The sequence below is a fragment of the Pseudorca crassidens genome, chromosome 1 (assembly GCF_039906515.1).
Source record: "Pseudorca crassidens isolate mPseCra1 chromosome 1, mPseCra1.hap1, whole genome shotgun sequence".
Taxonomy (NCBI): domain Eukaryota; kingdom Metazoa; phylum Chordata; class Mammalia; order Artiodactyla; family Delphinidae; genus Pseudorca; species Pseudorca crassidens.
This window is the reverse complement of record NC_090296.1, coordinates 182,626,932-183,509,842: the sequence shown is the minus strand read 5'-3', so window position 1 is coordinate 183,509,842 and position 882,911 is coordinate 182,626,932. Positions and strand designations below refer to the sequence as shown.

General features: G+C 36.9%; 1 protein-coding gene across 1 annotated transcript; it reads right to left on the bottom strand.

Annotated features, from left to right (window-relative positions):
- Positions 1-102,899: 102,899 nt before the first annotated feature.
- MALRD1 (MAM and LDL receptor class A domain containing 1) lies at positions 102,900-699,682 on the bottom strand. The gene is made up of 41 exons (XM_067730697.1): positions 699,622-699,682; positions 687,542-687,877; positions 678,583-678,723; positions 661,048-661,142; positions 660,798-660,959; positions 642,111-642,207; positions 630,056-630,157; positions 629,241-629,387; positions 625,536-625,702; positions 620,363-620,455; positions 619,382-619,589; positions 610,633-610,782; positions 598,204-598,301; positions 590,204-590,377; positions 581,599-581,719; positions 542,621-542,773; positions 541,628-541,733; positions 540,782-541,149; positions 536,800-537,212; positions 500,700-500,787; positions 485,727-485,903; positions 483,082-483,244; positions 456,635-456,791; positions 453,068-453,178; positions 449,140-449,353; positions 436,003-436,250; positions 432,157-432,448; positions 373,678-373,923; positions 371,937-372,094; positions 315,713-315,896; positions 283,971-284,099; positions 275,429-275,590; positions 253,803-253,960; positions 226,944-227,145; positions 211,285-211,548; positions 202,296-202,421; positions 195,841-195,907; positions 133,631-133,710; positions 133,442-133,538; positions 105,828-105,903; positions 102,900-103,233 (listed from the first exon to the last, which is right to left on the bottom strand). The coding sequence occupies exons 1-41, from the start codon at positions 699,680-699,682 to the stop codon at positions 103,153-103,155; spliced, it is 6,672 nt and encodes a 2,223-aa protein (XP_067586798.1). The 3' UTR covers positions 102,900-103,152.
- Positions 699,683-882,911: the final 183,229 nt, after the last annotated feature.

The window sequence follows — 882,911 nt, the reverse complement described above, 5'->3', positions numbered from 1 at the left end:
GGAAGGCAGCTCGCAATTTGCCAGATCTGCCGCTGCATTCCCCCCCCCCCCCCGCTTCCCTCCCCCTTGCTCCTCCAGGCGTCTCCCACCTTCCTCCCCGAAACCGGCAGCTAGCACCGACCTGTCCAATGGCTGCACTTTCCTCGGGGCTGGCAGAGGCGTCGCCGAGAGATTAAACCCGGGGAGCAAGGCAAGGGGGAGTGAGAGGGCAACTCCGGCCCGGCGTGCCCCCTGGCAGCCGGCGGCCTGGCGCGCCGGGAGAGGAGGCGAGAAAGCCAAGCTAGGAGGGGAGCGCCGGACGGCACCTCTGCGCTGCCCGGGCGCCATGCCCGCACCCGGCTCGCACCCCTGGCGGTCGGGCCAGCGGTGCCCGCACCCACCTGGCCCTGGGCCGCCTTCGCGCCCGCCTGCGGGGAATCGCGGCCCAGCGGCCGACCCTGCGGGCGCTCGCCGCCGGTGGGGTCTTCCTGGGCGCTACAGGGTTAATTACAGTTCGCCATTCCCAGGAGGGCGTGTGCGGCGGCGGCTGGGGTGTGAAGAAAGCAAACCTGAGCCCGTATTCGCTTACTGACCCTGCGAAGCCCCTTCGGACCCCCGGCCCGCCGGGCGGGTGGAGGAAGGTGGCGCGCGGCAGCTTGGACCCGCCGCTGCGGCTTTGTAAAGTGTCAGCGGGAGCGAAAGCGAGAGTTTAAGGAAACAGGAGGCCCACTGAATTTCCTACGGGGGCTTTAACAGGCTTTCGCTGGCTGGTTTGTTTTTGTTTTTTCAGCTCGCGGAAGTGCTTCAGCGTTAACCCTTTCCAGCCCTTTCAGTAAGTTTACACCTTATTTCGCAGAGTTAACCTTATTTTAAAGGGGTAAATACAAAGAAAGGAAGGAAAACAGCATATTGGTTAAAAAAAGTGCAGCTTCTAGCACCAGACTGGGCTAGAATTCCACCTCCCCCACGAAATAGCTATATGGCTTTGAGCAATATTCTTATTAGTGCCTCAGTTCCCCATCCATCAGGGGAGAATTGTAGTTATGCCCTTATAAGGTTGTTGTATTGGATTAAATGAGTTAACACTGAATAATTAAAGAACTGAGAACAGTGCCTGGCACGAAGTACATGACTTTATGCTTCTTAAATTAAAGAGAAGAGAGGGAAAGGAAGAGAGAGGGTGTCCTAAATCCATTGGAGAATCTGCTTCAGTGTTCTAAGAGCAAAAGGTCCTGTTAGTCTATTCTTGTCCAGTCTTTTCCATGCTCTAAAAAATTTATGGGTGCCATCAATACCACCTTAACTTTGTCTCAATACCCACTGGAAGTGGGTCCAGATAATCAAACTACTCTTGCCAGTTTGATGCCGAAAGAATGCCTTTCTCATGGTTCCTTAGCTGGTGAGCAGAAGAGAAACAGGAAGTGTAGCATGTTTTCCTCAATCCAGTACTCAATTTGCTATTTATTTTGGAATATATAAACTCGTCATGGATACACACTTTTTAATGCTACTTCCTCTCTCCTGAGCTTTTCCCCAACCAGTTGATTTCTCCCTCCTCACCTTACTTAGAAAACCTGGTTCTTTTACTTATGCTCAACCAAGAGTTAAGTTCTATGTAACATTACATCCAAAGTTGAGTACCTGAGACACTTATCTATTTAACAGTAAGTTGGAAAAATGAATCTTCCTATCAAAATCTTATTGTGATTTAATTAACGTCGATTTTTTTTGTCTGTGTCCCTACTGACCTCACTTACTTCACGAATCCTTGCAGAAAGCTTCCTAAAACGTTCAGTACAGCTCCATTTCCCATTTATATGCAAAATTATGGGGACCCGGGAGGAGCCATTTCAAGAAAGCATCTCTTCTTTGGTCTGGAATATGTACCTCCCCTTTCACAGTAGAAAAACGGGTGTTTCCCGTTTCTCTGAGAAGAAACAAGTCCCTGCCTCTCCCTGGTATCATTTTCTTTCTCTTTTCCTTTATTATTATGTGTGCAAATTAGCAGTGTTTATTTTCTTGTTTGTTGTCAGCAATGCTTTGCCCTCCTGATTGAAGCTTTATACCTCAAGTGGAAATTTGATGCCAAAAATTGAAAGGGAGTCAAGTGGTAATTCAGAGTAAGTCTGAAGAGGCTTTTATGTATTTTGTCTCTCTCACTGGTCCTGTTTCATTTTACTCATATCTTAATCTTATTCTGAAGAGCTGTCCACACAGAAAATACTTTAGTATGGGAGAAGATGCAGGTAAGCAAGAATCAATCATGCACGATGATTTAGTGCTCAGAACTAAGTAAGAAAGAACAAAATAAAGTTAGGCTTTGGTACATTGCCTTAAATGTCAGCCAGTAATTATTTGTAAAAAAAAATGATTTTTCCTTTACATTATAGCAAGTAACAACTAAAATGTATGTAGGATGGTATGTTCAGAGTGAAATGGAAGGTTCATTACTCATATAAAATCCTGGCTAATTAAAAGTAGTATACTTTGTGGCCTATATGATCTAAGTTTGCCATATATGTTTCACCACAGAATAATCTATTTCACTTTCATGGAGAGAAATTAAGATGTCTCTGTGGAAAAAGTTTCATCTTCCATCTGACTAAAGAGAAGAGTTATAATGAGTGAGCTTTGTTTCTATTTACTATAGTTGTAAGAACTGAATCGCTGGGGGCTTTTTGTTTGTTTTTTACTCACTGGCTTAATTTTAGCTAACCTCTCAAGGAACAAATGAATCAGGAATCACAAAGGAGCAGCACTTGAGTTCCTTGTCCATGACAAAGGTCTGGAATTCACTGAACACCCTCCTTTACTATCTTAAGATTGTATATCAGAATCATTTTCACCAACAGAGAACTTTGGGCTGACATTAGCACCTGAGCTAAAGTCTGCACAGATTTCAAACCTGTTCGCAACCCCTTATGTACACCAACCTTCAAAGGCATTTCTACCCATTCCAAGTGCAATACTACCTGCATAAAGGTAATTACAATTATCCACCTCATCCCACCTCCAACTCTATCATCTCTCCCAAATTGAAACTTGGCTAACAGGATACTCAAGAAACCATCATGCTCATTTTGAAAAAACTGAAATGTAATACAGGCTGTGGAGTACTTAGTATTTACTGTAATCTACTATTATTTTAGGAAATAGTTTTTGTCCATTTTAATAGAATTTGTTAAAACTTTCTATAATTGCTGTCAAGTAAAGGGAAATTGCTAGTAGTGGACTGCTTTTATTCAGTCCTAATCTAATATTATGACCTTTTCCTCTAGGTCTAAGGCATTTCCTCTTCCTCATTTAATAGGGCTATTTTTTTTTACCTCTGGTACTCAATTACAAGACTCATTCCTTCATCTTGGCTGACTTCTGCTTTCAGAATCAACCAAGATTTCATTATACTATTGATGGATATTTCAGCCTTTTGCTCTTTCATAATCTTAAGTAAAAATTTTATGAATAGAGTGTTTTGAATGAAATAAGCATTAAAAAAATTACATAACAGCTAATATCACTCTGTTTACAGGGACATTTAGCATGCAAGAATACTTAATGCCTTTTATCCTCATATCAATAGTACATTTACTATTTAGATGAAATTAAAATATAATTATATTTGCCTCTTTCCTAATGAAATAACACATTGCATTAAAATAGCATACATGTTTATACTGTCTTCTTTCTGAATCTTAATAAGCTGAAGTTTTTTTGACCGGTAAATAGCAAAGTACAAAAAATGTGCAGCTCAAAATAGTAAAAACAACTTCTTCACATGGAACTGTACACTCCTGTGTGATCAGGCCGCTCAGCGCGGCTCTCCTCTTGCTCTGTGTACATCCCCGCTCAACCAGTCCCTGCCTCACCTACTCAGGTGAACAGTACTTGCCCCCCGCCGCAGCTAGTGATTGTTCTAATCCTTTGGCTCCACCTGCTATTTTATTAAAGGGAAACATCTGCCCTCATGATGGTTGTTAACCTGAGGGGCTGTGAGGGACACGCCCCAGCTGGTTTCCCTGGTAACTGATGAGCCAATCGGACATCAATTCCCCCTATAAAAGGAAGCCTCCTTCTTCCCCGAGCAGTAAAGATGGCTGCTGTGACGTGTGTGCTGTGCGTGTGGGGCATTGCACCAGGACCCTCTATTTCAGACAGGTAAGATCCCCTATCCAATATTACTGATCTCTGTCACTGTCTGAAGGCTCTTTCTTCAGTGTCCAGGCTGTGCAACTACAATACAAGGCTTGCAGGCCTGCAGAGTGCAGCACAACAGTTGGTGAGCAACTCAGGGCACCAGGGAAACTCCCATGAGCACTGAGATGTTGGGAAATAAGAACAGGGAATGGACACTTGTGGAGTTAGTACTGGGGTGGCTGTCCACTAGCATGTGGGGCCCCAAAGTTGTGAGAGGTAATCCCGAGGTGGCCATCCACTAGTGTGGACGTGCCCCGTGGCAGCTGGCTACCATGAGAGAGATCTTTCTCTTCCATTTATGTTGATAATAGCCTGTTAACCTCAGAATCTCTTTCAAGTTTAAGAGTGGCAGCCCCGTGCTCGTGGTTCATCTTGGCTGCACAGGGATGGCTGGTGAATACAGACAGAACACAAGGACCTGGATTATCTACAAAATACAGGCATACCCCTGACCCACCGCCCCTAAACAATTACAGACACAGGTTTTAGGGATAATAACTCAGGAACAGACTTGTAAATTAGACATGGCCAGTTACCCAGGTTTGGCTGGGGCCTGTGACAATGGCAAAATGATAAGACTACCCTTTTTTGGTCATAGCTATGGCCATGATCAGAGCAACGATACAGTGTGAGCGAACAGCTATATGCAGTCTACAACGCATTACAACAGGTGGAAAACATTATAAAAGGCCTACGTAAGTCATCGAGCAATGCAAAAACCCACTATTCAGGGTCTAGGAGAGCTGTGCATGACATACAGGACTCCCATCGACACTGATAGTGACCAAGGAACCCACTTTACCCACCGAAAAGTTCAGGAATGGGCCTCTAAAAATGACATATGCTGGCATTTCCACCTGCCCTACAACTCCACTGCTGCTGGGCTAACTGAAAGGATGAAAGGACTACTTAAACAACAATTGAGATGCGAAATCTATAACCAAACATTCCAGGAGCAATCATCCCAGTGCCTATGCCACGTTAGTCCAGAAACAACTAGTCAACACCATCCGAGTTCAACTGGTGACCACCAAAGGACCGCTGCCAATTATAGGTCAGGACAATGCCTCACTTTTGCCCTTGCCACAGAATCTACCCCCCGAGAAACACATTATAAAATGGGCCTGGGACTGGCAAGTAAGTCCTCAGTAGTTTGGGTTTGCCGCCCTGTGTGGGGAATAGAATTAGGGACTTAACAGATCTCACCTGTCTTCTACCCGGCCCCGCCTAAGACTACTAAGGTAATTAATCCGGGCCCCATAATGCAGAAAAGCACCATTATTTTAACCTGTGATCTGTTACTCCGCCTCTCCAGTATCTGACATCAACTGTGTGGACTGGGTGTGGACAGGTGGTGTGGCACTGCAGGCCACGACAAAAACCACAGGTAGGTACGGTATTATCTCAGAATGCTGTTACTGCTTGTATTTTGCTTAATGGTCATGATCCCTGTATTGTGCCTGTTAAATACCTTACATTTCATCTCTTATCTAAGTGGAGGGAATCTGTTCGTGGGCTAGGTAACAACGATGGCCTCACTGCCAAATGAATTTGATTGCAGGGTCTATGGCAACATGCCGTTGTCGTCCTCCTGTGGACGTCCATGAAAAATTAAGCCAGTAAGTGGCTCCAAAGTTTGCCCACCGCTTAGACTCTGTGTTGTCTCTGTGGTATTTGGTTGCAGTGCACCTCTACACACCTGACCTAGGTATACTGTGGAAGGGGGTGGACCAAGACGGTAAAGGTGGTGTGGGGTATGTAGGGTGGAGTGCATGCTCAAGCCACTCAAGATGGCTGTTCTCTTGCTTTTTCTCCATCCCCTCGTCGACCAGTCCCTACTTCACCTACACTCTACTTATACGAACTTGCTTGCCCTCTCCCCCAGCTAGTGATTGTTCTAATCCTTAGGCCAGAACGGCTCCGCCTGCTAGTTTATTAAAGAGAAACATCTGCCCTTGTGATGCTCATTAACCTGAGGGGCTGTAAAGGACATGCCCAGGCTGCTGGTTTCCCTGGTAACTGATGAACAAACCTGACGTCAATTCCCCCTATAAATGGTAGCCTCCTCCTTCCCTGAGTAGTGAAGATGGCTGGCCTTTCCTGTCTGCTGTACGCGGTGGGGTATTGCTCCAGGACCCTTTGTTTCAGACGTGCAAGATCCCCTATCCAATATCGTTCTCTGTTGCCATTTTCAGGCTCTTTCTTCAGTCTCGGGGCTGGGCAACTACAAGGTGTACAGGCCTGCAGGGTGCAGCCTAGCAACACCTGAAAAGGGTAAGGGCATTACCTGACATTTCTTTTCATGTAGCAACAATGTATACTACAAACATAGACCTTATTCCTCAATTATACTCAAAGATAAATTCAACTCCTGCATTTTGCTAAAAAGGAAAATAGGCAAGTACTCAGCAAGCACTTAGTGAATTAATAAATGAAATGTATTAAGGAATATGCTGCACAATACCTAATATGGAACACTCAGAAAAGTTGTGAAAATGCTGGTTGCTGTGGACATTGTCAACCGAGATTTTTCTGAACTGATGAAAAAATGTCTGCACCGGGCTTCCCTGGTGGCGCAGTGGTTGAGAGTCCGCCTGCCGATGCAGGGGACACGCGTTCGTGCCCCAGTCCGGGAAGATCCCACATGCCGTGGAGCGGCTGGGCCCGTGAGCCGTGGCTGCTGGGCCTGCGCGTCCGGAGCCTGTGCTCTGCAACGGGAGAGGCCACGACAGTGAGAGGCCCGCGTACCGCAAAAAAAAAAAAAAGGTCTGAACCACAGGAAATACGTTTCACAGAAGCTGTGCTTCTGCAGAGCCCCTAGTGGAGACTAGTATTCCTAGCACAGATCATGGGCCTTGTGTTAACTGCTGAAGTGCTCTGCACCACATGTCACCACGTGACTAATATTCAACCCTGATGGCTTCTACTGCATTTCCTTCCCTCACCTTGCATTCATCTTTTCTTTTTCTCTAGATTTCCTCTTCTTCATCTTCACCATATGAATTTTTTATTGATATATAATTGACATAGCGCTAGACTCACTTGTTTAAAGCATACAATTCAGTGGATTTTAGTATACTCATAGGACCATCTAATTCCAGAACCATTTTCGTCACCCCAAAAATCCTCACACCCATTAGCAGTTACTCCCCATTCCCCTCCCCCGCAGACTCTGGCAACCACTAATCTACTTTCTGTCTCTATGGATTTACCTATTCTGGATCCTTCACATGAAAAGAATCATATGACATGTGACTTTGGGTCTGACTTCTTTCATTTACCATGTTTTCAAGGTTCATCCATGCTGTAGCATGTATCAGTACCGTATTCCTTTTTATTGCCGAATAATATTCCATTGAATGGATATATACTACATTTTATATATTCAGCAGTTGGTGGACATTTGAGTTGTTCCCACATTGGGGCTATTATGAATAATGATGCTATGAACATAATGTACAACTTGCACAATATATGTGGCTACATGGATGATACAGTGACTCTATTTAACTCTGAGGAAATGACAAACTGTCTTCCATAATGGCTACACCTTTTTTGCATTCTTGTTAATGTATGAGGGGCCCAATTTCTTCTCATCTTCACTGACATTTGTTATTTCCCATTTAAAAAAAATTATAGCTATCCTGGTTGGTGTGAAGTGGTATCACATTGTGGTTTTGATTTATATTTCCCTCCTGACTATTGATATTGAACGTCTTTTCAGGTGCTTACTGGGCATTTGTGTATCTTCTCTGGAGAACTGCCTATCCAAACCCTTTGCTCCCTTTTTTTTTTTTTTTTTTTTTTTTTTTGCGGTACGCGGGCCTCTCACTGTTGTGGCCTCTCCCGTTGCGGAGCACAGGCTCCGGACGGGCAGGCTCAGCGGCCATGGCTCACGGGCCCAGCCGCTCTGCGGCATGTGGGATCTTCCTGGACCGGGGCACAAACCCGTGTCCCATGCATTGGCAGGCGGACTCTCAACCACTGCGCCACCAGGGAAGCCCCCTTTGCTCCTTTTTAACTGGGTTGTTTTTTTCATTATTGAGATGTAAATGTTCATATATTCTGAACACTAGCTCTTGTCAGATATGTGAATTGCAAACATTTTCTGCCATTGTATGCATTGCCTTTTTACTTTCTTGGTAGTCTTTTCATGCACATCTTTTAAAAATTCTGATTAAATACAATTTAAATATATTTCTTTGTTTCTGCTTTAGGTACCATATATAAGAAACCCGTGCCTAATTTAAGGTCACAAAGATTTACACCCCTGTTTTCTTCTAAGAGTTTTATAGTTTTAGCTCTTAATTTTTTTTAGGTTTCCAATTCATCTTGTTTAAATATTTGTATTCAGTGTGAGGAAGGGGACCAAAATTATTCTTTTGTATGTGGATATACAGTTGTCTCAGCCATTGTGGACAAAATTATTTTCTCACTGAATGAACTTCGCATCATTGTTGAAAATCAATTGGCCATAGACTGGTTTATATCTGGACTCTTAATTCTATCACATTGATCTATATGTGTATCCTAGTGCCAGTAGCAAGCTATTTTGGTTACTGGGCAAAAATAGTAGTTGGAATTTTGACAGGGATTAAATTTACTCTGTAGATTAACTTGGAGACTTCTGCCATCTTAACAATAAGAAATCTTGAAAACCTTGCAATCCATTTAAATGCAATGTCTTTCCATTTATCTAGGTCTTTAATTTCTTTCAGAATGGTAGTTTTCAATGTACTATCCTTGTACTACTTTTGTTACCTATATTCCTAAGTGTTTTTTATGCTATTATAAGTGAAATTTTTAAATTTCACTTCTGAATTGTTCATGGCCAGCATATTAATTTGCTGTGGCTGCCAAAACAATATCACATGCTGAGTAGCTTAAACATAAATTTTCTTAGTTTTGGAAACTGATCAAAGTGTCAGCAGGTTTGTTTTCTTCTGAGGCCTCTCTCCTTGGTTTGCGTATAGTTACCTTCTGTAAGTGTCCTCACATAATCTTGGCTCTCTGTGAGTGCATCCCTGAACTCTCTCTTTATGTCCAAATTTTCTCTTATTAAGGACACCAGTCAGATTGGATTAGTGCCTACACTAACAGCCTCACTTTAATATATCCTCTTTAAAGAACTGATCTCCAAATAACAGTAACATTCTGAGGTACTATTTATTAGGGCTTCAACATATGAATTTGGAGGGCATACAATTCAGCCAGTAACAACTGGCATAGAGAAACACAAATGATTTTTTGCTTATTAGTCATGTATTCTGCAACCTTACTGAACTCATTAATTCTAATAGTTTCTTAATATGTATGGGTTCTATAGTTTTCTATATGTAAGATCATGTTATCTGCAAATATAGTTCAACATCTTTATTTTGAATATGACTGGCCTTTTTTTTTTTTTTTTTTGCCTGATTACCCTGACTAGAACCTCCAGTACAATGTTGAATAGAAGTGTTGAGAGTGGATGTCTTGTCTTGTTCTTAGAGGGAAAGCTTTAGTTCTTTCATCATTAAGTGTAATGTTAGTTGTCAGTTTATCATTGATGCCCTTTATCAGGTTGAGCAAAGTACCTTCTGTTCCTGGATTGAGTGTTTTTTTTATCATGAAGGGATGTTGGGTCAAATTCCTTTTTCTACATCTACCAATATGAGTGTGCATTTGTTCCCTTTATTCTATTGGTATAGTATATTGATGAACAAACCTTGCGGTTATGATATAAATTCCACTTGGTAATGGGATATACTCCTTTTACTAAGCTTCTGAATTCAATTTTCTAATATTTTTGGAGAATTATAGCAACCATACTGCTAAGAGATACTGATCTGTATTTCTTGTGATATTGTCTTTTGTCTAATTTTGGTATCGGGATAAAACTAGCCTCATTAAGTTAGGAAGTATTCCCTCTTCTATTTTTTTTGAACAATTTGAAGAATTCGTATTCTTTAAACATTTGGTAGAACTCGCCAGTGAAGTCATTTGGATCTGGGTTATTCTTTGTGGAAAGCTATCTTGATCACTAATTAGTGATTTATACCACTGTGTTCAGAAAAAGATTTCAATATTTTAAAATTTACTGAGAATTGTTTGGTGAACCCATCTAGTAAATTTTTCAAGCAGTTATTATACTTTTCACCTCCAGAATTTTTATTTGGTTCCTTTTTATAATTTCTATTTCCTAATTGACATTTTCTATTTGAGATACCATTTCATAATTCATAAAAACTCATTGGGGCAGTTTCCTTTAGCTCTTTTGAACATTACTTAAAACAGCTGATTTAAAGTTTTGTTTTCATCTAGTGAAACACCCTGCACTTCCTCTGATTGTTTCTGTTGATTGCTTTTTCCCCATGCGTGGGCTATTCTTTTCTGCTTCTTGGCAAACTTCTTTTTTTGCAAACTGAACATTTCAAATAATGTGACAACTCTGTAACTCAGATGATATCCTCTACCCAGGGTTTGTTGTTGCTGTTTTCTGTAGCCACTGCTGTTTGTTTAGTGATTTTCCTGTACTAATGTGAAATCTGTATTCTTTGTCACATGTGGCCACTTAAGTCTCTACTTGGTTGGCCTCACAGTTGCTGATCAGGTTTCCTTAAAGGACTGGAACTGAATTTTCTGTCTTTGCTGAGGGGCTTGTGTGTATGTTGTATGCTTTCAACGTTCAGCCAGATTAATTTTCACCTCCACTGTAAGTTCCCACTTTCTGCTGACCATGGCCTTATGGTCAGCCAAAGATGAGGCACTGTAGTCTTCTAAGGTCTTTCCCCAGCAGGCACATAGCTCTACACATGCATGTGGCCTTCTAGATTCCCAGCAATATATGTCCGAGTTTTGAAGAGCCACTATAGGCATCTCATTCTTCAGGTTTTCCTTAAGATTTTTGGTTAATCTGTGTTCCCCAATAGTTATCAATCTTCCCAGGCAGCTGCAAAGATAAAGCACTTGACTAATTGTTTTCACTGCAACGTAAGGAAGAAGGCTTTTAGTATAGGGTGTGTTCCAAGTCAGCCTTGAAAGTGGGTCTTCCAGGGACCCTTCAGACAGGTAAAATAATGACCATACTTTGGAAATAAGGCTTTGAAAGAGATCCAGTTCTACTCGCTCACTACTGTAGATGCCATTCTGCACCAGGAATGCAGAATGTTACCTATTACAGCTACAACTGAGCTGGAGAGCAGCATAGGGCTAGAACATGATAAAATGCCCAAAAGCTCACTGTTCTTGAGAGTCAACCATTTTTCTTGCATTAATACTCCTTGGGTTGCTGCAAGCCTTTGTTTAATTTCCAGAATTCTGAAAAGATTTTTCTGATAATTTTGCCAATTGCTTTTATGGAAGAACAAATGTTCAGAGGTCCTTCCTCTACTATTTTTGCTGACATCCACCCCTGCTTTTTTAAAACCAGTCTGAAAACTTTGGGGATTAGGAGGGTAATAAGTCTGAAAGAATTAGAGAATCACAGGAAGAAAAATATGTAAAGTTTAAAATATCTAATTTAATTCTTTGAAAATGTAGAACAGTAACATTTGTATATTTTAAGAAGTTTAAGAGACTTACAAAATATACTGGTTCTCTCACTTTTAACACACTTCACTTTTAAAAATTTAACATGTCAGCATAAAGTATTCATATATTTAAACTCATTAACCTCATGAAGCTTGCTCCTACCTAAAACAGCTTTGTCATCTATTCCTCAGTGCCCCTTTGTATAATTTTTAACTAACGAGTTATTCACTTTTAATCTTTAAAATAGAAATAAACAACGTACAATGGAAGTTGACTTGTTAGGAATCTCAGCATATAATTCGACTGAACTTATTTTCTCACTTGTCTTTTTCTGAAGTTCTTTGTAAACAAATCTGTTTCAACTGATTCATGTCTGTTCAGTCTTAACAAGTAAACAGAAAGAATGCAGTATAATATTCTGCATTTCTTAAAAGTAGAATTTTCCTTAAATGTCTTTATATGCAAATGTTGACTAAAATGAGTCATTAAAATGATCAATACATTAGATAACAACTATTTTACTGCTAATTGGTATTGATCTTAGCCCACTATTTTGTGCTTCTCAACATCCTTTCTAGCTCGATTTCACCGTGTCCCTGAAGTGACACTAAGATCCCAAATGGACTCCCAAATGTTTCAAGGTCTCTAACCTCCTTTTGTAAAAAACTGTGGTATACTGGGCTTCCCTGGTGGCGCAGTGGTTGAGGGTCCACCTGCCGATGCAGGGGACACGGGTTCGTGCCCCGGTCCGGGAAGATCCCACATGCCACGGAGCGGCTGGGCCTGTGAGCCATGGCCGCTGAGCCTGCGCATCCCGAGCCTGTGCTCCGCAACGGGAGAGGCCACAACAGTGAGAGGCCCGTGTACCGCAAAAAAAAAAAAAAACCCAAATGCTGCATGAAATTTAACTTTTACCTGATTTTTTTTTCATGTTAATATACTGTATGAAAATCTCTATTCACATTAAGATTCATAACACATACCGAAGGTAATATGTCCTTTATGGCACTGATTTTTATGGCACTGGTTGTTTGCAATAAGCATGTTTTGTATCCTGTTAGTCTACTTTTAGCCTTTATTCTAACATAGACTTCGCTGTCACTTGTTTCAGAATTTCCCTGGAAATCTGGCTTGCCCCTTAAGGTCTCCTTTGCCTCCTTAAATATTACTTTTTTTTTCTAACTAGAAATTGTATTTTCATTTCTAGTTTCTTTTTTCTTCTCCCATAAGAAAATACCATATAGTGAATCAACTCTAAACACATTACTGCTAGGAGGAAAAATTAATAACACAATTACAGATAATGTACTATTTAAATTTGAGAATAGTTAATAGGTTACCACAAGTACAACTACCTTTACTAAGGAATGAAGTCCCACCCTCACATGGGATGTGGATGATTAAAATCAACATATACAAGAGGCAGGATTGCTCATGCAGTGTGATGCAAAAGCTTGAGAAGTGAAAGGGTGTGGTGAAAACTCAGCTGTACAGTCAAATGAAACTTGATGGCTCCAGCAAGTTTCCACACGCACACATAAACAGGCTAATGTCAACCACAGTCATCTCAGGGATTCTTAACTGTGCCCCTTTTTTGGTCAGAATAAACCCCAAATTCAGGAGATCATATTCACTTCACATGAACCCTCGGCAGATCTGGACTCAAATTTTTAAAGACTATTTCTGTTGCTTGTTAAATACTGTAAAAATTCTATTATATTAGAGGGATCAGTAGACAAATACATAGGAAGCTAGTTCAGAGTAATCTGAAGGGCAATCCTCATTTTAATGGAAAAGAAGTTTAAAGTAGCTTTCAAAGAGTTGATGGAAATGGTATGATCAAGTTGGATATGACTCCTTTCACAGTGTTTTAAAACCAAGTGGCTCTAGCCAGCATCTTTAAAGAGAGGAAGATGCAAATATCCCGTGTTACAAAGGACCAACTCTGCCATTTAAAATTTTAACCCTCAAATAAATATTCCTATAGCAAACATATTATGGTATTAACATTCCTTATAACATATCACAATAAGTTGCCAGGACAGTCTAACTTTAGTTCATAATTCTGAAAGTGTATTTATTTCAGAAAAAGATTGTCGAAAGAAACATAATCATTATCATTACATATTAAATGCATACCTAAAAATATCCTATTAATTAAAGTGCAAAGGACATAACATGGAAATAAATGGGATAATATTGTGTTGCTAATAATAAGACATAAACTACAAGAGCAACTAAAGTAATCTTCAAGTCATACTGTCCACTTTTAGATTTCCTGCATATGCCTGTTGAGTTTGCCAGAGTAAGGAACTTTCAGATATATATAATTTTGTTGCCATTGTACTTTTGTGGTAGAACATCAGTATTTAATTGTGGTTGATTCATTGAAATACACAATATTTAATGAAATTCTGCAGAAAAGTGAAGGGACATTCAAATTTAGGTATTCTGTGACCCACTTAAAATGACAGAAATCACAGGATAATTTGTATTAAAAAGCAAATGAATGCTTTAGAATCTTCTAGAACACCAAAAAAACTTTAATAAATGCTAATGTGCTATTGTTAATGAATGCCTTTTGTACATAACTGGAAAAGTCTATTAGTTTCTTTTGATACTTAGAGAATTTCATTTATTATTAAAGAATCCAATAATCCATTTTTTCCTAGCTCTACAGAATTTGGTCTGACATATTTTACTACCTGTGTGCATTCTCTCCTTCTGATTTAATTCTAGTTGTCCTGATTAAATCATCCATCATTTTTAGGAAGATTTTTCTCCTTCTTGACTTTTTGGTACTGCCTCAGTGGTTTTAGCTATTTGCTACTTTCTCTTCCCAATATGTCACTTTGAAAATATTACTGTTACTTTCTTATATTAAATTTTCTAATAGCATTTTAGTTTTCATTTTAGTTTCAGTTCATTTTTCTATTTCTTATCCTTCATGCTTTTCATGTCTCTGGATTTCTATATCTACTTGGGACCTTCAATTAAATGAGCATCTTCTCCAAAGAAGAAATCTTACCCCTATATTGTCAATATATAGCTTGAAAATATTCCATAACCCCTAAATCCGGTGACACCTAGAAGTACAAGTTTTCTAATGTATTAGATTTAGATGATCATTAGCTACTTTTTCTTTAATGAGCTACAAAATGTTTTGCATTGATCCTGAAAAGACCAATTAAACTTTCCATTTTGTGCAGAAATAGACACCACCAAAGAATGATTCCAGAGAGAGGACAGAGAGATAGAGAAAACATCATCAAATGACAGTCATGGAGTTAACAACCACATGATGATCTTTCTTCATTTCAAGTGATAACCCAGAGTCCTAGCATCATGAACTAGCCTCATGACTTGTGGAGTCAATCTTGTAAAGCTGTTAAGTTGGGTCATAGATTAATAATGGCAACCTGAATCAGTATCTGAACTTTCATTTGAAACATGATAGTACTTAACAGAAATGTGATTCTCAACAGAATGAGCGTGTTCATATTTCTTGCAGGGCTGTGAGGGATGTTTGGGGAAAAGGAGGCTGTGTAGAAAAAATTGATGTTATAGTTTTTTATGTGGGAAACGAAAGTCTACCTGTTAAAACACAAACTACAAAAAATAACATCTTCTCAGCTAATGGGAATATAAAAAAGTTCATGATCCTTAACTGGAGCTGAAGTGCAGAGGGCACACACTGGCAGGGGTCTTAACAATCTTCATGAGAAGTGAGATTTTTATGTTATGGAGGACATGAAATGAAGCAGAAAATATTAGTGTTGTATAATGACTAATCCAGTGTTGTCACTCAAGTGTGTGTTCAAATCAAAATTTGAGTAACTTTGGGCTACTATCAAAGCAAGAATTAGACTTAGTGATATTTAAAAATCCATAATTATTGCCATCATTATGGGAAGTCCCACAAATTACCAATCATCAATTTAAAAAGAAGTCTCACAAAATATACAATAGATGTGCATATCTGACATTAAAGTGTACTTTAAAGAAGCTGGATAGAACACATCTTAGATGTGACAATAGCCCCTAAAGCGGGGCCACTCCTTGAACTATCTCCATCAGGATCACCAACTATGCTTGTTTTGTATGCATTTCTGATCCACACCCCTGCCTGGTGATTCTCACTCAGTGAGTCTGAGTTGGGGTGGAACGTGGGAAACAAATTTAGGTGATTAAACGGCTCAAGTCATCCTAACACCATACTTTAAGAACACTGTCCTAGAGTAAAGGAATGACAGAGACGTTTCATCATACATGTATGTATAAATGCATTTTATTTTTACTATCTCTCAATTTTTCATGGTGACAGCAAAATTAAAAGGAAGTAAACCTCTACAAAATAATACATGCTTTTTTTTTTTTTTTTTTTTGCAGTACGCGGGCCTCTCTTTGTTGTGGCCTCTCCCGTTGCGGAGCACAGGCTCCGGACACGCAGGCCCAGCGGCCATGGCTCACAGGCCCAGCCACTCCACAGCATGTGGGATCTTCCCGGACCGGGGCACGAACCCGTGTCCCCTGCATCGGCAGGCAGACTCTCAACCACTGTGCCACCAGGGAAGCCCCAATACATGCTTTTTTAAAAAGTCTTCTCTAACATGTAAATTTCTGCAGTTTTATGAGATTAGAAAGTAAGATGTATTAATTAAAAATTATAAAGCACATTCCTCTATGATTAAATCAGTTTACATAATGAGGTTGTAATTCAGAATTTAGAGGGCTTCCCTGGTGGCGCAGTGGTTGAGAGTCCGCCTGCCGATGCAGGGTTCGAGCCCCGGTCCGGGAAGATCCCACATGCCACGGTGCGGCTGGGCCCGTGAGCCATGGCTGCTGAGCCTGCGCGTCCGGAGCTTGTGCTCCGCAACGGGAGAGGCCCCAACAGAGAGAGGCCTGCGTACCGCAAAAAAAAAAAAAAAAAAAAAAAAATTTAAAAGTAGTAATCAAGTTGAGGACAAGCCTGTCTCATTAAATAGTTCCTCCTTGGTTATGAGTTAATAATCAGAGCTTAAATCCTTTTGATTCTAAAACAAGTTGCACTTACAGGGCCTTTTAGAGAGATTTGTGAGAACTCCTCTCTTTGTTTCATTGATCAGAATAAGTTTAAAATATATGGGGCAGTTCATTTTTCACATGTTTTTACTATTTTAAAGAGAATTTCTATCTGGGAAAATTAGCCCTTTAATTACCAATACAACCTCTCATTGTGTGTGTATTCTACAGACAGACATCTATTTATTGCTCATTTCTACACAAAAATTATTATTGAAATTAATAAACCATGTTTGTAGCTTTATCTGAGAAGATAGAACAAGTTTTCTTGTGAGATGTAAGAAATAAAACATTTTGTTTCTAGTATTGCACAAATACTACTGTTTAGCCTTACAGACTTTTGCTTATCTAAAATACATTATAGGAATTCAAAATTACTGCCTTTTCAATGGCAATAATTTATACCTTGTGGTTCTTACATAAATTATATTATCTAAAAATTTGTGTGGAAATATTAGGATTGCCCAGAGTAAAACAATTGTGCTTCCAAAAAAATCAAAATGACTGTTTCAATGAAAACTGATAGTGTCATATATGCAAACTAGAATGTAAAAGGTATTAAAAAGTTACAGACCTTGACAAAATTTTATAGTTGAAAGTTTTTATTTGGTGAGTCTATTATGTCAAACTTCTGGATTTTTGATATCCTACAAACAGGAATGAATCTTTATACTCATAACTGAGTTATGTTCTGCTTAAGTAGAGGATTTGCCCAAATTATGACCAAGCTTGACAAAGGGATCTATTCTCAAAACTAGATTGGAAAGTTGCCACTGTGACACTCTAGTAAAACAGCAGAATTACAGTAAAAGAAACAATACCCTTTTCTTTCCATTTCACGACATGGGTCAATCTAGATAATTTGGAAATGGTGACAAAACTAGAAATGGCTTGTAAGTGCATAATTTGGAGATTCCATATGTTTAATAGTTTGTGAGATAAATGCATATGTAGAAAAGACTAATCAGTTCATTAACTCCACCTTCATGATTCTTTTTAAATGTATTTTTTAATTGAGGTATAATTTACATACATTATATTAATTTCAATTGGATGACATAATGATTCAATTATTTGCATAGATTGTGAAATGATCACCACAAAAAACTCTAGTTAACATCCATCACCATACATAAAGATTTTTTTCTTTTGAGAAGAATTTTTTTTAAACATCTTTATTGGAGTACAATTGCTTTACAATGGTGTGTTAGCTTCTGCTTTATAACAAAGTGAATCAGCTATACATATACATATATCCCCATATCTCCTCCCTCTTGTGTCTCCCTCCCACCCTCCCTATCTCACCCTTCTAGGTGGTCACAAAGCACCGAGCTGATCTCCCTGTGCTATGTGGCTGCTTCCCACTAGCTATCTTTTACATTTGGTAGTGTATATATGTCCATGCCACTCTCTCACTTCGTCCCAGCTTACCCTTCCCCCTCCCCATGTCCTCAAGTCCATTCTCTACGTCTGCATCTTTATTCTTGTCCTGCCCCTAGGCTCATCAGAACCATCTTTTTTTTAAAATTTTTAGATTCCATATATATATGTTAGCATATGGTATTTGTTTTTCTTTCTGATTTACTTCACTCCATATGAAACACTCTAGGTCCATCCACCTCAATAAAAACAACTCAATTTCGTTTCTTTTTATGGCTGAGTAATATTCCATTGTATATATGTGCCACATCTTCTTTATCCATTTATCTGTCAGTAGACACTTAGGTTGCTTCCAAGTCCTGACTATTGTAAATAGAGCTGCAATGAACACTGTGGTACATGATTCTTTTTAAATTATGGTTTTCTCAGAGTATATGCCTAATAGTGGGATTGCTGGGTCGTACGGTAGTTCTATTTTTAGTTTTTTAAGGAACCTCCATACTGTTCTCCATAGTGGCTGTATCAATTTACATTCCCACCAACCGTGCAGGAGGGTTCCCTTTTCTCCACACCCTCTCCAGCATTTATTGTTTCTAGATTTTGTGATGATGGCCAGTCTGAATGATATGAGGGGATACCTCATAGTAGTTTTGATTTGCATTTCTTTAATGATTAGTGAGGTTGAGCATTCTTTCATATGTTTGTTGGCTGTCTGTATATCTTCTTTGGAGAAATGTGTATTTAGGTCTTCTGCCCATTTTTGGATTGGGTTGTTTGTTTTGTTATTGAGCTGCATGAGCTGCTTGTAAATTTTGGAGATTAGTCCTTTGTCACTTGCTTCATTTGCAAATATTTTCTCTCATTCTGAGGGTTGTCTTTTCGCCTAGTTTATGGTTTCCTTTACTATGCAAAAGCTTTGAAGTTTCATTAGGTCCCATTTGTTTACTTTTGTTTTTATTTCCATTTCTCTAGGAGGTGGGTCAAAAGGATCTTGCTGTGATTTATGTCATAGAGTGTTCTGCCTATGTTTTCCTCTAAGAGTTTGATAGTTTCTGACCTTACATTTAGGTCTTTAATCCATTTTGAGCTTATTTTTGTGTATGGTGTTAGGGAGTGATCTAATCTCATACTTTTACATGTACCTGTCCAGTTTTCCCAGCACCACTTATGGAAGAGAATGTCTTTTCTCCATTGTATATTCTTGCCTCCTTTATCAAAGATAAGGTGACCATATGTGCATGGGTTTATCTCTGGGCTTTCTATCCTGTTCCATTGATCTATATTTCTGATTTTGTGCCAGCACCATACTGTCTTGATTACTGTAGCATTGTAGTATAGTCTGAAGTCAGGGAGCCTGATTCCTCCAGCTCTGTTTTTCATTCTCAAGATTGCTTTGGCTATTTGGTGTCTTTTGTGTTTCCATACAAATTGTGAAATTCTTTTGTTCTAGTTCTGTGAAAAATGCCTTTGGTAGTTTGATAGGGATTGCACTGAGTCTGTAGATTGCTATGGGTAGTATAGTCATTTTCACAATGTTGATTCTTCCAACCCAAGAACATGGTATATCTCTCTGTCTGTTTCTATCACCTTTAATTTCTTTCATCAGTGTCTTATAATTTTCTGCATACAGGTCTTTTGTCTCCTTAGGTAGTTTATTCCTAGATATTTTATTCTTTTTGTTGCAATGTTAAATGGGAGTATTTCCTTCATTTCCCTTTCAGATTTTTCATCATTGGTGTATAGGAATGCCAGAGATTTCTGTGCATGAATTTTGTATCCTGCTACTTTACCAAATTCATTGATTAGCTCTAGTAGTTTTCTGGTAGCATCTTTAGGATTCTCTATGTATAGTATCATGTCATCTGCAAACAGTGACAGCTTTACTTCTTTTACGATTTGGATTCCTTTTATTTCTTTTTCTTCTCTGACTGCTGTGGCTAAAACTTCCAAAACTATGTTGAAGAGTAGTGGTGAGAGTGGGCAACCTTGTCTTGTTCCTGATCTTAGTGGAAATGCTTTCAGTTTTTCACCATTGAGGGACAATGTTGGCTGTGGGTTTGTCATATATGGCCTTTATTATGTTGAGGAAAGTTCCCTCTATGCCTACTTTCTGTAGGATTTTTATCATAAATGGGTGTTGAATTCTGTCGAAAGCTTTTTCTGCATCTATGGAGATGATCATATGGTTTTTCTCCTTCAATTTGTTAATATGGTGTATTACATTGATTTGCGTATATTGAAGAATCCTTGCATTCCTCAGGTAAACCACACTTGATATGGTGTATGATCCTTTTAATGTGCTGTTGGATTCTGTTTGCTAGTATTTTGTTGAGAATATTTGCATCTATCTTCATCAGTGATATTGGCCTGTAGTTTTCCTTCGTGACATTTTTGTCTAGTTTTGGTATCAGGGTGATGGTGGCCTCGCAGACTGACTTTGGGAGTCTTCCTCTCTCTGCAATATTTTGGAAGAGTTTGAGAAGGATAGGTGTTAGCTCTTCTCTAAATGTTTGATAGAATTCACCTGTGAAGCCATCTGGTCCTGGGCTTTCCTTTGTTGGAAGATTTTTAATCACAGTCTCAATTTCTGTGCTTGTGATTGGTCTGCTTATATTTTCTATTTCTTCATGGTTCAGTCTTGGAAGGTTGTGCTTTTCTAGGAATTTATCCATTTCTTCCAGATTATCCATTTTACTGACATAGAGTTACTTGTAATCTCTCATGATCCTTTGTATTTCTGCAGTGTCAGTTGTGACTTCTCCTTTTTCATTTCTAATTCTGTTGATTTGAGTCTTCTCCCTTTTCTTCTTGATGAGTCTGGCTAATGGTTTATCAATTTTGTTTATCTTCTCAAAGAACCAGCTTTTCGTTTTATTGATCTTTGCTACTGTTTTCTTCATTTCTTTTTCATTTACTTCTAACCTTTATGATTTCTTTCCTTCTAACTTTGGGTTTTTCTTCTTCTTTCTCTAATTGCTTTAGGTGTAAGTTTAGGTTGTTTATTTGAGCTGTTTCTTGTTTCTTGAGGTAGGATTGTATTGCTATAAATTTCCCTCTTAGAACTGCTTTTGCTGCATCCCATAGGTTTTGGGTCGTCGTGTTTCCATTGTCATTTGTTTCTAGGTATTTTTTGATTTCCTCTTTGATTTCTTCACTGATCTCTTGGTTATTTAGTAGTGTATTGTTTATCCACCATGTATTTGTATTTTTTACAGATTTTTTCCTACAATTGATATCTAGTCTCATATATGGCATTGTGGTTGGCAAAGATACTTGATACAATTTCCATTTTCTTAAATTTAGCAAGCCTTGATTTGTGACCCAAGATATGATCCTGGGGAATGTTCCATGAGCACTTTAGAAGAAAGTGTAATCTGCTGTTTTTGAAAGGAATGTCCTATAAATATCAATTAAGTCCATCTTGTTTAATGTATCATTGAAAGCTTGTGTTTCCTTATTTATTTTCGTTTTGTATGATCTGTCCATTGGTGAAAGTGGGGTGTTAAAGGCCCCTACTATGATTGTGTTACTGTTGATTTCCCCTTTTATGGCTGTTAGCATTTGCCTTATGTACTGAGGTGCTCCTATGTTGGGTGCATAAATATTTATATTTGTTATATATTCTTCTTGGATTGATCCCTTGCTCATTATGTAGTGTCCTTCTTTGTCTCTTATAATAGTCTTTATTTTAAAGTCTCTTTTGTCTGATATGAGAATTGCTACTCCAGCTTTCTTTTGATTTCCATTTGCATGGTATCTCTTTTTCCATCCCCTCACTTTCAGTCTGTATGTGTCCCTAGGTCTGAAGTGGGTCTTTTGTAGACAGCATATATATGGGTCATGTTTTTGTATCCACTCAGTGAGCCTGTGTCTTTTGGTTGGAGCGTTAATTCATTCACATTTAAGGTAATTATCGATATGTATGTTTCCATTACCATTTTCTTAATTGTTTTGGGTTTGTTATTGTAGGTCTTTTCCTCCTCTTGTGTTTCCTGCGTAGAGAAGTTCCTTTAGCATTTGTTGTAAAGCTGGTTTGGTGGTGCTGAATTCTCTTAGCTTTTGCTTGTCTGTAAACCTTTTGATTTTTCCATCGAATCTGTATGAGATCCTTGCTGGGTAGAGTAACCTTGATTGTAGATTTTTCCCTTTCATCACTTTAAATATGTCCTTCCACTCCCTTCTGGCTTGCAGTGTTTCTGATGAAAGATCAGCTGTTAACCTTATGGGGATTCCCTTGTGTGTTATTTGTTGTTTTTCCCCTTGCTGCTTTTAATATTTTTTCTTTGTATTGAATTTTTGATAGTTTGATTAATATGTGTCTTGGCATGTTTCTCCTTGGATTTATCCTGTATAGGACTCTCTGTGTTTCCTGGACTTGATTAGCTATTAGCTATTTCCTTTCTCATATTAGGGAAGTTTTCAACTATAATCTGTTCAAATATTTTCTCATTCCTTGTCTTTTTCTCTTCTTCTTCTGAGACCCCTATAATTCGAATGTTGGTGCGTTTAATATTGTCCCAGAGGTCTCTGAGACTGCCCTCAATTCGTTTCACTCTTCTTTCTTTATCCTGCTCTGCAGTAGTTATTTCCACTCTTTTATCTTCCAGGTCACTTATCCGTTCTTCTGCCTCAGTTATTCTGCTATTGATTCCTTCTACAGAATTTTAAGTTTCATTTATTGTGTTGTTCATCATTGTTTGTTTGCTCTTTCGTTCTTCTAGGTCTTTGTTAAACGTTTCTTGTATTTTCTCCATTCTATTTCCAAGATTTTGGGTCATCTTTACTATCAGTACTCTGAATTCTTTTTCAGGTAGACTGCCTATTTCCTCTTCATTTGTTTGGTCTGGTGGGTTTTTACCTTGCTCCTTCCTCTGCTGTGTGTTTCTTCTCTGTCTTCTCATTTTGCTTAACTTTCCTTGTTTGGGGTTTCCTTTTCACAGGCTGCAGGTTCGTAGTTCCCATTGTTTTTGGTGTCTGCCCCCAGTGGGAAAGGTTGGTTCAAGGGGTTGTGTAGGCTTCCTGGTGGAGGGGACTGGTGCCTGTGTTCTGGGGGATGAGGCTGGATCTTGTCTTTCTGGTGGGCAGGACCACGCCCAGTGGTGTGTTTTGGGGTGTCTGTGACCTTATTATAATTTTAGGCAGCCTCTCTGCTAATGGGTGGGGTTGTGTTCCTGTCTTATTAGTTCTTTGGCATAGGGTGTCCAGCACTGTAGCTTGCTGGTTTTTGAGTGGATCTGAGTCTTAGCATTGAGATGGACATCTCTGGGAGAGCTTTCACTGTTTAATGTTACGTGGGGCTGGGATGTCTCTTGTGGACAAATGTCCTGACCTTGGCTCTCCCACCTCAGAGGCACAGGCCTGACACCCGTCCGGAGCACCAAGACCCTGTCCGCCACACAGCTCAGAAGAAAAGGGAGAATAAATAAATAAATAAAAGTTATTGAATAAAATATAATTATCAAAAATAAAAAAAAATGAGAGCAGCCAAACCAAAAAAAAAAAAAAAAAAATCCACCAAAAACGGACAGATAGAACTCTTGGGCAAATGGTAAAAGCAAAGCTATACAGAGAAAATCACACAAAGAAGCATACACATACACACTCAGAAAAAGAAAAAGGAAAACATATATATATATACATATATATATATATACATATAAATATGTATATATATATATATATGTATATATATATATATATGTATATATATATGTATATATATATATCTCGTTGCTCCCGAAGTCCACCACTTCAATTTTGGGATGATTCACTGTCTATTCAGGTATTCTGCAGTTGCAGCATACATCAAGTTGATTGTGGAGATTTAATCCGCGGCTCCTGAGGCTGCTGGGAGAGATTTCCCTTTCTCTTCTTTGTTCGCACATCTCCCGGGGTTCAGCTTTGGATATGGACCCGCCTCTGCCTGTAGGTCACCTGAGGGCGTCTGTTCTTCGCTCAGACAGGACAGGGTTAAAGTAGCAGCTGATTAGGGGGCTCTGGCTCACTCAGGCCATGGGGGAGGGAGGGAAACAGAGTATGGGGCAAGCCTGCAGTGGCAGAGGCCAGCGTGACATTGCAAAGGCCTGAGGCATGCCATGTGTTCTCCTGGGTAAGTTGTGCCTGGATCACGGGACCCTGGCAGTGGCTGGTTGCACAGGCTCCCGGGGGTGGGGGGAGGTGTGGATAGTGCCCTGTGCTTGCACACAGGTTCCTTGGTGGCTGCAGCAGCAGCCTTGGCATTTCACGCCCGTCTTTGGTGTCCGCCCTAATAGCCGTGGCTTGTGCCCATCTCTGGAGCTCGTTTAGGCAGTGCTCTCAACTCCCTCTCCTCGCGCACCCCGAGACAATAGTTTCTTGCCTCTTAGGAAGTTCCAAACTTTTTCCTGGACTCCCTCCCAGTTAGCTGTGGCGCACTAGCCCCCTTCAGGCTGTGTTCATGCAGCCAACCCCAGTCCTCTCCCTGGGTTCTGACCTCCGAAGCTCGAGCCTCAGCTCCCAGCCCCCACCTTCCCTCGCAGGTGACCAGACAAGCCTCTCGGGCTAGTGAGTGCTGGTCGGCACCAGTCCTCTGTGCGGGAATCTCTCCGCATTGCCCTCTGCATCCCTGTTGTTGTGCTCTCCTTCGTGGCTCCAAAACTTCCCACCACCACCCCCGTCTCTGCCAGTGAAGGGGCTTCCTAGTGTGTGGAAACCTTTCCTCCTTCACAGCTCCCTCCCATTGGTACAGGTCCCGTCCCTATTCTTTCATCTCTGTTTTTTCTTTTTTCTTTTGCCCTACCCAGGTACGTAGGGAGTTTCTTGCCTTTTGGGAGGTCTGAGGTCTTCTGCCAGCATTCAGTAGGTGTTCTGTAGGAGTTGTTCCACATGCAGATGTATTTCTGATGTATTTGTGGGGAGGAAGGTGATCTCCATGTCTCACTCCTCCGCCATCTTGAAGGTCCCAAGAATTTTTAAGATTTACTCTCCTACCGACTTTCAAATAATGCAAAACGATATTAGTAAGTACAGTCACCATGCTGTACATTACATCACCATATCTTATTTACTTTTAACTGGAAGTTTGTATTTTATGATTCCCTTCATCCATTTTACCCAACCATGACCCTCTGCCTATGGCAACCACAAACATATTATCTGTATTGATGAACTTGGCTAGTTGATTTCTTTTTTAGATTCTACATATAAGTGAAATCCTATGGTATTTGGCTTTCTCTGTCTGATCTGACTTATCGCACTTAGCATAATGCTCTCAATATCCATGCATGTTGTCACAAACATCAAGATTTCATTCTTTTTTATTGCTGAATAATATTCCTGTGTGTGTGTGTGTGTGTGTGTGTGTGTGTGTATTTTTCTTTATCCTTTCATATATCAACGGACACATACGTTTCCTATATTTTGGCTACTGTAATTAATGCTGTAATGAACATGGGGGTGCATGTATCTTTTTTAGTGCTTCATTTTCTTTGGATAAAGATTCAGACATGGAGTTTCTGGATCATATGCTAGTTCTGTTTTTATTTTTTTCAGGAACCTCCATACTGTTTTCCATAGAGGCTGTACCAATTTACATTCCTACCAACAGTGCACAGGGGTTCCCTTTTCTCTATATCCTTGCCAACACTTGTTATTTTTTCTCTATTTGATAATAACCATTCTAACAAGTGTGCAGTTATATCATTGCCGTGTTGATCTGCATTTCCCTGATTAGTGATGTTGAACATCTTTTCATGTATCTGTGGGACATCTGTATGTCTTCTTTGGAAAAATGTCTATTCAGATCCTCTGCCCATTTTTAACTGAATTGTTTGGGGTATTTTTTGCTCTTGAGTTGTGTAAGCTATTTATATAGTTTGGATATTAACCCTTTATTTGACATGATTTGAAAATATTTTCTCCCATTCCACAGGTTATCTTTTCATCTCTTGATGGTTTCTTTGCTATGTGGTAGCTTTTGTTTGATGTACTCCAACTTCTTTATTATATCTTTTAATGTCAAATCCAGAAAATGACTGCCAAGATTGATGTTAATGAGCTTACTGCCTATATTTCCTTCTAAAAGTTTGGTTTCAGGTCATACATTCAATCCATTTAATTTTTGTGTGTGGTGTAAGATAGTGGTCCAATTTCATTCTTTTACATGTGACTGTACAGTCTTTCCAAAACCATTTATTAAAGAGACTGTCCTTTCCCCATTGTATATTCTCTGGTAATTTGTCATAATTGACGATATACGTGTGAGTTTATTTCATGAGCTTTCTATTCTGTTCCACTGATCAATGTGTCTGTTTGTATGCCAAAAGCATACTGTTCTGATTACCATAGCTTTGTAATACAGTTTGAAATCAGGGAGCACAATGCCTCCAGCTGTAATACAGTTTGAAATCAGGGATCACAATCCCTCTTCTTTGTAAAGACTGCTTTGGCTTTTCAGGACCTTTTGTGGTTCCATACAAATTAGAGAATTGTTTTTGCTATTTCTATGAAAAATGCCATAGGAATTTTAATAGGGACTGTACTGAATCTGTTGATTGCTTTGGGTAGTATGGATATTTTAACAATATTAATTCTTCCAATCCACAAGCACAAAATGTCTACTTAATGTTTCTTCTTCAATTTCTTTTGTCAATGTCTTACAGGTTTTCAGTGTATAGGTCTTCCACTGCCTTGGTAAAATTTATTCATAGGTATCTTATTTATGTTATGAAATGGTAAATCAGACTGTTTTCTTAATTTCTTTTTCTGATAGCAGTCTCTTTCTGCTATTAGCATACAGAAATACAATAGATTTCTGTATGTTGATTTTTCATCCTGTAGCCTTAGTGAAATCCTTTACCAGATTTTAGGTGGACTCCTTAGGATTTGGGTTATATAGTACTATATCATCTGCATAGTTTTACTCCTTCCTTCCTAATTTGGATGCCTTTTATTTCTTGTCTAAATGCTCTGGCTAGGACTACCAATATTATGTTGAATAAAAGTGGCAAAAGTGGGCATACTAGTCTTGTTCCTGATCTTAGAGGAATTGTGGTTAGCATTTCCCACTGAGTATGATGTTAGCTGTGGGCTTGTCATATATGGTCTTTATTATGTTGAGGCACATTCCCTCTTCACCCACTGTCTTTTTTTTTTTTTTTTTTTTGCAGTACACGGGCCTCTCACTGCTGTGGCCTCTCCCGTTGCGGAGCACAGGCTCCAGACGCACAGGCTCAGCGGCCATGGCTCATGGGCCCAGCCGCTCCGCGGCATTTGAGATCTTCCCAGACCGGGGCACAAACCCGCGTCCTCTACATCAGCAGGCGGACTCTCAACCACTGCGCCACCAGGGAAGCCTCACCCACTTTGATATGAATTTTTATCATAAATACATGTTTAATTTTATCAGATGATTTTTCTGCATTCATCAAGATAATCATATGGTTTTTATCTTTTGTTAATGTCATGTATCACATTAATTTTTGCAAATAGTGAACCATCCTTGCATTATTGTAATAAATTCCACTTGATCACAGTGTTTTATTGTTTTAATGTACTGCTGAATTTGGCTTGCTAATGTTTTATTGAGAATGTTTGCATCTGTGTTTATTAGGGATATTGGCCTGTAATTTTCTTTTCTTGTGGTATCCTCTGGTTTTGGTACCAGGGTAATGCTGATCTCATAAAATGAGTTTGAAAGTGTTTCCTCCTCTTCTATGTTTTGGACGAGTTTGAAATGGATTGGTATTAATTCTTCTTTTAATATTTGGTAGAATTTGCTAGTGAAGTTGCCTGGTTTTTCTAGGAAGTTTTAAAATTACTGATTCAATCTCTTCACTAATAATCAGTCTATTGAGATTTTCTATTTCTTCCTGACTTAGTCTTTGAAGTCTGTTATATCTTTAGGAATTAATCCATTTATTTTAGGTTATCCAATTTGTTGTAATATAATTATTCATAGTCTCTTATGATCATTTGTATTTCTGTGGATCATTTGTAATATCTCCTGTTTCATTTCTGATTTTGAGTCCTCTCTCTTGATTTCTTACTAAGTCAAGCTGAAGGTCTGTCAATTTTATGTATCCTTTCAAAGAACAAGCTTTTGGTTTGATTGATCTTTTCGATTGTCTTTTTACTATTTCTGCTCCGATCTTTTATTTCCATACTTCTACTAGAACTTTATTTATAATTATTTCTCTAGTTCCTTGAGGTGTAAAGTTAAATTGAGATTTTTCTTTTTTCTTGTGGTAAGCATTGATTCCATCTTAGAATTGTTTTTGCTGCATCCCACAAGCTTTTGTATGGTATATTTACATTTCCTTTTGTCTAATGGAATATTTTGATTTTGCTTTTGATTTCTTCATTGAACCATTGTTCAGTAACATGTTGCTTACACTTCACATATTTGTGAATTTTACACTTTTTATAATTGATTTCTAGTTTCATACCATTGTGTTCAGAAAAGACACTTGATATGATTTCTTTTTCACTTAAGTACAGTTGGTGTACAATATTGTATAAGTTAACAGGTGTACAATACAATGACTCAGAATTTTCAAAGGTTATACTACATTTATAGTTCTTATAAAATATTGGCTATATTCCCCGTGTTTCACAATATATCCTTGTAGCTCATTTTATACATAATACTTTATACTTCTTAATCCCCTACCTCTATCTTATCCCACCCCCTTCCCTCTCCCCACCGATAACCACTAGTTTGTTCTATGTCTGGGAGTCTGCTTCTTTTTTGTTATATTCACTAGTCTGTATTTTTTAGATTCTACATTTAAGTGATATCATACAGTATTTGACATTCTCTGTCTGACTTATTTCACTTAGCATGATGCACTCCAAATCCATCCATGTTATTGCAAATGGCAAATTTTCATTCTTTGTATGGCTGAGTAGTATTCCATTGTATATACATACTGCAACTTCTTTATACATTCACCTGTTGATGGACACTTAGATTGCTTATGTATCCTGGCAATTGTAAATAATGCTGCTATGAACAGTGGGGTAGACGTATCTTTTCAAGTTACTATTTTCGGATATATACCCAGGAATGAAATTGCTGGGTCATAGGGTGGTTCTACTTTTAGGTTTTTGAGAAGACTCCAGATTATTTTTAACAGTGGGTGCACAAATTTATATTCCCAGCAACAGCAGACCAGAGTTCCCTTTTCTCCACATCCTTGGCAGCATTTCTGTGTTCTTTTTAATATATAAATTTATTTATTTACTTTTTGGCTGCCTTGGGTCTTCATTGCTGCCTGTGGGCTTTCTCCAGTTGCAGTGAGCAGGGGGGCTACTCTTCATTATAGTGCACTTGCTTCTCATTGCGATGGCTTCTCGTTGTGGAGCATTGGCTCTAGGTGAGTGAGCTTCAGTTGTGGCACATGGGCTCTGTAGTTAGGGCTCGCAGGCTCTAGAGCACAGGCTCAATAGTTGTGGCACACAGGCTTAATTGCTCTGTAGCATGTGGGATCTTCCCAGACCAGGGCTCAAACCCGTGTCCCCTGCATTGGCAGGCAGATTCTTAACCACTGAGCCACCAAGGAAGTCCTCTGTGTTCTTTTTGAGGATATCCATTCTGATAGGTGAGAGTGATATCTCGTTGTGCTTTTTATTTGCATTTCCCTGATGATTAGTAATCTTCAGCACCTTTTCATGTGCCTGTTGGCCATCTGCAAGTCCTCTTTGGAGAAATGCCTATGGAGATCTTCTGCCCATTTTTTAAGTGTTTTTTTTTTTTTAATGTGGAGTTCTATGAGTTTATATATTTAAAATATTAACCCCTTATATCATTTACAAATGTTTTCTGCCATTCAATAGGTTGTATTTTCATTGTATCAGTGGTTTCCTTTGCTGTGCAAAATCTTTAAATTTAAATAGGTCCCATTTGTTTATTTTTGCTTTTTCTTCTTTTACCTTAAGAGAGAGATCCAAAAAAATATTGCTAGGATTTCTGTCAAACAGTGTTTTCCCTATGTTCTCTTCTAGGAGTTTTATTGTTTCCAATCTTACCTTTAGGTCTTTAATCCATTTTGAGTTTAATTTTGTGTATGGTGTTAGAGATTATTCTAATTTCATTCTTTTAAATGTAGCAGTCCAGTTTACCCAGTGTCACTTATTGAAGAGACTGTGTTTCCTTCATTGTATATTCTTGCCTTCTTTGTCATATATTAATTGATGCTAAGTGCATGGGTTTATTTCTAGGCTCTTAATTCTGTTCCATTGATCTATGTATCTGTTTTTGTGCCAGAACCATACTGTTTTTGATTACTGTAACTTTGCAGTGAACTCTGAAGTCAGGGAATGTGACTCCTAAAGCTCTGTTCTTCTTTCTCAAGATTGTTTTGGCTATTCAGGGTCTTTTGTATTTCCATACAAATTTTAAAATTATTTATTCTAGTTCTGTGAAAAGTGCCATTGATATTTTGATAGGGATTGCACTGAATCTGTAGATTGCCTCGGTATTGTGGTCATCTTAACAATATTAATTCTTCCAATCCAAGAACATGGTATACCTTTCCTTCTGTTTGTGTCATCTTCAATTTCTTTCATCAGTTTCTTACAGTTTTCAGAGTACAGATCATTTACTTCCTTAGGTAGGTTTATTCCTAGGTATCTTATTCTTTTTGATGGGATGGTAAATGGGACTGTTTCCTTGATTCCTCTTTCTGACAGTTCATTGTTACTGTACAGAAATGCAACAGGATCTGTATAGTAATTTTGTATCCTGCAACTTTACTGAATACATTGATGAGCTCTAGTAGTTTTCTGGTGGAGTCTTTGTAATTTTCTATGTATAGAATCATGTCATCTGCAAACAGTGACAGTTTTACTTCTTCCTTTCCAATTTGGATTCTTTATTTTTCTTGTATGACTGCTGTGGTCAGGACTCACAATACTGTGTTGAAGAAAAGTGGTGAGTGGGCATCCTTCTCTTGTTCCTGATGTTAGAGGAAATGCTTTCAGCTTTTCACTGCTGAGTATGATGTTAGCTGTGTGTTTATCATATATGGCCTTAATTATGTTAACTAATGTTCCCTCTATGGCCACTTTCTGGAGGGTTTTCATCATAAACTGATATTGTATTTTGTCAAAAATGGTTTCTATATCTAATGAGATAATTATGTGATTTTTCTTCTTCATTTTGTTAATATGGTGTATTACATTGACTAATTCGCAAATATTGAAAAATCCTTGCATCCCTGGGATAAATCCCACTTGATTAGGGTGTATGATCCTTTTAATGTATTGTTGGATCTGGTTTGCTAATATTTTGTTGAAGATTTCTGCACCTATGTTTATCACTGATATTGGTCTGTAATTTTCTTTCCTTTTTTTTTTTAATATCTTTGTCTAATTTGGCATTAGAGTGATGCTGGCCTCACAGAATGAGTACACAAGTGTTCCTTCCTCTGCAATTTTTAGGAATAGTTTCAGAAGGACAGGTGGTAACTCTTCACTAAATGTTTGGTAGAATTCACCTGTGAAGCTCTCTGGTCCTGGACTTTTCTTTGTTGGGTGTTTTTAAATTAATGATTCAATTTCATTACTGGTCATTGGTCTCATATATTCTATTTTTTCCTGGTTCAGTCTTAGGAGAGTATACATTTTTAAGAATTTGTCCATTTCTTCTAGGTTGTCCATTTTCTTGGCATATAGTTTTTCATAGTAGTCAGGATCTTTTGCATTTCTGTGGTGTCAGCTGGAACTTTCCCTTTTCATTTCTAATTTTATTGTTTGGGGCACTCCTTTGTCTTCATGAGACTTGGTATAGGTTTATCAATTTTATTTCTTTTCAAAGAAACAGCTTTTAGTTTCATTGATCTTTTCGTATGTTTTAGTTTATAGTTTATTTCTGCTCTGATCATTATGATTTCTTTCCTTCTATCAATACTATCTTTGGATTTTGTTTGTTCTTTCTGTAGTTGCTTTAGGTGTAAGGTTAGGTTGTTTGAGGTTTTTCTTCTTTCCTGAGGTAAGCTTGTATTGCTATACACTTCCCTCTTAAAAATGTTTTGCTGAAACCCATAGGTTTTTCATCGTTCTGTTTTCGTTCTGTTTTTGTTTTTGTTTTTGTTTTTTTTGCAGTACGTGGGCCTCTCACTGTTGTGGCCTCTCCCGTTGTGGAGCACAGGCTCAGCTGCCATGGCTCACAGGCCCAGCCGCTCTGCAGCATGTGGGATCTTCCCGGACCGGGTCACAAACCCGTGTCCCCTGCATCGGCAGGCGGACTCTCAACCACTGCGCCACCAGGGAAGCCCTGTTTTCCTTTTCATTTTTCTCTAAGTATATATTTTTTATTTCCTCTTTGATTTATTCAGTGATCCATTGGTTGTTTAGTACCATATTGTTTAGCCTCCACATGTCTGTTTTTTTCTTTTACAGTTTTTTTTTTCTTGAGGTTGATTTCTTATCTCATAGTATTGTGGTCAGAAAAGATGCTTTATATGATTTCAATTTTCTTAAATTTAGTGAGGCTCACTTTGTGGCCCAGCATATGATCAATCCTGGAAAATGTTCCATGTGCACTTGAGAAGAATGTGTATTCTGCCTTCAGATGGAATGCTCTATAAATATCAGTTAAGTCCATCTTGTCTAATGTGTCATTTAAGGCCTGTGTTTCCTTATTGATTTTTTGTCTGGATAATCTGTCCATTGATGTAAGTGGGGTGTTAAAGTCCCCCACTATTACTGTGTTACTGTTGATTTCTCCTTTAATGGCTGTTAGCATTTGCCTTATATATTGAGGTGCTCCTATGCTGGGTGCATATATATTTACAATTGTTATATCTTCTTCTTGGATTGATCGCTTGATCATTATGTACTGTCCTTTTTTGTCTCTTGTAAGAGTCTTTAAAGTCTATATTGCCTGATATGAGTATTGCTTCTCCAGCTTTCTTCTGATTGCCATTTGCATGGAATACCTTTTTCCATCCCCTCACTTTCAGTCTGTATGTCTCCCTAGGTTTGAAGTGGGTCTTTTGAAGACAACATATATATGTATCTTGTTTTTTTATCCATTCAGCCAGTCTGTCTTTTGGTTGAAGCATTTAATCCATTTACATTTAAGGTAATTATTGATACGTATGTTCTTGTTGCCATTTTGTTCATTCTTTTGGATTTGTTTTTGTAGGTCTTTTTCCTTCCCTTCCTCTTTTGTTCTCTTGTAATTTGATGACTAACTTTATTTAGTGTTGTGTTTGGCTTTTTTTTTTTTTTGCGGTACACGGGCCTCTCACTGTTGTGGCCTCTCCCGTTGCAGAGCACAGGCTCCGGACGCACAGGCTCAGCGGCCATGGCTCACGGGCCCAACTGCTCCGCGGCATGTAGGATCTTCCCGGACTGGGGCATGAACCCATGTCCCCTGCATCAGCAGGCGGACTCTCAATCACTGCGCCACCAGGGAAGCCCTGGATTCCTTTTTCTTTTGTGTGTGTGTGTGTGTGTGTGTGTGCGCGCGCATGTGTGTGTATCTAGTGTAGATTTTCAGTTTGCAGTTACCATGAGATTTTGATATAATAGCCTATATATATATATACACACACAAGGTTGTTTTAAGTTGCTGGCCTTTTAATTTCAAATGCATTTCCAATATCCTGCATTTGTACTCTCCTCAGGATTGCTGGGTTTTGGTTTTTTTTCTTTGCGGTACGCGGGCCTCTCCTGTTGCGGAGCACAGGCTCCAGATGTGCAGGCTCAGCGGCCATGACTCACGGGCCCAGCCGCTCCGCGGCATATGGGATCCTCCCGGACCGGGGTACGAATCTGTGTCCCCTGCATCGGCAGGCGGACTCTCAACCACTGCGCCACCAGGGAAGCCCCGGATTGCTGGTTTTGATATCACATTTGTGTGGGGATAATTTCCTATCTTTACTGTAAATTTTGCCTTTTCCATTAGTAATTTTCTTGTTTCTATTTGTGGCCTTTTCTTTTCCACCTAGATAAGTTCCTTTAGCATTTGTTGCAAAGCTGGTCTGGTTGTGCTGAATTCCAGGCCAGGGAGCCTGATGTCGTGCTCAAAACTTTCACTCCTGTGAAGGACTTCTGTGATATAATTATTTTACAGTTTGTGTGCTGCCCATCCAGCAGATATGGGATTTGATTTTATCACAATTGCGCCCCTCCTACCGTCTCACTGTGGCTTCCCCTCTGTTTTTGGATGTAGGATATCTTTTTTAGTAGGTTCCAGCTTTCTTTTGTCAATGGTTGTCCTTCTACTCTGCCATCTTTTCTCCACCTCTGATCCTGCCTCCAGAGTGGGAAAGATGCATGACCCCTGGCCACCTCTGAGAGGTTGTCCCTGCAAACCCCTCACCTTGTCACTGGACACTACCACGGCAAGGGTCCCCTGGCTAAGGAATAAAGACCCAGGAGAATGTAGCATGCTGACTAGGTCCCCTCAACCTAAGAGCTGCCTGAACGGATCTCTCAGGTACACCACAGCAGCCCGTGTATGAGTGTGCTCTCCTGCCACGTCACTTAGCAACCTGTGAAGCCATCCAGTCTTCCCGGCACATCAACTCGTCCCGCCCCTGCAGAGTGTAATTTTTTAAAAGATTTTGTTTCCGGGTCGAACCTGCTTTATGCAGCAGAAGGTCTCTTTAGCTCCCATGTTAACCCTTGGGGGAGGATCAAGTCTCCTTTTTTTTCCCCTTAGAGAGGTTTCTTTAACATTTGTTGTGAAGCTTGTTTGGTGGTTTGAAGTCTTAGCTTTTGCTTGCCTGTAAAGCTTTTGATTTGTCCTTCAGTCTGAATGAGAGCCTTGCTGGGTAGGGTATTCTTGGTTGTAGGCTTTTCTATTTCATCGCTTTAAATATATCATGCCACTCCCTTCTGGCCTGCACGGTTTCTGCTGAAAAGTCAGCTGATAACCTTATGGGAGTCCCTTGTATGTTATTTGTTGCTTTTCCCTTGCTGCTTTTAATATTCTCCCTTTATCTTTAATTTTTTGTCATTTTAATTATAGTGTGTCTTGGTGTGTTCTTCTTTGGGTTAATACTTTATGAAACTCTCTGTGCTTCCTGGACTTGGATGACTGCTTCTTTTCCCAGTTTAGGGAAATTTCTAGCTACTATGTCTTCAATTATGTTCTCAGCCCACCCCCCCAACCCTTCTCCTTTTGGGACCACTATAATGTGAGTATTACTGCACTTGGTGTCATCCCAAACAGCTCTGTAACTGTCCTCATTCCTTTTTTTTCTTCTGTTCAGCATCACTGATTTCCACTACTCTGTCTTCTAGCTTTCTCTGTTTCACTTATCTACTGCTGATTCCTTCTAGTGTATCTTTCATTTTACTTATTGTATTCTAGCTCTCTGGTTTGTTGTTCTTTATATTTTCTAACTCTTTGTTAAAAATTTCTCTCTGTGCATCCATTCTTCTCCCAAGTTCTTTGATCATCTTTATGACAACTAACCTGAACTCCTTCTTTGGTAGACTGCCTGTCTCCACTTCACTTAGTTTTTCTTCTAGGGTTTTATCTTGTTCCTTTGTCTGGAATATATTCCTCTGTAGCCTCATTTTGACTAAGTTGCTATTATTTTTATGTATCTGGTAGGTTATGTTTCCTAACCTTGGAGAAGTGGCCTTTTGTAGGAAACATCATGTGTGTCCCTGCAGAGCACACCCCTCTCGTCACCCAAGCTATATGCTCTAGGGATTACCCCTATGAGGCCTCCATGGGTCCTTCTGTTGTGGTGGGCTGAGTGTGTGGGTAATCTGGCAGGTCTGTTTGGCCCATCTGGTTGGTTGCCAGGCCCTGCCTTTTGCAGAGGCTGCCATCTTCTGGTTGGCAGGACTAGGTGACATTGCAGCTAACTAGGGAACCCCAGGGGCCCTGGGACTTATGCTGGCTTACCGGAGGGCAGAGTCAGGATCCAGAGGACCCCGGGACTGTTCTCCGCTCACTGGTGGGTGAAGTTATGTTCTGGGCTTAGTGCTGGACTACTGGCAGGGAGAGGTGGGTCCTGGAGTCTGACTGCAGAACCCAGGGACCTCAGAGCTGGTGTCAGGTCACTGCTGGGTGGGGTGGGGGGAGCAAGTTTCCTGACACAGTTGGGTACTGAGTCTGGGGTGTCCTGAAGCATCTGCTGGCCTTCTCGTGGGCAGGGCGAGGGCTCACCTGGTCTCAGAACAGCATCTGGACAGATTGAGTTCCCAGGATGCAAGATTATCGTTCCCTCGAATCTGGTGTCTACCCCCTCATGGGTGAGGCTGGTTCAGAGCCTAGAGCAGGCTTCCTGGAGTGGAAGGCAGGGGCCCAGGGGTTTCTGAGGCTGGTGTCTTCCCACTGGTGGGTGAAGTTGGGTCCTGGGACCTCTGTTGGGCAGGGCTGTGTCTAGAGACCTGTCTAGAGGTGGCAAGGGGCTCAGGAGATCTTTAGGCAGCCTATCTACTAGTCGCTTGGCCTGAGTCTGTGCCCACCCAGTTATTAGCCTGGCCTAAGGCACCCCAGCAGTGGTGCCTATAGGCTATTGGGTGGGTCCAGGTCTTGGTACTAATGAGCTAAAGGGAGGATTCCACAATGGTACCTGCCAGCATCAGGATCCACAGAGTAGAAGCTCTCAAGAATGGCTGCCTCCAGTATCTAAGTCCCCAGGGTGAGCTGCAACCAACCCCCATCTCTCCAGGAGACTCTGCAAGATCAGCAGGCAGGTCTGGCCCATGTTACTATCAAATTACTGCTTTTGCTCTTGGGTGTCAGCATGTGAGATTTTGTGTGTGCTCTTTAAGAGAGAAGACTCTATTTCCCCAGTCTTGTGGGGTTCTGGAAAGAAGCCCACTGGTCTTCAGAGCCAAATGCTCTGGGTTCATGTCTTTCCAGTGCAGGACCTCTGGGGTTGGGGAGCCTGACATGGGGCTCAAGACTCTCACTACTGTGGAAGAAATTCTGCAGTATAATTATTCACCAGTTTGTGGGTCACCCCTGGCCCAGGGGTATGAACTTGACTATATCAGAAGTCTGCCTCTCCTACATGGCTCATTGTGGTTCCTTCTTTATGTCTTTAGTGGCAGGTCTTCTATGGTAGGTTCCGGTCTTTTTCATTGATGGTTATTCTGAAGATAGTTGTGATTTTGGTGTTTGTGAGAGGAAGTGAGCTTAAGGTCTTTCTACTCTGCCATCTTGGTCAGATCTCCTGGCTGATGTGATTTCAATATTCTTAAATTTGTTAAGACTTGTTTTGTTGCCTAATATATGATCTACCCTGGAGAATGTTCCATGTGCACTTGAAGACTGTGTATTCTATTCCTTTTGAATAATTTGTTATGTATTATTCTTTCTCTTAATGCTTGTATTTGACTTTTCCTTTTTATGAAGATTCATATTTTTTTAGTCTGTGTTGTTGACATAAACAAAGAATAACTTAACAACCTTGGTTATGTCTCAATTTTTTTTTTAAGATTAAAAGTATACTCTGGTGCTTGCTTGGTCAATATGTATACTAAAATTGGAACAGCACAGAGAAGATTAACACAGCTAAAGTGCAATGAGGGTTCACATGTTCGTGAGTCATTCCCTATTTGTCAGTCTTTGTCTTGGAAGAGATAGGGCTGGGGAAGCAGGATGGCAAAGGAGATTAAAGGGTACTTAACCTCTACCAATTGTATTTTATTTATTTTATTACATAAAACACTGGTGTTAATAAAGTAAATCTTGGTGTGTGAATGCAGTCTCTGATTTTTATATTTTAAAGTACAGAGACAGTAATCACTACAGCAGTCCTTCCATATCCAAACCTATGAAAATTATCAGAAGTGCATTCCAAGATTTATCCATAAGGATATTCTCCTCAGCATTATTTATAACAAGAAAAAACTGGCAACAATCTAAAATTTGAACAACATAGGAATGGTTAGATAAATTATAGTAGAGTCATGTGATTGTTACATATTTATTTGGACATCTTATGTTCCCTATTAGTTTCTTATTACTGCTGTAAGAAATGACCACAAACTTAGTGTCTGAAAACAAAACAAATTTATTATCTTACAGTTGTGGAGGTCAGAAATCTAAAATGGGTCTAAATGTGAAAAATCAAGATGTTGGTAGGGCTGTATTTCTTCTGGGAGATTGTTTTTCCTTGCATTTTTCAGCTTGTGGAGGTTTCTACATTCAGTGGTTCTTGGCTTTTTCCTCACATCACTCCAACCTTTTGTTTCCATCTTCACATCTTTCTACCACTGACTCTGACCCTCTGACACCCTCTTTTAAAGACCCCTGTGATTACACCATACCCTCCAGAATAATCCAGTGGAATTTACTCATCCCCACATGATTAAATTAATCACATCTGCAAAGTCTCTTTTACCATATAAAGTAACATATTCACAGGTCTAGGGACTGGGATATAGACATCTTTGGGGGACCATTATCCAGCTACCACATTACTTAAGCAAATAAAGGCATGTGAATATTTAAAGTGTTCAGAAGTGGGGAGTTCCTTGGTAGCCTAGTGGTTAGGATTCCGGGCTTTTGTGGCCCAGGTTACATCACTGGTCCAAGAACTGAGATCCCACAAGCTGCACAGCATGGCCAAAAAAAAAGAATGCCTGACACAAAACACCATCAATTATGATTTGTAAAATGAATGGGTAGATAGGCATACTTCTCACTGCTTTCACAGTCTGATCTAAACCACTATCATTTCTTACCTGGTTAATTTCCATAGTCTTGTCACAGGCCTCCCTGCTTCTATCCTTGCCCCCATCTACTCTCAGCACAGCAACCAGAGTGATGTGTTCAAAACATAAATCAGATTGTATGCTACGCTGGCCTCTTAATGTTCCTTCATAACACTAGTCGTGTTACCACCTCAGGACCTTTTCACTTGCAGTTACCTCTGCCTGGAATAGTCTTCTCCCAGATATTCATGTGTCTCATATCCACATTTATTCAAGTCTTTGCTCATATATCACCTCATTGAGCCCTACCTTATGCACTCCATTTAAAATCTCAACTGTTCCATCATTTCTATGTTCCAAATTCTTCTTAGCCTCGTTAATTTTACATAGCATATCACCTTTTAGTATTCTAAATGCTTTATTAATTATGCTTGTATTTTCTCACCCCCTACTGAAATATAGATTCCAAAGGACAAGGAATCTTACATGTTTTGCTTAATGATATATTTTCACTTCCTTGAAAAATGCATGGCAAATAGAAATCACTCAAAAAAACAGCTAATGAACAAGTGACTAATAAGATCCTACTATGTGCCAAGTTACATCCTAGGTACTAAGATCATATCAGTAAATTTGACAGAGTATCTCCTTTATTTGAACTTGCTTTCAAGTTCTCTAGTCTATCAAAATCTACTACACCCAAGTCCCCACGTTGATGAGACAGAAGAAAACACTAGATGAGAAGTAGTAAGACTGGAAATTATTAATTAGCCTTGCTTTCTTTACACATCATCCCCATCCTTACCACTCCTATACTTCTGTCCCAATTACTGCGTATTGTTTCACTGATGTTTGGGAAATTAATTCAAATGGATGTAGTCGTTAATTGTGGGTGCCGAAAAACAAACAAAACAAAACATGGGAATTTGTTTTAAGGGTCACAGAATAAACCAGTGGGAAATGAGAATGTCTCTTTAAACATTCTATCATTTCACAAATATACATATAACATATATGCAAATATTCAGATAGAACTGACTCAAAACTAATTAGCCTTTTTCAAAAATTATTTTCTTGTTGACTGTCATTTCTAAGCTGCACTGAGTATAAACCTTTGTCTTAAATGCATCCTTCAGTATGTTACATGGAATCCTGACACAATTATCAGGAGAGGTTTTTTTTGTTGTTTTTTGTTTATTTTATTTTATTTTTGGCTGTGTTGGGTCTTCGTTGCTGCATGTGGACTTTCTCTAGTTGCAGTGAGGGGGGGCTACTCTTTGTTGCGGTGTGTGGGCCTCTCATTGTGGTGGCCTCTCCTGTTGTGGAGCACGGGCTCTAGGTGCACGGGCTTCAGTAGTTGTGGCATGCAGGCTTAGTAGTTGTGGCTCGTGGGCTCTAGAGCACAGGCTCAGTAGTTGTGGCGCACAGGCTTAGTTGCTCCACGGCATGTGGGATCTTCCCGGCCCAGGGCTCGAATCCGTATCCCCTGCATTGGCAGACGGATTCTTAACCACTGCACCACCAAGGAAACCCTATCAGGAGAGTTCTGGCTGAGATTTTTCAATTTATTTTGCAGGACACCACACTACTATCTTCAGAAATTAAGCAAAGCAGGGGAATCAGTTATTTGTAAGCAAAAATTTTAATCTTTGCTTTACACTTTACCATTTTCTTTCTATGTATAAAATACTCTTAGAGTAAACATGCTGATGCTGCATCATCCCAAACGTTTTTTTTTAATCAGAGAATTCAGGGTCAAAACACGCCAAATGGTTGATATGGAACTTTCTGACCTCGATTATCAGGCTTCCCAAAGATGAGATTAACTAGATCATTTAATGTACTATCCCATACCATTTTACTTTTTTCTATTACAATGAATATTTTATCGCAATTTACAAGTGTAAACATTTAAAAAAATATATTTATTTATTTGGCTGCGCCAGGTCTTAGTTGCAACACATGGGATCTTCGTTGCCATGTGTGGGATCTTTAGTTGCGGCATGCAGAATCTTTAGTTGTGGCAAGTGGGATCTTTAGTTGCGGCATGCGGGAACTTTAGATGTGGCATGCAAACTCTAAGTTGCAGCATGTGGGATATAGTTCCCTCACAAACCTGGCCTCCCTGAATTGGGAGTGTGGAGCCTTAGCCACTGGACCACCAGGGAAGTCCCAACAACTGTAAACATTTTAAAACACAGTATTTTTAAAATTTCAAATATATGGGTACCATGACCAATCATGTCCTTTTGGTGTTTTAAAACATCCACCAAGACTTTCCTTCACATTTTGTGAGAAAAATATATGCAAGTCCAATTTCTCCTCAAAGGTTAATCAACCATTTGAAAATGATGTAATATTTCAAAAGGCATCATTTTATGATTTTTTGCTCTGTGACAATCTACTAATAATTTTTTTCATTATTTGGAGGACTTCATAAAAATAAGATCTGGGAAGACATTTATTTATATTTTTGAAATGTTAGTAAAGTCTAGCTCGCTTCATCATCAACTACAATTTTAGTTTTTTCAGGTGTAGATAACTTCTGGTTATACTCCCAACTCAGTAACACAAATGTTATTACAGTACAATTAACTACTGATTGGGTAAATTTATACTTTTTTATGTAGCAATATTTTAAAGGTTTACATGAAAACTGTGTCTTGCTTGAAGACAGAAATGTTAAACTCCACATACTTTTGAAGAAGTATTTACTAATACCTCTAAATAGCTGATAGTGATGTGTATGTGTGTTCCTTTCTTCTGTTTCTAGTTTCAACCAAAAGACCTAATTGTAACATATGTTCAGAGCAAGCTGCCCAGTACCTCGGAGCATCACTTCATCTTTGATATGCACATAGTAATTCCTGCCCAACCTCACAGAGAGGTTGTAAAAATGACAATCTGGTGGCATGCTGTACACTCTAAAGCAACTGGAGATAAAATATATTAAGTGCTTATATAAGTCTCCTCAGCTTAAGTGTAACTAAAATGTTCTCTCCCCAACTTTTTCTTCCATATTACCTCTCCTTAGAAAATAGTAGGCCATGTGACATAAAGACAAGTATTGCATGATTCTCTGAAACAGTCCAACTCATAAAACCAAAGACTAGAATGGTGGTTACCAGGGGCTCAGGGAATGGAGAAATGGGGAGATATTAACCAACAGGAGTAAAGTTTCAGTTAAGTAATAAGATGAATAAGCTATAGAAATCTGCTGTAAAACATTGTTCCTATGGTCAACAATAATGTACTGTACACTTGAAATCTGTTAAGAAGATAGAGTCATGTTAAGTGTTCCTAACACTATTTTAAAAAACTTATTTGGTTGTATGATTCCGTTGATATGAAATGTCCAGAATAGGTATATCTATAGAAATGGAGGTAGATTAGAGGTGACGAGGGGCTGCAGAGGAGAAAATGGGTAGTTAAGTGGTCAGTACAGAGTTTGTTTTGGGTGATGAAAATGTTATGGAAATAGTGATGATTGCACAACACAGTGACCATAATTAATGCCACTGAATTGTACATTTATGATAAAGTGGTAACTTTTATATTATGTATATTTTACCACAATTTTAAAAAAAAAGAAAATAGGCGGCCATGAAATTCTGTTTTCTCCCCTTCCATCAACAAATAGACCTTAAAAAATCATGGATATGCATTTATTCAACAAATATTTATTGAGTGCCAATTTTGAGCTGGCCTTGTTTTAAGGATACCCCAAATGTCTATTGTTTCCCTATGTGAGAATACAGATGTTTTAACTTAAAGGTATTCACAAATCCTTCTACCTCTAGTGTTAAGAATTTTGTAGCTTAATGTTAACTCTTTGCTTAACTTTTTAAGTTGGATATCAACACCCCCGCTTATTTCTTGCCTCACCGTCACCGTTACTGTGATTTTCACAATGAAGAAAAAACCACACTGGCTCTATGAAACTCTTGTTCACCACATAGGAAAATACGTTTAGATCATCTTTTTACCATAATTCTCCCAAGATCTACAGTTCTACCTGGTTATTCTGTTGATATCTCAACATCAGTACACCTCACACTGTACTTATCTCCCTTTCCTCACCCCTAAACTGCTCCTTCTGACTTCACTATTTCTATTAACACCAGTACCATTCGATGAGGCCCTAGTTTGAGAAGTTTTTGTGTTTCCGATCTCATATATTTTATTTCTTCTTGTTTCCATTCTACCTCTATTTTGTTCCCCAATTTAAAATTTTCATATTTCAGGCACTTACAATCTTGGGCCTGGATTTTTTTTTAACATCTTTATTGGGGTATAATTGCTTTACAATGCTGTTACTTTCTGCTTTATAACAAAGTGAATCAGTTATACATATACATATGTTCCCATATATCTTCACTCTTGCGTCTCCCTCCCTCCCACCCTCCCTATCCCACCCCTCCAGGCAGTCACAAAGCACCGAGCTGATATCCCTGTGCTATGCGGCTGATTCCCACTAGCTATCTACCTTACGTTTAGGAGTGTGTATATGTCCATGCCTCTCTCGTGCTTTGTCACAGCTCACCGTTCCCCCTCCCCATATCCTCAACTCCGTTCTCCAGTAGGTCTGTGTCTTTATTCCTGTCTTACCCCTAGGTTCTTCAGGACATTTTTTTTTCTTAAATTCCATATATACGTGTTAGCATATGGTATTTGTCTTTCGCTTTGTGACATACTTCACTCTGTATGCCAGACTCTAGGTCTATCCACCTCATTACAAATAGCTCGATTTCGTTTCTTTTTATGGATGAGTAATATTCCATTGTATATATGTGCCACATCTTCTTTATCCATTCATCCGATGATGGGCACTTAGGTTGTCTCCATCTCCGGGCTATTGTAAATAGAGCTGCAATGAACATTCTGGGACATGACTCTTTTTGAATTATGGTTTTCTCAGGGTATATGCCCAGTAGTGGGATTGCTGGGTCATATGGTAGTTCTATTTGTAGATTTTTAAGGAACCTCCATACTGTTCTCCATAGTGGCTGTACCAATTCACATTCCCACCAGCAGTGCAGGAGTGTTCCCTTTTCTCCACACCCTCTCCAGCATTTATTGTTTCTAGATTTTTTCATGATGGCCATTCTGACTGGTGTGAGACGATATCTCATTGTAGTTTTGATTTGCACTTCTCTAATGATTAATGATGTTGAGCATTCTTTCATGTGTTTGTTGGCAGTCTGTATATCTTCTTTGGAGAAATGTCTGTTTAGGTCTTCTGCCCATTTTTGGATTGGGTTGTTTTTTGTTATTGAGCTGCATGAGCTGCTTGTAAATTTTGGAAATTAATCCTTTGTCAGTTGCTTCCTTTGCAAATACTTTCTCCCATTCTGAGGGTTGTCTTTCGGTCTTGTTTATGGTTTCCTTTGCTGTGCAAAAGCTTTGAAGTTTCATTAGGTCCCATTTGTTTATTTTTGGTTTTCTTTCCATTTCTCTAGGAGGTGGGTCAAAAAGGATCTTGCTGTGATTTATGTCATAGAGTGTTCTGCCTATGTTTTCCTCTAAGAGTTTGATAGTTTCTGACCTTACATTTAGGTCTTTCATCCATTTTGAGCTTATTTTTGTGTATGGTGTTAGGGAGTGATCTAATCTCATACTTTTACATGTACCTGTCCAGTTTTCCCAGCACCACTTATTGAAGAGGCTGTCCTTTCTCCACTGTACATTCCTGCCTCATTTATCAAAGATAAGGTGACCATACGTGCATGGGTTTATCTCTGGCCTTTCTATCCTGTTCCATTGATCTTTCTGTTTTTGTGCCAGTACCATACTGTCTTAATTACTGTAGCTTTGTAGTATAGTCTGAAGTCAGGGAGCCTGTTTCCTCCAGCTCCATTTTTCGTTCTCAAGATTGCTTTGACTATTCAGGGTCTTTTGCGTTTCCATACAAATTGTGAAATTTTTTCTTCTAGTTCTGTGAAAAATGCCAGTGGTAGTTTGATAGGGATTGCATTGAATCTGTAGATTGCTTTGGGTAGTAGAGTCATTTTCACACTGTTGATTCTTGTAATCCAAGAACGTGGTATATCTCTCCATCTATTTGTATCATCTTTAATTTCTTTCATCAGTGTCTTATAATTTTCTGCATACAGGTCTTTTGTCTCCTTAGGTAAGTTTATTCCTAGATACTTTATTCTTTTTGTTGCAATGGTAAATGGGAGTGTTTTCTTGATTTCACTTTCAGATTTTTCATCATTAGCATATAGGAATGCAAGAGATTTCTGTGCATTAATTTTGTATCCTGCAACTTTACCAAATTCATTGATTAGCTCTAGTAGTTTTCTGGTAGCATCTTTAGGATTCTCTATGTATAGTATCATGTCATCTGCAAACAGTGACAGCTTTACCTCTTCTTTTCCGATTTGGACTCCTTTTATTTCCTTTTCTTCTCTGATTGCTGTAGCTAAAACTTCCAAAACTATATTGAATAAGAGTGGTGAGAGTGGACAACCTTGTCTTGTTCCTGATCATAGTGGAAATGCTTTCAGTTTTTCACCATTGAGGATGATATTGGCTGTGGGTTTGTCATATATGGCCTTTATTATCTTGAGGAAAGTTCCCTCTATGCCTACTTTCTGCAGGGTTTTTATGATAAATGGGTGTTGAATTTTGTCAAAAGCTTTCTCTGCATCTATTGAGATGATCATATGGTTTTTCTCCTTCAATTTGTTAATACGGTTTATCACATTGATTGACTTGTGTATATTGAAGAATCCTTGCATTCCTGGAATAAACCCCACTTGATCATGGTGTATGATCCTTTTTTTTTTTTTGTGATACGTGGGCCTGTCACTGCTGTGGCCTCTCCCATTGCAGAGCACAGGCTCCGGACGCACAGGTTCAGCGGCCATGACTCACGGGCCCAGCCGGTCCGCGGCATGTGGGATCCTCCCGGACTGGGGCATGAACCCATGTCCCCTGCATCGGCAGGCAGACTCTCAACCACCGCGCCACCAGGGAAGCCCTGTATGATCCTTTTAATGTGCTGCTGGATTCTGTTTGCTAGTATTTTGTTGAGGATTTTTGCATCTATGTTCATCAGTGATATTGGCCTGTAGTTTTCTTTCTTTGTGTCATCCTTGTCTGGTTTTCGTATCAAGGTGATGGTGGCCTTGTGGAATGAATTTGGGAGTGTTCCTCCCTGTGCTATATTCTGGAAGAGTTTGAGAAGGATAGGTGTTAGCTCTTCTCTAAATGTTTGATAGAATTCGCCTGTGAAGCCATCTGGTCCTGGGCTTTTGTTTGTTGGAAGATTTTTAATCACGGTTTCAATTTTAGTGCTTGTGATTGGTCTGTTCATATTTTCTATTTCTTCCTGATTCAGTCTTGGCAAGTTGTGCATTTCTAAGAATTTGTCCATTTCTTCCAGGTTGTCCATTTTATTGGCATAGAGTTGCTTGTAGTAATCTCTTATGATCATTTGTATCTCTGCAGTGTCAGTTGTTACTTCTCCTTTTTCATTTCTAATTCTACTGATTTGAGTTTTCTCCCTTTTTTTCTTGATCAGTCTGGCTAATGGTTTATCTATTTTGTTTATCTTCTCTAAGAACCAGCTTTTAGTTTTACTGATCTTTGCTATTGTTTCCATCATTTCTTTTTCATTTATTTCTGATCTGATTTTTAGGATTTCTTTCCTTCTGCTAACTTTGGGGTTTTTTTGTTCTTCTTTCTCTAATTGCTTTAGGTGCAAGGTTATGTTGTTTATTCGAGATGTTTCCTGTTTCTTAAGATCTGCTTGTATTGCTATAAACTTCCCTCTTAGAACTGCTTTTGCTGCATCCCATAGGTTTTGGGTCGTCATGTCTCCATTATCATTTGTTTCTAGGTATTTTTTGATTTCCTCTTTGATTTCTTCAGTGATCACTTCATTATTAAGCAGTGTATTGGGTCTGGATTTTTTATAATTACTAGTAAACCACACTTCTGTCTACATTGCTTCTTATTCACTCAGTTGCCAGAATAATTTCTTGGAGATGTTATGCTCTTTCCCTCTCAGAAACCTTCACTAGGGTTCAGCCTCCTTGGAATATCATTCAAAGCTATCCTCAGTATTGTCCAACTTTTTACCTCTTCTTTCAGTAGCCTTGAAAGTCAATGACTTACTATGCATGCTAAAACCTGTATTCTTTCTGTCTCTATTTGCTCATGTCATTAACTTTACCCAAAATATACAGCCAACTCCTTATTACATCTTCATTTCTTATCCTATCCATTACTGAAGACCTAACCCACCACCTTTATGACAGAAACCCTAGCAGCAAATGTGAACTTTATTCTACATGCACATTGCTTTTCAAAAGACCAACAGGGGGCTTCCCTGTTGGGGTCTGGGAAAATCCCACATGCCACGGAGCAACTAAGCCCATGCACCACAACTACTGAAATGTGCACACCTACAGCCCATGTTCCACAACAAGAGAAGCCACCGCAATGAGAAGCCTGTGCACCACAACGAAGAGTAGTCCCCACTCACCACAACTAGAGAAAGCCTGCGCACAGCAACAAAGACCCCCAATGCAGCCAAAAACAAAAAGACCCAACAGTTCCATGCCCATGATTTGCTTTTCAGAACTCATTTATTTGTTTAATTATGTTGGTACTAAGCTCAGCACATTCATAAGTTGTCCTTATATCTTACAGCATACAGTCAACAGACTACAAATGAAAAGAATCATGAGGGAGGATAAAAAGAGTGAAAAGTTTTGAGATTCTGACAAAAGAAGTTACTATATAGGATAGAGGAGGAAAAAATGATTTTGGGAGGAAGAAAGGAAACGTATTAAAAGCAATAAGTATATTAAAGAAACAAAATGATTCACGTTCTTCTCTTGGCTGTTGGTTTTTGATAGTTTTAATGGCTACTCTGTGTGCTCCCTGGAATTATTTAAAGGCCTTTACAGTGTTAGATAAGTGAAAAGAAACAGACATTCAGCACTGATTGTTGCTTCATTTTCAGGTGTAAGTTCTCTGAATTTCTCTCATTCTTGGGAGTTTTCTTGTTTCACTAACTAAAGATAATGAGGATAGTCATGACTTAGTACCATTTTGGTATCTGTGTTATAAGAAAATCTATAAATCTTGTTCATTACCTTTTTTTAAATAAAGATCTACTTTAACAATTAACTTTTTCTTTTATATTTCCATTTTTAAAAGTTTTTTTATTTTAATATTTAAAAAAATTTTTATTGGAGTACAGTTGATTCACAATGTTGTGTTAGTTTCTGCTATACAGAAAAATGAAGGTTTTACATAAACCCTTTTTTTTTTTTTAAAGATTCTTTTCCCATATAGGCCATTGCAGAGTATTGAGTAGAGTTCCCTGGGCTATACAGTAGGTCCTTACTAGTTATCTATTTTACATGTAGTAGTGTTTATGTGTCAGTCCCAGTCTCCCAATTTGTCCCTCCCCCACCTTATCCCTTGGTCACCATTAGTTTGTTTTCTACATCTGTGACTCCTATCCTGTAAATAAATACATTTATACCCTTTTTTTTTAGATTCCACATATAAGCAATATCATATGATATTTGTCTTTCTGTGTCTGACTTACTTCACTCAGTATGAGAATCTCTTGGTCCATCCATGTTGCTGCAAATGGCATTATTTTATTCTTTTTTATGGCTAAGTAATATTCCATTGTAGACATGTACGACATCTTCTTTATCCATTCCCCTGTTAATGGACATTTAGGTTGCTTCCATGTCCTGGCTATTGTAAATAGTGCTGCAATGAACACTGGGGTGCATGTATCTTTTTGAATTATGCTTTTCTCTGGATATATACCCAGGAGTGGGACTGCTGGGTCATATGGTGGTTCTATTTTTAGTTTTTTAAGGAACCCCCACACTGTTCTCCATAGTGGCTATATCAATTTTCTTTCCCACCAACAGTGTAGGAGGGTTCCCTTTTCTCCACACCCTTTGCAACACTTTTTTTTTTTTTTGCGGTACACGGGCCTCTCACTGTTGTGGCCTCTCCCATGTGGAGCACAGGCTCTGGACACTCAGGCTCAGCGGCCATGGCTCACGGGCCCAGCCGCTCCACGGCATGTGGGATCTTCCTGGACCGGGGCATGAACCCATGTCCCCTGCATCGGCAGGCGGACTCTCCACTACTGCACCACCAGGGAAGCCCCCAACACTTACTGCTTGTAGATTTTTTGATTAACTTACTCACTGTCTTAGTATCTGTCACCAATACCCAAGATTCTCATTGTTGAAAATTTAGGGATTAATGCTTTATTAAGGATCAGATAAAAATTTGGGGAGAAAGCCAATTGTGCTTTAAGCTTTAAAAAAAAATAAGGGTTTTTAAAAAATTAAAGTATACTTGATTTACAATAGTGTTAGTTTCAGGTGTACAGCTAAGTGATTCAGTTATATATAATTTTTTCAAATTGTTTTCTATTATAGGTTTATTGTAAGATACTGAATATTGTTCCTTGTTATACAGTAAATCCTTGTTGCATATATATTTTACATATAGTAGTGTATATCTGTTAATCCCATACTCATAATTTATCCCTCCCACCTCCCCTTTCCCCTTTGGTAACTCTAATTTTGTTTTCTATATCTGTGAGTCTGTTTCTATTTTGTAAATAGATTAATTTGTATTTTTTTAAATTCACATATAAGTGGTATCACATAATTACCTTTCTCTGACTGACTTCATTTAGCAGGATATTCTATAGGTCCATCCATACTGCTGCAAATGGCATTATTTTATTCTTTTTCATGGCTAAGTAGTATTCCATTGAGTATACATACCACATCTTCTTTATCCATGCGTCTCTTGATGGACACTTATGTCGCTTCCATGTCTTGGTTACTGTAAATAGTGCTATGAACAATGGGGTGCATGTATCTTTCTGACTTGGAGTTTTCATCTTTTCTGGATATATGCCCAGGAGTGAGATTACTGTATCATATGGTAGCTCTATTATTAGTTTTTAAGCAACCACCATACTGTTTTCCATAGTGGTTGCACCAATTTACATTCCTACCAACAGTGTAGGAGGGTTCCCTTTTCTCCACACCCTCTCCATTATTTATTATTTGTAGACTTTTTGATGATAGTCATTCTGACCAGTGTGAGATAATACCTCATTATGGTTTTGATTTTCACTTATCTAATAATTACCAATGTTGAGCATCTTTTCATGTGCCTGTTGGCCATCTGTATGTCTTCTTTACAGAAATGTCTCTTTAAGTGTTATGCCCATTGTTTGATTGGGTTGTTTGTTCCTTTCATATGAAGTTGTATGAGCTGCTTGTATATTTTGGAAATTAACACCTGTTGTTTGTATCATTTGAAAATACTTTCAACTAATCCATAGATTTTCTCTTTGTTTTGTTGATGGCTTCCTTTGCTGTGCAAAAGCTTTTTTTTTTTTTAAGATCCTTATTGGAGTATAATTGCTTTACAGTGTTGTTAGTTTCTGCTGTATAACAAAGTGAATCAGCTATAGTTTATGGTGTTTATGTATATCCCCATATGCCCTCCCTCTTGCATCTCCCTCCCACCATCCTTATCCCACCCCTCTAGGTGGTTGCAAAGCACTGAGCTGATCTCCCTGTGCCACACAGTTGCTTCCTACTGGCTATCTATTTTACATTTGGTAGTGTATATATGTCAATTGTGCAAAAGCTTTTAAGTTTGATTAGGTTCCATTTTTGCTTTTATTTCTTTTGCCTTGGGAGACTGATCTAAGAAAATATTGCTACAATTTATGTCAGAGAATGTTTTGCCTATGTTCTCTTCTAAGAGTTTTATGGTGTCATGTCTTACTTTTAAGTCTATACACCACTTTACATTTATTTTTGTATATAGTGGGAGGGAGTGTTCTAATTTCATTGATGTACATGAGGCTGTTCAGCTTTTCCAATCCACTTGCTGAAGACACTGTCTTTTCTTCATTGTATACTACTTTCTCCTTTGTTTAAGATTAATGGACCATAGTTGTCTGGGTTTATTTCTGAGCTCTCTATTCTGTTCCATTGATCTATATGTCTGTTTTTGTGCCAATATGATGCTGTTCTGATCACTGTAGCTTTGTAGTATTGTCTGAAGTCTGGGAGGGTAATGCCTCTAGCTTTGTTCTTTTTCCTCAGGATTGCTTTGGCAGTTATGGGTCTTTTGTGATTCCATATAAATTTTGGAATTATTTTTTGTAGTTCTATGAAAAGTGTCACAGGTAATTTGACAGAGATCACATTAAATTTGAAGACTGCTTTTGATAGTATGACCATTTTAACAATATTAATACTTCTAATCAAAGAGCATGAGCTATCTTCCCATTTCTTTGAATCACCTTCAGTTACCTTTATCAGTGTTTTATAGTTCTCATCATAGAGGTCTCTAACCTCCTTTGTTAGATTTATTCCTGGCTTTTTTGCGGTACGTGGGCCTCTCACTGTTGTAGCCTCTCCCATTGCAGAGCGCAGGCTCCAGACATGCAGGCTCAGTGGCCATGGTTCACGGGCCCAGCCGCTCCGCGGCATGTGGGATCTTCCTGGACCAGGGCACGAACCCATGTCCCCTGCATTGGCAGGCGGACTCTCAACCAGTGCGCCACCAGGGAAGCCTGGTATTTTATTTTTTTAATGCAATTTTAAACGGTATATATATTTTTTACTTTCTAATATTTGTTAGTATAAAGAAATGCATGATTTCTGAATATTAATCTTGTGCCCTGCTACCTTGCTGAATTCATTTATTAGTTCTAATAGTTTTGTGTGAAATCTTTAGGGTTTTCTATACAGAGTACCATGTCATCTGTATATAATGACGATTTTCTCTCTCTCCTCTCAACTTGGATACCTTTAATTTCTTGTGTGCTTGCTGTGGCTAAAAATGCCAATACTGTGTTGAATAGAAGTGGTGACAGTGGGCATCCTTATCTTGTTCCAGAATTTAGTGGGAAGGCTTTCAGCTTTTCACCCTTGAGTATTATGTTGGCTGTGAGATTTTCATAAATGGCTTTTATTATGTTGAGATATGTTACCACTTCAGTGGGAGTTTTTATCTTGAATGGATATTGAATGTTATCAAATGCTTTTTCCACAACTATTCAGATGATCATGTGGTTTTTGTCTTTTCTTGTTAATGTGGTGTACCACATCAATTGATTTATGTATGCTGAAACATCCTTGCAACCCTGTAATGAATCCAACTTCACCATGGTGTATAATTCGTTTTATGTATTGTTGGAGTAAGCTTGCTAAAATTTTGTTGAGGATTTTTGCTTCTTTATTCATCAAATATGTTGGACTGTAATTTTCTTTTTTGTAGTGTCTTTGGTTTTGGTATCAGAGTGATGGTGGCTTCATATGGTGACTTTAGGAGTGTTCCCTCTGCTTCAGCTTTTTGAAATAGGTTGAGACAGATAGCTATAAGTTCTTCTTTGTATGTTTGATAGAATTCCCCAGTGAAGCCATACAGTTCTGGACTTTCATTTGTGGGGAGTTTTTTTTTTTTTTTTTAATTACAGATTCTATTTCACTATTAGTGACCAGTCTGTTCAAATTATTGTTTCTTCTTGACTCAATTTTGGCAGGCTATATGTTTCTAGAAACTTCTCTGTTTCTTCTAGGTACTCCAATTTGTTGGCATGTAATTGTTCATGGTATTATCTTATGATTTTTAGTATTTCTGTGATATTGGTTGTTATTTCTCTTCTTTAATTTCTTATTTTGTTTATTTGGGTCCTCTCTCTTTCCTTCTTGGTGAGCTTGGCTAGAGGTTTGTTGATTTTGTTTCAAAATACCAGCTCTGGGGCTCCCCTGGTGGCACAGTGGTTGAGAGTCCGCCTGCTGATGCAGGGCACGTGAGTTCGTGCCCCGGTCCGGGAAGATCCCACATGACGTGGAGCAGCTGGGCCCGTGAGCCATGGCCGCTGAGCCTGCGCATCCGGAGTCTGTGCTCCACAACGGGAGAGGCCACAACAGTGAGAGGCCCGCGTACCGCAAAAAAAAAAAAAAGCTCTTCATCTTATTGATCTTTTCTATTTCTTTTTAATATCTATTTATTTCCTCTTTGATCTTTACTTCCTTCCTCTTGCTTACTTTGGGTTTTGTTCTTTTCATAATTCCTTTAGGTGGTAGGAAAAATTTGAGATTTTTTTCTCTTGAGAAATATCTGTATTGCTATGAACTTCCTTCTTAGAACTGCTTTTGCTGCATTCCATAGATGTTGTAAGGTTGTGTATTCACTGTCGTTCTTCTAGAGGTATTTTCTGATTTCTTCTTTGACTTCATCATTGACCCATTGGTTTTTTAGTAGCATGTGGTTTTGTCTCCATTTGATTGTTTTTTCTCATTTTTATTTCTGTGTCTGATTTCTAATTTCATACCATTGTGATCAGAAAAGATATCTGAAATAATTTCTATCCTAAATATATTGAGGCTTGTTTTGTCCCACAGTATGTGGTCTATACTAGAGAATGTTCTATGCGTGCTTGAAAAGAATGTATTTTTTTTGGATGTAGTGTCTTGTAGATATCAATTAAGTCCAACCGTTCTACTGTGTCATTTAGGATCTCTTTTGCCTTACTGGTTTTCTGACTAGAAGATCTGTCCATTGGTGTCAGTGGGGCATGAAAGTTTCCTACTATTATTGTATTCCTGTCAATCTCTCCCTTTGATCAGCATTTGTTTTATATATTTAGGTCCTCTTATATTGGGTGCATATATGTTAACAGGTGTACTGTTCTCTTGTATTGATTCCTTTATCATTATATAGTGGACTTCTTTGTCTTTGTTTATAGGTGTTGTTTTAAAGTCTATTTTATCTGATATAAGTATCACTAAACCATCTTTCTTGCCATCTCCATTTGCATGAAGTACTTTTTTCATCTTCTCACTTTCAATCTGTGTGTCTTTGCCCTAAAGCGAGTTTCTTGTAGGCAGCATGCTGTACGTTCTTCTTTTATTATCCATTCTACCACTCTGTGTCTTTTAATCAGAGCATTTAGTATACCGACATTTAAAGTAATTATTGATAAGTACGTAGTTGTTGCCATTTTAAACCTTCTTTTCCAGTTGATTCTATAATTCTTCTGTGTTTATTCCTTTTGTTTTTCCTTTTACGGTTTGATGGTATTCTTTTGTATTATGCTTTTGTTTCTTTTTTTGTAAATTTTTATTTTAATTTTTTTTAAAAATTTATTTTATATTGTAGTTGATTAACAACATTGTGTTAGCTGAATAGTGAAGTGATTCATTTATACATATACATGTATCTGTTCTTTTAAAAATTTGTTTCTCATTTAGGTTATTACAGAATATTGAGCAGAGTTCCCTGAGCTATATAGTAGGCCCTTGCTGGTTATCTGTTTTAAATATAGTAGTGTGTACATGTCAATCACAAACTCCCAATTTATTTGTCCCCACCCCCACCTTTCCCCTTTGGTAAACATAAGTTTGTTTTCTAAGTCTGTGAGTCTGTTTCACAGATAGGTTCATTTGTGTCATATTTTAGATTCCACATATAAGTGATATCATACGATGTGTACCTTTCTCTGTCTGACATCTTTCACTTAATATGATAATCTCCAGGCCCATCCACTTTGCTGCAAATGGCATTATTTCATTCTTTTTAATGGCTGAGTATTAATCCACTGTATATACGTACCACATCTTCTTTATCCATTCATCTGTAAGACATTTAGGTTGCTTCCATGTCTTGGCTATTGTACATAGAGCTGCAGTGAATACTGGGGTGCATGAATCATTTGAAACCATGATTTGCTCTGAATATATGCCCAGGAGTGGGACTCCTGGATAATATCATAGCTATATTTTTAGTTTTTTAAGGAATGTTGATACTGTTCTCCATAGGGGCTGTACCAATTTACATTCCCACCAACAGTGTAGGAGGGCTCCCTTTTCTCCACACCTTCTCCAGCATTTATTGTTTGTAGACTTTTAGATGATGGCCATTCTGACTGGTGTGAGGTGATATCTCATTGTGCTTTGATTTGCATTTCTCTAATTAGTGATGCTGAGCATCCGTTTTGCCTTTTTTGGAGAAACATCTATTTAGATCTTCTGCCCATTTTTTGATTGGTTTGTCTGTTTTTTTGATGTTGAGCTACATGAGCTGTTTGTAGATTTTGGAGAATAATCCCTTGTCAGTTGCTTCACTTGCAAGTATGTTCTCCCATTCTGTGGGCTGTCTTTGTATGGTTTCCTTTGCAGTGCTAAAGCTTTTGAGTTTACTTAGGTCCCATTTGTTTATTTATTTTTGTTTTTATTTCCACTACTCTAGGAGACAGATCAAAAAACATATTCCTGAGATTTATATCAAAGAGCGTTATGCCTCTGTTTTCCTACAAGATTTTTATTTTTTTATTTTATTTTATTATTATTATTTTTGCGGTACACGGGCCTCTCACTGTTGTGGCCTCTCCTGTTGCGGAGCACAGGCTCCGGACGCGCAGGCTCAGCGGCCATGGCTCACGGGCCCAGCCGCTCCGTGGCATGTGGGATCTTCCCGGACTGGGGCACGAACCCGTGTCCCCTGCATCGGCAGGTGGACTCTCAACTGCTGCGCCACTAGGGAAGCCCTCCTATAAGATTTTTAGAGTGTCAGGTCTTACAGTTAGGTCTTTAACCCTCTTTGAGTTTATTTTTGTGTATGGTGTTAAAGAATGTTCTAATTTCATTCTTTTACATGTAGCTGTCCAGTTTTCCCAGCACCATTTATTGCAGAGACTGTCTTTTCTCCATTGTATAGTGTTGCCTCATTTGTCATAAATTAATTGACTACAGGTGCTTGGGTTTATTTCTGGGTTTTCTATCCTGTTCCATTGATCTCTATTTCTGTTTCTGTGACAGTACCATATTATTTTGATGAATGTAGCTTTGTAGTATAGTCTGAAGTCAGGGAGCCTGATTCCTCTAGCTCCAATGTTCTTTCTCAAGATCGCTTTGGCTATTTGGGGTCTTTTGTTTCTCCATACAAATTTTAATATTTTTTGTTCCAGTTCTGTGAAAAATTCCATTGGTAATTTGATAGGGATTGCATTGAACCTGTAGATTGCTTTGGAAAGTATAGTTATTTTGACAATATTGATTCTTCTAATCAAACATGCTATATCTTTCCATCTGTTTCTGTCATCTTTGATTTCTTTCATTAGTATCTTATAGTTTTCAATGTATAGGTCTTTTACCTCCTTAGGTAGGTTTATTCCTAGATATTTTATTCTTTTTGATGCAATGGTAAAGGAGATTGTTTCTTTAATTTCTCTTTCTGATCTTTCATTGTTAATGTACAAAAATGCAACAGATTTCCATGTATTAATTTTGTATCCTGCAAATTTACCAAATTCATTGATGAGCTCTAGTAGTTTTCTGGTAGCATCTTTAGGATTTTTTATGTATAATGTCATGTCATCTGCAAACAGTGACAGTTTTACTTCTTTTCCAATTTTGATTCCCTGTAATTCTTTTTCTTCTCTGACTGCCATAGATAGGACTTCCAAAACTATGTTGAATAATGGTGAGAGTGGACATCCTTGTCTTTTTCCTGATGTTAGAGGAAACGCTTTCAGCTTTTCACTGTTGAGTATGATGTTAGCTGTAGGTTTATCAAATATGGCCCTTATTATGTTGAGGTATGTTCCCTCTATGCCCACTTTCTGGGGAGTTTTTATCATAAATGGCCGTGGAATTTTGTCAAAAGCCTTTTTTCTGCATCTGTTGATACAATCATATGGTTTTTATTCTTCAGTTTGTTGATGTGGTGTATCACACTGATTTGTGGATATTGAAAAATCCTTGTGTCCATGGGAAAAATCCTATGTGTTCATGGTGTATTATCCTTTCAATGCATTGTTAGATTAGGTTTGCTGGTATCTTGTTGAGGATTTTTTCGTCTATATTCATCAGTAATCTCAGCCTGTAATTTTTTTTTTTGTGGTATTTTTGTTTGGCTTTGGTACCAGAATGATGGTAGCCTCATAGAATGAATTTGGGAATGTTCCTCCCTCTGCAGATTTTTTGGGAATAGTTTCAGAAGTATAGGTGTTAACTCTTCTCTAAATGTTTGATAGAATTTGCCTGTGAAGCCATCTGGTCCTGGACTTTAGTTTGTTGGGAGTTTTTAAATCACAATTTCAATACTTGTGATTGGTCTGTTCATATTTTCTATTTCATCCTGGTTCAGTCTTGGGAGAGTGTACCTTTCTAAGAGTTTGTCCATTTCTTCCAGGTTGTCCATTTTATTGTGGACATTTAATGTGATGTCCATTTCTTCCAGGTTGTCCATTTTATTGTGGACATTTAATGTGAATTTAATGTGAATGTGGTATCTTTCATTAAATTGTATCCATGTTTTAAATATAAAAGTAATTTACTCCAATATACTAGAACAAATAATTACTGTAATTAATCCTCATGACAATAACACCATTTATTGAATGTCTACTATATACACATGCTTTATATATGTCTATACCTAATCTTCACAATAATATCAAGTGATAAATATTTTAATTTTATAAATGAAAAAATGACACATTTTATAAATGAAAAAACTGACTTTCTAAGTATATAAGTAACTAGTTCAGGGTTATGTAGCTAATTAATGATAGAGCCAAGCTTTTAATCCAGTGTTCGTACACATACACGTTTTCTACTAAGCCATGCTGTGCCAGTCAAGCAGTTCTAAGGTTAACAAGTCTCCTCAAACTCTCAGAAACATTATTTTAAAAAAAGAGGAAAAGTCCACAGGTGCCAAAAATTCCAAATATTTAAAATTCATAGGGCTTCCCTGGTGGCGCAGTAGTTGAGAGTCCACCTGCTGATGCAGGGGACACGGGTTCGTGCCCGGTCCGGGAAGATTCTCACATGCCACAGTGCAGCTGGGCCCGTAAGCCATGGCCGCTGAGCCTGCACGTCCAAAGCCTGTGCTCCTCAACGGGAGAGGCCACAACAGTGAGAGGCCCGCGTACCGCAAAAAAATAAAAAAATAAAAAATAAAAATAAAAAAAAAAATTCATAGAAGTCAACCCATTCTAGCTTCTCTAGCTCTATCATGAGGTCTGCAATGCTTGCAGGTCCATTTAAGTGTCACTAACAGGCCTAACGCAGAAGCACAGAAAATGCACATAGGAACAATAAAGGTGATAGAAGAAGAAAAGAGAAAGAAGAGGAGAAATGAAGGGGAAGGATGCTTTTGGTGAGGAGTGGGAAAACCACCACCAACTGGCTACCAGACACCCCCATTTGTGGGTACACTTTAACACTTAATGCATTTCTGATAACGTGTTAAAGTCTCATGTATAGCAGTCAAATATTAGGCAAACACAGGAAGTTTCTCTTAGAGTCTGAAGAATAAAAAAGCTATCTTTTTTTGTTAGGCCTAATCGTCAATGATGAAATTCCAACATTCCATACACGTTCTTAAATTTGGTTTTTTGTTTTAATTTGACAGTCAAATGCATAGTATACTTGCTTAAATCTAGTGAGAATCTGGTTACAATATAATTTTTTCAAACATTTTCCAGTGTTATTTAAAATAGAGTAGGCTTATAAGTCATACTTCTTGCCCTCTGAGTTGTTTTCCAGTTTTCATATTTTTCATAAAAGGATAAAGACAAAATGTAGTAGGATATTAAAATAATTACAAAAACTAGTACACATAAATGGTGATGTTACTGAAATTGAACTACAGCCTGAAAGAGTTCCTTTTTTGTGACAGCTTGAAATGTCTGTCAGCTAATCATAAAGGCCTAAATTCCGAGTAGTGTAGGGTTTTTAGGGACACTGGTGGATAGTTTGTGAAAATTAAACTGCTATGGAAGATGAACACATGAACAGAAATGCCTTTAATTACCTACGTTTTTGTCTCCTTGGTTCAAACTCTCTGAGGCCATCCAGTGTTTCCTTAATTACACTTCATCAAGGACAGAATTGCCTTTTCAAACCTGAAGGGGTCAAAAGTTCATTTCACTTTCTTTCTGTTCTACATTCATTAGCTTTTCCCTTAAAGCATCAACAGAGTAAATGCTTTCTTCTATACACCATGGAAGAACATATGAATGAATCAGGCAGAGTCTTCCCTCGAGGAAGACAAACTCTGAACTCCATGAGAATGCAAAGACTCTGTTGTTCATTGACTGTTCTTATCTTAACTGCAGAATTCCAGTAAGTGGAACAACAGCTGGTATTTTATCAGTAGGCATTCAACAAACGCTTGTTGATGACTACACCTAAAACTGGGAAAGTGTATTCATTGACCCAAAAAGGAAGGAAGGAAGGGAAAAAGAAAGGAAGATACAGAAAGACAGAGAGAAAGAATGAGATAGAACAAGAAAGAGAAAAAGGGAAGCTAGGAGAGAAAGAAAGAAAACTATAGGATTTACAGCTTGGGGAAACCTTAGCAATTATGTAGTCTATGAAAAACCAGCCAAGGTATTCCATTTAGCAAGTGACAGAGTTAAGAGTAATATTTTATTTATAATTCCCAATACAGTGTTTTCTCAACATTATAGTAAAATAAACAAATATGTATTAAATACTTAAGATGAACCCAGCCATGTTTAGGCTTTAAAAGAATATAGGAAAAATAACATTAAATCTCTCAATCTTTGCAGAGTACACCGCACAATAAATGGTATCTATAATAGTAATAATAATAATTAAGTAGTTTATATTTAGAATTCTGAGGATGCCTCATAAATAAAACTATAACTATGAATACCTCAAGAATTAGGAAAATAAAAGATAAAGGAATCATCAAACTGAACTTTAAACAGCACCATAACATTACTATATTTTACAATGCTTGCTATATTAGTCTTAGTTCTTATAAACAGCTTACTGAACATCTCTTAATGTCATGAGGCATTTATTCTTTAAGATAAACTAAGGTTATTAATATTTCCTTTTTAAATTCACTTATACCTTATCTCTAGAGCTCTTTGGAGGCGTTAAAGTTTTTCTGCTTTGATTTTCTAATGGTGCCTTTCCCTGAGGCTGTTATCCAATAAAAAAGCAGGTTAATCAGCACACTCAGAGTACACTGCTCAGTTTTTCTGAAGTAAGCTAAGTAGCATCTCTAAGGTAGGCCAAGTCCTGAAAAAAAACTTTCCTAATACCTGCATAGCAATGTCAAGTACACTCAGAAACTTGCTTCAGGGAGTGGTACTTTTTATTATTTGTTTTGTTTCTTGTTCTTTTTGTTTTGCTTTTGGAATAAGTAATAAAAATGTGAATCAGTATGGAAGAAACTTTTTGCTGTAAGAACAAGCAACAACTTGAATTTGTCTATATAACAGCTGCATGAGAGGCCATGTTTATACAGTACAGGTATGCTACCTGCACCAGCTCGGGGTGGGGCAATATATAGTAATAACTCACATCTGATTTATGTATCTTTGTTAGTACTTGCTGAAGTGTGGTTTAGCTGAAGTGTGGTTTAGAATATAAATTGCTTATTTCTTAGTTTCCATTTCTGAATTGTAAGCTTCTTGAGGTTACGAGTGCCTGATTTGTTCATTACCTGATGTTCCTAGCCCACATCTTACATATTATAAGTGCTGCTCTAAAATATTAGTAAGTTTAACTAATAATTAGTTAACTGCAGACTTAATAATTATACATTAGAAATTATACACTATAAATTATTTAATGTCACTAAAATAAACCATTTTAACATTCAAAAGGATTTCATGTTGTGGAATATTCAGAATATCTAGAATATAGTATAAGCCATAATAAGAAATAAAATTTTCATATAGCCTCACAAATAAGACACAGTTGTTCATTCAACAATATTGAACACCACCAGGACTTAGGTAGGTCTTGCTCCAGGTGTGGGTAACATGGCTGAAAAGTTCTGACAAGCTCCTCCTGACTTTACAGAGCCTATGTTCCAGCGACAGACAACAAACAAAATTCAAAACTGCTGGAAGGAGCATGCTGTGGCACAAAAGTTCTGAAATGGCAAGAACTTGATATGCATGAAGCTTTTGTTGCTGGAAAAGGTAAGCAAAGGGTGAGATGATACATGCAGGTGCTCATGCAGGCCACTGTTAAGAAGCTGAGTCTTTATGTACATAGGAAGCCACTGAAAACTCTTATGTAGGAAGCCGATGTGGCTTTATTGAAGAAAAAGCAAAAAAACAAAGGCAAAACCAAAGCAAACCACACTGGCACACTGGTTGCTGTAAAGAGAATGGGTGATGAAAACTGGAAGAAAAGAGACCTGATAGGGAGTTCACTGCAATAATACATCTACCCAGGAGATGATAACGGCTTATATTAAAGGGGTAGCAGAGGAAAGGGAGAGAAGGTGATAGGTTCAAGATGTACTTTGGAAACAAAACTAAGAAGACTGGCTGATAGATTAGATGTGGGGAGGAATCAAGAATGACCCTAGGATTTTTATCTGAATCACTAGGTAGACAATAGTTCTGTTTACTTAGATGGCAAGAACGGAAGAAGAAATAGTGTGGAAGATCCCTCTACCTACCACACAGTTCCACTTCTCTCCTCCTTTGGTAACAACATTCAGAGTTTATATTAAAGATGGAAATGGGTCCAGCTAAAACTATTTTTGCCTTCTTTTCCTTGCAGTTAGGTGTGTGCCCATTGGCTGGGTTCTGGCCAACAAAACATAATTGGAAATAACATGTGAGATTTCTGGAAGGTTTATTTCAAGCTAAGTGATGTTCCCTTTTCACTCTTTTATCTTTCCCATCTTCCTCCTGAAACCTGAACATGATGGCGGTGTCCCAAGACCACTATGGATACTGAAATGATTTGAAAGATGGGGGCACCTGCCAAGACAGTGTGATGACCAAGGAGGCTTCATAACAGCTTTGAATGAAGACCTTCAGCCCTCTCATATGAAAAAGAGAAAAAAATTATATTTTAAAGTCATTTTATTGATAGTTTCTTTTATTTGCAGCTGAATTCAATCTCCACTGATACCAACTGGCTTGAGGAGAGAGGTGAAAAATAAAGAACTATTTCTGAAATACTAAGTTGAGGTGTCTATTAGACATCCAAATGGACATGTCAAATAAACAACTGAATATAGAAATCTTGTCCTAAAATGAGAGACCAGCACTGGAGATATACATCTGGGAGCTACTGTTGAGTTAAAGCTGTGGGACTGATAAAGGTTATATAGATAGATAGAAAAGGGCCCAGTCCTGAACCCTAGGACACCCAGATTTAGGTATCTGCACAAGAGAAAGAGCTAGAGAATAAGGCTGAGAAAATGAGTCCAGTGAGATAGTAAGAAAATTCAAAGACTGTGGTTTCATAGATGCAAAGGAAGGAAAATATACTAAGATATAGGGAGTTGTCAATTGTACTGAATGCATTCAGTAAAGAATTGAATTCAATGTAGAAAGAGTACATGGGAGGGCTTTAGTTTCCTGCAATGCGGAAAAATACATATCCTGGAAAGCCTCCCAACAGAAAACTCAGAAATACTGGACAAAGTACAACAAACACCTTCTTAAATAAGTAGCTAAGCTACAAGAAACTGAGAATCCTAAAGGGTAGATAATGAAGAGGTGTTAAAGAGGGACAAGCTGAAACTAAAACTGTTTGGTTGCCCTTGGGTAATTTGCCAATCACCATTTAAATTTTTCTTAAAAGCTGAATAGATACAAAAATATTAAGTATTTGTAATATATGAAAATAATCATAATGAAATGAACACTTACAAATGCCTTTCAAGTCGCCTCTGAGCCCCTTATACTAGCCTTTCCCCTCCTTGCTAAGAGTTAACCCCTTTCCCAAGTGTTATTACAACCTTCACTTAATAGCTTCATTAAAGCTGTGGCCCCCCCAAATGTTACTATTTATAATGTGTTCATAGCAAGTTTTACTATGTTTAAATGAATTCAGTCTTTATGTTATTCTGCAACTTCATTTTTTTGGCTTAATTGTATTTTTCTGAGGTTTATCAATGCTGTTACATGAAGCCACAATTTAGTAACTGATGATAAAAGTAACACTGCAGTGCTGTGGGAAGAAGATGGTTTTGTCAATAAATGTACAGGCCAATTGGAAAATACAAATGAAACTTAGCTCCTACCTAACCCAGCTCACAAAAAATAGAATGGTGGGTTTGAGAACTAAATGTAAAAGTTAAAACAATCAAGGATCTAGAAGGTAACATCATCGAAAATCTTCATGACATCAGAGTACAAATATATTTCTTAAATTAGAGGCAAAACTTACTAGCCATAAAAAATAAAGAGGACCACATTAAAACTAGAGATTTTTGTTCATCAAAAGATTACTAAGAGCGTAAGAGTGGAGAAAGTATATGCAACAGGTATATCCAACAATGAGTTTGTAATGAAGAATATTCAAATAATTTTTACAAACTGACAAGTTTGACAACCCAATAGAAAAATTAGCAAGAAATCTGATTAAGAATTTCACAAGAGTTTAACTAAATGACCAAAAATTATAAGAAAAGGTCTTGACGTGATTAAACAGGAGGAATATGCAAGTAAAAACCATGTGAGGTACACAATAGAATGACTGCAATTTAAAAATGACAATTCCAAATGTTGGAAAAGATCTGGAACAAAAGAATCACGCTGGTGGAATAATAAATTGATAAAGAAACTTTGGAAAATTCATTGGCAGTTTGTATTAAAGGTAAGCATTCATATATCCTCATGCATGTTTCCATTCTTAGGTACATACCTAGCAAAAATGCATATATATGCATTGTTTACCCAGAGGCATGTCCAAGAATGTTCATAGCAACATTATTCATACAACTCCAAACTGTCCAAACTAGAAACAGACCAAACTGTCCATGAACAGTAGAATGGATAATTTTCAGAATACCCATAGAGCCAATACTTGACAATAATGAAAACTGTAGTAAAATGCAACAAAATGAATGAGTTTCACAAAATCAATGCTGAACAAAAAGCAAGACACAAGAGAATACTTACTATTCATTTTTCAAAAGTACAATAACACATATGGTGTGAGACATAAAAAGAGTAGTTAACCTTCGAGAAGGGAGGAGTAATGATTGGGAGAATCATGAGAAACTATGAGGGAGGTTTCTGGAGGGCTGGTGACATTTTATTTTGATCTGAGTGCTGTTTACATAGGTGGTCTTATTCATTTCTGCACTCTTAGCAACTGAGAATAGGGTTAAATATTATAGGTTTGCATTAAATGTTTGTTGACTAAGTTTTGTTGAATTTAAGATGAGAGGGAGAAGCCTTATAAATGAGATCATAGCTGTTATATTACTTCAGCACTCCATAATATATCTCTACTGAAACCAAGAAACCAAAAGTGGTTCACTTATGCTTCACAGATCCTTTTGAAAGCAAGGAAATGTTTGTCAACCATATACACTTTTATACTTTTTACATTTTTAAATATTTAAAATTAGTAAATTAATAATTTCTGGAAATTTTTTTTTGGCCACACCACACAGCTTGCAGAATCTTAGTTCCCCGACCAGGGATGGAACCCATGCTCCTGCAGTGGAGGTACAGAGTCCTAACCACTGGCCCACCAGAGAATTCCCAGGAAATTTTCTTATTCACATTATCTTTTTCCCTGACGATTACAAATAAATTAGGTAATGGGAATGAAAACGTACATCTGGTCACTAAATTGGCTTCTAGTGGGGATAAGGAAGTCCTAAATGACTTTCACTGAATTTCAGGAATGCAATGTTAAAGTTAGCTCTGGAAGTTTTAGAAGGTGCCAGGAGAGAAAAATAAGAAAGCTTAAAAATGTCCCTAAAATAATAAGGCTTCCAGCTTCACACTAACAAGAGGTTCTAATGAATAAATTGGAATGCTTAGGAACTGTTACAACATAACAAATGGAGAGTTAAAATATTTCCTTCTTCTAAATGCTCTCAGAAAAATAAACAGAAAAACACTTAAGAACTACTGAGCCATAAAAATTCAGGACATTTCAAATTTATGAAATATTAAGGACAGGAAGTATGGCACATGAAAAAAAGAGTTCTCTAATCTTTTGTCTCCACAGTAAAGAAAGGAGATGGATTTCAAAGGGAAAAGGAAAAAAAACAAATTTGCGCTTTTATGTTCTCCTTTCCCGTAATAAATAACAATTAAATTAATTTCAGGTTTTCTATTTGCAGGTAAAGAGTGGATACTCTTCATTATGACAAGGTTGAGAAGGAAGGAAATCATCTGAACCTTCAATTATACTTTGAAGCAGACTCAGACTGCAACAATACTCTATAAACATTCAAACATCCTAAAGAGGCTATTAATAAATAATGGCCTGAGAGAGATTTAACAGCAATAACAACAACAACAAAATCCCAAATGCTCCACAGCTACAGACCACTCTTCCAGCTCCAGGTAGCCACCTCCATGAGTATGCTCCTATTCAGAGGAACCAGCTTTGTAAAGGATTTAGCTCAGTGCAACCATTAAACTCACTGAAAAACAGCTCAAAGCACATGTCCTATTGATGGGTATCTATATTGCCATTTATCATTGTCAGTATTATAATGGAACACACATCTCGAGAGGCAACTAAGCCTCACAGTTCAGAACACAAGTTCTAGAGCCAGACTGAGTATGAATTCTGCCTCCACCATTTATAAGCTATGACTTTGGGCCAGTTGTTCAACCACTCTGGCCTGCAAAACCATTAACTGTGAAGAGGAAATAATGTATCTACCTCAGAGATCTATAGGGATTGTGATGGTTTATGTGTCAACTTGATTTGCCACAGGGTGCCAAGATTAAACATTATTTCTGGGTATGCCGTGAGGATATCTCGGGATGAGATTAGCATTTGGATTGGCAGACTCAGTAAAGTAGATGGTCCTCCCCAACAGGGGTGGGCATCATCCAACCCACTGAGGGCCTGAATAGAACAAAAGGAGGAGGATGGGGGAATTCATCTTCCACTGCCTCGCTACTCTAGCTGGGACATCACATTTCTTCTTCTGGCCTTGAACTGGGATTTATACCATCAGTGCCCCTATTTCTCAGGTCTTCACACTGGGTCTGGGTCTCTAGCTTGCAGACAGCAAATCATGGGGACTTCTTAGCGATCATAATTGCATGATCAAATTCCTCATAATATGAAACAAAACCAATAGAAGATATATACCTGGAGAACCCTAATACAGGGGTTAATGAGTTAATACATGTTATCTAGCACCTAGAAAGTCCTCAGTAAGTGTTAATTACCATCGTTATTTTCATTACTATTACTGTGTAACCCAAAGAGCAGGAACAGCTCAAAGACTTACGAACTTTGTTCTAAGAAAGAAGGACAGTCAGTCATAATTAAATAGATTCAAGAAATCAAAACACATCCTGGAAACCAGGGCTGCTGTGGGGGCTGAGTGCAGAAGAAAGAATCAGTATCCAGAAAGGTCTTCCCCATGATTTCCTGGTCTTTAAAGGAGATATTCTACTAGCAGTAAGGCCATCCCAACTCTTTCTTGTGCACAGTGGGAAAAGATATAGGAAACCTCAGTGAGATGTCTCTAACCACTATCCACATAAAAGGAGAGAAAAACACTGTGAGGCTGAGAGGTAACACCTTGAGGCCAGGTGGTGTGAGAGATGTATGATGATGAGTGAGCAATGGGACAGAGGACCCAGGTGAGGCCAGTGGAGGACAACCTGGCCACATAGTCGGTCTTGCTTCCCACTAACAACTTTAAGGAATTTTAACAATATTTTGTCAAACTTACGCCATCTCCTCTGTGAGCAACTCCCCACTCCCTACCCCTAGGTGATGGCAGATGCCTCAAGCCTTTCATGGGTAGCTAAGGGACGTAAGGCCAACCTCACTAACTGCTTGAGTTTCTGACTCTACTATGCAACTTCTGCCAAAGATTTCAGGGTAAGGACTCATGGTAGGGAAAAATACCGCCTCAAGAGGGAAACTGCAAGGTGTGCAGACTTAATGAAGTTTGACTTTGACTAAACGTAGTGAAAACAGGGAATTGGGGTGATGTGTTTTCAAGCGCTTAGGACACAATACTCTCCTTGGTTATATGTTACCAAAAGGACTCACAACCAATGGAAGGTGAAGGGCAGAAGTCCTGGTTCTCACCCAGCATCTGATAAAGGTCTCCCCTTTGGGCTCATAATGACAGAACATCTCGTGAATATTTAAAAGGAAACACCTTTTTGGATACAGATTCAAATAAATGACCTCATTGTACAACAATGAACTCTTCTTTGCCAGGACCCCCTCCTCCTCCTCCCTGCTTCCCATATACTTCCAGGTTCTTTTGTAGGCACTGATCCATGTCAGTTTTGAATATATATATATGTGTGTATATACATATATATATATATATATGTATATACACACATATACATACACACACACACACATATATCCAGCTTTTTCCTGAGTGGGGTTGAGAGGGTAGGCATGGGGTAAAAATAATACACCTTTATCTTTCTTTACAAATTGTAAATTAACTCAATTTTCTAAGCTTCCCCCCCAACCCCACCCCTTTTCTGTCTGTATCAACACAGAACTTGTTTAGCCAGAGGAGTCTGTTGTGGTGAGACCGTCAAATATGTGAACAGACATATTTGAAAAAAAACAAGTATTTGTTCACCATATGAAAGCACATTCACACAAACATCTCTCTACCAAATTCCTGAGCAAATATTCTTAAAATCTGTAGTGGGATGGATGTTCTACATCAAGTTTACAACAAAACAACAACAAAAAACTCAAAATGTATTATACACGAGGCACCATGCTTAGCATTGATGTGGACACAAAGGTATGCAAAACCTGTACTGTCTAGGTATGCAGTAAAGCTATGAACTTGGGCCATTTGCTTAATGCCTCCTGGTGGGCTTCAGTTTCTACCTTCTTACAACAGGACCGAATTGTCACACCTCTGTGGTTGTATCTACCCTTAAAATCGGCCTAACTAGAATGGTCAAACATATACACAGGAAATTTAGCCAATAATGTAAAAATACAAAGAATGTTAAGTGTGTGACGAGTGTTATTGCTCTTATACAAGTTCAGAGGAAAGAGTTCACTGCAGGCTGAGTGTTGCAGGGAAGGCTTCCAGGAGGAGGGAGGACCTCACCTGGATACTGAAGACAGAGTAGGCACTGGATGGCCATGAAGACAGGATAGGGAGTTCTATCAGTAACTTGGCAGAGCATTTGTGGGTGGTAAAGACTGGATGTGATAACATTAAAAGGAAGGTTTATTGAGAGTTAGCACAAGGTAGGTTTGGGGAAATGTATTGCAGTTTGACTATGATTCATCCATTCTCCACTTTTCTTTTGTATGAAAAATCTCAAACTAAGAAATATGCAGTGCTCTGTGGGATAAAATCATTCTGGCAATGCTATTAATTGTTTATTTTTGTAATTTTCTAATTGTAGTATGTATTTAATAGAATATAAAACTGAAAAATCAGCTTTCATAACATTTTCCAATCTGCATTTTTTCATACAGTAAAAAAATGCTAGCTTGATATATTAATAAACCATCTTAAAGTACTGGGCAATACTCAATATCAAATGAAAAATAACTAATAATAATTTTGTAAAATATTATTAGTCTGCCAATCAACAAATGTTCATCTGGCACCTACTACGTGCTAGGCTCCACAGTAGGAGCTGGGTCAGATACGAACAATAAATGTGTTCTGGCTGGAATAAGAATCACTGATTTGAAATGCTGAAGTGGGTGTGGAGGAAAGGGAACATTCCTGCACTGCTAGTAGGAATGCAGCTGGTGCAGCTACTGTGTAAAACAGTATGGACATTCCTGAGAAAACTAAAAATAGAATTACCATATGATCCAGCAATCCCACTCCTGGGCATATATACAGACAAAACTGCAGTTCAAAAAGATACATGCACCCCTATGTTCACAGCAGTACTATTCACAATAGCCAAGACAGGGAAACAACCTAAATGTCCATCAACAGATGAATGGATAAAGAAGATGTGGTATATACACATATACAATGAAATACTACTCAGCCATAAAAAAGAAGGAAATAGTGCCATTTGCAGCAACATGGATGGATCTAGAGATTATCATACTATGTGAAGTCAGTCAGAAAGAGAAAGACAAATACCATATGATATCACTTATATGTGGAATCTAAAATATGACACAAATGAACCTATCTATGAAACAGAAACAGAATCAGGGACATAGAGAATAGACTAGTGGTTGCCAAGGGGGAGGGGCTAAGAGAGGGATGGATTGGAAATTTGGGATTAGCAGATGCAAACTAGTATATATAAAATGCATGAAACAACAAGGTCCTACTTTATACCACAGGGAACTATATTCAACATCCTGTGATAAACCATAATGGAAAAGAATATGAAGAAAAATGTATGTATGTACAACTAAGTCACTCTGCTGCACAGCAGCAATTAACACTGTAAATCAACTATACCAACTATACTTCAACAAAATAAAATAAGGTGTACATAACAAAACATGGTGCTCTGAATCTGACCTCTTGCATTTCCTCTAGGGGAGGTCTCTAAAAGAGTGAAATGACCTTATACGTAATAGACCTTGGATATTTATGTTCCAACACATATATAATTTTCACTTGTGGGACATAATGGCTCTGTAAGAATACGTTTATTTTTTGAATCTATTTCCTCTTTTATGATGCAAACTTTGAAGTGATATTTCATAAAGTTTCTGCCTTCTCAAATTTCAAGGCATATCTCCTCATTCACATGTGCCAAAATTTGATGAAAGTTAATTATTTCTGTGTATCCATCTGGTTCATATCATTATACATCTCAATAAATAAATAACAATTAAAAAAAGAAACACTGGTTTGAAATGCTGGAGAGGGTGTGGAGAAAAGGGGATCCTCCTACACTGTTGGTGGGAATGTAACTTGGTGCAGCCACTATGGAAAACAGTAGAGAGGTTCCTTAAAAAACTAAAATTAGAGCTACCATATGATCCTGCAATCCCACTCCTGGGCATATATCCGCAAAAGATTAAAAAAACTAATTTGAAAAGATACATTCACCCCAATGTTCATAGCAGCACTATTTACAATAGGCAAGACATGGAAGCAACCTAAATGTCCATCAGCAGATGAATGCATAAAGAAGATTTGGTATATATACACAATGGAATACTACTCGGCCATAAAAAAGAATGAAATAATGTCATTTGCAGCAACATGGATGGATCTAGAGATTATCATACTAAGTGAAGTAAGTCAGAAAGAGAAAGACAAATACCATATGATATCACTTACATGTGGAATCTAAAATATGACACAAATGAACTTATTCTCAAAAATGAACTTATTCTTGAAACAGAAACAGACTCAGAAAACAAATTTATGGTTACCAAAGGGAAAAGGGGGTGGGGGAGGGATAAATTAGGAGTATGAGATTAGCAAATACAAACTACTATATATAAAATAGATAAACAACAGTGTTCTACTGTATACCACAAGGAACTATATTCAATATCCTGTAATAAACCATAATGGAAAAGAAGATGAAAAAGAATACATATATATATTCAGATACATATCTATATATATCTGAATCACTTCACTGTACACCAGAAACTAACACAACATTGTAAATCAACTACACTTCAACAACAAAAACAAAAAACCCACTGGTTTTGAAACGAAGAATAGCTCAGTCAATAAAAAAATTTAAATAGGTCTTTCTGATAACTGAAGAATGTTGCAATTTATATATACTTTATCCCAAAGAAACCTAAAAATATTTACCTTGACTTATTAATATTGAATCTGTCTTGATACATAACAGTTAACTACACTACACAAATACATTTTTATACTTGCCAATGCAGAATATTTAAATTATGTTGATTATTCCTAGTTTATAGAGGTGACCAAACTTATCATACAACTGTTTCAAAATACCCACTGATTAGAAGGAAACGAACAAAAGTCTCATAGATATCTATGAGCTCCTTTTCCCTCATCTACAAAAGAAAAAGGTGGTGAGAGAATTCTGACATTACATCCTGTGAGAAAATTTTGTATCATGAATTTCGCAAGGCATAACCCAATCCCATCAATTTTCAGTGTTTTTGGATTTTCCTTGAAAAAACAAAAACTACAGCTGCAGGCACACACAAGGCTAACTGCAATAGCTCCTTCTCAGGGAAGAATTTGTTAAAGGAAATAGATTCTAATGGAGACATGGTCCTTCTGCTTGTTCCCTACATCCCTTTCCTTCCTCGCTTCTCGAGAACTTTTCTTCTATAATTATATTCTCTCAACTGACAAAAATGTCCACTAGTTTTCTCCTATAAGTGACTAAATGTTTAAATTCTAATTATTTAACCAAGGTGTTTAAGGTCAGCATTAATAATGGTGCCTACTTGTGTGTGTGTGGAAGGAGGGGGTGGAGTGGGGGGGCTGGGGACATGGGAGAGAGGGGTGCAGACCTGGCAAATGGGGGACAGAGACGGGAGAGGGCTTCTCACTGTTTATCTTTCAAATGCTCTTTGGTCTTTGAAGCACATAAGTATACACCCTTAACAATCAATCAAGCAGTCAATCAATCAATAATACCTAATAACAGCAACAATAACAACATAACTGGAAATTTAAAAGAAATTGTTCTCCAATCTCTGTAGAATTATTAGAATGGAGTTATGTAAGAGTAGTAGCACAAGTTGCTGGTTAAATCTGTGTAAATTAGACACGAAACTTCAATTGTGGACTTCTTCCATAAAATATTTAGCATATGCATTTTTAAAATTTGTTCTTAGCATGTTTTTAAATATTCACTAATCTGCCACGTTAACAACATCGGCCATCTTTCCCCACGGGAAACACCTCAACCCTAGGGCCATCACCCTTTAAGCAAAGAGCACCAACCCAATGCCTCAGCTTCAACTATGAAGGCGGCTGCATTAGCTCAATGTATCGCAATAACTTACCGCTTTGGATACTTAACTGGTGTCCGGACGCAGGTGGAGGAGCCGGTGCGGTGCTAGGGACTCGTCGCAGCCAGAGGGGACCTGGAGGCGAAGACGGACGTGCGTGGGCAACCGGCTATGGCTCAGGCTCCTAGGACCATGGGCGTCAGGCTTTGAAGACACGAGGGTCCCTGCGTCCATGAGGAAGAGCGACTGCTCCGGCAGCCCTGCCTTTTCCATGGTACTGGAGGCCAAGCGCCTCAGGCCACCCCAGTACGCGCAGGTGACTTCAAGGGGTGGCCTGCTCCTCTCAACCGGCATCCAGGCCTTGGACGCGCCAAGAGACGGGCCCTTCTACGGCTCTGCCGGGACGGAGCGAAGGGAGAGAGCTTGCGGTTTCCGCAGGCTGCACCGGCCCACTGGGCCCAGTGCCCGAGAGCTGTTCAGAAAGGTGGTTCTCCTCGTCCACCACCAGCTACTGGAGCTCTGCCACACGGTGTTTGTGGCGGAGAAGTGGCCCAGCCCCTCACAGACGGTTTGAAGGCCCCAGGGCCTCGCACAAAGGAGCAGACGCTCTGCTGCGACCAGGAACACTTCCACCTCTTTATGCCGCTGGCCGCCATCTTGGCTGGCAGGGCGGACGCGGGGCGCGGGCTACTTCCGGCTCCACCTCCGCCTCGAGGCCAGGGGCTCACGCCTCGCCCTGGCGCTCTTCGCCGCTTGCAGCCTCTGACGCCGCTTGCAGCCTCTGACGCCGCTTGCAGCCTCTGACGCCGCTTGCAGCCTCTGACGCCAGTCTCCTTCCGCTGCCAAGCCCAGCTGTGCTCCGAGTGGAGAAAGTGCGCTGAAGAGCCCGGGTATGCATGGCTTCGAGGTACCCAGCTCAGCTCGCTGGCGTCTGGACTCCTGAGGAAGGCAGCGGAGGCGATGCCGTGAGAAGGCCGGACTGGCAGGTGCAGAGGCAGCTGGTGATGCCCCGGCGTTTGGAAGGACGGAAGCTGCATGACCCTTCCTGCGTGGCTAGAACGCTTCTTAGGCCAAACGATGCCAAGCAGAGCCTATTTTGTGACCCTGTGTGAAGATATTTTCAGATATTTTTGCGCACCGTTGTACATAAGGAGGGCAGAAGGACGTGGTCGTGAGCTTCCGACGGAGCAGGTACCCAGATCTCATTCTAAGGTCCACTTGGCCCCTTCCAGGCCAGCAGGTGTGGCCACAGGTGAGATGAGGGTGCCCATCAGGCGGGGAAGTTATACAAGCCTCTTGCGCTTTTCTGCACCGCAGGCTTGCTTTCCTGACCCCTTCGACTGTAAATTGCACCGCATTTCAAAAACCCACCCCAATGAATAAAAGGAGACCTTGCTGGGGAAAAAAAAAGTGTTCAAAGGCAAGAGCATCCATACATCAGTCAGGCATGATTCTGCATATGACAGTTCACAAAAATCAACATTTTCCAAGTGTTTTCTGTTTTAGAAAAGCTCTGTTTCAATGCTTTCTTAAAGAAGAGTCCTTTTCATCATCTTATTACATATTGTTTTTCTAGTGAAGAAAATATTTTAAGAACTTTTGCCATTTCTAAGGTCGAAGAAGAGTGCTAGATAAAAAGCACTGGGTTGGTTATTGTGCCTGCTATAATGCCTCACATCTCTAGAAAGTCTTCCATATGAAACTTCAAATACATTACATTTATAGTGCTATAGTACTATCTTTATTTGATGAATGGGGGAAAAAGGCTCAGGAGGCTAAGGGGCTCATCCACAATCACAGAGTCAATAGGAAAATAAATTCTCAGAGTGAACCCTTACTGATGCACTTTGCTTATGACATCTGACCACAGGGTAGAGAGAATGGCTTCTCCAAGTGTGGAAATGAGTTCATGTATAAAGGGTTAATCAGTGATCTTACTATTGGAGAGGCTTTCCGACTCAAATAGACATCTTTCCAGAGCCTCTGTTCAAACTGAATCCTGTGGCTTGTATGCCTTCTCCTTAGGCATCATTTTCCATTAGGCGCCACAGGAACAGTGCTTGGAGACTATGCGTTTCCCAAGAGTCTAAGAAAATGTCAATGGGAAAAATATATTATACTAAATATAAGAAAAAATAATCACAAAATTGAATTAATAAACATTTCATTTGTTGTCTACAAACTGTGGCCTTACAGCATCTTCAAATACAATCCAACTCATATGATTATGTATAAATTATAAAGTACACTTTAGTGTCTGATATGGTCACATTTTAAAAGTGTTTGATATGACATTAAGTACTTCAAAGAGTATCTAGAATTTACAGAGAACCTCTTCCCCAGGCCTACCTGGAGACAACTATTCAACTGTCAAATGCCAGCTTAAGTGCCACTTTTTGAGAGGCTGTTTATTATTCTGCATTTCTGCTTCCTCTAGGCTAAAGAGCTAAGCACTTGTTTCTCTATGCCCTGATGATAATTTGTTCATATTATTAGTAGTTTATTATAGTTTTTGATTGTTTGCTGGTTTGTTGGTTGGTTGGTGTGCTTTAACATACTGCCTGGATTCAGGAACCAGGAATTACTCATCTCTGTATTCCCAGTATCAGGAACAGCGCAGGTAGGTCCCATAGTTGTTTACTGATTTAAATTCCTTTTCTGTGCAGATGTCAGAGCATCTGAAATTCTACCGTTACAATTATACTTTTGGGGGGGGGGCAAGTATGCTTATCATAAAATGCACATAATCTTCGGACTTATATTGGAGTGTTTTCCCCATATCTTTTTGAAAACCTAATAGTTTTTCCTAGGACTGGGTAGACACAGAATGTTAGAATCATATTTGACCATTTAACTTTTCCTCAAAGGATGACAGCTAGCCTGAAATTTCCCCCAAATGCTCTTTGCCTCCATTTTCTTTTTCTGTTTCTTCTATCCATCATAATTTTTTTTTCCTCTTTACTCTTTCCATTTTGGACCTATCAACAAAGGTTTTAGCTAGAATCAATTTTCCTGAAGGTTTTATGACAACTCTGAAGACTCAAGCTTTTATTTTATATAAAACTTTTCTTAATTTATTGATACTTCCAGGAGGTTTGTTTTCTCTTTTAGTGGAAGGGGAAAAAAAACCAAGAGACAGAGCACGCTTATCCTCATACTTAATATTTTTACACTTACCCATTCTTGATTAATTACAATGATATGCTGCAGATGTCCAACATAAACTGGATCATTTAATGCATAATTATACCTTTTAGATGAATCTCAGATCTATTGCTGTTATTTTCCATGGACTGGAGCTGTTATGTGCCTGACAGAATTAAGTTCCCATCATCCTGTGCCACGGAAGATGAAAGTGAAAAAGAAACGAGCTTGAGGAGAAATTGTTCTTATAGTAGCAAAATTAGCAGTCGAGGTTCCTGAAAGACAGGAAACTGCCACATGCCACTATTAACTCATGTAAAACATAAACTGCATTTTACAGATGATGAAACTGACTGTTCACATGGTAACGAATAATGCCACTAAAAGAGTAGGTTTTCAAGAAATGTTGTATCATATACTTGGTAACAAAATACTGTTCCTGTGCTTAACTTTCTTCATATAACAGGAGTACCAATCTTTTAAACCTAAGCCAAAAATTTAGTGTTGAACGGATAAAAGGGTAAAAACAAAAAGTCTTATAGCATTTTTTTTTTTTTTTTGCTTCATTTTAAACTTTATCATATGGCATAGAGTTAACAAGATGTGTGTTTTTTTGTAAGGGTAACTTTTTTTTTTGCGGTACATGGGCCTCTCACTGTTGTGGCCTCTCCCGTCGTGGAGCACAGGCTCCGGACGCGCAGGCCCAGCGGCCATGGCTCACAGGCCTAGCCACTCCGCGGCATGTGGGATCTTCCCGGACCTGCAACAGCAGGCGGACTCTCAACCACTGCGCCACCAGGGAAGCCCAAGGGTAACTATTATTCAAGACAGCACTGAATATGTATGGCTAAATTTTTAGAGATAACAGTAACCTTTTAAAATTTTGATTGCTTTAATGCTGTAACAGCATCAGAATTTCAACACTGACTCTGAAAAAAATCAACATCACCTATATCTCTAATATATTTAATTGAATTGCGCACTTGACAGCTTAATTTGGTTGTTGTTTATGAACCTTTGTCTCCCTCTTGGAGATTTCTTAACAGGGGTGATAAACTACTGATGTGCTTTCAAGATCAAAAAGCTTGTTTATCAGGGCTGCCTTCCAAATACAGTATTTCACAGAGCTATTTTATTGAGGTCCAGGGCAAGTTCCACAGTAAGAGGATGAATGTTGAGCCACTGAGTGGCAGATCTGATGTGGGAGAGATGTAGGCGGAGAGTCAGAAGCCAGGCTTGCAAGATCAGTTTCATAACTATTCTTTGTGGCTGATCTTAGGCAGGTAAGTCATAAGCCTTATAAAGTTGAGATGATAATATCTGCTTCAAAGGATGACTTTTTTGAGTTTGATACTACACAGAAGGCACTTTGAAAAGTGCAAAATTACACAACTTTTAAGCTCTAGATTTTCTCTTGATCTGCTATCCAAAGTATCAAACTTAACCTGAAGTTGAAGTATTTTACTAACCCACAAAAGATGTACCTTGAAACACTTCTTTGGACTTAACTTCAAATACATTATGTACTCCCTCTGGATGATTTAATTCATTTCTGTTAATCCAAATAACTTCAAAAATAAATAGCAACAGATCTGTCATTTATTGAGGCACTGTGTATATCTCATTTAATTGCCCACTACAAACTTTATGAGGTAACTAGTATTATCTGCATTCTAAAAATGAAATTTAAATAACTTGTTTAAGAAAACTAGTATGTAAATTTTCTGTTTTCATCTTCACATTGTCCTGGAGCTGGAGACCCATATTACCTACTGTTTATTAGACTCTTCACTGGGATATCTAGGTTACTCAATTTAACATGTTTAAATCTAAACTCATTATTTTCTTTCCCAGATCAGTTTCTTTCTCTTGCATTCCTAATTTAGTTAATTATATCAATATCTACTTAGCTTCCCAAGTCAGAAGCCAAGGGTCATTTTACATTCCTTCATTTCCCTAACCTACTGTAGCCCAATAATCATGAACTTGCCAATTATACCATAGAAGTGAGTCTTAAAAATTTTCTATCTACAGAGCCATGTTTTTACTCCAAATCCAAATAATTGTTGGTACATATGACAGCTTTTACATTGGTCTCACTGCCCTATCCAAAACCATCTACCACACTGAAACCAGAGTTATTTTCCTAAAATAATAATTTTCGAAAAAGTGTGGTTATGCCACTTCCTTGCTAAAATAACCACCATGGGTATTCTGGCCGATATAGGCTAGAATCCAAACTCCTTATCAAGACACAATGTCCTTTATTAATTTGCCTTGACTTATGTTTCTGGTCTTATTTCCTGCCTCTGTATCGTGTATTTCATGCCTCACACTCATTCCACTCTCCTAGAAATTATACAGTGTTTTTCTATTTCTGCACTTTTGTTCTGGCTTTTACCTTACTGTACTTTCCCAGTTCTTCTTGCTTTAAAAACTCTTTTTCATTCTTCAGACTTAGCTCTTGCTGTCACCTTTATTAAGTCTTTCTTTAAGTTCTCTATCTTCTTCTGTCCAGCCCCATTCATGGAACAGAGACTCTACCTTGGTGCAGCATGCTTAAATGGGGCTCTGATCTCTCTTGCCCTCTCTTGCCCTAGTGGTTTCACACTAGAAGAGGAAGGCAAGAGGACCCCACCCACTGAACTCTGGGTTTCTAGAGCAGGATGTCATTCAGAAGATTACAATTGTCCCCAGCCCTAACTCCAGAACACTGGCTCAGAGATTTTGCCTGGGGGGAGAAACAGGCCAAAAAAACAAATCATTACTAATTTATTTCCAAGGAATTGCCTTCATTTGCAACAGAGTGAAGAAATTCTAGCCTAAAGGCACTCTCAAAAAGAGTGCGGGTTGTGGTGAAGGCAATTGGGAGAAGATTCCAGCTTCAGGCTAAACTGTAGGTCAGATAATTTGAAGGAGAGAAGTAGGGAATAATACAGCTGGGTTGAGTCCTCCGTTTCAGAACAAAAACCCAGCTGTTCATATCAGAAACTAGTCCTTCAAAAGGGCCACATTTTATCAGATTGGTTTAATAATGCCCCAAGGCATTATTTTAAAATGATAGAGCAATCAGCTGGTAATTAGTAATAATTTAATAGTTAGGGGTAGTCAGGGAAAAGAGATGAAAAGAATCCTACAAGTGCCACTGTCATCCCAGTGTTTTGTGGGCATACCCAAAGTTATACCACCCTGAGGAACAACATCAGAGGCTGACACTGAAGGTGGGGGGAAATCAACTTCAGTGAAATGAACCAATCAGTTAGTTACTAGACAAATAAACAAATAATAATAATGAGGTAGTACTGAAAGTTGCTACAATATATTATATAAAATGTCCAGTTTCCAACAAAAAAAATTGTGAGACATATAAAGAAACAGGAAAATATAACCCATACACTGGAAAAATATTCAGGTAACAGAAGTTGCATATGAGAGAGATCAAATATCAAATATATCAGAAAAAGACTATAAAGTAGCCATTACAGACATGTTCACAGAACTAAATGAAAACATGATTAAAGAAGTAAAACAAGGTATGCCACATAAACTATATAATAAAAATAGAGATAGAAATTATAAAAAAAAGCAAAAGGAAATTATGAAATTGCAAAGTACAGTAATTAGAACATTCACTGGAGGGGCTCAATATTAGATTTGCTCAACTGGCAGAAGAAAGAATAAGGAAACTAGAATATAGGTCAATAAAAGTTATGCAAGCTGAAGAACAAGAAACAAATGAAGAAAAATGATGAAAGCATCAGAGAAATGTGGGAGGCTGTTAAATATACCAACAAACCTGTAGTGGAAGTACCAGAATGAGATGAGAGAGAGAAAGGAGCAGAAAAATATATGCAAAAAAATTTAATAATAATGGATGAAAACTCCCCAACTTTACTGAAAAACAATATTATACACATTTAAGAAGGTCAATGAACACCAAGAAGGATAAACCCAAAGAGAGCCACAAACAGACATGTCATAGTAAAAATGATGAAAGTTGAAGACAAGGAGAAAATCTTGAAAGTAGCAAGAGAAAAACTACTTGCTACTTAAAAAGGAACCCCAATGAGATTAAAAACAGACTTTATGGTAGAAACAAGGGAGACCAAAGTGCAATGGCATAACATATTCAAAGTACTCAAAGAAAAAAACTGTCAACCAAGAATCCTATATCCAGAAAATCTATCTTTCAAAAATGAAGTCCAGATAAAGACTTTACCAAATAAACAAAAACTGAGAGGATCTGTTTCTGGTAAACCTACCTTCTAAGAAATACTAAGGTACTTCTTCAAGCCAAAAGCCAGTGATTCTAGGTGGTAATTTGAATACATGAGAAAAAACAAAGAGTACCAGAGAACATAAGTATGTAGTTGTAAAAGACAATAGATATACATATTTTTTCTCTTATCTTAAATGATTTCAAAAGCAATTGTATAAAATATGTGCATAATGTAATCTTGGGCTTATAACATAAAGAAATGTGCCAGTAACAGCACAAAGGAGGTGAGTGGGAGAAACAGTGTTTTGGGCTAAGGAAATGACTAGTTTGTAGAGTAATAATTGTAGCAATGTATTGTTGGGTCTGTAATATTAACAGATATAATAAGCATAAAAATAGTACCTCAAAAAAGGGAAAGAGAGCAGAGCTATATAGGAGTAATATTTAGATATATATGGTGAGCCCTGAGCAACTGCTAGAAAAACAACCAACTAAAAAATGTGAAAAAAAAAAATCATTAGAGAACTTAAAACTGCTACATTTGAAAATATTCACTTAATGTTTAAAAAAGGTCATAAAGGAGGAATAGAAGAAGAAAAAAGAGGTGAGATATATAAAAAACAAACAAAAATGGCAGATATAAATCTATCATACTAGTAATTACATTAAATGCAAATGAATTAAACTCTCCAATTAAAAGGTAGGAATTTTCAGATTTGATTTTAAAAACTGCCACAGTGAATATTCAAAAATGCAAACATATTGAAAGAGAAAAGATAAAAAAGATGTATCAAACAAACAGCAACCACAAAAAAGCTGGAGTGACTATACTGATATCAAGCATAATAGACTTTAAAATAAAAGATGATACTAGAGATAAAGAGGGATGTTTTATACTGATGAAAGGGTCAATCCATCAGGAACATATAATGATTATATATGCACTCAGTAACACTTCACTAAAATACATGAAGCAATAATGACAGAAATTAAGGGAGAAATAGGCAATTCAACAATAATCATCTGAAACTTGAATATCTGATTTTAAATAATGGATAGAAAAACTAGACAGAAGATCAGCACATAAACAGAAGCTTTGAACCACGCTATAGACCAACTAGACCTAACAGACATTTATAGAACACTCCCAAATAACACAGAATATACATTCTTCTCAAGTGTACGTGGACAGTTCTCCAGGATAGAACATATACTAGGCTATGAAACAAACCTCAATAACTTTAAAAGAACAGAAATGATACAAAGTATGTTCTTTGGCCACATGGAATGAAATTAGAAATCAGTAGCAGGAAAAATTGGGGAACTCATAAATATTTGGAAATTAAACAACACACTCCTAAATAAACAATGGGTCAGAGAAGAAATCAAAAAGGAAATAAGAACATATTTTGATATAAATAAAAATGAAGACAATGTACTGAAACTTATTGGATGGGACTAAAGCAGTGCAGAAGTAAATTTATAGTAGTAAATGCCTATAATAGGAAAAAAGATTGCAAATCAATAGCCTAAACTTTCACCTTTAGACAATGAAAAAGAAAAGCAAACTAAACCAAAAGCAAGCAGAAATAATAAAGAATAGAGCAGAAATGAATGAAATAGGGAATAGACAAACAATAGAGAATAATCAATGAAAACCAAAAGCTGGTTCTTTGAAAAGATCAATAAAATTGACAAATCTTTAGCTAGATTGACCAAGAAAAAAAGAGAGAAGACTCAAGTTACTAGAATCAGAAGTGAAAGAGGAGACACTACTATTGCCTTATAGAAATAAAAAGGATTTAAAGAGAATACTATATACACTTGTATGCCAACAAATTAGATAATTTAGATGAAATGGACAATATTTTAAAAATGTATGAACTACTGAAATTGACTCCAGAAAATAAAAGGCAATCTGACTGGACCCTATAACATAAAGAGACTGAGGAAATAGTTTACTTAAAAATCCAACAAAAAAGCCCAGACTCAGATGGCTTTGCCACTAAATTCTACCACACATTTAAAGAAAAATGGAAAACAGTTATTCACAAATTCTTCTAAAAATTAGAAGAGGAGAAAACATTTCCCAACTCTTTGTATGAGTTCAGTATTACCCTGATATCAAAATCAGACAAAAACATTGTAAGAAAAGAAAAATACAGACCAGTATCTCTTATGAACATAGGTTCAAAAACCCTCAACAAAATACTAGTAAACCAAATCCAGCAACATAAAAAATGAATTATACACCATGACCAAATGGGATTTATCCCAGGAATGCAAGGTAGGTTCAACATTTGAAAATAATACATTACATCAACGTAGTAAAAAATAAAAGTCACATAGTCATCTCATTAGGTGCCAGAAATACATTTGACAGGATCTAATACCTTTTGATAATAAAGACACTCAACAAATTAGGAATAGAAGGGATCATTCTCAACTTGACAAAGGGCATCTATTGAAAAATCACAGCTAATATCATAGTCACTGATAAAAAGCTGGATATCCCCTAAGATCAGAAAAACATAAAAATATCCTTCCTCACTGTTTCTATTCAACATTGTACTGGAGGTTTTAGTAAGGGCAACTAGTCAGGCAAAAGAAATAAAAGTCATCCAGATTGGAGAGGAAGAAGTAAAACTATCTCTATTTGTAGATGACATAACCTTATGTATAGAAAATCCTAATGAATTCACTAAAAAGAATTAGAACTAATAAATAACAAGACAAACAAGTGAACTGAAAGAAACAATTACAATAAACAAGTTCAGTTAAGTTTGCAGGATACATTATCAATATACGAACATCATTTTATTTATATTGACTTGCAATGAACAATCCAAAAATGAAATTTTAAAAATCTTTTTATGATAGTGCCAGAAAGAATTAAATACTTAGGAAGGAATTTAATAAAAGAAATATAAATCTTATACTCTGAAAATTACAAAGCAATAGTAAAATAAAGAAGATGTAATAATTGGAAAACTTCCTTGTTCATAAATCAGAATACTTAATATTTTATGATGGCAATACTTCCCAAACTTAACTTATCTACAGATGCAACACAATCCTCATAAAAATTGCAGCTGACTTCTTTATAGAAATTAACAAGCTGACTCCAAAATTCATATGGAATTTCAAGTCACCCAGAATAGCCAAAATAATTTTGAAACAGAATACTAAAGTTAGAAGATGCATTCTTCCCTATTTCAGAAGTTACTGCAAAGTTTGAGTAACCAACACAGGCATGAGACACTAAGGCTGCTGCTGCTGCCACCAGGAAACCAGTGTGCGAGCACAGGTCACTATCCACACCCCCCTTCCGGGGAGCCTGTGCAGCCCGCCACTGCCAGGATCCTGGGATCCAGGGACAACTTCCCCGGGAGAATGCCACAGGCTGGTGTAACGTCCTGCCGGTCTCTGCCGCCGCAGGCTCGCCCCGCATCCGCACCCCTCCCTCCCCCTGGCCTGAGTGAGCCAGAGTCCTCGAAGCAGCTGCTCCTTTAACCGCGTCCTGTCTGAGCGAAGAATAGACAACCTCCGGGTGACCTACAGGCAGAGGCAGGGCCAAATCCAAAGCTGAGCCCCGGGAACTCTGCGAACAAAGAAGAGAAAGGGAAATCTCTCCCAGCAGCCTCAGGAGCAGTGGATTAAAGCTCCACAATCAACTTGATATACCCTGCATCTGTGCAATACATGAATAGACAACGAATCATCCCAAATTGAGGAGGTGGACTTTGAGAGCAAGATTTATGATTTTTTCCCCCTTTTCCTCTTTTTGTGAGTGTATATGTGTATGCTTCTGTGTGAGATTTTGTCCATATAGCTTTGCTTTCACCATTTGTCCTAGGGTTCTATCCGTCTGGGGTTTTTTTTTGTTTGTTTTTTCTTAAAAAAATTGTTTTTTCTTAATAATTATTTTTTATTTTAAAAACTTTATTTTATTTTATCTTACTTTCTTTTATCTCCTTTCTTTCCTTCCTTCCTTCTTCCTTCCTTCCTTCCTTCCTTTCTTTCCTTCTGCTTTCTTTCTTTCTAATTTTTCTCCCTTTTATTCTGAGCCGTGTGGATGAAAGGTTCTTGGTGCTGCAGCCAGGAGTCAGTGCTGTGCCTCTGAGGTGGGAGAGCCAACTTCAGGACACTGGTCCACAAGGGACCTCCCAGCTCCACATAATATCAAATGGCAAAAATCTCCCACAGATCTCCATCTCAACACCAGCACCCAGTTTCACTCAACGACCAGCAAGCTACAGTGCTGGACACCCTATGACAAACAACTAGCAAGACAGGAACACAACCCCACCCATTAGCAGAGAGGCTGCCTAAAATCATAATAAGTCCACAGACACCCCAAAACACACCACCAGATGTGGACATGCCCACCAGAAAGACAAGATCCAGCCTTCTCCACCAGAACACAGGCACTAGTCCCCTCCACCAGGAAGCCTACACAACCCACTGAACCAACTTTAGCCACTGGGACAGACACCAAAAACAACGAGAACTACGAACCTGCAGCCTGCAAAAAGGAGACCCCAACACAGTAAGATAAGCAAAATAAGAAGACAGAAAAACACACAGCAGATGAACGAGCAAGATAAAAACCCACCATTCCTAAAACATGAAGAGGAAATAGGCAGTCTACATGAAAGAATTCAGAATAATGACAGTAAAGATGATCCAAAATCTTGGAAATAGAATAGACAAAATGCAAGAAACATTTAACAAGGACCTAGAAGAACTAAAGATGAAACAAACAATGATGAACAACACAATAAATAAAATTAAAAATACTCTAGATGGGATCAATAGCAGAATAACTGAGGCAGAAGAACGGCTAAGTGACCTGGAAGATAAAATAGTGGTAATAACTACTGCAGAGCAGAATAAAGAAAAAAGAATGAAAAGAACTGAGGACAGTCTCAGAGACCTCTGGGACAACATTAAAGGCAACAACATTCGAATTATAGGGGTTCCAGAAGAAGAAGAGAAAAAGAAAGGGACTGAGAAAATATTTGAAGAGATTATAGTTGAAAACTTCCCTAATATGGGCAAGGAAATAGTTAATCAAGTCCAGGAAGCACAGAGAGTCCCATACAGGATAAATCCAAGGAGAAACACGCCAAGACACATATTAATCAAACTGTCAAAAATTAAATACAAAGAAAACATATTAAAAGCAGCAAAGGAAAAACAACAAATAACACACAAGGGAATCCCCATAAGGTTAACAGCTGATCTTTCAACCGAAACTCTGCAAGCCAGAAGGGACTGGCAGGACATATTTAAAGTGATGAAGGAGAAAAACCTACAACCAAGATTACTCTACCCAGCAAGGATCTCATTCAGATTTGATGGAGAAATTAAAACGTTTACAGACAAGCAAAAGCTGAGAGAGTTCAGCACCACCAAACCAGCTTTACAACAAATGCTAAAGGAACTTCTCTAGGCAAGAAACACAAGAGAAGGGAAAGACCTACAATAACAAACCCCAAACAATTAAGAAAATGGTAATAGGAACATACATATCGATAATTACCTTAAATGTAAATGGATTAAATGCTCCCACCAAAACAAACAGACTGGCTGAATGGATACAAAAACAAGACCCATATATATGGTGTCCACTTCAGACCTAGAGACACATACAGACTGAAAGTAAGGGGATGGAAAAAGATATTCCATGCAAATGGAAACCAAAAGAAAGTTGGAGTAGCAATTCTCATATCAGACAAAATAGACTTTAAAATAAAGACTATTAGAGGAGACAAAGAAGTACACTACATAATGATCAAGGGATCGATCCAAGAAGAAGATATAACAAGTGTAAATATTTATGCACCCAACATAGGAGCACCTCAATACATAAGGCAAATACTAACAGCCATAAAAGGGGAAATTGACAGTAACACATTCATAGTAGGGAAGTTTAACACCCCACTTTCACCAATGGACAGATCATCCAAAATGAAAATAAATAAGGAAACACAAGCTTTAAATGATACATTAAACAAGATGGACTTAATTGATATTTATATGACATTCCATCCAAAAAAAATAGAATACACATTTTTCTAAAGTGCTCATGGAACATTCTCTAGGATAGATCATATCTTGGGTCACAAATCAAGCCTTGGTAAATTTAAGAAAATTGAAATTGTATCAAGTAACATTTCCGACCACAATGCTATAAGACTAGATATCAATTACAGGAAAAGATCTGTAAAAAATACAAACACATGGAGGCTAAACAATACACTACTTAATAACGAAATGATCACTGAAGAAATCAAAGAGGAAATCAAAAAATACCTAGAAACAAAGGACAATGGAGATACGATGACCCAAAACCTATGGGATGCAGCAAAAGCAGTTCTAAGAGGGAAGTTTATAGCAATACAATCCTACCTTAAGAAACAGGAAACATCTCGAAAAAACAACCTAACCTTGCACCTAAAGGAATTAGAGAAAGAAGAACCAAAAAACCCCCAAAGTTAGCAGAAGGAAAGAAATCATAAAGATCAGATCAGAAATAAATGAAAAAGAAATGAAGGAAACGATAGCAAAGATCAATAAAACTAAAAGCTGGTTCTTTGAGAAGATAAACAAAATTGATAAACCATTAGCCACACTCATCAAGAATAAAAGGGAGGGGCTTCCCTGGTGGCGCAGTGGTTGGGAGTCTGCCTGCCGATGTGGGAGACACGGGTTCGTGCCCCAGTCTGGGAGGATCCCACATGCCGCGGAGCGGCTGGGCCCGTGAGCCATGGCTGCTGAGCCTGCGCGCGTCCGGAGCCTGTGCTCCGCAGCGGGGGAGGCCACAGCAGTGAGAGGCCCACGTACCACAAAAAAAAAAAAAGAATAAAAGGGAGAAGACTCAGATCAATAGAATTAGAAATGAAAAAGGAGAAGTAAAAACTGACACTGCAGAAATACAAAAGATCATGAGAGATTACTACAAGCAACTCTACGCCAATAAAATGGACAACCTGGAAGAAATGGACAAATTCTTAGAAATGCACAACCTGTCAAGACTGAATCAGCAAGAAATAGATAATATGAACAGACCAGTCACAAGCACTGAAATTGAAACTGTGATTAAAAATCTTTCAACAAACAAAAGCCCAGGACCAGATGGCTTCACAGGCGAATTCTATCAAACATTTAGAGAAGAGCTAACACCTATCCTTCTCAAACTCTTCCAAAATATAGCAGAGGGAGGAACACTCCCAAACTCATTCTATGAGGCCACTATCACCCTGATACGAAAACCAGACAAAGATGTCACAAAGAAAGAAACCTACAGGCCAATATCACTGATGAACATAGATGCAAAAATCCTCAACAAAATACTAGCAAACAGAATCCAACAGCACATTAAACGGATCACACACCATGATCAAGTGGGGTTTATTCCAGGAATGCAAGGATTCTTCAATATACGCAACGTGATACACCATATTAACAAATTGAAGGAGAAAAACCATATGATCGTCTCAATAGATGCAGAGAAAGCTTTCGACAAAATTCAACACACATTTATGATAAAAACCCTGCAGAAAGTAGGCATAGAGGGAACTTTCCTCAACATAATAAAGGCCATATATGACAAACCCACAGCCAACATCGTCCTCAATGGTGAAAAACTGAAAGCATTTTCACTAAGATCAGGAAGAAGACAAGGTTGCCCACTCTCACCACTCTTATTCAACATAGTTTTGGAAGTTTTAGCCTCAGCAATCAGAGAAGAAAAGGAAATAAAAGGAATCCAAATTGGAAACGAAGAAGTAAAGCTGTCACTGTTTGCAGATGACATGATATTATACATATAGAGATTCCTAAAGATGCTACCAGAAAACTACTAGAGCTAATCAATGAATTTGGTAAAGTAGCAGGATACAAAATTAATGCAGAGAAATCTCTGGCATTCCTATATACTAATGATGAAAAATCTGAAAGTAAAATCAAGAAAACACTCCCATTTACCATTGCAACAAAAAGAATAAAATATCTAGGAATAAACCTACCTAAGGAGACAAAAGACCTGTATGCAGAAAATTATAAGACACTGATGAAAGAAATTAAAGATGATACAAATAGATGGAGAGATATACCATGTTCTTGGATTGGAAGAATCAACATTGTGAAAATGACTCTATTACCCAAAGCAATCTACAGATTCAATGCAATCCCTGTCAAACTACCACTGGTATTTTTCACAGAACTAGAACAAAAAATTTCACAATTTGTACAGAAAGACAAAAGACCCCGAATAGCCAAAGCAATCTTGAGAACGAAAAACGGAGCTGGAGAAAACAGGCTCCCTGACTTCAGACTATACTACAAAGCTACAGTAATCAAGACAGTATGGTACTGGCACAAAAACAGAAAGATAGATCAATGGAACAGGATAGAAAGGCCAGAGATAAACCCACGCACATATGGTCACCTTATCTTTGATAAAGGAGGTAGGAATGTACAGTGGAGAAAGGACAGCCTCTTCAATAAGTGGTGCTGGGAAAACTGGACAGGTACATATAAAAGTATGAGAATAGATCACTCTCTAACATCATACACAAAAATAAGCTCAAAATGGATTAAAGACCTAAATGTAAGGCCAGAAACTATCAAACTCTTAGAGGAAAGCATAGGCAGAACACTCTATGACATAAATCACTGCAAGATTCTTTTTGACCCACCTCCTAGAGAAATGGAAATAAAAACAAAAATAAACAAATGGGACCTAATGAAACTTCAAAGCTTTTGCACAGCAAAGGAAACCATAAACAAGACCAAAAGACAACCCTCAGAATGGGAGAAAGTATTTGCAAATGAAGCAACTGACAAAGGATTAATCTCCAATATTTACAAGCAGCTCATGCAGCTCAATAACAAACAAACAAACAACCCAATCCAAAAATGGGCAGAAGACCTAAACAGACATTTCTCCAAAGAAGATATACAGACTGCCAACAAACACATGAAAGAATGCTCAGCATCATTAATCATTAGAGAAATGCAAATCAAAACTACAATGAGATATCATCTCATACCAGTCAGAATGGCCACCATCAAAAGATCTAGAAAAAATAAATGCTGGAGATGGTGTGAAGAAAAGGGAACACTCTTGCACTGCTGGTGGGAATGTGAATTGGTACAGCCACTATGGAGATCAGTATGGATGTTTCTTAAAAAACTACAAATAGAACTACCACATGATGCAGCAATCCCACTACCGGGAATATACCCTGAGAAAACCATAATTCAAAAAGAGTAATGTACCAAAATGTTCATTGCAGCTCTATTTACAATACCCAGGAGATGGCAACAACCTAAGTGTCCATCATTGGCTGAATGGATAAAGAAGATGTGGCACATATATGCAATGGAATATTACTCAGCCATAAAAAGAAATGAAATTGATCTATTTGTAATGAGGTGGATGGACCTACAGTCTGTCATACAGAGTGAAGTAAGTCAGAAAGAGAAAGATAAATACCGTATGCTAACACATATATATGGAATTAAAAAAAAAAATGTCCTGAAGAACCTAGGGGTAAGACAGGAATAAAGACACAGACCTACTAGAGAATGGACTTGAGGATATGGGGAGAGGGAAGGGTAAGCTGTGACACAGCGAGAGAGTGGCATGGACATATACACTACCAAACGTAAAATAGCTAGTGGGAAGCAGCCACATAGCATAGGGAGATTAGCTCGGTGCTTTGTGACCACCTAGAGGGCTGGGATAGGGAGGGTGGGAGGGAGGGAGACACAAGAGGGAAGAGATATAGGAACATATGTATATGTATAACTGATTCACTTTGTTATAAAGCAGAAACTAACACACCATTGGAAAGCAATTATACTCCAATAAAGATGTAAAAAAAAAGAAAAAGAAAAATCTGGAAAGCAAACAGAAAAAACAAATAAAAAAGTACATTACATAGAGAGGAACAAAGATAATAATGTCACCGCTCTTTTCATTAGAAACTATGCAGCCTAGAAGAATATGGAATGGCATCTTCACTCTTCTTCAAAGTAATGATAGAAAAATCTCTCATCACAGACTTTGATACTCAGCAAAAATATCGTTAAAAAAGTGAATGCAAAATAGAGACTTTTTCAGGGAATCAAAAGCTGAGAGAACTTATGACCATCAGGCCTGTGTTAAAAGGAATGTTATAGAAAGTTATTTAGACAGAGAAATATGATATTGGATGGAAATTGAGACCTACCTAGAGAAATAGTGGAGTGGAAAGGGTAAAAATAATGGTAATTTACAGTAGCTTTTTTTCATAGTTTTAGTTGCTTTAAAAGATAATGCAGAAGAATTAACAGTGCATTGTGTAGTTTTGACATATATAGATGTAAAATTATGACAAAAACAGCATATAGCATTAAGAGGGAGGGAATGAAAGAATAAATACTATTGTAGGGTTCTTACACTATACATGAAATTATATTTCAAGGTTGACGTACATTCTAAACTCTACAGCAATCACAAAAATAATATAATAATTTACCTATATAATACAGGAAATCTCTAGAATAAAAAGTGCTATACTTTAAAAAAATCTTTTTAATTAATGAAGACTGATGCTCTCTTTTTATAAAGCATTTGCTGTAAATTGAAAGAACAAATATATTTTAAGTGTTTAATCCTAAAGTCAGTAAACTTCTATCTTTTTTCTCTTTACAAATACAAATATAAAATAACTGGGATTAATATAGTAAAGACAAGGACAAGGTAGACAATATTTTGTTCTATATATACTTTCAGCACTATGGAACACAGTAGTGGAAGTTTAAAAGTATTTTATTCTAAGCAACAAGCAATAAGATGAAATGTTCCACTTTCTATTGCTTAATCATAGTAGGAAAAATAATAAACTTGCATTATAAAATCACCTTCCAGGGTATAATGTTTCAAAATATACCAGACAGTGTGAAGAGCCCAAGGCAATAAGAGGAATTTTAAATGTAGAACTTTTATTGGAAATAACATTGTTTATTTGTTCCTAATACGTTTTACTTCATTTTCATTTATGCTGATATTTTGGATCCAAAAGCATAGGGAAAATAGAATATTTGTATTTTCAGTTGCCATAAAACACATTCCAGTCCAAAAAAACAAAAGAAAACAAAAACTTGAGTTTTAATCCTAATATAAGCCTTCCTATTTTTCAACTTCCAAATTATAGTTATTGCTGTAATATGATTGACAGAAACATATCAAGCACTGGCCGTTTTCTTGCATTAATTGAACTACATTCGTTCTAATCTTTGGGTTGCTAATGGTTTATGCTCTGCATCAGAACGAGCAGCCACTGGGCTAGTTTTCTGAAATTCCCATCCCCCTTTCTTTCTTTTCAGTTCTGCTTCTAGATGCTGCAGTAGATCAAAGCTTTTCAAAAGCAGCATCATGCTCATTGTCTTTCAAGTCATGGTATGATAGAGAGTGACGAAGAGGAACAAGAGTGTTTGGAACAGCTACAATAGTAACCATTATACATCAATCATAGAAGGACAAGCTGAATTGTGCGGAATTGATATGTGCCTATTGTCGAAGCTTTTTCTGTAACATCAGCTAGAAATAATCATTCTGAGGCAGGCTTTCCTGGGAAAGATATCCTCTCTCTTTTGGACGTGTATTTTCAGTATGGTAGGTGGTGCTGCGGTTAATGTAAGGCACATCAAATGAGTAATCCAGTTTCAAAGAATTGGTTTTAATTGCGGTGGCAATGCTCAATGACCAAGCATTGGAATGTATAATGCCAAGCATGGAACTGGCACTCCTTTGAATTAGAAATGATCTATTTTCATATTTATATCTGGCAAGCACCTTAAGTATGGAGAAATGCAAATGCTTCAGGGAGCTGCAAATGGGTATCTGCCCAATAGGCATCCTAATAGAGCAAAATGTCTAGCACTCTTGTGAAATTCGTTTCCAGAAATCTCTAGATCATGAAAATCCTATCTGGCACAGGCATAATTTGTCTTGTCTTTATACTTAGGGCACTGGATACTTCACACCATTTTCTCCTGCTAACATGTATCATTTTAATTGGTAATGTTCAATATTTTACTCTACTTAATTTTACAATATAATATGTCTGATTATGCTGTACTTCATGGAATGTGCTTCAAAAAGTGAAATTCCAAAGTCTTTTTCTAATAAATATTTTCCAGGGGATTCGTTTTGTAGAAAGATGTAAAAATGTATTAAAAACTAGGGGGATTTTTATAGTTTTATAGGCACTACAAAAAACCCATAAATTTTCTGATACACACATTATTAAAAATGTAAGTCAACCGATTTTAAGTTTATAGCTTCTCTGTAAGTTCCCTAATGTTTTTTACACGGAGGGGAAGATCTGCCTTCAGTCTGTTGCAGTGGGTTCTCTTGAGGAACAGAGCCCCCCTGAACCCAATAACTGTGCAGACAGAGAGGAGGTCACCACCTTAGAGGACCTTAGAGGACCTTAGTGACCTTAGAGGAGGTCACCACCTTAGAGGACCTTTGAGGACCTTAGTGACCTTAGAGGAGGTCACTAAGAATTTGACCACTAGAAACACTCCCTGTCTTGGCTCAGCTGGGCAGGTGTGGAGAGGTGACTTCTTTCCATGATGGCCATGGAAAAGTTGTCTTAGACTTGGATAAAGTAGAGAAGGTAGCAAAAGAAAGGATTAAGGCCTCAATCTTATGATTTGACACAAACCAGAATGATATGACCTCTCTCTCTCCCTCTCTCTCTCTCTCTCTCTCTCTCTCTATATATATATATACACACACACATCTATATACACCCATCTGTATTTGTATCTATAGCTATCTACATCTACCTCTACCTCTATCTCTATATTGTTCTTAAGAGCCTAACTTGCATCAATAGTTTGTTTGCTCCATCATTGCAAATCTCCCTATTGAATTGCATGTTGTCTGGACGTGAGGACGTTTCCTTTCTCTCCATACAATGAAACACTTATGTACAGACACAGGATAGAATTATTCATGGGCCGGAGTACGCTACTTACCTACCTGGACAGAATTAATCTCATTTAAATGAATACATTTCCTACTTAGTACACTGGGAAATCATTACTAAATTGTGGACACACATAAATCATTATCATCCTTGATACTAATGTCATTATAATGTCAAGTTCTATCATAAGTCTGCTTTAATTTAGCACTAAATACCCTCCACTTCTTGAAAATTGTTGCCATATGAAGATTAATAATGAATAATGTTGAGACCTTTATTTTATTTATCTTGTTTCCAAGTTTAACACAATTCAGTACTTAAAATATTTACATCTGAAATAAAAGTAAGGCCATGTAAATTGATTTCTGAGTAATAATATATTTCCTAATCTTAACCATGAAATGTTTATTAGGAAAGTCAGAGTTAAGTGGAATTGTGTTCATTGGGAACAAATACAATTTGGCAAAGTTAAGAGGACTTGTGTTCTACTAGATCAAATCTATGAAAAATTTGGCAAATAAATATTTTCTGTGATTCTTCATGACTTATTTTAAAGAATTTCAAAAATTTCACTCAGTGTTAATTAACTTTCTATGAATTTTCATTTTTAAAAGTTTCTAAAACTGAAGTTTCTAAAAGTTAACCATCCTGCTCTTAACAGTCTGATCTCATATCACAGAATGCTTTCTGAAAATCTATAAAAATAATATTTTTACATTACTTTAATGATATTTTTATTAAAACAACTTTTCATTGATATGATTAATCCCTAATAATGGACAATATACAGAATGTATCTGTAAAAAGGAATGAAGGAATTACTAGAAAGCTGAAGGGATAGATTTTGTAATCCATTCTTGCTCTACAATCACAGGTCACTGTCTAAATTAAGATCTGAACTTTACATTCTTATTCTATTATTTTCTCAGCCAATTCTTGATATGTTTCCCACACCTATGATCTATGAAAAATGTAACAAAAAACCATTGCGGGTCCCATGTAACAGCACTGTTATGGACTGAAAGTTTGTATTCTCCAAAATTCACATGTCAAAGCACTAACCATAATGTGATGGTATTTGGAGATAAGGCTTTGCGAAAGTAATTAGGTTAAGATGAGGTCATGAGGGTGGGGCCTCATGATAGGATTAATGCCTGGAAAAGAAGAGGCACAAGGAGAGTTTATTTCTCCTTGTCTCTGCCCTAACACAAGGAAGAGGTTGTGTGAGCACACAGAAGGCAGCTGCCTATAATCCAAGAGAAGAGACCTCAGAATGAAACCTACATTGCTGGCACCTTGATCTTGGATTTCCCAGACTCTAGAACTGTAAGAAATAAATTTTTGTTGTTTAAGCCACCCAGTCTAAAATATTTTTTGTTACAGCAGCTCAAGTTGACTAAGGCAAGCCCCAATTTATGCTTCAGTTGGTTTTCTTTGGTTGTTAACAACAGAAACCTACCCTGACTAACTTTAGCAAGACACAGGGATATTGCTTAATAGACTAATTCCCATCAGAAAAAAATCAATTAGCCTGCCTGAGAGTTGGTAAATTTTAATCCAGGACTTTGGTATCAATTTTTATAACTAACATGAGTCAAAATTATATTTTTCTTTGCTATTTGTGATCTCGTGAATCAATTTTTATAATTGGCATTTCCCTAGAAAATTATTAATTTTATCCAGGTTTTCAAATTCACTAATACAAATTACTTTTTATAATAATTATATTTTTTACACTTTTATTAAAATATAATTGACATAAGACATTGTATTAAAGTGTATTACATAATGATTTGCTGTGTGTGTGTACTGTGAAATGCTAACCACAATAAGTTTAGTTAGCATCTGTCACCACATATAGTTAGTTTTTCTTCTTGTGATGAGAACTTTTAAGATCTACTCTCTTAGCACCTTTCAAATATGCAATACAGTGTTATTAACTATACTCACCATGCTGTACATTATATCCTCAGAACTTACTTATAACTGGAAGTTTGTGCCTTTTGACCACTTTTACCTATTTCCCCTACCTCCCACCCCAGCCTCGCAACCATCAAACTGTTCTCTGTATCTATAAGTTCATTTTTGTTTTGTTTTATTTTGTTTTTAGATTCCACATATAAGTGAGATCATACAGTATTTGTCTTTCTCTGACTTATTTCACCTAGGTCACAAACAACCAGAGGAGAAAAAAAAAAAAAGAAGATATACAATGGCCAGTAAGCACATAAAAAGATGCCCAACATTATTAGTTATTAAGGAAATCCAAATCAAAACCATAAGATACCTCTTCATAAAAACTAGGGTAGCTATAAAAAATATATGGACAATAACAAATCTTTGTGAAAATGTGGAGATACTGGGACCCTAAACATTGCTGGTAGAAGTGTAAAATGATGCAGCAATTATAGAAAACAGTTTGGCTGTACCTGAAAAAGTAAACATAGAGTTAATTTATGATCCACAATTTCACTCTTTGGTATATACAAAAGAGAGCTGAAATCATATGTTCACATAAAAACTTGTCCATGAATGTTCATAGCAGTTCTACTCAGAAAAGCCAAAAAGTGGAAACAATCCTGATGTCCATCAATTGAGGAACAGATTTAAAAAATGTGGTATATCCATTCAATGGAATATAATTCAAAAATGAAAAGTAATGAAGTACTTATACATGCTACATGATGGATAATCTTGAAAACATTATTCTATGTGAAAGAAGTCAGACATAAAAAAGTCACATATTGTATGATTCCATTTCTATTAAGTATCCAGGTCAAATCTGCAGAGACTGAAAGTAGATAAGTGACTGCCAGGGGATTTGAGGAGCTGGGAATTGGGAATGACTGCTAAAAAGCATACAATTTCTTTTGAGGGGGCGGTGATAGAAATATTCTGGAATTAGTGAACGATGATGAATGCATAGTAGTTGAATATACTAAAGACCTTTGAATTTTACGATTTAAAATAGTAAATTTTATGGTATATGAATTATATCTCAAAAACATTTAAAAATGCATAGTTCATGAATTATCACAAAGATCATACTTGTATTACAGCACCTAAGTCAAAAAGAGTAGGGCATTGCCAATATTGCATATCTCCTTTCATGTTTTCTTTCATGGTTTTACCTTCTGGACTTTCACACCTAAATACTGTTCCTAATATGTATGATATTTTTGCATCTACCCTATTTTACTCAACATTATGCTTGTGTGATTCATCACTGTTGTTGCAAATACCTATAGTTTGTTCACTTTCATTGTTATATATTTTTCTAGCTTATTAATAGGCTACACTTTATTTAATATATGTATATACAATGGACAGATATTTGGAATTTTCCCTATTACAAATAATGCAAGAATCATTTCTTAATGCACATATGTATGCAATTTTGTTGACTGCACATTTTATTGGATGCATATATTTATTGGATTCACATATGTATGCAATTCCTGAAGAGGGTGAATTGCTGGGTTATGGGGTATGCATATGCTCAGCCTTAGTAGATAATTACAAACAAATTTACATCATCCCCAGCAAGTATGAAGGGTTCAGTTGCTTCATTTCCTTGTCATTGTCTACTTTGTATAGGCAGCATCCTTGGTATTTGCTCACTGTCTTAATTAACTCAGGCTGTCATAATGAAATACCATAGACTGGGTGGCTTAAACAATAAAGATTTATTTCTCACATTTCTGAAAGCTGAGTAGTCCAAGATCAAGGTGACAGCAAGGCAGGTTTCATTCTGAGGCCTCGTCTCTTAGCTTGTAGGCAGCCACCATTTTACTTCGTGCTCATATGGTCTCTTCTTTGTATGCTTAAGGGAGGAGAGACAGCCGGCAAGCTCTCAGGTTTCTTGTCTTAAAAAGTCACTAATCCCATCATGAGGGCCCCACACTCATGACCTCATACTAAATTGCGGGAGAGGGGCACAGATATTCAGTCCGCAACAGCAACATTTGGTATTGTCAGTCTTTTAAAATTTCAGTCATTCTATCTTGCATACAGCAATATATATTAGCCTAACATCTAGTGTTACCTACTGGCATGTTTAGTTTGGATTTTCCTGATGATTTATAAGGTTAAGGATTTATTCATATGTTTATTGACTCATCTTCTTTTGTAGATTTCCTATTCAAGTGGCTTGTCAATTTTTCTTTTTCTTTTTTTTTTTTGATTTATAATGTTTTAAAACATATTAGACATATAAGTTCTTTTTTGGGCTTATAGGTTGCAAATAACTTCTCACACGTTGTGTTTCATTCTTCACTGTCTCAATTTTGTTGAGCAGAAGTTTCTCAATATAATGTCATCCAATTTATTGTTAATTATGGTTAATTTTTTGGTTAAGAAGTCCTTCCCTTCTTGGAGATAATAATCACATTTTTCTATATTCTAGGTCAGCCTGGGAGGTTAATTGTTGTGCCTTTTACCTTTACATATACAGTAAAATCCACCTAGAGATGATTTTCATGTAAAGTTTATAGTGGGAGTCAGATTGCCCTTATTTTTCTAAATTGAAACAGAAGTTTAAGCTTATCATTGAAAATGTCCTCCTTTTTGCACTGTTCCACAACGCCACATGGGTAAGTCAGGTACCCATGTATATAGTATTTGTTTCTGGGATCTCTATCCTGTGTCATTGGTCGATTTGGTTATCTTTATGCCAACACCACAATGCACTAATTATTCTAACTTTGTATATGATATACAGTAAAGAACTCCTCAGACCAATATTCTTTCAGAGTTTCCTGGCTAAATTTGGCCCACTGTGTTTCCATATAAATTTGAGCCAGCTTCTCAGGTCTTAACCATCTGACAGGAATTTGATGGGGATTTTATTGACTTTACAGATTAATTTGGAAAAATCAAATATTGTATCTATTTATAGGCCTATTTTAATATCTCTCAATATTTTAGGCCATATATGTCTTTTGTAAGATTTATTATTCCAATGTATTTATTTTAAATTTATTATGATAGTTTCATTTAAAATAATTTGTTTTATGTTTCTTCAAGATATATATTCAATTGAGCATTATATATTATTCTTGTATCTAACAAACTTGTTATACTATCTGTAATGACAATGTATTTTTTCTTTTCCAATACTTATATATTTTTCTTTTTTTATGTCTTATTTTCTCACTAGGATCACCAGTAAAAAGTTCAAATATTTTAAAAGAAGTGGTATTAGTGGCCATTCTTGGCTCATTCCTAATACCAAATTGAAATCAACATTCCACCATTAAGAATAGTTGTGAGTATTTTTGTAGCCACTTTTTATCACATTAGAAAAATTCTTTTTAGTCTTCTAAGATATTTTTTATTATGAACAGATGTTGTAGTGACCAAATGCTTTTTATGCATATATTAAAATGATCATGTGCTTTTTTTCTCATTCTGTTAATGATTGATTTTTAAAGTTAAACTTAGATTTGTGGAATAAATATGAAAACAGTAATATATTCATAATAAAAAATATACATTTAGTACTTCACATCTGTTTTTATGAGTAACATTGACCTAAAATTTTCCTTTATTGTGATGTCTTTGTCAGAGCTTGTATCGAAATTTTGCTGTCCTCATAAAATGTGTTAGGAAGCATTATCTCTTTTCCTGTTCTCTTGAAGTGTTTATATGTCTGGCATTATTTACTTTTTTTTTTTTTTTGTGGTACGTGGGCCTCTCACCGTTGTGGCCTCTCCCGTTGCGGGCTCCGGACGCACAGGCCCAGCAGCCAAGGCTCACGGGCCCAGGCGCTCCACGGCATGTGGGATCTTCCTGGACCGGGGCACGAACCCATGTCCCCTGCATCGGCAGGCGGACTCTCAACCACTGCGCCACCAGGGAAGCCCTATTTATTTTTTTAAAGTATTATAATATTTGCTAGTGGATCTTATGAGCCTAGAGTTTCTGAAGGAAGATGAGGTATCGATCAATTACTTTAACTGGTATAGGATTACTTAGGTCTTCTATTAAGTTTTTTTTAGAAATTTGTAATTTTCCAGGAATTTGTTTATTTCCTCTAGAGTTTGATATTTTTATGTTTTTGGTTGTAAAGTTCTTTTGTCTTTTTTTTTTTTTTTTTTTTTTTACAATACTGTCATTACCTCCTATTTCTAGGATTTGTAATGATTTTATCATTTCCAGTTCTGACATTGGCTATTTGTACATTATCTTTTTTCTTTGATTTGTTTCCTAAGAGCTTTTTCATTTTATGCTTTATTTCCCCAAAGTTTCATCAGGGGGTTATTACTCTTTTTAAAGAAACAACACAGTTTTATTGTTCCACTTCATTTTATATGTTTTCTATTTTATTAATTTCTTACCTTAGATATTTGAAGAAACTTGGGTGCTAACAATGTAAAGAAGAGTTATGAGATCAGCATCGAGGGGAGGATAGAAGTCCCAGATGGGATGAATCCACATAATATAGAGTGTTTGTTACTTACCTCTCCTCTCACTGTCTCACTGCCTTGTCTCACTTCTTTCACTGTAAATATTTCTTTACAGATATTTGTTGAACAAATTAATGACAATATAGTTATCCCACAGTGACTAATTTTTTTCTTTAGCCATTAGTTTATGGTTAGTGATAGACTAATTGTCTGTTATTAAAAAAATAAAATAAAAAGCTTGATAGAGAAACAAGGTTTCTTATTCCTGATCTCTTATGCTGGCATTTCTTTTATTGGCCCCAAATTATATACTGACTGCAGATAATTATGCTAATTTCCTCAGCTGATTTCTTAGTAACACAACTCTGGGAAAATATTATAAAACTCTGAGGAAGTTGTCTTGAAAGGGGCAAGAACCAGGCCTAAATAAATAAACATTTTAAAAATTAGAAGAATAAAAAGCTTTTTATTATTGCTTCCACATTCTAGAGAAGAGAATGTGTTCTTTACTCTCTCAGAATGTTTAATGACATGTATCATGTGAATTTTAAGTGGATCTTTAAGTATCATAGTCATTCATTCATTCTTTTATTTATTTGCATGCATACTTTGATTCATAGTTAATGAGTTCTTTAATTCAAGATATGGCATGCAACCAGTTTCACTGAAATTTCACAAAGTGGGTGCTTGTAGAAAGTGGTGTCTTTTCACTTCTAACTATTTAAAGAGCAAGGTCTTGAATTTGATGTTACTTATTTTAGACATTAACCCTTGAACTGATTTTCTAGATACAATAGCAAAGAAATCCCAGGCATTCTGCCAGTTGATACAAAGAAAAGCAGAATAACTACTTCTAAGACTCACAAAGCTGTCATTGTTCAGACAGTGAAATATATACTTGAAATCTTATTTTTTAAAAGGCTTTTTGGAAAAAAATTCAGAGTCCTTTTATGGATGTTCCCTGGTTTTTATTTTTAAGAATAAAGTTTAAGACTACTTATTGCGAAAGACGTTGCCATGAATATAGTAGTTGGTTTACCTAAAGTACATGCCCTTAAATGCAAAATACAAGGCGGTTATTATTTAAAGGAGTCATGAATCTTCAGTTCTTGGTGTGATAAATGTGAAGAATGATTGACAGCCATGAAGATGAAAAGGGAAAAGCAAATTTTTACACAATTCTTTCAAAATGCCATCTAAATGTAGAAAAAAGTAGGCAAAGATGATATGGGTATAACAGAATGATATGTTATATTTATATACCAAGAAAGCACTATTAAAATATGCTTCTTTATCACATATGTTTGCTAGTTTGCTTACAGCTAAACATGGTTTATCTTATTTATAACATTACTATGCTAAAATTTGGCTGATTCTAGTTAAAATATACATACTGGGAAATATTTTTAGTGCTTATTAGATTTATAGAGATTACTGCTGTGCTCTTCACAGGAAAATATTTCAATATTGTTCTAAGCCAGTGCTCTCGGAGAAAACTTTATGTGATGGTGGAAATGTTCTCTGTGTTGTGCAATACAGTGGCCACAAGCCACATGTGGTTACTGAGCACTTGGAATGTGGCTAGTACAACTAAAGAAATGCACTTTAAAAGTTTATTTAATTTTAGCTAATTTAAATTTCATATTAAATATCCACACGTGGCTAACATACTATACAGCACATTATTTCCAGGTATGTGAGTTAAAACACATAAACTACTTAGAACAGTATTTGGCAGATAATTAGTACTTATTAGCTTGCTATTAATGTTGCTATTGTTATTAATATGCTTAAAGTATATTTTGGGAAAGAGCAGGTTGGTCACGTGAATCCAGTTAGCAATAAGATATTGTCTTAAATATTTGTGCACTCAAAGTCCTAAGAATCTGTCAGCACTACTCATTAGTATCTGTTCTCCTGACATCCACCAGCTTAAAAAAAAAAATTGTTTTCAATAGATTCTCTGTCCATTGTGAAATCTGAGATGTTTTTATGATTTAAAGCTGAGTTATATAATTTGTGGACTCCGTATACTTCCTGTTGTCCCTTCCTCTACTTTTCTTCTTCCTTTGCCTATTTTAAAAATCACAATGGTGCAAATTTGGACTTACATCAAAAAGTTTTCAGAGGAAGAAATATGCAAATAAAAATAAATTTTTTCTAAATCTTACATTAAATTATGAAAACAACATAAGCATCTACCTCTTCTACTTATTGGATAAGAAAAATCAATTTTATTCTTTTAGTTTCATAGAATTGCCATATATATTTATAAGACCTCACAAATATTTGACTTAAATATTTTAGAGCACATTTAACTTGCTCCCGAAGAAAATTTTGAACACTTTTAAGAGTATCTTAATTTTTAGGCTCTGTAGATTTTCTGTCATTAGTCTCAATCAGGAGCTACATATGTTATGAATTCCCTCAATCTTCCTATGAAACAAGTCAATTTAAGTTGGATAATCATTTTTATTATCTCTTTTGCACCTTCTCTACATTTTTCATGCATTAGCTTTGAGGTCTTTACTAAAACCATACCTGAATTTTAATTCACTGCTTCTTTAAGAAGTTAGGCAAAGATCTTGATTATATTTGTTTAGTTTTTAACAAATTTATTGGAGTATAATTGCTTTACAGTCTTGTGTTAGTTTCTGTTGTATAACAAAGTGAATCAGCTATATGTATACATATATCCCCATATCCCCTCCTTCTTGCATCTCGCTCCCACCCTCCCTATCCCACCCCTTCCCACTAGCTATCTATTTTACATTTGGTAGTGTATATACATCAATGCTGCTACTCTCTCACTTCGTCCCAGCGTACCCTTCCCCCTCCCTGTGTCCTCAAGTCCATTCTCTACATCTGAGTCTTTATTTCTGTCCTGCCCTTAGGTTCATCAGAACCTTTTTTTTTTTTTTTTTTCTTAGATTCCATATATATGTGTTAGCATGCAGTATTTGTTTTTCTCTTTCTGACTTACTTCACTCTGTATGACAGACTCTAGGTCCATGCACCTCACTACAAATAACTCAATTTCGTTCCTTTTTATGGCTGAGTAATTTTCCATTGTATGTATGTGCCACATCTTCTTTATCCATTCATCTGTCGATGGACACTTAGGTTGCTTCCAGTCCTGGCTATTGCAAACAGTGCTGCAATGAACATTGTGTACGTCTCTTTTTGAATTATGGTTTTCTCAGAGTATATGCCCAGTAGTGGTATTGCTGGGTCATATGGTAATTCTATTTTTAGTTTTTTAATGATCTTCCATACTGTTCTCCATAGTGGCTGTATCAATTTACATTCCCACCAACATGCAAGAGGGCTCCCGTTTCTCCACACTCTATCCAGCATTTATTGTTTGTAGAATTTTTGATGATGGCCATTCTGACCCGCATGAGGTGATACCTCATTGTGGTTTTGCTTTGCATTTCTCTAATGATTAGTGATGTTGAGCATCCTTTCGTGTGCCTGTTGGCCATCTGTATTATCTTCTTTGGGAAAATGTCTATTCAGGTCTTCTGCCCATTTTTTAATTGGGTTATTTTTTTGATATTGAGTGGTATGAGCTGTTTATATATTTTGGATATGGATATTAACCCCTTATTGGTCATGTCATTTGAAAATATTTTTTCCCATTCAGTAAGTTGTCTTTTCGTTGTGTGAATGGTTTCCTTTGCTGTGCAAAAGTTGTTAAGTTTAATTAGGACCCATTTGTTTACTTTTGCTTTTTGTTCCTTTTGCCTTAGGAGATAGATCCAAAAAATATTGCTACAGTTTATGTAGAGTGCTCTGCCTACATTTTCTTCTAGAAGTTTTATGGTTTCAGGTCTTACATTTAGTTCTTTAATCCATTTGGAGTTTGTTTTTGTGTATGGTGTTAGGAAGTGTTCTAATTTCATTCTTTTACATGTAGCTGTCCAGTTTTCCCAGAACCACTTACTGAAGAGAATGTCTTTTCTTCATTGTATATTTTTGCTTCCTTTGTTGTTGATTAATTGACCATAAGTGTGTGGGTTTATTTCTGGGCTCTCTATTACCTTCAGAACAACAAAGCTTCTTGACATATATTTTAGCAATATTTTTATATCTATGTAAAAATAGATGTTAAATGATTATTTGAATGAAAGGAAGTTTAGGATGATAATTTATCACATTTTTTCCAAAATGCAGAAATAAATTTTACTCATGGTTATGTTGTTAGGATTACTATGATTTGTCCACCCATTCCTGCTAGTTAGTTTGTATACTAAGTCAGTTCAACTTTGTTTCTAAGGTCAATGGCATCTAAATAAGCATCTTAAAACTTCTTTATATTCAGGATCTGAAACAATTTGATTCATCCTTTAAAAAAATGAAAGGAAAACAAGAAACTTAAGTGGAACATTTTATCAAACTATTCATATATATAATGAAGATAAGGTTCTGATTCAGATTCCATGAAAACATTCAATATATTCCATAAGACAATTTATTTGTAAATGTAATAATTAGAGTAGTATTCTGAATCCCTCCTATTTTTACTATTGCATGAGTTTCTATCAGATTTCACGGACTGGAATATAAGATCATACTTGATCTTTTTTTTGTTTGTTGGCTGGTTGGTTGGTTTTTCTTTTTCTTGCCACACCATGTAGCACGTGGGATCTTGGTTCCCCAACCAGGGATCAAACCCGCGCCCCCTGCAATGGAAGCTCAGAGTCTTAACCACTGGACCACCAGGGAAGTCCCAAGCATACTTGATCTTGAAGGTACTATTTGAGATGATTAGATTCAGTCTCCAGGCTTCCTGATGTTGTGTCATATAATGGATTTGAGAAGGAGTACATAGAACTCTATAGAAAAACAAATTGAAAAAAGTTATGATTTTAGGCATTAAAATAAGAGACTTCTTTCCAGATCATGCAGGTTGAGGTGAATTTTTAATGGATTTTCATTGCAGTAATAACTAGAGCATCACTAGCTCCTACTTCAGCACCTCCAGTCCACACCGCCTGAACCACTGACGCAAGCCTAGTCTTGGTGTATGCCCAGCGTCCTCTAGTGGCATAGGAGTCACTGCCTCATCCTCACCTCTGCATATACCTTATATGGATCATGATTTTAAAAATATAGCAACAATAACAAAGTACAAAACCCCCTACTTACTTATGAGACAATTGGGGTAGGTTGAACACTGATTGAGTATTTGATTGTGTCAAGGAATTATTATTAAATGTTTAAGCATGTTACTGTGGTTATATATTTTTTTATGTTCTTATCCTGGTACAACTGAAGTCTGTACAGGTAAAATTAAATGATATCTGGAATTTGCTTAAAAACACTCTGGTTGACACCAAGAGTGAACCATAATGTAAACTATGGACTCTGGGTGATAATGACATATCAGTGTAAGTTCATCAATTGTAAGAAATCTACCCCTCTGGTGGTGGATGTTGATAATGCGGGAGGCTATGCATGGGTGGGGGCAGGGAATATATGGAAAGTTTTAGGTTCTGCCCTGAACCTAAAACTGCTCTAAAGAAAATTAAGTCTATTTAAAAAAATATCACCACCATTCTGGTGGGTGAAGGGAATAGGTGGCAGTAGAGGTGAAACAAGAATGACCACGGGTTGATAATTGTTGACGTTGGCTGATGGGTATGTGGTTTTCATTATACTATTCTCTCATTTTCTATTTCAGAATATGAGAATTTTCTCTAAGAATGTTCAGAAGAGTATTTTCAGGTAAGTCTATTTCTCTGTTACAATGTCAGGGAAGGTGCACTTAGTTTAATTAATACAAAGTCATTTGTTTCTGAAACAACAGAAATCAAAATAGCAACAAAAGTCTAGAGCTATGACAGGATTTCTTAGCCATTCTTAATCGGAAGAAAAAAACATGAATGAGGAATGATAAATATAAAAATGTCAAATTTAAAACACATTTTAATTCCTTACATCATTTGTAACTTTCAGATACTAAAAGTTAAACTACGCTAAAGACTAAAAAGATTAAGTTTTCTTTTCTTTAGTAAAAATGAAAATAGGTTTATATTACACCTCCTACTTTGTCAAGAAGATGTATTACATTTTGTTTCTTAAATATTCATTTATTTATTTGTTTATTATCCATTAAGTAGGGCTACATTTTCTTTTTTTTTTTTTTTGCGGTACATGGGCCTCTCACTGTTGTGGCCTCTCCCGTTGCGGAGCACAGGCTCCAGACGCGCAGGCTCAGCGGCCATGGCTCACGGGCCCAGCCGCTCCGCGGCATGTGGGATCTTCCCAGCCCGGGGCACGAACCCGTGTCCCCTGCAACGGCAGGCGGACTCTCAACCACTGTGCCACCAGGGAAGCCCTACATTTTCATTTTTATTCTACGACTTGACTGACTTGGCAAATCATCCAAATTAATTCTGTGTTCTGGGAAATATCTTCCTTCTTCCTTTCATTCCTAACAAAACAATACTAAAAGTGTATATGACATCATTTTTGAAGATGCAATGCCCTTAATTTCTCCTTTCTTCTTTTTAAGTTATCAGGTAACAGAAATAAAAAAGTCAAGGGTTGTGTTAGACTTCAACCACATCACTCAAAAATACTAGAAACCACCTGATCTGAAACCTTTGCTACTTGGTTTCAGCAACAGTAACAACTGTTTTATGGAGGATTTTCATTAAAAAAATAATAGGAGAAAATGAAAGTTGGTTTTCTACGTGCTCACTTTCACAAGAGAATGAATTTGATACAATATTTCTAAAATCAGATGTAAGGAAGCTTTCATACAGAAGAAGTGATGTGTTATGGCTAATCCTGTTTTATATCCAGATGGATGCTCATATTACCTATTTAAGAAAGGGGTGAGAGAGATTTTATTATACTTGCCATTTTCTCTCTAGCCTACTTCATATTGCACTGATAAGGAGTAGCCCTAAAAAGAGGCCAAGAAAGATGTAACACACTTTTCCTTTCTCCTTTCTCTTTCTAAGTTATCAGGTAACAATCCTCACAGCCCACACCTGAATTGAAAGAGAGCATAGAACGCTATTCTCCCTTTTGTGTTTGGGAATAAAATATGAAGAACAGTCAATGAAGAGTTATTGTGAGTAGATGACTAATACTTTGTGGGTTAAACTGATATTTTCCAGATTCGTCAGCTCTATTTGGGTATGAACAGTGACCACAAAGCCATTTAACAGTGAACTGATTCTACAAGCAAATTGAAACCATCCTGAAATGGAAAATTCTCATTGCATATTTAGAGAGACTGAAACTCCTTCCCATGCCATCTCTTTAGTGGAGAAATAATTCCACTAAAACACATCTTTTAACCATGATATGGGAACATGTCCAGACAACACTGTGTGTGTGTGTGTGTGTATGTGTATGTGTGCACGTGTGCAGGCTTGTTCCCCGTTCTGAAACAATACAGTTCATTACCACTTACCTCTGTTTTCTCTGGGTTGCTCCAGTTCCCATAAATTGGATTAACAAATGCACAATTAATACTTCTTTTAGTTTTCCTTAAAGCACCCAGGGCCACAAAAAGAAAAGTAAGTATTAAAACGCACCACACGACATTTTCAGGCTATTATCTGATAGAAATCTTTGGGAGACATATTATCTAGCCAGTGTACTTATTTTTATGAATGTATTTCCATAAGTAAAGACTTTTTTGCAGGATACCAAGGCAAACACATTCTTGAAAGCAAATGTAATTTGACCTCTGAATATTTAAATCCAAAAAAACCCAAGCACATAAAAAAAGTTGTTCTTAAAACTGATTGCTTAAATATTATTCAAATAATACCAAGGTGTACGAGATTAGAAAGAACAATGTTATATAAAGTTGAATTGGTTATAAGGAAAGGCCACCTTGAAGTCCCATCGACTTCAAGAGTTGCCAAACCCACCACATCCTTTATGACAGTGTCTGCCATAAAGATTTGTATGTAGTGCCTGTCATAGTATTTAACATTTTAAACAGCAAATTTAAATATGAGCATTTTGAAGAGATCTTTATGTTACTATTTCCTTTCATGGATCATAAAGAGGCATGTCCTTGGTAATCTGACATACTGGTCTAGATCTGCATAATTTACTCTGATTAACTGAGCTCCTAAATGATCATTTCCTTTTTATACTTCAGTTACTTAAGAGTCAATAGACTTATCGGAAGACAAGTAGCCCTGCTATAGCTGGTCACAAATGATGAAGAAAAAATACTCATCACAGGAAAAAAATAAATATAACCAGATAACTAAATACACCCTATTGAAGATATAAGGAAAATCCCCAATATGCGCACACACATGCACACACACACACACACACACACACACACACACACACACATACACGTACACATACACATAGTGGAGAATGGAAGACCGATTCCAGGATGATTGCCAGTGTCTTGAGGAGGCAACCAGGAAGAAAAAATATATAATGCATGACTATTTTTGCCCAATCAGAGTATAATGACAATAAATGTTTGTCAATAATGTACCCTTAAATCCTAAAAGAAAAGATAATAAAGAGGAAGTCTTACTGATTTACTCTTTGAAAAGAAACTGTCAGAGGTATGACCTCTTATTTCATCTACCAAACCACATGGTCCTCTTCTAAAAAATAACAGTGTTAATGAGCGCAATAGCATAATCAGGGTAATTGTGTTTGACTGACAATACACTCTCCCTGTGGATTCAGTGTCTTCTAAGCTTCCTGACCTCCGCTGTTTCCATGTAATTGGCTTCAATATTCAATAGCTTAACCAGTTCACCTTCATTGCATCTACGTTTTGGTTATTGATGAAGAGGGCCACAGCAGCCATTTTTGTGAGTTATTTTGTGAAAAAAAAATCATATACTCTTAAACGGTGAGGCAACAAGTTAATTCCTTAACCACTAATTGAAAACTTATGAGTTGCTCTAATTAAATTGAATGAGTGGTGCTTGATTCTTTGCCTTTTCTCTCTCCAAGGCTAGTCGATGTTAAGTTCTCAGAGCAGTAAGCTCAATAATTGGCATAGTTAGAGCAAGAGCCTAGACAGTGCTGCTCGCAAAACAGACTGGGTGGGAAGTGAAGTGGTGTTTTGAAATATGTCAAAATGTGAAAGCAAAGGCTGGTACAGGAGAAACAACATGCAGGGAGGGAGGATTAGAACAAAATGGAAATTAGGCACTAGGTAAAGATGGGACAGCCCCAAACACCGACAGCTCAGAAAAATTATTCTTGGCTGAAATCAGGCATGAAATCAGGAAACAGGAGGAAACCCAAACCACAAAGACTAGACAGGACAGATGGTCCAAAGGCTGGGCAGGCAACCAGGAACTGGAGGGACAGGCTCGGCTGTCAGTTGGATAGAATTGAGGTACATGCAACACAAAAGATTTTGATATGAGGTGCTTATTTTTGGCTTTGAACTGCTGAGACCCCAGATGACCTAAACCAATATTGGCAGGCAGAAGTCAAGTAAATTGATCAATTTTCCAACCCTATTAATTCAGCTATTGAAGCTACTTTTCTTCTGAAGGATTTTAAGTCTTAAATAATTTTCTATTAAAATAAAGTGGCCAGCCTTTGGGGATTGGGTGACTATAAAGAAAGAAGGGTGATACATAAGTGTCAGGATATGGAGTTGTAATAAAACAAGAAAGGGTCACAGTATGAGTAGTGGAAGGTGAGCAAATTTCTTTACTTCAACTTATGTTTATTAGTAATCTCAAACTTTTATTTTTCCCAGATCAAGTGTATGTCTCCCAACATTGGAAATCTCTGAATGGTTGGGCTTAATTCTTAATGTCTTTCCTATTTAAAAGGTAAAATATTACCCACTGCCCATAGATACTTCCATTAAGAAAAATTTTAAATGTCAACTCCATATATTTACCATTTCAAGTTCTATGATATAATTTTCTACCTTCATCAATTATATACATTCAAGCGTAATTGTTTAAGTAAAACACAATTTTACTTAAAATGATGGATCCTGATATGAGGAAAACAAAATGTTTGACTGTGAAGTTTTCTGCCACTTCTAACACTGTATGGTGCAATGATAGTCTGCATTAGGATAAAAAATTCTTGTTTAACTTACTGTATCTGTCATTGAGCAGACAGCTCTTTAAGAGCTGAGGTTTCAGAGAATGGAGCGACCTCTAGGAATCAGCAAGACATTGACTTAGAAGCTTAGAGTAGAGGAAAGGAAGCTGCATGGATCACATGAGTTTTCCTCCCCTAACTTGTGATGAATTCACTTAAATTATTATTAAGCTCTGGCTACATCCAATATGTGCAGGCACTGTATAGGGTGGCATTGTGAAGGGGCTAAACAGACAAAATGTTTCTGATGCAAGTTTCCAATTTAAGTTTAGTGAGCATATGAACACCTCTAAAGGAATTGACTTCATAGCTTATTAACTAACAAAATTGTTTTAGTGTTGATTAAAAACATGAAAGTATTTACAATAGATATCTGAAATCACTGTAGATGGGCAATGAAGAAAAACAAAACAAAACTTCATCTATGTTGCATCCAGTAAACATGACTTTCACACACCATACACTTCACCCATTTAAAGAATATAATTCAAAGTTTTTTAATAAAATGAATTTTATTAATTTTAAAAAACTTTGTAAAATATATATAACAAAATTTTCCATTTTACCCACTTTTTAAAAGTGTACAATTCAGTGGCATTCACAGTGTTGTGCAACCATTACCATTACCTATTTCTAAAACATTTGCATCAGTAGAAATGGAAATTCTATAGCCATTAAACAATAAAAACTGTTCTCCTCTTCCTCCAGCCCCTGGTAACCTCTAACTTACTTTATGTCTCTATGAATTTACCTAGTCTAGGTACTTCATATGAGTGGAATAATACAATATTTATCCTTTTGTCTGACTTATTTCACTTAGCATAATGTTTTCAAGGTTAATCCATATTGTAGCATGTATAAGAACTTCAATAATTTTTATGGCTGAATAGTATTCCATTGTGTGCATATGCTACATTTTGTTTATTCATTCATCTGATGATGGACACTTGAGATGTTTCCACCTTTTGACCATTGTGAATAATGCTGCTTTGAACATTGGCGTATAAGTATCTGGGCCCCATTTCAACTCCTTTGGGTATATAACTAGGAATGGAATTGCTGGGTCATATGGTAATTCTGTTTTAGGTTATGAGGTGGCACCGAACTGTCTTCCATAGCTGTTGTACCATTTTACATTTCCACAAATAATGTATATGCAGGTTTCTATTTCTCCACATCTTCACCAACGCTTGCTATTTTCTATTTTATTATTACTATTATTGCCATCCCAAAAGGTGGGAAGTGGTATCTAATTATAGATTTGATTCACATTTCCCTAATGACTAATGATGTTGAGCATCTTTTCATATGGTTATTGGCCATTTGTATATCTTCTTTGAAGAAATGTCTGTTCAAGTATGCTTCTTTTTTTAAATTGGGTTGTCTGTCGATTTGATGAGTTGTAGGAGTTTTTATATATTCTGTATATTAAACTCTTATCATATATATGATTTCAAATATTCCCATTCTGTAGGCTTTTTCACTTTCTTAATACCCTTTGATGCATGAAAGTTTTTGATGAAGTCCAATTTATTTATTTTTTTCTTTTGTTTCTTATACTTTTGGTGTCATATATAAGAATGCATTGCCAAATCCCAGGTTATAAAGATTTACTCCTATGATTTTTTCTAAATGTTTTATGGTTTTAGCTCTTATATTGAAGTCTTTGATCTGTTTTGAGTTAATTTTTGTGTGTGGTATGAGGTAGGGGTCCAATTTCATTCTTTTGCATGTAGAAATCCAGTTGTCCCAGCAACACCTATTGAAGAGACTGTTCTTTCCTTATTGAATGGACTTGTCAAAAATCAACTGGTCATAGATGTATGGGTTTATATTTGGATTCTTAATTATAACCCATTAGTCTCTATGTATATTCATATGCCAATACCATATTGTTTTGTTTGCTGTGGCTTTGTGGTAAGTTTTGAAATCAGGAAGTGTGAGCCCTCCAACTTGATCCTTTAACAAGACTGCTTTGGCTTTTTGGTGCCCTTGAAATTCCATATGAATTTGAGGATCAATTTTCCATTTCTGCAGAAAAGGCTGTTGGAGTTTTAATTGGCACTGTGTTGAATCTGTAGATTGCTTTGGGCAGTACTGACATCGTGACAATATTGTCTTCCTATCCATAAACTGGAAATGTCTTTCCATTATTTAGGTTTTCTTTAATTTTTTTCAGTAATGCTTTGTAATTTTAAGTGTAGAAACCTTTCACCTCTCTGGTTAAATTTATTCCCAGGTATTTTATCCTTTTAGATGCTATTCTCAAAAGTGATTGCATTCTTAATTTTTTTTTCTGATTGTTTATTGCTGGTATTTAGGAGCACACCTGATTTTTGTGTGTTGATTTTGTATATTGCAACTTTGCTGAATTCATTTATTAGCTCTAGTAGCTTTTTGGTGGATTCTTTGAGATTTTCTGTATATACATGATCATGTCATTTGTAATAGATTTATTTATTCCTTTCTAATTTGCATGGCTTTTTTTGTCTTTTTCTTGTCTAATTGCTCTGGTTAAGGTTTCTTATTGGTAAACACATTTATCTCTAGCTTAGTGGAACTATAAAACCTTCATTAATATAAAACAAAATTGTAATGCTAGCGTATGAGGCAAATTATTATGGCAACATTTGGACAGTTTTGGGTAGAGTCTGATTGTCACTTAATGTGAAACCTTTAGACTGGATAAGTGAATAAACCTTTATCTAGGTTGAAAGAAAAACAAGGTGACAGTGAGCATAGGTGTCACCCTGCATGTTGAAGAATGGCTATCAGGAGGGTTACAAGGAAAGAATGACAAGACAATGCCTGAATTGTTTTCATTGACAAGTCTATACTTCAAAATAAACATCAATTTACACATATTGTAAATTCATTAATTAATAATTTTAATCAACTTTTATAATTTGTCTTACTGTGTCTTCTTATTAATTTTATTTACTAAATTAATTGTTGCTTTTGGTTATCAATCAGTGGTTTACTTTCTTTCTGTTAAGAACAGACATGTTTTTCTCCAATTTACTGGTATGTCATTTCGTATGTCTGAGAAACTACTCACACTTCTTAGTCAAATCCACCAAACACCTAGTGGTAGTCCCCACTACCATCTCATGGGAGTAAATCTGTCACAATGTATTCATATTTAAAAATAGGCTTAGAAGGGCTTCCCTGGTGGTGCAGTGATTGAGAGTTGGCCTGCCAATGCAGGGGACTTGGGTTCGTGCCCCGGTCTGGGAAGATCCCACATGCCGCGGAGCGGCTAGGCCCGTGAGCCATGGCCGCTGAGCCTGCACGTCCGGAGCCTGTGCTCTGGCAACGGGAGAGGCCACAACAGTGAGAGGCCTGCGTACCGCAAAAAAAAAAAAAAAAAAGGCCATGAGCTCAAAACTTTAGCACAAATTATAAAAGTAAGGTGGAATGCCATTTGAGATGGCCATGCATGATGATTCCTGTTACACCCAGGTGGATGGCATTATAAAACTCTACTGTAAAAACCTGTCTACTAAAAAGTATGAAGAACAACACTTTCTGAAATTGGGCAATCCTAATGCAGCTATCTAGGTGGTTTGCAGAGATAAACACGATAATTTATTTACCAAAAGATATTTGCTGTGCATGTGTGTGTGGAGGAATTTGCTCTCATGCTTCCATTAAAGAAATGATTTCTATATTTGTTTCTAAATGCTGAAGAACATTCTAAGATCCAAGAAATAACTGTCCTGAGTTAAGGGCCTGAAGGAAAATGATGTCTATAATGTGGTGACTCACTCCTTAAGGTGGTGAAATGTTAGAATGCTGATTATGTTATTTATCATCTTTCATGTTTGTTTAAATTTATCCAACATCTCTAGGACACATATTATCTAACAAACATTGTGTTAGGTCCTATACTTACAAAGTTGATCATTATTTGTTCCTGCCTCTAGAATTTCTTTTGGAGGGTGGCAGCTTGCTAGATTTCTGTCTCTTAGATTAAATTACATTTATAAAATGCCTACCACAAGTAGATGCCCACTAACTGTCCAGTGCTATTCTTTTACCTTCTTTTCTTATTCTCTCCTTTGGTCATTTATATCTTCTTTTAAACTTCCTACTTGTTTCTCCTGACCCCCAAACTTGGGACCAATGAAAGGACATTGGGATAAAGGAAAAAAAATAAGGAAGTGGCAAAATTAGTAATAATACTCACTGTAGTACTTTTAATTTTTTAAAATAAATTTATTTACTTAGAGCTAGCAAGGACCTTTGCAATCATCTTGTTTATGCCTTTTTTACAGATGGAGCAAATGAGGTTCTTCCCCCACTAGATTATAAGTCCTCTGGAGGATAAGGACCTTGTCTGGTTTACTCTTCTCTCTATCTCAGCACCTAATACAGTACCTAGTGCGGCAGGAATCAACTGAATGTTTATAGAAAGAATAACTTAATGAATGCACATAGTCCGAAGGCTTAATGATGGAAAAAAAGCCACTAACCAGCTCTCTACTCTGTTATTCCATGCCTACTCCCAGCAATATACTTCATCAATACTCAGAGAGAAAAGACATTCATTTTTACTACTGTTACCATGGAGTCACATTTGTATTTAGATTTCTGTTCCACTGAGCCCAAGACTTTAAGTGGGCCAGGAGCCTACTTTTGACCTCTGTCTCTTTCATTTTTTTTTTTTTTTTCAGCTGGTTAAGTGCCAGCTCAGAGGAGCAGCCTGGGGGTTTTCCTGAGGATGAGTAGAGTATAAGAGAATAGGGATGGTCCTTCTATCTATTTCATTACATGGGAACTGAAAAAGTCATATTATTGGAGAAAAATTAATTTGGTACAAATAACTCATTTTACAATATTTGAAAAATAAAGGTCTGTGTCCCTTATATCTCATATTCTCTGAAAAATAAGAGGTATGAAATATCTATGTATAAATATCAGGGGTTGATGTGAGTTTTCAGGCTATGAAGTATTTGATTTGTTATTGCCGGGGAAAAATGTTTTCTAACCATAAAAGTACATGTGACATATTTTTTTAAAAAAGGGTCCATCTAAATTATGAAATACAATCATTTCACTGGTGGAAATGGAATTCATTTATTCTGGGAGTCATGCCTATTATATTAAATTTTGCTTAGCCAGATTAATGGTGAATCTGGAGTGTCTCAGAGAAGTAAATCTCAATTCTACTCATTTCCACCTATGTCATTTTAAACTCTTCAATTAGGTTTTTCCAAATGTTTCCAGTCCTAAGACTTTCTATGAAGTCTTTCTGAGTGTGCTAATCTTTCAGATAAAGGGAAAATACATTATAAAATCCTAACGAAAATAAAATATTTCTGGTCCCCATTTTACTCATATCTATTTTTAATGTTCATTAAACATATTTCTGTCAAGAAGAGATCTTTTTAGAAATGTTTGTTTCTTAGGGTACTAATAATTTTTTTTCTCTGCCTCATTATAAAAATTAATGAGTAATGCTCTTATTTTTGCTTCCTGATCTTAGAACCTATAAAAATGAGGTTTTTTTTTTTTTTTTGGCTTGTTCATTTTTAACTTGTAGTAATAGGAGGAGATTGGTGCACTGCATTTCCTGTGCAATTATCGGTGCCACACGATTCACATACATCATCTTTCTTTTCTCAAAACCTTAGACAAGTTTTATTTTACACCTGGTCTCTGACTGTTTCCAATTCAAATTTTAGCCTGTCTGAATAGACCGTTTTTAAGGAGAGGTATCACACATTTTTTAATTTAGACACTACTTTGTCCTTTTTGTAATGAGAGCAACTTTATGGCAGTTTGCAAAGATAAGCATAATAGAAGAATATAAGCCAAATGAGAAGGGACTTCCCTGGTGATGCAGTGGTTAAGAATCCGCCTGCCAATGCAGGGGACATGGGTTCGAGCCCTGGTCTGGGAAGATCCTACATGCTGTGGAGCAACTAAGCCTGTGCACCACAACTGCTAAGCCTGAATTCTAGAGCCCGCACTCTGCAACAAGAGAAGCCACTGCAATAAGAAGCCTGGGTACCGCAACCGAAGAGTAGGCCCCACTTGCCGCAATTAGAGAAAGCCCACACACAGCAGTGAAGAAGCAATACAGCCAAAAATAAATAAATTAAAAAAAAAAGACAAATGAGAAACAGATAGGAAGTGGAGAAATGGATTCTTAGAACTGGAAAATAGAGTTGAGCCAGAGGGAAAGAGATGGGGACAGTATATGACATGGGTATGGTGAGTCTATTTACTTACTTAATGTAGGATACAAATTTGACTTTAAGATTCTCCAATTCAAATTTAAGCAGGACAAAAGAATCAATCACATAGGTCACACTTTCAAAAAACAAAGAAAAAAACAGTTGCTTAGAAGCACATCTTTACCAACTCAGGAGAGAAGACTTATGGTATGCATCCTGTCACTATACTCTAGGCCAACAAGGTAACAAGTGCCCACATTATTTTAGGAAGACCAGCAATGGGTTTCACGAGGTTGTTTCAACAAATATCTTTCAAAATATCAGACTGAGACTATGCCAAAATGTGTCTCAGTGAAACTATCTAGGAGAGGGTGGTAGCAAGAAGCGGGAGGGATTAAATGGAACACTTGAAGCACAACAGTGTGTTAGAGAATTAGATTTGGGGAACATTTTATTTTGGCTGCACTGTGCAGCATGTTGGGTCTTACTTCCTCGACCAGGGATGGAACCCAGCCCTTGGCAGTAAGAGGAAGGAGACCTAATGACTGGACGGCCAGGGAATTCCAATGAGGGGCATTTTAATATGGTTGTGTTTATCATAAAAAAGCCAGCACCAAGATTACAATTTGTAGTGTGTAATTATAGTGTGGCACATTAAATCTGTTATAAGAATCTATAGATAGTAAAACTGTCACTGTTTGCAGATGACATGATACTTTACATAGAGAATCCTAAAGATGCTACCAGAAAACTACTAGAGCTAATCAATGAATTTGGTAAAGTAGCAGCATACAAAATTAATGCACAGAAAGCTCTTGCATTCCTAAACACTAACGACAAAAAATCTGAAAGAGAAATTAAGGAAACACTCCCATTTACCACTGCAACAAAAAGAATAAAACACCTAGAATAAACCTACCTAAGGAGACAAAAGACCTGTATGCAGAAAACTATAAGACACTGATGAAAGAAATTAAAGATGACACAAACAGATGGAGGGATATACCATGTTCTTGGATTAGAAGAATCAACATTGTGAAAATGACTATACTACCCAAAGCAATCTACAGATTCAATGCAATCCCTATCAAACTACCAATGGCAATTTTCACAGAACTAGAACAAAATATTTTACAATTTGTATGGAAACACAAAAGACCCCGAATAGCCAAAGCAATCTTGAGAAAGAAAAACAGAGCTGGAGGAATCAGGCTCCCTGACTTCAGACTACACTACAAAGCTATGTAATCAAGACAGTATGGTACTGGCACAAAAACAGAAGTATAGATCAATGGAATAGGATAGAAAGCCCAGAGATAAACCCATGCACATATGGTCACCTTATCTTTGATAAAGGAGGCAAGAATATACAATGGAGAAAAGACAGCCTCTTCAATAAGTGGTGCTGGGAAAACTGGACAGCTACATGTAAAAGAATGAAATTAGAACACTTCCTAACACCATACACAAAAACAAACTCAAAATGGATGAAAGACCTAAATGTAAGGCCAGACACTATAAAACTCATAGAGGAAAACATAGGCAGAACACTGTATGACATAAATCACAACAAGATCCTTTTTGACCCACCTCCTATAGAAATGGAAATAAAAACAAAAATAAACAAATGGGACCGAAAGAAACTTCAAATCTTTTGCACAGCAAAGGAAACCATAAACAAGACAAAAAGACAACCCTCAGAATGGGAGAAAATATTTGCAACTGACAAAGGATTAATCTCCAAAATATACAAGCAGCTCATGCAGCTCAATATCAAAAAAACAAGCAACCCAATCCAAAAACGGGTGGAAGACCTAAATAGACATTTCTCCAAAGAAGATACAGATTGCCAACAAACACATGAAAGGATGCTCAACATCACTAACCATTAGAGAAATGCAAATCAAAACTACAATGAGGTATCACCTCACACTGGCCAGAATGGCCATCATCAAAAAGTCTACAAACAATAAATGCTGGAGAGGGTGTGGAGAAAAGGGAACTCTATTGCACTGTTGGTGGGAATGTAAATTGATACAGCCACTATGGAGAACAGTATGGAGGTTCCATAAAAAACTAAAAATAGAACTACCATACAACACAGCAATCCCACTACTGGGAATATACCCTGAGAAAACCATACTTCAAAAAGAGACATGTATCACAACGTTCATTGAAGCACTATTTACAATAGCCAGGACATGGAAGCAACCTAAATGTTCATCGACAGATGAATGGATAAAGAAGATGTGGCATATATATACAATGGAATATTACTCAGCCATAAAAAGAAACAAAATTGAGTTATTTGTAGTGAGGTGGATGGAGCTAGAGTCTGTCATACAGAGTGAAGTAAGTCAGAAAGAGAAACACAAATACCATATGCTAACACATATATATGGAATCTAAAAAAAAAAAAATGGTTCTGAAGATCCTAGAGGCAGGACAGGAATAAAGATGCAGACGTAGAGAATGGACTTAAAGACACAGGGAGGGGTAAGGGGAAGCTGGGATGAAGTGAGAGAGTGGCATTGACAAATAAACACTACCAAATGTAAAATAGATAGCTATTGGGAAGCAGCTGCATAGCACAGAGAGATCAGCTCGGTGCTTTGTGACCACCTAGAGGGGTGGGATAGGGAGGGTGGGAGGGAGATGCAAGAGGGAGTGGATATAGGGGTATATGTATGCATATAGCTGATTCACTTTGTTAAACAGCAGAGACAAACATAACATTGTAAAGCAATTATACTCCAGTAAAGATGTTAAAAAAGAAAAAAAAAAGACTATTGTACTCACTTTGAATGGTGACAGGTGGTAACTAGGCTTATTGTGGAGATCATATTTTAATGTGTAAAATTATCAAATCAGGTGCGTTTTACCCCTGACACTAATATAATACTGTGTGCCACTTATAATTAAATTAAAAGTTTAAAATAAAAAGGACAGTTAAAAAAAAGAATCTATAGGTAGAATAAAACTGCATATCATAAAGCATTATAAGAAAGAATAAACTGAGTCTATAAATCATCCTTTTCTCACTGAATGTACACTCCTGTAAAATATTGTATTACCTGACCACCGCTAAAGAAAAAAGGGAAGACATCATGAGGAGTAGTAAACAAAAATATTCACCTATATAATGGTCTCTATCTTTGGCAACATGATGACTTTAAAAAAAAAAAAAAAGAATTACAACAAACAATCTGTAACACGGGACAGAAAGAAAGAAAAGAAGCAAGTCAATTTGAAAAAGCAGGGATAATTTAGGGGGGATGTCCATGAGCTCAAGTTTTCATTTCCCAGTCTTTAAGGAAGAAGCTGAACCAGATGTTTTGGGTGAAAAAGTTCAGAAAGAATTGGGTTTGGAAATATAACCAGAAATGCCCCAAAAGGGAGAGGAAAGTATTAATCATCTGGGGTCACAAAACCAAACCACTGGGACACCAAAGTTTGCTAAACTCATTCACATGATACAGCAGCTGCCATGTTTTTCTCCTACTCTTTTGAGGCAGGAAATAAATATCACTAACCACAAAACATGTCCCTGTTTAATACGATCTTGCTGTGGCAGAGTGCTTACATGGGAACATGCCCAGGAACATGGAAGCAATTAGTATGAATAAAGCTGACCCAGGTTCCTGTAGCTTAACCCTAAGGAGACCCCATGTTGCCAATGGGAGGGCAGTCTCCACCGACTTCTAGCACATTCACAACCACCTAACATGAACCGGATGCACAGTAGAACACAGACTTTCAAGATGAAAGGTGCATGTACATGTGTGCACATTGATAAAAGTTTGGAAGAAGACACATCAAAATGGTAACAGTCTCTATATCTGGGTGGTGACATTCAATGTCATTTTTAATTCTTTTCTGGCGCTTTGCTGTACTTTCCAAATTCTATTCATTAGGCTGCTGTGTATCAGAATCTTGGGAGTGGGGTGGTGATCTTACAATTTGGAAAAGATCATGAGGTGTTTCCCCTGCAAGAGCTCCTCGCCCCCACCCTGCCCTGGCTCCTTGTAAATCATTTGCCTGAAAGGTAAGATCCCTACCGCAATCCTTCCTGCCTCCTCTCTCTTTAGCATTTCTTCTCAACGTCTACCTGCCATCCCTGCTGCACTTCTTAGGGGTTTTAAGTAGGTCATAATACCTGTTTTTGCTCTTAAATACCCTCCTCATTGGCCAGAGCCTTTGCCAGCTCTGGAGCCAGATAAACCGTTTCTCTTCTTTGTACTCCACGGTGCAGTGTGCATTTTACTATCAGGATATATGGTATTTTTGTTAATTGGAATGAAATAGTTTTCCCTGTAAATTGCTCCATATGAAAACTCACTCTAATTTCCTTATTGAATTCCCTTAGACACGCAATCTCTTTGCTTAAAAACCGATTGCAGTATTGAAGTTAATTATCAGTCTTTGTGATTTTCCCTAGTAATCACCTAGCGACTGGCTTCTTTCTAAATCTTTTGACAATTTAAAGTTGACCACGCTATGTAAGAATCTGTCTAGAAAAATGAACTTAGTTGCATTTATCTTTTTACATTCATGTCTCTCCCACTTGAATGTTAACTTCCTATGGGCAGAGATAAAATCTTTATTTTCCAATTTATCTCAGAAACGTTACTTGAGTCCCAAATATGTGCCATGTACTCTTATGGTCTTATTCTGTTTATCGTTCCGTGATGAGATAAATACAAAGATTGAGGACAGGTGTTTAGAAAGAGTAAATAATAGTAATAGGTAGTAATAATAGTAATAGGTGTTCAGACAGAGTAAATTTATGTCTGTTGAGGCTCGGAATAAGAAATTTAGACTAGTATTTTGTGTGTCTTTTAATTTCACTTTTCCAATACTTCTTACAAAAGCATTGGTATGTGATGGACTGAAAACAAAACGAAGCAAAACACAGCTGGTCCTTCATCACACATAGTTTTGCTGGCTCTGTTCTACTAACACTGGGTGTTCAAATTTGAGTAAATACACATTTGCCTGGCTAACATTTTGCTAGCTACCTCTTCTGAAAATATTTTCTCTTCCTTTCTCTTTGAATGAATGTGATACCTCAAAGTCCCACAGTTGGAAAGGGCCAAGTACTATATAACTTTCTTCGATCAGAATGAAATATTTTTTCATGTAAATTGCTCTATATGAAAACTCCCTCTAATTTTCTTATTGAATTCCCATAGACACATAATCTGTTTGATTGAAACTGATTGCAGTGTTGAAGTTAATTATCAGTCTTCATGATTTCCCTCAGCAATCACCTAGCAACTTGCTTCTTTCTAAATCATTTTAGACAATCTAAAGCTGACAACACGATATGACAATCTATCTAGAAAAACTTACTTCTTTCATTATGACTTACAAATACCTACAAATTCCTTTAAATATACCCTATTTTGGATTTATTAATACATTTACTTAAAACTCTCTTGGGTCTATGAATTAGTTCAGCTTATAATACTTAAAATTTGAAAAACGCAATAAAATTGCATTTTCTTGTAGTTATTTTAGAACAACTTATTTTTAAAACATAAAGAGAAATTATAAGTACACGAGCACATGATTAGTATTCTATGTAGATTTCTTAAAAATAGTCTATCCCTGTTGTTCTCAGTAAATTTCCTATCATTTTTCCTTACCTGACCTGTGTTTTATTCACACTAACCACACCATTCTCCATTATAGCTTGTGCTTTGACACAAGCTGTTCTGTCTGCTCTTCCTCATTTTCATCTTGGGGATTTCAAGCCATGAATTCAGACTTGAGTGATGCAGCGTATACTCACAAAATGCTTCTTCAATTTCCCCACCATATTATTTACACCTTTGAAAGAGACTTGGCCTCTCTTTTACCTGTGTTTCTCCAGACCTTTGTAGGAAGCAACTGCATGTGTTTCATATATGCTTGTTGAAGAATTGACATTATTTGCTTTTCTATATAATTTACACTTTTACAGAGTGTAAATTATCATTTACTTCTCTATTCCCAGCGACTAGCACAGTGCCCAGCACATAACAGATGCTTAATAAATGTTTGCCAACAAGTACATAAATGAATCACTGAGAGTTTCTGATATATGTGTTTCTTTTTACAAAGACAAAAATAAGCTGGTCTTTCAAGTTCTCTTGTCATTCTGTCCTTTGATTCATTAGTGAACTAGAAATTCCAACACAGTAAACAGATTGTTGAACTTGTAAGAGTGTCCCTGAGGATGCTTTTAAGGAGAAATTGTGTGAAACATAATTTGAAAGCAGAAAAGAGTCTGTCAGGAGGATGGCAAAGCAGTTAGTGAAGAAAAATGATGAAGCTGATCCCATCTTCCCCTCTTTGAAATTCCCTACCCTCTAGTAACATTAATAAAGAACAACATTCAGAATTCTGATTCTCCAGCAAAAGGAACTAAATGTATTTGCTACATGCCATAGCAGAGCTAAATGATTTGCTAACAGCACACACCTCACTTTTCTTTACTGCCTCCTGTCCTTCCTCATTTAAACAGGTTACCTCTTTCAAGGAGCAACTCTGATTTCCTACAACACATTCTTCTACTCTGATTGCGTGGATATGAGGAAACACATGCAACATTGAAATATTTCAGGACTGAAATGCTGTCTTCCTGCTAATGTAAGATTTATAGTGAACAGAGAGAAGACGCTGAATCCTGCCCTGGGGACTATTTCTGCCAAATAGTCACCTGTATGAAAATGGCAAAATAGCTATCTTCAGATCAAATAATTAGAATATGCGGCTATTATACGGTAAAGTGCTCTTTATATTTTTTACACAGAATTTATCTCTTAGACTATTTGGAGTCTGTATCCAATGACAATAGATTTAAAACAACTTGGGAGAGTTTGCAGTGACAACACACACACGTACACACCAACGAAGCTTGCATTATTCCAGACTTATATTCCTGACACATCGCATGTAAGCTGATTTTGCATAGTCAAATAATATCATAAACGACCAGGGAACTGGTTATTTAAAGAGCTAGTACTTATTTAGTAAAAACAGCAAATCATTTTGAAATTCATGTGAAATTTCTAATTTTGTTCATTTGATAAATATGAATATTACTTTAAGAGTTAATCTATGTACTCATGAAAGAAAGTAGAATGAGCGTAATAATATCCTTATAAATAAAACTGGTAATTAGATTACCAGTTAGATTGATTAGATTAGATTGTCAGATGCCAGGATGAAATCTGTCACACATACAGATATCCAAATTAAATGGTATAGTGTGAGGACGATATTGAGAGGAGTGAATATCATCACTTTTTAAAGTAAATTGAATTTCCTGCCTCCCTGAAATGCCCAGGTGTTTTGATGCTCAGTTTCTTCCATACATTATGAATGTTCATACTTGTAGGGTTTTGGTATTCTCTAATGTCCTTCATTAATATTCTAGGATGTAAGCTTCTGACTATGGGCTGATTTTGTAGCCCATCATGGACCCTGATAATGATTTTGCTAAGGGTCATACATGTAGGGCTCATTTGGGCTTCCTTTATTTGCTTTCAGCTTCTATAGAATGGCATGAATGTCAATCAAGTTAGATTGAAATTCTTCAAGAATACCGAACAATGATATCCTAACTTTAAGAGTCATCTGAGAGTTTTATAGTAGGAATAAATCCTGGAGCATTGAGGCCAAGTAAAATATTTCTTGGAATATAAAATGTTCATTTGGGCTCAAACATCCTACTGGAAACAGGCTGAGACGTTTGATTTAACAGATATTTACTACGATGAATTTCTAAGGAATATCAATATAAATAGGACAAGGACCCTACCACTAAGAGGCTCACAATCTGTTATGGGATATCTCAAACCAAAAGTCAATGTGACAAGAGAAAAACAAGGCTGAGAAGAAAGCGCTTTGGAAGCTCAGAGGTAGGAGTGCTTACTTTTTGTCCAACATGACCTGGGAAAATTCGCAGACGACACTTCTGTGGTTAGCCTTTGTGAAAGTTTTCCCTTTTTATGTTTTATTTTTATGGCAAAGGAAGAAGTAAGCCTAGCAGTTCTGAAAATTTGTTCTATCTTCCTTTGACCAACAAGTTCTTGGCCATTAGAGTCTGGTAAGATGGCAGCTGGCATCACGCATTCAATGTCTTGGGCATAATCAGCCCATAGAGCCTGAATTCCAAGACTTTGATGTATTACTGCAAATCTACAGATCCCAGCCATCTTATTTTTCATCTGCCCTACATGTTACTTATGAAATGCACACTGTGTGTTAGGCAAGGAGCAGAGTAAACAGTCACTGATGTCTCTGCTTCCCAGAGATTTTATCAGTGGATAGAATTATAACCGAGTCCCAGATATTGCTGTTCTTAACCATCAGTCAGCTGCGTGGTCAAGACCACCATACAGAAAGATTTGCCAAGTGCCTGGTTTAATATCGTAAGTTAGATACTTTAAAATTTTTTAAAAATAGGCATTAACTCTCTCAGGGAATTGTAATGCTAAGATAAAGCTAGGGGCTTCCCTGGTGGCGCAGTGGTTGAGAGTCCGCCTGCCGATGAAGGGGACACGGGTTCGTGCCCCGGTCCGGGAAGATCCCACATGCCGTGGAGCGGCTGGGCTCGTGAGCCATGGCCGCTGGGCCTGCGCTTCCGGAGCCTGTGCTCCGCAACGGGAGAGGCCACGGCAGTGAGAGGCCCGCGTGCCACAAAAAAAATAAATAAATAAATAAGTAAAGGTAGGATACTACTCAGTCAGATAAAAGGCACCCTAATGGCTGAAAGGCTTAATGCAGTTACATCACAACCAGGGAATACTCAGGGCCCAAAAGACCAAACTCTAGTCTATTTAAAGATAAGTAAATAAATAAAAAGAATAGTAAACATAATATATAGTCATGCCCTAAATTGTGGAGTGGCCTATATACATGACAGACATTTGGGAAAAATTTAGTTCAACTTCCTCATTTTATGTATAAGAAAATACAGAATATCAAAATAGTTTTCTTCCCTGTTGCCCAGCCTGTTTTTCTTCCTGGATTTTTGGATCTCTGTTAGTGGCATTACCAACTGTGCAGTTGCCTAGATATAACATCCTCGGATCAACTTTGACCCCTGTTTTTTCCTCACGTCCCATGTTAGGTCAGTCACCACTGCTCAAGTTCAAGTTCTCACTGTCTCTTATCTAACCTCTCAAACAGGCTTATGTCTCTAGACTGCAGATCGCTTTCTTAATCTTTTCCTAATCTGTTCTCATGCTCTGCATTCTTTTTTTAACCATAGATATGATCTTGTCAGTCTTCTTACATTCTTAAAACACTTCCCTGGCTTGCATCAGTTAAGGCCCTAGCAGGAAATAGCTGACATACTCAAACCAGGAAATTTGAGGAGTGTTTGATCAAGTGACAGTTTGCAAAGGTTTGGCCAGAATATGAAGAAACCAGTAGCAATGGTGCAGGAGGCTGGGCCAATGACATCATGCCTGTTACCACCCTAGGCTGGAAGGAGGCAGACTGAGAAGGGTACAGCTGTGGAATGCATAGGGGCTCCTCATGGACCTGTCACTGCCAGCAGTCAGCTGGAACCATGCTGCAGACAGGAGCCAGGGTTATGAATACCCAGCCCCCTCTCTCTTTCCTCCCTCAAGGTGCTCCACTTTGGCCAAACATATGAATTCAGATGAATATAAATTCAGCCCGTTAATGCAGTGCATAGAGGTCAGGTCTCCAGATCCACCTTCTACCCTCTCCATCCTGTTTAGTGGAGAAGTGTAGAGGGTGGACTTGGGGGCACAGACAGAAGATAGCCAGCACTTAGCCCAATTTTTAAAAATAAGTTGAAATCTCCTTAAAATAGGCATTCAAAACTTTTAACCACCTGTCTACCGTATACTTTTCTAAGTGTAATCTAATTAGTTCTCCCACCCCCATTCTATAGCTATGTCAGTCAATTTGAAAACTGTAAGTTTCCACATTCTATTTTCAGGAACCCTCTTTCTTCATCTCTGCCTGGCTTCTCCAGTCTTTATACGATTGCTACCTTCCCTGTGCAGTCCTCTTCATCCATCTGAATTGCTGGCTCCCCAGAATATACGATTGCTACCTTCAAGTCTTTATACGATTGCTACCTTCCCTGTGCAGTCCTCTTCATCCATCTGAATTGCTGGCTCCCCAGAATATATCACCTCTACGTGATATGCCAAGGCTTGCCCCGGTGCACTACTCACTCCACTCTGAATAAGAGGAGTTCTGACTTCATGAAATTCCCGGCCACAGGGTAGGGAATGGGGCTTTTCTGAGAGGAGCAGAGATGTGACCAGTTTGGGACAAAACTCTTTTTCCTTTGAGGCCTCTTTTATGGGCCTGTTCTACCATTTCAGGATAAAAAAAACAAACAAACAAAGGTGAGGATGAAGGGAAAAGTATAAAAGAACAGGCTGCATAAGATTCTTATTGAAAAAAAAAAGAGAGAAGAAAAAGAAGGAGGAGGAAGAGGAGAAATCATCATTATCACACATGGTCCAATCCCATTTTTAAGGGGAAGATTTCAAAACCCTGCCCTCCATTTGGCTTTTCTAGCCCAAAGTAAACATTTAGCAGGGTTTGGCGGAGCATGGCCAATGTTTGCACAAAGGACTGAGACTGAGGAGTTCGATTCGTGGATCTTAACAGCTGTACTTCTTGAGGGCAAATGCACATATGGAGAGAGCAAAGGTTCGCAAGTGTTATGAGACGACCTTGGTCATTGCCGCTAGTGGAATTCCAGTTTGCCAAGACTAAGTATTCATTTCAGGGACCAAGGACAGGCTCACTGGTGACATTCTAGCTGCAAGAGCAGCTGAATGCCTTGAGGCATAGAGTAAGTAAGGTTTTGATTTTGACTAAGAATAAATACCCATTGCTGGGCCCAGGTTAGGTCTATGCCAGGATCTCACACTGGAAGAGAAGTAAAACTTCTGCCTCCAAAGAGCCACATTATCATACAGGGTGTCAGCAGTGGGAAAGGGTCTGGGAGAAAGAATAATATTATAGAGATAGATATTTTATTTGCAAGTCAGGGCCACTTATTCATAAATCTCAAACAAGAACATCTGTAATCCTCATGGGCAGCTGGTATAGCTTTTGGGATCCTAATAACCTTCTTTCTTATCAGAAATATAAACAACAATCATTCTTTTTTTTTTTTTTTTTTTTGCTGTACGCGGGCCTCTCACTGTTGTGGCCTCTCCCGCTGCGGAGCACAGGCCCCGGACGCGCAGGCTCAGCGGCCATGGCTCACGGGCCCAGCCGCTCCGCGGCATGTGGGATCTTCCCGGACCGGGGCACGAACCTGCGTCCCCTGCATCGGCAGGCGGACTCTCAACCACTGCGCCACCAGGGAAGCCCCAACAATCATTCTTTTGATCCTTCTTTCCTTCCATTTTACCCCCAAAGTGTTTTGTTTTACATTTCTACCGTTACACATGCCATAGTCAAATACATATTATAATGGAGTTATGAGTCAGAAAGTATATAAGATGATAATCTTATATACCTTTGAGCTTTCTCAAGGCTAGCACATGTTTGTGGCATTGAATAATGAGGCATTCCCAAGATCACATTCAGGTCTTATAATTTCCTAATCAGCAATCTTTTTACTGTTGCACATACATACAATCCTATGAAATTATTTAGAAAATTTCTAGAAAAGACATAGACATATCTTATTTCTCAGCATAACTGAATGAAATAGGTTTGTTCATTTTTAACGTTTGTTAGTGTATTTATTAAATTAACACAATTCTTTAGGAGTAAGTGCCACAATGCAGCATAATAAACAGCAATTTATTGCATATTTTCCCCCAGGCAAAGACGACATAGTCCAAAATAGGAAAGCTGGGGGTGTTACGTGGCTTCAGCAAATTAAGAATAAATAGTCCAGTATTTTTTTTTTTTTTTTTTTTGCGGTACGTGGGCCTCTCACTGTTGCAGAGCACAGGCTCCGGACGCGCAGGCTCAGCGGCCATGGCTCGCGGGCCCAGCCGCTCCGCGGCATGTGGGATCTTCCCGGACCGGGGCACGAACCCGTGTCCCCTGCATCGGCAGGGGTACTCTCAACCACTGCGCCACCAGGGAAGCCCCAAGAGTCCACTATGTATTTGTATCCTTTAATCTAGATTTCTAGGTGTAGGCTGGATTGTCACATTTACTTTGTATGAACCGCAAACAGCTCTAGAAGGCTGCTACATTTGTTGCTTCCTCTAAAGTGTCATGAGTAAAAATTTGGTGGATTTTGGACCATGGGGACAGGTGTAGTGGATACCTTTCAGAGACCTTTCATGATGACACCCCCCCCCCCCACAGCAGCCATGTTTGTACTATTGATCCTGCCCCATAGCTCACCCACAGTTGATTTGACCAGAAATGGGATCTTGACCCAAGTGGGCTAATCAGAGGGTTATCCTTTGGAATATGGAATGGAGACGTAAAAACAAAGATATAGTCTCTCCACAGATCTGGGGACATAATGAGTAACAAACGTCCATTCTCTAGTCAACACCTTTTTGTTATATAGACAGAGAGTAAAGGAAGTGTGTTTTCAGAGAGAGAACCACCAAGAGTAAAGCAAAAAGCAGCAGAGATGAGAGGCAGATGAAGAACACTGCCGGGTCCAGGCCTTCCTGAGGTCTGATCTCTTTATTCCTACCCTTGTGCTCTGGAAGACATGTGCATTGTTACACTAAATTCTTTATTTTGATTAAGGTGCTTGAGATGCTTTCTTCCCCTGCAATCAGAGTGTCCTCACTAATACATTCAATGGCAAGTAGCTAACAGAAAGGTCAGAGAATGTATAATAAAATCCAGGAACTGCATCTCTAAAAACAACTTTCAGAGTCTCGTTGCTGTGCTTAGCATTGTCTGAGCATGCAGTGCTCCATCCTGTGTTTTTAAGAAATTAATACAAAAATGTTTCTTTCAAGTCACTGAAGGGCCTCTTATGCTACAGATTCTTTTTATAAAATCCAATGAAAAATCTTAAGGTTAAGGTTTATTTAGAGAGGATGATGAATTTCCTGCTCACATAAATTCCTGCCTATCTCAAGGTTTTGGTATTATTTTCAAGGTGAGTCACTGTTAACATTTAGCCATCTCTTGGCCAAGCATTCTAACTTGCTTTAGGGCTTAAAAGATTTCATGCAAAAAGACATTTTTTAAAAGTTAATGTGCAACATTTTAATTTATAAGTAATTAGTAGACACGAGCAATGTTTTTGTGATGGTCAGAAGTATGGATAATGTTCAATAAAGTATAGATAGCCTTAAATGGGCGTGTATTGGGTATCAGTTATTCATACAATGCTAGACACTGGGGATGTAAAGATACGAACTGGTTAATATGGAAATAGTTTAGTAGTAACACTACATAATGGAGCTATAACTGTCTTCTTTAGGATAACATTCTGACAACTCAGTGACTAACCCTGAAGGGATGCCAGGATATTTTTGCTTAGTTTCGAAAATACATCAGTTTGTATAGCTCTGCCAGGCAGAGGGTGTGAAAAGCCATGCACTTTGGGGAAATGGTGAGACTTTTCCCAAGGGTAGGGTGTATGTGGAGGGGGCAGATGGTGGAAAATTAAACTTGGTGCAGTCGTCTTTGAACCCTGCCACTTGAGTTTTCCCTAAAATAATTTAGAAAAATATGCATCTCCTCTTACATTTTCATGTTAATATCTAAAATTTTTATAAGTTTAGTGGCTGCAAAGAATATAATTTCTGAAATATTTTATATTGAGTTTTTTAAAATTATGGAATTTGCCTGCCATCTCATCTAAATGACAAAGCCAGTCCTGCTAACTATCCAATCAACCAAATCAAACTTAATTTTCAGAAAAAGACTGACTTCATTGTTAAACTCAGATGCATATGTTAAAATGTGTCCCAGGGAATCTAAAAGAAAATGGTACAAATGGACTTATTTAGAAAACAGAAAGAGACTCACAGACATAGAAAATAAACCAAAGGGGAAAGGGTGGGGGGAAGGGATAAATTAGGAGTTTGGGATTAACAGACACACACTACTGTATCTAAAATACTGTACTGTACTACTGCACTACTGTATGGTACAGGGAACTATATTTGATACCTTGTAAAAACCTATAATGGAAAGTAATCCGAAAAAGAATATATGTAATATACACATATAACTGCATCACTTTGCTGTACACCAGAAACTGACATGACGTTGTAAAACATACCTCAATTAAAAAAAAATCATGATTTCAAATTCTAAGTGGGAAAGGAGAGAAAGAGGATGAGAGACAGAGAAAGATTGGGAAACTGAGAAGATAAATTTGGCAAAGATTTATCTCCTGTTTCCCTTTCAATATTGCTTATCTCAAATCTCTTTTGCTACAGGAATCTCTTTTCGGTATGTTTCAGGATAAGTGTAAGGTAATGAGGACATCTGCGAAAGAAGAAACAGGAGAGGCAATGCCCTGGGGCCAAATGCACCCTTCTTAGAAGAGAATCTATGAAGTTTGAGCATCTGTAAATTGACTCCCTTGAAACTGTTTGTGCCACAATTCCTTGGGAAGTGTCTGAGGCCTCAGGGTAAGCCTCCCCCAATCCAAAGGACTGGCAGAGGGATCGTGGTAGCTCTGGGTTGGGTCTTCCCCACCTTTGGGCTGAGGCAGGTCCAAAGTAGGAGCTTCCTCACTGTGGCCTCTGGGGCAGGGTGTGCAGTGAACAATTCAGGAGATCACTTACAAGAGAGATACAAATATCACTGTTTTGAGTGATATTTGTTTGGGGGAGTTATAGGGAATAAAACCACTGTCTTTAGATTTTGGAAATCAGAAGAGAAGGTACTAGTGAGAGAGAAGAGGACAGGGCGGTAAGTCAGCAGTGAGGAGCAAAGAGGAAGTGAAGGTATAAAATCACAGAAGAATGACAGAAATGGAGGAGAGAAAGGAGAGGTGGCTCTGTCGGGCTGGGCTGTGGTACCACCAATGTCTGCCTGAGAGGTCTCTCCATAGCCCTGACAGTCCAGGCTGTCCAACAGGAATCTGAAGAAGGTGTGAAATTTAGGGTTGTTTCTGAGGACTCCCACTGGTTGGGTTAATATGACAACTTATTTACATACTGCAATGATTAATTTTATATGTCTACCTGGCTAGGCTATGGAGCTCAGCTGTTTGCTCAAACACTAGTCTAGATGTTGCTGAGAAGGAATTTGCAGATGTGATTAGCATTTACAGTCAGCAAACTTTAAGCAGGTTACCCTCCATAATGGGGGTGGGCCTCGTTCACTTATTTGAAGGCTGTATGAGTAAAGACTGAGATTTCTTGAAGAAGAAAGAATTCTGCCTCAAGACGGCAGCAGAAAATCCTACCTGTGTTTCCAGTCGGATAGCTTGTCTGGCAGACTTTGGACTCAAGCCTGCACCGTCAACCCTTACTTGAATTTCCGCTGCAAGTTTCATGCTTGCCAGTCCCCACTATTACAGGAGCAAATTCCTTGAAATAAATCCCTCTCTCTTAACATATTACATGATTAATTTTCTTATTAATACAATTAAAATATTGATTATTTCATTAATATTAATAAATATAACTTATGTAACTGATATTACATAAATGTAATATATGAATATCTAATTCTTTATATAGAGATATATGTTAATTTGAGATATCTTTATATATTATATACTGATATATTTAAACATGATAAGACAATATAGTAATATAACAATAGTTATATAATAATTACCAATATATTAATGATATATATTGTATAATATATTATGTTTATACATTAAATATATATTATGTATTTGATATTTAAAGATATATATATACACAGAGAGAAAGAGAAACAACAGGATATCTAACTAGCTAGCTATCTTTCTTTCTATCTATCTATCTTATCTTTCTGTTTCTCTGGAGGACGCTGACTAATACATGTATTTCCTAGCACAAAACCAGTATTTCACTTAGTAGCTTTGTTTCTGTTTTTCCCCACTACGTTAAGTCCAGACTGATTTTCATTCATATTTGTATCCACATTGTCTGACATATTTTAGGCACATAAGAAACAACTAAAGAATTAATAGGGGACTTCCCTGGTGGCGCAGTGGTTAAGAATCCGCCTGCTAATGCAGGGGACACGGGTTCAATCCCTGGTCCTGGAAGATCCCATGTGCCGTGGCGCAACTAAGCCCAGCGTGCCACAACTACTGAGCCTGCTCTCTAGAGCCCATGGGCCACAACTACTGAGCCCACATGCTGCAACTACTGAAGCCCATGCATTCTAGGGCCTGGGCTCCAAAACAAGAGAAGTCACTGCAATGAGAAGCCCACATACCACAACAAAGAGTAGCCACTGCTCACCACAACTAGAGAAAGCCCACGTGCAGCAACGAAGACCCAATGCAGCCAAAAATAAATTAAAAAAAGAATTAATAGTTGGGTAAGATCTTCTTAATAGTAATGGATTAAAATGTCATATTTTTTTTCTAACAAACACTATCATTTTATAATAAATTTGCCTTAATTGATGATATCAAGATTGGTGTCTGCTAATTAACATGATTGCAGACTGGACATCTGAGGAGAATTCAAGTGGGAGGCACATACAAGTTGGCACCAATGAAAATGCAGTTATCCAGTGCTCTATGACACAGAGATTTGCAGCAAATCTAAATCTCTGACCACAAAATCAGGTGTGCAAGAGATAATTCATTTAAAGGAGGCAAGAACATACAATGGAGAAAAAACAGCCTCTTCAATAAGTGGTGCTGGGAAAACTGGACAGCTACATGTAAAAGAATGAAATTAGAACACTACCTAACACCATACACAAAAATAAACTCCAAATGAATTAAAGACTTAATGTAAGGCCAGACACTATAAAACTCTTAGAGGAAAACATAGGTAAAACACTCTTTGACATAAACCACAGCAAGATCTTTTTTTGACCCACCTCCTAGAGTAATGGAAATAAAAACAAAAATAAACAAATGGGACCTAATGAAACTTCAAAGCTTTTGCACAGAAAAGGAAACCATAAACAAGATGAAAAGACAACCCTCAGAGTGGGAGAAAATATTTGCAAATGAAACAATGGACAAAGGATTAATCTCCAAAATATACAAAGAGCTCATGGAGCTCAATATCAAAAAAACAATTCAATTAAAAAATGGGCGGAAGACCTAAATAGACATTTCTCCAAAGAAGACATACAGATGGCCAACATGCACATGAAAAGATGCTCAACATCACTAATTATTAGAGAAATGCAAATCAAAACTACAATGAGGTATCACCTCACACCAGTCAGAATGGCCATTATCAAAAAATCTAGAAACCATAAATACTGGAAAGGGTGGGGTGAAAAAGGAACCCTCCTGCACTGTTGGTGGGAATGTAAATTGACACAAGGACTATGGAGAACAGTATGGAGTTTCCTTAAACAACTAAAAATAGAACTACCATATGACCCAGCAATCCCACTACTGGGCATATACCCTGAGAAAACCATACTTCAAAAAGAGTCATGTACCACAATGTTCACTGAAGCACTATTTCCAATATCCAGGACATGGAAACAACCTAAGTGTCCATCGACAGATGAATGGATAAAGAAGATGTGGCACATATATACAATGGAATATTACTCAGCCATAAAAAGAAATGAAATTGAGTTATTTGTAGCGAGGTGGATGGACCTAGAGTCTGCAATACAGAGTGAAGTAAGTCAGTAGGAGAAAAACAAATACCGTATGCTAACACATATATATGGAATCTAAAAAAAAAAAAAGAAAAAAAATGGTACTGATGAACCTAGGGGCAGGACAGGAATAAAGACGCAGATGTAGAGAATGAACTTGAGGACACAGGGAGGGGGAAGGGTAAGCTGGGATGAAGTGAGAGAGAGGCATGGACATATGTACACTACCAAATGTAAAATAGATAGCTAGTGGGAAGCAGCAGCATAGCACAGGGAGATCAGCTCGGTGCTTTGCAATGACCTAGAGACGTGGGATAGGGAGGGTGGGAGGGAGGCTCGAGAGGGAGGGGATATGGGGATATATGTATGCATATGGCTGATTCATTTTGTTGTACAACAGAAACTAACACAGTATTGTGAAACAGTTATACTCCAATAAAGATCCATTAAAAATTTTCATTAAATCTTATTCTGAGCCCTTACCTTGTTCAGTTTATGGGAAAGTCAATCGCTTTCATTATTGGGGTGATGTGTTTCCCACACAGGTGATGGGAAGATGGGTACTGGGTAGGAAGCCCCAGCGTCCTGAAAGGCACTGTAGGTTGTGAGGTCTTAGTTATGCATGAGCCCAGCCCACAGAGGTCCTCCAGCTGCAGCAGCTCTTGGCCTCTGTTCTGTATGTTGCCTAGAACATGGGAGTCTTGGTCTGAAACACTGGTGCTTAGAGCCAGCCTCCCTAAGCAAGTCAAGAAAGGATCCCTTTGGCAGTTGTGCTGCCTTCCCCGGGCACTACCTGAAAGTGGGACATCCAGCACCTCATGCCTTTTTAATTTGGGGAGAATGTCAGATTCTGTTTTCTGGTGTCATCAAAAATGTTCCTAACAGAATTGGAAAAGTAAACTTAATGCTTTTTATTTAAAACAAGAGGGATTATCATTAAGTAGCTCTTGCTTTCTACTCAGAAAAATAAATCCATAAAGTATGGAAAACTAAAGTTACCAGTATGTAATATGGGATGAAATGAAAATATAGCAAATGAAATGTTTCAGAAAATTGGTCTGCCACAGCAATCAAAGGCATCACTTACCTTACTGGTACTTTTCTCTTGGCAAGAAAACACAAGACCGCTACTGTTATATGAGTCGTCAGGAAAGCGAATCCAATACCCAGGAGGGTCCATATATCTGGAATTTCAAACCAATGAAAAATGTAAATATTCAGTGAAAAATATTAGAGACTCCAAAACTCAAGTGACTGTGGTCAGAATGTAACCTACTGTTCTGAGTGTCCGTGAAATCAGCAATGGGAGGGTTAACCTTGACATGGCAACGATTTCCCTTCCATCCTTGTCCACATCTGGAAATGAGATAAAATGTAATAGTTGGCAAAAAAAGAAGTAGAAACATATGTTAGCAGTATTGTCATGGAATAAAATGATGAATGTCAATAAACAATGAGATACCAGGAATGTGGGTAACTTTGATACGAAACCAAAAATGTTAAACCAAAGCAAAAACATAATTAAATTGTATTCTTTTCACATTATTGTGTAAGATGATTTTTTAAAATATTTATTCCCTTCTTAACTTTATCTGTAAGGTGGGGGCTTGATTTCTTTATCTATAAGGTGAGAACAAGGCTAATTTCTTGCTTTCAAAAATTGACTTCACTTTTCACCAGTGTCCAGTATTACTTTACTTTTTCATTTGTCTCAAACTCAAAAGCTACACATTTTTCAACAGTGAATGGATTTCAGTTCTTTCAGATACCAAGAGAATATTCAAATTATAGATTAACATAAATATAAATCAGAGAGTATTTTTATTTCTCGTTACAAGGGGATGATCCTTCAAGTTCATGGATTTGGAATCAGGTTAAGGATCAAATTGGATATACCATCAGTCCTAGAGGATTTCACTACCTCTGCTATATTTAGCGATATACGTGATGAAACTTGTAACACTAGGGACATGTCCTCTGATATGGATGGCCTTCAGAAAGTTCAGAATTGGAGACTAGTTTGTGCCTCAAAGGGAGACGAGGTTTATTTCTAAGCAGTGAATGTGCCAGAATTTCTCTGGTGGAGTGTGTTTGCATATGAGTGTGAAAGCTTAGGTATACATTCTTGTTTACCAGAAATAACAGAATACAAGTTAACAAGGGTTTGGTTGAATTTCCTGCCAAATTCATGGTACATGCTATAAAACAGGATTAAAAACTAGCTTTTGAATGTGTGTGCTTAAAAGTGGTGTGTTAGAAGCAATGCTTCTTCGGCACACAGTTAATATATTTTTTTCTCAGTCTCTCTTTTGAATTTGAAAATCTGAATGACCAATAGCAATTTCTTCAAAAAAGAAATAGTTTCTCTAAATATAAAAAGCTTAGTGTCTCCAAAGAAGATATACAGACTGCCAACAAACACATGAAAGAATACTCAACATCATTAATCATTAGGGAAATGCAAATCAAAACGACAATGAGATATCATCTCACACCAGTCAGAATGGCCATCATCAAAAAATCTAGAAACAATAAATGCTGGAGAGGGTGTGGAGAAAAGGGAACACTCTTGCACTGCTGGTGGGAATGTGAATTGGTACAGCCACTATGGAGAACAGTATGGAGGTTCCTTAAAAAACTACGAATATAACTACCATATTACCCAGCAATCCTCTACCGGGCATATACCCTGAGAAAACCATAATTCAAAAAGTCATGTACCAAAATGTTCATTGCAGCTCTATTTACAATAGCCAGGAGATGGAAACAACCTAAGTGTCCATCGACAGATGAATGGATAAAGAAGATGTGGCACATATATACAATGGAATATTACTCAGCCATAAAAAGAAATGAAATTGATCTATTTGTAATGAGGTGGATGGACCTAGAGTCTGTCATACAGAGTGAAGTTAAGTCAGAAAGAGAAAGACAAATACCATATTCTAACACACATATATGGAATTTAAGAAAAAAAATGTCATGAAGAACCTAGGGGTAGGACAGGAATAAAGAGAGAGACCTACTAGAGAATGGACTTGAGGATATGGGGAGGGGGAAGGGTAAGCTGTGACAAAGTGAGAGAGTGGCACGGACATATATACACTACCAAACGTAAAATAGATAGCTAGTGGGAAGCAGCCGCATAGCACAGGGAGATCAACTCGGTGCTTAGTGACCACCTAGAGGGGTGGTATTGGGAGGGTGGGAGGAGGGAGACGTAAGAGGGAAGAGATATGGGAACATATGTATATGTATAACTGATTCACTTTGTTATAAAGCAGAAACACACCACTGTAAAGCAATTATACTCCAATAAAGATGTAAAAAAGTAAAATAAAATAAGATTAACACGAGATCTCATTCGTTAACCAACTAAACTTTCTGTTCTCCCTTCCCTTTGTTCTTTGATAAAAAAAAAAAAGCTTAGTGGTTCAAGGAGGCCCATAAGAATGCCTTCTTTCCTTAGTAAATACTCTTTAAAAAGTAGAAATTTAAGATAATTTGATTGTTTTTGATGCCTCTGACATTCAAATTAAAATAAATTAGAATGTTTAAGATTGGAGTACTTGTTTTTTATTCTCATAAACTGTAATATGTATTCCTTATCAGTTCTCAGGTTGGCAATGTGAATCTGCATGTAAGTCCTTCACATTTTGCCTGGACTCCCTTAAAATCTTCCTGAATGGGGTGGGTCCTCAATTCTTGTCTTGGAACACGGAGACCTGTAGTGATGGTATGCTAGAATTGGCATGCTGAAGTTCCTTTTGCTTCGAGCAATGGCAGTGAAAGGAATTTCTCTGGTCCCATCTGCCTGAGGACTGCAAGCTAGAAGTGAAAATTGAGCATCCTGTCCTGTCTGCTCTACAGTTTGGGGGACTCATCTCCTCCAAGGTGACCACAGATCTCTATTAAAGATCATTAAGACGTTTTAAAAAGAAAAGGCTAGTCATCTTCTTATTACTTTTCACAGGCAATCTTGGTAGGGAAGCGTAGATATTTCACTCAACTATTTATTTCTCCTTAGCAAATCAGCAATATTAGCATACCAAAGGAAAAATAAGAGACTGACTTTTCCTGAAGAGATAATGCGAAGATTGTTGTTTTTAGTAGTAGCGTGTTGGGTAATATTATAGTTGTTGGGGGTGAAGGGCAAAGGCTTTTGTGGGGAGAAATCAGATAGGGTAAGTGGATGAGATATTGGGAAGAACTGGGTGTGCTTTGGCTAAGCGGTCGAAAGCCAACCAGAGGAGACCAGTCCCAGTGGCCATTCCAGGCACAGCTGTGTGAAAGCTGGGTGGCTGTTAGAGTCCGGAGGGTGTGGGGAGTGCTGCATAATTGGTGCCAAGAGTGAGGTCCCTAAAAGAATGTGGCAATGAGAGTCACCTTATTTGCTTGACAATTAAGGACTAGATAGCCCTTTTTAGGTAATGTTTTAGCTATTTTATGATTAAACAAGATCGAATGCAATGGTGATTCCACCTATTGTGCAATCCAAAAGGATCCATGAGAATGATAAACATTTTATAATATTTGTGCTAAAGACTAGGATACCTCAGTCTAAATTAGAATGCATGTTTGTTTTGTTTTAATGTCAAGAAGAAAGAAATGTTAGATGTGATGAAATTATGTTGGAGGTCTTCTTTTTCATAATGAGTCATAAGAATCGGTTTAATGAAAAAAAATTAACTGATAACTTGACAAAAGGGAAGAAAATGACTTGTTTTTATTCAGAAAGCACCCATAAGAAAAAGCTTTTGAGGAAAATTTGATTTATTCTGAGCTAATCTGAAGCTGTGTGTTTTATCACTTATTTCATATACCTGATGGGTGTAAGTATAGCACTGGAGAATTTCAGTCTTATTTTTAGAATGGTGGAAGTTCACACTACCACTTAATTATCCCCCAGATTCATTTAACCACCCACACTCCTTCCCTTCCCTCCACCAAATCATAAGCATGTCTATGGTTTGGTTGGGAGGGAACCACAACCTGACCTCTAGAGTTAATCTCATTTTCCTTGGTGTAGCCTTTTGCCTCAGGACCCTGTCCAATGCATTCCTAAAATCAACAGTGATTGGTTCATAGAGAGACATGGACATAAGTTTGTCCAGTAAGAATTTTGTCACCAGTGGGTACATATTGATGGATACTTGTGGTAAGAAATGTCCTCTGCCCAACTCTGATGTGAAAAAGGAAGAGTATAGCCCTGTGAAGCTACCATTTTGCTACAAAAGCAAGCCTGAGGAGAAAACAAACAGGAAGACAAGCCTAGGAAATCATGGAGAAATGGAGGAACAACCTGAATGGCATTGAAAACTTTCCAGTCCATTCCTGTTTCAAGCCTGCTCTGGGTGTAGACTTTTTAGATACATGAGTCAATAAATTCTTTATTTGTTTGAGCCAGTTTGAGTTTAGTCTTCTATTATGAGCACACACACAAAACCAGTTTTCCTACTCTTTCATTTTGATCCCTGAAGTTCTCCTCATTAAATCAATAATCCCTTATTCATAAAATATTTATTGAATGTCTACTATGTGCAAGGTGGTCTGCTAGATACAAAAAAGATGGGCAAGACATGCTTGAGAATTTATAGGAGCATAAACTTGGGAGATAAAAAACACATTTCAAAATAAATAAGAGACAAAGCAGAAAATAAAATATATGAAGTATAAGAAAGGTAAAGAAAAGTGCTAAAGAAGAAAATGAAAAAAATAGCTTTGGGCTTCCCTGGTGGCGCAGTGGTTGAGGGTCTGCCTGCCGAGGCAGGGGACACGGGTTTGTGCCCCGGTCCGGGAGGATCCCACGTGCTGTGGAGCGGCTGGGCCCGTGAGCCATGGCCACTGAGCCTGTGCGTCCTGAGCCTTTGCTCCGCAACGGGAGAGGCCACAGCAGTGAGAGGCCCGTGTACCGCAAAAAAAAAAAAAAAAAAAAAAGCTTCAAGAATCTATTTTTCCAGAGCCAGAAAGTGAAAAAATGTGCAATCTCAACTAGACATGAATGGAACAGCTGATATATTAAGTTATATTTATTCCAAAGCATTACACATTTATGTATGTTTTGTACAACAATGTTTCAGAGAAAAATGGTCATCTAAATATATAGAAATCATCTATGACTGATGGGATCTCGAGAGATATGTTTGAATTATGTTCAGATTATTAATGCGATGCTAAACTAACCTCTAGATTTCCCAATTCTTTACTGTAGTGTATTTTTTCATCCATACTTACTCTAATTTTATAGTTTTTTATGTCTTTAGAAGGAAAATCCCTTCAGAAGGAGCATGCATTTTGAATATAGTCCAGATTAGATTTAGCATTAGAGCAGTAGACTTGTTTTTCTTTTTATTAGGCATGTTTACAACAACACGTTATGATTATTAAAATCATGAATATCTTTTTTTTTGCGGTACGCGGGCCTCTCACTGTTGTGGCCTCTCCCGTTGCGGAGCACAGGCTCTGGACGCGCAGGCTCAGCGGCCATGGCTCACGGGCCCAGCCGCTCCACGGCATGTGGGATCTTCCCGGACCGGGGCACGAACCCGCGTCCCCTGCATCGGCAGGCAGACTCTCAACCACTGCGCCACCAGGGAAGCCCATGAATATCATTTATAGAAACCAATAGCATCCTACAATGACATTCATGCTTCAGAAAACTACAATATACTAAGCCCCATAGAGATTAAATTGAACACCTGCTGTGTGCTAAACAATATTCTAAATGCTTTAATGTATTACTTGTGGAACACTAATGTTACAAGATAAGAGTTATTTTCCCATTTCATAGTTGAGGAAATAAAGGCCCAGAGTGGTTGAGCAGTAAGTCACCAGAGGTACACTCTGAACTAGACTTTAAACTACATCTCTTTGGCTCTCGCGTGGCACTCTGTTCACTACATGGTTTTGCTTTCCATGGTCTTCCTAAAGTTGGAATATAGTTGTTTATAATAGCAGTCAACCTCGCAATTTTTGTATGTTAGGAGAGAAACAGTGGAGATATTCGTGATCCTCATGGTCTGAAAACTCCCATTTATCACATTAAGCTTTACCCTGGAAACATCTAGGTGTAGGGGAGGCAGATGTAGAGCTGGGAAAAGAGTAAGTAATGAGAGTCAGGGCACCTGGGTTTCAGGCTAGACTCTGCCACTTTCTAGCTATGTGGCTTTAGGAGAGTCAAATCACTTCAGTTTCCTATTTATAAACAGTAAGAATTACAACTCACCTAACAAGAGGTGTAGGAGAATTAAATAAAACAATGCATGTGAAAGTACATTGCTAACTGTAAAGTGTTATCTATGTCAGGCTCTTTGATACCCAGCCTCTTGCTTTCTGGTGTAAATCATGGTCCTGACCATTCCCTGCCCCAACATACTGGCCCTCCAGGGAGCTGGCATCTGACAACTGCCCTGTCTCCATCCCTGCCTGAGCAACAGTAAGACTTAGGGAGTGGTGAAAAGACATTGCCACAGCTTCTATTTTCATGACTTATTAATTATGCCATTTAAAAAGCATTTTTACATCTGAATATGCCTGGAGGCTCTTGAGCCAGTTATACAGGGAGGGGAAGGAAGAGCAGGTGTTTAGGATGCTCGCTGCCTGTGATGAACATTTCTAACCCCCACCCCGCCCGCCCCATCCTCTGTGGTTTCTACCCATCGGAAGTACTCCAAGGGGGAGAAAGTAGTGCCGTCCCAACTTTGCATGAAAGCATCAGCTCAGACCGAGCGCTTTCTGATCCCTAGGCTGAGCCTGTGCCAGCAGAAGGGGAGTGGGACAATTGAGGTAGCCCCTAATGGGGCTACAATTCGGGTTCTCGAAACTGCTTCACCTATGCTCTTGTCATCGCACCGTATGAATATTTATAAAATTCTTACTATATTCCATTTCCTAACAAAAAAGCAGCGTATATGTGATCAGATTTTGTCCTTAGGGGATGATTACTTGAAAATACAAATCACAGGCTCCTGTGTGGCTTTTACTGCAATGTCCACTTGGATTGGTAGTCAAGTTGCACAGAATTGCAAAGGTAGGGAGGAGGCACATTCATGTTATTTCAAATTGTTACAATAGAAACAACTTTAACTACTTCAGAGAAGAAATAAAGCAGATAAAAATTGTCCTTCTTTTCCCCTTTTGCTCATACAGATAGCTGATGTGACACTAAAAAACCCCCAGAAAACTCCCAAAATTGATGTTTTGAGCTTCTCACGTCCGCTTTTTTCCTCAACTGTTATGAAGTATTATTTCCCTGGAGTTGGATGGAAGGGGGAAAGAACAGCAAAGAAACTAAATAATTCACAAACTGGGCAACTGAAAATGGCTGCAAGTCAATAGAAACCAGTCTTGTTCTAAGATAAAGATGATAAAGGCATTAAGTTTTTGCTGTGGAGCGTAAACTAGCAAGAAATAGGTTTCTGAACTTTTTCTCCTGTCATCCTATGAAGTGTGAAAGAATTTTCCTTTAGAACACAGATTGTGACTTAATTCCAGCAAGTCTTTCTTCTTGCTTTCTCTCCTTCATTGAATATATGTGCCCTGAAGTACATACGAAAACACACAAGATGGTAAGGCTGAAAATTAGAAAGAACAAACACTGAATTGTCAGCCTCTGGAAGGAACGTCCACTAACCAGAGTACTCACAAAGCCCAGGGTGAGAATCCACGGGTGTTCAGGACCCACTTTGACCTTTTGGTGAAGTAACAAGGCCCTCTACTTGCTCAGTACAAAACAAAGAATCTTCTAATGACTTTCCAGTCCACTGAGAAAAAAGTCTAAACCCTGCACTCTTTGCTCAGTGAGTAATTATTGAACACCTTCTGTATGCTAGGCCTTCTAGGTGCATCGTAATCTATTAGACCACATGTTGTCTGGTAATGCTCTTCCCTAAACACACTAAGCTTGTTCTTGCCTCGGGGACTTCCTGTTCTCTGCTTTTCCTGACAGTTAAGTAGTGTGCCCAAATCTTGGAATAGCTTGAACTTCCATGGAATTGTGATCTTTACTCAAATTACACCTTCTCAGAGAGGCCTTAATCAGCAAGTTTATCTAAAATACATCACTGCCATCATCCCTTCCCCATCCCTTCCTAGCAACCTGCTTACCCTAATGATTTTTCTTCATTGCACTTGTTACTATTCAAATTTCATGCACACATGCACACACAAGCGTATATATTATACATGTATGTATATTTAACATATATTTGTAAGTGTAAATGTTAATATGTAAATATATATAGATTATATATAATGTATATAAAATAAATTTATTTATGTATTATATGTATATACATACATATTTATATACTAAGCTCTATAAACAGAAACTTGAAAACCTCAACGAAATGAATGATTTTGCAAGGATACTATAAATTATATAATTAATGTAAGCAGTAGAGATCTAGAGTAGTTCAATAACACATATGATACTGAAAAAGCCTTAAAAACTGCTTCAAGACCAGGCTATTCGGCTGCTTTGTCCTCTCCAAGTTTCTAGAAAAGGTAATTCTCATGCTTTATGTGCCGTTTCAGAGAATAAAAAGCTACCCAATTTACTTCAGAGATCTAACGCTTGTCTGGTAACAGAACCTCAAAAAATATCATGCACAGAAGAAAACCTGGGAGCAATGTCACTTATAGATGCCAAAATCCTACATAAATTACCAACAATCTGAATATAAGAGTACATTGTGCTGTAAGATTTTTTAACTCATGGGTAAAAGGCAAATCAATCTGTACAAGAAGCAGAGGACCCTGTGAGAGAGAAGTAAAAATAGTAGAAGAACCTATTGTTCTAAATTATCCACAGATTCCTTTCAATAGAGTTTCTATCTCTAAATCACTATACTGATGAATTTTCTCAAGTTGTTAATGAATAAATAATCCTCATGTTATATAAACTCTTCTAAACATAGAAAATGGATAATAACAATAGAACCGTTTTGTTATTAATGAAAAATCTCCTAACATATTTCCTGGTTTAGATCAATTTACTGGTGAATTCTCTCAAATGTTTAATAAACAGATAATTCCTAGCTAATTATCTCTGCCAATTACTTACCCTCAAATTTCTTTATAAGATTTGTAATTAGAAATTTATAAAATTTATAAGATTTCTAATTCCCTTCTAATTCCTTTCTAAACATATGAAAAAGAAAGGTTAACTAATTTGTTCCATAAAGTTACATATCTCTGCTACATAAATCAAGTATAGCACACCCACAAAATCACAGATCGATCTCACTCAAAGATGTGCAAAAATCCCCAAATACAATACAGAAAAAAATGATTACACAAACACATATATTTCCATTGTTTATATATCTTTGTTGTTAGAGTATGTGATGATCTCTTAAAACTTCACACCCTTAGACATAATGAAGAATGATGGTCCTTCATGTGTAACACCTGGTGAGGATGGAGCTCTGGGTGACCACCTCTGTGGGTGGACTCTCTGAATAAGAATAGGGTGGTGCAGCTGGCAACGGAAGAAAAATGACTCTGTTAGAGGCTATTTCACCTTGTGAAAATCTCATAAATTTTAAGGATAATAGGTCGTTAACCACCTGGCTTGGGATACTCTAGGTACATAGCAGGAGAAAGAAATTGGAAAAAAGAAAAAGTCAGGGCAAGAACAAGCTGGTGATGCTGACGGATTTTTACCAAAGAGACGTTGCCTCATCTCTCCTTAGGTTTCAGCAGTTTCTGTTACAATAAATCCCGATATTAGACGATTTTGTGACATCCCATCTACAGAGCAATAAGCATTTCCCGTTAAATTAAAAATATATATATATATAGTTTAAATGATTTCTGAGCACCTTACTACATTTGCAAGGAAATAAACATGCACTAAAAATGGCATTTTTAAGCAATTAGAACTGACATGTAGCATGTATTGGTTGTGATTATGTTACTAAATATTTAACTATTTTTGTAGGATGTTATATTTATATATATAATATAAACATAGATTAGTGCAAAATAATTATGTCTTTTCATTTGATTTGCATTGCATATTTGTATTAAATCAAATGTATTTTTAAAAGTATTCAAGTAATTGTCATGCTGTATGTCCAATATTGTGTACCATATATTATGCACTAAAACATCTTTTTAAAAATCATTGTGTTGTTTTGAAACAAAGATTTGATACTTAATTCATTTGTTTGAAGATATTTATTGAGGGCCAGGTGCTATGCCCAAAGTGTTGGGATAGGAGCATAAAAGCCAAAGTCCTGTCCTCACAAAGTGTACATTTTATCGAGGGAGGGGGGTGTAGAGAAAGACAATAAGCAAATACATCAGTAACTACGTTTATGGTGGAATTAGAGAGGTTGCAGTGCCAATGGAAGGACCAAGTTGGAGACACTGAGCGTGGACAACACTTTGAAGAGGATAAGATGGATTTATTGGGAGCTGGAATAGCAAGTGGGAACAAGTGAGGGCTGTGTTGTCTTCTTTATTTTAAGGGTATAGCTAGAGAGCATGTTTGTTGATAATTCAGTAGATACGGAGAGGTTGCTGTCTGATAAAGAGAGAGGGGGTGATGAAATTCTTGGGGTGCGAGAAGGAATGGGCTCCAGAGCCCATGGGGAACAGGGTCTTTTCTGAGATAGGATATGGATAAGAATGGGTCATTTGCTGATGGAAAGACTTGGGAGTTCTCTGCTAACAAATCTTATAAAGAAATTTGAGGGTAATTAATTGGCAGTGATGGTACTTTGGGGTGGGGGGCTTGAGGAAGAGAGGAAAATGCATGAAACTGGAGTAATTTCTGACTCAAAAAGCACTCAATCTAGAAGCATATAACAGCATGTTCAAGCAGTGCTGAGTGCTCATTTGAGGTCATAAATATGACCTCAAACAGGGTTACGGTTAGGGTTTGTGGGTTTGTGTGTGTGTGTGTGTGTGTGTGTGTGTGTGTGTGATCCGGGGGACTTTGTTATATTTATATTTTCATTACAGTATTGCATGCATATGGTTCAAAAACTCAAGTTGCACTAAAAGTCTTAAGCTTCTAAGACAAATACTTTCAATCTCCTTAACTGTTTCTTCTAGTGTGAACCTCTATTTTTATTAATGATACACATATGTGGTGGTTTTGATTTATCTATTTTATTGTTATAGCTAAAAATTTCATTGTGTTATAAAACCAGCAGCTCCTTACTCACTGCCTCTTAGAGCCCTCCCTCCACCATTCCATATAATTAAATCCATATTCAGAGTTTATAATATTATTACTACATAAATATTGCTGTTAACTGCTGAGCCAATAGTGTACGAAAATTAACCATCCGTTTACTTTTGTTGATTTTTTGCTTTTTTCCTGGAGCTAATTATCCAATTTATTTTAATTTGCTAAGTTTTCTAGGCTTTATGGCTGATTCTTAAACTCTCCAACAACTTCTTAATACAATTTTCCACTAGATTAAAATATCAGACAGACTATTAAGACACTATTTCTTTTGGAGACTTCCGAAGTCCCCTTTGGGTTGATTCTTTGGGCCAACCTGGACTGCTTACTCTCTAGACCTGCTTTCCAGGGACTTTTCTGGGACTTCTCTTGAACATCACCCCGGTGTCCTGGATCCCATTTCCTCCTCTTCCTCGGTTTCCTCCTTCATTTTGTTAGGGCACAGACTAGGTGGGATGTTCATTTTTTTTTTTTTTTTCCAGTACTCGGGCCTCTCACTGTTGTGGCCTCTCCCGATGCGGAGCACAGGCTCCGGACGCGCAGGCTCAGTGGCCATGGATCACGGGCCCAGCTGCTCTGGGGCATGTGGGATCTTCCCGGACCGGGGCACGAACCCGTGTCCCCTGCGTCGGCAGGCGGACTCTCAACCACTGCGCCACCAGGGAAGCCTGGGATGTTCATTTTTTGAGATCTTTTGTTTGAAATACAACACTCATATTCAATTTTTAGTTTGGAAGTCAGTTTTGAAAATCATGTTATCTAATAAATAAGCCAGAAGATGTATCGTCTTCCCTCCATTCTCTTCTAGTTTCCAGTGTTTCTCGGATTATTCCTCATTCTTTGTATGTGAACTGTTACATTCATGGAGAGTGTTGTCATTCCCAGGTTTTCTGAACTTCCCCCATGGACAGTCTTTGTAGGGTTATTTTTTCACTCACTGTACCTGACACTTCATCAGTCTGGGGAAGTTTTTGCATTATTTCTTTCACAATTCTCTTCCTACTTTATTTTCTCTGTTCTTTCTTTCTGAAGCTCTTACTTTTTAGATACTAACCTTCTGAATTGATCCTTAAATTTTCTTATTTTTTATCACATATGTTGTCTTTATATTCTATTTTTTAGGAGAATTCTCTGCCTTTATCTGCCAACATTTTTATTAATGTTTTAAAATTCTGAGAGATACTTTAGATTTCTTTAGGCTCTTTTTTCTCTATTTATTTTTTATAGACACCGGGTATAATATATTTCCTAACTCTCTGAGCACATTAAACAGAATTAAACATTTTTCTTTAGATTCCCCACACTGTTTCTGTTTCATATGAATTCCATTTTTCTACTTGAATCTTTTGATTTATTAGTTTTATCTGTCTTTTATATTAGCATCTTTCCTCTACATTTGGTTATTCTTAGCTTTCTAGGTGCTAAGAGTAAAGCCCTGAAAAGATGATCACTGGGTCTCTGGCATGGGCTGAACTGGTTGACTAATGGGCTACATTTTAAGGCAACAAGCCTCCTTTTCTTGGCACTGCCCTATTATAGAATTTGTACATCTTTATTCTGGTGTCATTTAGCCTCTCAACTGAGCGAGACTTCAGTCTTTCACTGTGTGGTGGTGGTGGAAGTTTGGCATGGGGAAGATATAAAGCTAACTGCCGGAGTTTGGGGGGCTGTGAAGGAAAAGGAAAAGAAAAACAAGGTTTTCATCATTAAAAATGCAAACTGGCAATTCTTGAAGCAGCAGCTCATGGCTGTTCTCTGCTGAACCTACTCTTCTTGCATCCAGAGTGACACAATTTCTCCAGAGAATACATCTCCTGAATGGGTGGGTACAGCTGGGGCTTGGATATCTAACAACTCCTTACGGGCTTTCAACAAGTTATTTTCCAACGTAGTGCTCCATTCTGCCATTGAGGTACTCAGTCCTCCAACTGTTGGGCCCTGTTGGGTGTCTATGGGGTGAATGCACTTATGCCTCATTGGAAGCCCCTTCTGCAGGTGCTTAGGCTTCAGCTTGTTCCACTCAGATAAGTCATCCTTCACCTATGTTTCCCTTTTAAAATGTTATCAACTTCTCTTATCTTTTGTTGTCTATTCATCACTGCCTCGTCCTTGTGGATTTTTACAATTTTTATTCTTTGTTGTTGTTATTTTGGTGAGTCTGGAAAAGAGATGGGGGTAAACATATATGCACGACCTACTAGCTTTGATAATTTTCCTCCTCTACATTTAGCTGCCCTGGTGTATTCACAGAAAGGACAGGCAGTTAGGTACATTTAGAAGTGGAGTTTTTCCCAGTAAATAGTTCAGAGAGAAATGGTGAAAAGGAGTTGACAATATTACCAAGAGAATACTTTTAATAATGGACCATAGGATTTAACTTTGGTAAGAATGCAAGTAAAGACACGAGGGAGATGAGGAAGAATGTAAAACCTAGTTTGGAGTCAATGGTTTGGGAATCTAAATAAGAACAAAGAATACTGTAGTGAATATATTAGGTAGATTATGTAGTCTGGAAGTATTAGTCAGAAACAGTGTTATTTGAAATCTAAATAATGAAGCTGTCGGTGGTGACAGTGTCCAGGATATGCCCATAAGAAGGAAGAGATCTGCAAGTGTAGAAGGAAAGCTAATTGGGGAGAAGTCAGAGAATTGAGAGGACCGAGAGTATTCTGAAGATAAACTCACTGACCTTAGGCCACTAAGAATGACTACAGGACTGGCAACCCACACAGCTGAAAGCCACGATCAAAGGTGGGAAGGCAGATGCTAGCAACAACGAGGAGCGGCAAACAGCACAGGCAGAGGGCCGAGTTCTCAAGGCACAGCCTGTTTTCCGTGGTGGCCAGGAGGTGAAGTTGTTGAGGCTACGGGACATTTTGCTGACTGTACATCTAGAGACCGGGGGACAGAAGGAAAGAGTCTGGGAAAATGGACAGAGGTGGGGGACTGAGTTAGGTTAGCAAATATATCTTACAAAATGAGATTGAAAATCCTTGGCCATAATAAATGACCTAGGAAGAAAAATGTAGAAATACTAACGTTTAAGCTAAGGCCCGAAATGCCTGAGTTTTAGTAGGGCTCAGGGTAGCTGCTCCATTCAGTAGTTTAAGAGGATGCGATGTCTTAGGAGGAAAAGAATTAACACAATCAACCCTAAATAGGTGCCTGTTTATCTACCAAGACTCTAGGTAATGGCCTTTGAATTAAGGCTAATGCTCAATGATATGTGAATAATTAATATTATTTTAAAGTAACTTTTGAAATGAAATGCAAAAATAAGTTCATAAGATGTAAAGTACAAAAGGAAGAGTTCTGATAGTACACAGTGTAATCTTTTTTTTTTTAAACTGCATCTTTTTTTTGGAATAAATTTATTTATTTTATTTATTTATTTTTGGCTGCCTTGGGTCTTTGTTGCTGCACGCGGGCTTTCTCTAGTTGCGGAGAGCAGGGGCTACTCTTTGTTGCAGTGTGCGGGCTTCTCATTGCGGTGGCTTCTCTTGTTGCAGAGCATGGGCTCTAGGCGTGTGGGCTTCAGTAGCTGTGGCACGAGGGCTCAGTAGTTGTGGCTTTCAGGCTCTAGAGCACAGGCTCGGCAGTTGTGGCTCACAGGTTTAGTTGCTCCTCTGGGTGTGGGATCTTCCCGGACCGGGGATCGAACCCATGCCCCCTGCATTGGCAGGTGGATTCTTAACCACTGCGCCACCAGGGAAGTCCATAATCTTAATTTTTAAAGCAAAGGTACATCAACCTATTAATTTTGATTATTTCTGAGGTTTTCTGTTTGATGTACTTCTCAATTTAAAATTTTTTCTATAATAAATACATTAAAATACTACTCTTTTATATGAAAGAAAAAAAGAAAAATCTTCAAAACTATACAACACTGTGCATGGAATCTTTTCTCTTACTTAGATGTGTGCTTACTTAAAAAAAAGTTATTATATAAAAACTTTAGATTAATAAACCAGTTTGCTTTGAGATACAGGAAGGCTATGACACTTCCATCCTGAAACTCAATTAACACTTAAAGCCAATGATTTCCAAATTAGACTCACCATCGGCATCCTCCTCTGAGATCCCATTAAAAGTCCTTCCTGCTCTCGGGCCCACAGAGCCCAGCCATGATCATACTCCTCTTCTGTGGGCTAACACGCCATGGAAGATGGAGAAAGGCCTCTTCTCTTGAGGGTTTTCACCTTGACTTTCTCTAGAGCAACCCAGCCATCTCCTCAGCCACTTATCTGCAAATTAAGGGCTATCACGGAGAGTTTTCAGAGTAATTTTGACTCACTTTCTTTACTCTCACTGCTTTTGTGAAGGAGGTGACTTCAGTGACAGGCAAAGCTTCACCTTGATGAACCATAATCATGAATCATGTTTTACTAAGTTTTATACAGATCTGTACAAAACAGTGCTAAAAGCTGAGCAGTTGGAAATTAAAAAACCCGACTTTTCTCTTTCCTTGGATAACTGGATGACCTTGAGTAAATCATTTAAACTCTCAAAACCTTTGTCTGCAAATACTCACAGTATACTTTTTAAATCTCAGAAATGCTGTAAAGGGACTTCCCTGGTGGTCCAGTGGTGGAGTCTTCACTTTCCAATGCAGGGGGTGTGGGTTTGATCCCTGGTCAGGGAGCTAAGATCCCACATGTCTCAGGGCCAAAAAAAAAAAACCCAAAACAAAACCATAAAACAGAAGCAGTATTGTAACAAATGCAATAAAAACTTTAAAAATGGTCCACATCAAAAGAAAAAAAAGAGTCTTTAAAAAAAAAGGGGGGGCTTCTTTGGTGGTGCAGTGGTTGAGAGTCCGCCTGCCGATGCAGGGGACACGGGTTTATGCCCCGGTCCGGGAAGATCCCACATGCCGCGGAGCGGCTGGGCCCGTGAGCCATGGCCGCCGAGCCTGAGCGTCCGGAGCCTGTGCTCCGCAACGGGAGAGGCCGCGACAGTGAGAGGCCCGCGTACCACACACACAAAAAAAGAAAACAAACGCTGTGAATATATAATTGTTTCCAGAGTCGGAAAATATTTTGAATTCTTCAAAAAGAATGATGCTATATAAACTCAACAATAATGTTTGATTTTGTTCTATAACAAGTGATGAATAAAAGGATTATTTATCTTTTTGCTTTTTTGCTCCTGCAAAGTACTGCTGCTCTGAAATGTACTTGGTGTTCTTTTTCAGTCTCCAGCAAAGAGCAGGTTAGGTAGACTCAATGAATACTTTCATCTTAAAGGTCCTTAAATTTCCATTCAAACCTTTAAATAATGTTAATCTACACGTATTCAATTATAAATACAATATAGTGCTGGTATTGAATAGTACCTAGTCAATATCTAGCAAAAATATATGACAAAACCTTGCCCAATTATTTTTTTCTTCCTAGGACTTAGTATGTGCTAATTATACTCTTTCATATTAAAGTAGTCTGTGATTGTATTAACAGATGCTACATTTTTAAGATACATTTTTTTTAAAGGAAATAATGAAGGAATGGGTGTTACATTGAATCCATCTGTAGGTTGGAAAGTTAATTCAAAACCTCAAATTTTCTATCTGAAGCAGCTATTTTGTCCATTGTGGTGTCAGCCATGGTGCCACAGCGGTATATGCACTGTTTCGCACAATAGAAAGTGAGGCTGTCTCCCTTGGTTTGCTCTCTGTGAGTACATTGTTGTTAATATCAATCTGTCATTTGTTTTCCTTTCTACCAAAGAAAAATTGTTAGTGTGTTAGGAATGATGGCATTGGAATAACTGATGTTATCTACCACCTCCTCCCACAAGGAAACAAAAGAACCTGAAGAAAGATAGTTTAACAAGAAAGTCCAATTGTAAAACAGTCCTTTAAAGAACTATGATCACTGTAGCTAATTAGTTTCCTTTTTTAGGAAAACATAGGGAAGTAGAAAAACCTTCTAGAATTAATGCCACTATTTTCATAGCATGCTATTTTGTTTGATTGGGAGCTTATGGGAGAAAATATTTGATGCTTTCAAGTGATTACAATTACTGTGAACTCTCAAAAGCAAAGCAAACCAAAGAAAAAACAGAACAGTTTTTTTCAAATGGAGAAAGGGGAAGGTAGCTTATAAAATAATTTGGGCATTTTGAAATGATACCTGACTTCGGTAAATACACCTGGTATCCTCTTCTTCCATTTTCATACTCTCATCACGAACATGTAATAACCAGTTAAGAGCAGCTTTTCCCTCCCAGCCTCCAAGGCCCAGGACGGCCGCAGTAATGACTGTCTCGTTCACCGCTTTATCTGCAGCCTGGGACGAGAGGCGCTTTGTGGCCACTCAGTGCACACATTCTCAATTAAACTAGGCTGAATGCTTATAGCTCCTTGTATGGATATCTCTGATGACCCCCTAAAAGAAGAAAACTCAGAAATCCCAAACTAAAATTGATAGTCCCCCTTTTGCCAGAGACTGGGAGAAATTTCTTCAAATAACAATTCAGGCAGATTACAACAAACATACCCAAGCTTCGACATCTTGTGCAAGCAGACTTTAATTGTAAGCTTAGTCTGTGCCTAACGGAGAACAAGGAGTCATTTTATTACTGCCAAGGTGTGCTTTCACCTCTCTATGTCTTTTCAGTGGAGGGAACCCCCAGAAAGTACCATGACCCAAAGATACTGATTTTGGGGCACATTATGTCCTGTGAGATAAAGCCCTCACAGCTCAAGTCACAGAAGGTGACGATGGAATTAGGTAGAAAATCCTCCCATAGCTCAGGCTACGCTGTGCATTGTATCTTAAACAATTCAGCATCAAGTCAGCAACACATTCATCAAGTCGGCAGATCCAAGGACCAGTTAGCACCATGAGGGAGAGCTGAAAACGGGATGGCTTGTGCCCATCACCAAACGCCCCCATTTGATTGGAGATGGGCTTCATATCACCCAGGCAGAAGGGGAGTGGGGACGTGGGCGCCTGATATACTCTGTTTACTGACCTCAGTCCACAAGGAAAAATAAATATGCCACCTTAAATATGATGTTAGGAAAAGGTGAAAGGAACATTATCCAAAGATCCAGAGAATGATCTACTGTAAGAAGAAATGGCTTCTATGAAGCAGACAAGTGGTGGAGAGAGACGAAAATGAAATAAATATGAACAGGAATAAGATAAGGAAGAGTATGTGGAAATTTAGAACAAAAGAGTTAAAAAATTAAAATTAAACTATATGTTGGAGGTAATGAATATAGAAATAGGCATTTCAAAAAATAGTTTATTGATAAAGAAAATAAATTTGAGAATCTCATCCAGTATGTAGAAGATAAAGATAATTACTTAATTTGTGCTTCAGTTTCCTCATCTGTAAAATACGTACACATAATAACACCTATACCTTAGGGCTTAATTCACTTAATATATGTCAAAGTGCTTATAATTGTACTTGATACATATTAAGCATTCTATGAATGTTAGCTCAATATTTTATTTATTGAGCTCAATAGCTCAATATTTTATCGAACTCCTAATATATGCAGTGTGCAGGGCTAATTATTAGAAATATAAAGGCTAAAGCAACTGACATATTGATGAAAAGTTAATCAAATGACTAGCAGAGCAAATATCAAAAGACTGAAATAGGTAGGAAAGAGCTCCCTATCCTAACATGACACTGAAGGCTACAGAGTAAAAACTAGGAAAATACACAGACGAGTCGTTGTTATAGTCAGTTCAGCAAACAGGCAGTTTTCTGCTTTGCCGATTAAAACACAAGATATCAAACCATTTGTCTTCCAGAGTTAGCTCAATTGATTTTTCATTTGTTCTTTAAAAAAATCATGATTGTTTTTAATGGCATTCCTCTAACAAAGCAGTGCAGCAATATGATTACTTATACAGGTAAACTACCAAGAGACATGTAGAGTTTTTTCACATGTTGTGTGGTCAACATGACAGTGAAAAATAACTGGTATGAAATTAGAGGCTGTGCCGGGTACCATGGTGGGTAAATAGGAGAGGGCGGTAAAACCTGCACTGAAAGCGCCTTTATTGCTCTTCTGGTCCAAGTTGCTGTCCCCGTTCCCATTTATATATAAGGAAATTGGAGATCAGAGAAGAGAATTAACTGCGTAGAAATGACCCAGTTGGGACTGCAGCCATCAGAGCCCACAACTCTTGACTCTCAGTATCAAGATCTCCATCTGCATTATTTTGTCCAGTTCTCAAAATAGCCCTATGAAGCAGTCAAGACAAACATTGTCATCCCATTTTAAAGATGGAGAAATGAGTGTTTATAGAAGTCTCACAAGCAATAATAGCAGAAGACAAGCGTCACCTAAACTCTTAGTGAGGGGGATCATGAAGGTTTTTAATGATTCGTGACGTGTACGTTTTGAAAGTAGTGGTATATTTAACCGATTGTTGAATAAATGTGTATGTAATCTGTAATATTGATTCCTCTCTCTTAATTGCTTTATTTCTAAAGGAAACAAACAAAAACAGCTCTCCATTTGTCCTTGCAGTCACTTCTTGGTGACTGAAATGACTAGGTATTTCAATCACCAAGGTGGGGCTTCGCGTTGACTAGGTATCTGGACCACCAGTCCAGAGGTCCCGGATGTGGACACTGGAAAATGCTTTCATTGGGTTTTCTGGAGAAGCCACCCTGAACTCTGCACTCTCAAGAAAGAGAAAAGCAAAGGTCGGAGGATTGTGTGGGAGAATGCACATTGTTAGGATGTGGAGGAAGGGAATGAATTCAATGAAAAATAAAAATCCGATTAGTGCAAAGGCCAAATCAATCAACAAAGCAAAAGTTGAAGACAGGTTAAAGAGAAAAAAGATTGGATTAGATGATCAAGGGTGGTTGAACAACTGTGCCAGCACACCAAAAGACACAGCGTAAAGGTATGAAAAGATTGGGAGGGAATGAGGATAGCAGGTTGAATGTGCAAATGGAGAAATTTGGTGACGGAAGGTAGGAGATACACAAAAACATCACTAACCATTTTGGCCAAACACTGTTTGATCCATATCTATACTAGTATTATATATTGATTCAGCAGCAACTATTCGCTTAGATCCTATAAATTAAAAAAAGTCTGAAGAGATAGTTCACAATAGCATAGAACTCCAAGTGTTTGTAAGCAGAGTGAGGAAAACCAACTGAGTGAAAAAGATTGAGGATGTCATACAAAGAAGCATCCCAAAGGAAAATGGTTCATGAGGACAAGGTCAAGAACAGTACTGGGCAATCTGATGGACAGCCCTAATGAATACATTGTTGTCTGCTGTAAAATCATCATGCTACACATAACGCAGGTATATAGCTTAGAAACATTTCCTAGAATGCCAATTTTCTATCTATTTGGGAAGCTTTTGTAAGATTACATGGAGGTTGCAGATAAACAAATGCATGAGGCTGGAGGTTAGTTTTGAGTCAGACAGAAAAAACAAAGTTCATCTGTGAAATACTGCCAGAGTTCCCTAGGTCACAAGAGCTAAAGGAATACAGAGAATGAATGGTGGCAATTCAGCAAGAAGAAATTGGCCATTAATAGTACTTTAAATTCTATTTAATAAAGAAAAACATTTATTTATAGAATAGTAAATTGGAACTTTAGGTGAATCCGTTTCATTATTGTCTCAAAAATATTAACTATAGAAGCTATATATTGGCCATTGTGGACAATACCAAATAAAGCATTCCAAAAGAGTTGATCTATTATAGATATTTTTTTCAAATATGAGATGATAAATGGTTAGCATAATTAAATGTAAAAATGACCTGGGATGCTTAGACACTCCAATATATATTAGGTTTAATATTTAGGTCAAGACATCAGATACTCTGATTTTTGATAAGCTCTGTTAAAGGACAGAGTTTTTCTTAGTGCCAATCTACCAAATAATTATAATAGCTGCAAGAATCCAGCACTACCTATGTACTTGGCATTGTTTCAGATGTTCTATCAGTATTAGCCTAGTTAACCTTTATACCTACATGATGAGGTAGGTTCTGTAACAATCTGCAATTTACACATGAAAATAGTGAAGAGAGAGTAATTAACTTGTCCAAACTCCTGCAGCCAGCTAGTATCAGAGTCAGGATATCAACTCAGACACCCTGAACCTTAAATTCTATACACTTAATGACACCGTACTGTCTCAAATCAGGTTCACACACAATTAAGGTAAGTGGCCCTCTAGTGGAGCAGAGGTGTGTGGAAAACTGTAAGAAGGGAAATCAGAAAGGTGGGAATAGGTCTTCCTACCAGAGTCACTACCTACCTTAAAAAATTGCCTTATCCTACTGGTGTTATTTTCAGCAATGGGTATGACATATGTCTAGATATATCTCACAGAGCAATCATTTTATTGCAGTTAGGTATAATGGGAATAATTGTGGATAAAACTATTGTCTTATCTCCACAAATGCACATGCCTTCTTGGGATCTGTAGGTTCTGTGATATCAAGTGTATCTTCAAATCATCAATAGTTACATTGAAGAAAGTCAGGCTCAGAGTAGTAAATATATGGAGAAATCAAGGCCATAAATGGTTTATAAAATCACTTCCCTCTTCCTGCATACAAAGGTCAAAATCCTAGAAACAGACCCTTCCAAGTCTTACTGCAGAAATTAAAAAATTCTTCAATTTGCATTTCATTTTTAGAATTAATTTGACCAGAAGACTGAGGCAGAACTGTAACAACACATCCCCAAACTGAGGCATATGTTTCTTTTTGAGCTCAGGTGCAGTTTCTGTAACTTTTGCAGCATTATTCTGTCTACAAATTCCCACTATTTGTAATTTTTATCCCACACAACAGGGCAAAATATTGGCCAACTACGTCATGTTCCTTGTTCTTTAAAATGAGTCTTTAGAGTCACATAAATTCTGTGATTATTGTAAAGTTACTACCAGCGGAGAAGGACTGATTCCTTTCTGTTAAATAAACAGGAAAAAAGTTGCAGTTCTTTACGTTCTACCAAAGCCAAATACCTCAAATCTTCATAAGACTTTCGTGTAGCAGGTGGGGCAGGAAGCTGAAACAGTCCATAAATATTCAAGCCCTCAGGCCCAGCACACACTGCTGTGTCTATCTTTTACATTTCTTTCTTGCACCTAATTCTCTTGATAGTCACTTCCTGATTTCCTCTCTGTATGAGGATATTTTCAGCTTCAATTTTCATCCTGCCTCATTTTCTCTTTTACTGTATTCAACGACAGGGAACTTTGTTCCCTAACCTCTTTTTACTTTAAGAACGTTGAATTTTAGATTCATCTGAAAGTTATTTGTTTGCAATTGGGAGTAAGTGAAAACATACAAATGTAGCCATTTATTACAACAAAGGTTTCCTTTCCAAAATATAGTGAGAACAAGAAACCCCACTGTTTAATATGATTCTCCTTTTGGGTTCATCTATGTAGAAATATGGATAATGGTCATTTGTCCCAGCCAAAGACAGCCTTTATATCTGTTTACCCTGGTGCTTACCATATAAATCAGCAAAGCACGAATAACATGAAACAGGCCTTCACTTACAGGCTTGAATGATGACTGTGTTTGGTGAGATGTGTTATGCTACACATCTTGCTAATAAGATGCATTAAAAAAAAAACTCCCCATTTTTTGATGAAATTTTTTTCCCTTTTCTTAATCTTGGTTTAGTTTTTTATCCAACAAAATTGTTTCTTCCCACCGGAGGGAGCAGGCTAGTGGAGACATTACTCCTGCCAGGTAGATGGCAGTGCATATGGGAGGTGATAAATCATTTTGTCATTTTGAGGAAATCACAAATTCATCTGCCGCACAGAAGACAATATAATGTTGGAAAGTCTACGGCTGCCTATTCTTAATGCTGTACATGTCAGGAAGCCACTCAGTATATCCATGATAACCCTGCTCATTGTTAACAAAAATATTCATTAAACTGTTAACGTGCGATTATAGTTCCGCTTGGATTTACCCATCTGGGTGACTGTTGGAATCAAGGATCATTTCTCAGCAACAAAGACATGTTCAAATCTCTCTCCATCAAGGATTCAAAAAAAAAAAAATAGAGGAAGGAGAAAAGACCTATATGATATTTTAGGTTCCTCTCTATAATCTATACAAGTCTTTCTCTGTATTTCTATTATCCTGTTTCATTCATTATAAAGTTAATTAATTAATTAATTAGCTAATTAAACCCTGGACTGTGAGAGCTGTAATGGTGAAAAAAAGCCACATTTATCTTCATGGTTAGCTGGTATATCGGTGAATTGAGAGGCACCTGGGTTTAAGGGAATGACGTTCGTAATTTCTAGAATATCCAAGGGTGCCACAGCAAACGAAACTAGCGAAAGCCTTTAGACAACTGAAAACTTTATCCTGCATACATTTGCATATATATTCATAATGATAATTAGGAGCCACAAGCAATGCTGCGGAATTCAAAAGTTTTTTATTATTAATGGAAAAACTGTGTTAAAATGGATCATAATGGACCACCAAAGAACAACCTAGATATCATTCTGAAGTTCAGACAGACTGTTCAGAAGTTGCCTTTGAATTACCTACATAGAGGTAAAGAAGAACAAAGTCTTCTTAAAGTACAAAGAAAAAGAAAAGAAATTAACAAAGGTAAACGTGAATAGAGGAGGGCAAATGGACTTTAAACTCTTTCCCAAGGATTCTTCTCTGCTATTTTTTCTTCCCCATTTTTAAACCTACAGAAAAATGCAACTTGGAGGAAAAATCATCTTTAGTAATTGTTTAGGTTTATTCTTGCTAGGGATCAGAGGATTCTTTACATTTTTAAACTGAAAGCAATTTTCATTTTTAAGAAATGTCATTAGCTTCTAATATTTACCCCATCTGTTTTATTTTTGAAACACTTGTCAGGTCTATATCTCATGTACCTTCCCAATTCACGGAGCCTGCTCTGCATAAGGTGGCTGGTAGCATTCTAGTTGTTCACAAGTGGACGATTTCTAGGCTTTATCTTACTGGGCTCTTCACCATTTGACAGTTCAGACGACACTGGTTGACATTCTCTAAGATTCTCTGGTTGAATCCTCCCTAGGACTTCATGACATCAACTCTCCCAGATATGGTCCTTACTCAGATTCTTCCTTATGTTCTTTTCTGCATTCTGCCCATCCTTTGTGTTTATGTACTGATGATTCCAAAATTAAAACCTCTAGTTCTAAGTGTTGAGAACTACCTGCACATCATGATTGATACACATTATCCTGTTCTTTATATATATGAACCCTAGAGGTAGAAACTATTCTCATTTTATAATTGAAAAACTGAGGTTCAGAGAGGGTAAGTAACTTGCCTAGGTCATACACCTAGACAATTAGTAGAGTGGTAGCATTTTTTAATTACTAGAGTGATAACTCAAACCAAAGACAGTTTGTCCAAAAGCTCCAGCCCCGGCCATCACACCACACCGCTTCTGATCAAGAATCTCATCTAAGTGCCAGACGCTCATACTGAATTCCTAGAGGATACCTCCATGTAGATATTCCACAGGTGCTTCAGAATCAGTATATCCAAGGTGGAATTCAACAACATCCTGCAAAACCTTCTAATGCACTTGCCTTTCTTAGTTCAGAGACTCTTATTCCTTGCAACCTAGTTCTAGAAATCTGAGTGTTATCTTTTTTTTTTTTTTTTTGGCCACACCACAGGCATGTGGGATCTTAGTTCCCCAACCAGGGATCGAACATGTGCCCCCTGCAGTGGAAGTGTGGAATCTTAACCACTGGACTGCCAGGGAAGTCCCCTGAGTGTTATCTTAAGCTATTCATTTTCACTCATCCCTATATCTGATCAGTTTTCAAGTCTCGCTGATTTCTCTTTTACATAGTTTTATTTTTGTAGCTTCCTGTTTGTTCTCACAGCCATAGCCATCATCCAGGCCCTCATCTTTCCTCACCTGAGTTTGATTCAGTGGCCTCCTAACTGATCCTTCTTGCTTCCGTGTACCACTGACACACACTCTATTCCCAGAGCAACCCCTATTGTGCGTAGGGATTTGTATAACATTCAGATCCAAGAATGTCCCTTCCCATTTCTCCCAGGCTTACCCTCCTATGTGGCACACAGGAACCTTTGTGATCTGCATACTGTCTGCCTTTAGAAGTTTAGCTCCCACGCCTTTCTCGCATGGGCCACGTACTTGATCAGCACATTGAGGAAATATGTCTTTACACATTTGCTCCCTTCTTCTCGGAATATGTAACTCCTTGCCTGTTTAGTAAACATCTATTTAATTTTCAAGATTCGTCTCAAAGGCACTTCATATAAGAAGTGAGAGGCACAGTGCACATCCCACATCCCCTTATAGAAATTGAACACTCCAGACTTTTGCTTTGCCAGTTTCCATGGCAGCTAAGATGTCAAATCCTGGCTTTGTTTGCTGCTAATGTTGTGACTTCTTTCAACGTTCTCATCCATAAAATGAGGATATCTATAGGATTACTCCACAGAGGAGTTTTGAGAATAAATTGAGATAATGCATAAAAAGTGCCCAGCAAAATGCCTGGCACTGAAAAACTCTAAAAAAAAAAATCATACCATCTAAATCATATGGATAACCTTCAGGAAAGCAAAAATGGGTCTGCTCTCTGAAAATAAAAACCTATATTATCAGAACTGTATTTTAAAAAAACTCATGTAGAAAGGATTCTTGTCACTCTTAATGCAGCATTAATAATAAGAGTGTTTACTCTAAATGGAAGTCTCACTATTTAGAAAGAGCTATGACAAAATCCCTGTTGGCAATAAACCAACAGAATATGTTTCCAGAATATAACTAGGAATGCACAGATATGCACCATCTACTTATATTGTTCATTTTTTTAAAAATAGAAAAGTAAATTAAACCTTAACTTTAATTAGCCTGACTAGAGGATTGTGGGTTTTATGCATCTTTGCAAAGAGCAGTCTTTTCATTGATTTTCTCTATTGTTCTGTTTTCAAATTCATTAATTTCTGCTCTAATTCTTATTATTTCTTTTCTTCTACTTACTTTGGTTTTAATTTGCTCTTCTTTTTAGTTTTCTAAGATAGAAACAGATTATTAATTTCAGATCTTCCTCTTTTCTAATATATTCATTCAATGCTATAATTCTCTCTCTAAGCACTGCTTTCACTGCATCCCGCAAATTTTGATGTTATATTTTTGTTTTCATTTAGTTCAAAATACTTTCCAATTTCCCTTGAGTTTCCTTCTTTGACCCATGTGTTATTTAGAAGCACATTGTTTACTGTCCATGTATTTTGGGATTTTCCAGTTATCTTTCTGTTACTGATTTCTGTTCTTTCAAATTGAAGGTGTGTTTTTATGACCCAGAATGTGATCTATTGTTGAATGTTCCATGTGAGCTTGAGAAGAATGTGTTCTGCTATTGTTGGATGAAGTAGTCTATAAATGTCATTTAGATCTAGTTGATTGATGGTGTTGTTGAGTTCAACTATGTCCTTCTGATTTTCCTCTTGCTATATCTGTCCATTTCTGATAGAGGGGTATTGAAGTCTCCAACTATAATAATGGATTTACCTGTTTCTCCTTGCAGCTCAATCAGTTTTTGCTTCATGTATTTTAACACTCTATTGTTAGGTGCATAATACATTAAGGATTGTTATGTCTTGGAGAATTCACCCCTTTATCAATATGAAATTCCTTTCTTTATCCCTGATAATTCTCCTTGCTCTGAATGAAGTCTGTTGTGTCAGAAATTAACATAGCTACTCCTGCTTTCTCTTGATTAGTGCTAGCATGGCATGCTCTTCTCTATTCATTTACTTTATATATATATGTGTTTTTATATTTAAAGTGGGTTTCTTGTAGAAAACATAGAGTTGGGTCTTGTTTTTGATCCACTCTGACAATCTCTATCTTTTAATTGGTGCATATAGACCATTCATGTTCAAAGTGATTATTGATAGTATTGGAATAATATCTACCATATTTGTTACTGTTTTCTATTTGTTGCCCTTATTCTTTGTTGCTCTATTTTTTCTTCTATGCTTCTGCCTTTTTAATGAAACATTTAAATAACTGCGTTTTCTCTCCTTTTTTAGCATATTGGTTATACTCTTTTTAAATTCTTTTTAGTGGTTGCCCTACAGTTGGCAGTACATATTTACAGTTAATCCAAGTCCACTTTTTTTTTTTTTTTTTTTGCGGTACGCGGGCCTCTCACTGTTGTGGCCTCTCCCGTTGCGGAGCACAGGCTCCGGACGCGCAGGCTCAGCGGCCATGGCTCACGGGCCCAGCCGCTCTGCGGCATGTGGGATCTTCCCAGACCGGGGCACGAACCCGTGTCCCCTGCATCGGCAGGTGGCCTCTCAACCACTGCGCCACCAGGGAAGCCCCCAAGTCCACTTTCGAATAACACTATGTGGTAACTTCACGAGTAGTGCGAGTATCTTTTAATAACAAAATAATCCTAATTCTCTTTCCTGTCCCTTGTATCATTGCTGTTATCTATTTCACTTATATATAAACATATATAATCAAATATATTGTTGCTATTATTTTCAACTGTCATCTGTTAGATTAAGAAAAATAAAAGTTTTTATTTTAGTTTCACTTATTCCTCCTTTGATGCTGTTCCTTATTTTGTGTAAGACCCTAACATATATTATTTTCCTTCTCTCTAAAGGACTTTTAACATTTGTTATAAGGCATGTCTTCTGGAAACAAATTCCCTCAATTTTTGTTTGTCTGAGAAAGTCAATCTTTCTCCTTCACTTTTGAAGAATAAATTCATGGGACCCAGAATTCTAGGTTGGTGATTTTTTTTCTCTCAACACTCGATTTCATTCCACTCTCTTCTTACTTGTGTGATTTCTGAGAAGTCAGATGTAATTCTTATCTTTGCTCCTCTATAAGTGTTTTTTTTTTTCCCCTGACTTCTTTCAGAATTGTTTATCTTTGATTTTCTGTAGTTTGAAAGTGATATGCCTAGGTGTAGTTCTGGGGGCATCTATTCTGCTTAGGGTTCTCTGAGCTTCCTGGATCTATGGTTTGGTGTCTGGCATTAATTTTAGGAAATTCTCAGCCATTTGTTTTTTTCAAATGTTTCTTCTGTTCCTTTCTTTGAGTATTTGAGAATTCCCATTATGCCTATGGTACACCTTTTGTAGTTGTCACATAGTCCTTGGATATTCTGTTCTGTTTTTTCTGAGTCTGTCCTCTTTGCTTTTTGGTTTTTGAGGATTCTAATGATATATATTCTAGCTCAGAGATTCTTTCCTCAGCAGTTTCCAGTCTACTAATGAGTCCATCAGAGGCATTCTCCACTTCTGTTACAGTGTTGTTTTTATTTTTTCTAGCATTTCTTTTGGTTCTTTCTTAGAATTTCCATCGCTCTACTTACACTGCCCGTCTCTTCTTGCGTATTGTTTGCTTTATGCATTAGAGCAATTAGCACATTAATCATAGTTGTTTTAAATTCCTAGTGTGATAATTCCAACATCTCTGCCATTTCTGGCTCTGATGCTTGCTAGGTCTCTTCAAATTGTGTTTTTTGCCTTTTGGTATGCCTCGTAATTTTTTTGTTGATAGCCAGGCATAATACACGGTAAAAGGAACTGCGATAAATGAGCCTTTAGTAATGTGGTAGTAAGGTGTGGGGGGATGGGAAGCATTCTATAGGTCTATGATTAGGTCTCAGTCTTTTAGTGAATCTATACCTCTGGACTGTGAACTTCACAAGTGTTTTTCAGGTTTTTTTTTTTCCCCTCCCTCAGGTAAGACAGGATAGCTAGAACTGGCTGGAGTTTTTCCCCTGAGGGCAGGCTTTATTAAGAAGGACTGAGTGCTCTGAAGTATTCAAAATAGTTCCTTTTCCCCTCCCTCTGCTGGAAGCATGTGTGGATTTTTCTCTGATATTTACTGTGGGAAACTTCTTGAGCTCCTGGAGATAAATCTCACAGTATTGTGGGGGCTCCCTATGACTGAGTCCCTCTGGAGTTTTCAACTCTCAGACCTGTCCACACTGAGTCTCTGACAATCTGTCAATTAAAGTTCAGGCTTTCCTACCCCAGCACTGGTTCCTGCAGTGGTTTCTGCTTGTGATTTCTGCTTGGTAAACCTCGACTGCCTGTATTTGCCTGTCTCTGTAATCTTGGGAGCATCAGTTTGCCTTGTCCTCCCGTCTTTTAAGCTCCAAAAAGAGTTGTTGACTTTTCAGTCTGTTGAGCATTTTACTTGTTGTTATTATCTAGTCCATCTCGAATTTTTAACTTAGTATAGGTTCCAAATGTCTGTTCTGCAGTTGTTGGGTATAGCATTCTATAAATATCATTTAGGTTAAGTCGGTTGATAGTGTAGTTCAGATAATCTTTATACTTATTAAACTTTTATCAACTTGTTCTATCATTTACGGAGTGTGAATTTATCTATTTCTCACTTTAGTTTAGCCACTGTTGGCTTCGTGAATTCTGAAGCTCTGTATTAGTTGTACATGTATTTAGATAATTAAATCTTCTTAGTTAATCCCCCTCTTATCATTATAAATGTGTTTCTTTATTATAGTATTTTTTGTCTTGAAGTCTATTTTATCTGATATTAATAGAACCAAGCTTTCTCATTCTGTCTGTATAGTACATCCTTTCCAATTCTGTTACTTTCAACCTATTTGTGTCTTTTAAATTACTGAGTATCACTTGTAGACAGGATACAGTTGGGTCTTGATTTTCCACCCAATCTGAGAATCTTCCTTCTAATTTGAATGCTTAGTCCATTTACATTTAATGTAATTTTAAAATTAATTAATTAATTTATTTTTGGCTGCATTGGGTCTTCGTTGCTGCGTGCAGGCCCTCCTTAGTTGTGGTTAGTGGGGGCCACTCACTGCGGTGGTCTCTCCTGTTGCAGAACATGGGCTCCAGGTGCACAGGTCTCAGCAGTTGCGGCATGCGGGCTCCAGAGTGCAGGCTCAGCAACCATGGCACATGGGCCCAGCTGCTCCGCGGCATGTGGGATCCTTCCGGACCAGGGCTTGAACCCACGTCCCCTGCATTGGCAGGCAGACTCTCAACCACTGTGCCACCAGGGAAGCCCCATTTAATGTAATTTAATGTGACTATTGAGAATGTTATTTGTTTCCCATTTGTTTCTTCTTTTTGTTTTGTTTTTGGTTCCTTTAATGCTTCATCCCTACTTTTGCCTTCTCTGAATTAATTGAATATTTTTTGGTAGTCCATTTTAGTTCTTCTATTGACTTTTTAGCTATACCTTAAAAAATTGTTTTAGTAGCTGCTTAGGGCTACAAATATTCATCCTTAACTTATCAATTTCTAATTAGGGATACTTCAACGTCCACTTCTCAATTAAATTTCCTATTTCCATTTCACAAATGTAATAAACTCACAACTCCGTTTACCTGCCTCACCTGGTCCTTTTGCTACTGTTATTTACCTCACTGTATATCTCTTATTTCCTAACTTATAATCTTACTGTTTTGCCTTAAGCAGTCAGTTGTCTTTTAAAGAAAAATGAGTGGGGGGGAACTTTGTCTTTTATATATACTACTTAGTTGCCACTCCTAATGTTCTTATTTTTTCCCCATAGATGCAAGTTTCCACCTCATATTATTTCTCTTCAGCCTGAATGATATTCTTTTGCATTTCTTATAGTACATAGCTGCTGATGACAGATTTTCTTAGTTTTTGTTTATCTGACAATATACTGTATTTCACCTTTGTTTTGAATGATATTTTTACTGAACTGTTTCTTTGTCTTTCATTACTTTATATTTTGGTCCATTGTCTTACTGCTTCTGTTGCTTCTGACAGGAAGTCAACCTTCATTTGTTTCTTTGTTTCTCTGTATATAATGCATACTTTTTTTTCTCTAGCAGCTTTTAAGATTTTTCTCTTTAAGTTTGATTTTCAGCAGTTTTACTATAATGTGTTTAAATGTGGGCTTCTTCATATGCATCTTGCTTGGGGTTTTCTGAGTTTCTTGAATCTATAAGTTGATGGTTTTCACTAAATTTGGCAATTTATTTGTCTTATGTCCTTAAATATTTTTATGGACAATTCTCATGCTCTTTTTCTGGGGCTCTTATTATAAATCTGTTAGATAATTTCATATGTTATACTATTTAACACATCCCTAAGGTTCTGTTCAATTTATTTGTCAATCTTTTTTTCTCCACATTTTTCAGATAGGATAATTTCTGTACTCCAGGTGACTGAATCTTTCTTATGCCACCTCTAATCTCTTAACCTTATCCAGGGAATGTTTTATTCCAGATATTGGACTTTTACATTCTATAATTTCCATTCTGTTCTTTTTTATATTCTCTACTGAGATGCCATGTCTGCTTACAAATTAAGACCATATTTTCCTTTAATTCCTTGAACCTGTTTATAATAGCTGCATTAAAGTCTTTGTTAAATGCAAAAGTCTTTGTTAAATGGAGTATTTGGGGGTTGGTTTCTGCTGACTAACTTTTCCCTTGATTGTGAGTTACCTTTTTCTTCATCTCTGCACATCTGTATACTGGATGTTGCTGATTATATATTGATGAGACTCTGGTCATCTCCCTCTGAAGAGTATTGTTTGCTTTTTTTTTTTTTCCTAGTAGACAGCTCAATTATTAATTGATTACCTTGAAACTCATTGTCTTGATTTTTTTTTTTTTTTTTTTGCAGTATGCGGGCCTCTCACTGTTGTGGCCTCTCCCGTCGCGGAGCACAGGCTCCGGATGCGCAGGCTCAGTGGCCATGGCTCATGGGCCCAGCTGCTCCGCGGCATGTGGGATCTTCCCAGACTGGGGCATGAACCCATGTCCCCTGCATCGGCAGGCGGACTCTCAACCACTGCGCCACCAGGGAAGCCTTCGTTGTCTTGATTTTAAGCTGTGTTATGTGTTATGGTTGATCTGTGGGAAACCTAAGGAGTTCCCCAAGCTCCTCTAACTTGGCATGACTCAACCTTCAACTTTCTCTCCTTGGCACATTTGTCAAGGTTTGGTTTTAGGCCCTGTTGGGATGGTTTAGATTAGGCCTTATTCTGAGATGTGGTCCTTAATCCTAAAAGGAGGCTTTATCTCATGTCTGATTTTATGTATCTCAGATGAATAACAGTGGTGTTAACAAGGTGTTAATGAGGTCTTTCCACTGTGACTGAATTGGACTCCCAACACCCCACCCTTGACTTCTAGAATTTTTTTCCATTTTTGGCCTCATAACAGTTGTTCTCTGGTAATCCTTGAGTAGTTTCACACTGTGCATGTAGAGCCCAACCTCCACAGACTTCCAGACCTCTCATCTTCATAGCTTCCTTCTAACTGGTGCCTTGCTTTGCAAATTCCAGTAGCCTCAGTTGCCCTAATCATCATGCTCTGCTTAAACTCCTGCTTTCTGTGCCACAGTTGGGAAATTATGTCCAGGCAGAGAGCCTATGAAATTGTGAGCCTTGCCTCATGAGTGTACGTTCTCTCAGGGTTTGCGGACTTGTGCTGCCTATTAGTCCCATGTTTGAAAATATTTGCATCATGTATCTTACCCAGTTTTGTTGTTGTTTACAATGAGATGGCTAGTCTGGTATCAGTTGCTCCATAATAGCTAGAAGCAAAAGTCCTAATATTTTATATTGTTGATTAAAATATTCTATTTAGTATATTTCTGCAGTATTTTTGATACATAAGATATCTATATCCCGGGCTAAATCCTCTTGCTTTACCAGTTGCCCAATTTACTTTGAATTTCCATATATATATTAGATTACTCTATGTCCTGGTGTGATACAGTAAGAAATATATATTTTGGTCTTCATCCTTAGTTTCTGACACAGAGTTTCTAAAACCTTTGGAGTTGCCTTAGTAACAGGGTTGACAGGAGCATCTTTTGATATTCATAACAACTCCTTTTGACCACATCTGAGTTTATGCTAATGAGGTGACTCCTGGTGGGCCCCTAGATAGCGTCAGCATATGGTGTAGTTGCCAGAGGAACCAACCACTGGATTAGATGGTTGGAACTTTCAGCCCTACCCCTGGACCTCAGGGAGGGGAGAGGAGCTGCAGATTTGAGTTCAAACACCAATGGCTAATGATTTAATCAACCATGCCTATGTCTTTAGAACCTTGATAAAAACCCCTAAATGATGGCGTTTGGAGAGCTTCCAGGTTGGTGAACATATGGAGGTGCTGCAAGGGTGGCATGCCCAGAGAGAGATGGAAACTCCATGTCCTTCTCCCACACCTTGTCCAAGACATGCATTCCATTTGGCTGCTCCTGAGAGGTATCCTTTGTAATAAACTGGTTCTGGTAAGTAAAGCGGTTTCCCGAGTTCTGTGAACTGCTGTAAGAAATGACTGAATTTGAGGAGGACATTGCGGGAAGCCCCAATTTATAGCTGGTTGGTCAGAAGTATGGGAGGCCCAGCACTTGTGACTGGTACCTGGAGTGGGGGCTGTCTTGTGGGACTGAGCCCTTTAACTTGTAGGATCTGGTGCTAATTCCAGGTAGATGGTATTAGAATTGAATTGAATTGTTGGACACACAGTTGGTCTCCTGAGAGTTGGAGAAGTGGTTGGTGTCAGGAAAATACAACAGCTGGTGTCAGAAGTGTTGTGAGTAAAGACAGTTCAGACCTGATTTACCTGGAACAGTCTTAGCTAATTTATCCTGCTTAAATTGCACCCACTTTCACATTCCAACATGTTCCAGTTATGAGAATACATTACATGGTCACCTTACTTACCTATACATCCCTGCTCAGGTACAGCCAATCCATAATAGTGACTTTCCTATGGGAAGTTAAATTGTCATGTACTCCTAAGGAGAATGGGCATGTGAAACTTCTTTAGGTTGGTTTTATTCGAACAGGTTGGTATAATAGTGGTGTGCTAAGGAGAACACAAAACATGATAGAAATGCTATACCTAATTTTATGGGCATCAATTACACTAAAAGAATCTTGAACAACATTATTGTATATATGGAAATAGAGATATACCATGCATGCATCTCAAAGTTTGCTAACTTTTTAAAGATAAAGCAGGAGACTATCAGAAAATGTCACATCTGCAGTAAGCTTCGACAGGTTGTACTCCCAAACTTCTCCAGGGGTATGCTTTTGTTTCTTTCTGCTACTAGGGCTTTTTTGATGAAGAATTTGAGGAACACTTACCTCTAGGTCACCTGAGGACATTTTTCAAACCTTATCCAGCTTTTAAAAATCTTCTCTGTGCCTTTCCTCTGTCTGCCCAGTATTTCTTATAGGTCTTTTATCACTCAGTGCTCAGCACGGTTCTTATAAGTTTTCTGTTAAGAACTACATATATGGGACTTCCCTGGTGGTCCAGTGGCTGGGACTCCACACTCCCAATGCAGGGGGCCAATGTTCATTCCCTGGTCAGGGAACTAAATCCCACATGCTACAACTAAGAGTTTGCATGCCACAACTGAGGATCCCGCACACTGCAACTAAAGATCCCATATGCTGCAACGAAGATTCTGCGTGCCGCAACTAAGACCCAGCTCAGCCAAATAAAATAAAATAAATAAAAAAAAGAACTACATATATATCCAGCACATTTTATGTCTTAAACAATAAAGCAGCACACACTTCTGTCCTTTTTTTACTCCTGAACCAGGACAAGTGAAAGGCGGTACATAGGTAACCCCATTCAACAAAGCAATGGCTTTATGAAAAAAATGTATTATCATTTGCTTTATTATTTTTTTAAAGTATGCACGTGCCAACAGTGCCCTGAGTGCCACGGACACAGACAAAAACAGTACTCAGCTCTGTAGCTGAGAAAATAACAGAGGGAAGCTTTAAAACCTACTTTAAACCTAAAATATTTTATATTCTACAAATATTTTGGGTCATTGGTTAACCAAAAGTTGGAAACAATGTAGTAGCCGAGATGTGGAATGAGTTTTCCTATTAATAATCCCAGCCAGCAGCCACATGCCAGCAGCCTCCCTAATGAACAGCTGAAAAAGGAAATGCTAACCTTTGGATGTGTCTCAGAGAAAATAAACAAAAGAAGAAACAGTGTCATCTTTTAAGAAGAAAAGAAAAGAAAATTGGTGAAAACTGGATCCATAATATAACTTAGCAAAACTTTGCTTTTCCTTGTTTACATGAGCTACAAAATTTGCATTTTAGTCAACAAAGAAAATGCCAATAAAGGAAAACCAGGATTTGTTTTTATAGGAAAAAAAGATACACCATTGTTTAATGTACTATTTAGGAGCTAAGAAAATAATTTGCTCCCTACCCATTTTTTAATATACTGAATTCAGAGATCATTGTTTAAGATTTTACAAGATATAATGGCACCGTTAAACAAGAAAAAAGGAAGAAAATTACCTGATAATGTCCTTCAATTAGAACTGATACATAGTTTATTCCAAGTTATAATCAGTACAAGATAATTATTTATATATCGTTATCAAAATACAGTTTTTACTTATCCCCAAAGACAACGTTTAGCTTTATAAATGGTTGCTTTTCTACATATGCACCAGAAGGCTAATTATAAGGGTTAAGGGTTAGGAGAATATTATTTATAGTCAGAATGGGCTTACTTTCTGTTGCTTGTTAGCTGCATGACTTCGGGGAAGATACTAAATGTGTTCGATCCTCACGTTCATCATCTGAAAACAACACCCTCGTGGTCTTTCTATTCTTAAAATTAAATGAGACAGTGGTACCTGACCCATAGTATTCAAAAGTGCTGCCATTTATCTTATTAAATGATAATACGTATCCACTAACACAACTGTTTTGGTCATGTCCTGAGCTCTTGTCATGAGATAAGATCTTGCTAAATGCTAATTTTTAAGGTGATCCTCACTTAAGAACTCTGTTTTATTACATAGAATCAGATGCTGTCTTGCCTATAAACACAAAGGTCATATATTTACATACAGCCACCCGCCCCCCCCATCACTGCACACGATCCAGTTGAATGAACTGCTTCCCCGAGTCCATCTCTGATGCCCACAAGCAGAGCAATTGGAAGGGTAAGTTCCCTTCCACAAAGCAGATTGATAGGCAGTTATGGTGAGCATCTCCTAAACCTTGTCTCTTTCAAATGAATAACAATGGGGTTTCTTTATTAGATCACTTACCTAAAATGAGCTCAGAAGATAGTATCCCACAGGATCCCTGGTTCGTGTACTTCCAGGATCTATAAGCCTACAGAGCACTGTAGGAGAAGACTACCTTTGAGTCTTCTTCCCCTTTAAAATCAAGATTTGGGAAGGGAAGTGTTCGGTTAGGGTTTGGCAGAAAACAGATGACATAGTCCTTTCAGTTCACTGAAGAGGGTTTAGTAAAGGGATATCTTACAAAAATGAAGGCAAGCCTAAGGCAAAGCTGCAGGGATAGAGCTGTATATCAGGACAATTAACAGTAGGAAGCTGAAGGGACCAGAGGAGAGGGCTCTTTCCTGAGCTCAGAAATAGAACTGTAGCAGAGGAGGGTTCCTGGTCAGAAGCTATGTCTTAGAAGGTACAGCCAGCCTGCAACAACCCAGGAGGTAGGGGTCCAGGAAAATAATATCATTCTCCTTCTGCTCTCTGATCTCCACCAGTGCATCCCCACAGCTGAATTCAATTAGAAGCCAAAGGGCAAGGGAGCCTGTTGACACAGTCCAGGAAGGTCGGCATCCCTGGAACAGAGCGTGGGAACAGAGAGTGGTGAATAGATATGGGGGCAAATGGAATACGTGCTGCAGCGAGGGGACAGAGTATGCAGTATTCCTGGTCTTGACACTGCATACTAATAAATACGCCTCTTTTCAAAAAATCCTAACGTCAAACATTTAATTTGATCTGTTAGTGGAGTCAGGGGCCAAAATAAGAAGAATGGGTGCTGATTTTCCCCCTCTATTAACAGAATTCATATGAGATTACATTGAAAAGTATGTTACATTTATTGGACCATTTAATCAAGTACAGTTTTGGTTAACTGAAGAAATAATATGCACAGTCTTATTCACACAAACTTACATCATTTTATCTTACCCAAATGACTAATAATTACCATACTAGCTGGTATGCAAAATTTTTCCTACAAAGGAGAGAATATACAAAAGAAATGCAAAGGCAAACTAGACTTGACCATTACCCACAAGGAGATGATAAGAAGCTATGTTCAAACTAACTACAAAATTCTTACAGCTCCTAAGTCACAATATGAATCAAGTTCAGTGAGACCCTGAAGAGACAGCTTTCTGGAGGCAATGGCAATGGCTTTGTTTGCATAACTCTGAGACCACTCCTTGAAAGCTCCCTCTAACCTCACAGCCATATCCCCTTGCTGACTAATACATGGGAGCCAATTATCCTTAGTTCTTCCACTCTAGACTCTCAAACTTGAGGCATCTAACCTAGGACTTCAAATTTTAAAAGGCCCAGATCTTCTCATAGGAACGTTGCCTAAATTGAACTTGAGGATTTCTGTGCAGATTATATATTTTTTGTTCTTAGCTCTTTCTAAATTACTCAGACTACTGCACCTAGCCTTAGAGATAGGTTTGTTCAGTTGGATTATATGTGTATTTACAGTACTGATTATTTTGATCTTTTCCCCCTGCCATTCTATTCAATAAATGTCTAGCTTGTTTTTATATTGTTTATTTTACCTTTGTTTTTTTTTTTCTTTTTTTTACTTTTACTGAAAAATTGGTAACAATGTAGGTAGGTAGAGTTTTAAATAATAATAATAAAAAAACCCTCAATATGTTTGGTTGCTTAGGTTAGCTCTTTATAAGTAATTTCTATACCTCTAAGTGGATTTCAAAAGAAGAGGCACCAAGCCCCAGTCAAAAATGTATCCATTTTGCTAACTCTGAAGATCACAGAGTTCAATATACCTTCACAGAAGAGCGAGACGATTAGCCACTGAGACAGTCCAATAGATTTTCTGAAATAGTCTGTTATCCTGTTTCTACAATGATTCAAGCCAATATAGGGAGATGCATAAATATACAAACAAAAACATTGTTTTGCTGGCCTAACCCTTAAAAACAATGTGGTAAAGTTTCAAAAAATTTAGTTTGGGGTTGAGTTTGACATATATCATTCAAAAATACCTTAAAACTGTGCCACAAATGATGAAGATTAGTTTTAATTTTAAGGAAAAGTATGCATTAACCTTTATTCACTCAAAGATAATCTCTAGTTCCTACCATTATGGACTTACTTGTTATTATCAGTAACAAAAGGACAGGGTTTAGATGTATGGACTGTAATACTACTTGGGTCATTTAATATATGTTGAATTTACAATTGAACTCAGAGGAAGTCATGTCTAGTGGTTGGGAAATATTTTGTATATATACTTGTAATAAAATTTTGTATCAGGCATTAAAAATCAACTGAGGAGCTTGCATAAGAGACAGGCAATCTCACATTAGATTGTAAGATAGCTACAATGCTCATTCTCGCCTAACAAAGTATTCTCACTCCAAGAATATAACAAATGGTTTCTATCATTCCTTAAGGGTCTTACTTTTCCCATAATTTGTCTGTTGGATCCTATATGTAATCTGTAATGGAGAATTAGAGCACCACAAACAAAAGTTCTAAACAAAGTCTAATACTGTACTGGGGAAAAAAACATTTGGTCAAAAAGTAAAACAAAACTATTAATGTCTTAAGATGATGTCTTTGCTTGTAAGGACCATACTCTTTTATAAAGTATTATCCACTGCCATTTCCTTTCTGTATTTCAGAATTCACTTTTCCTTGTGAATGTAAAGCCTTTGTCTGATGATCAAAAAGCAATGGGTGTACATATAATTATTGCTTGGTACTCCAATACATATAGTTTATTTATAATATCTTTAGTGGTATTCATTACTCACTTTAACCATTTTATCTAACAATAAGATTTTGAATGTTAATTCTAGAATGTCCTTATGTATTACTTGCTGTTTATAAGATTCATCATACTATATATGCTATCATATAAAAAGATAACCCACCATCATAGGATTTATACTACATTAAACATACCTTTGGGATGTTTAAATCTGATCATTTTCTCTTTTTTTCTCTTATTTAAACCTATTTTTATCTTCCTTTGGGACCATTAGTAAAAATGAATGTCCAAGATAAAAAACACAGATGGCATTAAGATGATAATAATATGAGTAGAAAGCAATTCCTAAATGATTTCTAGTTGGATATGAAAATAAAATGAAAACCACATAGCAGTAATTTTTTTTTCAAAGACAAAACTCCATTATTCTGACAAATTCCTTCTTCATCTTTTTTTCTTTTCATATGAAAAACAAAAAATTATTATAGAATTTCCACATCTCAGCTCTTTTGCTGTGTAATACCATGAATACAGTTATTTCTGGATTGTGTAGAAAGGGGAAAGGGGGAAACTAGATAAGTTCAAGAAACAAAATGACAGGAACTTTTTAACCACAGAGTAGCAGTGACCCAGAGAGATATAAATTAGAATTAGATGCTGTTGGATACCACATTTTCCAAAACAGTCTACTGTTATGAGAATCCATAAAGTATCAGAATATTTTAAGTATAGAATATGGTTAGGATAGAAAGGAACATTAATAATATGTTGAGTGTTAAGTTTCAATTGTGGTTTTTGAAAGACCCCATAGACGTTTATCTATTTAAAAAATTAAAACAGACTTTTTTTTTCTCCTTCTTCTTTCTCAGGATTGGAGACTGCAACAGGACTTCAGGAAATAGCAGCTGAGGAGTAGGACACAATGAAGCAGTACTCCCTGGTGGGCATCATACTCAATGGGGGAATTACTGCAATACTTTCAAGTTGAGGGGAGGGGAGTCAACTTGCGCTAGTTTCATTTAATTTGCCCAGCTCTACTGTGAAAATCACCTCCATCTCTACTACCATCACTCCTAAAAAACATCCTATATATTCTGATACATGTGATATATAGACACAAAACCACACATTGACTCTTTAGGGCAATAGCAACTCTGAGGTTTATTTAATGGTGACTCAAACTATATCCTACCCTGCTAAGCTAAGAACATACAAATCATCTGTATTCTGAAAGTAATACAGTGGTTAGCTGCTGGCCAGAGGTGTATACATTGCAAATATGATCAGAGAAAATATTAATGTTCGATTGTTGTATATTCATACTCTCTTATTTAATGCCTTCTGCCAACGAAATAATTTGTATCTGTCATTTCTCACACTGATTTTACGGTGGAAGACTAGAGATGTATGCTCAGGTTCCTGTGCACTCAAGGAATGGAACACTGAGATCTCAGTGACCCTTTCAGGTATACTGTGGAGGGTCAAACTCGATTTTGAAGTGTTATTTATTTACTTATTTTTGAGTATTTCCCAAACGTATGGTGTGAGCTGGGGAAAAGTTGCTTTAAAGGGTATGGGAACCTCCATGTGTGGTGGGCAGAGAGTTATTTTACAGGATTCTTGTGGGGATCAAAGAGATGTGCCTGTTGAATTTGAACTACTTCATTTCAGCCATTTTTCTATTCAAGGCCGTGTAAAGATGACTACATCCTGCCAGCATCCTGCAGACAAATAAGCACATGAGTTTCATCCATCTATGTAGGATTGAACTCTATTTGGTGATGCGATGGACGTTTTTTCTAAAATAAAAGCGCAGTATCAAGATTAAATGTTTTTCTCTGCTATATAATTTTTTAAAGGAGAATAACACTGCACATTTTTGACACTGTATTTGTTTCTATGTTTGAACTTCTGGATCATTCCTCACTTCGACATCCTAACTTTTACTTTCTGTATAGTTGTATACCTTATGGAGCTCTGAGCTATTTCTTTTCTTTTTTTTTTTTGTTTCCCCTCAGATAAAGCAAAGTTTAAGAAATTAGTTTTCATGAGGCTTCAATTAAGAAGAAAAAAACCCTAGCCTTCCTGTTACTCTGGTCACCCACATGACAAAAAGGAAGTTAAACTGTTTGCTGACATGTCTCTTATGGTTTGAGTCTGGGCTTCCTTCTCTAGGACACTTGCCAAACACTCAGCTTCCACAGGCAATCTTTTGTGGGAGGTGACCTCATTGGAATCTAAGAGCAAAGGCTAAAAAAAATGCCATAGTAATTGCAAACAAACCCTAGTTCTGGTGAGGATTGGTTGGTTCACATTCCTGAAGTAGCTGGAAATATACTTTCTGAAGATTTAATAGAATAGTAAGTAGGTCTCTTCTCTTGAAAACAACTCTTCTAGACTCTCAGGTTCCTGTTTACAGTACCACCACTTTCCAAGTTGTTAAAAAGGGTTAGGGTAATCTTTCATTCTTCCTTCTTCTTTATCATCTCTCTCTCATATTTAATTAATTAGTAAGTTCTAAAATGTCTTTTCCAAAATTAATTTTCTGCTACTCCCTTAATGCAGTATCACTTTACTTTCAGGTGAATGGTGTGTCTGTAACTTTTATGATTAATTTCAGTCTCTTTAAGCATTCTCTCCACTTTCATCCCCACCTAACTTTTTGTCCTGTGCCTTTAACACACTTCACATGTTTTCATAGTTCATGGAGAGAAATCAATAGGGGGAAAAAAGTGACCTTACTCACTGCCTTTGTTTAAACATTTAGCTTTAAATATCCTTGGCATTCCTTTTGTTGATCTTTAGGACTAAAACTTTTGCCTTCTCTCCTGAATTCTTTGATCTGTTATGTGATGTTGTCTTTCTAGTACTGAGTGGTTCCTCTCTGGGAAAGTGATCTCAAATTTGTTTTGGAGATTACATCTTGGCATACTAGTATTGTGACTTAACCCCACGTGCCCACCCCAGCATGTGGCTGGTATGTTTGCTGATTCATTTCTTATTTCTGTAAATAAAATGGGACATTAACCTTCCTAAAACAGAACTTTGACCGTATGACTAACGTGTTATAAACCATCAATGACTCCCCTTTGACTCTGGTTCTGGAACCAGGTAGACCCGATATCCAGTTTTGTCATTCACTAGCACAGTGGCAATCTCCTGAACCTCACTAGGAATAAGTTACTTTATCTAGTAACAATTGATAAATTCAGTTTGAGTATTTCACTTTTGATTTTTGCCTTTGTCTTTAGAAGTAAACGTGCTCGACACTTCCTTTGATTTGTCCTTATCATTGGTATCAATATTATCCTAAGTCTCATAAAGTAAATAGGATGGTTTTTCTATTTCCTTTTATTTTTCTGAAATCATCAGTATAAAACAGGGATAATTTTTCCATGAAGATTTGGTAAAGCTCATTTTAAAAACCATCAGATATGGGAATTTGCTTTGTAATTGTTTTTCAAATTAACATATGTTTTCTTCAATTTTCTAAATATATGATATATTTCACATTAAAAGAGGAAAGAAAAAAACTTGTTTGGTTTCAATGGCCACTTGACAGGAATACTTTTCGTTTATTTGACTTATCTAAGGTGATTATTTTTGTTTCTTCATAAGTCATTTTTGAAAATTTAATTTTTTGAGATAAATCTCAATTTTATGTATTTTAAAAAGGTATTAACAATGCACATAGTAATCTCATACTCTAAAAAATTAATTCAATCATGGAAATGAAGTTTCCTTGTAACTTGATCAATTTTTGCTATTATGTATTTTGATGCGGTCTTGTTATGTGCATTTAGGTTCATGAGGAATTATTCTTTTATACACCTTTATTCCTATATAATACTTTTTTTCCTTTTCATTCCTATTCTAATTTTTTGCCTCATTTTTATTTAGTTTACTTCTACATTAGCTTTATTCTTATTATTTTTTTTCCTGGGTATGTTTTACATCCCCCCTTTTTCTCTTCAAACTTTTTGTATATATCCCCTTAAGCAGCATGTAATTGGATATTTTTTAAACCAATAATATAATTGATACCATTAAACAGTCAATTTTCATCTGTTTAAATGTACTGTGATTACTGTTGTTTCAATATTTTTATTATTTTATTTTGTGCTTCCTGTTTAGTATTGCTTTTATTTTCTTATGGTTTCTGTTGGTTTTTGTTGGTTCATAGACTGCCATTTATTTTCTTCTCTCTTTTCCTTGGAAGTACACATTTTATTTTTATTCTTTGCTGGTTATCTTTATCTTTTAAAATATATTCATAGTTTGAAAGCAGGAACTCTAACAGATATTTGTATACCCATGTTAAGAGCAGTGTTATTCACAACAGCCAAAAGGTATAAGCAACCCAAGGGTCCATTGATGGATGAATGGATAAACAAAATGTGGTAGGTATATCCATATAATGGGATATTATTCAGCTTTAAAAATGAAGGGAATTGAGACACATGTTACAACATAGACGAACTTTGAGGGCATTATGCTAAGTGAAATAAGCCAGTGGACAACTACGATATGATTCCACTTATATGAGGCACCTAGGGTAGTCAAATATATAAGAGACAGAAAGTAGAATGGAGGTTGCCAAAGGATGGGGTTAGAATGGGAGTTATTGTTTAATGGGTACAGAATTTCAGTTTTATAAGATGAAAAGTGCTCTGCAGATGGATGGTAGTGATGGTTGCACAACAATGTGAATATACTTAATACTACTTAACTCTACACCTAAAAATTGGTTAAATTTTATGTTATGTATATTTACCACAATAAAACTATGAAAAAATATATTCATAACTAATATTTCTTAAGAAAATCCTAAAGTAATTTGGAATGTTTATCTTCTGAAATGAAAAAAGAATTTAGTCCATATAACTACCTTCTGAACTCTCTCTTTCCTCTTTAATGTTATTCCTTTCCAAATTTTAGTTCTGACTTTTAAAAACAGTATTATTTTTAGAGTTAATAGTTAATACATTTATAGAAGCGTTTACCAACTTCTTTAATCACCATTGTTTTGTGCATCTACACTTTCCCTTTGGGATAAAGTTTTCCCTTTGTTTAAGTACTCACCAAGGAATTGTTTCTTTTATTGGAAAGTCTATGGGTAATAAATATTCCTGATCTTCGTATGACTGACAATGTCAGTCATACGTATGACTTCGTATGACTGACAAGGCCTTATTTTAAAGAGTTTACTAGGGCATGAAATTCTAGTTTGACCGTTATGTTCCCTTGGCATTTTCCCTCTGTTGTCATTTGGCATCCTTAGTCTTGAGAGAAATCCATGGTCAATTTAATTGCTAAAGATTTATAAGTACTTTGTATCTTTTCTTCCAAATGCTTTTATCAATAAACCATTCTCTTTCCCCTGATATCCTGCAATTTTTCTATTACTCATTAAGGAGTGGATTTTGTTTTTTTGTTTTGTTTTTCATATTGTGTAGTACTTCATGTGCTAAATTTGAAGTCATAATTTTACTCAAATCAAAAATATTCTTAGCATTTTCATTCTTTCAATATTGCTTTTCTAATATTCTATTTTTCTATGTTTCTAGAAATCATAGTGGTGTATACTGAAGCTCATCAATCTATCCTCCATATATCACAACTATCCTTTCATATCTTTAATTTTTTTGTTTTTCTGTGTTGTATTGAGTTAATTTGTTAATAATATCTTCCAATTTACTTATTCTCTCTTCAACTGTGTTCAACTTAGAACTAGATTTTATTTTAAATTTCCATGAGTAGTTTTCAGTTCATTTTTTGTTGAATCATAGTTGCCTTTTTACTTGAAAAAAATTATTTTGCTTTTTTGCGGGTCATACTTCTTCCTTTAGGTGTTTGAGGCTCTTTAACATTCCTATTTAAAATTTATTTTAAATTGCTTTTTTATTTCACCAGGAGTTTATTTCCAAATTGTTGATTTTCCTTACTCTCTCTCTTATCGTTAGGTTTTCTTATTGCCTTAGAGTGTTATTTGGTGAGCTCATCATGAATTGGAGTTCTCTCTCATGATTCTCCCTTGTGTAGTGGTTTTAGGTTACCTTTCTTAGGTTGCCTTTCATTCTCCTATCAAGACTTATTGTTTCAAGGCTCCTGTGCTGTCATGATACCAGAGCTCTCAAATTTGTAGCTCTTGCTCCCATAGGTGGCTTGGCCAAGTACTAGGTGCAAGGCAATCTGTGCTCTCTACTGTGATAGGCATTCAGCTTTATAAAAGGTGCAGATCAAAACCACAATTGCAATTTTCTTTTATCCTAATTTCATGAGTGCAGAATCTTGCTTTCATATCTCATTTCATGTATTGAAATGGAAGTATTTCTACCACCAAACTGGAAGTACTTCTGGTACTGATTCTTCTTCAGGAGTTAAATGTCCAGTCAATTTTGCCCATTTTATGGTACTTTTTATTTGGCTCTCACCAAATAAGTCTCTGGAACCAAACTCTTCTTACTAAATTTTTATAGTTTACTTGCCTTTTAATAGCATATTATTTCTCATAGCTGTGCAGTCATATTTGAGGACCCTGAGTCTAGTTCATCCTGTTCAATCTGCATATGAGTTCTACGGAAGAAACTTCTGGGCACCATATCTGTTCTCTCCTCATTCTAAAGCAAACAAACAAACAAACAAAACCTTGAAAAATGCCCAACTGAAAACTAGTAAACCTGTGTATTGCACAAGCATGGCTTTTGGAATATAATAAAAATAAAATCCGTTTTGTCTTCCATGGTCTTTAAATCTAGTACAGATGAATAAAAATTCCAGTAGCCCTCATGACTTTCCTGCTCACTTTAGGTAAATCAATAATGTGATGGTCACTTTCAGTACCTTGTTTTGGTGATTTGAATGCTTAATCTTATGTAATAACCAAAAGCCCAAACTTAAACTTGTGTTTCTTTCCCTCCCTTAGCAGGGGCCAGCTTTAAGAGGGCTGCCCCATTGGAGAAAAGGTGAGCTGGCATTTTCTTTCTCCCTCAGCTGCTCCTCTCCCAGCTGCTTCTGGTCCACCTGGCCTGGGAGTCTGGGGAAGGCCAGGGGAAAACAGATAAAGTATATTCTTCCTTGAGTTGTTCCTCCAGTTCTCTGGGCCTGGCAAGTGTTGAAAGAATCTGGATTTTTCAGAAGGCTGTTTTGGAGTCCTTTCTCTTTGGGGTTCCCTCACCTTCTGGCAAAACCACCTTGAGGAAACCACTTTTAGAACCACTAGGCTGACATTACTAACATGAGTAGAACATTCTGTCTCCAGGATTTGTATACTTTTGACTTACTTGTAAGAGGAGGAATGCAGCTGTTTTCCTATGTCCCCTCTACTGCTTCACTCTGCCCTGACACTGTAGGACAACAGTCACTACCAACCACCTGTAGGTATCTCATGTGCATGACAAACTCCAGTCTGTGAGTTCTTAAATGATAGGAAACATATCAGTGCTCTCCAAGAGGTCTCTTTGAAGCCAATTTCACTGTGCTTTGCCTTGAGGGATGGAGTGGGGCTCAGCATAGCCAAGAAATCTTCATAAATCCACTCCTTCAAAATTCCCCTCTCAACAATTTTAATAGCCTCACTGTTGCACAAGGTGTCTAAAAGAGTCACAATATCTTAACAACTTGATAGTCTTACTGACCTTCACCCCTTAATCTAAACTGCCACTGAATATCTTGTCACAGGTCATTTCTTTGGAAAATGAGACAGATGTGGAAATTGTTAGGTGGGGCTTCTGGTTAAGTCTCTTTTCCCCGTCTGTCCTATCTTTTTTGAGTTGTCTGGAAAGGGCTCATGATGGAGGACCAGGCCCAGAATGTAAGGTCAGAAGAATTGTAGATTTGCTTTTGGCATCTTTGAAGAAGTGAAATAATGCCAGTAGTTATTTATCTCCAGAATTTTTATTATTAAAAAAATTTTTTTTTCCTTAGGTTTTTAAGTCACTGTAGTCAGATCGGTATCAGTAGAAACTGGATGGGCTTTCTAATTGATACATATACTATTGTTACTGAGTCTAAGCTCGTACTGCTTGCTGCATGACAGGCCAATAATCGAGAGATGAGTTGCCGGGGCAAGGAATAATGACTTTATTTGGAAAGCCAGCAAACCGAAAAAACAGTGGGCTCATGCCCGAAAGAACCATCTTGCCTGAATTAGAATTCAGGCTCCTTTTATGCTAAAAGGGGAGTAAATCAAACACTTCCTGCTTCCCATCAGCCTCCAGAGGGGATGTGTTCATTTCCTTCTCCCTGCAGTCATTCACAGGTGGGCCTGGTCAGGATGTTTCTTGTGAGCTAAACAAAGGTATTTTAGCTTAATGCTCATTACCTGGGAGTCAGGGTTCCCAGAGATGGGCCATTATGTATAATTTAAGCTTATAGGCAACTTTCCTTTAGTAATTAGCTTGTAATAGAATACTACAAAAGTTTCTCCCCTATTACACTATGATAGAGACAGGTTAAAAGATCTACCGAGGTCATTCTACAGGTCACTCCCTTCTACGCCCTTATCTGTGGTCTGGGATAAGAACCACTATGGGTTACTTCCTTATCTATGGTCCCTGGTTGGCTTTCTGTTGGGTTTAGCCAAGGGGAGACAGAAGTTGGAGTTTGAAGGGCGGGAGAAGAGAGAATTTGCATATGTTTTATCTGTTTCCTCCAGCTTCTCTGCCAAGGCAGTTGCTTCTCCAACTCCCACTCCTCCTACAAAGCCCCCTCCCCACAGTTCCAGCTCTCACCAGGAACTGGGTATCTAGGACCTACTCCTTGTTCCCTCAATGTAGCCTTTCTACTGTTGCTAGTCTCTTGGAGTCTCAACATCACTTGTCATTTCTTAAACCTTGCCTATACCTTCATTAAAGTAAATATTCTTGAAAGTTTTGTTATTTTAGCCCTCTGGAGTGAATTGTCTTTTCTGATAGACTTCTGACTAATACTGCTATATAATCATTAAATGTAGTTAAGGCAGATCTTCTAATTATAAGTCCACTCTTTCTTCTCTTACACCTCACAATATTTCACATACTTGACACTGAATAAATGACTAAGTTATGTACTGTGATGTTTTACCATAAAAATAAATTTTAAAAACAGCAAAATACTTGTCAATATGGATATATATTTGTTCCCCAGGGTGATTTATCCTAGTGAAAAATATACCATATAAAGAATATATTATATATCATCTATCAACATATACCTTTTTTTATAGAGAGCTTACGTCCCTCCATAACCAATAGGAAAAAACAATGCATTATAACTTACATTGCTACAGAGAAAATTCTCGTAATATTTTAAATTCCAACAAAATGGAAAAGAATAATATATGTAAAGCCTTGTTTCCTTTACTGAAGTCTTAATTCAAACTAAAAACATTCTCATTCTGACACTCTAACAAGAGAATAGTGTTTTTCAGTTTTATCTACAAAATGAAGCAATTATTAGAAAATATTCTTATTCCAAAATTAGAATTCCCCATGTATATTCAGAAAGCATGCCACTTTAGTCCTCTACATTGTCAGATAGTGGTGACACTAAAACGAAGGTTTTGCTGTGAAGGGATCTTCTATGTTTTCATTCTGGATCCCCAAGCAATAAATTCAAAGGGGATACATTTCTCTCTAACACCAAAATGCCTGTTCTCTCTTTTATCTTTTTTTCTTGCTACTCCTGTGGTATATACTCCAGTGTATTTGTGTGGTCAGTCATTGCCCACAGAGAATGAAAAGGCAAGAACATCTACCGACACTATCATACTTTCCATAAAATTATTTGTTCCGTATTGTGTATTACTTTTTCTAGTTTTCATATATCTGACTCTCACAAGTTTTTACGTATCAATACATAGTAAACAGAAGGATAAGATGGACCTATAGACTTACCTATAGGCTTATATAAAATCTAGCCACTGATAATGAGTAGTGATAATTTAATCCTAAACTTAGAGACATAAACAAGTTCCGTTACCTCCTTCTTCCTCCTGGCGAAAATAAGGAAAATAAACAAAGTCTTTCTCTGAAGAATACAAAGGGATGCCGTACATCTCGGAGTTACAGATGGACAGCAGATTAAGGCAATGGCAAACATAAACGAGGACTTTCAGAGGATGAGAAAAGTCCCACGGGAGTTTCAAAATTAAAATGCATTGAACTACTTAGATGTGTCAACATTTCACTACGAAGAGGGAGAAGTTCAAAAAGTTCTACCTCATTTGCTAGTTTTCGCTTCTGTAAGGCAGAGATCAGCCACCTAGCAACACCACAAAAGATTCTACTCTGACATAGTTTAACTCATGCTGGCTGAGCAGGAAGAAAAGCTATGTAGGATCAGGGCAGAACTGGATGGCCTGTAGTTCCAGTGCCACTAGGGAGTCTGGTTTGGGAAATTGTGAAATTCAGTCTGAGGAATGACTTTTTGTCAGCATTCTTCGAAGCTCAGGTCTCTGAGCACCTCTGCTGGGCTCTTTATCTCCCATTCAATAGACTGCATTGGAAACACACACACACACACACACACACACACACACACTCATCACGCACGGTGAAGAAAGAAAACATGTCATTTCCAATCAATGACTATCCCATTAAAGTTCAATTGTGCATACGCTAGGAAAAGTGATAAAGTAAAAACTGTGTCGATTAAGAGGAAACATTTTCCTATGCAGCTATTTTAGGATTGGTGAAGTACTGAGCTTTTCCAAGTTCCTGATCTTCACAATATAGACAGCTATCTCTTGTTCTCTCTTTTAAAGCCAGTCCGTTGGCATTAGATCCTGCCCCAGAAATAACCCACCACTTTTCTTCCAGGAGAAGAGAAATATCTACTTAACAGTCAGGTCATACCAGAGACTTTGGAAAATATCTGGATCACAAACCCCTGTCAGCAACAGCCAGTGTATGAAATCTGGGCCATGTCCTTCCTTGGAGGATGTCCTCCCTGGATGAGTCCACAGGTCATTCAAGAGGCACTTGCATCAGATTGTCAAAGCAATGCCGTTTTCGGCTGTGAAAGCTTACGGCTGGCATGGAAAGTCTAAAAACAATTGGACAATTAAATGTACCAACACATCACAAGGCTTCCTTTCTGGGAAAGGGTCAGAGAAGGAAAATTAGGTATTACCGTGCTTTTGATTTTCATGACTCTCTGGGCATATGTGAGCGGAGAAGAATCCAACTCTGGGAGTGAGGCGGGGAGGGAGGCTTGGGGAGAGAGGTTATTTGCTTCATCTTCAATCGCATTCCTGGCTTGTCTGACTCTGCACGAGGCACAAAGTGTGTAATGCTTTCTGACAACAGGGGAGGAAAACCGAGGGACGGGCACATTTCATCTCAGAGCTGCTGCTGAAAGCAGCCAGCTGGCCCTGCCTTTTACTGTAAGAGGTGTTGTTATTTTTTAAATATTGTAACTGTTTTTAAGATCTTTTTGGAAAAATGCATTTCTAAGCTACTAAAGCAGTTCTTGTTAAAATACAAATGCAGAAACTAAAATATGAAACTGCCCTTTCCTCCAGAGCCAGGCTCCTTCTAGACAGGTCACTGACAGCTCTGAATACTTTGATGTGTATGCTGTTACACTTGTTTTGCATTTTCACATACTTTCTGTCCCCTGCATAGTATTTTAATACGCATATTATTTTGGAATTTGCACATTTCACCTAACAACACACATTCCTACGTCAGGATTTATATTTCCATTAAAAAAATTGTTACATAGTATCCTACATTTAAATTTGTTTTCAGAATAGTACTGCACAATATCAAAATCAACACATTTATCTGCATATTTCTTATTGATATGACAGTAGGCTAGATTCCTAGGATTGAGGTTGGCTGAGTTTAAGAGTATGAATATTAAATTCTTGAACGGATATTGCCACTTTGTCTCTCCTACAAGTTTCTTTTCCTAAATGTTGTATGTTTAGTTTCCTAAATATACGGGTTATATTCCCATAATCTGTGTAAAAGAGGGTCAATGTTTCTACATTCTCACAAATAGTAGATATTACTAAACTTTTTTTTGTCACTTTGATGGGTTAAACCAAGGTTTCAAAGGTTTAACTTTGCACTTATTTATTAAACAGGGTTGCATTTTTTTTTTTTTTTTTCTTTTCTTTTCGGTATGCAGGCCTCTCACTGTTGTGGCCTCTCCCGTTGCGGAGCACAGGCTCCGGACGCGCAGGCTCAGCGGCCATGGCTCAGGGGCCCAGCCGCTCCGCGGCATGTGGGATCCTCCCAGACCGGGGCACGAACCAGTGTCCCCTGCATCGGCAGGCGGACTCTCAACCACTGCGCCACCAGGGAAGCCCCATAAAGAGGGTTGAATTATTTTAGATATGTGTTGACCATTGATATTCCTTCTTCTGTGAATAATCTTTGTCTATCATTTATTGTATAATTTTTATTGCTTTGAGGGAACACTACATATTCTAGCTAATCCCCATTTATAGTATATACAGTATATCTTTCTTGTGGCCTGTAACTGTGTTTTTTAAAAATTTTGGTTATGGTGTCTTTCACCATTACTGCAGTTTTATTTTTGTTTAGGAACCATCCATGTGGTCAAATTTCCAAAGCTATTCATCTTTTCTTTTATGGCTGCCTAGTAAGCTTATAAATGACCTCTATTCGTCAAGATTTTAAGCTATTCCCTTATTGTATATTTTCTCTAAGAATTTTTGTAAGTTTTCCCTATTTATACCTTTCATAAATCTGGGATTAATTCCCTGGGTATAATGTCAATAACAATTTATATTTTAAACAAATGGCTAACCAACTGTCCTAACACCAATTATTACGTAGTTCAACCCATCCACTTTCATCAACTTGAAATGCCACCTATTTTACATTAATTTCACATAGCTACATCAACCTATTAGTAGACTCTTTACCTGTTCCAACAGTCTATTTGTCTCTTTCTGTCCCAGCTCCACAATATTTATTACCATGACTTTATGACAAGCTTTACTATGAAGTACAGCAAATACCAATCCTTAATTTTGTCTTTAAATATTATATTTATTTTTCTGGTGAACATTAAGACCCACTGGTCTATTTCAAAAATAAATAAAAATCTAAGACACTAAAAATGTCCTCTGTTAACTGTCATTTGTACACTACTGAATATGGTTAATTCCAGAAAGTAAGTTCATTTGCTTCTTTCTTATCCATTTGATCAGGTCTTTGAGTGTCCTTCATTTGTACCTTCAGTTTTCTTTATGTGGGTCTTAAACATTTACAGTTAAGTGTAGGCCTGCATATATTATAACACAGCTAGTTCAGAATGGAGCTCTTTTCTAATTATCTTTCTCAATTATTTTTCCTACTGATGAAAAGGAAATTTACTTAGTGTTGCATATTTACCTTGTATCCATCTACCCTGCTGAACCCTTTTTATCATTCTAATAGTGTCACAGTTAATTTGCTTGAATTTCCTAGTCTGTGAATATCTGCAATAATATTTGTCTTTCTTCTTTTTCAATATGTCTCACTCTTACTTCTTTTTCCTTATTCCTTTGCTTAAAACCTCTTGAGCAAATGGAATAATCTCAGTGGCAGCAGATCCTTTTTTTCTTATTCCTGGATTTAAGGGCAGATACTTTCAGTTTTTTAAAATAGATACACAATAGGAAGAGAGGGACTACATCTTTGTCTTTTAAAATTTCTACTGTGTCACTTAAGCTACTCAACTTTAATACCTCTGCTTGGGCCAATTTTGGTAATTTATATTTTCCCATAAAATTGTTTCTTCCATGTGTTGGATATGAAAAAACTACAACCACATGACCTCTTAAGCTTACTACACAGAAGATATCTAAATGCCCTCCTCTTTAAATTGACTTCTTGAAACTTTGAAATAATTTTCATTTACAGAACATTCAAGTGTTATATAAATATATTTGTTAGTCCTTAGCACTTGAGTGCTATGTTTGAAAAACATAACAGAGGCCATGACGTTAAATTTTGATCATTTGTTCTGTGTTCCACCAGTAAAGAACTATTGTTGGTTGCTATGGAGATGATTTCAACAATGTTAAATAAGAAACTGGCAAACGGATTACTAGTGCTTCCCACTTAGATACATTTTAAAAAGTGTTCTTAAGTCAATAAAATGATTATGAATTACACATTTCAGCAGTACAAAAGCTCTTTTCAATTCACAGCTCCCTCATGGCGGAGAATGTTGGTTTCTTAGCAAATGTTCATTTTCCCCTCCTCCTTATAAAAGGTTAGGTAATTTATTCAAAGTTACGGAGTTAGTAAATGCTGGATGGAGTTCATACCCAAACCCAGGTTTACTTGGTTTTAGGGTCATATCCCTGTCCTCTTTTGTATACTACATACAGGATACGACTCATATGTGTTGGTTCAGGAAAATAGAGAGGACGTTCTACACAAGTTGGGACCTAAAAGATAAATCTGGAGTTTTTCAGGTAGTCAAGGTGAGAAAGAGTAATATGGGCAAAAAGGAACAACACGAACACTCATAAGAATACCAGAAGTGCACAGTATGCTAAAGAACAGAAAACAGCCAAATGCAGATAAAGCTTCGTTCTAGAATTTCTTCAGGCATTTGATTCAAATCTATACTCATTGAATCTTGCAATCATAGAATCACAAGCCACCTAGTCAAATCCCCAAAGAGGCAAAATACCACGATGGTTCATAACTTAGGAGTACAGACGCTGGCCAGAAGACTGAGGTTTAAACCTGAACTCCACCGCCTTTCTTGCACTTTGTCTTTGGTAAAATTACTTAATTTCACGGTCTCATCTCCTTACCTGCCAAATTAGACACCGTATCATCTGATCTGTAGGTTTATGTGAAGGCCAAAGGCATGTCAAACACTTAAGAGGTGCCTGATGTAAGCCAGTAGCATACCTCAGATTTTTAACATTTGCGTCAAATGAAAGAAAAGCCATAGGATGGTTCCAGCAACTATGACTACATATTTTCATTTTCCTTTAGCCTGCCCCAGGCAACACCTGCCCCACACCTGGTAGAATGGACACTCCTTAACTGTTCCACATTCCAATCGTACTCTGTTGTGTGGATGTACCATAGTTTATTCAGCCACTCTCCTATATGTGGGCATTTAGGTTGTTTCCAATATTTTGAAATTATAAAAATGCTTACAGCAAGTAACCTTGTGGACATTATTCTCATAGTGCTGGAATTGTACCAACAGTATAAATTCTAGAAGTGGAATCGTTAGGTTCAAAAAGTAAATGAATATGTAGTTTTTTTAGATGCTGCCGAAAACAAAATTATACCAATTTACCATAAAAATATATACCAATTTTTATACCATAAAAATTATACCAATTTGCATTTCTACTAGCCAAGTGCTTGTTTCTTTATACCCTTACCAACAGAATACGTTGCTCATCAGAGAGGTGGGGAATAGCAGCTTAGTATGGTTTTAATTTGTCTTTATCTCATGAATGAAGTTGAATTATTTTCATAGGTTTAAGCATAATTTTACATATTTTTAAACTAATCATTGTCCATTTTCTTAATGTGATGTTTGGACTTCCTCGTATTTTAAAACAGCTCATTAAGTATTAGGGATATTTTCATTTTTCTGAGATATATAATACAAGTATTTTCTCTCAGATTGCCAGCTGTCTTTTGATGTTGCATATTGTATATTTTGTGTCATGCAAAAGATTCTTTCTAACCAAAATTTATGTAGTCAAATTTATCAGTGTTATATTTGATTGCATTTGGACTTGAGTCATTGAAAAAAGCTTTATTCTTACATCCAGATTACAGAGGAATTCACCATGTATGTAAATGGTTTTAAATTCACCCTAGTATGTATAATTTCATTTTGAATTCTGATCTACCTGAAGTTTATTTTTATGTGTGTATGGCGTGAGGTGTGGTTCTAATTTTTATCTTTTTCCAAATAGCTAACTAGTTGCTCCAACACTGCTTGAAAGTCTATCCTGTTCAGTGACTTAAGATGCCATCTTTACCATTTACTAAATTTTCATGTGCAATTGGATATATTTCTAGAATTTTTACTCTATTCTGTTAGTCTGAAATGTCTATAATGCCTATTCAAGTTCCTGTACCACATTGCTTTAATAATAAGGACTTAATTCTGTTTATTCTAGGGCTACTCAGCCTCTAGTAGCTTGTCTTTTTCAGTGTTTAACCAGTTAATTCCATGTGTATTTTTCCATGGGAACTTTAGTACCAAATTGTTTACCCCAATTTGTGGGTATTTTTGTAGGGATTGTGTTAAATTTATAGATTAACCGAGGGAGAATCAAGGTCCTTAAGATGTTGCGTCAGCTACCCAGAAAAGGAAAATGTCTTTCTACTTAAACGTTTAAGACTTTTGGGATTGTTTTTAATCATACAGGTTTGCTTTTATTTTTCAAATTTATTCCTAAATATTTTATCTTTTTATTTTTGTTGTGAGTAGGGTTTCCTTTTCTACTTTTTCCTCTAGTTTTGTGTATACAGACTATTGATTTCTGAATGCTAATTTTATATCCTCCAAACTTATTGAATTGATTTTAACTTTTGAATTAATATTTATGATTATTTTATAAGGTTTTCCAGGTATACTATCATGATAATTTAACTTCTTTCCTAATTTTTATGCTTCCTTTTTTGTTTTTTTGTCTTGTTTTGTTTTTGGTCAAATTGTATTGACTACTATCTCTCATAAAAATGTTAAATATCAGTGAAGATAGTGGTCATATGTGCCTTGTTCCTAACATCTTCATGGAAATGCCTTTTGTGATTCTCTATTAAGATGCTGATTTAGGAATAAAGAATTTATTTTTTATAATTTCAAGGAAGCATCAATTGGATATCAATTCATATTATCCTTAGTGCTTTTTTTGAAAAGACTTAAGACTTTTTTTTAAAACCCTGGAGAAAATCGTAATAGATTTCTTTGGCTCTCTGCTTTCAGAAGTTTAATGCTTGACTAATCCCTTTTCCTTATTATTTGGTCTTTTCCCCTAGAGGTCATGAGGATATTTTTCTTTGGTTTAGAGCTTAATATTTTTACTAGGATATATCTTGCAGTTGCTAGGTTTGTGTCAAATTTCCCAGGTAACTGTTGACCCTTTCATTACATAAATTCAGGTTTTCTTTCATTGCTGAAAGTTTTCTTGGATTATAGTTTTAAATATTAATTCTGTTCCATTGTTTTGTTTTTCCTTTTTAGGGACTCAAACTGCAGTTGCTCTTTGAACAACTTGGGGTTTAAGAGTTCCAACTCCTGCACAGTTGGAAATCCATGCATAACTTTACGGTCAGCCCTCTGTATTTGAAGTTCCACATCCTCAGATCCAAGCATTCATGAAACGTGTTGTACTGTAGTGCATATTTTTTGGAAAAAATCTGCATGTAAGTGGACTTATAATCTGCATATAAGTTGTGTGCAGTTCAAATCCATGTTGTACAAGGGTCAACTGTACATCCATATTCTTTGTCTTCCACTTCAAATACTTTCTCTTTGATTCTTTTTACTTTATCTCATTTTCATTCCCTTGGTTATTTCCCCACCTTTGTTCACAATTCCTTAATAAATTTAATTTGAATATGTCCTCCCTTGGGAGAACTGTAATTTAGTCTTTCTTTCTTTTTTATTTAATTTTTTTCCTGAGTTCCATTGATTCTTATTCGATTCTTACTGTTTTGTTGTCCATTTGTACTTAGACTTTGAATTTCTCAATTAAGAGTTTTTTCCAATATCCCTAAATGTTTTTTCTGACAATATTTAATTTACTTTGGAGTTGGGATCTTAGAGTATTTTTTTTGCTTCATCTTTCTTTATTTCCTTCTTTCTTCCTTTTTCTCTTTCTTTCTTTTTTTGGTGGAGGAACGAGAGTGTTCCTAAGCTAAATTTTATTTTAAACAGTGGTTTTGTAGAGACGGAAATTGCATTTATTCTTCATTTCAAGCCTAGGGCTGTAATGAGGTAGTTTACAAGATTCCTAGTTTAAGAGCACCCTCTTCTGTCATTGTACAATTCCCAGAGTTTCTTTAATGGGTGACATTTTTCTTTTTTGGTATCCATGCTGTCCTACAAACTGTAGAGTAATTTCTTTTTAGTATAATGAGCACATCATAGGCTCACTCAGTATATTGGGTTGGCCAAAAGATTAGTTTGGGTTTCTCCGTAAGATGTTATGGAAAAACCCAAATGAACTTTTTGGCCAACCCAATACTCCTTGCAGCACACATAGAAAGTACCCAATAGTTCCTCTGTGGTTGACAGTTTGGGTTATGGTGAGGCCATATGCTCATATCAATAATTTAAGAACATATTTAAAAGTATTGATATTTTTTCCTTGAAACTTCAGAACTTTCTATTTGTATTCATTTGTTCATCCTTCATTCAATATATCATTCAAATGGTTCTTACAATGTCAGGTATGAATTTGGTACTAGTCATGAAAAGGTATGGGAAACATACCTTTTGAAGACAATGGTCTTCAAAATGTTTGCCCACACACCCTAAAAGAGTTTTTGAAAAAACTCTGTAGTCCCTTTAATTTAAGTCAAAGTTAAATTTTTTTCATCTTTAAGAAATTGCAAAGGATGCACTCTCCAGGCTACTCTAAATAGAACTCTTAGACCGCTCAAATGTAGACACTGAAATGTAAATACCATAGTGATTGGATACACAACATCTTCCAACAAAAAATACATGAAGACATTTGCCTTTAATATTTAGAATTTTTAATAGTTCCTTTTCCTCCTTAAACTAGTATTTTGATTTCCCTTTCCAACTGATTTTTATCCTTCATATTATAGATTATTTTTTAAAATTTTCAGTGAGCATAACTGTCTAAGAGTTTATCCTTACATATAGAACTAGTAAAAATTGGGAAAAACAAATTTTGATAGTCATAAAAAATAAAATTGCATTGGAAATATATTTCTTAATAGGATAGGTAGGGCAGGTTTTAAATAGGTAATTTCGTAAAACAAACACTTGTAAAAAAACATAATGAGGGAAGCAATAGCGGAGCCCGGAAGGAGCAATGAGCCATTCTTCCTGGTTGGTATGGGAAAGGATTCCCAGAGAAAATGCCATTTATATTGGATCTTAAGCATTAAAAGGCATCCTTTGGGAAAATAGGGTAGAAAAAGAAAACTCTAGGCAGAGGGAACAGTGTGTGCAAAGCTTGGAGAAAGAGGAGAAGACCACCTGTCAAGGCAAAAGATCTTTTTGGACATGTTAAATTTGTGATGCCCATTAGATATCCAGATGCGATCTGGTGTCTTTTTGGGGGCTGAATTTAAGAATGTGGAATTTAGTGGAATAGGTTTGGGCTGCTGATAGATTGTATTCAAAGCCAATAAATTAACCCAAGCTTAGATGAGATCATATAGTAAGTGAGGGTAGGAAGAAAAGAGAAGAATTTCAAGCACTGAGGATTGGAGTACTACAATATTGCAGGAAAGGGAAGGAACAAGTAAAGAACAGTGAGAGTGATGGCCAGTGATATCCCCCAAATCAGGTAAAGAAAAAGGGTAATTCACTCTCAAATACTCCCATGTAGAGAAGGTAAGAAATGAGAAATTACCGTTTTTATTGCCTTTTAAATCCCAGGTTAAAGTGCCTTTCTAATATAAGGGTTTCCTAGAAATGGTATTTAAAATTTCCGAAAGGTATTTTTTTTTTTGTCACCCGTCTATTTTTTATTTCTTTTGGATATCTAGGAATTTTTGCTTTCTGTATTTTGTTACTATGTCATTTGATACACAGAGAGTTTTGCCTATTGTAACTTTTTAGAGTGTATCATTTTAATTTAAAATGATATAGCCTTTTAAAAACAATATAGCCTTTAAAAAATGTGCTTATACTATAATTCTGTGGGGTTTTTGATATTAATAAGGTCATTACTGTGTATTTTTATTTTTATTAGCCAAATCATTTTTTCTTACCTTTTGTTTCAGTCCTTCTTCTAGATATATTTCTTGTTTAAAATGAAATTATGCATGAAATATAATATGTTTATGTAATAAGAATATATATGAAATAAATATATATAGTAAAATTCTATATATGTATATAATTATATATGTATTTTAAATCTGATGCTGCTTCCTATTTCTCTCTTTTAGCCTGGCTAACTTCTTTTCTTTTCTTTCTTGTAACCTCTTTCCTGCCCTCCATATTAATTTGGATTTTATATTACATAGCTCACTCTATTTTTCTAATAAACATATTGGTATAATTGAAATAATGATCGAGCCTCCTTAAGTGAGGAATAATTTACCTCTTTCAGCTCACGGTTTGTGTCTTCAGCCCTCAAACATGCCAAGTTGTTAATGTTTCTCAAGTAATGGAAAACCATGGTTCACCTAGTAGTTTCTACTCCTGTGGATAATTACAGGCTCCCAGCAACACAAATGACCTTATACATTCTCTTTCCTCTGGATTATAGATGAAACCTTAGATTTCAAGAGGAAATCCAAAGGTTTTTGTGAGAGGCTTCCTCAGGAGAGCATGAAATTCTTGTATTCACAATGGCCTGGATGAGAGGGGGGCTTTGGCCTTCTGTCCTTACTTCTTTGGGTGCCAAAGACAATGAATTCCCACTCTTGGGAATAAGAGAATAGGGCTTGACATAAAGCCAAAACCTTTCCACAGTGCCCTATAGTTACTCTAAAACTATATTCTAAAGCTGTCTTCACTTAACCTTAAATCCAAAAATGAGTACCTGTATGTGACAAATGAACTGGACACTAAATTTAATTGGAAATGAATCTGACACTAAATGCAATTAGAAATAATCTAATCATTATTTGGCATTTCATTAAGACACATTATGCTTAAAGTAAGGAATTGTGCAAGGATAAGTCAAAGGATGGGTATTGCAAGATACTGTGAAACAAAATATTCAAGAACCAAATGACCAGGACTTCCCTGGTGGCACAGTGGTTAAGAATCCCCCTGCCAATGCAGGGGACATGGGTTCCATCCCTGGTCTGTGAAGATCCCACATGCCGCAGAGTGACTAAGCCTGTGAGCCACAACTACTGAGCCTGTGCTCTAGAGCCCGCGAGCCACAACTACGGAGCCTGCGTGCTGCAACTACGAAGCCCACGAGCCTACAGCCTGTGCTCCACAACAAGAGAAGCCACCGCAGTGAGAAGCCCGCGCACCGAAACGAAGAGTAGCCCCTGCTCGCTACAACTAGAGAAAACCCGCACACAGCAACGAGGACCCAAGGCAACCAAAAAATAAATGAATAAAATAAATTTACTAAAAAAAAAATAAGAACCACATAATCTGTAGTAGGATTAATGGGGTTAATTAAATGATGACAAGCCCATATATTAAATACTATATACTACACAGCATAAAACAGTGGCATAGTAATACTGATGGCTAGCATTCCTGTAATGTCTTTTATGTGTCAGGCTCTGTGCAGAATGTCTTACATATATTAACCCCTCTAAATCTCATAACTGCTCTATGAGGTAAGTGCTGTTATTTTCTCCATCTTACCAAAGAAGAAGCAGAAACACAGTCAGATTGAGGGATTTACCCAATATTAGACAGCTGGTAAGTAGTGGATCTAGAGTCATGTTTACTGACGTGGAAGAACAGCATGATATTTCATGAAGAGATTAAAAAAAACACAGCACAAAGTATACTGCAAAGTGTAATTCACATTTCAGTAAGAAATAAATGTACGCTCGTGTGTGCATGTTTGTGAAAGGAAAGCCACATGGATATAAGCCATATACTACTCAAGAGTAGGATTTAGGTGTTGGGATTTCTACTTTTTGCCTCATACACTATTTTATGCTTTTAAAAAATTTTATTGCAATACACATGTATCACTTTTGCAGTTCACAATTTAAAGAAATAAAAATTTGAATGAAGAGACTACCATATTATACTATGAAAAAAATATTCAAAAGTCTCTTTTTTTCACCCCTACATAGCAGAAAGCACTCAGTCCAGACAGTTATTTTGATGGTAATTACAGTTATTTAGCTATTCGCAAAGTATTATTTACTATCAAAAGTAACATATTAAAATACTTCATTAGCTTTCTGGTTAGTGAATTCCTCTATACATTTTGCTGCATTAATTTCCTTTCTTTGGTCCTTCTCTCTGTCAATCCTCCTGTCACATCTCCTCCCCACATTAGAGTTTTCTCACTTGAGAGAAAGAAGTTTCGAACATCACCATCTGGATTTCAATTTTTAAAGTTTATTTAAGTACATGAGGATGTTGCCAAGAACGCAAAACTCTTTGCTTGCTCAGCTGAGACTAACTACAGCGGGGAGCTTTCCTGTCTAACCATCAGGGTTAGAGAAGACAAAAATTCAAATGTCCTTACTGTAAACAGCTGACAGCAAATAACATGACCCACTCAGTTGATGCTTAATAAACATTTACGCCATCATTCTCAATTTCTTCCAGGAGATTTTTAGAAATTAATATTACTTATTCTGTATTTCCATCAAGTTATAGTTTGTGGTAAGTTAATTTCCATGGAAACCGATACAGGGAAAAGTATAATTTTGCTAAGATGTTGTGAGATAAATTATGTAGTGCATTTGAGAGCCAAATACTTTGAGAAACCCATTAATATTTCCATTTCAACAATGTTAAAACAGTGTTATATTTCATCATAAATTTTTTTGTTGTTGTTTTACTTGGTAGAGGTTTTTGCATTTTTTAGGGATAAACAACTTTTCCTAAAATATGAGTGTTGACTCAGAAGGATATAAGAATGTAAACAACTATTAATCAGTTTTTTTTCCAGATACTCCTGCGTGCTTTGTTATGACTTGAGTATCAACCTGAAACCATTTCTCTAATAAGCAAGGCAATATATCCATCGGTCTGTTAGACTAACAAGTCATAAACACAAATATAATGGAATATGCATCATTTCCTTTAGAATTTATGAAACAGTTTGCACAATTTCCTAAAGGGTGAGCGAAAAAAAAATCAAGTCATCTTTGATATGCAGTATAAATAATTCCCAGAAGAAATCACAAGGACTGTTTTTGCCTATTTTTGCTTTAAGTATGCAAGTATGTTCCTTATCTGTACCTTAGCTACTCATAAGCATCCACTGAAAAAACCGGAAAAAGCTTCTATTTATGAATTAATTTTATCCTTGTCTTGTTAGAAAAGAAAAATATGGAATTTGAAATAAAAAGGGAGATAGGAAATACAGACACTAAGTTCATCTGAAATAGGATGATACCCATATAAAACATTTTATAACCTTACATAAATATTAAAAAAAGGAATAATGAGTACTGTTAAAGCCAACTGTCCCATACAATATAAAATGTTGAGAGACATAAAATCATGTGAAATAACTGATATTTTTCTAAAATACACTCACATCTTCCTTTCTCTTATTCAGACAGATAAGTGTAAATGGTGTCATTATCCACTATTTTTACCTTAATAACCACATGTTCATTCATTAGATCAGCCTCAAGAAAAATAAAACGACAACAATACATGTTAAAAAAAAAAAAAAGGCAATGGTTCTTACCGACACACAGGACCGTTTTTCTCCACTACACAAGTCCCACCATTTCTGCAGTAACCTCTTGGACACTCTAAAACGAAGCATCCGAAAACCCACAGTTAATTATAAATATTACTAGGAAGAAGGAGAACGTATTACTGTTAGTCGTTGCATTAAATCTAATCATGGAGAGTAAATTGCTTCTAGTTGCTAAAAGCACAGAATTCTTTCAGGTTACTTTCCTGTACCCCCCAAATTTGTTCGATGCCGCCTGCTGTCCTGGACGTGTTCATTCTCTTTACATGCGCAGTGCTTGACCACAAGAGACTTTTTTTCTCCCGTGGATTAGGTACAATCTACTTATCTAGAACGTCTGCATGACATATTTGCCATTACCCTGAAATGTTTTCTTTACTGAAACATTTCTTCAGCTCCACACTGCTGTCACTGTACCACGGCAGATAAATGCTTTGCATGGGTGACTGTCATTTTGATAAGATGTCACTTGTGTGCACGCTCTTGTCCTAGCTCCACGTCCGTGACAGATGTCAGCACAGCTCAAATGGATCCTCGATGCCCTGGCCCTGCTTATTTTGCTGCTCGTATCATTCCTGAGTTCTAGGTTAGCATGAACATTTATTTTCAAAGGTGGTTTGTTTATAGGTTAAAAAGAAGCTAAATAGTTTCACGTAGTCATGGTTGTAGAAGTGATTAGTGATTTCAACTCTTTCCTTTACACCGTCTCCTTGTACTGTCACTACAAAATCCTGATCCATTAAGACCTGTCAATTTCCTTACTTAATCCCCTAGTTACTCTTCTTGGCTTTTTTAACACCTCCTCTCTTGCAGGAGACCATTCTTCCCCGGTTGGGCTACCATAACTCTAATACTTGATGGAAACCTACACTGCCTTTAGTTTGTAATTCAACACATCTATTCTGAGTCCCTGTTCAATGTCTGGCACTCGGCTAGGCACTGGATATGGAATGATAAATAATACAGGTAGCTTACACAGCTGTTAAGGCGGCGGGCACTGGAGCCAGATCACCTGAGTTGAAATTTCAGCTCAATTTATTAGCTGTGTGATACCGAGTAAGGTAACTAGCCTCTCTGTGCCTCAGGTTTCTCTCTGTTAAACAGGGTTAAAAAACAGTTCCTGTCTCACAGGGTTGTTGAGAATGTTAGAACACTAGGCTCATAGTACGTGTTTAAGAAATGCTGATCTAAAAATGATATAGGCACAGTCTCTGCTCTCACTGAACTTCCACCTTCATGGAGGATGCAAAAAAGTGACGAGGGGATTAAAATACAGTACTAAAAGTAGTCTAATTTGGGATGAATGTAACAAGGGTAATGGGAACACCAAGAGAGCACATAAGTCAAATTTGGGGAATAAGGAAAAGCTTTCCAGAAAAACTTTTACTTGGGCAGGTGTGCGTGCATGTGTGTGTGTGTGTGTGTGTGTGTGTACCTGTGTGTAAAGGTAAGCATAGGGACACAGGCATGAGAAGACAGTGTGGTGTACTTGACAAACTGAGGGAAGTTCAGCCTGGTTGGATTGTTGGCAATATGAAGTATAGTAAGTATGAGAGAAGGTCAGAGACACACAGGGGCCAGATCATCTGGGTTCAGTGAGGAGTTTAAAGTTTATCCTAGGAGACCAGGATTTTAAGAAGGGAAGTAGTATGCTTTGTGCTTTAGAAAGATAATTCTGGCTACAGAGTTTACAGTCAACAGAAAGTCCAAGAGTAAAATCTGAGAACACAGTTAAGTCTTTTGTAGCAAATCCAGGAATGCCTGAACGAAAGGGATGGGGTGGAAGCATTCACAGCTGTGGGAATTTATAACATATTTAAATGTTGGGATTGAAACATCTTGGTGATTATTTGGGAAAGTCAAGGATGATGTTCAGATATCTGACTGGGCTCCTGGTTAATTGATGGCTTGATTCCTTGAGTTGGGGGATTTATGGGAAAAGGAAGATTTTAAAGGGAAAGATGCCGTGTTGTAGGTGCCTAAGGGACATTCGAGTGGAAGTATTCAGTGGGCAGGATTTGTAGGTCTGAAGCCAAGATGAAATATTAACACACAGAGAGAAGCCATTTACTTGGGTAGGGGAAGAATGATGATCGTGAGGCAGAGTAGGAAAGTAAAGAGGAGAAATAGAAACGTCATGTAGGCAATATTCATTGAAGGAAAACGTGGGAGGATAGGGCGTCTCGAGAGAGTCAGATTGTCATGCCAGTCTCTGAATGCTCAGAAGGGGATACAAGAGGCATTAGGAAAGAGGAAAATAGGGAAGGAGGGAGGGTGCATTTTGGGAAAAAACTTGAAATATACCATGTATTTGGTATCTTGTTTGCTTCAAAAGTTTTCAGTGTTTTGCTTTCCCAGGGGTATATTTCCCATCTTGCCTTCCTCAAATCTTCCCATTTAACTGTAAGAAGGAAGTGCAGTGCTGGAGATGGGTGTAAAGAGCTACACCCCTTAGGCTTCGGGGGCAGACTCAGCTGAACAGAGCAAATGTGAAACTTCCTTCATAAACAAGAAATTAGCTGGTCTGACTAAAAATAGCCCATCAATATGATAAAGCATAAATAGATACATACCTTGTTAGAGGAACCATTTTATGGTTATTTTGGGCCTTAGGTACAATTTTAATCTTCCTCAAATAAGAGTTGTATTTTAGCAAAAAATCAGTAGAGTGTCTGATACTGCACAACATCAAAATATACACAGCTGCACATTTTTTTCTGGGGTCATTAAAATTTGCTTTGATGCCTGCTTTACATCAGAATGATTCTGTGGGAATCTAAATATGTATTTTCTTGCACGAGATAGTGGAGCACAGTGGAAACAACACAGGCATTGGCTGCAATAAAGAGTGAATCCTGGTGTTTGGGTGGACAGAAGATTTGTAGATTATCTCTGCGAGAAGTTTTTCTAAGTTTCTGCCTTAGACCCAGGTTCTTTATCCAGAAGATGGGAAGACACAGTACAAGTATTTTCATCTTTAATCTACTCAAAACAATTTACAGCAGAGAGCAGATGAAATGGGGAAAGACATGGGTACACTAGGTAGTAATGAAGAGACTAAATATTTTTAGTAGATAATAGTTGGGACCTAGAAATCCATAAGTGTAATATTAGAATTAGCACTATTATTGTCTCACTGCCTTGTACCCTCTTGAATTGGTTATTATGACCATGTGTCTGGAAGCCAATAGGACTCACAGTTAACTACGTGGAAATATCATTCTGTAAAGGAGTTACATTCAATCCCACTCTGGTGTGTTACTTTGGACGAGCAGAAAAACACATATAAGCTGGACAAGTGAACAGTATAAAAACAAAAGTAACTTTTGAGCTTAAATCTAAATAATTTGCAGTTAGGCACACACACAAACATATATATATATATATATATATATTTTTTTTTTCCTTCTAAATTGCGTGGAGACTAGGGAAGTGATGGCTATTCCATGATGGACTGTTGGGAAGACTGATAATCATGTGAGTTCTGGTTTTTCCCTCTGTGATACTTGGTTTAGTTAATGAGTTATGTGTTGTCGTTGGGCTAGGTATTTTAGGTATAAGGTTCATCATGTTTAAAGTGAGGATGACCTTTTTTATAGGACTGTTGGGAGGATAAAATTAAATTTATTTATAACAATTTTACACCAGTGAATCGTATGCATAAAGTATTAAATGATTGTTCTCATCCATCTCTCTGTATTTGGAGGTTCTTTGAGTTTGCCATGAAACCTAATTTCTATTACCACTGCTCTCTCTCCAAATTCTTCTTTTTCTTTTCTTTTCCCTCTTCTATCATCATGATCACCATAACCACTACTGGTTACTGAAGACTTGCTCTATGTCAGAGACTGTCCCAAGAGTTTTACTGGTGTTACTTCATTTATTCCTCACAACATTATGTGGTATATCCCATACTTACCCTTTTTTTTTTTTTTTTTTACAGAGGAAGAAACTGGTCAATAATATAATGTGCTCAAGTTAATAGCAAGGGAGCACCAGATATTCATCTAAATTCTGGTCCTCTAATTCTAAAGCCTGTTAGTATAAAAATGTCAATTATTCAGTTCAGAATTTCTATCACCCCTTGTGTTTCTTGATATTATGGGATCAAGAACCCTTTTGAATTGTATGGTATTTATGCTTTGTCATGGATTAAATATATATATACACAATAAGCTACATGTAGTTTCAGGAGCTCCATGGATTATAAGAGTTCACCAGAAGCTTGTGCAGCAAACCAAATTCCTAGTGGGCACGGACTGTTTCTTTATCTTGAAATCTCAGCACAAGAACTGCAGGAGGGATTAACCATGTTTCAGAAACTTGAAGTAGCTTCACAGTACTTGTATGAGAAGTTTTGTGTTATGTTTTGGTTTGGTTTTCAAAAACTTCTGAAACTTTGTTAAGCTATATTGTTATTATTCATATATTAAGCTAATAATATCTCATCCTATAATTGTATATTTTTAGTGCCTTTCCCTAATTCTCCTTCAAACAGGTGATTATCATAATTACAGTATCACCTTAACATAACCTTTATTAACCTCTACTACTGCAAATGACTGGAAAAAGACTTTCAATTTACATTAACTCGGATGTATCCTGTTCAATAATTTGCTGTTGCCTAAGCAACCAAAAGGTGCAAATAATATGCCTTTTTAATGTAATTTGGGAATAGATAGGACTCACCGAAATATACTTAACCTGCAACACTCATGCAATGCCTGAGCTTGAGGTTTTTGTTAATGAGTTAAACCTTGAGGTGAGGGGAGACCAGATGCTCACCATCTGTTGTGTGACCACTGGGAGAATTACTGGATGCTGTAAGGACTGGCCTCATAAATGTCTATGAAATGCTGACCTTAAAAGAATATGATGCTTGAAAAGAGAGAGGAAGGTAGAATGTGCATGGGCACAGCATGGATGAGACTTAAAGGTTTTCTTAAAAACAGTGACTTTATCATATTTGATTGACAAACCAAAAAGCACAGAAAATATAAATAAGAGAATGCATAATGTAATACGGATCTTATTTCTGAGAACTGTTTCACTAGTTCTTTATTTCATTTTAACCCAATAGCTGTGGCAATATGACCTATACTTTGTAAATGAACTAAACGAATTGGTGAGTGACAGAAATGATGGACAACAAAAATGTGTTCTATATTATTACCTATAGGTTGTCTATCACGCAGGATGAATGGCAGGTCTTCTGTTTTCTGTTTCTTTGTATTTTTAAATATAGAACATGTCAAAGCAGACAATGAACTGTAACATGTTACAATATATTTGTTCTCATATAGGTCTATCCTGAAGAAAATCTCATTTTTATGTAAATACGTTTGGGTACTGGACATAAGTGCTGTGTCTTAATAGTTTCAAAGAATGGAATTATCTCATTAATATCTTTCTTACTCTGAAGAGAGTAACAGAATTTCCTTCCGGGTATCTAATCTGATGTATAAGCATGCATAGTAGAGAAGTAATGCCAAAGAGCATTCATCCTCACGTATTTTATGGAATCAGATTTGTGCCCTTCTTGATTTCCCTTTGTACTCATAAAATTCAGTGCTGCACAAGTACTCATTTTTAGTAGCATAAAAAAAGATATTTTTTGCACTATGATTTTATTTGAATTATCATGCTTTTGTCACTTATAACATTCTTCTATCTTGAAAGATACAAAAATATATTCTTTCCTAGTTTTGATATGAAATATCCCCAATTTATTTAGAAAATATGATTGAATACATCTTTTATCACCAATTTATATTATTGTTTAGTTGTGACATTTACATGGCCCCTAACTATCTTTTATTTTATATATCTCCTGCACGAAATAAAAATTCAATTACTCAGGAGAGATGTTAACAATGGACTATAATAAATTAGAGACTATTAAAGCAGTTTTGATAAAAGTATAATCACAAAAACACATTATCAGATCTTATAAATGTTCTAGGGTCAGAAGAAAGAAAATGTTTAAAAGTTAGTCTGAAGTTAAATAAATTGACTTTTAAGCATGACTAGATCATGCAAATAGGGAGCTCTTATGAAGAAGTGAGAAAAATTACAATTTAAAAAAATTAATAACATATTAGATTGTGTAGGGGTTTCCCTATTATAGAAACCAGCAATTTGCATAGAAGAGATTAAATGCTAATGATGTTAAGTTATACTATATTAAATTAAAATGGTTTGATTTTTATTTCATGAACATGGTTTATGTAGAGTACACATGAATTCATTATATTATATACTTGTACATTTTTTATAAATGTAGCAAATTAATGTTAACATTCTTCCTGCCCCCAAACCAATAATAGTAATTCAATTATTCCATGCTTGATATTATTTAGAATTTCAAGTTTTAATATTTTTATTGTGTGCAGGTTAAGTTATTGGCTTATATTACAAAGAATATTTTAATGGATATACAGTACCTAAGCAGCTGGACTCATCAGGCTGGAAATCCATGCAGTCGGCAGAACCATCACAGCGCTTGTGCACTGGGATACAGCTGTTAGAAGAGGCACACATCAAAGCTCCATCAGAACAATTTTCATTGGCTGAAAAAAAAACAATAATTATCACCGTTTTTAAAAAACAAATTTCTTCTAATAAAATAATAAGACAGTTTATTGTTTTACCCCTCATTTTGCTAGCCCTACATTTAAACTATATATTAGAGTTCTTGGTGAAGGAAACTTCAATTTATGAAATTAAAAATTTCTTCACAAAAAGTTTGTCCATAGAATCATCTCCCAGTTGTGCATTATGTAGTATTATTCGTGTATGTGTGTATAAAATGCATTGTATGTACTATATAGTCCAAACTGATTTTAGACTAGAGTCAACTTTAATAGCAAGGCAGATCTCTTTGTACTTCTGTTGCTCCCCTAACATCTCTATATTATGTGCAACTGAACTAACAGAGATTGTAATTTGTTTGAATGTTCATCCATTTCCAACTGGGTTATAAGTCACGGGTAGTCACTGGGTATCTGTTAGATCTGGGTAGTGATGTAGATCACTGCAGCCCAAGGTAATATGAGTATGTGCCTTTATAGCATTGCCAGTGCATGATGTAGGTATTTTACTAATTTCAGAGTCTCTTGTTGGCTTGATTTCAAGGGACAAGCATACATCTTGTGCATAGGACTTTGGTTGTTTCAGAAAATTGTCCTTATCAATGAACCCATCAATGATACTGACATTTCAATGGCAATCTATTTCTGCAAAGTACTTGACCTCTCTTGGATGCTACCCTTAGTCCTGTAACTGTTTTCTTGTGTTCCTTCCTCTTGCTCTCTAGTCTTTCCAGGATTATAACTTCCTGTAAGGCAGTGGACTGTTCTACACTCCTTTTACGAGTTAGGGCTAAACCAGAACCCTTCATTCCAGGCCACCATCATGCATTTCCAGTCTCCTGTTTGCTTCAGAACCTGCAAACCAGCAGGCTTGGTTCTATTCCAGTTTTGTTCCAGCCCTGTATTAATCATGTCCCTGAGCCTTTTTAGGGTCATTTCTTCTATCTAGCATTGTTATGTGCTTGGAGTAGAGGGAAAGTGTCAAAGAATGAACCTACTGCACCATCTTGTCAGGATTTCTGGATCGATTTCAAAAGCACTAAATAATAATGATATTGATCTAAGCTGCATTCCTATTCCTGTTCCTTTGAGCCCTGAGTTTCTGCAGAGATATGTGGAAGGCAGCAGTGAAGAGCCAGGGCTTTCTGGCACTTACCCCAAGTTCAACAAGAATAGCTCTGCTTCTCTCTGATGCACTTAATGGTTTCATATACAATATCTTATTTGAATATTTTAACCCAAACCTATTGCCAAAAATTTAAAAAGGATTTATCTGGAAAGTTACTTCTACTAGAATAAAGACAATTAAGTTCAAATTTCTCAAGCTAAATTGATAGTTTAGAAGACTCAGGAGTAAATATCCCCATGCATGGGTCTTGCACAGATTTTGTCAGTTCGGTCACAAATTTTTCTTTTTTTAAAGTATATTTATGGGCTGGAAGGAGTTGTCTATTTGAGTTATCATAGGTTACTGACAAAGTTCAGTTTGAGAACCGCCTATCAAAATTTATTGTCAAGTGGAACATAAAAATGTTTTTTAAGGCACCCTGATGTACATTGCAGCACTATTTACGATACCCAGGACATGAAAGCAAACTAACTAAATGTCCATCAACAGAGGAATGGATAAAGATGTGGTACATATATACAGTGGAATATTACTCAGCCGTAAAAAAGACCAAAACAATGCCATTTGCAGCAACATGGATGGACATAGAGATTGTCATACTGAGTGAAGTAAGTCAGACACAGAAAGCCAAATATCATATGATATCGCTTATATGTGGAATCTTAAAAAAGGATATAAATGAACTTATTTACAAAACAGAAGTAGAGTGACAGATATAGAAAACAAACTTATGGTTACCAGAGGACAAGGAGGGGGAGGGATAAACTGGGAGAGTGGGATGACATATACACACTACTATATATAAAACAGGTAACTAATAAGAACCTACTGTATAGCACAGGGAACTCTACTCAATACTCAGTAATGGCCTGTATGGGAAAAGAATCTAAAAAAAGAGTGGATATATGTATATGTATAACTGATTCACTTTGCTGTACACCTGAAACTAACACAACACTGTAAATCAGCTATACTCCAATAAAAAATTTAAAAAAAAGAGTATGTATTTCCATTGACTAAAAGTGCTGGGTCTGAAAAATCAAAGTGATACTCCTCACTGAGCAATTCTTCCTGCTAGAACATTAATTCACACCAATAAATATTATTGAGGTGCCACTATAAGTAAGACATTATGCTTAGCACTTCCACTGGTGAGTGCAGGAGAGAAATTTTTAAAAACAGTAACCAAAACATATACAGCAACAAAAGCAAGATAACAATATAAGAATGATTAATGGTTCAAAATAATAATAAGAGAAATGTCATACAGCCAGACTTAGAAAAGCATTGGTATAGATAAGTATGATAAAAATAAGAGATTCCTTTAGCATAGGGAAGTCTGTAAAGGGTGAAAGTAAGAATAGAGTCTTGAGATATGTTTTAAATTTTAATGTTTCCAGAGAATAGCCATTTAGCAGAGTGGGAATCAAGTCTACAGATTGGGAATCAATAAGTTTGATACTAGAACAGTGAGTAAAAGCAGTTTGCCTTGGACTGGGGAGTTTGTGTGAAGAGGTAGGACAGACAAATCTAAAAAATGAGGCTGAAACCGGATTGTAGAAATGGCTAAGGTGCCAGGAGAAGAGATGATCTTTAAGCTTTTCCAAAGGGTGACATAATTTAGGATATGTAATACATCAACAAGATAAATAATATTCCAAACCAAGTAAACTAAAAAATAGAATAATTTTCCAACTCCTATTAGATGAAGAGATGTTTGTAAAAAATGAATGTGTGAATATATACATGCCTCAATATATCCATGTATGTGTATGTATACATATTTTCTTATCATTGTTTTTCATTGCAAGGAGCTGAGGGACCATACAAGATAATAGTTTTATGATTTTAAACAATATAATGTGTTGAAATTTGTATACAAAGATGAGACATACTCACCTACTTGTAAAGCATTATTTTGGACCCTTCTTCTCTCAGAAATACTAATCCAATCCTTAACCTAATTTCCAGTGTGACTGAGAGCTTATTTTCAAGTTGACTGTACAATGAAGAGTTCTAACTTGTAAGCGGTATAAGTGCTCAACTATGGCCCAAACAGCATTGAAACACATAAAAAGTATATAAGAAAATAAATGGTTTCATTTGTAGAAAGTTTTACTTTTTCATTTTTATCGAAAGTTTAGATAGTTAAAAATTGGCCTTTCACTTTATGAAATTTGAAACAAAAATCTTAGTTTCCGTGGCATTTTAAATGGTATAACGTTAAAGTTAGTATTTATTAATTTCTTTTTAAAAGTGGGTTGAGGGCTTCCCTGGTGGCGCAGTGGTTGAGAGTCCGCCTGCCGATGCAGGGGACACGGGTTCGTGCCCCGGTCCGGGAAGATCCCACATGCCGCGGAGCGGCTAGGCCTGTGAGCCATGGCCGCTGAGCCTGCGCGTCCAGAGCCTGTGCTCCGCAACGGGAGAGGCCACAACAGTGAGAGGCCCTCGTACCGCAAAAAAAGAAAAAAAAAAAAGTGGGTTGAAAATAAATTATGTATGCAATTAATACTTACTGACACCTATACAGCAAAGGACTGAATGCAGCAAAGCAAATGGAATCATTAGTTTCTTTTTATCCTCCATTATTAACACATACACAACAAAAACATTTTCCAAAATTAGTCCAAATAAGTTATAAACAAAATTTATAGGAAGTTCAGGTTTCAAAATGTTGCCCTGGACAATACCTACTTTTGCCACATTCTCTTTCAAACATTATGGTTTAATGTCTATAAAAATACTTATTTCAATCTGTCATCATCCTAGAGGTTCATACTCTATCTAATCGAAATACACTAAGTTACACAGAGAATTTTATGGCTTTTAGCTCATTCACTCAGGTAGATGATACATTAAAGATAAACAATTCGTGAATGGCTCATCGGAGTTACTTCCATAAAGCAAAATCCCTTTTGAAGATTATAGTTGCTGCATAAGAAGTATACACAAAGTAAGGCATGTATGACTATGGGTGTATATCCATTTACTACTAAAATGAAACTCATGTATGTAGCAGATTAAGGTTTCTAACAGCAAAGAAACTATGATCTTGGCCATGGGAATAAAGGCTACAAACCCTTCAAGGCAGACACACACGTGGCACGGAGCAGGATGGATATGTGTTCTATCCCTGAACTAAAACCAATCACTACTCTTATTGAAATATCTTAGCAGCTTAAATAATTTTAATAAAACTACAAATATAATTTAAAGTGGAAAGGATAACAATGTATTACGTTTGTATTATGTACTTTACCATATTAATTCATTTAATTCTCCAATACCTCTGTAAAAAAGACTTGATCTCTATGATTTTAATGTTGAGTAAACTGAGGAACACTCTTGTTAGAAGCTGTCAGATGCAGAGGATGATCTTTACAGTGTGATGGAGAAGCACCAAAGGATGCTGAGATCCTAGCTAACGAACTGAAAGTCCAATAATAAAACTGTGGATGATGAAGGCTGATCCACAAGTCTTAGGAGCATGATCCATTCCCAATCTTCAGAAGTGACGCTCCACTTGATAAGACGTATTGACTACCATTGGAACATAAAGTTAGATAGTAGGAAAACTATGCACTTCTCCATCTGTTTTTCCCATTATCTCTATTAGTGATGGATAATGTGCCTCTCCTGAGCCATTCTCCATCTTCTCTCCCTGCTCTGAGCCCTGGGAGGTTGAACTCTAAGGATACATCAACGTGCTTCTTTGCCTTCTAGCGTTGGTTGGGTTTGGTTGATAGGTAGCACCAGCAAGACGTTGATGCAGAGAGAAGAGACTGTGAGATTCCCACTGGTTAGCGGCTCCGTAACCAAATGCCACTCCTTTTATCAGGTAGCTCTCCTTGACTCTAGATTCAGGCAACTGTTCCCTCCTCTCACATCCTTTGTTCTATGGATAAAGGCCCCGCTGTTACTATTCCTTATGGTTTCCCTATGCATATTATTTCCTTAATAAATAATCCCTTTATTAAAACAATCTCAAATTATACAATATCAACGTGCCATCTATTTCTTGTTAGGATATTGACCGATACATCTGATGAAATCAAAATCTTCTTGGTGAATAGATTGCTATCAGAGGAATATCAATGAGAAGAATGTTCCTGGTTTTGTGTTATTTTCCTATATAATTAAACCATACTTATTTTTCCATTTATTTTAGGGAAAGGAAATATTTTTGGTAAAGTATCACTTCAGTGTATAAAAAAACATGTTTCCAGTGGAAAGACAACATTAAATGTGAATTATTTTTAAATTTGGACTTATCACATGCTTTGTTTGAGCATTCTGATCACTAAACGTGTATTTTTGCAAGAATAAAAGGCTTTCAAATATCAATTGCTATCGATTTTCCAGCATAAAATTGCAAACTTCTCAGAATTCTATTCCTATAACATTTAACTATGTGCAAGCCTCACAAAACCAACAAACCAAAGAACCAAACCTCTTATTTTATCCTAGACCCCACTCGAAATGCCAACTTCTTGAAGTTTTCTGTAGCCGGTTTCCCTCTGCCATTTCCCACCTTCTCCACAAAAGACTGACATCACAATTCTGCTCCAAGACCACCAGCAACCATTTGTGCTTTTTCCCAGTCTGTATTTTTTAGTCCTAATCTTACATGATCTCTCAGACACGTGTGAACCTTTGAATACTCTCTGATACGTAGGCTTTCTACCTTTAATTGAAGATCATCACTCTCTTTTGGTTGCCCTCCTATGTCTATGACCACATCTCCGTGTCTTTCGATGTTTGGTTTTTCTTAACAGTCCTTTACGTGTTCCTTAGGATTCTGTCTGCCACCTTACCTTTTTCCTCTCTCCATTATCTCATCTATATCCGCAGCTTGAATCATCGTATGCTGATAGCTATGAATCTTTATATATCTTCCTTTAGCTCATTCCCGAGCTCCAGACATCCATTTATAAACACATCCTGAACGTTTCACATGGATGTGCCACAGATACCATAAACACAACATGTTTAAAAATGAAGCCACATTCTTACCCTAAGAGGTCCTTCCCCTCCTATTTTTCCCAGCTCAAGGAATGGCTGATTAGCCGTCTTGTTGCCCACATCAGAAACTTGGAAACTAGTTTTGATTACTTTCTCTTCCTCTTCACTTGAATGTCTCTTAAATCTATTCATAATCTTACCTCATGCCATTAATCTACTCAATCCCTTTATATTTCCACTGTAACATCTCCTAACCAGTCCCCCATCCTCACTGCAATCCATTCCATGTACTACTTAAACACTTCTTCCTGGCATGATGGGGTGGACTCTTTAAGACCTAGTCCCTGCTTATCTCTCCCAACCTATTTCTGCAAAAGTCCCTGTACCGCAAACTCTACTCTAGTTATATGAAATATGTTTCAATCAAACAACTTTTTCTCTATTCTTGGAACATTCTCCACTGGAATCAAGCATCTCTACTTGCCTAATGACTACCTGTCTTTCCAAAATTGGCTCTGCAATCATTTTTCTTGGTAAAATTTATAGACTCCCTAGCACCATAGTTAGGGAGTACCCTATGTTATTCAATAACACTGTTTTTATCTCTGTCACAGAACTTATCACATGGTATTCCAACTATCACTAATCTCCTTCACTAATATGTAATGTATCTAACAACCTGAGCTTGTACCATGTCATGTCCATCTGGATCGCCAATGTCCAATACAACATGTGGCATAAATTACATCCTTAATGAAGATCTGTGATGAATGAAGGAAGGAAGGAAGGAGAGTTTATAAAATACCATTCTAAATAAATAGGTGAGCCCAGAGGGAGGGAAAAAAACCGTTATGCTTTCAGTTGTTTGGTAAATTGTCACCATCAGATGCTTTTATTCTGTAATTTTGCTCTAGCATTTTGTCCATGGTTTATTTTCATGCAATTTTCCCTACAGAGTCCCAACTCAATAAATATTTTGGACATGGAGAGAAGCAATTCTTTTACAATGCCGTCTATTCCTAATGTGGACTTATTTCCCCTTAGAAGCAGAATTTCATATATTACTATCTCATCGAACACCAATTTTCCAACATATGTCTAAAAGTATAAGGATACAGTACCTTCCTAAGCTTCTCTTTAAATAGCATTGTTATTTGAAGTCAAATACCATATGACTATATTGAACTTAATCTGATGTCTACCAGCCAAATTCCATTACAGACTTGATGGGAACAGGGATAAGTAACTTGGCTTCCTCTTCCTCATTCACCTCCATTTGTTTAACTTGCTCTTAAGAAAATATTATAAGACCTCACAAATTGGCTTTATTATAGAAAGAATATACATGTAGGAAATAACAGGGAGATAGAAAGCCAATCTCCAAACCTAAACCAGCAAAAGAAATTCACTGATTTAAGGCAAAAACCTTCAAAAATCCAAAAGTCATCTTCCTTTTCCTTTATTCATCTTCACATTTTTTCCAGTAGTTATCATAATTCTGGATGCCCACAGAAAACAGGGCACTGAAATACTCTTCTATTTCTCCCAGTATCCCCCTCTTACAGTCACCTTCCAAACTTTACTGCTCCCCCCCCACAAAAAAGTGGCCACTAACATAGGGCTTATGGAGCTCTATCATTGCAGCCCCAAATACAGCACGTTATAATGTGAAACCAAGCAAACAAGGAATTAAATAAAATGTTAGTGATGCTTTGGCTCCACCACGATTATGTACTCACCTTAAAAATTTGTGTAATTTGTATAATTACTTAATTAACACTCTTCCTTCCCTATCTGACATAGGCTAATCATAATAAAGACAGAAGTTGACGGATGCAGGACTGGGAATTTTACACTCATTCTCTCAAATCTGCACAGCCCTGTAAGTTAGGTATTACATGGATGGTAAGACTGACTCAAATAATGTTGCCCAGATTGTACAGGTAGTTAGTGATAAGGATAAGGTCAACCCTAATGTCCCACAGATTTACTTCTACATTAACTCTTTCCGGTTTTTTTTTTTTTTTTTTTTTTTATCTTTGGCTGCGCTGGGTCTCCGCCACTGCGCGACGGCGCCCCCGACCGCGGAGAACCCCCCTGCCGTGGAGCACGGGCTCCAGGCGCACCGGCCCCAGCAGCTGTGGCACGCAGGCTCTGCAGCCGTGGCTGGCGGGCTCCAGAGCACAGGCCCAGCAGCCACGCCGCATGGGCCAAGCCGCTCTGCGGCATGCGGGACCCTCCCGGACCAGGGCCCGAACCCGCGTCCCCCGCACTGGCAGGCGGACCCCCATCTGCATTAACTCTAATGACGTAACATCTACCCAGGTCCAGGTCCTTCCCCTAGCTACATCTATTCACTACAATGGACATTTGCCCGTTTGCTCGAGCCATCTTCATGAACATTTACGGTGGGAAGAAATTATAATTACATGTCTTCAATCCATTCCCACAAACATTTGTTAAAAAGATAATGGATACATAAGAGCATCCCCTACATGAATGACCCAGTTGTAAATAAAAAAGGAAATCACACACATTTAACAGAGACTAGTGTGACTACCAACAAAATGTTTCCAGAAATGCTAAGCGAGGACAATATGCTTTGTTTAGCAATATAACACAAACAACTATGTTACTTCTGATACGATCATGGTAACACTCTAGAGAACTTTGCTTTATCTGTCATGCTCTCTCTATCATTTCCAAACAGCATTTCTCCCCTGGCACACTGAGTGAATGAAAATAACTCACAGCAGCCGGATTCGTCTTCATTAAGGTGACAGTCAGGCACTCCATCACATAGCAGGAGGGATGGGATACACTCGTTGGTAGAGCACTGGAACTTCATTTGACCACAGAGCTGAGGAGGGGGGCTGAGAGAACAATCCATTTCATCAGATCCATCTATGCAGTCTTCCTGTCCATTACATTTCCCCGAGAGGGGCACACACTGGAGTGTGTAGACACAGGAAAACTGATCAGCTTCACACGGTGACGGCTGTATTGAGACAGGACCTAAAAAGAGAGCCAGTCATTTTCACATTAGGGGAGTTGTCTCTCTGTCTAGTGTTGAAACATTATAGGATACTCTCATTCTCGCATAAACATGAAACATTTAGCTAATTTAAGTAAATCGATTTTCTATTAGGAGTAATATGAACTCTAACAAAACAGGCCAACATGATTAGAGAATACACCTTATCTTAACCTCAGAAACATTTATATAAAGGGCATCATTACTGTGAAAAAATGACACTTTCAAATTAAAGAAGAAATTTTGATTCATGCTCTTAAATTTGACCATCAGATTTTCCTTCAGGAGTAAAGATACCTTTATACAGTAAGTTAGGCACTTTGAAAAGTTGCAATCACAATTTTAAAATTTAATTGGCATTATGTCATTATATCAGTATACAGTTTAGTAACTGTTTCTTAGTGGCCTCAGCTAGGGGAATTTGACTCCTGAGAACTTGGGGAGGACTGAGTCACAGAACTGAGGTCTGCTATGGTTTTGTCACACTGCTCTTTGCCCTTGAGTCATGATCACATTTCAAAGGTCTAAAGAGTGCAGATATGTGTAGCCATATCTAAAGTGCAGATGCAATCATAGTTTAAGCTAATATATTACACTAGTGAGAATCTTCAAGATAATGTAATTCACACCTAACCAACCCATTTTATAGATGAGGATACTGAGGCTCATAAATTTTTAGCATCCAAAGACGTGATGTAAATTTAATGAGCTTTTATCATGTGAAACTGTTCCATAGCAATGGTTTAAGTCAACACTTAAAGCATGAGCAAAGAGTGTTGACTTGCTGCTGTTTCTAGAGGTCAGGGGATATCTGTGAACATAGAGGATTGCACTAATTTGCTGGAACGTTATTAGTGGAACAGTTCTTATACTTCGTATCGTCTCTGGGACAGATGCTGACGGGCTCATCAGTATTTTAAGGGAAAAGAAAATCGAAAGTAGTGGGGACCAGTTCAGGAACACCTTATTTTGTGTTTTTTACATTTTAAAACTACTATTATTTATGGATAATATAAGAATGATTTGTTTTATACATAAGGGTGGTGGTGTGAATTCATTTTAGAAATGAAATTTAAAAGTTACTCTCCCTTACCACTCACTCAGTAGTGGTGACATATCTAGAATATATTTAAATTCAAACTCTGTGATGAAAGTCATGTATATAAGACAATCTTTGTTCATGGAAATAAGCATATTTAAGTGGGAGAGGGATAAATGTATGACTTTGAGACGTTTGTGTCATGTTCTTATTTAACTACCTAAGTCATAGCAGTGCATCCAATTGCAGTGCTCCAATGGTAACGTTCTGAATTCAAACTTAGAAAGTAAATTGGATTTCAATTTTTATAAATTTATATGTATAACATATATATATCTTTTGATATTTAACTATTTAACCATGGTCAAATAAATAGTTTCTCTTCATTCTTTTTATTAATCTCACATTGAAGACAGGACAGACATCCTTACTTTCATTTCTTTCTCAAATATTTTATGGACTAAACTTTCATCTTTATACACTCACCTCAAGGTTGAACCTCAACTGTAGGTTGAAAAGGCTGAATAAACGTTTTGCATGTGACGAAAATCTAGAACCAACCTTAGTAATACACCTATTACTTAGCTAAGCTAAGGTACCAACCTTCTGTTGGGAATAACAACAAAAGGGAATAATTTTCTCTATTTCAAGACAAGTTTCTCACCTTATTCAAAATGAGTTGCATGTGTGTGTTCCTTTATATTTTTGCTTACAGCAGATATGCAAAGTAAAGTTCTCTCTTTTATTTGGAGGCAGCAATTCTGTTAAATTCTAGAATCATTTATATCAAAAGATACTCAAACTCACTTGTTCTAGGTCCTTCTTTACAAGAAAACTGGTGGGCTTTATTGTCTGTAGTGGATTCTGTCTTGAATTGTCCAGAGTTTTCTATCAAGGCCCTCATGCCCCCAGCTGCTGGGAGGTTACCAGATGACAGCTCACAGCTGAGTCTACCTCTAGGATTTTCCCTCTAAAGTCACACAGCCTCCCAGGATCGGCTCCCTTCATTGGCGAATTGGGGATAAGATGGTCCAGCCCCTATGCATCAGTTTGGGACCAGTGCAGCTCCCAAGCTCCCCATGGCATCAGCGTGAGACCCCCTATGGCACCTGTATCAGAGTTCAACCCTCCCTCTGCCCAGCCCTGCTTCCTTCACTTCACAGGGGTTGTTCCTGGGAGAATTTCCAATAAACCTTTTGCATAGGAATCAGGGCCTCAGAGTTCACTTCCCTGGGAACCTAAGATACTATCCCACCATCAAAATGCATCTTGTTTTAAATTAAACGCCCTCCTCACACTGTCGAATCACTTCTCAAATTTTCCGTGGAAATACTTTTGTTGCAAGAGGAACTTGAACTTGCACCCCTAAAGGGAGTCTAGGTAGACCCTTAGCCAGAAGTAGTTCTCCATAAGCTCAACATTTCTTTTAAGTCTCTTGTTTTATCTGATGAAAATTCTACATTCTACGACATAGGACATTCAAGCTTTTTCACTATAAAAGATTTCCTCCAGGAATTCAAATAAAATGAATACTCTTGGAAGATGTACTATGTATATCTTCTGAACTGAATGCCTTCTACTGCATACCCTCTTTGAGAAGTTAAGAAGGTTTCCCTAAAATTTTAATATTAACGTGTTTATTCTTGGGTATCAGCCATGGAGTTACCTAATTAAGACAGTTAATGTCTTTCTCATATAATTCTATGAAAAATGAACGATATTAATTGTTCTCTTTTATAACCTGAAAAACATTAGCACCACCTTAAATGCATATTACTAAGTGAAAACAGTCAATCTTAAAAGCCTACATATTGTCTGACTCCAGCTATATGATATTCTGGAAAAGGCAAACAGTGGATATTGTAAAATGGTCGTTGGTTACCCAGAGATGGTAGAAAGGAAGGGAGGAACAAGGGGGGACTTTTAGAGCTGTAAAACTCTTCTTTATGGCTCTGTAATGGTGGATGCATGCCATGGCACAGACTGAATGTTTACATCCCCCCCAAATTTCGTATGTTGAGACATAATTCCCAATGTGATGACATTTGGAGGTGGGGTTTTGGGAGCTGATTAGGTCATGAGAGTGGAGCCCTCAGGAATGCAATTAGTGCTCTTATTAAAACTGGCCCTTGCCCTTTCCACTTTGTGAGGACCCAGCAAGAAGGCACTGTTGAGGAAATAGTTTTGCACCAGACACCAAATCTGCCAGCATATTCGTCTTGGACTTCTTAGCCTCCAAAACTATGAGAAAGAAATATTTGTAGGCATCCAAGTCTATGATATTCCGTTACAGCATTCTGAACAGATTAAGACATGCCATTACACATTTGTCAAAACTAACAGAAATTATAATACCAAGAGTGAAAGCTAATGTAAACTATGGGCTTTGGGTGACAGGGATGTGTCAATGTTGATTAGTCAGCTGTAACAAACATAACATTATGGTGCTGGAAGGTTGATTATGGGGGAGGCAGGTGTACCCACACTCTGTAATTTACACCTAATTTTGCTGTGAACTGAAAACTATTTTAAAAAATAAAATGTGTGTGTGTATGAATCTCAACACCAATATCCCTCAGAATCTACATTCTAGCCCAAGCTCTTCAGTAGTGATGGAAAGGGTGGAGGAGAGACACAGGGCAGTGGATGTTGGGTTACCTGCAACATGAAGCTGTGATGGAGCTCGCTCTCTCCCCCAACACACAGAGGCTCCAGACACGAAAGAAAATCAAGAATATATTTTCCGTGCTAGGGAAAATCAAGAGCTGAAGAAGCAGAACATATTAAGAGGCCCCCAAAGAGTTATCATTGTTACTCAGCATCAATATTTGCCACAATGATAGTGAATTCCTTCCTAACTATGAATAGTGATACCACTGCAAATGTCTGAAATTGCATAAAGGAAGAATTTTCTGCCTTCATATAACCTCAAATAATCTAAAACATACATGAATGTGGAAACATATACAAAAATATGAAATGTTAGAGCAGTTGCTGGTCATTTCTTTCTTGTCATGAGGCCTGGAACCCAGAGAGACCCCAGAGGATAAGAGATACATTCCTCTTTTATCATCTCCAGATGGTCCTACACTATATTTACTGGTCTGACATATCTGTGCTGGTATGGCCTCTTTTATATGCAATGTTGGGCGAGGTTATGTACTTGACCTAATTTAACGCTATTGTTCACTGACAGCTCTATTCCATATTAACTGAACTTTATTTAATAGTCAAAGAATTCCCCAAATGTTAAACACTTAACTTCTACTTTACGGCCAATATTATTAAATAATTCCCCTTTTAATTCCTGCTTCACATTGCTTCCAAAATACATTTCCTAAAGGAAGAATCCTGTTCAAAACTGGTTCTCCAATGCCTCACAGGGTGGTCCGCTGTCCTTACCAGATTAAGGTCCACTGCCCTGTGGTTATTCAACGACCTAACTCCTGACTCAGCCTCACCTATATTCTCCCAATAAAGCCTAAAATTGCAGAGGAAATCATGACTATTTCAATTATGACTGTATTGTACTCTTTGCCGCCTGGGATGGGGCAGGAAGGAGAACGCCGTCGTCGTTCCTGTGAGTGGGAAGGTTTTCACTTACAGATATCATGAGTGGGTGTTTTGGCGTCTAAGATTACATCTTTGTCTCAGTGTAGAAGGCTTGAGATGGAGAGTGGGAAGCTGTCTCTTCATCACACACCACAAATACACACAATTGAAGGAAATCTAAGAGTCTGAGGCAATCGTCTGTGAGGGAATATTGCCGAATTTCAAGTACACTTTGGGGACACCTGTTTTACATGTCTCAGGCAGGTGAAAGGAGAGAGAGGCAGGTACTGAGATGGAGATATCGAGGTGGGCAGTAGAGAAGACCACTCAGGAGTTAGACGTGGTGGTCTCTCAGAGATCTCCCAGCTGTACTGTCTCAACTGCCTCGATGAAAGAGAAACTAGAGAAAGTGGCTGTGATACCCCATAACTTCCAGTTAACAGGGCATTGGCACTAAACACAAATACATACAACTATGTTTAACTTCACATTAACTTCTGAGGAATATGAATAAGTAGCTTTACCTAAAGTTTGGAGTGTTCTACATGATTGAATTAGTTTTACTTTTAAAACCACATAATTTTAAGACTAATTTCTGCCTTTCTAATAAAATAATTTAAAATGTACAGCTGTATAGCTGAAACTAACACAACTATACCCCAATAAAAATTGAAAAAAAAGGAAAATACACTTGAAGTCAAAAAGAACTACTAGAAATAGTAGTTCATTCATTGCTTAATAATAAACAAAAATTGATTTATTGAGAAGATAAAAAAATGATCACTTTAATGTGTGTTGGGTTATGAATGTTGCCCCATATGAAACCCTACATGAGGCATACCCAACTAACATTACCTTAATTACATTGTAATCAGAAAGAGCAGAAAGGGCAAAATGCAAGATCTGGATGTTTCAGCACCTGAACTGACCTCCTAATTGATCAATCATCTGCTCCATCGGGCAGAGAAGACCAACCATGGGCCTGTCATTCCTTTAGACCCCTTTTTATCAAAAACTGGTTATTTCTCTAAACTCATGCTTTCTATTTTGACCAAGTTTATATTAGTGAAAATGATAACTCATACATATAAACCTATTTATTTACTCTTTGTTAAGCCAACAAACTTGTTCTTTGTTTTCTATTTTCCCATTTCCAACTATTTCCACAAAGAGTGACTGGTCTTCTCTAGGTAAAATGTTCTCATATGCCAATAAGATGCTCTCAGAAAAACTGGTCATTCTGTTGAAGTCACTTGTTTTCAATGGAAAAAAAAAAAAAAACTTTTCTTAAAACAGATTTTTTTAGTGAAGCAGTGTCACTTTCTTATTTTATTTCTTAGGCAACAAACAAACAAGCTTGTTTTCATAAAGTCTGAATGTTTTCCAGATAACAACATATGTGTTCCAGGGAATCAGGAAACCCATAATAGAAGTAAACATTAATAGCCCAAGAGAACAAAACAGGCCCAGATTGACCTTGGCTATTGAAAAACTCCCAGAATCCCTCAGACACACTTGGTCTGGTAAAACACTGGCCCGCTGAATATTTCCAAATAAAAAGAAAAGAGTCAGCAAAGCTTATGATAATTTTCAAAAATGACTATATGGTAGACAAATGACTAACTCACCATACCATATTTTATTTTAAATATACATATATATTTATATACTATGGATACATAAATATATATGATTCTGTGGTAAACGTCCTTGTTCATATAAAAGCATTCACCTTTAAGACAGTGTTGGGACAGTGAACTGTGGTTTATCTTCACATTCAATATGAGGAACTTGTCAAACCCAGGCTAATGGAGGATGGTTCCTACTGGGACTGATTTTTCCATGGTTGTCATTTAGATTTCTTCCCCCTAATTCAATAAAATTCCTTCCAGCCTGAAGATCAGCAGGAAACCCGATAAGAACCACCTCACAGTATAACAGACAAGCTCCACCAGATGTAGTTAAGAGGGAATCCTGATCTTACTCCCATAAGCCTGCTTGGTATTAGCTTTTAATGCCATTTTCCAGTTTTTGTGTTTTTTCCTTCTAATCTAGTGTCCCTTCCAGGAATAAAGGGGAATTATCCCATCATTTGACAAACTGGGAGGACTTCATGGACTCTGACTGCAATAATAGATTTAAAACCTAATAATATTCTATAAGCCGATAAGTGACTCAGGATTGACTGATAATCAATTTCATTCAGCTTTTTGTACATTCATCACTATTTGTTTAAAAATTAGGCCCATGAATCACTAACTGAATCAAATTATGAAAATGACCCATGCGTTAAAACCGTGTTCTAAATCATTTATCTACAGTGCTATATCTCTTCCGATATACAATGGATATCTACTCTATATCATACACATTTCAAATTTATATTTTTATCAATCAACCTAAAGTTAAAGATACTCATACTCACTAAAATTTTCTTTAAAAGACAAGATAATGACAATGGAGATTTTTCAATGGAGAGGAACTGAAAATGACAGAAAACAAGCTACACATATCACAAAATACCATGTAAGATATATCACAGGAGAGCTGCAAACTTAAGGCCTTAACAATCTGGAACAGAGTTTGCTTTCCTGCTGGGGATATTAAGGATAAATTCATGAAGAAGGTGGCTTTTGCTCTGCCCTTGAAAGTGAAAAAGGATTTACACAAGAGGAGATAAAGGGCAGGGCATCTCCAGCCTGAGAGCAGTAAGATTAAAGTCAATGAGATGAGAGGACAGAATATGGGACATGACTAGAGAAAGGCAAGAGGTCTTACTTTAAGGGATCATTTCATAACCAGAATCAGAGAGATAAGACAGGAGCTGCGACAAAGGATAAGAAACATATTCAGTAGGCAATTGACAGCCTCTAAGCATTTTTCTTCTTTACAACTTGTATGAATTTATGTATTTTGATTAGTCTCAGTTTTATTTCATCTCTCACCATTGGAGTATAGATAGAAAATTTATTGTTTCTCGTCAGCTTTGTAAATTGGTCCAGATGGTTGCAGAATATTCAAGCTCGATTATGATTTTTTAAAAAAGAAGAGGAATGGTCGTCAGCCAGAGGTGGCTGATGTGGAAATTAGAAATGAAAGTGTAACTTACAAGACTCTGAAGTGTAGACATATGATTTGGGCTTGGTCAACAGTATGCTTCCAACCAGCTCCTTTAATTTTAAGGGAGTGACAAAGGGACGATTAGAGATTACTCATAATGGTGGCAGGAAAGTAGATAGCCCAGCTCTGAAGGAAGTATTCACAGGCAGTGGACTTAGGTAGTTTCAACCTCTGGTTTACTCAGTCTTACTCACCTCCCACTTATTTTTCTGTCTTAGATTCTTAGTTTTACATTTAATTTTTGGAGCAATCAATATTCTTTCAATAAGCTTATTTTCTGCCTTTAAGTGAGCCCGAGTAAGGTTCTGTTGCTTGCAATAAAAAATTCTTTTTGTTATCGTGATGAATAAGAAAAATGCAAGGTCTACTTTTCTGGAACTTACACTATAGTAGGGACTAGAAGATTAAGCCGGTAGTTACGAGTGTGTGTAAATTAGATAGGTCTGTTATGCAGCCATAACAGGGATTCCGATGAGTAATAAGAAGGCCTTGAAGTAGAGTTTGAGCTGTAAAATGGAACTGGGGGGGAAAAAAGAAGGCAGAATCTCTGGTTTCAAAGTGGATATTGAGAAAAGGATAAAGGCACTAAAAACTTGATGACATCTCTTTATGGTTCATAACCAAGAGGTTTTTGAGGCTTTTTTAAAAAATATAAACTCATACAAATGGTACAAATATCCTTATTATGAGATAAGTTTTCATTAGCAAACTCTTCATCCATTATGAGAAGTAAATATGCTCATTCTTTGCCCTGGACCACAGCCATAGTTTTCACTCCTCTGTCTAGCTGGGAGGAAAGGAGCATCATCACCCCTGAGGCTCCTTCCTCTGACGCGTGTGTACGGCAGCCTGTTGTACTGCTTCACCAAAGCTGACTGTGTGCTTTTCTTCTCAAATACACCTTCAGTGAGGTCATACTGGCAACCTGAAATTAACCATGCTGGGGTATTTCACCAAGGAAATAGGGAAATGCTACACATCAGGGATTTTTTCCCCCTTGAGAGCTAGTCTACCAACACACCACTGAATATTTCTTATGAATATTCATTGATGGCTCAATAAGTTACTTCCATATACTTGATGCTGCCTTCAAGTCAAATGAAATCATCTTAGAACTATAGTTTTAGAGCTGAGAGAGTTTCAAATGCACTTTATAATATTTTAGGCTTCCACGTATGCATCATTATCCCAATATGTCCTTAGTTTGTAAATTCCTGGAGAGCTGGCAATAATATTATAGGCACATATGTCCTTCCAATCTAAATCCAGGGCAGCACACAGTAGATTCTCAACTTTGACTAAATGAAGGGCAGACTTACTCAAGTTCATAAATACAGCAAGTAGCAAGAAGTCTTCTGTGTCTTCCTGCAATGACATTTCTGCCATAACCCTAGATCCCTTTGAACTGCCTCCTCATTCTCTCTGGACTCTCTTCTTTTGTATGTCATTCTCTATGCCTTCCTTCTGCCTTCCTAATCCTCTTTTACAAACTTTTATGATCATAAAACGATAGACCTGAAAGGGACTTAAGAGATTGTCTATATCATTTCCCTGATGACAAAACATGGTCTAAGGAGTTTAAATTAGTTTCTTAAAATTATACAAGTATTTAGTGATACAGTCACGATTTAGACTCATGTCTCTAAATTTTTAGTGTAGTTGTCATCTTTCTATCACTCAATATAGCCACACAGAATCTATTGGATTCTCTGTGTCTCTCTTTGTCTCTGTCTCTGTCTCTCTTAGCTCCCAAACAAGGGTTTGAAAATAAGACTGGAGGCAGAGTTCATTGGTGGTAGTGAAAGGAGGTACCATATGTCGATAAATTCAGTTGATGACTTTTACTTATTCATCTACTCATTTGACATATTTCTTTATTCATAGGACATGTTTATTGAGTAGCTCCTGTACAACAGGACTCTGCTAGGCATGCAGAATACATCACTGAAGATGATATAAATGATGAAGATGATGAAAACAGACAAATGTCTCCATCTTTAAATAATTTGCATTCAAGAGAATAGACCTGTCCTGGAAATGCTCCAGAGTAATACTTGCTGCTCAAATTCAGAGATGTGAAACAAGAATGAAAATCTCTATTCCAGAATGACGTGAGAGCCACTGTCGTTTAGCAGTGATAGTATCACAAGGAGAACTTGTGGCTGCTTACTCCCCTTGCATGCCTTATGAATTTCATTATTTGTCTGGCACCTTGCTAGTTACTCTCATTTTATACTTACCAAGTCAATTTAAAAAAGGATGCCCTAGGATAATATTTCTTTTCTTTGCATTCACTTCCTGAAGATCATTTTCTTTCAATTTAACAAAAAAATCTAGTTGGAAAGTTTGTTCATAAAGTGAATCCCTAAAACTGGAGTTTTCTTAGATTTAAAATCCACAGCAGCATCCCTTGTTATTTACTGTGTATTTACATAATGGAGCATCAGACTCAGTACATTTCATTTAGGAATGTTAATTAGCAGAAGACAAAATGTTGCAGAATTATTCTTAGGTTTTTTTTGCCTGAAATAGTTAATGCTTTACGAAACAGAAGTAAAGTCATGGATGTAGAAAACAAACTTATGGCTACCAGGGGATAAGTGGGGGGAGGGATAAATTGGGAGATTGGGATTGACATATACACACTACTATATACAAAATAGATTACTAATAAGAACCTGCTGTATAGCACAGGGAACTCTACTCAATACTCTATAATGGTCTGTGTGGGAAGAGAATCTAAAAAAAAAAAAAGAGTGGATATATGTATATGTATAACTGATTCACTTATACAGTATATGTATACTGTATACATATATATGTATACTTATGTATACTTATATGTATACTTATACTTATGTATACATATATGTATACTTATACAGTATATGTATACTGATTCACTTTGCTGTAACAGCTAACACAACACTGTTAATCAACTACACTCCAATAAAAATTTTTTAAAAAATTAGTTACTGCAACTCTTTTCAGGAAAGGCACATTTCCTAAATCTTGATGATAATCATTTCATGGATAAGAAAAATGGGGTCAAGTGGGTAGTAAGTGTTTTAATGACAATTTGAACCCAGTTCTTGGTTATAAAGTAGACATCAGTGTTCCCAGTTGTGCTCGTTTCCTAGGGATGCCATAACAAAGTACCAAAAACTGGATGGCTTAAAATGATAGACATTTATTCTCTCACAGTGCCATAGGCCAGAAGTCTGAAATTCAAGGTGCTCACAGAGACACACTATCTCTGAAGGCTCTAGGGGAGAACCCAGTCCATTCCTTTCTCTTAGCTTCTGGTTTTCCTGGCCATCCTTGTCATGCCTTTACTCAGAGATGCATCACTTCAATCTCTGCCTCCTTCATCACATGATATTCTTCCTGTGTGTCTGTTGCTGTGTCCCTTCTCCTCTCCTTAGAATGACACCAGTCATATTATATTAAGGGCCAACCCTACTCCAGTATGACCTCCTCTTAACTCGCATCTTAATTACATCTGCAAAGACCTTACTTCCAAATAAGCTCACATTTTGAGGACCTGGGAAGGCCACGGATTTGGAGGAAGACACTATTCAACCCAGAACACCAAAACAATCTGCTTCCTACCTATCATTCCCCTTCCAGCTGTGTCTACCGGTATTTGCCCCCTTATTAGACTCCTGCAAAAAATTCTGTAGATATGCACCATATCTTCAAGTATGCTACATTTTCTCACTCACTGTTGCTTCAAATACTGTACAATGTCTTGTATAGTTTTAAAGGCAGGAATGTCCTACCAGCCCTGTAAAATGTTTCTTCACCAGGGAGAAAAATGTGTTCCTTCTTGTTTCAAATTATAGAACAAAAATAGAAAACACCTTCCACCCTGGAAACTCACATGGTTAAAAAAAACAGACTCTGTGAAAATAAATGCATTTCTCTGCCGACTCAGAATTGCTGGAGGTGCTTTGTTGCATAAAGGATGTCTCCATTCAGAAAATGTTTCCCTGGGAAACCTGAAGTAATTAAAGGAAGGATAGAGAAGTAATAACATAGAAACTAAAGATCTGTGGGGTAGGGAAGGGGTCGCCATTGTAGGGCAATCTTCTAAATGGAAAGAAAACTACAGGTAACTTATGGTGACAAATGCTGCAGTTCTACATCCCTTCATATTATGGGAGAGTGCATCTTATTGAGGGTGTGTGGGGAGAATGGTCAAAACAACCAAAAAACCTAATATGAGGTTGAAATGAAGTTGAGAGTTTTTAATCTTAGGATGCTGTTTTTAATCTTAGGATGTTAATCTGGACATCAGAAAATGTAATATGCTAAATGTAAAAATCTGGATGTCTTATTATAGATTTGGAGAATATTATCTAAGTTAATTTAGCTTGCTTAGTTCACTTGAATCGAGACTGAGCTAATTAAGGAAAGATGGAAGCAGCAAGTATTCAATAGTTTTGATGGTAGAGAATTTTTCACATTCTCTGAGAGCTGAATGAAGAAGGACACACATGGATGAATATTGGAAACATTTATCTAATCTTTCTCTTGCTTTGTTCAACAAATATTCATTGTAGAAGGCCGTGTACCACCTGAATTTTAACATTTTTTTACAACTATATTCCATTGGAAAACTGTGTCCATCCTGGGCATTTTCATTCGATAAAAATAGAATATTTGGAGAGAACTTCATTGAAATTTGATCAGTTTTAAATTTTATGTGATAATAATGCTTCCTTTATACAGTATTACTAGGAAATGAAGTTTTCCTTGCTAAGTGCTAACACTTCGAAGACCATTTTTACCAAACGTTTCGGAGGCATAAATATATAATTGCTATTTTTTTCTTTTTAAAAAACCTTTAAAAATTCCATGTGAGGAGAGTGACATCAGAAAGATGGTAGAATAGGAGGTCCCTTGCTCACATCCTTCCAACCCCAAACAAAAAACTAGCAGTCACCCATGGACAAAAGTGCCTTCGTGGGAGCTTCAGGCTATCCTGGCAGGAGTTGTGAAACTCTGGTGAAGCCCAAGACCAGGGAGAGCTGCTTGGAGAAGGGAGGCCCATGCTCTGGTGGCAGGTTCACTGAAAGTGGTCCTGGATACAGACCAAGAGTAGCCCCATTTCCCAGTGGACTCAGCTACAGCCATGCTTGGCCACACTTCTACAACCAGCCCACCATGCCCAGAGGTGGGGGAGGACCCATGCCTGTCTGTGCCCCATTAAGAGGCCGCCTGACCTTGGACGTGACTGAAGATCCTGCAGCAGTCCTATGACCCAGTTCCAGCCCTGCTCTACTGCATTCCAGGAGTTAGTCCTGCCTACACACATTTGTGCCCCTGGAAGCAGGCCCGCTGACGTCAGTCCTGGCTGTGGACCCTGGAGCTGTCCTGTGACTAGTTGCAACCCTGCTCTGCCACGGTTCAGTTCCTGCTCCCTCAGCAACCAGGAGGAGCCCTGTGTGTACTCCCAGTCACAGGCCTGCTGGCTTCAATCTGACCATGGTCCCTGAGGCGGCCTAGTGACCTGGCTTGAATCCCACATCATGTGATTCCCAGAGAACAAGAGAGAAAGAGAAAAAGGCAGAAAGTTTACCTAGAGAAATAATGGCCAAAAACATCCTAAATCTTGGAAAGGATATAGAAATACAGACTCATGAAGCTCAAAAGTGCCCAAACAGGGCTTCCCTGGTGGCGCAGTGGTTGGGAGTCTGCCTGCCGATGCAGGGGACACGGGTTCGTGCCCCGGTCCGGGAAGATCCCACATGCCGCGGAGCGGCTGGGCCCGTGAGCCATGGCCGCTGAGCCTGCGCGTCTGGAGCCTGTGCTCCGCAACGGGAGAGGCCTCAGCGGTGAGAGTCCCGCGTATGGGAAAAAAAAAAAAAGTGCCCAAACAGGATCAACTCAAAGAAGTCTACCCAGGTACACATTATAATTAAATCATTAAGAGTCAAAGAAAAGAAAGAATTTTGAAAGCAGCAAGAGCAAAGTAACTTGCCACATACAAAAGAACCTCCATGAGGCTATCAGCAGATTTCTCAGCAGGATTTTTCAAGGGATTTTTTCCTGAGACGAACGGTGACAAAAATAATTTGGTTGCAGTTACAGGCACATTTGGAAGAAGGGAAGAGAAAATTAAGGAAGTTCATTATAAACGGGCTCTATTTTCTGTTCAAAGGATATAAGAACATTGGCAGAGTGAAGAAAGTTCAAGGAAGAGACGAGGATTTGAGGATTGTTGTAGAAAAGTAGCGCCAGGGAATGGTCCTAAACCTGCATCTGGGACTGTTGGGAGTCCAGCTAACGTGATAAGTTGACATTTTTAGTGGTCCCAACGAGTAGGACCAGTAGCAGTTTGGAAAATGCAAATGGCTACGGCTACTGTAAGTCAATTTCAGAGACTGATAAAGCCATTATAGGGAACATGAGCTAGATACTTGTATCTATTCTACAGGGGCGGTCTGATAAATAAATGTGTTAATACTTACAAACTACTTAGCAGAGTTCCTGGAACATAATTAGGACCCAAATTTATGTTAAAATGAAAAAAAGAGGACAGAATTCAAAGTGCTTGATTAAGAATGGAATTGAGGTGTTAGATCATTAAATCTGAGACCATTAGGGGAAAAGTATAAAAAGCTTGTTTTATGGAAAAAAACAGGAAACATTGCAAATCTAGAGTTGTATTTTTTCTTATTACTTACATTGGAAAACAGGTTTAGGAGGAGGAGAAGACATAAATGTAGAAGACATAATGATTAGATTATAGTTTTCAAAAAGTAGAAGACATAATGATTATATTATATTTTTTAACCCTAAATTTTCAGAGGGGATGATAAAGTTCAGAATATAACTATGGGAGTTGGTTAATGAGGAAAAATATTTATGAAAGTTACTAGAATTTAAGAGGCCAATGTTTCACAGTTTGATTCACCTGGAGGTTGAGATTGCCCAGGATTTAGAATCCAGTGGAAAACCATGAGAAAAAGAACCCAGATGTGTGGCTTTAAAAGAGAAGAAAAGTTTGAATAAAGGCTGTAAGAACAGAATTTTGAAAGAGGCATGGAGTAGTCTGAAAGGCAATGACCCTACTCTCTAATGTTGATAACGTGAAGAATTTATAAGAGAGCAAATAGCTACTTAAGTGGAAGCATCTTAAACATAAGAAATTCAGATTTCAGTTAAGGGGATGATTTCTAAGAAAAGGAGTTACTGACAAGATTTTTTTTTTCTTTATGCAATAGAATCAGAGTTCTAGATTGTAGTGTAGAAACAGAAGGGAAATGGCCCAGGGAAAGGGAAAAGCTAATATGGATGGAAAAGACAGTCTGGAAGATGACAGGTGAACAGAGGAATCTTTACCTCGTGCAGTTGTTGTGAACCTTTGGAAATAAAGAAAGTAGACAATAAAGCTATACTGATGGAACTAAATTTTCTCTGGGTTTCTTAAAGAATTTTAGTCTAAGCTATTCTGTTGCCTAGAGGATATGAAAATTTCATGATGAAGTTTCATGGGGAGAAAAACTTTACCTCCGGCAGTACATACTGTTCTTTCTACAATGTATGAGTAGGACTGGATGTGAAAAGAAATGCAATGCCTCAGAAATTCCCCATTCTTCTATATTCAGATATTTAAAACAATCCTTGAACATCCCATTTTCTGAAGGGATGGCTTACCTCCAAATCTACATTCTGGGGTAAAGGAGATGTCATCAAGGGCAATAAAGATGTTCTCTTTTCCGCTCAGATCAGCTTCAAATGCCACCTTAAATGGACTGTTACTGGAGAGAGGTACATGTCCATACATCCAACCGGTTCTTTTATTGCCAATCACTGACCACACCAGGATGCTTAGTCCAGATTCCTCAACAGTATACACCTAAAAATGGGGAAGAAAAAGAAACAAACAGAGAAAAATCAACTCTTCATTGTTTGGATGTTAGAGGCATATGGGCATCCAGGTTGTTGTTGAAAGAATGGAATCTAGCAGTGCGACAGCTCAATAATAATACTTTTAATCATCCTTGATGTATAATCTGTTCTATAACATAGTGGGCAAGATCCAGCTTATACTCAGGCAAGGTGTGGTTATAAAGTGAGACTACGGATGTTATATTTCCTTTGGTGAGTTAGACCTTTGTTTAGCTTTGACATATCGATTTCCGTGTACCAAATTAGACATGGCCCCAAACTGTAACTATCTCAAGTACCTAAAAAGCTGGCGGAGGTGTACAACTAGAATTTTTCACCACTTAAAAAAAACTTCATCCATCTCGACTAAGGTGTGTCACTGTAGAAAATCCTCATAGTAAATGAATATGAGAGTAAACAAGTCATTTCAGGAACCAATCTGTGGAAAATAGTTAACATTTTGACAGACAGAAAATCTATCTGAATTAACTAACGTCAATATTCAGGACTTTTTAAAGTATAAGGACTAACAGATTCAAAAGGAAGAGAAATAGAAATAGAGCTTGTTTTGAAACCAACCACCATGACAAGTTCTGATTTTTTTTAAACAATAAAAACAATTCAGAACAAAATAAAAACAGACATTTCCTAGCGCTCTTCAAAAAAATCTATTTAAACAACAAAAAATAAAGTTGAAAAGATACTTTCCTACATTTTTTTGCACCAAAATTTTATGATTACCATTTCCTTAGTTGCTATACATATGTATAATATATACATATATATTATACATATATAATGTACTTTTAAGGTACTTCAGCAATCACTTATACAATCCTTTCTTTTACACGGGAAAAATAAGACTCAGAGTAAAGAATACTCATGGATAGTAATTTTCTCTATTGCAATATTCTTTTTCTTCAATGACATTTCCCTTTACTGAAAAACCTTACTTCCTCACTTTTTTCTTAGTGTCAAAATTTATCTACAGATAATTTATCCTATAAAAATCTATCCAAAATTTATACTATTAGAAGGAGAGGACAATATCACTCATTCTGTTACACATGATATTATATTGACATTCTAGGAGTCTTACCAAAAACCACTAAATAACTCAGACCAGAAATTAAGCATACTGCCAATGTGCACTACTACAAAAAGTCTAAGGTCAAGTCAGAAATCCAACTCTTAATGGACATTAAACATAATACCAAAAATAAATCAAGATGACAGACTAAAAAAAAAAAAAAAAGAAAAGAAAAACTTGCCTGAAACTTGGAAACCTGAAAAGTGAGACTTTATCACCAACATTTTGGAAAAGCAGACAGTTCTTAAGTAAAAATTACCTTTCATATTTGATTTCTTGAAAAATAAAATAAGCTAAGATTCAATATGAAAGGAATTCGGGTCAGTTGACTGTTTTCTGTCTCACACATAAGCAAACACTCACTCCAAAGAGTCTTCAGCTCCAAGATTTAGTGAATACTTAGTTTTCAAATTCATACAAATTTTCCCCATTTTTTAAAAGTTAAAAAGAAATATGTATGAAGCTTCTGACTGACCTTGATAACAGGACACCTCTACAAAATCAAACTAAGTTGAGCCCTCCTTTTGCATTAATCCTGGATTACATCACAGAGATTTAAAAAGAAATAGCTTTATTTTTATTTATTTTATAACTCTTTTTCTGGGAAAATCATCTCAGAAAACCAAATTTCATGAAAATATAACACAACCTTTTCTGGTTTTATCCAAAACTCTAGCATACGTGTGTTTTATTTATTAATGTATCATTTTTATTGTTTTAACACTTCATTTTATTCTCTGCTTTCAGTCTTTTAAATCTTCAATCGATCCTACATGCTCTTGACAGATTCCCTTTCCTTCCATTCTCCTTTTACTCTACTTCTCAAAACCCCACCATGACATCTCCTGCCCATCCCTCTTGTACCCTCTCATCATGAGAATTAACTCTCCAATATACGTCAACCTATTTTTATCCCATTATTTCATCCTACTACAGTCCAAATTAATTCTGGTTGAGTTTACTAACTCACTACTTAATTTCAACAAAACTTTTTGACAAGTTCATTAGTTGTTTCAATAGTAATATATATTTATGGAACCACCAGTGTATTAAATTGAACAATTGCATGTCATGTAAAGTGATTTTTGTAGCCACAGTGGCCAATGGAAAAACTAGAAGAATCATTTATGGACTCCTTTTAATGCTGGATTTTATTTATGGCCAATGGGCCACCCACTAAAGACTAAAATTATGGTATGTATTTTTTGCCTTTCAACAGAAATAATACTCACTGTCTCCTGAGACTTTTTGTGTGTGTATGTATATGATAATGCTCAGCAAAGTATTTATTTTAAAAAACTTTTAAACAACTATCACTTTTTTTTTTTTGCGGTACGCGGGCCTCTCACTGTTGTGGCCTCTCCCATTGTGGAGCACAGGCTCCGGACGCGCAGGCTCAGCGGCCATGGCTCACGGGCCCAGCCGCTCCGCGGCATGCGGGATCCTCCCGGACCGCGGCACGAACCTGTGTCCCCTGCATCGGCAGGCGGACTCTCAACCACTGCGCCACCAGGGAAGCCCTAAACAACTATCACTTTGAAAAATTAAAGTGGCTAATGTCTTCAAAGCTAATTAATTCTAAATTCGTTTGTTTCTAATTTTGTATTTTAATACACACATTTTACTGAAAAGCAATTCATGTGGCAATAATAACATTATTTGAAATAGCTTTATAAAAATCAACTGCTAGATAAATAATCTGGTTACTTCTACTTTGATATTCTACATTTTGGTTGAACACTCACCATTAATATAATAATTGTTAACATTATATACTATAAAACAACCATTGTTACCATGATTTTTATTATAAAAGCAAAATGTATTCAAATAATATATAAAGATATAATGAAGTTTATGTATTGATATTATAATCAAGTTTATATTATATTCAAAGGTGATATTATAATCCAAGCTTATAATGTAGGGTAGGAAAAACTTAAAGAGAACTTGCTAAATGAAAAACATAGATAGTCAGAATAAAATAATATTATACCATTTAAATACAAATATTATAACACTAACCAGTTAAATTTATGTCAAGGATTTGAGAAAGCAACTCCTCAGCATTTGTTTAGAATGAACATTCCTCTGGAGGAGAACACTCAGCAACAGGTAATAGAAAATATGGGTGATGATGATTAAATTCCAGAAGAGTATGGCTCTTAGAGACCAGCTTCCTCAACAATATCCGTGTATCTAGGTTGTCCAGATAAAGAATTAAAAGAACTCGACCAGTAGCTTTTCCTAAAGTTCCTCTCCTGCAACTAGTCAGTCTCCAGGTTCCTGAAACACTGAAGGCAGGTCCCAGTGCCGATTTGGAGACTCTGAATGGACACTTGTGGATAATGGAAACATTTATCCATTTCATCACATACTTAGCTCATTAAAGTTAGGGTGTAAAATGCATCAGTGAGAGGAAACCTTGGCTTTACTTGGCCCTCAGTTAACTCTCAGCTGTTCTGCTAGGCGTCTGCTCTTTAATCACTACTGATAGGGCAAAGCAATGAGCTGAACTGTGCTTAATCCTTAGCAGTGCACAATTTCTCATGGTTTCATTTGAAAACACTCAAATTTTATATGAGAGGAAAGAAAATAATCAAAAGTAATGAAAAGGGAAATTTCCCTCAAAAGGGAGTTTATAGGCTTTATATTCATTTAATAAAGGATAGAAATAACAATAATATTGCCCATATTAATAAAATTTAGAACATTCACATATGTTATGTTATATGAACACTACCACATGTGTAGATGTAGGGTAAGACTATTAACTTCCCTTAACAGATCTGGGTTAGAAATCTGGGGTAGAGAGAGGTTAAACAATTCATTACACGTGTACAGCACAGACCTCTAGTCTCCAGGACAGCAATGTAAGGAGCTTGAAATTGTTACTCTAGTCCTCACGACAAGAGAAAAGCTGAATAAACTGAAAATCAACAACTCTTCTTAAATTCTTCAGTGAATTGAGGTCACAGAGCAATCATAACTGCTGCCTCCAAAATTGGAGAGAGAGACAGGCAGATGCTGAGAATCACAACTTACTAAAACAGAAACCAAGGGACAGAAACCCCTGTGGGGACCAGTAATGAGGTCGAAAAGCCTAAACTGTAGTTGATGAATTGCTGGAGACTCACTGTGGACAAGTTTGAAAGTTAAAAAATCTTGGGTGGCAGGGGTCAGTGGGGAGGATCTCCAAACTTTTGTGAGTTAGACCTCCAGGAGTCCTAACAGGTCCTCACAGGGAAAAATCACAGAAAAATTTCCCTCAATTTTTTGGCAGGAGGAGGGGAAAATATACCCAGAAATATACCTAGAGCATTCTGTTCTTCTCAGCAAGGCCTACCCGCAAGACAAATTATTTAAAAAGAGCTTAACTGACTAGGTTCATCAGAGCCTAACCGAATTGGGGAAAAGAAAATACCCAACTCCAGTGCCTGGTAGTTTTCCATGCAGGGGGAAATTACCAATTCAGCTCCCTCTAGTCTTCCTGTATTACCTAAGGAGTGAAAAAAGTAAAAATCTGAGGGGAAATTATAAAGAATAAAACCCAGGGGTAGTAAAGGACTCACTAAAAGACTGAGACCTAATTGTAGCCCTACAGAGAGCTTTCTCTCACCCCACAACTTACCAACATATATGTAGGGCTTCTATGTAAAAATACGGGAATTCAACTTAAAGAACAGTACATTGTAGACCTTATTTAGGAAGAAATCTCTCTGGAAACCCAAAGATAGCAGAGGAGACAAAAACAAGGACAAAAGGGAAAATTAGAGCCCTGATCCTACAGCTAGAGCAAACAGCAAACACAGCTTAACCTCTAGCCAGATGAACATAAAACCTCATACTAAAGGCCTAATTTTTACCCAGTATATCATGTTAGGCTGTCAAGGCACAGACTAAGCATCAGAACCAGATTTAGGTATGGTGGAGATGTTGAAATTATCAGACAGGAAATTTAATACAAGTATGATTAATAAGCTAAGGGCTCTAATGGAAAAAGTGGACAACATGGAAGAACAGATGGACATGTAAGCAGAGAACTGGAAACTCTAAGAAAGAATCAAAAGGAAATGCTAGAAATTAAAAAAAAAAAACACCCTAACAGAAATGAAGCATGCTTCTGATGGGCTCATCAACAGACTGGACACAGCAGAGGAAAGAATCAGTGAGCTTGAAAGTACATCAATAGACAATTCCAAATCTGAAATGCAAAAAACAAACAAACAAAAGAATGGAACAGACTATCCAAGAATTGTGGAATGGTTATAAAAGGTATAACATGCATAATGTGAATACCAGTAGGAGAAGAAAGAAAGAACAGAAAAAATATTTAAAGTGATAATAAATATTTTCCCAAACTTAATGACAGACAACAAACCATGGATCCTGGAAGATCTGAGAACATCAACATGATAAATACCAGCACTAAAATTTATCTACACTGAGGCACATGATATTCAAACTTCAGAGAATCAAAGGTTAGAGAGAATCTATCTAATGAAAGAAGCCAGGGGGAGAAAACAACTTATAGAGCAGCAAGGATAAGAATGACATCAGACTTCTCTTCAGAAAACATGCCAACAAGAAGACAGTGAAACAAAATATTTAGAGTGACGAAAGAAAAACTCCAACCTGGAATTCCATATCCAGCAAAATTATCCTTCAAAATAAAGGAGAAAGAAAGATTTTCTCAGACAAATAAAAACTGAGGAAATTTTTTGCTAGTAGATCTGTCTTGCAAGTAAAGTTAAAAGAAGTTCCTTAGAGAAAAGGAAAATGATGTGGTCAGAAAATCAGATTACATAAAAAAAAGAAGAGTGTTAGAGAAGGAATAAATAAAGGTAAATAAAATATTTTACTTTTCTTATTATTAATTGATGTAACAGATAATAGTTTAGTCAAAATAATAATAACAAGAATGTATTCAGTGATTTTAGCTTTTGGGCAAGTGAAATGTATGGCAGCACATTATAAGAGAAGGGAGGGAGGAATTGAGAATACTGTGTACTTGCACTACTCATGAAGTGGTATAGTGTTATTTGAAAGTGGACTTGGATTATTAGTAAATGCATGTTGCAAACTCATGGGCAAATAATAAAAAGGCTTTAAAAAGAAGACATGCTAAGAGAAGAGAAAAAAGGACTCATAAAAAATGCTCATTTAAAACAAAGGAAGCAAAAAAGAGTATAAGACACATGCACACAAAAAGAACAAAGTTAACAAATGTAAAACAGTAACAGATATGCTAGGTATTGACTCAACTATCAATAATCACTTTAAATGTCTGTTTTCTAAATATACCAATTAAAAGACAGAGATTGTCACATTGTCAGATTGTCAGATTGTCAGAGATTGTCAGAAAAAACAAGCCTCAACTATGTATTGTCTATAAGAAACTTAAGTTAAATATAAAGACACGGGTAGATTAGAATTAAGAGGATGGAGAAAAATATACCATGCTAATACTAATGAACAGAAAGCTGGAAAAGCCATATTAATTTTGGGCAAAACAGACTTCGGAGAAAGAAAACTATTATGGATGAAGAGGGCATTACACAATGAGAAAGCGGTCAATTCTCTAAGAAGACAACAATCCCGAATGTGTATGCACCCAACAACAGAACATCAAATACTTGAGACAGTACAACTCGAAAAGTGGTACAACTGCAAGGAGAAGTAGATGAATCCACTCTTACAGTTGAAGACTTCAACATCCCTCTATAAGTAACTGACAGAGCGGGAGGCATTAAATCAGTAAGGGCATAGTTGAACTGAATAATGTCAATCAACTGGATCTAATTCATTGGTAGACTACGTCATCCAGAAACAGCAGAATACACATTCTTCTCAGACTCATAGAGAACACTCACCAAGATTGAAGACATCTGGGTCATAAAACACACTATAGCAAATTTAAAAGAATAGAATCATACAATGTATCCTTTCAGATCACAGTGGAGTTTAACTAGAAATAAGTAACAGGAAAATAGCTGAAGAAAAAGGCCAAATACTTTTGAGATTATACAACACGCTTCTCAATAAAACATGGGTTAAAGAAGGAGTCACAAGAAAAACTAAAAGTATTTCAAACCGAATGAAAATGGAAATATAATCAAAGTTTGTGGGATAGTGAAGCCATGTTTACAGGGAAATTTCACAGAATTAAATTCATAAAGTAGAAATTAAGAAAGATCTAAAATCAATAATTTAAACTGGTCCTTGGAAGGGAACAATAAAACTGATAAACTTCTAGCTAGGTTACCTAAGGAAAAAAAGAGAGAAGATACAAATATAAATATCCGAAATGAAAGAGTAGCCATCATCATTGATCCCCTGAAAGAATAATAAAGGGTTATTAATTATTAACAACTCCATGCCCACAAATTTGATAATCTAGATGAAATTGATCAATTCCTTGAAAAGCACATCTATGAAAACTCACACAAGAAAAGCAGATAATGTGAATAGGCCTTTATCTATTAATGAAATTGAATCAATCATTAATAAACATTCCAAAAGAGAAAGCAATAAATCCAGATGGGTTTGATGGTGAATTCTACCAAAATTTTAAGGAAGAAATGGTATCAACTCTCTACAGTTGTATCCAGAAAATAGAAGCAGAGGAAACATTTCCAAATTCATTCTATGAGACCAGCTTTACCCTAATACCAAAATCAGACAGAGACTACTAGAAAGGAAAACTATAGGCCAATATCTTCCATGAACATAAATGCAAAAATCCTCTACAAAATATTAGCAAAATGAATCCAAAAATGTATAAATGAATTATACACAACCATGAGGTAGAATTTATTTCAGGTATGTTAAGTTGGTAAACATTAGAAAATTGATTAATGTAATCTACCGTATCAGCAAGCTAAAGAAGAAAAATCATATAATTTTATCAATAGATGCAGAGAAATCATATGACAAATTTTAACATCCATTCATGATAACAACTCTTAAGAAGCTAGGAATAGAGGGGAACTTCCTCAACTTGTAAAGAATATCCTACAAAAAACCTATAGCTAATCTCATTCTTATTTTTACGTCACCAGTTTTTATTTTTATTTTTTAATGAAGAACATAGATGTTTTATGTTCTGAGTCCTGTTTTTCATTGTCATCACACATTCATTTACCATTTCATTCATTCAGTTAATAAATATTTATTGAGTTTTGGCTAAGTACCAGGCATTGTTTCACGTACAGCAGAAAAATCTTAGCTCAGTCTTACAGTCTTACCATAGTAGTTAATTTGTGCTATTCAACTTAGATACTTATAAACTTCTTTTTCAATATATTTAAAGTTAAATATATTTTTTTTCAAGATGTGTCTGAAATTGGAGTTCTTTAAATCACTTTTGCCTGTATATGGTGAGAAACTGGAGACTTTCCTGTTCAGGTCAGGAACAAAGAAGGATGTCTGCTTTCACTGCTTCTATTAAACATTGTACTGGAAAACTGACATAATGCAATAAGAGAAGAAAAGGAAATAAGAGGTATACTGATTATAAAGAAATAAAAATGCTTCTGTTTGCAAGTGACATGACTGTCTATGTAGAAAATTTCAAAGATGCAACAACAATGAAAAAACTCCTGAAACTAATAAGCAATTATAGCAAGGTTGTAGGATACAAGGTTAATGTACAAAAGTCAGTTATTTTCTTATATTCCAGCAATGAACAGTTGGATTTGAAATTAAAAACATAATACCATTTATATTAGCACTGAAAAAAGAAATATAAATGTAAAAATGTAACAATAAAGTACATGGTCTATATGAAGAACACTACAAAACTGATGAAAAAACTATCTAAGTAAATGGATGATATTCCATGAGGAAGACTCAACATTGTCCAGATGTAAGTTCTTCCCTACTTGATGTATAGATTGAATTCAATCCCAGCCAAAATCTCAGCAAGTTATTTCAGGGCTATTGACAAATTCTTTCTAAAGTTTATAAGGAAAGTTAAAATACTTAGAATAGCCAACACAATATTGAAGGAGAAGAACAAAGTCAGAGGAGTGACACTACCTGACTGCAAGACTTTCTACAGAGGTACATTAATTAAGACAGTGTGGTACTGGTGAAAGAATAGACAAATTGATCAAAGGAACTGACTATAGAGCCCAAAACAGACCCACAAAAATATGGTCAACTGATCTTTGGCAAAGGAACAAAGGCAATTCAATGAGGAAGGTTAGTGTTTTCAACGAATGGTATTAGAACAACTAGATCCACGTGCAAAAAAGTGAATCTAGATTCAGAGCGTCCATGTTTCACCAAAATTAACTTGAAATGGTTCACAGACCTAGATGTCAACTGCAAACTATAAAACATCTAGAAGATAACATAAAAGAAACTATAGGTGATCTTGAGTTTTGCAATGACTTTTTAGATAGAAAACCAAAATCATGAACCATGAATGAAAAAATTGGTAATTGGACCTCAATGAAATTAAAAGCTTCTGCTCTGTGAAAGACACTGTTATAGGTATGAAAAGATGACCCAGAGATTGGAGAAAATATCTTAAAACACATATCTGATAAAGGACTATTACAAAATATACAAAGTACTTTTAAAGCTCAAAAATAAGAAAACAAACAACCCAATTTAAAAATACACAAAATGTCCAACAGATACCTCACTAAAGAAGCAATACAGGTGGCAAATAGGCATAGGATAAAATGTTCAACGTCATACGTCCTCAGAGAAATACAAATTAAAACAATTATAACACATATTAGAATGGCTAAAATCCAAATCACTGAAAATACCAAATTTTCTCAAGGAGCAACTGGAACTCTTTTTCATTGATGGTGGAAATGCAAACTGGTACAGCCACTCTAGAACACAGTCTGGCAGTTTCTCACAAAACTACACACATCCTTACCACATGATTCAGCAATTGCACTCCTTGATATTTACCCAAAGGATTTGAAAACTTATATCCACATAAAACCCTCCATATTAATGTGTATCGCACCTTTATTTATAATTGTCAAAACTTGGAAGCAACCAACAGGGTTTTCAACAGATGAATAGTTAAACTTTGGTACATCCATACACTAGAATCTTATTCAGTGATAAAAACAGAAGTGAGCTATCAAGCCACAAAAAAGACATGGATAAACGCATATCTCTAAGCGAAAGAAACCAATCTAAAAGGGCTACAGACTGTATGATTTTAACTATATGAATTTCTGGAAAAGATAAAACTGTGGACACAGTAAAAAATGATCAGTGGTTACCAGAAGTGTGGCAGAGGTAGGGAAGGATGAATAGATTGAGCCCAGGGGGATTTTAGGGCAGTGAAACTATTCTGTATGAAACTGTGTGTACACATCATTATACATTTGTGAAAACCCATGGAATGTACAGCATGAAGAGTGAAACTTAATGTAGACTATGGACTTTAGTTAATAATAAAGAGCTAATATTGGCTCATCGACTGTAACAAATATACTAGAGTAATGCAAGATGTTAATAATAGCGAAAACTTGGAGCTGGGGGTAATGAGAGTGGGTACTGTATACAGGAACCGTCTGGGCATTCTGCTCAGTTTTTCTGTAAACCTAAAACTGCTAAAAGAAATAAAGTCTATGAATCTAAAGAATATTTTTAAAAACCCAAAATATTCACAGTAGAGAATGACCGAGCTAGTGTGGAATTTTCCTGATTTGCTTTGATTCACTCAATTTCCTATTCTGTTGGAAAAAAACAATTGCCTCATCCATTTCAATGCCAATTACAGCAATTATTCAAATGGTCACTTGGTCTTCTAAACACATTTACTCACCCTCTCTTTCCTCCCTACCCTCTTTCCATCACACTTTCTATTTCCAATTTTGGACATTTAAAAAAGTCAAGTGGCACATCGCCTCTAAGCTTGCCAATGTCAGCTCCTTTTCCCAACTCCCTCTTTAAGACCAAGCTCCTTTGCCTGATCACAGGCAAGAATTATCAAAGTACCAGGTATATTAAGCTATCAAAGGAGGCGCTTAAGAACTCAGTAATAGCAACTTTCTAGAACTGGGTCTCACAACAAAGGTAATAAAAATGTCCTTCCAATGGTATGAGAGTTTTTTTCAAGACCTCTCCCCATTCCCCTTCCTCTGTGTCTTCTTACTCTCTCCTCCTTCCCTGTGCTCTAGCCACAAGACTCCCTTGCCCATCTCCCTAAACCCCATGAACACTCCTGACTTGGGTCTTTGTACTGTTTTTTTCTCTCTGTCTGTTCTCCCACTCCGGGCGCTGTATCTGCATGGCTCACAGCCTCACCTCCTTCAAGCGTTTGCTCTAAGCTTACACCCTTAAAGCGGCTCACTCTGCCCATACCCAGCCCGACCAATCCTCTTACACTGCTTTACTTTGTCACAGAGTCTTGAAAAAGAGTACTCAGCTTACTCACTGATCTCATTTCCTGCTGTTTAATGGGAGTTTCCCCATTATGACATAAATTCTACGGGAGCAAGGAGTTGTCTGTTTTGTTTATTTATGTATGCCTTGAACACTGCCAGGTACATAATAGGGGCTCAGTAAACATTTGCTAAAGAATGAAAGAATGAAAAAGCTAAAGATTTAAGAACTTTGGAGTTGGACAGGATCTTGGAGATCATCTAGTCAAAAACTTTACAGGGCCTAGAGACCAAGTAACTCGCTGACCAGTGGTCGAAGAAGTAGCATTCTCATTGTTTCTCACTGCACAAGTTCTACCCTGGCAAATTCATCATTTTATCTGATAAAGAAAACGTATCTACTTATAAAAATCAGGATTATTCAGGTACTGCCGTGAGAGTTAGCAATACCCTAATCGCTATTTCTTACAAATAGTTTCTTGTTCTCACTAAAACATCACCACAATTTTCTTTCTGGGTTAGGCAGTCAGTGAGTTATAAATAAGCTATGGTGTCTTAAAATTTAAAAATACACCATAGGTAAGTAGGAGAATGGATGATTAAAAAAAAAAAAACCTTAGAACGTCAGAATTTGAACTGCAGAACCATCTACATTTCAGCTCTGTCCCTGAAGGCTGAGGAAATAGATCACTCTTTTTTTCTTTGCCTTTCTCATTGGAGATGGGAAAAAGGGAATCCAGTTTGTTCTGTAACATCTCAGAGCAAATTAAATGAGTTCACTGACATGAAAACCCTGTTCAAACTATAAAGGACCAGCCAAATTGGCTGGTGAATATTTGTGGTAAAAGGAGGAATTTCTGGTCCCTCTATCATATTTAAAAAGCATATAACTTTCCTTCAGGGTTTTACCTCCCTATAAATAAGAAGGCTGAACAGTGTTATGGTCAGGGGCTAGGACGCAGATTCTAATCCTGGCTCTGCCAATACTAACTGGATGTCTTAGGCTAAATTATGTAACCTTTTCAAGCTTTGATTTCTCTTTTGTTAAATGGAAGAAATATTGATATCTTCCTGATATGTCTGTTATTAGGTTTAAATTAAAATAATGTATATAAAGTATCAAGACTAAATACATTTCCTTTTTATTATTATTTAAGAGCTTGCTATTACATATCATATATCATCCATTCAGAAAAAAAGAGTTAATATAGTAGGATGAGTCATGTTAATAAGAAAGTTAACTAGGCAATTTCACCATAACGAGCTGACACATTCACGGGATTTAAAAAAAAATGATTTCAGGGCACAATTTCAGATTTTTTACAAATGCGTCACTAGGGTGCTTGTAAACAAGGGGAACGAGAACCAGAGAGCTTTAGAAACTCTGTAAGTTTCTAGTCATTAGCAACTTAGAAAGCTGGGTCTAGGACATAGGTTTCCAGTTGATTGCCTTTCCTGAACATCACTTGTTTGCAAAAAACATCACTGGCTGTATCAGAGGAAGAAGAGCTGAGAAAAATTACAGCTACTACGCATGTGGAAATTGAAGTGGCTGACTTGTATTTAGCTCTACAACATTAACTTCACATTCTTTGAAAGAGACAGACTATTTAGGAGTAATCAGACATAAAGCACCAACCAAATATTTCTCAATAGTAGAATGACCTGTGTAGCATTCAGTGTTAGCCTGATACCTCCATGTTTTTTCTCCCAACTAATCACTGTACAGACTACCTTCAAAATGCCTTCAAAACATCTTCTCTCAAAATGAAGGAAATTTTAGACTGTAAAACAACAAACAGAAAAAAAAAAAGGAAGTTTACTTTTTTTAGTGTATTCTGCAGAATTGTAAATATTTGGAAAAATGGTTCCTGGTTCTGATGGCTAACTAAAAACATATGTTTACTTATATACCTCAAGAACGTTCCACTGCAAAGACAGGAAAAATACTGAAAGAAATCCACAGAAGCACAGGAAACTTAGGAGCACATCTACCAACATACAAAAATAGTAAGGACTTTCTGGAAGTTTTAAACCAAATGGAAACTGTTGGTTGAAATTACATAAACAAAACTGAGGAACTTGCAAACATCTACAGGTGAAAAAAAGACCAACAAAAAAGTGACTGTTCGCAGTGGAATTCTGGAATAACTCTAAGAGGTGGACAGCATAGAGAAGAAGCTATGCATGTGTCACTAGCTCATAATTAATCAAAGGACTCCATAAAAAGCCAGATCAGTCCATATGTTAGGAGTTACTGATGCAGGCATTCATACCTAGGACACACAGGTGGATAAATACTGCTGGCGTGGGAGATCTGACACGGGAGTTTTCACGAAAGGGCACTGAGACCAAAGAAGTGAGGTGGTGGCCTTGTGACTGCCACAAAGTACTTGTACTTCCCTCGACAAATAAACAAGCCAGCAGTACATCAGAAATGTAAGTCCACTAGAAAATGCATCTCCTTCTTTACACCAGAGCAATAAAACTGGAGATCTTGAATTAGAATGCATATTCACTGCTAGGAAAAGAAAATTTCTTACTTGGTCTGATACAATAAAACACACATGGTAATATTATCCAATCTAGACGCATCCACATATAGGAATAGAAAACCAATAGTAGGTAACCTGACAGTTGAGGAAAATTCTGAAAGACAGGAATTAAATTGAGACCAGTACTGAACACCATGAGAACAACTGCTAATAGGATAAATGGGGAAATATATAAAGAAATGTAATTAATTCCCTTGAGAGATTCAAGTGTCCATCATATCTATAAAATAGAACAAACTAATGTGAAAAAGAAGCATTCAGAGTTCTTGGAAATTAACGAAATGATTGCTGAAGTAAAGCCCCCAGAGATGAACGGCATAGCAGCATCGATACAGATTAAATTTCACAAAGTGAACTGGAAAGTGGAACCAAGTGATCCTCCCAAGACCACAGTGTCAGAGGACCAAGAGATGAAAACTTTGAGAATATATGGTAGGGGATAGCAAGGATAGATCCAGAAGTTTCCACATCAGTCTAATAGAGGTCTTTAGAAGGAAATAATTAAATAAATTACAGATGAAAGCCTCCCGGAGGTGAAAAATGATGAGAGCCCATCAAATTCCCAGGAGAATTTATCAACTCCAAGGATTAAAAGAATATTTTACCCACTTCCTGCGAGAAAAGTAGGACGTGTGAAAATCCTGGAGGAGAAATAATCAGTCAGACAGCTGTCTTCTACATGGCAGATAGACACTGGACATTAGAATACAATGCAGGAGTGCCTTCAATTACTTAAGGAAAAATAATTTTGAACCTAGAAGTTCATACCCAAACTATCTTTCCAGTATGGATCCATGATATGTTTCTTTCAGCCAATCAGGAACTCAAAAAGCTTACCAGCCATGCACTGTTTCTGAAATACCTATGAATAAAACGTGCTATGGGCTGCATGTGACCCTCCAAAGTTCATATGTTGAACCCTAAACCCCAGTACTTTAAAGTGTGACTGTATTTAGAGATAGAGCTTTTAAAGAGGTAATTAAATTAAAAGGAGGCCCTTAAGGTGAACCCTAATCCAATCTTGCTGGTGTCCTCATAAGAAGAGGAAATTTGTACATTGGAGGAGATATGAAAAATGCACCCACGTAGAGGAAAGACCAGGACATGATGAGAAAGCAAACATCTGCAAGCAAAGGAAAGAGGACTCAGAAGAAATCAAAACCTCCGACTCCTTGATCTTGGACCACCAGCTTCCAGAACTGTGAGAAAATAAATGTCTCCTGTTTAAGCTGCCCACTTTGTGATATTTTGTTATGGCAGCCCTGAGCAAACTGATATACATATCAAACAAAAAGAATCCAATATAGCGGACTGCAGAGGAATTAATAAAGAGTAGTGAGCAAAGGTAACTGTAAAACATATAGTCTTACTTGATAATTACATACCGGTGAGGTCTAAGGCATTTTAAAGAATACGACTACCAGGGGAGTAGATGAATTATTTACACCATGACTCTAATGTTCCAACAAACTTTAGTAAGTCATAGAGTTGTTTCGGAGGATGAGCCAGGTCAGTAAAATTTTGCCAAAGGTCTTCTTTAATTTGAGGGGTGGATAGGTTAGAAGTATGCAATTAATTTTCAATAAAAATGGATAAATATTTTGAATAGATTTACTAAAAATTAAATGTCCACTTTAGAAAAAAGATACAGCAATTAAAACTTACAAACACTGGGAATAAGGAGGAATAAAGGAAATACAATCACTCTAATTAAAGGCAGAGGTAAAGGGGAAGATAATGAAACAAGAAAAAGACTAATAGAAAACACACACGAAAAACGTTTTGTACATATGTGAAAGGACTGAATTGATTTATTAAAAAAACAGAAGCTCAGATTACGGAAAAAATAATCCAGCCATATGCTGTTTATAACTGACATAACTAAAGTCAAGAGTCATGGGATTGTTAAAAATAAAGGGATGAGTAAGATGTTAAGGCATCTATTTTTATTTTTTAATTTTTTTAACATCTTTATTGGAGTATAATTGCTTTACAATGGTGTGCTAGTTTCTGCTTTATAACAAAGTGAATCGGCTATACATATACATATAACCCCATATCTCCTCCCTCTTGCATCTCCCTCCCACCCTCCCTATCCCACCCCTCTAGGTGGTCACAAAGCACGGAGCTGATTTCCCTCAGCTATGCGGCTGCTTCCCACTAGCTATCTATTTTACATTTGGTAGTGTATATATGTCCAGGGCATTTATTTTTTAAGTGGTAAGAATGTCCATATTATTAACAGACAAAATAAGATTTCAGGAAAATATAAAGGAGGTAATTAATATTGATAAAAGTTATAATTCCTTGAGCACCTATAACTGTCTTGAATCTTCATGCATTCAACCATATGGCTTTGAAATATAAGTGCTGAGACCAATAAGAACAGAAAGACAAACTGAGACTTTATACTGGAGGAACTTAAAATACCTTTTTTCCCTAAATTGACAAATTAAGTAGATAACAGTGAGTAAGGATGTAGAGGATTATGATTTAATTTATCTCTGTGTTTCTATCATCTCTCTGTGCATCTATCTTTGCATCCAATGAAGAAACAATCATCCTTTCATACATCTGTAGAAAGTTTACAAATGCATATATGAACTTAACGTATTATGAAAGCATGTCAAATCAACGGGGAGGACACAGTACTGAATCAGTGATGTTGGAAGAACGAGCTTCCTATTTGGAAAGAAAATCATGAATTTCTAACTTCTCACCATACATATGCAAAATCAATTATAAGTGGATGAATTAGTTAAATCTAAAAAGTCAAAATTATGAGATAACTTAAAAAAATGAGAATATTTTATTTTCTGACAGGAAAGGGCTTCCTAAGCAAAGTATTAAGGCCAAAATCTATAAAGAAAATAGAGACTGACAGATTTCACAAAATAAAAAGTAGAAGAAAAGTTGCTTTAACTATGAATCTGTTAAATGTTTTTTTTTGTTTTTTTTTTTTTGTTTTTTTTTTAAGAAGCAATATTCAGCTTGGGACCCAGACTTCTACGCGAAGCTGAGTTTTGGTTCTTTCTCAAGGTGACTTTGCACCTAGCCTGCTTGTAGGCAGGGGTAAGAAATACCTTCTTTTGCAAATTCCCATGTCTCTGTCCTAAAACGGTAACTTGATTTTAATTTTTAGCAGCATAACTCTTCAACCTGAGGTCACGTTTCTTTTCCTGCTTTTATTATACTCTAAAGGGAAAGTCTAATTTGAAGGTCATACTCGATTAGCTCCTTCTGAGTGTCACCCTTTGCATTTCATGTAGTGCCATCCCAGCCTGATAATTTATACTTTAATAGAAACTTGCAGCAGCGTTTTTTTTTTACCATCCTGAGGCTTATATGTCTACTATCTACAATAAAAGATACACAGCACATGTCAGCATCGTTTCCTCTACCTGTCCTATCCAAGTATCTTTGCTGTCAAGGTCTGTGTGCCCACCTTTGCTAAGTTGTTAACGTAAGCTCATGATTCTCACTATGTGATGGATGATATGTTGTGTTTGACGCACTCTCCTCGGTGTCCCTCATCACATGGTCCTGAGGGTCATGGAAACTGCTTGACAAAATGCCTGACACATCAGATACCCCCTTACATTTCTTCTCTTCTATTCAATAAGACCTGTCAGATTAAATACAGCACACTGATATAATACAGGGAGAATCTTGAATCTATACTCAAAAAAGGGAGGAAATCACTAAAAAGTACTTGGGTTCATTTTAACTACTGTTCTTGCGTATTCCCTGTGTCACATCTTACAAATGACTGCAACACAGCAGTGTGTGAGACACGTTGAGAATTACTGCCTTAGTACATTACTAGCTATGTTTATGCTAAATTAGTATGAAATGCTCAAATGTGGGGTATAATCTCGAGCTTCGACAAGTCTGTTTAGAGGGCAGAAATGTGCTAAGCTCGCTCAGTGACTCCTACACACACTTCCAACCTTTTATGCCTGGAGATATCTGCATATATTATTGTTTCTGCTTTTAAGCACTATCGAATGTTGTTCTCAAAAGCTGCCCTTGATAAGCAGTGTACCACCACCTGTGGAAATAATGACCATGAGGTTTAGCATGTGACAGGAATGAGAGGGAACTGGTTAGTCTGGGACAGTTAAAATGCATATAAAAAAGGAATAAAATTATTGACCGAATACTGATAGTGCCTCTCAACAACTTTCACAATAACATAACATCATAAAAAATGCATTGTTAAATTAAGCACTAATAATAAAGAAAAGGATTAAACAAAAAAATCTGATGTGTAAATTGTCTGAAGCATATGCCATACAAACTAGTACCTATTTAATTTTGTATATATATTTCTATATGAATACAAGTACATATTCAACTTTTTTTTTTTTTTTTTTTTTTTTTTTTGTGGTACGCGGGCCTCACTGTTGTGGCCTCTCCCGTTGCAGAGCACAGGCTCCGGACGCGCAGGCTCAGCGGCCATGGCTAACGGGCCCAGCCGCTCCGTGGCATGTGGGATCCTCCCGGACCGGGGCACGAACCCGCGTCCCCTGCATCGGCAGGCAGACTCTCAACCACTGCGCCACCAGGGAAGCCCCACATTCAACTTTTTAAAATATATTTTTTCCTTTTCGAAACTTAACATTTTCCTCCTTTCTCTCTCTCTCTTTTTTTTTTTTTTTTGCGGTACGCGGGCCTCTCACTGTTGTGGCCTCTCCCGTTGCGGAGCACAGGCTCCGGATGCGCAGGCTCAGTGGCCATGGCTCACGGGCCCAGCCGCTCCGCGGCATGTGGGATCTTCCCGGACCGGGGCATGAACCCGTGTCCCCTGCATCGGCAGGCGGACTCTCAACCACTGCGCCACCAGGGAAGCCCCCTCCTTTCTCTTTTTACTCAACATATCACTGGAAGAATCTCTAGAGCACTAGTGATAATTAAGAAATGGGCCAGGTCCTCATCTATGTGGTAACATAACATCTCATGGTAATAACCAGAACCTTTGGGGCAAGTCATTAACACAGGTTACCGTCTTGTAAATTATTACTTCATTGCACTAAGTGGTAACCCAGTGCCCTGATTAAATGAATGTGAATCTAAAATGCATTTCCTTTGTTAACTAGAAACTGTTCATACACAATATTTCATTGATTCATTATTTAATTATTTCTGATTATATTATCATATATAGTGATAAGGGTAGTTGCTGATTGATGTATCAGAAGTCCTTTCCAGAATATCTCACAGTACCTGGCCCTCGCTGGTGCACTGTGCCTCTGCACCATCCCCCAGAGGGCCCAAGGCCATCCTGCATTTAAGAAACAAGGCTGAATTGAAGTGAGACTCTTTTCCTTCTCTGCTAAACTTCCCGTTCTGAAGTTCATGTGCCTGGAAACATCACAGGGAATAAACAGAAGTTCCTCCTGCATTTATCCTAGAAAACGGGCCCCTGAAAGGTCCAACTCTTCTAAAAGGACAGCTATAGTTCTAATGACAAACCCAAGAGGACTCCGAAACTGACCAGAGGAGGCCTGGATCAGTTTGACAAAGAGGATGTAGTCTGGTAGCTCTTATCCGTGGTGAACGGCTCATTCACAAGTTAATCATCAAAAGCAGCAGCACAGAAGGATTAAATGGTTTGTCACACAGGCAATTATAGGAAAAAGAAACACCGAAAGCGCCTCCCACACCACCTTCCACACACTACACGTTTAGGAGGACGGTTTAAATAACTGTTACACCGATTTTTTTTGTTTTTTGCTACATTTGTAATTCAAATCAAATTTATACTGAAAACTACAATACGTAGAACCGGAAATATGCAAAGCACCTTTTAAAGAACCAGATTTCAGTAACTATTGGTAGGAAATAAAAGATGATTTTGAATAATAAAATATGGAAAATAAAATACGCCATAAAAACCCCATCTAGTTCTGAGAGGCAGTAAGCATAGTAATTAAAAGCATATGCTGGAGCCATTTCGTAAATAGCTCTGTGACCTTGAACAAGTTCCTGAAGCTTTCTGTATCTCATTTTCCTCATCTGTTAAAATGTAGGTAATGTCATTACTTGCCTCACGGAAGGTGTGAGGATTAGATCAATCAATACATGTAAACGACTTCAGTGGACGGCATACAGTAACCCTCCGATATTATTCTCGGCTTTTTTCTTTTTTTTTCTCTGATCTTACTATCTTCCTAAATATCACATTAAAACAAAACAAAGCAGAATTCACAAGCATGCGGCCACCTCAATAATGGCTTCCCGAATGGAATATTTACATGCTAAATTCCATAGGTTTTAGCAGAAATCATGTAGCTCTAAAGCTCAACTTTAAAATAAAGACCACTTCAACCTGGTGGCTAACTGTTCTGATATATGAACAATAGCCTTCTAGAAGCCCATTTAGATATATTAACCCATCTGTTAACACTGAAAGAAGTTTTAGGAAATAGTTCATTTTTTTCCCCCCTGAGCAATTAGAAATTTCTATAAATTACAAAAAGTATTGATTATAAAAGTTCACTTCCTTTTTGTATCTTTAAAAAATGAGTCTGGAGTAATCAAAGGATATTAGTCATTTGCAGAGACATTCTCTTGTCCTGTGTCAAACTTTACCTCTTTCCATAGATATTAAATAACTCACCTGAGCTAGCATTAAATATCAGAACAAGCCAGAAGCTAGAAAGATGAACTACTGAAACTAAATAATCTCATGGGAAATTAATTGGGTTTCACTTAGGGCTCTTTTGGCAATGTGAATCAGAAAGAGACCAGAACCATTTTAAAGAGTGCTTTTAATTTAATAGGTAGGTAGGTAATTGAAAGACAGAAAGAAACTGACCTAGAAAATAAAGTATGTATTAGCATTGTTCCATAATTTGTGAGCCTGTGAATCAAGGGATACTGATGCCTGTATAGATATCTTATTATTCTGAATATTATTCATTCACTATCCTGAATATTATTCACTTATTATACTACCAGGCTTTCCAGTTCCCGTAAAACATTTCCTCCATCATGCAGCACTCTACTTTACAGGCTGGGATAAAACTGAATTGTTTGGCTTTTTACCCTAAAAAGTAATAGGGACGTCATAATTGAATTTCACTTTGATCTCATCAACTGTATGTCTTCTTTGACTGCCCTAGCTTTATATGATGTCCTTCACTAATACACTAATACAATTAAAGTGTGCTTTATTTAGAAAATAATCTTAATATGCCAGTGAAGGTCTAAGTCATGTTCATTATTTGTAGCAATTGTTTTCCAGTTTATCCTTATACTCCACTTTAAACCAAGCTGTATCTTCTCTGCCAGAGACCCCTGGAAATCATCTTCTAACTTGTCTCCCTGTTTCACTTCCACTTTCTGGCCTCCTCTTACCCCCAGGTCCTGTCCTTTTCCCCCTCAGCAGCAAGACAGATCTTCTAAATTTTCAAATGAGGTGTTATTATCCCTCGATTTTAAACTCTCTGCTATGGACTTAATGAGTCTCCTCAAATTCATATGTTGAAGCCCTCATTCCCAATGTTTTGGTTTGGGGAGGTAGGGTCTTTGGGAGGTTATTAGCTCATGAGGGTGAGGACCCTGTGAATGAGATTAGTGTCCTTATAAGAAGAGACACAGAGAGATGATCTCCTTCTGACAGGTGAGCACATAGTGAAAAGTCAGGGAGAGGGTTCACAACAGGATCCAAATTGGCCCATACCTTGATCTTGAACTCCTCAACCTCCAGAACTGTGAGACATAAACTTCTGTTGTTTCAGTGATCTAGTCCATGTTAATTTGTTATAGCAGGCTAAGCTAAGAGACTCTCCAATGACTTCCCATGATTCTTACAATAAAATCTAATCTCTTCACCATCCTTACAAGGCCCTGAAGGAGCTGGTTCCTACCTATCTCTTAGCGTCTCTCGCTCTCTTGCTTATTTTGTGCCAGCTATACTGGCCTTCAGATACCTCCCACTTTTGAGCTTTTCCATTAGCTTGTTTCCTCTGCCTAGAACATTCTTACTTCAGTTATTCACAAGAATGGATCTTTCTGGTTTTTCAAATCTAAATTCAAACTTCGTATTTTTCAGAGAGACTTTCTTACCATTCAATATAAAATAACTCTCTCAGCAGACCATGAGTAATTATTTATAACAGAAAACAGTTTACTTTGCTCCAGAGTATTGTATCACAAATTGAAGTTTTCCTATTTGTGTTTCTTAAATTTGTTTTCTGTCCCCCCCTACTAAACAGTAAGTTTTTAATAAGTTAATGTAAGGAGGACAAGTTTAAACTGAATGAAACTCACTCAAAATTTTTCATTGTTTTATCAGTTAATGTCTTCAAAAGATTTGTGTTTTCATTGGGGTGGGCACTTAGACAGGGCTGAGTTAGATAATATAAACTAACATATTTCAAATAGAGGACCTTTAATATAGGGAATGGGTACCAAGTTTATGGAAGATATGAGAAACTACCAAGGAAATTATGAGGCAACCTCTAGGTTAGTATGTACAGGAAGATGTCTCCAAGCCGAAAACTAGAGGGTCAAAGGGAGGGAGTAGTGAAGCTAAGTTCCTGAAAGAAGATGGCATTTGGCAGGCATCCTTGGTGGGAGCCAGAGCCAGGGAAGCAGGGACTCTCTAGGGGAACTGAGTCACAGATGAGATGCAGCAGAAACTCAGCCAGAGAGACAGAGACAGAGATATAGATATAGAGACAGAGAGACAGAGAGAAGGAGAGGGAGAGAGACAGAGAGAGGAGGAAGGCTTGTCTCCTCTTCCTGCCCTCAGATCTTTGGCCAGTACCTTCCGTTGGCCAAACTTATTCAGGAATGCAGACAGCAAAGGACTCGGGAAAGTGTAGTTCTCTGGGATACAGAACAGAGCACAGAAGGGCAAGGAATACATAGCACTTAATACAATTTCATAAAATTTGTGCTGACAAGAAAGCATTCTCTCACAATCTGCAATTTGAAATCTCTTTTAGGAATACCTTGTTATTTTTATGGCCTCATAGATGCTCTACCATGAAACTTCACTGTAGGTATTTTCCTTGTCATATCCTTTCTAAAGGATTTATGTAATCAGTGTAAGATATAGTTTCAGATTAGCACAGTTATAATCTACCATATGCTCCAGAATTATATTTGCTATTTATTAACTCAAGAAGTCACCTATTTATGGCACATCCTAGAGCAGTGTGTTTCAACCTTTTCAAACATGAAGACCCTTTAGAAATATATATTTTTCTCATTAGAAAGGTAATACATGTTTAATGTAGAAAAATTATAAAATAAATAAGAGTAAAAGTAATGAAAAAAATCTTTTCATTTCACCATCTAGAGGTAATTACTTTTACCATTGTAGTGTCTATCCTTCCATATATTTTTCATATATATATATATATATATACACACACACAGATACAGATACTTATTAAATTAATATATAGATATAGATATTCATATGTTAACATATACAAAACTAGATATATTTTTATATGGCATTTTAAAATACATATTTGTTGATTTGGTTACTTTGGTTATTAATGAATCATAAATACTTCTCTTTATCATTAATTATTCATTCATAGAATTAATTTCTCCATAGTATTTCATTTTAAGAGTGAATGTACTATATTTCACCAATTCTTAATATTTGACATACAGGTGGTTTCAAATATTTCCTACTATAAACAAGAGTGAGATGAAGAACCTTATAAATAAAACATCATGCATATCTATCTTTATTTATAAATATTTATAGATGTAGAATGTTTTGGTAGGTAGTATAAAAATTATAAAGCTTTTAATTTCCAAAATGCTCTTTATAATTGCATATTGATAGCAATGACTACCTATTTCTCCACATCCATGCCCTCAGTGGACATTATCATTTATTTTATTCTTTAAAAATTTCTTTTTAATATGAAAAAGAGGAGGTTCTTCCTCACCACAAATCCAGATAATATTAGTTGGACTTCTGGTTAATTTAGAAAATACATGCACAAAGTTGGGTTCTCAGACCTTTTGTAAGAAGCTATCTGTCCATCAGACTTGCCAACGCTGTAACTACAGGTTCTTTCAAATGAAACACATCAGTTGAAAAACCCCACCGTAGAAAATGTTGTAAAATGTGACACCGTTATACCCAAATTAGAGATTAAAAGAAAGAATAAACTTGCATGTGAACAAACAGCATGTTGCTGGAAAGCCTTGATTTAAAGGGTAAAAAGAATGGGTTTCCACTTAATTGATTCACTCACATATAAAAATACGGCATACTCGGGAAGTTTTTCAGTCTGGGAATAATTCAAGATTAAAAGCAATAGTTGAGAAAGAGACCTGCCACAGGAACTGTGATCAGTCAGAGACATAAGGATACATTATGAAAACAGTTTCTCCTTGGGTGCCTGTCATAGTTAGGAATTTTTCAGTAGCAAGTAACAAATAGAATTTTACTGGCTCAGGTAAAGCAGGCTCCAGGATTTAAACAAAACAGGCACAATTCTGTTTCCTCCTTTGTTTTTTTAGTCCTATGTCTCTCTGTGTGCTAGCTTCTTTCTCACACAATCTCTCTCCCCATATTGGGAAAGATGGCTTTCAATACCCCCAGATTTAGCCTACTTCCTTGTGACTTGCAACACAGAAGAAAGAGAAAGCCTCTTATAAACATTGCATCAAATACTGTAAATGACTATGATTGACCCCACTTGGGTCATCTATGGAGGTGGTTAAAAAAAAAAAAAGCCATGGTGACAGTCAAACCTACCAAGACAATCTGGAGTAGGGTAGGGCAGTTCCTCTACAAAACCTGGGTGTCAACCTGACTACCATTGGCCTCCACTGTTCTTTCCAGTAGACCTCTATGAAGGCAGCCCAGAGTATAAAAGCATTGCTACACTTAACTGCTGGCCTCCAGTTAGAAAAACCTGTACTCACCAAAAGCAAGCTATCAGAAATCAAGACTTGAGGCCAAAATTTCCATTTCAAAGGTTATTTGTGGAAGCATGGATTAAAGCAGTGGGCTGTTTAACTAGGTAACTGAACTAGTTGACTGTCTTAGTTCGACTTTAACATTTGAATTTTGGGAGACAAAAACATTCAGTCTATAGCACTGAATGACCAGCTGGTGAAGAGCTAAAGGATATATGGACACTGTTTTTGAATTGAGGAAGCAACATTTTGTTAGACAGTGACTGGAATCTGCATGCATTCCATTGAATGGTTCATTGGCCTTTCCATTTCTTATTTGCTTCCGTGTGTAACTAATAACCATTGACGAGTGTCCTCTTCAATTGCAGCATCGATGTTTTAAAATGTCGGTAAAAACAACATGTTAGAGAGTCTTTTTTAAGATCAGTAGTTATAAATTACCCTGGACAAAATTTAGCATAAGCAAAAGGCTAATCTACTGAATATTCACATACTGTATGTAAAAACAATGAAAAAAAAAAGCAAACTTTTCTCATGATCTACATAGACTCACATGTATTGAAACTGTTAAAAATGAATCTCTTTTTCTGTTGGTTTTACTGGCTTCTCTTTAGGAAAATGGACATTTAAATAGAATCCATATAACTCCTCCACTTTCTTTGCATGTTTTTAGTTTTACTTAATAAGAGCTCTCTTTCCTATCAATGGCTAGAATTGATAAGGCCGTTTATTCTTTCTTTCCCTCATGTTTTTCCTTAGACATCTCTGAATACTGCAGAAAATCTGAGAAACAATGCTGGATAAAGGATGTCAGACCTCTGAAATCAGATTTTTGGCTAGTTGTGTAATCATGGAAAAATTACTAAGTCACTTTGGGTTTCAGTTTCTTTACTAAAAATTTGGGAAAAAGATACTACCTCATCAGGTGAATGTGAGAATTAAAACGGATAACACATATAAAGTTAAAATGAACAGCCAGAAAGATAGGAATCACTTAATAATAGCTGTTATTATTTATAAGGGACAATGTTTGAGATAAAGACAAAAATTCCAAATTGTATTTATCCCAATAATAAATGACTGTATAATTTCAAAGCAATAACACTACATGTTGTGTTCTGATATACAATCTTTTAATTAGAAATTAAGATTTCAAAATTGGTTCCTAATGAATGAAAAGCTCATTCATTGATCTCTCATGCAATAAGAAGTATAAATGCAGCAACTTGTTTCTTTAAAGACATTTGCATTTGGTGCAGATTCTTATATTAAATTAGTTAAAAATGAAGCAGGTATGTTGTTTTTAGCCTGAGCTGATATATACTTATAATCTTAAGTGTGCTTTGCTTTTACTCTGTGGAAGAAAATTCTCTCCATTATTATCCCTCTCATCATATTTCTTCATTGTCCCTATCTAAGTTGTTATTAGAAGATATATGTAGAATCTGCCCATAATCTTTTATCTCTAGATAATCTTTTAAATAGCATGAACCATAATTGAGTTCAGGTGGCAGCAGTGAATGACATAAATCTTGAATGAGATTAAGATGAATGACAGCACTGCTTGCCAAAGTCCTATGGCCCCAGAAAGAAATGAGAAGTTAATAGAATCAGGATGGGTGTTGTCTGACTACCAAAAAAAAAAAAAAAAAGTTTAAACACATGCTCTGAATATTTCAGTGAAAGACAAATCTCTATCTTCCTTTTGTACCTTTAATACTCCCAGGCTCCTGGGATCGACCATGTAGAACCAGAACCGAACAGTACACATTCCGAGGCTTGCTGGGAAGCATTGAGAAGTAGTGATTCTTGCAGTGTATCCTTCTTTGGGGCCAGATGAGTTGACATACAGGAAGTGCTGGCCACTACCTTGTAACAGATGAATATATTTTTTATTTAGTGAAATATGTTTTATAGCATGAGGCAGAATATATTTAAATCAAGTACAGATTTCATTTTTCTCCAAACACACACACACACACACACACACACACACACACAGAAAATTAAACACAACTCATTTTCTTTTTCTCAGTTATATATTAATAATATTTAATTCTTTGAACCAATATTAAAAAGAGTGTCACTATGATTATGTGATTCATAAAATTCACCTTGGTATGCGACTTGTGCATAAAGTGGTCAAATAGTTGTGTTGACTCTGAAAGTGTATTCCTTTTCTCCTAGTTTGCTCAAACCTGTCTGTCAGTTTCAAGTACATAAAATATTTTGTGTGCTGCATGTAGAGCAGGTTCAGAGGCTGCTGGGGCTGATTGATATTGTATCTCATTTTTGGTTGTTCCGATTCCCACACTGACCAAAGTAACAGTGAATGGTAGGCAAGAACTGCAAAGTGAAATGTAATTCTTAAAGTCACCACGTTATTTTTCTGAGCAATAGATAACTACTGTTCTTCTCAACTGCATTAGTATGTGAAAGAGTTCTCCATTTAAACACAATTGGATTTTATTTTTCTGCCGACATCATCAAAATTCATCATAGTCATTATTTCCTCCGTGGCGTTTATTGGGGGAGAATGAAAAAAAAAATATATATATATATACTTTCTTATGTTAAATATTTATTTGTAGTTCTAAACTAAGGTTATTAACATATTTTCTAATTAAAAGTATTTTTTTCCTGTGGTATTTATTATTGTTACTGAGATATATGTTCTTACATCATACATTGTGAGTTAACAGTATGCCTTTTCCAGAATGTCATATAGTTGGAATCATGCAGTACATAGCCTTTTTAGATTAGCTTCTTTCAGTTAGCAATATGTATCATTTAAGGTTCTTCCATGTCTTTCTGTGGCTCGATAGCTCATTTATTTTTATCACTGAATAACATTCCCTTGTATGGATGTACCACAGTTTGCTTATCCATTCACCTATGAAGAACATCTTGGTTTCTTCTAAGCTTTAGCAAATACGAATAAAGCTTGTGTAAGCATCAGTGTGTTAAGCTTTTGTGTAGACAGAAGTTTTCAATTCATTTGTGAGTATACCAAGGTACACAACAGCTGGATCTAATAGTAAGACTATGTTTAGTTTTGTATGAAACTGACAACCTGTCTTCCAAAGTTGGCTGTCCCATTTTGCAGTTCCATCAGCAATGAATGAGAGTTCCTGTTTCTTCTCATTCTCATCCACATTTGGTGTTATCAGTGATTTGGATTTAGCTATTCCAATAGCCAATACTTATTGGTGTTCTCTCTTGAGGGCAGGTCTTATTATTAAGAACACACTGTTCTGGGTAAATTTCAAAATGGCTACTTTTCCCTTCCACCAGCTCAAAGCAGAGAGGAGGTCTCTCTATCTTCACTGTGAGAAACGGCAGGACTACTGACGTTAAAACTTACACAAGTGTAGAGCCCCCTAACACTGAATCCCCTGGGATTTTTTAATCTCTCAAATGTGTGCACATTGAGCCTGCAACAATTCATCAGTTATAGTTTAGGATTTCCTAGCCCAGTTCTGATTCCTGCAGAGGTTTCTCTTCGTGAGCTTCTGCTCCAGGAAGCTGTGATTCTGTTTCTCCTGTTTGCCTCCAATTTGGAGGCAGTGGTTTGCCTTTGACCTCAATTCTCTAACAGATCAGGAAGAGTTGTTGACTTTTAGTTTATTCAGCTTTTTGTCTTGTTATGCGGATGGGAATAATGACTTCCAAATGACTTACATGACAGATGAGAAACTGAAAGTGACTTGTATCTATTTTTTAAAAAATGTTCCTTACTGAAAATATTTCTCTTTGCTAAGAACCCTTATAAGGTCTGGCAAAATAAAGAAAAAATATCTTAATCAAGAAAAATAACCAAGGAACATGACATGTGAATTATTATAGCAAGATTTTCCTCAATATAAAAGAATGGTAGTGGAAATAATTTGAAAAGTTGAAAAGTCTCCCTATTGCATCAGTGAACAGCCTTCTATCTTCATTGTCCTATGAAATATATTTTATGTGCTAACAAATACTGGATTAGGAAAATTGTACACACTTTTAATTCAGCAATGAAATAGTTTTCTAAGTTTTCTTTCACATTTCTTTGCAAGGATGTCACTTGTTTGTTTTCTTGTTTGGAAAATGAAGACATATATGTGGCATGCACAACCAAGATACACGTACACTCCATCTGTCAAACCTACCAAGAACCATGGCTTATTCATTAAGAACATGCATTCTTTAAACCCATGCTATTTTTTAAAATTTAATTTAATTTATTTTTTATACAGCAGGTTCTTATTCGTTACCTATTTTATACATATTAGTGTATATATGTCAATCCCAATCGCCCAATTCAACACACCACTACCACCACCACCCCCGTCACCTTCCCCCCTTGTAAACCCATGCTATTTTGATTAAACAAGATCATCTAAGTTTTCCTTCATCTTATTACTTTTTACACTCTTCATGACTTCCAGTACATTTAGACTACACTTTATGGAACATGCTTCAAAGCATTACCCTGAATGAGGAAATATAATACAATTAGCTATAATAATTACTTTTTTATATAGTTAAGACTTTATTGAAAATATAGAATCTATTCAACCTATACTAGATGTAAAGAAATAGGCTTGATCTAGTTCCAAATAAGGTAAATTAATGTTAACTATGTTTGTATGAAACTATTCCACATTTAGTAGCTCAGCTCTTAAATAGTATGGCATACATAATGAGACTGATGAACTTCTAACTCAAAAGCAGATTATGTTTAATTCAGACAGCAAATATATTTCATTCTATGCTTTACTGCTAACCTGATGCTGAAGGTCAAATGTTCACGGCACTGGGAAAAAAGTAATTGTGTTCACTGACACAAATTTAATCTTTACAAAGTTAGGAATTCTCCCAATACCTTTTCCACGGCAGCCCAGGTGGGGAGCAATACTGCAGTTTTGTTTATTAAGTATTTAAGTCCAAAGAACTTAATGCTTATTGGTATTCCAACAATATTACAGGCATTTAAAAACTAAAACATACAAACTGAAAACAAATTATTTCATTCTTAATTAGCCACAGTTACTTTCTATTGGAATGTGTGCCTACTGGGCACACATTCTTAAACCTTGAAATCAGATCGAATACCCTCACCTTCATTCCCTATTTCACATTTATCTTCCCCAGTACTTACTTTTTCTTACAGCGACTACTGAAAAGCAGTTTAGCAAAGATACATCACTGAAAAGAACGTGGGACAATCTGATGTTTGTATTTTAGGGCTATATCGTGGAACTCAGCGTAGGAAAAAAACAGCAAAAAAACTATAGTTCACTGGGGATGATAATTATCCATCATTTCACTGCAGTATACTTATTTCAGTACAAGACAAACAATGTTATATGCGGCGTAACATTAAAGTCAGCAATTCCAATTATTAGTTAGGGAACTCGGGGTGAGTTTCCAAAGCACACCCCTCCTGGCCTCTTCTGATTTGCATATTCAATTTTGGTCTCACAAAATCCCACAGTCAAACACAAAAATTAGAAAGTCAATTCCTGTGTGATGTATTAGTGCGTGTAAATGTAAAGTTTTATCCATTAAAAAATTTAAGATTGCAAGACCGTGCATGGCAATTTAGAAGCCACCATTGCAAATTTGGTCTTTGGGGATTTTAAATTCTAGAACTCAAGCATCTGTAAGTCTGACTTTGTAAGTGGAATAGACTTGTTGCAATGTCATATTTTTTCTGGAGAATCATTAAGGTGAAAAGTTGCTTAGCCTCTTAAAATTATTAATAGAAATTTATGAATTATCCAGGAACTATGTACTGTATCACAAAATTATAAAACCTTACATTGAATTATATTTTCAGAAATAGACTCATTCTTTATCTAGCAAGCTCAGACTAGACCCACTGTCGAACATTTATAAACTTTTAGTTGTTTCACTGAGAATTACCTATTTATAGGTAAATTACCTATTTCTATCTAGCAAAATCCTTGGGGAAGATCAAGGGGAATCTAGCCTCCCACACAAAGTTCAGAACTTGTTAAAGCAGATAATAAAATTGAAAAGTCTCAGCTGCCACAACATAGTTAGAATTTAATGATAAATCATTAAACCAGCTTTATTTAAATGTAACTATATGGAATGATCAACAACATTCATTCGTGGGACAGATTTCTACAGAAGCGGAATTTTTTGTTTGTTGGTTTGATTTTGGACTGTTTCACAGCTTTCTACTGGGCATTTAAAATGTTACTTAACTCTCACATATTAGACAGTATGCATTCAATTAAGTTTGTAAAATCTATCATACTTTAATTAAACACTACTAGATGTAATACTCTAGAACATAGGCATTCACTAAATATTGTCTGAATTTCACCTCTCCCCATACTTTCTGCCTCCTGATATTTTCTGTAAATTTTCAGATTAATACTTCAATTTTGCTTGTACATGTGTAATGATTACAAGTTCTTAAGATTCTTAGGGTATAGCTTTTATATTTCACATCTTAGTTAAAATAAGAACTGGATAGAAATTTCTCATTAATGTTCAATTTTTTACCTTAAAAACTTTAAAGAATTGGACATGTTTTCAAAAATTGACTTAGTGTCAAATAGGGCAAATTCAGCATCGAAGTGTACTTTGTTCAAATCACTACTGTTTCTTGACGTTAGAGGCCAAAATATATTAGCCACATTCAGAATCCATCACCATGCTTCATGGACATTCTTTTTTAACTTTGGTGTCTGTAGAGAGTAAAGATTCTAATTTGTCTTTTAGATGTTATTAGCTACAATCTTGAGTTTTCAAAAATGTTTCATTGAGTTATTATGCCATAAGGTAATAAATTTGACATGTCTTTTTAAAATAGACAGTTAATACTTTTAAAAGAAAGCTGTATTTTTAAAGCTCCAGTGCCCTCAGCAGAACCATACTCGTTTGCCCTAGGGTCAAATCATAAAAGACAATTTCCCACTTCAAGTGATCTGAATTCATTCCCTGTTTTAAATTGTAGGCAATTTTCATCTTTTTTTTTTCTTGCTCATAAAATAAAGCTGCCTAATGTTTTTTTTTTTAAATGCGATGCAATATGTCTCTCAAGATAGCAAATTCTCCCTTCCTCAGAGTCAGACTTACTTAGCTGGGCTCTACATTCTCTATAATTTCTACCTGTCTCTCACTCTAAAATAGAAGGGTGCATAATGACTATCAGTTGAAATGCCCTCAATCTCTTTTTTTACTTTCATTCCCCCCGCCCCCAGATTTTCAAGGTGCCGTCTATTTGCATCTGCAAGTTTTACAGCCTGTGAAATGTAAACATACTCAGAGAACAAAAGTTTCCTCAAAGTTGTCAAAATGGCAACCACAGATACAGCGCCTCTCAAGTCAAATGAAATTTTCTCATGGTATTTGATAGACATTGTCTGTCATTATATCACTTCTATTTGCTTTTTGTAGAGCTGTGTAATGAATAGATTTGGCATTTCTTTATTTTTACCCTTGACAACAGTTTATTCTACAGACATTATTCTCTTGAGAGTCATTATTATCTATTTTTTAAAACATGTTTTTCAGCTGAATGTCTCATTTCAGTACTATTTACTATTATCAAATTTGGTGCTGCAAGTTTTTCCCCTCAGTATGCAATGTTCTGATATAAAAGTGAAGCTTCTAGTTGTGACAGGCCAACACAGGGTAGATTCATCTTATTTTGAAAGCTTCTAATTTGCTCAGAAGCAAGAATGTCTCAGTCACACGAAGATGAAATATGAATGGAATTGGCTGGTTCTTTCTGTAAGTCTAGGAATTTCGAAGGACTCTGTAGTTCTTAATCCTCATACTAAAAGAACACTGAACAACATCTTTAGTTGTCTTTTCTTGTCAAGATGCCTTTGGAAACATTACTGGCTTAACAGCATTTCTGTAATGATTTCATTTGCCAAGTTGAGATTAAAAAGTAAAATAAAAATATAAATCATAAACCCTTTTCTTTAGGTAAGTGAGATATGGTAAGAACTTTGATTTTGTTTGATCCATTGTATGGAAAGCAAATAAGAAGAGAATATTTATTTTTATGGAAACAGAAAACAGGATTATCATATTCTTTTAATAAATAAATAGCAGAAACTGTGGGCTGGATTTTCCACTAGTTAAGTCTGCAGGTACTGGAGGCTTTGATTCACATCCTGACTCTTCCACTTATTAGGTATGTGACCTTGGGCAGCCTATTTAAATTCTCCAGGACTCAGAAGCAATAAGATAATTATAGTAGACATTTTAACCTCATGGGGTTGCAGTAAAGATTAAACGATACACTACATGTAAAGTGCTTAGAACACAGCTGCAAATTATTGTTACTCTCATGAAAAATTTAAAGAATAGATATAAATATGATTTTAGCAGTGTAAATAATTTAATAATTGATTAAATAATCAATCACAAGTTACTGATTGGATAACTATTATATAGAAGACACCGTGTCTTGCATTTGGATGTTAGGGAGATGGACAAGTTATGACTGGGAAAATATGAAACATACCCAAAAGACTCTAAGAAAAAAAGCTAACAATATGTACTATTTAGTAGATAAGCTCTGGGTCAGACTAGCTGGGTTCTAATCCAAACTCTGATACTCGTGAGCTTTATGACTTTGGGTGAAACACTAAATTCCCGCTGTCTCTCATATTCATCATCTATCAAATGGGGATGATAATAATAATGATATACAGCTCACTGGGGTTACTGTGAGCATATAATACCAAGTATTGATGTGGATCATAATTGCTATGCAGTTCAACAGATAAAAGATGGCTTAAATTTGGTGGATATAGAAAGACTTCATAAAAGATAGTAGATTATATTAGTATATTAAAGAATACAGTGGAGATGACGTAGGCAAAGAAGGTTGTATAGGAGTGGGAAAAGATTATTCTAAAAAAAAAAATTGGGGGAAGACTTCTGGTTTCCAGTCCAGCATGTAAGGAGCTTCGAAAGCATCAGTTTCATCTTCACAGCAACAAAAACTCAAAAAACTCTTCTTAGATCCTTCAGAGAATAGAGATCACAGGGGAAACTGCCGCCCCAAAACTGAAGAGACAACAGGCAGATATAGACAGTGACAACTTAGCAAAGCAGAAACTTGGGGAAAGGAATGGTGGCTGGAGCCTGTACTGGGTGAGGAAAAGGTAAACTGTAATTAACAAATTGCTGGAGGCTCAGTGTGGGAAAGCTGGAGGGATATGAACTCTAGCGGGACCAGTCTTAGGGGCACCCCAACAACGTTACCTCCAGGAGCCCTACCAAGTTCTCACGGTGAAGACTGGAGAGAAAAATCTCCTCTGCTTCTTACAGGGAGGGGGAAAAAGTAGCCATTTGGAAGTGTGCCTAATCTTCTTGGCAAATTCTAGATTTCCTATCTCACCTAAGGGGTCTGGGGTGGGGTCGGGTAGGGTGAGAGTAGTCACAGTGAAAGGACGCAGACTCACTAGAAGACTGAACTCAAACCATAGGATTGTAGAAAGCTTCCATTCCCCTGACCTTACACTCAGCACCTGCCCACCCCATCATCACATCCGTAGGGCTCCTACATACTAACAGGGAACTGTACTGAAAGAGCATCATCTCTCAGACCTTATTTAAGACGTTTGGAACATGAAGATACAAGGGAGACAAAAACAAAGACACCAGAGGAAACTTTACCTTCTGTCATCTACAGCTGCAGTAACTAGTAAACACAACCTTACTCCTAGCCAGATAAACAAAAAACCTTATACTACAGGCCTGCTTACCTTGATTCCTTCAAACCAATTCATCATGTTCACCATTGACACAAAATTACAGGTCATACTAAAAAAATGATACGGCCCAAAGCTGACATTTATAATACCCAAAGCATGTTTGAGGGACAAGAACACAGTTTATAGAAGAATAATAGATGAAATCAGAAATGCAATTTGGGAAAGAACATAGGAAGACTTTAAAGCCAATGAAAAGGCAATGAAGAGCTTCTGATGATTTGGAGACCAGGCGTCATTATTTAGGGATATTAACCCTGCATCAGTGTGAAGAGTGGCCTGGTTTAGGAGAATATTTGCATGGAGATGAGTTGCCTTGACATGTGCAATAGCCCAGGAGTTAACTAAGATGACAGAGGTGGAGACGCAAAGAAAGAAAAGGATATAAGTTGAGAATGAAGAGGTGACAGTTTGCAATTCAGAGAGAATTAACTGTGTTGATGATAGTGTCAATAACTGAAATAATAAAATCAGGAGTAGGAGATTCTTTCTTTCTTTTTTTTTTTAAACATCTTTATTGGAGTATAATTGCTTTACAATGGTGTGTTAGTTTCTGCTCTATAACAAAGTGAATCAGCTATACATATACATATATCCCCATATCTCCTCCCTCCCTCCCACCCTCCCTATCCCACCCCTGTAAGTGGTCACAAAGCACTGAGCTGATCTCCCTGTGCTATGAGGCTGCTTCCCACTAGCTATCTATTTTACATTTGGTAGTGTATATATGTCCATGCCACTCTCTTACTTCATCCCAGCTTACCCTTTCCCCTCCCCATGTCCTCAAGTCCATTCTCTACTTCTGAGTCTTTATTCCTGTCCTGCCCCTAGGTTCTTCAGAACTATTTTTTTTTTTTTTTTTTTTTTTAGATTCCATATGTATGTTTGCATACGGTATTTGTTTTTCTCTTTCTGACTTACTTCACTCTGTATGACAGACTCTAGGTCCATCTACCTCACTACAAATAACTCCATTTATTTGATGGGAGATTCTTTCTTAAAGGAAGGTAAGTATGAGTCTGAATATGTGACTTGGAGATACTGGCAATTGAAAATATGGGACGAGGTTGTGGAAATAAGGGCTACATAAATGCAGGAATGAGCAAATTTTGAGCACTGAGAGAATAAAACCTCTAAGTAAGCAAAATATGTAGGAAAAGACATAAAAAGGCCGAAGTCAGAATATTGGGTGAGACTCACAATTAGGTCTTAGAAGGAGAAAGAAAAAGCACAAAATATAAATATAACGTTAGGGGAAAAATCACAGTCCTCTGTACTGAAAACACAGATGAACACTTCAAGAAGGTGTGGATTGATCAAATGCAGCATTAGAAGAATCAGGTCATTATGATTATGAAATCAATAAAGTCCTCAAAAACAGACAGAATACAAGCTCCATGAGGGTCAGGAATGTATCTGATAAACAATTATCTCTACAGTTTTACATCGGTGACCAAAAGTCAGTGACCAATAATCATATGCTGAAGAAATAATATTTTTTGCAGAAGACAGATTGTAGAGAGTCAAAGAAGATGTGTGTAGTGAGGTAGGGGATACAAACAATGTGTGGGAAATGGTAATTGGAGATTAAAACAATAAAAAACAATAATACTTAGATGGGAAACAAAGTTAAGGTTAGGTAGTTAGGTATTTCATTTTGTTTGTTTTTTATGGTAAGAGAATTGTGATGCTTGAAGGCACAAAGTAGTGATAAAGAGGCAATTTAAGGACACACAAAAAAGGACGTAAATACAAGGAGGCAAGGTTCTGAGAAGATAGAAAGGGATAAGCTTAATGGTTCATTATTTTATTGAGAAATAAAGTCTGCAAATAAATATGCATTTAGTAAATTCCTTTTAGAGAAACTATGATTCCTGGATACTTGTAAAATGATAACTAACCTGAAAGATGTTCAGATTATTTATTCAGGGTTTAATCTTGCCCTACAGGATTCTAGAAGAATTGCTTCATTCACATGCTTTTCACTGCACACCATGTCTCACAGATGATGATATCTCCTGGCATTTCAAAAAAAAGAAAGCATCATCTGGGTCCTACCAGAAACAATTATTAAGTATTCCTGGAAGTATTTTAAGTGAACACAGACAAAACTAAGACAAAGAAAAGAAAAACAGAAATTAAGATTTTGTTTCTCCCCAGAGGCAGAAAAACGTGATATAAATTGGTTGGGGTATTGATTCAAATGGTACATGTGGGGACTTCCCTGGTGGCGCCGTGGTTAAGAATCCGCCTGCCAATGAAGGGGACACAGGTTCGAGCCCTGGTCTGGGAAGATCCCACATGCCGCAGAACAACTAAGCCCGTGCGCCACAACTACTGAGCTTGTGCTCTAGAGCCCACGTGCCACAACTACTGAAGCCCGCGCGCCTAGAGCCGTGCTTCGCAACAAGAGAAGCCCACGCACCACAATGAAGAGTAGCTCCGCTCGCCGCAATTAGAGAAAGCCCACGCACAGCAACAGACCCAACGCAGCCATAAATAAAATAAATAAATAAAACACAAATGGTACATGTGGATGATTGGTAGTGGTTCAAGATTTGACACCAGCATTGCTTTTTGCCAACAAAACGGAAATCACTGTCAGATCATGAGAGCTTAAGACACACAGAGGATTTATAGATGATCTGGGCTTGTTCTTGCTGTCTAAACATCACCGAAGTCAAGTTTACCCTTTGTCTCTGAGTAAAATAAGGAAAAGAGGAATAACCCTGGCTTAACCACTCACTTCATGAAGAGAACTACCCTTGTTTTCTCACTTCATGAAGATGAAGTGAGAAAGAGAATTGCCTTTATTCTAACTCTGGTTGACAAACAAATGATGAGTGCCATTCATTGCCTTTCTGCAATGGTTTAGAGAAATCTAAACCTGCAAGACACATTCTGAGATTTATCAGCCAAAAAAGTCTCCTGTTGTTTTTCCCTTGGCATTGCTGTATATCTGGAGTGGAATGTTTGTAGTTCTAAAAAGTAACACAAGACAAAGAGAGTAGAAATGATACTGAACTGTGGTAAGAAAATGGCAACTAGAGTAAGTAAGAAATATAGAAAAAAATACTTGCTTGCTTTGAGCTATTTTATACTGATAAAATGCCATCTTCCAACATTTTTGGGTTTTAGAAGAGAAACTACTGAGTATTCTTCACTTATCTGATCATCACATTTTCCATTTCAGTAAGTTTTGAGAATGTCATGTTAAGCCTTAGAGATGAAGGGTTACAAATGTAGGCTTTTGCTTTAGACAGACATGGGTCCCAGTGCTGGATTCCACACGTGTCTTCTGTGTGGCTGGGGGCAAGTTATTTATTCTCTCTGCGTACCCATTTCCTCTGCTGTAAAACTTCAAGGTATTGTGAGGATTAAACAAGAAAGCCAGAAGAAAGCCAGGGACCTGGTGATCGGCACTCAGTGGATACCAGCTACATAGACACAATTTTTGACAAGACTTGTTCTATTTAACAATTAGCAATTTTTAGTAGTAAAAAGAAATAAATGATAACAATAAAAAACTTCTCTTCATCTTACTGTATGAAAGTAGACTCTTTAGTACTCTTCCATTCTAAAGTATATAATTACTGAATTAATACATTTTTAGAAAATATCAGAGCCAAACTACTTTTACAAGATGATATTAAAGGTTACCAAAAGTTATAATAAAGTCAGAAAAATATGTTATGCTATTTATTATTACTCATTTTATCCTAATATCCTATGTCTCCTTTTACCTAATGCTTATATGTTTTGGGGGCAACACAGGAGAAAAGTAAAGGGGAAAGGAAAAGGAGGTACAAATAGCAGGAAATGAGAAAAAAATACTAATATTCATAATTTACATACATTCTATAATGCATAACTTGAGCATAAAGAAAAAATATTGACAATGAAAGAAAGTTAGAATAACTACATATTTTGTAGTTATGCTAAACATAAAGGGACCTGTCTAGGCCAAGTCAAAGAAACAGCTCTAAAATTAAGTAGAACAGAGAAAGCTTTCAAAAGAATCTGAGATAAATTCAGAGATCCCACATGATACCAGATCCAATTATGGCGATAATGCTGTCTAATTCATTGTTAAAACAGAGCATCCAAAGGAAATCAATTTATATGACCAGTAAAGGCCCAGGTGGCCGTGCTGGCCATGCTGATGATCATAGTTGTGGTGATGGCTGTAGTGGTGGTGGTGTTTGAGATTCATGATGCAGTGATTGCCACTATTTTCAACTCAATTCTGTAGTAAGACAAAGTTCTTCCTATTCAAGAAGCTTCAGAATATGGCTGTCTAGTTGTGAAACAACTAAATATCGTAAGGAAAGCATCATTCTACCAACAAAAATTACTGCATTATATAGTACTTAAGAAAAAAATTTAAGGGCTTCCCTGGTGGCGCAGTGGTTGAGAGTCCGCCTGCCGATGCAGGGGACATGGGTTCGTGCCCCGGGCCGGGAGGATCCCACATGCCGCGGAGCGGCTGGGCCCGTGAGCCATGGCTGCTGAGCCTGCGCGTCCGGAGCCTGTGCTCTGCAATGGGAGAGGCCACAACAGTGAGAGGCCCGCATACCGCAAAAAAACAAAAACAAAACCAAAAAAATTTAAGGTGATTACTTGAAAATTTAGGTCCTGTAAGAATTAATACACAACGTATACATACAGATCTGGGATCGTTTTGTATAGTGAGTTATGTAGACAAGACCTGTCATCATAGGGATGTTATCACACAGTCATAACTCTTGTCTAACTGGTATTTCCCAACTCTGTAATTTCATAAAAACAATAGACTATCGACTTTGAACCTTAACTACATATTAGGAAAAAAAACATATAGAAGACAAATGAAAGAAAATATGGAAATAAAGAAAGACATTGTTTTTTCTCTTTGAAAGTTATGGAACAAAAACCACCATATTTGGGCAATAATACAGAAAACCACTTTCTCTTTGAAAGTTATGGAACAAAAACCACCATATTTGGGCAATAATACAGAAATACAGAAAGCAGTATTTTTTAACATAGAGACGACTGATACCACAAGAAAAACTGCATGATAAGGTTTAATTATTAGGATGTAATATACACAATATAATATTATGAAGATAATCACCCCACTTTACTTTTTATATGTTCTTTTTTTTTCAAAGTACCTTTTGCTTAAAGTAGACTTGAAGTTAAATATAGATAATTTTTGCAGTTTCTAGTGGCAAGTGTGTGAATTCATAAGCAAGAGATTGCCCATCTTCGAAGACATCCAGATAGGGATACTTTTCAGTATCTCTTTAGTCAATTCAAGTGTTTTTTTTTCACTTGAGAGACAAGAAAGCCTTCTCTATGTACGCAATGTAATACAGAACAGAACTGTCCAACAGAAACAGTGAGTCACATGTGGTTTTAGAATTTTTAGCAACACATTTAAAAAAGTAAAAGGAAATAGGTTAATCCTTAGTAATACATTTTATTTAACCCCATGTTCCCCAAATGCTATCATTTCAACATATAATCAATGCACCAATTATTAATGAGATATTTTTAAAATCCTATTTTCTTTTGTACTCCATCTTCGAAATGCAGTATGTATTTTACACTTAAAGCACATCTCAATTTGAACCAGCCATATTTCAAGGATTCAACAGTTCCGTGTCACTGGTGGCTATCATATCAGACAGTGTAGGCTATAAAAGAAAGCCTTTTAGTCAGAGAGTTCAATATTCCAATCCCCCTGCCCACTTACCCTTGTGGCTTGGTCAAGTTTTTTAACCTTTCTAAGAATTTAGTATCCTCTACATCACAATGTATTAAAAGGATTAAATAAGATAACAGATGCAAATCTTTTACTGTTTCTGACTCTTGGGAAACATTTAACATATGTTAGTTCTCTTTTTCTAAATCCCTCTGAATTTTCTCCTTATATGTTTTGAAAAAAAAAATCCTTTTGTCTGGATTTTCGTGAAGATAAGAACAACAACTATTCAACAGCCATCCACAGCCCTTTAGAAAACAGCAATGCAGGTACCCTCATTCTAGTGGCTACACAGAAAAATGTCCCTAACTGACAGCACCTTCCCACCCTTGTAGCTCCTAGGCTACTCTCCACTGGTTCCTGGTTCCTGGTTGATCCTTCTTTGAAGGTTCCACTTTCCCTTATTTTCCTCCTAGTAATTAACTTCCCAGAAACTATACAAGCTTTTTATTTATAATGCTTGATATTGATTTTCTATTCCCCTCTGCTACAGTGTCAGCCACATGACAGCAGAGATCCTTTCTTGATTTATTCAATATATATTCCAAATAACTAGAACAGCAGCTAGCAAAAAATGGGCTCAACGACTATTTGTTGAATGAATGAATGACTGAAAAAACATTTTTTCACCATGCCAACGTAATTCATTTTATTTGCGCATCACGCACCTGTAGAAACGCTTCCATTTAGTCACATGCGTTTTTAAAGGGGTGGCTGAAGCACCACACAAATCCGAGCTGTTTTCCTTTAACCCTCTTCTCAGACTTTAATGTGATGATGATGATGCTGATGACGACGAAGAGTAGTAGTATGCAGAGTAGTAGTATGTTAGTAATTAACTTCCCTTGAAGTATCCAAAAAATTTCCATTTTAAGCAGAAATTTGCTGTGAACCAGTATCATAATAAATTCCAGTGTATTGTATAAGGATCAGATAAAATAAAAGAAGTAGATATTTACCAATCATATACTTTGATTCTCTGAGTATCATCTGAAAATCTAGTGAAGAGCTTATTTTTATTATTGTTTTCATGTCTTCATTTCTACCTTGTGTACAAATCCCTTAGTGTTTTCTGAATATCCAGTTCTTATTTCATGCTAGATGTCATATTGCCAAGGCTTTTTCACTTAAGTTGCATTCATATTTTTGGGGAACTATTTTTTAAAACATCTTTATTTTGGGAAATTGCAAATTTATACTGAAGTATAAAAAACAGTATAATGAAATCCCATCTACCCAAAACCCAGCTTCAACAATTTCAACCCATGATCAGTCTTGTTTCCTCTATATTACCACCCACATCCTCAATACCACTAGATTACTTGAAAGTAACCCTAAATATCAAATTACATCATCTTTATATACTTCAGTATATATTTCTATAAGATTAGAACTCTTTTTTCATAACTATTATATCACATTTAAAGATGAACTATACTTCCTTACTATAATTAAATATTTAGTCAGTAGGAAGCATATTTTATATGTTAATACAGATATAAGTATATTTATTGGAACATATATGTATACATGGGAATATATATATATTCCCAACTTTTCATATAATGTCACCCATAGAAATGATTATACTCCTATAGCATGCTGCAATAAATGGAAGAGGGTAATTGCTGTTTGTTTCCAAAGCAAAGCCTTCCACATGGGCATCTGATTGGCAGTTTTCATCCTAAGCACATGACAAGTTGGGTGATACAGGACTCTAGAGGCTCAACAGTAAACAAACAGAGCAGTAGCTTTCTAAAGAGTGATGAGAACATATGACAAACGTCTACTACACCGAGTTATCTATTTCCTCCAGAGATAACTGTTCTCTTTTCACGTCCTTATCTTTCTCTTTCATGACATTGGTTTTCTTTAAATGCCTGGTAATTTTCTTTAGATGACAGTAGTCTGATTTTATCCTGGGAGAAAAAGCTACTTCTGTGAGCAGTTGTGTTTGAAACCCTGGTCCTGGCAGGGAAACATGAAGGGTGGGGCCAGGTTCCCAGCTCAGCCAGGTGTTCTGAGCGCTGTTCCTCAGTCAGTTACCCTCAATAATTCTTCATAACATTTCTCGGTATTTGTATTAGCTCGGGCTGACATAACAAAATACCACAGACTGGGAGCTTAAACAATAGAAAGTTATTTTCTCACTGTTCTAGAGGCTCAAAGTCCAAAATCAAGGTGCTGGCAGGGTTGGTTTCTCCTGAGGCCTCTCTCCTTGCTTGCAAACGGCCACCTTCACTGTGGGTTCTCACAGGGGCTTTACGCTGTGTAGGTGCCTCCTGGGGTCTCTTCCTCTTTTTATAAGGGCACAAGTTCTACTGGATGAAGGCCCCAAATTTATGACCTCACTTGACCTTAAAACCTCTTTAAAGGCCCTTTCTCCAAATGCAGTCACATTGGGGGTTAGGGCCTCAACATCTGAATTTGGGGGGGGACACAATTCCGTCCAGGACAGTGCTTTTGATTTTAATCTTAGAATATTTGTGTAGCTTCCTTGGGAAGATCTACAGTGAACCATGTTTCCCTAGGATGGGATTTCTGCTGTCTTTACTCCATTCATTCTGATCCTATCAGCTTTCTTTTATTCCCTTCTGGAATACCTCAAACATTTCTGGTCCAAGGATTGGAATTTTTAAAAATGTGTTACAGTACAGTTATTATCTCCTTCTGTATGTGTATGTATGTGTGCATGAGTGTGTGTGGACATGATCAAAGTGAGTGGTCTGATAAACATGTGATCGAGGGCTGGCTTTTGTGTATAACACACCATATCCCTGACCAAGCCTCCACCCTCCCTACTCTATCAGAGACCAGGGTGAGATGCTGATATAAACCTAGAAGGAATAGAGGTTAAGTGGTCCCAAATATGGATGTTAAGGAGATTCAGGCAGAGCTGTATAAGGATGAAGGAAGATAGTGATGTTCTGGGAACGGGCTTGGATGAGGCTTCAAACACCAGGGGTTCATTTCTGGCTTGGTCACTCAGTATACAGGCTCAGAGAAGACCTTTAACTTCTCTGGTTCCTCATCTCTAATGTAGGAATAATAACATCTGTCCTGTCTGCCCAATAGGAAGTACAGTTATCACCCGTTAGCCTGCAGGGCTCTGTCAACCAAGTACCAAGTAAGTTCTGTCTGTTGAACACTTAATACTTTAAACTGCTGTCATACACATTAGAGCATTAGTGTCACTAAGATTGTTTGCGGGTACTTTTTGACCTTGGGCTGTGAACACAGAATTGCACAACACTAAGCATGTGGGTTATATCAGGCAGCATATTCCATTCCAGTTACCTTCCAAACATTTACTTAATTCAGTTCCCAACACATTGTGTGTGGTGTTTAGTAGGCACTCAGGAAATATACGTTGCCTTAATTAATCCAAAATATTTGCAATAAATACAGAAGCAGATAGATCCAGGTCCCGTGAGGCCTACACAAGTATTCATCAAGTGCTACTCAAGTTTAAATGCTGGAGAGAATATAAGCATAGCAAAAGATGTGACTTCTGCCCTACCGGAGTTTACAATCTAATTCTAGAGATGGTTAACTTATTATAACATTAAAAAGAAAATAAAGTTACGAGGGAAGGGAATAAAAAAGAGACAGCAGCCTTTTGAATTTTACCTCTGTTAATTCATGTCACGCAAATGTCATTCTTGCCATTAAATCCCGTATATACTAAGCCCAAACACTATTTATTCACGTGCAGACTGGAGAGTAGATTAATGCTTGAAGTTTCTCTCTACAGCTTTGGCAATGGCTCCAAAAAGACTCATAAACAGGCCTGCGATGGGCATTGAAAATGCCCTCCTTATGTATCTAATGCTTCATCTTGGTAACAATAAGTGAAAAGATACATAAATGCAGCTTTAATTAACAACGATGTTGTGATGCTTAGAAACAGACTGTAGGCTCTTTGAATCTGCTGGCCTTCTCATAAAGAATTTTGTTTTTCCCAGAAGGTCAACATTAATTAATGTCCTTATAATCTATTTAGCAGCCCATTGTCTCAGTGATGTCTAAACAAGTTTAGTGAGCCGTAGTGGTGTAGCCAGGATGATATAATCAGAGTGCTTTGAAAAGAGCACTCTGCAAAAATATACTGTCTTGTGTAGTGATTAGCAGGGAGGATAATAAAGGATTCTGTCAGAATGATTAGTTTTCCTTATCTGTGGATGACATTACTTGTATACCATATTGCATAAATAACCAGATGGAAAACTTTTCATGTGGTCTTTAATGAACTCACACAAGCTATAAAAGTTCAAAAAAAGAAAATAAACACAACTATTAATAGTCCTTAATTGTTGCATTAAAAGGTATCCATAGATTACTTATGCTTGTCTTTTGGGACAATGTGTGGAAACTTTCTCATGTCCATCGATTATACTTCTACTTTTTCTTAAACTGAGCCTACAATACTTTTTGTCCCATTAGTAGTATTATACAAGCAGACATGCTCGGTAATTTTCAAATATTGTCTTAGGAGAAGGAAAGATTGCAAAGATTGCTGCAGATGTTATCAAAAGAACCCGCCAGCATTTGTTATCTAGATGTTACTGTCTGGATCTTAGTAGGAAATAAATATTGGTTTATTTCTTACAGTTTCTCAAGGAACAGAAACTGATATTTATCCTCAGGAACTATCGGAAAAGTAAAAAAAGTTCCATTTAAATGTATATTGATTACTGTGATGTTTAATATTAGGAAATAATTTAAGAATTTACCATTAGATAATTTTATAAATTATGGTATATCCAACAAGTAGAATACTATGATATAATAAAAACTATGTTGCTAAACATATTTCATAACATAAACTTGTTCGCACTATGTTTTTTAAATTACTAAATCAAGTAGAAACTTTCTTTTTATCGGCCAATATGTTCATTAAGGAAGAATGACAGGATACACAAATACGAAGCTTAAAGGTGGTTATATTACTCTACTGGAACAACTGGGGTTTTCTTTTTTCTGGTTATTTATATTTTTAAAATTTTAGAAAAAGATGTATTACTCAGTAATGTAAAATTGATGAAAAGAAATACTGAAGAAAAAATAAATATTAAAAGAGTGAAATACAATAGTTCAGGCTTTTTAAGGAGTAAAACTTGAAACTATCCACCACATTTTCCACACACATAAATGTGCTACCATCATGTACGTTAGAGTTTCTTTTGAGGTGTGATTCCTGGTTTCAATTATTTTCTTTTTCTTTTTGCATTTATTCCTCCTCTCCTCTACTCCAACCTTATCACCCATCCAAGTGATTCATGTTAATAAACGAGTATGTATCCTTTTTCATCCTCTTTTCCACGTTCACGTAGTTATTCTGGAAATATCTAGGTATGGAGTTATACATATGCACAGATGGGGGGGCAGTCATTGTTTGTTTTAGACATATTAGATCACACCGTATAATCATTTTGCACGTTGCTTTACTCCTTTTAGAATATCTTTTGGAAATCCCTGCAAATCAGCTGTATGGCACTAAACTCTCTTTTTAGTGGCTGCGTGATATTGTGTGTTGTGGATGTAACCAGTTATGTTGGCTGTTCCTCTAGGTTCTTAATTTTGGCCCCTTGGGGATAGTTGTCAATTTCTGAAGACATTTTTGAGTTGTCAGCACCCGGGAGAGGAGTGATGCTGGTATCAAGTGGGTAGAGGCCACGGATACTGCCAAGCATCATGCAGTGCACAGGGCAGCCGCACAACAATGAATTAGATTACCCAGAGCATCACTAGTGTCCAGGCTGAGTCACCCACCAGGCACACTCTGATCTCAGGGTGTTTGGCACTGGCGGTCCCTGGGGCTGGAACACTCTTTCCTTAGGTACCTACCTGTATCACTCTCTCACTTCCGTCAAGTCATTTTTCGAATGGCATTTTCTCAGTGCAGCCTATTCTGACCAGCTTATTTAAATTGCCATCCTCCCCCAACCCATCCCCTGGCCTTCCCGATCCTACTTCCTCTATTCTTTCTTTCCTCTACTTCTAACAGGCCATATAACTTATTTACTTATTATGTTTATTTATTATTGTTTCCCTCCGTCTAGAACGTGAACTCCACTGTGGCAGTGAATTTTGTCTGTTTTATTCACTAATGTATCCCCAGGACCTAGAACAGTGCCTGACACTTAATAAATGAATCAATAAAAGAAGAAAGGAATGAATGATTGTATGAATGATGCATGTTCATTTTATTTCTCATTTCTTTCAACTGCAAACAATGCTGACGTAAATATCCTTACACACATGTACTTATGTCTTGGTCCTTGTATTTCTATGTGGCCAGAATGCTTTCCAAAACAGAAAATTTCCCATAACCATTAATGAGTATCCTTCTGCTCCCCCCACTCCATCTCTCAATCATCTGTAAGTGGCTTTTGAAAATCTCTTCCCATCTGATTATTTTAATTTGCATTTTTCTGATGAGTTGTGAATTTGAGCATCATTTAATATATTTGTTGATTATTTGAATTTGATCATCTGTGAACTGGCTAAGCAAATCTTTCCTGGTTGTTAAAATTGCCATTTCTAATAAGTTTGTGAGAGTCATCTGTATATACAGTCTACCTGTAATACGTGAAGAAAAAAACTTCAAATCTATTATATGCCTGTTGATTTTGTTTATGAAATATTTAGATCATAGCTATAATTTTATATCTGGGCTTTTGGAAGTTTGATACTGCCTTTAAATTATACATAGTGTGCCCTATGTTTTCTTGGTAAGAGTTTTATTATTTTAATTTGTTAGATCTACATCTTTAATCCATCTGGAATAGATGTTGTATATGAAATATATAGAAGAAAAACTGGAATTTAATTTCATTTCCTTCCAGGTGGACAACCAGCTATGCCAGCATCATATTAAGTAATACAACTTCTTCCCACTGAATTGGCCTTTGTTATATACTAAATCCTCCTAATTACTTACCTAAGTGTCTTGATTCTCTGTCCTGTTCCATTAACCTATAACATGGTGTATACTAATCTCATTTTTTTTTTTTTAAGGAAAAAACACTTGATGAAAGGCAGAAAAAATACAACTTGACAGGTCGAAAGGAATAGAAATATTCAATCTGAAGCTGAATTAGGAAACAGCTTTAAAATAAGAATGAACATCTATGCTGTAATTGAACATCATGATATTTTATCCCTAAGAAAAGTTTTGTCCCTAAGAAAAGTTATCACTGAAAAAAGTTATTTTTAATTCCTAAGAAAGTTAGATTCCTAAGAAAAGTGTTGAGTATCAGGCAAGATTTCAGGGTAAAAGCAAACAAGAATACAAGCTTCCTTCTACTCTGACTCTATTAATTGGAAAACCATTTAAGATTACATTGATCTCATGTCACAGGCAGGAAGCAAAACTTGTTCAGAGTTTGCTGATGCTCATTCTTTTTATCACCACTTACCTTTTAAATCTCTGCCCCTGTACTTCAGAGGGTCTGGAATGAAATTGGTGGCAGGCTAGCGATCATCGTGGCAGCATGCCAACTATATACCTTTGTCTACTGCATGCATTAATCTGAATGTTCCCTACTTGTCCCTGCCCCAATTGGGGACTTTAAGGCCACCTTTAGGGTAGGGTAAATAAAATCTGTGAGTCTCTTAAATAGAGTCATTGATTTCCTTGTTGTGGCAATATCAGTTCTAGGTCTATTAAATAATTCAGGGGTTAAACGGAAGGAACTAACTTTCTTTTCATAAAGGCTATTGAGCTCTACCCCCACAAAGACATAAGGAAGGTGCTCTGACATTCACTCAAATAGTTAAAGCAAATTTCCAGCCCAGTGAACTACATGGCCTGACTATCTCTACTGCATTTACCTGGTGTGTGATCGAGGTCTGGACTCAGTGCTTCAGTAGGAATTCTGCTGCCAATGGCCCAATCCAAGTCATCTTGAGAGTCTTGAGTAAGACTGCAAGCTGTGGTCCAGCTTCCTGAAGTTATTTCAAAATTGCAGCTTCCCGTCGTGCTTGTATACTGGCCTAAGGAAACAAAAATATTAATGGAATGCTGTAGAAATGTATGTCACACTTGATACTATACTACATTTGCGATGATTTAAAATTAGTATTTGCATACTCTGTTTATTTAAAAATTTAAAGAACCAGGGTATTTGCACTCATTGGAAATATCAGTTGTACACCGAAACTTTTTTTATCACAGGGTCTAGAAGCAGTACATGAATACTGTCATTTAGCCATTAAGGATTTACATGGATTGACTAATAACATTTTAGATGATAGATAAAACTGTATCTACACATGAACAATGTACAAAACATTATGATAATTTGGATTATTCAGGTCAAATAAATCAGTATCTCCAGTTGTCTGGATGTTTAACTCCTTCCCTCTGTCCACTCTGGTGTTTGAACAGCATAGACCATTACAGAGGAAAAGTCATTTAACTAGAGAAGAGGTGCCTTTGGTAGAAGTAGTAAACCATATAGGATGCAAACCCTCTCAGCATTCCATACCCATCACCTACGTACAGCATTTCAGAGCCAGTCACTAAATTATTTCTCACTAAATAATGAAAGAAGTTCTCTTCTAAAAGTATTGATTCATAACTCATCAAAAAACTAAGTTGTTCACAATGAGAAAAATTACTAGATAACTGATTGTCTACTGCCTAGTCATCTGTGAAAAGTGCCTTCATAATACCCTGATACTGCTTTCATTTTTCTTTAATTTTCTTTTTGCATAGCAGTTATTATTTTTGAGCATTCACTGTAAAAACTGTGTTATAGAGACAGAATGAATTATTGGATGGTTTAATCAGTATGAATCAACTGAGATTGTCATTGACTTTTTTTTTTTAGAAAGATGAAGTTTGTATTATTTTTAACGTTTCTTCTCCAGATGGTTTCTTGTTCATAACTTTTTCTTAACATAAAACTATTATTAGCATATATAGAAACTTTGTCAGCAAGGAAAAACTTGCTGTTAAAATGGATGCCAAACATTTGGCAAAACAAAGCTTTAATATTTTTATAGAAAATTTTCTGGATCTCTAAGAGTATTTTCATAAAATCTCAGCATTTTACTTCTCTGGCATGATTGCACCTTATCCCTAAAAACTAGAATCGTTTTTAATTATATACATTTCTTTCATTCATTCTACATGACTTATGCTCCATTGGTTTTTATATACTTATTTATGGGCTCTGTATATCCTTTTTATGCCATGCTTATACATAAGTTTATACCATGCTTATATAATATGGATAAAAGTGAGGAATGTGGTTCTCCAGGTGTTTAGTTAACACAACCGCAAACATGTGGAATCTTCCAATGTTACAAACAAGACAGCCATTGTGTGTTTGTTAGAATAATGTCACACACAGGTTCTATAGTATTTCTGTGTAACTGACTCCCAGGCACATAGCCCCTACAATAATTATTCTTTTTCTATTCTCTGTGACCACTCTTGTCCTTCCTCTTCCACCGTATTTAATATATGACTTTACCATTGACTCTAAAGATATCTACACAATCAGGATTCATTCTCTTACATTTCAGCCTCCTTAACTCAAATTATATCACTTTTACTTTTCCCTTTTCTAGGGTTAACCTTGGTTTATGATCTCAACTGCTTACCAAACACTGTTATTAGCATTCCACAGCTGCATTTATTTCAAAGTTATACAACTTTTCCACATCTTTCAATCACACATTCTCTATTAATTCCTTTCTTATATTGCAGAGTTAGCTGGGGTGCCCCACTTGTTAAAAAATTACATAATTGAAAAAAAGTCTCACTCTATGTATCTTCACTCATTCTTTCCCATAGCCTTTCATACTTTTGTGCAGATGACCTACAAATCTATAGCTACAATGAAATGCAGGTGTTTATCTACAAATGTTTGTTAAACATTCCACTTGGAATATGCAATTATCATCTCAAAACCAACAAGCCTAAAATGAACTCATCATTTACCCCTCCAAATGGGTTCTTCTCTCTGAGATTATTGATTAATTTCATAGCATGAATCTTCTCTCTCTTTCTAAAGATTCAAACTATGAAGTTATCTTTGATTCTGCATTCTTTATTTCCATATCTAATCTATCACCAACAGCTATAGATTCTCCCTTCGAGAACTTGTTTGGTTCATTCCTTTCTTTGCAGCTCTATAGTTCCTGTTCCAGCTCCATTGGTTCAAGCCCCTGGTTTATGTTAAGAGCCTCTTTCTTTAGTGTAGCCTTCATCCTATCAACCTTATACACCCAAACCACATTATTAATCTTCAAGACTGCTCTCATGTTATTTCCCTTGCTCGAAATATTCAGGTGTTCACATTATTTGAAAATGCCCTCAAAACCTCTAGCCTTGAATACAATAACCTTTCTGTTGATGCAATGCTTTTTCAGGCTGAAATCTGTCTTGTCTCCAAAACTGCCTCTACTTCAATGAAATCTTTCAGAAAAATTTCTTTTGAATAAAACTGACTTTTTTCAACTTTTATGTTGAAGTACTTCTCTCTCTCTCTCTCTTTTTTGGCACATGTTCTCTAGCAATTCGATGCTCATTTGTCAGTCCTTCCTTCCCTCTCTTGTTCAGGACAGAACTGCAGTTTTATCTAGGAATTCACCTTCTTTCACTCAGATATTTGTTGGAAGAGTGAAACGGCCCCCTGTAACACCAGAGGCGGCTCATGGTTTATCTAAGCAATCATGATGCGATGTTCAAACTTCCCTTGTCTTGAGTGGTTTAAGATAGTCTTGGGATGCTTTTCTAGACAATGAGACTTACTAGGGAAAAGACACCTAGGAAAAGGTTTCTTTATTCTTAAAAATAAATCAAAAGGAAGAAAACCTATTTGTCCTTTCTCAGGATATCATTGCAAAGATGCGATGCTTGGGACTAAAGAGATTCTATGGGGAGCTGACTTTATAAGAAAATCCATTATCTGAAGATGGCAGAACATAAAGAATGAAGGAGGGCATATAGTTCTATACGTTTGATGACAAAAGTTACTAAATTAACCAACTCTAGAGCGCCCTTGCTTTTGGACTTCTTGCTATTTGAGATAATACATTTTCCATACATTTCCATATCAGTTAGAGATGCATTTAGTTTCAAGTAACTGAAAACCCAAATAATAGTAGCTTAAACAGCTACTATTCATTCATCTCAATTAACAATACGTCAGGAAGGTGTCAGTTTAAGGTTGGCACTGTGACTGTGGTTCAAATGTGTAGTTGTGAAGCACACATTTTCCATCTTTCCTTTCTGTCATCTTGCCATCCTCATGCTCATTCATGGTTGCAAGATGATGCTGCACCTTCCAGCGTTGAAAAATCCAAATATTCAAGGCATTGAAAGGAGTGGGAAGAGGAAAGAAGAAAAAAGCGTTTTCCTATTCTGGTGCTTTTTCTTTTTGAAAGGGATACCTTCCCCAAATTCCCACATGTATCTCACTGGCGGGCGAGTGCTCACGGGCGGCTACAAAGAAGTTTGGAGGAGATGGTACCTGTGGCTGGTCATAATGTTGCCCTGGATAAAACTGCAGTTCTGTTTCTAAGGAACAAAAAGAAATGGATAGGCAACAAGCAGGGACTGCTATGAGGTCTACACCTGTCAAGGTTGGAATTTCTGTTACAAGTGTATTAATTAATGTATCTTCTCCATTCCATCTAGCAAATAATACTCTTTCTTGAATGTCCAACCTCTGTACTATCTTTCTCTTTCCAGATCATGTCAGTTCTCAGGGTCTGTGTGTGTGTTTTATAACAGTAATCATAGTTATGAATATTCGTTTGGCAACTTATGACCTTTTTATTTTGCACTGCCACCTTAATTGTTGTTTACTATTGAACTACTGTAAACATTTCCATGGGATCAGGTATTATTATTGAACTGCATTATATAAGCCATGATTCCATACTAATTACTGAATGATAGATGATATGAAGACTTTGTGATATTAATATTTCTTGAAGATTAATATGTATCAATATTTTCAAAATGGCTATTGCTTTAGAAAAAATATTTTCCAAATTGTGATCTTTATTATGATCCCTTGAATGGATTCAAAGTATTACTAACATTGTTTTAAACGACTGGCACTTTTCCACTGGTACAATATTCAGCCATATTGTTGTAGGTCAGTGTAAATATTAATCAATTCAGTTATATTAAAGAGATGGCCCCATAATGAATTATTTTTAATTCTCACATCCACATAGCAACCTTATTTTGCCATACCATGATATATAACATAGAACCATTGAACAGTTTCTCCTCATTGTGAAATGCCTTTTTGGAAAGCTGCACTGAGAAGGATTTTGGAGAATCTGGGTACAGTGGGGAAGAGTGACATGACTGACTAATGATGTTTATCACTGTAAGATGCAGGAGAGAAAGTACCCATCCCATTCTGCGCATCCCTAGCCTAGAATACAAGGCACGCTTACTACGTGTTTTAGGTAATAATTTCCTCCATGAAAAAAAGAGCATGTTTTCTAACTTAACTGTTTCTTTTAAAAAGAATTGATCTTATTTGTTACCAACCATGCATTTTTGCAACAAGGGGTAGCAATGCAAAAGAAGATTTTATCTTTGCTCACAACCTAAGGTAAGAATTCAGTCATGAGGAATAGCTGCATTTATTGACTGATAAGTATAAAGGACATGTAAATAAGGCATTCACAATGACGGACAAATTTCAAGAGAATATAAAAATAATGGCATGGAAGAAGCTAACATTAATCCTGAAAGACTGAACAAATATATTCTTTACATTATTTCATTTAATTCTCAAAGCACTCTGTATGTTATTATATGTACTATATAGATAAGGAAATTGAGCCTCTGAAAATTTAAATAATTGCCCAACAAATGATGGTCAAAGTCAAAATGAAGACTTCAGTTTAATAACCCAAAGGTCAATTGTTTCCTTATATTTCTCCAAAGGTGACTTTGAAAATGTTGTAATTTATTCCATTATCCACGATAGATTCTCTGCCTGCAGGAATCCAGCCCTGATGCCTCCAATATTTCCCAAAGACCATCATATAAAATATTGATGGAGTCAATTTGCAGCATCAATAAGTCACCTGTATATCTCTGTGTGCTGTGCAATGTTCCTTTTGGAGGTGAACAAAATCTATCAAGAAGTTTTAAGAAAAGTGACTATTTCATTTGTCAACATATTGCTTTTATTTTAATAAATTCAAATACTTCTTGCAGTTGTCCATCAGAGTCATGGGTAACACTAACAGACATGGATATGTAACTGACTTCAGTTTCTGATAATCAAAACTGCCTTTGTGTGTTTTATATCAATACCTCAAATAGCTGTGGGAAAAAAATAAGAATCATATAAGGTACTCTGAGAAGAAAAATGGGTGAAGCAAAAAGAACATGGGCAGCATTCACATTTGAAAAACCAAAACACCTGTAACTCTTTCTGATGTTTTTAGGTCTATTTTTATATTTCATATACAGATGTACATACACACACACATATTTTTCTTCATATGTACTCCCCACATAAGCTGTGATAACCTTATTCCTGATAGCACTTGTTACACTTAAAAAATAATCAGAAATCTTTTCATTTTCTAACTACCTTTTCAAAAGGCAAAGAACATTATATTTAATGCATTTTTCCCTCTAGGTTTTTTCTTCCCACAGTAGAAAGTGAATTTCTGAAGCCTAACACAATGTCTTGTTCATTTTTATATACCCAATGTTTAGAAAGTTGTTCCTAGCCCTACTAGGAATAGGAATAAACACAAGAGTATAATTTTTATATAAACTTTTCAATATATGTACATTTTTACATGAGAGGAAGGTATTTACTGTCTGTAATAAGTTTTCTATATGCATGTGATAGCTGTCCTTCTCACCCCACTGGATTATGTACGTCAATGCCATCATATTCAAATTATTTTTTCTTTAGAGCCTTCATAAATCTGGCCAAGTTTTTAATGTTTTGCTGGTGATTATTAAATGCTCTATTTGTTATGTCTTGTGGGGAAAATGGTGATTTCAAAATGCTTCAGAGCATTGTTTTAGAACTCCATTGAAATCAATTCCTAACAGTCAATATAAAAAAAATATATATTTTTGGTGCACTTAAAAGAAGCTAGAAATAACACTAGAAAGTATTATTTAATGTATTATAAATTTCATTTGAGAATATATATATTATAAAGGAAATATTTTGTGAAATCAAGATTACAATACTGTAGTATTCAAAATACAGTTTAAAAAAGTGCCAATCATTTTCACTTTCTTCTTTGCTTGACTTAAAATTAAAAGATGGGATGAATGTTGAGGATAATATGCTAAGTAAAATAAGCTAGTCACAAAAAGACAAACACTGTGATTCCACTTACATGAGGCACCTAGAGTTGTCAAATGCATAGAAACAGAAAGTAGAATGGTGGTTGTCAGGGGCTGGGGGTGGGGAGAATAGAGGGTTATTGTTTAATTGGTACAGAGTTTCAATTTTTCAAGATAAAAAAAGTTCTGGATATGGGTTCTGGACTCCCTCTAAGGGAAAAACCTTTCCGATGACACTTACGCAAGCTGGCATAAGTGTGAAGCTGTGGTGTTGGCTGCACAACGATGCCAATATACTTAATGCCACCGAGCTGTACAGTTAAAAAGGTTAGAATAGTAAATTTTATGTTATGTATATTTTATGTATACTTTACCACAATTAAAAAAAATAGCGAATGCAAGAAAGAGAAATGAACACTTCAGAAGTAAACATCCCGAGGAATAAAAATAACACTGAGCTAAAAATAAACATTTAAACGTGCCTTGTGTAGTAAGCCTTCCCTGTGCATGTGTGATATTTTCCCACTGAGAAATGGAGTCTATTCCCTTCCTCTATTTGAATCTAGGCTAGACTTTGTTATTTGAATAACCATTAGGAAGAGCCAGGAGGGACATTCTGGAACTTCTGAGGCTAAGTCATACAAACTCTTTGCTATTTTTCCTCAGGCTCTTGGAATGTTTGCCCTTGGAACATTCTGTGAATGAAGAATGTTGCATGCCACCTCAGTAAACAAAGGACATTGCAGCCATCAGCCACTGCCCGCCCCCCCCCCCCCAAAGGTGCACCCTGAGGGAATTTAGGATGGGAAAAACCAGGGTGCTGGCCCTAGATAGCTAAGGTGTGTAGCAAAGGAATGACTTCACTGAACACAGTCTCTTGCATCTTCCCAAAAACAGAAAAGCACTAAATTCCTTAACTTGAGCTATCTGGTTTTCTTTAATTAACAGTTATTTTTTGATGTTTGGGCTCCCAAAACTCCTGTATATCCTGTCTCCCCCTCTACCTCTAGGGAGCAGTCCCTCAGAGGGATCTGAGAGGCTGCCTCCTGGGCTGAAGTCCTCATATTTCTTAACTTTTAGGCTGCGCATTCTTTTACAGTCGACACATGGTAAAAGCCAATCCCAGGTAAGATGTCTGACTAACTCGTGATAGCCCAAGCCACAGGGATTGCCCTGGAGGTTGATTCCATGTTGATCCAGACAGAGAAACCAAAGAGTACACATGTGCCAAACATGTAGGGGATAAAGGCATCTTGGAAGTGATCCTCCACGTCCAGCGGTACCAGTCTGAGCCATGTGGATCAGAGACAAGCTGCCTAGCCCATTCCTTCCTTCCTGAATGATCCACAAAATTGCAAGCAAAATGAAACTTGTTTAGGCCACTAACTTTTAGGGTAGTTTGTTACGCTGCAAACATTAACGGCAACAGGCAGCCTGTATGGTATCAAGATTCCATATGAATGCTCACCAATAAGATATATGAAAAAAAATTCTTTGGATTTAAATATGTGTTCATATTTTAAAATTACACACTTGGCTTTATACATGAATTTAAAAATCATTTGAATTAAAGTTTGAATAAAAAAACCACAGTGGTTCTTGTATTCCTCTTTTTCCAGGGCAATGTAATTATTAAAATTAATCATTAAACTAGTATTTATTCACAGTGTTCTTTTTTCACCTCATCTATAAAATCAGTCATTTTTGGGGGAAAAAGGAATGGAATCAGTCATGAGAACTGATGAAGAAATGTAGGCTCTGCTAGTTCAGTTTCTGACAATTTTAACCCTGACTCTGCACACAGTTCTATATAATGACATGATGGGAAATTTTTGTGACATGATTTGCTGTAGATCTGTTGCAGTTCTTAGTCTGGGGGTAAAAAGGATGGAAGGGCTGCCATTTAAATATTTGCATAGAGAAGTCGGAAAGATGTTTTGTCTATTCTAAATCGACTCTGGTGCATGAGAAGATCATTTCTTCTCAGTCATCAATGCCAATAAGGTACTCTGCTAACAAAGTGAAAATCTGTGCTGAACTGGCAGCATCAGAACCGACAAACACACTTACCACAGTGAGCTTCATCAGACCGATCAGAGCAGTCTGGTTGATAGTCACAGACCAGGTGGGATGCAATACACTTCTTGTTGTGGCACAAGAAATCAGTGGCTTCTGGGCAAATCTCAGAAGTCTCTCCAACTGGGGGGAAAACAAAATAACAAACACAAACATCATTTGGTAATTCTTTCATCAAATTTGAATACTCCTTTTAGTTGCCACACTATTAGATAAGTTAAAGATTTTAATTGTTGTCCAAGGTAGACTTGTAGACAACTCCCCATCTCTCAGTCCCACCTGGAACTGAGCAAGTAACATAGATTGTACTTCCAAAATATCTTTTAACCAGTCAAGGGCTGACCATCGTCTATTACATAAACCCAAACTCCCAATCAAGGCATTAAAAATGTTTTGGTTTTTGGCTCCAGCTTAGTTTTCCAGGCTCATTTTCTGCAACTCTTCTCTTAAGCACCTGCAAGTAAATTATATCCTAGGACTGAGGGCTTCACAAATATGCCACTTGGTCTGTATTTTACCACATGTTCACAAATGCTGCTTCCTTTACCTGTACTGACCATTCATTCCCTCTTGTGGTCTTGGTGGTCTGTTCAACCTTAGGACTCAAGGAAACAACTTCTCTCTCTACCCTTGTCTTGCCTTTCTCTTTGCCATCCAAGCCTCTGGTCGGACACTCCCCATTTCATGCTGCCTAAGGATACTTTTATTCCTATATTACATGCTTACCACCTCGTATAAGAGCTGTTTACACTTCTGGCTGTCCTCCCAGACTCTAAGCTCCCTCGACACAGGAGTTTTTGCTGTGTTTTCTTGGGCCTAACACAGCACCTAATATACAATTTGTGCTTTATAAATGCTGGTTATAATAACTGAAGGCATAATGGTTTCATCTAAAGGGGGCTTAGAAAAGCAAACTGACGTAGAATTTTCGAAGCAATTCACATGTTGGCATATCATTTCAACTGATATGAAGTCTAATGATAATATTTTACAGCTTCAAAGTGATATACATTAAAGGTCTGAAACTATCTTTATCAAATTCAACAAATTAAATAAAGCTCAGCAATTCCTTTGTTACATCGATTAGTATGGGTTCAGGATAGGGTGTCTGCGGTGGGGGTAGGTTACTCAAGGTTAGGGAGTATTTTCATGAAGGAAAATAGTAAAACTCTACAGATTTCATAAAAGTGCATTTCCAGAGTCTTTCCGTAGTCATCCCCATAATACAATAGCTAAAACCTCAATAATTTCCAGAAATAATTTACCAGTAAAATGTAGTCCCAATACGAAGATTGAGAGGAGGCATCTAAAAGAACAGCCAATATTTATTAGCTCGTGGGTATCAGTAAGGTGAAGAATGAAAGGTCGTGTTCTTTGAGTGATTTAGAAACTTTGCCACATAATTTTAATTAACACTAGTGAGAATTGACAGTTAACCCAGAGAACTATGTGGACATTGTTTAGTATGCAAGTCTATGCATTGGAGATTATTTTTCTATGCCACAGGCTGTGGAGTCATAAAATTACTCCACAGAGGATATGGGTTTTGACTTATAATCTAAATAATTGATTCTTTAGTTTAAAAAAAAAAGACTGAAATAGACTCCATCTCTAAATGAGGCTTATTACCTTAACAACATAGAATAGAAAAAACATGAAGAGGAATCAAGTCAATGCTTTGAAATATAGTAAACTGAGCATAAACCAGAGTATCTATGGTATATGGGTTGCACGGATTAAAAATAAAAAGAGACTGCAATTCTAAGAAAAGTAGATCTTCTTTAAGACAAGAATATAGTCAGTCAGACTGCTGTTAGCCAAAACAGCATGGTAAATAGAAGAGGAACATTATTTTAGTGAGAATGTCTTGCATGTGTTTAGCCATTTTCAATTTCTTCATTTAGCCAAAATGATAAAGGCAGTACCTATTAACCTGGTCAACAAATATATGAAATGAAAGATAATCTCACATATACTATAGTTAATGATATGAGAGTGGAAAGAGCATTGGTGCTCATAAGAGCGAGTTGAAGATGACCTGCTGGCAGAATACAGCACACGAAACAGACTAAATATTTATTTTAGCTTAGAAAATAAAGGTTGACGGAGTCCAAAAGACCTAAAACTAAAACATGATAAATGGAAAAATCCTAGGAAGAAGAAAATGTCTGCAAAATAATGTAGCCATAAGAATCGAATACTTAATCCACTAAAAGCACGAGGAACATAATAGGACTAATCCACTGTGGATCTGAATACACTGTCCCCAAAGTTAAAGTGACGTCCATTGAAAACTCACATTATTCTCCTTTGAAACAGAATTTACAGTAAAGAAATCCTTGCCCGTATAAATTTGTATTTGGACTAAAACAGCTTTGTGCACAGGATTCATTACATAGAATTAGATATAATCATTCTACAGATCATGTTTGTGGATACACACTTGTTTTATCATCTCCTTCAAGTGATGATATTCAGTATGCTCTGGGATTTCAGACAGTAAATTTCACGTGGGCACACATTTTTGGCACCTTTATTTCTCATGCAGAATATTACCACATGAAGGACATAAAAGACGTGATGGCAATGGCCAGACTCCCCCTCACTGAAGACCATGTTATTCAGGCTCCTTAGGCTGAAGGAGACTGAATAACCACGACCATGTCATGTCTCCTTAGGCTTCTCTTCACTGTGACAGTTTCTCAGATTTTCCTTGTCTTTGATAACTTTTACACTTTGGACAGTACTGGTCAAGTATTTTGTAGGATTTCTATTAGAATTTGATTTTTCCCCCTTATAATTTAGGTAGGATTATGGGTGTAGGGGAGGAAGACTACAGAAGTAAAGTGTTATTTTCATCACGTCATGACCAGGGCATGTACTATGACACAACTTGTCACTGTTCATGTTGACCTTGTCTACCTGGCTGATGTAGTTCTTGTCATATTTCTCCACTTTAAAGTTACTTTCTTTTTTCTATCCCTGTAAATACAATATTTCTTTGGAAGGAAGTCACTGTGTGCAGACCACATAGTGGAGAGAAGATCTATGCTTCCCTCCTTGAGGGTAGAGAATCTACGTAGATTAGTGTTCTTACATATGGGAGATTGGTCTTTTCCCTCCCATTTATATATTTATTTAGTAATTTATATCAATATGGACTCAAGGATATTTATTTTACAATTTGAGTCATAATACAATGCTACTTTATTTTTTTATTGCTCAAATTGGCAAAGGGGAGCTCTTTCAGTTGGCTTCTATGTCCCTTTGACATGCTACCATCAATGTAGCATTTTTTTTTTTTTTTTGCACACTGCTTTCTGTTCTAACACCATAAGTTGCTTCAGCCTTACCTTGTATTTTTCCCAGCCCAGTCCTAGAATCAGCCATCAGCCATTTCTCCAAGCAGCCCTGGTTCCTTTTATTGGAGAATGCTGTCGGAAACCAAAATCTGGGTACTAGGTTGCCCCCTGCTACTGGGGTGTCATTGTTTCTATGCTATGATGACTTGAGGAGTCATGCCATTTTTCAATTACAGAAAATGATCAATTTTATTTCTTCAAGTACTATCTTTCCCTAAGTCTCTGTTTTCTATTTCTGGAACTTTTTTTTTTTTTAACATCTTTATTGTAGTATAATTGCTTTACAATGGTGTGTTACTTTCTGCTTTATGACAAAGTGAATCAGCTATACATATACATATATCCCCATATCTCCTCCCTCTTGCGTCTCCCTCCCACCTTCCCTATCCCACCCCTCTAGGTGGTCACAAAGCACCGAGCTGATCTCCCTGTGCTATGCGGCTGCTATTAGAAGTGTTAGATTCACTTATTCCATCTTCAATGTCTCAATTTCTGTTCATATTTTTCTTTCTCTTTACCTTGCTGTGTTGCATTTTGGTGAGTAAGCTCACGCTTATTTGATGATTTATCCTTCAACTGTGCCTCTAATCTGTTTGTTTAACTTTTGCATTGATATTTATTTTCAGTTATAATTTCTGGAAGTGAAATTTAATTATTTTATTTAGTATCCTGCCTATTTTGTTTTATGCTTTCCTTTTTCTGTATTATGATCCCAATAGCATGTGGTCCCAACAGCATAAATTTACACTGGCTTCATGCATTATCCTTGAAGTTTCAGTGGTTCTAGAAATTTTAATATTAATGTGTTATTTTTGAGTTCTCATTCTCACAGCATGTACTATCCTACGTGTGGTATGGCACAAGTTTTAGGGTTTTGGTTTCATGCTGGTAGCTCCTGTTCTGTTCATTTATTTTTCTTTAATTTTTTCCAACTTCCTGGACAGACAACAAATTTCTCTGGGCTTTCTCTGGAAAGGACCAGGCTTTATGCAAGGGTACATGTCTAGCTCTCCTATTCTGATATAGGGTTAAAACTTCCAGTCTCCAGATACCATTTTCTATGTCCAGGTTCCCAAGTCCTTTAAGCCCCTGGGAAGTTAGCTTTCATCTATGGTCTATGTTTGAGTCCCCTCTTTGGTTCTGGAACTGGTATATTTTGTTTTCTTTTTCAAATTTCAGTTTGGAGTATTAACAAGTGCTTTCTAAAGATATTTTTATATGTTTGTAGTGAGTGGAAAGCACATCCTATGATATGATTTTGTTAATTTTTCTGTAGTCTAATTTTCAATATAAATTTAATATTTAAAAACTTAAAACCTTATATCATGAATTCTAAAAATAATCTCAAGAAAGTCCCATAAAACAAATTTCTCCAAATCATGCTCCTTATTATAAAAAGAAACCCTCTGAAATTGGCATATATCATTTTCTTTACCTTGTGTTCCTATAAAGGTAAACATATATGAACATTTGAGTGCATTCATTGAAACAGAAACATAAAGATATATTTGTAGTGGCTAGAAGAGGGAACTTTTTCATAAACATAGTTTCTTTTTGTTTGTTAATATATACATTTTCCTTGTCATTTACCTGTTTTAACTTGTTAATAAATCATCTTTGGATAGCTTTTATTGTAGGTATGCTTCAAAAGTTTTATCATTCTAAGTAAAAGTTTCCCTCTAGTTAAAGCTGGTAATACTGGACAGTAAATATTGATTGCTAGTGGAAAGTCAAAATATGTGTGGCCAATGTATTGATCTGAACCTCCATTCTCATGAAAGCTCTGTAACCTTAGGTAACTCATTTACTATCAATCTCTAAATGAAAACAATGGTAATCACTCTCTCATACAAAGTACTATACCTTTAAATCTAGTGACATCATCCATTTAGTATCTTTACTTATTCATCCTAGAAACATATATTGAACAGTTGTCAGACACCATGGTGGATAGTTCTGACCATCAAAGAATTTATAATCCGGTAGTGAAAACTTATGTGTAAAACAGGCTGTTTAGGGCTGTAATGGAAGATATTTAATGGCTTGCTGTCAGAGGACAACAAAATGTAGCCCTAGTTTGCACTGGTGTGTTAATAAATATTTAATACATTTATTCACCGCTGCCCTTTCAAAATGCATATCATCTCAGCTTGTCATGTAGCCAATTAGAAAAAGAGGCCAGACCACTCAACTGAGAAGAAGCAGGTCCTTTATAAAACCCCATTCATTTCAGTTTCCTTATCAAGTACGTTTGGCCACATGTTGCAAATACGGAAGACTCAATGTTATCTGAAGAATAACACTTGGGTTAAAAAAAAAAAAAAGGGCGAAATAGGCTCAAGAAAAAAATATTTTGGGAAAGATCACACACCTGAAATCTTCCTTCACAGATGAACTATTTCACCTGACAGCTCTCTTGTTCTAGAAATAGGATCGGGACAAGTTTGCAAATCAAAGGAAATCTCAACACTGCTGATGACTACATACCTCATGACCAGGATTTTTAAATGTCCAGAAAATAACAATAAACACCTTTCATATTTTCTATTCAGGGTGAGCGTTTAAATCTATCTTATGTTAGAAAGATTGCTAGGTTTCAAGAAGGTCACTGCACATATCAGACAACTGAGAGCAACACATCTGAATGTGTAACCTCCGTGAGCTCAGTGACAGCAAAGTTCAGTTTGTGCCCAAATTATCGAAGTGTTATCAGAGTTACTGGACCATGTCTTAGAGGATAGCAAGAGCTTAGGAAAATATAAAAAACGCAAATCCACTTGTGTTACACAGAGGCAAGGTGTATACGAAGTGGAAAATATCTTAAAGATCAACTTTTCAGCTTTTTAAGCAAAATGGTGACTTTATAAACTGATTCTATACTTGTTTGAAAGAAAATTATATATGTCAACCTCTCTTTTCAGACATGCAACTCAGATTTTTATCTTTAGCTTTTTTTAGATCTGGATGTATTTTAAATATCTAGTTTTCTAAATCATTAATTTAAAGGTTTAGACAAAAATCCTTTTTAGAAGGTTTACAATGAAGGAAAAAGGAATAATAAGAAAATAAAGCAAAATCAACAACAAAATTCAGAAGTGATGTATTTGACAATGACCAGTATGCTTTTCAGCTTGAAGAAGCATTTTTAGTGGGTTAGTGATTCAAAAGTCCTCATCCATCCCTCATCTCTTTTCAGGTCCTAATGCTCCATTAAAAGAACCCTTGCTTCATTTTCTGGTAATTTCCTAACTACCATTTTAAAAGAAATGTTGACCCTTTCCATTCTGGATTTTACTTCTGCATCTGATATACCAAAAATGTCTTCCTTTCTGTGACCCTCAACTCCTTTAGCTCCTGGCCACCGTATTCCTACTACTCCATCACAGCTTAACCTTCCTTCTCTCTCTTGGTTCTTTTTCAGTCCAGGCCTTCAATGCCAATGCAGCAAATTGTGACCCTATGTTCTTCTTTGGGCATCATATTTACTGTCATGATTTTACCTGACATCTGGGGGTTGATGACCTGATATCTACAACCCAATCTGTCCCTTCTCCTGAGTTTAGTCGCTTACAATACATTTCCCGCTGGACTTCTCTATAACATATCAGACACACTAAACGTGACCAAAAAATGCACTTTTTTCTCTCTTTTTGCCTCCTACTTTATCTTCCTCTACTTCTTGACTCACACTAAACCTCACAATGCTCATCTGTGGATGGTCCACAGAAGCATAACATCTTTTCTCACCTACTTTGGTCCTTACTCTTGTTTTTACGCCTTCTTCCTGTCTCATCCGTGGGGTGGAGATGGCTGGCTGTTTACAACATATACCTTCAAATTTCTACAGCAGACAGTTGTTGCTGGGTAGCAGCTGCTCAGCCAGGCACTTGACTTCTCAACACCATATGCAACCAGGTGGGGCCACAAGGGTGAGTTCTAGCCAGTGGAGTGTGAGTGGAGGTGATACTCACTCACTTCCAGGCAAAGCCACACAAACTTCCACGCACAGCTCGTCACGTTCTTTTCCTCTCTCCGTTGGATAGAAACAATGTGATGTTCACTAGGGTGGACCTTGAAGGTCAGAGACTAAAGATCTGCCTGGGTCCCTGAATAAATGCATGAGAAGAGTGGTCCCCCTAATCTGTTCACTTGCTAACTACTGCAAGCTGAATAAGAAATGAACTTGAACTGTGATCTAGCTGTAGCCTCCCCTGCTACAACTGGTATGCAATGAGGATGATTCTGTTGATGAATATGGTGGCTCTGACTCTTAAGGAGACTAGATTGCATGTCTCATCCTGTTTAAGCACGTTATATATATAAACTCATTTAATTCCGAAGATAGCTCCACGAAGCAGGTACTATAATTTTTTGTCTTATTAAAATTACTGAAGGTCACACAACTACATCATAGCAAAGCCAGAATTCATGCTTTGACTACAGCCTTTACTCTTTTTTTTTTTTTTTTGCGGGACGTGGGCCTCTCACTGCTGTGGCCTCTCCCATTGCGGAGCACAGGCTCTGGACGCGCAGGCTCAGCGGCCATGGCTCACGGGCCCAGCCACTCCGCGGGCCACGTGGGATCCTCCCGGACCGGGACACGAACCCGCATCCCCTGCATCGGCAGGCGGACCCTCAACCACTGTGCCACCAGGGAAGCCCAGCCTTTACTCTTAACCAATAAACCCCATTCCTCCTCTCATCCTGCTCAAATATCCAATCCCATAAGCCATAAGTTAAGTGTTACTCTTTCAAAGTCCCATTTATCCATCAGCTCTGCTCGTGCTCTGGATAATATCAATTATAGCACATGGTATTGAAATACAGTACACTGATATATTTCCTGTTGGATTTATCCACTATACAACAGAAAACTAGACATGTTTCTTCTGGGAAAAAAAGGAAAGAATCAAAGGAAGGAACTATATTGTACTCATTACTACATCCCTAATACATAGCAAAGATCCCAGGGACCTTTTGGTCATTAAGTAACATTTGCTGAACTGTGTTTAAATTTGTAAAATTGCCTGGACTTTACCACTACAATCAGAATAGGTGGTTAATTAAACATAAAATGAATTCTAAACATGCTATGAGTACTAAGGACTAAGAATTACATTGAATGAATTTAAACTATATTGGGCAAAATCATTCCTATAGAACTTCACAGTTAAAAATGGTTACAAGAAAACTGTCAACTCTTGAAAACTGTTTAGAGGATAAATAGGCTGTAGGATAACTACTGTCACTGCCTAAGATAATTTCTGAGATGTAATATATACTGTGAGCTTGATAGTCTATATAAGCACAGGTAATGATGCAATTTATTGGTTTCTACACAGAGAAGTAGGCCCATGGTGTGTGATGACATGAGACAAAGCAAAGATAATCTAAAGAAAAGTGAGGCACAGGAACCTGGAGTATTGAGACAATAAATACTCTTTGTGAGGAAGACGACTTTGGTGTGAGACATAACATTGTAAGGAAAGAAAAAAACTCACCCAAGGAAATCGTAATCATCATTCACAAGTGGCCCTTTATTAAGGATGTCTGTCTACATGCTGGATTCCAACTCTAGCTTGAAGAAGACCCATAATGGATGGAATATGTCATCTGTTTAGACCTAATTAAAATGTTCTAATTGCTGTATTAAGAGGGGAGTACACACTTTGCTCAATTTTATCTCCGTTCCACTGGAGATGAGGTGTAAGAGGAAATGTGCACATTAAAGCACATCAAAGCACCGATGTCATATGTATCTGACAGAAAATGGCACAGAAGGCAAATGCAATTGCTTATTGAGCTGTTGTCTCAAAATACTATTTGTTTTCCTTTGCTCAGGTAACTTTTGCATAGAAATTATACGGAAGTACTTGCGGATTTGCTCGAAATATTAATACATAGTAGGGATACACGCTTATTTAAATATATTTTATAATAAATAGTTGATTCATTTTGACCAAATTGAAAACAACTATTTTTACACATCTTACTACCCAAGTCAGTAATTATCATGTGTGTTTGCTTCTTGTTCTCCTACACCTACTATGGAGTGACAGAATAATCAATAAATTGAGAGGCAATGAGCTGTATTTCTGTTCCCACAGTGTCAAACCTCCAAGTAAGCTGGAATGAAATCATTCAAACACTCTGGATCCCTAAAGTCTTTCCACTCTAAAGTTCTAGGGGTTTTGAATACTATCTCAAAGACACTTTCTTAGTTAATTCACTAGAAATTCTCTGGTTGTTTTTAAAAAATATAAATGCAAGTACAAAAATGCTGTAAGAAGTAATCTAAGATTATTATTTTCAGCCACCCAAAAGCACATTTCTCTTATGAGCTAAAATGTAAGATGAAAATTCCATTAAAATTGTTGCGCATTGGGCTTCCGTGGTGGCGCAGTGGTTGAGAGTCCGCCTGCCGATGCAGGGGACGCGGGTTCGTGTCCCGGTCCGGGAAGATCCCACATGCAGCGGAGCGGCTGGGCCCGTGAGCCATGGCCGCTGAGCCTGCGCGTCCGGAGCCTGTGCTCCGCAACGGGAGAGTGAGTGGCCCGCGTACCGCAAAAAAAAAAAAAAAAAAAAAATTGTTGGGCATTAAAGAGTTAAAAGTTACTCATGTAGAATGTCTCAGCTATAGGCTGCCCCACTCCAATATCTATACTTCCACTAGAATGAAGAAATCAAGAGTTGCATAAAGCCCAAGAATTTACCAGCATTGATCCTATATAAATAAAATGTGGGAATAACTGGAAAAAACCAAAACACTAACATTTTTACATACAAAATACATAAAAATAATTAGGCAAAAAACTTAGTTTAATGAGATGGAGAATATGGGAGTGTGTGTTGAAATGTAGAGACATATTTCTGAAGTGTACATACCCCCCAAGAGCAGATTATGAATCATCTGTGTTTAATGTGTGAGAATATATCACATGGATATAAAACATGAATAGTTAGGGTCTTATAAAATATGTTATAGACTGATGTTCAAAATAAACACAAGGTGAATGAGCTTCCTGGTTCAAGGTGATGACGCAGGCTATGGCAATAGGTCCACCTTTAACATGCACAGGATCTGCTGTGGATACCCCAGTCTGTAGGTACAATCCCATCTTCATCTCCATAGTCATCTTGTAGCTAACCTTGCAGCTCAGGGTATGCATACCAGCAGTGCAGTCCCTCCATGAGAAGACAGAACTGGGGAAGACGTGAGGAAAGACCCCTGAAGCCAGCTTGGAGCTGCATGATCAGAGTAATCTGAGATTTAGAACCGGGAACATAGGCTCTGAGTGGGCACGTCCTTTTAGCTCTCAACAGACTCCTTGCCAAATAGGGTGGGGTGGGGCCTGAGGAAGAACAGAAAAGAGCCGGCTAATGTTCATCACCCAGAATCTCAGTGTGGTATTACATAGCTGATTGATCAAAGGAGAGATAACTGATTAAAGATAAGCCAACAGGATTATTGCATTTGGGATTGAATGTTGTACCAAGACACACAGAAATAGCAGTTCTGGGGGGCACAGGTGTCTAATGGGCACTTCACTGGAGCAACTTCCCACGAGCCCCTGTTACTTCGGTCCTTGGAGCTTATTCTTTTCAAGGATGGCTTCCACAATTGTTTCTTCAATTCTCTGATCCATCCCAGAATCTTTAGAAAAAATGACCTCTATTTATTTGATTGGTAAAATTGGTTTCTAGTACATGCACTAAAAAAGGACATAAACTGTTAACTGCATCTATTATTACCCTATCTTGGTCGCACTTCAGGAGTGCTGCAACCATAATCAATGATATGTGTAATAAAGGAAAACAATACCACTTCAAGGAAATATACGGCCTCCTAAAAATATAAGGTTCTAGAACCTCATTGATATTGATACCATTAATGAGTTTTAATGAAGAATAAGAGATTTTGAAGTGCTGAGCAATCTGATTCAGACTTCTGAATTAGTTTGTCTTTTCTATTATTTGTATAGTAAGGTCACTGCAGGACACTGTTAAATAATTTTCAATTTACATGCAAATTCCAGCATCAAACTGTGATCAAGTTATGTTTTTCTGCATAAAATGAATACAAATAAGTCTAATCACCACATAATATTATCTTTGACCCTTTCCTTTGAACTCTGCCATATATGTGAGATGTATAAAAATTTAATTTGCACTGTATTTTTGACATAATATTTCATTCAAATCTTCAGAATTTAATAAGTTTACTGTGGACTAAAGAAAAATATTTTGATTTACTTTTTAATTGTTTACAAAGAGTTTAGCCACAACAAAGAAACTTTATGATATTTTTAAACAAAATCTTAACATCTCCCTGAGTAATCTCTCTACCAGTTGTGTCATTTGGCTGAATTAATTAATCTCTCTGAGGCTCAGATTCCTCATCTGATGAATGGAGATACTGAAGTTCCAACATGAATAACAGAGGTGTATGAACATTAAATGAGATCATGTATGCAAAGTTTTCAGTACATGCTTGACATTTACTAATTAGTTATTTAATGTTACTTTTTCCAAATTTTTTCTTGATTCTTGAGAACCTGCCCTCTCAGAACCTTAGTTTCTTTATCTATAAAGTGGGTTCTTATAAGATTTAGTGAAAGGACTTCCCTGGTGGCGCAGTGGTTAAGAATCCGCCTGCCAATGCAAGGGACACAGGTTCGAGCCCTGGTCTGGAAAGATCCCACATGCTGCGGAGCAGCTAAGCCCGTGCACCACAACTACTGAGCCTGCATGCCACAACTACTGAAACCTGCACGCCCAGAGCCTGTGCTCCGCAACAAGAGAAGCCACCGCAATGAGAAGCCTGTGCACTGCAACGAAGAGTAGCCTCTGCTCGCTGCAACCCCGCGTGCAGCAACGAAGACCCAACGCAGCCAAAAATAAAAATAAATAAGTAAATAAATAAATTTATATGTAAAAAAAACAAGATTTAGTGAAGGTAAAGCATATAAAGTTGGTAAAACTGTCACTGATTTAGAGATATTAAAAGTTCTAATTATTTTTGTAGTCATCCTAGGTCAGCATTCTCTCTACAACAAAACGCTTCTTTGAGGAATCATTAATAACATTTTACACTATTTCTAAATAGTGTCAGGAAATGCTATCAGTATTAAGAGATATTAATTTTTCACTTACAATGGATTGGGTACTGGTTTAATCACTTTGCAAGGATTAAATCAATAGATTTCCATAATAATTCAATTGTATAGAAAAGGCATAGAGTGGTGAAGTAACTTGTCCCAGGTCACACACCTGAGAAACAGTGAAGTTAAAATTCAAACTGAGCTAATGATTCCAATGCCCATCATGTTATATAACCTCTAAGCTATTGCTTTTCCAATCAAAATGGTGATGAAAGAATATAATTTAAATTGCATATCCCATGCTTTTAAGGAAATTTGAAAATGTTTAAAAGTATTTAAAAATACAGGATTTCTTGGAATATGAGATAATCCTTAGACTAGAAACACCTGGAAGCTCACTTGATCCATTGTCAAATTCAACATAATATTTAAATTGCTTAATATGTTGCATAAGTTATTTTAAAGATAAACTCACCAAATAGTACATTATGTCCAAAATAATAAAGCAGGACATGACATCTTGAGAAAAGATGTACATTTTAAGTAGCTAAACATTAAAAAATGATATAATTTTCCATAAAATACATTATAAAACACTGCAAAATACCTTTGTGTTAGTAATGTATTTTACATTTTAAAGTATTTTAAATAATATTGATAGAAAATCTTTTTTTCACTTCCTTTTTTTGGCAGTATGAGATTTTAGTCATGGAATTAAGGCCAACTGAGAGAAAATATCTACAATCTACAATTCAGTAATAAAATACTGAAATACATTTTCAAATGCAAGACTCTTCAAAGTCAGAAATGAAATGAATTCAGCCAACTGGAATTTATATTGAAATCTGGAGATAACTTCACGGGCTAAGGACTACCCAGGGCAGGAGATTTACTGGAGGTTCCCACACAAAACTGGAATCAATAGGGTTTATATTTGCAGCTTTAGAGTAAATGAGAAAGAAACCTGCCTCTCAGAAGTGGTGGAGATATAGATATACATGAATCACCTGAATATCTATCTCTCTATCTGTCTATCTATCCATCTCTATAGATACATACCTATAGGAGATCTCCCTCCCCCCCCCCATATATATGTATGTATATATCCTGAATCTAGAATTTATACAGAATAACAAAAGGCTAACAGGAGCCAAGACACTCCTGAAAAAGAAAATCAAAATCAAGAGACTATATACTTCAGGTAACAAAACTTATTTAAACATTATAATAAAGAAGAGGTGTGGAATAGCAGAGATAGACTCATAGACCAGAGAACATAATAGAAGACCTAGAATTGAACCCCATGTGTTTAGATATTTGATTTTTGGCAGACTTGGCATGTACATCAGAAGGGAAAGAATGGACCTATCATGTATTAGCAGTCTTCAGGCTAAGTTATGGGTGCACCAGAGAGTACATAAAAATGGTTGCAAGGGAGATAAAGGCATACAATTTTAAGGAAATCAATTTCTAGATCTTCATTTCCAAATATGAAGCTTCCTGAAATTGATGTGCCAAGAATGCACCTATGATCATCTTGGTTCTACTTTACACACTCTTTCACAACCACACTCCACACTTTATAGAAGATAGAGCTTTGCATCTTTCCCTCTATTTGACATTCAAAAGTATACATGGGCAAGCTGTGATAGAAACATGATAATGTTTAGCTCATTTAAAGTCTCACTTCTTTTATTCCCTATTTTCAAAGAATGTTTCAGCCTGATGGAGTTTCATGAGATTGAAGGGAAAAAATATTAGCATGAAACAATTTTATAATACAATGCTATTTACTAACAATGCATTCATAACTAAAAATAAAGCTATCTTTTAAAATTAATAAATCTGAATATATAAGTACAAACATAAATAACTTTGATATTTTTAAGCTCCCATCGAAGTATGAAAGTTTGATACAAATTAGCATTGCTCACAGTGGAAGATAGGGAAACATGCACATCCACAGAAAAATGACTGACGTACTGTTAATAGCCAGAAGTTAAATGTTCATTTCAGCGTATCAGACAGTTGATTCCCTGTAATGACATCACTGTGCTTCATGAATGAATGTGATGGCAGAAGCCGTTGTTCAACAGAGTGCATCAAAAATCATGATAGAGGGGCTTCCCTGGTGGCGCAGCGGCTGAGAGTCCGCCTGCCGATGCAGGGGAACCGGGTTCGTGCCCTGGTCCGGGAAGATCCCACATGCAGCGGAGCGGCTGGGCCCGTGAGCCATGGCCGCGGAGCCTGCGCGTGCGGAGCCTGTGCTCCGCAATGGGAGAGGCCACAACAGTGAGAGGCCCGCGTACCGCAAAAAAAAAAAAAAAAAAAAAAAAAAAAAAAAAAAAATCATGATAGATTAAAATAATGCTATGCCTTAGAGCAAAGAAAGGTATGTTACTACTGAGATTACAACAAGCGAAGAAGAACTTGTTGAAATTTAGACACTTTTGCACAAGTATATTTGGACTTACATTGGGAATAAGGTATTTTTATAAATGTTTATATATTTGTATTTATATCTGTTTATTTTTTCTGATATAGCTGCTCAATGACTAAGCAGAAGGGTGCCCTTATTGCTCATATTCATTCCTTTACTCTTTTTTAAAGTATTTGCTTAAAATTCAACAGCAAAAACACCAAATAACATGGACACAGGACTTGAAAGATATTCCTCCAAAAAAGATATACAAATGGCCAAGAAGCACTTGAAAAGATACTCACCATCACTAATGCAAAAGAAGGATATGCAAATCAAAACCAAAATGAGGTGTGACTTTACACCCATTAGGATGGCTACTATATTTTTTAAAACCCCAAAGACAAAAAACTCCAGAAAATAACAAGTTTTGGTGAGAATGTGGAGAAACTGGAATGCTTGTGTAGTGTTGGCAGGAATGTAAAATAGTGTGGTCACCATAAATAATATTGAGTTGGCCCTCAAAAAATTAAAAAGAGAATTACAATATGATCCAGCAACTCCACTTCTGAACATATACATAAAACAATTGAAAGCAGGAACAAGAACAGATATTTGCACACCCATGTTCATAGCGGCATTATTCACTATAGCCAAAAGGTGGAAGCAAACCAAGTGTCTATCTTTTTCTTTTAAAGATTTTTTGTATGTGGACCACTTTTAAAATCTTTATTAAATCTGTTACAATGTTGCTTCTGCTTTATGTTTTGTTTTTTTTTTTGGCCGTGAGGCATGTGGGATCTTAGCTCTCTGACCAGGGATCAAACCTGCACCCCCTGCATTAGAAGGCAAAGTCTTAACCACTGGACCGCCAGGGAAATCGCCCAAGTGTCTACTGACAGATGAATGGATAAACAAAAAGTGGTATATACATATAATGGAATATTACTCAGCCTTAAAAAGGAGGAAAATTCTGATATATGGTACAACATGGATGAACTTTGAGGATATTATGCTAAGCAAAGTAAGCCAGTCACAAAAGAACAAATACTCTTAGGAGTCCACTTGTATAAGGAAACTAGAGTAGTCAAATTCACAGAGAAAGAAGGTAGAATGGTGCTTGCCAGGGGCTGAGGGCAGGGGAAAATGGGGAGTTACTGTTTAACGGGTACAGAGTTTCAGTTTTGCAAGATGAAAAGATTTCTTGGATGGACGTTGGTGATGGCTGTACAACAATGTAAATATACTTAATGTTACTGAATTGTACACTTAAAAAGGATTAAGCTGGTCAATGTTATGTTCTGTGTATATTGCCACAATGTTTTTAAAAATTAAAAATATTTGCTGATTGTCTACTGATAGGCACTGTTCTAGGAGCAGGTGTTATGGCAGAGACTGACTTTATCCTCTGCTTCAATTTGGGAACATTTTTACTGACAAACAAGCTTTGGATTGCCAAAAACATTTAACCTTGATTTACACAGAATATAGGATATTGCCATTAAAATGGAAAATACTATGGGATATTAGGATATTAAACTTTCATATTTTTAAAATAGATATATAAGGAATAAGGGATAAATTAATATTCAGCAATTATTGCATCTAGAAGTGGGACAGCTGTCGTGAGGATGTGTATTTACACACTTATGTAAATTTTAAAAATACACTCAGGCTTATTAAGATGAAAACTCGCTGGTTTGAAAATGAGAACTGTTTTGAATTTTGTCTAAAGTTTTTCTGCACCTGTTGAGATGATCGTGTGTTTTTTTCCCTTTATTTGTTAATGTGGTGTATCACATTGCTTGATTTGTGATACTGAACCATCCTGGCATCACTGGAACGAATCCCACTTGATCATGGTGTATAATCCTTTTACTGTGTTGCTGAATTCAGTTTGCTAATATTTTGTTGAGGATTTTTGTGTCTATATTCATCAGTGATATTAGACTGTAATTTTCTTTTTGTGTGATGTCTTTGTCTGGCTTTGGTATCAGGGTGATACTGGTTTCTTAAAATGAGTTTGAAAGCATTCCTTCCTCTTCAATTTTTTTTTTGAACAGTTTGAGAAGAAAAGGTGTTATGTCTTCTTAAAAGTTTGGTAGAATTCACCTGTGAAGCCATCTTTTCATGTACTTTTGTTGTTGTTGTTTTTTATTACTGATTCAACTTTATTACTGGTAACTGACCTATTCATATTTCCTTTTTCTTCCTGATTCAGTCTTGGGAGACTGTATGTTTTAAGGAATTTATCCATTTCTTCTAGGTTGTCCATTTCATTGGAGTTTAATTGTTCATAGTACTCTCTTACGATCATTTGTATTTCTATGGTGCTGGTTGTAACTTCTCTTTCATTTCTGATTTTATTTTATTTATTTATTTAAATAAATAAATATATTTATTTATTTTTGGCTGTTTTGGGTCTTCATTGCTGCGTGTGGGCTTTCTCTAGTAGTGGCAAGCGGGGGCTACTCTGCGGTGTGCAGGCTGCTCTTGTTGCAGAGCTTGGGCTCTAGGCGCGCAGGCTTCAGTAGTTGTGGCATGCAGGCTCAGTAGCTGTGGAACATGGGCTTAGATGCTCCGCAGCATGTGGGATCTTCCCAGACCAGGGCTGGAACCCATGTCCCCTGCATTGGCAGGTGGATTCTTAAACACTGCCCCACCAGGGAAGTCCCCATTTCTGATTTTATTAATTTGGGTGCTCTTTCTTTTTTCTTGATGAGTCTGGCTAAAGATTTAACAATTTTATTTATCTTTTCAAAGAACCAGCTGTTAGTTTCATTGATCTTTTTTTTTTTTAGTTCCTATTTCATCTATTTCTGATCTCTATTATTTCTACTAACTTTAGGTTTTGTTTATTCTTCTTTTTCTAGTTCTCTTAGATGTACGGTTAGCTTGTTTACTTGAGAATTTTCTTGTTTCTTGAGGTAGGTCTGTATTGTTATAAATGTCCTTCCCGGAACTGCTTTTGCTGTGTCTCATAGATCCTGGATTGTTGTGTTTCCATTTTCATTTGTCTCCAGTTTTGTTTTTTTTTTAATTTCCTCTTTGATTTTTTCAGTGACCCACTGGTTGTTTAGTAACATGTAAAGTATGCTTGAATCATGTGGTGAATAAACTTATTTTATCACAAATCATTGACAAAGGTATATTATTTGTTTCAAATTTCTCATATCTTTGAGTATATTATGTCAAAAAAGGAGCCACTAAATGGAAGAGGAAAAAGGATTACTAATAGTGTCTTTTTAAGTCTTGTTAGGTAAATCATTCTTGGATATTATTCCCAGAAATTGAGAGAATGAATAATTCTACTGACTATATTGTAAAAAATGCTTTTATAAGTCAAGTGGTTTCTAACTTGTCGCTTCCAAAAATTTGAACAGTGACTTAGTTTTCAGATGCTAGATCAAAAAATAATTTTTGATTATAAAATATTGTGATTTTTGACTTATATTTTTGGCAATCCAGTTCAAGCACTGGAAGGACGATGCTGTAACAAAATTCAATCTTAACAAACATCACAATCTTATGTGAATATGGTTTCTCAGCACTTATTTCAGTAAAAGCAAAAATTAGAAATAGAACTAAATTCTTTCTTGTTCTAGGAATAGTCATTCATAAATACATAAAATTGAGGTAATGAATGAGTCACAGTTTCATGCATAGTGAAGAATCTCAAAAAAACTTTAGCTAAAAAAGAAACAAGTCACCAAAAATACATACAATTTTACGGTATGACTCTATTTACATAAAGTATGAAACTGGACAAAATTAAATAATATGATTTAGGAATATAGTTATGCCAAAATTAAAATTAAATTCAAGAAGATGATTATCATAAAAGGCAGGGTAATGATTTCCTCTAGTGGAAAAATATATGATTGGAGAAGTGCATATAAGGATTTCTGAAGTACAGGTAATATGCATAATTTCTGTAGAGTAACTTGGGGGAATCATTTTATTTTAATATTAAGCTAAAAATACACATTTAAAATACACTTTTATATGTATAATAAGGGCTCATACAGCTGGCTGCACATTAGAATCATCTGAAGCTTTAAAAATTATGGATGCCTGGAACTCACATCCAGAGATAATGATTTAATCGGTCTGGAATGGGGCCTGGAAGAGAGATTCTTTTAAGCTCCCCAAGAGATTTTGGTGTGAGGCCAGAGTTAAGGGCCACAAACACTGATGCATTTCACAACAGAAAGCAAACATGGTTAAAAAAAAAGAAAGAAAAAGAAAAAAAGAAAGAGTGGGGGAAAAAGAGAGAGAGAGAGAGAAAGAAGTTGACCAATCCTGGAAAGTTGGAGATTCTGAATTTTTCAGATCATCTAAACACTGGGGCTGTTTTATGCCTTTTTGAAGGCCTCCATATGCTTTACTGAGCATATGTTATGTTCTCATGATCTCTTTCAGACACTGCATAACGTATTGGGCAATCGCATCCAATGCTCAAAGAAAGCTGTGTTCCACTAAATTTTATTTCAATGTGTTTATAATATTTAATATATGAGATAACTTTCAATGATTCAACCCATAAAAATATATCTAGGCATAAAATAACACACTAAAATGACCTAGAAATATATTAACAAGAGTAAAAAATCAATTAATGAATAATAAAATTATTAATTAATACTTTCATATTTTTCTTTTCTTTTTTTATTAGTTCAACCAACACATTTAGCTTTTTATAGATTAAAAGACCCTTTTAATACTTTGGGCTATGCTTATATTTAAAGCAATTAAGAAAATGAAAGCATCACCCTTCCAAATGAATTCCCATGAGTCTTTGATAATCAGGATAATCACCTAATTCCACGTTTTAATTTCCATTAGATTGGGACAATTAAGAGAATTCTAATTAACCACTAAGAACTAAAAAACTGAAATGAATGTAGGGTGTTCCCTCAGTGCAAAGTACAACAGATTAAAAAAGAAAAGAGTAGATTACAATACTAGGAAAGTAAAATGTACCAGCATGTTGCAAAGGAAAAAAGCAAACAAACAAACAAACAAACAATCTTACAGTGACTTTTCTTTTTGGTAGAACACTTGGGAAGAAGGAATAACCAAAAATATAAAGCATAATTAAAGTTAATAAAAATATATGTGGTGATGAAGTATTATGGTTCAAGAACATTTAAATATAAGCACCAAAATGTAAAGATGGAAAACAGAAAGAAACATGAAGAGTATTTAATCTGAGGGTGTTTCTTAAGCTAAACAACAAAGCAAACTTATAAAGTAAAATCTTGATTAAATTAGATTAAATAAATTGGATGAGGATGTCTTCATCAAAAGTACCATAAACAATATCAAAGGACAATAAAAAGCAAGAAAAGCATACTTAAAATATATCTTATAAAAGAATGTTTATATAATTAGTGAAGAAAAAGCATGTCCAAATCAATACAAGAAGCAAACAGCTCAACAGAAATTTTTGACGAGGAAATGAATGGGCAGTTCTCAAAAGATGAAATGTGAATGACCAACAACAGGCTTACTGGTTTAGAAAGAGATTTAACTGCATTATTAACCACATATGTAAATTAAAATGCTATATCATTTCATCTACTAAATTAGAAAAAAAAACTCCTTGCAGAAATCGAATGAAAACCAATGTTGAGCAGGATTTAAAGAAATAGATAAATTAATTTATCTAAACTAAAAAGGGAAAGCAATCTTGATGGAAGAGATGGGGGTTTAAGAAAGGTTCAAGGTGTTGAATTATGGAGACAGGCGAACATGGACAAAGGCTGAGGAGAACAAAGCAATAAGCAACCTTAACGGGTGGCATGTGAAGAAACAGCAAAAACAGTGGATGAAGGGTTGCCAGTGGAAATTTACATTTTAATAATCATTCTTTTTTTTTTTTTTGCGGTACGCGGGCCTCTCACTGCTGCGGCCCCTCCCGTTGCGGAGCACAGGCTCCGGACGCGCAGGCTCAGCGGCCATGGCTCACGGGCCCAGCCGCTCGCAGCATGTGGGATCTTCCCAGACCGGGGCATGAACCCGTGTCCCCCGCATCGACAGGTGGACTCTCAACCACTGCGCCACCAGGGAAGCCCTTAATAATCATTCTTATTGACAATATATATTAAAGTCATAATTTCGTATACCCTTAGGCTGGGATATTACCTAGTAGGAACTGGTGGTCGGCTAGTCACTCTCTAAACAAATGTTCATTTCCTTCCTCATCCTTAGTTTTGAATAAACACATTTCATAGATTTCCTTCCAGTTTGACCATGCAACAAAATTTTGGCTAATTAGTTATAGGTGGAATTGACGTGCAACAGCTTCAAGGAAACCTTTTAAAGGACACTTGGTGTGTGCCCTTTGCTGTTTTCTCCTAGCTTATTTTTTTCCTGCCAGCTGGGAGCTTGACAGGCATCCATCCTGAGCTAGAGTCTCCCCCGACTAGTTCATTCAGCCATCTTCCCCTCTCTATTTCTATTGCAATACTCTAGCACAATTTATTACTTTTTACCTACTCCATTAGACCAGCCATCTATTGGAATAACCAACTCATCTGTATACTTATTTGTGGAGGTATTGTACTTGTTGAATGAATACTATTCTAAGAATATGTGTTCAGTGAGTCTAGAGGGGACTTGTTTACCCCACTTCCTTCATCTGATGACTCCCTCTCATCCCCTCATCCATATGGTCACCAAGGTGGGAGCTCAGTAGGCATGTTGGTACATATCCCTGACATCAGACTAGTTAACTAGTCTGAAGATGGCTGTTTGACCCAAGATAGGTCAATTGTAATCACCTACCAGAGAATTTAGAAATATAACTACTGGGTTTTTGCAACAGCGTTTTGAGGCTCTTGAATCCTGCACTGTAGTCACATTTCCTGCCTATGTATGGTGAAGCATAGAAAGCTGGTTCCACAGAGAGGGGCCCGAAACAGATGTGCAGAGGGAAGCAGTTGAGAGAGACAAGAGGCACAGAAAGATCACAGCTCAAGTTCGCTCTTTTCAATCCCTGGTTTTAGAACCTTCCTGAAGCTGAACTGCACTCCTGAGCTCGGCTTTCCTGAGGTTCCTCATACCCTTAAATAAACTCTTTATGTTTGACGCTACTGGCAATTAAACTAGATATGATTAAACTAGAGGTTTCCCAGAAATGATCATGAGGATGTATAAAGACTGAAAGGCCAAAAAGTAAATGCGGGAAAGAAATCCAAACCACGCTTTTTTTTTTTTTTTTTTTTTGCTGAGCTCCTTCCTGACCTTTTAACCAACAGTTTAAAACTGTATTTCCCAGTTCCTCTGAGGCAACTTTCCAAACAATCTGTGTGACTCATTTTGCTCAAATCCCTCAAGAACCCCTTCTGTATTAAACATCTTTATTCCCTTCTTAAAAGAGATGTGCTGGGTCTAGTTTCATGATGTCACCCACAATGGTAGGTGTTCAATATATATTAGTTTCCTTCTATTGTCTTGAAGTTCACGTATGCTACGCAGGTCTGTAAAACAGTGACGTTCGTATGCAACTAATCAGCAAAGGAATTAAGTCAATACAACACAGAATTTGTGTCGATGCCTGCATGATTCTTCCCTCTACAGTAATGTCTTGTGCCTCCAAGGCATAGCAGATGAGAGGGAAGGACACTAACACAGCTGAGCCGGAGAGCCACAGAAGAATGACGGGCTGTTGAGTACGCACCTCACCCCGTCTTTCTTTTCTCTGTTTCTCCACATGCTCTCTTGGAAATGCTTATTTGTTGTATGTTTTTAAAAATTTTTCCTAGTCTTTTGTCACTCTTCCCATGTCTCCATAATTCAACAGTCTTAAACTCTTTTTTATACCACCCTTTCATCATGATTCCTTGCATCGTACCCTACCCACCTTTTTAGGTAAAGTAGCACATTTGGTGAAAAGTTCCTCTATTTATTAGGATTTTAACATGCTTTAAACTGTGCCTGTATTTTTATTATGGTTGCTTTTGTTTATGCTAGTGCTATATAACTCAGTTATCTATGCTTATAGTGGTTTGACCTAATCCTGTTTTCCCATAAGCCCTTTTATGTGATCATTCAAAATAGGAGACTTTTTAGAAACTCATGCATGCCTCTGTGTATAGGTATGTGTGTGTGTGTTTCATCAAATAGACAAAAAATTGGTTTCTGGTCCTGGCCTAATATTTGTGCATGTATAAATACCTGTGGATTTAGTTGAAACCTATTTATGTTGGAACCACCTGGATATAAATTTATTGAGTTCCACATCTACTTATTTTGAGTACCACCTGTAGCTACACACATTTGTTTCAGGACTGAAGAGTTTATCTTTCAATAGTGTAATGAAAAAAGTATATCTATATCAGTGTAAAATGGAAGTCTCATTGATAAACATTAATATTCATTTTGATTAGAAAATAATTAATAAAACATAATTCAGTAAAAATTGAAATGCCATATTGTCACAAATTTTCTATGTGATGGTCTTACCGACCTAGATATTAAGTGGGGAAATGTTCATTGTAATTGAAACAAATTCTACTTAGAAATTGCATGAACAGAGGATAATGTTAGGATTCAGCTTTACAGCAGCCTTCATTTGAACCTAGGGACATTTCAAGGGCTATTTAAGGCTTACTAAAACGTATGTTCAAGTAATTGTATTTTCTTAATATTATGAGCGAGCCAAGTTATATCACTGTGCTTGATTATAATCAAGTATAATCACATTAATTATAATATTCAGTTTATCACTATGATATGATTACAGTTACATCTTTAAATGTAGACCTTTTGACATTGAAATGCTAATTTTATCAAGCTTATTGAAAGATAAAGTAATATCTGATATTTTTTAGGTATATAATAATGATTGCCTTAAACACAACATTAATTAGATCCATTCATGGTTTTGATTTTTTAATTAAAAATAGTGATTAAAGATATAATAAACTCAATTACTTAGTTCTATTGTCTAAAATATGGTCATGGAACCAGAATAAGAATCTATTCCCTGATTTTATGAGAAGCAAATAACTTGGCTCTCAGGCTTAATGAAGAGCAACGTTGTTGGTTGACCATGACAAAGAAGTCTCTCCCCTGAGGCCTGGCTCAAATCAATTCAAGCAGTAAAGCAAAGTGAGGGCTACAGCTGTCAATGACCGGAAGGTGAGGGTTGATGCCACAAGGACTCTCTCTACTTATTGGTTTTGAATTTTGCTTAGTGTGGACTTCATTTTCTGACTATTTTCCCCATAAGACTGGAGCCAGGGATGCTGTTAGATGTTCTTTCTTAACATATTTGGAGTATTAGAAACTGAAGGGTACATATATTTTTTATATCATAGCCCTAACTGTAAATAATATTCTTCTATTTAAGGTAGGAAATTGCATGGTGTGTTAGTTAGATCTGACTAGATTATAAGACACTTGAAAGATAATCTCCATATCTCAAAAACACCACTTTTTGGGTCATTTGCTATATATGTCTAAAACAAGTTGGCAGAGGGACTTTCCTCTACAGACTCAAGGGGACCAGGCAGATGTAGACACTTCACCTGGAAAATGAGGTGTCCTCTACCACAGCAGCAGAAGGGAGACCAGGTGGGCTGTACACCAGCTTGGAAATGCTTCAACCTGGAAGTGACACACCTCACTTCCTCACAGCACTCTGGCCAGAGCTTTTTGACACAGATCCACCTACCCGAAAGGGTCTGGGACACACAGGGAAGAAAATGGATACTTTGAAAATAGTAAATATCTCTATAACGTACAATGGTAGGTTTAAAAATTTTATAGTAATTTGTTTATAAGTCAGTGAATTGAGATCACCATTCTTCCCTTTAGATAAAGAATTAAACTTTTGAATCAATAAAAATTAGTTACCTTTCTTTGACTGAAAAGTCAAAATGCTTAATTTCTGCATAATATACGGTATATACTTAGTAAAGATGCATTTCTGTATGGATGGATATCTTATTGATACTGATATGTAAGTTGGGAGAGGATATAATCAGGATATATATTTATTATAATGAAATATCTTTAAGCATGACTTTGATACTTTCTGTTAATCAAGAAAAGATATTTGCAGAAATGTAAAGTAGTTACTTCAAGTAAAGTCTACTTTTTCATCATCTTTTTCAGGACTATTTGAGAACCACTGGGCATTTCACCAGCCAACAGATAAAGTTTCACAGAAAGTATCAGGTTTAATTTAAAGATATGAATTGGCTCTGACATATAGAATATATTTAACAAATTACTTCAATTCTTGGCAGAAATTTTTAGCCTTATGTACAAAAGGTGTATAAGCAAACCTAGAACAAAAATAGTTACATATAATCAGAAAGAAACTGCTGTGAACTGGATCTCATAAGTCCTGTAACATTCGTTCATAAAGCCTGTTTTATTTTCCCTCCCTCCTCTTACTGAAAAACTTTCTGAATCCAAAATAAAACAAGTATGTAACAATGAAGACTGGCTGAACATTAAATTTTTAAAAAACAGGATTTACCACGTTTAAAATATTTCAACTAGTGTTACTAAAACACATCATTGTTAGGAGTACAAGTGATATGTCTGATATCGCCTGTTTTCTTTCAAGAGCATTTGAAACTACTGGCAAACTAGATGTGGCAGGTGTTGTCTGATTGCTTTCACGCCATAGTATTCATCATGATTTTAGTAGTATTTTATGCTGTTACGGCTAAATATGGCTGTTTCTGTGCCATTAAGCATCAGTAAAGAAATCAAGCTGGCTGGTATTGTTTAGTGTAACCTCTGGATCCCTCAATTTTCCAGAGTTGTAATGAAGATGAAATTAAACATGACAGTGAGGATTTCAATGATAATCATGTCTAACATTTACTGAGTCGTTACTACGAAGAGAGTTACTGTTCAAAGCTCTTGGCATATATTAACTTGTTAAATCCTCACAATTACCCTATAAAGCAGGTTCGATTTTTACTGCCATAAAGAAACTGAGGTAAAGAGCTGATAAGCAGTTATTCAAGGTCACACAGCAGCTAAGTGGCAGAGACAGGATTTAAACCCAGGAAGGCTGACTCGGGAGTCTGCTTGCTTACCCTCTGTGCTGTGAGATGATCGCTAGTACAGAGCAGGTGTTTCTGATGACAAAGTTCTGCATGATGAGGCCCCCTGCCATCTCCCCACCCTTACTTTCTTCTGCTTCAGCAAAACGCTCCCTCCTAGTAAGTCTGCCTTGCTGGTCCCGAGACCTGGAGTGCTTTATTCAGGGCATTTGCGTGGTTGCCTCTTAGTACATTTAAGCCTTTGCTCAGCTGTAACTTTCAGAGACTGTTTCTGACTAATCAGGGTGATAATCCTCCCTCACTTTCTCCCTATCTCATTCACAGCACCTAATACTACATGACACAGTATTACACATTACTTTGCTTACTGTCTGCATCTGCCGGCAGAACGTAACTCAATGAAGGCTCTGTTCTGAATTTTAACACATATAACAAGATTTGGATAAATGTTTTCTATTAATCCATCTGTCTGCCCATCTATTTGTCCATCTATCTATCCATCCATCCATCCACCCATTCATCCATCATTTATGTACCCTTACGTTATACGCACTACATATTATCTAGCCATTAGTTATTAAAAATAAAAGTCACTTTTAATTACTTCATTAGGGTGAGATATTTATTTTTTCTACTGACTATCATCTTCCTTTCTTTTTTCTTTTCTGACACACATTTACTTTAAAAGAAAATTGTGCGAGACCTAAATGCAGCACTTGGAACACTCACGTGTTGAGAAGAAATACAGCTTTTCATCTAAACTAAGTGAAGAAGCTAAGTTTTGAAGTCACTCTACAGGGTTCTGTGCATAGATTTATGTATTTGTGAACTCTGTATAGAGCAATCACTGCTTTGTGATCTCCCAAGTTCAGTTTAATTCAGAGTGATGCTACACCGAAATCATTATCATCAAGCCACTATTTTTCACTCCAAATCTATCACTGCTGACAGTACACTTAGAAGTCATACATACAGTTTTTAAGGGGTTACAACCAAAAGGAAAGTCTTTTCAAGTTATGTGTGAAGACAATCTACTAAACATCTGAAATTATAATGATTCTGTCTTCTCTGACTTTATCCCCAAGGTATTTCCTTCCTCTCACATTTAGGATTATCTGGGGAACATGATGTGCTTTGCTCTGTATGAATTTAGAGACAGAGAAGCTACTGTGCTACTGTCTACTTAGAAGATTTTATTGACTTCTGGAAGCATTTGCTGGTCCCTGAATTATTTCTTCCTTTTCCCCCAATGGAAAACTGGTCATCATTCAGTTGGATCTTCTAGATTTTTCAGTGGAAAAGGCAACGTCTTACAATGTTATCGGCTCCCACCCTGAGGTCCTGGGTTTACCAGTGTCTTGAAGACTGTTCACAGAGCAGTCCTGGCAGCAGAAGGCATGGTGGCGGGGGAGAGGCACACGGGGAAGAGGAGGAAATGCCGGGCGTCAAGAAAGGGGCAGTGAAAGTGGAAATGGAAAAATCAGGAAAGCCAAACGCTGTGCGACACAGGCATTTCAGCCCTGCTCCGAGGAGGTGCACACAGTTCATTGCACAGAGTTTTCTGCGGACTAGCCAAGCGATAAAGGCTTGCTGGACATGTGAACGGAACAGAACAAGCTTTTAAACGCTGATATGTTTAAAGGCGTTGTGCCTAGAACAATGTCAAGGTTTTTGCCAATGTTGTCCATCTATATTTTAGCCAAAAATATTCAGTGCTTTCTGTACACCATGCATTCTTCAAAGTACTTCGTATAAAGTAAATGATTTAATCCTTGTGAGAGTTCTATGAGGTGGAAGCAGTATTCTTACCATTTTCCGGCTGAGAAAAATAAGACAAAGGAAGATTACATAATTTACCTAAAACCATGGAGCAGGTAGCAAGTGGGTAAACCAGGATTTGCACCTAATGGTCTTGTTGCAAAGCTGACATAAATGCTATTTAGTATTAATAGTAGACTCAGCTGGATGGCTGTATGTAATAAACGATTGCACTTAATAACTAATGTTGATTGAACATGAGTAACCACTTAAATTTAGAATTGGCACTTTTATAAATTACAGTGATGGAATATTCCTTTCCTCTCTATATGAATTTTCTTTCCACTTTTCTATCCCATAGAATTGGTGGTCGCATTTTATAAGATTTTTGTACAAATCATCTTTAAATCAACTTGAATTTAAACAGAGGAAGCACTGAATTCATAATGTCACTTTTTAAAAATGAATAAGCTACTTGCTTCCAAAAAGGAGACACGCTTCTTAATGTATCTTTGGACAGGACAAAGATACGCCTATTCTTGTATTTTATTTTTCTTTTTAGAAAAATACAATAAATTTGATAGCAAATTGAAGATAGCACCATGATGTGTTCAGAATGCAAAGAAATAAAAAAGCATATATCTAGCTTTATGTTGGCCATGTACTAAATATTATCTAATAAACTGAGTTCTGTGTTTCTGAATGGAAAGTAAAAAATAACTATGAAGCTCAAGTAGCTTTCTTATTTGCAGGTAAGGTAGATAACCATCAAATATATATCTCATCTATATCCTCTACCTTCTCCACTTTCACTCTTAATCAATTTAAAACTTTGTTCTGCATTACTCTGAGGTCTAAAAAAATACGCAAAGATTACAGAGTTGTCAGAAAGTCCAAGAAAAATTTCAGAGGTGGTCTCTTAGGACCCTAAAAAGGATTATAAGTCTATAGATTCTATATAAATCTATAAAAATATGATTTGCTTTTTGAAATTTTCTGGCTCTATTCCCCTCCAACGCTTTGATGTGGGTCCTCACTATCTTTCATCTGTATTTAGTCTATTCAATTTTGATGCTACTCCCAGGGATGTTTTTATTTGTTTGTTCATTTTTTGTTTTGTTTTTGAATGCGGGCTACTGTCCTAGAAAGGAATCCTGATGGATCCATTTGAGTTTTCATGGGGTCTAGACTGCTCTAGCCCCACAGACCTAACCACAGACCCCTTGGACCCACTTATTCTAAAAGTGGATGAAACCCCTCCCGGTTTTACCTGTCATTCTCAAACCACGTGACTGCATTTTTCCAGTGAATATCTGTTGGGCCTTTCATGATTCTCCTGGCTTCTCTCTTATAGACATAAACAGCATAGAGATCCTGTTTATACTGGGTTTTATAGGGATGTATTTTCACTTAATTTTGTTGCATATGTTTTCCATAGCTTATAGGCTTTGTTAACTAGGCTTTGACTTTAAAAAAATTATTTAAAATACTTTTTAAAAATTGAAGTATCATTTACATACCATTAAGTTCACCCATATAAAGTTTACAATTTAATGGGTTTAGTATATTTATGAAATTGTATTACAATCACAATAAAAATTTAGAATATTTTCATCACCCCATAAAGAAACCCCATATTCATTAGCAGTCACTCCCTACCCCATGCTCTTTAGCCTTAAGTAACCACTAATCTACTTCTGTCTCTACACATCTGCTATCCTGGGCATTTCATATAAATGGTATCATACAGTATGTGCTCTATTGTGATTGGAAGGATGTGACAGAGAAATAAACACTGTCATTTTTTAAGTTCTTCATCTCGAATGGGGAACAGCAACAATTCCATGATAGATTTTATGGTGACCGGTTTGCATGTGATTTGAAGCTGGTTTCCTAATACGGGACAATAAAGCACCACTTGAAAATATGGCATAGTTAATAATAATGATGATGGAAAATAACAATAAAATGGAATACATAAATTTTACTATGTGCCAAGACTATTCTAAGCACTTCTCATATATCAACATATTTAACATTCACAGAAATCTATGATGGAAGTGCTATTTTTATCAACCCCATTTTATTGATGAAGAAACTGAGGCAAAGTGAAATGAAGAAACTCACCCAAGCTAGTCGGTGGCAGAGCCAGAGTCCACGTCCAGGTAGTCTGACTGGACACCTTGTTCCTAACCACTATTCTACACTGCCTCTCTGATGTTTAGGTGTTTTGTCAGATACCATTCTCTTCCAAGTTGGCAATACTAGAAAACAACATAGGGTAACTTATGCTCTAATTTGCTTTCTTGTTACTCATTTTTCACAGCACTGCTATTTTAGTGGCATATAAAAACTAGGGGGACAAAAAAAATCATTGTTTTTTAGTTCCAAACATAGTCCTTTAAACTTTTGCAAAATACTTTTTTTTCCTATCTTAACTAAAACATAATCTGAAAATCCTCGTTATTTGTAGCAGGCTGGCTATTTAAAAAATGGTTACTTCTTCCTAAAATATATTCGACATACAGTTGACCATATTCACTACGAATAACCAAAATTTGCCTTTTTATTTATAACAAAGAAAGTCTTAAAGTAGTATATCACTAAATGTATAAGACATTAAAGTATTAGTCAGTACGGTGAATGTTTGATCAACCTGAACGAAATGAGTTATAATCATGTAAATTTTCACAGGACTTTAAGAGAAGAAGGGAAAGAAATAGTCCACATTTCTACATGAAACTTGGCAGAGCTGGGATAATAGCTCTCATTTTTCTTCTGTCCTGAATCGGCCCATCCAAGAATCATTCTGCTTCCCTTGAGAGAAAAAGAATCTCTCCTGTTTAATAAGTTACTAGAAAAGAGTTTAAAAAGCATGTTCTAAGATACCTTTTCATGATTATATTTTCAGATCCCCTTTTCTGTGGTCCAGGAACCCTCTCCTAAACGTCTCCAAGCCCAAACCCTGTCTTTTGCTTGACATAGAGACCTGGAGCTCTGTGACCCCTGTGCTCACCTAGGGTGCATGAATTCTGATTTTATGTAATATGTATGTACCTATGTATATGTGTGTGTATGTATGCATGTATATATATATATATAGTAGCTGAGTATCAGCTGCCTTTGCTGGAAACATGGTGGGGTGTGTGGGAGAGACTCAAACTCCAGAAGACTGACTCCTAAGCAGAATCCTTTTCACCAGCCCTGGTCATAAAGAGAGCAAATGCTTTAACAGCACCAAAAACCAAAGTCACATTTTTGCACTGCCTTGGTGTAGTGATATTTTAATATGAAAGCAGCAACAGAATTAAACAGCATTCAGGTTTAGCTCTTGAGTCCCAGGGGCTTGCCTCTAAGTGAATCAGTGTAAGACACCACAGAAGGCATATCTTTCATGGGCAGGATATATCACACGGTACTATTTTGGAAATCAGATAGAATGACTCCTCAGAAAGCAACTGTGCCAGCTGTGAAACTGTACAAATGTATTTATAATTATTTTTGACATTTTCTGGGTAGTTTTGTAAAGAAAATCTAAGTGTAATTATACTTCACATTTAGAAGCATGATAAGTGATAGCATATTTTTTCAAGTTACTATTCACTTGCTAGGGTAGCATTTTAAATCCCTTAAGCAGAGCTCTCAATTTAAGTTCTGCTTGAATTATACTTGGTTGCATGTATTTCTTATATATCCACTAACTTCCAGCTTTCTAACCCTTTTTACTGATTCATTTAAAATTAATTAAATTACATAAATGTATGTGAGTATTAGGCTTACATTTTAAATTTTGTTGAAAATTAATTCAAAGGACAACACTGCTGCATGTTAGAAAGGGGATGATGCAGAAGGAAGAGAGGAATTACTTGTGTAATTAAAGGATGGAGAAACTATTATCTCTTAACATGTAGCTAAGTCCAACCATTATGAAATGATCTCTTTCGATTGATTTTTACGTATGTACAAAATACGTAACTGCAGAACATTTTATAAATATGAAGCAAAGATAAAATGGCTAGATTATAAATGTGCTTCCAAACGGCAGTGCTTTCCAGAAACTTACCAGTCGTGCAGTTTTCAAATTCAATGTCATCAATTGCAGCTCCTCCTCGCAGATCCCTTGTTCTGATACCTTGAAATATGACTTCAAAATTCCTTAACTTTCCTAGAAGGATGACAGCCTTTTGCCAATGATCACCAGAGTTCTGCTTACTTCCTTGCCATACTTTTGATAGTCCTTTCTCTGTCTGAAGGTAGAGAAGTCTGCATTAGGCAGATGATTAAACACAAAAGAAGGAAAAAAACACAACTACAATTATTTAGAACAGAAGCATTTGATCAATGAAAACTGATTAAAAAAACTGATAACATTCATGATATATTTTACCTCATCCAAACAGAAGCTCCTTAATCTACTAGGTACTCCCAAAAGCAATACTAGCAAGACTAGCAGTAAACTTGTTTGGCTATTTTCAGAGACATCATTATTAGAAAGTGGCCTACTCAGTTCAATCCACTTCTCCTTGCTTGCCCACAAAATTCTCAATGGATATTTGGTGGAATCTGAACAGTTTACAGGTGCCCTGGGTTTACAGCTCTAGGTACCCTTCCCACCAACTTTCTACTCACGTTCTTGAATCATTGGTATTGCACCTTCCTTTACAGAGCTTAAATAACTTACATAAGGAAAGAGAAGAGAGAGATAAGAGGAGGAATATGTGGGAGAAATCACATATCCCTGATGGATATGATAAGAAATTGTGAAGTGAATTGAGCACAGAGGGAAAGTGATCATTTCTAGGACCAGATTTCAAAAATTCTATTATATGATTTTGGATATTTATAAAATTCTACTATAATGATTATATGAGCACCAACAATAATTATTTTATACCAAATTATTCAATGGTAAAGGAAAAATTAATTTTCTAAGAAAAATTATTTAAATATCTCCTCTTGAGACAAAAGTTTCCTTCAGCAACAGAATACAAAGAAACTATAAGGGACGCATGCATGCACAGTTGGGGCAAATTATGAACAATAAGATACAAGACGACTGAAACCCAACTGCCACTTCTGAGGTGCCAGAAGCAAAAAGCAGGGGACTGTGCATGATTCCTGCGCACAGCACCACCAAGGGGGTGGGCAGACCACCTAAGCCATTCCTCCAGCCCGACCCCATACCCTCACGCCATTTAAGGGACCCCCTCCCCCACCACCCCCCCGCCTCAGGGAGCGAGCAAGGGAACCTGGCACTCGTTTTCACTCGCTTGTGCTGTAGCATGAGTCCCAATAAAGCCTTGCCTGAATTTCTTGTCTGACCTCTTCTCAATTTCTATTGATTAAAGAGTGCAAGAACCTGGGTCAGTAACACTCTGAATGTGTAAGGTTGGTCTGCTAGCAGTACAATATCCTAATATATGAACAATCCTGGTATAACATGACATGACATGGTATGACATGACATGTAGCATAACCCTAATGACACAAAAAAATGAGACCAAGAGTAAACCAGAATATAAGTCAGTCGAGCACAAGGACAAGGCTTAGACTGTATGTGTTGCTCTTTGCTATTCTGGGCATAGTCCTTATTGGGAATTAGAGGTTAACACATCATGATGATGGATATATAGGAAAGAAAGAGAAAAAATATATAGAATTATGTTTATGGTTACGCCCCCAAAATTAATATTTCAGGGTCCGGTATTGTGTTTTCATGATGAATTCACAAGTAAACTTTGTCACTGAAGCTTATAATCAAAACAGTGGAATAGAAGAGAATATTTAATGGAACGGCATCTAGAAAAGCAAGCAAGATGTTCCAACTGATTTATAGCACACAACTGTGATATACATGATTTACGGATTTCTAAAAAAATGTACACTAAAGAAAAAAGAGAAATGCTTGAAGAGGGCATCTAAAAGAGTTACACATTCATAGACCCATGCTTTAGGGGAACTAATGTTAATAAATGTGGCTGACACCTTGTTCTGTTAAAGGAGAGACAGATCAATCAAGCAGCTCTTCTGTAGAATAACAGAGAGAAAGTAGAACTCTGTATCCGTTACTCTAAAACTAACTTTGCAAAACAGCTAACAGTGCATAGACAGAGCTTTCAACATCCTCCCCAAAACAACCAACACATTTTTACACCCAGAGACACACGTAGCTTCTTCACTGAAGGGGATGGGAAAGTCACACCTTCTTAATGGAATTTCGTATCTGTTTAATGACTAAGGAAGAGAAGCTTTTTCAGCGTTAGTCTTTGACTGTCAGTGATGTCTTAGTGATTTGGAACCAAAGGAATTATTAGTTAAATTAAAGATTAAAGTAGAGGGCATCTAACACTTAGCAATATAACAGGCATAGATAAAAGTCTGTTTTAATTAACAAACTTAATTCACTTTGCTAATTTTTCCTATTAGTCGGTTTCAGCAACTCATACACTATGCCAATCCCCAAAAGGGTTTTCAACAAAGAAGGTTGTGTGATCACTTTAACCAATAAAATACAAACCATTTCTTAAATCTGACACCTGGCTTTCTAATAAATGAGATTTAAATAATATACTCATTGTCATTTTATGTGGTAGGAAAAAAATGAGGGTTAAGTCTTTAAGAAAACCAACCATGGATCAACCTAATGATGGGTTATTATAATATATCACTCTAACATATTTGCTCTCATTCAACTCTGGATATAACATACCAAATCATATTCCCACGACTATCAAAAGTATTAATCCAAATGTGCAATGGAGATTTATTTATTTATTGACTTATCCAGCCAGTCCTTTTCATCACTTATTCAGCAAATATTTGATGCTCACACAGTTGCCATATACTACGTTAGACACCAGGAATAAGAAGGTGAAAAGAGAGGAAGCCTACCCTGTGATGGTAATCATTTAATAGAGGTGAGTCATAAAAGTAAATTACCATAAAATTACTATAGAAACATAAAACAGAGCAACTTTTAAAGAAGTGGTTATATATCCATTCCCCCAATTGTTGTTCTGCACACACTGTTGCTTTATTTAGTTAAAATTCTGATAACAATTCTTTCTAAATACTTTAAGAGAAAAATCTCTCAATTCCAATCATGACTTTGCTACTGCCCAAGGATACATTTATGGCGTTCATGTGGTTGTTGCGTTCATGTGGTTGTTACGTTCAAGAACCCAAGGCAGTAAACATTTGAAAAGTGAGTAAACACACTAATAACTGTAAAAAATAGACACTAATACGATAATGGTTAAGTTATAGAAATTGAAAAAATACTTTCTTCTTACAATTCAACATTTTACACAACTTTGAATTTATTTCCCGAAAGTATTATGCATATCGATGATTTACCTTATGTATTGCATATTTGTTTTGGCAATATGCTTGTCTTCCTGCTTTATGCCAGTCTCATTCCCTTTGGGTTATGTAAAGAAAGGCAGTAAGGAATGCTAAAAAGATAGAGCCACTTCAAGTTATAGATATGTATTAATGGAGTATAGCCACTTGGAATTTGTTTCATATGTTTGAGGTAAAGATATAAATTAGCCCCAAATTATGAACCAATATTTCTAAAACCAATTGATCAAAACTCTTTCCTCCACTGACACCTTTAACATATTTTGAACCTGTTTCTACAGTTTCTAGGTGAATTTCTGATTTCTATTCCTCCATCAATGTCATACTTATTAAGCCACTAGATTTTCTTCTTCTGGGAAGATTTGAGTGGACTTCCTTTTCTATATTCCTCCTGCTATGAACAACTAAAACCCCCAGAGATCATATATAATTATGTATAAACAGAAGAAGACTCTGAAAAGTGGAGAGAAGGCAGATTAGCTAGGGACCTTGGGACTCAAGGGAGCACAAGGTGGTGTTTCCTAGCTTTTCCTTTTGCATCATATATTCCAAAATTGACACGAAAATCTGACAACCTGGAAATGAAACGTGAGCAGACTACTTTCTTTAGCCAAGGGACCAGGAAAGGGGAAGTCCAGCGAGAATGAAAATATTTAGATAATAATAGCTCTACAACAGCCAAATACCATAGAAAAATTACTATCTGACCCCCACTCCCAATAGCAAAGGCTGACCAGACAGCCTAGACTTTCACCTATATCATGCCCCAAGGGCCCCAAGACCTCTCCTCCCAAGTTTTTTTTTTTTAAATGAAGGAAAACTAAAAGAATACATCACCTTTAGACCTACCCTAAATGAATGGCTAAAGGAACATTTTAAACAGAAAGAAAATGATAAAAAAAAGAAATCTTGGAACACCAGGAAGGAAGAAAAAATAGCAAAGATATTAGTAAATACAATAAAATTTCCTTATCCTCTTTAATTTCTAAGTTATGTTTGATTGGTTAAGAAAAAATTAAAACACTGTCTAATATGATTCTAAATGTATATAAAGGAAATAATTAAGACATAAATATTATAAGTGGGTGAGAATAAAGACATGTAAAGGGAGTTAAGCTTTCTACACTTGAGTTGGTTAAACCTTAACATTAAAATTTAATAGGTCACATTTTTATCCTCAAAATTTTTTTTTATTCTTTTGGTTTTCTCATACATTCACTCTCCCAAATGAATCTTAGAATAATTTAATGCATAACTGAAATATTTAAATATCAAATTATTTTATCCTGAGATATCATTTATGTTTCAACTTGTTTAGGTCTCTTTTCATGCTACTAACTAAAATTTTAGAGTCTTTAATATAAATAGCTTAACACTTATTATAAATTTATCTCTAGATATATTACAGTGTGTGTTATAATGGTGATACTTCTCCATTACTGTTTTCTGACTACTGATAATACAAAGAAACAATCATATTGTCAGGATGGTGAGCTAACCATGGCTGGTGGCTCCATCACCCACTATCAATCCTGAAAAACTACGGAATCTATTGGGAAGGATGGATTTGGGGAACAGTAAAAGGAAAAGAAAGGGGGGAAGGAAGGAAGGAGGGAAGGAAGGAAGGGAGGGAGGGAGGGAGGGAGGGAAGGAGGGAGGAAGGAAGAAAAGAAGGAAGAAAGGAAGAAAGAGACAAAAACTGAGAAACACCTGGGAAGGCTATACGTTGTCTTGAACACGGGTGTCGAATAGTGGGGGTGGTGATGGTGGTGGTTTGCAGCAGTCTGGGGAAGAAGGGGGCTGAAAATAGCAATAAGAGTGTAGGTTGTAGTCGAGAGCTCCTGTATGGTCATGTTTTCCTTCCTCCTTGCTTGGAACAATGATTGCCAGACTCTTCAGAAAACAGTAATTCAACTTCAGGCTGTAATTTGTGAGGTATCAAAGCAGTTAAAAACCTTGCTCAAATGAAGAGGTGTTAAGTCCACTCTTCCTACACAATTCCCCTTAAAATTCTTAGGGATGTGAATTACAATCTACAGAGTTTGCCACCTACACTTCTGCTTCCAATATTTAAAGGTTCAAATGATGATAGGAGAAGAGATGCTGCCCAGTGGAAACTAATGGAAGTGATCAATAGTTGTTTTGTGGTACTTAGGTCTCTCTGCTGTAAGGCTCACCCTTCATTCACATTTCCTTAAATTCACCTGGATGGACACAGGCAAAGGGCTGGTATTCTGCTTTTTCCTAAATCACCGGAGAGCACCTCACATTACTATAGATGCAAGAGTTCACAGGCCAAAGTAACTGGACTCTAAGAGGCCAAATATCTACTAGAGGATGAGAATAAACTGAAGAACATATAACATCTAAAGCAGAATTTTAAAAACAGATGGAATCAGAGTTTTAAAAGGCTTTGTGCAAGGTTTCCTCTGCTGGGCAAAAGCTTTTAAGTTTAATTCGGTCCCATTTGTTTATTTTTGTTTTTATTTTCCTTATTCTAGGAGACGGATCCAAAAAAATATTGCTGTGATTTATGTCAAAGAGTGTTCTGCCTAGTTTTCCTCTAGTTTTATAGTATTCGGTCTTGCATTTAGGTCTTTAATCTCTTTTGAGTTTATTTTTGTATATGGTGCTAGAGAATGTTCTAATTTCTTGGATAATGATGCCTTTTAAGATACAACAAAACACCAAGGACATGATCTATGAAAAAAATAATTGTTAAACTGGAGTTCATTAAAATTAGAAACTTCTAGCCTGTGAAAGGTAAAATCAAAAGAATTAGAGACAAGTCACAAACTGGGGGAAAATATTTGTAAAAAATATTTCTGAGAAAGACTGTTATCCAAAATACACAAAAACGCCTAAAACTCAAAAATAAAACAAACAACCTGATTTAAAAATAGGGCGAAGACCTTAACAGATACCCCACCAAGGATGATATAGCAAATACACATATAAAAGGATGCCCCACATTATATGTCATTAGAGAAAAGCAAATTGAAACAGTAATGATATACTACTGCACAGAGGAGAAAGGCCAAAATCCAGATCACTGACAACACCAAACGCTGGTAAGGAAGTACAGCAACAGGAATTCTCAGATTGCTAGTGGAAATGCCAAAAGCCAAATAGTAGAGCTACTTTGGAAGACATTTTGGCAGCTTCTTACAAAACTAGTCATACTCTTATCATATGATCCAGCAATCTCACTCCTGGGTATTTATCCAAAGATTGCAAACTTATTTCCATACAAAAACTTGTACATGGATGTTTATAGCAACTTTATTCAGAATCGTCAAAACTCAGAAGAAACCAAGATGTCCTTCAGTAGGTGAATGGATAAATAAATTCACCTACATGGTGCATTCTTACAATGGGATTTTTTTTTCAGTGCTAAAACGAAATGAGCCATCAAGCCATGGAGGAAACGTAAATGCATATTACTAAGTGAAAAATGCCAATCTGGAAAAGCTACATACGATATGATTTCAACTATTGTAGGAAAGGCAAAATCATGCAGACAGTAAAAGGATCAGTGGTCACCAGGAGGAGGGGGAGAAGAGATGAAGAGACAAAGCACATAGGATTTTTAGGACAGTGAAAATATTCAGCATGGTATTACATATACCACTATATACTTTTGTCCATACCCATAGAATGTACACCACCAAGAGTGAACCCTAAAGTAATGGACTTTGGGTGATGATGACGTATCCAAGTAGGTTTAATATACTTAGTAAAAAAAAAAAAATGTACCATTTTGGTGAGTGATGTTGATCATGAGGGAGACAGGGAGTAGATGGGAAATCTCATTTGTTGTAAACCTAAAATTGTTCTTTAAAAAATAGTTTTGTTCTGTTTTTTTAAAAAGAAACTACCAGAAATCTTAAGGAAGTTTAAGAAGTAGTTGGAATGGGTAATTTGAGAACATGAAGGATTGAGGGATATTAAAAAATAATTGATTTCAGAAAAAAACTGAACTAGGATTGAAACTTCTAGAAGCCAGATATGAGATATGAAAGATGAAATGGAATTATTATCTCAAAATACAGTATGCGTCCTACTGATGTGCCTCCAGGCTCTGAAGTCAGACAGTCAGGTTGAAACCTGAGCTCTGCCCCTACTAGCAGTTATTTCACCTATAAAATGGAGAGTAAATGTGTTTACCTCACAGCATTGCTGTGAGGATTAAAATAAGTAATGTTAACAGAGAACCTACATTAGTTGTTGGTATTATACTGTAATAATATTTATTATTAACAAATGCAAAAATGCTAAATGCAAAAATAAAAAGAATTAAACATTATGAGTGAAAAGATAAGAGATGTGAGTAGATTTAGAAAGTCCACATTTGAATGCAAGAGTTCCAGGAAAAAAGAGAGAATAGATTTTGGAGAAGCAATAATCAGAAAGAACCATAAACGAAATTTCTGAGATAGGAACAGCTCAAGGTTTTAAGATCAAGGCACTTCCTGGTGAAATCTCTAAACTCAGAGTTTAAAAGAAAATGTCTCAAACTTCCAGAAATAGGAAGTAGTTGACTTACAAAAAATGAGAATTATATTGGTAATCAGGGTCCTCTCAACTAAAATACTAAGTATAGAAAACAGTGGAACAAAATTTTCAGGCTTCTGAGGAAAACAAAGCAGAAGCAAAAGAAAACAAAGGCTAAACAAAAATGGTGATCCTAGAACCTACACCTAAGCCAACAGATCTGTGTTAACTACAAAGGTAAAAGCATAAAAACTGTGTTCTTGTCCTTTTGAGGGGCTTGTCATTTATTCCTGCTGTGGAAAGGTCTAGAACAAGTCACACTCCCTTTGCCAATATTCATAGCACCTCTAATGTTAGAAGGATCATTATATTCACTCTGATATACTCCTCTAGAATACCACTGCCATGAAAATTGTCATGACATTCTGGAAAAGCCAGAACTAAGAGATGGTAAACATATCAGTGGCCGCCAGTGATTCAGGGTGTGTGAAGGGAATTGAATAGTAAAGCACGGGGGATCTTTTAAGGCCATGAAACTTTTCTGTAGAGCATTATAATGGTAAATGTGAGACACCGAGCATTTGTCAAAACCCACAGAATTTTACAGTAAGAAAGTAACCTTAATGTATGCAATTAAAAAAAAATCTTTAGGAGGTTGCAATATCCCAGGAAGGAAGGCAAAATGTGACCAAACTATATAAATGTATTACAAATGTATGAAACAAGGTCATTGAGGCTAAGACTCACGTCTATTGCAACAGAAAAATGGTATTAAGGAAAAATAGAAGATCTGAATAAAGTATGGACTTCAGTCACTAATAATGTATTACACTGGTTCATTAATTGTGACAAACGTGTCATCTTAATAATGTAAGATATTAATAATAGGGGGAACTTGGGTGTGGGGTATACAGGAACTCTCTGCGCAATCTTTGAAACAATTACATGAATCTAAAACTATTCTAAAATAAAACATTTAAATAAATGTCATTTTAAAATATATAAATGTATATATCTATATAAAAATATATAGTGTAATTTCCACGAGTAACTAAAAATTATCAAGTCAAATTTGAGAAAGTCAGAAAAAGTAAGAACTATAAGAACTATTTGATCTCTACTCATTTTTAAGATAATAGAGCACAGCTTCCAAATATTCCACTTAAATAAAACTTTCTTTTTGTGTTTGGCATGTTCATGAATTATTTTTGCTATCAATTTTTTTGAAATTTCATCAACTTTTAAAAAATTTAAAATACTTTTAAATAAACATAATGCTCACAAAACATTAAGCACATAAAAAAGATGCAATGTCGTACAGGAATCATTCTGAACCAAAGTCATTTAATACATGTTTGGTCCTAATCACTGGTATAGCAACCAAATTTTGTCTTCTGCCTCTAGATAAGACTAAAATATTGATTAATGATGCCACATGGTACTAAAACCCTTCATTGCCATAATAAAATATTTTTTAAATATCTTTTAAGAAATGGAAAGGAGTGGCTAGAATTTAGTATAATATCTGTATCTAGCAGATAAATATTGATAATTCTTTAAATCATCTAAATATTAAGTATTTGAAAAAGTAAATACTAGAAATTTATAGTCTTTAAACCTCCAAACATTTTCAAATATTTAAAGTTTATATATAGTTTAATCCTATTTTGAATTTTCAAAAATAGAATGAAATCAAGTCCAGGCTATTTTAAATGTGCATCAAATCTCTTCCACAGAAATATCTTGCAAACAGCTATTTTTCTGGGAGTAAAATCTGTGGTCAGTGGCTCTTGTGCTTACAGGAGGTTTTCTGCTCTGACAGAATGATTTTGAAGTTTTGACTAATATGCTCACTGAACAGACACGTGTGGTTTTAGACGTACATTCGCTGAAAACATTTTAAACAGTATGTCCTCATGTTTTCCTAGAATAATGCTCCTTTAAATTTAAAACATTTATTTCTTGATAGTTTTCTTTAAAATTTTAGGCAACCAATATGGGGGTCTTAGGCAAGGTACGCAGTTTAATGCAAAGCACAGAGATCAATAAAGCTGCAGTTGTATAATTTCTTACAATCACCGTTTTTTGTTTTTTTGTTTTTTTCTTACCATTCCAATCTTTCTGTTTTCCAGGGTTTCCAAGTACAGAATCATAACATCATTTACGCTGTACAAGATGGAAAGTTTAGTTTCTCTTTCATTCATACACATACACAAATTTGATATATATATTTCCCAGTATGAGTGATTATCTTTTTCCCTTCAAATGTCACCTTGGAGAAGCCTTCCCAGGACCTTCAGGGTGGGTTCCATTCTCACGCATATGGCATCACCCTGCTTTAATGTTTATGGCACTTTTACCTCTCATTTTCCAGTATCATCTCGTGTTTTAATTATTTCAATAATTCTTCATTGTCTGTCTTCACCACTACAAGTTAAAGTCCATGAGGACAAAAGCTTTCTCCATCTTATTAACCTCTGCATCTCCCATGCCTTTGGCACCGTGTAGGCACTATAAAAGCATTTGTTTAATCAATGAATACATACTTAATTCAAACTGGGGAATTAAGATGTTGCGTGGAACTGTTAGTCCTGGCTGAAAATAGCCTTCTTTATAAAAATTCTACTGGATTTCTGATTCTTTCTCTGATATAGGTAAAAACTAGTTTTAATGTGTTTAAATTGAATACCTTGTCATAACAAACATTTAAAAATCCACTAACAGGTATGTTCTCTAAACAGTGAGTTACTATATTCATAGAGGTAATTTCCTCAGACATAAACTGTAATTGCTTTAAATCTTAGTTGACACAAAAAGGAGTAAGAATTATTTATAATAAGAAATAGGCTGTGGAGCTGATTGTTCTGACAAAGTTACATTCAGAATGAGTCTTGCGAGGTCTTTACTCACTTTAAAGAAAGGGCTCGCTAACCCAGTAAAACTTCCCAATCTATGATATTCAAGGTGATTTCCTACTTAGTGGTTGATGGCTTGTTTCTACTGTCTTTCACACTACCTTTGGTTCCTGAAGGAGAAAAACATTCATATGGTTGAACATAGAAGAATAATGGGAAAAAATAAAAAATGAGGAGTATTTAGGAAGCATCTGGCAGGAAGAATAATAAGAGGTGGCAGCAAGGTCTGGAACAGAATGTCAGTCATGAATGATTGTATGGCATGCTGCCATTCATGAGGGCTGATAACCACTCGATGCAAACAGAACAGCATTTTATGACAAAATTATTGGACATAACTCAGCTCACTGTCTTCCTCCAGGGGTGGGGAATAATGAGAGAGAGAATAAAACAAACATATGTGTGTGAAACAGCAAATGTGTACAGAGCAATGACAAACCTCAAGGTAAGATCCTTGTGCAAAGTTTTCTTCCAAAAGGGACACTGGTATACAGTGTTTATACAATGTGAATAATGGTCTTTCAGTAGAGTACTTAAAAAATAAAATTCCCAATTTAAAATAGTAAATAGTAGGCACAAAATTATAGGTATAAAGGTATTACTACACAGAAAAATATATATTATGTGTGTATAAAGAATGAGAATGTCTGACTTGCATAAATCATTGGATTCACCAAAACAGGAATGCTGTTTGGTATTTAACAAAGTCAAATATATCCACACTTTTACTCTGAAAATATATTAACGAAATAAAAAGTAAATTGAATAAAGGATTACAAACCTAAAATCTGAGCATAAAGATGAAAAGATAATATTAGTATGAGAATTAAATTAATAACAAAAGAATAAGTCTAGTCATCAATTCACACGGGATAGGAATTAAGTAGGATAAACAAAGGTTTATTAATTACAGATTAGAACCCCAACATGATAAAATGAATTTATCATTTTTCTACTTACTTAACCCGTATACTGAGTATCAAGTCTAGGTTAGACACCCTTCTATTTGCTGATAAAATGTTATAATGATAGAAACACAACCTAATATTCAGCTTGTTTTAAATAATCTCAAAGTAGACATGTTTAACTTGCTCACTACATTTTAATATTCCCTATTGCAAGTAATGAAAGAAATGAATATCTATGATTCACATGAATGTTGAATTTTAATTTAAGTCAATTATTATTAGGTTCTTGTATAGGCCATTAATTGACACGGGTGTCAAGAAGAAAAGTAAGAAGCTGTTATGATTTAAGGGACTCACAAATAAATGGAAACAAAACCACCATGCAACTATTTAACTTGAATGTGAGCAAATCCTATTATATTACAGAAAAATAATATAGTACTTTGGTGGGGTTTCAGTAAACTGAAGGACCTGTGTGAAATTAGGAAGGTGTGAAAAAGAGTATAGCATTTGAACTGGGCTTTGAAACCAAACAGAATATCACCAAGTACATAAAGTATATGAGGACATTCCAAGTAAAGAAAATCACATGACTGCAGACAGTGGGATATGGAAGTACTGGAATATTTGGGGAACCCTGAATAGTCTGATATGGTTAGAATATCAAAAGTATGTTAAAGACTGAGGATGTAAGACTCAGACATAGAGACCAAGACCATACAATGGAAAGTGTCTTTAATTCCTTTGTGAGGGTTTAAGAGCTCAATCCTATAGCCAATGGAAAGCCGCCTAAAATTTTTTTTTTTAAAGTTCTCTAACTAGGGATCAAGCCTGGGGCCCAGCAGTGAGAGTGCCAAATCCCAACAACTGGACCACCAGGGAATTCCCTACAATTTTTAAATACGGGAGTAACCTGACCAGATCTGCTTTAGAAAGATCTGCTCTTTAGTAGAAAGAGCTGAAGACCCTGGGCAGGATGGATTCATGGCAACTAATCCTGGAGCGATGGAGGAAAGAAATGGATGCAATATATAAGTAGACTGGGATAGGGCAGGTGTCATCAAGAAGGTATGAAATGTGGGGAGCAAAGGCTGAGGGCTCTAAGAGTAGATATTTCTATGGAATGAATGGGAGACATATGGGGCTGCACTGAAGATCTAGTTGAAATTGGAAATCAAATTCCTAATGGAACTGATATAATACACAGCTTTCTCAGTAGTCCAAAAGCAAAAACTAGAAATCAGATAAAGATTGTGGAAAATGTGGATGTAAAGTGTGTAAAGCAGAGCTGAGAAAACTTAGGGCTACAGCATTTGTCAGAAGAAGGCACATGCTTAGAAATCAGCCTTTTCATACACAGTGACTCTGAATCTTAGCTGTGTCACTTACTAGTGGGTGACTTTGGGCAATCACTCAATTTATTCCAGCCTCTGTTTCCTTAGCTGTGAAATGGAGATGACAGCAAAACTCATTCACAACCCTTTATTTCAAACCTCTATGACAAAAAATGAGATTTTTTAATTCAGAATTTTTCAAAATTTGGGCAGATATTATGGTTCACATACTATATTTTAGGTGTATATCCAGCAAGTTTATACTATCAATTCCCTAATAAAATATATGAATACTTTGGAAGTAAAATATATGACTATTTACATTCAATGGGATAAATAAAGACTACCAATAGCCTCATGTCAGTTTGTATCAGGTTTTCATGTTGAGTGAGTTAAAACGTTTTTTAAAAAATTTCAGAGCTTTTTATATTTTGAATTTATAGGTAGGGTAGTGTGTGAACCGGTAGCATCTAATTCATAGGGCTGTGATGATTAAAAGAGTATGTAAAGGATTTTGAAGATCATCTACCACACGGGAAATGATAGCTCTTACGATGGGGATGATGGCTGTGACCATGACAAAGAAGAGGCAGAGATTAAGAGAATAAGGAGGATTGGGGGTCACCATGAGATAGAAGATAATGATTAGTAATTTGAGAAATAAAGTAACAAAAGGTAGTATTCAGAGATTAGTATTTCAGAGTTAAAGAATTCAGAATTAGAGCAATTTCAAGTAAAGAAATGTTTTCCAAGGTGTTGCTGGAAGCAGGTAAACATATTGCTTGTGCTTTATAAAGAAGGAATACCTTTGAGGAAATTAACAAAAAATGTAGCATGTAGTGAAAAGTAGGTAAAATTTTTAGAGACTGTCCATCCACTCACCTCCTAATCACCAGCACTTCATCTCCCAAAGGTTCTCTCTCCCTACCTGAAGAAGACTGAAGGTAGTAATGGAAAGTGCTATTAGGTCAAACTGTTCTTTATTCTGTCCACAAGGGGGGGACATTGACCTAGAACAGTTGACACTGGTTGGAGCTTCTCGACAGGTGGTGAGCTCCTGATGTTTCTACTTCAGGAAGTTATTGTATGTGATTTGATATGTGGCCATCTTGCACATGTATGTGTATGGGTCTATGTAGTATACATATGTATCTTTTGGGGATGAACTCATTCATGGGAAATTCCATGTCTTATTTCTCTGTGTTCCTCTATCAAAGATGCCTAGTACAATTTGTCTTATATAGAAGATGCTCAATAAATCATAAAATAACTGATCCTCTTTGGCTTTCACGCGTATGTACTGCATATAAATTATAATAATACTAATATAGGAGCTACAATTACACTGGGGTCTTAGGTACAGTCTCTATGATGCTCATAACAATCCTGAAAAGTACCTATTATGAATCCATTTTATAAATAAGAAAACTGAGGCTCAGAGTACTTAGGACTCTTGAGACTGAGAACACATACCAAGAAATGTAAGGATAGAGCAGAGGTTGGACTCAGACTTGTCTGAATCTAATGCTCATGCCACCACCTGCTACCTGGAACAGGAAAGCCACGCTAACAAGAGGCCTAATGCCGTATGGTTTAAGCCTCTGCGAAGCCAAATGGAATATTTCTCTTTAAAAAGGTAATAACAGGGCTTCCCTGGTGGCGCAGTGGTTGAGAGTCCGCCTGCCGATGCAGGGGACACGGGTTTGTGCCCTGGTCCGGGAAGATCCCACATGCCGCGGAGCAGCTAGGCCCGTGAGCCATGGCCACTGAGCCTGTGGTCTGCAACGGGAGAGGCCACAACAGTGAGAGGCCCGCGTACCACACAAAAAAATAAATAAATAAAAGGTAATAACAACACTCAGTCTACAATTTATTATCTGGACATTTTAACTGCTGAAATGCCAGGGTAAGAACTAAAAAATGAAAGTTTAATTTGGTTTAGCCTTTCAATTTATTATGCATATAAAAAATATGAGAGACATGCTCATTAAGGTTTAATATAAAGAGCTGTGCATGTCCCTTGAAGCCTCAGACAATAGTACCGAGACCCAAATGCCTATGAATGGCGGATTAATTACTCAGCAATAAATGGTAAGACGTTTACTAAGGACAATAAGAAATAATTATCGCATTTATTTATTCGTGTCCTTGTTCCAAGGATGAAAGGTGGGGATACTAGAGTATAACAAGATGAAACTAAGTGATAAAAACGTGGTTAAGGGAAAACTCATGCGGTAAAAATTGGGCAAATCCTAGTACACTGACCTAGACGTTGGCCGCAGATATTCCTCGTAGTCACACCTGTTAGTAAAAAGAAGCTGCAAACACACACACGATCTAAAAGAGGGGGTTAATTAGAAAAGGGAGAACATATTTAAAAGGATGAAAAAAACATAAAGTTCTATCCATAGATTTGAGGGGCTAGAATTTCCTCTCATCTATGAAAAGAAGTATTCCAAAACTGCTTGTGGGCTTAGCAGTAAACAATGTCACAACTTCCAAGAATGACGTTTCGATGGGAGGACAGTGCTGCTTTCTCTAGGTATTTCCTATCCCTTAAACCACATGGTAAGTGATAAATGAATTAAAATCTCTCACTATTTTCAAACTTGACTTATCTATACTTACTTTATTCTGAGCACAATGGAGTATAATGGAAATAACCCAGATCTGTACTAATTAGGTATGTTTTTCAACCACTACGAGCCTCATTTTCCTCATCTGAAAACTATCATATTAACCTTGCAGTCTTTTGTAAGGACTGGAGATCAAGTGCTTGAAGCATCTAACACAATGTCTGACATAGAAGACATTCACATTTTACCAATATATGTTCATACATGAATATTTTATTATTAAGATCTATAGTAAATTAAAAATATATTTTTAAAATATAAATCATAATTGTTTAAACAGTAACATCTCTCACCCTATTTATTTCCAGTGAGATGTTTTGGGAGTGAGATGAAGAAAAATAAAAATAAGAAAAAAAATATATATATATACATCTTCATACTCAAGAATTAGATTAGTGCCCTAGGATTTGGTGGGGAGGGGAGACTAATGAATGGGCTGGTAGCTTGTGGCTCAAAGGAGACTCTAAGGACAAACAGTTTCTCTGCAATCATCCCACTCCACAATGCCCAGGACCACAGAGTCTCCACATAAAATCCATCTGTCCTCTCAAGAAGTAGAGCCAAATACCCACTGAAGGTCTTTTCCCTCTTATTTCCCTCTCCAGTTCTAAGCAACTCAGGACAATGTATGGAGCACTTCTTACACAATAGACAGAAAAGGCGCAGAATCATTCTTTTTTTTTTTTTTTGCAGTACACGGGCCTTTCACTGCTGTGGCCTCTCCCGTTGCGGAGCACAGGCTCCGGACGCACAGGCCCAGTGGCCATGGCTCACGGGCCCAGCCGCTCTGCGGCATGTGGGATCTTCCCGGACCGGGCACGAACCCGTTTCCCCTGCATTGGCAGGCGGACTCTCAACCACTGCGCCACCAGGGAAGCCCAGAATCATTCATTTTTTGATTCACCCTTGCAGTTCACAACAACCCACCAACAACAATCACACCCTTTTTCTGATTCCACACTTGTCAACCTCTAGTTTAAAAATATATATATATATAAACACATGTAGATACGTATGTATACATATACATGTACATACACATAACACCATACTGAGTATATACACACACACATATGTATATCTACCATAACTTATTCAATGCTACTATTTCTTGAGAGTCACTAGAAGCTATTCTTTCTTTCCACAGGGGGAGGCACTAACAATAAAGGGAAGAAGGAAGAAATCATGAATAACAGGTGAAGTAAAAGCTGAGGTAAAAATCAAAATAAACAGCCAAACCTCTACTATTAGGCTAAGAATAAGGAAAAGACTGATTTTTTTCTTGACATCTTGATTGGGGTATAATTGCTTTACATTGTTGTGTTAGTTGCTGCTGTATAACAAAGTGAATCACCTATACACATACATATATCTCCATATCCCCTCTCTCTTGAGTCTCCCTCCCACCCTCCCTACCCCATCCCTCTCTGTGGTCACAAAGCACCTAGTTGATCTCCCTGTGCTATGCGACTGCTTCCCACTAGCTATCTATTTTACATTTGGTAGTGTATACATGTCAATGCCATTCTCTCACTTCATCCAAGCTTACCCTTCCCCCTCCCCGTGTTCTCAAGTCCATTTTCTACGTCTGCATCTTATTCCTGTCCTGCCCCTAGGTTCTTCAGAACCTTTTTTCCCCCCTAGATTCCATATATATGTGTTAGCATATGGTATTTGTTTTTCTCTTTCTGACGTACTTCACTCTGTATGACACACTCTACGTCCATCCACCTCACTACAAATAACTCAATTTCATTTCTTTTTAAGGCTGAGTAATATTCCATTGTATATATGTGCCACATCTTCTTTATCCATTCATCTGTCGATGGACACTTAGGTTGCTTCCATGTCCTGGCTACTGTAAATAGTGCTGCAATGAACATTGTGGTACATGACTCTTTTAGAATTATGGTTTTCTCAGGGTATATGCCCAGAAGTGGGAGGGCTGGGTCATATGGTAGTTCTATTTTTAGTTTTTTAAGGAACCCCCATAGTGTTCTCCATAGTTGCTGTATCAATTTACATTCCCACCAATAGCGCAAGAGGGTTCCCTTTCCTCCACACCCACTCCAGCATTTACTGTTTTTAGATTATTTGATGATGGCCATTCTGACCAGTGTGAGGTGATACCTCATTGTAGTTTTGATTTGCGTTTCTCTAAACATAGTGATGTTGAGCATCTTTTCATGTGTTTGTTGGCAATCTGTATATCTTCTTTGGAGAAATGTCTGTTTAGGACTTCTGACCATTTTTGGACTGGGTTGTGTGTTTCTTTGATATTGAGCTGCATACGCTGCTTCTATATTTTAGAGATTAATGTTTTGTCAGTTGCTTTGTTTGCAAATATGCTCTGCCATTCTGACGGGTGTCTTTTCATCTTGTTTATGGTTTCCTTTGCTGCGCAAAAGCTTGTAAGGTTCATTAGGTCCCATTTGTTTACTTTTGTTTTTATTTCCATTTCGCTAGGAGGTGGGTCAAAAAGGATCTTGCTGTGATTTATGTCATAGAGTGTTCCGCCTATGTTTTCCTCTAAGAGTTTTATAGTGTCTGGCCTTATATTTAGGTCTTTAATCCATTTTGAGTTTATTTTTGTGTATGGTATTAGGGAGGGTTCTAATTTCATTCTTTTACATGTAGCTGTCCAGTTTTCCCAGCACCACTTATTGAAGAGACTGTCTTTTCTCCATTGTATACTCTTGCCTCCTTTACCAATGAAAAGGTAACCATACGTGCATGGGTTTATCTCTTGCCTTTCTATCCTGTTCCATTGATCTATATTTCTGTTTTTGTGCCAGTACCATACTATCTTGATTACTGTAGCTTTGTAGTAATAGTCTGAAGTTCAGGAGCCTGATTCCTCCAGCTCAGTTTCTATTCCTGAAGATTGCTTTGGCTGTTTAGGGTCTTTTGTGTTTCCATACAAATTGTGCAATATTTTGTTCTAGTTCTATGAAAAATGCTATTGGTAGATTGATAGGGATTGCATTGAATCTGTAGATTGCTTTGGGTAATATAGTCATGTTCACATTGTTGATTCTTCCAATCCAAGAACATGGTATATCTCTCCATCTGTTGGTATCATCTTTAATTTCTTTCATCAGTGTCTTATAGTTTTCTGCATACAGGTCTTTTGTCTCCTTAGGTAGGTTTATTCCTAGGTAATTTATTCTTTCTGTTGCAATGGTAAAAGGGAGTGTTTCCTTAATTTATTTCAGATTTTCATCATTAGTGTGAAGACATGCAAAAGATTTCTGTACATTAATTCTGTATTCTGCTACTTTACCAAATTCATTGATTAGCTCTAGTAGTTTTCTGGTAGCATCTTTAGGATTCTCTATGTATAGTATCATGTCATCTGCAAATAGTGACAGTTTTACTTCTTTTCTGATTTGGATTCCTTTTATTTCTTTTTCTTCTCTGATTGCTGTAGCTAGGACTTCCAAAACTATGTTGAATAACAGTGGTGAGAGTGGGCAACCTTGTCTTCTTCCTGATCTTAGTGGAAATGGTTTCAGCTTTTCACCATTGAGAATGATGTTGGCTGTGGCTTTGTCATATATTGCCTTTCTTATGTTGAGGTAAGCTCCCTCTATGCCTACTTTCTGGAGAGTTTTTATCACAAATTGGTATGGAATTTTGTCAGAAGCTTTTTCTGCATCTGTTGAGATTATCATATTGTTTTTCACCTTCAATTTGTTAATATGGTGTATTGTAATGGTTGATTGGCATATATTGAAGAATCCTTGCCTTCCTGGGATAAACCCCACTTGATCATGGTGTATGATCCTTTTAATGTGATGCTGAATTCTGTTTGCTAGTATTTTGTTGAGGATTTTTGCATCGATGTTCATCAGTGATACTGACCTGTAGTTTTCCTTTTCTGTGACATCTTAGTCTGGTTTTGGTATCAGGGTGATGGTGGCCTCGTAGAAAGAGTTTGGGAGTGTTCCTCCCTCTGCTATATTTTGGAAGAGTTTGAGAAAGATAAGTGTTAGCTCCTCTCTAATGTTTGATAGAATTTGCATGTGAAGCCATCTGGTCCTGGGCTTTGGTTTGTTGGAAGATTTTTAATCACAGCCTCAATTTCAGTGCTTGTGATTGGTCTGTTTATATTTTCTATTTCTTCCTCGTTCAGTCTTGGAAGGTTGTGCTTTTCTAAGAATTTGTCCATTTCTTCCAGGTTGGTCATTTTACTGGCATATAGTTGCTTGTAGTAATCTCTCATGATTCTTTGCATTTCTGCAGTGTCAGTTGTTACTTCTTTTTCATTTCTAATTCTATTGATTTGAGTCTTCTCAAATCTCTTTTTCTTGATGAGTCTGGCTAATGGTTTATCAATTTTATCTATCTTCTCAAAGAACAAGCTTTTAGTTTTATTGATCATTGCTATCGTTTCCTTCATTTCTTTTTCATTTATTTCTGATCTGATCTTTATGATTTCTTTCCTTCTGCTAACTTTGGGGTTTTTTTGTTGTTCTTCTTTCTCTAATTGCTTTAGGCGTAAGGTTAGGTTGTCTACTTGAGATTTTTCTTGTTTCTTGAGGTAGGATTGTATTGCTATAAACTTCCCTCTTAGAACTGCTTTTGCTGCATCCCATAGGTTTTGGGCTGTTGTGTTTTCATTGTCATTTGTTTCTAGGTATTTTTTGATTTCCTCTTTGATTTCTTCAGTGATCTCTTGGTTATTTAGTAGCATATTGTTAGCCTCCATTTGGTTTATATTTTTTTATAGTGTTTTTCCTGAAATTGACATCTAGTGTCATAGCGTTGTGGTTGGAAAAACTAAGTGATATGATTTCAGTTTGCTTAAGTTTACCAATGCTTGATTTGTGACTCAAGATATGATCTATCCTGGAGAATGTTCCATGAGCACTTGAGAAGAAAGTGTATTCTGTTGGTTTTGGATGGAATGTCCTACAGATATCAATTAAGAACATCTTGTTTAATGTATCATTTAAAGCTTGTGTTTCCTTAGTTATTTTCATTTTGGATGATCTGTCCATTGGTGAAAGTCGGTGTTAAAGTCCCCTACAATTATTGTGTTATTCGCGTTTTCCCCTTTTATGGCTGCTAGCATTTGCTGTATATATTGAGGTGCTCCTCTGTTGGGTGCATAAATATTTACAGTTGTTATATCTTCTTCTTGGATTGACCCCTTGATCATTATGTAGTGTTCTTCTTTGTCTCTTGTAATAGTCTTAATTTAAAGTCTATTTTGTATGATATGAGAATTGCTACTCCAGCTTTCTTTTGATTTCCCTTTGCATGGAATATCTTTTTCCATCCCTTCACTTTCAGTCTTTATGCATCCCTAGGTCTGAAGTGGGTCTCTTATAGACAGCATATATACGGGTCTTGTTTTTGTATTATTCAGCCAGTGTATGTCTTCTGGTTGGAGGATTTAATCCATTTACATTTAAGGTAATTAATTACATGTATGTTCTTATTACCATTTTCTTAATTGTTTCATGTTTGTTTTTGTAGGTCTTTACCTTCTCTTGTGTTTCCTGCCTAGAGAAGTTCCTTTAGCACTTGTTGTAAAGCTGGTTTGGTGGTGCTGAATTCTCTTAACTTTTGCTTGTCTGTAAAGCTTTTGATTTCTCCATCGAATCTGAATGAGATCCTTGCTGCGTAGAGTAACCTTGATTGTAGGTTTTTCCCTTTCATCACTTTAAATATGTCCTGCCACTCTCTTCTGGCTTGCAGAGTTTCTGCTGAAAGATCAGCTGTTAACCTTATGGGGATTCCCTTGTATGTTATTTGTTTCCTTTCCCTTGCTGCTTTTAATATTTTTTCTTTGTATTTAATTTTTGATAGTTTGATTAATGTGTCTTGGCATGTTTCTCCTTGGATTTATCCTGTATGCGATTCTCTGTGCTTCCTGGACTTGATTGACTATTTCCTTTCCCATATTAGGGAAGTTCTCAACTATAATTTTTTCAAATATTTTCTCAGTCTGTTTCTTTTTCTCTTCTTCTTCTGGGACTGCTATATTTCAAATGTTGTTGCATTTAATGTTGTCTCAGAGGTCTCCTAGACTGTCCTCAACTCTTTTCATTCTTTTTTCTTTATTCTGCTCTGTGCTTGTTATTTCCACTATTTTATCTTCCAGGTCACTTATCCGTTCTTGTACCTCAGTTATTCTGCCATTGATTCCTTCTAGAGAAATGTAAATTTCATTTATTGTGTTGTTCATCATTGTTTGTTTGCTGTTTAGTTCTTCCAGGTCCTTTTTAAACGTTTCTTGTATTTTCTCCATTCTATTTCCAGGCTTTTGGATCATCTTTGCTATCATTACTCTGAATTCTTTTCCAGGTAGACTGCCTATTTCCTCTTCATTTGTTTGGTCTGGTGGGTTTTTACCTTGCTCCTTCATCTGCTGCATATTTCTCTGTCTTCTCATTTTGCTTAACTCACTGTGTTTGGGGTCCCCTTTTTGCAGGCCACAGGTTCGTAGTTCCCGTTGTTTTTGGTGTCTGCCCCCAGTGGGTAAAGTTGGTTCAGTGGGTTGTGTAGGCATCCTGGTGGAGGGGACTAGTGCCTGTGTTCTGGTGGATGAAGTTGGATCTTTTCTTTCTGGTGGGCAGGATCACGTCTGGTGGTGTGTTTTGGTGTGTCTATGAACTTAATATGATTTTAGGCAGCCTCTCTGCTAATGGGTGGGGTTGTGTTCCTGCCTTGCTAGTCATTTGGCATGGGATGTTCAGCACTGGAGCTTGCTGGTCATTGAGTGGACCTCAGTCTTAGCACTGAGACAGAGATCTCTGTGAGTGCTGTAGTCAATTGATAGTATGTGGGGCTAGGAAGTCTCTGGTAGTCCAGTGTCCTGAACTTGGCTCTCCCACCTCAGAGGCTTAGGCCTGACACCCAGCTGGAGCACCAAGGCCCTGTCAGCCACACAGCTCACAGCTCAGAAGAAAGGGGAGAACAAAAAGAAGAAAGAAAGAAAAATAAAATAAAGTTATTAAAATAAAAAAATTTAAATAATTATTAAAATTAAGTAATAAAAAAAGAAAGCAACCAAACTAATAAACAAATCCACCAATGATAACATGTGCCAAAAACTAAACTAAGATAAACATATAAATCAGAAGCTAGTCAGTCGCATACAGCAAACCCTAAGTCTACAGTTGCTCCCAAAGTCCACCTCCTCAGTTTTGGTATGATTCGTTGTCTATTCAGGTATTCCACAGACGCAGGCTACATCAAGTTGACTGTGGGGATTTAATCTGCTGCTTCTGAGGCTGCACGGAGAAAATTCCCTTTCTCTCTGTTTGCACAGCTCCTGGAGTTCAGCTTTGGATTTGGCCCTGCCTCTGCATGTAGGTCGCCCTCTGGCGTCTCTTCTTCACCCAGACAGGAGAGGGTTAAAGGAGCAACTGATTAGGGGGCTCTGGCTCACTCAGGCCAGAGGGAGGGAGGGGTACGGATGTGGGGCGAGCCTGCGGCGGCAGAGGCGGCATGACATTGCACCAGCCTGAGGCGCACCGTGCGTTCTGCCAGGGAAGTTGTCCCTGGATCACGGGACCCTGGCAGTGGTGGGCTGCACAGGCTCCTGGGAGGGGAGGTGTGGATAGTGACCTGTGCTTGAACACAGGCCTCTTGGTGGCTGCAGCAGCAGCCTTAGCATCTCATGCCCATCTCTGGGGTCCGCACTGATAGCTGCAGCTCACACCTGTCTCTGGAGCTCCTTTAGCAGCGCTCTTAATCCCCGCTCCTCGCGCACCAGGAAACAATATTCTCTTGCCTCTTAGGCAGTTCCAGACTTTTCCCTGGACTCCCTCCCGGCTAGCTGTGGCACAGTAGCACCCTTCAGGCTGTGTTCATGCAGCCAACCCCAGTCCTCTCCCTGGGATCTGACCTCTGAAGCCTGAGCCTTAGCTCTCAGCCCCCACCTGCCCGGCGGGTGAGCAGACAAACCTCTCGGACTGGTGAGTGCCGGTCGGCCCTGATCCCCTGTGCGGGAATCTCTCCGCTTTGCCCCCCGCACCCCTGTTGTTGCGCTCTACTCCACGGCCCCGAAGCTTCCCCCCTCTGCCACCAGCAGTCTCTGCCCACGAACGGGCTTCCTAGTGTGTGGAAACCTTTCCTCTTTCACAGCACCCTCCCACTGGTGCAGGTCCGTCCTTATCCTTTTGTCTCTATTTATTCTTTTTTTCTTTTCCCTACCCAGGTATGTGGGGAGTTTCTTGTCTTCTGGAAAGTCTGAGGTCTTCTGCCAGCGTTCAGTAGGTGTTCTGTAGGAGCCGTTCCACGTGTAGATGTATTTCTGGTGTATCTGTGGGGAGGAAGGTGATCTCCACGTCTTACTCCTCTGCCATCTCGAGGGTCCTCTAATTTCTTATTTATTTATTTTTCAGCTGATAGGAACTCTGAAGCTCAGATGCTCTCCTCAGAAAGTTCAAGATTCAGATTCCAACTATGGCATGGATAGCAGCCAACAGCAAGATGGCACAGAGGCAAATTCCGCACCTGTCAACTCTACTGCCTGTTGTGGGGGGGGGGGCAAGACTGATTTTTAAAGACTAATTGAAATGGCTGGTGTTTACTTCACATTGTCATTAGCTGTTTAAGGGCAGCTCACCACTGTCTTGCAAAGCCCCTCTGGCAGATGAAAAGATAGGGAGGAAATAGCCCCCAATCATTTTTTTTTAATGATGTGATTAAATATACAACTACAATATGTAAGAAGACAGAGGCGAAAATCATTCAGGTCAACCATTCCTACGCTTTTTGGAAAAGTGGTCCCCCCCCCACCCCGTTCCAATCTTATCCTCTTACCCTTTGTTGCATTATGTTTCAAATTGTATTTCTTTGAATCTCTTGACATTCAGTTTTAATGAGCCATCCTTTTAGAGACCCAGACTTCTCTGGTACCTGATGTTGATCTGGTGGCTGGTATTGGCTGCCAAGCAAACTCAGCTCAGAATTTTATCACTTTTGGATAAAGGCCATTTCAAGACTCAGAGAGCAAGAACTAATGTGATTTTTAAAGCAAATGTTAATACTTAAAGCCAGCACAATTGGGGCAGTCTCTGAGTACAAAAGTGGATTATGGTGAACTGTCCATTTCACAAAAGCAGCAAATACCTTTCTGTAATATTTTAATTGTGGCACTGAAAGTGACTTGAGCTCTGGTTTTTGAAGTGTCCCAAGTAAAGAGGCAAACCTCATGATAATGTATGTTTCTGTGTAGGACAGTCAGTGATGTCTCTTTGTTTAGTTTTATTTGAGTTGAAATCAGTTAAGATTACATTAAGGAACAATTGTCATCATTCCAGAAATATGAGCTAGATTTCCCAACTCTTGGCTCAATTGATGTAACTGACTGTATATTCTAAACAAATTGCTTTTCTTGTTTTCTTTTGGCTGTACATCAGTCTCTTCTGTGATTGGTTTCATCCATATTTTTATGTCATCCCTGTTAGATGAATGCCCAACATAAATGATTCACATGACATAATCATCTCATTTCACGCTTACTTTTCATCCTGTTCCTATGTCAAACTGTGTTCATTGTTAGAATGGTCGTCCTTATGCTGATTGCATCCTGGCCCCCATGAATGACAGAAGGAAGTGCTTCAGGGTGACATGAAGCTGCAAGGCTTTTTCAGCCTTGTTAATAGCTAGGCTCTTCGCATCACGTGCGGAAAGAACACACAGCCTTCCACCCCAGGCCTCAACCCCTGATTTCTCCTCCTTTCATTACTGACACCAAGGTTAGTTGTCTCATCTCTCTAAAAGCCTGATGACCTGCCACTAGAGTCCCTCAATACTCTGATATTCTTCCATGGACACTCAAAGTGCCACATGTACTGTACTTCTTGCAGGCAGAATGACTCAATGCTTACTGCACTTAGTTTAAACCTTAGCATCACCATTTGCATAGAGGACTTCATTGTAGGGTCATTTTTTTGTGATTTTAGTATCATATTAACTTGAAACCCTATTACTCCTAAATCATGATCATTTGAGTTAAACTACCTTAAAGATAACAAAAATAATTATTATGATATTTGTGCTTAGAGTAGTAGTAAATTTTTATCTCCCGAAGAAACAGTTTTACTTAGTAAAACTAAGTAAATTTCATTTTACTATAAAATGGTGAGAATACACAATATCTATATCTGTGCTTTGTTGGAAGAGTATAAACAATTACAACTTTATAAAATATTCTAAGCCAGATTTAGCTGAACCTCATACAGCAATTATTAGGCTTCACAAAACTTCTTCAGTTGGAATGAGTACTTTTTTTGGTCAAATCTCACTCTTTCCATTCTAAGGGGCATCTTCCAACCTGACAGCATGGCCCAGGCAGCCATGAGTGCAGAGTGAGCACTGCACGGTCTCAAGAATCTCATTATGGGCTCCACTCTCAGGAGTGGATTAGTTACAAACACGACCAGTAGGAGCATAGCCTGATTAGTGATGGAATTGCCCAAAAGTGGGACAGAAAGTGAGTGCAGACCCAAACTACTTCTCCTGGGGGCCTTTTTGGAGCACACGAGTGAAGAATGAAAATGCTAGCATTATTCTGCACTTTGCATTTTAGAAATGTCCAGCCCAATTAGTGAGGCTTCATAAACTTCCCACATGGAAAGGAAAATGGAAATCCAGATGAATAAACTTCAGGAAAGCAATCTAGAGGGAAAGTGAAATCTGGCTTAGAAGATTATATAATGCATTAACTGTTTTACATTGTTCCAATAAACCATAGATCCAGAATATGCTACATCTCATCACTAGGTATAAAAAAATGCAATTCTCATTTGGTACATTTCACTCTGAACCTGTAGCTTTGGAGCCAGAAAGTAATTACTACACTATGCACAGATATTATGGGGTAATAATTATCTTTGTCATTCTTAAATTCTTTCTAGCAGGCTGGCTCATAAGCCTTCAAGCTTTCGTTTCATGACTTCTCCAAAAATTGTAGCTATCCTATGTGTTGCTGTGTTTATTTCTTGCATATGGCGTTTTTAACATCTAAAAGATATTTATCTTGCTAATACTATTATTATTGTTTTGTCTGAAATTCATTTCTCATACATTGATTACTGTGTTCTGGAATAAGGGTATTTTATTGATCATAAAATTGCAAAGATATTGCAGAGTGACATTCCATCTCAGGGCTTCACCGTCAATTTTAATGAATATTATTAGTGCCAACATGAGGTTAGGAGAGAATGTAAATGTGACAGAGCCCACAGAGAAGCCATGAGACTTTAAAAGTTAAAGAAATGGATTTTCCTTTTCAAAATTTCTTCCTGGAAGAAATGTTATGTTTTCTGCACTAGTATCTTTATCGGTCTTCCAGAGGATCTTGTTCATGACTGGAATCATTCACTGTTCTTTGCTGTGTTTTCATTATTTTTTGTCGCATCATCAAAGGCAGTTTGCTACAGATGGGTCCAGTCATATGCTCCTTCCACCCTTCTTCTTGGCACGAGCACTCTAACCTTGGCTCTGGTCTTTGAAATCCCTGTCTCTAAGCCAAACGCTGGACATGTCTTTCAAGTTAAGGGTTTTAACCCTGTCCTGGTCCAAAAAAAAAAATGCCATAATAATCTGTCATTGAAGACTAGAGATGGATAGGATGAATTACCAAAATATTCTTTCTTACTGACAAGCTGGCACTCTGATAGTAGAAAAAGCATAAATGGTATTTTTAGCTATATTAATTTTAGTGGATTATACAGGATATTTTAACTAGAGCAGTAATTAATCATTGCTGCATTTGGTCAGATGTGCAGTCATAAAATGTGTTTCTTTCTTATACTTGTCAGTGTGCAAAGCTTTTAAACATTCTCTACTTCTGGAGTAATTACCCAGGGAAACAGTAATTATAGGACTTTGGTGTCTGTAATATCTTGTACTCATTTCACTGTGGCCTCCAATCAAGAATTAAAAGTACTCTCTTTTACGATTGCCTGTCTTGTCCTACAATGACTTCAGGTGAATTCGGTATTACTTATTATTCCCTATTTAAGTTAGTGAGTTTCTTTACACATCTCCAAAGCCAGGATTATAATGTCAGTGCTTAGCACCAGAATGCATTAGAGAGCCAGGGTTCAAATGCTGCCTCTTATTAGCAGAGTTTCTGGAATATAGTGTGTAACAAATTCTACATTTAACACACACACACACACACACACACGCAGACAGAGCCATCAGAAATGTCTATGGTGACAGGAAAAGATAACAATGAACATTAAAACTTGTATTCTTCCACTTAATAAAGGGCAGTGAAAGTAACAGATACAATTCTGATTATTGAAATTCCTACAAAATGAGGACTTGCCTTATTCTATACATTAAACACAAGCAAAAGTTTCTTTCAGAGTCACACAGAGAAGATGTCTTCTCCTCTATGTAAGAAAAAAAAAATGTATATTTATATTCCCAAAGTCATACCTAGAAGTAGTGTATTAGGCTAAAAAATATAACCTTTAACTATTTTTAGTTTAGAATCTTCTAAACCATGGCATTTATGTTTGAAAGCAATGCTACGTGTGTGTGGCAGTGAGGTGGGGCGAGTGGTGTGTATTTTATCCGTCTGCCTAGCCACCTTTCTATGTCATTTAGCTACCTAGGTTACTAGATGGCTAGCTGAATCTATCTATCTCCTAAGCTCAAATATAACAATAGCTTATCAGCACACAGTTATTTTTGGAGATCTACATTTATACTAAGATTTTGCATTCTTTATGATGAATTCACAGGAGTTCATGAACACAGAGAAAGTTGTCAAGACCTTTCATAGGTTAGTATGTTTGCCTTAAGAGAAGTGAATCCATAGTGCAGGGGGGTCTATGCATGTGTTTGCTGTTGTAACCCCAGTGCCACGCACACTACAGGTACTCAGTAACTATTTGTTGAAAGATAAGGAAATGGTATTTCCACTACATCACATATTTACATGATGTGATATGTAACATAATACATGTTACATTACGTATATACATATATCTAACATATACACACATGTATGATGTATGTACACTATATATTAGATATAAATTATATATATTACATATACATTTTATATCTGTACCTATATACAGCCACTCTGAACTGAGATCTCTACACTCTACACTGTGGTAAAGGAATGAGTAAAAATAGCACTCAGCAACTATACAAATCATACACAAAAATGAATGATGTCCGTCTAGAAAAAGCATCTTGTATTCATCTAAGGATATTTCTTAAAGCATATTCTATCCATTTAGATGCGTTATGTATGCTTACTTAAGTTACAGTGTTAGATATTTGTGCTCATGTGAATTATTACAGTAAGGTTAATTAACAACTTCACTTAGAAGTAAATTTGGTTCACTGCCTAGAATTGAGATAGCCTTTATTTTATAGGGTATACTTGTCCTGTCATATTGATATATTATTTGATTTCAATGGGTATTAAGCACCAAATAGTTCCCTCTCATTGTGTTATGTGTCATAACAAATATAAAAGTGTAAAGTGCATTTTTGAAACTCTATTTACAACCACTCTGGGAAACATAAGTCATATACACATGAAGCTATTATAAAATCAGGGAACTTAAAAGCATGCACCAAAATCAAAGTTTAATTTGTGTATGTTAAACTTATTGGAAATTCAATTCATTAAGTCATTTGATGTGAGACAAGGAACAAAACAGTCAACATTTAAAGCTATATGAAGAACAAGATAACATAAGGAGACTTGAATAATTAGAATAAGGAGGCAAAGATCCTGGAAGAAGAGTTAGGAAAAGATATGAAGAGGAAAAGATGGAGAAGTTAGAGTATAACCATGAAGGTACAGTATCCCATAAGCTAAGACAAGGAAAAGAAAGTGTTTCTAAGCAAGGATGGCCACAGATGTCAAATACTGCGGAACTGCCAAGCAATTTGGGCCTAGAAAAGTGCTAATTGGCTTTGGTGAGATGAAACTGGTAACCTTTCCAAGAGAAGATTTAGTGGAGTTTTGGGAAGGTGAATACGAGTTGGCTGAGGAGTGAATATAAGTTGAAGAAATGAGAGCAAGAATAACAACTTCTTAAGAAGTTTTACTGTGAAGGGAAAAGCCAAGTGAAGAGGTGGTAACTAAAGCAAGAAATTACATAGATAAAGGAGTTTTAAAAGATTGAAAAAGCTGATTGGATGATGCAGTGAGAGGGAGAGACTGAAAACAGAAGAAAGAGCAGCATCGTGGGAGCAAGTACAGAAGGAAGGAGGATTACAATCCAGAACATACACAGATGCTAACTGGAGAGGAACTGTATGAGTAGGGATGTCACAGTTGGTCAGTGCCAACGGCTCAGAGTAATATGCGAGCTTTACAGGTTTGAATTTTTTTTTTTTTTTCAGCTGGGAATGAGGAACTGCTGAATATATATGAGCAAATGAGAACACTTAGCATTTACATCAATGACGTTTAAGCTGGGAGTGGATATCAGGATGTCCCTGTGGCAGCCAGCCTCCAAAATGACCCCACTCTCCATCCTCTTGTATTTCCTGAGTTCTAGCCTGACAGACCTTTGTGTAGCCCTCTCTCACACTGAAGAGTGCTGGCCTATATAACCATGGGTAATTGTGGAAATGACAATGTGTGACTTCTGAGACTAGGTTGTAAAGACATTGTGACTCCTGTCTTGTTCCCTTAGGCAAATTCGTTGACTATAACCAGTGCTATCTTAGAAACATAGTTTGTTTACAGCCAGAAACAAGCCACAAAACATCCCTTACTTAGATTACATCATTTTTCCTTAAAAACCCCCTTTCATTTAGTAAGTGAATATTTGAGTACCTCTCTTTATCAAGCCCAATTCCTGATGCTTGGGATCCATCTGTGAACAAAATAGACGAAAGTCCCTCACTACTTCCAAACAAAGTTTATTGTCCAGAGATTACAAAGACCATGAGCACACCCTTTCCTATTGGCAGTATTACATAGCCAGGGTTTTTCCGCTTCTTAAAATTCTTAAACTATCCCCATAAAACATGAAAACTAAACTAGGATATTTTTAATAAATACTTCTGTGAAAGCCTACAGAAATTATCCATTCTCTAGGATCTATTTCTTAATTAAAACAAAAAATACCCTACCATTAACATGGTCTGGTAATTTGTGTATGTCCTATTAAAAAAAAAATCCTGCTTCCTTGTCTGGTCTACATGTAGAAATGGCATTTTGATTGCCATTTATCATGTTTAAATATGCTAATTAACTTAATTAGCCTGAAGACAGTGTAATAATACATTATTTATGAAAATACAAACCATCTTTAACAGATTCTCAATTAGAGGGATTATATCTTTCAATTATTGATTTTACCTAATAACTCAGAAGGGGAATCCCAATATCATTAATTATTTTTTTTGAAAAGTTTATTTAACCAACCTTCATTTAAATGAATACAAATCTTATACAGATCTGAAGGTATGATCAATGCCCAAACAGAAGAATCCTCTTACGGCTGTGTCGTATTAGGATATGTGTTTAGCTGGCTGGCAGTATGTGGGTGGCTGTTGAGGTTCTTATCACGCCCACCCAAGTTCCCCATACCCTGCCCGTTTCCTGGTGGGCATCTATTAATTTTAGCTCTTTGACTCAAAAGACTCGTGAACCACCCTTCATGCCCACAATACCTGATTTAGAAGTCTCCTTCTCATTCCAATCTACTTCTTTGGTTTTGAAGATATGATGCTATTTTTGGTAAGAGTCCATAGTGTCCCATGACCAATTCCTTAGAGCATGTCTCTAGAATCTCCATAACGGCTTAGGTCCATGGTTTAGTTTAAACCTCTGGGGTGGAGGAACCTCAACATGGGACTGGAAAGTGCCAGCAGTCTGAGTTTCTTCTAGAGGGTTACCTGCCTCAGGGAGGGACACCGTGTGAAGACCTGGGACTCAGCTCAGAATCTTGCGGCTAAAAACTGAGGTCTGGCCAGAGACACAAAATAAAACAAACAAAGAATACGTAAATGAAAAATGAGAATACTGATGTGTCAGGAAGGATCTACCACTGAGGGAGAAAATAAAAAAAATTTAAGGAAAATACAGAAAAGTAAGATAGAGAAAATCAATCCAAGGGAGAATAAAGAAGGAATTTTTAATTATGAAGGATTAGGGGAGGCGGTTAGTTAGAAAAGTTTGGTGTTTTCAAATAAAAATGTTTCCTTCAATTAAAATTCAAATAAATAAAATGAACCTAATTGTTGGTGTGGGCAATATACCAATACCAAGCGGAAAAAAATGAAAAGTGTTGAAATACAATTAAATAAACAGAAAAGTACAATAAACATTCAAGGACTTTGAGACTGCTCATGAGTTCCCTTTAGTCTCCACATCTCTCCATCTACTTTATCACTCCCAAAATAAATTTAATTTTCCTCACATGCCAACATTCAAAAGTAAATCTAATAATTAGTGATGTTGAGCATCTTTTCATGTGCCTCTTGGCCATCTGTATGTCTTCTTTGGTGAAATGTCTATTTAGGTCTTCCGCCCATTTTTTAATTGAGTTGTTTTTTTTTTTGATACTGAGCCCCATGAGTTTATACATTTTGGAGATTAATCTTTTGTCCGGTGTTTCATGTGCAAATGTTCTCTCCCATTCTGAGGGTTGTCTTTTCGTCTTGTTTATGGTTTCCTTTGCTGTGCAAAAGCTTTTAAGTTTAATTAGGTCCCACTTGTTTATTTTTGTTGTTATTTTCATTAATTCAGGAGGTGGGTCAAAAAAAATCTTGCTGTGGTTTATGTCAAAGAGTGTTTTTCCTATGTTTTCCTCTAAGAGTTTTATACTGTCTGGTCTTACATTTAGGTCTTTAATCCGTTTGGAGTTTATTTTTGTGTATGGTGTTAGGACACGGGATGGGGGAAGGGGAAGCTGGGGTGAAGTAAGAGTAGTAATGACATAAATACACTACCAAATGTAAAATAGATAGCTAGTGGGAAGCAGCAGCATAGCACAGGGAGATCAGCTCAGCGCTTTGCAACGACTTAGAGGGGTGAGGTAGAGAGAGTTGGAGATAGGATCAGGAGGGAGGGGATATGGGGATATATGTATGCATATGGCTGATTCACTCTGTTGTACAACAGAAACTTAGCACAGCATTGTGAAGCAATTATATTCCAATAAAGATGTATATATATATATATATATATATATATATATATATATATATATAAAGTAAATCTAAAAACTCATCTTATTCAGGGCATGTTTCCCACTTGGTTTAGTTATCTCTAACTCAACACATTTAAAAATCATTGTATCCACCAAAGATTATTCTGACTGCCCCATGTGCTTAATTATATTTTTGGCATTAATTATATTTTTGGCATTTAAAAGAAAAAAAGATGTTTTCTCTACCTATTATTATTATTATTTTGCGGTACGCAGGCCTCTCACCATCGAGGCCTCTCCCGTTGCGGAGCACAGGCTCCGGACGCGCAGGCTCAGCAGCCATGGCTCACGGGCCTAGCCGCTCCGCGGCATGTGGGATCTTCCCGGACCGGGACACGAACCCGTGTCCCCTGCATCGGCAGGCGGACTCTCAACCACTGCGCCACCAGGGAAGCCCTATACCTATTATTTTAATTTCAGATGTAGAGCCATATTATGGTTTCAATAGGGTTTTACAGACTAGTTTCTGAAACAAACCATGATTTACAATATTGTTTCTACAGAAAAATGTGTTGCAAGTCCCAACCAGTGGATTTACTGATGATATTTTGGAAAATAAATCATGCACACATTTGAGGCTGCCTAAGAACAATATGAGGTCTGAAGTATTTGGCCTGTAGTAAAGTATTATAGCGCATCAAGATACTCCCTGCATTTTTCATATTTATGTAGAAAACTAAGCCATGTATAAGTTTTCCAAGCAATTTCGTAACACCCCGATTGTTCAAAAAAATTGCTAGGGCTTCCCTGGTGGCGCAGTGGTTGAGAGTCCGCCTGCCGATGGAGGGGACACGGGTTCGTGCCCCTGTCTGGGAAGATCCCACATGCCGCGGAGCGGCTGAGCCCATGAGCCATGGCCGCTGAGCCTGCGCGTCCGGAGCCTGTGCTCTGCAACGGGAGAGGCCACAACAGTGAGAGTCCCGCGTACCGCAAAAAAAAGAGAAAGAAACAAAATTGCTAACCGACAGAATTCTTGGGGGGAAGAGGTGACTCAGAGGACGCTGGTTACAATACTGATTATCAATAGCTATCATTAAGTCCTTACACTTGCCCTATATACTGAAATGTAATCATTACATCCTTTCCCAGAACTTTAATATATTTCTGAGAGTAACTACCAAATTTTCACTTCCAACTCCAACATCTTTTGGCCACACGTACATAATTCAAATTACAAGCTGTGTGTCATGTAAACACTAAAACACAACCTAACACTAATTCATCAGCTTCGTCCCCCACACTAGGTTGATCTTCCTGATTTCTCTATTCTTCCTACTTATAATTTTTTACCCTAATCACTCACACTAAAAGTTAGGATTATTATACCTCTCTTTACCTGGCTTCCCAATTTCAATTCACAAACCACTTAGTTGACAATGTGTTTTCAAAAATGTACCCTATGGTTTCCATCCTATTTGTGACAAAATGGTTTATCAATTATTTCTTTATGACAGTTTTAAATTACACCTGAATGGATTTTACTCTTTCCCCCCTTATAGTGCATCCCATGTGTTAACCATGCAATAACCTGCTGGAAAAGGAGTAGAGATAATTTATCCAGGAGTCTAATTACTGAACACAGTATGCCATCATACAAAACTCTGCATGGTCTAGAACTAGGAGACCTTCACTGAAAAAAACTACTAAACGATGTACCACATTTAAAAGGAAATTGAACTCAGAGGGAAGGAGTTAGGAGCAATGATGGGGAAAGAAACTGGTAAACACACTATTTAAAAAAAAACTCGCTGGCTATGTAGTGGGGGTAGAAAAACAAGGAGAAAATAGAGAAAAATAATCTGGTAGATGGGTGGAAAAGGGTGGGGATATACATTAATGTTTCCTAACATTCTTATATTTTTCATGATTAAAAGAGAAATAGTCAAATTGTGTCCACTAAATAAACAGATATTTAACATATAATTTTCAAAGCACAGGTCAAAAATTGCAAACAAGAGAATCTCTCAAAAGCAATCTAATAGAAAGCAGGAAATTGGCAAAAGAAGCCCAGGGCAAGCATAGTAACTGAGAATTATTATTGAAGTATTTTTTTTGTGCTTTCTCTGAGAACATAAATCTATCAGTGTCTCAGACCTAAATCTGTAGTGTTGCGAAACAATAAAAAGTTAAAGCCATTTTACAAAATGTCAGTGTAAAATTATTAATAGGCCCCAAATTTCAAAACTATCTAGTAGTAGTTCATCGTTATCACGGGCTATGAAGTCAGAGAGACTTAAAAATTTTAAGCTTACGTTCCTCATTTGTAACATGGATAACTGTTTCATAATACTTTTAAGGGAATTATAGTACATCATGTATTGATATATGGTGTGCCTGCACATAGAACGAACTCCAAAATTGATGTTTATTATCACTTTTTTCCCCAAAGGTTTCAATCCATCTATAGGAGTTCAATTTATAGGAATAAAATTATCTTCTAAAATACATCATACAAGAATGACATTTTTTCCCTGTAAAATGAAATCTTTGATCTACATAGTAATAATTTTTAATGTACTCAATGCATTAAGTATCTATACTTAACATTACTATGAGAGAGAATAAATAATACACAAATCATGGATTTCCCTCAACAATGAGTAGGATTTTCATGGGAAAAATGGCAAGAGATTACTATTTTTATTGGTAAAAAGAACATGATAATTCTCTGGCTTTCTAGTGTCTGACCCATCCTCCTCATGGCTCATTTTCCTACATTGATTTGTGAGTTCATTTCATTAGGCTGTGTGTTTAGATTCTGAATGTGTCCCTATGGGGCTTTAAGTTCAACCCTACAGGTTCCAGTTGTCCTACATTTATTTTAATGCTAATTTCTTAGCTCAGCATGTCTCCATCATGCAGATAGTATACACTGGGATTTCTCATTGAAGCATTTTACAAATTGGGGTTTTCAAGTTATTTCGGAGACTTTTTAGCCCCGCACAAGACTCCTGAAAAATGGCAAACTTCCCTGTTGCTTTTCTTTGCTGGTTGACAGAGCTTTTCTAGTACTGTTTTTATTAATTATTGATTCAATTTATGCAGGGTAATTTATGTGAACCCAAACCCACTTGCCCTTCTTTAGAAGGGTAGATTCCATTCTAAGCTTTTTCTAAGACAGTCAGATATTATGCAATTTACTTACGCAATGATCAACATGAAGTAAAGAGATCTGAGAACGTGCGTGTACCGTTCTCCCACAGAGCTCATACTTTCTTTCAAATTCTTTAATATAGTTTTATAATTAAATAGCAAAATTTTCTCATACCAAACTCCAAATCACTGTTATGCTTAGAGAAGCCTAGGAAAGTACTTAGTGTCTCTTGGTTGTCTGCCTGCTAGTTGTTGAGTGAAGGCTGTGTGTGGAATTCATAAATCTCTACATCCTACAAACTGAGAGACAGCCTCATGTGATGGTTAAGAGCTTGAGTCCTCAAGCTGGACTGTCTAGATGTACACTCCAGCTCAGCCTCTTCCTCAATTTAGCAAGTTAATGAGTACTCTGTAATGTAGTTAACCCATCTTAAGAAGAGTATTACAGTAACACCCTTTTCATCGAGTTAGTGTAAAGAATAAATGAGATAATGCATTTAGTTTAAAAGGTGCTTAGTTAATAGGAAGAGAATAAGAATAGCCACCATTCATTGCTCCATTGAGCACACATTTATGCCTATTACCTGTTAGGTGGGGTTTGGATAATACTGGTATTAGAGAACCCTAGGTAAATGCTAGCAGCTGCTGCAGCTACCAGTTTTCAGAATTATCTATTCACAAACCTAAATATTTTAAATTATGATCTTCACATCTTAGCTGAAAAGGGTAAGATGATGGAGTCTAAACAATATCTCCCTATAACTCTGAATTTGATACATTCAGGGCTGGTCCCTACAACATGGTAGACAATTGCTACAGCGTACTTTAAAAACATCCTTCTTCCACTCACTGTTGCCTAAGAGGGTGACCCAATATTCAACTTCTTTCAACCCCAAAACTGTCCACCATCATACCATACTAAATCATGTACTCATTGACAATACTTTCCTGAAAATCAAATTGTAGCACATTTACCAAAAACGTTCAACTGAGAGACAGTTAATGAAACTAACCTGGAAAAAACCTTTATGGTCAAATAACATCAAGAGAGACTATGTTGCTAGGAAACATTGACACCAAGAAGGTTCTTTCTTTAATGTTCTTTTACCAAAGTTCAATTTTTGATAGAGTGGTTGTTCAGGTCTGTAACCTCTGAGCTATCACACAAGTTAAATGGAATTCTTAGAATAATAAATTAATGATCAATTTGCTGCTATCATGTAACATTTATTCCCAGCTATGGCTGGTTTAAAACAGGTCCTCACTAAACACTGGAAGGAAGGAAGGAAGGAAGGAAGGAAGGAAGGAGGGAAGGAGGGAAGGAAGGAAGGAAGGAAGGAAGGAAGGAAAGGGAGGGAAAGGACGGAAGACAGTTCACTAACTTCTATTTCCACTCTCCGCTCTCCCTGCTTTTACCACCAAGGTTATTTCCTGAAGTGTACAATGTTCACACTTAACTGAGAGATTTAATTTAGATTTCCAGAGGTCAAGAGCCAGGCTTGTACTACGCAATTCTTTTGATTTGAAATGCCTGACTACAGCTTCATCCCAAATGCAAATTTTAAAGTAGTGAGAAGAGTGTCTGTTTCCTAGACTTGACATTCACAAGGACTGCTTCAAGGTTCATTTAGAGTGATTTGAAATGAGGTTAAAAAAAATATAAACTAAACTTGGGTACAAAGTATCAAAAACTATTTACCCAACATTACTAATTTTTTAGAGAAATGAAAATCAAAACTACAATGAGGTATCATCTCATAACAGTCAGAATGGCCATCATCAAAAAGTCTACAAATAATAAATGCTGGAGAGGGTGTGGAGAAAAGGGAACCCTCCTACACTGTGGGTGGGAATGTAGGTTGGTGCAGCCACTGTGGAAAACAGTATGGGGGTTCCTTTAAAAAACTAAAAATAGAACTACCATATGATCCTGCAATCCCACTCCTGGGCATATATCCAGAGAAAACCATAATTTGAAAAGATAAATGCACCTTAATGTTCATTGCAGCACTATTTACAATAGCCAAGACATGGAAGCAACCTAAATGTCCATCGACAGATGAATAAAGAAGATGTAATACGTACACATGATGGAATATTACTCAGTCATAAAAAATAAACAAATGAAATAATGCCATTTGCAGCAACATGGATGGACCTAGAGATTATCATACTAAGTGAAGTCAGAGAAAGACAAATATCATATGATATCACTTATATGTGGCATCTAAAAAAAATGATACAAATGAACTTATTTACAAAACAGAAGCAGACTCACAGACAAAGAAAACAAATTTATGGTTACCAAAGGGAAAAGGTGGTGGGGAGGGATAAATTAGGAACTTGGAAGTAACACATATACTCTACTATATATAAAATAGATAATCAACAAAGACCTACTACATAGCACAGGGAACTGTACTCAATATTCCGTAATAACCTGTATGGGAAAAGAATCTGAAAAAGAATATATATATGCATACATATATGTAGCTGAATCACTTTGCTGTACACCTGAATCTAACAACATTGTTAATCAACTGTACTTCAATAGAAAAACTAATTAATTAAAAAGAAATATTTACCATACTATCAGCTAAAATCTAAAACCCAACATGGGATAATATAGGCAATATGAAAAGCAAAATGTGTGAAAATAATACATTTGAAAATAAGGATTGCTAAAATAAGAGTAAAGTTGAACTGTAAGTAGCCACAAATATTATCTGTGTATTAATTTCAGAACATGGCTTATAACAGACACAGAGCAAGCTACCAATTAACCAAAATCTGGAACACCATAAACTAAGATTATTACAGTGTCCATTTGTGGTAATATAATGACCTACAGATTCCACAGAGCTAAATATAATGTCATGATTATGAAGATGGAAATACTTTCACATTGTATAAATTGCAGAGAAAGTTTAGCTGTATATAAAATGAAACAAATCACCATTTGGATTTGAATCTAACATTTAATGATTATTTTAAATTAAACTTCTTATTCTGAGATAATTGTAGATTCACAGTTTTAAGAAATAATAGAGAGATACCCTTTGCTCAGTTCCCCCAGTGAAAACATCTTGTAAAACTCTAGTACAGTATCATCACCAGGATGCTGACATCGGTACACAACATTCTGTCACCACAAGGATCACTCCTATCCCTCACTGTCCTCTTGTAGCTGCACCCACTTCTCTCCTACCTCCATCCCCTCCTTAACTCTTAGCAAGTATGAATCTGTTCATTTTTTAATAAATTCATCATTTCAAAAATGTTATATAAATGGAATCATGTGGTCTACAAACTTTGGGGGTTATCTTCTTTCACTCAGCATAATTCTCTGGAGATAGATCCAGGTTCTTGCATATATCAATAATATGTTCTTTTATCACTGAGTCAGTATCCACGGATATACCATAGTTCATTTATCCACTCACCCACTGAAGGACATATGGGTTATTTCTAGTTTTTGGCTATGACAAATAATGCTGCTATAAACATTTGTGTACAAGTTTTTGTGGGAACATAAGTCTTCCTTTCTCGGGAAGGAACACCTGGGAGTTTAATGACTAGATCATATGGTACTTGCATGCTTATTTTTTTTTAATTTGTTTAAGCCAAACTGTTTTCCAGAGTGGCTGTACCATTTTGTAGTCTCCTCAGGAACATATGAGTGACCTAGTATCTCTACATCCTTCTTAGACTTTGGTGTTGACAATTATTTATTTATTTTTATTTTAACCATTCTGATAGGTGTGTAGTGATATTTCATTGTGGATTTAACTTGCATTTCCCTAATAGCTAATAATGTTGAAAACCCTTTCATAATTTTTTTGTCATCTATTATAGTCTCTTTAGTGAAATGTCTCTTCATGTCTTTTGCCTGTTATCTAATTAAATTGTTTATTTTGTTTGTTAATGTATTTCACTAATTCATGATTTTCATTGTTTGAACATACCACATGTTATTTGATGGAGTCTATATATGCATTAGGAGGATAGCATATGTGTGATTCCTTGAAAAGACTCAAAGGAGGGTCAAAACTGAAGTGAAGGAGCAAAGATGGGAACTAGAACGTGCTGAAGGAAGAGCATGTGTGAAAATTTGATATTTGCTTTTCCTTTTGTGCTATGGGAATAGTCATATTCAGTCATTCTTCTATTGACTGACATTTGGGTCAGTCCTAGCTTAGAGCTTTTATAAACTCTCTGCTTTGAATTCTTTTCATGACTCTTGGACACACAAGCAATTATTTCTCTAGAGAATATACAAACAAGAAACAGAGCTGGATAATGGGATATATGCCATCTCAATTTTACTTACTATTGCAGTTATTTTCCAAAATTGTTATACCAATTTACACTCCTACCGAGAATATACAAACATTTCATTGCTTGTTCTACTTTCTTGGCAACACTTGGTATTGCCTTTTAAATTTCTGCTCAGCAATTGCATACAGGTACTAGCTGCTTGTGTTTTGATTTGCATTATCCTGATTACTACAGTGGGGGAGCATCTCTTCATATGTTTAGTGGCCGTCTGTACCTTCTCTTAGGTGGAATACCTACTTATGTCTTTTGCCCATTGGCTATGCTTTAGCAATCTGCAGGAATTCTTTCCTTATTTATAGAGGAAATAGGGTAAGTTGGTTTAAAGTACAGATTCTGGATCTTAACGCTTGAGACTTAATCCAGGCTTATGTCCAGCCAGGTTTTAGAATGGATGGGGGTACAATCAAGACCAGAGGTGGAGGAGTTAGCCTTCATCAGCTAAGAGAGATCCCACCTCATTTAAAATAGGAAGAAAAGTTGTACATTTATTTGGAGAAAGAAGGTGGACACAAGGGTTATACATAGAAAACTAAAAAAAAAAAAAAAAAATCATATTAATTATTAGATTATCCTCCTCATATTCAGTGCTTTATTGGAGAACCGGTACTCTGATAACAAAGTGTGGGCACTGGATTTTTCCTCCGTACAGAACTACTGAATGAGTTGTCTATGGCACTACATCATGTTAACACACTTCTATCTGTGAGATATGGTGATTATTTGAACATCTGTCATGTGGGAGATGGGGAATCATGTTTTTCTAATGGACTATGTTGGCATATCTCAATGCCCTTCCTTTACTTTAAAAATGAATATCTTGGGGCTTCCCTGGTGGTGCAGTGGTTGAGAATCTGCCTGCTAATGCAGGAGACACGGGTTCGAGCCCTGGTCTGGGAGGATCCCACATGCCGCAGAGCAACTAGGCCCGTGAGCCGCAACTACTGAGCCTGCGCGTCTGGAGCCTGTGCTCCACAACAAGAGAGGCCGTGATAGTGAGAGGCCCGCGCACCGCAATGAAGAGTGGCCCCTGCTTGACGCAACTAGAGAAAGCCCTCGCACAGAAATGAAGACCCAACACAGCAAAAATAAATAAATTAATTAAAAACCTATGCTTATCAATTCAAACTACAATGACATGAAATTAAAAAAACAAAACAAAACAACGAATATCTTAGTTTTACCTAGGTATGTATCTGTCATGAATAACCCACCTCATGACAACATTCTGCTTTTCTAAACATTATCTCCTAAATGACAGACATCCTTAGCCACGTTATGGGAAGCAAACAATAGCAGCCTGTGCTCTAAGCTTAACGCCTGATGGAATCTCATCATGGCTCAGTTATCAGTGAACACAGGCACAAAGTACTATGCATCCAAACAGACAATGTGTGAAAATAAACACAGGTAATGAATTCTGGCATCAAAGAGGACACTTAAACGGAAATAATATGAAAGCTCCTGTTTAGACAAGTGACAGAACACATTTTTGGATGATACATATATTCATACAGTTTATTTTTAACAAAAGAACAAAAGTATATGTTCTAAATTTTACTTTTTTTCCCTTTCCTAAGCTCACTTTTCATTAGAAATTAATAGAAAAAAATGACCTAAAACTTGTTAAATGCTTTATAGTTTCCAAAGCACACTCTCACCTATTATTATTTGGGTTTGATGATCCTAAAACTGCTTTACCTCATATTATGACCATCATTTTATACATATACATATACATATATATATATATATATATATATATATATATATATATATATATATGGTGGCTCATAGATGCAAAGTGATTTACCCAAGGTCATGAGTAATAAGTGGCACATCTGGGATTCAAATCTAAGTCTTTCTCTCTGGCTACATGTCCAGTAATCTTCTGACATATCCTGAAGCCCACTATGAAATTCTGTCAGTTAAATACCTCACACCTTGGGAGATGAGCTGATACAAGTTGTGGTGTCTTTTATCACTCTGGCAAAAAGGGGAAAAAATGCATCCAAAGTCAAGAACAACTGCTATGTTTAGGAGTGGTGTTATCTGAAACTGGCATCTCCCTATGCATTGGAGGGACAGATCATGTGATTCCTTGAAAGGCTCAAAGGAAGGTCAAAACTGAAGCAAAAAAAAAAAAGAAAAAAAAACTGAAGCAAAGGAGTAAGACTGAGAACTAATTTTGTTTCCCTTCTTACTTTCCAAAATACTCATTAGATCCAACCCTTCTGTAAAATCTATGACATACACCTAAGTCTTGTGTTGGTGGTTTTGTTTTCAATGAATGGATAAGATCAAAGGGGAATATGGTTTTCTATGTTTAGTGAAAACAGCAAGGTAATTGTAGCAGAGCATCAAGTCAGGGGTCTCAGAGTCCCAGACAGAAACTAGAACAGAATAATCAATGGCTGAAAACATTGTTGAGAGTTTCAGGTAAAAGTACACAATGCTGAGAAGCAGCTTCCTGGTAAGCAATTCACTGGGGGATATAAAAATAAGCTCAAAAATATTAGATAATGGTTACCCTACAAAGGGGAGATGGCCCTTCTTATGAACATAAATTTCCATAAAAGTAATGATTTTGTTCACGCATCTCCTTCTACATTCTACTTGTAGTTCTTACTTCCTTCTTCAGATATAGCAAGGAAGATTTTTTTTTAAAGATTTTTTTGATGTGGACCATTTTTAAAGTCTTTATTGAATTTATTACAGTATTGCTTCTCTTTTTATATGTTTTGGTTTTTTGGCCACGAGGCATGTGGGATCTTAGCTCCCCAATCAGGGATCAAACCTGCACCTCTTGCTTTGGAAGGCGAAGTCTTAACCACTCGAACACCAAGGAAGTCCCAAGGAAGATGTTTTAAATATTCTTACCAAATTCAGAAATATTAAGAAAATTAAAGTAATGTCAATACATGCAAAAGACTACCAATGCCTCATTTCCAGTCTCTTCTCAGAAATTAAACTTTTGCAAGATTTTTTTGTTGTCATTATGAAATTCCTACTGAATAAAATGCTAATTATTTTCATGAATACATACATAGACTTTTTATTCACATAGATATATTCATAGGCCATTACAAGGAAAAAATTAGTAAGTTTCTTTCTCTTCTCTGTGTATAGAATTTCATGTATTTTCAAAGCAATTATCATACATGAGACGGTACAGATGGATGAATTGAGTATTGTGCCTTGTATAATGATTCTGATCCTAGTGATTCACTTGGAAGTTTCTAAATTTAACAGAACTTTTCAAAAGTGCTGACTTAAAAAAAGTTAATACACGTTATGTGTGTGCAAAAATATAATACGGAGCTATCACTTCCCCCCAGAGACCTAGGAAAACAAAGTGAACCTATAGTCATCCATCAGTCATTCAAAACCATGCACTGCCATTTATTTGGTTCTAGGTCACTGTCCAGCTATGCTTGCATTTATAAAATTTTCTTAGAAATTTAATAGTATCTAAGCTACTCAGAAAAATACTATATGTTTGGGGCTAAGAAAGTTTCGAGGAAAAAAATGGGAGATTTTCAAGAAAGCAGGATATCTCAGAAACTTCTAATGTGAAATAGAAAATACCACATCTTAGCTACAAATACATTATCTGGAAAAAAATTATCTGGAGCTCCAGATCAACAGTGTGCCTTCAACCATTTTATAAAGTATAAAAATATTTTTCAAGTACTGAGGTATCTGAAATATTGTATGAGTTTTTGCAAGTGATGTTTATTGCTGTGTGGATAGAGTAGTAATAAAAAAGCATAAATGCACTATAAAATAACTACTAACTGTATATCTGTAAAAATAAAAGTGTTCACAATCTTTCCTCATCTAAGTAAACAAAGTAAATTGCAAAAAAAAAAAAAAAATTCAACTATATGTCCCCATCATATTTTGTGCTCAAATGTAGAAAGAAAATGAAAAAGAAAAATATGTCCTTTAATTTTGACTATTTCTTTTTCTTAATTTATCTTCTGTTTAGACATCTTTAGGAAAAAAAAAACTTTAAAAAGAAAAAAATTGCTTGGCAAAAACTTAGCTTGTTTAGTGCCATTTGAAGTATTATTTTCTGCTTTTCAATATATGTATGTTCCCATATGTGTGTTTCTGTATGTTTTTTGACTACAAAGAAAAATTAGCTCCAATTTTAATGAAGTTAAGAAAGTTATTATTTTCATCCTAACATAATTTTCTCAAAAATAATTTAAATATCCCCCCCTTCAAAATTGAGTCCTCCTCTAAACTAAATAATTTTCTCACCATTCTGTCATAATTCAGAAGACATATGCATCTCTAACTTTGGTGAGATTTTATTTGCTGCATGACCCCAGTGAAGTCAAAAAGAGTCAAGTTAACTCATTAAAAATATGACTGCTAAAAGTCCTTAGGGCTCATGAATGCTGATGAAAAGAAATCCATAAATTCACAGAAAATATTATTTCACCCTTCCCTTTGACCTCAAGTCTCTATGTCACTTCAATTGCTAACACTCAGAATAATGATCCCTCAGCTCGTAATACTGAAGAGGTATATGCTCTCTTGCCACCAGGAGGTTAGCATAAAAGAGGACAAAGCAATGTACAATGACCATCTGTAGGATGCAGTAAATGGCGCATCTTGAATTGAAAATAATATTGATCTGTATCTGTAATCCGCAACAGTCTTCAGTGACTCAGTCATGGAAATGTGCATGTTAAAGTCTTAATATATGACTATATGATACAGGAAATAAAATGTTAAATTCTTGATCCATAAAGTAAATCCATAAATAAATGGTCTAATTCATAAAAAGAACAGTAATTCAGTCCATGCTTATCTTTCTATTTTTCCATTCTTGAGAGAATGACATCAACCACAAGATGATACAGGATTTTAAATTAGGACCACAAAGGTAGTTGTTTTGTAAAGAATAAAGACTCAGTCTAGACTGCACAGACAATTCCATCTTTATGTCCCACCCCAAATATTCCCCCAGATCTTCCATTTTGTAAATTCCTTTTATTATATCCTTACATATTGTTCTCCTTGTTTATATTTAAGTTCACTGAGATATTGGAAATCTGTCTTATTTATTCTAACAGGTACTTTATGTGCCTAAAACGAACTATTTATTATGGAGGAAACAAAAATAAATTGTACTTGTATCCTACCTTCAAGGTAGTGGTAGAAAATGACAAGGGCCAGAAGAATGTAGAAAAAGTCATAGATTTTTAAAAGTTATGGATAATGAAAAGGCATGGATAAGAGCATAGAAGATAAATGTGAATGGATAACATGTGGCACTATTTACTGGATGAGAAATATTTTAAGGGAAAAATTAAGTTTAGCAATGGTGTTAAAAGTTGGAAAGCTTGCCCTTACAAATGATGCAGAATCATGTCCCTCACAAAAGAAGGAGGGTTCCCAGAACACCACAAATGGGACTTGCAGAGAGGCGTGTAGGAGGGTATAACATACATTTTTTAATGGGGTTAAAAATTAGTTCTTGGGGAGTAAAATCTTAGACATTATAATGGTGTGTGGCCTTCCAAAGTTCAATGTTACCCAGAAAAATTTTATTCTTCAATATTTAATTAATCTTGTTGGGGTTTTTTAATATCACATGAGCAGCACTGATACGGAAAATTACATAAAATGTACGCAAGGCGAGTGCTACAAAATGCTGGTGAATAGATGGTTCTGACTGGAGAACCTTCTCTTGATTGATTGTTCAATCTTACGGTCATATCATGAGAAGTAACCACTGTGGGCCTATTGGCTGCCATTGACTGTTTTGTCAAGGCTGTTTATGTTTAACCTAAGTGATTTTGTATATAACTTGGGCTATAAGAACTAAATGAAGAATTTATATATTTTTAATTTAAATCTACAAAAGCTATTCAACCCATCATGTCAATTGCTGAAAAGAAAATAATGTCAACCACGCTTGAATGAATATCTAGCAGCTAAGCTGAAATGTGTTTTCTCATTCAAGCAGAAGTTAAAGTTAAGTTCATTAAAAATAATCTTTAAGAATTTGATTTTTCAATTGATTTTCTTCTGCTGTTCAAAAAGCAGTTTGGGATTATTTTAAATTTGATTAACGCTATGACTAGTGTTTATACAAATTGCTAATCTGCATTTATAATTTGGAACATTATTTAATATAAATGTATTACAAGTTACTCAATAAATATGGTCATAAAGTTAAAGCTAAAGATAATAAAAAGTCAGAAATGACTGAAAATGACAAACACAGTAAATGTAAGCAATACTGTATTAAATAACAAAAATAACTTCATAGTACCAGATAAACAAATGTATGCTGTAAACTTTAAAGGGTCAAATAATTGCTTACTTTATTATTATCATTAATATTATATCTTTAATCACTACCTGATAATTGGTAAATTCAGGATCCACTGAAAACATCTTAGACTTCTCTACCTTTATGCATTCTTTCATTTGAAATATTCTCCCTTCTTTCCTCTATTTATCCAAATTCTTCTTACCTTTCAAGGTCCAGTTCAAATTTCTCTTATTTCCTCTAAACACTTTCATTCCACAAATATTTTAATAGCTTTTGAATTCCTAGAATATTGGATGGTTTGTTCTCTATAGTCGGCATTTAATTATATATGGAAATCCTGTACGTTCACTCATTCATTTCAAACACCTATTATACGTTATACACGAGGCCCTATGCTACATGCTACAGATAAGACAGGAAACAAGGCAGGTACAGTCTCTGTACCATGAAAGCTCCCTAGCCATCAGACAACAGAGCTCTACACGTAGACAGTCAAGATGCAGTGTGGTGGGGTCATGAGACGTAGACTCAGTGGTATGGGAACACATACCACTCATCTAGGACCCACCCTGTGGACCTCAGAGAGCTTCCTGTTCCAGGAATATGGCACAGCAAGTCATAAGTCATCCTCTCAGAAAGAGGACAACTTCAAAAGAGGGTAATTAAATATCAAAGAACATTCAGTTTTGGTGGGAGAGCTCCAACTGTTTCTGATAGACTGAGTACCACACTGCTGCTTTTTGCCAACAGTTAAGTCCACTCTAAACTCACAAGCTCCATGAGCACAAGGCATGTATATTCAGTAGAAGTTCACGGAAGATTGATTTGAATGCATGAACGGAAGCAAGGGGTGAAAAGAGTTGGGATTGAGCTTGCAAGGAAAAGTTGTAGTCCTAAACTAGGAATATTGTTAATTAGCAGTAAACAGTCTAAGTTAGTACACAGTACATCCAAACTGCCCAGCTTTCCTTTATTTACATCTCTCACATAATGGGATCCACAGAGGTAGGATCACAGCAGAATTTGCTACACTGCTTTGTTGGCACAATTTACAGATTATTAGAAAATATTCCTGACTTCTTTAGAAGACGTGGAGAGATGCACCAATCTGGAAAAAGTAAATTAAATATTTCTTCATTGTTAAAAATAGGTTTTAAACATTTGTTGTAACTAAAATTCACCAGAGATTACAGATAGGAATGTGTTACCTATTCATCTCTTATAGAGATAAGATTGCCAACGTTATTCGGATTTTCACGTTCAGTTTGATATGAATCATAGGGTTTTTCTCTACTCCAATTCTGTGATCTATAATTGGTAAAACATATCACCAACCTTGTAGCAGCCTCTGAGTCAGGCGTGTGATTCAGTTACAGCAGTCAGCCCACAGATAAGCAATTCTAACCAATTTTAGTAGAAACGTGTGTCGCAAACTCCAAAGAAAATGAACTGAGCAGGCGTTAAAAATTAATTGATGAGAACTTATGAGTTCCAGAAAGAGTTACTCTCATGTGCTGAAGACTATTTTAATTTTTCAGGCACTGCCCTCACTCCCCCAAATGAAATAAAATGAAAAGGAATGTTTTGCCATGGTAAATTGGTTTTAAACAGTTAAGATGCAAATATTATCGGGAAGTAAGCAAAAGTTGAAAGGAAATTAACCTGCCCTCAGGATTCCTACATAGGGCAGTCCACGTACAACAATCGCACCTATGAAGTTTCTGCCGGCAGATAAGGAGTAAGCAAGTGAAGCTACTGGCCAATTATACCTTAAAATTAATTTAAAAATTAAAGTTAAATTTAAAAATGAGGTAAGTTACAATATTGTTTTTCTTCCCTTTCTTCTCCCAGATCTTATATTACACAGAAAGTCAATAGCGTGACTACTTAACGACATTTGAAAAGACACTCCTGAATCTGGGTGACAAATCTCGCATATTTTAATCCATCAGCAGTCAGTTTGGAAGTTGCTGACTCTACCTGGCTGTGAGCCTGATAACCAGCGACTGAAACAGCTCTTTGCTGTGGCAGCACCTAAGCCCATTTAAAACTACCCTGCTCTGAACTTTCAGGTTCAGATTGAATGTTATCTTCATTTTATGTTTATGTTTCAATGCCTTTATGTTTCAATTATTGGGAACTGGAGTTGCTTTTCCATGCAGAAAGCTCCTACTCAGATAAGGTATTTGATTATAAATGTTAACACTGAACATATAAGGTAGATACCCTTACAAAATAAAAAATTCTCAAGACCCCTGATATACAGAATATTGGTTTTCAAGAGGGTTGGAACATGGATGAGGGAAATACATCTTTATTTTTACTAACTTCAACTAAAATTTGGTATTTTCTTCAATCGTGAATACAGGCAACAAATCATAAGTATTAATAGTACCTGTGACTTTCTCACCAATAATAATAACAAATATTTTAATATCACTTTAAAGTGCCATGATTATCTCAAAAATATCACTTATGCTTATATCACCCTTTGAAATAGTAGCAGTTATCTCATCCTCTGCTAGATTTTGTCATTTAACACAAGTTTACTAAGTCACCATTTTGGATTTAAAAAAATATTTTAATAATTAGTGTTAATTTAACTTGTTTCTTTGTAATTCTAGTATTTTATGCATTATAACAGTATGCTGAGAAGTAATGCAGAAGTTCATCAGACTGCCAAAGAGGTCTGTAACACAGACAAACACATACACAGACTATTGATTAAGAGCCCCTGATCTTGAAGATTTCTGCTTTTAATTTAGACGTCTCAGTTTTCAAAGAGGGAAAAACAGTTATCAAGTTTGATCATACTAGAAAGCAGAGAGAAAGAGAGAGAGAGAGAGAGAGGGGAAGATTCTGAAAGAATAGATGGTTGCAAGTTTTAAAGATTTCGTGTTTGAATAAAAATTAAGAGCTTTCATCTAGCTAGTTTTGTTCTTATAAAAATCAAATTACATTGCTTCCAATTCATTCTTTCTTCACCAACATTAAAGTGTAACTATTAAACATGATTTTGAAATTTTTATTTTAGAATTTTAGAATTTTTAGAATTTTTTAGAATTTTTTTAGAATTTTATTTTAGAATTTATTTTTATTTTATTTTATTTAGATATGAGGTAGAGTGATTTAGATAAATACGGTTATTATTACTAGATGTTCACAAGCTGTTAAAAAAACAAATAAAACTACAGAAGCTGCTAAACACAAAGTAATCCCCTCCCCTCTCTAACATGTGTGGGGACAGGCCTGTGGATTTATTAATATGCAGAGATGGAAATCTCTAATCTGTATGATCTCAGAGCCACTGGAAAACTTTGATGAACAGTAATATATTTGCCTCCTGGGTATGAGAATGTTTTAAAATCTAACAGCAGAAGTTGAGTGCAGTGGTTTAGAGCATGGATTTTGGAGTTAGAATTGGCTTTAATCCTGAGAACACCACTTATTATTTATGTGACCTGGGTCTCAATTTCATGGTCTGTTACAGATTTACTCTGAAGATTAAGTGAATTAAGTGAATTACTATGTGTAAAAAAAGACTTAGCACATTGTATAGAAAAAAGAAATTGGCCACGATATGGAAGTAACCTAAGTGTCAATCGACAGATGAATGGATAAAGAAGATGTGGTGTGTGTGTATATATATATGTACATACACACATACATACATATATATATATAAAGGAATATTACTCAGCCATTAATAAACACATGAAATTTTGCCATTTGCAACAACATGGACGGACATAGAGAATATTATGCTACGTGAAATAAGTTAGAGAAAGACAAATACTGTATGTTTTCACTTATAAGTGGAACCTGAAAAATAAAACAAAACGAATGAATATAAGAAAACAAAAACAGACTCATAGATACAGACAACAAACTGGTGGTTACCAGTGGGGAGAGGGGTGGGGAGAGGGGCAAGATAGAAGAAGGGATTAAGAGGTAAAAAGTACCAGGCATAAAATAAATGACATACATGGATGAAATGTACAGCATAGTGAAAATAACCAATACTTTATGATAGCCTTGAATGGAGTATAACCTATAAAAATATTGAATCACTCTGTTGTACACCTGAAACTTACATAACACTGTAAATCAACTACACTTCAATTAATAAAAAGAAATCAGTCAATAACTAGAGGCTTGTCACAAGAGCAGTAGCAGTAGTGGGAACAGAGAGGGAAGTGAAACAGCAGTAATAGTAGTGAGAACAATCTTTAGAGCTGACCCTATGAGTCTCTTGAAAAGTAAAACTCTGGGATCAATTTAACTAAGTTGTTAGCATCTTAATAGCAATCTTAATAGAAGGGACTCCACTGGCTGCCTGTGAGTCATAGGGGGCAGCACTAGGAGGTAAAGGAAGAAGTGAGAAGTTTAGAAAAATCTCACTTAGTCAAAAATAAACCTGAAATAAACATTGCCATGTTCTCTAAGGAACATTTATTTTACATAAATCATGGCACTGTGATCTTGTGGGAACTAATTAATAAAACTCTGGGTGTGTTGATCTCTTGCAAGGCTATAGCTTGAAATGCAAAGATCAACTTTTCTCCCTTGATTTGGTCAAGGTCACTAATATAGTAGCGCCCAATCTACGCAGATTGAATTGTTAATGTGCTGAAACAATGCCAGAAAAGCAAATAAAGTTCTGGTACTAAAGTTTAGTTTAATGGATTTACAGCCCCCAATGCACGTGACAGTCTTTGAAAAATCGATTTTCCCTATCCAGCTTCCATGTATCCTCTCTACCCATATTCTCTACATCCTTTACTCTGAAATAATGAATAAAATCCCAACAATGTGACTAAAATAGCATCATATATTCAGTAGGCCGAAGAGATCAAAAGATGCGTAAATATAAAAATCTGTCTGACATACTCTTAGGCACGTTAGTATTAGCAATTAGTTGTAAACCTTCTGTGGTGAGTGTGTGTGCCGGGGACAGGGTAGTGGTGGGTTAGGATGGATGGAGAATGCCCACTTTTTCCAGTTGACTCTTAAACCCAACTGATGCTCATTGTTTGCTAGGTTGAGGGTAAAACAGAACCAGAACTTCCAGGCTTCTAAGTAGGCAAAGGAATCTGGCCTTTCCTTTGTTGATCTGACATTTTCCACTGCCTATTGAACAAAATCTGTATTTCCATATTGAATTATGATTTTTAGATAGAATTTCCAGGAAGTATGTAAGAGCTCTGAATTAGAAGTCAGAAAAATTGGATTTACATCTTAACTTTTTTCTTAAAATACCGTATGAGCTGGGACAAGAAATACAACCTCATAATCTTAATTCCTTCATCTGCAAAATGAAGAGTTTAAACATATTTCGAAGGACCCCACCAGCTCTAAAATTCTCTGAATCACTAAGCAAGATAAAGCAATAAGCTAATTTAATTACGTTCTTGCATCATAACTAGGTTGCTATAATCAGGAGGGCTCTCCTGAAATACATTATTTTTCTCCACTTCTGGCTTGAATATATTATGTTTTCTATCATGATGGCATAATGGATAGTCCTGAATGCCTTCAGTCAAATAGATTCAAATTCCCTACAGCACGCAGTCATCTTGACTAAAATATCAACAGTTTATCAAAGATGGAGTATTTCTAAAACACAATAATGCCCTTCAGGTAGCAGGTGTTCCTGCATTTTATTCACATGGCTAGTTGAAAAGATGCAAAGGTCTTTTGTTTCGTGATGAGACTAGATAGACTTTTTACCTATGAAAACACTTTATCAAACACAAGTAAATTTTAAAATTCCCCCAAAATTCTTTTTAGCATATTAAAATCAACATATTACTCATAATTAACCCCATCAGAAAACAAGTGACCAGAAAAATGTGTAAAATTAAATATAATTGTAAAAACAAGTTAATTTTTATGTGGAACTCTTACTCTACCCCTGAACATTTGTTTCATATTTTGTTTTAAATCTTAGATGGTTTGAAAAGTAATACATTTAAATGTAATGCAAAATTTAATACTGAATGTAAATGAGTTAAATGGTAGGTAAAAATGACAGATGTTTTCAAGAACAAACATACTATTTTAAAAATGAATTATTACTACATTCAGAAAAAGATATGACCCATGTATTTTAATTTAGATGATCAACTTTCAATCTTCTCTCACAGAAAGACAGAAATCAGATTGTGTAACATTCTAATCTTAATTTTTATAATACCTGAGTTCAAGTCCTAGCTCATCCACTTACTTATAACCTTGGACTTCCTACTTAGCCCATCTGAGTTTTGACTGACTCACCCATTAAATGAACACAGTGGAATGGCAGGGATCACAAGCAATTCCCATGGACTAAATCCCACTTACAAAGTGGCTTGGTCCAAGCAGTGAGGGATAGCTAATAATCCTTCTACCTGGTAGACTCTTTGTTCTCATTAAAAAAAAAAAAAAAAAAAAGCAAACTATTGTATTTAAAAAAGTAATTTCTCTTGAAAAACTGTAGCTACTTCATTTTATTGTGTGTGCTTTACATTTATAACTGAAGCAGACTTCAAGGAAAGAAAAAAATTAAGGTTAATTTCTCAATAAGATGCTCTTTCCATCTTCTCAGAATTCACCAATCACTTTAAGACACAAAGATTACATTTGATTTAATCACATCTCTTTAGTGAAAAGTCTTCACGTGACTGAAAGCAGGAAATATAGAAGGAAAATGTAATATAGACAATATGTAAAATAGTACTGCTCTTCACTGAGTGTTTCCCTGAATTCACTCCTTTGTAACAGGATAGTTTAAGAATCACACATATCCATTATAGGAATTCTTATTCATTTTTCCCCTTAAAAAATGATTCTGTGCAATGAATATAGATCTCAGGAAAACAGAATCTCTATTTCATTACGAAGAGTAGAAAACTCAGTATTATCAGTGAGGAACACTGGGGAGAAGGGTGAGGGGTGAACACATAAGTTTGGGATGTAAACATACCTGGATTCAAACTCCCACCTGTCACTGACTGGCTATGTGGCTATAGGGTGGTTAGGTTCTTTCTAGGGGACCCTCTTCAGTAAAATGGGGCTCACTTTATTTACCTCAGAGGCTTGTGCTAAGAATTACATGAAATAGTGTGTGTGGGTAAATGTAACTCTCAGTATGTATTATTCTGGTTGTGATCTGTAATCGATACTACCGTTTAAAACTAGATTGTCATTAAATTATTGGTCAGTGGTTACATGCCTTTTGCATCTGATTGCATGTATATATTTCAGACCTAGGTTTCAGATTCTCCAGATTAGACTTTAATGTCGTGCATAACAGCCATTCCTGCACAAGGATTAACTCAAACAAGGGGTGTCCTGAGCCCAGCACTGGGCTCTGGGAGGGAACTACTCCCCCCTTGCAATCCCTTCATCCAGCAGTCCCTTCTCTGAAGAACTTAGAGACATAAGGACTAAAGCCTCAAGGCTTTGCCTTAAATATTTTATAATGTATCTATTGAAATAGAATAAATATAAATGAACAGCCAGTGAGCAGGAAGAATTTCTGGAGTTGTGAGGGACACTCAGAAAAAAAGGAATAATCATGGTGGGCAAAAGTGGTCAAGGAATGTTTTGTGAAAGGCTGAATCTACCAGATTGTGCTGGACTTGGTATGGAGGGAAGAGGGGAACACAGAAGGAGGCATTCCTGAGGAAAGGCAGAGGAAACTGGGCCAGGGGCAACATATGTATAGATCGGGAACATTTTAAAAGATGAGGAATAAAGAAAGAAAGAAAAGGTAGCATCCCTGACCCTACTGTGCTTGCCATCTGGCTAGGACAATTTCCAACTAATGAGCAAGGTAAAAATCCAGCATGGTTCCACACAGAGAGAAGCCTAAGAAGTACTTTGTAATGATGATCAGAAATATGTATTGTTAATTACCAAAAATGGAACAATTGACCTAAAATTCATGAATATAAAATCAATATACATTATGAAAGATTTCTCTCCTTTGTAATAAATGTCACTGAATAACAGGCATATATATATATATATTTTTTTTTTAATACGGTAGGAAAACGGGTCTCTAAAGATGCTGTTAAATGTCCACAGGAATCAACTGGAGGAAACACGGGAGCTCAACGTGACTTGATAGGAAGACTTATATCTCAAAATAGTTTAATTTTACATTTTATACTAATATACTATAAGAGAGGAGAAATGTAAATATGAGTGAAACAAATAATAAAAGCAAAATCCAGTGTACCAAGTCCTTCAGATGGTACTGTTGAAAAAAGAGAAAAGAGGCTCAAAATGGAGTCACTTGTGCTAAGCCCCATGACAGGAAACTAACACTTAACACTTAACCTAACTGCAGTTTCAAGTTGCTTCAGGACTGTAGTCATAACCAGTCAGCACTAGGAAAGTAATCTGCCCAACAGAACCCTTCCATCCTCCTCAGAAGTGCAACCTTCCCTGAAGCAATGCATGTTTTGCTAGTAATTTCCTTTTTCTGCCCCCTTTCTGCCTTTAAAAACCTTTCCTTTTCCACATCTTGGCAGGGCTCCTTTCTATTTATTTGCTACATGGGATGCTGTCCAATTCATAAATCGTTCAATAAAGCAATTTGATCTTTAAATTTACTCAGTTGAATTTTTGTTATTGAGCAGTACAGACCATATAATCCAGTATCCCATTCAATAGAGTACTGGCAAAATAAAATACTCTTACAAGAACTTGAAGCCTTACATACATTTCAGTAAGTTTTCATATTTAAATATAAGAATAAATCACTGTGGTACTGCTGCATGTATTTTATTACGCAGGCTTTTCTGCATTATTATGGAAGAGTCCTAAAACACAAAGTTAACTCAGGTTTTAGATAAAACATGAACTATGCAGCATTAGCTATTCACATATATGAGGGCTTTGGTATTCTGGTCAGGCATTTTCTATCAGTGTCAGGACACTTCACCGAAGCCCAGTGTGTGATAAAACAGCAATGGCCTCTAGAGCATGGTTTTAGAGTAAGCTTTCTTGGAATTCTAACGAGATTCTTGAAATGAACACACGTGTGCGCGCGCGCGCACACACACACACACACACACACACGCGCGCACACACACTTATCTCCTTTTTGCTGCTGTTGTAACTTGCCAAAGAGTAAAGGTATATGAACCATGTCTCATTAATATTAATGTATACTTTGGTATTTTGGTCCCTGAACACTGTCACTCTGTTAAATGAAATTAAAGCCCTGACAGAGACATCTAATTAACCCACAGTAAGAAAATGCATTACTGTGTCATAGTTAATAAGCAGTTCAATGTAATCATACCTTCCTCATTCTCCTGATCGGTTCTGTCCTTTGCACGGTGTGTGCTTAGAACCAGAATGTCTAATATTAATTCCCTTAATGATTGCTCATACATGAGTTAAAATGGATAGCTGCTGTCCTTTCAGATGTACAAATAATCTAGTTTCTTTTACTGAGAAGGACTGGGAAAGAAATACCTAAACTTGTGTGTCTTAGACTAATTGTTACCGTAAAAGGAGTCTCTGGGATTCAGTCATAACCACAGGGTACAACGCTGGGCTCAAAGCTTGTTCCCACGCCCAGTTTACCAAACTCCGCAGAGCATCTGAACCACAAGTAGCAGCTCCCTCTGATGGGAGGAGGCTTCCCAGGGCCAGGTAAGCAAAGTTGGGATAATCTCCTTTTGGCCATGTGCCGTCTCTAGGAAACTTCACTAAGCTCAGAGGCATTGCAGGAGAAGATCCTACCTTAATGAAGACCTGAATGGACCCTGTGGCTTTTGTGGATATAAAATACCAGAAGCTCATGGTGCAGGCAGCGCTGGCTTCTTGCCACAGACCACTCTTGAGGTGTGCTTCTTCGCCCCGAAGGCCCACCGGAGTAGCCTCCAGATACAAGAAGTGCCCTGGGAACAAGATGGGATTCAGATAACGCAAAACTGACATCGAGGGCATTATGTTAGCTTTTCCATCTTCGGGTTTTTAATTACATTTCTAGGATCTGAACTGCCAAAGGTATTTCTGCTTGAAAGAGAAAGGAAATCTAATAGCGTTGCCTCTGGCTCACTGACAGAGCAATATCCAACTGTCTCTGTTTTAGCAAAGTACTTCACGGTATGCAGATTAACTGACCTGACGGGGTATTTATGCCATGGACTCAACGAGATAGTTATAGGAATTATTTCATGGACTCCCCAAACTCTCCAGTTGTTGTACAACAATGCAAAGACTGTCTATGAAATACAAATAGAGGGATATGACATACTTTCAAGAATTCAGTCATCTGTTGCGTACATAAAGGAAAGGCTGAGGATTTTAATATACAACACACAAGGAAAGATACTGAGTTTTCTGCTTGTGTATCCAAGTATCCAAAACATTTTAGGTATGTATAGCCGAGTGTCTGAATGAAACTGACACCTACCTTTCTTTGTCATGGTTGGTCTGGCTTGGAGAGCTTTGTTTTATCCCAGGCCTGTGAAATGTCACTATTTCCTACTCTGTAGCATCCAGGAATTCAGGATGCCTTCTTTATTCTCCTAATGTCTTTTGCCCCTTGACCAATGAATCTGAGACCTGACCTCAGCTCACTGTAAAAGTGAGCCATACCTAGCACCCTTCACATAGATGATCTTACAGCTACGACTGCACGCCTCTACAGCTTCCTAACTGCTTTCCCCTTCATACAGATCATCTCATTTGATCTTGACAATCCCTGTTTGGCACACAGGGCAAATTCTATTATCTCCATGGGACAGATGAGAAGTTTGAGAATCTGAAAAGTTAAATGACTCTCTAATGATCAAATGAGTGGCAGAATTCACGGTTACTGATGACAAGTATGTGTCATTTAGGAAAGGTACCTGAGAGCAGCGTATATTATCATCTATCTACAATTATCAAAGTAATATTCAATTTTAATTACTCACTGTTATACGTTAAATGGTGTCCCCCCAAAGACGTGAAAGCCCTAATTCCAGTCCCTGTGACTGTGACCTTGTTAGGAAATAGGGTCTCTGTGCTGATGATCGAGTTAAAATAAAGTCATGAGGGTGGGCCCTAGTCTAGTAAGACTGTTATAATAAAAAGGGGAAATTTGGACACAGAGATGGACATGCATAGAGGGAAGACAATGCAAAGACAGAAGGAGAGTACCACCTACAAGCCAAGTAGTGACTGAAGCTACCAGAAGCTAGGTGAGAGGCATGGAACAGATGATTCTCCTTCAAGGACCTCAAAAGGAACTAGCCCTACTGACACCTTGATTTCAGATTTCTAGGCTCCAAAACTGTGAGACAATAAACGTCTGCTGTTTACACCACCCAGTCTGTGGCAGTCTGTTATGCAGTCCCAGGAGACAAATACACTTGTTAAACGTTTGACTTAGTTGCCCTGGCACCACGGTGGTCTCTCCAGATGCTCTCAGGGAAGATAACGTGATGCTCACTGTGACTGCGATTAGAGTGACTGGAACAACCTAATAACTTACCATTTTCATTTCCAAGTGTGTGGTCTCTGGGAGGTCTTAGGCTTTGAGGAGAGCCAACCCCCAAAACCCAATCAAAGTTTTCAGCCAAAGAGTTTTGCCAACCACACCAGCCTTTTTCAAAAGTACAGGAGCTACCGCAGTCATTTTCATCAGTATAATCTCCACAGTCGTCTACAAAATTACAGCTTTGCTCCGGTTTATAACATTTGCCATTCTGACATTCCCGATAACCATATGGACAGTAACCTAAAAAACAGAAAACAAACAAAGAAAGGATGAGGAAACACTCCTAACACATTAGTGAGCTTAAAAGGTAGTAAGAGTAGATTCCCTTGAAAATGTAAAGAAACACGGTGTCCTCAGGAGTTTGGGACGTCTGACCCCTACCTCTCTCTCTCCTAATCCCCTCTAGGTTCTGGTCTATAGATCCCTCACAAGCATCATTCAAAATGGAAAAAAAAAAATTAAGCATCAATTTATTGATCTAGGAAAGTATCCCAGTCCTCCCCAAATACAGCACTTCCTGTAAGCTATACTCAAAAAATATAAAAGCCAAAGTGAGGCTTTCCATTTTTTATCCTGAAACAAAATCTTCAGGGTAATAAGAGTTTATATATTACAGGGTATTTGAAAGTACATTCCATCAGCATCCTTGCACTCCAACATTTATCAGAAGCCAAACATATATGATACTTCCTCAGAAGCAGGGACATGAATATACAAGTAATATCCAACTTTCCAACAGATTTTTTTTTTTCTCCAAAACATTTATTTGTCAGTTGTTTGGAATTTTAGGAGCAATTTCCCGACAAAGCAATGTCAACCATAAAGACCTTTCCACAGAGTTTAAGATAAAGAGCAATGCTTTTGAACAGCTGAGCTCAAACTGATTCTGCTACTTCTCAGTTATGCCACTTGGATCATACACTTGATGATCTAAAGAGAAAGAAAAACAGTAAAAACTAGACAAGTTAAGCTAATTAGAGAGACTTGTTTATATCACCAGTGCCTAGAACAGTGCCTGGCCCTTCATAGGCAATCAGTAAATATTAGTTAAATAAATGAATGAGCAAAAGTGTTTTGGAAATGATAAACCAGTTCGATATGCACAGTCAAGGTACTATTATTGTCCTGCTCCAATATTACAATAGAACATCACCACCACGGGTGAAAATATTTCAGCAGGAAAAGCTGTTCCGAGATCCAGCTTGGGACATCAGTTTCACATTTGCTTTGTGACACTATAGTATCTGAAAGTTTTTTCCTTCCCATCTTCCTTGTCTGCCAGTTAGGGGAGCTGGTAATACCACTTGCTACTTCATTTTTAGATGGTAGCTTCCATGGCCTGAGGCAGAGTGTCTGAAGATTGAGGATTGGTGTGCATTAGAGGTAGGAAGTGATTCAGGGATTTAATGGAAGGTGTTCTGGGAATTGGAAACTCCTGCTGATAAAATCTCATAGAAAAGCTTTTGTGTTCTGGATCGGTCTCACATTTCAGAAAATAGATGGCTAAGAGAGAAGAAGTGGCAGGAGAGGAATGGAAGGCCATGTAGAAACTACTGGGGAGGAGGCTGGTGTTCTGAAGCCTCCTAGCCATTTTGTGTGCTAAACCCTTCTTGGACTGCACACTCAAGATTGCCTAATTAAATGGCCTTTACACTCGCAAAGCCTTCGAAAATAAGTTTCAACCATGCATTCTGTCTCTAACAAAACTTTCTTGTCTGGGTTAATTGCTACCATTTTCTTTTCTTGCAGTGTGGGATTAAACTATTTTTATTTAGGTGCCCAGTTCAGCTAGCAGATTGGAGGTTAAGACAAAATACCTTTGATGTTTCAATTACAGAGCTTGACTCAGAATTGTAACATTAAAGCATTTTTGAGCTTTAATGGAAATGGAGATCACTTACATTAACCCTCTCATTTATAGATGAGAAAACTGAGGATTATAGATGTTAAATGACTTGCTGATTTTTCAAGAGCAGAAATGCAATTTGGACCCAGGTCTGTTGTCTTCAGAATTATTTTTTAAAAATCCATTGACCTGAAGCGCAGTGATAGGTCAACTATCGCAAACACAAGACCACCGAGGGACAGAAATGGTGGTGTTGACTACTAGATGCAGTATCTCTCATGGATCTGCTGAGAACCTGAGAAATTACTAGATCATTTGATGTTATACAATTGATATTTATATTGATTCTGTCAATTCCAATTTGTTTGGGGAGTAAAAACAAATTTACTGGTTTTAAAGATGCTTTTCTCCAAAGCAAGTGAATCAAGCTAAAATCTAATTCTTTTAAAACACACAAGAAAATAATTTGGATGTGTTTCTAAATGGAAACATAGAGCCTGATATATTCCACAATCAATATAGCTAGTATTTTAAGATAGTCACAGTGATTAAGTTTTATCGATCTAAAACATAAATACCTGCATAATTTAAAAATACAGTAATTCGAATATTACCCAAGATTAATTTTGAACAGAAAGCCCTCTATGTTAATAAAGAAAATTTCACTGCTTTAATGCATTCTATTCATAAAATAACAAAAAGCACTTTTGGTAAACATCAAGGGAAGTTATCAACTAATGTTATTTACCTATTTCTAAATTATTTTCCATGCCTGTTGTTCTGTCCAAAGAAATCAGCTACTTGAAAGTAGGGTGTATACCTTTAAATGATTCTGATATTAAGGCTCTTATGAAACTGTGTTCATTTTTACAGAAAAAAATATTGTTTCAATTAGGCAGTGACCCTGTTGAGAGGCAGTTTAATTTTGTAAGAAAGAACAAATTATAAAAGTTAAAAACCTCCCGTGTAAACCTTAGAGACATCTGAAACTTAATACGCTTAAATTCAAACTCTGATTCTTCCCCTCCAAACTTTCTCACTGAACAGTCTTTCTCATCTGTATTAATGGCAACTCCAGTTATTCAGAGAAAAAATATCTTGTAAGGAGCTCTGTATGGTAGAGTCTGACTCCACTTTTTGATGTATGACTTGATTGCTAAGAGCCCTTCCCATTGTGTTCCACATCTGGGAAAGCTGGTAAGAAAGTCCAGGTGCTCCCCCTGTTGGTAGAAGATTCAACCTACGCAAGCCCCTACCTGTGCACCGGAATCCTCAGCCAGGTCCCACCACCTAACCACCATATCCCACCACTCTATCCCAGTTTTCTTTCCTCGTTCTCTAAAACTACTTTTGGACATGCCTAGGAGCTACCTTGCTTTCCTAGAAAGCCTCACTATGTGAGTAACAGACATTTTCAAACCATCTTGGTGTGTATGTGCTGTCATCAGTCTTGATATCTGAACCAAATTTTGGATGACGGACCATCTTGTAATTGAGGATGGCCCCAAGTTCTAGGAGCTGTAATAATAATATATACAACATTTTATCTCATAACTCACATGTAATCTTTCAGTGAATTCTGTCAATTGTCAATCCTACCATTGGAATATCTCTCATTACCTCTACCGTTACTATTTTGGTTCAAGCCACTATCATTTTTTTGTGATTGCATTGCAGTGCTTTCCTTCCTGATCTCTGCACCCTACCCTTGCCCTGTATGGTCCATTAAACAATAAAGAACCATGCTGAGGTTAACAGATATAAGCTATTATATACAGAATGGATAAAAAACAAAGTCCTATTGTATAGCACATTCAATATCCTATGATAAACCATAATGGAAAAGAATAGAGAAAAGAATGTGTGTATGTGTGTATATATATACACATAAATGAATCACTTTGCTGTACAGCAGAAATTAACACATTATGCATCAACTATACATCAATAAAAATATTACAAATATTTACAAAAATATTTACATGGTGATATTTGAAATAAATTGAATGTTACTTCTCTGCCCCAAACTCTACGTTATTTAAATACTATTCCCCATTACAAGGAACTAGGTCTTCTTGGGAAAATCGTCTGTCTGGGGCTAAGGAAAAGAAAGTCCAAGATGAGCCTGGGAATTTTTGTGTGTGTGTGTCAAAAATTAATGAAGTTCTCCAAAAATTACATCATTATGATGAAAGGTTGAACTACTGGTCAGAAATAATTTCAACATCAAAATAAGTAATGAGAGGACTCTGGCTCTTAGCACACGGAGTAAGAAGGTATGAAATTACCCTCCAGCCATAAGCAACTAGAAGCCTGGGAAAAATCTATGAAACAAGTGTTCGCGGACACTGCACAACAGAAAGCACAGGACTGTGATCTCTTAGAGAAAGGGAAAAAAAAGGCAAATCCTATACAGGATCATGCCAGACTTCTTCTTGGAGGAACCTTCTAGACTGCAGCTCCAAAATGGCCAGCACAGCAGAAAGTGAGGTTGCAGTGAGTTGAGAAGACAGTGTCTCAGACAGATAGAATTTGCAAGGCAGGGTGGTGGAGAAACAGGAGGTATGCAGCTAAGGAGATCCAGAGATATGCTTAAGGCTTTGCTGAATTCTAATTTTCATGTTTGCGGGGTAAAATCCACGAAGAGAGACAGAGAAGAACTTCTAAGAAAACAATAACTAGGAGATATAAGCTGAAAAATTACCAGAATTTACAGAAGACCGGATATCTTTGAGTTACTGCCAGCCAGAGTGGAGAGTCCTTGGCAAATAAACAGGGCATTCAGTAGGAAATCCAGAAAGGGTACAATTTAGTAACAAGCAAAGAGACTCTAGCAGGAAGTAGTCTCTAGACCATGGATTGGAACTATAGTCTCAGGACCAAATCTGGTCTACCACTTGTTTAAGTAAATAACATTTTATTGGGACTTAGCCATGCCCACTTGTTTATATATTGATATTATCTATGGTTATTTTCACATTGAAATGGTAGTTGAGTAGTTTCAGTCAGGACCATATGACCTGCACAGCTGAACATATTCACTCTCTGAACATACTGTTTTCTTAACCTCAACTTGTTTTTATTTATTTATTGTTATTTTAAATTTTTTAATTTTTTGATAAGAATACTTAAGTTCAACTCTTAGCAAATTAATTTTAATTATACAACACAGTGTTATCAGCTATAGTCACCATGTTATACATTAGGTTCTTATTCATCTTTTTTTTCTTTTAATATTTATTTATTTATTTGGTTGCACTGAGTCTTAGTTGCAGCAGGCAGGCTCCTTAGTTGTGGCTCCAGGACTCCTAAGTTGCGGCTCACCAGCTCCTTAGTTGCAACACGTGGGCTCCTTAGTTGTGGCATGCGAACTCTTAGTTGCATGCATGTGGGATCTAGTTCCCTGACCAGGGATTGAACCTGGGCCCCCTGCAGTACGAGCGCAGAGTCATCCACTGCGCCACCAGGGAAGTCCCTCAACTTGTTTTTAAACTAGACTGCTTTAAAAAGAATACTAAATAAAGTTTCCTTTAAGTTAAAAAAAAAATTGACTGTAAAAATCTGCTGACTTCTATCTTAAACCTGTCTTTACAAAGACTTAAAAATAAGACTTAAATGGACCATAAAGAACTGTAAGCAACTTAAGTGTCTCTAGAACAAAGCTCAATGCTTCTTAAAGGAATTTACCAAACTTCAGCACTTAGCAACATAGAATTCACAATGTCCAGCATCAAATTAAAAATTAAAAGCATATGAGGAAGTAGGAAAATGTGATCTAAACCCAGGAGAAAAATCAGTCAATAGAAGCAAATATAGATAAAACAGAGATGACGCAATTATCAAAGAAGTTAAAGCAGCTATCATAAATGTGCTCAATGTGTTCATCTACAATTCTATAAAATTACAAGAAAGCTATTTGTACCAGCAAGTAAGTTTAGCAAGGTTACATGTCATCACTATACAAAAATAAATTACATTTCCATATGCTAGAAATAAGTAACTGGAATCTGAAATTTTAAAAAAATCCTTTAAAATGGCATCTCCAAACATGAAATTCTAGGGATAAATTTAACAAAATACATGCCCGGCCTTTACACTGATAACTACAAAATATTGATAGGAAAAGAGACCCTGAATAGATGGAGATACGTATCAGTTTTATGGATTATAAAACTCAATATTGTTAAGAACTCAATTCTCTCCAAATTTAACTATAATTTCAATATAACCCCAATCAAAATTTCAGTAGGATTTTGTATAAATTAACAAAATGATTCTAAAATGTGTATGGAAATGCAAAGCACCTACATTAGCTAAAAAGTTGGCAGATTCACAGTACCTGCTTTCTATATACACTGTAAAGCTATAAAAATTAACACTGTATGGTACTGACTTATGTACCGACAGATTGCTTAGTGGATCTGGATGTACAGTTCAGAAATAGACTCACAAACATATGATCAACTAATTTCCAAAAAAGCTGACAAGTCATTTTCACCCAAAAATGCATAAACGGAATCTAATTATGAGGAGAAATCAAAAAACACGAATTGAGGGACATTCTACAAAATAAAAGGCCTATACTTCTCAAAGATATCAATGTCAAAAAAGACAAAGAAAGGCTGAGTAACTGTTTAGATTAAAGAAATCTAGAGCTACATAAAAACTAAATGTAATGCATGATCCTTGAGTGGATCCTGAAAAAATTAGTCAACAGAAGCAAAAATAGACATGACAGAAATGACGGAATTTTCAAAGAAGTTAAAGCAGTTATCATAGATATGCTCAATGTGTTCATCTATGATTCAGGTAAAAAGCAAAAATTACATAAAGGATATTTTTGAGGCAATTGGTAAAGTCTGAATGAGGCCTGTACATTGGATAATAATATTGTATAAATATTAAATTTTCGGATTTAATCATTATACATTAAATGACTGTCCTCTATTTTAGAAAACAGACTATGAATTATTTAGAGGTAAAAGGACGTGATGATGTCTGCAATTTACTCTGAAATGACTCAGAAGAAAGTAAGTTTATATATAAAACGAATGGGCAAACTGATAATAATCTGTGAATCTGTATGTAGTATATGTTTGGGTTCTCTGTATAGTTCTTGCAGTGTCTCTCTCAATTGGAAACTACTACAAAAATTTTTTAAACATAAACTTTTGAAAGTTAAAAAAGTAAAATCTTCCAATGGCACCCCATCTCACTCAGAGTAAAAACCTCAGTCCTCGAAGTGGCCCACACATACTGTACAGTCTTGCCCCATTCTCTCTCTGGTACCACTGCCCTCCAGCAAAGGACTACAAGGCACACATCTATAGCTGAAAGTAAGTTGGGTTTATTACTCATTGTAGTGATGGAGCACAAATACCCTCGGGAACCACAAGGCAGCTCAGTAAGAGAGCATTAGAAGTGACTTATTATAGGATGAGGGCTTTGGTTAAGTTATTTTGGGGAGGCTCCAAGAAAGTGGAGTTTTGCTCCAGATTGGGTGCTGTCAGGAAGCAGGGATAACTGGGTGCTGTCAGGAAGCAGGTATCTTAATAATTCTTATATAACAAAGGGAAGACTAGAATAGGCTAAAGTTATAATTGGTTAGGAACAGGTTTCATTCATATGAGTAAAGATAGCAGAATGTTTGGTCATACTTTTTGCTGAAACAATGTCCATGTTTTTGTCTGTGTTCAAGCACAGTCACAGAGTGATCTTGTTTTCATCTTGCTCCATCATGGTACCAGAATGGCTTTGTCTGATGCTGACACCCTGTGAAACTGGTTACATTAAACAGGAGAAACACCAGCTCGTAGCAACCCCAAGCCCTAGCTGACAGTTCCAGGCCGGGTCCTGAATGTCAGGGGCTGCATTTCTTTTTCTCACTTTGTAATTCTATTTATGTGGCAAGAGAGTTCAGTGGAGCAGCAAAGCCTTCTAGGTGATATGAGGATAGAAAATAAAACCCTTCTGGCTATGGTCTTTGCAGTAGGTAAACATGGCAGACCAGGTGCTTTGGGAGATGCTGAAACATGTGAAAGCCCTTCCTATTTGTTATTTTTTAAGCATCTTGATATTTTCCCAGAGTAACTTGCAGCAAAAACTTGAAAATACCAAGTTGCTGTGGGAACTCCTTTAATATTACCATGAAGGAGAGAATACGTGGAAAGAAATTCCATAAAATAGATCATGGTAGCCTTAAAGAATTGACAAAACAAAACAAAACAGGTAGAGGATTCATGATTTGCATTAAGAAAAAGAGGAAAGCATGGAAGGAAGTCTAAACAGAAAAGAAGCCTCCAGGGTTTAAGGAGAAGGAACTAACGTGATTCCAACGGACTGTGACTGCAGTACTGCTGAGGCTTTAGTTTGGAACAGCAGCATTCCATACTTACATGTTTCCTGGGCAATGCTTACTAGCCACAGGCTCAGCCCTCAACTGGCAACAAACTGCCTATTAGCCAAAATATTGTGCCTGCAGCCTCCACCTTCTTCATTGCAAATAAAAGCAATCCAAATACTCAAAGAGCACTTTCTAACTGTCTTGCTCAGCGTGACAAAATTTATACTAACAAAGTTACCACTCATGTCCATTCAAAAAGATATCTGCAGAAAGAACAGTTTATTTCTCAACTTCCTAATGACTCATTTTTAATACTTTACATCGAAGAAATGTTAGGCTGACATTACATGCTAACATTCACCTAATTCTATTAGAAGAGCACACAAATAAGAAATACAAAGGAACCTATAAAGATAAATGTTTCTTAATAATTCTGACTTGGAGACAATTTCTAATGTCTTGGTGGTGAACAATTTGCATACCTTGAGTTCTGAGTGTATCATATTTAGTAAGGTAATGAGTTTAATCATTAAGCACCATCATTTTCTGAAGTCTTAAATTCAACTATCAGAGAAGGGACATGAAGACAGTCCAGTGGATTATTTTTGCTGTCAGGAAATGTAAACTATAATAATCCTTTGTTTTCTTTCAGTGTACCTAATAGAGGCTTTGCATATTTACAGAGAATTATTTTTATGTAAGACATCGCAAATGGAGCTGCTGCCATAACACAGAGCTAGAGCCACAAGTACGACCTAGGGCTAAATCTCAAGATAAAAATCACTTTAGGAAAATTATATTTTGTACTTTTATGCAGTTGAATTTTTCAATCCTTCCTTGAATGGTTTTTTTTTTTTTTTTTTTTTTTTTTTGCGGTACGCGGGTCTCTCACTGCTGTGGCCTCCCCCGTTGCAGAGCACAGGCTCCGGACGCGCAGGCCCAGCGGCCATGGCTCACGGGCCCAACCGCTCCGCGGCATGGGGGATCCTCCCGGACCGGGGCACGAACCCGCGTCCTCTGCATCAGCAGGCGGACTCTCAACCACTGCGCCACCAGGGAAACCCTTGAATGGTTTTTGACAATCCAACATTAAATAAAAATCTTCCATATGTTTTCTAGTGTTATACGATTACTATATGTTATATGATCCATTTTTTAAAAAGATTTTAAACCTTTGATGCACCTGAAATTTACTTTGGCTACAAATGAACAAGATTTTTAAAGTGAAAAAGAGGAATACATACACAGGCACAACATACACATGTGCCCGTGTATTTATTGAACATCTCTGGAAAGATACATAAGCAATAAACAATTCCTCTGGAATTAGAAACATAAAGACTGAAGTCAGAAGAAAATGATTTTTTTTTTAATCTATGCCCCTTTTTGGTTATACCGTGTGTGTGTGTAATGAAATAAATATTTGTTTTACTTTAAAAAGAAATAGGCTAGAACAAAGGCCTGAACACACCAAGGGCCTTATCCCAGGTTAAAGAAAGGGTTGAAGTAGTAAAGTTATACTATAATTGGGAAATCCAAAGGCTGAAGCTCCTTTGAGGAGTATTAACCTGAAATGAGTGGCAACAATGTTGACAATTTTCTGGACACCACGGTTTATGGGAATTGGAAGACTGAACCCTCCACTCCAGATGGCTATGGAAGAAATGTTGAAATTAAGGGAGAACCAAATTTCAGTTTTCAAAAGGAGATATAAGGAATGAAATGCCCTGTGAAAATATCTAAGATCTATACTAAATATAGGGTAGCTTATGAGTTGCAAAAGGTAGAGGAAGGGCTTCCCTGGTGGCGCAGTGGTTGAGAGTCCGCCTACCGATGCAGGGGACACGGGTTCGTTTCTCGGTCCGGGAAGATGCCACATGCCACGGAGCGGCAGAGCAAAAAGGGAAAGTGAGTAGTGATAAAAGAGAACCTGGGAGAAATTCAGTAGTCCCCCTTGATCCCTGTTTCTCCCTCATTTCCCATATTCAATCAGTCACTAACAGTTTCTCGTTTTACCTTCTAAATATCTCTTAAATCATCCACTTCTCTCAAGGGATACTCATCTCTCTCCTTGACTAATGAAACAGCTTCCTAATTGATTGCTCTGCATCTATTCTGGTCCTCCTGAAATTCATATCCCACGTTGCAAGTCCAGTGATGTTTTCAAAATGCACATTGGATCACCACCCTGCTTGAAAGCTTTTCATGGGTACCTATCACAGTTAGGGAAAAGACCAAATTTGCTAAGTTGATGGAGAATCAACTCAAAGTCTGTTCGCTACGCACCTTTCCAGCCTTCTCTCTGATCATGCTCTCCCCCTCAACTCCCCACCACAAACCTACTGGCCTTTTTCCAGCCCCGCCAGCCACAGACACTTTATACATGCTGGACCACCTGCCTCCTGAACTCTCTCTTTGAAAATCTTGCAGATTTCAGCTCAGTCTCTACTTCCTGCAGGAAGTCTTGGTTGTTCAAATCCGTCTACTATAACCTCTTAACATAACAGGCAGCTCTTCTTCAAAGGACTTTAATAACATCGTGTTATACTTGTCTGCATGGTTATTTGCATTATGACTTTTTCCACTGCTAGTCAGTAGGGTCCACAGGGTATAGAAACTGGCACGTATTTCAAAGGACTCACTATACATTTGCTGGCTGAACCAAAAAATGAATGAGTGAGTATGAACGAACTGAATAAAGCAAGGAGGAGGGAATATAGTGCGCGAGTGAGAGCCTCCTAGGAGATGGTTGACTGGAAGATGAGTTGATATTCTGGTTGTTGGACAAAGATGACAGGGATAGGGCTGTGTTTGGATTGATGAACTTTGAGATACCAAGACTGAGGCTATTATACAGAGTCAATCACCTTGGACCTATTTGCTGTGATGAAAATAAACATTTCTGGTTTTTTTTCCTTTTGTTTTGGAAAGTGACAGTAGCTATTCAGTTTGTTCAAAATATACATTTTTTAATACTTTAAGCAAAGATTTACCTATTATGTCTATAGATAGAATTCATTATAGTCACAATCCCAATTTAATACTACCTTTATACAATTTGATCCTATAACAAAGCAATTTCCATTTGTAAACACTGCTGACCTGGTTAATAAAAATTCTATGTAATGAAACTGAGACAATCATCTAATTCAAAGGGGAAAATAAAACAGACCATCTAAGCTAAATTCTATTAATAGGAAGCAAAACAAATCCACGGTATTTGTGTGCCTAAATGCTACTCCCATTTGTGCAGTATATTATGTTTGAATTTGTTTTGGTTTATGTATTTTTGACTTAGTATACATCATTCATAGTGAGTAGAGTGCAAAATCCTTTTAAAACAGGATTAAAATATAGGCTCCCTTTCCTTAAAATATATACCATCTAACTCGGGTAAAACTAGTTTTCAGTATTTGTGTGTATGCACCTGTGTGCATGTGTATATATGTTACATATGTGTTGCACAATTCGCACATATTACATATATACATGTGTGTATATTTTGTGTATGTACATATGAACGTATTACATACACGAATATGCATATATATTAAAATATGGTTAAAATGACTGAAGAGCAATTTTAAAGTGAATGGTAAAATTAATCATAATGATAACTACTATTTATTAATCACCTCCTACATGCTGTGCTTTGCACTAAGGATTTTATGAATATTATCTCTAATATTCATAACAACACTGTAAGATGTTATCTCCATTTTCAAATGTGGCAATTGAGGATAAGAAGGCTAAAGTACAATTTCCAATGTTGTAAAATCAACCTTGCAATATATATAACATACACATACATATGTGTCTGAAAAATTTTCCTAAATTTATCACACATGTACAAAACAAAATAATACCATATTAATAACAGGTTGTAATGGCTAATGATCGAATTATCAAATATTTAATTCTGTCTGGCTCTGTGGTAGGTGTTTGCTGTGCATAAATCATGTCATCAACAAAATCACCCGTCTGGTACACTGAACATCTATTACAGTGTTGGACTAGACAATGTATCTCATATGATCAAATACCTAATCTGATTAACCCACTCCAATCCAATATGCTCCAGAGAAAGGCTAAAAGCCCTAATCTCAGATGTCCATTTGAGCCGTGAAGTTTGGTTGCTGTGTCACCAATGACTCTCAAGAGCATAATGGGAATAGTATGACTGTTCCATTCCTTTGTGTGGGGATGACAAGAGAGAGAATATCCAAAGCCCCTTGATTAACACTGAATGGGCAGCAACAATCATCAACATGAGAGCCCTGAGTGCACTGCTTCCAGATTTGTTGGAGAATTTTCCAACAAAATGTAAGAATAAACAAATCAAGGAGCTAAAATGGTTAGGATCACCAAATATTTCATCCAGCCAACGCCAGCCTCTTGTATTGACGGCAAGTCATTTTGTCTATTACTTTAAAGCCTGTTGAGTTGATACACATGACAAAGAATGAATAAACAGAATCTCAGAGGTTGCTATAGGTACAGTCTATTAGTATTTTAATATTTTATTTCTTTTCAGTAAGAATTGAAGTGGCCAAATGGGTAAACTGATGGAATCGGACGATAAAGAGAAACTAGTACAATGAATCTAGTTACAAGCTTACAACACAAAAATCATCCTGCAGAGTTATAATAATTGGGCTACAAGAGCAGCACTCTGAGAGTATTACAAAAGGGAGGCATAAGGAATTATTAAAAAATCAGTATCTGTAAGATTAAAGTCACAATATTTGCTTAGGAGAACCACAGCATTCCCTCACACAAGGTTGTAAAGAAATTTCTCTCATGGGTCTTCATTATTGTAAAGTATATACATATTAAGAAAATAAAAAAGAAGAAGACGTAAGCTAAAGCTAAGGAGCTAAGGGAATTAATCTTTATAACAAGCTTACACTGAGACCAAAAGTATCACAAGAGTCTTCATGCATTGTTCCATTTATTCCTTTATACAATAAAGAATTAACAATCACCTCCTCTGTACCAGGCACGTTGCTTTGGCACAGGGAGTATAGCAGTGGGGAAGTCAGTGTTTGTCCTTATGGTGTTTCTCCTCCACTGGAGAAGAAAGACAATGACGGAACACACATATAGAGAGAATGATAATAAATGGAGTGTGGGTGGAAGAGGGGGTGGTCCTTTGTTGTCATCTTTAAAGAAATAATACTTAAGTAGAGAACCTGAATAGAGTGAAGGAGAAAGCCATGCAAGTTGGCTGAGGGAATCACAAGTTCAAGGTCCTATGGTGGGAAAGAGCTTAGAGTCATGGAGGGTCGTCAAGAAGGCCATATGGCTAGATCCTAATGAGCATGGTTCTGAGCTGTGGGAGGGGATTTAGACGGGGCCAGGAGGAGGGCTCTGTGTTCACAGTAAGGACCTTGGCTTTACTCTGAGATGGGAAGCCATTGGCAGCTTTTGCCTATAATTAATGCCACCCAGAAACAAATATTTAAAAAAAAATCCTTGACTGGAACATGGAAAGATTAGCATGACTACCTAAAAGGAGACCCATTAGGAGGCTATTATAGTTAGGGATGAAGTAGGTTCAGACTAGCAGGAATAAGAGTATTAAATAAGCAGCGCCTGGAACAAAATGAGTAATCAACACATGTGAGTTGTTATCATTGGCATTAGAAGGGTAGCAGCGCTGATGGGGAAAACTGGCTGAAATCGGGAAATATTTTAAAGACAGAGCCACAGAAATTTCTGATAGATTAAACCAGCACGGGAGAGGTCAAGAACTGCTTTTAGGTTTTTGGTATGAAAATCTGGCTGAATGATTTCAGCATTTACTCACGTGGGGGTTTTGAGTAAAATCTGAGGCAGAATAAACTCCTATTCCATTATTATTTGCAAAAAAAGAGAAATTAATATCATACTAGATAATAACATAAATACCTTATTTTTATAGAACATTAACATGTATTATCTCATATTACCCTCATCTCAATTCCCAGGGAGATTAGAGACCAGGATTCCTTTGTATAGATGAGAAAATTGAGCTTGAGGGAGGTGTAAATGGCTTCAAAGACTATAAATCCACCAAGACATATTATCATGGCATAGCACGCATTGGCAAATATTGACTATCTGCTGTTTTCAAGTGTTCTCTCTGGAGAATGATAATGCTGAATCTTCCTTGAAATTTACTGACAAGTAACCATCTATATGATGTATTTAAAAAGAGAAGGGGGAAGAGTCATACATTGTGTGGGATAAGTTGAGAGATGGAATGAAGGCTGAAACAATTTAAGTCATGAAGCTAATCAAAGGTAAACAAATAATTTCCTCCTGAAGTGTTTGAAAAATACAAGAAAAAACTTAAGTAACAGGCAAAGAATCAATGGGAAAAAAATCTAGATTTTTTTCAGGTTGTCTGCTGCAAAATCGAGAGGCCAAAAGATTTTGATGAATATATGTAAATGTCAGATAGTTTTAGGACTATGAATTCCAGTTTTGGTGAGAGAAGGCTAATTGCTAATAGTTAACTAAGCATAGCAGCTAAAGTCATCACATTTAGGTCAATTCATAGACCTTAGTGATTCAAAGTCTGGTCTTAATCACTTCCTTTAACTTTCCTGTACAAAATTTTCCATTACTAAAATTGTTGTTAAAACTGACTTCATTTACAAGGCTGTTTTGAAATATAAATAAATGATTGTAAGATGTTTTGGAAAAAATGGATCACTACTTAAATAACTATGTAAAACCAAATTTAGGTGAACACATGCTTTGGTTAAAAAAAATGAAAACACCATTTAATAGTCATCACTTTCATTATCATAACTAAAATTAATTGAATGCCAACCAAAGCTGGACATTTTATACATATTATCCCTAATTCTCACAACACTGAAAAATAAATATTATCTTGATTTTACACCAATATTAACTAACTTGTGCAAATTCACATTATTGGTATGTGGCAGAGCTGGGATTTAGACCCAGATGGATCTAACACTGAGGTGTGTGTTCTTTTTCATTATAGCTCATTACATAAAATCCTAGGCCAAATAGAAAAACTAACAAACAACAAGAATCAAAAGACGACATCTCTGTCCTAATAGAGTTTATAAATAACAACAATGTACACAGTTAAACTAAAGGTTCACTGAGAATACAAATCAATATATGATGGGAGAATTGAATGGCATAAGTGAATTCTATGAAAGATCAGTGACACCAGGAGACGTAGCACTGGGGTCACCAGCGATGGCTCCACAGAGGAGTGCGGTACTTAACAACCTTAAAAGGAAGAGTAGGATTCATGGAAGAAACACAGAGAACAGAAAATGCCTTTCCAGCAATCAGCAAGTGGTATGAATAATGAGAAGTATGATTCACAGCATGCTTGTGGATAAGAATTAAATCAACCTTGTTTGAGATCCAAACTAATATTTTTATACCATTTATAATTTACAAAGCACTTTCATGTGTGTATGTACCTGTAGAAGTGTATACGCACGTACATGCATGTACACATGTGTATGACGGTACTTATCCTGCATCGAACCTTAAGAGCAATCATGTAGAGAGTAAACTAGTCAATACTGGAGCCAGAACTAAAAATCTGTGTCCTCTCACTCCAAAATTCATGTATGGAATTAGGAGAGATATGATCATATAGGATTCTCAGCTGTCTGCTTGGTGGTCAAAACATTTCCTCACTCCTCTTCTTTAATGGGATTTAGTCTAAACTCCTGAGCACATCATTCAAAGACATTCACATGCCAGTCCCAGCCCATCTTCTAGCATCATTATTTCAAATCCTCACTATACCATCACCTTTTCATTCAACCAGATATCTGTCCATTCCTCTAAACACACATGGACCTTTATGTCCCTGAGTCCTTGATCATGTTCTTCCTAGTTTTAAGTATATATTTCTCTCTCTATTAAAAGGCTACTATTCCATTAGATCAAACTAATCCCACTTTACCAAATCCCTCATTCTTTAGGAAAAAAATGTAAAGAAAGAAACTGGGTGTGGTAGTCTGAACAATGACTCATCATAATGTTCCGGCCCAAATCTCTAGTACCTGTGAATATGTTACTTTGTGTGTGGGGGGTAGGGGTGGGGGGAAGGTGTGATTTTGGCAAATGTGATTAAAGGTAAGGATCTTGGGATGGGAATATTATCCTGGATTATCCAGGTGGGCCTGATCACATCACATAAGTCCTTAAAATCAAAAGAGGAAGGCAGAAGAGTGAAGTACAAAAACTGAAGAAGAGGCAGAAAAGAGTCAAATGATGAGAGGGACTTGACCCACTATTACCAGCTTTGAAGATGCAGCAAGAGGGCCACTAGCCAGGGAATGCGGGTGGCCTTGAAAAGCTGGGTATGACCTGCAACTGATAGCCAGCTAGGAAATGGGGACCTCAGCCCTACAACCACAAGGAACTGAATTCCATCAAAGACATGAATGAGCAAAGAGGCAGATTCTATCCTAGAGCCTCTGGCAGGAGTACATCCCTAAAGACACTGTGATTTTTCACTCAGTGGGACCCTTGCCAGACTTCTGACCTAAACAGCTGTAAGATAATAAATTTGTTTTCTTTTAAAGCCACTAAACTCGTGGTATTTTGTTATGGCAACCATATAAAACTAATACAGTGGGACATGGATGTTGTAATTAGGCAAATATGAGTCTGAATCTCACTTTTATTCATACGCTTTTGGGTGAGTCATGTTTTCATTGAGTTATATCATTTGTAAAAGGAAGATAATCTTACACACACACAAAAATGCATCTAAAGTGCCAAACAGTGCCCTGGTACACCATACATGGCAGACTATCAACAAATGATGGCTGTTATCATTATCACTATTACTTTATTATTTATTTATTTGGGGGTGACCCTTATAACCCTGATGTTTATCATAATACTAAAGCACACAGCAGGACTTTTAAAAGTCATTATTCATTTACAAGGATGCCTCTTCTACTAAACGCTAAGCTCCTTAGAGAAGAGCAAGAGGCCTATGATATTTATCTTTGCATCACTAGAGCCTAGAACACTTTCATATATACACTGTCCACTCAATAAACATATGTTGAATAGAACCAAAGCGGAATACCCATCTAAGAAGTCTGAACTTTAACTTTTAGCATAGGAAAGCTATTCAGTAATTCTCAGCAGAGAGTGATGTGGTCAGAGTATTGTTCTAGAAAGTTTAATCTTTTTAAACTGACCGATGAATTGAAACTGGCAGTGACTGGAGGCAGTGAGACTAGTTAGGTTTCAATTAGTTAGTCTCTTTCATTTGATACTTAACATATGAGGAAGCTGATGCAGAGAGGTGAAGGGACTTACTTAAGGCTCTATTTTTAACTCTGAGTTGACAAAGGGCTAAAACTCATTAAAAAAAAATCAAGTCCAATATTCTTCCCACTATATAGCATTGCTACTTGTGGTTCAGAGTCTGATGGTGAACTTTAATGCAGAATCCTAAAAAGCACCTGCCAGACAGTACCCACTTTTCAAAGTATAATGGGAAGTTAACCAGGGAGAGCCTCCCCTGGTCCAGCTTAATTCCCAAGGGAGCACCGATTCAGAGGACTGAAACTGGACATAAAATCATGTAAAGCTATTCCTGTGAGTATATGCCTACAGTAATTTCTGGTTACATTAAGTCTCATAAGACTAATAATATTAAGAATAATGAAGAACCAAGTATAATAATAATTACTGGAGGCAGAATTATAAATAGAGATCATTTAGCCTAATAGGATTCTTTGAATCAAAGGGAATTGTTGTGGGCCTTAGGATGGTTTTTAGAAAAACCAAACAAGGATGAAAATAAACTAGATTATATGTTGCAAATACACTGAGGAAAATATAAAATAAAAATATTCTTAAAAAATTTTAAGATTAAGTTTAAATTCAGCTATAATAAATGATAAATTCTTTTAAAATATATATCTTGAATTGGAGTCCAATTCACGTTGGACCTGGCAGGAAACGTACAATTTAAGCTATGATCCCTACCTTCTATGAGCTTAAAGTCTTCCTAGTAGAATAAGACATTCATACACGAAACATAAACAATAAAGACTTGTTTGCCTATATCTGGTCCAAGGCAAGAGTCTTTTAAAGTAGTTATTGGGGCTGGATGGCTGCTGCCACCCAGTGGACATTATCAGCTTTCAGTTTGGCCAAGCCATTGATAAACCAAGTCCACGCATACGTGAGAAATTCCTGGAAGGACTACCGGGGTGCCAAGGTAGTCAAGGCTTCCTCTGTTACTGATCGAGGGGGAGCTAAAGGTTCTAAGGATGTGCCTGTGACATTTTTACCTAAGGAAGACACAAGTGCAGAACCAGATGGGGGTGTCTCTTGGGTATACCATCTCCATCTCATAAGAGAAGATGGTTGAACCTTTCCAACTCCATGGTTAGCACCTGAATGGCCCCCCAAGCTGGTATGGGAATATCTGGACACAGTGTTACCTGGAAATCCTCTGAAAGGTACTTGGTCTCCAAAAGTTCCCATCAGCAGACCGGTGTCTATTTCTTGAATGAATGTATTGGGTAGACCTACAGAGAGGCACTGAGTCCAGTACCTAAAGAGAACATCCAGGCAGAAGCTGCCTCCAATTGCCAGAGGCTGAAATCAGTTTAGTTATCAGTAACAGACACCTGTAGTTCAGAGGGGGCCCTGGGGAATTTAGGCCCCAAGAGGAATGATGCTGAGACAGCCTGTTCCACTGTCTCTAGCGCTGTGTGCCGCTCAAGACCCCAGCTAAAAAGCTGGCACATTTTCTGGTCAACTTGTACAAAATCCTTAGATGAGGCAAACATTGTTTCTAATACCCAAACAGTTGACTTGGTGCTGGACTTCCTTTTTGCTGGTAGAGGGGGACACAGGGCAAGTACATTTATTCTTTCCCATCTTAGGGATCAATCTCTGAGCCTCAGCTTATATAGTTTCTCACAATTTGACCTGTATGTCAAGAATTGTGAAGGGTCTGAGATTTTACCTGAATTGCAAGCTAATAAGTAAGCCTGTCATTGTTTTAGTGGATGCTACTTATTAGAAAACAGAAGACTCCTGGATCAGAGATGGACAGTTTATCATTCACAGTAATAGAAGCAGACAGAGTATCATCACTTTCGCATGTGTTAGTTCTCTGAATCTCAATTTCCACAGGATGATGTGAAGAAGAATATACAGCACCTGCACAAGTAAAGGGCTGTATTACAAGAGAGAAACTCTGAGCATAAAGAACCTGAATCTTGATAATGGGCAGTAAGCATGCCTGCCCTTTGCTTCAGAAAGAGAAACTTGACATTCCAAGGCTCTTAGCAAACCTGAACTTTGCTTTGGGGGGAGACAATGCTTGTATTTTCCAAGGCCGTTTATTATACAAACATCCATATAAAGATGGCTCAAAACAAAGAACAGAAATGTGCAGGAATGCAAGACAAGCATGGAAAATTGTCTCCCAACATTGGGTGATGGGTCCCTAATATTTCACCAGTACTAATGAGTCATTTCTGGGGTCTCATGTGAGTTAGTATCCACTCTAAAGCCGTTGTCATTTATTCTTTTTGAGGCCTATCATCATTATATCATCTACATAATAGAGCCAATTAACCTGTAAGGGAGAGGGCTGTTTGTTCTATGTCTCAGTCCATCCACTGGTGAATTCAAACGCTCTTGTTGCTTGCCTGTTTCACTTAAAATAAAATAGGTGAATTCAAGCTCTGTTAGCATATTAATTATGTTTTGGAGGCCTAACCAGGTGATGTCAAATTGATCTTGATCTGGTACCAAAGGGATCAAGACAAAGGCATGAGCAACGGCCCTGGTGGCATAACAGATACTGTCAGTTGTACATTTGCTTCAGTTATAGTCACAATGTCTGTAAAGCTAGGGCTACCTTAGCCACACTAAATTCAACTGGTAACAGTCAACGGTACACTTTTCACTGGGCACACAGGGTTGATATTTTGAGATACTGCATCTTTCAGCAAAGGAGCTCTGCCGTCTTGAAGTCATTAATGAAAGCTGTGGTCTCCTTTTCTCCCCCTGGAATGCTGTATTGTTTTTAATATAACGTGGGAAGCCTATCTGGTGGTCTGTTAGGCACTGGTCCCACTACTGCCTCCCAACAAGATGCTCTTTGCAGTCAGCTAAGTCCCACCTGGACTTGAGGAGCAGGTAAAACATCACCGCCAATTATACTTTCAGAGGCCTCCATGGTGGAAGAAAACAAACGTCTGAATCATCTTCCCCAAGTGGCTGCAGTTACTGCCCTTACTGATTCTATTTCATTTCCAAATCCAGCCAAATTAATGCCTGGCTCTCACCTTTCAAGAGAACATGACATTCAAATAACATAAACGTTTGTATCCACCACTTTTTGCCTGTACCCTGTTGTACCTTCACTGGGATGTAGGGTCTTCTGTTTCACCTGGAGATGGGAAACCTGAGGCCCACCCTTGATCTCCCTTTTCCTTAAAAGCTGTCAAATCAGGATATTGGGACCTAGGGTCAGATAGTGGAGGAGCTAAAGGAGTAATTTGTTCTAAGGGCCACAACCTTGCCTTAGTTTCTCCAGTATAGGAAGATTCATCTCTATGGAAGAGTTTGGTCCTGTAGAGGCACCTTCTGTTTCAACCAGTTGCACAATTGCCTGATTGCCTTGGATTACAGATTTTGCTGGCTTAGGGGACGGTCTATCTTGATTCTGGGCATCTTTTTGCTCAAAATATAATCAACCAGGATCCTATGGGGCCTTCTGTGACAGACCCCTTCCTCCGTGTCCTCTGCCTGCCTCTTGTTTGTAGAAAGCTGTAATCACAAAAGCCTGATTCAAGAATTAATGATTGAAAGGATGTGAACATGTAGTGACAAAAGTAGCAGTTGGGCCAGGAGAACTGGTAAGAATTTAAACAGTAAATCAGCCATACGGCAGTCACAGAATCTTTAGCTCCTCCCTGAAGTACCCAGATAACAGTATCTGATGCACATTTCCTGTGTTGTTTTACAGATGCTAAAACCCCCAGCAAACAGGAGTTAACTACTTGATGACCATGAGCACATAGCTGTTAGACCTACCAAAGCCTGAGAGTTGATAATGCTGACTCCTGTGTCACTGCCCTATTACCTCACCATCAACAAATCAGAAAACTGTACAAGCTGATCACATACCTTGCGACTCCATTCTCTCACCTTGTCATTAAAATTGCTTCTCTGAAACCCATCCAGGAGTTCGGGTCTTTTGAGCACGAGCTGCTCTGCTCTCCTTGCTTGGCCCTGAAATAAAACTTTCTCGGCTCCAAAATCTGACATTCTGGTGTGTTTGGCCTCACCGTATGTTGGGCACACGAATGTAGTAAGTTCAACAACAAAAATGATCACAGCCTCCTACATAGGGTCTCCTGGTACCTACGACAAATTTAGTGGAGCCCTTCACATTGGGGAGTAGGGTGGTTGGAGCAGATCTTAAAATTTATCAGTTATTCTCTGTGTGAGGGACTCATGATCAGGGCTGTCATTCTATCAAATTATATAGGCAGAATGAAGCAGCTTTGACTAACATCCTCCACGGGATCGTATAAAATTTTACTGGCCTTGGAGAAGTATCCCTGTGTTAGTTATAATATAGTCATAGAAAGAGAAATCCAAAGTAGCGAGCTTTGTTGTGGGGCGGATTCTGTCCCCAACTGTATCCTTGTGGCTTGTAGCATGAGGTCACATGTGAGATGACCCAGGTGCTGCCATTCACCCTCTAAGAACATAACCTTTCTCATCTTCTCAGAGAGGCACCAGCAAAGGCTCAAACAGCTCTGCAGTCTATTGTCTAAAGTGGTCCTGGATTTCCCTTCCTTTTCTCTAATTATAGGTCAGCATCTCAGTATTACACAGTCACCCTGACATCCAGTCATGGCTCTACACGTGCTACCTCGGAGGCACCTAAGACCTCAGGCTCAACTATTTTTGGAACAAGCAGCAAACAAGGCAGTTCCTCTCCCCCATGGAGGAACCAGTCATACTATATATAGTCATTCTCTGGTCACTTGACCTACTTAATTGCCTTTGTGACTAGCTGCAGAGACTGCTCAACATCAAGGCACATGTTGGCCACTGAACAAGGACATGAGTAGTGCTGATGGTACTTTCTCTCCCAACAATAGATGAAAACTAAGCAGTAGTTGTTATTTGCAGAAGCAATGGCAAAATGGAGTCAACTATTATCACATGATGCATGCTATGCTAAACTCTACTTTTCTGGATTTTAATACTATATATTGTAATAAAGTTGATAAACTTTGAGATGGCAAAGTAAAGCCAATACAAATACACATCTATAAACTTGAAAAAAGTCCTAATTTTTTAGTTGATTTAAGGGACTGCTTTTTAGTAAAGGATACAAAGTTAACACAAACATTAGTCTAAGAATATATGAGTTTGTTCCTTTGCCCAAGGGGATAACCAATCACTGCATATGTGAAATGTGCTTATTTGACTCCCTCCTCCCTAAAGCCCAACCCCAACTCCTTTCTTGACAATGAGAAACAGGAAATATAAACAAAACCCAGAAAGGAACCTCCTTTGTCCCTTTCTCACATTTACTTCATAAGACAACAACTTAAACATACTCATCACCTGAGCCTCTTGTTCCTATTACCTTAAGCGATACCCACCACGTTTCATGACTACAAAGGCATCAGTAAAAAAAACCATCTGATACACAATCAAAATGGGGACTGAGTAAATACAAAATATTTTTGATGTATCATCTAAAACCAACATTCCATTTCTAGGATTGTATATGAGGAATTTGATAGCAATTACAGCTCACATGTGTCTCGCACATTGTAGGCACTCTAAATACTTAAGTTGAACTGCAAGCTGGTCCTAAGAATATTCACAATTTTGATGAGAATTGCTTGTTGGTCTTGGAGTAGTCAGAATACACGTAGAAAATGAATAAGATGAAACACAATGAATACTAGTCAAACTATCACAAAATATTTTAAGTAGCGCAGTAGATATATAGAAAACCACTTGGAGAGCTATGATTTTCATTAAATTAGCAAAGACAGCTGAGGAAATCTTATGATTTATTTTGATGTTCTTTCAATGCAATTTCCCAAGTGGGTAAAGGTCATGCTTCCAGTTTTACTATCCATAGCAAGCATGTATTATTTAAAGAGAGGATAAGAGGGCAGGATGGAAGAGGGAAAAGGGAAGAGGGGGGATGAGTTTATTTAAAAATACAAACTTATTCTTAGCTCTTTATTGCTGAAATAAATGATATTAACAAGCAAGAGTAACAATGACATGGTACACAACCACATCCTCATTAATTGTAGTCTTCCTTATTTCTGTGACTTCTGCAGTTAAGGCTCTAGTGTTTGGTGTGTTTTATGGTTCCTAGCTCTCCAGGCACATGAGGCTTAATTCTATTTCCTGTTATGTACTCACTAAATATTTCTCCTCTATAAACTTGCCCACCATTTAAGGGTTCTTGTAGAGAAGGAAATGAATGGCAGCATAACCTCAAGCAGGTATTTATCTGGTAGCCTTATACGCCGGTTTTAGTATATAAGACAAACTACTCTGTGGCTAGTTTGTAAAAAAGAGCTCTTGAGTATTCTCCATGGTACATAAAGTCAGAGTGGAGCAATGCATTTACTTCCTATTCCTTTAGTGTTATACTGGTCTCTGGGCTGTGCACTCACTTGACAGGACAGCAAAGGAAAGTGCTCTCACTCCCAGCAACAGAGTGTACAAAGGACTCAGGAAACATTTTTAGAAGAGATTGGAATTAGGAGAATATAGGTAAAATGGACACGTTTAAAACTGACTAAGAGATGCACGAGAGTGGCACCTACTGAAACCATTTTGATAGGCAGTATTTTCATGTCAATTCAGTTCAAAATGTTTTTGAGTTTCTCTTGTGATGTCTTCATTGAAAACTGATTTATTTAGAAGAGTATGACAATTTTGTGTATTTGGAATATTCCAGATACGACGATATTAATGCCTAATTAAGTTCCATTGTGTTTACAGAACATGCTCTGTATGATTTCCATTCATTTAAATTTACTGCGACTAGATTTAGGGTTCAACATCTTGCCAAATGTTCCATGCGCCCTTGAAATCAGTGTTTCTTCTACCATTGCATGTAAGTTTTCTATTCTCATGTTACAGATTTCCACAAATTTGACAGCTTACACAACACACATTTAGCTCCAAGTTCTGGTTGTTAGAAGTCTGGACAGGCTATACTGGGTTCTCTGCTTAAGGTCTCACAAGGCTGAAGTCAAGGTGTTGGTTGGGCGGGGCTCTTATCTGAAGACTTTGGGAAAAATATTCTTGGAAGGTCATTCAGGTTATTGGCAGAGTCCAGTTACTTGAAACCGTAGGTGTGAGATCCCAGTTTTCTTGCTGGTTGTCACCCAGGGACTGCTGTTCCGCTCCTACAAGCGACCTGCACTTCATTCTCAAAATCAACAATAACTTCTACCTACCACCCAGAGAAAATGCTCTGCTTTTAAAGGGCTCACCTGAGTCAAGCTCAAGGGATAAACTGACTGGAGACTTTCATCACACAGGTAAAACACCTGGATTAGTGTTTGACTGAACAAACATGGAACAGGAATTTTGGTGGGCATGGAAGGGCACCATTACAATTCTTCCAGCCACACTGGGTGAAGGGTCCCATAACTGTGAATTATGACAAAATGGTTGATAATGTTTTATAAGTCTTCAACGTCTTTACTGATTTATATCTTTTGTTCTTTCAATTACTGAGAACAGAATACTAAAATTTCATAGTACAATTGTAATTTTTCCATTTCTCCTTTCAGTTCTCTCAGTTTTCCATGTATTTTGCTGTTGAGTGCATACTCTTTTAGGAATGTATCCTTTTCTTATTAGCTGATCCTTTTGTGGTTATACAATTTCCCTTTTTATAGCTGGTAATATTTCTTGTTTGGAAATATATTTTGTGTGAAATTATTATAGCCACTCCAGCTTTCTTATTATTAGTATTTTCATGCTATATCATTTTCTATCCCTTTTTGAGATTTAAATATTTTTTACCTTTTTAAAAAAATTATTTGCTTATTTATTTATTTATATTTTTGGCTGAGTTGGGTCTTCATTGCTGCGTGCAGGTTTTCTCTAGTTGCGGCGAGTGGGGGCTACTCTTTGTTGTGGTGTGCAGGCTTCTCATTGAGGTGGCTTCTCTTATTGCAGAGCACAGGCTCTGGGTGCAGGCAGGCTCAGTAGTTGTGGCTCGTGGGCTCTAGAGCGCAGGCTCAGTAGTTGTGGTGCACGGGCTTAGTTGCTCCACTACATGTGGGATCTTCCCAGACCAGGGCTCGAACCCATGTCCCCTGCAAGGACAGGCGGATTCTTAACCACTGCGCCACCAAGGAAGCCCTGTTTCTTTGTTTTTAAAGTGAGTTTCTTGTAGCAGCATGTAGTTGGATCTTGCTTTTTAACCCAATACCCGCTTTTTGATTGTTTAAGGTATTTAAAATAATTGACGATTGTACTTAAATCTCCCTTATTATTAATTGTTTTCTATTTGCCCCATGGAATCTTTCTTGCCTGTCTTTCTCACACTTTCCTTAGCTTCTATTTTGTATTTTTTTTATTATACAAGTATTATTTTGCATTTTCTTTCTTGCATTATGTCCTTACTTTCCTTTTCTTCCTCTTTTTTAAGTTTCTTTTGAGTATTTTTTAATAATTCACTTTATCACCTCTATTGACTTATTACTTTACTATAATTTTTATTTTGGTTTAAAATTATGTACCTTTAACTTATACTAATAGTCTACTCTCAACTAATATTATCTCTGTTCAAATATAAGAATCTGACAAAAGTATGCTTTATTATCCACGCCCTCCCTTGTGCTTGTGCTCCACGTATTTTACTACTTTATTCTTTTTGTTAAATCCCACAATTCCTTGTAGATATCATCCTCTTAAACAATTATGTCTTAAAGTCTTTTTAACGAGGAAAAATATACAATAGTTATACACATATTTAGTATTTCTGGTGTTCTTTATTTCTTGTTTAGATCTGAAGATATCTAGATGATAGCATTTCCTTCCACTTGTGGAAATCCCATAAACAATTCTGTAGTGTGTCTAGGGTGTGTGAAGAATTCTCTCAGCTTTTAAAAAAGTTTCAGCTTCATTTTGATGGCTTTTACAATCCTTTCTTGGTTTGTTTCAGCATTTTTTTTACTTATGTCTTAGTGGCTTTCTTTTTATGTGACCTACTTGGTATCCACCAAGATTCTTGAATCAGTGGGTATACAGAATTCACCAAATATGTGGGTGTTGTAGACATTGTTTCAAATTATTTCCTACCCTCTGCTTCATTCTAGGGTTCAAACTACCTGTATTTTAATTCAGTTGATAATGTATTGCAGGTCACTAAAGCTCTGTTTATTTATTTTTCAACCTTTTTCTCTTTCTCTGCTTTAATTTGGATTATTCCTATTGCTCTGTCTTCAAGTTCACTGATCTTTATTTTCTGTCGTGTCTAACCTTCTGTTAATCCTACCTACTGAATTTTTATTTAGTATTATTTTCATCTCTATAAATTCCATTTATTTTTTCTATGTATCTTCCATTTTTCCTCATTATGTTCATGTTTTTCTTTAAAATTTTGATTATATTTATAACTAATGTCTTCATTTCCTTCTCTACTAGTAATTCTATTATCTCTGTCTTTTTTGAGTCTATTGATTAATTTTTCTTGTTATTGTTCCTTTTTTGGCTTTTTTTAAATCATATCTAGTAAGTTTTGATTGCATAATGGACATTGAAAATGTAACTTTATTGAGTATCTCATTGTTTCTTTCATTTAAAGAGTCTGGCCTTGAGAGTGGCATCAGCAAGATGGCAGAATAGGAAGTCCTAGCCCTTCTCACCCACAGAAACACCAATTTGATAATGAAATATGAACCAAAATACCTTTATGAGAATTCTAGAAGCCAGGTAAGTAGTTACAGTACTCCAGGCAAGCACAAAACTGACAACAGCCACATTGCAATGGATAGCAGAGCAATTTCACTTTACTTGCATCAGCCCCTCCCCACAACTGGCACAGCTCAGTACCAAGAGAGATTTCATTAGCCTTCAATTTCCTTCTTGGGGGAAAGAGAGAGTGGAGTGTGCATCCAATGTCCTAGCCTTTCCCTGCACTGCCTGAGGGATGGGTTTCTATCTCACCTCACACATAGCATTGATAAAACTGGCATAGTTTTGATGTCTGGAGGCTGCTAAGAACACATAAATGGTGCTGGCAGCTTACCGCTGCCAGCATGACTGTAAGATTGGGAGAAGATGCACACCTTGTGGCTTATGGATGTAGGGAAAGAGTGGAGCTTATCTCCAACATCCTGCCCTTTCAGTGCACTGACCTAGCGACCAGTTTCTGTCTTGCCTCACCTGGAGTGCTGAGGGAATTGGCATAGTTTGGATGTGTTGGAGCAGCTAAAATAAAGTAAAGGGCTGGAAATCTTACTGTATCCACCATGGCTCTGCAAGACTGGGAAAAGGTGCACAACCTTAGGCTTCTCCCCAGGCAGAAGGGAAAGGAGTGGAGTATGCTTACAACATCCCATCCTTTCAGTGCACAGCGCAAGGGACTGGTTTCTATCTCACCTCACCTGAAATGCTGATGGAACTAGCGTGGTTTAGTGGGGCCAAATAAAAACAAAGGAAAAGGGACTGGTAGCTTACCATGCCCAGCACAGCCTTGAAACATAGGGAGAAGGTGCAGAACTCAAGGTTCTCCACAAGTGAGGACGGAGAGCCCACACTACAGCAGTAAGACATGAGAAGGTGCAAGAGATTATGGTATCTTGTGAAAAAAGAAACCAGTACATCTTTCTATTTAGGAATTTATACTCACAAGTCCAGAAAACACAATCCATAGAAAAATTTTGAGAAGCTCCTAGACTCTCTAGCTGGGCTCACTGTTGAAGGTCTTTTCCTGTTGAAACTAGCCTATAAGACTGGGAGAGGTGAACATTTCTTCAAAGGAACCAAACAGAATTTCTGGAGCTGAAGAATATAATAATGTACTGAAAAATTCAATAGAGAGCTTCAGCAGTAGACTTGATCAAGCAGAAGAATCAGCAAACTCAGACAGAAGTCATTTAAAATTATCCAGGTGAAGGAACAAAAAGAAGGAAAACCAGAAAATTCACAGATATGTGAAATTTAACATATTCTTGAACAACCAATGGGTCAAAGAAGAAATAAAAAAAGAAACTAGGAAATATCTCAAGAAAAATGAAAACATAACATAACAAAATTTGAACTACAGCAAAAGTAGTACCAAGAGGGAATTTAGAGTGATAAATGGCTACATTAGAAAGACCAAATAATTCAAGCAACCTAACTTTACACCTCAAGGAACCAGAAAAAGAAGAACAAATTGAGCCCCAAAATAAGCAGAGGTATTAGAGTAGAAATAAATGAAATTGAGACTAGGAAGAAAATAGAAAGGATCAAAGAAACTAAGAGTTTTTTTTTAAAGATAAGCAAAGTTGACAAAGTCTTAGTCTGACAAAGAAAAAAGAAAGAAGACAAAATCTGAAATGAAAAGAGAAGACATTATAACAAACGTCACAGAAATACAAAGGATCATAAGAAACTGCTATGAACAATTATACGCCAACCAAGATAATCTAGAAGTTAATAAACTCCTAGAAACACACAACCTACCAAGACTAAATGATGAGGAAATAGAAAATCTGAACAGAGCAATTACTGGTAAGGATTCAGTTGAAAACCTCCCAACAAACAAAAGTTAAGAACCAGATCACTTCACTGGTGAATTCTACTAAATACTTAAAGAAAAAGTATCACCAATCCCTCTCAAACTCTTCCCAAAAGTTGAATAGGAGGAACATTTCCAAACTAATTTTAAGGCCAGCATTACCCTGATACCAAAACCAGACAAAGACACTAAAAGAATAAAACTACAGGCCAATGTGGTTGATAAATATATATGCAAAAATCCTCAACAAAAATACTATTATATCAAATTCAGCAGCACATTAAAAGGATCACACACAATGAACAAGTGGAGTTTATCCCTGCAATGCAACTGATGGTTTAAATTATGCAAATAAATTAATATGATATCCTGCATTAATAAAATAGAAGATAAAAATCACATAATCATCTCAGAGGAAAAAAATCATTTGACAAAATTCAAAATCCGTTCATAATAAAAGCTCTCAACAAGTTAGATATAGAAGAAAGATACTTCAACATAATATAGGGCGTATATGACAAGCCCCCAGCTAACATCATACTCAATGGTGAAAAACTGAAAGCTTTTCCTTTAAGATCAGGAACAAGGAGAGGAAGCCTGCTTTCTATCCAACATAGTACATCTCTGTTTTCAGATGGTATGATCTCACGTTTAGAAAACCTTAAAGACTCCATTAAAAACTGTTAGAATTAACAAACAAATTCAGTAAATTAGCAGGACACAAAGTAAAAAAAAATTTAGTTGTGTTTTTATACTCTAACAACAAACTACCTGAAAAGGAAATTAAGAAATAGTCTCATTTACAATAACATCAAAAAGAATTAAATACTTAGAAATAAACTTAACCAAGGAAGTGACAGACTTGTACAATGAATTATAAAACATCCATGAAGGAAATTTTAAAAGATACAAATAAATGGAAAGATATTCCTTGTTCATGGATTGGAAGAATTAAGATTGTTAAAATTACCACAAAAAGCAATCTACAGATTCAGTGAAATACTTATCAAAATCCCAATGTCATTTGTCACAAAAAAATCAGTCCTAAAATTCAAATGGAATCACAAAAGCCTCTGAATAGCTGAGTGAATGCTGATAAAGAGAAGCAAAGTTGATGGCTACATATTTTCTGATTTCAAAATATATTGCAAAGTTCCAGTAATAAAAACAGCATGGTACTGGCATAAAGACAAACATATAGACTGAAGGAACACAATGGACAGCCCAGATATAACTCAGGCATATGTGTTCAACTGATCTTCAACGTGAGTGCCAAGAATACACAATGGGAAAAGGATATCCCCTTCATCAAATGGTTTAATTGATTAAACACTCCCCTAAATTTTGCTCAGAACTTTTACAAAATCATTGTTTCTCTCAAAAATTTTGTTATAAAACAATGTGATGGTTTGTGTTCTTCCAGAAGGTGACTCGAGACAAGGATTTGCACTGGAGTAGTTTAATTGAGATAATTATTTGAGAGGTAAAGAAAACACACTAAGTGAGTAGAGAAATAAAAAGGAAAGATAGGCAAGCAATTAAGATGGATAATCAAGCTATTTGCGACTATGGATAAGAGGTTACTTCCACTCAAGAATATGGGGGCAAGCTTAGAACATGTTTTAGATATTTGCCCCCCTACACCATATGCAGGCAAGAAAACAGGGTATTTATACACCTGCTCACATCACTCATGGGCTCAGCCTGCTGGGCAGCCAGGCATTGATTTCCTGGTACTACTTACCTGACCTATTGGGTCGGCCAATAAATTCGTTCGGTTTTAAGTAACTATAAAAGACACATTTTTCATTTTCACAAAGAACTTTATTGCACGTATTCACTAACCGAATGAACTTTCTGGCCAATCCAATACTTGGCTTCTGCGGTCAGAGGATGCTCACAAGCAAAGCAATGCAAGTTCTGGCATTTGGAAGCCGGGTTTCATACTCTGAAGTCGTAAGGATAAGGGGTTATGGATAGGGGGCTGCCAGGCTCCACTCTTTTGATTCCTTAGTGCTATGTAATCATTCTGAGTGGTGGACTCTTTTTCACACATCCTTACAGCGTGTACCCTGGGGCGATTTAATTCATCTCTCCAAGATTACTTAACACTACCTACCTCATGGAGTTTATACCAAGATCAAATGAGAGAATGTTTATCTCAGAGACAGGCACATAGTAAAAAGCTGATCGTTTTTTGGCCATCTTCTAATTCTTATTGAGGGAAGTACAGGGATGCTCAGTATTGGGTGTTGTGATCGATTTGGAAATTTCATGGGTCCCTGCTTGATTTTTAATGAATGATCAAGCAACCTCAGGTGGTGACTAAGTGTCAGCAGAAGAGCAGGAAAAAGCACTATTTTTGAGGTTTTCTAGCTGAGAGCTTCATGTCTCTGCTAGAGGATTTTTGTTTTGTTTGTTGTTTGGGTCTCCTGCCACCCCCTGTTTGACACGGTAACAGAAATTATTGGCGGCCCTATATTTTGACCTGGCACAATTGTCCAAATTAATTATGAGCAGAAGTGCACAGCCTCTTGTGTCTCCATCCCCAAGTGTCCTTAAATACCTCCATTGCCTCCTCCATTCCGGCAACTGCTTATAGGAATTAGCAGCTGCCACCTGGTTTCTTCTGGAGTCTCTTCCACTGATGTCCTATAGAAGGTGTCTTTGTTCACATGTGTAGAGCATGGGATGAGCTATCCTTTTCTCCAGATGTTCCTCTCTGAAGTACACTGAGAAGAAATTCCTCAGTAAGTCTGGTCTGGACATGCTGCCTGTACCCAGTTTCCAATGCTCATGCAGATTCCTACTCGCCCCCGGCCACTATTCATATTATAGGGCCCATGGCAAGAGCATCTGAAGAAGTCTTCCTTTATAATTTTTTAGACCTACTAATTTAAAACATAGTAATCGTGCTATACCATTTTGTACCTAATTCTTCTCTACTTATTTTCATATTAGGACTTGTCTTTCCAACGTTTCTGCAAGTCCCTTGAAGACCAGTGCATAAAGTTATTTTGTTTATATCAAAGTCAACCACAGAAGTGTTTGTATAGGTACTTGTCAATGAATATTTCATTGATTATATTATATATTCTTTTTGTTATTGAGTTTAAGAGTTCAGTTACATTCTGCTTGAGGTACAATATGCTCTCTTTGTTCCTCTAGAAAATATGATTAAAATGGGCCTGATTTACCGTTAACGCTATGGTCTCCAGATAGTAGCCACTTTGACTAAAGATGCTATAAACTTGTAGGGATCTAGCAATAGATGCCTATCTAAATTGGCTTGGTATTCTAGTATGCATAATAAATAATAGATTGAATATCACTATTGCTTGATTTCAACATCTTGAAGATGCCTTGTCAAACTATTATATAAACACATTGGAAATCATCTTAAAACAAACAAAAAATAAATTTGTTCAAGATGCTCTACACCATTATTATTGAATCACATCCATACTATCAACTGTAGAAATCTTTAATGTGCTCTTATCTTAATTGAAAATATGAATATCATATTTCTTCTTCCTTTACATAACACTGAATTGAACTACCAATATGTCTCTCTTTAGGACATAAAATGTGTTAAGGAACATGTTGGATGTGTGTTAAACATGTTAAGCCTTAGATCAGTAGAATTTTTACGTATAATTAAAAGAGATGCCAATGGACACTAACATTTAGTTACCACTAAATACCACTTAAACAAAGGATTCTTCAAAAGTAAAGACTTTCCTTGGTGAGGAAAAAAAATGTATCATGCTTCTTGCCTCTCCATCCTATTTCAATACCACCATCATTAACATAAACTTGAATATTACTTTTCAAAAGAATTATGTGTAAAAATATCTGGCCCATACAATCCACCTTGGCTTGTCTACATATACCAATGCACCCAAGGCTTCTTAGCTCCTCTATCCACTTCCCAGTAAGATTAGCTTACAAGAATTAGAAATACCTACTTCTACTAAGCACAATGATTAACAAAAATTCAAACATAAAGGAACTAACCAGATATTACTTATGTGTCATGTTTTTTTCTTGTGTCTCACTTTGTATGGTGTCTTTAAGATCTTAGCACATTAATCAGTTCTTGCTTTTGCACCTATAGCAGAATGCTTATCTTTACATCTTTATATCCAATGCCCTTAGCTTTATTTTGTGCCCATTTTTCTTTACTTTCCATTTTAAGATACACTGTATTTTTATATTTATACACATTTGTCTGACAAAAGAAGTTTTAACTTTAAATTGTGACAATACTCCCACGTTCATTGAACTTAGTAAGAAGAGGAACCAGCTAAGAGTAACTTTATGCTATTGAACTCATTCTATCATCCCTGCAACAAACATTAACTTAGGTCTGTTTGTCCAGAACAATGTTAAGCACAGTGGTTAAAAATACAGAATACTCTATTGTAAAACTGGATTTCTCTAGTATCTGGAGGATTACAAGAATTGCTTGTCTCTATAATGTCTTATTTACATTCAGCTGTAAATATTTCTGACAGTTTTTTTAATCTTCCATTCCTGTTATGAGATTGAAGCCTATGACTACATTGGAACGGTCATGCTACATAGCACATGGACACAAAATATTTGCCTGATGGCCTCACTGAAAGGTTAGTCATAAAAAATAAAAGAAAATAGCTATAAAATTTGGCTGCCTCATGTTTATGTTTTGTATTAAGCGTTGGCTGTTTTCAGCTTATTCTCGTGGCCTTCATTTCAGGCCTCCTGTCAATTTTTTCTGTCCTTTCAGCTTGGCATGCCTTCGTTAGGCAAATAACCCATACAAAAACATTGTTTTGTAAGTGTGTGTATGCTTCTGTCAACTGTTAAAGGTCAACGTTTACCAAATTGTTTAATGTTTTAAAAAAAATTTTTTGCAACTTCCTATTGCATCTTGCGTCTTACATACAAAGCATGTCTGTCAGCAAGAAGCCAAACGTACATGACCATCACAAAGGTAGTGGAATTAGCAAAGGTTTTTTGTAGAATATGCTAGGAGGGGAATTGTGGTTTTGCCTCTGTCTTAGCTCTCTTAATCTGTTTAACACTCAGGAAAATGTCTTTGGTAAACGGACTAGTAAAGGTAAATTTTCTAGCAATGTCGCTGTTATAGTTACTCATGTTTTTTCTCCTCCTTCTCTCCTCACATCATTCTGTTGGGGAGGGTATGTGTCTATTATGATGTAACCAAGACTACTCCCATCTAGTTATCAAAATGCCTCCAGATTTCTGGGGTCACTGTTATGGAAAACCTAGAGATTTCTCTGGATTATAAACATGTGTAATTCATGGGTTCCTCACTCACATAAATTCTACCTATTCTCCCTTTTAGTAAAAGTAAAATACAGACTACTATGTTTCTTATGCCAGAAACCCAAGCTTTGTCTTGATTATATCCCAGATTCTACCAATCTCTATGTCCAGTTGCTTCTACAACCTAAATATCTCTTTAATCCATTTCTCACCATAGTGGGCAACAATCAATTACTCTCTGGCCTATTGCATTAGGGAAAATTATCCAATACTTGAGAATAAAACACAAAAGAGGACTGTACGTCCTTTCAGTATCATACTGGGACACTAATAAGCCCACCCAAAGATTATTTGATTTTTTAGGAGCATGTATCATTTTTGGCTTTGCTATTTACTATTGATGGATAGACTCTAGGAAATTACATAGTAACTTGTAGGCTCGTGATCAGTAGAGATACAAATAATTTCTGACCCAAAAAAACCTCACCAAAAACCAAAAAAAAAAAAAGTTCCAAAAAAGTTCTCTAGATTTTTGTCCTTTAGGAAATTAACCAAATTTGTCTCTAACCAAAACAATTTTTTTTTTTTTTTTGGTTCCTCAAATGCTGTTTGAATTCATTTTAAGATCTTGGTGAGTTCACTCATTAATTTACTGGTTAAATAATTTTGACATTTATTTCTTTTCTATTTCCATGAGAGTTATGTTTTAACTTTTGAAAATTATACTGTGATGACTGTAACAGTCTTTATTGCTCATCCTAATCTGGTCACCACACTATTGCTGGAGTGATATATCTAATAAGCAAATCTCATCATACATGTATGTGCATATATACTTCAATATAAGTATCATTTAAGTGCTTCCTCAAATCAATTATAAAATAAGATGCAACATTAGAATATGTAACTTCCTCTAAAAATGTACATAGAGCTTCAGAAAATATACTAACTAGACTTGTGACACCTTGAAGAAAACAGCCTGTACCATTTGTGCTGCTGCGCTTTATACTAATTTTCAAATCTTTAATGTGAACATTTATCATGAAGAATATTACACTGAAATTTTTTTTGAACTCCTCTGTCACCTCAACTGAGTGCTTTTTATTTTATTATTATTATTTTTTTATTGGCATATAGTTGTTTTACAATGTTGTGTTAGTTTTTACTGTACAGTGGAGTTTCCTGTGCTACACAGCAGGTTCTTATTAGTTATCTATTTTATACATATTAGTGCATATATATGTCAATCCCAATCTCCCAATTCACGCCACCACTACCCTCCTGCTTCCCCCCCTTAGTATACACTGAAATTTTTATTTTATCTGAAATAGGCTATAGTATTAATATAAATTGAAATCTGAGCTGCATACACTGGCAAGATTATGCAATATAATTTCCAGTATATTAAAATGTTCTCTGTATTATCAGAAAATGGATTTCTGCATCACTATTTTATTGTACCATGCATGCAGTCTAAGTAACTAAAGCATTGAAAGAAACAGTACTGTGTGTTTATAAATGCAGTCTAAGTCATTGAAAACATTTAAAAAGTAGCTAACGCATGCACATATTTAAGTAATCTTTCTTTGGAAAGGCAATAAAGATGCCAAAATTAAAGTCCTTTCACAAATAGCTTCTCAAACAACTTCCTGTACAAACAATAATTTATGCTAAGTGAGGAGTAAAGAACTGCAATTCATTCAGTTCAATTGCTTTTGCATTATCCAATGTGAGGGAGAAACAACCTAGTAAGAAATTGTTTTGAATTCATAAATGCATGTTCTTGTATATTCAGTACAAATCTAACCAACAGAAAGTTCCAATTTTTCAGTTTCCATGCTGACCTATATTTTCACTCTGAAGTCTGGGTCAGAGGCACAAAACCGTGTGAAAACTGCCAAAGATTCTTGGCCAACTGACATTCATAATTTTTAGAAAAACATTGTAAATAATGTCCAGCCTATAGATCCAAGGACAATTAATTCAAAGTGAGGAACAATACATATTAAAGTGTGAAGAAACTTAGAAGTCATTTCCTTAAAAAGTGTTACAGAGATGTTTTCCCTTACAGTTTACCTTGTCATTCATTTGGTGTGTGTTTAGAATATACTAAAATGCAAGAAGTAGATTTTCTGGAAAAAACTGAGATCAACTTCTGTCTTTCTTTTCTGTCTATTGAAACAACATAAATTTCAGCAATGGCTTATTTTTTTCCACAAAAGTGTAAATTCACCTTTTTAAAGAATTTTAATCTTTAAAAGTCTACTTGAGGATAAGCATTTGGCCAGGGGACTTTAATTCACAAGCATACTCCTTTTATCAACATCAATGGTCTTACTATAGATTATCTATGAAGACTATAATCACAATGAAAAATACATGGTTTGATGGTAATTCCAGTCTTGAGAAACCTAATGATTTTTTTAATAACTAGCACAGTCTTATCTATTCATCATACATAACCTCTCTTATCCTGATAAAATTTCCTTTAAATTACTTGTAATTTTTATTAAAATGATACATAAATGGAGTTTTAAACGTTGAAGACTATTTCAAGTAACCCATGTCTCGTTCCACACTCACTATATTGCCTTACTTTGCATACATTCATTTTTAACTCTTTTCTATTTTGTTTGGTATTTTCTGATGTGTCTAAATAAGATATTTATAATGTTAATTCTTGATTTTTCAATTTTAGGCATAATCTATTGCTTCTGTCCTATGGGGAATAAGGATATAAGTCATGCTACTCCCTTCCCCAACACATATATTCTCTTTCCACATATATTCATGAATTGTTATAATTTTTTTGTTAAATTCATACTTATTATATTGTGCATATATGAATATATGTTCATATTATAACTATACAAATATTGTTCTTGACTTAATCACATACGTATATTTACATTTATAATACAATAAAGTTCTTAAACAATTATTATTTTTTCCTGTACTTAACTATTTCCTATTTTTCTTTCACTTGAATATATAAATTAGATATAAAATTCCTCTAACCAGAGTCAAATCTATGAAGTAATTGTCCACTTGTATGTTTTCTGGAAGATATTGCTATTGCAATTTATGCCTCCTAACCCAATCTTAGTTGACTGCCTTGTGGACCTCCTGCATGCCCATATCTGTGGGAGTTCCCCTTGGCTTTCTTGTCAATCTATTTAGGAAATAATTACTGATCTCCTACTATGTGACAGGCAGTAAAAAATAAAGAACAAAAAACAAAAACAAAATGGGGGCAATTTAAAATATGCTTTTAAAGCAATTTAAAAAATGCAACTTAAATTTCTGTGAGAGGAAATACAAAGTAAATCTATAAATATATATGATATATATGCTATGAAAGATGAAGTCACTATAAAAAAATTACCAAAAAAGGAAGTTACAAAGCAATGTTTTTCATTAATATAAATGCAAAGATACTCAAAAACGTTATCAGCTAAAATGTAGCAATACGTAGAGAGGATAATACATTCTAATCAAGTGGGTTTAATTCTAAGAATACAAGGCTTACTCAAGATTTGAAAATCAATTAAGGTAATATCTGCAGTTAGATAATAAAGAACAAATATTATGTGATTTTATTCTTCACAGATTCAAAAAGAACATTTGACAAAATTTAATACCCAATCATGATTAAATGTCTTAGAAGATTAGGAATAGGAGGAAACGTCTTTCAACTTTAGATAAAGCTGTACATTAAGAATGCACAGGTAGCATCATACTTAATGGAAGAAAGAATGCTCCCTGCTAAAATCTGAAACAAGGCAAAATGTATCTGACCACCACTTATTCTAGATATTGTACTGGATATTCTAACCAGCAAGAAAAATAAACAAAAGCTTGAAGTTTGGAAAGAAAGAGTAACACTGTGTTTTATCACATGTTCCATGATTTGAAGTTATAAAAAACTTATGAAAAGGCTACTATTAGAATATGTCAATTCTGCAAAGATATAAATTTATCACACAAAAATTAATTATAGTTTCATAAATTAGCAATGAACCTCATAAAATAAGATAAAATAAAACATTACCAATAACAATAGCACTAAAACATTTAAAAGTTAGAGGTATTTTTTGGAGAATTTTTTGTAAGTGGACAAGATTGATACAATTAAACTACAAAGCATAGTTTAACAACCACGAATCAATCAACATGATACACATTAATGTTATCACATTAACAAAACAAAGGATAGAAATCATATGATTATCTCAGTAGACACAGAAAAAACTTTTGACAAAATTCAACATTCATTTATGATAAAAACTCTGAGCAAAGTGGGTATAGAGGGAACGTACATCAACACAATAAAGGCCATATATGACAAACCCACAATTAACCTCACACTCAGTAGTGAAAAGCAGAAAGCTTTCATCTAAAATCAGAAACAACACAAGGATGCCCACTCTTGACCACTTTTATTCAACACAGTATTGGAAGTTCTAGCCACAGCAATTAGGCAAGACAAGAAAAAGAGGCATCCAAACTGGAAAGAAGTAAAACTGTCACTATTTACAGATGACATACCATACGTAGTAAACCCCAAACACTCCAGCAAAAAACTATTAGAACTAATAAATGAATTCCGTAAAGTTGTAGAATACAAAATTAATTAATATCCAGAAATTTGTTGCATTTCTATACATTAATAATGATATATCAAAAGAGATGGAAAAAAATCCCATTTATAATTGCATCAAAAAGAATAAAATACCTAGGAAAGATCTGTATTATGGAAACTATAACACAGTCAGGAAAGAAATTGAAGATGACACAAATAAATGGAAACATATACAGTGCTCATGGATTGGAAGTATCAATATTGTTAAAATGTCCATACTATCCAAAGCAATCTACAGATTCAGTGCAACCCCTATCAAAATACCAATGAGATTTTCCAAAGAACTAGAAAAAATAAACCTAAAATTTGTATAGAACAACAAAAGACCCTGAATAATCAAAGCAATCATGATAAAGTAAAACAAAGGTGGAGGTATCACAACACCAGACTTGAAACTATACTACAAAATTCTAGTAATCAAACCTGTGTGGTTCTAGCACAAAAACAGACACATAGATCAATGAAACAGGAGAGAGAGACCAGAAATAAACCCATGCTCATATGGTCAATTAATCTATACCAAAGGAAGCAAGAATATACAATGGTGAAAGGAGAGTCTCTTCAAAAAATGGTGATGGGAAAACTGGAGAGCTAAATGCAAAAGAATAACACTGTACCACTTCCTTACACTACATATAAAAATAAACTCAAAATGGATTAAAAACTTGAATAGAACACCTTAAATTGTAAAACTCATAGAAGAAAACATTGGCAGTAATCTCTTAGACCTTGGTCTTAGCAATGTTTTTGTCGGATCTGATTCCTTAGGCAAAGGAAAGAAAAGCAAAAATAAACAAATGGGACTACATCAAACTAAAAAGCTTTTGCACAGCAAAGGAAACCACCACCAACAACAAAATGCCACCTACTGAATAGGAGAGGATATCTGCAAATGATATATTGGATAAAGGGTTGATAGCCAAAACATATAAAGAACTCATACAACTCAGTATAAAAATCAAAAACAAAGAAACCAATTAAAAAATGAGCAGAGAAGCTGAATAGACATTTTTCCAAAGAAGCATGCAGATGGCCAACAGGCACATGAAAACATGCTCAATATCACTCATCATCAGGGAAATGCAGTTAGAAAACACAAGCTATCACTTCACACCAGTCAGAATGGCTATTATCAAAAAGGCAAGAAACAACAAGTGTTGGTGAGGATGTGAAGAAAACAGAAGCCTTTTGCACAGTTGGTGAGAATGTAAACTGGTGCAGCCACTGTGTGAAACAGTATGGAGATCCCTAAAAATTTAAAAATAGAACTATCAAAGAATCCAGAAATTCCATTTCTGTGCATTTATATGAAGAAAACAAAAACACTAATTCAAAAAGATATATGTACCCCTTTATTTATTGCAGTACTACATGTACATGCAATAGCCAAAATATGGAAGCAACCTAACTGTCTATCAATAGATGAATGGATAAAGAAATTGTGAATAAGGGAATTCCCCGGCAGTCCAGTGGTTAGGACTCCACACTCTCACTGCTGAGGACCTGGGTTCAATCCCTGGTTGGGGATCTAAGATCCCACAAGCTGCATGATGTGGCCAAAAAATAAAATGAAGTGAAATGAAATGAAATGAAATGAAATAAAGTAAAATAATAAAGCTTCTTTTTTTGAAAAAGAGATTGTGAATATGACTCAGCCGTTAAAAAAAACCAAAATGAAATGTTGCCATTTGTAGCAACATGGATGGACCTGGAGGGTATTAAGTAAAATAAGTAAGACAGAGAAAAACAAATACTGTATAATTTTACTTATATGTGGAATCTAAAAAACCAAAGGAAATGAACAAACAAATAAAAACAGAAACAGAATCATAGAGAACAAATTGGTGGTTGCCAGAGGGGAGTAGGTTGGGTCGAAGGGTGAAATAGGTGAAGGGGATTAAGACATACAAACTTCCAGCCATAAAATAAGTAAGTTATGGTGATGTAATGCACAGCATAGGGAATATAGTCAATAATAGTGTTAACAACTTTGCATAGTGACAGATGGTAACTAGACAATGTGGTAATCATTTAATAATGTATAAAAATATTGAATTACGTTAGTTTCATTGTACACCTGAAACTAATATAATATTGTATGTTAATCATAATACAATTAAATAAGTAGTTGGAATAGAGTTACTTGTTCCAGTATTTTACTATTGGATTCCTATATAGAGTAGGTTTCAAAAATAATATTTTAAAATATTGTATGATTCCACCCACATCAGGTACCTAGAGCAATCGAATTCTTAGAGATAGGAAGGAAAATGGTGGTTACCAGGGGCTGGGAGCACTGGTAAATGGGGAGGTATTGTTTTATGGTTATAGCATTTCAGTTTGGGATGATAAACAGTCCTGGAGATGGATGCAGCGATGATTACACAACGTGAATGTACTTAACGTCATACAACCATACATTAAAAATAGTTAAAATGGTAAATTTTATGTTACATATTTTTTTACCACAATAAAAATTAAAACTAAAAAAATATCTAAAAGAAAACAATGGCCAAATTAAATCTGGATATCCAGTGCAACTACCTTTCAAACATTTATGTTGAAATTAAAACATTTAATCTAATTAGAATTTACTATCGAAAGATGGTCACCAAAGCATCTTCTTCTAGATATATTTCAAGGAGCAAGGAGATAATTTCAGAAGGAAAATCAGAGATCCAAATAGAAACAAATAAGGAAGAAAACTGGATCTAAAAATTTTACGCCTTTTTCCTTTACTAAAATCTTTTTAGGTAAGAAGATTTCAAAGAAATAATATGTTTATCTTGACACAAAATTTGATATCAGCAATTTGGGGCTTTTAAATGACATTTTGAATAGATAATTTTATTTTGATTATCTATCCATATGTCTGTTAAAGCAGACAATGTACAATAATAAGATCAAATATCAGTTAAAATAATAGCACCAGATATTCTAATTCCCAATATTCTTTCCACAAAGTAACAGAAATAATTTATGTAGAAAAAAATCCTAAATTGAATAAAGGACATGTTCTTGGAACAATGATATAGTTAAAAATTAAACTGCATATTCCTCCTCTACTACATTAGTAGAATAGAGCCAATTGACATTTCAAATGAAGCTGAAATTTTCCAACATATTAAGTTCATTGGGACATAAAATGTATTTGATTTCACACGATCATATTTTTCTTCCAAGAGAAATGTGATCTATGTTGTTTCACTTACATTCAACCATTAAAATAGCTTATCATACAACCTTTCTTGGTTTTCATTTAACTAGAATGTACTTCGGGGGCTCAAACAGTAAAAACAGTTTAATTTTAGCTTGATAACCAAGATAATGCCAACAACATTGTAACTTCTAAATTTGCTTATAATATAAATATTTCAGTAAGGATCAAGTTTATGAGAAACACAAACACATATATTATTTAAGAGAATGCAAATGTAGGGTTTTGTTTTAGAGTTCCTAAGAACCAAATTGTAAATGTAAAGGAACATATCTAAGATACAAAAGCATATTATTGAGAATTATGTAACAATATCACTATTACCAATCATTTAACAGGAAATGAGATAATCATTACAAGCTAGTATATCAGGTACTAAAATTTAAATCATTTCAGTAGTTATTCAACAAATACAGTGTAAGGCATTACCAGTTCAAAGTTCACAGGACACTGTCTTTAGATAATTCCATCCTTGACTTTCATTATGATCCTAACACTTTAACCAAAAAGAAGTGATTTCCAGGTCCCAGTCATTTCTTATTCTCTCATACAAACACTGGGTTTTCCTTCCTTCTCCCATGCTTTTTTTTCTTTCTGTTTCCCTTCCCAATCTTTTCCATCATGCCCTATGATTCAATTTGTAAAGAAACTCACTATATTTTCAAGGCTGGTGATCCTCCAAACTACAGTCTACAGCCAAAGTTATCCTTTCTAAATGGAAGTCAGATCATGTCACTCCTTTTAAAATGTTGCATGGCTCTTCATTTCATTCAGAGTAAAAGCCAAAGTCCTTATAATAACCCACAAAACCTACCTCTCCATTGTGTCTCTGATCTCCTATTTCACCACTTTCACTCTGAATCCTCTCCAGCTACACTGGCCTCTTTTTATACATGTCAGGCATGCCCTGCCTTGGGGACATTCGCCTTCCTATTCTTGGAATGCCCTTTGATAATCGATTGGCTAATACCCAAGCCTCCTTCAAGTCTTTGCTCAAATAACCTCATTACATTAAATTTTCATTGTCTGTTTTTATCTGTATTATTTACATGATCTGATTAGATTCAGAAGAAGTGAGGTTCTGTTACCATTAGAAGAAAGTTATTACTAGCACTCCACTCTACTCAGTTATCATTTAAATATTACCTGTAGTTACCTAGAAAGCAGTGTTCATTAAAAGCGAAACTGTACAAATCCAAGTGGTAGTTTCCGTAGGACAATGTGCAACGCATAAGAAATTCAGGCATTACTGGAGTGAGCTAGCTACACTGGGGTTTATAACCAGAGAGTTTATAAAAAGAAATTACTGGCTCAGAACTTTCAGTTCTTGGTTTAAGGCTTGGTCAGAGATTCAGGATGTTGCTGCGATGGCCCTAAAGGGATTTCTTTTTGCCTGTAGGCACGAGGTTGATGTAGGCAAAAATCAGACACAGAGTTTGACTTAACAGATTGCAGGATTATAACAGAGGGTTGAAATCAAAGCTGGCAAGCAAGGTTTTTTAAGTGACATTTGGCACACTGTCTGGGAAGAAGTTCTATCATTAGAATCAGAATGGCATGTTTAGAAAATTCATACAAACACAAGTGATCCAAACAATAAAATCAAACGTTTGGTACCAAATGCTGAGATCAGTCAGCATTTAAAAGCAGATAATACAAATCACTCTAAATATTTTAAACAGAAAGTGATTTCACAGAGAGACTTACATATCTAAAAAACTGTTGAAAGAGTTGGAGAAGCGATGTACAGTGAGTTCCCACAGGAATGACTCCTGTAATTGACTCCCCAAGAGACCAACTGCCGATACAGAGATCACAGAACATTGTTCTTGGTGACAGGTGGAAAATTAGAGATCTTCTAAGAGTAACTAGGGACAAGCCAACATCCAAATAAACATCATAATTACATATCATGTAACAACTGAAAATAATAAGTTCCTTTATTAAGAAATACATTTTGGCTGCTGTTCCAAACCACAAGATGACAGTGACAAAGTGAGAGTTTTTTCCCCTCTCACTTACTAGGGTGAGCTGAACAACCATGGGCGGATGTCCTAGCTCTTTGGTGTTTGGGAGACCAGACTCCTTCTATTTGTTGGGTGCTAAAGAGGCAATTACTCAACCTCATGAACTAAGATCACAAACATATTCCAGGCTGTGGGGAGAAGAGATGGAAAATGGAGGGAATGTCTCTTCTTTTTAATTGTACAACCTATAGGGTGCATGTAGTATCTGTTCAGATTTCACTGGCTAAAATTTAGTCACATGGTCTATACCCACTGAAAGGGAAACTGAGAAATATAGGGGTTTTTTTCCGAATTAAAGATGGGTTGATAAGAGTATATGGTCAACATATAAAAGGCAATTATATTTGCATATACCAGTAACAAAAACAAAGAGAAAATGAAATATTAAGAGACTAGTTTTGAAAATCATTTGCCTTTAGCATTTAAAATATTATATAATAATGCTCCTTCCATAAAAACTATAAAACATTACTGAGGAAAATTAAAGATTACCTAAATATATGTGTTTATCCTTACCATATACAAGGTTAATATTTTAAAAATCAATTGCTTTTCTATATTACAGCAGCAAAAAGAAAACAAAAATTTAAAGATACCACTTACAAAAATTATAATTTTCAAAAGCATAAAAAATATTAAATACCCTTACCATAAATTATAATACATTATTGAATATTTCAACCTACGGAAATAACATGTTTTTCCATTTATTGCAGCAGTGAAATGTTCAGCCATGTGCCTATCTAAATATAGGTATATCTTACATACTACAAGAAAAGAAAATGGGTATTTCAGAACAAACAGCAGACTACCACAGCTTCAGGCTTGGGTGATTCAATAAAAAATGACACCTTGTTTAGACAGCAGAACTTACTTTTATATAGTTAACTTGTATAATAATCCTACTGTAGTAAAGCTATATGAAAGAATAAACTTCAATAAAAATTCATTAGTTGCTTACCAAATAAAGAGAATTTAAAAATTGATATTATGCCAATATTAACTAATATGAATAATTAACAATATGCAACATTATTAACACTTTATTATTATGACTTTATATTAAAACATTCTAAGATTTGTAAATAAGACATAATGATGTCACTTATTTAAATTTCATTCAGCAGCTTCTCCCTCATAAGTAATGAGGGAGAGACTGCTAGACAAATATTTATAAAACACCTTATCAAAATTAATTTTATTATTTTTTTCTTTTCTTTACTGAGGTATATTTGATGTACAATATTACATAAATTTCAGGTGTACAACATAGTGATTCACAAGTTTTAAAGCTTATATTCTATTTATAGTAATTATAAGATATTGGCTATATTTTCTGTGTTGTACAATATATCCTTGTAGCTTATTCATTTTAAAAATAGTAGTTTGTACCTCTTAATCCCCATCCCTGTCTTGCCCCTTCCCCCTAACCTCTCCCCACTGATAACCACTAGTTTTTTCTCTATGTCTGTGAGTCTTTTTCTTTTTTGTTAGATTCACTAGTTTGTTTTATTTTTTAAATACACACACACACACACACACACACACACACACACACAGAGACATAACAAGATGAAATTTTGCCATTTACAATGGCATGGATGGACTTGGAGGGCATTATGCTAAGTGAAATGAGTCAGATAGAGAAAGACAAATACTGTATGACATCACTTATATGTGGAATCTTAAAAATAAAACAATAAATAAAACCATAGCTAATTTTAAATACTCTAAAAATGTTGCCTAGCATTTTCAGGAATGTTCTTTATACAAATTGTAGAGAACTTTTTACAATATCTGTTCTATTATATCTGAAATTAGAAGAAGGACAATTTATAAACTATAGTTATCACTGGCAATAGAGAGATTTGGGACATAAGAAAGAGGAAGGCTGAGCAGGCACCTTGCTACCATAGTGAGGAAATTTTAGTTCTCCTTGGAACAAATACATAAAAAAGCAGAAGGATTCCAGAAAAAAAAATGTATTGTACTAAAGGAGAAAGGAGAGGCTATAGAGTTACTTAGGCTATTATTATTACATCCATGAACACGAGATGAGTATTTTTTCAACAGACGTAGGCAGCACAAAAGAAATACAGCTTTCAGACTTTATAAGTCCCAGTCCATTTCTGCCAATTCAAATCTGAACCCTCACAAGTCCAAGAGCTGTCCAAACGTATCTACCATCATGTCCCCTTGAAAACTTCAAGTATAGCTCCTTCCTACATACCGTTAGTAATGTATTTCTAAAATTCAGACGTTCTGTTTTGAAATGTTATATCCATAGCCAATTTCCCATTATTTAAGTGTGAAAAATTATAATGTATGACACATCTACCCATCTAACCCCAACTAAGTTCTAAAAATGCAAATGAAACACAGAGGAACACCAATAAAGGTGTTATGTTTATCCCTACATTTATAAGAGCCATAAATTCTTTCAAGCCAGTGACGTCTATCATTTTGATTAGCTGGTGTTTTGAGTCTTCCTTAGACTAACATTACATGTTTACATGAACAAACTTAGTAGTGAATCCTTCAGTGAGATATTATAAGAGCTCTTTAATTATTTTTTAAATCTACGTCTTCGAAGCCAGCTCTTTTGTGAGTAAATTCTTTGAAGGGAATAGGAGGGGCAGAGGAGGTCTGAACCTTTGCTTTAAGCAATGAATGGAACATGATGAAGGAAAACTAGCAAGTATACAACATACTTTTAAGAAATTTCAACTTATGCACACTTTAATTACATAATCTCTTCAGCAGGGAAGAGGACTTGCTGAAAAAAGGGGGATAACATTTACTAAACACTGACTGTATGCCAATGGTTGTTTAAAACATACTATACATGATCTCAATTATCTTTCAAATCACTCAGATTTGATAGCCCCATTTTTATAGATAAGTAATATAGATAAGAAATAGGTAAGAGATAAGAGAGAGGTTAGTAGATCAGGTGACATTTCATGGGCAGTAAGCAGTACAAAAGTCCAAATTCATCTCTAAACCTCAAACACGTGCACTTTTCACTAAACATTGTGTACAGGGTTCACTAAATTATAAAGCTGAGTACAATCAGCCAGATTTCCCTAAATCAGGCCTCTGAGTTGCTATGTCAGCACTCTCATCAGTAGAATGGATAAATGAATAAATTACTGCCAAGTATTTCAGGGAAATCCTTGACCTCAAAGAGAAGCTAATCCATTCAGCCCCCATTGCCTTACATACTTAAACAAAAGTTGATTCCCATGTTATATCCCAAAATATGATTGCTGTATAACTCACATTTGGAAATTACTATGGGGACTTAAAATACACATGCACATGTCCCACACAAAGTAAGACTTCATCCCTGTCCTTATTATACTGAAACTTTTTATTAAATATCTGCCAATAACACAGAGAATATGATAGTGGCTGAATCTGCATATGGACATTTAGGAGAGGAATCTTGGTTATCTTTTTCTTATTAAAATTCTTTAAACAATTATTTTTATCCATCATCATTTAGCAATTAACAAAATTGCCATCAAAATACGCTCTTAAATATAACTTCTAGAGACTCAATAATAACTTAAAATTACTTTTGCTAAAAAAACTCTGGGTCTTATTTGACTGATTAGAATCACTGATTCCAGATTCAGTTCAATTGCATCTTCCTAAATATATATGTTTTGCCTCCTCTTGTCTTTTCTATTTTAACCTGTCCTTGACGATGTTGTTAGCCTACGTACACGAATATAGGTGAAAAGTGTGCATGAATTAAAGTCACTTCCAAAAGTTTAATGGATGTAGCCAATGCTTGTGGAACATAATGCCATTTAGCCTTCTTTAATCTGTGAAAGTCCCAAGTTAAGTGTTTTTGAAGTAATGAGAAACTGAGAAACATTAAACATTTCAAAGATACACACACATCAGTCACGACAAATCAAAAATACTGAATTAGAGATGTTTTCAATAAATGATAAGATTGAGTGATTACAATGTAATATAAAATAATTATATGTTTGTGATCTCTGCAAGAGAGAAAATTTTGCTAACACAAATGGTAGAAATATATCCTTAATAAAATGCAAATAATGGAGGCTTACACTCAAATGCCTACTCCGTCTAAGGAATACTGGTAAAGATGCCCAAAGTATAGGATAATGTAAAATGATATGATTCTTATTGAATAAATGCCTACCTCATACCAGACATGAGACTAGGTAAATTATGTAGGTGATTACCTCTTTTTATTTTTAAGAGTCTAAGAACCTAAGAAATAGGTCCTCTCTGCTTTATAGATGAGGAAATTGAGTCTCAGAGAAGTTGTACAACATATAGCTAGTAAGAAGAAAGTCTGAAATTAGTACCTAATCCACTAGAACATGGTACCTGTGCTTTCCCATTTAGCCTGGGAGTATATTTTTTTGCTTCTATTCAAATAAGAATACAACTGCAATTCTTGAGAATTCACAAATTTTACCCTGACTAATGGAACCCCATTGTCAGGGACAGACATGAAAGTGCCCTACAGTATTCACTTCATCTCCTGTGCTGTCCACTGGGGTAGCCACTAGCCACGAGAAGCTACTGAACAATCAAAATGTGGCTAATCCAAATTGAGATGGGTTGCAGGTATAAAATATACACTGGATTTAAAGACTTAATATGAAAACAAGAATATAAAATAACTCATTATTATCTTACATTGCTTTTGTGTTAAAATGATAATATTTTGGGTATACTGAGTTAATGCAAATATATTCTAAAAATTAACTTCACTTTTTTTAAACATAACTACTAGCAAATGTAAAATTACACATGTGGCTTACATTTGTGGCTTGTATTATACTTCTGCTAAACGTCGGTGTTACTCCTGAATTCTCTTGCACCAACTTTCATTAAGATCAATAAAAATCAGTTTGGCTTTTCCTTTTTATTTGTTCAGGATACCCCGCCAGGTATATTTAAATACATATATACTTATATACACAAGTGTATACATATATACACTTATATACATATATGTACACATACATACTGCCTTCCTTTAAAATGTCAAAGACTCCAAAAAGAGTCCTCTGAACTCACGATGCAGTCAGTTTTTCTGAATCATTTCACAGTTTGAGTCTGAAAATGCTTAGCTTTTCACTCCTACCAAGAGAAAGGCATATACTTTGAATTTCTGGAGGTACATAAAGGTACATCGAGTAGTTTTTAGGAATGTTAACTCCATAAGCATTTTTTTTATTTACTGCATTTGAATGTAAGCGTCACAGCTGAGATAGCTATGAAAACATTAAATTATTTCACCTCAATTTTCAGAATGCTCCTGATAATATAAATAATGGCAATTGGTTTTTTCAGTTCATTGTTTTTTTTTTTTTTGGCTCAGATTCTTTCTACTGCAGCCATCCCTACCAGTTATCATACCTCCGATGAATGAATACTGTATCTCTTTTGGGCTCACTTTGTATTCTTTCATTCTTTTTTGTATGCTTGTTTTCTAAGACCATTCAATATCCTTTCAGTGTATGTTCATTTTGAGGAAAAAAACTGATACTCAAGGTGGTCCCAGTGTAGTTCCCGTTTCAAACCCAGTTTAGCTTTATAAAGGAAATTATCTGAGATACTTCTACACAAGGTCCTGCTTCAGTCAAACTACCCGCCCACATCCACCTCCAAGGTTTGCATGACACAATCTCTGCTCTGCCTTGTGCCTTAGGGCCTGCCCACAGTGCTCTCCCCACCTCATTCATTATATGGTCCAACTGTGCTCACGCTTGGTCTCCCTGTGCCGCAAAGGGTTTCCCTTCTATGAGCTCCAAGTGTGTTTTCAAACTCCTGCCCATCCTGTGCAGAAGTCTCAAATTAGCTCCCTCCACTGGATGTTTTATCTTCTTTACATCCTCATAAAGTTTTATATATTTTTCCTGGCACTTTATTATATCCAACCTAATATTAGAGTTATTTGAGATGTTTTTCCCATTCTCCATTACCATGTTGAGATATTCTTAAGAGCAGAGGTTCTCCTATTTTCTATTCATCAAAATTTTTAATAAACACCTAAAATAGCAAAAGGATATACAAATTACTCTAGCAATATATTCCCTTAATTTTATAATTAATATATAATTTATACCACTTTGTATATATTTTTAAATTTTCCTTTTGGAAGCTTTTTTTGTTTAAGAAACTTTATTCCAGATTTCACAGATTTAAAAATTTTAAATTCCCAATGAGATTGGTTTGTTCCTCTGACATCCCACTTAGTAGTTGTTCGCTGAACTTTAATGTGGTTCAACATAAAACTTTTGCTCCCTCACTACTTGGATGCTATGAGATTACTTTTTATTACGATCAAAAATTTCTTATTTAAAAGGCCAGACCTGTACAAGAGCTAGCATAGCTGCCAACAAACCTCCTACACAGAATGAAAGGTGAAGGTTTTCTCAAGAAAATAGATTAGGGGTGGAGTCAAGTTGGCATACTAGGAGGATGCGGAATTCGCATCTCCTCACAACTAGGGCACCTACCAGGCACCAGTGGGGGACCACGGACACCTAAGGGGACAGGAGGAAGCCCCAGTGACCACGTAGGATGTGGGGTATGGGGGGAGTGAAGGGGGAGGAGAAGTGGAGGCAGGTGCCCCTGAGGGGTGGCTGGAGGGGAGGAAGGGATCCCATGCCCAAAGGGGTAAATTGGGGAACCGCTGGGAGAGCAGAGGATCAAAAGAGAGCGTGGCCAGGATTCCCCTGCCCACTTGGGCCCCCAGGAACCTGCTGAGATCCTGGGCCTGATCCTCTGCCCACTGAGGCCCCCTCCAGCCACGCAGGTCCTGAGGGAGTGGGAGGGAGGGAAGCGGGGAGTAAAAGTAAAGGCCGGACCTCTGGGATCAGCACGCTTGAGGGGCAGCAAGGGAGGGTAGGAGTTCCTACACCCAGCGGAACCCACCCACGGTTAGGGGTAGAAGGGTGACAGGGAGACCCTGGTGGAGACAGTGGGGGAGGGGCACAAAGGAACAGAAGGGAACGTGGCCAGTGCTTTCCTTGTCCACTTAGGCACCGGGGAGCCTGTGGGTTCCTGGGCCTAAACCTCTGCCCTTGGAGCCTCCCTCCTGCCACGTAGAGTCCAAGCCCTGACCCTACACCCCCACCTAGGGCCCCACCTCTACACTTGGAGATCCCCTCCAATGCACTGGGCCTAAACCCCACCCACATACCCTCACCCAGCGCCTTATCTCCAAACTCCAGAACTCCACACTCCAGAGGTACTCCTTTCGACATGCTGCCTCTCCCCTTCTGTACAGGTACTAAGCAGAGGACCCGCCACATACTTGAACATCGCTCCCCCACCTGCCTAGGTCCCGCCCCACCCTAAACCATGCCCCTGCCTAAGTTCCAGCCCCACTTAAACTCCGCCCCCACAGCCAAGGGTTTTTTTTTTTTTTTCCCCCCCTCTTTTAGACTGGGGTTCTGTTTTACCTTGTAGATTCATTCTTATTGATTCTTTTATATTTTTATTTTTCCTAATAAATCTTTTATTTTTCTATTTTATTTTATTCTTTATACTTCGTTATTGTCTGTCCTTTTGGCTTATTCCCCACCCCCTTTTTTGAAATTTTTAAAAATTTTTTATATTTTCTGTTGTGGATTTATTGTATGTACCTTGTTGCAGTTATTTCCATTACAGTGATATTTTTCCTAATATATTTTTTATCTTTCTAATTTTATTTTATTTTTTATTCTTTGATATTGTACTGCTCCTTTTTTTCTTTCCTCCTTCATTTTTTTTTTTTTAACTGTGCCACAAAGCTTGCAGGATTTTGGTTCCCAGGCCAGAGGTTGGACTGGAACGCCTATGGTGGGAGCTGTGAGTCCAAAATGCTGGACTAAAAGAGAACCTCAGACCCAAGGGAATATTAATCAGAGTGAGGCCTCCTGGAGGTCCTCATCTCAGCACCAAGAACAGGCTCTATCCAACTGCCTGCAAACTCCAGTGCTGGACGTCTCAGGCCAAACAACAAGTAAGAGAGGAATACAGCATCACCCAGCAAAGAAAAAAAAAAAAAAAGACAAAATAATATGTTACAGAAGAAGGAGCAAGGTAAAAATCTACAAAACCAAATAAATGAAGAAGAAATAGGCAACCTACCTGAAAAAGAATTGAGAGTAATGATAGTAAAGATGATCCAAAATTGCAGAAATAGAATGGAGAAAATAAAAGAAACATTTAAAAAAGATCTAGAAGAACTAAAGAACAAACAGTGATGAACAACACAGCTGCTGAAATTAAAAATATTCTAGAAGAAATCAATAGCAGAATAAATGAGGAAGAAGAACAGATAAGTGACCTGGAAGATAAAATAGTGGAAATAACTACCACAGAGCACAATAAAGAAAAAAGAATGAAAAGAATTGAGGACAGTCTCAGAGACATATGGGACAACATTAAATGAACCAATATTCAAATTATATGGGTCCAGAAGGAGAAGAGAAAAAGAAAGGGTATGAGAAAATATTTGAAGAGATTATAGTTGAAAACTTCCCTAACATGGGAAGAAAGGAAATAGTGAATCAAGTCCAGGAAGCACAGAGAGTCCCATATAGGATAAATCCAAAGAGAAACATGCCAAGACAGATATTAATCAAACTATCAAAAATTAAACACAAAGAAAAAATACTAAAGGCAGCAAGGGAAAAGCAACAAATAACATACAAGGGAATCCCCATAAGATTAACAACTGAACTTTCAGCAGAAACTCTGCAAGACAGAAGGGAGTGGCAGGACATATTTAAAGTGATGAAAGGGAAAAACCTACAACCAAGGTTACTCTACCCAACAAGGATCTCATTCAGATTCGATGGAGAAATTAAAACCTTTACAGACAAGCAAAAGTTAAGATAATTCAGCACCACCAAACCACCTTTATAACAAATGCTAAAGGAACTTCTCTAGGCAGGAAACACAAGGGAAGGAAAAGACCTACAAAAACAAACACAAAACAATTAAGAAAACGGTAATAGAACATAGATATTGATAATTACCTTAAATGTAAATGGATTAAATGCTCCAACCAAAAGACACAGACTGACTGAATGGATACAAAAGCAAACCCATATATGTGCTGTCTGCAAGAGATGCACTTCAGACCTAGGGACACAAAAAGACTGAAAGTGAAGGGATGGAAAAAGATTATCCATGCAAATGGAAATCAGAAGAAAGCTGGAGTAGCAATTCTCATATCAGACAAAATAGACTTTACAAGAGACAAAGAAGGACACTACATAATGATCAAGGATCAATCCAAGAAGATGATATAACAACTGTAAATATTTATGCACCCAACATAGGGGCACCTCAATACATAAGACAAATGCTAACAGCCATAAAAGAGGAAATTGACAGTAACACAGATATAGTAGGGGACTTTAACATCCCACTTTCACCAATGGACAGGTCATCCAAAATGAAAATAAATAAGGAAACACAAGCTTTAAATGACACATTAAACAAGATGGACTTAATTGATATTTATAGGACATTCCATCCAAAAAACAACAGAATACACATTCTTCTCAAGTGCTCATGGAACATTCCCCAGGATAGATCATATCTTGGGTCACAAATCAAACCTTGGTAAATTTAAGAAAATTGGAATCATAACAAGTATCTTTTCTGACCACAATGCTATGAGACTAGATATCAATTACAGGATAAAATCTGGAAAAATACAAGCACAGGGAGGCTAAACAATACACTACTAAATAACCAAAAGATCACTGAAGAAATCAATGAGGAAATCAAAAAATACCTAGAAACAAAAGACAATGAAAACACGATGGTCTAAAACCTATGGGATGCAGCAAAAGCAGTTCTAAGAGGGAAGTTTAATTCAATACAATCCTACCTCAAGTAAAAAACATCTCAAAAAACCAACATAACCTTAAACCTAAAGCAATTAGAGGAAGAAGAACAAAAAACCACAAAGTTAGCAGAAGGAAAGAAACCATAAAGGTCAGATCAGAAATAAATGAAAAAGAAATGAAGCAAATGACAGCAAAGATCATTAAAACTAAACGCTGGTTTTTTGAGATGATAAACAAAATTGATAAAACATTAGCCAGACTCATCAAGACAAAAAGGAAGAAGACTCAAATCAACAGAATTAGAAATGAAAAAGAAGAAGTAACAATTGACACGGCAGAAATACAAAGGATCATGAGAGATTACTACAAGCAACTATATGCCAATAAAATGGACAACCTGGAAGAAATGGACAAACCTTAGAAATGCACAACCTTCCGATATGGAAACAGGAAGAAATAGAAAATATGAACAGACCAATCACAAGCACTGAAATTGAAACTGTAATTAAAAATCTTCCAACAAACAAAAGCCCTGGACCAGATGGCTTCACATGCAAATTCTATCAAACATTTAGAGAAGAGCTAACACCTCTCCTTCTCAAACTCTTCCAATATATAGCAGAGGGAGGAACACACCCAAACTCATTCTATAAGGCAACCATCACTCTGATACCAAAACCAGACTAAGATGTCACAATGAAAGAAAACTACAGGCCAATATCACTGAAGAACATAGATGCAAAAATCCTCAACAAAATACTAGCAAGCAGAATCCAACAGGACATTAAAAGGATCATACACCATGATCAAGTGGGCTGATCCCAGGAATGCAAGGATTCTTCAATATACTCAAATCAATGAATGCGATATACTATATTAACAAATAGAAGGCTAAAAACCATATGATAATCTCAATAGATGCAGAAAAAGCTTTCGACAAAGATCAACACCCGTTTATGATAAAAAGTTTCTAGAAGGTAGGCATAGAGGGAACTTACCTCAACATAATAAAGGCCATATATGACAAACCCACAGCCAACATCATTCGCAATGGTGAAAAACCGAAGTCATTTCCTCTAAGATCAGAAACAAGACAAGATTGCCCGCTCTCAACACTATTATTCAACATAGTTTTGCAAGTTTTAGCAACAACAATCAGAAGAGAAAAAGAAATAAAAGGAATCCAAATTGGAAAAGAAGTTATACTGTCAGTGTTTGCAGATGATATGATACTATACATAGAGAATCCTAAAGACACCACCAGAAAACTACTAGAGCTAATCAATGAATTTGGTAGAGTAGCAAGATACAAAATTAATGCACAGAAGTCTCTTGCATTCCTATACACTAATGATGAAAAATCTGAAACAGAAATTAAGTAAACGCTCCCATTTACCACTGCAACAAAAAGAGTAAAATACCTAGGAGTAAACCTACTTAAGGAGAAAAAAGACCTGTATGTATACAGAAAACTATAAGACACTGATGAAAGAAATTAAAGATGATACAAACAGATGGAGAGATATACCATGTTCTTGGATTGGCAGAATCAACACTATGAAAATGACTATACTACCCAAAGCAATCTACAGATTCAGCACAATCGCTATCAAACTACCAATGGCATTTTTCACAGAAATAGAACAAAATCTTTCACAATTTGTATGGAAACACAAAAGACCCCTAATAGCCAAAGCAATCTTGAAAAAGAAAAATGGAGCTGGAGGTATCAGCCTCCTTGACTTCAAGCTCTACTACAAAGCTACAGTAATCAAGACAGTATGGTACTGGCACAAAAACAGAAATATAGATCAGTGGAATAGGATAGAAAGCCCAGAGATAAACCCATGCACATATGGTCACCTTATCTTTGATAAAGGAGGCAAGAGTATATACAATGGAGAAAAGAAAGCCTCTTCAATAAGTGGTACTGGGAAAACTGGACAGCTACATGTGAAAGAATGAAATTAGAACACTTCCTAACACCATACACAAAAATAAACTCAAAATGGATTAAAGACCTAAATGTAAGGCCATACACTATCAAACTCTTAGAGGAAAACATAAGCAGAACACTCCATGACATAAATCACAGCAAGATCCTTTTCGACCCACATCCTAGAGAAATAGAAATAAATACAAAAATAAACAAATGGGACCTAATGAAACTTAAAAGCTTTTGCACAACAAAGGAAACCATAAACAAGATGAAAAGACAACCCTCAGAATGGGAGAAAATATTGGCAAATGAAGCAACTGACGAAGGATTAATCTCCAAAATTCACAAGGAGCTCACGTAGCTCAATATCAAAAAACAAACAACCCAATCCAAAAATGGGCAGAAGACCTAAACAGACATTTCTCCAAAGAAGATATACAGACTGCCAACAAATACATGAAAGAATGCTCAACATCATTAATCATTAGAGAAATGCAAATCAATACTACAACAAGGTATCACCTCACACCAGTCAGAATGGCCATCATCAAAATATCTACAAACAGTAAAGGCAGGAGAGGGTGTGGAGAGAAGGGAACCCTCTTGCACTGTTGGTGGGAATGTAAATTGATACAGCCACTACAGAGAACAGTAAGGAAATTCCTTAAAAACTAAAAATAGAGCTACCATATGACCCAGCCATCCCACTACTGGGCATATACCCTGAGAAAACCATAATTCAAAAAGTGTCATGTACCACAATGTTCATTGCAGCTCTATTTACAATAGCCAGGACATGGAAGCAACCTAGGTGTCCATCGACAGATGAATGGATAAAGAAGATGTGGCACAATGGAATATTACTCAGCCATAAAAAGAAATTAAATTGAGTTATTTGTAGCGATGCGGATGGACCTAGAGTCTGTCATACAGAGTGAAGTAACTCAGAAAGAGAAAAACAAATACTGTATGCTAACACATATATATGGAGTTTTAAAAAATGGTTCTGATGAACCCAGGGGCAGTTCTGGAATAAAGACACAGATACGGAGACTGGACTTGAGGACACGGGGTGGGGGAAGGTAAGCTGGTACGAAGTGAAAGAGCAACACTGACCTTTATACATTACCAAATGTAAAATAGATAACTAGTGGGAAGCAGCCCCATAGCACAGGGAGATCAGTTCGGTGCTTTGTGACCACCTAGAGGGGTGGGATAAGGAGGGTGGGAGGGAGACTCAAAAGGGAGGGGATATGGGGATATACGTTTGCATATAACTGATTCACTTTGTTATACAGCAGAAACTAACACAACATTGTACAGCAATTATACTCCAATAAAGATGTTAAAAAAGAAAAAGAAAGTAGATTAGTCTGAGGTATCTGAAATTCTTTTACATTAAATTCACATAAGTATACTTACCCCTCAACAGAGTCTTGAAATGTTTCTTTTCCTCTGTACTATTCCATATAGTGCTGGAAACATCAGGCAAGGAGCCTGGCTTAACTATGTGTCAATGGGAAAATATTTATCTAGAAACCTACTCTTAACCAAATTAAAACACTCCCTTTAAAATGTATGAGGAAGTTATGGCAGAAATGGCAGTGTTCCCCATTCCACCCACCATGTTAAAAATCAGTACAAACAAATTAGGTCATTCTTCTTAAAGCACTTCTGTTTTTGTTAGTTACAAGATATAATTTATATACAAAATGAATGGCACTTTTATTTTCTACTCCAAACTCATGGTTTAAATATTAGTATATGCCATATTATCAACTGATAAAATTTGTTTTTTGCCACACCATGCAGCATGTGGGAGCTTAGTTTCCAGGCCAGGGATCGAACCCATGGCCCCTACATTGAGAGTGCAGAGTCTTAACCACTGGACCTCCAGGGAAGTCCCCAAATTTGTTCTTTTGTCATTGTAACACTATATACTGCATTTTCATCTCATCCTCTAATATTTTATATGAATTAATGCTACTTGCTATTTCCACTGCTTACAATACTGTCGCTGTATGTATAATATTGGACATCTACCAATAATCTAATTATTTAGACAAATTACCCCTAAATTTTTAGGTGAATGGATGGACATATTCAATCATCTAAACTATTTAAATATATAAACTCAACATTCAAATGAATAAAGTATTGGTCTAAAAAGAATAAAGTAAATAACATAATCACAGTAACATCTAATTAAAATTGAGTAAGTCTGTTCTTGATGTTCTTATATTGTATTAAGAGTGAATCAATATTTACTAAGGACTGAATTATGAATCAGACTGAAAACAAAGGAGTCTTAGTTTATTGATCTAAGAAGAAATTGACTAAACTAGGAACTGGGGAACGGGTAAATATACCAAAGCTTGGAGAAATGTTGGAAGACAAGTTTATGAGTAAAGCCTTGAAAGATAACATTTTAGGTTCAAAACGATTTTTCTTTATGAAAACAATGATTTACTAGGTGTTTATGTCACTTCTTTTCCATTTCCTTCCTTCCCACCTACCACTCTGCAAAAGCACCACAGAAACAAATTAAAATGTACCTGCTGGAAGAGGCACTTTGAGTTCTTCTTTCATGGAGTGATGGAATGATAGACAGTTCTTTGTAAGCACAATGTCATCCAGTGCAATATCTCCATGGTGGCCTTTCCCAACTCTGCCTTCAAATTTGAGTTGGAAGTCCTCATCACCAGACAGGGATAATTCTTCCCGCTGCCAGAAATTGCCTTGTTCTACAGTGAGGTTAAGTAGGACCTTCGTTTGGTTTGAGACTGACACCTGGATCAAAGTGAGCGCTCCAATGCCATGTCCATACATGTGATAATGAAAAATTATCTGTAACCAAGAATCAGAATATTATATATAATTAGTACAATTAATTTCACCTTATTTTCAATTATATCATATTGTCCTCTCCTTTCTTAACAGACTCCTGAAGGAAAATTAGATCTGTATGTTCTACTGCTCTGTGAGTGCTCTACCAATGAATGAAGTTAGGCCAGCCTTAAATCATATGTTGCAAAACATGGAAAATAGTACAATAAGGATCAAATAGAAACTTAGTTGAAAAATGAGCAGAGTTCACTTCCTTTCTGTGACTTATAAAAGTAGGATTCCTCCACAAACTCTTAAGATCCACTGTCAAAGGAATAAAAATATCATTAAAAAGTGATGTATTATATAGAAAGACTTTTCAGGATTAAGAAATATCAGGTACTAAAGAAAATCATTTCTAATCTCATGAAACTTAAATCATTTTCTTCAAAATAGCAGAGTACTTTATTGCTTATTCTACCACATCCTTGCACTTGAAACACATTTTCAGTTCTACAAGATCCTCAGGGTTGTACTATACATAGCAAAACCACCAGAATAGCGATTTCTAAATTTTACTTGAAACGCTTTAGAAGAGCAGACTTGAGAGTTGTACCCCCAAGTAAAAATTAATGTAAGTATTTCCAGGGATTAACATTTCAATGTTTCAAAGATGTAGTTTACCAGATTTTTAGTGATTGTTACACAGATGGAGAAAGTCAGGAGACATTCTAGGAGGAAGAAGAATATGAGTTAGGAACAACAGGGACTGAGAGTGTTTTTAAGCTTTTGTCTTGTCTTTTTTATGAATGAGGGAAAAGAGTAATGGTGGGTGATCTTCACACAGGAAAATCACATTTTAGAAAGACTAGCACTCATGGATATTATATTCTAGAGAAAGAAAAATGAATGTGTTTAAAGGGTAAAGAATGTGATTAGACAATATATGCAATGCATACTTCAAAGAGCACCAAGAAGAGCTAAGCCATGTAAATAACTCTATGCAAATTTCCTAGCTGATGAATAATACCTGAATTTCAGGTATTATTCTATGATCCAAAAATGTTTCTTCTATTGATTAATCCATTACTGTTGGAAAACATGAGCTCTATGACCACTTTGGCTTGTTTGGGGAGGACTGGTCAAACCTGAGTGTCACAAAGTGAGAAAGACAAAGAGTCTGAGGTCAGCCACTTGAGCAGCATCAATAGGCAAGAGAGGAAACTACCCAACAGGCATAGCACGTCTGTCTGGAGCCCTTGCAGTCATAGGTGTGGTCTTCCCAGTATTCTCCCTTGTTTTGTCTTCTTATTTGCACAGAAAGCATAAGCCATATGTTTTATGTCAGAGTAAATACTTCCTTATCTTCTTGAGGCCATTTTCTGAATGATGCCATTGGGTCAACATGCAAACAAGCATCTAAATACTCCATTTCTACAGAGAACACTTGATGACAATGTAACCTAATCACAGGGCAACATGAGTGAATGAAAATCTCTTAAGTATTAAATTCTTCTAAGGAGGCATTTTCACCGGAAATTTCAGTTACTCAGAGTTTTGATCTCTACCCTCATCAATCTATGTCTGCATCCCTTCATAGCTCTCAACCATCCCTCAAAAGGAAGAAAAATCTCCAATTCGATTTTTTCTCCCTGAAGTTTTCCACAAGGTCAAGTGACAGAAAGGATTTTCATGAAATTATGGAAGGGCACACTGCTTACCTGATAAACAAATGTTTATATATGAGAGACCCAATCATTCCCAGCATGACCTTTCCTTACTTCTTTGTATTCAATCTATATCATAAATATTCATAAAATGAACCATTCATCATTAATTTTTTGACATTTCTCCTAGGCATACTTCATTATTCTCACACAGGTGTTTAAAACAGTGGGAACTATAGTGCTGGGACCAGGGAAAAATAGAGATGAATGAGATCCTTAGTAACTACAGTATGAAAAAAAAAATCTTTTGAATATTCTTAGAGGAAGTCTGAAAAGAAAAGCTAGGGAGTCTGTTTTTGATGTCTTTCAAATTACTCAATATTTTCTTGAAAATAAACCCCAGCATACCAGATTTTATATATGTTGAGTCTATATCTATAAATCTATATACCCATATTCTGAAATTTGTAAATTAGTTCTAGTCTTAAAAGCTGATTAAAAATTAAACATGAAATATATACAATTTCAGTTTGACTTTTTTGCTTTTCTAAAACTCAGTGTTTGCCAAACTGATTAAATAAAGTTTAATATAATTGTGTATGATTCATTACATGCATTCTGGACTGCTGAGTTACGTCTTTAAAACTCTGAGAGTGTCACTTTCTTGCAGAAAATCTATGAAATTTGCCTGAAGAGAGAAGAGATATGTGATTATTCCCTGAGAATTAAACTATGAAATCAATTTAAGATGACACAGGAAAGCTCCTAACACAAACTAAAGGTTTAACATGTCTTAAGACTGGGGAAATGGTAGGATGTAAAGGATGGTCAGTATAAAACAGAGGAACAAACATCTGTGATAAGTACAGGTACAGCTGGGGAGCCTTCGAGCAAAGATTTAATATGTCCCCTTCTGGGGTTAGGGCTGTCTATTGAGGAGACAGGTACACAAGAATAATACAATTTGAAGATAATAAAGGTTTAAATCATGTTATTGTCTCCCAGCCTGTTTCTTTGATTGGCTAGCAACTTTCTGAATATAATTTGTTTTCCTTTCAGTGTTCAGACATTGGGGAATACACCAGTCAGAATACATGTGTTCAGAGCTTATGGAGATTGCATTTCTTGCTGTAAATATAAATAAATGGCAAATGTATTCACGCATTAATCTCTTATAAGCAAGATTCTGTGAAGTCATCTCTGAGTGCTTAATTTATATGTAAAGATAACTTTAGCCCCTAGCCTAGCTGACTCAAATCCTTTGGGGAATAAAAATAGACAATCATGCAAACAATAAATAGTGAAGGTCCTTGCAAATGCATAGTCATCATATGAAGATCCATACAACTCTATTTATACTTTAAACACTCTTATGTTTTCTTCAAATTTCCACAGCATAATGGCCAAACCATTTTTTCTTCCTGCCCCTAGCAATTCTACTTTTTAAAGGGTCAATTTCAGTCTTTCCTTTTCCATGAAGACGCCTTCAACCATTTTATCATGGTGCCAACTATGACGCATATTAGTTCTTGGAAATATTTAACTTTATACTATTTCTCATTGTCTAATTCTCTTTCTTATGGTGAAATTCCCATAATTCCAATAAGTTCCCTGAGTGGACACAACTGATATTTCGCTTCTTTTGTTCTACCCGTGGTTATGGATAATAAGCATGACATTTTCCAATGGTTTCCAAAATTCCTTATCTATGGAACTTATCCACAGGATAAATTCTTCCAACAGCTCTAATGGTCCTTCCCTTTCACCCTTACTTCACTTTCTACCTCCCTCACATATTCCAAGTTGAATACGTTCAAACTCATTTGTTGGTCTGGTGCTGGCCGTTTCATTTTCTGTACTTAACTCCATCAGAAGTTGTTCATAATATTTCTGTTTTTTTCCCCATACCTTGCAGTTTTTGCTTCTTCTGCTTATGACTGGGCTTGAAATTCTGGCTGCTCTCATGGGCTGCTGCGGGAACAAGCTCTTTATAAAGATGTAATGACCAGATGAATTTCGCAAGGTGTGATCAGCAGCCGGCTGTGTGCCTGAGGCAGGGATGCCGCTAGCCTTCAGATTCCAGTCAAAGTCATCATCCTGTTCCTGCTCCCAGGCACAAAGATCAAACTCAAAATCACAGCAGCCACTGCAGGTACCTGGAAAACATTTTCCAATTTATGGTGGAGAGAAAAAGGAAATTAGTAGATAAAGCATGCAATCACAAATTACAGTAATCTTATTAAACACACTCATGTTTCAGGATCTTTGAACTTGCTACTCTCTCTGCCTGGATTCTTTCCCAAATGGCCTGTCCACTCACTTCTATCAGATCTGTATTTGAGCATCACCTTCTCAGTGGGTCCTTATTTATCAGTGTACGTAAAATCTCCTATCCTCAACTCTGTCCTGCTTCACTGTTTATTTTTATTTTGGGCACTTTTCTAACACATTATATGTTTTACCGACTTATTTTTTGTCTTCCCCCACTCCTCACTCATCAGAATGCATGTGTTATGAAGGAGAGAATTTGCTCAGTTTTGTTGTTATATTCCCAGTGCCTGGCAAATAATTGCTCAATTTGCTGAATAAATAAATGAACTTTTAAAAAAGAAAAAAAATACAGTAATCTTATGTAGCTTTTTTTTTTTTTTTTGCGGTACGCGGGCCTCTCACTGTTGTGGTCTCTCCTGTTGCAGAGCACAGGCTCCCGACGCGCAGGCTCAGCGGCCATGGCTCACGGGCCTAGCTGCTCCATGGCATGCGGGATCTTCCTGGATCGGGGCACGAATCCATGTTCCCTGCATCGGCAGGCAGACTCTCAACCACTGCGCCACCAGGGAAGCCCTTATGTAACTTTTATATATAGAATGGATAAACAAGGTCTACTCTATAGCACAGAGAACTATATTCAATATCCTGTGATAAACTATAATGGAAAAGAATATAAGAAAGAATGTATATATATGTATAATGGAATCACTTTGCTGTACAGCAGTAATTAACACAACATTGTAAATCAACAATACTTCAATTAAAGAAATTGAAAAAATTGCAGTAATCCTGCCACATCATGTAATGTTAGAAACCTTACAATATTATCCTGACTGCAACATTAAAATAGAATAGTTTAGTTTGTTACACACAGCTATTTCCATGGCTCATTTAAGTTTATTTCTTCAATAGTCTGGTCCCTGTGTCAAAATCCATGAGCAATATTCCAGCATTACACACATTTCCTCCTGCAAACACCTATTTGGTCAATGTAATTTATTTCTTCTCTCTTCTCATCTTTGCTTCTCAGACCTTGGTAGGGAATTTAGGACGTTTATTATTCTGCAACACAGTTTAGCTGGGAAATACTTCCTAAAGCAAAAGTTATTAATCATTGTAATTATTTTTTAAAACATAGACTTATTTTAGAGATAAGAAAATTGTGAAACAGAAAAGGTTAAAACTGTAATGATTTAATTTATTATAATAAGTTGCAGAAATTAAATATATTGAGTTACATTAAATATCAACTATCTCCCAGGTATTTTAAAAATATTTTATTATTAACGTTGCTTAAGTTTTTCTTCCATTTCCAGGATAGTAAGAATTCTAAGTCCAACTATGCCCTTATTGATTTTCTGCTTGCTGGATCTATCCATTTCTGATAGAGGGGTGTGAAAATCTCCAACTATGATAGTGGATTCATCTCTTTTCTTTGCAGTTCTAGAAGTTTTTTATGTCACACAGGTTGACATTCTGTTGTTAGGTACATACACATTAGGGATTGTCATGTCTTCTTAGAAAAGTGACCTCTTTACTGTTGTGTAATGCCCTTATTTATCCCTGATAATGTTCATTGCTTTGAAGTCTGTTCTGTCTGAAATTAAAATAGCTGTTCCTGCTTTCTTTCCGTTCATGTAAGCATGGTATATATTTCTGCATACGTTTACCTTTAACCTATAAATATCTTTATATTCAAAGTGGGTTTCTTGTAGACAACATGTAGTTGGGTCCTATTTTCTATTCAATTGTTAATTCAGTTTCTAAATTACATTTGAAACTTCTTTTGAAAATTTACTCTGTCCTAAAATAGACTGTAATTCCTACAGCCTCTTTTAGTTCAGAATGCTAAAGTTCTCCTAAGTATCCTCTCAAAGGACTGGGAAGTAAATCTCACTAAAATAATAATGAACCCCAACTCACCATCTTGTTTATAATCTGAACTCTTATCTTGGTTAAGAATATAAAATGAAGTAACTAATTCAGTTGCCCTTATGTTGGAAAACTTAGCAGCCCATGAGGACCAGATTTCCATATAGACCAGCATCTAGAAAGGCCATTTGTATAGGAAATGATGTGTGTTGCTGAAAAACAGATTTGTTAAAAAAAAATCATACAAATACTGCTATATGAATCTCTATAGTGTAAACCATATTTTTGCTTTTGATATTTACTATAGTTTTGAAGATATATTTCCTTGGAAAGTTTAATTCTAAAATACCAGTGGAGGAAAACACAGCAAGCAGGGCCTAAGTGGTTTGAATTACACATCACTATGGTAAGAGGGAGCAACTTATAATTTCATTTTCTACTATTTCCCACAGGTGTCATGCGAGACAAGTAGCAAATAGTCTTCTGTGCAGATGCCAATTCCTGGCATTTCATGGAGCAATTAATGCCCGTGCCAGACAGGTGTGCCGTCAGGAAGAAAATGATCCCTTCGTCTACAGCTGTATCATCAATCAAACCAGTTTCTCCCTTCCAAATGCTATAATTTTTCCATCGATCAATATCTTTATAAGTATAAAAATGTTTCATTTAAAACAGACATAATTTTGAAAGAACACAACCTAATGCCTTTTAAGATCCTACCATCAAATTTTTAAAAGATATCATTCTATTCATTTATTCATTTCATATAAAATTTTTACTTATTTTTTAAATTGATATATAGTTTCTGTAAAAGAGTGTATAGGTGTAAAATATAGTGATTCACAATTTTTAAGTTATACTCCATTTATAGTTATTATAAAATATTGGCTGGGGCTTCCCTGGTGGCGCAGTGGATTTTTGCTACCACCCTTTGCAATTCCTATCATCTGGAACCTTCTTTACTATTCTTTATTTAACCAACTCCCTATTCATTCTTCATAGATATAATCAACACAAGGCTAACTAAAGAAATAAAAACTAAAGTATTAAAATTCTTAAGATGTGTGAATGTTATCTTATGCAAAAAATGACACAATATTGTGATAATTTACTCATAATTAGAGTACTGTGGTATTTGATGAATATTTAATTCCCATGTTTATGGGAAACTTTGAGAATTTAAACCATCCAATGAGAGGGATACTAGATAATAGAGGCCTTGAACTGTGCATATAAAATGCTACTAAAGGATTCTAAGAATATATATATTGACATCATAACTATGAACATGAGAAAGGGGAATGTGAAAAAACGTGCAGAATCAATGGTACCTGTTTCTAAATCTTAAAGTTGTATTATTATGAAGAACTACAAGTAGTAAGAAATATTATCATCAAAAACTCATACTGAAAAAAGATGGAAATGTAGATTCAATATTAGGAAAATCATTATATCAAGGGGTGCCTGACAGTTGAAAAGGCTTTTTATGTGAGACAGAGTATTCTCTCCTATGAAAGTGTTCAAACAGCAATCAGGTTATTTTTCCTTTCCCACCTCCATTGTCTGCCAGATCAGAGAAGTAACAGAAATGATTCTTTGATTGGTTGGTGACTCAGTTACCAATTCAATCAATAGCAATTCAGTAGATGTGATTCATCAATAAACATGTCTTAGTGGCGTTCTCTCATATATTAATAGACTGTGATAAGTGCTAGGATATAGATAAAAAATTTACGATCAATTGTAACTGAGCAAAAGTGAATCCTTCACAGAAGTCTTAGTGTTAGATCCCTGTTTCAAAGAGCATGGAGTAACTTCTTTTTTTCTCTCCAACTCTATGATTCTTTGATTTTATGGTTCAATAACTTGAACTTTATATCATATTTTGACAAGTTGTTTATATTGTATTTATAAAAAGGTTAGTAGCTAGATCTATTTCTAGATTTTTCTTCTTAATGAATTAGTATTTTCAGTCTCAAATGAATGTCAAAGAAAAGAGAAAACACAGATTACCTATGACAGGAATGAAACGGGATATCATAGACCCTATGGATATTAAAAGGATGATATAAGATTACTATTAATAACTCTAATGCACTAAATTGACAACTTCTATGAAATGGACCTATTCCTTGCAAAGAACAAACACAAAATGATTTGAGCAGCTTTATAACTTTTAAGGAAATGGAACTCATAGTTTTAAAATTCCTGAAAAAGAAATATCCAGGCTCCGATAGTCTCATTGGAGATTTCTACCAAAACTTTAAGGCACACAGATCAGAAAGGAAGACATAAAACTGTCCCAATTTTCAGATGACATGGCTGTCAACATAGAAAACCTAAGGGATGTATTATAAAAATTTGAGAATACATGACTCAGCAAGGTTGCAGAACACATGATCTACATATATAATTAATTGTGTTTTTATATATCATCATTGAATATGTAGAAACCAAAATTTAAAATATAATATCATTTATAATCCCTTAAAAAATGAAATACTTAGGTGTAAATCTTATAAAATATGTACAGGACTTGTAAGCCAAAAACTACAAAACACAGGTGAAAAGAAATCAAAGTCTAAACAATGGAGAGACAAACTGCTCATGGATTGGAAGACATCCTATTAAAGATGTTATTTCTCCCAAACTGATATATGTATTTAATAAAATTCTTGTCAAAGTTACATCACTTTTTTGGTAGATATAGCGATGATATTTTTTTAAAGTGAAAGCAAAGCCAAAGGAACCTGAATAACTAAGGCTATATAGTTGAAAAAGAAAAATAAACTAGAAGGACTCTCTCTACCTAATTTTAAGATTTATTATAAAGCTTTAATTTTCAAGACTGTGTGGTACCGATGAAGGAACAGACACTTGGATCAATGGAACAGCTTCACACAAGCACAAAACTAACATTTGACAAAGATGCAGATGCAGTTAAATGAAGGGAGGACAGCTTTGTTAACAGTGGTGAAGCAACTGGATAACTATTGACCAAAAAAAAAAAAAAAAAAAATGACCCAAACCTCACAACTTAAACAAAAATTAACAAAATGGAGCATACACTTAAATATAATACTATGCAACTTTTAGAAGGAAAAATAGAAGAAAATCTGGGACCTAGACCTCAGTGAAGTGTTTTTGACCGTGATATCAAAAGCATGATCCCTAAAAGGAATGATCAATAAACTGGACTTCATCAAAATTACTCTTTCCCTGTAAAGAGAATGTTAAGATAATCTAAATCCTATGAGAGAACATTTGTCACTCACACATCTGCCGAAGGACTTATATCTATAATATATGAAGAACTCTCAAAACTCAACAGTTTGAAAACTTCTGATTAGAAAATGGGCAGAAGACATGAAGAAACATTTCATCAAAGAGGATATACAGATAACAAAGAAACACATGATAAGATGTTCAACACCACTAACTATCAGGGAAAACGCAAATTAAGACCCTGACGAGATATTAACCTATACCTATAAGAAGAGCAATAATAAAGATAAAATAGCTACAATACCAAATGCTCACAAGGATGTGGACAAACTGGATCTCTCACACATTGTTGGTGGTAACGTAAAATGGCATAACCGCTCTGGAAAATAGTACTATGGTCTGTTACATCCATGCCATGGAACATGAGTCAGCAATAAAAAGGAACAAATGATTTACACACACATCAACTTGGATGGCTCTCAAGGAGATTATGCTGAATGAAAAAAAGACAGTCTCAAAAGGTCACAAACTGCATTTACATATTTATATAACTTTCTCAATATTACGAACTATAGGGATGGAGAACAAAATAGTGGTTTCCCAAGGTTAGGGATGGTGAGAATAAATGTAATTATAAAGGAATAGCTCAGGGGAGATTTTGGTGGATACAGGATATTTGATTGTAGTGTGATGATTACATGAGTTTTCACATATAATAAAATGCCATAGAACTATACACATACATTGAACCATATTGTTTCCTGGTTTTGATATTATACTATACTATAAAATGTAACCACTGAGGGAAGCTACATGAAGGGTACACAGAATTTCTCTGTACTATCTTTGTAACTTCCTATGAACCCACAATTATTTCAAAATTCAAAAAATTAATGTCATGTGCCAATTATTATTCGGTGACATCATCAGGAAATTGTGATACAGTGATTTCCTTTGTATTGCCTTATTCTATGAAGTAATAATAAATTCTGTAAACAATACTTTCCAAACTGTTTCACAGAACAATTGTTCTATAAGGAGTATACTTAATTCCATGTAAAAAAAAGTTTCTGGGTAATTTGGAAAAATCCTATTTATAATACCAGGTTTTCAAAAATTGTCATAATTTTTTCTTCAGTGATGACTACCTGATTTCATAATTCTGAAAATATTACCCTAATGCGTGTCACTTTACAACACTGAGTTCATGAGAAAGGGATCAGTGTTGATAATCTTGGAAAGACAGTGAAAGCTTTCTAAACCTCAGTCACTAGGCTACAGCCTGCAAATAATGAATTCCTGAAGCTTAGGACAGCAGATCCTTCACAGGAAGCCTGGTTTATTAACCTTATGATACCTGACCTACTTTTGAACATAATCTCCCAAAGAAAACAAAAGCTATTCATAGTGCATGATTAATAAAGTCTCTGAAAATACACTAGCTGTTTTCAAGGTGATGTAAAAATCCATGTTGGGATTAGTATTTAAATACCCTAACTAAATTACTTTTCCCTCACCCATCCAAAAGTGCTTTGTACTTATTCTAACTCCCATTCGCAAGGTGAATGTTTATGTACCTATTTCTCTAGCTAGACAAGAAGCTCCACAATTCTTCAGGTAATATCTTATTTTTCTTTGTTTTTGCTCCAGGGCCACTTATATTAGAGATGCCCAATGTTTAACCAAATAAATAAATGTCCAGTATGCAAGGCTAGGCCAGGATGGTGTACACTGGTGCCAGTAAAGTCCCACAGAGGCACTCTACACCTTTAAATTCATTTTTTACCACAACTGAGCACAAATTCTGATATGCTAAAAAATTTTAGATGGAGCACTGGATATGGTGTAGAAGTAACAGCTATAATATAACCTTGCTGTGAGTAAAAAGTCACATATATATCATAGCATCAAACAATAGCCCCTTCGCCCCCCAAAATTCATCAGTTTACTTGAAACAGAGAGAATTCTGCTATAACAAATGAGAAAGGGTAGTCATGATGTAAATGAGTCAACTCAAATATGTCCTGAAGGATAACTATTTAGGGGAATTACAGTTATACTTTCATAGAAATCAAAGGAAATTGTTAGTGATGTGGTGATAATATAGAAAGGACCGTGTTTTAACTATTGCTGACTTTTTAAATGTTTTTGAATTTTTAAAAAATTCATTCAAATACATCAAATATCACTTGGCTCAAATCCATTATTTGTTCCATCTTTTTTGTTTGTTTGTTTTTTAACATCTTTATTGGAGTATAATTGCTTTACAATGTTGTGTTAGTTTCTGCTGTATAACAAAGTGAATCAGCTATATGTATGCATATATCCCCATATCCCCTTCTATCTTTACTTAAATGTCAATTTCTCAGTGAGAACTTTTCCGATGGCCCTATTTAAAACTATAACCACCACTCCAAGCATCTTCTTTCTCACTTTTCCCTATTTTACTTTTTGCCAGAGCACTTGTCATTATGAAATATGCTGTTATTTTACTTACTCTGTTTTGTCTGTGTCCCCTTCCACTACCACCAAACATAAAGCAAGCTCCATGAGAGCAGGAAATTTGTCTGTACTGTTCACAGCATTATTCTTAGTAACTAGAACCCTCGCACATAGTAGATGCTCAGTAAATATTTGCTGAATAAATGCATGAACGTTCATTCTTTAAAACTTCTTAAAATCGCCAATAAATTATATCAGGCAATTAAATACATACGTAGGCATTAAATCTTGACTTAACTATAAATGGTTCAATTAAATTCATTAAGAAAATATACACAGAATCATTTTTAATATTTAAAAAGCTAATTATTGCCCCTATTAAAATCCTGATATATTTGTATATGTCAATAAGGAAACAAAGAATAAAATAATAGCTCTTCCTTCTCACCAGAAAACTTTTTCAAATGTTTGTATTGTTTAGATGAGTGCCTCTCAAATTTTAGTGCACATATACTTGTTAAAATGCAGTTTACGATTAAGTCTGGGGTGGGGCCTGACTTCCGACAAAAATGCTGTTTGTCTCTAGACCAAGATTTGAGTAACTGAGTTTAGATAACTTTTCAGCAGTGTTAAATTGCACATTGATATAACATTAAAAAATGATATTTTTAGAAACATTCATCCAATAGGAAAAAATGTGTTTAAAAATATTTGTAATGACTTTAGCAAGGTTACTATAAGTAACTGAGTATAAGAGTTTGATTTATTGTTAATCACGTGCTCTTTCACCAAGAGGGAACCCTAACGTAAACTATGGACTGTGGTGATAATGACATCTCCCGTGTAACAAATCACCACTCTGGTGGGGGACATGATAGTCTGGGGGGGGCGCGGCTGTGCATGTATGGGGATTAAGTTTTGCTGTGAACCTACAACTCCTTTAAAAAATAAATTCTATTGAAAAATTTAAAAGGCAGCCTCCAGAATGAGAGAAGATATTTGCAAATCATACATATGATAAGGGCTTAATATCCAGAATATATAAATAACTCTTACAACTCTACAATAAAAAACACACAATTCTGTAAAGAAAAGCACAAAGTACTTTGACAGTTCTCCAAAGAACATACACAAATGGCCAATAAGCACAAGAAAAGATGATTAACGTTGTAGTCATTAGGGAAGGACAAATCAAAACCACAATGAGATTCTACTTCATACACACTAAGATGGCTATAATTTAAAAAAAAAAAAAAGAAAAGAAAACAACAAGTATTGGCTAAGTCCCAGATCTCCTTCAAGAATCTGCCCAGGAGGGGGAATTAGATGAAGGGAGTCCAAAGGTACACACTTCCAGTTACAAGATAAATAAGTACTAGAGCTGTAATGTACAACACGATGACTATAGTTAGCACTGTTGTATGGTATATTTGAAAGAGATTAGATCCTAAGAGTCCTCATTTCAAGGGAAGAAACATTTTTTTCCTCTTTTTATTTTTTTGTACCTATATGAGAAAATGGATGTCAATGGATTACCACTAAACTTACTGTGGTAATCATTTCACAATATAAATAAGTCACAATGATGTATACCTTAAACTTATACAGGGCTGTATGTTAATCATATCTCAGTAAAACTGGGGGGGGGGGAATAAATAAGTAAAATGAAAAAAATTGTTTAAATATCTTTCATCAGGCCTATCCTCATCAAGCTCCCTAACATTGCTATTTTCTCTCTCTCCATTTTTCATCTCCTTTAATTTACTCTATATTTTCTCATAGAAAATGTATCACTTATCAACTTCTGACAAACTCTGTAATATACATACACACACACATGGATATTCTGTGTGTGTGTGTGTATGTGTGTGTGTGTGTGTGTGTGTGTGTAGAAGAAGAGAGAATATTTTCTGTTTAACACAGGGGAATGGGTAATATGATTTTTGTCTGTTTCATTTATGGATGTACACTAGATGTCTCAAACACTGCTTGACATATACCTTTTCAGTAAATATATGTTAAATTAATTCGATATTTTGTCTTCTCGATTTCTCTTGATCATTCTTGACAGCGTCTTGAAAATGTTATCAGTCTTTCCAAATCCTCTCTCTCTGACATTTGTGTTCTATTCTATTAATCTGTATTATTAGCTAATTACTTTCTTTGGTAAGGATTTAAGCATATAAATTTTTCACTAAGCATTTTCTTAACTAAATACCACAGGTTTTTTAATGCACTATTATTATTATTATTTATTTAAAACATTTTCTAATTTTACTGTAATTTTTTTGGTGGGGAGATGGGTTATCAAATGTGTCTTCTAACTAACAGGGAATTTTCTAGCTTTTGTCTTACAACTGATTTCCAGCCTAATTCAAAAGATGTAATCCATTTCACTTTAATCCATTTAAAATTACTGAAGTTTGCTTAGTGCTTAGTAACATATATTCTGTGTGTACTTGAAATAGATGTCTGCAGTTGGGAAATACAGTATTACATGTGCCCATTAGGTTCCGATTACTTACTAATTATTCTGGTCAAATATCCTGCATCCTTACTAATCACAGTGCAGAATTAAATTATTTTGAGCATGCCTGAGATACTCTTGTGTATCACCAATAAATATGCTAATTGGAAAGTACAGAGAAACAAAAATATGATTGTTTGCCAAAGGAGCCTCTGTACCAATGGCAAAATATGTTCAACTAAAATTTCAGATTTCTCAGATACACCAATCACTTTCTTTTTGACTATGTCCTATATTTTAGATATATTTATATTATAAAGCAAAAAAAGAAACCAGTTAATCTTTCTTCCAAATCTTGCTTTATGAGCCTATATTGGTCTACAGAAAATTAAAGCCACAGGTACTTTTGTTTTATAAAGGATTATTTTCTTTTCCTTTGTCAGAGATAGTCTATGCCTTTACAAAGAGCTCAGCAGTTTCATTCTTTCTTCTATTCCTAGGTGGTGTATTTATACCAAATGATATTTTAGACGTTTTTTTAGAGTTGTGATACATGTTCAGCCTTTACTTAGACTTCTCACCAAAAAAAAAAAAAAAAAAAAAAAAAAACCCAAAACAAACTAAAATAACCTCACACAAGTTCCAAAGATCATGAAACCTAAGCCTAAATTCTTGGTTGGTTGTCAGCCAAACTTCTGAGATCAGTTGCTATGGTGATTTTTTTTTTTAAGTTTTTCTTCCTATTCTTCTGGGTCTAATTAAGAATCAAAGTTTATAGTATATGCAGGAAAAATAACAGCACTCATATTTCATATAGCAGGTTCTAGCCACTCTATAATTAAAACATTTAAAACCATTAACGTAGGAATACAATTGAATTTTTAAATACATAATAAAATAAGCAGTGTTATATAAAAAGAAATTATATTCATGTAATAAGAACCAATATCAAAATGTGGGTTACTTTTAAGGTTTGTTCCAACTTTTTGGTTGTTTATTTGTTCTAAGGAGCTGAAAAAATTTTCTTCTTCTTATATAATATCTGGAACTAATTCATCTCTCTTGCTCCAGTATTACTGATATCACAGCCCCATTCAAATGTTACAGTGATTTGGCAATCAGTTCACCAGAAAGCACCTTCTGATAAAACTTTCCCTCCAAGGGCTTGTAATTACTTTTGTCTTTATTTTCCATACAAAAGAACCACCAAGACAATAAATTTCAGTACATTTCTCTGACCCTCTTAGTATATCAGTATACCCTCCCAAACACAGATAGAGGATTCCTAGAAATATTTGCAAAGTTATTATCTAAGTACAAAGAGTTCAAGGAAAATTTAGCCAGAAATAAAATACTTTAAACACTGAAAACATTGCATTAAATCATATCTTGGGAAAGAGATAAGTTGGCAACATGACAAATAAAATTCAAAAGCATAGTATCTGTTCTGTTCGACTGATTAGCTAATAGATTTGTGACTCAAATGAAAATGGCAATGAAGAAAATGTAAAAGCATTTGATGCAGAAAATAACAAAAAACGCAGCAAAAATATTCATAAGATAAAGGTAAAAATTAATACAGAATACAAGATTAGCCAAACAGTTTTGCTTGGTTCATATAATAGTAATAATTGATATTATAAGATATAATCCACACTTGAAGAAACAAATAGTTATTGGATATACACAGGATTTCTACATCCACAACTTTTTTGGTTTTCCTAAGATTCAGTTGTACACAGAAGTGGTATGGTGGCTTGGGCAAAGCAGTGAATCATAAATCAAAGTACCTGGAAACTAGGATCAACTCTGTCAGTACCAGTTTTATGAAATTTGACCAAATCTTAGCCACTCTTGTTCAGCAGCTTTATCCATGGAATGCACTAATAATATCTGTCCCACTTACTCGTCGGGTTTCTGTGAAGATCAAGTGGAGATCAGTAGATAGAAGGGCTTTGAAAGTTAAAAGTTCTATGTAAATGTGAGCTCTTAATATACTGACGTTGTTCTTGTGATTCCAGATTTGGTTTCAAGAGGCAAAAAAGAGATCAAACTGTAGTACGCTAGCTCAGAAATTATTATTGGTAATAGTGGAATAATTTGTCAACCTTAATTCTGACAATTTGCATTCACTTCATTTGCAGTGAAATGAGGCAACCGTGCACTGTGTTCCATGATTTTACAGACTTCCCTGAATGAGCACATATGGCCCATTTAGCTAAGGATATTTTAATAGGTGTCATTTATTATGAGTTGATCTCTTGTAACAATATTACACAGCTGATATGTGTTTCCCTTAGGAGATCACGTTGCCTATTTTATACATTACCTGGATATTGATTTTTTGTTTTTTTAGCCACTTATCCCAGCTCATAATCGACCCAAGGGAATGACAACTCCCTGAAATCCGTCAAAGCACAAAGGCATGAATTGCCGTTTATGGACGTTTTGCTTGCCTTCTTTCCAAAAATTTATTTCATATGGAAAATACTTGTTTGCATACCGTTTGTCTTTGAAGACACCTGTTTTCCAGTTAATCTCCAATTCTTCACATACAAACAGAAAGCCATTGATTAGTTTTAAATGACTTTCGGTTCTAAATTAAGTACTGAGAGGGAGAAAGGAATGTATTTAAATGGTTAAATCACCTTACCTGCCTTGGCTGCTGAGTTATATATACTCTGTATTTTTCATCGATGAACCCATTGCACAGAGGAAGGTTGTGGGAGACAAAGGCAAAAGTAAGGAGACAGAACACTTCCACTCACCACAGATGAAAGGAGTCTCATCTGAATTATCAGCACAATCGTTCACAAAATCACACAGCTTGTCCCTGGTGATGCAGTGCTTGTTAGCGCATGTGAATTCTTGAGCCGTACACGTTCTGTCTGTGCTAAGTAGGGGGGCACAATCTTGAAAGGAAATATCATCCACTGCTACATCTCCTATGTAACTGATACCACGTTTTGCCCTGAAGACAACCTTTAAAAAAAATAAAGCCAATATCAGTTGACTCGTCCATCAGGAACCCAAAACTTGGGGCAAACAGTAAATACAGTACAGAACATAAGGGCTTGAATCTGATAAAAATGACCCCGTAATCCCTACGATGAAACTGACCCAGGAAGTTTGAGGGATATCGAAGATCTCTACCACACTCACCAGGTAAGGATGTGGGAGTGGCAACACCATTCTCTCTTGTCTAGATTTTTAGGATACAGGGCCTAAGAAACTGGCAGGAGTCACCTACCACTGCAGCCTCTGCAACTCGCAGACCCAAAACAAAACCTGCTCATTTCTGACAGCCTCATCACACGTGGAAGCAGGTCAACCAGGTGACGGAATGCACCAAGAGACAGAAGATGCAAGCATATCTTTTATTTTATTTCATCCACTTCTTGCCATTCCTCTGATCTGTTCAGCTCAACTATTTGAAATCGAAAATATGTCGAACCTCAAAACTATGAATTTTTTTAATTGGCCGCATCTTTGGACTTGAAATGATTGTGATGTGCCTTTGATTAATGTATGTGATGAATGAAATCCTCCTGTGCGCCACTGCTGGACGGTGAGATCCCACTTCTACAGACTTTGATAGAACTGATGAAACTTAGTCACAGGACTCACTAAAGTTTTCAAAGTGAAACTAATTCAGACAGCTTCTATTGAATTTGTCTGCAAGTTAAATATATATTTGTGTGTTAGCATAAGAAATATTCATATATTTTAAAGTAAATTTAGGACAATTAGAGATGCATTAACAAGAAATACCTATTTACTTCCATGATTTTTATACAAAATAGTTATCGTCATCAAACTCCCAAACATCTTTTTACCAAATCTAATCAATTACTTTTCTTGAAAGAAGTAGTTTTTCCTTAAGATGTGTTATGCTTTTATACTATTGTATGAAAACCTAGTTGTTTTCCTTTTAAGATGAGAGAATAGAATAACTGAAAATCATGCCTTTCACATTATTATAAAAAAGCAAATAAATGTACAATTTTTATATAAATTCATGTATCAAATTTACATAAAAGGCATACATTTGTTTTCTTCAGAGAAGATGTGCTAGAAAAGAAAAATAAATTTGTAAGATAGATTAAGAGCTTGGATGTGATTAAGACGAGGTGAAACTAGAAAGAATAATGACTACAACTCTTTTATAAGAAAATTGAGCCCAACAAAAACATGGATACACAAATTGAAAAAGGTACTGTATTATCTGGATATATCTGAACATTTAATTTAAATCTGTGAGACAATGCTCCGTGATTAAGAAATCAGATAATCCAATGCCACATGATGTTGGTTAAGATTCCACAGACTTTAATACTGAATGTGATTAAACTTTTTTTCGAAAGCAATTATGATATATTTTTTTCTGGTAAAATAAAAGCTGGGTCAATCATTTTGTAAAATTTAGGAAGCAATAGAGCATAGCATTTGTATTATGGACTTGTAGATGACCTGCCTGTGTTTAAAGCGTATCACTGCCATTGTAGTTATATAAGTAGGGCAAGTTATCCAAGTTCTAGGTATTTCTGTGCCTAATCTATAAAATGCAGGTAATAAAGGTAGGTACCTCATACAGTTACAGGAGTAAATTTTTTGTTCATAGAATAGAACTTAGCACTTAGTAAGTGCCAGGTATGTGATTGCTCTAGTTATAAAAATTATTATAATTAAATGCTATGCTTAAATTGGGGGTTCCCAAATATAACTGTGAAAACTACCCAATGCTGTATGCTTTTACTCAAGGGTTAAAGGTGCTCATGTTTCTGAGGCTAAAGGGACTGATACTGTAAAAATGGAAGAAGCATGGATAGTATGTGTGTCTCACTACTATTTCTCCAGTGCATAGTAAGGTGCTTGCACATAGTAGGTTCTTGATATGTTTTTACTGAAGGAATGAATCACATTAAACATCAAATATTCAGAAACCATTAATATTTCATTTTAAGATTCAAACAACATGGGCGTATTTCTCTTCAAATTTCAATGTGAAAAATGAAATTTCAGAAAGACTAAATCAATAATTGATTCCTCTGCTTAAATCCCTCTTAATGTTTTTTTTTGTTTGTTTGTTTTTGTTTTGTTTTGTTTTGTTTTTTGCGGTACACGGGCCTCTCACTGTTGTGGCCTCTCCCGTTGCGGAGCACAGGCTCCGGACGCGCAGGCTCAGCGGCCATGGCTCACGGGCCTAGCCGCTCCGTGGCATGTGGGATCCTTCCGGACCGGGGCACGAACCCATGTCCCCTGCATCGGCAGGCAGACTGTCAACCACTGCCCCACCAGGGAAGCCCTTAATGTTGCTCTGAACATGATTTTACCACGCAAATATTCTACTTGCGCAGACTAGTTAAGAATTCACTGCCTGAAGTGGAAGCCGATGCCCGGCAGCAGCACAGCCTTCTGCATGTTCTTGCTGATGATTCTTCCTGCCTCAGTTAAAAGGTCTTGGAGGTTAAACAGGTGGAATCCTCTTAATGATAAATTTCATACTGTGCAAGGCCACTAAACTGCTGTCTAGTCTTTTCTTCTTCAGGTTGAACTTACTTCTTATCCATTTCCTAAATTATCTACAAATGACCCATAAGAAAACTGGGTCCCAGCAAGAGGTCAAAAATATATGGGATTTATTATAGCTAACATTCTAAGAAATTGGGGATAATGTTGTATCAATGCCTTTAAACAGCTGTATCTAGCCTGTGCTTCCAGTGGAGTTGAAAGGGGCTGGTCTATCAAATATGGCATGTGATTGTAGATACAGTTACTGAATATTCACAGCTGATTTGGTTACTCTCGCCACATATTGCACTTCCAGTCCTCTGTATAATTAGCAAAGATATTATAGCTTGTATCTATAGATAAGTGGCTCTAAATTCAAGGAATTAAGCCCTGTGCAGTTATGAGTAAGAAAAAATGTTCTCTGACATAAATGGCTCTGGATTCCCACTCTCCCTTATCTAATCTTAAATCTTAATAGCTAAGTTTTACCTTCCAATAAACAACCCTTCTGTCAAAAACAAAACAAAACAAAACAAGCAAAAACTCCAAAAGCAAAACACACACACACCCATGGAGCTCCTGTTTTCCTGATAATCCATAAAAAAATAAAATTCACACTAAATATCCTGGCATATAATTACTTTCAGTTTAAACCTTTTATTCTATGTATTACTTGTTCTTTCCCTTTATTTTTGGGTCTTATCCTCCTAATATTATTGTAATCTACATGAAGACAAATACAGCATCACCCAATTTTGTGCCTCTGAAAATATTTTTCAGTCAAGTAAATCTATTTCCTCTAATAAGGTTCAACAATATAGTATGCTTTCAAAGGTCTCTTTAATTGGGTTTGAAATAAACTAATGTAATTACTCTGCAGTCTCTGAGAATATATTTGCAAAATAGTGGGAGGTGTTCTTAACATGTAGGAGCCTGATTGTGGAGGCAGGAGATGGTTGTCACTAAAATGAGATGTTCCTAGAAAAATGGTTGCCTCTTTGGGGAAAAAAATTAGGGCATTTCAGAACCGCAAATTCCTTATGGAAAATGCTGTATGGAGTGGTGAGCGTTCATACAGTACATCAGAAAGGGAAAGAGAGACAAGAAGACAAGGGGTAGAGGAAATAAATTAAAATTAAAGAATCAACAAAACTCAATCATCACCTAAATACTTGGATTACAAACCTGTATATGCGAATGAACGCCTAAAAACACCTCTATTTTTTTCCACTGTGCACCTTGCTGTCCGCTTTGAGCCCACAGTTTAGAAGTAACATTGTCTATCTTGCTGAGTACCTGCAGAGATAAATCAAGTAAGAAGTGTTGAAATATGTTACCTTGACAAATTCTAAACATATAGAATTCTCCCAGTAATTTTTTTTCATTTTAATATCAACATGAATCCCTGAGAGAAAAGCTCAGACATTTTTCATTAGATGTCTTTGTTTTCTAGAACAGCACTGTGTCCCCAGGGTACCTCATGAGCTTTGTGTAATAAAGTTGTGCATGAATATCTGTCAGTCAAGTCTGAAGTTACCTGGCACCATTTGATTAAGAACTTTTAACTACCTTAATTTTTAAAAATCTGACAGCAAGAACAATTGGAAGTCTCAATATTAAATAATATTCATGTAGTCACATGAAAAGCACAGAATTGTTTACTAAACACAGTTTTGAGAATGACATTAGGTTCAGTGGGGATGGTGATGTTACAATGGGAGTCCATTCAATTCCAACAGCACATACGGGTGATATGAGTGGGCACCTACTCATCTAAGCCAGTAAGAGCTCCCCACCCAACAAATGGACCCTCATTCTAAAGGGAAATTGAGAATCATCTCAGCAAACAAATTATCATGGCTCTTCTTTTAGAATGACACAAAATGAGCCATGAAGAAAGTAATTAAATAGGGAAGAGCAGTAGAGTTCCACATTTTAAAATAACTGACTTAGAGGATGTATTTAATAGATGACGTATTAGATGTATTAGATGATGTACTTAGATGATGTATTTAACTGTGTTCATGCAACATAATAATGCAACATTTAATGTTATTTTACTCAGCTGTGCACAAAATAAGGATCATATGTATTACCATTTTAATTATTTTATAATTAACTACTTATAAAATTTTAAGGCTGTTTTATAATTTTTCATCTACTAACACAAAATCTTATTCTGAAAAAATGAAAGCCTATTTCAGATAATTAATCTCAACCACAAAATATACCTGGTAAGTAATTCTCATTTTTCTGATGCAAACCCTGTAGTTAGCTGTATTGATTGTTTTGTCTAAAAGCATTTTTAAAAACTCAATGAGACACAAATGGTAAATGGTCACATCAATCCACAAGACTACTTGGATGCTTTCAGATTATTAAACATGCACACATACATATACACAAACAAGTTTACTCTTAAACTGTTTTTGGTGAGAAGTCTCACCTATAATAAATAAAACTATTCTTCCAAAATTACTTTATACATTTAACATGTTTCCAATTAAAAAAAAGTAACAGCATTTTTAAAATATGTTTATCTAATTTGGGGAGGAAAATAATATTTAATATGGCCAGGAAAATCGTAGAATAAGACAGTTAAAAAATAAAAAAAAATACCTAATATTAAAATTACATCAAGCTACTAGGAAAGAAGTGGTTAAGCAGCTGATCTGCAGTCTACTTCTATTTATTGGGGAAAAATAAAGCAGGCAGCCCAAGTGTAATCTCTTTGCAAATATACTAAACATAGACTTTTTGGAAAACAAATTAATGCTATTTGACAGGGGGAGAGACCTTATCTATGGCTGCTTTTAGCGAGATATCCCTGGTCTAAAACTGCTCATGTAAACAATTCTGAAATCTGGGGATTTATTTTTCAGACATGGCTTCTTGGAAAATGTCACATAAGCTATGAAACAGAGTATAAACGGAGATGCTTCAAAATTGAGTTGGCTTCTCTGTGTAAATGATGTGTCTATACATATACTTACAAACCTTATCTATTATATAAGGCATGTCTAATAGGGGAAGACAGGATCTAGGGGATCTGCATTAAAATTGCAGAACCTCTTTCTGTTTTGTCCGTATAACTTGGTCATCTAAAAGAAACCAGGACCCCCTGGAAAAATAGTTACCTCCAAGGATGGAACAGGGTAACAAAAAGATGAGTCTGGAACATCTTCTTGGCCAGAAAGAAAGGAAATGATCAAAGAATGATTGGACTTGTCAAAGAGACATAGAAGTCAGTTTAAAGGGTCTCCTATAACTGAATCTGGGACAATGTAAGAACCAATAAATAGTAATAGTGTTGACAACAAATTGGATAAAATAGGAATCCATGAGTCCACACTGATATAAATCAATAAATGGAGAATTTTTCTAACAAGAGAAAACCAACCTACAAATGTAGACAGAATAATGGAGTTAGACACAAATAGGCAATCATCATAGTAAAATTAATGTGGCAAAAAATACTAAAGGAAGCAAAAATTAGTGGGTATAATTGAGTTGAGATCAGGATTTTACATACTCTCAAAATATCTCATCACAAAATATTTATTGATAACAAAGGGAACAAAAGTACTGAGACCAATAGACATCATGTACTAACCAATGGGATACAATAAAAATAATACAATATTGGTGATATTACAGGGAAAAACATGCTTAACATTGAACAAATCCAATTTGAAGGACGTTTCACAAAATGACTGGATTATAACCTTTAAAAATATCAAGATCATAAAGTTTAAGGGAAATGAAGGAATTACTTCAGTTTTAAAGACACTAGGGACTTCCCTGGTGGTGTGGTGGTTGAGAATCCACCTGCCAATGCAGGGGACACGGGTTCCATCCCTGGTCCGGGAAGATCCCACATGCCACGGAGCAACTAAGCCCATGTGCCACAACTACTGAGCCTGAGCTCTAGAGCCTGCGAGCCACAGCTACTGAGCCCACGTGCCACACGACTGAAGCCTGCGTGCCTAGAGCCTATGCCCCACAACAAGAAGCCACTGCAATGAGAAGCCTGTGCACCATAACGAAGAGTAGCCCCCCTGCTTGCCACAACTAGAGAAAGCCCGCATGCAACAACGAAGACCCAACGCAGCCAAAAATAAAATAAAAATAAATAAATTTATAAAAAATAAAGACACTAGAAAGAAATAACAATGGAGTGTGATAAGTAATTCTGTATTCAACTCAATTTTTCCTATAAAAGATGTTATTGGGACAATGGGCAAAAAACCAGAATCTCTGAGTGAAAGGTAGAATGCAGTTGTCTGTGAGATTCTTGCAACCTTTTGTGAGTATGAAACAATTTAATTTCTTTTTTTACAAAAAAACAATTTGAAAGAGAATATTGGAGAATGTAGCACCACTATATCAAAGACAGCAAGAAGGCACATCCGAATATCACCAAAATGTATATATTCACTTGATTGTGTTATTCTCAGAATATTGATACTGAAACCTATATGACATATTTCAAGGGTAAAACAGTATTACACAGAAGCTGCAACCTCAGAATAAAGACCATAATCATAAATAGAATAGTTTAAAGAAATCCTATTAGCCATTCAGGTCCAATTCTACTAAAGTTTTTTTTCAATCATACTGTTTTCAAACCAGTGAAGTGTTGATAACTGTCCATTTTCATTTATTAGCAGACTACATATTTTAATAACACTGAATTATACAATATAAATTTTTGTAGAAGAAATTCAGAAAATGCAATTGCCTAAGCAGTACCTGGAGAGAACCAACTGTGGCACCATTCATATGAGTCCAGAATACCAGGGTACATTTTGGTCCCGTGCGTGAAATAACAGGAGTGAGAATGTCAGCCATGTCACCAAACTTTCCATTTGAGCTATCAGCATACAGGTACCAGCCATCTGCAGTATTTCTGGGGAAGGAATGATGCATTTATCAGGTAAAAAAAGAAAATCATAAAATACAGTTTGTCATTAACCATATTTTATTGTTCTAAAATTTCTCCTAAAAGTATAACAATGTTTTTAGAACAATGGTGATGCATAAATAATTCTACTATTTTGATTTTGAATCCATGTGTCCATTGGTACAATGTACAAAAATTATGGTAAAGGTTGAAATCATTAGGTCTAATATGTAATAACTTGGTTGATTGTTTTATAATAATACTGCTGATACTCTGATCAGTTTTGTAGAGTTTTTTTATGTGGGCAAAATGAGACATTGAAGCACTGAATACATTTAGAAGAGGCATAAAAAGAACAAAAATATAAATAATTAAAGTATGAAAAAGAGAAAGGAAACTGTCTTGGAGTTCTATTCACTGGTCTAAAAGGCTTTCAGGTTCAAATTTATTTTATCTATTAATTTAGGTAAGTTTTACTTAAACATATTTTAATAAGCAGGTAGATAACCTTTTAATGTTGTTTTAAGTAAAGAAGGGTATTTATTAGTTCACACAACTGAAAAGTACAGGGGATACACCAGCTTCAGGCACAGTTGGATCCAGGGGCACAAACACTGTTATCAGGACTCAAGTCTCTCCATCATCTGGCTTAAGTGGGTAGATAATTTTTAAAGTGTGTCTTTTTTTCCCCCTAGTTCCAAACCAGAGAGGGAAAATAATGATGGAAACACTTAAATATCAATGTAATCTTGCCATAAGGGATAGAGTTTATGCCCCCACTTTAATTACCAATTCAAAAAAGAGATAATAAAACATTAAAGACATGCTATTTTTGAAATATTAAATAAGGAAGTGATTCCTCAAAATTCGGACTTTCTGGCACTCTTTAATTTCTTTGATTAATTATATTTCACACCACTTTTTCACCACATGTGATACTGGTACCATGGAGTTTAAACTTGCTACTTATTAAAACCATTTTGAAAGTTTTATCTTTTTTTTTTTTGAGGAAAGACATGAATCATTAATAGAAAATAGATGGAGAGAAAGAGAGAGGTATTCATTCAGTCACCATGTATTTACTGAGTCAGTCTTTCCAGTGTTACTTGTCCAAGGCACTGGGAATGTGCTGTGGGCAAAAGACATGGCAGGGCTGGCCTCTGACCTCAGCACTTACTAGACGGGCAACATTAGGCAGGTTATTCAACCTCTCTGAACCTATCGGTTTCTTCATTTATAAAACAGGATAGCTCCATGTTACTACTAGGAGAAATAAAATAAGTGGACTTTCTATCCCAGTACTGGCCCATCTTACATATTTAATAAATGGTAGTTGTGATTTGTGGTTATGTTTATGTCATTAGTTGCTGCTAATAAAGAATTCAGTGCCCTGTGAACTACACAGGGTATGAATTAAGACTGCTTTGAAGAGCTAGGATTATTATATTAATTTGTCTGAATTGTGTGTCAATGAATAAAAAGTTCCAGCTTTGTTCCTTGTGTGTGTTTAATATCCCAGGACCCCACAGATGCTGAGAACAAAGATGAATACATGAATTCTTCATTGGTTCACAGATTCACTGTGATCCAGCATAATTTTAGTAGATATATTTTCCCCAAAATTGACAAACTGATTCTAAGCTTAATATGGAAATCCAAAGGACTAAGAATAGCCAATTTCATCACAAAGGAGAACAAAGTTAGACAATTTACTCTATCAGATACTGATTCATTATAATGGTAGAATAATCAAGACAGGGTGGTATTGAAGTAAAGATGGAAAAATGGGCCAGAGAAATGGATAAAAGAGTCCTGAAAATTCTACATATATTTATACATCTGATTTATGAAAAGCTTAGCTCTTCAGAGCTGTGAAGGAAAGGACAATCTTTTCAATGTGGACTGAATAAATTAGGTAGCCTTGTGGGGAAAAAACAAACCTTGACCCCTATTTCACAGCATTCAAAAATAATAAACTGCAGGTAGAATGTACCTGAAATGTGAAAGGTAAGACAACAAAGCTTGCCTAAGATACATAACGATATCTTCAGATATGAGACTGAGAATTTTTAATAATATATAAGGATTACTATCCATAAGGGGAAATACAAAAAATAGGACTGTATTCAAATTAAGGATTTCAGTTTATCAGAGATACCAATATGATGATCAAGGCCAACCAGTGAATGGGAGAAAACATTTGCATCCCATTTAACGAATGTTACGCTTACTATCTACTATATGTCATGCACTATGCCAGACGTTCAGCAATGCCTGTGTGTTTGTAGTGTGTGTATGTCTTTATACATACATATCATATAACTACATACATACAAGGAAGAACAGAATGAAACGTCCCCAAATGCTAATATGTTTTTATCTTTGTTTGGGGGCCATGGCTATTTTCTTTCCTACACAGTGCCTGGTTCACAGTAGACTCTCCAAAAGTACTTGATAAACAAAACACACAAGGTAGTTTAAAATCAGTACAGCACATGTGGCAATAAATAGACCAATGGAGTGACAGAACTGTAGAGTCAGATAAAATTACACAGGAAAAGTTGATAATAATATATTCCAGGCTGGGGGAGAAAAAAACATAAAAAGACAGAACAATGTTAGAGACCATGGAAGAATTAAGTGACTAAAAGTCACAATTCTAGTAATGATAAAAGCATCTACTCAATGGTTCTTCAACTGGAGGTCCCTGTACTAATTTCCCAGAAACTACACGATGAAAACTGTTAATGTTTAATTTCCTCAATACAGTATAACTTGAGAAAATTCAGTCCCAATAATAAATTTAAAATAAATTATTGAAACAATTCTTTATAATTATATATCCTTGAAATATATATATTTCAACTGCAAGGAAAACGAAAAAAGGGAGACATGCCAGGAGATCAATTTGAAAAATGCAAATAACAAAACTACATTTGTGTTTTTACACTGCCCCACAAACACCGTACTAGTGTAAAAGTAAATCATTCGGTCGCCAGTCTTTTATGCATTAATTGGGGACACATGATGTATGCATGATTCCTAAAGGAAAAATGAAGAATTATACGAACACTGGCCTATGTCTGAGATGAGATTATCTGAGCACGTACCTGCAAAGGAAATCAACTGCCCTCCTGGGATGAATACAGCAGTAATGATCACACCTAACAGTGCTGTCACTCGTAAAGTATCAGCATCTCTCTACCAGCCTTCAAATTGTCATTTCTCAAACAGGGCTGGAAGGAGGATGTTTTATAGAAATATACCTTTCCTAACAAAACACATCATAAACCACACAGTAGTAAAGGTTTAAAGAAAGCAGTGCTTTACACTCAGGTGTTGCGAAAATAAAGATCCCAGGCGATGACGTATAAGTCATTAAAAAGTCACTTATTAAAAGAGATCTGATTTATAGTCCAAGCTATTTTAAAGAACGTTGCCTAAGCCTCATAGGATAATCAGTTTCTAAAGTCTTAATATTACACAAATTAAGCAATTTAAAAATTGACATTTTTCCCCCTTATTTGAGAATCTCCTGAGTATTCACCCTAATTAAATTAATAAGAAAAAATACCCTTGCATGGACAAATAAAAATATTCTTGAGTTAGGTCAATTGACCTTTAATACTTGTACAGTATAAGGGACATATTCTCCAGGCTTATCCTTTGGGTTGAGATATAGCCTGTGATCGATTATGATGATGTAGGCTGTTATAACATACCTGATGGGATATGAGCTACTGAAAGTTGTCATGAACTTGATTACTTTCATGAGAAACAGAAAATACAAACTGTGCAGTAAAATTGAAGCTCTGTTCTCACCCAGGAACTCCAAGGACAAAGCTAGTGGCAGAAGCTGAGCTCTGCTGAGGTAAAGAGATAAGGTGCCCATTCCTGAGGTTAAGGAAGACTTCCCTCTGCGCATGTGCAGGAAGGCTTCTTGCGGGTCAAAAAGGGAGGGGGGCACCACCCCATAATATGTGTGCACGTGCACCCACAGGCCTCTGTGGTGGGATCAAGCTTAGCAAAAAGTTGAGCACGCATGTTGGGGACGGTCCTGGAAACATTCAGGTGTGAAAAAACACGAGAAAATTGGCCAAAGGTAAACAAAGACCTGGAAGGACTGTCCTGTGTAAGTGAATTAAATCATGTCTTTCCAGCACTCTTCATTCAGGATGCCCCCAGTCCCCTCCAGGTGTGTATCCCTGCTTTGCTTCTGACTTACTGTTCTCCTTCTTAGAGAGGACACCATACCCCTTCTCTCTGGATGTGTATTTCTGCCTTGCTGCTGCCTTAAATAAACAAACTGTTTGTCTGTGTGCTCTTCCACATGTTATGCTGTGTCTCCAATAATAAACTTTGTACTGTTTTTACAGTTTTTGCCTCCTTAAACATTCTTGCTTTCAAATGGGGGAAAGAGCTAGGGCCACTTTGCTTCTAGCCCCTAGCCCCTGGTGGTCTAGTGGCTAGGATTCCTGGTTTTCATCCAGGCTACCCAGGTTCAATTCCTGGGCAAGAAACTAAGATCTCCCTTCAGGACCACTCACTGCTGTCTTCTCCGAGATCACCCAGAGTGGTCTTTCATGCTGAATTGGTATATAACCGGGATCAGAGGATATTTTTCTGTAAAGGCCATACGGTAAATATTTTAGGCTTTGTGGGCTATACGGTCTTTGTTACAATTATCAGCTCTGTCTTTGTGGCATAAAAGCATCTATGGACTGCTTAAATGAATGATTACAGCCATGTTCCCAACACAACTATATTAACAAAAACAGGCATCAGAGCAGAATTGGCCCACAGGCCATAATTTGTTCACCACCATTCTATGGATAAAATTCTCAATTCATCAGGATCTGAGAAATAACTTTCTATACTGATATCCAGCTTCATCTTTCATATATTACTTTACTCAGACACCGAGATTTATACCCATCGTATGTGTTCATGCAGTTACTTGGATACATCATGTACTTTATTTTCTCTGTCTCCCTTACACTGGTCTTTCTCCTGAGCACACATATAACCTCTACTCTTGGTCTTTCCCCTATACTACTTTGATTTACCTTCCACAACATATCTCAAGTACACTCTCATTTCCAAGCCTTCTTAAATTCCTACACTCAAAATCCCGATTCAACATCACCCCCTCACTTAAGAATTCCATAGCATTTTATACATAACTTTATTTTTATTTTATTTTATTTTATTTTTATTATTTTTTTTTTGCGGTACGCGGGCCTCTCATTGTTGTGGCCTCTCCCGTTGCGGAGCACAGGCTCCGGACGCGCAGGCTCAGCGGCCATGGCTCACGGGCCCAGCCGCTCCGCGGCATGTGGGATCCTCCCAGACCAGGGCACGAACCCACGTCCCCGGCATCAGCAGGCGGACTCTCAACCACTGCGCCACCAGGGAAGCCCTATACATAACTTTTTAGATGCATTTTTCATATTAGATTTTAATTCACTGAATATGAAGTTATATGCCCCACTAGATCATAAATATACCAAGGCACATATTTTAACTTATTAAAGTATCTAGAATACCTTATAAAATGGCTTAAACTCAATTGGTGCTTAATAAATATTTCCTGAATATGTTGCTAAATAAGCAGGAGATATTTCTTGCTTTTCTATAACAAAATTCTCCTTTACACATACAATTTGCATCTCAATTTTGAAAAAGGATTTACAATTTTAGCAGCTTTTGGATTTCTCTTTCCTAGTCTTATGAAACCAAAAATGAAGAAAAAGCATTTGTTGAAATTTTATATAACCACCTGTTTTACCAATTCAAATTCAATAACAAAGGTATTACAGTCAACTACTTTAATTAGGAGCACCCATGGTTCTTGTTTCAATATTGTACGACATTCACTGGAGAATAGCTCTTTGTGAGGCAAGAAGAAACACATTTAAAAAAAAACCAACTGATAAATTTAAAACTCTAAGAAATTACACAATGTAGTTATATTTATTTATGATCTAATTCCAAAACAGGAATTCAGAAGGCTCACTAAAATATGTATATTCTTTGTGAAATAGATTTCAGGTCAAAGAAACACTAGCTTCTACAATGTATAAAACATGGGAATTTCTAGAATCAGTCTTTAAATTAGTACGCCTTTAAATTAGGGAGTATTAAATAATAGTTTATTATTTGATACTTGCAAAAAACCTAAGAAGGTAGGATTATACATTACTATTTCATACATGAGATATCTAAAATTAAACAATGTGCCAACGGTAATTCCCTTGGTAAATACTGAAGTCAGGACTAGAGTTAGATTCATCTCCCCATATTTTATACTCTACACTAGTTGTCCTCTAAGGATGGTTCTGGACCAGCAGCAACAACATCACCTGGAAACTTATTTAAAGTGCCAATTCTTGGGCCCTATCTCAGACCTACTGAATCAGGAACTCTGGGGTAGGGCTCAGCAATCTGTTTAAAAATTGTTTCAGGGGCTTTCCTGGTGGCACAGTGGTTGAGAGTCCGCCTGCCGATGCAGGGGACGCGGGTTCGTGCTCCGGTCCAGGAAGATCCCACATGCCGCGGAGCGGCTGGGCCCGTGAGCCATGGCCGCTGAGCCTGCGCGTCCGGAGCCTGTGCTCCGCAACGGGAGAGGCCACAGCAGTGAGAGGTCCGCATACCGCAAAAAAAAAAAAAAAAAAAAAAAATTGTTTCAGCTTATTCTGCTGCATGCTAAATTTTGAGACCCACTGCTCAAAACCACTGACACTAACAGTTAAGAGTATTTACAATTCCAAGTTGTTAAATCAATGCTAATCCAAAAGGAATATGTAGAAAAACAGCTATTCAAGCTTTATTATCCTTGCTACAATAAACACTGTGGGGAAAACAACTATAAGATTAAAGAATTTTTTGACATTTGTTATTACAATACCTCATTTTCCATTACGTAATGTGTAGAAAACAGCTCCTATGTTCTAATAGTAGGAGGAGAAGAAGAAGAGGAGGAGGAAGGAAGGAGAAATGAGGAAGAAGAAAGAGAGGAAGAGAGGAGAAGGAGAAGAAGAAGGGCAAGGAGAACAAGAAGGAGAAGAAGAATTAGAAGGAGAAGAAGGAGAAGAAGAAGAAGAAGAGGAGGAAGAGGAAGAAAAGGAAGAGGAAGAAGAGGAAGCGGAAGAAGAGGAAGAAAGAGGAGGAGGAGGAGGGGGGGAGGAGGAGAGAATGGTTGGGAGAATTATGGGTTGAAATTCTTAGTCGAGTGTATTTGAGAAACACAAGGCACAACTCAAGGGTTCCATTTAAACACACACACACACACACACACACACACAGTTTGATGTAAATAGTCCTTCAGGAGTTCTGTAGACAAGAACTGTAGCCATTATATTCTTTTTTTTTTTTTTTAACTCACGGATCCCTAATGTATTTGAACAACGCCAAAAATAGTCTGGCACATGGTAAGTACTCAATAAGTATTTGTCAGCTGAGTAAATAAAAAATACTAATGACTTGTGTTTGAGAATCACTAAATACCTTTTAATAAAATTTTTTGACCTAGCTTTCAAAACAAGTTAGAATAATTTAAATTTTTGAGAATTTAAAAAAAATTTTAAAATTAAAAAACACATCAGAGTTATAAGAAATGACTCATATTTATGCAAGAATTTACTCACATGTAATTGTGAATGAAAACTCTATTTGCTCCAGACAAAACAGACTTCAAAGTAAAGAAAGTTATCAGGGATAAAGAAGGTATTACATAATGACAAAGAGTTCAATAGTTCAAGAAGACATAACAATCCTCAACATATCTGAGCCTAACAACAGAGTGTCAAAGTGAGGCAAAAACTAATAAAACAGCAAACAGAAATAAATGAATCCACTATCGTTGTTAGAGACTTCAACACCCCTTTATCAAAGATGAACACAAACAGCAGGCAAAAGAACAGTATTTGCAAAATAATGAAGTTGGACCTTTACCTTATATCATACACAAATATGAACTCAGACTAAATCACAACCCCAAACAGAAGAGCTATAAAACTCTCAGAACAAAGCCAGGGGAAAAGCCTCATGACATTGAATTTGGCAGCTATGTCTTGGATATGACCCCAAAAGCAAAGGCAACAAAAGAAAAAATAGATAAACTGAACTATATCGAAATTAAAGATGTTGTGCATCAATGAACACTATCAACAGAGTGAAAAGTCAACCCATAGAATCTGAGAAAATATCTGCAAATCATAGTCTGATAAGAGATTAATATCCAGAATATATAAAGAACTCCTACAACTCAACAACAAGAAAGCAAAAAACCCAATTCAAAGTGAGCAAAAGAACTTAACAGATATGCAAATTACCAATAAGCACATAGAAAGACGGTCAATGTCACTAGCATTAGGGAGATGCAAATCAAAACCGCAATGTGATATGACCTCACACTCATTATCTTGGCTATTGTAAAACAAAACAAAACAAAAAATAAATGTTGTCAAGAACGTGGAGGAAGAAATGCTTGTTATATATGTAAAATTTTATGTTACATATATTTTATCATAATAAAAATTTTTTTTAAGATTTATTTTAATAGGAAGCAAATTAAAGATCTTATCACCTTTCAGGAGAGAAAAAGCATTAGCTCTATTCAAATCCAATATTTAATATCTTCCAATACTTTGCTTTATTCCTCTTACCATAATTATATAAAGAAAACATAAAGACTTTTTATCTTAAGTATCATATATATAAGTATGCCCTCAAATCTCTAATTTACCCAGTGGATATTACCTGTATTATCATTTTCTATAGGTTCCATGTCATGAAAAAGATTGAGAAGCCCAGCTATATTCCAGCTTCCTTTCCTATCTATTGGCTAGTTAATTTAGTTGTAGGAATATAGGAATTGGAAGTCAAAGGAGAAATGAGAGTAAGCAGACGTATAGCACTCTCTCTCAAAAAAGTAATATCTGTAATGGAGAGATAACAACTGCTTGGAAAATCTTCCTTTGAAAAGCAGTTTGGCTTATTCCATAATCTAAAATCAGTATAAGCCTGCTAACGTCAAGGGGATAAAATCTATGTACAAGCAGTCTACGTTAACAGGTAATAGGCTTGTCAGATGTAAATGAAAATCACAAGTATGCAAATAAGTCAGGTTTTCCAGTCATATTCTGACTCCTCAACATTACCAGGGTCTGAAAAAAAGTGAGCTGTCCTATGCTCAAAATTTAAATGATTTCTGTATTTGAATACTTTTCAAGATGATTAAAGCTATGATGCCTTGAGATTAAACACTTCTCCCTTTGCAGCACTGTTTTCTAAAATGCCACACTGTACTACAGATTAAATTAGTAATAAAGCATGAGTAAGAAACAGCTATGATGTCTGAAACTACCTGCTGTCCTGTGTTACACACAGAAAGCTGACCCTCAGATTTGTGCATTTGTAGAGAGAGATGATTTGGTTCTGGTTCTTAATCTCCTTACAATCACATTTATCAAAGGGGATTCGTGTTGTGCCATTTCTTCTCTGTGAGCTGCCACCAGAGTTCAACATCAGTATTTTAACACCTGTATACTTTGTTAAGGATGGTCATGAATTACCATTCTTTGACCTTTACATTATTCTACAGCATTGCTCATCAGCAACTGTTGTTATCAGTTATTTATAGTATCACTGGTCTGTGATGGAAAGGGCAATCTAAATTCTGAATATATAAAAGATGGAGATCATGTTAGAAGCATGTGAAAATGTAAACAAACACTACCACAGTGTTTTGTGGCTGATTCTGTTTTTCTAATGACGTGAATACAGAATGTCACAACTGGAATCTATACTAAGGCAATGCTAGTAATGAAACAGAAATGGTACAAGCTATGACAGTTAAGTGCTGTTAAGAGGGAAATCTTTTTTGAATGGAACATGAATAGTGAATGGGTCTAGTCCAGGATAATTCTGGAGCAGATTTTTCCACTCTATAAAAAGCCTCTCATGTCCTTTCATTTTACACCGGACTTTGAAATACACCAATTCTATTGATTAGAACTACTGGCTGTCCATATTTATGTTTCAGAAATTTTGTTGATAAACACTGAATTACTGAATTTAATATTTAAATTAAAAAATAATTTAATAGTAAATAAAATAAAAATCATTTAATTTTTAAAACCTACGTTTTCTAATTAACTCACTAAAAGCTTTCCCAGAATACTATTTTGAGTTTATGACATCCTAACCAACAGTGTAACTGTGTTTGGTTAGAAAACTTTGTATTTAACTTAAAAGAGACTGAAAACTAATCCCTGGCAGGAAATTTAGATCCCACTTTAAAGAGAATATGAGAAAATTTTATTTTAAACTTAGTGATTTCCCCAAAGAAATTCTAGGTCAAGATATTTTTCTGTGTCTTTCTTCTCTTTTACAAGAAACTGCATTCATCTCATGTAAAATACATCCAAAGTTAATAAAAGTAATATATCCATGCATATGAGTTAAAAACATAACAGATCAGGAAATAATCCATAAAAGCACTATAATTCTATCTATAGCAGCTTAGAAAAGAGAACTAATTTTATCCTCAAAATTTTATTATTGCCACCAATCTCCTGTGGCTTTGCTTTCAGCTTCACTTTATCTTTTAAGGACTCCTACATTGGTCCAAATATTAAATGTTTCAACTGTGTTGTCTTATCTTTTCATCACTCCTCTTTTCTCACAGTCACTTGGTATGAGACCAGCACTATGGTAGGTGTTATAAAACAGTCAAATTGTCAGCACCCTTTTCCTTGAGATACTTACAGTATCATGAAGGAGTTAGACAAGTAAATTAACATTGGTGGTATTCTGGGACACGTGCTGTACTACAGCTAATGCCCAAAGAAGAACTATTTGGATTTGACTGGAGAGAGGGATCAGTGAAAGTTTCCCAGAAAAACTGACTTTCAACTAAGATTGAAAGGATGGTTAGGAGACAGTCGAATGAAAGTACCATGGCATGACAGAGAGTCACATTTAGAGAATAAATAGATTTGCTGGATGAACGGGAGAGTGGGCTGTTGATGATGAGACCAAAATAAGGAGCCTGAGTCAGACAAGAAAACATCTTAATGATGGATGTATTAACTAACCTTACTCTGGTAATCATTTTGCAACATGTATACATATGTAGAATCATTACATTGTACAACCTAAGCTTACACAATGTTATATGTCAGTTTTATCTCAATAAAGTTGGAAACAACAAAAAAATTACAATACCAAGCTAAGGCGATGAAGAACATCGACTTGGATATTTGCTAAAGAACTCAAAAACAAAATCAGGTATCTTTTTCTGTTCCCACAGAAAGTCCAACCTTGGGTTGGACTTCTGCCAACCCTGGCTTCCAAGTTAAAAACTAACAGTGCTCGTTAGCAGCTCTTTGTTTTTTGCCTTACATTTCCAATTAATCCAACTGTACTGCATTCATGTGATACATGTATTACATCAAATTATATAGCCATTCCTCTTTTTTGTCCTTCCTAATTTCACTCCTTACTCATCACTTAAGAGTATTTCAACAATGGAATAGCTATCAAGCACAAAGTGACATGCTACTCCAGTCAGTCACTGTTACCAATAATTTTAGAAAAGCAAATCCAAGCACACCTTTCCCTTCATTAACTGTCTCTTTTATCACTCTACTATTGCAGAATAGCCCCAACTCTGAAGACTGCTATACAATGAATCACCCAGGTTCCATTAGCTTCTAACTTCCAATTAGAACTGGCTGGTGTAAGACACCGGCAGAAGACTGTAGGGTGGAAGGAAAGAGCATTCAGGGTATTTATTCCCACAAACCCATCCCCTTCCCTCTCTGCCTCATCATGGTTGTGGCAGGGAGACACAAAGTGAAGAGGAGGTGGGTAGCCTACCTGAAAAAGAATTCAGAGTAATGATAGTAAAGATGATCCAAGATCTCGAAAAATGAATGGAGGCTCAGACCGAGAGGATACAAAAAATGTTTAATAAAGAGATAAAAGCTTTAAATTACAGAGATGAACAATACAGTAACTGAAATGAAAAATACACTAGAAGGAATCAATAGCACAATAAATGAGTCAGAAGAAAGAATAAGTGAGCTGGAAGACAGATGGTGGAAATCACTGCTGCAGAACAGAATAAAGGAAAATGTAAAGAAATGAGGACATGAGCTGCTTGTAAATTTTGGAGATTAATCCTTTGTCAGTTGCTTCATCTGCAAATATTTTCTGCCATTCTGAGGGTTGTCTTTTGGTCTTGTTTATCGTTTCCTTTGCTGTGCAAAAGCTTTGAAGTTTCATTAGGTCCCATTTGTTTACTTTTGTTTTTATTTCCATTTCTCTAGGAGGTGGGTCAAAAAGGATATTGCTGTGATTTATGTCATAGAGTGTTCTGCCTATGTTTTGCTCTAAGAATTTGATAGTTTCTGGCCTTACATTTAGGTCTTTAATCCATTTTGAGCTTATTTTTGGGTACAGTGTTAGGGAGTGTTCTAATCTCATACTTTTACATGTACCTGTCCAGTTTTCTCAGCACCACTTATTGAAGAGGCTGTCTTTTCTCCACTGTACATTCCTGCCTCCTTTATCAAAGATAAGGTGACCATATGTGCATGGGTTTACCTCTGGGCTTTCTATCCTGTTCCATTGATCTATATTTCTGTTTCTGTGCCAGCACCATACTGTCTTGATTACTGTAGCTCATGCAGCTCAATAACAAAAAAACAAACAACCCAATCCAAAAATGGGCAGAAGACCTAAATCGACATTTCTCCAAAGAAGATATACAGATTGCCAACAAACATATGAAAGAATGCTCAACATCATTAATCATTAGAGAAATGCAAATCAAAACTACAATGAGATATCATCTCACACTGGTCAGAATGGCCATCATCAAAAAATCTAGAAACAATAAATGCTGGAGAGGGTGTGGAGAAAAGGGAACACTTTTGCACTGCTGGTGGGAATGTGAATTAGTACAGCCACTATGAAGAACAGTACGGAGGTTCCTTAAAAAACTACAAAGAGAACTACCATATGACCCAGCAATCCTACTACTGGGATATACCCTGAGAAAACCATAATTCAAAAAGAGTCACGTCCCAAAATGTTCACTGCAGCTCTATTTACAATAGCCAGGAGATGGAAGCAACCTAAGTGTCCATCATCAGATGAGTGGATAAAGAAGATGTGGCACATATATATAATGGAATATTACTCAGCCATAAAAGGAAACAAAATTGAGTTATTTGTAGTGAGGTGGATGGACCTAGAGTCTGTCATACAGAGTGAAGTAAGTCAGAAAGAGAAAGACAAATACCGTATGCTCACACATATATATGGAATCTAAGAAAAAAAAATGTCATGAAGAACCTAGGGGTAAGATGGGAATAAAGACACAGACCTACTAGAGAATGGACTTGAGGATATGGGGTGGGGGAAGGGTAAGCTGTGACAAAGTGAGAGAGTGGCATGGACATATATACACTACCGAACGTAAAATAGATAGCTAGTGGGAAGCAGCTGCATAGCACAGGGAGATCAGCTCGGTGCTTTGTGACCACCTAGAGGGGTGGAATAGGAAGGGTGGGAGGGAGGGAGACTCAAGAGAGAAGAGATATGGGGATATATGTACATGTCTAACTGATTCACTTTATTATAAAGCAGAAATTAACACACCATTGTAAAGCAATTATTCTCCAATAAAGATGTAAAAAAAAAAAAAATGAGAACAGTCTAAGAAACCTCTGGAACAACATTAAACTCACTGACATTCACATTATAGAGGTCCCAGAAGGACCTCCCAGAAGGAGAGAGAGAAAAAGGGTCTGAGAAAATATTTGAAGAGATAATAAACTGAAAACTTCCCTAACATGGGAAAGGAAACACTCACTCAAATCCAGGAAGCGCAGAGAGTCCCAGGAAGGATAAACCGAAGGAGGAACACTTCGAGACACATATTAATCAAATTGACAAAAGTTAATGACAAAGAGAAAACTAACAGTTATTACGGCTCCATGATGGGTATAACTGCTACTTTATCTTTTCCTGGTGAATTTCTGTGCAGCTCTTTAAAGCCAGCTCAAAAATTACTTCTCGTAACAATTTTTTTCTTTGTGTACTATCAACCCTCCTTCCTCTGCACCCAAATAACACTGTACCTTCTTTATGATCCTTGTATTCTGTTTTAAATGATATTTAATATTTAAAATTTCTCTTATCTCTTAGATTTTAAAATCCTTGCATCTCCTTCTATTACTTGCATAAAGTATTTCTCATAACTGGTATGCAAAAATATCTCTTAAATTGCATTATAATGTGTCTTCAGAAGTAACCTCTTAGGGAATAAAAATGATGTTATGAATATAGTTTACACATTTATGAAGCTGTGTATGATGTCATTACAGTCATAAAAATTTGACTAGATATACAGAGACAAATCTGAAAAAAAACAATGATGATACAGTTTTTAAAATCTGGAATCTGACCCAAACATTTTCCCAGAATGTATTATTTGTACTGTTAGGCCACAAATGAAATATCTAAATATTTTTAGTTGTCTAAAGAAAACATCATGTATATATACTTGTTCTTTTAATCTTATGATTATAGAATTTAAAGAACTCTAATTATTTTATGCTGAATAGTAATAATGAGGAAAATGGAATTACTTTATAAAAATGAAAATAGTTATGTCAATAATAAATTATTCCAGTTAAAACAAAGTTCAGGGCTTCCCTTGTGGCGCAGTGGTTGAGAGTCCGCCTGCCGATGAAGGAGACACGGGTTCGTGCCCCGGTCCGGGAAGATCCCACATGCCGTGGAGAGGCTAGGCCCGTGAGCCATGGCTGCTGAGCCTGCACGTCTGGAGCCTGTGCTCCGCAACGGGAGAGGCCACAACAGTGAGAGGCCCACGTACCGCAAAAGAAAAACAAAAACAAAGTTCACAGAACTAGTGCATTTTAGTGAGATCATTAATATTACTTACACCTCCTTAACTTAATTTTTATTATTATTGTTAACTCTCACCTTGTTCTCAAAATGTACTGCTATTTACAAAATATGTGATATGGTATAATATCATGAACTAAAAGATACATATACACAAATATATATATTTTGTTCTTACCTCGTATATACATATGAGGTAAGAACGAAAGAAAATAAGGATTCAGACACTAAATGGAGCCACATGTAAAACTGGATCACAAAATGCATTCTGTAAGTTTTACAGAATCACTAATATTAGATTAAAATTTTCATTCTTTCTGTGAGTCAATATGAACAGGGAAGTATAAATAGTAAAGTAATTCAGAGCCTCAAGAAAATGCGAAGCCAACGTGATTGTATTAGCCTTTGGCATCAATGATTTCTTACAGTCACAGGGAACATACACACACTCTTGATGGTCTACCTTTCTCAATATGACAGAAAGTTGATAAAGTAAAAAAAATAAGTTAGAAACGCATTTTTGGAACCATTCATGTATGAGTACCAGGGCAAAAAAAAAATAATCCCCGGAGGTTATGTTTTGGGTTATTGGTATATTTAAGAGTGTCTCCAGGTTTAGTCCAATGTGCTGCCAATCTTGAGAACTGGAGCTTGACTAAACAAATGGGTCTTCAAAGTGTGGCTGCCAGACCAGCAGCACCAGCATCACCTGGGAACTTAAAAATGTAATATTAGGGTCGACCTCAGACCTACTTAATCAGAAATTCTGGAGTGAGCCCAAGATTCCTGTGTTTTAATAAGCTCTCCAGGTGATTCTGATGCGTGCTTGAGAACCTCTGGACTAAAACAATCCCCAGCAAAGCAGAGTAAGATTGCCTCACACCAACAAAATTTGTGTTTTGTACATTAAGAACAAAAGAAGGCAAGAATGGATTTGGGCACTGGACATTTCTTATTATTGTTTTCTCTCCAGGTTACTGTCACTAACACTTCACCTATCTTCCCTTCCTTTTTCTTCAGAATTATTTATAGAGTACCAGTTTTCTGTTTCTCCATCTCCTGTGGCATAAAACTGCAATCAAATCAGGTCAGAACCACCTAGAGGGGTGGGATAGGGAGGGTGGGAGGGAGACGCAAGAGGGAGGGGATATGGGGATATAGGTATACATATATTCACTTTGTTATACAGCAGAAACTAACACAACATTGTAAAGCAATTATGTTCCAATAAAGACGTTTAAAAAATAATCAAGTCAGAAATCTTAAAAATGTTTGGTTTTTAAGCAGGAGATATTCCCAAGATGTGGGATAGTGTTTAAGAGCACAGATTTGAGCATCTGTGATTTGGATTCAAAGGTTCCAGTTCCCAAGCTTACTAAATAGTGTGCACAAAGGCAAGCTGTTTAACATCTTTAAACCTTGGTTTGCTGACGTGTAAACAGGGATAATTATACAAGCCTGCAAAGTTCACTGGGAGGACTTAATGTGGATTATGTATGAAAGGCATCCACCTAATGCCTATCACATAATAAACACTCAATTAGTACTGCTTTCACTTCTAAGATGCTTCACTATATGAAAGCTACCACTGCTCATTTGTCAGACCTCCCCGTTAGTTTTGTGTAGTCAAAGAGGACATGCTGGGGAACACAAGCCTATTAAATATCAGAATTTATACATTTATAAACTTGGCATTTTTCCCTTTTCATTAACAGCCTCCACTTAACTGTTTAGGTATTATTCTTTGAAATAGGCAAATCAAAGGTAGATTTTAAGTATAAATTAGATATAATTTTTAATTCTATTTAAAGTTTATTAATCATAAATAAATCACCTGAAGTTTCCGGAGAAAAAATGATTTAAAGAAGATATAATTGAACTCATATAACATCCTTCCATTAGCCAATACATTATCGACGAATTGGTGAGCATATTGGCATTAGTACCTATTATGTATAAAACTATGCATGTTTTTTAATAAATATATTTAAAGTACTTTTTGTAGATACTTTTAAAATAAGCACTGTGGAGTCAATCTGTGAAGAGATATATTCATTTATTTGGGCATGAAAAGATAATAGTTATTATATATTCTTGTCATATCTCAACCTTTCGTCCTTTGGTTATTTGGCCATTAGTACAGAACAGAAATAAAACAAACATTTTTTGTAAACTATTTTTAATAAACTATTTTTAGTTGATCTGCTCCACCAGATAACTCAGGCAAAACTACACTTCTTGGATAGTAATGTTATGAAGAACTTGAAGAAAATTAGTTCCAAACAGCAAATTTACTGAGTTTTACTCAAACCATGAGATTAAGGAACTATGTTTTGAATTTCATTATGTCTGTAATTTCTAAAAGATAGACTTTGTAACCTCAATGTAAATAATTCTTTGGAGAAAGGCTGTGCCAGATAGGATTACTAAATAAAAACTACCTTTGCTTATAGTTTACGGTTGAATTTAAGTATCATATAAACTCTCAGGAACAATTTATGTTCTTAATGTCAGAGATATTTGAGTGGCTACCTTAAAGTCATATCACCTTGCAAATAAATATCTTTTTCAATATGCACACACAGGCATCACATTTAAGCAAAAACCTTCACACCATAAAGAAAATGCACTGTCTTCCCTTACTTGTATCTCTGTGTCTATTGAATGAACACACAACAAATGTAGGAGATAATAGAGACAATAAAAAAATAAATTTTTTTTATTCTAAAGTCTTATGTAGACTTTGGTAACTCTTGTTCCATTTATTTTATTATCTCAAAACTTAAAGTTTAAATTCAATTCAGTAAATTTCTTTTAAATAGACAGAAATTTAAAAACCCACTTTTATGGTAATCCTTTGTGACTGAAAACGTTAAACTAAGTTAATAATGTTTACAATGAAGTTCAAAATGTCAAATTGAAAGTAGAACTAAATCAAGCTGGTTCAGGTGAAGAAATGTTTCCTTTAGAATAAAATTACCTAAGAAGTTCAAATACAGATTACAGTAAGAGATGAATTTAGCTAAATAGGAAGGCATTTTATAAACTCAAAAGAAGCATCTTCAAAGCACTCTACTTTTTTTTTTTTAGTATATGTGCTGTCAAAGCAAGCACAAAAGCGCTTTACTGATTGCTTGTATTTAGGAAAAGGGAAAATACTAAGATGACTGGATTCTAATGAGACTTACAACCTAGTGGAAAAAGGAAAATAAACCCAGATGCATACATGCAGAAAACTCAATTGATGGAATTAATGTTAAATATTTGGAAAGTAACAATAGCCATGAAGAATATTACTGAAATAAATTACAACTCTAAACAGAAAAACGTTCTCTCATTACATCTCAACCACTTGTATCCTCTACTTGCAAATACAGTTTTCTTAACAAATATTCTGAAGTTTAAATGATACTATTTCCTTCCTGGCATCTTCATCACAGCAAAATATGTTCTCCACTACCACCATCAACTTCTGGTCAAGGTTCTCATTTGACTTAATTTTGATATCAATACTCAGTGCCCTTAAACCTTAATATAATGACATTGCTTTGGGGATTTATAATGTTATTTTCTAGACATATTCTGCACATAATACTTTTTCACACTGCTTTCCACTGCCATCAAAGATATGATGCCGACATCAGAAGCAAGTTACTGTTACTTTCTCTAGAGTGATAACTTGTTTGCATTTTTTCCTTTATTTTTGTGAATTTTTCTATTCCCTTTTAGAGAATCATCCTCCTCCCCTTATGCTTGATAGTAATTCATAGTGTATTGTGGGTGGAATGTGTTACAACATAGCAGAAAATTCTTCTCTGGTACCCTAAAGAGGCAATCACTCATCATCAATGATAAGCAAAATGGCATTACCTCTGCCCTCCTGAGCTTGTGGTCCAGGAAAGACATATAAGGTCTTTACTTTATAGAAATACTGTTTCTCTCTAGTTCATGTCAACAAAACCCCTTCACACAGTTGGGAGAAATAACTATGTACATCCTAAGAATTGTAAGATGTCAAAAATATGATAAACAGTAACAAAAGGCCAATAAAAAATTGGGGAAAATCTCTACAACATTCGTAACAGATAAAAAATAACCTCATTGCTTTAAAAGATCTTATAAATCAGTAAGAAAAAAGCAAGCACTGCAAACTGAAAACCAAGGAAAGAGCACAAACAGGAAACACACACACAGAAATAAACTTGGACAAGGTACAAAGAAAAAAAGAGGTTACCCTCTCTTTGTATTAAAGAAACGAAAAAATACAATTAGCTGCTACTTTAACCTATTAAATTGGAAAATACAAAAAAAAAATTAAACATTCAAGTGTTTGGCAAGCATACAGAAAAACACACCATCATGCACTGCTTTCAAAAATGGTACATTTTGCAAAGTAACACAAAATATAAATCAAATGTTTTAACGTATAAATAACAACAAATATAAAAATTCTACTCTGTACTCTCAGGATATAATCTACAATGTGTGTAAAGCTGCATAGTGTTCAGTGCAGATTGATTAAATCTGTGTATAATCAAAAGGAACTCAGAAATCAAATAGTGAGGAATTAAATTAGTCAATTATGGTACATCCTATTAATGGAAAACTACTGCCCCATTAAAAAAAAGTATTGGTAAATAATTGCTTATAGATTGTAAATGAAATTAAAAGCATATTAAAAAATGTGATTGATAGAACCTATTTTTTGCTAAATATATATGTATATATGCATAGTGTTTTTATCATAGTGGCAAGATTATAGTTGTTAACATTACTTCCCTTTCTTATCTATATTTAAATATTTTCCTACAGTAAAAATACATTTCTTCATTTATGGAAAAAAAGTATTTTTGTAACAATAAAAATGTCAAATTCTTAGAATAATAAGTAAATGGTCTTTACCCATAGTAGTATTTTAGTTCATTTATATTAGCCACTAAAATTCAGTTGGAGAGTCTTTTCAGGTATTATTCAATACAGAGACACAACCAAGATAGACCCACAGACCTGAGTGTCCACCGTGGGCCTCTCTTTCTGCTGGGCATTACACATCTATTCATGTGTATGCTGGTTTCATGTCTGATTAAGCTTACTATTCTCACAGACCAGATGCTCAGGAAATACATGACTAATGTAAGAATTAATTGTGTGCCTAGTCAAGGCTACTTCTCCTCCAGACCATAAGGATCTTTGAGTATTTGGTGTATCTGCATATACAAATGTCATTAGATCATATTGATGTTGGTTCATATGTGATATATACATATATCACATATATCACATATATATATCATATATATATACATAAATGGTTCATATGTGATATAGTATGTTCATATTTTCAAGTCCTTGTCTTAATATAGGAATTAAATCTAATTTATCTTTACTTAGTTGAGAAAACATATTTTTTCCTCCACATTTTGTATAACTATAACAATTTTGTGCAGGAGTTGGAATGCAAATAAATTTACTTCGTCTTAACGTGGTTAAAGGGAAGGCACATTCAAAAATTATATAATGAGGGCTTCCCTGGTGGCGCAGTGGTTGAGAGTCCACCTGCAGATGCAGCGGACACGGGTTCGTGCCCCGGTCTGGGAAGATACCATATGACGCGGAGCGGCTGGGCCCGTGAGCCATGGCCGCTGAGCCTGAGCCTGTGCTCCACAACGGGAGAGGCCACAACAGTGAGAGGCCCGCGTACCGCAAAAAAAAAAAAAAAAAAAATTATATAATGAAAATGTTAATTTCAGAATGCAATTGTAACCATGATATAAAAGTTATTATTTTATTATTAAACAGTGATCTTTGGTAACATAACATAAATCATACACTGTATTATGAATATATTCTTAAAACCTTACCATGTACAGCAAATATATATTACCTAACCTCTGTATATATATTATTTTAGGTACGGTTTACAAGTATTTTCAGCATAGATTTCTCTTAAATTCCATGTTTTCAAGTCACTGTAGTTAATTTTTTAAATTATTATCAAGCTAAAATACACTGAAATAAAATTAAAGTGATTTAAAACAAATTACTGATATGTATGCAAAAATAAAGAATAGGTGCTTAACTCAAGGTCAGTCTAAAATAAAAGCAATTTTTCCTGTGTTTTAGAGGTGCAATTATGCTTTATATTCAGTCCTGTGAAAACACTGCCGGAAATGCTATTTCCCACCAGTATTAAAACACTTAAGAGAAAATTACTACGGTTAATTTTTATTTTGCCTGTTTGTATTTTTATTTTTATTTTAGCAAAACTGTTTCTAAAGCCTGGTATTTAACCATTACTCTGGATTTATAAAACTGGATCTTTTCGAAATTATATTGGGAGAGTGTTGAGGCATCTAAATTGGCCTATTAAAAATTGGCTTACCAGAGAAGGCTCCGAGAAAGCAGTGATTCTGGCATTTAATGTCTGAGACTAAAGCTTTGAAAATTGTTACTGTTGCAGAGCAGAAAACATTCAAATATTTTCAGTTTTACTGAAGCTTTATCCACATTTATATCTAGCACTTAGATACATTACGATATGCACAGTTATGTCACAGAAACAACTTGCATTATTTATGTGGCTTTTAGTTGATAATGGTGTCAAGCCTGTACAAATGCATAATGTAGATAGGAATGTAGGTGCATCTGCAGCAGTGGGGACTATAACTCATTTCCACCTGAAAGACCATGATCAGTGTGGTGAAATGAAAAGAAAAATCTAAGAAAAAGTACTTCTACTTCATAAACAAGCAGCACAAAACTGTGTTCTATCTAGTCTGCATTTTGAATGAGATGGCTCATATTCAAATAGTTTCTCAACAATCTGTAAGCAAACCTAAAAATGCAAAATATTTAAAAATATCTATTTTTTCCAGATGATAATAAAATTGGTATGCTTGGTTTTGATCCAAAAGAAAGACTGAGATCATTTTTTAGAGGTAGAGAAGAGAACACATAGGCAAAAAGATTTGAGAGAAATGGCTGGGTGTTTTACAGTGAAAGAGGCAGCATAGAGGGTGTCTTGAGTTACATATCTTTTATTTATTTATTTTTAATGTATTTATTTATTTATTTTTGGCTGTGTTGGGTCTTCACTGCTGCGCGCAGGCTTTCCCTAGTTGTGGCGAGCAGGGGCTACTCTTCGTTGCGGTGCGCGGGCTTCTCGTTGTGGTGGCTTCTCTTGTTGTGGAGCACGGGCTCTAGGCACATGGGCTTCAGTAGTTGTGGCATGGGCTCAGTAGTTGTGGCTCGCAGGCTCTGGAGTGCAGGCTCAGTAGTTGTGGCACACGGGCCTAGTTGCTCCGCCGCATGTGGGATCTTCCCAGACCAGGGCTTGAATCCATGTCCCCTGCACTGGCAGGCGGGTTCTCAACCACTGCGCCACCAGAGAAGCCCTCATGCCTTTTAGATTAACACAGGGTAGAGTTTTCTCCCAAATGATTTCTCAATTATATGTTACTTTATAACACACAAATTTTATTTTTAAGAAAAATCATCTTAGAATATTTTTTATTGTTTTTTCCTGAAATATTTTGTACTACTTTTTTTTAATTAGTCACTGGATTTAGAGGAAAATGAGTCTGCTCTGATCAAAATTGGAATCAGTTAATAAGAAAGCCACCCTCTGTCTTTTAGCAATACCCTCCCCACTTTCTGTTATGGAGGGCCCCTAAGAATGAGGTTCTAGAACCACCTAGGAGTTACACTAAAAATACAGAGCCCCAGCTCTATTCCCAAGATTCTGGTTCAAGTGTCAGAATCTGCTTTTAAATGTATTACATATTTAAATATTAATAAACCACAAACATTTTCGGAGGTACTTGATCCACACTTTAAGAAACTTCCCTAAAGCTTCTGTGAGCACAGTTAGAAACTACAGACCCAGAATATGCATACGTACTCTACTAGGTATACTTCCATATGAACAATAAATAGCAATAAACAGGAAGAGCTTAATCTTGCTTGAGGGAATGATTTAAGACTCCTAAAAGATCTTAATATTAAACCTTATTTAACCAGTAGATGGGCATTTACTGCAGTCAAATAAAATGGATTTGAGGGCCAAGGGCTCAAAATGTTGCTCTCCTTGGCTTCCAGCTGTGAAAAGGAAGTTGGGTGAAAAAAAGGCTTTCCTATGAGTAAAAAATGATCATAAAATTTATGGTATTTAGCTACAAGCTAATTTACCAATTTGCGTACTAACGTAAAACTGCCTTGTGGCTTCCCTGGTGGCGCAGTGGTTGAGAGTCCGCCTGCCGATGCAGGGGACACGGGTTCGTGCCCCGGTCCGGGAAGATCCCACATGCCGCGGAGCGGCTGGGCCCGTGAGCCATGGCCGCTGAGCCTGCGCGTCCGGACCCCGTGCCCCGCAACGGGAGAGGCCACAACAGTGAGAGGCCCGCCTACCGCAAACAAAACAAAACAAAACTGCCTTGGCTTATTGAACTGATTATGGAGGTCAGAGTACAGGATTCTGAGATCTTATGAAATTACAAACCGTGAGGAATCATTACACAACACTTCCAAATCTTCAATGTTCTAAACATATTTAAATTTGAATTAGCTACAAAGCTCAGATGCTAGGTAATCCAAATACCTTGATTCAATAAGCAAATAATTTTTTTAAACAATTCTCAGCTGAGTAAGACTAATGTTTTTGCCAAGTTTCCTAGTAGTTCCTGGAGCACGAATGGATATAAACTCATTTTTCTTCTGTGGTGTGTGTGCGTGTGTTGTTGTTGTTGTTTAACTAGATTAGGGTGCTTTTCCCAAAATACCAAGAAAAGAAATTTTCTATTAAATATTCCCTCTCACTGCATAAGTTAGAGGAAACAGAAATTTCATCCAACTCCAATCTCAAAAGAACATGCAAATTGCAACTGATGATATTTACATTGAAGGGATTTTACTTTATTTTTTCTCTGGTTGTAGTTGAGAACAATATTTATTTCTAAATAAATATTTAGATTCCAATTCTAGGAAAAAAAATCATGCCAGGTGCCCTTAGTTGGTCCCTGCTGAGCGGGATGAAGGGAGAATCCACTCACCATGCCCCGTGTTAAGACCATGGCCACACAGAAGAAGCCCTAGAAGAAGAGATGACTATTTCTAATTCATATACAAATGCTGAATGCACCAGCTGTATGGAATGGTGTTACTCTCCCACAAACAAACAAGTAAAAAATAAAGATGCAACCCTTAATTTAGACCCAGAGTGCACTTTAGATCCTCAGGTACAAAGAATAGTCCATTGAAGTGTGAACACAAAACAATAGATTGTGGCTTAGACTATGACTTTACTTGTTTTTCATCATGGAAATGAAATGGTAAAAGCTGAGACCTTACTGAAGACTCATCTGCACAATGAAAACTTCCCTGCATATTCCTACCCCACCATGACTCTTCTAGATGTTTTATTGCTTCATTAGGTGTATGAAGTGAGAGAATATTTTGAAATATAGTAATGTGATTTTTTTTTCTTTTGCACTTGCTTATGAATATTCCTTACCAACCCAAGCCAGAAGCAATCTTTACTTAGGGTGAAGTGGAATCATAGAAAGTAAAGAGACAGAAAGAACTGGTGTTGAGCTTTTTGATTTTCAAAACTGGTCTTGAAAACTGTTTCAGACACAGTAGTCTAAAAACCTGGCTTTAAATCTCTAGAGCCAGATACCTGAGAGAGAAAAGCATTTTCTAAATGGAAAATCTCCCCTTTAAATATAAAAAACAAAACAACCCATAATTTGGACAAACTGAGCTTGGAGTTCTACTATAAGCCATAGAGTAGAATAAATGATATATAAGAACTGTTTCACAAAGTAAAAAATGTCAGACCTTCCTTGGCTGAAGAAAGGACCTAGAGAGAATGGGAGAGGAAAACTAGAGGAGAAAGCAGTTTAGGAACTGCCCCCTTCTCCAGGATTTTGTCATGTAGAGCACATCCATTCATGATTATCTGATTATTAAGTATTCCTATTTAAAATATATTTAATTTTGTGCCTTGTAGCCTTTAATTCTAAAGCAAAAATATATTGATCCTAATCATCAACTAACTCACTCAACAAATAATTACTGGGACTTAATACATAATAAGCCTTAGAAATAATGCAATAAGTGGGAATCACAGTCCTTGAAATTCCTCAAGGAATTTGCAGTCTATTGGAGGCAGAGGGTGAGGGTCAGAGACAAGTTAAAAGCCGATTATATTCCTTTGCTTATATGCTGCCATGTTTCTGTTTATACTTTTACCACCTAGAAGTGAGATTCTAGTCTGCCTTTTTCCTTACAGAAATATAGTTTATTAATGAAGTATGGCTTATTTGCACGAGCCACAGAAACTTTCTGAAATTACCCTGTGCTTTTTTACGTCAGAAGCAGCCCAAGGAAATTTTGTATTCTGAAATTTCAAAAATTACTTGCCAACTGTCAAATGTGATCAAAACAAAGCAGTATGAATATCTACTACTCTATTACTTTGGGCATCCTGGCTGCAGACGTTTAAATAAAATGATGGTAAAACTGGAACCATTTTAATAGACAAAAGGGAGCTCAGAAAACCAGGGTGAAAAAGTCAGCCCAGGGAAAGAAAAATCATTGTACACTTAAGATACCGTGGTCCCCTTGAGTACAAGGTCAAATTGGCCAGGGCAATGATGGACTGGACAGTGGATATACCTTTAGTTTTCTTTGAAGCAGCAACCTAGGAACTGGGGGTCATGAAGCTTTAATGAGGAGAAGTGTGAAGGCATAAAGGTTTGGAAAAGATTCTCTGTAATATAAATGGGGATTCCTTTGTTGTCTTCAGTAACATTTCCTTGAAATCAATAAAAGGAAAGAGGAAGAATGGGATCTTGTAGGAAGTGAGCACTCAATATATTTGTGGACAACAAAACAGGGGAAAGGTATGAGTTATTAAACCTCGAAAGAAAAGACCAAAATAAATGATGATAAAGAGCAAAGACTGGAAGAAGAGGGAAAGGGGCAAGGTGTTGGAGGAGCAGCTGAAAAAGGAAGAAAAGGAGAAAAGAAATTTGGAGGGGAAGGAAAGAATAGATAATTCTAAAACAACATATTAACAGTGCTTTTCGATGAGTGGTGATACTACAAATAATTTTTCTTTATTTACTCATGCTTTTCTCTGGTTTCTATGACTTTTATAAGAGCATTTAGTATTTTTTAATTAAAATTTTTTTTTTAATTTTGTAAGAAAGAGTACACTTAGCCCACTTATGCTCTCACTTAAACCTTCATCTTTACAAGAGCATTAACTTAGGGTAAGGTGGTGTGGCAGGAATTTGGGAACTGCCTAATAAATAGTCCCTAACAGACATGTTCCAAATGTGTGTTCACTTACGTTGTATGATCCACCGACGGCCTGTGATTTTCCTCCCCATGATGAATACTGGTTCCATTACCAAGTCCCCACCTGAATGTGTTTGAATCTTGAATTAGTTTTTCTGAGATTGGCTGGTACCATCTACACAGGCTTCCTTTTTCAAAGCTGCAAACTTCCATAGCTTGAATAGGACGGGACAGAGATAAGATGAGCTAATCACAATAAATGTATTAATAAATGGCGATTTCCATCTGCATCAGCACTTTCTTACTCTTGGGGTTTCCTTAAATTATAATCTAACTTTTAAGCATAACTGAAAGAATTAGGCGAATTGTTTACATAATCACTAGAAAAGTTTTAAAGAAATCTAGGTGTATTATATTCAAATATCTATATTAACTGAAATATGGAAATAAATGCACATACTGAAGATTCTGCTTTCATAAAGAAGTGAGATTTTAATTCGCTCTGAAAGCAGCAATTTAAGAATCGCCACTCTGTTCTGACACAACACTTACATTGCTTATATGACCTCCAAGTTCTGATAAGTCTGTTCTTTTTTCACAGTATTATCGCAAAGCTAAATCCCAAATTCCAAATTACTTAAATTCAAAGCTACAACAGCTTTTAGATTGAACCTCTTTCCTTGAAAGTTTTCAATATTCTTGTAATGACTGTATTCTAATATCAAACAAAATTAAAAGTCCAGTGATTTTTTAAATATATAAGTTGTGTGTGAAAACAAATGTTTCTTTTTCTCTCCTTCTCTCTCTGATGTGTTCATGTGTCTGTCTGTCTTAAATCCTCTACTTCTTGAATAAAAGAAAAGATTCAACTCAATGAGGTCTTGTGTATACAATGGAAAGCCTGGTGTGTACTCCAGGTTTTAAACGGCATAAACGGTGACAGCGTAGGCTACCACTACTATGGACTGTGGTAATTGGATTCACGATTTAACATAAAATTCATGATTTAACATAAAATTTGAGAAGGAAAACTCCATCAAAAAAAGTGATTTTAATCACGACATTCAGGTGTGTTATTTAATCTCTGATGTTAATACTGATCATATAATTATACTTATTTTGTGAAGAGATTTAGAATTCAATAGACTCCTGTTCATATTATTAAACAAGATTTTAAAAATTATAGATTTTTTAAAAATTAGAGGACATAGAGTTTCAGGCAACCTAAGATCTGCTGTACAACATTGTACCTACAGTCAACAATACTGTATTGTACACTTAAAAATTTATTAAGAGGGTAGATCTTATATTGTATTCTTATCACAATGAAAAAATTACAAAATATGACTGTAGATGACAAGCAGATTTATCACAATAGTTCATTTTACAAAGAGGTGGCGAAGACAAGACACAATTTGTTCAGAACTAAATGGTAATAATTCATGTTTAATCAAAATAAATAAATATCCCCATGATTTTAAAAATTTAATAGTAGACATTCATTCAGGACATTTACAGAACTTATCAAAACTTCCCATCCAATCATAAATGGCATTACTAAAATTTCAAAGTTGAACTAAGAAGAAAGTCAGTATTTACTAAAGATGCTCACTAGGTGTAATTAATTAGATTTTGTGAAAACTTTTACAAAGTCGACTTATGTGTGATCAGAAGAGCATTTTAGTGTCTTCCCATGAGGGAGTCTGAATACCACAGCATCGTCCATTATATTACCTTACATCTGTGATGCACAGTACATCCTTCTGACCAACTCGAGTTAATTACTGTCCCATCTTATTCACAGAGTGAATTAGCTTTGATTTTATGAGGTTTTTTGGCCTGGATTAGTTTATTGTGTATTTGTATTTTTTAAGTTTTAGAATTCCTTGACGAGGCTGACATAAGATAAATTAGAATTTCACTATACGCTATATTATCTGTATGTTCTAAACCGTCAGTATTATCAAGACACTTGATCAATATTATGGTAAATTCACATACAACTTAATAAAGAGCAAGGAAGGGGAAAAAAAATCACAAGTGTTTATTCCTTCTGATCCTGTGTTTTGCCCACTCAGACACAGATTAATTTTTCTCCTCTCAGTTTGTATCTTTGACTGAGAAGTTCACTTCTAAATTAAATAATTTGCCTTGATCCATTCAGGAGAAGCCATAGATTGGCAAGTGTCAATAAATGAAAACCATCTTTCAACAGTACCTAGCCGTTGAAGTGTCCACACGTATTAGGATTGGTTTTCTTATTAACTCTGCACATTTGACATAGTATTCATTTTATGTGTGCATTTTGACAATGGTAAAATTTGAGCAGATTCATCTAATTTGAGGATATTATGCTTCTTCCCTAAACATTTCTATCTAGTGATTGTGACAAGCAGAGACAAAAAGGGGGATGAATAAAAATGATAAATGATAGCTCTGGAATCAAGCTAAGTCCATGAAAACAAGTATTTTGAATTTAAATATTAATTTAAAGACACTTCTTGTTGGACATCATACAAGAATGTATGCTGATTCTTCTACCATTTTCTATACAAATAGTCCTTATGTTAAGAAACTGCTTTAAGCCAGGTTGAAATTTTCTAACTAGGACATTATGCCACGCTACTTGAGATAACACTAGTATTTTCTTATCAGTTTTATGGCTATATTTAATGCAAAATTTGGAAATTCACGTACCGCAGGATGATTCATCTGATTTGTCAGGGCAGTCATATCTAAAATCACATTTCTGGATATTTTCAACACATTGACCATCAGAGCTGCAAACAAATTCATTGTCGGTACAGTTGTGTGGAGGTAAGTTTACTGGAACTAAAGTTTCTGGTGGAGTTGGAAGGTTCACTGGCAAATTACCTTGAAATAATAGACAAGTATCATTTTGCAGATTGTTCCATTTCTTTAAAGACTTCACACAATAAACTTTATTAAGTATGCTTCACACTCAACATTATAAAGAATATTTGATAGTATTTGCTAACCTGCTGAACTTCTTTATGTAAGCATATAAGTTGGGGTTCATGGCTTTAGTAATGGCAAATAACTTTAGATATCTTTGATTATAAAAATAAGTGAAGGTGCAGATGGAAATTATTGAAAAGCTCTTCAGAGCTCACTGAACAAAGGAGGGGCTCAAGAACAGGGCTTGGAAGATCAGCAGGAAAAAGTGAATCCCAGGTGCTGGCGTTAGGAACCAGAGTCAAGGTCAGTTAAACCTTCTAGTTCACTAGGTGAATAAACTTTGTTCTTCCACTGCTACAACGAACTTAACATCTCCTCTTTGTTTCAGATATCCCCACATAGCTGGGATTCAAGGTTGCAAGATAGACCCAAACCAAAAGTATTCACCCAGAAATATTTAAATAAGCTATAATTTCTGATATTACAGAGTTTAGAAGAAATTTATAGAAGTTGATTAATTTAGACAGTAAGCTATCCAATAAGCACTTATTAATAACATCTCTGTGTCATATACATGGTAGATGTAGTGGATTTAAAGCCAAACATGCTGTCACTGCCATAAAAGAGTTTACAGACTAGTGGATAAGGCAGTCAGGAAATTCTTTCATTACAGTTCCATGGGATAAGTTTAGGATAGAGATTTTAACATGATGGAGGCAAAAATGACACCTATCCCTTAACTCCTGTATTCACATCCTCAGACCATGGTATATGGTGGGTACACTATCATTGTGAAGTGAGTGAATACATATACAGATGGATGGAAGGATGAAGGAGGGATGGAAGGATGGTAGAAGGGATAGAAGGATGGATGGATGACAGAGTGAGTGAATGAATAGATGAACAAAGGTTAAGATTGTACAGTATATTAAGAGAACACAGGAAAATTCTGTATCAGATGGGGAAGACTTCCTGGCATGGTGATGTTTAAACTAAGTTTTTAGTTTTCATTTTTTTTTAACTTTTTATTTTATATTGGAGTATAGTTGATTAACAATGTTGTATTATTTTCAGGTGTAAAGCAAAGCGATGCAGTTATACATATACACTTTTTAGTTTTAAAGGATGATGATTTGTTGCTGGGTAGATAAAGAAGAGTACAAGGTCTTTTGAGGCAAGGAGAAAAGACTCATGTGAAGACAGAGGAATGTATTTTCCTGTTGTTTTCTGGAATACTGTGAGAGTTTGACAAGAAGACTATCTTGGGATATGGTAAGAATGCATCTGATGGAGTCATCAGATACGGGACTAGAGAGGAGAGGGTTATCAGGTCACAGAGAGCTAAGAGGGACCAACCAGGATTTTGAAGTAAATATAAAAAGCTGTGGAGAAACACCAAGATATAAAATTTCCACTTCAAGAAATACTTATCAGGCATTAGCATGGAGAATGATTTGCTGGTGGCTCTGACATGGGGAAGAGAGAACAGCTGAGCTTCCAGGCAACTAATAAACCAAAGCAGAGATGTTTTGCAGGGGACAGAAAAGACCTGAGCAATATTACACATCCAGTGTCTAGAGGACTGGGGATGTGGGTGCTTTGAGGAACTTGAGGAGAGTCCAATAAATAGTACTTTATTTCTTAGCTCAGGCTTTGAAGCAATTAAGAACTAAGACTGAAGCGTAGGGCAGCTAGTAGATCAAAATATCAACCTTTTTACGGATGAAGTCGATACTGGAAAAAAATAGCCTGTATCTGTAGGCAGGTAATCTTTCAGAGTGTGAAACACAGACTAAGTTATAACCTGTGCTGGAAATTTCTATACAGAAGCTGACCATTGTGAACTACAGCAAGGAAGAGCTGAGCACATCTCAGGCTTCCTTCAGCTAACTCTCTCCACAAAAAGAGGAAACTGAGAGACCAGGTATGCATGTGCAGGCTGTCCTTGCAAACTCAACAATCCATTGTTGCTTTTCCACAGTTTACATTAGCGTTCACTGTTAGTGTTTTACATTCTGTGGGTTTTAATAAATGTATAATGACAGGCTTCCACCATTAGCGTGTCATACAGAATAGTTTCACTACACTAAAAAACCTCTAGGCTCTGCTTTTCTGTCCGTCCCTGCCCCCAATCCCTGGCAAATATTGATCCTTTTACTGTCCCCACAGTGTTTTCCAGAATGTTATATAATTAGAATCATACAGTATGTAGGCTTTTCATGTTGGTTTCTTCCACTTATTAATATGTATTTAAGTTTACTCCAAGTATTTTCAATGGCTTAATAGTACGTTTCTTTCCAGCACTGAATAGTATTCATTGTCTGGATATTAATCCAGCACTGAATAGTATATCCATTGTCTGGATATACCACAGTTTATTAATCTCCTACTGAAGGACATCTTGGTTGACTGGGCATCTTTTCATATACTCATTTGATATCGATGTATCTGCTGTGGTGAGATGTCTGCTCAGATCTTTTGCCTGTTTCTTAATCTGTTGATTTTCTCACTGTTGAGCTTACAGTGTTCCTTGTATATGCTGGATAACTCCTTCATCAGATAGGTCTTCTCCCAGTCTGTGAACTGTCTTCTCCATCCCTTAAAAATGTCGTTCACAGAGAAGTTTTCAATTTTAATCAAGTATAATTTATCAATTATTTCTTTAAATGATTGTCTTTGGTGTAGTATCTAAAAAGTCATCACTATAACCAAAGTCATCTAGATTTTCTATGTTATCTTAGGAATTTTATAGTTTTGCATTTTAGATTTAGGTCTACAATCCACTCTGAGTTCACTTTTGCGAAGGATATAAAGTCTGTGTCTAGATTCTTTTTTTTTTCACATGGATGTCTAGTTCCAGCACCAGTTTTGGAAAAGACCATCTTTTTCCCATTGAATTGCCTTTACTCCTTTGTCAAAGATTAGTTGACTATATTTACATGGGTAGATTTCTGGCTCTCTATGCTCTTCCAATGATACAGTTCTCTGTTTTTCACCAATACCACACTGTCTTGATTACTGTAGCTTTATAATAAGTCTTGAAGTTGGGTAGTGTTGGTCCTCCAACTTCGTTCTCCTTCAATATTGTGTTGGATATTCTGGGTCTTTTGCCTCTCAATATACACTTCAGAATTAGTTTTTCTATATTCACAAAATAATTTGCTGGGATTTTGATTGAGATTACATTAACTCTATAGATCAAGTTAGGAAGAATTAACATCCTGAATATAGTGCGTCTTCACGCATGTTTTTGTATCCTTATCTCAAACATACATGTTCCATTTAAAACATACACTATTTTGTGTCTTAGAAAATTTTACATAAATAATATTCATATTTCTTTTGAATTTGCAATCTTGACTCCAAACATATTTTTCAGATTTATCTCTATTGTTACATAGAGAATCAATTCATTCATTTAACTGGTTAGGGTATTCAATTAAATGAATACCTGGAGTCAAATATTTATTGTACGAATATTCTGTAGCTGGTATATCTCTTCTCAAGCAGGACAGTAACAATATCTATAAAGTGTGCTACAATGGATGTCTTTGTACATTTCTCTTTGCAAACATATGCCAGAGTATTTCCAAGGCAAGGTAACTTGAAATGAAATTTCAAAGTTATAGGGTATGTAATCAGTCAACTTAAGTAGTTTTCAAAGGTGGTTTACCCATTTCCACCCAGAAACGTGTGCATTTCTCATATTCCAGCCAACACTTGGCATCATCAGATTTTTTTTAATGTTTGCCAGGGTAACAGGTCTGAAATAATAATTCCTTGATATTTTAACTTGTATTTCCCTAATTATTGAGACTTTTTTTAGGGGCCACACAAGTATCTTACTCTCGTTTTTGACTAACTATTCACATACCCTGCTCTTTTTCTCTACTAAATCCATTGTCTTTTCCTTATTAATTTACAGGTTTAAATTAATCCCATATTCTCCATACTAATCCTCAATCATTTGTCTAAGTGACAAATATGCTCTCCTAATCTAGTCTTGCCATTTTCTATGGTGTCTTTCAGAATAAAAAAACTCTAATTTTAATATATCAATCATTGCCTTTATGGTTTGTGCTTTAAAATTTCACTAAAAGTAATCTTCCCTATTCTAATATCATAAATATGTTTTCTATAATTTCCATGAAATTTTGATAGTTTTATTTTTCATATTTAGATCTTTCCTTCCTCTGGGCTCTACTGTTATCTATTATCTGTGATGAGAAACTAAATACAATTTTTTTTCACATGAATGGCCACTTTTTGATCTATTAGTCTATTGGTGCAACTCAAACTTCTCTCATTTATCATTTTATATTTTATTATGAAATATATTATACATATATAAGAATGAACATAAAATATATGCCTGGTTTAAAGAAGAAGAAGAATAGCCATATATTTACCTTCCAGTTTATGGAAATGAAATTCACAAACAGTTTTGAACCCTCCAGTGTTTCCCCGCTGACTCCATCCCCTCATTGGCATCTCTCCTGGTTCACAGTACACTGAAATTTGTGTTTTATTTCTTTGCTTTAATTTTTGTCTACATTTTCCTCATTTGCATATATACCAAATAACGTCTTACAGTGCTTACTTATTAGCTTATGTGACTAAATAACTTATTGTGAAATTCTTAGAATAGTGACCATATACATGGAGCACCATGTAGGTCCTTTTTAAATAAATAAAATGTTGTTTAGATTCAAACTTTAGATGAATGGACTCCATTCTCTATATAATCTGCAACTTGATTTTTTTCTGAACATTGTACATTCATCCATCCAAACTAATGTGTGTTCTTGCAGTTTAGCTGTGTTGACTGCTGTATAATGTTTCACTATATGAATATGTAACATATGTTATATAGCCATTCTACCATCGGTGGTTTTTGAGTTGACTCTGAGGTTTTGTTTCTTTGTACATTTCTCCTGAGGTACCTACATGTGGAATTGCTTGGTCACAGAGGATGCACATCTAAATTTACTAGATAATGCCAAACTGCTTTCGAAAGTAATTGTATCAATTTCTATACTTCTCAGTAGTGTATAAACATTCTGGTCATACCACATGCTCATTACCCACTGGTATATCTAGAATTACCCACATTTTTTTTTTTTTTTTGCCATTTTCTTTGCTGTCTCTTCCCTTTTGCATCTCAGCCCTTGTTGAGCTCATTTTGTCTCCTTTAAATGTTCACATTTACATAGTTCATTTGGTAGGAGTCTGGTGCAGTGAAATCATTTTTTGTTTGTTTTTGGATGTCATGCTCTGAGTGCCGATTTTCACCCTCATTCCTGAAAGAATTTTGCTTTGCTCTAGACTGTTATTTTTTCTCAGAACTTTGAAAATAATTTCAACTGTCTTCCTACTTCCATTCTTGCTATTGTGAAGTCATCTATTAATCTGATTGCAGTTCTCTTTTAACTGTATTTTAATCTCTGGCTATTTTTACCATAATCTTCCCTTTCATTTATTTTTTTCTAATTCATTTCCATAAGCCTAGACCTGGATTTATTCTAATATTTTGTATGAGGATGAATAGGCTTCTTAAATCTTATGTTAATTCTTAGCCATTATATCTTTGAAAATTGCTTCTCCTCCATTTTCTTTATTCTCTCTCTGGAACTCCATTAGCTTTTATGATCTATCCTTCAAGTAAATCTATCCCTTCCATTTTCCTTTTCTATCTCTCTCTGCTGCTCCCTGAAATTTCCTCATAGTTATTCTCCAGAAGACTAATCACATTATTGATTCAGCTATTTAATTCATCTGCTGGGATTTTTATTTCATTGATTTTATTTCTCACTTCATGATGGCCAATTTGCTACTTCTTTCAAAATTTTCTGGTTTTTTTCTTTTTTTGGACAACATCATGCTATTTTCTTATGTCTTAGAGTCCTTTAATATTTTAAATTATTTATTAGTTTTCTATTTTTTGCATAACAAATTTCCACAAACCTTAGAATTTTAAACTAATAAACACTTATTATCTCACACAACTTATGTAAGTCTGAAACACAGAAGAGGCTTAGCTTGGTGGGTTCTAATTCAGGGTCTCATAAGATTACTGTCAAGATGTCAGCCAAGGCTGCAGTCATCTGAAGGCTTGACTGGGTATGGAAGACCTGCTTTCCAAGGGGGCTCATGCCTGGGAAGTTAGGCTACTGTTGGCAGGAGGTCTCAGTCCCTGGGCTTTCTCCAAAGGGCTGCTTGTGTATCCTTCAGACATGGTGTCTGACTTCCCTCAGAGTGAGTGACCCAAAGGAAGACAGCAGAAGCCTAGCTTTGGAAATCACACCCAGTCACTGCCACATGGGTCATTAGTTACCCAGGTCAGTCCTACTCATTACGGGAGGTGCCTGGTCCACAGATCATGAATACCAAGAGGTGGGGATTACTGGGGGCTATTTTGGAGGTTGGCAACCATAATTTTTTGTGCTTGATTTTTATGTGAGAATCCTTTATCATCTAGTTTGTAGAAGAGTCCTTCTAGATTAACTTTGAGTTGTTTCTAGATTAACTAGTTGTTAATTAGTTGTTAATCTAGTTGTTTCTAGATTAACTTTGAGTTGAACCCCACTGGTACCTCCACCCAGGGATGATATACCCCTTTTGGCCCTCCTCTCCCCTTTTCCTGCCTCTCATCCATCCTATATTCTCTTTACTCCCTAACTCTGGCAATCACATTATGCTTTATGTTCTATTTTTCTATTTCTCTCATGTGGGCATTTCTCTTTTGTAACCTCAGCTTAACATTTAAAAAAATGCATGTTACATTTGACATTTCTAGGTATATGTAGTGTTACAGTTTTCAGATCATCTGGTCTGCCACATTATTAAAATCAGTAGTCTTAATTGCATCTTTAGGCCTGGTTTCAATTTATACTAGGAAACAGTCCCTCACTTAAGAAGAAATCATACACATGCATGGCTATCTTAGAAAAAGGAGGTAGATGAGTCTATATTCAGGAAAAATAGAGACAACTCATTTTCTATCTCAGAAATGATCCAGGTAAAATGACCTGGATCCCAGGTAGGTAAAAATATCACTACTCTAAAAAAGAAATAGGAAAACCTTAAAATTCTTTGTCCTTTCCTCATTACTCTTTGTTATTCTACCAGAATTAGTGAATCTTAAAAGATAAGTGTAATATGTTTGTATCTGAGAGCACCAAAAGAATTATTGGAAGAAAGTGTTTCTTACTCCAAAGTCCAATTCTGGAAATGGTGGTATAACTGGAAAGATGGAGTTGCCACTGATTCCTTGGGATCTGCCATGTAGAAGTAAAACAGAGCCCAGACACATGGTTAGACCAAGACATCATGTGGAGCCTGAGGCATGGCAAGGACTGCAAGCCTCCTGACACATCTCTGACCCTCACAGATGGTTTATACTTTCATGTAAGGAACACGAAGTCAGTTTGTTTTACTTTGCTATGACTCAGAGCAGTATTTCTTATTAAAAAATCCTGCTCTTAACTCAGGTGAGAGGCCCGCGTACCGCAAAAAAATATACATATATATATAAATTGTGAACAACCTTAATAGTAAAACATACCTAGAACAAGAAGCCCATCTTAGTCAGTCTGGGCTGCCATAATAGAATCCCACAGACTGAGGGGCTTAGACAACAATTTATTTCTCACAGTTCTAGAGGCTGAAAGTCCAATATCAGGGTACCAACGTGGCTGGGTTCTGAGGGCTCTATTCCAGGTTATGTCCTTACGTGGCCTCCCTTGGTATATGCATGCAGAGAGAAAGAGATCTCACATCTTTTCCTTTTCTTATAAAAGCACTAATCCCATCATGAGGGCATCAACTTCAACAACCCAAATTACCTTCCAAAGGCCCCACCTCCAAATACCATCACATTGGGGGTTAAGGTTTCAACATATGAATATTGGAACATTCACTCCATAGCAAAACTTGTGATTTTTTTTAAACCTATGATTGTTTAGAAATGCTGAAGTTGGTAGCAATGGTAGAGTTAATGCTCTTAAAATAAAAAAAAACACTAAAAGCTTTGCAGATGAGACAAAATTGAAAGGTGAAATGCAAATAACTGAACACCAAGAAGCAGAGATTAGTCTGGTTTGATCTGATTTTCTTCCACATCCCTAAGCCAAAGGGAAACCAACTCACCTGCACAGCTGTCACCCTAGATGACTCAGGCTCCAGATGGACTCAATGTTCTAATTCCTTGCTCTGTGAATTCCTTGTAACAAATATGATATACTTCATGCTACCCTAGTATAATCTTTCCGGTAAAAATAGATTTTCCAACTTCTTTTATACTAGACTTCCCTCCCGACAGCTATTCCCACACTGGTAATTAAATAAGTAAAAATTTTAACATCCTAAGCCCTTGATAAATTATTGCCAGCTTTAGACATATCACAACTGTGTGAATTACTTGACTAATATGCATGGTTGTTCTTTATCTCCAAGTAACAATGCGTATGTTTTTCTTGTGACTTCTGATGTTAAGAAATACATTTAATTTAAAAATCTAAAAGTCTACTTGAGGTTTAAACATAATCAATCTTCAGAAAAATTAAAAATTTGAAATATCTACAGCACCAGAAGAAAAGCGTTTCCTATTGTTCCTATTGCACTTAACATAATAACCTGGGGTTATAACCACAAGCTGAAACGACTATATTTAGCATAATCATACTAAAGTGTCTGTGCTAGGTCTACTTCCTAGGATAGTAGGTTTTACTGAAACATAGCTACTCTTTGGATATGATTTATTAACAATTGTGACACAGCTCTTTGCCTCATATGATGCACTGTCTCTTTTTTTTTTCTTTCTCCAGTAGCAAATCAGCTCTTTTTTGAAATATTTTTGCTCTACCACATGGATTCAATAAAATTTTCCAGGTAGCACAAGATATTTTCCATATTTAAAGACATTCTACTATCTTTGAAAGTGACTAAAAATAAACTTAACTAGCAGTTGGACAATTTTCAAGCTAAAATTTAAGTATTTCAACAGCCTTCTCCACTTTTGGTATTTAGCATTTCCTTCAATTAAAAGATGACAAAATTTTAAAGTTTTAAATTTAAAATAGGTTAAACCAGTTATTTGTCAAATTTTATTTTCTAGAAACTTATTGGGTTGGCCAATAAGTTCATTTGGGTTTTTCATAAGATCTTATAAATAAAATACTAAGTTGCATGGACCATAGGCTTTGGGCAAAATTTTTCCCTAGGTATATGCTCAATCACTTTACGACACTACACCAAAGACAATAAAACCAGAATATTTTAGATTACAATCACTGAGTCTCAAATTTCTTCATTTTTGCCTTGAAGTGTTTTACTGAACTGCAAATATTTCCAACATTTCTAAAATTTTCTTCAGAGGCTATATTTCCTTCTGAAAAATACGGATAAAAGAGGACCTCAAAGCAAAATGCTTTCATTTAATTTACTATCCTGATAAAAATGTAATGGATACACCAAAGCTTAGTATTAGAAGGTAAAAAGCTGCAGGTGGGGCTTCCCTGGTGGCGCAGTGGTTGAGAGTCTGCCTGCTGATGCAGAGGACGCGGGTTCGTGCCCCGGTCCGGGAAGATCCCACATGCTGCGGAGCGGCTGGGCCTGTGAGTCATGGCTGCTGAGCCTGCGTGTCCAGAGTCTGTGCTCCGCAACGGGAGAGGCCACAGCAGTGAGAGGCCCGTGTACCGCAAAAAAAAAAAAACCCCAAAAAACTTGCAGATGATATCTGAAAAATGAACACAAAAGAACTCACACATTTTGCCACTAAAACAAACATCACTCTTTGCAGAAAGAAGGGAGACTTGATCAAGCACAAATAAAGCTGGTGAGATATTGAGGTGAAGGAGGAGGGATGTCAAAAATTCAATCAACTCAGCCAGTTTAGCAATAACAACAACAAAAACCATTCAGTGGGTAGGGGAGGAACATCATAAAAATTGTTAAGCATTCTCTAAAGAGTTACCATACTTTCTCAATTTTAAGGTATCATCAGTTGCAAGATATGTCACTGACTTAGTAACAACTTTCCTGGGAAAAGAAAAACACTAATTCCTTGGACAGTGATACTCATTCTAATAATTAGTAGTTCTAGTAACTAATAAATCTAATACACATGCTGAATTCTGAAATTTTAACTTTGATGAAAAGTGCGTAGGTATTTTTTTTCAGTTTGCAAACAGTGTGTTGTGATGCTATGTCGTCACAGATTTATTTTTCCAAATAACCCAGCTATCTCACCAATAATCTTGGACACAAGAAAGAAAACTCCTGTTGCATGTATTCTGCTAAAAGACACACACTCCTTGCTTTTCTGATGGAAGATGGAAGGAATAATGCAAAACAGATACTTCCTTTGGGATAATATTTTAAAATCTGAATGTCTGGCAACAGTTCTTCCTAAATCTACTCTGAAGGTCTAATTCAAGGTGAAGGGAAAGCTATTTAACTTTGCCATTATTCCACATCATTATCTACTCTGGGAACAGACAACATCATCACACACCGATGCAAAGAATCACAGGATTCTATTGCATGGTTAAGATTGTCTACTTTCCCTAGAAATGTAATTAATCTTGCATAAACAGCTGTTTCTCTATTTTCCTCCTGAATTAGATTTAAAATGATAATCTACATCATCGAAGTATTGAAACAAAGGAGATACGATCCATTATTGAGAAGGGATTTGAAAATTGTTGGAAACAACTAGAAGTTAGAAAATGAGAGACAACCTAACCTAGAGGAACAAGTAATGATGGTCTAGGACAAAGTGAAAAGAAACTAAGTTTATGGCATAAAAACTATTGAGGAAAATTAATAAAAGTTTGCAGTTAAGAAGCTCAGTCATTCGAGTCAACAGCGTTTTGAACCAAGGTCATGGCAGAGGTAATGGAAAAAGTAGAACAGATGTGAGAAATATTTTGGAGTTTAAGGGGAAACTTAAAAGTTTAAGGGGAAAGCCAAAGATGACTATAGTATTTCAATCCTGGGTTGCTCGAGGATACTGAGGTCATCAAAAGGAACAAGGGAGACGTAGGGGAAAGAGAAGTTGATTTTGAGGAAATAGGTAAAAATGAAATAATCTCCTCCTTTTTAGTCACTTTTAGTATAAAATAAAATTACAGGTTACAAATCTGCTCTTTGGACATGAGGTCAATAGTTTGTGTTTTTTTTAGTTTTTTATTTGTTTTGTTTTGTTAATCAAGGAGGAAACATGCTGTGGATAATGCTCATATTGAAAGCAAATCAATGTCTGTAAGTGAACCTACGCGGACTGATCCCACCTCAGCTAACATGATGTCATGACAAAACACTGACTGATAATCAAGAGCAATATTTCTATTAAAAACCTAATTTTTATTTTCGTTTTCATCTTACGGTAAGATCACATCAGCTTCCTTTATGAAACCTATGGCTTCAGCAGGCTTTGTGGTTTCTGTCCAGAGTTTCTTTTGCTATGAAGCCAACATGAAAACCACGCAGTTCAGTCTTTAAAATTCCATATTTTTCTTCCAAAACTTAAAGCAGAAAATTGAGACTAATAGTGTGTAACTGATATTTCACATCTCTGCCCTTGTTTCTGGCAGCTCTCTTCCCTCTACCTTGGAAACATCAGCCCCAGAATGCATGTAGCAGGATAATTAAAGCAGCAACAGTAGCAACAATGACTTGTGTTCCCTTTCTGTATTCTTTTTTGTTCCCCTCTGCCACTGGGGTCACAGCCATTCTCCCTAAGCAAAGACTGGGAGGCGATTTGGCCCTGAAATCAGACCCCTTAGGTGAAAAATCTCATTCCTACCCTCAATTGTGCATTCTTACCCAGGTCACCGATGCCCTTTAAGTTTAGTTTTTCACACCCATAAAATGGAAATTGCTTTCTCTTCCTTGGGTGGTTAACGTATTTGATGAACAATATAATAACAGTGATAAACATTATGATCCAAAGAAGCAGACATTGTACTCTGCCACTTTATAGCTAGAGAGCCTTGGGCTGGTTAGCTCCTTCTCAGTTTGCTCCATAAACTTGGGATAACAAAGGCATCCATCCTATTCAACATTCAAGATCTCTTCACCTGTGATGGACCAGGCACTATTTTGTACTCTTAAAAGAAAACAGGATTATGTGAGATGATACACAGAGTGATATATGGTATTAATGTAACCATTTATCAGCTCCCTCCCTTCTAAGGACTTTCTGTATTCTCAGCCCCTGCCAAGTTCCCTGTCTGTGGCAAATACTTCCCTGAGCCATTGTCGGGCTTGGTCACTTGACTTGCTCTGACCAATGGAAATGAAGACACATGATGCCCTAATAAAAGCTTTAAGTATGCTTTCTTTTTCCAACCCTCTGACTTAAAAACAGAATGTGTCAGACAGGGACTTGGTCCATCAGCCTGGGTCGCATATAGACAGGACCCACAGAACAGAGATACATAATTGAACTACACAGAATTATACAGAGCTATGAACAAGAATTACATGCTGCTATTCTTCTACGCCAAACCACACGCTTAAGAGTAAGAAATAAATGCTTGTGATTGTAAGCCACTGAGATTTGGCTGTCTGCAGAAGCTGACATACAACATAGTGTCTTACATATAGAAGTAATTAACATTTTAACAATAATAATAAATTAAAATATATAAACACTTAAAAAGATATAAACATCTCTCCACCTATCCACCCACCTATCCAACAGATGTTTATCGAGTATTACTATGTGTCAGATACTGTTTATGCTACTGAAGGTATGGCAGTGATCAGATAAAATCCCTGCTCTCATGCCACTAACGTTATTATGGCGGAAATAAAATTTGACTATAAGGGGATGCGTGTTGTGGAGAAAACACAGGGGAAGGAGACAGAAAATGTCAGGTAAGGAGATAAGAAGAGGGGTGTGTGTGTGTGTGTGTGTGTGTGTGTGTGTGTGTGTGTGTGTGTGTGTGTGTGTGTGTGTGTGTGTGTGTGTGAAAGAGAGAAAGAGAGAGAGAGAGAGAGAGAGAGAGAGAGAGAGAGAGAGAGAGAGAGAGAGAGATTGAGAGAAGGTTTCACTAGAGAAATTTTCCAACAGAGATCAGAAAGAAGTAAGGGGGTGAAGGGGATATTTGAGGGAAGCACATTCCAGGAAGAGAGAATAGCAGGTATAAAAGCCCTGAGGCATGAATGGGTTGGGGTGCTCAAGGACCAGCCAAGAGGTCTTGTAGTTGAGAGACATCAATTAGAGGCACATTGGCAGAAAGTAAAGTCAGAGCCGTATGAGAGGGCCGGTCATTTATTCCTTGGAAGTTATTGGAAGAAGTTTGGCTTTTGTTCTGAATGAGATGGGATGTCATAGGAAGACTCATGATAGGGTAACATGAGCTTATGTAAGTTTGAAAAGGATCATTCTGGCTGCTGTTTTGAGAAGAGATTATGTGGTTCAAGGGTAGAAGCAGATAGATCATTGACAAAGCAACCACAATAATCTGTATAGAGACGACAGTGGCTTGGACCAAGGGGAGAGTATCAAGAGCAACGAGAAGCAGTAGACTCCGGATATATGTGAAGGTAGTGGCTCATCAGATTTGTTGATGAAGAAGAAGCAACTGGAGATAAACTATCATTTACTGAGACAGGGAGGCGTGCAAGAATGATCGGATTGAGGGAGCAATGGGTCATCAAGAATTTACTTTTAGACACTGAGGGATAAAGGTAAACTTGTTGAATTCTGATTTCCTTCTGCTGGCTTTCCAGAGAAGCATTTGGCTTTCTGCAGAGTTTCATAGAAACCACTGCACAGAGAATGGTAATTAATCCTGCCAGAATGATGAGGTGGAGAATCAGAGGTATGACATTAGCTACAGCAGAAAGAACTGGAATCCAGCCCTCTGATTATGTCTGGGGAGAGGCTGGTACTCCTCTGACCAATAACGCTACACTGTGATGGACCAGGGCTGCAGGTTAAGTTTTCAGCACTTGAAAGTGCTCTCCACATGGATTATTGTGATTGATTTTTAAATTATCCAGCCTCTGATCACTCTAGGAAGGAGACTGTGCTTTCTCTTGTCATGCAATTAAAGAGTCTACAACCTCAGTCCCCGGAGTTTGAATTTCAGCCCTTTTAGATCATTATGCACTGCCTAGAATGAGTTTCCCCTGGGGTGTGTTTGTTTTAGGTTATTTTCCCTAGTTATCTTTGAGATGCCTAGTACATCTAAGTTTGGATGTTGAGTAGGTGGTTAGTATCTAAGTCAGGAGTTCAGGTGAAAGGTTGAGGATGGAGATATAAATCTGGAAGATATGTATTAGATTTTTAATGGAAAGAAGTCCATAACTTGGAAGGGAAATGGCTGGCAACAATCCTTAGGAATATTTAAAGTGCAGCCCGAGAGTAAAACATCACTGAAGGTACCTGAGAGGTTATTAAAGTCTCCAAAACAATGTGATTATAAGGCAACCAATTCTGTTCTTATAACCCCCCAAATATGATGGAATTACAGTTTAACTTCAGACACGATTTCCTAATATTTTGCATATGATAAGACACAAACACAACTGATTCAAACCTCTTTACTATGTTTGCAAAGATTTTAGACTAATTACTAGAAAAGATTCACAACCTTTTCCAGGGTTAATAGATTAGTAGAATAGAATAGAACTGAGAGTATTTTTGAATATTTCTGGAAATGAAATATTGATTTCCTTGGCAGTTGTTTCAAGTAAACAGGTTTGAAAAAACTCATATACTAAAATATCCTTCCTTACCAGGGTAGAGGGTGCAGTCCATAAATGACAAATCATCAATTGCAATGTCTCCAGTGAAGCCATCTCCCACTGAAGCTTCCACTGAAATCTAAGAACAATATAAGAAATTTGTTAATACTGTGAAGGAAATTAATTTCTGGAAACTCATGGTTGAAAAGGAATTCAGAATTTACCTAAAGAAAACTCTCTTCTGAACCATTAAAAACATAGTTTGCAAAAGTCTCCATAAGTAGGTATCTTGTCTCTACCTGAATACTTCCAGTAATAGGAAGCTCCACACCATACTGGGCCCATTAAATCCATGAAGCCCATTCTGTTTCTGGTGAGTATTGATTTTTTGAAATTTCAGCATATCAGATTGATATCTACTTCCTTTTAACTTTCAACCATTAATTCCAGACTGGTCCTGCTTTTTTCTGAGCCTTTAAGTATCTGAAGGCAAACTACGGAATCTTTTCCCACCGTTGCCCCAGTAGTTCAGCTGTTTCCAAGGTTAAACCTCTTCATCCTTCAAGAAACCAAATTTGTTGCCAGAGGTACTCCCTACAATGCACATTTTGAAGAGCTTTAAAATTTTTCTCCCGTCGACCTTATTCTGTAACATTTTATGGAACTGGCTAATCGTTATTAGATCTCCTTGAGAACCTCATTAATCACAGTGAACTCAGATGACATCGGTGCTTACAGGAGCTGCAGTTCCACTGAAACTCCAGTAAAATGTGAAATACTGACAAACCACTATAGTATACGGCAGATTGTGATTAGGGCTGAGATTTACTATAATAGAATTAATCATGATGAATTATTTTAATACTCATGCAAATATGCTGCATACTTACTAGGAATCCTGCTATAATTTAATAATGAAGAACATTAAGCAAACTCAAACTTAAAAAACACATTCCTTTTTTCCACTATTACATGAATATATGTTTCTGTTTCATTTTTCCTCACAAATGCTATATGTGGAAGTTGAAATTTTATTTCATTTTTCAAATTCTATCCTCCATTAAAAGTTGTTTCATACGTTATTTATTCCTAATTAAAGAAGATAATTAAAAGGTCAAATTACTGACCTTAAGCCTCTTGACATCTTCCACCAACTTTCTAGGTTTTCTTGAGAACTACCAGAATTTTCTCCTTTATTTGTCACTGAGGAAATGACTCAATTTGGAAAAGGTTTATTCATTTAATTAATGGGCAAATATAGTTCACCTAATACTGCCTGGGGAACAGGCAGTCTCCTATTGCTTTAAAATGGGTCACCGCAAATATAAAATGCACCCTTCTTTTCACCACCAGCATGATTAAAAGAAATAAGCAGAGAAAACAAAAACACAAAAAGAATACTCAGTACAAAATCATACAATTATTCTAATAAACAAAAAGCCAGCAGTCAGAATTTGGCAGAACATACTGTAATAAAATATCTTCTGTTTTATAGGGAAAAAAGACTGCAGTTGGGTGAACAATAGGGAAAAGGTGTAAGCAAGGACTGATTAATAACTAACACACTAATTAATTACAAATACATTCTTTGGATCAATATTTGTCTATCCCAATACAATACAGGACATGGTAATAAAAAGCTCAGAAGATGCAAGAAAAAGGAAAAACTAGGATAAATAAAAATAAACACTACCAACGTGACTACACTGCTCATGATTATCTTAGTTTATTCATGAGAAGGGATAGAAAATTGATATAAAAGAATCTCAAGTCTATGAAAAGCATACCTGTACATATAAATATCTGTAAGCTAACTTTAGGGATATATACACATACATAGCTCCATTTGAGTGTGTAGGTGGACTTAACTGTTCCAAAGCATTCCTTTTGTTGTCTTTATATGGTCACAAGTTAAAGAATTGGCCATTTGTGAAAGTTACAAATTTTCTCATTTATGGTCTACACCAGGTGAGCAGCATTTCTGAGTGGATGTTGTCTGCACAAGGAGTATTTGTATTGGAGTTTACTTCATATTACATGATAAGCATTTTGATATTGTTTCTACTAGCATTCATTGCCAAAGTGAAGACACAGAAATAATCCAGGCAGTGACAGTTGGGTCTTGCTCTAAGACACAATTTAATTACAATTTTTTACCAAAGTATCTTCAATTTTCTAGTCTCTAAATGGTAGCATTCTTGAGAAAGAGTGAACAATAATTTCAAGCTGAGATACTAAAAAAAGTCAATTTGCATATATAACTGCAATCTCAGCCTCTTTTGAATATTTAATTAAGCCAGCCATTAAAAAAAAAGCCTACCTGATAACAAATCACATCTTGAGAAAAAGTTATGAATGCTGAAGTTCAATTTTACTTCTGTCCTGTATTTAATTTAGCCTTGCAAAAAGTTTTGCAAATTACCCTAAGAAACTAGTCACAAAAAAAGAGCAAACCCAAGTGTGTCTATTCTGGAAAATCCACTTTCATTTTTGGTGTTTTTCCAATAAATGGAAGGGTATTAAAACACTAATGTTATTGTATGTGAGGCAGTATTGCCACTCTAGACATTAGGGATGCCAAATTTTACTCTTAAGTTTCATTAGCACCTTACTGAATGACTTAAAGGGCAACGGAAAATTCCAGTTTGGTCTGAATGACCTGCATTATCTGCAGAGGCCAATTCTACTTACATTAGAACTACTACTGCCGTGGAAGTTTTCTAAAGTAATCCAGCTATTCTAAGTTGTTCTCATGGGCTGGTGCATGCTCCAAATAAAGATGGAGTGGCCTTGTCAACTACCTTGGAAATATTAGTTCTAATATAACCAAAGACTATAATATAAATAAGGCTCTAAAGACTTAACAGATTTTTTTTTTCTATATTTAGGAAACTTTGAATTATTCATCAAAATATTTAAATGATATGAAAACTATTATCATACATATGTAAGACAGAATTTAATAATTTTTACCAAAATATCTTCGATTTCCTAACATATATATAATTAACACACACATATATATACACACTTATAAATAAAATAGTCTCTATTAACTCATTAGAAAGAAAAATGGAATTGACTCAGCCTGCCAACTAGTTTTACCAACCTGTGTTTGGAAAAAAATATGAAATTCCAGCATAATATACCAATTTTTAATATAACACATCTTCAGAAAGACTTGAAAGAAAGGAATTGTTTTTAGAATGTATAAAAAGCATGTATCCTATGTGGAGCAACTGGAACTCCAATGCATTACTGATGGGAATCCAAAATGGTACAGCCACTTTGGAAAATGGTTTGGCAGAGATAAACCCATGCACTTATGGTCAATTAATCTATGACAAAAGAGGTAAAGACAGTTTCTTCAATAAGTGGTACTGGAAAACTGGAGAGCTACATATAAAAGAATGAAATCACAACATTCTCTAACTCCCTATATAAACTCAAAATGGATTAAGCACCTAAATCTAAGACCAGAAACCATAAAACTCCTAGAGGAAAATATAGGCAGAACACTCTTCGACAAAAAATCGTAGCAATATTTTTTTTGGATCTGTCTCCTAAAACAAAGACAATAAAAAATAAACAAATGGAACCTAATTAAACTTAAAAGCTTTTGAAAGCAAAGGAAACCATGGACAAAATGAAAAGACAACCTACTGAATGGGAGAAAATATTTGCAAATGATGTGACCTATCACGGGTTAATATCCAATGTATATAAACAGCTCATACAACTCAACAACAGTAAAACAAATAACCCAATTAAAAAATGGGCAGAAGAACTGAATTTTTCAAAAAGGAGATGCAGATGGCCAACAGGCACATGAAAAGATGCTCAACATCACTAAGCATGAGGAAAATGCAAATCGAAACCACAATGAGATATCACCTCATACCTGTCAGAATGGCTACCATCAAAAAGAACACAAATAAATGCTGGTGAGGACGCAATGAAAAGGGAACCGTCCTACACTGTTTGTGGGAAAGTAAATTGGTGCAGTCACTGTGGGAAACAGTATGGAGATTTCTCAAAAAACTAAAAATAGAACTACCATATGACCCAGCAATTCCATTCCTGGGTATATATCTGAAAAAAAAAATACTGTATTTCTTTTTTGCTAATACCAGGCTTTACAATATATGGATTGCTAAGAATTTTTTTTCTTTGAGTGTCTACTTGGGTATTGTGCCAACTGTTTCCTTGGTTACCAAGCAAGAAAAAAGTCTGGAGTTTCTCACCATCAACGACAGAAGAGACTAAATGGTGATGACCCAATTCCCATGAGTTTAGTTTAACCCAAACAGTGCTTTCAAGTAGAATAGTTTGCCAAGTACTTTTAAAGTAGGATATTTCACAAGAAGATACTGCCTGTAGTTGCCACAATCCCCATTACTCCCTATCACACCTAACTCTAAGGCGGAGTGTCAGTTGCCATTAATTATTTTACACCTGAACTACTTCTCTTAATTCACATCCCTTGCTTCCAGGGGCACTTGGGTTTGCAATTCCTTTTGCATACTAGTTAGGTCAGAAACCACGAAGGGTCTGAGACTTTACCCTACTCGCAAGCTAACACCAGGCTGCCACTGTTTCATATACGTTTACTGACAGAAGACACAAGATCCTTGATTTACAGAGATAGCAAAACTCATCAGCCAGAGAAATATCTTCCACTGGTTCCCCACTTCCCACAGGGAAACATAAGTGCCAGATGTTTCCCTGCATGAGTAATGGGTTGCACCATAGAAGAAGAACCTCAACATTAGGAATTTCTAGCTGTTATAGGCTGCTGGCACATCTGAGGGAGAGGGAGGAGGAAAAGGAGGACGTGAAGCAAGAGGGAAGGAAGGGGAGGGGCAGTAGGTAGGTAAATTACTCCAGAATGTAAGCAAATGTCTCAGGGTAGACTCCATACAATACATCCTTTGCTCAGAAGCTGAATAATGCAGGACACAAGAAATGCATGGAGAACTGTCTCCCAATGGGGAAGCTGGACAGTGCTACACTGCTGATATATTTAATTTGCAGGAGTATGATGATCCCTTCATGTATGTGTAAATTGAAACGTTTATCTAAATTCAGCCTCCTTTCCTCTTATACCTCATTTTATACTATTCTGAACTGAATGAGTGTAACTTGTTAGAGTCTCTCAGAGATGGTCACTCAGCTGCTGTTAGCCCAGGTCCTTTTCCACCGACAAGATCTTTTCCCATCAGAGCTTCTGCTATATTAAGAGTAGAGATTGTTTTTTTTTTAAATAAATTTATTTATTTATTTTTGGCTGCGTTGGGTCTTCATTGCTGCATGTAGGCTTTTCTCTAATTTAGGCAATTGGGGGCTACTCTTTGTTGCGGTGCACAGGCTTCTCAATGCGGTGGCTTCTCTTGTTGCAGAGCATGGGCTCGAGGTGTGCGGACTCAGTAGTTGCAGCACGCAGGCTCTAGAGAGCAGGATTAAGAGCACAGGCTCAGTAGTTGTGGCACATGAGCTTAGTTGCTCCACGGCATGTGGGATCTACCCAGACCAGGGATCGAACCATTGTCCCCTACACTGGCAGGCAGATTCTTAACCACTGCACCACCAGGGAAGTCCGAGAGTAGAGATTTAAAAAAAGGGAAAAAAAATCAAGGAGGGAAGGATGTGGTTGAAGAAATAAGGTCACTGAAAATTTCATTCAGGTTTATTTAGACAGAATTTTGTTATTCATCTTGAATGAAAGAAACCTAAAAAAATTATCTCTGAGTTATTCAGGTCATATTAGATTGATTTGCTTTCCACGGTTTTACAGGGTTGGCAAGTCACAAAGATTACGTCTGCTACTTTTTTCTCTAAGCCATTTTAGATGTACAGGAAGGGCCAAAATTTGGGTGAGTTTTTTCCCCCTCTAATTCTTCACAGTGCCTTTGTGGAACTTGCCTAAGTGGATTTTAAAAGGGATAAATGTTAAAAAAAAAAAAAAAAAGGGATAAATGTTGATCAATTTGAAATTAATTTGCTACGTGAAACTCTACAAACTCACGTTATTTTAAAGCATCTTCCAAGGACTCATATAGCACATGACCCATTTCACATCTCATCTATTATGTGATGAAGACAAATAAATAGTTCTCAATTTCCCTAGTTCTAAGAATTTATACGGAACCTATTTGATTGGAGGTTACAAAGATACATTTAATTGAAAAAAGCCTGATCAATATTAGAGAGAGAAAAGGGATGCACGTTTAAAATTACTGACTTAAAAGTTTGGAAAACTGTGTTTTTATTATTTTAAAATGATGCAATATGGTATAATAGGATTTTTTTAACTTCTTTATTAGAGTATAATTGCTTTACAATGGTGTGTTACTTTCTGCTTTATAACAAAGTGAATCAGTTATACATATACATATGTCCCCATATTTCTTCCCTCTTGCATCTCCCTCCCTCCCACCCTCCCTATCTCACCTCTCTAGGTGGTCACAAAGCACTGAGCTGATCTTCCTGTGCTATGCGGCTGCTTCCCACTAGCTATCTATTTTACGTTTGGTAGTGTATATATGTCCATGCCACTCTCTCACTTGGTCCCAACTTACCCTTCCCCCTCCCCGTATCCTCAACTCCATTCTCTAGTAGGTCTGCATCCTTATTCCCATCTTGCCCCTAGGTTCTTCTGACCATTTTCTTTTCTTTCTTTTTTTTAGATTCCATATACATGTATTAGCATATGGTAGTAGTTCTTCTCTTTCTGACTTACTTCACTTTGTATGACAGCCTGTAGGTCCATCCACCTCACTACAAATAACAGTTTCGTTCTTTTCATGGATGAGTAATACTTCATTGTATATATGTGCCACATCTTTATACATTCATCTGTTGATGGACACTTAGGTTGCTTCCACGTCCTGGCTATTGTAAATAGAGCTGCAATGAACATTTTTGGACATGACTCTTTTTGAATTATGGTTTTCTCAGGGTATATGCCCAGTAGTGAGATTGCAGGGTTGTATGGTAGTTCTATTTTTAGTTTTTTAAGGAACCTCCATACTGCTTTCCATAGTGGCTGTATCAATTTAAATTCCCACCAACAGTGCAAGAGGGTTCCCTTTTCTCCACACCCTCTCCAGCATTTATTGTTTGTAAATTTTTTGATGATGGCCATTCTGACTGGTGTGAGATGATATCTCATTGTAGTTTTGATTTTCATTTCTCTAATGATTAATGATGTTCAGCATTCTTTCACGTGTTTGTCGGCAATCTATATATCTTCTTTGGAGAAACGTCTATTTAGGTCTTCTGCCCATTTTTGGATTGGGTTGTTTGTTTTTTTGATATTGAGCTGCATATGTTGCTTGTACGTTTTGGAGATCAATCCTTTGTCAGTTGCTTCATTTGCAAATATTTCCTCCCATTCTGAGGTTGTCTTTTTGTCTTGTTTATGGTTTCTTTTGCTGTGCAAAAGCTTTTAAATTTCATTAGGTCCCATTTGTTTATTTTTGTTCTTATTTCCATTTCACTAGAATGTGGGTCAAAAAGAATCTTGCTGTGATTTATATCATAGAGTGTTCTGCCTATGTTTTCCTCTAAGAGTTTGATAGTGCCTGGCTTTACATTTAGGTCTTCAATCCATTTTGAGTTTATTTTTGTATATGGTGTTAGGGAGTGTCCTAATTTCATTCTTCTATATGTAGTTATCCAGTTTTCCCCACATCACTTATTGAAGAGGCTGTCCCTTCTCCAGTGTATATTCGTGCCTCCTTTATCAAAGATAAGGTGACCATATGTGAATGGGGTTATCTCTGGGCTTTCTATCCTGTTCCATCGATCTATATTTCTATTTTTGTGCCAGTGCCATACTGTCTTGATTACTGTAGCTTTGCAATATAGTCTGAAGACAGGGAGCCTGATTCCTATAGCTCCATTTTTCTTTCTCAAGATTGCTTTGGCTATTCGAGGTCTTTTGTGTTTCCATACAAATTGTGAAATTTTTTGTTCTAGTTCCATGAAAAATGCCAGTGGTAGTTTGATAGGGATTGCATTGAATCTGCAGATTGCTTTGGGTAGTAGAGTCATTTTCACAATGTTAATTCTTCCAATCCAAGAACATGGTATATCTCTCCATCTATTTGTATCATCTTTAATTTCGATCATCAGTGTCTTATAATTTTCTGCATACAGGTCTTTTGTCTCCTTAGGTAGGTTTATTCCTAGATATTTTATTCTTTTTGTTCCAATGGTAAATGGGAGTGTTTTCTTCATTTCACTTTCAGATTTTTCATCATTAGTGTATAGGAATGCAAGAGATTTCTGTGTATTAATTTTATATCCTGCTATTTTACCAAATTCATTGATTAGCTCTAGTAGCTTTCTGGTAGCATCTTTCGAATTATCTATATATAGTATCATGTCATCTGCAAACAGTGACAGCTTTACTTCTTTTCTAATTTGGATTCCTTTTATTTCTTTTTCTTCTCAAATTGCTGTGGTTATAACTTCCAAAACATGTTGAATAATAGTGGTGTGAGTAGGCAACCTTGCCTTGCTCCTGATCTGAGTGGAAATGGTTTCAGCTGTGAAACACTGAGGACAATGTTGGCTGTGGGTTTGTCATATATGGCCTTTATTATATTGAGGAAAGTTCCATCTATGCCTGCTTTCTGGAGGGATTTTACCATAAATGGGTGTTGAATTTTGTTGAAAGCTTTCTCTGCATCTATTGAGATGATCATACGGTTTTTCTCCTTCAATTTGTTAATATGGTGTATTATGTTGATTGATTTGCGTATATTGAAGAACCCTTGCATTCCTGAGATAAGCCCCACTTGATCATAGTGTATGATCCTTTTAATGTGCTGTTAGATTCTGTTTGCTAGTATTTTGTTGAGGATTTTTGCATCTATGTTCATCAGTGATATTGGCCTGTAGTTTTCTTTCTTTGTGACATCTTTGTCTGGTTTTGGTATCAGAATGATGGTGGCCTCGTAAAATGAGTTTAGGAGTATTCCTCCCTCTGCTACATTTTGGAAGAGTTTGAGAAGGATAGGTGTTAGCTCTTCTCTAAATGTTTGATAGAATTCGTCTGTGAAGCCATCTGGTCCTGGGCTTTTGTTTGTTGGAAGATTTTTAATCACAGTTTCAATTTCAGTGCTTGTCACTGGTCTGTTCATATTTTCTATTTCTTCCTGCTTCAGTCTCGGAAGGTTGTGCCTTTCTAAGAATTTGTCCATTTCTTTCAGGTTGTCCATTTTATTGCCATATAGTTGCTTGTAGTAATCTCTCATGATCCTTTGTATTTCTGCAGTGTCAGTTGTTTGTTCTCCTTTTTCATTTCTCATTGTATTCATCTGAGTCTTCTCCATTTTTTTTTTGATAAGTCTGGCTAATGGTTTATCAATTTTATCTTCTCAAAGAACTACCTTTTAGTTTTATTGATCTTTGCTATTGTTTCCTTCATTTCTTTTTCATTTATTTCTGATCTGATCTTTATGATTTCTTTCCTTCTGCTAACTTTTGGGGTGTTTTTGTTCTTTCTCTAATTGCTTTAGGTGCAAGGTTCGGTTGTTTATTTGAGATGTTTCTCGTTTTTTTAAGGTAGGATTGTAATGCTATAAACGTCCCTCTTAGAACTGCTTTTAGAGCATCCCATAGGTTTTGGATCATTGTGCTTTCATTGTCATTTGTTTCTAAGTATTTTTTGATTTCCTCGTTGATTTCTTCAATGATCTCTTGGTTATTAAGTAGTGTGTTGTTTAGCCTCCATGTGTTCGTATTTCTTACAGATTTTTTCCTGTAATTGTTATCTAGTCTCATAGCATTGTGGTCAGAAAATATACTTGATATGATTTCAATTTTCTTAAATTTACCAATGCTTGATTTGTGACCTGAGATATGATTTATCCTCGAGAATGTTCCATGAGCACTTGAGAAGAATGTGTATTCTGTTGTTTTTGGATGGAATGTCCTATAAATATCAATTAAGTCCATCTTGTTTAACGTATCATTTAAAGCTTGTGTTTCCTTATTTATTTTCATTTTGGATTATCTGTCCATTGGTGAAAGCTGGGTGTTAAAGTCCCATACTACGATTGTATTACTGTCAATTTCCCCTTTTATGGCTGTTAGTATTTGCCTTATGTATTGAGGTGCTCCTATGTTGGGTGCATAAATATTTACAATGGTTATCTCTCCTTCTTGGATTGATCCCTTGATCATTATGTAGTGTCCTTCTTTGTCTCTTGTAATAATCTTTGTTTTACAGTCTATTTTGTCTGATATGAGAATTACTACTCCAACTTTCTTTTGATTTCCATTTGCATGGAATATCTTTTTACATCCCCTCACCTTCAGTCTGTATGTTTCCCTAGGTCTGAAGTGGGTCTCTTGTAGACAGCATATATACGGGTTTGGTTTCGTATCCATTCAGCCAGTCTATGTCTTTTGCTTGGAGCATTTAATCCATTTACATTTAAGGTAATTATCAATATGTACATTGCTATTACCATTTTCTTACTTGTTTTGGGTTTATTATTGTAGGTCTTTTCTTTCTCTTGTGTTTCCTGCCTAGAGATGTTCCCTTAGCATTTGTTATAAAGCTGGTTTGGTGGTGCTGAATTCTCTTAGCTTTTGCTTGTCTGTAAAGGTCTTAATTTCTCCATCAAATCTGAATGAGATCCTTGCTGGATAGAGTAATCTTGGTTGTAGGTTTTTCTCCTTCATCATTTTAAATACGCCCTGCCACTCCCTTCTGGCTAGGAGATTTTCTGCTGAAAGATCAGTTGTTAACCTTATGGGGATTCCCATATGTGTTGTTTTTTTTCCCTTGCTGCTTTTAATATTTGTACTTTGTTTTTAATTTTTTATAGTTTGATTAATATGTATCTTGGCATGTGTCTCCTTTGATTTATCCTGTATGGGACTCTCTGTGCTTCCTGGACTTAACTATTTCCTTTCCCATATTAGGGAAGTTTTCAACTATAATCTCTTCAAATATTTTCTCAATCCCTTTCTTTTTCTCTTCTTCTTCTGGGACCCCTATAATTGAATGTTGGTGCATTTAATGTTGTCCCAGAGATCTCTGAAACTGTCCTCAATTCTTTTCATTCTTTTTTCTTTATTCTGCTCTGCAGTAGTTATTTCCACTATTTTATCTTCCAGGTCACTTATCCGTTCTTCTGCCTCAGTTATTCTGAATTGATTCCTTCTAGAGAGCTTTTAATTTCATTTATTGTGTTGTTCATCACTGTTTGTTTGCTCTTTAGTTCTTCTAGGTCCTTGTTAAACGTTTCTTGTATTCTCTCCATTCTATTTCCAAGATTTTGGATCATCTTTACTATCATTATTCAGAATTCTTTTTCAGGTAGACTGCCTATTTCCTCCTCATTTGTTAGGTCTGGTGGGTTTTTGCCTTGCTCCTTCATCTGCTGTGTGCTGCTCTGTCTTCTCATTTTGCTTACCTTACTGTGTTAGGGGTGCCCTTTTCACAGGCTGTACTTTCATAGCTCCCATTATTTTTGGTGTCTGTCCCCAGTGGCTAAGGTTGGTTCAGTGGGTTGTGTAGGCTTCCTGGTAGAGGGGACTAGTGCATGTGTTCTGGTGGATGAGGCTGGATCTTGTCTTTCTGGTGGGCAGGTCCATGTCTGGTGGTGTGTTTTGGGGTGTCTGTGGCCTTATTATGATTTTTGGCAGCCTCTGTGCTAATGGATGGGGTTGTGTTCCTGTCTTCCGAGTTGCTTGGCATAGGGTGTCCAGCACTGTATCTTGCTGGTCGCTGAGTGGAGCTGGGTCTTGGCATTGAGATGGAGATCTCTGGGAGATTTTTGCCATTTGATATTACGTGGAGCTGGGAGGTCTCTTGTGGACCAGTGTCCTGAACTTGGCTCTCCCACCTCAGTGGCACAGCCCTGATGCCTCGCTGGAGCACCAAGAGCCTGTCCTCCACACAGCTCAGAATAAAAGGGATAACAAAAAGAAAGAAAAAAAGAAGATAAAATCAAATCAAATCAAGTTATTAAAAATAAAAGATAATTATTGGACTTCCCTGGTGGCGCAGTGGTTGAGAGTCCACCTGCCGATGCAGGGGACACAGGTTCATGCCCCGGTCCAGGAAGATCCCACATGCCGCTGAGCAGGTAGGCCCGTGAGCCATGGCCACTGAGCCTGCGCTCCGCAACAGGAGAGGCCACAACAGTGAGAGGCCCGCGTACCAAAAAAAAAAAAAAAAAAGATAATTAAGAAAAAAAATTTTTTAAGTAATTAAAAAAAAAATGGACAGAACCCTAGGACAAATGGTAAAAGCAAAGCTATACAGACAAAATCACACACAGAAGCACACACACACACACACACACACACACACTCACCAAAAGAGAAAAAGGGAAAAAATATATATATATCGTTGCTCCCAAATTCCACCTCCTCAATTTGCAATGATTCATTGTCTATTCAGGTATTCCACAGATGCAGGGTCCGTCAAGTTCATTGTGGAGCTTTAATCCGCTGCTCCTGAGGCTGCTGGGAGAGATTTCCCTTTCTCTTCTTTGTTCGCACAGCTCCTGGGGTTCAGGTTTGGATTTGGACCTGCCTCTGCGTGTAGGTCGCCTGAGGGCGTCTGTTCCCACTCAGACAGGACGGGATTAAAGGAGCAGCTGATTCCGGGGCTCTGGCTCACTCAGGCCCGGGGGGAGGGAGGGGCCCTCGCAGTGGCAGGCTGTACAGGCTCCCGGGAGGGGCGGCGTGGATAGTGACCTATGCTCGCACACGGGCTTCTTGTTGGCTGCAGCAGAGGCCTTAGCGTCTCATGCCCGTCTCTGGGGTCCGTGCTGATAGCCGCGGCTCATGCCCGTCTCTGGAGCTCCTTTAAGCAGCACTCTGAATCCCCTCTCCTCGCGCACCAGGAAACAAAGAGGGAAGAAAAAGTCTCTTGCCTCTTCGGCAGCTCCAGACCTTTTCCCGTACTCCCTCCCGGCTAGCTGTGGCGCACTAGCCCCTTTCAGGCTGTGTTCACGCCGCCAACCCCAGTCCTCTCCCTGGGATCTGACCTCTGAAGCCTGAGCCTCAGCTCGCAGCCCCGCCCGCCCCGGCGGGGGAGCAGACAAGCCTCTCGGGCTGGTGAGTGCCGGTCGGCACCAACCCTCTGTGCGGGAATCTCTCCACTTTGCCCTCCGCAGCCCTGCAGCTGCGCTCTCCTCCGCGGCTCCGAAGCTTCCCCCTCCGCCACCCACAGTCTCCACCCGCGAAGGGGCTTCTAGTGTGTGGAAACCTTTCCTCCTTCACAGCTCCCTCCCACTGGTGTGGGTCCCATCCCTATTGTTTTGTCTCTGTTTTTTCTTTTTTCTTTTGCCCTACCTGGGTACATGGGGAGTTTCTTGCCTTTTGGGATGTCTGAGGTCTTTTGCCAGTGTTCAGTAGGTGTTCTGTAGGAGTTGTTCCACACGTAGATGTATTTCTGATGTATTTGTGGGGAGGAAGGTGATCTCCACGTCTTACTCTTTCGCCATCTTGAAGCTCTTCCAATAGGATTTTAATAGAATAGCATGTAATACTTTCCGAGTGGTTGGTTCACATGTGCCAAAATTAAATTCTCATTTAAGAAACACTAAAATTCCTAAAGGTTCTCTTTCTTCAATTAACACTCATTTTTTCTACCCTCCACATCATTAAAAATAATATTTAGAGGAAAAGGAGTGGAACTGCAATGTATTATTTTAATATACAGTAAGCCTTTTTATAAAAATAATCACGTGCCCCTCATTCTCCTCATGAAAGGAAGCTCCAAATTTACCTCCACCTCTATGCAGGTGCTTCTTAAAACTGATCTCGACCCAAAGTGAGAAAATCAGATCACACATTTAAACCCAAATGATAATACACATCTGTCCTTTGTTCTAGTTCTGCATCTCATAATAGCCACCCAATGATGAGTGTGAATTAAAAATCCCATTTCAAGTCTCAGTTTAGATATTACTTCCTCAGAAAAACCTTCCTTAATCACTCAAGCTGAAGGTATTTTCCTTTAAAAACTTCTCACAATTTTTAATTATATCGGTATGTGTGCATTTCAATGTCTGTCTCTTCTTGGAGATTTTAAGGACAAGCAACATGAAGCTCACTGAGGGACACACAAAGCTGTACACACGTCACCCAGCACCCTGAGTGCGTGGTGAGCACTTGACTGTGTTAGGGAAAAACAAAACTTCTCATTTCAACTAAAACTATAGATGTTACTCTTGATGTCATACTTCACTGCCCACATTTCAAATGGCAAATGATTATTAAAGAGACAAAAAGGTGCAACATATACTGATTTGTCCCAGTATTTCATATGATACACCTAAACTGTTGACAAATCCTGATTCTTTTTTCTTTTACAATTCCCTGTGTCTTTCTCTTCTTTACACAGCCCTCTTCCTGGATTCCAACACAGTGTCTACTTGTATTTATATGGTTTTGCTAACTTCTTTCCTCTTTTTCCTAAATTTACTTCTACATTTCCAGACCCTTCTTCCCTTCAACTTCCAGCTATTCTCAAGCATAACTTTCTATCTGGAATAATACAAAGTTTATTTATTGGAGGATTTCTTCTAAGCTATCTATACACATTTGATAGCTATATCAATTATATGCACACTTATGCAACATTTTAAAAGATCTTTTAAATTATTTAAATTTACGTGCAGAATGGGTCCTTAAAGAGCATTTAGAATCCAAAACCTTTATTTTCTATTTGAATAAATGAGACCCAGAAAGTTTAAATAATTCACCCATAGTCTACAGATACGCTCAGCTGGTAAAATAATGTCCAAAATATTTTAAAAAGTCTCATTCTTGACTGGTTTAAAAATCTCAAATGCTTTAATCAAATTTTCACTTTTCATTTTTCCTTCTACTTTTATTAGGCTTTAAACTTTTTTACTAATCTGATAGTAATGATAGGAGTTAAACAATGGGGGAAGCTATGCAAATAATACAAGACCAATTCAGGTAGTTCTTTGTATTTAGATAATAATGAATCCTGATTACAAATATGTAACATCTACTAAGTGTTTAGCACTGTAATAATATTAATAATAAAATATCTTCTATATTTGTGACACTAAGTTTTTGTGGCACATTAATACTCATTATGTCATTTGTATTTCAAAGTCTTAGCATAGATGAGAACGTCCCATATAAATATTCTTCCAAAGCAAACACTTTTTTCATTTTAGATTTTTAAAAGTATCACATTAGTTAAAATAACTGCTTTTGAAACCAGTGCTTTTAATAACATTTTTTCTTTAAAAAGTTATGTCATTTGAGATTTATCTTTTAAGTATTTGCTATTGTCAGATACATGTGCATTTTCTAATTGTTCTTCAAATTTGACTTCTTGAAATAAAAATCTGATTTTATAGTTATCTTTCTTATTACTTACAGGGGGAAATGTAAGTATCCCCATGGGGGATAGTAAAATGGTGTTTGAGTGTATTTTGATTGTTAACTTTAACACAATGAGCATTATAATGTAGTTTAGGGGGGAAATATCTAGCTCATAAAAATCCATAATTTTACAGATATTTGTGCTTAGGATAAGGCTAAAGTATATAACAGACCTTATTACTGAACTGCAGAATTACAAGAACAGCATACAGGAATATCCATAAGTGTTGCAAACTCTTTAACATAGTAACTAAATATCACTCCCTAACTGCTTGGAAAGTGGATTATTTTAATTATAGAAATCTAAAGCAAAATCTACATAGTGTCTTACACCCTGGGAAGTCCTTGCAACCCGAGTTATGCTTGAATATTTAAGAAATATCTTTATTAAGTTGTATTATTTCTTACCATAAAAATATTAAGAGAATATTTTAATGAAGCTATTAAATTTTCTATCATGCTAAGGGTCATTAATTTCTTAAGTTTAAAATTTTTTTCTCAGTTTGAGAAGATGTGGCAGCTAGCACAAAAACTATGCTTTCAGTGTGAAAGCTCTTCAGCTTTTCTATGTAAAAAATCTTTATACGTCGATCTATGTGTAGGAAGAACTTTCTGGATCTTGAGTCTGTGAGATTGGGTGTGTTATCTAGTCTGGCCGGGCAAATTCAATTTTCTTGTGCGTGTGTGTGTGTGAGTACTCAAAATTTTGCCATATATTGTTCATAAAAATTTTCACCAAACGGGGTAGCAGCCCTTCTCACTACACACATTTGTATAATAGGATTCCCAATGTTGGCCAAAAGCAAAACAAAAACAAACACACACATCACTGATACAAAGCCACATCTTCACATTAAACTAAGTGATAGAGAACATCCCTCACTTCTGATGATTTTGCTCACTAACTTTTTTCTAAACTCATAAAGCATTGCATTTTTTGTACAAACAAGGATAAAAATCAAATACCAATTTCTGACAAATTAGTGTATCACTTCCCCTTGAAAACAGGGAACGTATTCTCAAAGCTCTCTCTTTGCACCCTCTGATGGCTCAGCAGGACAGCTTTCATCCCAGTTCTGCCTGAGGAAAATATCCACACTCAGTCACCTCGTCTACATCTGACAGGAGCTAAGCCTAAGTTTTCTTTTTCGTTCTTGCCTTCTGGTGTCCAGTCTCTGTCCCCGGGTTTCTTTTTAAGAGGATGAGTTAGTCTCCAGCAGTACCTCAAACCAGAACTGACTAGGGCACTGGGTCAGAAATCCCAGATCGATTTCCTACCGGGGTTTTCTCCTTCATACTGAGCCATTCTGCAGCAGAAGAAAACATGCACTAGTGTCTCAAGCCAGCCTTCTCTCAGTGTCTGCTTCCTGACACAGTCACCTTGGGTCTGGTCTTCAGTGACCCAGGCAGTTTCTCCAGAAACTGAAAATAAACTAAAAATGCCAATTTATTAATGTAATATAAAAACATAACTAGAAATGTGTCTATCTATGCCAGCTGGTCATCAAATTAAGGTCATCAAATTAAGGTCATCAGGAGAGGAAATCTTGAACAAAATCAAGATCAGAAGCATGTTTGGTGAATAGACAGTAGAGGGAAGGCAGTGTGGAATATTGTGAAGAGACAGTATCAGCAAAGCTAACACAGTCAGTTGTCTATCAGATAGAAAGGGAGAGTGTCCTTTGGCAGAATTAAAAACTGATAAAACCTTCACCAGTAAGCAAAGTTTGTGCTAGAAGTGTAAAACGTCATAATTTATTATAATTCAGCTATCTTCTATTAACTACATTTAAGTTGGTGTTTTTAAATACAGTTTAAGAGAGAAAATAGGCCTCTTGATGCCATTTAAGAGATAAGCTTGAATGAATAGTCACACTTACAGTACATCTCCAGGTATTTTAAAAATAAATTCAGACATGAAATAACTGTGACACCTAATTTAGATATCATTTAATATTTCCTAAACTTGTCTTACCATCAGAATCACCAAGGGTTTTTATTAAAAATGCAGGTTCTTAGGACTCTCCTCTGGGGCTTCTGATATAGCACATGTAAAGATTGAGAATCTGTATTTTTTTTTAAATGCTCCAGGTGGTTCTGATAATTAGGAACATTTGAGAACTACTAGTCTAATCCTAATGTTGTGTTTGAAAGGATAAAGTGGATTCCTAGAGAAATAAAATCCCTCGCTAGATAACTTAGACACTTTACACACACACACACACACACACACACACACACACACACACACACACGCTTTAGAGATAAAAAGTATTCTACCTAGTAACTGAGATAAGACATAGTATATGAATGCGTCTTAAACCAGATTCTGTCTACTCAGTGCTACCAGGAGAACGTCATTACGCACAGATTTGTTTCTCAAAAGGAAAAGTTTGCTGTCTTTTTCCTAAACTCTGGAGATCTTTAGTTTTATCTTGTAGCCTCCTGTATATCAACTGAAGCCTTGAGAGAAAATTATTTTCAATTTTGATACGCCCCCTCTTTCTACTTCCTAAGAATCTATTCCTCTAGGTGTCTACCGTCACCTCTGCTATACCTAAAAATAATACCGCATCTCACAGTGAGCTCTCAGCACTCAGGCTTATGCAGAATATAAGCCTCCTTTAACGGCAATATTTCAATGTTGAAAGAATATTAAAACTAGCACAATATGCAAGCCACTTAGTACAGACTTCATTTAAACCTGCTTCTCATCTCCAGGATTTTAAAAGGTATGCTGGGCAATGCTGCAAGTTCACGGATAGAAATCAACAGTTACCCTAATACAATGAAAATCAGTTGAGATACCATCCTCACTGCCCTGTCCTCACTGTCCTGGTTCAGTGGGGCCTCTGCAGGAGGTACAGACAGGCATGCACAGGACAGGGACAGCTGTCCTTGTTCTTAACTCACACCCAAGGACACAACGTTTTCAACAGGCGTTAAAGAGACCAAGACACAAAACCATTAGTCTACTTTTTTTCTGGTAGGTAGATGAACTTTGCAATAATTAAGTCTCAAAGTAAATCTAAAATCTAAATATACATATAAAATAGTTTGCTTTCTGAATTGCACGTTGACATATCTGCTGGTTCTGTAGAAAATGCAAGTAAGCAACAGCCTTTAAAAACAAAAGTCATGAGCCCTGAAGCCCTCCTAATTTTGAATCCCATGGAAACCGAAGTTTCACCTCTCATTAATCTCTTAAAAATTAATTTTACATAAAATTATCTAAGTAAGCAAGGGAAGGTAAGGCACCTGAGGAAGCAGTGAATAGAGGAATAAATGTAGTAAGTCATGTGTACCAATGTCATGGTGTGATGTGGTAATACAAAAATCAGTATCACCTAACATCTTAAACATTGGGTTAAAGAGACTATTCTTTAAAAACTAGACAGTTTTGGACAGAGTTTTAGATAGGAGAATGGAAAGTCATACCATACAGATTATTAAAAGTGTTTCCTTTGGCGTAATTTGAGGATAGGACATTCACTTCCACATAATTCATAAGAATCTGAGAGTTAAAAATAAGGTTGCCCTATCAAACCCTCACTTTCATGCTCTTTTGCATCTCCTCCATCCTTGTGTGAGTGACCTCTTTTCAGCCTCTTCTATTAAGCCTTCGGAAAACATATATTTTGTTTTCACCTCATCAGAAAACCATTACTTCGCATCCTAGCCTTCTGGGTCGGCAGAAGACCATTTGTATTCCAAGCTTGTTTTTAGTATGTATTCCTAAACCTAGATGATTGGGAAGAGTTGATACAATTCCCAATATAACTTTCAGTTAATAATCAGTGTGATCTGTCTACAGGGTAAGAGAAAAAAGGCCTGAAAGTGTTTTCTAATTATGCAGCCTTTTAAACAAACCTAAACAAATCATAATGCTTGGAAATATTCAAAAGTTATGTTCAAACTGGTAATTGGTAATGTGGCAACATGAGAAAAACAAAAACAAAACAAAGAATCATGTCTAAGGATGACATACAATTTCTAAGATCAACAACAACAATAATCCTATTTCTATTATAATATTGAAAGAATATAATGATCTTGTGGAATCCATAGTGGCATGTTGTAAAGATCAGGGTTCAACAAAGTCACAAAGTTTTTTTTCTTTAATTGGAAGCTTCATTAAAAAAAGTTTGTTTTCTCAATTGGAACACAGCCATACCAATTTTTTTTCTCTCAATTTTTTTTTAAGTCTCTAAGTTGCCTTTATTCTACCATGACTCTGTTGAGTAGAGCAACTCTATGGCTCATGGTGCCTAAAATATTTACTACCTTGCTCTTGACGAGAAAAGTTTGCAAACCCCTGGTATAGATTAAAACTGTTTTGACTGTCAGAATCAATAACAATCGAATGGTCCTTTCACAGCCTTTCATTTTTTAAGTAAATAATTTAAAAATATAAAAATATCTTAAATCACTTAATCCTGAATAATTGAGGCTAAACTGTTTTGAACTTGCCTTTTTTCGAAAACTTATTTCCTTTCTATCAAAGTTAAAAAGTTGTGTGTTCAATTTAGATCCAAAACCAGAAAAAAACTGTGTTAGGAATATTTGTAGATGCTCTCAATTTTAAAAGTCTTAGATAAACTTTTGAAATGCAAAATATATTTTATGTACTCTACTCTTAGGTATAACCTTGGGTGAGCCCTTCTTTTAGGTGAAGCTTACAAAAAGGAAAGGCATAACCGTGATAAGATTTTAAAGTATTTTTGAAAATTATAGCTTAACCTGTAAAGCCAGATTTTCTATATAGTAACCTTCCATTTTATGTGCTTTTGGTGGTTTTAGAGGCAGGAGTCTAGGTTTTGGAGATATAAATAGAATATCAATGTATTTTACCTAATATAAGGTTAAATACTGAAAGGACATATGTTGAGAAGTTAACTCAGGAAGAAAGAATGAGGGGCAGAGTGAAACATGGAAGGAAGCAAGGCTGCTTATAAGGATGACTTATCAACTTGGCTATCACTGTGATGCAACCTAATGGGCCTTTTGAGGAGCTCTATGGAATAGTCTAAGAACCATCAATCTGGGAGGAGGGAAGGGCTTCATCCCCTACTGGTCATGGGTGAGCCCCCAGGGCATGAACTTCCCCACACTTCGGGGCTGCACCTGCAGGAATATCCCACCTCTTAAGTGACAGAAGCCCGTGGGTTGTGGGCAGGCCCAGGCAAGTGTTGTCCTATCACACCTGCACCAAATGGTCCAAGCCCGAGGTGGAAGCCTGCACAGAACTGTTACAGCAGGAGCTAAAATAAAAGGTGGGGCTGAGAGAGTGAGAAGTGGTGCCCAGGTGCCCTTAGGTGGGAACTGGGAAATTTTTTCCTTTGTATTATAAGAGATGCAGATGTGCATCTTTCAAGAATATCTCCATACATTAAGTACTACTTAAGTACAATGATGAGTCACCTAATTCTGCTCTTTGGTTTTCCCACTTTAAACACCCTCCCTGGATGAACCAATCCTCTATTTTCAACCACTACTGATACGTTGATTATCCCAAACCTCCCTTCAATCCATACGTCCCTGAACTTCAGACTGTTTTTCTTTTTTCCCCCAACCACTGGCTGAGCCCTTCTACTTTGACGTCCCTCAAAGTTTTAAAATGTCTTTAAACAACTCATCTTTCTCCCTAAAACTCCCTCTCTCTCACCCTCTGTTCTATATTTCAACAGATGGCTCTTGTTGTTGTTCCCACCAGAATCATGAATTACTTTTGATTACTCCCCATCATTCACACCACACATGCAAGCCTCAGTGGCATTACTTTCTAAATATTTCTTGAATCCTTTTCATTCCATCTGTACTAGCTTATATTCCTAGCTTAGGCCCCGGTTGCCTCCTACCTAAACTAAACTGTATATATATATATATATATATTTTTTTTTTTTTTTAAATTTTATTATCAGTTTTTTAATGGTAAGCCCTACTTCAAACATGTTCTTCAAACATCACTAACAGAGTGATGTATCTAGAAGTCACTTAGGATTGTTTCACTTAACTGATTAAAACCTCAGTGGTGCCCATCAGCTCTAGGTCAATGTACTCATTCGTGACCATGACAAATGAGTCATTCCCTGACCTGGCTTCTGTCTACCTTTCTCTGCCTCAAACTTTATGCACCATGAATTATACATCAGCACAGCGGTTCTTCACAGCAGCATGCTGCTTCTCGTCTGTGTGTATCTGCATAGGTTCCTGTGACTCCTTACTCCTGACCCCCAGCCCCAACATGGGCTATCGCCTATAGACACTGTAAGACCTAAGTCATACAACACCTTCCTGGATATCACCATACCCGGGTCAGATGTCTTTTAAAAAAAATCATTTTTATTGTAATTATTTGCTGGAGTTTCTCACTTTGTCCCCTTTAGAATGTATGCTCCATGAGGACGATGACCATCTACTATTTGTGTCTGTATCAACACCAAGTGGCACAGGGCCTAGGGCAATGGAGGGCCTGATAGCAGTGAACAAATGATACATCAACAGACATGAACGAGCACTTTAGAAAAAAAGTTAAATTTTACAGAAGGAGATTATACTAGAAAGTTCATTCTGCTGTTTATGTTCCATTTCTATCAGGAAATTATTTCATTATTTACTTTCAGTATATAATAAAAAAGAGAGAGAGGAACGAATGGTCATCTCTAAAATATACAATAGTAGAGCTGTTGCTATCAGTAGAATTTGAATTATCTGAAAGTAAAAACATAAACTATGATCTTAAATGCGCTTTAGGGGCTCAAAAATAATTGAAATTCATGGTAGCTTAATAAAAGTTTAGGAAAGCTTTTTTAATATATGATAAAACTAAATTTTAGTTTCTTAAGAAGGATTTTTGTGACTCTCATAACATGCAAGAAGAATTGTAGAGTTCAGTCAATTGTGAAAAAGTGGAATTTATAGAATTTTATAATTAGAAACAACTTAGAGATTATTTCATTATTCTGATGAGAAATTAGGTAATTAGAAGATTAAGTAACATCCATAAAGTCACTAGGTCCCTTAATGGAAAATTTAATCTTTAGAATCCAGGTATTTTAATTCCTGGTTTGAGGTTATTTCCATTTTAACACATTGTTTCCCCAGTATTTTTAAAAATTAAAGTTGGGAAATTATATTTGTCTTACATGTACAGCAAAATATATCAAACTCAGCATAACAGCATAACTAATATGTATATCTATTCAAAACAAAACGAGAAAATTCCATATAAAAACCATCTCAAAATAATTGAACATAACTAATCGGGTAATCTAACAGGAAAAGCTCTAACAAAGGTATTTTATCCCTGAAAAGGGAACAAATTGAAGAAAATAAGATAAATTCTTTGTAAACATGATGGAATATAAGTTGATTCATTTTAATCCAAAGCTTCAATTTGAAGCAAATTGACTTTCAAGTTACTCTCATTTTTCGTTACAATCTCGTTTTTCATTACATTAGACTATGCTTCATATTAACTATAATCAATTTTTCATCCTAACACGTGATGAAAATACAAAGGGTCACCATGCTGGCAATAAGTAGGAAGAATATTTGTTTCTAGCTAAATTCTTTTAGTTTCTTGGAGAGTTTTTTTTAATAGAATGGTCTTATTCGAACACAATGATTCTTCTTCATCCTCACAGAACTGGGGTCTGTGAGGAAAAATAAGCAGCAGCTTAAAGATGACAAAGTGTTAAAGATAAGGTGCTACTAACTAAAACTGCAGGGGGACAAGCAGACTGCCTGAACCATTTAACTCTATCCTTATAACAATGAAAAAGCAAGAGGGAAGAGAGTGGGAGTCACATATTCATTCATTTGGATATTGACAAGACTGTATTCACTGAAATTCATCTTCATGCTTGCATATGTGCTTTTAATTCTGGCTGATACAGCAAAAATTACAAGAAATCCATCCCTGTTTTTCAGGTAACTATAATCTAAGGGCTAATATTAGACTGATAATTTATATAAAACTTTTATCCATAACAGAATATTTTAGCTACCTGTTGTCTGGATAAACACCCATTTCACTCTGTGCAAAAAGGCACACAATCATGTCACTTTGCTCTGGTTTGAGTCCAAGAGGACTTTTGCTTTAAAGGCAATTTATGTTAGTATTTAAGAACTTGAACTCTGGAGCCATACTGCAATCTTAAAAACCTGGTTCTACTACTCAATGTCTTCAAGTTCCTTTATTTTGACTTCATTTTAGACTTACAGAAAAGATGGAAAAATAACACAAAAAGTCCCCTTATGTCCTTCACCCTACTTCTAATGTTTACATTTTACTGAACAATCCTATTTTCTCCCGGAAAGAATAGAACCCTCCCCTTAGTGTTCTGGGGAGATTATAAAAAGATAGTATACAAAACACAGCACCTGGCACATAGAATGTTAAGTTAATATTAGCCATGGTTAATTATTTTGTTTTATATCTACATGGGTAAAGCTTTGGTAGAAATGGAGAAGCTCCACGATTTGGCTTTGGGCTTCTGTGACTAATTAGGGTTACGGCCAGAACTCATGGAAATAGGTCTCAGGGCAGATTCCCTTTAAAACAGATATGAGACAGAGATTTGGGTATAGAAATTTTCCTGGGGAACTCACGTGGAACCAACAGCTGGAGGGGAGTCAGGGAGGAAGGACCGAGTGGAGGGAGCAGTTGAGCTGCGATGCAGTCACAAGAGAGGCCTCAGCCAGCCCAACGGGGAGCCCAGGAACTGGGACAGTCCTTCAGAGTTGTCCTACATTGAGGCAAGAGTACTGAGCTTTTAGGCCCACATTGACCATACTGCAGATGCGGGCTGTCTTCAAGGGGAGGCATCCCCTTGGCAAGTCAACTCTCCTGAATGCAATTTCTAGAGAGAGAATCAGCTGAGAGGCATTAGCTGCCCGCAGTCCCAGCAGCTCGGGGAGGAGCACTTTGGTCCTGAGAAACTTTGTGTGGACAGAGCTAATTCATGGCCAGTGAATCAAAACTACATCATCTATTCTGTTCGGTGACAGATACTGAAAAGTTAAATTAAAATCTATATATTAACACTCAAAGTCTGTTTGAACATTTGCCTTTTGCTACATTTTGCTTTTGTTTTCTTTTGTTTAGGAACCTCTAGAGAGCAATCATTATTAATATAACATGGAGGTATACGGAGTTAGGGAAAAAGAGAAGCTAATTCTCTCCCCCTTCCCAGGACTCAGACTGATCAAGATGCTCAGCGTCCTACACCTTGGCAGCATTCACAGATGCCACCACCTTTGGACTGAATATAGGCAGACCTTCTGTCAGTGGGCAGTAGCAGTCCTGGGAGTATGTCAGGAGATTTTGTGAATAGTGACTATAAAGGTTGGATCTGTTACAGAGTATTGCGTAGAGTTCCCTATGCTATACAGTAGGTCCTTATTAGTAATGGCCTATATAGGGAAAGAATTTTAAAAAGAGTAGATATATGTATGTGTGTAACAGATTCACATTGCTGTACACCTGAAACTAACACAACACTGTACATCAACTATACCCCAACAAAAATTTAAAAAATAAATAATAACAATGTTTAATAATATAAAGTTAAAATAGTATTAATATTATTAAATATGCATAGTATTATTAAGTAATAGTAGATATTAAGCTCAATTTCCTGATCCTAACCTTAATGTAAATGCTTAAACTTTTCTGTACAGTTGTTAACAACGATTTAATGAAAATTAATTAATTTATGCATGAACAATTTTATTCTACAGGACACCATCATCTTGAGACTATCATGCCAATATTTTTTTGAAAATTATCAGAATTCTTTACATTTTATCCTTATTATTTCAGTACTATTTTTACCTTGACTTTCTATCATTATATTACAAGATAAGAGACAGAACAGGTAGTCTGTGCTGGCTACCAGGAGGGGAGAAATGCCTTTATTTATTTAGAAGAATTAGGCACAAAGATAGAGGAAAAGGCTTTTATCTCCTCAACCATTTAGAAAGGAGAAAAAGATCATATAATGTTATTCTAGTTCAGTGACACACTTCAGTTTTTATTTTTAAACTTAATAACTCATATTTATTATTATTACATTAAAGGTGTTGTTATTGCTAACATTTGAGTAATTACCGTATGCCTAGCTCTTTTCTAAGTGTCATATATGTATATATGAATATATGTAATCTTCAAAAAAACTATACAAGGTAGTACTAGTATTATACCTGATTACAGGTGAAGAAACTGTGGCACAGAGAGGTTACATAGATTTCCTAAGGCTACACAGCTAATAAATGACAGAGCCAGGATTTGAACTTAAGCAATTTTACTCTAAAGTCCATATTACATCTTCTTCAATAGCCTGAATTCACTTTATAACAGAGTAAAAGTTAAATTTATTGTACCAAAAATACCACTTAAATCTGAGCTACTGAAAACGCAAACTAAAATTAACTCATTTTACACCAAATAGTAGTTCCAAGTCAATGTAAAGTTCTCCAGCACCGCATAAATTGTGGCAGCAGTATAGCACTATAATTTGTAATGTACGAATAACACTAGGAATTGTAGTTCCAAATGCATAAAGTTGACTTAGATAGAATGACACGTAATACACCTACCTCGATCATTAGCAGTTATCTGAGCAAAGATAATGCCAAGAGTTCTAGAGGAAGCTGCCACTACCTATAAGAGCAGAGAAGCCAAGAAAGTAGCAAAAATAAATCTTAAAATGTAACCAAATCAAAGATCTGAAAGTCAGGGACAACAACATAGGAGGGGCAATAGAGTCCTGGAGGTCAAAACAAGTAGTTACACAACGTATTTGATAAAGAAAAATACAGCCTTATCCTAAGATAGAGCCTGGGTGCCCCCTAGCTTTTTGGACACTTCCTAGTATATTTTAATTGCTTTTGACTGTGTTATAATTAAGATGAAGTTACAGCCAGGAACACAGTCGGCGAAGGACTGCTCTGTACTGATTGAAGCAATAAACGGGGCCCTGCAGTTAAAAGGATGATCATAGTTATGATACATACAAATGAAAACCATAGTAATCCTGCTAATAATAGAAAATATATTTATATGCATTTGCCCATACATATGTGCACAGAGACACAGAAGTATGCAAAAAGCCTATACCTGATAAGGATGTATTTATATACAAGGACACACGTTCCAGATTTTCCAGAATAGTCCTCATTTCAAAGATCATAGTCTCTACAAACCTCTCAAATGTCCCGAAAATTTCAAAGTTTCCAAATGCAAATAAAATTTCCATAGACAGCAACTCACAGAGAAACTGGGAAGAAAAAAGTCCTTTGTCAGATATTCAGCGTAAAGGCTTTAGGAACTTCACAGAATTCCCCAATAGATCATAAGTTTGGGATTATGGGGACTGACTTCTATTTTTCACCATTTTTACAATTTTTCTCCATCTTCGTTCTCCACCCTTAATCCTCCTGGAGACTGGTTCAGGGATCAGTAAACATCTTTAACCTTAAACGTTTTTAAGAATTACATTTATTCATGTTTTTTTTTCTCCCCTTGGCAGAAGGCTTTATATCATAAAATGTAAAGAAGACCTTCTGCACAAGTGCAAAATGGGCCTAATCATTATTAAGTTCAATAAAAAGTTCAAGATGGTAACAATGAAATATTGTGTTCCCAACACAAATAATGACATGACAAAGCAAACCAGAATGGGTGTTTGGGTAAAAAAAAAAAAAAAAAAAAGTTACTTGGAAGATGATTTCTTGAATTCTATTTCAAGAAATTAGCTTTCAAAAGTTTACAATCAGGGCTTCCCTGGTGGCGCAGTGGTTGGGAGTCCGCCTGCCGATGCAGGGGACGCGGGTTCGTACCCCGGTCCTGGAGGATCCTACATGCCGCGGAGCGGCTGGGCCCGTGAGCCATGGCCACTGGGCCTGCGCGTCCGGAGCCTGTGCTCCACAGCGGGAGAGGCCGCAGCAGTGAGAGGCCCGCGTAACGCAAAAAAAAAAAAAAAAAAAGTTTACAATCAGATTTCAGTTTGGCCATAGCTGACAATGCTGCTTTGAAAATAATTTCCGTACACGTCCTACAGCAGTTCGAAACGGCAGGCCTGATAAAAGAGGGGGTAATTTTGCGAAGACCAAGAACACTGAGTTTCTTTTCAGACACCGAAATTCTGGGCAGCACTAGAATACAGGAACACTTTACTAAAAATTTTAATATAAAAATTTGGATTGAACCAAAATCATCAATCTGACATGTTTAAGAAGGAAGAAGGCATTGCCTCCCTAATCTGTTGTGAGCTGATACATTCTATAAACAATTCTGGAAGGAGGCTGCACTTCGAGCATAAATTGGTATATATCGCTTTGCTCTCACAGATACCGACACAATATTTTCTGCTGAATGCGAAAAAGTTTAAAGGCATAAATCAAGGTAAAGCAATCACCTGACAAAGAACTACAAAGAGGTCCCACACCTTTTTCTTGGCCAGAGCTGACACATTGATTTTTTACTGAAGATAAAAGCCAAAATCATGCATCATTAATATAAGTAAGCAAAACTATTTGGTTCAATATGTTATACTGTTAAAAAAAAAAAAAAAAAACAGTTGCAAAGAAAAGGCAATTTTGAAATGTTACACATGATTAAAATAAGTTTGTATCAGCAGAGAAAAACACGTTTGAAAGACATTTCATAGAGTTTATTCCTAGAGGGTGAACGACACATCAGAGGGGAATAAACTATTGCTTTTGTTTATCCAGATTAATACACAGACACTGTCTGAATAAGAAGACGCATATCCAGTATGCTACCTAGAGAATAGTTTTTAGCAAAATAATTCTGCCCTGATAATCGAATGCACTTTTCCTCATACTGCAGCTTCACACAAGTGTAGTTTAAAACTTTCTCGAAAAGAGACCAGCATGGCAGCTGTTAGCATAGCCAGCACTTTTGCGCAGATTCCAAAATGGCAAATAAACCTCACAACTGAGATTTCAACCCCATTCAGAGCCCCTCATCCGTACAGCCTCGCTATGGCAAAATTTGCAAAATCAGACACGGCGACACCCCCCCTGCGCGCACGCGCGCACACACACACACACACACACACACACACACACACACACACACACACACACACACACACACACACACACACACTGCGTCTATGTTTTCTCACTCCATTTTACTGCTCTAGCCAGAACGGAGGAATTGGAAGTATGCATGAGTAGAAAGGACCCAAATGGCTCATATATGCAACACCAGGGACAAAAAGAAACCAAACCAGAGACAAAAACAAACCAAAGCATAGTTACACAAAGTTTCAAATAGGCCATAGACTGAAAAGGGATAAGACACACTGGAATTAAAACATTCATAATTACCATTTTTCTAACTCTTTCTTTTTTTCTCTTTTACCAACCAATCAGCAATTTTAAAAAGTTAAACCCAACAACCCAAGTCTGTCTTTCTCTTTCTCTGTTTCTTTTCAGCATGGATTATATAAATATTTTGGATACTACTATAGCATGTATTAATTTCTATCACTTTCTAAATGACCCATAATATATATTAATAATATATATAAAGTATATTTCCAATGTTTAATGACCCATATTAATATTCTACTGTAATTTTGGAGGGTCAAAAATATTAGATGCCATTTAGTATTACGTAAGTCATAATGAGTAAGATTTAAATAATGGATTTATTAAGAAATTAGACTTGCTTTCTGAACCTTGCATTCTTGTAATACTCCTTACCTAAACTTTTCTTCCCTTCTCTACTCACGCATTCTTCACACCAGAAACCAAGCTCATCACTTTGTATCAGGATGTGCTGAAGAGCTGACACACAAAGCTATGGTTATGTTTGAATTCAGTGGAAGAACATAGCCCATGAGAAACTTAAGATTGTAAAATAAGATTTAGTATGCTGTTTAGTAAGCAACAGATCTATGAGTGTTGCTTCCACAGGCTTCAAGCCAGCAGATTCTATTCAAAACCTTTCAATGCAAATTCTAGCAAACTCTACACACTTGGAAGAAAAATGTTACATGAGGCTGCATAAATAATTTATACTTTTAGCATTTCTGTATATAATTTCCCAAAAAGTGGGATCAACTTAACATTATTAATATGGTCCTATTTTATTTGCAACATAACTTATGAAACATTTCCCCTAGAAGTACTGAAAAAGGATGCATCACCTAGGATTTAAAGGTATATCCCACATATGAAAAAGTAAATTATGATATGAATAAGATTTCTAAAATCTTTTCACAAAATCCATCAGGGAAAAATCTCTTTATTACTGAAAGATGTTACCAGAACACTACACAATTCTTTCAGATTTAGTCAGAAAGTTCTGTGGCATTAAGAGGTCTGGCCAAAGAATATTTTCTTTGAAAGCCCATGTCCTCTCCTCCTGAGGGCCTACCTCATACACAAAGATATGCTTCAGAAAACGAGGTCATGTCAGGAAAAAGTAAGCAGAAGCTTGTAAATATTGGTTCCTGTGGTGCCAAAGAATTAATAAGTTGCATTAAACAAGGTTTTTTGCAATACTTATCAGTGACTGCTGCTGACACTGAATCCATGCCAAGAAACTCAATCCTCCAAGAGAAAAGCAAAAAGGGAGACAGATTTCAATTCTGAATAAGAAAATATTTTCTGTCAATGTGTCCAAAGGTAGGATGGAAAAACCCCATGAAGTAATAAATTCTTAATACCAGAGGTTCAAGAGTACAACTCGGTCAAATACTCATTGAGAAAGTGCTTGAGCTGATTTTATTGTTAAATAATTCAAAATGGAGCATTTTATGATTCTGATATGGTGCACCACCAATAAAGGCTGCTGAAAACATCAGATAATAGGTATTTGTGTGAAACAGTTACTTCTCATTATGTACCTAAACCCTCATTTAAGTGTCAGTAAAATGTGATGTGTAGGTGAGAGCAGAAATGATGAAGAATCTCATTGTGTTCCCTTTGTTAGAAATTGTCCTTTCAGCAGGGCAGGAGTATGATCAGTATCATAAGAGTTGAAACCTCTTTAGAAGCTATCATTTGAGTTTTCTTCAAAATAGTTGTCATAAAGTGTCCCTTCTTTCTCAGTTTCATTCAGCAACCTCTACAACTGGGCATGGCTCAAATATTTTTCCTTGCTGACATGCGAATATGACCCTGCAAACAGGGTGCTCTATTAACAAGTTCTGATGTATTGATTTTTCATGGAAATTTCCTGATGATGGTATAAACTCAGAAAAAAGAGAGATGTCTCCTATCCAAAATGCATGCTGGGGAAATGAATTAGCAGGGAGTTCTAAGAAATTCTAAATAATGTTTTAAAAAACTGAAAGAAGTCTCTTTTTTTTAATTGAAGTATAGCTGATTTGCAATGTTGTGTTAGTTTCAGGTGTACAGCAAAGTAATTCAGTTATACATATAAATATGTATATATATATTCTTTTCTAGATTCTTTTCCCTGATAGGTTATTATAAAATATTGGGTATAGTTTCCTGTGCTATACAGTAGGTCCTTGTTAGTTATCTATTTTATATATAGTAGTGCGCATATGTTAATCCCAATTCCTAATTTACCCCCCCTTTCCCCTTTGGTAACCATAAGTTTGTTTTCTATGTCTGTGGGTCTATTTCTATTTTGTATATAAGTTCATTCGTATCTTCTTTTTTTAGATACCACATATAAGCAGTATCATATATTTGTCTCCCTCTGGCTTACTTCACTTAGTATGATAACTTCTAGGTCCATCCATGTTGCTGCAAATAGCATTACTTCATTCTTTTTTATGGCTAATATTCCATTATATATACATATATATATATATATATATATATATATATATATATATCTCCCATCTTCTTTATTCATTCATCTGTCGATGGACATTTGGGTAGCTTCCATGCCATTATTCTCCTACATAAGGCTATTAAAGCATAATTTTTTTTTCTGTATTATGAAAATCTGGAAGTGTCCTCTAAAATATATTTAGGAAACACGTAGGGAAAATAGGTACAATTTCACAACGTTCATATATTTTGAAAATTAGCCTTTTGGAATCAATCTTTCTCCATGGCACATAAATAAACACATTTTTCAGACCACCAGGGTAGCATTTGGAGAGTCAAAATTATTAGTTTACTAAATTGTGATCTTATTGGAAAAACAGTTTACCCAAGGAATCACTGGAATTATTCATCTTTGAGTTGTTACATATTGAATTTGAAAATCAAAACATTCAAGATAATATATTTTTCAGGTTTCCCAGTACCATTTACTAAAGAGAGACTATCCTTTCCCCATGTATTCTTGGAACCCTTAAAAAAGATTAGTTGACTATATGTTTGGGTCCACTTCTAGGTTCTCTATTCTGGGTTCTCTATGTGTATGTTTTTATGCCAGAAACAAAATGTTTTGAATATAAGTACTGTGTACTACAGTTTCAAATCAGGAACAGTGATGACTCCAGCTTTGTTCCTCTTTCTGAAGATTGCTTTGACTATTCAGGGTCTTTTGGGATTCTGTACAAATTTTAGGATTGTTTTCCTAGTTCCATAAAAAAATGAATGTCAAGAGAGATTGCACTGAATCTATAGATCCCTTTGGGTAGTATGAATACTTTAACAATATTAATGCTTCCAAATCATGAAAATAGGACATCTATCAATTTACTAGTCTTACAAATTCTTTCAATAATGTCTTATAGTTCTCAGTGTACAGATCTTTCACCTCTTTGGTTAAATTTATTCCTAAATATTTTATTCTTTTTGATGATATTGTAAATTGGATTGTTTTCTTAATTTTGTTTTCAGATCATTCACTGTTTGCACAGAAATGAAACTAATTTTTGTATGTTGATTTACTATCATACAACTATATTAAATTCATTGATTAGTTCTAAAAGTTCTTTGGTGGAGTGTTTAGAGGTTTCTATATACAAGATCATGTCATCTGAAAACACAGACAGTTTTACTACTTCCTTCCTGATTTGAATGCATTTAATTCATTTTTATTGCCTAATTGCTCTGGCTAGGACTTCCAGTACTACCTTGGATAGAAATGGTGAGAGTGAGCCTCTCATTGTCTTGTTTCTGATTTTAGAAGAAAAGCTTTCAGCTTTTCATGACTGAGTTAATGTTATCTGTGGACCTACCATATTTATTATGTTGAAGTATATTCCTTCTGTACCTAATTTGTTGAGAGATTTTTAATAAGAAAAAAATTGCTGAATTTTGTCAAATGCTCTACCTGCAAGTATTGAGATGACTGTATAGCTTTTAGTCTTCATTTTGTTAATGTGAGACAACTTCGAGCAGCTTAATTCATGTGTAATTGATGTTTCTAAAGGACAGGAGAGAGAGGAGGAGAAAGTTCTGGGGACTCTGAGTTAGTTAAAGCTTTCTTAGATACAACCCAAAAGCTTGATACATAGGATAACATATTGATAAGTTGGACTTCACCAAAATTCAAAAGAATATGCTCTTCAAAAAAATCTCTTAAAAGAATGAAAGGACAAGCTACAAACTAGGAGAAAATACTTGTAATTCTTATATAACTGATAAAAGGTTTGCATCCTGAAAATATTTTAAAAGCTCACAAGTCAATAATAAGAAAACAAAAAAACCCAATTTAAAAAGAGGGCAAAAGATTTGAACAGACAATTGAAGCTAGACATTCGTTTGGCCAATAAGCACATAAAAATACGTTCAACATACTTAATGCTTAGGTCAATGCAATCAATACCCCAATGAGATAACCACTGTACACTTGGAATGGTTAAAATTAAGAAGACTGATAATAACAAGTATTAACTAGGATGTGGAGGAACTGGAATTCTCATATTTTGCTGGGAATCAAAAATGGTATACTTTGTTGTGACCACCTAGAGGGGTGGGATAGGGAGGGTGGGAGGGAGGGAGACGCAAGAGGGAAGAGATATGGGGACATATGTATATGTATAACTGATTTACTTTTTTATAAAGCATAAACTAACATGCCATTGTAAAGCAATTATACTCTAATAAAGATGTTAAAAAAATGGTATACTTTGAAAAACAGAGGAAGAGTTTCTTAAAAAGTTAAACATACTCCTTCTATATGATCCAGCCATTCCACTCCTGGGTATTTACCCAAGAGAAATGAAAGTAGATGTTCATATAAATACTTACACACAAATATTCACAGCAGATTTATTTATAATAGCCCAAACTACAAGCAACCCATATTCTGATCAATAGGTAAATGGAGAAGCTGTGCTGTATCCATATAATGGAATACTATTCAGCAACAGAAAATGAAGTATTGATATATTCTATAATAAGAATGAATCTCAAAATAATTACACTGAATGAAATACATCAGAAAAAAAGTACATACTGTACTATTTCACTTATAGTATAGAAGTGTGGGGAGTGTACATTGATGTATACTGAGAGGAAGTTCAGTGGTTATCAGGGATGGAAGTGAGGGCCAGAAGGAGGTATTACGAAGGGATATCAGGAAAGTTTTAGAAATGCAGTCCATTTATATTTGAATTATCTTGACTGTGGTGATGGTTTCAAAACTTTCAATATGTATAGTTTATAACATATCAATTATATCTCAATAAAGCTCATAATAAAAATTAGAAGTCTGACCTGAAGTTTTATATGCAGTGACTTGCTGGCCCTGCCACACATAAAAGCAGTGGCTGTTATTTCCACTGACAATAATAAGCCAATAGTGCCTATACCTGCACGTACAATCTGGTCCTAGCCCATGTGTTTCATTTTAAATGAATGATCCTGAAAAATCTTTGAATTTTTCTTTTAAACAAATATTTAATGAGTACCTGTTATCTGCTGGGCATGATACCAGGTCATTTCACCTGCAGTATCACAGTTAATGAAAATGCTGCTTGTTGCTGCCCTTGCTCACTGGAACAGAAGCTATGTATATCCATTACCCAATGAACAAACACATCCTGTTGCTTAAATTGGACCCAGTCCTTAACTATCTTAAACAAATCATCTACACAGCATGCAGAATCTCTGATTTCATCTTTTCATACCTAAAATTCATTAAAAAAAAAAAAAAAAAAGAACCCTTGGGGGCTTCCCCGGTGGCGCAGTGGTTGAGAGTCCGCCTGCCGATGCAGGGGCCGCGGGTCTGTGCCTCGGTCCGGAAAGATCCCACATGCCACGGAGCAGCTGTGCCCGTGAGCCATGGCCGCTGAGCCTGTGCTCTGCAACGGGAGAGGCCACAACAGTGAGAGGCCTGCGTACCATTAAAAAAAAAAAAAAAGAACCCTTGGATAAAATCAAATAGAGCATTCTGTGTAAGCCAGGATGGGTTTCAAACCTCAATATTTATGTTTTAGATTCACAACCAAAGGATTCCTTGGTTAGTTCCATGGTCAACTGACTCTGAAGCTGTTCCCGTGTCAAGCTGATTTTCTTCTGGAAACCAATGCTTGACTAAATATCATAAGTAGAGTTTATCCATCAAATACTAGTTAAGCCCAAATTACAACTGACCTGATTAGACTAAGAATTAATTTGAAGTGGATAAGCCATTATTAAATAAAAGTCAAAGATCCCTCTTCAGTTTCATTTCACACGATTACATGCATCTTACCATTGTGGCTGAACTGCAAGATATCACTCTACACATGGCAGATTAGTTCTCATGATTTCCGCTTATGTCTATCTGGACAAATCACCAATCCCAATGTGTTCTCTACTGAGCACGTACAAGGTACATCCATGATGGCACTGATGTACCAGCTGGCCTGGAGCTAAGTTCTTGGCCACAAAACTGTTAACTCGAGACATTCAGATAAAGACAGTGCTTTCAATTAGGGTAATGCAAAAAAAAAAAAAAGTTTAGCCAGTAAAAGTAAGAAGTTTCTTCCAGTATATCATATGTAGATCTATTTGGCCAAAAGGAGAAAACAATCTTCAACGCTCCTACATGTTACAGGCTGTATGATATATTGGAAGCAGAAAGAACATGAATTAACTAGACACTTGTGGGTTCTCGTCCAATTCCTTGTTTTCCTGCTTACCATCTATTTGGCCAGGGATAAACAACAACCTGAGTTTTTTCCCTTATATCTATAAACTTGGCAAAAAGGATCTCTGACTTACCCACTTCAAGGAATTGCTGAATCAAATAGATAATATATGCAAAAGTCCTTCACAAAACTGTAAAAGCCACATAAGCATTTGAACTTTCTATTGCAAGTCTGACTTTCAGGAGAAGGTAGGTAAGATTTAGAGTAAAGAATATTCCACCAGGAGTACGAAACCTAGATTCAGACTCTGGTTCTGCCCCAGAATAGCTTTTCCAACAAAGCCTGCACTCTTCCTGGATGTTTTTTGCTTACCTACGAAAATGTGAAAAAGTCAAATGATAGATTCAAAATAACACATTTGAGAGTCTGAACTTTTTGGAGAAGACAAAAGATTGTGTGAAACTCTTTTCCTCCGAGTTTTTCATTTCAGCACAACAATTACTTAAAACGGGAGGAACCTGCAGCTGTGTCCAATGCCATGTGTCCAGCTTTAGAGACTTTCATCACACATTATTGTGGGTATTCAAGGAGGAAAGCAACCTAACGAGCTTTGGTACACGCTTCATTACATGACAAATATGTGTCAAAGTAACTGATCAAATTTCACTTACTTTTAATTCAAGAATATAGTGATCTTTCATATTCCTTAGACATCCTGACTCATTTCCAATACAGCTTGTGAAGCCCATTATCCATACCTGAAAAGGCCTCCTGCTGAAAATGTTGAGGTGTTTCCTTATCCAAATGTTGCCTTGATTCCCAAATATTCCCCATAGCAGCTGTCCCCTTGTGTTGTTCCAGATTCGCTGGTAGATGGCCAGCTTGTAAATGTGCTTTCCAAACATGTGGTAATAAAAGCGGAAGGTGCAGCCCACTACATCAGTGGCATTGATGATCGGGCTGAGTAACGCAGCTCGGTGTTGGAAAACCTGTGGTTCAGAAGATTCTATGTAGAGATAGTGTCCTTTAGCTGTGCCCAAAGTGTTATCCTTCATCGGCCCTGTATTAAGTGTTGACGTTGGACCCTGGTTCCAGGTCCAATCAAAATCATCTTCTGTATCTTGTTCCCAGTTACAAATTCCATTTTCAAAGTCACATTGAAGTTCAGGTACTGAAATTGGCATGAAATAAGGACAAAAATAACTATGAACGGGAATACTATCAATAGTTGATACTTTGCTCCTGCCAAGGTAAACCACTTTAATTTTTTTAATGCAACATTAAAGCAAAATGTTTAAAAGAGTAACTAAATCCTAGATAATACATCAAATAATAATATTTTATAGCCAGAGGTGGAATTACTTTGGCCATTATTTCCCAAATGCCTTTTCTACCCATCCCTTGCCCACTGTTAGTACCATAACTCTATGCAAATGATCACTACCCCATGGCTGGCTTGCTCCAACAAACTTCTGGCTCAGTGGATTTCAACTTTAGCTGAATGTTCCAATCACCAGGGAACATTAAAAAAAAAAAAATTAAAGCTCAGAATTCACCTCCAGACATGTTGATTTAATTAGTTCAAATGGTGTAGCCAAACATCAGGATACTTTACTAGCTCACCTGGTGATTCTAACATGCAGGGCTAACAAGAGTCATAACTTAACAGATCTCTATCTTTCAGCATTCCCTGGGGTGCATGGTAAAATTGCTCACTCCATGGTAAAGTCCTGCACAAATACTACTATGTTAGGTATGGAGTGAAGCCCGAGAATCCCTATTTTTAACAAGCACCCAAGATGATTCTGATGCAGGTATTTTCCAGACCTCACTTTGAAATCAAATTCTTCTCTCTGGTTCCATCCTGCCCCAGTTTCAAGCATCCCTCCACACTTGTAAAAGAATGACCATCTTTAAATGGTAGTTTATCATTTTTTCTCTATTGAGAATCCTTTAATATCGACTCATTTAATCTCAGCTTAAATCTAAACTTCTCTATCTTTCAAGCTTCACTCTTCCCAGATTAAAATAACTTCCTGTTCGTCCCCAACTGCCTTTCCCCTTGGCATGCACCAATTTACCATCGTGCCCTAAACCTCTCACCCCTCTGTCTCTATTTATGCTTATTATTATGCCTATTTTGCCATTTCTTAGCTGTGTCTCCTCGGTGGTAATCTTTTCTTCTCACTGGATTGTGGCTCCTTTGAGCTGGTGCTTTTAAACTTCTAACTCCCTTCGGTCAGTAGAAGAATTCAAAGCACTTTTAAAGAATTGACCAGTCCCTTATCAACTGAATACTCTACCTACATTTGCAGGATACAGGAATGTATGCATTTTTCAAGATGTGATGATTTTGTCGACACCAAGTACTTGTTTAGAATAAATGGGATACAATATACAAATACTGTATTTGTATACAAATGTATACAAATACATTTGAGAGTATTTGGGCAGAAGGGACAGGATTTAAAATTAAGGAGGAGTTCCACATTTTAGCTTCATTTACATAAGTTAATATTTTTGAAAGACAAACGTCAGCAGGCCTTTAACCATTCATCTTATAAGGGCACTTGGCGCCAAAGTGAACAAATATTCTGAAACAATAAATAAAAGGATATGTGAATAAATGCAGCCAGGCAAGAACAAATCATCTGTCTCTGAAAACCACAGAACAGGAGCTTAGACCTAATGAGGGGAATCAAGTGAGTAAATGGCAAATGGGAGATGAGCTTTCTTTTGATGTTTCCTCACTTGTGACTAATCAACGCAGCTGGGACGTGAACTGGACCCCACAGGTCCCCTGCAGGTGTCAGTCTTGGGTTGTGCAGAGGAAGGGGGATGTCAAGCTACTGAGGTTTTTGACATAAAATTGGCACTAAAGCCAACTTCTTCATACTGACTGCATGCTCAATCTTTATTTCAAAAGTGAAGGCACGTGGCTCCACCCTTAAATGAAAGACCACGTTCTAAACATACTTTAGAAAATAGAGCATCAATTTCTGGATGTCTAACGCATTCTGTTAATAAATCACTAGGTCTGGGGACTTCCCTGGCTGTCCAGTGGTTAAGACTATGCACTTCCACTGCATGGGGCGTGGTTCGATCCCTGGTCGGGTAACTGAGATCTTGTGTGCCGCGTGGCGCAGCCAAAAAAAAAAAAAAAAAAAGGAAAAAGGAAGTCTCCATTTAAAAAATTTACTATGTCTAGATGGAAGGCTGCGAGAGAAACTGACAGTCACTACTATTTCCTTTCATTGATAATCACAAGAAGTATTTTGATAAGCCCATTCTACTCAGTTAATGCTGAGAAGTTTGAAGGATAATTTGCTTATTTTCAGTAACAGATCAACGTTTTTAAGAAGTGGGATTTGAAGTACATGAAAAAGATGAAAAGGCTTTCTAAATTTGCAAAAATAAATTACCTTTAGGACAAGCAACACTTCTTATAACAGCCATTGTCGAAATCATCAATTTTATTTATATGCACTAAAGGTATTAGCTGTGTAACGAGCGGCATGGTAATTCTGACTTTAATGTGCCTGACTGTATTAAACACCACGTATGTGCAAAACTCTCTACAATGATTTATATGGAAATTTCTCAATGTAATGTTTCCTATGATGTATCAAGCATTTGATGGCTTTCCTTTGGTTTATGGTAAGCCTCCCAATTTAATAGGCACATAACTTGAATTTAAAGAATTGTTGCTATTTCTGGGTAACGAAAGATGCAAACTTTCTCTGACTGATGTTGATAATTAAAAAAGAAAAACGTCTCTTAGCCTCTGACTCATTTTCAGGATCAAATGCACTAGGTACTACCAGGAACCAGGTTTATTAAATTGCAAGATATACATAATCATCAGGTATGATAAACTTTTTGGTAATTTAAACCAGAAGCTCGGGGCTTATCTTTGACACCTCACTCTCCACTCCCTATAGCCAGAAGATTTTTAAACGTCCCTACTAAATATCCCTCCTCCAACTTTAGTCCATCCATCTCCACCACTTGTCACTGTTATAGAGGCTGCCAGCCCCTCTCAGGGGAACTACTGCCAACGGCCTCCTAGTAAATCTCCTGAACCTACTGTCCTCTAATCCATGCATTACATTGTATCCACAGTGACATTTTTAAATCTGCCAATTTTATTATATTACCTTCCTTCTTAAAAACCTTCAGATGAGGGAAAACTTCCTTAAGACGGTCCACAAAGATCTGCTAATCTGGCCTCCATCTCCATCCTCATGTTGCATCCTGCTTCCCCTTATTGCCTTACTCCAACCATACTGGGTATCTCGCAGCTGCCCATGCAGTCATCTATCAGGGCTTTGCATACATGTATTTACTTATTATTTTTCAGATCTCAGCTAAGTCACCACCTCTAGAAAGTCCAATGCCATAATTATAGAAAGCCATAGCACCCCCATTTGAAACGCCTGTCAAAACGGTCATTTTACATTTATTTTTTAAATATGTAAATATCTACCTCCTCAATTAGACTGTAAGCTCCCTGAGGTCAGGGACTCTGTATAACTGTCCTCATCACTATCTCTCTAGTATCCAATTCATAAATATACATAATAAATACTGATGGCTTGACTAATGCATTAATCACACATAACGTTCATTGACTTTGGAACAATGCTTAGGGCCTTTATCTTGACTGACTAGAAAACAGTAAACCAATCAAGATCACCACCATCAAAATGAGTCAGAGGGACCAGAAAGAAAAGCACTTACCACAGTTGACCTCATCAGTATTATCACCACAATCATCCACCAGATCACATAACTGAAGCTTTGTTATGCAAGCCTTCGTGTGTAGACACCAGAAATGACCTGGCCCTTTGCAGCTCTTCGAAGGGAGTGGAAGAATACAATTTTCAAATCTGACATCATCGATAGCCGAGACCCCATCATAAACACCAAGGCTGACTTTATGCAGTGACAAATAGAAGGGCTGAGTAAGGCGTCCAAGCTGAACAGTCGCCTGGGACCACTGGTTGCCCTGGTTATATAATACTCTCCAGAGTACTGTGGAGTCACTGGAATTTTCCATGTGTAGCTGTAACTCAGCTGCTCCCACTGATAGGCCATAGTTATAAAACCTGAAAGAGAACAAACAAAAGAAATGGAAATGATTTAGGCAATAGACTAAATATTTAACTTTTAGACTCTTCCACTCGGTTAACAGTCAATTAAAAATGAGTTGTCATAATAGATGCCTTTAGTTATTATTGCATAATTGTGGCCACCTGTTTGCAAGAGCGTCTCTGCCGAGGTGCATATTCTGGCTCTCAGGACCCCATGAACCTTTCTCAAGGAGTTTAGTCCAGAACACGGGAAGCAGTGTTAACTAAATTATAAACCATTGTTGGAGGGAGAGTCCCTTTCATCTTAAGTAAGAACATAACAAATACTGATAATGTGCTCCTAAGTAAAATGCTAATTGTGCGGATCTAATGCAATAGCTATTTTTAAAGCAAAGCCAGATTACAGGACAAATTACAATATCTAGTAAATGCAGGAGTATGCCTGGAACCGCCGGGCTGCTAGAGTAGTTGACCATTTTTTTTTAGTATTTACCAGAAGGAAAGTGTGCATCCAGGTCCTGTCTGGCCGAAAGTTGGGCTCTGGAGTTTAGCAATTTGTGATAAGCTGTTGCTTTTCTTCAGAATGAACATAAAGTGCCCTATTGGGATACAAACAGAAACCATTAGTTTGACCTACTAAATTCTAAAATGAGACATCTGTCTGTAAACCCTACACTGAAGACTATACGACAATTAAAAATCAATAAAAGTGACTGTTAGTCAAATTTACTCTTACAAATATTAAACTATTATCTAGAGCTAGGTCAAAATTATGCCAAAAACAACTGGTAATTTCAGTTAATTCAGCCAAAATATATCTATATTCTATCTCCAAAACCCATAAAGGAGTGGTTCTACGTTGACAACATAAGGATAATAGACAATATTCAACTATCCTACTATTTGTTGTAGTAACACAGAACTTTACTGCTTCTCTTTCTCTTTTCAGACCCGAGCAAAGGTAAACTGAACTACAGATCTTCCTTGACTTAAGATGAAGTTACATCTGATAAACCCATCATAAACTGAAAATATCAAAGTCCAAAATGCATTTAATACATCTGACCTACTGAACATCACAGCTTAGCCGAGCCTACCTTAACCAAGCTCAGAAAACTTACATTAGCCCACAGTTGGGCAAAATCATCTCAGAGCCTATTTTATACTAAAGTGTTGAATATCTCATGTAATTTATTGAATGCTGTACTGAAAGTGAAAAACAGAACGGTTGTCAGTGTATCAACTGTCCACCATGGGGATTGCGTGGCTGACTGGGAGCAGTGGTTCTGCCTCTGCCCAGAATCAGGAGAGAGTATCACAAGTATATTGCTAGCCCAGAGAAAGGTCAAATTTCAAAATGTGAAGCACAGTTTCTACTGAACACGCATCTCCTTTCACACCATCATAAAGTTGACAAATCATTAGGTCAAACCACCATAAGCTGGGGAAAGTCTGTAGGTACAGAGACACTGTGCATGCTTCTTACCTTGAGATGTGTTGTGAGTGTGATCCCAAGGTGGAGCCTGTTGCTCAAAATCAGCAGAGAGGTTACTTCTAGAGCTCCAGGTCCAGTCAAAATCATCCTCACTAGCTGCTTCAAACCAACCACAGCTATTTGCTTCAAAGTCACATTCAGCAACTGAAGAACAAAAACGTAGCTTTTAGGTTGACTCTCCAAGGTGATCACACACTTTAAGAAGGGTAGACAACCCTTCTACCCTTGGAAATCACCTTGTTACTCTTCCCTAAGTACATTAAAGCCACACTTGATGAAAAAAAGGATCCTATCTGATCCTCCCTAAAACTCAGAATTGTGCTTTTCATAATGGAAATTGATAAGGCAAAATTATCAATTTAAGAATATTTTCCAAATATTCTTTCTAATAAACAGCATCATTCAGCCATATTACTTACAGAATTGCCAAGGTCTGACTAATTTATTTTGATACTCATGTTAGTTTCTCTGCTGCTATTACATCATCTGGAAGACTTCATTGTTCCTACAGAGTATTTTACACTAAACCATGAAAAGCTACTTCTAAAAAATTTAATGTTTGAAAAATTCAGATCCATTATATTTAATATGAATGTTCACCTCTAATTTTTGTAGAGCTTACTATTTCCCAAAACATTGAATACATCACCTAATTGGCAGAAGGCAGAATAATTTGACCTATTTCTCAAGTAAATATGAAGAGAAGTAGTTAAGTTACACAAAGACATTCTGGAGGAGGAAAAGAAGAAAAGAGAGAGAAAGGGAAAGAATGGGAAGTTATAATAATAGCAGTGTCAAATTATAGCTAATATGTGATGAATACCTAATGTAATAGACCCTGTACTGAAGGTTTTATATAAATCTAGCTTTTACAATAACTCTTGGGAGAAGGTATTATTGCTGCTTTACAGAGGAAGAAAGGAAGGTTTAGGGAAGTTTTTAACTTAACCAAGGTCATATAGTTAGAAAGTTGTAGAGACTGATTGAAATCCAAATATTCTAACTCCTAGTCTAATATTCTTTCTGCAACTGTTGACAATAACTTTTAATTGTCATTAGATTGGAAAAGGGATAAACCAGAAAGGCATAATCTGAATTTGTTTACTGTGGATATTCAGGTGTTACTACAGACTCCAGTGCAAAATAAGATTTGCCCCCATGATGATTACTACACTGGGACCCTTGGCCATTGGATATTTTTATCCAAGGATATAGTAATAAACTATATAGATCTTCCCTTAAAAAAATAACTTAGGAAGTAAACAATAAATTTAGAAGATAAAAGTATAAAGTAAATCACTCAGTGAGATTAAAAAATGTTAAATTGTAAAGGCATTTTTACCTAATGATAAATCATGCTTAATTTTGAAAATGCTTCCTTCCACATGGGGAGGAATGTGAGTTGAGTAGTAACATCATAAACACTATTGATTTTTTTTAAGTCTCTAGGAAATATGTGATCTCAGAAAATATTTGTTCTCTATCAGGTCTCCTGGTCCAAAATATGGCTAGCAGAATACTTTCAAATTTTACCAAAAGTCAATGAGAATGTATGAATACATTTTAAAATAAATACTTTAAGAATGTTGCAACAACTTTAATAAGCAAGAGATAACTAGATTTCAATAGAGACAAATAGAAATCAGTAAAACGGAGAGACTACTGCTATACCTAGAATAAAGATTTCTCAAGTTTAGAAATCTGTGGTGAAGCAAAATTAAATGCTACTCAAAAGTGAAAAACAACAATAAGTTAGGAATAAATGCTAAGAATATTTAACTCTTTGTATTTTCAACAGCCATCTCTATAAATATAAATAACCCATAAATATATATAGATTCCAGTATGTAGATGCTATTTCAATCCCAGGGGAAGCAAATACTTTTGATTCCTATTTCAGACAATCCAAAAAAATAGGATACAGGAGTTTTTGTTATGCAAATAGAGAAAGAAAACAAGTTATTGCTACTATATATCTATCCCACATAGATCCCTGGAAAGGGAAACTTATCATCTGCTATCTCAGGAGATATTGCTGTGGAAATAAATGAATATTCAAATAGTAGTAAAATTTAAGGAACTACTGCAGCAATTCTGTAGTTCTCTTAGATAAGGCTCTTCAAAGATAGTGATTTTTAAGAGATGATTATGCTGTTCAAATTCAAATGTGCCTTTCTAGTATACTTTGTTCCTATATATTTAGATTTCTATACACATTTAAAACCTCACCTTGATTAATCAGAGATGTAATAATCAGATGAAATTAACCTTCTTGTTAGCCAGGAATCAAATATACACCTCATTAGAACAGTTTTTGGAAAAATATGTAATCTTTTACTTAGAAATACAAGATCCTGGGTAAGTTTTAATAATTGAGGTTGAAGGATTCTTCGCTGTTTTCTAGACCAACATCATGGACTTCCTCAATTATCATCATCATCATCAGAATCGACATTTTGCAGTAACAACTGCAGTTACCATTTATTCGAGGTTTCTTGTGTACCAAGCTTTGTGCTAGGGGCCGTTACATTCAAAACAGGTTGTCTACTGACACAGAATTTCCAAAAATTTTGCTTGTCTCTTCTATGGCTATGGATAGAAAGGCTAGTAACTCTAGCAGCTTTTAATTTTTTGAGTAAAATTACCCTGTGGCTTCTACTAGTTATGTCAGTATTATTATAGTCTCTGTCCCTGGGGAAAGCGTGCTAGGGGGTAGTTGGTAGACTAACAAATAGGTCCATCACCCTACACTATCCCTGTCATTTTTAGAGCTTTTCACTGAGGGAAAAGAAGATGAATTTCTGTAAGAGCCAAGAAAACTTGCGGGGGGGGGGGGGAACAACAGAATCAGACGCTGTCTCATTTCAGATTCACTGTTTTAGAACTTCTTTGACGGTTTCGGATGATTCCGACCGAGGTTCATGCGTAAGGAATAAACATGAAGTATACAAAGGTGAAATCTGGCTGACAATTTGGGCCTCATATAAAGACTTAAAAATGTATAGAAGAGTACTTATTGGTATTCACCCAAAGGAGTTGAAAACTTATGTCCATACAAAACTCTGCACACGGATGTTTAGAGCTGCCTTATTCACAATTGACAAAACTTGGAAGCAACGAAGATGTCCTTCTGTTGGTGAATGGTTGAATAAACTGTGGTACATCCAGACAGTGAAATATTATTCAGTGTTAAAAAGAAGTGAGCTATCAAGCCATGAAAAGACATGGAGCAACCTTAAATGCATATTACTAAGTGGCCAATCTAAAAAGGCTACATATTGTATGATTCCAACTATTTGAAATTATGGAAAACACAAAGCTATAAAGATAATAAAAAAAAGTCAGTGGTTGCCAGCAGCTGAGGGTGACGGGAAGGAGGAAGAGTTGGAGCACAAAGGATTTTTTATGTGAAAAGACTCTATGTGACGCCATAATGATAGCTGTCATTATACATTTGTCCAAACCTATAGAAAGTACACCACCAAGGGTGAACCCTAATGTAAACAATTGACTTTGAGTGATTATGATGTATCAGTGTAGGTTTGTCAATTGTAAACAAACGTCCCAGTCTGGTGGGAGATGTTGATAATGGAGGAGGCTATGGATGTCTGGGGGTGTGGGGTATATGAGAAAACTTGGTGCATTTTTCTCAATTTTTCTGTGAACCTGAAACTATTCTTTAAAATGTCTTAATAGTTAACTACTATTTAATATAAGTGCTCTAAAGAAAACACAAAATTTATAGGACGAAATATGTCCTGACACATCATGTGGTTGAACTTCAAACTCCCTTTGGTCTTAGCCACACCGGCAAAAGATGACCAAGTTTAGGGGGGAAAAAAATGGCTAAACGGGCTTCCCTGGTGGCGCAGTGGTTGAGAGTCCACCTGCCGATGAAGGGAACACGAGTTCGTGCCCCGGTCCGGGAAGATCCCACGTGCCGCGGAGCTGCTGGGCCCGTGAGCCGTGGCCGCTGAGCCTGTGCGTCCGGAGACTGTGCTCCGCAACGGGGGGGGCCACAACAGTGAAACGCCCACATACAGCAAAAAAAAAAAAAAAAAAAAAAAAAAAGGCTAAACATGCAGGTGGTAATTGTAAAAAGTTAGAAAACTGGAGCCTACCACTGTGGATTACAGAGAACAGCAAAGGCACAAAGGCAGTGTGGAAGACATGCATTCAATACGTATGTTATCTTATTTATTCCTCCTGAAATATACATAAGAATATTGTCCCCATTTTAGAGCTGGGAAACATAAGGCTGAAAGAAGAGTAACATATAATTTCTCAGGGCTCATTATTGCTGACACAATTCCTTCCCAGACCTTTGATGTCAAAGCCTGTGCTCTTAAAAAAATTATACTGTTTCTAGTAGTTTAAAAAGTAATAATAATTATATCTAACAATTTTTGGACAATTCTTATATGCCAGGCACGTACTATGTGTATTTAATGCAAGATCATATAAAATCTAAACATGCATAACCACAGGATATGCTCTGGAAGCAGATTCTAAACTATATAAAAGTCCACTAGATTGGCTCTCCCTGTTTCTTTTAAGCTTTTTTTTTTTCTCTAGCCTTTTGACCTTCCTAAAAGTTCCATGAAGGACAGAAGTTAATTGAGTATTCCAGTATGTTGGCTTCAGTTCACTGAGGTTGTACTCTGTTTGATTAAACAGAGGTTACTACAAACGTCAAATGCATTAATGCTATATATCCTATTTTAAAACATGTTCTCTACTAATTATATTGCTTTGAGCTTCAGGCTTTTCCATTCATTCAAATGGTCATATGTTTGGAAATACGATAAGGTTGAAGTAACTGAACTCTAGACTTCATCAATAGTTAATATTCATTAGTTATTTAAAACATATAATAGTAAGGGAATACTTGCAAAAGTGCCATGAAACTTAAAAAGTCTATAAAAATAAATAGCAATAATGAGATATTTTAAAGAATACTAAAGCATAAATAACTAAATAACATTTGGCATTCCAAAGTACTGCATTTGAAATAAGAATGATTAATTACATCATTCTACATATGATTTTCAGGGTCTCCTGTGATCTGACCAATAAAGACACTGTTGGAAGACAATTCCCCATAGGTCTCTCATATTTCTGCATGTGTTATAAGCTGAGTCATAAACTGTCTATTTGTTCCAAACATCTTTTCAAGGATGTTTAAACAGCAAATAATCATGAAGAATAGAGAGAGTGATTCCGTCTACCAGAGGGCAAGTTCTTATCCAATATAATATAATAAAGATAATGTTTCCCTCTAAAGCAAAGGTCAGACATTTTGTTTGAATCCCACTATAAAAGATTTGGATTCCAGAAGCTCAGGCTTTCTTACCTGTAACGCCAACCCACTTTATATGTACATCCACCTGGGCCCCTCTGTGTTGCCCTGGGACTCAGAAAGCAAGAGGAAACAAGGCAATGATGCTTATTATGCTGTTTGTTATACTATTAGTAATAAAGTCCTTTGTCTCTGACCCAGGAGTCTCACCCCTCCTGACATCCATAAAACTATGGCAGATAACTTGTTAGCTTATAACTAGGGTAAAGTTTCAGACCCTTCACAGTTGTCAACACAAACTACATTAAACTTTATATGTATAGTACCCACCATTAAGAAGCTTAAAATCTAGCATGGGAAATTTATAAGCAAATAGGCAATTGTAATAGCATAATAACTACCATGTACTCATTCATTCATTCTTCATTCATCTGACAAACATTTATTGAGTACATGCTATATGTTTGGCACAGGTATAGAGCCTAAGAACACAGCACTGAAAAAAGGCAGTGGGGCGGGAGGGAGTGGAAGAAACCAGAAAAAAAAATCTGTCCTCATGGAGATAAAATCAGAGAGGTTACTTTAATTTTTTGGCTTTAATTTTGAGTCAGATTGAAGAAAAATTGAGATGTTTTAAGCAGAGAAGTGACAAAATCTGACTTAACCTGATCACGGTGGCTGCTGTATTCAGAGGAGACAGAGTGGGTCGGGTGGGCAAGAAAAGAAGCAGGAAGATAGTACAAAAATCCAGATCTGATAATGGTCTGGGCCAGAGTGGCTGCAATGAAAATAAGGATGAGTGAGGCGTTCTGGATGGTTTTTTTTTTTTTTTTTTTTTTTTTTTTTTTGCGGTACGCGGGCCTCTCACTGTTGCGGCCTCTCGCGTTGCGCAGGCTCAGCGGCCATGGCTCACGGGCCCAGCCGCTCCGCGGCATGTGGGATCCTCCCGGACCGAGGCACGAACCCGTGTCCCCTGCCTCGGCAGGCGGACTCTCAACCACTGCGCCACCAGGGAAGCCCTGGATGTATTTTGAAGGTAGACATGATAGGATTAACTGACATGAGATATGGAGTGTGAGAAAGAGAAATGAATCAATATGATCTCAAAGTCTTTGACCTGAAACAATGGAGGTACCATTTTCTGAAGTGGAGAAGGCTGTGAATAAGCAGGTTTGCGGGGGAAGTAGAGGAAGTGGAAATACTATAGTTTCGGAAATACTAGAGTTGAGATTCCTATTAGGTATTCAAGAGATCATGTCAAGTAGAGAGCTGGATATACAAGTCTGGAGTTCAGATCAGAAGAGTGCTTCTTGATGTCATGGAATCCAAGGCAAGTAAGTGTTTTAAGGAAGCAGGTCATATTATCTCTGTCAAGTGCTGTTGACGGGTCAGATGAACAATGAGAAGAGACCACTGAATCTAGATCACTGCTAACTTTGATGAAACAGTTTATTTTGAATAGTGACAGCAAGGCTCCGATTGGTAAAAAGAAATCAGAAAAGTTGAAGACAGTAAAATACAATTAATTCTTTTGAGGTTTATACTTTGCAAAGGGGCAAAAATGATGTGATAGTTGGGGAGGAAGTGGGATCAAGAGAAGATTTTCAAATGTGAGAAATAAAAATATGTTTTTATGCTGATAGAAAAGATCTGGTAGACAGGGAAAATCGCTGGAGCAAGGTTGCTGAACAGGCAAACAGAGATGGATTCTACTTACAAGAGAAAGAGCTGACCAGTAGAAGGAGCGTGTTATTCAGGGTAAAGGAGAAAAGAGTTTAAGGTGGGTAGAAGGGATACTGGAGCTCATGAAAGTCCTTTTCTGGGTGTTCCTATTTTCTCAGTGAAATAGGTTGTAAAGGCATCAGCTCAAGCTAGGGAAAGGGAAGTAAGACAGATGTTGGAGAAGACAGGAGAAAAATGTTATTCATTGAGAAGAGGGGGAGGGGGCAGAGGGAATGGAGTGGGGAAACATAATGTGATCCCTAGGGAGTACGAGATTCCATCTAGGGTTGTGAACATCTATTTAAAGTGAGAACAGATAACACTGTTTTGTTTTCTTCTCCAGCCACACTCCGCTATGCAGATTCTGGCTCTGAGAGGGCTGAAAGCCACATTTAAACAGTTTGTGCTTTAGTGACTATGATATACCAGAAGACACCAAGGCAGTTAAAGGTCAGCGTATGGCAGTCATTACAAGATTAGACCATGGAGTTTAAACTGCGTAAGAAAGGAAGTGAGTGCATGAGGGGGTGAAGGATATAACTGCTTTACCTGGAGGGCTTTGTCTTTGGTTTCAGTTTTAACTGTTGTACTTTATTTTCTTTCCTGTGGCCTCATCTCCTTTGTGTCTAAGTGCTTGACAATGTATATAACAAAAAGTAAAATAATCTGGGGTCTAAGATGTTATCGTCCTTCGGTAAGATTTACGTTTGTTTCTGCAGGCACACAGAGTAAATAATACTCGAGGATTACATCAAACTAACTTCAGGGATTGAGAGTGTTTGGGGCTGGGTTTGAGATCCTGTGAGGAACAATAACTTCTAGCTCACACAGACCTCTTGGATTCAGACTTTTAGGTATTACAGATAAAATTCTGTGGAGTATACCAATCCATATCTATACTAAGCCTGGACTCCAATTTCCAAAGTGCTATACTCAGATTCTCAACTACTTGTTCTATGTTGGCATATGAAAGTGGTGTTAAATACCAGGTTCAGATATCAAGGTCATTATTCTTACTTGGTCACCTAATTCGTCCCTTCCTTTTTACATCTTCAATGAATTCAAGTAGATTTTTTAAAATCGTTTTGTTTAGATTTTCTAGTTGTTCTCAGTTAGAGGGTGTCCCGAATGACTCAATCCACCATAACTGGAAATAGAAGTTCTAGCATTTTTAATTTCCATTTTTTAAAATAGTACTTTAGAACAAATTTTATATAATAATAGTAGATACAGTAGTCCCGCCTTATCCATGGGGGATATGTTCCAAGACCCCCAGCGGTTGCCTGAAACCAGCAGAGAGTACCAAACCCTACATATATTTACTATGTTTTGTGCTACACATACATACCGAAAATAAAGTTTATCAGTTAGGCACAGTAAGAATAATAACTATATAGAAGAATTATAACAATATACTGTAATAAAGTTATGTGAATATGGTCTCTCTCTCTCAACATATCTTACTGTACAAATTTAATGCCTTTCCATCAAGCACTTATCATGCATTGTGGCCATGACTTTTGTAGTTTGAGATGCAACAGTAAACTAGAACTAATTTTTTTACTTCTTCACAGTTTCACACATAGAAGATTCATTCTTATTGTAGATCTTAGCATATCTGCATACACTTTTTTTCTTCCCTTATTAAGTCAAGAACTTTCACCTTTTCACTTAAAGGAAACAATTTACAGCTTCTCTTTGGCATAATCCAGATTGCCAGAAGTACTACTCTTGTGTTTTGGGGCCATCATTAAGTCAAGTAAGAGTTAGTTGAACAAAAGCACTGTAATACCATGACAGTTGACCAGATAACTGAGATGATACTAAGTGACTAAAGGGTGGAATACAGTGAACAAAGGGATGATTCACGTCCATGGCAGGACGGTGGGAGATTTCATCATGCTGTTCAGAACAGTGTGCAATTCAAAACTTATGAACGGTTTATTTCTGGAATTATCCATTTAATACTTTCAGACTGCAGTTGACCACAGGTAACTGAAACCACAGAAAGTGAAAATGCTGATAAAGGGGGACTACTGTATTAAAATATGTGTAGAGTAATTATGGGTGCATAATGCTCTGGTAGAATTATATAATATTGTGGAATGGGGAAAAGTTATTTTTCCCGATGTCAAATTGTTTATTATGAAATAAAGAAAATATATGTGTCTAGATGTGTACATAAGGTGTAAACTGATCTATATGTGATACACAAATACATAATACAAAATATTCATTTAGTAACTTTCCACTCTACTTTGTGCATATTATGTTAATAGTTAATAAATTTTTGTATTTATATAGATTCTAAAATATTTTATTAACAGGTGTTATAATGGGTTCTCTATATCCAAAATACTAATTGCTATTAAATACATTCATAAGATATTAGGTCAAAATGGATACATAGTCAAACTTAGTTATAAATGGTCTTTCATTTTTGTTTGGGAAAGGAAAAGAGTGAAAAAAGTTGGAAGAGCCAGAAAAAGCTAAATTTGAGCAATTTAGGATTCTTTTAAAGTCAGTGAATTATTAATGTCAATATGTTTTTCAATTTGAGGTCTCTCCCGAAGCTAGAGCTCCAAGAGGTACTACTTCATTTATCCATGAGGTTGGGAAATCCTTAAAAACGCACTCAGTCCCACAACGAATTCTGAAAGGCCAACAGTATTCACCACATAATAAAAATTATAATTTTAACAAGGGAACGGGATGTAGGAATAAAATAACTTATAAGATAAGCATACAAAATCAAGGAATAACAAGGCACCATTAAGAAGTGATACAGATAGGAAAATATTAGTAAGACTTGACTTGCATCTTAAAAATGGAAAAAATAATAATATAAGTGACTCAGAAGTGACTGAAGAACAGGATATCTTGGGTAATGAAAGGTCTCTATGAATTTTAATGAAATAACCCGAGCTTATTAACTCCACAGATGACTGGGCTCTTCCCAAAAAGTACAAAACATTTGAAATCATTAGGTTAGTCAGAGGAAAGAAACATATTAACTACACAAAGAAGATATGAATAAAAATCTAACAGGACAGAAAAAGAATAAACCATTTAAAAAAATTCATTAATTTCTGCCTATCTTAGGCAAAGAACAGTAAGACCTTTTACAAACCGTATTTTCTGTTCATTTATATTACTGCAGTATACATTTAAGGCGATTATTATCTCAAAAATTGTTCCTAGAAAGTTCAGGTTAGGGAGATGAACGTAATGAGTTTATTACATGCCTGTGCCATGGTTTATTCTTGTTCTGTGGTAGCAGGTACAAAACAAGAGGTTACTGGACATTTTTCCACGTAAATGTGATGCAGCAGAATCTCTGCTCTTATTCAGCAAAAGGTAGGGAGTTCTCTTTGTTTATATTTCTGAAATGGGAAGGCCTTGTGATATTCTTGAATTATTACTTAAGGCAGAGCTATTCTAACACATGGTTATCCTAATCTAAGATTCGGTTAACCTTGTTCAAGTTTTAAAGAGAGTTAAGAATAAGAGAATGAGGGGGAGTCAAGACGGCGCACTCGGACGACACAGAATTCACGTCTCCTCACAACTAGGGCACCTACCAGGCACTGGTGGGGGACCACGGACACCTAAGAGGATGGGAGGAACCCCCAGTGACCAGCTGTGGGATCTTGGTTCCCAGGCTGGAGGTAAGACCCAAGCTCCTGAGGTGGGAGCTCCGAGTCCAAACTGCTGGACTAACAGAGAACCTCAGACCCCAGGGAATATCAATAGGAGTGAGGCCTCCCAGAGGTCTTCATCTCAGCACAAAGACCCAGCTCTATCCAACCGTCTGCAAACTCCACTGCTGTACATCTCAGGCCAAACAACCAGTAAGACAGGAATACAGACCACTCATCAAAAAAATAAAAAATGAAATGACAAAAAAATTTGTTACAGATGAAGAAGCAAGGTAAAGAGCTACAAGACCAAATAAATGAAGATGAAATAGGCAACCTACCTGAAAAAGAATTCACAACAATGAGGGTAAAGATGATCCAAAATCTTGGAAACAGAATGGAGAAAATATAAGAAACATTTAAAAAGAATCTAGAAGAACTAAAGAACAAACAAACAGTGATGAACAATACAATTACTGAAATTAAAAATACACTAGAAGGAATCAATAAGAGAATAACTGAGGCAGAAGAAGGGATAAGTGAGCTGGAAGATAAAAAGGTGGAAATAACTGCCAAGGAGCAGAATAAAGAAAAAGAATGAAAAGAACTGAGGACAGTCTCAGTGATTTCTAGGACAACATGAAACACACCAACATTTGAATCATAGGGGTCCCAGAAGAAGAAGACAAAAAGAAAGGGTCTGAGAAAATATTTGAAGAGATTATAGTCGAAAACTTCCCTAACATGAGAAAGGAAATAATCAATGAAATCGAGGAAGCACAGAGAGTACCACACAGGATAAACCCAAAGAGAAACATGCTGAGACACATATTAATCAAACTATCAAAAATTAAATACAAAGAAAAAATATTAAAAGCAGCATGGGAAAAGCAACAAATAACATACAAGGGAATCCCCATAAGGTTAACAGCTGATCTTTCAGCAGAAAATCTGCAAGCCAGAAGGGAGTGGCAGGACATATTTAAAGTGATGAAAGGGAAAAACCTACAACCAAGACTGCTCTTACCTAGCAAGGATATCATTCAGATTCAAAGGAAAAATTAAAATCTTTAGAGACAAGCAAAAGCTAAGATAATTCAGCACCACCAGCCTTACAACAAATGCTAAAGGAATTTTTCTAGGCAGGAAATACGAGAGAAGGAAAAGACCTACAAACACAAAACAATTAAGAAAATGGTCACAGGAACATACATATCAATAATTACCTTAAATGTAAAAAGATTAAATGCTCCAACCAAAAGACACAGACTGGTCGAATAGATACAAAAACAAGACCCATATATATGCTGTCTACAAGAGACCCACTTCAGACCTAGGGACGCATACAGACTGAAAGTGAGGGGATGGAAAAAGATATTCCATGCAAATGGAAATCAAAAGAAAGCTGGAGTAGCAATTCTCATATCAGACAAAATAGACTTTACAAGAGACAAAGGATACTACATAATGATCAAGGTATCAATCCAAGAAGAAGGTATAACAATTGTAAATATTTATGTACCCCACATAGGAGCACCTCAATACATAAGACAAATGCTAACAGCCATAAAAGAGGAAATCGACAGTAATAGAGATATAGTAGGGGACTTTAACACCACACTTTCACCAATGGACAGATCATCCAAAATGAAAATAAATAAGGAAACACAAGCTTTAAATGATACATTAAACAAGATGGACTTAATCAATAATTATAGGACATTCCATCCAAAAACAACAGAATACACTTTCTTCTCAAGTGCACACGGAACTTTCTCCAGGATAGACCATATCTAGGGTCACAAAATAAGCCTTGGTAAATTTAAGAAAATTGAAATGGTATCAAGTATCTTTTCCGACCACAACGCTATAAGACTAGATATCAATTACAGGAAAAACTCTGTAAAAAATAAAAACACATGGAGGCTAAACAATATGCTACCAAATAACCAAGAGATCACTGAAGAAATCAAAGAGGAAATCAAAAAATACCTAGAAACAAGTGACAATGAAAACACGATGGCCCAAGATCTATGGGATGCAGCAAAAGCAGTTCTAAGAGGGAAGTTTATAGCAATACAATCCTACCTCAAGTAAAAAGAAAAATCTCAAGTAAACAACCTAACCTTACACTTAAAGCAATTAGAGAAAGAAGAACCAAAGAAACGCAAAGTTAGCAGAAGGAAAGAAATCATAAAGATCAGATCAGAAATAAATGAAAAAGAAACGAAGGGAATGATAACAAAGATCAATAAAACTAAAAGCTGGTTCTTTGAGAAGATAAACAAAATTGATAAACCATTAGCCAGACTCATAGAGACAAAAAGGGAGAAGACTCAAATCAACAGAATTAGAAATAAAAAAGAAGTAACAACTGACACTGCAGAAATATAAACGATCATGAGACATTACTACAAGCAACTATATGCCAATAAAACAGACAACCTGGAAGAAATGGATAAATTCTTAGAAATGCACAACCTTCTGAGACTGAACCAGGAAGAAACAGAAAATATAAACAGACCAATCACAAGCAGTAAAATTGAAACTGTGATTAAAAATCTTCCAACAAACAAAAGTCCAGGACCAGATGGCTTCACAGGCAAATTCTATCAAACATTTAGAGAAGAGCTAACACCTATCCTTCTCAAACTCTTCCAAAATATAGCAGAGGGAGGAACTCTCCCAAAACTCATTCTACAAGGCCACCATCACCCTGATACCAAAACAAGACAAAGATGTCACAAAAAAAGAAAACTACAGGCTAATATCTCTGATGAACATAGATGCAAAATCCTCAACAAACTATTAGTAAACAGAATCCAAGAGCACATTAAAAGGATCATACACCATGATCAAGTGGGGTTTATCCCAGGAATGCAAGGATTTTTCAATATACTCAAATCCATCAATGTGATACACCAAATTAACAAACTGAAGGATAAAAGCCATATGATCATCTCAATACATGCAGAAAAAGCTTTTGACAAAATTCAACACCGATTTATGATAAAAACTCTCCAGAAAGTAGGCATAGAGGGAACCTACCTCAACATAATAAAGGCGATATATGACAAACCCACAGCTAACATCATTCTCAACAGTGAAAAACTGAAACCATTTCCTCTAATATCAGGAATAAGACAAGGTTGCCCACCCTCACCACTATTATTCAACATAGTTTTGGAAGTTTTAGCCACAGCAATCAGAGAAGAAAAAGAAAGAAAAGGAATCCAAGTTAGAAAAGAAGGAAAACTGTCATTGTTTGCAGATGACATGATACTATACGTAGAGAATCCTAAGGATGCTACCAGAAAACTACTAGCGCTAATCAATGAATCTGGTAGAGTAGCAGGATACAAAATGAATGCACAGAAATCTCTTGCATTCCTATACACTAATGATGAAAAATCTGAAAGTGAAATCAAGAAAACACTCCCATTTACCACTGCAACAAAAAGAATAAAATACCTAGGAATAAACCTACCTAAGGAGACAAAAGGCCAGTATGCAGAAAACTGCAAGACACTGATGAAAGAAATTAAAGATATACAAACAGATGAGAGATATTCCATGTTCTTGGATTGGAAGAATCAACATTGTGAAAATGACTATACTACCCAAAGTAATCTACAGAATCAATGCAATCCCTATCAAACTAACAATGGCATTTTTCACAGAACTAGAACAAAAGACTGCACAATTTGTATGGAAACACAAAAGACCCCGAAGAGCCAAAACAATCTTGACAAAGAGAAACGGAGCTGGAGGAATCAGTCTCCTGGACTTCAGACTATACTATAAAGCTACAGTAATCAACACAGTATGGTACTGGCACAAAAACAGAAATATAGATCAACGGAACAGGATAGAAAGCCCAGAGAGAAACCCACTCACCTATGGTCACCTTATCTTTGATAAAGGAGGCAAGAATATACAATGGAGAAAAGACAGCCTCTTCAATAAGTGGTGCTGGGAGAACTGGACAGCTACATGCAAAAGAATGAAACTAGAATGCTTCCTAACACCATACACAACAATAAACTCAAAATGGATTAAAGACCTAAATTAAGGTCAGACACTATAAAAATATTAGAGGAAAAAATAGACAGAACACTCTATGACATAAATCACAGCAAGAGCCTTTTTGAGCCACCTCCTAGAGAAATGGAAATAAAACCAAAAATAAACATATGGGACCTAATGAAACTTAAAACCTTTTGCACAGCAAAGGAAACCATGAACAAGATGAAAAGACAACCCTGAGAATGGGAGAAAATATTTGCAAACGAAGCTACTGACAAAGGATTAATCTTCAAAATATATAAGCAGCTCATTCAGCTCAATATCAAAAACACAAACAACCCAGTCCAAAAATGGACAGAAGACCTAAATAGACATTTCTCCAAAGAGGATATACAGATTGCCAACAAACACATGAAAAGATGCTAAACATCACTAATCATTAGAGAAATGCAAATCAAATCTGCAATGAGGTATCACCTCACACCAGTCAGAATCACCATCATCAAAAAATCTACAAACAATAAATGCTGGAGAGGGTGTGGAGAAAAGGGAACCCTCTTGCACTGTTGGTGGAAATGTAAATTGATACAGCCACTACGGAGAACAGTATGAAGGCCCCTTAAAAATCTAAAAATTGAACTACCATATGATCCAGCCATTCCACTACTGGGCATATACCCTGAGAAAACCATAATTCAAAAAGAGTCATGTACAACAATGTTCATTGCAGCACTAATTACAATAGCCAAGACATGGAAGCAACCTAAGTGTCCACTGACAGATGAATGGATAAAGAAGTGTGGCACGTATATACAATGGAGTATATACAATGGAGTATTACTCAGCCATAAAAACAAACAAAATTGAGTTATTTGTAGTGAGGTGGATGGACCTAGAGTCTGTCATACAGAGCGAAGAAGTCAGAAATTGAAAAGCAAATGCTGTATGCTAACACATATATATGGAATCTAAAAGAAAAGAATGGTTCTGATGAACCTAGGGGCAGGAAAGGAATAAAGACACAGATATAGAGAATGGATTTGAGGACATGGGGAGGGGGAAGAGTAAACTGGGACGAAGTAAGAGAGTAGCATTGACATATATACACTACCAAAAAATAGCTAGCTAGTGGGAAGCAGCTGCATGGCACAGGGAGATCAGCTCAGTGCTTTGTGACCACTTAGAGGGGTGGGATAAGGGGTGTGGGAGGGAGACGCAAGAGGGAGGGGATATGGGGATATACGTATGCATATAGCTAATTCACTTTGTTATACAGTAGAAACTAACACAACACTGTTAAGCAATTATACTCCAATAAAGATATTTTTTTAAAAAAGATACATGCACCTCAATGTTCACAGCAGCATTTTTTACAATTGCCAAGACATGAAAACAACCTAAGTGTCCATCAACAGATGAATGAAGTTGTGGTGTATATACAGTATGTTTGTAGTTTGTGTGTGTGTGTGTGTGTGTATACACACACACACAAATTGAATATTACTCAGCCATAAAAAAGAACGAAATTTTGCCATTTGCAGCAACATGTATGGACTTTGAGGCCTTTATGCTAAGTGAAATAAGTCACACAGAGGAAGACAAATACTGTAGCATATCACTTATCTGTGGAATCTAAAAAATACAGCAAACTAGTGAAGATAACAAAAAAGAAACTGACTCACAGATATAGAGAATGAACTAGTGGCTACCAGTGGGGAGAGGGAAGGGGGGAGGGGCAATATAGGGATGGGGGAGTGGGAGGTACTAACTGTTAGGTGTAAGATAGTCTTAAGGATGTATTGTACAACATGGGGAATATAGCCAATATTTGTAATAAATATAAAGTAACCTTTTAAAATTGTATAAAAATAAAAAATTTTAAACCTTTAAAAATTATATAAACATAAAGAATTTATTTTAAATAAGTAAATAAAAAAACTATGTAAAAAAAGAATAAGAGAATGTTTTTCATAATTGACTAAAAATTTCAGTAGTAAACTAAAATTCAAAAGGAAACATGCACATTAAAAATACCCATAGACACAATAATCTAAAGATGGTAATAAAATTAAAAATTTTAAAATAATGTCATCTCAAAACCTTCTTCTCTTACTAAAATGGTTTTCTTGAAGAATATTAATGGCTCAGATACCAGCAGTATGAATAGCGGCTTCTAAAATGTATGTGTATGATTAACTGAAAACAGGTGATGAGAAAAATTTGAAGTTTGCTTTTTCTTTTAAACTGAAAACTAAACACAGAGAATATTCTCTTTATAATGGAACTTAAAGTGGTCTTTTGAGCACGAAAGATGTTTTCACTTCTAAAATGATGTACCAGAAATCTGCTCTGTATATGTATTGTCATGGATAGATATAGCATGAACTTTAGAATTAGATAAGCCAAGGTGGAATTTTATCCTTCCTATTTACTAGATTTGTGATTTTAGTTGTTAATCTCTCTGAACTTCAATTTCCTCATATGTAAAGTGACAACAGCACCAACCTCAGATAAAATACAATGATATATGACAGCATCCAGTGCACTCTCACAATATGTAAGTCCAAAAATGGTAGATATGATTATTAGTTTTCAAATATGGGCAATAAGAGAGGCCATCTCTTTACTAAATCCTCAAGTTAAAAAGACTGAGTATTTGGAGAAAATCACACTGGTGGATGGGGTGTTGGTGCTGAGGAAGAAGGGGTGATTTGTAAGAAATCTTAGAAGCCAAGCTCATGTAATTGCCTAGGGAAGTAGTGAATTGAGGCAGGAAAAAATGTAGACATAGGTAGAATCACTCAGGGAGAGGCAGAATGAGTCTAGAAGAGAGTTCCTGATCCCTTGACCTCTACTCAATAATCTTGTTGAGTACTGAAGTCATAGCAACCCTTTTAAAATCACTGAGAATCTGGCCATTCTGTGGCTCTCCTAGGCCTTCTGTTTGCTACCGTAATAATTTCCTGCTTCACATTTTCTTCTTTACTCAGTTCCCAACCATACTCTTCTCAACTCCCAACTAGTAAGTCCTTCGCTGTGTTTCACAGGACAACATTCACACCAGATTCTTACACTATCACTTTGTACCGTAATTTTAATTTCAATTATCCCTCTCTTATATATCTCCTTGATGAAGTAGACTTCCCATTACTTCATGCTAAATCCAATCTAGTCCAAGGGGGGGAATCTAGTAAGGATTAAAACAATGTCAGGTGAACAATGAAGCAAATATAACAACCGTATGTTAACGGTCCACATCACAGTCACTTATAGTTTCCTATTTTCTTTCTAGCCACACCATCTTCCATGGTTGGTGGTTACCCAGAAATTTGAGAACATAAATCCAGACACTATCATAATAATTACTGACTGAATATCAACTACATTCTAGGCCTGAAAATAGGTCCTGGGAATAAAAGGAACTATAAGTCATGCCCCTCTCCCCTACTGGTTTGCAGTCTGGCAGGTCGTAGCATTATTTCCATTGAACGTTTTCCAACTTGATTCTTCATCTCTCTAACAAAATCTTGATTATCCTACTTCTGTCTTACCTAGTCCATCTTGTAAGTCTGATAACAATGCATTACATGTTACCAGAGCACTAACACTCTTCTTATGAATATAAGCACAGTAATGATTATTATTAATTTCATTGATTCATTAATGAAATTTCACAATTCAAACATAATTATGGGTGTCCCTTAGAGACTCTGATGAGCCTGACTTAACATATATTTATTTCTAAATATAACTCAAAGAAAATAAATTTAGGTTCTTGAAAATTCTTTAAAAAATTAATACAGGTAACTGTACAGTCTTCCCCTGTCTTTTTGAAATATTTACAATAGCCTATTGACGCCTCTTCCCTTAAGGACTCTAGAGATGGAAGATCCAAATTAGGACTTATGAACCCAGTGACAACAAAAATGTTTTCTTTTTCATTATCAGAGTTTTGCTACTACTCAGTGGTATCTATTCATCATTATTCCTACAGTTTCTGAAATAAAATTTCCACAATTATCACCACCACATCTCCCCATCTTCTACCATCTGTCTCCATAGATTCCAACTTCTTTCTGTTACCCTAGATGAAGTGTCCAGGCTCTTGGCCAAGGCCGTTCTCCACTTGTGCACTAGATTCCACCTTCTCTTGTTTATTCAATAGCATCTCTCCAGAAACACACCCCCGCCTTCTGTAATCACACATTGTCCCTCTTCTACTGTATTTTCTCTATAAGCCTTTATAAACTTGTCGTTAAGCTCTCTTGACCCCATTTCATATAACAGCTACCCTCATTTCTCAATCTTCCTTTAAAAAGTCTTAGAATGAGGTTGTCAAAAGTTATCCTTTCCTCCAATTTTCTATTGAGCTCCCTCCAATCAGGCTTTTTATCCATCTTATCAAGGTCCACAATTACCTCATACTGTTATATCTGAAGTCAATTCTCAGTTCTCATTTTCTATCAGCAATATTTGACAGTTAACCATGTTTTCCACCTTCTTAAAACATTGTATACTTGGCTTCCAAGACAGTAAATACTCCAAGTTTTCCTCCTTCTTCTCTGGTTGCTCCTTCTCTATCTTCTCAACTGGTTTTTCCTTTTACTCTGACTTCTAGATCTTTAGCTCTTTTATCTTCACTAGTTTAAGAAACCCTTCTAGCTCAGGCTTTAAATGCCATCTATATGTCGATTTCTTACCAGCTGTAATCTATCCTGAACCTCTCCTTTGAACTCCAGACTCATATACCTAACTCTCTATTAGACAGCTTCACCTGGATATCTAATTGGCATCTCAAACATGTTCTAGATTTCCTGGGTCAGAAATGGCAACACCACTCTTCTAGTTTCTACAGGCAAAGACGTTGGAGTCCTCTTTAACTCCACTCTTCCTTCCTTCCCCCATATACAATTAACAAATCCTTTTACTTCTACCTACTTTCAAAATACATCCAGAATCTGCCTACTGCCTCCACTGCTTCACCCTGATTCAATCTACCATGATTTCTTCCCTCAGTTTTTAGAATATTCTAACTGGTCCCCCTGCTTCCAGCCTTGCTCCTGATGGCCATCAGATGGCGGTTTGCCTGGCACTTTCAGCTAGACCTTGGTGTTGCTAGAATCTGGAAATGACAGGAGGGCTACATTGCTCTTCTGCTGAACAAAAAGATTTTCACATACCACGAACCAAAGACGTTCTGTAGATTGAGAAAAAAGAAGATAAAAAGAGGACCACTCTGTAACATGTCTGAGTACAGGAAGAGTACTGTGCAAATTCAAACATTGCTCAAATATCCTACTCACCTGGCTGACATGAGTGACTGCTGCATCCTCACCAATTACCATGTTTGTTCTATTTCTCTCACCTCCCAAATAAAATTTATTTAGGTATGCAATCACAGAATTATCCTGTTTCTTGAAAACACCCAATCCAGAGGGAATTCTTGCTCCCTTGAACCCTCCCACAAATTACACGACACAAGCCTAAACCCAGTAATAAGTTCCTCCTAACACTCTTGCTGAGATGCCCCACAGGTCTCCGTGGTAAGCCATTTTCCTTGTTCAGCAAGTATCAATAAACACAACTTTGTTAGGCGTTTTACTGGTGTTCTTTGATTGATGGGCAATAATACCCTCCTGTCTGTTCTCAATACAGAAAGCATAGTGATTCTGTTAAGTCAGATCCCGTAAGTCCTCTCTTCAAAGTGCCACAATGGTTCCCTCTCACTCATTTAAAGCCAGTGTCCTTACACTGACCTGTAAGGTCTTAGCTGAATGGCACTCAAACTTAGTTGTATGTTAAAAATCACATGGGGAGCTTTAAAATTATTAATGCCTGGGTTCCACCTATAGTGCTTGCAATGTAACTGGCCATGGCAATTACAGCTTTAGAAGCTCTCCAGGTACTTCTCAAATGTCGCCAAGGTTGAGAACCACAGCTCTAGATGGTTTGCTTATCTCTCCGACCTCATGTCCTATTACTTTTTTCTTATAATCACTCTCCTCCAGCCACATAGATCATTTGCTGTTGCTCAGACTCACCAGGTTCCCTCCTATCTCAATCCCTTAGTTATTTCTTTCTGCCTGAAAAACTTTTCCCTGAGATATTTTCCAGGCTTATTTCCCTTACCTTCTTAAGTCTGCTTTAAATCACCTTGTCCTTGAGAGCTACTGTGGAAACCCTATTTAAAATTGCCAGGTCCCTCCCTCTATCATTACTTTATTGCCTTCACACTGCTTTATTTTTTTTTTATAACATATATCCCCTTCCAAAATACTATGCACTTTACTCATTTATCATAGTGTCAGTGTCTACCTTACTAGGAAGCAAGCTCCCAGAGGAGAGGGATGTCTGTCAGTTTTACTTACTGTGGGATCCGTATGCCTGGAACATAGTAGGCACTCAAAACGCACTTGTTAAAAGCATTACTGACCTTCCTTTTTCCAAAACTACATTTTTTCTCATTTCTTATTTTCCCCCCAATTCTTGATCTTATTACAGAGTTAGACTACTTAGTTGGTACCCCAATACAAGCCTACTTATCAGCCCATCACTCCTAATTTATTTTCACTGGGTTTCTCTTTTGGCATAGTTCCCTAATTGTGTGTTTCTCTTTAAGTTCTACTTGACCTTTTATTTTTCTTAATTATATTTGTATTTAATTGCCTCTCGAAGGAGAAGCAATTAAATATCATACTTCATCTGGAATGGAAAACTTCAAGTGGTGTCACCATTTCCAGAGTTTTAGTTTAAAATACTGGCTCTTAGTCCACTCTCTCTCCCTGGTAAACTTCATCCAATATCAAAGCTTCAATAACTATCATGTCAATAAAAAGAATCCAATAATTATTTCTCCAACTCACTCCCCTCTTGTTAGTCCCAGAACTGTCCAAACTACGGACAATAATGATCTCCTCCCTCAACCCTACTTCCCCCTCTCACTCTATATTCTGTGACTCCAGATAAAAACTGGTAAGAATTACTTAAAATACCCCTTTTCCCTTTCTTCCAAAATTCAATGAAGTTTTTTTTTTTTTTTTTTTTTGCGGTACGCGGGCCTCTCACTGTTGTGGCCTCTCCCGTCGCGGAGCACAGGCTCTGGACACGCAGGCTCAGCGGCCATGGCTCACGGGCCCAGCTGCTCTGCGGCATGTGGGATCTTCCCGGACTGGGGCACGAACCCGCGTCCCCTGCATCGGCAGGTGGACTCTCAACCACTGCGCCACCAGGGAAGCCCCAATCAAGTGTTTCTTTATTCTACCTCATAAATTTTTATTATGACATATCTCTACATGTCAGTTCAGTCTATGATAATCTCTCATATTTACTCTTAAATTCTTCCAGCTGAAACCATTACTTCCATACTCTCCCCTTCAATTCATGCTACATACTACCCCCAGAGTATAAAAATTTAAAGGCCTTAAAAATTCAAACTTGATCTTGCAACTGCTTAAAAATCCTTACATTGGTTCCCTATTATTTAGTATAATGCCCCAAATCTTTAACATTTGGCTAATTCCCAAGAATCTCTGTGCTTCTCCTGCCCTTATGCTCAAGCTACCTTTATTACTTCAGTTTCTTTAATAAATCAAAACTACTTTCCTCCTCACACATTTTAATGCCTTGTCACAGCCTAGTTTTTCTGTTTGGAATCTACTATTCACTTTCACCTAGCTATTCAAGTTCTTTCTATTACTTCCCTTTAAAAGTTAATGCAACGCACATAAATATAGTTGATTGAGCTTGACAAAGGAGAAGATAATACAATGAAGAAAAACAGTCTTTTCAACAAAGGATGCTGGAACAACTGGACATCCATGTGCAAAAATAATAAATCTAGACACAGACCTTACACCCTTCACAAAAATTAACTTAAAATGGATCACAGTCCTAAATATAAAATGTGAAACTATAAAACTCCTAGAAGATAACATAGGAGAAAACCTAAATGACCTTGGGTATGGTGATGACTTTTTAAGATACAACACCAAAGCATAATCCATGAAAGAAATAATAAGTAGGACTTCACTAAAATTAAAATTTTTTACTCTGCAAAAGACAATGTCAACATACAGTATTTGTCTTTCTCTGTCTGACTTATAAGTCACAGGGATGTAATGTACAGCACAGGGAATATATAACTTTGATGCATAATCTATACAAATATAGAATCACTATGTTGTACACCTGAAACTAATGTAATACCATAAGTCAACTATAGTTCAATTAAAAATTAAAAAGACAATGTCAAGAAAAGAATGAGAAGACAAACCACAGACTGGGAGAAAATATTTATAAAAGACACATCTGGTAAAGGACTCTTACCCCAAATAAACAATAAAATCTTAATACTCAACAATAAGAAAATAAACTACCTGATTAAAAAACAGTCCAAAGACTTGAAGACACCTCACCAAAGAAGATATACAGATGGCAAATAAGCATATGAAAATATGCTTCACATTTGTACATCATCAAGGAAATGCAAATTAAAACAATGATATACCACTGCAACCTATTAGAATGATCAAAATCGGGAACACTGACAACCAAATGCTGGCAAGGATGTGGAGCAACAGGAACTCTCGTTCATTGCTGCTGGGAATGCGAAATGGTGCAGCCACTTTGGAAGACAGTGTGGCAGTTTCTTACAAAACTAAACATAATCTTACATATAATCCAGCAATCATGTCCCTTGGTATTTACCCAAAAGGAACTGAAAACTTACGTCCACACAAAAACCTGCATATAGATGTTTACAGCAGCTTTTCTCATATGGAGTACTGGACAATGGAATATTATTCAGCACTAAAAAGTAATGCATCTAAAAGCCATGAAAAGACATGGAGAAACTAACACAACATTGTAAAGCAACTATACTCCAATAAAAATTAATTAATTAAAAAAAAGACATGGAGAAACCTTAAATGCATATTACTAAGTGAAAGAAGCCAATCTGAAATGTCTATACAGTGTATGATTCCAACTACATGACATTATAGAAAAGTCAATAAATACTATGGGGACAATGAAAAGATGAGTGGATGCCAGCAGTTGGGAGCAGGTAAGGGATGAAGAGGCAGAGCACAAAGGATTTTTAGGGCAGTGAAAATACTCTGTATGATACCTCAATGATGGATATGTGTGTTTATACATTTGTCCAAACTCATAGAATACACAACACCAAGAGTGAACCATGAGGTACACTATGGACTTTGCGTGATTATGATGCATCAATGTAGGTTCCCCAATTGTAAGAAATATCCCACTCTGGTGGGTGATGCTGTTACTAGCAGGAGCTATACATGTGTCGGGGCAGGGGTCATATAGAGAATCTCTGTACCTTCCCCTCAATTTTGCTGTTAACCTAAAATTGCTCTAAGGATTATCTTTATTTTAAAAAAAGGTTAATGTACTAAAAAAAACCCCGATATCTTCACACTAGGGCCAAAGAGTCAATCTATAACTTTCATAGGCCACTCTATAACTTTTACATACCTCTCATTAGAATTGGAATTACAGCTATATTAGTGTAATGTAGTTCTCCCCACTAGATTGTAATCTCTAGGAAGGCAGGAACTACATTATGTCTTGCTCACTCTGTAAACAGCTGTAGAGTCAGTATAGTGCTTGATAGTTATTGAATGAATGAACTAACCCCGAGGACAGCAAGTGTTATACAACACCTGCTTCCTATTATTATCTTCTCTCTCCAGACACTCTCCCAAAGCACCCACTCCTCTACCCCAGTGGTACAACACTAATGCCCCAGGTAAAAACTTTTCTAGCTAACTTTCCTCTCTTTACTTTTAGCAACAATTTGATTCTGCCGTTGCAAACTGTGCTTCTAGCCAACTTCCCCTGTGCCTTATGGAATGTCCAGCTGAAGCTGGGATTGACATATATACACTAATATGTATAATATAGATAACTATGAGAAACTGCTGTATAAAAAAATAATAAAATAAAATTCAAAAACAAGCAAAAAAAAGAAAAATGTTTATTCCCAAACTTTTCATTAAACCTTCCCCTCAAGCTTCTCTTCCCAGAATCTCATCCACGCCTATCCTAGTCCATCCTTACTGTCTATGGAGCAAAAGCAGCTTTTTCTAGTAGTTACATTTTTATGCCTATTTTCATCTAAATTTAAACTACTCACAGCAGAGCAAATATACTAACATCTTTTCATCCTCTGCACACATTTCTTTCAGCAGGTGTTAAGTAGTTGTTTATTATTATCATTATTATTATTAACTAGATTTGACTGGCAATAGATTATCATGGCTTCTTTTATGCACACATGTTTAGATTCTCTCACTAGATTGTTTTTCCCCAAAGTAAAACCTCCTTTCTGCGTCTACCATACAAAACTAACCAAGTGTGAGAAATGCTCAAACACTCTTAAAATACAAAGTCAATGGAAATACTAGCCTATTTTAAAGCCTTTCTTGTAAATGCCCATGGGGGTGAAGAGGTTTACATTCTTTGAGAACTTTACAAATTGAATTGCCCTGGAAGACTCAGTAGGCAAAATGAAAATCAACCTGAGGTCCGTTTTCCACTCCTACCTCTATCTCTATTGAACTAACTGTGTGACCGTGACCGCAGGAAGAGCCGTGACATTCATTCTCTGTGTGCCTTGCTTTTCTTATCTATAAATTAGCTAAGACATATAAATGCATTTCCAACAATGCCAGGTACAAAATAAGTGCTTTATAAGTGTGTGACAGTATTTATATTGAATATCATTATCATACAATCTTTCAGTCTGTTTTTAAATCTAACCCCAAAGATAGGGGTTTATATAAACCCTGGAAGGAAACGTAAATCTCACTATCCGCAGTGGTAAAGTTCTACAAGGCAAGGAGACAGGATTGCTAAGAAAACCTGGTGTTGAACAGGAGAGGATCATTAAGTCTCATACTTGTCATCACAAACATCACTAACCTGAAAACAGAAACGAAAGGGACAAGAGTAGCAGGTGTGAAAGAAAAGAGAAGGACTGACGTAGTTTGGGTATACAAGCAAAACAGAAATGCCACTTATACTTCTAGTTTATAATTTTCAAAACGAAGAAGAACAATGATCTTGCTGACAAATAAAATCCGAATGAGCTCAAAGTAATAACACACACAAAACCTTTCCACAGATACTGTTAATAATGTAATTTATTGAAATTTAATCTTAAATGATCATAGAAAAAGACTCTCTTATTAAATACATAGATTTTTATTCTCAATAGAGTTTTCAACTGAGAGATTTATTACCTACTTTATTGACTATTTTATTATTTTCCCTCTACCGTCCTGATTTCTCAAACAACATAATTATCTACAGCAAAGATTGATCAAAATATCATGGATTATTTACCAGATTTTACTTGTCTACAAAAATCATTTCTATTTTTTTTTCCCCTCAGTGATCAATGGCTCCACAAATGGGAATGAATGGACTTTTTCTCCACTTCTCAGTTTTATGTCACAGAAATGATGAGCCTTCACCAGAACAAACTTCCCATTCCAGTCTTACAATTACCCCTGTCTAGGGAGTTTTTTATTTTTTTATTTTTTTGGACTGGCAAACAGTATCTAAATTGTTGAGGACAATATGAAGAAGAGAAAGAGAATCCAGTTCACTAAGAAAAAATAGCAAGATAGCCTTCTTTCTACAAGAATGGGCACACTGATGTGCATTTAATGAAAAAGCAAAATGCTAAATAATTAGCAAATTTAGGTTTATTTTGAGACACTTTTTTTTCCCTGGAAGTTAGGCCTATGGAAAACAGCATAAGATAGAAAATAGAAAATAGCAGCTTATTTTCCTATCTTTTATTAAAATAAAAAGCAATTTATGGTTATACAGAGAGGTGCATTTCAGGAAGCCTTTAATTCTATAATTAAATTTAAATATGTTCAATCTCACCAAAAAATACCTTCTCAAAAACATTTTTTTTTTTAGAAAATAGGCAGTAAAAACATAGCCCTAATTAGATCTCTCTCTCTCTCACACGCACACACAGACACAAACACACACACATTCTCAACAAATACAGAGCAGAAGAAACATAGCTATAAAAAAATTCAAGCTTTCTCCCGATGCACTTATGTGATGAAAGAAATTTGTAAGACGCAATGAAGAATATAACAATTACTATTGGAAGGTAATGAATTAGTAAAAAATACATGGAGATAGCCTCCAAAGCGTCAGCACATAAAATCACTTCGCCTCTACCTTACTGTCAGCTGTGGAAATGCCAGTGTTTAATACATACATTTGTATATTGAGCAGACACAGTAGTTTTGGAAAAATATACAAACAGTATTTAAGTTTGAAAAAGCAAATGAGAAAAATGATAAATCACTCCTTCTTCCTATACTGCTCAACCTGCCTTTGCTTAGACTTCACTGAATTCAAATACTAAGTATTGATGTATGTGGTTTTTCCTGTGAGCAGAGAGAAAAGTAGAAAATGAGAAATTGTGTAGATCTATTTTTAGGAAAAAAGCATATGCATTTCAGACTAACCAATTTTTAGACCGAAATAAATTACGATGCTCAGAAAATGATGTTTGGGAATATTAAAATACCTTTACAACACACAGAGTTGTTTTAAAATTTCTTGTCTTTCTCATCTATATGATAAACTATTTCTTTTACCAAAATTGGTTAAAACTTACACTTGGTATCTTAGTCTGAAGATATTTCAGAGGCACAGAAAACCTAAATCATAGTAAGTTTAACAACTCTTTTGAGGTAAGGCATAATCAGTCTTATTGTAACGAAAGAGAACTCAAATTGGGTTAGAGATAGTTGTGAAAATGAGAAAATTAGAATAAATTGCATTAAAATACTAATATTTGAAACTCTAGAGGAGCAAGGTTCCTTTTAAGGAGGATTTATGTTTATGAGTAGAAATCCTGAGACCGGTATTGTCTTTTTCTCCTTACAGAAAACCCGTGTTTCTTCCAAGCAATTAAGTTTTCTATGGGGAATTTGACAAGTGGGTTAGTTCGATGCTAGACTCTCAGCCTAAAATCTCTGTGCTTACTTCTCTCCTTTTTTGCTGTAAAGAAGACAAAAGACTCCTGCTTTTACTCCTCTAAATTCTTTACTGTGCCTTTACCTCATCCCGACTCACTGCTGGAATCTTTAATGTATGAATTCACAAAAATGGGATGAAGAATTAGCATTTCTATGAATAAACGGATTCCCAGCATAAGATTCTAGAGATCTGGAGTTCATTTGTTATTTTTTTTTTTAACTCAGTTCACCACGACCATGGGTCCGTTGCCAAACAGTGATCTCCATCTTCTTTTTGTGTCTATAAAACAATATTTTAAGTCCCTGAAACACACTATAGGAAATGAAGGCAATTTAGTACATTTCAGATTTATGAAATGTAATGTGATAAAGTAATTACTAAAGGGAAAAGATTAAGGTTTTGTTTTTTTTTAAAGGACATCAATCCTTTCAAACTTCCAGACAGAATTACTAAATTACCATTTGACATTCTAGGGGCCTAAGAGCATGATTTCTCCTCCAAAAGTGAAATCTTTCACTGGCTTCAAATTCCCTATTGCTCAAACTGATCAAGGAAGCAACTTTTCATTTCGGGCAAGTATCATTTTCAATTTAATGATGACCTTGAAAGGACAGAAAGGTTGCATAATGTGTGGTTAAGAATGTGTTCTGGGGGCAGATTAACCAGATGTAAGATGGGGTTCCACCAATTATGAACTACACAACATGAGGCACGTGTGCCAGCTCTAAAGGTACTGTGTCTCAGCTCCAAATCTACCCTCTCTGCCCTGATTTGAGATCTGGAGCTGGACGGCGCAAACATTTCTCTTTTGAATAGCTCACACAATGTTTGGCTTCGTTAGTAAAGAGCACAGGATGCCACAAAGCATAGCAGAGGAAGGAGCTTCTCTTTTTGGTTCCAGTGTATGTTTTCTTGCTGTTCTTGGACCATGACTGCCAGCAATATAAAGCAACCCAGTTACAGTCACCCTTCAGTGAGTTTTGCAGGCATCCTGGTGGATAATTTCTTCCTTGGACACTAAATTGTTAACCAAGTCTAGCCCACATCATCCAGCAAATTTCTCCACCTTCCAGAGGGTTCCAGTCACACCCTCTCCAGTAAAGTTTAATTCTCAGTGTTGGGATGTGGAGGCCGCCCCTCCTCCAGATGTATCCTTTCCTTAATTCTCTGTCGCAATCCTAGAGGCAGTAGCTGCTCCCTACGTTTGTTAATTCTTTTCTTCTCTACTGTTCTTTTAGTTCTTTTTGCAGTTAACCATGTCTCAAAAGGTAATAATTCTTCATATTACATTTTCTCTGTTCAAATTACTAGGGCGGTTTCTGTCTCCTGAATGAACACTAACTGATATGAAAGTCTGTAAAATGAGGGTAATATGAGGGTTGAATTATTCGATTTGTTTTGATGATTAAAAGAGTTTATACAGATAAAGTTCTTAAACCATGTACATTTGGTAACAGTCTTAATGTATATCAGGGACAGGCTTACAACTGTAAATCCCAGGCAGATATTTCAATAGATAACTCTTCTGATATAGTAAGAAAAACAGAAAATATTTTAAGAAATTCCTACTTGGGTTCTAATACAAGATGGTGACATAGGAAGATCCTGAACTTACGTCCTTCCACAGACACAATGAATCTACAGCTACATATGGAGCAATTTTCTCCTGAAAAAACAAAGAAAACAAAACTAAAGCCTAGGTGAGAGACTCTTACACGTTGTGCAAATGAGAAAAAATCCACTAAAAAGCCAGTAGGAGAGGCTGAGACACAGTCTTGCCCTAAACCTGACACCAAGCACAGCAATTCACAATCAGGAGGAAACTCAAAACACAGAGCTTCTCCCCAGGGAGTGAAAGACTGGAACCGTGACATCAGGTACCCCAACTTTTAAGACCTGCACCTGAGAAAAAGCCCCCCAAACATCCAACTTTGAAAAACAATGGGGCTCACATCCAGGAGACACACACATTATAGTGAACTGAGAAATGGCTCCTAAAGGGCTCACAGTCTCGGGCTCACTGTCTCAGACTCACCCTATGGACCAGTGCAGAAGCAGCTTATGGAGAGGTGCCTACCTTTACGTGAAAGAGGCTTATATGCTTATCTAAAAAGTGTCAGCCTAAAGGGCACACGTTTACTTTAACACACATCCAGGGACTGCTGGGGAACTCCCCAGGAATGGAGGCTGGCAGATGCCATCCTTGCATAGCTCTCTGTCTCCATCCAACTACATCCAACTACATCCAGCTGTACCTCTTGGAAATGGCTTGCACCCTCCCCAGTTCTGTGCCTGATGCCCAGGGAACACCTCTAAGTCACCTGTCACTGGCTTATGTCACCAGCAGGGCTTATGCTAGGGGGATCCACAAGACTGTAACCAACAGAGAAAAAGTTCTTAATTATCTACCACCCCCAGGAGACAACAGAAATACCCAGTCTTTCTATGAAAAAAACATAATAGCTTATCTTCATAGCTGTGGCCTGAAGGGCAGGCTTCTGATCACACAAACATGTAAGAGACCTCAGAGGGTGGGCAATATTCTCATGTCCTCCCTCTGTCTGATTCCAGAATGCCAGTATCTCCCAGGGAGGAACTGCACAGTGTCTGGTGTCCTGGTTTCTGTGGCTGCCGTCCAGAGGACAGCCCTGGATTGCCGAGCTCTGGTGGTCAGTAGGGTTTTTATTCCCAGGTCCTGTTAGACTGTAAGCAATGGAGAGACAGAGCTTGGCAGGCTACCACCCCCAGGGCCCTGTGCAAACCAGAATACACCCCCAATATTTCTGTGAAAGAGGCCTATTTGCTTGTCCCAGACCTTTGGTCTGAGGGGCAGGCTTCTGGTTTGGCACACTTCTAAGGGCCTACCAATGTGCATTCCAGGGATGGAGGTCAGTGGACACCATCTTTGCAGTCTCCTTCTGCCTTGCTCCAGGTCACATGGTGTCTCCCTACAAGAAACTCATCTGGCATCTTATTTTTTCAACTGCCTCAGAGAGGACACCCCTAGATGGTCTGGCTATGGGGGCCAGGAGGACTTAGGCTTGCAATCTCACAGGAATGTATATATTTGCATACTTTACAAGTTGCTGCCTGGAGGTCTGGCTGCCTGAGAGTCCAGCTTCCAATCAGCCTGAATCTAGGTGCTGACTGAGAGCTTCTGCTTTGGGACATTGACGGGACTTAGCACACCCTCAACTACTGGGAGCCACTAAAAGTAAAATAGGCTACTTGGACAATCACAAATGTTTTAGAGATAAGCCACGAGCTAGGTTATTTCTACACGAGGCTACTTCTTCAAGACGGGGAGAGGTAGCTGTTTTATCCAATGCATAGAAGCCAACATAGAGAGACAAGAAAAATGAAGAAATGGATGAATATGTTCCAAGAGAAAGAGCAAGATAAAATCTCAGAAAAAGTCCTTAATGAAATGGAGTTAAGCGACTCATCTCTTAAAGAGTTCCATGTAATGGTCATAAAGATGTTCACCAAACTCAGGAGGAAAATGGATAAACACAGTGAGAACTTCCACAAAGAGGCAGAAAATATAAGAAAGTACCAAACAGAAGTCACATAGCTGAAGAATGCAATAATTAAACTGAAAATACACATGCAGAGTTCAAGAGCAGTAGAAAGGATCAGTGAAATCAAAGACAATGCAGTGGAACTCTCCCAATCAAAGCAGAAAAAAGAATTTTTAAAAAGTGAAGTTAGTTTAAAGGACTTGTGGGACAACATCAAGCAGGCCGACATGTGCATTACAGAGGTCCCAGAAGGAGAAGAGAGAGAAAAGGGGGCAGAAAACTCACCTGAAGAATAAGCTGAAAACTACCCTAATTTGGGAAGGAAACGTCCAGATTCAGGAATCCCAAAGAGTTCCAAAGAAGATGAACCCAAAGAGACCCACACCAAGACTATTATAAATTTAAATGTCAAAAGTTAAAGACATGGAGAGAATTTTAAAGCAGCAAGAGAAAAATAACTTGTTAAATACAAGGGAACCCCCACAAGGAAATAAGCATATATTTCAGCAGAAATTTTGCAAGCCAGAAGGGAGTGACACAATATATTCAAAGGGCTGAAAGAAACTTCCAATTAATACTCTACTTGGCAAAGTTATCCTTCAGAATTGAAAAAGAGATAAACAGTTTTCTAGCAAGAGCTAAAGAAGTTCATCACCACTAAACTGTCATTACAAGAAATGTTAAAGGGACTTCTTTAAGCTGAAAAGAAAGGATGCTAATTAGTAACAGGAAAACAAATGAAAGTATAAATCTCACTGGTAAAGATAAACACACAGTAAAATTGGTATAGTCTACTCTTATAAAGATGGTGGTTTAATCACTATTAAAGATAGTATAAAAGTTGCAAGAAAGAAGTAGTAAAAAAACTGTAACAAGAATAATTAGTTAAGAGACACATAAGATAAAAAGATGTAAAATGTGACATCAAAAACAAGAAACATGGGGGTTGAGAAGAGTGAAAATATAGAGCTTTAGAATGCATTCAAATTTAAGTTGTTATCATCTTAAAATAGACTTAATAAATGTAAGTTGTTACATGTAAACCTCATGGCAACCACAAAGCAGAAACCTATAGTAGATACACAAAAGATAAAGAAAAAGGAACTAAGCATACCACTATAGAAAATCATCAAATCAAAAAGGAAAAGAGCAAGAGAAAATAAAAGGAATGGAGGAGCTACAAAACGGCCAGGAAACGATTAACTTAATGGCAACAAGCACCTACCTATCAATAATTACTTTACATGTAAATAGACTAAATTCTCCAATCAAAAGGCACAGAGTAGCTGAATGGATAAAAATGAAGACCCATCTACAATGCTACCCATGAGAGATCACTTCAGATATACAAACTGAAAGAGTTAAGCTTTGGAGATAAGTGATATCAGACACAATAGACCTTAAAACAAAGACTGTAATAAGAGACAAAAGAAGGGCATGACATAATGATAAAAGGGTCAAACCAACAAGTGGCTATAATGTTTGTAAATATTTATGCATCCAATATAGTTCCTCCTACATATATAAAAATATATTAACAGACCTAAAAGGAGAAATAGACAGCAATACAATAATTGTAGAGGACTTTAGTACCCCCATTTTTATCAATGGATAGATAATCCAGACAGAAAATCAAAAAGGAAATATTTGGACATGTTGGACCAGATGGACTTAACAGATATATAGATATATATGAAACATTCCATCCAAAAGCAACAGAACACACACTCTTCTCAAGTGCACATGCAACATTCTCCAGGACAGATTATATGTTAGGCCACAAGACAACTCTTAATAAATGTAAGAAGGGTAAAATCATATCAAGCATCTTTTCTAACCACAATGGTATGAAACAAGAAATCAATTACAAGAAAAAACTGGAAAAAACCACAACTATGTGGAGGTTAAAAATATGCTACTAAACAACCAATGGTCAAAGAATACATCAAAAGGAAATCCAAAAATTTCTTAAGACAAATACATATGGAACTACAACATACCAAACTTCTGGGATGAGACAAAAGTTCTAAGAGGGAAATTCATAGGGATAAATGCCTATCTCAAGAAACAAGAAAAACCTCAAATGACCTAACTTTACAATTCAAGGAACTAGAAAAAGAACATAGCCCAAAGCTAGTGAAAGGAAGGAAATAACAAAGATCAGAGTTGAAATAAATGATATAGAGATTAAAAGGCAATAGAAAAGATCGATGAAACTAAGAGCTATTTCTTTGAAAACATAAACAAAATTGACAAATTGTTAGCTAGACTAACAAAGAAAAAGGGAGGACTCAAATAAATAAAATCAGAAATAAAAGAGGGGACATTACAACTGATAACACAGAAATACAAAGACTCATAAGAGACTACTAGAACAATTATACACCGATAAATTGGAAAACCTAGAATAGATAAATTCCTAGAAACACACAACCTGACAAGACTGGATTATGAAGAAATATAATAGAAATATAGAAATAGAAAATATAAACAGACAACTATGAGTAAGGAGAGTGAATCAATAATCAAAAACCTCCCAACAAACAAAAGTCCAGGACCAGAAGACCTCACTGATGAATTCTACCAAAAAAATTTTTTCTACCAAACATTTGAAGAAGAAATAATACCAATCCTTAAACTCTTCAAAAAATGGAAGAACACTTCCAAACACATTTTCAAGGCCAACCTTACTCTGATACCAAAACCAGAAGAGGATGCCACAAGATGAAAAATTACAGGCTAATATTCCTGATGAACAGAGATGTTCATCAAACACCTCAATAAAATATTAGCAAATCAAATTCAAGAGCACCTTAAAAGAATCATACACTATCATCAAGAGTGGTTCATTTCAGGGATGCAAGGATAATTCAACATTAGTGAATGTGATACATCATATTAACAAAATGAAGGATAAAAATCGTATCATATCAATAGATGCAGAAAAAGCACTTGACAAAATTCAACATCCATTTATGACAAAAACGTTCAACAAAGTGGGTATTAAGAGAATGTATCTCAACATAATAAAAGCCACATATGACAAGCCCACAACCAACATCACAATCAATGATGAAAAGCTGAAAGTTTTTCCTCTAAGATCAAGCACAGGATGAGGATGCCCACTCTCATCATTTTTATTTAACATAGTATTGGAAGTCCTAGACACAACATTTAGGCAAGAAAAATAAAATTAAAATAAAATAAAAGAGCATCAAAATCAGAAACAAAGAAGTAAAACTATCACTATTTGCAGATGACATGATTTTATATATGGAAAACCCTAAAGATTCCCAATAAAACTGCTAGAACCAATCAATGAATTAGTAAAGTTGCAGGATACAAAAGCAATATACAAAAACCTATTGCCTTTCTATACATCAATAATGAAGTATGAGAGATAAATTAAGAAATGAATACCACTTATAATTGCATCAAAAAAACACAAAACATCTAGAAATCAATTTAACCAAGGAGGTGAAAAACCTGGGCACTAAAAACTATAAGACATTGATGAAAGAAATGGAAGAAGACACAAATAAATGGAACAATATTCCATGCTCATGGATTGTAAGAATATTGTTATAATGCCCATACTACCCCAGGCAATGTACAGATTTAATGCAATCCCTGTCAAAATTCCAGGGGTATTTTTCACAAAAAATAGAACTATCCTAAAATTTTTATGGAACCACAAAAGACCCCAAATATCCAAAGCAATCTTGAGAAAGAAGAACAAACATGGAGGCATCTTGCACCCTGATTTCAAACTATATTACAAAGCTATAGTAATTAAAACAGTATGTCATTGGCATAAAAACAAACATAGATGAATGGAACAGAGTGGAGAACCCAGAAGTAAACCCACCCATATATGATCAATTAATTTTCAATAAAGGAGGCAAGAATATACAATGGGGAAAGGATAGTCTCTTCAGTAAATGGTGTTGGGAACACTGCACAGCCACATGCAAATAAAATGAAAGTGGGCCACTATCTTACACCATACACAAAAATTAAATTAACTTGAAAGGGATTAACGACTTGAACATAAGACCTGAAACCATAAAAATTCTACAAGAAAACATAGGTAAGAAGCTCCTTGACATCAGTCTTGGCAATGATTTTTGGATTTGACAGCAAAAGCTGAGTCAACCAAAGCAAAAATAAGTGGGATTACATCAAACAGTTTCATCTGTTTCTGGCCCAGACTTCCTAAAACCCTTGAAATTTCCTAGGTGTTACATGTGACAAAGTTGTCTTTTGTTATGCTAATGGAGTGACTTTGGACAGTATCTAAAGATGGAGGCTGGTTGCCAATGGAGCCAACTATATGATTAGAGGGTTGGAACTTTCAGTCCTACCCCTGACTTCTGGGGAGAGGAGATGGGCTGGAGGTTGAATCAATGGCCAATGATTTAATCAATCATACCTGTGAAATGAAGACTCCATGAAAACCCAAAGGACAGAGCTTGGAGAGTTCCTGGGTTGGTGAACGTGGTGCTGGGAGAGTGGCACCTGGAGAGGACAAGGAAGCTCCTCGTCCTTTCCCCTTACTTTGCCCTATGTTTCTCTCCCAGCTAACTGTTTCTGAGCTATATTCTTTTACAATAAATGGGTGATCTAGTAAGTAAAATGTTTCTCTGAGTTCTGGGAGCTGCCCTAGCAAATTAATCAAACCCAAGGAAGGAGTCTTGGGAACCTCTGACTTATAGCCAGTCAATCAGAAGAACAGTAACAACCTGGGCTTTAGACCATCATCCGAAGTAAGTGGAAGAAGAGGGGAGGCAGCCTTGTAGGACTGAACCTTTACCTGTAGAACTTGATGGCATCTCTAGGTAGATAGTGTCAGAACTGAGTTAAATTGTAGGACACCCAACTGATGTCCTGAGCACTATCTGGTGTGGGGAACACCCCTCCCTACACCAGAATTGAGTCCTTGGAACACAAAAGATGGGAATTTATCTGAAGAAAACAAAAACACTAACTCGAAAGGATATATGCACCCCCATGTTCACTGCAGCATTATTTACAATAACCAAGAAAAAGTGGTACATATACACAATGGAATAATATTCAGCCGTAAAACAGAAGAGAATCTTTCAATTTGTGACAGCACAGATGGACCTTGAGGGTATTATGCTAAGTGAAATAAGTCTGACAGAGGAAGACAAATACCATATGATTTCACTTACATGTGGAATCTAAAAAACAAACAAACTAACTAACTAACTAAATAAATAAAAATAAAACCAAGGTCCTAGTTCAGAGGACAGATTGGTGATTGCCAGAGGCAGGGAATTAGGGCATAGGGGGCAAAATGGGTGAAGGGGGTCAAAAGGTACAAAGGTGTATTCTAGTTATAAAATAAGCAAGTTAAGTCATAAGGATATAATTTATAGCATGGCAACTATAATTAATAATATTGTATTGCATATTTGAAAGTTAAGAGAGTAAATTTTAAAAGTTCTTATCATAAGAAAACAATTTGTAACTATGTATGGTGATGGGTGCTAACTAGACTTATTTTCATGGTTGTTTTGCATTATATACAAACATCAGATCATTATGTTGTATGTCTGAAACCAATATAATGTTATACAACAATTATACCTCAATAAAAATATTTTTAAAATTTAATAACAAATAAAAAACATTCTTAATTAAACAACACTCACTTAAGTAGCATGTACTTTACGTTCAGAGAGTAATTATGCACACACAAATCTTAGTCCAGTCAGTCAGGACTTTCACTCACCACAACTGGCTTCATCTGCTCCATCTGGGCAGTCAGATGTAAAATCAGAGAGCTTGCTGGATGAAATACAGCCTGCATTGTCATGTGGCCCAAATCCAGCTTCAAAATTAGGAGATCGAGAGAATAACACATCTTTTTTCCTCCAACATAAATGGGATGCATAATTGTTTCACGAACACTAGTTTTTAAATATGCTAAAAATGGCAAGCACAGGAGGATCTCAATAAACCTCTGGCCATTAATATAACGTAAGTCCCTATCAGTGGGACGTGATAAGTCCCCTTCCACTCCTGTCCCTAAACTCCTGGCTGGCAATAATACTAAATTCAGTGAAGGAGATCCTATAATTGCCTACTGGATAAATTTACAAAAACGGTGAGAAAGTTTCTTTTCCTTTGTGTAAAATCATTGGTCTTTCAGGAATAATTCATGTAAGTTTGGCCTAATGAGAATTATGCTCTAACCAACTGAGCTGGTGTTCAGATTGAAGCACACATAAATGAGTTTTGAGTTAATTTATGAAAAGAATTCTCTGTATGTGAGATCGAGTATTCTCAGAGCCTTCTGCTAAGGTTAATTTTAGTGATAATTTAAAACATTTAACCACACTTCTGCTTCCAAATACATTCTCCTCAATGTCAACTCTAATGCCTTCCTACTATTCCAATTCTAGTGATGCAGTATATGATTAGAAGAAGAAAAATATTTAATTAATTAACAGAAAGAAGTAATTCTGGTTAACCCTCCAAAACTCATTAATCATTAAATCTGCTGCTTTACATTCTTTAATGTCCATCAAAACAACTCACACACACAGAGCTTAGAAAGGTTTATTATAAATTCAGGACACATATTCTGAGTAATGTAAATGCATGTTAACACAATACAGAGTTAGGACATAGAATATACAGCCTTACCAATGAAAGATATCTTTAATAAAGGACTTTTAAAAATTCTTTAACCCGGATCTCAATCCAGAACTGATTCTCCTATATCATCCTTAATTAGTTAGTGCATTTAGCTCCCGTTAAGAATGCAGTTTTTCCTCTCACTAAATATGTTGTTTAAGGAAACATAACTTCAGAATGTATGACATGCCTGATGTCCACATGCAGTTATTTTTCATGGATGGAGAGTAAGAAAAATGAAGTGTTTCAGTTTTCAGGCAACATTTTTAATATTTATTTCTATTTGTTAACTGAGACCTGACTGTAGGGGTGGTCAGAAAGAAACATCAGTTAGTGTTAAAATAACAAAGTAACTGCAGGCACAATGTATACCATTTCAATGCACTCTCAGAACCTAAACTACGGTTAGATTTTCAAAAATGCCTATCCTACTATTTGGGATCCATTTTTATGACAATATACCTGTCTCTTAACTGAAATTCTCTACAAAATATTTAGTCAAAGAATTAGCCGAACTCCATCTGTTTCTTGAAAATATTATGTTTTGAATTTAAACACAGAATTTTAGGGTCAAGTTTGAAATTTTTCATTGGCCTTAAGTCAGTTTTTCAACCATGATAATGTTTTTGAACTCCTGAGTGATTGTGAAACATGAAGTTAATTACATATTCACTTGAAGTGTCAAACAAAATTAAAATACAATTGAATTTTTATAGCAGTGTTTTAAAACATGCAAAATATTTTAAATTCATAACTTTTATAATTAAAAAAAAATCTGTATGTGACAATTTTAGCCACAAATGTAGAATGTTATTAGAAGGGAGCCTAAGGCCTAGACTGTGATATAACATATTCTTTTAAAAAGGTAAACATATATTTTAAAAGGTAAAAAAATATGTTTTAGTTTTCAGGGACATGTGATATAATCCACATCTTGGTATTAGGCATTAGTGAACTATATTATTGAAGGATTCTAATATATTTTATATTTTGATATCAAGGAAAACTAATTATTTTAATGTTCAAAACTGCAGCAACCACAAGAGAAAAACTTACCTTTGCTTTGAACGCTAGTACTTGGAAGTGTCTTATATGAAATTTCACATTCCTGGGATACACTGATGTCATCTAGAGCAACGGTAGCATGTGATGATAAAACAGTAGCTTCTAAAATTAACTATAATTACAGAAAGACAAATTATTAAAAATATACTATAAAAGTCTTGAAATAACTTTCTAGGCCCAAAATGGAGCCATTCCTGCCCTGGATGCCATGACAGCAAACCAAAACTTAGATAACTTTCATGCCCCTTTAATGCTCCCCTTGACCAGAAACAGAGTATATTCAGCAGTCAGTCCCCCAACTTCAAGCCAACTCTGGGCTCTATATTTCCTTGTTCCTTCTCACCCTAAACAAGGTTGACTATATGGCCCCAGTCAACTCGATATTTTCTGTTTTACTCTTTCTCATTCTTTATTCTTTACCCTATAAAGCTTCCTGCCTTCCACCCATTTTACAGTTCTCCAAATAGAGACTGTCTGCTTCATGAAGTGCTGAATAAACCTTGCTTGTACCACCTAAATTGTCTTCTTTAACCATTTTTAACAAAAGTAAATTTATTACAAACATACTTTTTGGTGTAGAGAAGCTCATCTGCATCTGTCCCAAACTTCCAAACTAATTTTAGAAAATTGTTTGACCAGAACATTCAAATGAGGAATTTATAAAGTCATAACTCCTTTGACAGCAACTTAGGTAACTCTAATATCTTAGGTAATCCTAATATCTTAGGTAACCTTGTTTCAATTAGAAGTTGTAACATTCATCATGACTGAAGGCTGCCTTCCCATTGGAGCCATTAAGTCATAAGCATTTAAAATGAGCTCTTTGGGGTAATCAACTGTGTGGTTTACAACTCAGTTTAATTGAAATATGAATTCGTTTATAACAGGTTGGCTGAAGGCAACTCATTTCTATATCAGAATATTTAAACACTTATATATATTATATATACATATATGGAAACCTACTTAGTGAGGTAAATGACCACATACAGTGGTTAATAACACTCATATGCTAAAGCACTCGGAGGCATCTATTTAAGTTTAATTTATTCTAACATTCTAAATAATGACTGGTATAATTTGTTTTCTTTCTTGTTAATCACTCACATTATTATGTTGTTACTCCACCGTAAAAGAAAGAAAAAGAAAGAAAGAAAGAAAGAAAGAAAGAAAGAAAGAAAGAAAGAAAGAAAGAAAGAAAGAAAGAAAGAAAAGAAAGAAAAGAAAGAAAGAAAGAAAGAAAGAAAGAAATGAAGAAAGAAAGAAAGAAAGAAAAGAAAGAAAAGAAAGAAAGAAAGAAAGAAAAATGAAGAAAGAAAGAAATGAAGAAAGAAAGAAAGGAAGGAAGGAAGGAAGGAAGGAAGGAAGAAAGGGAAGGGAGGGAGGGAGGGAGGGAGGGAGGGAGGGAGGGAAGAAGGAAGGATGAATTTATGTCCAGAGGCTTAAGGATGCATAGCAGGACCACTAGACCAGGACACGGCTAGTAAGTGCATCTCCATGTAATCAGGGAGGATTGCTGGTCTCAAAGATCTTACAATTTACTTGATATGATACATTAACAACTAAGCTATACCATAAGTACTATATAAGAGAGAAATACAAGATACTAAAAATCAAAGAAAAGCACTTCATTATTTCTGTCAAGAATATGAGATAGAGTTTGAAAAAAAAAAGATTTAGCAAAGAGGTAATATTAAACTTCAGTTTTAATTGTTGCCTAAGATTCTGTTACCATGAGAAACTGGTAACACAACAAGAAAAAAAAGGAAACGTGAACATGTAGAGTATATTTAGAAAACTTTGGGCATTGTAGGATGATGGGGTTTAGGACATGCTGTCCCAAAAGAGGGCACCTATGCAGCATATGGAATATTTCTAGCCAAAGGAACTTGAGAAATGGTATGTGCAGGATGGACTTTTTGACCTTTCCTCTAAAGCAGATCAAACCCTCATGTGAGAGGAGCCCTCCCTATGCCAGAGATATCCTTATCTCTGAAGACAAAAGGACACAGAGAAGCTGAACAAACAGGCCTAGCTAAGTTCCCCAGTTTATTACACTCGGTTCATACTCTTTGCCCTATCGTACCTTTCTACACCTATTCACTCTTCATCAAACCTCTCACAAAAACCCTCAGGTTTAACTATTTCTTCAGGTCTCCATTTCCTTATGAAGGCCCCCACGTCAAGTAAAACAAACATTAAATAATTTTATATACTTTTCTCCTGTTAATCTGCTTTATCAGTTTAATTTTGAGACCCAGTCAGGTACCCTAATATGGTCAAGAAAGACTATTTCCTCCCCTATGGTAGGAGTATAGGATTTTTTGCCTAAATGAATTACTGCCTAAATATTTGTTAAGAGAAGAGGACTGATTGCCTGAATTGGTGCAGCCCAAGTGGACAGCAATTTGACGACATCTATTAAAAAGATAAATAGGGCTTCCCTGGTGGTGCAGTGGTTGAGAGTCTGCCTGCCGATGCAGGGGACAGGGGTTCGTGCCCCAGTCCGGGAAGATCCCACATGCCGCAGAGCGGCTGGGCCCATGAGCCATGGCCGCTGAGCCTGTGCATCCGGAGCCTGTGCTCCGCAGTGGGAGAGGCCACAACGGTGAGAGGCCCGTGTACCGCAAAAAAAAAAAAAAAAAGATAAATAGCATAGACTACAAAAATTAAGCCCATCCTCAGGGTTTACCTTAGAGAGACACTCATAGGCACACATATGAAGACCCTGGGCAGGAATGTTTGCTTTAATGTCGGTTTTGATAGCAAATGAATCAGAACAACTCAAATGTGAATCAATAAATAAATGGTGATATAGATCATGGACTACTGAGCCAGTTAAAAAAAAATCTCTCTCTGTATGCTAATACGGAAAGACCTTCAACATAAGTTTCTGAGTAAAAATTAAATTACAGAAAAAATTTATAGTATGGTACTACTTAGGCCAAAAATACACATGGTTCAGATTTCTAGATATATGTGGTACATACATACATATTAATTAAGTAGAAAAGGGTCTAGAGCTAAAAATAAACTAGTGTTATAGTTACCTGAAGATACAGACTATGATGGAAGGTAAGGATGCTCAGGAGGGGCTATTTCTTAATCTGAAACTTTTGATACTTTATAATGAGATGTATATAATTTTAATGATTTTTAAAATTCTGATTAGAGCTGGTTTCTGTAGAGTCTTAGCCAAGAAATTTGGCCTTCATACAAGAGGCAGAAAATAGTAATAGATTTTAAAGAAGGATTTTGATGAAATGTATACAAGCATTGTGAGAAATAAATTATGCTGAACATCATTAAGTTATTGTAATGTATTTGGACAGCTTTAATTTGGAGGAATTTTTTTAATTCATTATTCTAGTATGTCCTACATTGAAGTCAATTAAAATACAGATGTTTAATTCTTCAAACTCATTAGACAGGTAGTTATGACCACCATATTTGAAGGACTACACTACTCAAAGGAAAGCTGGAAAATGACAGAATGTTTGTTTGGGGCACTTCTGTGTCCCAGGAGAGGTACATGCTCCTATTCTTTGAATGGAGTGGGTGTGCCCTGGGATGAGCTGAATGATGGGATAGGTCTTTAAAATATGGTTACATCATTTTGTCCAAAGAAAACCACTAGGCTCTTTTACATCTTCATATTAAAATTTAAGTATAAAACAACTCCCAGGGCTTCCCTGGTGGCGCAGTGGTTGGGAGTCCGCCTGCCGATGCAGGGGACGCGGGTTCGTGCCCCGGTCCGGGAGGGTCCCTCATGCCGCGGAACAGCTGGGCCCGTGAGCCATGGCCGCTGAGCCCTGTGCGTCTGGAGCCTGTGCTCCGCAACAGGAGAGGCCACAACAGTGAGAGGCCCACGTACCGCAAAAAAAAAAAAAAAAAAAAAAAACTCCCAGGGTAAAATAAAGATGATATTAGGTCATGTACATGTCTGCTTGCTTACTTCCACATAATTAAATTCAGGACCATGTAATGAACGATTATAATTTGACCATTAATTAAAATTTTCCAACTTTAAACAGAGAATAATGTTACTTCCTTTAAAAAAAATGTATCTCATATCTGTAAATAATATCACCTGATTATTCCAAAATCATCTTCACTGTTCCTATTTTGTATTACTTGCTTTAACCAAGCTGATCGTTTGATTTGTCACCAAAGGCAGTTCCCTTTGGGAACTACAGTATCATGTAATAATTGGTATGTGAGCCAGAGGTTGCTCACAAGAAATGTTTCAACCATTGACAAAGGCAGAGTGAAAACCTCATTTTATACGTTTCTCAAGGTAATTTGAGAGTTAAAATTTCAAATTATATGTAAATATCTTTCCTTCTAAAACTATTTTTTAGGATCTTGCTGATTTTTGTCTTATCCAATTATATTATATTACTCCCTGAGTGAACAGAATCACTTCTTGTTTTTCTTTCAGGAAGCACAGCAACGTGTAAATGTTGTCTATAATCAAGTGATTACTTTTTAGATCTGCAAAACAGAAAGAAACTTTTCCAGAGAAATACTCAACTAGCATATTTAAATTTTGGTTCTTTGATATCTTGCTTTAAAAAAGAATAATGAGAGTGAATAAATATGAATCTAAGAGGAAATGGAGACGATAGGAATATAGTAAGATGCAGTAAAGAAAAATTCGACTATAGTAATTTTTGATGAATGATGGTGGTATTAAAAATAAGATCAACAGCAAGCTTTTATTTAGAGCTTACTGCATGCCAGGCACGTCCACTTATTTGAACACTGTGAAGATGATGTTATTTTCTTCCACATTTTAAAGCAAAGGAAACAGAAGCGTAGAGAGTTGAAGTTATTGGTTGAAGGTCACATATCTAGTACGAAAAATGTGTGACCTGAGCCATGGGTGACTATGCTGTACTATAGCACTATCATGAAATAAAGAGATAACTGGTCTTTAGCAGATACTGCAGAACAGAGCTACCTGGCAAAACAAGATTGACTGAAGCCCTAGGTTAAGAAGGCTGAGGACAGAGCAACATTACAGAGACTAGACCAGCTTTTACTTTGCATTATAAATCTCACCCTTCACTGAATCTTCAAATAATATCAGGAAATTGTTATTGATTTATCCCATTGACTCTGATCAAGAGCGAACATGGTATCAATCATTGTGGAAAATTTCACAAAAGGGTCATTTTAAAATGAAATCTGAAATATGACACAATTATGTTTTAGTAGCAAACTCAAAGACAGTAGATCAACTGGAAATCAATGGACAGTATTCAGAAAAAGTACTACCTCTAGGTATGAAATTAACAAGAACAGTTAGGAAAGAAATTGTAAATTAAATATTTGTGTAAAACACTGAACATATAAAATGAGTAGGCCCAGTTAAAACAGGTTGAAAAAATTCTATTAACTACTTGACTTACATTCTTCCAATAAAAACTGCACAGAAAATGGAGAGAATATTGAAATGTTGTTAATCTGCTGTTCTTACAAAATAAACAATAAGCCTAATCCTTTTCCACTAGGAAAAATGAAAGCCCTACCTAACCAGGGGTGCTGATTTCCTAAGGAACTCAGAGCAATTTGCATTCTATTGTGATGTGTACGAGAGACATAAAAGGACCACACTGAATCTGAATTTCATGGCTACAAGAGAACCAACTGAGAGGTCATACAGTCCTATGCCTTTCTCCTTTCCAATGTTTATATAGGATGACGCCATATAAATACATGTTCAGAGTTTAGTCACATTGAACTGATGACCAGGCGATGACTAAGGTCACCCTTAAATAATTCAGTCCACTAAATTTAAAGTGCCAAAGGAGCTTGTTTCCAAGAAGATAAACTTTAAATATTTGAATATTTAAAAGCTAGATTGACTATTTGTAGGTATAATATCTTTTCCATTTGCTATTGATAAAAGAATGAAGTAGAACTGAACCTAGCTAGACTCCTCATGCATATTTCCATAGTTTTGAAAATAGACTTAGAAAAATCAGGTTAAAAACAACATATTAGAATTTTTTTTTTCCTGTAAAGGACAAGAAATGGAATAGAAAAGGGTACAAAGAGGACAAAAGCTGCATCTTTAGAAGCAAACCTACCAACATTATAAGCAAACAAAATGTTCATATTAGTTCATTCTGAGGTGTGAATACATGGGTATTTGCCTCTCTATTTTCTATTTGTTTGAAAGATTTAATAATATATCTAAGTAATATTAATGTATTAAATAAAACCATGTATATGTATCTGTGTGTGACCGTGTGTACTTATGTATCTTGTGTGCGTGTGTATGTGTATAAAATCTGGACTTATTCATACCAGAATGTTAACACAGGGTCCAAATTCCTTCACCAAAGTCTTTGAGTCCAGCTGGGTTTTGAAATCTGAATAGTTCAGAGTTGAGGATGTTCATCTAAAATGTATCATGTATATTACTTGATACCCTCAGGGAGACTGGGGGCAGCACTTTATCATCCAACACATCACTAAATGAACTGCCTAACGCTGGTTCAGGTCAGGAGAAATTTTGCCTCTAAATTTGTTTTTCAAAAGCTTATTGCTTTCCAAATTTTAATTTTCCAAATTGCTGATTAGAGACTGTGGACTTGTAATGGCCTTCTGAATAGTGACATCTGAGAGAACAGTTCTTATTTTTCTTTTCACTGAACTGTAGTTTCTAAAACAAGCCTGTACTTCGGCCAAGTAACAAGATTACATAGGAAGGAACAGAGGTGCATGCTAAAATCCTTACCTTCTCGGGCTGAATTAAACATGGCTGCTTAGCAAGAACCCAGGACAATTCACTCCCCTCAAAAAGCCAGCACCATTAAGCAGAGGCTGGGAATTCCCTGGCAGTCCAGTGGTTAAGACTCCGCCCTTCCAATGCAGGGGGCACAGGTTCGATCCCTGGTCGGGGAACTGAGATCCCACATACCGCATGGTGCGGCCACAAAAATACATTAAAAAAGAAGAAGAAGAAGAAGAGGCTGATTGGTGCCGACTGGGAGCCCCCAGGTAGGAGAGAGAAAAGCCAACACGTGGTGCTGATCCAGCACGGAGGGGGTGAAGACAGAAAACATCACCAATCTGTGGACACCAAGTCACAAAATTCCATCAACCCACTGGTCAGTTTAAAAACTAGTTAATATGCCCCCAGATAATAAAGAGCAGTCTCAATTTGCACCTCAAAACAAAGCAAGACAAAAATCCCAAAAGAAGAAATATTAAACAGGAAAAAAAAAATACCCAGTGCCGAAACTCTTCAATAACAATGGTAGGTTAACGAGGCCAAGAGAGAACGGGCACAAGTTTCAACTCATAATATTTCTCAAATAGCCAGTTCTAACAAAGGACATTCTGGGTTTTGTCTTTTGTTCTTTTTTACTAAGACTTTTCGAGCAGTTTTAGGTTCGTTGCACAACTGAGAGGAAGGTACAGAGGGTTCCCACACACCTCCTGCCCCCAGGCGTCCATAGTCTCCTCCATTATCAACATCCTCCACCAGAGGGGGGCATGTATTCCAACCCATAAAACAACACTCACACATCATAATCACTCACGGTAACAAGGTTTTCCCCAAAGGATGAGTCCTGTATTCTCTAGCAGTCTGCTGTTCTCTGGGTGGAGCTGTGTGTTCTGAGGTCAGGTATTATTTTAAATACATCTTCTCCAAAATATCTTGTGCTCTCTCTGTTGGATTTCTATATTTACCTCAGTTTGGCAATGAGTACCAGATGAGGTGTGTTATTTTTCAGAGGCTCCTAACACCCCAACAATGTTCTTACTTCCCCAACCCCATTTACAGAGGAAGAATCAGAAGCACGGAAGGATTAAGCAACTTCCCTCTGACTGGACACCTGGGTTTGAACCCCAGGCTGCAGAGCTCATGTTCATAGCTACCATTTTAGCTACATTCTCTTTCATTCAGATTCCTCTCAAGCATTGCTTTTATTATCACTGTGGTCTTCACAGATTGGAAAATTTGAAGCTCAAAGATGTAATGTACACAATCACTTAACAACACATGGGGTGAGCAGAGATGGGAACTCAGACTATGTGACTCCTAAGGCAGTGAGTGTTCCACTATGTTCCACCATCTAATCTAGTCTCTAAACTAGCTCTTTGCAAACATCATCTAGAAGGGAGTCATGTCCAGGAGGGTGGAAGCTGCTGCACCCATCTGATAAGCTACAGTTTCCTTCTTTCATTATTAACCAAGTAAATGACATAAAAGTGATAAAATTCTCAGTATTAATGGGCAGCAGAAATAAGGCAATAGGATTAAAATATGAGTGCAGCCCAGATTTTTTTCACTACCTCATATAATCCACCATCCTCACTTAAGAAAACAAATATTTTCCTGTTAAATTACTCTTCTCTCTGCCATCCTATTCAATTCTTATCTCCATTTTTGCTACGCTTCCGCAAGTAAGTCTTTAGCAGTTAATCAGGATAACCTCCCTTCTCATCCCTGATTGTGAATGTCTGCTTTATTAACATCAAATACATTTATGGGATATATGTATTATGTTATTATCTGGAAAGATCAGCATTAAATAAGCATCTTCGGCTCAGTTGTATTAATTTCTTACGTGCTTACCTGAAAAGGCAGAGTAGATTCTCCAGCCTTCGCAAAGAGATCGATTTTTGCTTGTCTCCACTGAGATTTGGAGACTCTGATGAGATCACCTTGCTTCTGCAAATCCCCATCCAGTGATGTTCTTGTAAAAACCGAGAGATGTGAATGCTGAGACAAACGATACCAAAACTGCACCTGGTGAAAAATGTGTTTGAATGATATAAATATTCCATTTACCTGTGTCCAGTAGCTCTTCTATAGTTAAAAGTATCCCAAACTACTTCTTAATTCTCCTCCAAACATGCAGACCCAGAAAATGCTAAGTACATCTTCTGCCAGCCTTTGTATTTCCTCCTTAAAAAAAAGGCTCAAGGTAGCTACATTAACTGATATTTTTAACACATGCCATAGAGATATCTAAAGAAATGGGACACTAGCACCCTGCTCAGACAAGTCTGAGGACATATATTTGTCCACACCGTCATGGAAGTTTTACAGAGCCTTCACTATTGCTTCTTATGAATCTGGGGAGATACACGTTCTATATCTGACTCAAAAATTACAAAACCATGTATTACTATTTATTCTCCTTGATGTCTCAATCCAAGAAAAAGTTATCTCAAAAACTGATTTCTCAGGTAAGAGAAAACTGCTATGAATACTTTTCATTAATTCCTTCTCCACTGTGACATTATCAAAAAACTTGGGAGATTATATAATACTGTTCATCAATAATTTAATCCAACTAGAAAATGTTCTTTTTGAGGCCAGGGAGCCCTGACTTGATCAGTTTGGTTCCTACTCACCACCAGTGATGACATGATCTAAAGGACTGACAGGTTAACTAGGTAGTGGAGAAAACACAGAGGAGTATTTTAAGGTGCCGACAGCAGTAGCTATAATGTGGAATTCAGCACTATCGTTTATTCAGCAAATACTTACTGAGCATTTACTAAATACTAGGCTCTGTGCAAGGTGAAAATTAATTGCCTCAGTGGTTGGATGACACAATACAAAATATGACCCAAAAAACCCCACTAAAGCAAGTTCAGACACACAGCAATTTTTTCTTCTTCTCATTATGCCATAGAGAGTTCTAATGCTGCAGATTTCAAAGGAAAACACAGTATCATTCAGAGATGAGGTCCCTGAGAAATGAAATCACTCTCTTTGGACTCAAAGTGACTCCTTTTCAGTTTCACTACGTTTTAAATTTTTGGTTATCTTCCTTTGTCATTGGGCTTTTATTTTTTTATGTGGACAGATGTTATTACATATATTATTTATTTATTATCCCATTTATTTCACTGTTGGTACCAATTTCAGTGGAGATGAAAGTTGAAAAAAAATTTTTAATGCTCTTTTAAAAAACTGTTCACAACATCAAGCATTCTCTGTTCCAACGTGGTACACATTTTTCTTTCAATGTCTACTGAATTGCCACCAACTGATCCAAGCATTCTTTCTGATTGTTCATTTCATATTAGATTTTACTACCAAGCTCACCTACACTCAGGCCTTTAAGCAAGAAATGTAAAGTCAAACAGAAGTGTTTGATTAAATTCTATGGAAAGGGAGGATGTTTGTTCCTCAACCACAATTAAACTTTAGATCCCTGCTGTAGTTTCAGCATGTTCCAAGCTTGTAAATATGCAAAATGGAGCTTTAAACCTAGTTGCACAAGAGCTGTGCAAGCCCCATCAGAATTTCAAGCTGTCATATTGTCACTCAGTACATTACCAGTGCGAAGTTATTTTAATAGTGCGTTAAGAGTAAATACCAATGGGATCTATATTCAATAAGATAAGAGCTTAGAACTTATATTTAATTTAAATTTTATATTTAATTTAAATTTTATATTTAATTTAAAACAGAAATAGCATTGTAGAGATTTAAGGAGAATTCTTTAGTTTGGTATAGACCAAGAAACTTTCCAGAGTCTTTTCAAATTTAATATCGGTAAGGGTAAAATGACTGAACAAAATTTATAAATACAGCTGTGATTTTCGATAGGAACTTAGCCAACATCCGTGGCTCTCACTGTGATACACACTAGTAGTGGAACACTGAGTCTTAAACTCAAAAGCACAATGTATGCTGTGAATTCCTCTTAGAACATATCAAGGCACTTTGTATCCAGTAGGTATTCAGTTAATAGGTATTGAAGAAAAGAAGGACGTTGGAGTGGAGCTATCAGCATTCTTGCTAAAGCAAACGTCTATAAACCTTCAAAGAGAGACAGAAAGAGAGACCTGCTCTGTGTTACAAAATGTGCAAGGAATTAAGTGTCCTTAAGGACCTCAGAGTTTCATGGGAGAGAGTGAAAAGAAAAGGAACAATTAAGTATAATGCGTATAATGACAAAGGTATGAAAACAGGGTGGCTATTTACATGTAAATGAATTAAACAAAATGAAAAAGTCACTTTCTTGGTTACACTCATCACATTTTAAGTGCTCAATAGCTATTTGTAGCTAGTGACTTCCATAGTGGACATAGCAGAGGAAAATGTCCATCACAGAAAATTCTATTAAAAAGAGCTGTATGTTAAAATTACGCCAACCATTTAAAATTTATTTACTACTTTTCATTTTAAAGGAAATTACTGTCTTGATTCATGCCTGATTCATTAAAAAGCAGTTATATAAAATGTTAATATTAAAGGCTTGCTTTTATTTCTCCTCGGTTTTCACTAAGTTGTATATATATGCACAACTTGGGTTGTATGTATAGGGTGACTATGCAAGACCGTGAATCATTTTATTCAAGAAAATTTCCTGTGGTTACATAACTTCCAACAAAGCAGTTCCTTTAATTGCAAATTGGAAAGAAAAGAAATGAAGTTCAAATTACTTTACTGTTTTTAATTGTATTCTCTGATTTTATATTATTTGTATATTTTTAGAAATATTGAATCTGGGACATCCCTGGAGGTCTAGCGTTTAAGACTCCATGCTTCCGGGCTTCCCTGGTGGCGCAGTGGTTGAGAGTTCGCCTGCCGATGCAGGGGACATGGGTTCGTGCCCTGGTCTGGGAAGATCCCACATGCCGCGGAGCGGCTGTGCCCCTGAGCCATGGCCGCTGAGCCTGAGTGTCCGGAGCCTGTGCTCCGCAACGGGAGAGGCCACAACAGTGAGAGGCCCATGTATAGCAAAAAAAAAAAAAAAAAAGACTCCACACTTCCACTGTAACAGGCATGGGTTCCATCCCTGGTTGGGGAACTAAGATCCCACATGCCACTTGGTGCCACCAAAAGACACACACATACACACACACACACACACACACTGAATCATTCATTTTACTATAAAAAGAAAGGACACCATATCAGGTGACTTATACTACTAGTTACCGAGTGTAGGTGGATAACTAACCGTGCTGTTTGCTTTCTACAGTGCCCTGTGATATTCCCAGAGGAATGGTCAGTTCTACAAAAGAATGTAATTAGGAACAAGTAGTAATTACTAATTAGTAAATCTCTGACACTAAATTCTGCAAAGGACATTAACAGGACATTATTTAGAAGTTCAAAATAATGTCTTCTTTATTTCTCTTTTCTGTTTCATTTTATTTTGGTCTCTCTCCAGTTGGAACTCTTCAAATTTTCTGCTTTTTTCCTCAACTTTCCTATGGTTTTTGTTCCACTTGCTTCCCTATTAGGGAGGTTTTTGGTCAGATCTTCATGTATTTTCTCAGTTATTCTCCAAATTCTCAGCTACCTCTGCCTTCTCTGCTTCATGTCGACCCCTGTCTGGTATTTGCTACACCTGTTATATCTTCAAGATCTAGGATAATAAAAAGAGTAAAACACAAAAAAAGTTTTTAAAAAAAAAAGGAAAAGAAACAAGATATCTGTAACTCCTCAAAACTCAAGTGGAATTAAGTCAGTGTAGGGGGGATCATTTATCTCTCTCTCTCACACACACACACCCCTCATCATTACCATAGTGATTCTTATGATTCCTATTCATAATCATGTTTTTGCCTCTTTTTATCTGAACAAGCTTAAGTAAAAGTCTGCAATCTTCAATAAAATATAATCTGTTTTTCTCATCTAAATGATTAATCTTCATGTGTTTTGACAATGTACAACTGGGGAGAATATCTGCTCAACCTTTCCCCAATAAACCATTGCTTCCTCTAGAATCTATCTCCTGCTCTAATACTATCCTTGGAGTAAACAAAACAATCAGAGAACAGATCATGAGTGCACCATTCCAAGCCCCACTGTATATTACTTTTTTTCTAAATTTCTCTTTGCTATGAGCTCATAACTCTACTTGGGGAACATTACAAGACATGGCCTTTTCAAACTCATTGAGAGAGTTGTTATAAGTGGGTTATCACTTATATATATGGTTTATACGTATATATGTGTATGTTATATATTATATTTATGTTTAATTTATATATTGTTACATTATATATACTTACATATTATACATATATGTATTTTATACATATATGTATTTTATATTTTTATCACTCTCTGCAGCACTTCACACTGAACTGCTATCAGTATGCCTCACTAAATTCTATACTTTGTTATGGCAAACGTGTTTACATTGTCCCTAGTATATTCCCAACATTGAGGGCTATGATGAGCACGGAGTAGGGAAGCAACAGGTGTGCACTGAATCAGAGAAAGAACATTTACACTGGTATGTGTGCAATCAGGGAAGAAGTCTCAGAAGAACTATTTTTGTTTTGTTTTTTACTTCCTTGAATATGAACCAAATGAGTTCTCACATGTCTCTCTCTGCATTGGCTGCTGGAAAACTTAGATGCAAAAATGTAGCCTGGGCCTCGTAAACTTTATTTTTGGAGCCAACCTATTTTTTGTTTCATCTTTTTCCTGGTATCTCTATTCACTTCTTTTTAATTGTATGAATTTTTTGATTAAAGAGGATTAGAATAGCAAAATGAGTTGGGGAATACAAAAAAACACAAAAGACAAACACACAAAATGGCATTGAAAGTGGAAGCTTCATGTTATCAGTCCTGCTATATTTAATTATGAAGTCCTAAAAGTGAGATATGTCTTTTACACAGTAACTCAAATATGAGAGTGAGAAAATATTAATATCCACATAAATCTCCTTCAGATTTTACATTTCCTAAATTATTAAAAACAGTAACAGGGCTTCCCTGGTGGCGCAGTGGTTAAGAATCTGCCTGCCAATGCAGGGGACATGGGTTCGTGCCCTGGGTCCAGGAGGATCCCACATGCCACCGAGCAGCTAAGCCCATGCGCCACAGCTGCTGAGCCTGTCCTCTAGAGCCCGTGAACCACAACTACTAAGCCCTCGTGCCACAACTACTGAAACTCGTGCGTCTAGGGCCCATGCTCCACAACGAGATGCCACCGCAATGAAAAGCCCGAGCATTGCAACAAAGAGTAGCCTCCACTCGCCGCAACTAGAGAAAGCCCATGCACAGCAACGAAGACCCAACGCAGCCCAAAATAAAAAATAAAATAAATTAATTAAAAAAAGAAAAAGTTAAAAAAAAAAGAACAGTATTTCGACAGCAATAAGAAATACTAGCTTCTGGCTCCCACATGTTCTGTTTGTCCTATCTCCTGGTTATTCCAAGGAAAAATGCCAAATTTCCACCAGTGACCAAAGGAGCTTTTGAAGCTTTTAAATAAAAGTCCACATCTTGAACAATGAGTACTTACAGGAACAATTCTGCATGTTGATGCCATGTGTTGGCTACACATAAAGTACAGCGTAATTCATGCAAAATGACCCTAAAAGGCTGCTGTTAGAAAAAAAAGACTCAAAAGAAAGCTTCATATTCCTTTAAAGTCCTTTCAAACAAATATTCTTAACTCTGTTAGCCTGGTATGATTATGTAGAGAAAAAAATGTAATTTCATATAATGAAGGCTTTAATCATATCAAAGTGCCCAACTTTGGTTATTTCACCACCCCACTTTACCATAAATATAATAAAGAACATTCGTTATTCCATGAATACAACTATTATCAATCAATATGTTCCAACTAGGAAGATCGGCTGGATTTTCTGATTACTCAAGAAGATAAGAATTTGGTTTGTTAGCTTATTTTGTAACTTTCATGAAAGAAAGAATCCCACATTACCACAAACTTCTAAAACAGTAATAGTATATTCTTAGAATACTCCTATGGGAGAGCACTTCGGCCATGTGTATCTCAGACTATAAATAACCTCTAACAATCTAATAGTAATTCTAAGCTGGAAAGTACTATAAAGTAATCCAAATATCCCTCCCTCTAACTCAAAGATTACCAACATTCAAGCAGATGCAGATAAAAGGGAAAAAACAAATACCTCTTTGGCAGTCTAAAATACTCTTACTTTTCCACAAACCAAGGCAAACCTCTAAATCAGTATCCAAGGCCTTGGAAGGTTGAGGACTTGGTTCTGAGAGATAAACCACCAAGTGTCTAAATTGTCCACTGCTTTCACTGAGGCTCCACCCCAACAGCTCCCACAGGTAAGCTCCAAATTTAAGCCACAATAGAGAAAAATGTCCTCAAGTAGAAACAACCATAAATTGTGGGTCAATCCCTACGACCACAAATTAATGGCTACCCACATACAACAATGGGAAATGTAGATCATCTTTAAAAATTTCTCAGTGAGTCTCAGAATTTTTAATAAGCTCTTAGTGTTAGTGTTCACATTTCTGTAAAAGAGGCAGAATTAACAAATTCTGTTCTTTTTTATCCAGTGTCGTTAACGAATTTAACAACAGCAATTGCATTGCTTTGGTATATGACCTTAAATTAAAGTTCAGTAAGCCTGTAAAGTACTTGTAAAGAGCAACTAAATGCTTCAGGAGTTCTCAAAAAAAAAAGAAAGAAAAAGAAAAGCGTACATCTATCACATAAGATTTAATTAAAATAAACCAAAGGTGGGAGACTCTAGAGTCCATCTGGGTGAGGTGGAAGTGGAGTCCAGGCAGTTGTTTTAATCCAAATTCCCACAGAGAAATGGGCAGCAAAAACCAAAGGGGAAAAATAAAGAGGACAACCTATTAAGAGTTCTGGACACTCTCATTGAGAATTATATCAAGCTGAAGGTATAATGAAATTTATACTTTAATTATAAAGGTCTGATGATCTGTAATTCATCATCAGGAATGCCTGTGTTAGTGCTGTAACCCTGCACTTCTAGGTGATGAATTTAGTGCGTGGCACTATTGATCCCTTCATTATTTTCTGATAACCAAGGAAAAAAAAAGCTGAAATCCTAAAGGCTTAGGGACATGTCAGAACTCTCAAAAGGATGGAAAGCAAGGCAAGCTGAACAGAAGCATCTAATAGGCATTCATGTTACGGAAAGTAAAGGGATTATGTTTATTGAACACGTAATACCTGCCAAATACTTTTCCAGGTGCTTTACTTAATCACGTTTGAATTCTCACAACCATGTGAAGAAGGCAGGCTAACACTATGCTTCCAGTGTGGACACTGAGTCTCAAAGGAAGCATATCATTTGTGGCAGAACTGAGATTGGAACCAGTTGGAACTAGGTCCACCTGACTCCAAAGTCCCTCTTCTTTCTTGTCTGTGTTTACCTGGCACCAGAAGGACTAACTGAAAAAATAAAATTTTGGAAATGTAATTATTTTTTCTGCACATATTTATCTTTCTTTATTCATCCTTTCATTTTTCTTTCAGTAGAACTTGTTGAACTGCTTTTATTTTCCTCAACTAACACTGTTGGCCAAGATAACAAGCAGTTTGGGCAACCTGTATCCATAGCTTTAAATTATTGAAAGAACTACGTGGAAAGAATGCAAAATGACAGAAATATTTTTGAATAGGCCCCCCAAAAGAAGGGTGTAAGTTATATACTGCAAATGTCTTTGGGAACGAAATGACATTTCATGTTGAAATAGCTCATATAAATCTCTCAGTTTATTGTGAAAATATTAGTAAAACACAGCCGGCATTTACTAGCTAGAGTAACCCAAGCTTAACAGTTTACAACTACAGAATGGCCAATGGAAATTCCAATAACTGGGTACCTGACACGGGGTAGAGGCATTGAGTGATTTTGTAAGAATAGGACTTCCAAGCTTGGCCACTGCAGGTGATCGATGTGCCCCCAAATAAATAAACGATCCTGCAAAAACAAACGTAAAGCCATATGGATACAAATTCTACTATTGGACATTTAGTCATTCTTTGCGCTAACGTGCACACATTCAACTGTCAATCAGATAAAGAAAATTACATTTTTACTTCTTTACCGTTAAGCTCTGTAGATAACCAAAAAGTGCTTTCATATGGATAACATTAAATCTAAAATAAAACCCAACTGATGAAAAACAAGCTCTTGATCTAAATCCTCTCAACAAATATGTTTATTGGCTTAACTCACGTCATAGTTAGAAATCAAATTAAATGAAGCTTCTAAGTTTACAATTAGATATTCAACATACCCTTACAAAATTCCCATGAGACATTTGCTTGTAAGTTTCTTCACGATGTACTGAAGGATACGCGCCTATAGAATGAGTTTGGTTTCTCCTGGGGCTTACATGTTTGACACTGCTGTCTGTGCTAGTGGGGATGAAAGCTTAATTAAAGATCTAATCTAGTGTTAACAAAATAACTGCTTCTAGATTTTAACTACAGTGGATGTGCTCATGGCAAATGTACGGTGGGGATAACATCTCTTAGCAACTCAAAGGATCACACATTCTGAACGGCTGTCAGGGGTAGCTTCATTGAATATTGAAAATTTACAAGGAAGGTTATGCTAAACAATGTCAAGTCCTGATCCTGCCCTTTGATAATCATAGAGTGATGGGCAACTTGTAAAGCCAACTATTTTGATGAAAAAAACACATTCAGAAGGTGATTTTCTTAGACACAGATCAATGCTGACTGCACAGAATGAAAAGGACTTCAGAATTAAAACATATTACTTTACAGATACCACCACATGTTTAACCAAACAACCAAGGTTGCAAGTCAGCAGTGTGGTCTCTGAGTGGGAAAAATAGAACCCAGTTTATATGGGTGTTAAATCTCAAAGCCAACTGGGAAGGATAAAGATCACTGTTCCCAAAATCCAAACTAAGAGTAACAGAAAGAGTATATATGAGCTCATTAAATTCTCTATTTCCCCTATAAAAGAGTAGAGTAGGAAAAGATGATTTTGAAAAATTAAACCAGCTTAAAAATCCTTTACCTGAGGTTCAAGTAAAACTCAACTGAATATTGTCAAAACATAAATTAAAATTCTATAAATTAACATACATTCAAAGATCTTACTCCCCTGGTCATTTAAAACAATATGGATGATTTCAAACAAGCAGTTAATGAAGGATGAAACATATAAACTCTAAAACTCCAAAATCTAAAAGAAGCAAACGGTTTGAACAAATTGATTATGCCACAAAAGTAACTGGAAAAGTGATAGGAAAAAAATCTAACAGACCATATGGCCCTACAGCTGAATTTTATTTAATTTTATTTAATTTTTAAAGAATAAATACTTGCACATGACTTGCATATATCTCAGGTCTTAGAAAAATATGGAGAGCTCCCTGACTCATTTTATGATGCCAGATATCTCTAATGTTAAGAATGATGAAAACAGAATAAAAATAAAGCAATATCACTCACGATCATACATACAAAATTCAAATTAAAATGTAACAGTTGCACCTGAAATTCTTATCAAAAAATAATGTATCCTGACAAGTGAGCTTTCCAAGAACAGAGGTTTGATTTAACAGACATATCAACAGTCAATTAGATCAACAAACTAAAGAGTAAAATCATAGATTCATATCAACAAATATTGAAAAGACTATGAAAAACAGTCAGCCATTCCAAATAACCTCAATAAAATATTTTTAAAAAACACTTAATAATGACCAACCTCAAAATAAATAACATTTTCAATGGTAAACAACAAAACTATTTTAATTAAAATGAGAAACTACCTAGAGAATTGTGTCACCATTAGTAATTAGAGGAAATATGAGATAATATTAATTATCTTGGACTAGGATTATCTTATAAATCTAGTAAATGGGGAAGTCAAGAGCATAAAATTTCTAGTAAACACAATAGAAAACAGAGAGAGTTCCACATGTATTGCCAATAATATAATTGTGAAAATAGAAACCCCAACAGATTCTATCTTTTAATAAAGACAAGTATTAATAAGAGAATTTAGTAAGGTAAATAGAAACAGAGAAATACTTTTAAGTCATTTTTATTTATTTTAGCAGTAAGACACGGGATTTAGAATGGTAAGAAATATTCTACTCACAGTTAACAACAATAATACAAAATATGTAGGAATAAATTTAACAAGAATGGGACAGGACTTATATGAAGAACATTATAAAACTCCATGGAAAACTATAAGCCTTCTGATTAAATGAAAAGAGATAACATGTTATTAGATGGAAAGATGATATTATGAAAATATTATGTTAGTAAAAACTGATGTGGAAGGTAAAAGCAATCCTGAGAGAATTTTAACCAAATATTTGAAAAACAGATAATACTGACTTAAAGTTTATATATGCAGGTTAGGCCTAAAGATACTGAACTCTGACCCCAGACCCATGTACTTCTAGGAATACGTCTCTGGATTTATTTTCTTCCAAGTCTGCTCCACAGAATACACTAACTTAAGAGACCTGTGGAATTACAATATGCCAAAGAAAGTGTTCCTGTTAATCTGAACTGTTCATTGTAAAACTCTTGTACACCCATATACCCCAGAAGAGCTAGCTAACCAGCACAGTATAAAAATAAAGAATGGAGGGGTGATTTTTGGCTGTGTTGGGTCTTCGTTGCTGCGCGCAGGCTTTCTTTAGTTGTGGCGGGCAGGGGCTGCTCTTCGTTGCAGTGTGCGGCCTTCTTGTTACAATGGCTTCTCTTGTAGCGGAGCATGGGCTCTGGGTGCACAGGCTTCAGTAGTTGTCACACGGGCTCTAGAGCACAGGCTCAGTGGTCGTGGCTTGGTTGCTCTGCTGCATGTGGGATCTTCCTGGACCAGGGATTGAACCCGTGTCCCCTGCATTGGCAGGTGGATTCTTGTCCACTGCACTACCAGGTATATAGTGAGGAGGAACCAAGATGGCGGAGTAGAAGGACATGTTCTCACTCCTTCTTGTGAGAACACCTGAATCACAAATAGCTGCTAGACAATCATCGACAGGAAGACACTGGAACTCTCCAAAAAAGATACCCCACATCCAAAGACAAAGGAGAAGCCACAATGAGACAGTAGAAGGGGTGCAATCACAGTAAAATCAAATCCCATAACTGCTGGGTGGGTGATTCACAGGCTGGAGAACACTTATACCACAGAAGTCCACCCACTGGAATGAAGGTTCTGAGCCCCACGTCAGGCTTCCCAACCTGGGGGTCCGGCAACAGGAGGCGGAATTCCTAGAGAATCAGACTTTGAAGCCAAGTAGGATTTGATTGCAGGACTTTGACAGGACTGGGGGAAACAGAGACTCCACTCTTGGAGGGCACACACAAAGCAGTGTGTGCATTGGGACCCAGGGGAAGGAGCAGTGACCCCAGGGGAGACTGAACCAGACCTACCTGCTAGTTTTGGAAGGTCTCCTGCAGAGGCAGGGGGTGGCTGTGGCTCACCATGGGGACAAGGACACTGGCAGCAGAAGTTCTGGGAAGTACTCCTTGGCGAGAGCCCTTCCAGAGTCTGTCATTAGCCCCATCAAAGAGCCCAGGTATGCTCCAGTGTTGGGTTGCCTCTGGCCAAACAACCAACAGGAAGGGAACCCAGACCCACCCAACAGCAGTCAAGTGGATTAAAGTTTTACTGAGCTCTGCCCATCAGAGCAACAGTCAGCTCTACCCACCACCAGTCCCTCCCATCAGGAAACTTACACAAGCCACTTAGATAGCTTCATCCACCAGAGGGCAGATAGCAGAAGCAAAAAGAACTACAATCCTGCAGCCTGTGGAACAAAAACCACATTCACAGAAAGAGAGACAAGATGCAAAGGCAGAGGGCTATATGCCAGATGAAGGAACAAGAGAAAACCCCATAAAAACAACTAAATGAAGTGGAGATAGGCAACCTTCCAGAAAAAGAATTCAGAATAATGATAGTGAAGATGATCCAGGACCTCGGAAAAACAATGGAGGCAAAGATCGAGAAGATGCAAGAAATGTTTAACAAAGACCTAGAAGAATTAAAGAACAAACAAACAGAGATGAACAATACAATAACTGAAATGAAAAATAAACTACAAGGAATGAATAGCAGAACAACTGAGGCAGAAGAACGGATAAGTGACCTGGAAGACAGAATGGTGGAATTCACTGCTGCAGAACAGAATAAAGAAAAAAGAATGAAAAGAAATGAAGACAGCCTAAGAGACCTCTGGGACAACATTAAATGCAAAAACATTTACATTATAGGGGTCCCAGAAGGAGAAGAAACAGAGAAAGGACCAGAGAAAATATCTGAAGAGATTATAGTCGAAAACTTCCCTAACATAGAAAAGGAAATAGCCACCCAAGTCCAGGAAGCACAGAGAGTCCCATACAGGATAAACCCAAGGAGAAACATTCCGAGACACACAGTAATCAAATTGGCAAAAATTAAAGACAAAGAAAAATTATTGAAAGCAGCAAGGGAAAAACGACACATAACATACAAGGGAACTCCCATAAGGTTAACAGCTGATTTCTCAGCAGAAACTCTACAAGCCAGAAGGGAGTGGCATGATTTACTTAAAGTGATGAAAGGGAAGAACCTAAAACCAAGATTACTCTACCTGGCAAGGATCTCATTCAGATTCGGTGGAGAAATCAAAAGTTTTACAGACAAGCAAAAGCTAAGAGAATTCAGCACCACCAAACCAGATCTACAACAAATGCTAAAGGAACTTCTTTAAGTGGGAAACACAAAAGAAGAAAAGGACCTACAAAAACAAACCCCCCAAAATTAAGAAAATGGTAATAGGAACATACATATCGATAATTACCTTAAATGTGAATGGATTAAATGCTCCAACCAAAAGACACAGGCTTGCTGAATGGATACAAAAACAAGACCCATATATATGCTGTCTACAAGAGACCCACTTTAGACCTAGGGACACATACAGACTGAAAGTGAGGGGATGGAAAAAGATATTCCATGCAAATGGAAATCAAAAGAAAGCTGGAGTAGCAATACTCATATCAGATAAATAGACTTTAAAATGAAGAATGTTACAAGAGACAAGGAAGGACACTAGATAATGATCAAGGGATCAATCCAAGAAGAAGATGTAACAATTATAAATATATATGCACCCAACATAGGAGCACCTCAATACATAAGGCAACTGCTAAGAGCTATAAGAGGAAATAGACAGTAACACAATAATAATGGGGGACTTTAACACCTCACTTACACCAATGGACAGATCATCCAAAATGAAAATAAATAAGGAAACAGAAGCTTTAAATTACACAATAAACCAGATACATTTAATTGATATTTATAGGACATTCCATCCAAAAACAGCTTTCTTTTCAAGTGCACACAGAACATTCTCCAGGATAGATCACATCTTGGGTGACAAATCAAGCCTCAGTAAATTTAAGAAAATTGAAATCATATCAAGCATCTTTTCTGACCACAACACTATGAGATCAGAAATGAATTACAGGGAAAAAAACATAAAAAAACACGAACACATGGAGGCTACACAATATGTTACAAAATAACCAAGAGAACACTGAAGAAATCGAGGAGGAAATCAAAAATTACCTAGAGACAAATGACAGTGAAAACACAATGATCCAAAACCTATGGGATGCAGCAAAAGCAGTTCTAAGAGAGAAGTTTACAGCTATACAAGCCTACATCAAGAAACAAGAAAAATCTCAAATAAACAATCTAACCTTACAACTAAAGGAACTAGAGAAAGAAGAAAAAACAAAACCCAAAGTTAGCAGAAGGAAAGAAATCATCAAGATCAGAGCAGAAATAAATGAAATAGAAACAAAGAAAATAATAGCAGAGATCAATAAAACTAAAAGCTGGTTCTTTGAGAAGATAAACAAAATTGATAAACCATTAGCCACACTCATCAAGAAAAAGAGGGAGAGGACTCAAATCAATAAAATTAGAAATGAAAAAGGAGAAGTTACAACAGACACCACCGAAATACAAAGCATCCTAAGAGACTACTACAAGAAACTCTATGCCAATATAATGGACGACCTGGAAGAAATGGACAAATTCTTAGAAAGGTATAACCTTCCAAGACTGAACCTGGAAGAACCAGAAAATATGAACAAATCACAAGAAATGAAATTGAAACTGCGCTTAAAAATCTTGAAACAAACAAAAGTCCAGGACCAGACCTTCACAGGTGAATTCTATTTAGAGAAGAGCTAACACCCATCCTTCTCAAACTCTTCAAAAAATTGAAGAGGAAGGAACACTCCCAAACTCATTCTATGAGGCCATCATTACCCTGATACCAAAACCAGACAAAGACACTACAAGAAAAGAAAATTACAGACCAATATCACTAATGAATATAGATGTTAAAATCCTCAACAAAATACTAGCAAACAGAATCCAACAACACATTAAAAGGATCATACATCATGATGAAGTGAGATTTATCCCAGGGATGCAAGGATTCTTCAATATACGCATATCAATCAATGTGATACACCATATTAACAAATTGAAGAACAAAAACCATATGATCATCTCAATAGATGCAGCAAAAGCCTTTGACAAAATTCAACACCCATTTATGATAAAAACTCTCCAGAAAGTGGGCATAGAGGGAACCTACCTCAACATAATAAAGGCCATATACGACAAACCCACAGCAAACATCATTCTCAGTGGTGAAAAACTGAAAGCATTTCCTCTAAGATCAGGAACAAGACAAGGAAGTTCACTCTCACCACTATTATTCAACATAGTTTTGAAGTCCTAGCCATGGCAATCAGAGAAGAAAAAGAAATAAAAGGAATACAAATTGGAAAGGAAGAAGTAAAACCTTCACTGTTTGCAGATGACATGATACCATACATAGAGAATCCTAAAAATGCCACCAGAAAACTACTAGAGCTAAACAATGTATTTGGTAAAGTTGCAGGATACAAAATTAATGCACAGAAATCTCTTGCATTCCTATACACTAATGATGAAAAATCTGAAAGAGAAATTATGGAAACACTCCCATTTACCATTGTAACAAAAAGAATAAAATACCTAGGAATAAACCTACCTAGGGAGACAAAAGACCTGTATGCAGAAAACTGTAAGACACTGATGAAAGAAATTAAAGATGATACCAACAGATGGAGAGATATACCATGTTCTTGGATTGGAAGAATCAATATTGTGAAAATGACTATACTACCCAAAGCAATTTATGGATTCAATGCAATCCCTATCAAATTACCAATGGCATTTTTTACAGAACTAGAACAAATCATCTCAAAATTTGTATGGAGCCACAAAAGACCCCGAATAACCAAAGCAGTCTTGAGGGAAAAAAACGGAGTGGGAGAATCAGACTCCCTGACTTCAGACTATACTACAAAGCTACAGTAATCAAGACAATATGGTACTTGCACAAAAAGAGAAACACAGATCAACGGAACAAGATAGAAAGCCCAGAGATAAACCCACGCACCTATGGTCAACTAATCTATGACAAAGGAGGCAAGGATATACAATGGAGAAAAAACAGTCTCTTCAATAAGTGGTGCTGGGAAAACTGGACAGCTACATGTAAAAAAATGAAATTAGAACACTCTCTAACACCATACACAAAAATAAACTCAAAATGGATTTGAGACCTAAGTGTGAGACCAGACACTATAAAACTCTTAGGGGAAAACATAGGAAGAACACTCTTTGACATAAATCACAACAAGATTGTTTTTGATCCACCTCCTAGAGTAATGGAAATAAAAATAAAAATAAACAAATGGGACCTAATGAAACTTCAAAGCGTTTGCACAGCAAAGGAAACCATAAACAAGATGAAAAGACAATCCTCAGAATGGGAGAAAATATTTGCAAACAAATCAACGGATAAAGGATTAATCTGCAAAATATATAAACAGCTCATGCAGCTCAATATTAAAGAAACAAACAACCCAATCCAAAAATGGGCAGAAGACCTAAATAGACATTTCTCCAAAGAAGACATACAGATGGCCAAAAAGCACATGAAAAGCTGCTCAACATCACTAATTATTAGAGAAATGCAAATCAATACTACAATGAGGTATCACCTCATACCAGTTAGAATGGGCATCATCAGAAAATCTACAAACAACAAATGCTGCAGAGGGTGTGAAGAAAAGGGAACCCTCTTGCACTGTTGGTGGGAATGTAAATTGATACAGCCACTATGGAGAACAGTATGGAGGTTCCTTAAAAAACTAAAAATAGAATTATCATATGATCCAGCAATCCCACTACTGGGCATATACCCACAGAAAACCGTAATTCAAAAAGACACATGCACCCCAATGTTCACTGCAGCACTATTTGCAATAGCCAGGTCACGAAAGCAACCTAAATGCCCATCGACAGATGAATGGATAAAGAAGATGTGGTACATATATACAATGGAATATTACTCAGCCATAAAAAGGAACGAAATTGGGTCATTTGTTGAGACGTGGATGGATCTAGAGACTGTCATACAGAGTGAAGTAAGTCAGAAAGAGAAAAACAAATATTGTATATTAACGTATGTATGTGGAACCTAGAAAAATGGTACAGATGAACCGGTTGGCAGGGCAGAATTTGAGACACAGATGTAGAGAACAAACGTATGGACACCAAGGAGGGAAAGCCACGGTGGGTGGGGATGGTGGTGTGATGAATTGGGCAATTGGGATTGACATGTATACACTGATATGTATAAAATTGATGACTAATAAGAACCTGCTGTATATAAAAATAAATTAAATAAAGTTCAAAAGTTTAAAAAAAAGAATGTAGGTGTCAGTCTCCCCACATTAAGCTTTCCAGGCCAGCCTCAACCTCATCTTTTGCAAAGGATGCACCCCCTTAATACAATTGCCCGGAAGGGATTCCTTACATGCTGCGAGAACATTTATAATGACTTTATAATGAATTTAGGTAAAAAAATCACAAATATTACCATTAAGAAGGAAGAAAGAAATCATAAATAAAACAAATGAAAGGAGGTTTGGATCAGAAATGCAAGAATGGTTTAATATTTGAAAAATCATTCATTTTATTAGAAACAAAAAGGATAATATCACGATCATATGATTATCACAACATATGCTGAAAAAAGCATGTGAGAAGTTTTAACATGCTTACATATGTGTGTGTGTGTGTGTATATATATATAAACTTAACAGACTATGAATAGAAGGAAACATCTTTTTTTTCTTTTAGCATCTTTATTGGAGTATAATTGCTTTACAATGGTGTGTTAGTTTCTGCTGTATAACAAAGTGAATCAGCTATACATATACATATATGCCCATATCTCCTCCCTCTTGTGTCTCCCTCCCAGCCTCCCTATCCCACTCCTCTAGGTGGACACAAAGCACTGAGCTGATCTCCTTGTGCTATGCTTGGAAACATCTTTATCTGAAACAAAACAACCTTTTAGGAACTATAGCATTCAAGGCTGAATTACTGACAGCTTTTCCCCTAAATAGGAACAAGACAAGTACAGCAGCTATCACAAGCTCTATTTAACATTTTTCCAGAAGTCCTATCTAGGGCTATAAAACCAAAAAGAAAACAGAAGGCTTAAGATTTAGAAAGAAGGAAGTAAAATTGTCATTATTTGAAGACAAAGTAATTATGAACCCAGAAAATTTGAAACATTTATAAATTCTTAACTATAATAAAAAAAAGTTGGGCTTCCCTGGTGGCGCAGTGGTTGAGAGTCCGCCTGCTGATGCATGGGACGCGGGTTCGTGCCCCGGTCCAGGAAGATCCCACATGCCGCGGAGCGGCTGGGCCCGTGAGCCATGGCCGCTGAGCCTGCGCATCCGGAGCCTGTGCTCCGCAACGGGAGAGGCCACAACAGTGAGAGGCCCGCGTACCACAAAAAAAAGTAAAAATAAAAAAATTAACAAGGTCATTGAATACAAGGTCAGTATTTAAAAATATAATTGTACTTATATATACAGCAATCAAAAAAATTAAGTTTTTAAAATGTGACACAGTAGCTGCAAAAATATTAAAAACCTAAGAAAATATTAGCAAAATATTTTTTAAATCTATGCACTGAAAGCTTCAAATATTTAGCAAAATTAAAGATCTAAATAAATTGAAAAATTAGAAACATTTGAAAAATCATTTTTCAGTGAAAGACAAATCAAGGTTACACACAAAAAATCATTTTATACCCGTAAGTTTTTTAAAAATTAAAAGAATATAATGTCTATTGATGGTAGGCAAATAGAAAAAAGCACTCCTTTTTGCTGCTGGAATTTTAGGTATTAAAATTTGATGGGAAAGTACATATCTTTTGGTAAAAATATAGGAGTCTCACTTTTAGTCCTTTACTGCACAGAATAAAAGCTCCCCATATAAGAAAATGCATACAAGTACGGATTTTGCAGCATTGTCATAATATTGTCACTCAATACGAGTATGGCTAGATATATTATGGCATATCCAGACCAAAGAAATAAAGCAAAAAACCAAAAAGAATTAGGCTTTTTCTGTTTCCAGGCAAGGCTGGGTATCAGGGACCAGATTTAGCCTTCTGTCTAACAGTAGCAAAGAAATCAAAACAATATATACTAAATAATAGTTTTCAAATGTAGGGCAATGGGAATGTAGAACCACAGGATAATGATCTCTGAAAGGGGAAACAAATGAACTAAGCCATACAATTTCCCCAGCTTACTGCCTAAACCGCGTTTCCAGCTGCCATTCAGGGAGGGAAGCCAGGAGGAGTGTGGTCCTCTCCTCAAGTTGAAAAGATGGCACCCCGGGGAGACTCAAGTGGCTACAGTTCATAAAGCAGAGTTCCAGGAGGGGAGAGCTGCAAAGAGAGAGAGCTCCAGAGAGCTCCCCACAAATTTCCACCTGAGTACTGACCAGGGCATGGATATAAGGAAACTACCTGAGGCTGGAGGAAAACCTTCTAAAAGGGGCAGTTGAAGCATTGCCTCAAGGTCACAAAGGGCCAGAAATAGTAGGGTCTTTTCACTAACCAGAGTGGAAACGTTAATTATACATAGGAATTGGAAAGAGTTAAATGAAAACTTATATCCAGACAAAACCTGTAGGCAAATTTTATAGAATATTCATAATCACCAAAATTTAGAAACAACCCAAATATCCTTCCATCTGTTTACACCCAACTCTAGTAATATGATATATACTCAATAACTGGTTTGAGAAAGGAAAAAAAAAAATCATTATATGAGCTTGGAGGAAATGTACTATTAATACATATAGTTCTAATAATTAACAGTCTCCTTCCTATCATAAACTTTAAATTTAATCCAATCTGTCACAGAATCTTAAGGGAAAAATGAGACTCATTGGCACAAAAGCAACAATTAAGATCTCACTCCACTGTTAAATAATAAGCTGCATTTATAGTTTTAGATAACGGATGGATAGCCAAAGTCTCCCTTCCATCCCCTAACATCCTCCCCAACCCCAATTTCCAGTGGCTGAAGACACAGTCAATACTGTTAGTTTTCACATACTTCTTTGGAAATCTCAAAAGAGAAACAAATATAATAATGTCCAGTGAGGTTATACAAGCTTAAAGAGGATCTACAGTACAGCTACCTTATTATAAAGTTAATATGATACTACTGTACCTTTGTAATGTTATCCAAACAAAACAAAAATAGAACCAAACCCCTGTGTTTTCCTTGGAGCTTCACAAACCCTTATTGGAATGCCGTATGCAGTTATGGTTGCTCTATTTTAAGGGGATATGTAAAAATTGTACTGCTGATTAAAAGTATATATGCGGAAGAAGTAAGATTGTTTATTACAAAGAAGCCATAAGAGTGATTACATTGCATTCAAGTATTTGTAGATTTATTTTAAAGATAGTGCTAACTCTCTGTTCTCAGAAAAAGGATTAAACTATTTTTCTTTCTGTTTTATGAAATTTGGATTGCTCTAAAAAGAAGACAACCCTACTGTACATGATTCATGACAACTAGAGAAAATTACCAGAAGACTTTTCCCCTCTTCATGCCTTCAATCCAACCTTTTAAAACGCGTAACAAAAAGTTTTGTTATTAAAACAATGCTCCTTTCAGGAAACTCAATTAAGCACAACTTATTAAGTTGATCAGGACAATTTAAAGCAAGACAAACCAGAGTTGCATTTATAAAGTCTATAGATAGAAGTGAAAACACATAGTATCATCATTCACAACAGGAAAGAAAGACAACAGTTTTGGGGGGGAAGGAAAAAAAAAAGAGGAAAATGTCCTACCATGATTTGTGTTTGTTGTGTTCTCAGCATCAGGAAGATGGTGGTCTACACTCGTCAACCTTTTCACGAATTCCCAGTGTGAATCTTCTTCTGTGAGAAATGGCTCCCAGCCACAGAAACCAGACTCAAAGCCACACCTGAGATGATTTGCTGTTATGCACAAAAAGAAAACTGGTAAGGGGAAATGAAGGGGGAGCAAACAGGGAAACACTGACTCTATGTTAGCCAATCAACTTAGGCAGTCAGAACTGTCACTCCACTTCGTAAAGAATGTTTCCTGATCATCAGAATAGTTTTACTTTTTCCAACCTCACAAAGTGTTCCATGTGCTGTGTGAGGCATTGCCCCTCTATACTCTTCTGTTTCCAAGCCTGGCACATTCCACCCTGGTTGGCCATCTCCACTGCATTTAATGAGACAGGGTGAAACTCTACAGCTTTTCAGAGTAACCAATTCACCTGCCAAGATGAAAAAGATTCACCTGCCGAGATGGTTAAAAAAAATTTGAAAGGATGGTATTTAAATTAATTCTAGACACCTGAAGAGCTTGAGGTCAGCACCTTAGAATTCATCCTATTATGCTACTTCAACAGCTTCTCAAAAAAAAAAAAACAATCCCTAGCCACTTTGCATTGCAGGTAAATTAGATATTTTGAACTTTGCTTTGTTTCCCGTTCTTAATACACAACTAAAAAGTTGAAAAATACTTAAGTTCCTACATTTATCACAAAGCACGACTTCTAGAGAAAGGCGGGATTTGGGGTAAGCTTCCTAAGCACCTTTCCTAGCTTTTTCACCAAATTAGTGAGGAAAAAACAAAAGTTTCAGCGGGCTGGGCCATACACCAGAAGTTCTAACAACTTGATTTGTGCTTTCAAGAAAGTAGCTTTTATGTGTTTAAATTTTCTTTTCCTGAAATAAGAATCATAGTATCAGCCTATCTTAGTTTGGGGGATAAATTAATACAATTAATTTAAAACGTATTTCCAGGTATTTCTCTTTATGCAGACACATTTTCATAACAGATGGGAGGACAAAATAATTCTTGGTCGGAAAACACCTAAAGTTTTGACAAGCTCCCTAACATCACAATTCTATTATCTTTAATAAAAGTAATAATAGACGTGTTCTCACTGAGCTCCAAGTATGTGTCAAGTATTTTGCATATATTGCCATTTGTTTTCACAAATACCCTACACAGCAAGCATAATTATCCCCAAAAGATTTTCTTTTTGAAATTTTAGCACTAAGCAACTCACCTATGGTAAGTTTTAGTAAATGGAATGTCCAGGCTTTGAGCTGTTTGACACCAAAGCTTACACTTTGAAGCCTCCCTGCACCTGGGACTCTGTCTCAAAATTTAAAAGACTGCTTCACTGTATGCTTGCTCTTAACCATTATTTTCAGTTTTAAATAATGTGAGCAATTTTATAAGCAATATTGAATAAGCCCACTATATCTTAATAATCAACGGATTTTCAAATTTCTATAAAAACGGAGGCCTGGTTTCATGACCAGATATTTCATCACTAACGTGTCAACTCTTAAAACACTGAAGTGCACTTTGTAAGTGACAGGGCCACTTAAATTTTCTCTACGTGTTAATTCAACGTATAGATCTTAGAGCTATGCTTGTTTCGACAGTCATATAATGGATATATAATGAAAGATATTTTTCTTTACAAGCAAATATTATTTTCCCCTTAAATATATTTCCCCAAAAATAAAAACAAGTAAATTAACTATCATATAATAATGAAAAAATGTTGCACATCCCCTCATGGTGAAGCAACATGACAAGGAGATGCTGTTCACCCACATAGTACTTAGCTGGAAATCTATTGCTTCTGGATGTTTCTTTTCACAGCTCTGGCTACAGAGTTGATAAGCTACTGTTACTGATAAAAAGTTAATGCTCCAAGGAGAGCCTCTTCTGTTCTGTGACAGTCTTAAGAACCTATGACCTAGCTGTGACTGCCTTCCTGGGCATCCAGAAAATCCTCTGGTCTAGTTCTTTGGTCCTCTGTGACCTTTGCCACCTGCTAAGCCACCTCCCAGCTCCTCTAAGTCAGTTGGTAGAATGTAGAAATAGACAAGATTTGAAATATATACTTGACCCGTGAAATGTGCTTACAAGTTGCAAATTCTTGGTCGTGAACTTGGTCAAGGAATCCTTCCGCCTCCCCCACCACGGGTACCCTCAATTCCTAAATGCACACATCCTTGGAATAGAAAATCTTCCATCTGGGTTGGCCCAGGATTGTCCCAGTTTACACCTGTTGTCCAAGGATAATAATACCTCTCCTCTTTCCTCTCAAGTGACTCTGTTTGGGCAATAAATTCAATACTGCCCTATTGGGGCAATAAATTATATATTAATTCACAAAGGAAGCAAGTCCATGCAGATAACAATCTTATTGTTATATGCAATGGTGTGAAATAGCTATAAGACCAGTGAGTGTGGAAATGGAAAGTCACCCAAGCATCACCAAACCCTTCCGCAGACTCTTCACATCTGTGCCTGTGTCACTCAACTGCAAAAATGTAAAGAAGATTTCAAGACGAAATAACTTTGGATTGAATAAATGTTGAAATTTGGCTTTAGGAGAAAAGTTCAAACCATTTCTTTCATTATCTGGATGTTTTATCAGTTAAAATGTCAATCACTGCACTTTCCACAGAACACTAAACACCACTGTCCTTTGAAAACTGAAAATTAATTTTTAAAATCCATCACTATAAAGATATATGAAAGCACAATGGTGCAATCACCTCTGTAAAAATCTTGGTGAACTTCTCAGGTGTTTTTACCAAAGACATTCGTTCCAATACACTTCAAAGGACTTGTTTTAAAGCTAAATATTCTAGAACTTAACTGCACTATAAAATACAAGTCAAGCTTCAAACCAAAGTTGAAGTTCTTCCATTAATATTTCCCCTACATAATTCAAAATATTTAAGGTGAAGTTGTAAATATCTGAAGAAAACCAGGAAGGCCAAACACATTCTGGCAGCTAATAAATGTCTTATGAAACCACATGTGTTAAACGTTAAATGTTTACAAAATCTAAAAAATCATGTATTCATATAAACAAAATGTATTCATTACAAACAGTGATTCTGATTATGTGGTTGCTTTTATTTAAATTTCTGTGACTACAAAACACATTTCACCATCTCTAATCAGAAGATGAGATATGCCACAGTTCATAATTTTAGTGAAATTTCACTGAGTTCATCAGTTAGAGTAATATTTTTAAACTATGACAATGCTTTGTCTTGCATATTTAACCACTGAAGCATATTAGCAGAAGAAAAAGAATTTCATTGTGGCGGCTGAGGAAAATTCTGGATCGTGAAAATAAAAATATTTATGAACTCTCCAGGTTGGAAGTAAATCAGTTCTCTATTACGTAAGAAAAAAGTTTGCATGGGAATGCTCCATTCAATAAGCGTATATTAGGCTTTAATATGATTATAATATATAAACATTTTGTTAATATTTATTGACAACCTACAAGGATCTTTTCTCCACTAAATATACATGTATTTCCCTTACCCTCAGGAAGTATTGTTAGTATTCAATATTTATTTTTCAAAATATGGAAGACATCCAGAGACAGTATCACGGTAAAGATTAAATGCATTGCACTGGATTCTTGGTTTAAGCTTCTTTCACTTGAATATTGTACCAACTTCTCCTTTGAAGTGTAACAATTTATATTAGCAGGTTAAATGCTCTAACAACTCCTATTTATTCAATTAAAAGCTTTTTCCCCCATGGAATTGTCCAAACGGTTTTGAGTTAAACACACATCTGTCAATCCTGCCATCCTTTTTGGAACATACAGTCTTTTTCTGTATGTTATGATTGAAAATTAGATATATATATATATATATATATTCAAAATTTTATTGTGGTAAAATATACTTAATATAAAAATTACCTTTTTAACCATTTTTAAGTGTACAGTTGAGTGGCACTAAGCACCTTCACACTGCTGTACACCCAACACCATCATGAATCTCCAGAACTTTTCCATCCTCCCAAATCCAAACTCCATACCCATTAAACACTTAGCCCCCATTTTTCTCTTCCCCTCACCCCTGGCAACCACCATTCTGCTTCCCATTTCTATGAATTTGATTCCTCTAGGTAAGAAGAATTATACAACATTTGTCCTATTGTGACTTGCTTATTTCACTTAGCATGTCTTCAAGGGTCAGCCACCTTGTAGCATGTGTCTACATGTAAGCATTGGGTATATTTTCTTTGTAAGTTGTTCAGCTAGTCAGTGTATACCTTTAGATATGTCTGGCACATGTTATATTAGAAATGTTTTAAGAATATATTGCATATTTATTTTATTTTTAAATGTCCCTATTTTATACAGGATCATGTTAATAACGATCAAAAATCTATTGTTTGGAATCACACAGTATTTGTCCTTCTGTGACTAGCTTATTTCACTTAGCATAATGATTCCACTTATATGAGGTACCTAAAATACTCAAACTCATATGTTATTCAGTCGGTATAAAGTTTCAGTTATGCAAGGTAATGTCTATAGTCAACAATACTGTATCATGCACTTTTGTCAATTGTTTTGCAATACTTAATGCTTTTAAAATACTTTTGCAATACTTAATGCTTGTCAAAAATACAGACTTTTGTGAAGTATTTTGAGAAGGGAGAAGCAGAAAGAAAGCTCACTTGTCTGCCACTAACACCGGTTCAGCAGGGCCTTTTTTATGTTCATGTGAACGATGTATTTGAAGCTGAAGGTGCTGTGGAGGACAGGCGTTTCCTGCGCATCTCCTGCACCAATCGTGAGGATGGAGCCTTTTAGGGTGGAATTGGCAAAGTTTTACTGGACAAGAGCGTCTAGACTGTTTAGAACTTTGACAGGTGACATCCTCCACTCGGTAAGGGTTAGATGACTTCGGACAAGTCCTACAAAACTGCTTGAAGTAAACCTCGTGAGCGCGGGGTTCACACCTCGCACCTCCACTTTCCCATCCTTGCAGTAATCACAGCCTTCTTCCAGCTCTAAGAACTGGAAACGCCCGCCGCGCTCCTCGCTGGCTCCCGGCTCTAGCCACCACCTGTTCCCGCAGCGGCCAGCTCGCCTCGGTCAAGGTCACGCTGTCTGGGGCCTCCCCACCGGAGGCGGCTGCTTCAGGCTCCTGGGAGAACGCCTCCCCAGGCCTCCCGCGGCTCCCAGATCACCCACACCGTGGCCTGGGCCACGCCCTCCTCTAGGGACCACGGCCATTGGGGCGCCTTCCTCGGCGACACCTCTCCTGCCTCGGGGTGTCAGAGATGGTGGCCCTCCCTCTCCCTCCGGTGCCACCAGCTCCGCTCGCCCTCTCGGCCCCTTCAAGGAAGGTGATGCGGCGGGATGCAAGGACTCGGGACAGCGCGGGAAGCGCACGCGTCCCGGGGCACCGGGATGCCCTGCTTGGGGAGGCCCCCAACCTGGGTGCCCTGCGGGGGAGGCCGAGCTGCCTGCACCCGCACCCTCAGGTCCGGGATCACAGGGGCAGGGGGTCGCGGGTCTGCATAGCCCCATGCACCGTCCCAGCGAGGGCTGCACCGAGATGTCGTGGCGCGTGTTCACCTGCAAGGGCCCATCGAGGCTGCTGACTGCAGGGTGAGGCGGGGCCTCACCTGCGGCAGGTGGTCCGTGAACCTTGCCCGCTGGGAGATGTGGAAACACTCGGCGGCCCTCAGCTCACCGCAGCCCCGGAAAGACCACGAGGTTGTGCAGAGGAAGTGGGAGGGTAGCGCCGGCTCGGGTGCCGCCAGCGGCCCTGCCCAGCCGCGCCCTTGGCTTTGGCTGCCAGCGGATAGGGGTAAGGATCCTAGCGGGGGCGCAACCCGGTACATGCAACCGTCCAGCACCTTGGCCTCCAGGGCACCCACATGCATAGCCCCATCTAGTTAAGAAGATAAATCTTGCGTCAAGTGTTCTGACTACAAAAGAGGTGGGGGGAGGGCAGGGGAGGACAAGGAAAACTTTGGAGGTGAAGGATGTGGTGACAGTTTCACAGGTGTATGCATATGTCCAAACTTATCAAACTGTATACATCGATTTTGTGCCGATTTTCATACAATAATTATACCTTAATAAAACTATTTTAAAATGTATTGTTTGGAATAATGCCCTTAGGGATTAGTGAAGTACTGGGAGTTTTGTTTCTATCATGAAAGGCCTCCAATTTGCCTCTTAAGACTACTTTTTTTTTTTATTGCCACCTGTTTTCTCTCTCAGCCATCTGTTCAATTCTGAAGTCTTTTAGGCACAGTGGTTCTCAAACTTTAATATGCAGGTGAATCACCTGGGACACTGTTAAAATGAAACTCCGGATTCTGTAAGGCTGGGTTATATCCTCAAGTTCTGCATTTCAAAGGAACTCTCAGATGCTGCCGCTGATACTGCTGGTCAAGGAAGTAACGCTATAATAGCAAACTCTAGCAAAACCCATTTCCCCTTTACCATTAACCGCTTTTGAAAAGGCACTAGGCTACAGGCTCAATCAACTACATTTGTCAAAACAGTACAAAAGTAAGAGGAACTTGGTAAAGAAAGAACACCTGAGTGAATGTGCCTTTTGCAAAAATCACACTGACTACAGATACCAACTGACAATATTCATGAGTTAATATTTACCAAGTCTCCAGTACTCCTGGTGATTTCAAACTATATCTATGAGCTACAGCACTCTGGAGATTCATCCTATACTGGGATACAAAGAAGATATAAAAGCACTTTCCTTGTGCTTCACGAACTTTAAAATTCTATTTTTAAGAAAAATTTGTATAATGAATTCAAATTTGTAAAATATAAATTTAAAAGTATGTGGAAAATGTTTCAAAGTGGCTTTAACTTTCAAAGGAAAGCCTCTTAATTTGTAATGACATATATATGCATGTGTATATATGCACAATATGTTAAACACTTTAGTGCAGGAAATAGTGTAATGTTATATCAATTCTAATAATTCAATTACTATATAAATAATTTCCTCAAAGCAAAAATGATTGTACAAATATTTACATGAAATACTCATGCTGACATCAAAGTATATGGATATTTTGTAATATGTAACATGGCTACCTTTTTTTTTTTGGTCATATCCCTTACATAAGGTTGATCTCAAGCAAGCATGACAGGTTTTCTTTGGCCAAATGAGCTTACATTATTTGGAATACTTATCAGACTAAGAAGTAACACTATCTGTTGATAAGCACAGCCATCTGTCCCTGAATTCACACAAAGGAAATGGCAGGATGGTATCAAGATATACTCTATGGGGAAAATGCCAGATAAGCAATCAATAAAACTTCAATAAAGGAGGAGAAATGGGAAAATATGTCCAAAATCAAATGCTAGAGTATCTACCAATACTCTAGGTGGAATTCGATTACGAAAACCAATTGAAAGGAAAGCCTTCACCAGAGGAAAAAAAGGAGAGAAGAAGCTAAGTTTCCATATGTAGAATTGAAAAGATAAGAAATATATTTACTTTCAGTTATTGGAATTGAGAATAATACAAACCACTAGAAAGGTGAATTTCTCCAAAAGAAATAAACCAAATTGTCTGTTAAAAAGCATTTAAATGAAGCATAAAGAGGAATGTGACACTCACATTGGAGAAAATGAATGGTCCTCATATTTTTTAATGAACAAAAAGAGAGCACCGAAAATATCCACAGAGATCATATTGGTAAGGAGATTATTTTGCTTCAATCTATGGTTAAGACCAGGTGTCTGAGGAATTAATTGAATTCCTGCTTACAAACAGGCAGAGGATTTCTCGCTTGCTTTCCCATCTTCCCTTTTCTACACCCCAGTCCACTGCTGTTAATAAAATGCTTACTTGCCCATCAGCAGAAGCATTTTCATTAAAAAGGTGACATTTATCTTACTGCCATACTTTTCTTTTGCTCAACAAAATATATCACTAAAATAAAACACTGCAGCAAAATAAATGTCAAATTTTTAATAATTAAAAAACCCTCTTGTTTGTGACATAAAAATTGGATGCATTTAGTTTTAATTCATTTCTAAAGAGACACAAGTATCTTAGTTGCTAAGTTACCTCATATGAGGACCATCATGTAGGTTGTAAATTACATTATATTTCCTTTCTAATACAACTAGGTTTGAATAGTCATGGAATTTCTCATCATTACTCCTATCAAAGACTCTCCATAAACGGTCTGAAATGAAGTTGTTGGGCTTTTTTGCCTAGTCATGAATACCAACCATGGCTGACAGGATTTCTATGTCACCATGGTTGTCTGGAAGGCCATGGCAGCCCTTCTCCTCTTTACCCTTTCCCCACAGCTTCCTACATGATTGGTCAGAATAGAAAAAGCCCTACATTTAATAAAGGTTAGCAATCCATAATATATGTCTCCAAAGAGAAGAGTACAAATAGGTTCCCTCTCCCATCCATTTTCCTCTTTAATCCACACACACACAAACACACACAACTAATCACAACTATTCATTTGTTGAACAAATAGAGAGATTTCAAGTGTTAGCAAAAAGCACCAAAACATCATAGAGATGTAGGACAGAGACGCCCACGAGGAATAGTAGTGATGGCTTCAGAATGAGAATGTACATTCATCTTACTTCATACAAATTAAATGTACCTTGCTCAAGACAAAGACTCTTAAATCCAAGCATAGTCATGAATGTGAGCATATGAGTGAGTAAACCATTAATTTACTTACAGCAAGTCGCTGGATCCTCATCACTCTCATCAGAACAGTCCTGCTGAGAGTCACAGACCAATTCCTGGGCGATGCACTGGCCGCTGGCACAAGTGAATTCATCTGCAGAGCAAAGCTGTCTGGATGGGGCCTGTGCACAGGCGTAGACCCAGAGCTCGTCTAGCCCAATAAAACCTTTCTGGCTCAAAATAGTCCCTTCAAAAATAATCTTCAGGGAAAAACAAAGAACAATTTGTGAACTTACAATCTCTTCAAAAAGACCCAAAAACAAATAATAGAGATTAAAGAATTATTAAGAAAAATGCCTGTTTAAAGAGCAAGCAAATACAACTAAGAATAAAGTTCCTATTTGATCAGCTTGACCCACACACATAAGACTGATGGGCACATTAGATCCACTGAGGCCTCTGAGAAACGACCCATGATCTGACGAAGGCATCCCATTTAACCACCGACAACGTCCCTGACTGCAAACTTGTTGTTTGGTCATCTCCACAGCCCTCTTACTTTAATATTCAAGGAAAAGAATAAATGTTAACACTACTTATACTAGAGCTATAACTGCATTTGGTTTTTTAACTACTAAAATTAGTTATTGCAATGCATGAAGGGAAATGTCAGGCAGACAGTAAGATACACAATAGAAGAGAACATTTAGAAGAATAAATTTAGGGCTTCCCTGGTGGCACAGTGGTTGAGAGTCCGCCTGCCGATGCAGGAGCCTACGCGTCCGGAGCCTGTGCTCCGCAACGGGAGAGGCCACAACAGTGAGAGGCCCGCGTACGGCAAAAAAAAAAAAAAAAAGAAAGATTTGACCTGAGTAGGGCTAGGTACAATGAAAAGTAATTGCTCTCCCCAGATATACAAGTCTACATCCCTAATTTCAATGCTAATTTAAATTAAGCAATGGGTGATAAATCCATAACTACAAAGCTAAAAATTAAACTCATGATAAAAAATACTTGTTTTTCCCTTTTATACCTGAAATGTCTTCAGTCCTTCTGGTATTAACACATCCGCTTTCACCCATTTTCTGTGAGTTGATATGTTGTATGTCCAAAATATTTCTTCTTCCTTTGATCCAAAGAAAAAGACATCACTCATTCCCAAATTCTACTCCCATAGTTATATATGTGCTCTCTTAATTATATTTCAGTAGATTTTACCCTACCTGTAGGATATTAAGTACTAAGAAATCTAAAGTATTGGTTAAAAAGCTATATAGCATTTTAAAAGAAAAATGAAGAAAAGGAGAGGGGAAGGGATGAAAAGATAGAGCACAGAGGATTTTTAGGGTAGTGAAAATACTCTTTATGATAATATAATGATGGATACATGTCATTCATTATACATTTGTCCAAACCCATAGAATGTGCAACACCAAGAGTGAACCCTAATGTAAACTAGAGACTTCAGGTGATAATGACATGTCAATGTTGATTCATCAATTGTAACATGTGTACCACTCTGGTGGAGGATGCTGATAATGGGTGAGGCTAAGCATGTGCGGGGACTGGGGGTATAAGGGAAATCTCTGTACCTTCCTCTTGATTTTGCTGTGAATCTAAAACTGCTCTATAAAGATTATTGTTTTTAAAAATAAGGAAATAAAGCATGTCTACATAGTAAAGCTGCTTATTCTTTTTTTATGATGGAGAGTAAGGACAGAACAAAAATTTGAACGGAATCTTGAATAAAGTACTGCACTTCAAAAAATAAAATTCTAAATAGCAACTAATAAACCAGCTATTTATATCTTAATCCCACTGACATTACTTCATTTTGCAATATTGCCATGATAATAGGGAAGAAAAAATGGCAGGCAAATATTTAACATGAAAGTTAAAAAATTGTTATCAGACATATTTTCTGTACAATCTCATCTTACATATTTTTTCCTATGGAAGAATTCATTCCAAGTTCCAAATAATACACTTGTTTTCTGGAGGTTATACTTCTATTTGACTCTCCAGTCACTCAGTCAAAGACCTTTTCATGTCTTCTAAAGCATGCTATGTCACGCATTTGTATGGTGATCATTTTCTAGGTTGCAAAGTGTATCCAAAATTATGTTACTATATACTATGAGGTCAGATATTCGATAAAAGTCTATAATGTACTCCACAATTTTGCCTATGGTAGTGGACTTTATGATTTACGACTGTGCTTTTATGTTCTGAAATAATCCTACTTTTCCTTAGATTTAGTGAAATGTATGTATAATGAACTATAGTGAAAATGCAAACAGTGGCATAAATATGTCTCAGGTTGAGCTCTGAGACTACCTCTGTGTTCTCCTTCTGAGAGATAGGAAACAGCACTGAAAGGTGACATCCAGTTGTAATTCAAATGACACATGACACTCATACTTTTTCAGACTGTCGTTAGCCTTCATTTCCTCACTTGGTTTCACTTATTTCATTCATACTTAAGATTTTCTAAAAATGAATCTATTTTTAACTTAGTCCTTTGCCCTTTGTTATCTACTCCAATTTCCAAGTCTTAAGTATTTCAGAAGATAGTCGAAACCAATTAAAATATACTTCATTCCATTACTTATTCATATCAATGGTTAAGACTTCCACAAGACAATGAAACATACATGGGGGACACATTTTCAGCTGATAGCTTCCAGGTCACATCACAATGAAGTGAAGTTATAAAAAGTTGATAAATACAGCAAATTTTTCTTTCAATAATTTCTAACGCAACTTCAATTATTTAGCATCGAGACACGACATTCTCCACAGATGCTGTTAGTGACACTACTTGGCAAGCTGCATTCACCATGTCCCCTCACTTTAATTTTATGAGGATAATTTACAGCTATTGTGCTCTTTCTTCACTGATTCCCCCATTCTACTTGAAGAAGAATGCATTTACCTTTTTTTCAGAAAGCTGAGCAGAGTTCTTTCTAAACTTAAATGGTTTTTCACACAAGAAGTTAATGGTATATTGTGTCTGAAATCCAGAATTTTTTTAACACATTTTCCTATCTGACAACACAAGCAATGAAAAGGAAAAAGGATTTACCTCAACTAAATGAAATCAGCTTTTATTTTATTTTTGTCCTTACTCTCAGACTCTTATCTAGTTACTTTCAACAGGTGTCAATGTAAAAAAGAAACCCTCAGTTCCGAAAAGCCTTTCAAGGGATGTTCTAATTTTCTATTATCCTAAAATCAATCAAAATTATTTAAATGTCTTTATTCCCCAGACCAGGATCAATAATGCCATTTTACCTTTCAAGAAAAATATTTATCGCTAGATCTCTTAGAGATCAGCTTATCCTTCCCCCTTTCAATGAAAAAAAATCAAGGTATCAAATTCAAGGTTATTTTTTTTTAACTACTTTTGATTGCATGTGGTGATAGGACCATGTACTGTGGCAAAAACCTTCCTTCAAGGAGAGCTTATTATAGCTTTAAAATCTGTATCATACAAGAAAAGATATTTTCTAAGGCATTTTCTTTCCTGTCCCAACTATGTGTTCCTGCTATTTATTTGCCAATGGGAATTTTAAAATATGTAAAAGGCACCACAAGCTGGACACCCCCACTATCCTTGGCTCACTGACATGGCAGCTGTCCTCAGGATAAAAGATAGGCCATTGCTATGATTATTTTCTTATAGATGATGGACAGAGACTTAATCCTAAGAATAGTTCGATGGTACAAACTAGAACTGCTACACACTGAAGCTGACTTGAAAAGTTTCAACTTTTTAGTTAACTTGTCTTTCACCTATTTTCTATTTCTCAAGTTCTAAAGTACTCTGAAAATAAAGAAAATTACCCTCAGCATTCTCACCAGATATTTCTTGGTTCATCAGCACATTTCGTTCTAAGGGTTATTTTCGTTATTCTATTCATGGAATATGTAAATGATCATTTTCATCAAGAGCTAATTTTTTAAATGATAGGTTTGAAGTCCTTTTTAACTTTGTGATAAAACATCAACTTGTAATTTAAATGTGCTTTGATGCAGTTTGCATCGGTGACCAACGTTTTATGTGTATGGAGCACAGCAAACAGTGTCAGAAAAGACTGGACACTGCCTTGCAGAATTCTGGGTAAACTAATGGATCAAACATCAGTCAACACTCTCTAAGATGTACCCCCAATCGGTTCTGATTAGCACACTAGGTCAGTTCTCCATAATTAACTTCTTCTTTTCCTATAATATGGGAGACGGAATCTTGGTAAGTCTATTCTTATTGTATGAGGTGGTATCTGAAGCCAATTTGTTTGCACTTTTTTCTTGTGCAACCCCAGAGCCAGCAGAGGAATGATATTGCTCACTTCCAATAATTCAAAACTCCATATCCACACACTGAAACTTAAAATCCATCACTGATGTTCAGGGTAGATTAAAATAATCCTTAGTATTAGAAGATAGATAACAAGTTTCTACTCAAACTTAGGACAGTGACTCATTCAAAATCTAATGACTATTGATTACCCACCATGTGAAAAACACTATTGTAGGACCGTATATTTTTAAAGCATCTTTAAGTATAATATAAGCTCAACAAAATTATTCCAGACTTTTTTTTTATGCCTTTGTGAAGAAGGATTTGGAAATTACAGAAAATTTCAAATTGCATGAAAGCTCAATGGGCTTGGTTTACATGGCACAGGTGATAATAACTAAAAGGTGCTTAAAGCTTGAATGGCATAACATATACGGTTAAAGTTTAACCTCTTTTTTTTTTGTAAAATTTCTCTCAATTATCTGGAAAGTTTGGAGTATTACACAAAGGGCAGGGAGAGGTTTCTGTCCCTCCACCCACCCCACACCATGTCAAATTGAATGAAATATATCAAATAGATTCTAGGGCAGTGGACTGCCAAATATTGCTACAAAAAAAAATGTTACAAAATGCTACAAATTGTGTCTCATCCGGGTAACAAAGGACAATGTATTAGGCCATCTGATGAGAGTAGTCATTCAACTTCACGCTTTAGAAGTCTGGAAAAGAGAAGTAGAAGAAAAAAGACTGGATATGACGAAAACAACACAAAAGGAAAAGGGAGAGATGATATGATAGAACTCAGAAGAAAAGGGGAATGTCTCTTGAATGTTCAAGTATCTTGGTAATAAGCAGTCTGATACTTGAGGATTAATTATGAAGTCACTGCAAACTTCAGAAAAGAATAGAAGAAAATGCTGTTGGCAGATGGTTAGTGGCACTTGTTAAGTACAGATGACAAACTTTTGTTGAATAATCAATCTGGCTGACGTCATGCAGAAGTTTCAACTGGATTTATCCAAAGTATTCCTGAGCCCAAGGAAACTTCTTGCTTGGATATTTTTACTGTCTTTCTTTTCCAATGTCAGAATTCCTGCAATTATTGTCAAATGTTTCCCATTTGTAGAATAACTGCTGTTTACCCCTATGATTTTTTTCCTCCTACCTATAAATAAATTCTTCTTCACAATAGAAGTTCTTAAAGTGTCTCAAGTGTTTTCCCAATTGTAGAGAATTGTTTTCAGTTAGTTAGGTTAAAAAAAAAAAAAGGGATTTGTTTATTCACTAGCATTACCACTACAACTTTCACTCTGCCCAGCACACCATTTTTTTTTAAATTTATATGACTCATTTGGCTGTATTTAATCAGCAATTACCAATCTTTTAAAACTGTATCTACTGTACCAGAACAAGTAATTTGCTTCCATCATATTTACAGCTTTAAGTATACAGAGATCAAAAATCCAGAACAGATCACATCAGAGCTTCAGTATAGAGTTAACAATACAGAATCCCAAATATATTATTACACCATAGTGTTTAATGTATTTTCATGAATTTTACCAATTTTATGAAATATTTTGCAAACTACCACAGTGTACATGACAATATCTCCTAAACCAGCTTCTTAATACTTCTTTTTAAACGTATACCAATTAAACAACATTTGTGTTATTGTATAGCACAGGGAACTACATTCAATATCCTGCAATAAACCATAATGGAAAAGAAAAAAAAAATTACCCCTCAGAAGCAAAAAAAAAATAAAATAAAATAAAGGTATCCCAAATAAAGTCAAGATAAGGAATAGCCTACATGCAACTGAGAAATGGAAACAGAAGTTGCCAAGAATAGAAATTTCATTTATTCAATGAATTTGAAATTGATGCAAGTTTCTTCTCACCTTTTTATTATACAGTCCTACTCTCAGAACACTGTTTTCCATAGAGTAATAGAATTGAAGATGACAGCTCTTGCCCAAGCAGTGACACACAGAGCTATTTAGATAAGCCCTGCTGCCTAAATGGTTAAGAGTAGAAGCATGCTTAGCCCCTACCCATATATAGTAACCTGAAAAATAAAGGGGAAAAAACGCAACTTAGAAAAAATTAGCTGCTTTCTGTTTGAACAAAATTATTGTATTACTTTTCCAAATCAAGCTCGAAACACAAATATTTTATTTAAAAGAATACGATGTTTTTAAAAGATTGCATCAACTACAAATTACAGATTTTCGTTTCCATATTTGATTTCTAAAATGCATTGTAATCTCCTCCTAATTCCTAAAATCAGTTTGACAATACCTTCAATATGAAAATTCAATATTCTTATAAAAAGAAATCTACTGATATAAAAATCTGTCCCACCAAATGATCATTCTTCTGAATATAACAATGCAATCTTTCTTTAATCAAAAATTCCTCATCTTTCTTCCCAAAATTATTTTCCCTTTTGATTATTTTTTCTATTCTTCACAGAAAAACTTTTACCTTTTAAGGAAATATAATTTAAACTGCCCTCTTTCTTACCAAACTACATGGAAGCATCATATACTTACAGTCCTACTAAACTACACATATGGATTGTATAGTACATAAAAATACTGTCAATCAATTTTTTCCATGATTCTTAAAACCAATTTGGATTGCTTTTGAACTCAATAATATACACAATACAGAGATACAAGGATATTTCTATGTTTTATAACTTCAATTTTCAAAGATAAAGTCTTTCAAATGTTTTATTTCTTTGTAAGAGAGCAAATATTCCTGCAACATCTAAAAACGTTGAACTTAAATTCAGTGAAATTTATTTACTAGACATGTTAGCCTTTAATCAAACTAGTATATAATAAGTTAATACTTTTCCTCTGACCTATACGTAAGGAAATGATAAATAAAATAAAAACACATTTTTACAAAAGCAGAGACAGACTAAACAAGATAAAACATCTCAAAAGATAAGGAAAAAATAGATATGCCAAGTGATGAGCAGGGCTGAAACCACAGAACTCTTGGATGTTGGGACCAGAAGCAGGCTGTAGTAGCTAGAATTTTGACTAATTTAAATGTTGCAAAATCCTGGATGAACAGAGTCAAATTCTCTCTATGAGGTCAAAGATTAGGTCTGGAAATCACTCTCGTAAACTGAGGTGGGAAAGATACTTACCCTCACTGTTGTGGGCTATGGCTAAGAGACAGTACGTGCAAAACTCCAAGCATTACCATCAAGTATAAAACCCTAAACCAGGATTGTTACTCAGATAAGGTTCTGGGTTGCTGAGTAATACCACGATAAAATTGCTGAACAAGGAGGTAGGAACAAAGTAGAAGAGCAGGAAAGAGTAAAGTGGGTTTAGAAAGAGAACAAATCTCATTGAAAAAAAGCCTGCAAAATTTCCAGTTTCTGGACCACCATGTAAGAAGCTTGGAAGTTGTTATTCCTGTCCACTTAGCAAGAAAATATATGAACAAACTGAAAATCAACAACTCTTCTTAGACCCCTAGGAAAACTGAGGTCATGGTACAAACCACTGTGCAAGAATTGGTGAGGTAAGCAGATACAGAGAATCACAACTTTCAAGAGCAGAATCCCAAAATTGTATGGGAAAGTACAGGGGTGGAAAAAACTAGATTGTGATTGATGAACTGCTGGAGGCTCAGTGTGAAAACATTTGCGAGTTAAAAACTCCAGGCAGCCCCATCTTAGGGAGGACCCCACTCTTTTGTGAGTTTTACCTTCAGGAGCCCTACCAGGTTCTCACAGTAAGAATCAGAGAAAAATCCTCTTGTGCCTACAGCTGGGGGAGAGGAAAAGTAGTCATTTTGAAATATACCTGGACTCTCCTGTTATCCTTAATAAGGCTTTCACTCAAGAGAAGCTTTACAACCAGCTAACCGACTGGAGATCCTAACTGGGAGAAGTGAGATATCAAATCTAGCAGGTTCTAACCTTCCACACGACAGGAGCAGAATACCCAGATCCAGCCCCCACTGGATCAAAGACTGAGATCCATTCATAGGACTACAGGATGCTTCCCTTCCCCTCACAACTTATCACCACATCAAAAGTGGTCCTGTATGATAACAAGGAAATAGTACCAAAAGAACTGCGGGTCTCAGACCTTATTTCAGAAGATATCTTTAGAGAAACCCGAAGACAACAGTGGGACCAAAACAAGAACACTACATGAAATTTTAGTCTCAGACATTAACGGCTACAGCAACAGTAAACAGAGCCTAAACTCTAGTTGGATAAACATAAAAGCTCACATTAAATACCTATCTACCTTAATTCCTTTTATGCAGTACATTATGCCTGGCTTTCACACACACAAAAATTACAAGGCATACTAAAAGGCAAAAAAATATATAGTTTGAAGAGAAAGAAGAGACATCAGAACCAGACCCAGATCTGGCAGGGATGCTGGAATTATCAGACTGGGATAAATAAGTTAAGAGTTCCAGTGGAAAAAGTAGAAAACATGCAAAAAAGATAATGTAGGCAGAGAGTTGGAAATTCTAGGGAAGAATCAAAAAATGCTAGGGGTAAAAACCAGTATAACAGAAATGAAAAATGCCTTCAAAGGGCTCATTAGCAGACTTGACTCAGCTGAGGAATGAATCTCTGAGCTTAAGGATATGTCAATAGAAACTTCCAAAACTGAAAAGCAAACAGGAAAAAAAATTAATAACAGTGAAGAAAGGAGTGATTCTATCTAAGAACTCTGGGGAAACTACAAAAGGTGCAACATATGCGTAATGGAAATATGAGAAGAAGAAAGAGAGAAAGGAAGAGAATCAATATTTGAAGTAACAGTGACTGAGAATTTTCATCCAAATTAATGTCAGACAAACCAGAGATCCTGGAAGCTCAGGAAACACCAAGCAGGATAAATATCCAAGAAACTACATCTAGGCAAATTACTATATTCAAAACTGCAATCAAAAACAAGCGAAAACCTTGAAATATTCCAGGAAGAAAAAAATCTTACCTATAGAGGAACACAGATAAGAATTGGATCAGACTTCTCTTCCGAACCACGTAAGCAAGAAGAGAGTGGAGTAAAATATTTAAAATATTAAAAGAAGAAAAAAACTCAACCTAGAATTCTATGTCCAGCAAAAATTATCCTTCAAAAATGAAATACAAATAAAGACTTTCTCAGACAAATAAAAATTGAGGGATTTTGTGGCCAGTAGACTTGCAAGTAATGCTAAAAGGCATTCTTCAGTGAGAAGGAAAATGATACAGGTCAGAAACTCAGATCTACATAAAGAAAAGAATAGTATCAGAGAAGGAATAAATGAAAGTAAAATGAAACATTTTATTTTCAACTTGCTTAGTTAATGAAAAAATAAGTTTGTTCAAAACAGTAATAGTCCTAATGTATTTGATAATGAAATGAAATGAATGACAGCAATAATACGAGGGAAAGGAGGGAAGACTTAGGAGTATTTATTATAATGGGCTTGCACTACCCATGAGGAAGTATAGAGTTATTTGAAAGTAGACTTGGATTAGTTGTAAATGTATTTCACAAACTCTAGAGAAACCACTAAAAACAGTTAAAAAGGAAGCATAATCCATATGATTTTTTATTTGCTACCTTCATCATCACTGCTTTGATGCTGCTGAGGTGGAGATTCTAACACAGAAATTTCTCTTGCTTTTGTGCGCATCCAGGAACTTTGCCCAGCAGATGTTTCTGACACCCAGTCACACATGTCAAAATCAAATCCACAGGCCTGACACACTAAAGAGAGGAGAAAAAGATGTCAGTGGACTATCACAATCTACTAGAGTGGCTGCTTAACAATGGTTATAGTTGCAATCAAGGCTTAAACACACACACACACACACACACACACACACACAAATTCATATCTGGAAATTTTGATTCAGTAAGTCTTAGAGTGCCCTCTACTTTTTAAAAGTTCTTCATTTGATCCAGATGGGCATCCTCCGAATGAGAACCACTGCCGCCAAAAAAAAAAAAAAAATGAAGAGATTTCTTTTTCTTGTACCACTGCTTCCACTGTGGTTTTTTAAATGGCATAATATCTGACCTTACCTACTTTATGGAATTCAGTTAACTTAAATAATTTACTATTCACAATCACGTTGAAATTTTAAAGAAACATTGTATATAATTCCAAGATCTTTAATGTAATTGTTTTACAAAACAACATTATCTTAAATTGACATATTTACTGTCTTTCACTTTTTGAATAAACAACAGACTTGCAATAACACTTCAGCTAAAACCCCAATGATACTCCTGCTAAAACTAAGACATAGATGGCAACAGAGTTTGTCAAGTGAGTATCCCTACTAGTGGTCTGATACTCCTGTTAGACTTCTGAGACTCATGGACGGCCTACACACTGACAAGGCAGGCAGACATCTCATCTTAACACTTACACCTCAATCCTTCATCTGTAGAATCAAATCTGCAGAGACTTGCATCTGGATGGCATTGTTCCATCTTGGTATTCGATGTTTCTTGACATGGTAAAATTTCATCTGTAAGATTGGCAAGAAGTGAGATGCAGGTGTCACTAGAAAGGATCATGTATTTCTTAAAATGTTAATATTTGTTCTACAGAGCATGCTCAACCCAACTCCTCTCTATGGCAGCATCATGCCTTAGGGAGACTCATTACACAGACAAAGAGAGATCGATTCAGAGAGAGGAGAGAGAGAGAAAAAAACAACTATGCCAGTGCTTCTGGATTTTAATCAGATCTCTGTAAAACTCTTAGAGGAAAATATAGGCGGAACACTCTGACATAAATCACGGCAATATATTTTTGGATCCATCTCTTAAAGGAAATAAAAGCAAAAATAAACAAATGGGATCTAATTAAACTTAAAAGTTTTTGCAAAGCAAAGGAAACGGACAAAATGAAAAGAAAACCTACTGAATGGGAAAAAATATTTGCAAATGATGACTGATAAGGGGTTAATATCCAAAATATATAAAAAGCTCATACAACTCAACATCAAAAGAACAAACAACCTGATTAAAAACTGGACAGAAGAACTGGATAGACATTTTTTTTAAAGAAGAAATGCAGATGGCCAACAGGCACATGAAAAAATGCTCAAATTCATGAATTATCAGGGAAATGCAAATCAAAACTGCAATGAGACATCATCTTATACAGTCAGAATGGCTATCATCAGAAAGAACACGAATACCAAATGTTGGCGAGCATGTGGAGAAAAGGGAACCCTCTTGCAGTGTTGGTGGGAATGTAAATGGGTACAGCCACTATGGAGAACAGTATGGAGGTTTCTCACCTTCCTAAATATCTGAGCTTTGAATCTTTTGACATCTTGTTACAGTCATCTACAGACACTGGTGCCCTACCCCTCAATCCCTGATTACTTTACCCGTTGGCTCAATGTCACTCTCTGTCACTTCAATGTTCCCATTCATCTTGCCCTTCAATTTCTCTATTTTTCTTACTGATGCTCATGAAGGAGAACTGCTGATGTAAAACCACTTCTGCCACCACTCGGCTGACTATGATCGTAACTAACGGTGATAACAACTTCCTCTATCTTAATTATGAGGGGCCCACTCCCCAACCATCACCCCTATCTTTCCACTCACTCCCTCTAGTATCTCTACTGTAAAAAAATTTTTGACAGCATCAGGACCTACAAAGCTAATGGTCCTCCAGTTTTGCAATTCCTTTCATCCTCTCTCATGTCCTCATTTCTTTTCTTACTGGTGTTAGAAAATAGTCATCTGCTGGCTCTTCTCATGCTTCCACAAACTCAGGACAAAAACTCTGACAAGTACAATCCTTCAAGTAGTGTAAATTCCTGACAATTAGCTTTCTTGATTGTAATGTAAGTGCCTGACATCAACCTTTTGATTGCTGAGGCATCCATTTCAAAGACATCCATCTCTAATAAACACATTGCCCCCTACACTGGATAAAGAGCCAGTGCGTCCCACCCATGAAGTTCCCCTTTTCAAAAGCCCTTGGTGACCTAGATAACTGAGCACTCGAGTGACCCAGCTTTTCCCTTACTGCACTTTAATTCCCACTTGTATGTTTTAAATTCAACAATAAAAAGTAAAACCGGGAAACCCTAGGCACCCCACCCTCGACCCCAACAAAGGCAGAACCCTAGGTTTACTCTCTCTCCCCACAACCTCGCTGTATGGCCCCTGGATGTGCTGGGTACCCTCCAGGACCTGTAAGAAGCAAACCTTGTTTTTCCAAAGTTCCCTGATGGTTGTTGCAGGGGTGTGTCTCGTAATCATAAGAACCGCAAGGGCTGGACTAGCCACAACATCACAACACTGCCTCTGGTCTGGGAAATGTCTGTGGGGACTCACGACATGTAATCTGGGCCCAGGTGAGCGCCTGAGATTCCTGGCAGATAGCATCACTGTGAATAGGCTGAGACCCACGCGACACACTCCACCTGCATCTGTGCAGATGAACGGGAGTGATGGGTCAACACCAAGCTGACTGAAACGACTTCATATCCCTGACTACTCACTTCATTGCACTGGGGCCATCCCGCTACATCTTCCTAATTCTTTCCTTTTCTTCCATTTCTAGACAACTGTTCAAAACCCTCTACCCACTCCTTAAATCTCCAACTCCTCCTCCTCCTGAGCTAATCATCTTGCTTTATGTTTCATTGGGAAAATGAGAGAAACCAGAAGAAAACCTCACAAGCCCCACCACCTGCACCGCCACCCACATGCCTTTCCTCTTCTTAACTCTGATCAACCAGTCCTTCTCTTCTCTAGGTCCACTCCTTTCATTTACCCCGGAAATGCATCTCCTCTCCCCTATTCTGCAATCATTCCAGCAATTTCCTCCCCTCTTTTACATCCCACATGCTTTCTTTCCCTTCAGTATACAAGAGGCCACAATTTCGCCCATCTTAAGAAAATTAAACCTCCAACTCCCTCCAACTAACTTCTCCAAGTTCTGCCTATTCTCACTGATTCCAACACCACTTCTTCTCCCCCCATTCTCTCTTGCATCTGTTTCAATGAGGGTTTTTTTTCAATTTTTTAAAAATGAAGTTAAAATTCATATAACCTAAAATTCACCACTTTAACCATTTAAAAGTACACAATTTGGTGGCTTTTATACATTCTCAGTGTCATGCAATTATCACCGTTATCTAATTCCAAAACATTTCCATCACTCCAAAATAAAACCCTGTACCCATGAGCAATCACTCCCATTCTCTCCCCCTCCTCAGCCTCTGGCAACCTCTGATCTGCTTTCTGATGACTTTGCCTATTCCGCACATTTTATAAAATGGATTCACACATTATATAGCTTCTTGTGTTTGACTTTTTTTTTTTTGCGGTATGCGGGCCTCTCACTGTTGTGGCCTCTCCCGTTGCGGAGCACAGGCTCCGGACGCGCAGGCCCAGCGGCCATGGCTCACGGGCCCAGCCGCTCCGCGTGCATGTGGGATCTTCCCAGACCGGGGCACAAACCCGTGTCCCCTGCATCGGCAGGCGGACTCTCAACCACTGCGCCACCAGGGAAGCCCCTGTGTTTGACTTTTTACTTCTCAGATGTTGTCAAGGTTTATTCATGTTGGTGTAACATATATCAGAACTCTATTCCTTTTTTTTTTTAACCCTTACCACTGCGCTGAAACTACATATATCAAAGTTGACCTCTCCATTGTTAACCTACAATAATATTTAATTTTTCCTTCCCAACATACCTGACATATCAGTAATACTGATATAGTTGATCACTCCCTTTTACTTGAAATGTTTTCTTCACTGGATCCTGGTACATAATTTTCTCCTGGTTTTCGTCTTAAATGACTAGCGTTTATTCTCGTCTCCTTGGCCGGTTTTCCCTCATCTCGTCGATGTGACACAAGGTGACATTAGCCTTGGATCTCGTCTCTTCTCACAATCTTGTTAATATCACCTAGTCTCCTGCCTTTAAAACATTTCCAATGCCAATAACTCATAAAACTATAACTTAGGTCCAGACCTTTCACTGGACTCTGACATATCCTGTTCCCGACTTGGCCACTTCACTTGGATAACCAACATGCATCTCAAAAGAAATATGTCTGGAACTAGGCGTATTTTCTGATTTTCTCAGCCCAAACTTTCTCCTCCCACATTTTTCTCATCTCAGTCCATGACAACTCCATCCTTCTAGTTCAGGTAAAAAGAGTAGGGTCATGTATGATACATCTCTTACTTTCATCAGACATGCCATCCATCAGCAAATCTTTGCTTGATCTATAAAACACATCCGGAACCTCACTACATCGAGGTACTCACTACTGCTACCAATTCTCAGTTAAGGGAACATCATTCTTTCTGGATTATAGATAAAACTTCTTACTTTGCCTCCTTGTCGCTGCCCTTGCCCCATTATTATCTTTCAATATCCTCAAACTAAAACAAAATTAAACTACACATCTGGGAAATCCACATTTATTCGGTAATGAAATATCACACGTTTAAATAAAACTGAGATAACCAAGTATTTTGTTTGATCTGAATGAAAATATAACTTACTAAAATTTGTGTCATATAGCTAAAACAGTACTTAGAAGGAAATTAGTAATTATAAAAGTTTTCATTAGGAATGAAAAATGATTGACCTCAAATCCTATAATTTAACTCTCCATTTACAGAAAGAAGGACAAGAAGAACATATTAAAGCTAAATCAAGCAGCAAGTCAGATCATGTCTCCTCTGCTCAAAATCATCACACGGGCTTCTATCCTACACGAAATGCATGCAAAAGTCCTTTCCATGATCCTCCTCTTACAAACCAGGCTTACGCTTACTTCAGAACCTTCGCCTTGACACGTGGCTTCCTTCCAATATACACATGGCTTGATCTCTCAACTTTTTTTTTTTTTTTTGCTCAGAAAATATGTTCTTCACGTGACCATGCCTGACCACTCTATTTAAAACTTATCTCCCCCTTGCCTGTGGCACCCTTATCTCAGTTTTCTGGTTTATTGTACCCATAGCACATAACACCACTTGACATAAAGTACATTTTTCTATTTACTTGCTTAGCTTCTTTCTCTTTATGACTAAAATATAAATTCCATAAACTCAGGGATTACCATTTGTTTTTTCACTGCCTCTCCCTCATGTCTAGAAAAATTCTTGACATAACATAGATGTTCAATATATACTTGTTTAATGAATGAATGAATAAGTGACCTAAGACCAATTCAATGAAATCTTTTACAACAGCACAGACTCTATATAAATTGTTCACATCTGTATTGGAAATAAAATTGAAGCGATTGGTTGTGAAAATGATTTACGAATAACATCCATAATCTGGTTTCTCATAATGGAAGCTAACAAATGATGAATATGCAAAGCTTCTTGAACATAAGATCCACTGAAAATAAAACTGCATATGCAATTAAGGGAGTGTGGGCAATAAATGAAACTAAGATTGCACAATAACAATTACCATGAAACAATTAAAACTGTAATTTTTGTAGATTTGTATAACAGCTACAAATCTTCAGCCCCTGGAGCTGCATAATTAAATGTTTGCCATTGTTCAATTAAATGTTGTATATTATCTTTAATTTTTCACTATTTATACAATAACCGCAAAAGTACTGTAAATAAAAATAGCAAAATAGTCAATTATAAACTGCATGGAATTTAAAATTCAGCTTGTATCAGTTGCTATTAAATATCTTCCACCAATATCAACCACTTCTACTACCTTTAGTCCCCCAAATTGGAATTTGCAAGCACAAAAACAATGATATGATGGGGGTTAATAAGTTGTCAATCAACTAATCTCCTGGACAGCTTTTTATTTTAGTGCATTCTATTTCAGAGCTCAAAGCTATTTAAAGGTGTCATTTAGCTATTTAAATAGCTCAAAGCTATTTAATATATTCATATTCATTTTCTCTCCCTCCCCACACCCTCTCTTTTTCATTTTTATATTGCACCACAATCCAGCAGTAGAAAATTACGTTTGGCATTTTAAAATTCTCCATCAATGATGTACAATCGGCAGGATGAAGCTTTGCCAACAATTTCAAAGTCTCTATACCAATGAAGACACATGTGTAGAGCCTGCCATCCTTCAAATCTTATCTTTTACAAACAAGTTATGTGAAATAGGCCACATAACTCAGATGGAAGAGAATGAAGTCCAAGCCTCAAGGCCATTGCAGCAAAAGTTATAACTGACATCCACTTTTGACTCCAGGGGCTTTTGACAATTTCTTTATCAGTTTTCTTAAAACATCAATGAATTTCAGTGAATAGTCATTAGATCTTAAAAGGTAGCTAGAAGTTAATAAGATAAAAAAGGTAACTAGTTAAATAATGCTTATTTAACTGGATAATATATAAGCATTATTCAGGTTCTCATTAAGGAATAATTTGTGTATTTGGAATGTTTTAAAATGAGACTAAGGCAAAGTCCTGGCAAACCAACCTAAAAATATTCACAGAATATTCATGATATTTGATTATGAGCCCTAACATGCAATCTTTATAAAAATATACAGTAATTTGCTCAAGAAGCAATGTTATTTAAGAATCAGTGATTAAGCACATTCTTATTTAGTCACAGTCACAAACCTGGGTCTTTTTAGACTTTGATAAAGTCTAAACAGGTCTTCCTTTCAATAAATGTACAGTGAATACTCATATCTTGGGAAGGGCAGTAATTAGAAAGATACTGTTTGAAAGTGTGGGAATACTCTAAAAGATTTCGTTAATATTATAAAAAGAATTTAGTTTTATTTTTCATCTTGAAAATATTCAGAAACCACGAAAATACCTATATTTAGGGCTTTTATAAAGAGAGCTGTATTTCTATAGAAAAGAGTAAGTAGAGAGAATCAGTTATGTTTCTTCCCTAAAGATAATACTACACTTAATAATCTATATGGTGGATTACTCATCATCAGAACTTTTCCAATTGTAAAGAGCTACTATTTCTTTTTTAAAAATTATATACAGTAAAATTATACTTTTGGGTATTTATTTCCAGGAGATTTCGACAAACATAGAGCCATGATCTGCAAATCCATCAATATTTCATTTATTCAGTCAGGGTTGTCCCTAGTTGTTTAGTACCTTGCTCTTATGGGCTGAACTGTACCCGCCACTCCCAATTCATATGTTGAAGTCCAAACCCTCAGCACCTCAGAATGTGACCATATTTGGAGGTATACAGAGGTAATTAAGGTAAAATGAGGTCATATTGGTGGGTTCTAATCCAATATGATTGGTGTCCTTATAAGAAGAGGCATTTAGGACATCGACACACACAGAGAGAAGACGGTGAAGATCCAGAGAGAAGACAGTCATCCCCAGGCAAGGAAAGAAGACTCCAAAGAAAGCAAACTTGGTGACACCTTGATCTTGGACTTGCAGCCTCCAGAATCATAAGAAAATGAATTTCTGTTGCTTAAGCCACCCAGTCTGTGGTATGTTTTTATGGTGGTCTTAGAAAACATGCACTGACCCTGGGGTGATTAGGGCAGGTACATAGTGACCCAGAGTGTGAAAGCCTAAAGTGGCTGGGGTGGGTGCTCTGGATTGGTCGGTTTGCATTTGAAACATACACTGTAAGGTGAGCTGTTTCACCGTCTCTAGGAATTGGCTCACCCTGGAAGAGACAGTCCCTCCAGGGTCAGCAAGACCCCAGACATCAAAGCATAAGAACACAGAAAATAAAAACACAGTAATAGAATTGCTCCCTACTCTCAAAACAAAAAAAAAAAAAATTAGAACAAATTTTTGAAAGCACACTGGTTTGAAGAAATAAGAAAATAAAGAAGTCTTGTCAGAAAACCTATGTATCTTAGAACCATTTTTATAACCACAATAACCCCCAAAAGACATATTACAGCATTCACTTCCAAGCAGTATTCATTTCCAAGTACTATATTTCGGCTATAAAATGACAAAAACACTATGTTTCTACTAAAATATGGCAAATGCTTGGCCCAGATTAATTCATCCTAGATAAAAAATCACATTATATAGTTTGAAGACATATCTTTATTTTTGATACTAAAACAAAAACCTAAAAATAATATAATATTTCTTAGCATAAGCGTAAGTACTGCTTTAAACATATTCCCATGATATTTTATTTAAACCTGATTTTTATAGAATGGTGCTGTAGCTTAAAAGAAAGAAGAAGAATTCACACAAAATCCCAAATACTTGATGTTTAGATAATTGCACATATTCTTTATTCAATCAATTATTTATTAAGTACTTGCTCTGCACTCGGGATCCACAAATGAGGAAGACACTACTAACTTTGCCCTCAAGAAACTCAGCATTTAGTTGTAGAGATAAATTAATACACTCTGTGTGTGTGTGTGTGTGTGTGTGTGTGTGTGTGTGTGTGTGTGTGTGTGTGTGTGTGTGTTTGTTTGTACAGGGAGTGGGAGTGGGGGGGGATTTTCTGTAAGAGAAGGCTTCTCAGAAAAGAGACATTGACTCAGTCTGGAAGGCTATCTAGTAGCAGAACAGGCCAAAAATTTTTTTCATGAAATAAGAAGAGGGAGCAAGGTTTGAAAAGATACCCAAGAATGAGATAACACTGTGTTGCTGGATTCACAGGTAGTTCTTTTTGGCCAGAATATGGGAATTCTTGGGGAAATTAAGAAGGAAGAAGTTGGGCTGGTGCCTAAGAGCAGGATCCTGGTGAGCTTACGTCATGACAAAAAATTTCAATTCCATTCTGAAGGCAATGAGACTTACTGATGGATTTAAACAAAATAGAGATTGGTCACATTTGGATGTTAGAAAGTACAATCTGGTAGATAGCAGGGAGTAGTGAACAGGGGAGTGAAATAGACTGAAACCGGAATTTTTAACAATCCAAGAGAAAAAAAATGGGGCAAACAAAATCAGAGTTGGATAAATAATAATGAATAAATAAGTGGAGACAATTTGAGAAATATAAGGACATTCCCTCAATAACGTTTTTAACCAAATTAATGTGGAGGTGAGAAAAGGAAAGAAGGATTTAAGGACAACTCCTTGGCTCCTGAGTGAGACCAAACAGATGCCAACAACTAAAACAGGGAACGCAGGAGAAGGAACAGAATTTGAAAGAAGATTGGAATTTAATTCTAAACATACTGTTGTTGAATTTCTGTAGCAAATATATTTGCACCCTCGACTTATAAACCTGTTCCCCTTGCCTGCCTTTATTACAGAGGCCACATCTAAATCTTCAGTTTTCTTAGTCTCCCTGGCAACTAAGGCTGTCTGCCTGAACATCACCTAGCCGATGAATGACATGTCCGAAACTACGTCACTTCCCGTTCCTTCCTTCCTCCTGCCCTGAATGTGAGAGGTTATTCTATGAGCATAAGATGACAAGCATGAGGGAAATACAAAGGAAATCTGTTAGTCCGTGAATTTAGCAGTATCAGAGTTGAAGAACCTATGCCATGACTGTCTATATCCTCTATTAAGTCATCTAAGCAATCTTTTCTGTTTTCTTGCTTCCAAATGCATACCTAACCCTATTGTCCATTGGAGTAGGATTTTCTGATGGAAATGTCCAGAAGATGTTAGGTTGTATCTGCCTGCTTCCCCTACCTGGACTGTCACCACCAGGACCGCATGAGACTGAAACCACAGACTCTAGTCATCCAGAACCCTGCTCCAGGGCAGTCACGGCCAAGTGCAATAATCAACACGAGACTAGGTCTTGTGGATCCCAAAAGGTTAGTTCTGTTCTTAAACCTAGGATTGGCTGACTTCACAAAAATTTCCTGAGAACATTACTTTAAATGTAGGCTCCATCCTCAGTGATTCCCATCTATCAGGTCTGGAGTGAATCCCAGAATCTATCGCTCTTCTATGTGATTCTGATGGTTAACTAGGTGCAGTCTATCCTGAGAGTGCCTGAACTTGACTGCAGAGTCTCATTTGAAAATTTAATGCTACTTAACTTTACCACCTCTCACATTCTCACCATTTACAAAACAGAAGTCCATCCAAGTGCCAGTCCTATCCCATGATGCTTTATCCTTTTTCTCCATTATTCATCCTCACGCTGCTGTGTTTTCCTCCTTCTATTTGAAAAACAAAAAACAAAACCCCTGCACTCTCACCTTCAAAGAGTCAAAGTACACTCTGTGACCTTACCTGAGTCCTGGCTTTCCCCAAAAAGAGACCACTTCCTTTGTAGCTTTCCCAAGGGGAGACCTTCTTTTCCAACGCCCCATAAAACAAAAGGCCTAAAATTAAAATTGTCATCCTTCTAAATCCCCAATGTTGCTTCTATACAATGATTCATTCTTCCATGTTGTAAACACATCTTGGCCCATGACATCCAACTTATAGCCCTGTGTCATCCATGCAGGAGATCTGATGTCCATATTCACTAAAGACTTCAGTCTTGGATTTCAAAGTCTTCTTCTCTAGGCCTTTTCCTTGTAAACTTGTATAACTTCAATATCCATGTAAAAGGCCTGCCCAATAATTTAGCTTTAAAGTTCATGTCTCATCTTCAGTAAACTTTATTTCTACACCAACTCAAAATAATAGGGTGATAACACTATCTAGAACTATTCTTAGAAATTGTAGACTCCAATATTTTTTCTATGTGACCACAACTTTTCCTTGAATGTCCAACTTTCTGATGCTCTCACTCCCACTACTATTGCTTTTTTAAAAAAATTCTACGGTGATTTTAAGGAGTTCTTTTAAGTGCTTACTAAAAATCTGGCATTCGTCTTCTGAGTAATTATTATAGCCCATCTACACCAGCCTCTGTCCCAGTGTATGGATCATGGGTAATTAGGGAAATGGCTTTGGTTCCCAGAGCCAAAGATGAAGAGTAAGTTCATGTTTGAAATGATAGCAGAGTCCTATTACAAGCGATCTCAAGTCCCAAGCACAGCCCAAGCATTCTCCTGTGTAAATCTGTAATGTAAACAAAGTTTCAAGTGCAACAGCCAGTTCCTAACTTCCTGATGGTTCAGAAAGTCCAGCCAATAGCTGATTTCACTGCTTTATTCTCCTTTGAGGGTGATCAGCCAGACTGGGCAATAAATAGAACTATTAGGGATCATTTTCTTTGGCAGACCTCAATTTCTGCAGCAACTATAAAACTGAGAATATATAAAGACCCTGCTGAAGTGATCAGGGTCAGGGACTAGGTGTCTCATTAAAACTCAAGCATAAGCAGGCTGTGCTCTGGCCTCAGGAACGACCATGCACAGTAAGAGAAGAGGAATTATTAGGGGACATTTGAATGGCAGATCATACTTTGTCTGGAGTTAACAATGTAGTCTACACTGGTATATTGATTCTCTTCTGATAAATCTAATAAATATTATCTTCTTTTAGTGAAAAGGCACTGATGTTTATACTTAAATTATTTACTTCTAGGAATGGGTGGAGGTTATAGTCTGTTCCTTTAAAGTTCTCCATTTCAATTTACCTATGTTTCAATTTATCCTATCATGATTTCTTACTAACATATACTGAGAACTGACAGTACAAAGATGAAAGAGATCTTTATGTGTTCCAGTGTTTAGAAGGTGCTGTCATCAGCTCCTGTAAAACCTTATCTTGGTTTGAGTGGCAAAAGACACATACCTGTAAGCTCTTATCATAACAGCAGGAGTGCTTTTTAAACATCAAAGCGCAATACCCGTTATCAAGTTTCCTTGATTTCTCTTAGGGAGACCAATCCATCTCTTCTGTTACTGGAATATTTTTTACCACGACTACCATATCTTTGTACAAAATTAGAACTGGGAATCCTCTCTACAAAATAGCTATCTTTATTCTACTATATCATAATAAAATTTCAAAAGGAAAAATATCTATCAAATATCTACAATACATATCTGAATATGTATAGTTATTGCTTATTAGACTAAGTTAATTTTATCATTACCAATTTATATTTTAAACATTGAACATTTCTATTGAGAACAATGTGACTGGTGAATTGAATATTATACAGTTAATATAATCAAGGGACCGCTATGGATGACTTTTTAGATCTGTGTGGTTTATTGATCTAGTTGTTTCAGTCTAAATAGAAAATAGATTATAATTAATATATTTCTCTATTTGTGTCTTTCAGTGGCATAGTCAAATTGATTCTCCAAGAAGATAATTTCAAGTCTATGGAGGCCAGTTTTCTCCCGATCTCCTAGAAGGCATAGAGTTCGCTGAGTAAGATTTAACTAAACAGTGTAAACATGGCTACAAGGTTCCAAATCTGAGACTAAATTACACCCTTCAGCTCTTCATAGCCTCAGCAGTGAAAAATACCCTGCCTTCACCTCTAGCACAAATCTAGTCATTGTTACACAGTGTATTAGAACAATGGGAAATAGCTCACTCTAAAGCATTAAGTAAAAATAAAGAGCAGATCAAAGTCATTATACAATAGTTAAACTGCACTGCATTTATTATACAATAAGGATCAAAATAAGGAAAAGTTCTTACCATTTGCAGGCAAGCAGCCTGAGCTGAAGGATATATCATCAATAGCTATGACTTCATCCTGTTCATGAGTTGAAATCATCTGGCCTTCAAAAACAACCTGGATAAGAAAAATGAAATAAAACAAAAACAAAGAGCAAGGAACATGATTACCTGACAGTCTTATAGCACAGAGCCTACAAATAAGAAACATGTCACTTCCTAGAAGCACTTGGGTGACCATACCAATTCCAAGTGGAAAGAGATCTAAACGTACATTCTGAAGAACAAGAAAATGTACAGTCATCTCTATCCCACATGTCTAGGTTAGGTAACATGTTTGTGAAATGAAGCAACAGTCACCTGGTTTCTGCCCCATATCATCTCCTAAGTTTGGTTCCTATGCATTCATACTATTTAGTATTTACCAGTTCTTGGACCCATGCTCCATCTTGAACTCTTGATTCTTGGCATTTTTCATCTGTGCTTCACTTCCACCTCTGGTTCTCTGAATTTTACTCACAGTCCTGCCTTGGATGTCCTTGTGGTATCCTCCTGCACATTTTCTGCCATTATCTAGACGCAGCTTGGGACACTGACTGGAGATCATTGTTCAGCGACTTATTGTTAAAATGACTGAATGTTATATTGTGATGTGAAGCCAGCCCAGTCTCCACCAGGAAATTCTCTGGTATAATGAATCTGAGAAACTTAGAAAGATCAAGTAATCCTAATTACTTAAATCAATAGAAAATTGGTGTGTTGGTGGGAAGTATTATCCCACTTTCACTAATGAATACCAATGATGTGTGAGGCTTAATTCATGGATGCATTAAACTTGTGTGCACTGCTCAGCCTTGTTCATAATATAAACATTTTATTATGCCAAAACATCACACTGCTTCTTAGCTTAACAGATGGTCTGCATTTTTCTGTGCTGCATTCTCTTTTGTTTCTGTACAAGATGTACTAATACATTTCTTTTGAACCAGACGCTATCTACTAGTCTATTAAAAATATAAGAAACATCCATAATGTGTCCAGCAAACCATCAATATATAGCCCTCAGAAAGTCATCTCCTCTTCACATAAAACAGAATAACCATGTGACTAATTATAAGTCAGGACCATGCTGGGAAAGGTCTATCAAATTTTGTTACATAGGGGTACTTTCATATGAGGCCAATATAGCACAGTGACTAAAGTGTATATTTGGAACCAGACTCCTTAAATTCAGATCCCAGATATACCACTTCATAGCAAGAAGATCTTGGAGAAGGTGCTTAATATCTCTGTGCCTCAGTTTTCTTTGTAAAAAGGTACTGATAAAAATAATAAGTTATTACCTATATGATAAGGTTTATGTAAGGATTAATGAGTTATTACATGTACAATTGCACTTGGCCTATAGTTGGCATTAGTGTTAGCTATTATTATAACATAGTTATTAAAATATTTAAGCTATTGGATGAATAGTGTTTACCAATAAAAAAAAATCTATTCTCTACAGATTAACTTTATTCTTCTTGAAAGCTTTCTCACATAGATATATTCCCTAGTTCTTGCCAAATTAAGCATATACCTGTAGCAGCCACATTTAAAGAGAGAAGTGGAAATAAGTCTTAACTAATCTCCAGTCTCTTCTTTTTTCCTCTACACCCTTCCTGAAAACCCATTCATCCTCAGGGCTTTAACTGTCACCCAGGCTGATGACAAATTTACATCAGGAATGTCAACCTCTCTCTTGAGCGCTCCTCCCACATCTCCATAGCCATCTCCATAGCTGGATATTTTCACTCCGATGACATGAAGTCACTTCTGATTCATAACGTTCTTTCTCCTCAACTAGGACCTCTCCCCTGACACTCAAAACTTCAGAAAACTGCTCAAAACTTCAGTGCTCAAAACTCTAAAATGGTCTTTGGAATGACTTTTTCCTCCAGTCACATGTCCAATCAGTCAGGACCTATTAACACCCCCTCCTTTCCATCCCTGTTGCCACTTGTATATCTTCACACCTGATCTAATGAAGTAGCTTTTAAATTACCTTCTTAACTTCAACCCTCTCCTCACCAGAGTTTGCAATATGTATTTATTCGATTCAACTGAAGAAGTGTTAGTATGAAAATCGGCTGCCTTTTGAGCCCACTGGCACAGAAAGAGGAAACGTTTTCCTTAGGTAAAGAACAATTCCTCTAACTGTAGGGAAATTACTAATGGACCTGTGAGGCTATGAAACAGAAGACCCACCAGGCACAATGAGATACACCAGTTAAACGTATTTAACAAAAAGATTTACCAGGGATTTTGGTTGGGATCCTGCAAAGAGGGATAGGTTGAATGAGTTAAAGAAAGTGGAACCCCATGATAATTTTCTACAAAGAGAGGCCCTATATTCAGAAGTTATGTTTGTAATATGGTAGTTATGTTTCTAAGAAAAGCAATTAACATTCTTTGTTTTCTCCAAAACTTTGGCAAACAAGGTTTTCCAAACATCCCCACCTCACTTTTCTGTGTTAGGTGAAATAAAGAAAAGAAAAGGGAATTTCCTGGTGGCCCAGTGGTTAGGACTCTGTGTTTCCACTGCAGGGGGCAAGGGTTTGATCCCTGGTCAGGAAACTAAGATCCCCCATGCCGCGGGGCATGGCCCAAAAAAACAAAGAATAGCAAAGTAGCAAAATAAAAGCAGATCACAACACAGATAATGGAGTTAGGAGTTTGGCAACATCACAAAAGTCAGGTATTGCCTGCACCAATGCAAAAATAAACATGAGACACAGAGACCTCTGGGACAACATTAAATGAACCAACATTCGAATTATAGGGGTTCAAGAAGAAGAACAGAAAAAGAAACGGACTGAAAAAAAATTTGAAGAGATTATAGTTGAAAATTCCCTAATATGGGTAAGAAAATAGTCAATCAAGTCCAGGAAGTGCAGAGAGTCCCATACAGAATAAATCCAAGGAGAAACACACCAAGATACATATTAATCAAACTATCAAAAAAATAATACAAAGAAAAAATATTAAAGGCAGCAAGGAAAAAGCAACAAATAACATACAAGGGAATCTCCATAAGGTTAACAGCTGATCTTCCAGCAGAAATTCTGCAAGCCAGAAGGGAGTGGCAGGACATATTTAAAGTGATGAAAGGGAAAAAACTACAACAAAGATTACTCTACCCAGCAAGGATCTCATTCAGATTCGATGGAGAAATCAAAAGCTTAATGACAAGCAAAAGCTAAGAGAATTCAGCACCACCATACCAGCTTTACAACAAATGCTAAAGGAACTTCTCAAGGCAGGAAACACAACAGAAGGACAAGACCTACAATAACTAACCCAAAATAATTAAGAAAATGGTAATAGGAACATACATATGGATAACTATGTTAAATGTAAATAGATTAAATGCTCCAACCAAAAGACATAAACTGGCTGAATGGATACAAAAACAAAACCTGTATATATGCGGTCGACAAGAGACCTACTTCAGACCTAGGACACATACAGACTGAAAGTGAGGAGTGGAGAAAGATATTCCATGCAAATGGAAATCAGAAGAAAGCTGGAGTAGCAATTCTCATATCAGACAAAATAGACTTTAAAATAAAGACTATTACAAGAGACAAAGAAGCACACACATAATGATCAAGGGACCAATCCAAGAAGAAGATATAACAATTGTAAATATTTATGCACCCAACATAGGAGCACCTCCATACATAAGGCAAATGCTAACAGCTATAAAAGGGGAAATCAACAGTAACACAATCGTAGTAGGGGACTTTAACACCACACTTTCACCAATGGACAGATAATCCAAAATGAAAATAAATAAGGAAACACAAGCTTTAAATGATACATTAAACAAGATGGACTTCATTGATATTTATAGGACATTCCATCCAAAAACAACAGAATACACTTTCTACTCAAGCGCTCATGGAACATTCTCCAGGACAGATCATATCTTAGGTCCCAAGTCAAGCCTTGGTAAATTTAAGAAAATTGAAATTGTATCAAATATCTTTTCCGACCACAACACTATGAGACTTGATATCAATTACAGGAAAAAATCTGTAAAAAAAAATACAAACACATGAAGGCTAAACAATACACTACTAAATAACCAAGAGATCACTGAAAAAATCAAAGAGGAAATCAAAGAATACCTACAGACAAATGACAATGAAAACACGATGATCCAAAACCTATGGGATACAGCAAAAGCAATTCTAAGAGCGAATTTTACAGCAATACAATCCTACCTCAAGAAACAAGAAACATCTCGAATAAACAACCTAAACTTACACCTAAAGCAATTAGAGAAAGAAGAACAAAAAAACCTCAAAGGTAGCAGAAGGAAAGAAATCATAAAGAACAGATCAGAAATAAATGAAAAAGAAATGAAGGAAACAATAGAAAAGATCAGTAAAACTAAAAGATGGTTCTTTGAGAAGATAAACAAAATTGATAAACCATTAGCCAGACTCATCAAGAAAAAAAGGTAGAAGACTCAAATCAATAGAATTAGAAATGAAAAAGGAGAAGCAACAATTGACAATGCAGAAATACAAAGGATCATGAGAGATTACTACAACAATATGCCAATAAAATGGAGAACCTGGAGGAAATGGACAAATTCTTAGAAAAGCACAACCTCCTGAGACTGAACCAGGAAGAAACAGAAAATATAAACAGACCAATCACAAACACTGAAATTGAAACTATGATTCAAAACCTTCCAACAAACAAAAGCCCGAGACCAAATGGTTTCACAGGTGAATTCTATCAAACATTTAGAGAAGAGCTTACACCTATTCTTCTCAAACTCTTCCAAAATACAGCAGAGGGAGGAACACGCCCCAACTCATTCTATGAGGCCGCCATCACCCTGATACCAAAACAAAGATGTCACAAAGATGTCAAAAAGAAAGACAATGATGTCACAAGGAAAGAAAACTACAGGCCAATAGCACTCATGAACATAGATGCAAAAATCCTCAACAAAATACTATGAAACAGAATCCAACAACACATTGAAAGGATCATACACAATGATCAAGTGGGGTTTATCCCAGGAATGCAAGGATTCTTCAATATATGCAAATCAATCAATGTGATACAAACAAACTGAAGGAGAAAAACCATATGATCATCTCAACAGATGAAAAAAAGCTTTCAACAAAATTCAACAACCATATGATAAAAACCTTACCCAAAGTAGTTATAGAGGGAACTTACCTCAACATAATAAAATCATATATGAAAAACCTACAGCCAACTTCATTCTCAATGGTGAAAAACTCAAAGCATTTCCTCTAAGATAGGGAACAAGACAAGGTTGTCCACTCTCACCACTATTATTCAACATAGTTTTGGAAGTTTTAGCCACAGCCATCAGAGAAGAAAAAGAAATAAAAGGAATCCAAATAGGAAAAGAAGAAGTAAATCTGCCACTGTTTGCAAATGACATGATACTATACATAGAAAATCCTAAAGATGCTATCAGAAAACTACTAGAGCTACTCAATGAATTTGGTAAAGTAGTAGGATGCAAAATTAATGCACAGAAATCTCTTGCATTCCTATACACTAATGATGAAAAATCTGAAAGTGAAATTAAGGAAACACTCACATTTACCATTGCAATAAAAAGAACAAAATACTTAGGAATAAACCTACCTAAGGAGACAAAAGACCACTATGCAGAAAACTATAAGACAATGATGAAAGAAATTAAAGATTATACAAACAGATGGAGAGATATACCATGATCTTGGACTGGAAGAATCAACAGCGTGAAAATGACTATACTACCCAAAGCAATCTACCGATTCAATGCAATCCCTATCAAACTACCAATGGTATTTTTCATGGAACTAAGACAAAATATCTTAAAATTTGTATGGAAACACAAAAGATCCCAAATAGCCAAAGAAATCTTGAGAAAGAAAAACAGAGCTGGAGGAATCAGGCTCCTGGACTTCAGACTATGCTACACAGCTACAGTTATCAAGACAGTATGGTACTGGCACAAAAACAGAAATATAGATCAATGGAACAGGATACAAAGCCCACAGGTAAACCCATGCACGTATGATCACCTTATTCGTGATAAAGGAGGCAAGAATATAAAATGGAGAAAAGGCAGCCTCTTTAATAACTGGTGCTGGGAAAACTGGACAGCTACACGTAAAAGAATGAAATTAGAACACTGCCTAACACCATACACAAAAATAAATTCAAAATGGATTAAAGACCTAAATGTAAGGCCAGACACTAGAAAACTCTTAGAGGAAAACATAGACCAGTCTATGACATAAATCACTGCAAGATCCTTCTTGACCCACCTCCTAGAGAAAAGGAAATAAAAACAAAAATGAACAAATGGGAACTAATTAAACGTAAAAGCTTTTGCACAGCAAAGGAAACCATAAACAAGACAAAAAGACAACCCTCAGAATGGGAGAAAATATTTGCAAATGAAGCAACTGACAAAGGATTAATCTCCAAAATATATAAACAGCTCATGCAGCTCAATATCTAAAAAACAATCCAGTCCAAAAATGGGCAGAAGACCTAAATAGACATTTCTCCAAAGAAGATATACAGACTGCCAACAAACACATGAAAGGACGCTCACCATCATTAATCATTAGAGAAATGCAAATCAAAACTACAATGAGATATCATCTCACACCAGTCAGAATGGGCATCATTAAAATATCTAGAAACAATAAATGCTGGAGAGGGTGTGGAGAAAAGGGAACCCTCTTGAACTGCTGGTGGGAATGTAAATTGATAGAGCCACTGTGGAGAAGAGTATGGAGGTTCCTTAAAAAACTACAAATAGCACTACCATATGACCCAGCAATCTCACTACTGGGCATATACCCTGAGAAAACCATAATTCAAAAAGAGGCATGTACCAAAAATGTTCATTGCAGCTCTATTTACAATAGCCAGGACATGGAAGCAACCTACGTGTCCATCAACTGATGAATGGATAAAGAAGATGTGGCACATATATACAATGGAATATTACTCAGCCATAAAAGAAACGAAATTGATTTATTTGTGGTGAGGTAGATGGACCTAGTGTCCATCATACAGAGTGAAGTAAGTCAGAAAAACAAATATTGTATGCTAATACATATATTTGGAACCTAAAAAAAAAAAAAAAATGGTTCTGAAGGGCCTAGGGGCAGGACAGGAATAAAGACGCAGACATAGAGAATGGACTTGAAGACACGGGGAGGGGGAAGGGTAAGCTGGGACGAAGTGAGAGAGTGGCATGGACATATATACACTACCAAATGTAAGATAGATAGCTAGTGCGAAGCAGCTGCATAGCACAGGGAGATCAGCTCGGTGCTTTGTGACCACCTACAGCAGTGGGATAGGGAGGATGGGAGGGAGGAGATACAGGGATATATGTATATGTATAGCTGATTCACTTTGTTATAAAGCAGAAACTAACACACCACTGTAAAGCAATTATACTCCAATAAAGATGCTTTAAAAAATAATAAAATAAACAAACAACAAACATGAGACAAATTCCTTTCACATCAAACATTTTAAGAGAAGATGGCTTTTGAAGCGAAGCTTAGGGCTCAGAACACTTGATTTAAATCTTAGAGGAAACTTTCATGTAGGTGAATAATGGACATAAACTCACTTGGATGACACTAGTAACTACACGAACAGAAACCCTTGTAGTTATATTTACTGCGTGAAAGTTTTCTTAATTAGTAGTACACATTCAATATTATTTCTCAAGTAAACACGTGAAACACAAAAAAGATGACAGTAACCTTTTCTCCATCATGTGTTCACACTGTAAGTATTCTTGAATTAAAAGATAAAATGTCTCTCATATTATGATTTTGAAAAGTTTGAGAGTAACATTAAGTTAATAGTTTATTATTAGTAGTAACATCTTTTGTTCATATTAATAAAGCCTATTGTTTCTGAATAGGAGAGTGGTGAGAACTCTCTGGCATTTCTAAATGGAATATCGAAGAAATAACAAGTAGATAGTAGCATATTAAAAATGCTTCAGTATCTTTTCAAAATTCAGGCACTGACTTCTCAAGAATCCAGACATTCAACTTGAAAACCATAGTCAGTGATATAATTAGTAACATAGTATTCATTCCTTCCTACCCATAAAACCAGTAGGTGAGCTCCCTTCAAGAGCCAGAAAAAAACATGGATGAGGGAATTTTTCACTTGAATTTGAGACTAAATTTTTGCTGTACATTTAGCCTATATTCTTTGCTTCTATGAATATTTGAAGAAAATACTAAAATTAATTGCTTATATCTGCGATTTTGAGAAATGTGATTGCAGTTAATCAGCACCACGCAATGCATAGTAATGTTTCATCTAACACAGCAGACAAAAGAATATTTAATGAGTCACATTAGATCTGACCAAATCTAGAGGGTGGAATTTTTTTTCTATATTTTATAAATCCTTATACTGCTTTAACATGATACAAAATTATCACGGCTCAGTGACTAAATGACTGAGATCTGAAATCAAACTATCCTATGTTCTAATTTTGTATGGGATTTGGTAGGTTATTTCATTCTCTAAAGCTCATAATACAAATGTGAACAGTGGGGTAAATTATAGTTCAGAGGACTGCCGTGAAGGGTCAGTAAGATAATATACATGAAGGACCAAATGCAGTGCTTTACACATAGTAAGTGATCAATCAGTGTTAGATGCTATTCCTTAAACATTTCCAGAAACTTTCTGAAATACTGCCATCTCTGTGGACTAAATGTGTAAACACCATTCCTTGTTTAATTCTCTCAGAAATTAACATATGACTCAGGTTTATTAAGAAATGGACCTAGTCCTTTCCAGATGAAGGTGGCAAAGCCCACACACAGGAGCCAGATCCAGAGGCTTTCTCAGAAACCCATGCTAAGCCAGGGTCCAGCTGGGATAAATCTACTATTTGGGTATTTCTAAAGGAAGCATAAACGGCTTTAAAGCTATCAGAAGGCAGAATGGAGGAGAAATTGCAAAACACAGAATAATTCTCGGAGGCCTGTAAATTGATGAGGCAGCAGATATTGCCTGGAGACGCTGATTACAAAATGGCCTCAAATACGCCTCTTGCTTAAGCTTTTTAGGAAAGAGCTACTACATGGTTGCAGACAATATTCCAAGCACAGCACATCTCTGTGGCCCAGCTCAACAAAAGCAAATGAACATCTGTTCACTTGCTGACAGGACAGAACTAAAACATACCTGCAATCTTAAAGACTGGTGTAGCCAAAAGATCCCAAGAGAGTCATAGGGTTTCCTAATTTTTTACAAAGCCTTTAAGGTAGAAGCACTGTTTTCATGTCAGCAATAAAGTATTTTGAGAAACAAATTAATATGCTACACGTGCATCTGCTTTGGTTGAAGATACTGCTGCATTTTCAAGTGTGCAGGTGGATAATCTCGCTGCCTCTGCTGAAGCTGAAATGCCCTGGAGATAATATATTTGGGAATTGGAAGTTTTACGTTTATCTACTACACGTATTTAATCATCAACACCCATAGTATGCTGCTTGGGAATGGACAGCTGAGAAAAGCAAAGGAGTTATTTTAAAAGGTTTAACCTACAAGCAGCAAGTTTCTCCTCTGCCCAGCATCAAATCTCCGTTGTGCTACTAACAAAGACCTTGACTAAAAGACAGAGAACGTTAAATATAAGAAGGCACAATGCGTGACAAAGACAGCTTAAGACTCTTTTACCATCCACTCTGTTTCAAAGTTGGAAAAGATGTATAAATACTGATAAAGTTTATACACAGACAAGAGTCCCATCTCAGTCCTTAAAGTTTATACAAGTATGCAGAGGGACTTTAGCAAGCTCCTCCTTCAGCATCGAGTCAGTGTGACTCAGTCCCTTCAAAGGCACCCTTGGCTCTGTTTTGTTGCTCTTGTTGTTACTGAAAAAAGAGAGACACACAGGGATGTAAAACAAAATCATAAGAAATAAACTAGAAACTTCTCTATAGTAATTAATGACACCTGAACATCCACAACAAATTGGATGCATTATTGGTGGCTGGCATTCTCATTCTGCACAGCACTCGCCACTAAAGGCAGGGACACAGGGTGTCTCAGCCCCATGCCTGATCAATCCCTCACAGGAGGACTTAAATGCCCGATGGCTTAAAATACCACCTCCCACCCCCATATACACCAATAATATTGGATTTCAAGAGAGTACAATGCCTCAAATGACAGAATTATGTTTCCCACTACACAGTTCTGTTCTCCTTAAGTCCTATCATCTAGGAGTCACTTAACTGCCTACTAAGTGATTTTCTTTCATCTTCTTTGGAACCCCATTTAGTTTTACAAAACCCTGAAAATTCCAAACTTCAGTGATTTTATGACAGATCAATTAAGAAAATGTGCCATTCTTATAGTTTATAACTCAATTTTTATAATAGAGGTCCTGCTCATTCTCCCATCTTCCCTCTGCGCCACTCAAAATTCAATCCGATTCAATCTCTATATTCAGGCAAGTGCTAAATCCATCAAATATCAAATGATTTTCTATTCCGTATCAAAATTATAAAATATTATACTATTCTAATAATAGATGCTAAAAGAAACCTACTTGGGTTAATTTGGCTCACGAACCAGGTTTAAAAAGCAAATTTGGAGAGATAGCTTCAAGATGGCAGAGGAGTAGGACATGGAGATCACCTACCTCCCCACAAATACATCAAAAATACATCTACACAAGGAACAGAACACGTACTGAACGCTGGCAGAAGACCTCAGGCTCCCAAAAGGCAAGAAACTCCCTACGTAGCTGGGTAGGGCAAAAGAAAAATGAAAAGAACAGAGACAAAAGAACAGAGATGGGACCTGCATCTCTGGGAGGGAGCTGGGAAGGAAGAAAAGTTTCCACACACTAGGAAGCGCCTTCACTGGAGGAGATGAGGGTTGGGCAGCAGGAAATCTTCGGCGCCATGGAGGAGAGCACAGCAACAGGTGTGCAGAGGGCAAAGTGAAGACATTCTCGCACAGAGCATCACTGCTGACCGGCACTCACCAGCCTGAGGGGCTTCTCTGCTCACCCACCAGGGCAGGCGGGGGCTGGGAGCTGAGGCTCGGGCTTCGGAGATCAGATTCCAGGAAGAGGACTGGGGTTGGCTGCGAGAACACAGCCGGAAGGGAGCTAGTGTGCCACAGCTACCCGGGAGGTAGTCCAAGACTACCTACCCGGGAGGCAGTCCAAGAAAAGTCTGGACCTGCCTAAGGGGCAAGAGACCATTGTTCCAGGGTGTGCGAGGAGAGGGGATTCAGAGCACCGCCTAAATGAGCTCCAGAGATGGGAACGAGTCACAGCTATCAGCACGGACACCAGAGACAGACATGAAATGCTAAGGCTACTGCTGCAGCCACCAAGAAGCCTGTGTGCGAGCACAGGTCACTATCCACACCTCCCCTCCCGGGAGGCTGTGCAGCCTGCCACTGCCAAGGTCCCGTGATCCAGGTACAACTTCCCCACGAGGACACACAGCACGCCTCAGACTATTGCAACATCACGCCAGCCTCTGCCACCACAGGCTCGCCCTGCATTCCGTACCACTCCCTCCCCCTGGCCTGAGTGAACCAGAGCCCCCGAATCAGCTGCTATTTTAACCCCGTAATGTCTGGGTGGGAACAGAAGCCCTCAGGTGACCTACACAAAGAGGCGGGGCCAGATCCAAAGCTGAACCCCAGGAGCTGTGTGAACAAAGAAGAGAAAGAGAAATCTCTCTGTGCAGCCTCAGGAGCAGAGGATTAAAGCTCCACAATCAAATTGAAGTACCTACATCTGTGGAATCACTGAATAGACAACGAATCACCCCAAAATTGAGCTGATGGGCTTTGGGAGAAACTGTTGACTTGGGGTTTGCTTTCTGCATCTAATTGTTTCTGGTTTTATGTTCATCTTAGTTTAGTATTTAGAGTTTATTATCACTGGTATGTTTATTGATTTGGTTGCTCTCTTTTCATATATATGTATTTTTCCTTTTTTCCCCTTTTGTGAGTGTGTATGTGGATGCTTCTTTGTGTGATTTTGTCTGTATAGTTTTGCTTTTACCATTTGTCCTGGGGATGTGTCTGTCCATTTTTTTGTTTTTTTTTTGTTTTTTTAGTATAGTTTTTAGCGCTTCTTATCATTGGTGGATTTGTTTTTAGTTTCGTTGCTCTCTTCTTTCTTTCTTTTTATTTCTTTTAAATTTTTTTTTTTAATAATATATTTTTTATATTTTATTTTAATAACTCTATTTTATTTTATTTTTCTTCCTTTCTTCCTTTCTTTCTTTTTCTCCCTTTTCTCCTGAGCTGTGTGGCTGACAGGGCCTTGGTGCTCCGGCTGGGGGTCAGGCCAGAGCCTCTCAGGTGGGAGAGCCAACTTCAGGACACTGGTCCACCAGAGACCTCCCGGCCACACGTAATATCAAATGACAAAAGCTCTCTCAGAGACCTCTGTCTCAATGTGAAAACCCAGCTCCACTCAACGACCAGCAAGTTACAGTGCTGGACAACCTATGCCAAATAACGAGCAAGACAGGAACACAAACACACCGATTAGCAGAGAGGCTGCCTAAAATCATAATAAGCTCACAGACACCCCAAAACACACCACCAGACGTGGACCTGCCCACCAGAAAGACAAGATCCAGCCTCATCCATCAGAACACAGGCACCAGTCCCCTCCATCAGGAAGCCTACAAAACCCACTGAACCAACATTACCCACTGGGGGAAGGCACCAAAAACAACAGGAAAAACGAACCTGCAGCCTGCAAAAAGAAGATCCCAAACACAGTAAGTTAAGCAAAATGAGAAGACAGAGAACTACACAGCACATGAAGAAGCAAGGTAAAAACCCACCAGACAAAACAAATGAAGAGGAAATAGGTAGTCTAAATGAAAAACAATTCAGAGTAATGACAGTAAAGGTGATCTAAATCTTGGAAATAGATTGGAGAAAATAAAAGAAACGTTTAACAAGGACCTAGAAGAACTAAAGAACAAACAAACAATGGTGAACAACACAATAAATGAAACTAAAAATTCTCTAGAAGAAATCAATAGCAAAATAACTGAGGCAGAAGAACAGATAAGTGACATGGAAGATAAAATAGTGGAAATAACTACCACAGAGCAGAATAAAGAAAAAAGAATTAAAAGAATTGAGGACAGCCTCAGAGACCTCTGGGACAACACTAAATGCACCAACATTTGAATTATAGGGGTCCCAGAAGAAGAACGAAGGGACTGAGAAGATATTTGAAGAGATTATAGTTGAAAACTTCCCTAGCATGGGTAAGGATTGTCAATCAAGTCGAGGAAGCACAGAGAGTCCCATACAGGATAAATCCAAAGAGAAACATGCCAAGACATATATTAATCAAATTATCAAAAACTAAATACAAGGAAAAAATATTAAAAGCACTAAACTAAAAGCAACAAATAACATACAAGGGAATCCCATGAGGGTAACAGCTGATCTTTCAGCAGAAACTCTGCAAGCCAGAGGGGAGTGGCACGACATATTTAAAGTGATGAAAGAGAAAAATCTACAACAAAGATTTCTCTACCCAGCAAGGATCTCATTCAGATTCGATGGAGAAATCAACAGCTTAAAGACAAGCAAAAGCTAAGAGAATTCAGCACCACCATACCAGCTTTACAACAAATACTAAAGGAACTTCTCAAGGCAGAAAACACAACAGAAGGACAAGACCTACAATAACTAACCCAAAATAATTAAGAAAATGGTAATAGGAACATACATATCGATAACTACCTTAAATTTAAATGGATTAAATGCTCCAACCAAAAGACATAGACTGGCTGAATAGATACAGAAACAAAACCTGTATATATGCGGTCTACAAGAGACTGACTTCGGACCTAGGACACATACAGACTGAAAGTGAGGGGTGGAGAAAGATAGTCCATGCAAATGGAAATCAGAAGAAAGCTGGAGTAGCAATTCTCATATCAGACAAAATAGACTTTAAAATAAAGACTATTACAAGAGACAAGCACACAATATAATGATCAAGGGATCAATCCAAGTAGAAGATATAACAATTGTAAATATTTATGCACCCAACATAGGAGCACCTCAATACACAGGGCAAATGCTAACAGCCATAAAAGGGGAAATCAACAGTAACACAATCGTAGTAGGGGACTTTAACACCTCATTTACACCAATGGACAGAATGTCCAAAATGAAAATAAATAAGGAAAGAGAAGCTATAAATGACACAATAGAACAGATAGATTTAATTAGTATTTATAGGACACTCCAGCCAGAAAAAGCAGATTACACTTTCTTCTCAAGTGCACACGGATCATTCTCCAGTATAGATCACATCTTGGGTCACAAATCAAGCCTCAGTAAGCTTAAGAAAACTGAAATCATATCAAGCATCTTTTCTGACCACAACACTATGAGATTAGAAATGAATTACAGGGATAAAAAAGTAAAAAACACAAACACGTGGAGGCTCAACAATACGTTACTAAATAACCAAGAGATCACTGAAGAAATCAAAGAGGAAATAGAAAGATACCTAGAGACAAATGACAATGAAAACACAATGATCCAAAACCTATGGGATGCAGCAACAGCAGTTCTAAGAGAGAAGTTTATAGCTATACAAGCCTACCTCAAGAAACAAAAAAAAATCTCAAACAATCTAACCTTACACCTAAAGGAACTAGAGAAAGAAGAACAAACAAAACCCAAAGTTAGCAGAAGGGAAGAAATCAAGATGAGAGCAGAAATAAATGAAATAGAAACAAAGAAAACAATAGCAGAGATCAATAAAACTAAAAGCTGGTTCTTTGAGAAGATAAAGAAAATTGATAAACCATTAGCCAGACTCATCAAGAAAAAGAGGGAGAGGACTCAAATCAATAAAATTAGAAATGAAAAAGGAGAAGTTACAACAGACACCACAGAAATACAAAGCATCCTAAGAGACTACTACAAGCAACTCTATGCCAATAGAATGGACAACCTGGAAGAAATGGACAACTTCTTAGAAAGGTATAACCTTCCAAGACTGAAGCAGGAAGAAACAGAAAATATGAACAGACCAATCACAAGTAATGAAATTGAAACTGTGATTAAAAATCTTCCAACAAACAAAAATCCAGGACCAGATGGCTTCACAGGTGACTTCTATCAAACATTTAGAGAAGAGTTAACACCCATCCTTCTCAAACTCTTCTAAGAAATTACAGAGGAAGGAACACTCCCAAACTCATTCTATGAGGCCACCATCACCCTGATACCAAAACCAGACAAAGATACTACAAAAAAAGAAAATTACCAACCAATATCACTGATGAATATAGATGCAAAATACCTCAAAAAAAATACTAGCAAACAGAATCCAAAAACACATTAAAAGGATCATACACCACAATCAAATGGGATTTATCCCAGGGATGCAAGGATTCTTCAATATATCCAAATCAATCAATGTGATACACCATATTAACAAACTGAAGAATAAAAACCATATGATCATCTCAATAGATGCAGAAAAATCTTCTGACAAAATTCAACACCTATTTATGATAAAAACACTCCAGAAAGTGGGCATAGAGGGAAGCTACCTCAACATAATAAAGGCCATATATGACAAAACGACAGCAAACATCATTCTCAATGGTGAAAAACAGAAAGAATTTCCTCTAAGATCAGGAACAAGACAAGGATGTCCACTCTCACCACTATTATTCAACATAGTTTTGGAAGTCCTAGCCATGGCAATCAGAGAAGAAATAAAAGAAATACAAATTGGAAAAGAAAAAGTAAAACTGTCACTGTTTGTAGATGCCATGATACCATACATAGAGAATCCTAAAAATGCCACCAGAAAACTACTAGAGCTAATCAATGTATTTGGTAAAGTTGCAGGATACAAAATTAATGCACAGAAATCTCTTGCATTCCTATACACTAATGATGAAAAATCTGAAAGAGAAATTATGGAAACACTCCCATTTACCATTGCAACAAAAAGAATAAAATACCTAGGAATAAACCTACCTAGGGAGACAAAAGACCTGTATGCAGAAAACTGTAAGACACTGATGAAAGAAATTAAAGATGATACCAACAGATGGAGAGATATACCATGTTCTTGGATTGGAAGAATCAATATTGTGAAAACGACTATACTACCCAAAGCAATCTACAGATTCAATGCAATCCCTATCAAATCACCAATGGCATTTTTTATGGAACTAGAACAAATCATCTTAAAATTTGTATGGAGACACAAAAACCCTGAATAGTCAAAGCAGTCTTGAGGGCAAAAAATGGATCTGGAGGAATCAGACTCCCTGACTTCAGACTATACTACAAAGCTGCAGTAATCAAGACAATATGGTACTGGTACAAAAACAGAAACATAGATCAATGGAACAAGATAGAAAGCCCAGAGATAAACCCACACTCCTATGGTCAACTAATCTATGACAAAGGAGGCAAAGATATACAATGGAGAAAAGACCGTCTCTTCAATAAGTGGTGATGGGAAAACTGGACAGCTACACGTAAAAGAATGAAATTAGAACACTCCCTAACACCACACACAAAAATAAACTCAAAATGGATTTGAGACCTAAATGTAAAACCAGACACTATAAAACTCTTAGAGGAAAGCATAGGAAGAACGCTATTTGACATAATTCACAGCAAGATCTTTTTTGATCCACCTCTTAGAGTAATGGAAATAAAAACAAAAATTAAAAAATGGGACCTAATGAAACTTCAAAGCTTTTGCACAGCAAAGCAAACCATAAACAAGAGGAAAAGACAACCCTCAGAATGGGAGAAAGTATTTGCAAACGAATCAACGGACAAAGGATTAATCTCCAAAATGTATAAACAGCTCATGCAGCTCAATATTAAAGAAACAAACAACCCAATACAAAAATGGGCAGAAGACCTAAATAGACATTTCTCCAAGAAAGATATACAGATTGGCAACAAACACATGAAAGAATGCTCAACATCATTAATCGTTAGAGAAATGCAAATCAAAACCGCAATGAGGTATCACCTCATCCCAGTCAGAATGGCCATCATAAACAAATCTACAAACAATAAATGCTGGAGAGGGCTTGGAGAAAAGGGAACCCTCTTGCACTGCTGGTTGGTATGTAAATTGATACAGCCACTATGGAGAATACTAAGGAGGTTCCTTTAAAACCTAAAAATAGAACTACCATATGATCCAGCAATCCAACTCCTGGGCATATACCCTGAGAAAACCATAATTCAAAAAGAGTCATGTACCAGAATGCTCTATGTATAATAGCCAGGACATGGAAGCAACCTAAGTGTCCATCAACAGATGAATAGATAAAGAAGATGTGGCATGTATATACAATGGAATATTCTCAGCCATAAAAAGAAACGAAATTGAGTTATTTGTAGTGAGGTAGATGGACCTAGAGACTGTCATACAGAGTGAAGTAAGAAAGAGAAAAACAATTGTCGCATTCTAACACATATATATGGCATCTAAAAAAAAAAACAAAAATGGTTCTGACGAACCTAGGGCAGGACAGGAATAAAGACGCAGATGTAGACAATGGACTTGAGGACACAGGGAAGGGGAAGCTGGGACAAAGTGAGAGAGTGGCATGGACATATATACACTACTAAATGTAAAACAGATAGCTAGTGGGAAGCATCCACATAGCACAGGGAGATCAGCTCGGTGCTTTGTGACCACCTAGAGGGGTGGGATAGGGAAGTGGGGAGGGAGACGCAAGAGGTAGGGTATGTGGGGGTATATGTATATGTATAGCTGATTCACTTTGTTATACAGCAGAAACTAACACACCATTGTAAAGCAATTACACTCCAATAAAGATTTAAAATTTTTTAAAAAAGCAAATTCGTTCAGAACAAAATGCTGTAGGATCCCATTTTTACCGGAAAATTCCGCTTGGCTGTCCAAAATGTTAAAGTGGGCAATTCTCTTCCAAGAACTCCCATAATAATTATTGGATTATAATTTCCACCATCCGTAAGTTTTATTAGGCTGCATAAATAAGTTTGTCTTTTATAGGCTTGCATTGGCTTTAATTCTCAAATTTATTTTGGAAAATGAAGACTGTATTGAATAATTTGACTTTCACCATGAAATGAATATGACAATATTCCACTTCAACAGCATTTGGAATTAGTATTTAAATCAACCTGTCTATTTCCTCATTACCTAAGATAGTCCCATTCTATCAAAAGCATGAGAAAACTTTGGAAGGGAAGTGATTCTTAAGAATAAGCAATGAAAAGAAAGAGAAGATTGGAAGAGTGAGAGCTTTTAAGGAAAGTGGAGGGATTCAAGAAATTAGGAAGAGTATTAGAAGGTCATGTTTTACTTATATATCAGTATATGTTAATACAGAACAACCTTAGTTTTGATACATAAATTTAAAACTTTTTAAAATTGTCTTTTAGGGTGACTGGCCATCCCAATTTTCTGACTGTTTGGTTCCAGCACTTGAAGTTCTGGCAAATTCCTCAGTCCTCAGACAACTGGGATGATTAATCATCCTGCTTTTAATTCACCTGGTGCAAAACATCTATACTTTATCGTTTTTCCTTCAAACACAGAAAATACAACGTGCATACCTGAAATCTCTGGGGGCTCTGGATTTTGAGGACATGCCTCTCCCACTGATTGTGGAGCCCAGCCGTGCTTTGCCATAGCTGCCTTGTAGGACCACCACAGGTAGTTTGAAAGCCAACTGTTAATTTGCCATTCATCTGGCTGGAGAAGTAATAAAATGTAATCTGTGAAAAATAATGAATGTCCAAATAATTATAATAAAGAAGTTCCCAAATGTGGAAAGTAATTCAAATGCCGTGTGCTTTCAAATACCTGACAACCCTGTTGGTTATCTGTGGAAAGAAAAACTCTGCTTCTTAAGTTTGAGGAAGGAGAATCCACGTTCGAGACCAATGAGAGGAAGTGAGCTGTTAAAAACAAGGGTCAGTGTGTTAGATGCAGAGCCACCACTGGTAAACGTATTTAATACACCAGGCAATAATTCAGGCCTATATCCACTTTGGGTCAATATATTTTTAAAGAATGAAATATTTAACCGTACCATTTATCTTTGCAAATGGTCTGGCTGATATTGTTACTTCAATATATTCCCCAGTAAAATAACTAATTGTGAGTGTACTCCCTAAAACACTGTTATGGGCTGTAGTCCATGACCAAATTCATCTCATAACTTAGAAAGTTATAACCCAGCAAAGATGATATCCAGGGAAAACGTTACACTGGGACTGCCCACCAAAATAAGTAATTCAATGAAGAATTCAAAAGAGATCCTATTTTGTTGCGTTTTTCTCCGGAAAGAATTGGATCAAATAGTCCCAGCTTTTGCCAGGATTATGGAAAACGATACTGAGTCCCGATGCTCTTCTGTATGCTGCAGTACAGACCATGCCGGTCAACTTACTATTTAGAAGCCTATAAAATAAATGTGGAACATTCCCTGGGCTTTCATAGATTTTTTTGCAATGCTTGACAAGGTTATAGTGTATAATGCGGGAACCACTGTTTCCTGCTCATCTCTTTGGTATGCCACTCTTTGTCAAAAAGAATGAAAAAATGATGTTGATGATGTTGATGATGGCATACCTACCCAAATTATTCTGTGGTATTTGAAAGCTGTCTTGGAAATCAAATTTAATTGTCACATCATTGAGAGAATCAATAGTAAAATTATGAAACCTAAGAAACCTCTTCTTCCCTATAGCTATTCCCAAACTGTACCCTAATGAAGCAGAAGAACATTAATGATTGCATATAACATAGTCATAAGCATAACTGAAGTCCCTGCAATAACAGAAAATTGTTCTCAGAATGTACTACCTGGAATAATTTTATAAACATAATTTCGATGAAGAGCTGGTATCATGGTGATACAAGTGGACAACCATTATTTTGCTCTTGCTTCATAAATTCAGCAGGGAAATCAAATGCTAAGCAAGTGAATAATCAAACGAGCATAATAAGCCATATGGATTTATTGTTTGCAGTTTAAATACAATTATTTGCAACACAAATGGTAATAGTATTCAACAGGCCTTCAATTACTGTTTATAAATATTCAGCTACTAAAAAGCACTTGTGATACATACAGTAAAAATTATTTTCATTTGTCAAGGAAATCACTTAAATTAACCATATTTATTTTTGAAAGTTTGGTCCTAAAACTCAGACTGATACATTAAGGTATTAAATAACAGAACAGCATTTTCAATAAAATAATAAATTATATGAATATTTAAGCTAGGTGTTTTATAAATACAAACTATGTCATCTGGTACATTTTATGACACTGTAAATTATTCTGTATTTTGTCAAAAATTAAATGAGGTTAACCTTCAGGTTATCATAAAAAGTAAAGTTTTAAATTCAGAAACAACTTGAGATCCTTTAGCCTTTGTTCTAGTAATAAGATTTCTTTTCATGGGGTAAAAAAGTATTCAAAATGCACCCAATAACAATACTTGTTTTTTTGTTTTTTATTTATTATTTTTTTAATTCCAATTTAGTGACAATAGCGTTCTTTCAAATGCACACTCAATTTTACCTTGCTCCCTATGAGTATAGAAGTTCTTTAATTCACAGTTGGAGATGTTCCTTAGAGAACATCATCTTATAGAAAGTTATCTTGCTTTCCCTAGGACTTTAGTTATCGGGTCTACGAGTATAAAAAGAAAGAAGCAGATCCTTGGCAGCATAAGTTTTTCCCACATGCCCATTCCCTCATCTGATATCCTCTCCTACTGCTGGCTCGAAGCATCAAGAAGAGACTTACAAAGCTGATAAAAAAAAAAAAAAGGTATTCAATATTATCTCCACACACCCCTTTTAGTCCTTGAGGGAGCCTAGTAACATCATACCACACAACACCATTCTCATCACATGTCTCCTATTAATCTCTACCATATTCATTTCAGTTTGTTCATATGATTCATAAATTCCCATTATATTCCTGCATCAATAAAAGCAACTTCATAGCCTATCTTCGAAACAGATTTAAAACCACCTTGTGATGAACTCGTTAATTATTAAAGCTACAAAATAAGAATTATTAAAATTACAAAATAAGACAGGATGACTGCATTTATAATCTTTTTTTTTTTTTTTTTTCCCGGTATGCGGGCCTCTCACTGTTGTGGCCCCTCCCGTTGCGGAGCACAGGCTCCGGACGTGCAGGCTCAGCGGCCACGGCTCACGGGCCCAGCCGCTCCGCGGCATGTGGGATCTTTCCGGACCGGGGCACGAACCCGTGTCCCCTGCGTCGGCAGGCGGACTCTCAACCACTGCACCACCAGGGAAGCCCTCCATTTATAATCTTAAATGTTTATGTTAAAGGGCTTTTTCTTCTTAGTAGCTGGGTACATGTAGGAGTAAAACCCCAGAAGTATATAAAATATGAAAGCAACAAAAACCATGAATCAAGTTTTGAGGGCTAATTCAATAACTTTGGGCAGTGAATTACCCCAACCTTGATCCTTAGAAAAGATAAGGTAGAATTTTCAGTCTCACTTTCTTCAACTACTGATAGGCAGTCTTGCCTTTCTTCCATTTCCCAAGTTCTAAGTGATTAATGGGAATGAATGCAAGCAGGAGAAACAGAAATCCTATTGCATGCTGTAGAGTAACCAATGGGCTCAAAGGAACTCGAAAAACTGAGTATTTTAACAGTAAGATAACATCAAAAAAAAAAAAAATCAGGCTGCAGGAATGGATCATTGTGACAAGATCCAAGGTCTGAAGCAAAGGTTAAAATGTCAAAACTTTTGGAACAGGAAAAGTGTGTTCATTTGTGACAGAAATATGGCTCAGTTCAGATAACACAGGTTAAATAACAGTCTTAGATACAAACTCCTTCAAGTTGGTAATTTCTGTTTATTAAATTCCATTTCTGTTGAATCATAAGGTTTGCCTCATTCCTGTTCATTAGACTAACAAGTTTGACATAAGCACATAATATTTGTTAAAACTGTATCAAAGGATACCCTCAAATAGTAATTCCCTATAATTGCTAGCACTGTGTAAATAAATGCTGCCATGTACCTTTAGGTCTGCTTCAGTGATAAAGGGCTAGGTGGATCACTTTAGGGAATCATAAAATAAGCAATAAAAATGAGAGTGATATTAATAAAAATGTCAATGTAAAGACCTCTGAAATTTTTCTCCTCAATAAAAACAATGAAAATATTGGCAAAAATGGCCACAGTAAAGCTTACAGCAAACTGGAGACCTTTTATTCAATAAATAACTGAATCTCAGTAAAAACAGTAAATTTTAGGAGGGGGGGTTCTTTTCTTTTTCTTTTTCACTTGGCCCTATTCCTACCGCTCTCCAGCTCCACAGCAACTATAAAAAATGGCAGCCCACACTCCTGGGGCAGCATGGCAACCACAGAAATGAGCAGAATAGAGTTAACACTCTTTCAAGCCTCATTACCAAATAATTATTAAATAATTATCATTATTTGATATGTCTGGTGTTTCCTGAAAGATACCACTTATAAGGCTGTCTGAGATTGCCCAGTGCAAATAGACTCTTTACAGTAGGCATGTGTTGAAAACAATTACTGGCAAGTGTTTTAACTTTACTGTTGCTTGGTGCAGTACATAACATATGGGGTCAACAATAGACTAACCAAAAGCTTAAAGCAAAACTGAAATGTTGCATAGGAGCTTTGAAATGCTCCAACATCTTCCTGCAAACCTATAGAGACACGTGCATGCATAGGGCTGTACACATGCTCTGGAAAGACCTGAAAAGGCCCTAAGCTCTCATCTCTGGCTGACTTTGAAGCTCTCTTAAGGCAGGAAGTGAAGAATTAGACAGAGATATCAACTGCCTAGGTAAGTGTTGAAGATACACCACAATAGAGTCCCTCAACGAACACTGGGAAATTTATTGGTTCCAGGCATTTAAGAAACTCTCTTTACAGCTGACCACTTGGCTGACCAAGCAGAGAATTCAATGGACACACATGACAGGAATAAAGACTTTACAGAATTATTCCAGGAAAGTCACTAAAGTAAAAACAACAAATACAACAAACCACAACAAACTGTAAAATTGAGGGAAAAAGATTTCCACACTTGCCACATTATATTGTTGTAGATGTCCGTGTTTCAAAAGAAATTGTGAGAAATGCAAAGAAACAAAAAAATGTGACTCATACAAAGGAAAAAACAATCAAACAAAAGTGTCTCTGAGAAAGCCCAGATGCTGGACCTACCGAAAAAAAGACTTTAAATCAGATATTTAAAATATTTCAAAGATCTAAAGGAAACCATGTCTAAAGAACTAAGAAACCATGAGAATGATATCTTACAAAGTAGAGACTATCAGTAAAGAGATATAAATTATAAAATCAATAACTAATCACTATAATTGATTGTTATATTTGATAAAACTCAAAATTCAGTGTTGATGGGCACACAATATATTAAGATGCTATTTGTGGCAATAGCAGCATAAAGGTGGGGAGAATAGAGCTAGGTAGGACAAATTTCTTAAATACTATTGCAATTAAATTGTACTAATCCAGCATCGATTATTGTAATCACTATAAAGAATCCAGTAAACTAATTCAAAATATTATATATATACATACAATATATAATACATATAGAAAATATATATGTAACAGAGAAGAAAACAGTAATGGAGGAACAGAGTAACAAGAAAGACATAGACAAAACAAGTAGCAGATAGCAGGTGTAAATCCTATCTTATCAATCAAAAGTCTGAGGTTGATATATTGTATAAAGACATAAGCCAACAATTCAACTACAAATTAAAGGGTTGAAAATAAAGAAATATAAAAAATATACAAACAACTAAAAGACAGCTGGAAATTCATAAAACATATTTTAATGCACAATAAAAATGTTATTAGAGACATAAAAGAACAATTTATAATGAAAAAAGAATCAACCCATCAAATAACAATCATAAATATATATGCACCTAAAAACAGAGCCCCAAAATATAAGAAACAAAAACTAATAGAATCAAAGTGAAAACAGAGAATTCAACAATAATAGTTGGAAACTTCAACACCCCAGTTTTCAGAATGAATAGAACAATTAGACAGAAGATCAGTACGGGTACAGAAGACTTGAGCAACACTATAAACCAGTTAGACCTAACAGACACATATGGAATCCTCTATCCAACAGCAGCAAAATGCATATGCTTCTATTATGTACACAAAATGTTCTCCAGGAAAGACCTTATTTTAGGCCACAAAACAAGTCTCCATACATTTAAGAGGATGTTAATCATACAAGTATGTTCTACAGCTACAATGGAGTGATTTGAGTCAAGAACAGAAAGAAAGAAAGAAAAACAGAAACAGAAAGAAATTAAGGAAATTTGCAAATATGTAGAAATTAAATAACACACTCCTAATGGGTCAAAGGTGAAAATCAGAAGAGAAATTAGAAAATACTTGAGATGAATAACTAATTTAACTGCATCTCATGCATTTTGAAGCATTGTGAAAATACAATATATCAAAATGCATGAGATGCAGTTAAATTTGTGCTTAGAAATAAATTTATAGCTATAAATTACTAAATTTAAAAAAAAAGTTTTAAAATCAACAATCTAAACTTGCACCTTACAAAGCTGGAAGAAGAGCAAACTAAACCCAAAGCAAGTAGTAGAAGAAAATAGTAAATATTAGAGCATAAACAAATCAAATAGAGAATAGACAACCAATAGAATAAAATTAAGTAAACCAAAAGTTGTTTTTTGGAAAGATCAACAAAATTGACAAATCTTTCACTTGCCTGACCAATTAAAAAAAAAAAAGACAACTCAATTTACTGAATGAATAGTGAAACAAGGGTCAGAACTACCAACTTTATAGAAATAAAAAGAATTATAAGGAAACATTATCAACAAATGCAGGCTAACAAATTAGATAACCTTGATAATATGAAAAAAATCCTAGCAAGACACAAAAACTGATTCAGGACCTAAACTGACTCTAGTAGAGATAGAAAATCTGAATAGATAACAAAAGAATGAATCAGTAACCAAAAAGCTCCCCACAAAGAAATTCTCAGTCACAGAAGGATGAACTAGTGAATTCTATAAAACATTTAGAGAATTAACACTAACTTCACCAACTCTTGCACAAATTATAAGAGGAAAGACTTCCCAATCCATTCTGTGCGGCCATTATTTCCTTGATACCAAAACCTGGCAAACATGTCACAAACATATCAAAAAAAAAGAAAATTACAGATCAATATCCCTGATTAACATACATGTAAAAATACTAAACAAAATACTGGAAAGCCTCATCAAGCAAGACATAAAGATACAAAAAGGATTATTCACCATGACCAAGCGGAATTTACCCCAGGAATGCAAATTTGGTTCAACATATGAAAACCAATCACTATATGAAAACTAATCACTATAAAACACCATATAGGGCTTCCCTGGTGGCGCAGTGGTTGAGAGTCCGCCTGCCGATGCAGGGGACACGGGTTCGTGCCCCGGTCCGCCAAGATTCCACATGCCGCGGAGCGGCTGGGCCCGTGAGCCATGGCCGCTGAGCCTGTGCGTGCAGAGCCTGTGCTCAGCAACGGGAGAGGCCGCAGCAGTGAGAGGCCCGCGTACCACAAAAAAAAAACCCAAAAAACAAAACACCACCACCATATAAATAAAGGCCCAAAATGACATGATCATCTCAATAGATGCAGAAAACACATATGACAAAGTCTAACACTTTATTGGGATAAAAAACACTTCATATATTAGAGACGTGAACATGCTTACTTGATAAATGACATCTACAAAAAACCCTCAGCTAACATCAAACCTGATGGTAAAAGTTTAAAAAGTTTTCCACTAATGGAAATAAGGATATCTGCTATCACCAATTCCATTCAACATTGCACCGAAGTTTCTAGGTGGGCAATTAGACAAGGAAATGAAATAAAAGGCAGCCAGAAAGGAAACAGAAAGTAAAAATCTATTTGCAAATGACATGGTCTTGTACATAGAAGGTCCTAAGGAACCATGCAATTACATCAGCCCATTTGAACAGTCGATGATAATCTTCCCATGTTAAGATCAGCTAATTGGTAACTTTAATTACAACTGCAAAGTTCTTTGACAGAAGTACCTAGATTAGTGTTTGAATAACCAGGGGATGAGAGTCTTGGGGGGGACATCTTTAGAATTCTGCCCACTACAATCAGTAGCCACTAATTTGGTTCCCTTGTTCCATTTGCTATGTTATAAGGTACTGACCAAAATCTATGAGGCCTAAAGCAGTTATGTTCCTACGAGTTCTCCCTTTACTGATTCGGTTGTAGGACACTGAATCAGCATAACTAATCATCAGAATTGCGAGACTTCATTTGCAGAGAACTAAAATCTTCTGAGTCCTTTCCAACCACTTTAATTGGTAAAAGTCCCTGCCCACTTTCATTTGGCAGAATCTCAGTCTACTGACCATTTGGCTATGATTCAAAAGGTACATTCTTTGAAATTTGTATCATATTTATTTCAATATACATTTATTTTATGTATTTCTGTTCAGTATGGATTCAGTATGAGGCGGAATTAATTTGAATTAATACTCATATAAATTTAACAAATAAGTCACCTGCCTGTAAAGATAAAATTTCTGCCAAAAGGAAAGCAAATGATATAAAGGAAAAAGTTCTATGTCTACAGAGAAATTGTAGCACATATTATTTTGTGGCTCTAATTAGTGAAATAATATCATTTACTTTAAGATAGGTTTACTACTAATTTATGTGGAGTAATTTCATTGGCGTCATATCAGTTAATTCAAATAATCATCTGGGTTGTCAATTATGCTTCCCTGACTGATATATTACCTGAATTTGAAATAAAAGGAATGAGGAAATAAACAAATATATTATCCAATAAAAAATAAGCATCACGTTTATAGAAGAATTATATAAACCTCATGTAGCTTATTTTAAATGCACACATGCAGGCACACATCAAGAACCCTGATATCATGAACTTGGCAATCAAAGAATTTGTGGGAAAGAAAAACAAAAACGGAAGCTCTCTGCAAAACACTACTTGAGGCAGAAAGAATTACGAAGTACCAAATGTGTATGCCTTTGAAATTAATTATGTGGTGTGGCTGAGGAGTTGCATTATCCATCAACCCTCTCATTTCCACTGCCTGCTTGGACAGTATTGGTAATTATTGGTAATAGGACTGTCAGCTGTGAAGGAGTTTGGGTAGAGATGGGAAAAGAGGGAAGGAAATGGTACTGATGAGCAAAATCTGTAACCTTTGGGTGACATAATTCCTGACATTCCCGAATACACTTTTGGCCTAATCTTCATTTCCAGAGACCGTATTCTCTAGCCATAGCAGACTGCTGTATCATTGCCTGGGCACACCAAGTAACTCTATACGGTCCTTATGGGGTTCTTTCAGTTTGAAATATTTCTTTCACTTCCTTGTCCATTGAAATATCATTCATCTTTCAAGTCCTTTCTCAAATGCCCTTCTCCTTTCCAGTGTCAGAATTTGCCTATAGCCACAGAGCAATCTGCTCAGACTAATATTATAGTACTTTTCTAATTTCTCCCTGTATTAAAATTAACTGGGTTATTCTTGAGAATGCTTTCCAAAGAGATCATAAACACTCTAATATGCAACATGTATCTTAAAAATCTTTATAACATTCACAGCCTTTATCATGATGCCTTACACACAGGGCTTAATAAGAGCTTTTTAACTGAAATTAACAATTGATACCAACATAAAAATTATATTTCATAAACATAATAAATTTTTCATCTTTAATTTTTACTTTTAAACTAGTGTAACTACAATATTAAAAATGCAACAAGTGGAAAAATACACTGTATACCCTCTTAATGAACATAATTCTTATTTTTATTTTTATTATAAGAAACAGGGTTAACTACTGTAATAAAATCTCCTCCGTAATTGAAAATTCAGATAAATTTTTAAATAACAGTGTAATGAAGCTGATTTCTTTGCAAAATCAGAGTATAGATCAAAGTAAGCTTCACCGATGTTTGCTACAAAAATGAATTGAATACCAACCACTAAAATTAAGATTATAACTTATCTGTTAGTGGAGGAATTTTATCCTTTACTTATGTATCCCCATTGCATACTGTCAGATGCAAAAATGCTCAATTAATGTTTATTGAACAGACTAAGGGACAGCAAACTATGACCTGCAGACAAATCTCACCTTCCACCTGATTTTGCATGGCCTGAGAGCTAAGGGTTTTTACACATTTAAATGGTTAAAAAAATTCAAAAGAATAGTATTTTATGACATGTGAAAGTTATATGAATTATAAATTCCAGTGTCCATCAGTAAAGTTTTATTATAATATAGTCATGCTTTATCTTTAAGTATTGTTTATGGCAACTTTCGCAGTATAGTGGCAGAGTTGAGTAGTTGAGACACAGACTGTATACCCTAAAAAGCCACAATTATTTACTATCTGGCCCTTTAAAAAAAATGTGCAGATCCCTGGAATAGAACATTAATGTTCAGGTTAATGTCTCCATTACTAAACTGCAGCTTCACTGGGGACAAGATCTGTGTTCTTGTTCACTATTATAGCTACACATACACAATGTGTGGAATAATATATTTGCCCAATAAAAAGTTTTTAAATATATAGAATAAATAAACATTACTTTTCCACTAACATCAAAATAAATGGATATTAAAACTATAAAGGCTATAAAAACTTGATCTAGAGAGTAAGAATATGAGACTCTTTTCTATTTTTTGTCTTTTGCTGTTTCTTATTAATAAAAGAATCTAAGTCACTGTCTAAATAACACAGCCTGTCAAGTATTGAGAAATAGATTATGGTTCCTAGTGCCCTTCAGAAAGGGCAGCATAGATCAGTTTAGGACATCCTGGTGTTAGAAAAACCAGTGATGAATATAATGCTTATATTAAAAAAACAAGAAAAACCTAAAAGCTTTGGCCTGAGGTTAAGCTACCACTGCAGCTAAAACACTGATAGAAAGGTTGCTATTTCCTTAGCCTGAAGAATCAGGTAAAGAAGCCAAGGACATGCAGGTCCGCCATAAATAAAGGGCAGAATTCTAGAAAGAAAAGAGCCTTAAAAAGGGGTGACCCATGTTCTATGAATAAACTCCACCCAAATCTCCACCTAAAACTGAAGCATGCATGTGCAGGGAACACTTCTAGTAACTAAAGCTAAAAGAGCTGAATTGATATTTGAACTACTGAATTGATATCTAAACTACAAAACAGAATTCTCAATTTGAGTCTAAGCAAGCTAATCATCTACTTAAACGAAATCAATCATAAGTACTCTCAATAAATATAACAGAATCCAGAGACTCTACAGTAGTAAATTTATAATGTCATAGATGTGATCCAAAATTATTTGACAGAAAAAGGACCAGGAAAATACGACCATGCCATGGGAAAAGACAGTCAACAGAGGTCAATTCTGAGATGAAGGAGACAAGGATTTTTAAATTACAATTATACTGATGCTCAGTGAAGGACAATACACTCATAATGCATGAAAGGATAAGAGATCTTAGTAGAGAAATTAACACAATTTAAAAGCAATTTAATGAAAATTTTTATATAATATCTGATATTTTTAAAAGATCATTAGATAGGCTTATAAGCATATTAAAGATGACACGGAAAAAAATCACAGAACTTGAAAATAAATCAATTGGAATTGTTCAATGTGAAAAAAGAGAAAACAATCAAACTATATAAGACCCTCAATAACAATATGTTAGACATGTTGTCTAACATCATGATGATTGAAGTTCAAGAAGGAGAGGAGAGAAAGAATGAGATGGAAAAATATATCTGAGTAAATAAGGGGAGAACACTTTCCAAAACTGGTGGAAAAACAATTTAAAATTCATGAAGCTTATTTAACTTGATTAGGACTTTTAAAAATCTCATGCCTAGGCACATTATAGCCAATTGATTAAAACCAACATAAAATATCTTGATAGCACTAAGAAAAACAAAGCTATATTAAATATAGCAAAACAATCATTTTAATAACTGTGAATGTCACATCAGGGAATAGGGAGGCCAGAAGACAGGGAAATAACATCTTTAAAGCACTAAAAGAAAAACACGTGCATGAAACAATTCTATATCTAATGAGAATATATTTCAAGAATAAAGGGAAAATAAAGACATTTTCAGTAAAGGAAAACTAACAATTTATCATCAGCAGAACTGGACTACAAGAAATACTAAAGGAAATTCTTTATGCTGAAGAGAAATGATACTAGAGACAAACTCAGATAGAAGAAATGGAGATTATTGCAAGTAATGTATATGATAAAATAATATTTTTCTCTTCATTTATTTTTAATAATATTTAAAGAAAAATAGCATTGACTTGTAAGATTTATAACTTACATATTATAGATTATAGACGTAATACATGGGATCACTATAAAGTAAAGGACAATGAGAAAGGGATAAATGACCTATGCTTTTCTAAATTTTCTACATTGTAAGTATATTTTACAATATCAATTTTAAGTATACTATAAAGAGTTAAGAGTATATGCCATAATCCCTAGAGTTACTACAAAATTAAATGTTAAGACATACATCTAAAAAGCCAATTAAAAAAGGATTTTTAAAAATAGTCAAATAATCCCAAAGAAGGCAGAGAAGGAGACCAGAAGGATCAAAAACAGAATGTTCAAACAGAAGACAAACGATAAAATGTTGAGCTAAATCTAACAATACCAATTATTACATTAAATTAAATGGATTAAACATTCCAATGAAATGAATTATCATAATGGATACAAAAGCAAGATTCAACTATATGCTGTCTCCCAGAGACACACTTTAAGTATAAAGACACAGACAGGTTGAAAACAAACAATAGGAAAAAATATATCGTAAAAACAACGTAAGAAAAGACAGATGACTTGCACACTATTTTATCACCTTAACCTAAATGATAGTTATAGACCCCTATACCCAATAATTGCAGAATACACATTCTTTTCTAATTCACCTGGTATTTTCACCAAGACAGATTATATGCTGTATCATAAACTAAGTCTCAAAATATTTTAAAAGATTGAAATAAAAGAATGTATTAACCAAAAGGTAATTAAAATCAGAAGTCAATAATAATGTCAAAACCCCACAAACATAATATTTGGAAATTCAACAACACACTTCTAAATAATCCATGGACCAAAGAATAAGTTACAAAGGAAATTAGAAAATGTTTTAACTGAATAATATATATCAAAACTGGTGAACCAAAATTTCCACTTCAGGAAATAAGAAAAAAAAGAAAAATAAATAAAAGGAAAATCCTAGGTAGAAGAGAAGAGGAGAGAGGAGATAAAACACAAATAATCAACAGCAGGAATAAGGGGGGTTGTTGCTATACATTCTACAGACACTGAAAGGATAACTGACTCTTAACAACTTCATGCCAACAAATTTGACACAGTAAAAATAGAAAAAATGGATTTCATAAAATTAAAGACTTCTCATTAAAAATATCAATAAGAAGATTAATATACATTCCACAGACTTGGAGAAAATATTTGTAAGCATAAATCTTAGAAAGAATGGGAAGCCAAGATATATAAAAACTGGTACAAGGAACTCTCATCCATTGCTGATGGGAATGCAAAATGGTACGGCCACTTTAGAAGACGGGCAGTTTCTTATAAAACTAAGCATACCCTCACCATAGAATCAAGCAGTCACGTTCCTTGGTATTTATACAGAGGAGTTGAAAACTTACGTGCACACAAAAACCAGCGGCTGGATGTTTACGGTAGCTTTATTCATAATTGCCAAAATGTGGAAACAACCAAGATGCCCTTCAGCAGGTGCATGGGTAAACTACAGTACATCCAGACAGTGGAATATTATTCACCACTAAAAAGAAATGATCTATCAAGCCATGAAAAGACATGGATGAAACTTAAATGCATATCAATACATGTCATTATACATTTGTCCAAATCCACAGAGTGTACAACGCCAAGAGTGAACCCTAATATAAACTACGGACGTTGCGTGAAAATTATGTGTCCATGTAGGTTCATTGATTGTAACATATGTACCACTCTGGTGAGGAAGTTTTGTAGTGGGGGGAGGCTGTGTGTATGTGGGAGCATGGGGTGTACAGGAAACCTGTGAGGTCTCTTCAATTTTGCCGTGAATGTACTCCAAAATTAGAGCCTATTTTAAAAATTACAACTCATTCATAAAAAACAAGTAGCCCAATAAAAATTAAGCAAAATATGTGAGCAGAAAATTTACAAAAGAAGATATATTAATAGCCAATAAGCTCATGCAAAAGAGACCAATATCAATAGTCATCAGGAAAATTCAAATTCAAACCACGGTGAGATACCACCACATACCTAGCAGAATGATCGAAATGAAACCACTAAATAGAAAATATTAACAAAGGGGCAGAACAACAAGAAGTCTCATAGATTGTTGGTAGGAGTGTGAAATTGTACAGCTACCTTAGAAAAAGCTCTGGCAGTCCTCATAAAAGTAAACATCCATTGATGCAGCATTTCAGTTCTACGTATTTACCAAAGAGAGTTAAAAACATATATTCACAATGACTTGTACAAAAATATTCATACCAGTTGTATTTATAATAGCCCAAAACAGGAAAAAAACACAGGTGTCCATCAATAGGAGATCTGACGAATAAACTTATTCAATTGCAAACTGCTCAGCAATAAAAAGGAAAGAACTCATGTTACATGCTACAACCTGGATGAATCTGAGAGCAAAGTGAGAAAAGTCTTACACAAAAGGGCATACAATGCACAAGTTCATTTAAATGAAGTTCTAGAATAGGCAAAACTAATCTACGGAGGAGGAAAAGGGATTAAAGCAGTGATTATTTTGAGAGCAGAGGATGGGAGCAAGGATTGACTAGGAAGGGACCTGAGGGGACTCTCTGGTGTGACAGTAATGTTTCACATTTTGTTAGGGGTTTGAGTTGCACAGGTGAATGCATTTGTCAGAACTTATCCAATAGTATTGATACACTTAAACTGGTATTTTCATATAACGTAAGATTTACTTCAAAGGGAAAAAAAAAGAACTGTAATGAATACCTAACTCCAGCACAAGGACAAACTTTTTCTTAAGGGACCAAATAGTTTAGGCTTTGTCGACATACAGTCACTGTCACAACCACTCAACTCCAAGACTGTAGTACAAAAGCAGCCACAGACAATTTGTGAATGAATGGGCATGGCTGTGTTCCACTAGAACTGTATTTACAAAAATAGGAAAATGACCCACAGGACATGGTTTGTTGATCTCTGCGTCTAGTTAATGATACCATGTTGCCGTATTTGCGGTAAAGTTATTCCTGCAACTTTCTCTGAATGCATAGAAAATATGACAGATTGATGGATGGAGAAAGGGTTGGGTGGATGGATAGATATTGATAAAACAAACATAGAATAGTAATTTTAATTATATAACCTAAGTGGTAGGTATATGGTTAGTCGCAGTAAGTTTTTTCAAACTTTTTCACATTCTTGAAAATTTTTATAATAAACTCTTGTTGGGGGAACATACAAATAAAAAAATAAGTGGGTTCATAGATCCTGTTCATAGCTTACTAGGCAAGATAGAGCTAATACGGCCATAAATTAAGAAACACAGTGTAGATGAAACTTTCAAAGCTATTATGTGCTGCCAAACAATCCCACATGACCAAAGAAATGCTGCAGAAATGGGTCCTGCAGGTGTGTCTGTGGAGGATAGCAAAGGACCTCCAGTCCTAGACTATGATCATCATACCTCCCTAGAACAAAATAAAAAGACTGGATGCTGTTTAATAGTGTGTGTGTTTCATAATATAATATATGGGTTTTAGACCCAATTTAGCAATTGGTTAAAATAAGTTCTCATAATCCCATTTAAACCTAATTTTAAATACCCAAATAAGAAAAATAATCTGTGGTATAAAAGGAAATATTAACTTTCCAAATAATGTCTTTTATCTTTGATAACCTATACAGTTTAGGTTTACAGAGAACTATATATTTTAAAAACCTCACGTATCACCTTTACCATGAGCTGAATTCTAGAATTATTTTAAACTATTTTTATAAGAATTAAGAAAAACTCATATTTGTTATAAGAAAAACTTTTATATTCTTATAAGAAAAACTATTATATTCCATTCTTTTAAAAAAGTTTTACTATCATTGCAAAGATATATTTGAATTTGTGTAATGATACTATTTTATCTAATTACAATGTTATACACTTTTAAAAACCAATACTACATCTTAATCACTTTGCCTCAAGCTTTAGTAGACTTCAAATATTGACACAGTGATGTTTTTAATGTTCTAATAGATTTTCAAACTTAGCTCTGAAAACTTCTCAAGGCATTGATTACATGATGAAAGATATTAATCTGGAGCACTGACAAATTATTTCAAGTGTAAGTTAATCAAAAATTTTATTACTACTCATGAAATAAGGATTGTTGAATGGAGACAAGATTCCAGCATGACTACTTTTTCCATAAACATTTTCAAGCACCTTATATCTGAAGGCAAAACATTTGCTTATTTAAAGCAGTCTCTAGGGAAATACTCATATTTTAACATTTAATTGTAGTTATAAGAGATGCATCACTATTATTAAAACCACTAGCCTTCAATTATTATGCTAGGCAACATTTTGCCCCTCTTTCCCTATGAGGCTTATAGTATTATTATTATTTCCATTTTACAGATGAGGAAACTGAGACCACACAGCTAGCAGGTTAGCAGGGCCAGTGTTCATACACAACCAGTCTGACTCCAGAGATCTTAAATTAAACCAAGCGATATAGCTAAGATAGTGTCTGCCTATATAACATTTCAATTTTGATGTGAATTGATCCCATTTTATCTCTTTACTAGGCTATCAAATGGCAAAATAAGAAAAGAGAAGGAAGAAAGAAAGAGGGAGGAAATGGAGGAGAAAAGAAAAGGGGTGGAGACCCTGATGTTGTCTAACTTCAAGACGAGGTGGCAAGAAGAAGAGAATCAGAGCCACATATAACATAAAAAGAAAATATCAAGTATGCTGCCCATGATGGAGACTAAGGTAAGTAGCTGTATACTGTGAAAAATCTTCCTCTAAGTAAAAGGAAAAAACAGTGAGGAGGTTCTAAAAGGGAAATGGAATTACAATGGCTAAAATTTGGGAACCAGATTTAATATCACCATCTAACACAACTGTATCCATAATAAATGTTTCATGTAATTGCAGTGAGTCGGTCCTGTTTGTGAAGTCTGGCTCCCCCCGTTTTTATTTTTAGTGATAAAGTTGGCTTATTCCTAACAATTGTTAAACACTCTTTTTTAAAACTTACTTTTGTCATCAAAGCCAAGGACAATAAACTCCATTTTACTTACATAAGAGTTAAAATTAGGAACACCAAAATTATTCAGAAATGTACTAAACATCAACTTTTATCAGGTATTTTATGACAAGCTCTACTTACAATATCTTACTTAGCTCTCAAATCCTATCTTATGATAGATTTTAGAGTTGAGAAAACCAAGGTTTAACAAAGTAAATTGCTCAAGATTATATAGCTAGTGACAGCACCAGAATTCTAACCACATGTATAGTATTTATGTAAACATTTCCAAACCACTAACATCTAATCACTTTAAATTGTCTCTAGGGAATACTCATATTTAACATTTAGTTGTATTTATTTGAGAAAAGTATAAATTTTATTAAAAAATCACCAGCCTTCAATTAGTTATGCCAGGCAAAAGATTACCTCTTTTCATACCATGTGTAAGGCCATCAGGTGAAGGCAGGCACAGAAGTCAGTTTTTGCTTTACTAAAATATCTTAATCACCTGGTATAAAATGGCACGTGAATGAACTTCATTAGTTAACAACTAAAGAAATGAATAAATGTCTGCCTCCAGAACTCCCATCAGAGCTTTCTAGTCAGCCGAAGAATTCAAGTATTACTAGAGAAAGCTAAAATCAGTCTAAACAAAAGCAAAGATATTTGACAAATTAACCTATGGAGTACTATGTTTAAATTTCACAGTTTCCTTACAGAGTCAAAATAGCTAGAAAATCCCAATTATTATCTAGATAGACCTTTGAGGTCCCAGGAACCCAATTATAAGTATCTAATATGACATTTTAGAATCATAAATATCTTGAATATAGTTAAAGAATGTATAAAATTAGACATCATCATCCTTAATATCTAACCATCAGCTCTGATTCTACTGCCCTTACCAACCACTTGACCAAAAAAAAAAAAGTTCAAAGCACTTACCAGACATATCACCGTTGTGGTCATGAAATGGAGGTGATGGGCCAGTTATCCCACTCCTCTTTGCCCAGCCAAGTCGCAGACTCTGATCTTGCATCATACTACAGAGTCCATCCTCAAAATCACATCTTTCATAGTTTGAGCCTAATGGGAGAAAAAAGAAATCCACTTTCACAACCCCACATGTGGCTTTTTAAGAAATAAAACAATAGGTGAAAAAGAAAGCTTAGGAACAAATTACAAAGAGATTAACATCAGGATAATTTCTCACAATTTAAGTCTACTTCATCAATGCAAAGCTTTTTTGCATATGACATTCAAATAAATCACCACATATTAAAAACCAGTGTGGTCATACAGAAAGAATGCCACTCATGAGGTCAGAAGACTGAGGACCTAATCTTGATTTTGTCTCTTATTAACTGAGGGCCTTGCTAAACCACTTAACCACACCAAGCCATTTTCTTCACCTATGAAATTGAAATAATGGCATGCTGCCCTTTCTCCCTCAAATGACTGCTGTGAGAATCTTATGACATAATATATATATAAATACAACTCTTAGGCACCACAAAATATGAGGCATTATTATTAAGGTTACATCTTCACATCCACCTTAATGTTCCAGCCATATCAGAATTTCAGGTTTGGGCAGACCATTTCAGAGAGGACCCTCTGATACAAATTCAGCCATTGTGGCTGCGACGGAACCCTGGAATTAAGCAAAGCGCCTCCCTGTTGAATCTCAATGTTCTTGAAATCCCTGGTGTTTTTAATCACAACAAGGCATTTTCTGGCTTTTTTTTTTTCTTTTCTTTTTCTCTTGGTATAAGTGATCCAAGAGGCTTGGGAGAGGGAGAAAGACCTGGACACTTGGTTGCTCACAATAACCACCCCCACCAAGGAGGGCTTTATTCCATTATCCACCATCTGTAAATGTCACTCTCTAAAAAAACAGATTAATTCAATGGCAACTATACCGTCCCTGGGTTGTAGCTCTTAGTAACTGGAGATGTTCCTTTGACAAGCTTGTTCTTGTGCTAACTGGTTGCATTAGCCACGGTGGTTATTCTGATTAATAGATAGACAGTGCCTGGCAACCCAGTCACAAAAACATAATTTTTAGTCACATTTCGGAAGAATATTACTTAGTAATAATACATCTGGTGCATATCCTTGAGAACATCCATGTGAGTACTGAAAGCTGAATTAGAAACTACACTTTTAAACATTATCTAAACCTGCTTTATTACCAATGGTCTATTTTATTATTTTCAGTCCTAGATTCCTTATTTTGAAAGATTTTACAAAGCAGCTGTATTCTGTAATGTTAACAGGTATCTTCATAGCCACGATTTACTGAGGGAGATCAGTGCTAGGCATTCTAAGTGCGGTAGTTTATTTACTCCGCAAAAAACCCTTACGAAGCAGGCAGCCAGTGAACGTTGGAGCCAAGATTGGAACCAGGTCTATTTTGACTCCAGACCCTGAATTCTTAAAGCTCTGTTCCAAGGTCTCATTGTTAAGCCACTAACCCACTTTTACCTCTAGAATTAGAGGCCTGTCAGAGTTTCTAGTACTGAGGAAACCAGTATTTCCAGGCAGAATTCATGTCATTCTATCTAAAAGCTGAGAAACTTGATTAGTCTGTGAATCATACCGTGCTTAAATTTACAATTGCCTTAAGGCCTTTGAAATATTTAGAATATCCAGAATATCCCAATCATTACCTCATGGACCCCTAGTGGTCCAGGGAAGCTGGTTAAACAGAAAATGAACTAAATTATATAGTTATTTATATATGAATGTGCATGTCATTCAACTAGTTATGCATGTGTATCTTCGTAAGTATGTATGTTTTCAAGTCTCTTTCCAATGATCTACTTGTGATTACAAAATATTCTAAACTATTTTTTATCACCATATTTCAGCAATTATGTGTATGAAATGTACACACACACTCACATAGGTGTCAAACAGTTTTCAAATACCAAGAAATTACCTTGCATTACAATTACTTAGTTGATGTCTGTTTCCAATGTCCTTTGTTCTCTTTAATAAACAAGGATGATGATGATGTATTCTGGAAGTGTTAGAACTAGAAAAATAGCTAAACGAAACATTTTTATTTCTGAATAGTCTCAACAGGGGTTCCTTTTGTTACAAAATGAATCTAATGAGCATACATTTTTCAACTAATTGTTATTAAAAAAGCAATCATGAACTTCTCATAACTGCCAGATTATTCAAAAATGCATCAGAAAATTTTCTAAGTATTCATTTTCCTCCCAGTAGAGAACTGTGTATTTTAAACCATTTGAACAATTTTTCCTGAATTGGGGTTGATTTGCCTTTTATACTCTCGCATCCCCCACATCTACATTCAAATCTGATAGTACTTACTATACTAAAGTGTGTCTGCGTGGGGATATTCCTCCTACCACAGCCACGCTGCAGTTGGACAACATATGGAATGGGAGGAATGAGATGCAGGAACTTAGGAGAATCCATGTTCCTCGGCTTTTTGAACTTGAGCAACTCATCATTTTGTTTTTAATTTTGTGATCCCACAGGTCCAGCATACTGCAGCGAAAAAGAGAGGGTATCTCCATGTTGTGCTTTGAGGTTGCTTGGAAGACCCAATTATCTTCTGAATTGGCTTCCACCATGCCAGATTCTCTCATTAAAATTTTACTGCAGAGCCATTCGTGGATTCAATCATTAACACCATAAGTGAAGAAAAATATTAAACTATATCCTCAAGTGATAGTTAACATAGGGCATGCTTCTGAGAAAATGGTAAGGAATAGAAAAAAATTTTAATAGTGGTAGTGGTGAAGAAATTGATGCAGAACTCGGGATTAACTTAGTATGGATAGATCATCACAATATAAAGTTCTTAGAAGACAGGGAAACTGTAAGAGTTAGGAGAACTCTAAAAAGGAGAGGTAGAAGGTATTAAAAGCAAGCCATTTATTTCACAATTTTGCCTGGGCCTGTATTAATAATGCACGTTTCTTTTCCTCCTGAAAGTTCTATGAGGCACAGTTGTAGACTTTCCTAATGTTAAATCCTGCTTTTCTTGGAAAACTGTGCCAAAATATAAAATGCATCATTTTAACCATTTCACGTATATAGTTCTGTGATAAAAACAATAATTCACATTGATATGCAACCATCACTACCATCCAAGTCCACAACTGTTTCATCTTCCCCAGCGGAAACTTTTCATTCCTCCCTCCCCTCAGCCCCTCGGAACCACCATTCTACTTTCTGTCTAAAAATTTGACTACTCCAGGTACCTCATGTAAGTGGAATCATGCAATATTTGTCCTTTTGTGATTGGTTTATTTCACTTAGTATAATTGTCCTCAAGGTTCAGCCATGTTGTAGCATGTGTCAGAATCTCCTTCCTTTTAAAGCTGAATAATATTCCACTTACGTATCTACCATATTTTATTTATGCATTCACCTGCTGGAGGATACTTGGGTTGCTTCCACTTTTTGGCTTTTGGGAATAAGGTTGTTATCAACATGGGTGTACAAAAATCTGTTGGAGTCCCTTTTTTCATTTCTTTTTGATATGTCTCCAGATTTGAATGGCTGTATTATACAGTAATTCTATTTCTAATATTGAATGGAATTGCCATACCATTTCCACAGAAGCAAAAAGGCTTTACATTCCCACCACCAATGCACAAGTGTTCCAATTTCTCAACATCTTTGCCAATACTTGTTATTTTCTTGGGTTTTGTTTGTTTGTTTATAATAGCCATCCCAATAGATGTGAGGTGGTATCTCATTGTGGTTTTGACTTGCATTTTCCAAATGATCAATGATATTGAATATCTTTTCATGTGCTTATTGGACATCTGGATATCTTCTCTAGAGAAGTGTCCATTCAGGTCCTTTGTTCATTGCTTGTTTTTTGTTGTTGAATTGTACGAGTTCTTTATTTATTCTGCATGTCAATGTCTTAGATATATAGTTTGAAAACATTTTCTTCCATTCCATGGATTGACTTCTCATTCTGATAGTGTCCTTTGATACACAAAAGTTTTTCATTTTGATGAGCTGTAATTTATTTAGTTTTTCTTTGTGGCCTGTGATTGCCAAAAAATCATTGCCAAATCCAATGTTATGAGGCTTCTCCCCTGTGTTTTATTCTAAGAGTTTTATAGTTCTAGCTCTTACATTTAGGTCTTTAACCTATTTTGAGTAAATTTTGGATATGCTGTAAGGTAGGGGTCCAAGTTTAATCTTTTTGCATACAGATGTCCAGTTTTTACCACACTGTTGAAAAGACTATTCTTTCCCCATTGAATGGTCTTGGCACCCTTGTCAAAAATCATCTGACCATCTATGAGACAGCTAATTTCTAGGCTCTCTATTGTATTTCATTGGCCTATGTGTCTGTCTTTATGCCAATTCCATATTCTTAATTACTGTAGCTTTGTAGTAAGTTTTGAAATCATTAAGTGTGAGGGCTATAAGATGGTTCTTTTTCAAGATTGTTTTGGATATTTAGGGTCCCTTAAGATTCCATATGCGTTCTAGGATGAATTTTACTATTTCTGCAGAAAATATTCTTGGGATTTTGAGAGGGATTACTTTGAATCTATAGATCACTTTGGGTACTACTGACATCTAAACAATATTAATTCTTCCAATCCATGAACATGAGGTGTCTTTCCATTTATTTGCATCTTCTTTAATTTCTTCCAGCAACAATTTTTTGTTTTCATAACCTTCGTTATGTTTAGTCCTGAGTATTTTATATTGTTTGAGGCTATTATGAATGGACTTTGTTTTATTTCCTTTTTAGATTGTTCGTTCGTGCACAGAAATGCAACTGATTTTTGTGTGTTGATTTTGAATCCTGCAACTTTGCTTAATTTGTTTCTTTGTTCTGACATTCTTTTCATAGACTTCTGGAGTTTTCTACATTTAGAATCCCATTTTCTGTGAACAGAGATAATGTGACTTGTTCATTTCCAATCTGAATTGCTTTTATTTCTTTTTCTTATCTAATTGCTCTGGCTTAGACTTCCAGTACTATGTTGACAGAAGTGATGAAAGAGGGTTTTCGGTCTGTCATCATTAAGTACGACATTAGTTGTGGGTTTTTCATATACAGCCATTTGTGTGTTAAGGTAATTTCTTTCTATTCCAAGATTGTTAAGTGCTTTTATCTCCTTCCCTTCTTGAGGAAAGCTATTTATTACATAGTTACAAAATTTTACATAAATTTTACTGTTTAGAAAATGATTTCCTTCATGTAGATAGCATATAATAACATTTGTACAAAGAATTACCTCCCTTACTCTCATTTAATGTAAAAATTAATGGCCAGTTCCTGCAAAGGATGAAATAAATTCAAAATAGTCCAATTAAATGAAAGTAAAATTTATTCTCAAAAGTAGATTTCCACAAAAGAGTGCTATTATTTGGCCTGGCAATGTGAAACCATTAATTAATTTTTATCTGGGAAATGTTTATCTTTCACACTGAACTAATTTTATTAGTTTCATTGAAACAAAAACAGGAAAAACTGTAAATCAGAAAGGTATGCGATAGCATATGGAATTACAACTTCCATAGCTCACACCAGAATTATCTAATATTACTTAAGTTGGAATCTTGTCATATAGTTGCCTTTAATCTCAAGCCATTGAGCACATCTTTGGCAAGAATTTGACATAGATACCATCATTGTCACATGAGAAAAAGATTTCCAAACCATATTTTAACTATAACACTGTTTCAAGATTAGTAAATTTCACAGAATTTGTTATAATAGCCCAAACTGAGACATTTTGCTATGATGAATAGGAGTTTTAGTTGATTAATAAAAAATATGTTTAAAACATTTTGCATCCAATGTAGTGGTAAGATAAATATTGCACATGAAATCTCACATTTCACTCTATTAATGCTTATCTTCAAGTATTTTAATGAACTTCTACAACTACTTTTAAAAGTAGTTGACATTTATGTCATCCTACTGAAGAAACAATGTACTTACTATCATCTGATTAAACACTACCACCTCTCAGATTTTCAGAATGCACCTCTAATGTAATTTTCACACATTTCACATACAAATTTAGATTTATATGAAGTAAAGACCTTTTGAAAAAATTATTATTCCTAAATCCAAAAAAGTTTGCAAAAGAAGTTAGGTAATACTTCAAAACTTTGATATATTTCATCAAAGTATTAAAAATAGACCAAATGGAAATGTTCTTAAGCAAGACATGTACGTAGGGGAGAAATTATTTAACTGAATATATTTTTCCATTTTGAGTCACAGTAATTTTAGCTCTAAAAGTAAATGTATAGAACAGTTAATGTTAATACTAACTTCAGGTATGCTACAGTAATTATCTAATTACTGGAGTAATTTGAGAAAATACTGGAGTATTTTCTGGTAATATTCCAGTGGTAGGAACCCACTGCAGGGGATATATCTCAACATTGTAACACTGTATCAACAGTACAGTTTATAGTCTTATGGTTGACTCGAATCTGAATAGCAACATAGGTAATATTACTGTTTTACTGTTGAGTAAAACTAAAACAGAGTAAAGTCTTTATATATCAAATAATTCTGAACAATTACTAGAAGAGAAACTAAATTATTGCTGTGCTTAATAGAATGAGGAAGACCAGGCAATGGGGTTCTGCGTAGAAGCAGACATTGCAACACTAGAAACATAATTTTTTAAAAATACCCAGATCAGTACCACAACATGTACTTCCCTGGCTCAGGATATTAATAAATTCTAATAAAGAGAGATTCTTGTCAACATTAGAACCAAATAGTTGTTACACCTAAAAATTATTTTTCTTGCTCACGATTTATTGTGTTCAATATTGTGTATAAATAGAATTTGTTTCATTGTGAAGATTTAGTCTTTTTAAATCTAATATCTTTAAAAAATACCGAGTTAAAATAATAGGTTCAAGTATTCTGAAAAACAGGTCCATCATGTAAAATAAACAAATTTTCAAAAACACTATTATCAGTTGCATCCAAATTTCAACTTCAACTATGCCAATTTCATTTTAAAAGTCAACATATTAATCTATTTCTTTAAAGCTCACACCATTTGTACTTTAAAGAGGGTCACAGATTAATTTTTTTCCCGAAATGTGACTACTGAAACATCATTATAAAGTCAGCTTCGGTAAAAAAAAAAAAAAAATCTTGTCTATAATTTTAGCATCACAAATTTTCAAGAGAAAAACTGCTTGGCCATCATTATTCCTCCACAATATTTTCCCCCTAGTGGTACAAAAGAAACTCACGCTTTAAAGTGATTCTCAATTTTATCTACAGGTTATCCCATTTTAAATAAAATACCAAAGTGGAAACTTCTCAGAAATGAAAAGCGAAAAAGCCAAAAGGTGACCTCCCAGTGTAACATTTAAAATGAAATTTGTTTATTCGACAAATCTGTTCCTTCACTCTCCTCTAAGGCTGGGCTTATTAGTATCTTTCATGTAGCTGAGACCTCGCCCACTGGGCGGCTTCCCCTTCTTTCGCATTAACCTTTTCCCTGAAGCAGGACTACGCATGTTATCACAGCAACCACGCAGAAAGGAAGCTTCAGAGGGATTAGTGGTGGAAGGGACTTTGCATTTCTTGTCAAACCAACCGAGTGGTTCATCTTAGCTGCTCACCAAAGAACAGCAAGGGCTTTCCCCAGACAGGCCAGAGAAAGGACAGCACATCCACATGTAGCGTCTCTGGGGAAATGGGACAAATATAAAATGAATCCCTGTCTTAGGAATTGTTAAACACAAAGTGCAATCAAACAGCACGATCACAATTCCCAAACTATGGGAGAAAAATCTTCCACCTGTTTCCTTCTAAAGGGAAGAAATTATTCAGTAATCACTCCTCTTGTTTTAAAGTAATAACGACTGAATATTTGAATAGAATTCCAACAATGGTAAAATCAAACATGTAGAACCTTATGTAGGAGAAAAAAATGAAGAATTCTGTAAACACTAATTAATATAGTATCTGAATAAAAAGTAGAAAATACGTTTGAGCATACTGCTCTAAAATACTAGACTCAGTGCCTCTAAATAATTGACAACAGTTACTAAAAATCAACATGAATGAACCTATTTAATTGTATGATAATGTTTTTTATGAAAGGTGACTGTAGGAAGGGCGCTAGTTCCATTGTTAAAATGCAGTCTTCTTTCAGGATGTGATACTGATAATAGAAACTACAGAAACATGCATGTCTCTACCCATATCTTCCCTTGGTGAACTTTTATTAATGTTATACCTGGAGTATTTTCCTGCCAGTGAGATCAGTTTATCTCACTTTATGACCTCTTATAATAAACTGGAGGTTCAAAATCACACAGTTAGTAGATGGTTTACCCAGGATCCAAGTCTAGGCCCTGCACTCTCTGATGCTTGCACTCTTTCCTCTGCCTTAGAATCAAAGGATATAAGTCATTTATGCTCCGTGTATGAGAGGTACCAACTCACTTGGTGGTAGTGTCCTATAAGCAAAAATAAAATCTTCTCACCCAACCTAAACTTCATTTCAAATATTCCCATACTGAACTCAAACTTAAGCTCATAATTTCCATCACAGCATTTTGAAACTGCAGTCACAAGCTTCTTTCAAATCTTGTTTCACTGATATACCATTAAAAGCTACCTTTCTACATTTCACTCCTTCTTTATACTCGGTAAAACTGATTCAAAATACATCCCATTTAGTTAGAATCTTAGCAATCTGATACCATTTAATTAGAGTTATTTTTATTTGTGGATCTCTTTCTTAAAAAGAGTATTTTAGTTTCTGACTGACTCTAAACGCCTATAAATGGGATCCGTGCAGGGCCAGGTGTCTTAGCCTCCCCAGGCGGCTCAGCAGCCTCTGGACTAAAGGTGGACAGGACTTGGAGGAGGGAGAGGAAGGGAACTTACATTGTTGTTCATCGCTCATGTCGCCACACTGATCTGTGAAGTCACACACATTGTCAGGAGGCAAGGAGACCCCATTGTCACACTGAAAGGCTTCCATTCCTTGCTGAACCAGTACAGAGGTGAAAACGCAGGAAACCCAAAGGGTACCAAAAGCTTCATCCTTCAGGAAAGCTAACATTCTGGCCAGGCAGAGGAGCACTGTCTGACAGGTCTTCTTAGAGATCAGGCCGTTGTAACGGGTGCGTTCATAATTAAAAACATTCTTTCTCTTGTCTCCATTTTTTGATTTCCAGATTTGCCTCTTATGACTGAAACTGCTGGTAACTATCCGCAACTCTTAACAAATGAGTCCAAGGCAGTTCATTTACTCTTTCAGGGGAGTGTCTTTAGAAAATATTTAACTTGAACAATTGCACCATTTCTCTATCTAGCTAAGCACAGATGTTTATTGCCCTATGTATACCATGTTTAAACAATTTAAGCCCTTATGATAAATTTTTCTTTCAGGACATAGCATTAACTACTAAAGGGCAGGCACATAAATGGGAGGAAAATTACAATAAAGTTATAAGTAACATAAAAAGGTTCTATATTAATTCCTATGCTTAATCATGTTCATGTAATTTAAAACATTGTCACTAAAACTCATGCAAATACTTCAGACCCAATTATTAGAATTGTTTCATGAGAATGAAATGCTTGTCCTCTATCACTGAATGGAAACTTTGCATTGTTTGCTTAGATAAACTGAAAACCACAGGATTTTAAAAACTGAAGGGACATCGGGGATCATTATTTTCCAAATCACATTACTTGGACACAAGAAAGTTAAGGGATACTTATGAGGAAACACAGTAATTTGGTATTAGAAACTGGAATTCAAATATCCTGCTACCGGGTGCAGTGTTTCTTCCTCTGCAGTACACGGATTTTCATGTCAATGCATCTTCATGTGCTTTTACAAGTGAAACATACAATTTCAGGATCCATATTCAGAATGAAGAGTACACTAAAGTTCAGAACACCTGAACTTTATATTATAAATAATAACATTTTATGAAGGTGAATAATTATAGAAATTATATGGAGTTAAATATTCAAAAGATTCCTTTATATTTGATTTCTTAAAGGCATCTTGAAGTTCTATTCAAGTATCTTCTTTTAATTTCTGCACTATAACTGCAAGAGACGGAGACACCAAGACTATAAGAAGAGACTGGAGAATGCAGGGTGGAAAGAACCATAGATCAGGGACAGAAAACCCTTCTGTGCTTTTAAAGAAGATACAAAGAAAGCAGATTTTCCAAATATTCTAAGAAAAATGACTCAGTAAAAACAATATTCTAAGATATGAGCATTCAGAATTCTAGGAGGAAAATCCATAATTTGCCCTATTACAATTGACCACTCCACACAATTTAGCATTTCATCGCTCTGTGCTCCATTCCAATTTCAGAAATATTTATTCTCCTTACCTCTCTCTTTGTAAATGAATTCTAAGAAACACATCTACTTCTCTCTTTGTGTATCTCTTAAATGTTGACTATCCTTATAGTTCCACATTAGTCCTCCTCTCTGCTCAGATTATACATTTTTCTAGGTTTTCTCTTCATGCTCATAATTTCAAGTAATATCTATACGTTGTTATCTCCCCAATCTATATCTGAAGTCCTGATATGACATGTTACTCAAACCAATATCTTAAGTGTTCTTCCAGCACACACACACACACAACACATAGCCTAATTGACTTGTCTACTTGAATCAAAAACTAATTTCATCTTCCCTCCCCCCACCCAACCAACCAGTCTGTCTTTACTCCCCTATTCTATATTGCAGTGAACGGCGCCTTCTTGCTGTCCATCTTGCCAAGCCAGGAACCTATATGTTGGTCCTGGACTACCCTTACCCGTTCTAGCCATCAATCATCAAGTCTCACACATTCTATATATGTCAAGACTCCATCAATTCTCAACTCAGCAATACCCTGAACCAGATGTTTCCACTACCCAAAACTCGTTTCCCATTCTTCAGGCAGAGTGATAATTCTGAAGCATAAAGCCACGCCTACATATTTCCGGAAGCGCCATATTTTCTAGCACGGCTTGCAAACACAGCTCACCTTCCGCAGTTCACTGCTGATTACATCTTCCTCTGTGTTCTCAGTCAAGATCTTACTCAGTTATTACACTAGCAGTTTTCTGAACATGCCACCTCTAGACTCCTGATCTGAGATCCCTTTCCCACCCCAAGCACCAGGTGAACACTAATTATTCTTTAGTTTCCAGCTTCAAGGACTACTGCTAAAGTATCCTGGCTTATTTTCTCAGGCTGAGTTAAATTTCATTCCTGGGTTCTCTCACAGCCTTCTCTTCTCACTGATCTTAGCACTTCTGGGGCTGGTGTGGTCATTGCAGGCTTACTTCAGTGATTCCTCCATTAGTCTGTAAGATTGGAGCTGGATTGTGACTTTCTCACTATTGTATCCCCAGTTACCTGCAAAGTTCCTGGCAGATAGATGTTGCTCAATAAGTCATTCCTTATTGAATGTAATTTATCAGGGCTTACCATCATTTCAATTTTTGCTAGGCACATGTAAATAAATGCAAGATGTGAACTTTTTTTTTTTTTTTTTTTTTTTGCGGTAGGCGGGCCTCTCACCATTGCGGCCTCTCCCGCTGCGGAGCACAGGCTCCGGACGCACAGGCTCAGCGGCCATGGCTCACGGGCCCAGCCGCTCCGCAGCATGTGGGATCTTCCCGGATGGGGGCACGAACCCATATCCCCTGCATCGGCAGGCGGACTCTCAACCAGTGCGCCACCAGGGAAGCCCAAGATGTGAAATTTTTAAATGCCATTACATAAAAGATATATAGAGAAAGGGCCCAAATTTGCTGTCTCACTGAAATAAAAGAAGAGATATTTATCCAAAAAGAAAAAATAAGATATACATTTCTTGTGTTCAATGTGGCTTTTCTATTTCTAAATCTCATGCTATTTTTAAAGGCCCTTTAGATTTTGAAATTGCAATTTGTGTTTCATTGGCAATGCACTACACCATCCCCCTATACTAAATAAATAAGGAATGCATCATATCAAAGCTCATTCCAGGTTTTCCTTTTTAAGGAAGGAAGGAAGGAAGGAAGAGAGTAAAAATGAGAAAAAGTTAAGAAGAAGGAAGAGAAAGATGAAGCACAAGAGTGTAAAAAGGCACACAAACACAGAAACATTTCAGTTTTACATCCGGATTCTGAATTTAGGTCCCGTAACATTTTATACGTTCACTATTTTCCATTTAGAAAAAAAAATCACATATTTCATTGCTGTCATAGCTGTTTACTGCCTAGTTTCACCTGGGAAACTCCTTTATTAACTGTTACCACCTACTAAAAATAACATTACTCTATACTGTTTCAAGTGCCATTCATCATTTAGACAAGAAATGAACTGGAATGGTGGCACCTAAGGTAAATCAGTATAATCCAGTAGTATAATAGTTTATAAAGTAAATTTATATTTTGTTGCCAAAAGATAAAATTATATTCAACTGATAATTTCTCTATCACTTTTTCTCTACATATACCAAAAGGGGCAAAAAAATAAACTGGTAGCAACCAGAGTTTTTTTAATCTAGTTTATTGAGGAAAGCTAACACGTCTTAGAGATCCAGTGCTGTAACACTGGGCTGCGGGCATCATACATATTGTCTCATTATGTCCAAAACATCTTGCATTGTTCCCTACTTCTACTTTAAAAAAAATATTACTCAGTTGTCCAAGATCACAAATGATGGAGCTTGACTATATAATTTTAATTGAATTATAATGCTTCTGGATGAGACTTCCAAGAGGCAAAGTGACAGAGCAAATTCATTTTAAAAAGAAATGACATACTGTTTTATCTTTTTTAAAAGATTGAGCACCTACTTTACACTAGATATTGGGTGTAGGGAGATAGGAGAGATACAATGAAAGATAAGACAATACACCTAACTTACAAGGATTTACAACCTGGGAAGTGCATATACGACCTTTATAAAAAATGTACACACACTGCTTCTAATTTGGTCTTAAAAAGAGTGGATTATGTTTTCTATAAAAAAATAAGCCAACTCTCAAGCTACAAAGAAGGTAGATGTTGTATGGAGTGAGATATAAAATGCTTTAAAATATATAAATGAGGGGCCTCCCTGGTGGCACAGTGGTTGAGAGTCCGCCTGCTGATGCAGGGGACATGGGTTCGTGCCCTGGTCTGGGAAGATCCCACATGCAGCGGAGCGGCTAGGCCCGTAAGCCATGACCACTGAGCCTGCGCGTCTGGAGCCTGTGCTCCGCAACGGAAGAGGCCACAACAGTGAGAGGCCCGTGTACCGCAAAAAATAAAATAAAATAAAATAAAATAAAATATATAAATGAGCCCTGAGCCTACAAAATGCAGAGCAAATTCCCAAGAGTTGAAAGGGAGATAGAAGGAGACATAGCCAATGCAACAGAGTTTATTATTGAATGACTGGCCTCAAGAATATTTTAAGGAAAATTCCAGAATTAATGTGGAATAATCATTGAAAGAAAGTATGAGATGCAAGAAGAAGGGGTGAGTAAATACTGAAGCTCTATTGCAGATTAAAGTGACCCAGAACCCTAATCTTGAAAGATGAACTGAGAAAGGTCATTAAAAGATTTCTATTTACATAAGATAGGGAAATAGAAGTGCTATCACTACAGAAAGCCAGAGGAAGAGTATGCTAGGAAAAAAATTCCTGGCACCTTCAATAAGGATTCCCATAGATTATGACCATCCAAATAAGAGCTCACAGCGAAAAATTAACCAGCAAATGACAAACAAGACTCTATGACTCAGGGCCAGCACAAAAAAATAAGCAAAGGTACAATTAGATACCTGATAATGTCATATATTGGCCGTATGTCATCGTGAATACAAAATAATTATGTATCAAGTGTTAAAAAGATTAAATTTTTAAAATAAGCTCTAGGAAGAAGAGACTAGCCATGCTTTTGTTAAAGTGACCAGGAAGAATATAATCACTGAGAATGAAAGAAAAGTAGATGGTGTAAGTAGGAAGAAAATAAACAAATGAATAAAGAATTTAGTGAACTGGAAGACAGGTATTTTTTAAATGTACAAAATGTACCATAGAGATGTACGCACACATTTTACAATATAGTTTAAGACTGTGGAACATAGCATGGTAGGGTCCAAAATATGACTAAATGAAACTTACAGGGGAGATTTTAAAAAAAGAATGGAGAGGCAGTATTTGAAATAAAACTTTTCCAGAAGTGAAGAAAGTCATGCACTCTGAGGATTCAGATGACTGCAATGACTGCAAGTACTTCGAATCCCTTAGCCCTCCCCTCCACCTTCCCTTGATAAAAGAAGTAGTCCTTTCAATTATTCCAATTCTCTACAATCTCTTCGAGAAAACAGAAGCAGAGGGAATGCTTCCTAACTTATTCTGTGAGGATAGCATTACCCTATTACCAAAATCAGACAAAGACAGTAAAAGAACGAAAAGTTACAAACCAATCTCTCATGAACATAGATATAAAAATCCTCAACGAACTACTAGAGAATTAAATCCAAAAATGTATAAAAATAATTATATGCCACTGTATATATTACCAAGTGGAATTTATTCCAGGTATGTAAAATCAGTTCAATATTCAAAAATCAATTAATATAATCTATCACATCAAGAGTCTAAAGAAGTTATATGATCATATCCACTGATGCAGTAAAAGCATTGGACAAAATCCAACATTAATTATAATAAAAACTCTCAGAAAACTAGAAAATAAAGAAATTATCAACTTGATAAAGAACATCTACCAAAAACCTATAGCTAACATCATACTTAATGGTGAGAAACTAGGTGTTTCTCCCTAAGATTAGAAACAAGGCAAGGATGTCCTCTCTTCCTATTCAATATCACACTGGAAGACCTAGCTAATGCAGTAAGACAAAAAAAGAAAAGAAAAGATATACTGATTGGGAAGGAAGAAATAAAACTGCCTTTGTTCACAGGTGACATAATTTTACATGTAGAAAATCTTTTAAAAATCACACATAAAAAACCCCTGAAACTAATAAGTGGTTGAAGTAAGGTTGCAGGATGCAAGGTTAATATACAAAGTTAATTGATTTCCTATATACCAGAAATAAACAATTAGCATTTGAAATTAAAAACACAGAACTATTTTTATTAGCACCCAAAAAATGAAATGTATAGATATAAATCTAAAAACATATGTACAAGAGTAGTATAAAGAAACCTATAAAATTTTGATTAAAAAATCATAGAAAATCTATATAGAGAGATATCCCATGTTTATGGATAGGAAGTCTTAATGTTGTTAACAGCTCTTCCCAACTTGATGTATGGATTCAACACAATTCTAATCAAAATTCCACCAAGCTATTTTATGAATATCCACAAAGTAATTCTAAAGTTCATATGGAAAGGCAAAGATCCACAATAACCAACACAATACTGAAGAACAACAACACTGGAAGACTTCACAACAGTGTGAATACACCACCTGACTTCACAAGTTAGTATAAAGCTACAGTAATCAAAACAATGTAGTACTGGTAAAAGAATAGGCAAATTAATCAATGGAACAGAATGGAGAGTCTGGAAATAAACCCACACAAGTACAGTAAGTTGGTTTCTGACAAAGGAGCAGAGGCAATTCAATGGAGAAAGAATAACCTTTACAACAAATGTGTTGGAAAAACTGGACAACCACATGCAAAAAAATATTAATATAAACATGGACTTTAGAACTTTCATGAAAATTAACTCAAAATAGATTATAAACCTAAACGTAAGAAGTTTAACTATAAATTCTAGAAAATAACATTGGGGAAAATCTAGGTGACCTTGGGTTTAGCAATGACTTTTTAGATATAACACCCAAAGCACTATACATAAAAGAAAAAAAATGGGTGTTTGATTTTATTAAAATTAAAAATATGTCTCTGAAATTCTGTTAAGTGAATGAAAAGACAAGCCACAGACTGAGAGAAAATCTTTGCAAAACATTTATCTGATAAAAGACTTGTAATCCAATATAACAAAGAACTCTGAAAACTCAACAACTAAAAAAAATCTAATTCAAAAATGGACAAAAGAAAAATGGATTATAGCCTTTAATCCAAGACCGGAAACCATAAAACTCATAGAAGAAAGCACAGGGAGTAAGCTTCTGGATGTTGGTCTTGGCAATTTTTTGTTTGTTTGTTTTTGGATTTGACACCAAAAACAAAGGCTGCAAAAGCAAAACTAAACAAGTGGGACTATATCAACTAAAAACCTTCTGCAAAGCAAAGGGAACCAACAACAAAATGAAAAGGCAACCTATGGAGTGGGAGAAAATATTTGCAAATCACATATCAGATAAAAGCTAATATCCAAAATATATTTTTTTAAAAACTCACACAGCTCAATAACAAAACCCCCCACAAATAATCCAATTTAAAAAATGGGCAGGGGCTTCCCTGGTGGTGCAGTGGTTGAGAGTCCACCTGCCGATGCAGGGCACACGGGTTCATGCCCCAGTCTGGGAAGATCCCACATGCCGCGGAGCGGCTGGGCCCGTGAGCCATGGCCGCTGAGCCTGCGCATCCGGAGCCTGTGCTCCGCCAACGTGAGAGGCCACAACAGTGAGAGGCCCGCGTACCACAAAAAAAAAAAAAAAAGGGCAGAAGAATCAAATAAACATTTATCCCGAGAAGACATATAAATGGTCAAAAGGTACATGAAAAGGTGTTCAACATTACCTGGGAAATGCAAATCCAAATCACAATGAGATATCACCTCACACCTGTTAGAATGGTTGCATCAAAAGACAAGAGAAAATTGTGGGTGAAGATGTAGAAAAAAGGGAACTCTTGTGCACTGTTGGAAATGTAAACTGTTACAGCCACTCTAGAAAGCAGTATGTAGTTTCCTCAAAAAATTAAAACTACCATATGATCTAGTAATCCCACTTCTGGGTATATATCCAAAGGAAATGAAAACCAGATATCAAAGACATCTCTGCACACCCATAGTGATTGGAGCGTTATTCACAGCAGTCAAGATATGGAAACAACCTAAGTGTGTCAACAGATAAGTGGATAAAGAAGATGTGGTGCACGTATACAATGGAGTATTGTTCAGCCATGAGAAAGAAGAAAATGGCGCCATTTGGGACAACACAGATGGACCCTGAGGGCATTACGTGCAGCGAGCCAGACAGAGAAAGACAAATCGTGTATACCACTTGTATATGGAATCCAAAAAAGCTGAACTCATAGAAATGGAGAATAGAAGGGTGATTACCAGGGACTGGAGAAGGGGGAAATGAGGAGATGTTGGTCAAAGCATACAAAGTTTGACTTAAAAGATGAATAAATTCTGGGGATATGATGTACAGCATGGCAATTATACTTAATAATACTGTAGTAATAATACCTGAAAATTGCTAAGAGGATAGCTCTTAAATGTTCTCATCACAAAAAAAGAAATGGTAATTATATGACATAACAGAGGTGTTAGCTAATTCCATGGTGGCAATCATTTTTCAATAATATAAATGCATCAAATCAACATGTTTGATACCTTAAACTTCCACAGTGTTATACATCAATTGTATCTCCATAAATCTGGGGAAAAAATTGTAATGAGGGAAGGGTATGAATAGTTACCTCACCTAGAAGATATACAGATGGCAAATAAGCATATGAAACGATGCTCAACATAACACGTGTGCAGGTCACTGTGAGTTAAAACAATGATATAATACTACACATCTATTAAAATGGCTAAAATCCAAAAAAGGAGGAACTCTCATGCCCTGCTGGTGGGAGTGCAGAACAGCGCAGCCACTGTGGAAGACAGTTTGGCAGCTCCTTACAAAACTAAACACACTCCACCTTAACGATCCTGCAATCACACTCCTTGGTATTTAACCAAATTTTTTGAAAACTGGGTCCACACAAGTTATTTATAACACTTTATTTATCATCACCAAAAACTGGAAAATATGAAGAAGTCATTCAACAGCTGAGTTGATAAACAAATTGTAGTACATCTATACAATGGAACAGTATTTAGTGATAAGAAGAAATGAGCTACGAAAAGACATGGAGGAAATTAAATACTCTAAGTAAAAGAAGTAAGATTTGATTCCAACTGTATGACATTTCAGAAAAGGCAAAACTATAGAGGAGTGGGATAGAGAGGGTGGGAGGGAGACGCAAGAGGGAGGAGATATGGGGATATATGTATATATATGGCTGATTCACTTTGTTATAAAGCAGAAACTAACACACCAGTGTAGAGCAATTATACTCTAATAAAGATGCTTAAAAAATTAAAAAATAAAGATTTCAAAGTAATTTAAAAAAAAAACTATAGAGAAAGTGAAAAGATAAGTAGTTGCTAGGGTTCCAAGGAAGGAAGAAATTGATGGGGCACAGAATTTTTAGGGTGTTGAAAGTATCCTATATGATACTGTGAAAGTGGATACCTGCCGTTATGCATTTGTTAAAACCCAGTCCTGCACAACACAGAGTGAACCCTACTGTAAACCATGGACCTTAGTGAATAATAATGGCAATATTGGTTCATCAGTTCTAACAAACATACCACACTAATGCAAGATGCTAATAATAGGAGAACCTGTGGGGGTGAAGCAGGGGAGAGGGGTTATGCCAAACTCTCTGTACTTCCTGTGCAAAGAGCAATTCTCGGTAACCCTAAAACTGCTCTAAAAAGTAAAGTCTATAAAATAAAATTTTTTTAAAAAGTAAAGTCTATTAATGTAAAAAATTAGGCTGAGCCCAGGAACCGAGCAAGAGATCATGATTTTTATTGGGCTGACAACCACCAACCTTCTGCACCTCCATTTCTCCCTTTTCTGCTGGCAGATGTGAAGCAACGCCCTCATTGGCTGCCCATCTGTGTTCCCCCTTCCGATGCCAAGCTCTAATAACCATATCCACAACTTCCTGCAGGTCAAGGCCGTTCAGCTGCCCCTCTGACCTTGAGGATCATTATGGAACCTCAGTTACAGACTCTTGGCTTCTGGCAGTTAGATCCTGCTACCTGGTCTCTATTATTTCAGGGCCCCACCATTCCCTTGGATAAGAATGAGCCACATTCTGTGACCACTTATCTTATCAAAAGGTCTGGACTGCAAAGGAGAGTCACCACTGAATGCGGTGTTGGTGGTGACCCTTTCATCAGCACATTCCTCATGGTCTTGGTCAGTGATGTGCCCTCTGGGCTCCCCCCACCCCTCTAGCGTGTCTGTCTCAGCAATATTCTCTGCCCCGGAAACTCGGGCACATCTACTTTGGTTGCCTTTGTCCATCACTGTCTCCAGGCTGTAAGCATCACCCAAGAAATGAGTTCACCCCACCCCCTGGACTCTTTGCTAGGGTTTAAAATCCTGTGTTGTGAAAAAGTTCTCCCAAGTCCTTGAAGCACTGCTGATTCAGGCCAACATTCCAGAACCTTCAAAATCCAGTCCTGGGGCTCTCCTTAGGCTCTGCACGGTATGGCATGTATGACTGATTCCTACAACTCCTATAGTGTATAATTTCTTTCCTTTGTTATCAAGCCCAGCCCATCCACGGCCAGGTTATGCTGGGATTTAACTCTAGTTATGGGCCTGGCAGCCAAGGAGGGGAGACAGGGACAGCTCCTAAGGAGGGCATCTGTTGCCTTCGAGGAGAGATCTCTGCAGCATCTTGTAGCATGCGGGAAGCGCTGGCCCTTGGAGGACCCTCTCCTACTTTCCCCCAGCCCCCCAAAGGAAAGATTTCGGAGAGGGCGGGGGAAGAGAATGGGGTAGCATGTGGGGAAAGGAGCACCAAATACAAGAGAAAGTGCCAAGGTGCAGCTGTTGGAGCCGCCCTGGTGAGAGACTGAGTAGAAAAATAGACAGTGGCCAGATCACATGGGATGACAGAACTTGACCCACCACTTCTGTGGCAACCAGGCCAGGAAACTAAACCACAACCACTGCAGCAACTGGCACAGAATGGTTAGGACTTGCTCTATAACTGCCAGCTTCTCTCCTTTTATGCCCCTGCTTCCAACTCAAGATCAACCAAAGAGTCAAACACGGTCCCCAAACCAAGCAGATAACATGCCTCACGTGTTATTCATTAGACCCCCTCCAGTTTCCCCATGACAACAACATCCAATGAGGCCACACCTGAAGCCCTTTTTTTCATTATAAAACTTCCCTACTTCCCTGCCTGCCTTTGAGTCTGTGCAAATGATGGCGACTAACTCTCTTGCTAGACCAAGCTGGGAATAAAGAGCCTCTGTGTGTTCTCATTTGGGTGGTCTTTGTTTACTTCCACATCAGTAAGAAGGTTAACACCCGTTCCCCATGCCTTCCAGCTGTTCTACCCATCCTGGGAGAAAGGATGCATCATCTCAGGATTTCAGAGACGAAAGTGCATTAAATGTGTTTAAAGTACAGATCCTCAGTGTGTGCAGAAATTTATGTTAATTCTAGCAGCTAGCCACTCTTTTCGTGAATGTCATGGCACTGCCAGCTGGGGGTGGGGACAGCCCGTACACCTGCCGAGGGGGGCTCCCAGCCAGCCCATTACACCCACAACCAGGATCCCACCCCACTCCCCATGACAGCAGAGTGGAGAGAGAGGTCAACAGAAGGTCAACCTTCCCTCACCGCTTGACGATACCACACCACCGATAGGTTCTGAGGGTTCGGGGCATCCACGTGGATGTTTTAGTCTCACATTTCAGGGTCTAAGGTTTTCCCAGCCAGGGCCTGACCTGAGAATAGCAGGCCTGCTGGCTCTCACTCTGAGCCTTGAACTGCTTCCTAAGGACCTGCAGTTTCTCATCATCCCTCTGCAGGGCACTAATACCACTTAGCAGTAACCAGCCAACTCTGCTGTCTTTGAAAGCTTTGGTTTCAAATAACCTAATCGTTGCATCCTCGAGGGCATTTATTTCCCGGGTCACTACTGGTAAAATCATTAGCAGTTGGGCTGTCACCTTGTGTCAGGAATTATTTTGCCCCACATACCATTCTGAGTGGTGTCCGTTTTACTCACAAGGTCATGAGTGCACCAGTCCCCAAACCCCATCTTACCACCTTCTCTCCTAGACCATTCTTGTTATGCAGGTCTAAGAGCAGATGCTCAAATGGAAGACAAGATACTAATGAGGTAGTAGGAGGGGCGATCCTCATGACGAATAAAGGGCTGGGAGATGCAGGAGCAGGAAAAGTCTTCTAATACCTCGTAGAGAAGCGAGAAGGGAGCTTGGATAGCAAGAATCTGGGTCTAGAGCACAGAAAATTTTCCAGAAACCATCCCTTCACTGTTTAGACATTATAACAAAGCTAATGACATCACCTTAGAGAAAGTTTTGTGCTATAATGGCCTTTTTCCCCCCGAAACTAAACATATAATTTTTGCCTTTAAGACTTGAGAATGTTTTGCCGACAATTTTGTTCCCACAGGACTTGGGTATATAGTGTGATGACTACATTCTTAGTTGAAGAAGAACCATCCAGAGACCCTGGCGTAATCAAAACTGTATGATCTTTCAAACTGTGGGGTTCTATGGCTTTCCTCCACAGTGGGGTGGGTGTTTGTTATTACTGGTTTCTGCCATAAAATAAATACAACTCTATAGAGAGCTAACTGTGCAGAAGTGAAGAGGGTGTAAAGAAGTTAGATTTTCCACAAATATTAGAGGATCTCTTTCAAGGTATCTATGAGCACAAGGTTAAACTTCTTCTCAGCCAAAGTCTTGACAGCGGGTGGAGGCAGGTGATGATCTCAATCGACCACCAACCCCACGTTCAAAGTCCATCCCACTGAAAAGTGACCTTGCAAGATTCAGGGGCATGTGGGTTCAGGTCCCCAGCTTGCAGTTGAGTTTACTGAAATACAATGCCGTAGTAGCCAGGCTGTCTAACATAGCCTTGTGGCCCCACTGGACTCTTCTTTCATTGTATTTAATATTGATTTTGATTTTAAGAAGATAAAACATTGATTTCAAATTTAAGGGAAAGGGCATATTCTGAAATGAATCTCTTCTGATTACTCTCTATTCAACTAGCTTTATGAAAACTTTATTATTAAAGACATATTTTCTAAAAATTATAACCAAACCAGAAACTTACCTTGTGGATTTTAACATAAGGGTACTTAAAAATGGTTTGCGTAAGATAACTTTTCATTAAGCTATAATGAGAATATCAATAGTGGTCTCACAGTCTTGCTGGAAATTCATAGGAACTCTAGTTGTACAGCTGCAAAAAAAAAATGTTTCTATTGGAAATTAAAAGTGATTCTCTGATAGAGTAGTATGGTAGAGAATATCTAAGAAATATCAAGTAGTAAATGAAAGATGAAGGAAATAGGGCCCCTCTTTCTACCAAGGGTACTTTCCATGAGCAGGATGGTGAGCACACAGCTTGATCTGAGCAACCAGCAAGCACTTCACTGGCGCATAGATCCCAGAAGAGGAGAAACTAGACTGCTTGAGGTCCAAGTGTAAACTTTAGGATCTCATGCTGAACCAACAAGCAAGCTTGACGGGAAGCCTCGCCGTATTTCCCACAATGGGAACAGCGTATTTGCATAAGGGTAGGATTTGATAAAGTGGAATAACTGGAGAAGGTAGCCATCCGCAATATTATTTGATCTGAGTTTACCTCATTTATTGAATTCTGTATCAGACTGTGAATGGTACACAGGCAAGAACACTGTTTTAGTATGATAGATATTCCCAGGTAAAAATCTATACCAAAGAAAGCTGATGGGTATATGAAATCCCTAAACTTGGCAACACTGAAACCCTGTTTAGGAAAAGGAATTCTATTTAAAATAAAAGTCATATAGGTTTACAAATCTTCACAAGGATATTCTATATGATTTAGAAGAATCTCACTCCAGTCTTCTCACAATTTAATTTTTGTACTTAAACCATATATGTAGGCCTCTAGTACAACTCTATCCTTCCACTGAACAGTTATTGAATATTTGTCTTATCAAAAGCTTTTGTTGTAATGTTTGAGAAGCCAACCGTTGACAAAGGCAGCTAGAGAAGAGTGACGACAAATAATAATCATTACAGAGAGAAGGATTAGAAACCAACATATTGGAAGATTAAAGTAGTAAGTCATTAACAGCTTGACAACATCACAACAGTGATGGACATTCAGATGTTAAGGTGACCGGTTCAGTTCAGGAAATACATGATCATAAATAAAGAAAACAAAATCACTGGGTATTCATGTGTCTGTGTTTAGAAAAAAAAGTAGAACTTGGACCATATTATGTTATCTAACAAGTGACCAAAACTCTTATCACTCCACATGACATACAGAAGACCTGGCATTGTAGGCTTAAAGACAGAAGCTACACAAATACATCAGACATGGAATATGCCAACTGTGATTAAATCTTAGTGATGCATGGTTCCTTGACATTTGCTTTTTTTAAAAAATTTATTTATTTTTTATTTTTAACATCTATGACGTTTGCTTTTGTACTTGCCCTTTATCCTTTGTTCTTTGGCAAGAGTGCAGAGGTAAGGGTGGGAGGGAGGGAGCCATGGGAAAGGCTGCTTGTAATTATTAAAAAACTTCATAGAAGGGTCCTTCAAAAACTTGCAGGGCTTCCCTGGTGGCGCAGTGGTTAAGAATCCGCCTGCCAATGCAGGGGACACGGGTTCGAGCCCTGCTCCGGGAAGATCCCACATGCCATGGAGCAACTAAGCCCGTGTGCTGCAACTACTGAGCCCGTGTGCACTAGGGCCCGTGTGCCACAACTACTGAGCCTGCGTGCCTGGAGCCCATGCTCTGCAACAAGAGAAGCCACCACCATGAGAAGCCTGCGCACCACAACGAAGAGTAGCCCCCGCTCCCTGCAACTAGAGAAAGCCCGCGTGCAGCAATAAAGACCCAACACAGCCAAAAATAAAATAAAAAATAAATTTATAAAAAAAAAAAACTTGCAAGAACAGGAAGATGTCCAAGTGAATAATAGAGAATTTTGTTTCTTTTTTTGCTCTTCAGTGGTAAACAAGGACACGTCTGGTATTTCTCATTCTATTCACCATTCTATTCTCTCTTGAACTACTTTTGCTTCAACCTTTTAAAGGCCTGTTTGTGTTCAGAGTTCTTAGAATTACAGCTGAATAAAATCCAGTCAGAGAATAGAAGATGTGTATGGTATGGGTTTGAAGTGAGAAAGCATGAGTCAGAGACACTTGCTGCAAGACAGTGGAAGGTACGTTTAAGGCAGATGATTAACAAAAGCAAGCAGGACTAAGAGAGAAATTAGAAAGATTCACTAACTAAGCTAAACATGACATCAAACCATCAATAAGAAGTTGGAATAGTACCTATACAGAAGGCAAGACAACTATCATTGCTCCACTAGTAAGTAGGAAGCAAAATTAGGAAAGGAAAAATGATCATTTATGATGTGTGGGTATGTTGTAGAAACGCAGGGAAATTACTTATGAAACAATCCAAAGGTATACAGTTATATAGTAAGTGTAATTTAACGCAGTAAATTAGCGTTGAATAGAGAGCATCCAGCCTGAAACAAGATTGTAGAATATGATTGTTGCAGACAATTCTGTAATCTAATGAAAAGATATATTTTTGTCAAGGCTATATTTGGAGTACTTAGAGGAAAATGTAAATGATATTCATTGCTCACTGCCTTTCTTTGGAGAGTTGTGAAGTAGTGATGAAAAAACTAAAGCAGCAGGGGATGGAACAGCAAAACTGACTATGACAGGAGAGCCGAAAAGTGTGAAAGAGGAGAGAATTTATCCACTGGATCTCATGTCCCAGTGGGGTAAACGCCGGGCTGCACAAGTAGGGATGGGTTGCACAGGCGCAGAGGTCTCCAGGTGGCATGAACCAAAAAGCCTCTTGTGGTGTCTGAGTCCGTCTGGACTTCTGTAACAAAATACCATAGACTGGGTGGCTTATAAACAATAGGACTTTATTCCTCATAGTTCTGGAGACCGGGAAGTCCAAGATGAAAGCACCAGCATATCGAGTGTCTGGGGAGGACTCGTTTCCTGGTTCATAGACAGCCTTCTTCTCCATGTCTTCACATGAAGGAAGTGGGGAGGAAGCAATCTGAGGTCTCTATAAAAGTGAGGTCTCGGGGCTTCCCTGGTGGCGCAGTGGTTGAGAGTCCGCCTGCCAATGCGGGGGACACGGGTTTGTGCCCTGGTCCAGGAAGATCCCACATGCCGCAGAGTGGCTGGGCCTGTGAGCCGTGGCTGCTGAGCCTGCGCGTCCGGAGCCTGCGCTCCACAACGGGAGAGGACACAACAGTGAGAGGCCCGCATACCGGAAAAAAAAAAATAATAAAAAAGGTGGGGTCTCTGATTGCATTCACTTTGACCAAATCATGTCCCAAATCTTGGGGATTTGGTTTCAACATATGAATTTTCAGAGAACACCAACAATCTATGGCATGCAGAAGGCAAGAAACAAAAGGTACAGGGGTGCAGTTCGAAGGCAATGAAGAGCTGAAACAAAAGAGAGTCTCTGAAATGCTGCCCAAAAAAAGCTGATGCAAACAATATTGAAAACCATGATGCAGATGAGAGCACCAAGGTAGTGAAAAGAAAAACTCTGAATGCTATTCCACTCCAGCAATTCGAGGTCAGAAAGATAAGGAACAAAAGTGGCAGAGAGGCAACAGTTGGGAATGTAGGATGAAAGCCATGACAGTCTGGCATTCCGGAAACTAAACTGAAGATGGAATTCAAGAGGAGAGAGTGATCATCTATGTCAAATGCAGCTGAGAGATCAACTAAGAAAAGATGGACAGATGGCTACTGCAACAATGTGAAGCTTGTTAGTGACTGTCAAGAGCAGCAGACCAGAGCCTACTCAGAGTTCAGGACTGAATGGGAGGAGAGGAATTTGGAGAATTGATTATAGGTAACTCTTTCCAAGAGTTTTGTCACAGTGGGGATAGGAGTGGGAGAGTAACTGACAAGAAGATGTGAGATAAAAAGAGTTTCTCTTTTTAAGAAGAGAAATGAAAACTGGTTTGTATGCTTATGAGACTAACCCAGAAGAAAGGGACAAATTAACAATACAAAAGAGGAGAAAGTTGCTACAGGAATATCGCTGAGTAAAGGGGATATGCTCTACTATCTAGGGGAGGAGCTGCTGGGACAGTTGATCCTCTAGAGGTGAGGCAGAGTATATATATGGATGCAGATTTAGGAGGATGGGGAATTAACAGTGGTGGAGAAACAAAGTCATGAGCTGAGAATGTGTGGAGGAGAGGAGATACTGGAGGTTCGAGGAGAAAGGAGATGTATAAAATAGTCCTACAGGAGAGGAGGGGAGAAGAAATGCACCGGGGACAAGTATGTGACAGGGGGCGGCATTCAGAGCCCACTGGGGGATGACGTGGGGCGTCTGGGCCAGATTCTGGAGTCAGAAAGCTTGAATGAGAATCCAGCCTCCAGCACCTTTCAGCTATGTAATCTGGGCAAGTTAGCTAAGCTTTCTAAGCCTCCCTTTCCTGCTCCATAAATCAGAAATAATAATAATTCTTTCTCATAGAAGATTCACTGATTGGATGGATGGATAGATGGATAGACAGATGGAGATAAACAGCATAGAAATGTGCCTGAAACAAAGTTTTATATGACAGCTATTATCTACCCTGATGTTAATGACCATGAATTTAAATTCAAGATAAACACCAAAGATCAACAATTACCAAAGTCACTTAACTCCTTCCTCTTTCACCACCGAATGCAACAAGTTACCAAGTCCTGTTAATTCTAACTGAAAAAACAAAAACTTTAAAATATCACGTTGTGTCATATAAAATTACTGATATTCAATTGCTGATTTTCTACAGATCTGTATACAGTTCAACCTATTGTGTTCCCTAACTTGTGTCAGACTGACTTTAGATGAGGGACCCAAACCCTAACAGACGGTGGAATTTTTGTCCTGCTTTATTGGAAAGTTCCTTCAGATGCCAACATACGTCTACCTTCACAGCCTTCCCATACCTTTTTTCTATGTCTATTCCTATTCTATTCTAGAATCTCAGGACACATACATACATACACACACACACACACATACACACACCCCTTCTAAAAACTTTCTTTTAAAAAAATCACTGGAAAAGGTATTTTTCTAAATCGAAGAAAGAGGCATCTAAGCCGATCAGGAGAAAAATGAGTGATGAGCTCTCATGAGCTGAAAGGAAAGTGTTAGATCCACTGAGCAGAAAGATCAACTGAGGCCTGGAGGGAGCAAAGGGAGCTTCAGTAGGGACCATCCCTGTGCCATGCCTGAAACAGATTTCCCAGAAAAATATCATGAAGATGAAAGATGAGGCAAAGCCCTGAGAGGCAAAAACCCTGAAAACAATAACAACCAAACCAACCCTCTAAAAAGTCAACTCTCATAAAAAAATATACATATATACCACACACAGAAACCTGAAGCTTGAGACCAAATGACTTGCGTTGTTTTCTATCAATACATAATGCAATAGGTTCCAATGAATCAAACACTCATCCCATCCCGAAAACTTTATATGATACTGCAGTTACTCCAGTTTCGACCCAAAGAGTCAATTTTTTAAAGGAACCTCAACTCTTCTGAACAGGCTTATACACTTGCTGGATAATAATTTACCTTTTTAAAAAAATGTGATCACAATTTCTGAAGAGTTGAAAATATCTCTGCTGCTTGGGTGGTAAGTGAGACTGTGTTTGCAGTACCTCCGAGCTGCCTTCCTTTAAACCAGTGAGAATGCCGGGCAGATGAACAGGCTGCACAGTCTCCCTGGACTCCGTGCTGGAGAACATCTCACAAGCATAATGAACTTTATGCAAACTACCGCCCATGTTTACACAGGGACAATTTTATATTCTAACTTAAAATAGCAAAAATAAGTTTTATCTCCAAGAGGAATTCACTACCCAACTACTTCATTTTGAAGCTGAGGTGCCAAGATGCATAACGCATATATAATTTATGTGATTTCTACACATTTTAATTGCCAAATTCAAGTTGAATTAACTGTATTCATGAAAACCCCAGCAGTTTCAGTAACCCTTGGCTTAATCCATATTTAACAAGTACTGACAGGCTTTTTTTTTTTATTAGGAAGGCAATAATCACACACCATCTGCTGCCAGTTAAATGGAAATAATTCAATTGTTAAACTACAAATGTAAAGGACTGACTTATAAATATGTTTGATTAAAACAGACACTGGGGCTTCCCTGGTGGCGCAGTGGTTGAGCGTCCGCCTGCCGATGCAGGGGACACGGGTTTGTGCCCCGGTCCGGGGAGATCCCACCTGCCGCGGAGCGGCTGGGCCCGTGAGCCATGGCCGCTGAGCCTGCGCGTCCGGAGCCTGTGCTCCGCAACGGGAGAGGCCACAACAGTGAGAGGCCCGCGTACCGCAAAAAATAAATTAATTAATTAAATAAATAAATAAAACAGACACTGGGCAGATTTCTTTAGGCAGCATCTGGTGCAGCCAACTCTCGATCATTGAAGGGTGGACAATCCATCCCCTTTGCTTTTTTCCCTCTCATGCTTTGCAATTTCAGGGTATGAGCACTTTTGTCATAGAATGAGCAGAACAAGAAGTGATGGATATACATATAGCCCTGCCAGGTATATGACTCCACGTTAAAAACAGTAATAACATTCCTTGTTTTAAATGACAAAAAAGTGCCCAAAACACTAGTCACCTATATGGTAACTAGGAAACAGTATTTTTCATTGTACTATAGTGTTCAGATTCATGAATTTCTAGACATAAACATTTAGGAGATGAAATTGTTATTAATCACCGCTTAGTTCATTCAATTCTGAGTCCATTTATGAAATTTATATTCTCCACGAGTCAACTTATAAAAATATCTAAGAATTTTCATCACACATGGCAGATGGTCTCTCTGATCCCCAAGCTAACTGATATAAGGACAAAAGACAAAAAGATATAAATACAGAGATATTAGGAAAGGAGATGATAGCAGAAACGAGATCAACAAATTTTGAAAGATGGAAAGTAGACAGAGAAATTGTAAAGGAGTTGGCAGAGAAGAGGAGGGTTAAAAAGCTGTGTGTCTCACAGAAATCTTGAGAATTTCAGCCACTAGAGGCACTGATGATTTGGAAAGCAGAGCTGAGTTGCAGGAATGAAAATCAGGACTTTATTAAAAGCTGGTATACAAATCTTAGACTCTCAGATCTCTCCCTAACCCAGCACATCAGGTCCTGTCCTCAATTCTAGTCCTTTCTCCCTCCATTCATCATAGAGAAGACCAAAGATCAGCCTCTAAGAAATCCTAGAGTCTCAAATTACATAGCATCATTCACAAATGAGTGCATAGCAAAGGATCACTGATATTTTAAGGAGGCTCAGTGCTAGATATTCTCCCTTTGTCTCTCAGAGCCACCCCCTCCCATCTCTACCCTGCAGTGTGACCCAGGAGGCCAAGCCCTAGAGACTATACCCAGGCTCCTGAATTCTGCCTCCTATGTGGATTAGGTGAATGGGAGGCACCAGCCAGAGATGGCAGGGCAAGAGTCAAATCTCCCTCTCTGTGGGGCTAAAGGTTATCAGTAGCAACATTCCCTTATTAGACAATATAATATTATTTAGTAAGCAATATAATAATGATTTTTTTAGTAGCCTCATTCAGGCAACCCTCTCCCCGAGCTGCAGCTATAACTAGTGCTCTCTTCAAGTCCCAACAATTTCTCCCTCCACAGCCCTTTAGGTCCAGGGACATTAACAGCTCTTTGCTGCTGTAAACCTCTGCTTTTCACCATCTCTTATTTACCCTAAACCCTGCAAACAGATCTTCCTAAGTGTGATAATAATATCTTCCAAATATTATTATCTACTAGGATCCTAACTGATACAGTCTCTGACTTGAAAGAGAGAGATCAACTCAAACTAGCTTTTTAGAAGTAGCTAGTAACACAGGGACAGAAGATACAAAAAATATCAGAGAAATAAGATATTAAGATAGTACATCTAGTAACAAGAACAAAATGTTAGAGAACAGAAAAAATCAGAAGGAAAAACTCTTGGAATTTAAAAATTTAACTAACTGAAATAAAATAATAGAGGTGATAGAAAGTAAAAAAGAAAATCTATCAGAAAGAAAATGATAAACATCAGAACATGAAAATGGGAGAGAAAATAAGGTTTGGGCATTGACCTAGGGTATCCAATATCCCACTAATAAATAATCCAAAAAGAGAGCAGGGAAAACAAAGAGTGAATGATTAAGAATTAAAGAAATCAGGGAATCTGGGTGAGCGATATACAAGAATTATGTGTGTTATTTTTGTAACTTTTCTGTGATTTAAAAGTTATTTCAAAATGAAAAGTTTATATATATGATATATGTACATACATATATACATAAAATTTTATTTGGCTACATATTCAAGTAAGAAAAAAATGTTACTTACAAAGGATCAACATGGCACTGAACTTCTCAACAGCAACAATGGGGATGTGAAAGCAATGAATTTATAATGTTAAAATTTTGAGGGAAAATTACTTTCAACCTAGAATTTTGAGCCCAGTCAAACTGTCCATCAAGTTATAAGTTTAAAATAAAGAGATTTCAAAAATCACAAGGACTGGGCTTCCCTGGTGGCGCAGTGGTTGAGAGTCCGCCTGCCGATGCAGGGGACACGGGTTCGTGCCCTGGTCCGGGAAGATCCCACATGCTGCGGAGCGGCTGGGCCCGTGAGCCATGGCCGCTGATCCTGTGCGTCCGGAGCCTGTGCTCCGCAACGGGAGAGGCCACAACAGTGAGAGGCCCGTGTATCGCAAAAAAAAAAAAAAAAAAAAAAAAAAAAAAAATCACAAGGACTGAAGAAAATTTATCATGGATGCCCTTTTCCTTAGGAAGCTACAGTAGAATGTGTTATAGCAAAACGAGGTAGAAAACCAAGAGAGGAAGACACTGGATTCAAGAAATAGCATTTCTAACCCTGGGGCTAGACAGTGGAAAGCTCCAGGATGAGAGCTGGCAGCACACCTAGAGCCGTCGGTTGAGGTGGGAGCGGGGGTGAACGGCTAGAGCAGGACATTTATTTTCCAGGGGAAACAAAAAGGAAGTTGTGGGTTAATTGATGTGTTTGAATATTTTGAAAATTATTGGTCTATTGAGTATTTGGTGGGAAAAGATATGTAAAAAGAAAACTAAGCAAATGAATGAAAAAGGAAGAGAGAGATGAGAGACAAAGAGACAGAGACCGCCATTAATTCCAGGAAAAAAAGACAAAAGGCTGTGCCAGAAAGCAGACCGTCAACAGTGTTCAAATCATAATAATAATGGTATGCACTGTGAATAATAATAATATGCACTGACTATTGGCATAAATAAAAACTATAATACAACTCATCAAGATGATGGTGTTGGTGGTAAATGAGTAAGATGGTCTAAGAGAGGCATACTGTCAATCACCATAACAGGAAGCAAATAAAGTCTAAACATTAATAATTAAGAAATCACAGGGGGCTTCCCTGGTGGCACAGTGGTTGAGAATCTGCCTGCCAATGCAGGGGACACGGGTTCGAGCCCTGGTGTGGGAAGATCCCACATGCCATGGAGCAACTAGACCTGTGAGACACAACTACTGAGCCTGTGTGTCTGGAGCCTGTGCTCCACAGCAAGAGAGGCCGCGACAGTGAGAGGCCTGTGCACCGTGATGAAGAGTGGCCCCCACTCGCCGCAACTAGAGAAAGCCCTCGCACAGAAACCAAGACCCAACACAGCCAAAAATAATAAATAAATAAATAAATAAAAATTTAAAAAAAAAAAAAAAAAGAAGAAATCACGGGACTTCCCTGGTGGTCTAGTGGGTAAGATTCAGTGCTCCCACTGCAGGGGGCCCGGGTTCGATCCCTGGTCAGGGAACTAGAACCTGCATGCACCTTGCAACTAAGAAGTCCACATACTGCAACTAAAGATCCTGCATGTCACAACTAAGGTCAGCCACAGCCTAAATAAATAAATAATAATAGTAATAAAAAAGAAATCACAACATTTGCATGTTGTTTTAAAACATGGGTGTAAATGCCAGAAGAAACAGCAGGGAGTTAAAGGTTATTGCCTTTGCAGAAAGAGACTAAGGGTTGAATGGGGTTAGGGAGGCAGACCCGTTATTTAGGGTAAGCTTGGCGTTTTAACATTAAGCGCATACATTACTTTGATAAAAATAAAATTAATAACAAATTAAAATACAATGACCATGTATTCCTTATATGTCCTATCTTTCATGTAAAATATATTTATATCTATATTACTTATATCTATAATTATAGATAACTGTCATTAACTTCAAGGAGCTTTTGGGAAATAAATAACCCATGAATGGAAGTAATGATGTACCTTAAAATCAGCGAGACGCATGCTCATCTGTTCATACCTCGTTAGATTTTCCAGAATAGTTACGATTTCAACTATTTAATCCCACTCTTTTGATAAATATGCTTATGCTTTTCAGATAGTGTGACCTAATTTTCTGCTTGAAAATTATTGTTACCCTAACTATATATTTAACCTATCACTAATTGAACTTAGGCATATCAGAGAACTTAATGCTGTGCTATCGTCAACATTTTACACCAGATACAGAAAGATCTATTGCCTATATCTACAGTGTGATAAATATCACCTTCAGATGAAACAATCATTGTGTTGTTTTAGCCTTGGCATTTAAAGAATTACAGCTACTATTCTAGAAATATAGATCCATTTTGAAATCACCTGTCACCGTTTGCTTAACCTTTTCAGATAGCTAAATCATAAGGTATGTTGCAAGTAAAGTGAAGAGCTTTAAAAGAGAATAAATAAATGGTAGACAAGGAGGCAAAGGGGGAAAAGAGAGACAACAATGTTTTCATATCCATCAGTTCATCGAACTCTCTTAACTGAATGAAGTAGATTACACCTTACAGATAAGGAAACTAAGGTTCAGAGAGCTTTCAATTTGCCAAGGATCACAGAGGATAGATCAATTTAACTGAACAATTATTGAACAGCTACTGTATACCAGATACTGCACCACCACACACACTAGGAATGTTATGGTGATGGTTTTCAGGGACCTTACAAAGTCAAAGGGGACAGATGACAAAACACTAATGGATAAGTAAGGTACTATGACAGCTAACCCAGGCTTCCTGTAAAACTAGCAGCTAAACTGAAACCTGGAAAACAGGTAGGAATTATCTGGGCAAAACGTATTCATTTTCATTCTAAGTAATATTAACTCAGTATTTGTTGATGAGAATTTTAGAGCATATCCAATATATACAACACATTCTTCCCATCTGCTATGGATAAAATGTGTCCCCCCAAAATTTGTGTTTTGAAGCCCTAATCTCAATGTGATGGTATGTGGAGGTGGGGTCTTTGGGGGTTCATTAGGTTTAAATGAGATCATGAAGGTAGAGCCCACACGATGAGATTAATGTCCTGAAAAGAAAAGGAATAGAGACAAGAGGTCTCTCCCACCATGGGAGAACACTGAGAAGGCTGCCAGCCAGAAAGAGGGTTCTCACCAGGAATCAAATCAGCCACCATCTTGTTCTTGGACTTCCAGCCTCCAGAACTGTGAGAAAATTCATTTCTGTTGGTTAAGCTACCCAAAATACCTGGGTTAAGCTACTCAGGTATTTTGTTATGGTAGCCCAAGCCAACCAAAACATCATTTTTTATAAAATTCAAAATCTACCTAGGAAGGCAGAATAAAACCACAAAACAGTATCAGAAACAGGCAGAACTGAAGAAAGCGACCTGGTTTTGAATCTAAATTCTTCAAGTGGCTAAACCTCTCCAAGACAGAGTTGTCACCTCTCTAAATTAATAATCATATTGACCTAATAGAACTGTTGTAAGGATTAAGTGAGTTAATAAACGTGAAGTCCCTGTAAAAAGTTCAAAAAGTGATAACCATCACCATTATGATAACAAAAGATGTCATGAGACTGTCGAAGAAAAATTAATCAGTTGATCTAGAAAAGAAATGGGAAATTCTATTCAAGAAAAATTTGAGGATTATAACCTGGGAAGAGCATCTCAGAAAGCTCCAAGACCTGTTCCATTCATTAGAAGTCAAGACATAGTTATAGAAGCTTTTTGAAGTAGAGGGCTGTGTATTAAATGAGGTATTATTGACAGTTCACACAATCCAGATCTAACTGTCTTCAGCCTAGAAGATCAAGAAGCAATGTTATCTTTTAAGGAGTTGCCTCGTTGCTGCTAGGAGGAGGTTGCTCTTTCTGGTTAAGCAGGTATTTCTGCCGACTGGGGAAGGTTTGGTTGATGCATAAAGCAGATACACGATGCACAGTAGAGGGGAGAGAGGAGGCCAAAGGGCAGAGACAATATTTTATGATTAAATTTTTCTCGTCTTGCCATAAAATATGAATTTGATTTCACAAGACAATACCTAATTACATGCCAAATGATTAATTAGTATAAAAAACATACTCCTTTCTCTCTTCAGCATTTTTGCTCCTCCCTCCCTCTGGAACACACTCTCACCAGCTCTTATCATCTCACCCCACCTCTTATCATCTTTCCGATCTCCATTTAATTACCCACCCCCAGGACTTGCCTCAACTTCCCTGAGCCTAAGAGAGCCTCTCCTTCCTTCCTCCCTCCTATGGCTCTATCTCAGTCCAGGATTCAAGGACTGGTGACCACATGAAATCACCCACTTTAATTGCACACTTTTCTTATCTCTCTCCTCCTAAGATAACATAAACTTTATAAAACCAAAGGCATTTTCTTAGCCAATGTCCTTACGCAGAAACAGTATCTGGCACGTAGTAGTGGCTCAATGAACTTTCTGAACAAATGACTGACCGCTGTTGGATTAAGCATGCATATATCAGATAAAGAGAATTCAACAGTTTCTTGGGAAGTTGGCATCTATGTAGAATCTTAATAGTATCTGTAGGGGTCACCACAAGGGAAATAATATTCTATCCAGGAAGCCAGTGTCCACAATTTGGGTAGCTGTCCCCATAGAGCATTAGAATTTATCTTGATCTTGACACACAGTATGTTAGTGTGAGATCGTTATATCTCACCCAGTAGCTCTTGAAAAACCACCCCCTTGGGGCATATCTTTTTGTTTTATTGTCTCTCGGCTATGGGGTATTTTTTGACGAATGTACACACTGAGCAGAATGGACACAATGAGCAGTACCTGCAGAGTTTTGCTGGCACCTAAGGCCCGAGAGTGAGGGATGCTAGATGTCCTGAAACGCAATGAGCAATGCCTCACCACAAAGAATTACCCTGAGGGGAAAAAAACAAAAACAAAAAACACTAGTACTGCTCCCCTCAAAGACAATGCAGGGCAAGGCTTCATAGCTTCCCCCGCTGCTGAGGCTAAGTAGCTGAGAATTTGGTGTTTCTCTTTTTGAACAACTGAACCCGCTTGCTGTCTAGTTTAACAATTCTCTCCCTCTGCTGACATGTTTACCTTTAGCCAAGAAACTTTTCCTGAGCTGCCTCTTCCAAGAATTCTTCAATTCTGATTAAGGTCAAACTCTCAGGTGTGTATCACACAACTTTCAATCTGTAACATTTTAGTAAATACCTGAAAAGTTGATTTTTTTTTCCCCACGATCTATGGTCTCAAAATGAGTTGAACTGACAGCATTATAGCTCTTAAACAAAATTTAAAAGACAATGTTTTTTTAAAAAAATAAATATACTAAGTTGGTATGAATCCATAATGCTAGGATTTAGGTAGATGTAGACAGCTGCAAGAGGCCGTATAATCGGGTTTTTTATTTACTCAACTCGTATTTCTTGAGCCACTACGTGTATAGGCACTGGGCTAGGGATATAGGTGACATCAGCACATGTCTAAGTCCGTTTGGGATGCTATAACAAAACACCATAGACTGAGTGGCTTAAACAACAGACGTTTACTTTTCACAGTTTGGGAGGCTGGAAGTCAGAGATCAGGGTGCCAGCATGCTCATATTCTTGGCAAAGGCCCTCTTCTTGGTTTGCGGATGGATGTCTGCTTGCTGGGTCCTCACACGGCAGAGAGCAGAGAGAAGGAGCAAGCTCTAAATTCTATCGTGTCTCTTTTCAGAAGGCACAAACCCCATGCATAAGAGCTCCACCCTGATGTCCTAGTTACCTCTCAACACCCCACCTCCTAATAGTATCACATTGGGGGTTAGAAGTTCAGTGTATCTATTTTAGGGGAGACACAAACATTCAGTCCATAATAGCATATACAAAGCTTCGTCCTTACACTAATGATATTGAAAGAAAATTACCTATTGGTCTCTCATGATTCTGCACATCTTCTGAGCAGGGGCACCAACTGCTTTTTGTTTCAAAGATGTTTGTAGAGTGAACAGGCTTGGAAGACAGAAAGAACAGAGGGCAAGTTTGTTGACTGTCCAGTATAAAAATATGTCTCCTTTCAGAGAGAGAGTCTACAAGACTTATTTGGAGCCCACTGTAAAGTACTCCCTAAGTATGGGGTTCCTCTACTGTGGTACAAAGCATCCACCTGGGCTTCTCTGTGTTACTCCCATGGGACTCAGGGAGCAGGAAGAACCAACTGAACAAAGCTCACGCTGCCTGCTATGCCATAAATATCAAAGTCCTTTGACTCAGAAGTCTCATGTCTTCTGCCAGAACCCATGAGATTGTGAATTGCTAACTTTTTAGCAAGCAATTAGGATAAATTCTCAGATTATTCATAATACTTGACAATAGGAACTAGCAATCATGGTATAAACAACCATATAGCATACATCTTGAAAAATATAATAAAATTGCATTAGAAGTGAGAGGAAGAAAAAAGTGTCCTCAGTAGCATTTGTATAAGATCTCATGAACAAATGTTTAAATGAATAAAGAAAATAAATTTTAAACAGGAAGAAATGTCATGTGTAAAAGTACAGAACTGAGAAATAGGATACAAGTTTAGGAAGTGACAATTCTTCTGGCTGGACGAGAGAGGTGATGAAAACAAAGCTAAATATAAAGGCATTGCTTTCTGGCATGCAGTATTTATTCAGGGGCTTAGATTGGAGAATCAATGATCTATTGCCCTCAGAGGGCAAGAGCCTAGACTGAATAGTCTAAATCTTGTCCCTTCTGCTTCAGGGAACATCTAGGCTGTTTTCAAGATTGGAAACTAGCTGCATAACTTACTCTCAGACCACATCAGCCCTCACTTGAATGACTGTAACAGCCCCCTAGCTGGTCCCCCAACTTCTACATTTGGCCTACCTACCACACCACTTTCCTTCTCCATAAGTTGGCCAGAAAAACCTTTTAAAATAGTAAATCAGATCCAATCACCCTTGATTTAAACCTTCCTAGGGTGTCCAATCATACTTGGAATAAACTCTAAATTCCTATCAATCTAGTCCTGGCCTACCCTTCCTCCCTCCCTCATTCTGAAATTTCTAAAGGCTCAGTATGGACAAGTCTAAGAGTTAAAAACTCCAAGGGGAGACAGTTAAGGGGAGCCAGGGGCTCACACTATTTTGAGTTTTACCTCCTGGAGCTCTACTAAGTTCTCACAGTGAAGATGAGAGAAAAATCCCCTTGGGCCTCAGGTAGTGGGAAGGAAAAAGGGACAATTTTGAAATATGTCAGAGCATTCCGAACTTAACAAGGTCTGACCTCAAGAGAAACTATTTTATTAGAAACTATTTTAATGTATTGGCCTTCTATCAGAGCCAAACCAACCTGAGGGGAAGGGAAAATACCCAACTCCAGTCCCCTTTAGCCATCCTATACCACTTAATGGGGGGGGGGGGGAAGCTAAGAGGCACTTGTAAAGTTCATTCCAGAGGCACAGGGTCACTAAAAGACCAAGCCCTAATTATAGGACTCTATGACACTTCCCCTACTCCCATACCTTACCACCACATTACTAACAGCTTATTTACTGCAGTTCATCTTATCCAGTACATCATATCTGGCTATCAGGAAATAATTACAAGGCATACTACAAGGCAGAAAACACAGCTTGAAGAGACTGAGCAAGTATCAAAACCAGAGTCAGATACAGCATGAATGTTAGAATAATCAGATTATACATTTAAGACAACTATGATTAATATGCTAAGAGCTCTAATGAAAAAAGTAAACTGCAAGAGAAGATGGAAAATGTAAGCAAAGTGACAGAGATTCTAAGAAAGAATCACAATGAACGGGTAGAAATCAAAAACACTGTGATAAAACTTTGTAAATGCCTTTCATAGGCTTATTAGTAAACAGGACATGACTGAGGAAAGAATCTCTGAGCTTGAGGATATGTGAATAGAAACTTCCAAAACAGAAAATAATGGCTAACGATTCCATAAATTTGATAAAAAATGTCAACTTCTAAAACCAAGAAACTCACCAAGTCCCAAGCAGGATAAATACATAGAAAGCACAATTAGACACATCATAATCAAATGCTAAAATCAAAAGAAATATTCCTGAAGTAGCATGAGGAAAATTACTTTAAAAATTACTGCTAACTTCTCATTAACAACAGAAGAGGCTAAACGACAGTGGAACAACAATGTTTAAGCACCGAGGGAAAAAGAAAACAGGCAACCCAGAATTCTACCTCCAGTAAGACTATTCAAAAATTAGGGTGAAACACAGACATTTCAGATTATTAATAAAATGTAAAAATTCAGCACTAACAGATAGGCTTCCCAAGAAATACTAACAGAAATTCCTCAGGCTGAAAGCAAATGACACCAGGTGATAATTGGTGGAAGAAATAAGAATATGACTACATTTTCTATAACAGCCTAACAAACCATCCCAGACGTTAGTAGCTTAATATAAAAATGTATTATTCTCTACCATGGTCCTGTATATTAATTGCGATCAGTTGGGCAATTCTTACTTGTGATCTCTCATGTGGTTTCAGCCAGAGGATGGCTGAGGCTAGCGTCATCTAAAGACACAACTTTAGATGACTCACACCATGGCTGCTGGCTAAGCTTACCTGAGTTTTCTCCATGTAGCTTGGGCTACTAGCTTGAGCTAGTCACAGCATGGTGGCTGAGTTATAAGGGGAAACGTTCTAAGAAACACAAACTGAAGCTGCAAGGCTTTTTATGAGCATCATTGAGAGAATAACATAACTTCCACTGTATTTTATTGATGTAGCATTAAAGTCAGCCCCAAGTCAAGAGGATTGGGAATTATACTCCACACTTCAACAGAAGTAGTAGCAAAAGTAAATATCTGTGGCCATGTTTAATCCACCACAAAATATAATCAATCACAAAATGCTCATTTCTTTGTGTTATATAATAGTTTAAAACAAAAATTATAACACTGTATTATGAAGTTTATAAATGTATGTAAGTATATGGTGCAATGGCACAAGGGACAGAGAGGCAAGTAGTAGAACACTGATGGAAGATTCCTATACTTTGCATGGACTGATACAATATTAACTCTAAGCAGATTTTTATTAAAGATGCAAATTGCAAATTCTAGAGTACCACTAAAATGTTTTCAAAGGGGAAGACCTAAAATGTCAACATAATTATCAAAATAGAATATTTTTCAAATATTTGGTTTGCCCTAAAGAAAGTAGGACAAAGGAAGCAAAGGAAGAAAAAAGAAAGTTAATAAAGTGGTAGATTCAAATCCAACCATAACAATTATGTTCATTTTAAATGAGCTGAACTTTTCACCAAAAAGGCAAAGATTGTCAGGCTAGATAAAAAAAATCAGGGCCCTATAATATGTCTTTAAAAGATGCACTTTAATAGAAATGAAAGGGAGGAAAAAAAGATTTATCATGGGTTATATTAACACCGGACGAAACAGACATCAAGACAAGCAGTATCAAAAATAAAAGACTTTTCATCATGAAAAAGTTAGTTAATACATCATGCAGATATAACACTTGTAATGTGTGTGCACCTAACTACAAAGCTTCAAACTACAAGAAGCAAAAACTAACAAAATTAAAAGGCAAATGATAAATCTAACAATATCAGAGTTGGATAGTCTTGTATCCCTTCTCAGCAACTGATAGAATTACTAGGCTATCAACCAGCTTGATCTTATTGACATTTATAGACACTATACCCTAAAACTGTAGGATATATTTCTTTTCAAAAGCACGTGAACATTCAGTTAAAGAGACCACATGCTGAGCCATAAAATTCCAGTCATAATCCCAGCAAGGTATTTTTACAGGAATTGATCATCTATTTCTAAAATTCATATGGAAATACAAAGGACCTAGAATATACAGAACAGTCCTGCAAAAGAAAAACAAAGTTGTAAAACGTATGTTGTCTGACTAAAAGATTTACCATAAAGCAACAGTAATCAGTTTGAGCTTGGAATACAGGTAGAAAATAGAGTCCAGAAACAGACTCACAGTTACATGTTAATCAATATTTGACAAAGGTGTCAAAGCAATTGAGTGGGAAAGAAAAATCTTTTCAACCAACAGTACTGAGACAACTGGACGTCCAAGTGGAAAAATGAGTAAATAAACTCCACCCTTATTTCACACCATATACAAAAATTATTCTGAAATGTAGCAGAGTCCTAAATGTAAAAGATAAAACCGTAACACTTTTAAAAGAAAACATAGAAAAAAATCTTTGCAGATTTAAGCAAAGATTTCTTGGAAAGCAGAAATAAATAATCACAAGAGAAAAAAAAAGAAAAATTAGGCTTTCTCAAAATTAAAAATTGCTCATCAAGAGACATCATTGAGAAAACTAACAGCAAATCACAGACTGGGAGAAAACATTCACAAAACATGTAGCTGACCACAGTCTTGTATTCAGAATATGTAAGAAATTCTTTTTGACAAATCAACAGTAAGCACATCAAAAAACGCTCAATATCATTTACCATCAGGGAAATGCAAATTAAACCCATAAAGCATCACGAATGGAAACATAAAGTGGTACAACTACTTTGTAGATATGCTTAGCCTTTGTTACACAAAAAAACATACACCAACACTTTAGCCTAAAAGCTCCATTCTTAAGCATTTATCCAAGAGAAGTGAAAACATATGTCCAGAAAAAAAAAAAAAAAAGACTTAAAGAATGTATATAGCAGCTTTTGAACCATAGCCAAAACCAAACTCATTTCAATTGCACATGAAACATTCAGCTAGGTAGACCACATAAAACAATGGCAAATATCCGTTACTGGGAGAATGAAATGACAAATTGCCGTATGTTCATACAATGCAACACTACAACATGATGGGGAACTAATTAGCATTAACACATGTAAAAACACGAATGAATCTTACATTGTTCTGAGTGAAAGCAGGAAAAAATGAAGAATCCCTAATGTACGGTTCAATTTAGAGATGAAGTTCTAGAACAGACGAAACCAAAATAAGGTGAAAAAAAAAATGAGAACAATCATTGCCTGGGTTAGGAGGAAGGGGGATGGTGGCAAAAGTAGATTGCCTTGGAAGGCACACGAGTGAACTTTCTGGGCAGATGAAGTGTTTCATATCACGATAAAGACATGGCATACTAAGGTATATATATTTGTCAAAAATCATACAGATAAGATTTATGCATTTCAATATATATAATTTTACCCTCTCCCCCCAAAAAAGAATTGTGTCCCCACTGAATTATCAAGCATGGGATAAATAGGCTAAATGATATAAGAATGGTAGAATGATGGCAACTGTTGAAGTTGGATGATTGGTACAAGGGGTTCATTATACTAGTCTTTACTTTGTATATGTTTGATATTTACTATGATATTAATTTTAAATTATTGTATAGCCATCATTCATTCAACAAACAATTGCTTTGTGTTTATGTGCTAGGTGTTCTCAGTTTTGATGATACAGCAATTAATACAACAAACATTGCTACTGTCATGGAGGTCACATTCTAGTGGAGGAAGATTTAAAAAATAAAACAGTAAATAAACAATAAATAAGTTAAAGATGAAGTATAACAGGTGGTCATAAGTGCTTTAAAGGAAAAGTGGACAGAGAGGGGAAATCATGAGTGACAAGGGCCAGGGATATAATTTCATAATAAATAGAGTGATGAAGGACTCACTGAGATGGTGATATATGAGGAAGAAATCGATCACGAGAGGGAACAAAACAGGCAAATATCCCAAAGTGGGAGTATACCTGGCATGTTCAAGGGGCAGCAAAGTGGGGAGGGGAACAGGTCATTAAGGAACCTTGCAGGCCAGTGTAAAAACCGGCTCTTTTTTTTTTTGGCTGTGTTGGGTCTTCGTTGCTGCGCGTGAGCTTTCTCTAGTTGATGCAAGCAGGGGCTACTCTTTGATGCGGTGCTCGGGCTTCTCATTGTGGTGGCTTCTCTTGTTGTGTGCATGGGCTCTAGGGGTGTGGGCTCAGTAGTTGTGGCTCGCGGGCTCTAGAGCACAGGCTCAGTAGATGCGGTGCATGGACTTTGTTTCTCCACGGCATGTGGGATCTTCCTGGACCAGGGCTCGAACCTGTGTCCCTGGCGTTGGCAGGCAGATTCTTAACCACTGCACCACCAGGGAAGTCCCAAAACTTGGGCTCTTAATTGTAATGAGATGAGAAGCCACTGAAGGGTTTTAAACAGAGTAGTGATGTGATTTTATTTACATTTTAATAGAAACGTTCTGGCTCCTGCATTGGGAATGAATTTAAGAAGGCCAAGGTGGGAGCAGGGAGAACATCCAGATGAGGCAGAAACTAGATCTGAGGATGTTGGTTTGTACCACAGTGTCTGAGTTATGCAAGTTGCGTCAGATCCCGGGCACATTCTTCAGTGAAAGCTGCCAAGCTGTGCAGCTTTATTTCTGAAATCAAGAATGACTCCCAAATATGGCCCTGACAAATATAAAGATGGAACTCCCTTTTATGGAAATGGGGTAGACTGTAGAAAGAGTAGATCTGGGGATGCACTCCATCCTAGGAGGTCAAGGTGGAATCCTGGGGGTTTTCAACATCTGTCATGGTTCTCCCTAAAGGCTCAACATCAGATCTCACAGGTTATAGGGTTTTTTTCAGCTCTTAAGAGAGGAACTCTTCAAGGCAGTCCAAATTTTTCTTATGTCTTGTCCAAAAGCTTCTTTCCAAAGAGGGTGAAGGTGGCAAATTTAGAATGGCGTGAGGGAGAAAGGAAATCCAACTCTGTTCTGTGGAATGTGAAGCCACGTGACTCTCAAATTTCAGACTGTAGTCATTTATTGTCCAAAATACAATTTTAGATTCCTAGTGCATAGGAAGAAGGAAGTTAAATGGAAACAACATTAAGAGATGGTGGAAACAAGAGTGTACTGGAATATTGTGAAGAGGGTTAGGAATATGTATAGGACAGTAAGGAATCATGTTGATGTATCCAGTTGTGGCATGTCATTAAGGGGAGCTTTGGCTCTCAATCTTTAACTTAAAAGGTTAACGCTACTTTAGCTTCTTAATGAGATTATAGTATGGATACAGACCATTTTTCAAAGTACTAGTTCGAGGACAACTGGTATAAAACCATGATTTCAGCCACAGATTTCTGAACACTGCCCGTAAAATAAGCCTGGTCGTGTTGATATTAAGGTTGTTTGGTTTAGGCGTCTAGGGACTGCATCTGTTTTTAGGCCTAGGGAAGGTACAGCCCATGAGTGTAGCACGTCTTCGGAGGAGACTAGTATTCGGACTGTTATCTCTATGGGTAAGACTACTCGGTTGTCCACCTCTAGTAGCCGTAGTTCTCCTGGTTTTAGGTCTGATGTTGGGATTATGTAAGAGTCGAAATTTAGGTCTTCGTAGTCGGTGTATTCGTAGCTTCAGTATCATTGGTGACCCATTGTTTTTACAGTGAGAGAAGGGTTATTAATTTCATCTATCATGTAGAGGATTCGTAGGGAGGGCAAGGCAATTAGAATTAAAATGATGCTGGAAGGATGGTTCAAATGGTCTCTACCTCTTGGGCGTCTATTGTACTGGTATGTGTTAGTTTAGTTGTAAGTATTAGGGTGATGATGTAGAGGACTAGGGAGCTAATTAGGAAAACAATCATTAATGTATGATCATGGAAGTGTAGGAGTTCTTCTATAATGGGTGATGTTGCATCTTGGAAGCCTAGTTGAAAGGGATATGCCATGGAGATATACAGGATTTTCACTTGTAACTTAGCTTTGACAAAGTTATATGAGGTTTTACTAATATCTCGTTTATAAAGAAATACATAGTGGTTATGATGTTGGCTTGAAACCGATTGGAGAGGGTTCGATTCCTTCCTTTCTTGATCATTTTGGGCTGACGTATGCTGGCTCTTCAAATGTGTGATATGGTGGAGGACATCCATTTAGCCACTCAAGGTTTGTGGAGGTGTAGTCTACTGATATTACTTCTCGTTTAGATGTAAATGCTTCTCAGATAATGAAGACTATTAGTATAACTGCTGTCAGTGAGATAAATGAGCCTATTGATGAGATAGTATTTCATGTTGTTTAGGCGTCTCGGTAGTCAGAGTATCGTCGAGGTATGTCAGATAAGCCTAAGAAATTCTGTGGGAAGAATGTTAGGTTTACACCTACGAATATGATTATAAAGTGGATTTTTGCTCATGTTAAGTGTATATCCCGAGAATAGCGGAAATCAGTGGACAAACCCTCCTACAATGGCGAAGACAGCTCCTATTGAAAGTACACAGTGAAAGTGAGCAACTACGTAGTAGCTATCATGAAGAACAATGTCTAGTGATGAATTGGCTAGAACGATGCCAGTTAGACCACCTACTGTGAAAAGGAAGATAAAGCCTAAAGCTCATATTAGGGCGGGGGATCACTTAATATTGCCCCCGTGAAGTGTTGCTAGTCAACTAAAGACTGTTACCCCTGTGGGGATAGCAATGATTATAGCGGCTGATGGAAAGTATGCCCGTGTGTCAACGTCTATACCCACTGTGAACATATGATGAGCTCATACAATGAAGCCCAAGAACCCGATAGAATTCAGAGAAATAGAAAACCCAAAAGAAAGAAAGGCAGGTAGGCAGGGAGGGAGAGAGTCACCAGGATGATATAAGCAATCAGTGTTTTTGTGTCATTTCAAATATCTTGTGGAAAACAAAAGCTAGAGGACCTTTTCCTAACATCTTGCAAGTTTACCTCTGATGGTTGTTAGTTAATTATCAGCTGTCATTTCAATCCTCCCCTTCCTCCTCTTTGGATGAGGGTTCCCACTGGAGATACTAAAAATATCTAGCCCTCCATTGTCTTGCTTCTGAATGCTGTTGGACTGGTTCCTAATGCTTGGAGCTACCGAAGCTGTCCAGGGATAGGTGGAAACCATGCCCAGTGATATGAGGAAGACATAACCAACACAGTGAAGATGTTACAGAGGATGGAAAGGGTGTGGCTGACCTTCGTGCCACTGAACACACTCAGGGACTCTCTATTTCTGGATTTCTGATTATGCAAGATAATGCTTTCTATTGTTAAATCATCTTCAGTCAGGTGTTCTATTATTTGTTACACAAAGTAATCCCACCTGAAGCACTTCCTCTGTACCAGGGGTTCTCAAAATGTGATCCCTATCCTAGCACTTAGTCTCACCTGGAAATTTATGAAAATAAAATTCCCAAGCCCTAGCCTAATCTCTGGAGATGAGGTCCAGCAATCCATTGTAACAAGGTGATGCTGATACACCTCCATTTTGAGAATCCCTGCTCAGTACTTTAATGAACAGAAGCAGATGGATTAAAAAAAAATTTTTTTTTTCATTCCATTCCCCTAGATTCTGACTTCTAAATGCAGGTCCTATCAGGGTAGGACTGAGAATATACCTCAGTTGAAAGAGCCACCCTTACATCTTGGAAACCACAAACAAGGAATCTATGGGAATAATCGTGTAAAGTCTGAAGCAATTGTGGTCTCTGCCACAAGTTTATTCTCCAAAGCATAACTATTCAAGAGAGATATTGAAAATTTAGCTACTGGAAGGAGAGGGAGGTAGTAGTTCCTACGACAGGCCCTACCCCTCAACAGGCCACATCATGGTCAAAGCTAATTTCACAGCCGTTGCTAATATCCTTTCTATATGCATATTTTAACCACCTCACCTATAATCCCCAAACTTGGTTCCCACTGATAAATTTATGTATCAGTTGCTGGCAGCAGCTAAGTTTTTTAAGCATGGCCAATCATATTTCATACACCCTGAATTTAAAACATTTGAAGCTAATTTAGCGGTTATGTCTAGCATTAGATATTTTAAGTGCAGCAATAAACTCTTATTGCTCTCCTGACTGATAGAATATGTAATACAGTTGCCACTGTGTGTTTTGACTGTCAAGATGATTCATTAGGTCCCATATAAACTATTTTAAGAGAGAGCAGGTTACATCAAATAACTTGAATAAAAGTTTAAAACCAAGGTCATCAAAGTGCTTGAGACTCCTTTTAGAATTAATTAAAATTCAGGTACATTCTCTGGAATGATTTGAAGTCTCTTCCCAAATATACAAGCCGTCTGAAAGCAACAACTTGCTGCCACGCTAACTGAGCTGTTAAGCAATTATCAGTGACAATTGTAACTCAGGGCTACGCCAAGCGGGACCTACACACAGCCAGCTTTTTAATTCTTTCAGCTGACAGTTACTGGATTAATATTTGACACAGTTCAACCAGCTCCACTTTATTGGTGATCCTGGGACCCCCAAGATACCGAGAGCCTCCTACATGCCAAACTCTCTGCTGCACAAATTCACACCTATAATCTCACACTCGTTTTTTTTACTACAATTTCAAGCAGAGAAAACCAGAACCCAGAGAAGATAAAGAGTTTTACCATGACTCTAGGACTAGTCACATATGAATTCAGATGATTCTGACTTCAAAGTGCTTTCTCCTTGTATAGCACGTTAGGGTTTGTGTGTCATCATTTGCCTAATTCTTAAAACCATCTTGTGATGGGAGAAGCCTAATGTGTAAGAAATTAGACATCTTCCATGTTTCACTGTACATTTTAGAAAGAGCTGTTCCACTGTAAGCCAGTCCTCAACTACGCCATAAGTGGTTACACTCTTAAATGGGAAAAGAATTTGAAAAAGAATAGATACACGTATATATATAACTGAATCACTTTGCTGTACACCTGAAACTATCACAACATTGTTAATCAACTATGCTCCAATATAAAATAAAATTTTTTTTTAAATAGTGGCTACGTTAATTTATAGGACCTCTCACTTCCTTCTGTGGGGGAAAGAGAGGAGAGAAAGAATGAAGAAGGAAGATAAGCCAGGACCCAGGCACTTGCTCAACCCCTACCATGTGGTAGCCATCATGCCTGATTATTTATGCACATATTAACTCATTTAACATTATTCTCCCCACTAGCCAGTGAATTAAATATCTGTTCCAATGGTGAAGCTTGGTCTTCAATTGGTGAGATAATTTTCCCAGAGATTACAGGACTACTCAGAGGTGCAACAGAGATTAAAATTGAGTTCTGCCTGATCAAAAGTAATTGCTTTTCCCACTATATCTTTAAGATATATGCACTCTCTCTTCTCTCTCTTCCTGGGATAAAACTCTAATAAAAGAATTTCAGACAACAGGGCAAGTCCCCTATTCCCCACTGTAGACAAATGCCTCTTTTTAGTCACCCTGGCTTTGGTCCCAATTAATATCAAAAAAATATATGACTGCGTCACTCAGAAACTTCATTTGTAGCCAAGCACTTGAACCACTATTCTTCCTCTCTTTGCTATTGAGCTTGGTAGTAGGGTTTCACTATCTTTGATTTCCCCTAGGCATCTTCCTGATGGATTCACTGTGAACTAAGTAAGAGGTGAAAAGAGGAAAAAAGTCAACTGAAGAAGTTTATAGTGTTGTGATTAGAAAATTAAATGGAACTCCCTTACAAAAATAAAGTACATTTTATTTAAAATGCAAATATTCATTACGGATTGATTTAAGTATTGCATAGGCATTTTCACTAGGAAACTAATGGTTTATAATTCTTTTGTTGTTACCAAACAGGAAGTTTTCAAAATCTAGGGTGCATTAAAGGGCCTACTTTATATAACAGAGTAGGAAATTTTTCACTGTAATGTTTTCCCTCATTTTAATGAGAATCTCAGCAATTCTCAGTATTGTATTTACCAGTGCACATTTATCAAAATAAAAAAGTTTAGACTTTCACATACGGTTAATCTGCAATGATTGTCAAATGTATTCTAATTGATTTAATGCCCATTAAAATTCTATTTTGAAATATAAAACACCCAAACATGAAATAAATGATCAATCATCTAGCACAACCAGAAAAAAACACATTAATTATAAATTATTCAAGTGAAATGGCATCTCAGCAAAATCTTTAGACCATCTCTGTCTGAGAATTAGATAAATAAGAAAAAAATCAAGGTTTTAAATGGATTTTCATGGTTAAATTGGTATTATGCTTCAAACACCCATTAGGAGTTACTAGAAAATAATACTAAAATAAGCCCAATGTTTATATTACTGTTGCTATATTTAATGGAGGAAGGTAAAGTCAAGAATGTTCCACTAAAATTATGAAGATTATTCATTTTGAGGTTGTATGTTAAACTTTTTCAGGACTGTAATATGCTATGAAATGAATCTTAAATAAGCCTGAAGATATTTTCAGAAAACAACAAGATGAATTAGTGCTTATGAAAAAAAAAAAGGAAGAAGTTACACAAAGCTTAACAGACTATAAACAAACATACACACATATGGATATAAATAAATTATATAGCTATATCTACATATCAAAGACAGGCAGGGAGAGAGAGAGGGGGAGAGAGTATAATAGCATAAAATCTGGAAAGACATCAAAGATTTGGCACATGTGACTATGTTAAGTGTGTTAAGGACCTGGTCAGGTGATAATTTGCAAAACTGGACTGGATGAATCTAGTGGCCCTGTGAAACAGGCTGTGTGCTTGCCAGATCGCAACTTTTCAATTACTACTTCTCTTGGGTGACGCTAAATGCACACGAATATTCAGCAAAACATCAGAAACACAAATCATCTGACACAATGTATCACGTATTTACGTAGAGGAATTGATGAAAAAGCTGTGTTAATGCATAGTGTTCACTGTAATTTTGTCCTGCAAACTCCCTTCCTGTTGTTTTTAGGAATGGTCTAACCGTACCTCCATACCTGGTTCAAGATGTTCAATCCATATCTGAGGTTAGGGTTAACAGGTTATAGTTATTAGTTCAGAAATGGATGAGTGACTCACTTCCTGTCACTAACATGTTAGAAGTTTACTGTGGATTCTAAGAAAGATGTTTAGCCACTCTGTGAGAGACCTTCTAGATGGGTCTTTCTCTTTTTCTAGCATTGACAAGAAAGCATGTATCCCTAGCAATGACTGGCAGCATCATTACCTAAATGAGGAAAAATGAGAATAAAGCTGACATTGTCAAAGTCAGACTGGAGAGGTATACGTGAACTTGACCCTAGATGAACTGAAGGAGCCACTGTGTCAAACCAGCGTCAAAGGTCCTTTCACTTTTGTACTTTCCTGATATGTGAACCATGAACTCTCCCCACACTCACAGTCTAGGCCAATTTGAGATAGTTTTCTTTCATTTAGAACCAAATTCATTAAAAATGATATACTCACTTTACAAAGTGTTTATTCAATCAAAAATATTTAGCTTCTACTTTTAAAAAGGAACTAACATTTATGAAAATAAAAAAGGTCATACTTCCAGACTACATCTAGACAATAAAACAGAACTCTGCATCACTCAGCTTTTATTAAGTTACACAATGGCAACAGACTACCCCAAGACCTCTGTGGATTACAACAACACAGGATCATTTCTCACTTCTGTTGCACGTCCAATGTGGATCTTCCCCGTGTTGTTTTCATTCTGAGCACACAGTGGCAATGGTACCACCCACACGCACAACCCAGCCTACAATCTCTCCAAGCAGTGGAGCCCAGCATACAGCCCTGCCTGCCTGCTGAACATCCAGACCCACTCAACTGTGGGGTCCATGTGAAGGCCCTCCCCAACCAGAGAGCCAGACCAGTGACCTTAACCAAAGGCAGAACACAACCAACGGCCTGCCTGATCGTAAAGCCCAGCCTGGAGCCCTGCCCAACTCTGGGGCACAGCCTGATGTCCCATCTAACCATGAAGCCTGGCATATAAGCCTGCCTGCAGGGACCTCCCTGGCAGTCTAGTGGTTAAGAATCCACACTTCCAATGCAGGGGATGCAGGTTCAATCCCTGGTTGGGGAACTAAGAGCCCACATGCTGTGTGGCCAAAAAACAAACAAAAAAACAAAACAAACAAAAAACCCTGCCTGCATATGCAGTCCAGCCAGTGTAAACATCCATGCAGGGAGCACAGCCTAAGGCCCCACCCACCCATGAGCAAACGTGGAGCCTGGCCCACAGCCCTGCCCAACTGTGGAATCCAACCACTGGCAACACGTTGCCAGAGAACACAGCCTGCAGCCCTGTCTGACCAGAGGTGATTGCAGAGCCCGCCTGACTGCGGAACATAGCCAGCAGCCCTGCCCAACCAGGAAGCCCACCCAGTAGACCTACTTGAAAACACAGCCCAGCCAGCAGGCCCACCCGACTACAGAGCAGCACTCCCTCCCCCACCCCCCGAAATCAAATCACCGGCTGTGGCCTTGCCCAACTAAGTACCCAAATAGCAACACTCACCTGCCCACAGATGCTACCAGATGAAACAACAGTACCCCAAGCTGAGTTAATGGTGAGAGTACGTCCCTGCTGAAATGAACCCATAAAGTCTGGGGAAAAAAGACCACTTACTAAAATGCAAACACCAGTGCAAAGATATAAGTATTATGAAAATCAGGCAAACATTACACCACTGAAGGTAACTAATAAAGCCCTAATAACAGACCCTAAAGAAATAAAGATCTATAAACGGAAAAAGAATTCAGAATAATTCTCTTAAAGAAGTTCAGGGAACTACAAGAACACACAGACAACTAAAGAAAATTAGAAAAACAACGCATGAACAAAATAACAGTTTAGACAAAGAAATAGAAACCATAAAAAAAAAAAACCCCTAGAGATGAATAACACAGTGGCTGAACTGAAGAATTTCAGCAACAGACTCAACAAAGAAGAAAGAGCCAGTAAACTTGAAGACAGATCATTTGAAATTATCCACAGGAGCAAAGGAAAAAAAATTTTTTTTTAAAAAAAGAAAAAGATAAGAAGAGTGAAGAAAACCTATGGGATTGATGGGAAACAAGTAACGATACACTTATTATGGGAATCCTGGAAAAAAGAACAGAAAGAGAAAGGGACAGAGAATCTATTTAAATAAATAATGGATGAAAATTTCCCAAACTTGTAGAGAAAAATGAACACTCAGATCCATGAGGCTCAAAAGACCACAAATAGTTTGAACCTAAAGAGATCTACACTGACACACATTATAATTAGATATTCAAAAGTCAAAACCAAACAAAATTTTGAAGGCAGCAAGAGAAAACTGACTTGTCACATACAAGGTGGCCCCCCATAAGATGATCAGTGGTTTCTCAGCAGTAACTTTGTAGGCCAGGAGATGGTGGGAAGATGTATTTAAAATAAAAGAAAAAAACTCAATGAAGAATTATATTTTTCTGGAAAAGTTGTCCTTCATGTAAATTGTTGCAGCCATTAGAGAAAACAGTGTGGATATTCCTCAGAAAGGTAAAAATATAACTATATCATGATTTAGCAATCCCACCTCTGGGTATTTATCAAAAGGAAATGAAAATACTATCTCTAAGAGACATCTGTATTCCCCATGTAGCATTATTTATAATAGCCAAGGCATGGAAACAACCTAAGTGTCCATAGATGGGTAATCGATAAAGATACACACACACACACAATGGACTATTATTCAGCCATTAGAATAAAGGAAATCCTGCTATTTGCATCAGCATGGATGAAACTGAAGGGCATTATGCTAAGTGAAATAATTCAGACAGAATGATTACAGAATAATTCAATTTGTGATCTCACTTAAACATGGAATCTAAAAAACCGAACACATAAAAACAGACACTAGATTATTGCTTGCCAAGAGTGGGGGTATGGGATAAAGTGGTCAAAAGGTACAAACTCCCAGGGCTTCCCTGGTGGCGCAGTGGTTGAGAGTCCGCCTGCCGATGCAGGGGACGCGGGTTCGTGCCCCGGTCCGGGAGGATCCCACATGTCGCGGAGCGGCTCGGCCCGTGAGCCATGGCCGCTGAGCCTGCGCGTCCAGAGCCTGTGCTCCGCAACGGGAGAGGCCACAGCAGTGAGAGGCCCGCGTACCGCAAAAAAAAAAAAAAAAAAAAAAAAAAGGTACAAACTCCCAGTTATAAGATGCGTAATTTCTGGGGATCTATTGTACAACATGGTGACAATAGTTAACAACCTTGTATTTTATACTTGAAAGTTGGTAAGAGAATAAATCTTAAAAATTCTCATTACACAAAACACACACATAAATTCCAGAGGTAATTTTTAACTAAAAAAGAAAAAATGAATTTTCAGAATACCATAGCTATTAAAAGGTCCCACAAGTCTTCAGAAGAAAAAAAAAGTATATATATATATACACAAAGGATTGAGAGCCGGAATGTCATGAGACTTTTCAACCAGAACCCTAGAAGGTAAAACAATTGTATCAGTGCTCTGGAATTATGAAGTACAAATTTTTAATCTAGAATTCTTCGTTAACACTAAACACTTAATTAAAAGTATGGGGAGAATAAAGATTTGCTACCAAAGCAACCTTTCTCAAAAAGGTTGATTATATTGAGAGGAGTTTTACAGTTTGGTCCAAAACTAAGCCAAAAGCCAAAAAGAAGTATCTTCCAAGGAAAAAACTGTACATCATAGCAAACATTATTATTGATGCAATGCAGTTCACTTGTCAACAATATTTACATACTATCAATATTATTATATTAACAATATTATCAGAGGGTTGGGACAGGGAACTGCTTTTTAATATTATAATCCTTATGGTACTACTTGACTTTTAAATTACGACCAGCTATTTCTTTGATTAAATTTTTTAATTTAAATAAAAGAAAATAAGGAAAACAATTTAAATGCTTAAAGTTCTTTCCAAGGTTTTCATTTTATTTTAAATGAGCTTAATTTCCTGTCTCTAAAATGAGAAGCTGGACTAAATTATTTCTATGTTCTCTCCCAATTCTGTTGTTTATTCTATGAGTCTATGTGTCCATAGACAATTTATTCCATTCCACTGGTGGAGAAGAATTATGAATGTGTAAAGAAACAGAGCACTGAATTCATTTTTTGAGCTCTTTTCTAGAGTTCACATTTGCTGAGTTAATACATTGTTTTCGAGACTCATCCAGGCATCACCTTTAGATTATTATCGATGTAGTGTAGCTAATCTTCATCTCTCCACTCCCACCTTTAAGAAACAGCATATCCTTAAAAGCTGATGAATGTCTGTGAATTTCACGGTAGAATGATCTTTTAAGGAAGGGATGGCTTATTGGGATACCAAGTAGTTCCTATTTTCTGCACTTGCCCATATTTTCCAAATGACTTTAAAGACATTTTTGGTGGGTTTTTTTTTTTTTTTTTTTTTTTGCTGTACACGGGCCTCTCACTGTTGTGGCCTCTCCTGTTGTGGAGCACAGGCTCCGGACGCGCAGGCTCAGCAGCCATGGCTCACGGGCCCAGCCGCTCCGCAGCATGTGGGATCCTCCCGGACCGTGGCACGAACCCGTGTCCCCTGCATCAGCAGGCGGACTCTCAACCACTGAGCCACCAGGGAAACCCTGGTTTTTTGAATTTATATATTTTTGAAAATGAATTTTGTGCTAAGACTAATGTGATAGAGAGAGCCCTGACGGGTTTATGACAAGGTAAATTCCAAAACCAAAGAAGCACAATTTGCTTTTTCACATTAAAGGTCAAATTTACAAAATGTCTCTCAAAGGCACAGGTCTGCTTGTCAACTTTATCAGATAAGATCTAGATGTATTGATTCAATCACCTTGATTGGTAACCCAAATATACAGTATAGGCCCTACTAGGAAGGTTACTGAATGCTGTATCACATTCTGCTAACAGAAACTAAAGGTAAAAATGCAGAACCAATTTGGTATAGTTACGCATGAAATCTTTTACAGTACACAAGCTTCAACTTTCTTATACAAAGCATCTTAGAACTCAAGAGCAGTTGTATCTGAACCTTCCCACTGAGACAACTAATGCAGTATTACAGACATGATCATTTGATTTTTGCCCATATTGTTTACGGCTAATTCAATCTATTTTAACTTAATGAATGGAGAAGTCAGCGTTTTTTCTTTCAAAATAGAAAAGCATTTTTAAAATACAATGGAACTGCCTCTGATGTATATTTGTTGTCAAAATATTCTAAGCCAAGGTGAAAAGTGTTGTATCTTATTTAAAATATTTTCAGTCTTAAACAGAAATTCGAACAACGGGAAAATGTGTAAGCTAATACTGAAGTAGTATTTGAGCACCTCCTTGGTACTATTCTATGCTTAGTGGGTCTTTATAGGGCCAACCACAAACTCTCCACAGGTTAGGAAGGATTCCTAGTACATTCCTCCTTCAAAAATAAATCACTGCCCACTTCCATCTATATTATGCTAAGCAAGGCAACATGTGAGATTTGATGCTAAAGCATTCATCAGCTCTGAAATTTGGGACTGGCAATAGTTGGGTATCTGTAGCTATTAGTACTCTCAGTTGTGAAATTTAAAAATCTGAATAAAATTAGTATTTTTCATTTAAAAAAGGAAGCTATTGCTAAGACGGCTGAAAAGTCCAATCCAGAATGTGAAGCACTGTCACAGGACTCAGTTTCCTTCTCTCCGATCTGTCTTTCCCTGGATTGGCTTCATTCTCAGATTTTATCCTTGGCTAAGACAGCCATTCTTCTTGACTAGAGGGAGCTAAATGGAACAATGAAAGCACACGCGTCTCTCCTCCAACAGTCCCAGCAGACATGTTCTTGGCTCTGATGTGGTTTCAAGTCCATCATTAAATCAATCCCTTTGGCCAGTGAAATGTGGTGTTCAGAGGGGCCAAGACTGAGTTAAAGGTCTACTACTTGAGCACCTAGTCTCTGCCCCAGGTTCCTATTAATATTTGGTCTTTGATTCCATTGCCTAATTTCCTAACACAGAGCTCCTAAAACCCTTGAAATTTCCTGAGTGACAGGAGTATGTGACACAGGGCTCCTAAATCTCTTGATACTTCCTTGGTGTTAGAAGCAACTTTTGTTCCAATGAGGTGACTCTCGGTGGATTCTTGGAAAGGGGCTGGTCATCAGAGATCAAGCCATGATTTGAAGCTTGGAACTTTCAGGCCTACCCCCATTTCTAGAGTGGGGAGAGGAGCAAGAAATTGAGTTAAAAATTGATGATGCCTATATAATGAAGCCTCCATAAAAATCCTAAAAGTATGGAGTTCAGAGAGCTGTCAGGTTAAGAAACAAATCCACTTGCCTGGAGGTGGCACACCCCAACTTCATGGGGACAGAAGTTCCCAAAGTTCCCATGTTCAGGACCTTTTCAGACCTTAGCTTAGGCATCTCTTCATATGGCTCTTCATCTGTATCCTTTATTATAATAAACTGGTAAACTATAAGTATTTCCTTGAGTTCTATGAGCTGCTCTAGTAAATTAACAAACCCAAGGTTCCCAAGACCTCCAGTTCATAGCAAATTGGTCAGAAGTACAGGTGACAACCTGAGACTTCAAAGCCCTTACCTTGAGGGATTTGACACGAATTCCAGTAGGTAGTATCAGAAATGAATTGAATTGTAGGACACCCAGCTGGTATTAAAAATTGGCTGATGTGAGAAAAAATGCACACATTTGGTGACCAGGCATAAAGGTACTGAGTGTAACGGAAAGCACAGTTCGATTTTTTTTCTAGGTAGAGAGGAACATATGGTTCTCCAGAAGATAACAGGTATATTCTCTCCAGAGAAAAATAAATACCCAATGGCAAAATCAAAAGTCATTAAAGTCCCCATCGGATCTTCATTCTTTTTCTCCCTAAATATAACTTCCAACTCGCTCCATAAGTCAAGGAAAAATTCTGTATGTATACATACTGTTGTTACATATATTGTTGATTCATTACACTGAACTCACAGCTAAAAGTTGATTCCTTAACACTAGAACTCATGCCTGAAAGAAACTTATCTAACACAGGTATTGTGTCCATAAGACACACCACTGCCTTCTTGCACTTGTGCATAGTAGGCAGTACTTCAGCACTATCCTTGGGGCCAATTTTAAACAATGAAGTCATCAACAAAAAGCACAGAAATGGAACTCACTCTATCCAAGACCTCTAGGAGAGGGTCCGGATCATGAAGGGTGCTTTCAAGAGGGCAGACGAGTAAGAGGTGGAGATCACCTTACTCCCCACAAATACATCAAAACTACATCTACTTGTGGAACAACTCCCACAAAACACCTACTGAATGCTGACAGAAGACCTCAGACTTGCAAAAAGCTTTGCTTTTGCCATTTGTCCTAGAGTTCTGACTGTTCATTTGCGGGGATTTGTTGTTTTTCTTTTTTTTTTAGTATAGTTTTTAGTGCTTGCTATCATTGGAGGACTGGTATTTTGGCCTGCTTGCTCTCTTCTTTCTTTCTCTCTTTCTATTATTACTTTTTTTAAAATAATTCTTTTCTATTTTAATAACATTATTTTATTTTAATTATTTATTTTCTTTCTTTTTTCTCCGTTTTCTTCTGAGCCGTGTGGCTGACAGGGTCTTGCTGCTCTGGCCGGGTATCAGGCCTGAGCCTCTGAGGTGGGAGACCCAAGGTCAGGACATTGGTCCACCAGAGACATCCTGGCCGCACGTAATATCAAACAGCAAAAGCTCTCCCAGAGATCTCTTTCTGAAGCTAAGACCCAACTCCACCCAACGGCCAGCAAGCTCCAGTACTGGATGCCCCATGCAAAACAACTAGAAAGACAGGAAAACAAACCCACCAATTAGCAGAGAGGCTGCCTAAAATGATAACAAGTTCACAGACACCCCAAAACACACCACCAGATATGGCCCTGTCCACCAGAAAGACAAGATCCAGCCTCATCCACCAGAACACAGGCACCAGTCACCTCCACCAGGAAGCCTACACAACCCACTGAAAAAACCTTACCCACTGGGAACAGACACCACAAATGACAGGAATTATGAACCTGCAGCCTATGAAACGGAGACCCCAAGCAAAGTAAGTTAAGCAAAATGAGAAGACAGAGAAATACATAGCAGATGAAGGAGCAAGGTAAAAACCCACCACCCAAACAAATGAAGAGAAAATAGGTATCTACCTGAAAAATAATTCACAGTAATGATAGTAAAGATGATCCAAAATCTTGGAAATAGAATGGAGAAAATACAAGAAATGTTTAACAAGAACTGAGAAGAACTAAAGAGCAAACAAACAATGATGAACAACACAATAAATGAAATTAAAAGTTCTCTAGAAGGAATCAATGCAGAATAACTGAGGCAGAAAAACGGATAAGTGAACTGGAAGATAAAATAGTGGAAATAACTACAACAAAGCACAATAAATAAAAAAGAATGAAAAGAATTGAGGACAAGCTTTGAGACTTCTGGGAGAACATTAATCGCACCAACATTCAAAATATAGGGGTCCCAGAAGAACAGGAAAAAAAGGGACTGAGAAAATATTTGGAGAGATTATAGCTGAAAACTTCCCTAATATGGTTAAGGAAGTAGTCAATCAAGTACAGGAAGCACAGAGAGTCCCATACAGGACGAATCCAAGGAGAAACACACAAGACACACATTAAACGAACTATCAAAAATTAAATACAACAAAAAAATATTAAAAACAGCAAGGGAAAAGCAACAATTAACATACAAGGGAATCCCCATAAGGTTAACAACTGACCTTTCAGCAGAAACTCTGCAGGCCAGAAGAGAGTGGCAGGACATATTTAAAGTGATGAAACAGAAAAACCTAAAACAAAGACTACTCTATGCAGCTAGCACATCATTCAGATTCAAAGGAAAAAGTAAAACCTTTACAGATAAGCAAAAACTAAGAGATTTCAGCACCACTAACCCAGTTCTACAACAAATGCTAAAGGAAATTCTCTAGGCAGGAAACACAAGGGGAGAAAAAGACCTACAAAAACAAACACAGAACAATTAAGAAAATGGTAATAGGAACATATATAACTACTTTAAATGTAAATGGATTAAATGCTCCAACCAAAAGACACAGACTGGCTGAATGGATACAAAAACAAGATCCATACATATGCTGTCTACAAGACACCCATTTCAGACCTAGGGACACATACAGACTGAAAGTGAGGGGATGGAAAAAGATATTCCATGCAAATGGAACTCAAAGAAGGCTGGAGTAGCAATTCTCATATCAGACAAAATAGACTTTACAATAAAGACTATTACAAGAGACAAAGAAGGACACTATGCAATGATCAAGGGGTCAATCCAAGAAGAAGATATAACAGTTGTAACTATTTATGCACCAACATAGGAGCACCTCCATACATAAGGAAAATGCTAACAGCCATAAAAGGGGAAATCGACAGTAACACAATCTTAGTAGGGGACTTCAACACCCCACATTCACCAATGGACAGATCATCCAAAATGAAAGTAAATAAGGAAACACAAGCCTTAAATGATACAGAAAACAAGATGGACTTAATTGGTATTTATAGGACATTCCATCCAAAAACCACAGATTACACATTCTTCTCAAGTGTTCATGGAACATTCTCCAGGATGGATCATATCTTGGGTCATAAATCAAGCCTTAGTAAAGTTAAGAAAATTGAAAGCATATCAAGTAACTTTTCTGACCACAATGCTATCAGACTAGATATCAGTTACAGGGAAATACCTGTAAAAAACACAAACACATGGAGGCTAATGGATACACTACTAAATAACCAAGAGATCACTGCAGAAATCAAAGAGGAAATCAAAAAATAATTAGAAAGAAATGACAGCAAAAACACGACAACCCAAAACCTATAGGACGCGGCAAAAGCAGTTCTAAGAGGGAAGTTTACAGCAATACACTCCTACCTTAAGAAATAAGAAACACCTCAAATAAACAACTTAACCTTACACCTAAAGCAATTAGAGAAAGAACAAAAAACCCCCAAAGTTAGCAGAAGTAAAGAAATCATCAAGATCAGAGGAGAAATAAATGAAAAAGAAATGAAGGAAACAATAGCAAAGATCAATTAACCTAAAAGCTGTTTCTCTGAGAAGATAAACAAAATTGATAATTCATTAGCCAGAGTCATCAAGAAAAAAACGGGAAGACTAAAATCAGTAGAATTAGAAATGAAAAAGGAGAGTAACAACTGACACTGCAGAAATACAAAGCATCCTAAGAGACTAATACAAGCAACTACATGCCAATAAAATGGACAACCTGGAAGAAATGGACAAATTCTTAGAAAGGTATAACCTTCCAAGACTGAACCTGGAAGAACCAGAAAATATGAACAGACAAATCATAAGTAATGAAATTGAAACTGTGATTAAAAATCTTCCAACTAACAAAAGCCCAGGACCAGATGGCTTCACAGGTGAATTCTATCAAACATTTAGAGAAGAGCTAACACCCATCCTTCTCAAACTCTTCCAAAAAATGGCACAGGAAGGAACACTCCCAAACTCATTCTATGAGACCACCATCACCCTGATACCAAAACCAGACAAAGATACTACAAAAAAAGAAAATTACAGACCAATATCATTGATGAATATAGATGCAAAAAACCTCAACAAAATACTAGCAAACAGAATCCAACAACACATTAAAAGGATCATAGATGGGAAGGCGGAAGATGGCGGAAGAGTAAGACGCGGAGATCACCTTCTTCCCCACAGATACACCAGAAATACATCTACACGTGGAACAACTCCTACAGAACACCTACTGAAGGCTGGCAGAAGACCTCAGACCTCCCAAAAGGCAAGAAACCCCCCACGTACCTGGGTAGGGCAAAAGAAAAAAGAATAAACAGACACAAAAGGATGGGGACGGGACCTGCACCAGTGGGAGGGAGCTGTGAAGGAGGAAAAGTTTCCACACTCTAGGAAGCCCCTTCGCGGGCGGAGACTGCGGGAGGCGGAGGGGGGAGCTTCGAAGCTGCGGAGGAGAGCACAGCAACAGGGGTGCAGAGGGCAAAGCGGGGAGATTCCCGCACAGAGGATCGGTGCCGACCGGCACTCACCAGCCCGAGAGGCTTGTCTGCTCACCCGCCGGGGCGGGCGGGGCTGCGAGCTGAGGCCGGAGCGCAGGGAGAGGACTGGGGTTGGCGGCTTGAACATAGCCTGAAGGGGTTAGTGCACCACAGCTAGCCGGGAGGGAGTCTGGGGAAAAGCCTGCACCTGCAGAAGAGGCAGGAGACTTTTCCTTCCCTCTTTGTTTCCTGGGACGTGAGGAGAGGGGTTTAAGAACGCTGCTTAAAGGAACTCCAGAGACGGGCGCGAGCCGCGGCTAAAAGCGCGAACCCCAGAGACGGGCGCGAGTCGCGGCTGAAAGCGCGGACCCCAGAGAGGGGCGCGAGCCGCGGCTGAAAGCGCGGACCCCAGAGAGGGGCGCGAGCCGCGGCTGAAAGCGCAGAATCCAGAGACGGGCGCGAGCCGCGGCTGAAAGCGCGGAATCCAGAGACGGGCGCAAGCCGCGGCTAAAAGCGCGGACCCCAGAGGCGGGCGGGAGACGTTAAGGCTGCTGCTGCCGCCACCGAGGGGCCTGTGTCCGAGCACAGGTCACTCTCCACACCCGTCTTCCGCGGAGCCTGTGCAGCCCGCCACTGCCGGGTTCCCGGGATCCAGGGACAACTTCCCCGGGAGAGCGCACAGCGCGCCTCAGGCTGGTGCAAAGTCACGCCGGCCTTTGCCACCGCAGGCCCGCCCCGCACTCTGTGCCCCTCCGTCCCCGCCGGCCTGAGTGCGCCAGAGCCCCCAATCAGCGGCTCTTTTAACCCCATCCTGTCTGAGCAAAAAACAGACGCCCTCCAGCGATCTACACGCAGTGGCAGGGCCAAATCCAAAGCTTAGCCCTGGGAGCTGTGAGAACAAAGAAGAGAAAGGGAAATCTCTCCCAGCAGCCTCAGAAGCAGCGGATTAAAGCTCCACAATCAACTTGATGTACCTGCATCTGTGGAATACCTGAATAGTCAACGAATCATCCCAAATTAAGGAAGTGGACTTTAGGAGCAAGATCTATGATTTTTTCCCCTTTCCTCTTTTTGTGAATGTGTATGTGTATGCTTCTGTGTGAGATCTTGTCTGTATAGTCTTGCTTCCACCATTTGTCCTAGGGTTCTATCCGTCCATGTTTTTTTTTTTAATTTTTTTTAATAATTAATTTTAATAACCTTATTATACTTTACCTTCGTTCTTTCTTTCTTTCTTTCCGTCCTTCCTTCCCTCCTTTAGACAACGAATCATCCCAAATTGAGGAGGTGGTCTCTGACAGCAAGATTTAGGATTTTTCCCCATTTACCTCTTTTAGTGAGGGTGTATGTGTATGCTTCTGTGTAAGATTTTGTCTGTATAGCTTTGCTTCCAACATTTGTCCTAAGGTTCTTTCCGTCCCTTTTTTTTTTTCTAAATAAGAAGTTTTTAATTCAATAACTTTATTATACTTTATTTTATTTTTACTGTATCTTCTTTCTTTCTTTTTTCCTTCTTTCCCTCCTTCCTTCCTTCCTCCCTCCCTCCCTCCCTCCTTTCTTTCCTTCTTGCCTTCTTTCCTTCTTTGCTTCTTTCTTTCTTTCTTCCTTCCTTCCTACCCTCCTTTCCTTCTTTCTTTCCTCATACTTCTACTAATTCCCTCTGCTTTTTCTCCCTTTTATCCTGAGCCTGTGGATGAAAAGCTTTTGGTGCTCCAGCCAGGAGGCAGGGCTCTGCCTCTGAGGTAGGACAGCCAACTTCAGGACACTGATCAACAAGAGACCTCCCAGCTCCACATAATATCAAACGGCGAAAATCTCCCAGAGACCTCCATCTTAACACCAGCACCCAGCTTCACTCAACGACCAGCAAGCCACAGTGCTGGAAAACCTATGCCAAACAACTAGCAAAACAGGAACACAACCCCACCCATTAGCAGAGAGGCTGCCTAAAATCATAATAAGGCCACAGACACCCCCAAACACACCACCAGACGTGAACCTGCCCACTAGAGAGACAAGATCCAGCCTCATCCACCACAACACAGGCACTAGCCCCCTCCACCAGGAAGCCTACACAACCCACTGAACCAACCTTAGCCACTGGAGACAGACATCAAAAACAGGAGGAACTACAAACCTGCAGCCTGCAAAAAGGAGACCCCAAACACAGTAAGATAAGCAAAATGAGAAGACAGAAAAACACACAGCAGATAAAGGAGCAAGATAAAAATGCACCAGACCTAACAAATGAAGAGGAAATAGGCAGTCTACCTGAAAGAGAATTCAGAATAATGATAGTAAGGTTGATCCGAAATCTTGGAGATAGAATGGACAATAGATTGGACAAAATGCAAGAATCAGTTAACCAGGACCTAGAAGAACTAAAGATGAAACAAGCAACAATGAACAACACAATAAATGAAATTAAAAGTACTCTAGATGGGATCAATAGCAGAATAACTGAGGCAGAAGAACGGATAAGTAACCTGGAAGATAAAATAGTGGAAATAACTACTGCAGAGCAGAATAAAGAAAAAAGAATGAAAAGAACTGAGGACAGTCTCAGAGACCTCTGGGACAACATTAAACGCACCAACATTCGAATTATAGGGGTTCCAGAAGAAGAAGAGAAAAAGAAAGGGACTGAGAAAATATTTGAAGAGATTATAGTTGAAAACTTCCCTAATATGGGAAAGGAAATAGTTAATCAAGTCCAGGAAGCACAGAGAGTCCCATACAAGATAAATACAAGGAGAAATACGCCAAGACACATATTAATCAAACTGTCAAAAATTAAATACAAAGAAAGCATATTAAAAGCAGCAAGGGAAAAACAACAAATAACACACAAGGGAATCCCCATAAGGTTAACAGCTGATCTCTCAGCAGAAACCCTACAAGCCAGAAGGGAGTGGCAGGACATACTGAAAGTGATGAAGGAGAAAAACATGCAGCCAAGACTACTCTACCCAGCAAGGATCTCATTCAGATTTGATGGAGAAATTAAAACCTTTACAGACAAGCAAAAGCTGAGAGAGTTCAGCACCACCAAACCAGCTTTACAACAAATGCTAAAGGATCTTCTCTAGGCAAGAAACACAAGAGAAGGAAAAGACCTATAATAACGAACCCAAAACAATTTAGAAAATGGGAATAGGAACATACATATCGATAATTACCTTAAATGTAAATGGACTAAATGCTCCCACCAAAAGACACAGATTAGCTGAATGGATACAAAAACAAGACCCTTATATATGCTGTCTACAAGAGACCCACTTCAGACCTAGAGACACATACAGACTGAAAGTAAGGGGATGGAAAAAGATATTCCATGCAAATGGAAGCCAAAAGAAAGCTGGAGTAGCAATTCTCATATCAGACAAAATAAACTTTAAAATAAGGACTATTAAAAGAGACAAAGAAGGACACTACATAATGATCAATGATCGATCCAAGAAGAAGATATAACAATTGTAAATATTTATGCACCCAACATAGGAGCACCTCAATACATTAGGCAAATACTAACAGCCATAAAAGGGGAAATCGACAGTAACACATTCATAGTAGGGGACTTAAACACCCCACTTTCACCCATGGACAGATCATCCAAAATGAAAATAAATAAGGAAACACAAGCTTTAAATGATACATTAAACAAGATGGACTTAATTGATATTTATAGGACACTCCATCCAAAAACAACAGAATACACATTTTTCTCAAGTGCTCATGGAACATTCTCCAGGATAGATCATATCTTAGGTCACAAATCAAGCCTTGGTAAATTTAAGAAAATTGAAATTGTGTCAAGTATCTTTTCTGACTACAACGCCATGAGACTAGATATCAATTACAGGAAAAGATCTGTAAAAAATACAAACACATGGAGGCTAAACAATACACTACTTAATAATGAAGAGATCACTGAAGAAATCAAAGAGGAAATCAAAAAATACCTAGAAACAAATGACAATGGAGACACAACGACCCAAAACCTGTGGGATGCAGCAAAAGCAGTTCTAAGGGGGAAGTTTATAGCAATACAAGCCCACCTTAAGAAGCAGGAAACATCTCGAATAAACAACCTAACCTTGCACCTCAAGCAATTAGAGAAAGAAGAACAAAAAAAACCCAAAGCTAGCAGAAGGAAAGAAATCATAAAAATCAGATCAGAAATAAATGAAAAAGAAATGAAGGAAACAATAGCAAAGATCAATAAAACTAAAAGCTGGTTCTTTGAGAAGATAAACAAAATAGATAAACCACTAGCCAGACTCATCAAGAAAAAAAGGGAGAAGACTCAAATCAATAGAATTAGAAATGAAAAAGGAGAGGTAACAACTGACACTGCAGAGATAAAAGAGATCATGAGAGATTACTACAAGCAACTCTATGCCAATAAAATGGAAAATCTGGAAGAAATGGACAAATTCTTAGAAATGCACAACCTGCCAAGACTGAATCAGGAAGAAATAGAAAATATGAACAGACCAATCACAAGCACTGAAATTGAAACTGTGATTAAAAATCTTCCAACAAAGAAAAGCCCAGGACCAGATGGCTTCACAGGCGAATTCTATCAAACATTTAGAGAAGAGCTAACACCTATCCTTCTCAAACTCTTCCAAAATATAGCAGAGGGAGGACCACTCCCTAACTCCTTCTACGAGGCCACCATCACCTTGATACCAAAACCAGACAAGGATGTCACAAAGAAAGAAAACTACAGGCCTATATCACTGATGAACATAGATGCAAAAATCCTCAACAAAATACTAGCAAACAGAATCCAACAGCACATTAAAAGGATCATACACCATGATCAAGTGGGGTTTATTCCAGGAATGCAAGGATTCTTCAATATACGCAAATCTATCAATGTGATAAACCATATTAACAAATTGAAGGAGAAAAACCCTATGATCATCTCAATAGATGCAGAGAAAGCTTTTGACAAAATTCAACACCCATTTATGATAAAAAACCCTGCAGAAAGTAGGCATAGAGGGAACTTTCCTCAACATAATAAAGGCCATATATGACAAACCCACAGCAAACATCATCCTCAATGGTGAAAAACTGAAAGCATTTCCACTAAGATCAGGAACAAGACAAGGTTGCCCACTCTCACCACTATTATTCAACATTGTTTTGGAAGTTTTAGCCACAGCAATCAGAGAAGAAAAGGAAATAAAAGGAATCCAAATTGGAAAAGAAGAAGTAAAGCTGTCACTGTTTGCAGATGACATGATCCTATACATAGAGAACCCTAAAGATGCTACCAGAAAACTACTAGAGCTAATCAATGAATTTGGTAAAGTGGCAGGATACAAAATTAATGCACAGAAATCTCTGGCATTCCTATATACTAATGATGAAAAATCTGAAAGTGAAATCAAGAATACACTCCCATTTACCATTGCAACAAAAAGAATAAAATATCTAGGAATAAACCTACCTAAGGAGACAAAAGACCTGTATGCAGAAAATTATAAGACACTGATGAAAGAAATTAAAGATGATATAAATAGATGGAGAGATATACCATGTTCTTGGATTGGAAGAATCAACATTGTGAAAATGACTCTACTACCCAAAGCAATCTATAGATTCAATGCAATCCCTATCAAACTACCACTGGCATTTTTCACAGAACTAGAACAAAAAATTTCACAATTTGTATGGAAACACAAAAGACCCCGAATAGCAAAAGCAATCTTGAGAAAGAAAGAAGGAACTGGAGAAATCAGGCTCCCTGACTTCAGACTATACTACAAAGCTACAGTCATCAAGACGGTATGGTACTGGCACAAAAACAGAAAGATAGATCAATGGAACAGGATAGAAAGCCCAGAGATAAACCCATGCACATATGGACACCTTATCTTTGATAAAGGTGGCAGTAATGTACAATGGAGAAAGGACAGCCTCTTCAATAAGTGGTGCTGGGAAAACTGGACAGGTACATGTAAAAGTATGAGATTAGATCACTCCCTAACACCATACACAAAAATAAGCTAAAAATGGATTAAAGACCTAAATGTAAGGCCAGAAACTATCAAACTCTTAGAGGAAAACATAGGCAGAACACTCTATGACATAAATCAAAGCAAGATCCTTTCTGACCCACCTCCTAGAGTAATGGAAATAAAAACAAAAATAAACAAATGGGACCTAATGAAACGTCAAAGCTTTTGCACAGCAAAGGAAACCATAAACAAGACCAAAAGACAACCCTCAGAATGGGAGAAAATATTTGCAAATGAAGCAACCAACAAAGGATTAATCTCCAAAATTTACAAGCAGCTCATGCAGCTCAATAACAAGAAAACAAACAACCCAATCCAAAAATGGGCAGAAGACCTAAATAGACATTTCTCCAAAGAAGATATACAGACTGCCAACAAACACATGAAAGAATGCTCAACATCATTAATCATTAGAGAAATGCAAATCAAAACTACAATGAGATATCATCTCACACCAGTCAGAATGGCCATCATCAAAAAATCTAGAAACAATAAATGCTGGAGAGGGTGTGGAGAAAAGGGAACACTCTTGCACTGCTGGTGGGAATGTGAATTGGTTCAGCCACTATGGAGAACAGTATGGAGGTTCCTTAAAAAACTACAAATAGAACTACCATATGACCCAGCAATCCCACTACTGGGCATATACCCTGAGAAAACCAAAATTCAAAAAGAGTCATGTACCAAAATGTTCATTGCAGCTCTATTTACAATAGCCCGGAGATGGAAACAACCTAAGTGCCCGTCATCGGATGAATGGATAAAGAAGATGTGGCACATATATACAATGGAATATTACTCAGCCATAAAAAGAAACGAAATTGAGCTATTTGTAATGAGGTGGATAGACCTAGAGTCTGTCATACAGAGTGAAGTAAGTCAGAAAGAAAAAGACAAATACCGTATGCTAACACATATATATGGAATTTAAGAAAAAAATGTCATGAAGAACCTAGGGGTAAAGCAGGAATAAAGACGCAGACCTCTTAGAGAACGGACTTGAGGTTATGGGGAGGGGGAAGGGTGAGCTGTGACAGGGCGAGAGAGAGTCATGGGCATATACACACTAACAAACGCAGTAAGGTAGATAGCTAGTGGGAAGCAGCCGCATGGCACAGGGATATTGGCTCGGTGCTTTGTGACAGCCTGGAGGGGTGGGATGGGGAGGGTGGGAGGGAGGGAGACGCAACAGGGAAGACATATGGGAACATATGTTTATGTATGACTGATTCACTTTGTTATAAAGCAGAAACTAACACACCATTGTAAAGCAATTATACCCCAATAAAGATGTTAAAAAAAAAAAAAAAAGGATCATACACCATGATCAAGTGGGGTTTATCCAAGGAATGTAAGCTTTATTCAATATATGCAAATCAGTCAATGGGATACACCATATTAACAAATTGAAGGAGAAAAACCATATTAACAAACTGAAGGAGAAAAATCACATAATCATATCAATAGATGCAGAAAAAGCTTTTGACAAAATTCAACACCGATTTATGATAAAAACCTTCTAGAAAGTAGGTACAGAGGGAACTTACATCAACATAATAAAGGCCATATACGACAAATACACAGCCAACATCATTCTTAATGGTGAAAAACTGAAACCATTTCCTCTAAGATAAGGAACAAGACAAGGTTGTCCGCTCTCACCACTATTATTCAACATAATTTTGGAAGTTTTTGCCACAGCAATCAGAGAAGAAAAAGAAATAAAAGGAATCCAAATCAGAAAAGAGGAAGTAAAATTGTCACTGTTTGCAGATGACATGATACTATACATAGAGAGTCCTAAAGATGCTACCAGAAAACTACTAGAGCTAATCAATGAATTTGGTAAAGTAGCGAGATACAAAGTTAATGCACAGAAATCTCCTGCATTCCTATACAATAACAATGAAAAATCTGAAAGAGAAAGTAAGGAAACACTCCCATTTACCACTGCAACAAAAAGAATAAAATACCTAGGAATAAACCTACCTAAGGAGACAAAAGACCACTATGCAGAAAACTAAAAGACACTGATGAAAGAAATTAAAGATGATACAAACAGATGGAGAGAAATACCATAATGTTGGATTGGAAGAATCAACATTGTGAAAATGACTCTATTACCCAAAGCAATCTACAGATTCAATGCAATCCCTATCAAACTACCACTGGCATTTTTCACAGAACTAGAACAAAAAATTTCACAATTTGTATGGAAACACAAAAGACCCCGAATAGCAAAAGCAATCTTGAGAAAGAAAAACAGCTGGAGAAATCAGGCTCCCTGACTTCAGACTATATTGCAAAGCTACAGTCATCAAGCCGGTATGGTACTGGCACAAAAACAGATATATAGATCAATGGAACAGGATAGAAAGCCCAGAGATAAACCCACGCACATATGGTCACCTTATCATTGATAAAGGAGGCAAGAACATATAGTGGAGAAAAGACAGTCTCTTCAGTAAGTGGTGCTGGGAAAACTGGACAGCTACATGTAAGAGAATTAAATTAGAACACTCCCTAACATCATACACAAAGAGAAACTCAAAATGGATTAAAGACCTAAATGTAAGGCCAGACACTATAGAACTCTTAGAGGAAAACATAGGCAGAACACTCCATGACATAAATCACAGCAATATCCTTTTGATCCACCTCCTAGAGAAATGGAAATAAAAACAAAAACAAACAAATGGGACCTAATGAAACTTCAAAGCTTTTGCACAGCAAAGGAAACCATAAAAAAGACATAAAGACAACCCTGAGAATGGGAGAAGATATTTGCAAACGAAGCAACTGACAAAGGATTAATCTCCAAAATATATAAGCAGCTTATGCAGCTCAATATCTAAAAAACAAACAACCCAATCCAAAAATGGGCAGAAGACCTAAATACACATTTCTCCAAAGAAGATATACAGACTGCCAACAAACACATGAAAGGATGCTCAACGTCATTAATCATTAGAGAAATGCAAATCAAAACTACAATGAGGTATCACCTCACACCAGTCAGAATGGCCGTCATCAAATAATCTACAAACAATAAATGCTGGAGAGGGTGTGGAGAAAAGGGAACCCTCTTGCACTGTTGGTGGGAATGTAAATTGATACAACCACTATGGAGAACAGGATGGAGCTTCCTTAAAGAACTAAAAATAGAACTACCATACGACCCAGCAACCCCACTACTGGGCGTATACCCCGAGAAAACCATAATTCAAAAAGGGTCATGTACCATAATGTTCACTGCAGCTCTATTTATAATAACCAGGCCATGGAAGCAACCTAAGTGCCCATAGACAGATGAATGGATAATGAAGATGGGGCACATATATTCAATGGAATATTACTCAGCCATAAAAAGAAACGAAATTGAGTTATTTGTAGTGAGGTGGATGGACCTAGAGTCTGTCACACAGAATGAAGTAAGTCAGAAAGAGAAAAATAAATACCGTATGCTAACACATATATAAGGAATCTAAAAAAAAAAAAATCATTTTGAAGAACATATGGGCAGGACAGGAATAAAGACAGAGAGGTACAGATTGGACTTGAGGACACAGAGAGGGGGAAGGGTAAGCTGGGACGAAGTGGAGAGTGGCATGGACTTATATATACTACCAAATGTAAAACAGATAGCTCTTGGGAAGCAGCCGCATAGCACAGGGAGATCAGCTCGTGCTTTGTGTCCATTTGGGGGGGGGGGCGGATAGGGAGGTTGGGAGGGAGACACAAGAGGGGGGAGATATGGGGATGTATATATATGTATAGCTGATTCACTTTGTTATACAGCAGAAAGTAACACACCATTGTAAAGCAATTATACTCCAATAAAGATGTTTAAAGAAAAGGAAAAAAAGCACAAAAATGTGCAAAATGATAACTCCATATCATTTTGCATAGCAGTGGTACCATTTTGCATTTCCACCCAGTCATCCTAACAGGTGTGGTTTTCATTTGCACTTCCCTGACGACTAGTGACATTGAGTAAGACTTGGTACTAAATAGACCATGAAAAGTGTTTTTATTGTTTTGTTTTCTTTACAGTTTGACAGCTGAACCAAGAAGGAAGAACATCACCTGTTCAGCTTCAGTTGAGAACATGAGCTTCAGCCAACTCAAATATTTCACCACTCTGCATTTCCACAAACGACGACAAATGCATAGTAAGTATTAATTTGGGGGTTACAAATAATCTTTGGCAAGTAGGAAAATTTGCAAATATGATATCTGTGAATAATGAGGATTTATTTTATTTCCTATCCATGACTTTTTGAGTCCTTTAACATCTTACAAAGTCCTTGTTTTATTCTCAGCTATATAGGTTAGTATTTTCTTTTTTTTTTTTTTTTAGTTATTTTTATTTTTAGGCCAGTATTTTATTTGTTGTAAACTTATTTCTCTCAAAGGTTTCATAGTCATTTTAGTCATTCCACTCTATTTTTTAAGGCTGAACAAAACATGTTTTATTTCTCATTATTGCATATACCATTTCCATTTTGAGGCACTAGAAAAATGTATATTACCCTGTTTGTTAATGCATGACACATTATCTTACTCCAGCTTTCCACATGCCATTTGCTGTTTCTGTATTAATAGCTCATTTCATGCTGCAAATTGGACATTTGTTGAAATTTTTAGTGTTCTATAAGTGGCAGCTTCTGGGTGCTTGAGGTTAAAATGAGATTTGCATGATATGGCATTTACAGATTAAAAACTAAGCTGGAATTGAAAGCTTATTTGGGATGAGCTTCTGCAATACTACTTCTTTCTTCTAAATCTAGACTGAAAACAGAATCAATAGATATCTGAAACTAGAAATATAAGGCTAAGTAAAAACTCTGAGGTATTTCAATCCTCTCCATAATAAATATATTTTTCCTTAACTTTATATTTGAGGACCAGGAAGTGTCACAAAACTATTAGAACGTTTACATTGAGTCCCCAAAATCACCTTAACACCTGCTATAACTCTTTTCCAATTGCCTGTGCTAATTAGGGATACAGGGGGAAAAGGAAGAAAATAATATCTTAATTTTCAGTAAAAAGTAACCTATAGGGCTTCCCCGGTGGCACAGTGGTTGAGAGTCTGCCTGCCGATGCAGGGGACACGGGTTCGTGCCCCAGTCCAGGAGGATCCTACATGCTGCGGAGCGGCTAGGCCCGTGAGCCATGGCCGCTGAGCCTGCGCATCTGGAGCCTGTGCTCCACAACGGGAGAGGCCACAACAGTGAGAGGCCCACGTACCGCAATAAAAAAAAAAAAAAAAAAAAAGTAACCTATAATTTCAAACTACCATTCCTTTTTACCAAACCATTTATTTGTAAGAGATTAAAATAGTTACTTTGTGTACAATCTGGATTATACTCTGAAATATTAGCCTTAATAGATGCAAAGAAAGAATTCTTTGGCTGAAATGGTGTTAACAATTTCTTGAATTTTCTGGATAACTCTTGACTGTTTCTTAATAGCTTTCTTTTATCATTTCTCCTTCCCACTGACACATGCTATTTTTTTGCCTGGTGTCATTTCACTCACCACTTAGTAAAACTAAGATTTTATCACCAAGAAGCAGCAGCAGATCAAAGTTCAAATATATGTTGCTTTATCTTTGTTTCTTGTGTCTGAACCTTGGCCTAATAAATCCACAGCACTAATTATAACCACAGGGAAGATCAAGATGAGGATAAGGGTTGAGTTCGTGTTATAAAAGAATCAAAAACAACATTGATAGTGACTTTCAATTTACAGTAATCAGTCTGTCGGTGGTTTTTAATCTAAGTTGCAGTTTACCAGTTATTAAACTTGGATGTTCTGTTTTCATGTTTTACTATTTGGGGAAACAAATTGCTCTCTTTGCTGTTGAAAATTCAATCTTGAGAATTATTATGGAAATTATTATTTTAGATATCAATGGTTGCATTAAGGAAGTCAAATAAATTTGAAATAAGAATGTATGCTAGTCTATATTATCTCTACATAAAAGTCCTCCAAGTTGAAGGTATAATATCACAAAGACAGAAACATCCGTATCTCAGAGTAACTGGCTTCAGCACAGAGTAAAACCATGGCTCAGTAGATGCATTTCTTAGGTGTTAACCCTTCTGATTTTTCCTTTCAGTGTATACAATGTGAAAATCACAAATTTCCCAGAACCTATTGAGCAATTATTTAGTCATCTGTGATCAAAAAATTATTAGACAAACACTGCTCCAGGGTGTCTGGAGACCCAGCTTCCTTTATGCTGTTGACTGTCATAGCTGGTCTCAATCTCACAGTCCAAGATGGCAACATCCAAAGAGTAGGATGGAGGAAGGACCAAAGAAGAGAAGGAGAAAGACATGAATCTGCTGTTTCCAGGAAAGGATCCCAGATGATTATAAGCTAATACCCAGAATGTGGCCATACCAAACTGTAGAGGGGGCCGAAAAATAATTTTTATCAATGATCTGTATCTATAGATTACATGATTTTCTCCCTTCTTATATTAATGTAGAACACCATACTGATAGATTGTCTAATGTTAAAGTTAAATCATTCTTAATTTTTTGAGATAATTCTATTTGGTCATCATGTATTCTTCTAATATATTGCTGAATTATGTTCACTAATATTTGATTTAGGATTTGAGGATGGTAATGAGTTAATCTATGTAAAGCATTTAGAAAACTATCTGGCACATAAAAACAGTAACTGTTAGCTTATTAAATTTGTAAGTCAACTTGTCATAATTTGTTCAAGATAGTAATAGCCCTTTAAATGTGTAAGTTTTTTTAAATTGAAGTTTACATAAGTTTGTATCAGCATGTTCTTTATGAGTAAATTTCTAAATATCAATTTAAATTTTATTTTAAAAAGATGTTGGGGGCTTCCCTGGTGGTGCAGTGGTTAAAAATCTGCCTGCCAATGCAGGGGACATGGGTTCGAGCCCTGGTCCAGGAAGATGCCACATGCCGTGGAGCAACTAAGCCCATGTGCCACAACTACTGAGCCTGCACTCTAGAGTTCGTGAGTCACAACTACTGAGCCCACATGCCACAACTACTGAGCCCACATGCCACAACTACTGAAGCCCGTGCGCCTAGAGCCCATGCTCCGCAACAAGAGAAGCCACCGCAATGAGGCGCCCGCGCACCACAATGAAGAGTACCTCCCGCTCGGCGCAACTAGAGAAAGCCCGCGCACAGCAACGAAGACGCAACACAGCCAAGAATAAAAATAATAAATTAATTTTTTTAAAAAAAGATGTTGGTTTATTCATGGTTTTCTCTTTCTTCATGACAAGTTTTTGTAATGCATGTTTTTCTAGAAAGTTGTTTATTTCATCTGTCTTCAAATTTGTGAGAAAAAAAAAAGTTATCCATGTTATTTTCTCATTGTTTCTGAAATCTTCAGAGCGTTTCTGAGTCATTTTCATTCCTAAAACTCTTTACCTGTAATTTCTCATTTTCTTTATAATTCTTGATGGCATCTTCTGTTTTACTAGCGTAAATGATTTTATTGCTTGCAACCATACAGTATTGAATGTTATTTTCCCACTGGTTTTTCCCTTCATAACATCCTGACCTGATTGCATACTATTTAAGTTAGTATACATATTTTTATTTATCTCAGTGATTTATTTTTAAAATATTTAATCTCAAAATTAGTTATCACTATATTTATTGTTATTGTTGGGGTAATTCTTACTGCCTTTTGTTGTAGTCAATAGTTATATAGAATTACTCATATACTGAACTGGTAAATACCAGTTCTCCTTACACATGATTGCTTCTTGAACCCCACTTACTTCCGGGTTCAAGGTCCTGCTTATTGAAGTTCAGTCTTTATCAGCACTTCTGGCAATTATCTGTAATTAAAAGGTTTTGAGTTTTAGTTTCCAACTTCCAACGATATTGTTCCTGTTGGGAGATTCTAGGGTTAAAAGTCTGTTTTTGATATATTTGTCATTTTAAAAATAGTTGTCTTTTCTCTGATTGCTTTTAAGTTTTCTCATATGCCTAGTGTTCTATTGCAATGTATCTAAGTAGGATCTGTTTTATTTATTCTATTTAAGAATCAGTAAGTGTCTTCAGTTTAGATTCTTGTTCATTCAAGACAATTTCTACCAATTATCTCTTACTAAATCTGTCTCTCTCTCTTAGTCTCTATTTTCTCCTTGTAGACTTTTAATTGATTGTATTTGGTGATCTATGTACAACATTTATACTTTTAAATCTTTCATATTTTTTCATTTCTTTGTCTTTCTGGAGTCTATTCTGAATCCCTTAGCTATATCTTCTAATTTACCAATTCTCTCTACAGCATTGTCTAATATTCTCTAAAACCATCAGATTGTTAATTTCAGATTTTGTCAGGTTGTTAATTATAATGAACATATTTTTCATTTCTAGATGTTCTGGTTGATACTTATAACAATAACAATACTGTCTATTCTTTCTTCATCGTGTTGTGCTCTTCACTATAGTTACATTTTTTACTGCTTGAAGAATTTCAAACATGTTGTATTCTTAGAATTTTATTTATAATCTTGAGAGCATCAATTCTCCCCTTATTTTATCTCTTGACTTTACCTTCTGATGGTTCCCTTCCTTGTAAGTTTTATAATTTTTTAATTGTGAGATAACCTTTAATGCAAGGTTTTTATTTTGAGAGTCCAGTGTGCTCTACTTCATGCATATGTCCATATATACAATGTTTTCCCCTTATTTTTCTGAAGATTTTGATATTTTTCCACCTCTGGACTAATGTTTATGTTTACAGTTTAGCTTGGATTTCACACAGCAAGTATATTGTGTAAAGTCAGATCTCACTTCCGTATCTTGATGTTTGACTTCTCTGATGGAAATTTTCTAACTTTCTTTTTACTGAGCATCTGACATATCACTACTTAGCCATGGTCCTTAGTTTTTCTACTCTAGCTCACTGACTGGAAAACACTTCCAAGAATTCAACTTCACACAAATAAAACTGGTTGCAGCTCTCCACTCAGTGCAGAACCAGGGCTATAAGCCCTGTCCCCATATTCTGGTTAAAATTAGAACCTCCTTCCCCAAAGGTCAACATCCAGGTCTAACGCCTCATGGATTGTTTTAACATCAACTATAATTTGCAACTATTCCTTTCATTTTTGTCTTTTGCATCTCGAAATGCCTCCCCTACCTTGTTTCTTGCACTTGATAATATTTAAAAAGTGTATTGTACTGTACTGTATTGTATCCAGTATTTCTATGTATTTGTACCAGAATACTTATATATCAACTCAAACCGTTCTGTTTCCTTAACATAGACTTCCTCTTTTATAAAAGATTTTCAGATTTCCCATTCCCTAAAACACACATGTAAATCACAGAAGCGAGATTCAAGTAACAGACACCATGATGTATTTAGTATCACCCCACACATGACAACTGCTCTAATTTGTGGCAGGTCAAGATTTTCTGCCTAACTTGCTCTGCCTTTTGAACAGTTCGTAAGGAAGCATCTCAGTCCCTCAGGCAAGTAGGATTTTAACACACATTCCCTATTAGTTTTCAGACACGTCTGAGGATCATTTATAGGCTAGCATTAGTTCAGTCTGGGACCCTCTTCCATATGTAGAGATCATCTCACAAATAAAATATGTATGAACAAAGTTAGTGATATGGGTCCTGAATGAAATAGTGTACATCATAGTAAAGAAAAAAAAGAAATAAGACAATGTGTACCATGAAGAAACAGAAAGAAAAGGAACACTGCAAAAATTATCTTAGTCACTCGGATTAAACGATACCACAACAATTTCCTTAGTGATGAGGAACTAGACACATTAAAATTCAATACAGGTCTTTTATTTTTCAATCTGGTCTTCTTTCCGGCTTCCCTGTGAATGACTTTATCATCTTTTCAGCTGTGCAACCAAAATCCAACACTGGATTTAATTAATCCTTGGTTATTGGTCATTATCAACCTATGCATGGCCTTACATTTAGTCAATTTAAAAAATATAACGACCAATTTTAATTTACAACTCAAACTAAGAACTAGTAAATTAACAATAACTTAAATCTACCTACAAGCTCCTCTTCTATCCCATCTCTCTTTCTCTCCCTTCAAACCCCTCCTGGAGATAACAACTAATCTAAATTAATGCTAATCCCTCTATAGATGCCAAACAATATGTTGCTTAGTGTTTCCTGTTTTTGAACTTTATATCCAGCACATAGTCTTCTGGGACTTGGTTTTTTCTTTCAAAACTATACAACAAATATTATCTATGCTGTTATTCATAGTTGAAGTATTCTAGAGTGGGAACATTGTATAATTTATCACTCTTTGATAAAAAATTAGATTTTTCCCCCCAATTTTTTGCTGTTAAGAATAGGAACATTATTTTTTATTTTTCTTGGAGCATGTGAGTAAAATTTTCTCTTGAATATATAGCTAGGATTGGCATTGCTGCATTATAGGGTAAGGGATTAAAATAGAATGGCCAATGTTTTTAAGTAGTTTTACTAACAGCATATAAGCTACCAGCAATGTATAAAGGTTTCAGCTAATCCATCTCTCTAACACTGGCAATTGTCAGCCTTCTCAATTACTGCCAGTATGAGTTTCTCCTTCTGTCAAATATTTACTCATATATTCTACCCATTTTTAGTATATGTGCTGCTGAAGCGAGAACAATTTTACCCATTTTCATGCTGTGCTGTTTTGTGTTCTTAATGATTAGTAGCAGTTAATTAAATAATCTGGTTACTAGTACTTTGTCAGGTATTTGTAACATAAATATCTCTTCCTAGGTGGTAGCCTCCCCTTTTCAGGCTCTTCAAGGTGTTTTTAGTAAAAAGAAGTTCTTAATTTTAATGTAACAAATATATCTATAATTTCTCTGCTAGTTGACTTGTTTGTCTTAAGAAAGCCTTTCTAATGCTAAAGACAACAGGGCATTTCCTTGTATTTTCTCCTAAAAGTTTTAAATCTTTACTTTTCATATTTATGTCTTCAATCCATTAGGGGTTGAATTTTTAGTATGGTGCAATGGAAGGATCCAATTTTATGTTTTCATATAGTTAACCCATTTTCCCAATCTCATTTATGAAATAGTATCTCCACTATAAATCTGTTTTGTCACCTCTGCCAAATATCAAGTGCCAAGTACGCATGGTCTATTTCTAGTCGTTCTATCCTTTTTCATTATTCAATGTGTCTACCTATGCACTAACACCACAAGGTCATAATAACTATAGCTCCAAAGAATCTTGATACAGGGTAATGCAAGTAATTTTTTTTTTGGAGTGTTTTGACCTTTGACCCTTTGTTCTTCCTTATAAACAAGAAAATTAGTTTGTCCAGCTCCATGAATAACTCTGTTGCGATATTTATTGGCCCTGCATGGACTCTATAAGCAGATTGGGAAAAACTGAATTATTAATGATATTAAGTCTTCTCATTCCTGAATTTGGCAGACCTCCCCATTTTCTGAGGCTTATTTAATGCTTTTTTTTTTGGGGGGGGGGGGTATGTGGGCCTCTCACCATTGTGGCCTCTCCTGTTGCAGAGCACAGGCTCCGGATGCACAGGCTCAGCAGACAATGGCTCACGGGCCCAGCCTGTGCATTGACTTGATTTTATACAGTTGTATTCTATTTCTTCAAATAAATAATTTGTATATTTTCACCAGTATTTATAGTGAATATAGTATTTATATACTAGAATTTATAGTATAATATAGTAAATACTATATATTATAATATTATTTTTGTCTGCCTATCATCCCTCCTTCCTTCTTCTCAAATATAAACACTTTTCATCACGAAGAACAAAATTTAAATGTTTTGTGTGGGGATAAACTATCACCTGCTCCAAACACAGGCATGGATAACCCATCCTTCCAAGCCATAGTAATTGCCAGTCCAATAAGAAGCCATCTGAGCTGGGACAAGAGAGAAAGGAACATTTATCTGCTTCTGAGATCACTGGTGCTAAGGACCATGTAAACCTGCAGTACAGAGTCATCTCAGCTAAGACATAGAGAAAGCCTGTCTGATAAACTACCCAAAGTGAGCAAAGCTGGGAAATGGAGAGCAGCAGTCCAGTGGTCCTAGAAGGTCTGAAAAATAACCTCCACTTTTCAGTTATGTGCCAAAAATTCCTACCCACATCTACCACTTTTATTGCCACCATGTTGATTTTCCATTTGTTCTGCTTACAATCAAAAGAATCCTATATATCACACAGATGGTATTTATTCTCTTTATATCCTAGTCCATAAACTAGGAAAACAGAAGCCATATCTATTTCTACCCACAGTACCCATCACAATGGCTGGCACATAGAGATACTTCATTTTTGAGTGCATCAATAACTACACTCATGAGTACGTAAAAATTGTATTTCGTTTTCTATATAGAATATAAGCTGATATATTTTGTCACATCAACCTAAATTTATTTTGACTTAATATTTTATGTACAACCCAATAATGATAAACAAATTTTTATGAATTTTCCATCATCTTAAAATTGTCACTCCTGTACTTTTTCTCCTTTTATTAAAAGGATATAAACTCTTATTATTGGTCTTATTCTCCTCTCCTTTAAGCATTCATTCAACAAGCAGGTACCCAATGCCCATATGACACCATGTTAGATACTCCAGGACGTTCAAATTGAGTAAGGTATGGTCACCACCTCCAAAAATCTTCCCCATGAATTCAAAATGTTTTCAGTGTACTTCACAGAAACAAAGTACAAGTGGGGAAGAGGACTGTGGTCATTCAATGGCTTTCTAGTAATCCAAAAAACAAAAAGCTCTAAGTATACGATCCTGCCTAAGACAAGTGCAAAAGTAAAGAGGAAAATCAATAGCAAGAAAAAAAAGTAGCACGATGAAGAGGTTAAAATAAAGAGAAATGAAGACAGCCAGAAGCATGTAATTAGAACTGAAACAGATGCTGAATTACCAGCAGCATCTTTAAAATCACATTTACAAACTACCAATCATTTCTAAAATCTTTATCTTTGAGCATCATTTTTCAGACAAATTGCCTACGTACGGCCATAACTTCAGGAGTTTGCATTTATGCCAGGAGACTCGAGAAAGCAAAACTCTTACACAGCATTCAAGCTGTTGTTCTTGCCATTATTAATCTGGCCATTTATACTGGTGAACGAAATACAGACCACAAAAACTTGAACTTCAATTTCCTCATCTGTAAATGTAAGATGTAGAATTTCCAACATCCTAATTCACACTGATGTTGGGGAAATTAAAAAAGATGATGCATTTGAAAGTACAACATACACACAGTGGACTTGATACAATTAAACCGTGAAAACTGAGAGGCCACTACAGCAAATATTTTCTATTAACACAAAAGAAGTGTCATAAGTTCTTTGTGCCAGACAAGACTTTTTCCAGGTTACTGTCAAGTCCAGAAGTTGCTCTTTTCTTGTCCAAATCCTATAAACTCCTCCCACGGCACAGCACAGATCAGCAAGTTCACAAAGATCAGACTAAACTCCACAGTGGATAGAAACCCATTCCCAGGATAACAGGCTACAGGTATTTCTCAGGAACTTTAATGAAGAATCTTCTTATGGACCATCTTTGCTAAGATAGTCACAAGACAACAGAACGGAGGAGACACCGTTAGCTGATTCTTAGCAACCTGCAGAGACCCTGAGCTCAGATTAGTACTGTTTCCTAGTGGGGCCACCCCACTATTCTGCTAGGTGCCCAGACTCGATAAGCTAAAGCTAAGCTTTCCTGTACACGTATTAAGAGTTGACCAAAAAAAGGGACAATATGGTATAAATAGGAAGATCAGAGGATGATGGCCCAGGATCAGACTACAGAAATGGGAATAATACTGCATACTCACTAGTTATGAATGTGTTAAATATTTGTGATTACATGTATATGCATATGTATATAATATACATACACAAAATATATATACATAATTGTGTATACATTCATACATATGTATATATATTCATGTTTTAGCCAGTCGGTAATAAGCTAATTGATAAGTAAAAATAAATAGCACTTATTTCATTGCGTGGATTCATTCTAAGGATGTTTTTTAAATTCTTACATTAAGAACACCATTTTTTTTTCTTAATTTGTCCTAAATGTAGTGCTGAAATTTAAAGTGGTGTGCAGGCATCAACACTTCAGTTGTCAGATCCGTATGGTGAGAATATTCAGGAGGGTCTCGACAGCTTGGAGGGAGAAGGCAGGGGAAGAAAGCTACTTAGGAGGAACAGAGAATTATTTGAATATCTCAACAACCACCCGACTGGGTCAGTATGTCCTCTAAAAGCACCTCCAATGAACAAGTGCAGTTAAGATTATAGCACCCAGAGTAAACCAACCAAATAAGCAGCATCCCTTACAGCACGATGACTGAATAAGGTCTGCCCCTGCTTGAGTGAAATCTCTTATATAGGAGAGGCTGTTATATGACCCAGCAGAAAAATAAAATATTCACTGTAAATACAGGCACATTCAATACAACCATGTGTGTGTTGCCTAGGTGTTCTGGGCAAGAAGAAAAAAGAATAAAGATACTGTTAACCCACCAAGGATTAGAGCTGAATCCTGTGTTTAAATCTTTTTCCAACAATGATGCTGCTCATGTGTTTGTTTCCAGACTCCTGCAATTTCCCCATGGTAACCAGCCACAGCCTTTTATCAAGTGGCCAAGAGAAGGTTTCAGCATGTCCTGTGTTCCCACAGAAGTAGACCTTGAGCAAGTATTCAAGTACCAGTAGTTTGAGAGGTGCAGGAAATTCCTATAAAGGAGTGAGGATATAGCAGCAAAGGGAAGGCAGCCAAAAACAGCTCCATCACAAAGCCAGCTACCAATGTGGATGATAAATGATGCAGAACACACCCTCAGAGTCATTATCCAGAGGCCGGGAGTCAGACACCACCAGCCAGTGGTTGAGCGCTTTGAGGGTTGAGAGAGCACTGGTTAATTTCTTGGCACTTCTCAGACTGCAGACTGAACTGCCTTTGGATGCTTCAGAGAAATTTCTCAGACAAGGTGCAGAAAATGGTTATTGAACCTGACCTTTAGGCAAGAAGTGGTGCTTTAACTTAGGCTGCCACAACAAAATATATAGATTGGGTGGCTGAAACAATAGAAATTTATCATCTCACAATTCTGGAGGCCAGAAGTCCAAGATGAAGGTGCAAGCATGGTTGGTTTCTCATTCCTGGCATGTAGATGGCCAACTTCCCATGTGTCCTTACATGTCTGGGAGACAGCAAGCTCTCTGGTATCTCTTCTTATAAGGGCCTTAATCCCATCATGAAGATCCACCCTCATGACCTCATCTAAACCAAATTATCTCCCAAAGCCTTATCTCCAAATACATTGCGGACTATGGGTTCAACATATGGATTTGGGGGGCACACAATTCAACCTATAATATTGGTAAGGTCCTTAGGACAGGACACAGTCTACCAGCATATTTCCAGACCTAACTTGGCCATATGGAAACAGGCTACAATCTTGATCCATTAGCCTCTTGTCTAACCATATGCAGTCATAAGATACCAACATCAAGGGCAGACTTGAAAATTAGCCCTCTCTAAAGTGATTAAAATCATACTTCCTCAAAAACATTTTACTTACAATTATTCAGAAATAGGATGAACTGAATTACAATGTCCTCAATTCCCTAAGCAAATGTAAACTTCACAAGAATTAAGTGGAATATTTTAATTTAATTAGCAATGAACCTTGTCTTATCCGAAAGAATATTCCTTTTTACAATAAAACAAAAAGTAAAAATATCAGTGAATATGGTTTAAATTGGAAAATCATTCACTGTGTAAGAGAAGCATCAAATGGATTTGTAGATGGGAAATAAATGAGCTGGAAATGAAGGAGTCATGCATTAGGGATGTTATTCTTTATGGAATACTTTTCTGCATCTGATGGAATCTGAATTGATCACCTCTCCAATACCTCATGAGACAGAAATGTCAGCAAGGAAGAAAAATGCTACAACTAAAATTCTTATTGTCCAGGGTATTCATTGAACTCTTATCATATGAAACCTTAGAGTTTCAGTTATCTTTCTATGCACACGTGTATTATCTTCCTGCTACTAAATTATAAACTGAGGTCCTGGAGGATTAAGGTCATATCTCAACAAACCATATCTTTCCTTTTTTCAAACCATTTAACTATTTCAACCTTAAACCAGTTAAGAATACACAATGATGACCCTTAGTACAACCAAACTAACACTTGTACATTTTTTGTCTTCCTCTGAATATTCTCATCCATATTCACACAGTTTTATAGTTATCATGATGGCTTACATAGAATTTCATGTTGCCTTCAAATAATCCATCAAGTTGATTTAACAATTTCTATAACTGTTTCCCTTTATCCCTAGTTTAATCTTTTCAAAATTGTTGTATTAAAAATAATTTGCAATAAACCACTCCACACAAATAGATTTTACTTTAAAAATATATCCATAGGGTACATTTCTGGAGTGCAATACACCTTCTAAACCAACAAAAGTGTCTGAAACTGCTTTGTACACAATACAAATAAATATAAAAGACAAAATTGGAAATACTCAAGGAAAAACATTGAAAGTAATTAAGATCTATGGATCAGGAAAGTTAACCATTGAAAGACTGGAGTGGGACAGTAAGGATCTTACAAGTCTACCAATTGAACCCACTGGATAAAAATAAATAGCTTGCATTACCAGGAGGAAGAATATAGGATAATTTAATAAAATGAGGAAAATGAAATTTAGTTTTAAAATCTAAAGATCGGATCCGTACAATGTTTTTTCGATGGTAATGTAGTATCGTGTGGCTTGGGGCATACTGCTCAGAAGGTGGCTGTCCTCTGACCCAAGTCCGGGCCCTCTGCACAGTCATCCTTGGGCCTGAAGCCTGGGGGTTCCACCTCCTCAGCTGGCTCCCCAGAGGTTCAGTATTAGTGGCTGAGAATCTGCAGTCAAATACAATTAAATCTCATCCCTTCTGGGAAAGTTCTCTTTTCTTCCCCCCCATTAAGAAAAATTAGCCAACAAAATAAACTTTTTAGTAATGTCTTACATCTCTGCAATTCTGGACTCTGCTAATTGGAATTACAGATCACACAGGGCAGAATACTTTGTTATGTCAGTAGGAAAACTATGTTTTGATGGGTAAGCAGGACCTGTTTCATGGTACCTTTCTAAAGATGACTTACATGTGACTGCCTGGCCCACCTAATTATGTATAAAAAGACTTACTTTTATGTAAAGTCTATTTAGTATCTCATAAATAATTCTAAATTAACAGCATAAAAGAAAAAGAGAAGCTCCTTCACTCTTCTTCACAGTTATTGTATTTACAGGCATATTAAGGAGGCAGAATAAGAAGCTACCTAGACCAGGACGACTTCAAGCTGGCGGGTCACTGCACAGCCAGAAAAAATGGAACAAGTAACATTACAGATTGCTGAGTGGTATAAATTTATATAGCCGTTTTGAAAAACAATTTCATACTACCAACAGACATTTATAAAATGTTTTCTTACCCTTTGATCCACTGAATTCACCTCTAGGAAAAATGCTAAGTAACTAATCTCATACATAAAAGGTTTCATGCCCCAAACCTTCTTCTTGGAAATATTTATAGTGAGAAAATTATAAACAGCTTAAATGTCCATTTATAGAGACCTGAGTATGAATCTTGGTTCTGCCACCTTCTGGCTGTGTAACTGTAGACTGCAGGCAAATTACTTAACTTCTCCTGTGTCTGTTTCCCTGTCTGTGAAATGGGGATAACAATATTACCTACCTCATAGCCTCATGAGATTGTTGTGGGAATTATATGAGCTAATTAGTGTAAAATGCAAAGAGAATGTAAAGATGGCAGATAAGCCCAAGAAATGATGTTTTAACCTCATTAGTCATTAAGTATACGCAAATCATGATGAGCTACTACTCCACACCTATTAGAATAACTAAAATGACATTTAATACTAAATTCTGGCAATGATGCAGAACTACTAGAACTCTGATGCTTTGCTGGTGGGAATGCAAAATGATGCAGCCACTCTGGGAAACTTCGGCAGCTTCTTACAATATATAAACTGCTGGGTCATATGATAATTGAAATCTCACTCCTAGAGAAAGGAAAAATTATTTTGCAAAGAAAAAAGATGTGAATGTTTATAAAAACATTTTTATAATCCCTCTCCAAACTGGAAACATAAATGTCCTTCAACTGATGAATGGAAAAAAATAACTGTGGTACAGCCATACAATGGAATACTACCCAACAATAAAAAGATGTACACTATCAATACATACAACAAATTGCATGATTATCAAAGGCATTAAGATGAGTGAAAGAAACCAGTCTCAAAAGGTTATGTACCATATAATTTTATACATATGTTGCTCTACAAAAGACAAAACTAAGTTCAGTGGTTGCCAGGAGTAAAGGGCAGAAGGAAAATCTGACCACTAAGGGGTAGCAAAAGGTTGTTTTGGCGGGTGGGGAATAATGAAACTGCTGCATATCCTGATTGTGGTGGTAGTTACATGAATCTATACATGTGTCAAAACTCCTAGAACTGTATACCCAAAATAGGCACTTTTACTATGTAATTTTTTAAAGATTTTTTTGCTGTGGACCATTTTTAAACTTTACTGAATTTGTTACAGTATCGCTTCTGTTTTATATTTTGGTTTTTTGGCCGCGAGGCAAGTGGGACCTCAGCTCCCCAACCAAGGATCGAACCCACACCCACTGCATTGGAAGGCGAAGTCTCAACCACTGGACCAGCAGGGAAGTCCCCACTATAATGATTTAAGTCAAAAATAAAAATAGTAAATATAAAGTACTTAGAAATGTACCTGGCACATAGGTGCTTTATATATGTTAGATACCTTAGACCATACATCAAACGGGATATTAAGCATTAATCTTAAATGATATTTAAATGACTAGATGATATATACAAAAGCTTATGAAATCATGTTGCTTAGAAATATTCGTCTATGTAGTATAATAGTAACTGTAGTATAAAATATTTAAATTTTTTGTTTCTTTCTAAGACTTGTTCAGACTAGTTTAACTTCACAGCAAGATTCAAGGGAAGGTACAGAGATTTCCCACACTCTCCCTGCCCCCACACATCCGCAGCCTCCCCCCAACTAACACCATTTCCCACCAGAGATGGTGCATTTGTTCCAATCGATGAGCCTACATTTACACATCATAATCCCCTAGAATCCATAGTTTACATTACAGTTCACACGTGGTATTGTACATTCTACGAGTTTGGACATTTGTATGATGACATGTATCCATCTTTATAACATCATATGGAGTGTTTTCTCAGCCCCCAAAAATCCTGTGCTCTGCTTATTCATGCCCAACCCTTATTCACACCCCCAACCCCTAGTAATCACTGATCTTTTTACTGTCTCCACAGTTTTGCCTTTTCCAAAACTTCTTAAAGTTGAGATCATACATTGTGAATATACTTAATGCCACTAAACTGTATGCTGAAAAATGTTGGAGAGTCATTTTTATGTTAGTTGTATCTTACCATAGTGAAAAAAATCTCAAAAATAAATAATATCACAAGGGTTCTGAATAACAAAATTATTGCTTTGTTCTTAGGGAACGCAGATAATAATTTGGTTAAAATACTAGATTAAAAATGAGATGATTCTAGAAGATGTATTGTTTAAGTGAAGAGGAGGGGTTTCTTCACGATAGTTTTTTTTTTTTTAAACAGATCTTTATTGGAGTATACTTGCTTCACAATACTGTGTTAGTTTCTGTTGCACAACGAAGCGAATCAGCCAGATGCATACAGATGTCCCCATATCCCCTCCCTCTTGCACCTTCCTCCCATCCTCCCCATCCCACCCCTCCAGGTCATTGCAAAGCACAGAGCTGATCTCCCTGTGCTATGCTGCTGCTTCCCACCAGCCAACTATTTTGCATTCAGTAATGTACATATGTCGATGCTACTCTCACTTCGACCCAGCTTCGCCCTCCCACCCCCTTCCTCAATTCCAGTGTCTAGGTCTACCTCTTTATTCCTGCCCTGCAACTGGGTCCATCAGTACCATTTTTTTTTTTTTAGAGTCCATATATATGCATTAGCATATGGTATTTGTTTTTCTCTTTCTGAATTACTTCACTCTGTATGACAGACTCTAGATGCATCCACCTCAGTATAAATAACTCAATTTCATTTTTTTTTAAGTCTGAGTAATATTCCATTGTATATATGTGCCACATCTTCTTTATCCATTCACCTGTCGATGGACATTTAGGTTGTTTCCATGTCCTGGCTATTGTAAATAGTGCTGCAATGAACATTGTGGTACATGTCTCCTCTTGAATTTCTCAGGGTATATGTCCAGTAGTGGGATTGCTGGGTCATATGGTAGTTCTATTTTTAGTTTTTTAAGGAATCTCTGTACTGTTTACCATGGTGGTTGTATCAATTTACATTCCCACCAACAGTGCAGGAGGATTCCCTTTTCACCAAACCCTTTCCAGCGTTTACTATTTCCAGATTTTTTGATGATGGCCATTCTGACAGTAATGAGGTGATACCTCATTGTAGTTTTGATTTGCATTTCTCTAATAATGAGCAATGTTGAGCATCTTTTCATGTGCCTCTTGGCCATCTGTATGTCTTCCTTAGTGAAATATCTGTTTAGGTCTTCTGCCCATTTTTTAACTGGATTGTTTTTTTGATATTGCACTCCATGAGCTGTTTGTATACTTTGGAGATTAATCCTTTGTCTGTTGTTTCATTTGCAAGTATTTTCTCCCATTCTGAGTATTGTCTTTTTGTCCTGTTTATGGTTTCCTTTGCTGTGCAAAACTTTTAAGTTTAATTACATCCCATTTGTTTATTTTTGTTTTTATTTACATTACTCTAGGAGGTGGGTCATAAAGGATCTTGGTGTGATTTATGTCATAGAGTGTTCTGCCTATGTTTTCCTTAAGAGTTTTCTAGTGTCTGGCCTTACATTTAGGTCTTTAATCCATTTTGAGTTTATTTTTGTGTATGTGTTAGATAGTGTTCTAATTTCATTCTTTTACATGTAGCTGTCCAGTTTTCCCAGCACCACTTATTGAAGAGGCTGTTTTTTCTCCATTGTATGTTCTTGCCTCCTTTGTCATAAATTAGGTGCCCATATGGGCGTGGGTTTATCTCTGGGCATTCTATCCTGTACTTTTTGTGCCAGTACCATACTGTCTTAATTACTGTAGCTTTGTGGTATAGTTTGAAGTCAGAGAGCCTGATCCCTCCAACTCCGTTTTTCTTTCTCAAGATTGCTTTGGCTATTCAGGGTCGTTTGTGTTTCCACACAAATTATAAAAATTTCTGGTCTAATTCTGTAAAGAATGCCATTGGTAGTTTGATAGGGATTGCACTGAACCTGTAGACTGCCTTGGATAGTAGTCATTTTCACAATACTGATTCTTCCAATCCAAGAACATGGTATATTTCTCCACCTGTTTATGTCATCTTTGATTTCTTATATCAGTGTTTTATAGTTTGCTGAGTACAAGTCTTTCACCTCCTTAGGCAGGTTTATTCCTAGGCATTTTATTCTTTTTGTTGTAATGATAAATGGGAGTGTCTCCTTAATTTCTCTTTCTGATTTTTCATTGTTGGTGTATAGGAATGCCAGAGATCCCTGTGCATTTATTTTGTATCCTGCAACCTTACCAAATTCATTGATTAGTTCCAGTAGTTTTCTGGTAGCATCTTTAGGATTCTCTATGTATAGTATCATGTCATCGGCAAACAGTGACAGTTTTACTTCTCCTTTTCCAATTTGTATTCTTTTTATTTCTTTTTCTTCTCTGATTGCCGTGGCTAAGACTTTCAAAACTATGTTGAATGATAGTGTCGAGAGTGGATATCCTTGTCTTCTTCCTGATCTTAGTGGAAATGCTTTCAGTTTTTCACCATTGAGTACGATGCTTGCTGTGGGCTTTTCCTATGTGGCCTTTATTATGTTGAGGTAGGTTCTCTCTATGCCCATTTTTTGGAGAGTTTTTATCATAAATGGGTGTTGAATTTTGTCAAAAGCTTTTTCTGCATCTATTGAGATGATCATATGGTTTTTATTCCTTAATTTGTTAATGTGGTGTATCACATTGATTGATTTGCGTATATTAAAGAATCCTTGCATCCCTGGGGTAAATCCCACTTGATCATGGTGTATGATCCTTTTAATGTGCTGTTGGATTCTGTTTGTTAGTATTTTTTTCAGGATTTTTGCATCTATGTTCATCAGTGATATTGGTCTGTAATTTTCTTTTTTTGTGATACCTTTTTCTGGTTTTGGTATCAGGGTGATGGTGGCTTCGTAGAATGAATTTGGGAGTGTTCCTTCCTGTGTAATTTTTTTTGAAGAGTTTGAGAAGGATGGGTGTTAGGCTCTTCTCTAAATGTTTGATAGAATTCTCCTGTGAAGCCATTTGGTCCCGGACTTTTGTTTGTTGGGAGATTTTTAATTACGGTTTCAATTTCATTACATGTGATAGGTCTGTGTATATTTTCTAATTCTTCCTGGTTCAGTCTTGGAAAATTGTACCTTTCCAAGAATTTGTCCACTTCTTCATGGTTGTCCATTTTATTGGCATATAGTTGTTTGTAGTAGTCTCTTATAATCCTCTGTATTTTTGTGGAGTCAGTTGTGATTTCTCCTTCTTCATTTCTAATTCTATTGATTTTGTGTCCTCTCCCTGTCTTTCTTGATGAGTCTGGCTCATCAATACAAACTGGGAACACTTTTATAAAAGCCTTTGAAAATTATCTGACTACTGACTTTATATATATGTGAAATCATCAATTGAGGTTACACAACAGAAGGTCACCCCCAAAACTGGAGATAGAGGCAAACACAGATGATCACAGTATACCAGGAGCAGGAACCATCCTAGGAGCCAGTAACTGGTAGGAAAACTTAAAGGGTAATTAATGAATTGTTGCAAAATGAGCAGGGACAAGATGGAGAGATAAAACTTCCTGAGAACCCAGCCTTAGGGAGATTCCCCACCTCCACCACTTTCATGAGTTGACCTCTAGGAGCCCTATCAGGTTCTTAGGGTAAAGACTGGTGAAAAAGCCTCACATATTTCCAGCAGGGATAGGGAAAAAGTAACCACTTTGAAATACTCTCAGAGGGTTCTGTTCTCCTCGACAAAGACTTGCCTTCAAGGAAAACTATTTTACCAGATACTAATTAATGTAGGTTCCACCACAACCTAACCAACTCCAGCCCCCTCTAGCCTTCCTGTCTCTCCTAGGAGGGTGTGAGGGGTGTGGATGGCTGAGAAGTTTACAGTCCAGAAACACAATCAGACACTGGTATGATAGCAGGTAATTACAGCTCCAGGAACTAGAAATCTCAGACCCTGTTTGAGAATTTTCTAGAGAAACCCAAAGATGACAGAGGAGACAATAACAAGGCCACCAGAGGACATTTTAGCCTCTGAGACCTCCAGCTACAGCCAAGAGTAAACACAGCCTAACTTCTAGCCAGGTAAACATAAAACCTCAAACTAAAGGCCTGTTTACCTGATCTTTTACCCAGTTCATCACGTCCACCTTTTCACAAAATATTACGATAATGCTAAAAATAAACACATACTGAAGACATAAAGCAAGCATGAGAAGCAGACTTAGATATGGCAGAGATTTTGGAATTATCAGATGGGGAATTTAAAGAACACCGATTCATGTGCTAAGATCGCAAATGGAAGTTCAAGACTGAAGCAGAAAACAAAGTCAGAGGACAGGCTCTGCCTGACATCAAGACTTACTATAGATCTACAATAATCAAGACAGTGTGGCAGAGCCAGAAAAACAGACAAATAGGCCAACAGGTCAGAATAGAGAGCCCAGAAACAGACATACGCAAATGTAGTCAACTGATCTTTGACAAAGGAGCAAAGACAATGTGATGGAAAAAGGAGTCTTTCTAACAAATAGTGTTGGAACAACTGGACATCCACATGCCAAAAAAAATCTACGAAGAATTAAGAGGTATTAAGCTACTATAAAATAGACAAAGATGTTATGTATAAAACAATATTTGACAATAACGTTAAATGAAGTATAATCTATAAAAATATTAAATCACTATGCTGTACACCTGAAATGAATGTAACATTGTAAATCAAGTATACTTAAAGTTTTTTTAAAGTATCTAGAAAGAGATTTTAAACCTTTCACGAAAATTAAGTCAAAAATGGGTCATAGACCTAAATGTAAAATACAAAATAAAACTTCTAGAAGATAGCATAGTATGAAAATCTGCGTGACCTTGAGTTTGGTGATGACTTTTTAGATAGGATAACAAAAGCATGATTCATGAAAGAAAAAAACTGATAAATTAGATTTCCTTAATAAAAATAATCAATTGCCCTCCTAGGTATTTACTCAAATGAATTAAAAACTTATGCCCACACAAAAACCTGAACACAAATGTTTTTTAAAATGCTCTAAAAAATAAAGTATATTACAAAATACTAAAGGAGTAAAAACAAAATAATTGTAGGAACTGCGTAAGCTATAAAGAGTAACATTAAAATCACCTTTAATAATATCCCCCAGAGCCAACTGCTGATTTTTTTCTACTTCCAATTAATATATTCTGTTCTACTTATAAATAGGTCACGCCATATATTCATTCCTCTATTCTGCTTTTTCCATTTAACATCACACCGTGTTTTACTATGTGTGTAAGATGTGTTTCACCAAGTAAAAATTGTGCAAAAATGTCAGTTTTTATAAATTTTATTTTATGAATGCGATAGGTTATTCTTTTTCTATTGCTGAATATTTAATTGTATCTTCACGTATAAGTAGTATTATAAGCAGATAGGGTAGGGGGTCCCCAGAGAAAGAACCAGGCACACTTTCCTGACATAAGAGAGGCCATTTTTGACCTAAGCCATTTTATAATCTAAGCCTGGCTGCAGTGATTGTCCGTGAAAAGGTCTCAGGAATTAGTGATCTTAAGGGAACAACTAGTGATCTTAACAGAAACAAACTGTTATCAGGAAAGAGAAGTAACAATAGCAAAGATAATGTATCAGTTGTAAAGAGCCCCAGTTCTGTTTCAATGGTGAAGATTAGCCTGAGGCTCAACTACCAGATCAACTGGCACCTAAGGGATGATGATGTTGACTTTTTCTGACCCTCCTGACTTCAATCAACTAAAGCTTGGAATCTGTCCACCAACCAGGCCCCTTCATGAATATGCATGAACCCTTAGTTTAAAACTTCCAATTTTGCAGACTGGGGAGACATAGCTTTGGGAAAGATCCCTGGTGTTCTCTTGCTGCAAGTAATAAATCCTTCATTCTCCTGCTCTTTGCCTTGGTTGTGCCTTCTGGTTCAATAACCACCAAGAGGTGAATGCAGTTTTCAGGTTAACAGTTTCTACCTATTTATTCGTATCTTGAAACAGTGATGTGGCAAAAATCTTTGACCACAATTTTGCCTGGTTTTTTCATCTTTTTAAAAAAATTAATTTATTGAAGTAGAATTAGTGTGGCTAACATTCAAGGAATTACTTAAGAGGCTATGCTGCACACTTAGAAAACGTTTTATGAACATTTTAACGAAATGTGTAAAGCCTTTCATACATAAGACACTACTAGTATCTGGCAAGAGTGTGCCATGTCATGGTCACGCTCTGATTTTTCCCATTCTTTCTCAATTAATGAAAATGTGAAGCTATTTCGTTGCTCAAAATACAATTGTAATGCCATACTGCTAAATACTAATGTAAATGAAAACTTTACAAATAGCCACATGTTTAACTTAAAAAAATTTTTAGATCAGATTTCTGACATTGACACTGTATAAAGAAATAAATTAGATCAGGACAGCTAACAGAGATGAAGCATTCAAAAGAATTAAAACTACAAAGTACCTGGATGTTTTCATTCAGAAAGCTATCAAAGTGTCTTGTCACTGAACATTTTCATCCCACTTTAAATTCAGGATCTCTAATTATAACAATCACCAAAGTGTGCAAAACCATTTCTATTAAAATTTCCTATTTTCACTAGCATATAACTCCTCTGAACAATCTCTGCTGGTTTTACACTTTACCTTTCCTGGTTACAGTTTAATGGTAAATTTGAGAGATGTGGTGAAAATCCTTTCAGCTATAATTAATTTTACTTGTTAGATTTACTATCAAATTTTAAAAGTGAGACTTTTCTCAGTTTTTTTCAAATTTCTTGGAATCTGTAACATAACGAGGCATTGATAGTTTGAGTAAGGAAATAAACAAGGAAGATAATGAAAACATATCAGGTAGAAACAGAGGTACTGCTAATGCTTACAGATAACACTATGTACCATATGACTTTCCAACTGGAGTCAATTACACCAGAAAAATCCATGCCATTCATTCCTTGTATGAATGAGTACTTAACTATTTGCAGAGTACTATGCTGGGTGCCAGGAATTTACGTTCAAAGGCTGATAAAAACCCAGTATGACTTTTCAGTAGGACATGTTATGTCCCTATGGAATGACTGAAAGGTTAAGTCACAAGTCATGTTGTCCCACCTTCTCAAATGACAAGGCCCTCAGAGATCAAGCGACTTGCCCAACACATATTCCCCATTTACCAGATGTCCCCAAATGTTCACATCAAAAACGAAAAGTTTCCCATTGATTTCAAATACTTTACCCCCACCAACCCAAATCCCACCTTGAGATCACTGAGTTTTAGCTTCCTATTTTTTTTTTCTTTGTATCAGGCATAGTCAAAAGAAAGTAAAATAATTAGTTGGGGTTTCAAAAGAAAAGGTCAAAAATATGCAAGATAGAGAAGGAACAAAATCCATTGCATTACAGTCATTTTAAAATAAAGACTTATCACAGGAAATCAAAGAATTGGATTCTATTACGTAGAAGCACTTCTGCTCTTACATTAAAGGAAATCTGAGCTCAAGGCAGAAGACTTCGGAGAAGGAAATAATGGAGAAGTGCCCCAGCACTGCAAATAAAATGCAGGTCTTTATCAAATTTCTAGCAGAGGAGAAAAGCTGCCGGTTTTCCTCATGTCTTGTCAAACAACAACAAACCAGGAAATATCTTTGAAAGTGTTTAACTTTCTTTTAATGGTTTTGTCTTAGAGTTTACTACACCATATAGATTGATTAGTTAATCAAAAGGGGGCCTTTACAAATACTTGAATGTTTTCTCACTGCGTAAATATGTCCTCATAAACATCACCAGTCTCCTGTGCAGTTTCAGCATCTCTCCCTTGCCTTATAAGGACCAAGGTTCTGATAATTTTTCACTATAAGTTTTCTTATAGGGAGGGAGACACAAGAGGGAAGAGATATGGGAACACATGTATATGTATAACTGATTCACTTTGTTATAAAGCAGAAACTAACACATCACTGTAAAGCAATTATACTCCAATGAAGATGTTAAAAAAAAAAGTTTTCTGGACAACAGCTTGTCTTCCTTATCGGTAGGTAAATCAAACCCTGCCCCATTAGTCAACCTTTATCTCTAGGGCTGAACTTTTCAAATAAGTCAGGTCTAAAGTAATGCTAAGGGCTTGAGTGTCATCAGGCCTTCTTACCCAGGTCCTACCTACACACCTAACACTCATTTGCACGCCTATGTATCTTCTTCACCTGTGTGTCTGAAACTCTACCCACTGCCTAACCTAATAGGGCTTAACCCTCAAGTTAAAAACCAGGGCTCCCAATCATATCTACCCTATACTCCCTAAAAAATCATTATTTTGTAGTTTAATTTCTCATCCTCATAATTAAATTATTCATCTTATTTTGCATTTCTGAGTGCCTAGTATGGCAGTAAACAGTTAAATACTATTTGGTTGATTTGATCAAGGTAATTCTTCAACAGCAGCCATTTTGTTTCCCGCATGCATTTCCAGGCAAGTGGTGGCCTTATTTTATTAAACGTGGAGAATCAAATCATGTCCTCCTAAGAAGTATAAATTTTAAATCTTCATCTGAACGTGGTATTAAGTAAATTGCCATTCTACTCCTCTTAAGAATTATTTGAAACCCTCCTGCTATTTTTATTCCCAGAAAGGGCACGCCTGTTAAAGCTGACCCTTTTATTTTTTCCCCTGCACTGCACCACTATTATTACTTTATTTTTCCTTTGGGTAAAATAAGTGTGGACTACCTGACAAGACGTGATGTGTGTGTGTGTGCGTGTGTGTGTGTGTACACGCTATGTGGGAAGGGGATAAGTAAAATATAATTCTACATTAGCCTTAAGGAATCTTTTTTTGAGTAAATTCCACATAGATGCAAAATACAAAAGACATTTAGATAAGGCCGGTCCGTTTATTTTTCTAAATGTGTACAAAGACATGAAGAATATAGGTAATGAATGATTTACTTTGAATTGATTTTATTGGAAGAAAAAATCTCTTTCGGGCCTAGACCTAAGTATGTATTTCATTATGTTATTTGTTAGAAATATTTTATGGGAGTGTCTTTGGGTGCTACCTCAAATGATTCCCATAACTCTGAAAATTTTGAAAAAAACATTAGAAATTGGAGAAAATTAAAACTTTTAATATCATAGAAAACTATAATAATTTCAATTAATATTGTTACAGGCAGTTGAGCAGAGCAAAATTTTAAGTCTCACAATGCCCTTGCCCACATGCGACAAACAAAATAGTAAGAGACATAGCAGATTATTACTTAGAAGGATACTGAAGCTTGAAGCACATGTATTAAATTTGGGCAGCCTTGGTGAAAATGAGAATAGGTTTCCCCATTATACAACCTGACATCCTTCACCTAAAACCAAATGAGATAATAAAGAGAAACGAGATAATATTTTCTGCATAAAGAACCATATAATCCTTGATCTCATTTAAATAATAGATCCATAATTTTATTCCAAGTAAACTATTCTGTGAAACAAGATCATGCTTGATAATGCCACATGCCCAAAACATACATGATATTCCTGTATTCTTATTATGTGCACAAGTTCTCACATATTTTGATTTTGGTCTAGACATTTTTATGGAGTTTTTCTTGTGCCATATAGTATAAACTAGAGGAATAGAAGGAGGTAATTTTCCAAAAATAGGATGATAAACAGTTTTTAATATAAAACTGACAAAGAGATTGAACTGACAATATTTAATGCACCTATTAAAATGTTAAAATAACTAAAGTACAATTTCTGGAATATCTCATTTAGAAATAGGATTTTTAGTTCTTGGAGGTAGAAATAACTTTCAAGAATCAACTCAAATTTTTAAAGATTTCATTAAAATGTAATTGTTACTTACTGTGCTTTCTTATGTTTAAAATCTTTTCCAAATTCTGAAGCTAAATAAGTGATAGGCAAATAATATTCATCCTATTAGTCTCTACACTTTTCTGTACTCTTGAAATCCTTCATTATATAGAATTTATTCAATATTTTAAAATTTTTCATTCCACAACAAAATCTCTGAAACTTAGAATTCTACGATTATACCTTCATATTCAAATATTTAATACAAATATATAAACATAAATTTCAAGTAACATAGTCTATTATGCCTAGTACAATATTATACTTTTAAGTATGAACTAGCAGACACATCCTGACCCTATCAACTCTATCAGTTTCTCCCTGAAATTCTTAGAAGCAAATAGGAGGCATAAAAATTAATCAGTTTTCCAAGACTGAGGAAAAAGGGTAATAAAATTTAGTTACCTAGCTATTCCCTCTTTCACACACCCTTTATGAAGACACAAAACACAAATTCCTTCACTCAATTCAACAAACACTGAATAAAGATAGGGACCTTGCACATAGGAATTCAAAAGCTAATGGGGCCGTCATAGTATTACACCAGCCGATACTAACAGAAGTGTTTTCATTAACTTGGTTTTATACTCAATAACTCATATTAAATACAGTTCACTTTTCTTGAGCTACATACTCAAAGTTTTAAAACAAACAAAAAAAATCTATCTCCAAATTCAAAATGAGGAGGAAAGCGGTTCCCCAGCAGCTGTGAGGTTCTCAACAGCCACAGGTGTCAAGGGGGAATATTGGGTTCCAGCAAAGGGACAGTAACACTTATCATCCTCTTTCTTCTTCCAGCCCGATCAGCATCATTGTAATGACGTCTACATTACATCCCTCTCTACTCAAAATACCCAAAGTGGTTTCTTTTCTCTGACTAGACACTACTGACTGATAATATGAAACAGATCCTTCTGTTTAATTTTCAATTTATCTGGGTAGTTGGTATATGTGAAAGAAACTAGAAAAATATCAACAATATTACAACTATGGATTATTCTTACTGTCATTTCGTAGAAGTTGCATAAAAAGGAATGGAAAAACACAAGGTCAAAAAAAGAGTAAAGTTGGGAATAAAGGGCAATTGCACAATATGCTATATTACGGACAATTTATCTTCATATTCATGATCAACAGTCCCAGTACGTATTAGGTGAAGAGAAAACAGTGAGCATTGGGGTGGTCTTTTCCTAAAATAAGTCTTGGGTTGGTATCCACTCACGGACACACAGCCCTTCTAACAAAATCCTTGTCAGTCAGAATAACTGCAAAACACACAACTCTTCATCATACTGTGTACTAGCTGCCAGAAACAGTAAACAAACAGCAAATCTAAACAAGTTAACATATGTAATAAAATTCTACAAAAAAGGGGGAGGGATAAATATATTTAGGTAGGTCACTGAAAGTTATTATATTTGAAAATTCTGATGGAGTGTGCAAGCATGAAATGGATTGCTCTTATTCTATGAATTTTCTTCTCATTGACAGTTTATTAGCTAATACTAAAACATTAATAACATTTTAATAACCTTAGCATTCACTCTGCATCAGTTTAATGCAACATTTATTGATTTCCCACTATGAGTTAGGAATTTCAAATAGAAAAACCAGAAAAGAACAACCATCACCTTAAGATTCTCATAGCCTCCTCATTTTCCCCTTTAAACAATGGTCTCCTTAGCTATGTTTGAATTTCAAAATTTGAAACTGTTTCATTTTCAAAGCAGGAGATCTTAGTTTTTAAATTTAATATTTTACTTCAAGAATAAAGTTTTTCTTATCCAATAAATTATGATAGTCTAAAGAGGAAATTTATCTAGAATTGAAGTGTTCATACAAAGACTATATGGCATGAAAATAATGTGTAAAGTGATAGAAATGATAAAAATCCAATGATCTAAATTATTCTTCATTGCTTGAAAAATATATTTATAGTAAAAAACACTTGGGAAAACATATTTTTTGATTTTTACTGTGAGTCAGGTACTGTGTTAGACACCAGAGTACAAAGGAGCATGATACAGTTCCATCTCCAAAGTACTCATTCTAATCTATCTTTACATATAAAACTAGTCACTTTGACACCTCAAAAAGAAGAATGCAATAGTCTTAATAATTGACTATTATTTCCCATACAAATTCATTACCAGATATGTCTATAACATTGAGATTTGCTCTTTTTGCTTCTCTTCAACAACCTACAAAAGCATATATTCATAGTAAGGAAAAGTATATAATGACTCTGGTTAGTTTTTTTTTAACAAATACATATTATAAAACTCGTTTCATAAAAATTACAGCCTTCTTGGCAAAAAAGGCAAAGAAAAAGAAAATGTGATTTAAAAGAGCAAAAGGTCACCTTGAACCCATTTCATTCATCCAATGTTACCAAACTTTAACTGGCTTCAGTGACATGAGAAAGGAAATAGCTCATCATTTTAACCAGGTGTTTCGAGTAACTTTTACCTATACTCATTTCCAGTTTCCATATAAATAGTTTCAAAAACATTTTTCCATACACTAATCCTAAGGCTCCAAAGTCCATGTTGCCATTGACTTTATTTTACATGTTTTTATTGACCCATGAACTTTCAAGTCCACATATAAATCTATCCATTTATAAACAAGTACTCATCACAAGGTTCAGCTTTGCTACAAATTAGCTGATCAGCCTTTGTTTCTTTTCTAAACACACAGTACTTACAATGTGTTTAGGAGAAACTACATTAGGCAACAAGCTAGAATATCTATAATTGATTTATTTCACAGTGTGAACTGGATGAGTTGCAAATAGAAAACATTTATTGATTGATTGTTTATTTAAAAAATAAGAATCTGTGGCTTCAAAATTGCTTTTTGGCTTTTCTTACCCAAGATACCTTAAGACAGATTCCTTAATTTATGGTTACTTTAGCATACTAAAAATCAGTAGATTCTTCTTCCAGTAATGGCAGAGCAGATAACTCTCCCATAGATAACAATTATAAACTCTAGACAAAATGTGAATAAAAAGATCATTCTAAGTTAAGGGACTAGAAAGTGAGCAAAACTTTCAGAATTGAAGGAGAAAAGACTTTTGAAAGAGTAACTGCAGTGTGTGAAATTTATGTTCACACAGCTCTTTCTGTGAGGACACTTTCCAGCCTGAGCAGTTCAGTACAATGTGAACTCAGATCTGAGAGAAAACTGCCTATGAAGAGAGCTATAAAGGAGGGGGACTAAACCTATTTACAGACTCTAAACCCAATCCTTCTCTGATCCCTGAACTACATGGACTTCAGGTCACCAGGTAAAAGAAATAGGTGGACGCCTAAAGAACTGAGAGGGAATTTCGGCAACTTGCTCACCACAAAGGTTACAGAGCTGGGAGCTGCAATTCAATCATGTTAAAATGCCTGCTAGGACAAAAGCCAAGATTCTACAGTGCAAGACAAAATCCACCCCAACAATATATCAAGAGTAATGCCCATTGAACAACAACAACAACAAAAAATACTTGACATTTTAAAAAAGGCAAAAACATAAGAAACAAATTAAACAATCCCATTTACCACTGCATCAAAAATAATAAGATATCTAAGAATAAACCTATCTAAGGAGGCAAGAGACCTGTACTCCAAAAACTGTAAGACACTGATGAATGAAATTGAAGATGATACAGATGGAAAGATATACCGTATTCTCAGATGGGAAGAATCAATACTGTTAAAATAACCACAGTACCTAAGACAATCTACAGATTCAATGCAATCCCTATCAAAATACCAATGGCATTTTTCACAGAACTAGAGCAAATAATTTTAAAATATGTATGGAAACACAAAAGACCCCAAATAGCCAAAACAACCTTACCAGACCTAGAGGAATCATGCTCCCTGGTTTCAGACTATACTACAAAGCTACAGTAATCAAAACAGTATGATACCAGCACAAAAACAGACACAGGCCAGTAGAACAAGATAGACAGCCCAGAAATAATGCCATGCACTTATGGTCAATTAATCTATGACAAAGGAGGCAAGAATATACAGTAAAGACAGTCTCATCAACAAATGGTGATGGGAAAACTGGACAGCTACATGTAAAATAATCAAATTAGAACATTCTCTAACACATATAAAAAAAGAAACTCAAACTGGATTAAAGACCTAAACCTAAGACCAGAAACCATAAAAGTCCTGGAGGAAAACATAGGCAGAATACACTTTGACATAAATCATAGAATTATTTTAAATCTGTTGCCTAAAACAAAGGAAATAAAAGTGAAAACAAACGGGACCTAATTAAACTTAAAAAGCTTTTGCACAGTAAGGGAAACCATTGACCAAACAAAAAGACAACCTACTGAATGGGAGTATATATTTGCAAATGACATGACCGACGAGGGGTTAATATCCAAAATATATAAACAGCTCTACAACTCAGTATCAAAAAAACAAAAACAACCCTATTAAAAAATGGGCAGAAGACCTGAATAGACATTTTTCCATAGAAGACATACAGATGGCCAAGAAGCACATGAAAAGATGCTCAACATCACTAATCATCAAGGAAATGCAAATCGTAACTACAACAAGGTATCACCTCACACTTGTCAGAATGGCTATCATCAAAAAGAACACAAATAACAAATGTTGACAAGGATGTGAAAAAAGGGAACACTTGTATATTGTAGGTGGGAATGTAACTTGGTGCAGCCGCTGTGGAGAACTGGGTGGCAGTTTCTCAAAAAACTAAAAATAGAACTACCATCTGACCCAGCAATTGTACCCTGAGCATATAGCTGAAAAAAACCAAAAACACTAATTCAAGGAGATACATCCACCCCAATGTTCACAGAAGCACTATCTACAATTGCCAAGATATGGAAGCAACCTAAGTGTTCATGAACAAATGAATGGATAAAAAACATGTGGTATGTAATATATACAATGGAATACTACTCAGCCATGAAAAAGAATGATGGATGGACTTGGAGAGTATTATGCTAAGTGAAATAAGTTAAACAGAGAAAGACATACTGTACAGTATCACTTATACATGTAATTTAAAAATACAACAAGCTAGTGACTATAACGAAAAAGAAACAGACTCACAGAGAGAACTAGTGGTTACCAGTGGGGAGAAGTTAGGGGGGAGGGGCAATATAGGGGTAGAGGATTAGGAAATACAAACTATTATTTATAAAATAAGTTACAAGGATATATTGTACAACACAGTGAAGCTAACCAATATTTTATAACTATAAATGGAATATAACCTTTAAAAACTGAATCACCACATTGTACACCTGTAACTTAAATACTGTACATCAACTATACTTCAATTTTTTAAAACTCTTAAAAATTAAAAAAATAATATTAATGTAAAACTAGTATTTACATCAACCAAAATATACTTTTGAGAACCTGGAATTCATAAGATACTTTGGAGGAAAAAAAAATTCAAAACAAAAAATTGTCCCACAGTCAAGAGGAAAACCAGTCAAGAGAAACCAACTCTAAGATTACCCTGATGTTGGAATTAGCCCCTAATTCAGAGTAGCTATGATAAACATGTTCAAAAATGTAACGAAAATTTTTTCAAATGAACAGATGAAAATGTTATAAATTTGGAAACTATAATAGTAAACCAAATAGCAATTATAGAATTGAAATTCACAATATTTAAAATTGAAATTTTGCTGGATAGTCTTAATAGCGTATTTGAGATTCCAAATGACTAGAACAAACTTGGAGATAAATTTAAATATTCCAATCTAAGGAATAAAGAGAAAAAAGTATTTTAAAAATCACTGAAATCATCTCTATCGAAATTTCAATGGCATTTTTCACAGAAATAGAACAAACAATTCTTTGCATAAAACCATGAAAAACCCTTGAATAGGCAACACAATCTTCAGAAAGAAGAACAAAGATGGAGGCATCACACTTCCTGATCTCAACCTATACTACAAATATATAGTAATAAAAATAGTATGGTCCTGGCACAAAAACAGGCACACCAATCAATGCAGCAGATGAGAGAGTCCAGAAATAAACCCACACATATATGTCAATTAATTTATGACAAAGGAACTAAGAATATACAATGGGTAAAAGGTAGTCTCTTCAATAAATGATGCTGAGAAAACTGAAAAGCCCCATGCAAAAGAATGAAACTGGACCACTATCTTGCACTGTATACAAAACACATCTCAAAATGGACGAAAGACTTGAACTTAAGACCTAAAACCATAAATCTCCTGGAAGAAAACAAGCAGTCAGTTTTTGACATCAGTCTTGGCAATGATTTTTTGGATTTGACACCAAAAGCAAAGACAACAAAAGCAAAATTGAACAAATGGGACTAAAACAAAACAAAAAGTCTCTCCACAGCAAAGGAAACAATCAACAAAGGGAAAGGGTAATCTTCTGAACGGAAGAAAATATTTGCAAATCATATCTGATAAAGGGTTAATATTCAAAATATTAAATACATGAAGAACTCATACAACTCAATACCAAAAAAAATCTGATTAATAACTGGGCAGAGGATTTAAATAGACATTTTTTAACATCTTTATTGGAGTATAATTGCTTTACAATGGTGTGTTAGTTTCTGCTTTACAACAAAATGAATCAGTTATATATATACATATGTCCCCATATCTCATCCCTCTTGCATCTCCCTCCCTCCCACCTCCCCTATCCCACCCCTCCAGGTGGTCACAAAGCACCGAGCTGATCTCCCTGTGCTATGCGGCTGCTTGCCACTAGCTATCTACCTTACGTTTTCTTCTAAAGAAGACATAAAGGTTAACAGATACATGAAAAGTACTCAGCATCACTAATCATCAGGAAAATGCAAATCAAAATCACAATGAGATATCACCTCATACCTGTTAGAATGGCTATTATCAAAAAGGTAGGAAGTAACACATTCTGGCAAGGATATGGAGAAAAGGGAACCCTTGTGCAAGCTGTGTCTAGCTTATTTCACTTAGCACAATGTCCTCTAGGTTCATCCAGGCTGTCATAAATGGCAGAATTTCCTTCTTTTTAAGCCTGAATAATTTTCCATTGTATATACATACCACATTTTCTTTAGCCACTTATCCATTACAGGAGACTTAGGCTGTTTGTGTGTCTTGGCTATTGTAAACACTGTTGCAATAAACATGAGGGTGGAGGTATCTTTCTGAGCTACTGTTTTTAGTTCTTTTGAATAAATACCCAGAAGTGGATTGCTGGATGATATGGTAGTTCTATTTTTAATTTTTTGAGGAAACTCCATAGTGTTTTCCACAATGGTTATACCAATTTACAGTTCTACCAACAGTGTAAAAAGTTTTTTTTCTCCAAAATCCTCAACAAAATACAAGCTAATAGCACAATTCAACAGCACATTAAAAGGATTACACACCATGATCAAGTGGGATTCATCCCCGAGTTGCAGGGATGATTCAATATACACAAATCAGTGTGATACACCACATTAACAGAATGAAGGACAGAGATCATTCAATCATCTCAACAGATGGAGAAAAAGCATCTGACAAAACTCAACATCCTTTTATGATAAAAACTATCAATAAATTAGGTATAGAAGGAACATACTTCAATATAAATGCCATGTATGACCCACAGCTAACATCATCATACTCAATGGTGAGAAGCTGAAAGCTTTTCCTCTAACGTCAGGAATAAGACAAGGCTGTTCACTCTTGCCACTTCTACTCAGCCACTTCTACTTAGCATAGTACTGGAAATCCTACCCAGAGCAACTAGGCAAGAAAAACATATTAAAAAGACATCCAAACCACAAAGAGTCTAATTTTTTAAGCATTTAAATAATACAGAGTATGTTATCTGACCACAGTGGAATTATTATAAATTAGCAATCAGTAACAGAAACAAAAATGAGAAACCCCAACTATTTGAAAATTCAACAACACCTTTAAATAATATATGAGCCAAAGAATTCACAGTGGAGATTAGCAAATTTCTTGAACTGAGTGAAAGAAATCATAATCTATCAACCTTCAAATAATGCAGCTAAAGTACCCAGATTTGACCACATTAATCTGTAGAACTGTGGCTCAGAGAACCTGGATGGGGGGCGGAGAATTATGGAACTATGGCTACTGCTACTGTGAGTAATAAACTGTCCTTTGTCTCTGGCTCACGTGACTTTTCTTCCTGAATCTATAAACCTGGCAGACCCTCTTGTTAACTTAGAAGTAAGGTAAAATCTCAGAGCCTTCATAGTTGTTGGAAGAGAATTGTAAAACCCAACTCAGAAACAGATCTACTGTATTTGAGAAGTTACTGTTTGACAAAGGAGGAATTTTATTTCAGTGAAAAACTGACATTTAACAAATGCTATCTGAACAACTGGCTTTCCATCTGGAAGAAAATTAAAGCAGATTCATTCTTTTCTCACAAACAAGTTTTAGAAGAACAAAAAAACTTAAATATAAGACATAAAACAATAAAATCCCTGCACAATATAGAATCTAAGGAAATATTCTTTACCATGGATAGAACCCCAATAGCTATGAAAGATAAACTTATTTGAGCATTAAAAGTTTTACAATTTTGTATGATAGAAGATATCACAGCCTAACAGATGAATAAGATTTTGAAAATATCACAATGCAAACAAAGGATTAATGTATAATATAGTGTAATTTCTTACCAATAGCCAAGGAAAAGATAAACTACCTGTAGAAAATGCGCTAAGGATACAGAAAGGCCATTCACAAAAGATTTCATCCAAATGACATAAGATAGATTAGGAAAAGATGCCCAACTATAGTAGCAGTAAGGGAAGTGCAAACTAAAGTTACTGTGAGATATCATCTTATCCCTGTAAGACTGGCAAAAACTAAAAAAATTTTTTTATCATCTCTTACAGGTATAATGAAAAGGAAAGGGTACTCTGACACACTTTTTACGGAAATAGGGCCTCTTACTACCTTATTGTAAGCCTTTTGGAAAGCAATCTATCAACAACAATTAAACTTAAGAATATTGTACCCCTTCAACACAGCAACCATACAAGAACATTTGTATTATAATAATGTTAAATCAGCACTGCTGATAGTGGCTAAAATTGCAAACAAACTGAAATGCCCACTGTGGAGGGAATACTGTACAACTTATAGTATGCCCAACCATGATCTAACCTGTAGTTAGTAAAAAGAATGAATGAGAAATAAAGCTTAAATTAGGAGAGATTTTCAGACTGCATTATTGAGAAAAGTAAGATGCAGACAACTGTGTATATTATGTAATTATTATTCATCTTCATGTATATGTATATTTTAAATGGTTATTTAAGCATGAAGAAAACAGGAAGATATCTTTAGCATTGGATGCCTGTGTTAGAGGTGGAGGGTCAGAGTGATTTGATGGGAGAGGGAAAAAACGGCAGAGGGGAAGCTCAGAAAAAGATAGAGGAGGATGCATAATATAACATGAACTTATGGAATGCCCATGTGTGTATGCACATGTGAAGAATTTAACCAAAGAACTGTTTTTTGTTGTTGTTGTTATTTTGTTTTTTTGTGGTATGCGGGCCTCTCACTGTTTTGGCCTCTCCCGTTGCGGAGCACAGGCTCCGGACGGGCAACCTCAGCAGCCATGGCTCACGGGCCCAGCCGCTCCGCGGCATGTGGGATCTTCCCGGACCGGGGCACGAACCCGTGTCCCCTGCATCGGCAGGCGGACTCTCAACCACTGCGCCACCAGGGAAGTCCCCAAAGAACTGTTTTAATAAATTATCAGAAAATAATAGACTCTTTAAATCACTACAGTAAAGGAAGAAATGTATTCACTTCAATTAAGTAACCTGGCTTCAGATTTTGCCTTTGTCACTATGGCCAAGTTAAATAACCTCCCAGTCCCTCAGTTTCTTCCTTTGTAAAATTTAATTAGAAATATGACCCAGAGGTACTTCCACGAGGTTGTTACAAAGGTTTAACTCTATAATGTCCATATAATTTTAATAAATTGCAAAATTTGCACTGCATGACTGTTATGGTTGGAATTACATAAATTATGAAAATGTCAGGATGAAATCTATAAGTCACTAAAGCCATCACTAAACAGGAATTACCTGGTCTTACTTCCAAAGTAATAATTTCACCAAACTGGAAAATGAAAATAATCATAAACATGGCACCAGACCATACTGTACTGTAAGCTTTTCCTACAAGTACCACCACCATTGCCATCACCACTTACCCTCACACATTTTAGGTTAAATACAGGGCAGCCTGAATTCCTTCCTTCAGAAATGCTAGTCATGCACAATTTGTATTTGACCTTGTTCACAAGAAAATGGAATACTTAACATATACTATTTTTCTAACTCTACATTACTACACCTCAAGGACGATCAATGTCACAGGCATCCAGCATCACGGAGACAAGGCTGCAGCAGCAGCCGGAGAAGAGGGTGAGTGCTGTGCTGCTCTGGAATCACTTACAGGGAGTTGCTAAAGTAATGCGGGTGGAGCTCTTGAGGATGTGCGTGGGTAGGTGATGTTAACAGTCGGCAAATAAAGGATGATTGTTTTTGAAGTGATCCCATTTGGACCCTCCTGCTACCTCATGTACCCTCATGAGACTTGGAGAAATACAGGTTACATTACACAATATTTCTATGTTTTTCCTTCTAAGAATCTAAATGTGGTTAAGCCATTATTTCTTAAAGACTTCTAAATTTATAGGACAAAAGACCTTCTACGTATTCAGCATATTTGTCCACTTGGAAGCACAAATACAGCAGATTGACTAACATAGTGCTAGTGGTAACATTATAGTTAATGAAAGAATCAGCTTTCACCTCTTAAAGCTATTTTTCCAGGATGACAAAAAATGATTGCTAATGTTATCTTGCTTTTAGACTACATTTTTTTCTTGTCAGTGGCAACGAAAGCATACTTCTTAATGGAGCAGATTTTAAAAAGATGTTTGCCGTATTCTTAATTGAATTGGGTGATTATATAATCATTTCTCCTCTAAGGGAAACCAAGAGCACTGTATTTTTTTTTTTCCTACTCTGAACTAAACCCCTGCAATCAAATAGGGAGGAGGCAGGGCAAAAGGGTATATTCATTTATAAGTAAAATAAATTGAGCCTTGACTTTTAGAAAGTGCAATTTGAGAACAGAAAAATTACTTTCTTCATATAATAGCTTGGCATTTCTCATCCTTACATAAATCTGTTCCTTTTAAACTCTTAGCTTTTAGGCCTTGGCTGCTCTCATTACATTCAGGAAAATTGTCTTCAATTTCATGACCCCAGACAAGGCCCTGGACTCTTACAAATCCATTTCTAATGTGATCTGTATGCTGTACCTTAAGGACTCGTATCTCAGACTGAATAGAACTGCATCATGGCGGAGAATTATTATTCCCAGCATCTTAGACCCTGAATGAATAGTGAAGCAAAAGAGAATCCTCATGCTATGTAAAACTGTCCCTGAGAAGCTAAAATACAAGATTTTCCAGATGCCAAATATCAGCTCAGCTTCTCGCACCATATAATCTCCCTTACAGAGGCCTTATAGCATGGGTTGTAAACAAGTTTTTGACAATTACTCAAAAAAAAATGTATTAAACACCTACGACATTCTGGGCACTGATCCATCTAGGGGGTTAGAACATGAACAGATATATGGAATTGTTAGTGATTGTATTTGTCTCAATGTAACTTAATTGATTCTACCTGTACATCCAAGAGGAAAATAACCACGTACACCAAATTTTAAAAAAAATTTAATAAGACAAGGTACCAGTTGTTCTGGCATCAACAACACGTGAAAAAGAAAAGTATAGAAAAGTACACTGTTCACCTGACATTAAGTGTTACTCAGTTCCTTAGCTCCTACTTCTTACTGGACCCCATTTTAAACCATGAATAGAGACAAAAGAATTGAAAGAAGCATGGCCTTCACTCTTTACTGATTCAATAGTAAGTGAAAAGCTCAAGCTGAGGACACAAAATGTTGCTTCCAAAGCAGAAAACAGTAAACCGGGAAGCAGCCTTTTTCCTGAACTTAGATTAAAAGTCTCTTACCATAAACACTTTCTTTTCCTTTCATTGAAAAATAAAATTCTAGATTTTCTTGGAATGTATTCCTATTTAAAATGTAAATGTGGCCATAATGTATTTATATGTAGTAACACGTTCTTCACAACAATGTTTGTAACAGTGAAAAGGAGAAGCATTCAGTGTCCATCATGGGGGTCAGATTAATAAATGTTGGTATGACCACGGTGTATTAAAATCATGTGGAGATTCAAGATGGCGGAGGAGGAGGACGACTTGGAGTTCATCTCTCTCCACAGATGCAGCAGGAATACACCTATAGATGCAACAATTCTCACAGAACACTAGCTGAAAACTAGCAGAAGACCTTGGACACTGGAAAGGACTAAAGATCCCTGCATAACTGGGTAGGACGGGAAAAAGAAGGGAGACGGAGCAGGAGAGGAAGCAGGACGGGACCTGTACCCTGGGGCAGGGGAGCTGAAGCAGAGGAGAGATTCCCGAATTCGGCAAAACCCCCTCTCTGAAAGGGAAATCGATTGGGACAGAAGGAAAGCATTTGATGTTGTCGGAAAAGGATGAGGTGGGCGATCAGCGGCAGACAGGACAGAGTGAGAAATACAGATGGTCTGTACCACAGCCATATGCGCCCCAGACTGGGACGTATGTTCACAGGTGTGAAAGGGGGGTGGAAGCTGGAGCGCGGGGATTGGAAAACAGGCCCAGAGCGAGAACTGCCGATGGCTGTGGGAAGACAGACTGAGGGGATGGGAGGGAGGAAATCCACAGCAGGGAATGCCTACAGAGAAAGACCGGTCTGTCATGGAAGCAGGGCACTACTGCTGAGTCACACGCAGCAGGTGGAACCACTATTGTAGCCTCTCTCTCCCCACATGCGGGCGCTGCCAATGAATGATCAAAGAAGCCCTCTCAGGGCTGGCTCTTGCACACCAGCTGCCTAGCAATAAAAAAGCCCCCTGAGGATGGCCCTCGCACACCTGCTGCCAGGCACCAGAAAAAGCCAGGCCAGGGCTGGCCCTCACACGCCTTATTCCGAATGCCAGAAAAGACCCTCACTAGGGCCATATCTCTTGCACCTGTGGCCACCAGCTTCCCTGTGCATTTGGGGCTGCCAGCGTTCCCGCAATCCAAGCAGTCATACCACCCCGCGCACTGTCCTCACTGGGGCAGACCTACGAGCTCCAAGGCAGCCTCAGCACCAGACTCCTGTGGTCCTGAAGTGAGGATAAAACCAAAGCTGAACTCCAGGGACGGGGTGACTAAGGAAGAAGATAGAGAATCTTTCCATCAGCTGTACGAGCTACAGATTAAATCCCCATCATCAGCTAGGTAGACCTTGCATCTATGGAATATCTGAGTAGACAATGAGTATTCCCACAAAGGAAAATGGTCTAGCTCTGGCAGCTGTAGACTTTGGGGGCAGCACACGCAGGAATTGGGCCAGATCAGAGTGGTCCCCACAGGACCCACAGCAGGTCCAGAGACCAGCCCAAAGGCAGAGGAGAGCCTCTTGGGGAGGCAGAGGTGGGCTGTGGCTCACAGCATGTGCAAGGACACTTTCAGCTGAGACCCCAGGGAAACAATTATTACCATTAATTTCATTATGTTTTGATTTATTCTGTTGTTGGTTCTGGGTTTTTGTTTTCTTTTTCTGTTTGTTGTTTTAATATTTTTTTATTTTAGTCTTTTGGGATCTTCATGTTATATAACATTTTTAAATTTTTATTTGTTTTATATATTTCTATTTTTACTTTGCTTTTCTGTTGTGCTGTACTCTTTTCCCTCATTTTTTTCTTTTTCTTTAATATATTCTTTAATCTTTCTTATACATTTCCATTTCTACTTTGTTTTTCTGTTGTCCTGTGTTTCTTCCCTATTTTGTTATTTTTTAATCATTTTTATCAGATTGTTATATTTCCTTGCTTTATCCTTCAGTTGGCACACTGCTTCGGTTTTGGTTTTAGGTTTATGTGTTGTTAGTTTTGATCCTAATTGTCTGATTTCATTTTTGAGTTCTTCTGTTTGTTCTCTTGTTTTTATTTTATTTGGTTCTGTTTTTGTTTCTTTTGCATGTGTGTGTGTTTCCCTGTTTGTTTGATTTTGTTTTTACCATTTCCCTGAGGTTTTGTTGGGGTTTTTTCTTTAATATATTTTCTATTTTATTGTTTTTATATTTCTATTTCTATGTTGCTTTTCTGTTGTACTGTCTTCTTCCCCCTTTTTGCATCATTTTTGTTCGTTTGCTTTGTTTCATTCTTCAGTTGGCACTCTGCTTTAGCTTTATTTTTTGGTTTAGTGTTTTTTGTTGTTGTTGTTATTGTTGTTTTTTGCGGTACGCGGGCCTCTCACTGTTGTGGCCTCTCCCATTGTGGAGCACAGGCTCCGGACGTGCAGGCTCAGCGGCCATGGCTCACGGGCCCAGCCGCTCCGCGGCATGTGGGATCTTCCCGGACTGGGGCACGAACCCATGTCCCCTGAGTTGGCAGGCAGACTCTCAACCACTGTGCCACCAGGGAAGCCCTGGTTTAGTGGGGGTTTTGTCAGTTTTCTTTTTAAGTGTTTGATTTCATTCTTGGGTTCTTTTGTCTGGTTGTCCTCTTGCTTTTTGATTTTTTGGTTCTGTTTTTGTTTCTTTTCTGTGTGTACGTGTTTCCTTGTCTCTGTTTTTGCTTGTTTGATTTTACTTTTTACTATTTCTCCGGGGTTTTGTTAGTCGTGTCTTTTCTTTTTTTTTAATTCCCTTTATTGCAGGGACAAGTGACTCGTGGGGTCTTGGTTCCTTGACCGGAAGTCGGACCTGAGGCTCTGGGGTGGGAGTACTGAGTCCAGGATGCTGGACCACTAGAGAATTCCCAGCCCCAAGGAAGATTAATCAGCAAGAGCTCTCACGGAGGCCTCTATCTGAATCCAAGACCAGCCTCCACCCAAATGCCAGGAGCTCCCAGCACTAGACATCTCACACCAAACAACAAACAAGACAGGAACACAAACCCACCCATCAGCACAGACTACCTAAACTCATACCAAGCTCACAGAAACACCAAAACACACCACCTGACATGGCCCTGCTCATCAGAGGAAAAAGATTCAGCTCTACCCACCAGAATGCTGGCACCATTCTCTCCCATCAGGAAGGCTATGGAAGCCACTGGACAAACCTCACCACTGAGAACAGAAGCAAGAAGAACTACTACACCCTGAAGCCAAGGGACAGGAGACCTCAAATACTGTAAATTACACAAAACGAGAAGACAGAAATATCTTGCAGGCAATGGAGCAAGATAAAAACCCACAAGAAAAAATAAATGAAGAGGAAATAGGCAAACTACCTGAAAAAAAATTCGGAGTAACGACAGTAAAGATGATCCAAGATCTCGGAAATAGAATAGAGAAAATACAAGAAATGTTTAACAAGGACCTAGAAGAACTAAAGAGCAAAAACACAGTAATGAACAACATAATAACTGAAATTAAAAATACTCTAGAAGGAACCGAGAGCACAATAACTGAGGCAGAAGAATGGATAAGTGAGCTGGAAGATAGAATGATGGAAATAACTGCTTCAGAACAAAGAAAAAAGAATGAAAAGAATGGAGGACAGTCTCAGAGACCTCTGGGACAACATTAAGCACACTAACATTCAAATTATAGGTGTTCCAGAAGAAGAATGAAAAAAGACAGGGTCTGAGAAAATATTTGAAGAGATTATACTCGAAAATGTCCCCAACACTGGAAAGGAAATAGTCAATCAAGTCCAGGAAGTGCAGAGTGCCTCATACAGGACACACCCAAGGAGAAACATGCCAAGACACACATTAATCAAATTATCAAAAACTAAACACAAAGAAGAAATATTAAAAGCAGCAAGGGAAAAGCAACAAATAACATACAATGGCATCCCTATAAGGTTAACAGCTGATCTTTCAACAGAAATCTACAAGGCAGAAGGGAGTGGCAGGACATATTTAAAGTGATGAAAGGTTACTCTAGATCAAGGTTACTCTACCCAGCAAGGACCTCATTCAGATTTGATGGAGAAATCAAAAGCTTTACAGACAAGCAAAAGCTAAGAGAATTCAGCACCATCAAACCAGCTTTACATCAAATGCTCAAGTAACTTCTCTAGGCAGGAAACACAAGAGGAGGAAAATACCTACAAAAACAAACCCAAAACAATTAAGAAAATGGGAATAAGTACATATTGATAATTACCTTAAATGTAAATGGATTAAATGCTCCAACCAAGAGACACAGACTGGCTGAATGGGTACAAAAACAAGACCCATATATATGCTGTCTACAAAAGACCCACCTCAGACCTACGGACACATACAGACTCAAAGTGAGGGGATGGAGAAAGATATTCCATGCAAATGCAAAACAAAAGAAAGCTGGAGTAGCAATTCTCATATCAGACAAAATAGACTTTAAAATAAAGACTATTATAAGAGACAAAGAAGGACACTACATACTTGTATCAATCCAAGAAGAAGATATAACAAATATCTATGCACCCAACAGAGGAGCACCTCAATACATAAGGCAAATGCTAACAGCCATAAAAGGGGAAAACAGTAACACAATCATAGTAGGGGAATTTAACACCCCACTTTCACCAATGGACACATCATCCAAAATGAAAATAAATAAGGAAACACAAGCTTTAAATGACACATTAGACAAGATGGACTTAACTGATATTTATAGGACATTCCATCCAAAAACAACAGAATACAATTTCAGCTCAAGCGCACATGGAATATTCTCCAGGACAGATCACATCTTGGGTCACAAATCAAGCCTTGGTAAATTAAAAAAACTGAAATCATATCAAGCTTCTTTTCTGACCACAACTCTGTGAGACTGGAAATCAATTACAGGGAAAAGCTGTAAAAAAAAAAAAAATACAAACACATGGTGGCTGAACAATACACTACTAACAGCCAAGAGATCACTGAAGAAATCAAAGAGGAAATTTAAAAATACCTAGAAAAAAATGACAATGAAAACATGACGAACAAAAACCTTTGGGATACAGCAAAAGCAGTTCTAAGAGGGAAGTTTATAGCAATACAATCCTACCTCAAGAAACAAGAAACATCTCAAATAAACAACCTAACCTTACACCTAAAGCAATTAGAGAAAGAAGAACAAACAACCCAAAGTCAGCAGAAGGAAAGAAATCATAAAGATCAGAAAAGAAATAAATGAATAAGAAATGAAGGAAACAACAGCAAAGATCAATAAAACTAAAAGATATTTCTTTGAGAAGGTAAACAAAATTGATAAACCATTAGCCAGACTCATCAAGAAAATAAAGAAGACTCAAATCAATAGAATTAGAAATGAAAACGGAGAAGTAACAACTGACACCACAGTAACACAAAGGACCATGAGAGACTACTACAAGCAACTATATGCCAATAAAATGGACAACCTGGAAGAAATGGACAAATTCCTAGAAAATCACAACTTTCTGAGACTGAACCAGGAAGAAATAGAAAATATAAACAGACCAATCCCAAGCACTGAAGTTGAAACTGTGAATAAAAATCCTCCAACAAACAAAAGCCCAGGACCACAGGCAAATTCTACCAAACGTTTAGAGAAGAGCTAAAGACCTATCCTTCTCAAACTCTTCCAAAATGAACTCTCCCAAACTGATTCTATGAGGCCACCATCACCCTGATACTAAAACCAGACAAAGATGTCACAGAAAAAGAAAACTATAGGCAAATATCAATGATGAACACAGATGCAAAAATCTTCAACAAAACACTAGCAAACAGAATCCAACAGCATATTAAAAGGATCATACACCATGATCAAGTGGGTTTTAACCCAGGAAAGCAAGGATACTTCAGTATATGCAAATCAATCAATGTGATACACCATATTAACAAACTGAAGGTGAAAAACCATATGATAATCAATAGATGTAGAAAATGCTTTTGACAAAATTCAACACTGATTTATGATAAAAACTCTCCAGAAAGTGGGCATAGAGAGAACCTACCTCAACATAATAAAAGCCATATATGAAAAACCCACAAAAAAAAAATAAAATAAAATAAAAAAAATAAAACCCACAGACATCATCATTCTCAATGGTGAAAAATTGAAAGCATTTCCTCTAAGATCAGGAACAAGACAAGGGTGCCCACTCTCACCACTATTATTCAACATAGTTTTGGAAGTCTTAGCCACGGCAATCAGAGAAGAAAAAGAAATAAAAGGAATCCAAACTGGAAAAGAGGAAGGAAAACTGTCACTGAGAGTGATACTATATATAGAAAATCATAAAGATGCCACCAGAAAACTACTAGAGCTAATCAATGAACTTGATAAAGTAGCAGGACACAAAATTAATGCATAGAAATCTCTTGCATTCCTATACACTAACTATGAAAAATCAGAAAGAGAAATTAAGGAAACACTCCCATTTACCACTGCAACAAAAAGAATAAAATACCTAGGAATAAACCTACCTAAGGAGGCAAAAGGCCTGTATGCAGGAAACTATAAGACACTGATGAAAGAAATCAAAGACGATACAAACAGATGGAGAGATACAGCATGTTCTTGGATTGGAAGAATCAACATCGTGAAAATGACTATACTATCCAAAGCTAACTACAAATTCAATGCAATCCCTATCAAATTACCAAGGGAATTTTTCACAGAACTAGAACAAAGAATTTCACAATTTATATGGAAACACAAAAGACCCCGAATAGCCAAAGCAATCTGAGAAAAACGGACTTAGAGGAATCAGGCTCCCCAACCTCAGGCTATAGTACAAAGCTATAGTAATCAAGAGAGTATGGTACTGGCACAAAAACAGAAATATAGATCAATGGAACAGGATAGAAAGCCCAAAGGTAAACCCACGCACATATGGTCAACTTATCTTTGACAAAGGAGGCAAGAATATACAATGGAGAAAAGACAGCAACCGCAATAAGTGGTGCTTGGATAACTGGACAGCTACATGTAAAAGAGTGAAATTAGAACACTTCCTAACACTATACCCAAAAATAAACTCAAAATGGATTAAAGATCTAAATAAATGTAAGGTCAGACACTATAAAACTCTTGTAGGAAAACACAGGAAGAACACTCTGACATACATCACAGCAAGATTCTTTTTGACCCACCTCCTAGAGAAATGGAAATAAAAACAAAAATAAACAAATGGGACCTAATGAAATTTAAAAGCTTTTGCACAGCAAAGGAAACCATAAACAAGACGAAAAGACAACCCTCAGAATGGGAGGAAATATCTGCAAATGAAGCAACTGACTGACAAAGGATTAATCTCCAAAATATACAAGCAGCTCATGCAGCTCAATATCAAAAAAACAAACCAATCCAAAAATGGGTGGAACAACTAAACAGACATTTCTCCAAAGAAGACATACAGATTGCCAACAAACACATGAAAAGATACTCAACATCACTGATCATTAGAGAAATGCAAATCAAAACTACAATAAGGTATCACCTCACACCAGTCAGAATGGTCATCATCAAAAAATCTACAAACAATAAATGCTGGAGAGGGTGTGGAGAAAAGGGAACCCTGTCACACAGTTGGTGGGAATGTAAATTGATACAGCCACTAGGGAGAACAGTATGGAGGCTCCTTAAAAAACTAACAATAGAACTACCATATGACCCAGCTATCCCACTACTTGGCATATACCCTGAGAAAACCATAATTCAAAAAGATACATGTACCACAATGTTCATTGCAGCACTATTTACAATAGCCAGGACATGGAAGCAACCTAAGTGTCTATCGACAGATGAATGGATAAAGAAGATGTGGCACATATATACAATGGAATATTACTCAGTCATAAAAGGAATGAAATTGAGTCACTTGTAATGAGGTGTATGGACCTATAGTCTGACAGAGTGAAGTAAGCCACAAAGAGCAAAACAAATACCGCATGCTAATGCATATATATGGAATCTAAAAAAACGGTACTGATGAACATAGTGGCAGGGCAGGAATAAAGACACAGATGTAAAGAACGGACTTGAGGACTCAGGAGAAAGGGAAGCTGGGACCAAGTGAGAGAGTAGCATTGACATATATAGTACCATATGTAAAGTGGATGGCTACTGGGAAGCTGCTGCATAGCACAAGGAGATCAGCTCACTGCTTTGTGATGACCTAGAGGGGTGGGAGGGAGGCTTAAGAGGGAGGGGATATGGCGATATATGTATACATATAGCTGATTCACTTTGATGTACCGCAGAAACTAACAAAATACTATAAAACAATTATACTCCAATAAAGATGAAGAAAATAAAATAAAATCATGCTGCATTTGTATTGTGGTAGACTATATTAATTACGTCAATTTTTCACATCTCCCAGGACTTACATCTTTATTTGTATGTTCCCATACTAATCCTGCACTTAGTCTTATGATACGCTTTGGGACAATAGCAAATGTGATGCAAACAGAAGCTTGCCAAACTCTTGTATGCTTCTTCAGCTCTGATTCCTGCCTCCACAATTATAACATGCATGAGCTAGCCTCTTGAGATGTGCGAGACATACGGAGAAAAGCCATGTCTTTCTGACTTATTTCACTGAGCATAGTACCCTCAAGTGCTTAGCAATGGATGAATGGATAAAGAAGATGGTATAGTATATATATAGTAGGCAGGCTTTCTTTATGGAAATTTAAAATATAAGAGCAGGAATTTAACATGCAGGAAGACAAAAAATAGCCCAACTGGTCGGCTATTAAAATCAACCAAGATCTCTAAAACAAAGGAACCTCCGTTGGGGGAGGCCACATGGCTCTCTGCCTAGTCATGAACTGGATGTCTCAGCAATCCTAGCTTAAGCCAGGCACCTGCTTTATAAAAGCAAACAACAAAAAACAAACCCCCCCCCCCAAAACTGTCAGGGCTTACACTACAATACAATCTTTATTTAAATTTTCTTCTCAGTGAGTATATTTTCACATATTACTGACAGAATTTTAAGAGCATCTTTAAAATAAAACATAGCTCTAGCAAACTTGCACAAGGAGGTATTTTCTCTTCTTAGCCCATTTGTTAAAAGAACATGAGGCTATAGCTGATAAATATTTTAGTGACTTTCATCTGACTTGCAGAACACTTCGAAAATCTAGGAACTTGAAAGAGCCTCTTCAAGGAAGGCATAGACAAATGGGTGGACAACAGACCTAAGGGTAGATGCCTGGTTGATAGAGTTGTTGATGCTATTTAATGGTGGCCTTAATTGTGGTAGATGAGAAACAAGACAGCAACACTCAAAATCCTATTGAACTACCTGGGAAATCCTACCTTGTCACCATACTGGATATAAACACCATTTCCTTGAGCCCAGAATTGTCTCGAATATTTGGAGATGTGACATTCTAGGGCACCTAGTTCTTAAACAGCTCTGTTAAAGAAGTTTCCATTAAGAAAGTTGTTACAGTCTGAAAGTTTGTGTCCCTCCAAAATTTATGTTGAAATCTTAATGCCCAATGTGATGATATTAGGAGGTAGGGCCACTGGGAGGTGATTAGGTTGTAAGGGTGGAGCCCTCATGAAGGAATTCATGCTCATATACAACATACCCCAAAGAGCTAGTTCATGGGGTCCATCACATGCACATACAAGAAGTCTGCATGCAACCTGCATGGGCCCTCACCCAACCATGCTGGCACCCTGATCTCAGACTTCCAGCCACCAGAAGTATGAAAAATACATATCTGATGTCTAGAAGCTATCCAGTCCGTGGTATTTTGTTAGAGCAGTGTGAAAGGACAAAGACAAATGTCACAGCTTTTCAGTTAGGGAATCCAGTTTTTTATCCCAATTTGCTCATTTTCTCAGTCTTTTTTTGAACTTCTATTTTTATCGGTGCAAAAGTATGAAATGTTATGCTCTCACAAGATAACTGTGGAGATTAAATACAATACGTAGGGGAGGAAAAAGTGTTCCTCAACCCTCTTAGAGTCCCTGGCTGGGTCTGAAAATTAAATTGGCAAAGAGAGATTAACAGGAGAAAAGTATACAAATTCATTTAACTTAAGACCTACATGACATGGGAGGCTTCCTAAGAAAATTAAGACCCAAAGAAACAGAGCTGTGTATTTTTATACCATGTTTGATGAAGAATGGACAGTTATGGAGAAATACAATAGGTAGGAGAGTGTGAGGTAAAATGGGTAAACTGAGAGAAACTTATCAAGGACAGTTTGTTCTGATTATTCTCGGTGCCCCTTTGTTTTCAGAGAGAAGGATGCTCCTTTTCCTCTGGGTGTAAAGAGAGCACCTTTCACATGAGTGTTTTATGACTTGTTTCAGGGTCATAAAGGGAAGGGTCGGAGCGCAGGTCTGATTCTGCCATTTTCTCAAATTCCTTCAGCTTCAAATATTCAGTATGCCAAGGTGCCATATTTTGCAGTAACATGTCCTGACCCCCGTTCAGATACCTTTCCCCACTGTATAAATAAATGGAATTATATCATTTAAACACCATTGGAATCCACCAGTGAGGCACACAAGCAGACCATCACCCATGGGATAAGGTTTCCAGAAAACCAGAGATGATGCTTCTGTTCCTCAACACCATCCCTTTTCAGTTATTCTGGATTACTGAAATTTTGCATTACAGAATCACTTAATTGGATTAAAGAATGTTCCTTTAAAAATCTAAAATCCCCAAGGGGTGGGGAAGTGAAACCATAATGTGAGAATAGTGAATCAGTACTAGCTATATAATGATGACTACAGTAAACAACTTACTTTGCCAATTTGTAGAAATCAAATTAGGATGCTCAATATGTAATGCCTATTACAAAGCCTGGCTGACAGAGAGCAATAAACATCCTGTTGGTCATTCTGACAAGTGTAGTCACATTATAGTAGATTCCTAAAGCCTTTATAATGAATCTGAAAAGAGTAGCTTAACAGAGGTATAATGTATATACTTAAAACATGACCACCAGATAGAGCTGTTAGGTAAACTTGTATTGAGGTGCTGCCATCTCCCAAGTACTGTAATAGGCCCTAGAAATCCAAAGGCAAATAAAATAAAAGTAACTTTCTCCCCAAAATTCACTCTCTGGGTCCAAAAAAAGTTTAAAAAGAAATCATGTCATTAAACAATATATTAAATGCAAGAGCATACCTAACTGTATGTGTGTCCAGGGTGTTATGAAATGAGCCAACACAACAAAGCCACATCTCTACACCAGTGCTGTCTACTATGGTAGCCACACAGGTGGCTGGGTGAGACTAAAGGGCTGATTTTTTATTTTATTTTTATTAATTTTAAATAGCCACGAGGCTGGAAGCTACCATAAGGAAGAGTACAAATTTAAACATGTCCACCTCGACAGAAATTTCTATTGAACAGTAGTGCTGTAGACTAGGGATTAGAAAATTTTATCTGTAAAAAGGCCAGATAATAAATATTTTAGGCTTTGTGAGTCATGTGGTCTCCGCCACAACTATTCAACTCTGCCACTAGAGTTCAAAAGCCATAGACGATACATAAACAAATAAGTGTGGTTACACTATTTGTACAATACAACTTTGTTTCTGGACAATGAAATTTGATTTGCATATAATTTACATGCCACATTATTCTCCTTTGGATTTTTTTTCCCAACCATTCCAAAATGTAAAAAACATTCCTAGCATCAGACCATACAAAAAACAGAGTATGCCTCACTCGTCCTGCAGACCATCCAATTCCTACTCTAGATGTTCAAGAATGCATTCAAGAGGGGTTTTATTTCGTTGAAACCTAAAGTAGTAGAACTCATCAGGATAATAATATTCTGGAGGAGAAAAAGGAAGCAAGGACAGAGGGAAAGGAGAAGGGAAAAAAGAGGAAGAGGAGGAGGAAGAAGAAACACATAACAAGATATGAGGATGAAGTATAACACATTCAGGAACTACAAATAGAACTGCTGTATGAGATATGAATTTGAGTGGATGGAGATAAATGCGGAAAGCAGGAACAGGAACTGGCAAGTCATTGCCATGTCCCCTCTTGTTGATCTTTGAGTTCAGCTAAACCATCAAGCCCACAGGACTGTAATCATCTATGCTTGGCATAAGATTAACTTAGAAGGACACGGACATGCCAGCAGGGCAGTTATCAGGCATATTTCCTCAGAAGAAGCCCTCATGGCCTTACAGAGTTTAGTGTTCTTTGGCCCCAACCCAACCAATACCCTGGTGCCAGAGTGAGGTCTTATTGGTGAGTGTAGGAGTCACAACAGTTTAGCAGCCCCATGACCCACACAGAAGCCAGTATCTCTTGTAACAGTGCTATAGACAACGCTTTCAGGGAGCCAGAGACATGTCCAGTTACAAGCACCAGCACACTTGAGGAACCCAAAGCTACGGTTTTCCACTGAAAACTCTCCTGGACGAGGGCTCCCCTGGTGGCGCAGTGGTTGAGAGTCCGTCTGCCGACGCAGGGGACACGGGTTCGTGCCCCGGTCCGGGAAGATCCCACATGCCGCGGAGCGGCTGGGCCGGTGAGCCATGGCCGCTGAGCCTGCGCGTCCGGAGCCTGTGCTCCGCAACAGGAGAGGCCGCAACAGTGAGAAGCCCGCGTACCGCAAAAAAAAAAAAAAAAAAACTCTCCTGGACGAGATGCAGTATCCCAGTGACAGGCGACTTTACCATCAGAAATATTGCCTCGTAATACAGCTGACATTCTACCTTTACCCAGTTTTCAGGGGGAAGGAAGCACTTAATTCAAGATAAATTTCTCATGTAGAAGAGAAAAGAGTTTTGTTAACACTTTACTCACAACCGTGCTAAGGAACCTGGTCTTCATCTTACAGGCAAGAACAACAACAAATAACAAAAGCAAGCTTGCATTTTAGGAAGAACATTCTGGTAGCAATGTGGAGTAGGGACGGAAGAGGAAGGGGAGGCTTGGATTTTGAGAAATCAATAAAGAAGTTGTTGCAATAATCCACAGGATCGCAAACTAAGGCAGAAATAATAGAAAATTGAAAGTACTTGAGGACTAATTCAATGTGGCAGGTGAAAGAGAGGCATATGTCAAAGATAACCCACACATTTCTGGCTCACAGGACTAAGAATTTAGTGACTTCGGTCACTGAAATAGAAAATATGGATAAAAGAATGCTGCCAAAAGTTGTATTAAATGTACAAAAGAAAATAATAGCGATTCAGCACCATTTGTAAAGGAAAAACACAAAGCATTCTTGATTTACGTATCTTGTGTGATATCTTGACCCAGAAAGAATGCTTAATTTTCAGCTTACAGTTACCTAAATATAGAGAGTAGTGCTACAGAAGGCACTCCCCTAAACAGAATATTTTATATTAGAAGGAAAGATTGTAGTTTTCTATTAAACTGCTCACCTGCAGAATAGATTTCCATAAATCCAACTTGATGTACGAATTTAGAGCCCCCCATTAACAAAATAAACAATGATGAATCTGATGGTAAAGCCAAGATCATTTCTAGTGCTTCATTCATGTGCACTCATGTAAACACATGTACTCACCCCATATCTTCAGGTTTTTCCTTTTGAATAACACATACGCTTTGCCCTTGAAAGTACCCTTATAATAAGAGATAAATCTATCATTGTGCTAAGCAGGCAATGGTATGGTGTGACTATAACAAATAGTATTATCCTTCTAGACCACAGTTACTTCATAGTCAAGTCAGATCAGCACTTTCCAACCATTTTTCCATCATGATATACCTATAACGTGGTCATGTGTACAAGGAATACTGGAGTAAATGAAAGGCCTTTCCATGTCCGGTCTGGCAACACTGCAGTGCCTGGGGTTTGTGAGTTCTGTATTAGATTATACATGGAATTTTTCACTTTCTAGTATCTCTCTAGCTTCCATGTAAGACCCAAAGTCAACTGCATAATCTATTTGCAAAAGATCTGTTCAAGGTCTGATGGGCCTGAGCTTTGAGAAATATCCTTGGACCATCACCAAATTCATACCTTTTCTGTTACTGCTCCATTTGTAATATATTTCTATGCCTTGACCATCAAAGGGGCAGGAAAGTAAGGCTGACTCAAAAAAGGCAGTCTTTTTTTAATATTTCTTATGAATTAATCCCTCATGAATTCTAGAAGGATACACAGAACAATTCTTTCCTTCAGCTAAGTCATACATTGTTATCCACATAGAGTCCATCTGGAATGGGTTCTCTATGCTTTTCAACTTGTCCCACTAGAACCTTGACAATCCAAGGAAGACTTCCATCCTGTTCCTCAGGGTCACCCAGAAACACAGCACCTTTGCCATGCACTTAACATTAGAATGGAAACAGGGTACCATCCATAAATTCTCCTAAAGTTCTTCTGACAGCCTACATATTACAACATTTGGGCCTGCACAGATGTGTAGAGCAATCTTTCACCACAGGTTCATGCCACGTTAAAACCCATAAATTACCCTATTCAGTTCAATCCATCTGCTTCTTACAAACCTAACAGGCCTTCACTTTCAACTGTAAATATTCCCAAAATTTCTTTCCTCCATTCTCTTTTAAAAGGATGTTTCTGTGTCTTATGAGCACTTGTTCACTCAGTTTCTTTTCCTCGTCAGTGAAGACATTTTGTCTCCAGCAAACTCTTTTTCTTTAGAAAGTTGCAACCATCTCCAAAAGAATACAGAAAGTGAGTGAAAGAGGAAGAAGATCGGAGGAACTCAGAAGAGAGATTAGTTTCAATATATAATATAAAAAATAGTTTTAATCTGGGAGAAAATGGAGAATGAGACAAAGATCTACAGTGCAGACCTCATGACCAACCTCAGTCCTTCCCCAGGTGGCCCCTCAGGTCATGGCATGCCCTCTCCCCTTAGGAACTGTGAGTAATAAACTATCTTTTTAATGAACATTGTGTGCCGATATGTTAGCCTTACTATACCTCAAGTTTTCTATTAATCCAGAGCATTTTAGAATAGCTGCTCATAAAAAGGAATGAAATTGAGTTATTTGTAATGAGGTGGATGGACCTAGAGTCTGTCATACAGAGTGAAATAAGCCAGAAGGAGAAAAATACCACATGCTAACGCATATATATGGAATCTAACAAAATGATACTGATGAACCTAGTGGCAGGGCAGGAATAAAGATGCAGACATAGAGAACGGACTTGAGGACATGGCGGGGGAGGGGAAGCTGGGAGGAAATGAGAGAGTAGCATCGACATATATACACTACCAAATGTAAAAGGGATGGCTAGCGGGAAGCAGCCCCATAGCACAGGGAGATCAGCTCGGTGCTTTGTGACCACCTGGAAGGATGGGATAGGGAGGGTGGGAGGGAGACGCAAGAGGGAGGGCATATGGGATATATGTATACATATAGCTGATTCACTTTGTTGTACAGCAGAAACTAATACAACATTGTAAACCAATTATACTCCAATAAAGATGAAAAAATCACAAAAAAGAACAGCTGTTCTCACTATAAGGTAGCATGGAGGAGTGATCACAGGGACTAGATGGGGAATGTATAAACCAGACACTAAAGCTAAGACGTTACTCCCCAGTAACTGTCATTTGGAAGAGAAGACCAGCAGCAAGCACCCCATCTCCCAAGTGGCCCCACGCTTTGAAGCATCACCTCTTCCTTCAGAAGGACATAGTAGGGTATCATGAGTCCAACCACTCAAGTCTTAAAAGCCCAGACCGGCTCCACTGCTGCCCTAACATATCTGACCATCAGTTTCCTTGACTGTAAAATATGAATAAGATAATGCTTGCAAACTCATGGTGTGTGTGAGAATTAAAGAAGTAACAGCTGTGAAGTTCCTGTTACATTGCTTCATACACAGTAGGTACTCAATAAACAGTAAATGTTATTACAGGTATTATCAATATCACTGTAATTATTTTAAAATTTTTGTTTCATGTCTCATTTGCTGCTGAAATGGTAGTTAAGATCCAACAAGGCCCCACATTTCTGAATTACTTCAAAATTGTAAAAAATAAGTGAGTCATCAATGAAAAAACACAAGATTTGGCACTTCATCACTCAAATATTCTGACTTGTTTTCACAGCGACCAGCCAGCTTGTCATGTGATAGTCAACATAACTTGTCAATTGTTCACTCCAAAAGGGAGAGAAATCATAATGATTGTGACAAGGCAAGGAACCATCAAGCATTCAGTAATGAAGAGGGGTGAACCTAACTATGAAATGTTTTAATAAAACATTTAAACATCAATAAATCTCAATCAAAAATATGACAGAATCTAGAAACTAGTTATGCATAGTGTTGACGTTATGTCTGATGCTTTCCATGCTGTGCGGATTAATTTTGTGTGTCAACCTGAATGGACCATGGGGCACCCAAATAGTTGGTAAAATATTACTCTGGGTGTTTCTATGCAGGTGTTGGGGATAAGATTAACATTTAAATTGGTAAACTAAGTGCAGCAGACTGCCCTCCCTAATGTGGGTAGGCCTCATCCAATCAACTGAAAGCCTGAACACAAACAGTAATAGGCCTGCCCGTATTCTTATGCTGAATAAGAGAGAAGTCCACCTACCTGACTCCTTTCAGAATGGGACATCAGCATCTTACTACCTTTGGACTCAAACTGAAACATCAGGTCTCCTGGATCTCTGCCTTGCTGATTCACCCTGTGCACTTTGGGACTTATCAGCCTCCATAATTGTTTGAGTCAATTCCTTTAAAAAAAAAAAAAAAAATCCTATTGGTTCTGCTTCTCTGGAAAACCCTAAGTAATACACATGCTCAAGAGCATGTAATAAGTAAGAAATAATTACAGAATGTTTACTATACAGCAAGCACTGTTCTAGGCCCTTTATAAAAATTTCCTCATCCCTTACAAACAATCCTATGAAGCAGATACTATTGATATTTACAGCAAACAAAGGCACAGAGAAGGAGAATAACTTGGAAGAGCTCATATAACCAGAATTTGAATCTATGCACAATGGCTCCAGAATTTGTGCTTCTAACTACGATGGTACCCTGCCTTTTATATTAAGAAACAAAATACTTGGGATGAAGTGGACCATCATTGGAAATCCAGTATCACCGTGGATGATTCAATGTGATGTCAGGCCCATATTCCTGCCTTTTAAAAAATAACTCAAAGGATTTCATAAAAATTGAATACTCAATTCACAATATCAATGCCTACCATATTTTCCTAACAGAGGGTCAGTACTCAGTTGTTAATTACTTTTCCTATCATGAATGAAATCATTTTGATTCTATTTTCATGAACAGGCTATATTGACCTGTGAGTATTTCTTCTCATCAGAAAGCAATACACTGCTATGTGCTTTCATTCTTTCCTTCTTTGATGATATATTCCCCCACACACTTTCAAAATTAGCAGTAAACATAAAAGTGACCCAATTTTAATACTCACATTTCTATCAAGTTATACCATGCTTTCCATGTTGTAAAACAAATTTTCATAATTTCATTACATAAAATGAAAAAGAACTTGCTTTCTGACATTTAAATAATATACCTTCTCTAAGAGCTCTAATTCCAGCTTCATAAATGTGACAGGTTACTTTTTTATTCTGTTCATACTTTATGTGGGGAATTTACTTGCTAGTCAAACTATATATAAATTGCATTGTTCAGTATTGCTTACAAGACAGAAACCACAAGTGCTCATGATTTTTGTAACATGTGAATTGGTATCAGTGGCACTAATGTTTTGTATACTTTGCATTTCTTTACAGAAAGCTGACTGCATTAATGTCATTAGTATAGTTTCATCTAGAGAACAGTCAAGGTCATTACATAGGCTCACTTGTCTGCAGCTAAGGAAATGCTTATGTTTTTTCTCACCTTTTTATCCTTACTTGGCTTCAGTTTGAATCTGGATATATAAGCGAATATAATTTTTTTAACAGATTTTTATATATTGCCGTCAATAAACTATCTTACTATATAATTTGATATGTTTGGACATATGTGTACACCCATGAAACAATCACCACAATAAAGTGATATATCCATCACCTCCAAAAGCTTCCCTCTGCCCCTCTGTAAATATATGCCCCATTTCAGCAGTCCTCCTATCCCCAAATGTGGTGGACAGACTCTGAGGTGGCCTCCTGTTGTTCATGCCCTTGCATAATCTCCTCCCCTTGAGTGTGGGCTAGACCTGTGACTTGTTTCTAACCAACAGAATACGGCCAAGGTGATAGGATATACATGATTGTGCACATAGATTGTAATGTCCACCTAATCTCTCCCTTGCTAGCCTTGAGGAAACAACCTGCCAATTTGTGAGCTGCCATATGGAGAGGGCCATGAGGCAAGGAACTGAGGGCAGCTTCCAGTCCAAAACCAGAGAGAAAGTGATGTCTTTGGCTCTGCAGCCTGCAAGGAACTGAATGAACCAGTAACTACATGAACTTGGAATCTGATCCTTCCCCCAGTCTGGCCTCAAATGAGAGCCCATTCCTGGCCAACACCTTGATTGCAGCCTTGTAGAGGACCCAGTTAAGCTGTGCCCAGACTTTTAACCCACAGAAAGCATAAGATAATAAATGGATGTTGTCTTAAGCTGCTAATGATATTGTTATATAGTAAATAATGATACACCAGGCAACAACTGACTTGCTTTCCATCACCATGGATTAATTTGAATTTTCTAGAATTTTATATAAAAGGAAACACAGAGTACAAACTCCTTTTGTCTAGCTTTTACTCAATGTATTTGAAATTTATCCATGCTGTTTGATGTATCAATAGGTCACCTCATTTTACTACTGAATAGTATTCTATCGCATAGACACACCGCAATAGATACCTGGGTTCTTTCTACTTTGGGGTAATTACAAATAAAGGTTCCATGAATGTTTATGTGCAAGTCTCTGTATGGGTATACATTTCAATTCTTCTTGGGTGAATACCCAGGAGGGGAATGGATAGGATCATGCGGTAGGTCTCACTATTTCATATTTCTACCAGCAGTGTATGAGAATTCCAGTTCTTCTCCCTCCTCACCAGCATTTGATATGCTCAACCTTTTTAAAAGGTGTGTTTAAGTTGTATCCATTGTAGTTTTCGCTTGCATTTCCTTAAAGATAAATGATGAACATCTTTTCAAGTGTGTATTTTCTATCTGTATGTCTTTTGTTTAAATCGCTAGCCCATTTTTAAAATTAGGTTGTTTGCTCTATTATTGAGTTTTGATACTTCTTTAATATATTCTGGATACAGGTCCTTTATCAGACATGTTATTTTTAAATATTTTCTCTCAATCTTTTCATTCTCTTAATATCTTTCGAAAAGTAAACATTTTAAGTTTTGGTGTCTAATGTATCAATTTGTCATTTTATGGGATCATGCTTCAAACTAGACTTCAAGTTGGTCAAAGTTCCAAGCATTTTAACTAACCAGTGTATCTTTCAACTTTTAAAAATCATGTCACTATTCAAGTTCTACTTCTACATTGAGACCTAATCCCATCAGTCTTCAGCAATAATGACTTATTTCAAATCTATGAAGCTTATTTGGCTGCGTTTTCTATTTACACATCACTTGTGCAATCAAATACAGTGATTGCCTTATCAACTCTTCCAAGAAAGTAGTGACAATATCTGCTTCTGGTCTCTATTGTATCATAAGTTCCTAAGGTAATATCTGGCAAATAAGTGATCAATATATGCCTTTGAAAATATAATCTGATTTTGTATTTCTAACACTTAGTGCTAGGTGGGGATCAAATAATGTCAGTTGATGACTATGATTAGAAGAGAAATTAGAGAAAGTAGGGAGAGATCTAGCAAAAGAAAACAATAGGATTGGTGGAGAAATGCAGTGAGTGCTTTTTTTCCTGCCAACTTAATGTTCATTTTTTTTCCTTTTACTTAATGACCATTGCAATCATTTGATATTGAATTAAGCCCTGTTTTATACCAGAAAATACTAGATGATTTGTCCTTATTGTTGAGTAAAATATTTAAACTCTCATGATCTCACTTTTACGTGGAATCTAAAAAACAAAACAGAAAAACAAAACAAAATGAAAACAAACTCATAGATAAGGAGAACAAACTGGTGGGTTGCCAGAGGGGAGGGCAGGTGGTGGTGGAGGTAAAATATGTAGACGGGATTAACAGGTATAAACCTCCAGCTATAAAATAAGCCACGGAATGTAGTATACAATGTAAGGAATATGGTCAGTAATATACTAAGAACTTGGTATGGCGACAGACGGTTATAAGACTTATGGTGGTGATCATTTCATAATGTATGTAAATGTCGAATCACTGTGTAGCTCACCTGAAACTAATAAAATTGTACATCAACTATATTTCAATTAAAATAAAGAAAAAAGATGAATAAGTAATTAAACTCTCTGCTACTTATATTTATTTCTTCATACTTAAGAGCCACAGGACCTAAACTGTTAAAAATCTTTCAATAACTCATCTCAAAACTGCAGCTTGTGCTTCCTATCAGGTCAGATCCATGTACATCTATTGAGCACTGACTATATGACAGTTGTGTTTAGGTACTGGGGATAGAAGATGAATAGGAATGGTCACTGTCCTTGAGGAAATTTTATTTGCACAGTGGACTTAGAAACATAAGTAGAAGATTCCAATGCAATGTATTAAAGTACAATGAGTTATCAAGACGGTACAGCTTCAAGGAATTAACCTACATAGTAGGCAAGTGGCTGTGTTGGAAAGATTTGTTCTCCAGGTTTTATCAGAAATATTTCCACATGACTTTGCTATTAAAAATCTGCCACCCTGCCAACATAAGCCCCAAAATCAAAATGTATGAACTACAAGAAAAGAGAATTTGAGAACAAAATCAAGGGGAAAAAAATCAAAACAATTTTTCTTTTATCATCATCCTCAGAGTCCTATCTCTACTCAATATAAAAGGTCCGTACATTCTGTTGAATGGCTAATGATACTGGAATGAGGCAGAAGAAAAGCCTTCTGATTGTCCTAATGAGATGTTAGAAGTTCAATGTTATAAGTTTAAAAAAATATATAGGAAAGCTGCACGTGGGCTTTCTCTAGTTGTGGCAAGCAGGTGCTACTCTTCATTGTGGTGCACGGGCTTCTCATTGCGGGGGCTTCTTGTTACAGAATATGGCCTCTAGGCACGCATGCTCAGTAGTTGTGGCACACAGCCTCAGTAGTTGTGGCACGCAGGCTCAGTAGTTGTGGCACGCAGGCTTAGTTGCTCCACGGCATGTGGGATCTTCCTGGACCAGGGCTCGAACCTGTGTCCCCTACATTGGCAGGTGGATTCTTAACCACTGTGCCACCAGGGAAGTCCTTTTTTTTTTTTTAATCCTACATTACAAGTTGTATTTAGATGTAGAACTACAAGAGACAGGATAAATGCAGATGAAGAGGAATATAGCACACCAAGCTTCTAAATGGTTCATGCTTTTGCAAAAAGAAAAATGAGGCATGGAGAAAAGTGTTTCACCTTCGTTATAAAAATTAAACTAAGGTCAAAGTACACACTGTTCAATTTAAATTACTTTCTTTAAAAAAAATTGATTACAGTTTAAAATCACGGAAAACTCAGATTTAATAACACTAAGCATACATGGAATACTAAGTTCACTTAGCAGTTGCTGTGGTTCCTTTCACTTATAAGTGAAATTTACATTTATTTAGTTCCTGTAGTGACAATGCAAACTTTCCTGCAGAGAAAAACCAGAAAGCTGCATAAAATGTTTTAAAGATCTATAATCAGCAACAAGTGGCTAATGAGGCATTAAAAAAAACCTGCATGGCCAAGACCTGGATAAAGAGGAATATCCAAAGAGATGAAGCTAGCATTTGAGGCTATTTCCCCCCGGGGATATTTTCTAATTCCAAGAGGCAGAAAAGAGGAAGATTAGCTGAGTAGGGCTTTACAAAGAGGCTAGTGGACCAAAAATTGGAGTTCAAGATCAACTAAGAAGGGAATATCAACCTGAGTGCTTTTCCATGGTCCTTCCACCCAACTTGAGCTTGTCGTATCATGCTAAGTGAATTCCAAGAATAAGCACTTCATGGATAACATGCCAAGAGACTCAGATGGAAGCTGCAAGGCTTCTTACAACTATGCCTCAGTAACAATATGGCATTATTTTTGCCATAGGCTACTGGAAAAATTGAGTCAAAGTGTTAGTCTAGACTCAAAGGTAGGGGAATATACAATGCTGTGAATACTGGGGGACATGATTCACTGAGGATGACATCTTTGGAGACTATTTACTATAGAAGAACTTTTCGTCATAGGAAAGAACTTAATTGATCGACAACCCCAGCTGAGTTCCCAACCAGCATCAACTGCTGACCATGTGAGTGAACCATCGAAAACACTCAGCCCAGTTGAGCATTCCAATGATTCTAGCTCTAGTAATCATCTGACTAGAACCGTAAGAGAATCCAAGTGAGAATTCTCCAGGTAAGTCCAGTCTCTACAGAAACATGAGACTAATCAATTATTGGATTAGGGCATTAAGTTTTGTGATGGTTTTTTGTGCAAAATTAGCTAAAACACCTTTCATTGTCTAGACATTAAGAATAAGGTAAAAGTGTATGCTGTAATACATAGGGTAAAAACTAAAATAGGGAAATGACTATATAACTAAAAATCCAACAAAGAGGGGAAGAGGGATAATAAAAATAACCAATCCAGACAAACTTTAGTTTATTGGTATTTCACAGCAGGCCAATGCTCCTGCAGCAACAACTAGTAAAAAATTAATTATTCAAAGCATGTTTTATAAAGGTACTCAGAATCTGTGGAAGCAAAGAATTAGATGAAATAAAATTCTAAGGAGAATTCTAAGAAGTACCTAAGAGAAGAAATTCTCTCAGGGGAGCTAATAACATCAGATTACTTTTCCCATGGAACATGAAATAATTTCTTTTGTAGACTCAAGGTCTGATTTGTCCAAGTTTCAAGTCTGCCTGAGAACAGAGCCCCTAATGGGGAAAAAAGTGAAAAGCTTTGAGTAATTAAAGAAATAGTGTGGCAAATTGAAAACTTGAGAACTAAAACAACAGTTCATATATTCAACAGGAGATTTTCTGAATTTGGAGGCTTATAAGGTATAAGACGACATAGGTCAAAATCTAGAAGGAGACTGAAATTCTTAGTCTCTCAGTGCTTAGGCAAACAAAAACTTGCTTCAAGCACTGTCAAGTTTTTCTTTCAATATTTGTCAAATTTTGAAATTATGCAGGGTGTGAGCCTGGAGATTTGGCTCTGAAGCACAGAATTGGAACTACAACAATATTTCACACCTAAGAAAAATAAGACCATCCAGGCTCTAAACCGGAGGTCTGGGAGAGCCATATCTTTGAACAAAGATGAGCCAGAGGTAGACTGTGTAACTTAAATTCAAACTCAGCTTCAACCCAGTTCAATTTTTAACTGGATTGAGATAACAATATTCTCACTCTTATCTGCACAACGTAAGAAAGAATCCTCTCTAGTGGAAGTTTGTAACATCAGGAATCTCTACCATTCTTTATATGCCCAACATATGCAAATGGTGAACATATAACTTAAAAATTACTAGAACAGCAAAGAAAATGTTACTGAAATTGAAAAAGAAATGGTAAACAGAAATGGACAGATAAACGATAGACTTAGTAAAGACTCTGATATGTTAAAGAAAGAAAATATGGATCAAATAGATAAAATGGAGAAATTTAATAGAAAATTGGAATCTACAAAACAGAATCAAATGCACAATCTAGAACTGAAAATTGCAAAACAGAATATATAAAATAAAGAACTCAACTGATAGATTAAATAACAGACTGAACACAGAACATGAGAATAGTAAATTGTAAAGCAAGTCAATAAAAATAACTAGATGAAGAGAAAGAAATGGGGGAAAAAAATAAAAGAACAGAGTACAACAGGCAAATGGTAAATGCTCAAAAAATCCATCATATGTATAATTGGTGTACCAAAATGAGAGGAAAGAATGGAGCAGGAAAAAAAATACTTGAACAGTTAATGCATGAGCTAACTCCAAAACTTATTAATATAAGACTTCAATCCACAGATTCAAGAAGCTCTGTAGATCCTAAGCACAATAAACCAAAGACAAATACAACTTAAAAGTAAACAATGTGGGAAAATATACCTTCAAAGGAACAATAATGACAGAATGCTTAACAGTGATGATAAAAATAAGAAGGACATGGAAAGACAATTCCAGAGGCCTAAGACAAAATAACCCTCAACCTAGAATTCCATACCCATTGAAAATAATTTTTTAAAATAAAGGTTAACAAAGAAATGTGCAACTAATGACTGAGTTTTTCTTCCTTTCAGATATGAAAAAATTAATAGTAATGAGGCTTCTCTGGCAGAAGAAAAATTATTCCAGAAGAAAATGTGTAAACCAAGAGAAAATGAAGATTACCAGTAAAAATAACTATAAATGAATACTTGATATATATGAACATATAAATAAATGTTAATACTATGCAAATAATACATATGAATGAATAAGGATGAACCCAGATAATTGACTATAATTGTGGTATTTTGTGAAATTTTAATTATATGTAGAAAAAATACAAAAGAATAAAAGGTAGAAAGTAGGTAAAAAAAAATGTTAGAGATTCTAAGATTCTATCCATATTAGGGAAATGGTAAAATTAATACTCTTTATTAGTTAGTAATAAGGCAATGATGTACAGTAGCATTTCTATGGTAATCAGTAAAAGAATATTAAAAGAATGTATAATAATTTGTAGTACAGGGGAAATAACAAAAATATTTAATACAAAAAGAGAAGATAAAAGGAACATTAAAAATATGAATCAAATAGAAAACAACTCCAAACCTAACTACCAATTAAAATAAATTTAAGTCGACTAAACTTATCAAGGATAAGACTAATATTGTCAAGCTGGAATTAAAATCAACAAAAATTGTATGTTGCTTACAAGAGATTGACTTTAAATAAAAGGATCCATAAAGGCCAAAAAATAAGAAGATGGAAAAATGTATACCATAAAAACAGCAGTCAAAAGAAATCTTATCTATTTTAAGAAATTATACATGTATACATGTATATATATATGAAATAAATTAACTATAGCTAGTCACAAAAATTTGGATGAATCACATCAGCATATTAGTCAACAACAATCAGAGCCACATAATAAACATATGATTCCAATTATATAAATATACTAAAGCTGATAAAGGTGAAACTAAACCATAGTGTTAAACGTCAAGATTGTGGTTATTTTTAGAAAGAAAATAGGAAGATTGAGAGAGGGCATTAAAGGGTCTTATGTGATGTTGGCAAGAATCGGTTTTTTACTTAGATGGTGGTTATACACTTAGTGATAATTCCTTAAAGTGAGCATGTATAATTTATTGGGTGTTTTGGGGATGGGTATGTCAATAGAGAAATGTCAAGTCATAAAAATAGATCTGTTTTTAAAAGATAATATTTTTATGGGAAAGAACTAATTAGTGTGAGAGTGCTAACTGGAAGCAAGAAAACATGAAAAAATAAATCTCATGGGAAAGATAAATATAGAGTAAAGGTAGTGGATTAGTCATTTATACAGCTATTATAAAAGACAAAAGTAGTATAAAAAAGCTACAGTTACAGTAATTATTTAAGGGATACACAAGATTAAAAGATGTAAAATATGGCAACAGAAACATACAAATGTGGAAGAAAGTAAAAACACTGAAGTTTAGAATGGGGCCAAACTTAAGTTAAAATAAAATTTAAGTTAAAATCCACTTAAAATAGACTGTTATAGATATAAGTTGTTATATGTAAGCCTCATGGATTAAAAGAATGTTGTTAAAATGTCCATACTACCCAAAGCAATCCACAGATTCAATGCAATCCCTATCAAATTTCCAATAGCATTTTTCAAAGAAACAGAATAATCCTAAAATTTGTATGGAAACACACACACACACACACACACACACACACACACACACAAAAATAGCCAAGGCAATCTTGAAAAAGAACCAAGCAGGAGGCATCATGCTCCTGATTTAAAACTACTTTACAAAGCTATAATAGTTAAAACAGTAGGGTATTTGTATACAAACAAACATATAGATTAATGAAACAAAACAGAGATCATAGAAATAAACCTATGCATATATGATCAATTTACTACAACAAAAGGAGTCAAGCACATACAATGGGGAAAGCATAGACTCTTCAATAAATGGTATTGGAAAAACTGGACAGCCACATGCAAAAGAATGAAATTGACCACTCTATTACACCATACACAAACTAAAATTGATTAAAGACTTGAAACTATAAAAGACCTAGAAGAAATTTTCACAACATCAAATCACAATATAAAAACATGAAAATAAATTGAGGTTTAAGAAACACTTAAGAAAAACATTTTACTGAATTGTTTTTCTCATCCACAGAAATTCATCTGACTAAGCCTGGTGACATAAACAGTCACTATCAAGTATACAATCACAAAATTTAGGGCTGAAAATTATCTGAAATCATATTTAGAAAGTAAGGTGATTTTGAGAATGCCAATGTATAATTTTTTATTGGATTATTTGAATAATTATGTTGGAATTAGGCTTACTAAATGCTAAAGAGAGAGAGGAGAGAGAGAAACTTCATCGTTACTCAGTTGGACCTTTCCTTAGTCGAAGTGCTGATTACATAAATCAGGACTCCAGAAGTCCAGGTCTCTAGACCTCCAATCCAAATATCACTCACGAAAATAACAGTAATAGCATTTAATATTCCTGACACTATGCTACAGTAGGGATACAAAAATGAAATATATTACAACATAACGTTATAAAGTATTAAAACAGAGCTATGATCATCTAATTATACTCAGGCAAAAACAATCTGTGATACTGTAGGGAATACATGAGCAACCTCTGTTCCAGTTCATAAATTTAGTGATGGTTTCTCAGCTTATTGTGCTTCACAACTTACAGATATATTACATATTTTTGTATATATCACTAAATATTTTTTTAATGTAGTGTTCTTAGAGAAATGCACTTTTAGATTAGATTACTGAATTGACATGTCTTTAGATTAATGTGGCTTAGGGGAAATGTCATTGTACCAGCCCTTCTAAGGTCATGGCTTGCTTTTCATTAGACCAACTATGCTAATTACCTGGTCCCAATCATGGGGAAAATCAGCAGCCTTGGCCTAACATAAATTAAGAAGAAAGTAAGAATGACAATAACAGATACTGAAAACAGTAGGTATATTAGATTCCTAGGGCTGCTGTAACAAAGTACCACAAACTTGGTGACTTTAAACAACATAAATTTATTCTCTTACACCTCAGGAAGCCATAAGTTTAAAATAAACTATATTGGCCACATTGGTTCCTTCTAGAGTTCCTGAGGGACAATCTGTTCCATGCCCCTCTCCTAGCTTCTGGTGCTTGCTAGCACCAATCCTCGGTGTTGCTTGGCCTGTAAATACATCACTCTGATCTTTGCCTCTGTAGTAACATGGCCTTTTTTATAAGGACACCAGCCATTGGACTGAGGACCTCTCTCTATTTCAGTATGACCTCATATTAACTACTAACACCCACAAAGATGCTCTGATGTTATCAGAGTCCAGGGATGCCAATCACCAAGTAGTAGCTAAAGCAACAGTGAGCCTGCCAGGCACAAAGGGGACACATGAGGGGATAGAGCAGCTGGCAGAGGTAGATCAGGGGTGGGCACAGGGGAGAGAGCAGTATGGGGATACCCTGGCTTTTTCTTCCCACTGCCATCTAATCCCTGCCCACTGCCCCTCCAGCCTCCCATTTGCCAGGCCCAACTGGAAGCCAACATCACCTGGGGGGGGGAAAAAAAAAAATCAGCCGGACGATGTTGATCCCTACACTGCCAAGCAAGAGAAAGGCTGGGAAGGAATCAGAGCAAACAGGCCATGGCCAGCCCAGCAAACACGGACAGAGGTTTAAAAACAAAATAAGTCAGGGGCTTCCCTGGTGGTGCAGTGGTTGGGAGTCCGCCTGCCAATGCAGGGGACACGGGTTCGTGCCCTGGTCCGGGAAGATCCCACATGCCGCGGAGCGGCTGGGCCCGTGAGCCATGGCCGCTGAGCCTGCGCTCTGCAACAGGAGAGGCCACAACAGTGAGAGGCCCATGTACAGCAAAAAAAAAAAAAAAAGAAAAAAAAAAAGTCAATTCCTCAGATGCCGTTAATTCGAACTTAAGATTAAAATTAATATTTTAGGAGGTAGTCGTGGCTTTAAACGCTTCCACTCTCTTCAGTCTTCTCACTGACAGGAAATGTTGCTGTGTTATTAATTCTTGGAAAACTTACCATTTAATAAAACAGTGAATGGACTTAAGAAAATTCTTGAAAGAGCTTAGTACATTTTTAAAATGTGTGCAGCCTCATATGATAAATATGTTATTGATCTAAACTTCTAAATATGTTTTCTAACTGTACCTTTTCTCTAGGCTTGTTATGAGCTTATATAAAAGCATTTTCTGTAGGAGAGCCACATTAATAGAGCAAGTAACAGTCTCCTTTTCCTTTCTCCTTCCTCCCCATTAGAATTAAGAAAATTAAGGAACGTAAGAGTATATACTCTTCCTTGAAAAAAAATCCACTTACACATTGATTCCAAGCAATTGTAAACTCTTACAAAGCATTCTGATTCTCCTATAAAAGTGCAGAAAATGGTTTCACCGTGCACTGATTAAAAAGTATGAAAATGCTATCAACATTTATATTTTGTGAATTATCTATGACCCGAGTATAATTCAGTATCTCCAGTAACAAAAAGCTTAAGTAAGAAAAAGAGTTTTGAAAAAAAATCCTGCCCTTTTTAAATGCTTACTGATACTTTAATAGCTTTGATGCAAACCCAGCCCCACAATGACAGCACAGCAGATAATTAGGATTGTGGCCATTCTGTTGGACTTTAGTATTAACAACATAACACGCAGAAAGACTGAACAAAGTGAGAGTTAGAGGATTTGTAACCTAAAGCTTAGCAAACAACATCCTTGGCAGATGGCACAAAACTGTCAAATCATCTTTGGAAAGTGGCAACAGATTATTTAAAGCTGCCCTTTAGATATTAAGGACTCGGTTGACAGCAAGGACCCACAGGTGTGAGGGGTTTTGTTTTGTCTTTACTAGCTAAGGTTTTGCTGGTCATTTGGCTCAATCTCAGTAAAAGCACGAACAAATGGCTAAAAAAAGTGGCTCATGTATTATTTAATAAAGACATTTATGGAAAGTATCAATGAAATGATCTTCTAACAAAAAATGTCCAAAAGTCATTTAGACAAATGTATTGTCAAGTAATCCTGACGATTTTCTTAAAATTTAAATAAGTAACAAATTTGTGCTTTCAAGCTATAAAAGAGATGTGTTTGGATTCATCCAAAAGTATGAATATAATTGAAGTGCAAATTAATGGACTTTTAGGCCCAGTAAAGTGCTTTCTTTCCCTTTCAGTTGTGAAAAGATATTATAGTCACAATTGTTTTTACACAGATGAAAGCATTCTGAGAGTAAGTAGAGCCAACAGAAGACCCATTTGAAATATAATTTGCTGACCAAACAGGAAATTTCACTATACATTTAAGCATCTGGTTACATAACAAACAATTAAGCATAACTGAATTATGCCTTTGGTTTGAAATTGTAGTTGTTTTAAGGGGTGTCTTGACTGGACAAATACAGGCTCTGCAGAAGTTAGGAATCCAGGCTTTGGAGTCAAGTACATGTGGCTTAGAAACTGAGCTCTGACACTCACCATGTGTGTGACTCCAGGAGTTCTTTAAGCTTCAGTTTCATTGTTTTCAAAACAAGATCCTCAGTGTATCGCATGCATTTCTTCTAAGAAATAGTGTACAGAGACTGCTCAGAGCCTGGTACTGAGTAATTGCTCAGTAAGTGATTTTACTGCTGTTTTAATATTATTACTGAGGCATAAGACCACCAACCACATGGTTTTAGCCAAACTAGGGCTAAAACAAGTCAATCGTGTCAGTTGAGTTGACAAGTATGTCCCTAAAATATCTAAAGAAAATCTTTCATTCCTTCAGAAAGGAGAAAACCCAACCCCTATTCTGAGAACTGTTTGTTGTTCAAATTCTCAGAAGGTTTGGGGAAATAGGTTGGGTTAACCATGGGGCAGGGCACCAGAAGTAAGACGGCAGCTTAGCAGCTGTTAGTGGACAATTTGGGTTTTAGCAAGAGGGTGGGGAGAAACATCTAGGGGCCAAGGTTGTGTAAAGATTGTACCAAAAATGTTTAGTTGTTCAGGGTCTTTTCAACATATTTTATGATGACAACAAAATAATTATTTCACAACTACTGCACTTACACTAGAGACTGAGCTATAAACTAAGTGAACGTAAACTTGTGGTTATAGTTTTAGGGTTAACACAGAACAAGGTGGAAGCAAACAGAACAGTTAGGAAACAAAATGTGACAGAAAGAGTTTCAGCAGAATATTTAAGGCTAGGAGGAAGATGGCAGGAGTGTTTAAGGTGAGAATAATTCCTTCATGAGGATGAAGCCCTTAGCCACGAATGGCTAGGGTGTACCTACCCACTCAAGTTATTGTCTAGATTTGTTTGTCGGCAGATTAAGACCACAGACTCTGGAAGCAAGTGTAGAGGTTTGAAGACCTTGGGCTAACCCTCAGTTTCCACACTTGCAACGTGAGAATAAAAATACCTGCCTCATAGGACAGGCTTTGAGGATTAAAGAAGATAATATGTAAAAACCCTTGTTCGAATTAGTAGTCACTCCAGTGATCACTATTATTTCATTCTGTGCCAGCCATTGATGTGCTTCTATAATTCATGTCTGAACTTCTCACATTTGCATTTGAAAGGAATAATGAAAGACTCTCCACCTCTTGAATTTCCTACATTCTCAAGAATGCTGCAAGAGCTGTTAGGAACAAAACTAACTAGAAATGACCCATTCATTTCTCTTCTAGTAATATTTCCTAAGGGAATAATCTGAAATATTAGCAAAGGTTTACATACAGACAGGCATATGCTTAAAAATTACGCTTACCAGAGTTTTCGCCAGAGGAAAGTTCTAATATTGCCTGTGAAAAATGACTTGGAATTTTATTTGCAGTCCAAATTCAGCTATTTTAAAATGCACAGAGAAAAAGACCGCCTGGAAACAAATGTGCTTTGAAACTCACCTCTAACTTCTACATGATCCCTCCCACCAGATTTTCTTCTGCACAAGGTGATGTGTTTTTTAGACCTTTCTAGCTTTAGGCATGGGCATTGTATCCTCCAGGCCAAATGTTGCCTGAAAGAGTGTCTTACATTATTCAGAATCTTATTGCTTTATGACTGTTCCCTATTATTTGCAATTATGCATGGCCCAGCTCAAATGGCTGATGTTAAGAGCTGTGTTTTTGCTACAACAGTGCATTGTAACATACGAAGTGGTATTTATCCCATGCGGTAGAATTATTTCTTCAACCTTGGGAATTTTTCAAACAAAAAACATTGCTTCCCTTGATTCCCTCTGTTTCCTCTATTTCAGGAATGTCTCATACCCAGGTTATTGAGAACTTCAGCACCAGTGTTCCTTCTAACAATCTCCTCCTCCCTCACCCATCATACAACTACGAAGAAATAAAATGTCCTAAACCAAAGTTTTAGTTACATTATTGTCATAACAGATGCTTATTTCCTAATTAACAAAACCTGTATTCCGTGCAATTTTGCCTTAGACTAGTCTCAATTTTTCAGCCACCCCCTTACCCAGAACACAAGCTCTCCCGTCAGTCTGAATTCCTCTCCATTCCTGTCATATTTTACTGCCTCCAAGTTTGCTCAGACTACTCCTTCACATTGAAACACCCTTTCCATCCTTCTGCTCAGTCTTAAATATCCTGCTCAAACTTGTTCTCACCATTAGCTTTCTAACTGTTTTCCCTGCTTCCATATTTGACTGCATACCTACGATTCTTCACATGGTGGCCAACCTGACCTTTAGCAATTAAGTCATCTCACTGCCAATGCCTTTTGATGACCTTAGAATAAGATCTAGAGGACACCAATCCCCCAGCCCCAGCTCTCTGAACAATCCTCACTGTCTTCAACACTCTCCAGGCTCTTCCCACCACTGACCCTTTACACCTGCTTTGTCCTCCACCAGAAACATTCTTCTCCACTTACCTCCCGAAGTCTCATGGCTTTGTCATTCACATCATTCAAATTTCTACTCAAATGTTACTTTCAGAGAAGCCTCCTCCAACTACCCTGTCTGAAATAACATCCTTCTCACCTTTTGACCACACGTTATTCCTTTCCCTGGTTTTTTATTTTTGTAGCATTTATTTATATGATTCAGAGCATTTGTTTTCTTGGTGGAGACTAAGTAAATAAATAGTGTCTAGGTCACATGTAAAAATAGAACTCTTACCCACACTCTGTAGCAACCAGCCCCGGAAGCCAACCTATTTTCTACAAATCAGACTTGTCAGAAGTCAGACTACAATCTCTAACAGCCATTCCAGGAAGCCAAACAATAACCTCTGTAACAAACTGGCCCCTAAATGACCAGTGTTAATAACTGCTTCCCTAATTTTTGACCCACTTCCAACGTAGAGTCAACTGGACAAAGCCAAACATGTACCCCTAGCTAACCCCATAAGGTGTCCACTTTTATTAGCCTGCCTACAGCTTCCCCTGCCAACAGCCTTCAATCAGGGCACATATGAAGCCTTCCCTTTTTCTCTCTTATAGTTTTCCCACTCCTCTGCCTGTCTTTGGGTCTCTGTCAAATTCAAGTGATGGCAGTGGCTTGCTATAGCAAGCTCTGAATAAACAGCCTTTGCTTATTCTGAATTTTCATTGTTAACAATGCAGAAATAAATGAAGACTTATCTATCTCAATAAGTTTATAAACTCTGTGAGGACAAAGCATGTCTGTCTTGCTCATCACTGATTCTCCAGCATGTAGAGTGGGACTTAGAGCATATGCTAAATAAAAATGAATGATCAAATGAATAAATGAATAAGCAGTTTTCCTGAATACAACAGCCACAATGCACCCCTTATTCCTCTGTAATTCCATATAAACCAGCCTCTATCACCTGTGTGGACCCTATCAGTCTGCTCTGTAATGTAGTACCTTGTGGCCCCTGCATTATCTTCTCCCTACTGTACATTACTTGAATACAGAGAATGGTGTACATTTCTTTTCCCCACAGTAAAAGCTCATGCTATCCTCCAAACATGCCTCCGATTGTTTTGTGCGTGTCCATCTCATCTCTAAACAGGACTGTCCTCATTTCTGTTCTCTCTTAACTTACATGGCGTGGCCTCACGGGAATCAGAGCTGCTCTGAACTGTAGCTTGCTTCTGCATAAAAGGAGTTGGTTGGACCACATGATCCAAAGTCCCTTCTAACTCTAACAAACTCTGATTACCTTCGGGCCTGAAGGTAAAAGACGAAGAGGGCGGAAAGTTCAGGTTTTAAATGACTTTCAGTTTAGCATATTCCATTAATATGTAAGTTATAAAGTCAGCTGTTACGTATTGCAGGTAAAGCTTATTTATATTCAGAGAATTGGGGAAGCTTCCATGTAGAACACAAGAAATGTCCAGCGTGTTGATGAAGTTTCTGTCCTTTGAGGACAATCCAACTTGAATTGCTGGGGGTAAAATGTGTCAATCTTTTATGTCTTAGGGCAAAAACACTACTAAGGAGTTTCCCACCAGATAAATAAAATCTCTAATACAGATATAGTTTTACAGTCTCCACCAATTATGTAACCTGAACACCGAAGGAAAATGCATTAGTATTAGATGTAGAATTTCTGACTTTAAGTTTTTCTTTAAACAGCTACCTGATATTAATTATGTTTCCAAAATATATTTACTGACTATCTACAGCCCAGCTCTGGGCTCTGCATTACTAGCTAAGCGAGTCTGAGCAAGTTATTTCACTTAACTTGTGCCTTAGTCTCCTCATTTGTTGCATGGGGACAGTGATAGAGCCCAGTAGAGAGTTGTTGTGTGGATTAAATGAGTTAATACTTACAAAATCCTAGAACAGAGACTAACACAGTTAACACTATTGAAGTGATTTACATTGTTACTGGTGTTACTGCTGTTGTTCTGTTATTGTTACTTTTCCATGCAAGGCACTCAGCTAAAGGTGTTAGAGAATTTAAAAAGAGATGACGGGGGTTTAGAGAATTTAAAAAGAGATGATGGGGTTTAGAGAATTTAAAGAGATGATGGGGGTTTAGAGAATTTAAAAACAGATGATGGGGTTTAGAGAATTTAAAAACAGATGATGGGGGTTTAGAGAATTTAAAAACAGATGACGGGGGTTTAGAGAATTTAAAAACAGATGATGGGGTTTAGAGAATTTAAAAACAGATGATGGGGGTTTAGAGAATTTAAAAACAGATGATGGGGGAGAGAGGGCTGAATAAGCAGAACACAGAGGATTTTCGGGGCAGTGAAAATATGCTGTTTGATACTCTAATGGTAGATACATGTAATTATATATTTGCCCAAACTCAAAGAAAGTACAACATCAAGAAAGAACACGAACGTAAACTATGGACTTGGTGTAATTTTGATGTTCCGATGTAGGTTCATCAGTGGTAACAAATGTACCACTGTGGTGAGGGAAGCTGGGGTTGGGGGGTGGGGGGGAAGGGGTAAATGGGGTATCTCTGTCCCTCCCCGTCAATTTTTCTGTAATCCTAAAACTGCCCAAATAATTGTCTTAAAAAGCACACAACAGAATATCTATACTTTGCACCTCAAAAAGTTTGAAGTCATAGAAGTCAGAGGAGAAAACTACTAAAAGGTGAAAGTAATAAAGTCATGAGAGATAAAGATAAAATGCTGTGAAAATTGAGAAAGAGAAAGGATCACTTGTATAAATTTCCACTTTAGCCCTTACCGTACCATGTGATTCTTTTTAAACATGCTTTCTGTCCCTCCTACCCACCCCCACTGGGCTGAAAGTCACCTGGACCGTAAGTACCACGGCTAATCCACCTTTGACTCACTTTGCCTTGCACAGAATAAAACATAAAGGAAGACTTCAATACATCTTGATTTAATGGGGGTAAGTAAGCTCAGTTCAGATAGGTATCATTTAACTGTAAATTGAGCATCCACATAGAAATTTCTGGCAAGAAGTTAGAAACAGAAATTAAAGTTCCTTAAGTAAAGGAAGGGTCATGTACTGAGATCTGCACTTTAATACTATGATAGTTGTCTTCAGGATGAATTGAAAAGGCAGGAGGTCATTTAAATTTTCCAGTGTCAAGAAATTTAACTCAACATATTTTGTTTTCCCTGAGTTTTACATCTTTAATAAGATTTACTTTAAAAAACACTTTAATTTCATTATTGGAGTGGTTATCACTTGGTTCATTATTAAAATTAAGTCAGGACACTCAAAATGTGAGGCTATTCAGCAGATACTGAATTTTATCAGTTCTAAGATAACATTCATGTCGTAGATAGTGTCAGAAAGAAGGATCTTAGAACAGAGACTTGGCTAAGAAAATTTTATTACAGATTCTATAATTGAGATTTTCTATACACCTAGTCCTCTCCATGAAGATGTGACTATAATCTACAGCCCTTAGAAAGTAATTTAGGGCAACAGTTCACAGTTAACACAGAGAACAGAATTAATGAATTAACCTCTTCTATCCTGCAGGCATTTCAGAAGCTGTGGTTACAGTAAAATGTCTTCTCTTAATGATATTTAGCCGTACCACCTCCGAAAATGTTGAGATATTTGCAAAGTACCTTCCCACATTGCCAGGCAATTATTTATTTCCTTTATTTCCTTCTTCTCCAGAAGTTCAGAGTAACTGAAATGCTGTTTCATATATATTTCTGCAAAGACAGAGACATTTGTTTCTGGCTGTTTGGCAATTAATACTCTGAACTTGCTAGGCCAACCTACTGCATTAAAAAATTGATATTTGATAAATTACAAAATCATATTTTTAAAATGCATTGCTCTTCTAAAAAGAAAGTCTGGGAAAATCCCCAAGAAGAAATAATGATGATAAGCTAAAAATAGAGTGATAAAGAGAATATGAAGCTGGAAATGTTCTGGTGACAAATGCCAACAACAGAAGTCTAGAGCTCCACCATGCTGATATCTGAGGACAGGACCTTTGCAGATGGAAACTGGACTGAAGTCCCCCCCAGCCCCAACAAAGAAACAACCAGAGGGAAAGAATGACCTGACAACTCAGCCCTGCAGCAAAGGGAGCTAAACCTGTCTGTCCTAGTCTTGGTTCTACGGGAGAAATAAAGAAGACAAATGGTCTCTCGTAAAAATAGTTTAGCCATGGACCTGCCACCACATGCATCTTGGGCTTGACTTCATATCGCACGTATGACCTGTGAAGTAAAAGCCAAAATATTTATTCAGGTGGACCCAGGATGATCACACAAATCCTCTCTGGAGGAAAGTATCCTCCACGTAGCTCCCATAGGATTTTCCCCACAGTCAAATATTAGTCCAAAATAATTAACAAATACATATGAAAACAAGTCATCTTGGGTGAGAGCCAGCAGAAACAAAGACAGCAGATTTAGATCCCCGAGGAATCTAATCTAATACGTAGAAGATAAAATCAAGCAATAAAATGTTTAAAGAACAAAGAATCAAACCATAGCCAAGGATCAAGACCCTATTAAAAATGACCAAGCCAATTTGACAAAGAACCAAGAAAAAGGTCTAAAAAAGATAATCATTGAAGTTCAAGACTCAAGGGAAGAGTTAAACAGCACATGAAACAAAACCAAAGAGAATTAATAAACCAAAATAAATCTGAAGAAATGACCCAAATGCAGTGCAGTTAAATAGGAGAATTTAAGAGATACAGAAAATAGAATGAGAAACTGAAATATATTGAGTCACTCTTCCAGACAGAAAGAATACAGAGATTGGACTAAAAACCATCTCAAGAATGTCGTCTAATACGCACATAGAGAATGGACTTGAGGACACAGGGAGTGGGAAGGGTAAGCTGGGACAAAGTGAGAGAGTGGCATGGACATATATACACTACCAAATGTAAAACAGATAGCTAGTGGGAAGCAGCCACATAGCACAGGGAGATCAGCTCCGTGCTTTGTGTCCACCTAGAGGGGTAGGATAGAGAGGGTGGGAGGGAGATGCAAGAGGGAGGAGATATGGGGATACATGTATGTGTATAGCTGCTTCACTTTGTTATAAAGCAGAAACTAACACACCATTGTAAAGCAATTATACTCCAATAAAGATGTTAAAAAAAAATGTCATCTAAGAATTTTCTAGACATGATAAAACATAAAACACACAAACAGGATTTAAAAATATAGAAAATCACACTCCAGACACATCTTATTAAAAATGCAGAAAACCAAAGGTGCAGAAAAGATTCTTTAAAAAGTCATTTGGAAAAAAAACAAAAGAGTAAACCAAAGAAAGATAAAGGAGAGAATCAATAGCAGAATGAAACAAACTAAAAATAGAAATGCAAAAATTTTCAATTTATCCCTGTCACACCAATGAACACGTGGCTCCCCAGTGGGGCCCTCAGGAATAAAAAGCCCTAAAATTGACCCTTATATACAAGGAGACATGACACATGACAGGAAAGGCAATGCTGATCAGTAGAGATGAACTAGGAGCTTAAATGATGATGGAAAATGGATTAACAAAACAGCAATGTTGGAATACTGATTAAACACATAAAAAAAGAGAAATAGGAATTCACACCATAGAGAAAAATCATTTTTAGAAGATCAGAGACTTAAATATGAAAACTTTTTTTTAATTTAAAAAGTAAATATAGATGAAAAAATTGAAAAATAAGAAAAAAAATATACAAATGAATATCTTCAGGACCCTGTGAGCATGACTTTCTTAAACAAGACACAAAAGCATAAATCATGATTGAAAAATAAACTTGACTCATTAAAACTAGGATCTTTCACCAGAAAGTATTTTATAAGAAAATGTAAATTCAAGTTCCAAACCTAGAAGGTATTTTTGCAATTCAGAGAGCATAAATCAAAATATATAATCAAGTCTTGTAAACCAAAACGAAAAAGATAAATAACCAATTGAAAGATGAGCAAGAGAAGAAATATGAATGCCTTATAAATGAAAATATGCCCAATCATTTTTAATCAGGGACATGAAAATTAAAACAGAGAATATTTTACATACATCAGATTAGTGAAAACTTAAAAACCTGACTTTTACACTTAATGATAAATAAAATGAACAAACAATACACCATAAATGTGAGGTAAACTCAGTCAACAATCTTGGTAAACTTATTTTGCCAAATTATAACACCACTTGCCTGCGATCCACATCACACTCTGCTTTAATGCTTACCCAATAATAAAATTGTTTTCTCTCTCTTCTGCCTTCGTGGACAGGTTTCCTGGGTTGGTAGGAGATTTTGCCTTTAGCTACATTTCCTCAACAATTGCAAAAGCAAATCACAGAAAAATACGGAGCAGGATGCAATTTACAGATGGTTCAAGATCCAGAATTAATATATTGTTAAGAATATGTACTACGTATTTTAAAAATGCAACTGACAATGTAATTATAATACAAAAATCAGAATAGATTTCATTGGGAAGGGGAAGAAGAGGGTTTGAATGGAGAAAAGATATCTAGGAAGCCACAGTGTTACTGGTTTTATTCTACTCCTTAATCTGGGTGGTGAGTACCTGGATATTCCACCTCATATTCTTTGTACCCATTATATACTGTTGCTGGAGTTCAGTACATGGGACACCCTTGCCTTGCTGTCTAGACAGAGCAACCCTTTGAGGTGACAACTCCTAGTCCTTCATGTGTCTCAGCACAAGTCACCCCTGCCTCTCCACACCCCTCCCTGTGCACCTCAACTTCCACCCTGGACGTCCCATTTTTGCTGAGGCACACGATCAATGATGGAGGACAGAAAATGCAAGGAAGTTGGCACTCTGACAAGATAAACTTTGACAAATGAGAGGAAGAACCCAATCGATAAATTATTTTTTCTTGCCCCCAGTAAACTATTTGTTGGACAATAGCTTCATGGAGCCCCTCTGAGAACATCAGGGCACAAATGAGCATTAGGCTCCCTGAGAAAGCTGTGAGCATCAGTGACCTACAGCTTCGTGTTTGCTCACCCTTCTTCCCTGTCTCACACGCCTTTGTTTGGTCCCCCATAAAGCTTAGCACAGAAAGCTTTTGCCTCGGGCTCTATTCTGCCTGCAAACAAGAACTAAGACAATTATTTTACATCTGTTTTTTATTATTACTATTAAAATTTATATTATCTTATATATTTAAGTTTTTATGTAAATCTATACAGTTTTAGGAAACAGTAACAAAATTATTTTAAAACAAAAATAATGCTAACAATATAAAAGATGAATATGGATAATTGTCCCAGGGAAAATGGGATCCAGAGAACAAGTGGAAAGGTTATTTCAGGAATAACTACTCAGCTCTAGAAATGGATGGAAGGTTGGGATGAGAAAAGAATATGAAGAAATAAACAAGAACTTGGGCAGGGGAGCTCATGTTTCATCTGTCTTTCTCAAACAGAAATCTTGGCCATTTACTGAGATTGAAGGTGACAAGGAGAAAATTGAGAACTGAAGGAAAGAGAAGGAAAGTTGTTATTGTAGGTGCAGTGTACATCCCTAGGAAGGGTCGGTTCAGGGCAGAAAGAGCTGGTCAATGGGAATCTGAAATGGACTGGCTCTGGCAGCTCTCCGGCTTCCACCAGCAGTGATCAGTTCATAGATCATGGCAAATTAAGTGACCTGCCAACATGGCAAGGTAGCATGGAGCTGCTGATACCTCTTCCCAAAACTCAACCCTGGAGAATATACAGAATTAGGAAGCAAACAGATTCCAGAACAAAAAACCAAATCAAGTAAACAAATGTGACCAACTTCCAGTAAGAATGCAAGCTGTCTCGAATTGGGGTACACTGGTGGGGGGAGTGAGAGCTGTAGGAGGAAGGCCCTTCCTCTCCCTTGTGCTGCCCTGGACACCTGTTATGTCTACACTCAGGAATTTGCAGCAAAAGCCCAGGCCTCTGGTGCCGGTTAGGGAGGGGGCTGTCTAAATAGCACAAACAACACCTGTTAGGGGTCGATGCAAACAGGTAGGACCTCCTGCATTCCTCCTCCACTTCTTCCTGTTCAAGTCTCCCAGGGCTGGAGGATTAAAACATGGGGACTCTATGGCCCAATGCTGTTTCTCTGTCAAGGAATAAAGGTGGTTCTGGGTGTGGTTATGCCACGTAGAGCTCAATAATAACCAGTGTTCTCTCATCTCCCCTCTCCTAACAGTATCCCAGAATAACAGCGATAAGATCCTGAGTTTTTGGCTATCCTCAAACTCACATTGCCAGAGGGTTCCCCAGATAACCACACAGACAAAAATAACTAGACAACTGAAGCTTAAGATGACCTCAAATGAAATTGGATGAATTAGCAACATATAAAATCTACAGCAGAATTACTGTCAGGAGGACCAGGAAATTGAGTTGAAAAATCTGAGTGATATTCAAAAAATTGACAATTTGAAGGTAGAAAAAGTAGTCACAAGAAAGGCCAAGTGTAATAACTATGACAACTACTATATTTGAAATAATGAAGCAATACATAATTTAAGCAATAAGATTAATGTTGTTTTTATTTTTAAAGAACAGAACCAAGATGGCAGAGTAAAAGGACGTGCTCTCACTCCCTCTTGCGAGAACACCAGAATCACAACTAGCTGCTGCACAGTCATTGAAGGAAGACACTGGAACTCACCAAAAAAAGATACCCCACATCCAAAGACAAAGGAGAAGCCACAATGAGACAGTTGGAGGGACACAATCACAGTAAAATCAAATCCCATAACTGCTGGGTGGGTGACTCACAGACTGGGGAACACTTACACCACAGAAGTCCACCCACTGGAGTGAAGGTTCTGAGCCCCACGTCAGGCTTCCCAACTTGGGGGTCCAGCAACAGGAGGACGAATTCCTAGAGAATCAGACCTTGAAGCCTAGTGGGAATTGACTGCAGGACTTTGACAGGACTGGGGGAAACAGGGACTCCACTCTTGAAGGGCACACACAAAGAAGTGTGTGCATCGGGACCCAGGGGAAGGAGCAGTGACCCCAGGTGAGACTGAACCAGACCTACCTGCTAGTGTTGGAGGGTCTCCTGCAGAGGCGGGAGGGAGGGGCTGTGGCTCACTGTGGGGACAAGGACACTGGCAGAAGTTCTGGGAAGTACTCCTTGGCCTGAGCCCTCCCAGAGTCTGTCATTAGCCCCACCAAAGAGCCCAGGTAGGCTCCAGTGTTGGGTTGCCTCAGGCCAAACAACCAACAGGGAGGGAACCCAGCTCCACCCATCAACAGTCAAGTGGATTAAAGTTTTACTGAGCTCTGCCCACCAGAGCAACAGTCAGCTCTACCCACCACCAGTCCCCTCCCATCAAGCCTCTTAGATAGCCTCATCCACCAGAGGACAGAAGCAAGAAGAACTACAATCCTGCAGCCTGTGGAACAAAAACCACATTCACAGAAAGAGAGACAACATGAAAAGGCAGAGGGCTATGTACCAGATGAAGGAGCAAGAGAAAACCCCATAAAAACAACTAAATGAAGTGGAGATAGGCAACCTTCCAGAAAAAGAATTCAGAATGATAGTGAAGATGATCCAGGACCTCGGAAAAACAATGGAGGCAAAGATCGAGAAGATGCAAGAAATGTTTAACAAAGACCTAGAAGAATTAAAGAACAAACAAACAGAGATGAACAACACAATAACTGAAATGAAAACTACACTAGAAGGAACGAAGAGCAGAATAACTGAGGCAGAAGAATGGAAAAGTGACCTGGAAGACAGAATGGTGGAATTCACTGCTGTGAAACAGACTAAAGAAAAAAGAATGAAAAGAAATGAAGACAGCCTAAGAGCCCTCTGGGACAACATTAAACGCAACAACATTCGCATTATAAGGGTCCCAGAAGGAGGAGAGAGAAAGGACCCCAGATAATATTTGAAGAGATTATAGTCGAAAACTTCCCAAACATGGGAAAGGAAATAAGCCACTCAAGTCCAGGAAGTGCAGAGAGTCTCATACAGGATAAACCCAAGGAGAAACATGCCAAGACACATAGTAATCAAATTGGCAGAAATTAAAGACAAAGAAATTATTGAAAGCAGCAAGGGAAAAATGACACATAACATACAAGGGAACTCCCATAAGGTTAACAGCTGATTTCTCAGCAGAAACTCTCCAAGCCAGAAGGGAGTGGCATGATATACTTAAAGCGATGAAAGGGAAGAACCTACAACCAAGATTACTCTACCCGGCAAGGATCTCATTCAGATTTGATGGAGAAATCAAAAGCTTTACAGACAAGCAAAAGTTAAAAGAATTCAGCACCACCAAACCAGCTCTACAACAAATGCTAAAGGAACTTCTCTAAGTGGGAAACACAAGAGAAGAAAAGGATCTACAAAACCAAACCCAAAACAATTAAGAAAATGGTCATAGAAACGTACATATCAATAATTACCTTAAACATGAATGGATTAAATGCTCCAACCAAAAGACACAGGCTTGCTGAATGGATGCAAAAACAAGACCCATATATATGCTGTCTACAAGAGACCCACTTCAGACCCAGGGACACATACAGACTGAAAGTGAGAGGATGGAAAAAGATATTCCATGCAAATGGAAATCAGAAGAAAGCTGGAGTAGCTATACTCATATCTCACCACTATTATTCAACATAGTTTTGGAAGTCCTAGCCACGGAAATCACAGAAGAAAAAGAAATAAAAGGAATCCAATTTGGAAAAGAAGAAGTAAAACTGTCACTGTTTGCAGATGACATGATACTATACATAGAGAATCCTAAAAATGCCACCAGAAAACTAATGGAGCTAATCAATGAACTTGGTAAAGTTGCAGGATTCAAAATTAATGCACAGAAATCTCTTGTATTCCTATACACCAATGATGAAAAATCTGAGAGAGAAATTATGGAAACACTCCCATTTACCATTGCAACAGAAAGAATAAAATACCTAGCAATAAACCTACCTAGGGAAACAAAAGACCTGTATGCAGAAAACTATAAGACACTGAAAGAAATTAATGATGATACCAACAGATGGAGAGATATACCATGTTCTTGGATTGGAAGAATCGGTATTGTGAAAATGACTATACTACCCAAAGCAATCTACAGATTCAATGCAATCCCTATCAAATTACCAATGGCATTTTTTACAGAACTAGAACAAATCATCTTAAAATCTGTATGGAAACACAAAAGACCCCGAATAGCCAAAGCAGTCTTGAGGGAAAAAAACAGAGCTGGAGGAATCAGACTCCCTGACTTCAGGCTATACTACAAAGCTACAGTAATCAAGACAATATGGTACTGGCACAAAAACAGAAACATAGATCAATGGAACAAGATAGAAAGCCCAGAGGTAAACCCACGCACCTATGGTCAACTAATCTATGACAAAGGAGGCAAAGATATACAATGGAGAAAAGACAGTCTCTTCAATAAGTAGTGCTGGGAAAACTGGACAGCTACATGTGAAAGAATGAAATTAGAACACTCCCTAACACCATACACAAAAATAAATTCAAAATGGATTCGAGACCTAAATGTAAGACCGGACACTATAAAACTCTTAGAGGAAAACAGAAAAACACTCTTTGACATAAATCACAGCAAGATTTTTTTTGATCCACATCCTAGAGTAATGGAAATGAAAACAAAAATAAACAAATGGGACCTAATGAAACTTCAAAGCTTTTGCACAACAAAGGAAACCATAAACAAGATGAAAAGACAACCCTCAGAATGGGAGAAAATATTCGCAAATGAATCAACGGACAAAGGATTAATCTCCATAAACAGCTCACGCAGCTCAATATTAAAGAAACAAACAACCCAATCCAAAAATGGGCAGAAGACCTAAACAGACATTTCTCCAAAGAAGACATACAGATGGCCAATGGAAAACTGATGAATTTATAGACGTGCTAACAAAAGATCAAGATGAAAAAAAAATTAATTACATGGGAGTGAGTGAACTGATGAGGATGATTATAATTTTTGTGACTTTCTGTTTGAATAAAAAAAAACCCACAAGGACTCAGAGGCAAAAGATATACAAATCAATTCTCACTGAAAAGTAAAGGAGCTGTTACAGTGGAGGATTACTGGACTGAATGTCAATATTATGACATAGTATGAGTGTGTTTCATGTTTGGTAATTTCAATCATTGTTGCTTTTGTTGTGGTCATCCATTAAAAAAAACCAAATTAGAGAGCTGGAAGCAAATTGAGAAACTGAGAAAATAGCTGGAAAGGATAAAGAGTGGAAAATTTTTTTCAAAGTTAAGGAATTTGGAAATACATAAGGCAAGATACAGATGTAAGAGTCATGAGAAGAAAAGTAAAATATTGAAGGGGCAAAGTATAAGAAATAGAGATAAATGTTTCAGAATTGAAGAGGGGTGAAAGAACTCAGCTCAAAAAGGGCTCAGAGTACCAACTATGAGAGAGGGAAAAAACCCAAATAAAACAAACAACAGTACGTTTTAAGAACATTAAATAGAAAGTTCTAAAAGCCTTTCAGAGAGAAAGAGCTGATCATCTACAAAAGAATAAAACTCATTGAGTGAGGCCCAAGAATATGCATTTCTAACAAGCTCCCAGGTGATATTAATGCTGTTGGTCCAGGGACCACACTTTGAGAACCACTGTAATAGATTTCACTCAAACTATCAAACAGGAAAAAAAACTTCAGAGACATGGAATATCTAAATAAACTAATACGTTATTACATATATACAGAATCTATATCTAAGAGTGAACACATACTCTTTTCCAGTACATGAAGTATATTTACTAAAATAAACTATTAGGCTCCAATATAAGGGAGACTCAATGAATTCCAAAGCAAAAATATTGTGCACACTCTTTTCCAAACATAATGCCAAAAAATTGTTTTGTAATAATAATTCCTTTAGAATGAAACTGGTGGTGCTGGACTGTAGTCAGATTATCATAATGATTTTAAGATAGAGAGACAGAGACAGAGGGAAATGCAGTTGTGTGTATACATGGGTTACTACATATACGTGTATTTCCTAGTTCTACTTACTGAGGGGTATTAGAAGCAATGAAACCAGTAAAAAATGAACACATCTGAGTACTCAAATCCTGGTTTCCAAATATCGATACCATCCTCCAACACAAGGAGCAAGTCCTCAGAGGACTGGTTGATTTCAAGGGTAGGGATTATAAGATTGAGCCTAGAGCATTTTCTGGTGTCAGAAACTAAAGAAGAAAAAGGATGATAGCATATCAAAGAGCATAGGAATAAATCTGGATGTTAAAAAAAGGGTATTAGACTCAAAGCATCTCCCCTAAAATACTCAGTAATTTCAAAGGCAAAACAGTTACTTGTGTATTAGAAAATCCTGACAAAACACCTTAACCGAGTGATCAAGGTTAATATCACTAGTAATATATAGACACTAAAGACCCCTGATACTATGTTCTGATACCTCAGTGGTATCCTTCTCAATTATGCATAACCACATTCTAGTCATGCAGAATCATCTTCTCAACCCAGACTGAACGACATTCTACATGACCCACACTTCTGAAGAGCACTGGTCAAAGTTACACAAGAAAAGACTGAGGAACCAGCACAGATTGGAAGAACTTAAAACACACAGAATTAAATGTGATACAGAATCCAGGATTGGATCCTGGCAATAGAAATAGGGCTTTACTAGAAAACTGGTGAAATCCAAATATGTTCTATATGCTAGTTAATAGTATTATACCTGGTCAATTTCTTACTCTTGATCATTGCTCTGTGGTTACATAGATTCTGACATAGGGGAGCAAAACTTGTCACCCCAAAGTATCTTTTTGGCATGAATTTTATTTCCAGCTGAAAACAATCAAGGCTAAAAGACTCAGGAAAAATCTCTGACCTTGCCCCTCACTGTCTAAAGACTGTAGGTAGAGGACCTGTTCCAGGAAGGGCGCTTTCACCGTAGACAAGTATAATATGAACTAGGTGTGGTAAACAGGGAAGGATCTAGCAAAGTCTGCTAAAATTTCTCTCTGCCCATTGTCTCAGCATGGCCTAGCAAACACCTGTTTACCAAATATTTGCTTTCCATCTCTATGTAAATTGCCTTCCTCCCTGTTGAGGTCCCAAACCATTACCCCCAACATCCTCTTTTGTCTTGAACTGAAGATGGCATTCAAGGTGAGAATTTCAGCCATTTTGGCAAGTTACTCAGTTCTCCTGGGTCTCTCCTGTGTACACATGTTATTAAACTTTTGATTTTCTCCTCTGAATCTGTCTCATGTCAAATTAATTCTTAGACCATCCAGGAGAACCCAGAAGGGTAGAAGAAAGCTTCTTCTTCCCCAACACTGACATAAGAAAAGGCTGAGGGCTTCCCTGGTGGTGCAGTTGGCTGAGGGTCCGCCTGCTGATGCAGGGAGCAGGGGTTCGTGCCCCGGTCCAGGAAGATCCCACGTGCCGCGGAGCGGCTAGGCCCGTGAGCCATGGCCGCTGAGCCTGCGCATCCGGAGCCTGTGCTCCACAACAGGAGAGGCCACAACAGTGAGAGGCCCGCGTACCGCAAAAAAAAAAAAAAAAAAAAAAAAGGCTGAATGAAGGGCATCCAAATACTCTATTTTTCTGCAACTCTTCTGTAAGTCTAAATTATCTCAAAGTTAAAAGTTCATTAAAAGTTAAGTCATACCTAAAACCTCAACAAAATGGAAAATTTTTAATTTATAGCTGTGCCCATAATGGAATTTTCAACTCTCAAATGCACTTTTTCATTTTTGTTTTCATGGCTTTTCAACTCATTTCACAGCAATTCAAAACCAACAGAAAATCTAAGAGTAAGTATGGAAATGTTTTGTGTTGCCAAAATATTGAAAGTAAAATTTGATAAAATGTTAAGGAACAATATTCAATAGGCAGCGTTTGTAATTCTTGTCCCCCCGCCACCCCCCACCTCTTGCCTGAGAACTTTCCTTTAGCACCTTCTTGCCATGGCTGATGAAGGCTGGGGTAGACACCTGAGCCTCAGAGGATCCTCTGACTGGCCTGATTCACTCAGATTCTCTCATGTGAATGGAAAATGTTGCCTGCCAAATCGGTAAACAAAAGATGTTACAGCCGTCAAGCCGCTACAGCCGTCCCCAGTAGCGAGGCCTGATGGGACTCAAGATGGGAAAGAATAGGAGACTGGCCATACATAATTAAAATACATATCAAAGGAATGATTTCAGTAAGCCCAGACTCTTGATCTTCCCATACATAGAAAAGCGTTAAATTCATTAACTTGAGATATCTGGTTTTCTGTAACTAACAGTAATCTTTTGATGCTCCTACTACCTGGTTTTTGTTGTAAAAACCCCTATATATCCTGGCTCTTCCTTTACCTCTTCAGAGCAGTCCCTCAGAGCTGTCCCAGAGGCTGCCTCCTGGGCTTGAAGTCCTCAGAAAGTATAGGGAATTAAACAGAATTCTGAACTTTTAGGTTGTGAGGTTTGTTTTTTTTTTGGGGGAGGGGGGGCCACACCACGCGGCATGCGTGATCTTCCCTGACCAGGGATCAAACCTGTGCTCCCTGCAGTAGAAGCTTGGAGTCCTAACCACTGGACCGCCAGGGAATTCCCAGGTTGTGCTTTTTCAGTTGACACTCTATCCAGTAATTTATAGAGTCCAGACACTAGACACTAGTATCACATTTCACTGACGCTAAGATGCGCATTTTTGCACATTTTATAACTTACAAAATCAGAAGGCATCTTACAGAAGCTTGTGCATATTTGATAGACAATATATTTTCTTAGTAATACATAAAGTAATGGTGTCTCTTAAAGTATTGGGGATATAGTATGTGTCTCCTGTACACTTGGGTGGGAGACCATATAGGTCTGGAGCTGTTATGAAGATAAAGAATGAAGCAAACATATAGAGGAAAGACCGATGAGAGACCTTGCGGCCCCAGAGAGAGACAAGAGAACATTTATGTGGGATAGTAAGAATCACTGCTTTGGCTCCCGACAATATTCCATTTTGTTTATCTAAGCTTTTGCATGGCCCAGTGGCACTTTGATTATTAGGTTCTGCAAGTTACTTTCATACACTTAAGTTATTCTTCATCAAAACATATACACTCAGGCACCTAGGTTATTCAAGGACACCAAAAAGATTAGCAAATCAGCCAAATCTTCCAAAATTTCAGGAAGAAATTTGTCATATGCATGTGTTTAATGTGAAATGGGCTACTGTTTGGTATACATTCATCTTATCAAAGTGGTTATTACCAGGCCAGAGCTAGACAAAGATCACATAGCAATGTTTAAAGATGAAGCCAAATCTTATTAGGAAAAGACAAAGGCAAAAATAAGAAATTAGGAAGAAAATGCAAGAACCTAATTGTGTTATACATAAATTCAATTAAGCTGTTACAACGAAGATTCCAACCATTATGTGTTCTCCCTTTTAAAAACATTGCTGGGGTAGTGAATTCTTTGCTTCCCATATTTTCTTCCTCTTTCTTAACAGTGGTGCTTCTAATCTATTTTGTGGTTTTAGTTTTTCAATTCTAGAAGCATGGAGAGTGAATTCCACATGAATTTTACATATTCAGTAGTACCATTTTTATGGGTGGACTTGTGTACTTGAATTTAGAATTGAGCAAATGAAAAACATTCATAGGGCACAAGTCATTGACGACTTTTTTTTTCATATACACTCATGCTTACTTGTAAATATCTCCATGATGTCATTGCCATGGAGATTGGATAGAGTGTTGTGCAGCACACATTTTGCATAACAAAGTAAGAAGAGCAGCATCTCAAAGGCAGTGATGGAGAGCCCAGTGAACAACTAAGGTTCTCTTGTGTTTAGGAATACTTGAGAACATGATCCTTCCTGCCTTTGCCCTTTTTTCTGCTATCTTGGCTCAGTTTCCCCCAAAAGACAGAATCTGAGACAAGAATTTACATGCAGCTACTTTAGTCTGGAAGGTAATCAAAAGAAACAGAAATGGGAGACTAGGAAAAATAAAAACAGAAGGTACGATCATAAGAAATGAATATTTGTTCCCAGTTCCTGATAGAACTTCTAAACCATTTGGAAGTTCCTGGGTGATAGGAGCATCTTTTGTTATTCATACCTGAGCTTATGCTAATGAGGTGACTCCTGGTGGGCCCCTAGATAGTGTCAGGATGGGGGTTGGTTGCCAGAGGAACCAACCATGTCTTAGAGCCTCCAGGGAGCGGGAGCGGAGAGAGAATGGAGATAGACCTCAATCACAAATGGCCAATGATTTAATCAATCATGCCTATATAAAGAAACTTCCATCAAAACCTCTAAACAATAAGCCTCAGAGGGCTCCCCAGTTGGTGAACACACTGCGGTGCTGGGAGGGTGGTGCACGCAGAGGGAGCGTGAAGTTCTGTGCACTCCTCTCCCCTTGCCCTATGCATCTTTTCCATTTGGCTGACCCTGAGTTATATCCTTTATAATGTCAACTACAAATTGGCAATTGCCATCTACCTCTACAAGGATTAAATCGTGTTGCTGCTGCAGCTGCTGACTTTCAACACCCCCTGAAAGGAGTTCAGGGTGGAGAGCAGAAATGAGGCACTCTGTGCTCTAGGAAAAACTGGCAGAACAGGTCTTCAGGTAGGTATTTTCAGAAGCCGACATTATGGGCCCAACTCTTGTATCTCCTCACATCTAGAAAAGCACTAAAATCCTTCATGGTGACGTCTGCTCCTCGTGACTAGCAGTAACCTTCACGAGACTAGCAGAAACCTTCTGCTTGAGTACACTCCCCCTTCACCAAAATCACATATATACTGACCTTCCCCCCTACTCTTTGGAGCAGTTTCTTAGAGCTATCTGAGCTACTGTCTCCCAGGCTATAGTCCTCATTTTGCCCCGAATAAAACTTAACCCACAACTCTCACTGTGCTTTTTTTTTTTTTTTTTAAGTTGACAATATACCAGTAAACATAAGTATTTCCCTGAGCCATTCTAGCAAATCATCAAACCTGAGGAGCAGGATTGTGGGAACCCCCTACCTTTATAACAAAATGGTCAGATTGTGGGAACCCCCTAACTTTATAACAAAATGGACAGGTGGCCCAGTCTTACAACTGGCATCTAAAGTGGGTGCACTTTTGTAGAATGGAGCCCCTCATCTGTGGGGTCTGTGCAAACTTGATACCTCAAGTTTAGTGTCAGAACTGAACTGAATTGTAGGACATCCAATTGGTGTGGGAGAATCGGGTGATGTGGGGAAATAAACCTCACATTTGGTGTGAAAGTGATGGAATAAAAACACATAGGAGGGGGAAAAGTCCATCTAAATGTGCATTACTGAGCTGACCACAACTGTGGGTGGTCCTGCTATCCTTGCTGAATTCACTTCAGAATTGTTTACATGAAGAACAGAAGAGAGAAGTATTCATCTATAGGTTTCTGCTCATTCGTGAAGGGCTACCCCCATGAAGTGTTCATTCTCTCACCCTTGCAGACGTATGCATAGGTCCAAGGGGCTGTGTATACTCCCATGGAATCCAACACAACCATAGCAGAATAGTCCTGAGGCAGAAACATTAGATCAGCTGAGACAAAGCTGTATCAGGTTACACGTCCATACAACCATTGCCACAGCAACAACTGGAATAAAAAGGTAGGTCATGAGGACATAAACAAGGGGGGAGTGGAGGCAGACACAAGAGGTGAGCAACACTGCTGATTTCTTATCCCCTTTAAACATCATTTTAATTACATTTTCAAATATATGCTGTATTTAATAAAGCTTCAGATGAACTATTTAAAAAAATAACTTCTCTCACTATGCACTAAGAAAAGCAAATAAAAGTATATCTTAAAAACATTATGATAATCTGACTGCAGTCCAGCACCACCAGTTTCATTTGGTCTTTCATTTTAGTAGTGTAAGTATCAATGCATTTACTCTTAACATAATTGTGCATGATATTATGGCAAAAGCAATTAAAGTATAATCCCAAATCCTTATTGGATGTGGCTGTGTGTGTTTGTGATTCATAAGACTCTTTCAACAGACGGTTATTTCTCTACAATTTTTCTGTTGGTACAAAAGGCAGGCTTAAATTTCCCATGGACAGCGAGGAGGTAGTTTATGCCAATAATGAAAAGCAAGTAGAACGATACAAAATGGAATGGACTGCTTTAGGGAATAGAAAGATCTCTATCCATTCAATGAATTATGCTATTATGGCATATAGCGAGAGAAGGAAATGCACACATAACCAAATGAACCGTAACGGACACGAAAATGCCATCACAGGTGAGTGCTAATTGCCAGGAGCACAGAGAGAAGTGTCAAGGAATTAGAAAACCCTTCATGGACGGTGACCAGAATACAAGCTACTCTCACATGGCCATCTCCTTCTTCCTCAGAACTACTGGAAGGTGATGGGCCCGAAGAGATGCCCTCGCTCTTATAGGAATCTTCAGGATCTAGCTTTGGCTAGTATTTTCAGTGCCCCATATTCATTTCAATTCCCTCTTATTTGACTCATAGTTTCTCCCCCCCAAAAAAACTCTTCCCATTTTAGATTACTTCATATCAGGTTTCTGTAGCTTCCAACCTCAACTGTTCTAAAGCTATATTTGTGCTAAAGCTTTTGAAGTTGTGCTTCGGTGAACATCTTTAAAGACTTGAGGCCATTCTTTTCGCTCAGTGACTCCAACTCTCTCTCACTATCCAGAGCTGCTTCAAACAATCCTGCTACTCTACGCCGAGCTGACGTTCCCAAAGTCCGCTCTGCCCCAACGTGTGGCGCATTTCCTCTACCTCGATTGTGACTCCTGCCCTTTCTTGCTGAGGACGCTTATCAGTGACATTGATCAGGAAGGTGAGAGAGTCATATAAATACACGTGTATGAGCACAATTTATCAAAAACTGGCCACTAGTTCTGCTTTGAGCTTTCCTTGTGCCGATGCACTGATATCACATTGAATGAGAATTTCTCAGTAACGTGTTTTATTTTTCTTAATTCAAGTCATATTGCCTATTTTTATGAGAGCCTTGAATACTTTCAGAGATAGGGGGCAGCAAATAGGTGGCAGTTTTCTTGTTTTATAGTCTTTTTTTTCCATTTGCTCCATTAGAATTTCTTACATGAATGTATGAAATAAACGACTCTGAAACCGAGCGAAAACCTACAGGGACCCCCAGGTACAAAGGCCCCTCCACATCCCCTGCCTCTTGTTTGTAGAAAAGTTGAAATCTCCCAGGCCCCCGAGTCAGAAAGAGCAGGTTCGAGCCGTTAAAGATTAGGAAAATAGGGTCACAGACTCAGTGTCTGATGCACATTCCTGAGTCTTCTTACAGATACTATAATTCCCACCAAAGGGAAAAAGCTAACTGATGACCAGACTGTAGCCATGACTTAAGCTGCTCCATCTTGAGCACTACTGAGTCTCTGGCTAACACAAGTCCAAGAACTGGCCTCAAGAGAATGGGATTAACACTATTGCTCATAATAATCTGCATCTTTGTGGGCATCAAAATAATTGTAGCTTGCTCTGCCCATATATGTAAGTGGGCAACTGAAATTGTCAGCAAAGAGACGCTACAGACCCAGGTTGACATCTTCCACTCTAAGAATATGATGCCCATGTGAGCATGAAGAAGTTACAGAAGACTGCTCTTCACCCCCAATTTCACAGAAATGGAATGATGTCTGATAAGTGGGGATTTGTAAGCAGCTTTTTTTCCTGTTTGTCTATTTCTGTTCCACTTAAACATTAATTATAAAAATGAGATCACTAGGTAACTTTTAACTTAACTCCTGACTCTGCTCTACTGAATGTACACAATGCCTTGCCTAACCTGTTGATTCCTTTCCTGGATTAAAAGGGCTAAGAATAAAGTAGTTAAAGAATGACTGACTCTCTACACCCAGCTTCCCCCTTAGAAAATCTGCAGGCAGACCACACAGGCAAGATAGCATCCAAAGGAAAATCACAAGTCAGCAGGTCTGCACACAATGGAAAAATGAAGAATCTGATCTTCTGCCTCAATGACTAACAGATTCTTTCCCCCCTTTTCCCCTTAAAAGCTGTCACAGTTGAGCATCTTTGGAGTTGGTTTTTGGGGACATGAGTCAAACCTGAGTTCAGTAACAACTCTAATGGTGAAGGCAGATGTAGGACATCAAGTGATAATTCATGTTTTTATAGGGAAAAAGAGTTAAACACTGGGAAGGCTATGTACGATGGTCCATGATATATTGTCAGTAATTCAGGAAGCATCTATAGGATGTGGTGGTTGTTTTGTTTTGTTTTACGCTCCTCTCATTGAAAGGTAGCATCTGTGTTCCCTCCCCTTGAACTGGAGATCTGTGAAAACTTGAAAAATACAGCAAAAGCAGCAGCGCATCTGTTTCTGAGTCAGGTTTTATGAAACTGGCAGCTTTCACTTCCTGTCTCTTGGCATACTTGCTCTTGGAACCCAGCCACCATGCTGTGACGAACTATAAACAGCCCATGGAAAGGTCCAGGTAAACAGGAACCAGAACCCCAGTCCACAGGACTGACTGAGTTCCCAGACAGTGGCCTGTACCAACTTGCTAGCCACGAGACAAGAGCTAGCAAAATGGATAAAAATGGACCTGCTAACCTCCATAAAAGCAGCCCCAGCTGATATCCAGGAAAGATGAGCTGCCCCCTTGCAAGTTCTGCCCAAATTGCAGACCCATTAAGAAAAAAGGGGGCGGCGACATTGTTGTTTCAAGCCACCAAATTTGGGGATGATTGGATAACACCTTAAACTCTTAAACGCTGCACAACATTTTAAAGAATTAAAATTAACAAATAAATACATATACATTTTATGGCCATGTCAGATATATTTACATATATCAGTTTAAGAGATGTTCATGTGTTCTCGTTATAAATAAGACGGTCACCAAAAGGTTAAGAAATTTGCCACAAATTAAGAATGTAATGAGGAAAGTCATCAAGATTAAAATACAATCCTCCAGCCTTATACTTTGATGTTTTGCTGTTAAGTTGTGCCCCTTTGCAAACGTTTGAAAGGTATTTATTTTCTAGGGCAGGTCTGCACTTAATTGGCCTTCTTCAAAAGATAATTCCAGCACTAATCAGGGCAAAGGAAACTAACATCATGCAGAAGTCAAATGCATGTCCCAAACATAAACATTTTAATATCAAAGTTCCTTTTCTAAGCCTTAAGAGTAGTATTTATGAATAATTGGCAACAGCACTCTACCCAAACATCTGGGCAGTACAGCCAATTATACCATTAAGCAAGGAGAAGAGAACAGCATCAACTCCAGCAATAACAACAACAACAAAACAGCCAGCCAAATTAAATGTTAAAGGTTAGCAAAAAAGTCAGATGATAGGCTCTGACTGTATGCAACTCGAGAATCCACTGATCCATCTGTAAAAAAATAAATTTAAAAACGTATACCCACCTACCATTCCAGAAAATATCATGTGACGTTTCCACTTTTAATTTACTGAGAAGGGACCCTATTTAACTGGTATTTCCTACAGTGCTTGCATATCATTAACACTCAGTAAATATATAACAACAAAATCAAAGAATACAATACCACGTGGAACAGGTTAGACAAACCTGGGAAAGCCAAGCACACAAAGGAGAAAATGTAAGCAGACTATCCATCTTGTTTATATACTCAACGAAAATACTGGAAGCACTGCTCAGGACTCCCTTCCACACCAAGCCAATGAAACAGAAAACCTTTTGTCCTTCTGCCTAGCAAAATGAAATAAATATTTCCTTCTCCTGTCCCAATGTTTTGGCCCAGATGAAGCAGATGAATATATAAATCTAAATCATTGTTTGTGTTTCTGGCTTTCCTAGCCAAACAATCTCAGCAGCCAATAGACAATGTCCAGGCCTGGATGGAAGACAATTTCTTTTTTATATCAAATTTCCCTCTAAAAAAAGCTTCAATAACTGCAATGACATATGTTTTTTCTGGGGATGTTCTGAGCTTTGATTTCTCTGGCCTTAGCACAACTGTGTCTTCTAAGAGTAGTTCAGAACACTCTTCAAGGATATGGTGATGAAGCTTCTCCCTTAAATATTAACTACTAGATGTAAAACACCCATTACGGATTATACCAGATACTCCATGGATTTGTAATAATACAGTGGTTAACAATTCAGGATTGGGAGTTGTAGAGATCTTGGTTTGAATCCCAACTCTATCTTCTATTAGCACTATGACACTGGGCAAGATACTAAACCTCTCCAATCTGACCTTTTACAAGGAGTAAATTGGATTAAGTACGAAAAAAATTTTGAGGATTTTTAAAATTTTCCCATGGATGAAGAAACAGCCCACTTAGCAATAAAACTTACTCTTGTCTGTCTCCAAAGCCCCACTCTATCTACCACACGATACCATTTCTAAAACATGTATGAAATGCACACTGCAGTACATGGCACAGAGCTGTTATTCTATGCACGAATTTTTTTAAACCAGCATTTAAATATATTGTCATTGCAGAACTTCATGCACATGATCACATTTTCTCAAAAATACAGCAACATTGCTGTAAGTGCTTCTGAGAAAACATCCCCTCATAACAATTGTTGGAAGACAATTCTCCACAAGGCCTTTACATCTCTGAATGCCTTGCAGGCAAGGTACTAACTCTCCTTTGTTCTGGACTTCTAAGGATATTTGATTAAAAAATAGCCTTGGAAGACAGATAACTTCCCCCTCAGGAGCAAAAGAGTAGGTTTGCTCCCTTGGCAGACAGAAATAGTGTCTTTCTCCAGAGCAACTGTCCAAAACAGAAGATTCAGATTCCCTGCAGGGTTCCTCTCCTGCAGTGCAGTCCATTATGTTTGCAGGGATCTTCGGACTCTCTTCACAGCACCTAGTAGGAAAGGAGGCTGGGAAACTGGTGTAAAAATGCTAATACTCTGTTACTACTATGAATAATAGCATTATCTCTGACCCAGGATGCTGGTTTGTTCTACCAGCATCCATGAAACTCTATTAGACTGACTTGTCAGTCTGCAAGTACGGTACAATCTCAGACTATTCACAGCTCTTGACAACAACTTACAATACACGTTTAATGTAACGCTCAAATTTTGATATTGAACTTCTAGGTAATGATAGCAGAGTTAAGCTGGACCACAGATTTCCTCCTCATAAAATTAATGAAATTAATAAAAAGCAGCAATAGGTATACCCCAAACTCAAAAGATCTCAAAGAGTGGTATGTCAAATGGAGAATAGAAAATTGTGGGTCTCTGACTGCTAATCTCACTAGCAACCTTTAGAGAGGGTATCGGTGAAAGAAGAGAATACTAAAAACTCTATTATTCTCAATCTTAAAAGAAACCTGTTATGGGAGAAAGATGGAAACCCCCCAAAATGTCAAGAAAAAACTATTACAATCGCTATAGGATATTCATGTTTGCAGTGAACGCCAGCAGGATTCATCATTTCTATGACTGTTATGGGTTGGATTGTCTCCCCCAAAAAGATGTGTTAAAGGATTAGCCCCCTGTACTTCAGGATGTGACTTTATTTGGAAATTGGGTAGCTTCAGAGGTAATTAGTTAAAATGACATCATACTGGAGCAGAGTGGGCTCCTAATCCAATATGACTGATGTCCTTATGAGAAGATATACAGGAAGACAGCCATGTGACAATGGCCGCAGGGACTGGAGAGATGAATCTACAAGCCTAGGAACACAAGGATTATTAGCCACCACCAGAAGCTAGGAAGAGTCCAGGAAGGATTCTACCTAAAGTCTCAGAGGAAGCATGACCCTGCTGACCCTTCATTTTAGACTTTTGTTCTCCAGAACTTTGAGAGAATAATTTTTTTTTTTTTTTTTTACATGTTCAGATTGTGGTACTTTGCGATGGCAATCTAGGGAACTGACGTGATGACCACAGTGGAGGAACTACCTGTATCTTGGGGACAACAACCTATACCTTGGGGACTACACCCATGAGCACAGCATATACAAAGCCGCATAAAGGCCAAACTGAACTTCAACAGTCCCCCAGCTACCATTCCCACCCACTCCATCCTACCACTACCCCAACAAGACAGAAAGGGAATAGGACAAAGTGTGCTGTTCTGCAAATCAGAAAAATAGGTCTTAGGTTCATCTCTCTCACTCCTCACATCCAATCCATCATCAAATCCTCCTGCCACCCAAATACATTCAGAACCCTCCACCCCTCACCAACGCCACCACAATCACCTATCTCCCAACTGCATTCTTGCAGCAGCTTTCTAACTGATCTCTCGTGTCCTTATACTCTATCTCTACGTTGCAAAAAGAGCAATCCTATTAAATATAAAGCGGATGTCACCCTGCTCAAAATCCTTCAATGGCCTCCCATCTTTCTTAGCATAAAAGCCTAAGTCCTTACAAGAACCACAGGGTCCCACATCATCAGCCATCTGCTACTCTTCCAAGTTCCCTCCTACTGTTCTTCCCCTACACTGGCTTCTTCGATGACCTTCACACATGCCAAGCCTCCTGGTGTGTTCCTCTGCCCAGAACACACTTCCTCCAAAGAGGTAACTTTGTGGTTTATTCCCTCATATTCTATAGATCTCTGGTCAAAAGATCCTTTATCAAAATTGCCTCCTTTAATCACTCAAAAATGGTAAATCTCTCTTCCCTACATTTCCTTACCCTGCTTTATTTTTCTCAATATGTCTTTATATGTCTATATCTAGAGATACATTGATTTACTGGTGTATTGTTATATTTTTATTGGTTTATTATCTGGTTTCTCCTACTAGACTATAAGCCCCTTGACGTCAGGAACTTTGCCTGTTTTGGTCATTATTATATCCTCAATGCCTAGAACAGTGCCTGGAACATAATACCTGTTGAACAAATATTTGTTTTTAAGTAGGTGAAGGTCAGTTCCGTGTACTATCTAGTGTTTATCTTTGTAAGAGTAACTAGGAGGTCTGGACAGATGTCCCACATGGGCCGAGTAAGATGAAATGTGCTGTGCTTAAAAAATAAAAATAAAGGAAGGAATACAGCCTATAGTCCTCAGAAGAGGGATGGTAAAAGATAGAATGTATGTTCTATTTACTCTGACTCACAATTTTTAATATACATTTGTTTAAGTAACTTTGTTTTATGAATATCACACATTTTAGCAATAGTTAGGTAAAAATGATAATTTATATGTTTCCCTTCCTATAGTCTATAATATCACTCTTTTTCTCACTCAAAACAACCTATATATATATATATATATATATATATATATATATTTTTTTTTTTTTTTTTTTGCAGTACACAGGCCTCTCACTGTTGCAGCGCACAGGCTCCAGACGCGCAGGCTCAGCAGCCATGGCTCACGGGCCCAGCCGCTCTGCGGCATGTGGGATCTTCCCGGACCTGGGCACGAACCCATGTCCCCTGCATCGGCAGGCAGACTTTCAACCACTGCACCACCAGGGAAGCCCCAAAACAACCAATATTTGTAATAATTCACTCATTCATAATCCCATTCAGTGATAAATATGGAAAAATTCATCTTCAAAAAAACTGATCCTATAGACAATGTCACAAAAAACAATTTCAATATCTAAAATGAATGCAAATTTAGCAAGTAGCTTTCTTTCAAATTTGATGTTTTACTCAAACATATGTATATATTCACGGTAATTATTAATATGCCTAGTGTGTTCATTAACCCTCACCAATACATTTTTCTCAGAGTCAAATTTACCTTTTTTAACTTTCATGCTCTTAATAACTACACATAAACTAAAACCACTGTGCTAATATTTTACAGTTCCTTCTAATTTTCATTACCCCCACAAGAATGCATAATACCCCTCAAAAATAGTTTTAACATGCATATAAGTTAGGGAGTAGAATTTACAATGATGTTCTTCAAACTAAATTCTAAAAGTTTTTGAAAAGAGTAAAATATTCTTCAAAGCAATGATTCCACACCTTGAAATTACACAAACACAGAATTCCAATGTGTGGCTAAACTAACACATGGTCAATGGGTATGCTCTCCACTGTGTGAAATCCTATTGCCCAAAGTTAATGTATAAACTTGTCAAATATAGTAATGAGCCAGACACAACAGTGTACATCACAAGCCTAGCAAGGCATTTACAAGTATATAAACCGTTGGGATAAATTATTTCCTTGACTTCTTGGATTACAATGTTATTGGAACTTGGCATTTGGGGGAATTGGAACTTAATGAACTTTAGATGAACTGGGTTATGGGCGGTTGCCTCTAATGAATCATTGTGACAGAGGCTTCTTTCCTCCCCACCCCCTTTTCTTTTAATAGGAATGTGAGCTGGGTGAGAGTCACAGTTTATTTCCATCAAAAGCTCAATGAGGATTTGCAAGCCTTTGTTTTGATGAAGAGCTAAAAGGGTTCACTGGCTGAACACTAGATATCCAGCCGTTTGCCAAGCATCTAGAAAATAGAACCTTCCACTGTGTTTTACAAAGTACACTTGGAAGCAATTTAGAGGACAATGATTCTCCAAAACAGTTCATCAGTCACAAGCAACCTAACTTCCCACTGGCACACTCAACATCAACCCAGGGAACTGCCCTTCAGTTCTCAGGCATGAGAAGGTTTTGCTTGAATTTCTAAGAAAGGAGTTCCAAGGCAAAATAAAAATGATGCAATTACACAGTTCTGGACCTCAAACCTAAAGATACGAATTCTGACATCAACTCACCCCCCGAGAAGAATTTCACTTATAAGTGATGATTTCCTTGTACCCAATGTCTGACTGAGAGTATCGCACTTCTTAACAAAGGAGACAAATTTTATACTACCACATACTCAATTTTCCCTCCTTTTCTCCTTCCCCTCTTCCTACCAGCACCACAGCTGTATGCAAGTTTGTGTCCCTATCCATTTGCCTTTGAATTATGGGGTAACAAAGTTACCATTTAAGTCCCTAGAGCAGGCACGAAAACCACTACTAACCATATAAGCGATTAATCTGAGTGTAAGTCGTGTAATATCCTGAATATACATATGGAACTAAAAAAAAAGATCAAGAGGAACATCTTCCTTATGCAATTTTTTTTACTCTGCTCTACTCCAGAGCAAAGAACGATGCTTATTAATGACTGAGATATTATGTAGTTTAAAGTAACATGATGATCTGGTGGATATGCTTCAGGCAGAGCCTGGCACATCTGAATTCAGCATGTCCGAAACAAGGTCTACCTGGCAGTTACAAAGCCTCTAGTTTCATTTCCCCCGAAAGGCTTTTCAGAGGCTGACCCTGCCAATTTATACTACCATTCTCAATCGTACACATCATTAGATTAGCAGCCTCTTAAACACAAGCAGGCTAAAGTCCACCACTAATTTCTGAATTTTCTCCGCTTTCTTTCCGACTTAGCAGCTCAGACTACAGGAGAGAGAGACCCAGATGGGCCACTGCTCTGAATGATGTTGGTGCCGTCACACAAATATTTGCTCTCCTTGTGGAGATGGATCAAAAGATAGAGAGGGGTGGGCTGGCCGGTGAGACTAGCAGGCTGTAATTTCTATATCCTTTTGTCATATCACCAGTCATTCTAGTTACTTAGGAGTTGCTCTCCCTAACAGACTGTACCAGTTCTGCAGCCAGACCATCTGGGTTGGAAACCAGCTTCACCACTCTCGGGACAAGTCACTTGTCCTCTCTGTAACTCAGTTTCCACATCTGTGACATGGGCATAATACTTACTAACCTCATGGGATTGTTGTTCTATAAGAACTGATTCAGTTATTCATTACAGATCTATCAAATACGTGGTGGTGGTGGTGATGTTGAAAAGGACCAAATCTTTGTGTCTATACTCCCAAAGGCTCACCCAGCGTTTAACCCATGAGAGAGGCTTGAAAAGCATGCTAATTGTGTAGCCTTAGGTAAGACATTTAAATTCTCTGAGCCATAGGAAAGGAAAACATGGAAGAGATGCAGGAGAGAAAGCACAAATGAAACAAGATTGGCAAGTATCAGTAATTCTTAAATCTGGATTTCATGGGGTTCCTTTACACTATTTTCCTTATTCTTGTGTATCTCTGAATATTACCGTAGTAAAATCTAAACAAAAAATTTTATCTGAGCCTCATTTCTTTCACCTGGAAAATGATACATTGTCCTTGTTGGTTATCTATTTTATATATAGTAGTGTATATACGTTAAACCCAAATTCCTAACTTTTATCCCTCCCTCCACCCTCCTTTCCCCTTTGGTAACCACAAGTTTGTTTTCTATGTCTGTGAGTCTCTTTCTCTTTTGGAAATAAGTTCATTTGGGTGTTTTTTTGGCTTTTTTTTTTTAAGATTCCACATATAAGCAGTATCATATGATACTTGTCTTTCTCTGACTTACTTCACTTGGTATGAGAATCTCTAGGCCCTTCCATGTTGCTGCAAATGGCATTATTTCATTCTTTTTATGGCTGAGTAGTATTCCATTGTGTATATATAACACATCTTTATCCATTCAGCTGTTGATGGACACTTAGGTTGCTTCCACGCCTTGGTTATTGTAAATAGTGCTGCTATGAACATTGGGCTGCATGTGTCTTTTCGAGCTTACACTCATTCTAAGTTGGCTGCCACAACTCATAAATGCTACTCTCCACCTCAGGTCACTCATGACCTCACTGCCTATTAAATGTTAGTAATACAACATTTTAATCTTAGAGTTTTACTATCCTATTTCACATCTCCACATCATTCTACACTGACGTCCCCTCTTTCCTTTCTAAAGCCATCTTTTCCCTGACATCACACTATTCTGGTTACTTCTTCATGTTCTGGCCTCACCTTTCAGGCTCATCCACCACTCATTGCCTTTAGAGGTTATAGTCTGGCCAGGCTCAGTTCTACCCCTTTCTTTCACCATTATATGCTCTCTTCCTAGATTCACCAGTATTCCCTCAGTTGACATTTCTTACCCAGAACTCTTCTCTGAATTTCAGAACTACATAAGCACCTATTTGACATCTCTAAGATGTCACAGTGATTTTGTAATATATAAAAAACTGTATTCATCATCCTGCCCTCAACCCAACTTGCCTCCTGTGTTCCCTACAAGACCTAGTTCTACATGCCAAAAAAGAAAGTTTCCCTGACGTCTCCTTTTCATTCATTTCTTCATTTCACATACATGCGTGTGTACTTGTACACATGTGTATGTGCGTGCATGAGAGAAAAAGCCTCCTAGGAGCACTGATGGATAGTTGAGTTCCTATTTGAAGTTTTTGGTAATTGAAGTGAAATCAGTCAATAGAGTATGTGATTTGCTCTAGAAACAATAAACTGCTCAGAGCAGGTACAGAGGTCAAACAGAGTTTAACGGGAGGTTAGGCTTTGCAAGATTAGTATCATGCAAGAAGAAAAGGGCAAGGGATTGGAGAATTTCAAGAGAGTAACTATAATGTTGGATCATAAAATCTATGTTGAGTAGTAGAGAATATAAAAGGGAATAAGGATTGTTAGAAATAATGGTGAAATCAATGGATTAGAGGTGAAATGGATTAGAGGTCTCCACGGAGTCAAAGAAAATGAATGGAACAGGTTGGAGATCATCAATGAAACGCTTAAAACTGAGGGCTTGAGAGGCCAAGTTTTGAGGAATGAGAAGAAATATGTTAATGTCATTGTTAACCATGATAAGAGAGAAAGGCATCACCAAATCAAATTCATTCATTTGTTTTTACCACAGCACCCCAGGATATGTTACCATGTATGGAAATGTCCAATATTATTACCAGATTATTATAATATACATAATTTTTATATTTACTTCTAAGGGCAGGACCAAAGTTATTTCTAAATTACCTACAGCAATATTTTTCTTAGAATAAAAAATAAGTATACCTACTGAGGATAATATCAATGTTCACTGGAGTCATATAAAAAATAAATTAAATTAAAATGAACATTACAAGAAAACAGTTATAATATACACATTAGTAAAATTCTGCACATGTAAAAAGTCTGGGGGAAATATCTAAAAATATAACTTGAAAAAATTATATTCCTGTAGTAATAGCTTAAAAGGTAAATGTAGATAAGCAACATAATCCCCGATATGTTTTATTCTGCAGAAATACCTTATGGGGACTTCCCTGGTGGCACAGTGGCTAAGAATCCACCTGCGAATGCAGGGGACACGGGTTCGAGCCCTGGTCAGGGAAGATCCCACATGCCGTGGAGCAACAAAGCCCGTGTGCCACAACTACTGAGCCTGCACTCCAGAGCCCGAGAGCCACAACTACTGAGCCCATGCGCCTAGAGCCCGTGCTCTGCAACAAGAGAAGCCACCACAATGAGAAAGCCCGAGCACAGCAACTAGAGAAAGCCCGCGTGCAGCAACAAAGATCCAATGAAGCCAAAAATAAATACATAACATATATACATTTATATGGGGGAAAAAACTTTAAAAAAAATACCTTATACATGGCATTGTAAAATAATGACACCTTATCTAAGGTTAAAAAAAAATGCAAGAATTTGCACTGGTAGTAAATAGCTACGGCATGGGAGATGCAACTTAGTGCCTCTCATAAGGCAACAGAAACAATTATGTTTACATTATGTGTTTTCTTTAACCAAAAATATCTGAGTTGGAAAATGAACGAATCATGTAGTAGAAACTCTATGACAAAGTTGGCTAAGACATTCTGGCAGATTGTAAAGATATTCCAACCACTCATAATTGTATGATTTCTGGTCAAGTACTGCAATTAACACTTTTATTTTAAAAAAGAATATTTTAGAAATGTTTTGTTGTATACAGTGAACAGTAATATTTCAGAACAATTTTTAAAAACCACAATGTGTCCTGATCACCTCTAAAGTAAATTTAGCTCTCTTATGAATACAGTTCTATAATTCATTTAAGATTTCATACTTTACAAAATTCCCTAAATTAGTGTTATTAGAGTGAGATTCAGCACTACTGTCTAAATTACTCAGCATAGCACTTACCAAACCAGCAATATAAATATGATTTCTTAGTACTGATATAAAAAATTTAAGCCTATGACCTGCAGACAAAATGATCAGTTTTAAATGTCTACAGAAATGCTTCTAAAGATAAGGAACTGTTCAGTTACCTTATAAGCATATCCTTTTAAGTAGAATTATCCTTTTAAATTGCCAGACCTGGAAAATAAAATATGCCAGGCCAAGTTCCACCTGTACAGATGAACGCTTCAAAATACAGGGTTTGCAGTGCTTTAAAAATTTTTTATTTCAATGTAACTGACAGACCAAGAACAGATTCGAAATCCAAAGATATGAGAACCGTATCTTACCACCACTTCCCTTGAAGTTTAATCACAGAAACAGCACAGAGAGCACACAGATTGGTCTTTCTTATTTTTGAGACTACATGGGAAAAAGGCATTTTTCTAAGGTAACTAAATTCCAATCAACATTTTTTCATTTAAACTCAACATCTCATAGTGCAACCTGGAGGAGAGTCACAAAACTGATATAATGCCTGTAAGCCTCATACTTCAAGGAGATGGGCCAGCATGTCCAAATTAAAGCAAGAGTGATATTTCCCAGATATCAGGAGGCCCTTGCCTGAACAGAAAGGAAAGGCTTAAAATGCAAACGATACTTTGTGAGATTGTTTTAAGCACCAGAAAGTGTATTGGGCGAGAAAACTGCAGAGATTATAGAAATGAAAAAAATAACTAAGGCAGTTTCTGTTCAGATGTCAGGTGTTAAAAGTGCTACTGAAGATACAGTATCAATCGTTCAAAAATTTTTTTTTAATATTTCCTAAATTTTTAAACATAAAACTTAGAGAAAAATAGCATTTCAAAAGTGGAAGTCATACTTTTCCACCCTTTCCATTATTTGGCTCCTCGTTTTTGGAGAACAGGTTGGAAACAAGTTAGACCTCAAACCAGGTAAGTTTTGCTACTTACTCCTAGTTTCCAAGAACGTTTTAGGGGTGGTGGGCAGGTGTGCCATAGAAAGGATGGCTTATGGTAGAAAAGTGACTAGATGAAAGTAGAGAGGTACTTATGAGTCTGCTCTACACCTTCCTGTCCAAATACCAATAGAAATATTGTCTTGAATTCTAGTCATCTGATATTTAAGGAATAAAAAGGTAGACACCCTAACTAGATAACACACATGTACTATGGGGCTAGCAGGTCCTAACCACAAGGCAGTACCATTGTGTAACTATCACCAAGTATTGTAATAAAAGGCTTTGACTAACTAATAATTTTAATTACAGTTAAATGTCTTTAATTCTGTTATTTTGAGATGTCCAAGCTAACTCCCCTAAAACAACATATGGAAGTAGAGAAGGGGCTAGATGTGAATAAAGCTTGCAAACACACTTGATTCACATTTCAGTCACACTGAACACTAATTCTTTGTGAAGAAATTCTCTTGATTTGTAATTTTTTTTTTTTTAACGTGTGTGGTCTGCATTGATTTCTAATTGTACAGATGACTGCAACGTGACATTAAAATAGATGTTTCAGCTGACACTCAAAAACAGCGTTTCTCAGTGGAGATACTATTGATATTTGAGGTGCAATAATGCTTCAGACTTGGTCTACGAAATCCAGCCTCAACATCTCTGAACTGGAGCAGAGATCACAGGGAGGGGATACCAGAGAGCTCGGCTTTCAAAGGAAAAGCAATGGACCGGCACATCACTTCCTGTTCCCTCTCATTCCTCCAAATCCCCCACTGTGTCCTCAGGCCACTGCTGATCTACCTTCTGTCACTATAGATTAGTTTGCATTTTTTGAGAATTTTATATAAATTAAATCATATAGCGCATAATATTTTTTACCTGGCTTCATCCACTCAACATAATTTTGAGACAAATCAGTGTTGTGTGTAATAAGAGTTCATTCTATTTTCCTACTGAGTAGTCCATTGTATGAATATACCATGATTTGTTTATCCATTCATAAGCTATAGACATTTGGGTTGTTTCCAGTTTTTGGTTATTACAGAAAAAACTGCTATGCTGTGAACATACAAGTCTTTGTATGGATGTATGCCTTCTTTTCTCTTGGGTAAATAGCCAGAAGCAGAATGTACAGGTTATATAGCAGGTATATTTTAATTCTGTAAGAACCTGCCAGTTTTCCAAAGTAGTTGTAATATTTTACATTCCTATCAGCAGTTTATGAGAGTTCCAGTTCCTTCACACTCTGCGAACATTTGCTAGAGTCAGTCTTTCTAATTTTATAAATGGATAAAATTAGAAAATGTCTCACTGGTATCCCATTGAGACAATTTGCATTGCCCTAAGCACTAACTATGATAAGTATCTTTTCATGTATCTGTATACTTAGTTTTATCCAATCTTACAACCCCTGCCTTTTACTGGGATAATTATTCCACACTACTAAGGCAAGACCCTCTGAGTACTGTACTCAGGGCTCCATAATTGTAAAGTTTTCCAGTCTAGCTGGTGGGACGGGCACTATTTCGACCTTGATTGCCACATAACTGCCCCAGCTGATCCCTTCAAATGGTTTCTTCCCTCAACTCAGGTTTGTTGGTTTCTCACATGATGAGCTTATCAGTACTCTGCTAAACACTTGCAATAATCTTCTTGCAGATCAAGGATTCTTTCTTCATACAAAGCTTTTGCAACTCTTTTTCAGGACACTAATTTGTTTTCTGTCCGTCATCACTGTCTCTCCATGCCTGATGCTCAATGCCTTCAAAATTGTTTCATATATTTTACATAGTTTTGTTTCATGAGTTAAAGCAAATCCAAGACACAAGACATATTTAATTTTAGAAATTTAAGACTTAAGTGATGGTAGGACTTTCTTAAGAGTCATCAGATAAGGGTTCCCAGGGTTTTCAATCAGGGCAGAGGACAAGTCAGACCCACCAAATAAACGTGGAGGGACTATTAGAGAAAAAAAAAAGAGAGAATTACCTTTCATTACATCCCACAAATTGCTTGTTCATTGTACTATTCAACTACTAGAAAAACTTTGATGACTCTACGTATGTGATTCACTCATTCATGCAATCCTTTACTGCTATTAAGGATAACTGCAACCTCCCTCTATTCAATGATAATTGTGAAACTTTCTCATAGAATGAGGCATTTACTTTGTCCTTGTAAAGTTTACCATTTACCATTTCCTGCCCATCAGCTGCCACTGGAACTTAAAGGAAACCTGCTACACCCTGGTCATATTTACTGCTCACACAAAAGGATCTGACAATGGAATCAGGCTTCACCCTGCAAGTTGTTTATGCAGGGTCACAGATAGAGGAATCTTTACAGTATCGCCAAATGGGATTCTACTGCCCCACACACACTGTTTGATATTCCTCTGACATAAACCCACCCGGGTCTATGTCTTTGACTCCATGGAAACCCTAAGTAAAAGCTTTCAGTCAGGAACTTTTTTGTACTGCAGCAATAAAAATGCTTCCAAAGGCAAGCAAAACATTGACAGGTGGGCTCATTATTGTATAATAAGGAACCCTTGAGTCCTTTCCTTGTTTCAAGATTTTTAGAATTTTTATTGCACTTGAAGCAGCCTAGAAATGTTTAAACACTTGATACTTCAATTAAGACGTCTATTAAGTATCTATTTAGTGATGGGCACTATACAGTGCACTGAGAACATAGAAGTGAAATAAATCCATTCTGCCTTTAAGATGCTTGTGGTCTGGAATGGGTCTCAGGGTTATATAGGCAAATAAGTGCACAATTATAAAAATTTGCTTTGTTTCCATAAAAGGTCATATCCAAGATGAGCTATTACAGAATTTTTAAAGTATAAAATAATAAAGTTTTTAGAAGTCAAAAAGATAGAGCTTGTTATCACTCCTCTTAAACTCTACCAAGCAAATTTTCAAGTCTTACACAGGAAAGTGTTATCAGCCCACAGGGTTGGCAAACTATGACCCAGGGATCAAATCCCACCTGCCTCCTGTTTTGTTAAATAAAGATGTATTGGACACAACCATGCTGATCATTTACATATTGTTTAAAGCTGTGTCATCCTACCACATCAAAGTTGAGTAGCTGCAACGGAGGTCACATGGTCCCCTACACGAAACATTTACTACTGACGCTTTATAGGAAAAGTTTGCTAACTCCTACAACAGATGATTAACTCATCAGACCTGTATCTAAACAAAGAGCTCTACCTAAACAAAAATACTTGGCTGCTTTGAAATCTGTATTAAAGGAAATGAAACAACCCATGAGCCAATTTTATGTTCAACAGTGGCTTTCCTTCCACTTAGCCCATCCTATCTGTTTTGTTTGCTTGTGTAATGCCTGCACCCACAGTGGAGGTGGCGAACACTTGACCATTAAACTCTTTATTATAGTCCTCTGCATGTTTCTTTATATGCCACCCCTTCCCTCAAAAGCCAAAATATTTCAAGGTTCTTAGAATCATCATAATGCAAGACTCAGTAAAAACCTTGACTCCAATCCCACCTGCCACGTGCCTCTCCAAATAAATGAATCTAAGTAAATCGTTTTCTTTGCATTACCCTGATTTCGTAAATGTCATTAAAAAGTATCAGCTAGGGCTTCCAGGGTGGCGCAGTGGTTAAGAATCCGCCTGCCAATGCAGGGGGCATGGGTTCGAGCCCTGGTCCAGGAAGATCCCACATGCCAAGGAGCAACTAAGCCCATGTGCCGTAACTACTGAGCCTGCGCTCTAAAGCCCACGAGCCACAACTACTAAGCCCACGTGCCACAAATACTGCAGCCCATGTGCCTAGAGCCTGTGCTCCGCAACAAAGCAAAGCCACCACAATGAGAAGCCCACACTGCAACAAAGAGTGGCCCCCACTCACCGCAACTAGAGAAAGCCCATACACAGCAAAGAAGACCCAACGCAGCCAAAAATACTATTTTCTTGAGAGGTTTTCTTAGAGTCCTTTTTTTTTTTTTTTGCGCGGGCCTCTCACTGCTGTGGCCTCTCCCGTTGCGGACCACAGGCTCCGGATGCGCAGGCTCAGCGGCCATGGCTCACGGGCCCAGCCGCTCCGCGGCATGTGGGATCTTCCCGGACCGGGGAACGAACCCATGTCCCCTGCATCGGCAGGCGGACTCTCAACCACTGCGCCACCAGGGAAGCCCCTTCAAGTCTTTTTATAAGGGAATTAGTCCCTCAATATCAATTTCTCACATTCTGCTTTTCTAATTTCACCTTTCGCCCACAACACAGATGTTCTCATTTGTTTACAAATACTTCTTTGAGATACATAAACAACTTACCATGACACAGCAGATTTCTTAATGCCATTTAATTTGGAATTGCTTGCATGAGGTAGAGCTGCCTTAAAATATTATCAATTACTCCCAAATCATTAGGTAACTCAAGCTACAATAATTTAGAGTATCAAAAAAAATCTAAAGAAGTTCAAAAGAAAATAGTTTACAACTATAAATAAACTTCCTTAAATAAGTCAGTGTTAACAGGGGTTTCCCTTAAAAGTATAGTAGAGAAAATGTATTTATATATTTCTGTACGGACAGGTTGAAATTAGTAGTTGTCTTAGCCTGTATGGGATGATATAACAGAATACCACACACGGGAGGGCTTAAACAACAAACATTCATGTCTCACAGTTCTGGAGGCTGGAGGTCTGGGTCTCCGGCAGGGCTGTCTTCCTCGTAGGTCCTCACACTGCCCCACATCCCGGATGCATGCTGGGAGAAAGAGCGAACCCGCCTCTCCTCCTCTTTTTATAAGGGCATAGTCCACGTGAGGGCCCAGCCTCATGACTTAATTACCGCCCAAGGCCCCACCTCCAAACACCATTCCACTGGGGATTAGGTTTCAATCCATGAATTTAGAAGGGAAACAAATATTCAGTCCACAGCAGTAGTAATTAGCCGCTATGATAAAAATATCCTTAAATAGGAAATCATCTTTACAGACCCCATATTTTTAAGTGAGCTTTATTTCTGCTTCACTCAACCTACTCCCTCCTCAAATCACTTCTGGAGTCTCAGAGGATATTTGCAAAATGAGATTGCCTCAAGGGTCCTCAGCTGAAGCAACTACACAGAAAGGGTTCAGGTTTTTCTATTTATCCAAATGGGTCGATCAGTGAGTAAGCCGACTTCCACAGTGGCTATTCCCCAGGCCCAGCCACTGTATTCTTTAAATGTAATTAGAGACATTAAGCACCTTTGTGAGTTTTCAGGGGGGTTTATGCTGTTGCCCTTGTAATCTTGTACTTTAAATATTTTAAACGAGGTTACGTCTAGTCACTGAATTATTTATGTTAATTCTTAGAAAAGTCAAAAATTCACCCTGAAGCTTCAAAAATAAAAAGACAGAGCTAGTTTTCTAGCTTGTGGTATTTCCTTTTTTCAAGGTAATAGGATGCAGTTCAATGACACGTTTTTGGTTACTTTTATATTTTTACACAGCAACACTTACATACATTATATGGAATAATATGCAATAATAAGACAAATGTCACCACTCCAGCTGCTGTCTTCATTTAATAAATTAATTGCTCCATGGTTTTACCTAAAAAATTCTTTCTGTTTATTTGGTAATTAGTTTACTTTCCATTCCTGTTTCTCTTTTGAACTCTCATTTTAAGTAAATATTTATCTTTTTCAGTTTAAGTACCATCAGAACTACCTATAAAAATCCATTGCCTTCTCATATATCTAGATTTGTTATTTTAAAAATCACTGGATAGGGCTTCCCTGGTGGCGCAGTGGTTGAGAGTCCGCCTGCCGATGCAGGGCACACGGGTTCGTGCCATGGTCCGGGAAGATCCCACATGCCGCGGAGCGGCTGGGCCCGTGAGCCTGCGCGTCCGGAGCCTGTGCTCCGCAACGGGAGAGGCCACAACAGTGAGAAGCCCGCGTACCGCAAAAAAAAAAAAAAAAAAAAAAAATCACTGGATAGAGATCATTAGTCTTCCTTTTATATTTTTTATTTTCTTGACGAGGCCCTCTAATGAGAACAGCTTTAGAACAATAGAGAGAAAATAAGCAGCATAGGCTGCTTTCTCTCCAACAATTTTACATGTAAGGATGTGGTATCCATGACAAAGAAAGCATCATGTAAACCACTGAAATATCAATGTGGCTTGCCAGTCCCTCCCTCACTCTAAATACTGACCACAGCAGAAACATCAAGGCCTCCACATAAACCCCTTTTGACATGGACTACTGCCCTCAAACTGATTTTTTTTTAATGTCGAGCCACTCCCTAATACAAATTCATATTCCAAAAGATTTGTTTAAAGAGTTTTACTGGAAATATTAGCAAAACACTTCCATACAGGAAAATATAAGGACTTTTCTTTTCTAGTAGTATTTACTTGTGCAACTCTGGCATCATAGCTTCTGCTTTAGAAATTATTGTTACATCTAGGAAGGATGGAATTTAATAATAATAATGACAATGAAAATAGCTATCATTTAATAAGCACTAAAATGTGCCAAACTTGTACTAGGTGCATTAAATATAATCTATTTAATCCGCACAGCAATCCTATTAATATTTCCTTTTTGCAGTTAAAGAAATTGAGAACCAATGAGATCAAATGCAATGACCAAGGGCAGGTAGCTAATAAGCCTCTGAGCTAGAACATGTGTCAGTACCTGAATCCCAACCTCTATACAACGTGGTCTCTCGTTAAAAATGGCTTCACTTGGTTTTAGACTTTTAGAGGTTTCTATATTAGTGGCAAAAGAATAGGCTAAACATTTCAGAGTAACCCCTCATAATCTCTCTAAATTAATATAGTGCTGACTAGAAAATTCAAATGGTAAATTTATCTTCAGAGTAACCTGAGTCTATTATGAACATCCCTCACTTACTTTACCATACTGAATGTAAAAATTTAGATTGTGAGGCTAGATGTCTCTTATTTGGGGTTTTAGAAATTTCTGAAAACCATCCAACACTTAGCATCCTCTCCTGAGAGATCTACTGCCCTTTGCTATTTTGCTTACCTTCCCTCTCACTCCTCTGTGAAGGCATTTTCTAGATCATTTCTGTTGAATTCTAGAAGGCAGTATTATAATAAGTTGGTGGATCCACACAGCACTAAGCATTGAATTTTGGTGGAACAAATAATGTATTTAACACATGTACTTATTGCATTTCAAATAGATTTTAGTGATTAATACATTACAAATTATTTGAATGTATTTTAAAATTCACAGCATTTTTGTCATGTCAACCACCATAAAAATTATAAGTGGGCTTCCCTTGTGGCGCAGTGGTTGGGAGTCCGCCTGCCGATGCAGGGGACGCGGGTTCGTGCCCCGGTCTGGGGGGATCCCACACGACGCGGAGCGGCTGGGCCCATGAGCCATGGCCGCTGAGCCTGCGCATCCGGAGCCTGTGCTCCGCAGCGGGAGAGGCCACGGCAGTGAGGCCCGCGTACCACAAAAAAAAAGTCAAAAATCAATACACATCCTTGAACAGTAAAATTTTCTTTCTACCAGGTCTATCATGATTTGAACATTAAAAATAGTCTGATATCGGGCTTCCCTGGCGGCGCAATGGTTGCGAGTCCGCCTGCCGATGTAGGGAACGCTGGTTCGTGCCCTGTTCCTGGACGATCCCACATGCCCCGGAGCGGCTGGGCCCGTGAGCCATGGCCGCTGAGCCTGTGCGTCCGGAGCCTGTGCCCCGCAACGGGAGAGGCCACAACAGTGAGAGGCCCGCATACTGCAAAAAAAAAAAGTAGTCTGATATCTTCTGCATAATTGTGCAAGACTACAGCATTAGACAAAAGAAAAAACCCACAAGCAAAAGAATGAAAAGTCCCCCAAATAGAATAGCTCATTGACTTCACCCAAGAGATTAATGCAAGAATGTAAAAGAACAAAAAGCACGAATACTGACTCTTAGGATACCCCTCTGTCTTGTCTCCCAGCATAAATAATAGGCACTGCTGCAGCCCCTTAATATGGAGAACCGGGATGCAGAGTCTGAACAGAAATGTAGTCTAGACTGTGTTTCTTCTCAGTTATTAGTATGTGTTTTTTAAAGGACTTAGCAGCATAAAAGTGAGGCATGGATATTTTAGGCAAAATATTCAAGAGCCACTCTTTAATTAACTTCACCAAAGATATTCAGCATTATCCACCAATAATTAGAATGTAGAGCTATTTGCTCTGTAATATTAAAGAAGGTCAAGACTTCTATTATTTATAAAGCTCTATTTTTTTTCAGCTTTTCATTTCACTTGCTCACATGGTTCTGAAAATATATTTAAAAGTATCTAGCTTCACCATTAAGCAAAATCATCTCAGAACTCCAGTGTGTTTTCATTGCTAATAATGGTCACCCCTAAATAGATACTTACTCCACAAGTAAGTATTGACATTGATATGATTGACCACGATGAACACTGACGTAATGTTCCTCCAACAGTTATGTGAGAAATAGAATGCTGCCTGTCAGTTAGTCTTTGATCCACATCATTTCTCTTAGTCTTTTATCCAAAACCAGTAGAAAGAAGTTAACTTCAGAGTTAAATCTATCTGCCAATCCCAGCTCTGTTACCTACCATTGCTTTATTTAACGCAAATTGTTCAACTTCTTTGAACACCCCCTCCCAACAAAATTTACTTCACTAATGAGAATTACATGAAGTAGTGTTTCTTTATACACAACTGACAAAAGCATGATTTAAACCAGCATTGTTTTATTCCCTCAAGTAGTCCACCCCACTCTCCTAAATGTTTTTTTATTCATATCTCTTCCTCGGCTCTGAACACACCTTTCAGTCCACACTGCCCAGTGGCTTTTACCTTGCCCGTGAAATATGGGGACTAGCTAGAATCAGGTAGAAGCTAAGCAAATTTTCTAAGAAAAATCTACCTCTGAAGTATTTCTTTTAATCATTGCAGTCTTCTGCCTCCCTCCAAATTAAAAATTTGATCGATGTTGGGAGTATATGATCACGCCCTGAATCCCTATTACAAGTTTTTGCCTCCTTATAATTATCATTGGCCTATCCTCAGGTTGTAAAGGGAAGGTCAGGAGAAAAGAACTGAGTCTTCTGGCAAATGTTCATATCCAGGCTAATTATAACAACTATATCAAAAATCACCTCTATCTTTAGAGTGTTTGGTACACCAGAAATAGGCTAAATTGGCTAAAACAAGAATAAAGTAATTGCACTGGATGAATCACACTGGAGAATCTTGAATGCAAGCCAACTAGTTTAGTCTTTATTATCCAGCAATCACAATAATAAAGAACCTTTAAAGAACCTGACAAACAAGTTAAGAACATGTGCATGTGGTCAGGTATAAGTATGAGCAACAAAAATATAACAAACCTGTAGTAGTCAGTGGTAGGCAAGAGGGATTCCAGGAAACCACAACTATTTGGAAAGGTCCACCTCATCTGTCGCAAGGGTCAGGACATCATTACTCCCATTCTAGCCTTCTGCAATGCAAAAATGCTAATGCGCCGATAACAGTTGGGTTCACTTTGAAGGGAAAAGACAGTTCTGCATTTTAATGTGAACATTCATAACCACGGAGCCACTGGTTTCTCTGAGTCCTTGAATTCATTCTCAAGACAAAACAGAAAAATGCTATTGTCTTTCAATAAGAGCCTCCTGGTAATACACAGGCAAACATTTTTCCCTCAAGGATGTGTTCCAGGCAGACCCTCAAATGTGTTCAATAGCTGCTTTTCCACATCTGCAGTTGACAGCCAAAGACACCTGGACATTACTCACTTTGGTGCTAATGGGTTTAGGGCTTGGTAGCTTGAGTTATGTGTCTCTAGTGGTAAAATTTCTGTAGGTGATCGAAATTCTCACATATCCTCACATTTTTCTACCAAAGAACATATCTTAGAAGTGCTTCTCAGAGCTGACTACACTTCAGATACACTTCTTTCACATATGCCCAGGCTCCAATTCCAGAAATACTGATTAATGGGTTTGGGGTAGAACCCGAGAAAGTACACTTTTTCCCAAACTCCATGGGTGACTGGTGCATAGCAAGATGGAGAACTATACCCCTGCAGAAAAAAGGTTGATAGTAGTTAACAATTTTTGCATGCTTGCCATGTGCCAGGTGCTTGGCTGAGGGACTTACATGTCTCAGCACACTTGATCTCCATAATAACCTTCCGATATTGGGACTATTATTATCTCTATTTTTCAGTTAAGAAATCTGAGGCAGAGATAAGTGGAATAACTTTCTCAAGGTCACAGAGGAAATGCATGGTGAAGCTGCTATTTAAACCCAGGCAGTCCTCAATAGAGAGATAGATAGATAGATATTGGTATATATATATATATATATATATATATATATATATATATATATATACATGTTCCTTACATCAAATAAGAAAGAGCAATTTTTTTCTATAGCCCTTGTCATGGCTTAAGATCTTAAATCTTATAATCTTAAAGCTTAAAGACCTTAAAATTTAAATGAGATTGGCTTGAACGTCCATTGTATTATCTGTGAAAGTCTTATTACCTTCCCCAAATTTCTACACAGGGTCTTAAAGTGGTGAGTTCTAACTCCAAGCCCTGACCTTCACTGAATTAGTCCATCCTGCCCTTGGTCTTGCCCTTCCTTATGCTTTATTCTTTTTTGGCCCATGAGACAACCATACATGGTAATCGGCCAATTCCCACTATTTTTAAAAAGAAAAAACTAAGCTAAATAAGTCATAATATGTTTAATAAGGCACTATGTAGCAAACTAATGATTTCTTGGGTGAGACAGAGTTTATTATTTTTTTTAATTGCAGGAAGAGAAACAACTTAAAATTGAATAATAATGTTCTTTCTTTGAAATTTCCCCAGCCACCTGCTATGTTCAGCTATACTCTGCTTTCCTCTGTTTTTTTCTCACCTCTCCACTCTGAGGTTCTATCTCATCCAGCCTTTTCTTTGTCCTCACCCCTGGATTTCTCTTCATCTCTAAAGCAAGGATATTTAACAAGCTTATTGGTTGCCTCAGGTGTATCCTTCTACTAAGAACAACTTCAGGTTCTCACATTCCATCATGAATGATTTATCAATTATTTTCTCATGCAAAGGTAGTGCTTTCTCTGAGTGGTATCTTATCCTGCCTCTTTCTTTCTTTTTTTTTTTTCACCTTTATGTACCTTCTCTTTGCCAGGGACTAGGCTGGGTTCATGGTTATACAAAATAATTTTGAGATACAATCCCTAATCAAACAGTTGACAATTTAGTGGTGAGGCAAGACCTGTGTAAGATAATTTGAAAAGAAATTAACATATAAATAAGTGTTCTAATACTATAAGGGTATAGTAAACTTGGAAATTCAGATTAAGACAAAAAAACAGACCAGAGATATGGATGAAAATTTTACAGAGAAGAAAACACTTAGTTAAGTAGGATTCAGATCAGGGCTATAAAGTAGGAGGACACCTGCGTCCCACCCCAGATCAACTCAATCAGAATTTCTGTGGATGGCACCTGGAGTATAGTTTGGTTCTTCAAACTCTCCAGGTGATTCTAATACAGCCATGGTTGATCATCACTGTACTATTTAGTGCCTCATGGCTTGACTTAATATCAAGCAAAGTAAATGAAACTCAAATTTTGATGAGATAATTTCCCCAAAGTTTTAATTGGCCTTTACACTATACACACAATAGGCTTGAAATATTGCATTTTATAATGCTTTACTAAACATCCAGTATATTCTATATTATAATCAGAATATGAGTCAAAGAAATCTCCTGAATTCTCATCCCCTAACTTTATTGTTTATCTCTCTTCTAGTTATTACAACAGTAATTACAGCAGCATTAGGAATGGGGTACCTGTCAACCAACTGTGAGATGGACAGAGCTTTCCACTTAAGAGAAATATTGTAGAAAGCAATGTATTATTTCAGATTTAGTGGATCATGAATTGTTTTTGGTAGAGCAGGGGCAACAACAAAATCAATGTGATTCCACAAAAATGCTGGAGTTTGTTTTGAGGGAAAAAATCAATGAGCTTCCAGACAAAGCCTCCATGAAAGACTTCTATTTATAGCTATGGGGGACTAGCTGCTGTCAGACCATTCTCTACTGAAAACAACCAGAAAAGCTGGGCAGATTTTTTTTTTGGTTTTTTTTTTTTTTGCAATACGCGGGCTTCTCACTGTTGTGGCCTCTCCCGTTGCGGAGCACAGGCTCCAGACGTGCAGGCCCAGTGGCCATGGCTCACGGGCCCAGCCGCTCCGCAGCATGTGGGATCTTCCCGGACCAGGGCACGAACCCGTGTCCCCTGCATCGGCAGGCGGACTCTCAACCACTGCGCCACCAGGGAAGCCCCGGGTAGATACTTTTTTAAAAACAACAAAACACCTGAAGGCAATGTGCTACCAAGGCAGCAAGGACTTGAGGAGGAGCCAATATCCCGGAGAAAAGGAAAGTACGAAGAGGCAAGGCCCAAATTCATCATTATATTTTCCCTTCGGTCATTGGCTTTTTACAGGTGGTGGCCAAGAGGCTGAAAAGTCCAAGAGGCAGCAACTCAGAGGCCAAAAAGCTGAGTAGAGTTCAACAGAGAGTTCAGTGGTCTCAGTGGACTAAGAAAATAAAGATGAGATCCCACCAAGGGGAGGACCCTAGTAAACACTCCTAGCTTTCACTTAGCACTCATCAGGGGACTGTTCTATAGGAATAAGAGCAACTTGAAATAGAATAGTTTTCAAAAAAATTTAAATACAGCTGCAAATCAGCTCATTCCCAAATGAGTCCGAAGTACTCCCCCTCTAACTTCCTGCATGCCAGGAGCAAAGGTAAATTCTCTCGGCAGGAAGATAGCACGCAGGGTCTCAAAATCACTCTACAATTTTTCACACACAACTACAAGAAATAGTCATTTCTATAAAATGGGCTAACAAAATTTACCCTATGCTGTAGTTATGAGGCACATAGAAGAGGTCTGTAAATGTTCTGGCACACAAATGGTCAACAAATGATAGCTCTGATAGTGGGTACTGAGGAAATATAAAGTGTGTCATGTTTTTTTAAAAAAATATGCTTTTATTCCTTCTGCCAGGGACACTGGGGGGTTGACTGATAACTTTGTTATATAAGAGAAAATGATGTGCTGGATTTAAGATTAGATTAACATTAGTATTAGAAACTAGAGATGGACACTTTTCCCTTGTCAGTTCCTCAGCAAGTAAACAGAAGTCAGCAAAAATGACAGTTCCACATTAATGAAACAAGCACAGCTTGGAAAGCACTTAAACCTGGCTTTTGTAGCCATTGTCACCATGTCATCCCAGGCTCTTCTGTTTATAATTAAACAAAATTTCTGCATACAGCATCACAACCTAATGTTTCATAATCAAGGGAAAATAATTACCTTTTACTGTGGGTGTTCTTTAATGGCTGAAAATGGAAATGCATTATCCATGCTTTCAATGCCTCTAATTTGTACCACACTTAGAATATCAGAATGTACTGTTGATATTAGGAATTAAAGGCACTTTAAATTTATAAAGTGTTTTAAAACATATGTTTTCTTATTTTTATACCCTTAAGTAAGGATTGGGTTTTTATATGTATACACATATAAATATGAGGCCTAGGAAATCTAAATGCCAATAATAGCTCCAGTGATATTAAATTGGGGTAAAATTATGAAATAATGGTTTTAATTTTCCTTGTGCCATTTACTCATGAGGTTTTCTTTTTCTTTTGCCAAATGGCAAATCAAACATTTTTTTTTAACATCTTTATTGGAGTGTAATTGCTTTACAATGGTCTGTTAGTTTCTGCTTTATAACAAACTGAATCAGATATACATATACATATATGCCCATATCCCCTCCCTCTTACATCTCCCTCCCAGCTTCCCTATCCCACCTGCGGGAAACGGTCTGCCTTGAGAGCAAGCTGCGGACATGCCAGGCATGCTGCCACTGCTCGAAGGAACTGTGCCTACTTGTTCCCCTCGTTTCATTCCATGGGAGATAAATCACCAGGGCCCAGGGATCAGAAAGAATGGAAACTGAGACGAGCAAAGCTGTCTCCCCCTTGCACACGCAGGTTACTTTGGATGATTCTGAGCTTATGGGTTTTCTCCCAGGGAAGTTAACCTTGAAGCCGAGACAGTCTGTAGATGATGTAAACCACCATCTGGCAACCAACTTCCCTTTTTCTAGTCTATATAATCTGCAACTGTAGCATAATATTATTTGCCTTGCAACCATCAGTTGTCTTGGTCCTTCTGACCCCATTCGTCAGTGCTATGTCAGTTCCTTACCCCTTCCCTTCTGACTCTGGGCAGTGAAATCCTCTTTCTCCGGCTGGTCCGCGGCACCCACCCATGAGGTGGTCACAAAGCACCAAGCTGATCTCCATGTGCTATGCAGCTGCTTCCCACTAGCTATCTATTTTACATTTCGTAGTGTATATAGGTCAATTCTACTCTCTCACTTTGGCCCAGCTTACCCTTCCCACTCCCCATGTTATCAAGCCCATTCTCTACCTCTGCATCTTTATTCCTGTCCTGCCCCTAAATTCATCAGAACCATTTTTTTTTTTTAGATTCCATATATATGTGTTACCATACGGTATTTGTTTTTCCCTTTCTGACTTACTTCACTCTGTATGACAGACTCTAGGTTCATCCACCTCACTACAAAGAACTCAATTTCATTTCTTTTTACAGCAGAGTAATATTCCATTGTATATATGTGCCACATCTTCTTTATCCATTCATCTGTCGATGGACACTTAGGTTGCTCCCATGTCCTGGCTATTGTAAATAGAGCTGCAACGAACATTGTGGTACATGACTCTTTAGGATTCATGGTTTTATCAAGGTATATGCCCACTAGTAGGATTGCTGGGTCAAATGGTAGTTCTATTTTTAGTTTTTTAAGGTGCCTCCATACTGTTCTCCATAGTGGCTGTATCAATTTACATTCCCACCAACAGTGCAAGAGGGTTCCCTTTTCTCCATACCCTCTCCAGCATTTATTGTTTGTAGATTTGTTGATGATGGCCATTCAGACTTGTGTGAGGTGATACCTCATTGTAGTTTTAATTTGCTTTTCTCTAATGATTAGTGATGTTGAGCATTCTTTCATGTGTTTGTTGGCAATCTGTATATCTTCTTCGGAGAAATGTCTATTTAGGTGTTCTGCCCATTTTTGGATTGGCTTGTTTTTTTGATATTGAACTGCATGAGCTGCCTGTATATTTTGAAGATTAATCCTTTGTCAGTTGCTTCATTTGCAAATATTTTCTCCCATTCTGAAAGTTGTCTTTTCATCTTGTTTATGGTTTCCTTCGCTGTGCAAAAGCTTTGAAGCTTCATTAGGTCCCATTTGTTTATTTTACTTTGTATTTCCATTTCTCTAGGAGGTAGGTCAAAAAGGATCTTCCTGTGATTTATGTCATAGAGTGTCCTCCTATGTTTTCCTCTAAGAGTTTGATAGCGTCTGGCCTTACACTTAGGTCTTTAATCCATTTGGAGTTTATTTTTATGTATGGTGCTAGAAAGTGTTTTAATTTCATTCTTTTACATGTAGCTGTCCAATTATCCCAGCACCACTTACTGAAGGGGCTGTCTTTTCTCCATTGGGTATTCTTGCCTCCTTTATCAAAGTTAAGGTGACCGTAAGTGCGTGGGTTTCTCTCTGGGCTTTCTATCCTGTTTTGTTGATCTATATTTCTGTTTTTGTGCCAGTACCATACTGTCTTGATTACTGTAGCTTTGTAGTATAGTCTGAAGTCATGGAGCCTGATTCCTCCAGCTCCATTTTTCTTTCTCAATATTGCCTTGGCTATCCGGGGACTTTTGTGTTTCCATACAAATTGTGAGTTTTTTTTTTGTTCTTATTCTGTGAAAAATGCCATTGATAGTTTGAAAAGGATTGCATTGAATCTGTAGATTGCTTTGGGTAGTATATTCATTTTCACGATGTTGATTCTTCCAATCCAAGAACATGGTATATCTCTCCATCTGTTTGTATCATCCTTAATTTCTTTCATCAGTGCCTTACAGTTTTCTGCATACAGGCCTTTTGTCTCCTTAGCTAGGTTTATTCCTAGGTATTTTCTTCTTTTTGTTGCAATGGTAAATGGGAGTGTTTGCTTAATTTCTCTTTCAGATTTTTCATCATTAGTGTATAGAAATGTAAGAGATTTCTGTGCATTAATTTTGTATCCTGCTACTTTACCAAATTCATTGATTAGCTCTACTAGTACTCTGGTAGCATTTTTAGAATGCTCTATGTATAGTATCATGTCATCTGCAAACAATGACAGTTTTACTTCTTTTTCAATTTGAATTCCTTTTCTTTCTTTTTCTTCTCTGATTGCTGTGGCTAAAACTTCCAAAATTATGTTGAATAAGAGAGGTGAGACTGGACAACCTTGTCTTGTTCCTGTTTTAGAGGAAATGCTTTCAGTTTTTCACCACTGAGAACGACGTTGGGGTTTGTCATATATGGCCTCTATTATGTTGAGGTAAGTTACCTCCATGCCTACTTTCTAGAGGGTTTTTATCATAAATTGGTGTTGAATTTTGTCAAAAGCTTTCTCTGCATCTATTGAGATGATCATAGGGTTTTTCTCCTTCAATTTGTTAATATGGCATATCACATTGTTTGATTTGCCTATATTGAAGAATCCGTGCATTCCTGGGATAAACCCCACTTGATCATGGTGTGTGATCCGTTTAATGTGCTGTTGGATTCTGTTTGCTAGTATTTTGTTGAGGATTTTTGCATCTATGTTCATCAGTGATATTGGCCTGTAGTTTTCTTTCTTTGTGACATCTTTGTCTGGTTTTGGTATCAGGCTGATGGTGGGCTTGTATAATGAGTTTGGGAGTGTTCCTCCCTCTGCTATATTTTGGAAGAGTTTGAGAAGGATAGGTGTTATTAGCGTTTCTCTAAATGTTTGTTAGAATTCACCTGTGAAGCCATCTGGTCCCAGGCTTTTGTTTGTTGGAAGAATTTTAATCACAGTTTCAATTTCAGTGCTAGTGATTGGTCTGTTCATATTTTCTATTTCTTCCTTGTTCAGTCTCGGAAGGTTGTGCATTTCTAAGAATTTGTCCATTTCTTCCATGTTGTCCATTTTATTGGCATACAGTTGCTTGTAGTTATCTCTCATGATCCTTTGTATTTCTACAATGTCAGTTGTTACTTCTCCCTTTTCATTTCTATTTCTATTGATTTGCATCTTCTCCCTTTTTTCTTGATGAGTCTGGCTAATGGTTTATCAATTTTGTTTATCTTCTCAAAGAACCAGCTTTTAGTTTTATTGATCTTTGCTATTGTTTCCTTCATTTCTTTTTCATTTATTTTTGATCTGATCTTTATGATTTCTTTCCTTCTGCTAACTTTGAGGGTTTTTTGTTCTTCTTTCTCTAATTGCTTTAGGTGTAAGGTTAGGTTGTTTATTTGAGATGTTTCTTGTTTCTTGAGGTAGGATTGTATTGCTATAAACTTCCCTCTTAGAACTGCTTTTGCTGCATCCCATAGGTTTTGGGTCATCGTGTTTTCGTTGTCATTTGTTTCTAGGTATTTTTTGATTTCCTCTTTGATTTCTTCAGTGATCTATTGGTTATTTACTAGTGTATGGTTTACCCTCCATGTGTTTGTATTTTTCACACTTTTTTTTTCCTGTAATTGATATGTAGTCTCATAGCGTTGTGGTCAGAAAAGATACTTGATATGATTTCAATTTTCTTAAATTTACCAAGGATTTATTTGTGACCCAAGATATGATCTATCCTGGAGAATGTTCTATGAGCACTTGAGCAGAAACTGTATTCTGTTGTTTTTGGATGTAATGTCCTATAAATATCGATTAAGTCCATCTTGCTTAATGTGTTTTTAAAGCTTGTGTTTCCTTTTTTATTTTCATTTTGGATGATCTGTCCATTGGTGAAAGTTGGGTGTTAAAGTCCCCTACTATGATTGTGTTACTGTCGATTTGCCCTTTTATGGCTATTAGCATTTGCCTTATATATTGAGGTGCTCCTATGTGCATAAATATTTACAATTGTTATGTTTTCTTCTTGGATTGATCCCTTGTTATGTAGTGTCCTTCCTTGACTCTTGTAATAGTCTTTATTTTAAAGTCTATTTTGTCTGATATGAGAATTGCTACTCCAGCTTTGTTCTGATTTCCATTTTCATGGAATATCTTTTTCCATCCCCTCACTTCCAGTCTCTTTGTGTCCCTAGGTCTGAAGTGGGTCTCTTGTAGACAACATATATATGGGTCTTGGTTTTGTATCCACTCAGCCAGTCTATGTGTTTTGGTTGGAGCATTTAATCCATTTACATTTAAGGTAAGTATCAACATGTATGCTCCTATTACCATTTTCTTAATTATTTTGGGTTTGTTTTTGTAGGCCTTTTCCTTCTCTTGTGTTTCTTGCCTAGAGAAGATCCTTTAGCATTTGTTATAAAGCTTGTTTGGTGCTGCTGAAATCTCTTATCTTTTGCTTGTATATAAAGGTTTTAATTTCTCCATCAAATCTGAATGAGATCCTTGCTGGGTAGAGTAATCTTTGTTGTAGGTTTTTCTCCTTCATCACTTTAAATATGTCCTGCCAGTCCCTTCTGGCTTGCAGAGTTTCTGCTGAAAGATCAGCTGTTAACCTTATGGGGATTCCCTGTGTGTTATTTGTTGTTCTTCCCTTGCTGCTTTTAATAATTTTTCTTTGCATTTAATTTTTGATTGTTTGATTAATATGTGTCTTGGCGTGTTTCTCCTTGGATTTATCCTGTATGGGACTCTCTGTGCTTCCTGGACTTAACTATTTCCATTCCCATATTAGGGAAGATTTCAACTATAATCTCTTCAAATATTTTCTCAGTCCCTTTCTTTTACTCTTCTTCTTCTGGGACCCCTATAATTCGAATGTTGGTGTGTTTAATGTTGTCCCAGAAGTCTCTGAGACTGTCTTCAATTCTTTTCATTCTTTTTTCTTTATTCTGCTCTGCATAATTATTCAATAATTTTATCTTCCAGGTCACTTATCTATTCTTCTGCCTCAGTTATTCTGCTATTGATCCCTTCTAGAGAAGGAAATGAAATTTATAATTTCATTTATTGTATTGTTCATCACTGTTTGTTTGCTCTTTAGTTTTTCTTTAGGTCTTTGTTAAACATTTCTTGTATTTTCTCCATTCTATTTCCAAGATTTTGGATCATTTTTACTATCATTATTCTGAATTCTTTTTCAGGTAGACTGCCTATTTCCTCTTCATTTGTTTGGTCTGGTGGGTTTTTACCTTGCTCCTTCATCTGCTGCATATTTCTCTGTCTTCTCATTTTGCTTAACTTACTGTGTTTGGGGTCTCCTTTTCAAAGGCTGCAGGTTCGTAGTTCCCATTATTTTTCGTCTCTGCCCCCAATGGGTAAGGTTGGTTGAGTATCTTCTGTAGGCTTCCTGGTGGAGGGGACTGGTGCCTGTGTTCTGGTGGGTGGGACTGGATTTTGTGTCTCTGGTGGGCAGGGTTGCATCTGTTGGTGTGTTTCAGTGTGTTTGTGAACTTAGTATGATTTGAGGCAGCCTCTCTGCTAATGGGTGGGGTTGTGTTCCTGTCTTGCTAGTCGTTTGGCATGAGGCATCCAGCACTGGAGCTTGCTGGCGTTGGGTGTAGCTGGGTCTTAGCTTGAGATGGAGATCTCTGGGAGAGCTCTCACCAGTTGATATTACATGCGGCCAGGATGTCTCTGGTGGACCAATGTCCTGAACTCGGCTCTCCCACCTCAGAGGCTCAGGCCTGACACCAGGCCAGAGCACCAAGACCCTGTCAGCCACACAGGTCAGAAGAAAAGGGAGAAAAAAGGAAAGAAAAAATAATACCAAACTTTTAAAAAGATAAAATTATTATATTAAAATAAAAATATTTAAAAAGGTAATAATCAAAAAAAAAAAAAGAAGAAGAGAGCAACCAAACCAATAAATAAATCCACCAATGATAACAAGAGGTAAAAACTATATGAGGATAAACGTAAAAATCAGTCTAGAGACTGTCATACAGAGTGAAGTAAGTCAGAACGAGAAAAACAAATATCGTATATTAACGCATATATGTGGAACCTAGAAAAATGGTACAGATGAACCAGTTTGCAGGGCAGAAATAAGAGACACAGATGTAGAGAACAAACGTATGGACACCAAGGGGGGAAAGCGGCAGGGGGGAGGGGTGTGGTAGTGTGATGAATTGGGCGATTGGGATTGACATGTATACACTGATGTGTATAAAACTGATGACTAAAAAGGACCTGCTGTATAAAAAAATAAATAAAATTAAATTAAAAAAAAAAAAGAAAGCAGTCAGTCACAGACAGCAAATCCCAAGTCTACAGTTGCTCCTCAATTTTGGGTTGATTCGTTGTCTATTCAGGTATTCCACAGATGCAGGTACATGAAGTTGACTGTGGAGATTTAATCTGCTGCTCCTGAGGCTGCTGGGGGAGATTTCCCTTTCTCTTCTTTGTTCGCACAGCTCCCAGGGGCTCAGCTTTGGATCTGGCCCCGCCTAAGCGTGTAGGTCGCCTGAGGGCATCTGTTCCTGCCCAGACAGGACGGGGTTAAAGCAGCAGCTGATTCGGGGTCTCTGGCTCACTCAGGCCGGGGGGGAGGGAGGGTTACGGAGTGCGGGGCGAGTCTGCGGCGGCAGAGGCCAGCATGATATTGCAACAGCCTGAGGCGCACCATGTGTTCTCCCAGGGAAGTTGTCCCTGGATCACAGGACCTTGACAGCGGCGGGCTGCACAGGCTCCCAGAGAGGGTGTGTGTGGGGGTGTGGACAGTGCCCAGTGCTTGCACACAGGATTCGTGGTGGCTGCAGCAGCAGTGTTAGTGTCTCATGCCCGTCTCTGGTGTCTGAGCTGATAGCGACGGCTCACGCCCATCTCTGGAGCTCGTTTAGGCGGCGCTCTGCCTTCTGTGAGCAGACAGGGAAGAAATCCCCTTTCCTTGCACACCCCAAAACAATGGTCTCTTGCCTCCTACGCAGGTCCAGAGTTTTTTCCGGACTCCCTCCCGGTTAGCTGTGGTGCACTAGCCCCCTTCAGGCTGTGTTCATGCAGCCAACCCCAGCCCTCTCCCTGGGATCTGACCTCAGAAGTCCGAGCCTCAGCTCACAGCCCCCGCCCACCCCGGCGGGTGAGCAGACAAGCCTCTCGGGCTGGTGAGTGCTGGTCGGCACCGATCCTCTGTGCGGGAATCTCTCCGCTTTGCCCTCTGCACCCCTGTTGCTGCGCTCTCCTCCGTGGCTCTGAAGCTCCCCCCCCACGCCCACACCCCCTTTCCACAAGTGAAGGAGCTTCTAGGGTGTGGAAACTTTTCCTCCTTCACAGCTCCCTCCCAGAGGGGCAGGTCCTGTCCCTATTCTTTTGTCTCTGTTTTTTCTTTTTTCTTTTGCCCTACCTGGGTACATGGGGAGTTTCCTGCCTTTTGGGAAGTCTGAGGTCTTCTGCCAGCATTCGGTGGGTGTTCTGTAGTTGTTCCACATGTAGATGTATTTCTGATGTATTTGTGGGGAGGAAGTTGATCTCCACGTCTTACTCCTCCACCATCTTGAAGTCATCAGGTTTTTAAGGTGACTTTAAACTAGATTTCAAATATCTAAGCATTATTTTGAATAACTGTGCCCAAGATTTTAGATATACCACAGCGTGGGAAGTGTATTGAACTGACAAAATTAAAAAAGAAAAACATTAAGATTAAAAATTTTTTTCTACTTCCCCTTATCCCACTTCTTCCACATTGCTGCCCCAACAGGACCCAGCAGGGAAAGGAACACAGCAGGACAAGGGACTACAGGACAAGTCAACCAGGACGGCCTGCGGCCCTGTTCTACCATGGCGCCAGCATCCTGCACCTCCACTTCCAGGTCACTAGCCCAGACAGCGCTAACAACATCTTTAGTCGGTGGTACCTGAATCACTTCTGTAAGGAGGTGCCCATCATCGTGGGCTGAAAGACTGACCTGTGCAAGGACACGTCGCTGGTGAACAAGCTGAGGTAGAATGGGTTTGGAGCTGGTGACCTACCAGAGGGGCTAGGAGATGGCAAGGACCATGGGCACAGGGCCTCCGTCCAGTGCTCAGCTTGCCTGCACAGAACATCTATGCCAACTTCCAGGAAGTGGTCAAGGTGGCCTTCACCCGCAGTTGCAACCTCTGGCGCAGGATTACGCGGAGTTTTTGCACCGTAACCCAATGGTCTTGGGCCCTCCCTGCTGCAAAGGACCTGGCAGCGTGCGAAAAAGATGGTCACCGACCTTCTGCCCAGTTGGCAGGGCTGGACGCCATCCCCGCTGTGACAGCCAAACTGTACCTCAAACAGATGGGCACCACCGAGGCCTGGCCCCGGCCCCAAAGCTGGCCTCCCTGGACTGGAGAGAAACCCTGCTGAGGCTGAGGCCTGAGGGAGGGGGGTTCCCAAGCCCACCAGCCCTGTAGAGGCCCAGCCCTGGAGTCTCCCGGAATTGCTAACAGATTCCAGCTCCCAGCCCCAGATCACACATCCTGGACTGTGCATCCTGGAGCGACCTGTGCAGCCTGGCGCCACCTCACGGCTGTTTCTGGGTCTGCACCTTCACGACCTGTACGCTTAGTTCATAAACCCACAACCTGCCCCATTCCCCTTTGCCCTGCCCATCCCAGTGGTAATAACAACTAAAATGATATCACTTGTCCAAAAAAAATTGTTACATGAAATAAACAATCATTTATTTCACAAAATAAACAACTGTCAGCAAACATGATACCCTAAACCCTACATTGGTAGTGACACACTTGAAAGAGGACACTATATGGGAAGAACTGTGATTACCTGAGTCAAAGCTTTCTTGGTGTGCTTATTCTTTAGCTACAATAATATATTCCAAGAAGTAAGGTGTCCTTAAGTACAATAAAACTTTTGTACTCCATATGATGAGTTTCTCTTTCCCCAAGGATGGCAAAAATAAATTCAGAAAAATGGAGAGAAGCAAAGAAGGTCCAAGACCTCTGATGAGCACCAATAAACAGACAAGATCTGAAATTAAGAACAAGGAGATATAATAAAAAGGAAATGACAGTTACAAACATGGGCAGTTTTAAGTGGTGTTTTTTTGTCTGTTTTTGTTTGTTTTTTGTTTTTTGTGGTACGCGGGCCTCTCACTGTTGTGGCCTCTCCTGTTGCGGAGCACAGGCTCCGGACGTGCTGGCTCAGCGGCCATGGCTCATGGGCCCAGCCGCTCTGCGGCATGTGGAATCTTCCCGGACCGGGACACAAACCCGTGTCCCCTGCATCGGCAGGCGGACTCTCAACCACTGCGCCACCAGGGAAGCCCAAGTGGTGTTTGTTTTATCAAGCAAAACTTTTTTATGATAGGAATTAAAATATTGGATTCTTGATTTTTAAACAGTTTCAAAAAGCCACTTACATATTAAAATGTATTCTGAGACTTGCAGACCACGATACGATATCATATGATATAGAAGTTGGATAGTTCAAGTAAATAACAATTTTTGACTGAAGCACTATTTTTCACTTTAAGAAAAATCCAGTTTATAATAGCAGCAAAAACTGTAAAATACCTATGAAATAACAGGAGAATTGATGTACAAGAGATGTATCAAGAAAGCTATTAAATTTAAACTCTATTCATGGACACAGACAAGACCTGAAAACATAGAGAATCATACCATGTTCAAGAGTGAAGGTAAAAATATTGTAAGCCTATTAAATTCCCTTAAATAAATACATAAAATCAAAGCAATCTTAATCAAATTTTAAAACAGAAATTTTATGGAACTTTACAAAGTGATTCTAGAATTTAACTGAAAAACTAAATGTGCAAAATAAGTTATAAAAATCTTAAAGAAATAAAAAAGAATAGTGAAAGAGTGATTCATCTTCCAACTCCAATACCGAAACAATAACAAAAAGTTTCAGTACCTAAGAGAGTCTGATTGTCTTAGAAATGGTAAAGTAGATAAACGGCACCAAATACTGCAAAGCAGACCTATCCACACAAGAATAATTAATATATGATAGTGTTGACATTTCAGATAATTGAGAAAAATAGCATTTAAAAATGTGACTACCCATTTGAAAAACTAAAGATAGATCACTATATCACAAATTCACAAAAATAAATTTCTGTCTTACTAAAGGCCTAAACATAATTGTCAAAAACTACAAAATTTAGAAGAAAATATAGGAAATTTTACTGTTTTTATAGAAAAAGTCTTCTTAAACAAAACTAAAACCCAGAAGCCAAAAAAATTGTATAATTTAAGAAAAAAAATTTTAATAAGAAAACTCCCTTAAACAAAGTAAAAATGAATGAGAGGATAAGGATTATAGTGTACAAAGGATTTCTACACATTTGTTTTTTTTAAAGAAATAGAAATGTCTTTACGACGTATGAATAAGCAAATCACAGAAGAATAAATACAAATCTCAATCACCATTTATGATCAAATTAGTAAGAACCTTAGGAATTCAGGTTTACCATCAATTTGGTATAAAGTGAAAAAACTAATAAAATCCAATGTTTGCATGCTCTGATACTATTGGTAAGACTACACAGTGTTACAACCATTTTGAAGGACATTTGACAAAATCAGTCAAAATGTAAAATGGGCACAGATATAGATCCAGGTACTTCAATTCTTCAAATTTATCCCTCAGAAATACTTGAATAAGTGTACAAGTGAATATGAACAAAAGCATTACTTAAAGCATTGATTATAACAAAAAATTAAAACAACTTAAATGTCTATTAAAGAATTTTTATATATCATGATAATCTATTTTACAAAATTACATGTTAAGAAAAGGGAGACCTATGTGTTCTAACATAGAAAATGCTCCCAAAATGTCAGTAAAATAATTGAGGTGATACACAATGTGTACATTAAAATACAGTTTATGTTTAAAAAATACAGACATATACATATATATGCAAATCAGTAGAAAGCTATATGGAATATAACACCAAATATTAATAGTGATTCATCTTAGCAAGAGGTAAATGACTAATATAACCTATTTTAAGTGGTATGAACTTATAGCCAACCTACTTTATAACATTGTAATATGTACCTAACAAATATTATACTGTCAATACATAATACACGTGTAACTGATTCTGTATATTGACTTTTCTTTTTTTTTTTTGCGGTACGCGGGCCTCTCACTACAGTGGCCTCTCCCATTGTGGAGCACAGGCTCTGGACGTGCAGGCTCAGCAGCCATGGCTAACGGGCCCAGTCGCTCCGCGGCATGTGGGGTCTTCCCGGACCGGGGCACGAACCCGCGTCCTCTGCATCGGCAGGCGGACTCTCAACCACTGCGCCACCAGGGAAGTCCTGTATGTTGACTTTTAATTAACACAGAAGAGAAGCAATACTAACGTACATCCACAAAAGTACAATCAATAAAACTACTTTCTTTGAGTTTGCATTTAGATTCCCAGTCTTTTAGAAATACATGTGACAGTTGTTTTTACATGAATAAATATAGCTAGATACGGAATCGAAATAAAACCAAGCTTAAAATTATCATCATCCTTATCAATTCTATAATATCAGTTCTAAAATTAATCTTGCCAAGGGTTTGCAAGAGCCAGCCTATATGTATCCTAAAAATCGTTATTTTGCTCTTATGTCTGTAGAGACCCACAAGATAAACTTAAATAATAACTGTAGTTTTACGGAATTATTTATTTTAACCAATATTTCAAGGCATTTCAAAAATTTGCATTGCAAGTGTCTGCCATACAATACAAAAAGAAGTCTATGAGAAGGTAAAAACAAACAACTTAACTTATCCAACTGAAGCCTATCAGAATTATTCAGGGAAACTGAGGAACAAGTCAAAAAATTATACATTTCTGCTTCATGAGACCAAACTACCCATTCAGATGTGATAAGAGATGAACCATCATTTCTCTTAAACACCACTCTCAAACATTTTTGTGACAGAATTCCCAGTGATCTCAAGTTGTTACATCCATATTCCCTGTTCCAAAGTACCCCCTTAGGAAAAACAATATGGAAGAAGTGCAAATTGCATTAAGGATGACTGAACAAATGTTAAATTGCCTCCTGGGGCAATCAAATCACGGCATTTTCACAGGATCATTGGAAAGGAAGAAAGATTTGAGTTTCACAAGTGAGAGGCCCATTGCCAGTTAGTTGGCAAAGAGCTATCTGTGTAGCCTTGAATACTCTCTCTGGAGTTTATTTTCTTGTCTGTAAAATGAAGTGATTGGACAAAATGATCTCTAACATGATCCAACTCTTTATTCATTGAGCTTATGGGCCAAGCCTCCAAGCTTAAAAGCTCCAGAGAAAGGGCATCACTAACAAACATAAAAGTAAAACAGGGATTGAGGTGATGGGGATAAAATTAATTATCAGTTAATTTCAGTTAGTATCAGTTTATACTGCATAACAAACCACCCAAAACTAGAAGGTTTGAAACAACAAATATTTATTATTCCTTATGATTTTGTGGTTTGGCTGGATGGTTCTTCTGGTCTTGGCCAGTTTGCCTGCGATTGGACGGTTTAGGGCAAGAGTCAAAAAACCTTTTCTGGGGCTTCCCTGGTGGCGCAGTGGTTGAGAGTCCGCCTGCCAATGCAGGGGACACGGGTTCGTGCCCTGGTCCGGGAAGATCCCACATGCCGTGGAGCGGCTGGGCCCATGAGCCATGGCCACTGAGCCTGCACGTCCGGAGCCTGTGCTCCGCAACGGGAGAGGCCACAACAGTGAGAGGCCCGCGTACCACACACACAAAAAAGAAACCTTTTCTGTAAAAGACTTGGTAGACCATGTGATCTCTGTTGTAGTTACTCAACTCTGGTTTTGTAGCACAAAAGCAGCCATAGACAATATATAAGTGAATGAGCATGGCTGTGTTTCAATACTACTTTATTGAAAGGTAATATACCTGCTATACAAAAGCAGATGGTGAGTTGGATTCGACCCACAGATCATAGTTTGCCCATCCCTGGTCTACGTGGTCTAACACACATCTGGCTGGTTAGCTTAATATCAGCTGGGATGCTCTGGTTCTTTTCTACATTAAGCTCTCATTCTCCATGAGGCTATCCTATGTTCATTCACATGCTGTACTTGGAGTTCCAGACGCAACAAGATACCAAGTCAGATTGCAAAACATTTTTCAAGCTTCTGCTTATGACATTTTTTCCCCATTGGCCAAAGGAAGTCATGTAGCCAAGTTCTGAGTCAAGAAATGGTGAAATAGACTCCACCTCTTGATGGGACCAATGGGCAAAGTCAAAAATATAAAGTGGTGTACACAAAGATGGAAGAGATCTGTTCCCATTTGTATAATATGCCACAGGGAACTATGTAAAATATACCCACAATGATACCAAATTTCTAATCATTTAGATTTAACTAACCCCAAGTCAATTAGAAAGATAACATTTTGAGATAACATAAAAAATACTTTATTTCTCCTAAAAATAAGTTTAATCTTGTGATTATTTCAAGCTTCTCCACATGGAAAGAAATATTATCACCTGAGGAACTCCAGAGTTCCTCTGACAATATAAATTGTAATTTATATGGTGGTGGAGATTAGACCGTAAAAGAGTAGATTAATAAAATCTTTTTAAGTTGGATTTATTTTCCTATCTTTATATGAAAAGAGATGTCTATAGCCTACAGCAGTAAGTGAAGAGTACATTTATCACTTTAGAATAAATATACACACTTCACTCCACCATTTTCACTCCAGTTTGATATCTGTCCTCTAGGCAACAGAGGCTTGCAATGATAGAGGCAGTGATCACTTCCGAAATTGACTGGTGTTATTTTATAGCAGGAAAGTATCTGAGACAGTGGTCTAAGAAAATGAAGAAGCACCCACAGAAGGCCAAAAGTGGAATTTCCCCTGAACATTTTGTCAAAAATATAGAAATAAAAGTGAGAATGTTTAGTTATCTGATATGGCTTTTTAAATAATAGATGGACTATTACAGCAGCCATGGTTGAAACTGGTCCTAAGACACATTTATTTTTTAAAATATTTTATTTATGTTAAAGTAGATCATCAATTTGTCAGCAACAGAGAAGCAGAAAGATACACAAAATAGAGAGGCATTTGAAATAAAAGTGAAAGTTTCCTGTGCATGAGTGATGCCTTCTGTGTTTGGCATGATTTTATTTGACATTCTCAATGATTAGCTTAGTGAGAAAACTGACCCTTGCCTACTTTCTAACTCTCAGGAAAGGAAAAGTAAATTTTCAGGTAACCCTTTCAGAGAAGACGCAATCAACATTCTTAAGCGTGAAAAGAACAGCACAAATTATTTTATAGGTTACCTATTGGGGGGAGGTCAGAGAGTGGAATGAATTCACTTAAGAACAGGGATCTTAAAGTGTGGTCCCTTACTAACAGCATCAGCATCAACTGGGGATGTGTTAGATATACAAGTTATCTGGCCCCACACCCTACTCAGTGAATCAGAACCTCTAGGAGGGAATTCCCTGGCAGTCCAGTGCTTAGGACTCCTCCCTTCCACTGCAGGAGTCACAGGTTCAATCCCTGGTCAGGGAACTAAGATCCCACATGCCAAGTGGTGCAACCAAAAAAAAAAAACAAGAACCTCTAGGACTGGGACCCAGCAATCTGTTTTAACAAGCCCTCCAGTTGATTCCGATGCACATTAAATCTGGATTATTCGAAGATAACCCAATTTGATTATTACATTAAGAGGGACCACTAGAAGCCAATCATGTCTGATGATTTTAAGCTATCTGCTTTCAGCAGTCTTCGTGGGCCATTCACTTTTTTTTAAATTATATATTCAATCAGGAATTTCTAGTTACAGGAAGACAAGTTAACTATGGACAACAGGCTTGACTGGCAAATCACCATGCTGTGAATGCCTACACTCATTTCTTATTCAAGTCAGGTAGGATCCGTGGAGCTAAGGAAGCATTAGTTAAATGAACAAAGTTAGGACATGAAAATTAAGTAAACTTCCATTTCTTGTTTCACTGTAGTTTCTGGAGGTGTGTACTTCCTATGACTCCAGGGGGTCAATTTAGATGATAAGAAGAGTAACAGAAAGGTGTCATTCTGGGTCATTAAATGCTATTCTATTTAAAGCATTGAAATCACACAATATAAGTCCAACATATATAGATTAAAAAAAAAAAAAGATTTTCTCACTTACCCAGGAAAGTACAAGTGGTATGTTTCTTGTTTTAAGGAAAAAGTTCAAAATAAACAGACACTTGAAATTATTAGAAAGACATGGAAAGGAAGATAACAGACTAGATGAAAAAGCAACTTAGCAAAATTGAGGACAAAATGATGGCTGGAGGGTAAACTGGGCATAATATGGAGTAGGAAAGAGCTCCAGAAATTCAGAATGTTTTCACCTATGTGGTGGGCTTCCGTGATTTCACAATTGTATTTAGTTTTGCTGTTTTCTACCTTCATGGAAGATGTTGTGAATAGCCAGGACATTGAAGGTACAGGTAATCTGTTCTTTTCCAACCAGCCCTCCCTCTGCAGCTACATTCTACATTCTGTTCTCATTTTTGAACACGGTGTTTTGGTAGAAATCCATATCTCATAGGACTTTCTAACAATGAGTAACTTAATTGTAATCGCTTTCCAAATACTTCTCTACCTAATGAAGCATGAGGGTGACATTTCCAAGTGCCTTTACCAGCCTGTGGGAAATCTTAAGCCCAAATAATGTAGGGGTTGATGGGGTTCAAGATACCAAAATATGGGGGCTTACTACCCCAAAATATAGCACCTTGGCATATTGAATATTTTCAGCCGAAGGAGTTTGAGAAAATGGCAGAAGCAGAAAGGGCTCTCTGACCTTCCTCTCACTCTTCTCACCCGAAACAGGTCATAAAACCCTCACAAGAGAGGTGCCTTCCTGTACCCAAAGGAAAAGGGCATCCTTATCTCCAAAGACAGAGGGACTCCAAGCATAATCTTAACACATCAGGCCTTGCTAAGTTTTCTCCAGTTTATTACACTTATACTCCTTAACCTATTAAATTTCTACCTGACTACCGATTCTTCAAACCTCACATAAAAATACACAGGTCTGACTGTTTCTTTGGGTCTTCATTTCCTTATGAAGGCTCCCATGTCAGGTAAATTTTATATTAAATACATTTGCATGCTTTTTTCCTATTAATCTGTCCTTACCAGTTAAGTTTTCAGACCCAGCCAGGGATGCTAAGAGAGTCATGGAACACGTTTTCCTTTCCAACAAGGTTATAGAAACTCATGAGGGAAAAGGTCATCTTAAAAGCAAAAAATTGGTCTTTTCTGTATGTCTATTTTATATAGTTGGTTGTCTAGAACCATAACTAATCAAGGCAGCTTCAGAGGTGACTGTTGCTGGGAGTATAGCTTCCTGAAATAAAGGTGGGAATGAGAGACATTTACTAACTTAGTTTACCTCAAACCTAAAGCAAAACATCACTAACTAGTGCTGGTCTCAAATATTCAAAACTGAAATTTCTCTTTCCAAAGTAAGTCTCAAACTTAGAAATGATATTTTATGTAGAATTATTAGAGGAATTGACCTAATAATATGTTCTTCTTTTATACTGCATGAAAGATGATTGGTTTTTACATCTTTAAAAAACAAAGATGCTATAAAACATTTACACTAATGAGAAACAGGATACTTCATGATGCATTATATTGTTTGACAAGATTACTGCAAATAATTATATGCTGATTTTTAAAGCTTTGTACATGAATGACAATAATCTACCAACTGTGAAGACATTAAAAATACAATTTCCGCAAAACCAAACGGAGACTGAGAATCCAAATCATTTGCCTGAGTATTCCTATTTAGTTAAGTAGTAGCTGTTTAAAAATTGTAAGGCATAACATGATTTTAACCTCGATCTATGGATGTGATCCATGACCTATAAGCCTTATTGAACTTATTAAAATGAAATTTTTCTCAATTGCTCAGCCTTATTGTCTTTTTATGATTTGTATCCACAAATAAAATCTAAGTTACATAGGCTTTTTGTGGAAGGAAAAAGGGGATGTTGAGGTTGATGAAAATCCAAAAGATCAAATTATATAGGATTCATCAATGTTCATAGCAGCATTATTTGCAATTGCCAAGACATGGAAGCAACCAAAGCCCATCAGCAGACAAATGGATAAGGAAGAAGCAGTATACATACATACACATATATAATGGAACACTACTCAGCCATAAAACAGGATAAAATTGTGTCATTTTTGCAACAACATGGATGGATTTTGAGGGTATCATGCTAAGTGAAATAAGTCAGACAGGAAAAGATAAATACTGTATGATATCACATGTGAAATCTAAATAATACAACAAACTAGTGAATGTAACAAAAAAGAAGTAGAATCACAGATACAGAGAGTAAATTAGTGGTTACCAGTGGGGAGAGGG

What these genes read in the sequence shown, in the direction of transcription:
- MALRD1 (XM_067730697.1), bottom strand. Translation starts at nt 699,682, where the DNA reads ATGGGGTTTGGGGACTGGTGCACTCATGACCTTGTGAGTAAAACGGAC. An exon ending in CCATTCAGGTCTTCATTAAG is followed by an intron (nt 315,897 to 371,936) that starts GTAGGATCTTCT and finishes CTCTACCTTCAG; the next exon opens with ACAGAGAAAGGACTATCAAA. An exon ending in GGAGCCTGGGAGTATTAAAG is followed by an intron (nt 227,146 to 253,802) that starts GTACAAAAGGAA and finishes CCCCATTTTTAG; the next exon opens with GTGTATACTGTTGAGGAATC.